The sequence below is a fragment of the Hevea brasiliensis genome, chromosome 8 (assembly GCF_030052815.1).
Source record: "Hevea brasiliensis isolate MT/VB/25A 57/8 chromosome 8, ASM3005281v1, whole genome shotgun sequence".
Lineage (NCBI taxonomy): Eukaryota > Viridiplantae > Streptophyta > Magnoliopsida > Malpighiales > Euphorbiaceae > Hevea > Hevea brasiliensis.
The window spans coordinates 82,422,538-83,575,970 of NC_079500.1; the positions used below are offsets into that span (position 1 = coordinate 82,422,538).

Below are 1,153,433 nucleotides of genomic sequence, written 5' to 3' on the forward strand. Positions count from 1 at the left end.
CAGCGGAGTTTCTCCTATTTTATTATTGTTTGGCAAATTTCAATATTCACTTGTTTGAAATTCAATAATATTTTCAAAATAAAATCTTATCCATGCTTATCATAATTATCTCATCAATCATTCTCATAATTTTCTCATATTTTAGATCTCATCCATGCATTTCCATTCATACTCAATTCATATATAAACATTCTCAAATTACATAAGTAAAATTTTCAAATTTCATTAATTTACATAATTTCATAATTTACATGATATATAAATTAATTACATATGAAAAAGTTAATTAATCAATTTACATCGCATTCTTATTAATCACCTGTTCATAATATACATTACAATACGATATCTAAGCATTTTATACAAAATATAAAATATGATTTATATGGGCCCTATCTACATGCATTGCTGAGGAGGTGACAAACTTAAATACTTCAGACACTTCTGCAGATCAGAACTCCCAAAAATCCCAATCAAACGTCCATTGGGTTCTAGCTTCAGTACCTGCGCAAAGGAAACAATTCCATTGCGTTAAGCATTACTGCTTAGTGGTGCAATAATATAACAAGGAAATAATATACAAATAAAGATAGAAACAAAATTTGGATAATTAAGATTTATTTATACTTCACATGCGATTTCTAAAATTTAATATGTTTTATCCTAGTTTAGTCTTTTTTGGAAGTGTTTATTTCACCAATGTACAGTAATAATGTACAAAGAAAAATGATCTAAAAATAATAAATTTATGCTTATATTATTATATAAGTTACATTTGCAATATTTATTTATGTTATAATTTTCTTTGCTAATCTTTTAGCATTTTCTTAATACTTGCTAGGTTGTCTCAGATTATCTTATAATAAGTAAATTTTAATATCGGTCCAGCTCATTTCGATTCTTTCTAATAAATAACTATTCTAATTTATTTTAGGTCATCTTACTCATTTATTTTATTTAATTTATAATATTTTTAATTGCTAATATTCTTAACTTATTTCAATAAATTTCACTGCCCAAGTAACCTATGACAGGCTGACTAAACTGGATAACGGGTCGTTGGCACTGGACACCGCAGTGCCTCGGGCCGTCATACCATAGGACGTAGAACGTCAACCATGTATGCAGTCAGTATGGCTAAAAAGCCATGATATCACATAATCGGGCATAAAAGCCATGAATACGGGCATAAAGCCATGAATACAGGCATAAAGCCATGAATACGGGCATAAAAGCCATGAATACGGGCATAAAGCCATGAATACAGGCATAAAGCCTTTCGCAGTACTGCTAAAACAATACCCTATTAGCATGCCAATCTATCCAATCTGACACACATGTCTAGGCAATACAAGGGCACATAATATCATTAAATATTAATATATTGTGTTTTATGACTTCATTATTTCATGACAAATTCCATAATTTATACATTCATCATAATATTCATACATTCCTTACGTCATTCATATTGATCACAATTCACATTCATTTGATCTACCATTCAATTTCAAAACATCTTTCCTTTCTCTCTTGATAGGAACCTAAATCCCAAATGACTCTTTTGTCACATTTATTCATTCAACAATCTATTCATGTAAGGTACATTTCATACTTCAAGTTGGATTGCTAATAGATTATGAACTCCATTGGTGTTGGGAGTATAAGTCTCAATTACAAAATTTTTGGTATTCATTAAGTCATTCAAATTCACCAATTACAATATATATTTATACATTACTAATAATGTCTTTTTTAATTTCTTTTATTATTTCTTATGTCTTTAAAGTTACTATTCACACATTACTATTCACTCAAATTGTTGACTTTTCATATATAATAGGTGTGTTAATTCCAATTGCACTAAGATCCCACATTTTTTGTTCTAAATTTGTTGGCATTGATTGCTAATTGCAATTCAAAGCCTTCTAAAAGTATTTCCAAATTTTTAGTTTTTATATCCTATGTTTACTGTTTCATTGGTCTATGCTAAAGTGAGAATTTGGCTAATCTTTCTTCATGAAAGTTGTTCCTTTACGTATCTAGTTTAATTTCCTTTTTTGAATCACTCTATTTGGAGTTTTGTAGCTCAAGTTATGATCAAATAACCATAACTGGTTCATTTCCTAGTTCTCGTTCCGTAGCTAGACAGATTTTGTAGTTACACTTTACAAATTTTATTGACCAAGTTGCAGTCACATTTAGGTCTAGTACTCTTCATAGAATTTGTTTCCCTATGTCTTATGGTCACTCAAAATAAATAACAATTTTTCAAGTTTTGTAGAATTTATTATACCAATTTAATTGGCCTAGACTCCAGTACCCTGTGTCTTCAGGGTCCAGATTCAGGTCAGTGACTACGAGTGGATTTTTAGGGTTCTTACATTCGTAATTTGAGGAAGGTTTCTAAAACAAAGTTAGATCCCTCTATCTTAGGATTCTGAAAATGTATGGTTCATCCTAAATGGGGTTTTCTAGTGGAAGATATGCCATAAACACTAATATGGGGTCAGATGAAATTGGGTAAATCCAGGTTTGGATGTACTAAGTTATTTTAAGCATTTGACCTGATTCCTTTGGGTTCTGGGTTTTGGTCAAAATACAAATATTGTAGACCTATGTCTTATAAAACTTTTTCCATTGGTTTTATTGCATTTAAATTTTTATAGACCAAGTTATGGCTATTTTGCCAAAACTGGTCGGGTAGTCTATGTCCAGAAAATTCTGGGCAGAATGGTTCAGGTCAGTTTGGTGTCCTAACTTGAGTCAACAATTTCATTAGGTTAGAAGCATTTCTGGGCTTGGTGTTCTCAATGATAGTTGTAGCACTATGTCTAAGCTTTCCAATGTATAAAATTCAGGTCAGTTGGACCTGTCTAAAGAGAGTTATGGCCAAATGAATAGGTGCTGTTCATTTGGTCATTTTTCTGGGTTCACTGTTTGGATATCCGGATTGGACCAGCAAATTGGTCAACTTATGGACAGAATTTGGGTAGGGTTTCTTCATAAAAAATGGGGAATTTTGAGTCTAGTTTCACCTCCAATTGGCCTCATACCAATTTTAGTCACACAACTTCAGTTATACATCAAACAATACCCTGGACTCATAGGTCCAAATTTCCCGCATAAGAGAAGCACTCCCACTTTTCAATTCCACCCAACTTCCAAACTTCAATTCACATTTATAGCACTTCTAATAGTCAATAATCAACCTCAACATCATCAAATTCAAGTCACAACACAAAATTCCATATTTGAGTGAACCCTAAATCAATTTGCATAAATTTTAAATTCCAAGAGAATTTCTAACACTAACCTTATTCTTCTAGCTCCAAGCAACCTTCAATCAACCCAACACTTGATTCACCTCTTTGGGGCTGCCAACTAGATTTTCCTTTCACTTTTCTTCCCACTTTCCTTGGGTTTTATGGCTGGCTATGGAGGTTTATCAAGGCTGCCAACTATTTTTGTGAAGGAAGGTAATGATTTGGAAGCTTGAAATAGTCTTCTAATGATAGGAAAATGAAAGAATTTGAGAGGAAATGGAGAAAGAGAGGGTTGGACGAGAGAATGCTGGAGAAGAAGATGGATTTTTCATTTTTTTTTTACTCATTTATCTCCTTTTTATTTGTTTATTAAATGGTTGTCTCATTGTGATTGGTGGAGAGTTTTTTAATGATGTCATCCTATGTCATAAATCTAATTTAATTCCATTTTCTTTTTTTTTCTTTTCTGCTCAATTTCAATTTAATTTTTAGTAATATTTATTCATATTTTGTGCCATAATAATTATTTACTTAACTAGACAAGTCGGCCAAAAATCACCTCTGAAGGCGAAATGACCGAAATGCCCTTCGTTTGGCTTAACAGACTAAAATTGTCTGTACCGATTGAAAAATTTTTCTAAGCCTTTTCTTGGCATTCGAATGCCATAGAAACCTCAATAACTCTTCTCTGGAGTCCTAAAAATTATTTTATAAATTTTCTCCTGGGTCTAGGGCTCCTAGTTGCGAGAATCACAACTTCCCACTGAGTTACCATCGCTAGGGCACCGGCTCATTTAACTTGGTTGTATTTTATTTCTAAAATTTTTCCTAAATTTTTCTTATTAATATTTGAGTTATTTATGACTCCTCACTCTAGTCTAATTATTTTTCCAGATGTTCTAGCAGTCCAGACCGACACCGGTCACCGAAACAGTAGAATATGCGGAATTATTATAGTGAGGGTGTTACAATTCTTCCCCTCTAATTTAAATTTCGTCCTCGAAATTTACTAGGTGTAGGTATCTGAGATAATTCTTTTACCTTTCTATTGCTCCCTCTGTCTACTTCTTTTTTATATATGGTACTATTTAGTCTTTTCGAATCTATCATTATACACTTAGGCATATCATAAAGGAAATACTTTACCTCAAATTCACATCTGGGGCTTCTTGCTCCTCTCCGGCTTGGGTGACATTTGGAAGTGGTGTTACTGTTGTACTTGGTCCTTCCACGACCTCTGTCTGGGTCCATGGTAAATTCCTCTTAAAACAATCTTTCAGACGATGGTCTAAGGCCCCACATCTATAACAGGCTCCAGTCAATCCCCTACATTCACCTTTATGCCACTTGTTACAATGGCCACATTTTCTTGCTAGTCCTGGCGCACTCAGTACTAGTCTTTCTGGTTGATCTCTTCTGGGTATAGGCATGGGTCTAGATCTCCTACTTTGATCAAATGTCTGACTTAACTGTTCTCTCGGCCTCTTATTACTAGACTGTCCAAATTTCCTCTTTTGCTGATCACCACTCCTCTTCTGTTCCTCTTCATGAACACAGCTAATATATTTCTTTCTGAACTTTATCAGAAAGAATTCCTAAGTTACGTCGGCTGGTGGCACTACCTTGGTTACAACATTCCACCACCGAAATGCAGCTTCTTGCAACAATGAAACTGCACACTCCAAACACTGTTCTGGTGTGAGCTGCTGCAGGACTCTTTCAGTCCTTTCTAACCAATACTCAGCCCCTGAAGAATCGTCTTCCTTTCTACCATTGAAATCTACAGCTCCATACTTCCTAATTTTTCCTAGAGGTGATTTTCGCTGAGGCGGTGGTGGAATAACCCCAGTCATCTGTCGAAAGAATTCAGTCATCTGCTCAAACAAGGCCTGTTGGGGTGTAGCCAAGCAAGACGTGCTACAATCAGTGCCGGAGCACCCTAACTTATATTATTTTATTTTTTTAATAATTTTGAATTCGTTTAATTTAACATCAATTATTTTTCGACAGAGAAACCAGCGGAGTTTCTCCTATTTTATTATCGTTTGGCAAATTTCAATATTCACCTGTTTTAAATTCAACAATATTTTCAAAATAAAATCTTATCCATGCTAATCATAATTATCTCATCAATCATTCTCATAATTTTCTCATATTTCAAATCTCATCCATGCATTTCCATTCATGCTCAATTCATATATAAACATTCTCAAATTACATAAGTAAAATTTTCAAATTTCATTAATTTACATAATTTCATAATTTACATGATATATAAATTAATTACATATGAGAAAGTTAATTAATTAATTTACATCGCATTCCTATTAATCACCTGTTCATAATATATATTACAATACGATATCTAAGCATTTTATACAAAATATAAAATATGATTTATATGGGCCCTATCTACATGCATTGCTGAGGAGGTGACAAACTTGAATACATCAAACACTTCTGCAGATCAGAACTCCCAAAATTCCTAGTCAAACGTCCATTGGGTTCTAGCTTCAGTACCTGCGCGAAGGAAACAATTCCATCGTGCTAAGCATTGTTGCTTAGTGGTGCAATAATATAACAAGGAAATAATATACAAATAAAGATAGAAACAAAATTCGGATAATTAAGATTTATTTATACTTCACATGCTGTTTCTAAAATTTAATATGTTTTATCCTAATTTAGTCTTCTTTGGAAGTGTTTATTTCACCAATGTACAGTAATAATGGATAAAGAAAAATGATCTAAAAATAATAAATTTATGCTTATATTATTATATAAGTTACATTTGCAATATTTATTTATGTTATAATTTTCTTTGCTAATCTTTTAGCATTTTCTTAATACTTGCTAGGTTGTCTCAGATTATCTCATAACAAGTAAATTTTAATATCGGTCCAGTTCATTTCGATTCTTTCTAATAAATAACTATTCTAATTTATTTTAGGTCATCTTACTCATTTATTTTATTTAATTTCTAATATTTTTAATTGCTAATATTCTTAACTTATTTCAATAAATTTCACTGCCCAAGTAACCTATGACAGGCTGAGTAAACTGGATAACGGGTCGTTGGCACTGGACACCGCGGTGCCTCGGGCCGTCATACCATATGACGCAGAACGTCAACCACATATGCAGTCAGTATGGCTAAAAAGCCATGATATCACATAATCGGGCATAAAAGCCATGAATACGGGCATAAAAGCCATGAATACGGGCATAAAGCCATGAATACAGGCATAAAGCCATGAATACAGACATAAAGCCTTTCGCAGTACTGCTAAAACAATACCCTATTGGCATGCCAATCTATCCAATCTGACACACATGTCTAGGCAATACAAGGGCACATAATATCATTAAATATTAATATGTTGTGTTTTATGACTTCATTATTTCATGACAAATTCCATAATTTATACATTCATCATAATATTCATACATTCCTTACGTCATTCATATTGATCACAATTCACATTCATTTGATCTACCATTCAATTTCAAAACATCTTTCCTTTCTCTCTTAATAGGAACCTAAATCCCAAATGACACTTTTGTCACATTTATTCATTCAACAATCTATTCATGTAAGGTACATTTCATACTTCAAGTTGGATTGCTAATAGATTATGAACTCCATTGGTGTTGGGAGTATAAGTCTCAATTACAAAATTTTTGGTATTCATTAAGTCATTCAAATTCACCAATTACAATATATATTTATACATTACTCATAATGACTTCTTTAATTTCTTTTATTATTTCTTATGTCTTTAAAGTTACTATTCACACATTACTATTCACTCAAATTGTTGACTTTTCATATATAATAGGTGTGTTAATTCCAATTGCACTAAGATCCCACATTTTTTATTCTAAATTTGTTGGCATTGATTGCTAATTGCAATTCAAAGCCTTCTAAAAGTATTTCCAAATTTTCAGTTTTTATATCCTATGTTTACTGTTTCATTGGTCTATGCTAAAGTGAGAATTTGGCTAATCTTTTTTCATGAAAGTTGTTCCTTTATGTATCTAGTTTAATTTCCTTTTTTGAATCACTCCATTTAGAGTTTTGTAGCTCAAGTTATGATCAAATAACCATAACTGGTTCATTTCCTAGTTCTGGTTCCTTAGCTAGGTAGATTTTGTAGTTACAATTTACAAATTTTATTGACCAAGTTGCAGTCACATTTAGGTCTAGTACTCTTCATAGAATTTATTTCCCTATGTCTTATGGTCACTAAAAATTTTGAATCACAATTTTTCAATTTTTGTAGAATTTATTATACCAATTTAATTGGCCTAGACTCCAGTACCCTGTGTCTTCAGGGTCCAGATTCAGGTCAATGACTACGAGTGGATTTTTAGGGTTCTTACATTCATAATTTGAGGAAGATTTCTAAAACAAAGTTAGATCCCTCTATCTTAAGAATCTTAAAATGTATGGTTCATCCTAAATGGAGTTTTTTAGTGGAAGATATGCTATAAACACTAATCTGGGGTCAGATGAAATTGGGTAAATTTCCAGGTTTGGATGTACTAAGTTATTTTAAGCATTTGACCTAATTCCTTTGGGTTCTGGGTTTTGGTCAAAATACAAATATTGTAGACCTATGTCTTATAAAACTTTTTCCATTTGTTTCATTGCATTTAAATTTTTATAGACCATGTTATGGCTATTTTGCCAAAACTGGTCGGGTAGTCTATGTCCAGAAAATTCTGGGCAGAATGGTTCAGGTCAGTTTGGTGTCCTAATTTGAGTCAACAATTTCATTAGGTTAGAAGCATTTATGGGCTTGGTGTTCTCAATGAGAGTTGTAGTACTATGTCTAAGCTTTCCAATGTATAAAATTCAGGTCATTTGGACCTATCTAAAGAGAGTTATGGCCAAATGAACAGGTGCTGTTCATTTGGTCATTTTTCTGGGTTCAGTGTTTGGATATCTGGATTAGACCAGCAAATTGGTCAACTTATGGACAGAATTTGGGTAGGGTTTCTTCATGAAAAATTGGGCATTTTTAGTCTAGTTTCACCTCCAATTGGCCTCATACCAATTAGAGTCACAAAACTTCAGTTATAGGTCAAACAATACCCTGGACTCATAGGTCCAAATTTCCTGCATAAGAGAAGCACTCCCTCTTTCAATTCCACCCAACTTCCAAACTTCAATTCACATTTATAGCACTTCTAATAGTCAATAATCAACCTCAACATCATCAAATTCAAGTCACAACACAAAATTCCGTATTTGAGCAAACCCTAAATCAACTTGCATAAATTTTAAATTCCAAGAGAATTTCTATCACTAACCTTATTCTTCTAGCTCCAAGCAACCTTCAATCAACCCGACACTTGATTCACCTCTTTGGGGATGCCAACCAGATTTTCCTTTCACTTTTCTTCCCACTTTCCTTAGGTTTTATGGCTAGTTATGGAGGTTTATCAAGGCTGCCAACTATTTTTGTGAAGGAAGGTAATGATTTGGAAGCTTGAAATAGTATTTTAATGATAGGAAAATGAAAGAATTTGAGAGGAAATGGAGAAAGAGAGGGTTGGATGGGAGAATGCTGGAGAAGAATATGGATTTTTCATTTTTTTTTACTCATTTATCTCCTTTTTATTTGTTTATTAAATGGTTGTCTCATGGTGATTGGCGGAGAGCTTTTTAATGATGTCATCCTATGTCATAAATCTAATTTAATTCCATTTTCTTTTTTTTTCTTTTCTACTCAATTTCAATTTAATTTTTAGTAATATTTATTCACATTTTGTGTCATAATAATTATTTACTTAACTAGACAAGTCGGCCAAAAATCACCTCTGAAGGCGAAATGACTGAAATGCCCTCCGTTTGGCTTAACAGACTAAAATTGTCTGTACCGATTGAAAAATTTTTCTAAGCCTTTTCTTGGCATTCGAATGCCATAGAAACCTCAATGACTCTTCTCTGGAGTCCTAAAAATTATTTTATGAATTTTCTTCCGGGTCTAGGGCTCCTAGTTGCGAGAATCGCAACTTCCCACTGAGTTACCCATCGCTAGGGCACCGGCTCATTTAACTTGGTTGTATTTTATTTCTAAAATTTTTCCTAAATTTTTCTTATTAATATTTGAGTTATTTATGACTCCTCACTCTAGTTTAATTATTTTTCCAAACGTTCTAGCTGTCTAGACCGACACCGGTCACCGGAACAGTAGAATGTGCGGAATTGTTACAGTGAGGGTGTTACAAAATGAAATAAAAATTTGTTGAGGGACCATGAATGATTTTCAGCCAGCATGTATATGGGAGTATATTTGCATGGTTTGATGGATTTAATTGGGTATATAAACCTTAGTTAGTTGAATGACTATGGTTAGAGGCATGGAATCAAGTAAATGCAAGAGGTTAGTGAATTAGGGTTTGGACATTAGGGTTTAGAGACCAAAAATGTGAAAAACTTGTAAATGGTGTCTTTGACCTAATGTGAAGTGAAAAAGGGTCATTTGTGACCAAATAAGGTGTGTTAGAAGTGTTGGAATTAAAAGCCAATTCGGATTGGATAAGGTCATGTGATGGCAGCATGACCAAAATTTCCTTTGAGGGACCAAAAATGAAATTTTACAAGTCCAATGGATATGGGACCAATTGGGGATGAAAATAGGCACTAGATGACACAATTTTCATTGAGGAAGCCTGCCCAAAAAGTGACTAAAACCTAGTGAACAAAGTGACCGAAGTTGAGAAATCGCAGGCTGCCCTGCACAACTTGACCAAATGAACAGTATTTGTTCATTTAGTCATAACTCGAGCTAGACAGGTCAAAATTGCCTGAAATTTTACCAGTGGTTAGAGGAGATATAGACCTAAAACTTTCATGAATAACACCAACCTAAATTATTCCATTAACCCAATCAAATTACTAAGCCAATTTGGGTCACTGAATCTGCAGAATGCAGATTTGCCATTTGAACAGTAAAGTTTCAATGGCTATAACTCTCTCTAGAAAATTCTGATTTAGTTGATTCTAGAACCAATGGAAACCTAAGGCATAGTAGAACATTTCATATGAAGAAAGTGAGACCAAATTATGGACCTAACTTGATCAAATTGCTGAACAAATTTGGAATTAATAATCTGCCAGAACAAAATTCTGCAGCATGAACAGTAAAGGTAATTTGCTTATAACTTGAGCTACAAAACTCTAATTGGAGTGATTCAAAAAAGAGAATAAACTTAAGACAATAAGGAACATTTTCCATGAAGAAAGTTTTGCCAAAATTCAACAGTAAACTGACCAATGAAATAGTACAATTAGGGACACTAAAACTGAAAATTTGACAATTTTGCTTAAAAGACCTAAGTTTTGAGAAAATGACCAAAACCAACAAGTTTGGTGACCAAAATGTGGTATGTGGGTAAAGTTGGAATTCCCATACCTATTAAGCCTTAGAAAGTCAATAATTTGGCTTGAATAGTGCAGTGAATAGTAACTCGAAACACAAAATTTCAAGAACGTCGAATTTAGCACGTTAGAGCTAGGTAAAAGTGAAGTTAAATTTATTTTTGAATTTATGCTAAGTTATGGTACTAAAACACTGTAAAATTGTGTGTTTCAGTTGAAAAGAATACCGAGAAAGAACCCGAGGAACCGAGTGAAGGCCAAGAGGCGACTCGCTTGAGGTTTGTGCACAACATATACTTTTTATAATTATCTTCTGCATACTGTTTTGAATAATGTGAAATATTGAATTATGGCATTCTTATGATGTTTGATTTAAATTGTGAAAGTTATTGTGTATATTTGAAATGACAATGTTTAGCAAATTGTTAAGATAAGTTTTGAAACCACAGTGTCATGACCATATATTCGAACACCTCACTAGCACGACTAGTGGGGATAATTAGTTTCAAATTTTGATTCCTTCTCTGGAGAAGTGTTGAGGTGTGCCAGTAGAAGAGGATGTGAATGGATATCCATAAATTTGAGCTAGCTAGCCTTGTGATGTGATTTCTCTTTAGCCTCTGGCTATTGAGATTCTATTTGTTTCGAATGGTGTGATCTAACTGTGGGTTTTATGAAATGTGTTTTGATACTTTGAAATGAACTTGGTTTGCATTAAAATCTCATAATTCAGGTTTTGTGTTTAATGCTCATGTTTAGTCAAATTTTTGTATAAATGTGATTTATATTTTGCATAAAGACTATTTTAGTATGTTGTGCACCACTGAGTCCTAGTACTCAGCGATAGCTTCTATTGCTGTCACAGATACAGAGACTGGAGGAGCAGCAGACTGAGCTGCTGAGGTGTGAGGAGCTATCAGCTTAAAGTCATCGGGTATAATTTATACCCTAATTATAAATATTTCTTTTGATGTATGTATTGCATATAAATGTATGGACATGTAAATGGGTCTTGAGCAGCTTGTACAAAAGTTTGTATGAAGTTTGTAATAAAAAAATTTAGTTTGAATTTCCTTTGATGTAAATTTTGTAAGGATGTATATAAATTATTTTGTCTCTAATGAAATATGAGTGAAACTATTTTATTTAATTTGAATGAAATGTATTATTAGTATTTTGAGGATTATTAAATTTTGAACTTGAGAAATTGATTGAAATGATTATGGAGTTGTTGAAATGGATTGAGTTTGATTGTGAAATTGAAGTAGTTATTGAGAAAAATTTTTAGAAGTGTTTTTTTTACAGGTATTTGAAGAACTGGTTTCTCAAAATACAGACAAAACTCTGTCAAAATTTTTATAAAATTTATGGAAAAAGAAAATGGACCAAAAATATTAATTAGATTTACTTTTAATCATATGTTTTAAATACCTATTAGAAAATGCTCACCACTTGTCAAAAGTAAGAAAATTGTTTAAAATCCCTTCTAGAGTACTTAATGAGTTATCGATAGGTGAAGTTCGGTAGTTCATTAGGTATTCTACGAGATCATGTTATGCCTTACAGAGGGGTAAGGTGTGACATGTTTTAGTGGTATCAGAGCAAAATTTTTGAAGTATGTTTTAATTTGAGAAGTGTCTTTCCTTGTTAAGTACAACTGCTCAATGTCCATAATTGTTATATACAGTGCATTACATCATGAATATGAACTAACGGAGGGAAATCTCCTTGTGTTTCTTGTTCAGGAGATACCCTAACTTCAGACTGAGATGGAAGAAGGGGATCGCTCAGTTGAGCAGTCTGTTGAAGCTGAGGCACAGGGGGAAGCCCCAACTTTATCGAATGTCAGTGGGTCAGTAGCACCAGCCCCGTAAATGCCGCAGTTCCTTGCACAGTTTATACAGCAGATGGTAGCAATGTTTCAACAAATGGCTGGGGGTATGCCTACTCAAGCTCCACCCCAACCATCTGTGGCATAACCACTGCTTCCAGCTAGACAGTATGATAAATTATTGAAGTATGGGGCTGCAGAATTTAAGGGTACAGTGGACCCTTTAGAGGCAGAGCAATTGCTTGAAAGAATGGACAGAGTATTTAAGAAACTGCACTGCCAAGATGAACTGAAGTTTGAGTATTCTGTGTCGCTACTGCAAGGGGATGCGTATGATTGGTGGAAGACCATCCCCCACAGCTTGGCTGAACCACCAGTGCTAACCTGGGATGACTTCATCAGAGAATTTAGACAGAAATACATCCCAGATGTATATGTTGATCAGAAACTGCAAGAATTTTTAAGTTTGAAACAAGGGAACCGATCAGTGGCGGAGTATGAGAGGGAGTTCTCCCGCTTAAGTCATTATGCTAGGAGTCTCCTTACTACCAGCAAGGCAAGGTGCAAGAGATTTGAGACGAGTTTGAAGCCCAGCATAAGGATGCAAGTTGTGGGATTCCGACACAGCAACTTCTCAGAGCTCATGTCTCAAGCACTTGAGTTGGAAAGAATAGAATCAGAAGCAACCCCAGTGAAAGAAAAATCAGAAAAAGCTGAGAAATCAGAAAGAGACAAGGGGGAAAATTCAGTAGAGCCGAGTTCTGGTGGTACCTCTGGAAAGAAAAAGAAATTTAGTGGACCCAGCAGTGGTCAAGGTGGAAGATTTGGTAGGGGCTGATTTTCCGGATAAAGACCCCTTAGGTCTGGTCAACAGTCGAGCAGGGGTTCACATTCTGCCCGCCCCTGTGAGACTTGTGGCAAGATTCATGGGGAGGAATGCTATTGGGCCACTGGAGCCTGCTTTAACTGCGGAGGCAAGGGTCATTTAGCAAGAGACTGCACTAGTGCTCCGTCTTTGAGATATGGTCCAGCTCCTACTACTGCCGAGGGATCTATTCAGAGTCCTGCTCCCAGAGGTTCACAGTCTATTGGCAGAGGAAGAGGCAAAGGTAGAGGTACTTCTTCAGGCAGTCAGGGCACAGTTGGTCAATCGACACAAGGGAGTGCTTCGGTCAGGGTTTATTCAATGAGACAGCGAGAAGAGGCTGAGACTTCTGATGTTGTAGGCGGTACATTCCCTATCTCTGATCAAGATGTATTTGTGTTATTTGATCCGGGTTCAACCCATTCATATGTTAGTGCTAGCATAGGCAGTTCACTTGCTGTTCCATGTGTGCAAATGGGTTTTGAAGTGCTAGTAACTAGTCCATTAGGACAAGAGGTCTGGGTCAACATAATTTATAGAGACTGTCCTTTGGTGATCCAAGGATATGTTTTCCTATCAGATTTGATTGAAATACCCTTCAGAGATTATGACATTATCTTGGGCATGGATTGGTTAGCCAGGCATCACGCCATGATTGACTGTAGACTGAAGACAGTTACTTTTGGTCTCCCTTTGTATGGTGATGTGGTAATACATGGGGAGAGGCATTTACTGCCATCAAACATCATTTCGGCTGCACTAGCTAGAAGAATGATTAGAAAGGGTTGTGAAGCATACTTGGCACATGTAATAGACACCCAAGTGGGGAGTCCAGCACTGAAGGACATCCCTACTGTATGTGACTTTTCGGATGTGTTTCCTGATGAATTGCCAGGATTACCTCTAGAAAGAGAGGTGCAGTTTGAGATTGATGTTATGCTTGGTGTGGACCCAATCTCCATAACGCCATATAGAATGGCACTTGTAGAATTAAAAGAGTTGAAAGTGTAATTTCAAGAATTGCTTGACAAGGGCTTTATCCGCCCTAGTGTGTTACCTTGGGGAGCGCCAGTGTTGTTTGTTAAGAAGAAAGATGGCACTCTCCGGTTATACATCGACTATCGACAGTTGAATAAGGTTACAATAAAGAACAGATACCCATTGCCCCGCATTGATGACTTGTTTGATCAGTTGAAGGGTGCAGTTGTGTTCTCCAAAATTGACCTGAGATCAGGTTATTATCAGCTAAAAAGTACAAGAGCAGAGTATTCCTAAAACTGCCTTTAGAACCCGCTATGGCCATTATGAGTTCTTGGTCATGCCATTCGGGTTAACTAATGCTCCGGCTGCTTTTATGGATCTAATGAACACTATCTTCAGACCATACCTTGACCAGTTTGTTGTGGTATTCATAGATGATATATTGGTCTATTCGAGGAATGCAGAAGAGCATGATAGACATCTGCGGATTGTACTGCAGACTTTGAGAGAGAAACAGCTATATGCCAAATTGTCAAAGTGTGAATTTTGGCTGAAGGAGATATCCTTTTTGGGGCATGTAGTATCAAAAGAGGGCATTAAGGTAGATCCAAGTAAGATTGAAGCTGTCCTTAATTGGAGGCCACCCAGAAATGTCATAGAGATTCGCAGTTTTCTGGGTTTAGCCGGATACTACCGTAGATTTGTGAAGGGATTCTCCATATTGGCATCTCCATTGACCAAGCTGCTTAGAAAAGATGTGAAATTTCAATGGACGGACAAATGCCAGCAGAGTTTTGATGAATTAAAGAGATGTTTAACTGAATCTCCAATCCTGACTTTACCTACTCCGGGTAAAGAATATACAGTATATAGTGATGCTTCTCACATTGGGTTAGGCTGTGTATTGATGCAAGATCGAAATGTCATTGCCTATGCATCACGTCAGCTAAAACCGCATGAGAGGAATTATCCAACACATGATTTGGAGCTTGCAGCTATTGTGTTTGCTCTTAAGATCTGGAGACATTATTTGTATGGAGAGAAGTGTTACATTTACACAGATCATAAGAGTTTAAAGTATTTGGGCACCCAGAAAGAGCTGAATTTGAGACAGAAGAGATGGTTAGAGTTGATAAAAGACTATGATTGTCTGATAGACTATCAGCCAAGGAAAGCTAATGTTGTGGCTGATGCCTTAAGTCGCAAGACTATGGCAAGTCTACGGGTTACTCCTTTGTCTTTGGTATAGGAGTTAAGATCATTGCATGCCAGCTTAGAGATTAATGATGAGGGGCAGACAGTAGTTGCATGGCATGTACAGCCAGTGTTGATTGATCAGATCAGAATGGCTGCCCAGAATGATGAAAGGTATCAAAAGCTGTTAGAAGAAGTCAGGCAGGGCAAGAAACCAGAATTCTCAATCAGAGATGATGGTCTATTGCTACACCAGGGCAGAATGTGTGTTCCTAATGATGTTGATTTGAGGTAGATTATTTTGAAGGAAGCACATGAGTCTCCTTTTTCCATGCACCCTAGTGGCACAAAAATGTATAGAGGGCTAAAGGAGCATTACTGGTGGATGGGTATGAAAAGAGATGTGGCAGAGTTTGTATCCAAATGCCTAACTTGTCTGCAAGTGAAGGCAGAGCATCAAGTACCCGCTGGGTTGTTACATCCACTACCAGTACCAGAATGGAAATGGGAGAGAATAACGATGGATTTTGTGATGGGACTTCCGAGGACACAGAAGAGTCATGATGCAGTTTAGGTCATTGTTGACAGACTGATCATGTCTGCTCATTTTCTGCCAGTCCGAATGGATTACAGTTTAGAAAGATTGGCCAAGTTGTACATTGATGAGATTGTGAGACTGCATGGAGTGCCAGTATCCATTGTATCAAACAGAGATCCTAAGTTCACTTCTAGATTCTGGGGTAGTCTTCAGAGAGCCCTAGGAACTAGATTGAACTTCAGTACTGCATTCCACCCACAAACAGATGGCTAATCCGAGAGGGTAATTCAGATCTTGGAGGACATGCTATGGGCTTGTGTGATTGAATTTGAGGGCAGTTGGGATACACACTTGCCTTTGATTGAGTTTGCTTACAACAATAGCTACCAATCAAGCATTGGGATGCCTCCATATGAAGCTTTGTATGGCAGAAAATGTAGAACCCCGTTGTGTTGGGATGATGTGGGTGAAAGAAAGATGATTGGACCCGAAATTGTTCAGCAGACTGAGGAGAAGATCAGGGTGATTAGAGATCGACTTAAGACTGCACCAGACCGTCAGAAGTCCTACATTGATTTGAAAAGAAGGGATATTGAGTATGCAGTGGGTGAGAAAGTTTTCCTCAAGGTTTCTCCTTGGAAGAGAATTATGAGATTCGGCAGAAAGGGAAAACTGAGTCCTCATTTCATTGGGCCATATGAGGTTCTGGAAAGAGTGGGTTCTTTGGCATATCGGTTGGCACTACCTCCAGAGTCGGAGAAGATACATAATGTTTTTCATGTGTCTATGTTGAGGAGGTACCAATCAGACCCATCTCATGTACTACCAGTAGAGGAAATTGAAGTGAATCCAGACCTCACATATGAAGAAGAACCCATACAAATTCTGGCTTATGAGGTGAAGTAGCTACAGAACAAGCAGATACTGTTGGTAAAAGTGCTGTGGAGCCATCATTCGGGCCAGGAGGCTACTTGGGAACGAGAGGAGGACATGACGAGACAGCACCCACAGCTGCTCAGAGATTGATAACAGGTAAAATTTCGAGACAAAATTTATTTAAGGGGGAGAGAATTGTAACAGCCCCGTTTGCATAGCCTGGTATATTTCACTGTTCCGGTGACCGGTGTCGGTCCGGACAATTAAGGGGATTAGAACCATACTTAATACAACTAGATAAGCCATAAACACAAATAATTAGTAATGCTTAATTAGTTAAGTATAAACACAAGAAACAGAACATCAGAAGTTAAACGAGCCGAGAGTCACAACGATAGGTGGCTTTCTCGGGAACGACTGCGAAGTCGTTTTAAACTCAAATTTCGAATCATAAAAAGTGACGCTGCGATCCTTAGGACCCTTATAAACACAGTGGAAAAGAGAAATTTAAAAAAAAAAGAACTGTTAAGCCAGTCAAATAATTAGGTCAGGGAGCCGAAAGAAATATTGAATTAATTGCAAACTGGGAAGAACCGGCGAGGGGCAATTTGGTCAATTGACCCCGAGAGCTGACTCCTAACCTAATTGTCAAATAAAATTAGAGAAAAGAAAATTTTGCAATCGAGAATTAAATTAGAGAACTAATAAAAAAAAAGAAGAGAAAATGAAAAAGGTGTAGGGAGATGACATCATGCATGATATCATGCATGATGCCATAAAGAATATAATTAATAAATTTACTTAAATTGATTTTCGGTCTTCTTAAGACATAAAAGAAAAGAAAAAAAAAAATAAAACACAAAATTCTTCTTCAAAAACGTCACTCTCCCTCTCCCACACCAAAACCTCCATTAAAGCTCAATTTTGAGCTTGCATATTATAAGATTTCACCATAGAAAAGTAAGCCACCATAGTTAAAGCTTGTCTAGGCAACTTGAGAAGAAGATTGGTCATCAAAGAAAGAAGAAAAGAAGAAAGAAAATTGGAGAAAAGGGGAGTTAGAAGTTGCTACACAAAGGTTAGTGATTTAAGTTGCAAATGAGTTTATTACTTGTGTTTATAACTTAGTTAACTTAGAAAAATGCTTAAAATGAAATAAAAATTTGTTGAGGGACCATGAATGATTTTCAGCCAGCATGTATATGGGAGTATATTTGCATGGTTTGATGGATTTAATTGGGTATATAAACTTTAGTTAGTTGAATGACTATGGTTAGAGGCATGGAATCAAGTAAATGCATGAGGTTAGTGAATTAGGGTTTGGACATTAGGGTTTAGAGACCAAAAATGTGAAAAACTTATAAATGGTGTCTTTCACCTAATGTGAAGTGAAAAATGGTCATTTGTGACCAAATGAGCTGTGTTAGAAGTGTTGGAATTAAAAGCCAATTCGGATTGGATAAGGTCATGTGATGGCAGGATGACCAAAATTTCCTTTGAGGGACCAACAATAACATTTTACAAGTCCAATGGATATGGGACCAATTGGGGATGAAAACAGACACTAGATGACACAATTTTCATTTAGGAAGCCTGCCCAAAAAGTAACTAAAACCTAGTGAACAAAGTGACCGAAGTTGAGAAATCGCAGGCTGCCCTGCACAACCTAACCAAATGAACAGTGTTTGTTCATTTGTTCATAACTCTAGCTAGGCAGGTCAAAATGACCTGAAATTTTACCAGTAGTTAGGTGAGATATAGACTTAAAACTTTCATGAAGAACACCAACCCAAATTATGCCATTAACCCAATCAAATTACTGAGCCAAGTTGGGTCACTGAATCTGTAGACTGCAGATTTGCCATTTGAATAGTAAAGTTTCAATGGCTATAACTCTCTCTAGAAAACTCCAATTTAGGTGATTCTTGAACTGATGGAAACCCAAGGTATAGTAGAACATTTCATATGAAGAAAGTTAGACCAAATTATGGACCTAACTTGATCAAATTGCTGAACAAAGTTGGAATTAATAATCTGCCTGAACAAAATTCTGTAGCATGAACAGTAAACGTAATTTGCTTATAACTTGAGCTACAAAACTCCAATTGGAGTGATTCAAAAAGGAGAATAAGCTTAAGACAATAAGGAACATTTTCTATGAAGAAAGTTTTGCCAAATTCCAACAGTAAACTGACCAATGAAATAGTATAATTAGGGACACCAAAACTGAAAATTTGGCAATTTTGCCTAAATAACCTAAGTTTTGAGAAAATGACCAAAACCAACAAGTTTGGTGACCAAAATGTGGTATGTGGGTAAAGTTGGAATTCCCATACCTATTAAGCCTTAGAAAGTCAATAATTTGACTTGAATAGTGCAATGAATAGTAACTCGAAATACAAAATTTCAAGAACGTCGAATTTAGCACGTTAGAGCTAGGTAAAAGTGAAGTTAAATTTATTTTTGAATTTATGCTAAGTTATGATACTGAAACACTGTAAAATTGTGTGTTTCAGTTGAAAAAAATACCGGGAAAGAACTCGAGGAACCGAGTCAAGGCTAAGAGGCGACTCGCTTGAGGTTTGTGCACAACGTATACTTTTTATAATTATCTTCTGCATACTGTTTTGAATAATGTGAAATATTGAATTATGACATTCTTATGATGTTTGATTTAAATTGTGAAAGTTATTGTGCATATTTGAAATGACAATGTTTAGCAAATTGTTAAGATAAGTTTGAAACCACAGTGTCATGACCATATATTTGAACACCTCACTAGCACGACTAGTGGGAATAATTAGTTTTGAATTTTGATTCCTTCTCTGGAGAAGTGTTAAGGTGTGCTAGTAGAAGAGGATGTGAATGGATATCCATATATTTGAGCTAGCTAGCCTTGTGATGTGATTTCTCTTTAGCCTCTGGCTATTGAGATTCTATTTATTTCGAATGGCATGATCTAACTGTGGGTTTTATGAAATGTGTTTTGATACTTTGAAATGAACTTGGTTTGCATTAAAATCTCATAATTCAGGTTTTGTGTTTAATGCTCATGTTTAGTCAAATTTTTGTATAAATGTGATTTATATTTTGCATAAAGACTATTTTAGTATGTTGTGCACCACTGAGTCCTAGTACTCAGTGATAGCTTCTATTGTTGTCACAAATATAGAGACTAGAGGAGCAGCAGACTGAGCTGCTGAGGTGTGAGGAGCTATCAGCTTAAAGTCATCGGGTATAATTTATACCCTAATTGTAAATATTTCTTTTGATGTATGTATTGCATATAAATGTATGGACATGTAAATGGGTCTTGAGCACCTTGTACAAAAGTTTGTATGAAGTTTGTAATAAAAAAATTTAGTGTGAATTTCCTTTGATGTAAATTTTGTAAGGATATATATAAATTGTTTTGTCTCTAATGAAATATGAGTGAAACCATTTTATTTAATTTGAATGAAATGTATTGTTAGTATTTTGAGGATTATTGAATTTTGAACTTGAGAAATTGATTGAAATGATTATGGAGTTGTTGAAATGGATTGAGTTTGATTGTGAAATTGAAGTAGTTGTTGAGAAAAATTTTTAGAAGTGTTTTTTTAATAGGTATTTGAAAAACTGGTTTCTCAAAATACAGACAGAAAATGCTGTTTTAAATACCTATTAGGAAATACCTATTAGAAAATGCTCACCACTTGTCAAAAGTAAGAAAATTGTTTAAAATCCCTTGTAGAGTACTTAATGAGTTATTGGTAGGTGTAGTTCGGTAGTTCATTAGGTATTCTATGGGATCATGTTATGCCTTACAGAGGGGTAAGGTGTGACAATTGTAATGCCATTCGGGTTAACTAATGCTCCAGCTGCTTTTATGGGCCTAATGAACACTATCTTCAGGCCATATTTGGACCAATTTGTTGTGGTGTTCATTGATGATATTTTGGTGTACTCAAAGAATGCAGAGGAACACGACAAGCACTTGAGGATAGTATTGCAGACTTTGAGGGAGAAGCAGTTGTATGCCAAACTGTCGAAATGTGAGTTTTGGCTAAAGGAGATTTCATTTTTGGGGCATATTGTATCTGCAGAGGGTATCCAGGTGGATCCTAGCAAAGTAGAAGCCATTCTTAATTGGAAGCCACCTAGAAATGTCATGGAAGTTCAGAGTTTCCTTGGTTTAGCCAGGTATTACCGAAGGTTTGTGAAGGGATTCCCCATGCTAGCATCTCCACTAACCAAGCTACTTAGGAAGGATGTAAAATTTCAGTGGACTGATCGATGCCAGGAAAGTTTTGATGAGTTAAAGAGGCGTTTAACTGAAGCTCCAGTCTTAACCTTGCCCACTTTGGGTAAGGAGTATACCATATACAGTAGTGCTTCTCATAACGGATTGGACTGTGTGTTGATGCAAGATAGGAATGTCATTGCTTATGTTTCACGCCAGCTTAAATCGCTTGAGAGGAATTATCCTACATATGACTTGGAGCTAGCAGCCATTGTCTTTGCCTTGAAGATCTGGAGACATTACTTATATGGAGAGAGATGTTATGTATACACAAATCATAAAAGTTTGAAATACTTGGGCACACAGGAGGAGTTAAATTTGAGGCAAAGGAGATGGTTAGAGCTGATAAAAGATTATGATTGCTTGATAGACTATTAGCCTGGAAAGGCAAATGTTGTAGCTGATACCTTAAGTCACAAGATTATGGTTGGTTTGAGGGTTTCTCCTTTGTCCATGGTGCATGAATTAAGGGCATTGCATGCTAATTTGGAGATTAATGAAGATGGGCAGATGGTAGCTACTTGGCAAGTGAAGCCAATGCTGGCAGAACAAATTAAAGCAGTTGCACATAAGGATGATAAGTATGTGAAGTTGATGGAAGAGGCTCGGGATGGCAAGAAAACAGAATTATCAGTAAATGATGAGGGCTTATTGTTATATAAGGGCAGAATGTGCATTCCTGAGAATGTTGAACTGAGGCAGACCATTTTAAAGGAAGCATATGATTCACCTTTTACAATGCACCCCGGTGGAACCAAAATATACAGAAGTGTGAAAGAGCACTATTGGTGGAGAGGAATGAAGAAAGACATTGCAGAATATGTTGCCAAATGCCTAACTTGTCAGCAAGTAAAGGCAGAACACCAAGTGCTTGCAGGGTTACTACAACCATTGCCAATTCCCGAGTGGAAATGGGAAAGAATCACTATAGATTTTGTGACAGGACTTCCATGTATACAAAAGAATCATGATGCAGTTTCGGTTATTGTTGATAGATTGACCAAGTCTGCACACTTTTTGCCAGTGAGAATGGATTACAACCTGGAAAGATTGGCCAAACTATACATTAACGAAGCGGTGAGGTTGCATGGAGTGCCAATGTCTATTGTGTCTGATAGAGATCCTAGGTTCACTTCTAGATTCTTGGGTAGTCTCCAAAAAGCCCTAGGGACTATATTGAACTTCAGTACAGCATTCCATCCACAGACAGACGGCCAGTTTGAAAGGATCATTCAGATTTTGGAGGAAATGCTTCGGGCTTGTGTGATTGAGTTTGAAGGGAGTTGGGACACACACTTTATGGCAGGAAGTGTAGAACTCCCTTGTGTTGGGATGAAGTGGGCGAGAGGAAGTTGATTGGTCCAGAATTAGTGCAGCAGACAGAAGAAAAGGTTAAGCTCATTAGAGACAGACTCAAAGTTGCAACGGATAGACAGAAGTCCTATATTGACCTAAAGAGAAGAGATATTCGGTATAGTGTGGGTGACAGGTGTTCCTGAAAGTTTCCCCATGGAAGAGGATCATGAGGTTTGGTAGAAAGGGGAAACTAAGTCCTCGCTTCATTGGGCCGTATGAGGTTCTGGAAAGAGTGGGTCCATTGGCATATAGACTTGCATTGCCTTCGGAGTTAGAAAAGATTCACAATGTCTTCCATGTCTCCATGTTGAGGAGGTACAGATCAGACCCCTCTCACATTTTGCCAATAGAGGAGACTGAGGTGAATCCAGACCTGACATATGATGAAGAGCCCATAAAGATCTTGGCACATGAGGTGAAGCAGCCGAGGAACAAACAAATACCTCTAGTCAAAGTGTTGTGGAACCATCATTCAGGCCAGGAGGCTACATGGGAGCGTGAGGAGGACATGAGGAGACAACACCCACAACTATTCAGAGACTGAGACTAAGTAAATTTCGAGGACGAAATTTATTTTTATGGAGGGGAGAATTGTAACAGCCTGAACCTCCGAGTTATGAATAGTACCATTTATTGTCCGTGACTAGTACTATTCAAAGAAAAATAAAAAAATTAATTGAGATAGACACGATAAAATTCAAGTGAAGCAAAGACCTAAGGATTTAACTGGTATCAAAAAAAAAAAAAAAAAGGATTATGACTCGATGAGGGGCATTTTGGTCAATTCACTTCAAGAGTTGATTTTTGACCAAAATATCAATTTAATTAAATGAAAATAAAATATTGAATTATGAAGAAATATTGAGGGAAAAATTAGAGTAAAAGTGAAAAGAAAATAAAAGACGCAAAAATCTAGAATTTTAAATTGCATTTTTGACCGAAAAAAAAATTAAGGGACCAATGGGCTTGTGACAATTAAACTTAATTAACTAATTAAAAGAAATAAAATGGGTATGAAAGAAAACAAACCCCTCCCTTTTATTCTCTATGTGCCACCACCCATCTTCACTCTCCCTTTCTCTTCTTTTCTCTTCTTCTCCAATCTTCTTCCACCATTGTTTTCCCTTCCAAGTCTTGATTCATTTAAATTCCCTTCATAAATCCCATAACCCACTAAAAGAAAAGATCAATGTGACACCCCTTACCCATCTACAGTGTAGTCGAGCAAGATATACCACACAGTGTACCGGAACACCCTATTTTAATTTAATCAATTTTATTCTTCCTAATTTATTTTTTTTCATAGTTATGGAGTATAATTTGTGAAATATAATTCATTTTAGTCACTTATTGAAGTCATAAATTTATTTGAGGTTCCGCAAATTTTATAAAAAATCCTGCAGAGTACCGGCTAAAAATGGAGAAAACAGTTCTTTGGAACCTGTTAACAACACTTCCAATAATTATTTTCAATCATTCTCAAACTCCAATAATTATCAAAATCTCAATATTTTCCACAACATTTCCATTTCTCAATCATTCATTTCTCATGGTATTCATATATAAGCAATAAATAAATACTCAATTTTTCCATTCATAAACACAATTTCCACTGTTTACATTAATACCAAAATACATTACATAAGTTTCAATTACATATGAGAAAATAAAAGTTAATTATAAAATATCAAAATAAAACCTAGTGTCCTACCAATGCACTGACGATGGTGAGGTGACATGAACACTATGCAGAGCTGTAGAAGGTCTCACCCAGTCTGTGGTCTACTAGGCTCTCGGTCGATCTCTCCAGAACCTACGTGTGGCAAAAGCAACGCGCTAAGCAATAATGCTTAGTAGTGCCAATAATAAAATAAAAAGAAATAACATAAAATAAATATGCAGTGAATATATTAATTTCTTATTGCAAATAAATTTTCGATGAGTATTTGTAGTCTTACTTATTTTATACTTGTTATATTCATTATTTCATTAAATTTGTCCACTTTCATTTTTGGTTGCCTAAGTAACCTATAATGGACGATCGATGGATAAACGGATGGCCGCCTTTGGGTATCAAGTACCTCGGGCCGTCACACCATCGGTCACATATGTGTCTCCGGTGTGCAGCAGAGCGACTAATAATTTGTAATAACATTAGGCACAAGGCCAAGTATCAACATAATGTCAGAATGGCTAAAAGCCATGAAATCACAGAATGGCATAATGCCATGTGCAGTACTGCTAACTGAACCCTATTGGCATGCCAAGCTATCCAAACCAATCTTGTTAGGTATACTAGGGCATTTTACACTTTTGAGTTTTACAATTTTTGAATTTCAAGTTTTGGTGTTACTTTTCACTTCATTAGTCAACCAAAATGTTGACTTTTGCATGGAAAATAGGTACATTGGTTTTAATACTCTCAACATACCACATTTTGCATTCAAAATTTGTTTGTATTGGTTGCCAATACCATTTCTAAGCTTAAAGTTAATGGAGCAGAATTTTCAGTTTTCATACCTTATATTTACTGTTCCATTAGTCATTTTTTCAGTGGGAATTTGGCAAAGTATCAACATGAAAGTTGTTCCTTATTTTGTCTAGTTAAATTTCCTTTTTTGAATCACTCAATTTGGAGTTTTGTAGCTCAAGTTATGGTCCAAAAACCACAACTGGCCGGATTGGAATTTTTCTGGACTGACCATATCTATAGTGCAGTGAATAGTGACTACAACTCACTTGTTGGATAGGTTTTGGTCATAATTTGGGTTAGGTTTCTTCATAAAAGTTGTTGGTCTATATTTCATCTTATTGCTGGTAAAATTTCAGGTCAATTGGACCATTCTACACTGAGTTATGGCCAAATGAACAATCACTGTTCATTTGGTCATTTTGCAGAAACAGACTGTAGGTCACCCGGATTGGGGCAAGCTTTTGGTCCACTTGGTTTTTTCTTATGGGCATGGTTTCTTCACTAAAGTTGTGCCATTATGTGTCTAGTTTCATTTCCAATTGGATTTGCACCAATTGAACCTTTAAAATTCAAGTTATGGCTGCCCAAACCTGCTGGACTCATGTCCAATTCTACAGGTCACCATGGGCAGCCTAGCCAAACTCAAATCCCAAGCTACAACTCACTTCAATTCTTCATCATACACAGCCAAATGGTCACTAATTGACCATTTAAACTTTCATTCACCAGCACATGAACAAGATCCAAGTTTTTGTGTCCAAACCCTACCTTAAATTCAAGGTTCACACAACACATGTCAATTAGGCATACTAATCCATTTCAAATTTTTGTCTACACATCAACACCATTTCTAAGCCATTTTAAATCCATCAAAACCATCAACTACCACTCCCATAAAGATGTCCAAAATTCCATTCTCAATTTCACACATGATTTATCTCAATTTCTTAATTATTTGTTCATATTCAAACTAAGTTTTAAGAAATAAACAAGATTAAGTAATTAACATGCACTAACCTCTTTGGTCTCTTTATAGGCTTGTTTAAACCTTAGAATTTCTTCACTTTATGATAATCAAAACTTTGCTCTTGATGTGGGGGTTAATTTTTGTGAAGGGTGTTTAGGGTTTTGGGGTGAGATTTGATGAGTTATAAAGCTTTGGTGGAGCTTTCATGGAGGTTTGGCTATGGGAGAAGAGGGAGACGGCTGGTCCTTAATTTGTTGAAGAAATAGATTGTTTTTTTCCTTTTTTTGGTGTTATTTATCTTCTTTTATTACTTACTTAAGTGATGCTTTAATGTGATTGGTGAGAATTCCTTTAGATGACATCGTATGATGTCAAAATTGACATTCTCATTTTCTTTTGTTTTTTTCTCTACTCATTTTTAATTTAATTTTTAGTAATGTTTATTCACATTTTGTGTCATAATAATTATTTATTTAATTGGACAAGTTGGCCAAAAATCATCTCTGAAGGAGAAATGACTAAAATGCCCTCCGTTTGGCTTAACAGTCCAAAATTGTCTGTACCGATTAAAAAATTTTTCTAAACCTTTTCTTGGAATTTTAATGCCATAGAACCCTTAGTGACTCTTCTCTGGAGTCTCAAAAATTATTTTATGAATTTTCTCTCGGGTCTAGGGCTCCTAGCTGCGAGAACCGCAACTTTCCACTAGGTTACCCATTGCTAGGGCACCGGCTCATTTAACTTGGTTGTATTTTATTTCTAAAATTTTTTTCTAAATTTTTCTTATTAATATTTGAGTTATTTATGACTCCTCACTCTAGTTTAATTATTTTTTTCAGATGTTCTAGCTGTCCGAACCAACACTGGTCATCGGAATAGTAGAATGTACGGAATTGCTACAGTGAGGGTGTTACGACTCTTCCCCTCTAATTTAAATTTCGTCCTCAAAATTTACCTGATGCAAACAGTTGAGGGAACTGTTGCCTCATCGTCTCTTCACTTTCCCAAGTTGCCTCCTCGGTGTTGTGGTGCCTCCAAAGCACTTTCACCAATGGAATCTGCTTATTTCTCAACTCTTTCACTTCCCGAGCCAGGATCTGTATGGGTTCTTCTTCATATGTCGAATCCGGTTGTACTTCAATTTCTTCCATGGAGATGACATGTGAAGGATCTGAGCGGTATCTTCTTAGCATAGACACATGGAACACATTGTGGATCTTGTCCACTGTGGTAAAGCTAGCTCAGAGGCTCTTGGTCCCACACGTTCAATGACTTCATATGGGCCAATAAACCTAGGGCTCAACTTACCTTTTCTTCCAAACCACAGTGCCTTCTTCCACGGTGACACCTTGAGGAACACTTTGTCACCAACCGCATATTCTATTTCTTTTCTCTTCAGGTCGGCATAAGATTTCTGTCTATCTGAGGTAACCTTCAGATTGGTTTTTAGTAGTTTTACTTTCTCCTCAGTCTGTTTCACCAGGTCTGGCCCTAATAGTTTGTCTTCGCCCAATTCAGTCCAGCACACTGGAGTTCTACATTTCCTCCCATACAGTGCTTCATATGGGGCCATTTGGATGCTAGCTTGGTAGCTATTATTGTATGCAAATTCTGCCAGTGGAAGATATCTATCCCAACTTCCCTCAAACTCAATGACACAACTCCTCAGCATATCCTCAAGGACCTAACATATATTTCATGTTATTATTATCATTTTAGTTCAATATTTGTATTAATTCAATTAGTTTCAATTATTTACCTGGATTACTCTTTTTGATTGACCATCCGTCTGAGGATGGAAAGCTGTGCTGAAGTGGAGTTGTGTACCCAAGGATTCATGCAACTTCTTCCAGAATCTCAATGTAAACCTTGGGTCTCGATCAGATATGATGGAAAGTGGAATTCCATGCAGTCTAACTATCTCACTGATGTACAATTCTGCTAACTTCTCCAGTGAGTAGTCAGTCCTAACTGGCAGAAAGTGTGCTGACTTCGTCAATCTATCTACTATCACCCATACTGCATCATGCTTCTTTTGGGTGAGAGGTAGACCACTTATAAAATCCATGGTAACCCGATCCCATTTCCATTCAGGTATGTGTATAGGCTGTAGCAAACCCGATGGAACTTGATGTTCTGCCTTAACTTGCTGACATGTCAAGCATTTAATCACATAGTCAGCTATGTCCTTCTTCATACCAGGCCACCAATACTGAAGCTTCAGATCATGATACATTTTTGTACTTCCTGGGTGCATAGCATATACATTGGTGTGTGCCTCTTTTAGAATACTGGCCTTCAATTCCCCATCATCTGGTACACACAGTCTTCCTTTGTAGTATAAACACCCATCTGTTTTCACTTCATAGTCATTTTCTTTCCCTTCTAGGATTTTTCTCATAATAGCCTTTAGCTTCTCATCTACCTTCTGCCCATCTAAAATCTGCTGTATCAGGTTTGGCCTCACTTGTAACTCAGCCAAAATAGCTCCATCTCGAACCAAAGATAGACGGGCATTCAATAATCTCAAAGCTGTGATGGATTTTCTGCTCAAAGCATTAGCAACTACATTTGCCTTCCCAGGATGGTAGTCAATTACACAATCATAGTCCTTCAGGAACTCAATTCATCGCTTCTGTCTAAGGTTGAGCTCCTTCTGGGTTGGCAAGTATTTCAAGCTTTTGTGGTCTGTGTAAATGTAGCACTTTTCACCATACAAATAATGCCTCCATATCTTTAGTGCAAAGATAATTGCTGCAAGTTCTAAATCATGGGTAGGGTAATTCTGTTCATGTGGCCTTAGCTGCCTGGAAGCATAAGCGACCACCTTCCCCTCTTGCATCAATACACACCCTAACCCATTATGAGAGGCATCACTGTAGACCACAAAATCCTTTCCTGACACTGGCTGTGTTAACACTGGTGCCTCTGTTAACATAGCCTTTAACTTCTCAAAACTAGTCTGACACTTGTCATTCCAGTCAAATCTGACATTTTTATGTAACAACTTGGTCATTGGAGCAGCTATTAAGGAAAATCCCTTCACAAATCTCCTGTAATACCCAGCTAGCCCTAAGAAGCTTCTGACCTCAGTTGTGTTTCTGGGAGGCTTCCATTCCATCACTGCTTCTATTTTCTTGGGATCCACCCTAATTCCATCAGCTGACACTATGTGTCCAAGGGATGCAATCTCATTTAACTAGAAGTCGTACTTGGACAACTTAGCATACAGCTTCTTTTCTCTCAGGGTTTGCAGAACAATCCTCACATGCTCATCATGTTCTTCACTGGTCTTGGAATACACCAAAATATCATCAATAAAGACCACTACGAACTGATCTAGGTATAGAAGGAAGATACGGTTCATAAGGTCCATGAATGCCGCTGGTGCATTTGTTAGGCCAAAGGGAATCACCAGAAACTCATAATGCCCATACCGGGTCCTGAATGCAGTCTTTGGCACATCTGCATCCTTCACCCTTAACTGATGATACCGTGATCTGAGATCAATTTTAGAAAATACTCCTGCTCCCTTCAAATGATCAAACAGATTGTCAATTCTAGGCAACGAATATTTGTTCTTCACAGTCACTTTATTCAACTACCGATAATCGATGCATAACCTCAAAGTCCCATTTTTCTTCTTTACAAATAGCACTGGAGCTCCCCATAGTGACACACTGGGGCATATGAACCCCTTATCCAGTAACTCCTGTAACTGGATTTTCAGTTCTTTCAATTCTGTGGGAGCCATCCTATAAGGAGCAATAGAGATTGGTGCTGTACCCAGCAGTGTCTCAATAGCAAATTCAACTTCCCTTTCTGGTGGCAAAACAGGCAATTCTTCAGGGAACACATCTGGGAAGTCTTTTACTGTGGGTATGTCACACAGATCTGGCTTAGCCAGCCTAGTATCCACCACATGTGCTAGGTAGGCTTTACAGCCTTTTCTCATTAGTTTTCTTGCAACTGTGGCTGAGATGACATTGGACAAGAAATCTGTCCTTTCCCCCACAACTGTAATCTCATTACCCTCAGGAGTTTTCAAAGAAATTCTCTTCAATTTACAATCAACTATTGCCTGATGATGTGATAACCAGTCCATTCCCAAAATCACGTCAAACTCATGGAAAGGCAACTCAATCAGGTCTGCCAAGAATTCATACCCCTGAATCCTTAACGGGCAACCTTTGTACACTTTGTTCACCACTACACTGTGGCCCAATGGATTAGTGACTAGAATGTCTTAGTCACTCTCTCCTACTAATATCCCCCTCTCTATGGGTAGGTTGATGCAGATGTATGAATGAGCGGATCCTGGATCCACCAATGCATGCACAGATGTATTGTAGAGGGAAAATGTACCCCTGATGACGTCCGGGGCATCTTGCTCCTCCTGAGCTCTCATGGCATAGGCTCGCAGTGGTCCGCCTCGAGCCTCTCGCCGCTCGATGTAAGCCTCTGTGATGGTCCCACTGCCTCAGATTTGCCAGATTTCCTACCCCTTTGTGGTGCAGGAGCAGGTCTGTCTGCTTGTGTTGGAGCAGCTATAATAGTTCTACGTGGATAGTTCCTCAACTGATGCTCTATTGACCCACACCTTAAGCAGGCACCAGTCACTCTCCAACACTCCCCCTTATGCCACTTCAGGCAATGTGGACATGCAGAAGATGCTGGGGCTGGTCCCCTGAACCCCATCCCTGGAGAGCTGCCCACTGATGGTGTGGACTGACCTCTCCTAGGGGTAAACTATGGCCTGGGCCCCTGAGACTGACCCTGACCCTGTGGTTGACTTGAACTCTGTGTAGGTGGACCTTTAAACTTCTTCCCAAGTGTAGGAGATGAATTAGACTGACCCGAGCCCCTCTTCTGCTGTCTCTCCCTTTTAGTCTGCTCACTTATTCTTACTTTTTCAACTTTTATTGCAGCTTCCACCAACTTGGTAAACTCTGTGATTCCCAAGGCAGTGATCATGATCTTTATATTGTCATTTAATCCTTCTTCAAATCTCTTACACCTTTCACCTTCATTAGGGACTATCTCCCTTCCGTAGCAGCTCAATCTGACAAATTCCTTTTCATACTCAGCCACTGTCAACTGTTTCTGCCTCAAGTTAATGAATTCCCTTCTTCTCTCTTCTAGGGATACACTACCGACATATTTCTTCTTGAATTCAGAGAGGAAGAAGTCCCAAGTTATTACTTCTGGTTGCACTTCACTGGACACCGTATCCCACCATTCATATGCATCATCTTGCAACAGAGATACAACAGTTTCTAGATTTTGTTCAGGAGTGTAGTGGAGTTATTTTAAAACTCTGCCTATTCTGTTCAACCAAATTTCGGCTGCAACAGAATCATCTTCTCTCTTGCCAAAGATGTCCACTGCTCCAAATTTTCTCAATCTTTCCAGGTGTGATTTCAGTTGTGGAGGTGGTGGTGGTGGTGGCATTACCCCAGCCATTTGTTTGAAGAATTCAGCCATTTGCTGGAACACGGCTTGTGGAGGTTGAGCAGGCTCTGATGGAGCTGGTGGAGCAGGTTCTCCCCTACCCCCAGTCTCAGCTACTGCAGGTGGAGCATGACTATCCACTTCCTCCTCAACTGCCCTCTGAGACGTGGGGTCCATATCCTAATCAAAATAAAAAAGAAAGACAGATCCGCATTAGTGTCACCTCGACTCTTACAAATGCAATGCATGGTATGGACTCAATCTAGGCTCAGAAACGCCTAAATCGTGCTCTGATACCACTAAATGTGACACCCCTTACTCGTCTACAGTGTAGCCGAGCAAGATATGCCACAAAGTGTACCGGAACACCCTATTTTAATTTAATCATTTTTATTCTTCTTAATTTATTTTTTTTTTTCATAGTTATGGAGTATAATTTGTGAAATATAATTCATTTCAGTCATTTATTGAAGTCATAAATTTATTTGAGGTTCCGCAAATTTTATCGAAAATCCGGCAGAGTACCGGCTAAAAATAGAGAAAACAGTTCTTCGGAACCTGTTAAAAACACTTCCAATAATCATTTCCAATCATTCTCAAACTCCAATAATTATCAAAATCTCAATATTTTTCACAACATTTCCATTTCTCAATCATTAATTTCTCATGGTATTCATATATAAGCAATAAATAAATACTCAATTTTTCCATTCATAAACACAATTTCCACTATTTACATTAATACCAAAATACATTACAAAAGTTTCAATTACATATGAGAAAATAAAAGTTAATTATAAAATATCAAAATAAAACCTAGTGTCCTACCAATGCACTGACGTCGGTGAGGTGACACGGACACTATTCAGAGCTACAGAAGTTCTCACCCAGTCTATGGTCTACTGGGCTCTCGGTCGATCTCTTCAGAACCTACACGTGGCAAAAGCAACGCGCTAAGCAATAATGCTTAGTGGTGCCAATAATAAAATAAAAAGAAATAACATAAAATAAATATGCAGTGAATATATTGATTTCTTATTGCAAATAAATTTTCGATGAGTATTTGTAGTCTTACTTATTTTGTACTTGTTATATTCATTATTTCATTAAATTTGTCCACTTTCATTTTAGTTGCCCAAGTAACCTATAATAGGTTGCCTCCCCTAAGTCTTTCATGGAGAATGTATTTGACAACCATACCTTTATAGTTGTCAACATACCTGTGTCATTACCCATCAATAGTATGTCATTCACATATAAGACAAGGAAAGTGATAGCACTGTCACTAACCTTCTTATATACACATGGCTCATCCTCATTTTTGATAAAACCAAAGGATTTAATGGCTTCATCAAAACGGATGTTCCAACTCCTCGAACCTTGTTTCAACCCATAAGTGGATCGCTTTAGCTTGCATACCTTGGAACCATATTGGGATTCAAATCCCCTAGGTTGTTCCATGAAAATGTTTTCTTCAATGTATCCATTGAGAAAAGCTGTTTTGACATCCATCTGCCAAATCTCATAATCATAGTACGCAGCTATTGCTAATAAAATCCTAATTGATTTAAGCATGGCAACAGGTGAGAAAGTCTACTCATAGTCGATTCCTTGCCTTTGGCGAAACCCTTTCGCTACTAGCCTTGCTTTATAGGTCTCTACCTTTCCATCAGAACCAATTTTCTTCTTGAAAACCCATTTGTTCCCTATAGGTACAATACCTTCAGGTGGGTCAACAAGATCCCAAACTTGATTCTTATACATGGAATCAATCTCGGATTTCATAGCATCAATCCATTTTGAAGAGTCTATATCTGATATAGCTTCTTCATAGGTAAGTGGATCATCTCCATGATCTACTTCTTCATGAGTAGACAACTCTTGTTCTTCTTCATGAAGAAAACCATATCTCACTGGTGGGTGAGATACCCTGGTTGTTCTACGAGGTACAGCTGTAGATGTTTCATCAACGGGTATTGGTTGACTAGATGGATCTATATCCATCTGATCTGTTGGTTGGTCAGAATTCTCCAATTCTAACTCTATTTGCCTTCCTTTGCCTCCTTCTTGGACAAATTGTTGTTCAAGAAATGTGGCATCTCTACTTATCACAACCTTTTGTGAAGTAGGCAAATAAAAATAATATCCAAAACTATCTTTTGGATATCCAACAAATCGACCTTTTACGATCGGCCTCCAATTTATCGGTGTTGACTTTTGATATAAGTGGACAATCCCCAAATCTTAACATGCTTAAGACTTGGTTTTCTTCCATGCCATATCTCATAAGGTGTGGAAGAAAGCGATTTTGATGAAATCCTATTCAGAATATACAAAGTCGATTCTAATGCAAATCCCCAAAAGGATTGGCATATCAGTATAGCTCATCATACTACGTACCATATCCAATAGGGTACGATTTCTCCTTTCAGATACACCATTCAGCTGTGGCGTTCCTGGAGGAGTCAGCTGAGAAACAATGCCATGCTCTCTCAAGTATTCATCAAATTTAGTACTCAAATATTCACCTCCACGATCTGATCGAAGAGCTTTAATACTCTTTCCTGTTTGATTTTCTACTTCAGATTTAAATTCTTTGAACTTTTCAAAAGATTCATGTTTGTATTTCATCAAATACAAATACCCAAACCTTGATTTATCATCAGTAAAGGTAATAAAATAATGAAAGCCCCCTCTAGCCATTTCTTTAAATGGACCACATACATCACTATGTATTAGCTCCAAAATATTTTCACTCTTAGCCTGTCCAACAAAGGGTGATCTAGTCATTTTGCCCTGAAGGCAAGATTCACAAGTTGGAGTAGGCTCAGAGTCCAATAAGGATAGAATCCCCATTTTCTCCAATTTTGTAATCCTATCTTCTGCAACATGACATAACCTTAAGTGCCAAATATATTTTGAACTTGAGTTGTTTTTCACCACGGCATTACTTTCATTTAGATTGCTATACTCTAGCCAGTGGAAACACTTTCTTACTGGTAATGGAAACACTTTCTTATTGGCAATGGAAACACTTTCCTGTTGGCAGTGGAAACACTTTCCTTTGCCTTCATTAGCTTTAGTCTTCCTTTTCTATTTAGCTATTTTCTTAGAAGGACCAGGAATCTGAGGTTTCTTTTTCTTATTGCCCTTCTTCTTGTTGGACTTTCCAGCAGAAGAAGATGCAACCAAAGCTACCTCTTTTCCTTTATTGCCTGGCATATTCTTTTGGGCAATAACCAGCATGTTGAGTAAACCAGCTAAGGTGCATTCCTGTTGAGTCATATGGAAATTTGTCACAAAATTTCCCAAAAGAATCAGGAAGGGACTGAAGGATCAAATCCGTCTGTAGTTGGAAATCCATGTTGAAGTCAAGATATTCCAACTGCTCAATCAGCCGAATCATCTTGTGGACATGATCCCCAACATTCTGTCCCTCAGACATCCTCATGCGGAACAGCTGCCTAGATATCTCATACCTAGCATTCCTGCTGTGCTCACCATACAACTCTTGTAGGTGAAGGAGGATCTCACTCGAACTCTGCATGTTCTCATGTTGCTTCTGTAACTCATTACTCATGGAAGCAAGCATGTAACACTTAGCTCTCATATCATGCTCCTTCCACTTGTCCAAAGTTTCATGTTCCTTTTGTGTGGCCTCTGGAGGTAAGGGACCAGGAACATTTGAATCTAGAACATATCCTATATGTTCAAGGTTCAGGACAAGTTTCAAATTTCTTAGCCAATCAGACAGATTAGGTCCTGTCAACCTATTGTGATCAAGTATGCTTGCAAGGATATTGGATGGTGGTGATTGTTTTGTGATCATTTTTATCAGAAAATTAACTGCAGAAAATAACCAGATTAATTAGTAAATGTATCATGTAATTAACCAAAATGATTATGGTCTTTTAATGAAATTGGTCCTCCCACTAACTTAGCGAATCCTACACTTCCAAAGTAGAAAACGGAAATCCTAGTTGGATGGATTTCTAGTGGGTGATTGAATTCTTATAATTCTATTGATCATCCTCAGGTACATCCATTATTGGAATTACAATAAACTATAAGTGAACAACTCTTTGCCCATCACATCTCATGTGAGGTTCAATCCTTTACCTAGCCCCTAATGCTCAAAATCTCAGGTACATCCATTATTGACTTATCTTGCATTAGTTAAGTTGATCCCATTGAGCCAGTAATTATGCAAATAATTTTAATGTCCTCAGGTACATCCAATATTGGCCACTAAACCATTTACATATTTACAACATCTCATGCTTAACAATTATTCTTAAGAAAATCTCTTAAATAAATTGCATCTTATGCAACTATTTAAAATTTCTTAAAATAATTGCCCCAATGGAGGCCCTATGTTATAATTACTTTAATTATAGCATTTCCAACTTAATCATTTGTTTGGAAGATTTTATGGTCATTCTATTTACTATTAAGGTCTCACTTTGCACATTATCCATTTAGCATGCATATATCATATAATTGCATATATTCCCATACATCTCATGCATTCATGGATGATCATGGACTTTCTAAGGGATTCAATTCTGAGCCACCAAGAATTGAATTAGGGCATTCCTAGGTGCATTTCATTCATTCATTTTACAAGTGTTGCTGAAGGAGTACATAATCAACACTTGATATTGAATTCCTCCCACTGGTCCCACCAATGCTCTTGACCTCCTTGAACTTCTTGCAATCCAATATTACATAGTAATCCTTGGCATACCAAGGCGAATTTACAAGAACTTAAATAAATGAAATTACAACCCAAAAAATATTACAAACTTAATACTACATGCCCAAAATAAATTAAAATAAATTAATTAATTTACAATCCCAAAGAAACATAAAAGAAATAAATCCAATCACATTGGTCTTTTATAGTCCATGATCATCCATCATGCATATCACTATTTAACAATTAAATAAAGCATACATACTTAAATTAAATTGAATATCTCATATTCAACTTAAAAATCCAGATTTGAATATGATTCAAATAAATTTAAAAATTCAAATTTGAATCTCATTCAAACAAATTTAAAAATTCAGATTTGAATCACATTCAAACAACTTAAAAAATTCATATTTGAATCACATTCAAACATTTTTTTAAAAAATCAGATTTGAATCACATTCAAATATTTTTTAAAAAATCAAATCTGAATTTTATTGAATCAATTTTAAAAAATCAAATTTAAATATGATTCAAACAACTTTAAAAATTTAGATTTGAATCACATTCAAACAACTTTTAAAATTCAGATTTGAATCACATTTAAACAATTTTTAAAATTCTGATTTGAATCATAATTTAATTGTGTGATTAAAACAACTAATTAAACACTTTAATTAGTCAAAGAATAGGCCTTAGATCATACAACAATTGCAGAATTAAAAGCCAAACCTTGAACCACCCATGGAACCATTGTTGCCGCCACCAATGGTGGCTTCACCATGTGTGCCGCCACACCTCTTGATCCAACCAGCAATGAATCAATCATCTCATGATCAAATCACACAATTAAATCATATAATCAACAATCTAAATGGCAAATATAGTGGCTCTGATACCAATTGAAGGAACGGAAGCGTGAAAAACACAAGATTATACCATTGAATTCAAAAATTTCACCTAGGGTCACATGCACCATGCAAGATTTATTTTCATCTATTTGATTTCAATGATAAACAACATATTAAAACTCTTTTAATATGTTTTTGGATCTGTATTTGCCATTTAAGATTTTAAAATTAATCAGATTAATTTTAGAACCCTAGATTAAATCAAGAACGATTACACTAACCTCTTGATGCACTGCAGCGTGTCTGCGCCTTTGAGATTCGTCTTCAGGACACCAGATGTTGTCCCTCTAGCTTGTCCACACCAAGAACACCTATGGTAGCCCTTGAACAGCCTCTAAAGCTTTTTCTATTAACTAGAAATTCAAGTTCTGCCTTTTAAGAGATTAGAGATGTAAACAGGACACTAGAAACAATTTCTAGTGTTCTTAATTCAAGAGATTGATGGCTAATCTCTTTGAATTGATAAGAGATGAAAAGAAGAGATGAAAACCCTCAAAGTGGCGTGACAAAAGAGTGTTGCTGCTGGTTGTGTTTTATTTTCTCATAACAACACTTAAATAGCTAGGTTAACACATTAAACCCTTGCCACATGTCACCCTTTGATTAGCTCTAGGTTTAAGTGACCCAATCACATTGTGCCAAGTGTCAAACCTATATTTAATCTTGATTTTAATCATCTTACATGATTAAAAAAACATTTGGCAAGCTTATGTGTTATGCCATGTGTCACCATCTCATGGTGCCACGTGTCACACTGCAAAATGACCAAAATGCCCCTGTGTCTTAATTTTGAGTTCTTAACCCAAAATAATTATTTTCTTCTTCTAATTAATTTATATCAAATATAAATTAATTAATTAATCTCTATTAATTAATTTCTCATTAATTAAATTCATATTTAAACACTTTAAATATAAATTTAACTTATATTATACATCCAATAATCTAGATTTGGTTTCAAGTCATGCTAGGGACTTTGCAATCTAATTGCAAACCAAACCTATTTAATTAATCAATTAAACTCTTTAATTAATTAATTAAATCATATTTAAATAGGTGATAACTTGTGTATGTGTGTGACTTACTAGACTCATCACTAATTGGCAATGAGACATGATATCAACTCTTAATATCATCAGAACTCTTTCTTACCATAAATGATTTTTCTAAATCATTTTATGAATCTCATAGACCATGGTTAACACCTAGCATAGCATGCCATGGCCACCCAATTAGTAATAAGGTTTACCTTAAATGAACATATAATCATATGTTATCATGCACTAGAATCTCTCTGTTACAAAATCCCAACTCAAGCTGGAGTCATGCTTTATGTCAAACTCCATTTGCTATGAATATTATGTTCTCTTTTAATTCCAGTTCTTGATTAAAAAGATTTTCTCATCAGAAACTCTTTTCTGAATAAATCTATCTGTCCTGGCTTGGAACTTGAAACATCAAGAACAATTAAATGAACATAGGATTTTATCTCTATTTACTTAGAGGAACAGATTCCATCTTGATCAACACCTACCTCCATATATAACTAGTGGGAGCCAACACATGCCCATATACCCATACACAGTACAAGTATGAAAGCAATATCAAACTCAAACTACCTATATACAAGATAACTGTGCTATCTCGGGTCTAAAGATTATATGCACTGATATGATTTATGACAAAACATTGACAAGAGTAAACTCCATGTGCTTGTCATAAGTGTCACTGGTTCGGCCTACTTATCATTTATAAGTGCCTATCATGTTTGTTATATGGCATGAGACTCACCATTCCATCTTATTTATATCTCATATAAATAACTTGGGAACAAACATGAATACAATCTTTCTGGATAAGTCATGTCCTTATTATGAAGTATCATCGATTGTGAACCTATTTATGATACTTTGTGCTAGAAATATTGTCACTCATATTCTTAACAACTTAAGAATAATATTTCTAACAAAATATCAATGGACCTTTTCTATTACACATAAATATATTATATAAACAGAAAAGTGGAAATGCCATTTATTAATAAAATATGTACAAGATACATACTAAATGATATGCTCTAGGGCATACTACTAACAATTGCTACAAGAAGGGTGTTACAATCAAAGAGAACTTTGATTGAGGTATTGGAGCAAGTAGAGCAAGAGAAATTGGAAGAAAAATTGAAGTTGGAAAGAAATCACTTGAGGTAAGTTTCTTTTCATGTTAGATTAGTTGTGAAAGCCTTGAATGAAGTTAACTTATGATGAAATTTCATGAGAAATTGAAAGGAAACTTGTATGGAAATCTAAACTAGGGTTTTGGCCAACTTAGAGGAAATTAGGGTTTTGATGTATTTTAGTTAAATTGATGATAAATCTAAGTTAAATTGAAGTAGTATGCATGATTGGGAGTAGTAAGATTTCATGCGATTGCATAAATTGAATTATGGGATATTAGGATTCATGGAAAAATTGGGTTTTGGTGCTAGAGAGTGAAATTGGTATGTCTAGTATTAAATTATGATCATTTGAGGTTTATTTAGTTTGAATTGACATTGGGTTGATGAATGGAAGTAATGAAATGGTAGGATTAAGGAAAATTGCAAACTTTGGTGTTTGAAAATTATGGGGTTTGTGCTAGGAAGTGCCATTGATGTGTCAATGCTAAATTATAGTCATTTTGGGTGAATTAAATGTGAATTGAGGTTGGTTAAAGGGAATAATTGAAGAAATGAAAATTTTAAACCTAGGGCAGAATTTGCACACTGAGTTTAGTGTGTTTGATAGCCCATAAATTGGGCTACACAACTCCAAATGGTGTGAAACCAATTGGAAATGAAACTTATAACATAGGGCTAGAATTTTCATGAAGATACCTTGCCCCGAGAATGACCTTAAGCTAGCCGAAATGAGCCTTGAAATGGGAGATAAAATTCTGGAACCTGCAGAATTATGCACATGAACAGTAAAGTTTAAATAGCCATAACTCTCTCTAGAAAACACTAATTTAGGTGATTCTTGAGCCAATGTAAACCTAAGATATAGTAGAACATTTCATATGAAGAATATTAGGCCAAATTATGAACTTAACTCAATCAAATTGCGGAACGAATTCGGGTCACCGAATCTGCCAGAATCTGGGCACCTAAAATTGACCAAATAAACAGTAAATTTCGCAAGGCTATAACTCTCTCTAGAAAACTCCGATTTAGGCGATTCTTAAACCGATGTAAACCTAAGATATAGTAGAACATTTCATATGAAGAATGTTAGGCCAAATTATGAACTTAACTCAATCAAATTGCAGAACAAATTTGGGTCACCGAATCTGCCAGAATTTGGGCACCTAAAATTGACTAAATGAACAGTAAATTTTGCAAGGCTATAACTCTCTCTAGAGAACTCTGATTTAGGCGATTCTTGAACTGATGGAAACCTAAGACATAGTAGAACATTTCATATGGAGAACATTAGACCAAATTATGGACTTAACTTGATCAAATTGCTGAACGAAGTTGGATTGATAAATCTGCAGCATGAATAGTGATGTGAACAGTAATCGTGTTTTAGGCATAAATTGAGCTACACAGCTCCGAAGTAGGCGATTCAAAAAGGAAAATAAAGTTAAGACCTAAATGAACAATTTTCATGAAGAAAAGCTCATCAAATTATGATCGAAACTAGGTACAAATTGGGTTCAAAGATTGGGGCACTAAGCTGTCCCAAAACCAAAATATTCTAAAATTTTCAAAGCTAACTTGGGATGCAGTAGACATGCATCTAATGAGTTCTTGGCAGCAATTGAGATTGGTATTGAGGTATTCTATTTGTGTATTTTCAGTAGAAAAAGAAATTAGAATAGACGAGGAGAAGTTGGTAATAAGGAAAGAGAATTATTGAAGGTTTGTGCACAACTAACCTTTTTCTTTGTTTTAGCTTCTTAAATTGATTTGAATGAGTTTATTTGAATGAGTTTGATTTGAAATGAGTTTATTTTGAATGAGGTATGTTTTTCTCTTATATTTGAGGAATTTATGTGTTGCCACCCCTTTTATGGGTTTTATGATGATTTGAATATGTTATTGTTTTGCAAACATGATTATTGATTTAGAAACTCTTGAAAATTGTTTTGAAACCACAGTTAGCATGACAGTCCCTTCGGAACTCCCCAGTAGTAACGGCTACTTGGGGTTTTATAATTGATATTGATTATGTCTCCCATTAGTAATGGTAAGTGAGGTAAGACTACATGAGTACTCATTAGCTAGCTAGCCCTTCCCTCATTAATAACGGTTAGTGAGGTTGAGATTGCTTTGTCATGGTGTACAACACGGCACTGATCGTGAAATTTTGTGTCATGGCCTGAACTGTGTGTTGATGTTGGCAACACTATTGCTTTGTGAATTGTGATTTATGAAGTGTGATTTCTCATTTGAAATGTTATTCCAATAAATGGCTTTTATGAACTATCGTGATGTTTTAAATGCTTAAGAAAGATGTGATTTATTATGCCTTAACAAGTTTTACTTTACTTTAAGTTTTAAAGTTATTAGTTGTGCACCACTGAGTGATATACTCAGCGATAGCTTATTTATGCTGTCGCAGGAATGGGAAAGGAAAAGGCTGCTGAGTGAGAGACTTGGAAGCAGCATTTTAGTTTTGATTATGGGTATATATTGTAGGTATACCCTTGTAATTTCCTTTTAGATGTATTTTGTACCTATATGTATGGATGTACGGACATTGAGCAGTTTGTATTTAAAAGCATTGCATTGCTATCACATTTTGAGTTTGTAACTATTTTGTATTTTAATTTGAGACTTATGAAAATGTAACTTTTGCAATATTTAGTCTATCATTATTTCAAATGAATGTTTACATGGAATTTTAACTATTCTCATACTGTTTTCCGCAAAAGAATTGATAAAATAAAAAGTTATGGTTTGTTTTAAAATCCTTTGTAGCATAACTAATGGGTTATCGGTAGGTGGAGTTCGGTGACTCATTAGATATGCTACGGGAACATGTCATGCCTTACAAGTGATAAGGTGTGACATCTTAGCCTTCAATTGGTATCAGAGCCACTATATTTGCCATTAGAATTGATTTTGAGGCTTAATTGTGTGATTAGGTTGAGTTTGGGTTGATTTGAAGTTGTTTCGGATCAAAAAAACCCTAAAAATATCAAACTGCAATAAGAAACATGGGCTGGACCATGTTCTGGGTTTTTACACGGCCTAGGGCGTATTTCCAGCGTACACGGGCGTGTTAACGTGCACCCAGGGGTGTGTTGCTCAACGACACGGCCCGTGTCCCTCGCGAGCCTCACCCCATGCCGAAGACAGCGTTTACATGGAGTACCTATGTTTTGGCGCACCTCAGGCTGTGTAAATGTTACACAGGCCGTGTTTTCTCTGAAGGGGCATGTTGGGCTTATTTTTTGGGCCTTTTATGCAATTGTTGTATAATTTAAAGCCCATAATTAGGCCTAAACCTAATTAAATAATTTAATTGAGAATTTTAATCACACAAATAGTTTATGAAAATTGTTTTCATAGAATTAAATTTGAAAAAAGTTCTTAAATTTAAAATTATTTGAATGAGATTCAAATTTAAATTTTAGTTGAATATGTGATGTTCAATTTAATTTTTAAACATGTATATTTTATTTAATTGTTAAATTTAAATGTGCATGATGGATGATCATGGACAATAAAAGACCAATGTGATTGAATTTATTTTTTTTATTTTTCTTTGGGATGTAAAATAATTAATTTATTTTAATGGTATGTATCATAAATGTTATGATAACTTAGAATGTAATTTTATTTATTTAAGGACTTTAAAGTCCATATTCTTGTATATTCACCTTGGTATACCAAGGGTTACAATGTAATTGGATTGTAAGAAGAACAAGGAGGTCAAGAGCATTGGTGGGACCAGTGGGAGGAGATCAAGATTAAGGGTTGATTATGTACTCCTTCAGCAATTATTGTAAAATGAATTAATGAAATATACCTAGGAATGCCCTTATTCAATTCTTGGTGGCTCAGAATTGAATCTCTTAGAAAGTCCATGATCATACCATATTATTTGTTTATCCATGTATGCATGAGATGTGTATGAATGTATGCAAGTATGTGATATATGCATACCAAATGGACAATGTGCAAAGTAAGACTATAACAGTAATTAAGCCGACCACAAAATTTTCCAAACAAATGATTAAGTTATAAATGGTATAATTATGGTAATTATATCATGGCCCTCCATTGAGGTAGTTATTTTAAGAAATTTTAAATACTTGCATTATTAGCTATATGAGCTTGGAAATGATGCATTCGTTTAAGAGATTTTCTTAAAAATAACTGTTAAGCATAAGATGTTGTAAGTATGTAAATGGTTGGTGGCCAATAATGGATGTGCCTAAGGTCATTAAAATTATTTGCATGCCTACTCAATGGGATCAACTTAATTAATACAAGATAAATCAATAATGGATATGCCTGAGATTTTGAGCATTAGGGGTCAAATAAATGATTGAACCTCACATGAGACGTGATGGCTAAGGAGTTGCTCACTTATAGTTTATTGTGATTCCAATAATGGATGATCAATAAGACTATATGAATACAATCACCCACTAGAAATCCATCCAATTAGGATTTTCGTTTCTTACTTTGGAAGTGTAGGATTCGCCAAGTTAGTGGGAGGACCAATTTGATTAAAAGACCATAATCATTTTGGTTAATTACTTAATACATTTACTAATTATTCTTGTTATTTCTGCTGTTTATTTTCTAATAATACTGAGCACACAGTAGCCACCACAATCCAATATCCTTGCGAGTATACTTGATCATAATAGGTTGACAGGATATAATCTTTCTGATTGGCTCAGAAATTTAAAACTTGTCCTGAACCTAGAACGTATTGAATATGTTCTAGATTCAAAGATTCTTAGTCCCTTACCTCCAGGGGCCACTCCAGAGGAATCAGAGACTTTGGACAAGTGGAAGGAGCATGATATGAGAGCTAGATGTTACATGCTTGCTTCTATGACTAATGAGTTATAGAAGCAACATTAAAACATGCAAAGTGCAAATGAGATCCTTCTTCATCTGCAAGAGTTGTATGGTGAGCACATTAGGAATGCTAGATATGAGATATCTAAACAACTATTTCGCATGAGGATGTTAGAGGGATAGAATGTAGGAGATCATGTCCACAAGATGATTCGGCTTAATGAACAATTGGGACATCTTGATTTTTACATGGATTTCCGACTACAGACGGATTTGATCCTTCAGTCCCTACCAGAGTCATTTGGGAATTTTGTGACAAATTTTAATATGACTAAGCAAGAATGCACTCTGGCTAGCTTGCTTAACATACTGGTTATTGCCCAAAAGAATATGCCAGGCAATAAAGGAAAAGAGGTGGCTTTGGTTGCATCTTCTTCTTTTACTAGAAAGTCCAAGAAGAAGAAGGGCAATAAGAAAAAGAAACCTCAAGTTCCTAGACCTTCCAAGAAGATAGCCAAACAGAAGGGCAAGACCGAAGCTGACAAAGGCAAAGGAAAGTGTTCCCACTGCCAGAAGGATGGGCACTGGAAGAGGAACTGCCTAGAGTATCTTGCTTCTCTGAAGGACAAGAAAGATAGACCTTCAGAAGGTATGTCTATATCTTGTTATTTAGATTCTAATGATGCTCATAGTTCATCTATAGCTTGGGTTTTAGATACTGGTGCTAGTTCTCACATTACTTTTGATATGCAGAAACTAGCAAGTAGTAGCAGCTTATAGACACGAGATGTTAGACTTCGGATTGGTAATGCCTCAACTGTTGAAGCTTTGGCCATAGGATCTAAATCTTTATACATGTATAGACATGTTTTGTATTTAAATAATATTTTATATGTACCTGATGAAGAAGCGAAAGCATGAAAATTATTAGATTAGAACATTGAATTCAAAAATTTTCTTCTAGGGACTCATGCATCATGCAAGATTCATTATATATCTAATTAATTTCAATGTTCAATTGCATATTAAATCCCTTTTAATATGTATTAGGATCTACATTTGCCATTTAAGATTTTTGAATTAACAGATTAATTCATTAGAACCGTAGATTAATTCAAGAACATGTGCACTAACCTTTAATGCACTATAGATGTGTTTGGTGAAGGAGCGGAAGCATGAAAAACATAAGTTTAGATCATTGAATTCAAAATTTTTTTCATCTAGGGTCACATGCATCATGCAAGATTCAATTTTATCTATTTGATTTCAATGATGAATAGCATATTAAAACTCTTTTAATATATTTTTGGATCTACATTTGCCATTTAAGATTTTAGAATTAATAGATTAATTCTTTAGAACCCTAGATTAGATCAAGAACAGGCGCACTAACCTTTTTGATGCACTACAATGTGTTTGGCACCTTTGAGATGCGCCTAGGATACCAGATGTTATCCCTTTAGCTTGTCCATACTAAGATCACCAATGACAGCCTCTTGAACAGCTTCTTAAGCCTTTCCAATCAATTAGAAATTCAGGTTTTGCCATTTGAGAGATTAGAGATGTATACAGGACACTAGAAATGATTTCTAGTATTTTTAATTCAAGAAATTGTTGGCAAATCTCTTTGAATTGATGAGAGATGAAGAAGATGAGAAGAAGAATACTCTAAGGGTGGCAGCATAAAGAGAGAATGGAAGCTTGTTATTTTTTTCTTTTTATAACAACACTTATATAGCTAGGTCACCACTTAAAACCCTTGCCACATGTCACCTTCTGATTGGCTTTAGGTTTAATTGACCCAATCACATTGTGCCAAGTGTCAAACTTATATTTAATCTTGACTTTGATCAACTTACATGATTAAAAGACATATGGCAAACTTATGTGTAGTGCCATGTGTCACCTTCTCATGGGGCCACATTTCACCCTGTGAAATGACCAAAATACCCTTGTGTGTTAATTTTGAGTTCTCAACCCAAAATAATTATTTCTCTTCTTTTAATCAATTTATATCAAATATAAATAAATTAATTAATCTCTATTAATTAATTTTTCATTAATTAAATTCATATTTAAACACTTTAAATATAAATTTAACTTATACTATACATCCAATAACCTAGATTTGGTTTAAAGCCATGCTAGGGACTTTGCAAACTAATTGCAAACCAAACCTATTTAATTAATCAATTAAACTCTTTAATTAATTAATTAAATCATATTTAATTTGGTGATTACTTGTGTATGTGCGTGACTTACTAGGCTCATCACTAATTGGCAATGAGACATGATATCAACTCCTAATATCATCAGAACTCTTTATTACCATAAATGATTTCTCTAAATCATTTTATATACCTCATAGACCATGGTTAACACCTAGCATAGCATGCCACAGCCACCCAATTAGTAATAAGGTTTACCTTAAATGAACCTATAATCATATGTTACGATGCACTAGAATCTCTCTGTTATAAAATCCCAATTCGAGCAGGAGTCATGGTTTATGTCAAACCCCATTTGCTATGAATATTATGTTCTCTTTTAATTCCAGTTCTTGATTAAAAAGATTTTCTTATCAGAAACTATTTTCTGATTAAATTTATCTGTCCTAGCCAGGAACTTGAAACATCAAAAACAATTAAATGAACATAGGATTTTATCCCTATTTACTTAGAGGAACAGATTCCATCTTGATCAACACCTACCTCCATATATAACTAGTAGGAGCCAACAAATGCCTATATACCCATACACAGTACAAGTATGAAAGTAGTATCAAACTCAAACCACCTATATACAAGATAACTGTGCTATCTCAGGTCTAAATATTATATGCACTAATATGATTTATAACAATACATTAACAAGAGTAAACTCTATGTGCTTGTCATAAATGTCACTGGTTTGGCCTACTTATCATGTATAAGTGCCTATCATGTTTGTTATATGGCATGAGACTTACCATTCTATCTTATTACATCTCATGTAAATAACTTGGGAATAAACATGATTAAAATCTTTCTAGATAAGTCATGTCCTTATTATGAAGTATCCTCGACTGTGAACCTATTTATGATACCTTATGCTAGAAATACTGTCACTCATATTCTTAACAACTTAAGAATAATATTTCTAACAAAATATCAATGGACCTTTTCTATTACACATAAATATATTACATAAATGGAAAAGTGAAAATGCATTTTATTAATAACACATGTACAAGATACATACTAAATGATATGCTCAAGGGTATACTACTAATAATCTCCTACTAGCACTAGAGACATTCATTATAATACCTTAGACCCATCTTCTCAAGATGTTGGTCTAACTGAGCTTGTGACAAAAGCTTAGTGAATGAATCAGCTGGATATTTCAGCTGATGCTATTTTCTGCATGGCTATATCGCCTTGCCCAACTATCTCTCTAATAATATGGTAGGGCCTTTTTATGTGTTTGGATTTCTAGTGAGACCGGGGTTCCTTATTTCCAAACAACTTCTTTTGCAGTATCTGATGCAACAATATGCTCGGCCTCGATAGTGAAATCTGCAGTCGTACTCTGTTTGGAACTCTTCCAACTAACTACACTTCCATTACAAATGAACACAAACCTAGAGATAGACTTTCTATCATCGATATCTGATTGGAAATCAGAATCAATATAACCATCCAATTGCAAGTCTCCACCTCCATATATCAAGAATAAATGCTTAGTTCTTCTCAAGTACTTAAGGATATTCTTGATAGCTATCCAGTGTTCCAAACCTGGATTGGATTGATACCTGCTAGTCAAACTAACAGCATATGCGATATCCGGCCTAGTACACAACATTGCATACATCAAACCTCCAATAGCCGAAGCATATGGAATCCTAGCCATTTTATCTCTTTCTTCAGGTGTCTTTGGAGACATCTCTTTAGAAAGGTGGATACCATGTCTCACTGGTAACAATCCTCTCTTAGAATCAAGCATGTTAAATCTCTTTAACACCTTTTAAAGTATAGACTTTGGGATAATCTAATTATTCTTTTCGCTCTATCTCTATAGATGTGAACTCCAAGAATATAGGCTACCTCCCCTAAGTCTTTCATGGAGAATGTATTTGACAACCATACCTTTATAGTTGTCAACATACCTGTGTCATTACCCATCAACAGAATATCATCCACATATAAGACAAGGAAAATGATAGCACTTATCACTAACCTTCTTATATACACATGGCTCATCCTCATTTTTGATAAAATGAAATGACTTAATGGCTTCATCAAAACGAATGTTCCAACTCTTCCAAGGTTATTTCAACCCATAAATGGATCGCTTTAGCTTGCGCACTTTGAAACCATCTTGGGATTCAAAACCCCTAGGTTGTTCCATGAAAAATGTTTTCTTCTATGTATCCATTGAGAAAAGTTGTTTTAACATCCATCTGCCAAATCTCATAATCATAGTATGTAGTTACTGCTAATAGAATCCTAATTGATTTAAGCATGGTAACAAGCGACAAAGTCTCCTCATAGTCGATTCCTTACCTTTGGCAAAACCCTTTCGCTACTAGCCTTGCCTTATAGGTCTCTACCTTTCCTTCAGAACTAATTTTCTTCTTGAAAACCCATTTGTTCCCTATAGGTACAATACCTTCAGGTGGGTCAACAAGATCCCAAACTTGATTCTTATACATGGAATCAATCTCGGATTTCATAGCATTAATCCATTTTGAAGAGTCTATATCTGATATAGCTTCTTCATAGGTAAGTGGATCATCTCCATGATCTACTTCTGCATTAGTAGACAACTCTTATTCTTCTTCATGAAGGAAACCATATCTCACTGGTGGGTGAGATACCCTAGTTGTTCCATGATGAACAGGTGTAGATGTTTCATCAATAGGTGTAGGTTGACTAGATGGATCTATATCCATTTGATCTGTTGGTTGGTTAGAATTCTCCAATTCCAACTCTATTTGCCTTCCTTTGCCTCCTTCTTAAACAAACTGTTGTTCAAGAAATGTGGCATCTCTACTTATCACAACCTTTTGTGATGTAGGCAAATAAAAATAATATCCAAAACTATCTTTTGGATATCCGACAAATCGACCCTTTTTTGATCTAGTTTCCAATTTATCAGTGTTCAGCTTTTTGAAATAAGCTGGACAACCCCAAATCTTAACATGCTTAAGACTTGTTTTTCTTCCATGCCATATCTCATAAGGTGTGGAAGATACTGATTTCGTTGGAATCCTATTCAGAATATACAAAGCTGATTCTAATACAAATCCCCAAAAGGAGATTGGCATATCAGTATAGCTCATCATACTACGTACCATATCCAATAGGTTATGATTTCTCCTTCAGATACACCCATTCAGCTGTGGTGCTCCTGGAGGAGTCAGCTGGGAAACAATGCCATGCTCTCTCAAGTATTCATCAAATTCAGTACTCAAGTGTTCACCTCCACGATCTAATTGAAGAGCTTTAATACTTTTTCTTATTTGATTTTCTACTTCAAATTTAAATTCTTTGAACTTTTCAAAGGATTCATGTTTGTATTTCATCAAATACAAATACCCAAACCTTGATTTATCATCAATAAAGGTAATAAAATAATGAAAATCGCCTCTAGCCATTTCTTTAAATGGACCACATACAAATAGAACAAGAAAATAATTTGAATATTTAAGAATCAATTTAATTTAATACAATGTGTCTAATATTAATTATCTTTTGTTCTCATTTGTTCCGCTTTGGAAGCGTTTAATTCCTAAATTCACAGTGATAATGTACAATATACAGAATTAATAAAAATACTCAGTTTATATTCATATGGCAATAGAAAGCACATTTAAAATATTTAGTTAAGTTATACCTATTTTTGCAACTCTTTTATCATTTTACTTAATAATTTTTTTTATGTGGTTTGGATCATTTCATAATTCTAACTAATTCTTTTGAAGTCTTATTAACTCATTTATTTGATTTCTAATATTTTTAATTACTAATAGTCTTAATTTATTTCAATAAATTACACTGCCCAAGTAACCTACGACAGGCTGACTAAACTGGATAACGGGTCGTTGGCACTGGACACCGCGGTGCCTCGGGCCGTCATACCATGGGACGCAGAACGTTAACCACGTATGCAGTCAGTATGGCTAAAAAGCCATGATACACATAATCAGGCATAAAAGACATGAATGTTGGCATAATGCCATGAATGCGGGCATAAAGCCATGAATGCGAGCACAAAGCCATAAATACAGGCATAAAGCCTTTTGCAGTACTGCTAAAACAATACCCTATTGGCATGCCAAACTATCCAATATGACACACATGTCTAGGCAATACAAGGGCACATAATATCATTAAACATTAATATATTGTATTTTATGACTTCATTATTTCATAATAAATTTCAATTATAATTCATACATTCATTTGATCATTTATATGATCACAATTCACATCAATTATCCTTTTTATACCATTGTACTCAAAATACTTCTCCTTTCTATAATAATGAGAACTAATGTCTCATTCATACATTAATATGGTTCATTTATTCATTCTTTATGTTATTCATATTAATCACAATTCTAAAATTAATCACAATTCTAAAATTAATCACAATTCTAAACAATGGTTCACATGTACCATTGTATTCAAAATATTTTTCCTTTTCTCATTTATACATTCAAGAATCTACTTATGTAATTACAAATTTTATAGTTCAAGTTGAAATATTAATATTTTATGAATTCCATTTGTGATGGGCATATAAGCCCTAACTATCTATTCACATCAATTAGGTGACTTATTTTTCATGTTTCAAGTAATCCATAAACATTTCATGGATTTCAAATTTATGGCCTTAATTCCTTTTTAACAATTTTGACTAGGATGTATTGTCTACATTTGTCATACAATTCTAAGCATTTAAGCTTAGAATTGGTTCTAGGTTTTTATCTTAATTTACTAATCATTTTGATTACTATTCACCTTACTAGTCAACCAAAATGTTGACTTTTTCATACTTAGTGGATATATTAATTCTAATTACACCAAGATCCCACATTTTGAGTTTTACATTTGCTAGTATTAATTGCCAATTGCAATTTAAAGTCCCCTAGATGCATTTCTAATTTCAAATTTTGAATTTCAAGTTTTGGTGTCACTATTCACCTCATTGGTCAACAAAAATGTTGACCTTTGGATAGAAAATAGGTACATTGGTTTTAGCACCCCCAATGTACCACATTTTACATTTAAAACTTGTTGGAAATAACCACCAAATCCATTTCCAAACCTAAAACCAAAAGAGCAGAATTTTCAGTTTTTGTGACCCAAATTTACTGTTCCATTGAGTCCTGTTGCAGTGGGAATTTGAGGAAATGGTAAACATGAAAGTTGTTCCTTATTTTGTCTAGTTGAATTTCTTTTTTTGAATTACTCCATTTGGAGTTTTGTAACTCCAGATATGGTCTAAAAACCACAGCTGGCCGGATTTCAATTCTGCAGAATTTACCAAATCTACAGTACCATGAACAGTGACTGCCACTGCCATTTGGTTAGGTTCTGGTCATAATTTGGGATAGGTTTCTTCATGAAAGTTGTTTTTCTATGTCTTAACTTCTTGATGTGAAAATTTCAGGTCAATTGACCGTATCTACAGTGAGTTATGGCCAAATGAATAGTTACTATTCATTTGGTCATTTCTGCAGGTGCTGTTGCAAGGTATCCGGATTGGGGCCAACTTTTGGTCCACTTGCTTTGGTCTTTTGGGCATGGTTTCTTCAGCAAAATTGTGCCATTATAAGTCTAGTTTTATGTCCAATTGACCAAACACCAATTGGACTTACACAGCCAAAGTTATGGCTGTCTAAGTGGGCTGGAATCACAGCCACCCTTGTTGCTGTCCCTAGGCAGCCTACCATTCCACTTTGCCATGCATTAGATCACTTCAAATTATGATTAACTTGCCTCAAATGGTCACTAATTGACCATTAGAATGTCCTTTAATCATTTCATAAGCCAAGTCAAATTTTCACTCTCAAAACCCTAATTTTCCCTTTCAATTCACCCATACACCTAGTTAATCATTTTCATTCATTCTATATGTGTATATACACCTTAAACATAATCTCTAATTCATTTTAAGTCCATTAAAACAATCAAAAAACTCCATCATTGTTCCTTCCTTAGGGCTGCCGAAATTCATGGTGGATATACACATATATTTGATTCATTTAATTCACAAATTCTTACCTATTTCAAGTCTCTAACATGGAAATAAAGAGTTTAAGGTTTATATGTGCACTAACCTCTTGTAGGGCAGATTTTTCCAAGCTCAAACTTCACTTTCTTTCCTTTTCTAGGCTGCCAAACACTTTCCCAAGATGAGTGGACAAGTTTTAATGAAGAGAAGAAGGGATTTTATGGTGGGGAGTGAAGGGAATCAAGCTTGAAACAAGAGCTTCAATGGAGGGAGAGGAAGATGGGTTTTGGCTGGTTGCAAGGAAGAAGATGGCTGTTGTATTTTTTTTATTTCTTTGGTCATATTTATCTCTTTTATTGGTTAATTAATTGGTTGTTTAGTTATAATTGGTGGAAGCTTTTAAGTGACATCATAATGATGTCATATTTGACATTTTATTGATTTTCTTTTCTTTTCATCTCTACTCATTTTCAATTTAATTTTTAGTAATGTTTATTCATATTTTATGTCATAATAATTATTTACTTAACTGGACAAGTCGGCCAAAAATCACCTCTGAAGGCGAAATGACCAAAATGCCCTCCGTTTGGCTTAACGGGTCAAAATTGTCTGTAACGATTGAAAAATTTTTCTAAATATTTTCTTGGCATTCTAATGCCATAGGAACCTCAATGACCCTTCTCTGGAGTCCCAAAAATTATTTTATGAATTTTTCCCCTGGTCTAGGGCTCCTCGTTGCGAGAACCGTAACTTCACTCTGGTTACCCATCGCTTGGGCACCGGCTCGTTTAACTTGGTTGTATTTTATTTCAAAAATTTTTTCTAAATTTTTCTTATTAATATTTGAGTTAATTATGGTTCCTGACTTTAGTTTAAATATTTTTCCGGACGTTCTAGCTGTCCGGACCGACACCGGTCACCGGAACAGTAGAATGTACGGAGTTACTACCGAGAGGGTGTTACATTTAAAAATTCAGATTTGAATCACATTCAAACAACTTTAAAAATTCAGATTTAAATCACATTCAAGCAACTTTTAAAATTTAGATTTGAATCACATTCAAATAACTTTAAAAATTCAGATTTGAATCACATTCAAACAACTTTTAGAATTCAGACTTGAATCAAAATTTAATTGTGTGATTAAAATACCTAATTAAACATTTTAATTAGTCATAGGATGAACCTTAGATCATACAACAATTGTAGATTCAAAAACCCAAACCTTGCGCACACCACAGGAGACCACAAAGTGTGCGCACCATTGGTGTTCATCACCAAGCCGCCACTTTTCCTTTGCAACCAGCAATGGATCTATCATCTCATGATCAAACCACACAATTAAATCATATAATCAACAATCTAAATGGCAAATATAGTGCCTTTGATACCAATTGAAGGAAGGGAAGCATGAAAAACACAAGTTTAGATCATTGAAATTCAAAATTTTTCTTCTAGGGTCACATGCATCATGCAAGATTTATTTTTATCTATTTGATTTCAATGATAAATAGCATATTAAAACACTTTTAATATATTTTTGGATCTACATTTGCCTTTTAAGATTTTAGAATTAATAGATTAATCCATTAGAACCCTAAATTAGATCAAGAACAAGTGCACTAACCTTTTGATGTAGTGCAGTGTGTTTGGCACCTTTGGGATGCTCTTTAGAACACCAGATATTGTCCCTCTAGCTTGTCCACACCAAGATCACCTATGGCAACCCTTTAACAGCTTCTAAAGCTTTTTCTATGAATTAGAAAATCAAGTTTTGCCTTTTGAGAGATTACAGACGCAAACAGGACACTATAAATAATTTCTAGTATTTCTAATTCAAGAGATTGTTTGCTAATCTCTTTGAATTGATGAGAGATGAAGAAGAAGAGGGGAGAGAGCAGCCAAGGTTGGCGGCATAAAGAGAGAATGTCAGCTTTTTCTTTTTTTTTTTTTCATAACAACACTTATATAGCTAGGTCACCACTTAAAACCCTTGCCACATGTCACCTTCTGATTAGCTTTAGCTTTAATTGACCCAATCACATTGTGCCAAGTGTTAAACCTATATTTAATCTTGACTTTGATCATCTTATATGATTAAAAGATATATGGCAACCTTATGTGTAGTGCCATGTGTCACCATCTCATGGTGCCACATGTCACCCTGTGTCTTAATTTTGAGTTCTTAACCCAAAATAATTATTTCTCTTCTTCTAATCAACTTATATCAAATATAAATTAATTAATTAATCTCTATTAATTAATTTCTCATTAATTAAATTCATATTTAAATACTTTAAATATAAATTTAACTTATACTATACATCCAATAACCTAGATTTGGTTTTAAGCCATGCTAGGGACTTTGTAATCTAATTGCATACCAAACCTATTTAATTAATTAATTAAACACTTTAATTAGTTAAGTAAATCATATTTAATTTGGTGATTACTTGTGTAACACCCCTATTTGTATAGCCTAGTATATTTCACTGTTCCGGTGACCGTTGTCGGTCCGGATAATTAAGAGGATTAGAACCACACTTAAGACAACTAAATAAGCTATAAACATAAATAATTAGTAAATGCCAATTAGTTAAGTATGAATAAGAAAAACAGAACATAAGATGTTAAACGAGCCGAGAGTCACAGCGATGGGTGACCTTCTCGGGAAGGACTGCGAAGTCATTTTAAACTCAAATTTCGAACCGTAAAATGAGACGCTGCAGTCCTTAGGACCATTACGAACACAATGGAAAAGATAAAATCACAAAAAAAGAAGTGTTAAGCCAATCAAATAATTAGGTCAGGGAGCCGAAAGAAATATTGAATTATTTGCAAACCGAGATGAACCAGCGAGGGGCAATTTGGTCAATTGACCCCGAGAGTTGACTTCTGACCAAACTGTCAAATAAAATTGGAGAAAAGAAAATTTCAGAATCGAAAATTAAATTAAAGAGCTAATAGAAAAATAAATAGAAAAAAAAAGAAAATGAAAAAGTAAAAAGGTGATGACATCATGCATGACATCATGCATGATGCCATAAAAGTCATAATTAATATAATTAATTAAATGAATTTTTGGGTCTTCCTAAGACTTAAAAAGATAAAAGAAAAGAAAAGAAAAAAAAAATAATTAGTCTTCTTCCTTATCCCATCCAAGTCGCCACACTCTCTCCCTCTCATCTCCATGGAAATTCCTCCATTAAAGTTTGTCTTCAAGCTTTGAAACCCTTACCAAATCCCAACTTCTCCCATAATTATTCCATAAAACCTTATTTCCTTCCCTTGAGAAAGAAATCTAGCAAGAAAGAAAGAAGAGAAGAGGAGAAAAATTGAAGATTGAAATCTACAAATTGAGGTAAGTGCTATTGCAAGTTAGATTCTTATTGAATTCATGAAATTAAGTTTATGTGTGATGAAATTGCATTAGAAATAAAGGAAATTATGCCTAAATAAGGGAAGAGAGAATGTGGCAGCCATGGAACCTTAAGGTTTTGATGGTATTTAGTTAGGTTAAACATGAAATCTTGGTGAATAGATGTTATATATGTGAATTGTATATTTAGATTTCATGAATTATGAAGATTGGACAAACTTAGGGTTTTGGACATTAGGGTTTAGAGACCAAAAATGTGAAAAACTTGTAAATGGTGTCTTTGATCTAATGTGAAGTGAGAAATGGTCATTTGTGACCTAAATAAGTGTGTTAGAAGTGTTGGAATTAAAGTCAAATTCGGAGGGAGTGTGGTCATGCTGCTGCAGCATGTCCAAGTAAACTTTGAGGGACCAAAAATGAAATTTTACAAGTCCAATTAGTATGAGACCAATTGGAAATGAAAATAGGCACTAAATGACACAATTTTCATTTAGGAAGCATGCCCAAAAAGTGACTAAAACCTAGTGAACAAATTGACCAAAGTTGAAATATTGCAGGCTGCCCTACACAAACTGACCAAATGAACAGTGTTTATTCATTAGGTCATAACTCCAGCTAGGCAGGTCAAAATGACCTGAAATTTTACTAGTGGTTAGATGAGATATAGATCTAAAACTTTCATGAAGAATAGAAACCCAAATTATGCCATTAACCCAATCAAATTAATAAGCAAATTTGAGCCACTGAATCTGTAGAACTATAGATTTACCATATGAATAGTAAAGTTTCAATGGCTATAACTCTCTCTAGAAAACTCCGATTTAGGTGATTCTTGAACCGATGGAAACTTAAGGCATAGTATAATATTTTATATGAAGAAAAATAAACCAAATTATGGACTTTACTTTATCAAATTGCTGAACGAAGTTGGATCAATAAATCTGTAGAACTAAATTCTGTAGCATGAACAGTAACCATAATTTGGATATAACTTGAGCTACAAAAGTTCAATTGGAGTGATTAAAAAATGAGAATAAAATTAAGACAATTGGGAACATTTTCTATGAAGGAAGTTTTGCCAAATTCCAATAGAAAAGTGACCAATGGAACAGTGTAATCTTAGACACCAAAAACTGAAAATTGACAATTTTGCCTAAAAGACTTAAGTGTTGAGAAAATGACCAAAACCAACAAGTTTGGTGACCAAAATGTGGTATGTGGGTGAAGTTGGAATTCCCATACCTATTAAACCTTAGAAAGTCAATAATTTGACTTGAATAGTATAGTGAATAGTAACTCGAAACACAAAAATTTTGTGAACGTCGAATTTAACACATTAGAGCTAGGTAAAAGTGAAGTTAAATTTATTTTTGGATTTATGCTAAGTTATGGTATTGAAATATTGTGAAACTGCGTGTTTCAGCTGAAAAAGACTTGGAAGCTCAGAGAGACTGAGTTAAGGCCTAGAGGCGACTCACATCAGGTTTGTGCACAATAAACTTTATTTGAGCATTTTGTCATTGAAAAATTGATTTAGTGTGATTAATGAAAATTTGAAGTTAATTATGAATTGTGTTGCCATCTTGTGAATGAAATTGTGACTTTGGAAATTTATTAGATTTATCATGAATCATTTGAATAAAATGTTTCAAATTGATTTTTGGTTCACACTTAGCATGATAGTATCTTATTATTCCTCCTCCATTTATGGGATGAGATCGGTTATCTTTTCTCCCTCTCTGGGTTACCAATTGAGGTTGTAAATCGGATGAGTACTCATTAGCTAGCTAGCCACCTCCCTCATTGATTTCGATTAGTGAGGTTGTGGATTGCTTTGTCGTGGTGTACAATGCGACATTGATCGGAAATTTTGTGTCATGGCTTAAGTTGTGTATGAATTGGCAACACTGTGTTCCTTAAATTATTTGACTAAATTGTGTTATTATGAGCTTTGATCATTTGTGAAATGTGATTGAGAAATATTTAAACTCTGTTTTGGCAATGAATGATTTATGTATTATATTTTAAATTTTTATTGTGCACCACTGAGTATTTTTATACTCAGCGATAGCTTATTTTACTGTCGCAGATAAGAGCAAAGAGAAAGCAATAGAGTGAGCTGTGGGATTGACAAGAACTCTTGACCTTTTCTGTACGGGTATTGTTTTATACCCTTGTAGTTATTTTGATGTAAATATTGTAATGTCATAAGTATCAATGTAAAGTGAGCAGTTGTATAATAAATTGTAATAATATTATTTTTGGAACTTCTTTTTGTAAATTAATATTTGTAGTTTGTGAATTTCATACTTTATGCAATGTGAATGAAGTTATTAAATATTTTGAGATGATAAACTTTGATTAGATTGTGGAATTATATTTGAAGTGGATTAAATTGAGTTGACTTGAAATTATTTGGTGGTTAGGAGTTGTGTAAAATTTTTGGAAGTGTTTTTCTCAGGTATTTGAAGAACGGTTTTCTCCAAATACAAACGGAACTCTATTAAAATTTTTATAAAATTGCGGTAAAATTTAAAATGGACAAAAATTTTTAATAGTTTATGAGCTTTGAATAAATGATTTTAATTCGTACCAAAATGCTCACCACTTCCAAAATGCAAGAAAATAGCTTTAAAATCCCTTGTAGTGTACTTAATGAATTATCGGTAGGTGAAGTTTGGTAGTTCATTAGGTATTCTACGGGATCATGTTATGCCTTACAGAAGGGTAAGGTGTGACATGTTTTAGTGGTATCAGAGCATGGTTTTGCAATGAATTTTGGCTATTTATGTGAACATTTATTTGATAAGTACAACTACTCAAGTGTCTTTAATTGATACATATGACATATTTACACCATGAATATGCACTAACGGAGGTCAACCTCCTTGTGTTTGATCTCAGGAAGTAGAAAATTTAGGAAAACGGAATGGAAGAAGGAGATCATTCCGTAGAACAATCTATTGAGGCTGAGGTTCAAGGGGAAGCCCCAGCACTCCAGAATGTGAGTGGGTCAGCCACTCCAGCTCCTACTCCAGCACCACAGTTTCCTGCTCAGTTTGCACAGCAGAGGCTGCATTTTTTCAGCAAATGGCAGGAAATGTGCCACCCCAAGCTCATATGCAAGTACCTGTAGCACGACCACAGCCCTCAGCTCGACAATATGAAAAATTGATGGAATTTGGGGCCACCGAGTTTAAAGGCACTGTGGATCCATTGGAGGCAAAGCAGTGGTTGGAAAGAATGGAACGGGTTTTCAGGAAGCTGCAGTGTATTGAAGAATTAAAATTTGAATATTCAATATCTCTTCTCCAAGGGGATGCATATGAATGGTTGAAGACCATCCCCCACAGCCTGGTAGAACCTCCAGTCCTTACTTGGTTAGACTTTTCGAGGGAGTTTCGACAGAAATGGGTTCCCGATGCATATGTGGATATGAAGTTACAAGAATTCTTGAGTTTGAAACAAGGGGACAGAACCATAGCAGAGTATGATAGAGACTTCTCAAGGCTAAGCCACTATGCTGGAAGCTTAGTCTCCACCCCAGAGATAAATGTAAGAGGTTTGAGTCCGGGTTAAGGTCGAATATGAAAATGTAAGTTGTGGGTTTCTGATATCAGAATTTCGCTGAGTTGATCTCACAGGTCCTGGAACTGGAAAGAATATAATCAGAAGGGGCAGTGAAGAAGGGTACACAAGAGAAAGAGAAGACTGAAAAGACTACTGGACAAGCACCTAAGAGTGATTCTGGGAAGAGGAAACAGTTTGGGGGATCCAGCTCCTGTAAATTTGGTAGAGGCAGATTCTCTGGCCAAAGACCACCTCGGTCTGGTCAGCAGACCCAGCAAGCACCCCGAGGAGCTCTATCAGTACGGCAGTGTGAAACTTGTGGTAGAACTCATGGTGGGGTTTGTTTCAAGGCTACCGGTGCATGTTTTAACTGTGGAGGGAGCGGACATTTCGCTAAGGATTGCACTAGTCCACGCCGGTCTGGACCTTCTGATACATCTGAAGGATCAACTCAAGTCTCTGCACCTAGAGGGTCATAGTCAGCTAGTAGAGGTAGACGCAGAGGTAGGGGTCCTGGTAACACTCTTGGGAGTCAAAGCACTGTTAACCAGCCAGTATCCAGTGGCGCACCAGTTAGAGTGTATACCATGCGTCAGAGGGAGGAAGCTAAAATATCAGACGTAATAGCTGGTATTTTCTCCATCCTTGACCAAGATGTACATGTGTTATTTGATCCTGGCTCCACACATTCGTATGTTAGTGCTAGTGTGATGTGTTCTACTGCTATCCAGTGTGTACCAATGGATTATGATGTGCTAGTAACTAGTCCATTAGGCCAAGAGGTCAGGGTAAATAAATTATATAGGGATTATCCTTTGGTGATCCAAGGACAAACTTTTCTGTCTGATTTAATTGAAATGCCCTTCAGAGATTATGACATTATCTTGGGCATGGATTGGTTAGCCAGGTATCATGCAATGATTAACTATAGACTGAAGACAGTCACTTTTGGTCTTCCTCAATATGGTGATGTAGTAATACATGGAGAGAGGCAGTTATTGCCTTCAAACATCATTTTAGCTGCACTGGCCAGAAAAATGATTAGGAAAGGGTGTGAGGCGTACTTGGCACATGTGATAGACACCCAAGTGGGGAGTCCAGCACTGAGGGACATTCCTACTGTATGTGACTTACCAGATTTATTTCCTGATGAATTGCCAGGATTACCTCCAGAAAGAGAAGTGCAGTTTGAAATTGATATTATGCCTGGTGTGGACCCAATCTCTATAACACCACATAGAATGGCACCAACAGAACTAAAAGAATTGAAAGTGCAGTTGCAAGAGCTGCTTGATAAGGGCTTTATCCGCCCTAGTGTGTCACCTTGGGGAGTGCTAGTATTGTTTGTAAAGAAGAAGGATGGCACTCTCCAGTTATGCATTGACTATCGGTAGTTGAATAAGGTGACAATAAAGAACAGATACCCATTGCCCCGCATTGATGACTTGTTTGATCAGTTGAGGGGTGCATCTGTGTTCTCCAAAATTGACCTGAGATCAGGTTATTATCAGCTGAAAGTACAAGAACAGAGTATTTCTAAAACTGCCTTCAGAACCTGCTATGGCCATTATGAGTTATTGGTTATGCCATTCGGGTTAACTAATGCTCCGGCTGCTTTTATGGATCTGATGAACATTATCTTTAGACCATACCTTGACCAGTTTGTTGTGGTATTTATTGATGATATATTGGTCCATTCGAGGAGTGCAGAAGAGCATGATAGACATTTGCGCATTGTACTGCAAATTTTGAGGGAGAAACAGCTATATGCCAAATTATCGAAGTGTGAATTTTGGCTGAAGGAGATATCCTTTTTGGGGCACATAGTATCAGTAGAGGGTATTAAGGTAGATCCTAGCAAGATAGAAGCTGTCCTTAATTGGAAGCCACCCAGAAATATCACAGAGATTTACAGTTTTCTGGGTTTAGCTGGATACTACTGTTGTTTTATGAAGGGATTCTCCATGTTGGCATCTCCATTACCCAAGCTGCTTAGGAAAGATGTGAAATTTCAGTGGACGGATAAATGCCAACAGAGCTTTGATGAATTGAAGAGATGTTTAACTGAGGCTCAGTCCTGACTTTACCTACACCGGGTAAAAAATATATAGTTTACAGTGATGCTTCTCACAATGGGTTAGGTTGTGTGTTGATGCAAGATCGAAATGTCATTGCCTATGCATCACGCTAGCTAAAACTGCATGAGAGGAATTATCTGACACATGACTTGGAGCTTGCAACCATTGTGTTTACTCTTAAGATCTGGAGACATTATCTGTACGGGGAGAAATGTTATATCTACACAGATCATAAGAGTTTGAAGTATTTGGGCACCCAGAAAGAGTTGAATTTGAAACAGAGGAGATGGTTAGAGTTGATAAAAGACTATGATTGTCTGATAGACTATCAGCCAGGAAAAGCTAATGTTGTGGCTGACGCCTTAAGTCGCAAAACTATGGCAAGTCTACGGGTTACTCCTTTGTCTTTGGTGCATGAGTTAAGATCATTGCATGCCAACTTCGAGATTAATGATGATGGGCAGACAGCACTTGCATGGCATGTACAGCCAGTATTGATTGATTAGATTAGAATGGCTGCTCAGAATGATCAGAAGTATCAGAGACTGTTGGAAGAAGTCCAGCAGAGCAAGAAACCAGAATTCTCAATAAGAGATGATGGTCTATTGCTACACCAGGGCAGAATGTGCATTCCTAATGATGTTGATTTGAGGCTGATCATTTTGAACGAAGCACATGAGTCTCCTTTTGCCATGTGCCCTGGTGGTACAAAAATGTATAGAAGGCTAAAGGAGCATTACTGGTGGATGGGTATGAAAAGAGATGTGGCAGAGTTTGTTTCCAAATGCCTAACTTGTCAGCAAGTAAAGGCAGAGCATCAAATACCCACTGGGTTGTTACATCTACTATCAGTGCCAGAATGGAAATGGGAGAGAATAACTATGGATTTTGTGATGGGACTTCCGAGGACACAGAAGAGTCATGATGCAGTATGGGTCATTGTTGACAGACTAACCAAATCTTCTCATTTTCTGCCGGTCCGAATGGACTACAGTTTAGACAGATTGGCCAAGTTGTATATCGATGAGATTGTGAGACTACATGGAGTGCCAGTATCCATCGTATCAGACAAAGACCCTAGGTTCACTTCTAGATTCTGGGGTAGTCTTCAGAGAGCCCTAGGAACTAGATTGAACTTTAGTACTGCATTCCACTCACAGACTGATGGCCAGTCTGAGAGAGTAATTCGAATCTTGGAGGATATGCTACGGGCTTGTGTGATTGAGTTTGAGGGCAGTTGGGATACACACTTGCCTTTGATTGAGTTTGCTTACAACAATAGCTACCAATCAAGCATTGGGATGCCTCCATATGAAGCTTTGTATGGCAGAAAATGTAGAACCCCATTGTGTTAGGATGACGTGGGTGAAAGAAAGATGATTGGACCTGAAATTGTTCAACAAACTGAGGAGAAGATCAGAGTAATCAGAAATCGACTTAAGATTGCATCAGACCGTCAAAAGTCCTATATTGATTTGAAAAGAAGAGATATTGAGTATGTAGTGGGTGAGAAAGTTTTCCTCAAAGTTTCTCCTTGGAAGAGAATTATGAGATTCGGCAGAAAGGGGAAACTAAGTCCTCGTTTCATTGGGCCATATAAGGTTCTGGAAAGAGTGGGTCCTTTGGCATATCGGTTGGCATTACCTCCAGAGTTGGAGAAGATACATAACGTCTTCCATGTGTCTATGTTGAGGAGGCACCAATCAGACCCATCTCATGTACTACCAGTGGAAGAAATTGAAGTGAATCCAGACCTCACATATGAAGAGGAACCCATAGAGATTCTGGCTTATGAGGTGAAGCAGCTACAAAATAAGTAGATACCGTTGGTAAAAATGCTATGGAACCATCATTCGGGCTAAGAGGCTACTTGGAAACGAGAGGAGGACATGAGGAGACAACACCCATAGCTGTTCGGAGACTAATACCAGGTAAAATTTTGAGACGAAATTTATTTAAGGGGGGGAGAATTGTAATTCCACTATTTGTATGGCCTAGTATATTTCACTATTCCGGCGACCATTGTCGGTCCGGACAATTAAGAGGATTAGAACCACACTTAAGACAACTAAATAAGCTATAAACATAAATAATTAGTAAATGCCAATTAGTTAAGTATGAATAAGAAAAACAGAACATAGGAAGTTAAACGAGCCAAGAGTCACAACGATGGGTGACCTTCTCGGGAAAGACTATGAAGTCATTTTAAACTCAAATTTCGAACCGTAAAATGTGACGTTGTGGTCCTTAGGACCATTACGAACACAATGGAAAAGAGAAAATCACGAAAAAGAAGTGTTAAGCCAGTCAAATAATTAAGTCAGGGAGCCGAAAGAAATATTGAATTATTTGCAAACCGGGATGAACCGGTGAGGGGCAATTTGGTCAATTGACCCTAGAATCGACTCGACCTAATCACAAATAAAATCGGAGAAAAGAAAATTTCAGAATCGAGAATTAAATTAAAGAGCTAATAGAAAAATAAATAGGAAAAAAAAAGAAAATGAAAAAGTAAAAAGGTGATGACATCATGCATGACATCATGCATGATGCCATAAAAGTCACAATTAATATAATTAATTAAATGGATTTTTGGGTCTTCCTAAGACATAAAAAGATAAAAGAAAAGAAAAGAAAAAAAAATAATTAGTCTTCTTCCTTATCCCATCCAAGCCACCACACTCTCTCCCTCTCATCTCCATGGAAATTCCTCCATTAAAGTTTGTCTTCAAGCTTTGAAACCCTTACCAATTCCCAACTTCTCCCATAATTATTCCATAAAACCTTATTTCCTTCCCATGAGAAAGAAATTTAGCAAGAAAGAAAGAAGAGAAGAGGAGAAAAATTGAAGATTGAAATCTACAAATTGAGGTAAGTGCAATTACATGTTAGATTCTTATTGAATTCATGAAATTAAGTTTATGTGTGATGAAATTGCATTAAAAATAAAGGAAATCATGCTTAAATAAGGGAAGAGAGAATGTGGTAGCCATGGAACCTTAAGGTTTTGATGGTATTTAGTTAGGTTAAACATGAAATCTTGGTGAATAGATGTTATATATGTGAATTGTATATTTAGATTTCATGAATTGTGAAGATTGGACAAACTTAGGGTTTTGGACATTAGGGTTTAGAGATCAAAAATTTGAAAAACTTGTAAATGGTGTCTTTGACCTAATGTGAAGTGAGAAATGGTCATTTGTGACCTAATTAAGTGTGTTAGAAGTGTTGGAATTAAAGTCAAATTCGGAGGGAGTGTGGTCATGCTACTACAACATGACCATGTCAACTTTGAGGGACCAAAAATGAAATTTTACAAGTCCAATTAGTATGAGACCAATTGGGAATGAAAATAGGCACTAAATGACACAATTTTCATTTAGGAAGCATGCCCAAAAATTGACTAAAACCTAGTGAACAAATTGACCAAAGTTGAAAAATTGCAGGCTGCCCTGCACAAACTGAGCAAATGAATAGTGTTTATTCGTTTGGTCATAACTCGAGCTAGGCAGGTCAAAATGACCTGAAATTTTACCAGTGGTTAGATGAGATATAGATGTAAAACTTTCATGGAGAACACAAACCCAAATTATGCCATTAACCCAATCAAATTACTAAGCAAATTTGAGTCACTGAATCTGCAGAACTATAGATTTACCATATGAACAGTAAAGTTTCAATGGCTATAACTCTCTCTAGAAAACTCTGATTTAGGTGATTATTGAAGCAATGGAAACTTAAGGCATAGTAGAATATTTCATATGAAGAAAATTAAACCAAATTATGGACTTAACTTAATCAAATTACTGAACGAAGTTGGATCAATAAATCTGCAGAACTAAATTCTGCAGCATGAACAGTAACCATAATTTGGATATAACTTGAGCTACAAAAGTCCAATTGGAGTGATTAAAAAAGGAGAATAAACTTAAGACAATAGGGAACATTTTCTATGAAGGAAGTTTTGCCAAATTCCAACAGAAAAGTGACCAATGGAACAGTGTAATCTTAGACACCAAAAACTGAAAATTGACAATTTTGCCTAAAAGACTTAAGTGTTGAGAAAATGACCAAAACCAACAAGTTTGGTGACCAAAATGTGGTATGTGGGTGAAGTTGGAATTCCCATACCTATTAAACCTTAGAAAGTCAACAATTTGACTTGAATAGTGTAGTGAATAGTAACCTGAAATACAAAAATTTCGTGAACGTCGAATTTAACACATTAGAGCTAGGTAAAAGTGAAGTTAAATTTATTTTTTGATTTATGCTAAGTTATGGTACTGAAATACTATGAAACTGTGAGTTTCAGCTGAAAAATACTTGGAAGCTCTGAGAGACTGAGTCAAGGCCTAGAGGCGACTCACGTCAGGTTTGTGCACAATAAACTTTATTTGAGCATTTTGTCATTGAAAAATTGATTTAGTGTGATTAATGAAAATTTGAAGTTAATTATGAATTGTGTTGCCATCTTGTGAATGAAATTGTGACTTTGGAAATTTATTGGATTTATCATGAATCATTTGAATAAAATGTTTGAAATTGATTTTTGGTTCACACTTAGTATGACAGTATCTTATTATTCCTCCTCCATTTATGGGGTGAGATCGATTATCTTTCCTCCCTCTCTGGGTTACCAGTTGAGGTTGTAGATCGGATGAGTACTCATTAGCTAGTTAGCCACCTCCCTCATTGATTTCGATTAGTGAGGTTGTAGATTGCTTTGTCGTGGTGTACAACGCGGCATTGATCAGAAATTTTGTGTCATGGCTTAAGTTATGTATGAATTGGCAACACTGTGTTTCTTAAATTATTTGACTAAATTGTGTTATTATGAGCTTTGATAATTTGTGAAATGTGATTGAGAAATATTTAAACTGTGTTTTGGCAATGAATAATTTATGTGTTATATTTTTAAATTTTTATTGTGCACCACTGAGTATTTTTATACTCAGCGATAGCTTATTTTGCTGTCGCAGATAAGAGCAAAGAGAAAGCAACAGAGTGAGCTGCGGGATTGACAAGAACTCTTGACCTTTTCTGTACGGGTATTGTTTTATACCCTTGTAGTTATTTTGATGTAAATACTGTAATGTTATAAGTATCAATGTAAAGTGAGCAGTTGTATAATAAATTGTAATAATATTATTTTTGGAACTTCTTTTTGTAAATTAATATTTATAGTTTGTGAATTTCATACTTTATGCAATGTGAATGAAGTTATTAAATATTTTGAGATGATAAACTTTAATTGGATTATGCAATTATTTTTGAAGTGGATTAAATTGAGTTAACTTGAAATTATTTGGTAGTTGGGAGTTGTGTAAAATTTTTGGAAGTGTTTTTCTTAGATATTTAAAGAACGGTTTTTTCCAAATACAAACAGAACTCTGTTAAAATTTTTGTAAAATTGCGGTAAAATTTAAAATGGACAAAAATTTTTACTAGTTTATAAGCTTTGAATAAATGATTTTAATTGCTACCAAAATGCTCACCACTTCCAAAATGCAAGAAAATAGTTTTAAAATCCCTTGTAGTGTACTTAATGAATTATCGAAAGGTGAAGTTCAGTAGTTCATTAGGTATTCTACGGGATCATGTTATGCCTTACAGAGGGGTAAGGTGTGACAACTTGTATATGTGTGTGACTTACTAGGCTCATCACTAATTGGCAATGAGACCTAATATTAACTCTTAATATCATCAGAACTCTTTCTTACTATAAATGATTTCTCTAAATCACTTTATGCACCTCATAGACCATGGTTAACACCTAGCATAGCATGCCATAGCCACCCAATCAGTAATAAGATTTACCTTAAATGAACCTATAATCATTTGTTACCATGCACTAGAATCTCTCTGTTACAAAATCCCAATTTGAGCTGGAATCATGGTTTATGTCAAACCCCATTTGCTATGAATATTATGTTTTCTTTTAATTCCAGTTCTTGATTAAAAAGTTTTTCTCATCAGAAACTCTTTTCTGATTAAATCTATCTGTCCTGGCTAGGAACTTGAAAAATCAAGAACAATTAAATGAACATAGGATTTTATCCCTATTTACTTAGAGGAACAGATTCCATCTTGATCAACATCAACCTCCATATATAACTAGTAGGAGCCAACATATGCCCATGTACCCATACACAGTACAAGTATGAAAGTAGTATCAAACTTAAACCACCTATATATAAGATAACTGTGCTATCTCAGGTCTAAAGATTATATGCACTAATATGATTTATGACAGTACATTGACAAGAGATAAACTCCATGTGCTTGTCATAAATGTCACTGGTTCAGCCTACTTATCATGTATAAGTGCCTATCATATTTGTTATATGGCATGAGACTCACCATTACTTCTTATTTACATCTCATGTAAATAACTTGGGAACAAACATGATTATAATCTTTCTAGATAAGTCATGTCCTTATTGTGAATTATCCTCGATTGTGAACCTATTTATAATACCTTTTGCTAGAAATACTGTCACTCATATTCTTAACAACTTAAGAATAATATTTCTAACAAAATATCGATGGAGTTTTTCTATTACACATAAATATATTATGTAAATGGAAAAGTGAAAATGCCTTTTATTAATAAAACATGTACAAGATACATACTAAATGATATGCTCTAGGGTATACTACTAATAAGATAGACTTTCTACCATCGATATTTGATTGGAAATCAGAATCAGTATAACCATCCAATTGCAAGTCTCCACCTGTAACACCCTCACTGTAGCAACTCTATACATTACACTGTTCCGGTGACCAGTGTCGGTCCGGACAGCTAGAGCGTCTGGAAAAATAGTTAAACTAAAGTGAGGAACTATAATAAACTCAAATATTAACAAGAAAAATTTAGAAAAAATTTTAAAAATAAAATATAACCAAGTTAAATGAGTCGGTGCCCTAGCGATGGGTAACCGAATGGGAAGTTGCGGTTCTCGCAACTAGGAGCCCTAGACCCAGGGAAAAATTCATAAAATAATTTTTATGACTCCAGAGAAGGGTCATTGAGGTTTTTATGGCATTAGAATGTCAAAAAAATGCTTAGAAAAATTTTTCAATCGGTACAAACAATTTTGGTCTGTTAAGCTAAACGGAGGGCATTTTTGTCATTTTGCCTTCAGAGGTGATTTTTGGCCAACTTATCCAATTAAGTAAATAATTATCATGACACAAAATGTGAATAAATATTGCTAAAAATTAAATTGAAAATAAGTTGAGAAGAAAATAAGAGGAAATGAGATAAAAAGCTAATTATGACATCACCATGATGTCATTAAACACTTACCACCAATTACAATTAAGCAAGCCCATTTAAAAAAATAAAAGGAGATAAGAATAAACAAAAAAGTCATCAGCCACCCCACTCTCCAAACCAGCCGAAACACCTCCATAGCCGATTCCACCATTAAAGCTTACAAAAGCTTCATCACTCACCTCATTCCACCTTGAAACCCTGACTTAGCTTCAGAAAAAATTAACCTAGTAACTTGAACATCCTCTAGGCAGCCAAAAGAGGAAGAAAAAAGAGAGTTTAATTGGCTTGAAATTCTGCTTCAACAAGGTTAGTGTCCAATTCTTGTTCCTTTTGCTTTAATTCATGTTTAAGGGCATGAATTGTGTAGGAAATGTAAGAAAATAAAACAAACAAGTTTGTGTGTGCACCCTACAAATTTCGGCAGCTAGAGTTAGTTAGGGTTGGTGATTTTTATGACACCCCTTACACGTTTACAGTATAGCCGAGTAAGATATATCACACAGTGTACCGAAACACCCTATTTTATTTCAATCATTTTTATCCTTCCTAATTTATTTCTTTTATAGTTATGAAGTATAATTCGTGAAATATCATTCATTAAAGTCATTTATTAAAATCATAATTTTATTTGAGGTTCTGTAAATTTTATAGAAAATCTGGCAGAGTGCCAGCTAAAATGGATAAAACAGTTCTTCGGATCCTATGAAAAACACTTCCAAAATTTCCAATCAATCCCAAACTCCATTTCATCAACAAAATCTCAATATTTCGTAAATATACTCCCATTTCTCATCATTTCATTTCATAGGATATTCATGTACAAGTCATAAATAAATATTCACTTTTTCATTCATAAACATAATTTCCACTATTTACATTGATAACAAAATACATTACATGAGTCTCAATTTCATATGAGAAAATAAAAGTTAATTACAAAATACCCAAAATGAAACCTAGTGTCCTATCAATGCACTGATGTTGGTGAGGTGACATGGACACTATGCAGATCTGCAGAAGGTCTCACCCAGTCTGTGGTCTACTAGGCTCTCGGTCAGTTTTTCGAGAACCTATGCGTGGCAAAAAGCAACACGCTAAGCAATAATGCTTAGTGGTGCCAATAATAAAATAAAAAGAAATAACAGAAAGTAAATATGTAGTGCATGTTTTGATGTCTTATGCAAACAATTTTTTGATCATTATTGGTAATCTTATTTATTATGTACCTGTTCAATTCATTATTTGATTAAATTTGTTCACTTTCATTTTTGGTTGCCCAAGTAACCTATACTAGATGACTGGACTGGATAAACGGGTAAACTGGTACTGGGTATCAAGTACCTCAGGCCGTCATACCATCGGTCACATATGTATCTCTCGGTGTGCAATAGAACAGCTAATGAGTTGTAATAACATTAGGCACAAGGCCAAGTCTCAACACAATGTCAGAATGGCCAAAGGCCATAAAATCACAGAATGGTATAATGCCATGTGTAGTACTGCTAACTGAACCCTATTGGCATGTCAACCTATCCAAACCAATCTTGCTAGGTATACTAGGGCATGTTACACTTTTAAATTTTACAATTCTTGAAATTTAAGCTTTGGTGTTACTATTCATTTTATTAGTCAACTAAAATGTTGACTTTTGCATAGACAATAGGTACATTGGTTCTAATACTCCTAACAGACCACATTTTGCATTCTAAAATTGTTGGTATTGGTTGCCAATACCATTTCTAAGCTTAGTGTTAGTTATTCAAAATTTTCAGATTTCAAGCCTCATATTTACTCTTCCTTTGGTCATTTGTACAGTAGGAATTTGGTAAAATTATCTTCATGAAAGTTGTTCCTTATTTTGTCTAGTTGCATTTATTTTTTTGAATAACTTCATATGGAGTTTTGTAGCTCAAGTTATGGCCTAAACACCATAACTGGCCGGATTGGACAGAATTCAAAATTTTGGGCAAAACTGGTTCTGGTAGATTTGGTAACCTAAGTTTGGTTGGCAATTTGACTAGGTTATTGTTAGAATTTGGATTTTTGTTCTTCATGAAAGTTGTAGGTCTATGTCTCAGCTTTCTGCTAGTAAAATTTCAGGTTAATTGGACCTTTCTACACTGAGTTATGACCAAATGAATAAACACTGTTCATTTGGTCATTTTGCCCAGGCAGAATGCAAGTCACCCGGATTAGGGCAATTTTTAAACCAAATTGGTTTGGTTTTATGGGCAGGGTTTCTTCACCAAAGTTGTGCCATTATGTGTCAAATTTCATGTCCAATTGGCCTTGCACCAATTGAACCTCTACAACTCCATTTATAGCTGCCCAAACAGGCTGGACTCACATCCAGACCTGTAGGTCACCCAAGGCAGCTCTCCCAAACTCAAATCCCAAGCTACAACTCACTTCAATTCCTCATCATACATAGCCAAATGGTCACTAATTGACCATTTAAACTTTCATTCACTAACACATGAACAAAGTCTAAGTTTTGTGCCCCAAACCCTAACTCCAACATTTCTCAAATCATGTAAACATATGCCAATCAATTTGTTCATCACAATTACTCATCAATATCACCAATAAACATAACTAATTCCATCAAAACCATTAATTTTCCTCTTATTCCTATGGCTGCCGAAAATTTAACTTCTCCCATACTTCATATTTTCTTCAATTTTCATGTCATACTAGCTTGTTTCAACATGCATATAACACTTAAAGAAGAGAAATGAGGTAATTATGGCACTAACCTTGACTTGGCTCCTTCTTCTTCTTGCAAACTTTAAGTTTTCTTCAATATTTCACTTTTAATCTTCTTACCATAAGCAAATATGAAGTTTTTGTTTTGGGGACTAACTAATTTATGGAGATTTTGCAAGGATTTAAAGCTTGGGAAGGAAAAGAAAAATGAAGGAAAGGATGAAGAGTGGTTCGGCCAAAGAGAAAGTGGAAGAGAATCTGATTGTTTTCTTTCATTTTCTGCCCCATTTATTCATTTTAAATGGGTTATAGCCATGTGTCACCATGTGATTGGGTGGAGGCACACTAATGACATCATGTGATGTCATAAATTTCCATTTAATTCATTTTTTTTCTTTTCTTTTCTACTCATTTTCAATTCAATTTTTAGTAATATTTATTCACATTTTATGTTATAATAATTATTTACTTAACTAGACAAGTCGGCCAAAAGTCATCTCTGAAGATGAAATGATCAAAATGCCCTCCATTTGGCTTATTGAGCCAAAATTGTCTGTACCGATTGAAAATTTTTCCTAAGCATTTTCTTGGTATTCTAATGGCATAGGAACCTCAATGACCCTTCTCTGGAGTCCCAAAAATTATTTTATGAATTTTTCCCCGGGTCTAGGGCTCTTAGTTGTGAAAACTGAAACTTACCACGGGTTACCCATCACTAGGGCACCGGGTCATTTAACTTGGTTGTATTTTATTTCTAAAATTTTTCCTAAATTTTTCTTATTAATATTTGAGTTAATTATGGCTCCTCACTTTAGTTTAAATGTTTTTCCAGATATTCTAGCTGTTCGGACCGACACCGGTCACTGGAACAGTGGAATGTATGGAATTGCTACAGTAAGGATGTTACAATTTTGCTTGATAGAAAAGTAGTGATGAGCAGCCCTTGGTATTAAATGAATGATTGAACTTAGTTGTGTAGGTGAAATGCAAAGATTAGGCATGTATGAACATAAAAAATGTGGACACTTGCACAATTCTAGGGTTTGCTCATGTGATGGTTCATTAACCTTGTAATGGTCAATTAGTGACCATTTGAATGTGTATGATAAGGAAATGAAGTGAGTTGTGGCTTGGTATTTGAGTATGGGTAAGCTACCTTGGCTGACCTGCAGAACTGAGTAAGAGTCCAGCAGGTTTGGGCAGTTATAAATGGAGTTGTAGAGGTTCAATTGGTGCAAGGCCAAGTGGACATGAAACTAGACACATAATGGCACAACTTTGGTATAGAAACCCTGCCCAGAAAACCAAACCAAGTTGACCTAAAAATTGCCCTAATCCTGGTGACTTGCATTTTGCCTGGGCAAAATAACTAAATAAATAGTGTTTATTTATTTGGTCATAACTCAGTGTAGAAAGGTCAAATTGACCTGAACGTTTACCAGCAGAAAGAAGAGACATAGACCTACAACTTTCATGAAGAACACAAATCTAAATTCTGATCATAACCTAGTCAAATTTCCAACCAAACTTAGGTTACCAAATCTGGCAGAACTAGTTTTGCCCAGAATTTTGGATTTTGTCTAATCCGGCCAGTTATGGTGTTTAGGCCATAACTTGAGTTACAAAACTCCAAATGGAGTGATTCAAAAAAGAAATGTAACTAGACACAATAAGGAACAACTTTTGTGAAGACAATTTTACCAAATTCCTACTGTACAAATAACCAATGGAACAGTAAATATGAGGCTTGAAATCTGAAAATTTTGAATATCTAACACTAAGCTAAGAAATGGTATTGGCAACCAATACCAACAATTTTAAAATGCAAAATATGGTATGTTGGGAGTATTAGAACCAATGTACCTATTGTCTATGCAAAAGTCAACATTTTAGTTGACTAAGGAAATGAATAGTAACACCTAAACCTAAATTTCAAGAATTGTAAAGTTTAAAAGTGTAACATGCCCTAGTACATCTAGCAAGATTGGTTTGGATAGGTTGGCATGCCAATAGGGTTCAGTTAGCAGTACTGCACATGGCACAATGCCATTCTGTGATTTTATGGCTTTTAGCCATTTTGGCATTGTGTTAAGACTTGGCCTTGTGCCTAATATTATTACAGTTATTAGCTGTTTTGTTGCACACTGGGAGATACATATGTAACCGATGGTGTGACGGCCTGAGGTACTTGATACCCAGTGCCAGTTTACCCGTTTATCCGGTCCAGTCGTCCAGTATAGGTTGCTTGGGCAACCAAAAATGAAAGTGGATAAATTTAATGAAATTATGAATATAACAAGTACATAATAAATAAGATTACCAATAATGATCGAAAAATGGTCTGCATAAGACATCAGAACATGCACTGCATATTTATTTTCTGTTATTTCATTTTATTCTATTATTAGCACCACTAAGCATTATTGCTTAGCACGTAGCTTTTTGCCACGTGTAGGTTCTGGAGAGACCGATAGAGTGTAGGAACAGAAGCATGAAAAACAGAAGTTTATACCATTGAATTCAAAAATTTTCACCTAGGGTCACATGCATCATGCAAGATTTATTTTTATCTATTTGATTTCAATGATAAACAATATATTAAAACTCTTTTAATATGTTTTTGGATCTGTATTTGCCATTTAAGATTTTAAAATTAATCAGATTAATTTTAGAACCCTAGATTAAATCAAGAACGATTATACTAACCTTTTGTTGCGCTGTAGCGTATTTGCGACTTTGAGATTTGTCTTCAGGACACCAAATATTGTCCCTCTAGCTTGTCCACACCAAGAACACCTATGGAAGCCCTTGAACAGCTTCTAAAGCTTTTTCTATTATTTAGAAAATCAAGTTCTGCCTTTTAAGAGATTAAAGATGTAAATAGGACACTAAAAATAATTTCTAGTATTTTTAATTCAAGAGATTGATGGCTAATCTCTTTGAATTGATGAGAGATGAAGAGGAAGAGATGGAAAGCCTCAAAATGGTGTGACAGGCTACTGGTCGTCTTATTTTTAATTCATAACAACACTTATATAGCTAGGTCAACACATTAAACCCTTGCCACATGTCACCCTTTGATTAGCTCTAGGTTTAAGTGACCTATTCACATTATGTCAAGTGTGAAACCTATATTTAATCTTAATTTTAATCATCTTACATGATTAAAGGCATTTGGCAAGCTTATGTGTAATGCCATGTGTCACCATCTCATGGTGCCACGTGTCACACTGCGAAATGATCAAAATGCCCCCATGTCTTAATTTTGAGTTCTCAATCCAAAATAATTATTTCTCCTCTTCTAATCAATTTATATCAAATATAAATAAATTAATTAATCTTTATTAATTAATTTCTCATTAATTAAATTCATATTTAAACACTTTAAATATAAATTTAATTTATACTATACATCCAATAATCTAGATTTGGTTTCAAGTCATGCTAGGGACTTGTGTATGTGTGTGACTTACTAGGCTCATCACTAATTGGCAATGAGATATGATATCAATTCTTAATACCATCAGAACTCTTTCTTACCGTAAATGATTTCTCTAAATCATTTTATGTACCTCATAGACCATGGTTAACACCTAGCATAGCATGCCATGGACACCCAATTAGTAATAAGGTTTACCTTAAATGAACCTATAATCATATGTTACCACGCACTAGAATCTTTCTGTTATAAAATCCCAACTCAAGCTAGAGTCATGGTTTATGTCAAACTCCTTTTGCTATGAATATTATGTTCTCTTTTAATTCTAGTTCTTGATTAAAAAGATTTTCTCATCAGAAACTCTTTTCTGAATAAATCTATCTGTCCTGGCCAGGAACTTGAAACATCAAGAACAATTAAATGAACATAGGATTTTATATTTATTTACTTAGAGGAACAGATTCCATCTTGATCAACACCTACCTCCATATATAACTAGTGGGAGCCAACACATGCCCATATACCCATACACAGTACAAGTATGAAAGCAGTATCAAACTCAAACTACCTATATATAAGATAACTGTGCTATCTCAGATCTAAAGATTATATGCACTGATATGATTTATGACAAAACATTGACAAGAGTAAACTTCATGTGTTTGTCATAAGTGTCACTGGTTCGGCCTACTTATCATTTATAAGTGCCTATCATGTTTGCTATATGTCATGAGACTCACCATTCCATCTTATTTATATCTCATATAAATAACTTGGGAATAAACATGAATACAATCTTTCTGGATAAGTCATGTCCTTATTATGAAGTATCCTCGATTGTGAACCTATTTATGATACTTTGTACTAGAAATACTGTCACTCATATTCTTAACAACTTAAGAATAGAATTTCTAACAAAATATCAATGGACCTTTTCTATTACACATAAATATATTATGTAAACGGAAAAGTGAAAATGCCTTTTATTAATAAAAATATGAACAAGATACATACTAAATGATATGCTCTAGGGCATACTACTAACAATCTCCCACTAGCACTAGAGCCATTCATTACAATATCTTATACCCATCTTCTCAAGATGTTGGTCTAGCTGAGTCGTGACATAGGCTTATTGAATGGATCAGTTGGATTTTCAGCTGATGCTATTTTCTGCATGGCTACATTGCCTTGCCCAACTATTTCTCTAATAATGTGGTAGCGCCTTTCTATGTGTTTGGATTTTTGGTGAGACCTTGGTTCCTTACCTTGTATGACTGCTCCATTATTGTCATAGTGTAGTGGAACTGTTGACTCAATGGAAGGAACTACGATAAGTTCTGTCACAAACTTCTTTATCCAAACAGCTTCCTTTGCAGCATCTATTGCAGCAATATACTCAACCTCTGTAGTGGAATCTGCAATTGTGCTCTGTTTGGAACTCTTCCAACTGACTGCACCTCCATTACAAATGAACACATATCCAGATGTAGACTTTTTATCATCGATATCTGATTGGAAATCAGAATCAATATAACCATCCAATTGCAAGTCTCCACCTCCATATATCAAGAATAAATCCTTAGTTCTTCTCAAGTACTTAAGGATATTCTTGACAGCTATCCAGTGTTCCAAACCTGGATTGGATTGATACCTGCTAGTCAAACTAACAGCATATGCGATATCCGGCCTAGTACACAACATTGCATACATTAAACTTCTAATAGCCGAAGCATATGGAATCCTAGCCATCTTATCTCTATCTTCAGGTGTCTTTGGAGACATCTCTTTAGAAAGATGAATACCATGTCTCACTGGTAACAATCCTCTCTCGGAATCAAGGATGTTAAACCTCTTTAACACCTTTTCCAAGTATAGACTTTGGGATAAACCAATTATTCTTTTCGCTCTATCTCTATAGATGTGAATCCCAAGAATATAGGTTGTCTCCCCTAAGTCTTTCATGGAGAATGTATTTGACAACCATATCTTTACAGTTGTCAACATACCTGTGTCATTATCCATCAACAGTATGTCATCCACATATAAGACAAGGAAAGTGATAGCACTGTCACTAACCTTCTTATATACACATGGCTCATCCTCATTTTTGATAAAACCAAAGGATTTAATGGCTTCATCAAAACGGATGTTCCAACTCCTCGAAGCTTGCTTCAACCCATAAATGGATCGCTTTAGCTTGCATACCTTGGAACCATCTTGGGATTCAAAACCCCTAGGTTGTTCCATAAAAATGTTTTCTGCAACGTATCCATTGAGAAAAGCTGTTTTGACATCCATCTACTAAATCTCATAATCATAGTATGCAGTTATTGCTAATAGAATCCTAATTGATTTAAGCATGGCAACAGGCAAGAAAGTCTCCTCATAATCGATTCCTTGCCTTTGGTGAAACCCTTTCACTATTAGCCTTGCATTATAGGTCTCTACCTTTCCATCAAAACCAATTTTTCTTCTTAAAAACTCATTTGTTCCCTATAGGTACAATACTTTCAGGTGGGTCAACAAGATCCCAAACTTGATTCTTATACATGGAATCAATCTCGGATTTCATAGCATCAATCCATTTTGAAGAATCTTTATCTGATATAGCTTCTTCATAGGTAAGTGGATCATCTCCATGATCTACTTCTTCATGAGTAGACAACTCTTGTTCTTCTTCATGAATGAAACCATATCTCACTGGTGGGTGAGATACCCTGGTTGTTCTACGAGGAATAGCTGTAGATGTTTCATTAACAGGTATAGGTTGACTAGATGGATCTATATCTATCTGATCTGTTGATTGGTTAGAATTCTCTAATTCCAACTCTATTTACCTTCCTTTGCCTCCTTCTTGGACAAACTGTTATTCAAGAAATGAGGCATCTCTACTCACCACAACATTTTGTGATGTAGTCAAATAAAAATAATATCCAAAACTATCTTTTGGATATCTAACAAATCGACCCTTTTCTAATCTAGTTTCCAATTTATCAGTGTTCAGCTTTTTGATATAAGCTGGACAACCCCAAATCTTAACATGCTTAAGACTTGGTTTTCTTCCATGCCATATCTCATAAGGTGTGAAAGAAAATGATTTTGATGGAATCCTATTTAGAATATACAAAGCTGATTCTAATGCAAATCCCCAAAAGGAGATTGGCATATCAGTATAGCTTATCATACTACATACCATATCCAATAGGGTACGATCTCCTTTCAAATACACCATTCAGCTGTGGCATTCCTGGAGGAGTCAGCTGGGAAACAATGCCGTACTCTCTCAAGTATTCATCAAATTCAGTACTCAAATATTCACCTCCACGATCTGATCGAAGAGCTTTAATACTCTTTCCTGTTTGATTTTCTACTTTAGATTTAAATTCTTTGAACTTTTCAAAGGATTCATGTTTGTATTTCATCAAATACAAATACCCAAACCTTGATTTATCATCAGTAAAGGTAATAAAATAATGAAAACTGCCTTTAGCCATTTCTTTAAATGGACCACATACGTCACTATGTATTATCTCCAAAATATTTTCAGCTCTTAGCCCTTGTCCAACAAAAGGGTGATCTAGTCATTTTGCACTGAAGGCAAGATTCACAAGTTGGAGTAGGCTTAGAGCCCAATGAGGATAAAATCCCCATTTTCTCCAATTTTGCAATCCTATCTTCTGTAACATGACCTAATCTTAAGTGCCAAATATATTTTGAATTTTGAGTTGATTTTCATCATGGCATTGCATTCTTTTAGATTGCTATACTCTGGACAGTGGAAACACTTTCCTGCTAGTAGTGGAAACACTTTCCTTTACCTTTGTCAACTTTGATGTTTGTTTTTCTGTTTGGCTATCTTCTTAGAAGGACCAGGAATCTAAGTTCTTATTGCCCTTCTTCTTATTGGACTTTCCAGTAGAAGAAGATGCAATCAAAGCTACCTCTTTTTCTTTACTGCCTAGCATATTCTTTTGGGCAATAACCAGCATGTTGAGTAAACCAGCTAAGGTGCATTCATGTTTAGTCATATGGGAATTTGTCATAAAATTCCCAAAAGACTCAGGAAGGGACTGAAGGATCAAATCCATCTGTAGTTGGAAATCCATGTTGAAGTCAAGATGTTCCAACTGCTCAATCAGCCGAATCATCTTGTGGACATGATCCCCAACATTCTATCCCTCAGACATCCTCATGCTGAACAGCTGCCTAGATATCTCATACCTAGCATTCCTACTGTGCTCACCACATAACTCTTGTAGGTGAAGGAGGATCTCACTCGCACTCTGTATGTTCTCATGCTGCTTCTATAACTCATTACTCATGCAAGCAAGCATGTAACACTTAGCTCTTATATCATGCTCCTTCCACTTGTCCAAAGTTTCATGTTCCTCTTAAGTGGCCTCTGGAGGTAAAGGACCAGGAACATTTAAATCTAGAACATATCCTATATGTTCAAGGTTCAAGACAAGTTTCAAATTTCTTAGCCAATCAGAGAGATTAGGTCCTGTCAACCTATTGCGATCAAGTATGCTTACAAGGATATTGGATGGTGGTGGTTGTTCTGTGCTCATTATTATCAGAAAATTAATTACAGAAAATAACCAGATTAATTAGTAAATGTATCAAGTAATTAACCAAAATGATTTTGGTCTTTTAATCAAATTGGTCCTCACACTAACTTAGTGAATCCTACACTTCCAAAGTAAAAAATGGAAATTCTAGTTGGATGGATTTCTAGTGGGTGATTGAATTTTTATAATTCTATTGATCATCCTCAGGTACATCCGTTATTGGAATTACAATAAACTATAAGTAAGCAACTCCTTGCCCATCATATCTCATGTGAGGTTCAATCCTTTACCTAGCCCCTAATGCTCAAAATCTCAGGTACATCCATTATTGACTTATCTTGAATTAGTTAAGTTAATCCCATTGAGCCAGTAATTATGCAAATAATTTTAACGTCCTCAGGTACATCCAATATTGGCCACCAAACCATTTACATATTTACAACATCTCATGCTTAACAATTATTCTTAAGAAACTCTCTTAAATTAATTGCATCTTATGCAACTATTTAAAATTTCTTAAAATAATTGCCCCAATGGAGGGCCTATGTTATAATTTCTTTAATTATAGCATTTCCAACTTAATCATTTGTTTGGAAGATTTTATGGTCATCCTAATTACTATTAAGGTTTCACTTTGCACATTATCCAATTAGCATGTATATATCATATAATTGCATACATTCCCATGCATCTCATGCATTCATGGATAAGCAGTAAATATGGTATGATCATAAACTTTCTAAGGGATTCAATTCTGAACCACCAAGAATTGAATCAGGGCATTCCCAGGTGCATTTCATTCATTCATTTTACAAGAGTTGCTGAAGGAGTACATAATCAACACTTGATCTTGAATTCCTCCCACTGGTCCTACCAATGCTCTTGACCTCCTTGAACTTCTTGCAATCCATTATTACATAGTAATCCTTAGCATACCAAGGCGTGTGACACCCCTTACCCGTCTATAGTGTAGCCGAGTAAGCTATGCCACACGGTGTACCGGCACACTCTATTTTATCTTAATTAATTTTCATCATAATTTTGAATATAACTTGTGAAATATAATTTATTTAAGTCATTTATTGAAATTATAATTTATTTGAGGTTCCAAAAAATTTATAGAAAATCCGGCAGGGTACCGGCTAAAAATGGAGAAAACAGTTCTTCGGAACCTGTTAAAAACACTTCCAAATAATTTCCAAACAATCCCAACTTCAATTCATCAACAAAGTCTCAATATCAAAATCTCAACATTTTCCAATCTCATTTCTCAATCATCATTTCTCAGGGTATTCATATATAAGCAACAGATAAATACTCAATTTACTTCCATACATATCCAAGTCATAGATAGATATTTACGTTTCCATTCACAAATACAATTTTCATAATTTACATGAACTTCAAAATACATTACATAATTCTAAATACATATGAGAAAATAAAAATTTAGTTACACAATGACAAAATGACACCTAGTGTCCTACCAATGCACTGCAGGTGGTGAGGTGACACAGACACTGTGCAGAACTGCAGGATGGACTCACCCAGTCTGCGGTCTACTGGGCTCACGATCAGTATCTCCAGTACCTACGTGTGGCAAAAGCAACGCGCTAAGCAATAATGTTTAGTGGTGCAATAATAAAATAAAAGAAAATAGCAGAAAATGAATATGTAGTGAATGTATATGTTTTATTTGTTTGGTATTAGTATATCCATTATATTCATTAATTTTGTTCACTTTCATTCATTTGGTTGCCCAAGTAACCTATACTGAACGACTGGACTGAATAATAGGTAAACTGGCACTGGGTATCTAGTACCTCGGGCCGTCACACCATCGGTCACATATGCATCTCCCGGTGTGCAACAGAACAGCTAACAAGCTGTAAATACATCAAGCACAAGGCCAAATCTCAATACAAGGTCAGAATGGCTAAAAGCCATAAAATCACAGAATGGCATATTGCCATGTGCAGTACTGCTAACTGAACCCTATTGGCATGCCAAACTATCCAAAACAATCTTGTTAGGTATACTAGGGCATTTGATACTTTAAAATTCTTCAATCTTTGAATTTTAAGTTTTGGTGTCACTATTCACCTCTTTGGTCAACAAAAATGTTGACTTTTAGGTAGAAATTAGGTACATTGGTTTTGGCACTCCCAACATACCACATTTTACATTTAAAACTTGTTGGAATTGGTCACCATTACCATTTCTAACTTAAAACCAAGAGGGCAGAAATTTCAGTTTTTGAAGCCTAAGTTTACTGTTCCATTAAGCACTGTTGCAGTGGGAATTTGAAGAAATGGAAAACATGAAAGTTGTTCCTTATTTTGTCTAGTTGAATTTATTTTTTTGAATCACTCCATTTGGAGTTTTATAGCTCTAGATATGGTCCAAAAACCATAGCTGGCCGGATTGCCAAAACTGCATAATTACCAAATCTACAGTACCATAAACAGTGACTGTGATTGCATTTTTGAATAGGTTCTGGCCATAATTTGGGGTAGGTTTCTTCATGAAAGTTGTTTGTCTATGTCTTGAATTGTTGCTGTAAAAATTTTAGGTCAATTGACCATATCTACAGTGAGTTATGGCCAAATGAACAGTTACTGTTCATTTAGTCATTTCTGCAGGTGCTGTTGCAGGGTATCCGGATTGGGGCCAACTTTTGGTCCTCTTACTTTGGTCTTTTGGGCATGGTTTCTTCAGAAAAAATGTGCCATTATAAGCCTAGTTTCATGTCCAATTGGCTAAACACCAATTGGACCAACACAGCCAAAGATATGGCAGTCCAAACAGGATGGACTCACAGCCTCCCTGCTGCTGTCACTAGGCAGCCTACCAAAACACTTTGTAACACTCTAATGCACTTCAAATTATGGTCAATTTATCTCAAATGGTCACTAATTGACCATTAGAATGTTCTTTAACAATTTCATAAGCAAACCCTAATTTTGGTCAAGTCTCCAAGTTCTCAAAGTTTAAGTTATGCATTAAACTTACAATTTCAACTTAAATCATGTCCTTAAACATGAATTGAGTGAGAGAGAATAAATTGGGCACTAACCTTAGGAGGGAATAATTTTCCCTTCAATTTCCTTTACTTTCTTTAATTTTCTTCGCAGCCAAACACTTTCCCAAGAGGTAAAATCAAGTTTTTGTGAAGAAGACTAAAGGTTTTATGGTGATTTTTCAAGAGAATTTCTAGTGAGAAGTTTGGAATAACAATGGTGAAGGGAGAGGGAAGAGAGAAATGGCTGAAGAAGATGTGGAATTGCAGAAATTGTTTTCATTTTTTGTCATTTTATCTCTCTTTAATTTGGCTTGTTGAGTTGTGATTGGTGGAAGCCTTCCAAATGACATCATGTGATGTCATATTTAGGTTTTTCTTTCATTTTCTTTTCTTCTTTTCTCTACTCATTTTCAATTTAATTTTTAGCAATATTTATTCATATTTTAGATCATAATAATTATTTACTCAACTGGACAAGTCGGCCAAAAATCACCTCCGAAGGTGAAATGACCAAAATGCCCTCCGTTTGGCTCAACGGGCCAAAATTGTCTGTACCGATTGAAAAATTTTTCTAAATATTTTCTTGGCATTCTAATGCCATAGGAACCTCAATGACCCTTCTCTGGAGTCCCAAAAATTATTTTATGAATTTTCTCTCTGGTCTAGGGCTCCTAGTTGCGAGAACCGCAACTTCTCACTAGGTTACCCATCGCTTGGGCATCGGCTCATTTAACTTGGTTGTATTTTATTTCTAAAATTTTTACTAAATTTTTCTTATTAATATTTGAGTTAATTATAGTTCCTCACTTTAGTTTAAATATTTTTCCGGACGTTCTAGCTGTCCGGACCGACACTGGTCACCGGAACAGTAAAATATACGGAATTGCTACCGGGAGGGTGTTACAAGGCGAGTTTATAAGAAATTTAATAAATGAAATTACAACCCAAAAATTATTACAAACTTAATAATACATGCCCAAAATAAATTAAAATAAATTAATTAATTTACAATCCCAAAGAAACATAAAAGAAATAAATCCAATCACATTGGTCTTTTATAGTCCATGATCATCCATCATGCATATCTCTATTTAACAATTAAATAAAATATACATACTTAAATTAAATTGAATATCTCATATTCAACTTCAAAATATAGATTTGAATATAATTCAAATAAATTTAAAAATTCAGATTTGAATCTCATTAAAACAAATTTAAAAATTCAGATTTGAATCACATTCAAACAACCTTAAAAATTCAGATTTGAATCACATTCAAACAATTTTTAAAAAATCAGATTTGAATTACATTCAAACAATTTTTAAAAATTCAAATCTGAATATTATTCAAACAACTTTAAAAAAATCAGATTTAAATATGATTCAAACAACTTTAAAAATTCTGATTTGAATCACATTCAAACAACTTTTAAAATTTAGATTTGAATCACATTCAAACAATTTTTAAAATTTTGATTTGAATCAAAATTTAATTGTGTGATTAAAACTACTAATTAAACACTTTAATTAGTCAAAGAATAGGCCTTAGATCATACAACAATTGCAGAATTAAAAGCCAAACCTTTACGCCACCATTGAGGTGTTCTCTTGCATGCCGCCACACATCCATTGCAACCAGCAATGGATAAATCAACTCATGATCAAAAAACACAATTAAATCATATAATCAACAATCTAAATGGCAAATATAGTGGCTCTGATACCAATTGTAGGAATGGAAGCGTGAAAAACAGAAGTTTATACCATTGAATTCAAAAATTTTCACCTAGGGTCACATGCATCATGCAAGATTTATTTTTATCTATTTGATTTCAATGATAAACAACATATTAAAACTCTTTTAATATGTTTTTGGATTTGTATTTTCCATTTAAGATTTTAAAATTAATCAGATTAATTTTAGAACCCTAGATTAAATCAAGAACGATTATACTAACCTCTTGATGCGCTGCAGCGTATTTGCGACTTTGAGATTCATTTTCAGGACATCAAATGTTGTCCCTCTAGCTTGTCCATACAAGAACACCTATGGAAGCCCTTGAACAGCTTCTAAAGCTTTTTCTATTATTTAGAAAATCAAGTTCTGTCTTTTAAGAGATTAAAGATGTAAACAGGACACTAGAAACAATTTCTAGTATTTTTAATTCAAGAGATTGATGGCTATTCTCTTTGAATTGATGAGAGATGAAGAAGAAGAGATGGAGAGCCTCAAAATGGCGTGACAAAGGAGGAGAGACTATTGGTTGTCTTATTTTTAATTCATAACAGCACTTATATAGCTAGGTCAACACATTAAACCCTTGCAACATATCACCCTTTGATTAGCTCTAGGTTTAAGTGACCCAATCACATTGTGCCAAGTGTCAAACCTATATTTAATCTTAATTTTAATCATCTTACATGATTAAAAGACATTTGGCAAGCTTATGTATAATACCATGTGTCACCATCTCATGGTGCCACGTGTCACACTGCGAAATGACCAAAATGCCCCTGTGTCTTAATTTTCAGTACTTAACCCAAAATAATTGTCAAACCCTACCCCTCTGTAAGGCATAATATGATCCCGTAGTATATCTAATGAATTACCAACTTCGTCTACTGATAACCCATTAAATACACTAAAAGGGATTTTAAAACTTTTCTTACTCCTTTTTACCGTGGTGAGCACTATTTACAGGTGTTAAAAATTTTTGAACTGAAGTGAAACAGCTAACACATTTGGACTATTAGTAATTTCTGTAAAAATTTTGGCAGAGTGCCATCTGTATTTTGGATAAAACAGTTCTTCAAAACCTGTAAAAAGCACTTTAATATTTTCCTCAATCTCAAACTCCAACAAAATTCAACACAATATGTTTTTCAACTGAAATCCACAATAATTTTTCAAAGACTGAGATACAAGAAATATAATACAAATTTTACAAGTCAAAATAACTCATAATTTACTTTACAACTTCAATATACAATTTTAATTTACAACTGCTCAAAACCAAAAACAATATATATATACAGTGAACATACATTACAGTACAAAATGCAAAATGTGGTATACTCAATATACCCGATGATCTCTCTTTGAATGTACTAGCAGCCTAGTCTGCTGCCCTGTCCGTCTGTCTACTTGCGACAGCAATGAAAAGCTATCGCTAAGACATTGTCTCAGTGGTGCACAACATTAACCAAATACAATTTTAAATCACAAATCATAAGTTAAATAAATAGTGGATACTTAAAACCATAGTTAAATTCAAGACAATGAATGTCATAAGGAATTTAACACAATATCATAATAAATCTCAGTAATCAAAACATAGTAAAATTCAAAAGACAGTGAATGTCAATAAGAATTTAAAGTCCATTTCACAATATCACAATGAATCTCAATAAATCACACACAGCTTAATCATGTTCCACAATTTAATTCGTCCCAAAAGCCGATGGCTAATGAGGTATTCAATTCATCCCAAAAGTCGATGACTAATGAGGAATAACATAGCTAGCTAGCAAAAATATGAGCACTCATTCAATTCGTTCTCAACAGGCACACACCTCAACACTTCAGCCAGAGAGGGAATTCAATTCATCCCACTAGACAAGCTAGCGAGGAATACAATCAATATACATGATAGCTGTGGTTTCAAACCATTTCCAATGTTTTTCAATCAATAAGTGTCCATCAAATATAATTCAAACAATTTTTCACAGTTTCAAACCATTTACAATGCTTTTCAATCAATAAGTATCCATTCAAATACATTTACACAATTTAAAACAATAATATGCAAATAGTCATAATTTATTTCAATTGAAAAATTCAAAAGAAATAACTGTTGTGCACAAACCTCTGATAACTGTCTCCTGGCCTTGACTCAGTGTTTCCTTCCCTTTCCCTGAGTCTTTGCTAACTGAGAAATACAATTTGAAGTGTTTCAGTACTCATTTAAACTGTCTCTAACGATAATGCTTGATAATTAATTCACTGAATTTTATTATTTGCTTAGTCAACCTAATATGTAGACCTCGATGCATTCTAGGTAAATTAGGTTTTAATGTTACTAATATGTCACAATCAATTGTCTTTTAGGGTTGATACGTGTTACCAAATTCATTTCCATGTATTTTGCATTTTATTGTAATTTGCTAGATTCCGGGATACTAGTTTGACCTAGCCGGACGACCTAGTTCCCTCAGTTTTTGGTTTTTGGTCAAACCTACAAACTTGTAGATCTATATCTTATTGCACGCGGGGCAAAATTTCAGGTCATTCTGAGTTATGTAGACCAAGTTATGGTCATTTTACTATTGCTGGTCAAAATGCATCAAAATTGGTCACTTTAGGTCATTTTAGGTCATTTTAGGTTCGGCTAGTTTTTGGATCCGAACTTGTGCAAGCTTTTTTACTTGATTATGGTCATTTCTAGGCTTTTGTGTCTTCATAAGACTTGTAGATATAGGTCTTAACTATTCATGGTCAAAATTTCAGGTCAATTGGACCTTTTTTGAGTGAGTTGTGGCCAAAACACTAACTGCTACCCAAATGGCCAATTTTCAGGCCTTAATTGCACTAATCCAGATTTGGTCATTTTTCAAGCTACCTTACAAGCTGAATTCTGGCAAGCTTCCTTCATGAAAGTTGGCACATTTTGTGCCTAGTTTCACCTCCAATTGGTCTCATATCAATTGAAGCAACACACTTAAGGTTCTAAGCCCAAAACCTAATTGCCCTATTGCATTTCCTTCATTTCTCATCAAAGGTCACTTGTAGCATTACCAAACTCCACATTCATGTCAACTTTGGTTTGTACCATAACCTAAACATATTTTACCACATATTGTTGATCATTTTGGCAGCTTATAATCACACTCAACATACACCATAAAGTGCAGAATTTGTCAAACTCAATTACAACAATTTAATCACCTAATCATGCTCATTTACATGTCCACTATCATAACATATATCTTCACCACTTACTTACATACATAATTGGAAAACTTTAGGACCACAATTCATTAAACAATTCCATGAATTCCAGCATTCTTCAAGGTGTTAACAAGCTGCCGCATTTGTAAACCTCCCATAATTGCTTTCAAGCTCAATTCTCCACTTGGTCCAACATCACATATACATGAAGTTAACTTACCAAAATTTTAATTCATATTAGTCAACATTAATTCTCCACAATACATGTAAAAATAGGTTATTTAGTACATAATTTCATGGCTGTCCATTTAGGCATTCATGATAGAATTTCAAATTCAACATAATTTCCAACTCAAGTGCTCAACTTTAACATGCACTAAGAATTTACCTACTAAAACTTTTATTCACTTTAATCAACATCAATACCCATCAATTGCATGTGAAAATAATTTAAACTCTTTAATTACCATGGCTGCCTAAAGTAGTGCATAATAACAACTCACCAAAACCTCAAATTTTTTTCATCAATTTGTTCATCTCAAGCTTCCCATAAATTTTACTGAAGAAAGAAGTCAATTTAAACACTTACCTATTGATGAGGCTTGTTAAATCTTCACCAAACTCCCTTGAATTTAGTATCTACTTCTTGCTTGTGAGGTGGGGATCAAAATTAGTGAAGTGACTTTGGTGTTTGGAGGTGGAAATGGAGGAGGTTAGGAAGCTCTCTCAAGTTTCGGCCATGGAGGATTTTTAAGGGTTTCATTTCGGCATGGAGGAATGAATGAAGAAGATGAAGTGCTTAGTGGGTTTTACACCTACCCACGTAGTGATTAATTTAACCCATAGTGCTCCACCCACCCTAAGATAATGATTTAATATGTTTTAAGTGTTAATTACTTAATTTATACCCCATTTTTGCTATTTACATTAGGTACCACTAACTAAATTTTTCATTAAATTTTCCAAGTGTAGTATCATGTATTTTTAATGGACATTTAGGTCAAAAGACAACTCGGGGTGTCAAATGACCACAATGCCCTTGTTTGGGTTGCATTCCTGATTTTTCGATAACACCGGGTTTTGTCCGTTGTTCAATTTCTCACTTTTCTTTATACTAATTAATTAATTTTTCTTTGATATTTCTAATGGTATTTGTACTTCAATAGACATTTATCTAAGTCCTAAAAATATTTTCCAGGATTTCCCGTGGTCCAGGGCTAGTCAAGGGTCCACGCCGTGATTACCCGGTGCGGTCACCCATCACTAGGGTTCTCGGCTCGCTTAACTTGGTTACATTTCTTTGTTATTATTTTTCCTTTGTTTTTCTTGTATTTTCTTTTCTTGTATTTCATTATTTTATGTCTCCTCACTCATATCGAAGTGTAGTCCTAGGCATCCTAGCTGTCCGGACAACACTAGTCACCGGAACAGTAGAACGCACTACCGAACTTAGGGGTGTTACAGTTCTCCCCCCCTTAAATAAATTTTGTCTCGAAATTTTACCTGGCATTAGTCTCTGAACAGCTGTGGGTGCTGTCTCCTCGTATCCTCTTCACTCCCAAGTAGCTTCCTGGCCTGAATGATGGTTCCACAGCACTTTAACCAGGTGTATCTGTTTGTTCCTCAGTTGTTTCACCTCATAAGCCAGAATTTCTATGGGTTCTTCCTCATATGAGAGGTCTGGATTTACCTCAATCTCTTCAACTGATAGTACATGAGATGGGTCTGATCTGTACCTCCTTAGCATGGACACATGGAAGACACTGTGTATCCTTGCTAACTCCGGAGGTAATGCCAATCGATATAACAGAGGACCCACTCTTTCCAGAACCTCATATGGTCCGATGAAACGAGGACTCAGCTTCCCCTTTCTGCCAAATCTCATAATCCTCTTCTAAGGAGAAACTTTGAGGAATACTTTATCACCCACTGCATATTCAATATCCCTTCTCTTTAGATCAACATAGGACTTCTGACGGTCTGATGCAGCCTTGAGTCTATCTTTGATTAATCTGATCTTTTCCTCTGTCTGCTGAACAATTTCTGGCCCAATCATCTTTCTTTCACCTACTTCATCCCAACATAAGGGAGTTCTGCACTTTCTGCCATACAAAGCTTCATATGGAGGCATCCCAATGCTTGATTGGTAACTGTTGTTATAAGCAAACTCAATCAAAGGCAAGTGTGTATCCCAACTACCTTCAAACTCAATCACACAAGCCCGTAGCATATCCTCCAATATCTGAATAACCTTTTCAGACTGGCCATCTGTCTGTGGGTGGAATGTTGTGCTAAAGTTCAATCTAGTTCCTAGGGCTCTTTGAAGACTACCCCAGAATCTAGAAGTTAACCTAGGATCTCTGTTAGACACAATTGATACTGGCACTCCATGCAGTTTTACAATCTCATATATGTACAATCTAGCCAATCTTTCCAGGCTATAGTCCATCCGAACTGGCAAAAAGTGAGCAGACTTGGTCAGTATGTCAACTATAACCCATACTGCATCATGACTATTCTGTGTCCTTGGAAGTCCCGTAACAAAATCCATAGTTATTCGTTCCCATTTCCACTCTGGTACTGACAAAGGATGTAACAAACCAGCTGGAACTTGATGTTCTGCCTTTACTTGCTAACAAGTTAGGCACTTGGAAACAAATTCAGCTATATCTCTCTTCATACCCCTCCACCAGTAATGCTCTTTCATCCCTCTGTACATTTTAGTTGCACCAGGGTGCATAGCAAAAGGAGACTCATGTGCTTCCTTCATAATGATCTGTCTCAATTCCACATCACTAGGAATGCACATTCTGCCCTGATGTAGCAATAAACCATCATCTCTCACAGAAAATTCAGCTTTCTTACCTTGCTGGACTTCTTTCAGTAGCTTTTGATATTTATCATCACTCTGAGCAGCCATTCTGATCTGATCAATCAACATTGGCTGTACATGCCATGCAACTACTGTCTGTCCTTTATCTTCAATCTCTAAACTGGCATGCTGTGCTTTCAATTCATATACCATGGACAAAGGAGAAACTCTGAGACTTGCCATAGTCTTGCGACTTAAGGCGTCAGCCACCACATTTGCATTCCCTGACTGATAGTCTATTAAGCAGTCATAGTCTTTAATGAGTTCTAACCATCTCCTCTGCCTATAATTCAATTCCTTCTGGGTGCCCAAATACCTCAAGCTCTTGTGATCTGTGTAAATGTAGCATTTCTCCCCATACAAATAGTGTATCCAAATCTTAAGAGTGAAAACAATAGCTGCTAGCTCCAGATCATGTGTTGGGTAGTTCCTCTCATGCGGTTTCAGCTAGCGTGATGCATAAGCAATGACATTCTGATCTTGCATTAGTACACAGCCTAACCCATTGTGAGAAGCATCACTATAAACTGTGTTTTCTTTACCCGGTGTAGGTAAAGTGAGGACTGGAGCTTCAGTCAAGCACCTCTTCAACTCATCAAAACTTTGCTGGCATTTATTTGTCCACTGAAATTTCACATCTTTTCGAAGTAGCTTAGTCAGTGGAGAAGATAACATAGAAAACCCTTTCACAAACCGACGGTAATATCCAGCTAAATCCAGAAAACTGCGAATTTCTATGATGTTCCTGGGCGGCTTCTAATTAAGGATAGCTTCTACCTTGCTGGAATCTACCTTGATCCCTTCAGCTGACACAACATGTCCCAAAAAGGAGATTTCTTTCAGCCAAAATTCACATTTCGATAATTTGGCGTATAGCTATTTCTCCCTTAAGGTCTGCAGTACAATCCACAGATGTCTGTCATGCTCCTCTGCATTCCTCGAATATATCAAAATGTCATCAATAAATACCACCACAAATTGATCAAGATATTGTCTGAAGATAGTGTTCATCAGATCCATAAAAGCAGTTGGAGCATTTGTTAACCAGAATGGCATTACTAGAAACTCATAGTGGCCATACCGAGTTCTGAAAGCAATTTTTGGAATACTCTGCTCTTGCACTTTTAACTGATAATAACCAGATCACAAATCGATTTTGGAGAATACAGCTGCACCATTCAATTGATCAAACGGATCATCAATGCGAGGCAATGGATATCTGTTCTTTATTGTCACCTTATTCAACTGCCGGTAATCTATACATAAGCGGAGAGTACCATCTTTCTTCTTAACAAACAACACTGGTGCTCCCCAAGGTGACACACTAGGGTGGATGAAGCCCTTTTCAAGTAGTTATTGCAACTGTATCTTTAACTCCTTCAACTTTGCTAGTGCCATTATGTATGGTTTATGGAGATTGGATCCATACCAGGTAGAACATTAATTTCAAACTGCACTTCTTTTTCCGGAGGTAATCCTGGCAATTCATCAGGAAACACATCTGGAAAGTCACATACAGTGGGGATGTCCTTCAAAGCTGGACTATCCACTTGGGTGTCTATCACATGTGCCAAGTATGCCTCACACCCTTTCCTAATCATTTTTCTAGCTAGTGCAGCTGAAATGATGTTTGAAGGCAATAACTGCCTCTCCCCATGTATTACTACATCACTATACTGAGGAAGACCAAAAGTGACTTTCTTCAATCTACAGTCAATCATCGCATGATGCCTGGCTAACCAATCCATGCCCAAGATAATATCATAATCTCTGAAGGGCATTTCAATCAAATCAGACAGAAAAATGTGTCCTTGGATCACCAAAGGACAATCCCTATACATTCTATTAACCCTGACCTCCTGTCCTAACGGACTTGTTACTAGCACCTCAAAGTCCATTTTTGTACATGGAACAGCAATGCAATCAATGATGCTAGCACTCACATAAGAATGGGTAGAACCCAGATCAAATAACACAAACACATCCTGATTAAAAGTTGAAAAGGTACCAGCCACAACATCAGATGTCTCAGCCTCTTCTCTCTATCTCATTGCATAGATTCTGACTGGAGCATTATCTTGCTCTGAATGTTTCACTGTGCCTTGGCTGCCTGCTGGGCTACCTCTACCCTTGCCTCTATCTCTGTTAGGTGGTTATGAAATTATGGTAACAGGGCTCTGAACTGACCCTTCTGCAGTAGCAGGAGGTGGTCCAACTCTGCGACTACTGGTGCAGTCCTTGGCAAAGTGTCCTGTGCCTCCACAGTTATAACAGGCTCCAATAGCCTTGTAGCATATCCCACCATGATTTCTTCCATAAGTTTCACATTGGCGGGGAGGGTAGGAACCTCTGGTACTCTACTGACCAGATAGAGAAGGCTTCTGTCCTGAATATCTTCCCCTACTAAACTTCTTGCCACCTCTGTTGTGTCCCCCATGATTCTTCCTCTTTCCAGTAGGACCACTGGAACTCTGTTCTATAGATTTTCCCTCTTTCTCTGTCTTTTCTGATTTCTCTTTCTCAGGAGCTGCTTTGGATTCAATTCTTTCTAACTCTAGGGCTTCAGAAACAAGTTCAGAGAAGTTAGTGTGTTTGAATCCGACCACTTGCAATCTGATACTAGGCTTCAAGCCGGTTTCAAATCTCCTACATCTCTCCCCACTGGTAGAAAGTAGACTTACTGCATAATGGCTCAGGCGGAAAATTTCTCTTTCATATTCAGCCACCGATCTACTCACCTGTTTCAGACTTAGGAACTGTTGCAGTTTCTGATCTACATAAGCATCAGGGACATATTTTTGTCTGAATTTCCTAAGAAAGTCACTCCAGGTTAGCACTGCAGGTTCTACCAAACTATGGGGAATGGTTTTCCACCAGTTATAAGCATCCCTCTGTAGCAAAGATACTGAGTATTCAAATCTGAGCTCCTCTGTGCAGTGCAGTTTCTTGAATACCCTATCCATCCTTTCTAACCACTATTCTGCCTCTAGAGGATCTACTGTCCCCTTGAACTTTGTAGCCCCATATTTCATCAATTTGTCATATTGTCTAGCAGAAGACTGTGGTTGTACCACTGGTGTCTGCATTGGGGCTTGAGTATGCACATTACTAGCCATTTGTTGGAACATTGCAGCCATCTGCTGAGCGAATTGAGCGAGGAAGCTGCGATGCTGCGGTGCTGCTGAACCACTGACATTATGTAGGGCTGGGGCATCCCCTTGCACCTCAGCCTCTATAGATTGATCGACTGAACGATCACCCTCTTCCATAGTCAATGCGAGGATCTTAGACCTCCTAAACAAATAACACAAGGAGATTTCCTCCCATTAGTGCATATTTATAATGTAATGTATTGTATGTATCAGACAATGATATTGAGCAGTTGTACTATGAAGAAAGAATATTCAAGTAACATGTGAAAACAGAATTTAAAAAACTAGCTCTGATACCACTAAAACATGTCACACCCTACCCCTCTGTAAGGCATAACATGATCCTGTAGTATACCTAATGAATTACCAACTTCGCCTACTGATAACCCATTAAATACACTACAAGGGATTTTCAAAAACTTTTCTTACTTCTTTTATAGTGGTGAGCACTATTTACAGGTGTTAAAAACCTTTTGGAACTGAGGTGAATTAACTAACACATTTAAACTATTAGTAATTTCTATAAAAAAATTTTGGCAGAGTGCCCTCCGTAATTTGGATAAAACAGTTCTTCAAAAACCTGTAAAAAGCACTTCAATATTTTTCTCAATCTCAAACTCTAGCATAATTCAACACAAATCCACATTAATTTTTCAAAGACTGAGATACAAGAAATATAATACAATTTTTACAAGTCCAAATAACTCATAATTTGTTTTACAACTTTAATTTACAATTTTAATTTACAACTGTTCAAAACCAAGAACACTATATACATACAGTGAACATACAATACAATATAAAATGCAGAATATGGTATACTCAATATACCCGATGATTTCTCGCTGAATGTACTAGCAGCCTAGTCTGCTGCCCTGTCAGTCTGTCTACCTGCGACAGCAATGAAAAGCTATCGCTGAGTAAAATTTACTAAGTGGTGCACAATAACAATTTGAAATGCGATATATAAATCTTTTATTGACAGTTCACAAATCAAATGATTCACAATTCCATTTCACAATTTACAAAATTCACCTAACACAAATTTGATCAAGTAATTGAATAATACCGTTTTGCAAATCAATAACACAATTCTATCAAATAACTGAATAATACCTTTTTGCAAATCAATAACACAATTCGATCAAATAACTGAATAATACAATGTTGCCAATCGATAACATAATTTAGGCCATGACACAATTTTTCCACACATGCCGTGTTGTACACCACGACAAGACATACTCACCCCAATAATCGAAATCAATGAGGGAGGAAGCTAGCTGAATAATGAGTACTCATCAACACTCACCTCAGACTGGGAAGTCAACGAGGGAGGAACATAATCACACTCACCCCAGACTGATAGGTCAAAGAGGGAGGAATATATCAACAGTGTCATGCCAAATGTGAATCAAAGCAATTTCAAATCACAATATTTCATACAAACCATAAATCACATTTTATCTCAAAATTTCCATTTGCAAAGTTGGCAATACAATAAGTTCCAAATAATATTCCCAAAACCAAAGCAATCAAAACTTATTCATAACTCATTTCTCTACATAAATTTGCTAGTAAAAGCAGTGAATATAAAAGTATTGTGCATGGACACAATTTAAAACTATAATGTTGAATTAAATTTTTAAGTAGAAAATAAGAAGTCAAACTTATTGTGCACAAACACAATTTAAAATAATAACATAGAAATAATCATAATTTATTTCAATTGAAAAATTTAAAAGAAATACTTATTATACACAAACCTCTGATAACTGTCTCTTGGCTCTGACTCAGTGTTCCTTCCCCTTCCCTGAGTCTTTGCTAACTGAGAAACACAATTTGAAGTGTTTCAGTACTTAATTAAACTGTCTCTAACGATAATGTTTGATAAATAATTCACTGAATGCTATTATTTGCTTAATCAACCTAATATGTCGACCCTCGATGTATTGTAGGTAAATTAGGTTTTTTACTAACATGTCACATTCGATAGTCTTTTAGGGTTGGTACATGTTACCAAATTCATTTCCGTGTACACTGCATTTTCTTGCGATTTGCTGGATTCCGAGATACTAGTTTAACCTAGCCGGACGACCTAGTTTCCTCGGTTTTCGAGTTTCAGTCAAAACTACAAACTTGTAGATCTATGTCTTATGGAACGCGGGGCAAAATTGCACGTCATTCTGATTTGTGTAGGCCAAGTTATGGTCATATTACTATTGCTGGTCAAATTGCACCAAAATTGGTCATTTTAGGTCACTTTAGGTCATTTTAGGTTCGGCCAGTTTTTGGACCCGAACTTGTGCAAGCTGTTTGACTTACTTATGGTCATTTCTGGGCTTTTTTGTCTTCACAAGACTTGTAGATATGGGTCTTATCTATTCATGGTTAAAATTTCAGGTCAATTGGACCTGTTTTGAGTGAGTTATGGTCTAAACAGTAACTACTGCCCAAATGGTCAATTTTCAGGTCTCAATTGTACTTAATCAGGATTTGGTCATTTTTCAAGCTACCTTGCAAGCAGAATTTTGGCAAGCTTCCTTCATGAAAGTTGGCACATTTTGTGCATAGTTTCACCTCCAATTGGTTTCATACCAATTGGAGCCACAAACTTAAAGTTATAGGCCTAAAATACAAACTGCCTTATTGCAATTCTTGCATACATATCAAACATCACTTTTAACACTCACCAAACTTAACATTCAAACTAATTATGGTTGTACCATGACCTAAACATAATTCACAACACATTATAGGTCATTTTGGCAGCTTACAATTACATTCAATGTGCACCAACAAGTGCAGAATTTGCCCAACTCAATTTACAACAATTTAACTCCATAACCAAGCTCATTCACATGTCCAACCTTCACACCACTATACATACATTCAAACTGCCATAGCAACTAACACATTTTAACATCATTATTCCATATACCAAGCATGAATTCCAGCATTCTTCAAGAGTTAACAAACTGCCACAATGGTACACTTACATTCCATTACTTTCCAAGCTTTAAATCTCATTTTACATTTACATATACTAAGTATACATTACCCAAACAATTTCGTACACAATATATATTTAATCAATCATTTAATTCACCATTTACAAGCACAATTAAACTGCCTTCAAGGTGTTTCCATGGCTTCCAAAAGTGCACATTCCCATTCAACATCAAAACTCAAAAATTTCTCCATAAATCAAACACCCATAACACCCATACAAACTTTAACAAAGCAACAATCAAAAACTCAAACTTACCTATGGATGAGACTTCTTAAATCTTCACCAAAACTTGGTCTTCTTGCTGCCAATCTACTGCCCAAGTGGTGTAGACTAACTTTGATGAAGGAAGGTAGAAAGAAAGAAGCTTGAATCTCATATGCATGGAGCTTCAACCATGCGTCAATGGAGTTTTTTGGGAGCAAATTTTCTGCTGGTTCTAAGGTTGAAGATGAAGATGTATATTCTGCCCAAATGAAGCATTAGTGGTCCACTTAAATGAGTTAGTGGACCACTATGTAAGAATTAAATCATTGTTTATTCTAAGGTTTCATTTTTCCATATTTAACTCCCAATTTTTGCTATTTACATTAGGTACCACCAATTTAATTTTTCATGACATTTTCCAAGTGTAATATTATTTATTTTTAATGGAAATTTAGGTCAAAAGACAACTCGGGGTGTCAAATGACAACAATACCCCTGTTCGGGTTGCATTCCCGATTTTTAGTATCTGGGTTTTGTCAGTTTTCGATTTCTCGCTTTTCTTTGTACTAATTATTTAATTTTTCTTTGATATTTCTAATGATATTTCTACTTCAATTGATGTCTCTTTAACTCCTAAAAATATTTTTCAGGGTTCCCCGCGGTCCAGGGCTAGTCAACGGTCCATGCCGTGACTTCTCGGTGCGGTCACCCATCGCTAGGGTTCTCGGCTCGCTTAACTTAGTTGCATTTCTTTACTATTATTTTTTCCTTTATTTTTCTTGTATTTTCTTTTCTTGTATTTCATTATTTAATGTCTCCTCACTTATATCGAAGTCTAGTTCTAGGCATTCTAGCTGTCCGGACAACACTGGTCACCGGAACAGTAGAACGCACTACCGAACTTAGGGGTGTTACAATTCTCCCCCCCTTAAAATAAATTTCATCCACGAAATTTTTCCCAATAGCCATCTTACAATAGTCATACGTTTATTTTCTCCTTTCTATATGATCGTATAATCTTCTTTCTCTCGAATTTGTATAAGACTTTTAACAATCTAATACAACATTTAATTTATTTGTATAACACCAATCTTCTCTTACTATTGTCTTGTCTAATATTTCGATTCATGTTCCTTCTTGAATGACCCTTGAGGTCATGTTAGAATCATTTATCTAGTCATTGGTCCTTTGACCATTCTAGTCCATAGTCTTCCTCACATTCGTAACATTTCTTTGTTATATTTGAACCAACTGTTCAAATTTTTACTTCCATAACTCTTTTTATCTGTCAATATTCTATAACTTACTTTCTTTTGTACTGAACTATAACCTTTCGATATTCTAACCTTTGAGTTTTAGATCCCTAAGTAGGATTTTCAAACTTATTTCTAACAAATAAATTCTGTCATGGCATAACTATACCAAAACAGATGCCGTTGGCAACTATTCTTATCTAGGTGTACTATCGGGTAGTACGTAGCTCTACACAATAATCTCAAGTCGATCAGTGTCTGCGACTTACAGTATAAACATCAAGAACATTGCATAGTTACTACGATACATCCCAATAGATCAAATTTTCCTATCTTTTATCCTTTTCGAATTCACTAATATCTCGAACTTATTATGATTACAATATCCATTAACAATTACTAACAGTGACATCCTTGCCCTCATCTAGAGCAATGCCATTACTGCATCTTACTTTTATGTCCTCTTGCCTTACATTAAGTAGGCTCGCCAATTAGCTTTATAATTTATGGTGTGTTAGAAAATACTTTTCGCCAATAAATTCTTTCAAAACTAATTTCACTTATTATCACAATCCTTATTTTAAAGGGCTAATCACTAATGCATCAAAATTTATTCCCCTGTAAAGGAATAACAATAGAACATATAGTTCTAACACTAACATAAAAGTATGCAAACCCCAGGTCAAATAATACATATATATATCTTAGTTACTATTTGAGAAAGTACCAGCAATAATATCAAAAGTCTAAGTCTCTTCTCTCTGCCGTATAGCGTATACTCTACCTGGAGCATCACCCTGTTCTGGCTGATTCACAGTACTCTGACTTCTAGGTGTACTACCCCTACCTCTACCTTTGCCTCTACTAACTGATGGTGAACTCTTTGGGGTAGAAACTTGGGTTGATCCCTTTAGTGTAGTAAATGATCCAGAACGACCTGGATTTACAAAAGCCCTAGCAAAATGGCCAGTCTCTCCACAGTTTAAATATGCTCCTACAGCTCTATAACATACCCCACTATGTGGTTTACCACAAGTTTCACAAAGTCGATCTGACAGCGCATTCCTGGGTTTTTGTTGAGTTTGCTAATCGGATCGAGGTGGTTTCTGTCCAGAAGATCTATCTCTCTGGGACTTCTTACTATCTCTGTTGTATCCCCAAAGTTTTTTTCTTTCGGTAAGACCACTAGAACTCATTTCTCTTGACTTTCCCTCTTTTTCTGTCTTCTCTGATTTCTTTTTCTCAGAAGCTGCTTCAGATTCAATTCTTTCTAATTCTAGTGCTTGAGAAATAAGTTCAGAGAAGTTGTTATGTTTGAATCTGACCACTTGCAATCTGATACTAGGCTTCAAGCCGGTTTCAAACCTCTTACATCTCTCCCTACTGGTAGAAAGTAGACTTACTGCATAATGGCTTAGGCGGAAAATTTCCCTTTCATATTCAGCCACCGATCTACTCCCCTGTTTCAGACTTAGGAACTGTTGCAGTTTCTAATCTACATAAGCATCAAGGACATATTTTTGTGCAATTCACGATAAAGTCACTCCAGTTAGCACCGCAGTTCTACCAAAGCGTGGGAATGGTTTTCCACGATCATAAGCATCCCCTATAGCAAAGATCTTGAGTATTCAAATCGAGCTCCAGCATGCGATCACGGTTTCTTGAATACCCTATCCATCCTTTCTAACCACTGTTCTACCTCTAGAGGATCTACTTTCCCCTTGAACTCTGTAGCCCCATATTTCATCAATTTGTCATATTGTCTAGCGTAAGGCGTGGTTGTACCACCGTGTATCGTATTGGGGCTTGAGTAGGCACATTACCATCCATTTGTTGGAACATTGCGACCATCTCTTGAGCCCGAGCGAGGAAGCTGCGATGCTGCAGGTGGTCTTCTTGAACCACTGACATTATGTAGGGCTGGGGCATCCCCTTGCACCTCAGCCTCTATAGATTGATTGACTGAACGATCACCCTCTTCCATAGTCAATGCGAGGATCTTAGACCTCCTAAACAAATAACACAAGGAGATTTCCTCCCGTTAGTGCATATTTATAATGTAATGTACTATATGTATCAGACAATGATATTGAGCAATTGTACTATGAAGAAAGAATATTCAAGTAACATGTGAAAACAGAATTTAAAAAACTAGCTCTGATACCACTAAAACATGTCACACCCTACCCCTCTGTAAGGCATAAAATGATCCCGTAGTATACCTAATGAATTACCAACTTCGCCTACTAATAACCCATTAAATACACTACAAGGGATTGTAAAAAACTTTTCTTACTTCTTTTACAGTGGTGAGCACTATTTACAGGTGTTAAAAACCTTTTTGAACTGAGGTGAATTAACTAACACATTTAGACTATTAGTAATTTCTGTAAAAAAATTTTGGCAAAGTGCCCTTCGTAATTTGGATAAAACAGTTCTTCAAAAACCTGTAAAAAACACTTCAATATTTTTCTCAATCTCAAACTCTAGCATAATTCAACACAAATCCACAATAATTTTTCAAAGACTGAGATACAAGAAATATAATACAATTTTTACAAGTCCAAATAACTCATAATTTATTTTACAACTTTAATTTACAATTTTAATTTACAACTGCTCAAAACCAAGAACACTATATACATACAGTGAACATACATTACAATATAAAATGCAGAATATAGTATACTCAATATACCCGATGATTTCTCGCTGAATGTACTAGCAGCCTAGTCTGCTGCCCTGTCAGTCTGTCTACCTGCGACAGTAATGAAAAGTTATCGCTGAGTAAAATTTACTCAGTAGTGCACAATAACAATTTGAAATGCGATATATAAATCTTTTATTGACAGTTCACAAATCAAATGATTCACAATTCCATTTCACAATTTACAAAATTCGCCTAACACAAATTTGATCAAGTAATTGAATAATACTGTTTTGCAAATCAATAACACAATTCGATCAAATAACTGAATAATACCGTTTTGCAAATCAATAACACAATTCGATCAAATAACTGAATAATACCGTTTTGCAAATCAATAACACAATTCGATCAAATAACTGAATAATACCGTTTTGCAAATCAATAACACAATTCAATCAAATAACTGAATAATACAATGTTGCCAATCGATAACATAATTTAGGCCATGACACAATTTTTCCACACATGCCGTGTTGTACACCACGACAAGACACACTCACCCCAATAATCGAAATCAATGAGGGAGGAAGCTAGCTGAATAATGAGTACTCATCCACACTCACCTCGGTGGGAAGTCAAGAGGGAGGAACATAATCACACTCACCCTGGTCGATAGGTCAAAGAGGGAGGAATATATCAACAGTGTCATGCCAAATGTGAATCAAAACAATTTCTAATCACAATATTTCATACAAACCATAAATCACATTTTATCTCAAAATTTCCATTTGCAAAGTTGGCAATACAATAAGTTCCAAATAATATTCCCAAAACCAAAGCAATCAAAACTTATTCATAACTCATTTCTCTACATAAATTTGCTAGTAAAAGCAGTGAATATAAAAGTATTGTGCACGGACACAATTTAAAACTATAATGTTGAATTAAATTTTTAAGCAGAAAATGAGAAGTCAAACTTATTGTGCACAAACACAATTTAAAATAATAACATAGAAATAATCATAATTTATTTCAATTGAAAAATTCAAAAGAAATACTTATTATGCACAAACCTCTGATAACTGTCTCTTGGCTCTGACTCAGTGTTTCCTTCTCCTTCCCTGAGTCTTTGCTAACTGAGAAACACAATTTGAAGTGTTTCAGTACTTAATTAAACTGTCTCTAACGATAATATTTGATAAATAATTCACTGAATGCTATTATTTTCTTAATCAACCTAATATGTCGACCCTCGATGCATTCTAGGTAAATTAGGTTTTAATATTGCTAACATGTCACATTCGATAGTCTTTTAGGGTTGGTACATGTTACCAAATTCATTTCTGTGTACACTACATTTTCTTGCGATTTGCTGGATTCCGGGATACTAGTTTGACCTAGCCGGACGACCTAGTTCCCTCGGTTTTCGGGTTTCGGTCAAAACTACAAACTTGTAGATCTATGTCTTATGGAACGCGGGGAAAAATTTCAGGTCATTCTGAGTTGTGTAGGCCAAGTTATGGTCATTTTACTATTGCTGGTCAAAATGCACCAAAATTGGTCATTTTAGGTCATTTTAGGTTCAGCCAGTTTTTGGATCCGAACTTGTGCAAGCTGTTTGACTTACTTATGGTCATTTCTGGGCTTTGGTGTCTTCATAAGACTTGTAGATATGGGTCTTAACTATTCATGGTTAAAATTTCAGGTCAATTGGACCTGTTTTGAGTGAGTTATGGTCTAAACACTAACTACTGCCCAAATGGTTAATTTTCAGGTCTCAATTGTACTTAATCCAGATTTGGTCATTTTTCAAGCTACCTTGCAAGCAAAATTTTGGCAAGCTTCCTTCATAGAAGTTGGCACATTTTGTGCGTAGTTTCACCTCCAATTGGTTTCATACCAATTGGAGCCACACATTTAAAGTTATAGGCCTACAATACAAACTGCCTTATTGCAATTCTTGCATACATATCAAACATCACTTTTAACACTCACCAAACTTAACATTCAAACTAATTCTGGTTGTACCATGACCTAAACATAATTTACAACACATTATAGGTCATTTTGGTAGCTTACAATTACATTCAATGTGCACCAACAAGTGCAGAATTTGCCCAACTCAATTTACAACAATTTAACTCCATAACCAAGCTCATTCACATGTCCAACCTTCACACCACTATACATACATTCAAACTGCCATAACAACCAACACATTTTAACATCATTATTCCATAAACCAAGCATGAATTCCAGCATTCTTCAAGAGTTAACAAACTGCCACAATGGTACACTTACATTCCATTACTTTCCAAGCTTTAAATCTCATTTTATATTTACATATACTAAGTATACATTACCCAAACAATTTCCTGCACAATATTGTAGACCCTTATTTTGTGATGAGTATGTGCATTGAGGCCGTGGGAAACCCGATGATGAAAAATTATATGACTGTAAGATGTAATTGGAGGCATAGAGCTGAATTATTAATTCCGTGGCATGATCTTGAAAAAAATAAAAATAATAATAAAATTTTGGGGAAATTAATTTAATTAAATTTAAATAAAATTTTATTTTGTTTAAATTTAATATGGGTAGTTCTTAAATGGATCTAATTAAGTTTAATTGGGCTCTATGGGCCTAAGAAAGCCTAGTTAGGAATTTTAAATGGGACCCATTTAATTATTTTCTAAAAATTAAAATAACAAAATATCTCTCTCCTCCTTGACCCCACTCTCTTCCTCACTCCCTATTGGTGCCTTCCATTTTTTCCTGTCTTCCTATTGGTTGAAACACCTCACCCATATCCCAGTCTTATTCGAATTCTGCAATCGCAGTTGTTTAAGTCATCTAAACTTTATCACCCTAAGACTCCAAATCCTACCACACCTCTTCCTCACTCCCTATTCGTGCCTTCCATTTTTTTTCTGTCTTCCTATTGGTTGAAATACCTCACCCATATCCCAGTCTTATTCGAATTCTGCAGTTGTAGTTGTTTAAGTCATCTAAACTTTATCATCCTAAGACTCCAAACCCTATCACACCTCTCTCCCAAAACCCTATAAATACCCTACTAGAGAAGAGAAGAAGGGGAGGAGGGGAGGAAAGAGGAAGAGAAAATTCAGAGCTATAGGAAATTTAGAGATATTCAAGACTCTTTGAGTTCTTCCTTATTTTTTCTTTTCTTTAAGAAGATTTTCATACAAGATTTATGGAAGGTCAGTTTTTATTGTTTTCTTTTCAAGATCTATGCCACACAATATTTTAATTCTATGCTCTTTGTCTTCAATTTATTTTATATGTTCATATAGATCATGTAATCATGTTTAATTTGAGGGGATACACAACTCTGCACATGTTTAGTTTCGGTCTCTCGTATTTTTATTATTTTTCTTTATATTCTGGATCTGTAAAAAATTTGTAAAAATTATATTCATGTTCTACACGAAATTCCATTAATTTTAGGCTCAAGAATCACTAAAAAAGCTTTAATATTTTGTAAGTTATGGCTGTTTGAAGTTAGGGTTCCTGTAAAATCTGATTTGCAGGATATCCGACTTGTGGAGCCCATATCTCCCTTGTTCCTTAATATTTTTGTGCAAATCTAGTGTCTAAAATTAACTTCAGAATCTTATGAATCTTTTCCAATTGATTTTGCATTCATATCTTTTGTGGTTAATGAGTTATGAATTTTACAAAAAAGTAGTACGATTCTGTCACTTAGAAGAGTTACGATTTATGTAGATCATTCGGCTAGGGTTTTGTTTGATTTATAAATTTTATGTTATTGTATGATATGTAGGCTGTCTTCTGTAATTTTTTTATGATTTTTAGGCGTGTTTAACTATTTTTAAAAAATCGAATTTCTTGCTACTGTTAATCTGCCAGAATTTGAAAATTGTATATTTGTGCATGTTCTTGTATTTTCTTAGGTTTTAATTGATATTTGATCTATTTTCTGTATTCTTTTAATTCAAGAAGTGTTATAAAGTGTTTGGATCATGTTAGAAGACTTAGACCATCAGGTAGTTGTAACTAATTAGGAATCTTAACCCTTTAGGAGACTAGAGTTAGAATCCAATGTAAATTGTTATTAATATTTTCTTTATTTCTTTTATTTTCTTTAGTTTCTTTATTTTTTTTATTACAAACAAAATTGGTAAGTAGCCCTAAGGTAAGTACCAAAGAGGGCATTTGCGTGGAGCTTATATGGAGCTAAACGGGAGTAAGCCAGGGATATCATTGCCATACTAGAAGAGAAGACCCTTTTTTAAGGGTAGCTTGCCCCAATGGCAACTGCATTTACCAACAAGTAAGTAGCTCTAAACTTCTCGAATAACCATTGGCATGAAATTGTAGTAATAATAGAACTTTCATTTGGTAAATTAAAATTAACTTTGTTTTTAATTTAACTGACTTTTGCATGTAATTAATTTAAATAAATACTTTGTAAATTAAAATTAATCTTGTTTGTAAATTAAACTAATATTGGCATGTAAAATAAATTTAATTAAATACTTGGTAATTGTAAAATAAATTTGCATGTTAGAAATCTTTATTAGGTTGTGATTGTTTGGGCCTTATGTGATATTAGAATAAATTACACATGTACATAATTAATTTAGTTCAATTATCCTTAGGGTAACTTGGTGAAAATTAATTAATTAGGTTAAATAGAAACGTAGGGTTATTTGAAATTGAATTTGTTTGTAAATTAAATTCTCAATAATAAATTAATTTTAGTCATCTGGTAAATATCATTTAAATAATTAGCAACCCCATAGATAGGAATTACTTGTGCATGAAAATTGCATGTAAACAACAACCCTTTTGTGAATTACTTGCGTGTGTAAGATTAGAATTGCATTTTTTAGGATAAAGTTTAATAAATGAATAATAAACAAGACTTCTAGAAACATTAGTAGAGGACTGGCACTAGAATCAACGAGGTTAGACCAGGCGTAAGGGGTGCCTAACACCTTCCCCTTACGTACCCACTATCCCGAACCTAGACATTGGGCTATGGTAATGACGGTTGTGGAAACTCTGCAAGGAGTAAGTTGCCATCCATAACCCTCAGAAAAAAACACTGAATATGTCCCGGTTATTACCCGGGTGGCGACTCCTGTCTATCTATGCCTTCGTGGCATAAATCCTTAGTACCGTGGTAGTGTTATGGGAAGACGGTACTTACCAGTGGTTTGATTCTATTAGGATTGTATGAAGTGCATGTCTAGGAAATGCTGTCTAAGGAGGTGGTACTTAAGCGAGACCATTGTGACTCCACCATCTTTCCTGGGCATTACCTGGTGCATTTTATATAATTCTAATGGATGATATTTCGCCTCACGCCCCACCCCCCACAGTTTGGTGACTCCACTGGGGATTAAATGGATAGTTACTCCAACATGTTTCTATTAGTCTAATATTATTCCTTTGTTAAACTTTTTGCATTGCACTGCACTATCACACGGATCACCCTTACCCTTTTTAGCCCCGTTAGTACTAGCCAAGGAGACCATAGTTCTACTCGAGCTATGATGAATTGGTGAATGCTAGCACCCCATGCCCGTACCTTTGAGTATATAAAAGAGCCACAGCTCCGGCCGTTGTGCTTAATGGACAAGCTCTCGCATGGGTGACCCTTTTCCTACCCGATGAAGCCCATGAGCCATAGATTTTAACCCTAGGTACCCTGTAGATTTTTGTTGTGCTAGATTTATAACCTTACTGTTCAAACCATAAGTTCTAGTGGTAGTTGAGATGAACCTAGGCCTATGCATAGGCCCAATGTGTGTATAGGCCCAAGTCCATTTCAAAACCCATGTTAAGCAAGAGGATGCTTACTTATGGTTAAACTTTAAGGATATAAATCCTTTGTTTGTGAGGGAAGGATCGTCCTGGACCACCCCCTTGTTGGTGTGTCCAGTGTACCATAGCCTAGGATAAAGTTTTTTCTTACCCTGCACGTGAGAGTTGAAGGTATAAGGGGACAAAGATTCAGTTCTGGAGATTTTTTTTTCGGTTTTGATTCAGTCTTTGGTCCGATTTTAGTTCAGTTTATATGGTCTGGTTTTGATTTAGTTTTGGTTCTAGTGGTATGGTTCGATTTTGGTTTTGTAAAAGTAAAAAAAAAATAAAAAAATAAAAATAAAAATAAAAAATGGTCCATTCATGCATTGCATTCATGTACATAGCATGCTTAGGTTAACCCTTAAATCCTTTTTTTTTTTTTTTTTTGGCAAACATAGCCTCAAAACACACCAAAGAGACTTCCAATTAGGTCACTTGGGTTAGGGAATGGAAGAAACTAGTAAGGATTTCTCCTGCACTACTTAAGATGGAAAAAACTATGGCCGTGCTTGATGAAATATTGAATGCCAAGATGTTTGAGCTAGAAGAGACAATTGTGGTCAACTTTAGAAAGAGGCCCCGAGGTAGGCCAATTAAGTGGCATTAAAGTTATTGAGGTTCAAATTGTGTCTCACACCCCAAGGAGATTTTTCCAAATCACCAACCCTTATCCTAAGTTTTGGAGCGTCTCAAAGTTCAAGACCTCCTCTGACTCTTAGCACCCAGACCACTACCAAATCCACTCCCACCTAGCTATGATATCAACCAATGTTGCGGGTTCTACCAAGCCCACAATCATGACACCGACTGATGCTTTCAACTTAAGCATGATATCTAAGACCTAATTGATGCCAAAAGGATAATTGACCCAGAAAATCAACCCAAAAGCCCCATGCCTAGCCAAAATTTCCACCTATACCAGGTCTCTACATGATCTCCATCACCCCAAATAACCCTAATAGAATTATTGACTTTATCCAACCCATCCAAAAGCCCAATGAACCTATCCAACCCATCCAAAAGCCCAATGAACTTATCCAACCCATTAAAAAGCCCAGTGAACCTATCCAACCCATCCAAAAGCCCAATGAACCTCAGTGCATAATGGTTGTTGACATTTGTGATGATTCTAGCTATGATGAGGGCCCTTTGGATGTCTGGACTAATTCTGATGAGGAAATAGTTGCATTACAACTAGATGGTTCAGTTCCACTAGTGTTTGATTTTCAAGTTGTTGGGATCTATAAAAACTAGATAGATCTAAAAGTGGCTACTATGAAGAAAGGGATGAAGTTTTTTCTTAGCACAGGCCTAGGAGAAAGTATAGATGGTCTGGTGATTTTTCTTGAGATGATGGGGCAGATCACGAGTCATGGTTTAGGCTATGAGCTAACAGAAGAGGAAGAAGAGCTAAAGCCTCCTAAGTTCTTGAAAGATGGGGCAATTACCTTGACATATGATTAGGGGTTACCACATGTGAAATAGCTAAAGCAGAAAATCAGCACCATTGATCTGAGGACTGCATGAAAAGCCAAACACCTAAAGCTACACCCCTATGTTTGAGTCTATCTTTTGTAATGCTCATAGTAGTGATATTGATGTTTCCAATTCTGACGTACTTGATAAAGATTTCGAGGCCAAGATCAATAACATTCCCAGTCCTTCTGCTTACTTGTTTGATGTTTATTCTAATAGGCATATGCATGGCATTCATAATCATTTAGAATCTATTTTTGTTAATGCATCAAAATCGATCTCTATTAATTTGGGTACACCAAATAATCCTAAAGACATTAAGTTAGCTGAAGATTTAATCTAAGAAGAAAGAAATAAATTTATAGCCTTGTTAACAAAGTACCAAGAAGCACATGCCTCGAGCTTAAAATCAGATGGCCGATTCCCAAGCCACGCTGGTGTCGCTATAGGAAAAGAGTGATCAAAAGTTGACTTAGCCAGTTATCCTAATGAGGAGTAAAATTTTATGCTATGAAGGATTAGTAGTAGCACATGTGGGCCTAGAGGGAGAAGGAAAATGATATGAAGACATAAGGAGGTCTCTGGAAGTGAGAGAATACTCACAATAAGCCTACAAAAGAGATAGAGCAACAATTCATGGATTAGCCACTCAACTTACTTTAGCTGGGGGGCAATTCTACAAACTCTTATGTGTGATAGAAAAACAGGCTGAGCAAATAATGAAAGAAATACTTGCAGGAAATTTGTGGTCCCCATATGAATGGAAATGTTTTAGTTGGGAAAAAATGTTCGAAACATATAAGGATTGGCCTGAAAAACTCCCTTATGTTCTTTAAGATTATCATAGTATTACAAGGACATTCACGAGGGCAACCCCATTCTCTTTAGTGTATGGGATTAAAGTAGTGCTATCCATTAAGCAAGAGGTCAAATCCTTAAGAGTGATGCTAGAAGCTAAGATCCTAGAAAATGAGTGGGCCTATAAGAGATATGAAGAACTAGCTTTGATTGATGAAAAGAGGATGTGAGCCTTGTATCATATGCAGGCTTATCAAAGGAAGATAACTAGAGCCTTTAATAAGAAGGTGAAGCCAAGAAAGATCAAAGAGGGAGATATGGTTGTGAAACAAACTCGGCCCATCCCTTTTGATCCAAGAGGAAAGTTTAAGCCAAACTGGGATGGTCCACACATAGTCAAAAAGATCTTGCTACTATAAGAATATCAGACCTGGATGGGAATGAATTTCAAGAACCAGTTAATTTAGACAGGCTTAAATGGTACTTTGTGTGAGACAGGCCCGCTAAGCTGAAAACCTGCAAAAGGCGGTCTAGGCAAAAGTAAGGGTCAAAGAAAAAAGAACGAAAGAAAAAAAAAAGAAAAAGAAAAAAGAAAAGAAAAGAAAAGAAAAAATGCTAGATTGAAAACCTACAAAAGGCAGTCTAGGCAAAAGGAGAGATGAGAGAAGATCTGGATGGAAAACCTGAAAAGGCCATTCGGCAGGTTATAAAGCTTATTTCCAACTTTGGAAGGTTAGAAATTTAGCAAAACTAAATGTAAGAGGGAGTAATGGTGTACCTGAATAAATAAAGAAGTTTTTATTGCATTAACCAGGAATAGGTTTTATTGAATTATGATTGTGAATGTTTTGTGTCTTGAGGGATATATCAAAAGATTAAGTAATTGAACTGCATTGTTTTGATTTAACCTATTGTCTTGTGAGCATGATAGAATAGGTGCTTGATATGAATATCCTGGTGATTGTCTAATTTCAAAAAAAGAGAAAAAGAACAAGAAAAAGAAAAGAAAAAAAGAGAGCTCGCTAAGTGGAAAACCTGAAAGGGCCGCTTAGGCAAAAGTTAGAGCAAGCCCGCTGAGATGAAAACCCAAAAGGGCATTTCAAGCAAAACTTAGGGCACAGAGAATGAAGTTCATGGAAGAGAAATGAGTCAAGGCAGAAATAATGGGGGGAGAAAAGAAAAAGAAAAATCAGAGAGAAATTATATTGTGACCTTAAGGAAGTCTTTTTTGGTGAATAATTTTTCTCAAAAAAATTTGAGGTTATAAGAAAGTTTTTGCAAAAAGAGGTCCCCCAGAGGACTGAGTTTTTTTAGAATCTCTAGCAAAATCAGCATGCCCATGATAGGAAGTAGCATACAGGAAGCATAAAAATCAGAGAGAATTTTGAGACCCAGTCATCCTAATTTTTTTTCAAATCATGAATTAGATATTTTTTGGTAAGTCCTTAGACGTTGTTTAAGGCGCATGACATAGTTGTGTAAGGCATAGAAGAACATGCATCAACATGTCACCTGTGGGTGTGTAAGGCATAGAAGAACATGCATCACCACAGTTTCAAGTGTCGAACTACGAGGGGGTCTGATTCTTCCTCAGGATAGCGAGGGGGATACGTAGGTAGTTTAGGATCGTGGTCCTAAATACGAACTCACAACATTTTATGATAGATGTTTTTTGGTAAGTCCTTAGACGTTGTTTAGGGCACATGGCATAGTTGTGTAAGGCGTAGAAGAACACGCATCAACATGTCACCTGTAGGTGTGTAAGGCGTAGAAAAACATGCATCACCACAGTTTCAAGTGTCGAACTACGAGTGGGTCTGATTCTTCCTCAGGATAGCGAGGGAGATACGTAGGTAGTTTAGGACTGCGGTCCTAAATACGAATCCACAACATTTCAAAACACAGAGTTTCCATTATCATGAGACCGTAGCTAGTCTCATGATACAGAGTGTATCGACAGAGTAAGATGCATTCGATTTTCACATTACAAAGTTATCACTGTTATGAGACCATAGCTAGTCTCATAACATAGAGTGTATCGACAGAGCAAGATGCACTCAATTTTCACATGACACAGTTATCACTGTTATAAGACCGTAGCTAGTCTCATGACGAAGAGTGTATCGACAGAGCAAGATGCACTCATTTTTCACATGACACAATTATTACTATTATGAGACCGTAGCTAGTCTCATAACATAGAGTATGTCGACCGAGCAAGATATACTTGATCCTCATAGCCAATGTTTCATAGTTATTAGAAATTTGAGTTTCACTTTGACGAAACTTGAGCAATGCTTTCGCATTGATTTCAACTTTCGCCAAAGTGGGGGGCAAACTGTAGTCCCTTATTTTGTGATGAGTATGTGCATTGAGGCCGTGGGAAACCCGATGATGAAAAATTATATGACTGTAAGATGTAATTGGAGGCATAGAGCTGAATTATTAATTCCGTGGCATGATCTTGAAAAAAATAAAAATAATAATAAAATTTTGGGGAAATTAATTTAATTAAATTTAAATAAAATTTTATTTTGTTTAAATTTAATATGGGTAGTTCTTAAATGGATCTAATTAAGTTTAATTGGGTTCTATGGGCCTAAGAAAGCCTAGTTAGGAATTTTAAATGGGACCCATTTAATTATTTTCTAAAAATTAAAATAACAAAATATCTCTCTCCTCCTTGACCCCACTCTCTTCCTCACTCCCTATTGGTGCCTTCCATTTTTTCCTGTCTTCCTATTGGTTGAAACACCTCACCCATATCCCAGTCTTATTCGAATTCTGCAATCGCAGTTGTTTAAGTCATCTAAACTTTATCACCCTAAGACTCCAAATCCTACCACACCTCTTCCTCACTCCCTATTCGTGCCTTCCATTTTTTTTCTGTCTTCCTATTGGTTGAAATACCTCACCCATATCCCAGTCTTATTCGAATTCTGCAGTTGTAGTTGTTTAAGTCATCTAAACTTTATCATCCTAAGACTCCAAACCCTATCACACCTCTCTCCCAAAACCCTATAAATACCCTACTAGAGAAGAGAAGAAGGGGAGGAGGGGAGGAAAGAGGAAGAGAAAATTCAGAGCTATAGGAAATTTAGAGATATTCAAGACTCTTTGAGTTCTTCCTTATTTTTTCTTTTCTTTAAGAAGATTTTCATACAAGATTTATGGAAGGTCAGTTTTTATTTTTTTCTTTTCAAGATCTATGCCACACAATATTTTAATTCTATGCTCTTTGTCTTCAATTTATTTTATATGTTCATATAGATCATGTAATCATGTTTAATTTGAGGGGATACACAACTCTGCACATGTTTAGTTTCGGTCTCTCGAATTTTTATTATTTTTCTTTATATTCTGGATCTGTAAAAAATTTGTAAAAATTATATTCATGTTCTACACGAAATTCCATTAATTTTAGGCTCAAGAATCACTAAAAAAGCTTTAATATTTTGTAAGTTATGGCTGTTTGAAGTTAGGGTTCCTGTAAAATCTGATTTGCAGGATATCCGACTTGTGGAGCCCATATCTCCCTTGTTCCTTAATATTTTTGTGCAAATCTAGTGTCTAAAATTAACTTCAGAATCTTATGAATCTTTTCCAATTGATTTTGCATTCATATCTTTTGTGGTTAATGAGTTATGAATTTTACAAAAAAGTAGTACGATTCTGTCACTTAGAAGAGTTACGATTTATGTAGATCATTCGGCTAGGGTTTTGTTTGATTTATAAATTTTATGTTATTGTATGATATGTAGGCTGTCTTCTGTAATTTTTTTATGATTTTTAGGCGTGTTTAACTATTTTTAAAAAATCGAATTTCTTGCTACTGTTAATCTGCCAGAATTTGAAAATTGTATATTTGTGCATGTTCTTGTATTTTCTTAGGTTTTAATTGATATTTGATCTATTTTCTGTATTCTTTTAATTCAAGAAGTGTTATAAAGTGTTTGGATCATGTTAGAAGACTTAGACCATCAGGTAGTTGTAACTAATTAGGAATCTTAACCCTTTAGGAGACTAGAGTTAGAATCCAATGTAAATTGTTATTAATATTTTCTTTATTTCTTTTATTTTCTTTAGTTTCTTTATTTTTTTTTTATTACAAACAAAATTGGTAAGTAGCCCTAAGGTAAGTACCAAAGCGGGCATTTGCGTGGAGCTTATATGGAGCTAAACGGGAGTAAGCCAGGGATATCATTGCCATACTAGAAGAGAAGACCCTTTTTTAAGGGTAGCTTGCCCCAATGGCAACTGCATTTACCAACAAGTAAGTAGCTCTAAACTTCTCGAATAACCATTGGCATGAAATTGTAGTAATAATAGAACTTTCATTTGGTAAATTAAAATTAACTTTGTTTTTAATTTAACTGACTTTTGCATGTAATTAATTTAAATAAATACTTTGTAAATTAAAATTAATCTTGTTTGTAAATTAAACTAATATTGGCATGTAAAATAAATTTAATTAAATACTTGGTAATTGTAAAATAAATTTGCATGTTAGAAATCTTTATTAGGTTGTGATTGTTTGGGCCTTATGTGATATTAGAATAAATTACACATGTACATAATTAATTTAGTTCAATTATCCTTAGGGTAACTTGGTGAAAATTAATTAATTAGGTTAAATAGAAACGTAGGGTTATTTGAAATTGAATTTGTTTGTAAATTAAATTCTCAATAATAAATTAATTTTAGTCATCTGGTAAATATCATTTAAATAATTAGCAACCCCATAGATAGGAATTACTTGTGCATGAAAATTGCATGTAAACAACAACCCTTTTGTGAATTACTTGCGTGTGTAGGATTAGAATTGCATTTTTTAGGATAAAGTTTAATAAATGAATAATAAACAAGACTTCTAGAAACATTAGTAGAGGACTGGCACTAGAATCAACGAGGTTGGACCAGGCGTAAGGGGTGCCTAACACCTTCCCCTTACGTACCCACTATCCCGAACCTAGACATTGGGCTATGGTAATGACGGTTGTGGAAACTCTGCAAGGAGTAAGTTGCCATCCATAACCCTCAGAAAAAAAACACTGAATATGTCCCGGTTATTACCCGGGTGGCGACTCCTGTCTATCTATGCCTTCGTGGCATAAATCCTTAGTACCGTGGTAGTGTTATGGGAAGACGGTACTTACCAGTGGTTTGATTCTATTAGGATTGTATGAAGTGCATGTCTAGGAAATGCTGTCTAAGGAGGTGGTACTTAAGCGAGACCATTGTGACTCCACCATCTTTCTTGGGCATTACCTGGTGCATTTTATATAATTCTAATGGATGATATTTCGCCTCACGCCCCACCCCCCACAAATATACATTTAATCAATCATTTAATTCACCATTTACAAGCACAATTAAACTGCCTTCAAGGTGTTTCCATGGCTGCCAAAAGTGCACATTCCCATTCAACATCAAAACTCAAAAATTTCTCCATAAATCAAACACCCATAACACCCTTACAAACTTTAACAAAGCAACAATCAAAAACTCAAACTTACCTATGGATGAGACTTCTTAAATCTTCACCAAAACTTGGTCTTCTTGCTGCCAATCTACTGCCCAAGTGGTGTAGACTAACTTTGATGAAGGAAGGTAGAAGGAAAGAAGCTTGAATCTCATATGCATGGAGCTTCAACCATGCGTCAATGGAGTTTTTTGGGAGCAAATTTTCTGCTGGTTCTAAGGTTGAAGATGAAGATGTATATTCTGCCCAAATGAAGCTTTAGTGGTCCACTTAAATGAGTTAGTGGACCACTATGTAAGAATTAAATCATTGTTTATTCTAAGGTTTCATTTTTCCACATTTAACTCCCAATTTTTGCTATTTACATTAGGTACCACCAATTTAATTTTTCATGACATTTTCTAAGTGTAATATTATTTATTTTTAATGGGCATTTAGGTCAAAAGACAACTCGGGGTGTCAAATGGCCACAACACACCTGTTCGGGTAGCATTCCCGATTTTTCAGTAATACCGGGTTTTGTCCGTTTTTCGATTTCTCGCTTTTCTTTGTATTAATTATTTAATTTTTCTTTGATATTTCTAATGATATTTCTACTTCAATTGATGTCTCTTTAACTCCTAAAAATATTTTTCAGGGTTCCCCGGGGTCTAGGGCTAGTCAACAGTCCACGCCGCGACTTCCCGGTGCGGTCACGCATCGCTAGGGTTCTCGGCTCGCTTAACTTAGTTGCATTTCTTTACTATTATTTTTTCTTTATTTTTCTTGTATTTTCTTTTCTTGTATTTCATTATTTAATGTCTCCTCACTTATATCGAAGTGTAGTTCTAGGCATTCTAGCTGTCCGGACAACACTAGTCACCGGAACAGTAGAACGCAATACCGAACTTAGGGGTGTTACATCCATAGTCAATGCGAGGATCTTAGATCTCCTGAACAAATAACACAAGGAGATTTCCTCCCGTTAGTGCATATTTATAATGTAATGTAATGTATGTATCAAACAATGATATTGAGCAGTTGTACTATGAGGAAAGAATATTCAAGTAACAGGTGAAAACAGAATTTAAAAAAAAACTAGCTCTAATACCACTAAAACATGTCACGCCCTACCCCTCTGTAAGGCATAACATGATCCCGTAGTATACCTAATGAATTACCAACTTCGTCTACTGATAACCCATTAAATACACTAAAAGGGATTTTAAAACTTTTCTTACTCCTTTTTACCATGGTGAGCACTAGTTACAGGTGTTAAAAACCTTTTTGATCTGAAGTGAAACAGCTAACACATTTGGACTATTAGTAATTTCTGTAAAAATTTTGGCAGAGTGCCATCTGTATTTTGGATAAAACAGTTCTTCAAAACCTGTAAAAAGCACTTCAATATTTTCCTTAATCTCAAACTCTAACAAAATTCAACACAATATGTTTTTCAACTCAAATCCACAATAATTTTTCAAAGACTGAGATACAAGAAATATAATACAAATTTTACAAGTCAAAATAACTCATAATTTACTTTACAACTTCAATGTACAATTTTAATTCACAACTGCTCAAAACCCAAAACAATATATACATACAGTGAACATACATTACAGTACAAAATGCAAAATGTGCTATACTCAATATACCCGATGATCTCTCTTTGAATGTACTAGAAGCCTAGTCTGCTACCCTGTCCGTCTGTCTACCTGCGATAGCAATGAAAAGCTATCGCTAAGACATTGTCTTAGTGGTGCACAACATTAACCAAATACAACTTTAAATCACAAATCATAAGTTAAATAAATAGTGGATACTTAAAACCATAGTTAAATTCAAGACAATGAATGTCATAAGGAATTTAACACAATATCACAATAAATCTCAGTAATCAAAACATAGTTAAATTCAAAAGACAGTGAATGTTAATAAGAATTTAAAGTCCATTTCACAATATCACAACGAATCTCAATAAATCACACACAGCTTAATCATGTTCTACAATTCAATTTGTCCCAAAAGCCGATGGCTAATAAGGTATTCAATTCGTCCCAAAAGTCGATGACTAATGAGGAATAACATAGCTAGCTAGCAAAAATATGAGTACTCATTCAATTCGTCCTCAACAGGCACACACCTCAACACTTCAGCCAGAGAGGGAATTCAATTCATCCCACTAGACAAGCTAGTGAGGAATACAATCAATATACATAATAGCTGTGGTTTCAAACCATTTCCAATGCTTTTCAATCAATAAGTATCCATCAAATATCATTCAAACAATTTTTCACAGTTTCAAACCATTTACGATGCTTTTCAATCAACAAGTATCCATTCAAACACATTTCCACAATTTAAAACAATAATATGCAAATAGTCATAATTTATTTCAATTTAAAAATTTAAAAGAAATAACTGTTGTGCACAAACCTCTGATAACTGTCTCCTGGCCTTGACTCAGTGTTTCCTTCCCGTTTCCTGAGTCTTTGCTAACTGAGAAACACAATTTGAAGTGTTTCAGTACTCATTTAAACTGTCTCTAACGATAATGCTTGATAATTAATTCACTGAATTCTATTATTTGCTTAGTCAACCTAATATGTCGACCTCGATGCATTCTAGGTAAATTAGGTTTTAATGTTACTAATATGTCACATTCAATAGTCTTTTAGGGTTGATATGTGTTACCAAATTTATTTCCATGTATTTTGCATTTTATTGCAATTTGCTAGATTCCGGGATACTAGTTTGACCTAGCCAGACGACCTAGTTCCCTCAGTTTTCAGTTTTTGGTCAAAACTACAAACTTGTAGATCTATATCTTATTGCACACGGGGCAAAATTTCAGGTTATTCTGAGTTATGTAGACGAAGTTATGGTCATTTTACTATTGCTGGTCAAAATGTATCAAAATTGGTCACTTTAGGTCATTTTAGGTTCGGCCAGTTTTTGGACCCGAACTTGTGCAAGCTTTTTGACTTGCTTATGGTCATTTATGGGCTTTGGTGTCTTCATAAGACTTGTAGATATAGGTCTTATCTATTCATGGTCAAAATTTCAGGTCAATTGGACCGGTTTTGAGTGAGTTGTGGCCAAAACACTAACTGCTGCCCAAATGGCCAATTTTCAGGCCTTAATTGCACTAATCCAGATTTGGTCATTTTTCAACCTGCCTTACAAGCTGAATTCTGGCAAGCTTCCTTCATGAAAGTTGGCACATTTTGTGCCTAGTTTCACCTCCAATTGGTCTCATACTAATTGGAGCCACACACTTAAGGTTCTAAGCCCAAAACCTAACTGCCCTATTGCATTTCCTTCATTTCTCATCAAAGGTCACTTTTAGCATTACCAAACTCCACATTCATGTCAACTTTGGTTTGTACCATAACCTAAACATATTTTACCACATATTTTTGATCATTTTGGCAGCTTATAATCACACTCAACATACACCATAAAGTGCAGAATTTGTCAAACTCAATTACAACAAGTTAATCACCTAATCATGCTCATTTACATGTCCACTATCATAACATATATCTTCACCACTTACTTACATACATATTTGGAAAACTTTAGGACCCCAATTCATCAAACAATTCCATGAATTCCAGCATTCTTCAAGGAGTTAACAAGCTGCCGCATTTGTAAACCTCCCATAATTGCTTTCAAGCTCAATTCTCCACTTGGTCCAACATCACATATACATGAAGTTAACTTATCAAAATTTTAAATCATATTAGCCAACATTAATTCTCCACAATACATGTAAAAATAGGTTATTTAGTACATAATTTCATGGCTGTCCATTTAGGCATTCACGCATAGAATTTCAAATACAACATAATTTCCAACTAAAGTGCTCAACTTTAACATGCACTAAGAATTCACCTACTAAAACTTTTATTCAGTTTAATCAACATCAATACCCATCAATTGCATGTGAAAATAATTCAAACTCTTTAATTACCATGGCTGCCTAAACTAGTGCATAATAACAACTCACCAAAACCTCAAATTTTCTTCATCAATTTGTTCATCTCAAGCTTCCCATAAATTTTACTTAAGAAAGAAATCAATTTGATGAGGCTTGTTAAATCTTCACCAAACTCCCTTGAATTTAGTATCTACTTCTTCCTTGTGAGGTGGGGATCAAAATTAGTGAAGTGACTTTGGTGTTTGGAGGTGGAAATGGAGGAGGTTAGGAAGCTCTCTCAAGTTTCGGCCATGGAGGATTTTTAAGGGTTTCATTTCGGCATGGAGGAATGAATGAAGAAGATGAAGTGCTTAGTGGGTTACACCTGCTCACATAGTGATTAATTTAACCCATAGTGCTCCACTCACCCTAAGATAATGATTTAATATGTTTTAAGTGTTAATTACTTAATTTATACCCCATTTTTGCTATTTACATTAGGTACCACTAATTTAATTTTTCATTATATTTTCCAAGTGTAATATCATGTATTTTTAATGGAAATTTAGGTCAAAAGACAACTCGGGGTGTCAAATGACCACAATGCCCCTGTTCGGGTTGCATTCCCGATTTTTCGATAACATCGGGTTTTGTCCGTTTTTCGATTTTTCACTTTTCTTTGTACTAATTAATTAAATTTTTTTTGATATTTCTAATGGTATTTGTACTTTAATAGACATTTATCTAAGTCCTAAAAATATTTTCTAGGGTTCCCCGCGGTCCAGGGCTAGTCAACGGTCCATGCCGTGATTACCTAGTGCGGTCACCCATTGCTAGGGTTCTCGGCTCGCTTAACATGGTTACATTTCTTTGCTATTATTTTTCTTTTATTTTTCTTGTATTTTCTTTTCTTGTATTTCATTATTTTATGTCTCCTCACTCATATCGAAGTGTAGTTCTAGGCAGCTGTCCGGACAACACTGGTCATCGGAACAGTAGAACGCACTACCGAACTTAAGGGTGTTACAATAATTATTTCTCCTCTTCTAATCAATTTATATCAAATATAAATCAATTAATTAATCTTTATTAATTAATTTCTCATTAATTAAATTCATATTTAAACACTTTAAATATAAATTTAACTTATACTATACATTCAATAATCTAGATTTGGTTTCAAGTTATGCTAGGGACTTTGCAATCTAATTGCTAACTAAACCTATTTAATTAATCAATTAAACTCTTTAATTTATTAATTAAATAATATTTAATTAGGTGATAACTTGTGTATGTGTATAACTTACTAGGCTCATCACTAATTGGCAATGAGATATGATATCAACTTTTAATACCATCAGAACTCTTTCTTACCATAAATGATTTCTCTAAATCATTTTATGCACCTCATAGACCATGGTTAACACCTAGCATAGCATGCCATGGACACCCAATTAGTAATAAGGTTTACCTTAAATGAACCTATAATCATATGTTACCATGCACTAGAATCTTTCTGTTACAAAATCCCAACTCAAGCTGGATTCATGGTTTATGTCAAACTCCTTTTGCTATGAATATTATGTTCTCTTTTAATTCCAGTTCTTAATTAAAAAGATTTTCTCATCAGAAACTCTTTTCTGAATAAATCTATCTATCCTGGCCAGGAACTTGAAACATCAAGAACAATTAAATGAACATAGGATTTTATCTCTATTTACTTAGAGAAACAGATTCCATCTTGATCAACACCTACCTCCATATATAACTAGTAGGAGCCAACACATGCCCATATACCCATACACAGTACAAGTATGAAAGCAGTATCAAACTCAAACTACCTATATATAAGATAATTGTGCTATCTCTGGTCTAAAGATTACATGCACTGATATAATTTATGACAAAACATTGACAAGAGTAAACTCCATGTGTTTATCATAAGTGTCACTGGTTCGGCCTACTTATCATTTATAAGTGCCTATCATGTTTTCTATATGGCATGAGACTCACCATTTCATCTTATTTATATCTCATATAAATAACTTGAGAACAAACATGAATACAATCTTTCTGGATAAATCATGTCCTTATTATGAAGTATCCTCGATTGTGAACCTATTTATGATACTTTGTACTAGAAATACTGTCACTCATATTCTTAACAACTTAAGAATAGAATTTCTAACAAAATATCAATGGACCTTTTCTATTACACATAAATATATTATGTAAATGAAAAAGTGGAAATGCCTTTTATTAATAAAAATATGTACAAGATACATACTAAATGATATGCTCTAGGGCATACTACTAGCTTAGAGAGCCCAGTAGACCATAGACTGGGTGAGATCATCTGCAGTTTTGCATAGTGTTCGTGTCACCTCACTGACGTCAGTGCATTGGTAGGACACTAGGTTTCATTTTGGGTATTTTGGTAATTAACTTTTATTTTCTCATATGTAATTGAAACTTATATAATGTATTTTGATATTAATGTAAATAGTGGAAATTGTATTTATGAATGAAAAAGTGAATATTTATTTATGACTTTTACATGAATATCATAAGAGATGAATGATTGAAAAATGGAAATGTTATTGAAAAATATTGAGATTTTATTGATGAAATGGAGTTTGAGATTGATTTAAAATTTTGGAAGTGTTTTTCACAGGTTCCGAAGAACTGTTTTCTCCATTTTTAACCGGTACTCTGCCGGATTTTCTATAAAACTTGTGGAGCCTCAAATAAATTTATGATTTCAATAAATGACTGAAATGAATCATATTTCGTAAATTGTACTTCATAACTATGAAAAAAAATAGATTAGGAAGAATAAAAATGATTGAATTAAAATAGGGTGTTTCGGTACACGGTGTGGCATATCTTACTCAGCTATACTGTAGACGGGTAAGGGGTGTCATATTTAGTGGTATCAGAGCACGGTTTAGGCGTTTCTGGGTCTAGATCGAGTCCATACCATGAATTGCATTTGTAAGAGTTGAGGTGACACTAATGCATATCTGTTTGTCTTTGATATTTTGAATAGGATATGGACCCCGTATCTTAGAGGGCATTTGAGGAGGAAGTGGAAAGTCATGCTCCACTTGTAGCAGCTGAGACTGAGGGTAGGGGAGAACCTACTCAACCAGCTCCAGTAGAGCCTGCTCAGCTTCCACAGGCCGTGTTCCAGCAAATGGCTGAATTTTTCAGACAAATGGCTGGGGTAATGCCACCACCACCACCACCTCCACAACAGAAATCACATTTGGAAAGATTGAGAAAATTTGGAGCAGTGGATTTCTTTGGCAAGAGAGAAGATGATTTTACTGCAGTCGAAAACTGGTTGAGCAGAACAGGAAGGGTTTAAAAACAACTCCACTGCACTCCAGAGCAAAACTTAGAAGCTGCTGTATCTCTGTTGCAAGATGATGCCTACCAATAGTGGGATACAGTGTCTAGTGAAGTGCAACTAGAATTGATAACTTGGGACTTCTTCCTCTCAGAATTCAAGAAGAAGTATGTGGGTAGTGTATACCTAGAAGAGAGAAGAAGAGAGTTCATTAATCTGAGGCAGAGATAGCTGACAGTGGTAGAGTATGAAAAGGAATTTGTCAGACTGAGCCATTATGGAAGTGAGATAGTCCCTAATGAAGTCGAGAGGTGTAAAAGATTTGAAGAGGGATTAAATGACAACATAAAGATCATGATTACTACTTTGGGAATCATAAACTTCACCAAGTTAGTGGAAGCTGCATTAAAAGTTGAGAAGGTTAGAATAAGTGAGCAGACCAGAAGAGAGAGACAGCAAAAGAGGGGCCCAGATCAGTCTAGCTCATCTCCTGCACTAGGAAAGAAGTTCAAAGGTCCACCTGCACAGAGTTCAGGTCAATTCTAAGGTCAGGGTTAGTCCCAGGGACCCAAGCCACAGTTCACCCCTAGGAGAGGTTAGTCCACACCATAAGTGGGCAGCTCTCAAGGGATGGGGTTCAGGGAACTAGCCCCAGCATCTTCTGAATATCTGCATTGTTTGAAGTGGCATAAGGGGGAGTGTTAGAGAGTGACGGGTGCCTGCCTAAGGTGTGGGTCGACAAAGCATCAGTTAAGGAATTGTCCACGCAGAACTGTTACAGCTGCCCCAACATAAGTAGACAGACATGCTCCTGCACCACAAAAGGGTAGGAAATTTGGCAAATCTGAGGTAGTGAGACCATCTCAAAGACCTGCATCTGAGCCAGCAGAGAGGCCTGAGGATAGAGCACCTGCCAGAGCCTATGCCATAAGAGCTCAGGAGGAGCAAGATGCCCCAGACATCATCAGGGGTACGTTCTCCCTCTATAACACATCTGTGCATGCATTGGTGGATCAAGGATCCACTTATTCATATATCTGCATCAACTTACCCGTGGAAAGGGGGATACTAGTAGGGGAGAGTGACTAAGACATCCTGGTCACTAATCCATTGGGCCACAGTGTAGTGGTGAATAAAGTGTACAAGGATTGCCCGTTAAGGATTCAGGGGTATGAATTCTCGGCAGACCTGATTGAGTTGCCTTTCCATGAGTTTGACGTGATTTTGGGAATGGACTGGTTATCACGTCATCAAGCAATGGTTGATTGTAAACTGAAGAGGATTTCTTTGAAAACTACTGAGGATAATAAGATCACAGTTGTGGGGAAAAGGACAGATTTCTTGTCCAATGTAATCTCAGCCACAGTTGCAAGAAAACTAATGAGAAAAGGCTATGAGGCCTACCTAGCACATGTGGTGGATACTAGGCAGGCTAAGCCAGATCTGTGTGACATACCCACAGTAAGAGACTTCCCAGAAGTGTTCCCTAAAGAATTGCTTAGCTTACCACTAGAAAGGGAAGTTGAATTTGCTATTGAGATACTTCCGGGTACAGCACCAATCTCTATTGCTCCTTATAGGATTGTACATAGAATTGAAGGAACTGAAGATCCAGTTACTGGATAAGGGGTTCATATGCCCCAGTGTGTCACCATGGGGAGCTCCAATGCTGTTTGTGAAAAAGAAGGATGGGACTTTGAGGTTATGCATCGATTACCGGTAGTTGAATAAAGTGACAGTGAAGAACAAATATTCGTTGCCTAGAATTGATGATCTGTTTGATCAGTTGAAGGGAGTAGGAGTATTTTCCAAAATTGATCTCAGATCAGGGTATCATCAGCTAAGGTTGAAGGATACAGATGTGCCAAAGACTACATTCAGGACCCAGTATGGGCATTATGAGTTCATCGTGATGCCCTTTGGCTTAACAAATGCACCAACATCATTCATGGACCTTATGAACCATATCTTCCATCCATACCTAGATCGGTTCGTAGTGGTCTTTATTGATGATATTTGGTGTATTCCAAGACCAGGGAAGAGCATAATGAGCATTTAAGGATTGTTCTGCAAACCCTAAGAGAAAAGAAGCTGTATGCTAAGTTGTCCAAGTGTGACTTCTGGTTGGATGAAATTGCATTCCTTGGACACATAGTGTCAGCAGATGGGATTAGAGTGGATCCCAAGAAAATAGAAGCAGTGATGGAATGAAAGCCTCCCAGAAATACAACTGAGGTCAGAAGTTTCTTAGAGCTAGCTGGGTATTACAGAAGATTTGTGAAGGGGTTCTCTCTCATAGCTGCTCCAATGACCAAGTTGTTACACAAAAATGTGAAATTTGGCTAGAACGACAAGTGCCAAGCTAGTTTTGAGAGGCTGAAGGCTATGTTGATAGAAGCACCAATGTTAACACAGCCAGTGTCGGGAAAGGACTTTGTGGTCTACAGTGATGCCTCGCATAATGGGTTAGGGTGTATATTGATGCAAGAGGGGAAAGTGTTCGCCTATGCTTCCAGGCAGTTAAGGCCACATGAACAAAACTACCCTACTCATGACCTGGAGTTAGCAGCAATTATCTTCGCACTGAAGATATGGAGGCATTATTTGTATGGTGAAAAGTACTACATTTACACAGACCACAAAAGTCTAAAATACTTGCCAACCTAGAAGGAGCTCAACCTTAGACAGAGGCAATGGATTGAGTTCCTGAAGGACTATGATTGTGTAATTGACTATCATCCTGGGAAGGCAAATGTAGTTATCGATGCCTTGAGCAGAAAGTCCATCACAGCTTTAAGATCATTGAATGCCCATTTATCCTTGGCTCGAGATGGAGCTATTTTGGCTGAGTTGCAAGTGAGGCCAAACCTGCTACAGCAAATTTTAGATGGGCAGAAGGTAGATGAGAAATTAATGACTATTGTGAGTAAAATCTAAGAGGGGAAAGCAACTGACTATGAGTTGAAAGTAGATAGGTATCTGTATTACAAAGGAAGAGTATGTATACCAGATGATGGGGAATTAAAAGCCAGTATTCTGAAAGAGGCACACACCAGTGTTTATGCTATGCACCCAGGAAGTACAAAAATGTATCATGATCTGATGCTCCAGTATTGGTGGCCTGGTATGAAGAAGGACATAGCTGACTATGTGGCTAAATGCTTGACATGTCAGCAAGTCAAGGCAAAACATCAAGTTCCATCGGGTTTGCTACAGCCTATACGCATACCTAAATGGAAATGGGATCGGGTCACCATGGATTTTGTAAGTGGTCTGCCTCTCACTCAGAAGAAGCATGATGCAGTATGAGTGATAGTAGATAGATTGATGAAGTCAGCACACTTTCTGCCAGTTAGGACTGACTACTCACTAGAGAAGTTAGTAGAATTGTATATCAGTGAGATAGACTGCATGGAATTCCACTTTCTATCATATCTGATCAAGACCCAAGGTTTACATCAGGATTTTGGAAGAAGTTTCATGAATCCTTAGGTACACAACTCCACTTCAGCACAGCTTTTCATAATCAGACGGATGGGCAATAAGAAAGAGTAATCTAGGTAAACAATTAAAACCAATTAAGTTAATATAAATATTGAATTGAAATGATAATAATAACATGAAATATATATTAGGTCCTTAAGGATATGCTGAGGAGTTATGTCATTGAGTTTGAGGGAAGTTGGGATAGATACCTCCCACTGGCAAAATTTGCATACAACAATAGCTACCAAGCTAGTATCCAAATAACCCCATATGAAGCACTGTATGGGAGGAAATATAAAACTCCAGTGTGCTGGACTGAATTAGGCGAAGATAAATTAGTAGGGCCAGACTTAGTGAAACAGACTGAGGAGAAGGTAAAGTTAATTAAAGCCAATCTGAAGGTTGCCTCAGACAAACAAAAATCTTATGCCGACCTGAAGAGAAAAGAAATAGAATATGCAGTTGGCGATAAAGTGTTCCTCAAGGTATCATCGTGAAAGAAGGTACTGAGGTTTGGAAGAAAAGGTAAGTTGAGCCCTAGGTTCATTGGCCCATATGAAGTCATTGAACGTGTGGGTCCAGTGTCCTATAGGCTAGCTTTACCACCAAAGCTGGACAAGATCCACAATGTGTTCCATGTATCTATGCTAAGAAGATATCGCTAAGATCCTTCACATGTTATCTCCATGGAAGAAATTGAAGTGCAACCGGACTTGACATATGAAGAAGAACCCATAGGGATCTTGGCTCGGGAAGTGAAAGAGTTGAGGAATAAGCAGATTCCACTGGTGAAAGTGCTTTGGAGGCACCACAACACCAAGAAGGCAACTTGGAAAAGTGAAGAGACGATGAGACAACAGTTTCCTTAACTGGTTGCATCAAGTAAATTTTGAGGACGAAATTTAAATTAGAGGGGAAGAGTTGTAACACCCTCACTGTAGCAACTCCGTACATTCTACTGTTCCAGTGACCAGTGTCAGTCCGGATAGCTAAAACGTTTAGAAAAATAGTTAAACTAAAGTGAGGAACTATAACTAACTCAAATATTAACAAGAAAAATTTAGGAAAAATTTTAGAAATAAAATACAACCAAGTTAAATGAGCCGGTGCACTAGCGATGGGTTACCCAGTGGGAAGTTGCGGTTATCGCAACTAGAAGCCCTAGACCTAGGGAAAATTTCATAAAATAATTTTTGGAACTCCAGAGAAGGGTCATTGAGTTTTCTATGGTATTAGAATGCCAAGAAAATGCTTAAAAAAAATTTTTAATCAGTACAGAAAATTTTGGTTTGTTAAGTCAAACGGAGGGCATTTTGGTCATTTTGCCTCTCAGAGGTGATTTTTGGCTGACTTGTCTAGTTAAGTAAATAATTATCATCACACAAAATGTGAATAAATATTGCTAAAAATTAAATTAAAAATGAGTAGAGAAGAAAAATAAGAGGAAATGAGATAAAAAGCTAATTATGACATCACCATGATGTCATTAAACACTTACCACCAATTATAATTAAGCAAGCCCATTTAAAACAAATAAAAAAGAGATAAGAAGAAGCAAAAAAGTCATCAGCCACCCCATTCTCCAAACCAGCCGAAACACCTCCATAGCCAATTCCACCATTGAAGCTTACAAAAGCTTCGTCACTCACCTCATTCCACCTTGAAACCCTTGCTTAGCTTCACAAAAAATTAACTTAGTAACTTGAATATCCTCTCGGCTGACAAAAGAAGAAGAAAAAAGAGAGTTTAGTTGGCTTGAAATTCTGCTCCAATAAGGTTAGTGTCCAATTCTTGTTCCTTTTGCTTTAATTCATGTTTAAGGGCATGAATTGTGTAAGAAATGTAAGAAAATAAAACAAACAAGTGTGTGTGTGCACCCTACAAATTTTGGCAGTTAGGGTTAGTTAGGGTTGGTGATTTTGCTTGATAGCAAAGTGGTGAAGAGCAGCCCTTGGTATTAAATGAATGATTGAACTTAGTTGTGTAGGTGAAATGCAAAGATTAGGCATGTATGAACATGAAAAATGTGGACACTTGCACAATTCTAGGGTTTTCTCATGTAATGGTTCATTAAACTTGTAATGGTCAATTAGTGACCATTTGAATGTGTATGATGAGGAAATGAAGTGAGTTGTGGCTTAGTATTTGAGTTTTGGTAAGCTACCCTGGCTGACCTGCAGGACAGAGTATGAGTCCAGTAGGTTTGGGCAGTTATAAATGGAGTTGTAGAGGTTCAATTGGTGTAAGGCCAATAGGACATGAAACTAGACACATAATGGCACAACTTTGGTATAGAAATCCTACCCAGAAAAACAAACCAAGTTGACCTAAAAATTTCTCTAATCCGGGTGACTTGCATTCTGCCTAGGCAAAATGACAAAATAAACAATATTTATTCATTTAGTCATAACTCAGTGTAGAAAGGGTCAATTAACCTGAAATTTTACCAGCAGAAATCAGAGACATAGACTTACAACTTTCATGAAGAACACAAATCCAAATTCTGATCATAACCTAGTCAAATTGCCAACCAAACTTATGTTACCAAATCTGGCAGAACCAATTTTGCCTAGAATTTTGGATTCTATCCAATCCGGCCAGTTATGGTGTTTAGGCCATAACTTGAGCTACAAAACTCCAAATGGAGTGATTCAAAAAAGGAAATGTAACCAGACATAATAAGAAAAAACTTTTATGAAGACAATTTTGTCAAATTTTTACTGTATAAATAACCAATGGAATAGTAAACATAAGGCTTGAAATCTAAAAATTTTTAATAACTAACACTAAGCTTAGAAATGGTATTGGCAACCAATACCAACAATTTTAGAATGAAAAATGTGGTAAGTTGGGAGTATTAGAACCAATGTATCTATTGTCTATGCAAAAGTCAACATTTTAGTTGACAAAGGAAATGAATAGTAACACCTAAACCTAAATTTCAGGAATTGTAAAGTTTAAAAGTGTAATATGCCCTAGTACACCTAGCAAGATTGGTTTGGATAGTTGGCATGCCAATAGGGTTCAGTTAGCAGTACTGCACATGGCACTATGCCATTCTATGATTTTATGGCTTTTAGCCATTCTGACATTGTGTTGACACTTGGCCTTGTGCCTAATGTTATTACAGCTTATTAGTTATTCTGTTGCACACTGGTGTGACGGCCCGAAGGTACTTGATACCCAGTGCCAGTTTACCCGTTTATCCAGTCCAGTCATCTAGTATAGGTTATTTGGGTAACCAAAAATGAAAGTGGATAAATTTAATGAAATTATGAATATAACAAGTACATAATAAATAAGATTACCAATAATGATCGAAAAATAGTCTGCATAAGACATCAGAACATACACTGCATATTTATTTTCTGTTATTTCTTTTTATTCTATTAATGGCACCACTAAGTATTATTGCTTAGCGCCTTGCTTTTTGCCATGCATAGGTTCTGGAGAGACTGATAGAGAGCTCAATAGACCACAGACTGGGTGAGATCATCTGCAGCTCTGCATAGTGTTCGTGTCACCTCACCGATGTCAGTGCATTGGTAGGACACTAGGTTTCATTTTGGGTATGTTGGTAATTAACTTTTATTTTCTCATATGTAATTGAAACTTATGTAATGTATTTTGGCATAAATGTAAATAGTGGAAATTGTATTTATGAATGAAAAGTGAATATTTATTTATGACTTTTACATGAATATCATATGAGATGAATGATTGACAAATGGAAATGTTATTGAAAAATATTGAAATTTTATTGATGAAATGGAGTTTGGGATTGATTGAAAATTTTGGAAGTGTTTTTCACAGGTTCCGAAGAACTGTTTTCTCTATTTTTAGCTGGTACTCTGCCGGATTTTCTATAAAACTTGCGGAGCCTCAAATAAATTTATGATTTCAATAAATGACTGAAATGAATCATATTTCGTAAATTGTACTTCATAATTATGAAAAAAAATGAATTAGGAAGAATAAAAATGATTGAATTAAAATAGTGTGTTCCGGTACACGGTGTGGCATATCTTACTCGGCTATAATGTAAACGGGTAAGGGGTAAGGCATTTTCACTTTTCCGTTTACATAATATATTTATGTGTAATAGAAAAGTTCCATTGATATTTTGTTAGAAATTCTATTCTTAAGTTGTTAAGAATATGAGTGACAGTATTTCCAGTACAAAGTATCATAAACAGGTTCACAATCGAGGATACTTCACAATAAGGCCATGACTTATCCAGAAAGATTGTATTCATGTTTATTCCCAAGTTATTTATTTGAGATATAAATAAGATGGAATGGTGAGTCTCATGCCATATGACAAATATGATAGGCACTTATACATAATAAGTAGGTCAAACAAGTGACACTTATGACAAGCACATGGAGTTTACTCTTGTCAATATATTGTCATAAATCATATCAGTGTATATAATCTTTAGACCTGAGATAGCATAATTATCTTGTATATAAGTGGTTTGAGTTTGATACTGCTTTCATACTTGTACTGTGTATGGGTATATGGGCATGTGTTGGCTCCTACTAGTTATATATGGAGGTAGGTGTTAATCAAAATGGAATCTGTTCCTCTAAGTAAATAGGGATAAAATCCTATGTTCATTTAATTGTTCTTGATGTTTCAAGTTCCTGATCAGGACAGATAGATTTAATCAGAAAAGAGTTTCTGATGAGAAAATCTTTTTAATCAAGAACTAGAATTAAAAGAGAACATAATATTCATAGCAAATGGGGTTCGGCATAAACCATGACTCCAGCTTGAATTGGGATTTTGTAACAGAGAGATTCTAGTACATGGTAACATATGATTATGGGTTCATTTAAGGTAAACCTTATTACTAATTGGTGGCCATCGCATGCTATGTTAAATGTTAACCATGGTCTATGAGGAATATAAAATGATTTAGAGAAATCATTTATAGTAAGAAAGAGTTCTAATGATATTAAGAGTTGATATCATGTCTCATTGCCAATTAGTGATGAGCCTAGTAAGTCACACACATACACAAGTAATTACCAAATTAAATATGATGTAATTAATTAATTAAAAAGTTTAATTGATTAATTAAATAGGTTTGGTTTGCAATTAGATTGCAAAGTCCCTAGCATGACTTGAAACCAAATCTAGGTTATTGGACGTATAGTATAAGTTAAATTTATATTTAAAGTGTTTAAATATGAATTTAATTATTGAGAAATTAATTAATAGAGATTAATTAATTAATTTATATTTGATATAAACTGATTAGAAGAAGAAAAATAATTATTTTGGATTGAGAACTCAAAATTAAGACACAGGGGTATTTTGGTCATTTCACAGGGTGACATGTGGCACTATGAGATGGTGACATGTGGCACCATGAGATGGTGACACATGGCACTAAACATAAGCTTGCCATATGTGTTTTAACCATGTAAGATGATTAAAGTCAAGATTAAATATAGGTTGAACACTTGGCACAATGTGATTAGGTCAATTAAAGCTAGAGCCAATCAGAAGGTGACATGTGGTAAGGGTTTTAAGTGGTAATCTAGCTATATAAGGGAAAGGATGAAAAGAAAAATAACTAGCTGCTATTTGTTTCATTGGTGCCGCCCCAAAGCACCTCTCCCTTTCATCTTCTTCATCTCTCATCAATTCAAAGAGATTTCCCAACAATCTCTTGAATTAAAAATACTAGAAATCATTTCTAATGTCCTATTTACATTTATAATCTCTCAAAAGGCAAAACTTGATTTTCTAATTGATTGGAAAAGCTTTAGAAGCTGTTCAAGGGGCTGCCATTGGTGATGTTGGTGTGGACAAGCTAGAGGGATAACATTTGGTGTCCTAAGCACATCCCAAATGTGCCAAACACACTGCAGTGCATCAAACAGGTTAGTGCACTTGCTCTTGGTTTAATCTAGGGTTCTAATGAATTAATCTGTTAATTCTAAAATCTTAAATGGCAAATGTTGATCCAAAAATTTATTAAAAGAGTTTTAATATGCTATTTATCATTGAAATCAAATAGATAAAAATAAATCTTGCATTATGCATGTGACCCTAGAAGAAAAATTTTGAATTTCAATGATCTAAACTTGTGTTTTTCATGCTTCCGCTCCTTTAATTGGTATCAGAGCCACTATATTTTCCATTTAGATTTTTGTTTATATGATTTAATTGTGTGGTATGATTATGAGATGAAAGATCCATTGCTGGTTGCAATGAAAAGGTGGCAGCTTGGATGGGACACCATGTGTGCGCAAGGTTTGTTCATCCCTTATGGTGCGCATGGTTTTGGGCAATATTTGTGCCATTGCTGTATGATCTAATGCTCATGATTATGTCCATTTTATGTCTAATTAAATTATTTAATTAGAGTTTTGTTCATACAATTAAATTTTGATTCAAATCTGAATTTTAAAAATTGTTTGAATGTGATTTAAATCTGAATTTTTAAAGTTGTTTGAATGTGATTCAAATCTGAATTTTTAAATTTGTTTGAATGTGATTCAAATCTGAATTTTTAAATTTGTTTAAATCATATTCAAATCTAGATTTTTAAGTTGAATATGAGGTATTCAATTTAATTTAAGTATGTATATTTTACTTCATTGTTAAATAGTGATATGCATGATGGATGATCATGGACATAAAAGACCATTGTGATTGGATTTGTTTCTTTTATATTCTTCTTTAGGTTGTAAATTAATTAATTAATTTTAGTTTATTTAAGGCATTTATTATCAAGGTTGTAATAATTTTGGGTTGTAATTTCATTTATTTAAGTTCTTGTAAATTCACCTTGGTATACCAAGGATTACTATGCAATTGGATTGGAAGAAGATCAAGGAGGTCAAGAGAATTAGTGGGACCAATCAGAGGAATTCAAGATCAAGTATTAATTATGTACTCCATCAGCAACTCTTATAAAATGAATGAATGAAATGCACCTAGGAATGCCCTGATTCAATTCTTGGTGGCTCAGAATTGAATCCCTTAGAAAGTCTATGATCATACCATATTTATTGTTTATCCATGAATGCATGAGATGTATGTGAATGTATGCAAGTATATGATATATGCATGCTAAATGGATAATGTGCAAAGTGAGACCTTAATAGTAATTAGGATGACCATAAAATCTTCCAAATAAATGACTAAGATGGAAATGCTATAATTAAAGTAATTATAACATGGGCCCTCCATTGAGGCAATTATTTTAAAAAATTTTAAATACTTACATAAGATGCAATTAATTTAAGAGATTTTCTTAAGAATAAATGTTAAGTATGAGATGTTGTAAATATGTAAATGGTTTGGTAGCCAATATTGGATGTACTTAAGGATATTAAAATTATTTGCATAATTACTAGCTCAATGGGATCAACTTAACTAATGCAAGATAAGTCAATAATGGATGTACCTGAGATTTTGAGCATTAGGGGCTAGGTAAAGGATTGAACCTCACATGAGATGTGATGGGCAAGGAGTTGCTCACTTATAGTTTATTGTAATTCCAATAATGGATGTACCTGAGGATGATCAATAGAATTATAAGAATTCAATCATCCATTAGAAATCCATCCAACTAGGATTTCCGTTTTCTACTTTGGAAGTGTAGGATTCGCTAAGTTAGTGGGAGGACCAATTTGATTAAAAGACCATAATTATTTTGGTTAATTACATGATATATTTACTAATTAATCTAGTTATTTTCTACAGTTAAATTTTCTGATAATAATAAGCATAGAACAACACCACCATCCAATATCCTTGCAAGCATACTTGATTGCAATAGGTTGACAGGACCTAATCTATCTGATTGGCTAAAAAATTTGAAACTTGTCCTAAACCTTGGACATATTGGATACGTTCTAGACTCACAGGTTCCTGGTCCCTTACTTCCAGAGGCCACATAAGAGGAACATGAAACTTTGGACAAGTGGAAGGAGCATGATATGAGAGCCAAGTGTTACATGCTTGCTTCTATGAGTAATGAGTTACAGAAGCAGCATGAGAACATGCAGAGTGCGAGTGAGATCCTCCTTCACCTACAAGAGTTGTATGGTGAGCACAGCAGGAATGCTAGGTATGAGATATCTAGGCAGCTGTTCCACATGAGGATGTTTGAGGGACAGAATGTTGGGAATCATATCCACAAGATGATTCGGCTGATTGAGCAGCTGGAACATCTTGACTTTAAAATTGATTTCCAATAGTAGACGGATTTGATCCTTTAGTCTCTTCCTAAGTCATTTGGGAATTTTTTGACAAATTTTAATATGACTAAACAGGAATACACCTTGGCTGGTTTACTTAACATGTTGGTTATTGCCCAAAAGAATATTCTGAGCAATAAAGAAAAAGAAGTAGCTTTGACTGCATCTTCTTCTGCTGGAATGTCCAACAAGAAGAAAGGCAATAAGAAAAGGAAACCTCAGATTCCTGGTCCTTCCAAGTAGATAGCTAAACAGATAGGGAAGACCAAAGCTGACAAAAGCAAAAGGAAAGTGTTTCCACTACCATAATGATGGGCACAGGAATAGAAATTGCCTAGAGTATAGCTAATAATAGAAGCTTGCAGTAACGAGATGTTAGATTTTGGATTGGCAATGGCTCACCTGTTGAAGCCTTAGCCATAGGATCTAAATCTTTATAGATGTGTGGACATGTTTTGTATTTAAATAAGGTTATGCATGTACCTAATGCCTTTTAAGAACATCATTTCTATATCTAGTTTGACTAGAGATGGTTATGAACTTTTGTTCATAAATGATGTTTGCAATATTTATTTCAGAAATAAATATGTTGGTTCGGGTTATATGCATGATGGACTTTATTATCTAGATAATAATGTTAAATACAAATTTAATGCAAGTGATCTAAATGAATGCAATGCCATGGCGAAAATCAACTCAAGTTCAAAATATATTTGGCACTTAAGGTTAGGTCATGTTATAGAAGATAGGATTGCAAAGCTGGGGAAAATGAGAATTTTATCCTCATTGGGTTTTTGACCTACTCCAACTTGTGAATCCTGCCTTTAGGGCAAAATAACTAGATCACCCTTTGTTGCAAAAGGACTAAGAGCTGAAAAATATTTTGGAGCTAATACATAGTGATGTATGTGCTCCATTTAAAGAAATGGCTAGAGGCGGTTTTCATTATTTTATTACCTTTATTGATGATAAATCAAGGTTTGGGTATTTGTATTTGATGAAATACAAACATGAATCCTTTGAACAGTTTAAAGAATTTAAATCTGAAGAAGAAAATCAAACAGGAAAAAGTATTAAAGCTCTCTGATCAGATCATGGAGGTGAATACTTGAGTACTAAATTTGATGAATACTTGAAAGAGCATGACATTGTTTCCCAGCTGACTCCTCTAGGAACACCACAGCTAGATGGTGTATCTGAAAGGAGAAATCGTACCCTATTGGATATGGTACGTAGTATGATGAGCTATACTGATATGCTAATCTCCTTTTGAGGATTTGCATTAGAATCAGCTTTGTATATTCTGAATAAGATTCCAACAAAATCAGTATCTTCCACTCCTTATGAGATATGGCATGGAAGAAAACCAAGTTTTAAGCATGTTAAGATTTGGGGTTGTCCAGCTTATATCAAAAAGCTGAACATTGATAAATTGGAAACCAGATCAGAAAAGGGTTGATTTGTTGGATATTCAAAAGATAGTTTTGGATATTATTTTTATTTGCCTACATCACAAGAGGTTGTGGTAAGTAGAGATGCCACATTTCTTGAACAATAGTTTGTTCAAGAAGGAGGCAAAAGAAGGCAAATAAAGTTAGAATTGGAGAATTCTGACTAATCAATAGATCAGATGGATATAGATCCATCTAGTCAACCTACACCTATTGATGAAACATCTACAGCTGTTCCTCGTAGAACATCCAGGGTATCTCACCCACCAGTGAGATATGGTTTCCTTCATGAAGAAGAACAAGAGTTGTCTACTCATGAAGAAGTTGATCATGGAGATGATCCACTTACCTATGAGAAGCTATATCAGATATAAACTCTTCAAAATGGATTGATGCTATAAAATCCAAAATTGATTCCATGTATAAGAATCAAGTTTGGGATCTTGTTGACCCACCAGAAGGTATTGTACCTATAGGGAACAAATAGGTTTTTCAAGAAGAAAATTGGTTCTGATGGAAAGGTAGAGAACTAGAAGGCAAGGCTAGTAGCGAAAGGGTTTCACCAAAGGCAAGGAATCGACTATGAGGAGACTTTCTCGCCTGTTGCCATGCTTAAATCAATTAGGATTCTATTAGCAATAGTTGCATACTATAATTATGAGATTTGGCAGTTGGATTTCAAAACAGCTTTTCCTAATGGATACATTGAAGAAAACATTTTCATGGAATAACCTAGGGGTTTTTGAATCCCAAGATGGTTCCAAAGTACACAAGCTAAAGCGATCCATTTATGGGTTAAAACAAGCTTCGAGGAGTTGGAACATCTGTTTTGGTGAAGCCACTAAGTCATTTAGTTTTGTCAAAAATGAGGATAAGCCATGTCTATATAAGAAGGTTAGTGATAGTGTGATCACTTTCCTTGTCTTATATGTGGATAATATTCTGTTGATAGGTAATGACACAGGTGTGTTGACAACTATGAAGATATAGTTGTCAAATACATTCTCCATGAAAGACTTAGGAGAGGCAACCTATATTCTTGGGATTCGCATCTATAGAGATAAAGCGAAAAGAATAATTATTTTATCCCAAAGTCTATATTTGGAAAAGGTGTTAAAGAGGTTTAACATGCTTGATTCCAAGAGAGGATTGTTACCAATGAGACATGGTATCCACCTTTCTAAAGAGATGTCTCCAAAGACACCTGAAGAAAGAGACAAAATGGCCAGGATTCCATATGCTTTGGCTATTGGAAGTTTAATGCATGCAATGTTGTGTACTAGGCCGGATATCGCATATGCTGTTAGTTTGACTAGCAGGTATCAATCCAATCCAGGTTAGGAACACTGGATAGCTGTCAAGAATATTCTTAAGTGCTTGAGAAGAACTAAGGATTTATTCTTGATATTTGGAGGTGGAGACTTGCAATTGGATGGTTATACTGATTCTGATTTCCAATCAGATATCAATGATAGAAAGTCTACCTCTAGTTATGTGTTCATTTGTAAGATATGTGTTCATTTGTAATGGAGGTGCAGTTAGTTAGAAGAGTTTCAAACAGAGTACGACTGCAGATTCCACTATTGAGGCTGAGTATATTGCTACCTCAAATGCTGCAAAGGAAGCTGTTTGGATATAAGAAATCCTAGTCTCACTAGAAATCCAAACACATAGAAAGGCACTACTGTTAGTAGTATGCCCTAGAGCATATCTATGACACCCCTTACCCATCTATAGTGTAGCCGAGCAAGATATGCCACACAGTGTGCCGGAGCACCAATTCACATTTCCATTACAATTTACCCTTTTTAATTCATTAATTTATAATTTTGATTAATCTAAATTTTTCCACAAATTTTATAGAAAATCTGGTAGAGTGCCGGCTATAAATTGGAAAAACAGTTCTTCTGAACCTGTTTAAAAGACACTTCTAATATAATTTCCAAATCCAAAACTCCATTATACACCCATTTCAACTCAATCTCAAAATCTCAATACTATTTTAAGAATTTTTCTGTTCACATTAGCACTTGAAGCACATACATGAATATTTCTCAACATTTCATTTTTCAACATAATATACAGAAAATTTCAATAACATGAAATTTCATATCTTTACATTATCACATAAGCTCAGGAGTTTGTAATTACAATTAAAACTAATAAAAAATGCAAAATACAAAATGCCACCCAAAGTCCTATTGTCCTACCAAGTGCACTGCAGATGTGAGGTGACTCTGGACTCAGTATGCAGCTCTAAAAGTTCACCCGGTCTGATGTCTGCTGGGCTCCCCAGCTATGTCTCCAGTACCTGCGCGTGGTAAAAGCGATGCGCTAAGCAATTCTGCTTAGTGGTGACAATATAAAATAAAATAAAATAACTAAAATAAAGTAAATATGCAGAATGTGTGTTTACATTTTTGGTAGACTTAATTCCTGATATTGATTACAGTATTATTCAATTAAAATTTTGTAAGATTTATTATCATTGCTCGAGTAACCCATACTAGTCGACTGGACTGGATAAATGGGTAAACTGGCACTGGGTACTAAGTACCTCGGACCATCACACCATCGGTCACATTGTGTCTCCCGGTGTGCAACAGAACAGCTAATAAGCTATAATAATTATCAAGGATATAATTCAAGTATAATAACTCAATTACCATAGACAAAGGCTATTTTATCACAGAATGGCATGGGAGGCCATGAAACACAGAATGGCATGAACCCATATGCAGTATTCCTAGCAGAACCCTATTGGCATGCCAACCTATCCAAACCAATCTTGCTAGGTATACTAGGGCATATTACACTTTTAAGTTTCACAATTCTTGAAATTCAAGTTTTGCTGTTACTATTCAATTCATTAGTCAACAAAATATTGACTTTTACATGGACAATAGGTACATTGGTTTTAATACTCCCAACATACCACATTTTGCATTCTAAAATTATTGGTATTGGTTGCAAATACCATTTCTAAGCTTAATGTTAATTGGTCAAAATTTTCAGTTTTCAAGCTCTGTGTTTACTATACCATTAGTCATTTTTCCAGTGGGAATTTGGCAAAATGATCAACATGAAAGTTGTTTCTTATTTTGTCTAGTTACATTTCATTTTTTGAATCACTCCATTTGGAGTTTTTTAGCTCAAGTTATGGCCCAAAAAACACAACTTGCCAGATTATAACTTTTCCAAAATTTCTGGACTGACCAAATCTATAATATTAGGAGCAGTGACTATAGGTCACTTTTTGAATATGTTATGGTCATAATTTGAGTTAGATTTCTTCATGAAAGTCGTAGATCCATATCTCATCTTATTTTTGGTAAAATTTCAAGTCAATTGGACCTTTCTACACTGAGTTATGGCCAAATGACTAAACACTGTTTATTTGGTCATTTTGCCCAGGCAGAATGTAGGTCACCCGGATTAGGGCAATCTTTAGATCAACTTGATTTGGTTTTCTGGGCATGGTTTCTTCACCAAAGTTGTGCCATTATGTGTCTAGTTTCATGTCCAATTGGCTTTGCACCAATTGAACCTCTATAATTTCAGTTATTGCTGCCCAAACTTGCTGGACTCATGCTTAGTCCCATAGGTCACCAAGGGCAACCACACCAAACTCAATTCTCACTACACAAACCAATTCATTTTTTATTCTTACACAGCCAAATGCTCAATAATTGACCATTAAAACCTACTTTCATCATCACATGATCAAAGTCTCATTTTCATCCCAAACCCTAATTCAACAATCTCAACCATGCATTATAACTTACATTTCATTAATCCACTTAAGAGATTCATATTAAGGGCAGCCATACTACCATTTTAGCTCCATAAAAATCATCACAATCTTACCCCAACCAAGGCTGCCGAAAATATAGGATGGGCATACACATGGTATTTGATAAATTTCTTTGTAATTTGCACTCAATCATAGTCCTTTAACATGAATTTAAAGAGAAAATCAAGGTTAGGACACAAACCTCTAATTGAGTGAAATTTCCAACTTGCTAGGGTTCTTCTTTTTCTTTTCTTTTTGCTCCCAAAAGACTCACCAAGATGTAAGAACAATTTTTTGTGTTGGGAATATAGGGTTTAGTTGGGTAAAAGCTATGAAAATCAAGCTTTAAAAAGCTTGATAATGGTGGCTATGGAGGGAGAGGGTGACGGCAAGAAGAAGGGTTGAGAGTGTTCTTGTAACACCCCTATGATCGGTAGTGCGTTCTACTGTTCCAGTGACCAGTGTTGTCCGGACAGCTAGGATGCCTAGAACTACACTTTAATATGAGTGAGGAGACATAAAATAATGAAATACAAGAAAAATAATGGAAAAATAATAGTAAAGAAATGCAATCAAGTTAAGCGAGCCGATAACCCTAGCGATGGGTGACCGCACCGGGAAGTCACGGCGTGGACCGTTGACTAGCCCTAGACCGCGGGAAACACTGGAAAATATTTTTAGGAATTAAATAGACCCCTATTGAAGTATAAATATCATTAGAAATATTAAATAAAAATTAAATAATTAGTACAAAGAAAAGTGGGAAATCGAAAAATGGACAAAACCCGGTGTTACCGAAAAATCGGGAATACAACCCGAACAGGGGCATTGTGGCCATTTGACATCCCAAATTGTCTTTTAACCTAAATGTCCATTAAAAATACATGATATTACACTTGGAAAATATAATGAAAAATTAAATTAGGGGTACCTAATGTAAATAGCCAAAAGTGGAGTGAAATTTGGGTAATTAGCACTTAAATAATATTAAATCAATTTCTTATGTGAGTGGACCACTAAGGGATTATAATATGCATTAAGTGGGCAGATTACTCCACTAAAACTTCATCTTCAACCTTTGAAGACCACCATTGCCGTAAAGAAAGCCTTAGAAACCACCATTGTTGTCCCATTTGTGAGCTTCATGCATCCATGATCCAAGCTTCAAGTGGTTAGGGTTTCTTCACTAAAAGTAACCACCACACCTTGGGCAGCATTTAGGGAGTGAGAAAGGTAAGTTTTGATGAGTTTTTAAGAAGCTTCAAAAATAGGTAAGTTTGTGTTTTTGAATGTTGCTTTGTTAAAGTTTATAAGCATGTTATGGGTGTTTGATTTATGAAGAAATTTTTGAGTTTTGATGTTGAATGGGAGTGTGTACTTTTGGCAGCCATGCAAACACCTTGAAGGCAGTTTATTTGTGCTTGTAAATGGTGGATTAAAAGGTTGATTAAATATTTATGTGTATGGGAAATCATTTGGGTGATTATACTTAGTATATGTAAATGTGAAATGAAATTTAAAGCTTGGAAATAAATGGAATGTAAATGTACCATTGTGGCAGTTTGCTAACTCTTGAGGAATGCTGGAATTCATGCTTGGTTTATGGAATAATGATGTTAAAATGTGTTGGTTGTTATGGCAGTTTGAGTGCATGAATGATGGTGTGAAGTTGGACATGTAAATGAGCATGAATTGGTGATTGAATTGTTGTAAATTGAGTTGGACAAATTCTGCACTTGTTGGTGCACATTGAATGTACTTGTAAGCTGCCAAAATGACCTATAATATGTTGTAAATTATGTGTAGGTTGTGGTACAGCCAGAATTAGTTTGAATGTTAAGTTTGGTGAGTGTTAAAAGTGATGTTTGATATGTATGCAAGAATTGCAATAAGGCAGTTTGAGTTTTAGGCCTATAACTTTAATTGTGTGGCACCAATTGGTATGAGACCAATTGGAGGTGAAACTAGGCACAAAATATGCCAACTTTCATGAAGAAAGCTTACCAAAATTCTGCTTGCAATGTAGCTTGAAAAATGACCAAATCCGGATTAAGTGCAAATGAGGCCTGAAAATTGACCATTTGGGCAGCAGTTAGTTTTTAGGCCATAACTCACTCAAAACAGCTCCAATTGACCTGAAATTTTAACCATGAATATTTAAGACCCATATCTACAAGTCTTATGAAGGTACAAAAGCCCAGAAATGACCATAAGCAAGTCAAACAGCTTGTACAAGTTTGGGTCCAAAAACTGACCGAACCTAAAATGACCTAAAGTGACCTAAAATGACCAATTTACCTACTCTGGGTAAAGAATACACAGTTTATAGTGATGCTTCTCACAATGGGTTAGGCTGTGTACTGATGCAAGATCGGAATGTCATTGCTTATGCATCACGCCAGCTGAAACCGCATGAGAGGAACTACCCAACACATGATCTGGAGCTAGCAGCTATTGTTTTTGCTCTGAAGATCTGGAGACACTATTTGTATGGGGAGAAATGCTACATTTACACAGATCACAACAGCTTGAAGTATTTGGGCACCCAGAAGGAAATGAATTTGAGACAGAGGAGATGGTTAGAACTCATTAAAGATTATGATTGCTTAATAGACTATCAGCCAGGGAAAGCAAATGTAGTGGCTGACGCCTTAAGTCGCAAGACTATGGCAAGTCTCAGAGTTTCTCCTTTGTCCATGGTATATGAATTGAAAGCACAGCATGCCAGTTTAGAGATTGATGATGAGGGACAGACAGTAGTTGCATGGCATGTACAGCCAGTGTTGATTGATCAGATCAGAATGGCTGCTCAGAGTGATGAAAAATATCAGAAGCTACTGAAAGAAGTCCAGTAGGGCAAGAAACCTGAATTTTCTGTGAGAGATGATGGTTTATTGCTACATCAGGGCAAAATGTGCGTTCCTAGTGATGTGGAATTGAGACAAATCATTATGAAGGAAGCACATGAGTCTCCATTTGCTATGCACCCTTGTGGAACTAAAATGTACAAAGGACTGAAAGAGCATTATTGGTGGATGGGTATGAAGAGAGATATAGCTGAATTTGTTTCCAAATGCCTAACTTGTCAGCAAGTAAAGGCAGAACATCAAGTTTCAGCTGGCTTGTTACGTCCTTTGTCAGTACAAGAGTGGAAATGGGAACAGATAACTATGGATTTTGTTACAGGACTTCTAAGGACACAGAGTAGTCATGATGCAGTATGGGTTATAGTTGACAGATTGACCAAGTCTGCTCACTTTTTGCCAGTTCGAATGGATTATAGCCTGGAAAGATTGGCCAGATTGTACATATATGAGATTGTAAAACTGCATGGAGTGCCAGTATCAATTGTGTCTGACAGAGATCCTAGGTTCACTTCTAGATTCTGGGGTAGTCTTCAGAGAGCCCTAGGAACTAGATTGAAGCTCAAAGACAAAGATTCCACCCATGCATGCATGGCCACCGAGAGGGTTATTCAGATATTGGAGGATATGCTACGGGCTTGTGTGATTGAGTTTGAAGGTAGTTGGGATACACACTTGCCTTTGATTGAGTTTACTTATAACAACAGCTACCAATCAAGCATTGGGATGCCTCCATATGAAGGTTTGTATGGCAAAAAGTGCAGAACTCCCATATGTTGGGATGAAGTAGGTGAAAGGAAGATGATTGGGCCAGAAATTGTTCAGCAGACAGAGGAAAAGATTAGATTGATCAGAGATAGACTCAAGGCTGCATCAGACCGTCAGAAGTCCTATGTTGATCTGAAGAGAAGAGATATTGAATATGCAGTGGGTGATAAGGTATTCCTCAAAGTTTCTCCTTGGAAGAGGATTATGAGATTTGGCAGAAAGGAGAAACTGAGTCCTCATTTCATCAGACCATATGAGGTTCTGGAAAGAGTGGGTCCTTTGGCATATCGGTTGGCATTACCTCCAGAGTTAGCAAGGATACACAATGTCTTCCATGTGTCTATGTTAAGGAGGTACAGATCTGACCCATCTCATGTACTATCGGTTGAAGAGATTGAGGTAAATCCAGAACTCTCATATGAGGAAGAACCCATAAAAATTCTGGCATATGAGGTGAAGCAGCTGAGGAATAAACAGATACACCTGGTTAAAGTGCTGTGGAACCATCATTCAGGCTAGGAATCTACTTGGGAACGTGAAGAGGATATGAGGAGACAGCACCCACAGCTGTTCAGAGACTAATGCCAGGTAAAATTTCGAGACGAAATTTATTAAAGGGGGGAGAATTGTAACACCCCTATGTTCGGTAGTGCGTTCTACTGTTCCAGTGACCAGTGTTGTCCGGACAGCTAGGATGCCTAGAACTACACTTTAATATGAGTGAGGAGACATAAAATAATGAAATACAAGAAAAGAAAATACAAGAAAAACAAAGGAAAAATAATAGTAAAGAAATGCAATCAAGTTAAGCGAGCCGAGAACCCTAGCGATGGGTGACCGCACGGGGAAGTCACGGCGTGGACCGTTGACTAGCCCTGGACCGCGGGGAACCCTGGAAAATATTTTTAGGAATTAAATAGACCCCTATTGAAGTATAACTATCATTAGAAATATTAAATAAAAATTAAAAAATTAGTACAATTAAAAGTGGGAAATCGAAAAACGGACAAAACCCGGTGTTACCGAAAAATCGGGAATACAAACCGAACGGGGGCATTGTGGTCATTTGACATCCCGAATTGTATTTTGACCTAAATTTCCATTAAAAATACATGATATTACACTTGAAAAATATAATGAAAAATTAAATTAGGGGTACCTAATGTAAATAGCTAAAAATGGAGTGAAATTTGGGTAATTAGCACTTAAATAATATTAAATCAATTTCTTATGTGAGTGGACCACTAAGGGATTATAATATGCATTAAGTGGGCAGATTACTCCACTAAAACTTCATTTTCAACCTTTGAAGACCACCATTGCCGTAAAGAAAGCCTTAGAAACCACCATTGTTGTCCCATTTGTGAGCTTCATGCATCCATGATCCAAGCTTTAAGTGGTTAGAGTTTCTTCACTAAAAGTAACCACCACACCTTGGGCAGCATTTAGGGAGTGAGAAAGGTAAGTTTTGATGAGTTTTTAAGAAGCTTCAAAAATAGGTAAGTTTGTGTTTTTGAATGTTGCTTTGTTAAAGTTTGTAAGCATGTTATGGGTGTTTGATTTATGAAAAAATTTTTGAGTTTTGATGTTGAATGGGAGTGTGTACTTTTGGCAGCCATGGAAACACCTTGAAGGCAGTTTATTTGTGCTTGTAAATGGTTGATTAAAAGGTTGATTAAATATTTATGTGTATGGGAAATCATTTGGGTGATTATACTTAGTATATGTAAATGTGAAATGAAATTTAAAGCTTGGAAATAAATGGAATGTAAATGTACCATTGTGGCAGTTTGCTAACTCTTGAGGAATGCTGGAATTCATGCTTAGTTTATGGAATAATGATGTTAAAATGTGTTGCTTGTTATGGCAGTTTGAGTGCATGAATGATGGTGTGAAGTTGGACATGTAAATGAGCATGAATTGGTGATTGAATTGTTGTAAATTGAGTTGGACAAATTCTGCACTTGTTGGTGCACATTGAATGTACTTGTAAGCTGCCAAAATGACCTATAATACGTTGTAAATTATGTGTAGGTTGTGGTACAACCAGAATTAGTTTGAATGTTAAGTTTGGTGAGTGTTAAAAGTGATATTTGATATGTATGCAAGAATTGCAATAAGGCAGTTTGAGTTTTAGGCCTATAACTTTTATTGTGTGGCACCAATTGGTATGAGACCAATTGGAGATGAAACTAGGCACAAAATTTGCCAATTTTCATGAAGAAAGCTTTCCAAAATTCTTCTTGCAAGGTAGCTTGAAAAATGACCAAATCCGGATTAAGTGCAAATGAGGCCTGAAAATTGACCATTTGGGCAGCAGTTAGTTTTTAGTTCATAACTCACTCAAAACAGGTCCAATTGACCTGAAATTTTAACCATGAATAGTAAGACCCATATCTACAAGTCTTATGAAGACACCAAAGCCCATAAATGACCATAAGCAAGTCAAACAGCTTGCACAAGTTCGGGTCCAAAAACTGGCCGAACCTAAAATGACCTAAAGTGACCTAAAATGACAAATTTTGGTGCAATTTGACCAGCAATAGTAAAATGACCATAACTTGGCCTACATAAGTCAGAATGACCTAAAAGTTTGCCCCGCGTTCCATAAGACATAGATCTACAAGTTTGTAGTTTTGACCAAAACTCGAAAACCGAGGGAACTAGGTCGTCCGGCTAGGTCAAACTAGTATCCCTAATCCAAAGAAATTGCAAGAAAATACAGATACTTTAAATGAACTTGGTAACATGTACCAACCCTAAAATACTATCGAATGTGACATATTAATAACATTAAAACCTAATTTACCTAGAATTCATAGAGGGTCGACATATTAGGTTGACTAAGCAAATATTAGAATTCAGTGAATTACTTATCGAGCATTATTGTTAGAGACAGTTTAAAGGAGTACTGACGCACTTCAAATTGTGTTTCTCAGTTAGCAAAAACTCAGGGAAAGGGAAGGAAACACTGAGTCAAGACCAGGAGACAGTTATCAGAGGTTTGTGCCTAACAGCTATTTCTTTTGAATTATTTTCAATTGAAATAAATTATGACTATTTGTATATTATTGTTTTAAATTGTGAAACTGTGAAAAATTGTTTGAATGATATTTGATGGATACTTATTGATTGAAAAGCACTGTAAATGGTTTGAAACCACAGCTATCATGTATATTAATTGTATTCCTCACTAGCCTGTCTAGTGGGTCGAATTGAATTCCCTCTCTGGCTGAAGTGTTGAGGTGTGTGCCTATTGAGGACGAATCGAATGAGTACTCATATTTTTGCTAGCTAGCTATGTTATTTCTCATTAGTCATCGACTTTTGGGACGAATTGGATACCTCATTAGCCATCGGCTTTTGGGACGAATTGAACTTTGGAACATGATTAAGTTGTGTGTGATTTATTGATATGTATTGTGAAATTGTGAAATGAATTTAAACTCTTATTGACATATACTGTCTTTTGAATTCAACCATGATCTGACTTATTGAAATTTATTGTGATATTGAGAAATGGAGTTTAAATTCTTGTTGACAATTACTGTCTTGAAATTAACTATGGTTTTAAGTATCCACTATTTATTTGATTTATGAATTGTGATTTAAAGTTGTATTTGGTTAACGTTGTGCACCACTGAGACATTGTCTCAGCGATAGCCTTTTATTGCTGTCGCAGGTAGACAGACAGACAGACAGGGCAGCAGACTAGGCTGCTAGTACCTCCAGCGAGAGATTTTCGGGTATAACGAGTATACCACATTTTGCATTTTGTACTAGAATGTATGTTCACTGTATGTACAAAGTGTTTTTGGTTTTGAGCAGTTGTAAATTAAAATTGTACATTGAAGTTGTAAAGTAAATTATGAGTTATTTTGACTTGCAAAAATTGTATTATATTTCTTGTATCTCAGTCTTAAAAAAAAATTACTATGGATTTGAGTTGAGAAATATGTTGTGTTGAGAAACATGTTGGAGTTGAGATTTGGAAATATATATTGAAGTGCTTTTTACATGTTTTCTGAAGAACTGTTTTATCTAAAATACAGATGACACTCTGCCAAAATTTTTACAAAAATTCCAAATAATTCAAATATATTAGTTCTATCACTTCAATTCAAAAAGGTTTTTAACACCTGTAAATAGTGCTGACCACTGTAAAAGAAGTAAGAAAAGTTTTTAAAATCCCTTGTAGTGTATTTAATGGGTTAGCAGTAGACGGAGTTGGTAATTCATTAGGTATACTACGGGATCATATTATGCCTTACAGAGGGGTAGGGTGTGACATGTTTTAGTGGTATCAGAGCTAGTTTTTAAATTCTGTTTTCACATGTTATTTGAATATTCTTTCTTCATAGTACAACTGCTCAATATCATTGTTTGATACATACAGTATATTACATTATAAATATGCACTAATGGGAGGAAATCTCCTTGTGTTATTTGTTCAAGAGATCTAAAATCCTCACATTGACTATGGAAGAGGGTGATCGTTCAGTCGATCAATCTATTGAGGCTGAGGTGCAAGGGGATGCCCTAAGCCTACATTATGTCAGTGGTTCAGCAGCACCAGCCCCTGTAGTATCGCAGTTCCCTACTCAGTTCGCTCAGTAGATGGCTGCAATGTTCCAACAAATGGCTAGTAATGTGCCTACTCAAGTCCCAATACAGCCACCAGTGGTGCAACCACAGTCTCCTCCTAGGCAGTATGACAAATTGATGAAATATGGGGCTACAGAGTTCAAGGGGACAGTAGATCCTCTAGAAGCTGAATAATGGTTAGAGAGGATGGATAGGGTATTCAAGAAATTGCATTGCATGGAGGAACTCAGATTTGAATACTTAGTGTCTTTGCTACAGGAGGATGCTTATGACTGGTGGAAAACCATTCCCCACAGTCTGGTAGAACCTGCAGTGCTAACATGGAATGACTTTCTCAAGGAATTCAGACAAAAATATGTCCCTGATGCTTATGTAGACCAGAAGCTACAAGAATTCCTAAGTCTGAAACAGGGGAGCAGATCAGTGGCTGAGTATGAAAGAGAATTTTCCCGCCTGAGCCATTATGCAGTAAGTTTACTTGCTACCATCAGGGAGAGATGCAAGAGGTTTGAAACTGGCTTGAAGCCCAGTATCAGATTACAAGTGGTTGGATTCAAACACACTAACTTCTCTGAACTTGTTTCTCAAGCCCTAGAGTTGGAAAGAATTGAGTCTGAAGAAGCTCCTGAGAAAAAGAAATCTGAGAAGACAGAGAAAGAGGGAAAATCAGTAGAACAGAGTTCCAGTGGTCCTTCTGGAAAGAGGAAGAATCATGGGGGACATGGCAGAGGTGGCAAGAAGTCTGGTAGGGGAAGATATTCAGGACAGAAGCCTCCTCTATCTGGTCAGCAGAGTACCAGAGGTTCCTACCCTCCCCGCCAATGTGAAACTTATGGAAAAAATCATGGTGGGATATGCTATAAGGCTATTGGAGCCTGTTATAACTGTGGAGGCACAGGACACTTTGCCAAGGACTACACCAGTAGTCGCAGAGTTGGACCACCTCCTACTACTGCAGAAGGGTCAGTTCAGAGGCCTGTCACCAGAAGTTCACAACCACCCAGCAGAGGTAGAGGCAGGGGTAGAAGTAGCCCAGCAGGCAGCCAAGGCACAGTGAAACATTCTGAGCAAGATAGTGCTCCAGTCAGAATCTATGCAATGAGACAGAGGGAAGAGGTAGAGACATCTGATTTTGTGGCTGGTACCTTCTCAACTTTTAATCAGAATGTGTTTGTGTTATTTGATCCGGGTTCTACCCATTCTTATGTGAGTGCTAGCATCATTGATTGCATTGCTATTCCATGTACAAAAATGGACTTTGAGGTGCTAGTAACAAGTCCACTAGGACAGGAAGTCAGGGTTAATAGAATGTATAGAGATTGTCCTTTGGTGATCCAAGGACACACTTTTCTGTCTGATTTCATTGAAATGCCCTTCAGAGATTATGATATCATCTTGGGCATGGATTGGTTAGCTAGGCATTATGCTATGATTGACTGTAGGCTAAAGACAGTCACTTTTGGTCTCCCTCAGTACAGTGATGTGGTAATACATGGGGAGAGGCAGTTATTGCCATCAAACATCATTTCGGCTGCACTAGCCAGAAAAATGATCAGAAAGGGGTGTGAAGCATACTTGGCACATGTGGTAGACACCCAAGTGGGGAGTCCAGCATTGAAGGACATCCCTACAGTATATGACTTTCCAGATGTGTTTCCTGATGAATTGCCAGGACTACCTCCGGAAAGAGAAGTGCAGTTTGAAATTAATGTTATGCCTGGTGTGGATCCAATCTCCATAACGCCATACAGAATGGCACCAGCAGAGTTGAAGGAGTTGAAGATACAATTGCAAGAACTACTTGAAAAGGGCTTCATCCGCCCTAGTTTGTCACCTTGGGGAGCACCAGTGTTGTTTGTTAAGAAGAAGGATGGTACTCTCCGCTTATGTATAGACTACCGGTAGTTGAATAAGGTGACGATAAAGAACAAATATCCATTGCCTCGCATTGATGATCTGTTTGACCAATTGAAGGGTGCAGCTGTATTCTCCAAAATTGATTTGCGATCTGGTTATTATCAGTTGAAGGTGCAAGAGCAGAGTATTCCAAAAACTGCTTTCAGAACTCGGTATGGCCACTATGAGTTTCTAGTAATGCCATTCGGGTTAACAAATGCTCCAGCTGCTTTTATGGATCTAATGAACACTATCTTCAGACCATATCTCGATCAATTTCTGGTGGTGTTTATTGATGACATTTTGATATACTCGAGGAATGCAGAGGAGCATGACAGACATCTGTGGATTGTACTGCAGACTTTAAGGGAGAAACAGTTATACGCAAAATTGTTGAAGTGTGAATTTTGGCTGAAAGAAATCTCCTTTTTGGGACATGTTGTGTCAGCTGAAGGGATCAAGGTAGATTCCAGCAAGGTAGAAGCTATCCTTAATTGGAAGCCACCCAGGAATATCATAGAAGTTCGCAGTTTTCTGGGTTTAGCTGGATATTACCGTCGTTTTGTGAAGGGGTTTTCTATGTTATCTTCTCCACTCACCAAGCTGCTTCGGAAGATATAAAATTTCAGTGGACATATAAATGCCAGCAAAGTTTTGATGAGTTGAAAAGGTGTTTAACTGAAGCTCCAGTCCTCATTTTACCTACTCCGGGTAAAGAATACACAGTTTATAGTAATGCTTCTCACAATGGGTTAGGCTGTGTACTGATGCAAGATCGGAATGTCATTGCTTATGCATCACGCCAGCTGAAACCGCATGAGAGGAACTACCCAACACATGATCTGGAGCTAGCAGCTATTGTTTTTGCTCTGAAGATCTAGAGACACTATTTGTATGGGGAGAAATGCTACATTTACAAAGATCACAAGAGCTTGAAGTATTTGGGCACCCAGAAGGAATTGAATTTGAGGCAGAGGAGATGGTTAGAACTCATTAAAGATTATGATTGCTTAATAGACTATCAGCTAGGGAAAGCAAATGTAGTGGCTGACACCTTAAGTCACAAGACTATAGCAAGTCTCAGAGTTTCTCCTTTGTCCATGGTATATGAATTGAAAGCACAGCATGCCAGTTTAGAGATTGATGATGAGGGACAGACAGTAGTTGCATGGCATGTACAACCAGTGTTGATTGATCAGATCAGAATGGCTGCTCAAAGTGATGAAAAATATCAGAAGCTACTGAAAGAAGTCCAGCAAGGTAAGAAACCTGAATTTTCAGTGAGAGATGATGGTTTATTGCTACATCAGGGCAGAATGTGTGTTCCTAGTGATGTGGAATTAAGACAAATCATTATGAAGGAAGCACATGAGTCTTCATTTGCTATGCACCCTGGTGGAACTAAAATGTAAAAAGGGCTGAAAGAGCATTACTGGTGGACGGGTATGAAGAGAGATATAGCTGAATTTGTTTCCAAATGCCTAACTTGTCAGCAAGTAAAGGCAGAACATCAAGTTCCAGCTGGTTTGTTACATCCTTTGTCAGTACCAGAGTGGAAATGGGAACAGATAACTATGGATTTTGTTACAGGACTTCCAAGGACACAGAGTAGTCATGATGGAGTATGGGTTATAGTTGACAGATTGACCAAGTCTGCTCACTTTTTGCCAGTTCGGATGGATTATAGCCTGGAAAGATTGGCCAGATTGTACATATATGAGATTGTAAAACTGCATGGAGTGCCAGTATCAATTGTGTCTGACAGAGATCCTAGGTTCACTTCTAGATTCTGGGGTAGTCTTCAAAGAGCCCTAGGAACTAGATTGAACTTCAAAGACAAAGATTCCACCCATGCATGCATGGCCACCCGAGAGGGTTATTGAGATATTAGAGGATATGCTACGGGCTTGTGTGATTGAGTTTGAAGGTAGTTGGGATACACACTTGCCTTTGATTGAGTTTGCTTATAACAATAGCTACCAATCAAGCATTGGGATGCCTCCATATGAAGCTTTGTATAGCAGAAAGTGCAGAACTCCCTTATGTTGGGATGAAGTAGGTGAAAGGACGATGATTGGGCCAGAAATTGTTTAGCAGACAGAGGAAAAGATTAGATTGATCAGAGATAGACTCAAGGTCAGACGTAATCCGTGAAGTCCTATGTTGATCTGAAGAGAAGAGATATTGAATATGCAGTGGGTGATAAGGTATTCCTCAAAGTTTCTCCTTGGAAGAGGATTATGAGATTTGGCAGAAAGGGGAAACTGAGTCCTCGTTTCATCGCACCATATGTGTAACACCTACCCGGTAACTACTCCGTACATCCTACTGTTCCGGTGACCGGTGTCGGTCCGAACAGCTAGAATGTCCAGAAAAATATTTAAACTAAAGTGAGGAACCATAATTAACTCAAATATTAATAAGAAAAATTTAGTAAAAATTTTAGAAATAAAATACAAACAAGTTAAACGAGCCGGTGCCCTAGCGATGGGTAACCAGAGGGAAGTTGCGGTTCTCGCAACGAGGAGCCCTAGACCCGGGGAAAAATTCATAAAATAATTTTTGGGACTCCAGAGAAGGGTTATTGAGGTTCCCATGGCATTAGAATGCCAAGAAAATACCTAGAAAAATTTTTCAATCGGTACAGACAATTTTGACCCGTTAAGCCAAACAGAGGGCATTTTGGTCATTTCGCCTTCAGAGGTGATTTTTGGCCGATTTGTCCAGTTAAGTAAATAATTAATATGACATAAAATATGAAGAAACGTTACTAAAAATTTAATTGAAATTGAGTAGTGATGAAAAGAAAAGAAAAATCGAAATAAAGTAATTTGTGACATCATAATGATGTCATTTATAAATTACCAACCAATCACAAGCTAACAAGCTTTCTTAAATACTTAAAAGAGACAAAACAAAGACCAAAACAATTAAAAGTCCAGCAGCCATCACCCTCATCCTCTTGCAGCCGAAAACCTTGCCCTAGACCTAATCCTCCATTAACACTTCCATAAGCTTTCCATTCCACTAAGTCTCACCCTAAATCCTCATACTCCATTCACTAAAATTTATCCTAGCACCTTGCATAATCTTTTGGCAGACAAGAAGAAGAAAGAAAGTGAAGTTTGGGGCTTGGAAAATTCTGCCACTTAAAGGTTAGTGCATCCATATCCCTAAAACTCATTAAGTTCATGATTAGGAACTTGAATTTACTAAGAAATTGTGATTTAAATTGAACAAAAACTCATGCGTATGGTACATGAATTTCGGCAGCCATATTGAAGGAACAATAATGGAGTGTTTTGATGGACTTAAAGTGGACTAGAGATCATGTTTGAAGTACATAATTATGTGGTTAATGACTTAACTAGTTAACTAGGGTAACTAGTGTGAAATGGAGATGGGAATTAGGGTTTTGAGAAGTGTAAATTTGACTTGGCTTAGGAAATTGTTAGAGAACCTTTTAATGGTCAATTAGTGACCATTTGAGGTAAGTTGACCACAATTTGGACTAAAATATAGCATGGCAAAGTGAGTGTGCAGGCTGCCTAAGGACAGCAGCAGAGTGACTAAAATTTCAGTCCACTTGGACTGCTATATCTTTGGCTGTGTTGGTCCAATTGGTGTTTGGCCAATTGGACATGAAACTAGGCTTACAATGGCACATTTTTGCTGAAGAAATCATGCCCAAAAGACCAAAGCAAGAGGACCAAAAGTTGGCCCCAATCCGGATCCTCTGCAATAGCACCTGTAGAAATTCAAATGAACAGGCCATAACTCACTGTAGATTTGGTCAATTGACCTGAAATTTTTACAGCAACAAGTTAAGACATAGAAAAACAACTTTCGTGAAGAAACCTACCCCAAATTATGGCCAGAACCTATTCAAATATGCAGTCACAGTCACTGTTCATGTTACTGTTGATATGGTAATTTCTGCAGAATGGAAATCCGGCCAGCTGTGGTTTTTGGACCATATCTGGAGCTAAAAAACTCCAAATGGAGTGATTCAAAAAAGGAAATTCAACTAGACAAAATAAGGAACAACTTTCATGTTTACCAATTCCTCAAATTTCCACTGTAACAGTTCCTAATGGAATAGTAAAGTTATGGTACAAAATCTAAAAAATCTGCTCATTTGGTTTAATGCTTAGAAATGGTATTAACGCTTAATGCCAACAAGTTTTAAATACAAAATGTGGTATGTTGGGAGTGCCAAAGTCAATGTACATATTTTCTATCCAAAAGTCAACATTTTTGTTGACCAATGAGGTGAATAGTAACACCAAAACATGAAATTCACAAATTGAAGAATTTAAAAGTTTCAAATGCCCTAGTATACCTAACAAGATTGGTTTGGATAGTTTGGCATGCTAATAGGGTTCGATTAGCGATCGCACATGGCAATATGCCATTCTGTGATTTTATGGCTTTTAGCCATTCGACCTTGCATTGAGACTTGGCCTTGTGCTCGATATTATTCTGACTTGTTAGCCGCTCATGCACACCGGGAGATGCATATGTGACCGATGGTGTGACGCCCAAGGTACTCGATACCAAAGTGCGGTTTACCCGCTTATCCAAATTCTGCCTAGTGTAGGTTACTTAGGCAACCAAATGAATAAAAGTGGGCAAAGTTAATGAAATAATAGATATACCAATACCAAATAAAGAAATCATACACATTCTATACATACTTACTTTCAGCTATTTTCTTTTATTATATTATTGCACCACTAAGCATTATTGCTTAGCGCGTTGCTTTTGCCACGCGTAGTTACTGGAGATACAGATCGTGAGCCCAGTAGACCGCAGATCGGGTGAGTTCATCCCGCACTCCGCACAAAGTGTCCGTGTCACCTCACTACCTGCAGTGCATTGGTAGGGCACTAGGTGTCATTTTGTCATTTTGTAACTAAATTTTTATTTTCTCATATGTATTTGGATTTATGTAATGTATTTTGAGGTTCATGTAAATAATAAAGATTTATGGTTATGTATGGAAGTAATTTGAGTATTTAATTGTTGTTTATATATGAGAACCCTGAGAAATGATGATTGAGAACTGAAATTGAAAAAAATGTTGAGATTTTGATATTGAGATTCTGTTGATGAATTGAAGTTGGGATTGTTTGGAAATTATTTGGAAGTGTTTTTAACAGGTTCCGAAGAACTGTTTTCTCCATTTTTTGCCGGTACTCTGCCGGAATTTCTTTAAAATTTTCGGAACCTCAAATAAATGATAATTTCGATAAATGGCTTAAATAAATTATATTTCACAAATTATATTCAAAAGCATGACAAAAATTAAATAAGGCATATTAGAGTGTGCTAGTACACCGTGTGACATTGCTTACTCGGGTATACTGTACACGGGTAAGGGGTGTCACAATATGAGGTTCTGGAAAGAGTGGGTCCTTTGGCATATCGGTTGGCATTACCTCTAGAGTTAGCAAGGATACACAATGTCTTCCATGTGTCCATGTTAAGGAGGTACAGATCTGACCCATCTCATGCACTATCGGTTGAAGAGATTGAGGTAAATCCAGAACTCTCATATGAGGAAGAACCCATAAAAATTCTGGCATATGAGGTGAGCAGCTGAGGAATAAATAGATACACCTGGTTAAAGTGCTGTGAAACCATCATTCAGGCCAGGAAGCTACTTGAGAATGTGAAGAGGATATGAGGAGACAGCACCCATAGCTGTTCAGAGACTAATGCCAGGTAAAATTTCGAGACGAAACTTATTAAAGGGGGGGAGAATTGTAACACCCCTATGTTCTGTAGTGCGTTCTACTGTTCCAGTGACCAGTGTTGTCCGGACAGCTAGGATGCCTAGAACTACACTTTAATATGAGTGAGGAGACATAAAATAATAAAATACAAGAAAAGAAAATACAAGAAAAATAAAGGAAAAATAATAGTAAAGAAATGCAATCAAGTTAAGCGAGCCGAGAACCCTAGCGATGGGTGACCGCACAGGGAAGTCACGGCGTGGACCGTTGACTAGGCCTGGACCGCGGAGAACCCTGTAAAATAATTTTAGGAATTAAATAGAACCCTATTGAAGTATAAATATCATTAGAAATATTAAATAAAAATTAAATAATTAGTACAAATAAAAGTGGGAAATCGAAAAACGGACAAAACCCGGTGTTACCGAAAAATCGGGAATACAACCCGAACAGGGGCATTGTGGTCATTTGACATCCCAAATTGTCATTTGACCTAAATTTCCATTTAAAATACATGATATTACACTTGGAAAATATAATGAAAAATTAAATTAGGGGTACCTAATGTAAATAGCCAAAACTGGAGTGAAATTTGGGTAATTAGCACTTAAATAATATTAAATCAATTTCTTATGTGAGTGGACCACTAAGGGATTATAATATGCATTAAGTGGGCAGATTACTCCACTAAAACTTCATCTTTAACCTTTGAAGACCACCATTGCCTTAAAGAAAGCCTTAGAAACCACCATTGTTATCCCATTTTTGAGCTTCATGCATCCATGATCCAAGCTTCAAGTGGTTAGGGTTTCTTCACTAAAAGTAACCACCACACCTTGGGCAGCATTTAGGGAGTGAGAAAGGTATGTTTTGATGAGTTTTTAAGAAGCTTCAAAAATAGGTAAGTTTGTGTTTTTGAATGTTGCTTTGTTAAAGTTTGTAAGCATGTTATGGGTGTTTGATTTATGAAGAAATTTTTGAGTTTTGATGTTGAATGGGAGTGTGTACTTTTGGCAGCCATGGAAACACCTTGAAGGCAGTTTATTTGTGCTTGTAAATGGTGGATTAAAAGGTTGATTAAATATTTATGTGTATAGGAAATCATTTGGGTGATTATACTTAGTATATGTAAATGTGAAATGAAATTTAAAGCTTGGAAATAAATGGAATGTAAATGTACCATTGTGGCAGTTTGCTAACTCTTGAGGAATGCTGGAATTCATGCTTGGTTTATGGAATAATGATGTTAAAATGTGTTGGTTGTTATGGCGGTTTGAGTGCATGAATGATGGTGCGAAGTTGGACATGTAAATGAGCATGAATTGGTGATTGAATTGTTGTAAATTAAGTTGGACAAATTCTGTACTTGTTGGTGCACATTGAACGTACTTGTAAGCTGCCAAAATGACCTATAATATGTTGTAAATTATGTTTAGGTTGTGGTACCACCGGAATTAGCTTGAATGATAAGTTTGGTGAGTGTTAAATGTGATGTTTGATATGTATGCAAGAATTGCAATAAGGCAGTTTGAGTATTAGGCCTATAACTTTAATTGTGTGGCACCAATTGGTATGAGACCAATTGGAGGTGAAACTAGGCACAAAATGTGCCAACTTTCATGAAGAAAGCTTGCCAAAATTCTGCTTGCAAGGTAGCTTGAAAAATGACCAAATCCGAATTAAGTGCAAATGAGGCCTGAAAATTGACCATTTGGGCAGCAGTTAGTTTTTAGACCATAACTCACTCAAAACAGTCCAATTGACCTGAAATTTTAACCATGAATAGTTAAGACCCATATCTAAAAGTCTTATGAAGATACCAAAGCCCAAAAATGACCATAAGCAACTCAAATAGCTTGCACAATTTCGGGTCTAAAAATTGGCCGAACCTAAAATGACCTAAAGTGACCTAAAATGACCAATTTTGGTGCAATTTGACCAGCAATAGTAAAATGACCATAACTTGGTCTACATAACTCAGAATGACCTGAAATTTTTCCCCGAGTTCAATAAGACATAGATCTACAAGTTTGTAGTTTTGACCGAAACCCGAAAACCGAGGGAATTAGGTCGTCCGGCTAGGTCAAACTAGTATCCCGGAATCTAGCAAATTGCAAGAAAATGCAGTATACATGGAAATGAACTTGGTAATGTGTACCAACCCTAAAATACTATCGAAAGTGACATATTAATAACATTAAAATCTAATTCACCTAGAATGCATCGAGGGTCGACATATTAGGTTGACTAAGCAAATATTGGAATTCAGTTTATTACTTATCGAGTATTATCGTTAGAGACAGTTTAAATGAGTACTGAAACACTTTAAATTGTGTTTCTCAGTTAGCAAAGACTCATGGAAAGGGAAGGAAACACTGAGTCAAGACCAGGAGACAGTTATCAGAGGTTTGTGCACAACAGCTATTTCTTTTGAATTATTTTCAATTGAAATAAATTATGACTATTTGTATATTATTGTTTTAAATTGTGAAACTGTGAAAAATTGTTTGAATGATATTTGATGGATACTTATTGATTGAAAAGCACTGCAAATGGTTTGAAACCACAGCTATCATGTATATTGATTGTATTCCTCACTAGCTTGTCTAGTGGGACGAATTGAATTCCCTCTCTGGCTGAAGTGTTGAGGTGTGTGCCTGTTGAGGACGAATCGAATGAGTACTCATATTTTTGCTAGCTAGCTATGTTATTCCTCATTAGTCATCGACTGTTGGGACGAATTGGATACCTCATTAGCCATCGGCTTTTGGGACGAATTGAACTTTAGAACATGATTAAGTTGTGTCTGATTTATTGATATGTATTGTGAAATTGTGAAATGAATTTAAACTCTTATTGACATATACTGTCTTTTGAATTCAACCATGATCTGACTTATTGAAATTTATTGTGATATTGAGAAATAGAGTTTAAATTCTTGTCGACAATTACTGTCTTGAAATTAACTATGGTTTTAAGTATCCACTATTTATATGATTTATGAATTGTGATTTAAAGTTGTATTTGGTTAATGTTGTGCACCACTGAGACATTGTCTCATGGTAGCTTTTATTGTCGCCGCAGTAGATGCATTGCATGGCAGCAGACTAGGCTACTAGTACCTCCAGCGAGAGATTTTCGGGTATAACGAGTATACCACATTTTGCATTTTGTACTGTAATGTATGTTCGCTGTATGTACATAGTATTTTTGATTTTGAGCAGTTGTAAATTAAAATTGTACATTGAAGTTGTAAAGTAAATTATGAGTTATTTTGACTTGCAAAAATTGTATTATATTTCTTGTATCTCAGTCTTAAAAAAAAATTTACTATGGATTTGAGTTGAGAAATATGTTGTGTTGAGAAACATGTTGGAGTTGAGATTTGGAAATTTATATTGAAGTGCTTTTTACAGGTTTTCTGAAGAACTGTTTTATCCAAAATACATATGGCACTCTGCCAAAATTTTTACAGAAATTCCAAATAATTCAAATATATTAGTTCTATCACTTCAATTCAAAAAGGTTTTTAACACCTGTAAATAGTGTTGACCACTGTAAAAGAAGTAAGAAAAGTTTTTAAAATCCTTTGTAGTGTATTTAATGGGTTATCAGTAGACGGAGTTGGTAATTCATTAGGTATACTACGGGATCATGTTATGCCTTACAGAGGGGTAGGGTTTGATAGTTCTGATTTTTTTTCTTCATTTTTCTGCCCATTTAGTCTTTTTAAATAAACTTATGCCATGTGTCAACATTGTATTGGGTGGGAGAGTTTTAATGACATCATTATGATGTCATAATTCCAATTTCTTTCATTTTCTATCCTTTCCTTGTCTATTTAATTTCAATTAAATTTTTAACAACATTTATTCATATTTTATATTATATAAATTATTTATTTAACTGGACAAGTTGGCCAAAAATCATCTCTGAATATGAAATGACCAAAATGCCCTCCGTTTGGCTTAATGAGCCAAAATTGTGTGTACTGATAGAAAAATTTTTCTAAGCATTTTCTTGGCATTCTAATGCCATTAGAACCTCAATGACCCTTCTTTGGAGTCCCAAAAATTATTTTGTAATTTTTCTCCTGGGTCTAGGGTTGCTAACGGCCTTCACCGTCACTTCCCTTTCGGGTTACTCATCCCTGGTGTTTCGGCTCATTTAACCTTAGTGTATTTCATTCCTACAAATTTTCCTTGATTGTTATGAGCATTATTTAGTTTCTTTATATCTCCTCACTCTAGTCTATTTAAAATTTCAAACATTCTTGCTATCCGAACCGACATTGGTCATCAGAACAGTAGATTGTACGGACTAGCTAAAGTGAGGATGTTACAATATCATTTAGGATGTATCTTGTACATCTTTTATTAATAAAAGGCATTTTCACTTTTCCGTTTACATAATATATTTATGTGCAATAGAAAATATCCATTGATATTTTGTTAGAAATTCTATTCTTAAGTTGTTAAAAATATGAGTGACAGTATCTCTAGCACAAAGTATCATAAATAGGTTCACAATCGAGGATACTTCATAATAAGGATATGACTTATCCAGAAAGATTGTATTCATGTTTGTTCCCAAGTTATTTATATGAGATATAAATAGGATGGAATGGTGAGTCTCATGCCATATAACAAACATGATAAGCACTTATACATGATAAGTAGGCCGAACCAATAACATTAATGACAAGCACATGGAGTTTACTCTTGTCAATGTATTATCATAAATCATATCAGTGCATATAATCTTTAGACCTGAGATAGCACAGTTATCTTGTATATAGGTGGTTTGAGTTTGATACTACTTTCATACTTGTACTGTGTATGGGTATATGGGCATGTGTTAGCTCCTACTAGTTATATATGGAGGTAGGTGTTGATCAAGATGGAATCTATTCCTCTAAGTAATTAGGGATAAAATCCTATGTTCATTTAATTGTTCTTGAGGTTTCAAGTTCCTGGCCAGGATAGATAGATTTAATAAGAAAATAGTTTTTGATGAGAAAATCTTTTTAATCAAGAACTGGAATTAAAAGAGAACAAAATATTCATAGCAAATGGGGTTTGACATAAACCATGACTCTAGCTTGAATTGGGATTTTGTAACAGAGAGATTCTAGTGCATGGTAACATATGATTATAGGTTCATTTAAGGTAAACCTTATTACTAATTGGGTGGCCATGGCATGCTATGCTAGGTGTTAACCATGGTCTATGAGGTGCATAAAATGATTTAGAGAAATCATTTATGGTAAGAAAGAGTTCTGATGATATTAAGAGTTGATTTCATGTCTCATTGCCAATTAGTGATAAGCTTAGTAAGTCACACACATACACAAGTAATCACCAAATTAAATATGATTTAATTAATTAATTGAAGAGTTTAATTGATTAATTAAATAGGTTTGGTTTGCAATTAGGTTGCAAAGTCCCTAGCATGACTTGAAACCAAATCTAGGTTATTGGATGTATAGTATAAGTTGAATTTATATTTAAAGTGTTTAAATATGAATTTAATTAATGAGAAATTAATTAATAGAGATTAATTAATAAATTTATATTTGATATAAATTGATTAGAAGAAGAGAAATAATTATTTTGGTTTGAGAACTCAAAATTAAGACACAGGGGCATTTAGGTCATTTCACAGGGTGACATGTGGCACCATGAGATGGTGACACATGGTGTCACACCCTACTCCCTCGTAAGATGTAATATAATCTCGTAGTACACCTAATGAATTACCGTACTTTGCCTATTGATAACCCATTAGATATACTACAAGGCATTTTAAAATAATTTTCGTGAAATTTAAATCATCGATTAAAATCTGGTATTATAAAATTTTTTTCAATATTTCGGCAAAGTGCCGGCTGTATTTTGAGAAAACAGTTCTTCAAACCTAAAAAGAAAACACACTTCCAATATGATTTCTCAAATACAACTCCAATAAACTTCATTTCATCTCACAATTTAATCTCAATAATCAAATCAATTTATTTTCAACCAACCTCATCATAAAAGAAATATTTCATTGATTACAAGACTCAAAATTAATATTACAAACTATTCAAGTAAATGAAATCTAAAATTTACATTTACAATAATTTACATTTAATTACATACTAAAATATTTTTTAAGAGTTTTTATACAACTGCTCAAATAATTTACATACATATTATTACATGCATACATCAAAACCTATGTACATTGGTATACCTATGATATACCTGGAGCTGATCTGAAAGTGTCTTCAAAGAAGCTTACTCAATTGCTCTATGCTCTTTTCACCTGCAACAGCATACAAAGCTATCACTAAGTGGTGAACTCAGTGGCGCACAACTATAACTTAAAACATAGTTCAATATACCTTAGCAAAATTACAGTAAATAATTTGGAAATCAGGATACTCATCAAATTCCAAAAATCAAATTATTCATTGCCAATAACATAAATCATTTGTATGAAACGACTTTGATTGCGAAATTCAATTTATCAAATTACAACCAAACATTTAAGGTAACTCCAACAAAATCAATTATACATAAATCATAATTGAAATCACAATTCTTTACTATTCAAAACCATTCTTTATTTCACTAACTATGCAAGACTAATCCGCAAGGGCCATCTTCGAGGTGATTCTAACTCCCTATGGTCGGGGAGGTCGAATCATTATGCACAGTACACACCACAATAATGAATCTTCCAAAAGGGCCATAACATAAAAAGACTTAGATCTAACCTCTAATAAGAGGAGAATCTAAGCCTGTGCACTTACCATGGTAATCAAAACACAACTAACTCCATTGTCTTTTCAACAAATGAGAGAGCCAGGTAATAACCTAGTCAAGCATCTATAGTGAGATATAAAACAATATCACAATCCTTTTAGTGAGCATAAATCACAATACAATTCGATTCAAAGTCAATTCCAATATCCAATAATTTTTATGCTCATCACAATTCAAATTATAAATTTGCATTTTTCCATGCAAATTACCCATCACAATTCGAAACATATTCTATCACAATTTTCCAAAACATAACATATTCAATCCGCATTAATGCTTAATACTTGTGGAAATACCATTTCACAAAGCTAAATTCATACATATTATAACAATTTTAATAATCATTGAATTAAATCCAATGCTTGTTAAATATAATACATAAGAAAAATATGTCATTTAATCATATGAAATATTCACAACAAAATCAGTTAAAAACTAATTGTGCACAAACCTGATTTGAGTCGCTCCTAGGCCTTAACTCAATGTTCTTTATACTTCTCAATATCCTTATCAACTGAAACACACAATTTAAAGTGTTTCAGTACTCAATGAATTTGTTTCCAACCATAAAATCCAATATCTAAATTTTCTTAGTACTATTCCCTTCAATTCATTTCATTAGTCAACTTATAATGTTGACTCTTGATGCACTCTAAGTGAGTCAATTCCAATGTTACCAATATGTCACATTTTATAGCCCTTTAGTATTGGTATATATTGCCAAATTCATTTTTAAGTGTATTGCATTTTATTGTAATTTATCGAATTTCAGTGTACTATTTTGACCTAACCGGACGACCTAGTTTCCTCAGTTTTCGGGTTTCGGTCCAAATTACAAACTTGTAAGTCTATGTCTTATTGCACGCGGGGCAAAATTTCAGGTCATTCTGAGTTGTGTAGACCAAGATATGGTCAATTTACTAAAGCTGGACAGAATGCACTAAAATGGTAGGCTTAGGTCATTTTTAGGTCACTTTTGGTTAGGTCAGTTTTGGTACCCAAAATTGTGCAAGCTATTTGGCTTTGTTCTGGCCATTTATGGGCTTTGGTGTCTTCATAAGAATTGTAGATATATGTCTAAACTATTCATGGTAAGAATTTCAGGTCAATTGGACCTATTTTGAGTAAGTTATGGTCAAAACACTAACTGCTGCCCAATTGGTCAATTTCCAGGCTTTCAAGTCACTAATCTGGATTTGGTCATTTTTCAAGTCACCTTCTAGGCAGAATTTAGGTAAGCTTCCTTCATGAAAGTTGGCACATTTTGTGCCTAGTTTCACCTCCAATTGGCCTCATACCAATTGGAGTCACAAAATTCCATTTATAACCTAAAATGTATAATGTTTTTACTAACCATACTTTGCATTGAAAATTAGCACTTCTAATGAACACCATTCACATTTCATTTTGGTCAATTGTCCAACCACAAATCAATTTGTCAATTTTTCCAGCAACAACTCAGTTTAATGAAATGAAATGTCCAACAATACTCAATTCACTTAAACATCCAGTAGCTATTCTATTTAAGTAAACATCCATTACACTCAATTCAATGAAATCAATATCCAACTCTTATACAAACCTTCAAACCCTAATCCATTGATCAAAACCGCTAATGTACATTCTATTAACTCATAATCAACATTAATATACATAAAATTAAAGCTCTCTTACATACATCAAAACTACCCAATTGTACATATGTTTCAAATTGCCATATTCAATTCACAACCTCACTTCAAATACCTAATTCAAGCATACACATAACATTAAATTAGCAATACATGTAATGGCCTAATTAACTTCATTACCCATCAATCTAGTATAAGAAAAGCTCAAAATCTTTGACTCTCATGGCTGCCAAAAATGGACAGTCCCATAACTCAACCATTTCTTCAAATTTCTTCCATAAATCAACTACCCACAAACTTAGTTACACTTTTAATGAAACAAGAATTGAAAACACCCACTTACCTCTTTTGGACTTCTTCAAAACCTCACCAAATCTCTTCCTTTTTGCTCCCTATAATCTGCCCAAGAGGTATACACCACTTTTAATGAAGAGACTTGCAAGAAACCATGGCTTAATCATGGTAGATGGAGCTTGCTTGAAGGGGTGGCCATGGATGGACCTTGGGAGAAAATTTGGTTTGGCCAAATGAAAATTAAGTGAAGAAGATGATGAATGCAGAAAGTTAGTGGATATTTCTGTCCACTTATGATATTATATGAGGAATAATGGTCCACTAACTTAGCTTAATGATAAATTAATATTAAACTTTCCATTATTCAAAATCTTACCCCAAAAGTTTCCTTATTTATTTTTCATTTAAATTTCATTTTTTTATGGGGCTTTCCAACTTTAATGTCACTTATTTTTAATGGAAATTTAGGTCAAAAGGTAACTCGGGATGTCAAATGACCACAATGCCCCTATTTGAGTTGTATTCCCAATTTTTCGGTAACACCGAGTTTTGTCATTTTCTCGATTTCTCGTTTTTCTTTATACTAATTAATTAATTTTTATTTGATATTTCTAATGAAATTTATACTTTAATAAGTCTTTAATTATGTCTCAAAACTAAATTCCGAGGGTTCCCTACAGTCCTGGGGTCGGCTATTGCCTACGCAGTAACTTCCTCGTGCAGTCACCCATCGCTGCGGTGCTGGCTCATTTAACTTAGTTTCATTTCATTGCTATTATTTTTCCTTTTGCTTTTCCTGTATTTTCTTTTCTTGTATTTCATTATTTTATGTCTCCTTACTAACATTTAAATGTAGTTATAGGCAACCTAGCTGTCCGGACCGACACTGGTCATCGGAACAGCAGAACACACTATCGAACATAGGGGTGTTACACATGGCACTATACATAAGCTTGCCAAATGTCTTTTAATCATGTAAGATGATTAAAATTAAGATTAAATATAGGTTTAACACTTGGCACAATGGGATTGGATCAATTAAACCTAGAACTAATCAGAAGGTGACATGTGGCAAGGGTTTTAAGTGATGACCTAGCTATATAATGTGTTGTTATGAAAAACTAAAAATACAAGCTGCTGCCTCTTCTTTGTGCCACCACCTTGAAAGGCTTCTCCCTTCTCTTCTTCTTCATCTCTCATCAATTCCAAGAAATTAGCAAACAATCTCTTGAATTAAATATACTAGAAATCATTTCTAGTGTTCTGTTTACATCTTTAATCTCTCAAAAGGCAAAACTTGATTTTCTAATTCATAGAAAAAGCTTTAGAAGCTGTTCAAGGGCTACCATAGGTGAAATTTGTGTAGACAAGCTAGAGGAACAACATCTGGTGTCCTAAAGACGCATTCCAAAGGTACAAATACGCTGCAGTGCATCAAGAGATTAGTGTATTTGTTCTTGATTTAATCTAGGGTTCTAAAATTAATCTGCTTAATTCTAAAATCTTAAATGGAAAATACAGATCCAAAAACATATTAAAAGAGTTTTAATACGTTGTTTATCATTGAAATCAAATAGATAAAAATAAATCTTGCATGATTCATGTGACCCTAGGTGAAATTTTTTGAATCAATGGTATAAACTTATGTTTTTCATGCTTCCGCTCCTTCAATTGGTATCAGAGCCACTACATTTGCCATTTAGATTGTTGATTATATGATTTAATTGTTTGGAATAATTATGAGATGATAGATCCATTGCTGGTTGCAAGAAAGGTGGCGGCTTGGGTGATGAACACCATCATTGGTGTGCCATCTTTGGCCTTCATGGGTGGCGCAAGGTTTGGTTTTAAATTCTGTAGTTGTTGTATGATCTAAGGCCTATCCTATGACTAATTAATGTGTTTAATTAGTAGTTTTAATCACACAATTAAATTTGATTCAAATCATAATTTTAAAAATTGTTTGAATGTGATTTAAATCTGAATTTTAAAAGTTATTTGATTGTGATTCAAATCTAAATTTTTAAAGTTGTTTGAATCATATTCAAATCTAAATTTTTAAAATTGTTTGAATAATATTCAAATCTGAATTTTTAAAAATTGTTTGAATGTGATTCAAATCTGAATTTTTAAATTTGTTTGAATGTGATTCAAATCTGAATTTTTAAATTTGTTTGAATCATATTCAAATATGGATTTTTAAGTTGAATAAGAGATATTCAATTTAATTTAAGTATGTATGTTTTATTTAATTGTTAAATAGTGATATGCATGATGGATGATCATCGACCATAAAAGACCAATGTGATTAGATTTATTTCTTTTATGTTTCTTTGGGATTGTAAATTAATTAATTTATTTTGGGCATTTATTATTAAGGTTATAATAATTTTGGGTTGTAGTTTCATTTATTTAAGTTCTTGTAAATTCGTCTTGGTATGCTAAGGATTACTATGTAATTGGATTGCAAGAAGATCAAGGAGGTCAAGAGCATTGGTGGGACTAGTGGGAGGAATTCAATATCAAGTGTTGATTATGTACTCCTTCAGCAACTCTTGTAATATGAATGAATGAAATGCACCTAGGAATACCCTGATTCAATTCTTGGTGGCTCAGAAGTGAATCCCTTAGAAAGTCCATGATCATACCATATTTATTTATTGTCCATGAATGCATGAGATGTATGTGAATGTATGCAGTATATGATATATGCATGCTAAATGGATAATGTGCAAAGTGAGACCTTAATAGTAATTAGGATGACCATAAAATCTTCCAAACAAATAATTAAGTTGGAAATACTATAATTAAAGTATTTATAACATGGGCCCTCCATTGGGGCAATTATTTTAAGAAATTTTAAATAGTTACATAAGATGCAATTAATTTAAGAGATTTTCTTAAGAATAATTGTTAAGCATGAGATGTTGTAAATATGTAAATGGTTTGGTGGCCAATATTAGATGTACCTGAGGACATTAAAATTATTTGCATAATTACTGGCTTAATGGATCAACTTAACTGATGCAAGATAAGTCAATAATGGATGTACCTGAGATTTTGAGCATTAGGGGCTAGATAAAGGATTAAACCTCACATGAGATGTGATGGGCAAGGAGTTGCTCACTTACAGTTTATTGTAATTCCAATAATGGATGTACTTGAGGATGATCAATAGAATTATAAGAATTCAATGACCCACTAGAAATCCATCCAACTAGGATTTCTGTTTTCTACTTTGAAAGTGTAGGATTCGCTAAGTTAGTAGGAGGACCAATTTGATTAAAAGACCATAATCATTTTGGTTAATTACATGATACATTTACTAATTAATCTTGTTGTTTACTGCTATTAATTTTATGATAATAATGAGCATAGAACAACCATCACCATCCAATATCCTTGCAAGCATACTTGATTGCAATAGGTTAACAGGACCTAATCTGTCATATTGGCTAAGAAATTTAAAACTTGTCCTGAACCTTGAACATATAGGATATGTTCTAGACTCAAATGTTCCTGGTCCCTTACCTCCAAAGGCCACTCTAGAGGAACATGAAACTTTGAACAAGTGGAAGGAGCATGATATGAGAGCTAAGTGTTACATGCTTGCTACCATGAGTAATGAGTTACAGAAGCAGCAGGAGAACATGCAGAGTGCAAGTGAGATCCTCCTTCACCTACAAGAGTTGTATGGTGAGCATAGCAGGAATGCTAAGTATGAGATATCTAGGCAGCTATTCCGCATGAGAATGTCTGAGGGACAAAATGTTGGGGATCATGTCCACAAGATGATTCGGCTAATTGAGCGGCTGAAACATCTTGACTTTAACATGGATTTCCAACTACAGACGAATTTGATCTTTCAGTCCCTTCCTGAGTCTTTTGGGAATTTTGTGACAAATTTCCATATGACTAAACAGGAATGCACCTTGGCTGGTTTACTCAACATGCTGGTTATTGCTCAAAAGAATATGCTAGGCAATAAAGGAAAAGAGGTAGCTTTGATTGCATCATCTTCTACTGGAAAGTCAAACAAGAAGAAGGGTAATAAGAAAAAGAAATCTCAGATTCCTGGTCCTTCCAAGAAAATAGCTAAATAGAAATGGAAGACTAAAGATGATGGAGGCAAAGGAAAGTGTTTCCACTACCAAAAGGATGGGCACTGGAAAAGGAACTACCCAGAGTATCTTACTTCTCTGAAGGCCAAGAAGGATAGACCTTTGGAAGGTATGTCCATATCTTGTTATTTAGATTCTGATGATACTCATAGTTCATCTACAGCTTGGGTTTTAGATGCTAGTGCCAGTTCTCATATTTCTTATGATACGCAGGAACTAGCAAATAGTAGCAGCTTACATTCTCAAGATGTTAGAGTCCGAATTGGCAATGGCTCAACTGTTGAAGCTTTAGTCATAGGATCTAAATCTTTTTACATATTTGGACATGTTTTGTGTTTGGATAATTTTTATATGTACTTGATGCTTTTAAGAACATCATTTCTATATCTAGTTTGACCAGAAATGGCTATGAATTTTAGTTCACAGATAATGTTTGTAATATTTAGTTTAAAAATAAATATTGTGGTTCGGGTTATATGAATGATGGTATTTATTATGTGCATAATAATGACAAACACAAAATGAATGCAAGTGATCTGAATGAATGCAATGCCATGGTGAAAATTAACTCAAGTTCAAAATATATTTGACACTTAAGGTTATATCATGCTGCAGAAGATAGGATTGCAAGACTGGAGAAAATGGGGATTCTTTCCTCATTGGGCTCTGAGCCTACTCCAACTTGTGAATCTTGCCTTCAGTGTAACACCCTCACTGTAGCAATTCCGTACATTTTACTGTTCCGATGACCAGTGTCGGTCTGAAAAGCTAGAACGTCTGGAAAAATATTTAGACTAGAGTGAGGAGTCATAAATAACTTAAACAATAATAAGAAAAATTTAGGAAAAATTTTAGAAATAAAATACAACCAAGTTAAATGAGCCGGTGCTCTAACGATGGTTAACCCAGTGGGAAGTTGTGGTCTTCGCAACTAAAAGCCCTAAACCCAGGAAAAAATTCATAAATTAATTTTTGGGACTCCAGAGAAGAGTCATTGAGGTTTCTATGGCATTAGAATGCCAAGAAAAGGTTTTGAAAAATTTTCATTCGGTACAGACAATTTTAGTCTGTTAAGCCGAACGGAGGGCATTTTAGTCATTTTATCTGCAGAGATAATTTTTGGCCGACTTGTCCAGTTAAGTAAATAATTATTATGATCTAAAATATGAATAAATATTGCTAAAAAATTAATTTAAAATGAGTAAAAAATAAAGAAAAAGAAAATGAAAAAAATACCTAATTATGACATCATGTGATGCCATTAAAAACACTCCAACCAATCAAAATGTAACAAGCCTTCTTAAACCATTAAAAAGAGATAAAATTGACAAAAAAATTTTGTTGTCTTCCACATTACTTCAGCTGGCCGAACCCATCCCTTTCCCTCTTCCTCCATTAATTCTTCATTCAAGCTCCATTCTCCCACTCAATTCTACCATAAAACCTCTAGTCTTCTTCACAAAAACATGATTTTACCTCTTGGGAAAGTGTTTGGCAGCCAAGAAAGTGAAGGAATTGCTTGGGAAAATTCTACTAAAAAAGGGTTACTGCCTATACTCACTTCCATATCTTTTAATCTTTGTTAGGAAGACAAATTAAATGAGAATTTGTTGTAAACTTGAACAAAATAATTATATTGAAGTATGTATGAAAATTTGCAGCCATGAGAGAAGGATGTGATTTGTTGATTTGTATGACTTGAATTGTTTAGAAGTGGTTTGTGATGAGATCACTTGAGTTAGATGTTGAACTATGTGTGTTGGATGTGTTAGATGACATGAAAAGCATGAAATGGACACTTGTGAATTAGGGTTTGTGAAAAAATTGGAGTTTTTCTTATGAAATGGTATATTAACCTTGTAATGGTCAATTAGTAAACCATTTGAATGTGTGTGAGGAGGAATTGAAGTGAGTAAGAATAATGGAGTTGAGTTTAGGCATGCTGCCCTTGGTGACCTGCAGGACTGGTTATGAGTCCAGTAGATTTGGGCAGCTATAATGGAGTTGTATAGGTTCAATTGGTGCAAGGCTAATTAGGCATGAAACTAGACACATAATGGCACAAGTTTGGTGAAGAAACCCTGCCCAGAAAACCAAACCAAGTTGACCTAAAAATTACCCTAATCTGGGTGACCAACATGCTGTCCCTGGAAAATGGCCAAATGAACAATGTTTGTTCAAATGGTTATAACTCAGTGTAGAAAAGTTCAATTGATCTAAAATTTTACCAGCAGAAATATGAGACATAGCCCTACAACTTTTATGAGGAACACAAATCCAAATTCTAATAATAACCTAGTCAAATTGCCAACCAAACGTAGGTTACCAAATCTAGCAGAACCAAATTACCCAGAAATTTTGGGTACAGGTCAATCCGGCCTGTTATGGTAAAATGACCATAACTTGAGCTAAAAAACTCGAAATGGAGTGATTCAAAAGAAGAAATATAACTAGACACAATAAGAAACAACTTTCATGCAGACAATTTTGTCAAATTCCTACTGTACAGATGACCAATGGAACAGTAATCCTCGGGTATGAAATCTAAAAATTTTGAATAATATAAGATAAGCTTTGGAATAGTATTGGAAATCAATACCAACAAAAATAAAATGCAAAATGTGGTATCTTGGAGAACTTAGGTTCAATAAATTTATTATGTATTAAAAAGTCAATAATTTGAGTGAATAGTAATATGAATAGTAGTACAAAGACACAAAGTTTAAGAAGTAAATTGGTAAAGGAAATTAAGGTATGAAATTTGGAATCCATGAAATGTTCATGGATTACTTGGAATAGAAATAGTAATTTACCTAAATGACTTAATGAACATTTAAGTTATGTGAATATATAATTAAGATTTGTATTCCCATTACTAGTAGGTATAATAAAACATGAGTGATACCACTTGAATAGGAAATGAAATTAACCTAGATGGATTATTGAGACTTATACTCCCAACACCAATGGAGTTCATAATATATTAGCAATACAACTTGAAGTATATAATGTATCTTACATGAATATATTGTTGAATAAATAAATATGATAAAAGTGTCATTTGGAATTTAGGTTCCCATCAAGAGAGAAACGAAAGATGTTTTGAATGTGAACGATATATGAGACTAAATGAATGTGACTTGTAATTAGTATGAATATTATGATGAATGCATAAATTACCTAGAAATGTGAATTTGGAAATTATGCTTCCACTATAAACAAAATTAGAATGCTATAAAAATATACATGAAAAATATAATGAAATGATGAAACATATAAACTCTTAATCGTACTAATGTGTCCATGTATTACCTAGACATGTGTGTCCGATTGGATAGATTGGCTTGCCAATAGGTTATTATTTTAGCAGTACGATGAAAGGCTTTATGCCTGTATTCATGGCTTTATGCCCATATTCATGGCTTTATGCCCGCACTCATGGCTTAATGCCCGATTATGTGTTACCATGGCTTTTTAGCCATACTGACTGCATACGTGGTTGACATTCTGTGTCCCATGGTCTGACGGCCCAAGTGTCACACCCTACCCCTCAGCAAGGCATCACATGATCACGTAGTATACCTAATGAATTACCAAACTTCATCTACTTATAACCCATTAAATACACTACAAGGGATTTTAAACCTTTTCTTACTTCTTTTTACAGTGGTGAGCACTATTGACAGGTGTTAAAAATTTTCTTTTACTGAAGTGAAACCAAATAACAAAATTGAAGTATTAATAATTTCTGTAAAAATTTTAGCAGAGTGCCATCTGCATTTTGAATAAAACAGTTCTTCAAAAACCTGTAAAAAGCACTTCCAATATTTTTCTGAATCTCAAACTCTAATAACAGTTCAACACAATAATTTCCCAACCTTTATCAGCTCAGTTCAACAATCAATTTTCCAGCGTTTCCAAATGATGACATAAAAAAAATATGTCATAATATTTTTTTACAAGCCAAAATAATTTATAATTTTAGTTTATAACTGCTCAAGACCAAGTACAATATATACATACAGTGCACATACATTATAACAAAAACTACACAATATGGTATACTCGATATACCTAGTGAAATCTCAAAATATGGCACAAGCAGCCTACTCTGCTGCTCTATTCGTCTGTCTACCTGCGACAGCAATGAAAAAGCTATCACTGAGCCAATGTCTTAGTGGTGCATAACATTAAGAAAATACAATTTAAAATCATAAACCATAAATCATATGAACTGTGGATACTTAAAATCATAGTTGAATTCAAAAGACAGTAAATGTCTTAAAGAATTAAACTCCATTTCACAATATCACAATAAATATCAATAAATCACACACACAGCTTAATCATGATTCCATAGTCCAATTCACCCCAAAAGCCAATGGCTAGTGAGGAATAATATAGCTAGCTACCAAATAAATGAGTACTCATCCTATTCGTCATCAATAGGCACACACCTCAACACTTCAACCAGAGAGGGAATTCAAAGTCAATTTATCCCACTAGACAAGCTAGCGAGGAATTCAATCAATATACATGATAGCTGTGGTTTCAAACTATTCACAATGTTTTTCAAGCAATAAGTATCCATCAAATATCCATTCAAACAAATTTTCACAATTTAAAACAATAACATACAAATAGTCATAATTTATTTCAATTGAAAAATTCAAAAGAAATAACTTTTGTGCACAAACCTCTGATAAATGCCTCTTGGCCCTGACTAAGTGTTCCCTTCTCCTTCCCTGAGTCTTTGCTAACTGAAACACACAATTTGAAGTGTTTCAGTACTCATTTAAACCGTCTCTAACAATAAAGTTAAATAATTAATTTATTTAATTCTATTATTTTCCTTAGTCAACCTAAAATATTGACCCTTGATGCACTCTAGGTGAATTATGTTTAATGTTAACAGTATGTCACATTTTGCATTTCAATATGCTACCAATATAGTGCAACTTACCATTTTTACAAGCTGGCATTCATTGCCAAATTATTTCAAGCATCATTGTATGTAAATGTCAATTTCTCAATTTTTGTATGCTAGATTGGTCTAGCTTAAAGTCCTATTTCTCTTGGTTTTTAGCTTTTGATCAAAGAAGCAAAATTGTAGATCTATGCCTTATTGCACGCAGGGCAAAATTTCAAGTCATTCTGAGTTGTATAGGCCAAGATATGGTCAATTTACCAAAGCTGGACAGATTGCACTAAAATGATAACTTTAGGTCATTTTTAGGTCATTTCTGGTTCTGGCAGTTTTTATATCCGAACTTGTGCAAGCTATTTGACTTGCTTATAGTCATTTATGGGTTTTGGTGTCTTCATAAGAATTGTAGCTTTATGTCTAATATATTTCATGGTAAAAATTTCAGGTCATTTGGACCTGTTTTGAATGTGTTATGGCCAAAAAACTAACTGCTGCCCAAATGGTCAATTTTCAGGCTTTCAAGTCACTAATCCGGATTTGGTCATTTTTCAAGTTACTTTCTAGGCAGAAATTTGGAAATATTTCTACATGAAATTTGGCCTATTTGGTGTCTATTTTTACTCCCCATTGGCCTCATACTAATTGGGTCCACAATTTTGCACTTATAACCTAATTTAGATATTGCCATCAATACGCAACCTGCACAAGACACTTACACTTCCCAATTTGACATTCCTTCTCCTCCTCATTACTTCATTATTCATGCATAGTACTTCAACAAATATCAAACACAATTCTAGCAAGTATATTGGGTAGAACACTCTAGTGTTTAATGCACACAATACACCATTCAAGTTCAACATTCACTTCCACCAAAATTCAACATATCTCAACATCAATATCACACATACAATTCCATATACTCATACCTCAATATCAATTACACCTGCTGCCCATAATTTAACACTATCATATTTCATTGATAAACTTCATATTCACACACAAATTCATGATATTATAGGCTGCCAAACATGGTAGTTTGCCAAAGCATCAAGGTCCCATTTCAAACCCTTAATTCAAGCACTAACATGTACATCCTTGAATACTAACTTACTACATCTTCCATTAGAGTTAATCAACCTATTTTCTGATAATTTACAGGTAAACAACAAGTTAAACATTTTAACTTTCATGGCTACCAAAATGGTACATCACTAATAATTCATCAAACCTCAAACTTCTTCCATAATTCAACTACCCACAACCTTAGTTACACTTTTAATGAAACAAGAATTGAAAATAACCACTTATCTTTTTTGGACTTTCTTAAAACTCCACCAAAACCTATATTTCTTGTTCCCTAAGTGCTGCCCAAGCTATGGTGGCCAAGTTTAATGAAGACAAGTAGAAGAAATTTGGCTTGAACATAGGTGGAGTGTACCTTGCATGTGGGCGTTCATGGATGGACCTTGGGAGAATTTCGGCTGGTGTGGTTTCTGAAGGTTAAGTATGAAGTTTAACCTTGCCAAATGCTTAATAAGGTGTCCCACAATGTAAGTTAGTAGAGCACTAACTTTAGGAAATGGTTTATTTATTCAAAGTTTTCAAATTCCCACATTTACCTCATTTCTTTTACTATTTAATTTATGTACCACCATTTAAATTTTTTTATGACATTTTCAAAGTTTAATATCATATATTTTTAATGGAAATTGATGTCAAAAGTCAACTCGGGGTGTCAAATGATCACAATGCCCCTATTCGGGTTGTGTTCCCAATTTTTCGGTAACACCGAGTTTTATCGGTTTCTCGATTTCTCATTTTTTTTTTGTACTAATTAATTAATTAATTTTTCTTTGATATTTCTAATGACATTTATACTTCAATAAATCTTTAATTATGTCTCAAAACTAAATTCTGAGGGTTCCCTACAGTCCTGGGGTCGGCTATTACCTGCGCCGTAACTTCCCCGTGCGGTCACCCATCGTTGCGGTGCTGGCTCGTTTAACTTAGTTTCATTTCATTGCTATTATTTTTCCTTTGTTTTTCTTGTATTTTCCTTTCTTGTATTTCATTATTTTATGTCTCCTCACTACTTTTAAATGTAGTTCTAGGCATCCTAGCTGTCCGGACAACACTAGTTACTGGAACAGTAGAATGCACTACCGAACATAGGGGTGTTACACCGAGGCACCGTGGTGTCCAGTGCCAACGACCCGTTATCCAGTTTAGTTAGCTTGTCGTAGGCTACTTGGGCAGTTTAATTTATTAAAATAAGTTATGAATATTAGCAATTAAAAATACTAGAAAGTAAATAAATGAGAGGAAGTTCTGAAATAAATTAGATTAGCTCTAAAAAATTGTTCCTTAAAATGATTTGAAGTAAATTAAACTAGTTCTAAAAATTTTAAATATTACGAAATGATTGTAAACAACTTAGAAAGTATCAAGAAAATGATGAAAGGACTAGTAGAAGAATTATAACTTAAATAACATTATAAATGTGACTTTCATAAGAATATAAGTATAAGTATAAATTTTAGATTTATTTGTACATTATATAAATGATTATTGTAAACTTATGAAAGAAGTGATTATAGAGAGCAACATAAATGATAAAAAATGTATTGTATGGAAAATTTCATATGAACCCAGTAAAATTCTTGAGTATAGAAAATATGCTCCAATTATTTTTACTTGTTATATTATTTTCTTGTTATATTATTGCACCACTAAGCAGCAATGCTTAGTGCGATAGATTTGTTTTCTCACTCAGGTACTGAAGTTAAAACCCAGCAAATACCAAACAGAGATTTTTGGAGTTCTGATCTGCAGAGTGTTCAAGGTTATCCCCTCCTCAGCAATGCATGTAGATAGGGCCCATATAGATCATATTATGTATTTTGTACATTATAATTAGTTATTATTTGTAATGAAAACTATGAATTGTATGTTGAAATATAGATTATGGAACTGTAATTAATTTATAGAATTATGAATTTATTTAATCAGTCAGTAAATCATGTAAATGAATGAAACTTGAGAACTTATATATATAAATTGTGCATGAATGGAAATGCATGGAAATGAATATGAAATTGAGATATATGAATGAGATGTGAATTATGAGATAATTATGAGAATAATTGATGAGATTTTTATTTTAAAATATTATTGAAATTTTCAAACAGGTGAATAGTTAAACACGTCAAACGATAATAAAATAAGAGAAACTCCATTAGTTTCTCCGTCAAAAAATAATCGATATTAAATATAACAAAAATAAAATTTTTAAAGAAATAAAGTAAGATAAGTTAGGGTACTCCGGCACCGAATGTAGCACGCCTTGCTCGGCTACACTATAGTTGGGTGAGGGGTGTTACATTTATTAGTATCAAAGCACAGTTTAGGCATTTCTGGGCCTAGATAGACTGCATATCATGCATTGCTTTCATAAGAGTTGAGGTGACACTATTGCAGATTTGTATTTCCTGTTTATTTTAGGTTAAGGTATGGAATAAGAGAGTGAAGAGACAATGAGATAGTGAATGGATATGAGAAGGAGACTGTATTTAAGTTGAAAAAGAAAGAGTACAGAACTGTTTGAGGATAGGATTAAGACTAAGGAGAAAGTAAAGTATGATAATATGAAAAGGTGAAGAAATAAGGAGGTAGTAGCTCCTCGACTATTTACACAGGGTAAATTTCGAGGACGAAATTTTTCTTAGAGGGGAAGAATTGTAACACCTTTACTATAGCAATTCCGTACATTTTACTGTTCCGGTGACCAGTGTTGGTCCGGATAGCTAGAACGTCTGGAAAAATATTTAGACTAGAGTGAGGAGTCATAAATAACTTAAATAATAATAAGAAAAATTTAGGAAAAATTTTAGACATAAAATACAACCAAGTTAAATTAGTCAGTGCTCTAGCGATGGGTAACTCAGTGGGAAGTTGCGGTTTTCGCAACTAGAAGCCCTAAACCTGGGAGAAAATTCATAAAAAAATTTTTGGGACCCCAGAGAAGATTCATTGAGGTTTCTATGGCATTAGAATGCCAAGAAAAGGTTTTGAAAAATTTTTCAATCGGTACAGGCAATTTTAGTCTGTTAAGCCAAACAGAGGGCATTTTGGTCATTTCGTCTTTAGAGATGATTTTTGTCCGACTTTTCCAGTTAAGTAAATAATTATTATGATCTAAAATATAAATAAATATTGCTAAAAAATTAATTGAAAATGAGTAGAAAAGAAAGAAAAAAAATGAAAACAAATACTTAATTATGACATCATATAATGTCATTAAAAACACTACAACCAATCAAAATGTAACAAGCCTTCTTAAACCATTAAAAAGAGATAAAATTGACAAAAAAATTCTGTTGTCTTCCTCATTGCTTCAGCTAGCCGAACTCATCCCTTTTCCTCTTCCTCCATTAATTCTTCATTCAAGCTCCATTCTCCCACTCAATTCTATCATAAAATCTCTAGTCTTCTTCACAAAAACTTGATTTTACCTCTTGGGAAAGTGTTTGGCAACCAAGAAAGTGAAGGCATTGCTTGGGAAAATTCTACTCAAAAAAGGGTGCCTATACTCTCTTCCATATCTTTTAATCTTTGTTAGGAAGACAAATTAAATGAGAATTTGTTGTAAAATTAAACAAAATAATTATATTGAAGTAATGTATGAAAATTTGCAGCCATGGGAGAAGGATGAGATTTGTCGATTTGTATGACTTGAATTGTTTAGAAGTGGTTTGTGATGAGATAACTTGAGTTAGATGTTGAACTATGTGTGTTGGATGTGTTAGATGACATGAAAAGCATGAAATGGACACTTGGGAATTAGGGTTTGTGAAAAAATTGGAGTTTTACTTATGAAATAGTATATTAACCTTGTAATAGTCAATTAGTGACCATTTGAATGTGTGTGAGGAGGAATTGAAGTAAGTAAGGATAATGGAGTTGAGTTTAGGCATGTTGCCCTTGGTGACCTGCAGGACTGATTGTGAGTCCAGCAGGTTTGGGTAGCTATAAATGGAGTTGTATAGGTTTAATTGGTGCAAGGCCAATTAAACATGAAACTAGACACATAATGGCACAACTTTGATGAAGAAACCCTGCCCAGAAAACCAAACCAAGTTGACATAAAAATTACCCTAATCCGGGTGACCAACATGCTGTCCCTGAAAAATGACCAAATAAACAGTGTTTGTTCAAATAGTCATAAGTTAGCGTAGAAAAGTTCAATTGATCTGAAATTCTACCATCAGAAATTTGAGACATAGACCTACAACTTTCATGAAGAACATAAATCCAAATTCCGACCATAACCTAGCTAAATTGCCAACTAAACATATGTCACCAAATTTAGCAGAACCAAATTGCCTAGAAATTCTAGGTACAGGTCAATCCGGCAAGTTATGGTAAAATGACCATAACTTGAGCTACAAAACTCCAAATAGAGTGAATCAAAAGAAGAAATATAAGTAGACACAACAAGGAACAACTTTCATGAGGACAATTTTATCAGATTCTTACTGTACAAATGACCAATAGAACAGTAATCCTCGGGTATGAAATCTAAAAATTTTGAATAACATAAGATAAGCTTTGAAATGGTATTAGAAATCAATACCAACAAAAATAAAATGCAAAATGTGGTATCTTGGAGAACTTAGGTTCAATAAATTTATTATGTATTAAAAAGTCAACAATTTGAGTGAATAGTAATATGAATAGTAGTACAAAGACATAAAGTGTAAAAAGTAAATTGGTAGAGGAAATTAGGGTATGAAATTTGGAATCCATGAAATATTCATGGATTACTTGGAATAGAAATAGTAATTTACCTAAATGACTTAATGAGCATTTAAGTTATGTGAATATATAATTAAGATTTGTATTCCCATTACTAGTAGGTCTAATAAAACATGAGTGATACCTCTTGAACAGGAAATGAAATTAACCTAGATGGATTGTTGAGACTTATACTCCCAACACCAATGGAGTTCATAATATATTAGTAATACAACTTGAAGTATGAAACGTGCCTTGTTAGTAGTCTGCCCTAGAGCATATCATTTAGTATGTATCTTGTACATATTTTTATTAATAAAGGCATTTCCACTTTTCCGTTTACATAATATATTTATGTGTAATAGAAAAGGTCCATTGATATTTTGTTAGAAATATTATTCTTAAGTTGTTAAGAATATGCGTGACAATATTTCTAGCACGAAGTATCATAAATAGGTTCACAATCGAGGATACTTCACAATAAGGACATGACTTATCCAGAAAGATTGTATTCATGTTTGTTCCCAAGTTATTTATATGAGATATAAATAAGATGGAATGGTGAGTCTCATGCCATATAACAAACATGATAGGCACTTATAAATTATAAGTAGGCCGAACCAGTGACGCTTATGACAAGCACATGGAGTTTACTCTTATCAATGTTTTGTTATAAATCATATCAGTGCATATAATCTTTAGACCTGAGATAGCACAGTTATCTTGTATATAGGTAGTTTGAGTTTGATACTGCTTTCATACTTGTACTATGTATGGGTATATGGGCATGTGTTGGCTCCTACTAGTTATATATGGAGGTAGGTGTTGATCAAGATGGAATCTGCTCCTCTAAGTAAATAGAGATAAAATCCTATGTTCATTTAATTGTTCTTGATGTTTCAAGTTCCTGGCCAGGACAGATAGATTTATTCAGAAAAGAGTTTCTGATGAGAAAATGTTTTTAATCAAGAACTGGAATTAAAAGAGAACATAATATTCATAGCAAATGGAGTTTGACATAAACCATGACTTCAGCTTGAGTTGGGATTTTGTAACAGAGAGATTCTAGTGCATGGTAACATATGATTATAGGTTCATTTAAGGTAAACCTTATTACTAATTGGGTGGCCATGGCATGCTATGCTAGGTGTTAACCATGGTCTATGAGGTTCATAAAATGATTTAGAGAAATCATTTATGGTAAGAAAGAGTTCTGATGATATTAAGAGTTGATATCATTTCTCATTGCCAATTAGTGATGAGCCTAGTAAGTCACACACATACACAAGTTATCACCTATTTAAACATGATTTAATTAATTAATTAAAGAGTTTAATTGATTAATTAAATAGGTTTGGTTTGCAATTAGATTGCAAAGTCCCTAGCATGACTTGAAACCAAATCTAGATTATTGGATGTATAATATAAGTTAAATTTATATTTAAAGTGTTTAAATATGAATTTAATTAATGAGAAATTAATTAATAGAGATTAATTAATAATTTATATTTGATATAAATTAATTAGAAGAAGAAAATAATTATTTTGGGTTCAGAACTCAAAATTAAGACACAGGGGCATTTTGGTCATTTCACAGTGTGACATGTGGCACCATGAGATGGTGACACATGGGATTACACATAAGCTTGCCAAATGTTTTTTAATCATGTAAGATGATTAAAATCAAGATTAAATATAGGTTTGACACTTGGCACAATTTGATTGGGTCACTTAAACCTAGAGCTAATCAAAAGGTGACATGTGGCTAGGGTTTAATGTGTTAACCTAGCTATTTAAGTGTGGTTATGAAAAGAAAAAATAACCAGCAGCCTCTCCTCTCAATTTTCATGCCACTTTGAGGCTCTCCAGCTATTCTTCTTCATCTCTCATCAATTCAAAAAGATTAGCCATCAATCTCTTGAATTAAGAACACTAGAAATTGTTTCTAGTGTCCTATTTACATCACTAATCTCTTAAAAGGCAGAACTTGAATTTCTAATTAATAGAAAAGGCTTTAGAAGCTGTTCAAGGGCTGCCATAGGTGTTCTTGGTGTGGACAAGCTAGAGGGACAACATTTGGTGTCCTGAAGACAAATCTCAAAGGCGCAGACACGCTGCAGTGCATCAAGAGGTTAGTGTAATCGTTCTTGATTTAATCTAGGGTTCTAAAATTAATCTGATTAATTTTAAAATCTTAAATGGCAAATACAGATCCAAAAACATATTAAAAGAGTTTTAATATGTTGTTTATCATTGAAATCAAATAGATAAAAATAAATCTTGCATGATGCATGTGACCCTAGGTGAAAGTTTTTGAATTCAATGGGTATAAACTTGTGTTTTTCACGCTTCCGCTCCTTCAATTGGTATCAGAGCCACTATATTTGCCATTTAGATTGTTGATTATATAATTTAATTGTGTGTTTGATCATGAGATCAAGAGATTCATTGCTGGTTGGATCAAGAGGTGTGGCAGCACACATGGTGAAGCCACCATTGGTGGCGGCAACAATGGTTCCATGGGTGGTTCAAGGTTTGGCTTTTAATTCTGCAATTGTTGTATGATCTAAGGCCTATTCTTTGACTAATTAAAGTGTTTAATTAGTTGTTTTAATCACACAATTAAATTATGATTCAAATCAGAATTTTAAAAAATATTTGAATGTGATTCAAATCTGAATTTTAAAAGTTGTTTGAATGTGATTCAAATCTGAATTTTTAAAGTTGTTTGAATCGTATTTAAATCTGATTTTTTAAAATTGATTCAATAAAATTCAGATCTGATTTTTTAAAATATATTTGAATGTGATTCAAATCTGATTTTTTTAAAAATGTTTGAATGTGATTCAAATCTGAATTTTTGAAGTTGTTTGAATGTGATTCAAATCTGAATTTTTAAATTTGTTTGAATGAGATTCAAATCTGAAATTTTAAATTTATTTGAATCATATTCAAATCTGGATTTTTAAGTTGAATATGAGATATTCAATTTAATTTAAGTATGTATGTTTTATTTAATTGTTAAATAGTGATATGCATGATGGATGATCATGGACTATAAAAGACCAATGTGATTAGATTTATTTCTTTTATGTTTCTTTGGGATTGTAAATTAATTAATTTATTTTAATTTATTTTGGGCATGTATTATTAAGTTTGTAATAATTTTTGGGTTGTAATTTCATTTATTTAAGTTCTTGTAAATTCGCCTTGGTATGCCAAGGATTACTATGTAATATTGGATTGCAAGAAGTTCAAGGAGGTCAAGAGCATTGGTGGGACCAGTGGGAGGAATTCAAGATCAAGTGTTGATTATGTACTCCTTTAGCAACTCTTGTAAAATGAATGAATGAAATGCACCTAGGAATGCCCTGATTCAATTCTTGGTGGCTCAGAATTGAATCCCTTAGAAAGTCCATGATCATACCATATTTACTGCTTATCCATGAATGCATGAGATGTATGGGAATGTATGCAATTATATTATATATGCATGCTAAATGGATAATGTGCAAAGTAAGACCTTAATAGTAATTAGGATGGCTATAAAATCTTCCAAACAAATGATTAAGTTGGAAATGCTATAATTAAAGTAATTATAACATAAGCCCTCCATTGGGGCAATTATTTTAAGAAATTTTAAATAGTTGCATGAGATGCAATTAATTTAAGAGATTTTCTTAAGAATAATTGTTAAGCATGAGATGTTATAAATATGTAAATGGTTTGGTGGCCAATATTGGATGTACCTGAGGACATTAAAATTATTTGCATAATTACTGGCTCAATGGGATCAACTTAACTAATGCAAGATAAGTCAATAATGGATGTACCTGAGATTTTGAGCATTAGGGGCTAGGTAAAGGATTGAACCTCACATGAGATGTGATGGGCAAGGAGTTGCTCACTTATAGTTTATTGTAATTCCAATAATGTATGTACCTGAGGATGATCAATAGAATTATAAGAATTCAATCACCCACTAGAAATCCATCCAACTAGAATTTCCGTTTTCTACTTTGGAAGTGTAGGATTCGCTAAGTTAGTGGGAGGACCAATTTGATTAAAAGACCATAATCATTTTGGTTAATTACATGATACATTTACTAATTAATCTAGTTATTTTCTGCAGTTAATTTTCTGATAAAAATGAGCACAAAACAACCACCACCATCCAATATCCTTGCAAGCATACTTGATCACAATAGGTTGACAGGACCTAATCTGTCTGATTGGCTAAGAAATTTGAAACTTGTCTTGAACCTTGAACATATAGGATATGTTCTAGATTCAAATGTTCCTGGTCCCTTACCTCCAGAGGCCACGCAAGAGGAACATGAAACTTTGGACAAGTGGAAGGAGCATGATATGAGCTAAGCTATGTTACATGCTTGCTTCCATGAGTAATGAGTTACAGAAGCAACATGAGAACATGCAGAGTGCGAGTGAGATCCTCCTTCACCTACAAGAGTTGTATGGTGAGCACAGCAGGAATGCTAGGTATGAGATATCTAGACAGCTATTCCGTATGAGGATGTCTAAGGGACAGAATGTTGGGAATCATGTCCACAAGATGATTCGACTGATTGAGCAGTTGGAACATCTTGACTTCAACATGGATTTCCAACTACAAGCGGATTTGATCCTTCAGTCCCTTCCTGAGTCTTTTGGGAATTTTGTGACAAATTTCCATATGACTAAACAGGAATGCACATTAGCTGAATTACTCAACATGCTGGTTATTGCCCAAAAGAATATGCTAGGCAATAAAGGGAAAGAGGTAGCTTTGGTTGCATATTCTTCTGCGGAAAGTCCAAAAAGAAGAAGGGTAATAAGAAAAAGAAACCTTAGATTCCTTGTCCTTCCAAGAAAATAGCTAAACAGAAAGGGAAGACCAAAGCTGACAAAGGCAAAGGAAAGTGTTTCCACTGCCAACAGGAAAGTATTTCCATTGCCAACAGGAAAGTGTTTCCATTGCTAGTAGGAAAGTGTTTCCACTGGCCAGAGTATAGCAATCTAAATGAATACAATGCCATGGTGAAAACTAACTCAAGTTCAAAATATATTTGGCACTTAAGGTTATGTCATGTTGCAGAAGATAGGATTGCAAAATTAGAGAAAATGGGGATTCTATCCTCATTGGGCTCTGAGCCTACTCCAACTTGTGAATCTTGCCTTCAAGGCAAAATGACTAGATCACCCTTTGTTGGACAAGAGCTAAGAGCTGAAAATATTTTGGAGCTAATACATAGTGATGTATGTGGTCCATTTAAAGAAATGGCTAGAGGGGGCTTTCATTATTTTATTGCCTTTACTGATGATAAATCAAGGTTTGGGTATTTGTATTTGATGAAATACAAACATGAATCTTTTGAAAAGTTCAAAGAATTTAAATCTGAAGTAGAAAATCAAACAGGAAAGAATATTAAAGCTCTTCGATCAGATCATGGAGGTGAATATTTGAGTACTGAATTTGATGAATACTTGAGAGAGCATGGCATCGCTTTCACCGACTCCTCCAGGAACGCCACAACTGAATGGTGTATCTGAAAGGAGAAATCATACCCTATTGGATATGGTACGTAGTATGATGAGCTATATTGATATGCCAATCTTCTTTTGGGGATTTGCATTATAATCAACTTTGTATATTCTGAATAGGATTCCATCAAAATCAGTTTCTTCCACACCTTATGAGATATGGCATGGAAGAAAACCAAGTCTTAAGCATGTTAAGATTTGGGGCTGTCCAGCTTATATCAAAAAGCTGAACACTGATAAATTGGAGACCAGATCAGAAAAAGGTCGATTTGTTGGATATCCAAAAGATAGTTTTGGATATTATTTTTAATTGCCTACTTCACAAAAGGTTGTGATAAGTAGAGATGCCACATTTCTTGAACAACAGTTTGTTCAAGAAGGAGGCAAAGGAAGACAAATAGAGTTAGAATTGGAGAATTCTGACCAACCAACAGATCAGATGGATATAGATCCATCTAGTCAACCAATACCTGTTGATGAAACATCTACAGCTGTTCCTCGTAGAACAACCAGGGTATCTCACCCACCAATGAGATATGGTTTTCTTCATGAAGAAGAACAAGAGTTGTCTACTCATGAAGAAGTAGATCATGGAGATGATCCACTTACCTATGAAGAAGCTGTATCAGATATAGACTCTTCAAAATGGATTGATGTTATGAAATCCGAGATTGATTCCATGTTGTACCTGTAGGGAACAAATGGGTTTTCAAGAATCAAGTTTGGGATCTTGTTGACCCACCTAAAGCTATTGTACCTATAGGGAACAAATGGGTTTTCAAGAAGAAAATTGGTTCTGATAGAAAAGTAAAGACCTATAAGGCAAGGCTAGTAGGGAAAGGGTTTCGCTAAAGGCAAAGAATAGACTATAAGGAGACTTTCTCGCCTATCGCCATGCTTAAATCAATTAGGATTCTATTAGCAATAGCTGCATACTATGATTATGAGATTTGGCAGATGGATGTCAAAACAGCTTTTCTCAATGGATATATTGAAGAAAACATTTTCATGGAACAATCTAGGGGTTTTGAATCCCAAGATGGTTCCAAGGTATGCAAGCTAAAGCGATCCATTTGTGGGTTGAAACAAGCTTCAAGGAGTTGGAACATCCATTTTGATGAAGCCATTAAGTCATTTGGTTTTATCAAAAATGAGGATGAGCCATGTGTATATAAGAAGGCTAGTGACAGTGCTATCACTTTTCTTGTCTTATATGTGGATGACATACTGTTGATAGGTAATGACACAGGTATGTTAATAACTGTAAAGGTATGGTTGTCAAATACATTCTCTATGAAAGACTTAGGGGAGACAACCTATATTCTTGGGATTTGCATCTATAGAGATAGAGCAAAAAGAATAATTGGTTTATCCTAAAGTCTATACTTAGAAAAGGTGTTAAAGAGGTTTAACATGCTTGATTCCAAGAGAGGATTGTTACCAGTGAGACATGGTATCCATCTTTCTAAAGAGATGTCTCCAAAGACACCTGAAGAAAGAGATAAAATGGCCAGGATTCCATATGCTTTGGTTATTGGAAGTTTAATGTATGCAATGTTGTGTACTAGGCCAGATATCACATATGCTATTAGTTTGACTAGCAGATATCAATCCAATCCAGGTTTGAAACACTGGATAGCTGTCAAGAATATCCTTAAGTACTTGAGAAGAACTAAGGATTTATTCTTGATATATGGAGGTGGAGACTTACAATTGGATGGTTATGCAGATTATAATTTTCAATCAGATATCGATGATAGAAAGTCTACCTCTGGTTATGTGACACCCCTTACCCGTCTACAGTGTAGCCGAGCAAGCTATGCCACACGGTATACCGGCACACTCTATATTACCTTAATTAATTTTTGTCATCATTTTAAATATAACTTGTGAAACATATCTCATTTAAGCCATTTATTGAAATTACAATTTATTTGAGGTTCCGAAAATTTTATAGAAAATCCGGCGGAGTACCGGCTAAAAATGGAGAAAACAGTTTTTCGGAACCTGTTAAAAACACTTCCAATATTTGTATTCACTCATCTCAAACTCCAATATCCAAAATCTCAACAATATTCTCAATTTCAGTTCTCAATAACCTTTTCATTTCTCAACATCCATTTCTCATAATACTCACATGCAAACAATAAATAAATGCTCAAATTTTGCATTCATAGTCATAACTTTCATTATTTACATGAACGTCAAAATACATTACATAAGTTCAAATACATATGAGAAAGTAAAAATTAGCTACAAAATATCAAAATGACACCTAGTGTCCTACCAATGCACTGTAGAAGTTGAGGTGACAAGGACACTGTGCAGAACTGCAGGATGGACTCACCCAGTCTGTGGTCTACTGGGCTCACGATCGGAATCTCCAGTACCTACGCGTGGCAAAAGCAACGCGCTAAGCAATAATGCTTAGTAGTGTAATAATATAACAGAAGAAAATAGCAAGAAAATGAATGTGTAAAGAATGTGTGTGCTTTCTTTGTTTGGTATTGGTATATCCATTATTTCGTTAACGTTGTTTACTTTTATTCGTTTGGTTGCCCCAAGTAAACCTACACTAGACGACTGGACTAGATAACGGGTAAACTGGCACTGGGTACCTAGTACCTCGGGCCATCATACCATCGGTCACATATGCATCTCCCGGTGTGCAACAGAATAGCTAACAAGCTGTAAATAATATCAGGCACAAGGCCAAGTCTCAATACAAAGTCAGAATGGCTACAAGCCATGAAATCACAGAATGGCATATTGCCATGTGCAGTACTGCTAACTGAACCCTATTGGCATGCCAAACTATCCAAACCAATCTTGTTAGGTATACTAGGGCATTTGAAACTTTTAAATTCTTCAATTTGTGAATTTCAAATTTTTAGTGTCACTATTCATCTTATTGGTCAACAAAAATGTTGAATTTTAGAATAAAAATATGTACATTGACTTTGGCACTCCCAACATACCACATTTCGCATTCCAAACTTGTTGGCATTAAGCATTTATACCATTTCAAAGTTTAAACCAACACAAGCAGAATTTTCAGTTTTTGTGAGTCAACTTCACTGTTCCATTGGACACTGTTTCTGTGGGAATTTGAAGAAATGTAAAACATGAAAGTTGTTCCTTATTTTGTCTAGTTGAATTTCCTTTTTTGAATCACTCCATTTGGAGTTTTGTAACTCTAGATATGGTCCAGAAACCACAGCTGGCCGGATTTGCATTCTGCAGAAATTATCATATCTACAGTAACATGAACAGTGACTGCCACTGCCATTTGGGTTAGGTTCTGGCCATAATTTGGGGTAGATTCCTTCATTAAAGTTGTTTTTCTATGTCTTAACTTATTGCTGTAAAAATTTCAGGTCAATTGACCAAATCTACAGTGAGTTATGGCCAAATGAACAGTTACTGTTCATTTGGTCAATTCTGCAGGGGCTGTTGCAGAGTGTCCGGATTGGGGCCAAGTTTTGGTCCTCTTGCTTTGGTCTTTTGGGCATGGTTTCTTCAGCAAAAATGTGCCATTATAAGTCTAGTTTCATGTCCAATTGGCCAAACACCAATTGGACCAACACAGCCAAAGTTATGGCAGTGCAAGTGGACTGAATTTTTAGTCCTTCTGCTGCTGTCCTAGGGCAGCCTGCAACTTCACTTTGCAATCCTATTTTTCAGTCCATTTGATGGTCAACTTACCTAAAATGGTCACTAATTGACCATTAAAATGTGCTCTAACAATTTCCTAAGCCAAGTCAATTTTTCACCCTCAAAACCCTAGTTTCCATTCCAATTTACCCATGCACCTTGGTTAAGCACACTAAATCATTATCTATGTAGATATATAGCTTAAACATAATCTCCAATTCATTCTAAGTCCATTAAAATCATCAAGACACTCCATTATTGTTCCCTCATTAGGGCTGCCGAAATTCAAGGCATGCATAAACATAAATTTCATTTATTTAAGTTACAAATTCTTGCTCACTTTAAGGCTTTAACACGGAATAAAGGAGATTTTAGTATATATATGCACTAACCTTGAATAGGGAAGATTTCTCCCCACTTAAAACTTCACTTTCCTTCACTTTCTAGGCTGCCAAACACTTCCCCAAGAGGTGTGATTAAGTTTTAATGAAGGGGTTTAGGGTTTAGTGGTGGAAACAAAGGAGAAAGGGAGCTTGGGAAGTGAGGTTTAATGGAGGTTGAGAGAGAGAGAGATTTCGGCTGGACTTGGAGAAGAAGAAGGCAGCTGCAATTTAATTATTTTAGTCTTCATTTTGTCTCTTTTAAGTATTTAAGAAAGTTTATTAGCTTGTGATTGGTTGGTGAGTTTTAAATGACATCACATGATGTCATAAATAAGCTTTTCTTTGATTTTTCTTTTCTTTTCATCACTACTCAATTTCAATTTAATTTCTAGTAATGTTTATTCATATTTTATGTCATATTAATTATTTACTCAACTGGACAAGTTGGCCAAAATTCACCTCTGAAGGCGAAATGACCAAAATGCCCTCCGTTTGGCTTAACGGGTCAAAATTGTCTATACCGATTGAAAAATTTTTCTAGGTATTTTCTTGGCATTCTAATGCCATGGGAACCTCAATAACCCTTTTCTGGAGTCCCAAAAATTATTTTATAATTTTTCCCCCGGGTCTAGGGCTCCTCGTTGCGAGAACCGCAACTTCCCTCTGGTTACCCATCGCTAGGGCACCATTGCTTTAACTTGGTTGTATTTTATTTCTAAAATTTTTACTAAATTTTTCTTATTAATATTTGAGTTAATTATGATTCCCGACTTTAGTTTAAATACTTGTCCGGACGTTCTAGCTGTCCGGACCGACACCGGTCATCGGAACAGTAGAATGTACGGAGTTGCTACCGGGAGGGTGTTACAGGTTATGTGTTTATTTTTAATGGAGGTGCAGTCAGTTGGAAGAGTTCCAAATAGAGTATGGCTACGGATTCCACTACCGAGGCTGAGTATAATGCTGCATCAGATGCCGCAAAGGAAGCTGTTTGGATAAAGAAGTTCGTGATAAAACTTGCAGTAGTTACTTCCATTGAGTCAGTAGTTCCACTACACTGTGACAACAATGGAGAAGTCATACAGGCTAAGGAACCAAGGTCTCACCAGAAATCCAAACACATAGAAAGGCGCTACCACATTATCAAAGAAATAGTTGGACGAGGCGATGTAGCCATGCAGAAAATAGCATAAGCTGAAAATCCAGCTGATCCATTCAGTAAGCCTATGTCACAGACTCAACTAGACCGACATCTTAAGAAGATGGGTCTAAGATATTGCAATGAATGGCTCTAGTGCTAGTGGGAGATTGTTAGTAGTATGCCCTAGAGCATATCATTTAGGATGTATCTTGTACATTTTTTATTAATAAAAGGCATTTTCACTTTTCCATTTACATAATATATTTATGTATAATAGAAAAGGTCCATTGATATTTTGTTAGAAATTCTATTCCTAAGTTGTTAAGAATATAAATGACAATATCTTTAGCACAAAGTATCATAAATAGGTTCACAATCGATGATACTTCATAATAATGACATGACTTATCCAGAAAGATTGTATTCATATTTGTTCCCAAGTTATTTATATAAGATATAAATAAGATGGAATGGTGAGTCTCGTGCCATATAACAAACATGATAGGCACTTATATATGATAAGTAGGCCGAACCAGTGACACTTATGACAAGCACATGGAGTTTACTCTTGTCAATGTATTGTCATAAATCATATCAGTGCATATAATCTTTAGACCTAAGATAGCACAGTTATCTTGTATATAGGTGGTTTGAGTTTGATACTGCTTTCATACTTGTACTGTGTATGGGTATATGGGCATGTGTTGGCTCCTACTAGTTATATATGGAGGTAGGTGTTGATCAAGATGGAATCTATTCCTCTAAGTAAATAGGGATAAAATCCTATGTTCATTTAATTGTTCTTGATGTTTTAAGTTCCTGGCCAGGACAGATAGATTTAATCAGAAAAGAGTTTCTGATGAGAAAATCTTTTAATCAAGAACTGGAATTAAAAGAGAACATAATATTCATAGCAAATGGTGTTTGACATAAACCATGACTCTAGCTTAAATTGGGATTTTGTAGCAGAGAGATTCTAGTGCATGGTAACATATGATTGTAGGTTCATTGAAGGTAAATCTTATTACTAATTGGGTGGCCATGGCATGCTATGCTAGGTGTTAACCAAGGTCTATGAGGTGCATAAAATGATTTAGAGAAATCATTTATGGTAAGAAAGAGTTCTGATGATATTAAGAATTGATATCATGTCTCATTGCCAATTAGTGATGAGCCTAGTAAGTCACACACATACACAACTAATCACCAAATTAAATATGATTTAATTAATTAATAAAAGAGTTTAATTGATTAATTAAATAGGTTTAGTTTGCAATTAGATTGCAAAGTCCCTAGCATGACTTGAAACCAAATCTAATTTATTGGATGTATAGTATAAGTTGAATTTATATTTAAAGTATTTAAATATAAATTTAATTAATGAGAAATTAATTAATAGAGATTAATTAATTAATTTATATTTGATATAAATTGATTAGAAGAAGAGAAATAATTATTTTAGGTTGAGAACTCAAAATTAAGACACAGGGGCATTTTGGTCATTTCATAGGGTGACATGTGGCACCATGACATGGTGACACGTGGCACTATACATAAGCTTGCCAAATGTCTTTTAATCATGTAACAAGATTAAAATTAAGATTAAATATAGGTTTGACACTTGGCACAATGGGATTGGGTCAATTAAACCTAGAACCAATCAGAAGGTGACATGTGGCAAGGGTTTTGAGTGATGACCTAGCTATATAATGTGTTGTTATGAAAAACTAAAAACACAAGCTGCTACCTCTTCTTTGTGCTGCCACCTTAAAAGGCTTCTCCCTTCTCTTCTTCTTCATCTCTCATCTATTCCAAGGGATTAGCAAACAATCTTTTGAATTAAAAATACTAAAAATCGTTTCTAGTGTTCTATTTACATCTTTAATCTCTCAAAAGATAAAACTTGATTTTCTAATTCATAAAAAAAGCTTTAGAAGCTGTTCAAGGGCTCCCATAGGTGAACTTGGTGTCCTAAAGACACATCCCAAAGGTACAAATACGCTGCAGTGCATCAAGAGGTTAGTGTATTTGTTTTTGATTTAATCTAGGGTTTTAAAATTAATCTAATTAATTCTAAAATCTTAAATGGCAAATACATATCCAAAAACATATTAAAAGAGTTTTAATATGTTGTTTATCATTGAAATCAAATATATAAAAATAAATCTTGCATGATGCATGTGACCCTAAGTGAAATTTTTTGAATTCAATGGTATAAACTTGTGTTTTCCATGCTTCTGCTCCTTCAACTACCACATTATTAGAGAAATAGTTGGGCAAGGTGATACAGCCATGCAGAAAATAGCATCAGCTGAATATCCAGTTGATCCATTCACTAAGCCTTTGTCACAAGCTCAGTTAGACCGACATCTTGAGGAGATGGGTCTAAGATATTGTAATGAATGGCTCTAGTGCTAATGGGAGATTGTTAGTAGTATGCCCTGGAGCATATCATTTATTATGTATCTTGTACATCTTTTATTAATTAAAGGCATTTTCACTTTTCCGTTTACATAATATATTTATGTGTAATAGAAAAGGTCCATTGATATTTTGTTAGAAATTCTATTCTTAAGTTGTTAAGAATATGAGTGACAGTGTTTCTCATACAAAGTATCATAAATAGGTTCACAATCGAGAATATTTCACAATAAGGACATTACTTATCTAGAAAGATTGTATTCATGTTTGTTTCCAAGTTATTTATATGAGATATAAATAAGATGGAATTGTGAGTCTCATGACATATGACAAACATGATAGGCACTTATACATGATAAGTAGGTCGAACCCGTGACACTTATGACAAGCACATGGAGTTTACTCTTGTCAATGTATTGTCATAAATCATATCATTGCATATAATATATAGACCTGAGATAGAGATAGCACAGTTATCTTGTATGTAGGTGGTTTGAGTTTGATACTGCTTTCATACTTGTACTGTGTATGGGTATATGGGCAAGTGTTGGCTCCTACTAGTTATATATGGATGTAGGTGTTGATGAAGATGGAATCTATTCCTCTAAGTAAATAGGGATTATCCTACGTTCATTTAATTATTCTTGATATTTCAAGTTCCTGGCCAGGACAGATAGATTTAATTAGAAAAGAGTTTCTGATGAGAAAATCTTTTTAATCAAGAACAGGAATTAAAAGAAAACATAATATTCATAGCAAATGGGGTTTGACATAAACCATGACTCCAGCTTTAATTGGGATTTTGTAGCAGAGAGATTCTAGTGTATGGTAACATATGATTATAGGTTCATTTAAGGCAAACCTTATTACTAATTTGGTGGCCATGGTATGCTATGCTAGGTGTTAACCATGGTCTATGAGGTGCATAAAATGATTTAGAGAAATCATTTATGGTAAGAAAGAGTTCTGATTATATTAAGAGTTGATATCATGTCTCATTGCCAATTAGTGATGAGCTTAGTAAGTCACACACATACACAAGTAATCACCAAATTAAAAATGATTTAATTGATTAATCAAAGAGTTTAATTAATTAATTAAATAGGTTTGGTTTGCAATTAGATTGCAAAGTCCCTAGTATGGCTTGAAACCAAATCTAGGTTATTGGATGTCTAGTATAAGTTAAATTTATATTTAAAGTGTTTAAATATGAATTTAATTAATGAGAAATTAATTAATAGAGATTAATTAATTAATTAATTTATATTTGATATAAATTGATTAGAAGAAGAGAAATAATTATTTTGGATTGAGAACTCAAAATTAAGACACAGGGGTATTTTAGTCATTTCACAGGGTGACATGTGGCACCATGAGATGGTGACACATGGCACTACACATAAGCTTGCCATATGTCTTTTAATCATGTAAGATGATTAAAGTCAAGATTAAATATAAGTTTAGCACTTGGCACAATGTGATTGGGTCAATTAAACCTAGAGCCAATCAGAAGGTGACACGTGGCAAGGGTTTTAAGTGGTGACCTAGCTATATGAGGGAAAGGATGAAAAGAAAAATACCTAACTGCTATTTGTTTCATTGGTGCCGCCCCAAAGCACCTCTCCCTTTCATCTTCTTCATCTCTCATCAATTCAAAGAGATTTCCCAACAATCTCTTGAATTAAAAATACTAGGAATCATTTCTAGTGTCCTGTTTACATCTATAATCTCTCAAAAGGCAAAATCTGATTTTCTAATTGATTGGAAAAGCTTTAGAAGCTGTTCAAGGGGCTGCCTTTGGTGATCTTGGTGTGGACAAGCAAGAGGGACAATATCTGGTGTCCTAGGCACATTCCAAAGGTGCCAAACACACTGCAGTGCATCAAACATGTTAGTGCACTTATTCTTGATCAAATCTAGGGTTCTAATGAATTAATCTGTTAATTGTAAAATCTTAAATGGCAAATATAGATCCAAAAATATATTAAAAGAGTTTTAATATGCTCTTTATCATTGAAATCTAGTAGATAAAAATAAATCTTGCATGATGCATGTGACCTTAGAAGAAAAATTTTGAATTTCAATTATCTAAACTTGTGTTTTTCATGTTTCCGCTTCTTCACAATAGCCGAAGCATATGGAATCCTAGCCATATTATCTCTTTCTTCAGGTGTCTTTGGAGACATCTCTTTAGAAAGGTGGATACCATGTCTCACTGATAATAATCCTCTCTTGGAATCAAGCATGTTAAACCTCTTTAACACCTTTTCCAAGTATAGACTTTGGGATAATCCAATTATTCTTTTCGCTCTATCTCTATAGATGTGAATCTCAAGAATATAGGTTGCCTCCCCTAAGTCTTTCATGGAGAATTTATTTGACAACCATACCTTTACAGTTGTCAACATACCTGTGTCATTACCCATCAACAAAATGTTATCCACATATAAGACAAAGAACGTGATAGCACTATCACTAACCTTCTTATATATACATGGCTCATCCTCATTTTTGATAAAACCAAATGACTTAATGGCTTCATTAAAACGGATGTTCCAACTCCTCAAAGCTTGTTTCAACCCATAAATGGATCGCTTCAGCTTGCATTCTTTGGAACCATCTTGGGATTCAAAACCCCTAGGTTGTTCCATGAAAATTTTTTCTTAAATGTATCCATTAAGAAAAGCTATTTTGACATCCATTTATCAAATCTCATAATCATAATATGCAGCTATTGCTAATAGAATCCTAATTGATTCAAACATGGCAACAGGAGAGAAAGTCTCCTCATAGTCGATTCCTTGCCTTTGACGAAACCATTTCTCTACTAGCCTTGCCTTATAGGTCTCTACCTTTCCATCAGAACCAATTTTCTTCTTGAAAACCCCTTTGTTCCCTATAGGTGCAATACCTTTAGGTGGGTCAACAAGATCCTAAACTTAATTTTTATACCTGGAATCAATCTCGGATTTCATAGCATCAATCCATTTTGAAGAGTCTATATCTAATATAGCTTCTTCATAGGTAAGTGGATCATCTCCATGATCTACTTCTTCATGAGTAGACAACTCTTGTTCTTCCTCATAAAGGAAACCATATCTCATTGGTGGGTGAGATACCCTGGTTGTTCTACGAGGAATATCTATAGATGTTTCATAAATAGGTGTAGGTTGACTAGATGGATCTATATCCATCTGATCTGTTGGCTAGTCAAAATTCTCCAATTCTAACTCTATTTGCCTTCCTTTGCCTCCTTCTTGAACAAACTGTTGTTCAAGAAATGCGGCATCTCTACTTACCACAACTTTTTGTAATGTAGGCAAATAAAAATAATATCCAAAACTATCTTTTAGATATCCAACAAATCGACCCTTTTCTTATCTGGTTTCCAATTTATCAGTGTTCAGCTTTTTGATATAAGCTGGACAACCCCAAATCTTAACATGCTTAAGACTTGGTTTTCTTCCATGCCATATCTCATAAGGTGTAGAAGATACTGATTTTGATAGAATCCTATTAAGAATATACAAAGCTGATTGTAATGCAAATCCCCAAAAGGAGATTGGTATATCAGTATAGCTCATCATACTACGTACCATATCCAATAGGGTATGATTTCTCCTTTCAGATACACTATTCAGCTGTGGTGTTTCTAGAGGAGTTAGCTGGGAAACAATGCCATGCTCTCTCAAGTATTCATCAAATTCAGTACTCAAGTATTCACCTCCATGATCTAATCGAAGAGCTTTAATGCTTTTTCCTGTTTGATTTTCTACTTCAAATTTAAATTCTTCGAACTTTTCAAAGGATTCATGTTCGTATTTCATCAAATATTAATACCCAAACCTTGATTTATCATCAGTAAAGGTAATAAAATAAGAAAAATTGCCTCTAGCCATTTATTTGAATGGACCACATACATCACTATGTATTAGCTCCAAAATATTTTCAGCTCTTAGCCCTTGTCCAACAAAGGGTGATCTAGTCATTTTGCCCTGAAGGCAGGATTCACAAGTTAGAGTAGGTTTAGAACCCAAAGAGGATAGAATCCCCATTTTCTCCACCTAACCTTAAGTGCCAAATATATTTTGACATTGAGTTGATTTTCACCATGGCATTGCATTCATTTAGATCACTTGCATTCATTTTGTGTTTGTCATTATTATCCAAATAATAAAAACCATCATTCATATAACTCGAACCAACATATTTATTTTTAAAATAAATATTGTAAATATCATCTGTGAACTGAAATTCATAGCCATTTCTAATCAAACTAGATATAGAAATGATGTTCTTAAAAGCATCAGGTACATATAAAATATTATCCAAACACAAAATATGTCCAGACATGTAAAAAAATTTAGTTCCTATGGGTAAAGCTTCAACAGTTGAGCCATCGCCAATCTGGAGTCTAACATCTCGAGAACGCAAGCTGCTACTATTTGCTAGTTCCTACATATCATAAGAAATGTGAAAACTAGCACCAGTATCTAAAACCCAAGCTATAGATGAACTATGAGTATCATCAGAATCTAAATAACAAGATATGGACATACTTTCCAAAGGGGCATCCTTCTTGTCCTTCAGAGAAGCAAGATACTCTAGGCAGTTCCTTTTCTAGTGCCCATCCTTCTGGCAGTGGAAACACTTTCCTTTGCCTCCATCAGCTTTAGTCTTCCCTTTCTGTTTAGCTATTTTCTTGGAAAAAACAGGAATCTGAAGCTTTTTTTTTTTTTTTCTCATTGCCCTTCTTCTTATTGGACCTTCCAACAGAAGAAGATGCAATCAAAGCTACCTCTTTTCCTTTATTGCCCAGCATATTCTTTTGAGCAATAACCAGCATGTTGAGTAAACTAGTTAAGGCGCATTCCTGCTTAGTCATATAGAAATTTGTCACAAAATTCCCAAATGACTCAAGAAGGGATTGAAGAATCAAATCCGTCTGCAGTTGGAATTCCATGTGTCACACCTTACCCCTCTGTAAGGCATAACATGATCCTGTAGAATACTTAATGAACTACCGAACTTCACCTACCGATAACTCATTAAGCACCCTACAAGGGATTTTAAAACAATTTCTTACTTTTGGTAAGTGGTGAGCATTTCTAATAAGTATTTAAAACATGTACTTAAGTGAAAAGCTAGTTGGAAATTTTGGCCCATTTTATTTTTTCGCAAATTTTATAAAAATTTTGACAGAGTTTCCTCTGTATTTTGAGAAAACCATTCTTCAAATACCTGTAAAAAGCACTTCTAAAAATTTTTCTCAACCACAACTTCAATTTCACAATCAAACTCTATCAATTTCAACAATTCCACAATCATTTCATTTGAGACAAAACAATTTATATACATCCTTACAAAATTCACATCAAAAGAAATACAAACTAAATTTTATTACAAACTTCATACAAATTTTGTACAAGCTGCTCAAGACCCATTTACATGTCCATACCTTTATATGCAATACATAAATCAAAATAAATATTTACAGGCAGGGTATAAATTACACCCGAAGACTTCAAGATGATAGCTCCTCACACCTCGTTTCACCACGTTCTTCTAATCTCTCAGATTCTGCGACAAAGAATAGAAGCTATCGCTGAGTACTAGGACTCAGTGGTACACAACATACTAAAATAATCTCTATGCAAAAATAAAATCACATTTATTCAAAAATTTGACTAAACATGAGCATTAAACACAAAACATGAATTATGAGATTTTAATGCAAACCAAGTTCATTTCAAAGTATCAAAACACATTTCATAAAACCCACAGTTAGATCATGCCATTCGAAACAATTAGAATCTCAATAGCAAGAGGCTAAAGAGAAATCATATCACAAGGCTAGCTAGCTCAAATATATGGATATCCATTCACATCCTCTTCTACTGGCACACCTCAACACTTCTCCAGAGAAGGAATCAAAATTCGAAACTAATTACCCCCACTAGTCGTGCTAGTGAGGTATTCAAATATATGGTCATGACACTGTGGTTTCAAAACTTATCTTAATAATTTGCTAAACATTGCTATTTCAAATATACACAATAACTTTCACAGTTTAATCAAAACATCATAAATAATGTCACAAATAAACTTTCAACAATTCAAAGCAAAAGTAAAATACATATTTCATTCACTTTATCAATGAATTTTAAAGCATGAAGATATTGCGCACAAACCTCAAATGAGTCGCCTTTTGGCCTTAACTCGACTCCTCGGGTTCTGTCCCGGTATTCTTTTCCACTGAAACACACAATTTTATAGTGTTTCAGTACCATAATTTAACATAAATCCAAAAATAAATTTAACTTCACTTATACCTAGCTCTAACGTGCTAATTTCGACGTTCTTGAAATTTTGTGTTTCGGGTTACTATTCACTGCACTATTCAAGTCAAATAGTTGACTTTCTAAGGCTTAATAGGTATGGGAACTCCAACTTCACCCACATACCACATTTTGGTCATTAAACTTGTTGGTTTTGGTCATTTTCTCAAAGTTTAGGCCATTTTGGCAAAATTGCCAATTTTCGGTTTTGGAGTTTTAAGTTGCACTATTCCATTAGTCAATCTACTATTGGAATTTGACAAAACTTCTTTCATAGAAAATGTTCCTTATTGTCTTAAGTGTATTCTCATTTTTGGATCACCTCAATCGGAGTTTTGTAGCTCAAGTTATGGCCAAAATAAAATTACTGTTCACGTGCACTGTTCATGCTGAGATTTTGGGTTCTGGCAGATTTTGATCTAATTTTGGTCAGTAATTTGATTAAGTTAAGTTCATAATTTGATCTAAATTTCTTCATATGAAATGTTCTACTATGTCTTAGGTTTCCATCAGTTCAAGAATCGCCTAAATCGGAGTTTTGTAGAGAGAGTTATAACCCTTCAAACATTACTGCTCAATAGAAATTTTGCAGAGTTTCAGGTTTGGTAACTCAACTTTGGTCAATAATTTGAATGGGTTAATGGCATAATTTGGGGTAGTGTTCTTCATAACAGTTTTATATCTATACCTTACCTAATTTCTGGTAAAACTTCAGGTCAATTTGACCTTCCTAGCTCGAGTTATGACTAAATGAACGATTCTTATTCATTTGGTCGATTTAGTCTTGATGGCACTGCTCTCATTTCACTTTGGTCAATTTGTTCACCCAGTTTTGGTCAGTTTTTGGGCATGGTTCCTTAATGAAAATTGTGCTCTTTTATGTCTATTTTCATCCCCAATTTGTGGCATATCAATTGGACTTGTAAAATTTGAGTTTTGGTCCTTCAAAGTGGGTTTGGTCATGCTGCCAGCAGCATGACCATTGACCTACGAATTTGGTTTTCATTCCAACAATTCCCACACATCTCTTTTGGTCATTATTGACCATTTTTCATCTCACAAAAAACCAAAGTCATCATTTACCAATTTCTTAAATTTTCTCCCAAAACCCTGAGGGTCAAGAACCCTAATTCCTCAATTTCCTCAATTCATGAATTCTAAGTGTACAAGTCTCACTTACTTACTCAATCAAGCATGAGTACCTCTTTAATTCTAACAATTTCTATCAAACCCTAATTAATTTCATGCAGACCAATTTTCATAAAGCTTCATACATGAGTGATTTCTTGAGTTTCTATGTAATTTGCTACTTATTCAAGCTCATTTCTATGCATTTTGCTCAAATTAAGTTAGAGAGAGGGACTTACTTGTTGAGCAGAATTTGTAATTCCAAATCCTCACTTAGTTTTGATCCTTCTTATTTCAAATCTCTCTATCAAAGCCAAAGAGCAAGACCTTACTTTGGTGAGTATGAAATTTGTGAAGGAATAATAGGGTTTAAGAAGCTTAAATGACCATTAATGGAGGAAATTGAAAAGAAAAAGAAAGAGAAAAGAAAGGGGAGCCGGCTGAATTTTTTTAAAGAAGAAGAAATGACTTTTCCTTCTAATTTTTTAAGTATTTTAAGTGAAATTTTATGTATTTGACTTGGTCAAAAAAGTTGGGAAATTAAAATTGATTTTTGACATCACAATGAAGTCATCCAGATGATGCAATAAACCTTTTTCTTTTCTTTTTCAATTTTCTTAAATTTCTTATTAGTTCTTTAATCTAATCCTCGATTCAAAAATTTTTATTTCTCCGATTTTATTGGACAGTTAGGTCAGGAGTCAGCTCTCGGGGTCAATTGACCAAATTGCCCCTCACCGGTTCATCCCGGTTTGCAATTAATTCCATATTTCTTTCGGCTCCCTGACCTAATTATTTGGTAGCTTAATGATTCTTTTTCGTGATTTTCTCTTTTCCACTTTGTGTTCATAAGGGTCCTAAGGACCGCAGCGTCACTTTTTACGGTTCAAAATTTGAGTTTAAAATGACTTATGATCATTCAGGAGAGTCACCCATCGCTGTGACTCTCGGCTCGTTTAACTTCTTATGTTCTGTTTTTCTTGTTTATACTTAACTAATTGAACATTACTAATTATTTGTGTTTATGGCTTCTCTAATTGACTTAAGTGTGGTTCTAATCCCCTTAATTGTCCGGACCGACACCGGTCACCGGAATAGTGAAATATACTAGGCTATGCAAACGGGGGTGTTACAATTCTCCCCCCCTTAAATAAATTTCATCTCGAAATTTTACCTGGTATCAATTTTTGAACAACTGTGGGTGTTGTCTCCTCATGTCCTCCTCTCGTTCCCAAGTAGCTTCTTGGCCCGAATGATGGTTCCACAGCACTTTTACCAACGGTATCTGCTTGTTCCATAGCTGCTTCACCTCATATGCCAGAATCTCTTTGCGTTCTTCTTCATATGTGAGGTCTGGATTCACTTCAATTTCTTCTACTGGTAGTACATGAGATGGGTCTGATCGATACCTCCTCAACATAGACACATGGAAGACATTATGTATCTTTTCCAACTCTGGAGGTAGTGCCAAACGATAAGCCAAAGGACCCACTCTTTCCAAAACCTCATATGACCCTATGAAACGAGGACTTAGTTTCCCCTTTCTGCCGAATCTCATAATTCTCTTCCAAGGAAAAACTTTGAGGAAAACTTTCTCACCCACTGCATACTCAATATCTCTTCTCTTCAAATCAATGTAGGACTTCTGACGGTCTGATGCAGTCTTAAGTCGATCTCTAATCACCCTGATCTTCTCTTCAGTTTGCTGAATAATTTTGGGTCCAATCATCTTTCTTTCACCCACGTCATCCCAACACAATGGGGTTCTACATTTTCTGCCATACAAAGCTTCATATGGAGGCATCCCAATGCTTTATTGGTAGCTGTTGTTGTAAGCAAACTCAATCAAAGGCAAGTGTGTATCCCAACTGCCCTCAAACTCAATCACACAAGCCCGTAGCATGTCCTCCAAGATCTGAATTACCCTCTCAGACTGGCCATCCGTCTGTGGGTGGAATGCCATACTGAAGTTCAATCTAGTTCCTAGGGCTCTCTGAAGACTACCCCAGAATTTAGAAGTGAACCTAGGATCTCTGTCAGATACGATGGATACTGGCACTCCATGAAGTCTCACAATCTCATCGATGTATAACTTGGCCAATCTTTCCAAACTATAATCCATCCGGACTGGCAGAAAATGAGCAGACTTAGTCAGTCTGTCAACAATGACCCAAACTGCATCATGACTCTTCTGTGTCCTCGGAAGTCCCATCACAAAATCCATCGTTATTCTCTCCCATTTTCATTCTGGTACTGGTAGTGGATGTAACAACCCAGTAGGTACTTGATGCTCTGCCTTTACTTGCTGACAAGTTAGGCAATTGGATACAAACTCTGCCACATCTCTTTTCATACCCATCCACCAGTAATGCTCCTTTAGCCCTCTATACATTTTTGTGTCACCAGGGTGCATGGCAAAAGGAGACTCATGTGCTTCCTTCAAAATGATCTGCCTCAAATCAACATCATTGGGAACACATATTCGCCACAGTGTAGATGAGACCATCATCTCTGATTGAGAATTCTGGTTTCTTGCCCTGTCGAACTTCTTCCATCAGCTTCCGATACTTCTGATCATTCTGAGTAGCCATTCTAATATGATCAATCAATACTGGCTGTACATGCCATGCAACTGCTGTCTTCCCATCATCATTAATCTCTAAGTTGGAATGCAATGATCTCAACTCATGTACCAAAGACAAAGGAGTAACCCGTAGACTTGCCATAGTCTTGCGACTTAAGGAGTCAGCCACAACATTAGCCTTCCCTGATTGATAGTCTATCAGACAATCATAGTCTTTTATCAATTCTAACCATCTCCTCTGTCTCAAATTCAGCTCTTTCTGGGTGCCCAAATACTTCAAACTCTTATGATCTGTATAGATGTAACACTTTTCCCCATACAAATAGTGTCTCCAGATCTTAAGAGCAAACACAATAGCTGCAAGCTCCAAATCATGTGTTGGATAGTTCCTCTCATGCGGTTTTAGCTGGCGTGATGCATAGGCAATGACATTTCGATCTTGCATCAATACACAGCCTAACCCATTGTGAGAAGCATCACTATATATTGTATATTCTTTACCTGGAGTAGGTAAAGTCAGGACTGGAGCCTCTGTCAAACATCTCTTCAATTCATCAAAACTCTGTTGGCATTTATCCGTCCACTGAAATTTTACATCTTTTCTAAGCAGCTTGGTCAATGGAGATGTTAACATGGAGAATCCCTTAACAAATCTACGGTAGTATCCAGCTAAACCCAGAAAACTGCGAATCTCTGTGACATTTCCGGGTGGCCTCCAATTAAGGACAGCTTCAATCTTACTTGGATTTACCTTAATGCCCTCTTCTGATACTACATGCCCCAAAAAGGATATCTCCTTCAGCCAAAATTCACACTTCGACAATTTAGCATATAGTTGTTTCTCTCTCAAAGTCTGTAGTATAATCCGCAGATGTCTATCATGCTCTTCTGCATTCCTCGAATAGACCAATATATCATCTATGAATACCACAACAAACTGGTCGAGGTATGGTCTGAAGATAGTGTTCATCAGATCCATAAAAGCAGCCGAAGTATTAGTTAACCCGAATGGCATGACTAGGAATTCATAATGGCCATATCGGGTTACGAGGCGCTTTAGGAATACTCTGCTCTTGTACTTTCAGCTGATAATAACCTGATCTCAGGTCAATTTTGGAGAACACAGTTGCACCCCTCAACTGATCAAACAAGTCATCAATACGGGGCAATGGATATCTGTTCTTTATTGTCACCTTATTCAACTGCCGATAGTCAATGCATAACTGGAGAGTGCCATCTTTCTTCTTTACAAAAAATACTGGCGCTCCCCAAGGTGACACACTAGGGCGGATAAAGCCCTTGTCAAGCAACTCTTGCAATTGTACTTTCAACTCTTTTAATTCCGCAGGTGCCATTCTATATGGCGTTATGGAGATTGGGTCCACACGAATATAACATCAATTTCAAATGCACCTCTCTTTACGGAGGTAATCTGGCAATTCATCAGAAATACATTCAAAAGTCACATCTGATGAGGATGTCCTTGATCTTTGGACTCCCCACTTGGGTGTCTACTACATGTGCCAAATATGGTTCACACCCCTTTCTGATCATTCTTCTGGCTAGTGCAGCCGAAATGATGTTTGATGGCAGTAACTGCCTCTCCCCGTGTATTACCACATCACCGTATAAAGGGAGACCAAAAGTAGTATCTTGATCTCTGATCCAATCATCGCATGATGCCTGGCTAACCAATCCATGCCCAAGATGATATCATACTCTCTGAAGGGCATTTCAATCAAGTCTGACAGGAAAACATGTCCTTGGATCACCAAAGGATAGTCTCTATAAATTCTGTTGACTCGGACCTCTTGTTCTAATGGACTAGTTACTAGCACTTCAAAATCCATTTGCACACATGGAACAGCAAGTGAACTAACTATGCTAGCACTAACATATGAATGGGTTGAACCCGGAACAAACAACACAAATACTTCTTGATCAGAGATAAAGAATGTACCAGCTACCACATCAGAAGTCTCAGCCTCTTCTCGCTGTCTCATTGTGTAGATTCTGGTTGAAGCACTTCCTTGTCCCGACTGACCAACTGTGCCCTGACTGCCTGAAGCAGTGCCTCTACCTCTGCCTCTTCCTCTGCCAAATGATAGTGAACCTCTGGGAGCAGGACTCTGAATAGATCCCTCGGCAGTAGTAGGAACTGGACTACATCTCAGAGCAATAGTACAGTCTTTAGCTATATAGCCCTTGCCTCCGCAGTTAAAGCAGGCTCCAGTGGCCCAGTAGCACTCCCCCCCATGAATCTTGCCACAAGTCTCACAGGGGCGAGCAGAATGTGAACCCCTGCTTGACTGCTGACCAGACCTAGGGGGTCTCTGTCCGGAAAATCTGCCCCTACCAAATCTTCCACCTCGACCCCTGCTGGGTCCACTAAACTTCTTTCTCTTTCCAGCGGTAGCACCAGAACTCTGTTCAACTAATTTTTCCCCTTTGTCTTTTTCTGATTTCTCAGCTTTTTCTGATTTTTCTTTCACTGGGGTTGCTTCTGATTCAATTCTCTCTAGTTCAAGTGCTTGAGACATAAGCTCTGAGAAGTTGCTGTGTCGAAATCCTACAACTTGCATCCGTATGCTGGGCTTCAAACCCGTTTCAAATCTCTTACACCTTGCCTTGCTGGTAGTAAGGAGACTCCCCGCATAGTGACTCAGGCGGGAGAACTCCCTCTCATACTCTGCCACTGATCGATTTCCTTGTTTTAAGCTCAAAAATTCTTGCAGTTTCTGATCAACATATGCATCTGGGATGTATTTCTGTCTAAACTCTCTGATGAAGTCCTCCCAGGTCAGCACTGGTGGTTCAACCAAGCTGTGGGGGATGGTCTTCCACCAATCATACGCATCCCCTTGCAGTAGAGACACGGAATACTCAAACTTCAGCTCATCTTGGCAGTGCAGTTTCTTAAACACTCTGTCCATTCTTTCAAGCCATTGCTCTGCCTCTAAAGGGTCCACTGTACCCTTAAATTCTGCAGCCCCATACTTCAGTAGTTTATCATATTGTCTGGCTGGAGGCAGTGGTTGTGCCACAGGTGGTTGGGATGGAGCTTGAACAGGCATACCCGACCATTTCTTTGAAACATCGCGACCATCTGCTGTCTGGTGTCTGAGGAGGCTGCGGCATTTGTGGGGCTGGTGTTGCTGACCCACTAACATTCGGTAAAGCTGGGGCTTCCCCTTGTGCCTCAGCTTCAACAGACTGCTTAACTGAGCGATCCCCTTCTTCCATATCAGTCTGGAGTAGGGTATCTCCTGAACAAATAACACATGGAGATTTCCCTCCGTTAGTTCATATTCATGATGTAATGCACTGTATGTAACAATTATGGACATTGAGCAGTTATACTTAACAAAGAAAAGACACAAATTCATAGCTTAAAACATACTTCAAAAACTTGCTCTGATACCACTAAAACATGTCACACCTTACCCCTCTGTAAGGCATAACATGATCCCGTAGAATACTTAATGAACTACCGAACTTCACCTACCGATAACTCATTAAGCACCCTACAAGGGATTTTAAAACAATTTCTTACTTTTGGTAAGTGGTGAGCATTTCTAATAAGTATTTAAAACATGTACTTAAGTGAAAAGCTAGTTGGAAATTTTGGCCCATTTTATTTTTCCGCAAATTTTATAAAAATTTTGACAGAGTTTCCTCTGTATTTTGAGAAAACCATTCTTCAAATACCTGTAAAAAGCACTTCTAAAAATTTTTCTCAACCACAACTTCAATTCACAATCAAACTCTATCAATTTCAACAATTCCACAATCATTTCATTTGAGACAAAACAATTTATATACATCCTTACAAAATTCACATCAAAAGAAATACAAACTAAATTTTATTACAAACTTCATACAAAATTTGTACAAGCTGCTCAAGACCCATTTACATGTCCATACCTTTATATGCAATACATACATCAAAATAAATATTTACAGGCAGGGTATAAATTATACCCGAAGACTTCAAGATGATAGCTCCTCACACCTCAGCAGCTCAGTCTGCTGCTCTTCTAGTCTCTGTATCTGCGACAGCAATAGAAGCTATAGTTGAGTACTAGGACTCAGTGGTATACAACATACTAAAATAATTTTTATGCAAAAATAAAATCACATTAATTCAAAAATTTGACTAAACATGAGCATTAAACACAAAACATGAATTATGAGATTTTAATGTAAACCAAGTTCATTTCAGAGTATCAAAACACATTTCGTAAAACCCACAGTTAGATCATGCCATTTGAAACAATTAGAATCTCAATAGCCAGAGGCTAAAGAGAAATCATATCACAAGGCTAGCTAGCTCAAATATATGGATATCCATTCACATCCTCTTCTACTGGCACACCTCAACACTTCTCCATAGAAGGAATCAAAATTCGAAACTAATTACCCCCACTAGTCGTGCTAGTGAGGTGTTCAAATATATGGTCATGACACTGTGGTTTCAAAACTTATCTTAACAACTTGCTAAACATTGCTATTTCAAATATACACAATAACTTTCACAGTTTAATTAAAACATCATAAATAATGTCACAAATAAACTTTCAATAATTCAAAGCAAAAGTAAAATACATATTTCATTCACTTTATCAATGAATTTTCAAGCATGAAGATGTTGTGCACAAACCTCAAATGAGTCGCCTTTTGGCCTTAACTCGACTCCTCGGGTTCTGTCCCGGTATTCTTTTCCACTGAAACACACAATTTTATAGTGTTTCAGTACCATAATTTAACATAAATCCAAAAATAAATTTAACTTCACTTATACCTAGCTCTAACGTGCTAATTTCGACGTTCTTGAAATTTTGTGTTTCGGGTTACTATTCACTATACTATTCAAGTCAAATAGTTGACTTTCTAAGGCTTAATAGGTATGGGAACTCCAACTTCACCCACATACCACATTTTGGTCATTAAACTTGTTGGTTTTGGTCGTTTTCTCAAAGTTTAGGTCATTTTGGCAAAATTGCCAATTTTCGGTTTTGAAGTTCTAAGTTGCACTATTCCATTGGTCAATCTACTGTTGGAATTTGACAAAACTTCCTTCATAGAAAATGTTCCTTATTGTCTTAAGTGTATTCTCATTTTTGGATCACCTCAATCAGAGTTTTGTAGCTCAAGTTATGGCCAAAATAAAATTACTGTTCACGTGCACTGTTCATGCTGAGATTTTGGGTTCTGGCAGATTTTGATCTAACTTTGGTCAGTAATTTGATTAAGTTAAGTTCATAATTTGGTCCAAATTTCTTCATATTAAATGTTTTACTATGTCTTAGGTTTCCATCGGTTCAAGAATCGCCTAAATCGGAGTTTTGTAGAGAGAGTTATAACCCTTCAAACATTACTGCTCAATAGAAATTCTGCAGAGTTGCAGGTTTGGTAACTCAAGTTTGCTCAATAATTTGAATGGGTTAATAGCATAATTTGGGGTGGTGTTCTTCATAACAGTTTTATATCTATACCTTATCTAATTGCTGGTAAAATTTCAGGTCAATTTGACCTTCCTAGCTCGAGTTATGACCAAATGAACAGTTACTGTTCATTTGGTCATTTAATGCGATGGCAGCCTGCTCTCATTTCACTTTGGTCAATTTGTTCACCCAGTTTTGGTCAGTTTTTGGGCATGGTTCCTTAATGAAAATTGTGCTCTTTTATGTCTATTTTCATCCCCAATTTGTGGCATATCAATTGGACTTGTAAAATTTGAGTTTTGGTCCTTCAAAGTGGGTTTGGTCATGCTGCCAGCAGCATGACCATTGACCTACGAATTTGGTTTTCATTCCAACAATTCCCACACATCTCTTTTGGTCATTATTGACCATTTTTCATCTCACAATAAACCAAAGTCATCATTTACCCACCTGAAGGTATTATACCTATAGGGAACAAATGGGTTTTCAAGAAGAAAATTGGTTCTGATGGAAAGGTAAAGACCTATAAGGCAAGGCTAGTAGCCAAAGGGTTTCGCCAAAGGCAAGGAATCGACTATGAGGAGACTTTCTCGCCTGTTGCCATGCTTAAATCAATTAGGATTTTATTAGCAATAGCTGCGTACTATGATTATGAGATTTGGCAGATGGATGTCAAAACAGCTTTTCTCAATGGATACATTGAAGAAAACATTTTCATGGAACAACCTAAGGGATTTGAATCCCAAGATGGTTCCAAGGTATGCAAGCTAAAGCGATCCATTTATGGGTTGAAACAAGCTTCGAGGAGTTGGAACATTCGTTTTGATGAAGCCATTAAATCCTTTGGTTTTATCAAAAATGAGGATGAGCCATGTGTATATAAGAAGGTTAGTGACAGTGCTATCACTTTCCTTGTCTTATATATGGATGACATACTGTTGATGGGTAATGACACAGGTATGTTGATGACTATAAAGGTATGGTTGTCAAATACATTCTCCATGAAAGACTTAGGGGAGGTAACCTATACTCTTGGGATTCGCATATATAGAGATAGAGCGAAAAGAATAATTGGTTTATCCCAAAGTCTATACTTTGAAAATGTGTTAAAGAGGTTTAACATGCTTGATTCCAAGAGAGGATTGTTACCAGTGAGACATGGTATCCATCTTTCTAAAGAGATGTCTCCAAAGACACCTGAAGAAAGAGAGAAGATGGCCAGGATTCCATATGCTTCGGCTATTGGAAGTTTAATGTATGCAATGTTGTGTATTAGGCCGGATATCGCATATGCTGTTAGTTTGACTAGCAGGTATCAATCCAATCCAGGTTTGGAACACTGGATAGCTGTCAAGAATATCCTTAAGTACTTAAGAAGAACTAAGGATTTATTCTTGATTTATGGAGGTGGAGACTTGCAACTAGATGGTTATACTGATTCTGATTTCCAATCAGATATCGATGATAGAAAGTCTACCTCTGGATATGTGTTCATTTGTAATGGAGGTGCAGTCAGTTGGAAGAGTTCCAAGCGAGCACGCATTGCAGATTCCACTCTGAAGCCGAGTATATTCTTGCATCGGATCTTTGCAAAGGAAGGCTGTTTGGATAAAGAAGTTCGTGACAGAACTTACAGTAGTTCCTTCCATTGAGTCGTGGTTCCACTACTTTGTGACAACAATGGAGCGATCATCTGAGCTAAGGAACTAAGGTCTCACCCAAAATCCAAACACATAGAAAGGACTACCACATTATCAGAGATATAGTTGGGCAAGGCGATATAGCCATGCAGAAAAAATAACATCAGCTGAAAAAATCCAGCTGATCTATTCACTAAGCCTATGTCATAGACTCAGTTAGACCGACATCTTGAGAAGATAGGTCTAAGATATTGTAATTAATGGCTCTAGTGCTAGTGGGAGATTGTTAGTAGTATGCCCTAGAGCATATCATTTAGTATGTATCTTGTACATATTTTTATTAATAAAAGGCATTTCCACTTTTCCGTTTACATAATATATTTATGTGTAATAGAAAAGGTCCATTGATATTTTGTTAGAAATATTATTCTTAAGTTGTTAAGAATATGAGTGACAATATTTCTAGCACAAAGTATCATAAATAGGTTCACAATCGAGGATACTTCATAATAAGGACATGACTTATCCAGAAAGATTGTATTCATGTTTGTTCCCAAGTTATTTATATGAGATATAAATAAGATGGAATGGTGAGTCTCATGCCATATAACAAACATGATAGGCACTTATAAATGATAAGTAGGCCGAACCAGTGACACTTATGACAAGCACATGGAGTTTACTCTTGTCAATGTTTTGTCATAAATCATATCGATGCATATAATCTTTAGACTGAGATAGCACAGTTATCTTGTATATAGGTAGTTTGAGTTTGATCCTGCTTTCATACTTGTATTGTGTATGGGTATATGGGCATGTGTTGGCTCCTACTAGTTATATATGGAGGTAGGTGTTGATCAAGATGGAATCTATTCCTCTAAGTAAATAGAGATAAAATCCTATGTTCATTTAATTGTTCTTGATGTTTCAAGTTCTGGCGGAGACAGATAGATTTATTGAGAAAGAGTTTACGATGAGAAGATCTTTTTAATCAAGAACTGGAATTAAAAGAGAACATAATATTCATAGCAAATGGAGTTTGACATAAACCATGACTCCAGCTTGAGTTGGGATTTTGTAACAGAGAGATTCTAGTGCATGGTAACATATGATTATAGGTTCATTTAAGGTAAACCTTATTACTAATTGGGTGGCCATGGCATGCTATGCTAGGTGTTAACCATGGTCTATGAGGTTCATAAAATGATTTAGAGAAATCATTTATGGTAAGAAAGAGTTCGGATGATATTAAGAGTTGATATCATGTCTCATTGCCAATTAGTGATGAGCCTAGTAAGTCACACACATACACAAGTTATCACCTAATTAAATATGATTTAATTAATTAATTAAAGAGTTTAAATTGATTAATTAAATAGGTTTGGTTTGCAATTAGATTACAAAGTCCCTAGCATGACTTGAAACCAAATCTAGATTATTGGATGTATAATATAAGTTAAATTTATATTTAAAGTGTTTAAATATGAATTTAATTAATGAGAAATTAATTAATAGAGATTAATTAATTAATTTATATTTGATATAAATTAATTAGAAGAAGAAAATAATTATTTTGGGTTAAGAACTCAAAATAAAGACACAGGGGCATTTTGGTCATTTTGCAGTGTGACACGTGGCACCATGAGATGGTGACACATGGCATAACACATAAGCTTGCCAAATGTTTTTTAATCATGTAAGATGATTAAAATCAAGATTAAATATAGGTTTGACACTTGGCACAATGTGATTGGGTCACTTAAACCTAGAGGTAATCAAAGGATGACATGTGGCAAGAGTTTAATGTGTTAACCTAGCTATTTAAGTGTTGTTATGAGAAAATAAAACACAACCAGCAGCCACACTCCTTTGTCACGCCACTTTGAGGGTTTTTATCTCTTCTTCTTCATCTCTTATCAATTCAAAGAGATTAGCCATCAATCTCTTGAATTAAGAACACTAGAAATTGTTTCTAGTGTCCTGTTTACATCTTTAATCTCTTAAAAGGCAGAACTTGATTTTCTAATTAATAGAAAAAGCTTTAGAAGCTATTCAAGGGCTGCCATAGGTGTTCTTGGTGTGGACAAGCTAGAGGGACAACATCTGGTGTCCTGAAGATGAATCTCAAAGGCGCAGACACGCTGCAGTGCATCAAGAGGTTAGTGTAATCGTTCTTGATTTAATCTAGGGTTCTAAAATTAATCTGATTAATTTTAAAATCTTAAATGGCAAATATAGATCCAAAAACATATTAAAAGAGTTTTAATATGTTGTTTATCATTGAAATCAAATAGATAAAAATAAATCTTGCATGATGCATGTGACCCTAGGTGAAAATTTTTGAATTCAATGGTATAAAGTTGTGTTTTTCACGCTTCCGTTCCTTCAATTGGTATCAGAGCCACTATATTTGCCATTTAGATTGTTGATTATATGATTTAATTGTGTGTTTGATCATGAGATCAAAAGTTCATTGCTGGTTGCAAAGCAAGTTGGCGGCATACTTGAAAAAACACCATCAATGGTGCGCATGGTTTGGATTCCATGGGTGGTTTAAGGTTTGGCTTTTTATTCTGCAATTGTTGTATGATCTAAGGCCTATTCTTTGACTAATTAAAGTGTTTAATTAGTAGTTTTTATCACACAATAAAATTATGATTCAAATCAGAATTTTAAAAAATTGTTTGAATGTGATTCAAATCTGAATTTTAAAAGTTGTTTGAATGTGATTCAAATTTGAATTTTTAAAGTTGATTGAATCATATTTAAATCTGATTTCTTAAAATTGATAGAATAAAATTCAGATCTGATTTTTTAAAAAATGTTTGAATGTGATTCAAATCTGATTTTTTAAAAAATGTTTGAATGTGATTCAAATCTGAATTTTTGAAGTTGTTTGAATGTGATTCAAATCTGAAATTTTAAATTTGTTTGAATGATATTCAAATCTGAATTTTTAAATTTATTTGAATCATATTCAAATCTGGATTTTTAAGTTGAATATGAGATATTCAATTTAATTTAAGTATGTATGTTTTATTTAATTGTTAAATAGTGATATGCATGATGGATGATCATGGACTATAAAAGACCAATGTGATTGGATTTATTTCTTTTATGTTTCTTTGGGATTGTAAATTAATTAATTTATTTTAATTTATTTTGGGCATGTATTATTAAGTTTGTAATAATTTTTGGGTTGTAATTTCATTTATTTAAGTTCTTGTAAATTCGCCTTGGTATGCCAAGGATTACCATGTAATATTGGATTGCAAGAAGTTCAAGGAGGTCAAGAGCATTGGTGGGACCAGTGGGAGGAATTCAAGATCAAGTGTTGATTATGTACTCCTTCAGCAACTCTTGTAAAATGAATGAATGAAATGCACCTAGGAATGCCCTCATTCAATTCTTGGTGGCTCAGAATTGAATCCCTTAGAAAGTCCATGATCATACCATATTTCGCTTATCCATGAATGCATGAGATGTATGGGAATGTATGCAATTATATGATATATGCATGCTAAATGGATAATGTGCAAAGTGAGACCTTAATAGTAAATAGAATGACCATAAAATCTTCCAAACAAATGATTAAGTTGGAAATGCTATAATTAAAGTAATTATAACATAGGCCCTCCATTGGGGCAATTATTTTAAGAAATTTTAAATAGTTGCATAAGATGCAATTTATTTAAGAGATTTTCTTAAGAATAATTGTTAAGCATGAGATGTTGTAAATATGTAAATGGTTTGGTGGCCAATATTGGATGTACCTGAGGACATTAAAATTATTTACATAATTACTGGCTCAATGGGATCAACTTAACTAATGCAAGATAAGTCAATAATGGATGTACCTGAGATTTTGAGCATTAGGGGCTAGGTAAAGGATTGAACCTCACATGAGATGTGATGGGCAAGGAGTTGCTCACTTATAGTTTATTGTAATTCCAATATTGGATGTACCTGAGGATGATCAATAGAATTATAAGAATTCAATCACCCACTAGAAATCCATCCAACTAGGATTTCCGTTTTCTACTTTGGAAGTGTAGGATTCGCTAAGTTAGTGGGAGGACCAATTTGATTAAAAGACCATAATCATATTTGGTTAATTACATGATACATTTACTAATTAATCTGGTTATTTCTGCAATTAATTTTCTGATATTAATGAGCACAGAACAACCACCACCATCCAATATCCTTGCAAGCATACTTGATCACAATAGGTTGACAGGACCTAATCTGTCTGATTGGCTAAGAAATTTGAAACTTGTCCTGAACCTTGAACATATAGGATATGTTCTAGATTCAAATGTTCTTGGTCCCTTAGCTCCAGAGGCCACACAAGAGGAACATGAAACTTTGGACAAGTGGAAGGAGCATGATATGAGAGCTAAGTGTTACATGCTTGCTTCCATGAGTAATGAGTTACAGAAGCAACATGAGAACTTGCAGAGTGCAAGTGAGATCCTCCTTCACCTACAAGAGTTGTATGGTGAGCACAATAGGAATGCTAGGTATGAGATATCTAGGCAGCTGTTCCGCATGAGGATGTCTGAGGGATAGAATGTTGGGGATCATGTCCACAAGATGATTCGGCTGATTGAGCAGTTGGAATATCTTGACTTCAACATGGATTTCCAACTACTGATTTAATTTGATCCTTCATCCCTTCACGAGTCTTTTGGGAATTTTGTGACAAATTTCCATATGACTCAACAGGAATGCACCTTAGCTGGTTTACTCAACATGCTGGTTATTGCCCAAAAGAATATGCCAGGCAATAAAGGAAAAGAGGTAGCTTTGGTTGCATCTTCTTCTGCTGGAAAGTCCAACAAGAAGAAGGGCAATAAGAAAAAGAAACCTCAGATTCCTGGTCCTTCCAAGAAAATAGCTAAACAGAAAGGGAAGACCAAAGCTGACAAAGGCAAAGGAAAGTGTTTCCACTGCCAACAGGAAAGTGTTTCCATTGCCAATAAGAAAGTGTTTCCATTGCCAGTAAGAAAGTGTTTCCATTGGCCAGAGTATAGCAATCTAAATGAATGCAATGCCATGGTGAAAACCAACTCAAGTTCAAAATATATTTGGCACTTAAGGTTATGTCATGTTGCAGAAGATAGGATTGCAAAATTGGAGAAAATGGGGATTCTATCCTCATTGGGCTCTGAGCCTACTCCAACTTGTGAATCCTGCCTTCAGGGCAAAATGACTAGATCACCCTTTGTTGGACAAGGGCTAAGAGCTAAAATATTTTGGAGCTAATACATAGTGATGTATGTGGTCCATTTAAAGAAATGGCTAGAGGGGGTTTTCATTATTTTATTACCTTTACTAATGATAAATCAAGGTTTGGGTATTTGTATTTGATGAAATACAAACATGAATCTTTTGAAAAGTTCAAAGAATTTAAATCTGAAGTAGAAAATCAAACAGGAAAGAATATTAAAGCTCTTCGATCAGATCGTGGAGGTGAATATTTGAGTACTGAATTTGATGAATACTTGAGAGAGCATGGCATTGTTTCTCAGCTGACTCCTCCAGGAACGCCACAGCTGAATGGTGTATCTGAAAGGAGAAATCGTACCCTATTGGATATGGTACGTAGTATGATGAGCTATACTGATATGCCAATTTCCTTTTGGGGATTTGCATTAGAATCAGCTTTGTATATTCTGAATAGGATTCCATCAAAATCAGTTTCTTCCACACCTTATGAGATATGGCATGGAAGAAAACCAAGTCTTAAGCATGTTAAGATTTGGGGTTGTCCAGCTTATATCAAAAATCTGAACACTGATAAATTGGAGACCAGATCAGAAAAAGGTCGATTTGTTGGATATCCAAAAGATAGTTTTGGATATTATTTTTATTTGCCTACTTCACAAAAGGTTGTGATAAGTAGAGATGCCACATTTCATGAACAACAGTTTGTTCAAGAAGGAGGCAAAGGAAGGCAAATAGAGTTAGAATTGGAGAATTCTGACCAACCAACAGATCAGATGGATATAGATCCATCTAGTCAACCAATACCGGTTGATGAAACATCTACAACTGTTCCTCGTAGAACAACCAGGGTATCTCACCCACCAGTGAGATATGGTTTTCTTCATGAAGAAGAACAAGAGTTGTCTACTCATGAAGAAGTAGATCATGGAGATGATCCACTTACCTTTGAAGAAGCTATATCAGATATAGACTCTTCAAAATGGATTAATGCTATGAAATCCGAGATTGATTCCATGTATAAGAATCAAGTTTGGGATCTTGTTGACCCACCTGAAGGTATTATACCTATAGGGAACAAATGGGTTTTCAAGAAGAAAATTGGTTCTGATGGAAAGGTAAAGACCTATAAGGCAAGGCTAGTAGCGAAAGGGTTTCGCCAAAGGCAAGGAATCGACTATGAGGAGACTTTCTCGCCTATTGCCATGCTTAAATCAATTAGGATTTTATTAGCAATAGCTGCGTACTATGATTATGAGATTTGGCAGATGGATGTCAAAACAACTTTTCTCAATGGATACATTGAAGAAAACATTTTCATGGAACAACCTAAGGGATTTGAATCCCAAGATGGTTCCAAGGTATGCAAGCTAAAGCGATCCATTTATGGGTTGAAACAAGCTTCGAGGAGTTGGAACATTCGTTTTGATGAAGCCATTAAATCCTTTGGTTTTATCAAAAATGAGGATGAGCCATGTGTATATAAGAAGGTTAGTGACAGTGCTATCACCTTCCTTGTCTTATATATGGATGACATACTGTTGATGGGTAATGACACAGGTATGTTGATGACTATAAAGGTATGGTTGTCAAATACATTCTCCATGAAAGACTTAGGGGAGGTAACCTATACTCTTGGGATTCGCATATATAGAGATAGAGCGAAAAGAATAATTGGTTTATCCCAAAGTCTATACTTTGAAAATGTGTTAAAGAGGTTTAACATGCTTGATTCCAAGAGAGGATTGTTACCAGTGAGACATGGTATCCATCTTTCTAAAGAGATGTCTCCAAAGACACCTGAAGAAAGAGATAAGATGGCCAGGATTCCATATGCTTCGGCTATTGGAAGTTTAATGTATGCAATGTTGTGTATTAGGCCGGATATCGCATATCTTTATTAGTTTGACTAGCAGGTATCAATCAAATCCAGGTTTGGAACACTGGATAGCTGTCAAGAATATCCTTAAGTACTTAAGAAGAACTAAGGATTTATTCTTGATTTATGGAGGTGGAGACTTGCAACTAGATGGTTATACTGATTTTGATTTCCAATCAGATATCGATGATAGAAAGTCTACCTCTGGATATGTGTTCATTTGTAATGGAGGTGATCGGTTGGAAGAGTTCCAAGCGAGCACATTGCAGATTCCACTACTGAAGTGAGTATATTCTTGCATCGAGATCTTTGCAAAGGAAGGCTTATTTGGATAAAGAAGTTCGTGTGAGAACTTACAGTAGTTCCTTCCATTGAGTCGCGGTTCCACTAATCGTGACAACAATGGAGCAATCATCTGAGCTAAGGAACTAAGGTCTCACCCAAAATCCAAACACATAGAAAGGCACTACCACATTATCAGAGATATAGTTGGGCAAGGCGATATAGCCATGCAGAAAAAATAACATCAGCTGAAAAAATCCAGCTGATCCATTCACTAAGCCTATGTCATAGACTCAGTTAGACCGATATCTTGAGAAGATAGGTCTAAGATATTGTAATGAATGGCTCTAGTGCTAGTGGGAGATTGTTAGTAGTATGCCCTAGAGCATATCATTTAGTATGTATATTGTACATATTTTTATTAATAAAAGGCATTTCCACTTTTTCGTTTACATAATATATTTATGTGTAATAGAAAAGGTCCATTGATATTTTGTTAGAAATATTATTCTTAAGTTGTTAAGAATATGAGTGACAATATTTCTAGCACAAAGTATCATAAATAGGTTCACAATCGAGGATACTTCATAATAAGGACATGACTTATCCAGAAAGATTGTATTCTTGTTTGTTCCCAAGTTATTTATATGAGATATAAATAAGATGGAATGGTGAGTCTCATGCCATATAACAAACATGATAGGCACTTATAAATGATAAGTAGGCCGAACCAGTGACACTTATGACAAGCACATGGAGTTTACTCTTGTCAATGTTTTGTCATAAATCATATCAGTGCATATAATCTTTAGACCTGAGATAGCACAGTTATCTTGTATATAGGTAGTTTGAGTTTGATACTGCTTTCATACTTGTACTGTGTAAGGGTATATGGGCATGTGTTGGCTCCTACTAAATATATATGGAGGTAGGTGTTGATCAAGATGGAATCTGTTCCTCTAAGTAAATAGAGATAAAATCCTATGTTCATTTAATTGTTCTTGATGTTTCAAGTTCTGGCAGACAGATAGATTTATTCGAGAAAGAGTTTCGATGAGAAGATCTTTTAATCAAGAACTGGAATTAAAAGAGAACATAATATTCATAGCAAATGGAGTTTGACATAAACCATGACTCCGGCTTGAGTTGGGATTTTGTAGAGAGAGATTCTAGTGCCTGGTAACATATGATTATAGGTTCATTTAAGGTAAACTTTATTACTAATTGGGTGGCCATGGCATGCTATGCTAGGTGTTAACCATGGTCTATGAGGTTCATAAAATGATTTAGAGAAATCATTTATGGTAAGAAAGAGTTCTGATGATATTAAGAGTTGATATCATGTCTCATTGCCAATTAGTGATGAGCCTAGTAAGTCACACACATACACAAGTTATCACCTAATTAAATATGATTTAATTAATTAATTAAAGAGTTTAAATTGATTAATTAAATAGGTTTGGTTTGCAATTAGATTGCAAAGTCCCAGCATGACTTGAAACCAAATCTAGATTATTGGATGTATAATATAAGTTAAATTTATATTTAAAGTGTTTAAATATGAATTTAATTAATGAGAAATTAATTAATAGAGATTAATTTATTAATTTATATTTGATATAAATTAATTAGAAGAAGAAAATAATTATTTTGGGTTAAGAACTCAAAATAAAGACACGAGGCATTTTGGTCATTTTGCAGTGTGACACGTGGCACCATGAGATGGTGACACATGGCATAACACATAAGCTTGCCAAATGTTTTTAATCATGTAAGATGATTAAAATCAAGATTAAATATAGGTTTGACACTTGGCACAATGTGATTGGGTCACTTAAACCTAGAGCTAATCAAAGGATGACATGTGGCAAGGGTTTAATGTGTTAACCTAGCTATTTAAGTGTTGTTATGAGAAAATAAAACACAACCAGCAGCCACACTCCTTTGTCACGCCACTTTGAGGGTTTTCATCTCTTATCAATTCAAAGAGATTAGCCATCAATCTCTTGAATTAAGAACACTAGAAATTGTTTCTAGTGTCCTGTTTACATCTTTAATCTCTTAAAAGGCAGAACTTGATTTTCTAATTAATAGAAAAAGCTTTAGAAGCTATTCAAGGGCTGCCATAGGTGTTCTTGGTGTGGACAAGCTAGAGGACAACATCCGGTGTCTCAAGACGAATCTCAAAGCGCAGACATCTGCGATTGCATCAAGAGGTTAGTGTAATCGTTCTTGATTTAATCTAGGGTTCTAAAATTAATCTGATTAATTTTAAAATCTTAAATGGCAAATACAGATCCAAAAACATATTAAAAGAGTTTTAATATGTTGTTTATCATTGAAATCAAATAGATAAAAATAAATCTTGCATGATGCATGTGACCCTAGGTGAAAATTTTTGAATTCAATGGTATAAAGTTGTGTTTTTCACGCTTCCGTTCCTTCAGTTCAATCCTTTACCTAGCCCCTAATGTTCAAAATCTCAGGTACATCCATTATTGACTTATCTTGCATTAGTTAAGTTGATCCCATTGAGCCAGTAATTATGCAAATAATTTTAATGTCCTCAGGTACATCCATTATTGGCCACTAAACCATTTACATATTTACAACATCTCATGCTTATCAATTATTCTTAAGAAAATCTCTTAAATAAATTGCATCTTATTCAACTATTTAAAATTTCTTAAAATAATTGCCCCAATGGAGGGCCTATGTTATAATTACTTTAATTATAGCATTTCCAACTTAATCATTTGTTTGGAAGATTTTATGGTCATTCTATTTACTATTAAGGTCTTACTTTGCACATTATCCATTTAGCATGCATATATCATATAATTGCATACATTCCCATACATCTCATGCATTCATGGATAAGTAGTAAATATGGTATGATCATGGACTTTCTAAGGGATTCAATTCTGAGCCACCAAGAATTGAATCAGGGCATTCCTAGGTGCATTTCATTCATTCATTTTACAAGAGTTGCTGAAGGAGTACATAATCAACACTTGATCTTGAATTCCTCCCACTGGTCCCACCAATGCTCTTGACCTCCTTGAACTTCTTGCAATCCAATATTACATAGTAATCCTTGGCATACCAAGGCGAATTTACAAGAACTTAAATAAATGAAATTACAACCCAAAAATTATTACAAACTTAATAATACATGCCCAAAATAAATTAAAATAAATTAATTAATTTACAATCCCAAAGAAACATAAAAGAAATAAATCCAATCACATTGGTCTTTTATAGTCCATGATCATCCATCATGCATATCACTATTTAACAATTAAATAAAACATACATACTTAAATTAAATTGAATATCTCATATTCAACTTAAAAATCTAGATTTGAATATGATTCAAATAAATTTAAAATTTCAGATTTGAATCTCATTCAAACAAATTTAAAAATTTAGATTTGAATCACATTCAAACAACTTTAGAAATTCAGATTTGAATCACATTCAAACATTTTTTAAAAAATCAGATTTGAATCACATTCAAACATTTTTTTAAAAAATCAGATCTGAATTTTATTCAATCAATTTTAAAAAATCAGATTTAAATATGATTCAAACAACTTTAAAAATTCAGATTTGAATCACATTCAAACAACTTTTAAAATTCAGATTTGAATCACATTCAAACAATTTTTAAAAATCTGATTTAAATCATAATTTAATTGTGTGATTAAAATTCTAATTAAACAATTTAATTAGACATAAAATGGATCTTAGATCATACAACAATTGCACATTCACCATCCATTTACCTTTGCACACCATTGTGATGCATCAACCATGCGCACCATGGTGTTCATCAATTGTGCCGCCACCTTGACTTTGCAACTAGCAATAAACTTTTGATCTCATGATCAAACACACAATTAAATCATATAAACATCAATCTAAATGGCAAATATAGTGGCTCTGATACCAATTGAAGGGCAGGCGTGAAAAACACAACTTTATACCATTGAATTCAAAAATTTTCACCTAGGGTCACATGCATCATGCAAGATTTATTTTTATCTATTTGATTTCAATGATAAACAACATATTAAAACTCTTTTAATATGTTTTTGGATCTGTATTTGCCATTTAAGATTTTAAAATTAATCAGATTAATTTTAGAACCCTAGATTAAATCAAGAACGATTACACTAACCTCTTGATGCACTGCAGCGTGTCTGCGCCTTTGAGATTCGTCTTCAGGACACCAGATGTTGTCCCTCTAGCTTGTCCACACCAAGAACACCTATGGCAACCCTTGAATAGCTTCTAAAGCTTTTTCTATTAATTAGAAAATCAAGTTCTGCCTTTTAAGAGATTAAAGATGTAAACAGGACACTAGAAACAATTTCTAGTGTTCTTAATTCAAGAGATTGATGGCTAATCTCTTTGAATTGATAAGAGATGAAGAAGAAGAGATAAAAACCCTCAAAGTGGCGTGACAAAGGAGTGTGGCTGCTGGTTGTATTTTATTTTCTCATAACAACACTTAAATAGCTAGGTTAACACATTAAACCCTTGCCACATGTCACCCTTTGATTAGCTCTAGGTTTAAGTGACCCAATCACGTTGTGCCAAGTGTCAAACCTATATTTAATCTTGATTTTAATTATCTTACATGATTAAAAAACATTTGGCAAGCTTATGTGTTATGCCATGTGTCACCATCTCATGGTGCCACGTGTCACACTGCAAAATGACCAAAATGCCTCTGTGTCTTAATTTTGAGTTCTTAACCCAAAATAATTATTTTCTTCTTCTAATTAATTTATATCAAATATAAATTAATTAATTAATCTCTATTAATTAATTTCTCATTAATTAAATTCATATTTAAACACTTTAAATATAAATTTAACTTATATTATACATCCAATAATCTAGATTTGGTTTCAAGTCATGCTAGGGACTTTGTAATCTAATTGCAAACCAAACCTATTTAATTAATCAATTTAAACTCTTTAATTAATTAATTAAATCATATTTAATTAGGTGATAACTTGTGTATGTGTGTGACTTACTAGGCTCATCACTAATTGGCAATGAGACATGATATCAACTCTTAATATCATCGGAACTCTTTCTTACCATAAATGATTTCTCTAAATCATTTTATGAACCTCATAGACCATGGTTAACACCTAGCATAGCATGCCATGGCCACCCAATTAGTAATAAGGTTTACCTTAAATGAACCTATAATCATATGTTACCATGCACTAAAATCTCTCTGTTACAAAATCCCAACTCAAACTGGAGTCATGGTTTATGTCAAACTCCATTTGCTATGAATATTATGTTCTCTTTTAATTCCAGTTCTTGATTAAAAAGATTTTCTCATCAGAAACTCTTTTCTGAATAAATCTATCTGTCCTGGCCAGGAACTTGAAACATCAAGAACAATTAAATGAACATAGGATTTTATCTCTATTTACTTAGAGGAACAGATTCCATCTTGATCAACACCTACCTCAATATAAAACTAGAAGGAGACAACACATGCACAAATACCCATAAACAGTACAAGTATTAAAGCGATCAAACTCAAACTACCTATATACAAGATAACTGTGCTATCTCAGGTCTAAAGATTATATGCACTGATATGATTTATGACAAAACATTGACAAGAGTAAACTCCATGTGCTTGTCATAAGTGTCACTGGTTCGGCCTACTTATCATTTATAAGTGCCTATCATGTTTGTTATATGGCATGAGACTCACCATTCCATCTTATTTATATCTCATATAAATAACTTGGGAACAAACATGAATACAATCTTTCTGGATAAGTCATGTCCTTATTATGAAGTATCCTCGATTGTGAACTTATTTATGATACTTTGTGCTAGAAATATTGTCACTCATATTCTTAACAACTTAAGAATAATATTTCTAATAAAATATCAATGGACCTTTTCTATTACACATAAATATATTATATAAACAGAAAAGTGGAAATGCCATTTATTAATAAAATATGTACAAGATACATACTAAATGATATGCTCTAGGGCATACTACTAACAAGTACCTCTTTAATTCTAACAATTTCTATCAAACCCTAATTAATTTCATGCAGACCAACTTTCATAAAGCTTCATACATGAGTGATTCCTTGAGTTTCTATTTAATTTGCTACTTATTCAAGCTCATTTCTATGCATTTTACTCAAATTAAGTTAAAGAGAGGGACTTACTTGTTGTGCAGAATTTGTAATTCCAAATCCTCACTTCTTTTCGATCCTTCTTATTTCAAATCTCTCTATCAAAGCCAAAGAGCAGGACCTTACTTTGGTAAGTATGAAATTTGTGAAGGAATAATAGGGTTTAAGAAGCTTAAATGACCATTAATGGAGGAAATTGAAAAGAAAAAGAAAGAGAAAAGAAAGGAGAGCCGGCTGAATTTTTTTAAAGAAGAAGAAATGACTTTTCCTTTTAATTTTTTAAGTATTTTAAGTGAAATTTTATGTATTTGACTTGGTAAAAAAAGTTGGGAAATTAAAATTGATTTTTGACATCACAATGAAGTCATCCACATGATGCAATAAAACTTTTTCTTTTCTTTTTCAATCTTCTTAAATTTCTTATTAGTTCTTTAATCTAATCCTCGATTCAAAAATTTTTATTTCTCCTATTTTATTGGACAGTTAGGTCAGGAGTCAGCTCTCGAGGTCAATTGACCAAATTGCCCCTCGCCGGTTCATCCCGGTTTGCAATTAATTCCATATTTCTTTCGGCTCCCTGACCTAATTATTTGACTGGCTTAACAGTTCTTTTTCGTGATTTTCACTTTTCCACTGTGTTCATAAGGGTCCTAAGGACCGCAGCGTCACTTTTTACGGTTCGAAATTTGAGTTTAAAACGACTTCGCAGTCGTTCTCGAGGAGGTCACCCATCGCTGTGACTCTCGGCTCGTTTAACTTCTTATGTTCTGTTTTTCTTGTTTATACTTAACTAATTGAACATTACTAATTATTTGTGTTTATGGCTTCTCTAATTGACTTAAGTGTGGTTCTAATCCCCTTAATTGTCCGGACCGACACCGGTCACCGAAACAGTGAAATATACCAGGCTATGCAAACAGAGGTGTTGCACCATGCTAAAGTCAAGATGTTCCAGCTGCACAATCAGCCGAATCATCTTGTGGACATGATCCCCAACATCTGTCCCTCAGACATCCTCATACGGAATAGCTATCTAGATATCTTATACCTAGCATTCCTGCTGTGCTCACCATACAACTCTTATAGGTGAAAGAGGATCTCACTCACACTCTGCATGTTCTCATGCTGCTTCTGTAACTCATTACGCATAGAAGCAAGCATGTAACACTTAGCTCTCATATCATGCTCCTTCCACTTGTCCAACATTTGAATCTAGAACATATCCTATATATTCAACGTTTAGGACAAGTTTTAAATTTCTTAGCCAGTCAGATAAATTAGGTCCTGTCAACCTATTTCGGTCAAGTATGCTTGCAAGGATATTAGATGGTGGTGGTTGTTCTGTGCTCATTGTTATCAGAAATTTAACTACATAAAATAACTGGATTAATTAGTAAATGTATCATGTATTTAACCAAAATGATTATGGTCTTTTAATTAAATTAGTCCTCCCACTAACTTAGCGAATCCTACACTTCCAAAGTAGAAAATAGAAATCCTAGTTAGATGGATTTCTAGTGGTGATTGAATTTTTATAATTCTATTGATCATCCTCAAGTACATCCATTATTGGAATTACAATAAACTATAAGTGAGCAAATCCTCTCCCATCACATCTCATGTGAGGTTCAATCCTTTACCTAGCCCCTAATGCTCAAATCTCAAGTACATCCATTATAGACTTATCTTGCATTAGTTAAGTTGATCCCATTGAGCCAGTAATTATGCAAATAATTTTAATGTCCTCAGGTACATCCAATATTGGCCACCAAACCATTTGCATATTTACAACATCTCATGCTTAACAATTATTCTTAAGAAAATCTCTTAAATTAATTGTATCTTATGCAATTATTTAAAATTTCTTAAAATAATTTCCTTAATTGAGGGCCCATCTTATATTTACTTTAATTATACCATATCCAACTTAACCATTTGTTTGGAAGATTTTGTGGTCGTCTTAATTACTATTAAGGTCTCACTTTGCACATTATCTATTTAGCATGCATATATCATATACTTGCATACATTCCCATACATCTCATGCATTCATGGATAAACAGTAAATATGGTATGATCATAGACTTTCTAAGGGATTCAATTCCGAGCCACCGAGAATTGAATCAGGGCATCCCTAGGTGCATTTCATTTATTCATATTACAAGAGTTGCTGAAGGAGTATATAATCAATACTTGATCTTGAATTCCTCCCACTGGTCCTACCAATGCTCTTGACCTCCTTGATCTTCTTGCAATCCAATTACATAGTAATCCTTAGCATACCAAGGCGAATTTACAAGAACTAAATAAATAAAATTACAACCCAAAAATATTACAACCTTTATAATACATGCCTAAAATAAATTAAAATAAATTAATTAATTTACAACACAAAGAAACTAAAAGAAATAAATCCAATCACATTGGTCATTTATAGTCCATAATCATCCATCATGCATATTACTATTTTACAATTAAATTAAATATACATACTTTGTGACATCCCTTACCCGCCTACAATGTAGCCAAGCAAGATATGCCACACAGTGTACTAGAACACCATATTTTATTTCAATCATTTTTATTCTTCCTTAATTTATTTCTTAATGGATATGAAGTGCAATTTGTGAAATTTAACTCATTTAATTCATTTATTAAAATTATAAATTTATTTGGAGTTCCGAAAATTTTATATAAAATTCGGCAGAGTACTGGCTAAAAATGGATAAAATAGTTCTTCAGAACCTGTGAAAAACACTTCCAATAATTTCCAATCATTCTCAAACTCCATTTGTATCACATCAATTTACAACAATTTCTTAACAATTCCTCCATTTGTCATTCATTCATTTCACATCATCATCATGCTCAATTCATAAATAAATTCACATATATTATTTATAAACAAAGTTACAAATACTTACATTAATACAAAATTATATTACATATGTTTCAAGTATAAAATGATAAATAAGAGTTTAATTACAAAACTTACAAAAATCACAAAATACAAAATGGGACCTAGTGTCCTACCAATGCACTGTAACCTGTGAGGTGACACGGACACTATGCAGAGCTGTGAACGGCCTTACCCAGTCTGTAGTCTACTGGGCTCTCTATCCAAATCTTCAGTACCTACGTTTTGCAAAAGCGATGCGCTAAGCATAAAGCTTAGTGGTGCCAATAATACAAGAAAATATAATATGCAAATAAAAATAATAATTTCCTGGTTATCATGTTCATAAAAAAAAATGAATAATTACTAACTTATTGTTTAGTCGCAGGCTAATTACATTTTATGATATTAACTTCTTCATGCATTTTGTTAATTGTTTTCTTGATGATTTTGAGCTTCTTTATTTTATTGTGATCATTCTTGATCTCTATCTTGATTTTTAAATTCCTTAATTTCTTTAATAATCAATTCAATTACAATTATACTTTTCCATGCCCAAGTAACCTATACAAATTGATCGGACTGGATAAACAGGTAAACTAGCACTAGGTACTAGGTACCTCGGGCTGTCACACCATCAGTCACAATGTGTCTCCCGGTGTGCAAACAGAATGGCGAATAAGCCATAAAAGCAATAAGGCATAAAGCCAAGTTAACATCATAATCAGTATAGCCATAGGCTATCACATCACAGAATGGCATGAAGCCATACATCATACGCAGTACTACTATCAGAACCCTATTGGCATGCCAACCTATCCAAACCAATCACATTAGGCCTACTAGGGCATTTAACACTTTTAATTTATGTAATTATTTGAAATTGAAATTTTATGGCTACTATTCATTTCATTAGTCAACTAAAATGTTGACTTTTTTTTATAGACAATAGGTATATTGATTCTAATATCACTAACATATCACATTTTGCATTCTAAAGTTGTTGGCATTGGTTGCCAATTCCATTTCAAAGCATAGGGTTAGTTATTCACAATTTTCAGATTTCGAGCACTAAGTTTACTGTTCCATTGGTCATTTGTACAGTAGGAATTTGGCAAAATTGTCTTCATGAAAGTTGTTTCTTATTTTGTCTAGTTACATTTCTTTTTTTGAATCACTCTATTTGGAGTTTTGTAGCTCAAGTTATGGCCTAAACACCATAACTGGCCGGATTGGATAGAATCCAAAATTCTAGGCAAAACTGGTTCTGCCAGATTTGGTAACCTAAGTTTGATTGGCAATTTGACTAGGTTATAGTCAAAATTTGAATTTGTGTTCTTCATGAAAGTTGTAGGTATATGTCTTAGATTTCTTCTGGTAAAATTTCAAGTCAATTGGACCTTTCTACACTGAGTTATGACCAAATGAATAATACTATTCATTTAGTCATTTTGCCCAAGCAGAATGCAGGTCACCCAGATTATGGCAATTTTAAGGTCAACTTAGTTTGGTTTTCTGGGCAGGGTTTCTTCACCAAAGTTGTGTCATTATGTGTCTAGTTTCATTTCCAATTGGCTTTGCATCAATTGAACCTATACAACTCCATTTATGGCTGCCCAAACCTACTAGACTCCCAACCAGTCCTGCTGGTCACCAAGGGCAGCATGCCAAAGGTCAACTCCAACATTCTTACTCACTTCAATTCCTCCTCACACATATTCAAATGGTCACTAATTGACCATTACAAGGTTAACATACTATTATTTGAGCAAACCCTAATGTTGTTCATGTGTCCATATTTTTTTCAAGTTCTTTCATGCATTACACTTGCATTTCACTTACACAAACATATTCAATCACTCATTTCATACCAAGGGCAGCTCATAACCACTTTGCTATCAAGCAAAATCATCAAACCCTAACCAACCTAAGCTGCTGAATTTTAAGGGTGCACACACACACATTTTTATTTTATTTTCTTACATTTCCTACTTATTTCATGCCATTAAACATTAATTAAATCAAAGGTAGTAAGAGTTTGGACACTAACCACTTGGAGCAGAATTTCAAGCTAACAAAACCTCCTTTTTCCTTCCTCTTTTTGCTACCTAGTGGTGATTTAAGGTGTAAGGAACAAGTTTAGTGAAGAGCTTGAGTGGTTCTATGGTGAGATATGGTGGGGTTTGAAGCTTTGGTTGAGCTTTCATGGAGGAAAGGGGTGGAAGGGAAGAGAGACGACTGGTTTTGGGTGAGAATGGCTGATGGCTTTTTTTGATTTTTTTTGTATCCTTTATCCTCTTTTTATTAGTTAATTTAAGTGTTAATTAAATATGATTGGTGGCTAAGTGTTTAATGACATCATATGATGTCATAATTAGCATTTTCTTTTCTTCTCCTCTACTCATTTTCAATTTAATTTTTAGCAATATTTATTTACATTTTATGTCATAATAATTATTTACTTAACTGGACAAGTCGGCCAAAAATCACCTCTAAAGGCGAAATGACCAAAATGTCCTCCGTTTGGCTTAACAGACTAAAATTGTCTATACTAATTGAAAATTTTTCTAAGCATTTTCTTAGCATTATAATGCTATAGGAACCTCAATGACCCTTCTCTGGAGTCCCAAAAATTATTTTATGAATTTTCCCTCGGGTCTAAGGCTCCTAGTTGCAAGAACCGCAACTTCCCACTAGGTTACCCATCGCTAGGACACCAGCTCATTTAACTTGGTTGTATTTTTTTTCTAAAATTTTTCCTAAATTTTTCTTATTAATATTTGAGTTAATTATGGTTCCTCACTTTAGTCTAAATATTTTTTCAGATGTTCTAGCTGTCCGGACCGACACCGGTCACCGGAACAGTAGAATGTGCGGAATGGATACAGTGAGGGTGTTACAACTCTTTACCTCTAATTTAAATCTCATCCTCGAAATTTACCTGACTTAAGTAATCATGGAGTTGCTACCTCCTTGTTTCTTCACTTCCTTGTATCACCTCATTAGTGTCTGGGTTTGGCTCTTCCTAAGCTTCCATAGCATATACCTATGGTGCCACCCTGACTTCGAGCCTTTCGACTGTCTCTGAAATAATTTTCTGTGAAATGTCAGCCGTCTCTACTCTACTTGATCTTTTACCCCTTTGAACTGTAGGGGCAGGTCTATCAACTTGTACTGGAGCTATTGAACCGCTCCTCTGAGGGCAATCTCTTATGAAATGATCCGTAGCCCCACACTTGAAACACTCTCCAGTTAACAGTCGACACTCCCCTCTGTGTCTCCTACCACAATGCATACATTAAGGCACTAGGGCTAATCCCCTTGTTATTGTACCCGGGGAGCTAGCTTGTGACACCCCTTACTCGTCTACAGTGTAGCCGAGCAAGATATACCACGCAGTGTTCCGGTACACCCTATTTAATTCAATCATTTTTATTCTTTCTAATTTATTTTTTTTATAGTTATGAAGTATAATTTGTGAAACATAATTCATTTAATTCATTTATTGAAATTATAATTTATTTGAAGTTTCGCAAATTTTATAGAAAATTCGGCAGAGTACCGGCTAAAAATGGAGAAAACAGTTCTTCGGAACCTATGAAAAACACTTCCAAAATTCTTAATCAATCCCAAACTCCATTTCATCATCAAAATCTCAATATTTTTCAACATCATTTCCATTTCTCAATCATTCATTTCTTATGATATTCATATACAAGTCATACATAAATATTCAAATTTTTTCATTCATAAACACAATTCTCACTATTTACATTAATACCAAAATACATTACATGAGTTTAAATTGCACATGAGAAAGTAAAAGTTAATTACAAAATATCAAAATAAAACCTAGTGTCCTACCAATGCACTGATGACGGTGAGGTGGCACGGACACTATGCAGAGCTGCAGGAGGTCTCACCCAGTCTGTGGTCCACTGGGCTCTCGATCAGTCTCTCCAGAACCTACACGTGGCAAAAAGTAACGCACTAAGCAATGATGCTTAGTGGTGCCAATAATAAAATAAAAAGAAATAACAGAAAATAAATATGCAGTGTATGTTCTGATGTCTTATACAGATAATTTTTTGATCATTATTGGTAATCTTATTTATTTTGTATTTGTTATATTCATAATTTCATTAAATTTATCCACTTTCATTTCTGGTTGCCCAAGTAACCTATATTGGATGATTGGACTGGATAAATGGGTAAACTGGCACTGGGTATCAAGTACCTCAGGCTGTCACACCATCGGTCACATATGTATTTCCCGGTATGCAACAGAACAGCTAATAAGCTGTAATAACATTAGGCACAAGGCCAAGTATCAACATAATGACAGAATGGCTAAAAACCATGAAATCACAGAATGGCATAATGCCATATGCAGTACTGCTAACTGAACCCTATTGGCATGCCAACCTATCCAAACCAATCTTGCTAGGTGTACTAGGGCATGTTACACTTTTAAATTGTACAATTCTTGAAATTTAAGTTTAGGTATTACTATTCATTTTATTAGTCAACAAAAATGTTGACTTTTGCATAGACAATAGGTACATTGGTTCTAATACTCCCAACATGCCACATTTTACATTCTAAAATTGTTGGTATTGGTTGCCAATACTATTTCTAAGCTTAGTGCTAGTTGTTCAAAATTTTCAGATTTCAAGCCTTGTGTTTACTGTTCCATTGATCATTTTTACAATAGGAATTTGTCAAATTTTTCTTCATGAAAGTTGTTCCTTATTTTGTCTAGTTACATTTCCTTTTTTGAATCACTCCATTTGGGGTTTTGTAGCTCAAGTTATGGCCTAAACACCATTACTGGCCGGATTGGATAGAATCCAAAATTCTGGACAAAACTGGTTCTGCCAGATTTGGTAACCTAAGTTTGGTTGGCAATTTAACTAGGATATGGTCAGAATTTGGATTTTTATTCTTCATGAAAGTTTTATTTCTATGTCTCATCTTTCTTCTGGTAAAATTTCAGGTCAATTGACCCTTTCTACACTGAGTTATGACCAAATGAATAGACACTGTTCATTTGGTCATTTTGCCCAGGCAGAATGCAAGTCACTCAGATTAGAGCAATTTTTAAGCCAACTTGGTTTAGTTTTCTAAGCAGGCTTTTTTCACCAAAGTTGTGCCATTATGTGTCTAGTTTCATGTCAAATTGGCTTTGCACCAATTGAACCTCTACAACTCCATTTATAACTGCCCAAACCTTCTGGACTCATACTCAATCCTGCAGGTCAGCTAAGGCAGCTCACCTAAACTTAAATCCAACATCCTTACTCACTTCAATTCCTTCTCACACACATTCAAATGGTCACTAATTAACTATAACAAGGTTAATAAACTATTACATGAGCAAACCCTACTGTTGTTAAGTGTCCACATTTTCCATGATCATACATGCCTAAACTTTGCATTTCACTTACACAACTAGGTTCAATCACTCATTTAATACCAAGGGCTGCTCATAACCAATTTTCTACCAAGCAAAATCATCAAATCCTAGCTAATCCTAGTTGCCAACATTTTTAGAGTGCACACACACACATTTTTATCTTATTTTCTTACATTTCCTAATTACTTCTTGCCATTAAACATGAATTAAATCAAAATAGCAAAAGTTTGGACACTAACCTTGATTTAGCTAATTCCCAAAGCTTGAGAACTCCTTTTTTTCTCTTTCTTTTTGCTGCCCATGACTTGCTCTAGGTGTAAGGGTAAATATTTGTGAAGGGAAGCTAGAATTTTGGGGTGATTTGGGTGGTGAACTCAAGCTTGGTGAAGCTTTAATGGAGTTTTCCTTCCTCTCTCTCTCTCTCTCTACGTTTTTGGTTGCCCCAAAGGTTGAAGATAGCTATTTAGTTCTTTAATTTTTATCTCCTTTTATTCATTTTTAAGTAGTTTATAATGATGTGTCAAAATTTGGTTGGGTGGGAGGATGTTTAATGACATCATAATGATGTCATAATTCAAATTTCTTTCATTTTCTTTCCTTTTCTTGTCTACTTAATTTCAATTTAATTTTTAGCAATATTTATTCACATTTTGTGTCATAATAATTATTTACTTAACTAGCCAAGTCGGCCAAAAATCACCTCTGAAGGTGAAATGACCAAAATGCCCTCCGTTTGGCTTAACTGACCAAAATTGTCTATACCGATTGAAAAATTTTTCTAAGCATTTTCTTGGCATTCTAATGCCATAGGAACCTCAATGACCCTTCTCTGGAATCCCAAAAATTATTTTATGAATTTTCCCTAGGGTCTAGGGCTCTTAGTTGCGAGAACCGTAATTTGCCACTAAGTTACCCATCACTAGGGCACCGGCTCATTTAACTTAGTTGTATTTTATTTCTAAAATTTTTCCTAAATTTTCTTATTAATATTTGAGTTAATTATGATTCCTCACTTTAGTTTAAATATTTTTCCAGACGTTATAGCTGTTTGGACCAACACCGGTCACTGGAACAGTAGAATGCATAGAGTTGCTACAGGGAGGGTGTTACATAGCCATAGATATTCCAATCTGGCCTTTCTGGCCCTGTGTCCGATCTTATTAACCAGAACCCTTAAACTTCTTACTATCAGTAGGTATACTTGACTGTCCTAGTCCAAATTTCCTCTTACGCTGCCTATCTTTCCTATTCTATTCACTTACTCTGACCCTTTCCACTTTCAGTGTGGCTTCAACTAATTTCGTGAAGTTCGTAATCCCCAAGGCAGTGATCATTATTTTAATGTTGCCATTTAGCCCCTCTTCAAACCTTCTGCACCTCTCTACTTCTGTGGGGACTATCTCTCTTTCGTAGCGGCTTAGTCTGACAAACTCCTTCTCATACTCTGCTACTAATAACTACCTCTGTCTCAGACTAATAAACTCTCTTCTCTTGTCTTCCAGGTACACACTTCCTACATACTTCTTCTTAAATTCAGCGAGGAAGAAATTGCAAGTTATCATGTAACACCCCGAAGTTCGGTACTGCGTTCTGCTGCTCCGGTGACCAGTGTTGTCCGGACAGCTAGGATGCCTAGAACTACACTTCAATATGAGTGAGGAGACATAAAATAATGAAATACAAGAAAAGAAAATACAAGAAAAATAAAGGAAAAATAATAGTAAAGAAATGTGATCAAGTTAAGCGAGCCGGGAAACCTAGCGATGGGTGGCCTTAGGGAAGTCACGGCGTGGACCGTTGACTAGCTACGGACTGCGGGAACCACGGAAAACATTTTTAGGACTTAAATAGACCCTTGTTGAAGAATAAATATCATTAGAAAGATCAAAGAAAAATTAAATAATTAGTACAAAGAAAAGTGAGAAATCGAAAAATAGACAAAATACGGTGTTACCGAAAAATCGGGAACGTAACCCGAACAGGGGCATTATGGTCATTTGACATCCCGAATTGTCTTTTGACCTAAATGTCCATTAAAAATAAATAATATTACACTTAGAAAATGAAATGAAAAATTAATTTGGTGGTACCTAAAGTAAATAGCTAAAATCATGGGTTAATGTGGGATTAAGTGAAAGTTTAACTTATAAAATGATTTAATTTTTTAGTGGACCACTAAGGGAATTAATTAAACACATAGTGGGACATGTGTACACTTAATATGCAGCTGAAACTCCATCTTCTCCACATGAATTCAACATTGCCGTGAATGAGGTGAGAGGAAACTCCATAGCCATTTTTCATGCAAGCTTTCTTAACTCTCCATTTCAACTCCAATCCTTTAAGTTGCTTCACAAAAAATGGTCTACACATCACAAGGAAGATATTGATACCAATTTTGAGAAGTTTGGTGAAGGTTTAGCAAGTTACAATTAAAGGTAAGTTTGCATTTTTGAGGATTTTCTTGTTAAACTTTATGTTTATGTTATGGGTGTTAGTTTTGTGAAGGAAATTTTGAAGTTTAAATAGTTATTAAGATAGCCAATTTTGGACAGCCATGGGGTCACACATTTGATGATTTATTATGCATATAATTGATGAGAAATAATGTTGATCATGGTAAATTAATATCCTAATGAATTGTTTCACATATACATGGTGATTTTGGCACTTGGATGAGAATTGATGGATTGCAGGGCAATGTGGTGTTGAAGGACAATTTCGGCAGCCTTGGGGACACTTGAATAAATGTGTATATTCATGGGAGTGTTGGCAGAATTGTGGCATTAAGGAATGAAGGATATGTGTACGAAATTATTGTGTAAAGTGTATGTGAGAATTAGTGGTGTTTAGGTGTGTATGTAATGGTATTGAGATATTGTAAATGTGAATTATATTTGGTGTGTTGAGGGTAATGGTAATCTGCCCAAAATAATGTCAATGTAAAGTAGATTATACTGTGGTTAATGTACCAAAACAGATTGGTAGGAAAGTAAACAAATTGCAAAGTAAATGTGTGTAGTTGATGTGTGTTAAGCAAAGTAATCAAGGGCAGCGTACATTTTAGCCTATAACCTTAAATGCGTAACCTCAATTGGTATGAGACCAATTTGAGGTGAAACTAGGCACAAAATGTGCCAACTTTCATTGAGAAACCATGCCAAAATTCTGCTTGCAAGGTGACCTAAAAAAATGACCAATTCGGATTAGGTGCAATTAGGACCTGAAAAATGACCAATTGGGCAGCAGTGAGTGTTTAGGCCATAACTCACTCAAACCAGGTCCAATTGACCTGAAATTTTGACCAAGAATAGTTAAGACCCATACCTACAAGTCTTATGAAGACACCAAAGCCCAGAAATGACCATAAGCAAGTCAAACAACTTGCACAAGTTCGGGTCCAAAAACTGGCCGAACCAGAATTGACCAATTTGACCTAAAATTGACCTAAAATGGTACCACTTGACCAGCAATAGTGTAATGACCATAACTTGGTCTACTTAACTCGGATTGACCTGAAATTTTGCACCGCGTGCAATAAGACCTAGATCTACAAGTTTGTAGTTTCGTGAGACCGAAAACCGAGGAACTGGATCGTCCGGTTAGGTCAAACCAGTATCCCGGAATCCAGCAATTTGCACTAAAATGCACTAAACAAGGAAATGACTTTGGTAAAACGTACCAAACCTAAAACCCTATCGAATGTGACATATTAACGACACTAAGACCTAATTTACCTAAAACGCAATGAGGGTTGGTATATTAGGTGATTAAGTGAATAATTGAGTTCAGTGCATTATTTACCAAACACCATCGATAGAGACAGTTTAATTTAGCACTGAAACACTTCAAATTGTGTTTCTCAGTTAACAAGGACTCAGCAAAAGGGAAGGAAACACTGAGTCGGATCGTGAGACGATCATCAGAGGTTTGTGCACAACTAGTTTTTAACTGATTTTGTTTTGAATATTTCATATGATTAAATGATATATTTTTCTTATGAATTATGTTTAACAAGCATTGGATTTAATTCCATGATTATTGAAAATTGTTATTGTATGTATGAATTTGGCTTTGTGAAATGGTATTTCCATAAGTATTAAGCATTGTTATGGATTAAGTAAATTATGTTTTGGAAAATTGTGATAGAATATGTTTTGAATTGTGATGGTAATATTCATGGAAAAAATGAAAACTTTATTATTTGAATTGTGATGAGCATAAAAATTATTGGATATTGGAATTGACTTTGAATAGAATTATATTGTGATTTATGCTCGCTAAAAGGATTGTGATATTGTTTTATATCTCACTATAGATGCTTGACTAGGTTATTACCCGTCTCTCTCATTTGTTGAGAAGACAATGGAGTGAGTTGTGTTTTGATTACCATGGTACGTGCACATGCTTAGATTCTCCTATGATTTGAGGTTAGATCTAAGTTTATTTTATCGTTATGGCCCTTACGGAAGATTCATTATTGTGATGGTACTGTGCACGATGATTCGACCTCCCCGACCATAGGGAGTTAGAATCTGATTCGACCTCCCCGACCATAGGGAGTTAGAATCACATCGAATATGGCCCTTTCGGATTAGTCTTGCATATTAGTGAGATAAAGATTGATTTTTGAGATATAGTATGATTTTTGAGATACAGTATGATTTTTGAGATACATAATGCTTTTTGAGATACAGAATGGCTTTTGAATGGTAAGGAATGGTGATTTTAATTATGGTTTATGTATAATTGATTTTGTTGGAATTACTTAAATGGATAGTCAAGATATGATAAATTGAATTTTGTGCTCCAAGTCATTTATACAAATGATTTACATTATTGGCAATGAGTATTTTGAGTTGTGAAATTTGATCAGTATTCAGATTCTCAAATTATTTACTGTAAAATTTGTCAATGTATATTGTACCATGTTTTAAATTATAGTTGTGCACCACTGAGTTCACCACTCAGCGATAGCTTTGTATGCTGTCGCAGGTAAGAAGAGCATACAGCAGTAAGTAAATTTCGTTGAAGATATATTCGGATAAGCTCCAGGTATATCATAGGTATACCCATGTACATAGGTTTTGATGTAAGCATGTAATAATATGTATGTAAATTATTTGAGCAGTTGTATATAAAACTCTTGTAAAATATTTTGGTATGCAATCAAATGTAAATTATTGTAAATGTAAATTTGGGATTTCAATTATCTAAATAGTTTGTAATATAAATTTTGAGTCTTGAAATGAATGAGATATTTCTTTATGATGGGATTAGTTTGAAAATGAATTGATTGTGTATTGAGAATTGAATTGTGAATTGAATTGAAGTTACTGAAGTTGTATTTGAGAAAACATATTGGGAGCATTTTTCTTTTGCAGGATTGAAGAACTGTTTTCTCAAAATACAGCCGGCACTTTGCCGAAATTTTGAAAAAAATTTTATAACACCAGATTTTAATCGATGATTTAAATTGCACGAAATTGTTTTAAAATCCCTTGTAGTATATCTAATGGGTTATCGGTAGGCGAAGTACGGTAATTCATTAGGTATACTACGGGATCATGTTACATCTTACAGAGGAGTAGGGTGTGACATGTTTTGTGGTATCAGAGCAATGGTTTTAAAGTAAATTTCGAACTGTGATTTTGAAATCTTTTTGTCGATAACTACAACTGCTCAAATGTTTGATACATATAGTACATTTACATCATAAATATGAACTAATGGAGAGGAATCTCCTTATGTTGGTTGTACAGGAATAGAGAATCTTGTGAAAAGATATGGAAGAGAAAAATGAGACCATAGAACAGTCCATGATGGCAGAAGTACAAGTTGAGGCCCCAGCTCCACAAAGTGTTGAAGGCCCGACTGTACCAGTTTTACCAGTACAAATTACTGCACAAATGGCCCAGCAAATGGCCACTTTCTTCCAACAAATGGCTGATAATCTGTCAGCCCAAGCCCAAGTACAGACCCAACCCCCACAAGGGCAGTGTAAAATGGAAAAGAGGGAGAAACCTATGGGTCAGAGCTCGAACAGTAATTTGAGAAAGAGAAAAGAATTTGAGGAACCCCGAGCTCAAGGATATGATAGAGGTGGATCAGTAAGACAGAGACCATCAAGGTCCAGTCGTCGAACAACTAGAAGTTCCTACCCTTCCCGCCAATGTGAAACTTGTAGAAGATATCATGGTGGGATATGCTATAAGGCGTCTGGAGCCTGCTACAATTGTGGAAAACTTGGACACTTTGCTAAAGATTGTACTAAACCACCTCGATCTGCTCTCTGGATTTCACAGACCGTCAGTCAGAGTCAAGATAGAAATAGAGTTGGTACTCCTCACCACTATAACACAGTGAATCAACCCGAATATGGTAGCACACCAGTCAGAGCGTCCACTATGCGCCAAGGAGAAAGAGCAGAAACTTGGATGTAGGCTCTTTGGTAAGTTCTTAATTTTTGAAAGAAACAATTAGTTATTATTTGATCCCAGCACTACTTAATTGTGTGTTAGTTTCAGAACTATATGTTCTGTTGCTATTCTCTTACAGGAGAATAAATTTGATGCGTTAGTGACTAGTCTTTTAGGATCAAAACTACAATAACAAGTATGATTGACACTAATTTTGGAAGAATTGTTAACTAAAAGAATTGGGATATTGTAATCAGAATCGGTTTAGGATATTAGTGGATTCGAGAAAGATAAGATGTTAGGAAACCTAGTCCATGAGGTTATAACGTAGTGACTATATAATGCTCTCAATGTTTGTATTGTAAGCTGCAGATTCTGATGCAGGCAGGATCATTGTGCGAGCTACGTGCTTCCTTGTGGTACAATAAATTAAGAATATTTGTAAGTAATCTATAAATTGATATAGTTGCACTGAATAGAGTACTAATCTTTGAAATAAATGTGAAAATTTTAGTCGAAATTTAAGACTTGAACTAGACTATCAAAAGACTACACTTGTAATGTAGCTAGAGTCGAGAACTTCGATTACAATAATGTGAACTACTGTACCACGATGAATTGCTATAAGCTTAGAGATATCAATACAACGTATCATCCTCAGACAGATGGACAATTGAAACAAGTAATTCAGGAAAATTTGGAAACTCATTGAGTTCCTATAAATAATGAAATGAAATGATAATAATAACATGTAAAATGTGATAAGCCCTCAAGAATATATCGAGAACTTGTGTCATTGAATCCGAGAGGAGATGGGACAGATACATCCCACTAACAGAATTTGTATACATTAATAAGTGTTAAGCTAGCATACAAGTGGCACCCTATGAAACGTTGTAAGGGAACAGATAACTATGGATTTTGTGATGAGATTTCTGAGGACACAGAATAGTCATGATGCAGTATAGGTTATAGTTGATAGACTAACCAAGTCTAATCACTTTTGCCGATCGGATGGACTATAACCTGGGAAGATTGGCCAGATTCTACATAAATGAAATTGTAAAACTGCATGGAGTGCCAATATCAATTGTATCTGACAGAGATCTTAGGTTCACTTCTAGATTCTGGGGTAGTCTTCAGAGAGCCCTAAGAACTAGATTGAACTTCAACATAGTATTCCACCCACAGACAGATGGCCAGTCTGAAAGGGTTATTCAGACATTGGAGGATATGCTACGGGCTTGTGTGATTGAATTTGAAGGTAGTTGGGATACACACTTGCCTTTGATTGAGTTTACTTATAACAACAGCTACCAATCAAGCATTGGGATGCCTCCATATGAAGCTTTGTATGGCAGAAAGTGCAGAACTCCCTTATGTTGGGATGAAGTAGGTGAAAGGAAGATGATTGGGCCAGAAATTGTTCAGCAGATAAAGGAAAAGATCAGATTGATTAGAGATAGACTCAAGACTGCGTCAGACCATCAGAAGTCCTATGTTGATCTGAAGAGAAGAGATATTGAATATGCAGTGGGTGATAAGGTATTCCTCAAAGTTTCTCCTTGGAAGAGGATTATGAGATTTGGCAGAAAGGGGAAACTGAGTCCTCGTTTCATCGGACCATATGAAGTTCTGGAAAGAGTGGGTCCTTTGGCATATCGGTTGGCATTACCTCCAGAGCTAGCAAGGACACACAGTGTCTTCCATGTGTCCATGTTAAGGAAGTACAGATCAGACCCATCTCATGTATTATCAGTTGAAGAGATTGAGGTAAATCCAGACCTCTCATATGAGGAAGAACCCATAAAAATTATGGCATATGAGGTGAAGCAGCTGAGGAATAAACAGATACACCTGGTTAAAGTGCTGTGGAACCATCATTCAGCCCAGGAAGCTACTTGGGAACGTGAAGAGGAGATGAGGAGACAGCACCCACAACTGTTCAGAGATTAATGCCAGGTAAAATTTCGAGACGAAATTTATTTAAGGGGGGGAGAATTGTAACACCCCGAAGTTCGGTACTGCGTTCTGCTGCTCCGGTGACCAGTGTTGTCCGGACAGCTAGGATGCCTAGAACTACACTTCAATATGAGTGAGGAGACATAAAATAATGAAATACAAGAAAAGAAAATACAAGAAAAATAAAGGAAAAATAATAGTAAAGAAATGTGATCAAGTTAAGCGAGCCGGGAAACCTAGCGATGGGTGACCGCACCGGGAAGTCACGGCGTGGACCGTTGACTAATACTGCGATCATGGAACCACGGAAAACATTTTAGGACTTAAATAGACCCTTGTTGAAGAATAAATATCATTAGAAAGATCAAAGAAACATTAAATAATTAGTACAAAGACAAGTGAGAAATCGAAAAAGCAGGACAAAATACGGTTATTCAGAAAAATCGAGGCAAACGTAACAGGGGCATTATGGTCATTTGACATCCCGAATTGTCTTTTGACCTAAATGTCCATTAAAAATAAATAATATTACACTTATAAAATGAAATGAAAAATTAATTTGGTGGTACCTAAAGTAAATAGCTAAAATCATGGGTTAATGTGGGATTAAGTGAAAGTTTAACTTATAAAATGATTTAATTTTTTAGTGGACCACTAAGGGAATTAATTAAACACATAGTGGGACATGTGTACACTTAATATGCAGCTGAAACTCCATCTTCTCCACATGAATTCAACATTGCCGTGAATGAGGTGAGAGGAAACTCCATAGCCATTTTTCATGCAAGCTTTCTTAACTCTCCATTTCAACTCCAATCCTTTAAGTTCCTTCACAAAAAATGGTCTACACATCACAAGGAAGATATTGATACCAATTTTGAGAAGTTTGGTGAAGGTTTAGCAAGTTACAATTAAAGGTAAGTTTGCATTTTTGAGGATTTTCTTGTTAAACTTTATGTTTATGTTATGGGTGTTAGTTTTGTGAAGGAAATTTTGAAGTTTAAATAGTTATTAAGATAGCCAATTTTGGACAGCCATGGGGTCACACATTTGATGATTTATTATGCATATAATTGATGAGAAATAATGTTGATCATGGTAAATTAATATCCTAATGAATTGTTTCACATATACATGGTGATTTTGGCACTTGGATGAGAATTGATGGATTGCAGGGCAATGTGGTGTTGAAGGACAATTTCGGCAGCCTTGGGGACACTTGAATAAATGTGTATATTCATGGGAGTGTTGGCAGAATTGTGGCATTAAGGAATGAAGGATATGTGTACGAAATTATTGTGTAAAGTGTATGTGAGAATTAGTGGTGTTTAGGTGTGTATGTAATGGTATTGAGATATTGTAAATGTGAATTACATTTGGTGTGTTGAGGGTAATGGTAATCTGCCCAAAATAATGTCAATGTAAAGTAGATTATACTGTGGTTAATGTACCAAAACAGATTGGTAGGAAAGTAAACAAATTGCAAAGTAAATGTGTGTAGTTGATGTGTGTTAAGCAAAGTAATCAAGGGCAGTGTACATTTTAGCCTATAACCTTAAATGCGTAACCTCAATTGGTATGAGACGAATTTGAGGTGAAACTAGGCACAAAATGTGCCAACTTTCATTGAGAAACCATGCCAAAATTCTGCTTGCAAGGTGACCTAAAAAAATGACCAATTCGGATTAGGTGCAATTAGGACCTGAAAAATGACCAATTGGGCAGCAGTGAGTGTTTAGGCCATAACTCACTCAAACCAGGTCCAATTGACCTGAAATTTTGACCAAGAATAGTTAAGACCCATACCTACAAGTCTTATGAAGACACCAAAGCCCAGAAATGACCATAAGCAAGTCAAACAACTTGCACAAGTTCGGGTCCAAAAACTGGCCGAACCAGAATTGACCAATTTGACCTAAAATTGACCTAAAATGGTGCCACTTGACCAGCAATAGTGTAATGACCATAACTTGGTCTACTTAACTCGGATTGACCTGAAATTTTGCACCGCGTGCAATAAGACCTAGATCTACAAGTTTGTAGTTTCGACCGAGACCCGAAAACCGAGGGAACTGGATCGTCCGGTTAGGTCAAACCAGTATCCCGGAATCCAGCAATTTGCACTAAAATGCACTAAACAAGGAAATGACTTTGGTAAAATGTACCAAACCTAAAACCCTATCGAATGTGACATATTAACGACACTAAGACCTAATTTACCTAAAACGCAATGAGGGTTGGTATATTAGGTGATTAAGTGAATAATTGAGTTCAGTGCATTATTTACCAAACACCATCGATAGAGAGTTTAATTTAGCTTTGAAACACTTCAAATTGTGTTTCTCGATTAACAAGGACTCAAAGAAAGGGAAGGAAACAATGAGTCGGATCGGAGACAGTCATCAGAGGTTTGTGCACAACTAGTTTTTAACTGATTTTGTTTTGAATATTTCATATGATTAAATGATATATTTTTCTTATGAATTATGTTTAACAAGCATTGGATTTAATTCCATGATTATTGAAAATTGTTATTGTATGTATGAATTTGGCTTTGTGAAATGGTATTTCCATAAGTATTAAGCATTGTTATGGATTAAGTAAATTATGTTTTGGAAAATTGTGATAGAATATGTTTTGAATTGTGATGGTAATATTCATGGAAAAAATGAAAACTTTATTATTTGAATTGTGATGAGCATAAAAATTATTGGATATTGGAATTGACTTTGAATAGAATTATATTGTGATTTATGCTCGCTAAAAGGATTGTGATATTGTTTTATATCTCACTATAGATGCTTGACTAGGTTATTACCCGTCTCTCTCATTTGTTGAGAAGACAATGGAGTGAGTTGTGTTTTGATTACCATGGTACGTGCAAATGCTTAGATTCTCCTATGATTTGAGGTTAGATCTAAGTTTATTTTATCGTTATGGCCCTTACGGAAGATTCATTATTGTGATGGTACTGTGCACGATGATTCGACCTCCCCGACCATAGGGAGTTAGAATCTGATTCGACCTCCCCGACCATAGGGAGTTAGAATCACATCGAATATGGCCCTTTCGGATTAGTCTTGCATATTAGTGAGATAAAGATTGATTTTTGAGATATAGTATGATTTTTGAGATACAGTATGATTTTTGAGATACATAATGCTTTTTGAGATACAGAATGGCTTTTGAATGGTAAGGAATGGTGATTTTAATTATGATTTATGTATAATTGATTTTGTTGGAATTACTTAAATGGATAGTCAAGATATGATAAATTGAATTTTGTGCTCCAAGTCATTTATACAAATGATTTACATTATTGGCAATGAGTATTTTGAGTTGTGAAATTTGATCAGTATTCAGATTCTCAAATTATTTACTGTAAAATTTGTCAATGTATATTGTACCATGTTTTAAATTATAGTTGTGCACCACTGAGTTCACCACTCAGCGATAGCTTTGTATGCTGTCGCAGGTAAGAAGAGCATAGAGCAGTAAGTAAATTTCGTTGAAGATATATTCGGATAAGCTCCAGGTATATCATAGGTATACCCATGTACATAGGTTTTGATGTAAGCATGTAATAATATGTATGTAAATTATTTGAGCAGTTGTATATAAAACTCTTGTAAAATATTTTGGTATGAAATCAAATGTAAATTATTGTAAATGTAAATTTGGGATTTCAATTATCTAAATAGTTTGTAATATAAATTTTGAGTCTTGAAATGAATGAGATATTTCTTTATGATGGGATTAGTTTGAAAATGAATTGATTGTGTATTGAGAATTGAATTGTGAATTGAATTGAAGTTACTGAAGTTGTATTTGAGAAAACATATTGGGAGCATTTTTCTTTTGCAGGATTGAAGAACTGTTTTCTCAAAATACAGCCGGCACTTTGCCGAAATTTTGAAAAAAATTTTATAACACCAGATTTTAATCGATGATTTAAATTGCACGAAATTGTTTTAAAATCCCTTGTAGTATATCTAATGGGTTATCGGTAGGCGAAGTACGGTAATTCATTAGGTATACTACGGGATCATGTTACATCTTACAGAGGAGTAGGGTGTGACATATCAACTCTGGCCGGATCTCACTAGATATGGTGTCCCACCACTGATAGGCATCATCTTGAAGTAGGGACACAGCACCCTCCAAGTTCTGCTCTGGGGTGCAATGCAATTGCTTCAATACCATTATGGTACGGTCTAGCCAATTCTCAGCCACCACCGAGTCATCTTCTTTCTTACCAATGAAGTCCATAACCCTAAATTTTCTCAATTTTTCCAAATGGGATTTCTGCTGTGGAGGTGGTGGTGGTGGCATAACCCCAGCCATCTGTCTGAAGAATTCAGCCATTTGCTGAAACATAACCAGTGGAGGCTGTGCAGGCACTGCTGGTGCTGGTGGAGCAGGTTCTCCCTGGCCCCCAGTCTCAGCTGTAGGTGGAGCACAACTCTCCACTTCCTTATCTAGTGCTCTCTGTGACGTAGGGTCCATATCCTAATCACAATAAGAAAGAAAAACAGATTTGCATTAATGTCACCTCAACTCCTACAAATTCAATGCATGGTATGCACTCTATCTAAACCAAGAAACGCCTAAACCGTGCTCTGATACCAATAAATGTGACACCCCTTACCCGCCTATAGTGTAACCGAGCAAGATATGCCACACAGTGTACCGGAACACCATATTTTATTTTAATCATTTTTATTCTTTCTTAATTTATTTCTTCATGTATATGAAGTGCAATTTGTGAAATTTAACTCATTTAATTCATTTATTAAAATTATAAATTCATTTGGGGTTCCAAAAATTTTATAAAAAGTCTGGCGAAGTACCGGCTAAAAATGGATAAAAGAGTTCTTTGAAACCTGTGAAAAATACTTCCAATAATTTTCAATCATTCTCAAACTCCATTTGTATCACATCAATTTACAACAATTTCTTAACAATTCCTCCATTTGTCATTCATTCATTTCACATCATCATCATGCTCAATTCATAAATAAATTCACATATGTTATTTATAAACACAAAGTTACAAATACTTACATTAATACAAAATTATATTACATATGTTTCAAATATAAAATGATAAATAAGAGTTTAATTACAAAACTTACAAAAATCACAAAATACAAAATGGGACATAGTGTCCTATCAATGCATTGTAACGTGTGAGGTGACACGGACACTATGTAAAACTATGAATGGCCTTACCTAGTATGCGGTCTACTAGGCTCTCTGTCCAAATCTTTAGTGCCTACGCTTTGCAAAAGCGACGCGCTAAGCATAAAGCTTAGTGGTGCCAATAATACAAGAAAATATAATATGCAAATAAAAATAATAATTTCCTGGTTATCATGTTCATAAAAAAAAAATGAATAATTACTAACTTATTGTTTAGTCGCAGGCTAATTACATTTTATGATATTAACTTCTTCATGCATTTTGTTAATTGTTTTCTTGATGATTTTGAGCTTCTTTATTTTATTGTGATCATTCTTGATCTCTATCATGATTTTTAAATTCCTTAATTTCTTTAATAATCAATTCAATTACAATTATACTTTTCCATGCCTAAGTAACCTATACAAATTGACCAGACTAGATAAATGGGTAAACTAGCACTGGGTACCAGGTACCTCGGGCCATCACACCATTGGTCACAATGTGTCTCCTGGTGTGCAAACAGAATGGCTAATAAGCCATAAAAGCAATAAGGTATAAAGCCAAGTTAAAATCATAATCAGTATAGCCATAGGTTATCACATCACAGAATGGCATGAAGCCATACAATTTACGCAATACTGCTATCAGAACTCTATTGGCATGCCAACCTATCCAAACCAATCACATTAGGCCTAATAGGGCATTTAACACTTTTAATTTATGTAATTATTTGAAATTGAAATTTTAAGGCTGCTATTCATTTCATTAGTCAACTAAAATGTTGACTTTTTCATAGACAATAGGTATATTGGTTCTAATATCACTAACATATCACATTTTGCATTCTAACGTTGTTGGCATTGGTTACCAATTCCATTTCAAAGCATATTGTTAGTTATTTACAATTTTTAGATTTCGAGCACTAAGTTTACTGTTCTATTGGTCATTTGTATAGTAGGAATTTGACAAAATTGTCTTCATGAAAGTTGTTCCTTATTTTGTCTAGTTACATTTCCTTTTTTGAATCACTCCATTTGGATTTTACCATAACTAGCACGATTGGACAGAATCCAAAATTCTGGGCAAAACTTATTCTGCCAGATTTGGTAACCTATGTTTGGTTGGCAATTTGACTAGTTTATAGTCAGAATTTGGATTTGTGTTCTTCATGAAAGTTGTAGGTCTATGTCTCAGCTTCCTTCTGGTAAAATTTTAGATCAATTGGACTTTTCTAAACTGAGTTATGACCAAATGAATAAATACTGTTCATTTGGTCATTTTGCCCAGGCCGAATGCAGGTCACCCAGATCAGGGCAATTTTTAGGTCAGCTTGGTTTGATTTTTTGGGCAGGGTTTCTTCACCAAAGTTGTGTCATTATGTGTCTAGTTTCATGTCCAATTCGCCTTGGACCAATTGAACCTATAAAACTCCATTTATGGCTACCCAAACTTACTAGACTCCCAACTAGTTCTGCAGGTCACCAAGGGCAGCATGCCTAAGGTCAACTCTAACATTCTTACTCACTTCAATTCCTCCTCACACCCATTCAAATGGTCACTAATTGACCATTACAAGGTTAACATACTATTACATGAGCAAACCCTAATGTTGTTCATGTTTCCATATTTTTTTTCAAGTTCTTTGATGCATTCCACTTGCATTTCACTTACACAAACATATTCAATCACTCATCTCATACCGAGGGCAGCTCATAACCACTTTGCTATCAAGCAAAATCATCAAACCCTAACCAACCTAAGCTGCTGAAATTTTAAGGGTGCATACACACACATTTTTATTTCATTTTCTTACATTTCCTACTTATTTCACGCCATTAAACATTAAATAAATCAAAGGTAGTAAGAGTTTGTACACTAACCACTTGGAGCAGAATTTCAAGCTACTAAAACCTCCTTTTTCCTTCCTCTTTTTGCTTCATAGTGGTGATTTAAGGTGTGAGGAACAAGTTTAGTGAAGAGCATGAGTGGTTTTATGGTGAGATTTGGTGGGGTTTGAAGGTTTGGTGGAGCTTTCATGGAGGAAAGGGGTGGAAGGGAAGAGAGACGGCTAGTTTTGGGTGAGAATGGCTGATGGCTTTTTTTGATTTTTGTTGTATCCTTTCTCCTATTTTTATTTGTTAATTTAAGTGTTAATTAAATATGATTGGTGGGTAAGTGTTTAATGACATCATATGATGTCATAATTAGCATTTTCTTTCATTTTCTTTTCTTCTCTTCTCTACTCATTTTCAATTTAATTTTTAGCAATATTTATTCACATTTTATGTCATAATAATTATTTAATTAACTGGACAAGTCGGCCAAAAATCACCTCTAAAGGCGAAATGACCAAATTGCCCTCCGTTTAGCTTAACAGACTAAAAATGTTTATGCCGATTGAAAATTTTTTTTAAGCATTTTGTTGGCATTATAATGCCATAGGAACCTCAATGACCCCTCTCTGGAGTCCCAAAAATTATTTTATGAATTTTCCCTTATGTCTAGGGCTCCTAGTTGCAAGAACCGCAACTTCCCACTAGGTTACCCATCGCTAGGGCACCGGCTCATTTAACTTGATTGTATTTTTTTTCTAAAATTTTTCCTAAATTTTCTTATTAATATTTGAGTTAATTATGGTTCCTCACTTTAATCTAAATATTTTTTCAGACGTTCTAGCTGTCCAAACTGACACTAGTCACCAAAACAGTAGAATGTACGGAATGGATACAGTGAGGGTGTTGGTGTTACATACTTAAATTAAATTGAATATCTCATATTCAACTTAAAATTCCATATTTGAATATGATTCAAACAAATTTAAAATTCAGATTTGAATCACATTCAAATAAATTTAAAAATTTATATTTGAATCAAAATTTAATTATGTGATTAAAACTCTATTTAAACAATTTAATTAATCATAGGATGAGCTTTTAGAACATACAACAATTGTAGATTCAAACCTTGCTCACACCATTGGAGACCACAAAGTATGCGCATTATTGGTGTTCATCACCATGCCGCCACCATTCCTTTGCAACCAGCAATGGATCAATCATCTCATGATCAAACCACACAATTAAATCATATAATCAATAATCTAAATGGCAAATATAGTGGTTCTGATACCAATTGAAGAAGCGGAAGCATGAAAAATATAAGTTTAGATCATTAAATTCAAAAATTTTTCATCTACGGTCACATGCATCATGCAAGATTCATTTTTATCTATTTGATTTCAATGATAAACAACATATTAAAACTCTTTCAATATATTTTGGGATCTACATTTGCCATTTAAGATTTTAGAATTAACAGATTAATTCTTTAGAACCTTAGATTAGATAAAAAAAAAATAAGTGCACTAACCTTTTTGATGCACTGCAGTGTGTTTGGCACCTTTAGGATGCGCCTAGGACACTAGATGTTGTCCCTCTAGCTTGTCCACACCAAGATCACCAATGGCAGCCCCTTGAATAGCTTCTCAAGCCTTTCTAATCAATTAGAAATTCAGGTTTTATGGTTTGAGAGATTAGAGATGTATACAGGATACTAGAAACAATTTCTAGTATTTTTAATTCAAGAGCTTGTTGGCAAATCTCTTTGAATTGATGAGAGATGAAGAAGATGAGAAGACGAACACTCCAAGGGTTGTGGCACCAAGAGAATACAATAGCTTGTATTTTTTTTTTCTTTTCATCCTTACACTTATATAGCTAGGTCACCACTTAAAACCCTTGCCACATGTCACCTTCTGATTGGCTCTAGGTTTAATTGACCCAATCACATTGTGCCAAGTGTCAAACCTATATTTAATCTTGATTTTAATCATCTTACATGATTAAAAAAAACATTTGGCAATTTTATGTGTAATCCCATGTGTCACCATCTCATGGTGCCACGTGTCACACTGTGAAATGTGTGACTGTACATCCAATAATCTAGATTTGGTTTCAAGTCATGCTAGGGACTTTGCAATCTAATTGCAAACCAAACCTATTTAATTAATGAATTAAACTCTTTAATTAATTAATTAAATCATATTTAAATAGGTGATAACTTGTGTATGTGTGTGACTTACTAGGCTCATCACTAATTGGAAATGAGACATGATATCAACTCTTAATATCATCAGAACTATTTCTTACCATAAATGATTTCTCTAAATCATTTTATGAACCTCATAGACCATGGTTAACACCTAGCATAGCATGCCATGGCCATCCAATTAGTAATAAGGTTTATCTTAAATGAACCTATAATCATATGTTACCATGCACTAGAATCTCTCTGTTACAAAATCCCAACTCAAGCTGGAGTCATGGTTTATGTCAAACTCCATTTGCTATGAATATTATGTTCTCTTTTAATTCCAGTTCTTGATTAAAAAGATTTTCTCATCAGAAACTCTTTTCTGAATAAATCCATTTGTCCTGGCCAGGAACTTGAAACATCAAGAACAATTAAATGAACATAGGATTTTATCTCTATTTACTTAGAGGAACAGATTCCTTCTTGATCAACACCTACCTCCATATATAACTAGTAGGAGCCAACAGATGCCCATATACCCATACACAGTACAAGTATGAAAGCAGTATCAAACTCAAACTACCTATATACAAGATAACTGTGCTATCTCAGGTCTAAAGATTATATGCACTGATATGATTTATGACAGAACATTGACAAGAGTAAACTCCATGTGCTTGTCATAAGTGTCACTGGTTCGGCCTATTTATCATATATAAGAGCCTATCATGTTTGTTATTTGGCATGAGACTCACCATTTCATCTTATTTACATCTCATATAAATAACTTAGGAACAAACATGATTACAATCTTTCTGGATAAGTCATGTCCTTATTATGAAGTATTCTCGATTGTGAACCTATTTATGATACTTTGTGCTAGAAATATTGTCACTCATATTCTTAACAACATAAGAATAATATTTCTAACAAAATATCAATGGACCTTTTCTATTACACATAAATATATTATGTAAATAGAAAAGTGGAAATGCCTTTTATTAATAAAAATATGTACAAGATACATACTAAATGATATGCTCTAGGGCATACTACTAACATATTATACATCCAATAACCTAGATTTGGTTTCAAGCCATGCTAGGGACTTTGCAATCTAATTGCAAACCAAACCTATATAATTAATCAATTAAACTCTTTAATTAACTAATTAAATCATTTTTAATTTGGTGATTACTTGTGTATGTGTGTGACTTACTAGGCTCATCACTAATTGGCAATGAGACATGATATCAACTCTTAATATCATCAGAACTCTTCCTTACCATAAATGATTTCTCTAAATCATTTTATGCACCTCATAGACCATGGTTAACACCTAGCATAGCATGCCATGGCCACCTAATTAGTAATAAGGTTTACCTTAAATGAACCTATAATCATATGTTACCATGCACTAGAATCTCTCTGTTACAAAATCTCAACTCGAGCTGGAGTTATGGCTTATATCAAACCCCATTTGCTATGAATATTATGTTCTCTTTTAATTCCAATTCTTGATTAAAAGATTTTCTCATTAGAAACTCTTTTCTGATTAAATCTATCTGTCCTGGCCAAGAACTTGAAACATCAAGAATAATTAAATGAACATAGGATTTTATCCCTATTTACTTAGGGTAACGGATTCCATTATGATCAACACCTACCTCCATATATAACTAGTAGGAGCCAACACATGCCCATATACCCATACAGAGTATAAGTATAAAAGCAATATCAAACTCAAACCACCTATATACAAGAAAACTGTGCTATCTCAGGTCTAAAGATTATATGCACTGATATGATTTATGACAATACATTGACAAAAGTAAACTCCATGTGCTTGTCATAAATGTCACTGGTTCGACCTACTTATCATATATAAGAGCCTATCATGTTTGTTATTTGGCATGAGACTCACCATTTCATCTTATTTACATCTCATATAAATAACTTAGGAACAAACATGATTACAATCTTTCTGGATAAGTCATGTCCTTATTGTGAAGTATCCTCGATTGCGAACCAATTTATGATACTTTGTGTTATAAATACTGTCACTCATATTCTTAACAACTTAAGAATAGAATTTCTAACAAAATATCAATGGACCTTTTCTATTACACATAAATATCTTATGTAAATGGAAAAGTGGAAATGCCTTTTATTAATAAAAACATGTACAAGATACATACTAAATGAGGGTTTAGAGCATATCATTTAGTATGTATCTTGTACATGTTTTATTAATAAAATGCATTTCCACTTTTCCGTTTACGTAAGATATTTATGTGTAATAGAAAAGGTCCATTGATATTTTAATAGAAATTCTATTCTTAAGTTGTTAAGAATATGAGTGACAGTATTTCTAGCACAAAGTATCATAAATAGGTTCGCAATCAAGGATACTTCACAATAAGGGCATGACTTATCCAAAAAGATTGTATTCATGTTTGTTCACAAGTTATTTACACGAGATATAAATAAGATGGAATGGTGAGTCTCATGCCATATGACAAACATGATAGACACTTATAAATGATTGGTAGGCCGAACTAGTGACACTTATGACAAGCACATGGAGTTTACTCTTGTCAATGTTTTGTTATAAATCATATCAGTGCATATAATCTTTAGACCTGAGATAGCACAGTTATCTTGTTTATAGGTAGTTTGAGTTTGATACTACTTTCATACTTGTACTGTGTATGGGTATATGGGCATGTGTTGGCTCCTACTAGTTATATATGGAGGTAGGTGTTGTTCAAGAAGGAATCTGTTCCTCTAAGTAAATAGAGATAAAATCCTATGTTCATTTAATTGTTCTTGATGTTTCAAGTTCCTGGCCAGGACAGATAGATTTAATCAGAAAAGAGTTTCTAATGAGAAAATCTTTTTAATCAAGAATTGGAATTAAAAGAGAACATAATTTTCATGGTAAATGGAGTTTGACATAAACCATGACTCCAGCTTGAGTTGGGATTTTGTAATAGAGAGATTCTAGTGCATGGTAACATATGATTATAGGTTCATTTAAGGTAAACCTTATTATTAATTGGGTAGCCATAGCATGCTATGCTAAGTGTTAACCATAGTCTATGAGGTGCATAAAATGATTTAGAGAAATCATTTATGGTAAGAAAAAGTTCTGATGATATTAAGAGTTGATATCATATCTCATTGCCAATTAATGATGAGCCTAGTAAGTCACACACATACACAAGTTATCACCTAATTAAATATGATTTAATTAATTAATTAAAGAGTTTAATTGATTAATTAAATAGGTTTGGTTTGCATTTAGATTGCAAAGTCCCTAGCATGACTTGAAACCAAATCTAGATAATTGGATGTACAATATAAGTTAAATTTATATTTAGAGTGTTTAAATATGAATTTAATTAATGACAAATTAATTAATTAATCTTTAATTAATAAAGATTAATTAATTAATTTATATTTGATATAAATTGATTAGAAGAAGAGAAATAATTATCTTGGGTTGAGAACTCAAAATTAAGACACAGGGGCATTTTGGTTATTTCACAAGGTGACATGTGGCACCATGAGATGGTGACATGTGGCACCATGAGATGGTGATACATGGCATTACACATAAGATTTCCAAATGTCTTTTAAACATATAAGATGATTAAAATTAAGATTAAATATAGGTTTCACACTTGGCATAATGTGATTGGGTCAATTAAACCTAAAACCAATCAAAGGGTGGCATGTGGCATGGGTTTAAGTTGTGACCTAGCTATATAAGTGTTGTTATGAAAAAATAAAAATACAAGCTGCTGCCTCTCATTGTGTGCCTCCACCCTTGAGACTCACATTCTCTCTTCCTCTTCATCTCTCATCTATTCCAAGAGATTAGCAAATAATCTCTCGAATTAAAAATACTAGAAATCGTTTCTAGTGTCCTGTTTACATCTTTAATCTCTTAAAAGGCATAACTTGATTTTCTAAATAATAGGAAAAGCTTTAGAAGCTGTTCAAGGGCTGCCATAGGTGTTCTTGGTGTGGACAAGCTAGAGGGACAACATCTGGTGTCCTGAAGACGAATTTCAAAGGCGCAAATACACTGCAGTACATCAAGAGGTTAGTGTGTTTGTTCTTGATTTAATCTAGGGTTCTAAAATTAATCTGATTAATTCTAAAATCTTAAATGGCAAATACAGATCCAAAAACATATTGAAAGTGTTTTAATATATTGTTTATCATTGAAATCAAATAGATAAAAATAAATCTTGAATGAAGTATGTGACCCTAGGTGAAAATTTTTGAATTTAATGGTATAAACTTGTATTTTTCACGCTTCCGCTCCTTCAATTGGTATCAGAGCGACTATATTTGCCATTTAGATTGTTGATTATATGATTTAATTATGTGTTTTGATCATGAGATGATTTATCCATTGCTGGTTGCAATGAATGTGTGGTGGCATGCTTGAAGAAAGTGGTGCAAAGGTTTGGCTTTTTAATTTGCAATTGTTGTATGATCTAAAAGCTCATCCTATATCTAATTAAATTTTTTAATTAGAATTTCAATCACACAATTAAATTTTGATTCAAATCAGAATTTTAAAAATTATTTGAATGTGATTCAAATCTGAATTTTAAAAGTTGTTCGAATGTGATTTAAATCTGAATTTTTAAAGTTGTTTGAATCGTATTTAAATCTGATTTTTAAAGTTGTTTGAATAATATTTAGATCTGAATTTTTAAAAATTATTTGAATGTGATTCAAATATGATTTTTTTAAAATTGTATGAATGTGATTCAAATCTGAATTTTTAAATTTGTTTGAATGAGATTCAAATCTGAATTTTTAAATTTATTTGAATCATATTCAAATCTGGATTTTTAAGTTGAATATGAGATATTCAATTTAATTTAAGTATGTATGTTTTATTTAATTGTTAAATAGTGATATGCATAATGAATGATCATGGACTATAAAAGACCAATGTGATTGGATTTATTTTTTTTATGTTTCTTTGGGATTGTAAATTAATTAATTTATTTTAATTTATTTTGGGCATGTATTATTAAGTTTGTAATAATTTTTGGGTTGTAATTTCATTTATTTAAGTTCTTGTAAATTTGCCTTGATATGCCAAGGATTACTATGTAATATTGGATTACAAGAAGTTCAAGGAGGTCAAGAGCATTGGTGGGACCAGTGGGAGGAATTCAAGATTAAATGTTGATTATGTAATCCTTCAGCAACTCTTGTAAAATGAATGAATGAAATGCACCTAGGAATTCCCTGATTCAATTCTTGGTGGCTCAGAATTGAATCCCTTAGAAAGTCCATGATCATACCATATTTACTGCTTATCCATGAATGCATGAGATGTATGGGCATGTATGCAATTATATGATATATGCATGCTAAATGGATAATGTGCAAAGTGAGACCTTAATAGTAATTAGGATGATCATAAAATCTTCCAAACAAATGATTAAGTTAGAGATACTATAATTAAAGTAATTACAACATGGGCCCTCCATTGGGACAATTATTTTACGAAATTTTAAATAGTTGCATAAGATGCAATTAATTCAAGAGATTTTCTTAAGAATAATTGTTAAGCATGAGATGTTGTAAATATGTAAATGGTTTGGTGGCCAATATTGGATGTACCTGAGGGCATTAAAATTATTTGCATAATTACTGGCTCAATGGGATCAACTTAACTAATACAAGATAAGTCAATAATGGATGTACCTGAGATTTTGAGCATTAGGGGCTAGGTAAAGAATTGAACCTCACATGAGATGTGATGGGCAAGGAGTTGCTCACTTATAGCTTACTGTAATTCCAATAACGGATGTACCTAAGGATGATTAATAGAATTATAAGAATTAAATCACCCACTACAAATCCATCCAACTAGGATTTCCGTTTTCTAATTTGGAAGTGTAGGATTCGCTAAGTTAGTGGGAGGACCAATTTGATTAAAAGACCATAATAATTTTGGTTAATTACTTGATACATTTACTAATTAATCTAGTTATTTTTTGCAGTTAATTTTCTGATAATAATGAGCACAGAACAACCACCACCATTTAATATTCTTACAAGCATATTTGATCAAAATAGGTTGACAGGACCTAATCTCTCTGATTGGCTAAGAAATTTGAAACTTGTCCTAAACCTTGAACATATAGGATATGTTTTAGACTCAAATGTTCCTGGTCCCTTATCTCCAGAGGCCACTCAAGAGGAACATGAAACTTTGGACAAGTGTAAGGAGCATGATATGAGAGCTAAGTGTTACATGCTTGCTTCCATGAGTAATGAGTTACAGAAGCAGCATGAGAACATGCAGAGTGCGAGTGAGATTCTCTTTCACCTACAAGAGTTGTATGGTGAGCATAGTAGGAATGCTAGGTATGAGATATCTAGGCAACTGTTCCGCATGAGGATGTCTGAGGGTTAGAATATTGGGGATCATGTCCACAAGATGATTCGGCTGATTGAGCAGTTGGAACATCTTGACTTCAACATGGATTTCCAACTACAAACGGATTTGATCCTTTAGTCCCTTCCTGAGTCTTTTGGGAATTTTGTGACAAATTTCCATATGACTAAACAGGAATGCACCTTAGCTAGTTTACTCAATATGTTGGTTATTGCCCAAAAGAATATGCCGGGCAATAAAGGAAAGGAGGTAGCTTTGATTGCAACTTCTTCTGCTGGAAAGTCCAACAAGATGAAGGGTAATAAGAAAAAAAAACCTCAGATTCCTGGTCCTTCCAAGAAAATAGCTAAACAGAAAGGGAAAACTAAAGCTGATGGAGGCAAAGGAAAGTGTTTCCACTGCCAGAAGGATGGGTACTGGAAAAGGAACTACCCAGAGTATCTTGCTTCTCTGAAGGAAAAGAAGGATAAACCTTCGGAAGGTATATCCGCATCTTGTTATTTAGATCCTGATGATACTCATAGTTCATCTGCAGCTTGGATTTTATATACTGGTGCCAGTTCTCATATTTTTAATGATATGTAGGAACTAGCAAATAGTAGCAGCTTGCATTCTCAAGATGTTAGAGTCCAGATTGGCAATGGTTCAACTGTTGAAGCTTTTGTCATAGGATCTAAATCTTTTTACATGTTTGGACATGTTTTGTGTTTGGATAATATTTTATATGTACCTGATGCTTTTAAGAACATCATTTCTATATCTAGTTTGACCAGAAATGGATATGAATTTCAATTCACAGATGATGTTTGCAATATTTATTTTGGAAATAAATATGTTGGTTCGGGTTATATGAATGATGGCCTTTATTATTTGGATAATAATGACAAACACAAAATGAATGCAAGTGATCTAAATGAATGCAATGCCATGATGAAAACCAACTTAAGTTCAAAACATATTTGGCACTTAAGGTTATGTCATGCTGCAAAAGATAGGATTGCAAAACTGGAGAAAATGGGGATTCTATCCTCATTGGGCTCTGAGCCTACTCCAACTTGTGAATCTTCCCTTCAGGAAAAAATGACTAGGTCACCCTTTGATGGATAAGGGCTAAGGGCTGAAAATATTTTAGAGCTAATACATAGTGATGTATGTGGTCCATTTAAGGAAATGGCTAGAGGCGGTTTTCATTACTTTATTACCTTTACTGATGATAAATCAAGGTTTGGGTATTTGTATTTGATGAAATACAAACATGAATCCTTTGAAAAGTTCAAAGAATTTAAATCTGAAGTAGAAAATCAAACAGGAAAGAGTATTAAAGCTCTTCGATCAGATCATGGAGGTGAATATTTGAGTATTGAATTTGATGAATACTTGAGAGAGCATGGCATTGTTTCTCAGCTGACTCCTCCAGGAACGCCACAGTTGATTGGTGTATCTGAAAGGAGAAATCATACCCTATTGGATAAGGTACGTAGTATGATTAGCTATACTGATATGCCAATCTCCTTTTGCGGATTTGCATTAGAATCAGCTTTGCATATTCTGAATAGGATTCCATCAAAATCAGTTTCTTCCACACATTATGAGATATGGCATGGAAGAAAACTAAGTCTTAAGCATATTAAGATTTGGGGTTGTCCAGCTTATATCAAAAAGCTGAACACTGATAAATTGGAAACCAGATCAGAAAAAGGTCGATTTGTTGGATATCCAAAAGATAGTTTTGGATATTATTTTTATTTGCCTACTTCACAAAAGGTTATGGTGAGTAGGGATGCTACATTTCTTGAACAACAGTTTGTTCAAGAAGGAGGTAAAGGAAGGCAAATAGAGTTAGAATTGGAGAATTCTAACCAACCAACAGATCAGATGGATATAGATCCATCTAGTCAACCTACACCCGTTGATGAAACATCTACAACTGTTCCTCGTAGAACAACTAGGGTATCTCACCCATCAGTGAGATATGGTTTCCTTTATGAAGAAGAACAAGAGTTGTCTACTAATGAAGAAGTAGATCATGGAGATGATCCACTTACCTATGAAGAAGCTATATCAGATATAGACTCTTCAAATTGATTGATGCTATGAAATCTGAAATTGATTTCATGTATAAGAATCAAGTTTGGGATCTTGTTGACCCCCTTGAAGGTATTGTACCTATAGGGAACAAATGCGTTTCCAAGAAGAAAATTGGTTATGATGGAAAGGTAGAGACCTATAAGGCAAGGCTAGTAGCGAAAGGGTTTCGCCAAAGGCAAGGAATCGACTATAAAGAGACTTTCTCACCTGTTGCCATGCTTAAATCAATTAGGATTCTATTAGCAATAGCTGCATACTATGATTATGAGATGTGGCAGATGGATGTCAAAACAGCTTTTCTCAGTGGATACATTAAAGAAAACATTTTCATGGAATAACCTAGGGGTTTTGAATCCTAAGATGGTTCCAAGGTATGCAAGCTAAAGTGATCCATTTATGGGTTGAAGCAAGCTTCGAAGAGTTGGAACATCCGTTTTGATGAAGCTATTAAATCCTTTAGTTTTATCAAAAATGAGGATGAGCCATGTGTATATAAGAAGGTTAGTGACAGTGCTATCACTTTCCTTGTCTTATATGTGGATGATATACTATTGATGGGTAATGACACAGGTATGTTGACAACTATAAAGGTATGGTTGTCAAATACATTCTCCATGAAAGACTTAGGCGAGGCAACCTATATTCTTGGGATTCGCATCTATAGAGATAGAGCAAAAAGAATAATTGGTTTATCCCAAAGTCTATACTTGGAAAAGGTGTTAAAGAGGTTTAACATGCTTGATTCCAAGAGAGGATTATTACCAGTGAGACATGTTATCAATCTTTCTAAAGAGATGTCTCTAAAGACACTTGAAGAAAGAGATAAGATGGCCAGGATTCCATATGCTTCGGCTATTGGAAGTTTAATGTATGCAATGTTGTGTACTGGGCCGGATATTGTATATGCTGTTAGTTTAACTAGCAGGTATCAATCCAATCCAGGTTTGGAACACTGGATAGTTGTCAAGAATATCCTTAAGTACTTGAGAAGAACTAAGGATTTATTCTTGATCTATGGAGGTGGAGACTTGTAATTGGATGGCTATACTGATTCTAATTTCCAATCAGATATTGATGATAGAAAGTCTACCTCTGGATATGTGTTCATTTGTAATAGAGGTGCAGTCAGTTGAAAGAGTTCCAAATAGAGCACGACTGCTGATTCCACTATCGAGACTGAGTATATTACTGCATCAGATGATGCAAAGGAAGCTGTTTGGATAAAGAAGTTCATGACAGAACTTACAGTAGTTCCTTCCATTGAGTCAGCAGTTCCACTACACAGTGACAACAATGGAGCAGTCATACAGGCTAAGGAACCAAGGTCTCACCAGAAATCCAAACATATAGAAAGGCGCTACCACATTATCAGAGAAATAGTTAGACGAGCCGATGTAGCCATGCAGAAAGTAGCATGAGCTGAAAATCCAGCTGATCCATTCACTAAACCTATGTCACAGACTCAGCTAGACCGACATCTTGAAAAGATGGGTCTAAGATATTGTAATGAATGGCTTTAGTGCTAGTGGGAGATTGTTAGTAGTATACCCTAGAGCATATCATTTAGTATATATCTTGTACATGTTTTTATTAATAAAAGGCATTTCCACTTTTTCGTTTACATAAGATATTTATGTGTAATAGAAAAGGTCCATTGATATTTTGTTAGAAATTCTATTCTTAAGTTGTTAAGAATATGAGTGACAGTATTTCTAGTACAAAGTATCATAAATAGGTTCACAATCGAGGATACTTCATAATAAGGACATGACTTATCCAAAAAAATTATATTCATGTTTGTTCCCAGGTTATTTATATGAGATATAAATAAGATGGAATGGTGAGTCTCATGCCATATGACAAACATGATAGGCAGTTATAAATGATAGGTAGGCTGAACCAGTGACACTTATGACAAGCACATGGAGTTTACTCTTGTCAATGTTTTGTCATAAATCATATCAGTGCATATAATCTTTGGACCTGAGATAGCACAGTTTGTCTATAGGTAGTTTGAGTTTGATACTGCTTTCATAATTGTACTGTGTATGGGTATATGGGCATGCGTTGGCTCCTACTAGTTATATATGGAGGTAGGTGTTGATCAAGAAGGAATTTATTTCTCTAAGTAAATAGAGATAAAATCCTATGTTCATTTAATTGTTCTTGATGTTTCAAGTTCCTGGCCAGGACAGATAGATTTAATCAGAAAAGTGTTTCTGATGAGAAAATCTTTTTAATCAAGAACTAGAATTAAAAGAGAACATAATATTTATGGTAAATGGAGTTTGACATAAACCATGACTCCAGCTTGAGTTGAGATTTTGTAATAGAGAGATTCTAGTGCATGGTAACATATGATTATAGGTTCATTTAAGGTAAACCTTATTACTAATTGGGTAGCCATGGCATGCTATGCTAGGTGTTAACCATGATCTATGAGGTGCATAAAATGATTTAGAGAAATCATTTATGGTAAGAAAGAGTTCTGATGATATTAAGAGTTGATATCATATCTCATTGCCAATTAGTGATGAGCCTAGTAAGTCACACACATACACAAGTTATCACCTAATTAAATATGATTTAATTAATTAATTAAAGAGTTTAATTGATTAATTAAATAGTTTTGGTTTGCAATTAGATTGCAAAGTCCTTAGCATGACTTGAAACCAAATCTATATTATTGGATGTACAGTATAAGTTAAATTTATATTTAAAGTGTTTAAATATGAATTTAATTAATGAGAAATTAATTAATAAAGATTAATTAATTAATTTATAAATGATATAAATTGATTAGAAGAAGAGAAATAATTATTTTGGGTTGAAAACTCAAAATTAAGACACAGGGGGCATTTTGGTCATTTCACAAGGTGACATGTGGCACCATGAGATGGTGACATATGGCATTACACATAAGCTTGCCAAATGTCTTTTAGTCATGTAAGATGATTAAAATTAAGATTAAATAGAGGTTTGACGCTTGGCACAATGTGATTGGGTCAATTAAGCCTAGAACCAATCAAAGGGTGACATGTGACATGGGTTTAAGTGGTGACCTAGCTATATAAGTGTTGTTATGAAAAAAATAAAAATACAAGCTGCTACCTCCCATTGTGTGCCGCCACCCTTGAGACTCACATTCTCTCTTCCTCTTCATCTCTCATCTATTCCAAGAGATTAGCAAACAATCTCTTGAATTAAAAATACTAAAAATCGTTTCCAGTGTCTTGTTTACATCTTTAATCTCTTAAATGGCAGAACTTGATTTTCTAAATAATAGAAAAAGCTTTAGAAGATGTTCAAGGACTGCCATAGGTGTTCTTGGTGTAGACAACCTAGAGGGACAACATCTGGTGTCTTGAAGACGAATCTCAAAAGCGCAAATACACTGCAGTGCATTAAGAGGTTAGTGTGTTTATTCTTGATTTAATCTAGGGTTCTAAAATTAATCTGATTAATTCTAAAATCTTAAATGGGAAATATAGATCCAAAAACATATTAAAAGTGTTTTAATATATTATTTATCATTGAAATCAAATAGATAAAAATAAATCTTACATGAAGCATGTGACCCTAGGTGAAAATTTTTGAATTCAATGGTATAAACTTATATTTTTCACGCTTCTGCTCCTTCACTTGGTACCTTTGTGAAGCACTTAGGACCCAAAATGTTGTCCTTCTAGTTTTTCCACACCAAGATCACCAATGGCAGTCCCTTGAACAACTTTTCAAGCCTTGCCAACAAATTAGAAATTAGGGATTTGCCTTTAGGGAGGTTATAGACGTATATGGGACACTAGAAATAATTTATAGCAATTTTAATTCAAGAGATATGAGCAATTCTCTTTGAATTGATGAGAGAAGAAGAAGAAGAAGAGAGGAAGAAGGCTTCAAAGGTGACGGCACCTCTTTAGAAAAATTAGAATGAATTTTTGTTCTTTCATTCTTTCCCTTTTATAATTAGTCATCACATAAAATCCTTGCCACATGTCATCTTCTGATTGTATCTTAATTTTAATTGACCTAATCACCTTAAGCCAAGTGTCAAAGCTAGGTTTAATATTGACTCTAATCATCATGCATGATGGGAAGACAAATGACAAACCATGATGCCATGTGTCACCATCTCATGGTGCCACATGTCACCCTATGAAATGATCAACTTACCCATTGTGTTGTAATTTTGAGTTCTTAACCCAAAATAATTATTTCCCCTCTTCTAATCAATTTATATCAAATATAAATTAATTAATTAATCTCTATTAATTAATTTCTCATAATTAAATTCATATTTAAACACTTTAAATATAAATTTAACTTATACTATTCATCCGATAACCTAGATTTGGTTTCAAGACATGCTAGGGACTTTGCAATCTAATTGCAAACTAAACCTATTCAATTAATCAATTAAACTCTTTAACTAATTAATTAAATCACATTTAGCTTGGTGATTACTTGTATATGTGTGTGACTCACTTGGCTCATCACTAATTGGCAATGAGACATGATATTAACTCTTAATATCATCAGAACTCTTTCTTTGTCACACCCCACCCCTCTGTAAGGCATAACATGATCCCGTAGTATACCTAATGAATTACCAAACTACGTCTACTGATAATTCATTAAATACACTACAAAGGATTTTAAAACTTTTCTTACTTCTTTTTACAGTGGTGAGCACTTTTGACAAGTATTAAAAATTTTTAATTGAAATCAAACAAAATAACAAATTTGAGTATCAATAATTTCTGTAAAATTTTGGCAGAGTGCCATCTGTATTTTGAATAAAATAGTTCTTCAAAAACCTATAAAAAAAGCACTTCCAATATATTTCTCTATCCCAAACTCCAATAAGAATTCAACACAATAATTTTGTCAACATTATCAACTCAGTTCAACAATCAATTTTCCAGTGTTCCCAAAAGATGAGATAAAAGAAATATGTCACAATATTTTTATAAGCCAAAATAATTTACAATTTTAGTTTACAATTGCTCAAGACCAAGTACAATATATACATACAGTGCATATACATTACAATAAAAACTACACAATATGGTATACTCGATATACTCGGCGAAATCTCAAAATGTGGTACAAGTAGCCTACTATGCTGCTCTGTCCGTCTGTCTACCTGCGACAGCAATGAAAAAGCTATCGCTGAGTAAAATTTACTCAGTGGTGCACAATAACAATTTAAAATGTGGTATGTAAAACTTTTATTGACAATTTACAATCCAAACAATTCACAATTTTTCAAAGCTCATATAACACAAATTTAATCAAACAATTTAATAACACAGTATTGCCAATCAATAATACAACTTAGGTCATGACACAAAATTTTTCCAAACATGCCGTGTGTACATCACGATAAGGCATACTCACCCCACTAATCGAAATCAATGAGGGAGGTAGCTAGCTACATAATGAGTACTCATCCACACTCACCTCAGACTGGCAAGTCAAAGAGGGAGGAATATAATCACACTCACCCCATAAATGGAGGAGGAACATAGTAATATTGTCATGCCAAGTGTGAATCAAAATAATTCCAAATCACAATATTTAAATAATTCATACAAACCACAAATCTTATTTTATCTCAAATTTTCCATTTGCAAAGTAGGCAATACAATAATTTTCAAATAAAATTCCCAAGTCAAAATAATAAAACATTATTCATAACTCAATTCTCCAAATAAATTTTCTGGTAAAACAGTGAATATAAAAAGTATTATGCACAAACCTCTGATATATGCCTCTTGGCCCTGACTCAGTGTTCCTTATGCTTCTCAATATTCTTTTCAACTAAAACACACAATTTAAAGTATTTCAGTACTCTGTTAAATTGTTTCTAACAATAAAATCCAATATCTAAATTTTCTTGGTACTATTCTCTTCAATTTATTTCATTAGTCTACCTATAATGTTAACCCTTGATGTACTCTAAGTGAGAAAATTCTAATGTTACCAATATGTCACATTTTATAGCCCTTTAGTGTTGGTATATGTTACCAATTTCATTTCCAAGTGTATTGCATTTTATTGCAATTTACCAGATTTCGGTGTACTATTTTGACCTAGCCAGACGACCTAGTTCCCTTGGTTTTTAGGTTTTGATCCAAACTACAAACTTGTAGGTCTATGTCTTATTGCATGCGGGGCAAAATTTCAGGTCATTCTGAGTTGTGTAGACCAAGATATGGTCAATTTACCAATGCTAGACAGAATGCACTGAAATGGTAGGCTTAGGTCTTTTTTAGGTCACTTTTGGTTCAGCTAGTTTTGGTACCTAAAATTATGCAAGCTATTTGGCTTGGTTCTGGCCATTTCTGGGCTTTGGTGTCTTCATAAGAATTGTAGATCTATGTCTAAACGATTCATGATAAAATTTTCAGGTCATTTGGACCTATTTTGAGTAAGTTATGTTCAAAACACTAACTGCTGCCCAAATGGTCAATTTTCATGCTTTCAAGTCACTAATCCGGATTTGGTCATTTTTCAAGTCACCTTCTAGGCAGAATTTAGGTAAGCTTCCTTCATGAAAGTTGGCACATTTTGTGCCTCGTTTCACCTCCAATTGGTCTCATACCAATTGGAGTCACACACTTAAGGTTCTAAGCTAAAACATACACTGCCCTACTGCACATTTTTCATCACTTACCAATTACACATTCTATACTTACCAAGCTAAATCTTTCATTCCAATTCTTGTTTGTACCATACCATTAACACACTTAACAACACATTTTGGTCATTTTGGACAGCTTGTAACCATTCTCAACATACACATTATAACTCAGAATTTTCTAAAGTCCATTTACACAATTTAACCACATGAACATACCCCATTTACATATCCAATTCCAATCTATTATACACATATACATGCTGCCACCATAAACAACATAATTCAATAAACCAAACCATAAAACAACACATTTCTAACCACACTTTAAAGTTGCCAATTCACCTCATGGAAAATATCTCCTTCAAATTGCTTTCAAGCTTCCAAAACCAAGTGCACCATTACACATACTCTTAATATACATTGTCTAAATTATTTTTATACACATAAACACCTCTACCAACATCTTAAACAACTATTTACAAGTGAAAACAAACAACAAATAGTAAGTTTCCATGGCTGCCAAAATGGTGTACCACCATTACTCCATCAAACTTCAAAATTTCTTCCACAAAATAACTCCCTACAACATCCACTCAAATTTTAATGAAGCAAGATTGAAAAATACACATTTACCTCTTTTGGACTTCTTCAAAACTCCATCCAAACTTTCCTTTCTTGCTCCCAAAATGTTGCCCAAGCTATATAGAACAACTGTAGTGAAGAAACCTAGAAGAACTAATGGCTTGATCATGCACCAATGAAGGTTGCATGTGGGGCGGCAATGGTGGTTTCCTTGGTGAGAGTTTCAGCTGGTTTATGGAGCAAGGTTGAAGATGATGATTCAGCTGTCCCAAGGCTTATATAGGTGTCCAAATTTCTGAATTAGTGGAGCACTTAATAATAGTTTAATGATTAATTATACTAAGTTCCATTATTTGCACATTTAGCTCAATTCTTTTAATATTTAAATATTGTATCCTATTTTAATTTTTTTATGACATTTTCAGAGTTTAATATCATTTATTTTTAATAACAATAGGTCAAAAGGCAACTCGAGGTGTCAAATGACCACAATGCCCCTATTTGGGTTGCATTCCTGATTTTTCGATAACACCGAGTTTTGTTGTTTTCTCAATTTCTCGTTTTTCTTTATACTAATTAATTAATTTTTTTTTGATATTTATAATGGCATTTATACTTCAATAAGTCTTTACTTTTTTCTAGAAACAAAATTCCGAGGGTTCCCTGCAGTCTTGGGTTCGGCTATTGCCTGCGCCGTAACTTTCCCATGCTGTCACCCATCACTGCGGTGATGGCTCGTTTAACTTGGTTACATTTCATTGTTATTATTTTTCCTTTGTTTTTCTTGTATTTTCATTATTTTATGTCTCCTCACTAATATTTAAATATAATTCCAAGCATCCAAGCTATCCGGACAGACACTGTCATCGGAATAGTAGAACGCACTACCGAACATAGGGGTGTTACAATTCTCCCCCACTTAAAATAAATTTCGTCATAGAAATTTTAACCAATAGCCATATTACAATATTCACACGTTTATTTCCTCCTTTCTATATGATCGTATAATCTTCTTTCCTCTGAATTTGTGTAAGACTTTTAACAAACTAATATAACATTTACTTTTGTTTATACGGCACTAATCTTTTCTTACTATCGTTCTGTCTAATATTTCGATTCATGTTCCCTTCTTAAATGACCATTATGGTCGTATTAGAATTACTCATCTAGTCATGGGTCCTTTGACCATTCTAGTTAATAATTTTACTCACATTCGTAACATTTCTTTGTTATATCTAAACCAACTATTCAAATTTTTACTTCCACAACTCTTTTTGTCTATTAATATTCTATAACTTACTTCTTTTTGTACTAAACTATAACCTTTCGATATTCTAACTTTTGAGTTTTAAATCCCTAAATAGGATTTCCAGACTCATTTCTAATAATAAAATTTTATCCTAATATAACTATATCAATACAGATGCCATTGGCAACTATTCTCATCTTGGTGCACTATCAGTAGTACGTAGCTCTGCACAATAATCTCAAGTCAGTATTGTAATATGCAGCTTACAGTATAAACATCAAGAACATTGCATAGTTACTATGATACATTCCAATATATCAAATTTTCCTATATTTTATCCTTTTCGAATTTACTAATATTCGAATCTTATTCTAATTACAATATCCATTGACAATTACTAACTGTAACATCTTTGTCCTCATCTAGAGCAATTCCATTGCTATAACTTACTTTTAGATAATTGAATTTTTTTTTATACGAGGGATAGTAGGAAGGTAAACAATACTTGCACTAACATAAAAGTATGCAGACCCCAGGTCAAACAATACACACACACACATATATATATATATATATCTTAGTTACTAATCAAGAAAGTACCAGCAATAATGTCAAAAGTCTCAGCCTCTTCTCTCTGTCTCATTGCATAGACTCTGACTGAAGCACTGCCTTGCTCTTACTGATTCACTGTGCCTTGGTCGCTTGATGGACTACCTCTACCCTTGCCTCTACCTCTGCTAGGTGGTTGTGAACCTCTGGTGATAGGATTCTAAACTGACCCTTCAGCAGTAGTAGGAGGTAGCCCAACTCTACGAGCACTGGTGCAGTCCTTGGCAAAGTGTCCTGTGCCTCCACAGTTATAACAGGCTCCTATGGCCTTGTAGCATAACCCCACCTTGATTTCTACCACAAGTTTCACATTGGCAGGGAGGGTAGGAAATTCTAGTTGTTCGACGACTAGACCTTGGTGGTCTCTGCCCTGATGATCCGCCTCTATCATATTCCTGAGCTTGGGGCTCCTCAAATTATTTTCTCTTCCCTAAATTACTACTCTAGCTCTGACCCATAGGTTTCTCCCTCTTCTTTATTTCACACTGCCCATGTGGGGGATGGGTTTGTACTTAGGGTTGGGCTGATAGATTATCAGCCATTTGTTAAAAGAAAGTGGCCATTTACTGGGCTATTTGTGCAGTAATTTGTACAGGTAAAACTGGTACAGTTGGGCCTTCGATACTTTGTGGAGCTGGGGCCTCAACTTGTACTTCTGCTATCACAGACTATTCTATTGTCTCATTTTTCTCTTCCATATCTTTTCATAGGATTTTCTATTTCCTATACAACCAACACAAGGAGATTTCCTCCTGTTAGTGCATATTTATAATGTAATGTACTGTATGTATCAAACAATGACATTGAGCAGTTGTACTATGAAGAAAGAATATTCAAATTACAGGTTAAAATAGAATTTAAAAACTTGCTCTGATACCACTAAAACATGTCACACCCTACCCCTCTGTAAGGCATAACATGATCTTGTAGTATACCTAATGAATTACCAAACTTCGTCTACTGATAATCCATTAAATACACTACAAGGGATTTTAAAACTTTTCTTACTTCTTTTTACAATGGTGAGCACTTTTGACAGGTATTAAAAAATTTTAATTGAAGTGAAACAAAATAACAAATTTGAGTATCAATAATTTCTGTAAAAATTTGGCAGAGTGCCATCTATATTTTGAATAAAACAATTCTTCAAAAAACTGTAAAAAAAAGCATTTCCAATATATTTCTCTATCCCAAACTCCAACAATAATTTTCTCAACATTATCAACTCAGTTTAACAATCAATTTTCTAGTGTCCCCAAAAGATGAGATAAAAGAAATATGTTACAATATTTTTACAAGCCAAAATAATTTACAATTTTAGTTTACAACTGCTCAAGACCAAGTACAATATATACATACAGTGCACATACATTACAATAAAAATTACACACTATGGTATACTCGATACAGCCGACGAAATCTCAAAATGTGGTACAAGCAGCCTACTCTACTGCTCTGTCCGTTTGTCTACCTGCGACAGCAATGAAAAAGCTATCGCTGAGTAAAATTTACTCAGTGGTGCACAATAATAATTTAAAATGCGGTATGTAAAACTTTTATTGACAATTTACAATCCAAATAATTCACAATTTTTGAAAGCTCATATAACACAAATTTAATCAAACAATTTAATAACACAGTGTTGCCAATCAATAATACAACTTAGGTCGTGACATAAAATTTTTTCGGACATGCCGTGTGTACATAGGATTTTATCCCTATTTACTTAGGGTAACAGATTCCATCTTGATCAACACCTACCTCCATATATAACTAGTAGGAGCCAACACATGCCCATATACCCATACACAGTACAAGTATGAAGCAGTATCAAACTCAAACCACCTCTATATAAGATAACTATGCTATCTCAGGTCTAAAGATTATATGCACTGATATAATTTATGACAATGCATTGACAAGAGTAAACTTCCATGTGATTATCATAAGTGTCACTAGTTCGGCCTACTTATCATGTATAAGTGCCTAACATGTTTGCTATATGGAATGAGACTCACCATTCCATCTTATTTACATCTCATATAAATAACTTGGGAACAAACATGATTACAATCTTTCTGGATAAGTCATGTCCTTATTGTGAAGTATCCTCGATTGTGAACTAATTTATGATACTTTGTGCTAGAAATACTGTCACTCATATTCTTAACAACTTAATAATAAAATTTCCAACAAAATATCAATGGACCTTTTCTATTACACATAAATATATTAGGTAAACGGAAAAGTGAAATTGCCTCTTTTATTAATAAAATATGTACAAAATACATACTAAATGATATGCTCTAGGGCATACTACTAACAATCCCCCACTAGCACTAGAGTCATTCATTACAATATCTTAGACCCATCTTCTCAAGATGTCGGTCTAGCTGAGTTTGTGACATAGGCTTAGTGAATGTATCAACTATATTTTCAGCGGATGCTATTTTTTGTATGCCTACATCACCTCGCCCAACTATCTCTCTGATAATGTGGTAGCGCCTTTCTATGTGTTTAGATTTCTGGTGAGACAGGGGTTGCTTAGCCTATATGACTACTCCATTGTTGTCACAGTAAAGTGGAACTGCTGACTTAATGGAAAGAACTACTGTAAGTTCTATCACAAACTTCTTTATCCAAACAGCTTCCTTTGCAGCATCTAATGCAGTAATATACTAAGCTTCTGTAGTGGAATATGTAGTCGTACTTTGTTTGGAACTCTTCCAACTGACTGCACCTCCATTACAAATGAACACATACCCAGAGCTAGACTTTCTATCATCAATATCTGATTGAAAATCAAAATCAGTATAACCATCTAATTGCAAGTCACCACCTCCATATATCAAGAATAAATCCTTAGTTCTTCTCAAGTACTTAAGGATATTCTTGACTACTATCCAGTGTTCCAAACCTGGATTAGATTGAAACCTGCTAGTCAAACTAACAGCATATGCGATATCTGGCCTAGTACACAACACTGCATACATCATACTTCCAATAGCCGAAGTATATGGAATTCTAGCCATTTTATCTCATCTTCAGGTGTCCTTGGAGACATCTCTTTAGAAAGGTGGATACCATGTCTCACTGGTAACAATCCTCTCTTGGAATCAAGCATGTTGAACCTCTTTAACACCTTTTCCAAGTATAGACTTTGGGATAAACCAATTATTCTTTTTGCTCTATCTCAATAGATGCGAATCCCAAAAATATAAGTTGCCTCCCCTAAGTCTTTCATGCATAATGTATTTGACAACCATGCCTTTACAGCTGTCAACATACCTATGTCATTACCCATCAACAAAATGTCATCCACATATAAGACAAGAAAAGTGATAGCACTATCACTAACCTTCTTATATACACATGGCTCATCCTCATTTTTGACAAAACCAAATGACTTAATGGCTTCATCAAAATGGATGTTCCAACTGCTCGAAGCTTGTTTCAACCCATAGATGGATCTCTTTAGCTTGCATACCTTAGAACCATATTGGGATTCAAAACCCCTAGGCTGTTCCATGAAAATGTTTTCTTCAATGTATCCATTAAGAAAAGTTGTTTTAACATCCATCTGCCAAATCTCATAATCATAATATGCAGCTATTTCTAATAGAATCCTAATTGATTTAAGCATGGCAACACGCGAGAAAGTCTTCTCATAGTCGATTCCTTGCCTTTGGCGAAACCCTTTCGCTACTAGCCTTGCTTTATAGGTCTCTACCTTTCCATTAGAACCAATTTTCTTCTTGAAAACCCATTTGTTCCCTATAGGTACAATACCTTCAGGTGGGTCAATAAGATCCCAATCTTGATTCTTATACATGGAATCAATCTCGGATTTCATAGCATCAATCTATTTTAAAGAGTCTATATCTGGTATAGCTTCTTCATAGGAAAGTGGATAATCTCCATGATCTACCTCTTTATGAGTAAACAACTTTTGCTCTTCTTCATGAAGAAAACCATATCTCACTGGTGGATGAGATATCCTGATTGATCTATGAGGAATTACAGTAGATCTTTCATCAATGGGTGTAGGTTGACAAGATGGATCTATATCCATCTGATCTGTTGGTTTGTCAAAATTCTCCAATTCTAACTCCATTTGCCTTCCTTTGCCTTCTTCTTAAACAAACTGTTGTTCAAGAAATGTAGTATCTCTACTTACCACAACCTTTTGTGATATAGATAAATAAAAATAATATTCAAAACTCTCTTTTGGATATCAAACAAATCGACCATTTTCTGATCTGATTTCCAATTTATCAGTGTTCGGCTTTTTGTTATAAGCTGGACAACCCTAAATCTTAACACGCTTAAGACTTGGTGTTCTTCCATGCCATATCTCATAAGGTATGGAAGACACTGATTTTGATGGAATCTTATTTAGAATATGCAAAGCTGATTCTAATGCAAATCCCCAAAAGGAGATTGGCATATTAGTATAGCTCATCATACTACGTACCATATCCAATAGGGTACGATTTCTCCTTTCAGATACACCATTCAGCTGTGGTGTTCCTGGAGGAGTCAGTTGGGAAACAATGCCATGCTCTCTCAAGTATTCATCAAATTTAGTACTCAAGTATTCACCTCCACGATCTGATCGAAGAGCTTTAATACTTTTTCTTATTTGATTTTCTAATTCAAATTTAAATTCTTTGAACTTTTCAAAGGATTCATATTTGTATTTCATCAAATAAAAATACCAAAACCTTGATTTATCATCAGTAAAGGTAATAAAGTAATGTAAACCCGCCTCTAGCCATTTCTTTAAATGGCCCACATACATCACTATGTATTAGCTCCAAAATATTTTCAGCTCTTAGTCCTTGTCCTACAAAGGGTGATCTAGTCATTTTTCCTTCAAGGTAGGATTCACAAGTTGGAGTAGGTTCAGAACCCAATGGGATAGAATCCCCATTTTCTCCAGTTTTGCAATCCTATCTTTTGCAACATGAACTAACCTTAAGTGCCAAATATATTTTAAACTTGAGCTGATTTTCATCATGGCATTGCATTCTTTTAGATTGCTTGCATTCATTTTGTGTTTGTCATTATTATCCAAATAATAAAGACTAGCATGCATATAACCCGAGCCAACATATTTATTTCTAAAATAAATATTGCAAACATCATCTGTGAATTGAAATTCGTAGCCATTTCTAGTCAAATGAGATATAGAAATGATGTTTTTAAAAGCATTAGGCACGTATAAGATATTATTCAAACACAAAACATGTCCAGACATGTAAAAAGATTTAGATCCTATGGCTAAAGCTTCAATAGTTGAGCCATTTCTCGAGAGTGCAAGCTGCTACTATTTGCTAGTTCCTACATATCATAAGAAATGTGAGAACTTGCACCAATATTTAAAACCTAAGCTGTAGATGAACTATGAGTATCATCAGAATCTAAATAACAAGATATGGATATATCTTCCGAAGGTGTATCCTTCTTGTCCTTCAGAGAAGCAAGATATCCTGGGCAGTTCCATTTCCAGTGCCTATCTTGCTAACAGTGGAAACACTTTCCTTTGCCTCCATCAGCTTTGGTCTTCCCTTTCTGTTTAGCTATCTTCTTGGAAGGACCAGGAATTTGAGGTTTCTTTTTCTTATTGCCCTATTCTGGTTGGACTTTCCAGTAGAAGAAGATGCAATCAAAACTACCTCTTTTCCTTTATTGCCCGGCATATTCTTTTGGGCAATAACCAGCATGTTAAGTAAACCAGCCAAGGTATATTCTTGCTTAGTCATATGGAAATTTGTCACAAAATTCCCAAATGACTCAGGTAGGGACTGAAGGATTAAATCCATCTATAATTGGAAATCCATGTGAAAGTTAAGATGTTCCAGCTGCTCAATAAGCTGAATCATCTTGTGGACATGATCCCCAATATTCTGTCCCTCAGACATCCTCATACAGAATAACTGCCTAGATATCTCATACCTAGCATTCCTGTGTGCTCACCACACAACTCTTGCAAGTGAAAGAGGATCTCACTTGCATATTGCATATTTTCATGTTGCTTCTGTAGCTCATTACTCATAGAAGCAAGCATGTAACACTTGGCTCTCATATCATGCTCCTTCCACTTTTCCAAAGTTTCATGTTCCTCTTAAGTGGCCTCTGGAGGTAAGGGACTAGGAACCTTTGAGTCTTGAACATATCTTATATATTTAAGGTTCAGGACAAGTTTCAAATTTCTTAGCAAATCAGAAAGATTAGGTCCTGTCAACCCATTGTGATCAAGTATGCTCGCAATGATATTGGATGGTGGTGGTTGTGGTGTGCTCATTATTATCAGAAAATTAATTATAAAAAATAACTAGATTAATTAGTAAATGTATCATGTATTTAACCAAAATGATTATCGTCTTTTAATCAAATTGGTCCTCCCGCTAACTTAGCGAATCCTACACTTCCAAAGTAGAAAACGGAAATCCTAGTTTGATGGATTTCTAGTGGGTGATTGAATTCTTATAGTCTTATTGATTATCCTCAGGCACATCCATTATTGGAATTACAATAAATAGCAAGTGAGCAACTCCTTGCCCATCACATCTCATGTGAGGTTCAATCATTTACCTAGCCCCTAATGCTCAAAATCTCAGGCACATCCATTATTGACTTATCTTGCACTAGTTAAGTTGATCCCATTGAACCAGTAAACATGCAAATAATTTTAATGTCCTCAGGCACATCCATTATTAGCCACCAAACCATTTACATATTTATAACATCTCATGCTTAACAATTATTCTTAAGAAAAGCTCTTAAATTAATTACATCATATGCAAGTATTTAAAATTTCTTAAAATAATTGCCTCAATGGAGGGCCCATGATATAATTACCTTTAATTATACCATTTCCAACTTAATCATTTGTTTAGAAGATTTTGTGGTCGGCCTAATTACTATTATGGTCTCACTTTGCACATTATCAAACTAGCATGCATATATCATATACTTGCATACATTCCCATACATCTCATGTATTTATGGATAAAAATATAAATATGGTATGATCATGGACTTTCTAAGGGATTCAATTCTGAGCTACCAAGAATTGAATCAGGACATTCCTAGGTGCATTTCATTCATTCATATTACAAGAGTTGCTGAAGGAGTACATAATCAACACTTGATCTTGAATTCCTCCCACTGGTCCCACCAATGCTCTTGACCTCCTTGATCTTCTTACAATCTATTACATTGTAATCCTTGGCATATCAAGGCGAATTTACAAGAACATAGACTTTAAAGTCCTCAAATAAATGAAATTACAACCCAAAATATTACAACCTTTATAATACATTCCACTAAAATTAAATTAATTAATTTACAACCCAAAGAAAAATAAAAGAAATAAATCCAATTACATTGGTCTTTTATTGTTCATGATCATCCATTATACATATCACCATTTAACAATTAAATAAAAGATACATACTAAGATTAAATTAAATATCTCATATTCAACTAGAAAATCTAGATTTGAATATCATTCAAATAAATTTAAAAACTCAAATTTGAATCACATTCAAATAAATTTAAAAATTCAGATTTGAATCACATTCAAACAAATTTAAAAATTTAGATTTGAATCACATTCAAACAAATTTAATTGTGTGATTATAATTGCTAATTAAACAATTTAATTAGTCATAGGCATAATTATGGGCATCAAAGCATACAACAATTGCACAATTGAAGCCCAATATAATGCGCACCATGGTGGTGCTCAAACCATGCGCACCAAGGTGCACAACCAAGCATGCTGCCACAATATTCTTTACAACCAGCAATGAATCGATCATCTTATGATTAAATCACACAATTAAATCATATATTAAATAATCTAAATGGCAAATACAGTGGCTTTGATACCAAATAAAGGAGCAAAAGCATGAAAATTATTAGATTAGAACATTGAATTCAAAATTTTTCTTATAGGGTCTCATGCATCATGCAAGATTCATTATATATCTAATTGATTTCAATATTCAATTACATATTAAAACCCTTTTAATATGTATTCAGATCTACATTTGCTATTTAAGATTTTTGAATTAACAGATTAATTCATTAGAACCCTATATTAATTCAAGAACATATGCACTAACCTTTTGATGCACTGTAGATGTGTTTGGTACCTTTGTGAAGCACCTAGGACCCCAAATGTTGTCCCTCTAGTTTGTCCACACCAAGATCACCAATGGCAACCCCTTGAATAGCTTCTCAAGCCTTGCCAACCAATTAGAAATTAGGGATTTGCCTTTAGGGAGGTTGTAGATGTATATAGGATTCAATTTTAATTCAAGAGATATGGGCAATTCTCTTTGAATTGATGAGAGAAGAAGAAGAAGAGGGGAAGAAGGCTTCAAAGGTGGTGGCACCTCTTTAGAAAAATCAGAATGAATTTTTGTTCTTTCATTCTTTCCCTTCTATAATTAGGTTATCACTTAAAACCCTTGCCACATGTCATCTTCTGATTATATCTTAATTTTAATTGACCTAATCACATTGTGCCAAGTGTCAAAGCTACGTATAACCTTGACTCTGATCATCATGCATGATAGGAAGACAAATGACAAACCATGATGCCATGTGTCACTATCTCATGGTGCCACATGTCACCCTTTGAAATGACCAAATTACCCTTGTTTTGTAATTTTGAGATCTCAATCCAAAATAATTATTTCTCCTCTTCTAATCAATTTATATCAAATATAAATTAATTAATTAATCTCTGTTAATTAATTTCTCATAATTAAATTCATATTTAAATATTTAAATATAAATTTAACTTATACTATACATCCAATAACCTAGATTTGGTTTCAAGGCATGCTAGGGACTTTGCAATCTAATTGCAAACCAAACCTATTTAATTAATCAATTAAACTCTTTAACTAAATAATTAAATCACATTTAACTTAGTGATTACTTGTGTATGTGTGTGACTCACTAGGCTCATCACTAATTGGCAATGAGATATGATATTAACTCTTAATATCATCAGAACTCTTTCTTACCATAAATGATTTCTCCAAATCATTTTAGGCACCTCATAGACCATGGTTAACACCTAGCATAGCATGCCATTGCCACCCAATTAGTAATAAGGAACATCTTAAATGAACCTTTAATTATATGTTACCATGCACTAGAATCTCTCTGTTGCAAAATCCCAATTCGAGCTGGAGTCATGGTTTATGTCAAACCCCATTTGCTATGAATATTATGTTCTCTTTTAATTCTAATTCTTGATTAAAAAGATTTTCTCATCAGAAACTCTTTTCTGATTAAATCTGTCTGTCCTGGCCAGGAACTTGAAACATCAAGAACAATTAAATGAACATAGGATTTTATCCCTATTTACTTAGGGTAACATATTTCATCTTGATCAACACCTACCTCCATATATAACTAGTAGGAGCCAACACATGCCCATATACCCATACACAGTACAAGTATGAAAGCAGTATCAAACTTAAACCATCTATATACAAGATAACTGTGCTATCTCAGGTCTAAAGATTATATGCACTGATATAATTTATGACAATGCATTGACAAGAGTAAACTTCCATGTGATTGTCATAAGTGTCACTAGTTTGGCCTACTTATCATGTATAAGTGCCTATCATGTAACACCCCCGTTTGTATAGCCTGGTAGATTTCACTGTTCCGATGACCGGTGTCGGTCCGGACAATTAAGGGGATTAGAACCACACTTAAGACAACTTGAGAAGCCATAAACACAAATAATTAGTAATGTTTAATTAGTTAACTATAAATAAGAAAAACAGAACATAAGAGGTTAAACGAGCCAAGAGTCACAGCGATGAGTGACCTCCTCGGGAACGACTGCGAAGTCGTTTTAAACTCAAATTTCAAACCGTAAAAAGTGACGCTGCGGTCTTTAGGACCCTTATGAAAACAGTGGAAAAGAGAAAATCACGAAAAAGAACTGTTAAGTTAGTCAAATAATTAGGTTAGGGAGCCGGAAGAAATATTGGATTGTTTGCAAACCGGGATGAACCGGCGAGAGGCAATTTGGTCAATTGACCCCGAGAGCTGACTCCTGACCTACTGTCAAATAAAATCGGAGAAAAAAAAATTTCGGAATCGAGAATTAAATTAAAGAACTAATAGAAAAAAAAATAAATAGAAAAAAAAAGAAATAAGTTAGAAAAGTCAAAGGTGATGACATCATGAATGATGTCATAAAAGATTAATTAAATTATTTTATTAAATTGGGAATTTTGGTCTTCAAAAAGGGATAAAGATAAAGAAAATAAAAGAAAAAAAAATTAGAAAAAGGTCTTCTTCTCCCTTGGTTGCCGCCCCATCCTTCCCCTATAAACCCTCCATGAAAATCTTTCATTTAAGCCTACATCTAAGCTTAAATTCCTTCACCCAAACTACATAACTCCCTTAAATACCTCACTAGACCTTGCAATCTCAACTTAAGCACAAGAAAGAAAGAAGAAAAGGAGAGGAAAATTGAAGATTTAGAATCTAAAGCAAAGGTTAGTGTGCTAACTTTCAATTTTCTACTTCAAATGCATGTTTATGTATTTAAGTGAGCTTAGAACATGATTAAATGAAACAAATATGGGGAAGGACCATTACTGAAATTTTGGCCTGGTTGAAGGGAGTATGAATTGCATGAATTAAATGAGTTAAAATGAGTTTAAAAGACTTAATTAGTTGAATGATGATAGTTTGGAATTTTGAATTTGTTAATGGCAACAAAGTAGTGAAATTAGGGTTTGAATGCTAGGGTTTGTGAACCAAAATTTGGAGAAATGCTTAAATGGTGACTTTGGTCTATTATGAGATGAAAAATGGTCAATAATGACCAAAAGAGGTGTGGGAATTGGTAGGTCAAATGGTCATGCTGCTGGCAGTATGACCAAACAAACTTTGAAGGACCAAAACAGAAATTTTACAAGTCCAATTGATATACCACCAATTGGGAATGAAAATAGACGCAAAATAGCACAGTTTTCATTAAGGAACCATGGCCAAAAACTGACTAAAACTTGGTGAATCAATTGACCAAAGTGAAATGAGAGCAGGCTGCCACTGCACCAAACTGACCAAATGAATAGTAACTGTTCATTTGGTCATAATTCGAGCTAGACAGGTCAAATTGACCTGAAATTTTACCAGCAATTAGATAAGATATAGATCTAAAACTTTCATGAAAAACACCACCCCAAATTATGCCATTACTGAGCAAAGTTGAGTTACTGTACCTGCAATTCTGCAGAATTCCATTTGAGCAGTAATGTTTGAAGGGCTATAACTCTCTCTAGGAAACTCGGATTTATGTGATTCTTGAACCGATGAAAACCTAAGACATAGTAGAACATTTCATATGAAGAAAGTTAGACCAAATTATGAACTTAACTTGATCAAATTACTGAACAAAATTGGACCAAAAATCTGCCAGAACCAAAATCTCAAAGATGAACGATTGACGTGAACAGTAATTGTATTTTGGCTATAACTTGAGCTACAAAACTCCGATTGGGGTGATCCAAAAATGAGAATACACTTAAGAAAATAAGGAACATTTTCTATGAAGGAAGTTTTGTCAAATTCTAACAGTAGATTGACCAATAGAACAGTGCAATTTCGGAGCACCAAAACCGAAAATTGGCAATTTTGCCAAAATGACTTAAGCTTTGAGAAAATGACCAAAACCAATAAGTTTAATGGCCAAAATGTGGTATGTGGGTGAAGTTGGAGTTCCCATACCTATTAAGCCTTAAAAAGTCAACAATTTGACTTGAATAGTATAGTGAATAGTAACCCAAAACACAAAAATTTCAAGAACGTCGAAATTAGCACGTTAGAGCTAGGTATAAGTGAAGTTAAATTTATTTTTGGATTTATGTTAAATTATGGTACTGAAACACTATAAAATTGTGTGTTTCAGTGGAAAAGAATACCGGGACAGAACCCGAGGAGTCAGGTTAAGGCCAAAAGGTGACTCATTTGAGGTTTGTGCACAACATCTCCATGCTTTAAAATTCATTGATAAAGTGAACGAAATATGTATTTTACTTGTGCTTTGGAATTGTTGAAAGTTTATTTGTGACATTATTTATGATGTTTTGATTTAAACTGTGAAAGTTATTGTGTATATTTGAAATGACAATGTTTAGCAAATTGTTAAGATAAGTTTTGAAACCACAGTGTCATGACCATATATTTGAACACCTCACTAGCACGACTAGTGGGGGTAATTAGTTTCGAATTTTGATTCATTCTCTGGAGAAGTGTTGAGGTGTGCCAGTAGAAGAGGATGTGAATGGATATCCATATATTTGAGCTAGCTAGCCTTGTGATGTGATTTCTCTTTAGCCTCTGGCTATTGAGATTCTATTTGTTTCGAATGGCATGATTTAACTGCGGGTTTTATGAAATGTGTTTTGATACTTCGAAATGAACGTGGTTTGCATTAAAATCTCATAATTCATGTTTTGTGTTTAATGCTCATGTTTAGTCAAATTTTTGAATAAATGTGATTTTATTTTTGCATAAAGATTTTTTTAGTTTGTTGTGCACCACTGAGTCCTAGTACTCAGCGATAGCTTTTATTGCTGTCACAGATACAGAGACTAGAGGAGCAGCAGACTGAGCTGCTAAAGATTGAGGATAATTCAGCCTAAAGTCTTCGGGTATAATTTATACCCTAATTGTAAATATTTCTTTTGATGTATATATTGCACATAAGTGTATGGACATGTAAAAATGGGTCTTGAGCAGTTGTATAAAATTTGTATAAAGTTGTAATTTATATTATAGTTCGAAATTCTCTTAATGTATTTTGTAATGATCTATTTAAATTGTTTTGTTTCTAATGAAATATGAATGGAACTATTTTATTTAATTTGAATGAAATGGATTGTTAGTATTTTGATGATCATTGGATACTAGATTTGAAATTGAAAGTTGATAAATGTGTTGAGAAATTGTTTGAGATTGAGTTTGAAATTGAAGCAGTTGTTGAGAAAATTTTTAGAAGTGCTTTTTACAGGTATTTGAAGAACTGTTTTCTCAAAATACAGAGGGAACTCTGTCAAAATTTTTATAAAATTTGCGGAAAAATAAAATGGGCTAAAATTTCCAACTAGCTTTCAAATTAATTACATGTTTAAAATACTTATTAGAAATGCTCACCACTTATTAAAAATAAGAAAATTGTTTTAAAATCCCTTGTAGAGTACTTAATGAGTTATCGGTAGGTGAAGCTCGGTAGTTCATTAGGTATTCTACGGGATCATGTTATGCCTTACAGAGGGGTAAGGTGTGACATGTTTTAGTGGTATCAGAGCAAATTTTTGAAGTATGTTTTAACATAAAAATTTGTGTCTTTCTTATTAAGTACAACTGCTCAATGTCCATAATTGTTATATACAGTGCATTACATCATGAATATGAACTAACGGAGGGAAATCTCCATGTGTTACTTGTTCAAGAGATACCCTAACTTCAGACTGAAATGGAAGAAGGGGATCGCTCAGTTGAGCAGTCTGTTGAGGCTGAGGCACAAGAGGAAGCCCCAGCTTTAATGAATGTTAGTGGGTCAGCAGCACCAGCCCCACAAATGTCGCAGTTCCGTGCACAATTTGCACAGCAGATGGCTATGATGTTTCAACAAATGGCTGGGGGTATGCCTGCTCAAGCTCCACCCCAACCACCTGTTTCACAACCACTGCCTCCAGCCAGACAATATGATAAATTACTGAAGTATGGGGTTGCAGAATTTAAGGGTACAGTGGACCCTTTAGAGGCAGAGCAATGGCTTGAAAGAATGGATAGAGTATTTAAGAAGCTGCACTGCCAAGATGAGTTAAAGTTTGAGTATTCTGTGTTGCTGCTGCAAGGGGATGTGTATGATTGGTGGAAGACCATCCCCCACAGCTTGGCTGAACCACCAGTGTTGACCTGGGATGACTTCATCAGAGAATTCAGACAGAAATACATCCCAGATGCATATGTTGATCAGAAATTGCAAGAATTTTTGAGTTTGAAACAAGGGAACCGATCGGTGGCAGAGTATGAGAGGGAGTTCTCCCGCCTGAGTCACTATGCGGGGTGTAACACCCCCCATTTGCATAGCCTGGTATATTTCACTATTCCGGTGACCGGTGTCGGCCCGGACAATTAAGGGAATTAGAACCATACTTAAGTCAATTAGAGAAGCTATAAACACAAATAATTAATAATGTTCAATTAGTTGAGTATAAATAAGAAAAACAGAACAGAAGAAGTTAAACGAGCCGAGAGTCACAGCGATGGGTGACCTCCTCAGGAACGACTGCGAAGTCGTTTTAAACTCAAATTTCGAAATGTAAAATGTGACGCCGCGGTCCTTAGGACCCTTATGAATACAGTGGAAAATAGAAAATCACGAAAAAGAACTGTTAAGCCAATCAAATAATTAGGTCAGGGAGCCGGAAGAAATATGAAATTATTTGCAAATCGGGATGAACCGGCGAGGGGCAATTTGGTCAATTGACCTCGAGTCGATCACGACCTAATCACAAATAAAATCGAGAAAAAATTTTGAGTCGGGAATTAAATTAAAGAACCAATAGAAAAATAAATAAAAAAAGAAAAAGAAAAAGAAAAAGGAAAGTTAAAAAGGTAGTGACATCATCATGGATGACATCAATTATGATGTCATAATTGAATTTAATTTTCCCACTAAAACTGACTAAGTTAAAAATCTATTACTTAAGACAAATAACATAAAAAAAAAAAAAAAACAAAACTCTCATCTTCTTCCTCCCACCCATAAACCGTTTCTCTCTCTCTCTCTTAGGTTTCTCTCAAAATCCACCATAACCACACAAATTAGAGCTTTTAAACCTAGCTTCACTCCATAAACCCTACCCAAACTTTATAGGAAATCTCTAATTAACTCTAAATTGGAAGATTGAGAGAAAGGGAGTGAAGAAATTGAGGGAAGAAAGTGAAGATTCAAAAGTCTCACAAGAGGTAAATTCTCTCTCTTTTAATTTAATTGGTTTATAAGTGTAAGTTTAAGGTTGAAAGTGAGAATTTTATGAAAATATGAAAAGAAAAACAATTGTTGAGGAACTCTGTATGAAATTGGACAGCTAGGGTTATGTTTGAAATGGATGTTTTGATGCAAACAATGAAGTTGTTAAGCGTAAATGAATGGATGAGTATCACATATACATTTAGAATTCAACAAATGCAATAATTTAGTGAGATAGGGTTTGGATGCCTAGGGTTTTGAGGCAAATTTTGGAGAAATGCACAAATGATGATTTTGACCTATTGTGAAGTGAAAAATGGTCAATAATGACCAAAGGAGATGTGTGGGAATTGTTAGAATGGAAGTCAAATTCGTAGGTTGAATGGTCATGCTGCTGGCAGCATGACCAAGCCAACTTTCAAGGACCAAAACGGAAATTTTACAAGTCCAATTGATATGCCACCAATTGGGGATGAAAATAGACATAAAATGACACAATTTTCATTAAGGAACCATGCCCAAGAACTGACCAAAACTTAGTGAACCAATTGACCAAAGTTAAATGAGAGCAGGCTGCCACTGCACAAACTGAGGAAATGAACAATAATTGTTCATTTGGTCATAACTCGAGCTAGGAAGGTAAAATTGACCTGAAATTTTACCAGCAATTAGATAAGATATAGACCTAAAACTTTCATGAAGAACACCATCCCAAATTATGCCATTAACCTAGTCAAATTATTGAGCAAAGTGGAGTTACTGTACCTGCGATTCTGCAGAAATGCCATTGAGTAGTAAAGTTCCAATGGCTATAACTCTCTCTAGAAAACTCCGATTTAGGCGATTCTTAAACCGATGGAAACCTAAGACATACTAGAACATTTCATATGAAGAAAGTTAGACCAAATTATGAACTTAACTTGATCAAATTACTAAACAAAATTGGATCAAAAATCTGCCTGAACCAAAATCTCAGCATGAATGGTGCACATGAACTGTAATTGTATTTTGGCCATAACTTGAGCTACAAAACTCCGATTGGGGTGATCCAAAAATGAGAATACACTTAAGACAATAAGGAACATTTTCTATGAAGGAAGTTTTACCAAATTCAAACAGTAGATTGACCAGTGGAACAGTACAACTTCGGAGCACCAAAATCGAAAATTGGCAATTTTGCCAAAATGACTTCAGCTTTGAGAAAATGACCAAAACCAACAAGTTTAATGGCCAAAATGTGGTATGTGGGTGAAGTTGGAGTTCCCATACCTATTAAGCCTTAAAAAGTCAACAATTTGACTTGAATAGTGTAGGGAATAGTAACCCGAAACACAAAATTTCAAGAACATCGAATTTAGCACGTTAGAGCTAGGTAAAAGTGAAGTTAAATTTATTATAGGATTTATACTAAGTTATGGTACTGAAACACTGTGAAATTGTGTGTTTCCGTGGAAAAGAATACCGGGACAGAACCCGAGGAGTCGAGTCAAGGCCAACAGGCGACTCGTTTGAGGTTTGTGCACAACTAACTCTTTTGTTGTTTTTCAATTCCAAATTGATTTGAAATAAATTTATTATATGATTCATGATTTTTGTTGTGTTGAGAATTTTCACTTATTGAATAAAATTGTATAATTTGAATATAAATTTTTTTATGCATTTAAGGATTTATTGCATTGCTTTTATGATTGTAAATATTAAGTTTGATGTGTTGCCAACCTTAAACATGAAATTATGATGATTAAATATGCTGATGATTTGTAAACACTTCGTAAATAAAAATTGTTTTGAATATGATTTGAAACCACAGTTGACATGACAAAATATGTTGTGAATTCTCATTAGCTTGTCTAGTGAGATAACTCCTCCACTTGATGGGGCAAGTTTCTTCTTCTCTGGCTTGCCAATTGGGGAATGATGTGAATGAGTACTCATATATACTAGCTAGTCTTTGTTTCACCCTTTTAGCCTCGGTTATTGGGAGAATGTGAAATGTCGTGGTGTACAACACGATATCTATTCGAATTTTGGGTCATGGGTTCGACTGTGTGTATTGTTGGCAACGCCCTTTAAATTATGCATAATTTGATAAATTGTGATTGAAATAAATAATTTGTTAATGATTCAAAAATTTTTGCATTGTCTCGGAATTTAAAAGAAATGTAAATAAATAGTTACTATTTGATCAAAATGTTATTCGAATGAATAATTTGCATGAATGAAAATGTTGATTTCTGAAGGTCATGGATTTTGAAGAATCTAGAAATTTTAAAATTCTATTTATTATGAATTGTCAAGCATAAATTGTATTAAGTTTTAAATTATTAGTTTGTGCACCACTGAGTTCACCACTCAGCGATAGCTTGTTATGCTGTCGTAGATATAGAGACTAGAGGAACAGCAGATTGACCTGCTAAGGACAGGGGAGCCACCTGCTAGAAGTTATCGGGTATAATTTATACCCTGACTGTAAATATTCATTTTGATATATGTATTACACGTAATTGCATGGACATGTAAAATCGGTCTTGAGCAGCTTGTACAAAGTTTGTATAAAATTTGTATAAAGTTGTAATATATATATTGTAGTTTGAAACTCTCTTAATGTAAATTTTGTAATGATGTATCTAAATTGTTTTGTTCCTAATGAAATATGATTGAAACTATTTTAATTAATTTGAATGAAATGTATTGCTAGTATATTGAGGATTATTGAATTTTGAACTTGAGAAATGGATTGAGTTGATTATGAAATTGAAGCAGTTGTTGAGAAAAATTTTTAGAAGTGCTTTTTACAGGTATTTGAAGAACTGTTTTCTCAAAATACAGAGGGAACTCTGTTAAAATTTTTATAAAATTGCGGAAAAAGAAAATGGGCTAAAATTTCCAACTAGATTTAATTTAACTAAATGTTTTAAGTACTTATTAGAAAATGCTCACCACTTGTCAAAAATAAGAAAATTGTTTTAAAATCCCTTGTAGGGTACTTAATGAGTTATCGGTAGGTGAAGTTCGGTAGTTCATTAGGTATTCTATGGGATTATGTTATACCTTACAGAGGGGTAAGGTGTGACATGTTTTAGTGGTATCAGAGCAAAATTTTTGAGGTATGTTTTAACCTATGAATTTGTGTCTTTTCTTTGTTAAGTACAACTGCTCAATGTCCTTATTTGTTACATACAGTGCATTTACATTATAAATATGAACTAACGGGGAGAAATCTCCTTGTGTTGGGTGTACAGGAAAAAAAAATCCTGTGAATAGTTATGGACAAGAGGGATAAAATTGTAAAGCAGTCTGATATAGCTAACGTACAAAGAGAAGCCTCAGTTTCACAGAGCGTTGGAGGTCCAACTGTACCAGTCCCTCTTATACAAATTACTGCACAAACGGCCCAGCAGATGGCCATGTTCTTCCAGCAAATGGCTGATAATCTGTCAGCCCAAGCCCATGTACAAACCCAACCCCCTCAAGAGCATAATGAAAAAGAGAAAAGTGGGAAACCCATCGGTCAAAGTTCAAGTAGTAATTTGGGAAAGAGAAAAGATTTTGAGGGACCCTGAGCTCCTAAGTATGATAGAGGTGGACCTTCAGGGCGGAAGCAATCAAGAACCATTCGTCAAAGAACTAGAAGTTCCTACCCTACTCGTATCTGTGACGTTTGTGGGAAATTACACGGAGGTATATGCCATAGGGTCACTGGAGCCTGCTTCAATTGTGGTGGAATTGGACATTTCGCCCGAGATTGTACTAGCGCACGTCAAGTTATGCCACATACTACACCAAAGGAATCAGTCCAAGGTTCTGATTTTAGAGGCTCATTAATAGTCAGTAGGGGCAGAGGCAAAAGTATAGACAACACTTCGGGTAATCATCGTACAATGGACCAACCCGAGCAGAGGAATACACTAAAAAGAGGGAACGACGTGCATCGAGGGGAAGAAAAAGAGACTTCAGATGTAGTTGCGGGTATGTCCTTAACTTGTGAAAGGAATAATTATGTACTATTTGATTCCGGCTCTACTTGTTTATATGCTAATGCAAAATTATATGTTCTATTTCTATTCCCTTGCATGGAGATAAATTTTAATGTGTTAGTAATTAGTCTTTTAGGATAAGAATTGCGATAATAAGCATGATTGGAATTAATTTTGGAAAAGTTTCTAGTGAGGGACATCTCCTAGACTATGATAAATTATAAAGTTAATTAGTAAACCTAATTAGGTAAGGCATGATGACCTAAAAGTAAGTTATAGTAATATATATGCCCTAGATGGAAGTAAAGGTATTATTGTTGATAGATGTCAGTAAGTACCATAATCAAAATAAGTTTAAGATATTAGTGGATTTGAAAGAAATAAGACATAGGGAAGTTTGATCTATTGGGATGTATCGTAGTAACTATGCAATATACTTGATGTTTGTACTGTAAGCTGCAGATTATAGTATTGACTTGAGATTTGTTGTGTAGAGCTACGTACTACCCAATAGTACATAAGGATAAGAATAGTTATAAATGATTTTCGGTCTGGTATAAATATGCCAGAATAGAGTTTTATTACTAGAACTGAGTTTGAAAATCCTAATTCAGGATTTAAAACTCTATAATTAGAATATCAAAATATCATGGTTGCAAGGTAGTGAGAGTTAAAGACTCCGTTACCCTAGTACGAATTACAATACATCAAGAATTGTTATGGGACTAGAGATTTTAGCATGGTAAAAATTTAAAAATAACACCTATAGGGCTAAGTCATCCAGTCTCCGATATGGGGTTTATAGTTGTTTTGATATTGCAATTGATCTTTTGCTCAAAGTTTAGTAAGGAACAATATTCTATTTGTGCAATGGTAAGACACAAAATATAATTTTGTTTCCCTAGAAGAGACAGGATGCTATGGATGACAATTATAACTTATAAAACAGTTAAGAAATGATATTCTACTAATAACAGTAATTCGATAGGAACTAGTTGGTCAGATATTCTTTAGGAAGAGCACAATTTTATTGTGCGGATTATAAGGATTAGATTAGAATTCAAGTGGAACTTTTGAATAGCATGGGAAACAGGAGAGTCCGGTAGACTTCCTTTTTAAGATTAAGGAATTGTTTATGGTTAAAAAGTAAAAAGTAATGATCACAGACCAGCGGAAAATAAGCTATAGAATACTAATAGATAAAAGAGTTGTGGAAGTAAGAATTAGAATAGTTAGTGCGAATGTAATAAAGAAACGTTATAAATATTAGTTAAAGTGTTGAATAGAATGGTCAGAGGACCAAATCAAGTAATATTGAAGTATAGTGGATTTATTAGGGACAATAAGAGGTACTAAATTATGACTCGACAGCCAAGTTAAGGAAGAAGATAAGATTGAGGAATAAAATAATTAAAGTTAAGTTGTGGAATGAAAGAAGGAAACAAATAGAACATTAAGAAATGAGAAAAACACTAGATGAGGAATTGCCACTAAGGTAAACAACTTACTTAAGATGCGTAACGATATCTCGAACTATTTTATCAAGAAGGAAATAAGTTAAACAAAAGCAAACAAGATAGTGCAAAATGACACATAGGCCGTAGTCATAAATGGAGATGGTAAGATAATGGTTATGGACCTATGGCCAAGAAAGAGATAAGCAGTTCATATACGACCAACAAGGTCATTTAAAAGAAAAGACTATAAAAAAAAAATTGTTAAAACAACAACAGCAAAAGACTAAAATATTCTAAACTAAACTGAAGGTTGCATCAAATGATCAAGAGATTTGATAAGAAAATAGTAAAACTAAGTTCTCACCCATAGGATCATACGAGGTCCTAGAAAGAGTGGATCCACTAACACACAAATTTGTTTACCTCTAAAACTGAAATGAAATTGAATCTAACTTATGACAGAAGCTCATAAGAAAATTGGCATACGAGGTAAGCAATCGATGAGTAAATAGTGTTGGTTAAAGTGCTACAGACCATTATTCCGATTATGAAGCTACGCAGAAATGTGAGAAAAATACGAGAAAACAATATGTATGACTATTTGAGGACAGATAGTGAACACAATTTCAAGGACGAAATTATTTTAAAGGGGGGAGAATTGTAACACCCCCATTTGCATAGCCTGGTAGATTTCACTGTTCCGGTGACCGGTGTCGTCCCGGACAATTAAGGGAATTAGAACCACACTTAAGTCAATTAGAGAAGCCATAAACACAAATAATTAATAATGTTCAATTAGTTGAGTATAAATAAGAAAAACAGAACAGAAGAAGTTAAACGAGCCGAGAGTCACAGCGATGGATGACCTCCTCGGGAACGACTGCGAAGTCATTTTAAACTCAAATTTCAAACCGTAAAATGTGACGCCGCGGTCCTTAGGACCCTTATAATACAGTGGAAAATAGAAAATCACGAAAAAGAACTATTAAGCCAGTTAAATAATTAGGTCAGGGAGCCAGAAGAAATATGGAATTATTTGCAAACCGGGATGAACCGGCGAGGGGCAATTTGGTCAATTGACCCCGAGAGCTGACTGCTGACCTAACTGTCAAATAAAATTGGAGAAATGAAAATTTCAGAGTCGGGAATTAAATTAAAGAACCAATAGAAAAATAAATAAAAAAAGAAAAAGAAAAAGGAAAGTTAAAAGGTAGTGACATCATCATGGATGACATCAATTATGATGTCATAATTGAATTTAATTTTCCCACTAAAATTGACTAAGTTAAAAATCTATTACTTAAGACAAATAAAAAAAAAATAAAAAAAAAAAAAAACAAAACTCTCATCTTCTTCCTCCCACCCATAAACCGTTTCTCTCTCTCTCTCTTAGGTTTCTCTCAAAATCCACCATAACCACACAAATTGGAGCTTTTAAACCTAGCTTCACTCCATAAACCCTACCCAAACTTTATAGGAAATCTCTAATTAACTCTAAATTGGAAGATTGAGAGAAAGGGAGTGAAGAAATTGAGGGAAGAAAGTGAAGATTCAAAAGTCTCACAGGAGGTAAATTCTCTCTCTTTTAATTTAATTGGTTTATAAGTGTAAGTTTAAGGTTGAAAGTGAGAATTTTATGAAAATATGAAAAGAAAAACAATTTTTGAGGAACTATGTATGAAATTGGACAGCTAGGGTTATGTTTGAAATGGATGTTTTGATGCAAACAATGAAGTTGTTAAGTGTAAATGAATGGATGAGTATCACATATACATTTCGAATTCAACAAATGCAATAATTTAGTGAGATAGGGTTTGGATGCCTAGGGTTTTGAGGCAAATTTTGGAGAAATGCAGAAATGATGATTTTGACCTATTGTGAAGTGAAAAATGGTCAATAATGACCAAAGGAGATGTGTGGGAATTGTTAGAATGGAAGTCAAATTCGTAGGTTGAATGGTCATGCTGCTGGCAGCATGACCAAGCCAACTTTGAAGGACCAAAATGGAAATTTTACAAGTCCAATTGATATGCCACCAATTGGGAATGAAAATAGACATAAAATGACACAATTTTCATTAAGGAATCATGCCCAAGAACTGACCAAAACTTAGTGAACCAATTGACCAAAGTGAAATGAGAGCAGGCTGCCACTGCACAAACTGACCAAATGAACAGTAATTCATTTGGTCATAACTCGAGCTAGGAAGGTAAAATTGACCTGAAATTTTACCAGCAATTAGATAAGATATAGACCTAGAACTTTCATGAGGAACACCATCCCAAATTATGCCATTAACCTAGTCAAATTATTGAGCAAAGTGGAGTTACTGTACCAGCGATTCTGCAGAATTGCCATTGAGTAGTAAAGTTCCAATGGCTATAACTCTCTCTAGAAAACTCCGATTTAGGCGATTCTTAAACCGATGGAAACCTAAGACATAGTAGAACATTTCATATGAAGAAAGTTAGACCAAATTATGAACTTAACTTGATAAAATTACTGAACAAATTTGGAATAAAAATCTGCCAGAACCAAAATCTCAGCATAAACAGTGCACGTGAACAGTAATTATATTTTGGCCATAACTTGAGCTACAAAACTCCGATTGGGGTGATCCAAAAATGAGAATACACTTAAGACAATAAGGAACTTTTTATATGAAGGAAGTTTTGCCAAATTCAAACAGTAGATTGACCAATGGAACAGCGCAACTTCGTAGCACCAAAACCGAAAATTGGCAATTTTGCCAAAATGACTTAAGCTTTGAGAAAATGACAAAAACCAACAAGTTTAATGGCCAAAATGTGGTATGTGGGTGAAGTTGGAGTTCCCATACCTATTAAGCCTTAAAAAGTCAACAATTTGACTTGAATAGTGTAGTGAATAGTAACCCAAAACACAAAATTTCAAGAACATCGAATTTAGCACGTTAGAGCTAGGTAAAAGTGAAGTTAAATTTATTATTGGATTTATACTAAGTTATGGTACTGAAACACTGTGAAATTGTGTGTTTCAGTGGAAAAAAATATCGGGATAGAACCCGAGGAGTCGAGTGAAGGCCAACAGGCGACTCGTTTGAGGTTTGTGCACAACTAACTCTTTTGTTGTTTTTCAATTCCAAATTGATTTGAAATAAATTTATTATATGATTCATGATTTTTGTTGTGTTGAGAATTTTCACTTATTGAATAGAATTAATTTGAATATAAATTTTCTTATGCATTTAAGGATTTATTGCATTGCTTTGATGATTGTAAATATTAAGTTTGATGTGTTGCCAACCTTAAACATGAATTTATGATGATTAAATATGCTGATGATTTGTAAACACTTCGTAAATAAAAATTGTTTTGAATATGATTTGAAACCACAGTTGACATGACAAAATATGTTGTGAATTCTCATTAGCTTGTCTAGTGAGATAACTCCTCCACTTGATGGGGCAAGTTTCTTCTTCTCTGGCTTGCCAGTTGGGGAATGATGTGAATGAGTACTCATATACACTAGCTAGTCTTTGTTTCACCCTTTTAGCCTCGGTTATTGGGAGAATGTGAAATGTCGTGGTGTACAACACGACATCTATTCGAATTTTGGGTCATGGGTTCGACTGTGTGTATTGTTGGCAACGCCCTTTAAATTATGCATAATTTGATAAATTGTGATTGAAATAAATAATTTGTTAATGATTCAAAAATTTTTGCATTGTCTCGGAATTTAAAAGAAATGTAAATAAATAGTTACTATTTGATCAAAATGTTATTCGAATGAATAATTTGCATGAATGAAAATGTTGATTTCTGAAGGTCATGGATTTTGAAGAATCTAGAAATTTTAAAATTCTATTTATTATGAATTGTCAAGCATAAATTGTATTAAGTTTTAAATTATTAGTTTGTGCACCACTGAGTTCACCACTCAGCGATAGCTTGTTATGCTGTCGTAGATATAGAGACTAGAGGAACAGCAGATTGACCTGCTAAGGACAGGGGAGCCACCTGCTAGAAGTTATCGGGTATAATTTATACCCTGACTGTAAATATTCATTTTGATATATGTATTACACGTAATTGCATGGACATGTAAAATCGGTCTTGAGCAGCTTGTACAAAGTTTGTATAAAATTTGTATAAAGTTGTAATATATATATTGTAGTTTGAAACTCTCTTAATGTAAATTTTGTAATGATGTATCTAAATTGTTTTGTTCCTAATGAAATATGATTGAAACTATTTTAATTAATTTGAATGAAATGTATTGCTAGTATATTGAGGATTATTGAATTTTGAACTTGAGAAATGGATTGAGTTGATTGTGAAATTGAAGCAGTTGTTGAGAAAAATTTTTAGAAGTGCTTTTTACAGGTATTTGAAGAACTGTTTTCTCAAAATACAGAGGGAACTCTGTCAAAATTTTTATAAAATTGCGGAAAAAGAAAATGGGTTAAAATTTCCAACTAGATTTAATTTAACTAAATGTTTTAAGTACTTATTAGAAAATGCTCACCACTTGTCAAAAATAAGAAAATTGTTTTAAAATCCCTTGTAGGGTACTTAATGAGTTATCGGTAGGTGAAGTTCGGTAGTTCATTAGGTATTCTACGGGATCATGTTATACCTTGCAGAGGGGTAAGGTGTGACACGGGGAGTCTCCTTACTACCAGTAAGGCAAGATGCAATAGATTTGAGACGGGTTTGAAGCCCAGCATAAGGATGCAAGTTGGGGGATTCCGACACAGCAACTTTTCAGAGCTCATGTCTCAAGCACTTGAGTTGGAAAGAATAGAATCAGAAGCAACCCCAGTGAAGGAAAAATCAGAGAAAGCTGAGAAATCAGACAAAGACAAGGGGGAAAAGTCTGTAGAGCCGAGTTCTGGTGGAACTTCTGGGAAAAAGAAGAAGTTTAGTGGACCCAGTAGGGGTCGAGGTGGAAGATTTGGTAAGGGCTGATTCTCCGGACAGAGACCCCCTAAGTCTGGTTAGCAGTCGAGTAGGGGTTCACATTCTACCCGCCCCTGTGAGACTTGTGGCAAGATTCATGGGGGGGAGTGCTACTGGGCCACTGGAGCCTGCTTTAACTGTGGTGGCAAGGGCCATATAGCTAAAGACTGTACTAGTGGTCCGAGATATAGTCCAGCTCCTACTGCTGCCGATGGATCTATTCAGAGTCCTGCTCTCAGAGGTTCACAGTCAGTTGGCAGAGGAAGAGGTAGAGGTAGAGGCACTACTTCAGGCAGTCAAGGCACAGTTGGTCAGTCAGGACAAGGAAGTGCTTCAACCAGAATCTACACAATGAGACAGCGAGAAGAGGCTGAGACTTCTGATGTGGTAGCTAGTATATTCTCTATCTCTGATCAAGAACTATTTGTGTTGTTTGATCCGGGTTCAACCCATTCATATGTTAGTGCTAGCATAGTTAGTTCACTTGCTGTTCCATGTGTGCAAATGGATTTTGAAGTGCTAGTAACTAGTCCGTTAGGACAAGAGGTCCGGGTTAACAGAATTTATAGAGACTGTCCTTTGGTGATCCAAGGACATATTTTCCTGTCAGACTTGATTGAAATGCCCTTCAGAGAGTATGATATCATCTTGGGCATGGATTGTTTAGCCAGGCATCATGCCATGATTGACTGTAGACTGAAGATAGTCACTTTTGGTCTCCCTCTGTACGGTGATGTGGTAATACATGGGGAGAGGCATTTACAGCCATCAAACATCATTTCGGCTGCACTAGCTAGAAGAATGATCAGAAAGGGGTGTGAAGCATACTTAGCACATGTGACAGACACCCAAGTGGGGAGTCCAAAGACCGAGGACATCCTCATCAGATGTGATTTTCCGGATGTATTTCCTGATGAATTGCCAGGATTACCTCCAGAAAGAGAGGTGCAGTTTGATATTGATGTTATGCCTGGTGTGGACCCAATCTCCATAACGCCATATAGAATGGTACCTGCATAATTAAAAGAGTTAAAAGTACAATTGCAAGAGTTGCTTGACAAGGGCTTTATCCACCCTAGTGTGTCACCTTGGGGAGCGCCAGTGTTGTTTGTAAAGAAGAAAGATGGCACTCTCCGTTTGTGTATTGATTATCGGCAGTTGAATAAGGTGACATTAAAGAATAGATATCCATTGCCCCGCATTGATGACTTGTTTGATCAGTTGAGGGGTGCAGCTGTGTTCTCCAAAATTGACCTGAGATCAGGTTATTATCAGCTGAAAGTACAAGAGCAGAGTATTCCTAAAACTGCCTTCAGAACCCGCTATGGCCATTATGAATTCCTAGTCATGCCATTCGGCTTAACTAATGCTCCAGCTGCTTTTGTTGATCTGATGAACAATATCTTCAGACCATACCTCGACCAGTTTGTTGTGGTATTCATAGATGATATATTGGTCTATTCGAGGAATGTAGAAGAGCATGATAGACATCTGCGGATTGTACTACAGACTTTGAGAGAGAAACAGCTATATGCTAAATTGTCGAAGTGTGAATTTTGGCTGAAGGAGATATCCTTTTTGGGGCATGTAGTATCAGAAGAAGGCATTAAGGTAGATCCAAGTAAAATTGAAGCTGTCCTTAATTGGAGGCCACCCATAAATGTCACAGAGATTCGCAGTTTTCTGGATTTAGCTGGATACTACCGTAGATTTGTGAAGGGATTCTCCATGTTGGCATCTCCATTGACCAAGCTGCTTAGAAAAGATGTAAAATTTCAGTGGACGGATAAATGCCAACAGAGTTTTGATGAATTGAAGAGATGTTTGACAGAGGCTCCAGCCCTGACTTTACCTACACTGGGTAAAGAATACACCATTTACAGTGATGCTTCTCACAATGGGTTAGGCTGTGTATTGATGCAAGATCGAAATGTCATTGCCTATGCATCACGCCAGCTAAAACCGCATGAGAGGAATTATCCAACACATGATTTGGAGCTTGCAGCTATTGTGTTTGCTCTTAAGATCTGGAGACACTATTTATATGGGGAAAAGTGTTACATCTATACAGATCATAAGAGTTTGAAGTATTTGGGCACCCAGAAAGAGCTGAATTTGAGACAGAGGAGATGGTTAGAGTTGATAAAAGACTACGATTATCTGATAGACTATCAGCCAGGGAAAGCTAATGTTGTGGCTGATGCCTTAAGTCGCAAGACTATGGCAAGTCTACGGGTTACTCCTTTGTCTTTGGTACATGAGTTGAGATCATTGCATGCCAGCTTAGAGATTAATGATGATGGGCAGACAGCAGTTGCATGGCATGTACAGCCAGTGTTGATTGATCAGATTAGAATGGCTGCTCAGAATGATCAGAAGTATCAGAAGTTGATGGAAGAAGTCCGACAGGGCAAGAAACCAGAATTCTTAATCAGAGATGATAGTCTACTGCTACACCAGGGCAGAATATGTGTTCCTAATGATGTTGAATTGAGGAAGATCATTTTGAAGGAAGCACATGAGTCTCCTTTTGTCATGCACCCTGGTGGTACAAAAATGTATAGAGGGCTAAAGGAGCATTACTGGTGGATGGGTATGAAAAGAGATGTGGCAGAGTTTATTTCTATATGCCTAACTTGTCAGCAAGTAAAGGCAGAGCATCAAGTACCCGCTGGGTTGTTACATCTACTACCAGTACCAGAGTGGAAATGGGAGAGAATAACGATGGATTTTGTGATGGGACTTTCGAGGACACAGAAGAGTCATGATGCAGTTTGGGTCATTGTTGACAGACTGACTAAATCTGCTCATTTTCTGCCAGTCCAAAAAATGGACTATAGTTTGGACAGATTGGCCAGGTTATACATCGATGAGATTGTGAGACTTCATGGAGTGCCAGTATCCATTGTATCAGACAGAGATCCTAGGTTCACTTCTAGATTCTGGGGTAGTCTTCAGAGAACCCTAGGAACTAGATTGAACTTCAGTACTGCATTCCACCCACAGACAAATGGCCAGTCTGAGAGGGTAATTCAGATCTTGGAGGACATGCTGCGGGCTTGTGTGATTGAGTTTGAGGGTAACTGGGATACACACTTGCCTTTGATTGAGTTTGCTTATAACAACAGCTACCAATCAAGCATTGGGATGCCTCCATATGAAGCTTTGTATGGAAGAAAATGTAGAACCCCATTGTTTTGGGATGATGTGGGTGAAAGAAAAATGATTGGACCCGAAATAGTTCAACAGACTGAAGAGAAAAACCAGGTCATCAGGGGTCGACTTAAGGCTGCATCAGACCGTCAGAAGTCCTACATTGATTTGAAGAGAAGGGATATTGAGTATGCAGTGAGTGAGAAAGTTTTCCTCAAGGTTTCTCCTTGGAAGAGGATTATGAGGCAGGAAGGGGAAACTAAGTCCTTGTTTTATTGGGCCATATGAGGTATTGGAAAGAGTGGGTCCTTTGGCTTATCGTTTGGCACTACCTCCAGAGTTGGAGAAGATACATAATGTCTTCCATGTGTCCATGTTGAGGAGGTATCGATCAGACCCATCTCATGTACTACCAGTAGAGGAAATTGAAGTGAATCCAGACCTCACATATGAAGAAGAACCCATACAAATTCTGGCTTATGAGGTGAAGCAGCTACGGAACAAGCAGATACCGTTGGTAAAAGTGCTGTGGAACCATCATTCGGGCCAAGAGGCTACTTGGGAATGAGAGGAGGACATGAGGAGACAGCACCCACAGCTGTTCAGAGATTGATACCAGGTAAAATTTCGAGACGAAATTTATTTAAGGGGGGGAGAATTGTAACACCCCCGTTTGTATAGCCTAGTAGATTTCACTGTTCCGGTGACCGGTGTCGGTCCGGACAATTAAGGGGATTAGAACCACACTTAAGATAACTTGAGAAGCCATAAACACAAATAATTAGTAATGTTTAATTAGTTAACTATAAATAAGAAAAACAGAACATAAGAGGTTAAACGAGCCGAGAGTCACAGCGATGAGTGACCTCCTCAGGAACGACTGCGAAGTCGTTTTAAACTCAAATTTCGAACCGCAAAAAGTGACGCTGCGGTCTTTAGGACCCTTATGAACACAGTGGAAAAGAGAAAATCACGAAAAAGAACTGTTAAGTCAGTCAAATAATTAGGTCAGGGAGCCAGAAGAAATATTGGATTGTTTGCAAACCGGGATGAACCGGCGAGGGGCAATTTGGTCAATTAACCCCGTGTGACACCCCTTACCCGTGTACAGTATACCCGAGTAAGCAATGTCACACGGTGTACCCGCACACTTTATTATACCTTAATTAATTTTTATCATGGTTTTGAATGTAACTTGTGAAATATAATATATTTGAGCCATTTATCGAAATTATAATTTATTTGAGGTTCCGAAAATTTTATAGAAAATCCGGCAAAGTACCGGCTAAAAATGGAGAAAACAGTTCTTCGGAACCTGTGAAAAACACTTCCAATATTCATATTCAATCAATCCCAAACTCCAATATCAAAATCTCAACATTTTTCAATTTCATTTCTCAATCATTCGTCTCATGTGATAATCATGTATAAATCACAAATAAACATTCACATTTCCATTCATCAACACAATTTTCATTATTTACATGAAAATCAAAATATATTACACAAGTTTCATTTACACAAAGGAAAATAAAAATCAATTAGAAAATACCAAAATGAAGCCTAGTGTCCTACCAATGCACTGTAGATGGTGAGGTGACATGGACACTATGCAGAGCTGCAGGATGACTCACCCAGTCTACGATCTACTGGGCTCATGATCAGTATCTCCAGAACCTACGCGTGGCAAAAGCAACGCGCTAAGCAATGATGCTTAGTGGTGCAATAATAAAATAAAAGAAAATAGCAGAAAATAAATATGTATTGAATGTATATGTCTTATTTGTTTTGTATTTGTTATATTTAGTTATTTCTTTAACTTTGTCCATTTTCATTCATTTAGTTGCCCAAGTAACCTATACTGGACGACTGGACTGGATAAATGGGTAAACTGGCACTGGGTATCAAGTACCTCGGGCCGTCACACCATTGGTCACATATGTATCTCCCGGTGTGCATCGTAATGTAACAACAAGTCAGAATAATATTAGGCACGAGGCCAAGTCTCAACACAATATCAAAATGGCTAAAAGCCATAAAATCATAGAATGGCATAATGCCATGTGCAGTACTGCTAACTGAACCCTATTGGCATGCCAAACTATCCAAACAAATCTTGTTAGGTATACTAGGGCATTTGATACTTTAAAATTCTTCAAATTTTGAATTTCAAGTTTTGGTGTCACTATTCACCTCATTGGTCAACAAAAATGTTGACTTTTGGATAGAAAATAGGTACATTAGTTTTAACACTCCCAATGTACCACATTTTACATTTAAAACTTGTTGGAATTGATCACCATTACCATTTCTAAACTTAAACTCAAGAGAGCAGAATTTTCAATTTTTTAAGCCTAATTTACTGTTCCATTAAGCACTATTGCAGTGGGAATTTGAGGAAATGCTAATCATGAAAGTTGTTCCTTATTTTGTCTAGTTGAATTTATTTTTTTGAATCACTCCATTTGGAGTTTTATAACTCTAGATATGGTCCAAAAACCACAGCTGGCCGGATTACAAAACTGCAGAATTTACCATATCTACAGTGCAGTGAACAGTGACTGTCACTGCTTTGTTGGATGGGTTCTGGCCATAATTTGGGCTAGGTTTCTTTATGAAAGTTTTTTTTCTATATCTCATCTTGTTGCTGTAAAAATTTCAGGTCAAATGGACTATTCTACAGTGAGTTATGGCCAAATGAACTGTTACTGTTCATTTGGTCATTCTGCAGAATTTGCTTGCAGGGTATCCGGATTGGGGCCAACGTTTGGTCCACTTGCTTTGGTCTTTTGGGCATGGTTTCTTCAGCAAAATTGTGCCATTATAAGTCTAGTTTTATGTCCAATTGGCCAAACACCAATTGGACCTACACAGCCAAAGATATGGCAGTCCAAACAGGCTGGACTCACAGCCTCATTGCTGCTGTCACTAGGCAGCCTACCAATTGGGTTTGTAACACTTTAGTTCACTTTAAATTATGATTAACTTGCCTCAAATGGTCACTAATTGACCATTATAATGTTCACTAATCACTTCATAAGCCAAGTCAAATTTTCACTCCCTAAACCCTAATTTCCTTTAAGAATTTACACAAGGTACCTTAGTTTGACTCACTAACTCATTATCCATATGTATATATTCTTTAATCATGATCTTTAGTCCACTTTAAATCCATCAAAACAATCACTCTTATCCCTTCCTTAGGGCTGCCGAAATTCATGGTAAACATAAACATAAATTTCATTCATTTAAGTTACAAATTCTTACCTATTTCAAGTCTCTAACATAGAATTAATGAGTTTTAGATACATATGTGCACTAACCTCTTGTAGGGCAGAATTTTCCCAAGCTTAACTTCACTTTCTTTCCTTTTCTTGGCTGTCAAACACTTCCCCAAGAGGTATGGACAAATTTTAATGAAAGGTGTTTAGGGTTTAGTAGTGAAACAAAGAGAGAAATGAAGCTTTTTTGAAGGTGTTAATGGAGGTTTGGGCAAGCTTGGATTTCGGCTGGTTAGGGAGGAAGAGGATGGCTGTTGTTGCTTTTTAATTTTTTTTTTGTCTCAATTATCTCTTTTATTAGTTAGTTGAGTGTTTGTTTAATTGTGATTGGAGGGGGCTTTTAAATGACATCATAAAGATGTCATAATTTGCTTTATTTTGATTTTTCTTTTCTTTTCATCTCTACTCATTTTCAATTTAATTTTTAGTAATGTTTATTCATATTTTATGTTATAATAATTATTTACTCAGCTGGACAAGTCGGCCAAAAATCACCTCTGAAGGCGAAATGACCAAAATGCCCTCCGTTTGGCTTAACGGGTCAAAATTATCGGTATCGATTGAAAAATTTTTCTAAATATTTTCTTGGCATTCTAATGCCATAGGGACCTCAATGACCCTTCTCTGGAGTCCCAAAAATTATTTTATGAATTTTCTCTAGGGTCTAGGGCTCCTAGTTGTGAGAACCGCAACTTCCCTCTGGGTTACCCATCGCTAGGGCACCGGCTCGTTTAACTTTGTTGTATTTTATTTCTAAAATTTTTCCTAAATTTTTCTTATTAATATTTGAGTTATTTATGATTCCTCATTTTAGTTTAAATATTTTTCCGGATGTTCTAGCTGTCCGGACCGACACTGATCACCGGAACAGTAGAATGTACGGAGTTGCTACCGGGAGGGTGTTACAACTCTTCCCCTCTAATTTAAATTTTGTCCTCGAAATTTACCTAATGCAAACAGTTGAGGGAACTGTTGTCTCATCGTCTCTTCACTTTCCCAAGTTGCCTTCTCTGTGTTGTGGTGCCTCCAAAGCACTTTCACCAGTGGAATCTGCTTATTTCTCAACTCTTTCACTTCTCGAGCCAGGATCCGTAGAGGTTCTTCTTCATATGTCAAATTCAGCTGTATTTCAATTTCTTCCCTGGAGATGACATGTGAAGGATCTGAGCGGTATCTTCTTAACATAGATACATGAAACACATTGTGGATCTTGTCCAGCTCTGGAGGTAAAGCTAGCCTATAGGCCACTGGACCCACACGTTCAATGACTTCATATGGGCCAATGAACCTAGGGCTTAACTTACCTTTCCTTCCAAACCTCAATACCTTCTTCCACGGTGACACCTTGAGGAACACTTTGTCGCCAACCGCATATTCTATTTCTTTTCTCTTCAGGTCGGCATAAGATTTCTGTTTGTCTGAGGCAACCTTCAGATTGGCTTTGATTAGTTCCACTTTCTCCTCAGTCTGTTTCACCGTGTCCGCCCCACCGCTTGTTTTCGCCAATTCACCCAAAGACACCGAGTTCTACATTTCCTCCCATACAGTGCTTCATATGGGGCCATTTGGATACTAGCTTGGTCGCTATTGTTGTATGCAAATTCTGCCAGTGGGAGTTATCTATCCCAACTTCCCTCAAACTCAATGACACAACTCCTCAGCATATCCTCAAGGACCTGGATTACTCTTTCGGATTGCCCATCCGTCTGAGGATGGAAAGCTGTGCTGAAGTGGAGTTGTGTACCCAAGGACTCATACAACTTCTTCCAAAATCTCGATGTAAACCTTGGGTCTCGATCAGATATGATGGAAAGTGGAATTCCATGCAGTCTAACTATCTCACTGATATACAATTCTGCTAACTTCTCCAGTGAGTAGTCAGTCCTAACTGGCAGAAAGTGTGCTGACTTTGTCAATCTATCCACTATCACCCATACTGCATCATATTTCTTCTGGGTGAGAGGTAGACCACTTACAAAATCCATGGTGACCCGATCCCATTTCCATTCAGGTATGCGTATAGGCTGTAGCAAACCTGATGGAACTTGATGTTCTGCCTTGACTTGCTGACATGTCAAGCATTTAGTCACATAGTCAGCTATGTCCTTCTTCATACCAGGCCACCAATACTGAAGCTTCAGATCATGATACATTTTTGTACTTCCTGGGTGCATAGCATAAACACTGGCATGTGCCTCTTTCAGAATACTAGCTTCCAATTCCCCATCATCTGGTACACACAGTCTTCCTTTGTAGTAGAGACACCTATCTGTTTTCACCTCAAAGTCAGTTGCTTTTCCCTCTGAGATTTTGCTCATAATAGCCATTAACTTTTCATCTGCTTTTTGCCCATCTAAAATCTGCTTTAGCAGGTTTGGCCTCACTTGCAACTCAGCCAAAATAGCTCCATCTCAAACCAAAGATAGACGGGCATTCAATGATCTCAAAGTTGTCATGGATTTTCTGCTCAAAGCATCTGCAACTACATTTGCCTTCTTAGGATGGTCGTCAATTACATAATCATAGTCTTTCAGGAACTCAGTCCATCGCCTCTGTCTAAGGTTGAGCTCCTTCTGAGTTGGCAAGTATTTCAGGCTTTTGTGGTCCGTGTAAATGTAACACTTTTCACCATACAAGTAATGCCTCCATATCTTCAGTGCGAAGATAATTGCTGCAAGCTCTAGATCATGGGTAGGGTAATTTTGTTCATGTGGCCTTAGCTGCCTGGAAGCATAAGCGACCACCTTCCCCTCTTACATCAATACACACCCTAACCCATTATGAGAGGCATCACTATAGATCACAAAGTCCTTTCCTGACAGTGGCTGTGTTAACACTGGTGCCTCTGTCAACATAGCCTTCAACTTCTCAAAACTGGTCTGACACTTGCTATTCCAGTCAAATCTGACATTCTTGTGTAACAACTTGGTCATTGGAGTAGCTATTAAGGAAAATCCCTTCATAAATCTTCTGTAATACCCAGCTAGCCCCAAGAAGCTTCTGACCTCAGTTGTATTTCTAGGAGGCTTCCATTCCATCACTGCTTCTATTTTTTTGGGATCCACCCTAATCCCATCAGCTGACACTATGTGTCCAAGGAATGCAATCTCATTCAACCAAAAATCACACTTGGACAACTTAGCATACAGCTTCTTTTCTCTCAGGGTTTGTAGAACAATCCTTAAATGCTCATCATGTTCTTCTCTGGTCTTGGAATACACTAAAATATCATCAATAAAGACCACTACGAACGGATCTAAGTGTGGATGGAAGATACGGTTCATAAGGTCCATGAATGCTGCTGGTGCATTTGTTAGGCGAAAGGGCATTACCAGGAACTCATAATGCCCATATCGGGTCCTAAATGCAGTCTTGGGCACATCTACATCCTTCACTCTTAACTGATGGTACCCTGATCTAAGATCAATCTTAGAAAATACTCCCGCTCCCTTTAACTGATCAAATAGATCATCAATTCTAGGCAACGGATATTTGTTCTTCACAGTCACTTTATTCAACTGCCGGTAATCAATGCAAAGCCTCAAAGTCCCATCCTTCTTTTTCACAAACAGCACTGGAGCTCCCCATGGTGACACACTGGGGCGTATGAACCCCTTATCAAGAAACTCTTGCAACTGAGTTTTCAACTCCCTCAATTCAGTGGGTGCCATCCTATAAGGAGCAATGGATATGGGTGTCATCTGCAGTTGTCTCAATAGCAAATTCAACTTCCCTTTCTGGTGGCAAACCAGGCAATTCTTCAGGAAATACCTCTGGGAAGTCTCTTACTGTGGGTATATCACTCAGGTTTAGCTTAGCCTGCCTAGTATCCACCACATGTGCTAGGTAGGCTTCGCAGCCTTTTCTCATCATTCGTCTTGCAACTGTGGCTGAGATGACATTGGACAAGAAATCTGTCCTTTCCCCCACAACTGTGATCTCATTACCCTCAGAAGTTTTCAGAGAAATTCTCTTCAATTTGTAATCAACTATTGCCTGATGACGTGACAACCACCCATTCCCAAAATCACGTCAAACTCGTGGAAGGGCAACTCAATCAGTCCGCCAAGAATTCATACCCTGAATCCTTAACGGGAAACCCTTGTATACTTTGTTCACCACTACACTGTGGCCCAATGGATTAGTGACCAGAATGTCTTGTTCACTCTCCCCTACTAGTATCACCCATTCTAAGGGTAAGTTGATGCAGATATATAAATGAGTGGATCTGGATCCACCAATGCATGCACATATGTATTGTAGAGGAGAACGCACTCGATGACGCCCGGCATCTTGCTCCTCCCGAGCTCTCGTGGCATAAGCTCGCAGTGGTCCGTTATCCGCCTCTCACGCTCGATGCAGTGCCTCTGTGATGGTCCTACCGCTCGATTTGCCGATTTCCTACCTCTTTGTGGTGCAGAGCAGTGCATGCGCTTGTGTTGGAGCAATGTAGTAGTTCTGCATGGACAGCTTCTTCAATCGATGCTCTGACCCACACCTTAGCAGCACCGCCACTCTCCAACACTCCCCCTTGTGCCACTTCAGACAGTGTGGACATGCAGAAGATGCTGGGGCTGGTCCCCTGAACCCCATCCCTTGAGAGCTGCCCACTGATGGTGTGGACTGACCTCTCCTAGGGGTAACCGTGGCACAGGCCTCGAGACCGACCACGACCAGGTGGCTGACCTGAACTCTGTGCAGGTGGACCCTTGAACCTCTTCCCAGATGCAGGAGCTGAACTAGACTGACTTGGGCCCCTCTTCTGCTGTCTTTCCCTTCTAGTCTGCTCACTGATTCTTACTTTCTCCACTTTTAATGCAGCTTCCACTAACTTGGTGAAGTCGGTGATTCCCAAGGCAGTGATCATAATCTTTATATTGTCATTTAATCCCTCTTCAAATCTCTTACACCTTTCAGCCTCATTAGGGACTATCTCCCTTCCATAGTGGCTTAATCTGACAAATTCCTTTTCATACTCGGCCACTATCAGCTGTCTCTGCCTCAGGTTAATGAACTCTCTTCTTCTCTCTTCCAGGTATACACTACCCACATATTTCTTCTTAAATTCGGAGAGAAAGAAGTCCCAAGTTACTATCTCTGGCTGTACTTCACTGGACACAGTATCCCACTATTCATAAGCATCATCTTGCAACAGAGATATGGCAGCTTCTAGGTTTTGTTCTGGGGTGCAGTGGAGTTGTTTTAGAACTCACTGCTCGTTTCAACCAATTTTCTACGCAATGTAATCATCTTCTCTCTTGCCGAAGAAGTCCACTGCTCCAAATTTTCTTAGTCTTTCCAGGTGTGATTTCTGCTGTGGAGCTAGTGGTGGTGGTGGTGGTGTTGGCATTACCCCGGCCATTTGTCTAAACAAATCGGCCATTTGCTGGAACATGGCCTGTGGAGGCTGAGGTGCTCGCTGAGCCGGGCAGAGCAGGTTCTGCCATACCCCCAGTCTCAGCTGCTGCAGGTGGAGCATGACTCTCCACTTCCTCCTCAACTGCCCTCTGAGATGTAGGGTCCATATCCTATTCAAAATAAGAAAGACAAACAGATCTGCATTAGTGTCATCTCGACTCTTACAAATGCAATGCATGGTATGGACTCAATCTAGGCTCAGAAATGCCTAAGCCGTGCTCTGATATCACTAAATGTGACACCCCTTACCCGTGTACAGTATACCCGAGTAAGCAATGTCATACGGTGTACCGGCACACTCTATTATACCTTAATTAATTTTTATCATGGTTTTGAATGTAACTTGTGAAATATAATATATTTGAGCCATTTATCAAAATTATAATTTATTTGAGGTTCCGAAAATTTTATAGAAAATCCGGCAGAATACCGGCAAAAAATGGAGAAAACAGTTCTTCGAAACCTGTGAAAAACACTTCCAATATTCATATTCAATCAATCCCAAACTCCAATATCAAAATCTCAACATTTTTCAATTTCATTTCTCAATCATTCGTCTCATGTGATAATCATGTATAAATCACAAATAAACATTCACTTTTCCATTCATCAACACATTTTTCATTATTTACATGAAAATCAAAATATATTACATAAGTTTCATTTACACAAAGGAAAATAAAAATCAATTACAAAATGCCAAAATGAAGCCTAGTGTCCTACCAATGCACTGTAGATGGTGAGGTGACACGGACACTATGCAGAGCTGCAGGATGGACTCACCCAGTCTGCGGTCTACTGGGCTCACGATCAGTATCTCCAGAACCTACGCGTGGCAAAAACAACGCGCTAAGCAATGATGCTTAGTGGTGCAATAATAAAATAAAAGAAAATAGCAGAAAATAAATATGTATTGAATGTATATGTCTTATTTGTTTTGTATTTGTTAGATTTATTTATTTCTTTAACTTTGTCCATTTTCATTCATTTAGTTGCTCAAGTAACCTATACTGGACGACTAGACTGGATAAACGGGTAAACTGGCACTGGGTATCAAGTACCTCGGGCCGTAACACCATCGGTCACATATGTATCTCCCGGTGTGCATCAGAACAGCTAACAAGCTGTAAATAATATTAGGCACGAGGCCAAGTCTCAACACAATATCAAAATGGCTAAAAGCCATAAAATCACAGAATGGCATAATGCCATGTGCAGTACTGCTAACTGAACCCTATTGGCATGCCAAACTATCCAAACCAATCTTGTTAGGTATACTAGGGCATTTGATACCTTAAAATTCTTCAAATTTTGAATTTCAAGTTTTGGTGTCACTATTTACCTCATTGGTCAACAAAAATGTTGACTTTTGGATAGAAAATAGGTACATTGGTTTTAACACTCCCAATGTACACATTTTACATTTAAAACTTGTTGGAATTGATCACCATTACCATTTCTAAACTTAAAACCAAGAGAGCAGAATTTTCAATTTTTGAAGCCTAAATTTACTGTTCCATTAAGCACTGTCGCAGTGGGAATTTGAGGAAATGGTAAACATGAAAGTTGTTCCTTATTTTGTCTAGTTGAATTTCGTTTTTTGAATCACTCTATTTGGAGTTTTGTAGCTCCAGATATGGTCCAAAAACCACAGTTGGCCGGATTGCAAAACTGCAGAATTTACCATATCTACAGTGCAGTGAACAGTGATTGCCACTGCCTTGTTGGATGGGTTCTGGCCATAATTTGGGGTAGGTTTCTTCAAAAAAGTTGTTTGTCTATATCTCATCTTGTTGCTGTAAAAATTTCAGGTCAAATGGACCATTCTACAGTGAGTTATGGCCAAATGAACAGTTACTATTCATTTGGTCATTCTGCAGAATTTGCTTGTAGGGTATCCGGATTGGGGCCAACTTTTGGTCCACTTGCTTTGGTCTTTTGGGCATGGTTTCTTCAGAAAAATTGTGCCATTATAAGTCTAATTTCATGTCCAATTGGCCAAACACCAATTGGACCTACACAGCCAAAGATATGGCAGTCCAAACAGGCTGGACTCACAGCCTCATTGCTGCTGTCACTAGGCAGCCTACCAATTGGGTTTGTAACACTTTAGTTCACTTCAAATTATGATTAACTTGCCTCAAATGGTCACTAATTGACCATTAGAATGTTCACTAATCACTTCATAAGCCAAGTCAAATTTTCACTCCCTAAACCCTAATTTCCTTTAAGAATTTACACAAGGTACCTTAGTTTGACTCACTAACTCATTATCCACATGTATATATTCTTTAATCATCATCTTTTGTCCACTTTAAATCCATCAAAACAATCACTCTTATCCATTCCTTAGGGCTGCAAAAATTCATGGTAAACATAAACATAAATTTCATTCATTAAAGTTACAAATTCTTACCTATTTCAAGTCTCTAACATAGAATTAATGAGTTTTAGATACGTATGTGCACTAACCTCTTGTAGGGCAGAATTTTCCCAAGCTTAACTTCACTTTCTTTCCTTTTCTTGGCTGCCAAACACTTCCCCAAGAGGTATGGACAAATTTTAATGAAAGGTGTTTAGGGTTTAGTAGTGAAACAAAGAGAGAAATGAAGCTTTTTTGAAGGTGTTAATGGAGGTTTGGGCAAGCTTGGATTTCGGCTGGTTAGGGAGGAAGAGGATGGCTGCTGTTGCTTTTTAATTTTTTTGCTCTCAATTATCTCTTTTATTAGTTAGTTGAGTGTTTGTTTAATTGTGATTGGAGGGGGCTTTTAAATGACATCATAAAGATGTCATAATTTGCTTTATTTTGATTTTTCTTTTCTTTTCATCTCTACTCATTTTCAATTTAATTTTTAGTAATGTTTATTCATATTTTATGTTATAATAATTATTTACTCAACTGGACAAGTCGGCCAAAAATCACCTCTGAAGGCGAAATGACCAAAATGCCCTCCGTTTGGCTTAATGGGTCAAAATTGTCTGTACCGATTGAAAAATTTTTCTAAATATTTTCTTGGCATTCTAATGCCATAGGGACCTCAATGACCATTCTCTGGAGTCCCAAAGATAATTTTATGAATTTTCTCTCGGGTCTAGGGCTCCTACTTGTGAGAACCGCAACTTCCCTCTGGGTTACCCATCGCTAGGGCACTGGCTCGTTTAACTTGGTTGTATTTTATTTCTAAAATTTTTCCTAAATTTTTCTTATTAATATTTGAGTTGATTATGGTTCCTCACTTTAGTTTAAATATTTTTCCGGACGTTCTAGCTATCCAGACCGACACTGGTCACCGGAATAGTAGAATGTACGGAGTTGCTACCGGGAGGGTGTTACAGCCCGAGAGCTGATTCCTGACCTAACTGTCAAATAAAATCGGAGAAAAGAAAAATTCGGAATCGAGAATTAAATTAAAGAACTAATAGAAAAAAAATAAATAGAAAAAAAAAAGAAAGAAGTTAGAAAAGTCAAAGGTGATGACATCATGAATGATGTCATAAAAGATTAATTAAATTATTTTATTAAATTGGGAATTTTGGTCTTCAAAAAGGGATAAAGATAAAGAAAACAAAAGAAAAAAAAAATTTAGAAAAAGGTCTTCTTCTCCTTTGGTTGCCGCCCCATCCTTCCCCCATAAACCCTCTATGAAAATCCTTCATTTAAGCCTATATCTAAGCTTAAATTCCTTCACCCAAACTACATAACTCCCTTAAATACCTCACTAGACCTTGCAATCTCAACTTAAGCACAAGAAAGAAAGAAGAAAAGGAGAGGAAAATTGAAGATTTATAATCCAAAGCAAAGGTTAGAGTGCTAACTTTTAATTTTCTACTTCAAATGCATGTTTAGGTATTTAAGTGAGCTTAGAACTTGATTAAATGAAACAAATATGGGGAAGGACCATTGCTGAAATTTTGGCCTGGTTGAAGGGAGTATGAATTGCATGAACTAAATGAGTTAAAATGAGTTTAAAAGACTTAATTAGTTGAATGATGATAGTTTGGAATTTTGAATTTGTTAATGGCAACAAAGTAGTGAAATTAGGGTTTGAATGCTGGGGTTTGTGAACCAAATTTTGGAGAAATGCTTAAATGATGACTTTGGTCTATTATGAGATGAAAAATGGTCAATAATGACCAAAAGAGATGTGTGGGAATTGTTGGAATGAAAACCAAATTCGTAGGTCAAATGGTCATGCTGTTGGCAGCATGACCAAACCAACTTTGAAGGACCAAAATGGAAATTTTACAAGTCCAATTGGTATACCACCAATTGGAAATGAAAATAGATGCAAAATAGCACAATTTTCATTAAGGAATCATGGCCAAAAACTGACTAAAACTTGGTGAACCAATTGACCAAAGTGAAATGAGAGCAGGCTGCCACTGCACCAAACTGACCAAATGAACAGTAACTGTTCATTTGATCATAATTCGAGCAAGACAGGTCAAATTGACCTGAAATTTTACCAGAAATTAGATAAGATATAGATCTAAAACTTTCATGAAGAACACCACCCCAAATTATGCCATTAACCTATTCAAATTATTGAGCAAAGTTGAGTTACCGTACCTGCGATTCTGCAGAATTCCATTTGAGCAGTAATGTTTGAAGGGCTATAACTCTCTCTAGGAAACTCGGATTTAGGTGATTCTTGAACAGATGGAAACCGAAGACATAGTAGAACATTTCATATGAAGAAAGCTAGACCAAATTATGAACTTAACTTGATCAAATTACTGAACAAAGTTGGACCAAAAATCTGCCTGAACCAAAATCTCAGCATGAACAGTACACGTGAACAGTAATTGTATTTTGGCTATAACTTGAGCTACAAAACTCCGATTGGGGTGATCCAAAAATGAGAATACACTTAAGATAATAAGGAACATTTTCTATGAAGGAAGTTTTGCCAAATTCCAACAGTAGATTGACCAATGGAACAGTGCAATTTCGGAGCACCAAAACCGAAAATTGGCAATTTTGCCAAAATGACTTAAGCTTTGAGAAAATGACCAAAACCAACAAGTTTAATGGCCAAAATGTGGTATGTGGGTGAAGTTGGAGTTCCCATACCTATTAAGCCTTAAAAAGTCAACAATTTGACTTGAATAGTGTAGTGAATAGTAACCCAAAACACAAAAATTTCAAGAACGTCGAAATTAGCACGTTAGAGCTAGGTATAAGTGAAGTTAAATTTATTTTTGGATTTATGTTAAATTATGGTACTGAAACACTATAAAATTGTGTGTTTCAGTGGAAAAGAATACCGGGACAGAACCCGAGGAGTCGAGTTAAGGCCAAAAGGCGACTCATTTGAGGTTTGTGCACAATATCTCCATGCTTTAAAATTCATTGATAAAGTGAACGAAATATGTATTTTACTTGTGCTTTGGAATTATTGAAAGTTTATTTGTGACATTATTTATGATGTTTTGATTTAAACTGTGAAAGTTATTGTGTGTATTTGAAATGACAATGTTTAGCAAATTGTTAAGATAAGTTTTGAAACCACAGTGTTATGACCATATATTTGAACACCTCACTAGCACGACTAGTGGGGATAATTAGTTTCGAATTTTGATTCATTCTCTGGAGAAGTGTTGAGGTGTGCCAGTAGAAGAGGATGTGAATGGATATCCATATATTTGAGCTAGCTAGCCTTGTGATGTGATTTCTCTTTAGCCTCTGGCTATTGAGATTCTATTTGTTTCGAATGGCATGATTTAACTGTGGGTTTTATGAAATGTGTTTTGATACTTCGAAATGAACGTGGTTTGCATTAAAATCTCATAATTCATGTTTTGTGTTTAATGCTCATGTTTAGTCAAATTTTTGAATAAATGTGATTTTATTTTTGCATAAAGATTATTTTAGTATGTTGTGCACCACTGAGTCCTAGTACTCAGCGATAGCTTTTATTGCTGTCGCAGATACAGAGACTAGAGGAGCAGCAGACTGAGCTGCTAAAGATTGAGGATCATTCAGCCTAAAGTCTTCGGGTATAATTTATACCCTAATTGTAAATATTTCTTTTGATGTATATATTGCACATAAGTGTATGGACATGTAAAAATGGGTCTTGAGCAGTTGTATAAAATTTGTATAAAGTTGTAATATATATTGTAGTTCGAAATTCTCTTAATGTAAATTTTGTAATGATCTATTTAAATTGTTTTGTTTCTAATGAAATATGAATGGAACTATTTTATTTAATTTGAATGAAATGGATTGTTAGTATTTTGATGATCATTGGATACTGGATTTGAAATTGAAAGTTGATAAGTGTGTTGAGAAATTGTTTGAGATTGAGTTTGAAATTGAAGCAGTTATTGAGAAAATTTTTAGAAGTGCTTTTTACAGGTATTTGAAGAACTGTTTTCTCAAAATACAGAGGGAACCCTGTCAAAATTTTTATAAAATTTGCGAAAAAATAAAATGGGCTAAAATTTCCAACTAGCTTTCAAATTAATTACATGTTTAAAATACTTATTAAAAAATGCTAACCACTTATTAAAAATAAGAAAATTGTTTTAAAATCCCTTGTAGGGTACTTAATGAGTTATCGGTAGGTGAAGTTCGGTAGTTCATTAGGTATTCTACGGGATCATGTTATGCCTTACAGAGGGGTAAGGTGTGACATATCATGTTTGTTATATTGCATGAGACTCACCATTCCATCTTATTTACATCTCATATAAATAACTTGGGAACAAACTTGATTACAATCTTTCTGGATAAGTCATGTCCTTATTGTGAAGTATCCTCGATTGTGAACCAATTTATGATACTTTGTGCTAGAAATACTGTCACTCATATTCTTAACAACTTAAGAAAATTTCTAACAAAATATCAATGGACTTTTTCTATTACACATAAATATATTATGTAAATAGAAAAGTGAAATTGCCTTTTTATTAATAAAATATGTATAAGATACATACTAAATGATATGCTCTAGGGCATACTGCTAACACCTAATGCTTTTAAGAACATTATTTCTGTATCTAATTTAGCTAGAAATGGTTATGAATTTCGGTTCACAAATGATGTTTGCAATATTTAATTTGGAAATGAATATGTTGGCTCAGGTTATATGCATGATGGACTTTATTATTTAGACAATAATGTCAAATACAAATCTAATGTAACATCCTCATTTTCGTAGTCCATACATTCTACTGTTCCAACGACTAATGTCTGCCCCAGAAAGTCGGAATGTCTAGAACTACACTTCGGTGATAATGAACAGACATATAATGATGAAATAAATAAGAAGAAAATGCAAGAAAAATCAAAGACAAATGAAAGAGAGAAAATGAAGCTAAGTTAAACGAGCCGACACCGCAGCGATGGGTAACCGCACTGGGAAGGCCGTTGTCGACCCCAGGACTATGGGGAACACTCAGAATTTAATTCTGGGACGTAAGTAAAGGTCTATTGAAATATAATTGAAACTAGAAATATAAAAAAATAATAATAATAAATTAGTACAAGAAAAAATGAAAAATCGAGAAATAGATAAAAATCGGTGTTACCGAAAAATCGGGAATATAATCCAAAGTGGGGCATTTTGGTCATTAGATACCTAGAGTTGCCTTTTGACCTTAATGCCCATTAAAAATAAATGATATTACACTTAGAGACTGTCATGAAAATTTAAATTGTGGTACATTATAAGAATAGTGAAAGAAATGGGGGATAAAATTCAATTTATGAAATTTTGAATAATTAACATTAAAATCCAAGTTAGTGCTCCACTAACTCTTAATTTGGGACACTTAAATATTTCTTTGGGACAGCTGAACCATCATCTTCCACCTTGAGAAATAACCAGCGAAGAGAAATGAAGTTCACCATGGAAATCACCGTGGATGCCCCACATGCAACCTCCATGGGTGCATGATCAAGCCACCATTTCTACTTAGTTCTTTCATTAAAGCTTACGCACACACCTTGGGCAGTATGTTGGAAGAAAAAGAAAAGAGGATTTGATGATGTTTTGGTGAAGCTCAAAAAAGGTTAGTGCTAGTTTTTCATCCCTTGCTTCATTAAAGCTTGTATTAAGGTTGAGATGAGTTGGATGGTGAAGAAATTTGAAGGATTCGAAGAGGTATTGATATATTTAATTTTGGACAGCCATGAAAGTTTATTGTAGTTGAGTTTTTCCTACCTCTAATGGATGGAAATTAAGGCTGATTAACTTAAATGGAAGTGGTAGTAAGTTAATATCCAATGATGTGCATGTTAGTGCTTGAATTAAGGGTTTGAATATGGGTCTTGATTGTGACACCCCGTACCCGTGTACAGTATACCCGAGTAAGTAATGCCACACGGTGTACCTGCACACTCTAATATACCATAATTAATTTTCATCATAACTTTGAATATAACTTGTAAAATATAACTCATTTAAGTCATTTATTGAAATCATAATTTATTTGAGATTCCGAAAATTTTAAAGAAAATCCGGCAGAGTACCGGCTAAAAATGGAGAAAACAGTTCTTCGGAACCTGTGAAAAACACTTCCAATAAACAAATTCATTCATTCTCAACTCCAATATCATCACAAAACTCAATATCAAGATCTCAACATTTCAATTTCAATTCTCAATCATCCATCACATGTGATGATCACATATAAATCATAAATAACCATTTACTTTTCCATTCACAAATACAATTTTCATAATTTACATAAACCTCAATATACATTACACAAGTTTAATTACATATGAGAAAATCAAAATTTAGTTACAAAATGTCAAAATGACACCTAGTGTCCTACCAATGCACTGCAGAAGTTGAGGTGACACGGACACTGTGCAGAGCTGCAGGATGGACTCACCCAGTCTGTGGTCTATTGGGCTCACGATCTATATCTCCAGTACCTACGCGTGGCAAAAGCAACGCGCTAAGCAATAATGCTTAGTGGTGCAATAATATAATAAAAGAAAATAGCAAGAAATTAAATGTGTAGTGAATGTGTACGTTTTATTTGTTTGGTATTTGTATATCATTTACTTTGTCCACTTTTATTCATTTGGTTGCCCCAAGTAACCTACACTAGACGATCGGATGGATAACGTAACCGCACTTGGGTATCTAGTACCTCGGCTGTCACACCATCGGTCACATATGCATCTCCAGGCAGTACGTAATGCCTAACAATGTCAGAATACATCGTGCACAAGGCCAAATCTCAATACAAGGTCGAATGGCTAAAAGCCATAAAATCACAGAATGGCATATTGCCATGTGCGATCGCTAATCGAACCCTATTGGCATGCCAAACTATCCAAACCAATCATGTTAGGTATACTAGGGCATTTGAAACTTTTAAATTCTTCAATTTGTGCATTTCAAGTTTTGATGTCACTATTCACCTCATTGGTCAAAAAAAATGTTGACTTTTGGATAGAAAATAGGTGTATTGGTTTTAACACCCCAAACATACCACATTTTGTATTTAAAACTTGTTGGAATTGATTGCCATTTCCATTTCTCAACTTAATTCTAAGAGGGCAGAAATTTCAGTTTTTGAGACCCAACTTTGCTGTTCCATTGGGCCCTGTTTCAGTGGGAATTTGAGGAAATGACAAACATGAAAGTTGTTCCTTATTTTTTCTATTTGAATTTCCTTTTTTGAATCACATCATTTGGAGTTTTTTAGCTCTATATATGGTCCAAAAACCACAGCTGGCCGGATTGCCAATCTGCAGAATTGACCATATCTACAGTAACATAAACAGTAACTAGAGTCACTTGGTTGGATGGGTTCTGTCCATAATTTGGGGTAGGTTCCTTCATGAAAGTTGTTTTTCTATGTCTTAATTGTGGCTGTAAAAATTTCAGGTCAATTGACCAAATATACTGTGAGTTATGGCCAAATGAACAGTTACTGTTTATTTGGTCATTCTGCAGAATCAGTTGCAGGGTATCCGGATTGGGGCCAAGTTTTGGTCCTCTTGCTTTGGTCTTTTGGGCATGGTTTCTTCAGCAAAAATGTGCCATTATAAGCCTAGTTTCATGTCCAATTGGCCAAACACCAATTGGACCAACACGGCCCAAGTTATGGCAGTCCAAGTGGACTGAATTTTCAGTCCCTCTGCTGCTGTCCTAGGGCAGCCTACATCTTCACTTTGCAATCCTATTTTTCAGTCCAAATTCTGCTCAACTTACCTAAAATAGTCACTAATTGACCATTAAAATGTTCTCTAACAATTTCCTAAGCCAAGTCAATCTTTCACTTCCCAAAACCCTAATGTCCAATTCAAATTACACATAAACCTCAATTAGCATACTAGTTCAACATCCATGCATATTCATACCTTAAACATCATTTCTAGCCACTCTAAGTTCATTAAAACAATCAAACTCATCCTTCCTTAGGGCTGCCGAAAATTGAAGATACCCTAACATATATGATTTACTTCAAATTCTTACAATTTCTTGTCTTCAAATGATGCTCTAACAAGGATTAAAGGAGTGAGAGTGAAAGTATAGCACTAACCTTGAATAGGGAAGATTTTTCCCAACTCAAACTTCACTTTCCTTCACTTTCTAGGCTGCCAAAAGGTTGTTTAAGGTGTGGGGTAAAATTTTAATGAAGAAAGGTTAGGGTTTTGTGGTGAAACAAAGGGAGAAATAAATCTTGAGTTGCAAAATCAATGGAGGTTTGGCTAGCTTGAATTTCGGCTGGTTTGGGAGGAAGAAGAAGGCAGCTGCTTTTTTGTTTCTTTTGGTCTTCATTTAGTCTATTTTATTGGTTATTTAAATGGTAGTTTAAAGGTGATTGGTGGTGGCTTTTTAATGACATCACCTTATGTCATAATTAAGCCTTTTTCTTCATTTTCTTTTCTTTTCTTCACTACTCATTTTCAATTTAATTTCTAGTAATGTTTCTTCATATTTTATGTCATATTAATTATTTACTTAACTGGACAAGTCGGCCAAAAATCACCTCTGAAGGCGAAATGACCAAAATGCCCTCCGTTTAGCTTAACGGGTCAAAATTGTCTGTACCGATTGAAAAATTTTTCTAGGTATTTTCTTGGCATTCTAATGCCATAGGAACCTCAGTAATCCTTCAATGGAGTCCCAAAAATTATTTTATAATTTTTTCCCTGGGTCTAGGGCTCCTCGTTGCGAGAACCGCAACTTCCCTCTGGTTACCCATCGCTAGGGCACCGACTCGTTTAACTTGGTTGTATTTTATTTCTAAAATTTTTTACTAAATTTTTCTTATTAATATTTGAGTTAATTATGGTTCCTGACTTTAGTTTAAATATTTTTCCGGACGTTCTAGCTGTCCGGACTGACACTGGTCACCGGAATAGTAGAATGTACGAAATTGCTACTGGGAGGGTGTTACAACTCTTCCCCTCTAATTTAAATTTCATCCTCGAAATTTACCTGATGCAAACAGTTGAGGGAACTGTTGCCTCATCGTCTCTTCACTTTCTCAAGTTGCCTCTTCGGTGTTGTGGTGCCTCCATAGCACTTTCACCAGTGGAATTTGCTTGTTCCTCAACTCTTTCACTTCCCGAGCCAGGATCCGTAGAGGTTCTTCTTCATATGTCAAATCCGGTTGTATTTCAATTTCTTCTCTGGAGATGACATGTGAAGGATCTGAGCGGTATCTTCTGAGCATAGACACGTGGAACACATTGTGGATCTTGTCCAGCTCTTGTGGTAAAGCAAGCCTATAGGCCACTGGACCCACACGTTCGATGATTTCATATGGGCCAATGAACCTAGGGCTCAACTTACCTTTCCTTCCAAACCTCAATACCTTCTTCCATGGTGACACCTTGAGGAACACTTTGTCGCTAACCACATATTCTATCTCTTTTCTCTTCAGGTCGGCATAAGATTTCTGTCTGTCTGAGGCAACCTTTAAATTGGCTTTGATTGATTTTACCTTCTCCTCAGCCTGTTTCACCAGGTCTGGCCCTACCAGTTTTTCTTCGCCCAATTCAGTCCAGCACACTGGAGTTCTACATTTCCTCCCATACAGTGTTTCATATGGGGCCATTTGGATACTAGCTTGATAGCTATTGTTGTATGCAAATTCTGCCAGTGGGAGGTATCTATCCCAACTTCCCTCAAATTCAATGACACAACTCCTCAGCATATCCTCAAGGACCTGACATATATTTCATATTATTGTTATCATTTCAGTTCAATATTTACATTAATTCAATTGGTTCAATTGTTTACCTGGATTACTCTTTCTCATTGCCCATCCGTCTGAGGATGGAAAGCTGTGCTGAAGTGGAGTTGTGTACCCAAGGACTCATGCAACTTCTTCCAAAATCTCAATGCGAACCTTGGGTCTCGATCATATATGATGGAAAGTGGAATTCCATGCAGTCTAACTATCTCACTGATATACAATTCTGCTAACTTCTCTAGTGAGTAGTTAGTCCTAACTGGCAGAAAGTGTGCTGACTTCGTCAATCTATCAACTATCACCCACGCTGCATCATGTTTCTTCCGAGTGAGAGGTAGACTACTTACAAAATCTATGGTGACCCGATCCCATTTCCATTCAGGTATGCGTATAGACTGTAGCAATCCTGATGGAACTTGATGTTCTGCCTTGACTTGCTGACATGTTAAGCATTTAGTCACATAGTCAGCTATGTCCTTCTTCATACCAGGCCACCAATACTGAAGCTTCAGATCATGATACATCTTTGTACTTCCTGGGTGCATAGCATATACACTTGTAACACCCTCCCCATAGCAACTCCGTACAGTCTACTGTTCCGGTGACCGGTGTCGGTCCGGACAGTTAGAACGTCCGGAAAAATATTTAAACTAAAGTCAGGAACCATAATTAACTCAAATATTAATAAGAAAAATTTAGTAAAAATTTTAGAAATAAAATGCAACTAAGTCAAATGAGCCGGTGCCCAAGCGATGGGTAACCAGAGGGAAGTTGCGGTTCTCGCAACGAGGAGCCCTAGACCCGGGGGAAAAATTATAAAATAATTTTTGGGACTCCAGAGAAGGATTATTGAGGTTCCTATGGAATTAGAATGCCAAGAAAATATTTAGAAAAATTTTTCAATCGGTACAGACAATTTTGACCCGTTAAGCCAAACGGAGGGCATTTTGGTCATTTCGCCTTCAGAGGTGATTTTTGGCCGACTTTTCCAGTCGAGTAAATAATTAATATGACATAAAATGTGAATAAATATTGTTGAAAATTGAATTGAAAATGATTAGGAAAGAAAAGGAAAGAAAAATCCATAAAAAGCAATTTATGACATCTTTATGATGTCACTTACAAGTCTCCACCAATTGCATTCAAATAAGCATTTTTAAAACACTTAAAAGAGTCAAAGAGGACTAAAAATTCTGCTCTTCTTCTTCTTCTTCTTCCTCCAATACGTGACTTCTTCCATAGCTAAGCATATTCAAGCTTTTCAAAGCTTGATTCACCCATTTCTACCCAACAAAATCATAACCTAGCTTCACAAAAAATAAACCTAGCAACTTGAGCAACCTCTAGGCAGCCAAAAGAGGAAGAAAGAAAGGAGTTTGGGTGGCTGGAAATTCTGCCCCATTCAAGGTTAGTGCACATATACACCTAAAGCTCTTTATTTCAATGTTAAAGACTTGAAATAAGTAAGGATTTGTAATTAAAATGAATAAAAACTATGTATATGTATGCCATCAATTTTGGCTGCCCCTAAGTAAGGAACAAGATTGAGTCTTTTTGATGGGCTTGGAGTGCACTAGGGATTATGTTTAAAGTAAGTAAATATGAGTATAATGGATTAGTTAGTTAATTAAAGCATGTTGTGAAAATTCATATGGGAATTACGGTTTTGAGAAGTGAAACTTGGATTTAGCTTATGAAATTGTGAAAGAACATTATAAGGGTCAATTAGTGACCATTTTAGGTATGTTGACCATGAATTGGACTGAAAAATAGTATAGCCAAGTGAATGTATAGGCTGCCTTCTTAGTGCGACAGAGTGATTGAAATTTCAGTCCACTTGCGCAGCCATAACTTTGGCTGTGTAGGTCCAATTGATTTTTGGCCAATTGGACATGAAACTAGGCTTATAATGGCACATTTTTGCTGAAGAAACCATGCCCAAAAGACCAAATCAAGAGGACCAAAACTTGGCCCCAATCCGGACACACTGCAACAGCCCCTGCAGAATTGACCAAATGAACAGTAACTGTTCATTTGGCCATAACTCACTGTAGATTTGGTCAATTGACCTGAAATTTTTACAGAAACAAGTTAAGACATAGAAAAACAACTTTCATGAAGAAACCTACCTCAAATTATGACCAGAACCTAATCAAATCATTGAGCAAAGTGAAGTTTACTGTACTGAGATTTCCAGAATTTTCATTTGAGCAGCAATGTTTGGAGGACTATAACTCTCTCTAGAAAACTCAGATTTAGGCAATTCTTGAACCGATGGAAACCTAAGGCATAGTAGAACATTTCATATGAAGAAAGTTAGACCAAATTAGGAACTTAACTTGATCAAATTACTGACCAAAGTTGGATCAAAATCTGCCAGAACCCATGATAGCAGCATGAATTGGCACGTGAACAAGAAACTTATTTTGGCCATAACTTGAGCTACAAAACTCCAAATGGAGTGATTCAAAAAAAGAAATTCAACTAGACAAAATAAGGAACATTTTCTATGAAGGAAGTTTTGTCAAATTCCAACAGTAAATCGACCAATGAAACAGTGCAACTTCGGAGCACCAAAACCAAAAATTGGCAATTTTGCCAAAATGACCTAAGCTTTGAGAAAGTGACCAAAACCAACATGTTTTAAATGAAAAATGTAGTATGTTTGAAGTGCCAAAGTCAATGTACATATTTTCTATGCAAAAGTCAACATTTTAGTTGACTAATGAAGTGAATAGTGACATGAAAACTTGAAATAAGCTTGGAAATGGATTTGGTAATTGATTCCAACAAGTTTTAAATGCAAAATGTGGAACATCGGGAGTGTTAAAACCAATGTACCTATTGTCTATGCAAAAGTCAACATTTTTGTTGACCAATGAGGTGAATAGTGACACCAAAACTTGAAATTCAAAATTAGAAATTAGAAATGCATCTAGGGGACTTTAAATTGCAATTGGCAATTAATACTAGTAAATGTAAAACTCAAAATGTGGGATCTTGGTGTAATTAGAATTAATATATCCATTAAGTATAAAAAGGTCAACATTTTGGTTGACTAGTATGGTGAATAGTAATCAAAATGATTAGTGAATTAAGATGAAGACCTAGAACCAATTCTAAGCTTAAATGCTTAGAATTGTATGACAAATATGGACTATGCATCCTAGTCAAAATTGTTAAAAAGAAATTAGGCCATAAATTTGAAATCCATGAAATATTCATGGATTACTTGAAACATGAAAAATAAGTCACCTAATTGATGTGAATTGATAGTTAGGGCATATATGCCCATCACAAATGGAATTCATAAAATATTAGTAACTCAACTTGAAATATAAAATTTATAATTACATAAGTAGATTCTTGAATGTATAAATGAGAAAGGAAAAATGTTTTGAATACAATGGTACATGTGAACCATTGTTTGATGTGAATTGTGATCATATAAATGATCAAATGAATGTATGAATTATGATTGAAATTTATCATGAAATAATGAAGTCATAAAGCACAATATATTAACATTTTAAAGTATTAAATGCCCTAGTATTCCTAACAAGATTGGTTTGGATAGTTTGGCATGCCAATAGGGTATTGTTTTAGCAGTACTGCGAAAGGCTTTATGCCTGTATTCATGGCTTTATGCCCGTATTCATGGCTTTTATGCCAGTATTCATGGCTTTCATGCCCGACCATGTGATATCATGGCTTTTTAGCCATACTGACTGCATACGTGGTTGACGTTCTGCGTCCCATGGTATGACGGCCCGAGGCACCGCGGTGTCCAGTGCCAATGACCCGTTATCCACCCGATCGTCCCAAAGATAGGTTACTTGGGCATGGAAAAGTATAACTGTGATTGAACTGATTATTAAAGAAAATACGAAAATTAAGAATCAGGAATGATTACAAAAATACAAAGAAGCTCAAGATCATGAAGAAAATAATTAATGAAATGCATGAAGAAGTTAATATCATAAAACCTGATTAGCCCTCGACTAAACAATAAATTAGTAATTATTCATTTCTTATGAACACAATAGCAAGGAAATTATTATTTTTATTTGCATATTATATTTTCTTGTATTATTGGCACCACTAAGCTTTATGCTTAGCGCGTCGCTTTTGCAACGCTGTAGTGCGAAGATTTGGACAGAGGGCCCAGTAGACCACAGATTCGGTAAGGCAGTTCATAGTTCTGCATAGTGTCCGTGTCACCTCACCATCCACAGTGCATTGGTAGGACACTAGGTCCCATTTTGTATTTTGAGATTTTTGTAAATTTTGTAATTAAACTCTCATTTTATCATATGTATTTGAACAAAAGTATTATAATTTTGTATTAATGTAAGTACTTGTAATTTGTGATTATGAATCACATGTGAGAATTTATTTATGATTTGAGTCTAATGATGATGTGAAATGATTGAATGACAAATAAAGAGGAATTGTTTAGAAAATTGTGTTTGTGAAAGGAAAAGTGAATACATAACTGTGACTTGTACATGATTATCACATGAGATGAATGATTGAGAAATGAATGGTGAAAAATATTGAGATTTTGATATTGAAGTTTGAGAGTGATGAGATGATTGAATATGATCATAGGAAGTGTTTTTCACAGGTTCCGAAGAACTGTTTTCTCCATTTTTAGCCGGTACTCCGCCGGATTTTCTATAAAATTTTCGGAACCTCAAATAAATTACAATTTCAATAAATGAATTATATTTCACAAGTTATTTTCAAAACTATGATAAAAATGAATTAAGATAAAATAGAGTGCTCGGCACACTGAGTGGCATAACTTGCTCGGCTACACTGTAGTCGGGTAAGGGGTGTCACATTTAGTGGTATCAGAGCACGGTTTAGGCGTTTCTGGACCTAGATAGATTGCATATCATGCATTGCATTCATAAGAGTCGAGGTGACACTATTGCAGATCTGTATTTCCTGTTTATTTTAGGTTAAGGTATGGAATAAGAGAGTGAAGAGACAATGAGATAGCGAATAGAGATGAGAAGGAGACTGTATTTAAAATGAAAAAGGATGAGTACATAACTGTTTGAGGATAGGATTGAGACTAAGGAGAAAGTGAGGTAGGATAACACGGAAAGGTGAAGAAACAAGGAGGTAGCAACTCCCCGATTACTTAAGTCAGGTAAATTTCGAGGACGAAATTTAAATAAGAGGGGAAGAGTTGTAACACCCTCCCCGTAGCAACTCCGTCTGATCTCTTGTTCATTGACCGGTGTCGGTCGGAGACGATTAGAAACGTCAGGAAAAATATTTAAAATAAAGTCAGGAACCATAATTAACTCAAATATTAATAAGAAAAATTTAGTAAAAATTTTAGAAATAAAATGCAACTAAGTCAAATGAGCCGGTGCCCAAGCGATGGGTAACCAGAGGGAAGTTGCGGTTCTCGCAACGAGGAGCCCTAGACCCGGGGGAAAAATTATAAAATAATTTTTAGGACTCCAGAGAAGGATTATTGAGGTTCCTATGGAATTAGAATGCCAAGAAAATATTTAGAAAATTTTTTCAATCGGTATAGACAATTTTGACCGTTAAGCCAAACGGAGGGCATTTTGGTCATTTCGCCTTCAGAGGTGATTTTTGGCCGACTTGTCCAGTCGAGTAAATAATTAATATGACATAAAATGTGAATAAATATTGTTGAAAATTGAATTGAAAAATATTAGAAAAGAAAAGGAAAGAAAAATCCATAAAAAGTAATTTATGACATCTTTATGATGTCACTTACAAGTCTCCACCAATTGCATTCAAATAAGCATTTTTAAAACACTTAAAAGATTCAAAGAGGACTAAAAATTCTGCTCTTCTTCTTCTTCTTCTTCCTCCAATACGTGACTTCTTCCATAGCTAAGCATATTCAAGCTTTTCAAAGCTTGATTCACCCATTTCTACCCAACAAAATCATAACCTAGCTTCACAAAAAATAAACCTAGCAACTTGAGCAACCTCTAGGCAGCCAAAAGAGGAAGAAAGAAAGGAGTTTGGGTGGCTGGAAATTCTGCCCCATTAAAGGTTAGTGCATATATACACCTAAAGCTCTTTATTTCTATGTTAAAGACTTGAAATAAGTAAGGATTTGTAATTAAAATGAATAAAAACTATGTATATGTATGCCATCAATTTTGGCTGCCCCTAAGTAAGGAACAAGATTGAGTCTTTTTGATGGGCTTGGAGTGCACTAGGGATTATGTTTAAAGTAAGTAAATATGAGTATAATGGATTAGTTAGTTAATTAAAGCATGTTGTGAAAATTCATATGGGAATTAGAGTTTTGAAAAGTAAAACTTGGATTTAGCTTATGAAATAGTGAAAGAACATTATAAGGGTCAATTAGTGACCATTTTAGGTATGTTGACTATGAATTGGACTGAAAAATAGTATAGCCAAGTGAATGTGTAGGCTGCCTTCTTAGTGCAGCAGAGTGACTGAAATTTCAGTCCACTTGCATAGCCATAACTTTGGCTGTGTAGGTCCAATTGATTTTTGGCCAATTGGACATGAAACTAGGCTTATAATGGCACATTTTTTCTGAAGAAACCATGCCCAAAAGACCAGAGCAAGAGGACCAAAACTTTGCCCCAATCCGGACACACTGCAACAGCCCCTGCAGAATTGACCAAATAAACAGTAACTTTTCATTTGGCCATAACTCACTGTAGATTTGGTCAATTGACCTGACATTTTTACAGCAACAAGTTAAGACATAGACAAACAACTTTCATGAAGAAACCTACCCCAAATTATGACCAGAACCTAATCAAATCATTGAGCAAAGTGAAGTTTACTGTACTGAGATTTCCAGAATTTTCATTTGAACAGCAATGTTTGGAGGACTATAACTCTCTCTAGAAAACTCGGATTTAGGCGATTCTTGAACCGATGGAAATCTAAGGCATAGTAGAACATTTCATATGAAGAAAGTTAGACCAAATTAGGAACTTAACTTGATCAAATTACTAACCAAAGTTGGATCAAAATCTGCCAGAACCCATGATAGCAGCATGAGCGATTGCGTGAACGATAAACTTATTTTGGCCATAACTTGAGCTACAATACTCCAAATGGAGTGATTCAAAAAATAAAATTCAACTAGACAAAATAAGGAACATTTTCTATGAAGGAAGTTTTGTCAAATTCCAACAGTAAATCGACCAATGAAACAGTGCAACTTCGGAGCTCCAAAACCGAAAATTGGCAATTTTGCCAAAATGATCTAAGCTTTGAGAAAGTGACCAAAACCAACAAGTTTTAAATGAAAAATGTAGTATGTTTGAAGTTCCAAAGTCAATGTACATATTTTCTATGCAAAAGTCAACATTTTAGTTGACTAATGAAGTGAATAGTGACATGAAAACTTGAAATAAGCTTGGAAATGGATTTGGTAATTGATTCCAACAAGTTTTAAATGCAAAATGTGGTACATCGGGAGTGTTAAAACCAATGTACCTATTGTCTATGCAAAAGTCAACATTTTTGTTGACCAATGAGGTGAATAGTGACACCAAAACTTGAAATTCAAAATTTAAAATTATAAATGCATCTAGGGGACTTTAAATTGCAATTGGCAATTAATACTAGTAAATGTAAAACTCAAAATGTGGGATCTTGGTGTAATTAGAATTAATATATCCATTAAGTATAAAAAGGTCAACATTTTGGTTGACTAGTATGGTGAATAGTAATCAAAATGATTAGTGAATTAAGATGAAGACCTAGAACCAATTCTAAGCTTAAATGCTTAGAATTGTATGACAAATATGGACTATGCATCCTAGTCAAAATTGTTAAAAAGAAATTAGGCCATAAATTTGAAATCCATGAAATATTCATGGATTACTTGAAACATGAAAAATAAGTCACCTAATTGATGTGAATTGATAGTTAGGGCATATATGCCCATCACAAATAGAATTCATAAAATATTAGTAACTCAACTTGAAATATAAAATTTATAATTACATAAGTAGATTCTTGAATGTATAAATGAGAAAGGAAAAATGTTTTGAATACAATGGTACATGTGAACCATTGTTTGATGTGAATTGTGATCATATAAATGATCAAATGAATGTATGAATTATGATTGAAATTTATCATGAAATAATGAAGTCATAAAGCACAATATATTAACATTTTAAAGTATTGCCCTAGTATTCCTAACAAGATTGGTTTGGATAGTTTGGCATGCCAATAGGGTATTGTTTTAGCAGTATTGCGAAAGGCTTTATGCCTGTATTCATGGCTTTATGCCCGTATTCATGGCTTTTATGCCAGTATTCATGGCTTTCATGCCCGATCAAGTTATATCATGGCTTTTTAGCCATACTGACTGCATACGTGGTTGACGTTCTGCGTCCCATGGTATGACGGCCCGAGGCACCGCGGTGTCCAGTGCCAACGACCCGTTATCGATCCGATCGTCCAAAGATAGGTTACTTGGGCATGGAAAAGTATAACTGTGATTGAACTGATTATTAAAGAAAATACGAAAATTAAGAATCAGGAATGATTACAAAAATACAAAGAAGCTCAAGATCATGAAGAAAATAATTAACGAAATGCATGAAGAAGTTAATATCATAAAACCTGATTAGCCCTCGACTAAACAATAAATTAGTAATTATTCATTTCTTATGAACACAATAGCAAGGAAATTATTATTTTTATTTGCATATTATATTTTCTTGTATTATTGGCACCACTAAGCTTTATGCTTAGCGCGTCGCTTTTGCAACGCGTAGGTACTGTAGATTTGGACAGAGGGCCCAGTAGACCACAGATTGAGTAAGGCAGTTCACAGTTCTGCATAATGTCCGTGTCACCTCTGTTAGTAGTATGCCCTAGAGCATATCATTTAGTATGTATCTTGTATATACTTTTATTAATAAAAGGCATTTCCATTTTTCCATTTACATAATATATTTATGTGTAATAGAAAATGTCCATTGATATTTTGTTAGAAATATTATTCTTAAGTTGTTAAGAATATGAGTGACAATATTTCTAGCACAAAGTATCATAAATAGGTTCACAATCGAGGATACTTCATAATAAGGACATGACTTATCCAGAAAGATTATATTCATGTTTGTTCCCAAGTTATTGATATGAGATATAAATAAGATGGAATGGTGAGTCTCATGCCATATGACAAACATGATAGGCACTTATAAATGATAAGTAGGCTGAACTAGTGACACGTATGACAAGCACATGGAGTTTACTCTTGTCAATGTTTTGTCATAAATCATATCAGTGCATATAATCTTTAGAACTGAGATAGCACAGTTATCTTGTATATAGGTAGTTTGAGTTTGATACTGCTTTCATACTTGTACTGTGTATGGGTATATGGGCATGTGTTGGCTCCTACTAGTTATATATGGAGTTAGGTGTTGATCAAGATGGAATCTGTTCCTATAAGTAAATAGAGATAAAATCCTATGTTCATTTAATTGTTCTTGATGTTTCAAGTTCCTGGCCAGGACAGATAGATTTATTCAGAAAAGTTTCTGATGAGAAAATCTTTTTAATCAAGAACTGGAATTAAAAGAGAACATAATATTCATAGCAAATGGAGTTTGACATAAACCATGACTCCAGCTTGAGTTAGGATTTTGTAACAGAGAGATTCTAGTGCATGGTAACATATGATTATAGGTTCATTTAAGGTAAACCTTATTACTCATTGGGTGGCCATGGCATGCTATGCTAGGTGTTAACCATGGTCTATGAGGTTCATAAAATGATTTAGAGAAATCATTTATGGTAAGAAAGAGTTCTGATGATATTAAGAGTTGATATCATGTCTCATTGCCAATTAGTGATGGGCCTAGTAAGTCACACACATACACAAGTTATCACCTATTTAAATATGATTTAATTAATTAATTAAAGAGTTTAATTGATTAATTAAATAGGTTTGGTTTGCAATTAAATTGCAAAGTCCCTAGCATGACTTGAAACCAAATCTAGATTATTGGATGTGTAGTATAAATTAAATTTATATTTAAAGTGTTTAAATATGAATTTAATTAATGAGAAATTAATTAATAGAGATTAATTAATTAATTTATATTTGATATAAATTAATTAGAAGAAGAAAAATAATTATTTTGGATTGAGAACTCAAAATTAAGACACAGGGGCATTTTGGTCATTTTGCAGTGTGACACGTGGCACCATGAGATGGTGACACATGGGATTACACATAAGCTTGCCAAATGTTTTTTTAATCATGTAAGATGATTAAAATCAAGATTAAATATAGGTTTGACACTTGGCACAATGTGATTGGGTCACTTAAACCTAGAGCTAATCAAAGGGTGACATGTGGCAAGGGTTTAATGTGTTAACCTAGCTATTTAAGTGTTGTTATGAGAAAATAAAACACAACCAGCAGCCACACTCCTTTGTCATGCCACTTTGAGGGTTTTTATCTCTTCTTCTTCATCTCTTATCAATTCAAAGAGATTAGCCATCAATCTCTTGAATTAAGAACACTAGAAATTGTTTCTAGTGTCCTGTTTACATCTTTAATCTCTTAAAAGGCAGAACTTGATTTTCTAATTAATAGAAAAAGCTTTAGAAGCTATTCAAGGGCTGCCATAGGTGTTCTTGGTGTGGACAAGCTAGAGGGACATCATCTGGTGTCCTCAAGACGAATCTCAAAGCGCAGACATTTGCGATTGCATCAAGAGGTTAGTGTAATCGTTCTTGATTTAATCTAGGGTTCTAAAATTAATCTGATTAATTTTAAAATCTTAAATGGCAAATACAGATCCAAAAATATATTAAAATAGTTTTAATATGTTGTTTATCATTGAAATCAAATAGATAAAAAATAAATCTTGCATGATGCATGTGACCCTAGGTGAAAATTTTTGAATTCAATGGTATAAACTTGTGTTTTTCACGCTTCCGTTCCTTCAATTGGTATCAGAGCCACTATATTTGCCATTTAGATTGTTGATTATATGATTTAATTGTGTGTTTGATCATGAGATCAAAAGTTCATTGCTGGTTGCAAAGCAAGTTGGCGGCATACTTGAAAAAACACCATCAATGGTGCGTATGGTTTGGCTTCCATGGGTGGTTTAAGGTTTGGCTTTTAATTCTGCAATTGTTGTATGATCTAAGGCCTATTTTTTGACTAATTAAAGTGTTTAATTAGTAGTTTTTATCACACAATTAAATTATGATTCAAATCAGAATTTTAAAAATTGTTTGAATGTGATTCAAATCTGAATTTTAAAAGTTGTTTGAATGTGATTCAAATCTGAATTTTTAAAGTTGTTTGAATCATATTTAAATCTGATTTTTTAAAATTGATTGAATAAAATTCAGATCTGATTTTTTAAAAAATGTTTGAATGTGATTCAAATCTAATTTTTTTAAAAATGTTTGAATGTGATTCAAATCTGAATTTTTGAAGTTGTTTGAATGTGATTCAAATCTGAATTTTTAAATTTGTTTGAATGAGATTCAAATCTGAATTTTTAAATTTATTTGAATCATATTCAAATCTGGATTTTAAAGTTGAATATGAGATATTCAATTTAATTTAAGTATGTATGTTTTATTTAATTGTTAAATAGTGATATGCATGATGGATGATCATGGACTATAAAAGACCAATGTGATTGGATTTATTTCTTTTATGTTTCTTTGGGATTGTAAATTAATTAATTTATTTTAATTTATTTTGGGCATGTATTATTAAGTTTGTAATAATTTTTGGGTTGTAATTTCATTTATTTAAGTTCTTGTAAATTTGCCTTGCTATGCCAAGGATTACTATGTAATATTGGATTGCAAGAAGTTCAAGTAGGTCAAGAGCATTGGTGGGACCAGTGGGAGGAATTCAAGATCAAGTGTTGATTATGTACTCCTTCAGCAACTCTTGTAAAATGAATGAATGAAATGCACCTAGGAATGCCCTGATTCAATTCTTGGTGGCTCAGAATTGAATCCCTTAGAAAGTCCATGATCATACCATATTTACTGCTTATCCATGAATGCATGAGATGTATGGGAATGTATGCAATTATATGATATATGCATGCTAAATGGATAATGTGCAAAGTGAGACCTTATAGTAAATAGAATGACCATAAAATCTTCCAAACAAATGATTAAGTTGGAAATGTTATAATTAAAAGTAATTATAACATAGGACCTCCATTGGGGCAATTATTTTAAGAAATTTTAAATAGTTGCATAAGATGCAATTTATTTAAGAGATTTTCTTAAGAATAATTGTTAAGCATGAGATGTTGTAAATATGTAAATGGTTTAGTGGCCAATATTGGATGTACCTGAGGACATTAAAATTATTTGCATAATTACTGGCTCAATGGGATCAACTTAACTAATGCAAGATAAGTCAATAATGGATGTACCTGAGATTTTGAGCATTAGGGGCTAGGTAAAGGATTGAACCTCACATGAGATGTGATGAGCAAAGAGTTGCTCACTTATAGTTTATTGTAATTACAATAATGGATGTACCTGAGGATGATCAATAGAATTATAAGAATTCAATCACCCACTAGAAATCCATCCAACTAGGATTTCCGTTTTCTACTTTGGAAGTGTAGGATTCACTAAGTTAGTGGGAGGACCAATTTGATTAAAAGACTATAATCATTTTGGTTAATTACATGATACATTTACTAATTAATCTGGTTATTTTTACGATTAATTTTACGATAAAAATGAGCACAAAACAACCACCACCATCCAATATCCTTGCAAGCATACTTGATCACAATAGGTTGACAGGACCTAATCAGTCGATTGGCTAAGAAATTTGAAACTTGTCCTGAACCTTGAACATATAGGATATGTTCTAGATTCAAATGTTCCTGGTCCCTTACCTCCAGAGGCCACACAAGAGGAACATGAAACTTTGGACAAGCGGAAGGAGCATGATATGAGAGCTAAGTGTTACATGCTTGCTTCCATGAGTAATGAGTTACAGAAGCAACATGAGAACATGCAGTGCGAGTGAGATCCTCCTTCACCTACAAGAGTTGTATGGTGAGCACAAAGAGAATGCTAGGTATGAGATATCTAGACGGCTATTCCATATGAGGATGTCCGAGGGACAGAATGTTGGGGATCATGTCCACAAGATGATTCGGATGATTGAGCGGTTGGAACATCTTGACTTTAACATGGATTTCCAACTACAGACGATTTGATCCTTGATCCTTCACGAGTCTTTTGGGAATTTTGTGACAAATTTCCATATGACTAAACAGAATGCACCTTAGTAGTTTACTCAACATGCTGGTTATTGCCCAAAAGAATATGCCAGCAATAAAGGAAAAGAGGTAGCTTTGGTTGCATCTTCTTCTCTGGAAAGTCCAACAAGAAGAAGGGCAATAAGAAAAAGAAACCTCGATTCTGGTCCTTCCAAGAAAATAGCTAAACAGAAAAGGAAGACTAAAGGCGATGTTGGCAAAGGAAAGTGTTTCCACTTGCCAAAAGGATGGGCCTTTGGAAAAGGAACCGCCTGAGTATCTTGCTTCTCTGAAGGACAAGAAGGATACACCTTGGAAGGTATGTCCATATCTTGTTATTTAGATTCGATGATACTCATAGTTCATCTGACTTGGGTTTTAGATCTGGTGCCGTTCTCACATTTCTAATGATATGCAGAACTAGCAAATAGTAGCGACTTGCGTTCTCAAGATGTTAGAGTCGGATTGGCAATGGCTCAACTGTTGATGCTTTAGCCATAGGATCTAAATCTTTTACATGTTTGGACATGTTTTGTGTTTGGATAATATTTTATATGTACTGATGCTTTTAAGAACATCATTTCTATATCTAGTTTGACTAGAAATGGCTATGAATTTCAGTTCATCGATGATGTTTGCAATATTTATTTTGGAAATAAATATATTGGTTAGTTATATGAATGATGGTCTTTATTATTTGGATAATAATGACAAACACAAATTGAATGCAAGTGATCTAAAAGAATGCAATGCCATGGTGAAAACCAACTCAAGTTCAAAATATATTTGGCACTTAAGGTTATGTCATGTTGCGAGAAGATAGGATTGCAAAGCTGGAGAAAATGGGGATTCTATCCTCATTGGGCTCTGAGCCTACTCCAACTTGTGAATCTTGCCTTGAGGCAAAATGACTAGATCACCCTTTGTTGGACAGAGCTAAGAGTGAAAATATTTTGGAGCTAATACATAGTGATGTATGTGGTCCATTTAAAGAAATGGCTAGAGGGGTTTTCATTATTTTATTACCTTTATCGATGATAAATCAAGGTTTGGGTATTTGTATTTGTGAAATACAAACATGAATCTTTTGAAAAGTTCAAAGAATTTAAATCTGAAGTAGAAAATCAAACAGGAAAGAGTATTAAAGCTCTTCGATCAGATCGTGGAGGTGAATATTTGAGTACTGAATTTGATGAATACTTGAGAGAGCATGGCATTGTTTCTCAGCTGACTCCTCCAGGAACACCACAACTGAATGGTGTATCTGAAAGGAGAAATCGTACCCTATTGGATATGGTACGTAGTATGATGAGCTATACTGATATGCCAATCTCCTTTTGGGGATTTGCATTAGAATCGGCTTTGTATATTCTGAATAGGATTCCATCAAAATCAGTTTCTTCCACACCTTATGAGATATGGCATGGAAGAAAACCAAGTCTTAAGCATGTTAAGATTTGGGGTTGTCCAGCTTATATCAAAAAGCTGAACACTGATAAATTGGAGACCAGATCAGAAAAGGGTCGATTTGTTGGATATCCAAAAGATAGTTTTGGATATTATTTTTATTTGCCTACTTCACAAAAGGTTGTGATAAGAAGAGATGCCACATTTCTTGAACAACAGTTTGTTCAAGAAGGAGGCAAAGGAAGGCAAATAGAGTTAGAATTGGAGAATTCTGACCAACCAACATATCAGATGGATATAGATCCATCTAGTCAACCTATACCCGTTGATGAAACATCTACAGCTGTTCCTTGTAGAACAACCAGGGTATCTCACCCACCAGTGAGATATGGTTTTCTTCGTGAAGAAGAACAAGAGTTGTCTACTCATGAAGAAGTAGATCATGGAGATGATCCACTTAACTATGAAGAAGCTATATCAGATATAGACTCTTCAAAATGGATTGATGCTATGAAATCCGAGATTGATTCCATGTATAAGAATCAAGTTTGGGATCTTGTTGACCCACCTGAAGGTATTGTACCTATAGGGAACAAATGGGTTTTCAAGAAGAAAATTGGTTCTGATGGAAAGGTAGAGACCTGTAAGGCAAGGCTAGTAGCAAAAGGGTTTCGCCAAAGGCAAGGAATCGACTATGAGGAGACTTTCTCACCTGTTGCCATGCTTAAATTAATTAGGATTTTATTAGCAATAGCTGCGTACTATGATTATGAGATTTGGCAGATGGATGTCAAAACAGCTTTTCTCAATGGATACATTGAAGAAAACATTTTCATGGAACAACCTAGGGGATTTGAATCCCAAGATGGTTCCAAGGTATGCAAACTAAAGCGATCCATTTATGGGTTGAAACAAGCTTCGAGGAGTTGGAACATCCGTTTTGATGAAGCCATTAAATCCTTTGGTTTTATAAAAAATGAGGATGAGCCATGTGTATATAAGAAGGTTAGCGACAGTTCTATCACTTTCCTTGTCTTATATGTGAATGACATATTATTGATGGGTAATGACACAGGTATGTTGACAACTATAAAGGTATGGTTGTCAAATACATTCTCCATGAAAGACTTAGGGGAGGCAACCTATATTCTTGGGATTCGCATCTATAGAGATAAAGCGAAAAGAATAATTGGTTTATCCCAAAGTCTATACTTGGAAAAGGTGTTAAAGAGGTTTAACATGCTTGATTCCAAGAGAGGATTGTTACCAGTGAGACATGGTATCCATCTTTCTAAAGAGATGTCTCCAAAGACACCTGAAGAAAGAGATAAGATGGCCAGGATTCCATATGCTTCGGCTATTGGAAGTATAATGTATGCAATGTTGTGTACTAAGCCGATATCGCATATGCTGTTAGTTTGACTAGCAGGTATCAATCCAATCCAGGTTTGGAACATCTGGATAGTCATCAAGAATATCCTTAAGTACTTGAGAAGAACTATGGATTTATTCTTGATTTATGGAGGTGGAGACTTACAATTGGATGGTTATACTGATTCTGATTTCCAATCAGATATTGATGATAGAAAGTCTTCCTCTAGATATGTGTTCATTTGCAATGGAGGTGCGATCGGTTGGAAGAGTTCCAAGCAGAGCACGCATCGCAGCTTCCACTACAAAGGTCGAGTATATTCTCGCATCGATGTCGCAAAGGAAGTCGCTGTTTGGATAAAGAAGTTCGTGATGTAACTTACGTAGTTCCTTCCATTGAGTCGAGAGTTCCTTCCATTGAGTTAGCGCCTTCCATTGAGTCGCTAGTTCCACTACACCGTGACAACAATGGAGCGATCATCTGAGCTAAGGAACTAAGGTCTCACCCAAAATCCAAACACATAGAAAGGCACTACCACATTATCAGACATATAGTTGGGCAAAGGCGATATAGCCATGCAGAAAAATAACATCGGTGAAAAATTCAGTGATCCATGCACTAAGCCTTTGTCACAAGCTCGCTTAGACCGACATCTTGAGAAGATGGGTCTAAGGTATTGTAATGAATGGCTCTAGTGCTAGTGGGAGATTGTTAGTAGTATGCCCTAGAGCATATCATTTAGTATGTATCTTGTATATATTTTTATTAATAAAAGGCATTTCCATTTTTCCGTTTACATAATATATTTATGTGTAATAGAAAAGGTCCATTGATATTTTGTTAGAAATATTATTCTTAAGTTGTTAAGAATATGAGTGACAATATTTCTAGCACAAAGTATCATAAATAGGTTCACAATCGAGGATACTTCATAATAAGGACATGACTTATCCAGAAAGATTGTATTCATGTTTGTTCCCAAGTTAGTTATATGAGATATAAATAAGATGGAATGGTGAGTCTCATGCCATATGACAAACATGATAGGCACTTATAAATGATAAGTAGGCGAACCGGTGACACTTATGACAAGCACATGGAGTTTACTCTTGTCAATGTTTTGTCAAAAATCATATCGTGCATATAATCTTTAGACCTAAGATAGCACGATTATCTTGTATATAGGTAGTTTGAGTTTGAATCGCTTTCATACTTGTACTGTGTATGGGTATATGGGCATGTGTTGGCTCCTACTAGTTATATATGGAGTTAGGTGTTGATCAAGATGGAATCTGCTCTCTAAGTAAATAGAGATAAAATCCTATGTTCATTTAATTGTTCTTGATGTTTCAAGTTCTGGCCAGACAGATAGATTTATTCGTAAAAGAGTTTCGATGAGAAAATATTTTTAATCAAGAACTGGAATTAAAAGAGAACATAATATTCATAGCAAATGGAGTTTGACATAAACCATGACTCGGCTTGAGTTGGGATTTTGTAACAGAGATTCTAGTGCATGGTAACATATGATTATAGGTTCATTTAAGGTAAACCTTATTACTAATTGGGTGGCCATGGCATGCTATGTCAGAACACCCCGCTTGCATAGCTTTGGTATATTTCATCTGCTCGGTGACGGTGTCGATCCAGCACAATTATTGGGATTAGAGCCACACCTAAGACAATTTGAGAAGCCATAAACACAAATAATTAGTAATGTTTAATTAGTTAACTATAAATAAGAAAAACAGAACATAAGAGGTTAAACGAGCCGAGAGTCACAAATGATGAGTGACCTCCTGAACGATCAGCAAGTCATTTTAAACTCAAATTTGAACCGTAAAAAGTGACGCTGCGGTCCTTAGGACCCTTATGAACACAAAGTGGAAAAGAGAAAATCACGAAAAAGAACGTTAAGTCACCAAATAATTAGGTCAGGGAGCCGGAAGAAATATTGGATTATTTGCAAACCGGGATGAACCGGCGAGGGGCAATTTGGTCAATTGACCCCGAAAGCTAACTCCTGACATAACTGTCAAATAAAATCGGAGAAAAGAAAATTTTGGAATCGACAATAGAATTAAAGAACTAATAGAAAAATAAATAGAAAAAAAAAAGAAAAGGAAAGAGGTTGGAAAAGTCAAAGTTGATGACATCACTAATGATGTCATAAACAAATTAATTAAGTGAATTATTAAATTGGAATTTGTGGTCTTCCATAAGCCAAAAGAGATAAAAGAAAAGAAAAAAAAAAATTTGATTACTTCTCCATTCTCCATTCCGTCACTCCTTCTCCTCATTCATCTCAATTCATTTCCACCATTAACACCCTTCTCAAGCTTTCAAAAGCTTGATTTTATGTTATAAACTCCCTAACTCCTTTATGTAAGTTTTGTTCTTGGACTTTAACAAGCATCTTGACAACAAAAAGAAGAGGAAAGAAAGAAGATTTGAAGAGGGAGAAATTCAACAAAAGAGGTTAGTGGTTAGTTTTTAATATTATGTTTAAATTCATTATTAAGTAGTTGAATTACTTTAGAAATTGTTGAAAAATGAAATGAAATAAATTGTTGAAGGGCCAAACCTAAATTTTAGTCAACTAGGGTTTGAGGATGTGTATGCATGAACTTGGTGAAATTAAAGGTGTATGTGAGCTTATTGGTGTTGAATGATCATGATTAAATGTTTTGAATTAGTTAAATGCAACAATTTAGTATGATTAGGGTTTGGAGGCCTAGGGTTTTGAGGCAAAATTTGGAGAAATGCATAAATGGCATGTTTGACCTATTGTGAAGTGAAATAATGGTCAATTATAACCAAATAACTTGTGTGGGAATGATAGGAATGAAAACTAAATTCGGAGGTAAATGGTCATGCTGCTGGCAGCATGACCAAACCCACTTTGAAGGACCAAAACTCAAATTTTACAAGTCCAATTGATATGCCACCAATTGGAGATGAAAATAGACATAAAAGAGCACAATTTTCATTAAGGAACCATGACCAAAAACTGACCAAAACTTGGTGAAACAATTGACCAAAGTGAATTGATAGCAGGCTGCCCTGCACCAAACTGACCAAATGAACAGTAACTGTTCATTTGGTCATAACTCGAGCTAGGTAGGTCAAATGGACCTGAAATTTTACCAGCAATTAGATATGATATAGACCTAAAACTTTCATGAAGAACACCAACCCAAATTAGGCTATTAACTCATTCAAATCATTGAGCAAAGTTAAATTTACTGTACTGAGATTCTGCAGAATTTTCATTGAGCAGCAATATTTGGATGGCTATAACTCTTTCTAGGAAACTCGGATTTAGGCGATTCTTGAACCGATGGAAACCTAAGACATAGTACAACATTTAATATGAAGAAAGTAAGACTAAATTATGAACTTAACTTGATCAAATTATTAACCAAAATTGGACCAAAAATCTGCCAGCACCAAAATCTCAGTATGAACAGTACACGTGAACAGTAAACTTATTTTGGCCATAACTTGAGCTACAAAACTCCAATTGAGGTGATCCAAAAATGAGAATACACTTAAGACAATAAGGAACATTTTCTATGAAGGAATTTTTATCAAATTCCAACAGTAGATCGACCAATGGAATAGTGCAACTTCGGAGCACAAAACCGAAAATTGGCAATTTTGCCTAAACGACCTAAGCTTTGAGTAAACGACCAAAACCAACAAGTTTAGTGACCAAAATGTGGTATGTGGGTGAAGTTGGAGTTCCCATACCTATTAAGTCTTAGAAAGTCAACTATTTGACTTGAATAGTGCAGTGAATAGTAACCCGAAACACAACTTTGAGAACGTCGAATTTAACACGTTAGAAATAGGTAAATGCGAAGTTAAAATTTATTTTGGGATTTATGTTAAGTTCTAGTACTGAAACATTATAAAATTTTGTGTTTCAGTTGAAAAGAATATCGGGAAGGAACCCGAAGAAACGAGTCGAGGCTAAGGGACGACTCGCTTGAGGTTTGTGCACAATAAACCCTATTTAAGCATTTTATCCTTGAAAAATTGATTTATTACGCATTATGAATTTATGAACTTTTGTGTTGCCACCTTGTGATCAAATTGTAACTTTGGAAATGGATTGATTTTTGTATGCAATATTTGAATGAAATGTTTGAAACGAATTTTTGATTCACACTTAGCATGACAGTTACTTATTATTCCTCCTCCATTTTTGGGATTGAGATCGTTTATTTTCCTCCCTCTCTGGCTTGCCAGTTGAGGTTGTAGATCGGATGAGTACTCATTAGCTAGCTAGCCACCTCCCTCATTAGTTTCGATTAATGGGGTTGAGATTGCTTTGTCGTGGTGTACAACACGGCATTGATCGGAAATTTTGTGTCATGGCTTAAGTTGTGTACGACTTTGGCAACACTGTGTTTATGCAATTGTTTGACTAAACTGTTGTTTAATATATTATTTGACAAAATGAGTTGTTATGAGCTTTGATATTTGCGAAATGTGATTGTGAAGTATTCAAATTATGTTTCATCAATAAATGATTTATGTATCGCATTTTAAATCTTTATTGTGCACCACTGAGTATGTTTATACTCAGCGATAGTTTAATGTACTGTCGCAAATAAAAGCAAGGAGAAAGCAGCAGAGTGAGCTGCGGGATTGACAAGATCTTTTTGATCCCTTTTTGTACGGGTATTATTTTATACCCTTATGGTTATTTTGATGTAAATACTGTAATGTCATAAGTATCAATGTAAATTGAGCAGTTGTAAATAAATTGTAATAATATTATTTTGGATTTTCTTCTGTAAATTTGATATTGTACATATGGATTTTCTGCCTTATGTTTTGTGAATGGAATTATTGAACCTACTGAGTTGACAAATTTGACTTGGATTGTGAAACTGTTTTGAAATGGATTGACTTGAGTTGAATTGTGAATTATTGGAGGTTGGGAGTTGTAAAATAGTTTTGGAAGTGCTTTTACAGGTATTTGAAGAACTGGTTTCTCAAAATACGAGGGAACTCACAAAATTTTTATAAAATTTATACAAAATTTGAATGGACAAAAATTTTTACTAGTATTTAAACTTTGAATAAATGGTTTTAATTCTTACCAAAATGCTCACCACTTCCAAAATGTAAGAAAATTGTTTTAAAATCCCTTGTAGGGTACTTAATGAGTTATCGGTAGGTGAAGTTCGGTAGTTCATTAAGTATTCTACGGGAGCATGCTATGCCTTACGGAGGGGTAAGGTGTGACATGTTTTAGTGGTATCAGAGCATGGTTTTGCAATAAATTTTGACTATGTATGTGAATATTTCTTTGATAAGTACAACTGCTCAAGTGTCTTTAATTGATGCATATGACATATTTACATCATGAATATGCACTAACGGAGGTCAACCTCCTTGTGTTTGATCTCAGGAAGTAGAAAATTGTGAAAAATGGAATGGAAGGAGGAGATCATTCCGAAGAACAATCTGTTGAGGCTGAGGTTCAAGGAAGCCCCAAAGACCTGAATGTGAGTGGGTCACCACTCCAGCCTCTGCCCAAAGACCGCAGATTTCTGCTCAATTTATGCACAGATGGTCGCCTTCTTTCAAAGAAATGGCGTGTAATGTGCCACCCCAAGCTCAAATGCCAGTACCTTCAGCAGAACCACAGCCCTCAGCTCGGCAGTATGAAAAATTGATGAAATTTGGGGCCACCGAGTTTAAAGGCACTGTGGATCCACTAGAAGCAGAACAGTGGTTGGAAAGAATGGAACGGGTTTTTAGAAAGCTGCAGTGTACAGAAGAAATGAAGTTTGAGTATTCTGTCTCCTTATTACAAGGGGATGCCTATGAATGGTGGAAGACCATCCCCACGACTGGTGGAACCACTGTGTTAACACAGTCGGACTTCTTGAGGGAGTTCAGCGTAAATGGGTTCCGATGCATATGTGGACATGAAGTTGCAAGAATTCTTGAGTTTGAAACAAGGGAACCGAATCAGAGAATATGAGAGAGATTTTTCAAGACTAAGCCACTATCTTTGGAAGCTTAGTCTCCACCCTGCAGACAGATGCAAGAGGTTTGAGGTCGGGCTAAGGCAGTCCGAGAATGCAAGTTGTGGGATTGGACATCGAATTTTGCGAATTGATCTCACAGCCCTAGAACTAGAAAAGATAGAATCGGAAGGGCGGTGAAGAAGGGTCCACAAGAGAAAGCTGAAAAGACTCTTGAACAAGCATCCGGAGTGGTTAGGAAGAGAAAGCAGTTTGGGGATCTAGCTCCGTAGAGGCCGAGGCAGATTTTACGGCCAAAGACCACCTCGATGCAGTCGTGAGACCCAACTAGCACCCCGAGGAGCTCTATCGATGCAGCGGTCTGAGCACGTGGTAGAACTCATGGTGGGGTTTGTTCTGAGAGCTCTTGGTGCGTGTTTTAAGCGTGGAGGAGAGCGGACATTTCGCTAAGGATTGCACTAGTCTGCGCCGTGCAGGTCTTTCACTACATCTGAAGGATCAGCTCAAGTCTCTGCACCAAGAGGGTCACAATCAGCTGCTAGAGGCAGAGGCAGAGGTAGGGGTCCTGGTAACACCCCTGGAAGTCAGAGCACTGTTAACCAGCCATCATCAAGTGGCGCACCAGTTAGAGTATATACAATGCGTCAAAGTGAAGAGGATTAAACATCAGATGTTGTAGCTGGTAATATATTAATCATTGACACAGATGTGCATGAGTTATTTGATCCTCGGCTCCACACATTCGTATGTTAGTGCTAGTGTGATGTGTTCTACTACTATTCCGTGTACCAATGGACTATGATGTGTTAGTAACTAGTCCATTAGGCCAGAGGTCGTGGTAAATAGGCTATATAGAGATCGTCCTTTGGTGATCCAAGGACACACTTTTTGTCTGATTTAATTGAAATGCCCTTCAGAGATTATGACATTATCTTGGGCATGGATTGGTTAGCTGCATCATGCTATGATTGATCAGAGATCAAGACATCACTTTTGGTCTTCCTCGCATGGTGATGTAGTAATACAGGGGGAGAGGCAGTTATTACCTTCAAACATCATTTCAGCTGCACTGGCTAGAAAAATGATTAGAAAAGGGTGTGAGGTGTACTTGGCACATGTGATAGACACCCAAGTGGGGAGTCCAGCACTGAAGGACATTCCTACTGTATGTGACTTTCCGGATGTGTTTCCTTATGAATTGCCAGGATTACCTCCAGAAAGAGAAGTGCAGTTTGAAATTGATGTTATGCACAGTGTGGACCCAATCTCCATAACGCCATACGTAATGGCACCAATGAACTAAAAGAATTGAAAGTGCAGTTGCAAGAGTTGCTTGATAAGGGCTTCATTCGCCCTAGTGTGTCACCTTGGGGAGCGCCAGTATTATTTGTAAAGAAGAAGGATGGCACTCTCCGGCTATGCATTGACTATCGGCAGTTGAATAAGGTGACAATAAAGAACATATATCCATTACCCCGTATTGATGACTTGTTTGATCAGTTGAGGGGTGCAGCTGTGTTCTCTAAAATTGACCTGAGATCAGGTTATTATCAGCTAAAAGTACAAGAGCAGAGTATTTCTAAAACTGCCTTCAGAACCCGCTATGGCCATTATGAATTCCTAGTCATGCCATTCGGGTTAACCAATGCTCCGGCTGCTTTTATGGATCTGATGAACACTATCTTCAGACCATACCTCGACCAGTTTGTTGTGGTATTTATCGATGATATATTGGTCTATTCGAGGAATGCAGAAGAGCATGATAGACATCTGCGGATTGTACTACAGACTTTGAGGGAGAAACAACTATATGCCAAATTGTCGAAATGTGAATTTTGGCTGAATGAGATATCCTTTTTGGGGCATGTAGTATCAGAAGAGGGCATTAAGGTAGATCCTAGCAAGATTGAAGCTGTCCTTAATTGGAAGCCACCCAGAAATGTCACAGAGATTCGCAGTTTTCTGGGGTTAGCTGGATACTACCGTCGATTTGTGAAGGGATTCTCCATGTTGGCATCTCCATTGACCAAGCTGCTTAGAAAGGATGTGAAATTTCAGTGGACGGACAAATGCCAGCAAAGTTTTGATGAATTGAAAAGATGTTTGACAGAGGCTCCAGTCCTGACTTTACCCACACCGGGTAAAGAATATACAGTCTACAGCGATGCTTCTCACAACGGGTTAGGTTGTGTGTTGATGCAAGATCGAAATGTCATTGCCTATGCATCACGCCAGCTAAAACCGCATGAGAGGAATTATCCGACACATGATTTGGAGCTTGCAGCCATTGTGTTTGCTCTTAAGATCTGGAGACATTATTTGTATGGGGAGAAATGTTACATCTACACAGATCATAAGAGTTTGAAGTATTTGGGCACCCAGAAAGAGTTGAATTTGAGACAGAGGAGATGGTTAGAGTTGATAAAAGACTATGATTGTCTGATAGACTATCAGCCAGGGAAAGCTAATGTTGTGGCTGACGCCCTAAGTCGCAAGACTATGGCAAGTCTACGGGTTACTCCTTTGTCTTTGGTACATGAGTTGAGGTTATTACATGCCAGTTTAGAGATTAATGATGATGGGCAAGCAGCAGTTGCATGGCATGTACAGCCAGTGTTGATTGATCAGATTAGAATGGCTACTCGTAATGATCGAAGTATCGTGTCGTTGGGAGAAGTCCTACAGGCAAGAAACCGAGTTCTCGATTAGAGATGATGGTTTATCGCTACACCGAGGCGTAATATGTGTTCCTATTGATGTTGAATTGAGGAAGATCATTTTGAAGGAAGCACATGAGTCTCCTTTTGCCATGCACCCTGGTGGTACAAAAATGTATAGAGGGCTAAAGGAGCATTACTGGTGGATGGGTATGAAGAGAGATGTGGCAGAGTTTGTGTCCAAATGCCTAACTTGTCAGCAAGTAAAGGCAGAGCATCAAGTACCAACTGGGTTGTTACATCCACTACCAGTGCCGGAATGGAAATGGGAAAGAATAACAATGGATTTTGTAATGGGACTTCCGCGGACACAGAAGAGTCATGATGCAGTATGGGTCATTGTCGACAGACTGACTAAGTCTGCTCATTTTCTGCCAGTCCGGATGGACTACAGTTTAGACAGATTGGCCAGGTTGTACATTGATGAGATTGTGAGACTGCATGGAGTGCCAGTATCCATTGTATCAGACAGAGATCCTAGGTTCACTTCTAGATTCTGGGGTAGTCTTCAGAGAGCCCTGGGAACTAGATTGAACTTCGATCGCATTCCACCTATGCATGCATGGCCACCGAGAGGGTAATTCAGATCTTGGAGGACATGCTACGGGCTTGTGTGATTGAGTTTGAGGGTAGTTGGGATACACACTTGCCTTTGATTGAGTTTGCTTACAACAACAGCTACCAATCAAGCATTGGGATGCCTCCATATAAAGCTTTGTATGGCAGAAAATGTAAAACACCGTTGTGTTGGGATGACGTGGGTGAAAGAAAAATGATTGGACCCGAAATTGTTCAACAGACTGAAGAGAAAATCAAAGTGATCAGGGGTCGACTTAAAACTGCATCAGACCGTCAAAAGTCCTATGTTGATTTGAAAAGAAGGGATATTGAGTATGCAGTGGGTGAGAAAGTTTTCCTCAAGGTTTCTCCTTGGAAGAGAATTATGAGATTCGGCAGAAAGGGGAAACTAAGTCCTCATTTTATCGGGCCATATGAGGTTCTGGAAAGAGTGGGTCCTTTGGCTTATCGTTTGGCACTACCTCCAGAGTTGGAGAAGATACATAATGTCTTCCATGTGTCTATGTTGAGGAGGTATCGATCAGACCCATCTCATGTACTACCAGTAGAGGAAATTGAAGTGAATCCAGACCTCACATATGAAGAAGAACCCATAGAGATTCTGGCATATGAGGTGAAACAGTTAGGAACAAGCAGATACCGTTAGTAAAAGTACTGTGGAACCATCATTCGGGCCAGGAGGCTACTTGGGAATGAGAGGAGGACATGAGGAGACAGCACCCACAGCTATTCAGAGATTGATACCAGGTAAAATTTCGAGACGAAATTTATTTTAAGGGGGGGAGAATTGTAACACCCCCGTTTGCATAGCCTGGTATATTTCACTGTTCCGGTGACCGGTGTAAGTCCAGACAATTATTGGGATTTGAGCCACACCTAAGACAATTTGAGAAGCCATAAACACAAATAATTAGTAATGTTTAATTAGTTAACTATAAATAAGAAAAACAGAACATAAGAGGTTAAACGAGCCGAGAGTCACAGTGATGAGTGACCTCCTGAACGATCAGCAAGTCATTTTAAACTCAAATTTCGAACCGTAAAAAGTGACGCTGCGGTCCTTAGGACCCTTATGAACACAGTGGAAAAGAGAAAATCACGAAAAAGAACTGTTAAGTCAGTCAAATAATTAGGTCAGGGAGCCGGAAGAAATATTAGATTATTTGCAAACCGGGATGAACCGGCGAGGGGCAATTTGGTCAATTGACCCCGAGAGCTAACTCCTGACATAACTGTCAAATAAAATCGGAGAAAAGAAAATTTCGGAATCGACAATAGAATTAAAGAACTAATAGAAAAATAAATAGAAAAAAAAAAAAAAAGAAAAGGAAAGAGGTTGGAAAAGTCAAAGTTGATGACATCACTAATGATGTCAAATTAATTAAGTGAATTATTAAATTGGAATTTGTGGTCTTCCATAAGCCAAAAGAGATAAAAGAAAAGAAAAAAAAAATTTTGATTACTTCTCCATTCTCCATTCCCGTCACTCCTTCTCCCTCATTCATCTCATTTCATTTCCACCATTAACACCCTTCTCAAGCTTTCAAAAGCTTGATTTTATGTTATAAACTCCCTAACTCCTTTAAGTAAGTCTTGTTCTTGGACTTTAACAAGCATCTTGACAACAAAAAGAAGAGGAAAGAAAGAAGATTTGAAGAGGGAGAAATTCAACAAAAGAGGTTAGTGGTTAGTTTTTAATATTATGTTTAAATTCATTATTAAGTAGTTGAATTACTTTAGAAATTGTTGAAAAATGAAATGAAATAAATTGTTGAAGGGCCAAACTTAAATTTTAGTCAACTAGGGTTTGAGGATGTGTATGCATGAACTTGGTGAAATTAAAGGTGTATGTGAGCTTATTGGTGTTGAATGATCATGATTAAATGTTTTGAATTAGTTAAATGCAACAATTTAGTATGATTAGGATTTGGAGGCCTAGGGTTTTGAGGCAAAATTTGGAGAAATGCATAAATGGCATGTTTGACCTATTGTGAAGTGAAATAATGGTCAATTATAACCAAATAACTTGTGTGGGAATGATAGGAATGAAAACTAAATTCGGAGGTAAATGGTCATGCTGCTGGCAGCATGACCAATCCCACTTTGAAGGACCAAAACTCAAATTTTACAAGTCCAATTGATATGCCACCAATTGGAGATGAAAATAGACATAAAAGAGCACAATTTTCATTAAGGAACCATGACCAAAAACTGACCAAAACTTGGTGAAACAATTGACCAAAGTGAATTGATAGCAGGCTGCCCTGCACCAAACTGACTAAATGAATAGTAACTGTTCATTTGGTCATAACTAGAGCTAGGTAGGTAAAATTGACCTGAAATTTTGCCAGCAATTAGATATGATATAGACCTAAAACTTTCATGAAGAACACCAACCCAAATTAGGCCATTAACTCATTCAAATCATTGAGCAAAGTTAAATTTACTGTATTGAGATTCTGCAGAATTTTCATTGAGCAGCAATATTTGGATGGCTATAACTCTTTCTAGGAAACTCGGATTTAGGCGATTCTTGAACCGATGGAAACCTAAGACATAGTACAACATTTAATATGAAGAAAGTAAGACCAAATTATGAACTTAACTTGATCAAATTATTAACCAAAGTTGGACCAAAAATCTGCCAGCACAAAAATCTCAGTATGAACAGTACACGTGAACAGTAAACTTATTTTGGCCATAACTTGAGCTACAAAACTCCGATTGAGGTGATCCAAAAAATGAGAATACACTTAAGACAATAAGGAACATTTTCTATGAAGGAAGTTTTGTCAAATTCCAACAGTAGATCGACCAATGGAATAGTGCAACTTCGGAGCACAAAACCGAAAATTGGCAATTTTGCCTAAACGACCTAAGCTTTGAGTAAACGACCAAAACCAACAAGTTTAGTGACCAAAATGTGGTATGTGGGTGAAGTTGGAGTTCCCATACCTATTAAGTCTTAGAAAGTCAACTATTGGACTTGAATAGTGCAGTGAATAGTAACCCGAAACACAAAACTTTGAGAACGTCGAATTTAACACGTTAGAAATAGGTAAATGCGAAGTTAAAATTTATTTTGGGATTTATGTTAAGTTCTAGTACTGAAACATTATAAAATTTTGTGTTTCAGTTGAAAAGAATATCGGGAAGGAACCCGAAGAAACGAGTCGAGGCTAAGGGATGACTCGCTTGAGGTTTGTGCATAATAAACCTTATTTTAGCATTTTATCCTTGAAAAATTGATTTATTACGCATTATGAATTTATGAACTTTTGTGTTGCCACCTTGTGATCAAATTGTAACTTTGGAAATGGATTGATTTTTGTATGCAATATTTGAATGAAATGTTTGAAACGAATTTTTGATTCACACTTAGCATGACAGTTACTTATTATTCCTCCTCCATTTATGGGGTTGAGATCGTTTATTTTCCTCCCTCTCTGGCTTGCCAGTTGAGGTTGTAGATCGGATGAGTACTCATTAGCTAGCTAGCCACCTCCCTCATTGGTTTCGATTAATGGGGTTGAGATTGCTTTGTCGTGGTGTACAACACGGCATTGATCGAAAATTTTGTGTCATGGCTTAAGTTGTGTACGACTTTGGCAACACTGTGTTTATGCAATTGTTTGACTAAACTGTTGTTTAATATATTATTTGACAAAATGAGTTGTTATGAGCTTTGATATTTGCGAAATGTGATTGTGAAGTATTCAAATTATGTTTCATCAATAAATGATTTATGTATCGCATTTTAAATCTTTATTGTGCACCACTGAGTATGTTTATACTCAGCGATAGTTTAATGTACTGTCGCAGATAAAAGCAAGGAGAAAGCAGCAGAGTGAGCTGCGGGATTGACAAGATCTTTTTGATCCCTTTTTGTACGGGTATTGTTTTATACCCTTATGGTTATTTTGATGTAAATCTTGTAATGTCATAAGTATCAATGTAAATTGAGCGATTGTAAATAAATTGTAATAATATTATTTTGGATTTTCTTACAGAATTTGATATTGTACATATGGATTTTCTGCCTTATGTTTTGTGAATGGAATTATTGAACCTACTGAGTTGACAAATTTGACTTGGATTGTGAAACTGTTTTGAAATGGATTGACTTGAGTTGAATTGTGAATTATTGGAGGTTGGGAGTTGTAAAATAGTTTTGGAAGTGCTTTTTACAGGTATTTGAAGAACTGGTTTCTCAAAATACAGAGGGAACTCTGTCAAAATTTTTATAAAATTTGCGACAAAATTTGAATGGACAAAAATTTTTACTAGTATTTAAACTTTGAATAAATGGTTTTTAATTCTTACCAAAATGCTCATCACTTCCAAAATGTAAGAAAATTGTTTTAAAATCCCTTGTAGGGTACTTAATGAGTTATCGGTAGGTGAAGTTCGGTAGTTCATTAAGTATTCTACGGGAGCATGCTATGCCTTACGGAGGGGTAAGGTGTGACATATGCTAGGTGTTAACCATGATCTATGAGGTTCATAAAATGATTTAGAGAAATCATTTATGGTAAGAAAGAGTTCTGATGATATTAAGAGTTGATATTATGTCTCATTGCCAATTAGTGATGGGCCTAGTAAGTCACACACATACACAAGTTATCATCTATTTAAATATGATTTAATTAATTAATTAAAGAGTTTAATTGATTAATTAAATAGGTTTGGTTTGCAATTAAATTGCAAAGTCTCTAGCATGACTTGAAACCAAATCTAGATTGTTGGATGTGTAGTATAAATTAAATTTATATTTAAAGTGTTTAAATATGAATTTAATTAATGAGAAATTAATTAATAGAGATTAATTAATTAATTTATATTTGATATAAATTAATTAGAAGAAGAAAAATAATTATTTTGGATTGAGAACTCAAAATTAAGACACAGGGGCATTTTGGTCATTTTGCAGTGTGACACGTGGCACCATGAGATGGTGACACATGGGATTACACATAAGCTTGCCAAATGTTTTTTTTAATCATGTAAGATGATTAAAATCAAGATTAAATATAGGTTTGACACTTGGCACAATGTGATTGGGTCACTTAAACCTAGAGCTAATCAAAGGGTGACATGTGGCAAGGGTTTAATGTGTTAACCTAGCTATTTAAGTATTGTTATGAGAAAATAAAACACAACCAGCAGCCACACTCCTTTGTCACGCCACTTTGAGGGTTTTTATCTCTTCTTCTTTATCTCTTATCAATTCAAAGAGATTAGCCATCAATCTCTTGAATGAAGAACACTAGAAATTGTTTCTAGTGTCCTGTTTACATCTTTAATCTCTTAAAAGGCAGAACTTGATTTTCTAATTAATAGAAAAAGCTTTAGAAGCTATTCAAGGGCTGCCATAGGTGTTCTTGGTGTGGACAAGCTAGAGGGACAACATCTGGTGTCCTGAAGACGAATCTCAAAGGCGCAGACACGCTGTAGTGCATCAAGAGGTTAGTGTAATCGTTCTTGATTTAATCTAGGGTTCTAAAATTAATCTGATTAATTTTAAAATCTTAAATGGCAAATACAGATCCAAAAATATATTAAAATAGTTTTAATATGTTGTTTATCATTGAAATCAAATAGATAAAAAATAAATCTTGCATGATGCATGTGACCCTAGGTGAAAATTTTTGAATTCAATGGTATAAACTTGTGTTTTTCACGCTTCCGTTCCTTCAACCTCACCATCCACAGTGCATTGGTAGGACACTAGGTCCCATTTTGTATTTTGAGATTTTATTAAATTTTGTAATTAAACTCTCATTTTATCATGTATATTTGAACAAAAGTATTATAATTTTGTATTAATGTAAGTACTTGTAATTTGTGATTATGAATCACATGTGAGAATTTATTTATGATTTGAGTCTAATGATGATGTGAAATGATTGAATGACAAATAAAGAGGAATTGTTTAGAAAATTGTGTTTGTGAAAGGAAAAGTGAATACATAACTGTGACTTGTACATGATTATCACATGACATGAATGATTGAGAAATGAATGGTGAAAAATATTGAGATTTTGATATTGAAGTTTGAGAGTGATGAGATGATTGAATATGATCATAGGAAGTGTTTTTCACAGGTTCCGAAGAACTGTTTTCTCCATTTTTAGCCAGATCTACTGGAATTTCTATAAAATTTTTGGAACCTCAAATAAATTACAATTTCAATAAATGAATTATATTTCACAAGTTATTTTCAAAACTATGATAAAAATGAATTAAGATAAAATAGAGTGCTCGGCACACTGAGTGGCATAACTTGCTCGGCTACACTGTAGTCGGGTAAGGGTTGTCACAACACTGGTGTGTGCCTCTTTTAGAATACTGGCCTTCAATTCCCCATTATCTGGTACACACAGTCTTCCTTTGTAATACAGACACCCATCTGCTTTCACCTCATGGTCAGTTGCTTTTCCCTCTGGGATTTTGCTCATAATAGTGATAACTTTTCATCTACTTTTTGCCCATCTAAAATCTGCTTTGTGAGTTTGGCCTCACTTGCAACTCAGCCAAAATAGCTCCATCTCGAATCAAAGATAGACTGGCATTCAATGATCTCAAAGCTGTGATGGATTTTCTGCTCAAAGCATCAGCAACTACATTTGCCTTCCCAGGATGGTAGTCAATCACACAATCATAATCCTTCAGGAACTCAATCCATCGCCTCTGTCTAAGGTTGAGCTCCCTCTGAGTTGGCAAGTATTTCAGACTCTTGTGGTCTGTGTAAATGTAGCACTTTTCACCATACAAGTAATGCCTCCATATCTTCAGTGCGAAGATAATTGCTGCAAGCTCTAGATCATGGGTAGGGTAATTCTGTTCATGTGGCCTTAGCTGTCTGGAAGCATAAGCGACCATCTTCCCCTCTTGCATCAATACACACCCTAACCCATTATGAGAAGCATCACTATAGACCACGAAGTCCTATCCTGACACTGGCTGTGTTAACACTGGTGCCTCTGTCAACATAGCCTTCAACTTCTCAAAACTGGTCTGACACTTGTCATCTCAGTCAAATCTGACATTCTTGTGTAACAACTTGGTCATTGGAGCAGCTATTAAAGAAAATCCCTTCACAAATCTCCTGTAATACCCAGCTAGCCCCAAGAAGCTTCTGACCTCAGTTGTATTCCTGGGAGACTTCCATTCCATCACTGCTTCTATTTTCTTGGGATCCACCCTAATCCCATCATCTGACACTATGTGTCCAAGGAATGCAATCTCATTCAGCCAAAAGTCACACTTGGACAACTTAGCATACAGCTTCTTTTCCTTCAGGATTTGCAGAACAATCCTCAAATGCTCATCATATTCTTCACTGGTCTTGGAATACACCAAAATATCGTCAATAAAGACCACTACGAACCGATCTAGGTATGGATGGAAGATACGGTTCATAAGGTCCATAAATGCTCCTGGTGCATTTGTTAGGCCAAAGTGCATCACCAGAAACTCATAATGCCCATACCGGGTCCTGAATGCAGTCTTTGGCACATCTGCATCCTTCACCCTCAACTGATGATACCCTGATCTGAGATCAATCTTAGAAAATACTCCTGCTCCCTTCAACTGATCAAACAGATCATCAATTCTAGGCAACGGTTATTTGTTCTTCACAGTCACTTTATTCAACTACCGGTAATCAATGCAAAGCCTCAAAGTCCCATCCTTCTTCTTTACAAACAGCACTGGAGCTCCCCATGGTGACACACTGGGGCGTATAAACCCCTTTTCCAGCAACTCTTGCAATTGAGTTTTCAACTCCCTCAATTCAGTGGGTGCCATCCTATAAGGAGCGATGGAAATGGGTGCTTCATGCAGTTGTCTCAATAGCAAATTCAACTTCCCTTTACGGTGGCAAACTGTGCAATTCTTCAGAAATACCTGCAGGAAGTCTCTTCTGTGGGTATATCACTCAGTTTGGCTTAGCCTAGTATCCACCACATGTCCTAGGTAGGCTTCACCTTTTCTCATCATTCTTCTTGCAATCGTTTTGAGATGACATTGGACAAGAAATCTGTCCTTTCCCCCACAACTGTGATCTCATTACCCCCAGGAGTTTTCAAAGAAATTCTCTTCAATTTACAATAAACTATTGCTTGATGACGTGACAACCAGTCCATTCCCAAAATCACGTCAAACTCATGGAAGGGCAACTCAATCAGGTCGGCCAAGAATTCATACCCCTAAATCCTTAACGGGCAACCCTTGTATACCTTGTTCACCACTACACTGTGACCCAATGGATTAGTGACCAGAATGTCTTGGTCACTCTCCCCTATTAGTATCCCCCTTTCTACGGGTAAGTTGATGCAAATGTAGGAATGAGTGGATCCTGGATCCACCAATGCATGCACAGGAGTATTGTAGAGAGAGAACGTACCCCTGATGACGTCCGGGGCATCTTGCTCCTCCTGAGCTCTCAGGGCATAATTTCTGGCAGGTGGTATGTTATCTGGCCTCTCTGCTGGCTCAGATGCAGGCCTCTGTGATGGTCCCACTGCGTCAGACTTACCAGATTTTCTACCTCTCTGTGGTGCAGGCAGTGCATGCGCTTGTGTTGGAGCAGCTGTAGTAGTTCTGCGTGGGCAGTTCCTCAGTTGATGCTCTGTCGACCCACATCTTAAACAGGCACCAGTTACTCTCCAACACTCTCCCTTGTGCCATTTCAGACAGTGTGGACATGTAGAAGATGTTAGGGCTGGTCCCCTGAACCCCATCCTCGGAGAGCGCCACCGATGGTGTGGGTCGACCTCTCCTAGGGGTGAGCGTGGATGGGCCCCGAGTGACCACGACCATGTGGCTGACCTGAACTCTGTGCAGGTGGACCTCTGAACTTCTTCCCAGGTGTAGGAGATGAGCTAGACTGACCTGGGCCCCTCTTCTACTGTCTATCCCTTCTGGTCTGCTCACTAATTCTCACTTTTTCAACCCTTATTGCAGCTTCCACTAACTTGCTAAATTCTGTGATTCCCAAGGCAGTGAGCTGGATCTTGATGTTATCATTTAGTCCCTCTTCAAATCTCTTACACCTTTCATCTTCATTAGGGACTATCTCCCTTCCGTAGCGGCTTAATCGGACAAATTCCTTCTCATACTCGGCCCCGATACTGTCTGCCTCAGGTTAATGAACTCTCTTCTTCTCTCTTCCAGGTATACAGTACCCACATATTTCTTCTTGAATTCGGAGAGAAAGAAGTCCCAAGTTACAGCTTCATGCTGCACTTCACTAAACACAGTGTCCCACCATTCGTAGGCATCGTCTTGCAACAAGGATACTGCAGCTTCTAGATTTTGCTCTGAGGTGTAGTGGAGTTGTTTTAAGACTCTGCCCGTTCTGTTCAACCAATTCTCGGCTGCAACAGAGTCATCTTCTCTCTTGTCGAAGAAATCCACCGCCCCAAACTTTCTTAGCCTTTCCAGGTGTGATTTCTGCTGTGGAGCTGGTGGTGGTGGTGGTGATGGCATTACTCCGGCCATTTGTCTAAAGAAGTCGGCCATTTGTTGGAACATGGCCTGTGGAGGCTGAGCAGGCTCTGCTTGAGCTGGTGGAGTAGGTTCTCCCCTACCCCCAGTCTCAGCTGCTGCAGGTGGAGCATGACTCTCCACTTCCTCCTCGACTGCTCTCTGAGATGAAGGATCCATATCCTATTCAAAATAAGAAAGACAAACAGATTTGCATTAGTGTCACCTCGACTCTTACAAATGCAATGCATGGTATGGACTCAATCTAGGACCAGAAACGCCTAAACCGTGCTCTGATACCACTAAATGTGACACCCCGTACCCGTGTACAGTATACCCGAGTAAGTAATGCCACACGGTGTACCGGCACACTCTAATATACCATAATTAATTTTCATCATAACTTTGAATATAACTTGTAAAATATAACTCATTTAAGTCATTTATTGAAATCATAATTTATTTGAGGTTCCAAAAATTTTAAAGAAAATCCGGCAGAGTACCGACTAAAACTGGAGAAAATAGTTCTTCGGAACCTGTGAAAAACACTTCCAATAAACAAATTCATTCATTCTCAACTCCAATATCATCACAAAACTCAATATCAAGATCTCAACATTTCAATTTCAATTCTCAATCATCCATCACATGTGATGATCACATATAAATCATAAATAACCATTTACTTTTCCATTCACAAATATAATTTTCATAATTTACATAAACCTCAATATACATTACACAAGTTTAATTACATAAGAGAAAATCAAAATTTAGTTACAAAATGTCAAAATGACACCTAGTGTCCTACCAATGCACTGCAGAAGTTGAGGTGACACGGACAGCATGCAGAGTCAGAGGATGGACTCACCCGATCTGTGGTCTACTGGGCTCACGATCTATATCTCCAGTACCTATGCGTGGCAAAAGCAACGCGCTAAGCAATAATGCTTAGTGGTGCAATAATATAATAAAAGAAAATAGCAAGAAATTAAATGTGTAGTGAATGTGTACGTTTATTTGTTTGGTATTTGTATATCATTTACTTTGTCCACTTTTATTCATTTGGTTGCCCCAAGTAACCTACACTAGACGATCGATGGATAACGGGTAACCGCCTTTGGGTATCTAGTACCTCGAGCCGTCACACCATCGGTCACATATGCATCTCCCGGTGTGCAACAGAACAGCTAACAAGCTGTAAATACATCAGGCACAAGGCCAAATCTCAATACAAGGTCAGAATGGCTAAAAGCCATAAAATCACAGAATGGCATATTGCCATGTGCGATCGCTAATCGAACCCTATTGGCATGCCAAACTATCCAAACCAATCATGTTAGGTATACTAGGGCATTTGAAACTTTTAAATTCTTCAATTTGTGCATTTCAAGTTTTGATTTCACTATTCACCTCATTGGTCAAAAAAAATGTTGACTTTTGGATAGAAAATAGGTGTATTGGTTTTAACACCCCAAACATACCACATTTTGTATTTAAAACTTGTTGGAATTGATTGCCATTTCCATTTCTCAACTTAATTCTAAGAGGGCAGAAATTTCAGTTTTTGAGACCCAAATTTACTGTTCTATTGGGCCCTGTTGCAGTGGGAATTTGAGAAAATGACAAACATGAAAGTTGTTCCTTATTTTGTCTAGTTGAATTTCCTTTTTTGAATCACTCCATTTGGAGTTTTGTAGCTCTATATATGGTCCAAAAACCACAGCTGGCCGGATTGCCAATCTGCAGAATTGACCATATCTATAGTAACATAAACAGTAACTAGAGTCACTTGGTTGGATAGGTTCTGGCCATAATTTGGGGTAAGTTCCTTCATGAAAGTTGTTTTTCTATGTCTTAACTTATTTCTGTAAAAATTTCAGGTTAATTGACCAAATATACAGTGAGTTATGGCCAAATGAACAGTTACTGTTCATTTGGTCATTCTGCAGAATCAGTTGCAGGGTATCCGGATTGGGGCCAAGTTTTGGTCCTCTTGCTTTGGTCTTTTGGGCATGGTTTGTTCAGAAAAAATGTGCCATTATAAGCCTAGTTTCATGTCCAATTGGCCAAACACCAATTGGACCAACACAGCCCAAGTTATGGCAGTCCAAGTGGACTGAATTTTTAGTCCCTCTGCTGCTGTCCTAGGGCAGCCTACATCTTCACTTTGCAATCCTATTTTTCAGTCCAAATTCTGCTCAACTTACCTAAAATAGTCACTAATTGACCATTAAAATGTTCTCTAACAATTTCCTAAGCCAAGTCAATCTTTCACTTCTCAAAACCCTAATGTCCAATTCAAATTGCACATAAACCTTAATTAGCATACTAGTTCAACATCCATGCATATTCATACCTTAAACATCATTTCTAGCCACTCTAAGTTCATTAAAACAATCAAACTCATCCTTCCTTAGGGCTGCCGAAAATTGAAGATACCTAACATATATGATTTACTTCAAATTCTTACAATTTCTTGTCTTAAAATGATGCTCTAACAAGGATTAAAGGAGTGAGAGTGAAAGTATAGCACTAACCTTGAATAGGGCAGATTTTTCCCAACTCAAACTTCACTTTCCTTCACTTTCTAGGCTGCCAAAAGGTTGTTTAAGGTGTGGGGTAAAATTTTAATGAAGAGAGGTTAGGGTTTTATGGTGAAACAAAGGGAGAAATAAAGCTTGAGTTGCAAAATCAATGGAGGTTTGGCTAGCTTGAATTTCGGCTGGTTTGGGAGGAAGAAGAAGGCAGCTGCATTTTTGTTTCTTTTGGTCTTCATTTAGTCTATTTTATTGGTTATTTAAATGGTAGTTTAAAGGTGATTGGTGGTGGCTTTTTAATGACATCACCTTATGTCATAATTAAGCCTTTTTCTTCATTTTCTTTTCTTTTCTTCACTACTCATTTTCAATTTAATTTCTAGTAATGTTTCTTCATATTTTATGTCATATTAATTATTTACTTAACTGGACAAGTCGGCCAAAAATCACCTCTGAAGGCGAAATGACCAAAATGCCCTCCGTTTGGCTTAACGGGTCAAAATTGTCTGTACTGATTGAAAAATTTTTCTAGGTATTTTCTTGGTATTCAAATGCCATAGGAACCTCAGTAATCCTTCTCTGGAGTCCCAAAAATTATTTTATAATTTTTTCCCCGGGTCTAGGGCTCCTCGTTGCGAGAATCGCAACTTCCCTCTGGTTACCCATCGCTAGGGCACCGGCTCGTTTAACTTGGTTGTATTTTATTTCTAAAATTTTTTACTAAATTTTTCTTATTAATATTTGAGTTAATTATGGTTCCTGACTTTAGTTTAAATATTTTTCCGGACGTTCTAGCTGTCCTGACCAACACCGGTCACCGGAACAGTAGAATGTACGAAATTGCTACTGGGAGGGTGTTACATTGACGCTTTGGCAAACTGCCATGTTTGGCAGCCTATTAAATCATGAATTTGTATGTGAATATGTAGTTTATTAATGAAATAAGCTAGTATTAAATTGTAGGCAGTATGTGTAAGTGATATTGAAGTATGATTATGTTGAAGTGTATGTGTAATATTGACATTGAGATATGTTGAATTTTGGTGGAAGTGAATGTTGAACTTAATGGTGAATTGTGTGCATTGAGCACTTGAATATTCTGCCCAAAATTGTTGCTGGAATTGTGTACAATATATATATATGGAAGTGTTATTGATTGAATATTGAAGTAATGAGGAGGAGAAGGAATATCAAATTGGAAGTGTATGTGCTTTGTGCAGGTTGTGTATTGAAGGCAGTACCTAAATTAGGCCATAAGTGCCAAACTGTGAACCCAATTGGTATGAGGCCAATGGGAGGTGAAACTAGACACCAAATAGGCCAACTTTCATGTAGAAATGTTGCTAAAATTCTGCCTAGAAACTGACCTTAAAAATGACCAAATCCGGAATAGCAACCTTGCAACCCAGATTTTTGACCATATGAACAATAGTCCTTGGGATGACCATAACTCACTCAAAACAGGTCCAATTGACCTGAAATTTTTACCATGGTTTAGACATAGATCTACAATTCTTATGAAGACACCAAAGCCCAGAAATGTCCAGAACCAAGTCAAATGGCTTGTACAAGTTCGGGTACAAAAACTGCCGAACCAAAAGTGACCTAAAATTGACCAAATTTTGCACTAAAGGTGCACTCTGTCTAGCATTGGTAAATTGACCATATCTTGGTCTAAACAACTCAGAATGACCTGAAATTTTACCCCGCATGCAATAAGACATAGACCTACAAGTTTGTAGTTTGGACCAAAACCCAAAAACCGAGGGAACTAGGTCGTCCGACTAGGTCAAAGTAGTACAACCAAATCCAGTAAATTGCAATAAAATGCAATACACTTGGAAATGAAATTGGTAACATATACCAACACTAAAGGGCTATAAAATGTGACATATTGGTAACATTAGAATTGACTCACGTAGAGTGCATCAAGGGTCAACATTATAGGTTGACTAATGAAATGAATTGAAGGAAATAGTACCAAGAGAAATAGGACTTTAAGCTAGACAAATCTAGCACACAAAAATTGAGAAATTGACCAAAATTTGCACCAAAGGTGCAATCTGTCCAGCTTTAGTAAATTGACCATATCTTGGTCTATACAACTCATAATGACCTGAAATTTTGCCCCGAGTACAATAAGACATAGAGCTACAATTTTTCTTCTTTGACCAGAACCTAAAAACTAAGGGAAATAGGACTTTGAGCTAGACCAATCTAGCACACTAAAATTGAAAATTGGTAATTACATAAAATGATGCTTGAAGTGATTTGGCAATGAATGCCAACTTGTGAAAATGGTAAATTGCATTATAATGACAACATATTGAATTGTAAATTGTGACATGTTGATGCTAGAATCAACCTATCCATGATGCATAAAAAGGTCAATAATTTTATTGACCAGTGAAAGGCATAAAGATGTATAAACCCTATGAATAAAGAATTAAATATGTAACATTGTAATATGCCCTAATTTGCCTAGTTGACTAGTTTGGATAGGTTAGCATGTCAATAGGATTCTGACAGCTGTTCTGTAAATGACTTTACGTCATACTGTGTTTTATGGCTTATTATGCTATATTATGATTTTAATAGCCTATGGCTATATAGATTGTGTTATTATACTCAGCTTAATGCCTGATTGATTATATGGCTTTTTAGCCACACTGTTTGCACACTGGGAGATACTTTGTGAATGATGGTGTGACTGCTCGAGGTACTAAGTACCCAGTGCTAGTATATCCATTTATCCAGTCTGGTCAGTGTATAGGCTACATGGGCAGTTAATTAACACATTATTCAATTCAGGCAGTTAAGTTAAGTTAAGTATATGAAAATTTCAGTACAATTAAATTAAGCATTAAATGAAATGAGTAAAAGAGATTAGCAACAGAAACATAACAAAGATACAATTTGCAGAACCGTAGAGATTTAAAATACAATACAGTTAGAATAATTGATTACTGGTTATCCGAATTATGAGTTATTTCTTTCCTTATTTGTATATATTATTTCTTGTTATACTATTGCACCACTAAGCAGAAATGCTTAGCGCGATGGAATTGCTTCCTTGCGCAGGTATTGAAGGTAAAACCAGTAGACTATCGATTGAGATTTTTGGAGTCCAGATCTGCAGAAGTTTCAGAAGAGTTCAAGATTGTCACATCCTCAGCAATGCATGTAGATAGGGCTCATAATTATACATGTTATGTATTTTGTTCATCCTAAGTATATTGTAATTTCATTTGTATATCCTGTACTTGACAAATTTATGTACTTAATTAGAATATTATATAAGTTAATGAAATGTAAGAATTCTGATGTCTGAATTGATTGTCTAATCATAATGATTCTGAAGGAGATTGAGTTTAAGAAATTTTGAGAAACTGATGAGATATTATTGAGATAAATTAAGCTATGAATTTGAATATGTTGTGAATTGTCTTTGGTAGGTTCAGAAGAACTGTTAGTCCAAATTACAGCCGACACTTTGTCGGATTATCGTTAAAATTTTTTAAATTTCCAAATTAGTTAGATTTTGATAAAAGTAAAAATAGCCTAAACCTTAAATAAAGTTTTTGAATAAATAAATCAAGAACTGTAATGAAATCAGTTAAGATCAGATGCTCTGGCACTCCGTGTAACACACTTTGCTTGGCTACACTATAGACAGGTGAGGAGTGTTACATTTAGTGGTATCAGAGCCAGGTTTAGGCGTTCCTAGGCAAAGATGAGTGGAAAGATAGTGTGCATACATGCATTGCATTCATAAGAGTCGAGGTGACACTAATGTAGATCTGTTTACTTTTGATTATTCAAAGTTAAAATATGGACTCAGAGTCGTAGTGGGCACTAGAAAAAGAAGTAGAAAACATAGTTCATGAGGTTATAATGTAGTGACTATGTAACATTCTCGATTTTTGTATTGTAAGCTGCAGATTATAGTACCGACATGGGATCCTCATGGTATAATACAATAAGAATATTTGTAAGTAATCTATAATTTGATACAGTTACGCCCGAATAGAGTAATATTATGGGAAATAAATGTGAAAATTCTATTCAGAAATTTAAAACTTCAGAACTAGCCTATCGAAAGACTGCACATCTAAGGTAGCTAGAGTTAGTGACTCGGTTACACTAATGTGGACTACCATTACCACAAAAATTGCTATAAGCTTTGAGAATTCAGTATGGCTATAAATTAGAAAGAACTCCTTGACGATGAAGATATTTGGACATAGATATGGAGTCTTATCAGTATTTTAATATTTTTGACAGAAAGGAATGATGTAGGTATTTGAGAATGCATTTAGAAATTGTATTGATGCTCTCTCCGGAAGCAAGAATAGGCACCTTCCATTGATGGAGTATGTGTATAGTGATATTTATTAAATAAGAATGAAGATACCAAGGTATAAGGTCTTGTATGAGATAAATGCAGAATACCTAGACAAAGGGTAATTTAACAGAGTTGGAATTGGTAAAAGAGACAGAAGGACTGGTAAAGAATCCTAGTATGAGAGATCAAGAAACTAATGAATAATAGAATTTCATGAGTAGGAATATTAAAGGTAGAGGAAAACAATTATGAAAAAGTGAATAAAATTATGAGACAACGATAAGCTCAGTTGTTTGAATCAGATGAATTTCGAGGACGAAATTCCTTTTTAGAGGGGAAGAGTTGTAACATCCTCATTTTCGTAGTCCGTACATTCTATTGTTCCGATGGCTAATGTCTACCCCGGAAAGTTAGAATGTCTGGAACTACACTTCGGTGATAATGAACAGACATATAATGATGAAATAAATAAGAAGAAAATGAAAGAAAAATCAAAGACAAATGAAAGAGAGAAAATGAAGCTAAGTTAAACGATCCGACACCGCAGCGATGGGTGACCGCACTGGGAAGGCCGTTGTCGACCCTAGGACTGTGGGGAACCCTCAGAATTTAATTCCAGGACATAAGTAAAGGTTTATTGAAATATAATTGAAACTAGAAATATCAAAAAAAAATTAATAAATTAGTACAAAGAAAAAAGAAAAATCGAGACATAGACAAAAATCGGTGTTACCGAAAAATCGAGAATATAATCCGAAGTGGGGCATTTTGGTCATTTGACACCTAGAGTTACCTTTTGACCTCAATGTCCATTAAAAATAAATGATATTACACTTAGAGAATGTCATGAAAATTTAAATTGTGATACATTATAAGAATAGTGAAAGAAATGGGGGATAAAATCCAATTTATGAAATTTTGAATAATTAACATTAAAATCCAAGTTAGTGCTCCACTAACACTTAATTTGGGACACTTAAATATTCCTTTGGGACAGCAGAACCATCATCTTCCACCTTGAGAAATAACCAGCCAAGAGAAATGAAGTTCACCATGGAAATCACCATGGATGCCCCACATGCAACCTCCATGGGTGCATGATCAAGCCACCATTTCTACTTAGTTCCTTCATTAAAGCTTGCACACACACCTTGGGTAGTATGTTGGAAGAAAAAAAAAAAAAGAGGATTTGATGAAGTTTTGGTGAAGCTCAAAAAAGGTTAGTGCTAGTTTTTCATCCCTTGCTTCATTAAAGTTTGCATTAAGGTTGAGATGAGTTGGATGGTTAGGAAATTTGAAGGATTCGATGAGTTATTGATATATTTAATTTTGGACAGCCATGAAAGTTTATTGTAGTTGAGTTTTTCTTACCTCTAATGGATGGAAATTAAGGTTGATTAACTTAAATGGAAGTGTTAGTAAGTTAATATCCAATGATGTGCATGTTAGTGCTTGAATTAAGGGTTTGAATATGGGTCTTGATGCTTTGGCAAACTGCCATGTTTGGCAGCCTATTAAATCATGAATTTGTGTGTGACTATGTAGTTTATTAATGAAATATGCTAGTATTAAATTGTGGGTAGTATGTGTAAGTGATATTGAAGTATGATTATGTTGAAGTGTATGTGTAATATTGACATTGAGATATGTTAAATTTTGGTGGAAGTAAATGTTGAACTTAATGGTGAATTGTGTGCATTGAGCACTTGAATATTCTGCCCAAAATTGTTGCTGGAATTGTGTACAATATATATTTGGAAGTGTTATTGATTGAATATTGAAGTAATGAGGAGGAGAAGGAATATCAAATTGGAAGTGTATGTGCTTTGTGCAGGTTATGTATTGAAGGTAGTACTTAAATTTGGCCATAAGTGCCAAACTATGAACCCAATTGGTATGAGGCCAATGGGGGGTGAAACTAGACACCAAATAGGCCAACTTTTATGTAGAAATGTTGCCAAAATTCTGCCTAGAAATAGACCTTAAAAATGACAAAATCCGGAATAGCAACCTTGCAACCTAGATTTTTGACCATATGAACAGTAGTCCTTGGGATGACCATAACTCACTCAAAACAGGTCCAATTGACCTGAAATTTTTACCATGGTTAGTTTAGACATAGATCTACAATTATTATGAAGATATCAAAGTGCAGAAATGGCCAGAATAAAGTCAAATGGCTTGCAAAAGTTCGGGTACAAAAACTGCAGAACCAAAAGTGACCTAAAATAGACCAAATTTTGCACTAAAGGTGCAATCTGTCTAGCATTGGTAAACTGACTATATCTTGGTCTACATAACTCAAAATGACCTGAAATTTTGCCTTGCTTGCAATAAGACATAGACCTACAACTTTATAGTTTGGACCAAAACCCAAAAACTAAGGGAACTAGGTCGTCCGGCTAGGTCAAAATAGTACACCGAAATCCAGTAAATTGCAATAAAATGCAATACACTTAGAAATGAAATTGGTAACATATACCAATACTAAAGGGCTATAAAATGTGACATATTGGTAACATTAGAATTGACTCACGTAGAGTGCATCAAGGGTCAACATTATAGGTTGACTAATGAAATGAATTGAAGGAAATAGTACTTAGAGAAATAGGACTTTAAGCTAGACAAATCTAGCACACAAAAATTGAGAAATTGACCAAAATTTGCACCAAAGGTGCAATCTGTCCAGCTTTAGTAAATTGATCATATCTTGGCCTATACAACTCATAATGACCTGAAATTTTGCCCCGAGTGAAATAAGACATAGAGCTACAATTTTTCTTCTTTGACTAGAAGCTAAAAACCAAGGGAAATAGGACTTTAAGCTAGACCAATCTAGCACACTAAAATTGAAAATTGGCAATTACATAAAATGATGCTTGAAGTGATTTGGCAATGAATGCCAACTTGTGAAAATGGTAAATTGCATTATATTGACAACATATTGAATTGTAAATTGTGACATGTTGATGCTAGAATCAACCTATCCATGATGCATAAAAAGGTCAATAATTTTATTGACCAGTGAAAGGCATAAAGATGTATAAACCCTATGAATAAAGAATTAAATATGTAACATTATAATATGCCCTAATTTGCCTAGTTGACTAGTTTGGATAGATTGGCATGCCAATAGGATTCTGACAGCTGTTTTGTAAATGACTTTACGTCATACTGTGTTTTATGGCTTATTATGCCATATTATGATTTTAATACCCTATGGCTATACAGATTGTGTTATTATACTCAGCTTAATGCCTGATTGATTATATTGCTTTTTAGCCACACTGTTTGCACACTGGGAGATACTTTGTGACCGATGGTGTGACGGCCCGAGGTACTAGGTACCTAGTGCTAGTATATCCATTTATCCATTCTGATCAGTGTATAGGCTATATGGGCAGTCAATTAAAACATTATTGAATTCAGGCAATTAAGTTAAGTATACGAAAATTTCAGTACAATTAAATTAAGCATTGAATGAAATGAGTAAAAGAGATTAGCAATAGAAACATAACAAAGATATAAGTTGCAGAACCTTAGTGATTTAAAATACAATACAGTTAGAATAATTGATTTCTGGATATCCGAATTATGAGTTATTTCTTTCCTTATTTGTATATATTATTTATTGTTATACTATTGCACCACTAAGGAGAAATGCTTACCGCGATGGAATTGCTTCCTCGCGTAGGTACTGAAGGTAAAACCAGTAGAATGTCGACTGAGATTTTTGGAGTCTAGATCTGCAGAAGTGTCAGAAGAGTTCAAGATTGTCACCTCCTCAGCAATGCATGTAGATAGGGCTCATAATTATACATGTTATGTATTTTGTTCATCCTAAGTATATTATATTTTCATTTGTATATCCTGTACTTGACAAATTTATGTACTTAATTAGAAAATTATATAAGTTAATGAAATGTAAGAATTCTAATGTCTGAATTGATTGTCTAATCATAACGATTCTGAAGGAGATTGAGTTTAAGAAATTTTGAGAAACTGATGAGATATTATTGAGATAAATTGAGCTATGAATTTGAATATGTTGTGAATTGTCTTTGGCAGGTTCAGAAGAACTGTTAGTCCAAATTACAGCCGACACTTTGTCGGATTATCGTTAAAATTTTTGAAATTTCCAAATTAGTTAGATTTTGATAAAAGTAAAAATAGCCTAAACCTTAAATAATGTTTTTGAATAAATAAATCAAGAATTGTAATGAAATCAGTTAAGATCAGATGCTCCGACACTCCGTGTAACACACTTTGCTTGGCTACACTGTAGACGGGTGAGGGGTGTTACATCTAATGCAAGCAATCTAAATGAATGCAAAGCCATAATGAAAATCAACCACACTCTAAAATGTCTTTGGCACATAAAATTAGGTCATATTGCAGAAGATAGGATTACAAAGCTGAAGAAAATGGGGATTTTATTCTCATTGGGTTCTGAACCTACTCCAACTTGTGAGTCTTGCCTTCAAGGTAAAATGACTAGATCACCTTTTGTTGGACAAAGGTTAAGAGCTGAAAATATTTTGGAGCTAATACATAGTGATGTATGTGGTGCATTTAAAGAAATGACAAGAGGCAGTTTTCATTACTTTATTACATTTACTGATGATAAATCAAGGTTTGGGTATTTCTAATTGATGAAATACAAACGTCAATCCTTTGAAAAGTTCAAAGAATTTAAATCTGAAGCAGAAAATCAAACGGGAAAAAGTATTAAATGTAACACCCCTATGTTCGGTAGTGCGTAAATTTTACCAGTGGATAATTGAGATATAGACCTAAAACTTTGATGGAGAACATAAACCCAAATTATGCCATTAACCAAGTCATTTGGCCACCCAAATTTGGTGACCTAAAACTGCCAGAACCAGAATTTGCCTAGAAATCTGGGTTAAGTCCAATCCGGCAGCCATGGTTCAAATGGCTATAACTTGAGCTACAAAACTCTAATTGGCGTGATTCAAAAAGGAGAATAAACTTAAGATAATAGGGAACATTTTCTATGAAGGAAGTTTTTCCAAATTCTAGCAGAAAAGTGACCAATGGAACAGTGCAACTTAAGACACCAAAACTGAAAATTTGCAAATTTGCCTAAATGACTTAGAATTTGAGTAAACAACCAAAACCAACAAATTTAGTGACCAAAATGTGGTATGTGGGTGAAGTTGGAATTCCCATACCTATTAAGCCTTAGAAAGTCAACAAATTGACTTGAATAGTGTAGTAAATAGCAACCCCGAAACACAAAATTTAAAGAACGTCAAGTTTAGCACATTAGAGCTAGGTAAAAGTGAATTTAAATTTATTTTTGGATTTATGCTAAGTTATAATACTGAAACACTGTGAAATTATGTGTTTCAGTGGAAAAGAATACCGAGAAGGAACCCGAGGAATCGAGTCAAGGCCAAGGGGCGACTCATTTAAGGTTTGTGCACAGCGTATAATTTCTGTGAATTATTTTCTGCATCTTGTTTTGAATAATATGAAATAGTGAATTGTGAAATTATTTATGATGCTTTGATTTAAATTGTTTAAAGCTATTATGTATCTTTGAAATGACAATGTTTAGCAAATTGTTAAGATAAGTTTTGAAACCACAGTGTCATGACCATATATTTGAACACCTCACTAGCATGACTAGTGGGGGTAATCAGTTTCGAATTTTGATTCTTTCTCTAGCTGAAGTGTTGAGGTGTGTGCCAGTAGAAGAAGAAAAAGAATGGGTTCCCATATATTTGAGCTAGCTAGCCTTGTGATGTGACTTCTCCTTAGCCTCTGGCTATTAAGATTATATTTGTTTCGAATAGCATGATATAACTGTGGGTTTTATGGAATTGGTTTTGACACTTTAAAAAGAATTTGTTTGGATTAAAATCTCATAAATCACTAACCTCAACTTGGATGCTAAATCTTCAATTTCCTTCTTCTTTTCTTCTTTCTTTGGTGATCAATCTTCTTCTCAAGTGACTAAAAAAAGTTTTTATGGAAGAATTTGGGGCAAGGTAGGGTTAAAGGGGTGTTTACAAGCTTGTACTCAAGCTTTCATAGAGGAAACAATGGTGAGCTTAGGGAAAGCTATGGCTGCCGAAAGTTTGAGGTAAGAGAAGGGTCATTTTCCTTTTTAATTTTTATGTATTTTATGGTTAAACTCTGCCTAAGTAGTTTGCACTTAGCCTGTCCCAAGCCCGGATAAAGGAGGAGGGTTACGGTAGGTGACAACCAGCATTAAAATTTCGTCACACCTTATGATATGGATTCAAATGATATAAACATTGGGGCGTCCTCCACTAACGGCGCGCTACATCGGAGCCCAGGTGTAGTGAGAAATATGCAAGGGTGTAGGGCGTTCACCAAAAGCGACGCGCCATGCCGGCGCCCGGGTGTGATGTTAAGTGAGCAAGGGTTCCCACATCATGGACGGGTGTGGGTAAAGAAGTTAGTCCATAGGACAGATGGTATAACAGATAGTGGAACAGAACACAAGATAGACATAGAAAACAGTAGAAGATATCATAGAAAGAGACCAATTAGGAAGGAGCAGGTTAGGAGGAGGATCAGGGTTGGTACTTGGAATGTTGGATCACTTACAAGAAAATTAATGGAGCTTGTGGATACTTTGGAAAAGAGAAGGGTGAATATTGCTGGCATTCAGGATACTAAATGGGTAGGTGAGAAAAGTAAGAAAGTGGGCAATTCAGGGTACAAACTGTGGTTTACTGGAAAGGAGAGAAATAAGAATGGAGTGGGCATAATCATAGATAAGACATTGAAAGACACAGTAATAGCTGTGAAAAGAGTAGGAGATAGAATTGTACTAGTAAAGCTAGTACTAGAAGGAGAAACAATAAATATAATTAGTGCTTATGCCCCACAAATAGGACTAGACAGTGAGAGTAAACAAAAGTTTTGGGAAGATATGGATGATTCAATACAAAGCATACCGAATGAAGAGAATATTTTCATTAGTGGAGATTTGAATGGACATGTAGGAAGTGATAGACAAGGTTATGAGAATGTTCATGGAGGTTTTGGTTTTGGAAGTCAAAATGAGGAGGGAAAAAGCATCCTGGATTTTGCTATGGCATAGACCTAATGCTAGCAAATACCTACTTTATAAAAAGAGAGTCACATTTAGTGACTTTTAAAAGTGGACAACATAGAAGCCAAGTCGACTTCCTCTTAACCAGGAAGACAAATAGAGCTTTATGCAAGGATTGCAAGGTCATTCCAGGAGAGGCTTTAACAAGTCAACATCGGTTGGTGGTCTTGGATGTCAAGTTTAGGAACAAATCAAGTAAGGTCAGAAGAAATAGTGTAGCTCGAACAAAGTGGTGGGAGTTCAAAGGAGTAAAGCAAGTGAAGTTCAAAAATGAGCTTCTCGAGTCCGAAGTATGGAAGTTGGATATGGAGGCCAATGATATGTGGATACAGATGGCATCAAAGATTAGAGAAGTAGCTAGAAAACTACTTGGAGAGTCTAAAGGACATGGACCACCCTCAAAGGAGAGATGGTGATGGAATGAGGAAGTACAAAAGGCAGTGTAGAGAAAAAGAGAATGGTATAAGAAATTACCTAAATGTGATAATAATGAGGCATATAAATAGTACAAGATAGCAAAGAAAGAGGCAAAAAAGGTAGTTAGTCAAGTAAGAGCACAAGCCTTTGAAAAGTTATATGAGAAACTTGGAACTAAAGAAGGGGAGGAAGATATTTATAGATTAGTAAGGAGGAGAGAAAGGAAATGTCAAGATCTCAATCAAGTTAGGTGCATTAATGATAAAGAAGGAAAAGTGTTGGTGAAAGATGAGGACATTAAAGAAAGATGGAGAAATTATTTTAATAATCTCTTTAATAATAGTCAAAATGGTAATAGCGTGAATATAGATTATAGAACAATAGAAAAGAATGTGAATTATACTAGAAGGATTAGATCTTTAGAAGTAAAGGAAGCACTTAAGAGAATGAAAGTGGGTAAAGCCTGTGGACCCAATGAAATACCAATTGAAGTGTGGAAGTGTTTGGGTGATATGGGAGTGGCATGGTTAACTAAATTATTTAACAAAATTCTAAACTCAAAGAAAATACTTGATGAATGGAGGAAAAGTATCTTAATACGTATTTTTAAAAATAAGGGAGACATGCAGAGTTGCTCAAACTAGAGGGAAATTAAACTCATGAGCCATACTATGAAGTTGTGGGAGAGAGTTGTGGAGCATCGACTACGTCATGATACTTCTATCTCTCTCAATCAATTTGGTTTCATGCCCAGTCGTTCAACTATGGAAGCGATTTTTCTCATTAGAAGCTTGATGGAGAAATATAGAGATGTGAAGAAAGATCTGCACATGGTTTTTCTTGATTTGGAGAAGGCTTATGATAGTGTTCCAAGAGATGTCTTATGGAATGTGTTAGAACAAAAGAGGGTATCTATTAGATACATACAAGTGTTGAAAGATATGTATGAAGGAGCAACTACTATTGTGTGCACGGTGGTAGGGGACACAAGAGATTTTCCGATCTCAATTGGATTACACCAAGGATTAGCCATAAGCCCTTACCTTTTTACATTAGTTTTAAATGAATTGATGAAACATATACAAGAGACTATTCCTTGGTGCATGATGTTTGCGGATGATATTGTTCTGATAGATGAGACACGAGAAGGAGTCAATAGAAAGCTAGAGCTTTGGAGAAGTGCTCTAGAGTCAAAAGGTTTTAAGTTAAGTAGAACGAAGATAGAATACATGCATTGCAAGTTCAGTGAAGGCCAAACTGGTGATAGGAAAGGAGTTAGTTTGAATGGAGTGGTACTGTCCCAAAGTAATCACTTTAAATATCTAGGCTCAGTCCTTTAAGTGGATGGGGGATGTGAGGAAGATGTTAGTCATAGGATTAAAGCCGGATGGTTGAAGTGGAGACATGCCACGGGAGTTTTATGTGATTGTAAGATTCCCAATAAGTTGAAAGGAAAATTTTACCGTACAGCCATACGACCGGCTATGTTATATGGTAGTGAGTGTTGATCACTGAAAGAGTCGTGTGCGTCTAAGATAGGAGTTGCAGAGATGAGAATGTTAAGGTAGATGAGTGGCCATACTAGACTAGATAAAGTCCATAATGAGAGTATTAGAGAAAAGGTAGGAGTGGTGCCAATTGAAGATAAGTTGAGAGAAGGGAGATTGAGGTGCTTTGGTCAAGTGAAGCGTAGAAATACGGAGGCTCTAGTTAGACAAGTAGAGCACATTAGGTTAGAGGATAGAAAGAAAAAAAGAGGTAGACCTAAATTGACTTAGAGGAGAGTAGTACAACATGACTTAGAAGCATTACACATTTCTGAGGATCTAACCCAAAATCGTTTAGAGTAGAGAAAGCGAATCCATATTGCCGACCCCAAATTTTTGGGATAAAGGCTTAGTTGAGTTGAGTTGAGTTGAGTTATTTATTTTATGGTTGCTTTTATGTAATTGAATTAGTCAAATATGGTGGGAAATTAAAAATCAATTTTGATATCATTTTGATGTCATAAAAGTGATGTAGTTAGCTTTTTCTTTTCTTTTCCTTTTTTTTTATTAGTTCTTTAATTTAATTCCTGACTCTGAAATTTTCTTTTCTCTGATCTTATTTGACAGTTAGGTCAGGAGTCAGCTCTCGGGGTCAATTGACCAAATTGCCCCTCGCCGGTTCGACCTGGTCTGCAAATAATTTCTTCCAGATCCTTGACCTAATTATTTGACTGGCTTAACAATTATTTTTCGTGATTTTCTCTTTTCCACTATGTTTGTAATGGTCTTAAGGACCACGACGTCACAATTTACGGTTGGAAATTTGAGTTTAAATCGACTTCGCAGTCCTTCCCGAGAAGGTCACCCATCGCTATAACTCTCGGCTAGTTTAACTTCTTATGTTCTGTTTTTCTTATTTATACTTAACTAATTGACAATTACTAATTATTTGTGTTTATGGCTTATCTAGTTGTCTTAAGTGTGGTTCTAATCCCCTTAATTGTCCGGACCGACTTTGGTTACCGGAACAGTGAAATATACCAGGCTATACAAATAGGGGTGTTACAATTCCCCCCCCCCCCCCCCTTAAAATAAATTTCATCTCAAAATTTTACCTGGTATCAGTCTCTGAACAGCTGTGGGTGCTGTCTCCTCATGTCCTCCTCTCGTTCCCAAGTAGCTTCTTGGCCCGAATGATGGTTCCGTAGCACTTTTACTAACGGGATCTGCTTGTTTCGTAGCTGCTTCACCTCATAAGCCAGAATCTCTGTGGGTTCTTCTTCATATGTGAGGTATGGATTCACTTCAATTTCTTCTACTAGTAGTACGTGAGATGGGTCTGATCGATACCTCCTCAACATAGACACATAGAAGACATTATGTATCTTCTCCAACTCTGGAGGTAGTGCCAAATGATATGCCAAAGGAACCACTCTTTCTAGAACCTCATATGGCCCAATAAAACGAGGACTCAGTTTCCCCTTCCTGCTGAATCTCATAATTCTCTTCCAAGGAGAAACCTTAAGGAATACTTTCTCACCCACTGCATACTCAATATCACTTCTCTTTAGATCAATGTAGGACTTCTGACGGTCTGATGCAGTCTTAAGTCGATCTCTAATCACCCTGATCTTCTCTTCAGGTCGCTAAACAATTTTGGGTCCAATCATCTTTCTTTCACGCACGTCATCCTAACACAATGGGGTTCTACATTTTTTTCCATACAAAGCTTCATATGGAGGCATCCCAATGCTTGACTGGTAGCTGTTGTTGTAAGCAAACTCAATTAAAGGCAAGTGTGTGTCCCAACTGCCCTAAAACTCAATCACACAAGCCCGTAGCATGTCCTCCAAGATCTGAATTACCCTCTCAGACTAGCCATCTATCTATGGGTGGAATGCAGTACTGAAGTTCAATCTAGTTCCTAGGGCTCTTTGAAGACTACCCCAGAATCTAGAAGTGAACCTAGGATCTCTATCTGATACGATGGATGCTAGCACTCCATGTAGTCTCACAATCTCATCAATGTACAACTTGGCCAATCTTTCTAAACTGTAGTCCATCCGGACTGGCAAAAAATGAGCAGACTTAGTCAGTTTGTCAACAATGACCCAAACTGCAACATGACTCTTCTGTGTCCTCGGAAGTCCCATCACAAAATCCATCGTTATTCTCTCCCATTTCCATTTCGGTACTGGTAGTGGATGTAACAACCCAGCGGGTACTTGATGCTCTGCCTTTACTTGCTGACAAGTTGGGCATTTGGAAACAAACTCTGCCACATCTCTTTTTATACCCATCCACCAGTAATGCTCCTTTAGCCCTCTATACATTTTTGCGCCACCAGGGTGCATGGCAAAAGGAGACTCATGTGCTTCCTTCAAAATGATCTGCCTCAAATCAACATCATTAGGAACACATATTCTGCCCTGGTGTATCAATAGACCATCATCTCTGATTGAGAATTTTGGTTTCTTGCCCTGCCGGACTTCTTCTAATAATTTATGATACTTCTAGTCATTCTGAACAGCCATTATAATCTGATCAATCAACACTGGCTGTACATGCCATGTTACTGCTGTCTGCCCTTCATCATTAATTTCTAAGCTTGCATGTAATGATCTCAACTCATGTGCCATAAACAAAGGAGTAACCCATAGACTTGCCATAGTCTTGCTACTTAAGGCGTCAGCCACAACATTAGCTTTCCCTGGCTGATAGTCTATCAGACAATCATAGTCTTTTATCAACTCTAACCATCTCCTCTATCTCAAATTCAACTCATTCTAAGTGCCCAAATACTTCAAACTCTTATGATCTATGTAGATATAGCACTTCTCTCCATACAAATAATGTCTCTAGATCTTAAGAGCAAACACTATAGCTGCAAGCTCCAAGTCATGTGTCGGATAATTCCTCTCATGCGGTTTCAGCTGGCGTGATGCATAGGGAATGACATTTCGATCTTGTATCAATACACAGCCTAACCCATTGTGAGAAGCATCACTGTAAACTATGTATTCTTTACCCGGGGTAGGTAAAGTCAGGACTGGAGCCTCAGTCAAACATTTCTTCAATTCATCAAAACTCTGTTGGCATTTATCTGTCCACTGAAATTTTACATCTTTCCTAAGCAGCTTGGTCAGTGGAGATGCCAACATGGAGAATCCCTTCACAAATTTACGATAGTATCCAGCTAAATCCAGAAAACTGCAAATCTCCGTGATATTTCTGGGTGGCCTCCAATTAAGGACAGCTTCAATCTTACTTGGATTTACCTTGATGCCTTCTTCTGATACTACATGCCCTCAAGAAAGATATTTCCTTCAGCAAAAATTCACACTTCGATAATTTGGCATATAGCTGTTTCTCCCTCAAAGTCTGTAGTACAATCCACAGATGTCTATCATGCTCTTCTGCACTCCTCGAAAAGACCAATATATCATCCATGAATACCACAACAAACTGATCGAGGTATGGTCTGAAGATAGTGTTCATCAGATCCATAAAAAGCAGCCAGAGCATTAGTTAACCAAAATGGCATAACCAAGAACTCATAATGGCCATAGCGGGTTCTAAAGGCAGTTTTAGGAATACTCTGCTCTTGTACTTTCAGCTGATAATAACCTGATCTCAGGTCAATTTTGGAGAACACAGCTGCACACCTCAACTGATCAAACAAGTCATCAATTCGGGGCAATGGATATCTATTCTTTATTGTCACCTTATTCAACTGCCGATAACCAATACACAAGCGGAGAGTGCCATCCTTCTTCTTTACAAACAACACCGGCGCTCCCCAAGGTGACACACTAGGGCGGATAAAGCCATTGTCAAGCAATTCTTGCAACTGCACTTTCAACTCTTTCAATTCTGCAGGAGTCATTCTATATGGTGTTATAGAGATTAGGTCCACACTAGGCATAACATCAATTTCAAACCGCACCTCTCTTTCTGGAGGTACCCCTGGTAATTCATCAGGAAACACATCCGAAAAGTCACATACCGTAGGGATGTCCCCTCAGTGCTGGACTCCCCACTTGGGTGTCTATCACATATGCCACGTATGCTTCACACCCCTTTCTGATCATCCTTCTGGCTAGTGCAGCCGAAATAATGTTTGATGGCAGTAAATGCCTCTCCCCATGTATTACCACATCACCGTACAAAGGGAGACCAAAAGTGACTGTTTTCAATCTACAGTCAATCATGGCGTAATGCCTGGCTAACCAATCCATGACCAAGATGATATCATACTCTCTGAAGGGCATTTCAATCAAATCTGACAGAAAAAAATGTCCTTGGATCACCAAAGGACAGTCTCTATAGATTCTATTTACCCGAACCTCTTGTCTTAACAGACTAGTTACTAGCACTTCAAAACCCATTTGGACACATGGAACAGCAAGTGAACTAACTATGCTAGCACTAACATATGAATGTGTTGAACCCGGATCAAACAACACAAATACTTCTTGATCAGAGATAGAGAATATACCAGCTACAACATCAGAAGTCTTAGCCTCTTCTCGTTGTCTCATCGTGTAAACTCTGGCTGAAGCACTTCTTTGTGCTGACTGACCAACTGTACCCTGATTGCCAGAAGCAGTGCCTCTACCTCTGCCTCTTCCTCTGCTAACTGATTGTGAACCTCTTAGAGCAGAACACTGAATAGATCCTTCGACAATAGTAGGAGTTGGACCGTATCTCGGAGCACTAGTGCAGTCTTTAGCAAGATGGCCCTTACCTCCACAGTTAAAACAGGCTCTAGTGGCCAAATAGCATTCTTTCTCATGAATCTTGCCACAAGTCACATAGGGACGGGTAGGATATGAACCCCTGCTCGACTGCTGACCAGACCTAGGGGGTCTCTTTCCAAAGAATCGGCCCCTTCCAAATCTTCCACCTCGACCTCTGCTAGGTCCACTAAATTTCTTCTTCTTTCAAGAGGTACCACCAGAACTTTGTTTAACTGATTTTTCCCCCTTATTTTTCTCTGATTTTTCAAATTTTTCTGATTTTTCTTTTGTTGGGGTCACTTCTGATTCAATCCTTTCTAACTCGTGTGCTTGAGACATGAGTTCTGAAAAATTGTTGTGTCTGAATCCCACTACTTGCATTCTCAAACTGGGCTTCAAACCAGTCTGAAATCTCTTGCATCTTGCCTTGCTGGTTAAAAGGAGACTCCCAGCATAATGACTTAAGAGGGAGAACTCCCTCTCATACTCTGCCACTGATCGGTTTCCTTGTTTCAAACTCAAAAATTCTTGCAATTTCTGATCAACATATGCATCTGGGATGTATTTTTGTCTGAATTCTCTGATGAAGTCATCCAGTGTCGATCGGTGGTTCAGCAAAGCGTGGGGATGGTCTTCCACCAATCACACGCATCCCCTTGCAATAGTGACACAGAATATTCAAACTTCAATTCATCTTGGCAGTGCAGCTTCTTAAACACTCTATCCATCCTTTCAAGCCATTGCTCTGCCTCTAAAGGGTCCACTGTACCCTTAAATTCAATAGCTCCATACTTCAATAACTTATCATCTTTATGCATTTGGAGGCGATGGTTGTGCCACAGTGTGCAGGTTGGAGCTTGGCAGCATACCCTGACCATTTGTTGAAACATCGCAGCTATCTATTGTGCAAACTGTGCAGGAAACTGCGGCATTTGTGGGGCTAGTGCTACTGACCCACTGACATTCTATAAAGCTGGGGCTTCCCCTTGTGCCTCAACTTCAACAGATTGCTCGACTGAGCGATCCCCTTCTTCCATTTCAGTCTGAAGTTAGGGTATCTCCTGAACAAATAACAAATGGAGATTTCCCTCCGTTAGTTCATATCTATGATGTAATGCACTGTATGTAACGAATATGGACATTGAGCAGTTGTACTTAGCAAAGAAAAGACACAAATTCTCAAGTTAAAACATACTTCAAAAATTTGCTCTGATACCACTAAAACATGTCACACCTTACCCCTCTGTAAGGCATAATATGATCATGTAGAATACATAATGAACTATCGAACTTCACCTACTGATAACTCATTAAGTACCCTATAAGGGATTTTAAAATAATTTTCTTACTTTTATAAGTGGTGAGCATTTTTTAATAGGTATTAAAATCATTTATTTGAAGTTTTAAAACTAGTAAAAATTTTTTGCCCATTTTGTTTTTTCGCAAATTTTATAAAAATTTCAGCAGAGTGCCGTCTGTATTTTGAAAAAATAGTTCTTCAAATACCTCAAAAAAAAAAAAAGCACTTCCAATAATTTTTCTCAACAACTTCTTCAAATTCACAATCAATTCCAACCAATTTCTCAAGTTTCAAAATTCAACAATCCTCATTTCTCAATTTCCAAAAATTCAATAATCATCAAGATACAGTCAATCAATTTCATTCATTCATATTTCATTAAAGATAAACAATTTTTATATACATCATACAAAAAATTTATATTAGAAAAATCCAAACTAAAATTTATTACAAACTTTATACAGACTTTATGCAAGCTGCTCAAGACCAATTTTATATGTACATATATTTATGTGCAATACACACATCAAAATAAATATTTACAGTCAGGGTATAAATTATACCCGACAACTTCAAGCAGGTAGGTCCTCACTCCTCAGCAGCTCAGTCTGCTGCTCCTCTAGTCTCTAAATCTGCGACAGCAATAACAGCCATCGCTGAGTACTAGGACTCAATGGTGCACAACATACTAAAATAATCTTTATGCAGAATTTAAATCACATTTATTCAAAAATCGGACTGAACATGAGAGTTAAACATGAAACCTGAATTATTAGATTTTAATCCAAACAAATTCATTTTAAAGTGTCAAAACCAATTCCATAAAACCCACAGTTATATCATGCCATTCAAAACAAATATAATCTCAATAGCCAGAGGCTAAGGAGAAGTCACATCACAAGGCTAGCTAGCTCAAATATATGGGAATCCATTCTTTTTCTTCTTCTACTGGCACACACCTTAACACTTCAGCCAGAGAAGGAATTAAAATTCGAAACTGATTACCCCCCACTAGTCATGCTAGTGAGGTGTTCAAATATATGGTTATGACACTTTGGTTTCAAAACTTATCTTAGCAATTTGCTAAACATTATCATTTCAAAGATATATAATAACTTTCAACAATTTAAATCAAAGCATCATAAATAATGTCAAAATTCACTATTTTAGATTATTCAAAACAATATGCAGAAAATAATTTACAGAAATTATATGTTGTGCATAAACCTTAAACGAGTCGCCCCTTGGCCTTAACTCGATTCCTTGGGTTCCTTACGGGTATTTTTTTTCCACTGAAATACACAGTTTCACAGTGTTCTAATATCATAACTTAGCATAAATCAAAAAATAAATTTAAATTCACTTTTACCTAGCTCTAATGTGCTAAACTTGACGTTCTTTAAATTTTGTGTTTCGGGGCTACTATTCACTATACTATTCAAGTCAATTTATTGACTTTCTAAGGCTTAATAGGTATGGGAATTCCAACTTCACCCACATACCAAATTTTGCTCACTAAATTTGTTGGTTTTGGTTGTTTACTCAAATTCTAAGTCTTTTAGGCAAATTTGCAAATTTTTAGTTTTGGTGTCTTAAGTTGCACTGTTCTATTGGTCACTTTTCTGTTAGAATTTGGCAAAACTTCCTTCACAGAAAATGTTTCCTATTGTCTTAAGTTTATTCTCCTTTTTGAATCACTCCAATTGGAGTTTTTTACCTCAAGTTATAGTAATTTGAACTATGGTTGCCGGATTGGACTTAACCCAGATTCCTAGGCAAATTCTAGTTCTAGTAGTTTTAGGTCACCAAATTTGGGTGGCCAAATGACTTGGTTAATGGCATAATTTGGGTTTAAGTTCTTCATCAAAGTTTTAGGTCTATATCTCAAATATCCACTGGTAAAATTTCAGGTCATTTGGACCTGCCTAGCTCAAGTTATGGCCAAATGAACAAATACTGTTCATTTGGTCATTTTGTACAGGTCAGACTTAGAATTTCCGGATTTAGTCAATCTGTTCACTAGGTTTTGGTCACTTTTTGGGCATGATTCCTAAATGAGAATTGTGTCATTTTGTGTCTATTTTCATTCCCAATTGGTCTCATACCAATTGGACTTGTAAATTTTTAGTTTTGGTCCCTCAAAGGGACCTTGGTCCTACTGCCTGCAGCATGACCACATTGAATCCGAATTTAACCTCAATTCAAACACTTCTAACATACTTCATTTGGTCAAAAATGACCATTTCTCACTTCAAACTAGGTTAAACACATCATTTTACCATTTCTCCAAATTTTGTTTCCTAAACCCTAAGTGCCAAACCCTAACCACACTAGTAGTTACATTTAACCAAATTTAAGCATGTTAATCTCACTTCCACATTCATACAAGCTTGCCTAACATATTAAATTCAATCAAAACTCAAGCATATGCATAACAACCGTAGCTGGCCAAATTTTCAGCTTGGTCCTTCAATAATTAATTTCATTTTATTTTAAGTTTATTTCTAAGTTAGTTAAGCTATAAACACAACTAATAAACTAATTTTGCAACTTAAATCACTAACCTCAACTTGGATGCTAAGTCTTCAATTTCCTTCTTCTTTTCTTCTTTCTTTGGTGATCAATCTTCTTCTCAAGTGACTAAAAAAAGTTTTCATGAAAGAATTTGGGGCAAGGTAGGGTTAAAGGGGTGTTTACAAGCTTGTACTCAAGCTTTCATGGAGGAAACAATGGTGAGCTTAGGGATAGCTATGGCTGTCGAAAGTTTGAGGTAAGAGAAGGGTCATTTTCCTTTTTAATTTTTATGTCTTTTATGGTTACTTTTATGTAATTGAATTAGTCAAATATGGTGGGAAATTAAAAATCAATTTTGACATCATTTTGATGTCATAAAAGTGATGTAATTAGCTTTTTCTTTTCTTTTCCTTTTTTTTATTAATTCTTTAATTTAATTCTTGACTCCAAAATTTTCTTTTCTCTGATTTTATTTGACAGTTAGTCAGGAGTCAGCTCTCGGGATCAATTGACCAAATTGCACCTCGCCAGTTCGATCCGGTTTGCAAATAATTAAATATTTCTTTCGAATCACTAACCTAATTATTTGATTGGCTTAACAATTATTTTTCATGATTTTCTCTTTTCCACTGTGTTTGTAATAGTCTTAAGGACCGCGGCATCACATTTTACGGTTCGAAATTTGAGTTTAAATCGACATTGCAGTCCTTCCCGAGAAGGTCACCCATTGCTGTGACTCTCGACTCGTTTAACTTCATATGTTCTGTTTTTCTTATTTATACTTAACTAATTGACAATTACTAATTATTTGTGTTTATGGCTTATCTAGTTGTCTTAAGTGTGGTTCTAATCCCCTTAATTGTCTGGACTGACTGCGATCACCGGAACAGTGAAATATACCAGGCTATACAAATAGGGGTGTTACAATTGCCAACATTCTCTTGAATTAAAATTACTAGAAATTATTTCTAATGTCCTATATACATCTATAACATCTCTAAAGGCGAAGCCTTAATTTCGAATTGATTGGAAAGGCTTGAGAAGCTGTTTAAGAGGCTGCCATTGGTGATCTTGGTGTGGACAAGCTAGAGGGACAACATCTGGTGTCCTAGGTGCATCCTAAAGGTACCAAACACAACTACAGTGCATTAAAAGGTTAGTACACTTATTCTTGATTCAATCTAGGGTTTTAATGAATTAATATATTAATTCTAAAATCTTAAATGACAAATGTAAATCCAAAAACATATTAAAAGTGTTTTAATATGCTGTTTAACATTGAAATCAAATAGATAAATAATGAATCTTGCATAATGCATGAGACCGTAGAAGATAAATTTTGAATTCAATGATCTGAACTTATATTTTTCTTGCTTCTGCTCCTTCATGCATCAGGTGAGAAAGTCTCCTCATAGTCGATTCGTTGCCTTTGGCAAAAACCTTTTGCAACTAGCCTTGCTTTATCGGTCTCTACTTTTGTGACACCCCTTACCCGGCTACAGTGTATCCGAGTAAGCTATGTCACACGGTGTACCGGCACACTCTATTTTACCTTAATTAAATTTTTTTTTGGTCAAAGTTTTGAATATAATTTGTGAAATATAGTTCATTTATTGAAATTATAATTTATTTGAGGTTCCGGATATTTTAAAGAAAATCCGGTAGAGTACCGGCTAAAAATGGAGAAAACAGTTCTTTGGAACCTGTTAAAAACACTTCCAAATAATTTCCAAACAATCCCCAACTTCAATTCATCAACAAAGTCTTAATATCAAGATCTCCACAACATTTCTCAATTTCAGTTCTCAATAACATTTTCATTTCTCAAACATCCATTTCTCATAATACTCATATACAAACAATAAATAAATGCTCAAATTTTGCATTTATAGCCATAATTTTCATTATTTACATGAACATCAGAATACATTACATAAGTTCAAATACATATGAGAAAGTAAAAATTAGCTACAAAATATCAAAATGACACCTAGTGTCCTACCAATGCACTGCAGAAGTTGAGGTGACACGGACACTGTGCAGAACTGCCGGACAGACTCACCCAGTCTGCGGTCTACTGGGCTCACGATCTGTATCTCCAGTACCTACGCGTGGCAAAAGCAACGCGCTAAGCAATAATGCTTAGTGGTGCAATAGTATAATAAAAGAAATAGCAAGAAATAAATATGTAACGAATGTATATGTTTTATTTGTTAGGTATTTGTATATCATTTACTTTGTCCACTTTTATTCATTTGGTTGCCTCAAGTAACCTACACTAGACGACTGGACTGGATAATGGGTAAACTGGCACTGGGTATCGAGTACCTCGGGCCATCACACCATCGGTCACATATGCATCTCCCGGTGTGCAACAGAACAGCTAACAAGCTGTAAATAATATCAGGCACAAGGCCAAGTCTCAATGCAAGGTCAGAATGGCTAAAAGCCATAAAATCACAGAATGGCATATTGCCATGTGCAGTACTGCTAACTGAACCCTATTGGCATGCCAAACTATCCAAACCAATCTTGTTAGGTATACTAGGGCATTTGAAACTTTTAAATTCTTCAATTTGTGAATTTCATGTTTTGGTGTCACTATTCACCTCATTGGTCAACAAAAATGTTGACTTTTGGATAGACAATATGTACATTGACTTTGGCACTCCCAATATACCACATTTGGCATTCAAAACTTGTTGGCATTAAGCATTTATACCATTTCAAAGTTTAAACCAAGGGAAATAGAATTTTCAGTTTTTGTAGCTCAATTTTACTGTTCCATTGGACATTGTTGCAGTGGGAATTTGAAGAAATGGCAAACATGAAAGTTGTTCCTTATTTTGTCTAGTTGAATTTCCTTTTTTAAATCACTCCATTTGGAGTTTTTTAGCTCTAGATATGGTCCAAAAACCACAGCTGGCCGGATTGCCAATCTGCAGAATTGACCATATCTACAGTAACATGAATAGTAAATGGAATCACTTGGTTGGATGGGTTCTGGCCATAATTTGGGGTAGGTTCCTTCATGAAAGTTGTTTGTCTATGTCTTAACTTGTTTCTGTAAAAATTTCAGGTCAATTGACCACATCTACAGTGAATTATGGCCAAATGAACAGTTACTGTTCATTTGGTCATTCTACAGAATCAGTTGCAGGGTATCCGGATTGGGGCCAACTTTTGGTCCTCTTGCTTTGGTCTTTTGGGCATGGTTTCTTCAGCAACAATGTGCCATTATAAGCCTAGTTTCATGTCCAATTTGCCAAACACCAATTGGACCTACACAGCCAAAGTTATGGCTGTCTAAGTGGACTGGAATCTCAGCCACTCTGCTGCTGTCCCTAGGCAACCTACACCTTCACTTTGCCATGCTATATTTCAGTCCAAATTGTGGTCAACTTACCTAAAATGGTCATTAATTGACCATTAAAATGTTCTCTAACAATTTCCTAAGCCAAGCCAAATTTTCACTTCTCAAAACCCTAATTTCCCATTTCAATTCACACGACATGCATTAGTTAAGCACACTAATTCATTATCAATATGTATATACACTTCAAACACCATTTCTATTCCACTCTAAGCTCATCAAAACAATCAAATCCCCACTCCCAATAGGCTGCCAAAATTTACCTCTACCCTAGCATTCATAATTCCCTTCAAATCCCACAATTTCTTAGCCTAACTTAGTGCCTTAACATGATTATCCAAAGAAAGAAAAAGAAAGATGGCACTAACCTTGTTGGAGCTAACTCCCAAGCTTGATAAACTTCTTTATTTTCACTTCTTTTTGCTGCCCAAAGCTTCCTCAAGGTGTGGGGTGAATTTTTTGTGAAGACAACTAGGGCTTTTATGGTGTGGAAGCTAGGGAAAATCAAGCTTGAAAAAGCTTGTCTGTGGAGGTTAGGGAAGAATGGTTCACGGCAAGGAAATGAAGAAGAAAAGAAATTCTGGTTTTTCTCCATTTTCCAGCCCATTTGACCATTTTTAAATTAGTTTATGCCATGTGTCAACACTTGAGTGGGTGAAGGTACACTAATGACATCATGTGATGTCATAAATTCCCATTTAATTCATTTTTTTTTCTTTTCTTTTCTACTCATTTTCAATTCAATTTTTAGTAATATTTATTCATATTTTATGTTATAATAATTATTTACTCAACTGGGCAAGTCGGCCAAAAATCACCTCTGAAGGCGAAATGACTAAAATGCCCTCCGTTTGGCTTAACGGGTCAAAATTGTCTGTACTGATTGAAAAATTTTTCTAAATATTTTCTTGGCATTCTAATGCCATAGGAACCTCAATGACCCTTCTCTGGAGTCCCAAAAATTATTTTATAATTTTTCCCCCAGGTCTAGGGCTCCTCGTTGCGAGAACCGCAACTTCCCTCTGGTTACCCCTCGCTAGGGCACCGGCTCGTTTAATTTGGTTGTATTTTATTTCTAAAATTTTTACCAAATTTTTCTTATTAATATTTGAGTTAATTATTGTCCCTCACTTTAGTTTAAATATTTTTCCGGACATTCTAGCTGTACGGACCGACATTGGTCACCGCAACAGCAGGATGTACGAAGTAGTTACCAGGAGGGTGTTACAACCTTTCTATCAAAACCAATTTTCTTCTTCAAAACCCATTTATTCCCTATAGGTACAATACCTTCAGGTGGGTCAACAAGGTCACAAACTTGGCTGTTATGCATGGAATCAATCTCGGATTTCATAGCTTCAATACATTTTGAAGAATCTATATCTGATATAGCTTTTTCATAGGTAAGAGGTGAAGGAACGGAAGCGTGAAAAACACAAGTTTATACCATTGAATTCAAAAATTTGACCTAGAGTCACATGCATCATGCAAGATTTATTTTTATCTATTTGATTTCAATGATAAACAACATATTAAAACTCTTTTGATATGTTTTTGGATCTGTATTTTCCATTTAAGATTTTAAAATTAATCAGATTAATTTTAGAACCCTAAATTAAATCAAGAACGATTACACTAACCTCTTGATGCACTGCAGCGTATTTGCGCCTTTGAGATTCGTCTTTAGGACACCAAAAGTTGTCCCTCTAGCTTTTCCACACCAAGAACACCTATAGTAGCCCTTGAACAGCTTCTAAAGCTTTTTCTATTAATTAGAAATTCAAGTTCTGCCTTTTAAGAGATTAGAGATGTAAACAGGACACTAGAAACAATTTCTAGTATTTTTAATTCAAGAGATTGATGGCTAATCTCTTTGAATTGATGAGAGATGAAGAGAAAGAGAGGGAGAGCTTCAAAATGGCGTGACAAAGGAGTGTGACTGCTGGTTGTGTTTTATTTTTCTCATAACAACACTTATATAGCTAGGTTAACAAATTAAACCCTTGCCACATGTCACCCTTTGATTAGCTCTAGGTTTAAGTGACCCAATCACATTGTGCCAAGTGTCAAACCTATATTTAATCTTAATTTTAATCATCTTACATGATTAAAAGACATTTGGCAAGCTTATGTGTAATGCCATGTGTCACCATCTCATGGTGCCACGTGTTACACTGCGAAATGACCAAAATGCCCCTGTGCCTTAATTTTGAGTTCTTAACCCAAAATAATTATTTCTCTTCTTCTAATTAATTTATATCAAATATAAATTAATTGATTAATCTCTATTAATTAATTTTTCATTAATTAAATTCATATTTAAACACTTTAAATAAAAATTTAACTTATACTATACATCCAATAATCTAGATTTGGTTTCAAGTCATGCTAGAGACTTTGCAATCTAATTGCAAACCAAACCTATTTAATTAATCAATTAAACTCTTTAATTAATTAATTAAATCATATTTAATTAGATGATAACTTGTGTATGTGTGTGACTTACTAGGCTCATCACTAATTGGCAATGAGATATGATATCAACTCTTAATACCATCAGAACTCTTTCTTACCATAAATGATTTCTCTAAATCATTTTATGCACCTCATAGACCATGGTTAACACCTAGCATAGCATGCCTTGGACACCCAATTAGTAATAAGGTTTACCTTAAATGAACCTGTAATCATATGTTACCATGCACTAGAATCTCTCTGTTACAAAATCCCAACTCAAGTTGGAGTCATGGTTTATGTCAAACTCCATGTGCTATGAATATTATGTTCTCTTTTAATTCCAGTTCTTGATTAAAAAGATTTTCTCATCAGAAACTCTTTTCTGATTAAATCTATCTCTCATGGCCAGGAACTTGAAACATCAAGAACAATTAAATGAACATAGGATTTTATCTCTATTTACTTAGAGGAACAGATTCCATCTTGATCAACACCTACCTCCATATATAACTAGTAGGAGCCAACACATGCCCATATACCCATACACAGTACACGTATGAAAGCAGTATCAAACTCAAACTACCTATATACAAGATAACTGTGCTATCTCAAGTCTAAAGATTATATGCACTGATATGATTTATGACAAAATATTGACAAGAGTAAACTCCATGTGCTTGTCATAAGTGTCACTAGTTCGGCCTACTTATCATTTATAAGTGCCTATCATGTTTGCTATATGGCATGAGACTCACCATTCCATCTTATTTATATCTCATATAAATAACTTGGTAACAAACATGAATACAATCTTTCTGGATAAGTCATGTCCTTATTATGAAGTATCCTCGATTGTGTACTTATTTATGATACTTTGTACTAGAAATACTGTCACTCATATTCTTAACAACTTAAGAATAGAATTTCTAACAAAATATCAATGGACCTTTTCTATTACACATAAATATATTATGTAAACGGAAAAGTGGAAATGCCTTTTATTAATAAAAATTTGTACAAGATACATACTAAATGATATGCTATAGGGCATACTACTAACAATTTCCCATTAGCACTAGAGCCATTCATTACAATATCTTAGACCCATCTTCTTAAGATGACAGTCTAGCTGATGCTGTGACATAGGGTTAGAGAATGGATCAGCTGGATTTTTAGCTGATGCTATTTTCTGCATGCCTACATCGCCTTGCCCAACTATTTCTCTGATAATGTGGTAGCGTCTTTCTATGTGTTTGGATTTTTGGTGAGACTAGGGTTCCTTAGCCTGTATGGCTGCTCCATTGTTGTCACAGTGTAGTGGAACTGCTGACTCAATAGAAGGAACTACTACAAGTTATGTCATGAACTTCTTTATCCAAATAGCTTCCTTTTGCAGCATCTGATGCAGCAATATACTCAGCCTCTGTAGTGGAATCTGCAGTCGTGCTCTGTTTGGAACTCTTCCAACTAACTGCACCTCCATTACAAATGAACACATATCCAGAGGTAGACTTTCTATCATCGATATCTGATTAGAAATCATAATCAGTATAACCATCCAATTGCAAGTCTCCACCTCCATAGATTAAGAATAAATCCTTAGTTCTTCTCAAGTACTTAAGGATATTCTTGACAGTCATCCAGTGTTCCAAACATGGATTGGATTGATACCTGCTAGTCAAACTAACAGCATATGCGATATCCAGCCTAGTACACAACATTGCATATATTAAACTTCCAATAGCTGAAGCATATGGAATCCTAGCCATTTTATCTCATTCTTCAGGTGTCTTTAGAGACATCTCTTTAGAAAGATGGATACCATGTCTCACTCGCAACAATCCTCTCTTGGAATCAAGCATGTTAAACCTCTTTAACACCATTTCCAAGTATAAACTTTGGGATAAACCATTTATTCTTTTCGCTCTATCTCTATAGATGCGAATCCCAAGAATATAGGTTGCCTCCCCTAAGTCTTTTATAGAGAATGTATTTGACAACCATACCTTTACAGTTGTCAACATACCTGTGTCATTACCCATCAACAGTATGTCATCCATATATAAGACAAGAAAAGTGATAGCACTATCACTAACCTTCTTATATACACATGGCTCATCCTCATTTTTTATAAAACTAAAGGATTTAATGGCTTCATCAAAACGGATGTTCCAACTCCTCGAAGCTTGCTTCAACCCATAAATGGATCGCTTTACCTTGCATACCATGGAACCATCTTGGAATTCAAAACCCCTAGGTTGTTCCATGAAAATGTGTTCTTCAATGTATCCATTGAGAAAAGCTATTTTGATATCCATCTGCCAAATCTCATAATCATAGTATACAGCTATTGCTAATAGAATCCTAATTGATTTAAGCATGGCAACAGGCGAGAAAGTCTCCTCACAGTCGATTCTTGCCTTTGGCGAAACCCTTTTGCTACTAGCCTTGCCTTATAGGTCTCTACCTTTCCATCAGAACCAATTTTCTTCTTGAAAACCCATTTGTTCCCTATAGGTACAATACCTTCAGGTGGGTTAACAAGATCCCAAACTTGATTCTTATACATGGAATCAATCTCAGATTTCATAGCATCAATCCATTTTGAAGAGTCTATATCTGATATAACTTCTTCATAGGTAAGTGGATCATCTCCATGATCTAATTCTTCATGAGTAGACAACTCTTGTTCTTCTTCATGAAGGAAACCATATCTCACTGATGGGTGAGATACCCTGGTTGTTCTACGAGGAATAGCTGTAGATGTTTCATTAACGGGTGTAGGTTGACTAGATGGATCTATATCCATCTAATCTGTTGATTGGTCAGAATTCTCCAATTCCAACTTTATTTGCCTTCCTTTGCCTCATTCTTGAACAAACTCTTGTTCAAGAAATGTGGCATCTCTACTTATCACAACCTTTTGTGAAGTAGGCAAATAAAATAATATCCAAAACTATCTTTTGGATATCCAACAAATCGACCCTTTTCTGATCTGGTCTCTAATTTATCAGTGTTCAGCTTTTGGATATAAGCTGGACAACCCCAAATCTTAACATGCTTAAGACTTAGTTTTCTTCCATGCCATATCTCATAAGGTATGGAAGAAACTGATTTTGATGGAATCCTATTCAGAATATACAAAGCTGATTCTAATGCAAATCCCCGAAAGGAGATTGGCATATCAGTATAGCTCATCATACTACGTACCATATCCAATAGGGTACGATTTCTCCTTTCAGATACACCATTCAGCTGTGGTGTTCCTGGAGGAGTCAGCTAGGAAACAATGCCGTGCTCTCTCAAGTATTCATCAAATTCAGTACTCAAATATTCACCTCCATGATCTGATCAAAGAGCTTTAATATTCTTTCCTGTTTGATTTTCTACTTCAGATTTAAATTCTTTGAACTTTTCAAGGGATTCATGTTTGTATTTCATCAAATACAAATACCCAAACCTTGATTTATCATCAGTAAAGGTAATAAAATAATGAAAGCCCCCTTTAGCCATTCCTTAAAATGGACCACATACATCACCATGTATTAGCTCCAAAATATTTTCAGCTCTTAGCCCTTGTCCAACAAAGGGTGATCTAGTCATTTTGCCCTGAAGGTAAGATTCACAAGTAGGAGTAGGCTCAGAGCCCAATGAAGATAAAATCCCCATTTTCTCCAATTTTGCAATCCTATCTTCTGCAACATGACATAACCTTAAGTGCCAAAAATATTTTGAACTTGAGTTGATTTTCACCATGGCATTGCATTCTTTTAGATCACTTGCATTCAAATTGTGTTTGTCATTATTATCCAAATAATAAAGACCATCATTCATATAACCTGAACCAACATATTTATTTCCAAAATAAATATTGCAAACATCATCTGTGAACTGAAATTCATAGCCATTTCTAGTCAAACTAGATATAGAAATGATGTTCTTAAAAGCATTAGGTATATATAAAATATTATCCAAACACAAAACATGTCCAAACATGTAAAAAGATTTAGATCCTATGGCTAAAGCTTGAACAGTTGAGCCATTGCCAATCCAGACTGTAACATCTTGAGAGCGCAAACTTCTGCTACTTGCTAGTTCCTGCATATCATTAGAAATGTGGGAACTAGCACTAGTATCTAAAACCCAAGCTGTAGATGAGCTATGAGTATCATCAAAATCTAAATAACAAGATATGGACATACCTTCTGAAGGTGTATCCTTCTTGTCCTTCAGAGAAGCAAGATACTCTGGGCAGTTCCTGTTCCAGTGCCCATCTTTCTGGCAGTGGAAACACTTTCCTTTGCCTCCTTCAACTTTAGTCTTCCCTTTCTTTTTAGCTATTTTCTTAGAAGGACCATGAATCTGAGGTTTCTTTTTCTTATTGCCCTTATTCTTGTTGGACTTTCCAGTAGAAGAAAATGCAATCAAAGCTACCTCTTTTCCTTTATTGCCTGGCATATTCTTTTGGACAATAACCAGCATGTTGAGTAAACTAGCTAAGGTGCATTCTTGTTGAGTCATATGGAAATTTGTCACAAAATTCCCAAAAGACTCAAGAAGGGACTGAAGGATCAAAACCGTATGTAGTTGGAAATCCATGTTAAAGTCAAGATGTTCCAACTGCTCAATCAGCCAAATCATCTTGTGGACATGATCCCCAACATTCTGTCCCTCAGACATCCTCATGCGGAACAGTTGCCTAAATATCTCATACCTAGCATTCCTATTGCGCTCACCATATAACTCTTGTAGGTGAAGGAGGATCTCACTCGCACTCTGCATGTTATCAAGCTGCTTATGTGACTCATTACTCATGGAAGCAAGCATGTAACACTTAGCTCTCATATCATGCTCCTTCCACTTGTCCAAAGTTTCATGTTCCTTTTGAGTGGCCTCTGGAGGTAAGGGAGTAGGAACATTTGAGTTTAGAACATATCCTATATGTTCAAGGTTCAAAACAAGTTTCAAATTTCTTAGCCAATCAGAGAGATTAGGTCTTGTCAACCTATTGCGATCAAGTATGCTTGCAAGGATATTGGATGGTGGTGGTTGTTCTGTGCTCATTTTTATCAGAAAATTAATAGTAAAAAATAACCAGATTAATTAGTAAATGTATCATGTAATTAACCAAAATGATTATGGTCTTTTAATCAAATTGGTCCTCCCACTAACTTAGCGAATCCTACACTTCCAAAGTAGAAAACGGAAATCCTAGCTAGATGGATTTCTAGTGGGTGATTGAATTCTCATAGTTCTATTGATCAACCTCAGGTACATCCATTATTGGAATTACAATAAACTATAAGTGAGCAACTCCTTGCCCATCACATCTCATGTGAGGTTCAATCCTTTACCCAGCCCCTAATGCTCAAAATCTCAGGTACATCCATTATTGACTTATCTTGCATTAGTTAAGTTGATCCCATTGAGCTAGTAATTATGCAAATAATTTTAATGTCCTCAGGTACATCCAATATTAGCCACCAAACCATTTACATATTTACAACATCTCATGCTTAACAATTATTCTTAAGAAAATCTCTTAAATTAATTGCATCTTATGCAACTATTTAAAATTTCTTAAAATAATTGCCCTAATGGAGGGCCCATGCTATAATTACTTTAATTATAGCATTTGCAACTTAATCATTTGTTTGGAAGATTTTATAGTCATCCTAATTACTATTAAGGTCTCACTTTGCACATTATCCATTTAGCATGCATATACCATATAATTGCATACATTCCCATACATCTCATGCATTCATGGATAAGCAGTAAATATGGTATGATCATGGACTTTCTAAGGGATTCAATTCTGAGCCACCAAGAATTGAATCAGGGCATTCCTAGGTGCATTTCATTCATTTATTTTACAAGAGTTGCTGAAGGAGTACATAATCAACATTTGATCTTGAATTCCTCCCACTGGTCCTACCAATGCTCTTGACCTCCTTGAACTTCTTGCAATCCAATATTACATAGTAATCCTTGGCATACCAAGGCGAATTTACAAGAACTTAAATAAATGAAATTACAACAAAAAATTATTACAAACTTAATAATACATGCCCAAAATAAATTAAAATAAATTAATTAATTCACAATCCCAAAGAAACATAAAAGAAATAAATCCAATCACATCGGTCTTTTATAGTCCATGATCATCCATCATGTATATCACTATTTAACAATTAAATAAAACATACATACTTAAATTAAATTGAATATCTCATATTCAACTTAAAAATCCAGATTTGAATATGATTCAAATAAATTTAAAAATTCAGATTTGAATCTCATTCAAACAACCTTAAAAATTCAGATTTAAATCACATTCAAACATTTCTTAAAAAATTAGATTTGAATCACATTCAAACATTTAAAAAAAAAAAAAACAAATCTGAATATTATTCAATCAACTTTAAAAATTCAGATTTGAATATGATTCAAACAACTTTAAAAATTCAGATTTGAATCACATTCAAACAACTTTTTAAATTCAAATTTGAATCACATTCAAATAATTTTTAAAATTCTAATTTGAATCATAATTTAATTGTGTGATTAAAATTACTAATTAAACACTTTAATTAGTCAAAGAATAGGCCTTATATCATACAACAATTGCAGAATTAAAAGCTAAACCTTGAACCACCCATGAAAGCCAAACCGTGCACACCATTGATGGTGTTTTTCAAGCATGCCGCCACACCTCCATTGCAACCAGCAACGGATAAATCATCTCATGATCAAAACACACAATTAAATCATATAATCAACAATCTAAATGGCAAATGTAGTGGCTCTGACACCAATTGAAGGAACGGAAGCATGAAAAACACAAGTTTATACCATTGAATTTAAAAATTTCACCTACGGTCACATGCATCATGTAAGATTTATTTTTATCTATTTGATTTCAATAATAAACAACATATTAAAACTCTTTTAATATGTTTTTGGATCTGTATTTTCCATTTAAGATTTTAAAATTAATCAGATTAATTTTAGAACCCTAGATTAAATCAAGAACGATTACATTAACCTGTTGATGCACTGCAGCGTATTTGCGCCTTTGAGATTCGTCTTCAGGACACCAAATGTTGTCCCTCTAGCTTGTCCATACTAAGAACACCTATGGCAGCCCTTGAATAGCTTCTAAAGCTTTTCCTATTAATTAGAAATTCAAGTTCTGCCTTTTAAGATATTAGAGATGTAAACAGGACACTAGAAATAATTTCAAGTATTTTTAATTCAAGAAATTGATGGCTAATCTCTTTGAATTGATGAGAGATGAAGAGGAAGAGGGGGAGAACTTCAAAATGGCGTGACAAAAGAGGAGTGGCTGCTGGTTGTGTTTTATTTTTCCCATAACAACACTTATATAGCTAGGTTAACGCATTAAACCCTTGCCACATGTCACCCTTTGATTAGCTCTAGGTTTAAGTGATCCAATCACATTGTGCCAAGTGTCAAACCTATATTTAATCTTAATTTTAATCATCTTATATGATTAAAAGACATTTGGCAAGCTTATGAGTAATGCCACATGTCACCATCTCATGGTGCCACATGTCACACTGCGAAATGACCAAAATGCCCCTGTGCCTTAATTTTGAGTTCTTAACCCAAAATAATTATTTCTCTTCTTCTAATTAATTTATATCAAATATAAATTAATTAATTAATTGCTATTAATTAATTTCTCATTAATCAAATTCATATTTAAACACTTTAAATATAAATTTAACTTATACTATACATCCAATAATCTAGATTTGGTTTCAAGTCATGCTAGGGACTTTGCAATCTAATTGCAAACTAAACCTATTTAATTAATCAATTAAACTCTTTCATTAATTAACTAAATCATATTTAATTAAGTAATAACTTGTGTATGTGTGTGACTTACTAGGCTCATCACTAATTGGTAATGAGATATGATATCAACTCCTAATACCATCAAACTCTTTCTTACCATAAATGATTTCTCTAAATAATTTTATGCACCTCATAGACCATGGTTAACACCTCGCATAGCATGCCATGGACACCTAATTAGTAATAAAGTTTACCTTAAATGAACCTATAATCATATGTTACCATGCACTAGAATCTCTCTGTTACAAAATCCCAACTCAAGCTGGAGTCATGGTTTATGTCAAACTCCATGTGCTATGAATATTATGTTCTCTTTTAATTCCAGTTCTTGATTAAAAAGATTTTTCTCATCAGAAACTCTTTTCTGATTAAATCTATCTGTCATGGCCAAGAACTTGAAATATCAAGAACAATTAAATGAATATAGGATTTTATCTCTATTTACTTAGAGGAACAAATTCCATCTTGATCAACACCTACCTCCATATATAACTAGTAGGAGCCAACACATGCCCATATACCCATACACAGTACAAGTATGAAAGCAGTATCAAACTTAAACTACCTATATACAAGATAACTATGCTATCTCAGGTCTAAAGATTATATGCACTGATATGATTTATGACAAAAGATTGACAAGAGTAAACTCCATGTGCTTGTCATAAGTGTCACTGGTTCGGCCTACTTATCATTTATAAGTGCCTATCATGTTTGCTATATGGCATGAGACTCACCATTCCATCTTATTTATATCTCATATAAATAACTTGGTAACAAACATTAATACAATCTTTCTAGATAAGTCATGTCCTTATTATGATGTATCCTCGATTGTTAACTTATTTATGATACTTTGTACTAGAAATACTGTCACTCATATTCTTAACAACTTAAGAATAAAATTTCTAACAAAATATCAATGGACCTTTTCTATTACACATAAATATATTATGTAAATGAAAAAGTGGAAATGCCTTTTATTAAAAAAAATATGTACAAGATACATACTAAATGATATGCTCTAGGGCATACTACTAACAAGAGGATCATCTCCATGATCTATTTCTTCATGAGTAAACAACTCTTGTTCATCTTCATGAAGAAAACCATGTCTCACTGGGGGGTGAGATATCCTAGTCGATTTGGGAGGAATTACTGTAGATATTTCATCAATAGGTGTAGGTTGACTAGATGGATCTATATCCATTTGATCTGTTAGTTGGTCAGAATTTTCCAATTCTAACTCTATTTGCCTTCCTTTACCACCTTCTTGAATAAACTATTGTTCAAGAAATATGGCATCTCTGCTTACCCCAAACTTTTGTGATGTAGGTAAATAAAAATAATATCCAAAACTTTATTTTGGATGTCCAACAAATCGACCTTTTTTTGATTTGGTTTCCAATTTATTAGTGTTCAGCTTTTTAATATAAGCTGGACAACCCTAAATCTTGACATGCTTAAGACTCAGTTTTCTTTCATGCCATACCTTATAAGGTGTGGAAGAAACTGATTTTGATGGAATCCTATTTAGAATATTCAATGCTGATTCTAATGCAAATCTCCAAAAGGAGACTGGTACATCTGTATAGCTCATCATACTGTGTACCACATCTAATAATGTATGATTTCTCCTTTTAGATACACTATTTAATTGTGGTATTCCTGGAGGAGTCAGTTGGGAGACAATGCCATACTCTTTCAAGCATTCATCAAATTCATTACTTAAATATTCACCTCCACGATATGATCGAAGAGTTTTAATTCTTGTTCCTGTTTGATTTTCTACTTCACATTTAAATTCTTTGAACTTCTTAAACGATTCATGTTTATATTTCATCAAATACAAATGCCTAAACCTTGATTTATCATCAGTAAAGGTAATAAAGTAATGAAAACTGCCTCTAGCCACTTCTTTAGACGGACCACATACATCACTATGTATCAATTCTAAAATATTTTCAACTCTTAACCCTTGTCCAACAAAAGGTGATCTAGTCATTTTGCCTTAAAGGCAGGATTCATAAGTTGGAGTAGGTTCAGAACCTAATGAGGATAAAATCCCCATTTTCTCCAGCTTTGCAATCCTATCTTCTGCAACTTGACTTAATCTTAAGTGCCAAATATATTTTGAGCTTAAGTTGATTTTCATCATGGCATTACATTCATTTAGATTGCTTGCATTAGATTTTTATTTAACATTATTATCTAAATAATAAAGTCCATCATGCATATAACCCGAGCTAACATATTTATTTCCAAAATAAATATTGTAAACATCATTTATGAACTGAAATTCATAACCATTTCTAGTAAAACTAGATATAGAAATGATGTTCTTAAAAGCATCAGGTACATCCAAAACATTATTTAAATGCAAATCATGTTCACACATGTATAAAGATTTAGATACTATGGCTAAAGCTTCAACAGTTGAGCCACTGCCAACCCGAAGTCTAATATCTCGTGACTGCAAGCTGCTACTATTTGCTAGTTCCTGCATATCATAAGTAATGTGAGAACTAGCACCAGTATCTAAAATCCAAGCTATAGATGAACTATGAGTATCATCAGAATCTAAATAACAAGACACAAACATACCTTCTGAAGGTCTATCCTTCTTGTCCTTCAGAGAAGTAAGATACTCTGGACAGTTCCTTTTCCAGTGCCCATCCTTCTGGCAGTGGAAACACTTTCCCTTGTCTCTGTCAGCTTCAGTCTTACGCTTCTATTTGGCTATCTTCTTGGAAGTTCTAGTAATTTGAGGTTTCTTATTCTTATTGCCCTTCTTCTTTTAGGACTTTTTAGTAAAAGAAGAAGATACAATCAAAGCCACCTCTTTTCTTTTATTGCCCGGCATATTCTTTTGGGCAATAAATAGCATGTTAAGCAACACAGCCAAAGTACACTCTTTCTTTGTTATATGGAAATTTGTCATAAAATTCCCAAATGACTCAGGCAGAGACTGAAGGATCAGATCCATCTGTAGTTGGAAATTCATGTGAAAATCAAAATGTTCCATGTAACACCCTCACTATAGCCATTCCGTACATTCTACTGTTCAGGTGACCGGTGTTGGTCCGAATAGCTTGAACGTCTGGAAAAATATTTAAACTAAAGTGAAGAGTCATAAATAATTCAAATACAAATAAGAAAAATTTAGGAAAAATTTTAGAAATAAAATACAACCAAGTTAAATGAACCAGTGCCCTAACGATTAGTAACCTAGTGGGAAATTGTGGTCTTCGCAGCTAGAAGCTCTAAACCCCAGAAAAAATTCATAAAATAAATTTTGGGACTCTAGAGAAGAGTCATTGAGGTTTCTATGGCATTAGAATTCCAAGAAAAGGCTTAGAAAATTTTTTCGATAGGTACAGACGGTTTTGGCTCGATAAGCCAAACAAAGGGCATTTTGGTCATTTCGTCTTTAGAGATGATTTTTTACCGACTTATCTAGTTAAGTAAATTATTATTATGACATAAAATGTGAATAAATATTGTTAAAAATTAAATTAAAATTGAGTAAAAAAGAAAAGAAAATGAAAATGAATTAAATGGGAATTATGACATCACATGATGTCATTAACATGCTCCCACCCAATCACAATTTAACAAATTAACTAAAGAGATAAAAAAGAAATAAAAATGAGATAAAAAACAAAAGAAATCAGCATCCATCTTCCCCAATCAGCCAAATCAAAAGAGAAAAGAGAGAGAAAAGGAAAATTTCACCATTTTTCCACTACTCCAAGCTTTACTTTCCACCTTAAATCACCATAAATCCCTAACTTGACTTCACTAAATTTGATCCTCACACCTTAGAACACCTCTAGGCAGCAAAAAGAAGAGAGGAAGAGGAAGATTTGGAAACTTGGAAGAGAGATCAATTTAGGTTAGTGTCCAATTCCTTGACTCTTTTCTTTAAATTCTTGTTAGAATGAAAATTTGAGCTAGGATATGTGAAATTTCTTTAAAAATAAGCATGTTATAGTGTCACCCTATTTTTCAGCAGCCATGGACTTGCTATGGTGTTGATGATTTCTTTGGATTAAATGAGTGAATGGGCTACCCTTGATATGATTGTATCACTCAAAATATTAGTTTATGAGTTTAGTGCAAGAAAATGAAACTTTGGAATTCTATGGCTAGGGTTTGAAACTCAAATATGGGAGTAGAAGCAATTGAACACAAAATGATGTTGTGATGGTCATGTAGTGACCATTTGGTGTATTTTGAATTGGAAATGGAGTGATTGGTGACATTAACTAATGTAGAGAATTAGACTGCCTTAAGTGTGCATCCTAGACCCTTTGAGTCCAGTGTGCTCTTGGAGTCATAACTCAAGCTAGGTAACTCCAATTGGTGCAAGGCCAATTGTAGATTAGACTAAACACAAAATTCAACAACTTTGATGCAGGAACCGGTCTCAGAAAACTAACCTAAGTGGCTCTAAAAATTGACTTAATCTAGGTGACCAATATGCAGTCCTTGGAAAATGACCAAATAAACAGTGTTCATTCATTTGGTCATAACTCAGTGTAGAAATGTCCAATTGATCTGAATTTTTACCAGTAGAAAGCTGAGACATAGACCTACAACTTTCATGAAGAAACAAACCCAAATTTTGATCATAACATATCCAAAATCTGACCTACAATCAGTGTACAAAAACTATAGAAGTGATTCTTTCCAGATATTCTAGAAAAATTGCAATCTGGCCAGTTATGGTGTTTAGGCCATAACTGTTAGTAATATGCCCTAGAGCCTATCATTTAGTATGTATCTTGTACATGTTTTTATTAATAAAAGACAATTCCACTTTTTTGTTTACACAATATATTTATGTGTAATAGAAAAGGTCCATTGATATTTTGTTAGAAATTCTATTCTTAAGTTGTTAAGAATATGAATGACAGTATTTCTAGTACAAAGTATCATAAATAGGTTCACAATCGAGAATACTTCATAATAAGGACATAACTTATCTAGAAAGATTGTATTCATGTTTGTTCCCAAGTTATTTATATGAGATATAAATAAGATGGAATGGTGAGTCTCATGCCATATGACAAACATGATAGGCACTTATAAATGATAAGTAGGCCGAACCAGTGACACTTATGACATGCACATGGAGTTTACTCTTGTCAATGCATTGTCATAAATCATATCAGTGCATATAATCTTTAGACCTGAAATAGCACAGTTATCTTGTATATAGGTGGTTTGAGTTTGATACTGCTTTCATACTTATATTGTGCATGGGTATATGGGCATGTGTTAGCTCCTACTAGTTATATATTGAGGTAGGTGTTGATCAAGATGGAATATGTTCCTCTAAGTAAATAGAGATAAAATCACATGTTCATTTAAATGTTCTTGATGTTTCAAGTTCCTGACCAGGACAAATAGATTTATTCAGAAAAGAGTTTCTGATGAGAAAATCTTTTAATCAAAAACTGGAATTAAAAGAGAACATAATATTCATAGAAAATGGAGTTTGACATAAACCATGACTCCAGCTTGAGTTGGGATTTTGTAACAGAGAGATTCTAGTGCATGGTAACATATGATTATAGGTTCATTTAAGGTAAACCTTATTACTAATCGGGTGACCATGGCATGCTATGCTAGGTGTTAACCATGGTCTATGAGGTGCATAAAATGATTTAGAGAAATCATTTATGGTAAGAAAGAATTCTGATGATATTAAGAGTTGATATCATATCTCATTGCCAATTAGTGATGAGCCTAGTAAGTTACACACATATACAGGTTATCACCTAATTAAATATGATTTAATTAATTAATTAAAGAGTTTAATTGATTAATTAAACAGGTTTAGTTTGCAATTAGATTGCAAAGTCCCTAGCATGACTTGAAACCAAATCTAGATTATTGGATGTACAGTATAAGTTAAATTTATATTTAAAGTGTTTAAATATGAATTTAATTAATGATAAATTAATTAATAAAGATTAATTAATTAATTTATATTTGATATAAATTGATTAGAAAAAGAGAAATAATTATTTTGGGTTGAGAACTCAAAATTAAGACACAGGGGCATTTTGGTCATTTCACAAGGTGACATGTGGCACCATGAGATGGTGACACATGGCATTACACATAAGCTTGTCAAATGTCATTTAATCATGTAAGATGATTAAAATTAAGATTAAATATAGGTAGAACTTGATTTTCTAATTAATAGAAAAAGCTTTAGAAGCTATTCAAGGGCTTCCATAGGTATTCTTGGTGTGGACAAGCTAGAGGAAAAACATCTGGTATCCTGAAGACGCATATGAAAGGCACAAATACAATGTAGTGCATCAAGAGGTTAGTGTATTTGTTCTTGATTTAATCTAGGGTTCTAAAATTAATCTGATTAATTTTAAAATCTTAAATAGCAAATACAGATCCAAAAACATACTAAAAGTGTTTTAATATGTTGTTTATCATTGAAATCATATAGATAAAAATAAATCTTGCATGATGCATGTGACCCTAGGTGAAAATTTTTTAATTTAATGGTATAAACTTGTATTTTTCGCGCTTCCATTCCTTCGATAACTTGAGCTACAAAAATCCAAATGGAGTGGTTCAAAAAAAAGAAATGTAACAAGACACAATAAGGAACAACTTTGATGAAGAACATTTGGCCAAATTCTCATTGTAGAATGGCCTAAGGGAACAGTGAACTCTAGCACCCAAAACTGAAATTTCTGATTTATTTTCCATTGGTTAGAAGTATTGATTGACAACTAATGCCAACACATTTCAGAACCAAAATGTGGTAAATCTATGCGGTTAAAACTCATGTAACTATTATATATGAGAAGGTCAATATTTTGACTTAAATGACTAAATGAATAGTAACATTACATGTTAAGTACAAATATTCAAGAAATGACTTGTAATATGCCCTAGTAGGCCTAATGTGATTGGTTTGGATAGGTTGGCATGCCAATAGGATTCTGATAGCAGCACTGTGTATGATGTATGGCTCCATGCCATTCTGTGATATGATAGCCTGTGGCTATATTGATTATGATGTTATACTTGGCTTTATGCCTTATTGCTTTTATGGCTTATTGCTTTTATGGCTTATTAGCTATTATGTCTGCACACTGAGAGACACATTGTAACCGATGGTGTGACGGCCCGAGTTACCTGGTACCCAGTGCTTTTTTACTCGTTTATCCAGTCCAGTCAATTTGTATAGGTTACTTGGGCATGGAAAAGTATAATTGTAATTGAATTGATTATTAAAGAAAAGAAGGAAATTAAATATCAAGATAAAGAACAAGAATGATTAAAATAAAATAAAAATCTCAAAATCATCAAGAAAATGATTAATAAAATGCTAGAAGGAGTTAATATCATAAAATGTAATTAGCCTTCAACTAAACAATAAGTTAGTAATTATTCATTTCTTATAAACACAATAACTAGGAAATTTTTACTTTTATTTGTATACTATATTTTCTTGTATTATTGGCACCACTAAGCTTTATGCTTACCGTGTCGCTTTTGCAACGCGTAGGTACTGAAGATTTGGACAGAAAGCCCAGTAGACTATAGACTAGGTGAGGCCGTTCATAGTTCTACACAATGCCCGTGTCACCTCACAGACTACAGTGCATTGGTAGGACACTAGGTCCCATTTTGTTATTTTGGTACTGTTTGTATTTTGTAATTAAACTTTTATTTTCTCATGTATAAATTGAAACTCATGTAATATATTTTAGTGGTAATGCAAATATTTGGATTTTGTGTTTATAAATGAAAATTTAGAATTTATTGATGATTTGAACATGATTATCATGTGAAATGAATGAATGTCAAATAGAAGAAGTTGTGAGGAATGATTGAGAATATTGAGATTATTTTGATACAAATGGAGTTTGAGAATGATTGGAAATGTATTGTAAAGGCTTTTCATAGATTCTGAAGAACTGTTTTATCCATTTTTAGCCAGTACTCCGTCGGATTTTCTATAAAATTTTCGGAACCTCAAATGAATTTAAAATTTTAATAAATGACTTAAATGAGTTAAATTTCAAAAATTGCACTTCACAACCATGAAGAAATGAATTAAGGAAGGATAAAAATAATTGAGATAAAATATGGTGTTCCGGTACACTGTGTGTTATATCTTGCTCGACTACAATATAGACGGGTAAGGGGTGTCACATTCCAGCTACTCAATAAGCCGAATCATCTTGCAGACGTGATTTCCTATAATCTGTCCCTCAGACATCCTCATGCAAAATAACTGACTAGATATCTCATACCTAGCATTCCTACTGTGCTTACCATACAACTCTTACAGGTGAAGGAGGATCTCACTTACATTCTGCACATTTTCATGCTACTTTTATAACTCGTTAGTCATTGAAGCAAGCATGTAATATTTAAAGGAGCAGAAGCATAGTGATTTGTTCATTAGAGCATTAAATTTTAAAAATTTCTTATTAAATTTCATGCATCATGCAACATCCATTATGTGCCTAATTAATCTCAATGCTCAATTGCATATTAAAACACTTTTAATATACAATAGGATCTATATTTGCCATTTAAGGTTTTTGAATTAACAAATTAATTCAATTGAACCCTAGTTTGAAAGAACAAAATGTGCACTAACCTTTTGATGCATAAGTGATGTAATTACCACCTTTAGGAAGCACCTAGGACCCTAATTGTTGTCCCTCTAGCTTGTCCACACCAAGATCACCAATGGGCAGCCCCTAAATCAGCTTCTCAAGCCTTGCTAACAAATTGTAATTTAGGTTTTTGCCTTTAGAGAGGTTATAGATGTGTATAGGACACTAGAAACAATTTCTAGCAATTTAAATTCAAAGAAAACAATTGATTTCTCTTTGAATTGATGAGAAAATATGAAGAGAGGAGAGCGAGCTAAAGGTGGCGGCACTTATATACAAAGAAGAAGAATGAGTTTTATTTTTCTTTCTTTTCCCTTTTATAATTAGGTCATGACTTAAAACCCTTACCACGTGTCATCACCACATCACCACAGTGTCTAAGCTAGACTTAATCTTGACTTTGATCATCTTACATGATTAGAAGACAAATGGCAAGCTTATATGGTGCCATGTGTCACCATCTCATGGTGCCACATGTCACCTTGTAAAGTGACCAAATTACCCTTATGTTTTAATTTTGAGTTCTCAACCCAAAACCATTATTTCTCCTCTTCTAATCAATTTATATCAAATATAAATTAATTAATTAATCTCTATTAATTAATTTCTCATAATTAAATTCATATTTAAATACTTTAAATATAAATTTAACTTGTACTATACATCCAACAACCTAGATTTGATTTCAAGCCATGTTAGAGACTTTGCAATTTTATTACAAACCAAACCTATTTAATTAATCAATTAAACTCTTTAATTAATCAATTAAATCACATTTAACATGGTGATTGACTTGTGTATATGTGTGACTTACTAGGCTCATCACTAATTGTTAATGAGATATGATATTAACTCTTAATATCATCAGAACTCTTTCTTACCATAAATGATTTCTCTAAATCATTTTAGGCATCTCATAAACTATGGTTGACACCTAGCATAGCATGCAATGGCCACCCAATTAGTAATAAGGAATACCTTTGAATGAACTTATAATCTTATGTTACCATGCACTAGAATCTCTCTGTTATAAAATCCCAATTCGAGCTGGAGTCATGGTTTATGTAAAACCCCATTTGCTATAAATATTATGTTCTTTTTTAATTCTAGTTATTGATTAATTAGATTTTTTTTGTCAGAAACTCTTTTCTGACTAAATCTGTCTATCCTAGCTAGGAACTTAAAACATCAAGAACAATTAAATGAACATAGGACTTTATCCCTATTTAGTTAGGGCAACAAATTCTATCTTGATCAATACCTACCTCCATATATAACTAGTAGGAGCCAACACATGCCCATATACTCATACACAGTACAAGTATGAAAGCAGTATCAAACTCAAACCACCTATATACAAGATAACTATGTTATCTTAGGTCTAAAGATTATATGCACTGATATGATATCTGACAATGCATTGACAAGAGTAAACTCCATGTGCTTGTCATATGCGTCACTTGTTCGGCCTACTTATCATGTATAAGTGCCTATCATGTTTGTTATATGGTATGAGACTCTCCATTCCATCTATTTATATCTTATATAAATACCTTGGAAAAAAACATGATTACAATCTTTCTGGATAAGTCATGTCCTTATTGTGAAGTATCTTGGATTGTGAACCAATTTATGTTACTTTATGCTAGAAATACTGTCACTAATATTCTTAATAACTTAAGAATAGAATTTCTAACAAAATATCAATGGACCTTTTCTATTACACATAAATACATTATGTAAATGGAAAAGTGAAATTGTCTTTTATTAATAAAATATGTACAAGATACATACTGAATTATATGCTCTAGGGCATACTACTAACAATGTCTCACTAGCATTAGAGCCATTCATTATAATATCTTAGACCCATATTCTCAAGATGTCAGTCTAACTGAGCTTGTGACATAGGCTTAGTGAATGGATACCTAGTACCTCGGGCCGTCACACCATCGATCACAAAGTATCTCCTGGTATGCATATAGTGTGGCTAAAAAGCCATATAATCAATCAGTAAGACAATAAGCCGAGTATCATAACATAATCCGTATAACCATAGGCTATTAAAATCACAGTATGGTGTAATAAGCCATAAAACACAATATGGCATAAAGCCATTTATAGAACAACTGTCAGAACCTATTGGCATGCCAACCTATCCAAACTAGTCAACTAGGCAAATTAGGGCATATTACAAGATTACATATTTAATTCTTTATTTTTAGGGTTTATACTTCATTATGCCTTTCACTGGTTAATGAAAATGTTGACCTCTTATTACATCGTGGATAAGGTGATTCTAGTATCAACATGTCACAATTTACATTTCAATATGCTGCCAGTATAGTGCAATTTATAATTCTCACAAGTTGGCATTTATTGTCAAATTATTTCTAGGCTTCATTGCATATTATTGTCAATTTTTCAGTTTTAGTGTGCTAGATTGGTCTAGCTAAATGTCCTGTTTCCATTGATTTTTAGCTTCTGGTCAAAGGATCAAATTTGTAGCTCTATATCTTATTGAACTTTCGGCATAGATTTCAAGTCATTCTAAGTTGTTTAGACCAAGATATGGTCAATTTACTAAAGCAAGATAGATTGTATTTTCAATGCAAGTTTAGGTCAAATTCAATTATGGCAGATTTAGTACCCTAACTTGGGCAAGCAATTTAACTTGGTTCTAGTCATTTATAGGCTTTGGTGTCTTCATAAGAGTTGTAGCTCTATGTCTAATCTTTCCATTGATATAAATTTCAGGTCATTTGGACCTGTTTTGAGTTAGTTATGGTCAAATGAGTGACTACTGTTCGTATGGTCAAATTCTGGGTTGCAATGATTCCGGACAGTTTTGTTACCTCAACTTGTGTAAGCAATTTGACTTAGTAAATGACATTTCTGGGTTCTGTGGTCTTCACCAAAGTTGTAGCTATGTAACATTCTCACTTTAGCTAGTCCGTACAGTCAACGGTTCCAGTGACCAATATCAGTACGGGCAGCTAGAATGTTTGAAATTTTAAATAGACTAGAGTGAGGAGTTATAAAGAAATTAAATAATGTTAATAACAATGAAGGAAAATTTATAGGAACGAAATACACTAAGGTTAAACGAGCCGAAACACCAGGCATGAGTAACCCAAAAAAGAAGCGATGGTGAAGGCCATTAGCAACCCTAAACCCGACGGAAAAATTATAAATAATTTTTGGGACTCCAAAGAAGGGTTATTGAGGTTCTTATGGCATTAGAATGCCAAGAAAATGCTTAGAAAAAGTTTTCTTATCGATACACACAACTTTGGCTCGTTAAGCCAAACGGAGGGCATTTTGGTCATTTCATCTTCAGAGATGATTTTTGGCCAACTTGTCCAGTTAAATAAATAATTTATATAACATTTAATATGAATAAATGTTGTTAAAAATTTAATTGAAATTAAATAGACAAGGAAAGGATAGAAAATTAAAGAAATTGGAATTATAACATCATAATGATGTCATTAAAACTCTCTCACCCAATCCAATGTTGACACATGGCATAAGTTTATTTAAAAGGCTAAATGGGCAGAAAAATGAAGAAAAAAATCAGAACACTCTCAACCCTTCTTCTTGCCGTCACCCTCTCCCTCCATAGCCACCATTATCAAGCTTTTTAAACGTTAATTTTCATAGCTTTTATCCAACTAAACCCTATATTTCCAACACAAAAAATTGTTCTTACATCTTGGTGAGTCTTTTGGGAGCAGAAAGAAAAGAAAAAGAAGAACCCTAGCAAGTTGGAAATTTCACTCCATTAGAGGTTTGTGACCTAACCTTGATTTTCTCTTTAAATTCATGTTAAATGACTATAATTGAGTGCAAATTACAAAGAAATTTATTAAATACCATGCGTATGCCCATCCTATATTTTCAGCAGCCTTGGTTGGGGTAAGATTGTGATGATTTTTATGGAGCTAAAATGGTAGTATGGCTGCCCTTAATATGAATCTCTTTAGTAGATTAATGAAATGTAAGTTATAATGCATGGTTGAGATGGTTGAGTTAGGGTTTGGGATGAAAGTGAGACTTTGGTCATGTGATGATGAAAGTAGGTTTTAATGGTCAACTATTGACCATTTGGCTGTGTATGAATAAAAAACGAAATGGTTTGTGTAGTGAGAATTGAGTTTGGTGTGGCTGCCCTTGGTGACCTGCAGGACTAAGCATGAGTCCAGCAGGTTTGGGCAGTAATAACTAGAATTGTAGAGGTTCAATTGGTGCAATGCAAATTGGACATGAAACTAGACACATAATGAAACAACTTTGGTGAAGAAACCATGCTCAGAAAACCAAACCAAGTTGACCTAAAGATTGCCCTAATCAGGGTGACCTACATTCTGCCTGGGCAAAATGACCAAATGAATAGTGTTTAGTCATTTAGCTATAACTCAGTGTAGAAAGGTCCAATTGACCTGAAAATTTACCAGCAATAAGATGAGATATAGATCTACAACTTTCATGAAGAAACTTACACAAATTATGACCATAACATGTTCAAAAAGTGACTTGCAATCACTACTCCTAATACTGTAGATTTGGTCAGTCTAGAAATTCTGGAAAAATTATAATCCGGCCAGTTGTGGTTTTTGGGCTATAACTTGAGCTAAAAAACTCAAAATGGACTGATTCAAAAAAACGAAATGTAACTAGACAAAATAAGGAACAACTTTCATGTTAATCATTTTGCTAAATTCTTAATGCAAAAATGACTAATGGAACAGTAAACACAAAGCTTGAAAACTGAAAATTTTGAACAATTAACATTAAGCTTAGAAATGGTATTGACAACCAATACCAACAATTTTGTAATGCAAAATGTGGTATGTTGTGAGTATTAAAACTAATGTACCTATTGTCTATGTAAAAGTCAATATTTTGTTGACTAATGAATTTAATAGTAACACCAAAACTTGAATTTCAAGAATTGTGAAACTTAAAAGTGTATTATGCCCTAGTATACCTAGTAAGATTGGTTTGGATAGTTTGGCATGCCAATAGGGTTCTGTTAGCAGTATTGTGTAACACCCCTCACCCGTCTACAGTATAGCCGAGCAAGGTATGCTAGCCCTGGACCGCGAGGAACCCTGGAAAATATTTTTAGGAATTAAATAGACCCTTATTGAAGTATAAATATCATTAGAAATATTAAATAAAAATTAAATAATTAGTACAAAGAAAAGTGGGAAATCGGAAAACGGACAAAACCCGGTGTTACTGAAAAATCGGGAATGCAACTCGAACAGGGGCATTGTGGTCATTTGATATCCCGAGTTGTCTTTTGACCTAAATGTCCATTAAAAATAAATAATATTACACTTGGAAAATATAATGAAAAATTAATTTAGGGGTACCTAATGTAAATAGCAAAAATGGGAAGCTTAATGTGAGAAAATGAAATTTTAGATTAAACTAATAATTTATTTTGACATAGTGCTCCACTAATTCATGAAAGTGGACCACTACCACTTCATTTGGATAGCAGATCATCTTCTTCCTCACTTCTCCAAGAACCAGCCAAATTTCTCCCAAGAAAATCCACCATTGACGTCCATTTGAAAGCTTCATGCAAGCTTGATTTAAGCTTCCTTCTTTGCACCTTCCTTCATTAAAGTTAATCCTCACACCATGGGCAATAGATAGGCAGCAAGAAGAGCAAGTTTTGGAGAGATTTTGAAGAATTTACAAAGTGGTAAGTTTGTATTTTTGGGTTATTGCTTCATTAAAGTTAGTAGGAATGTTATGGGTGTTTGATTTATTAAGAAATTTTTGAGTTTTGATGTTTAATGGGAATGTGCAATTTTGGCAGCCATGGAAGCACCTTGAAGGCAGTTTAATTGTGCTTGTAAATGGTGAATTAAATGATTGATTAAATGTATATTGTGTAGGAAATTGTTTGGGTGATGTATACTTAGTATATGTAAATGTAAAATGAGATTTAAAGCTTGGAAAGTAATGGAATGTAAGTGTACCATTGTGGCAGTTTGTTAGCTCTTGAAGAATGCTGGAATTCATGCTTGGTTTATGGAATAATGATGTTAAAATGTGTTAGTTGTTATGGCAGTTTGAGTTTGTGTAAGGTGGTGTGAAGTGGGACATGTAAATGAGCATAAAAAGGTGATTGAATTGTTGTAAATTGGATTGAAAAAATTCTGCACTTGTTGGTGTATGTTGAATGTAATTGTAAGCTGCCAAAATGACCTATAATGTGTTGTAAATTATGTTTAGGTTGTGGTATAACCAGAATTGGTTTGAATGTTGAGTTTGGTGAGTGTTACAAATGATGCTTGATGTGTATGCAAGAATTTCAATAAGGCAGTTTGAGTTTTAGGCCTATAACCTTAAGTGTGTGGCTCCAATTGGTATGAGACCAATTGGAGGTGAAACTAGGCACAAAATGTGCCAACTTTCATGAAGGAAGCTTGCCAAAATTCTGCTTGCAAGATAGCTTGAAAAATGACCAAATACGGATTAAGTGCAAATGAGGCCTGAAAATTTACCATTTGGGCAGCATTTTGTGTTTAGGCCATAACTCACTCAAAACAGGTCCAATTGACCTGAAATTTTAACCATGAATAGTTAAGACCCATACCTACAAGTCTTATGAAGACATCAAAGCCCAGAAATGATCATAAGCAAGTCAAACAGCTTGCACAAGTTCGGGTCCAAAAACTGGCCGAACCTAAAATGACCTAAAGTGACCTAAAATGACCAATTTTGGTGCAATTTGACCAGCAATAGTAAAATGACCATAACTTGGTCTACATAACTCAGAATGACCTGAAATTTTGCCCGCGTTCCATTAGACATAGATCTAAAAGTTTGTAGTTTTGACCAAAACCCGAAAAAAGAGGGAACTAGGTCGTCTGGCTAGGTCAAACTAGTATCCCGGAATCCAGCAAATTGCAAGAAAATGCAGTATACATGGAAATGAACTTGGTAACATGTACCAACCCTAAAAGACTATTGAATGTGACATGTTAGTAACATTAAAACCTAATTTACCTAGAACGCATCGAGGGTCAACATATTAGGTTGACTAAGGAAATAATAGAATTCGATAAATTAATTATTGAACCTTATTCTTAGAGACAGTTTAAATGAGTACTGAAACACTTCGAATTGTGTTTCTCAGTTAGCAAAGACTCAGGGAAGGGGAAGGAAACACTGAGTCAGAGCCAAGAGACAGTTATCAGAGGTTTGTGCACAACTAGTTTTTAACTGATTTTGTTTTGAATATTTCATATGATTAAATGACATATTTTTCTTATGTATTATGTTTAACAAGCATTGGATTTAATTTAATGATTATTGAAATTGTTATAGTATGTATGAATTTAGCTTTGTGGAATGGTATTTCCACAAGTATTAAGCATTGTTATGGATTGAATAAATTATGTTTTGGAAAATTGTGATAGAACATGTTTTGAATTGTGATGGTAATTTTCATGGAAAAATGCAAATTTATGATTTGAATTATGATGAGCATAAAAATTATTGGATATTGGAATTGAATTTAAATCAAATTATATTGTGATTTATGCTCACTAAAAAGATTGTGATATTGTTTTATATCTCACTATAGATGCTTGACTAGGTTATTACCCGTCTCTCTCATTTGTTGAGAAGACAATGGAGTTAGTTGTGTTTTGATTACCATGGTACGTGCACATGCTTAGATTTTCCTCTGATTTGAGGTTAGATCTAAGTTTTTTTTATCGTTATAGCCCTTGCAGAAGATTCATTATTGTGATGGTACTGTGCACGATGATTCGACCTCCCCGACCATAGGGAGTTAGAATCTGATCCAACCTCCCCGGCCATAGGGAGTTAGAATCACATCGAATATGGCCCTTTCGGATTAGTCTTGCATAGTTAGTGAGATAAAGAATGATTTTTGAGATACAACATGGTTTTTGAGATACAACATGATTTTTGAGACAGAATGTTTTTGAATAGTAAAGAATTATGATTTCAGTTACGATTTATGTATAATTGATTTTGTTGGAACTACCTTAAATGGTTAGTTATGATTTGATAAATTGAATTTCGTGATCAAAGTCATTTTATACAAATGATTTACATTAACGGCAATGAATATTTTGAGTTTTGGAATTTGATGAGTATTCAGATTTCCAAATTATTTACTGTAAATTTTGCCAATGTATATTATACTATGTTTTAAATTATAGTTGTGCACCACTGAGTTCACCACTTAGCGATAGCTTTGTATGCTGTCGCAGGTAAGAAGAGCATAGAGCAGTGAGCAAGTTTATTTGAAGACACTTTCAGATCAGCTCCAGGTATATTATAGGTACACCCATGTATATAGGTTTTGATGTATGCATGTAATAATATGTATGTAAATTATTTGAGCAGTTGTATAAAAACTCTTGTAAAATATTTTGGCATGTAATTAAACATAAATTATTATAAATATAAATTTGAGATTTCATTTACTTAAATAGTTTTGTATTATAAATTTTGAGTCTTATAATCAATGAAATATTTCTTCATGATGAGATTGGTTTGAAAATGAATTGATTGTTTATTGAGAATTGAATTGTGAATTGAATTAAAGTTTATTGGAGTTGTATTTGAGAAAACATATTGGGAGCATTTTCTTTTGCAGGAATGAAGAACTGTTTTCTCAAAATACAGCCGGCACTTTGCCGAAATTTTAAAAACAATTTTATAACACCAGATTTTAATCTATGATTTAAATTTCACAAAAATTGTTTTAAAATCCCTTGTAGTATATTTAATGGATTATTGGTAGGAGAAGTACGGTAATTCATTAGGTGTACTACGGAATCATGTTACATCTTACAGGGGAGTAGGGTGTGACATAGAATGCCAAGAAAATGCTTAGAAAAATTTTTCTATCGGCACACACAATTTTGGCTCGTTAAGCTAAACGGAGGGCATTTTGGTCATTTCATCTTTAGAGATGATTTTTGGCCAACTTGTCCAGTTCAATAAATAATTTATATAACATAAAATATGAATAAATGTTATTAAAAATTTAATTGAAATTAAATAGACAAGGAAAGGATAGAAAATGAAAGAAATTAGAATTATGACATCATAATGATTGCATTAAAACTCTCCCACCCAATCCAATATTGACACATGGCATAAGTTTATTTAAAAAGACTAAATGGGCAGAAAAATTAAGAAAAAAAATTAGAGCACTCTCAACCCTTCTTCTTGCCGTCACCCTCTCCCTCCATAACCACCATTATCAAGCTTTTTAAATCTTGATTTTCATGGCTTTTACCCAACTAAACCCCATATTCTCAACACAAAAAATTGTTCTCACATCTTGGTGAGTCTTTTGAGAGCAAAAAAAAAAAAAAAAGAAAAAGAAAAAGAAGAACCCTAGCAAGTTGGAAATTTCACTCCATTAGAGGTTTGTGACCTAACCTTGATTTTCTCTTTAAAATCATGCTAAAGGACTATGATTGAGTGCAAATTACAAAGAAATTTATTAAATACCATGTGTATGCCCATCCTATATTTTTGGCAGCCTTGGTTGGGGTAAGATTATGATGATTTTTATGGAGGTAAAATGGTAGTATGGCTGACCTTAATTTGAATCTCTTAAGTGGATTAATGAAATGTAATTTATAATGCATGGTTTAGATGGTTGAGTTAGGGTTTGGGATGAAAGTGAGACTTTGATCATGTGATGATGAAAGTAGATTTTAATGGTCAATTATTTTGCATTTAGCTGTGTATGAATAAAAAATGAAATGGATTGTGTAGTGAGAATGGAGTTTGGTGTAGCTGCCCTTGGTGATCTGCTGGACTGGGCATGAGTCCAACAGGTTTGGGTAGCAATAACTTGAATTGTGGAGGTTCAATTGGTTCAAGACTAATTGAAAATGAAACTAGACACATAATAGCACAACTTTGGTGAAGAAACCATGCCCAGAAAACCAAACCAAGTTGACCTAACGTTTGCCCCAATCCAGGTGACCTGTATTCTGCCTCGGCAAAATGACCAAATGAATAGTGTTTAGTCATTTGGCCATAACTCAGTGTAGAAAGGTCCAATTGACCTGAACTTTTACTATAGATAAGATGAGACATAGACCTACAACTTTCATGAAGAAACCTAACCCAAATTATGACCATAACATATCCAAAAAGTGACCTACAGTCACTGCTCCTAATACTATAGATTTGGTCAGTCTAGAAATTCTAGAAAAATTATAATCCGGCCAGTTGTGGTTTTTGGGCCATAACTTACTCCAAATGGAGTGATTCAAAAAAGAAAATGTAACTAGACAAAATAAGAAACAACTTTCATGTTCATCATTTTGCCAAATTCCCACTGCAAAAATGACTAATGGAATAGTAAACACAAAGCTTGAAAACTGAAAATTTTAAACAATTAACATTAAGCTTAGAAATGGTATTGGCAACCAATACCAACAATTTTAGAATTCAAAATGTGGTATGTTGGGAGTATTAAAACCAATGTACCTATTGTCGATGCAAAAGTCAATATTTTGTTGACTAATGAATTGAATAGTAACACCAAAACTTGAATTTCAAGAATTGTGAAACTTAAAAGTGTAATATGCCTTAGTATACCTAGCATGATTGGTTTGGACAGGTTGACATGCCAATAGGATTCTGTTAGCAGTACTGTGTAACACCCCTCACCCGTCTATAGTATAGCCGAGTAAGGCATGCTACACGGCGTGCCGGAACACCTAGTATGTGATTATCTCATTTCTTAAACTCAATTTGATTTTAAGAAGTCATTTACATAATATTCATACCATGTTGATACTATTGTCATACTTTGTTAAAATCAGTGTTTTAAGATTGGTAATAAAAATTTTGGCAAGGTGCCGTCTATAATTAGGACAAACTGTTCTTCCAACCTATTGAAAACAGTTTAATATTATGATATCAAAATCTCAAATATTTCACAGTCTCTATTTCTCAGTAAAGTCAATAGACTTTTACAGTCATTAAACAGTTCCATAATACAGTCCATAATAATTTAAATATATACAGAAAATCTCCATGTTATTTAATATGTACAAATTATTACAAACTTTAAAGCTTTCATAATATTACAAAATACAAGGCCAAATTTCAAATATACAACAAAAGTACAAAATACAAGATATCCTAAGTCCTACCATGTATGCAATGCAGTGCAGATGACTCTGGACTCCTGTGCAGATCTAATGTCTCACCCGGTAGTAGGTCTGCTGGGCTCCCCAGCTGTATCTCTAATACCTACGCATTACAAAAGCAACGCGCTAAGCAATTTTGCTTAGTGGTGGCAAATATATAAAGAAATATACACTAAAATAAAGTAAATAAAGTATTTACAAATTTTTAGTGGTGCTGTATGTCAGTAGACTGGATTTATGTATTTAAATTTTTAATAGTACTTGAATTACTGCCCGTGTAGTCTATATACTGACCAGATTGGATAATCGGATATACTGGCACTAGGTACCGAGTACCTCGGGTCGTTACACCATCAGTCACAAAGTGTCTCCCGGTGTGCAATTAGCGTGGCTAAAAAGCCATATAGTCAATCGGGCGATAAGCCAAAAATAAATACACAATATGTATAGCCGTAGGCTATTAAAGTCACAGTGCGGCATAATAAGCCGTAAAAATACAGTATGGCATAAAGCCATTTACAGAACAGCTGTCAGAATCCTATTGGCATGCCAACCTATCCATACTAGTCAACTAGACAACCTAGGGCTTATTATTAATTAATTGTTTAATTCTTCAATTTTTGGAGTTTACTAACTATTATATAATTCACAAGTTAATGCATATGTTGACCTTTTTAGGTAATATGGATAAGTTGTTTCTAGCATCAATATGTCACAATTTATATCTCAATATGCTGCCAATATAGTGCAATTTACCATTTTTACAAGTTGGCATTCATTGTCAAAATGCTTCAAGCATCATTGTGTGCAAAATGTCAAATTCTCAATTTTTGTGTGCTAGATTAGTCTAGCTTAAAGTCCTATTTCCCTTGGTTTTTAGCTTCTGGTCAAAGAAGAAAAATTGTAGCTCTATGTCTTATTGCACGCAGGGCAAAATTTCAGGTCATTCTGAGATGTATAGACCAAGATATGATCAATTTACTAAAGCTGGACAGATTGCACCTTTAGTGCAAAATTTGGTCAATTTTAGGTCAGTTTTGGTTCGGCAGTTTTTGTACCCAAACTTGTGCAAGCTATTTGACTTGGTTCTGGCCCTTTCTGGGCTTTGGTGTCTTCATAAGAATTGTAGATCTATGTCTAAACTAACCATGGTAAAACTTTCAGGTCAATTGGACCGGTTTTGAGTGAGTTATGGTCATCCAAAGGACTACTGTTCATATGGTCAAAAATCTGGATTGCAAGGTTGCTAATCCGGATTCGGTCAGTTTCTAGGCAGAATTTTGGCAACATTTCTACATGAAAGTTGGCCTATTTGGTGTCTAGTTTCACCCCCTATTGGCCTCATACCAATTGGGTTCATAGTTTGGCACTTATGGCCTAATTTATGTACTGCCTTCATACACAACCTGCACAAAGCACATACACTTCCAATTTGATATTCCTTCTCCTCCTCATTTCTTCAATATTCAATCAATAACACTTCCATATATATATATATATATATATATATATATATATATATATATATATATATATATATATATATATTGTACACAATTCCAGCAACAATTTTGGGCAGAATATTCAAGTGCTCAATGCACACAATTCACCATTAATTCAACATTCACTTCCACCAAAATTTAACACATCTCAATGTCAATATTACACATACACTTCAACATAATCATACTTCAATATCACTTACACTTGCTGCCCACAATTTAACCTTAGCATATTTCATTAATAACTACATGTTCACACACCAATTCATGCTATTAGGGGCTGCCAAATATGGCAGTTTGCTCAAGGCATCAAAGTTCCATTTCACACCCTTAATTCAAACACTACATGCATATACTTAGATACAAACTTACTACAACTTTCATTTAAATTAATCAACCTTCATTTCCATTCATTAAAAGTAAAAATAACTAAAGCTCAACAAAGTTTCATGGCTGCCAAAAATGGACAAGTCCATTTCTCACTATTTCTTTCATTTCTCTTCACAAAAATACTCACCTCAACCTAAACACAAGGTTTACTAAAGCAAGGGACAGGTTTTGGACACTTACCACTTGAAAGTTTCCTTCAAACCTCACCAAATCTTGTTTTTCTTGCTGCCAATATCTTCCCCAAGGTGAGTATGCAAACTTTAATAAGGAAGGAAGTGGAAATGAGGGCTTGATCAATGGTGCATGTTGATGGAGGAAGTTTGGCCATGGTGGACTTCCATGGAGGTTTTGTTTCGGCTGGTTTGTGTTTTGGTGAAGAAGAAGTGGTTTCTGCCCACTAATGTCTTAGATAATGTCCCAAGGATTGAGTTAGTGAAGCACTAACTCTAAACTAATTGTTTAATTAGTTAAACTTTCATTATTTGCACCATTAGCTCAATTATTTCACTATTTACATAATGTGTCACCATTTAATTTTTCATGACATTTATAAAGTGTAATATCATTTATTTTTAATGGACATTTAGGTCAAAAGCCAACTCTAGGTATCAATTGACCAAAATACCCCACTTCGGGTTACATTCCTGATTTTTTTATAACACCGATTTTTGTCTGTTTCTCAATTTTTCATTTTTCTTTGTACTAATTTGTTAATTTTTCTTTGAAATTTCTAGTGTCAATTACATTTCAATAAACCTTTATCTATGTCTCAAAATTAAATTTTGAGGGTTCCCTGCGGTCCCGGGGTCGGCAACGGCCTTCCCAGTGCTGTCACCCATCGCTGCGGTGCCGGCTCGTTTAACTTAGCATCATTTTCTCTCTTTCATTTTTGTTTGATTTTTCTTGTATTTTCTTTTTATTTATTTCATCATTATATGTTTGTTCACTATCACCAAAGTGTAGTTCTAGACATCTTGACTTGCCTGGACTATTATTTGACTACTGGAGCAATAGAACGTACAGAACACGTATAGGGAGGATGTTACAACTCTTTCCCTCTAAATAAAAATTTCGTCCTCGAAATTTACCTGATGTGAAGAGCTGAGGGAACTATTGTCTCATTGTCTCCTCGCTCTCCCATGTTGCCTCTTCTGTGTTGTGGTGTCTCTATAGGATTTTCACTAGTGGAATTGTCATGTTTCTGAGGTCTTTTACCTCTCATGCCAAGATTTTAATTGGTTCTTCTTCATATGTCAGGTCAGGTTATACTACAATTTCTTCTGCTGAGATGACATGTGAAGGATCTGATCTGTATCTTCTGAGCATCTAGACATGGAATACATTATGTATCTTGTCCAGCTCAGGTGGTAAGGCTAATCTGTAGGCTAATGGTCCCACACGTTCAATAACTTCATATGGGCCAATAAACCTAGGGCTTAATTTTCCCTTTTTCCCAAATCTCAACACTTTCTTCCACGGTGATACTTTGAGAAATACCTTCTCGCCAACTTCATACTCAATGTCTTTTCTCCTCAAGTCAGCATAACATTTCTGTCGGTCTGAGGAAACTTTCAAATTGGCCTTTATCAGTTTCACCTTTTCCTCTATCTGTTTTATCAGGTCTGGCCCCACTAGTTTATCTTCACCCAATTCAGTCCAACATACAGGTGTTCTGCATTTTCTCCCATGTAGTGCTTCATAGGGTGCCATCTGTATGCTAGCTTGATAGCTATTATTATATGCAAATTCTGCCAGTGGAAGGTATATGTCCCAACTTCCCTCAAACTCAATAACACAACTTCTCAGCATATCCTCGAGGACCTATCACATATATTCGATTATTATTATCATTATCAGTTCAATTATTATTTACAATAACTCAATGATTTTCAAAATTTACCTGGATTATTCTTTTTGACTGTCCGTCCGTCTGAGGATGAAAAGCCGTACTAAAATGGAGTTGTGTACCCAAGGATTTTTGTGATTTCTTCCAAAATCTAGATGTAAACCTCGGGTCTCTATCAGATTAATGGAAAGTGGAATTTCATGTAGTCTAACTATCTCACTGATGTACAATTCTGCTAGCTTTTCTAGTGAGTAGTCAGTTCTGAGTGGCAGAAAATGTGCTGATTTGGTCAACCTATCCACAATCACCCATACTGCATCATGCTTCTTCTGAGTGAGAGGTAGACCACTGACAAAGTCCATAGTGACTCGGTCCCATTTCCATTCAGGTATGTTTATGGGCTGCAACAAACCTGATGAAACTTGATGTTCTGCTTTGACTTGTTGACAGGTCAAGCATCTAGTTACATGGTTAACTATGTCCTTCTTCATACCTGGCCACCAGTATCGGAGTTTCAAGTCATGGTACATTTTTGTGCTTCCTGGGTGCATAGCATACACACTATTATGTGCTTCTTTCAGAATACTGCTTTTCAACTCTTTATCATCTGGTACACATACTCTATCTTAATAGTACAGGCACCCATTTTCTTTCACTTCATATTTAGTTTCCTTCCCCTTAGTGATTTTGCCCATAACAACCATTAATTTCTCATTTGTCTTTTGCCCATCCTGTATCTGTTGTAACAGATTCGGCTTCACTTGCAACTTCGCCAAAATAACTCCATCATGAGTTAAGGATAGTTGGGCATTTAGAGATCTTAATGCTACAATAGATTTTCTGCTTAAAGCATCAGCGACTACATTTGCCTTCCCAGGGTGGTAGTCAATCACACAATCATAATCTTTCAGGAATTCAATCCATCGCCTCTGTCTCAAATTAAGTTCCTTCTGGCATGGCAGATACTTTAGACTCTTATGGTCTATTTATATGTAGCATTTTTCTCCATACAAGTAATGCCTTCATATCTTCAATGCGAAGATAATTGCTGCTAACTCTAAATCATAAGTAGGGTAATTCTTTTCATGTGGCCTTAACAGCCTGGAAGCATATGCGACCACTTTCCCTTCTTGCATGAGTACACACCCTAACCCATTGTGTGAGGCATCACTGTAGACTACAAAGTCTTTTCCAGACATTGGCTGTGTTAACACTGGTGCCTCTGTCAACATAGCCTTCAGCCTCTCAAAACTGGCTTGACACTTGTCATTCCAGTCAAATTTCATATTCTTGTGTAGTAATTTAGTTATTGGAGCAGTTATCAGGGAAAATCCCTTTACAAATCTTCTATAATATCCAGCTAACCCCAAGAAACTTCTGATCTCAGTTGTATTTCTGGGAGGCTTCCATTCCATCACTGCTTCAATCTTCTTGGGATCCACTCCAATCCCTTCAGCTGATACTACATGTCTAAGGAATGCAATCTCGTTCAACCAGAACTCACACTTGGACAATTTAGCATACAATTTCCTCTCTTTTAGAGTTTGCAGAACAAATCTCAAATGCTCATCATGTTCTGCTTTATCCTTGGAATACACCAGGATGTCATCAATGAAGACCACTATGAACTGATCTAATATGGATGGAAGATACGGTTCATAAGGTCCATGAATGCTGCTGGAGCGTTTGTTAACCCAAATGGCATCACCAGGAATTCATAATGCCCATACCGGGTTCTAAATGCAGTCTTAGGCACATCTGTATCCTTAACCCTTAGCTGATGATACCCTGATTTGAGATCAATCTTAGAAAACACACCGGCTCCCTTCAACTGATCAAACAGATCGTCAATTCTAGGTAATGGATACTTGTTCTTCACTGTTACTCTGTTTAACTGCCAGTAGTCAACACATAACCTTAGTGTCCCATCTTTCTTCTTTACAAATAGTACTGGAGCTTCCCACGGTGACACACTGGGGCGTATGAACCCCTTGTCTAGTAATTCTTGTAGCTGGATTTTTAACTCTTTCAATTCAGCAAGTGCCATCCTATATGGAGCAATTAAAATTGGAGCTGTACCCGGCATAATCTCAATAGCAAATTCAACTTCCCTTTCTGGTGGTAAACTAGGCAATTCCTCTGGAAACACCTCAGAGAAATCCCTTACTATGGGTATGTCAGACAAGTCAAGTTTACCCTGCCTAGTGTCAACCACGTGTGCCAGATAGGCTTCACACCCTTTTCTCAGCCATCTCCTTGCAACTGTAGCTGAGATGACATTGGACAAGAAATCTGTCCTTTCACCCACTACTATTATTTCTTCGTTCTCAGCAGTTTTCAGAGAGATTCTCTTCAATTTACAATCTACTATTGTTTGATGATGGGATAACCAGTCCATTCCCAAAATCACATCAAACTCATGGAAAGGCAATTCAATTAAGTCTGCTGAGAACTCTTTCCCTTGAATCTTCAAGGGACAGCCCTTATACACTTTGTTTACTACCACACTGTGGCCTAGCGGATTTGTGACCAGGATGTCTTAGTCACTTTCCTCCACTGGTATTCCCTTTTTTACGGGCAGCTTGATACAAATATATGAATGAGTAGATCCAGGATCCACTAATGCATGCACAGAAGTATTATAAAGGAGGAACGTACCCTTGATGACATCTGGACCATCCTGTTCCTCCTGTGCCCTTATAGCATAGGCTTTGGCTGGTTTTCTACCTTCTGCTCTCTCCACAGACTCTGACACAGGTTTCTGTGAAGTATCGGCTGCCTCAGCCTTACCCGGCCTTCTACCCCTTGGAGCTAGAGAGGCAGGCCTGTCAGTTAATCCCAGAGTGGATGTAGCAGTTCTGCGTGGACAATCTCGGACTAGGTTGTCTGTAGATCCACACCATAAACATGCACCTGTCATCCTCCAACATTTACCCTTATGCCATTTTTGGCAATGTGGGCAAGCAACAGATACCGTTGGGGTTGGTTCCCTGTACCCTGTCCTTGGAGAGCTAGCCATTGAAGGGGTGGACTGGCCTCTCCTTGGTGCAAACTGAGATTTGGGCCTCTGTGACTGACCCTGACTTGGTGCTCTACTAAAACTCTGAGTAGGCGAACCTCTGAATTTCTTGCTAGGGGCAGAAGATGTACCGGTTTGACCCTGACCTCTTTTATGCTGTCTGTCCCTTCTGTTCTGCTCATTCATTCTAACTTTTTCAACCTTCAGTGCAGCTTCCACTAACTTGGCAAACTTTGTAATCCCTAAGGCTGTAATCATTACTTTAATGTTGTCATTGAGTCCTTCCTCAAATCTCTTGCATCTCTCTGCCTCATTAGGGACTATTTCCCGCCCATAGCGGCTCAGTCTGACAAATTCTCTTTCATATTCAGCCATTGTCAGTTGTCTCTGGCGTAGGGTAATAAACTCCCTTCTCTTCTCTTCCAAGTATAGACTGCCTACATACTTCTTTCTGAACTCAGTGAGAAAGAAATCCTAAGTTATCTGTTCTAGTGGCACCTCACTAGTTACTGTATCCCACCACTGGTATGCATCATCCTGCAGTAGTGATATAGCAGCTTCCAAATTCTGCTCTGGAGTACAATGAAGTTGTTTTAAGACTCTTCCAGTTCTGTCCAACCAGTTTTCAGCTGTGACAGAATCATCTTCTCTTTTGCAAAGAAAGTCCACTGCTCCAAACTTCCTGAGTCTCTCCATATGAGATTTTTGATGTGGAGGTGGTGGTGGTGGCATATCTCCTGCCATCTGTCTAAAGAACTCAGCCATTTGCTAAAATGTGGTTGATGCATTTGGTACTAGTGGAACAGGCTCCCTCCTGTCTCCTGGTTCAGTCATAGATGGAGCATGACTTTCCACTTCCTCATCGACCGCTCTCTGCGATGTGGAGTCCATATTCTGATCAAAATAACAAAACAAATCAAAATAACAAAACAAATCAAAAGATATGCATTAGAGTCATCTTAACAGTTACAATGCAATGCATGATGTGCAATCTATCTAGGTCCAGAAACGCCTAAACCGTGCTCTGATACCACTAAATGTAACACCCCTCACCCGTCTACAATATAGCCGAGCAAGGCATGCTACACGGCGTGCCAGAACACCTAGTCTGTGATTATCTCATTTCTTGAACTCAATTTGATTTTAAGAAGTCATTTACATAATATTCATATCATGTTGATACTATTGTCATACTTTGTTAAAATCAGTGTTTCAAGATTGGTAATAGAAATTTGGCAAGGTGCCGTCTATAATTAGGACAAACTGTCCTTCCAACCTATTGAAAACAGTTTAATATTATGATATCAAAATCTCAAATATTTCACAGTCTCTATTTCTCAGTAAAGTCAATAGACTTTTGCAGTCATTAAACAGTTCCATAATACAGTCCATAATAATTTAAATATATACAGAAAATCTCCATGTTATTTATTATGTACAAAATATTACAAACTTTAAAGCTTTCATAATATTACAAAATACAAGGCCAAATTTCAAATATACAACAAAAGTACAAAATACAAGATATCCTAAGTCCTACCATGTATGCAATGCCGTGCAGATGACTCTGGACTCCTGTGCAGATCTGATGTCTCACCCGGTAGTAGGTCTGCTGGGCTCCCCAGCTGTATCTCTAATACCTACGCATTACAAAAGCAACGCGCTAAGCAATTTTGCTTAGTGGTGGCAAATATATAAAGAAATATACACTAAAATAAAGTAAATAAAGTATTTACAAATTTTTAGTGGTGCTGTATGTCAGTAGACTGGATTTATGTATTTGAATTTTTAATAGTACTTGAATTACTGCCCGTGTAGCCTATATACTGACCAGACTGGATAAACGGATATATTGGCACTGGGTACCTAGTACCTTGAGCCGTCACACCATCAGTCACAAAGTGTCTCCCGGTGTGCAATTAGCGTGGCTAAAAAGCTATATAGTCAATCTGGCGATAAGCAAAAAATAAATACACAATATGTATAGCCGTAGGCTATTAAAGTCACAGTGCGGCATAATAAGCTGTAAAAGCACAGTATGACATAAGGCCATTTACAGAACAGCTGTCAGAATCCTATTGGCATGCCAACCTATCCATACTAGTCAACTAGGCAAACTAGGGCACATTATTAATTAATTGTTTAATTTTTCAATTTTTGGAGTTTACTAACTATTATATAATTCACAAGTCAATGCATATGTTGACCTTTTTAGGTAATATGGATAAGTTGTTTCTAGCATCAATATTTTACAATTTATATCTCAATATGCTGCCAATATAGTGCAATTTACCATTTTTACAAGTTGGCATTCATTGCCAAAATGCTTCAAGCATCATTGTATGCAAAATGTCAAATTCTCAATTTTTGTGTGCTAGATTGGTCTATCTTAAAGTCCTATTTCCCTTGTTTTTTAGTTTCCTGTCAAAGAAGAAAAATTGTAGCTCTATGTCTTATTGCACGCGGGGCAAAATTTCAGGTCATTCTGAGTTGTATAGACCAAGATATGGTCAATTTACTAAAGCAAGACAGATTGCACCTTTAGTGCAAAATTTGGTCAATTTTAGGTCAGTTTTGGTTCGGCAGTTTTTGTACCCGAACTTGTGCAAGCCATTTCACTTGGTTCCGGCCATTTCTGGGCTTTGGTGTCTTCATAAGTATTGTAGATCTATGTCTAAGCTAACCATGGTAAAAATTTCAGGTCAATTGGACCCGTTTTGAGTGAGTTATGGTCATCCAAAGGACTACTATTCATATGGTCAAAAATCTGGGTTGCAAGGTTGCTAATCCGGATTTGGTCATTTTTAAGGTCAGTTTCTAGGTAGAATTTTGGCAACATTTCTACATGAAAGTTGGCCTATTTGGTGTCTAGTTTCACCCCCTATTGGCCTCATACCAATAGGGTGCATAGTTTGGCACTTATGGCCTAATTTATGTACTGCCTTCACACACAACCTGCACAAAGCACATACACTTCCAATTTGATATTCCTTCTCCTCCTCATTTCTTCAATATTCAATCAATAAAACTTCCATATATATATTGTACACAATTCCAGCAACAATTTTGGGCAGAATATTTAAGTGCTCAATGCACACAATTCACCATTAATTCAACATTCACTTCCACCAAAATTTAACACATCTCAATGTCAATATTACACATACACTTCAACATAATCATACTTCAATATCACTTACACTTGCTGCCCACAATTTAACCTTAGCATATTTCATTAATAACTACTTGTTCACACACAAATTCATGCTATTAGGGGCTCCCAAATATGGCAGTTTGCTCAAGGCATCAAAGTTCCATTCCACACCCTTAATTCAAACACTACATGCATATACTTAGATACAAACTTACTACAACTTTCATTTAAATTAATCAACCTTCATTTCCATTCATTAAAAGTAAAAATAACTCAAGCTCAACAAAGTTTCATGGCTGCCAAAAATGGACAAGTCCATTTCTCACTATTTCTTTCATTTCTCTTCACCAAAATACTCACCTCAACCTAAACACAAGGTTTACTAAAGCAAGGGACAGGTTTTGGACACTTACCACTTGAAAGCTTCCTTCAAACCTCACCAAATCTTATTTTTCTTGCTGCCAATATCTTCCCCAAGGTGAGTATGCAAACTTTAATAAGGAAGGAAGTGGAAATGAGGGCTTGATCAATGGTGCATGTTGATGGGGGAAGTTTGGCCATGGTGGACTTCCATGGAGGTTTCGTTTCGGCTGGTTTGTGTTTTGGTGAAGAAGAAGTGGTTTCTGCCCACTAATGTCTTAGATAATGTCCCAAGGATTGACTTAGTGGAGCACTAACTCTAAACTAATTGTTTAATTAGTTAAACTTTCATTATTTGCACCTTTAGCTCAATTATTTCACTATTTACATAATGTGTCACCATTTAATTTTTCATGACATTTATAAAGTGTAATATCATTTATTTTTAATGGACATTTAGGTCAAAAGCCAACTCTAGGTGTCAATTGACCAAAATACCCCACTTCGGGTTACATTCCCGATTTTTCAATAACACCGATTTTTGTCTGTTTCTCAATTTTTCATTTTTCTTTGTACTAATTTATTAATTTTTCTTTGAAATTTCTAGTGTCAGTTACATTTCAATAAACCTTTATCTATGTCTCAAAATTAAATTCCGAGGGTTCCCTGCGGTCTCAGGGTCAGCAACGGCCTTTCCGGTGCGGTCACCCATCGCTGCGGTGTCGGCTCGTTTAACTTAGCATCATTTTCTCTCTTTCATTTTTGTTTGATTTTTCTTGTATTTTCTTTTTATTTATTTCATCATTATATGTTTGTTCACTATCACCGAAGTGTAGTTCTAGACATCCTGACTTGACTGGACTGTTATTTGACTACTGGAGCAATAGAACGTACAGAACACGTATAGGAAGGATGTTACATACTGCATATGGCTTCATGCCATTCTGTGTTTCATGGCCTCCCATGCCATTCTGTGATAAAATAGCCTTTGGCTATGGTAATTGTGTTATTATGCTTGAATTATATCCTTGATAATTATTACAGCTTATTAGCTATTCTGTTGCACACCAGGAGACACAATATAACCGATGGTGTGATGGTCCGAGGTACTTAGTACCCAGTGCTAGTTTACCCATTTATCTAGTCCAGTCGACTAGTATGGGTTACTCGGGCAATGATAATAAATCTTACCAAATTTTAATCGAATAATACTGTAATCAATATTAGGAATTAAGTCGACCAAAAATGTAAACACACATTCTGCATATTTACTTTATTTTAGTTATTTTATTTTATTTTATATTGTCACCACTAAGCAGAATTGCTTAGCGCGTCGCTTTTGCCACGCGCAGGTACTGGAGACATAGCTGGGGAGCCCAGCAGACATCAGACCGGGTGAACTTTCAGAGCTGCATACTGAGTCCAGAGTCACCTCACATCTGCAGTGCACTTGGTAGGACATTAGGACTTTGGGTGGCATTTTGTATTTTGCATTTTATATTAGTTTTAATTGTAATTACAAACTCCTGAACTTATATGATAATGTAAAGATACGAAATTTCATGTTATTGAAATTTTTTGTATATTATGTTGAAAAATGAAATGTTGAGAAATATTCATGAATGTGCTTCAAGTGCTGATGTGAACAGAAAAATTCTAAAAATAGTATTGAGATTTTGAGATTGAGTTGAAATGTGCGTATAATGGAGTTTTGGATTTAGAAATTATATTGGAAGTGACTTTTAAACAGGTTTAGAAGAACTGTTTTTTCAATTTATAACTGGCACTCTGTCAGATTTTCTATAAAATTTGCAAAAAAATTCAGATTAATCAAAATTATAAATTAATAAATTAAAAAAGGGTAAATTGTAATGGAAATGTGAATTGGTGCTCCGGCACACTGTGTGGCATATCTTGCTTGGCTACACTGTAGACGGGTAAGGGGTGTCACAAGCTATATGTCTAAGCTTTCCAACAGTATAAATTTCAGGTCATTTGGAGTTGTGTTGACCAAGATATGGTCATTTTACTATGGCTGGTCAAGTTATTATACCCGATGAACTCTCAATATAGCATTAGCAGCCTAGTCTGCTGCCCTGTCAGTTTGTCTACCTGCGACAGCAATGAAAAGCTATCGCTGAGTAAAATTTACTCACTGGTGCACAATAACAATTTGAAATACGATATATAAATCTTTTATTGACAATTCACAAATCAAATAATTCACAATTTGCAAAGTTCAAATAACATAAATTTGATCAAATAACTAAGTAACACAGTTTTGCCGATCAATAACACAATTTGATCAAATAACTGAATAACACAATTTTTCCCATCAATAACACAATTTGATCAAACAACTGAATAATACAGTTTTGCCAATCAATAACACAATTTACTCAAATAACTGAATAATATAGTTTTGCCAATCAATTACACAATTTGGGCCATGACATAATTTTTCCACACATGCCGTGTTGTACACCACGACAAGACACACTCACCCCAATAATCGAAATCAATGAGGGAGTAAGCTAGCTAAATAATGAGTACTCATTCACAATAACCTCAGACTGGCAAGTCAAAGAGGGAGGAATATAATCACACTCACCCCATAAATGGAGGAGGAACATAGTAACATTGTCATGCCAAGTGTGAATCAAAATAATTCCAAATCAGAATATTTCATACAAACCACAAATCACATTTTATCTCAAAATTTCCATTTGCAAATTCCAAATAATATTCCCAAAGCCAAAACAGTAAAAAACTATTCATAACTCATTTCTCCAAATAAATTTTCTAGTAAAAGCAGTGAATAAAAAAAAGTATTGTGCACAGACACAATTTAAAACTATAATGTTCAAATAAATTTTTAAGTAGAAAATAAGAAATCAAAATTATTGTGCACAAACACAATTTAAAACAATAACATATAAATAATCATAATTTATTTCAATTGAAAAATTCAAAAGAAATAACTATTGTGCACAAACCTCTGATAACTGTCTCTTGGCTCTGACTCAGTGTTTCCTTCCCTTTCCCTGAAACTTTGCTAACTGAGAAACACAATTTGAAGTGTTTCAGTACTCATTTAAACTATCTCTAAGAATAAGGCTTAACACTTAGTTTATTGAATTCTATGATTTCCTTAGTCAACCTAAGATGTTGACCCTCAATGCAGTCTAGGTAAATTAGGTTCTAATGTTACCAATATGTCACATTTGTAGCTTTTTAATATTGGTACACGTTACCAAATTCATTTCCATGTATATTGCGTTTTATTGTAATTTGTCGAATTCCGGTATACTAATTTGACCTAGTTGAATGACCTAGTTTCCTCTGTTTTCAAGTTTTGGTGAAAACTACAAACTTATAGGTCTATGTTTTAATGCATGCGGGGCAAAATTTCAGGTCATTCTGAGTTTTGTAGACCAAGTTATGGTCATTTTACTATTACTGGTCAGAATGTACCAAAATTGGTCACTTTAGGTCATTTTAAGTCATTTTAGGTTCGACCAGTTTTTGGACCTAAACTTGTGCAAGCTATTTAACTTTCTTATGGTCATTTCTGGGCTTTAGTGTCATCATAAGACTTGTAGATATATGTCTCAGCTATTCATGGTAAAAATTTCAGGTCAATTGGATATGTTTTGAGTGTGTTATGGCCAAAACACTAACTGCTGTCCAAATGGTCAATTTTCAGGCCTTAAATGCACTAATCCAGATTTGGTCATTTTTCAAGTTACCTTCCAAGCAGAATTTTGGTAAGATTCCTTCATGAAAGTTGGCACTTTTTGTGTCTAGTTTCACTTCCAATTGGTCTCATACCAATTGGAGCCATACACTTAAGGTTTTAAGTCAAAACACACACTGCCCTGCTATTTATTGTTCATCACTCATCAAATATAGATCCTATGCCTACCAAGTTAACTCTTACATGTCATTTTTGTTTTGTATCTTACCATTAACACATTTCACAACACTTTTTTGGTCATTTTAGTAGCTTGTAACCACACTCAATATGCACATTATAGTACAGAATTTTCCAAGTTCAAATTACAAACAATTTAATCACATAACCTAGCTCATTTACATGTCCAAACTCACACCTTCATACATATGTACATGCTGCCATAACAAGTACCACAATTCAACAATATAATTTCATAAACCAAACTACAAAATAACATATCTTGATATACACTTCAAGTTTGCCGAATTGTACCTCTCTTTGAGTTAACTTCCAAGCTTCCAAAATCAAGTGTACATTCACATATACTTAGTATACATCACCCAATTTATTCCTACACATATAAACACTTCATCAAAACTTTAATCTACCATTTACATACAAGGATAAACTGTTCTTATGGAGTTTCCATGGCTGCCAAAAATTTACATCTCCCTTAAAACATCAAACTCCAAAAATCTTTCCACAATTCAACTACCCATAACATCCACACAAACTTTAATGAAGCAAGCATCAAAAATACCTACTTATCACTTTAAAAACTCTTCAAAACCTTGAATAAACTTGATCTTCTTTCTGCCTATCTGCTGCCCAAGTGGTGTAGAATAATTTTAATGAAGGCAGCTAGTGGAAAAATGGCTTGGATCATGCTTGCATGAAGCTTCTTCAACTTCGGCCATGGAGGATTTCTCAAGACAACTTTCAGCTGGTTTTTTTGGGAGGGTTGAAGAAGATGAGTTTTTGCCCAAATGAAGGTGTAGTGTTCCACCCAGGTGAGCTGAGTGGAGCACTAAATGAGATTTAATATTAGTTAAATCTTAAATTCCCAATTTCTCACAATAAGCACCCAATTTTTGCTATTTAAACTATGTACCACTAATTTAATTTTTCATGACAATTTCCAAGTGTAATATCATGTATTTTTAATGGACATTTAGGTCAAAAGACAACTCAGGGTGTCAAATGACCACAATGCCCCTGTTCGGGTTGTATTCCCGATTTTTCGGTAACACCGAATTTTGTCCATTTTTTGATTTCTCACTTTTTCTTTGTACTAATTAATTAATTTTTCTTTGATTTTTCTAATGGTATTTATACTTCAATAGAAATTTATTTAAGTCCTAAAAATATTTTCCAGGGTTTCCCGTGGTCCAGGGCTAGTCAACGGTCCACGCCGCAATTTCCCGGTGCAGTCACCCATCGCTAGGGTTCTCGGCTCATTTAACTTGGTTACATTTCATTGCTATTATTTTTCTTTTATTTTTCTTGTATTTTCTTTTATTTTATTTCATTATTTTATGTCTCCTCATCTATATCTAAGTGTAGTTCTAGGCATTCTAGCTGTCCGGACAGACACTGATCACCAGAACAGTAGATCACACTACCGAACATAGGGGTGTTACACTTCCATTGAATCAGCAGTTCCACTTCACTGTGACAACAATGGAGCAGTCATATAGGCTAAGGAACCCCGACCTCACCAGAAATCTAAACACATAGAAAGGCGCTACCACATTATTAGAGAGATAGTTGGGTGAGGCGATGTAGCCATGCAGAAAATAGCATCAGCTAAAAATCCAGCTGATCCATTCACTAAGCCGATGTCACAAACTCAGCTAGACCGACATCTTGAGAACATGGGTCTAAGATATTGTAATGAATGGCTCTAGTGCTAGTGGGAGATTGTTAGTAGTATGCCCTAGAGCATATCATTTAGTATGTATCTTGTACATATTTTTATTAATAAAAGGCATTTCCACTTTTCCGTTTACATAATATATTTATGTGTAATAGAAAAGGTCCATTGATATTTTGTTAGAAATATTATTCTTAAGTTGTTAAGAATATGAGTGATAATATTTCTAGCACGAAGTATCATAAATAGGTTCACAATCGAGGATACTTCATAATGAGGACATTACTTATCCAGAAAGATTGTATTCATGTTTGTTCCCAAGTTATTTATATGAGATATAAATAAGATGGAATGGTGAGTCTCATGCCATATAACAAACATGATAGGCACTTATAAATGATAAGTAGGCCGAACCAGTGACACTTATGACAAGCACATGGAGTTTACTCTTGTCAATGTTTTGTCATAAATCATATCAGTGTATATAATCTTTAGACCTGAGATAGCACAGTTATCTTATATATAGGTAGTTTGAGTTTGATACTGCTTTCATACTTGTACTGTGTATGGGCATATGGGCATGTGTTGGCTCCTACTAGTTATATATGGAGGTAGGTGTTGATCAAGATGGAATCTATTACCCTAAGTAAATAGGGATAAAATCCCATGTTCATTTAATTGTTCTTGATGTTTCAAGTTCCTGGCCAGGACAGATAGATTTAATCAGAAAGAGTTTCTGATAAGAAAATCTTTTTAATCGAGAATTGGAATTAAAAGAGAATATAATATTCATAGCAAATGGGGTTTGATATAAACCATGACTTCACCTTGAATTGGGATTTTATAACAGAGAGATTCTAGTGCATGGTAACATATGATAAAAGGTTCATTTAAGGTATTTCTTATTACTAATTGGGTGGCTATGGCATGCTATGCTAGGTATTAACCATGGTTTATGAGATGCATAAAATGATTTAGAGAAATCATTTATGATAAGAAAGAGTTCTGATGATATTAAGAGTTAATATCATATCTCATTGCCAATTAGTGATGAGCCTAGTGAGTCACACACATACATAAGTAATCACCAAGTTAAATATGATTTAATTAATTAGGTAAAGGGCTTAATTGATTAATTAAATAGGTTTGGTTTGTAATTAGATTGCAAAGTCCCTAGCATGGCTTGAAACCAAATCTAGGTTATTGGATGTATAGTATAAGTTAAATTTATATTTAAAGTTTTTAAATATGAATTTAATTATGAGAAATTAATTAATAGAGATTAATTAATTAATTTATATTTGATATAAATTGATTAGAAGAAGAGAAATAATTATTTTGGGTTGAGAACTCAAAATTAAGACACAAGGGTATTTTGGTCATTTCATAGGGTGACATGTGGCACCATGAGATGGTCACACATTGCACTACAAATAAGCTTGCCATTTGTCTTTTAATCATGTAAGATGGTCAAAGTCAAGATTAAATCTATGTTTGACACTTGGCACAATGTGATTAGGTCAATTAAACTAAGAGCCAATCAAAAGATGACATGCAGCAAGGGTTTTAAGTGATGACCTAGCTATATAAGGGAAAGGATGAAAGAGCAAAATAACAATCTGTTATTCTTTCATATGTGCGACCACCCAAAGAAGCTCTCCCCTCTTCTCTTCTTCATCTCTCATCAATTCAAAGAGAATTGCCAACATTTTCTTGAATTAAAAGTACTAGAAATCGTTTCTAATGTCCTGTATGCATCTATAACATCTCTAAAGGCAAAACCTTAATTTCTAATTGATTAGAAAGGCTTGAGAAGCTGTTCAAGGGGCTGCCATTAGTGATCTTAGTGTGGACAAGCAAGAGGGACAACATCTGGTGTCCTAGGTGCATCCTAAAGGTACCAAATACAACTACAGTGCATCAAAAAGTTAATGCACTTGTTCTTGATTTAATATAGGATTCTAATGAATTGATCTGTTAATTCTTAAATCTTAAAAGTCAAATGTAGATCCAAAAACATATTAAAAGTGTTTTAATATGCTGTTTAATATTGAAATCAAATAGATAAATAATGAATCTTGCATGATGCATGAGACCCTAGAAGAAAAATTTTGAATTCAATGATCTAAACTTATGTTTTTCATGCTTCCGCTCCTTCAAGCAACAGGCAAGAAAGTCTCCTCATAGTCGATTTCTTGCCTTTGGCGAAACCTTTTCACAACTAGCCTTGCTTTATAGGTCTCTACCTTTCCATCAGAACCAATTTTCTTCTTGAAAACCCATTTATTCCCTATAGGTACAATACCTTCAGGTGGGTCAATAAGGTCCCAAACTTGGTTCTTACGCATGGAATCAATCTCGGATTTCATAGCTTCAATCCATTTTGAAGAATCTATATCTGATATAACTTCTTCATAAGTAAGAGGATCATCTCCATGTTCTATTTCTTCATGAGTAAACAACTCTGGTTCATCTTCATTAAGAAAACCATATCTCACTGGTGGGTGAGATATTCTGGTCGATCTGCGAGGAATTGCTATAGATATTTCATCAATAGGTGTAGGTTGATTAGATGGATCTATATCCATTTGATCTGTTGGTTAGTCAAAATTCTCCAATTCTAACTTTATTTGCCTTCCTTTACCACCTTCTTAAATAAACTGTTGTTCATGAAATATGGCATCTCTGCTTACCACAACTTTTTGTGATGTAGGCAAATAAAAATAATATCCAAAATTTTCTTTTGGATATCCAATAAATCAACCTTTTTCTGATCTGGTTTCCAATTTATCAGTGTTCAGCTTTTTAATATAAGCTGGACAACCCTAAATCTTGACATGTTTAAGACTCGATTTTCTTCCATGCCATATCTCATAAGGTGTGAAAGAAACTGATTTTGATGGAATCCTATTTAGAATATGCAATGCCGATTCTAATGCAAATCCCCAAAAGGAGACTGCCATATCTGTATAGCTCATCATACTGCATACCACATCTAATAGGGTATGATTTCTCCTTTCAGATACACCATTCAATTGTGGTGTTCTTGGACGAGTCAGTTGGGAGACAATGCCATACTCTTTCAAGTATTCATCAAATTCATTACTAAAGTATTCACCTCCATGATCTGATCGAAGAGTTTTAATACTTTTTCCTATTTGATTTTCTACTTCACATTTAAATTCTTTGAACTTTTTAAAGGATTCATGTTTGTATTTCATCAAATTCAAATACCCAAACCTTGATTTATCATCAGTAAAGGTAATAAAGTAATGAAAACCACCTCTAGACATTTCCTTAAATGGACCACATACATCACTATTTATCAATTCCAAAATATTTTCAGCTCTTAACCCTTGTCCAACAAAAGGTGATCTAGTCATTTTACCTTAAAGGCAGGATTCATAAGTTGGAGTAGGTTCAGAACCTAATGAGGATAAAATCCCCATTTTCTCCAGCTTTGCAATCCTATCTTCTATTAGTAGTATGCCCTAGAGCATATCATTTAGTATGTATCTTGTACATATTTTTATTAATAAAAGGCATTTCCACTTTTCCGTTTACATAATATATTTATGTGTAATAGAAAAGGTCCATTGATATTTTGTTAGAAATATTATTCTTAAGTTGTTAAGAATATGAGTGATAATATTTCTAGCACGAAGTATCATAAATAGGTTCACAATCGAGGATACTTCATAATGAGGACATTACTTATCCAGAAAGATTGTATTCATGTTTGTTCCCAAGTTATTTATATGAGATATAAATAAGATGGAATGGTGAGTCTCATGCCATATAACAAACATGATAGGCACTTATAAATGATAAGTAGGCCGAACCAGTGACACTTATGACAAGCACATGGAGTTTACTCTTGTCAATGTTTTGTCATAAATCATATCAGTGTATATAATCTTTAGACCTGAGATAGCACAGTTATCTTGTATATAGGTAGTTTGAGTTTGATACTGCTTTCATACTTGTACTGTGTATGGGTATATGGGCATGTGTTGGCTCCTACTAGTTATATATGGAGGTAGGTGTTGATCAAGATGGAATCTGTTCCTCTAAGTAAATAGAGATAATATCCTATGTTAATTTAATTGTTCTTGATGTTTCAAGTTCTGGCCAGGACAGATAGATTTATTCAGAAAAGAGTTTCTGATGAGAAAATCTTTTTAATCAAGAACTGGAATTAAAAGAGAACATAATATTCATAGCAAATGGAGTTTGACATAAACCATGACTCCAGCTTGAGTTGGGATTTTGTAACAGAGAGATTCTAGTGCATGGTAACATATGATTATAGGTTCATTTAAGGTAAACCTTATTACTAATTGGGTGGCCATGGCATGCTATGCTAGGTGTTAACCATGGTCTATGAGGTTCATAAAATGATTTAGAGAAATCATTTATGGTAAGAAAAAGTTCTGATGATATTAAGAGTTGATATCATGTCTCATTGCCAATTAGTGATGAGCCTAGTAAGTCACACACATACACAAGTAATCACCTATTTAAATATGATTTAATTAATTAATTAAAGATTTTAATTGATTAATTAAATAGGTTTGGTTTGCAATTAGATTGCAAAGTCCCTAGCATGACTTGAAACCAAATCTAGATTATTGGATGTATAATATAAGTTAAATTTATATTTAAAGTGTTTAAATATGAATTTAATTAATGGGAAATTAATTAATAGAGATTAATTAATTAATTTATATTTGATATAAATTAATTAGAAGAAAAAAATAATTATTTTGGGTTAAGAATTCAAAATTAAGACACAGGGGCATTTTGGTCATTTTGCAGTGTGACACGTGGCACCATGAGATGGTGACACGTGGCATAACACATAAGCTTGCCAAATGTTTTTTTAATCATGTAAGATGATTAAAATCAAGATTAAATATAGCTTTGACACTTGGCACAATGTGATTGGGTCACTTAAACCTAGAGCTCATCAAAGGGTGACATGTGGCAAGGGTTTAATGTGTTAACCTAGCTATTTAAGTGTTGTTATGAGAAAATAAAATATAACCAGCAGCCACACTCCTTTGTCACGCTACTTTGAGGGTTTTTATCTCTTCTTCTTCATCTCTTATCAATTCAAAGAGATTAGCCATCAATCTCTTGAATTAAGAACACTAGAAATTGTTTCTAGTGTCCTGTTTACATCTCTAATCTCTTAAAAGGCAGAACTTGAATTTCTAATTAATAGAAAAGGCTTTAGAAGCTGTTCAAGGGCTGCCATAGGTGTTCTCGGTGTGGACAAGCTAGAGGGACAACATCAGGTGTCCTGAAGACAAATATCAAAGGCGCAGACACGCTGCAGTGCATCAAGAGGTTAGTGTAATCGTTCTTGACTCAATCTAGGGTTCTAAAATTAATCTGATTAATTTAAAATCTTAAATGGCAAATACAGATCCAAAAACATATTAAAAGAGTTTTAATATGTTGTTTATCATTGAAATCAAATAGATAAAAATAAATCTTGCATGATGCATGTGACCCTAGGTGAAAATTTTTGAATTCAATGGTATAAAGTTGTGTTTTTCACACTTCTGTTCCTTCATCTTCTGCAACATGACTTAATCTTAAGTGCCAAATATATTTTGAGCTTAAGTTGATTTTCATCATGGCATTTAAGTCATTTAGATTGCTTGCATTAGATTTGTATTTAACATTATTATCTAAATAATAAAGTCCATCATGCATATAACCCGAGCTAACATATTTATTTCTAAAATAAATATTACAAACATCATTTATGAATTGAAATTCATAACCATTTCTAGTCAAACTAGATATAGAAATGATGTTCTTAAAAGCATCAGGTACATCCAAAACATTATCTAAATATAAAACATATCCACACTTGTATAAAGATTTAGATCCTATGGCTAAAGCTTCAACTGTTGAGCCATTGCCAACCTGGAGTCTAATATCTCGTGACTGCAAGTTGCTACTATTTGCTAGTTCCTGCATATCATAAGTAATGTGAGAACTAGCACCAGTATCTAAAACCCAAGCTACAGACAAACTATGAGTATCATCAGAATCTAAATAATAAGACACAGACATACCTTCTGAAGGTCTATCCTTATTGTCCTTCAGAGAAGTGAGATACTCTGGGTAGTTCTTTTACCAGTGCCCATCCTTCTGGCTGTGGAAACACTTTCCCTTACCTTTGTCAGCTTCGATCTTGCCCTTCTATTTTGCTATCTTATTGGAAGTTCCAGGAATTTAAGGTTTCTTATTCTTATTGCCCTTTTTCTTTTTGGACTTTCCAGTAGAAGAAGAAGATACAATCAAAGCCACTTCTTTTCCTTTATTGCCCGGCATATTCTTTTGGGCAATAACCAACATGTTAAGGAACCCAGCCAAAGTACACTCTTACTTTACCATATGGAAATTTGTCACAAAATTCCCAAATGACTCAAGAAGGGACTGAAGGATCAGATCCGTCTATAGTTAGAAATCCATGCGAAAATCAAGATGTTCCAGTTGCTCAATAAACCGAATCATCTTGTGGACATGATCTCCTTCAATATGTCCCTCAGACATCCTCATGCGGAATAGCTGTCTTAATATCTCATGGCTAGCATTCCTGCTATGCTTACCATACAACTCTTACAGGTGAAGGAGGATCTCACTTACATTCTACATATTTTCATGCTGCTTTTGTAACTCGTTAGTCATAGAAGCACGCATGTAACATTTAAAGGAGCAGAAGCATAGTGATTTGTTCATTAGAGCATTGAATTTCAAAAATTTCTTATAGTGTTTCATGCATCATGCAACATCCATTATGTTCCTAATTAATCTCAATGCTCAATTGCATATTAAAACACTTTTAATATATATTAGGGTCTACGTTTACCATTTAAGATTTTTGAATTAACAAATTAAATTAATTGAACCCTAGTTTGAAAGAAGAAAATGTGCACCAACCTTTTGATGCACAAGTGATGTAATTGCCACCTTTAGGAAGCATCTAGTGAAGGAGTGAAAGCATGAAAAACACAAGTTTATATCATTGAATTCAAAAATTTTCACCTAGGGTCACATGCATCATCCAAGATTTATTTTTATCTATTTGATTTCAATGATAAACAACATATTAAAACTCCTTTAATATGTTTTTGGATCTATATTTTCCATTTAAGATTTTAGAGATAATCAGATTAATTTTAGAACCCTAGATTAGATCAAGAACAAGTGCACTAGGCTCTTGATGCACTGCAGTGTGTTTGGCACCTTTGGGATGCGTTTTAGGACACCAGATGTTGTCCCTCTAGCTTGTCCACACTAAGATCACCAATTGTAGCCCTTGAATAGCTTCTAAAGCTTTTTTAATCAATTAGAAAATCAAGTTTTGCCTTTTGAGAGATTACAGATGTAAATAGGACACTAGAAACGATTTTCTAGTATTTTTAATTTAAGAGATTGTTGTCTAATCTCTTTGAATTGATGAGAGATGAAGAAGAAGAGAAGAAGAGGCAGCCAAGAGTGGTGGCACTAAAGAGAGAACAACAGCTTGTGTTTTTGTTCTTTCATCCTTACACTTATATAGCTAGGTCACCACTTAAAACCTTTGCCACATGTCACCTTTTGATTATGTAACATCCTCACTTTAGCTAGTCCGTACAGTCTACTGTTCCGGTGATCAATGTCGGTCCGGGTAGCTAGAATGTTTGAAATTATAATTAGACTAAAGTGAGAAGTTATAAAGAAACTAAATAATGCTCATAAAAATCAAGGAAAAAGTTCTAGAAACCAAATACACTAAGGTTAAACGAGTCGAAACCCTAGGGATGAGTAACCCGAAGGGGAAGTGACGGTGAAGGCTGTTAACAATCCTAGACCCGAGGAAAAAATTATAAAATATTTTTTGGGACTCTAAAGAAGGGTCCTTGAGATTCTTATGGCATTAGAATGCCAAGAAAATTCTTAGAAAAATTGGTCTATCGGTACACACAATTTTGGCTTGTTAAGCCAAACGGAGGGCATTTTGGTCATTTCGCCTTCAGAGATGATTTTTGACCAACTTGTTCAATGAAGTATATAAATTTTATGATATCAAATATGAATAAACATTGCTAAAAATTAAATTAAAGGTGAGTAGTGAAGAAAAAAAAAGAGAGAAAAGAGATAATATTGATTTAATGAGGTAAGCATGAGGTCATTCAAAATTTATGGGCCAATCAAATGTAACAAAACCACTTATAATACATTAAAAGGAAAAAAAAAAAATCAAAACTCTAGAAAAAGCTAGCAGCCACCTTCTTCTTCATTTGGCCGAAATTCATTCCTCACCTCTCTCCTCCATTTTCATGGTTATCAAGCTTCATTTCCTTAGTTTCTTTCAACTAAACCCTAAGTACCCAACACAAAACCTTACTCTTTTATCTTAGTAAAGCTTTTGAAAACAAAAAGAAGTAAAGTGGAAGAGTTCTTACAAGCTTGAAAGGTGACTCCATTAGAGGTTAGTGACTTAAACTTGATTTTCTCTTTAAATTCATGTTGAAGGAGTATGATTGAGTGCAAAATTACAAAGAAATTTATTAAATACCATGCATATGCCCATCCCATATTTTCTGCAACCTTGGGTGTGGTAAGAGTTTGATGATTTTCATGGAGCTAAAATGGTAGTATGGCTGCCCTTAGTATTAATCTCTTAAATGGAGTAATGAAATGCAAGTTATAATGCATGGTTTGAGATAGTTGAGTTAGGGTTTGGGATGAAAATGAGATTTTGATCATGTAATGGTGAAAGTGGTTTTTAATGGTCAATTAGTGACCATTTGGTCTTGTTTGAGTGAGAAATGAAGTTGTTGGTTTAGTGGGAATTGAAGTTAGTATGGCTGCCCTTGGTGACCTGCAGGACTAGGCATGAGTCTAGCAGGTTTGGGCAGTAATAACTGGAATTGTAGAGGTTCGATTAGTGCAAGACCAATTGGACATGAAACTAGACACATAATGGCACAACTTTGGTGAAGAAATCATGCCCAGAAAATCAAACCAAGTTCACCTAAAGATTGCTCTAATCCGGGTGACCTACAATCTGCCTGGGTAAAATGACCAAATGAACAGTATTTAGTCATTTGGTCATAACTCAGTGTAGAAAGGTCCAATTGACCTGAAATTTAACCAGCAACCAGCAATAAGCTGAGATATAGACCTACAACTTTCATGAAGAAACCTAACCCAAATTATGACCACAACATATTCAAAAAGTGACTTACAATCACTGCTCAAATAACTATAGATTTGGTCAGTCTAGAAATTCTAGAAAAATTATAATCCTGCCAGTTGTAGTTTATGGGCCATAACTTGAGCTACAAAGTTCCAAATGGAGTGATTGAAAAAAGGAAATGTAACTAGACAAAATAAGGAACAACTTTCATGTTGATCATTTGGCCAAATTCCCACTGCAAAAATGACTAATGGAACAGTAAACACAAAGCTTGAAAACTGAAAATTTTGAACAATAAACATTAAGCTTAGAAATAGTATTGGCAACCAATACCAACAATTTTAGAATGCAAAATGTAGTATATTGGGAGTATTAGAACCAATGTACCTATTGCCTATGCAAAAGTCAACATTTTAGTTGACCAATGAAATGAATAGTAACACCTAAATTTAAATTTCTAGAATTGTACAATTTAAAAGTGTAACTTGCCCTAGTATACCTAGCAAGATTAGTTTGGATAGGTTGGCATGCCAATAGGGTTCTGTTAGCAGTACTGCATATGGCTTCATGCCATTCTGTGTTTTATGGCCTCACGTGCCATTTTGTGATAAAATAGCCTTTGGCTATGTTGATTGAGATACTATACTTGAGTTTCATCCCTGATAATTATTATAGCTTATTAGTTGTTCTGTTGCACACCAGGAAACACAATGTGACCGATGGTGTGATGGTCCGAGGTACTTAGTACCCAGTGCTAGTTTACCCGTTTTGTAACACTCCTAAGTTCAGTAGTGCATTCTACTGTTCCAGTGATCAGTGTTGTCCGGACAGCTAGGATGCCTAGAACTACACTTCGATATGAGTGAGGAGACCTAAAATAATGAAATACAAGAAAAGAAAATACAAGAAAAACAAAGGAAAAATAATAGCAAAGAAATGTAACCAAGTTAAGCGAGCCGAGAACCCAAGCGATAAGTGACCGCACCGAGAAGTCGCGACGTGGACCGTTGACTAGCCCTGGACCACGGGGAACTCTGGAAAATATTTTTAGGATTTAGATAAATGTCTATTTAAGTATAAATGCCATTAGAAATATAAAAAAAAAGTAATTAATTAGTACAAAGAAAAGTGAGAAATCGAAAAACGGACAAAACTCGGTATTACCAAAAAGTTGGGAATGCAACCCGAACAGGGGTATTGTGGTCTTTTGACCTAAATGTCCATTAAAAATACATGATATTACACTTGGAAAATGTCATAAAAAAATTAAATTGGAGGTACCTAATGTAAATAGCAAAAAATTGAGAGTTAAATGTGGAAAAATGAAACCTTAAAATAAACAATGATTTAATTCTCACATAGTGCTCCACTAACTCATTTAAGTGGACCACTAAAGCTTCATTTGGGAAGAATATTTACATCTTCTTCAACCTCCCAAGCCAGAACCAGCCGAATCCTTTTCTTCTCTCAAGTTCCTCCATGGCTGTCCATGGCCAAGCTCCATGCAAGCTTGATCTAAGCTTCTTTCTTCCCACTTTCTTTCATTAAAGATTGTCCATACACCTTGGGCAGTAGATAGGCAACAAGAAGACCAAGTTTTGGAGAGATTTTGAAGAGTTTCCAAAGTGGTAAGTTCGTGTTTTTGGGTTATGGCTTCATTAAAGTTAGTAAGAATGTTATGGGTACTTGAATTATGGAGAGATTTTTGAGGTTTGATGTTTAAAGGGAGTGGTGTATTTTTGGCAGTCATGGAAACTCCTTGAGGGTAGTTTAGTCTTGCTTGTAAATGGTAGATTAAAGGGTTGATTAAGTGTTTATGTGTGTAGGAATTTATTTGGGTGATGTATATTAAGTATATGTAAATGTGTACTTGAATTTGGAAGCTTGGAAATTAATGGAGCATGATATATGAATTGGCAGCTTGATTTGGTAAACCATAAAAATGTTATTTCATGTTTGGTTTATGGAATATTAATGTTGAATTGTGGTACTTATTATGGCAGCTTACGTATATGTATGATGGTGTGAGGTTGGACATGTAAATGAGCTAGGTTAGGTGATGGAATTGTTGTAATTTGAGCTTGAAAAATTCTGTAGATTATGGTACATATTGAGTGTGATTATAAGCTGCCTAAATGACCAACAATATGTTGTGAATTGTGTTAAGGTTATGGTACAAACCAGAATTGGCATGAATGTTTAGTTTGGTAAATGTTAAAAGTGTCCTTTGATGAGTAATGAATAAAATGCAATAGGGCAGTTTATGTTATGGGCCTAGAACCTTAAGTTTGTGGCTCCAATTGGTATGAGACCAATTGGAGGTGAAACTAGGCACAAAAAGTGCCAACTTTCATGAAGGAAGCTTACCAAAATTCTGCTTGTAAGGTAACTTGAAATGTGACCAAATCCGGATTAGTGCAATTAAGGCCTGAAAATTTATCATTTGGGCAGCAGTTAGTTTTTATGCTATAACTCACTCAAAACTGGTCCAATTGACCTGAACTTTTGACCATGAATAGCTAAGACCTATATCTACAAGTCTTATGAAGACACCAAAGCCCAGAAATGACCATAAGCAAGTCAAAAAGCTTGAACAAGCTCGGGTCCAAAAACTGGCCGAACCAAAATTGACCTAAAATAACCTAAAGTGACCAATTTTGATACATTCTGACCAGCAATAGTAAAATGACCATAACTTGGTCTAGTAAACTCAGAATAACCTGAAATTTTGCCCCGCGTGCAATAAGATATAGATCTACAAGTTTGTAGTTTTGACCAAAACCCGAAAGTCGAGGTAACTAGGTCATCCGGCTAGGTCAAATTAGTATATCGGGATCCGACAAATTACAATAAAACGCAATATACATGGAAATAAATTCGATAACATGTACCAATACTAAAAGGCTAAAAATGTGAAATATTGGTAACATTAAAACCTAATTCACCTAGACTGCATTGAGGGTTGACATCTTAGGTTGACAAAGGAAATAATAGAATTCAACAAGTTAATTATTAAGCTTTATTCTTAGAGACAGTTTAAATGAGTACTGAAACACTTCAAATTGTGTGTTTCAGTTAGCAATGACTCAGGGAAGGGGAAGGAAACACTGAGTCAGAGCCAAGAGAAAGTTATCAGAGGTTTATGCACAACTAGTTTTTAACTGATTTTGTTTTGAATATTTCATATGATTAAATGGCATATTTTCCTTATGTATTATGTTTAACAAGCATTGGATTTAATTCAATGATTATTGAAATTGTTATAGTATGTATGAATTTAGCTTTGTGAAGTGGTATTTCCACAAGTATTAAGCATTGTTATGGATTGAATAAATTATGTTTTGGAAAATTGTGATAGAACATGTTTTGAATTGTGATGGTAATTTTCATGGAAAAATGTAAATTTATGGTTTGAATTGTGATGAGCATAAAAATTATTGGATATTGAAATTGAATTTGAATAGAATTATATTGTGATTTATGCTCACTAAAAGGATTGTGATATTGTTTTATATCTCACTATAAATGCTTGATTAGGTTATTACCAGTCTCTCTCATTTGTTGAGAAGACAATGGAGTTAGTTGTGTTTTGATTACCATGGTACGTGCACAGGCTTCGATTTTCCTCTGATTTGTGGTTAGATCCAAGTTTTTTTATCGTTATGGCCCTTGCGGAAGATTCATTATTGTGATGTGTACTGTGCACGATGATTCGACCTCCCCGACCATAGGGAGTTAGAATCACTTCGAATATGGCCCTTTCGGATTAGTCTTGCATAGTTAGTGAGATAAAGAATGATTTTTGAGATACAACATGGTTTTGAGATACAGCATGGTTTTTGAGATACAACATGGTTTTTGAGATACAACATGGTTTTTGAGACACAGAATATTTTTGGATAGTAAAGAATTGTGATTTCAGTTATGATTTATGTATAATTGATTTTGTTAGAACTACCTTAAATGGTTAGTCATGATTTGATAAATTGAATTTCGTGATCAAAGTCATTTCATACAAATGATTTACATTATTTGCAATGAATATTTTGAGTTTTGGAATTTGATGAGTATTCAGATTTCCAAATTATTTGCTGTAAATTTTGTCAATGTATATTGTACTATGTTTTAAATTATAGTTGTGCACTGCTAAGTTCACCACTCAGCGATAGCTTTGTATGCTGCCGCAGGTAAGAAGAGCATAGAGCAGTAAGTTTCTTTGAAGACACATTTAGATTAGCTCCAGGTATATCATAGGTATACCCATGTACATAAGTTTTGATGTATGCATGTAATAATATGTATGTAAATTATTTGAGCAGTTGTATAAAAACTCTTGTAAAATATTTTGGTATGTAATTAAATGTAAATTATTGTAAATGCAAATTTGGGATTTCATTTATTTGAATAGTTTTATAATATTAATTTTGAGTCATGTAATCAATGAAATGTTTCTTTCATAAGGAGATTGATTTGATTATTGAGATTTGAATTATGGGTTCAAATGAAGTTATTGAAGTTGTATTAGAGAAAACATATTGGGAGTGTGTTTTTTGCAAGTTTTGAAGAACTGTTTTCTCAAAATACAACCGGAACTTTGCCAAAATTTTGAAAAAAAATTTATAACACCAGATTTTAATCGATGATTTAAATTTCATGAAAATTGTTTTAAAATCCCTTATAGTATATTTAATGGATTATCGATAGGTGAAGTACGGTAATTCATTAGGTGTACTATGGGATCATGTTACATCTTACAGGGGAGTAGGTTGTGACATGTTTTGTGGTACCAGAGCAATGGTTTTAAAGTAAATTTCGAACTCTGAATTTGAAATCTTTTTATCGGTAACTACAACTGCTCAAATGTTTGATACATATAGTACATTTACATCATAAATATGAACTAATGGAGAGGAATCTCCTTATGTTGGTCGTACAGGAATAGAAAATCTTGTGAAAAGATGTGGAAGAGAAGAATGAGACAATAGAACAGTCCGTGATGGCAGAAGTACAAGTTGAGGCCCCAACTCCACAAAGTGTCGAAGGCCCGACTGTACCAGTTTTACCAGTACAAATTATTGAACAAATGGCCCAGCAAATGGCCACTTTCTTCCAACAAATGGCTGATAATCTGTCAGCCCAAGCCCAAGTACAGACACAACCCCCACAAGGGCAGTGTGAAATAGAGAAGAGGGAGAAATCTATAGGTTAGAACTCGAGCAGTAATTTGGGGAAGAGAAAAGAATTTGATGAACCCCGAGCTCAGAAATATGACAGAGGCGGATCATTAGGGCAGAGAGCACAAAGATCTAGTCGTTGAACAACCAGAACTTCCTATTCTGCCCGTTTCTGCCATGTTTGTGGTGTGCTACATGGAGGTATTTCTCGTAAGGCCTCTGGAGCCTGCTACAATCATGGAAAACTTGGACACTTTGCTAAAGATTGTACTAGAGCACCTCGATCTGCTCTCCAGAGTCCATAGACCGTCAGTCAGAGTCGAGATAAAAATAGAGTTGGTACTCCTCACCACTATAACACAGTGAATCAACCCGAATATAGTAGTGCACCAGTCAGAGTGTCCACAATGCGCCAAGGAGAAAGAGCAGAAACTTCGGATGTAGCTGCTGGTAAGTTCTTAATTTTTGAAGGAAACAATGAGTTATTATTTGATCCCAGCACTACTTATTTACATGTTAGTGTTAGAATTCTATGTTTTGTTGCTATTCCTTTACAAGGGAATAAATTTTAATGCGTTAGTGACTAGTCTTTTAGGATCAAAACTACAATAACAAGTATGATTGACATTAATTTTGGAAGAATTGTTAGCTAAAAGTATTTTCTAACATACCATAAATTATAAAGCTAATTGGCAAGCCTACTTAATGTAAGGCAAGAGGACCTAAAAGTAAGTTACAATAATAGAATTGCTCTAGATGAGGGCAAAGATGTTACTGTTAGTAATTGTCAAGGGAAATTGTAATCAGAATCGATTTAGGATATTAGTGGATTCGAGAAAGATAAGATGTTGGAAAACCTAGCACATGTGTCACGACCCAGGGATGGGGTTAGGACGTGCTTGTTCAACCAGCTATGCACTGGGATGGAAACTTCGTATCCCATATCGGAAATGGGAAGAAAAGATTTGGGCTATAAATGTGGGAGCCTTCCTCACCTGGTCAGCGCGCTTTTGGGAATGAAACCTCCCAAGAGACAAATCTGTGAGGCCCATGGGTGAAAAAAGGACAATACTAACTAGAGAAGGATCGGACTGTTACAATTTGGTATCAGAGCTGGACTCCCTCTACTACGGTGTGTGGTGCGAGCATGCACCAGGCGGAAGCTGGTGGGCTTGTCATGACCCAAGGATGGGGTTGGGACGTGCTTGTTCAACCAGCTACGCACTGGGGTGGAAACTTCATGTCCCACATCGAAAACGGGAAGAAAAGATTTGGGCTATAAATGTGGGAGCCTTCCTCACCTGGTCAGCACGCTTTTGGGAATGAAACCTCCCAAGAGACAAATCCATGAGGCCCATGGGCCAACGCAGACAATACTAACTGGAGAAGGATCGTGCTGTTACACCATGAGGTTATAACGTAGTGACTATATAATGTTCTCGATGTTTGTATTGTAGGCTGCAGATTACAGTACCGACACGGGATTATTATGTAGAGTTACGTGCTTCCTCGTGATACAATAAATTAAGAATATTTGTAAGTAATCTATAAATTGATACAGTTACGCCCGAATAAAGTACTATTACTAGAAATAAATGTGAAAATTTTAGTCATAAATTTATGATTTTAGAACTAGCCTATCAAATGACTACACTTGTAAGGTAGCTAGAGTCAGTGACTCGGTTACATTAATGTGAATTACCTGTACCACAGTAATTGCTATAAGCTTAGAGATATCAGTACGACTTATCATCCTCAGACGGATGGACAGTCGAAACAAGTGATTCAGGTAAATTTTGAAACTCATTGAGTTTCTATAAATAATGAAATGAAAAGATAATAATAACTTGTAATATGTGATAAGCCCTCAAGAATATACTGAGAACTTGTGTCATTGAATCCGAGGGGAGATGGGACAGATACATCCCACTAACAGAATTTGTATACATTAATAAGTGTCAAGCTAGCATACAAGTGGCAACCTATGAAACATTGTAAGGGAACAGATAACTATGGATTTTGTGATGAGACTTCCGAGGACACAGAATAGTCATGATGCAGTATGGGTTATAGTTGATAGACTAACCAAGTCTGCTCATTTTTTGCCAGTCCGGATGGACTATGGGAAGATTGGCCTGATTGTACATAAATGAGATTGTAAAACTGCATGGAGTGCCAATATTGATTGTATCAGGTAGAGATCCTAGGTTCACTTCTAGATTCAGGGGTAGTCTTCAGAGAGCCCTAGGAACTAGATTGAACTTTAGCACAGCATTCCACTCACAGACAGATGGCCAGTCCGAACGAATAATTCAAATATTAGAGGATATGCTACGAGCTTGTGTGATTGAGTTTGAAGGTAGTTAGGATACACACTTGCCTTTGATTGAGTTTGCTTATAACAACAGCTGCCAATCAAGCATTGGGATGCCTCCATATGAAGCTTTATATGGCAGAAAGTACATAACTCCCTTATATTGGGATGAAGTAGGTGAAAGGAAGATGATTGGGCTAGAAATTGTTTAGCAGATAGAGGAAAAGATCAGATTGAATAGAGATAGACTCAAGGCTGTATCAGACCATCAGAAGTCCTATGTTGGTCTGAGGAGAAGAGATATTGAATATGCAGTGGGTGATAAGGTATTCCTCAAAGTTTCTCCTTGGAAGAGGATTATGAGATTTGGCAGAAAGGGAAAACTGAGTCCTCATTTCATCGGACCATATGAGATTCTAGAAAGAGTGGGTCCTTTGGCATATCGGTTAGCATTAACTCCGGAGTTAACAAGGATACACAGTGTCTTTCATGTGTCCATGTTAAGGAGGTACAGATCAGACCCATCTCATGTACTATCAGTTGAAGAGATTGAGGTAAATCCAGACCACTCATATGATGAAGAACCCATAGAAATTCTGGCATATGAGGTGAAGCAGCTGAGGAATAAACAGATACACCTCGTTAAAGTGTTGTGGAACCATCATTCAGGCCAGGAAGCTACTTGGGAATGTGAAGATATATGAGGAGACAGCACCCACAGCTATTCAGAGACTAATGCCAGGTAAAATTTCGAGATGAAATTTATTTTAAGGGGGGGAGAATTGTAACACCCCTAAGTTCGGTAGTGCGTTCTACTGTTCTAGTGACCAGTGTTATCCGGACAGCTAGGATGCCTAGAACTACACTTTGATATGAGTGAGGAGACATAAAATAATGAAATACAAGAAAATAAAATACAAGAAAAATAAAGGAAAAATAATAGCAAAGAAATGTAACCAAGTTAAGTGACCCGATAACCCTAGCGATGGGTAACCGCACCGGGAAGCCACGGCGTGGACCGTTGACTAACCCTGGACAGCGGGAAACCCAGGAAAATATTTTTAGGACTTAGATAAATGTCTATTGAAGTATAAATGCTATTAGAAATATGAAAGAAAAATTAATTAATTAGAACAAAGAAAAGTGAGAAATCGAAAAACGGACAAAACTCGGTATTACCAAAAAGTTGGGAATGCAACCCGAATAGGGGCATTGTGGTCATTTGATACCCCGAGTTGTCTTCTGACCTAAATGCCCATTAAAAATACATGATATTACACTTGGAAAATGTCATAAAAAATTAAATTGGTGGTACCTAATGTAAATAGCAAAAATTGGGAGTTAAATGTGGAAAAAATGAAACCTTAGAATAAACAATGATTTAATTCTCACATAGTGCTCCACTAACTCATTTAAGTGGACCACTAAAACTTCATTTGGGCAGGATATTTTCATCTTCTTCAACCTCCCAAACCAGAACCAACTGAATCCTTTTCTTCTCTCAAGTTCCTCCATGGTCGTCCATGGCCAAGCTCCATGCAAGCTTGATCTAAGCTCCTTTCTTCCCACTTTCGTTCATTAAAGATTGTCCACACACCTTGGGCAGTAGATAGGCAACAAGAAGACCAAGTTTTGGAGAGATTTTGAAGAGTTTCCAAAGTGGTAAGTTTGTGTTTTTGGGTTATGGCTTCATTAAAGTTAGTAAGAATGTTATGGGTACTTTAATTATGGAGAGATTTTTTAGGTTTGATGTTTAAAGGGAGAGGTGTATTTTTGGCAGCCATGGAAACTCCTTGAGGGCAGTTTATTCTTGCTTGTAAATGGTAGATTAAAGGGTTGATTAAGTGTTTATGTGTGTAGGAATTTATTTGGGTGATGTATATTAAGTATATGTAAATGTGTACTTGAATTTGGAAGCTTGGAAATTAATGGAGCATGATATATGAATTGGCAGCTTGATTTGGTAAACCATAAAAATATTATTTCATGTTTGGTTTATGGAATATTAATGTTGAACTGTGGAACTTATTATGGCAGCTTGTGTATATGTATGATGGTGTGAGGTTGGCCATGCAAATGAGCTAGGTTAGGTGATTAAATTGTTGTAATTTGAGCTTGAAAAATTCTGTAGATTATGGTACATATTGAGTGTGATTATAATCTGCCAAAATGACCAACAATATGTTGTGAATTGTGTTTAAGTTTTGGTACAAACCAGAATTGGCATGAATGTTTAGTTTGGTAAATGTTAAAATTGTCCTTTGATGAGTAATAAATAAAATGCAATAGGGCAGTTTATGTTATGAGCCTAGAACCTTAAGTGTGTGGCTCCAATTGATATGAGACCAATTGGAGGTGAAACTAGGCACAAAAAGTGCCAACTTTCATGAAGGAAGCTTACTAAAATTCTGCTTGTAAGGTAACTTGAAAAGTGACCAAATCCGGATTAGTGCAATTAAGGCCTGAAAATTTACCATTTGGGCAGCAGTTAGTATTTAGGCCATAACTCACTCAAACAGGTCCAATTGACCTGAAATTTTGACCACGAATAGTTAAGACCTATATCTACAAGTCTTATGAAGACACCAAAGCCCATAAATGACCATAAGCAAGTCAAAAAGCTTGCACAAGTTTGGGTCCAAAAACTGGCCGAACCAAACTTGACCTAAAATAACCTCAAGTGACCAATTTTCGTACATTCTGACCAGCAATAGTAAAATGACCATAACTTGGTCTAGTAAACTCAGAATGACCTGAAATTTTGCCCTGCGTGCAATAAGACATAGATCTACAAGTTTGTAGTTTTGACCAAAACCCGAAAGCCAGGGGAACTAGATTATCTGGCTAGGTCAAATTAGTATACTGGGATCCGACAAATTGTAATAAAATACAATATACATGGAAATAAATTCGGTAACATGTACCAATACTAAAAGGCTACAAATGTGATGTATTGGTAACATTAAAACCTAATTCACGTAGACTACATCGAGGGTTGACATCTTAGGTTAACCAAGGAAATAATAGAATTCAATAAGTTAATTATTAAGCTTTATTGTTAGAGACAGTTTAAATGAGTACTGAAACACTTCAAATTGTGTGTTTCAGTTAGCAAAGACTCAGGGAAGGGGAAGGAAACACTGAGTCACAGCCAAGAGACAATTATCAGAGGTTTGTTCACAACTAGTTTTTAACTGATTTTATTTTGAATATTTATATGAATAAATGACATATTTTTCTTATGCATTATGTTTAACAAGCATTGGATTTAATTCAATGATTATTGAAATTGTTATAGTATGTATGAATTTAGCTTTGTGAAATGGTATTTCCACAAGTACTAAGCATTGTGATGGATTGAATAAATTATGTTTTGGAAAATTGTGATAGAACATGTTTTGAATTGTGATGGTAATTTTCATGGAAAAATGCAAATTTATGATTTGAATTGTGATGAGCATAAAAATTATTGGATATTGGAATTGAATTTGAATAGAATTATATTGTGATTTATGCTCACTAAAAGGATTGTGATATTGTTTTATATCTTACTATAGATGCTTAACTAGGTTATTACCTGTCTCTCTCATTTGTTGAGAAGACAATGGAGTTAGTTGTGTTTTGATTACCATGGTATGTGCACGGGCTTAGATTTTCCTCTGATTTGAGATTAGATCTAAGTTTTTTTATCGTTATGACCCTTGCAGAAGATTCATTATTGTGTTGTGTACCGTGCACGATGATTCGGCCTCCCCGACCATAGGGAGTTAGAATCTGATTCGACCTCCCCGACCATAGGGAGTTAGAATCACTTCGAATATGGCCCTTTCGGATTAGTCTTGCATAGTTAGTGAGATAAAGAATGATTTTTAAGATACAGCATGATTTTTGAGATACAGCATGGTCTTGAGATACAGCATGATTTTTGAGATAAAACATGGTTTTTGAGATACAACATGGTTTTTGAGACACATAATGTTTTTGAATAGTAAAAAATTATGATTTCAGTTATGATTTATGTATAATTGATTTTGTTGGAACTACCTTAAATGGTTAGTCATGATTTGATAAATTGAATTTCGTGATCAAAGTCATTTCATACAAATGATTTACATTATTGGCAATGAATATTTTGAGTTTTGGAATTTGATGAGTATTCAGATTTCCAAATTATTTGCTGTAAATTTTGTCAATGTATATTGTACTATGTTTTAAATTATAGTTGTGCACCACTGAGATCACCACTCAGCGATAGCTTCGTATGTTGTCGCAGGTAAGAAGAGCATAGAGCAGTGAGTAGGTTTCTTTGAGGACACATTCAGATCAGCTCCAGGTATATCATAGGTATACCCATGTACATAAGTTTTGATGTATGCATGTAATAATATGTATGTAAATTATTTGAGTAGTTGTATAAAAACTCTTGTAAAATATTTTGGTATGTAATTAAATGTAAATTATTGTAAATGTAAATTTGGGATTTCATTTATCTGAATAGTTTTGTAATAATAATTTTTAGTCTTGTAATCAATGAAATGTTTCTTTTATAAGGAGATTGATTTGATTATTGAGATTTGAATTATGGGTTCAAATGAAGTTATTGAAGTTGTATTTGAGAAAACATATTGGGAGTGTGTTCTTTGCCGGTTTTGAAGAACTGTTTTCTCAAAATACAACCGGCACTTTGCCAAAATTTTGAAAAAAATTTTATAACACCAGATTTTAATCGATGATTTAAATTTTATGAAAATGGTTTTAAAATCCCTTATAGTATATTTAATGGATTATCGGTAGGCGAAATACGATAATTCATTAGGTGTACTATGGGATCATGTTACATCTTACAGGGGAGTAAGGTGTGACACGTTTATCCAGTCCAGTCGACTAGTATGGGTTACTCGGGCAATGATAATAATTCTTACAAAATTTTAATCGAATAATACTGCAATAAATATCAGGAATTAAGTCTACCAAAAATGTAAACACACATTCTGCATATTTACTTTATTTTAGTTATTTTATTTTATATTATCACCACTAAGCGGAATTGCTTTGCGCGTCGCTTTTGCCACGTGTAGGTACTAGAGACATAGCTGGGGAGTCTAACAGACCTCATACTGGGTGAGTTTTCATATCTGCACACAGAATTCAGAGTCACCTCACATTGCAGTGCATTTGGTAGGACATTAGGGCAGTTTTGTATTTTGATATTTTGTATTTTGTAAGCTTCTGTAATGTATATTATAAATTCATGTAATTATTCTTTTGATGTAATTATCTATGAACTATGTTCAGTAATAAATGTGATAATTTCTCATTGAGTTGACTGTGATATGAATTGAATTAAATTTTGAGATACTGAAGTCATTTGAGAAATTGTTGAGAATATATTGGTGGTTGACTGAGAATTATGTGATGATTTTATTGAAAGTGTTTATAACAGATTCAGAAGAACTGTTTTTCCAATTTACAGCCGGCATTCTGCCGAATTTTCTATAAAATTTGCAGAAAAATTTAGATTAATAAAAAATTGTAAATAAATTAGTAAAAAGGGTAAACTGAATTGAAATATGAATTGGTTGCTCCGGCACACTGTGTGGCATATCTTGCTCGGCTACACTGTAGATGGGTAAGGGTTGTCACATTTAGTGGTATTAGACCATCAGTTTAGGCGTTTCTGGGCCTAGATAGAATGCATACCATTGCATTGCATTTGTAAGTGTTGAGGTGACACTGATGCAGATCTATTTGTTTTCTTATTTTAATTAGGATATGGATCCTGCTTCTCAAAGAGCAGTTGATGAAGAGGTGGAGAGTCGTGCTCCACCAAGGGCTGAATCTGGAGACAGAGGAGAATCTGCTCCACCGGCAGTTGAGGCACCTGCCCAACCTTAGTTTGCACTATTCCAGCAAATGATCGAATTCTACCGGCAAATGATGGGGGATATTCCACCACTATAACCACAGCCACAACCTCCACCAGCACCACAGAAGTCCCATCTGGAGAAACTACGAAAACATGGGGCTGTGGATTTCTTTGGGAAGAAGGAGGATGATCCCATGACAGCAGAAAACTAGTAAGATAGAACAATCAGACTGCTGAAATAACTTAATGGCACCCTCGAGCAGAACCTGGAGGGTGCTGTGTCCCTACTTCAGGATGATGCATATCAGTGGTGGGACACAATAACCAGTGAGATGCAACTGGAGCGGATCACCTGGGAATTCTTCCTCACAGAGTTCAGGAAGAAATATGTCAGTAAAGTATATTTAGAAGAGAGAAGAAGAGAATTTATCAGTCTGAGACAAAGGCAATTATCAGTGGTAGAGTATGAGCATGAGTTTGTAAGACTGAGCCGGTATGGGAGGGAGATAGTCCCTATAGAGGCAGAGAGGTGCAAAAGGTTCGAAGAAGGGCTCAATGACAATATCAAAGTCATGATAACAGCATTGGAGATTACGAATTTTGCTAAGCTAGTTAATGCTGCAACAAAAGTAGAAAGAGTCCGAATAAATGAACAAAAGAGAAGGAAAAGACTGCAGAAGAGGGGTTCAGGTCAATCCAGTTCATTTTCTACTCCTAGTAAAAAGAGTAAAGGTCCTCCTGCTCAGGGTTTAAGACAACCACAAGGTCAAGGTCAGTCCCAGGGGCCCAGACCACAGTTCACACCTAGGAGAGGCCAGTCCACACCATTAGTGGGCAGCTCTCCAGGGATGGTGTTCAGGGGACCAGCCCTAGCATCTTCTGCCTGTCCATACTGCCAGAAGTGGCATAAGAAGGACTATTGGCGAGTGACTGGTGCATGCTTACGGTGTGAATCTACAGAACATCAAATCAAGAATTATCCAAAGGGGACTACTACAGCTGCTCCAACATAAGTTGATAGACCTGCTCTTGCACCACAAAGGGGTAGGAAGCCTGGTAAATCTGAGGCAGCTGGTCCATCACTGAGGCCTCCATTGGAGTTAGCTGAGAGGCCAGAGACTAGAGTACCTGCTAGGGCCTATGCCATCAGAGCTCAGGAGGAGCAAGATGCCCCGGATGTCATCAGGGGTACGTTCTCCATTTACAACACTTTTATGCATGCATTGGTGGATCCAGGATCCACTCATTCATACATCTGCATCAAACTAGCCGTAGAGAGGGGAGTTCTAGTAAAGGAAAGTGATGAAGACATTCTGGTCACAAATACACTAGGCCACAGTGTGGTAGTGAATAAAGTGTATAAAGGTTGCCCGTTGAGGATTCAGGGGTATGAATTCTCGGCAGACCTAACTAAATTGCCCTTCCATGAGTTTGACGTGATTTTAGGAATGAACTGGTTGTCACGTCATCAGGCAATAGTTGATTGCAATTTGAAGAGGATTTCTTTAAAAACATATGAGGGTAATGAGATTATTGTTGTGGGTGAAAGGACAGATTTTCTGTCTAATGTTATCTCAGCCACAGTTGCAAGAAGATTAATGAGAAAAGGCTGTGAAGCTTACCTAGCACACGTGGTTAATACTAGGCAGGCTAAGCCAAACTTGTGTGATATACTCACAGTAAGTGACTTCCCAGATGTATTTCCTAAAGAGTTGCCTGGTTTACCACCAGAAAGGGAAGTCGAGTTTGCTATTGAGGTAATGCTAGGTACAGCACCAATTTCTATTGCCCCTTATAGGATGGCACCCACTGAATTGAGAGAGTTAAAAATTCAGTTGCAGGAGATACTCGATAAGGGGTTCATACGCCTCAGTGTATCACCATGGTGAGCTCCGGTGCTATTTGTGAAGAAAAAGGATGGAACTTTGAGATTGTGTATTGATTACCGGTAGTTGAACAAGGTAACTGTGAAGAATAAATATCCATTGCCCAGAATTGACGATCTGTTTGATTAGTTGAAGGGAGCCGGTGTATTTTAAAAAATTGATCTCAGATCAGGGTATCATCACTTGAGGGTAAAGGATGCAGATATGTCAAAAACTACATTCAGAACTCGGTATGGGCATTATGAATTTTTAGTGATGCCGATTGGGTTAACAAATGCACTAGCAGCATTTATAGACCTTATGAACGGTATCTTCCATCCTTACTTAGATCGGTTTATAGTGGTCTTTATTGATGATATTCTGGTGTATTCTAAGACTAGGGAAGAACATGATGAACTTTTGAGGATTGTTCTATAAGCCTTGGGAGAAAAGAAGCTGTATGCTAAGTTCTCCAAGTGTGACTTCTGGATGAGTGAAATGTCCTTTCTTGGACACATAGTATCAGCTTAGGGGATTAGAATGGATCCCAAAAAGATAGAAGCAGTGATGGAATGGAAGCCTCCCAGAAATACAACTGAGGTCAGAAGTTTCTTAGGGCTAGCTGGGTATTACAGAAGATTTGTGAAGGGGTTCTCTCTTATAGCTGCTCTAATGACCATGTTGTTGCACAAGAATGTGAAATTTGGCTGGAACAACAAGTGCCAAGCCAGTTTTGAGAGGCTGAAGGCTATGTTGACAGAAGCTCCAATGTTAGTAGTAATTATCTTCGCATTGAAGATATGGAGGCATTATTTATATGGTGAAAAATGTCACCCTACCCCTCTGTAAGGCATAACATGATCCCGTAGTATACCTAATGAATTACCAAACTTTTCCTACTGATAACCCATTAAATACACTACAAGGGATTTTAAACCTTTTCTTACTTCTTTTTACAGTGGTGAGCACTATTACAGGTGTTAAAAAGTTTCTTTTACTAAAGTGAAATAGCTAACACATTTGATGAATTAATAATTTCTGTAAAAATTTTGGCAGAGTGCCATCTGTATTTTGAATAAAACAGTTCTTCAAAAACCTGTAAAAAGCACTTCAAATATATTTCTCAATCTCAAACTCCAACATCCAAATCATGACTTGGTTCTAGCCATTTCTGGGCTTTAGTGTCTTCATAAGAATTGTAGCTCTATGTCTTATTGCACTCTGGGCAAAATTTCAGGTCATTCTGAGTTGTATAGAACAAGATATGGTCAATTTACTAAAGCTGGACAAATTGCACCTTTAGTGCAAAATTTGATCAATTTTAGGTCACTTTTAGTTCTAGCAGTTTTGGTACCCAAACTTATGCAAGCTATTTGACTTGGTTCTGGCCATTTTTGGGATTTGGTGTCTTCATAAGAATTGTAGCTCTATGTCTTATTGCACTCTGAGTAAAATTTTAGGTCATTCTGAGTTGTATAGACCAAGATATGGTCAATTTACTAAAGTTGGACAGATTGCACCTTTAGTGCAAAATTTGGTTAATTTTAGGTCACTTTTAGTTCTGGCAGTTTTGGTACCCGAACTTATGTAAGCTATTTGACTCGGTTGTGGCCATTTTTAGGCTTTGGTGTCTTCATAAGAATTGTAGCTCTATGTCTAAGATATCCATGGTAAAAATTGCAGGTCAATTGGACTTGTTTTGAGTGAGTTATGGTCATCCCAATTACTACTGTTCATATGGTCAAAAATTTGGGTTTGCAAGGTTGCCATTCTGGATTTGGTCAATTTTAAGGTCAGTTTCTAGGCAGAATTTTGGCAACATTTCTACGTGAAAGTTCACTCCCCCATTGGCCTCATACCAATTGGGATCACAGTTTTGCACTTATGACCTAATTTAGGTGCTGCCAACATACACAACCTGCTTTTGAACATCACACTTCCAATTTTGACAATCCTTCTCCTCCTAATACTTCAACATTTAATCATGGCACTTCTATATATATTGTACACAATTCTAGCAAGCATTTTCGGAAGAACACTCAAATGTTCAATGCACACAATACACCATTAATGTTTAACATTTACTTCAACCCAAATTCAATGTACAACAACACATATATCACACATACACTTCCATGGCAATTACATAAACTGCCCACCATTCAACACCATCATATTTCATTGATAAATTTCATAAAATCACACACAAATTCATGATATTTAAGGCTGCCCAACATGGCAGTTTACTAAAGCATCAAAGTTCCACTATTAAACCCTTAATTCAAGCACTAACATACACATACTTGGATATTAGCTTACCACAACTTCCATTTAAGTTAATCAACCTTAATTCCCATCCGTTAAATATAAGAATAAGTCACGAACCATGCATTTTCATGGTTGCCAAAACTAAGGTTCACCAATACTCAATCCTTTCCTCAATTTTTTTTGCCAATTCAACTTACCCAAAGCTTAACACAAGGATTAGTGAAGGAAAATGGGAATATTAAGCACTAACCTCAACTTGAGCTTGAAAAATCCTTGGAATTTCCTCTCCTTTTTGCTCCCTATATGTTGCCCATGGTGCAAGGATCATTTTTCATGAAGGGAGTTTGTAGAAATAATGGCATAAAGGTATGGAAATGGAGCTTGCTTCATGGACATCCATGGAGGACACTTGAGAGCTTCAATTCGGCCATGGGAGAGAAGCTTGATGAAAGTGATGAAGTGAGTGGGAAAATTCTGCTCCTCAGGTGTCTTTATATAGTGCCACTTAGTGTCCACTAAGTAAGTTTACTAATATTATAACTAAACTATGTAATATTTAAATTAAACCCCATAATTCCTTTAATTGCATTTCAATTTCATTTCTTTTTTTTATGCGAATTTCTAAATTTAATACCACTTATTTTTCATGGAAATTTAAGTCAAAAGTCCACTCTAGGTGTCAAATGACCAAAATGCCCTTCTTCAGGTTAAATTTAGACTTTTTCGGTAACACCGATTTAATCCTTGACCCACCGATTTCTTTAATTTTCGTTTTTCATTTATACTGACTTACTAATTTTCTTTGACAATTTCACTGTCAATTACACCTCATTAGACCTTTAATTAGGTCCCAAAAATATTTCTCAGGGTTCCCCGTGGTCTATGGCTAGTGAACGGTCTTCACCATAACTTCCTAGTGCGGTCACCCATCGCTATGGGTTTGGCTCGTTTAACTTAGTCACATTTTATCTCTTTTATTTTTCCTTAATTTTTCTCATCACATATTTTATTATTTTATACTTCCTCACTATCATTACAGTGTAGTTCCAGACATTCTGACTTTTCGGGACAGACATTAGCTGTCGGAACAGTAGGATGTATGAGCTATGAAAATGAGGATGTTACATACATGCTATGCACCTAAGGAGTACTAAGATGTATCATGATCTGAAGGCACAGTACTGGTGGCCTGGAATGAAGAAAGAGATTGATAATTTTGTGACTAGATGTCTTACATGCCAGCAAGTTAAGGCTGAGGATCAGGTTCCATCAGGGTTGTTGCAACCTATATCTGTCACACCTTACCCCTCCGTAAGGCATAACATGATCCCATAGTTCACTTAATGAATTACCGAACTTCGCCTACCGGTGCCCCATTAAATATACTACAAGAGATTTTTAAAAATAACTTATGTTCATTTTTTTTTAAATTGGTGGGTCATTTTTTTTTCAGATATTAAAAACCTTTATTTGAAGTCCAATCATAAATCAAATTTTTAGATATTTAAAATCTCCTCAATTTTTACAAAAATTTTGGCAGAGTGCCGTCTGTATTTTGAGAAAATAGTTCTTCAAAACCTGAAAAGAAAAACTCTCCCAATATATTTTCTCAACCACAACTTCATTATTTAATTTTATTTCACAAATCAGCACAAGCAACCCAATACACAGTTTTAATTAAATCAAACATTGAAACATCTCATTAAGGTAATAAAATTAATATTTGCATTCATTGGAGTATTAAAAATATAGTAGTACAAAACATTATAAGTACATAAAATCTCAAGATAACATTACAATAATTTGTATTTGATTACATTCTAAAAATAATACTACAAAAGAGTTAATGCAACTGCTCGAATGAAATTAGATACATATAAGTATTTAATTACATCAAAATCTAATGTACAAGGGTATACCTATGATATACCCGAAGATAGTCCCACTATCTTCAAGTAATCTTACTCAGCTGCTCTATATTTTCTTTCACCTGTGACAGCAAACAAAGCTATCGCTGAGTGGTGAACTTAGTGGTGTACAAACTAATCATTTAAAATTTAATACAAGTTATGCGTGACAACTCATAACAGATAAAAATTTAAAACTTTTAAATTCTTCAAAATTCATGACATACAAAAATCAATATTTTTAATCATGCAAATTATTCATTTGAATAATATTTTGATCAAATAGTAACTATTTATCTACATTTCTTTTAAATCATGAAACAATACAATATTTTTGAATTACTGACAAATTATTTATTTCGATCACAATTGATCAAATTATGCATAATTTAAAGGGTGTTGCCAATAATTCACACAGTTGGACCCATGACACAAAATTTCATGATCGATGCCATGTTGTATACCACAACAAGGCAAACTCTCCCAATAACTGAGGCTAAAAGGGAGGAACAAAGACTAGCTAGTATATATGAGTAATTATCCAAACTCTTCCCCAACTAGCAAGCTAAAGAGGAAGGAACTCACCCCATCTAGTGGAGGAGATATCTTACTAGACAAACTCATGAGAACACAAAACATTTTGCCATGTCAACTATGGTTTCAAATCATATTCAAAACAATTGCAATTCACAAAAGTGTTTACAAAACCTTAACATATTTAATCATTATAATTTCATGCTCAAGGTTGGCAATACATCAAACTCAAAATTTACAATTCTCAAAACCATGCAATAAATCCTTAAATGCATAAGAAAATTTATATTTAATTTATACAATTTCATTCAATAAATTAAAGTTCTCAACACAGCAAAAATCGTAAATTATACAATAAATTTATTCAAATCAATTTGGAAGTGAAAAATAACAAAAGAGTTAGTTGTGCACAAACCTCTATCTAGGCTTGACTTAGTTCAATTCCTCATCCTTCCTTAGAGGCTTCTTTCCCATTGAAACACATAATTAAGGTATTTTAATATCTATTCAATTTATTTTTAATTAATAAATTCAATAATTAAATTTTGTATACTTAATTTATCCCATAATATTGAGTCCTTTGCACTTAGTGTAATTGTGGTTACTATTCATTTGACCATTTGGTCAAAATATTGACTTTTTCATACTAACTAGATATGCTAATTCTAATTACACCCACATACCATATTTTGAGTCATATCTTTTATTGGCATTGATTGTCAAATTCAATTCAAAGCCTATTAGGGTTAAATCTCAAAATTTCAGTTTTGGGTTACTTATTTTTACTGTTCCATTGGTCTGTCTACAGTGGGAATTTGTGTAACACCCCTATGTTCGGTAGTGCATTCTACTGTTCCGGTGACCAGTGTCTGTCAGGACAACTAGGATGCCTAGAACTACATTTAAATGTTAGTGAGGAGACATAAAATAATGAAATACAAGAAAGGAAAATACAAGAAAAACAAAGGAAAAATAATAGCAATGAAATGAAACTAAGTTAAACGAGCCAGCATCGCAGCGATGGGTGATCGCACGGGAAAGTTACGACGCAGGCAATAGTAGACCCCAGGACTGCAGAGAACCCTCAAAATTTAGTTTTGAGACATAATTAAAGACTTATTGAAGTATAAGTGAAATTACAAATGTTAAAAAAAAAATTAATTAGTACAAAGAAAAACGAGAAATCGAGAAATCGATAAAAATCAGTGTTACAAAAAAAAAATAGGAATACAACCCGAATAGGGGTATTGTGGTCATTTGACACCCCGAGTTGCCTTTTAACCTAAATTTCCATTAAAAATAAATAGTAATAAAGTTTGAAAATGCCATGAAAAAAAAGAAATATTATGTGTTGTGTAAATAAGGAAAATTATGGGTATAATGTTGAATAAATGAAAGTTTAATATTAAATTAGATTTTTTAATCACTTAGTGCTCCACTAACATATGATAATTGACACATATGCAAGCTTTGGATAGCCACCTCCACTAAGCAACCTTCTTCCTCATCCTTTCTTCTTCATTGCCGAACTAAACTCTCCTAAGCTCTCATCCATGGCCGTCCACCATGCAAGGGCCAATTCACCATGATTAAGCCACCCAATCCTCAAGTTATCTTCACTAAAGTTAGAGTACACCTCTTGGGAAGTAGTTTGGGAGCAAGAAGGGAGACATTTGAAGGAGTTTTGACAAGCTCCACTTGAGGTACATGTTCATTTCTTCATCCTTTCTCGATTAAAGCTTGTGTGGGTGTTGTGGTGAATGGATTTATAGAAGAAGTTTTGAGTTTTGATAAGTTAGGGTGCTACTCCATTTCGGCAGCCATGGGAGTACATCATGTATAGCTTGTTTTTTCATGTAAATGGTAGTTTGAGATGTTAAATTAAGTGCTTATATGTATTAAAGTTGAATTCCATGTATAAAGTTTGAATGGTAAGCTTGAAAAGTAAAAATGGAAATTGATGTATATGTGTGATTTTTTGGCAGCCTCAGATGAAGATTGAAGTGTTTAAATTTATGAAAAGGTTGTTGAATTATGGTACTAGAAGTAGCAACTTATGTGTATGATTGAGTAGAGAATAAATGTGTAAATTGATGATGGAGTATGTGTAATAATTAGAAAGTTTATGTGTATATTTTATTGGGTTTGGACTTTGTGAATTATGGTTGCATTTGGTGCATTGTGAAATTATTATATTCTGTCCAAGTTGACCTATAATGTAAGGTAATGAATGGTTATGGTTAGTGCCAAATGTAGAATGGTATGGAGAAGTGAAGATATAGTTGGTAAATATGTGTTTGGTTTGGTGTTTGAAAGGCATGTAGAGGGCAGTGTGCAAATGAGGGCAACAATATTTATGAAGAATGCTATACCTCAATATGATTACAAACAAACCAAATAAATTAGTAAAATTAGAATCGAAAATGTCTAAAAAGGAAACTAAAATTTAGATTTGACCTAGTTATGGTTAATTAAACATTACTTGAGCTATACAATTCCTAATGGAGTGATTCAAAAAGGAAATTAAAGAAGACACAATGAGAAACAATTTAATGAAGAGAAATCTATTAAATTCAATAGCCTAGTCCAATAGACAGTAAACATTGGCTATGAAATCTGAAAAATGGCAATAAAATGCAATAAGCTTTAAAATGAAATTGGTAACATATACTAACACTTAGAGACTGTAAAATGTGACAAATTGGAACATTAAAATTAATTCACCTAGTGTGTATTAATGGTCAACATTGTAGGTTGACTAATAAAATGAATTGAAGGGAATAGTACCAAGAAAATTTAGATATTGGATCTTACTATTAGAAACAAGTTAAATGAGTACTGAAACACTTTAAATTGTGTGTTTCAATTGAAAAGGATATTGAGAAGTATAAGGAACATTGACTCAAGGCCTAGAGGCGACTCAGATCAAGTTTGTGCATAATACTTTTTAAATTCACTGCTTTTACTGGAAAATTTATTTGGAGAAATGAGTTATGAATAATTTTTTATTGTTTTGGCTTTGGGAATTTGATTTGGAAATTATTGTGTTGCCTACTTTGTAAATGGAAATTTTGAGATAAAATGTGATTTGTGGTTTGTATGAAATATTTAAATATTGTGATTTGGAATTGTTTTGATTCACACTTGGCATGGTAATATTACTATGTTCCTCCTCTATTTATGGGGTGAGTATGACTATATACCTCCCTCTTTGACTTGCCAGTCTGAGGTGAGTATGGATGAGTACTCATTATCTAGCTAGCCACCTCCCTCATGGATTTTGATTAGTGGGGTGAGTATACCTTGTCGTGGTGTATAACACGGCCTGTTCGAAAAAGTTTGTGTCATGACCTAAGTTGTGTTATTGATTGGCAACACTGTGTTATTCAATTATTTGATTAAATTTGTGTTATATGAGCTTTGAAAATTGTGACATAAAACTTTGAATTATTTGAATTGTAAATTGTCAATAAAAGTTTTATATACTTCATTTTTAATTATTATTTTGCACCACTGAGTAAATTTTACTCAGCAATAGCTTTTTCATTGCTGTCGCAGGTAGACAGATAGATAAAGCAGTAGAGTAGGCTGCTTGTAACTTCGCTTTGGGATTATGTCAGGTATATTGAGTATACCACTTCCTTGTAAATATTATTGTAATGTATATGAACTGTATATATATATATATTGTACTTGGTCTTTAGCAGCTGTAAAATAAAGTTGTAAATTATTTTGGCCTATAAAAATGTTGTACTGTAATTTTCTTATCTCAGCTTTGAAATACTTAGTCATTTTGCATTCTATTTTTGAAACTACTTAAAGTGATGTTAAATTGAGTTTGGCTTATGTTTGAGAAATTTGATTTCTATTGAGCCATATTGGAGTTTGGGACTGAAACAAATATATTGGAAGTGTTTTCTACAGGTTTTTGAAGAACTATTTTTCTCAAAATACAAACAGCACTCTATTGAATTTTTTATAAAATTTGTGGCTATTTCAGACCTAATGTGTGATTTAACTTCGATTAAAAAGTTTTAACACCTGTTAAAAGTGCTCACCACTTTAAAAAGAAGTAAGAAATTGTTTAAAATCCCTTGTAGTGCATTTAATAGGTTACCGATAGGCGAAGTACAGTAATTCATTAGGTGTACTACGGGATCATGTTACATCTTATGGAGGCGTAGGGTGTAACACGATATATAAAACTTTTATTGACAATTTACAATTCAAATAATTCACAATTTCATGTCACAATTTTCAAAGCTCATATAACACAAATTCGATCAAACAATTTAATAACACAGTGTTGTCAATCAATAACACAACTTAGGTTATGACACAAATTGTTCCAAACATGCTGTGTTTTATACCATGACAAGACATACTCACCGCACTAATCAAAATCAATGAGGGAGGTAGCTAGCTAGATATTATGTAACACCCTAGGCAAATCCCACATCGGCAAAACACGGGAGAGATGCTGGGTTTATAAGATGTTGGTTCCTAACCCCTAGTGACGCGTTTTAAAACCGTGAGGGCTTCGGCTCAGAGCGGACAATATCACTAGTGGGCCGGGCTGTTACATTTGTGGTATCAGAGCCGCTCCGCGTGCAACCTTGGGCGATGGTGGGGCAAACCTCAGCGAGGACGCTGAGTCCCATAAGGGGGGTGGATTGTAACACCCTAGGCAAATCCCACATCGACAAAACACGGGAGAGATGCTGGGTTTATAAGATGGAGATTCCTAACCTCTAGTGACGCGTTTTAAAACCGTGAGGGCTTCGACCCAGAGCGGACAATATCACTAGTGGGCCGGGCCATTACAATTTCAATTCATGTTTCCTTATTGAATGACCATTGAGGTCATGTTAGAATTATTTATCCAATCATTAGTCCTCTGACCATTCTAGTCAACTATCTTACTCATATTCTTAACATTTTTTTGTTATATCTGAACCAACTGTTCAAATTTTTACTTCTACAACTCTTTTATCTATCGAATTTCAATAATTTATCATATTCTAGGAAATGTCTTTCGCTAGCAAACTCTTCCAAAACTAATTTCAAAAAGACTAATCACTAACATATCAAAATTTATTTTTATACATGGGACAGCAAGAAGGCAAACAATGCTGGCACTAACATAAAAGTATGCAGACCCCGGGTCAAACAATACATATATATATCTTAGCTAAAAATTGAGAAAGTACCAGCAACAATGTCAGAAGTCTCAGCCTCTTCCCTCTGCTGTATAGTGTATACTCTAGCTGAAGCATCACTTTGTTTTAGCTGATTCACAGTACTCTGACTTTCAGGTGTACTACCCCTACCTCTACCTCTGCCTCTACTAACTGATGGTAAACTTTTTGGGGCAGAAAATTAGGCTAATCCCTTTGGTGTAGTAAATGATCCAGAACGGCGTGGATTTATGCAATCCTTAGCAAAATGACCAGTCCCTTTACAATTAAAACATGCTCCTATGGCTCTATAACATACCCCACTATGTGGTGTACCACAAGTTTCACAAAGTCAATCCGATAGTGCATTTCTGGGTTTCTACTGAGTTTGCTGATCCGTTCGGGGTAATTTCTGTCCAGAAGATCTATCTCTAGCTGATTCGCGTGAGCTGGATCCTCCAAAGTGCTTTCTCTTTCCTAACCCACTATCAAGAACTTGATCAATAGTCTTTCCAATTTTCTCTTTTTCTTCTGTACCCTTTTTAACTGTTTCTTCATTCTTAATTCATTTTAGTTCCAAGGCTTGCAATATTGGCTCTGAGAAATTCTAGTGTCGGAACCCCACAACTTGCATTCTTAGACTTGGCCTTAACCCAGCCTCAAAATGTTTACATTTGTCTCTAGGAGTGGTAAGCAGGCTTCCTGCATAAGGACTCAATCGAGAGAAGTTTCTCTCATATTCTGCCACTGTTCTATCCCCTTGTTTCAGTTTTAAGAACTTCTATTGCTTTTTGTCCACATAGGCATTTGGGACATATTTCTGTCTCAACTCTCTGAGAAAGTTGTCCCACGTTAGCACTGGGAGTTCCATCAAACTGTGGGGAATGGTTTTCCACCAGTCATATGCATCCCCCTGTAGAAGTGAGACTGAGTATTCAAACTTCAGTTCATTGGTGCAGTGCAGCTTCCTAAAAACTCTTTCCATCCTTTCCAACCATTGTTCTACCTCTAGATCCACTGTCCCTTTGAACTCAGTAGCCCCATACTTAATCAGCTTATTGTACTGCCTAGCTGAAGGCTGTGGTTGTACCACTGGTGTCTACAGTGGGGCTTGAGTAGGCATGTTACCAACCATTTGTTGGAACATTGCAGCCATCTGCTGAGCAAATTGAGCAGGGAACTGTGGTATTGAGGGGGTTGGTGCAGCTGATCCACTCACATTTTGAAGGGCTGGGGCTTTCCCGTACACCTTAACCTCTACTGATTGATCGACTGAATGGTCCCCTTCTTCCATAGTTAATTAGAGGATATTATACCTCCTAAACAAAAAAAATAAAGAGATTTTCTCCTGTTAGTGCATATTTATAATGTAATGTACTGTATGTATCAAACCATGACATTAAGCAGTTGTACTATGTAGGAAAAATATTCAAATTACAGGTCAAAATAGAATTTAAAAATTTGCTTTGATACTACTAAAATATGTCACACCTTACCCCTTTGTAAGGCATAACATGATCCCGTAGTATACCTAATGAATTACCAAACTTCGTCTACTGATAACCCATTAAATACACTACAAGGGATTTTAAAACTTTTCTTATTTCTTCTAAAGTGGTGAGCACTTTTGACAGGTGTTAAATTTTTTTTTTTCTTTAACTAAAGTGAAATCAAATAACAAATCTGAAGTTTCAATAATTTTTGTAAAAATTTCGACAGAGTGCCATCTGTATTTGTAGCAAAACAATTATTCAAAAACCTGTAAAAAGTACTTCCAATATATTTGTTCAATCCCAAACTCCAACATGGCTCAACTCAAATCAGTGTCCTCAACACAGTTCAAACTCAATTTAATATCATTTTCAGCAATTCCAAAGATAAAGTGCAAAGTAAATGAGTATTTCAAAAGCTGAAATAAGAGGATTATAATACAATATTTTGATAAGCCAAAATAATTTATAGCTTTATTTTACAACTGCTCAAAACCAAGTACAATATATACATACAGTTCACATACATTATAATAATATTTACTAGGAAGTGGTATGCTCAATATACCTGGTAAAATTCCAAAGCGAAGTCATAAGCAGCCTACTCTGCTGCTTTATTTGTCTGTCTACCTGCGAGAGCAATGAAAAGCTATCGCTGAGTAAAATTTACTTAGTGATGCACAATAACAATTTAAAATGCAGTATATAAAACTTTTATTAATAATTTACAATTCAAATAATTCACAATTTCATGTCACAATTTTCAAAGCTCATATAACACATATTCGATCAAACAATTTAATAACATAGTGTTGCTAATCAATAACGCAACTTAGGTCATGACACAAATTATTCCGAACATGCCGTGTTGTACACCACGACAAAACATACTCACCCCACTAATCGAAATCAATGAGGGAGGTAGCTAGCTAGATAATGAACATCCATACTCACCTCAGACTGACAAGTCAAAGAGGGAGGAATATAGTCATACTCACCCAATAAATGGAGGAGGAACATAGTAATATTGTCATGCCAAGTGTGAATCAAAACAATTCCAAATCACAATATTTCATACAAATTACAAATTAAATTTTATCTCAAAATTTCCATTTGCAAAGTAGGCAACACAATAATTTCCAAATAATATTTCCAAAGCCAAAACAATAAAAAATTATTCGTAACTCATTTTTCTAAGTAAATTTTCTAGTAAGAGCAGTGAATATAAAAAGTATTGTGCACAAACCTGATTTGAGTTGCCTCTAGGCCTTGATTCAATATTACTTATGCTTTTCAATATCCTTATCAACTGAAACACACAATTTAAAGTGTTTCAGTACTCAGTTAAATTGTTTCTAAAAATAAAAATCCAATATATAAATTTTCTTGGTACAATTCTCTTCAATTCATTTCATTAGTCAATCTATAATGTTGACCTTTAATGCACACTAGGTGAATTAATTTTAATGTTACCAATATGTCACATTTTATAGTCCTCAAGTATTGGTATATGTTACCAATTTCATTTCAAAGTGGATTGCATTTTATTGCAATTTTTTAGATTTTGGTATGCTATTTTGACCTAGCCGGATAACATAGTTCCCTCTATTTTTGGGTTCTGGTTAGAATGACAAACTTGTAGGTCTATGTCTTATTGAACTTTTGCCACAAATTTAAGGTCATTTGGAGTTCACTAGACCAAGTTATGGTCATTTTACCAATGCTGGACAGGTTGCACTAAAATTGCAAACTTAGGTCATTTTTAGGTCATTTTTTATTCTGGCAGTTTTTATACCCGAACTTGTGCAAGCATTTTGACTTGCTTATGGTCATTTTTGGGTTTTGTGATCTCTACAAAAGATGTAGCCCTATGTCTAAGCTTTCCAACCATATAAATTTCAGGTCATTTGGACCTGTTTTGTGTGAGTTATGGCCAAAATACTCACTGTTATTCAAATGGTCAATTTGCAGGTTTGCAATGTCACCAATCCGGATTTGGTCAGTTTTCATGTCACTTTCTGGATAGAATTTAGGCAGGCTTCCAGCATGAAAGTTGGCATATTTTGTGCTAAGTTTTACTTTCAATTGGCCTCATACCAATTGGAATGTCACAATTCCATTTATAGCCTAAAACACATACTGCTCTTAACACATTTTTAAAGCACCAAACCAATCACACATTCAACTAGTTATAACTTCATTCCCAAACCAAATTCTGCATTTGTATCATACCACAACCATTTATCACTTCATTTTATAGTCACTTTGGGCAGAATACAATGACTTTAAATACACCAAATATAATTCCTAAATTACAAAGTTCATTTATAATAATATATACACATAATACTCCTAACCATTACACATACTATTCATTCTCTACTAAATCATATATATATATGTTGTCACTTTTAGTACCATAATTCAACAAACCTTTCATGAATTTAAACACTTCCAACTTCACCATAAGGCTACACTAATTGTTTATATACATCAAACTTCCCAATTTCAACATGTGATCTCACTTTACATTCACAATTCACACATATACATAAAAATCAAACTCTTATACATTTAAGCACTCTAATTAACTTCATTACCCATCAAATTCATATAAGAACAAACCACTTACCTTTCACTTCCATGGCTGCCCAAAATGCTACACTTCAATAACTCATCAAATCTTACAACTTCTTCCATAATCTAACACACCACAACCTCTACTATAACTTTAATGAAAAAATAATGAAAAATAAGCACTTACCTCTTTTGAAGCTTATTAAAACTTCTCCAAATCTTTCCCTTTTTGCTGCCACACTCTTTGCCAAGTTTTATAGTCCAACTTTAGTGAAGGAATTTAGGAAGAACAAAGCTTGATCTTGGTTAGATGAAGGTGGAAAATGGGGTGGCCATGGGAGCTTTTATGAGAATTAGTGTCGGCTGGTGTTGAAATGAGGTTGAAGATGATGTTTAATCTATCCAAAATGCTTTATATAGGTGTCCCACAATGTGAGTTAGTGGAGCACTAACTTTAGGAAATGACTTATTTAATTAAAATTACTAAATTTGCAAATTTGCCTCATTACTTCCACTATTTACATTATGTACCATATTTTTATTTTTCATGATATTTTCAAAGTGTAACATCACTTATTTTTTATGGACATTGAGGTCAAAAGTCAACTATAGGTGTCAAATAACCAAAATGCCCCTCTTCGGGTTGCATTCCCAAATTTTTGGTAGCACCGATTTTTGTCGATTTATCGATTTTTCATATTTTTCTTTGTACTAATTCATTAATTTTTCTTAGACATTTCTAATGTCAATTATACTTCAATAAGTCTTTAATTATGTTTCGAAACTAAATTTCAAGGGTTCCCTGCAGTCCTGGGGTCGGCTATTGCCTTTACCATAACTTCCCCGTGAGGTCACCCATCGCTACGGTGCTGGCTCGTTTAACTTAGTTTCATTTTCTGTCTTTTATTTTTCCTTAATTTTTTCTTGTATTTTCTTTTTATTTATTTCATCATTTCATGTCTCCTCACTAACATTTAAATGTAGTTCCAGACATTTTAACTATCCGGATAGACATTGGTCACCGGAACAGTAGAACGCACTACCGAATATGGGGGTGTTACATGGAAAACATTATGTATCTTCTCCAACTCTGGAGGTAGTGCCAAATGGTATGCCAAAGGACCCACTCTCTCCAAAACCTCATACGGCCCGATGAAACGAGGACTCAGTTTTCTCTTTCTACCGAATCTCATAATTTTCTTCCAAGGGGAAACCTTGAGGAACACTTTGTCACCCACTGCATACTCAATATCTCGCCTCTTTAGATCAATATAAGACTTCTGATGATATGATGCAGCCTTGAGTCGATCTCTAATTAATCTTATTTTCTCTTCAATCTGCTTAACAATTTCTAGCCCAATCATCTTTCTTTCACCCATGTCATCCCAACACAACAGGGTTCTGCATTTTCTGCCATACAAAGCTTCATATGGAGGCATTCCAATGCTTGATTGGTAGCTGTTGTTGTAAGCAAACTCAATCAAAGGCAGGTGTGTATCCTAACTTCCCTCAAACTCAATCACACAAGCCCGTAGCATGTCCTCCAAAATCTGAATTACCCTATCAGACTGGTCATCTGTTTGTGGGTGGAATGCTGTACTGAAGTTCAATTTAGTTCTTAGGGCTCTCTGAAGACTACCCCAGAATCTAAAAGTGAACATAAGATCTCTGTCAGATACAATGGATACTGGCGCTCCATGTAGTCTTACTATCTCATCAATGTACAACTTGGCCAATCTTTCTAAATTGTAGTCCATCTGGACAGGCAGAAAATGAGCAGACTTGGTCAGTCTGTCAACAATAACCCATGCTACATCATGGCTCCTCTGTGTCCTCAGACATCCCATCACAAAATACATTATTAATCTCTCCCATTTCCATTCCGATACTGGTAGTGGATATAACAAACCAGCTAGTACTTGATGCTCTACCTTCACATGCTGACAAGTTAGGCATTTGTAAATAAATTCTGCCATATCCCTTTTCATACCCATCCACCAGTAATGCTCTTTGTGCCCTCTATACATTTTTGTGCCACCAGGGTGCATAGTAGAAGGAGACTCATGTGCTTCCTTCATAATGATCTGCCTCAAATCAACATAATTAGGAACGCACATTCTGCCTTGGTGAAGCAGTAGGCTGTCATTTCTCACTGAGAATTCTAGTTTCTTGCCCTGTCTGACTTCTTCTAATAACTTCTGATATTTCTAATCATTCTGTGCAGCCATTCTGATCTGATCAATCAACACTAGCTATACAAGCCATGCAACTGCTGTCTGCCCCTCATCATTAATCTCTAAGCTAGCATGCAATGCTCTCAACTCATATACCATAGACAAAGGAGAAACCTGTAGACTTGCCATAGTCCTGCGACTTAAGGCATTAGCCACAACATTTGCCTTCCTTGGCTGATAGTATCAAACAATCATAGTCTTTAATCAATTCTAACCATCTCCTCTGTCTCAAATTCAACTCTTTCTGAGTGCCCAGATACTTCATGTAACATGCCCTAGTACACCTAGCAAGATTGGTTTGGATAGGTTTGTAACATCCCCGCTGTATGTATTCTGTATGTTCTGTTGCTCTAGTGGCCAAATATTAGTCCAGGCAAGTCAGGATGTCTGGAACTACGCTTCGGTGATAGTGAACAGAAATATAATGATGAAATAAATAAAAAAAAAAAGAAAATTTTAAAAAAAGTGAAAGAGAGAAAATGAAGCTAAGTTAAATGAGCCGGCACCGCAGCGATGGGTAACGGCATTAGGAAGGCCGTTGCCGACCCTAGCACAGTGGGGAACCCTCGAAAATAAATTTTGGGACGTATGTAAAGGTTTATTGAAATGTAATTGACACTAGAAATATCAAATAAAAATTAATAAATTAGTACAAAGAAAAATAAAAGAATCCAGAAACAGACAAAAATCGGTGTTACCGAAAAATCGAGAATATAACCCAAAGTGGGGCATTTTGATCATTTGACACCTAGAGTTGCCTTTTGACCTCAATTTGCATTAAAAATAAATGATATTTCACTTGGAAAATGTCATGAAAAATTAAAATGAGATACATTATGTAAATCGTAAAAGAATTTAACTAAATGTGCAAATAATGGAACTTAGTACAATTAACCATTAAACTATTGTTAAGTGCTCCACTAATTCAGAAACTTGGACACCTATATAAGCCTTGGGATAGCTGAATCATCATCTTCAACCTTGCTCCATAAACCAGCCGAAACTCTCACCATTGAAAAAACTCCATAGCCGGCCATGGAAAGACCTCCATGCACTCCCATTCCAAGCCTCCTTTCCACTTGGTTCCTTCATTAAAGCTTGCCTACTTACCTTGGGGAAGATATTGGTAACAAAAAAAAAAAAAAAAATTTGGTGAAGTTTTGATAAGCTCCTAAAGTGGTAAGTGTCCAAAACCTCTCCCTTGCTTTAGTAAACCTTGTGTTTAGGTTGAGGTGAGTATTTTGGTGAAGAGAAATGAAGAAAACATTAAGTTATGTAATTGTCCATTTTCGGCAGCCATGAATATTTGTTGTATTTGAGTTTTTTTTTTTTTTTACCTCTAATGCATGGGAATTATGGTTGATTAACTCAAATGGAAGATGTAGTAAGTTAAAATCTAAGTATGTGCATGTAGTGCTTGAATTAAGGGTATGAAATGGATCCTTGATGCTTTGGCAAACTTGGCAACCCATAATATCATGAATTTGTGTGTGTGAATATGAAGTTTATTAATGAAATATGATAGTATTAAATTGTAAGCAGCATGTGTAATTGATATTGAGGTATGAGTATATGGAAGTGTAGGTGTAATATTGATATTGAGATATGTTGAATTTTGGTGAAAGTGAAAATTGAACTTGAATGGTGTATTGTGTGTATTGAGCACTTGAGTGTTCTGCCCAAAATTGCTTGCTGGAATCGTGTTTAATATTGTAGTAGTGCTATGCATGAATAATGAAGTAATAAGGAGGAGAAGGAATGTTAATTTGGAAGTGTAAGTGTCTTATGCAGGTTGTGTATTGATGGCAGTACCTAAATTAGGTCGTAAGTGCCAAATTGTGGACCCAATTGGTATGAGGCCAATGGGGAGTGAAACTAGACACCAAATAGGCCAACTTTCTGTAGGAACGGAAGCGTGAAAAACACAAGTTTATACCATTGAATTCAAAAATTTTCACCTAGGGTCACATGCATCATGCAAGATTTATTTTTATCTATTTGATTTCAATGATAAACAACATATTAAAACTCTTTTAATATGTTTTTGGATCTGTATTTACCATTTAAGATTTTAAAATTAATCAGATTAATTTTAGAACCTTAGATTAAATCAAGAACGATTACACTAACCTCTTGATGCACTGTAATGTGTCTGCGCCTTTGAGATTCGTCTTCAGGACACCAGATGTTGTCCCTCTAGCTTGTCCACACCAAGAACACCTATGGCAGCCCTTGAACAGCCTCTAAAGCTTTTTCTATTAATTAGAAATTCAAGTTCTGCCTTTTAAGAGATTAGAGATGTAAACAGGACACTTGAAACAATTTCTAGTGTTCTTAATTCAAGAGATTGATGGCTAATCTCTTTGAATTGATGAGAGATGAAGAGGAATAGCTGGAGAGGCTCAAAGTGGCGTGACAAATGAGAGGAGAGGCTGCTGGTTATTTTTTCTTTTCATAACCACACTTAAATAGCTAGGTTAACACATTAAACCCTAGCCACATGTCACCTTTTGATTAGCTCTAGGTTTAAGTGACCCAATCACATTGTGCCAAGTGTCAAACCTATATTTAATCTTGATTTTAATCATCTTACATGATTAAAAAACATTTGGCAAGCTTATGTGTAATCCCATGTGTCACCATCTCATGGTGCCACGTGTCACACTGAGAAATGACAAAAATGCCTCGTGTCTTAATTTTGAGTTCTTAACCCAAAACAATTATTTTCTTCTTCTAATTAATTTATATCAAATATAAATTAATTAATTAATCTCTATTAATTAATTTCTCATCAATTAAATTCATATTTAAACACTTTAAATATAAATTTAATTTATACTACACATCAAATAATCTAGATTTGGTTTCAAGTCATGCTAGGGACTTTGCAATTTAATTGCAAACCAAACCTATTTAATTAATCAATTAAACTCTTTAATTAATTAATTAAATCATATTTAAATAGGTGATAACTTGTGTATGTGTGTGACTTACTAGGCTCATCACTAATTGGCAATGAGACATGATATCAACTCTTAATATCATCAGAACTCTTTCTTACCATAAATGATTTCTCTAAATCATTTTATGAACCTCATGGACCATGGTTAACACCTAGCATAGCATGCCATGGCCACCCAATTAGTAATAAGGTTTACCTTAAATGAACCTATAATCATATGTTACCATGCACTAGAATCTCTCTGTTACAAAATCCCAACTCAAGCTGGAGTCATGGTTTATGTCAAACTCCATTTGCTATGAATATTATGTTCTCTTTTAATTCTAGTTCTTGATTAAAAAGATTTTCTTATCAGAAACTCTTTTCTGAATAAATCTATCTGTTCTGGCCAGGAACTTGAAACATCAAGAACAATTAAATGAACATAGGATTTTATCTCTATTTACTTAGAGGAACAGATTCCATCTTGATCATCACCTACCTCCATATATAACTAGTAGGAGTCAATACATGCCCATATACCTATACACAGTACAAGTATGAAAGCAGTATCAAACTCAAACTACCTATATACAAGATAACTGTGCTATCTCAGGTCTAAAGATTATATGCACTGATATGATTTATGACAAAACATTGACAAGAGTAAACTCCATGTGCTTGCCATAAGTGTCACTGGTTCGGCCTACTTATCATTTATAAGTGCCTATCATGTTTGTTATATGGCATGAGACTCACCATTCCATCTTATTTATATCTCATATAAATAACTTGGGAACAAACATGAATACAATCTTTCTGGATAAGTCATGTCCTTATTATGAAGTATCCTCGATTGTGAACCTATTTATGATACTTCGTGCTAGAAATATTGTCACTTATATTCTTAACAACTTAAGAATAATATTTCTAACAATATATCAATGGACCTTTTCTATTACACATAAATATATTATGTAAACAAAAAAGTGGAAATGCCTTTTATTAATAAAAATATGTACAAGATACATACTAAATGATATGCTCTAGGGCATACTACTAACACTTTCATGTAGAAATGTTGCCAAAATTCTGCCTAAAAACTGACCTTAAAAATGACCAAATCCGAAATGGCAACCTTGCAACCCAGATTTTTGACCATATGCATAGTAGTCATTAGGATGACCATAACTCACTCAAAGCAGGTCCAATTGACCTGAAATTTTTACCATGGATAGCTTAGATATAGAGATACAATTCTTATGAAGAACCAAAGCCTAGAAATGACCAGAACCAAGTCAAATAGCTTGCATAAATTCGGATACCAAAACTGCCTGAACTAAAAGTGACCTAAAATTGACCAAATTTTGCACTAAAGGTGCAATCTGTTCTGCTTTAGTAAATTGACCATATCTTGGTCTATACAACTCAAAATGACCTGAAATTTTGCCCCGAGTGCAATAAGACATAGAGCTACAATTTTTCTTGTTTGACCAAAAGCTAAAAACCAAGAGAAATAGGACTTTAAGGTAGACCAATCTAGCATTCCAAAAGTTGAGAATTTGACATTTACATACAATGATGCTTCAAGCAATTTGGCAATGAATGCCAACTTATAAAAATGGCAAATTGCACTATATTGGCAGCATATTGAATTACAATATGTGACATGTTAATGCTAGAAACAACTTATCTATAGTACCTAAAAAGGTCAACATATGCATTGACTTATGAATTACATAATAGCTAGTAAACTCAAAAAAATTGATGAATTAAACAATTAATTATAATATGCCTTAGTTTACCTAGTTGACTAGTTTGGATAGTTTGGCATGCCAATAGGATTCTGACAGCTATTTTGTAAATAAATTCATGCCATACTGTGTTTTTATGACTTATTATGGAGCACTGTGACTTTAATAGCTTTCGGCTATATGTATTATGTTATTATACTTGGCTTATTGCCAGATTGACTATATGGCTTTTTAGTCACACTATTTACACACTGAGAAACACTTTGTGACCGATGGTGTGACGGCCCGAGGTACTAGGTACCCAGTGCCAGTATATCCGTTTATCCAGTCTGGTCAATATGTAGGCTAGACGGGCAGTAATTTAAGTACTATTAAATTCAAATAGCTAAATCCAGTCTTTTAACATACAGCACTACCAAAATTAGCAAATATTGAAATGTTAGCAAATAAAGGTAAAATCAATAATTGTAAAGAATACCAATGTCATAAATTCATTTACTTTATTTTAGTGTATATTTCTTTATATTTGGCACCACTAAGCAAAATTGCTTTGCGCATTGCTTTTGTAACGTGTAGGTGAGACACAGTTGGGGAGCCCAGTAGGCCTATAACCGGGTGAGACATTAGATCTGCATAGGAGTCTATAGTCATCTGCACTGCATTGCATATATGGTAGGACTTAGGATATCTTGTATTTTGTACTTTTGTTGTATTTTTGAAATTCGGCCCTGTATTTTGTAATGTTATAAAAGCTCTAAAGTTTTTAATATTTTGTACATGTTAAATAACATGCATATTTTCTGGATATATTTAAATTATTATGGTCTGTATTATGGAACTGTTTAATGACTATAAAAGTCTATTGACTTTACTGAGAAATAGAGACTGTGAAATATTTGAAATTTTGATATTTTTATATTAAACTGTTTTCAATAGGTTTGGAAGGACAGATTGTCCAAAATACATATGGCACCTTGCCAAATTTTTATTACCATTTTTGAAACACTGATTTTATCAAAATATGAAAATAGTATCAGCATGATATGAATATTACATAAAAGACTTCTTAAAATCAAAATGAGTTCAGGAAATGAAATAATCACAAGCTAGGTGTTCCGGCACGCCGTGCAGTACGCTTTGCTCGGTTGTACTATAGACAGGTGACGGGTGTTACATTTAGTGGTATCAGAGCCTGGTTTAGGCATTTTTGGACCTAGATAGTTTGCATATCATGCATTGCATTGTAAGTGTTAAGATAACTCTAATGTAGATCTTTTGATTTGTTATTTTGATCAGAATATGGACTCCACATCATAGAGAGCGGTCGATGAGGAAGTGAAAATTCATGCTCCATCTATGACTGAACCAGGAGATAGGAGGGAACCTGCTCCACCAGTACCAAATGCACCAGACACATTTCAGCAAATGGCTGAGTTCTTTAGATAGATGGTAGGAGTTATGCCACTACCACCACCTCCACATCAAAAATCTCATATGGGGAGACTCAAGAAGTTTGGAGCAGTGGATTTTCTGGGCAAAAGGGAAGATGATTCTGTCATAGCTGAAAACTGGTTGGACAGAACTGGAAGAGTCTTGAAACAACTTCATTGTACTCCAGAGCAGAATTTTGAAGCTGTTGTATCACTACTACAAGATGATGCATACCAATGGTGGTATACAGTAATTAGTGAGGTGCCACCAGAAAAAATAACTTGGGATTTCTTTCTCACTGAGTTCAGAAAGAAGTATGTGGGTAGTATATACCTGGAAGAGAAGAGAAAGGAGTTTATTACCCTATGCCAGAGACAGCTAACAGTGGCTGAATATGAAAGAGAATTTGTCAGACTGAGCTGCTATGGGCAGGAAATAATCCCTAATGAGGCCGAGAGATGCAAGAGATTTGAGGAATGACTTAATGATAACATTAAAGTAATGATTACAGCCTTGGGGATTACAAAGTTTGCCAAGTTAGTGGAAACTGCACTGAAGGTTGAAAAAGTTAGAATGAATGAGCAGAATAGAAGGGACAGACAGCAGAAGAGAGGTCAGGGTCAGACCGGTACATCTTCTGCCCCTAGTAAGAAATTCAGAGGTTTGCCTACTCAGAGTTTTAGTAGTGCACCAAGTTAGGGTTAGTCACAGAGGCCCAAATCTCAGTTTGCACCGAGGAGAGGCCAGTTCACACCTTCAATGTCTAGCTCTCCAGGGACAGGATTCAGGGGACCAACCCCAACAGTATCTGTTGCTTGCCCACATTGCCAAAAATGGCATAAGGGTGAATGTTAAAGGATGATAGGTGCTTGTTTACAGTGTAGATCTACAGACCACCTAGTCTAAGATTGTCCTCGCAGAACTGCTACATCCACTCCAGTATCAACTGTTAGGCCTGCCCCTCTAGCTCTAAGGGGTAGAAAGCCAAGTATGGCTGAGGCAACTGGTACTTCACAAAAACCTATATCAGAATCTGTAGAGAGAGCAGAAGGTAGAAAAACCAGCCATAGCCTATGCTATAAGGGCATAGGAGGAACAGGATGCTCCAGATGTCATCAAGGGTATGTTCCTCCTCTATAATACTTTTGTGCATGCATTAGTGGATCCTGGATCTACTCATTCATATATTTGTATTAAGCTGCCCGTAGAAAAGGGAATACTAGTAGAGGAAAGTGACCAAGACATCATTGTCACAAATCCGCTAGGAAACAGTATGGTAGTAAACTAGGTGTATAAGGGCTGTCCATTGAAGATTCAAGGGAAAGAGTTCTCAGCAGACTTAGTCGAACTGCTTTTCCATGAGTTTGATGTGATTTTGGCATTGGACTGGTTATGCCATCATTAGGCAATAGTAGATTGTAAATTAAAGAGAATCTCTCTGAAAACTGCTGAGAATGAAGAAATAATAGTTGTGGGTGAAAAGATAGATTTCTTGTCCAATGTTATCTCAGCTATAGTTGCAAGGAGATGGTTGGGAAAAGGGTGTAAAGCCTATCTGGCACACTTGTTGACACTAGACAGGGTAAACTTGACTTGTCTTATATACCCACAGTAAGGGATTTCTCTGAGGTATTTCCTGAGGAATTGCCTAGTTTACCACCAGAAAGGGAAGTTGAATTTGCTATTGAGATTATACCGGGTGCAACTCCAATTTCAATTGCTCCATATAGGATGGCAACTGCTAAATTAAAAGAGTTAAAAATGCAGCTACAAGAATTACTAGACAAGGGGTTCATACGCCCCAGTGTGTCACTGTGGAGAGCTCTGGTATTGTTTGTAAAGAAAAAAGATGGGACACTGAGGTTATGTATTGACTACCAGCAGTTAAATAGAGTAACAGTGAAGAACAAGTATCCGTTGCCCAGAATTGACAATCTGTTTGATTAGTTGAAGGGAGTCGGTGTGTTTTCTAAGATTGATCTCAGATCAGGGTATCATCAGCTAAGGGTTAAGGATGCAAATATGCCTAAAATTGCACTTAGAACCCAATATGGGCTTTATGAATTCCTGGTGATGCCATTTGGGTTAACAAATACTCCAGCAGCATTCATGGACCTTATGAACCGTATCTTCTATCCATACTTAGATCGGTTCGTAGTGGTCTTCATTAATGACATCCTAGTGTATTCCAAGGATAAAGCAGAACATGATGAGCATTTGAGAATTATTCTGCAGACTTTGAAAGAGAAGAAACTATGTGCTAAATTGTCCAAGTGTGAGTTCTGGTTGAATGAGATTGCATTCCTTGGACATGTAGCATCAGCTGAAGGGATTAGAGTGGATCCCAAGAAGATTGAAGCAGTGATGGAATGGAAGCCTCCCAAAAATACAATTGAGATTAGAAGTTTCTTGGGGTTAGCTCAATATTATAGAAGATTTGTTAAGGGATTTTCCCTGATAGCTGCTCCAATGACCAAATTACTACACAAAAATATGAAATTTGACTGGAATGACAAGTGTCAAGCTAGTTTTGAGAGGCTGAAGGCTATGTTGATAGAAGCACCAGTGTTAACACAGCTAATGTCTGGAAAAGACTTTGTAGTCTACAGTGATGCCTCACACAATGGGTTAGGATGTGTACTCATGTAAGAAGGGAAAGTGGTCGCATATGCTTCTTGGCAGTTAAGGCCATATGAAACGAATTACCCTACTCATGATTTAGAGTTAGCAATAATTATCTTTGCATTGAAGATATGGAGGCACTACTTATATGGAGAAAAATGCTACATATACACAGACCATAAGAGTTTGAAGTATCTGCCAACCCAGAAGGAACTTTATTTGAGATAGAGGCAATGGATTGAATTCCTGAAAGATTATGATTGTGTGATTGACTACCACCCTGGGAAGGCAAATGTAGTCGCTATGCTTTAAGCAGAAAATCTATAGTAGCATTAAGATCTCTGAATGCCCAACTGTCTTTAACTCATGATGGAGTTATTTTGGCTGAGTTGCAAGTGAAGCCGAATCTATTACAACAGATACAGGATGGGCAGAAGACAGATGAGAAATTAATGGCTATTATGGAAAAAACCACTGAGGGAAAGGAAACTGAATATGAAGTGAAAGAAAATGGGTGCTTGTACTATAAAGAAAGAGTATATGTACCAGATGAGAAAGAGTTGAAAACCAGTATTCTGAGAGAAGCACATAACAGTGTGCATGATATGCACCCAGGAAGCACAAAAATGTACCATGACCTAAAACTCCGATACTGGTGGCCAGGTATGAAGAAGGATATAGTTGACTATGTAACTAGATGCTTGACGTGTCAGCAAGTCAAAGTAGAACATCAAGTTCCATTAAGTTTGTTACAGCCCATAAACATACCTGAATGGAAATGGGACCGAGTCACTATGGACTTTGTCAGTGGTCTACCTCTCACTCAGAAGAAGCATGATGCAGTATGGGTGATTGTGGATAGGTTGACCAAATCAGCACATTTTCTGCCAGTCAGAACTGACTACTCACTGGAAAAGCTAGCAGAATTGTACATCAGTGAGATAGTTAGACTACATGGAATTCCGCTTTCCATTATATCTGATAGAGATTCGAGGTTTACATCTAGATTTTGGAAGAAATTACAAGAGTCCTTCGGCACATAACTCCATTTTAGTATGGCTTTTCATCCTCAGACGGATGGACAGTCAGAAAAAATAATCCAAGTAAATTCTAAAACTCATTGAGTTATTGTAAACAATAATTGAACTGATAATGATAATAATAACCAAAGATATGTGATAGGTCCTCGAGGATATGCTAAGAAGTTGTGTTATTGAGTTTGAGAGAAGTTGGGACAGATACCTTCCACTGGCAAAATTTGCATACAACAATAGCTATCAAGCTAGCATACAAATGGCACCCTATGAAGCACTGTATGGGAGAAAATGCAGAACACCTGTATGTTGGACTGAATTGGGTGAAGATAAGCTAGTGGGGCCATACCTGATAAAATAGACAGAGAAAAAGGTGAAACTGATAATGGCCAATTTGAAAGTTGCCTCAAACCAACAGAAATCTTATGTTGATTTGAAAAGAAAGGACATTGAGTATGAAGTTGGCGAGAAGGTATTTCTCAAAGTATCACCGTGGAAGAAAGTATTGAGATTCAGGAAAAAAGGAAAATTAAGCCATAGGTTCATTGGCCCATATGAAGTTATTGAACGTGTGGGACCAGTAGCCTACAGATTAGCCTTACCACCTGAGCTAAACAAGATACATAATGTGTTTCATGTCTCGATGCTTAGAAGATACAGATCAGATCCTTCACATGTCATCTCAGTAGAGGAAATTGTGGTATAACCTGGCCTGACATATGAAGAAGAACCAATTAAAATCTTAGCACAAGAAGTAAAAGAGCTCAAAAACAAAACAATTACACTAGTGAAAATCCTATGGAGGCACCACAACATGGAAGAGGCAACATGAAAGAGCGAGGAGACAATGAGACAATAGTTCCCTCAGCTCTTCACATCAGGTAAATTTTGAGGACAAAATTTTTATTTAGAGGGGAAGAGTAATAACATCCCTACTGTACGTATTCTGTACGTTCTGTTGCTCCAGTGGCCAAATATCAGTCCAGACAAGTCAGGATGTCTGGAACTACACTTCAGTGATAGTGAATAGACATATAATGATGAAATAAATGAAAAGAAAATACAAGAAAAATCAAAGAAAGTGAAAGAGAGAAAATGAAGCTAAGTTAAACGAGTCGGCACTGCAGCGATGGGTGACTGCACTGGAAAAGCCATTGCCGACCCCAGGATCGCAGGGAACCCTCATAATTAAATTTTGAGGTGTAAGTAAAGGTTTATTAAAATGTAATTGACACTAGAAATGTCAAAGAAAAATTAATAAATTAGTACAAAGAAAAACAAAAAAATTGAGAAACAGACAAAAGTCTGTGTTACCGAAAAATCGGGAATATAACCAGAAGTGGGGTATTTTGGTCATTTGACACCTAGAGTTGCCTTTTGACCTCAATATCCAATAAAAATAAATGATATTTCACTTAGAAAATGTCATAAAAAATTAAAATGAGATACATTATGTAAATAGTGAAAGAATTGAGCTTAAATGTACAAATAATGGAACTTAGTATAATTAACCATTAAACTATTATTAAGTGCTCTACTAATTCAGAAACTTTGACACCTATATAAGCCTTGGGACAGCTGAATCATCATCTTCTGCAGGAACAGAAGCGTTAAAAACACAAGTTTATACCAATGAATTCAAAAATTTTACCTATGGTCACATGCATCATGCAAGATTTATTTTTATCTATTTGATTTCAATGATAAACAACATATTAAAACTCTTTTAATATGTTTTTGGATCTGTATTTGCCATTTAAGATTTTAAAATTAATCAGATTAATTTTAGAACCCTAGATTAAATCAAGAACGATTACACTAACCTCTTGATGCACTGCAGCGTATTTGCGCCTTTGAGATTCGTCTTCAGGATATCAAATGTTGTCCCTCTAGCTTGTCCACACCAAGAACACCTATGGCAGCCCTTGAATAGCTTCTAAAGCTTTTTCTATTAATTAGAAAATCAAGTTCTGCCTTTTAAAAGATTAGAGATGTGAACAGGAACACTAGAAACAATTTCTAGTATTTTTAATTCAAAAGATTGATGGCTAATCTCTTTGAATTGATAAGAGATGAAGAGGAAGAGAGGGAGAGCTTCAAAATGGCATGACAAAGGAGTGTGGCTGCTGGTTGTGTTTTATTTTTCTCATAACAACACTTATATAGCTAGGTTAACACATTAAACCCTTGCCACATGTCACCCTTTGATTAGCTCTAGGTTTAAGTGACCCAATCACATAGTGCCAAGTGTCAAACCTATATTTAATCTTAATTTTAATCATCTTACATGATTAAAAGACATTTGGAAAGCTTATGTGTAATGCCATGTGTCACCATCTCATGGTGCCACGTGTCACACTGCGAAATGACCAAAATGCCCCTGTGTCTTAATTTTGAGTTCTTAACCCAAAATAATTATATCTCTTATTCTAATTAATTTATATCAAATATAAATTAATTAATTAATCTCTATTAATTAATTTCTCATTAATTAAATTCATATTTAAACACTATAAATATAAATTTAACTTATACTATACATCCAATAATCTAGATTTGGTTTCAAGTCATGCTAGGGACTTTGTAATCTAATTGCAAACCAAACCTATTTAATTAATCAATTAAACTCTTTAATTAATTAGTTAAATCATATTTAATTAGGTGATAACTTGTGTATGTGTGTGACTTACTAGGTTCATCACTAATTGGCAATGAGATATGATATCAACTCTTAATACCTTCAGAACTCTTTCTTACCATAAATGATTTCTCTAAATCATTTTATGCACCTCATAGACTATGGTTAGCACCTAGCATAGCATGCCATGGACACCTAATTAGTAATAAGGTCTACCTTAAATGAACCTATAATCATATGTTACCATGCACTAGAATCTCTCTGTTACAAAATCCCAACTCAAGCTGGAGTCATGGTTTATGTCAAACTCCATTTGCTATGAATATTATGTTCTCTTTTAATTCCAGTTCTTGATTAAAAAGATTTTCTCATCAGATCAGAAACTCTTTTCTGATTAAATCTATCTGTCCTGGCCAGGAACTTGAAACATCAAGAACAATTAAATGAACATAGGATTTTATCTCTATTTACTTAGAGGAATAGATTCCATCTTGATCAACACCTACCTCCATGTATAACTCGTAGGAGCCAACACATGCCCATATACCCATACACAGTACAAGTATGAAAGCAGTATCAAACTCAAACTACCTATATACAAGATAACTGTGCTATCTCAGGTCTAAAGATTATATGCACTGATATGATTTATGACAAAACATTGACAAGAGTAAACTCCATGTGCTTGTCATAAGTGTCACTGATTCGACCTACTTATCATTTATAAGTACCTATCATGTTTGTCATTGTAACACCCCTATGTTCGGTAGTGGGTATTACTGTTTCGGTGACCAGTATTGTCTGGACAGCTAGGATGCCTAGAACTACATTTCGATATGAGTGAGGAGACATAAAATAATGAAATAACAAGAAAAGAAAATATAAGAAAAACAAAGGAAAAATAATAGTAAAGAAATGCAACCAAGTTAAGTGAGCCGAGAACCCTAGCGATGGGTGACCGCATCGGGAAGTCACGGCGTGGACCGTTAACTAGCCCTGGACTGCGGGGAATCCTAGAAAATATTTTTAGCACTTAAAGAGACATCAATTGAAGTATAAATATCATTAGAAATATCAAAGAAAAATTAAATAATTAGTACAAAGAAAAGTGAGAAATCGAAAAACGGACAAAACCTTGTGTTACCGAAAAATTGGGAATACAACCCGAACAGGGGCATTGTAGTCATTTGACATTCCGAGTTGTCTTTTGACCTAAATGTCCATTAAAAATAAATAATATTACACTTGGAAAATATAATGAAAAAGTAATTTAGGGGTACCTAATGTAAATAGTAAAAATGGAGGGTAAATTGACTAATTAACACATTTAAACATATAATATACTTTATAATTGGTGAGTGGAGCACCAAGGATTATAATAATCATTAAATGGGTAGATTTCTCCACTAACTAACTCATTTTCTTCAAGCTTCCAACAATGGCCGATTGTCACTCCCAATTCTCCATGGAAAATTTTCCATGCAAAGCTTAATTCTCTCCCATTTTCAACATAAAACCATAAATTCTCTTCATTAAACTTGGTCCACACCTCTTGGGCAGATTATAGGGAACAAAAAAGAAGAAATTTGGTGAAGATTTAACAAGCCCCAACAATAGGTAAGTGTTTAAATTATGTTTTTTCTTAAGTAAAGTTTATGGGAAGCTTGAGATAAAATGATTGATGAAGAAATTTTGAGTTTTTGGTGAGTTATGATGGTGTGTACTTTTGGCAGCCATTGAAACACCTTGAAGACAGTTTAATTGTGCTTGTAAATGGTGAATTAAATGATTGATTAAATGTATATTGTGTAGGAAATTGTTTGGGTAATGTATGCCTAGTATATGTAAATGTAAAATGAGATTTAAAGCTTGGAAAGTAATGGAATGTAAGTGTACCATTGTGGCAGTTTGCTAACTCTTGAGGAATGCTGGAATTCATGCTTGGTTTATGGAATAATGATGTTAAAATGTGTTGGTTGTTATGGCAGTTTGAGTGTATGTATGGTGGTGTGAAGTGGGACATGTAAATGAGCATGAATTGGTGATTGAATTGTTGTAAATTGAATTGGACAAATTCTGCACTTGTTGGTGCACATTGAATGTAATTGTAAGCTGCCAAAATGACCTATAATATGTTGTAAATTATGTTTAGGTTGTGGTACAACCAGAATTAGTTTGAATGTTGATGTTTGATATGTATGCAAGAATTGCAATAAGGCAGTTTGAGTTTTAAGCCTAGAACTTTAATTGTGTGGCTCCAATTGGTATGAGACCAATTGGAGGTGAAAGTAGGAAAAAAATGTGCCAACTTTCATGAAGAAATCTTACCAAAATTCTGCTTGCAAGGTAGCTTGAAAAATGACCAAATCCGGATTAAGTGCAAGTAAGGCCTGAAAATTGACCATTTGGGCAGCAGTTAGTGTTTAGGCCATAACTCACTCAAAATAGGTCCAATTGACCTGAAATTTTAACCATGAATAGTTAAGACCCATATCTAAAAGTCTTATGAAGACACCAAAGCCCAGAAATGATCATAAGCAAGTCAAACAGCTTGCACAAGTTCGGGACCAAAAACTGGCCGAACCTAAAATGACCTAAAGTGACCTAAAATGACCAATTTTGGTGCAATTTAACCAGCAATAGTAAAATGACCATAACTTGGTCTACATAACTCAGAATGACCTGAAATTTTTCCCCGCATTCCATAAGACATAGATCTACAAGTTTGTTGTTTTGATCGAAACCCGAAAACTTAGGGAACTAGGTCGTCCTGCTAGGTCAAACAAGTATCCCGGAATCCAGCAAATTACAAGAAAACGCAAAATACATAGAAATGAATTCGGTAACATGTACCAACCCTAAAAGACTATCAAATGTGACATATTAGTAACACTAAAACCTAATTTACCTAAAACGCATCGAGGGCCGATATATTAGGTTAACTCAACTCAACTCAACTAAGCCTTTATCCCAAAAATTTGGGGTCGGCTATATGGATTCGCTTTTTCCACTCTGAACGATTTTGGGTTAAATCCTCAGAAATGTGTAATGCTTCTAAGTCATGCTGAACTACTCTCCTCCAAGTCAATTTAGGTCTATCCCTTTTTTTCTTTCTATCCTCTAGCCTAATGTGCTCTACTTGTCTAACTGGAGCCTCCGTATGTCTACGCTTCACATGACCAAACCACCTCAATCTCCCTTCTCTCAACTTATCTTCAATTGGCACCACTCCTACCTTTTCTCTAATACTTTCATTACGGACTTTATCTAGTCTAGTATGGCCACTCATCCACCTTAACATTCTCATCTCTGCAACTCTTATCTTAGATGCATACGACTCTTTCAGTGCCCAACACTCACTACCATATAGCATAGCCGTATGGTCATGACGGTAAAATTTTCCTTTTAATTTATTGTGAATCTTACGATCACATAAAACTCCCGTGGCACGTCTCCACTTCAACCATCCGGCTTTAATCCTATGACTAACCTCCTCCTCACATCCCCCATCTACTTGAAGGACTGAGCCTAGATATTTAAAGTGATTACTTTGGGACAGTGCCACTCCATTTAAACTAACTCCTTCCCTATCACCAGTTTGGCCTTCACTGAACTTGCAATGCATGTATTCTGTCTTCGTTCTACTTAACTTAAAACCCTTTGACTCTAGAGTACTTCTCCAAAGTTCTAGCTTCCTATTGACTCCTTCTCGTGTCTCATCTATCGAACAATATCATCCGCAAAACATCATGCACCGTGGAATACTCTCTTGTATATGTTTCATCAGTTCATCTAAAACTAATGTAAAAGGTAAGGGCTTATGGTGATCCTTGGTGTAATCCAATTGAGATCGGAAAATCTCTTGTGTCCCCTCCCACTGTGCACAATAGTAGTGGCTCCTACATACATATCTTTCAATACTTGTATATACCTAATAGATACCCTCTTTTGTTCTAATGCATTCCATAAGACCTCTCTTGGAACACTATCATAAGCCTTCTCCAAATCAATAAAAACCATGTGTAAATCTTTCTTCCCATCTCTATATTTCTCCATCAAGCTTCTAATGAGAAAGATCGCTTCCATAGTTGAACGACTGGGCATGAAATCAAATTGATTGAGAGAGATAGAAGTATCATGACGTAGTCGATGCTCCACAACTCTCTCCCACAACTTCATAGTATGGCTCATGAGTTTAATTCCCCTATAGTTTGAGCAACTCTGTATGTCTCCCTTATTTTTAAAAATAGGTACTAAAATACTCTTCCTCCATTCATCAGGCATTTTCTTTGAGTTTAGAATCTTATTAAATAATTTAGTTAACCATGCCACTCCCATATCTCCCAAATACTTCCACACTTCAATTGGTATTTAATCTGTCCACAGCTTTACCTACTTTCATTCTCTTAAGTGCTTCCTTTACTTCTAAAGATCTAATCCTTCTAGTATAATTTACATTCTTTTCTATTGTTCTATAATCTATATTCACGCTATTTCCATTTTGACTATTATTAAAGAGATCATTAAAATAATTTCTCCATCTTTCTTTAATGTCCTCATCTTTCACCAACACTTTTCCTTCTTTATCCTTAATGCACCTAACTTGATTGAGATCTTGACATTTCCTTTCTCTACTCCTTGCTAATCTATAAATATCTTTCTCCCCTTCTTTAGTTCCAAGTTTCTCATATAACTGTTCAAAGGCCTGTGCTCTTGCTTGGCTAATCGCCTTTTTGCCTCTTTCTTTGCTATCTTGTACTGTTCATATGCCTCATTATTATCACATTTAGGTAATTTCTTATACCATTCCCTTTTTCTCTTCACTGCCTTTTGTACTTCCTCATTCCACCACCATCTCTCTTTTGAGGGTGGTCCATGTCCTTTAGACTCCCCAAGTACTTTTCTAGCTACTTCTCTAATCTTTGATGCCATCTGTATCCACATATCATTGGCCTCCATATCTAGCTTCCATACTTCAGACTCAAGAAGCTCATTTTTGAACTTCACTTGCTTTACTCCTTTGAACTCCCACCACTTTGTTCGAGCTACACTATTTCTTCTGACCTTACTTGAATTGTTCCTAAACTTGACATCCAAGACCACCAACCTATGTTGACTTGTTAAAGCCTCTCCTGGAATGACCTTGCAATCCTTGCATAGAGCTCTATTTGTCTTCCTGGTTAAGAGGAAGTCGATTTGGCTTCTATGTTGCCCACTTTTGAAAGTCACTAAATGTGACTCTCTTTTTATAAAGTAGGTATTTGCTAGTATTAGGTCGTATGCCATAGCCGATATATTAGGTTGATTAAGCAAATAATAGCATTCAGTTAATTACTTATCAAGCATTATCGTTAGAGACAGTTTAATTAAGTACTGAAACACTTCAAATTGTGTTTCTCAGTTAGCAAAGACTCAGGGAAAGGGAAGGAAACACTGAGTCAAGACCAGGAGACAGTTAGTTATCAGAGGTTTGTGCACAACAACTATTTCTTTTGAATTTTTCAATTGAAATGAATTATGACTATTGTACATTATTGTTTTAAATTGTGGAAATGTGTTTGAATGGATATTTATAGCTTGAAAAGCATTGTAAATAGTTTGAAACTGTGAGAAATTGTTTGAATGATATTGATGGATACTTATTGATTGAAAAATATTGGAAATGGTTTGAAAACACAGCTATCATGTATATTGATTGTATTCCTCGCTAGCTTGTCTAGTGGGACGAATTGAATTCCCTCTCTGGCTGAAGTGTTGAGGTGTGTGCTTGTTGAGGACGAATTGGATGAGTACTCATATTTTTGCTAGCTAGCTATGTTATTCCTCATTAGTCATCGACTTTTGGGACGAATTGAATACCTCATTAGCCATCGGCTTTTGGGACGAATTGAACTTTGGAACATGATTAAGCTGTGTGTGATTTATTGATATGTATTGTGAGATTGTGAAATGAATTTAAACTCTTATTGACATACACTGTCTTTTGAATTTAACCATGATCTGACTTATTGAAATTTATTGTGATATTGAGAAATGGAGTTTAAATTCTTGTTGACAATTACTATCTTGAAATTAACTATGGTTTTAAGTATCCACTATTTATATGATTTATGAATTGTGATTTAAAGTTATATTTGGTTAATGTTGTGCACCACTGAGACATTGTCTCAGCGATAGCTTTTCATTGCTGTCGCAGGTAGACAGACAGACAGGGCAGCAGACTAGGCTGCTAGTACATCCAACGAGAGATTTTTGGGTATAACGAGTATACCACATTTTGCATTTTATACTGTAATGTATTACCACTGTATGTATATATTATTTTTGGTTTTGAGCAGTTGTAAATTAAAATTGTGCATTGAAGTTGTAAAGTAAATTATGAGATATTTTGACTTGTAAAATTTGTATTATATTTCTTTTATCTCAGTCTTTGAAAAATTACTATGGATTTGAGTTGAGAAATATGTTGTGTTGAGAAACATGTTAGAGTTGAGATTTGGAAATATATGTTGAAGTGCTTTTTACAGGTTTTCTGAAGAACTGTTTTATCCAAAATACAGATGGCACTCTGCCAAAATTTTTACATAAATTCCAAATAATTCAAATGTGTTAGTTTTATCGCTTCAGTTCAAAAAGGTTTTTAACACTTGTAAATAGTGCTCACCACTGTAAAAGAAGTAAGAAAAGTTTTTAAAATCCCTTGTAGTGTATTTAATAGGTTATCAGTAGACAGAGTTGGTAATTCATTAGGTATACTACGGGATCATGTTATGCCCTATAGAGGGACAGGGTGTGACATGTTTTAGTGGTATCAGAGCAAAGTTTTTAAATTCAGTTTTCACATGTTACTTGAATATTCTTTCTTCATAGTACAACTACTTACTATCATTGTTTGATACATACAGTTCATAACATTATAAATATGCACTAACAGGAGGAAATCTCCTTGTGTTATTTGTTCAGGAGATCTAAAATCCTCGCATTGATCATGGAAGAGGGTGATCGTTCAGTCGATCAATCTATTGACGCTGAGGTGCAAGGGGATGCCCCAGGCCTACATAATGTCAGTGGTTCAAAGAAGACCAAATTTCACAAGATCTGCGATTTCTGCTCGATTCGCTCAGATGGTCGCAATGTTCCAACAAATGGCTGGTAATGTGCTTACTCAAGTCCCAATACAGACACCAGTGGTACAACCACAGTCTCCTACTAGGCAGTATGACAAATTGATGAAGTATGGGGCTACAGAGTTTAAGGGGACAGTAGATCCTCTAGAAGCTGAACAATGGTTAGAGAGGATGGATAGGGTATTGAAGAAATTGCATTGCACGGAAGAGCTCAGATTTGAATACTCAGTATCTTTGTTACAGGGGGATGCTTATGACTGGTGAAAAACCATTTCCCACAGTCTGCTAGAACCTGCAGTGCTAACATGGAATGACTTTCTCAGGGAATTCAGACAAAAATATGTACCTGATGCTTATGTAGACCAGAAGCTACAAGAGTTCCTAAGTCTGAAACAGGGGAGCAGATCAGTGGCTGAGTATGAAAGAGAATTTTCCCGCCTGAGCCATTATGCAGTAAGTTTACTTGCTACCAGCAGGGAGAGATGCAAGAGGTTTGAAACTGGCTTGAAGCCTAGTATCAGATTACAAGTGGTCGGATTCAAACAAACTAACTTCTCTGAACTTGTTTCTCAAGCCCTAGAGTTGGAAAGAATTGAGTTTGAAGTTGCTCCTGAGAAAAAGAAATCAGAGAAGATAGAGAAAGAGGGAAAATCTGTAGAACAGAGTTCTAGTAGTCCTACTGGAAAGAGAAAGAACTATGGGGGACATAGCAGAGGTGGCAAGAAGTCTGGTAGGGGAAGATATTCAGGACAGAAGCCTCCCCTATCTGGTCAGCAGAGTACCAGAGGTTCTTACCCTCCCCGCCAATGCGAAACATGTGGAAGAAATCATGGTGGGAGATGCTACAAGGCTATTGGAGCCTGTTATAACTGTGGAGGCACATGACACTTTGCCAAGGACTGCACCAGTAGTCGCAGAGTTGGACCACCTCCTACTACTGCAGAAGGGTCAGTTCAGAGCCTTGTCACTAGAAGTTCACAACCACCCAGCAGAGGTAGAGGCAGGGGTAGAGGTAGCCCAGCAGGCAGCCAAGGCACAGTGAAACATTCAGAGCAAGACAGTGCTCTAGTCAGAATCTATGCAATGAGACAGAGAGAAGAGGCAAAGACATCTGATGTTGTGGCTGGTACCTTCTCAACTTTTAACCAAGATGTGTTTGTGTTATTTGATCCGGGTTCTACCCATTCTTATGTGAGTGCTAGCATCATTGATTGCATTGCAGTTCCATGTACACAAATGAACTTTAAGGTACTAGTAACAAGTCCACTAGGACAGGAGGTCAGGGTTAATAGAATATATAGAGATTGTCCTTTGGTGATCCAAGGACACACTTTTCTGTCTGATTTCATTGAAATGCCCTTTAGAGATTATGATATCATCTTGGGTATGGATTGGTTATCTAGGCATCATGCCATGATTGACTGTAGGCCGAAGATAGTCACTTTTGGTCTCCCTCAGTACAGTGATGTGGTAATACATGGGGAGAGGCAATTATTGCCATCAAACATCATTTCGGCTGCACTAGCAAGAAAAATGATCAGAAAGGGGTGTGAAGCCTACTTGGCACATGTGGTAGACACCCAAGTGGGGAGTCCAGTATTGAAGGACATCCCTACAGTACATGACTTTCCAGATGTGTTTCCTGATGAATTGCCAGGATTACCTCCGGAAAGAGAAGTGCAGTTTGAAATTAATGTTATGCCTGGTGTGGATCCAATCTCCATAATGCCATACAGAATGGCACCAGCAGAGTTGAAGGAGTTGAAGATACAATTGCAAGAATTACTTGAAAAGGGCTTTATCCACCCTAGTGTGTCACCTTGGGGAGCACCAGTGTTGTTTGTTAAGAAGAAGGATGGTATTCTCCGCTTATTCATTGACTACCGGCAGTTGAATAAGGTGACAATAAAGAACAGATATCCATTGCCTCGCATTGATGATCTGTTTGATCAGTTGAAGGGTGCAGCTCTCCAAAATTGATTTGCGATCTGGTTATTATCAGTTGAAGGTGCAAGAGCAGAGTATTCCAAAAACTGCTTTCAGAACTCGGTATGGCCACTATGAGTTTTTAGTAATGCCATTCGGGTTAACAAATGCTCCAGCTGCTTTTATGGATCTGATGAACACTATCTTCAGACCATATCTCAATCAATTTGTGGTGGTGTTTATTGATGACATTTTGATATACTCGAGGAATGCAGAAGAGCATGACAGACATCTGCGGATTGTACTGTAGACTTTAAGGGAGAAACAGCTATACGCCAAATTGTCAAAATGTGAATTTTGGCAAAAAGAAATCTCCTTTTTGGGACATGTTGTGTCAGCTAAAGGGATCAAGGTAGATTCCAGCAAGGTAAAAGCTATCCTTAATTGGAAACTGCCCAGGAACATCATAGAAATTCGCAGTTTTCTGGGTTTAGCTGGATATTACCGTCGGTTTGTGAAGGGGTTTTCTATGTTATCTTCTCCACTGACCAAACTGCTTTGGAAAGATGTAAAATTTCAGTGGACTGATAAATGCCAGCAAAGTTTTGATGAGTTGAAAAGGTGTTTGACTGAAGCTCCAGTCCTCACTTTACCTACCCCGGGTAAAGAATACACAATTTATAGTGATGCTTCTCACAATGGGTTAGGCTGTGTACTGATGCAAGATCGGAATGTCATTGCTTATGCATCACGCCAGCTGAAACCGCATGAGTGGAACTACCCAACACATGATCTGGAGCTAGCAGCTATTATTTTTGCTTTGAAGATCTGGAGACACTATCTGTATGGGGAGAAATGCTACATTTACACAGATCATAAGAGCTTGAAGTACTTAGGCACCCAGAAGGAATTGAATTTGAGGCAGAGGAGATGGTTAGAACTCATTAAAGACTATGATTGTTTAATAGACTATTAGCCAGGGAAAGCAAATGTGGTGGCTGACGCCTTAAGTCGCAAGAGTATGGCAAGTCTCAGAGTTTCTCCTTTGTCCATGGTATATGAATTGAAAGCACAGCATGCTAGTTTAGAGATTGATGATGAGGGACAGACAGTAGTTGCATGGCATGTACAGCCAGTGTTGATTGATCATATCAGAGTGGCTGCTCAGAGTGATGAAAAATATCAGAAGCTACTGAAGGAAGTCCAGCAGGGCAAGAAACCTGAATTTTCTGTGAACGATGATGGTTGTTTGCTACATCAGGGTAGAATGTGCATTCCTAATGATGCTGAATTGAGACAGATCATTATGAAGGAAGCACATGAGTCTCCTTTTGCTATGCACCCTAGTGGAACTAAAATGTACAGAGGGCTGAAAGAGCATTACTGGTGGATGGGTATGAAGAGAGAGATAGCTAAATTTGTTTCCAAATGCCTAGCTTTTTAGCAACTAAAGGCAGAACATCAAGTTCCAGCTGGCTTGTTACATCCTTTGTCAGTATCAAAGGGGAAATGGGAACGAATAACTATGGATTTTGTTACAGGACTTCTAAGGACATAGAGTAGTCATGATGCAGTATGGGTTATAGTTGATAGATTGACCAAGTCTGCTCACTTTTTGCCAGTGCGGATGGACTATAGCCTGGAAAGATTGGCCAAATTGTACATGTAACACCCCTATGATCGGTAGTGCATTCTACTGTTCCGGTAACCAGTGCTGTCCGGACAGCTAGGATGCCTAGAACTACACTTCGATATGAGTAAGGAGACATAAAATAATGAAACACAAGAGAAGAAAACACAAGAAAAACAAAGGAAAAATAATAGCAAAGAAATGTAACCAAGTTAAGCGAGTCGAGAACCCTAGCGGTGGGTGACCGCACCGGGAAGTTATGGCATGGACCGTTGACTAGCCCTGGACAGTGGGAAACCCTGGAAAATATTCTTAGGACTTAAATAGACCCCTATTGAAGTATAAAAATCATTAGAAATATCAAAGAAAAATTAAATAATTAGTACAAAGAAAAGTGAGAAATCGAAAAACGGACAAAACCCGGTGTTACCGAAAAATCCGGAATGCAACCCGAACAGGGCCATTGTGGACATTTGAATCCCGAATTGCCTTTTGACCTAAATGTCCATTAAAAATAAATAATATTACACTTGAAAAATATAATGAAAATTTAATTTAGGGGTACCTAATATAAATAGCAAAAGTGGGGTTCAATTTAGGTAATTAACACATTTAAAACATAAAAAATAATTGATTTTGTGTAAGTGGACCACTAAGGATTATAATATACCTTAAGTGGGCAGATTACTCCCACTCAAACATCATCTTCTTCTATTCTTTCATCCATGCCGAAATGCACTCCCTAAAAACCTCCATGGCCGAAACTTGAGGAAGCTTCATCCTCTCCTTCATTTCACCTCCAAACACCTAGGTTTCTTCATCAAAGTTTATCCCCACTTCACAAGGAAGAAGTAAATACCAATATTAAGAAGTTTTAGTGAAGATTTAAGAAGTCTCATCCATAGGTAAGTTGAGTTTTTTATTGTTGCTTTGTTAAAGTTTGTAAGGGTGTTATGGGTGTTTGATTTATGAAGAAATTTTTGAGGTTTAATGTTGAATGGGAATATGTACTTTTGGCAGCCATGGAAACACCTTGAAGGCAGTTCATTTGTGCTTGTAAATGGTGGATTAAAAGGTTGATTAAATATTTATGTGTATAGGAAATCATTTGGGTGATTATACTTAGTATATGTAAATGTGTATTGAAATTTAAAGCTTGGAAAATGATGGAATATAAATGTACCATTGTGGCAGTTTGTTGACTCTTGAAGAATGCTGGAATTCATGCTTGAATTATGATATATTAATGTTGAATTGTGTTGGATGTTAGGGCAGTTTGAGTGTGTATATGATGGTGTGAAGTTGGACATGAAAAAAGTGTTATGGTTAGGTGATTAAATTGTTGTAAATTTGGTTTGAAAATTCTGTACAAAATGGTGTATGTTGAATGTAATTGTAAGCTGCCAAAATGACCTATAATGTGTTATGAATTATGTTTAGGTCATGGTACAACCAGAATTGATTAGAATGTTGAGTTTCGTAAGTGTTAAAAGTGATGCTTGATGTGTATGCAAGAATTTCAATAAGGCAGTTTGAGTTTTAGGCCTAGAACTTTAAGTGTGTGGCTCCAATTGGTATGAGACCAATTGGAGGTGAAACTAGGCAAAAAATGTGCCAACTTTCATGAAGGAAGCATACCAAAATTCTGCTTGCAAGGTAGCTTGAAAAATGACCAAATCCGGATTAAGTGCAAATGAGGCCTGAAAATTGACCATTTGGACAGCCGTTAGTGTTTAGGCCATAACTCACTCAAAACAGGTCCAATTGACCTGAAATTTTAACCATGAATAGTTAAGACCCATATCTACAAGTCTTATGAAGACACAAAGCCCAGAAATGACCATAAGCAAGTCAAACAGCTTGCATAAGTTCGGGTCCAAAAGTTGGTCGAACCTAAAATGACCTAAAGTGACCAATTTTAGTGCAAGTTGACCAGCAATAGTAAAATGACCATAACTTGGTCTACATAACTCAGAATGACCTGAAATTTTGCCCCGCGTTCCATAAGACATAGATCTACAAGTTTGTAATTTTTACTAAAACCGAAAACAGACGGAACTAGGTCGTCCGGCTAGGTTAAACTAGTATCCCGGAATCCAGCAAATTGCAAGAAAATGCAAGATACATGGAAATGAATTTGGTAACATGTACCAACCCTAAAAGACTATTGAATGTGACATATTAGTGACATTAAAACCGAATTTACCTAGAACGCATCGAGGGTCGACATATTAGGTTGACTAAGGAAATAATAGAATTCAACAAATTAATTATTGAACCTTATTCTTAGAGACAGTTTAAATGAGTACTGAAACACTTCAAATTGTGTTTCTCAGTTAGCAAAGACTCAGGGAAGGGGAAGGAAACACTAAGTCAGAGCCAAGAAACAGTTATCAAAGGTTTGTGCACAACTAGTTTTTAACTGATTTTGTTTTGAATATTTCATATGATTAAATGACATATTTTTCTTATGTATTATGTTTAACAAGCATCGGATTTAATTCAATGATTATTGAAATTGTTATAGTATGTATGACTTTAGCTTTGTGAAATGGTATTTCCACAAGTATTAAGCATTGTTATGGATTGAATAAATTATGTTTTGGAAAATTGTGATAGAACATGTTTTGAATTGTGATGGTAATTTTCATGGAAAAATGCAAATTTATAATTTGAATTGTGATGAGCATAAAAATTATTGGATATTGGAATTAAATTTGAATCGAATTATATTGTGATTTATGCTCACTAAAAGGATTGTGATATTGTTTTATATCTCACTATAGATGTTTGACTAGGTTATTACCCATCTCTCTCATTTGTTGAGAAGACAATGGAGTTAGTTGTGTTTTGATTACCATGGTACGTGCACAGGCTTAGATTTTCCTCTGATTTGAGGTTAGATCTAAGTTTATTTTATCGTTATGGCCCTTGCGGAAGATTCATTATTGTGATGGTACTGTGCACGATGATTCGACTTCCCCGACCATCGGGAGTTAGAATTTGATTCGACCTCCCCGACCATAGGGAGTTAGAATCACATCGAATATGGCCCTTTCGGATTAGTCTTGCATAGTTAGTGAGATAAAGAATGATTTTTGAGATAAAGAATGATTTTTGAGATACAGAATGATTTTGAGATATATAATGGCTTTTTGAATAGTAAAGAATTGTGATTTCAATTATGATTTATGTATAATTGATTTTGTTGGTATTACCTAAATGGTTATTTATGATTTGATAAATTGAATTTCGTGATCAAAGTCATTTTATACAAATGATTCACATTATTGGCAATGAATATTTTGAGTTTTAGAATTTGATGAGTATTCAGATTTCCAAATTATTTATCAGAAATTTTGTCAATGTATATTGTACTATGTTTTAAATTATAGTTGTGCACCACTGAGTTCACCACTCAGCGATAGCTTTGTATGCTGTCGCAGGTAAGAAGAGCATAGAGCAGTGAATAAGTTTCTTTGAAGACACTTTCAGATCAGCTCTAGGTATATTATATGTATACCCATGTACATAGGTTTTGATGTATGCATGTAATAATATGTATGTAAATTATTTGAGCAGTTGTGTAAAAACTCTTGTAAAATATTTTGGTATGTAATTAAATGTAAATTATTGTAAATGTAAGTTTGGGATTTCATTTATCTGAACAGTTCTGTAATATTAATTTTGAGTCTTGTAATCAATTAAAAGTTTCTTTTATGAGGAGATTGATTTGATTATTGAGATTTGAATTATGAGTGCAAATGAAGTTATTGAAGTTGTATTTGAGAAAACATATTGGGAGCATTTTCTTTTGCAGGTTGAAGAATTGTTTTCTTAAAATACAGCCGGCACTTTGCTGAAATTTTGAAAAAATTTTATAACACCAGATTTTAATCGATGATTTAAATTTCACAAAAATTATTTTTAAAATCCCTTGTAGTATATCTAATGGGTTATCGGTAGGCGAAGTACGGTAATTCATTAGGTGTACTACGGGATCATGTTACATCTTACGGGGGAGTAGGGTGTGATATGTTTTATGTTATCAGAGCAATGGTTTTAAAGTAAATTTTGAACTGTGAATTTGAAATCTTTTTGTCGGTAACTACAACTGCTCAAATTTTTTATACATATAGTACATTTACATCATAAATATGAACTAATGGAGAGGAATCTCCTTATGTTGGTTGTACAGGAATAGAAAATCTTGTGAAAAGATATGGAAGAGAGGAACGAGACAATAGAACAGTCCGTGATGGCAGAAGTACAAGTTGAGGCCCCAGCTCCACAATGTGTCGAAGGTCCGATTGTACCAGTTTTACCAGTACAAATTACTGCATAAATGGCCCAGCAAATGGCCACTTTCATGAAACAAATGGTTGATAATCTGTCAGTCCAAGCCCAAGTACAGACCCAACCACCACAAGGGCAGTGTGAAACAGAGAAGAGGGAGAAATCTACGGGTCAGAGCTCAAGCAGTTATTTGAGGAAGAGAAAAGAATTTGAGAAACCCCGAGCTCAGAGATATGACAGAGGCGGATCATTAGGGCAGAGAACACCAAGATCTAGTCGTCGAACAACCAGAAGTTCCTATTCTGCCCGTTTCTGCCATGTTTGTGGTAAGCTACATGGAGGTATTTGTCGAAGGGCCTCTGGAGCCTGCTACAATTGTGGAAAACTTGGACACTTTGCTAAAGATTGTACTAGAGCACCTCGATCTGCTCTCCAAAGTCCATAGACCTTCAGGCAGAGTCGAGATAGAAATAGAATTGGTACTCCTCACCACTATAACACAGTGAATCAACCCAAATATAGTAGCGCACCAGTCAGAGCATCCACTATGCGCTAAGGGAAAAGAGCAGAAACTTCGGATGTAGCTGCTGGTAAGTTCTTAATTTTTGAAAGAAACAATGAGTTATTATTTGATCCCAGCACTACTTATTTATATGTTAGTGTTAGAATTCTATGTTTTGTTGCTATTCCTTTACAGGGGAATAAATTTTAATGCGTTAGTGACTAGTTTTTTAGGATCAAAACTACAATAACAAGTATGATTGAGATTAATTTTGGAAGAATTGTTAGCTAAAAGTATTTTCTAACATACCATAAATTATAAAGCTAATTGGCGAGCCTACTTAATGTAAGGCAAGAGGACCTAAAAGTAAGTTACAGTAATATAATTGCTCTAGATGAGGGCAAAGATGTTACTGTTAGTAATTATTAATGGATATTGTAATCAAAATCGGTTTAGGATATTAGTGGATTCGAGAAAGATAAGATGTTAGAAAACCTAGTCCATGAGGTTATAACGTAATGACTATATAATGTTCTCGATGTTTGTATTGTAAGCTGCAGATTATAGTACCGACACGGGATTATTGTGTAGAGTTACGTGCTTCCTCGTGGTATAATAAATTAAGAATGTTTGTAAGTAATCTATAAATTGATACAGTTGCACCCGAATAGAGTACTATTACTGGAAATAAATGTGAAAATTTTAGTCAGAAATTTAAAACTTCAGAACTAGCCTATCAAAAGACTACACTTGTAAGGTAACTGGAGTCAGTGACTCAGTTACATTAATGTGAACTACCTGTACCATAGTAATTGCTATAAGCTTAGAGATATCAAGATTTACTTATCATCCTCGGACGGATGGACAAATAAACAAGTGATTCAGTAAATTTTGAAACTCATTGAGTTTCTATAAATAATGAAATGAAATGATAATAATAACTCAGAAATGTAATAAACCCTCGAGAATATACTGAGAACTTGTGTCCTTGAATCCAAGGGGAGATGGGACAGATACCTCCCACTAACAGAATTTGTATACATTAATAAGTGTCAAGCTAGCATACAAGTGGCACCCTATGAAACAATATAAGGGAACAGATAATTACGGATTTTGTGATGAGATTTTCGAGGACACAGAATAGTCATGATGCAGTATAGGTTATAGTTGATAGAATAACCAAGTCTGCTCACTTTTTGCCAGTTCGGATGGACTATAGCCTGGAAAGATTGGCCAGATTGTACATATATGAAATTGTAAAATTGCATGGAGTGCCAGTATCGATTGTATTTGACAGAGATCCTAGGTTCACTTCTAGATTCAGGGGTAGTCTTCAGAGAGCCCTAAGAACTAGATTGAACTTTAGCACAGCATTCCACCCACAGACAGATGGCCAACCCGAAAGGGTTATTCAGATATTGGAGGATATGCTACGGGCTTGTGTGATTGAGTTTGAAGGTAGTTGGGATACACACTTGCCTTTGATTGAGTTTGCTTACAATAACAGCTACCAATCAAGCATTGGGATGCCTCCATATGAAGCTTTGTATGGCAGAAAGTGCAGAACTCCCCTATGTTGGGATGAAGTTGGTGAAAGAAAGATGATTGGGCCAGAAATTATTCAGAAGACATAGGAAAAGATCAAATTGATCAGAGATAGACTCAAGGTCGCACAGATCACCGTAAGTTTTATGTTGATCCAAGAGAAGAGATATTAAATATGCAAAGGTGATAAAGTATTCCTCAAAGTTTCTCCTTGGAAGAGGATTATGAGATTTGGCAGAAAGGGGAAACTGAGTCCTCGTTTCATCGGACCATATGAGGTTCTGGAAAGAGTGGGTCCTTTGGCATATCGGTTGGCATTACCTCCGGAGTTAGCAAGGATACACAGTGTCTTTCATGTGTCCATGTTAAGGAGGTACAAATCATACCCATCTCATGTACTATCAGTTGAATAGATTGAGGTAAAATCTAGACCTCTCATATGAGGAAGAACCCATAGAAATTCTGGCTGATGAGGTGAAACAGCTGAGGAATAAACAGATACACCTGGTTAAAGTGCTGTGGAACCATCGTTTAGGCCAGGAAGCTGCTTGGGAACGTGAAGAGGATATGAGGAGACAACACACACAGCTGTTCAGAGACTAATGTCAGGTAAAATTTTGAGATGAAATTTATTTTAAGGGGGGGAGAATTGTAACACCCCTATGTTTGGTAGTGCGTTCTACTGTTCCGGTAACCAGTGTTTTCCGGACAGCTAGGATGCCTAGAACTACACTTCGATATGAGTGAGGAGACATAAAATAATGAAATACAAGAGAAGAAAACACAAGAAAAACAAAGGAAAAATAATAGCAAAGAAATATAACCAAGTTAAGCGAGCCGAGAACCCTAGCGGTGGGTGACCGCACCGGGAAGTCACGGCGTGGACCGTTGACTAGCCCTGGACTGCGGGGAACCCTGAAAAATATTCTTAGGACTTAAATAGACCCCTATTGAAGTATAAATATCATTAGAAATATCAAAGAAAAATTAAATAATTAGTACAAAGAAAAGTGAGAAATCGAAAAACGGACAAAACGTGGTGTTACCGAAAAATCGGGAATGCAACCCAAACAGGGGCATTGTGGTCATTTGACATCCTGAATTGTCTTTTGACCTAAATGTCCATTAAAAATAAATAATATTACGCTTGAAAAATATAATGAAACATTAATTTAGGGGTACCTAATATAAATAGCAAAAGTGGGGTTCAATTTATGTAATTAACACATTTAAAACATAAAAAATAATTGATTTTGTGTAAGTGGACCACTAAGGATTATAATATACCTTAAGTGGGAAGATTACTCTCACTCAAACTTCATCTTCTTCAATTCTTTCATCCATGCCGAAATTCAGTCCCTAAAAACCTCCATGGCCGAAACTTGAGGAAGCTTCATCCTCTCCTTCATTTCACCTCCAAACACCTAGGTTTCTTCATCAAAGTTTATCCCCACTTTACAAGGAAGAAGTAGATACCAATATTAAGAAGTTTTAGTGAAGATTTAAGAAGTCTCATCCATAGGTAAGTTGAGTTTTTGATTGTTGCTTTGTTAAAGTTTGTAAGGGTGTTATGGGTGTTTGATTTATGAAGAAATTTTTGAGGTTTAATGTTGAATGGGAATATGTACTTTTGGCAGCCATGGAAACACCTTGAAGGCAGTTCATTTGTGCTTGTAAATGGTGGATTAAAAGGTTGATTAAATATTTATGTGTATAGGAAATCATTTGGGTGATTATACTTAGTATATGTAAATGTGTATTGAAATTTAAAGCTTAGAAATTGATGGAATATAAATGTACCATTGTGGTAGTTTGTTGACTCTTGAAGAATGCTGGAATTCATGCTTGAATTATGGTATATTAATGTTGAATTGTGTTGGATGTTAGGGCAGTTTGAGTGTGTATATGATGGTGAGAAGTTGGACATGAAAAAAGTGTTATGGTTAGGTGATTAAATTATTGTAAATTTGGTTTCAAAATTCTATACAAAATGGTGTATGTTGAATGTAATTGTAATCTGCCAAAATGACCTATAATGTGTTGTGAATTATGTTTAGGTCATGGTACAACCAGAATTGGTTTGAATGTTGAGTTTGGTATGTGTTAAAAGTGATGCTTGATGTGTAAGCAAGAATTTCAATAAGGCAATTTGAGTTTTAGGCCTAGAACTTTAAGTGTGTGGCTCCAATTGGTATGAGACCAATTGGAGGTGAAACTAGGCACAAAATGTGCCAACTTTCATGAAGGAAGCATACCAGAATTCTGCTTGCAAGGTAGCTTGAAAAATGACCAAATCCGGATTAAGTGCAAATGAGGCCTCAAAATTGACCATTTGGGCAGCAGTTAGTGTTTAGGCCATAACTCACTCAAAACAGGTCCAATTGACCTGAAATTTTAACCATGAATAGATAAGACCCACATCTACAAGTATTATGAAGACACCAAAGCCCAGAAATGACCATAAGCAAGTCAAACAGCTTGCACAAGTTCGGGTCCAAAAACTGGCCGAACCTAAAATGACCTAAAGTGACCAATTTTAGTGCAAGTTGACCAGCAATAGTAAAATGACCATAACTCGGTCTACATAACTCAGAATGACCTGAAATTTTGTCCCGCGTTCCACAAGACATAGATCTACAAGTTTGTATTTTTGTCCGAAACCTGAAAACTGACATAACTAGGTGATCCGGCTAGGTCAAACTAGTATCCCGGAATCCAACAAAATGCAAGAAATTGCAAGATACATGGAAATGAATTTGGTAACATGTACCAACCCTAAAAGACTATTGAATGTGACATATTACTGACATTAAAACCGAATTTACCTAGAACGCATCGAGGGTCGACATATTAGGTTGACTAAGGATATAATAGAATTCAACTAATTAATTATTGAACCTTATTCTTAGAGACAGTTTAAATGAGTACTGAAACACTTCAAATTGTGTTTCTGAGTTAGCAAAGACTCAGGGAAGGGGAAGGAAACACTAAGTCAGAGCCAAGAAACAGTTATCAGAGGTTTGTGCATAACTAGTTTTTAACTGATTTTGTTTTGAATATTTCATATGATTAAATGTCATATTTTTCTTATGTATTATGTTTAACAAGCATCGGATTTAATTCAATGATTATTGAAATTGTTATAGTATGTATGACTTTAGCTTTGTGAAATGGTATTTCCACAAGTATTAAGCATTGTTATGGATTGAATAAATTATATTTTGGAAAATTGTGATAGAACATGTTTTGAATTGTGATGGTAATTTTCATGGAAAAATGCAAATTTATGATTTGAATTGTGATGAGCATAAAAATTATTGGATATTGGAATTAAATTTGAATCGAATTATATTGTGATTTATGCTCACTAAAAGGATTGTGATATTGTTTTATATCTCACTATAGATGCTTGACTAGGTTATTACCCATCTCTCTCATTTGTTGAGAAGACAATGGAGTTAGTTCTATTTTGATTACCATGGTACGTGCACAGGCTTAGATTTTCCTCTGATTTGAGGTTAGATCTAAGTTTATTTTATCGTTATGGCCCTTGCGGAAGATTCATTATTGTGATGGTACTGTGCACGATGATTCGACCTCCCCGACCATCGGGAGTTAGAATCTGATTCGACCTCCCCGACCATAGGGAGTTAGAATCACATCGAATATGGCCCTTTCGGATTAGTCTTGCATAGTTAGTGAGATAAAGAATGATTTTTGAGATAAAGAATAATGTTTGAGATACAGAATGATTTTTGAGATATATAATGGCTTTTGAATGGTAAAGAATTGTGATTTCAATTATGATTTATGTATAATTGATTTTGTTGGAATTACCTAAATGGTTATTTATGATTTGATAAATTGAATTTCGTGATCAAAGTTATTTTATACAAATGATTCACATTATTGGCAATGAATATTTTGAGTTTTAGAATTTGATGAGTATTCAGATTTCCAAATTATTTACTGTAAATTTTGTCAATGTATATTGTACTATGTTTTAAATTATAGTTGTGCACCACTGAGTTCACCACTCAGCGATAGCTTTGTATGCTGTCGCAGGTAAGAAGAGCATAGAGCAGTGAGTAAGTTTCTTTGAAGACATTTTGGATCGACTCGGGTATATTATATGTATACCCATGTACATAGGTTTTGATGTATGCATGTAATAATATGTATGTAAATTATTTGAGCAGTTGTATAAAAACTCTTGTAAAATATTTTGGTATGTAATTAAATGTAAATTATTGTAAATGTAAGTTTGGGATTTCATTTATCTGAATAGTTTTGTAATATTAATTTTGAGTCTTGTAATCAATGAAAGGTTTCTTTTATGAGGAGATTGATTTGATTATTGAGATTTGAATTATGAGTGCAAATGAAGTTATTGAAGTTGTATTTGAAAAAACATATTGGGAGCATTTTCTTTTGCAGGATTGAAGAACTATTTTCTCAAAATACAGCCGGCACTTTGCCGAAATTTTGAAAAAATTTTATAACACCAGATTTTAATTGATGATTTAAATTTCACAAAAATTATTTTTAAAATCCCTTGTAGTATATCTAATGGGTTATCAGTAGGCGAAGTATGGTAATTCATTAGTTGTACTATGGGATCATGTTACATCTTACGGGGGAGTAGGGTGTGAGAGTACATATATGAGATTGTAAAACTACATGGAGTGCCAGTATCAATTGTGTCTGACAGAGATCCTAGGTTCACTTCTAGATTCTGGGGTAGTCTTCAGAGAGCCCTAGGAACTAGATTGAACTTCAAAGACATTCCACCCACGCAGACGGATGGCGACCGAGAGGGTTATTCAGATATTGGAGGATATGCTACGGGCTTGTGTGATTGAATTTGAAGGTAGTTGGGATACACACTTGCCTTTGATTGAGTTTGCTTATAACAACAGCTAACAATCAAGCATTGGAATGCCTCCATATGAAGCTTTGTATGGCAGGAAGTGCAGAACTCTCTTATGTTGGGATGAAGTAGGTGAAAGGAAGATGATTGGGCCAGAAATTGTTCAGCAGGCAGAGGAAAAGATCAGATTGATTAGAGATAGACTCAAGGCTGCATCAGACCGTCAGAAGTCCTATGTTGATCTGAAGAGAAGAGATATTGAATATGTAGTGGGTGATAAGGTATTCCTCAAAGTTTCTCCTTGGAAGAGGATTATGAGATTTGGCAGAAAGGGGAAACTGAGTCCTCGTTTCATCGGACCATATGAGGTTCTGGAAATAGTGGGTCCTTTGGCATATCGGTTGGCATTACCTCCTGAGTTAGCAAGGATACACAATGTCTTCCATGTGTCCATGTTAAGGAGGTATAGATCTGACCCATCTCATGTACTATCAGTTGAAGAGATTGAAGTAAATCCAGACCTCTCATATGAGGAAGAACCCATAAAAATTCTGGCTTATGAGGTGAAGCAGCTGAGGAACAAACAGATACACCTGGTTAAAGTGCTGTGGAACCATCATTCAGGCCAGGAAGCTACTTGGGAACGTGAAGAGGATATGAGGAGATAGCACCCACAGCTGTTCAAAGACTAATGCCAGGTAAAATTTTGAGACGAAATTTATTTAAGGGGGGAGAATTGTAACACCCCTATATTCGGTAGTGCGTATTACTGTTCCAGTGACTAGTGTTGTCCGGACAGCTAGGATGCCTAGAACTACACTTCGATATGAGTGAGGAGACATAAAATAATGAAATACAAGAAAAGAAAATATAAGAAAAACAAAGGAAAAATAATAGTAAAGAAATGCAACCAAGTTAAGCGAGCCGAGAACCCTAGCGATGGGTGACCGCACCGGGAAGTCACAGCGTGGACCGTTGACTAGCCCTGGATTGCGGGGAACCCTGAAAAATATTTTTAGGACTTAAAGAGACATCAATTGAAGTATAAATATCATTAGAAATATCAAAGATAAATTAAATAATTAGTACAAAGAAAAGTGAGAAATCGAAAAAACGGACAAAACCCGGTGTTACTGAAAAATCGGGAATACAACCCGAACAGGGGCATTGTGGTCATTTGACATCCCGAGTTGTCTTTTGGCCTAAATGTCCATTAAAAATAAATAATATTACACTTGGAAAATATAATGAAAAAGTAATTTAGGGGTACCTAATGTAAATTGTAAAAATAGAGGGTAAATTGACTAATTAACACATTTAAACATATAATATAGTTTATAATTGGTGAGTGGAGCACTAAGGATTATAATAACCATTAAATGGGAAGATTTCTCCACTAACTAACTCATTTTCTTCAAGCTTCCAACAATGGCCGATTGTCACTCCCAATTCTCCATGGAAAATTTTCCATGCAAAGCTTAATTCTCTCCCATTTTCAACATAAAACCATAAATTCTCTTCATTAAACTTGGTCCACACCTCTTGGACAGATTATAGGGAACAAAAAGGAAGAAATTTGGTGAAGAATTAACAAGCCCCAACAATAGGTAAGTGTTTAAATTATGTTTTTTCTTAAGTAAAGTTTATGGGAAGCTTGAGATAAAATGATTGATGAAGAAATTTTGAGTTTTTGGTGAGTTATGATGGTGTGTACTTTTGGCAGCCATTGAAACACCTTGAAGGCAGTTTAATTGTGCTTGTAAATGGTGAATTAAATGATTGATTAAATGTATATTGTGTAGGAAATTGTTTGGGTAATGTATGCCTAGTATATGTAAATGTAAAATGAGATTTAAAGCTTGGAAAGTAATGGAATGTAAGTCTACCATTGTGGCAGTTTGCTAACTCTTGAGGAATGCTGGAATTCATGCTTGGTTTATGGAATAATGATGTTAAAATGTGTTGGTTGTTATGGCAGTTTGAGTGTATGTATGGTGGTGTGAAGTGGGACATGTAAATGAGCATGAATTGGTGATTGAATTGTTGTAAATTGAATTGGACAAATTCTGCACTTGTTGGTGCACATTGAATGTAATTGTAAGCTGCCAAAATGACCTATAATATATTGTAAATTACGTTTAAGTTGTGGTACAACCATAATTAGTTTGAATGTTAAGTTTGGTGAGTGTTAAAAGTGATGTTTGATATGTATGCAAGAATTGCAATAAGGCAGTTTGAGTTTTAAGCCTAGAACTTTAATTGTGTGGCTCCAATTGGTATGAGACCAATTGGAGGTGAAACTAGGCAAAAAATGTGCCAACTTTCATGAAGAAATCTTACCAAAATTCTGCTTGCAAGGTAGCTTAAAAAATGACCAAATCTGGATTAAGTGCAAGTAAGGCCTGAAAATTGACCATTTGGGCAGAAGTTAGTGTTAGGCCATAACTTACTCAGAATAGGTCCAATTGACCTGAAATTTTAACCATGAATAGTTAAGACCCATATCTACAAGTCTTATGAAGACACCAAAGCCCAGAAATGACCATAAGCAAGTCAAACAGCTTGCACAAGTTCGGGTCCAAAAACTGGCCGAACCTAAAATGACCTAAAGTGACCTAAAATGACCAATTTTGGTGCAATTTGACCAGCAATAGTAAAATGACCATAACTTGGTCTACATAACTCAGAATGACCTGAAATTTTGCCTCGCATTCCATAAGACATAGATCTACAAGTTTGTAGTTTTGATCGAAACCCGAAAACTGAGGGAACTTGGTCGTCCGGCTAGGTCAAACTAGCATCCCAAAATCCAGCAAATTGCAAGAAAACACAAAATACATAGAAATGAATTTGGTAACATGTACCAGCCCTAAAAGACTATCAAATATGACATATTAGTAACACTAAAACCTAATTTACCTAAAACGCATCGAGGGCCGATATATTAGGTTGATTAAGCAAATAATAGCATTTAGTGAATTACTTATCAAGCATTATCGTTAGAGACAGTTTAATTAAGTACTGAAACACTTTAAATTGTGTTTCTCAATTAGCAAAGACTCAGGAAAAGGGAAGGAAACACTGAGTCAAGACCAGGAGATAGTTATCAGAGGTTTGTGCACAACAACTATTTCTTTTGAATTTTTCAATTGAAATGAATTATGACTATTTGTATATTATTGTTTTAAATTGTGGAAATGTGATTGAATGGATATTTATAGCTTGAGAAGCATTGTAAATAGTTCAAAACTGTGAGAAATTGTTTGAATGATATTGATGGATACTTATTGATTGAAAAATATTGGAAATGGTTGGAAACCACAGCTATCATGTATATTGATTATATTCCTCGCTAGCTTGTCTAGTGGGACGAATTGAATTCCCTCTCTGGCTGAAGTGTTGAGGTGTGTGCCTGTTGAGGACGAATTGGATGAGTACTCATATTTTTGCTAGCTAGCTATGTTATTCCTCATTAGTCATCGACTTTTGGGACGAATTGAATACCTCATTAGCCATCGGCTTTTGGGACGAATTGAACTTTGGAACATGATTAAGCTGTGTGTGATTTATTGATATGTATTGTGAGATTGTGAAATGAATTTAAACTCTTATTGACATACCCTGTCTTTTGAATTTAACCATGATCTGACTTATTGAAATTTATTGTGATATTGAGAAATGGAGTTTAAATTCTTGTTGACAATTACTGTCTTGAAATTAACTATGGTTTTAAGTATCCACTATTTATATGATTTATAAATTGTGATTTAAAGTTTTACTTGGTTAATGTTGTGCACCACTGAGACATTGTCTCAGCGATAGCTTTCATTCTTTGTCATGGTAGACAGAATGAGACAGAGCGTGACTAAATTTGCTAGTACATCCAGCGAGAGATTTTCGAGTATAATGAGTATACCACATTTTGCATTTTGTACTGTAATGTATTACCACTGTATGTATATATTGTTTTTGGTTTTGAGCAGTTGTAAATTAAAATTGTGTATTGAAGTTGTAAAGTAAATTATGAGATATTTTGACTTGTAAAATTTGTATTATATTTCTTTTATCTCAGTCTTTGAAAAATTACGATGGATTTGAGTTGAGAAATATGTTGTGTTGAGAAACATGTTGGAGTTGAGATTTGGAAATATATATTGAAGTGTTTTTTACAGGTTTTCTGAACAACTGTTTTATCCAAAATACAGATGGCACTCTGCCAAAATTTTTACGTAAATTCCAAATAATTCAAATGTGTTAGTTTTATCGCTTCAGTTCAAAAAGGTTTTTAACACCTATAAATAGTGCTCACCACTATAAAAGAAATAAGAAAAGTTTTTAAAATCCCTTGTAGTGTATTTAATGGGTTATCAGTAGACGGAGTTGGTAATTCATTAGGTATACTACGGGATCATGTTATGCCTTACAGAGGGGTGAGGTGTGACAGTCATATGGCATGAGACTCACCATTCCATCTTATTTATATCTCATATAAATAACTTGGGAGCAAACATGAATATAATCTTTCTGGATAAGTCATGTCCTTATTATGAAGTATCCTTGATTGTGAATCTATTTATGATACTTTGTGCTAAAAATAATGTCACTCATATTCTTAACAACTTCAGAATAATATTTCTAACAAAATATCAATGGACCTTTTCTATTACACATAAATATATTATGTAAATGGAAAAGTGAAAAAGCCTTTTATTAACAAAATTATGTACAAGATACATACTAAATGATATGCCCTAGGGCATACTACTAACAATCTCCCACTAGCACTAGAGCCATTCATTACAATATCTTAGACCTATCTTCTCAAGATGTCGGTCTAGCTAAGTCTGTGACATAGGCTTAGTGAATGGATCAACTGGATTTTCAGCTGATGCTATTTTCCGCATGGCTACATCGCCTCACCCAACTATTTCTCTAATAATGTGGTAGCGCCTTTCTATGTGTTTGGATTTCTGGTGAGACCTTGGTTCCTTAGCCTATATGACTGCTCCATTGTTGTCACAATGTAGTTAAACTGCTGACTCAATGGAAGGAACTACTATAAGTTCTGTCACAAACTTCTTTATCCAAACAGCTTCCTTTGCAGCATCTGATGCAGCAATATACTCAGCCTCAGTAGTGGAATCTGCAGTCGTGCTCTGTTTGGAACTCTTCCAACTGACTGCACCTCCATTACAAATGAACACATATCCAAAGGTAGACTTTCTATCATCGATATCTGATTGGAAATCAGAATCAGTATAACCATCCAATTGCAAGTCTCCACCTCCATAAATCAAGAATAAATCCTTAGTTCTTCTCAAGTACTTAAGGATATTCTTGACAGCTATCTAGTGTTCCAAACCTGGATTGGATTGAAACCTGCTAGTTAAACTAACAGCATATGCGATATCCGGCCTAGTACACAACATTGCATACAGTAAACTTCCAATAGCCGAAATATATGAAATCTTGGCTATTTTATCTCTTTCTTCAGGTGTCTTTGGAGACATCTTTTTAGAAAGATGGATACCATGTCTCACTGGTAACAATCCTCTCTTGGAATCAAGCATGTTAAACCTCTTTAACACCTTTTCCAAGTATAGAAGTTGGGAAAAACCAATTATTCTTTTCACTCTATCTCGATAGATGCGAATCCCAAGAATGTAGGTTGCCTCCCCTAAGTCTTTCATGGAGAATGTATTTGACAACCATACCTTTATAGTTGTCAACATACCTGTGTCATTACCCATCAACAGTATGTCATCCACATATAAGACAATGAAAGTGATAGCACTGTCACTAACCTTCTTATATACACATTGCTCGTCCTCATTTTTTGATAAAACCAAAGGATTTAATGGCTTCATCAAAATGGGTGTTCCAATCCTCGAAGCTTGCTTCAACCAATAAATGGATTGCTTTAGCTTGCACACCTTGGAACCATCTTGGGATTCAAAACCCCTAGGTTGTTCCATGAAAATGTTTTCTTCAATGTATCTATTAAGAAAAGCCGTTTTGACATCCATCTGCCAAATCTCATAATCATAGTATGCAGCTATTGCTAATAGAATCCTAATTGATTTAAGCATGGCATCAGGTGAGAAAGTCTCCTCATAGTCGATTCCTTGCCTTTGGCGAAACCCTTTCGCTACTACCCTTGCCCTATAGGTCTCTACCTTTCCATCAGAACCAATTTTCTTCTTGAAAACCCATTTGTTCCTTATAGGTACAATACCTTTAAGTGGGTCAACAAGATCCCAAACTTGATTCTTATATATGGAATCAATTTCAGATTTCATAGCATCAATCCATTTTGAAGACTCTATATCTGATATAGCTTCTTCATAGGTAAGTGGATCATCTCCATGATCTAATTCTTCATGAGTAGACAACTCTTGTTCTTCATCATGAAGGAAACCATATCTCACTGGTCGGTGAGATACCCTGGTTGTTCTACGAGGAATAGTTGTAAATGTTTCATCAATGGGTGTAGGTTGACTAAATGGATTTATATCCATCTGATCTGTTGGTTGGTCAGAATTCTCATATTCTAACTCTATTTTCCTTCCTTTGCCTCCTTCTTTAACAAACTATTGTTCAAGAAATGTGGCATCTCTACTTATCACAACCTTTTGTGAAGTAGGCAAATAAAAATAATATCCAAAACTATCTTTTGGGTATCCAACAAATCAACCTTTTTCTTATCTGGTCTCCAATTTATCAGTGTTCAGCTTTTGATATAAGCTGGATAACCCCAAATCTTATCATGCTTAAAACTTGGTTTTCTTCCATGCCATATCTCATAAGGTGTGGAAGAAACTGATTTTGATGGAATCCTATTCAAATATACAAAGCTGATTCTAATGCAAATCCCCAAAAGGAGATTGGCATATCAGTATAGCTCATCATACTACATACCATATCCAATAGGGTAAGATTTCTCCTTTCAAACACACCATGCAACTGTGGTGTTCCTGGAGGAGTCAGTTGGAAACAATGCCATGCTCTCTCAAGTATTCATCAAATTCTGTACTCAAATTTTCTCCACCACGATCTGATCGAAGAGCTTTAATACTCTTTCCTATTTGATTTTCTACTTCAGATTTAAATTCTTTGAACTTTTCAAAGGATTCATGTTTGTATTTCATCAAATACAAATACCCAAACATTGATTTATCATCAGTAAAGGTAATAAAGTAATAAAAATCGCCTTTAACCATTTCCTTAAATGGATCACATACATCACTATGTATTAGCTCCAAAATATTTTTAGCCCTTAGCCCTTGTCCAACAAAGGGTGATCTAGTCATTTTGCCCTGAAGGCAAGATTCACAAGTTAGAGTAGGCTCAGAGCCCAATGAGGATAAAATCCCCATTTTCTCTAATTTTGTAATGCTATCTTCTGCAACATGGCCTAATCTTAAATGCCAAATATATTTTGAATTTTGAGTTGATTTTCATCATGGCATTGCATTCTTTTACATTGCTATACTCTGGACGGTGGAAACACTTTCCTGCTAGTAGTGAAAACACTTTCCTGCTGATAGTGGAAACACTTTCCTTTACTTTTGTCAACTTTAATCTTTGTTTTTCTATTTGGCTATTTCTTGGAAGGACCAGGAATCTGAGGTTTCTTTTTCTTATCGCCCTTCTTCTTGTTAGACTTTCAGTAAAAGAAGATGCAATCAAAGCTACCTCTTTTCCTTTATTGCCCGGCATATTCTTTTGGGCAATAACCATCATGTTGAGTAAACCAGCTAAGGTGCATTCCTGTTTAGTCATATAGAAATTTGTCACAAAATTCCCAAAAGACTCAGGAAGGGACTGAAGGATCAAATCCATCTGTAGTTGGAAATTCATGTTGAAGTCAAGATGTTCCAACTGCTCAATCAGCTGAATCATTTTGTGGACATGATCCCTAACATTCTGTCCCTCAGACATCTTCATGCGAAACAGCTGTGTAGATATCTCATACTTAGCATTCTTACTGTGCTCACCATATAACTCTTATAAGTGAAGGAGGATCTCACTTTCACTCTGCATGTTCTCATGCTGCTTCTGTAACTCATTACTCATGGAAGCAAGCATGTAACACTTAGCTCTTATATCATGCTCCTTCCACTTGTCCAAAGTTTCATGTTCCTCTTGAGTGGCCTCTGGAGGTAAGGAACCAGGAACATTTGAATCTAGAACATATCCTATATGTTCAAGATTTAGGATGAGTTTCAAATTTCTTAGCAAATTAGAGAAATTAGGTCCTGTCAACCTATTACGATCAAGTATGCTTGCAAGGATATTGGATGGTGGTGGTTGTTCTGTGCTCATTATTATCAGAAAATTAATTGCAGAAAATAACCAGATTAATTAGTAAATATATCAAGTAACTAACCAAAATGATTATGGTCTTTTAATCAAATTGGTCATCCCACTAACTTAGCGAATCCTACACTTCCAAAGTAGAACACGAAAATCCTAGTTGGATGGATTTCTAGTGGGTGATTGAATTCTTATAATTCTATTGCTCATCCTCAGGTACATCCGTTATTGGAATTACAATAAACTATAAGTGAGCAACTCCTTGCCCATCACATCCTATGTGAGGTTCAATCCTTTAACTAGCCCCTAATTCTCAAAATCTCAGGTACATTCATTATTGACTTATCTTGCATTAGTTAAGTTGATCCCATTGAGCCAGTAATTACGCAAATAATTTTAATGTCCTCAGGTACATCCAATATTGGCCACCAAACCATTTACATATTTACAACATCTCATGCTTAACAATTATTCTTAAGAAAATCTCTTAAATTAATTGCATTTTATGCAATTATTTAAAATTTCTTAAAATAATTGCCCCAATGAAGGGCCTACGTTATAATTACTTTAATTATAGCATTTCCAACTTAATCATTTGTTTGGAAGATTTTGTGGTCATCCTAATTACTATTTAGGTCTCACTTTGAACATTATCCATTTAGCATGCATATATCATATAATTGCATACATTCCCATACATCTCATGCAATCATGGATAAGCATTAAATATGGTATGATCATGGACTTTCTAAGGGATTCAATTCTGAGCCACCAAGAATTGAATCAGGGCATTCCTAGGTGCATTTCATTCATTCATTTTACAATAGTTGCTGAAGGAGTACATAATCAACACTTGATCTTGAATTCCTCCCACTGGTCCCACCAATGCTCTTGACCTCCTTGAACTTCTTGCAATCCAATATTACATAGTAATCATTGATATACCAAGGCAAATTTACAAGAACTTAAATAAATAAAATTACAACCCAAATATTATTACAAACTTAATAATACATCCCCAAAATAAATTAAAATAAATTAATTAATTTACAATCCTAAAGAAGCATAAAACAAATAAATCCAATCACATTGGTCTTTTATAGTCCATGATCATCCATCATGCATATCACTATTTAATAATTAAATAAAATATACATACTTAAATTAAATTGAATATCTCATATTCAACATAAAAATCCAGATTTGAATATAATTCAAATAAATTTAAAAATTCAGATTTGAATCTCATTCAAACAAATTTAAAAATTCTGATTTAAATCACATTCAAACAACCTTAAAAATTCAGATTTGAATCTCATTCAAACATTTCTTAAAAAATCGGATTTGAATCACATTCAAACATTTTTTAAAAAAATCAGATCTGAATATTATTCAAACAACTTTAAAAAATCAGATTTAAATATGATTCAAATAACTTTAAAAATTCAGATTTGAATCACATTCAAACAACTTTTAAAATTCAGATTTGAATCACATTCAAACAATTTTTAAAATTTTGATTTGAATCATAATTTAATTGTGTGATTAAAACTACTAATTAAACACTTTAATTAGTCAAAGAATAGGCCATAGATCATACAACAATTGTAGAATTAAAAGCCAAACCTTGAACCACCCATGGAAGCCAAACCATGCACACCATTGATGGTGTTTTTCAAGCATGCCGCCATACCTCCATTGCAACCAGCAATGGATAAATCATCCCATGATCTAAACACACAATTAAATCATATAATCAACAATCTAAATGGCAAATATAGTAGCTTTGACACCAATTGCAATAACGAAAGTATGAAAAACACAATTTTATACCATTGAATTCAAAAATTTTACCTAGGGTCACATGCATCATGCAAGATTTATTTTTATCTATTTGATTTCAATGATAAACAACATATCAAAACTCTTTTAATATGTTTTTGGATCTGTATTTGCCATTTAAGATTTTAAAATTAATCAGATTAATTTTATAACCCTATATTAAATCAAGAATGATTACACTAACATCTTGATGCACTGCAGCGTATTTGCGCCTTTGAGATATGTCTTCAGGACACCAAATGTTGTCCCTCTAGCTTATCCACACCAAGAACACCTATGGCAGCCCTTGAATAGCTTCTAAAGCTTTTTCTATTAATTAGAAAATCAAGTTCTGCCTTTTAAAAGATTAGAGATGTAAACAGGACACTAGAAACAATTTCTAGTATTTTTAATTCAAGAGATTGATGGCTAATCTCTTTGAATTGATGAGAGATGAAGAGGAAGAGAGGGAGAGCTTCAAAATGGCGTGACAAAGGAGTGTGGCTGCTGGTTTTCTTTTATTTTTCTCATAACAACACTTATATAGCTAGGTTAACACATTAAACCCTTGCCACATTTCACCCTTTGATTAGCTCTAGGTTTAAGTGACCCAATCACATAGTGCCAAGTGTCAAATGTATATTTAATCTTAATTTTAATCATCTTACATGATTAAAAGACATTTGGCAAGCTTATGTGTAATGCCATGTGTCACCATCTCATGGTGCCACGTGTTATACTGTGAAATGACCAAAATGCCCATGTGTCTTAATTTTGAGTTCTTATCCCAAAATAATTTTTTCTCTTCTTCTAATTAATTTATATCAAATATAAATTAATTAATTAATCTCTATTAATTAATTTCTCATTAATTAAATTTATATGTAAACACTTTAAATATAAATTTAACTTATACTATACATCCAATAATCTTAATTTGGTTTCAAGTCATGCTAGGGACTTTGCAATCTAATTGCAAACCAAACCTATTTAATTAATCAATTAAACTCTTTAATTAATTAATTAAATCATTTTTAATTAGGTGATAACTTGTATATGTGTGTAACTTACTAGGCTCATCACTAATTGGCAATGAGATATGATATCAACTCTTAATACCATCAGAACTCTTTCTTACCATAAATGATTTCTCTAAATCATTTTATGCACCTCATAGACCATGGTTAACACCTAGCATAACATGCCATGGACACCCAATTAGTAATAAGGTTTGCCTTAAATGAACCTATAATCATATGTTACCATGCACTAGAATCTCTCTATTACAAAATCCCAACTCAAGCTGGAGTCATGGTTTATGTCAAACTCCATTTGCTATAAATATTATGTTCTCTTTTAATTCCAGTTCTTGATTAAAAAGACTTTCTCATCAGAAACTCTTTCCTGATTAAATATATCTGTCCTGGCCAGGAACTTGAAACATCAAGAACAATTAAATGAACATAGGATTTTATCTCTATTTACTTAGAGGAACAGATTCCATCTTGATCAACACCTACGTCCATGTATAACTAGTAGGAGCCAACACATGCCCATATAACCATACACAGTACAAGTATGAAAGCAGTATCAAACTCAAACTACCTATATGCAAGATAACTGTGCTATCTTAAGTCTAAAGATTATATGCACTGATATGATTTATGACAAAATATTAACAAGAGTAAACTCCATGTGCTTGTCATAAGTGTCACTGGTTCGGCCTACTTATCATTTTTAAGTACCTATCATGTTTGTCATATGGCATGAGACTCACCGTTCCATCTTATTTATATCTCATATAAATAACTTGGGAACAAACATGAATACAATCTTTCTGGATAAGTCATGTCTTTATTATGAAGTATCCTCGATTGTGAACCTATTTATGATACTTTGTGCTAGAAATAATGTCACTCATATTCTTAACAACTTAAGAATAATATTTCTAACAAAATATCAATGGACCTTTTCTATTACACGTAAATATATTATGTAAATAAAAAAGTGGAAAAGCCTTTTATTAATAAAGATATGTACAAGATACATACTAAATGATATGCTCAAGGGAATACTGCTAACATCTTCAACCTTGCTCCATAAACTAGCTGAAACTCTCACCATTAAAAGAACTCCATAGCCGGCCATGGAAGGACCTCCATGCACTCCCATTCCAAGCCTCTTTTCCACTTGGTTCCTTCATTAAAGCTTGCCTACTTACCTTGGGGAAGATATTGGCAATAAGAAAAACAAGATTTGGTGATGTTTTGATAAGCTCCAAAAGTGGTAAGTGTCCAAAACCTCTCCCTTGCTTTTGTAAACCTTGTGTTTAGGTTGAGGTGAGTATTTTGGTGAAGAGAAATGAAGAAAACATTGAGATATGTAATTGTCCATTTTTGGCAGCCATGAATATTTGTTGTATTTGAGTTTTCTTACCTCTAATGGATGGGAATTATGGTTGATTAACTCAAATGGAAGATGTAGTAAGTTAAAATCTAAGTATGTGCATGTAGTGCTTGAATTAAGGGTGTGAAATGGAACCTTGATGCTTTGGCAAACTGCCATGTTTGGCAGCCCATAATATCATGAATTTGTATGTGTGAATATGAAGTTTATTAATGAAAGATGATAGTATTAAATTGTGGGCAGCATGTGTAATTGATATTGAGGTATGAGTATATGGAAGTGTATGTGTAATATTGATATTGAGATATGTTGAATTTTGGTGGAAGTGAAAGTTGAACTTGAATGGCGTTTTGTGTGCATTGAACACTTGAGTGTTCTGCCCAAAATTGGTTGTTGGAATTGTGTTCAATATTGTAGAAGCGCTATGCATGAATAATGAAGTAATAAGGAGGAGAAGGAATGTCAATTTGGAAGTGTAAGTGTCTTGTGCAGGTTGTGTATTGATGGCAGTACTTAAATTAGGTCATAAGTGCCAAATTGTGGACCCAATTGGTATGAGGCCAATGGGAAGTGAAACTAGACACCAAATAGGCCAACTTTCAGGTAGAAATGTTGCCTAAATTCTGCCTAGAAACTGACCTTAAAAATGACCAAATCCGAAATGGCAACCTTGCAACCCAGATTTTTGACCATATGAATAGTAGTCATTAGAATGACCATAACTCACTCAAAACAGGTCCAATTGACCTGAAATTTTTACCATGGATAGCTTATAGATAGAGATACAATTCTTATGAAGACACCAAAGCGCAGAAATGACAAGAACCAAGCCAAATAGCTTGCATAAGTTCGGGTACCAAAACTACCAAAACTAAAAGTGACCTAAAATTGACCAAATTTTGCACTGAAGGTGCAATCTGTTCCGCTTTAGTAAATTGACCATATCTTGGTCTATACAACTCAAAATGACCTGAAATTTTGCCTCGAGTGCAATAAGACATAGAGCTACAATTTTTCTTCTTTGACCAGAAGCTAAAAACCAAGAGTAATAGGACTTTAAGCTAAACAAATTTAGCACACCAAAAATTGAGAATTTGACATTTACATACAATGATGCTTGAAGCAATTTGGCAATGAATGCCAACTTATAAAAATGGTAAATTGCACTATATTGGAAGCATATTGAATTACAATATGTGACATGTTAATGCTAGAAACAACTTATCCATAGTACCTAAAAAGGTCAACATATGTATTGACTTATGAATTACATAATAGCTAATAAACTCAAAAAAATTGATGAATTAAACAATTAATTATAATGTGTCCTAGTTTGCCTAGTTGACTAGTTTGGATAGGCTGGCATGCCAATAGGATTTTGACAGCTGTTCTGTAAATGGCTTCATGCCATACTATGTTTTTACGGCTTATTATGCCACACTGTGACTTTAATAGCCTATGGCTATACGTATTATGTTATTATACTTGGCTTATCGCCAGATTGACTATATAGCTTTTTAGCCACACTATTTGCACACCGGGAGACACTTTGTGACCGATGGTGTGACGGCCCGAGGTACTAGGTACCCAGTGCCAGTATATTCGTTTATCCAGTCTGGTCAGTATATAGGCTACACGGGCAGTAATTCAAGTACTATTAAATTCAAATAGCTTAATCCAGTCTTCTAACATACAGCACTACCAAAATTACCAAATATTGAAATGTTAGCAAATAAAGGTAGAATCAGCAATTGTAAAGAATACCGATGTCATAAATTCATTTACTTTATTTTTGTGTATATTTCTTTATATTTGGCACCACTAAGTAAAATTGCTTAGCGTGTTGCTTTTGTAACGCGTAGGTATTAGAGACACAGCTGGGGAGCCTAACAGACCTACGACCGGGTGAGACATCAGATCTGCACAGGAGTCCAGAGTCATCTGCACTGCATTGCATACATGGTAAGACTTATGATATCTTGTATTTTGTACTTTTGTTGTATTTTTTAAATTCAGCCCTGTATTTTGTAATGTTATGAGAGCTCTAAAGTTTGTAATATTTTGTACATATTAAATAACATGAAGATTTTCTAGATATATTTAAATTATTATGGATTGTATTATGGAACTGTTTAATGACTATAAAAGTCTATTGACTTTACTGAGACTTTACTGAGAAATAAAGACTGTGAAATATTTGAAAATTTGGTATTATTATATTAAATTGTTTTCAACAGGTTTGGAAGGACATATTGTCTGAAATACATATGGCACCTTGCCAAATTTTTATTACCATTTTTGAAGCACTGATTTTATCAAAGTATGAAAATAGTATGAGCATGATATGAATATTACATAAAAGATTTCTTAAAATCAAATTGAATTCAAGAAATGAAATAATTACAAACTAGGTGTTCTGACACGCCGTGTAGCATGCCTTGGTCGGCTATACTGTAGACGGGTGAGGCGTGTTACAAGGTTGGCATGCCAATAGGATTCTGTTAGCAGTACTGCACATGGCTTCATGCCATTCTGTGTTTTATGGCCTCCCGTGCCATTCTGTGATAAAAATAGCCTTTGGCTTGGTTGATTGAGTTGTTATACTTGGATTTTATCCCTAATAATTATTACATCTTATTAGTTATTCTATTGCACTTTGAGAGACACAATGTGATCGATGGTGTAATGGTCTAAGGTACCTAGTACCCTGTAACACCCTATTCCCCTGTAAGATGCAACATGATCCCGTAGTACACTTAATGAATTATCGTACTTCACCTACCGATAATCCATTAAATATACTACAAGGGATTTTAAAACTATTTTCATGAAATTTAAATCATCGATTAAAATCTGGCGTTATAAAATTTTTTTCAAAATTTCAGCAAAGTGCCGGTTGTATTTTGAGAAAACAGTTCTTCAAAACCTGCAAAGAACACACTCCCAATATGTTTTCTCAAATACAACTTCAATAACTTCATTTGAACCCATAATTCAAATCTCAATAGTCAAATCAATCTCCTCATAAAAGAAACACTTCATTGATTACAAGACTCAAAATTAATATTACAAAACTATTCAGATAAATGAAATCCCAAATTTACATTTACAATAATTTACATTTAATTACATACCAAAATATTTTACAAGAGTTTTTATACAACTGCTCAAATAATTTACATACATATTATTACATGCATAAATCAAAACTTATGTACATAGGTATACCTATGATATACCTGAAGCTGATATGAAATTGTCTTCAAAGAAACTTACTCACTGCTCTATGCTCTTCTTATCTGCGACAGCATACAAAGCTATCGCTGAGTGGTGAACTCAGTGGTGCACAACTATAATTTAAAACATAGTACAATATACATTGATAAAATTTTTAGTAAATAATTTGGAAATCTGAATACTCATCAAATTCCAAAACTCAAAATATTCATTGCTAAAAATGTAAATCATTTGTATAAAATGACTTTGATCACAAAATTCAATTTATCAAATCATGACTAACCATTTAAGGTAGTTCCAACAAAATCAATTATACATAAATCATAACTGAAATCAGAATTCTTTCCTATTAAAAAATATTCTGTGTCTCAAAAACCATATTGTATCTCAAAAACCACGCTGTATCTCAAAAATCATGCTGTATCTCAAAAATCATTCTTTATCTCAAAAATCATTTTTTATCTAAAAAATCATTCTTTATCTCACTAACTATGCAAGACTAATCCGAAAGGGCCATATTCAAAGTGATTCTAACTCCCTATGGTCGGGGAGGTCGAATCAGATTCTAACTCCCTATGGCCGGGGAGGTCGAATCATCATGCACAGTACACACCACAATAATGAATCTTCCGCAAGGGCCATAACGATGAAAAAAAAACTTAGATCAAACCTCAAATCAGAGGAAAATCTAAGCCTGTGCACGTACCATGGTAATCAAAGCACAACTAACTCCATTGTCTTCTCAACAAATGAGAGAGATGGGAAATTTTGCCCCGCGTGCAGTAAGACATAACTCGGTTTTCGGGTTTCGGTCGAAACTACAAACTTGTAGATTTATGTCTTACTGCACGCGGGGCAAAATTTCACGTCATTCTGAGTTATGTAGACTAAGTTATGATCATTTTACTATTGCTGGTCAAAATGCATCAAAATTGGTCACTTTAGGTCATTTTAGGTTCGGCCAGTTTTTGGACCCGAAATTGTGCAAGCTATTTGACTTGCTTATGTTCATTTCTGGGCTTCGGTGTCTTCATAAGACTTGTAGATATAGGTCTTAGCTATTGATGGTCAAAATTTCAGGTCAATTGGACCTGTTTTGAGTGAGTTATGGCCAAAAAACTAACTACTGCCCAAATGGTCAATTTTCAGGCCTTAATTGCACTAATCCAGATTTGGTCACTTTTCAAGTTACCTTACAAGCAGAATTTTAGTAAGCTTCCTTCATGAAAGTTGGCACATTTTGTGCCTAGTTTCACCTCCATTTTGTTTCATACCAATTGGAGCCATACACTTAAAGTTCTAGGGCAAAATGCACACTGCCCTATTGCACATTATCCATCACTCATCAAGGATACATTTAACACCTACAAATTACACATTCATGCCCATTCTGGTTTGTACCGTAACCTAAACACAATTCATAACATATTGTTGGTCATTTTGGCAGCTTACAATAACCCTCAATATGCACCATTTAGTACAGAATTTTTCAAGCTCAAATTACAACAATTCAATCACCTAACCTAGCTCATTTACATGTCCAACCTCGCACCATCATACGTATACCCAAGCTGCCATAACAACTACCACAATTCAACATTAATATTCCATAAAACAAACATGAAATAACATTTTTATGGTTCACCAAATCAAGCTGCCGATTCATACATTACAGTCCATTAATTTCCAAGCTTCCAAATTCAAGTACACATTCACATATACTAAGTATACATCACCCAAATTAATTCCTACATGCATAAACAATTAATCAACCATTTACAAGCAAGAATAAACTGTCCTCAAGGGGTTTCCATGGCTGGCAAAAGTACACATCCCCCTTTAAACATCAAACCTCAAAAATCTCTCCATAATTCAAGTACCCACAACATCCTTACAAACTTTAATGAAACAATAATAAAAAACACAAACTTACCACTTTGGAAATTCTTAAAAACCTCACCAAAACTTCTTAAAATTGCTATCAAACTCTTCCTTGCAAGGTGAGGATAAACTTTAATGAAGACTAGTGTGGGAAAAGATGGCTTGATCATGGAGTTGTAGTGGCTTGAAGGTGGGCGGCCATGGGAGAGGTTTGAGAGCTTTCATGCGGCTAGTGGGACTTTTCAAGGGAAGAAGATGAATTGCAAATTTGTTAGTGGATATTTCTGTCCACTTATGATTTATTTAACCCCATAGTGCTCCACTCATCATAAGTTAATTATATTATATGTTAAAGTTTTAATTACTCAAATTATACCCCATTTCTTGCACTATTATTATCATATACCACAATTTTAATTTTTATGACATTTTCCAAGTGTAATATCATATATTTTTAATGGACATTTAGGTCAAAAGACAACTCGGGGTGTCAAATGACCACAATGCCCCTGTTCGGGTTGTATTCCCCTTTTTTCGGTAACACTAGGTTTTGTCCGTTTTTCGATTTCTCACATTTCTTTGTATTAATTAATTAATTAATTTTTCTTTGATATTTCTAATGGCATTTATACTTCAATAGGTGTCTATTTAAGTCCTAAAAAATATTTTTCAGGGTTCCCCGCGGTCCAGGGCTAGTCAACGGTCCACGCTGTGACTTCCCGGTGTGGTCACCCATCGCTAGGGTTCTCGGCTCACTTAACTTGGTTACATTTCTTTGCTATTATTTTTCCTTTTTTTTCTTGTATTTTCTTTTCTTGTATTTCGTTATTTTATGTCTCCTCACTCATATTTAAGTGTAGTTCTAGGTATCCTAGCTGTCCGGACAACACTGGTTACTGGAACAGTAGAACGCACTACTGAACTTAGGGGTGTTATGATTCTCCCCCCCTTAAAATAAATTATGACTCGAAATTTCACCTGGCATTAGTCTCTGAATAGTTGTGGGTGCTGTCCCCTCATATCCTCTTCACGTTCCCAAGTGGCTTCCTGGCCTGAATGATGGTTCCACAGCACTTTAACCAGATGTATCTGTTTGTTCCACAGCTGCTTCACCTCATATGCCAGAATTTCTATGGGTTCTTCATCATATGAGAGGTCTGGATTTACCTTAATCTCTTTAACTGATAGTACATGAGATGGGTCAGATCTGTACCTCCTTAACATGGACACATGGAAGACACTATGTATCCTTGCTAGCTCCGGAGGTAATGCCAACCGATATGCCAAAGGACCTACTCTTTCCAGAACCTCATATGGTCCGATGAAACGAGGACTCAGTTTCCCCTTTTTCCCAAATCTCATAATCCTCTTCCAAGGAGAAACTTTGAGGAATACCTTATCACCCACTACATATTCAATATCTCTTCTGTTCAAATCAACATAGGACTTTTGACGGTTTGATGCAGCCTTGAGTGTATCTCTTATCAATCTGATCTTTTCCTCTGTCTGCTGAACAATTTCTGGCCCAATCATCTTCCTTTCACCTACTTCATCCCAATGTAAGGGAGTTCTGCACTTTCTGCCATACAAAGCTTCGTATGGAGGCATCCCAATGCTTGATTGGTAGCTGTTGTTATAAGCAAACTCAATCAAAGGCAAGTGTGTATCCCAACTACCTTCAAACTCAATCACACAAGCCCGTAGCATATCCTCCAATATTTGAATTATTCTTTCGGACTGGCCATTTGTCTGTGGGTGGAATGCTATGCTGAAGTTCAATCTAGTTCCTAGGGCTCTCTGAAGACTACCCCAGAATCTAGAAGTGAACCTAGGATCTCTGCCTGATACAATCAATACTGGCACTCCATGCAGTTTTACAATCTCATTTATGTTCAATCTGGCCAATCTTCCCAGGCTATAGTCCATCCGGACTGGCAAAAAGTGAGCAGACTTGGTTAGTCTATTAACTAGAACCCATACTGCATCATGTCTATTCTGTGTCCTTGGAAATCTCATCACAAAATCCATAGTTTTCTGTTCCCTTACAATGTTTCATAGGGTGCCACTTGTATGCTAGCTTCACACTTATTAATGTATACAAATTCTGTTAGTGGGATGTATCTGTCCCATCTCCCCTCAGATTCAATGCACAAGTTCTCACTATATTCTTGAGGGCTTATCACATATTACAGGTTTTTATTATCATTTCATTTCATTATTTATTGAAACTCAATGAGTTTCAAAATTTACCTGAATCACTTGTTTCGACTTTCCATCCGTTTGAGGATGATAAGTCGTACTGATATCTCTAAGCTTATAGCAATTACTGTGGTACAGGTAATTCACATTAATGCAACCGAGTCACTGACTCTAGGTACCTTACAAGTGTAGTCGTTTGATAGGCTAGTTCAAAAGTTTTAAATTTCTGACTAAAATTTTCACATTTATTTCTAATAATAGTACTTAATTCAGGAGCAACTATATCAATTTATAGATTACTTACAAATATCATTAATTTATTGTATCACGAGGAAGCACGTAGCTCTACACAATAATCCTGTGTCGGTACTGTAATCTGCAGCTTATAATGCAAACATCGAGAATATTACATAGTCACTACGTTATAACCTCATGGACTAGGTTTTCTAACATCTTATCTTTCTCGAATCCACTAATATCCTAAACCGATTATGATTACAATATCCATTAATAATTACTAACAGTAACATCTTTGCCCTCATCTAGAGCAATTCTATTACTGTAACTTACTTTTAGGTCCTCTTACCTTACATTAAGTAGGCTCGCCAATTAGCTTTATAATTTATGGTATGTTAGAAAATACTTTTAGCTAACAATTCTTCCAAAATTAATGTCAATCATACTTGTTATTATAGTTTTGATCCTAAAAGACTAGTCACTAACGCATCAAAATTTATTCCCCTATAAAGGAATAGCAACAAAACATAGAATTCTAACACTAACATATAAATAAATAGTGCTGGATCAAATAATAACTCATTGTTTCTTTCAAAAATTAAGAACTTACCAGCAGCTACATTCGAAGTTTCTGCTCTTTCTCCTTAGCGCATAGTGGATGCTCTGACTGGTGCGCTACTATATTCGGGTTGATTCACTATGTTATTGTGGTGAGGAGTACCAACTCTATTTCTATCTCGACTGTTACTGACGGTCTGTGAACTCCGAAGAGCAGATCGAGGTGCTCTAGTACAATTTTTAGCAAAGTGTCCAAGTTTTTCACAATTGTAGCAAGCTGCAGAGGCCGTGCGACAAATACCTCCATGTAGCTTATCACAAACATGGCAGAAACGGGCAGAATAGGAACTTCTAGTTGTTCGATGACTAGATCTTGGTGTTCTCTACCCTAATGATCCTCCTCTGTCATATCTCTGAGCTCGGGGTTCCCCAAATTCTTTTCTCTTCCCCAAATTACTGCTCGAGTTCTGACCCGTAGATTTCTCCCTCTTTTCTATTTCACACTACCCTTGTGGGGCCTAGGTCTGTACTTAGGCTTGGGCTGACAGATTATTAGCCATTTGTTGGAAGAAAGTGGCCATTTGCTGGGCCATTTGTGTAGTAATTTATACTGGTAAAACTGGTACAGTCGGGCCTTCGACACTTTGTGGAGTTGGGGCCTCAACTTGTACTTCTGCCATAACGGACTGTTCTATTATCTCATTCTTCTCTTCCATATCTTTTCACAAGATTTTCTATTCCTGTACAACCAACGTAAGGAGATTATTCTCCATTAGTTCATATTTATGATGTAAATGTACTATATGTATCAAACATTTGAGCAGTTGTAGTTACCGACAAAAAGATTTCAAATTCACAGTTCAAAATTTACTTTAAAACCATTGCTCTAATACCACTAAACATGTAACACCCTACTCCCCTGTAAGATGTAACATGATCCCGTAGTACACCTAATGAATTACCGTATTTCGCCTATCGATAATCCATTAAATATACTACAAGGGATTTTAAAATGATTTTCATGAAATTTAAAGCATCGATTAAAATCTGGTGTTATAAAAATTTTTTCAAAATTTCGGCAAAGTGCCGGTTATATTTTGAGAAAATAGTTCTTCAAAACCTGCAAAGAACACACTCCCAATATGTTTTCTCAACTACAACTTCAATAACTTCATTTGAACCCATAATTCAAATCTCAATAATCAAATCAATCTCCTCATAAAAGAAACATTTCTTTGATTACAAGACTCAAAATTAATATTACAAAACTATTCAGATAAATGAAATCCCAAATTTACATTTACAATAATTCACATTTAATTACATACCAAAATATTTTACAAAAGTTTTTATACTACTGCTCAAATAATTTACATACATATTATTAGATGCATACATCAAAACTTATGTACATAGGTATACCTATGATATACCTGGAGCTGATATGAATGTGTCTTTAAAGAAACTTACTCATTGCTCTATGCTCTTCTTATCTGCGACAGCATACAAAGCTATTGCTGAGTGGTGAACTCAGTGGTGCACAACTATAATTTAAAACATAGTACAATATACATTGACAAAATTTACAGCAAATAATTTGGAAATCTGAATACTCATCAAATTTCAAAACTCAAAATACTCATTGCCAATAATGCAAATCATTTGTATGAAATGACTTTGATCACGAAATTCAATTTATCAAATCATGACTAACCATTTAAGGTAGTTCCAACAAAATCAATTATACACAAATCATAATTGAAATCACAATTCTTTACTATTCAAAAACATTCTGTGTCTCAAAAACTATGTTGTATCTCAAAAATCACGCTGTATCTCAAAAGCCATGCTGTATCTCAAAAATCATGTTGTATCTCAAAAATCATGCTGTATCTCAAAAATCATTCTTTATCTCAAAAATCATTCTTTATCTCACTAACTATGCAAGACTAATCCGAAAGGGCCATATGCAAAGTGATTCTAATTCCCTATGGTCGGGGAGGTCGAATTAGATTCTAACTCCCTATGGTCGAGGAGGTCGAATCATCGTGCACAGTACACACCACAATAATGAATCTTCCACAAGGGCCATAACGATAAAAAAAAAAAAAAAAACTTAGATCTAACCTCAAATTATAGGAAAATATAAGCCTGTGCACGTACCATGGTAATCAAAACACAACTAACTCCATTGTCTTCTCAACAAATGAGAGAGACGGCTAATAACCTAGTCAAGCATCTATAGTGAGATATAAAACAATATCACAATCCTTTTAGTGAGCATAAATCATAATATAATTCGATTCAAAGTCAATTCTAATATCTAATAATTTTTATGCTCATTACAATTCAAATCGTAAATTTGCATTTTTCCATGAAAATTACCATTACAATTCAAAACATGTTCTATCACAATTTTCCAAAACATAATTTATTCAATCTATAACAATGCTTAATACTTGTGGAAATACCATTTCACAAAGCTAAATTCATACATACTATAACAATTTCAATAATCATTGAATTAAATCCAATGCTTGTTAAACATAATACATAAGAAAAAAATGTCATTTAATCATATGAAACATTCAAAACAAAATCAGTTAAAAACTAGTTGCGCACAAACCTCTGATGAATGTCTCTTAGCTCTGACTCAGTGTTTCCTTCGCCTTCCCTGAGTCTTTGCTAACTGAAATACACAATTTGAAGTGTTTCAGTACTCATTTAAACTGTCTCTAAGAATAAAGCTTAATAATTAACTTATTGAACTCTATTATTTCCTTGGTCAATCTAAGATGTCAACCCTCAATGCATTCTAGGTAAATTAGGTTTTAATGTTACTAATATGTCACATTTGTAGCCTTTTAGGGTTGGTACATGTTACCCAATTCATTTCCATGTATTTTGCATTTTATTGAAATTTGCTGGATTCAGGGATACTAGTTTGACCTAGCCGGACGACCTAGTTCCCTTGGTTTTTGGGTTTCAGTCAAAACTAAAAACTTGTAGATCTATGTCTTATTGCATGAGGGGCAAAATTTCAGGTCATTCTGAGTTATGTAGACCAAGTTATGGTCATTTTACTATTGCTGGTTAAAATGCATCAAAATTAGTCACTTTAGGTCATTTTAGGTCATTTTAGGTTCGGCCAATTTTTGGACCTGAACTTGTGCAAGCTATTTGACTTGCTTATGGTCATTTCTGGGCTTTTGTATCTTCATAAGACTTGTAGATATAGGTCTTAACTATTCATGGTCAAAATTTCAGGTCAATTGGACCTGCTTTGAGTGAGTTATAGCCAAAACACTAACTGCTCCCAAATGGTCAATTTTCAGGCCTTAATTGCACTAATCCGGATTTGGTCACTTTTCAAATTACCTTACAAGCAGAATTTTTGTAAGCTTCCTTCATGAAAGTTGGCACATTTTGTGCCTAATTTTACCTCCAATTGGTTTCATACCAATTGGAGCCACACACTTAAAGTTCTAGGCCAAAATGCACACTGCCCTGTTGCACATTATCCATCACTCATCAAGGATACATTTAACACCTACCAAATTACACATTCATGCCCATTCTGGTTTGTATCATAACCTAAACACAATTCACAACATATTGTTGGTCATTTTGGCAGCTTACAATCACCCTCAATATGCACCATTTAGTGCAGAATTTTTCAAGCTCAAATTACAACAATTCAATCACCTAACCTAGCTCATTTACATGTCCAACCTCACACCATCATACATATACCCAAGCTGTCATAACAACTACCACAATTCAACATTAATATTCCATAAACCAAACATGAAATAACATTTTTATGGTTCACCAAATCAAGCTGCCGATTCATACATTACAGTCCATTAATTTCCAAGCTTCCAAATTCAAGTACACATTCACATATACTAAGTATACATCACCCAAATTAATTCCTACACACATAAACATTTAATCAACCATTTAAAAGCAAGAATAAACTGTCCTCAAGGGGTTTGCACGGCTGCCAAAAGTACACATCCCCCTTTAAACATCAAACCTCAAAAATCTCTCCATAATTCAAGTACCCACAACATCCTTACAAACTTTAATGAAATAATAATAAAAAACACAAACTTACCACTTTGGAAATTCTTCAAAACCTCACCAAAACTTCTTAAAATTGCTATCAAACTCTTCCTTGCAAGGTGAGGATAAACTTTAAAGAAGACAAGTGTGGGAAAGATGGCTTGATCATGAAGTTGTAATGGCTTGAAGGTAGGCGCCATGGGAGAGGTTTGAGAGATTTCATGCAGCTAATGGGACTTTTCAAGGGAAGAAGATGAATTGCAGATTTGTTAGTGGATATTTCTGTCCACTTATGATTTATTTAACCCTATAGTGCTCCACTCATCATAAGTTAATTATATTATATGTTAAAGTTTTAATTACTCAAATTATACCCCATTTCTTGCACTATTATTATCATACACCACAATTTTAATTTTTATGACATTTTCCAAGTGTAATATCATATATTTTTAATGGACATTTAGGTCAAAAGACAACTCGGGGTATCAAATGACCACAATGCCTCTGTTCGGGTTGTATTCCCAATTTTTCAGTAACACCAGATTTTGTCCGTTTTTCGATTTCTCACTTTTCTTTGTACTAATTAATTAATTTTTATTTGATATTTCTAATGGAATTTATACTTCAATAGGTGTCTATTTAGTCCTAAAAAATATTTTTCAGGGTTCCCCGCGATCCAGGGCTAGTCAACGGTCCACGTCATGACTTCCCAGTGCGGTCACCCATCGCTAGTGTTCTCGGCTCGCTTAACTTGGTTACATTTCTTTGCTATTATTTTTCCTTTTTTTTTCTTGTATTTTCTTTTCTTGTATTTCATCATTTTATGTCTACTCACTCATATCAAAGTGTAGTTCTAGGCATCCTAGCTATCCGGACAAAACTGGTTACTGGAACAGTAGAACGCACTACCGAACTTAGGGGTGTTACATACCCAGTGCCAGTTTACCCGTTTATCCAGTCCAGTCCACTAGTATAGGTTACTAAGGCAATTAAAATAAATCTTATCAAATTTTAATCGAATAATACTGCAATAAATGCCAGAAATTAAGTCTACATGAAATGTAAACATACATTCTGCATATTTATTTTATTTTATATTATCACTACAAAGCAGAATTACTTAGCGCATCGCTTTTGCCATGTGCAGGTATTGGAGACATAGCTAGGGAGTCCAATAGACCTTAGACTGGGTGAATTGTCAGATTTGCACACAGAGTCACCTCACATTTGCAGTGCATTGGTAGGACATTAGGCTACTTTTGGTATTTTGTATTTTGTAAACTTTTGTAATCAGACCTTTATTTTGCCATGTATATCATAGACTCATGTAATTATGTTTTGATGTAATTATCTATAAATCATGTTCAGTAATAAATTTGAGTATTTCTTATTGAGTTGAGTATGATATGAAATGAATTGAATTTTGAAATATTGAAGTCATTTGAAAAATTGTGGAAATATGTTGGTGGTTGACTGAGATTGATAATATGATTATATTGGAAGTGTTTTTAACAGATTCATAAGAACTGTTTTTTCAATTTACAGCCGGCACTCTGCCGAATTTTCTATAAAAATTTAGAAAAATTCAGATTAATTTAATTTGTAAAATAATGATATAACTAGTAAATTTCGCACTTGGTGAATAATAAATAAATAAAGTATGGAGAGTAAATTGTTAGGAAATAAGTTGTGGTGCTCCGCACACTGTGTGGCATATCTTGCTCGGCTACACTGTAGACGGGTAAGGGGTGTCACATTTAGTGGTATCAGAGCATCAGTTTAGGCATTTCTGGGCCTAGATAGAGTGCATACCATTGCATTACATTTGTAAGTGTTGAGGTGAAATTGATGCAGATCTGTTTGTTTTCTTATTTTGATTAGGATATGGATCCTGCTTCTCAAAGAGCAGTTGATAAAGAGGTGGAGAGTAATGCTCCACCATCTGGAGGCAGGGGAGAATCTGCTCCACCAACAGCTTAGGCACCTGTCCAACCTCAGTTTGCATTATTTCAGCAAATGACCGAATTTTATCAGCAAATGATGGGGGCAATCCCACCACCACATCCACAACCACAACCTCCACCAGCACTATAGAAGTCCCATCTGGAGAAACTACAAAAACATGGGGCTATAGATTTCTTTGGGAAGAAGGAGGATGACCCCATGACAGCTGAAAACTGGTTGGATAGAACTGTAAGGGTGTGGAAACAGCTTCATTGCACCCCCGAGCAGAACCTAGAGGGTGCTGTGTCCCTACTTCAAGATGATGCATACCAATGGTTGGACACAGTATCCAGTGAGGTACAACCATATCAGATCACCTGGGATTTCTTCCTCACAGAGTTCAGGAAGAAGTATGTCAGTAAAGTATATTTAGAAGAGAGAATAAGAGAATTTATCAGTCTAAGACAGAGGCAATTATCAGTGGTAGAGTATGAGCGTGAATTCATCAGACTGAGCCAATATGGAAGGGAGATAGTCCCTACAGAGGCAGAGAGGTGCAAAAGGCTTGAAGAATGGCTAAATGACAATATCAAAGTCATGATAACAGCATTGGAGATCACGGATTTTGCCAAATTAGTAGATGCTGCGTTGAAAGTAGAAAGAGTCTGAATAAATGAGGAAATATAAGGGAAAGACAGTAGAAGAGGGGTCCAGGTCAGTCTTGTTCATTCTCTGCTCCCAATAAAAAGAGTAAGGGTCCTCCTGCTCAGGGTTCGGGACAACCACAAGGTCAGGGTCAGTCCCAGGGGCCTAGACCACAGTTCACACCTAAGAGTGGCTAGTCCACACCATCAGGGGGTAGCTCTCCAGGGACGGTGTTTAGGGGACTAGCCCCAGCATCTTCTGCCTGTCCATACTGCTAGGAGTGGCATAAGGAGGACTGTTGGTGAGTGACTGGTGCATGCTTACGGTGTGGATCTATTAAAAATCAGATCAAAAATTGCCCGAAGAGGACTACTACAGCTGCCCCAACACAAGCAGATAGGCCTGCCCCTGCACCTCAAATAGGTTCAAATAGGTATGAAGCCCGGTAAATCTGAGGCAACTAGTCCATCACTGGGCCTGCATCTGAGTTAACTGAGAGGCCAGAGGCTAGAGCACCTGCCAGAGCCTATGCCATAAGAGCTCAAGAGGAACAAGATGCCCCAGATGTTATCAAGGGTACGTTCTATCTCTACAACACATTTGTACATGCATTGGTGGATCCAGGATCCACTCATTCATACAACTGCATCAAACTACCTATAGATAGGGGAGTTTCAGTAGAAGAGAGTGATTAAGACATTCTGGTCACAAATTTGTGATAGTGAATAAGGTGTATAAATGTTGCTCATTGAGGATTCAGGGGTATGAATTCTCGGCAGACCTAATTGAATTGCCCTTCTACGAGTTTGACGTGATTTTGGGAATGGATTGGTTGTCATGCCATCAGGTAATAGTTGATTGCAAATTGAAGTGGATTTCTCTGAAAACTCTTGAGGGTAATGAGATTACAGTCGTGGGTGAAAGGATAGATTTCCTTTCTAATGTTATCTTAGCCACAGTTGTAAGAAGATTGATGAGAAAAGGCTATGAAGCTTACCTAGCACATGTGGTTGATACTAGGTAGGCTAAGCTGAACTTGTGTGATATACCCATAGTAAAAGACTTCCCAGATGTATGTACTAAAGAATTTCCTAGTTTACCACTAGAAAGGGAAGTCAAATTTTCTATTGAGGTAATGCCGGGTACAGCACCTGTCACACCCTACCCCTCTGTAAGGCATAACATGATCCCGTAGTATACCTAATGAATTACCAACTCCGTCTACTGATAATCCATTAAATACACTACAAGGGATTTTAAAAACTTTTCTTACTTCTTTTACAGTGGTGAGCACTATTTACAGGTGTGAAAGACTTTGGTGAACTGAAGTGAAACAACTAACTCATTTGATTTATTTGGAATATCTGCAAAAATTTTGGCAAGGTGCCATTTGTATTTTGGACAAAACAATTCTTCAGAAAACCTGTAAAAAACACTTCAATATATTTTCAAATCTCAACTCCAACATTTTTATCAACACAACACATTTCTCAAGTCAAATCCACAGTGATTTTCAAAGACTAAGATACAAAGATATAACACAATTTTTACAAGCCAAATAACTCATAATTATTTTACAACTTTACTGTACAACTTAAATTTACAACTTCTCAAAACCAAGAACAAAATATACATACAGTGAATATACATTACAGTACAAAATGCCACATATGGTATACTCACTATACCAAAAAATCTCTCGCTAGCTGACCTAGTCCACGCCTGTCTGCCTCTCTACTGCGACAAAGAATAAAGCTATCGCTGAGACAATGTCTCAGTGGTGCACAACATTAACCAAATACAAATTTTAAATCACAATTCATAAATCATATCAATAGTGGATACTTAAAACCATAGTTAAATTCAAGACAATGAATGTCATAAGGAATTTAAACTCCAATTCACAAATTATCAAAATTCATAATAACACAATTTAGTCAAATAGTTTAAGAATACCGTATTGCCAATTCATGCACAATTTGATCAAATAACTGAATAATACCTTTTTGCAAATCAATAACACAATTGATCAAATAACTGAATAATATCGTTTTGCAAATCAATAACACAATTCGATCAAATAATTGAACAATACAATGTTGCCAATCAATAACACAATTTAGGTCATGACACAAATTTTTCCATATATGCCGTGTTGTACACCACGACAAGACATACTCACCCCAATAATCGAAATCAATGAGGGAGGAAGCTAGCTATATAATGAGTACTCATCCATACTCACCTCAGACTGGGAAGTCAAAGAGGGAGGAACATAATCATACTAAAACCAGAAAGATAAGTCAAAGAGGGAGGAATAATCACACTCACCCCATTAATGGAGGAGGAACATATTATCAGTGTCATGCCAATTGTGAGTCAAAACAATTCCAAACATTTTATTCAAATGATCCGTAAGAATCCAATAAATTTCCAAAGTTGTAATTTCATTCACAAAATGGCAACACAATTCGTAATTCACTTCAATTTCCACAAAAACCATTTACAGTGCTTTTCAATCAATAAGTATCCATCAAATACCATTCAAACAATTTTTCACAGTTTCAAACCATTCACAATGTTTTTCAATCAATAAGTGTCCACCAAACACATTTCCACAATTTAAAACAATGATATGCAAATAGTCAATATTTATTTCCATTGAAAATAATTCAAAAGAAACAGTTGTTGTGCACAAACACAATTTAAAACAATAATATACAAATATTCAATATTTATTTCAATTGAAAAATTCAAAAGCAATAGCCGTTGTGCACAAACCTCTGATATTTGTCTCCTGGTTTTGACTCAGTATTTCTTTCCCTTTTGCTGAGTCCTTGTTAACTGAGAAACACAATTTGAAGTGTTTCAGTGCTAAATTAAACTCTCTATCGATGGTGTTTGGTAAATAATGCACTGAACTCAATTATTCACTTAATCACCTAATATACCGACCCTCGATGCGTTTTAGGTAAATTAGGTTTTAGTGTCATTAATATGTCACACTCGATAGGGTTTTAGGTTTGGTACGTTTACCAAAGTCATTTCCTTGTTTAGTGCATTTTAATGCAACTTGCTGGATTTCGGGATACTGGTTTGACCTAACCGGACGATCTAGTTCCCTCGGTTTTCGGGTCTCGGTCGAAACTACAAACTTGTAGATCTAGGTCTTATTGCACGCGGTGCAAAATTTCAGGTTAATCCGAGTTAAGTAGACCAAGTTATGGTCATTACACTATTGCTGGTCAAGTGGTACCATTTTAGGTCAATTTTAGGTCAAATTGGTCAATTCTGGTTCGGCCAGTTTTTGGACCCGAACTTGTGCAAGTTGTTTGACTTGCTTATGGTCATTTCTGGGTTTTGGTGTCTTCATAAGACTTGTAGGTATGGGTCTTAACTATTCATGGTTAAAATTTCAGGTCAATTGGACCTGGTTTGAGAGAGTTATGGCCTAAATACTCACTGCTGCCCAATTGGTCATTTTTCAGGTCCTAATTGCACCTAATCCGAATTGGTCAAATTTTTAGGTCACCTTGCAAGCAGAATTTTGGCATGGTTTCTCAATGAAAGTTGGCACATTTTGTGCCTAGTTTCACCCCAAATTGGTCTCATACCAATTGAGGTTACACATTCAAGGTTATAGGCTAAAATATTCACTGCCCTCAATATGCATTTCACACCCCAACTTCAAACACATACTCACCTTGCAAGGTTTACTTCCATACCCTACCAAACTGTTTTGGCACATTACCAAAAGCATTTTCTACATTACATTATCATTATTTTGGGCAGATTCCAATCACCCTCAACACACCAAATATCATTCACAATTACAATTTCTAAGTACCATTACAAACACACAAAAACATTACAAACTTTACATACACTTTACAATGTTAATTTACATACATATCATCAATCCTTCTAGGTCAATATTCTGCCCACACTTCCTTCAATATATACCATTACTCAAGTGTCCACAAGCTGCCATAAACCATTCTTCAACATCACATTGCCGTCCCATATACCAATTCCCATCAAAGTGCATAATTCACCATATAAACATGAAACAATTCACTAAGTTACTAAATCACCATGATTAACATTATTTCTCATCAATTATATGCACAAATACCTCATCAAAAACGTGACTCATGGCTGTCCAAAATGAAGACAACAATAACCCTTCAAACTCAAAATTTTCCTTCACCAAACTAACACCCATAACATGAACATAAACTTTAACAAAGAATTTCTCAAAAATGCAAACTTACCTTTAATTGTAACTTGCTAAACCTTCACCAAACTTCTCAAAATTGGTATCAAACTCTTCCTTGTGATGAGTAGACAAAGTTTCATGAAGGAACCTAAGAGGTTGGAGTTGAAAATGGAGAGTTAAGAGAGCTTGCATGAAAAATGGCCATGGTGGTTCCCATTTTCTTCATTCACGGCAATGTTGATGAAATGAGGAAGATGAAATTTTCTGCCTTGGATAATGGATGTACACCTGCCCCATAATGTGTTTATTTTATTCCCTTAGTGGTCCACTTACTCTAATTAATTCATATTATAAGTTACTTTCACTTAATCCCACATTAAACCCTTAATTCTCACTATTTACTTTAGGTACCACTAATTTAATTTTTCATTTTATTTTCTAAGTGTAATATTATTTATTTTTAATGGAAATTTAAGTCAAAAGACACTTCGGGATGTCAAATGACCATAATGCCCCTGTTCGGGTTGCATTCCCGATTTTTCGGTAACACCGGGTTTTGTCCGTTTTTCGATTTCTCACTTTTCTTTGTACTAATTATTTAATTTTTCTTTGATATTTCTAATGATATTTATTCTTCAACAAGGGTCTATTTATGTCCCAAAAATGTTTTCCAGGGTTCCATGATCGAGGCGATCCAACGGTCCACGCCGTGACTTCCCAGTGCGGTCACCCATCGTTAGGTTTCCCGGCTCGTTTAACTTGATCACATTTCTTTGCAATCATTTTTCCTTTGTTTTTCTTGTACTTTCTTTTCTTTTATTTCATTATTTTATGTCTCCTCACTCTCATTGAAGTGTGGTTCTAGGCATCCTAGCTGTCCGGACAACACTGGTCACTGGAGCAGCAGAACGCACTACCAAACTTAGGGGTGTTACAGCACCAATTTCTATTGCTATTTATAGGATGGCACCCACTGAATTGAAGGAGTTGAAAATTCAGTTGCAAGAGTTACTTGATAAGGGTTTCATACTCCCCAGTGTGTCACCATGGGGAGCTCCGATACTGTTTATGAAGAAGAAGGATGAAACCTTGAGATTGTGTATTGATTACCGGCAGTTGAACAAAGTAACTGTGAAGAACAAATATCCGTTGCCTATAATTGACGATTTGTTTGATTAGTTGAAGGGAGCCGATGTATTTTTAAAAATTGATCTCATATCAGGGTATCATCAGTTAAGGGTCAAAGATGCAGATGTTTCAAAAACTGCATTCAGAACACGGTATGGACATTATGAATTCCTAGTAATGCCGTTTGGGTTAACAAATGCACTAACAGCATTTATGGACCTTATGAATTGTATCTTCCATCCATATTTAGATCGTTTTGTAGTGGTTTTATTGATGATATTCTGGTGTATTCTAAGACTAGGGAAGAACAATATGAACATTTGAAGATTGTTTTGCAAACCCTACAAGAAAAGAAGTTGTATGCTAAGCTGTCCAAGTGTGACTTATGGATGAGTGAAATCTCCTTCCTCGGACACATAGTATCAGCTGAGGGGATTAGAGTGGATCCCAAAAAGATAGAAGAAGTGATGGAATGGAAGCCTCCCAGAAATACAACTGAGGTCAGAAGCTTCTTAGGGCTAGGTGGGTATTACAGAAGATTTGTGAAGGGGTTTTCTCTTATAGTTGCTCCAATGACCAAGTTGTTACACAAGAATGTGAAATTTGGCTGGAACAACAAGTGCCAAGTCAGTTTTCAGAGGCTGAAGGCTATGTTGACAGAAGCACCAGTGTTAACATAGCCAGTATCGAAAAAGGACTTTATGGTTTACAGTGATGCCTCACATAATGGGTTAGGGTGTGTATTGATGCAAGAGGAGAAAATGGTTTCCTATGCTTCCAGGCAGTTAAGGCCACATGAATAGAACTACCCTACTCATGAACTGGAGTTAGCAACAATTATCTTCACATTGAAGATATGGAGGCATTATTTGTATGCTGAAAAATGCTACATCTACACAGACCACAAAAGTCTAAAAATATTTGCCAACCAAGAAGGAGCTCAATCTTAGATAGAGGCAATGGATTGAGTTCCTAAAGGACTATGATTGTGTGATAGATTACCATCCTGGGAAGGCAAATGTAGTTGCTGATGCCTTGAGCATAAAGTCCATCACAGCTTTAAGATCACTATATGCCCATTTGTCCCTAGCTCAAGATGGAGCTATTTTGGCTAAGTTACAAGTGAGGCCAAACCTGCTACAGCAGATACAAGATGGGTAGAAGTCAGATGAAAATTAATGGCTATTGTGGGTAAAATTCTAGAAGGGAAAGAAACTAATTATGAGGTGAAAGCAGATGGGTGTCTGTACTACAGAGGAAGAGTGTGTGTACCAGATGATGGGGAAATGAATACTAGTATTCTGAAAGAAACACACACAAGTGTTTATGCTATGCACTCGGGAAGCACAAAAATGTATAATGATTTGAAACCTCATTATTGGTGGCCTGGTATGAAGAAGGATATAGCTGACTATGTTACTAAGTGCTTGACATGTCAGCAAGTTAAAGCAGAGCATCAAGTTCCATTAGGATTGCCACAGCCTATAAGCATACCTGAATGGAAATGGGACCGGGTCACTCTGGATTTTGTTAGTGGTCTACTTCTCACCCAAAGGAAGCATGATGCAGTGTGGGTGATAGTGGATAGATTGACAAAGTCAGCACATTTTCTACCAGTTAGGACTGACTGCTCACTAGAGAAGCTAGCAGAGTTGTATATCAGTAAGATAGTTAGACTACGTGGAATCCCACTTTCCATCATATCTGATCGAGACCCAAGGTTTTACATCGAGATTTTCGAAAAAGTTGCAAGAAGCCTTGGGCACACAACTCTGCTTTAGCACGGCTTTTCATCCTTAGACGGATGGATAGTTGAAACGAGTAATCCAGGTAAACCTAAAAACTAATTGAATTTTCACAATTAATAAATTGAAATGATAGCAACAATGTGAATTATGTGATAAATCCTAGAGGATATGCTAAGAAGTTCTGTCATTGAGTTTGAGGGGAGTTGGGATAGATATCTCCCATTGACAGAATTCGCATATAACAATAGCTACCAAGCTAGCATTCAAATGGCCCTGTATGAAGCATTATATGGGAGGAAGTTTAGAACCCCAGTATGTTGGACTGAATTGGGCGACCTGGTGAAACAGACTAAGGAGAAAGTAAAAATAATCAAAGCAAATTTGAAGGTTGCTTCAGATAGACAGAAATCTTATGCCGACTTGAAGAGAAAAGAGATCGAGTATGCAGTTAGTGACAAAGTGTTTCTCAAAGTCTCACCGTGGAAGAAAGTACTGAGGTTTGGAAGAAAGGGTAAGTTAAGCCCTAGGTTCATTGGCCCATATGAAGTCATTGAACGTGTGGGACCAGTAGCCTATCGGCTAGCTTTACCACCAGAACTGGATAAGATTCATAATGTATTCCATGTGCCTATACTAAGAAGATACCGCTCAGACCCTTCACATGTCATCTCCATGGAAGAGATTGAAATCCAACCAAACTAGACATATGCAGAAGAACCCATACGGATCCTGGCTTGGGAAGTGAAGGAACTAAGAAATAAACAAATTCCACTGGTGAAAGTACTTTGGAGGCACCATAATATCGAGGAGGCAACTTAGGAAAGTGAAGAAACGATGAGGTAATAGTTCCCTCAACTATTTGCATCAGGTAAATTTCGAGGATGAAATTTTTATTAGAAGGGAAGAGCTGTAACATCCTCACTTTACCTAGTCCATACAGTCTACTGTTCTAGTGACCAATGTTGGTCCGTGCAACTAGAATATTTGAAATTATAATTAGACTAGAGTGAGGAGTTATAAATAAACCAAATAATGATCAGAAAAATCAAGGAAAATTTTTAGGAATGAAATGAACTAAGGTTAAATTAGCCGTAACCCCAGTGATGGGTAACCCGAAGGGGAAGTGACGGTGAAGGCCGTTAGCAACCCTAGACATAGGGAAAACTTCATGAAATAGTTTTTGGGACCTCAGGGAAGGATTATTGGGGTTTCAATGACAATAAAATGTTAAGAAAATGCAAGGAAAATTTAATCAATCAGTACACACAGTTTTAGCTCAATAAGCCAAACGTAAGGCTTTTAGCTCAATAAGCCAAACGTAAGGCATTTTGGTCATTTCGTCTTCAGAGATGATTTTTGGCCAACTTGTCCTGTTAAATAACTTATTTATATGATATAAAATGTGAATAGATATTGTTAAAAATTTAATTAAAATTAAGTAGACAAGAAAAGAAAATAAAATGAAAATAAATTGGATTTATTGCCTAATGCTTATGTAAGCATGAGGTAATTAAATTCTATGGCCAATCAAATTAAAGAAACACAATTATAATACAAAAAAAAAAAAGAGGAAAAGAGGTCAAAAATCCAGAATAAACAAGCAGCCCTTCCACTATTCTTCAAGCCGCACCAAGCCCTCTCCCTCACTCCTCCATTTTCAAGCTAACAAAGCTTGATTTTCTTAGTCTTTTCTCAATAAAACCTTAAGTTGTCAACACAAAATCTTGTTCTTTGGGAGCAAAAAGAAGTGTAAAGGAAGAGCTCTCACAAGTTGGGAAGTGACTCCATTAGAGGTGTGTGACTAAACTTGTTCTTTTTCTTTAAATTCATGTGGAAGGAGTAAAATTTAGTGGATGTTTACAAGAAATTTAAAAACAACCATGAGCATACCTTCCCCAATGTTTTTGGCAGCCTTAAACTTGGTAGGGTTTTGAAGATTTCTTAGAATTAAAATGGTATTGTGGCTACTCTTAACACTAATCTATTGTTTAGGATAGTGAAAGGTAAGTGAATGCATGATTTGAGATGGTTGAGTTAGGGTTTGGGTATGAAATTGAGACTTTGATTATGTAATGGTGAAAGTAAGTTTTAATGGTCAATTAGTGACCATTTGGTTATGTGTAAATAAGAAATGAAGTAGTTTGTTTAGTGGGAATTGAAGTTAGTGTTGCTGCCCTTGATGACCTGCAGGACTGGGTATGATTCTAGCAGGTTTGGGCAACTATAACTGGAATTGTATAGGTTCAATTGGTGTAAGCCCAATTGGACATGAAACTAGAAACATAATGGCACAACTTTGGTGAAGAAACCCCTGCCCAGAAAACCAAACCAAGTTGACCTAAAGATTGCCCTAATCCGGGTGACCTGCATTCTACCTGTGCAAAATGACCAAATAAACAGCATTTATTCATTTGGTCATAACTCAGTGTAGAAAGTCTAATTGACCTGAAATTTTATCAAAAAATAGCTGAGACATAGACCTACAACTTCATGAAGAAACTAAACCCAAATTTTGACCATAACATGTTCAAAAGGTGACCTGCAGTCACTGCACAAAACACTGTAGATTTGGTCAGTCCAGAAAATCTAGAAAGTTTGCAATCCAGCCAGTTATGGTGTTTAGGCCATAATTTGAGCTAAAAAACTCCAAATAGAGTGATTCAAAAAAGGAAATGTAACTAGACACAATAAGGAACAATTTTCATGTTGGCAACTTTGCCAAATTCCTACTATAAAAATGACCAATGGAATAGTAAACACAAGGCTTAAAATCTGAAAATTTTGAACAACTAACACTAAGCTTAGAAATGGTATTGGCAACCAATACCAACAATTTTAGAATGCAAAATGTGATATGTTGGGAGTATTAAAACCAATGTACCTATTGTCTATGCAAAAATCAACATTTTAGTTAACTAATGAAATGAATAGTAACACTTAAACTTAAATTTCAAGAATTGTACAATTTAAGAGTGTAACATGCCCTAGTACACCTAGCAAGATTGGTTTGGATAAGTTGGCATGCCAATAGGGTTCTGTTAGCAGTACTGCATATGGCTTCATGCCATTCTGTGTTTTATGGCCTCCCATGCCATTCTATGATAAAAATAGCCTTTGGCTAGGCTGATTGAGTTGTTATACTTGGGTTTTATCCCTAATAATTATTACAACTTACTAGTTGTTCTGTTGTACATTGGGAGACACAATGTGATCGATGGTGTGATGGTCAAAGGTACCTGGTACCCAGTGCAAATTTACCTGTTTATCCAGTCCAGTCGACTAGTATAGATTACTCGGGCAATTAAAATAAATCTTATCAAATTTTAATCGAATAACACTGCAATAAATGCCAGAAATTAAGTCTACATAAAATGTAAATATACATTCTGCATATTTATTTTATTTTAGTTATTTTATTTTATATTGTCACCACTAAGCAGAATTGCTTAGCGCGTCGCTTTTGCCAAGCGCAGGTACTAGAGACATAACTGGGGAGTCCAGCAGAACTCAGACCGGGTGAATTGTCAGATCTGCACATAGAGTCACCTCACATTTGCAGTGCAATAGTATGATATTAGGCTACTTTTGGTATTTTGTATTTTGTAAACTTTTGTAATCAGACCTTTATTTTGCCATGTATATTATAAACTCATGTAATTATGTTTTGATGTAATTATCTATAAATCTTGTTCAGTAATAAATTTGAGTATTTCTTATTGAGTTGAGTATGATATGAAATGAATTGAATTTTGAAATATTGAAGTCATTTGAGAAATTATGGAAATATGTTGGTGGTTGACTGAGATTGATAATATGATTATATTGGAAGTGTTTTTAACAGATTCAGAAGAATTGTTTTTTCAATTTACAGCCGGTACTCTGCCGGATTTTCTATAAAAATTTATGAAAATCCAGATTAATTTAATTTGTAAAATAATGATATAATTGGTAAATTTTGCACTTAGTGAATAATAAATAAATAAAGTATGGAGGGTAAATTGTTAGGAAATAAGTTATGGTGCTCCGCACACTGTGTGGCATATCTTGCTCAGTTACACTGTAGATGGGTAAGGGGTGTCACATTTCAAACTCTTATGATCTATGTAAATGTAACACTTCTCCCCATATAAGTACTATCTCTATATCTTAAGAGCAAATACAATAGCTGCAAGCTCCAAGTCATGTGTCGGATAGTTCCTCTCATATAGTTTCAGCTGGCGTGATGTATATGCAATGACATTTCGATCTTGCATTAGTACACAGCCTAACCCATTATGAGAAGTATCACTATAAACTGTGTATTCTTTACCCGGTGTAAGTAAAGTTAGGACTGGAGCCTCAGTCAAACACCTCTTCAATTTATCAAAACTCTGCTGGCATTTATCCGTCCACTGATATTTCACATCTTTTCGAAGTAGCTTGGTCAATGGAGAAGCCAACATAGAAAACCCCTTCACAAATTGACGGTAGTATCTAGCTAAACCCAGAAAACTGCGAATTTCTATGATATTTCTGGGTGGCTTCCAATTAAGGATAGCTTCTATCTTACTTGGATCTACCTTAATGCCCTCTGCCGATACTATGTGCCCCAAGAAGGATATTTCCTTCAGCTAAAATTCACATTTTGACAATTTTGCATATAGCTGTTTCTCCCTGAAAGTCTGCAGTATAATCCGTAGATGTCTATCATTATCCTCTGCACTCCTCGAATACATTAAGATGTCATCAATAAACACCACTACAAACTGGTCAAGGTATGGTCTGAAGATAGTGTTCATTAGATCCATAAATGCAGTTTGAGCATTAGTCAACCCGAATGGCATGACTAGGAACTCATAATGAACATATCATGTTCTAAAAGCAGTTTTAGAGATACTTTGCTCTTACACCTTCAGCTGATAATAACTCGATCTTAGGTCAATTTTGGAGAACACAGCTGCATCCCTCAACTGATCAAACAAGTCATCAATGCGGGGAAATGGGTATCTATTATTTATTGTCACCTTATTCAACTGTTAATAGTCAATACATAATTGGAGAGTGCCATCTTTCTTCTTAACAAACAACACTGGCGCTCCGCAAGGTGACACACTAGGCCGAATGAAGCCCTTGTCAAGCAGCTTTTGCAACTACACTTTCAACTCTTTCAATTCTGCAGGTGCCATTCTATATGGTGTTATTGAGATGGGGTCCACACTAAGCATAACATCAATCTCAAACTGCACTTCTCTTTTCGAAGGTAATCCTGGCAACTCATTAGGGAACACATCTGAAAAATCACATACTATAGGGATGTCCCTCAATGCTAGACTCCCCATTTGGGTGTCGATTACATGTGCCAAGTATGCTTCACACCCTTTTTTGATCATCTTCTTGGCTAATGTAGCCAAAATGATGATTGATAGCAATAACTAACTCTCTCCATGTATTACCACATCACCGTGCAGAGGGAGACCAAAAGTGACTGTCTTAAATCTATAGTCAATCATTGCATGATGCTTAGCTAACCAATCCATGCCCAAGATGATATCATAATCTCTGAAGGGCATTTCAATCAAATCTGACAAAAAAACATGTCCTTGGATTATCAAAGGATAATCTCTATAGATTCTATTGACTCAGACCTCTTCTCCTAACGGACTAGTTACTAGCACTTCAAAACAATAAGGGAGCTAACTATGCTAGCACTAACATATGAGTGTGTAGAGCCCGGATCAAACAAGACAAAACATTCTGATTAGAGATAGAGAATGTACCGGCCACAATGTCAGAAGTTTCAGCTTCTTCCCTCTGCCTCATAGTGTAGACTCTGGCCGAAGCATTACCTTATTCTGACTGGTTTACTATACCCTGACTGCCTGAAGTGCTGCCCCGACCTTTGTCTCTACCTCTGCTAACTGGTTGTGAACCTCTAGTAGTAGAACTCTGAAAAGATCCTTCTACAGTGGTAGGAGCTGGCCCAAATCTACGGGCACTGGTGCAGTCCTTGGCTAGATGGCCCATGCCTCCACAATTAAAGGAAGCTCCTATAGCCCAATAGCATACTCCCCCATGAGTCTTGCCACATGTCTCACATAGGCGGGGAGGGTGAGAATTCCTAGACGTCTGTTGACCAAACCAAGGGTGTCTCCGCCCAAAAAATCTACCTCTACTAGACCTTCTGCCTCTGCCTGATCCCCTAAATTTCTTTCTTTTTCCAGTATTGCCACTAGAACTTTGCTCAACTGATTTTTCACCTTTATCTTTCTTTGATTTTTGAGTCTTCTCTATTTTCTCTTTCATTGGTGTCGCTTCTAACTCAATTCTCTATACTTCAAGTGCTTGGGACATAAGTTCAGAGAAGTTACTATATTTAAATTCGACCACTTGTACTTGTAGACTATGCTTTAGGCTGGTTTCAAACCTCTTGCACCTTTCTCTGCTGGTAGATAGGAGACTCTCTGCATAATGGCTTAAACGGGAGAACTCCTTTTCATACTCTGCCACAGACCGGTTCCCTTGCTTCAGACTTAAAAATTCTTGCAATTTCTAGTCCACATATGCATCTAGGACATATTTCTATCTTAATTCTCTGATGAAGTCATCCCAGGTAAATACTGGTGGTTCTAGCAAGCTGTGGGGGATGGTCTTCCACCAATCGTACGCATCCCCTTGAAGTAATGACATGAAATATTCAAATTTCAGTTCATCTATACAGTATAGTTTATTAAACACTCGGCCCATTCTCTCCAGCCACTGCTCTGCCTCTAGAGGGTCTACTATACCTTTGAATTCTGTCGCCCCATATTTCAATAGCTTGTCATATTGTCTGGCTGGAGCCTAAGGTTGCACCACCTGTGTCTGGAGTGGAGCTTGAGCAAGCATACTCCCAGCCATCTGTCGAAACATTACAGCCATTTGCTGGGCAAACTGTGTCGAAAACTGTGGCATTTATGGGGCTGGTGCCACTGAACCACTAACATTTTGGAAAGCTAGGGCTTCCCCATAGGCCTCAGCCTTTACTGACTGCTCAACTGAGCGATCCCCTTCTTCCATTTCAGTTTGGAGTTGGGATATCTCCTGAACAAATAACACAAGGAGATTTCTCTCCATTAGTTCATATTTATGATGTAATGCACTGTATGTAACAAATAAGGACATTGAACAGTTGCACTTATCAAAGAAAAGACACAAATTCACAAGTCAAAACACACTTCAAAAATTTGCTCTGATACTACTAAAACATGTCACACCTTATCTCTCTGTAAGGCATAACATGATCCCGTAGTATACCTAATGAATTACCTTACTTCACCTACTGATAACCCATTAAATATACTACAAGGGATTTTAAAACCATTTTCTTACTTTTTGGAAGTGGTGAGCATTTTTGGTAGAAATTTAAAACATTTAATTAAGGTTTAAAAGTCATGTAAAATTTATGTCCATTTCCATTTTTCTGCAAATTTTAGGAAATTTTCGGCAGAGTGCTGGCTGTATTTGAGAAAAGCGAAAAATTTTACCTGTTGAAAACACTTCCAATATAACACTTCAGCCAAAATCAACCACCATTTTAACTCAATCAACACAAATTTTCCCCAAACTGCACATTTCAAATAAATAATTCACAACTCAAAAATTTCAATTCAATTATTTCCAAAATTAGTAATAATTAATGTCATACTCATTGCATTAAAGAAAATTTAATTTACATTCATCAGTCCAAAAGTTACATCAAGAAGTCCAAAAAAATATTATTATAAAATCTGTACAATCTGCTCAAGACCCATTTACAAAGGTACATACAGTTATTTACATTAAAATGAATATATACAATAAGGGTATAAAATTATACCCGATAAAATATCCAAAAGTAGCTCAGTACTCTTTAATGACTCACTCAATTTGCTCTACAGATCTCTCCACCTGCTTGATAATGAACAGTCATCGCTGAGTACTATGACTCAGTGGTGCACAACATACTAAAATAACTTTTTATGCATAATTCATCCACATTTATTCAAATATGGTTCTGAAAATGAAAAAAAAAATATAAAACATAATTTATAAACTTTTAGTCCAAACAGTCTCAAAATAGATTTCATAAAAACACATAATTATATCATGCCATCAGAACAATGTTCATCTCAATAGCCAGAGGCTTATGAGGAATCTCAAGGCGAGCTAGCTTAATCTATGGGTACCCATTCAGTTTCTTCCTCTACTGGGACATGCCTCAACACTTTAGCCAGAGAGGGAATCAAAACTAAAAACTAATTCCTCCCACTAGTCATGCTAGTGAGGCATTTAAATATATGGTCATGACACTGTGGTTTCAAAACTATCTCTATAATATTCCAAACATTTACTGACAATTAACACACATGCAATTAAATTTTCAACAATTTAGATCAATAACATAATATACATTTCAATCACCATTTTGCAATACAAATAAATCACAATTCATTTCATGCACTTTGCAAAGGAAATTTAAAGAATATTTTATGTTGTGCACAAACCTCATGCGAGTCGCCGCTAGGCTTTGACTCGACATCTCGGATTCTTTCTTGGTATTCCTTTCAATTGAAACACACAATTTTACAGTATTTTAGTATCACAATTTATCATAAATCCAAAAAATAAATTCAAATCTATTTATTTCTAGCATTAATATACTTAACTTGACGTTCTTTAAAATTTGCATTTTGGGGTTACTATTCATGACACTATTCAAGTCAATTTGTTGACTTTCTTATGCTTAATAGGTATAGGAGTTTCAATTTCACCCACACACCACATTTTGGTTACCAATTTTGTTGGTTTTAGTTGCTCCTTATATTTTTAGGTTTCCTAGGCATAATTTTAAATTTTCCAGATTTGGTGTCCTATTTTGTACTATTTCATTAGTCATGTTGCTATTAGAATTTGGCTAAGTGTTCTTCATAAAACTTGTTCCTTATTGTCTTAACTTTAATTTCATTTTTGAATCACTCCATTTGGACTTTTGTAGCCTCAGTTATGGCCATTTAAACAGGGTTGTCTCGATTAGTCTACCCAGAATTTCTGGGCACCTAATTTGGTTCTGGCAGTTTTGGGTCACTAACTTTGGATGGCAGTTATGTGTCACACCCTACCCCTCCATAAGGCATAACATGATCCCATAGTATACCTAATGAATTACGAACTTCGTCTACTGATAACCCATTACATACACTACAAGGGATTTTAAAACTTTTCTTACTTCTTTTTACAGTGGTGAGCACTTTTTACAGGTGTTAAAAAAATTTTTTAAACTGAAGTGAAGCAGCTAACACATTTGAATAATTAACAATTTCTGCAAAAATTTTGGCTGAGTGGCATTTGTATTTTGAATAAAACAGTTCTTCTAAAATCTATAAAAAAGTACTTCAATTATTTTGTTCAATCCCCAAACTCCAATATTCAATCAACACAATAAGTTTCTCAACAATTGTCAACTCAAATCCACAATGATTTTCTAGTGTTTTCAAAAGCTAAGATAAAAGAAACATATGACAAATTTTACAAGAAACTTGTAAAACTTGTAAATCAATCAGAGCAAAGTAGTGCTCTAGTCAGAGTCTATGCAATGAGACAGAAAGAAGAGGCCGATACATCTAATATTGTGGCTGGTACCATCTCAACTTTTAATCAATATGTGTTTGTGTTATTTGATCCGGGTTCTACCCATTCTTATGTGAATGCTAGCATCATTGATTGCAATGCTGTTCTATGTAAAAAAATGGACTTTGAGGTGCTAGTAACAAGTCCGGTAGGACAAGAGGTCAGGGTTAATAGAATGTATAGAGATTGTCATTTGGTGATCCAAGGACATACTTTTCTATCTGATCTCATTAAAATGCCCTTCAGAGATTATGATATCATCTTGGGCATGGATTGGTTAGCCAGGCATCACTCCGTGATTGACTATAGGCTGAAGACAGTCACTTTTGGTCTTCCTCAGTACAGTGATGTGGTAATACATGGGGAGAGGCAGCTATTGCCATCAAACATCATTTCAGCTGCACTAGCCAGAAAAATGATTAGAAAGGGGTGTGAAGCATACTTAGCCCATGTGGTAGACACCCAAGTGGGGAGTTCAGCATTGAGGGACATCCCTACAGTATATGACTTTCCAGATGTGTTTCCTGATGAATTGCCAGGATTACCTCCAGAAAGAGAAGTGTAGTTTGAAATTAATGTTATGCCTAGTGTGGATCTAATCTCCATAACACCATATAGAATGGCACCAGCAGAGTTGAAGGAGTTGAAGGTACAGTTGCAAGAACTATTTGAAAAGGTCTTCATCCGCCCTAGTGTGTCACCTTGGGGAGTGCCAATATTGTTTGTTAAGAAGAAAGATGGCACTCTTCGCTTATGTATTGACTACTGGCAGTTGAATAAAGTGACAATAAAGAACAGATATCCATTGCCTCGCATTGATGATCTGTTTGATCAGTTGAAGGGTGCAGTTATATTCTCCAAAATTGATTTGCGATCTGATTATTATCAGTTGAAAGTGCAAGGGCAGAGTATTCCAAAGACTGCTTTCAGAACTCGATATGGCCACTATGACTTTCTGGTAATGCCATTTGGGTTAATAAATGCTCCAGCTACTTTTATGAATCTGATGAACACTATATTCAGACCATATCTCAACCAATTTGTGGTAGTGTCTATTGATGATATTTTGATATATTCGAGGAATGCAGAGGAGCATGATAGGCATCTGCGGATTGTTCTGCAGACATTAAGGGAGAAACAGCTACATGCCAAATTATCGAAATGTGAATTTTGGCTGAAAGAAATCTCCTTTTTGGGACCTGTTGTGTCGGTTGAAGGGATCAAGGTAGATTCCAACAAGGTAGAAGCTATCCTAAATTGGAAACCGCCCAGGAATATCATAGAAATTCGCAGTTTTCTGGGTTTAGCTGGATATTACCGTCGATTTGTAAAAGGGTTTTCTATGTTATCTTCTCCACTGACCAAGCTGCTTCAGAAAGATGTAAAATTTCAGCGGACAGATAAATTCCAGCAGAGTTTTGATGAGTTGAAGAGGTATTTAACTAAAGCTCCAGTCCTTACTTTACCTACACTGGGTAAAGAATACATAGTTTATAGTGATGCTTCCCACAATGGGTTAGGCTGTGTACTGATGCAAAATCAGAATGTCATTGCTTATGTATCACGCCAGCTAAAACCGCATGAGAGGAACTAGCCAACACATGATTTGGAGCTAGCAGCTATTGTTTTTGCTCTGAAGATCTGGAGACACTATTTGTATGGGGAGAAATGATACATTCACACAGATCACAAGAGCTTGAAGTACTTAGGCAACTAGAAGGAATTGAACTTGAGGCATAGGAGATGGTTAGAACCGATTAAAGACTATTATTGTTTAATATACTATCAACCAGGGAAAGCAAATGTGGTGGCTGACACCTTAAGTCGCAAGACTATGGCAAGTCTCAGAGTTTCTCCTTTGTCCATGGTACATGAGTTGAAAGCACAGCATGCCAGTTTAGAGGTTGATGATGAGGGACAAACAATAGTTGCATGGCATGTACAGCCACTGTTGATTGATCAGATCGGAGTGGCTGCTCAGAGTGATAATAAATATCAAAAACTACTGAAAGAAGTCCAGCAGGGAAAGAAACCTGAATTTTCTGTGAGAGATGATGGTTTACTACTAATTAGGGCAGAATGTGCATTCCTAGGGATGTGGAATTGAGACAGATCATTATGAATGAAGCACATGAGTCTCTTTTTGCTATGCACCATGGTGGAACTAAAATGTACAGAGGGCTAAAAGAGCAATACTGGTGGATGGGTATGAAGAGGGATATAGCTGAATTTGTTTCCAAATGCCTAACTTGTCAGCAAGTAAAGGCAGAACATCAAGTTCCAGCTGGTTTGTTACATCCATTGCCGTTACCAGAGTGTAAATGGGAACGAATAATTATGGATTTTGTTATGAGACTTCCGAGGACACAGAATAGTCATGATGCAGTATGGGTTATAGTTGATAAACTAACCAAGTCTGCTCACTTTTTGCCAGTTCGGATGGACTATAGCCTGGAAAGATTGGCCAGATTGTACATATATGAGATTGTAAAATTGCATGGAGTGCCAGTATTGATTGTATTTGACAGAGATCCTAAGTTCACTTCTAGATTCTGGGGTAGTCTTCAGAGAGCCCTAGGAACTAGATTGAACTTCAGCACAGCATTCCACCCACAGACAGATGGCTAGTTTGAAAGGGTAATTCAGATATTGGAGGATATGCTACGGGCTTGTGTGATTGAGTTTAAAGGTAGTTGGGATACACACTTGCCTTTGATTGAGTTTGCTTATAACAACAGCTACCAGTCAAGCATTGGGATGTCTCCATATGAAGCTTTGTATGACAGGAAGTGCAGAACTCCCCTATGTTGTGATGAAGTAGGTGAAAGAAAGATGATTGGGCCAGAAATTATTCAGTAGACAGAGGAAAAGATCAGATTGATTAGAGATCGACTCATGGCTGCATCAGACCGTCAGAAATCATATGTTGATCTTAAGAGAAGAGATATTGAATATGCAGTGGGTGATAAGGTATTCCTCAAAGTTTCTCTTTGGAAGAGGATTATGAGATTTGGCAGAAAGGGAAAACTGAATCCTCTCTGTATTGGACCATATGAAGTTCTGGAAAGAGTGGGTCCTTCGGCATATCAGTTAGCATTACCTCCAGAGCTAGAAAGGATACATAGTGTCTTCCATGTGTCCATGTTAAGGAGGTACAGATCTGACCCATCTCATGTACTATCAGTTGAAGAGATTGAGGTAAATCCAGACCTTTCATATGAGGAAGAACCCATAGAAATTCTGGCATATGTGGTGAAGCAGCTGAGGAATAAATAGATACACCTGGTTAAAGTGCTGTGGAACCATCATTCAGGCCAGGAAGCTACTTGGGAACATGAAGAGGATATGAGAAGACAGCACCCACAGCTGTTCGAAGACTAATGCCAGGTAAACTTTTGAGATGAAATTTATTTTAAGGGGGGGGGGGGGCGGGGGAGAATTGTAACACCCCTATGTTTGGTGGTGCGTTATACTGTTCCTATGACTAGTGTAGTCCGGACAGCTAGGATGCCTAGAACTACACTTAGATATGGGTGAGGAGACATAAAATGATGAAATACAAGAAAAGAAAATACAAGAAAAATAAAGGAAAAATAATAGCAATGAAATGTAACCAAGTTAAACAAGCCGAGAACCCTAGCGATGGGTGACCGCACAGGGAAGTTGCGACATGGACCGTTGACTAGCCCTGGACTATGACGAACCCTGAAAAGTATTTTTAAGACTTAAATAAACATCTATTGAAGCATAAATATCATTAGAAATATCAAAGAAAAATTAATTAATTAGTACAAAGAAAAATGAGAAATCGAGAAAACGATAAAAATCGGTGTTACCTAAAAATCGGGAATGTAACCCGAACAGGGGCATTGTGGTCATATAACACCCCGAGTTGTCTTTTTACCTAAATTTCCATTAAAAATAAATGATATTACATTTGGAAAATATTATGAAAAATTAAAATAGTGGTACATAATTTAAAAAGCAAAAGTTAGGAGGAAAATGTGGGAAATTGACAATTTTAGAATAAACAAACATTAAAATGTTAATAGTGCTCCACTAACTCCACCTAAGTGGACAATTAAGCAGAATTGTGGCTGAAATTAACTTCATCTTCAACCTTGGACAATCAGCCAAATCATCTTAGGAGAGAAACCTCTATGGCCGAAGCTTCCAAGCTCCATGCAAGCTTCACTCTTCCATCTTCAAGCCATGATCCTTATATTTTCCTTCACTAAAGTTGTTCTACACAACTTGGGTAGTAGATAGGCAGAAAGAAAATTAAGTATTGGTGAGGTTTTGAAGAATTTCAAAAGTGGTAAGTATGTATTTTTAATTATTGTTTCACTAAACTTTGAATGGGTGTTGTGGGTAGTTGATTTGTGAAAGGATTTTTGAAGTTTGATGAGTTAATGGAGAGGTACATTTTGGAAGCTATGGAACTTCAATAAGAACAGCTTATTCTTGCATGTAAATAGTTGTTGGAATGATGATTTAAATATTTGATTGTATTGTAGTTGAATTCCATGTGTAAGGTTTGATTTGGAAGCTTGAAAAGTGAAAGTGGAAATTGATGGGTATGTGTAAACTTGTGGCAGCCTTATGAAGAAGATCAAAATGTGTTGTTTCATGGTTTGGTTTATGGAATTATATTGTTGAATTATGTTGTTATAGACGGCAGCATGTATGTGTGTATAAAGGTTTGAATTTGGACATGTAAATGAGGTGCATTCATGTGTTTAATTGCTATAATTGGACTTGGAAAATTCTGGGTTATAGTGTACATATTGAGAATGGTTATAAGTTGCCAAAATGACCAAAAATGTGTTGCTAAATTTGTTTATATTATGGTACAAACCGGAATTAGTATGGAAGAGTGAACTTGGTAAGCATAGGATGTGTAATTGGTAAAGGATAAACAAATTGTAATATGGCAGAGTATGTTTTGGCTTAGAACTTTAAGTGTGTGGCTCGAATTGGTATGAGACCAATTGGAAGTGAAACTAGGCACAAAATGTGCCAACTTTCATGGAGGAAGCTTACCAAAATTCTGCCTAGAAGGTAACTTGAAAAATGACCAAATCCGAATTAGTGCTTTGAAAACCTGAAAATTAACCATTTGGGCAGCAGTTAGTTTTTTTGCCATAACTCATTCAACACAGGTCCAATAAACCTGAAATTTTTACCATGAATAGTTAAGACATATATCTACAATTATTATGAAGACACCAAAACCCAGAAATGGCCAGAATCAAGCCAAATAGCTTGCACAATTTCAAGTCCAAAAACTGGCCGAACCAAAAGTGACCTAAAAAAGACCTAAAGTTACCATTTTGGTACATTTTGTCCAGCATTGGTAGATTGACCATAAATTGGTCTACACAACTCAAAATGACCTAAAATTTTGCTCTGCGTGCAATAAGACATAGACCTACAAGTTTGTAGTTTTGACCGAAACCTGAAAACCAAGGGAACTAGGTTGTCCTGCTAGGTCAAATTAGTATACCGAAATTCGGCAAATTGCAATAAAATGCAATATAATTGGAAATGAAATTGGTAACATGTACCAATACAAAAAGGCTATAAAATGTGACACATTGGTAACATTAAACCTAATTCACCTAAAGTGCATCGAGGGTCAACATCTTAGGTTGACTAAGGAAATAATAGAATTTAATAAGTTAATTATTAAGCTTTATTCTTAGTGACAGTTTAAATGAGTACTAAAACGCTTCAAATTGAGTGTTTCAGTTAGCAAAGACTCAGGAAAAGGAAAAGAAACACTGAGTCAGAGCCAAGAGACATTTATTGTAACATCCTCACTTTAGCTAGTCCATACAGTCTACTGTTCTGGTGACCAATGTTGGTCCGGACAGCTAGCACGTCCAGAAAAATATTTAAACCAAAGTGAGGAACCATAATTAACTCAAATATTAATAAGAAAAATTTAGGAAAAATTTTAGAAATAAAATACAACCAAGTTAAATGAGCTGGTACCCTAACGATGGGTAACCTAGTGAGAAGTTGCAGTTCTCGCAACTAGGAGACCTAGACCCAGGGGAAAAATTATAAAATAATTTTTGGGACTCCAGAGAAGGGTCATTGAGGTTCTTATGGCATTAGAATGCCAAGGAAATGCTTAGAAAAATTTTTCAATCGGTACAGACAATTTTGGCCCGTTTAGCCAAACGGAGGGCATTTTGGTCATTTCGTCTTCAGAGATGATTTTTGGCTGACTTGTCCAGTTAAGAAAATAATTATTATGATATAAAATATGAATAAATATTGTTAAAAATTAAATTGGAAATGAGTAGAGAAGAGAAGAAAAGAAAATGAAAGAAAATACTAATTATGACATCATATGATGTCATTTAAATTTCCTCCACCAATCACCATTTGTTAAACTCATTAAAAGAGATAAAAGAGACCAAAAATTTGAAAAACCAATATGCATCTTCAACCTTTAGGCGGCCAAAAACGTTGAGAGAGAGAGAGAGAGAGAAAGAAGAGATTCCACCATTTTCAAGCTTAAAAGCTTGAATTTCCTCTCTATTTGTTCACCAAAATTGCCAAGTCCCTTCACAAAAATTTAATCTTTCACTTAGAAAAAGCTGTTGGCAACCAAAGAAGAAGAGATTAGGGAGGTTTAATCAAGGTTAAGTGAAGCTCAAAAAGGTTAGTGCACTAAACAATTTCTTTTCTTTCTTTAATCTTGTAAGCATGCTAAATCAAGTAGAAATTGTGTGAAATTAAAAGAAAAACTTGAGTAAATAAAATCTCTAAATTTGGCAGCTATGAGAAAGTTTAAGGATTGTTGGTTTTTGATGAAATTAAGTGGCTTAATTATGTTATTGATGAGTATAGATAATGGATAAAGTTATTTGGTATGAGTTTGGTGTATGTATGCCATGAATTGGAAATTGGACTTAGGGTTTGAGCATGAAATGGACACTTTGATCATGTAATGATGAAAGTGAGTTTTAATGGTCAATTAGTGACCATTTTGTTATGTGTAAACTGAAGGAACGGAAACATAAAAAACACAAGTTTATACCATTGAATTCAAAAATTTTCACCTAGGGTCACATGCATCATGCAAGATTTATTTTTATCTATTTGATTTCAATAATAAACAACATATTAAAACTCTTTTAATATGTTTTTGGATCTGTATTTTCCATTTAAGATTTTAAAATTAATCAGATTAATTTTAGAACCCTAGATTAAATCAAGAACGATTACACTAACCTCTTGATGCACTGCAGCGTTTCTGCGCCTTTGAGATTCGTCTTCAGGACACCAGATGTTGTCCCTCTAGCTTGTCCACACCAAGAACACCTATGGCAGCCCTTGACCAGCTTCTAAAGCTTTTTCTATTAATTAGAAATTCAAGTTCTGCCTTTTAAGAGATTAGAAATGTAAACAGGACACTAGAAACAATTTCTAGTGTTCTTAATTCAAGAGATTGATGGCTAATCTCTTTGAATTGATGAGAGATGAAGAATAATAGATGAAAATCCTCAAAGTGGCGTGACAAAGGAGAGGAGTGGCTGTTGGTTATTTTTCTTTTCATAACAACACTTAAATAGCTAGGTTAACACATTAAACCCTTGCCACATGTCACCCTTTGATTAGCCCTGTAGTAGAATCTGCAGTCGTGCTCTGTTTGGAACTCTTCCAACTGACTGCACCTCCATTACAAATAAACACATATCCAGAGGTAGACTTTCTATCATCGATATCTGATTGGAAATCATAATCAGTACGACCATCCAATTGCAAGTCTCCACCTCCATAAATCAAGAATAAATCCTTAGTTTTTCTCAAGTACTTAAGGATATTCTTGACAGCTATCCAGTGTTCAAAACCTGGATTGGATTGATACCTGCTAGTCAAACTAACAGCATATGCGATATCCGGCCTAGTACACAACATTGCATACATTAAACTTCTAATAGCCGAAGCATATAGAATGCTGGCCATCTTATCTCTTTCTTCAAGTGTCTTTGGAGACATCTCTTTAGAAAGGTGGATACCATGTCTCACTGGTAACAATCCTCTCTTGGAATCAAGCATGTTAAACCTCTTTAACACCTTTTCCAAGTATAACTTTGAGATAAACTAATTATTCTTTTTGCTCTATCTCTATAGATGCGAATCCCAAGAATATAGGTTGCCTTCCCTAAGTCTTTCATGGAGAATGTATTTGACAACCATACCTTTATAGTCGTCAACATACCTGTGTCATTACCCATCAACAGTATGTCATCCACATATAAAACAAGGAAAGTGATAAAGATCACAAGAACCTTCTTATATACACATGGCTCATCCTCATTTTTGATAAAACCAAAGGATTTAATGGCTTCATCAAAACGGATGTTCCTACTCCTCAAAGCTTGTTTCAACCCATAAATGGATCGCTTTAGCTTGCATACCTTGGAACCATCTTGGGATTCAAAACCCCTAGGTTGTTCCATTAAAATGTTTTCTTCAATGTATCCATTGAGAAAAGCTGTTTTGACATCCATCTGCCAAATCTCATAATCATAGTATGCAGCTATTGCTAATAAAATCCTAATTGATTTAAGCATGGCAACAGGCGAGAAAGTCTCCTCATAGTCGATTCCTTGCCTTTGGCGAAACCCTTTCGCTACTAACCTTGCCTTATAGGTCTCTACCTTTCCATAAGAACCAATTTTCTTCTTGAAAACTCATTTGTTCCCTCTAGGTACAATACCTTCAGGTGGGTCAACAAGATCCCAAACTTGATTCTTATACATGGAATCAATCTCGGATTTCATAGCATCAATCCATTTTGAAGAGTCTATATTTGATCTAGCTTCTTCATAAGTAAGTGGATCATCTCCATGATCTACTTCTTCATGAGTAGACAACTCTTGTTCTTCTTCATAAAGAAAACCATATCTCACTCGTGGGTGAGATACCCTGGTTGTTCTATGAGGAACAGCTGTAGATGTTTCATCAATGGGTATAGGTTGACTAGATGGATCTATATCCATCTGATCTGTTGGTTGGTTAGAATTCTCCAATTCTAACTCTATTTGCCTTCCTTTGCCTCCTTCTTGAACAAACTGTTGTTCAAGAAATGTGGCATCTCTACTTATCACAACCTTTTGTGAAGTAGGCAAATAAAAATAATATCAAAAACTATCTTTTGGATATCCAACAAATCGACCTTTTTCTGATATGGTCTCCAATTTATCAGTGTTCAGCTTTTTGATATAAGCTGGACAACCCCAAATCTTAACATGCTTAAGACTTGGTTTTCTTCCATGCCATATCTCATAAGGTGTGGAAGAAACTGATTTTGATGGAATCCTATTCAGAATATGCAAAGCTGATTCTAATGCAAATCCCCAAAAGAAGATTGGCATATTAGTATAGCTCATCATACTACGTACCATATCCAATAGGGTACGATTTCTCCTTTCAGATACACCATTCAGTTGTGGCATTCCTGGGGGAGTCAACTGAGAAACAATGCCATGCTCTCTCAAATATTCATCAAATTCAGTATTCAAATATTCACCTCTACGATCTGATCGAAGAGCTTTAATACTCTTTCCTGTTTGATTTTCTACTTCAGATTTAAATTCTTTGAACTTTTCAAAGGATTCATGTTTGTATTTCATCAAATACAAATACCCAAATCTTGATTTATCATCAGTAAATGTAATAAAATAATGAAAGCGGCCTCTAGCCATTTCTTTAAATGGACCACATACATCACTATGTATTAGTTCCAAAATATTTTCAGCTCTTAGCCCTTGTCCAACAAAGGGTGATCTAGTCATTTTTCCCTGAAGGCAAGATTCACAAGTTGGAGTAGGCTCAGAGCCCAATAAGGATAAAATCCCCATTTTCTCCAGTTTTGCAATCCTATCTTCTACAACATGACATAACCTTAAGTGCCAAATATATTTTGAACTTGAGTTGGTTTTCACCATGGCATTGCATTCATTTAGATTGCTATACTCTGGCCAGTGGAAACACTTTCTTACTGGCAATGGAAACACTTTCCTATTGGCAATGGAAACACTTTCCTTTACCTTTGTTAACTTTGATTTTTATTTTTCTGTTTGGCTATCTTCATGGAAGGACCAGGAATCTGAGGTTTCTTTTTCTTATTGCCCTTCTTCTTGTTGGACTTTTCAGCAGAAGAAGATGCAACCAAAGCTACCTCTTTTCCTTTATTGCCTGGCATTTTCTTTTGGGCAATAACCAGCATGCTGAGTAAACCAGTTAAGGTGCATTCCTGTTTAGTCATATGGAAATTTGTCACAAAATTCCCAAAAGACTCAGGAAGGGACTAAAGGATCAAATCCGTCTGTAGTTGGAAATCCATGTTGAAGTTGAGATGTTCCAACTGCTCAATCAGCCAAATCATCTTGTGGACATGATCCCCAACATTCTGTCCCTCAGACATCCTCATACGGAATAGCTGTCTAAATATCTCACACCTAGCATTCCCGCTATGCTCACCATACAACTCTTTTAGGTGAAGGAGGATCTCACTCGCACTTTGCATGTTCTCATGTTGCTTCTGTAACTCATTACTCATGGAAGCAAGCATGTAACACTTAGCTCTCATATCATGCTCCTTCCACTTGTCCAAAGTTTCATGTTCCTCTTGTGTGGCCTCTAGAGGTAAGGGACCAGGAACATTTGAATCTAAAACATATCCTATATGTTCAAGGTTCAGGACAAGTTTCAAATTTCTTAGCCAATCAGACAGATTAGGTCCTGTCAACCTATTGTGATCAAGTATGCTTGCAAGGATATTGGATGGTGGTGGTTGTTTTGTGCTCATTTTTATCAGAAAATTAACTGCACAAAATAAGCAAATTAATTAGTAAATGTATCATGTAATTAACCAAAATGGTTATGGTCTTTTAATCAAATTGGTCCTCCCACTAACGTAGTGAATCCTACACTTCCAAAGTAGAAAATGGAAATCCTAGTTGGATGGATTTCTAGTGGGTGATTGAATTCTTATAATTCTATTGATCATCCTCAGGTACATCCATTATTGGAATTACAATAAACTATAAGTGAGCAACTCCTTGCCCATCACATCTCATGTGAGGTTCAATCCTTTACCTAGCCCCTAATGCTCAAAATCTCAGGTACATCCATTATTGACTTACTTGTATTTGTTAAGTTGATCCCATTGAGCCAGTAATTATACAAATAATTTTAATGTCCTCCTGTACATCCAATATTGGCCACTAAACCATTTACATATTTACAACATCACATGCTTAACAATTATTCTTAAGAAAATCTCTTAAATTAATTGCATCTTATGCAACTATTTAAAATTTCTTAAAATAAGTGCCCCAATGGAGGGCCTATGTTATAATTACTTTAATTATAGCATTTCCAACTTAATCTTTTGTTTGGAAGGTTTTATGGTCATTCTAATTACTATTAAGGTCTCACTTTGCACATTATCCAATTAGCATGCATATATCATATAATAGCATACATTCCCATACATCTCATGCATTCATGGATAAGCAATAAATATGGTATGATCATGGACTTTCTAAGGGATTCAATTCTGAGTGACCAAGAATTGAATCAGGGCATTCCTAGGTGCATTTCATTCATTCATTCATTTTACAAGAGTTGCTAAAGGAGTACATAATCAACACTTGATCTTGAATTCCTCCCACTGGTCCCACCAATGCTCTTGACCTCCTTGAACTTCTTGCAATCCAATATTACATGGTAATCCTTGGCATACGAAGGCAAATTTACAAGAACTTAAATAAATGAAATTACAACCCAAAAATTATTACAAACTTAATAATACATGCCCAAAATAAATTAAAATACATTAATTAATTTACAATCCCAAAGAAACATAAAAGAAATAAATCCAATCACATTGGTCTTTTATAGTCCATGATCATCCATCATGCATATCACTATTTAACAATTAAACAAAACATACATACTTAAATTAAATTGAATATCTCATATTCAACTTAAAAATCCAGATTTGAATATGATTCAAATAAATTTAAAAATTCAGATTTGAATCTCATTCAAACAAATTTAAAATTCAGATTTGAATCACATTCAAACAACTTTAAAAATTCAGATTTGAATCACATTCAAACATTTTTTAAAAAATCAAATTTGAATCACATTCAAACATTTTTTTAAAAAATCAGATCTGAATTTTATTCAATCAATTTTTAAAAATCAGATTTAAATATGATTCAAACAACTTTAAAAATTCATATTTGAATCACATTCAAACAATTTTTAAAATTCTGATTTGAATCATAATTTAATTGTGTGATTAAAATTCTAATTAAACAATTTAATTAGACATAGGATGAGCTTTTAGATCGTACAACAATTGTAAATTAAAAAGCAAACCTTGCGCCACCTTGAAGAACCTTTGTTGCCGCCACCAATGGTGGCTTCACCATGTGTGCCGCCACACATCCATTGCAACCAGCAATGGATCAATCATCTCATGATCAAATCACACAATTAAATCATATAATCAACAATCTAAATGGAAAATATAGTGGCTCTGATACCAATTGAAGGAACGGAAGCATGAAAAACACAAGTTTATACCATTGAATTCAAAAATTTTCACCTAGGGTCACATGCATCATGCAAGATTTATTTTTATCTATTTGATTTCAATGATAAACAACATATTAAAACTCTTTTAATATGTTTTTGTATCTGTATTTTCCATTTAAGATTTTAAAATTAATCAGATTAATTTTAGAACCCTAGATTAAATCAAGAACGATTACACTAACCTCTTGATGCACTGCAGCGTGTCTGCGCCTTTGATATTCATCTTCAGGACACCAGATGTTGTCCCTCTAGCTTGTCCACACCAAGAACACCTATGGCAGCCCTTGAACAGCTTCTAAAGCTTTTTCTATTAATTAGAAATTCAAGTTCTGCCATTTAAGAGATTAGAGATGTAAACAGGACACTAGAAACAATTTCTAGTGTTCTTAATTCAAGAGATTGATGGCTAATCACTTTGAATTGATGAGAGATGAAGAAGAATAGATGAAAAGCGTCAAAGTGGCATGACAAAGGAGAGGAGTGGCTGCTGGTTATTTTTCTTTTCATAACAACAGTTAAATAGCTAGGTTAACACATTAAGCCCTTGCCACATGTCACCTTTTGATTAGCTCTAGGTTTAAGTGATCCAATCACATTGTGCCAAGTGTTAAACCTATATTTAATCTTGATTTTAATCATCTTCTATGATTAAAAAACATTTGGCAAGCTTATGTGTAATCCCATGTGTCACCATCTCATGGTGCCACGTGTCACACTGTGAAATGACCAAAATGCCCCTGTGTCTTAATTTTGAGTTCTTAACCCAAAATAATTATTTTTCTTCTTCTAATTAATTTATATCAAATATAAATTAATTAATTAATCTCTATTAATTAATTTCTCATTAATTAAATTCATATTTAAACTCTTTAAATATAAATTTAATTTATACTACACATCCAATAATCTAGATTTGGTTTCAAGTCATGCTAGGGACTTTGCAATTAAATTGCAAACCAAACCTATTTAATTAATCAATTAAACTCTTTAATTAATTAATTAAATCATAATGAAATAGGTGATAACTTGTATATGTGTGTGACTTACTAGACTCATCACTAATTGGCAATGAGACATGATATCAACTCTTAATATCATCAGAACTCTTTTTTACCATAAATGATTTCTCTAAATCATTTTATGCACCTCATAGACCATGGTTAACACCTAGCATAGCATGCCATGGCCACCCAATTAGTAATAAGGTTTACCTTAAATGAATCTATAATCATATGTTACCATGCACTAGAATCTCTCTTCTATAAAATCCCAACTCAAGCTGGAGTCATGGTTTATGTCAAACTCCATTTGCTATGAATATTATGTTCTCTTTTAATTCCAGTTCTTGATTAAAAGATTTTCTCATCAGAAACTCTTTTCTGAATAAATCTATCTGTCCTGGCCAGGAACTTGAAACATCAAGAACAATTAAATGAACATAGGATTTTATCTCTATTTACTTAGAGGAACAGATTCCATCTTGATCAATACCTACCTCCATATATAACTAGTAGGAGCCAACACATGCCCATATACCCATATATAGTACAAGTATGAAAGCAGTATCGAACTCAAACTACCTATATACAAGATAACTGTGTTATCTCAGGTCTAAAGATTATATGCACTGATATGATTTATGACAAGACATTGACAAGAGTAAACTCCATGTGCTTGTCATAAGTGTCACTGGTTCGGCCTACTTATCATTTATAAGTGCCTATCATGTTTGTTATATTGCATGAGAATCACCATTCCATCTTATTTATATCTCATATAAATAACTTGGGAACAAATATGAATACAATCTTTCTGGATAAGTCATGTCCTTATTATGAAGTATCCTCGATTGTGAACCTATTTATGATACTTTGTGCTAGAAATATTGTCACTCATATTCTTAACAACTTAAGAATAATATTGCTAACAAAATATCAATGGACCTTTTCTATTACACATAAATATATTATGTAAACAGAAAAGTGGAAATGCCTTTTATTAATAAAAATATGTACAAGATACATACTAAATGATATGCTCTAGGGCATACTACTAACATAAATAAGAAATGAGGTGGTTTGATTAGTAGGAATTGCAGTTGGTGTGGCTGCCCATGGTGACCTGCAGAATTGGACATGAGTCCAGTAGGTTTGGGCAGCCATAACTTGAATTGTAGAGGTTCAATTGGCGCAATGCCAATTGGACATGAAATTAGACATATAATGGCACAACTTTGGTGAAGAAACCATGCCCATAAAACCAAACCAAGTTGACCGAAAGCTTGCCCTAATCCGGGTGACCTACAGTCTATTTCTGTAGAATGACCAAATGAATAGTATTTTGTCATTTGGCCATAACTTAGTGTATAATAGTCCAATTGAGCTGAAATTTTACCAGAAACAAGCTGAGACATATACCAACAACTTTCATAAAGAAACCTAATACAAATTATGACCAGAACCTATCCAACAAGTGAGTTGCAATCACTGTTCACTGCATTGTAGATATGGTCAGTCCAGAAAAATTTCAATCCGGCCAGTCATGGTTTTTGGACCATAACTTGAGTTACAAGACTCCAAATGGAGTGATTCAAAAAAGGAAATGCAACTAGACAAAAAAAGGAACAACTTTCATGTTGATCAGTTTGCCAAATTCTCACTACAAAATTGACCAATAGAACAGTAGAAACAAGGCATAAAAAAGTGAAAATTCTACCCAACTAACATTAAGCTTAGAAATGGTATTGGCAACCAATACCAACAAATTTTGAATGCAAAATGTGGTATGTTAATGATATTAAAACCAATGTACCTATTGCCTATGCAAAAGTCAACATTTTTGTTGACCAATGAATGGAATAGTAACACTAAAACTTAAATTCCAAAAATTGTGAAACTTAAAAGTGTAAAATGCCCTAGTATACCTAACAAGATTGGTTTGGATAGCTTGGCATGCCAATAGGATTCAGTTAGCAGTACTGCACATGGCATTATGTCATTCTGTGATTTCATGGCTTTTAGCCATTCTGACATTATGTTGAAACTTGGCCTTGTGCCTAATGTTATTACAGCTTATTAGCTATTCTGTTGCACACTGGGAGACACATATGTGACCGATGGTGTGATGACCCGAGGTACTTGATACCCAGTGCCAGTTTACCCGATTATCCAGTCCAGTCATCCAGAATAGGTTACTTGGGCAACCAAAAATGAAAGTGGATAAATTTAATGAAATAATGAATATAACAAATACAAAATAAGTAAGACTACAACTACTCATCAAAAAATTATTTGCAATGAGACATCAATATATTCACTGCATATTTATTTTCTGTTATTTCTTTTTATTTTATTATTAGCACCACTAAGCAATAATTGCTTAGCGCGTTGCTTTTGCCATGTGTAGGTTCTGGAGAGACCGACAGAGAGCCCAGTAGACCACAGATTGGGTGAGACCATCTGCAGCTCTGCGTAGTGTCCGTGTCACCTCACCATCTTCAGTGCATTGGTAGGACACTAGGTTTCATTTTGGTATTTTCTAAGTAACTTTTATTTTCTCATGTGTAATTGAGACTTATGTAATGTATTTTGATATTAATGTAAATAGTGGAAATTGTGTTTATGAATGGAACATTGAGTATTTATTTATGACTTGTAATGGCCCGGCCCACTAGTGATATTGTCCGCTCTGGGTCGAAGCCCTCACAGTTTTAAAACGCGTCGCTAGAGGTTAGGAACCTCCATCTTATAAACCCAGCATCTCTCCCGTGTTTTGTCGATGTGGGATTTACCTAGGGTGTTACAATCCACCCCCCTTATGGGACTCAACGTCCTCGCTGAGGTTTGCCCCACCATCGCCCAAGGTTGCACGCGGAGCGGCTCTGATACCACTAAAACATGTCACACCTTACCCCTCCGTAAGGCATAATATGATCCCGTAGAATACTTAATGAACTACCGAACTTCACCTACCGATAACTCATTAAGTACCCTACAAGGGATTTTAAAACGATTTTCGTACATTTTGGAAGTGGTGAGCATTTTAGTGAGAATTAAAAGTCATTTATTCAAGCTTAAATACTAGTAAAAATTTTGTCCATTTTAAATTTTGTCACAATTTTTATAAAAATTTTGACAGAGTTCTGTTTGAAAACTGGAGTAAACAGTTCTTCAATTACCTAAAAAAAACCACTCCAAAAATATTTCACAACTCCCAACCTTCAAAAACACAATCAACTCAGTTCAACACACTTCAAAATAATTTCACAATACAAAACAAGATTTCTCATCTCAAAATATTTAATATCTCCATTCACAAGCATAAAATGAGAAATTCATAAATACAAATATTAAATTTACAGAAGAAAGTCCAAAATAATATCATTACAATCTATTTACAACTGCTCAACTTACATTGATACAAATAACATTTCTATATTTACATCAAGATTATCTACAAGGGTATAAAATAATACCCGTACAAAATGATCAGAGTAGTCCTTGATTTAACAGCAGCTCACTCTGCTGCTTTCTCCTTGCTCTTATCTGCGACAGCAAAATAAGCTATCGCTGAGTATAAAAATACTCAGTGGTGCACAATAAAAATTTAAAATGCAATAAATAAATCATTCATTGCCAAACATAATTTAAATGTTTCTCAATCACATTTCACAAATGTTAAAGTTCATAATAACATCATTTTGTCAAATAATCTATTAAACACAGTTTAGTCAAACAATTTCATAAACACAGTGTTGCCAAAGTCACACACAACTTAAGCCATGACACAAAATTTCCGATCAATGCCGTGTTGTACACCACGACAAAGTAATCTCAACCCCATTAATCGAAATCAATGAGGGAGGTGGCTAGCTAGCTAATGAGTACTCATCCGATCTACAACCTCAACTGGCAAGCCAGAGAGGGAGGAAAATAAACAATCTCAACCCCATAAATGGAGGAGGAATAATAAGTAATATCATGCTAAGTGTGAATCAAAAATCCATTTCAAACATTTCATTCAAATATTGCATACAAAAATCAAATCAATTTCCAAAGTTACAATTTGATCACAAGGTGGCAACACAAAAGTTCATAAATTCATAATGTGCACTAAATCAATTTTTCAAGGGTAAAATGCTTAAATAGGGTTTATTGTGCACAAACCTCAAGCGATTCGTCCCTTAGCCTCGACTCGGTTTCTCGGGTTCCTTCCCGATATTCTTTTCAACTGAAACACACAATTTTACAATGTTTCAGTACTAGAACTTAACATAAATCCAAAATAAATTTAGCTTCACAATTACCTAGCTCTAACGTGCTAAATTTGACGTTCTTTAAATTTTGTGTTTCGGGTTACTATTTATTGCACTATTCAAGTCAAATAGTTGACTTTCTAAGGCTTAATAGGTATGGGAACTCCAACTTCACCCACATACCACATTTTGGTCATTAAACTTGTTGGTTTTGGTCATAACTCGAGTTAGACAGGTCAAATTGACTTGAAATTTGGCCAGGGGTTAGAGGAGATATAGATCTAAAACTTTCATGAAGAACATCACCCCAAATTATGCCATTAACCCATTCAAATTATTGAGCAAAGTTAAGTTACCAAACCTGCAACTCTGCAGATTTTCATTTGAGCAGTAATGTTTGGATGGCTATAACTCTCTCTAGGAAACTCGGATTTAGGCGATTCTTCAACCGATGGAAACCTAAGACATAGTAAAACATTTCATATGAAGAAAGTTAGACCAAATTATGAACTTAACTTGATCAAATTACTGACCAAAGTTGGATCAAAATCTGCCAGAACCCAAGATACCAGTATGAACAGTGCACGTGAACAGTAACTGTATTTTGGCTATAACTTGAGCTACAAAACTCCGATTGGGGTGATCCAAAAATGAGAATACACTTAAGACAATAAGGAACATTTTCTATGAAGGAAGTTTTGCCAAATTCCAATAATAGATTTACCAATGGAACAGTGCAACTTCGGAGCACCAAAATCGAAAATTGGCAATTTTGCCAAAATGACCTAAGCTTTGAGAAAATGACCAAAACCAACAAGTTTAATGACCAAAATGTGGTATGTGGGTGAAGTTGGAGTTCCCATACCTATTAAGCCTTCGAAAGTCAACTATTTGACTTGAATAGTGCAGTGAATAGTAACCCGAAACACAAAATTTAAAGAACATCAAATTTAGCACGTTAGAGCTAGGTAATTGTGAAGCTAAATTTATTTTGGATTTATGTTAAGTTCTAGTACTGAAACATTGTAAAATTGTGTGTTTCAGTTGAAAAGAATATCGGGAAGGAACCCGAGAAACCGAGTCGAGGCTAAGGGACGAGTCGCTTGAGGTTTGTGCACAATAAACCCTATTTAAGCATTTTACCCTTGAAAATTTGATTTAGTACGCATTATGAATTTATGAACTTTTGTGTTGCCACCTTGTGATCAAATTGTTACTTTGAAAATTGATTTGATTTTTGTATGCAATATTTGAATGAAATGTTTGAAATGGATTTGTGATTCACACTTATCATGACATTACTTATTATTCCTCCTCCATTTATGGGGTTGAGATCGTTTATTTTCCTCCCTCTCTGGCTTGCCAGTTGAGGTTGTAGATCGGATGAGTACTCATTAGCTAGCTAGCCACCTCCCTCATTGATTTCGATTAATGGGGTTGAGATTACTTTGTCCTGGTGTACAACACGGTATTGATCGGAAATTTTGTGTCATGGCTTAAGTTGTGTGTGACTTTGGCAACACTGTATCTATGAAATTGTTTGACTAAACTGTGTTTAAAAGATTATTTAACAAAATGATGTTATTATGAACTTTAACATTTGTGAAATGTGATTGAGAAACATTTAAATTGTGTTTGGCAATGAATGATTTATTTATTGCATTTTAAATTTTTATTGTGCACCACTGAGTATTTTTATACTCAGCGATAGCTTATTTTGCTGTCGCAGATAAGAGCAAGGAGAAAGCAGCAGAGTGAGCTTCTGTTAAATCGAGGACTACTCTGATCATTTTGTACGGGTATTATTTTATACCCTTGTAGATAATCTTGATGTAAATATAGAAATGTTATTTGTATCAATGTAAGTTGAGTAGTTGTAAATAGATTGTAATGATATTATTTTGGACTTTCTTCTGTAAATTTAATATTTGTATTTATGAATTTCTCATTTTATGCTTGTGAATGGAGATATTAAATATTTTGAGATGAGAAATCTTGTTTTGTATTGTGAAATTATTTTGAAGTGTGTTGAACTAAGTTGATTGAGTTTTTGAAGGTTTGGAGTTGTGAAATATTTTTGGAAGTGGTTTTCTTTAGGTAATTGAAGAACTGTTTACTCCAGTTTTCAAACAGAACTCTGTCAAAATTTTTATAAAAATTGCGGCAAAATTTAAAATGGACAAAATAAATCATTCATTGCCAAACACAATTTAAATGTTTCTCAATCACATTTCACAAATGTTAAAGTTCATAATAACATCATTTTGTCAAATAATCTATTAAACACAGTTTAATCAAACAATTTAATAAACACAGTGTTGCCAAAGTCACACACAACTTAAGCCATGACACGAAATTTCCGATCAATGCCGTGTTGTACACCACGACAAAGTAATCTCAACCCCATTAATCGAAATCAATGAGGGAGGTGGCTAGCTAGCTAATGAGTACTCATTCGATCTACCACCTCAACTGGCAAGCCAGAGAGAGAGGAAAATAAACGATCTCAACCCCATAAATGGAGGAGGAATAATAAGTAATGTCATGCTAAGTGTGAATCAAAAATCCATTTCAAACATTTCATTCAAATATTGCATACAAAAATCAAATCAATTTCCAAAGTTACAATTTGATCACAAGGTGGCAACACAAAAGTTCATAAATTCATAATGCATACTAAATCAAATTTTCAAGGGTAAAATGCTTAAATAGGGTTTATTATGCACAAACCTCAAGCGAGTCATCCCTTAGCCTCGACTCGGTTTCTCGGGTTCCTTCCCGATATTCTTTTCAACTGAAACACACAATTTTACAATGTTTCAGTACTAGAACTTAACATAAATCCAAAATAAATTTAGCTTCACAATTACCTAGCTCTAACGTGCTAAATTTGACGTTCTTTAAATTTTGTGTTTCGAGTTACTATTCACTGACTATTCAAGTCAAATAGTTGACTTTCTAAGGCTTAATAGGTATGGGAACTCCAACTTCACTCACATACCACATTTTGGTCATTAAACTTGTTGGTTTTGGTCATTTTCTCAAAGCTTAGGTCATTTTGGCAAAATTGCCAATTTTCGGTTTTGGTGCTCCGAAGTTGCACTGTTCCATTGGTCAATCTACTGTTGGAATTTGGCAAAACTTCCTTCATAGAAAATGTTCCTTATTGTCTTAAGTGTATTCTCATTTTTGGATCACCCCAATCGAAGTTTTGTAGCTCAAGTTATAGCCAAAATACAGTTACTGTTCACGTGCACTGTTCATACTGGTATCTTGGGTTCTGGCAGATTTTGATCGAAATTTTGTCAGTGATTTGATCAAGTTAAGTTCATAATTTGGTCTAACTTTCTTCATATGAAATGTTTTACTATGTCTTAGGTTTCCATCGGTTCAAGAATCGCCTAAATCCGAGTTTCCTAGAGAGAGTTATAGCCATCCAAACATTACTGCTCAAATGAAAATCTGCAGAGTTGCAGGTTTGGTAACTTAACTTTGCTCAATAATTTGAATGGGTTAATGGCATAATTTGGGGTGATGTTCTTCATGAAAGTTTTAGATCTACAAGTTTGTAGTTTTGACCGAAACCCGAAAACCGAGGAAAATAGGTCGTCCGGCTAGGTCAAACTAGTATCCCGGAATCCAGCAAGTTGCATTAAAATGCACTAAACAAGGAAATGAGTTTGGTAAAACGTACCAACCCTAAAACCCTATCGAATGTGACGTATTAATGACACTAAAACCTAATTTACCTAAAACGCATCGAGGGTCAATATATGGGTTGATTAAGCAAATAAAGGTATTCAGTGAATTAATTATTGAACATTATCGTTAGAGACAATTTAATTTAGTACTGAAACACTTTAAATTGTGTTTCTCAGTTACCAAAGACTCAGGAAAAGGGAAGAAAACACTGAGTCCAGACCAGGAGACAATTATCAGAGGTTTGTGCACAACTAGTTTTCAACTGATTTTACTCTGAATAAGATTTCATATGATTAATTGTATGTTATTGATTTAAATTGTGTTTGTGCACAATAGTATTTCTTTTGAATTTTTCAATTGAAATGAATTATGACTATTTGTACATTATTGTTTTAAATTGTGGAAATGTGTTTGAATGGATATTTATTATTTGAAAAGCATTGTAAATGATTTGATGGATACTATTGATTGAAAAGCACTGTAAATGGTTTTTGTGGAAATTAAAGATAATTATGAATTGTGTTGCCATTTTGTGAATGAAATTATAACTTTGGAAATTTATTGGATTCTCACGAATCATTTGAATAAAATGTTTGGAATTGATTTTGTGTTCACACTTAGCATGTGATATCATATCATTCCTTCTCCATTTATGGGGTTGTGATCGTTTATTTTCCTTCTCCATTTATGGAGTCGTGATCGTTTATTTTTCTCCCTCTCTGGTTTACTAGTTGAGGTGATCGGATGAGTACTATTATATAGCTAGCTCCCTTCCTCATTGATTTCGATTAGTGGGGTTGTGATTGCTTTGTCGTGGTGTACAACGCGGCATTGATCGGAAATTTGTGTCATGGCTTAAGTTGTGAATGAATTGGCAACACTGTATTCTTAACTTATTCGACTAAATTGTGTTGTTATGCGATTTGATAATTTGTGAAATGAAGTTTAAATTCTTATTGACATTTACTGTCTTTCGAATTTAACTATATTTTGATTATTGAGATTTATTATGATATTGTGTTAAATTCCTTATGACAGTATTGTCTTGAATTTAACTATGGTTTTTAAGTATCCACTATTTATTTGAATTATGAATTGTGATTTAAATTTGTATTTAGTTAATTTTGTGCACCACTGAGACATTGTCTCAGCGATAGCTTTTTATTGCTGTCGCAGGTAGACAGACAGACAGGACAGCAGACTAGGCTGCTATTACCTCCAGCGAGAGATTTTCGGGTATAACGAGTATACCACATTTTGTATTTTGTGTGGTAATGTATGATCACTGTATGTACATATTGTTTTGGTTTTGAGCAGTTGTAAATTCAAATTGTACCTTGAAGTTGTAAAATAATTATGAGTTATTTTGGCTTGTAAAAAAAATTATATTATATTTCTTTTATCTCAGTCTTTGAAAAATTACTGTGGATTTGAGTTGAGATTTGGAAATCTATTGAAGTGCTTTTTACAGGTTTTCTGAAGAACTATTTTATCCAAAATACAGATGGCACTCTGCCAAAATTTTTACAGAAATTCCAATTAATCCAAATGAGTTAGCTGTTTCACTTCAGTTCACAAAAGTTTTTAACACCTGTAAATAGTGCTCACCACTGTAAAAGAAGTAAGAAATGTTTTTAAAATCCCTTGTAGTGTATTTAATGGGTTATTAGGAGACGGAGTTGGTAATTCATTAGGTATACTACGGGATCATGTTATGCCTTACAGAGGGGTAGGGTGTGACATGTTTTACTTGTATATGAATATTATGTGAAATGAGTGAATGAGAAATGGAAATATTGTTGAAAAATATTGAGACCATGTTGATGGTTATTGGAGTTTGAGAATGATTGGAAATGATTATTGGAAGTGTTTTTCACAGGTTCCAAAGAACTGTTTTCTCCATTTTTAGCCGGCACTCTGCCGAATTTTCTATGAAATTTGCGGAACCTCAAATAAATTATAATTTCAATAAATGACTTAAATGAATTATATTTCACAAATTGTACTTCATAACTTAAAAAAAAATAAATTAGGAAGGATAAAAATGATTAAAATAAAATAGGGTGTTCCGGTACACTGTGTGACATATCTTACTCGGCTATACTGTAGACAGGTAAGGGGTGTCACATTTAGTGGTATCAGAGCATCAGTTTAGGTGTTTTTGGGCCTAGATAGAGTGCATACCATTGCATTGCATTTGTAAGTATTAAGGTGACATTGATGCAGATCTATTTGTTTTCTTATTTTGAATAGGATATGGATCCTGCTTCGCAAAGAGTAGTTGATGAAGACGTGGAGAGCCGTGCTCCACCAAGGGCTGAGTCCGGGGGTAGGGGAGAATCTTCTCCACCAACAGCTGAGGCACCTACCCAAACTTAGTTTGCGCTATTTTAGCAAATGACTGAATTCTATCAGCAAATGATGGGGGCAATTCCACCACCACAACCACAGCCACAACCTCCAACAGCACCATAGAAGTCCCATCTGGAGAAACTGAGAAAGCATGGGGCTGTAGACTACTTTGGGAAGAGGAAGGATGATCCCATGGCCACAAAAAACTGGTTGGATAGAACCATCAGAGTGCTGAAATAGCTAAACTGCACCCCCGAGCAAAACCTGGGGGGTGCTGTGTCCCTACTTCAGGATGATGCATATCAGCGGTGGGACATAGTAACCAGTGAGGTGCAACCTGAACGGATCACCTAGGAATTCTTCCTCACAGAGTTCAGGAAGAAATATGTGAGCAAAGTGTATTTAGAAGAGCAAAGAAGAGAATTTATCAGTCTGAGACAGAGGCAATTGTCAGTGGTTGAGTATGAGCGTGAGTTTGTCAGACTGAGCAGATATGGGAGGGAGATAGTCCCTACAGAGGCAAAGAGGTGCAGAAGGTTTGAAGAAGGACTCAATGACAACATCAAAGTCATGATCACAGCATTGGAGATCACGGATTTTGCTAAGCTAGTAGATGCTGCATCAAAAGTGGAAAGGGTTAGGGTAAGTGAACAAAATAGGAAAGATAAGTAGCGTAAGAGGGAATTTGGACCAGGGCAGTTAAGTATACCGACTGATAGTAAGAAGTTTAAGGGTTCTGGTTCACAAGATCAGACACAGGGCCACAGAGGCTAGATTGGAATATCTATAGCTAGCTCCCCGAGCACAATAACAAGGGGATTAGCCCCAGTGCCTGAATGTATGCATTGTGGTAGGAGACACAGAGGGGAGTGTTTCAAGTGTGGGGCTATGGATCATTTCATAAGAGATTGCCCTTAGAGGAGTGGTTTAATAGCTCCGGTACAAGTTGATAGACCTTTCCCTACAGTTCAAAGGGGTAAAGGATCGGATAGAGCAGAAACAGCTAACATTTCACAGAAGATTGTTTCTGAAACAGTTGAAAGGCCCGAAGTCAGGGTGGCACCACAAGTATATGCTATGGAAGCTCAGGAAGAGCCAAACCCAGACACTGATGAGGCGATACAAGGAAGTGAAGAAACAAGGAGGTATGAACTCCACGATTACTTAAGTCAGGTAAATTTTGAGGACGAAATTTTTATTAGAGGGGAAAAGTTGTAACATCCTCACTTTAGCTAGTCTGTACAGTCTACTGTTCTGGTGACCAGTGTTTGTCCGGACAACTAGAACGTTCGGAAAAATATATAAACTAAAGTGAGGAACCATAATTAACTCAAATATTAATAAGAAAAATTTAGGAAAAATTTTAGAAATAAAATACAACCAAGTTAAATGAGCCGGTGCCCTAACGATGGGTAACCTAGTGAGAAGTTGCGGTTCTCGCAACTAGGAGCCCTAAACCCAGGGGAAAATTTATAAAATAATTTTTGGCACTCCAGAGAAGGGTCATTGAGGTTCTTATGGTATTAGAATGCCAAGGAAATGCTTAGAAATTTTTTCAATCGGTACAGACAATTTTGGCCCGTTTAGCCAAACGGAGGGCATTTTGGTCATTTCGTCTTCAGAGATGATTTTTGGCCAACTTGTCCAGTTAAGAAAATAATTACTATGATCTAAAATATGAATAAATATTGCTAAAAATTAAATTAGAAATGAGTAGAGAAGAGAAAAAAAGAAAATGAAAGAAAATACTAATTATGACATCATATGATGTCATTTAAATTTCCTCCACCAATCATAATTTGTTAAACTCATTAAAAGAGATAAAAGAGACCAAAAATTTGAAAAACCAATTGCATCTTCAACCTTTTTCAAGCTTAAAAGCTTAAATTTCATCTCCATTTGTTCACCAAAATTGCCAAGTCCCTTCATAAAAATTTGATCTTTCACCTAGAAAAAGCTATTGGCAGCCAAAGAAGAAGAGATTAGGGAGGTTTAATAAAGGTTAAGTGAAGCTCAAAAAGGTTAGTGCACTAAACAATTTCTTTTCTTTCTTTAATCTTGTAAGCAAGCTAAATCAAGTAGAAATTGTGTGAAATTAAAAGAAAAACTTGAGTAAATGAAATCTCTAAATTTGGCAGCCATGAGAAAGTTTAAGGATTGTCGGTTTTTGATGAAATTAAGTGGCTTAATTATGTTATTGATGAGTATAGATGATGGATAAAGTGATTTGGTATGAATTTGGTGTGTGTATGCCATGAATTGGAAATTGGAGTTAGGGTTTGAGCATGAAATGGACACTTTGATCATGTAATGATGAAAGTGAGTTTTAATGGTCAATTAGTGACCATTTTGTTATGTGTAAACAAGAAATGAGGTGGTTTGATTAGTAGGAATTGCAGTTGGTGTGGCTGCCCATGGTGAATTGCAGAATTGGATATGAGTCCAGCAGGTTTGGGCAGCCATAACTTGAATTGTAGAGGTTCAATTGGTGCAAGGCCAATTGGACATAAAACTAGACATATAATGGCACAACTTTGGTGAAGAAACCATGCCCATAAAGCCAAAACAAGTGGACTGAAAGCTTGCCCTAATCCGAGTGACCTGCAGTCTATTTCTGCAGAATGACCAAATGAATAGTATTTGGTCATTTGGCCATAACTCAGTGTAGAATAGTCCAATTGACTTGAAATTTTACCAGAAAAAAGATGAGATATAGACCAACAACTTTAATGAAGAAACCTAACCCAAATTATGACCAGAACCTATCCAACAAGTGAGTTACAATCACTGTTCATTGCACTATAGATATGGTCAGTCCAGAAAAATTTCAATCCAGCCAGTTATGGTTTTTGGACCATAACTTGAGCTACAAGACTCCAAATGGAGTGATTCAAAAAAGGAAATGCAACTAGACAAAATAAGGAACAACTTTCATGTTGATCAGTTTGCCAAATTCTCACTGTAAAATTGACCAATGGAACAGTAAATACAAGGCATAAAAAAGTGAAAATTCTGCCCAACTAACATTAAGCTTAGAAATGGTATTGGCAACCAATACCAACAAATTTTGAATGCAAAATGTGGTATGTTGATGATATTAAAACCAATGTACCTATTGCCTATGCAAAAGTCAACATTTTTGTTGACCAATGAATGGAATAGTAACACTAAAACTTAAATTCCAAAATTTGTGAAACTTAAAAGTGTGAAATGCCCTAGTATACCTAACAAGATTGGTTTGGATAGCTTGACATGCCAATAGGGTTCAGTTAGCAGTATTACACATGGCATTATGTCATTCTGTGATTTCATGGCTTTTAGCCATTCTGACATTATGTTGATACTTGGCCTTGTGCCTAATGTTATTACAGCTTATTAGCTATTCTGTTGCTCACCGGGAGACACATATGTGATCGATGGTGTAACGACCCGAGGTACTTGATACCTAGTGCCAGTTTGCCCGTTTATCCAGTCCAGTCATCCAGTATAGGTTACTTGGGCAACCAAAAATGAAAGTGGATAAATTTAATGAAATAATGAATATAACAAGTATAAAATAAGTAAGACTACAAATACTCATCGAAAATTTATTTGCAATGAGACATCAATATATTCACTGCATATTTATTTTCTGTTATTTCTTTTTATTTTATTATTAGCACCACTAAGCATTATTACTTAGCGCGTTGCTTTCTATGCGTAGGTTCTGGAGAGACCGACAGAGAGCCCAGTAGACCACAGACTGGGTGAGACCATCTGCAGCTCTGCGTAGTGTCCGTGTCAACTCACCATCTTCAGTGCATTGGTAGGACACTAGGTTTCATTTTGGTATTTTCTAACTAACTTTTATTTTCTCATGTGTAATTGAGACTTATGTAATGTATTTTGATATTAATGTAAATAGTGAAAATTGTGTTTATGAATATAACATTAAGTATTTGTTTATGACTTGTATATGAATATTATGTGAAATGAATGAATGAGAAATGGAAATATTGTTGAAAAATATTGAGACCATGTTGATGGTTATTGGAGCTTGAGAATGATTGGAAATGATTATTGGAAGTAATTTTCACAGGTTCCGAATAACTGTTTTCTCCATTTTTAGCCGGCACTCTGCCGAATTTTCTATAAAATTTGTGAAACCTCGCTAGCTTGTCTAGTGGGATGAATTGAATTCCCTCTCTGGCTGAAGTGTTGAGGTGTGTGCCTGTTGAGGATGAATAGAATGAGTACTCATATTATTGCTAGCTAGCTATGTTATTCCACACTAGCCATCGGCTTTTGGGATGAATTGAATTCCTCACTAGCCATCGGCTTTTGGGATGAGTTGAACTTTGGCAACATGATTAAGCTGTGTGTGTATGATTTATTGATATTTATTGTGATATTGTGAAATGGAGTTTAAATTCTTATTGACATTCACTGTCTTTGAATTTAACTATGGGTTTAAGTATCCACTATTTATATGACTTATGATTTGTGATTTAAAGTTGTATTTGGTTAATGTTGTGTACCACTGAGACAATGGCTCAGCGATAGCTTTTTATTGCTATCGCAGGTAGACAGACTGATAGGGCAGCAGACTAGGCTGGTACTACTACACTGAGAGATCATCGGGTATATTGAGTATGCCGTATTTTGCATTTTGTATTGTAATATATGTTCACTGTATATATATAGTGTTTTTGGTTTTGAGCAGTTGTAAATTAAAATTGTACATTGAAGTTGTAAAATAAATTACAAATTATTTTGACTTGTAAAATTTGTGATATGTTTCTTTTATCTTAGCTTTTGAAAACACTGAAAAATCATTATGGATTTGAGTTGACAATTATTGAGAAACTTATTACGTTGATTGAATATTGGAGTTTGAGAATTGAACAAAATAATTGAAGTGCTTTTTTACAGGTTTTAGAAGAACTGTTTTATTCAAAATACAGATGGCACTCTACCAAAATTTTTGCAAAAATTGTTAATTATTCAAATGCGTTAACTGTTTCACTTCAGTTAAAAAAAAAATTTTAACACCTGTAAATAGTGCTCACTACTATAAAAAGAAGTAAGAAAAGTTTTAAAATCCCTTGTAGTGTATTTAATGGGTTATCAGTAGACGAAGTTGATAATTCATTAGGTATACTACAGGATCACGTTATGCCTTACGGAGGGGTAGGGTGTGATATGTTTTAGTGGTATCAGAGCCAATTTATTTTACAACTTCAATGTACAATTTTAATTTACATCTGCTCTAAACCAAGAGCACTATATACATACAGTGAACGTACATTACAATACAAAATGCAAAATACAATATACTCAATATACTCAATGATCTCTCAGTGTAGTACTAGCAGTTTAGTCTGCTACCCTGTCAGTCTATCTACCTGCGATAGCAATTAAAAGCTATCGCTGAGTCATTATCTCAGTGGTGCACAAAATTAACCAAATACAACTTTAAATCACAAATCATAAGTCATATAAATAGTGGATACTTAAAACCATAGTTAAATTCAAAGACAGTGAATATCAATCACAATAAATATCAATAAATCATACACACACAGCTTAATCATGTTGGCAAAGTTCAATTCATCCCAAAAGCCAATGGCTAGTGAGGAATTCAAATCATCCCAAAAGTCGATGGCTAGTGAGGAATAACATAGCTAGCTGGCAATAATATGAGTACTCATTCTATTCATCCACAACAGGCACACACCTCAATACTTCAGCTAGAGAGGGAATTCAATTCATCCCACTAAACAAGCTAGTGAGGAATTCAATCAATATACATGATAGCTGTGGTTTCAAACCATTTACAATGCTTTTCAATCAATAAGTATCCATCAAATATCATTCAAACAAATTTTCATAATTTAAAACAATAATATATAAATAGTCATAATTTATTTCAATTGAAAAATTCAAAAGAAATAACTATTGTGCACAAACCTCTGATAAATGTCTCTTGGCTCTGACTCAGTGTTTCCTTTCCTTTTCCTGAGTCTTTGCTAACTGAAACACACAATTTGAAGCATTTCAGTACTCATTTAACTTATTGAATTCTATTATTTCCTTAGACAACCTAAGATGTTGACCCTCGATGCACTCTAGGTGAATTAGGTTTAATGTTACCAATATATCACATTTTATAGCCTTTTTGTATTGGTACATGTTACCAATTTCATTTCCAAGTATATTGCATTTTATTGCAATTTACCGAATTTCGGTATACTAATTTGACCTAGCCGGACGACCTAGTTCCCTAGATTTTCGGGTTTCGGTCCAAACTACAAACTTGTAGGTCTATGTCTTATTGTACGCGGGGCAAAATTTTAGGTTATTTTGAGTTGTGTAGACCAAGTTATGGTCAATCTACCAATACTGGACAAAATGTACCAAAATGGTAACTTTAGGTCTTTTTTAGGTCACTTTTGGTTCGGCCAGTTTTTGGACCTGAACTTGTGCAAGCCATTTGGCTTGGTTCTGGCCATTTCTGGGTTTTAGTGTCTTCATAAGAATTGTAGATATATGTCTTAACTATTCATGATAAAAATTTTTGGTTAATTGGACCTATGTTGAGTGAATTATGGCCAAGAAACTAACTGCTGCCCAAATGGTCAATTTTCAGGTTTTCAAAGCACTAATCCGGATTTGGTCATTTTTCAAGTTACCTTCTAGGTAGAATTTTGGTAAGCTTCCTTCATGAAAGTTGGAACATTTTGTGCCTAATTTCACCTCCAATTGGTCTCATACCAATTCGAGCAACACACTTAAAGTTCTAAGGCAAAACATACACTGCCATATTATAATTTGGTTATCCTTTACCAATTACACATCCTATGCTTACCAAGTTCACTCTTCCATGCCAATTCTAGTTTGTACCATAACATAAACACATTTAGCAACGCTTTTTTTTTCATTTTGGCAGCTTATAACCATTCTCAATACGCACACTATAACCCAGAATTTTCCAAGTCCAATTACAATAATTAAACACATGAATGCACCTCATTTACATGTCCAAATTCAAACCTTTATACACATATACATGCTGCCATCCATAACAACATAATTCAACAATATAATTCCATAAACCAAACCATGAAATAACACATTTTGATCTTCTTCATAAGGCTGCCACAAGTTTACACATACCCATCAATTTCCACTTTCACTTTTCAAGATTCCAAATCAAACCTTACACATGGAATTCAACTACAACACAATCAAACATTTAAATCATCATTCCAACCACTATTTACATGCAAGAATAAGCTATTCTTATTGAAGTTCCATGGTTGCCAAAATGTACCTCTCCATTAACTCATCAAACTTCAAAAATCCTTCCACAAATCAACTACCCACAACACCCATTCAAAGTTTAATGAAACAATAATTAAAAATACATACTTACCACTTTTGAAATTCTTCAAAATCTCACCAAAACTTAATTTTCTTACTGCCTATCTACTACCCAAGTTGTGTAGAACAACTTTAGTGAAGGAAAATATAAGGATCATGGCTTGAAGATGGAAGAGTGAAGCTTGCATGGAGCTTGGAAGCTTCGGCCATGGAGGTTTCTCTCCTAAGATGTTTCGGCTGGTTTTCCAAGGTTGAAGATGAAGTTAATTTCAGCCACAATTCTGCTTAATGGTCCACTTAGGTGGAGTTAGTGGAGCATTATTAACATTTTAATGTTTGTTTATTCTAAAATTGTCAATTTTCCTCCTAACTTTTGCTTTTTAAATTATGTACCACTATTTTAATTTTTCATAACATTTTCTAAATGTAATATCATTTATTTTTAATGGACATTTAGGTCAAAAGACAACTTGGGGTGTTATATGACCACAATGCCCCTGTTCGGGTTACATTCTCGATTTTTTGGTAACACTGAGTTTTGTCGTTTTTTCAATTTCTCATTTTTTTTGTACTAATTAATTAATTTTTCTTTGATATTTCTAATGATATTCATGCTTCAATAGATGTTTATTTAAGTCTTAAAAATACTGTCCAGGGTTCCCCGCAGTCCAGGGCTAGTCAATAGTCCACGCCGCAACTTCCCGGTGCGGTCACCTATCGCTAGGGTTCTCGGCTCGTTTAACTTTGTTACATTTCATTGTTATTATTTTTCCTTTATTTTTCTTGTATTTTCTTTTCTTGTATTTCATCATTTTATGTCTCCTCACCCATATCTAAGTATAATTCTAGGTATCCTAGCTGTCCGGACAACACTGGTCATAGGAACAGTAGAACGCACTACCATGAAAGTTGTAGTGCTATGTCATACCTTTGCAATTCCATAAAAATCAGGTCATTTGGACCTGTATAGCTCAAGTTATGGCCAAATGAACATATTCATTTGATCATTTTGGTACAGTGGCAGTACACTACACCCGAGTTTGACCTAATTGTTTACTAAGTTATGGTCATTTTCTGGGCAAGATTCCTAAATAAAAAATGGTCCATTATGTGTTTATTTTCATTCCCAATTGGCCTCACACCAATTGGGTTGGTAAATTTATAGTTTTGGTCCCTGAAAGGGACCTAGGTCAAGCTGCTAGAATTTGAACACTAACCAATCCAAATTGTAACTTGGTTCTATCAATTTACACACACCACAAATGGTCTCAATTGACCATTTCTCAACTCAAATAAGGTCAATTACATAAATGGACCAATTCCACAATTTTTTCCCAATTTTCCAAGATCCCAAGAACCCTAATTACATAAATTTAATATCTAATGAAATCCAAGTGAACATTCAATGTCTACATACTTCATTCAACCAAAACAACCAGTCAATTGTATCAAAATTATTCATTTCAAACCCTAACATAAGCTGGCCGAATTCCATCTTAATCCCCCAACAAGTGTTTTCTTTTGATTTTTAAGTGAAAATCTAAGTTACTTGAACCAAAAACATAGAAATTAAACAAAGGAATGGAAGTTTGCTCACTAACCTCAAACATTGATTTTCAATCACAAATTTCTTTCACCTTTCTCCTTCCTTTTCTTCTTCAATCCTCTTTTCTAGTTGAATTAACAAAGTTTAGGGGAGAGTTTTGTGGGAATTTAGGGCTAATTGATGGGATCAAATGCTTGAGTTCAAGCTTCCATGAAGGTATAAAAATGGAGAGAGTGAGAGATGAGAGTGGATGACACACTTTTAGGAAGATGAAAAAATTTTTGTTTCTTTTAATTTTAATATATTTTTATGTCTTTAATAATGATTTTGACTTGGTCAATTATGTAGGGAAAATTACAAATTATTTATGATGTCATAAAGGTGAGGTAAGCATGATGTAATAACTTTTCTTTTCTCTTTTTCTATTTTCATTTATTTTTCTATTAGTTCTTTAATTTATTTCTTGATTCCAAAATTTTCGTTTCTCTGATTTTATTAGACAGTTAGGCCAAGAGTCAGCTCTAAGAGTGAATTGACCAAGTTGCCCCTTGCTGGTTCAATCCAGTTTGCAAGTTATTCGATATTTCTTCAAGTTCCCTGACCTAATTATTTGACATTCTTAACAATTATTTTCTATGATTTTCTCTTTTCCATTGTGTTCGCAATAGTTCTAAGGACCGCGGCGTCACATTTTTCGGTTTAGAATTCGAGTTACGATGGCCCTCGTAGTCCCTTCCCAGGAAGGTCACCCATCGCTGTGACTCCAAGCTCATTTAACCTTTTTTGTTCTTTTTTTCTTATTTATAACTAACTAACTAGAAATCACTAATTATTTTCATTCAAGGCTTATCTAGGTGTCTTAGATGAGGTTCTAATTCCCTTAGTTTTTTGAACTGACACTGGTCACTAGAATAGTAAAATGTACCAGGCTATGCAAATAGGGGTGTTACAACCGGTCTGATCTGGTTTACCAATATTTCAGTATTTCTTTCGAAATCCTGACCTATTTTCCCCTAGCTATGGTTTACCAATGGTTCTCTACCCCTTTTTGTGATTTTCACATTTCCACTAGCTTCGCAATAATTCTTAGGCCTGCGATATTACAATGCCCCATACGAAAATAGGGTTATAACTAACCTTGCAGTCACTTTCCGATATGGTCACCCATCGCTGTAACCTTGGCTCATTTAACCTTTTGTGCTTTGTTTTTCTTATTTGTGTTTCACCTTCTGGTAATTACTATTAATTTTTGTTCAGGGCTTTTCTAGGTGATATAAGCATATGTCTAGACATCCTGACTGTCCAGACAGACATCGGTCACCGGGACAGTAGAATGCATAGACTACTTAATATAGGAGTGTTACAATATCCATACCAGAATGGAAATGAGATCGCATCACCATGAATTTTGTACCTGGGTTACCATTGACACAGAAAAATCATGATACCATTTGGATAATTGTGGAAAGATTAACAAAGTCAGCACACTTCCTATCTATCAGAACCGACTACTCACTAGAGAGATTAGCAGAAATCTACATAGCTGAGATAGTACGGTTACATGGAGTGCCAACATCGATCGTATCTGACCGAGATCTGAGGTTTACTTCTAGGTTTTGGAAGAAGCTACAGGAGTCGTTAGGCACTCAACTACACTTCAGTACGGCTTTTCATCCTCAGACGGATGGACAGTCTGAAAGGGTGATTCAGGTAACCCTTAGAACTTAGTGAATTATATAAATGTTAAAGGACTTATAAAAATGACATGACATGAATGACATGAATGACATGATAGGTGCTGGAAGATATGCTTCAGAGCTAAATTATTGATTTTGAAGGAAGTTGGGAGAAGTATCTTCCTTTGGTAGAGTTTGCTTACAACAACAGCTTCCAAGCTAATATAAAAATGGCTCCATATGAAGCATTGTATGAGAGGAGATGCAAAACTCCCTTGTGCTGGATAGAAATGGGTGAGGAGAAAGTAGTGCGCCCAGACCTAGTGAGACAAATAGAAGAAAAAGTGAAGCTAATCAAAGATAACCCGAAAGCCGCCTCAAACAGGCAGAAGTCATATGCTGATGTGAGGAGAAAGGATATAGAGTATGAGGTTGGTGATAAGGTGTTTCTCAAGGTATCACCTTGGAAGAAAGCGCTAAGATTTGGTAAGAAGGGTAAGTTAAGCCCTAGGTTTATTGGTCCATACGATGTCATTGAACGTGTGGGTCCAATAGCCTGCACACTACCTTTACCACCTGAGCCGGACAAGATTCACAATGTATTCCATGTGTTGATGCTCAGGAGATACAGATCAGATCCTTTACATGTCATTTCAGCAGAAGAGATAATTGTGCAACCTGACTTAACAAATGAAGAAGAGCTAATCAGAATCTTGGCACGGGAGGTAAAGGAGCTCAGAAACAAGAGAATTCCACTAGTGAAAGTTCTGTGGAGACACCACAACACAGAAGAGGCTACTTGGGAGAGCGAGGACATAATGAGGTAGCAGTTCCCTCAGCTCTTCACATCAGGTAAATTTCGAGGATGAAATTTTATTTAGAGGGGAAGAATTGTAACGCCCTTACCGTCGGTAGTCCATACATTCTACTGTTCCGATAGCTAATGTCTGTTCGGATAGTCAAAATGTCAGGGACTACATTTAAACGATAGTGAGTAGACATAAAATGATGAAATACATGATAAGAAAATGCAAGAAATGCCACACCTTACCCCTCTGTAAGGCATAACATGATCCCATAGAATACCTAATGAACTACCGAACTTCTCCTACTGGTAACTCATTAAGTATCCTACAAGGGATTTTAAAACAATTTTCTTACTTTAAATAAGTGGTGGGCATTTACAAATAAGTTTTCAAAACATAAAATTAAGTTGAAAGCTAGTTGGAAATTTTAGCCCATTTTATTTTTCCACAAATTTTATAAAAATTTGACAGAGTTCTTTCTGTATTTTGAACAACCAGTTCTTCAAATACCTGTAAAAAGCACTTCTAAAAATTTTCCTCAACAACTACTTCAATTTCATGATCAAACTCAATCCATTTCAACAACTCCACAATCATTTCAATCAATTTCTCAAGTTCAAAATTTAATAATTCTCAAAATACTAATAATACATTTCATTCAAATTAAATAAAATAGTTCCACTCATATTTTATTAGAGACAAAACAATTTATATATATACATCATTATAAAATTTACATCAAAGGAAATTCAAACTATATTTTTTTTTATTACAAACTTCATACAAACTTTTGTACAAGCTGCTCAAGACCCATTTACATGTCCATACATTTATATGCAATACATATATCAAAAGAAATATTTACAATTAGGATATAAATTATACCTGATGACTTTAAGCTGATAGCTCCTCACACCTCAGCAGCTCAGTCTGCTGCTCCTCTAGTCTCTGTATCTGCGACAGCAATAGAAGCTATCGCTGAGTACTAGGACTAAGTGGTGTACAACATACTAAAATAATCTTTATGCAAAATATAAATCACATTTATTCAAAAATTTTACTAAACATGAGCATTAAACACAAAACATGAATTATCAGATTTTAATGCAAACCAAGTTCATTTCAAAGTATCAAAACACATTTCATAAAACCCACAGTTAGATCATGCCATTCGAAACAAATAGAATCTCAATAGTCAGAGGCTAAAGAGAAATCACATCACAAGGCTAGCTAGCTCAAATATATGGATATCCATTCACATCCTCTTATACTGGCACACCTTAACACTTCTCCAGAGAAGGAATCAAAATTCGAAACTAATTACCCCCACTAGTCGTGCTAGTAAGGTGTTTAAATATATGGTCATGACATTGTAGTTTCAAAACTTATCTTAACAATTTGCTAAACATTGTCATTTCAAATTTACAAAATAACTTTTACAATTTAAATCAAAACATCATAAATAAGGTCACAATAAACTTTCAACAATTCAAAGCAATAGTAAAATGCATATTTCATTCACTTTATCAATGAATTTTAAAGCATAGTGATGTTGTGCACAAACCTCAAACGAGTCGCCTGTTGGCCTTGACTCGACTCCTCGGGTTCTGTTCCGGTATTCTTTTCCACTGAAACACACAATTTCACAGTGTTTCAGTACCATATCTTGGCATAAATCCAAAAATAAATTTAACTTCACTTTTACCTAGCTCTAACATGTTAAACTCGACGTTCTTGAAATTTTGTGTTTCGGGTTACCATTCATTATACTATTCAAGTCAAATTGTTCACTTTCTAAGGCTTAACAAGTATGGAACTCCAACTTCACCCACATACCACATTTTGATCACTAAATTTGTTGGTTTTGGTCATTTTCTCAAAACTTAGGTCTTTTAGGCAAAATTGCCAATTTTTAGTTTTTGAGTCCTAAGTTGCACTATTTCATTGGTCCTTTTACTGTTGGAATTTGGCAAAACTTTCTACATAGAAAATGTTCCCTATTGTATTAAGTTTATTCTCGTTTTTGAATCACTCCAATTGGAGTTTTGTAGCTCAAGTTATAAGCAAATTATGTCTACTGTTCATGCTGCAGAATTTTGTTCTGGCAGATTATTAATTCCAACTTTGTTCAGCAATTTCTTCATATGAAATGTTCTACTATGCCTTAGGTTTCCATCGCTTTAAGAATCACCTAAATCGGAGTTTTCAAGAGAGAGTTATAGCCATTAAAACTTTACTGTTCAAATGGCTAATCTGTAGTCTGCAGATTCAGTGATCCAAATTGGCTTAGTAATTTGATTGGGTTAATGGCATAATTTGGGTTGGTATTCTCCATTAAAGTTTTAGGTCTATATATCATCTAACCACTGGTAAAATTTCAAGTCATTTTGACCTGCCTAGCTCCAGTTATGACCAAATGAACAAATACTATTCATTTGGTCAGGTTGTGCAGGGCAGCCTGCGATTTCTCAACTTCGGTCACTTTGTTCAATAGGTTTTAGTCACTTTTTGGGCAGGCTTCCTAAATTAAAATTGTGTCATTTAGTGCCTATTTTCATCCCCAATTGGTCCCATATCCATTGGACTTGTAAAATTTCATTTTTGGTCCCTCAATAGAAATTTTGGTCATGCTGCCAGCACATGACCTTATCCAATCCGAATTGGCTTTTAATTCCAACACTTCTAACACACCTCATTTGGTCACAAATGACCATTTTTCACTTCACATTAGGTCAAAGATACCATTTATAAGTTTTTCACATTTTTGGTCTCTAAACCCTAATGTCCAAACCCTAATTCACTAACCTCATGCATTTACTTGATTCCATGCCTCTAACCATAGTCATTCAACTAACTAAGGTTTATATACCCAATTAAATCGATCAAACCATGCAAATATACTCCCATATACATGCTGGCTGAAAATCATTCATGGTCCCTCAACAAATTTTTATTTCATTTTAAGCATTTTTCTAAGTTAACTAAGTTATAAACACAAGTAATAAACTCATTTGCAACTTAAATCACTAACCTTTGTGTAGCAACTTCTAACTCCCCTTTTCTCTAATTTTCTTTCTTCTTTTCTTCTTTCTTTGATGACTAATCTTCTTCTCAAGTTGCCTAGACAAGCTTTAACTATGGTGGCTTACTTTTTCTATGGTGAAATCTTATAATATGCAAGCTCAAAATTGAGCTTTAATGGAGGTTTTGGTGTGGGAGAGGGAGAGTGAGTTTTTTAAGAAGACTTTTGTGTTTTATTTTTTTTTTCTTTTCTTTTATGTCTTAAGAAGACCAAAAATCAATTTAAGTAAATTTATTAATTATATTCTTTATGGCATCATGCATGATGTCATGCATGATGTCATCTCCCTACACCTTTTTCATTTTCTCTTCTTTTTTTTTTCTATTAGTTCTTTAATTTAATTCTCGATTACAAAATTTTCTTTTCTCAGATTTTATTTGACAATTAGGTCAGGAGTTAGCTCTCAGGGTCAATTGACCAAATTGGCCCTCACCGATTCTTCCCGGTTTCCAATTAATTTAATATTTCTTCTGGCTCCTTGACCTAATTATTTGACTGGCTTAACAGTTTTTTTTCATGATTTTCTCTTTTCCACTATGTTTATAAGGGTCCTAAGGATCGCGGCATCACATTTTACTGTTCGAAATTTAAGTTTAAAATGACTTAACAGTCGTTCCCGAGAAGGTCACCCATCGCTGTGACTCTCGGCTCGTTTAACTTCTTATATTCTGTTTTTCTTGTTTATACTTAACTAATTGGACATTACTAATTATTTGTGTTTATAGCTTCTCTAGTTGTCTTAAGTGTGGTTCTAATCTCCTTAATTGTCTAGACCGACATCGATCACCGGAACAGTAAAATCTACCAGGCTATGTAAACAAGGGTGTTACAATTCCCCCCCCCCCCTAAAATAAATTTCATCTCGAAATTTTGCCTGGCACTAATCTCTGAATAGCTGTGGGTGCTGTCTCCTCATGTCCTCTTCTCGTTCCCAAGTAGCCTCCTGGCCCGAATGATGGTTCCACAACACTTTTACCAATGGTATTTGCTTAATCCGTAGCTGCTTCACCTCACAAGCTAGAATCCCTATGGGTTCTTCTTCATATGTGAGGTCTGGATTCACTTCAATTTCCTATACTGGTAATACATGAGATGGGTCTGATCGATACCTCCTCAACATAGACACATAGAAGACATTATGTATCTTCTCCAACTCGGGAGGTAGTGCCAAACGGTATGCCAAAGGACCCACTCTTTCCAGAACCTCATATGGCCCAATGAAGCGACGACTTAGTTTCCCCTTTCTGTCGAGTCTCATATTCTCTTCCAAGGAGAAACCTTGAGGAAAACTTTCTCACCCACTGCATACTCAATATCCCTTCTTTTCAAATCAACGTAGGACTTCTGGCGGTCTGATGCAGTCTTAAGTCGATCTCTGATCACCCTGATCTTCTCCTCAGTCTGCTGAACAATTTCGGGTCCAATCATCTTTCTTTTACCCACGTCATCCCAACACAACGTGGTTCGACATTTTCTGCCATACAAAGCTTTATATGGAGGCATTCCAATGCTTGATTGGTAGCTGTTGTTGTAAGCAAACTCAATCAAAGGTAAGTGTATATCCCAACTGCCCTCAAATTAAATCACGCAAGCCCGTAGCATGTCCTCCAAGATCTGAATTACTCTCTCGGATTGGCCATCTGTCTGTGGGTGGAATGCAGTACTGAAGTTCAATCTAGTTCCTAGGGCTCTTTGAAGACTACCTAGAATCTAGAAGTGAACCTAGGATCTCTGTCTGATACAATGGATACTGGCACTCCATGCAGTCTCACAATTTCATCAATGTATAACTTGGCCAATCTTTATAAACTATAATCCACCCGGACTGGCAGAAAATGAGCAGACTTGGTCAGTCTGTCAATAATGACCCAAACTGCATCATGACTCTTTTGTGTCCTCGGAAGTCCCATCACAAAATCCATCGTTATTCTCTCCCATTTCCATTCTAGTACTGGTAGTGGATGTAACAACCCAGCGGGTACTTAATGCTCTGCCTTCACTTGCTGAAAAGTTAGGCATTTAGATACAAACTCTGCCACATCTCTTTTCATACCCATCCACCAGTAATGCTCCTTTAGCCCTCTATACATTTTTGTGCCACCAGGGTGCATGGCAAAAGAAGACTCATGTGCTTCCTTCAAAATGATCTGTCTCAAATCAACATCATTAGGAACACATATTCTGCCCTGGTGTAGCAGTAGACCATCATCTCTGATTGAGAATTCTGGTTTCTTGCCCTGTCGGACTTCTTCCATCAGCTTCTGATACTTCTGATCATTCTGAGCAGCTATTCTAATATGATCAATCAACACTGGCTGTACATGCCGTGCAACTGCTGTCTGCCCATCATCATTAATCTCTAAGCTGGCATGCAATGATCTCAACTCATGTACCAAAGACAAAGGAGTAACCCATAGACTTGCCATAGTCTTGTGACTTAAAGCGTCAGCCACCACATTAGCTTTCCCTGGCTGATAGTCTATCAGACAATCATAGTCTTTTATCAACTCTAACCATCTCCTCTGTCTCAAATTCAACTCCTTCTGAGTGCCCAAATACTTTAAACTCTTATGATCTGTGTAGATGTAACACTTTCCCCAATACAAATAGTGTCTCCAGATCTTAAGAGCAAACACAATAGCTGCAAGCTCAAAGTCATGTGTAAGATAATTCCTCTCATGCGGTTTCAGCTGGCGTGATGCATAGGCAATGACATTTCGATCTTGCATCAATACACAGCCTAACCCATTGTGAGAAGCATCACTATAAACTGTATATTTTTTACCCGGTGTAGGTAAAGTCAGGACTGGAGCTTCAGTCAAACATTTTTTCAATTCATTAAAACTCTGTTGGCATTTATCCGTCCACTGAAATTTTACATCTTTTCTAAGCAGCTTGATTAATGGAGATGCTAACATGGAGAATCCCTTCACAAACCGACGGTAGTTGCCAGCTAAACCCAGAAAACTACGAATCTCTGTGACATTTCTGGGTGGCCTCCAATTAAGGACAGCTTCAATCTTACTTGGATCTACCTTGATGCTGTCACATCCTACCCCTCTGTAAGGCATAACATGATCCCGTAGTATATCTAATGAATTACCAACTCCATCTACTGATAACCCATTAAATACACTACAAGGGATTTTAAAAACTTTTCTTACTTCTTTTACAGTGGTGAGCACTATTTACAGGCGTTAAAAACTTTTGTGAACTGAAGTGATAGAACTAACACATTTGAATTATTTAGAATTTCTGTAAAAATTTTGGCAGAGCGCCATCTGTATTTTGGATAAAACAGTTCTTCAGAAAACCTGTAAAAAGCACTTCAATATATTTCCAAATCTCAACTCCAACATTTTTCTCAACACAACATATTTCTCAACTCAAATCCATAGTTATTTTTCAAAGACTGAGATAAAAGAAATATAATACAATTTTTACAAGCCAAAATAACTCATAATTATTTTACAATTTCAATGTACAATTTTAATTTACAACTGCTCAAAACCAAAAAGAATATCTACATACAGTGGTCATACATTGCAGTACAAAATGCAAAATGTTGGTATACTCATTATACCCGGTAATCTCTCGCTGGAGGTAATAGCAGCCTAGTCTACTGCCTGCATGCAATACGTCTACTGCGGACAATAAAAGCTATCATTTGAGATAATGTCTTAGTGGTGCACAACATTAACCAAATACAATTTAAATCACAATTCATAAATCATATAAATAGTGGATACTTTAAATCATAGTTAATTTCAAGACAGTAATTGTCAACAAGAATTTAAACTCCATTTCTCAATATCACAATAAATTTCAATACGTCAGATCATGGTTGAATTTAAAAAACAGTATATGTCGATAAGAGTTTAAATTCATTTCACAATCTCACAATACATATCGATAAATCACACACAGCTTAATCATGTACCAAAGTTCAATTCGTCCCAAAGGCCGATGGCTAATGAGGTATTCAATTCGTCCCAAAAGTCGATGACTAATGAGGAATAACATAGCTAGCTAGCCAAAATATGAGTACTCATCCAATTCATCCTCAACAGGCACACACCTCAACACATCACCCCGAGAGGGAATTCAATTCGTCCCACTAGACAAGCTAGTGAGGAATACAATCAATATACATGATAGCTGTGGTTTCAAACCATTTCCAATGCTTTTCAATCAATAAGTATCCATCAATATCATTCAAATAATTTTTCACAGTTTCAAATCATTTACAATGCTTTTCATGCAATAAATATCCATTCAAACACATTTCCACAATTTAAAACAATAATGTACAATTAGTCATAATTCATTTCAATTGAAAAATTCAAAAGAAATAGTTGTTGTGCACAAACCTCTGATAATTGTCTCCTGGTCTGGACTCAGTGTTTCCTTCCCTTTTCCTGAGTCTTTGGTAACTGAGAAACATAATTTGAAGTGTTTCGGTATTAAATTAAATTGTCTCTAACGATAATGTTCGATAAGTAATTCACTGAAAGCTATTATTTGCTTAATAACCTAAAATACCGACCCTCGATGTGTTTTAGGTAAATTAGGTTTTAGTGTCACTAATATGTCACATTCGATAGTGTTTTAGGGTTAGTACACGTTACCAATTTCATTTCCTTGTTTGGTGCATTTTATTGCAACTTGCTGGATTCCGGTATACTAGTTTGACCTAGCCGGACGACCTAGTTCCCTCAGTTTTCGGGTTTCGGTCAAAACTAAAAACTTGTAGATCTATGTCTTATTGCACGAGGGGCAAAACTTCAGGTTAATCCGAGTTATGTAGACCAAGTTATGGTCATTTTACTATTGCTGGTCAAATGGCATCAAATTAGGTCATTTTAGGTCAATTTGGTCAGCTTTGGTTCGGCCAGTTTTTGGACCCGAACTTGTTCAAGCTTTTTGACTTGTTTATGGTCATTTATGGGCTTTGGTGTCTTCATTAGACTTGTAGGTATGGATCTTAACTATTCATGGTTAAAATTTCAGGTCAATTGGACCTGTTTTGAGTGAGTTATGGCCTAAACACTAACTGCTGCCCAAATGGTCAGTTTTTAGGTCTCAATTGTACTTAATCCGAATTGGTCATTTTTCTTGTCAACTTGCAAGCAGAATTTTGGTATGCTTTCTCAATGAAAGTTGGCACATTTTGTGCCTAGTTTCACCTCCAATTGGTCTCATACCAATTGGAGATACACATTTAAAGTTATGGGCAAAAATGTAGGCTGTCCTTAATTATATTGTTTATACATGTATCAATTACACATTTACCTTGCTACAATTCCACCTCTCAACCCCATTCTGTTTTGGTACATTACCAAAACCATATACCACTTCACTTTAAAGTCTCTTTGGGCATATTACAAACATCCTCAATACACCAAATAAAACTCCAATTCATAAAGTCCAAATAAAACAATACATACACATGGACATTTCTAATTCTTACACATACTTTACACAACCAATTTACATACACACTCATCAATCCTCAATGTCACAATTCTGCCCATATCTTCATGAACACATACATTTATCAAAGAAGCCTCAAGGCTGCCGAAAAGCTTCACCATGCCAAAGTGTCCATAATTCATCAATTTCCAATCCAAGTGCATAATCACCATTTACATGTGGAATTAACTACTAGGACATCAATTCACCCTATTCAACATGAATTCCCATTAAACATATGTAAAATAAATCATCAAATATACAACTCCATGGCTGCCCAAAATTGATATATCAAGAACTCCTCAAACTTGAAAATTTTCTTCACAATTCAAACACCCATAATAAGTATACAAACTTTAACAAAGCAAAGTTCAAAAATACAAACTTACCTTTGGTTGGGACTTGTTAAATCTTGACTAAACTTCTTGATTTTAGTATCAAACTCTTCCTTGTGATGTGGGGACAATTTTTTATGAAGCAATCTAAGTGATTAGAGGTGAAATGGAGGAAAGGATCAAGCTCTAAGTGAAACGGCAATGGAGGATTTTCTTCCTTCTCAATTCGGCATGGTTGAATCTAAGTGAGGAAGATGAAATGTTGATGGGATAATGGGTGTACACCTGCCCCATTTATCTTTTAATTAATCCTTTAGTGGCCCACTCACTCAAATAAATCATATAATAAGTTTAACTCCCACTTATTCCACATTAAACCCTTAATTGTTGCTATTTACTTTAGGTACCACCAAATTAATTTTTCATTTTATTTTCTAAGTGTAATATTACTTATTTTTAATGGACATTTTGGTCAAAAGACAATTCGGGATGTCAAATGACCACAATGCCCCTGTTCGAGTTACATTCCCGATTTTTCGGTAACACCGGGTTTTGTCTGTTTTTCGATTTCTCACTTTTTTTTGTACTAATTAATTAATTTTTCTTTGATATTTCTAATGATATTTATACTTCAATTGATGTCTCTTTAAGTCCTAAAAATATTTTCCAGGGTTCCATGATCCAGGAGCTAGTCAACGGTCTACGCCATGACTTCCCGGTGCGGTCACCCATCGCTAGGGTTCTCTGCTCGCTTAACTTGGTTACATTTCTTTGCTATTATTTTTCCTTTGTTTTTCTTGTATTTTCTTTTCTTGTATTTCATTATTTTATGTCTCCTCACTCATAACGAAGTGTAGTTCTAGGCATCCTAGCTGTCCGGACAGCACTGGTCACCGGAACAGTAGAATGCACTACCGAACTTAGGGGTGTTACAATTCTCCCCCCCTTAAAATAAATTTCATCTCGAAATTTTACCTGGCATTAGTCTCTAAACAGCTGTGGGTGTTGCCTCCTCATATCCTCTTCACGTTCGCAAGTAGCTTCCTGGCCTGAATGATGGTTCCACAACACTTTAACCAGGTGTATCTGTTTGTTCCTCAGCTACTTCACCTCATAAGCTAGAATTTTTATGGGTTCTTCCTCATATGAGAGGTCTAGATTTACTTCAATCTCTTCAACTGATAGTACATGAGATGGGTTAGATCTGTACCTCCTTAACATGGACACAAGGAAGACACTATGTATCCTTGCTAGCTCTGGAGGTAATGCCAACCGATATGCCAAAGGACCCACTCTTTCCAGAACCTCATATGGTCCGATGAAATGAGGACTCAATTTCCCCTTTTTGCCAAATCTCATAATCCTCTTCCAAGGAGAAACTTTGAGGAATACCTTATCACCCACTGCATATTCAATATCTATTCTTTTCAGATCAACATAGGACTTCTTACGGTCTGATGCAGCTTTGAGTCTATCTCTGATCAATCTAATCTTTTCCTCTGTCTGCTGAACAATTTCTGGCCCAATCATCTTCCTTTCACCTACTTCATCCCAACATAAGGGAGTTCTGCACTTCCTGCCATACAATGCTTCATATGGAGGCATCCCAATGCTTGATTGGTAGCTGTTGTTATAAGCAAACTCAATCAAAGGCAAGTGTGTATCCCAACTACCTTCAAATTCAATCACACAAGCCCGTAGCATATCCTCCAATATCTGAATAACCCTCTCGGGTGGCCATCGCATGCGTGGGTGGAATCTTTGTCTTTGAAGTTCAATCTAGTTCCTAGGGCTCTCTGAAGACTACCCCAGAATCTAGAAGTGAACCTAGGATCTCTGTCAGATATAATTGATACTGGCACTCCATGCAATTTTACAATCTCATATATGTACAATCTGGCCAATCTTTCCAGGCTATAGTCCATCCGAAGTGGCAAAAAGTGAGCAGACTTGGTCAATCTGTCAACTATAACCCATACTGCATCATGACTACTCTGTGTCCTTGGAAGTCCTGTAACAAAATCCATAGTTATTCGTTCCCATTTCCACTGCATCGACAAAGGATGTAACAAACCGGTGGAACTTGATGTTTTGCCTTTACTTCGACAAGTTAGGCATTTGGAAACAAACTCGGCTATATCTCTCTTCATACCCATCCACGATAATGCTCTTTCGACCCTCTGTACATTTTAGTTCCACCAGGGTGCATAACAAATGGAGACTCATGTGCTTCCTTCATAATGATCTGTCTCAATTCAGTATCATTAGGAACGCACATTCTGCCCTGATGTAGCAATAAATCATCATCTCTCACAGAGAATTCAGGTTTCTTGCCCTGCTGGACTTCTTTCGGTAACCGATATTTTTCATCACTCTGAGCGACCATTACGATCGATCAATCAACACCGTTGTACATGCCATGCAACTCATCTGTCCCTCATCATCAATCTCTAAAGCGGCATCTTTGTGCTATCAATTCACATACCATGGACAAAGGAGAAACTCTGAGACTTGCCATAGTCTTGCGACTTAAGGCGTCAGCCACCACATTTGCTTTCCCTGGCTGATAGTCTATTAAGCAATCATAATCTTTGATGAGTTCTAACCATCTTCTCTGCCTCAAATTCAATTCCTTCTGGGTGCCTAAGTACTTCAAGCTCTTGTGATCTATGTAAATGTAGCATTTCTCCCCATACAAATAGTGTCCCCAGATCTTCAGAGCAAAAATAATAGCTGCTAGCTCCAGATCATGTGTTGGGTAATTCCTCTCATGCGGTCTCCGCTGGCGTGATGCATAAGCAATGACATTCCGATCTTGCATCAGTACACAGCCTAACCCATTGTGAGAAGCATCATTATAAACTGTGTATTGTTTACCCGAAGTAGGTAAAGTGAAGACTGGAGCTTTAGTCAAACACCTCTTCAACTCATCAAAACTTTGCTGGCATTTATCAGTCCACTGAAATTTTACATCTTTTCGAAGCAGTTTGGTCAGTGGAGAAGATAACATAGAAAACCCCTTCACAAACCGATGGTAATATCCAGCTAGACCCAGAAAACTGCGAATTTCTGTGATGTTCCTGGGCGGTTTCCAATTAAGGATAGCTTCTACCTTGCTGGAATCTACCTTGATCCCTTCAGCTGACACAACATGTCCCAAAAAGGAGATTTCTTTCAAATAAAATTCACATTTCGACAATTTGGCGTATAGTTGTTTTCTCCCTTAAAGTCTGCAGTACATTCCGCAGATGTCTGTCACTCTCCTCTGCATTCCTTGAATATATCAAAATGTCATCAATAAACACCACCACAAATTGATCAAGATATGGTCTGAAGATAGTGTTCATCAGATCCATAAAAGCAGCTAGAGCATTTGTTAACCCGAATGGCATTACTAGAAACTCATAGTGGCCATACCGAGTTAAAGCGCTTTTGGAATACTCGCTCTTGCACCTTCAACTGATAATAACCAGATCGCAAATCAATTTTGGAGAATACAGCTGCACCCTTCAACTGATCAAACTGATCATCAATGCGAGGCAATGGATATCTGTTCTTTATTGTCACCTTATTCAACTGTCGGTAGTCAATGCATAAGCGAAGAGTACCATCCTTCTTCTTAACAAACAACACTGGTGCTCCCCAAGGTAACACACTAGGGCGGATGAAGCCCTTTTCAAGTAGTTCTTGCAATTGTATCTTCAACTCCTTCAACTCTGCTGGTGCCATTCTGTATGGCGTTATGGAGATTGGTTCCACACCAGGCATAACATTAATTTCAAACTGCACTTCTCTTTCCGGAGGTAATCCTGGCAATTCATCAGGAAACACATCTGGAAAGTCATATACTATAGGGATGTCCTTCAATGCTGGACTCCCCACTTGGGTGTCTACCACATGTGCCAAGTAGGCTTCACACCCCTTTCTGATCATTTTTCTGGCTAGTGCAGCCGAAATGATGTTTGATGGCAATATCTGCCTTTCCCCATGTATTACCACATCACTGTACTAAGGAAGGCCAAAAGTGACTGTCTTCAGCCTACAGTCAATCATGGCATGATGCCTAGCTAACCAATCCATGCCCAAGATGATATCATAATCTCTGAAGGGCATTTCAATGAAATCAGACAGGAAAGTGTGTCCTTGGATCACCAAAGGACAATCTCTAAACATTCTATTAACCCTGACTTCCTGTCCTAGCGGACTTGTTAGTAGCACCTCAAAGTCCATTTTTGTACATGGAACAGCAATGTAATCAATGATGCTAGCACTCACATAAGAATGGGTAGAACCCGGATCAAATAACACAAACACATCTTGATTAAAAGTTGAGAAGGTACCAATCACAACATCAGATGTCTCGGCCTCTTCCCTTTGTCTCATTGCATACATTCTAATTAGAGCACTGTCTTGCTCTGATTGTTTCACTGTGCCTTGGCTGCCTGCTGGGCTACCTCTACCCCTGCCTCTACCTCTGCTGGGTGGTTATGAACTTCTGGTGACAGGGCTTTGAACTGACCCTTCTGCAGTAGTAGGAGGTGGTCCAACTCTGCGACTACTGGTGCAATCCTTGGCAAAGTGTCCTGTGCCTCCACAGTTATAACAGGCTCCAATAGCCTTGTAGCAGATCCCACCATGATTTCTTCCACATGTCTCACATTGGCGAGGAGGGTAGGAACCTGCAGTACTCTGGCGACCAGGATAGGGAGGCTTACATCTGAATATCTTCCCCTACCAGATTTCTTGCCACCTCTGCCATGTCCCCCATGATTCTTCCTCTTTCCAGTAGGACCACTAGAACTCTGTTCTACAGATTTTCCCTCTTTCTCTGTCTTCTCTGATTTCTTTCTCTCAGGAGCAACTTCAGACTCAATTCTTTCTAACTCTAGAGCTTGAGAAATAAGTTCAGAGAAGTTAGTGTGTTTGAAGCCGACTACTTATAGTCTGATACTGGGCTTCAAGCCAGTTTCAAACCTCTTGCATCTCTCCCTACTGGTAGAAAGTAAACTCACTGCATAATGGCTCAGGCAGGAAAATTCTCTTTCATACTCAGCCACTGATCTGCCCCCATATTTCAGACTTAGGAATTCTTGTAACTTCTGGTCTACATAAGCATCAGGGACATATTTCTGTCTGAATTCCTTGAGAAAATCATTCCATGTTAGTACTGTAGGTTCTACCAGACTGTGGGGAATGGTTTTCCACCAGTCATAAGCATCCCCCTGTAACAAAGATACAGAGTATTCAAATCTGAGCTCTTCTGTGCAATGCAACTTCTTGAATACCCTATCCATCCTTTCTAACCCTTATTCAGCCTCTAGAGGATCTACTGTCCCCTTGAACTCTGTAGCCCCATACTTCATCAATTTATCATACTGCCTGGTAGGAGACTGTGGTTGTACCACTGGTGTCTGTATTGGGACTTGAGTAGGCACATTACCAGCCATTTGTTGGAACATTGCAGCCATCTGCTGAGCGAACTGAGCAGGAAACTGCGGTACTGCAGGGGCTGGTGCTACTGAACCACTGACATTGTGTAAGCCTGGGGCATCCCCTTGCACCTCAACCTCAATAGATTGATTGACTGAACGATCACCCTCTTCCATAGTCAATGCGAGGATTTTAGATCTCCAGAACAAATAACACAAGGAGATTTCCTCCCGTTAGTGCATATTTATAATGTAATGTACTGTATGTATCAAAGAATGATATTGAGCAGTTGTACTATGAAGAAAGAATATTCAAATAACAGGTGAAAATAGAATTTTAAAAACCAGGCTCTGATACCACTAAAACATGTCACACCCTACCCCTCTGTAAGGCATAACATGATCCCGTAGTATATCTAATGAATTACCAACTCCATCTACTGATAACCCATTAAATACACTACAAGGGATTTTAAAAACTTTTCTTACTTCTTTTACAGTGGTGAGCACTATTTACAGGCGTTAAAAACTTTTGTGAACTGAAGTGATAGAACTAACACATTTGAATTATTTGGAATTTCTGTAAAAATTTTGGCAGAGTGCCATCTGTATTTTGGATAAAACAGTTCTTCAGAAAAACCTGTAAAAAGCACTTCAATATATTTCCAAATCTCAACTCCAACATATTTCTCAACACAACATATTTCTCAACTCAAATCCATAGTGATTTTTCAAAGATTGAGATAAAAGAAATATAATACAATTTTTACAAGCCAAAATAACTCATAATTATTTTACAATTTCAATGTACAATTTTAATTTACAACTGCTCAAAACCAAAAACAATATGTACATACAGTGGTCATACATTCTGATTACAAAATGCAAAATGTTGGTATACTCATTATACGGTAATCTCTCATTGGAGGTAATAGCGGCCTAGTCTCATCGCCTGTCATCTGTCTACTGCGTGACAATAAAAGCTATCATTTGAGACAATGTCTCAGTGGTGCACAACATTAACCAAATACAATTTAAATCACAATTCATAAATCATATAAATAGTGGATACTTAAAATCATAGTTAATTTTAAGACAGTAATTGTCAACAAGAATTTAAACTCCATATCTCAATATCACAATAAATTTCAATAAGTCAGATCATGGTTGAATTTAAAAGACAGTATATGTCGATAAGAGTTTAAATTCATTTCACAATCTCACAATACATATTGATAAATCACACACAGCTTAATCATGTACCAAAGTTCAATTCGTCCCAAAAGCCGATGGCTAATGAGGTATTCAATTCGTCCCAAAAGTCGATGACTAATGAGGAATAACATAGCTAGCTAGCAAAAATATGAGTACTCATCCAATTCGTCTGCAACAGGCACACACCTGAACACATCAGCCAGAGAGAGAATTCAATTCGTCCCATTATACAAGCTAGTGAGGAATACAATCAACATACATGATAGTTGTGGTTTCAAACCATTTCCAATGCTTTTCAATCAATAAGTATCCATCAATATCATTCAAATAATTTCTCACAGTTTCAAATCATTTACAATGCTTATCAAGCAATAAATATCCATTCAAACACATTTCCACAATTTTAAACAATAATGTACAATTAGTCATAATTCATTTCAATTGAAAAATTCAAAAGAAATAGTTGTTGTGCACAAACCTCTGATAATTGTCTCTTGGTCTGGACTCAGTGTTTCCTTCCCTTTTCCTGAGTCTTTGGTAACTGAGAAACACAATTTGAAGTGTTTCAGTACTAAATTAAATTGTCTCTAACGATAATGTTCGATAAGTAATTCACTGAAAGCTATTATTTGCTTAATCACCTAAGATACCGACCCTTGATGCGTTCTAGGTAAATTAGGTTTTAGTGTCACTAATATGTCACATTCGATAGTGTTTTAGGGTTGGTACACATTACCAATTTCATTTCCTTGTTTGGTGCATTTTATTGCAACTTGCTGGATTCCGGTATACTAGTTTGACCTAGCCGGACGACCTAGTTCCCTCTGTTTTCGGGTTTCGGTCAAAACTACAAACTTGTAGATCTATGTGTTATTGCACGCGGGGAATAATTTCAGGTCTATCTGAGTTATGTAGACCAAGTTATGGTCATTTTACTATTGCTGGTCAAATGGCATCAAATTAGGTCATTTTAGGTCAATTTGGTCAGCTTTGGTTCGGCCAGTTTTTGGACCCGAACTTGTGCAAGCTGTTTGATTGCTTATGGTCATTTCTGGGCTTTGGTGTCTTCCTAAGACTTGTAGGTATGGGTCTTAACTATTCATGGTTAAAATTTCAGGTCAATTGGACCTGTTTTGAGTGAGTTATGGCCTAAACACTAACTGCTGCCCAAATGGTCAGCTTTCAGGTCTCAATTGTACTTAATCCGAATTGGTCCTTTTTCAGGTCAACTTGCAAGCAGAATTTTGGTATGCTTTCTTAATGAAAGTTGGCACATTTTGTGCCTAGTTTCACCTCCAATTGGTCTCATACCAATTGGAGTTACACATTTAAAGTTATGGGCTAAAATGTAGGCTGTCCTTAATTACATTGTTTATACATGTATCAATTACACATTTACCTTGCCACAATTCCACCTCTCAACCCCATTCTGTTTTGGTACATTACCAAAACCATATACCACTTCACTTTAAAGTCTCTTTGGGCAGATTACAAACATCCTCAATACACCAAATAAAACTCCAATTCATAAAGTCCAAATAAAACAATACATACACATGGACATTTCTAATTCTTACACATACTTTACACAACCAATTTACATACACACTCATCAATCCTCAATGTCACAATTCTGCCCATATCTTCATGAACACATACATTTATCAAAGAAGCCTCAAGGCTGCCGAAAAGCTTCACCATGCCAAAGTGTCCATAATTCATCAATTTCCTTTCCAAGTGCATAATCACCATTTACATGTGGAATTAACTACTAGGACATCAATTCACCCTATTCAACATGAATTCCCATCAAACATATGTAAAATAAATCATCAAATATACAACTCCATGGCTGCCCAAAATTGATATATCAAGAACTCCTCAAACTTGAAAATTTTCTTCACAATTCAAACACCCATAACAAGTATACAAACTTTAACAAAGCAAAGTTCAAAAATACAAACTTACCTTTGGTTGGCACTTGTTAAACCTTGACTAAACTTCTTGATTTTAGTATCAAACTCTTCCTTGCGATGTGGGGAAATTTTTTTTTGAAGCAATCTAAGTGATTAGAGGTGAAATGGAGAAAAGGATCAAGCTCTAAGAGAAACGGCAATGGAGGATTTTCTTCCTTCTCAATTCGGCATGGTTGAATCTAAGTGAGGAAGATGAAATGCAGATGGGATAATGGGTGTACACCTGCCCCATTTAGCTTTTAATTAATCCTTTAGTGGCCCACTCACTCAAATAAATCATATAATAAGTTTAACTCCCACTTATTCCACATTAAACCCTTAATTGTTGCTATTTACTTTTGGTACCATCAAATTAATTTTTCATTTTATTTTCTAAGTGTAATATTACTTATTTTTAATGGACATTTAGGTCAAAAGACAATTCGGGATGTCAAATGACCGCAATGCCCCTGTTCGGGTTACATTCCCGATTTTTCGGTAACACCGGGTTTTGTCTGTTTTTCGATTTCTCACTTTTCTTTGTACTAATTAATTAATTTTTCTTTGATATTTCTAATGATATTTATACTTCAATTGATGTCTCTTTAAGTCTTAAAAATATTTTCCAGGGTTCCATGATCCGAGCTAGTCAACAGTCCACACCGTGACTTCCCGGTGCGGTCACCCATCGCTAGGGTTCTCGGCTCGCTTAACTTGGTTACATTTCTTTGCTATTATTTTTTCTTTGTTTTTCTTGTATTTTCTTTTCTTGTATTTCATTATTTTATGTCTCCTCACTCATAACGAAGTGTAGTTCTAGGCATCCTAGCTGTCCGAACAGCACTGGTGACAGGAACAGTAGAACGCACTACCGAACTTAGGGGTGTTACAGATGCCCTCTTCTGATACTACATGTCCCAAGAAAGATATTTCCTTCAGCCAAAATTCACACTTCGACAATTTGGCGCATAGCTGTTTCTCTCTCAAAGTCTGCAGTATAATCCGTAAATGTCTATCATGCTCTTCTGCATTCCTCGAATAGACCAATACATCATCGATAAATACCACAACAAACTGGTCGAGGTATGGTCGGAAGATAGTGTTCATCAGATCCATAAAAGCAGCCGAAGCATTAGTTAACCCAAATGGCATGACTAGGAACTCATAATGGCCATAGCGGGTTTTGAAGGCAGTTTTAGGAACACTCTGCTCTTGTACTTTCAGCTAATAATAACCTGATCTCAGGTCAATTTTGGAGAACACAGCTGCACCCATCAACTGATCAAACAAGTCATCAATGCGGGGCAATGGATATTTATTCTTTATTGTCACCTTATTCAACTGTCAATAGTCAATACATAAGTGGAGAGTGCCATCCTTCTTCTGTCCAAACAACACTGGCGCTCCCCAAGGTGACACACTAGGGCAGATAAAGCCCTTGTCAAGCAATTCTTGCAACTGCACTTTTAACTCTTTCAATTCTACAGGTGCCATTCTATATGGCGTTATGGAGATTGGGTCCACACCAAGCATAACATCAATCTCAAACTGCACCTCTCTTTCTGGAGGTAATCCTGGTAATTCATCAGGAAACACATCCGAAAAATCACATACAGTAGGGATGTCCCTCAGTGCTAGGCTCCCAACTTGGGTGTCTATCACATGTGCCAAGTATGCTTCACACCCCTTTTTGATCATTCTTCTGGCTAGTGCAGCCAAAATGATGTTTGATGGCAGTAAATGTCTCTCCCCATGTATTACCACATCACCGTGCAAAGGGAGACCAAAAGTGATCTTGATCTCTGATCAATCATCGCATGATGCCTGGCTAACCAATCCATGCCCAAGATGATATCATACTCTCTGAAGGGCATTTCAATCAAGTCTGATAGGAAAACATGTCCTTGGATCACCAAAGGACAGTGTTTATAAATTCTATTGACCTGGACCTCTTGTCCTAATAGACTAGTTACTAGCACTTCAAAACCTATTTGCACACATGGAACAGCAAGTGAACTAACTATGATAGCAGTAACATATGAATGGGTTGAACCTAGATCAAACAATACAAATACTTCTTAATCAGAGATAGAGAATGTACCAGCTACAACATCAGAAGTCTCAGCCTCTTCTCGCTGTCTCATCGTGTAGAGTTTGGCTGAAGCACTTCCTTGTGCTGATTGACCAACTGTGCCCTGACTGCCTGAAGCAGTGCCTCTACCTCTACCTCTTCCTCTGTCGACTGACTATGAACCTCTAGGAGCAGGACTCTGAATAGATCCCTCAGCAGTAGTAGGAGCTGGACCATATCTCGAAGACGGAGCACTAGTGTAGTCTCTTGCTAAATAACCCTTGCCTCTGCAGTTAAAGCAGGCTCCAGTGGCCCAATAGCATTCCCCCCCCCCCCCCATGAATCTTTCCACAAGTCTCACAGGGGCGGGCAGAATGTGAACCCCTACTTGACTGCTGACTAGACCTAGGGGGTCTCTGTCCGAAAAATTGGCCCCTACCAAATCTTCCACCTCGACCCCTGCTGGGTCCACTAAACTTCTTTTTCTTTCCAGAGGTACCACCAGAACTCGGCTCTACTGACTTTTCCCATTTGTCTTTCTCTGATTTCTCAGCTTTCTCTGATTTTTCTTTCACTAGGGTTGCTTCTGATTCTATTCTTTCCAACTCAAGTGCTTGAGACATGAGCTCTGAGAAGTTGTTGTGTCGAAATCCCACAACTTGCATCCTTATACTGGGCTTCAAACCCGTCTCAAATCTCTTGCACCTTGCCTTGCTGGTAGAGAGGAGACTCCCAGAACAGTGACTTAAACGGGAGAACTCTCTCTCATACTCTACCACTGATCTATTCTCTTGTTTCAAACTCAAAAATTCTTACAGTTTCTGATCAACATATGCATCTGGGATGTATTTCTGTCTGAATTCTCTGATGAAGTCATCCTAGGTCAGCACTGGTGGTTCAGCCAAGCTGTGGGGGATGGTCTTCCACCAATCATACGTATCCCTTTGCCGTAGCGACACAGAATACTCAAACTTTATTTCATCTTGGTAGTGCAGCTTCTTAAATACTCTGTCCATTCTTTCAAGCCACTGCTCTGCCTCTAAAGGGTCCACTGTACCCTTGAATTCTACAGCCCCATACTTCAATAACTTGTCATACTGTCTGGCTGGAGGCAGTGGTTATGCCACAGGTGCTTGGGGTGGCACTTGAACAGGCATACCCCCAGCCATTTGTTGAAAAATTGTCGCCATCTATTGTGCAAATTGTGCAGGAAATTGTGGCATTTGAGGGGCTGGTGCTACTGATCCACTAAGATTCTATAAAGCTGGGGCTTCCCCTTGTGCCTCAGCTTCAACAAGTTACTCGACTGAGCAATCCCCTTCTTCCATTTCAGACTGAAGTTAGAATATCTCCTGAACAAGTAACACATGAAGATTTCCCTCCGTTAGTTCATATTTATGATGTAATGCACTGTATGTAACAAATATGGACATTGAGCAGTTGTACTTAACAAAGAAAGACACAAATTCATAAGTTAAAACATACTTCAAAAATTTTGCTCTAATACCACTAAAACATGTCACACCTTACCCCTCTGTAAGGCATAACATGATCCCATAGAATACCTAATGAACTACCGAACTTCTCCTACCGGTAACTCATTAAGTATCCTACAAGGGATTTTAAAACAATTTTCTTACTTTAAACAAGTGGTGGGCATTTACAAATAAGTATTTAAAACATATAATTAAGTTGAAAGCTAGTTGGAAATTTTGGCCCATTTTATTTTTCCGAAAATTTTATAAAAATTTGACAGAGTTCTGTCTGTATTTTGAACAACCAGTTCTTTAAATACCTATAAAAAAGCACTTCTAAAAATTTTCCTCAATAACTACTTCAATTTCACAATCAAACTCAATCCATCTCAACAACTCCACAATCATTTCAATCAAATTCTCTAGTTCAAAATTCAATAATCCTCAAAATACTAACAATACATTTCATTCAAATTAAATAAATTAGTTTCACTCATATTTTATTAGAGACAAAACAATTTATATATATACATCATTACAAAATTTACATCAAAGGAAATTCAAACTAAATTTTTTTTTTATTACAAACTTCAAACAAACATTTGTACAAGCTGCTCAAGACCCATTTACATGTCCATACATTTATATGCAATACATACATCAAAAGAAATATTTACAATTAGGGTATAAATTATACCCAATGACTTTAAGCTGATAGCTCTTCACACCTCAGCAGCTCAGTCTGCTGCTCCTCTAGTCTCTGTATATACGACAGCAATAGAAGCTATCGCTTAGTACTAGGACTCAGTGGTGCACATCATACTAAAACAATCTTTATGCAAAATTTAAATCAGATTTATTCAAAAATTTGACTAAACATGAGCATTAAACACAAAACATGAATTATGAGATTTTAATGCAAACCAAGTTCATAAACACATTTCATAAAACCCACAGTTAGATCATGCCATTCGAAATAAATAGAATCTCAATAGTCAGAGGCTAAAGAGAAATCACATCACAAGGCTAGCTAGCTCAAATATATGGATAACCATTCACATCCTCTTCTACTGCCACACCTCAACACTTCTCTAGAGAAGGAATCAAAATTTGAAACTAATTAGCCCCACTAGTCGTGCTAGTGAGGTGATCAAATATATAGTCATGACACTGTGGTTTCAAAACTTATCTAAACAATTTGCTAAACATTGTCATTTCAAATTTACACAATAACTTTCACAATTTAAATCAAAACATCATAAATAAGGTCACAATAAACTTTCAACAATTCAAAGCAAAAGTAAAATGCATATTTCATTCACTTTATCAATAAATTTTAAAGCATTGTGATGTTGTGCACAAACCTCAAACGAGTCGCCTGTTGGCTTTGACTCGACTCCTAGGGTTCTTTCCCAGTGTTCTTTTCCACTGAAACACACAATTTCACGATGTTTCAGTACTATAACTTGGCATAAATCCAAAAATAAATTTAACTTCACTTTTACCTAGCTCTAACGTGTTAAACTCGACGTTCTTGAAATTTTGTGTTTCGGGTTACTATTCATTACATTATTCAAGTCAAATTGTTAACATTCTAAGGCTTAATAGGTATGGAAACTCCAACTTCACCCACATACTACATTTTGGTCACTAAATTTGTTGGTTTTGGTCATTTTCTAAAAACTTGGGTCTTTTAGGCAAAATTGCCAATTTTCAGTTTTGGAGTCCTAAGTTGCACTGTTTCATTGGTCCTTTTACTGTTGGAATTTGGCATAACTTTCTTCATAGAAAATGTTCCTATTATCCTTTTTAAATCACTCCAATTGGAGTTTTTTAGCTCATGTTATAAGCAAATTACGTTTACTGTTCATGCTGCAGAATTTTGTTCTGGCAGATTATTAATTCCAACTTCGTTCAGCAATTTGATCAAGTTAGGTCCATAATTTGGTCTAACTTTCTTCATATGAAATGTTTTACTATGCCTTAGGTTTCCATCGGTTCAAGAATCACCTAAAGCGGAGTTTTCTAGAGAGAGTTATAGCCATTGAAACTTTACTGTTCAATTGGCAAATCTGCAGTCTACAGATTCAGTGACCCAACTTGGCTCAGTAATTTGATTAGGTTAATGGCATAATTTGGGTTGGTGTTCTTCATGAAAGTTTTAGGTCTATATCTCATCTAACAACTGGTAAAATTTCAGGTCATTTTGACCTGCCTAGCTGAAGGAACGGAAGCGTCAAAAACACAAGATTATACCATTGAATTCAAAAATTTTCACCTAGGGTCACAAGCACCATGCAAGATTTATTTTTATCTATTTGATTTCAATGATAAACAACATATTAAAACTCTTTTAATATGTTTTTGGATCTGTATTTGTCATTTAAGATTTTAAAATTAATCAGATTAATTTTAGAACCCTAGATTAAATCAAGAACGATTACACTAACCTCTTGATGTCTTTGCAGTATGCACCTTTGAGATTCGTCTTCAGGACACCAGATGTTGTCCCTCTAGCTTGTCCACACCAAGAACACCTATGGCAGCCCTTGAACAGCTTCTAAAGCCTTTTCTATTAATTAGAAATTCAAGTTCTGCCTTTTAAGAGATTAGAGATGCAAACAGGACACTAGAAACAATTTCTAGTGTTTTTAATTCAAGAGATTGATGGCTAATCTCTTTGAATTGATGAGAGATGAAGAGAAATAGCTGGAGAGGCTCAAAGTGGCGTGACATATGAGAGGAGAGGCTGCTGGTTGTGTTTTCTTTTCATAACCCCACTTAAATAGCTAGGTTAACACATTAAACCCTAGCCACATGTCACCTTTTGATTAGCTCTAGGTTTAAGTGACTCAATCACATTGTGCCAAGTGTCAAACCTATATTTAATCTTGATTTTAATCATCTTACATGATTAAAAATATTTGGCAAGCTTATGTGTTATGCCATGTGTCACCATCTCATGGTGCCACGTGTCACACTGCAAAATGACCAAAATGCCCTTGTGTCTTAATTTTGAGTTCTTAACCCAAAATAATTATTTTCTTCTTCTAATTAATTTATATCAAATATAAATTAATTAATTAATCTCTATTAATTAATTTCTCATCAATTAAATTCATATTTAAACACTTTAAATATAAATTTAATTTATACTACACATCCAATAATCTAGATTTGGTTTCAAGTCATGCTAGGGACTTTGCAATTTTATTGCAAACCAAATCTATTTAATTAATCAATTAAACTCTTTAATTAATTAATTAAATCATATTGAAATAGGTGATAACTTGTGTATGTGTGTGACTTACTAGGCTCATCACTAATTGGCAATGAGACATGATATCAACTCTTAATATCATCAGAACTCTTTCTTACCATAAATGATTTCTCTAAATCATTTTATGAACCTCATAGACCATGGTTAACACCTAGCATAGCATGCCATGGCCACCCAATTAGTAATAAGATTTACCTTAAATGAACCTATAATCATATGTTACCATGCACTAGAATCTCTCATTACAAAATCCCAACTCAAGCCGAGTCATGGTTTATGTCAAACTCCATTTGCTATGAATATTATGTTCTCTTTTAATTCCAGTTCTTGATTAAAAGATTTTTCTCATCAGAAACTCTTTTCTGAATAAATCTATCCGTCCTGGCCAGGAACTTGAAAACATCAAGAACAATTAAATGAACATAGGATTTTATCTCTATTTACTTAGAGGAACAGATTCCTTCTTGATCAACACCTACCTCCATATATAACTAGCAGAGCCAACACATGCCCATATACCCATACATAGTACAAGTATGAAAGCAGATCAAACTCAAACTACCTATATACAAGATAACTGTGCTATCTCAGTCTAAAGATTATATGCATCGATATGATTTATGACAAAACATTGACAAGAGTAAACTCCATGTGCTTGTCATAAGTGTCACCGGTTCGCCTACTTATCATTTATAAGTGCCTATCATGTTTGTTATATGGCATGAGACTCACCATTCCATCTTATTTACATCTCATATAAATAACTTGGGAACAAACATGAATACAATCTTTACGATAAGTCATGTCCTTATTATGAAGTATCCTCGATTGTGAACCTATTTATGATACTTTGTGCTAGAAATATTGTCACTCATATTCTTAACAACTTAAGAATAATATTTCTAACAAAATATCAATGGACCTTTTCTATTACACATAAATATATTATGTAAACGGAAAAGTGGAAATGCCTTTTATTATTAAAAATATGTACAAGATACATACTAAATGATATGCTCTAGGGCATATTAATAACAATCTCCCACTAGCACTAGAGCCATTCATTACAATATCTTAGACCTATCTTCTCAAGATGTCGGTCTAATCGAGTCCGTGACATAGGCTTAGTGAATGGATCACTGGATTTTCACCGATGCTATTTTCTGCATGGCTACATCGCCGCCAACTATTTCTCCGATAATGTGGTAACGCCTTTCTATGTGTTTGGATTTACGGTGAGACCTTGGTTCCTTAGCTCAGATGGATCGCTCCATTGTTGTCACGATGTAATGGAACCGCGACTCAATGGAAGGAATTATCGTAAGTTCTGTCATGAACTTCTTTATCCAAATGACTTCCTTTGCAAAGATCGATGCAAGAATATACTCACCTCAAGTGGAATCTGCAATGCGTGCTGCTTTGGAACTCTTCCAACCGATCGCACCTCCATTACAAATGAACACATATCCAGAGGTAGACTTTCTATCATCGATATCTGATTGGAAATCAGAATCAGTATAACCATCCAATTGTAAGTCTCCACCTCCATAAATCAAGAATAAATCCTTAGTTCTTCTTAAGTACTTAAGAATATTCTTGATGACTATCCATGTTCCAAACTGGATTGGATTGATACCGCTAGTCAAACTAACAAAGATATGCGATATCCGGCCTAGTACACAACATTGCATACATTAAACTTCCAATAGCGAAGCATATGGAATCCTGGCCATCTTATCTCTTTCTTGAGTGTCTTTGGAGACATCTCTTTAGAAAGGTGGATACCATGTCTCATGGTAACAATCCTCTCTTGGAATCAAGCATGTTAAACCTCTTTAACACCTTTTCCAAGTATAGACTTTTGGATAAACCAATTATTCTTTTTGCTCTATCTCTATAGATGCGAATCCCAAGAATATAGGTTGCCTCCCCTAAATCTTTCATGGAGAATGTATTTGACAACCATACCTTTATAGTCGTCAACATACGTATCATTACCCATCAACAGATGTCATCCACATATAAAACAAGGAAAGTGATAGCATCATCACTAACCTTCTTATATACACATGGCTCATCCTCATTTTTGATAAAACCAAAAGATTTAATGGAAACATCAAAACGGATGTTCCAACTCCACGCAGCGTGTTACAACCCATAAATAGATCGCTTTAGCTAGCATACCTTGGAACCAACTTGGGATTCAAATCCCTTAGGTTGTTCCATGAAAATGTTTTCTTCAATGCATCCATTGAGAAAAGTGCTTTTGACATCCATCCGCCAAATCTCATAATCATAGTATGCAGCTATTGCTAATAAAATCCTAATTGATTTAAGCATGGCAACAAAGTAGAAAGTCTCCTCATAGTCTATTCCTTACCTTTGGCGAAACCCTTTCGCTACTAGCCTTGCCTTATAGGTCTCTAGCTTTCAATCATAACCAATTTTCTTCTTGAAAACCAATTTGTTCCCTATTTTTACATTAAATTTAGGTGGGTCAACAAGATCCCAAACTTGATTCTTATACATGGAATCAATCTCAGATTTCATAGCATCAATCCATTTTGAAGAGTCTATATCTGATATGGCTTCTTCATAGGTAAGTGGATCATCTCCATGATCTACTTCTTCATGAGTAGACAACTCTTGTTCTTCTTCATAAAGAAAACCATATCTCACTGGTGGGTGAGATACCTGGTTGTTCTACGAGGAACAGTGTAGATGTTTCATCAATGGGTATAGGTTGACTAGATGGATCTATATCCATCCGATGCATTGGTTGGTCAGAATTCTCCAATTCTAACTCTATTTGCCTTCCTTTGCCTCCTTCTTGAACAAACTGTTGTTCAAGAAATGTGGCATCTCTACTTATCACAACCTTTTGTGAAGTAGGCAAATAAAAATAATATCCAAAACTATCTTTTGGATATCCAACAAATCGACCTTTTTCTGATCTGGTCTCCAATTTATCAGTGTTCAGCTTTTTGATATAAGCTGGACAACCCCAAATCTTAACATGCTTAAGACTTGGTTTTCTTCCATGCCATATCTCATAAGGTGTGGAAGAAACTGATTTTGATGGAATCCTATTCAGAATATATAAAGCTGATTCTAATGCAAATCCCCAAAAGGAGATTGGCATATCAGTATAGCTCATCATACTACGTACCATATCCAATAGGGTACGATTTCTCCTTCGATACACCATTCACCGTATGGCGTTCCTGGAGGAGTCAGCTGAGAAACAATGCCATGCTCTCTCAAGTATTCATCAAATTCAGTACTCAAATATTCACCTCCACGATCTGATCGAAGAGCTTTAATATTTTTTCCTGTTTGATTTTCTACTTCAGACTTAAATTCTTTGAACTTTTCAAAGGATTCATGTTTGTATTTCATCAAATACAAATACCCAAACCTTGATTTATCATCAGTAAAGGTAATAAAATAATGAAAGCCCCCTCTAGCCATTTCTTTAAACGGACCACATACATCACTATGTATTAGTTCCAAAATATTTTCAGCTCTTAGCCCTTGTCCAACAAAGGGTGATCTAGTCATTTTGCCTTGAAGGCAAGATTCACAAGTTGGAGTAGGCTCAGAGCCCAATGAGGATAGAATCCCCATTTTCTCCAATTTTGCAATCCTATCTTATCCAACATGAGATAACCATAAGTGCAATATATATTTTGAACTTGAGTTGGTTTTCACCATGGCATTGTATTCTTTTAGATCACTTGCATTCATTTTGTGTTTGTCATTATTATCCAAATAATAAAGACCATCATTCATATAACTCAACCAACATATTTATTTCCAAAATAAATATTGCAAACATCATCTGTGAATGAAATTCATAGCCATTTCTAGTCAAACTAGATATAGAAATGATGTTCTTAAAAGCATCAGTACATATAAAATATTATCCAAACACAAAACATGTCCAAACATGTAAAAGATTTAGATCCTATGGCTAAAGCTTCAACAGTTGAGCCATTGCCAATCCGACTCTAATATCTTGAGAATGCAAGTCGCCACTGCTTGCTAGTTCTGCATATCATTAGAAATGTGAGAACGGCACCGATCTAAAACCCAAGTCTGTAGATGAACTATAAGTATCATCAGAATCTAAATAACAAGATATGGACATACCTTCCAAGGTGTATCCTTCTTGTCCTTCAGAGAAGCAAGATACTCAGGCGGTTCCTTTTCCGGTGCCCATCCTTTTGGCAAGTGAAACACTTTCCTTTGCCTTCATCGACTTTAGTCTTCCTTTTCTGTTTAGCTATTTTCTTGGAAGGACCAGAATCGAGGTTTCTTTTCTTATTGCCTTTCTTCTTGTTGGACCTTCCAGAAGAAGATGCAACCAAAGCTACCTCTTTTCCTTTATTGCCTGGCATATTCTTTTGGGCAATAACCAGCATGTTGAGTAATTCAGCTAAGGTGCATTCCTGTTTAGTCATATGGAAATTTGTCACAAAATTCCCAAAAGACTCAGGAAGGGACTGAAGGATCAAATCCGTTTGTAGTTGGAAATCCATGTTGAAGTCAAGATGTTCCAACCGCTCAATCAGCCGAATCATCTTGTGGACATGATCCCCAACATTCTGTCCCTCAGACATCCTCATACGGAATAACTGTCTAGATATCTCCTACCTAGCATTCCTGCTGTGCTCACCATACAACTCTTGTAGGTGAAGGAGGATCTCACTAGCACTCTGCATGTTCTCATGTTGCTTCTGTAACTCATTACTCATGGAAGCAAGCATGTAACACTTAGCTCTCATATCATGCTCCTTCCACTTGTCCAAAGTATCATGTTCCTCTTGTGTGGCCTCTGGAGGTAAGGGACCAGGAACATTTGAATCTAGAACATATCCTATATGTTCAAGGTTCAGGACAAGTTTCAAATTTCTTAGCCAATCGCATGATTAGGTCCTGTCAACCTGTGTGATCAAGTATGCTTGCAAGGATATTGGATGGTGGTGGTTGTTTTGTGCTCATTTTTATCAGAAAATTAACTGCAGAAAATAACCAGATTAATTAATAAATGTATCATGTAATTAACCAAAATGATTATGGTCTTTTAATCAAATTGGTCCTCCCACTAACTTAGCGAATCCTACACTTCCAAAGTAGAAAGCGAAATCCTAGTTGGATGGATTTCTAGTGGGTGATTGAATTCTTATAATTCTATTGATCATCCTCAGGTACATCCATTATTGGAATTACAATAAACTATAAGTGAGCAACTCCTTGCCCATCACATCTCATGTGAGGTTCAATCCTTTTACTAGCCCCTAATGCTCAAAATCTCAGGTACATCCAATATTGACTTATCTTGCATTAGTTAAGTTGATCCCATTGAGCCAGTAATTATGCAAATAATTTTAATGTCCTCAGGTACATCCAATATTGGCCACCAAACCATTTACATATTTACAACATCTCATGCTTAACAATTATTCTTAAGAAAATCTCTTAAATTAATTGCATCTCATGCAACTATTTAAAATTTCTTAAAATAATTGCCCCAATGGAGGGCTTATGTTATAATTACTTTAATTATAGCATTTCCAACTTAATCATTTGTTTGGAAGATTTTATAGCCAACCTAATTACTATTAAGGTCTCACTTTGCACATTATCCATTTAGCATGCATATATCATATAATTGCATACATTCCCATACATCTCATGCATTTATGGATAAGCAGTAAATATGGTATGATCATGGACTTTCTAAGGGATTCAATTCTGAGCCACCAAGAATTGAATCAGGCATTCCTAGGTGCATTTCATTCATTCATTTTACAAGAGTTGCTGAAGGAGTACATAATCAACACTTGATATTGAATTCCTCCCACTGGTCCCACCAATGCTCTTGACCTCCTTGAACTTCTTGCAATCCAATATTACATAGTAATCCTTGGCATACCAAGGCGAATTTACAAGAACTTAAATAAATGAAATTACAACCCAAAAATATTACAAACTTAATAATACATGCCCAAAATAAATTAAAATAAATTAATTAATTTACAATCCCAAAGAAACATAAAAGAAATAAATCCAATCACATTGGTCTTTTATAGTCCATGATCATCCATCATGCATATCACTATTTAACAATTAAATAAAACATACATTCTTAAATTAAATTGAATATCTCATATTCAACTTAAAATTCAAGATTTGAATATGATTCAAATAAATTTAAAAATTCAGATTTGAATCTCATTCAAACAAATTTAAAAATTCAGATTTGAATCACATTCAAACAACTTCAAAAATTCAGATTTGAATCACATTCAAACATTTTTTAAAAAATCAGATTTGAATCACATTCAAATATTTTTTAAAAAATCAGATCTGAATTTTATTGAATCAATTTTAAAAAATCAGATTTAAATATGATTAATATGATTCAAATAAATTTAAAAATTCAGATTTGAATCTCATTCAAACAAATTTAAAAATTCAGATTTGAATCACATTCAAACAACTTCAAAAATTCAGATTTGAATCACATTCAAACATTTTTTTTAAAAATCAGATTTGAATCACATTCAAATATTTTTTAAAAAATCAGATCTGAATTTTATTGAATCAATTTTAAAAAATCAGATTTAAATATGATTCAAACAACTTTAAAAATTCAGATTTGAATCTCATTCAAACAACTTTTAAAATTCAGATTTGAATCACATTCAAACATTTTTTAAAATTCTGATTTGAATCATAATTTAATTGTGTGATTAAAACAACTAATTAAACACTTTAATTAGTCAAAGAATAGGCCTTAGATCATACAACAATTGCAGAATTAAAAGCCAAACCTTGAATCACCCATGGAACCATTGTTGCCGCCACCAATGGTGGCTTCTCCATGTGTGACGCCACATCTCATGATCCAACCAGCAATGAATCTCTTGATCTCATGATCAAACACACAATTAAATTATATAATCAACAATCTAAATGGCAAATATAGTGGCTCTGATACCAATTGAAGGAACAGGCGTCAAAAACACAAGATTATAAAATTGAATTCAAATATTTTCACCTAGGGTCACAAGCACCATGCAAGATTTATTTTTATCTATTTGATTTCAATGATAAACAACATATTAAAACTCTTTTAATATGTTTTTGGATCTGTATTTGCCATTTAAGATTTTAAAATTAATCAGATTAATTTTAGAACCCTAGATTAAATCAAGAACGATTACACTAACCTCTTGATGTGCTGCAGCGTGTCTGCGCTTTTGAGATTCGTCTTCAGGACACGGATGTTGTCCCTCTAGCTTGTCCACACCAAGAACACCTATGGCAGCCCTTGAACAGCTTCTAAAGCCTTTTCTATTAATTAGAAATTCAAGTTCTGCTTTTAAGAGATTAGAGATGCAAAGACAGACACTAGAAACAATTTCTAGTGTTTTTAATTCAAGAGATTGATGGCTAATCTCTTTGAATTGATGAGAGATGAAGAGAAATAGCTGGAGAGGCTCAAAGTGGCGTGACATATGAGAGGAGAGGCTGCTGGTTGTGTTTTCTTTTTAAACCCCACTTAAATAGCTAGGTTAACACATTAAACCCTAGCCACATGTCACCTTTGATTAGCTCTAGGTTTAAGTGACTCAATCACATTGTGCCAAGTGTCAAACCTATATTTAATCTTGATTTTAATCATCTTACATGATTAAAAATATTTGGCAAGTTTATGTGTTATGCCATGTGTCACCATCTCATGGTGCCACGTGTCACACTGCAAAATGACCAAAATGCCCTGTCTTAATTTTGAGTTCTTAACCCCAAATATTTTCTTCTAATTAATTATAAAATATAAATTAAAAAATAATTAATAAATTAATTAAATTTAAATCAATTAAATTCATATTTTAACACTTTAAAATATAAATTAAAATTTATACTACATCCAATAATCTAGATTTGGTTTCAAGTCATGCTAGGGACTTTTTTTTTTTAATTAAAATTTAATATTTAATTAATTAATTAAATTAATTAATTAATTAATTAATTTTCATATTTATGATAACTTGTGTATGTGTGTGTGTTACTAGGCTCATCACTAATCTAATGAATGATGATATATACTCTTCTAATATCATCAGGAACTCTTTCTTACCATAAATGATTTCTCTAAATCATTTTTTTAACCTCATAGACATGGTTAACACATAGCATAGCATGCATGCCATGCCAATTAGTAATAAGAAGATTTTTAAATAAATGAATAATAATCATATTTTACCATGCTAGAATCTCTCTGTTACAAAAAATCCCAACTCAAGGTTTAGTCATGGTTTATGTCAAACTCCATTTGCTATGAATAATATTATGTTCTCTTTTAATTCAGTTCTTGATTAAAGATTTTTCTCATCGAAACTCTTTTACGAATAAATCTATCCGTCTGGCCAGAACTTGAAAAAACATCAAGAACAATTAAATGAACATAGGATTTTATCTCTATTTACTTAGAGGAACAGATTCCTTCTTGATCAACACCTACCTCCATATATAACTAGCAGAGCCAACACATGCACATGCCCATATACCCATAGTACAAGTATGAAAATGAAATCAAACTCAAACTAACCTATATACAAGATAGTGCTATCTCAGTCTAAAAGATTATATGCGATATGATTTATGACAAACATTGACAAGAGTAAACTCCATGTGCTTGTCATAAGTGTCACTGGTTCGGCCTACTTATCATTTATAAGTGCCTATCAAGTTTGTTATATGGCATGAGACTCACCATTCCATCTTATTTATATCTCATATAAATAACTTGGGAACAAACATGAATACAATCTTTCTGGATAAGTCATGTCCTTATTATGAAGTATCCTCGATTGTGAACCTATTTATGATACTTTGTGCTAGAAATATTGTCACTCATATTCTTAACAACTTAAGAATAATATTTCTAACAAAATATCAATGGACCTTTTCTATTACACATAAATATATTATGTAAACGGAAAAGTGGAAATGCCTTTTATTATTAAAAATATGTACAAGATACATACTAAATGATATGCTCTAGGGCATATTACTAACACTAGCTCGAGTTATGACCAAATAAACAAACACTATTCATTTGGTCAGGTTGTGTAGGGTAGCCTACGATTTCTCAACTTCAGTCACTTTGTTCACTAGGTTTTAGTCACTTTTTAGGCAGGCTTCCAAAATCAAAATTGTGTCATTTAGTGCCTATTTTCATCTCCAATTGGTCCCATATCCATTGGACTTGTAAAATTTCATTTTTAGTCCCTCAATAGAAATTTTGGTCATGCTGTCAGCACATGACCTTATCCAATCTGAATTGGCTTTTAATTCCAACACTTCTAACACACCTCATTTGGTCACAAATGACCATTTTTCACTTCACATTAGGTCAAAGACACTATTTACAAGTTTTTCACATTTTTTGTCTCTATACCCAAATGTCCAAACCCTAATTCACTAACCTCATGCATTTACTTGATTCCATGCCTCTAACCATAGTCATTCAACTAACTAAGGTTTATATACCCAATTAAATCCATCAAACCATGCAAATATACTCCCATATACATGCTGACTGAAAATTATTCATGGTCCCTTAACAAATTTTTATTTCATTTTAAGCATTTTTCTAAGTTAACTAAGTTATAAACGCAAGTAATAAACTCATTTGCAACTTAAATCACTAACCTTTGTGTAGCAACTTCTAACTCCCCTTTTCTCCATTTTTCTTTCTTCTTTTCTTCTTTCTTTGATGACCAATCTTCTTCTCAAGTTGCCTAGACAAGCTTTAACTATGGTGGCTTCCTTTTCTATGGTGAAATCTTATAATATGCAAGCTCAAAATTGAGCTTTAATGGAGGTTTTGGTGTGGGAGAGGGAGAGTGACGTTTTTTAAGAAGACTTTTGTGTTTTTTTTTTTCATTTCTTTTATGTCTTAAGAAGACCAAAAATCAATTTAAGTAAATTTATTAATTATATTCTTTATGGCATCATGCATGATGTCATCTCCCTTCACCTTTTTCATTTTCTCTTTTTTTTTCTATTAGTTCTTTAATTCAATTATCGATTAGGAAATTTTCTTTTCTCCGATTTTATTTGACAATTAGGTCAGGAGTCAGCTCTCTGGGTCAATTGACCAAATTGCCCCTCGCCGATTCTTCTCGGTTTGCAATTAATTCAATATTTCTTTCGGCTCCCTGACCTAATTATTTGACTGGCTTAACAATTTTTTTTCATGATTTTCTCTTTTCCACTGTGTTTATAAGGGTCCTAAGGATCGCGGCGTCACATTTTACGGTTCGAAATTTGAGTTTAAAATGACTTCGCAGTCGTTCCCGAGAAGGTCACCCATCGCTGTGACTCTCGGCTCGTTTAACTTCTTATATTCTGTTCTTCTTGTTTATACTTACCTAATTGGACATTACTAATTATTTGTGTTTATAGCTTTTCTAGTTGTCTTAAGTGTGCTTCTAATCCCTTTAATTGTCCGGACCGACACCGGTCACTGAAGCAGTGAAATCTACTAGGCTATGCAAACGGGGGTGTTACAAGAAAAATTTAGGAAAAGTAAAAGACATGAAATAAAATTGGGTTAAAAGAGCCGTGTCCCGAACCCACAAGGAACCCTAGAAAATAATTTCCAGAGTTTAATTAAAAATTTGCCGAGGTGTAAATGACATTAAAAATGTCAAAGAAAATTTAATTAATTGGTAAAGGTGAAAATAAAAATAAAATTGATTGTATAAAAATAAAAGGGGACCGTTGGATTAGGGATTTGATTGGTATTACCGAAAAAGTGAGACTTAACCCGAAGAGGGGTATTTTGGTCATTTGTCAACTAAAGTTGACTTTTGACCAAAAAGTCCATTAAAATGAGTGATATTAAAAATTTAGAAAACCCCATAGAAAAATCCCATGAAAATATGAAATTACATGTAGCGTAATTAAAGGAACCTAAGTGGGGCTAATTATAATTTTTAAAATCCTAGATTATTATATTAATAAACTAATTTAGTGTGGGGTATAAAAGGCAAATGTTAGAAGAATTTTCCACTCAAAAACTCTCCTCTTCCTCACACCCACTCCCATGGCTGAAACCCTCATTCCTTTCCCCTCCATGAATTTTCTTGCATGCAATCTTAAATCCCTCCATTTCTCCACCTAAAATCAAAAGTCCCTTCATTGAAACTCATCTCCACACCTTGGGGAGTTTGCAGGCAGTAAAAGGGACGATAAATTGTGAAGTTTTACAAGCTTGAAAAGTTCTTGGAACAAGATTAGTGCATAATTTCTTACCTCCCTTCTTTTAATTCTTAAATTGAGGGTTAATTGAGTTAGTGTGGTGGAAAATTTGAAGAAAATGATGGGTAATTGGGAGTCTCCCAATTTGGCAGCCGTGGAAAATTAAAGGAGTTTGATTTATTCTTACATGTAAATGGAGGTTAATGAAAGAACGGAAGCGTAAAAAACACAAGATTATACCATTGAATTCAAAAATTTTCACCTAGGGTCACATGCACCATGCAAGATTTATTTTTTTATCTATTTGATTTCAATGATAAACAACATATTAAAACTCTTTTAATATGTTTTTGGATCTGTATTTGCCATTTAAGATTTTAAAATTAATCAGATTAATTTTAGAACCCTAGATTAAATCAAGAACGATTACACTAACCTCTTGATGTGCTGCAGCGTGTCTGCGCCTTTGAGATTCGCTTTCGTGACACGGATGTTGTCCCTCTAGCTTGTCCACACCAAGAACACCTATGGCAGCCCTTGAACAGCTTCTAAAGCCTTTTCTATTAATTAGAAATTCAAGTTCTGCCTTTTAAGAGATTAGAGATGTAAACAGGACACTAGAAACAATTTCTAGCGTTCTTAATTCAAGAGATTGATGGCTAATCTCTTTGAATTGATGAGAGATGAAGAGAAATAGCTGGAGAGGCTCAAAGTGGCGTGACAATTGAGAGGAGAGGCTGCTGGTTATGTTTTCTTTTCATAACCACACTTAAATAGCTAGGTTAACACATTAAACCCTAGCCACATGTCACCTTTTGATTAGCTCTAGGTTTAAGTGACCCAATCACATTGTGCCAAGTGTCAAACCTATATTTAATCTTGATTTTAATCATCTTACATGATTAAAAATATTTGGCAAACTTATGTGTTATGCCATGTGTCACCATCTCATGGTGCCACGTGTCACACTGCAAAATGACCAAAATGCCCCTGTGTCTTAATTTTGAGTTCTTAACCCAAAATAATTATTTTCTTCTTCTAATTAATTTATATCAAATATAAATTAATTAATTAATCTCTGTTAATTAATTTCTCATCAATTAAATTCATATTTAAACACTTTAAATATAAATTTAATTTATACTACACATCCAATAATCTAGATTTGGTTTCAAGTCATGCTAGGGACTTTGCAATTTAATTGCAAACCAAACCTATTTAATTAATCAATTAAACTCTTTAATTAATTAATTAAATCATATTTAAATAGGTGATTACTTGTGTATGTGTGTGACTTACTAGGCTCATCACTAATTGGCAATGAGACATGATATCAACTCTTAATATCATCAGAACTCTTTCTTACCATAAATGATTTCTCTAAATCATTTTATGAACCTCATAGACCATGGTTAACACGTAGCATAGCATGCCATGGCCACCCAATTAGTAATAAGGTTTACCTTAAATGAACCTATAATCATATGTTACCATGCACTAGAATCTCTCTGTTACAAAATCCCAACTCAAGCTGGAGTCATGGTTTATGTCAAACTCCATTTGCTATGAATATTATGTTCTCTTTTAATTCCAGTTCTTGATTAAAAGATTTTTCTCATCAGAAACTCTTTTGAATAAATCTATCTGTCTGCCAGAACTTGAAACATCAAGAACAATTAAATGAACATAGGATTTTAACTCTATTTACTTAGAGGAACAGATTCCATCTTGATCAACACCTACCTCCATATATAACTAGCAGGAGCCAACACATGCCCATATACCCATACATAGTACAAGTATGAAAGCAGTATCAAACTCAAACTACCTATATACAAGATAACTGTGCTATCTCAGTCTAAAGATTATATGCACTGATATGATTTATGACAAAACATTGACAAGAGTAAACTCCATGTGCTTGTCATAAGTGTCACTGGTTCGGCCTACTTATCATTTATAAGTGCCTATCAAGTTTGTTATATGGCATGAGACTCACCATTCCATCTTATTTATATCTCATATAAATAACTTGGGAACAAACATGAATACAATCTTTCTGGATAAGTCATGTCCTTATTATGAAGTATCCTCGATTGTGAACCTATTTATGATACTTTGTGCTAGAAATATTGTCACTCATATTCTTAACAACTTAAGAATAATATTTCTAACAAAATATCAATGGACCTTTTCTATTACACATAAATATATTATGTAAACGGAAAAGTGGAAATGCCTTTTATTATTAAAATATGTACAAGATACATACTAAATGATATGCTCTAGGGCATACTACAACCCCAAATCTTAACATGCTTAAGACTTGGTTTTCTTCCATGCCATATCTCATAAGGTGTGGAAGAAACTGATTTTGATGGAATCCTATTCAGAATATACAAAGCTGATTCTAATGCAAATCCCCAAAAGAAGATTGGCATATCAGTATAGCTCATCATACTACGTATCATATCCAATAAGGTACGATTTCTCCTTTCAGATACACCATTCACTGTATGCCTCGGAGGAGTCACCGAGAAACAATGCCATGCCCTCTCAAGTATTCATCAAATTCAGTACTCAAATATTCACCTCCACGATCTGATCGAAGAGCTTTAATATTCTTTCCTGTTTGATTTTCTACTTCAGATTTAAATTCTTTGAACTTTTCAAAAGATTCATGTTTGTATTTCATCAAATACAAATACCCAAACCTTGATTTATCATCAGTAAAGGTAATAAAATAATAAAAACCCCCTCTAGCCATTTCTTTAAATGGACCACATACATCACTATGTATTAGCTCCAAAATATTTTCAGCTCTTAGCCCCTGTCCAACAAAGGGTGATCTAGTCATTTTGCCCTGAAGGCAAGATTCATAAATTGGAGTAGGCTCAGAGCCCAATGAGGATAGAATCCCCATTTTCTCCAGTTTTTGCAATCCTATCTTCTGCAACATGACATAACCTTAAGTGCCAAATATATTTTGAACTTGAGTTGGTTTTCACCATGGCATTGCATTCATTTAGATTGCTATACTCTGGCCAGTGGAAACACTTTCTTACTGGCAATGGAAACACTTTCCTGTTGGTAATGGAAACACTTTCCTGTTGGCAGTGGAAACACTTTCCTTTGCCTTTATCAGCTTTAGTCTTCCTTTTCTGTTTAGCTATTTTCTTGGAAGACCAGAACTGAGGTTTCTTTTTCTTATTGCCCTTCTTCTTGTTGGACTTTCCAGAGAAGAAGATGCAACCAAAGCTACCTCTTTTCCTTTATTGCTGGCATATTCTTTTGGGCAATAACCAGCATGTTGAGTAATTCGGCTAAGGTGCATTCTGTTTAGTCATATGGAAATTTGTCACAAAATTCCCAAAAGACTCGTGAAGGGATCAAGGATCAAATCCGTTTGTAGTTGGAAATCCATGTTGAAGTCAAGATGTTCCAACCGCTCAATCACCGAATCATCTTATGGACATGATCCCCAACATTCTGTCCCTCAGACATCCTCATACGGAATAGCTGTCTAGATATCTCATACCTAGCATTCCTGCTGTGCTCACCATACAACTCTTGTAGGTGAAGGATGATCTCACTCGCACTCTGCATGTTCTCATGTTGCTTCTGTAACTCATTACTCATAGAAGCAAGCATGTAACACTTAGCTCTCATATCATGCTCCTTCCACTTGTCCAAAGTTTCATGTTCATCCTGTGTGGCCTCTGGAGGTAAGGGACCAGGAACATTTGAATCTAGAACATATCCTATATGTTCAAGGTTCAGGACAAGTTTCAAATTTCTTAGCCAATCAAATGCATTAGGTCTGTCAACCTATTGTGATCAAGTATGCTTGCAAGGATATTGGATAGTGGTGGTTGTTTTGTGCTCATTTTTATCGAAAATTAATCAGAGAAAATAACCAGATTAATTAGTAAATGTATCATGTAATTAACCAAAATGATTATGGTCTTTTAATCAAATTGGTCCTCCCACTAACTTAGCGAATCCTACACTTCCAAAATAGAAAACGGAAATCCTAGTTGGATGGATTTCTAGTGGGTGATTGAATTCTTATAATTCTATTGATCATCCTCAGGTACATCCATTATTGGAATTACAATAAACTATAAGTGAGCAACTCTTTGCCCATCACATCTCATGTGAGGTTCAATCCTTTACCTAGCCCCTAATGCTCAAAATCTTAGGTACATCCATTATTGACTTATCTTGCATTAGTTAAGTTGATCCCATTGAGCCAGTATTTATGCAAATAATTTTAATGTCCTCAGGTACATCCAATATTGGCCACTAAACCATTTACATATTTACAACATCTCATGCTTAACAATTATTCTTAAGAAAATCTCTTAAATAAATTGCATCTTATGCAACTATTTAAAATTTCTTAAAATAATTGCCCCAATGGAGGGCCTATGTTATAATTACTTTAATTATAGCATTTCCAACTTAATCATTTGTTTGGAAGATTTTATGGTCATTCTATTTATTATTAAGGTCTCACTTTGCACATTATCCATTTAGCATGCATATATCATATAATTGCATACATTCCCATACATCTCATGCATTCATGGATAAGCAGTAAATATGGTATGATCATGGACTTTCTAAGGGATTCAATTCTGAGCCACCAAGAATTGAATCAGGGCATTCCTAGGTGCATTTCATTCATTCATTTTACAAGAGTTGCTGAAGGAGTACATAATCAACACTTGATATTGAATTCCTCCCACTGGTCCAACCAATGCTCTTGACCTCCTTGAACTTCTTGCAATCCAATATTACATAGTAATCCTTGGCATACCAAGGCGAATTTACAAGAACTTAAATAAATGAAATTACAACCCAAAAATATTATAAAATTAATAATACATGCCCAAAATAAATTAAAATAAATTAATTAATTTACAATCCCAAAGAAACATAAAAGAAATAAATCCAATCACATTGGTCTTTTATAGTCCATGATCATCCATCATGCATATCACTATTTAACAATTAAATAAAACATACATACTTAAATTAAATTGAATATCTCATATTCAACTTAAAAATCCAGATTTGAATATGATTCAAATAAATTTAAAAATTCATATTTGAATCTCATTCAAACAAATTTAAAAATTCAGATTTGAATCATATTCAAACAACTTCAAAAATTCAGATTTGAATCACATTCAAACATTTTTTAAAAAATCAGATTTGAATCACATTCAAATATTTTTTAAAAAATCAGATCTGAATTTTATTGAATCAATTTTAAAAAATCAGATTTAAATATGATTCAAACAACTTTAAAAATTCATATTTGAATCACATTCAAACAACTTTTAAAATTCAGATTTGAATCACATTCAAACAATTTTTAAAATTCTGATTTGAATCATAATTTAATTGTGTGATTAAAACAACTAATTAAACACTTTAATTAGTCAAAGAATAGGCCTTAGATCATACAACAATTGCAGAATTAAAAGCCAAACCTTGAACCACCCAAGGAACCATTGTTGCAGCCACCATTGGTGGCTTCACCATGTGTGACGCCACACCTCACGATCCAACCAGCAATGAATCTCTTGATCTCATGATCAAACACACAATTAAATTATATAATCAACAATCTAAATGGCAAATATAGTGGCTCTGATACCAATTGAAGGAACGGAAGCGTGAAAAACCCAAGATTATACCATTGAATTCAAAAATTTTCACCTAGGGTCACATGCACCATGCAAGATTTATTTTTTTATCTATTTGATTTCAATGATAAACAACATATTAAAACCCTTTTAATATGTTTTTGGATCTGTATTTTGAAGGAACGGAAGCGTGAAAAATACAAGATTATACCATTGAATTCAAAAATTTTCACCTAGGGTTACATGCACCATGCAAGATTTATTTTTATCTATTTGATTTCAATGATAAACAACATATTAAAACTCTTTTAATATGTTTTTGGATCTTTATTTGCCATTTAAGATTTTAAAATTAATCAGATTAATTTTAGAACCCTAGATTAAATCAAGAACGATTACACTAACCTCTTGATGTCTCGCAATGTCGCGACTTTGAGATTCGTCTTCAGGACACCAGATGTTGTCCCTCTAGCTTGTCCACACCAAGAACACCTATGGCAGCCCTTGAACAGCTTCTAAAGCCTTTTCTATTAATTAGAAATTCAAGTTCTGCCTTTTAAGAGATTAGAGATGTAAACAGGACTCTAGAAACAATTTCTAGCGTTCTTAATTCAAGAGATTGATGGCTAATCTCTTTGAATTGATGAGAGATGAAGAGAAATAGCTGGAGAGGCTCAAAGTGGCGTGACATATGAGAGGAGAGGCTGCTGGTTATGTTTTCTTTTCATAACCACACTTAAATAGCTAGGTTAACACATTAAACCCTAGCCACATGTCACCTTTTGATTAGCTCTAGGTTTAAGTGACCCAATCACATTGTGCCAAGTGTCAAACCTATATTTAATCTTGATTTTAATCATCTTACATGATTAAAAAATATTTTGGCAAGCTTATGTGTTATGCCATGTGTCACCATCTCATAGTGCCACGTGTCACACTGTGAAATGACCAAAATGCCCCTGCGTCTTAATTTTGAGTTCTTAACCCAAAATAATTATTTTCTTCTTCTAATTAATTTATATCAAATATAAATTAATTAATTAATCTCTATTAATTAATTTATCATCAATTAAATTCATATTTAAACACTTTAAATATAAATTTAATTTATACTACACATCCAATAATCTAGATTTGGTTTCAAGTCATGCTAGGGACTTTGCAATTTAATTGCAAACCAAACCTATTTAATTAATCAATTAAACTCTTTAATTAATTAATTAAATCATATTTAAATAGGTGATTACTTGTGTATGTGTGTGACTTACTAGGCTCATCACTAATTGGCAATGAGACATGATATCAACTCTTAATATCATCAGAACTCTTTCTTATCATAAATGATTTCTCTAAATCATTTTATGAACCTCATAGACCATGGTTAACACCTAGCATAGCATGCCATGGCCACCCAATTAGTAATAAGGTTTACCTTAAATGAACCTATAATCATATGTTACCATGCACTAGAATCTCTCTGTTACAAAATCCCAACTCAAGCTGGAGTCATGGTTTATGTCAAACTCCATTTGCTATGAATATTATGTTCTCTTTTAATTCCAGTTCTTGATTAAAAGATTTTTCTCATCGAAACTCTTTTACGAATAAATCTATCTGTCTGGCCAGAACTTGAAACGTCAAGAACAATTAAATGAACATAGGATTTTAACTCTATTTACTTAGAGGAACAGATTCCATCTTGATCAACACCTACCTCCATATATAATCGTGTGAGCCAACACATGCCCATATACCCATACATAGTACAAGTATGAAAGCAGATCAAACTCAAACTACCTATATACAAGATAACTGTGCTATCTCAGGTCTAAAGATTATATGCACTGATATGATTTATGACAAAACATTGACAAGAGTAAACTCCATGTGCTTGTCATAAGTGTCACTGGTTCGGCCTACTTATCATTTATAAGTGCCTATCAAGTTTGTTATATGGCATGAGACTCACCATTCCATCTTATTTATATCTCATATAAATAACTTGGGAACAAACATGAATACAATCTTTCTGGATAAGTCATGTCCTTATTATGAAGTATCCTCGATTGTGAACCTATTTATGATACTTTGTGCTAGAAATATTGTCACTCATATTCTTAACAACTTAAGAATAATATTTCTAACAAAATATCAATGGACCTTTTCTATTACACATAAATATATTATGTAAACGGAAAAGTGGAAATGCCTTTTATTATTAAAAATATGTACAAGATACATACTAAATGATATGCTCTAGGGCATACTACTAACATATTTGCCATTTAAGATTTTAAAATTAATCAGATTAATTTTAGAACCCTAGATTAAATCAAGAACGATTACACTAACCTCTTGATGTCTTTGCGATATGCGCCTTTGAGATTCGTTTCGGGACACGGATGTTGTCCCTCTAGCTTGTCCACACCAAGAACACCTATGGCAGCCCTTGAACAGCTTCTAAAGCCTTTTCTATTAATTAGAAATTCAAGTTCTGCCTTTTAAGAGATTAGAGATGTAAACAGGACACTAGAAACAATTTCTAGCGTTCTTAATTCAAGAGATTGATGGCTAATCTCTTTGAATTGATGAGAGATGAAGAGAAATAGCTGGAGAGGCTCAAAGTGGCGTGACAATTGAGAGGAGAGGCTGCTGGTTATGTTTTCTTTTCATAACCACACTTAAATAGCTAGGTTAACACATTAAACCCTAGCCACATGTCACCTTTTGATTAGCTCTAGGTTTAAGTGACCCAATCACATTGTGCCAAGTGTCAAACCTATATTTAATCTTGATTTTAATCATCTTACATGATTAAAAAATATTTGGAAAACTTATGTGTTATGCCATGTGTCACCATCTCATGGTGCCACGTGTCACACTGCAAAATGACCAAAATGCCCCTGTGTCTTAATTTTGAGTTCTTAACCCAAAATAATTATTTTCTTCTTCTAATTAATTTATATCAAATATAAATTAATTAATTAATCTCTGTTAATTAATTTCTCATCAATTAAATTCATATTTAAACACTTTAAATATAAATTTAATTTATACTACACATCCAATAATCTAGATTTGGTTTCAAGTCATGCTAGGGACTTTGCAATTTAATTGCAAACCAAATCTATTTAATTAATCAATTAAATTCTTTAATTAATTAATTAAATCATATTTAAATAGGTGATAACTTGTGTATGTGTGTGACTTACTAGGCTCATCACTAATTGGCAATGAGACATGATATCAACTCTTAATATCATCAGAACTCTTTCTTACCATAAATGATTTCTCTAAATCATTTTATGAACCTCATAGACCATGGTTAACACCTAGCATAGCATGCCATGGCCACCCAATTAGTAATAAGGTTTACCTTAAATGAACCTATAATCATATGTTACCATGCACTAGAATCTCTCTGTTACAAGATCCCAACTCAAGCTGGAGTCATGGTTTATGTCAAACTCCATTTGCTATGAATATTATGTTCTCTTTTAATTCCAGTTCTTGATTAAAAGATTTTTCTCATCGTAAACTCTTTCTGAATAAATCTATCTGTCTCTGCCAGAACTTGAAACATCAAGAACAATTAAATGAACATAGGATTTTAACTCTATTTACTTAGAGGAACAGATTCCATCTTGATCAACACCTACCTCCATATATAACTAGCAGGAGCCAACACATGCCCATATACCCATACATAGTACAAGTATGAAAGCAGTATCAAACTCAAACTACCTATATACAAGATAACTGTGCTATCTCAGTCTAAAGATTATATGCACGATATGATATATGACAAAACATTGACAAGAGTAAACTCCATGTGCTTGTCATAAGTGTCACTGGTTCGGCCTACTTATCATTTATAAGTGCCTATCAAGTTTGTTATATGGCATGAGACTCACCATTCCATCTTATTTATATCTCATATAAATAACTTGGGAACAAACATGAATACAATCTTTACGATAAGTCATGTCCTTATTATGAAGTATCCTCGATTGTGAACCTATTTATGATACTTTGTGCTAGAAATATTGTCACTCATATTCTTAACAACTTAAGAATAATATTTCTAACAAAATATCAATGGACCTTTTCTATTACACATAAATATATTATGTAAACGGAAAAGTGGAAATGCCTTTTATTATTAAAATATGTACAAGATACATACTAAATGATATGCTCTAGGGCATACTACTAACAGTTAATGATGTTGATTAAGGCAATTGCATGTATTAGGATTCAATTGCATGTGCATGTTAGGATTGAAATTCAAAATTAGGGTTTGTAACCATAAATTGGGGATTTTGCCTTATGCTTGAAACTGTCCAATTTGGCAACCTTGATGAGCATGAATATTGATTAATTCATACATATAACTAGTGATTAATGATGTTAATTAAAGTGATTAAGAGTATTAGAATTTAATTATACTTATATTGTTGACTTTGACACTTTGAATTAGGGCTTTGAGTAAATTTAGAGGGACTAGTGAAACTGCCCAAATATGGTGGCCTTGAGGTGTAATACCCTTATGTTCATTAGTTCTATACATTTCACTGTTCCGATGACCAGTGCCGGTTCAGACAGTCAAGAGGCTTAGAATCATATTTAAGTCCCCTAGAAAATCTATAAACAAAAATTAATAGAAATTATATGAAGGAAAAATTGAAAAGAGAAAAATAGAGCATAAAAGGTTAAATGAGCTGAGGTCACAGCGATGGGTGACCGTATCAAGAAGTAACTGCGAGGTCAGTTGCAACCCTAATTTCGTATGGGACATTATGACACCGCAGTCCTAGGAATTATTGTGAAGTTAGTGGAAATGAGAAAATCACATAAAAGAGTTGAGAATTAGGTCAAATAATTATATCAGGGTTTAGGAAGCAATACAATGTTATTGGAAAATTAGATCAGACCGGCAAAGGAAAATTTAGTCAATTCACCCTTAGAGGTGACTCATGGCCTAAATGTCCATTAAAATAAAGGAAATTAAATTTATGAAAATTAGATTTAAAGTGAAGAAGTTATGGGAAGAAAAGAAAAAGAAAATGAAAAAAGCAAAAAGAAAAAGTATTATGACATCATGGATGATATAGGCATGATCCAATAAATGTTCAATTCTAAAATTTGAAATTTAGGGATAAATGTAACATACAAAGACCAATTAAAAAAAAAAAAGAGATAATTTTATTTCCTCTTCTTCATTTGGCCGGTTCACCCTCACTCTATTCTCTATCATTTCTCTCACCAAAATCACCATTAAAGCTTATTTTAAGCTTTGCTAAATCCTAAATCCTACCCTAAATTCTTCATAAAACTTGTAGAAAACCCCAAGTTGAAACTCAAGAGAAAGATTAGAAGAAGAAAAATTGAAGAAAATTGAGGAGAATTGGAGATATAAATTCTGCACTTAAAGTAAGCTAATCCCACCTTTCTTTTTAGAGTATATGATGGATTTAGGGTAGAAATTGATGAAATTATGTAGAGAAACTTAAAAAAAAAAAAATTTGCATGATTGGGAGAGGGAGGGAATTTCAGCCAGTATATGAATGACTAGGGTTTGATGGAAATTATTAGAATTAAAAGTGTTATCATGCTTAATGGAGTGTGTAGATGTAAATGGTATGCTTTGATTTCATGGATTATAATAAATTGAGAAATTAGGGTTTATGGTGATGGGAAATTGGAGGAAAAATTAGAGATTTTGGGAATTGTTTTCAATTGACCTAATTGAGGTCTAAAATGGTCAATTGGAGTGAAATGGAGTGTGTTTGAACGGTTAGAAATGGAATGGAATGGTGAATGAACAGTGTCCAATTCTGGATAGCCTGACCATGGTCCACTTAAAGGACCAAAATTGAAATTCTATTGCTCTAATTGGTGTGAGGCCAATTGGAGATGAAAACTAAGACCCAAAGCAGCAATTTTCATGTGGAAACCTTACCCTAAAATTGACCATATGTGGGTGTCAAATTAGGTTGAATCCGGATTTCACACACTGCCACTGTACAGAATTAACCATAAGAACAGTACTTGTTAAAATGGTCTTAACTTCGTGTAGAAAGGTCCAAATGACCTAATTATTGTGGAATTGGAAATTTATGACATAGTAGAACAACTTTCATGAAGAAACCAAACCCAAATTCTGTTAGTAGTATGCCCTAGAGCATATTATTTAGTATGTATCTTGTACATGTTTTATTAATAAAAAGGCATTTTCACTTTCCTATTTACATAATATATTTACGTTTAATAGAAAACGTCTATTGATATTTTGTTAGAAATTTTATTCTTAAGTTGTTAAAAATATGAATTACAGTATTTCTAGCACAAAGTATCATAAATTGGTTCACAATCCAGGATACTTCACAATAAGGACATAACTTATCCAGAAAGATTGTAATCATGTTTGTTCCCAAGTTATTTATATGAGATATAAATAAGATGGAATGGTGAGTCTCATGCCATATAGCAAACATGATAGGCACCTATACATGATAAATAGGCTGAACTGGTGACACATATGACAAGCACATGGAGTTTACTCATGTCAATGTATTGTCATAAATCATATCAGTGCATATAATCTTTTGACCTGAGATAGCATAGTTATCTTGTATATAGGTGGTTTGAGTTTTATACTGCTTTCATACTTGTACTGTGTATGGGTATATGGACATGGGTTGGCCCCTATTTGTTATATATGGAGGTAGGTGTTGATCAAGATGGAATCTGTTACCCTAAGTAAATAGGGATCAAATCCTATGTTCATTTAATTGTTCTTAATTTTTTAAGTTCCTTGCCAAGACAGATAGATTTAATCAGAAAAAGGTTTCTGATGAGAAAATCTTTTTAATCAAGAATTATAATTAAAAGAGAACATAATATTCATAGCAAATGGGGTTTGACATAAACCATGACTCCAGCTGGAATTGGGATTTTGTAACTGAGAGATTCTAGTGCATAGTAACATATGATAAAAGGTTCATTTAAGGTATTCCTTACTACTGATTGGGTGGCCATGGCATGCTATGCTAGGTGTTAACCATGGTCTATGAGATGCCTAAAATTGTTAGTAGTATGCCCTAGAGCATATCATTTAGTATGTATCTTGTATATATTTTTATTAATAAAAGGCTTTTCCACTTTTCTGTTTACATAATATATTTATGTGTAATAGAAAAGGTCCACTGCTATTTTGTTAGAAATATTATGCTTAAGTTGTTAAGAATATGAGTGACATTATTTCTAGCACAAAGCATCATAAATAGGTTCACAATCGAGGATACTTCATAATAAGGACATGAATTATCCAGAAAGATTGTATTCATGTTTGTTCTCAAGTTATTTATATGAGATATAAATAAGATAGAATGGTGAGTCTCATGCCATATGACAAACATGATAGGTACTTATAAATAATAAGTAGGCCGAACCAGTGACACTTATGACAAGCACAAGGAGTTTACTCTTGTCAATGTTTTGTCATAAATCATATAAGTGCATATAATCTTTAGACCTGAGATAGCACAGTTATCTTGTATAGAGGTAGTTTGAGTTTGATACTGCTTTCATACTTGTACTGTGTATGGGTATATGGGCATGTGTTTGCTCCTACTAATTATATATGGAGGTAGGTGTTGATCAAGATGGAATTTGTTCCTCTAAGTAAATAGAGATAAAATCCTATGTTCATTTAATTATTCTTGATGTTTCAGGTTCCTAGCTAAGACAGATAGATTTAATCAGAAAAGAGTTTCTGATGAGAAAATCTTTTTAATCAAGAACTGAAATTAAAAGAGAACATAATATTCATAGCAAATGGAGTTTGACATAAACCATGACTCTAGCTTGAATTGGGATTTTATAACAGAGAGATTCCAGTGCATGGTAACATATGATTATAGGTTCATTTAAGGTAAACCTTATTCCTAATTGGGTGGCCATGGCATGCTATGCTAGGTGTTAACCATGGTCTATGAAGTGCATAAAATGATTTAGAGAAATCATTTATGGTAAGAAAGAGTTTTGATGGTATTAAGAGTTGATATCATATCTCATTGCCAATTAGAGATGAGCCTAGTAAGTCACACACATACACAAGTTATCACCTAATTAAATATGATTTAATTAATTAATTAAAGAGTTTAATTAATTAATTAAATAGGTTTGGTTTGCAATTAGATTGCAAAGTCCCTAGCATGACTTGAAACCAAATCTAGATTATTGGATGTATAGTATAAGTTAAATTTATATTTAAAGTGTTTAAATATGAATTTAATTAATGAGAAATTAATTAATAGAGATTAATTAATTAATTTATAATTGATATAAATTAATTAGAAGAAGAGAAATAATTATTTTGGGTTAAGAACTCCAAATTAAGGCACAGGGACATTTTGGTCATTTCACATGGTGACATGTGGAACCATGAGATGGTGACATGTGGCACCATGAGATGGTGACATGTGGCACCATGAGATGGTGACACATAGCATTCTACATAAGCTTGCCAAATGTTTTTTTAATCATGTAAGATGATTAAAATTAAGATTAAATATAGGTTTGACACTTGGCACAATGTGATTGGGTCACTTAAACCTAGAGCTAATCAAAGGGTGACATGTGGCAAGGGTTTAATGTGTTAACCTAGCTATATAAGTGTTGTTATGAGAAAAATAAAAGACAACCAGCAGCCACACCTCCTTTGTCATGCCATTTTGAAGCTCTCCATCTCTTCCTCTTCATCTCTCATCAATCCAAAGAGATTAGCCATCAATCTCTTGAATTAAAAATACTAGAAATTATTTCTAGTGTCTTGTTTACATCTTTAATCTTTTTAAAGACATAACTTAATTTTCTAATTAATAGAAAAAGCTTTAAAAGCTATTCAAGGGCTGCCATAGGTGTTCTTGGTGTGGACAAGCTAAAGGAACAACATTTAGTGTCCTGAAGACGAATCTCAAAGGCGCAAATACGCTGCAGTGTATCAAGAGGTTAGTATAATCGTTCTTGATTTAATCTAGGGTTCTAAAATTAATCTTATTAATTTTAAAATTTTAAATGGAAAATACAGATCCAAAAACATATTAAAAGAGTTTTAATATGTTGTTTATCATTGAAATCAAATAAATAAAAATAAATATTGCATGATGCATGTGACCCTAGGTGAAAATTTTTGAATTCAATGGTATAAACTTATGTTTTTCCAATTGGTATCAGAGCCACTATATTTGCCATTTAGATTGTTGATTATATGATTTAATTGTGTGATTTGATCATGAGATGATTGATCCATTGCTGGTTGCAATGGATGTGTGGCGGCACACATGGTGAAGCCACCATTGGTGGCGGCAACAAAGGTTCTTCAAGGTGGTACAAGGTTTGCCTTTTAATTTACAATTGTTGTATGATCTAAAAGCTCATCCTATGTCTAATTAAATTGTTTAATTAGAATTTTAATCACACAATTAAATTATGATTCAAATCAGAATTTTAAAAATTATTTGAATATGATTCAAATCTGAATTTTAAAAGTTGTTTGAATGTGATTCAAATATGAATTTTTAAAGTTGTTTGAATCATATTCAAATATGAATTTTTAAAGTTGATTGAATAATATTCAGATCTAATTTTTTAAAAAAATGTTTGAATGTGATTTAAATCTGAATTTTTAAGGTTGTTTGAATTTGATTCAAATCTGAATTTTTAAATTTGTTTGAATAAGATTCAAATCCGAATTTTTAAATTTATTTGAATCATATTTAAATTTGGATTTTTAAGTTGAATATGAGATATTCAATTTAATTTAAGTATATATGTTTTATTTAATTGTTAAATAGTGATATGCATGATGGATGATCATGGACTATAAAAGACCAATGTGATTGGATTTATTTCTTTTATGTTTCTTTGGGATTGTAAATTAATTAATTTATTTTAATTTATTTTGGGCATGTATTATTAAGTTTGTAATAATTTTTGTGTTGTAATTTCATTTATTTAATTTCTTCTAAATTCGCCTTGGTATGCCAAGGATTACTATGTAATAATGGATTGCAAGAACTTCAAAGAGGTCAAGAGCATTAGTGGGACCAGTGGGAGGAGTTTTAGATCAAGTGTTGAATATGTACTCCTTCAGCAACTCTTGTAAAATGAATGAATGAAATGCACCTAGGAATGCCCTGATTCAATTCTTGGTGGCTCAGAATTGAATCCCTTAGAAAGTCCATGATCATACCATATTTACTACTTATCCATGAATGTATGAGATGTATGGGAATGTATGCAATTATATGATATATGCATGCTAAATGCATAATGTGCAAAGTGAGACCTTAATAGTAATTAGGATGACTATAAAATCTTCCAAACAAATGATTAAGTTGGAAATGCTATAATTAAAGTAATTATAACATAGGCCCTCAATTGGGGCAATTATTTTAAGAAATTTTAAATAGTTGCATAAGATGCAATTAATTTAAGAGATTTTCTTAAGAAAAATTGTTAAGCATGAGATGTTGTCAATATGTATATGGTTTGGTAGCCAATATTGGATGTACCTGAGGATATTAAAATTATTTGCATAATTACTGGCTCAATGGGATCAACTTAACTAATGCAAGATAAGTCAATAATGGATGTACCTGAGATTTTGAGCATTAGGGACCAGGTAAAGGATTGAACCTCACATGAGATGTGATGGGCAAGGAGTTGCTCACTTATAGTTTATTGTAATTCCAATAACGAATGTACTCAAGGATGATCAATAAAATTATAAGAATTCAATCACCCACTAGAAATCCATTTAACTAAGATTTCCATTTTCCACTTTGAAAGTGTAGGATTCGCTAAGTTAGTGGGAGAACCAATTTGATTAAAAGACCATAATCATTTTGGTTAATTACTTGATACATTTATTAATTAATCTGATTATTTTTTGCAATTAATTTTCTGATAATAATGAGCACAAAACAACCACCACCATCCAATATCCTTGCAAGCATACTTGATTGCAATAGGTTGACAGGACCTAATCTCTCTGATTGGCTAAGAAATTTGAAACTTATTCTGAACCTTGAACATATACGATATGTTCTAAACTCTAATGTTCCTAGTCCCTTACCTCCAGAGGCCACTCAAGAGGAACATGAAACTTTGGACAAGTGGAAGGAGCATGATATGAGAGCTAAGTGTTACATGCTTGCTTCCATGAGTAATGAGTTACAGAAGCAGCATGAGAACATGCAGAGTGCGAGTGAGATCCTCCTTCACCTATAAGAGTTGTATGGTGAGCACAATAGGAATGCTAGGTATGAGATATCTAGGTAGCTCTTCCGCATGAGGATGTCTGAGGGACAAAATGTTGGAAAAGGAACTGCTGAGAGTATCTTATAAATGATAAGTAGGCCGAACCAGTGACACTTATGACAAGCACATGGAGTTTACTCTTGTCAATGTTTTGTCATAAATCATATCAGTGCATATAATCTTTAAACCTGAGATAGCACAATTACCTTGTATATAGGTAGTTTGAGTTTGATACTGCTTTCATACTTGTACTGTGTATGGGTATATGGGCATGTGTTGGCTTCTACTAGTTATATATGGAGGTAATTGTTGATCAAGATGGAATCTGTTCCTCTAAGTAAATAGAGATACAATCCTATGTTCATTTAATTGTTCTTGATGTTTCAAGTTCCTGGCCAGGGCAGATAGATTTAATCAGAAAAGAGTTTCTAATGAGAAAATCTTTTTAATCAAGAACCAGAATTAAAAGAGAACATAGTATTCATAGCAAATGGAGTTTGACATAAACCATGACTCTAACTTGAATTGGGATTTTGTAATAGAGAGATTCCAGTGCATGGCAACATATGATTATAGGTTCATTTAAGGTAAATGCAACACCCCTATTTGCCCTAGTATATTTCACTGTTCCGATGACCGGAGTCGGTCCGGATAATTAAGGGGATTAGAACCATACTTAAGACAACTAGATAAACCATAAACACAAATAATTAGTAATGTCCAATTAGTTAAGTATAAACAAGAAAAACTGAACATAAGAAGTTGAACGAGCCGAGAGTCACAGCGATGGGTGACCTTCATTCAGGCTTACCTCTAAAATTGAAATGAATTTGAATCATACTTATGACAGATGCTCATAAGAAACTTGGCACACGATGTGAACAATCGATGAGTAAATAGTATAGGTTAAATTGCCGTGGAACCATCATTCAGGCTAGGGAGCTACTAAGGAGCGTGAATAGGACATGAGGAGACAACACCCACAACTGTTCATAGACTAATACCAGGTAAAATTTTGAGGATGAAATTATTTTAAGGGGGGAGAATTGTCACGCCATTTTGAAGCTCTCCATCTCTTCCTCTTCATCTCTCATCAATCCAAAGAGATTAGCCATCAATCTCTTGAATTAAAAATACTAGAAATTATTTCTAGTGTCCTGTTTACATCTTTAATCTTTTAAAAGACAGAACTTGATTTTTTAATTAATAGAAAAAGCTTTAGAAGCTATTCAAGGGCTGCCATAGGTGTTCTTAGTGTGGACAAGCTAGAGGGACAACATTTGGTGTCTTGAAGATGAATCTCAAAGGCGCAAATACGCTGCAGTGCATCAAGAGGTTAGTGTAATCGTTCTTGATTTAATATAGGGTTCTAAAATTAATCTAATTAATTTTAAAATCTTAAATGGCAAATACAGATCCAAAAACATATTAAAAGAGTTTTAATATGTTATTTATCATTGAAATCAAATAAATAAAAATAAATCTTGCATGATGCATGTGACCCTAGGTGAAAATTTTTGAATTCAATGGTGTAAACTTCTGTTTTTCACGCTTCCGTTCCTTCAAAAATGTCTTAGAGAAATCATTTATGGTAAGAAAGAGTTCTGATGATATTAAGAGTAAATATCATATCTCATTGCCAATTAGTGACGAGCCTAGTGAGTCACACACATACAAAAGTATTCACCAAGTTAAATGTGATTTAATTAATTAGTCAAAGAGTTTAATTGATTAATTAAATAGGTTTGGTTTGTAATTAGATTGCAAAGTCCCTAGCATGATTTAAAACCAAGTCTAGGTTATTGGATGTATAGTATAAGTTAAATTTATATTTAAAGTATTTAAACTTGAATTTAATTATGAAAAATTAATTAATAGAGATTAATTAATTATTTTATATTTGATATAAATTTATTAGAATAGGTGAAATAATTATTTTGGGTTGAGAACTCAAAATTACAACACAAGGGTAATTTGGTTATTTCACAGGATGACATGTGGCACCATGAGATGGTGACACATGGCACCATATAAGCTTGCCATTTGTTTTCCAATCATGTAAGATGATCAAAGTCAAGATTAAACCTAGCTTTGACACATGACTTAATGTGATTAGGTCAATTAAAATTAAGGTGCAATCAGAAGATGACATGTGGCAAGGGTTTTAAGTGATGACCTAATTGTATAATGTGATGTTATGAAAGAATGAAATAACAATATGATTTTCTCAAAGAGGCACCGCCACCCTTGTTGTCTTCCTCATCTCTTCTTCTTTATCACTCATCAATTCAAAGAGAATTGCCAACATTCTCTTGAATTAAAATTGCTAGAAATCGTTTTTAGTGTCTTATATACATCTATAACATCTCTAAAGGCAAAACCTTAATTTCTAATTGATTGGAAAGGCTTGAAAAGCTGTTCAAGGGGCTGCTATTGGTGATGTTGGTGTGGACAAGCTAGAGGGATAACATTTGAAGTCCTAGGTGCTTCACAAAGGTACCAAACACAAATACAGTGCATCAAAATGTTAGTGCACATGATCTTAATTTAATCTAGGGTTCTAATGAATTAATCTGTTAATTCTAAAATCTAAAATAGCAAAACATAGATCCAAATACCTATTAAAAAGAGTTTTAATATGCAATTGGATATTGAAATCAATAAAAAAACATTTGAATCTTGCATGATGCATGAGACCCAAGAAGAAAATTTTTGAATTCAATATTCTAATCTAACAATTTTCATGTTTCCGCTCCTTCAATTGGTATTAGAGCCACTATGTTTGCCATTTAGATTGTTTATTATATGATTTAATTGTGTGATTTGATCATAAGATGATTGATTCATTGCTAGTTGCAAAGAAATATGTGGCGGCACACATGGTGGAGCCACCATAGGTGGCGGCATCAATGGCACCTCATGGTGTCAAGGTTTGCTTAAATGTGGGCTTGGTTTCAAGGCCCATAATTAGGCCTATGACTAATTAAAGTGTTTAATTAGGAGTTTTAAATCACACAATTAAATTTTGATTCAAATTTAAATTTTTAAATTTGTTTGAATGTGATTCAAATATGAATTTTTAAATTTATTTGAATGTGATTCAAATATGAATTTTTAAATTTGTTTGAATCATATTCGAATCTGGATTTTTAAGTTGAATATGAGATATTCAATTTAATTTAAGTATATATGTTTTATTTAATTATTAAATACTGATATGCATGATGAATGATCATAGACAATAAAAGACCAATGTGATTGGATTTATTTCTTTTATGTTTCTTTAGGTTGTAAATTAATTAATTTATTTTAATTTATTTTAGTGGCACGTATTATAAAGGCTGCAATATTTTTTGGGTTGTAATTTCATTTATTTGGTTCTTGTAAATTCACCTTGGTATGCCAAGGATTACTAAGTAATTGGATTGTAAGAAGATCAAGGAGGTCAAGAGCATTGATGGGACCAGTGGGAGGAATTCAAGATCAAGTGTTGATTATGTACTCCTTCAGCAACACTTGTAATATGAATGAATGAAATGTACTAAGGAATGCCCTGATTCAATTCTTGGTGGCTCAGAATTGAATCCCTTAGAAAGTCCATGATCATACCATATTTATTGTTTATCCATGAATGCATCAGATGTATGGGATTGTATACAAGTATATGATATATACATGCTAAATGGATAATGTGCAAAGTGACACCATTATAGTAATTAGGCTAACCACAAAATCTTCTAAATAAATGATTAAGCTGGAAATGGTATAATTAAAGTAATTATAACATGGGTCCTCCATTGAGACAATTATTTTAAGAAATTTTAAATACTTGCATATGATACAATTAATTTAAGAGATTTTCCTAAGAATAATTGTTAAGCATGAGATGTTGTAAATATGTAAATGGTTTGGTGGCCAATAATGAATGTGCCTGAGGACATTAAAATTATTTGCATGTTTACTGGCTCAATGGGATCAACTTAACTAATGTAAGATAAATCAATAATGGATATGCCTGAGATTTTGAGCATTAGGGGCTAGATAAAGGATTGAACCTCACATGAGATGTGATGGGCAATGAGTTGCTCACTTATAGTTAATTGTAATTCCAATAATGGATGTGCTTGAGGATGATCAATAAGACTATAAGAATTCAATCTGTCACACCCTACCCCTCTGTAAGGCATAACATGATCCCGTAGTATACCTAATGAATTACCAACTTTGCCTACTGATAACCCATTAAATACACTACAAGGGATTTTCAAAACTTTTCTTACTTCTTTTACAATGGTGAGCACTATTTACAAGTGTTAAAAACCTTTTTGAACTGAAGTGAATTAGCTAACACATTTAGACTATTAGTAATTTCTGTAAAAATTTTGGCAGAGTGCCCTCTGTAATTTGGATAAAACAGTTCTTCAAAAAACCTGTAAAAAGCACTTCAATATATTTCCAAATCTCAACTCCAACATATTTCTCAACACAACATATTTCTCAACTCAAATCCACAGTAATTTTTCAAAGACTGAGATACAAGAAATATAATAAAATTTTTACAAGTCAAAATTATAGTACAAAATGCAAAATGTGGTATACTCAATATACCCGATAATCTCTCGCTGGATGTACTAGCAGCCTAGTCTGCTGCCCTGTCCATCTGTCTACCTGCGACAGTAATGAAAAGCTATCGCTGAAACAATGTCTCAGTGGTGCACAACATTAACCAAATACAACTTTAAATCACAATTCATAAATCATTTAAATGATGCATACGTAAAATCATACTTAAATTCAAGAAAATGAATGTCCGAAGGAATTTAACACAATATCACAATAAATCTCAGAAATCCAAACATAGTTAAATTCAAAAGACAGTGAATGTCAATAAGAATTTAAATTCATTTCACAATCTCGCAATACATATTAATAAATCACACACAGCTTAATCATGTTCGAAAGTTCAATTCGTCCCAAAAGCTGATGGCTAATTAGGTATTCAATTCATTCCAAAAGTCAATGACTAATGAGGAATAACATAGCTAGCTAGCAAAAATATGAGTACTCATCCAATTCGTCCTCAACAGGCACACACCTCAACACTTCAGCCAGAGAGGAAATTCAATTCGTCCCACTAGACAAGCTAGCGAAGAATACAATCAATATACATGATAGCTGTGGTTTCAAACCATTTCCAATGCTTTTCAATCAATAAGTATCCATCAATATTATTCAAACAATTTCTCACAATTTCAAACCATTTATAGTGCTTTTCAAGCGGTAAATATCCATTCAAACACATTTCCACAATTTAAAACAATAATGTACAAATAGTCATAATTCATTTCAATTGAAAAATTCAAAAGAAATAGCTGTTGTGCACAAACCTCTGATAATTGTCTCCTGGTCTTGACTCAATATTTCCTTTCCTTTTCCTGAGTCTTTGCTAACTAAGAAACACAATTTGAAGTGTTTCAGTACTTAATTAAACTGTCTCTAACGATAATGTTTGATAAGTAATTCACTGAATGATATTATTTGCTTAATCAACCTAATATATCGACCCTCGATGCGTTTTAGGTAAATTAGGTTTTAATGTTACTAATATGTTACATTCGATAGTCTTTTGGGGTTGGTACATTTTACCAAGTTCATTTCCATGTATACTGCATTTTCTTGCAATTTGTTGGATTCCGGGATACTAGTTTAACCTAGCCGGACGACCTAGTTTCCTTGGTTTTCGGGTTTTGGTCAAAACTACAAACTTGTAGATCTATGTCTTATGGAACGCGGGGCAAAATTTCAGGCTATTTTGAGTTATGTAGACCAAGTTATGGTCATTTTACTATTGCTGGTCAAATTGCACTAAAATTGGTCATTTTAGGTCATTTTAGGTCAATTTTGGTTCGGCCAGTTTTTGGACCCGATTTTGTGCAAGCTGTTTGACTTGCTTATGATCATTTCTGGGCTTTGGTGTCTTCATAGGACTTGTAGATATGGGTCTTAACTATTCATGGTTAAAATTTCAGGTCAATTGGACCTGTTTTTAGTGAGTTATAGCCTATACACTAACTACTGCCCAAATGGTCAATTTTCAGGCCTTATTTGCACTTAATCCGGATTTGGTCATTTTTCAAGCTACCTTGCAAGCAGAATTTTGGCAAGCTTCCTTCATGAAAGTTGGCACATTTTGTGCCTAGTTTCACCTCCAATTGGTTTCATACCAATTGGAGCCACAAACTTAAAGTTATAGGCCTAAAACACAAACTGCCTTATTGCATTTCTTTCATACACATCCAGGATCACTCCTAACACTTACCAAACTCAATATTCAAGTCAATTCTGGTTGTATCATGACCTAAACATAATTCACAACACATTATAGGTCATTTTGGCAGCTTTCAATTACATTCAACATACACCATAAAGTGCAGAATTTTTCAACTCAATTTACAACAATTCAATCACCTAACCATAATACTTTTTTCATGTCCAACTTCACACCATCATATATACACTCAAACTGCCCTAACATCCAACACAATTCAACATTAATATACCATAAACCAAGCATGAATTCCAGCATTCTTCAAGAGTTAACAACCTGCCGCAATGGTGCCTTTACATTCCATTAATTTCCAAGCTTCAAATTTCAATTCACATTTACATATAATAAGTACACATCACCCAAACAATTTCCTACACAATATATATTTAATCAATCATTTAATTCACCATTTACAAGCAAAAATAAACTGCCTTCAAAGTGTTTCCATGGCTACCAAAAGTACACATCCGCATTCAACATCAAACCTCAAAATTTTCTCCATAAATCAAACACCCATAACATCCTTACAAACTTTATCAAAGCAACAATAAAAAACTCAAACTTATCTATTGATGAGGCTTGTTAAATCTTCGCTAAACTCCCATGATTTTGGTATCTACTTCTTCCTTGTGAGGTGGGGATCAAGATTAGTGAAGGAACTTTGGTGTTTGGAGGTGAAATGGAGGAGATGATGAAGCTTGAATCAAATGCGGCAATGGTGGTTTTCAAAGAATTTTATTTCAGCGTGGGTAAGGAGAAAGGTTGAATATGAAGTATAATGGAAGTACACCTGCCCACTTAAGATTAAATTTAATCCGTAGTGCTCCACTCACCTTAATTAAAGTATATTATATGTTTTAATTGATAATTACTCCATTTACCCTCCATTTTTGCTATTTACATTAGGTACCACTAAATTAATTTTTCATTATATTTTCCAAGTGTAATATTATTTATTTTTAATGGATATTTAGGTTAAAAGACAACTCGGGCTGTCAAATGACCACAATGCCCCTGTTCAGGTTGCATTCCCAATTTTTCGGTAACACCGGGTTTTGTCCGTTTTTCGATTTCTCACTTTTCTTTGTACTAATTATTTAATTTTTCTTTGATATTTCTAATAATATTTATATTTCAATAGGTGTCTATTTAAGTCATAAAAATATTTTTCAGGGTTCCCTGCGGTCCAGGGCTAGTCAACAGTCCACGCCGTGACTTCCTGGTGCGGTCACCCATCGCTAGGGTTCTCGGCTCGCTTAACTTGGTTGCATTTCTTTACTATTATTTTTCCTTTATTTTTCTTGTATTTTCTTTTCTTGTATTTCATTATTTCATGTCTCCTCACTCATATCAAAGTGTAGTTCTAGGCATTCTAGCTGTCCGGACAACACTGGTCATTAGAACAGTAGAACGCACTACCGAACATAGGGGTGTTACAATTCTCCCTCCCTTAAAATAAATTTTGTCTCGAAATTTTACCTAGCATTAGTCTCTAAACAGCTGTGGGTGCTGTCTCCTCAAATCCTCCTCACGTTCCCAAGTAGCTTCCTAGCCTGAATGATGGTTCCACAACACTTTAACCAGGTGTATCTGTTTGTTCCTCAGCTGCTTGACCTCATAAGCTATAATTTCTATGGGTTCTTCCTCATAGGAGAGGTCTGGATTTACTTCAATCTCTTCAACTGATAGGACATGAGATGGGTCAGATCTGTACCTCCTTAACATGGACACATGGAAGACATTGTGTATCCTTGCTAACTCCGGAGGTAATGCCAATCGATATGCCAAAGGACCCACTCATTCCAGAACCTCATATGGTCCGATGAAACGAGGACTCAGTTTCCCCTTTCTGCCAAATCTCATAATCCTCTTCCAAGAAGAAACTTTGAGGAATACTTTATCACCCACTGCATATTCAATATCTCTTCTCTTCATATCAACATAGGACTTCTGACGGTCTGATGCAGCCTTAAGACTATCTCTAATCAATCTGATATTTTCCTCTGTCTGCTGAACAATCTCTGGCCCAATCATCTTCCTTTCACCTACTTCATCCCAACATAAGGGAGTTCTGCACTTTCTGCCATACAAAGCTTCATATGGAGGCATCTCAATGCTTGATTGGTAGCTATTGTTATAAGCAAACTCAATCAAAGGCAAGTGTGTATCCCAACTATCTTCAAATTCAATCACACAAGCCCGTAGCATATCCTCCAATATCTGAATTACCCTTTCAGACTGGCCATCTGTTTGTGGGTGGAATGCTGTGCTGAAGTTCAATCTAGTTCCTAGGGCTCTCTGAAGACTACTCCAGAATCTAGAAGTGAACTTAGGATCTTTGTCAGACACAATTGATACTGGCACTCCATGCAATTTTACAATCTCGTATATGTACAATCTGGCCAATCTTTTCCAGGCTATAGTCCATCCGAACTGGCAAAAAGTGACCAAACTTGGTCAATATGTCAACTATAACCCATACTGCATCATGACCACTCTGTGTCCTTGGAAGTCCTGTAACAAAATCCATAGTTATTCGTTCCCATTTCCACTCTGGTACTAACAAAGGATGTAACAAACGAGCTGGAACTTGATGTTCTGCCTTTACTTGCTGGCAAGTTAGGCATTTGGAAACAAATTCAGCTATATCTCTCTTCATACCCATCCAACAGTAGTGCTCTTTCAGCCCTCTGTACATTTTAGTTCCACCAGGGTGCATAGCAAAAGGAGACTCATGTGCTTCCTTCATAATAATCTGTCTCAATTCAGCATCATTAGGAACGCACACTCTACCCTGATGTAGTAATAAACCATCATCTCTCACAGAAAATTTAGGTTTCTTGCCCTGCTGGACTTCTTTCAGTAGCTTCTGATATTTTTCATCACTCTGAGCAGCCATTCTGATCTGATCAATCAACACTGGCTGTACATGCCATGCAACTACTGTCTGTCCCTCATCATTAATCTCTAAACTGGCATGCTGTGCTTTCAATTCATATACCATGTACAAAGGAGAAACTCTGAGACTTACCATATTCTTACGACTTAAGGTGTCAGCCACCACATTTGCTTTCCCTGGCTGATAGTCTATTAAGCAATCATAGTCTTTAATGAGTTCTAACCATCTCCTCTGCCTCAAATTCAATTCCTTCTGGGTGCCTAAGTACTTCAAGCTCTTGTGATTTGTGTAAATGTAGCATTTCTCCCCATACAAATAGTGTCTCCAGATCTTCAGAGCAAAGATAATAGCTGCTAGCTCCAGATCATGTGTTTGGTAGTTCCTCTCATGCGGTTTCAGCTGGTGTGACGCATAAGCAATGACATTCCGATCTTGCATCAGTACACAACCTAACCCATTGTGAGAAGCATCACTATAAACTGTGTATTCTTTACCCAGAGTAGGTAAAGTGAGAACTGGAGCTTCAGTCAAACACCTTTTCAACTCATCAAAACTTTGCTGTCATTTATCTGTCCACTGAAATTTTACATCCTTCCGAAGCAGTTTGGTCAGTAGAGAAGATAACATAGAAAACTCCTTCACAAACCGACGGTAATATCCAGCTAAACCCAGAAAAATGCGAATTTCTGTGATATTCCTGGGCGGCTTCCAATTAAGGATAGCTTCTACCTTGCTGAAATCTACCTTTATCCCTTCAGCTGACACAACATGTCCCAAAAAGGAGATTTCTTTCAGCTAAAATTCACATTTCAACGATTTGGCGTATAGTTGTTTCTCTCTTAAAGTCTGCAGTACAATTCGCAGATGTCTATCATGCTCCTCTGCATTCCTCGAATATATCAAAATGTCATCAATAAACACCACCACAAATTGATCAAGATATGGTATGAAGATAGTGTTCATCAAATCCATAAAAGCAGCTGGAGCATTTGTTAACCCGAATGGCATTACTAGAAACTCATAGTGGCCATACTGAGTTCTGAAAGCAGTTTTTGGAATACTCTGCTCTTGCACCTTCAATTGATAATAAACAGATCGCAAATCAATTTTGGAAAATACAGCTACACCCTTCAACTGATCAAACATATCATCAATGCGAGGGAATGGATATCTGTTCTTTATTGTCACCTTATTCAACTGCCGATAATCTATACATAAGCGGAGAGTACCATCCTTCTTCTTAACAAACAACACTGGTGCTCCCCAAGGTGACACACTAGGGCGAATGAAGCCCTTTTCAAGTAATTCTTGCAACTGTATCATCAACTCCTTCAACTCTGCTGGTGCCATTCTATATGGTGTTATGGAGATTGGATCCACACCAGGCATAACATTAATTTCAAACTGCACTTCTCTTTCCGGAGGTAATCTTGGCAATTCATCAGGAAAAACATCTGGAAAGTCATATACTGTAGGGATGTCCTTCAATGCTGGACTCCCCACTTGGGTGTCTACCACATGTGCCAAGTATGCTTCACACCCCTTTCTGATCATTTTTCTGGCAAGTGCAGCCGAAATGATGTTGGATGGCAATAGCTGCCTCTCCCCATGTATTACCACATCACTGTACTGAGGGAGACCGAAAGTGACTGTTTTTAGTCTACAGTCAATCATAGCATGATGCCTAGCTAACCAATCCATGCCCAAGATGATATCATAATCTCTGAAGGGCATTTTAATGAAATCAGATAGAAAAGTGTGTCCTTGGATCACCAAAAGACAATCTCTATACATTCTATTAACCCTGACCTCCTGTCCTAGCGGACTTGTTACTAGCATCTCAAAGTTCATTTTTGTACATGGAACAACAATGCAATCAATGATGCTAGCACTCACATAAGAATGGGTAGAACCCGGATCAAATAATATAAACACATCTTGATTAAAAGTTGAGAAGGTACCGGCCATAATATCAAATGTCTCGGCCTCTACTCTCTGTCTCATTGCATATGTAACACCCCTAAGTTCGGTAGTGCGTTCTACTGTTCTAGTGACCAGTATTGTCCGGACAGCTAGGATGCCTAGAACTACACTTCGATATGAGTGAGGAGACATAAAATAATGAAATAAAAGAAAATAAAATACAAGAAAAACAAAGGAAAAATAATAGCAAAGAAATGTAACCAAGTTAAGCGAGCCAATAACCCTAGCGATGGGTGACCGCACCGGGAAGTCACGGCGTGGACCGTTGACTAGCCCTAGACTGCGGGGAACCCTGGAAAATATTTTAGGACTCAAATAAATATTTATTGAAGTATAAATATCATTAGAAATATTAAAGAAAAATTAAATAATTAGTACAAGAAAAAGTGAGAAATTGAAAAACGGACAAAACCCGGTGTTACCGAAAAATAGGGAATGCAACCCAAACAGGGGCTTTGTGGTCATTTGACACCCCAAGTTGTCTTTTGACCTAAATGTCCATAAAAAATAAATAATATTACACTTGGAAAATATAATAAAAAATTAATTTAGGGGTACCTAATATAAATAGTAAAAATGGAGGGTAAATTGACTAATTATCATCACATTTAAACATATAAAATAATTTATATTTGGTGAGTGGAGCACTATGGACTAAATTTAATCTTAAGTGGGCAGATTGCTCCACTAAACACTTCATCTTCAACCATAAGAATCACCATTGCCGAATGAAGCTTGAGAAACCTCCCATGGCCGCCCCATTTGCATGGTTCATTACACCCATTTCAAGCTACACTTTCTTTACTTGTCTACACCCATCACAAGGAAGAGTTTGATAGCAATTTCAAGAAGTTTTAGTGAAGATTTAAGAAGTCTCATCCATAGGTAAGTTTGAGTTTTTTATTGTTGCTTTGTTAAAGTTTGTAAGGATGTTATGGGTGTTTGATTTATGAAGAAATTTTTGAGGTTTGATGTTGAATGGGAATGTGTGCTTTTGGCAGCCATGGAAACACCTTGAAGGCAGTTTATTTGTGCTTGTAAATGGTGAATTAAATGATTGATTAAATGTATATTGTGTAGGAAATTGTTTGGGTGATGTATACTTATATATATAAATGTGAAATGAAATTTAAAGCTTAGAAATTAATGGAATGTAAATGTACCATTGTGGCAGTTTGTTAACTCTTGAGGAATGCTGGAATTCATGCTTGGTTTATGAAATAATGGTGTTAAATTGTGATAGAGGTTATGGCAGTTTGAGTGCATGTATGATGGTGTGAAGTTGGACATGTAAAAGTGTTATGGTTAGATGCTTAAATTGTTGTAAATGAGTTGATAAATTCTGCACTTTATGGTGCACATTGAATGCAATTGTAAATTGCCAAAATGACATATAATGTGTTTTGAATTATGTTTAGGTCATGGTACAACCAGAATTGCCTTGAATGTTAAGTTTGGTAAGTGTTAAAAGTGATGCTTGATGAGTATGAAATAAATACAATAAGGCAGTTTGTGTTTTAGGCCTATAACTTTAAGTGTGTGGCTCCAATTGATATGAGACCAATTGGAGGTGAAACTAGGCACAAAATGTGCCAACTTTCATGAAGGAAGCTTGCCAAAATTCTGCTTGCAAGATAGCTTGAAAAATGACCAAATCCGGAGTAAGTGCAATTGAGGCCTGAAAATTTACCATTTGGGCAGCAGTTAGTTTTTAGACCATAAATCACTCAAAACAGGTCCAATTTACGTGAAATTTTGACCATGAATAGCTGAGACCCATATCTACAAATCTTATGAAGAAACAAAAGCCCAGAAATGATCATAAGCAAGTCAAACAGCTTGCACAAGTTCGGGTCCAAAAACTGGCCGAACCTAAAATGACCTAAAATGACCTAAAGTGACCAATTTTGGTGCAAGTTGACCAGCAATAGTAAAATGACTATAACTTGGCCTACATAAGTTAGAATGACCTGAAATTTTGCCCTGCATTCCATAAGATATAGATCTACAAGTTTGTAGTTCTGACTGAAACCCGAAAACTAAGGGAACTAGGTCGTCAGGCTAGGTCAAACTAGTATCCCGGAATCTAGCAAATTGCAAGAAAATGCAGTATACACGGAAATGAACTTGGTAACATGTACCAACTCTAAAATACTATCGAATGTGACATATTAATAACATTAAAACCTAATTTACCTAGAATGCATCGAGGTTCGACATATTAGGTTGACTAAGCAAATATTAGAATTCAGTGAGTTAATTATCAAGCATTATCGTTAGAGACAGTTTAAATGAGTACTGAAACACTTCAAATTGTGTTTCTCAGTTAGCAAAGACTCAGGGAAAGGGAAGGAAACACTGAGTCAAGTCCAAGAGACAGTTATCAGAGGTTTGTGCACAGCAGTTATTTCTTTTGAATTTTTCAATTGAAATAAATTATGACTATTTGTATATTATTGTTTTCAATTATGGAAATGTGTTTGAATGGATACTTATTGCTTGAAAAGCATTGTAAATGGCTTGAAACTGTGGAAAAATTGAATTAGCGTGATTTGTGAAAATTTGAAGTTAATTATGAATTGTGTTTCCATTTTGTGAATGAATTTATGACTTTAGAAATTTATTGGATTCTCAGAAATCATTTGAATAAAAAGTTTGGGATTGATTTTGTGTTCACACTTAGCATGCCAGTATCATATCATTCCTTCTCCATTTATGGGGTTGTGATCGTTTATTTTCCTTCTCCATTTATGGAGTCGTGATCGTTTATTTTTCTCCCTCTCTGGTTTACCAGTTGAGGTGATCGGATGAGTACTATTATATAGCTAGCTCTCTTCCTCATTGATTTCGATTAGTGGGGTTGTGATTGCTTTGTCGTGGTGTACAACACAGCATTGATCGGAAGTTTTGTGTGACACCCCTTACCCGTCAACAGTATATCTGAGTAAGCTATGTCACACGGTGTACCGGAACACTCTATTTTATCTTAATCATTTTTATTCTTCCTTAATTAATTTTTATCATAGTTTGGAATATAACTTGTGAAATATAATTCATTTAAGTCATTTATTGAAATTATAATTTATTTGAGGTTCCGAAAATTTTATAGAAAATCCAGCAGAGTACCGGCTAAAAATGGAGAAAACAGTTCTTCAAAACCTGTGAAAAACACTTCCAATATTCATATCCAATCAATCTCAACTCCAATAATCATCAACAAGGTCTCAATTATTTTTCAACAACCTTTCCATTACTCAAACATTCATTTCTCATAGCATTCATATACAAGCAATAATAAAAAAAGAAATTTCCATTCATAAACACAAATTTTCACTATTTATGTTAACATCAAAATACATTACATAAGTTCCATTTACACAAAAGAAAATAAAAGTTAATTACAAAATACCAAAATGAAACCTAGTGTCCTACCAATGCACTGAAGATGGTGAGGTGACACGGACACTATGCAGAGCTGCAAGAGGTCTCACCTAGTCTGTGGTCTACTGGGCTCTCGGTCAGTATCTCCAGAACCTACGCATGGCAAAAGCAACGCGCTAAGCAATAATGCTTAGTGGTGCCAATAATAAAATAAAAAGAAATAACAGAAAATAAATATGCAGTGAATGTATCGATGTTTTGTTGCAAATAAATTTTCGATGAGTATTTGTAGTCTTACTTATTTTGTACTTGTTATATTCATTATTTCATTAAATTTATCCACTTTCATTTTTGGTTGCCCAAGTAACCTATACTAGATGACTGGACTGGATAAACGAGTAACCTAGCACTGGGTATCAAGTACTTCGGGCCGTCACACCATCGGTCACATATGGATCTCCCGGTGTGCAACAGAATAGCTAATAAGCTGTAAATAACATTAGGTACAAGGCCAAGTCTCAACACAATGTCAGAATGGCTAAAAGCCATGAAATCACAGAATGGCATAATGCCATGTGCAGTACTGCTAACTGAACCCTATTGGCATGCCAAACAATCCAAACCATTATTGTTAGGTATACTAGGGCATTTAACACTTTTGAATTTCTCAATTTTTGAATTTCAAGTTTTGGTGTTACTATTCCCTTCATTTGTCAACAAAAATGTTGACCTTTGCATAGAAAATAGGTACATTGGTTTTAACACTACCAACATACCACATTTTGCATTCAAAATTTGTTGGTATTGGTTACCAATACCATTTCTAAGCTTAAAATTAGTGGAGCAGAATTTTCAGTTTTCATACCCTATATTTACTGTTCCATTAGTTACTGTTGCAGTGGGAATTTGGGAAAATGATAAACATGAAAGTTGTTCCTTATTTTGTCTAGTTGAATTTATTTTTTTGAATCACTCCATTTGGAGTTTTGTAGCTCAAGTTATGGTCCAAAAACCACAACTGACCGGATTGGAATTTTTCTGGACTGACCATATCTACAGTGCAGTGAACAGTAACTGCAACTGCCTTGTTGGATAGGTTCTAGTAATAATTTGGGGTGGGTTCCTTCATGAAATTTGTTGATCTGTATCTTTTCTTGTTGCTGGTAAAATTTCAGGTCAATTGGGCAATATCTACACTGAGTTATGGCCAAATGAACAATCACTGTTCATTTGGTCATTCTGCAGAGACAGATTGAAGTACACCCGGATTGGGGCAAGCTTTTGGTCTACTTGGTTTGGTCTTATGGGCATGGTTTCTTCACCAAAGTTGTATCATTATGTGTTTAGTTTCATGTAAAATTGGCCAAATACCAATTGAACCTCTACAATTCAAGTTATGGCTGCCCAAACCTGCTGGACTCATGTCCAATTCTGCAGGTCACCTAGGGCAGCCACACTAAACCTAAATCCCATCACTAAACACACTTCACTTCTTGTTTACCAATTACCAAATGGTCACTAATTGACCATTAAAATGTTCCTACACTATTATAGGAGCTAAACTCCAATTTGCTCAAAACCCTAAAATCTCAATTTCTCTACTCTTCCATTAACCTACAATTTAATGTGCTAATTGTTAAGTTCATATCAAGGGCAGCTCATATATTCATTTAATCCAAAGAAATCATCAAAACTCTAATAAATCCATGGCTACCAAAAATGGTAAAAATTCATCATGCAACTTTTGTTTAATTTCACTTAATTTTCACACTTAATTCCTACTCCACATATGATATACATAAAATTTCTAGAAGGAATTGGCACTAACCTCTTTTAGCTCAAATCCAAGCCAACCAAGACTTTAATTTTTCTTTACTTTCTTACTCTTTCTTAGCTTCCAAACACTTCTCCTTGATGTGGGTATAATTTTTAGTGAAGGGAGGATAAGGTTTTGAGGTGAATTGAAGTGGGAAATGAAGCTTAAGGGAGCTTTAATGGTGGTTTGGGTGGAAGAGAAAATGGGTTACGGCTGAAATGGGAAGAGAATTGCAGAAATTTATTTGTTTTTTTACTTCATTTTAGTTGTATTTATCTCATTTTAATTGGCTTGTCAATTTCTAATTGGTGGGAAGCTTTTTAATGATGTCATCCTATGTCATAAATCTAATTTAATTTCATTTTCTTTTTCTTTTCTTTTCTACTCAATTTTAATTTAATTTTTAGCAATATTTATTCATATTTTATGTCATAATAATTATTTACTTAACTGGACAAGTTGGCCAAAAATCATCTCTGAAGACGAAATGACCAAAATGCTCTCCGTTTGGCTTAACAGACTAAAATTGTCTGTACCGATTGAAAAAAAATTTTAAACCTTTTCTTGGCATTCTAATGCTATAGAAACCTCAATGACTCTTCTCTGGAGTCCTAAAAATTATTTTATGAATTTTCTCCCGGGTCTAGGGCTCCTAGTTGCGAGAACCGCAACTTTCCGCTCGGTTACCCATCGCTAGGGCACCGGCTCATTTAACTTGGTTGTATTTTATTTCTAAAATTTTTCCTAAATTTTTTCTCATTAATATTTGAGTTAATTATGGTTCCTCACTTTAGTTTAAATATTTTTCCAGACGTTCTAGCTGTCCGGACCGACACTGGTCACCAGAACAGTAGAATGTACGGAGTTGCTACAGGGAGGGTGTTACAACTCTTCCCCTCTAATTTAAATTTCGTCCTCGAAATTTTACCTGATGCAAACAGTTGAGGGAACTATTGCCTCATCGTCTCTTCACTTTCCCAAGTTGCCTCCTCGGTGTTGTGGTGCCTCCAAAGCACTTTCACCAATGGAATCTGCTTATTTCTTAACTCTTTCACTTCCCGAGCCAGAATCCGTATGGGTTCTTCTTCGTATGTCAAATCCGGTTGTATTTCAATTTCTTCCCTGGAGATGACATGTGAAGGATCTGAGCGGTATCTTCTTAGTATAGACACGTGGAACAAATTGTGGATCTTGTCCAGCTCTGGTGGTAAAGCTAGCCTATAGGCCACTGGACCCACACGTTTAATGACTTCATATGGGCCAATGAACCTAGGGCTTAACTTACCTTTCCTTCCAAACCTCAATACCTTCTTCCATGGTGACACCTTGAGGAAAACTTTGTCACCAACCACATATTCTATTTCTTTTCTCTTCAAATCGGCATAAGATTTCTGTCTGTCTGAGGCAACTTTCAGATTGGCTTTGATTAGTTTTAGTTTCTCCTCAGTCTGTTTCACCATGTCTAGCCCTACCAGTTTGTATTCACCCAATTCAGTCCAGCACACTGGAGTTCTATATTTCCTCCCATACAGTGCTTCATACGGGGCCATTTGGATGCTAGCTTGGTAGCTATTGTTGTATGCAAATTCTGCCAGTGGGAGGTATCTATCCCAACTTTCCTCAAACTCAATGACACAACTCCTCAGCATATCCTCAAGGACCTGACATATATTTCATGTTATTATTATCATTTTAGTTCAATATTTGTATTAATTCAATTGGTTCAATTGTTTACCTGGATTACTCTTTCTGATTGCCCATCCGTCTGAGGATGGAAAGCTGTGCTGAAGTGGAGTTGTGTACCCAAGGACTCATGCAACTTCTTCCAAAATCTCGATGTAAACCTTGGGTCTCGATCATATATGATGGAAAGTGGAATTCCATGCAGTCTAACTATCTCACTGATAGACAATTCTGCTAACTTCTCCAGTGAGTAGTCAGTCCTAACTGGCAGAAAGTGTGCTGACTTCGTCAATCTATCTACTATCACCCACACTGCATCATGTTTCTTCTGGGTGAGAGGTAGGCCACTTACAAAATCCATGGTGACCCGATCCCATTTCCATTCAGGTATGCGTATAGGCTGTAGCAACCCTGATGGAACTTGATGTTCTGCCTTGACTTGCTGACATGTCAAGCATTTAGTCACATAGTCAGCTATGTCCTTCTTCATACCAGGCCACCAATATCAAGCTTGGATCATGATACATCTTTGTACTTCCTGGGTGCATAGCATAAACACTGGTATGTGCCTCTTTCAGAATACTGGCCTTCAATTCCCCATCATCTGGTACACATACTCTTCCTTTGTAGTACAGACACCCATCTACTTTCACCTCATAGTCAGTTGCTTTTCCCTCTGAGATTTTGCTCATAATAGCCATTAATTTTTCATCTGCCTTTTGCCCATCTAATATCTGCTGTAGCAGGTTTGGCGTCACTTGCAACTCAGCCAAAATAGCTCCATCTCGAACCAAAGATAGACGAGCATTCAATGATCTCAAAGCTGTGATGGATTTTCTGCTCAAAGCATCAGCAACTACATTTGCCTTCCCATGATGGTAGTCAATTACACAATCATAGTCCTTCAGGAACTCAATCCATCGTTTCTGTCTAAGGTTGAGCTCCTTCTAGGTTGGCAAGTATTTCAGGCTTTTGTGGTCTGTGTAAATGTAGCACTTTTCACCATACAAGTAGTGCCTCCATATCTTTAGTGTGAAGATAATTGCTGTAAGCTCTAGATCATGGGTAGGGTAATTCTGTTCATGTGGCCTTAGCTGTCTGGAAGCATAAGTGACCACCTTCCCCTCTTGCATCAATACACACCCTAACCCATTATGAGAGGCATCACTGTAGACCACAAAGTCCTTTCCTGACACTAGCTGTGTTAACACTGGTGCCTCTGTCAACATAGCCTTCAACTTCTCAAAACTGGTCTGACACTTGTTATTCAAGTCAAATCTAACATTCTTGTGTAACAACTTGGTCATTGGAGTAGCTATTAAGAAAAATCCTTTCACAAATCTTCTGTAATACCCCGCTAGCCCCAAGAAACTTCTGACCTCAGTTGTATTCCTGGGAGGCTTCCATTCCATCACTGCTTCTATTTTCTTGAGATCCACCCTAATCCCATCAGCTGACACTATGTGTCCAAGAAATGCAATCTCATTCAACCAGAAGTCACACTTGGACAACTTGGCATACAGCTTCTTTTCTCTCAAGGTTTGCAAAGCAATTCTCAAATGCTCATCATGTTCTTCCCTGGTCTTGGAATACACCAAAATATCAACAATAAAGACCACTACGAACCGATCTAGGTATGGATGGAAGATACTGTTCATAAGGTCCATGAATGCTGCGGGTGCATTTGTTAGGCCAAAGGGCATCACCAGAAACTCATAATGCTCATACCGAGTCCTAAATGCAGTCTTTGACACATCTACATCCCTCACCCTCAACTGATGATACCCTGATCTGAGATCAATCTTAGAAAATACTCCTGCTCCCTTCAACTGATCAAACAGATCATCAATTCTAGGCAACGATACTTATTCTTCACTGTCACTTTATTCAACTGCCGGTAATCAATGCATAACCTCAAAGTCCCATCTTTCTTCTTTACAAACAGTACTGGAGCTCCCCATGGTAACACACTAGGGCGTATGAACCCCTTATCCAGCAACTCCTGTAATTGGATTTTCAGTTCCTTCAATTCTGTGGGTGCCATCTTATAAGGAGCAATAGATATTGTTGCTGTACCCGGCAGTGTCTCAATAGTAAATTCAACTTTCCTTTCTGGTGGCAAACCAGGCAATTCTTCAGGGAACACATCTGGGAAGTCTTTTACTGTGGATATATCATACAGATCTGGCTTAGCCTGCCTAGTATCCACCATATGTGCTAGGTAGGCTTCACAGCCTTTTCTCATCAGTTTTCTTGCAACTGTGGTTGAGATAACATTGGACAAGAAATCTGTCCTCTCCCCCACAACTGTAATCTCATTACCCTCAGGAGTTTTCAAAGAAATTCTCTTCAATTTACAATCAACCATTGCCTGATGACGTGACAACCAGTCCATTCCCAAAATCATGTCAAACTCATGGAAAGGCAACTCAATCAAGTCTGCCAAGAATTCATACCCTTGAATCCTTAATGGGCAACCCTTGTATACTTTGTTCACCACTATACTGTGGCCCAACGGATTAGTGACCAGAATGCCTTGGTCACTCTCCCCTACTAGTATCCCCCTTTCTACGGGTAGGTTGATGCAGATGTATGAATGAGTGGATCCTGGATCCACCAACACATGCACAGATGTAGTATAGAGGGAGAACGTACCCCTGATGACGTCTGGGGCATCTTGCTCCTCCTGAGCTCTAATGGCATAAGCTCTTATAGGTGGTCTGCTCTCAGGCCTCTCGACTGGCTCAGATGCAGGCCTCTGTGATGGTCCCACTGCCTCAGATTTGCCAGAGTTTCCTACCCCTTTGTGGTGCAGGAGCAGGTCTGTCTGCTTGTGCTGGAGCAGCTGTAATAGTTCTGCGTGGACAGTTCCTCAACTGATGCTCTGTTGACCCACACCTTAAGCAGGCACCAGTCACTCTCCAACACTCCCCCTTATGCCACTTCAGGCAATGTGGACATGCGAAGTTCTGGGCTCGGTCCTCAACCCCATCCCTGGAGAACTGCCCACCGATGGTGTGGACTGACCTCTCATAGGGGTAAACTGTGGCCTGGGCCCCTGAGACTGACCCTGACCTTGTGGCTGACCTGAACTCTGTGTAGGTGGACCCTTGAACTTCTTCCCAAATGCAGGAGATGAACTAAACTGACCTGGGCCCCTCTTCTGCTGTCTATCTCTTCTGGTCTGCTCACTTATTCTAACCTTTTCAACCTTTATTGTAGCTTCCACTAACTTGGTGAAGTCGGCGATTCCCAAGGCAGTGATCATAATCTTTATGTTGTCATTTAATCCCTCTTCAAATCTCTTACACCTTTCAGCCTCATTAGGGACTATCTCCCTTCCATAGCGGCTTAATCTGACAAATTCCTTTTCGTACTCGGCCACTGTTAGCAGTCTCTGCCTCAGGTTAATGAACTCCCTTCTTCTCTCTTCTAGGTATACACTACCCACATATTTCTTCTTGCATTCAGAAAGGAAGAAGTCCCAAGTTATTACTTCTGGCTGTACTTCACTGGACACCGTATCCCACCATTCATATGCATCATCTTGCAACAGAGATACAGCAGCTTCTAGATTTTGCTCTGGAGTGCAGTGGAGTTGTTTTAAAACTCTGCCTGTTCTGTTCAACAAATTTTTGGATGCAACAGAATCATCTTCTCTCTTGCCAAAGAAGTCCACTGCTCTAAATTTTCTTAGTATTTCCAGCTGTGATTTCTGCTATGGAGGTGGTGGTGGTGGTGGTGTTGGCATTACCCCAGCCATTTGCCTGAAGAATTCGGCCATTTGTTGGAACATGGCCTGTGGAGGGCTGAGCAGGCTCTGCTTGAGCTGGCGGAGCAGGTTCTCCCCTACCCCCAGTCTCAGCTGTTGCAGGTGGAGCATGACTCTCCACTTCCTCCTTAACTGCCCTCTGAGATGTAGGGTCCATATCCTATTCAAAATAACAAAGACAAACAGATCTGCATTAGTGTCACCTCAACTCTTACAAATGCAATGCATGGTATGGACTCAATCTAGGCCCAGAAATGCCTAAACCGTGCTCTGATACCTCTAAATGTGACACCCCTTATCCATCTACAGTATATCCGAGTAAGCTATGTTACACGGTGTACCGGAACACTCTATTTTATTTTAATCATTTTTATTCTTCCTTAAATAATTTTTATCATAGTTTTGAATATAACTTGTGAAATATAATTCATTTAAGTCATTTATTGAAATTATAATTTATTTGGGGTTCCGAAAATTTTATAGAAAATCCGGCAGAGTACCTGCTAAAAATGGAGAAAACAGTTCTTCAGAACCTGTGAAAAACACTTCCAATATTCATATCCAATCAATCTCAACTCCAATAATCATCAATAAGGTCTTAATTATTTTTCAACAACCTTTCCATTACTCAAACATTCATTTCTCATAGCATTCATATACAAGCAATAATAATAAAAGAAATTTCCATTCATAAACACAATTTTTCACTATTTATGTTAACATCAAAATACATTGTATAAGTTCCATTTATACAAAAGAAAATAAAAGTTAATTACAAAATACCAAAATGAAACCTAGTGTCCTACCAATGCACTGAAGATGGTGAGGTGACACGGGCACTATGCAGAGCTGCAAGAGGTCTCACCCAGTCTGTGGTCCACTGGGCTCTCGGTCAGTATCTCCAGAACCTACGCGTGGCAAAAGCAATGCGCTAAAAAATAATGCTTAGTGGTGCCAATAATAAAATAAAAAGAAATAACAGAAAATAAATATGCAGTGAATGTATCGATGTTTTATTGCAAATAAATTTTCGATGATTATTTGTAGTCTTACTTATTTTATACTTGTTATATTCATTATTTCATTAAATTTATCCACTTTCATTTTTGGTTGCCCAAGTAACCTATACTGGACGACTGGACTGGATAAACGGGTAAACTGGCACTAGGTATCAAGTACCTCGGGCCGTCACACCATCGGTCACATATGTATCTCCCGGTGTGCAACAGAACAGCTAATAAGCTGTAAATAACATTAGGCACAAGGCCAAGTCTCAACACAATGTCAGAATGGCTAAAAGCCATGAAATCACAGAATGGCATAATGCCATGTGCAGTACTGCTAACTGAACCCTATTGGCATGCCAAACAATCCAAACCAATCTTGTTAGGTATACTAGGGCATTTGACACTTTTGAATTTTTCAATTTTTGAATTTCAAGTTTTTGTGTTACTATTCCCTTCATTAGTCAACAAAAATGTTGACTTTTGCATAGAAAATAGGTACATTGGTTTTAACACTCCCAACATACCACATTTTGCATTCAAAATTTGTTGGTATTGGTTACCAATACCATTTCTAAGCTTAAAATTAATGGAGCAGAATTTTCAGTTTTCATACCCTGTCTTTACTATTCCATTAGTTACTGTTGCAGTGGGAATTTGGGAAAATGATAAACATGAAAGTTGTTCCTTATTTTGTCTAGTTGAATTTATTTTTTTGAATCACTCCATTTGAAGTTTTATAGCTCAAGTTATGGTCTAAAAACCACAACTGGCCGGATTGGAATTTTTCTGGACTGACCATATCTACAGTGCAGTGAACAGTAACTGGAACTGCCTTGTTGGATAGGTTCTGGTCATAATTTGGAGTGGGTTCCTTCATGAAAGTTGTTGGTCTGTATCTTATCTTGTCTCTGGAAAAATGTCAGGTCAATTGGGCCATTCTACACTGAGTTATGGCCAAATGAACAATCACTGTTCATTTGGTCATTCTGCAGAGACAGATTGCAGGACACCCGGATTGGGGCAAGCTTTTGGTCCACTTGGTTTGGTCTTATGGGCATGGTTTCTTCACCAAAGTTGTGTCACTATGTGTTCAGTTTCATTTCCAATTGGCCAAATACCAATTGAACCTCTACAATTCAAGTTATGGCTGCCCAAACCTGCTGGACTCATGTCCAATTCTACAGGTCACCTAGGGCAGCCACACTAAACCTAAATCCCATCACTAAACACACTTCACTTCTTGTTTACCAATTACCAAATGGTCACTAATTGACCATTAAAATGTTTCTACACCATTATAGGAGCTAAACTCCAATTTGCTCAAAACCCTAAAATCTCAATTTCTCTACTCTTCCATTAACCTACAATTTAATGTGCTAATTGTTAAGTTCATATCATGGGCAGCTCATATATTCATTTAATCCAAAGAAATCATCAAAACTCTAATAAATCCATGGCTGCAAAAAATGGTAAAAATTCATCATGCAACTTTTGTTTTATTTCACTTAATTTTCACAATTAATTCCTACTCCACATATGATATACATAAAATTTCTAGAAGGAATTGGCACTAACCTCTTTTAGCTCAAATCCAAGCCAACCAAGACTTTAATTTTTCTTTACTTTCTTACTCTTTCTTGGCTGCCAAACACTTCTCCTTGGTGTGGGTATAATTTTTAGTGAAGGGAGGATAAGGTTTTGAGGTGAATTGAAGTGGGAAATGAAGCTTAAAGGAGCTTTAATGGTGGTTTGGGTGGAAGAGAAAATGGGTTACGACTGAAATGGCAAGAGACTTGCAGAAATTTATTTGTTTTTTTACTTCATTTTAGTTGTATTTATCTCATTTTAATTGTCTTGTCAATTTCTAATTGGTGGGAAGCTTTTTAATGATGTCATCCTATGTCTTAAATCTAATTTAATTTCATTTTCTTTTTCTTTTCTTTTCTACTCAATTTTAATTTAATTTTTAGCAATATTTATTCATATTTTGTGTCATAATAATTATTTACTTAATTGGACAAGTTGGCCAAAAATCATCTCTGAAGACAAAATGACCAAAATGCCCTCCGTTTGGCTTAATAGACTAAAATTGTCTGTACCGATTGAAAAAAATTTTTAAACCTTTTCTTGGCATTCTAATGCCATAGAAACCTCAATGACTCTTCTCTGGAGTCCTAAAAATTATTTTATGAATTTTCTCCCAGGTCTAGGGCTCCTAGTTGCGAGAACCGCAACTTCCCGCTCGGTTACCTATCGCTAGGGCACCGGCTCATTTAACTTAGTTGTATTTTATTTCTAAAATTTTTCCTAAATTTTTTCTTATTAATATTTGAGTTAATTATGGTTCCTCACTTTAGTTTAAATATTTTTCCGGACGTTCTAGCTGTCCGGACCAACACTGATCATCGGAACAGTAGATTGTACGGACTTGCTACAGGGAGGGTGTTACATTTTGTGTCATGGCTTAAGTTGTGTATGAATTGGCAACACTGTGTTCGTTAATTATTTGACTAAATTGTGTTATTATGAGCTTTGATAATTTGTGAAATGGAGTTTAAATTCTTATTGACATTCACTGTCTTTTGAATTTAACTACGTTTTGATTACTGAGATTTATTGTGATATTATGTTAAATTCCTTATGACATTCATTGTCTTGAATTTAACTATGGTTTTATGTATCTATCATTTATATGATTTATGAAATGTGATTTAAAGTTGTATTTGGTTAATGTTGTGCACCACTAAGACATTGTCTCAGCGATAGCTTTTCATTGCTGTCGCAGGTAGACAGACAGACAGGGCAGCAGACTAGGCTGCTAGTACATCCAGCGAGAGATTATCGGGTATAAGGAGTATACCACATGTTGCATTTTGTACTGTAATGTATGACCACTGTATGTACATAGTGTTCTTGGGTTTGAGCAGCTGTAAATTAAAATTGTACATTGAAGTTGTAAAGTAAATTATGAGTTATTTTGACTTGTAAAAATTGTATTATATTTCTTGTATCTCAGTCTTTGAGAAATCACTGTGGATTTGAGTTGAGAAATATGTTGTGTTCAGAAAAATGTTGGAGTTGAGATTTGGAAATATATTGAAGTGCTTTTTACAGGTTTTCTGAAGAACTGTTTTATCCAAAATACAGAAGGCACTCTGCCAAAATTTTTATAGAAATCACTAATAGTCTAAATGTGTTAGCCAATTCACTTCAGTTCAAAAAAAGGTTTTTAACACCTGTAAATAGTGCTCACCACTATAAAAGAAGTAAGAAAAGATTTTAAAATCCCTTGTAGTGTATTTAATGGGTTATCAGTAGACGGAGTTGGTAATTCATTAGGTATACTACGGGATCATATTATGCCTTACAGAGGGGTAGGGTGTGACATGTTTTAGTGGCATCAGAGCTAGTTTTTAAATTCTGTTTTCACTTGTTATTTGAATATTCTTTCTTCATAGTACAACTGCTCAATATCATTGTTTGATACATACAGTACATTACATTATAAATATGCACTAACGGGAGGAAATGTCCTTATGTTATTTGTTCAGGAGATCTAAAATCCTCGCATTGACTATGGAAGAGGGTGATCGTTCAGTCGATCAATCTATTGAGGCTGAGGTGCAAGGGGATGCCCTAGGCCTACACAATGTCAGTGGTTCAGCAACACCAACCCCTACAGTACCGCAGTTCCCTGCTCAGTTCGCTCAGCAGATGACTGCAATGTTCCAACAAATGGCTAGTAATGTGCCTACTCAAGTCCCAATACACCAGTGGTACAACCACAGTCTCCTACTAGACAGTATGACAAATTGATGAAGTATGGGGTTACAGAGTTCAAGGGGACAGTAGATCCTCTAGAGGCTGAACAGTGGTTAGAGAGGATGGATAGGGTATTTAAGAAACTGCACTGCATAGAGGAGCTCAGATTTGAATACTCAGTATCTTTGCTACAGGGGGATGCTTATGACTGGTGGAAAACCATTCACCACAGTTTGGTAGAACCTGCAGTGCTAACATAGAATGACTTTCTCAGGGAATTCAGACAGAAATATGTCCCCGATGCTTATGTGGACCAGAAGCTACGAGAATTCCTAAGTCTGAAACAAGGGGGCAGATCAGTGGCTGAGTATGAAAGAGAATTTTCCCGCCAGAGCCATTATACAGTGAGTTTACTTTCTACCAACAGGGAGAGATGCAAGAGGTTTGAAACTGGCTTGAAGCCCAGTATCAGATTATAAGTAATAGGATTCAAACACACTAACTTCTCTGAACTTGTTTCTCAAGCCCTAGAGTTGGAAAGAATTGAGTCTGAAACTGCTCCTAAGAAAAAGAAATCATAGAAGACAGAGAAATAGGGAAAATCAGTAGAACAGAGTTCCAGTGGTCCTACTGGAAAGAGGAAGAATGTAACACCCTCACTGTAGCAATTACGTACATTCTACTGTTTCGGTGATTGGTGTCGGTTCGGACAGTTAGAACGTCTGGAAAAATAATTAGACTAGAGTGAGGAGTCATAAATAACTCAAATAAGTATAAGAAAAATTAAGGAAAAATTTTAGAAATAAAATACAACCAAGTCAAATGAGCCGGTGCCCTAGCGATGGGTAACCTAGTGAGAAATTGCGGTTCTCGCAACTAGGAGCCTTAGACCCGGGGGAAAAATTATAAAATAATTATTGGGACTCCAGAGAAGGGTTATTGAGGTTCTTATGGCATTAGAATGCCAAGGAAATGCTTAGAAAAATTTTTCAATTGGTACAGACAATTTTGGTCTGTTAAGCCAAACGGAGGGCATTTTGGTCATTTCGCCTTCAGAGATGATTTTTGGCCGACTTGTCTAGTTAAGTAAATAATTATTATGATCTGAAATATAAATAAATATTGATAAAAATTAAATTTAAAATGAGTAGAGAAGAGAAGAAAAAGAAAATGAAAGAAATTGGAAATTATGACATCACATGATGTCATTAACAATGCCTCCACCCAATCACCATTTGACAAACTAATAAAAATGGATAAAATATGAATAAATATTAATAAAAGATTAATTAAAAATAAATAAAAAGAAAGTGGATGGAAAATGGAAAAATTAGTTACATATTTTAAATAAAAATTAATTAGCAAATTTGCCTAATAAGACAAATACCTTATTTAATATTTAAATTTATATAAATATCTTATAATAATGAAAGAAAACAGAATTTTCTCTTCTTCTCTACTACTTTGCCGTCCCACGTTCCCATTTCTCTCTAAGAAAAATATGTCATTTAATCATATAAAATATTCAGAACAAAATTAATTAAAACTAGTTGTGCACAAACCTGATTTGAGTCGCTCCTAGGCCTTGACTCAATGTTCTTTATGCTTCTCAATATCCCTATCAACTGAAACACACAATTTAAAGTGTTTCAGTACTCAATGAATTTGTTTTCAACCATGAAATCCAATATCTAAATTTTCTTGGTACTATTCCCTTCAATTCATTTCATTAGTCAACTTATAATGTTGACCCTTGATGCACTCTAAGTGAGTCAATTCTAATGTTAGCAATATGTCACATTTTATAGCCCTTTAGTGTTGGTATATGTTACAAATTTCATTTCCAAGTGTATTGCATTTTATTGCAATTTACTGGATTTCGGTGTACTATTTTGACCTAGCCAGATGACCTAGTGTCCTCGGTTTTCGGGTTTCAGTCCAAACTAAAAACTTGTAGGTCTATGTCTTATTGCATGCAGGGAAAAATTTCAGGTCATTCTGAGTTGTGTAGACCAAGATATGGTCAATTTACCAATGCTGGACAGAATGCACTAAAATGGCAGGCTTAGGTCATTTTTGGTTCGGCCGGTTTTGGTACCTAAACTTGTGCAAGCTATTTGGCTTGGTTTTGTCCATTTTTGGGCTTTGGTGTCTTCACTAAAATTGTAGATCTATGTCTAAACTACTCATGGTAAAAATCTCAGGTTAATTGAACCTGTTTTGAGTAAGTTATGGTCAAAAAACTAACTACTGCCCAAATGGTCAATTTTCAGGCTTTCAAGTCACTAATCTGGATTTGGTCATTTTTCAAGTCACCTTCTAGGTAGAATTTAGGTAAGCTTCCTTCATGAAAGTTGGCACATTTTGTGCCTAGTTTCACCTTCAATTGGTCTCATACCAATTGGAGTCACACACTTAAGGTTCTAAGCTAAAACATACACTGCCCTACTATACATTCTTCATCACTTACTAATTACACATTCTATACTTACCAAGCTAACTCTTCCATGCCAATTCTAGTTTGTACCATACCATTGACATATTTAACAACACATTTTGTTCTTTTTGGACAGCTTGTAACCATTCTCAATATACACACTATAACATAGAATTTTTCCAAAGTCCATTTACACAATTTAACCACATGAACATACCCCATTTACATATCCAATTCCAAACTATTATACACTTATACAAGCTGCCACCATAACCAACATAATTCAATAAACCAAACCATGAAACAACACATTTCTAACCACACTTTAAAGTTGCCGAATTACCCCATTGAACATATCTCCTTCAAATTGTTTCAAACCGTAATTTAAATTTCTCAATTTCAATCAATTCAATTCCTATCACTTCCCATACATATATCCATATCAAACATCATCTTTAAACTCATCTGCATCATTTAAACACATCAAAATCCCATGAATTTCTTGGCTGCTGAAATGAAGGGCTCACCAAATATACATTAATTTATTCAATTTCTTCACAAATCAACTCACCCAAAGCTCAAAACAAGATCTAATGAAAGAAAATGGGGAGATTAACCACTAACCTCAACTTGAGCTTCACAAATCCATGGAATTTTCTCTTTTTTTTGCTGCCCACATTCTGCCCATGGTGTGAGGACCACTTTTAATGAAGGGAGTTTGAAGAAATATGTCTTGAATCTTGGTAGATTTGAGCTTATGCATGAATGGCCATGGAGGAAGCTTGGAGGAAAATGACATTCGGCAAAGAAAAAGAATGAAGAAGAAGATGAATCTTTTAGTGGAAAAACCTGTCCTAGTGGTCCTTATATACTCCACTAATGCCCCACTAATCACAATTAAAATTTTGATTAATTTAAGGTTTCCTTTAATTGCAATTATGCCCTCCAATTCCCTTAAATTACATGTTATCTTGAATTTCATTTTTCATTAAATTTTCAAAATATAATACCACTTAATTTTCATGGACATTTAGGTCAAAAGTCAACTCTAGGTGTCAAATGACCAAAATGCCCCTCTTCGGGTCAAATTCAGACTTTTTCGGTAGCACCGATTTAATTCTTGTCCTGCCGATTTTCTTAAATTTTCGTTTTTATTTGTACTGACTTACTAATTTTTCTTTGAAATTTCCAATGTCAATTATACCTTAGTAGACATTTAATTTTGTCCCAAAAATATTTTCCTGGGTTTCCCATGGTCCAGGGCTAGTCAACGATCCTCGCCGTAATTTCCTGGTGCGGTCACCCATCGCTACGGGTTCGGCTCATTTAACTTAGTCACATTTTATCTCTTTTATTTTTCCTTAATTTTTCCCATCACATATTTCATTATTTTATACTTCCTCACTGTCATTACAGTGCAGTTCCAGACATTCTGACTTTCCGGGGTAGGCATTAGCCGTCGAAACAGTAGGACGTACTACCGAACATAGGGGTGTTATAATTCTCCCCCCCTTAAAATAAATTTCATCCATGAAATTTTATCTAATAGCCGTCTTACAATATTCACACGTTTATTTCTTCTTTTCTATATGATCGAATAATTTTCTTTCCTCTGAATTTGTGTAAGACTTTTAACAATTTAATACATTTACTTTGTTTATGCAGCACTAATCTTTTCTTACTATCATTCTGTCTAATATTTCAATTCATGTTCTGTAACACCCCTATTTGCATAGCCTGGTATATTTCACTATTCCGATGACCGGTGTCGGTCTGGATAACTGAGAGGATTAGAAATGTGTTTAAGACACCTAGTTAAGCCCTAAACACAAATAATTAGTAATTGTCAATTAGTTAAGTATAAATAAGAAAAACAAACATAAGAAGTTAAATGAGCTAAGAGTCACAGCGATGGGTGACCTTTTCGGGATGGATTGCGAAGTCGATTTCAACTTAAATTTCAAACCGTAAAATGTGACGCTGCGGTCCTTAGGAACATTTCGAACACAGTACAAAAGAGAAAATCACAGAAAAAATTGTTAAGCAGATTAAATAATTAGGTTAGGTATCCTGAAGAAATATTGAATTATTTGCAAATCGGGTTAAATCGGCGAGAAGCAATTTGGTCAATTGACCCCGAGGGCTGACTCTTGACCTAACTGTCAAATAAAATCAGAGAAAAGAAAATTTTGGAATCAGTAATTAAATAAAAGAACTAATGAAAAAATAAATAAAAAAAGAGAGGAAAATAGAAAAGTAAAAAGTGATGACATCATGCATGACCTTATGCATGATGCAATAAATATATAATTAATAAATTTAATTAATTTGATTTTATGGTCTTCCATAAGACTAAAAACATAAAGAAAATAAAATGAAAAAAGAAAGGGGAAAGTCTTCTTCATTCTCGTCCATTTCTCTCTCTCCCTCTCTCAAAGCACTCTCACCCTTAAAACTCCATTAAAGCTCATTATGAGCTTGATCAAATTCTAAATCCCACCATAAAAACTTAAATTTCTATCATTAAACCTTGTATTCAAACCTTGATAAAGAGCTTGACAACAAAAAGAAAAAGAAAGGAGGAAGTTTTAATGAGGTGAAAATTTCCAAGTAAGGTTAGTTTGATTTCTCTTTTTGTCTCTTTATATTTATACTTAGGCAACCTGATTGAGTGATGATTTGTTGAAAAATGAAACAAAATGATATGTTAAAGGACTATATAAATTTTGGCCAGCAGTATGTAGGGTTGAGAATGAATGAATTTGATGCATTTGAATGGTTGCTTAAGTTGAATTAAGTATGTAAACTATGGATAGATGTTTAGAATGCATTAGATTTGAATTCTACGTAATTAGGGTTTTGACCTAGGGTTTTGGAAGGCAAAAATGTGAGAATTGGTCAAATGGTGTGTTTGACCTTGTTTGAGATGAAAAATGGTGATTTGTGACCAATTGAGATGTGTTAGAAGTGTTAGAAGTGAGTTTAAATTCGGATTGAAAATGGTTATTCTACAGGCAGCAGGACCAAGGTCCTTTTCAAGGACCAAAACTGAAAATTTACAAGTTCAATTGGTATGAGACCAATTGGAAATGAAAATAGACACAAAATGACACAATTTTCATTTAGGAATCATGCCCAAAAAGTAACCAAAACCTTGTGAACAAATTGACCAAATTCGGACTTATGCAGTCTGACCTGTACAAAAATGACTAAATGAACATTATTTGTTCATTTGGCCATAACTTGGGCTAATCAGGTCTAAATGCCCTGAAATTTTACTAGTGTAAAGCTGAGATATATACCTAAAACTTTCATGAAGAACAAAAACCCAAATAATTCCCTTAACAAAGTCATTTAGCCACCCAAAATTGGTGACCTAAAACTGCCAGAACCAGAATTTGCCCAGAAATCTGGGTTAAGTCTAATCCGGCAGCCATGATTCAAATGGCTATAACTTGAACTACAAAACTCCAATTGGAGTGATTCAAAACCGAGAATAAACTTAAGACAATAAGGAATAATTTCTGTGAACAAAACTTAGCCAAATTCTAACAGCAACATGACCAATGGAACAGTGCAACATAAGACACCAAAATTTAAAATTTACAATTTTGCCTGAAGGACTTAAAATTTAAGAAAACAACCAAAACCAATAAGTTAGGTAACTAAAATGTGGTATGTGGGTGAAATTAGAATTCCCATACCTATTAAGCCTTAGAAAGTCAATAAATTAACTTGAATAGTATCGTGAATAGTAACCCCGAAGTATAAATTTTAAGGAACGTCAAGTTTAGCATATTAAAGCTAGGTATAAGTAGATTTGAATTTGTTTTTGGAGTTATGATAAATGGTGATACTAAAACACTGTGAAATTATGTGTTTCAATGGAAAAGAATACCGGAAAAGAACCCGAGACATTGAGTCAAGGCTAAGAGGCGACTCGTATAAGGTTTGTGCACAACTAACTATTTTGTTACTTTTCAATTCTAAATTGATTTGAACAAGTTTATTTTATGATTTATAATTTTATTATGTAGAGGATTTTAATTTGTTAAATGAAATTGTATAAATTAAATTTAAATTTTCTTATGCATTTAAGGATTTATTGCATGGTTTTGAGGATTACCAATTTTAAGTTTGATGTGTCGCCAACCTTGAGCATGAATTTATGATGATTAAATATGTTGATGATTTGTAAACACATTGTAAATAGAAATTGTTTTGAATATGATTTGAAACCACAGTTGACATGGCAAAATATGTTGTGAATTCTCATTAGCTTGTCTAGTGAGATATCTCCTCCACTAGATGGGGCGAGTTCCTTCCTCTCTGGCTTGCCAGTTGGGGAAGAGTTTGAATGAGTACTCATATATACTAGCTAGTCTTTGTTCCTCCCTTTTAGCCTCAGTTATTGGGAGAGCGTGAAATGTCGTGGTGTACAACACGGCATCTATTTGAATTTTGGGTCATGGGTTCAACTGTTTGAATTGTTGGCAACGCCCTTTAAATTATGCATAGTTTGATAAATTGTGGTTGAAATAAATAATTTGTCAGTGATTCAAAATATTTTTGTATTTTTTTAAGATTTAAAAGAAATGTAGATAAATAGTTACTATTTGATCAAAATGTTATTCAAATGAATAATTTGCATGAATGAAAATATTGATTTCTGAATGTTATGAGTTTTGAAGAATTTAGAAATTTTAAATTTTTATTTGTTATGAATTGTCAAGCATAACTTGTATTAAGTTTTAAATTATTAGTTTGTGCACGACTGAGTTCACCACTCAGCGATAGCTTTGTTTACTGTCGCAGATGAAAGGAATAATAAAGCAGCTGAGCAAGATTTCTGAAAAGACATAGTGAGACTCTCTTTGGGAATATCATAGGTATATCCTTGCACTTTAGATTTTGATGTAATTCTGTAATTGTATGTATGAAGTTTCCTTTGAGCAGTTGTACAAACTCTTTTGTAATATATTTTTGGATTATAATTAAATACAAATTATTATAAGGTTATCTTGAGATTTTATGTATTTATAAAGTTTTGCACTACTAAATTTTTTATGATCCCATGAATGTAAATATTAATTTTGTTACCTTAATGAGAGGTTTCAATGTTTGATTTAATTTAAACTATGTATTGAGTTGCTTGTGTTGATTTGTGAAATGAGATTGAATAATGGAGTTGTAATTGAGAAAAATATTGGGAGTATCTTTATTTTCAGGTTTTGAAGAACTGTTTTCTCAAAATAAAAATGACACTCTATCGAATTTTTTTCCGAAATTTGCGAACAAATAAAAATGGATAAAAATTTTTACTAGTTTTGAAACTTCAATTAAATGTTTTTAATTCCTACCAAAATGCTCACCGCTTCCAAAATGTAAGAAATTGTTTTTAAAATCCCTTATAGTAGATTTAATGGGTTATCGGTAGGCGAAGTACGGTAATTCATTAGATGTACTATGGGATCATGTTACATCTTACATAGGGGTAGGGTATGACATGTTTAGTGGTATCAGAGCAAAGGTTTTAAAGTAAATTTTGAACAGTGAATTTGAAATATTTTTTGATAAGTACAATTGCTTGAATGTTTGATACATATAGTACATTTGCATCATAAATATGAATAACAGGGAGAAATCTCCTTGTGTTGGTTGCACAGGAAATAGAAAAAAAAATCCTATGAATAGATATGGACAAGGGGGATAAAATGGTAGAGCAGTCTGATACAGCTAACGTGCAAGGAGAGGCCCCAGTTTTGCAAAGCGTTGGAGGTCTAACTGCACCAGTCCCTTCTATACTAATTACTGCACAAACGGCTCAGCAGATGGCCATGTTTTTTCAGCAAATGGCTGATAATCTGTCAGCCCAGGCCCAAGTACAAACTCAACCCCCTCAAGAGCAGTATGAAAAAGAGAAAAGTGGGAAACTTATCGATCAAAGTTCGGGTAGTAATTTGGGAAAGAGAAAAGATTTTTAGAGACCCTAAGCTCCTAAATATGACAAAGGCAGATCTTCAGGGCAGAAGCAATCAATAACCATTCTTCAGAGAACTAGAAGTTCCTACCCTATCCGTATCTGTGACGTTTGTGAAAAATTTCATGGGGGTATTTGCCATAGGGCCACTGAATCCTGCTTCAATTGTGGTGGAATTGGACATTTGCCCGAGATTGTACTAGTGTACGTCGATTTATGCCACATACTACACCAGAGGAATCAGTTAAAGATTCTGATTTTAGAGGCTCATTAATAGTCAGTAGGGGCAGAGGCAGAAGTAGAGACAGCACTTCGGGTAATCCTCGCACAATGGACCAACCCGAGCAGAGGAATAAATTAGAAAGAGGGAATGCCATGCATCAAGAGGAAGAAGCAGAGACATTAGATGTAGTTACCGGTATGTTCTTAACTTGTGAAAGGAATAATTTTGTACTATTTAATTCCGGCTCTACTTATTTATATGTTAATGCTAAAATTATATGTTCTACTATTATTCCTTTACATGTAGATAAATTTTAATGTGTTAGTAATTAGTCTTTTAGGATAAGAATTGCGATAATAAGCGTGATTGGAATTAATTTTGGAAAAGTTTCTAGTGAGAGATATCTCCTAGACTACGATAAATTATAAAGTTAATTAGTAAGCCTAATTAGGTAAGGCAAGAGGACCAAAAAGTAAGTTGTAGCAATATATCTACCCTAGATGGAAGTAAAGGTATTACTGTTGATAGATGTCAGTAAGTACCATAATCAAAATAAGTTTAAGATATTAGTAAATTTGAAAGAAATAAGACATAGGGAAGTTTGATCTATTGGGATGTATCGTAGTAACTATGCAATATTCTTGATATTTATGCTATAAGCTGCAGATTACAGTATTAACTTGAGATTTATTGTGTAGAGCTATGTACTACCCAATAGTGCATAAGGATAAGAATAGTTATAAATGACTTTCGCTCTGGTACAAATATACCAAAATTGAGTTTTATTACTACAACTGAGTTTGAAAATCCTAATTCGGGATTTAAAACTCTATAATTAGAATATCAAAAGATCATGGTTGCAAGGTAGTGAGAGTTAAAGACTCTGTTACCCTAGGTTGAATTATAGTACATCAAGAATTGTTATGGGACTAGAGATTTTAGCATGGTAAAAATTTTTAAAAATAACACCTATAGGGCTAAGTCATCCAGTCTCCGATATGGGGTTTATAGTTGTTTTGGTATTGCGATGGATCTTTTGCTCAAAGTTTAGTAAGGAACAGTATTCTATTTGTGTAGCAGTAAGACACAAAATATAATTTTGTTCCCCTAGAAGAGACAGGATGCTATGGATGACAATTATAACTTATAAAACAGTTAAGAAATGATATTCTACTGAGTAATTCGATAGGAACTAGTTGGCCAGGTATTCTTTAGGAAGAGCACAATTTTATTATGCGGAATATAAGGATTAGATTAGAATTCAAGCGAAACTTTTGAATAGCATGGGAAACAGGAGAGTCCAGTAGACTCCCTTCTTAAGATTAAAGAATTATTTATGGTTAAAAAAAAACGGTAATGATCGCAAACCAGTGGAAAATAAGCTGTAGAATATTGATAGATAAAAGAGTTGTGGAAGTAAAAATTAGAATAGTTGGTGCGAATGTAATAAAGAAACGTTATGAATATTAGTTAAAGTGTTAACTAGAATGGTCAGAGGACCAAAATCAAAGTAATATTGAAGTATAGTGGATTTATTAGGGATGATAAGAGGTGCTAAATTATGACTCGACAGTCAAGTTAAGGAAGAACATAAGATTGAGAAATAAAATAATTAAAGTTAAGTTGTGGAATAAAAAAAAAAGAAAGAAACAAATATAACAGTAAGAAATGAGAAAAACACTAGATGAGGAACTGCCACTAGGGCAAATAACCTACTTAAGACGCGTAATGATATCCCGAACTATTTTATCAAGAAGGAAATAAGTTAAACAAAAGCAAACAAGATAGTGCAAAATGACACATAGGCCTTGGTCATAAATGAAGGAACGAAAGCGTGAAAAAAATAAGTTTATACCATTGAATTCAAAAAATTTTCACCTAGGGTCACATGCATCATGCAAGATTTATTTTTATCTATTTGATTTCAATGATAAACAACATATTAAAACTCTTTTAATATGTTTTTGGATCTGTATTTGTCATTTAAGATTTTAAAATTAATCAGATTAATTTTAGAACCTTAGATTAAATCAAGAACAAACACACTAACCTCTTGATGCACTGTAGTGTATTTGCGCCTTTGAGATGCATCTTCAGGACACTAAATGTTATCGCTCTAGCTTATCCATACCAAGAACACCTATGGCAGCCCTTGAACAGCTTTTAAAGCTTTTTTTATTAATTAGAAAATCATGTTTTGCCTTATAAGAGAATAAAGATGTAAACAGGACACTAGAAACGATTTCTAGTATTTTTAATTCAAGAGATTATTTGCTAATCTCTTGGAATAGATGAGAGATGAAGAAGAAGAGAAGAAGAGCCTCAAGGTGGCGACACAAAATGAGAACAGCAGCTGGTTGTGTTATTTTCTTTTCATAACAACACTTATATAGCTAGGTTAACACATTAAACCCTTGCCATATGTCACCCTCTGATTGGTTCTAGGTTTAATTGATCCAATCACATTGTGCCAAGTGTCAAACCTATATTTAATCTTTATTTTAATCATCTTACATGATTAAAAAACATTTGGCAAGTTTATGCATAGTGCCATGTGTCACCATCACATGGTGCCACATGTCACCCTGTGAAATGACCAAAATGCCCCTGTGTCTTAATTTTGAGTTCTCAACCTAAAATAATTATTTTTCTTCTTCTAATCAATTTATATCAAATATAAATTAATTAATTAATCTTTATTAATTAATTTCTCATTAATTAAATTCATATTTAAACACTTTAAATATAAATTTAACTTATACTATACATCTAATAACCTAGATTTGGTTTCAAGTCATGCTAGGGACTTTGCAATCTAATTGCAAATCAAACCTATTTAATTAATCAATTAAACTCTTTAATTAATCAATTAAACTCTTTAATTAATTAATTAAATTATATTTAATTAGGTGATAACTTGTGTATGTGTGTGACTTACTAGGCTCATCACTAATTGGCAATGAGACATGATATCAACTCTTAATATCATCAAAATGCTTTCTCTAAATCATTTTATGCTCCTCATAGACCATGGTCAACACTTAGCATAGCATGCCATGGCCACCCAATTAGTAATAAGGTTTACCTTAAATGAACCTATAATCATATGTTGCCATGCGCTAGAATCTCTCTATTACAAAATCCCAACTCAAGCTGGAGTCATGGTTTATGTCAAACTCCATTTGCTATGAATATTATCTTCTCTTTTAATTCCAGTTCTTGATTAAAAAGATTTTCTCATTAGAAACTCTTTTCTGATTAAATCTATCTGTCCTGGCCAGGAACTTGAAACATAAAAAACAATTAAATGAACATAGGATTTTATCTCTACTTACTTAGAGGAACAGATTCCATCTTGATCAACACCTACCTCCATATATAACTAGTAGGAGCCAACACATGCCCATATACCCATACACAGTACAAGTATGAAAGCAGTATCAAACTCAAACTACCTATATACAAGATAACTATGCTATCTCAGGTCTAAAGATTATATGCACTGATATGATTTATGACAAAACATTAACAAGAGTAAACTCCATGTGCTTGTCATAAGTATCACTGGTTCGGCCTACTTATCATTTATAAGTGCCTATCATGTTTGTCATATAGCGTGAAACTCACCATTCCATCTTATTTATATCTCATATAAATAACTTAGGAACAAACATGAATACAATCTTTCTGGATAAGTCATGTCCTTATTATGAAGTATTCTTGATTGTGAACCTATTTATGATACTTTGTACTAGAAAAACTGTCATTCATATTCTTAACAACTTAAGAATAAAATTTCTAACAAAATATCAATGGACCTTTTCTATTACACATAAATATATTATGTAAACGGAAAAGTGGAAATGCCTTTTTATTAATAAAAACATGTATAAGATACATACTAAATGATATGCTCTAGGGCATACTACTAACAATAGATGGAGATGGTAAGATAATGATTATGGACCTATGGCCAAGAAAGAGATGAGCAGTTCATGTATGACTAACAAGGTCATTTTAAAAAAAAGAAAGGACTACAAAGAAAAATAATTGCTAAAACAACAACAAGAAAAGACTAAAATATTATAAACTAAACTGAAGGTTGCATCAAATGATCAAGAGATTTGATAAGAAAATATTGAAACTAAGTTCTCACCCATAGGATCATACGAGGTTCTAGAAAGAGTGGATCCACTAGCACACAAATTTGCTTACCTCTAAAATTGAAATAAATTTGAATCTAACTTATGACAGAAGCTCATAAGAAACTTGGCACACGAGGTGAGCAATCGATGAGTAAATAGTATTGGTTAAAGTGCTAAAGAACCATCATTCAGGCTAGGAAGCTACTTAGGAGCATGAAGAGGACATGAGGAGACAGCACCCATAGCTGTTTAGAGATTGATATCAGGTAAAATTTCGAGGACGAAATTATTTTAAGGGGGAGAGAATTGTAACACCCCTATTTGCATAGCCTGGTATATTTCACTATTCTGGTGACCGGTGTCGGTCCGGACAACTGAGAGGATTAGAACTGTGTTTAAGACACCTAGTTAAGCCCTGAACACAAATAATTAGTAATTGTCAATTAGTTAAGTATAAATAAGAAAAACAGAACATAAGAAGTTAAATGAGCCGAGAGTCATAGTGATGGGTGACCTTCTCGGGAAGGATTCTGAAGTCGATTTAAACTCAAATTTCAAACCGTAAAATGTGACGCCGCAGTCCTTAGGACCATTGCGAACACAATGGAAAAGAGAAAATCACAGAAAAGAATTGTTAAGTAGGTTAAATAATTAGGTTAGAGATCCGGAAGAAATATTGAATTATTTGCAAACTGGGTTGAACCGGCGAGGGGCAATTTGGTCGATTGACCCCGAGAGCTGACTCCTGACCTAACTGTCAATTAAAATCAGAGAAAAGAAAATTTCCAAATCAGAAATTAAATTAAAGGACTAATGAAAAAATAAATTAAAAAAAAAGAGAGGAAAATAGAAAAGTAAAAAGTGATGACATCATGCATAACCTCATGCATGATGTAACAAATATATAATTAATAAATTTAATTAATTTGATTTTATGTTCTTTCATAAGACTAAAAACATAATGAAAAGAAAAGAAAAAAAAAAGAGGGGAAAGTCTTCTTCATTCCCGTCTATTTCTCTCTCTCCCTCTCTCAAAGCTCTCTCACCTTAAAACTCCATTAAAGCTCATTTTGAGCTTGATCAAACTCTAAATCCCACCATAAAAACATAAATTTCCATAATTAAACCTTGTATTCAAACCTTAATAAAGAGCTTGACATCAAAAAGAAAAAGAAAGGAGGAAGTTTTGAAGAGGTGAAAAATTCCAAGTAAGGTTAGTTTGATTTCTCTTTTTATATCTTTATATTTATACTTAGGCAACCTGATTGAGTGATGATTTGTTGAAAAATGAAACAAAATTATATGTTAAAGCACTATATAAATTTTGGCCAGCAGTATGTAGGGTTGAGAATGAATGAATTTGATGCATTTGAATGGTTGCTTAAGTTCAATTAAGTATGTAAACTATGGATAGATGTTTAGAATGCATTAGATTTGAATTCTATGTAATTAGGGTTTTGACCTAGGGTTTTGGATGGAAAAAATGTGAGAATTGGTCAAATGGTGTGTTTGACCTTGTTTCTAATGAAAAATGGTAATTTGTGACCAATTGAGATGTGTTGGAAGTGTTAGAAGTGAGTTTAAATTCGGATTGAAAATAGTTATTCTGTAGGCAGCAGGACCAAGGTCCCTTTCAGAGACCAAAACTAAAAATTTACAAGTCCAGTTGGTATGAGACCAATTGGGAATGAAAATAGACACAAAGTGACACAATTTTCATTTAGGAATCATGCCTAAAAAGTGACCAAAACCTTATGAACAAATTGACCAAATCCGAACTTATGCAGTCTGACCTGTACAAAAATGACTAAATGAATAGTGTTTATTCATTTGGCCATAACTTGGGCTAGGTAGGTCTAAATGACCTGACATTTTACTAGTGGAAAGCTGAGATATATACCTGAAACTTTCATGAAGAACACAAGCCCAAATTATGCCCTTAACCAAGTCATTTGGCCACCCAAAGTTGGTGACCTAAAACTGCTAGAACCAGAATTTGCCCAAAAATCTGGGTTAAGTCCAATCCGGCAGCCATGATTCAAATGGCTATAACTCGAGTTACAAAACTCCAATTTGAGTGATTCAAAAAGGAAAATAAAATTAAGATAATAAGAAATATTTTCTATGAAGAAAACTTAGCCAAATTCTAACAGCAACATGACCAATGGAAGAGTGCAACATAGGACACCAAAACTGAAAATTTGCAATTTTGCCTAAAGGACATAAAATTTTGGAAAACAACCAAAACCAACAAGTTAGGTAACTAAAATGTGGTATGTGGGTGAAATTTGAATTCCCATACCTATTAAGCCTTAGAAAGTCAACAAATTGACTTGAATAGTGTCATGAATAGTAACCCCGAAGTACAAATTTTAAAGAACGTCAAGTTTAACATATTAAAGCTAGGTATAAGTTGATTTGAATTTATTTTTGGAGTTATGATAAATGGTGATACTGAAACACTGTGAAACTGTGTGTTTCAGTGGAAAAGAATACCGAGAAATAACCTGAGACATCGAGTCAAGGCCAAGAGGCGACTTGTATAAGGTTTGTGCACAACTAACTATTTTGTTACTTTTCGCTTCTAAATTGATTTGAACAAGTTTATTTTATGATTTATAATTTTATTCTGTTGAGCATTTTAATTTGTTGAAAGAAATTCTATAAATTAAATGTAAATTTTCTTATGCATTTAAGCATTTATTGCATGGTTTTGAGGAATGCAAATTTTAAGTTTGATGTGTTGCCAACCTTGAGCATGAATTTATGATGATTAAATATGTTGATGATTTGTAAACACTTTGTAAATAGAAATTGTTTTGAATATGATTTGAAACCACAGTTGACATGGCAAAATATGTTGTGAATTCTCATTAGCTTGTCTAGTGAGATACTCCTCCACTAGATGGAGCGAGTTCCTTCCTTTCTGGCTTGCCAATTGGGGAAGAGTTTGAATGAGTACTCATATATACTAGCTAGTCTTTGTTCCTCCCTTTTAGCCTCAGTTATTGGGAGAGTGTGAAATGTTGTGGTGTACAACACGGCATCTGTTTGAATTTTGGGTCATGGGTTCAACTGTGTGAATTGTTGGCAACGCCCTTTAAATTATGCATAGTTTGATAAATTGTTGTTGAAATAAATAATTTGTCAGTGATTCAAAATATTTTTATATTTTTATGAGATTTAAAAGAAATGTAGATAAATAGTTACTATTTGATCAAAATGTTATTCAAATGAATAATTTGCATGAATGAAAATATTGATTTATGAATGTTATGAGTTTTGAAGAATTTAGAAATTTTAAATTTTTATTTGTTATGAATTGTCAAGCATAACTTGTATTAAGTTTTAAATTATTAGTTTGTGCGCAGATGAAAGGAATAATAAAGCAGTTGAGCAAGATTTCTGAAAAGACATAGTGAGACTATCTTTGAGTATATCATAGGTATACTCTTGCACTTTAGATTTTGATGTAATTCTGTAATTGTATGTATGAAATTTTCTTTGAGCAGTTGTACCAACTATTTTGTAATATGTTTTTGGATTGTAATTAAATACAAATTATTATAAAATTATCTTGAGATTTTATGTATTTATAAAGTTTTGCACTACTAAATTTTTTTATGATCCCATGAATGTAAATATTAATTTTGTTACTTTAATGAGAGGTTTCAATGTTTGATTTAATTTAAACTGTGTATTGAGTTACTTATGTTGATTTGTGAAATGAGATTGAATAATAGAGTTGTGATTGAGAAAAATATTGGAAGTGTCTTTATTTTCAGGTTTTGAAGAACTGTTTTCTCAAAATATAAACGGCACTCTATCGAATTTTTTCCAAAATTTGCGAACAAATAAAAATGGATAAAAATTTTTACTAGTTTTGAAACTTCAATTAAATGTTTTTAATTCCTACCAAAATGCTCACCACTTCTAAAATGTAAGGAATTGGTTTTAAAATCCCTTGTAGGATATTTAATGGGTTACCGGTAGGCGAAGTACGGTAATTCATTAGATGTACTACAGGATCATGTTACATCTTACGGAGGGGTAGGGTGTGACATGTTCCATTCTTGAATGACCATTATGGTTGTATTAGAATTACTTATCTAATCATGGGTCCTTTGACCATTCTAGTCAACAATCTTACTCACATTCGCAACATTTCTTTGTTATATTTGAACCAACTATTCAAATTTTTACTTCGACAACTCTTTTTATCTATTAATATTCTATAACTTACTTCCTTTTGTACTAAACTATAACCTTTCAATATTCTATCTTTTGAGTTTTAAATCCCTAAATAGGATTTCCAAACTCATTTCTAATAATAAAATTTTGTCCTAACATAACTATACCAATACAGATGCCATTGGCAACTATTCTCATCTTGGTGTACTATCGAGTAGTACGTAGCTCTACACAATAATCTCAAGTCAGTACTGTAATCTGCTGCATACAGTATAAACATCAAGAACATTGCATAGTTACTACGATACATCCCAATAAATCAAATTTCCTATATTTTATCCTTTTCGAATTTACTGATATTCGAATCTTATTCTGATTACAATATCCATTAACAATTACTAACAGTAACATCTTTGCCCTCATCTAGAGTAATTCTATTACTGTAACTTACTTTTACATCCTTTTGCCTTACATTAAGTAGGCTTGCCGTTTAACTTTATAATTTATGGTGTGTTAGAAAATACTTTTCGCTGATAAACTCTTCCAGAACTAATTTCACTTATTATCACATTCCTTATCTTAAAGGACTAATCACTACTGCATTAAAATTTATTCCCATGTAAAGGAATAACAACATAACATATAGTTCTAACACTAACATACAAATAAGTAGTGCTGGGATCAAATAATAACTCATTATTTCTTTTAAAAATTAAGAACTTACCAGCAACTACATCCGAAGTTTCTATTCTTTCCTCTTGGCGCATAATGGACGCTCTAACTAATGTGCTTCTATGTTCGGGTTGATTCATTGTGTTATGGTTGTGAGGAGTACCAACTCTATTTCTATCTCAACCTCTACTGTTTGTCTGTGAACTTTCGAGAGCAGATCGAGGTACTCTAGTACAATTTCTAAGAAAGTGTCCAAGCTTTCCACAATTGTAGTAGACTCCAGAGGCCTTACGACAAATACCTCCATATAGATTACCACAAACATGGCAGAAACGGGCAGAATAGGAACTTCTGGTTGGTCGACGACTAGATCTTGGTGTTCTCTGCCCTGATGATTCACCTCTGTCATATCCCTGAGCTCGGGGTTCCTCAAATTCTTTTCTCTTCCCCAAATTATTGTTCGAACTCTAACCCATAGGTTTCTCCCTCTTCTCTATTTCACACTGCCCTTATGGAGGTTAGGTTTGTGCTTGAGCTTAAGCTGACAGAATATTAGCCATTTGTTGAAAGAAAGTGGCCATTTGTGCAGTAATTTGTATTGGTAAGACTGGTACAGTCGGGCCTTCGACACTTTGTGGAGCTGGGGCCTTAACTTGTACTTCTACCATCACAGACTGTTCTATTGTCTTATTATTCTCTTCCATTCTTTTCACAGGATTTTCTATTTCCTGTACAAGTAACACAAGGAGATTTCTCCCCATTAATTCATATTTATGATGTAAATGCACTATATGTATCAAACATTTGAGCAGTTGTAGTTACTGACAAAAAGATTTCAAATTCACAGTTCGAATTTTACTTTAAAACCATTGCTCTGATACCACAAAACATGTCACACCCTACTCCCTCGTAAGATGTAACATGATCCTGTAGTACACCTAATGAATTACCGTACTTCGCCTACCGATTACCCATTAGATATACTACAAGGGATTTTAAATCAACTTTCGTGAAATTTAAATCATCGATTAAAATCTGGTGTTATAAATTTTTTTAAAAAATTTCAGCAAAGTGCCGGCTGTGTTTTGAGAAAACAGTTCTTCAAACCTGAAAAGGAAAACACTCCCAATATGTTTTCTCAAATACAACTCCAATAACTTCATTTCAACTCACAATTCAAATCTCAATAATCAAATCAATTCATTTTCAAACCAATCTCATCATAAAGAACATTTCATTGATTACAAGACTCAATATTTATATCACAATAATTTACATTTAATTACATACCAAAATAGTTTGTAAGAGTTTTTATACAACTGCTCAAATAATTTACATACATATTATTACATGCATACATCAAAACCTGTGTACATCGGTAAACCTGGAGCTGATTTGAATGTGTCTTCAAAGAAGCTTACTCAATTGCTCTATGCTCTTTTCACCTACAACAGCATATAAAGCTATCGTTGAGTAGTGAACTCAGTGGTGCACAACTATAATTTAAAACATAGTACAATATATATTGACCAAATTTATAGTAAATAATTTGAAAATCTGAGTACTCATCAAATTCCAAAACTCAAAATATTCATTGCAAATAATATAAATCATTTGTATAAAATGACTTTGATCACGAAATTCAATTTATCAAATCATAACTAACCATTTAAGGTAATTTCAACAATTTATTGGAAATAAAGATTAATTCCAGCAAAATTAATTATACATAAATCATAATTGAAATCACAATTCTTCACTATTAAAAAAACCATTCTTTATCTCAAAAACCATTCTTTATCTGAAAAGCCATTCTTTATCTCACTAACTATGTAAGACTAATCCGATAGGGCTATCTTCGGGGTGATTCTAACTCCCTATGGTCGGGGAGGTCAAATCATCATGCACAGTACACATCACAATAATGAATCTTCCGAAAGGGCCATAACATAAAAAAAAACTTATATCTAACCTCTAATAAGAGGAGAATCTAAGCCTGTGCATGTACCATAGTAATCAAAACACAACTAACTCCATTGTCTTCTTAACAAATGAGGTAGACGGGTAATAACCTAGTCAAGCATCTATAGTGAGATATAAAACAATATCACAATCCTTTTAGTGAGCATAAATCACAAATACAATTCGATTCAAAGTCAATTCCAATATCCAATAATTTTTATGCTTATCACAATTCAAATCATAAATTTGCATTTTTCCATGCAAATTGCCCATCACAATTCAAAACATGTTCTATCATAATTTTTCAAAATATAATTTATTCAATCCACAACAATGCTTAATACTTGTGGAAATACCATTTCACAAAGCTAAATTCATACATACTATAACAATTTCAATAATCATTGAATTAAATCCAATGCTTGTTAAACATAATACATAAGAAAAATATATCATTTAATCATATGAAATATTCAGAACAAAATCAGTTAAAAACTAGTTGTGCACAAACCCGATTTGAGTCACTCCTAGTCCTTGACACAATCTTCTTTATGCTTCTCAATATCCCTATCAACTGAAACACACAATTTAAAGTGTTTCAGTACTCAATGAATTTATTTCCAACCATAAAATCCAATATCTAAATTTTCTTGGTACTATTCCCTTTAATTCATTTCATTAGTCAACTTATAATGTTGACCCTTGATGCACTCTAAGTGAGTCAATTCTAATGTTATCAATATGTCACATTTTATAGCCTTTTAGTGTTGGTATATGGTACTAATTTCATTTCCAAGTGTATTGCATTTTATTGCAATTTACTGGATTTCGGTGTACTATTTTGACCTAGCCGGACGACCTAGTTCCCTCAGTTTTCGAGTTTCGGTCCAAACTAAAAACTTGCAGGTCTATGTCTTATTGCACGCAGGACAAAATTTCAGGTCATTCTAAGTTGTGTAGACCAAGATATGGTCAATTTACCAATGCTGGACAGAATGCACTAAAATGGCAGGCTTAGGTCATTTTTAGGTCATTTTTGGTTCGGCCAGTTTTGGTATCTGAACTTGTGCAAGCTATTTGGCTTAGTTCTGGCCATTTATAGGCTTTGGTGTCTTCATAAGAATTGTAGATCTATGTCTAGACTACTCATGGTAAAAATTTCAGGTCAATTGGACCTATTTTGAGTAAGTTATGGTAAAACACTAACTGCTGCCCAAATAGTCAATTTTCAGGCTTTCAAGTCACTAATCCGGATTCGGTCATTTTTCAAGTCACCTTTTAGGCAGATTTTAGGTAAGCTTCCTTCATGAAAGTTGGCACATTTTGTGCTTAGTTTTACCTCCAATTGGTCTCATGCCAATTGGAGTCACACACTTAAGGTTCTAAGCTAAAACATACACTGCCCTACTACACATTCTTCATCACTTACCAATTACACATTCTATACTTACCAAGCTAACTCTTCCATGCCAATTCTAGTTTGTACCATACCATTGACATGCTTAACAACACATTTTTATCATTTTGGACAGTTTGTAACCATTCTCAATATACACACTATAACACAGAATTTTTCGAAAGTCCATTTACACAATTTAACCACATGAACATACCCTATTTGCATATCCAATTCCAAACTATTATACACTTATACAAGCTGCCACCATAACCAACATAATTCAATAAACCAAACCATGAAACAACACATTTCTAACCACACTTTAAAGTTACCGAATTACCCCATTGAACATATCTCCTTCAATTTGTTTCAAACCATAATTTAAATTTCTCAATTTCAATCAATTCAATTCCTATCACTTCCCATACATATATCCATATCAAACATCATCTTTAAACTCATATGCATCATTGAAACACATCAAAATCCCATGAATTTCTTGGCTACCGAAATGAAGGGCTCACCAAATATACATTAATTTATTCAATTTCTTCACAAATCAACTCACCCAAAGCTCAAAACAAGATCTAATGAAAGAAAATGGGGAGATTAACCACTAACCTCAACTTGAGCTTCACAAATCCATGGAATTTCCTCTTTTTTTTTTTTTTTTTTGCTGCTCACATACTGCCCATGGTGTGAGGACCACTTTTAATGAAGGGAGTTTGAAGAAATATGGCTTGAATCATGGTAGATATGAGCTTATGCATGAATGGCCATGGATAAAGCTTGGAGGAAAATCACATTCAGCAAAGAAAAAGAATGAAGAAGAAGATGAATCTTTTAGTGGAAAAATCTGTCCTAGTGGTCCTTATATACTCCACTAATGCCCCACTAATCACAATTAAAAATTTGATTAATTTAATATTTCCTTTAATTGCAATTATGCCCTCCAATTCCCTTAAATTACATGTTATCTTCAATTTCATTTTTCATTAAATTTTCAAAACATAATACCACTTATTTTTCATGGACATTTAGGTCAAAAATCAACTCTAGGTGTCAAATGACCAAAATGCCCCTCTTCGGGTCAAATTCAGACTTTTTCGGCAACACCGATTTAATCCTTTTCCCGTCGATTTTCTTAAATTTTTGTTTTTATTTGTACTAACTTACTAATTTTTCTTTAACATTTCCAATGTCAATTATACCTCAGTAGACCTTTAATTTTGTCTCAAAAATATTTTCCTGGGTTCCCCGCAGTCCAAGGCTAGTCAACGGTTCTTGCCATAACTTCCCGGTGCGGTCACCCATCGCTACGTGTTCAGCTCATTTAACATAGTCACATTCTATCTCTTATTTTTTCTTAATTTTTCTCATCACATATTTCATTATTTTATACTTCCTCACTGTCATTACAGTGTAGTTCTAGACATTCTGACTTTCTGGGGTAGGCATTAGCCGTCGGAACAGTAGGATGTACTACCGAACATAGGGGTATTACATCAGCATATCCTCAAGGACTTAATATACATTTCATGTTATTATTATCATTTCAGTTTAATATTTGTATTAATTCAATTGGTTTCAATTGTTTACTTGGATTACTCTTTCTGATTGCCCATCCGTCTGAGGATGGAAAGCTGTGCTGAAGTAGAGTTGTGTACCCAAGGATTCATGTAACTTCTTCTAAAATCTTGATGTAAACCTTGGGGCTCGATCAGATATGATGGAAAGTGGAATTCCATGCAGTTTAACTATCTCACTGATATACAATTTTGCTAACTTCTCCAGTGAGTAGTCAGTCCTAATTGGCAGAAAGTGTGCTGACTTTATCGATCTATCTATTATCACCCATACTGCATCATGCTTCTTCTGGGTGAGAGGTAGACCACTTACAAAATCCATGGTGACTCGATCCCATTTCCATTCAGGTATGTGTATGGGTTGTAGCAAACCCGATGGAACTTGATGTTCTGCTTTGACTTGCTGGCATGTCAAGCATTTAGTCACATTGTCAGCTATGTCCTTCTTCACACCAGGCCACCAATAATGAAGCTTTAGATCATGATACATTTTTGTACTTCCTGGGTGCATAGCATAAACACTGGTGTGTGCCTCTTTTAGAATACTGGCTTTCAATTCCCCATCATCTGGTACACACACTCTTTCTTTATAGTACAGACACCCATCTGTTTTCACTTCATAATCAGTTGCCTTCCCTTCTGAGATTTTTCTCATAATAGCCATTAGCTTCTCATCTACTTTCTACCTATCTAAAATCAGCTGTAGCAGATTTGGCCTCACTCGCAACTCAGCCAAAATAGCTCCATCTCGAGCCAAGGATAGATGGGTATTCAATGATCTTAAAGCTGTGATGGATTTTTGGCTCAAAACATTAGCAACTACATTTGCCTTCCCAGGATGGTAGTCAATCACACAATCATAGTCCTTCAGGAACTCAATCCATCACCTCTGTCTAAGGTTGAGCTCCTTCTGGGTTGGCAAATATTTCAGACTTTTGTGGTCTGTGTAAATATAACACTTTTCCCCATACAAGTAATGCCTACATATCTTCAGTGTGAAGATAATTACTGCAAGTTCTAGATCATGGGTAGGGTAATTCTGTTCATGTGGCCTTAGCTGCCTGGAAGCATAGGCGACCATCTTCCCCTCTTGCATCAATACACACCCTAACCCATTATGCGAGGCATCAGTGTAGACCACAAAGTCCTTTCTCGACACTAGCTATGTTAACACTGGGGCCTTTGTCAACATAGCCTTCAACTTCTCAAAACTGGCCTAACATTTATCATTTCAGTCAAATATGACATTCTTGTGTAATAACTTGGTCATTAGAGCAGCTATTAAAGAAAATCCCTTCATAAATCTTCTGTAATACCCAGCTAGCCTTAAGAAACTTCTGACCTCAGTTGTATTTCTGGGAGGCTTCCATTCCATCACTGCTTCTATTTTCTCAGGATCCGCTCTAATCCCATCAGCTGACACTATGTGTCCAAGGAATGCAATCTCATTCAACTAGAAGTCACACTTGGACAACTTAGCATACAGCTTCTTTTCTCTCAAGGTTTGCAGAACAATTCTCAAATGTTCATCATGTTCTTCCCTGGTCTTGGAATACACCAAAATATCATTAATAAAGACCATTACGAACCGATCTAGGTATGGATGGAAGATACGGTTCATAAGGTCTATGAATGCTGCTGGTGCATTTGTTAGGCCAAAAGGCATCTCCAGGAACTCATAATGCCCATATCGGGTCCTAAATACAGTCTTTGGTACATCTGCATTCTTTACCTTTAACTGATGATACCCTTATCTGAGATTAATTTTAGAAAATACTCCTGCTCCTTTTAACTGATCAAACAGATCATCAATTCTAGGCAACGGATACCTGTTCTTCACACTCACTTTATTCAACTGCCGGTAATCGATGCATAACCTCAAAGTCCCATCTTTCCTTTTCACAAATAACACTGGAGCTCCCCATGGTGACACATTGGGGTGTATGAACCCCTTATCGAGTAACTCTTGCAACTGGATTTTTAGCTCCTTTAACTCAGTAGGTGCCATCCTATATGGAGCAATAGAGATTGGTGCTATACTCGGCAGTATCTCAATAGCAAATTCGACTTCCCTTTCTGGTGGCAAGCCATGCAATTCTTCAGGGAACACATCTAGGAAGTCTCTTACTATGGCTATGTCACACAAATATGGCTTAGCCTGCCTAGTATCCACCACATGTGCTAGGTAGGTTTCACAGCCCTTTCTCATCAGTTTTTTTGCAACTGTGGCTGAGATCACATTGGACAAGAAATCTGTCCTTTCCCCCACAACTGTGATCTCATTACCTTCAGGAGTTTTCAAAGAAATTCTCTTGAATTTATAATCAACCATTGCCTGATGACGTGACAACCAGTCCATTCCCAAATTCACGTCAAACTCATGGAAAGGCAACTCAATCAGGTCTGCCAAGAATTCATACCTCTGAATCATTAATGAGCAACCTTTGTACACTTTGTTCACCACTACACTATGGCCCAATGGATTAGTGACCAAAATGGCTTGGTCACTCTCCCCTGCTAGTATCCCCCTTTCTACGTGTAGGTTGATGCATATATATGAATGAGTGGATCCTGGATCCACTAATGCATGCACAAATGTATTGTAGAGGGAGAACGTACCCATGTTGACGTCCAAGGCATCTTGCTCCTTCTGAGCTCTTATGGCATAGGCTTTGGTAGGTGCTCTGACCTCTGACCTCTCTGTTGGCTCAAATGCAGGTTTCTATGTTGGTCCCACTACCTCAGATTTGTCAGATTTCCTACCCCTTTGAGGTGCAGGAGCAGGTCTATCTGCTTGTGTTGGAGCAGCTGTAGTAGTTCTGCGTGGACAGTTCCTTAACTGATGCTCTATTGACCCACACCTTAGGTAGGCACCCATCACTCTCCAACACTCCCCCTTATGCCACTTCAGGCAATGCGAACCTGCAAAAGATGCTGGGGCTCGTCCCCTGAACCCCGTCCCTGGAGAGCTGCCCACTAATGGTGTAGAATGACCTCTCTTAGTGGTGAACTGTGGCCTGGGCCCCTGGGACTGACCCTGACCTTGAGGTTGACCTGAACTCTGTGTAGGTGGACCTTTGAACTTCTTTTCCTGGTGCAGGAGATGATCTAAACTGACCCAGGCCCCTCTTCTGCTATCTCTCTCTTCTAGTTTGCTCACTTGTTCTAACTTTCTCAACATTTAATGCAACTTCCACTAACTTGGTGAAGTCTGTGATTTCCAAGGCAATGATCATTATTTTTATGTTGTCATTTAGTCCCTCTTCAAATCTTTTACACCTTTTAGCCTCATTAGGGACTATCTCCCTTCCATAGCGGCTCAGTCTGACAAATTCCTTTTCATACTCTGCCATTGTCAACTGTCTCTGCCTTAGGTTAATAAATTCTCTTCTTCTCTCTTCCAGGTATAGACTAGCCACATACTTCTTTTTGAATTCTGAGAGGAAGAAGTCTTAGGTTATTAGTTCTGGTTGCACTTCACTAGACACTGTATCCCACCATTGATAGGCATCATCTTGCAGTAAAGATACAACAACTTTTAGATTTTGCTTTGGAGTGCAGTGGAGTTGTTTTAAAACCCTTACTATTCTATTTAACCAGTTTTCGGCTGCAATAGAATCATCTTCTCTCTTACCAAAGAAATCTACTGCTCTAAATTTTCTCAGTTTTTCTAGATGGGATTTCTACTGTGGAGGTAGTGGTGGTGGCATTAACCTTGCCATTTGTCTAAAAAATTCTGCCATTTGCTGAAACATGGCCCGTGGAGGCTGAGCAGGCTCTGCTGGAGCTAGTGGAGCAGGTTCTCCCCTACCCCCAGTCTCAGCTGCTGCAGGTGGAGCATGACTCTCCACTTCCTCCTCAGCTGCCCTCTGTGACGTGGGGTTCATATCTCAATCAAAATAACAAAGACAACAAATCTGTATTAGTGTCACCTCAACTCTTACAAATACAATGCATGGTATGGACTCGATCTAAACCCAGAAACACCTAAACCGTGCTCTGATACCACTAAATGTTACACCCCTTATACGTCTACAGTGTAGCCGAGTAAGATATGCCACACAGTGTACCGGAACACCATTTTTTTTTTCAATTATTTTTTTATACTTTCTTAATTTTTTTCTTTATGTTATGAATTGCAATTTGTGAAATTTAACTCATTTATTAAAATTATAAATTTATTTGAGGTTCCAAAAATTTTATAGAAAATCCGGCAGAGTACCGACTAAAAATAGAGAAAACAGTTCTTTAGAACCTGTGAAAAACACTTCCAATACATTTTCCATCATTACCAAAGTCCATTATATCAACAAAGTCTCATTATTTCTCAACAATACTTCCATTTCTCATTCATTCATTTCACATGATATTCATATACAAGTCATAAATAAATACTCAAATTTTCATTTATAAACACATATTTTCACTATTTACATTAATACCAAAATATATTACATAAGTCTCAATTATATATGAGAAAAGAAAAGTTAATTACAAAATACCAAAATGAGACCTAGTGCCCTACTAACGCACTGAAGTCTGTGAGGTGACATGGACACTATGCAGAACTATAGACGGTCTCACCCAGTCTGTGGTCTACTGGGCTCTCAGTCAATCTCTCCAGAACCTACGCGTGGTAAAAAGCAATGTGCTAAGCAATAATGCTTAGTGGTGCCAATAATAAATAAAAAGAACTAAAAGAAAATAAATATGGAGTGAATGTATTGATGTCTTATGCAGACAAATTTTTGGTAATTATTTGTAATCTTATTTATTTGGTACTTGTTAGATTCATTATCTCATTAAATTTTTCAACTTTCATTTTTGGCTGCCAAGTAACCTATACTGGATGACTGGACTAGATAAATAGGTAAACTGACACTGGGTATCAAGTACCTCGGGCAATCACACCATCGGTCACATATGTATCTCTCGGTGTGCAACAGAACAGCTGATAAGCTGTAATAAATATTAGGTACAAAGCCAAGTATCACCATAATTTCGGAAGGCTAAAAGCCATAAAATCATAGAATGGCATAATGCCATGTGCAGCACTGCTAATTGAACCCTATTGGCATGCCAACCTATCCAAACCAATCTTACTAGGTGTACTAGGGCATGTTACACTTTTAAATTTTACAATTCTTGACATTGAAGTTTAAGTGTTACTATTCATTTTATTAGTCAACTAAAATGTTGACTTTTGCATAGACAATAGGTACATTGGTTCTAATATTCCCAACATACCACAATTTGCATTCTAAAGTTGTTGGTATTGGTTGGCAATACCATTTCTAAGCTTAGTGTTAGTTATTCACAATTTTTAGATTTCAAGTATTAAGTTAAATGTTCCATTGGTCATTTGTATAGTAGGAATTTGGCAAATTTGTCTTCATGAAAGTTGTTTCTTATTGTGTCTAGTTACATTTCTTTTTTTGAATCACTCCATTCGGAGTTTTGTAGCTCAAGTTATGGTTTAAATACCATAACTGGCCGGATTGTAATTTTCCAAAATTTTCTAGGCAAAACCAATTCTGCAGGTTTTGTATACTGAATGCAGGTCAGTTTTTGGACATGTTATGGTCAAAATTTGGGTTTGCCTTCTTCATGAAAGATGTAGAGCTATGTCTCATCTTGCTGCTGCTAAAAGTTTAGGTCAATTGGACCTTTCTACACTGAGTTATGACTAAATGAATGAATACTGTTCATTTGGTCATTTCGCCTAGGCAGAATGTAAGTCACCCAGATTAGGGCTATTTTTACATTAACTTGGTTTGGTTTTCTGGGTAGGGTTTCTTCACCAAAGTTGTGCCATTATGTGTCTAGTTTCATGTCCAATTAGCCTTGCACCAATTGAACCTATACAACTCCATTTATAGTTGCCCAAACCTGCTGGACTCACAACCAGTCCTACAGGTCACCAAGGGCAGCATGCCTAAGTTCAACTCCAACATCCTTACTCACTTCAATTGCTCCTCACACGCATTCAAATAGTCACTAATTGACCATTACAATGTTAACATACCATTACATGAGCAAACCCTAGTGTTTTTCAAGTGTTCGCATTTTCAAGGTTCATTCATGCATCACACTTGCATTTCACTTACTCCTACATGTTCAAGCACTCATCTCATGCTATGGGCAGCTCATAAACACTTTGTTTCAAGTAATTTCATCAAACCCTAACTACCCCTAACCTGTAGAAATTATAGGGGTTGACACACATGAGTTTTATTTTGTTTTTCTTACATTTTCTACTTATTTTATGTCAATAAACATGAATTAAATCAAAGGGGTAGGACATTGGACACTAAACTCTTTTGCTAACTTTTCCAAGTCTTCAAAACTTCCTTCTTCCTTCTTCTTTTTGCTGGCTAGAGGTTGTTCAAGTTGCAAAATCAGTTTTTAGTGAAGCAAGGTTGTGGTTTCAAGGTGAGATGAGGTGCGATTTGAAGCTTGCTTTAAGCTTCCATGGAGGTTGGGTTTTGGAAAGTGGGTGGTGCCTGGTTTGGGCTAGGAAGAGCAGATGGCTTTTGTTTATTTTTACCTCCTTTTATCTCTTTTTAATTGGTTTTTAATAGCTTGTTCAAATTAATTGGTGGGAGTACTTTTAATGACCTCATGAGGATGTCATAATTTGACATTGTTCTCATTTTCTTTTTTTTTCTTCTCTACTTATTTTCAATTTAATTTTTAGTAATATTTATTCATATTTTATGTCATCATAATTATTTACTTAACTGGACAAGTTGGCCAAAAATCACCTCTGAAGGTGAAATGACCAAAATGCCCTATGTTTGGCTAAACAGACTAAAATTGTCTGTACCGATTAAAAAATTTTTCTAAGCATTTTTTTGGCATTCTAATGCCATAGAAACCTCAATGACTCTTCCTTGGAGTCCCAAAATTATTTTATGAATTTTATGAACAATTGGATATAGCATATGCTGTTAGTTTGACTAGCAGGTATCAATCCAATCAAGGTTTGGAACACTGGATAGCTGTCAAGAATATCCTTAAGTACTTGAGAAGAACTAAGGATTTATTCTTGATATATAGAGGTGGTGACTTGCAATTGGATGGTTATACTGATTCTGATTTTCAATCACATATCGATGATAGAAAGTCTACCTCTGGGTATGTGTTCATTTGTAATAAAGGTGCAGTCAATTGGAAGAGTTCCAAATAGAGTACAACTGCTGATTCCACTACAGAGGCCGAGTATATTGCTGCATCAGATGCTGCAAAAGAGGCTGTTTGGATATAGGGAACCCCGATCTCACCAAACATCCAAACACATAGAAAGGCGCTACCACATTATCAGAGAGATAGCTGGGCAAAGCGATGTAGCCATGCAGAAAATAGCATCAACTGAAAAACTAGCAGATCCATTCACTAAGCCTATGTCACAAGCTCAGCTAGACTGACATCTTGAGAATATGGGTCGAAGATATTATAATGAATGGCTCTAGTGCTAGTGGGAGATTGTTAGTAGTATGCCCAAGAGCATATCATTTAGTATGTATCTTGTACATGCTTTATTAATAAAAAAACATTTTCACTTTTCCATTTATATAATATATTTATGTGTAATAGAAAAGGTCCATTGATATTTTGCTAGAAATTCTATTCTTAAATTGTTAAGAATATGAATGACAGTATTTTTAGCACAAAGTATCATAAATTGGTTCACAATCGAGGATACTTTACAATAAGGACATGACTTATCCAGAAAGATTGTAATCATGTTTGTTCCCAAGTTATTTATATGAGATGTAAATAAGATGGAATGGTAAGTCTCATAATACAAACATGATAGGCACTTATACATGATAAGTAGGCCGAACTAGTGACACTTATGACAAGCACATGGAGTTTACTCTTGTCAATGCATTGTCATAAATCATATCAGTGCATATAATCTTTTGATCTGAGATAGTACAGTTATCTTGTATTTAGGTGATTTGAGTTTAATACTGCTTTTATACTTGTACTGTGTATGGGTATATGGGCATGTGTTGGCTCCTATTAGTTATATATGGAGGTAGGTGTTGATCAAGATGGAATCTGTTACCCTAAGTAAATAGGGATAAAATCCTATGTTCATCTAATTGTTCTTGATGTTTTAAGTTCCTGGTCAAGACAGATAGATTTAATCAGAAAAGAGTTTCTGATGAGAAAATCTTTTTAATCAAGAATTGGAAGTAAAAGAGAATATAATATTCATAGCAAATGGAGTTTGACATAAACCATGACTCCAGCTGGAATTGGGATTTTGTAACAGAGAGATTCTAGTGCATGGTAACATATGATAAAAGGTTCATTTAAGGTATTCCTTATCACTAATTGGGTGGCCATGGCATGCTATGCTAGGTGTTAACCATGGTCAATGAGATGCCTAAAATGACTTAGAGAAATCATTTATGGTAAGAAAGAGTTTTGATGATATTAAGAGTTAATATTATATCTCATTGCTAATTAGTGATGAGCCTAGTGAGTCACATACATACACAAGTAATCACCAAGTTAAATGTGATTTAATTAATTAGTTAAAGAGTTTAATTAATTAATTAAATAGGTTTGATTTGCAATTAGATTACAAAGTTCCTAGCATGACTTGAAACCAAATCTAGGTTATTAGATGCATAGTATAAGTTAAATGTATATTTAAAGTGTTTAAATATAAATTTAATTATGAGAAATTAATTAATAAAGATTAATTAATTAATTTATATTTGATATAAATTGATTAGAATAGGAGAAATAATTATTTTGGGTTGAGAACTCAAAATTACAACAGAAGGGTAATTTGGTCATTTCACAGGGTGACATGTGGCATCATGAGATGGTGACACATAGCACCATATAAGCTTGCCATTTGTCTTCCAATCACGTAAGATAATCAAAGTTAGGATTAATCCTAGCTTTGACGCTTGGCTTAACGTGATTAGGTCAATTAAAATTAAGGTGCAATCAGAAGATGACATGTGGCAAGGGTTTTAAGTGATGACCTAATTATATAATGTGATGTTATGAAAGAATGAAATAACAATCTGATTTTCTCAAAGAGGTACAACCAACCTTGTTGTCTTCTTCATCTCTTCTTCTTCATCTTTCATCAATTCAAAGAGAATTGCCAACATTTTCTTGAATTGTAATTGCTAAAAATCGTTTCTAGTGTTCTATATACATCTATAACATCTCTAAAGGAAAAACCTTAATTTTTAATTGATTGTAAAGGCTTGAGAAGCTGTTCAAGGGGCTGCCATTGGTGATCTTAGTGTGGACAAGCTAGAGGGACAACATTTAGGGCCCTAGGTGCTTCACAAAGGTACCAAACTTAACTACAGTGCATCAAAAGGTTACTACACATATTCTTGATTTAATCTAGGGTTCTAATGAATTAATCTATTAATTCTAAAATCTTAAATGACAAACATAGATCCAAATACATATTAAAAGAGTTATAATATGCAATTAAATATTGAAATCAATAAAAAAAAAAAATTGAATCATGCATGATGCATGAGACTCTAGAAGAAAATTTTTGAATTCAATGTTCTAATCTAATAATTTTCATACTTCCGCTCCTTTAACTCCTTCATGCCATAACCTAGTCAATTTGCCACCCAAATTTAGGTCCTCAAATTTGCCAGAACCAAAAGTTAACCAGAATTCTGGATTCTAGTCAATGCGACTAGTTATAGTTAAATGGCTATAACTTGAGCTACAAAACTCCAAATGGAGTGATTCAAAAAATAAATTAAACTAAACACAATAAGGAATAACTTTGATGAAGGACATTTAGCCAAATTCCTACTGTAAAAAGTCCAATGGAACAATAGAAATGAGCGACCCAAAACTGAAAATTTACAAATTCTCCTAGGAAACTTTAAATTTTAAGTGGCAATTAATGTCAACAAATTTGACACTCAAAATGTGGTATGTGAGTGCATTTAGGACTAACATACCTATTAAAAATGAAAAGGTCAACATTTTGACTTGAATAGTAAAATAAATAGTACTTTCATAACAAAAATGTAAAGGACCCGAATTTATAAACCGTAGTAGGTAGAATAATTATGCAAAAATTTATTTGTTGAAATTTCTTATTGGAAATGATTTAATGGAATACTGAAATACTTTAAATTGTGTATTTTAGTAGAAAAAGACACTAGAAAGGATAAAGAGAATGTGAGTCAAGGCCAAGAAGTGACTCATAAAAAGTTTGTGCACAACCATTGCTTTCTTTTGATTTTAAATTTGAATTTTGATTCGATTAAATTGTGAAATAAATTTATGGTTTTCTTATACCAAAAATGTTGCAATTTGTATGCTATTGACTTAATTCTTGAGAAATTAGTTGAAGGTAATTCGATGGATATTTTGATGCTTGAAAGACTTGTAAAATAGTTTAAAACCACAGCGATCATGATTAATTGATTGAATTCCTCACTAGCTTGCCTAGTGGGATGAGCCAGTTGAGGGAATTCAAAACCAATTCTACCTACTACGATTTATAAATTCGGGTCCTTTACATTTTTGTTTATAAAAGTACTATTCATTGCTCTATTCAAGTCAAAATGTTGACTTTTTCATTTTTAATAGGTATGTTAGTCTTAAATGCACTTATATACCACATTTTGAGTGTCAAATTTATTGACCTTGATTGCCACTCAAAATTCAAAGTTTCCTAGGAGAATTTATAAATTTTTAGTTTTAGGTCACTCATTTCTACTGTTCCATTGCACTTTTTACAGTGAGAATTTGGGTAAATGTCCTTCATCATAGTTGTCCCTTATTGTGTTTAGTTATTCTCTTTTTGAATCATTCCATTTGGAGTTTTGTAGCTCAAGTTATAGCCATTTAACCGTAATTGGTCGGATTGACTAGAATCTAGAATTCTGGTTAACTTTTGGTTCTAGCAGATTTGAGGACCTAACTTTCGATGGCAAATTGACTAGGTTATGGCAAGAATTTGGGTTTGGTTTCTTCATGAAAGTTGTTTTACTATGTCATAGCTTTCCAATTCCATAAAAACAAAGTCATTTGGACCTTTCTACACTGTAACACCCCAAAGTTCGGTAGTGCGTTCTACTACTCCGGAGACCAGTGTTGTCCGGACAGCTAGGATGCCTAGAACTACATTTCAATATGAGTGAGGAGACATAAAATAATGAAATACAAGAAAAGAAAATACAAGAAAAATAAAGGAAAAATAATAGCAAAGAAATGTGATCAAGTTAAGCGAGCCGGGAAACCTAGCGATGGGTGACCAGACCGGAAGTCACGTGGATCGTTGATCGGTCTCGGATCATGGGAACCCTGGAAAACATTTTTTGGACTTAAATAGAACCTTATTGAAGAATAAATATCATTAGAAAGATCAAAGAAAAATTAAATAATTAGTACAAAGAAAAGTGAGAAATCGAAAAATAGACAAAACCCTGTGTTACCGAAAAATTGGGAATGCAATCCGAACAGGGGCATTATGGTCATTTGACATCCCGAATTGTCTTTTGACCTAAATGTCCGTTAAAAATAAATAATATTACACTTAGAAAATGAAATGAAAAATTAATTTGGTGGTACCTAAAGAAAATAGCTAAAATCATGGGTTAAATGTGGAATAAGTGGGAAGTTAGCTTAAAATATGATTTAATTTTGCTAGTGGACCACTAAGAACATTAAAATGATTAATTATACTTATAAGTGGGCAGATTATTCCCACTCAAAGTTCATCTTCCTCACTTGGCTCAACATTGCCGAATTGAAGAACCTTGAAACCTCCATGGACGTTTTGTGTAAAGCTTGATCCATCCCCTCATTTCAACTCAAATCACCTAGGGTTCTTCATTAAACTTTGTCTACACATCACAAGGAAGATATTGATACCAAATTTGAGAAGTTTGGTGAGGGTTTAGCAAGTTACAATCAAAGGTAAGTTTACATTTTTTGAGAATTCCTTTGTTAAGTTTTGTGTGCATGTTATGGGTGTTGGTTTGGTGAAGGAAAATTTTGAGTTTGAAGAGTTATTGTTGTTTTCATTTTGGACAGCCATGAGTCACGTTTTTGATGAGATATTTGTGCATATAATTGATGAGAAATAATGTTGATCATGGTGATTTAGTAACCTAGTGAATTATTTCATGTTTATATGGTGATTTATACACTTGGATGGGAATTGGTAAATTGGACGGCACTTTGATGTTGAAGAAGGTTTACGGCAGCTTGGGAACACTTGAGTAAATGTATATATTGAAGGAAGTGTGGGCAGAATATTGACCTAGAAGGATTGATGATATGTATGTAGCTTGATATTGTAAAGTGTATGTAAAATTTGTAATGGTTAGGTGTGTATGTAATGGTACTTAGAAATTGTAAATGTGAAGTATAATTGGTGTGTTGAGGGTAATGGTAATCTGCCCAAAGTATTGTTGATGTAATGTAGAAAATGCTTTTGGTAATGTACCAAAACAGATTGGTAGGTAAGTAAACAAATTGCAAAGGTAAATGTGTGTTTGAAGTGGGGTGTGAAAGGCATATTGAGGGCAGTGTACATTTTAGCCTATAACCTGAAATGTGTAACCTCAATTGATATGAGACCAATTTGAGGTGAAACTAGGCAAAAAATGTGCCAACTTTCATTGAGAAACCATACCAAATTCTGCTTGCAAGGTGACCTAAGAAAATGACCAATTCGGATTAGGTGCAATTAGGACCTGAAAAATGACCAATTGGGCAGCAGTGAGTGTTTAGGCCATAACTCACTCAAACCAGGTCCAATTGACCTGAAATTTTAACCAAGAATAGTTAAGACCCATACCTACAAGTCTTATGAAGACACCAAAGCCCATAAATGACCATAAGCAAGTCAAAAAGCTTGCACAATTTCGGGTCCAAAAACTGGCCGAACCAAAGTTGACCAAATTGACCAAAAAAATGACCTAATTGATGCCATTTGACCAGCAATAGTGTAATGACCATAACTTGGTCTACTTAACTCGGATTGACTTAAAATTTTGCACCGCGGTCCATAAGACCTAGATCTACAAGTTTGTAGTTTTGACCGAGACCCGAAAACTGAGGGAACTAGACCGTCCGGCTAGGTCAAACCTGTGTCCCGGAATCCAGCAATTTGCATTAAAATGCACTAAACAAGGAAATGACTTTGGTAAAACATACCAAACCTAAAACCCTATCGAATATGACATATTAATGACACTAAGACCTAAATTACCTAGAACACGTCGAGGGTCGGTATATTAGGTGACTTAGCAAATAAAGGTATTCAGTGAATTGTTTATCGAACATTATCGTTAGAGGTAAATTAATTTAGCACTGAAACACTTCAAATTGTGTTTCTCAGTTAACAAGGACTCAACAAAAGGGAAAGAAACACTGAGTCCAGACCAGGGAGACAGTCATCAGAGGTTTGTGCACAACAACTGTTTCTTTTGAATTATTTTCAATTGAAATAAATATTGACTATTTGTATATTATTGTTTTAAATTGTGGAAATGTGTTTGATAGACACTTATTGATTGAAAAATATTGTGAATGGTTTGAAACTGTGAAAAATTGTTTGAATGACATTGATGGATACTTATTGATTTAAAAGCATTGGAAATGGTTTGAAACCACAGCTATCATGTATATTGATTGTATTCCTCATTAGCTTGTCTAGTGGGACGAATTGAATTCCCTCTCTGGCTGAAGTGTTGAGGTGTGTGCCTGTTGAGGACGAATTGGATGAGTACTCATATTTTTGCTAGCTAGCTATGTTATTCCTCATTAGTCATCGACTTTTGGGACGAATTGAATACCTCATTAGCCATCGGCTTTTGGGACGAATTGAACTATGGATCATGATTAAGCTGTGTGTGATTTATTGATGTTTATTATGAGATTGTAAAATGGATTTAAACTCTCATTCACATATACTGTCTTTTGAATTCAAACATGATCTGACTTATGGAAATCTATTGTGATATTGAGAAATGGAGTTTAAATTATTATTGACCTTTATTGTCTTAAATTTGACTATGGTTTTAAGTATCCACTATTTACATGATTTATGAATTGTGATTTAAATTGTATTTGGTTAATGTTGTGCACCACTGAGACATTGTCTCAGCGATAGCTTTATTCTTTGTCGCAGTAGAGAGACAGAGGCGTGCAGACTAGGCTGCATATACATCCAGCGAGGGATTACCTGGTATTATGAGTATACCAGTATTTTGCATTTTGTACTGTAATGTATTACACTGTATGTACATTTTGTTTTTGGTTTTGAGCAGTTGTAAATTCAAATTGTACCTTGAAGTTGTAAAATAATTATGAGCTATTTTGACTTGTAAAAGCTGTATTATATTTCCTTATCTCAGACTTTGAAAAATTTATATGGAATTGAGTTGATAAATTGTTGTGTTGAGAAATATATTGGAGTTGAGATTTGGAACATTATTGAAGTGCTTTTTACAGGTTTTCTGAAGAACTTTTTTGTCCAAAATACAGATGGCACTCTGCCAAAATTTTTACAGGAATTCCAAATAAATCAAATGAGTTAGTTGTTTCACTTCAGTTCACCAAAGTTTTTAACACCTGTAAATAGTGCTCACCACAGTAAAAGAAGTAAGAAAAGTTTTTAAAATCCCTTGTAGTATATTTAATGGGTTATCAGTAGACGGAGTTGGTAATTCATTAGGTATACTACGGGATCATGTTATGCCTTACAGAGGGGTAGGGTGTGACATGTTTTGGTGGTATCAGAGCAAAGTTTTTAAATTCTGTTTTCACCTGTTATTTGAATATTTTTCTTCATAGTACAACTGCTCAATATCATTGTTTGATACATACAGTACATTACATTATAAATATGCACTAACAGGAGGAAATCTCCTTGTGTTATTTGTTCAGGAGATCTTAAATCCTCGCATTGAATATGGAAGAGGGTGATCATTCAGTCGATCAGTCTATTGAGGCTGAGGTGCAAGGGGATGCCCCAGGCCTACAAAATGTTAGTGGTTCAAGAAGACCACCGCAGCATCGCAATTTCTGCTCGATTCGCTCAGATGGTCGTAGAATGTTCCAACAAATGGTGGCAATGTACCTACTCAAGTCCCAATACAGACACCGGTGGTACAACCACGCCTCCTACAAGGCGATGATAAATTGATGAAGTATGGGGCTACAGAGTTTAAGGGGACAGTAGATCCTCTAGAAGCTGAACAATGGTTAGAGAGGATGGATAGGGTGTTCAAGAAGCTACATTGTACAGAAGAGCTTAGGTTTGAATACTCAGTGTCCTTACTACAAGGGGATGCTTATGACTGGTGGAAAACAATTCCCACATGCAGTAGAGCTCGCAGCTAACATGGAATGACTTCCTCAGGGAATTCAGGCAGAAATATATCCCTGATGCTTATGTAGACCAGAAGCTGCAAGAGTTCCTAAGTTTGAAACAGGGGAACAGATCAGTGGCTGAGTATGAAAGAGAATTTTCCCGCCTTAGCCATTATGCAATGAGTCTACTCTCTACCAGCAGGGAAAGATGCAAGAGGTTTGAAATTGGCTTGAAGCCCACTATCAGAGTACAAGTGCTCGGCTTCAAACACACTAACTTCTCTGAACTTGTTTCTCAAGCCCTAGAGTTGGAAAGAGTTGAGTTTGAGACTGCTCCAGAGAAAAAGAGATCAGAGAAGACAGAGAAAGAGGGAAAATCTGCAGAACAGAGTTCCAGTGGTTATACTGGAAAGAGGAAGAACTATGGGGGACATGGCAGAGGTGGTAAGAAATCTGGTAGGGGAAGATATTCAGGACAGAGACCTCCCCTATCTGGACAGCAAAGTACCAGAGGTTCCTATCCTCCCCACCAATGTGAAACATGTGGAAGAAATCATGGTGGGATCTGCTACAAGGCTATTGGAGCCTGTTATAACTGTGGAGGCACAGGACACTTTGCCAAGGACTGCACCAGTAGTCGCAGAGTTGGACCACCTCCTACTACTGCAGAAGGGTCAGTTCAAAGCCCTGTCACCAGAAGCTCACAACCACCTAGCAGAGGTAGAGGCAGGGGTAGATGTAACCCAGCAGGCAGCCAAGGCACAGTAAAACAATCAGAGCAAGATAGTGCTCCAGTCAGAGTCTATGCCATGAGACAGAGGGAAGAGGCAGAGACATCGGATGTTGTGGCTGGTACCTTCTCAACTTTTAACCAGAATGTGTTTGTGCTATTTGATCCGGGTTCTACCCATTCTTATGTGAGTGCTAGCATCATTGATTGCATTGCTGTTCCATGTACAAAAATGAACTTTGAGGTGCTAGTAACAAGTCTGTTAGGACAGGAGGTCAGGGTTAATAGAATGTATAGAGATTGTCCTTTGGTGATCCAAGGACACACTTTCCTGTCTGATTTCATTGAAATGCCCTTCAAAGATTATGATATCATCTTGGGCATGGATTGGTTAGCTAGGCATCATGCCATGATTGACTGTAGGCTGAAGACAGTCACTTTTGGCCTTCCTCAGTACAGTGATGTGGTGATACAAGGGGAGAGGCAGTTATTGCCATCAAACATCATTTCGGCTGCACTAGCCAGAAAAATGATCAGAAAGGGGTGTGAAGCCTACTTGGCACATGTGGTAGACACCCAAGTGGGGAGTCCAGCGTTGAAGGACATCCCTACAGTACATGACTTTCCAGATGTGTTTCCTGATGAATTGCCAGGATTACCTCCGGAAAGAGAAGTGAAGTTTGAAATTAATGTTATGCCTGGTGTGGATCCAATTTCCATAACGCCATACAGAATGGCACCAGCAGAGTTGAAGGAGCTGAAGATACAATTGCAAGAACTACTTGAAAAGGGCTTCATCCGCCCTAGTGTGTCACCTTGGGGAGCACCAGTGTTGTTTGTTAAGAAGAAGGATGGTACTCTCCACTTATATGTTGACTACAGGCAGTTGAATAGGATGACAATAAAGAACAGATATCCATTGCCTCGCATTGATGATCTGTTCGATCAGTTGAAGGGTGCAGCAGTATTTTCCAAAATTGATTTGCGATCTGGTTATCATCAATTGAAGGTGCAAGAGCAGAGTATTCCAAAAACTGCTTTCAGAACTCGATATGGCCACTATGAGTTTCTAGTAATGCCATTCGGGTTGACAAATGCTCCAGCTGCTTTTATGGATCTGATGAACACTATCTTCAGACCATATCTTGATCAATTTGTGGTGGTGTTTATTGATGACATTTTGATATATTCAAGGAATGTAGAGGAGCATGACAGACATCTGCGGATTGTACTGCAGATTTTAAGGGAGAAAGAACTATACGCCAAATTGTCAAAATGTGAATTTTGGCTGAAAGAAATCTCCTTTTTGGGACATGTTGTGTCAGCTGAAGGGATCAAGGTAGATTCCAGCAAGGTAGAAGCTATCCTTAATTGGAAGCCGCCCAGGAACATCACAGAAATTCGCAGTTTTCTGGGTTTAGCTGGATATTACCGTCGGTTTGTGAAGGGGTTTTCTATGTTATCTTATCCACTGACCAAACTGCTTCGGAAAGATGTAAAATTTCAGTGGACTGATAAATGTCAGCAGAGTTTTGATGAGTTGAAGAAGTGTTTAACTGAAGCTCCAGTTCTCACTTTACCTACTCCAGGTAAAGAATACACAATTTATAGTGATGCTTCTCACAATGGGTTAGGCTGTGTACTGATGCAAGATCAGAATGTCATTGCTTATGCATCACGCCAGCTAAAACCGCATGAGAGAAACTACCCAACACATGATCTGGAGTTAGCAGCTATTGTTTTTGCTCTGAAGATCTGGAGACACTATTTGTATGGGGAGAAATGCTACATTTTCACAGATCACAAGAGCTTGAAGTACTTAGGTACCCAGAAGGAATTGAATTTGAGGCAGAGGAGATGGTTAGAACTCATTAAAGACTATAATTGCTTAATAGACTATCAGCCAGGGAAAGCAAATGTGGTGGCTGACGCCTTAAGTCGCAAGACTATGGCAAGTCTCAGAGTTTCTCCTTTGTCCAAGATATGTGAATTGAAAGCACAGCATGCCAGTTTAGAGATTGATGATGAGGGACAGACAGTAGTTGCTTGGCATGTACAGCCAGTGTTGATTGATCAGATCAGAATGGCTGCTCAGAGTGATGAAAAGTATCAGAAGCTACTGAAAGAAGTCCAGCAGGGCAAGAAACCTGAATTCTCTATGAGGGATGATGGTTTATTGCTACATCAGGGCAGAATGTGCGTTCCTAGTGATGTGGAATTGAGACAAATCATTATGAAGGAAGCACATGAGTCTCCATTTGCTATGCACCCTGGTGGAACTAAAATGTACAGAGGGCTGAAAGAACATTACTGGTGGATGGGTATGAAGAGAGATATAGCTGAATTCGTTTCCAAATGCCTAACTTGTCAGCAAGTAAAGGCAGAACATCAAGTTCCAGCTGGTTTGTTACATCCTTTGTCAGTACCAGAGTGGAAATGGGAACGGATAACTATGGATTTTGTTACAGGACTTCCAAGGACACAGAGTAGTCATGATGCAGTATGGGTTATAGTTGACAGATTGACCAAGTCTGCTCACTTTTTGCCAGTTCGGATGGACTATAGCCTGGAAAGATTGGCCAGATTGTACATATATGAGATTGTAAAATTGCATGGAGTGCCAGTATCAATTGTGTCTGACAGAGATCCTAGGTTCACTTATAGATTCTGGGGTAGTCTTCAGAGAGCCCTAGGAACTAGATTGAACTTCAGCACAGCATTCCACCCACGCATGCATGGCCATCCCGAGAGGGTTATTCAGATATTGGAGGATATGCTATGGGCTTGTGTGATTGAATTTGAAGGTAGTTGGGATACACACTTGCCTTTGATTGAGTTTGCTTATAACAACAGCTACCAATCAAGCATTGGGATGCCTCCATATGAAGCTTTGTATGGTAGAAAGTGCAGAACTCCCTTATGTTGGGATGAGGTAGGTGAAAGGAAGATGATTGGGCGTAACTTGTCCGTGAGACAGAGGAAAAGATCAGATTGATCAGAGATAGACTCAAGGCTGCATCAGACCGTCAGAAGTCCTATGTTGATATGAAAAGAAGAGATATTGAGTACGCAGTGGGTGATAAGGTATTCCTCAAAGTTTCTCCTTAGAAGAGGATTATGAGATTTGGCAGAAAGGGGAAACTGAGTCCTCGTTTCATCAGACCATATGAAGTTCTGGAAAGAGTGGGTCCTTTGGCATGCCGGTTGGCATTACCTCCAGAGCTAGCAAGGATACACAGTGTCTTCCATGTGTCCATGTTAAGGAGGTACAGATCTGACCCATCTCATGTACTATCAGTGGAAGAGATTGAAGTAAATCCAGACCTTTCATATGAGGAAGAACCCATAAAAATTCTGGCATATGAGGTGAAGCAGCTGAGAAACAAACAGATACACCTGGTTAAAGTGCTGTGGAACCATCATTCAGGCCAGGAAGCTACTTGGGAACGTGAAGAGGATATGAGGAGACAACACCCACAGCTGTTCAGAGACTAATGCCAGGTAAAATTTCGAGACGAAATTTATTTAAGGGGGGGGAGAATTGTAACACCCCAAAGTTCGGTAGTGCGTTCTACTGCTCCGGAGACCAGTGTTGTCCGGACAGCTAGGATGCCTAGAACTACATTTCAATATGAGTGAGGAGACATAAAATAATGAAATACAAGAAAAGAAAATACAAGAAAAATAAAGGAAAAATAATAGCAAAGAAATGTGATCAAGTTAAGCGAGCCGGGAAACCTAGCGATGGCTGACCGCACCGAGAAGTCACGGCGTGGACCGTTGACTGGTCCTGGAATGCGGGGAACCCTGGAAAACATTTTTTGGACTTAAATAGAACCTTATTGAAGAATAAATATCATTAGAAAGATCAAAGAAAAATTAAATAATTAGTACAAAGAAAAGTGAGAAATCGAAAAATAGACAAAACTCGGTTATTCAGAAAATCTGAATGCAACCTAACAGGGGCATTATGGTCATTTGACATCCCGAATTGTCTTTTGACCTAAATTTCCATTAAAAATAAATAATATTACACTTAGAAAATGAAATGAAAAATTAATTTGGTGGTACCTAAAGAAAATAGCTAAAATCATGGGTTAAATGTGGAATAAGTGGGAAGTTAGCTTAAAATATGATTTAATTTTGCTAGTGGACCACTAAGAACATTAAAATGATTAATTATACTTATAAGTGGGCAGATTATTCCCACTCAAAGTTCATCTTCCTCACTTGGCTCAACATTGCCGAATTGAAGAACCTTGAAACCTCCATGGACGTTTTGTGTAAAGCTTGATCCATCCCCTCATTTCAACTCAAATCACCTAGGGTTCTTCATTAAACTTTGTCTACACATCACAAGGAAGATATTGATACCAAATTTGAGAAGTTTGGTGAGGGTTTAGCAAGTTACAATCAAAGGTAAGTTTACATTTTTTGAGAATTCCTTTGTTAAGTTTTGTGTGCATGTTATGGGTGTTGGTTTGGTGAAGGAAAATTTTGAGTTTGAAGAGTTATTGTTGTTTTCATTTTGGACAGCCATGAGTCACGTTTTTGATGAGATATTTGTGCATATAATTGATGAGAAATAATGTTGATCATGGTGATTTAGTAACCTAGTGAATTATTTCATGTTTATATGGTGATTTATACACATGGATGGGAATTGGTAAATTGGACGGCACTTTGATGTTGAAGAAGGTTTGCGGCAGCTTGGGAACACTTGAGTAAATGTATATATTGAAGGAAGTGTGGCCAGAATATTGACCTAGAAGGATTGATGATATGTATGTAGCTTGATATTATAAAGTGTATGTAAAATTTGTAATGGTTAGGTGTGTATGTAATGGTACTTAGAAATTGTAAATGTGAATTATAATTGGTGTGTTGAGGGTAATGGTAATCTGCCCAAAGTAATGTTGATGTAATGTAGAAAATGCTTTTGGTAATGTACCAAAACAGATTGGTAGGTAAGTAAACAAATTGCAAAGGTAAATGTGTGTTTGAAGTGGGGTGTGAAAGGCATATTGAGGGCAGTGTACATTTTAGCCTATAACCTGAAATGTGTAACCTCAATTGGTATGAGACCAATTTGAGGTGAAACTAGGCACAAAATGTGCCAACTTTCATTGAGAAACCATACCAAAATTCTGCTTGCAAGGTGACCTAAGAAAATGACCAATTCGGATTAGGTGCAATTAGGACCTGAAAAATGACCAATTGGGCAGCAGTGAGTGTTTAGGCCATAACTCACTCAAACCAGGTCCAATTGACCTGAAATTTTAACCAAGAATAGTTAAGACCTATACCTACAAGTCTTATGAAGACACCAAAGCCCAGAAATGACCATAAGCAAGTCAAAAAGCTTGCACAAGTTCGGGTCCAAAAACTGGCCGAACCAAAGTTGACCAAATTGACCAAAAAAATGACCTAATTGATGCCATTTGACCAGCAATAGTGTAATGACCATAACTTGGTCTACTTAACTCGGATTGACCTAAAAATTTGCACCGCGGTCCATAAGACCTAGATCTACAAGTTTGTAGTTTCGACCGAGACCCGAAAACCGAGGGAACTAGACCGTCCGGCTAGGTCAAACCAGTGTCCCGGAATCCAGCAATTTGCATTAAAATGCACTAAACAAGGAAATGACTTTGGTAAAACATACCAAACCTAAAACCCTATCGAATATGACATATTAATGACACTAAGACCTAAATTACCTAGAACATGTCGAGGGTCGGTATATTAGGTGACTTAGCAAATAAAGGTATTCAGTGAATTGTTTATCGAACATTGTCGTTAGAGGTAAATTAATTTAGCACTGAAACACTTCAAATTGTGTTTCTCAGTTAACAAGGACTCAACAGAAGGGAAAGAAACACTGAGTCCAGACCAGGGAGACAGTCATCAGAGGTTTGTGTACAACAACTGTTTCTTTTGAATTATTTTCAATTGAAATAAATATTGACTATTTGTATATTATTGTTTTAAATTGTGGAAATGTGTTTGATAAACACTTATTGATTGAAAAATATTGTGAATGGTTTGAAACTGTGAAAAATTGTTTGAATGACATTGATGGATACTTATTGATTTAAAAGCATTGGAAATGGTTTGAAACCACAGCTATCATGTATATTGATTGTATTCCTCATTAGCTTGTCTAGTGGGACGAATTGAATTCCCTCTCTGGCTGAAGTGTTGAGGTGTGTGCCTGTTGAGGATGAATTGGATGAGTACTCATATTTTTGCTAGCTAGCTATATTATTCCTCATTAGTCATCGACTTTTGGGACGAATTGAATACCTCATTAGCCATCGGCTTTTGGGACGAATTGAACTATGGATCATGATTAAGCTGTGTGTGATTTATTGATGTTTATTATGAGATTGTAAAATGGATTTAAACTCTCATTGACATATACTGTCTTTTGAATTCAAACATGATCTGACTTATGGAAATCTATTGTGATATTGAGAAATGGAGTTTAAATTCTTATTGACCTTTATTGTCTTAAATTTGATTATGGTTTTAAGTATCCACTATTTACATGATTTATGAATTGTGATTTAAATTGTATTTGGTTAATGTTGTGCACCACTGAGACATTGTCTCAAATGATAGCTTTTATTGCCGTCGCAGTAGAGAGACGCATGTAAAGCAGACTAGGTGCATATACATCCAATGAGGGATTACCTGTATTATGAGTATACCAAGATTTTGCACTTTGTAATCAGAATGTATGACATCGTATGTACATGTTGGTTGTGGTTTTGAGCAGTTGTAAATTCAAATTGTACCTTGAAGTTGTAAAATAATTATGAGCTGTTTTGACTTGTAAAAGCTGTATTATATTTCCTTATCTCAGACTTTGAAAAATTTCTATGGAATTGAGTTGATAAATTGTTGTGTTGAGAAATATATTGGAGTTGAGATTTGGAACATTATTGAAGTGCTTTTTACATGTTTTCTGAAGAACTGTTTTGTCCAAAATACAGATGGCACTCTGCCAAAATTTTTACAGGAATTCCAAATAAATCAAATGAGTTAGTTGTTTCACTTCAGTTCACCAAAGTTTTTAACACCTGTAAATAGTGCTCACCACAGTAAAAGAAGTAAGAAAAGTTTTTAAAATCCCTTGTAGTATATTTAATGGGTTATCAGTAGACGGAGTTGGTAATTCATTAGGTATACTACGGGATCATGTTATGCCTTACAGAGGGGTAGGGTGTGACATACACCAAGTTAAGACCATTTAAACAAGTATTGTTCATATGATCAATTCCGCACAGTGGCAGTGTGTGAAATTCGGATTCAACCTAATTTTACACTCACATATGGTCAATTTTAGGGTAAGGCGTCTGCATGAAAATTGTAGCTTTGGGTCTTAGTTTTCATCTCCAATTGGCCTCACACTAATTGGAATAATAGAATTTCAATTTTGGTCCTTTAAGTGGACAATGGTCAGGCTATCCAGAATTGGACATTGTTCATTCACCATTCCATTCCATTTCTAACCAATCAAACACACTCCATTTCACTCTAATTTACCATTTTAGACCTCAATTAGGTCAATTGATAACAATCCCCAAAATCCCTAATTTTTCCCCTAATTTCTCATTGCCATAAACCCTAATTTCTTAATTTATTATAATCCATGAAATCAAAGCATACCATTTGCATCTACACACTCCATTAAGCATGATAACACTTTTAATTCTAATAATTTCCATCAAACTATAGTCATTCATATGCTGGCCAAAATTCCCCTCCCTCTCAATCATGCAAATTTTTTTTTTTTAAGTTTCTCTACATACTTTCATCAATTTCTACCCTAAACCCAACATATATACTAAAAAGAAAGGTGGGATTAGTTTACCATAAGTGCAGAATTTATATCTCCAATTCTCCTCAATTTTCTTCAATTTTTCTTCTTCTAATCTTTCTCTTGAGGTTCAACTTGGGGTTTTCTACAAGTTTTATGAAGAATTTAGCGTAAGATTTAGGGTTTAGCAAAGCTTAAAATAAGCTTTAATGGTGGTTTTGGTGAGAGAAATGAGAGAGAAGAGAGTGAGGGTGAACCGGCCAAATGAAGAAGAGGAAAGAAAATTATTTCTTTTTTTTTTAATTGGTCATCGTATGTTACATTTATCCCCAAATTTCAAATTTTAGAATTTAACATCTATTGGATCATGCCTATGTTCATCCATTATGTCATAATACTTTTTCTTTTTGCATTTTTTATTTTTTTTTCTTTTCTTCCCATAACTTCTTTACTTTAAATCTAATTTTCATAAATTTAATTTCCTCTATTTTAATGGACATTTAGGTCATGAGTCACCTCTAAGGGTGAATTGACCAATTTGCCCCTTGCCAGTCTGATCCGATTTTCTAATAACACTGTATTGCTTCCTTAACCCTGATACCTAATTCTCAACTCTTTTATGTGATTTTCTCATTCCTACTAACTTCACAATAATACCTAGGAATGCGGTGTCACAATGTCCCATACGAAATTAGGGTTACAACTGACCTCGCAATCACTTTCTGGTACGGTCACCCATCGCTGTGACCCCGGCTCATTTAACCTTTTATGCTCTATTTTTCTCATTTCAAATTTTCTTTCATATAATATCTATTAATTTTTGTTTATAGCTTTTCTAGGGGGCTTAAATATGATTCTAAGCCTCTTGACTGTCCGGACCGGCACTGGTCACCGAAACAGTGAAATGTATAGAACTAATGAACATAGGGGTGTTACAATTAATAGGATGAGTACTCATATATTTTGCTAGCTAGCTATGGTATTCCTCATTAGTCGCTGGCTATTGGGACAAATTGGACATTGGTGTCATGATTAAGTTGTGTGATTGTTAAAAATATTATTTGATGAATTATGAAATGAATTTTGATTCCTTTAAGAGATTTCTATATTTTTGAAATTTAGCATGATTTTATGTGTTAACATATCAAGTGATTTACTTGTGAATTATTTATTGTTTAAATTATCGTTTTCTTTACATAGTGCACCACTGAGTCTTTGGCTCAGTTGTTAGTAGTATGCCCTAGAGCATATCATTTAGTATGTATCTTGTACATATTTTTATTAATAAAAGGCATTTCCACTTTTCCGTTTACATAATATATTTATGTGTAATAGAAAAGGTCCATTGATATTTTGTTAGAAATATTATTCTTAAGTTGTTAAGAATATGAGTGACAATATTTCTAGTACAAAGTATCATAAATAGGTTCACAATCGAGGATACATCATAATAAGGACATGACTTATCCAGAAAGATTGTATTCATGTTTGTTCCTAAGTTATTTATATGAGATATAAATAAGATGGAATGGTGAGTCTCATGCCATATAACAAACATGATAGGCACTTATAAATGATAAGTAGGCCGAACTAGTGACACTTATGACAAGCACATGGAGTTTACTCTTGTCAATGTTTTGTCATAAATCATATCAGTGCATATAATCTTTAGACCTGACATAGCACAATTATCTTGTATATAGGTAGTTTGAGTTTGATACTGCTTTCATACTTGTACTGTGTATGGGTATATGGGCATGTGTTGGCTCCTACTAGTTATATACGGAGGTAGGTGTTGATCAAGATGGAATCTGTTCCTCTAAGTAAATAGAGATAAAATCCTATGTTCATTTAATTGTTCTTAATGTTTCAAGTTCCTGCCAGATAGATAGATTTATTCAGAAAGAGTTTCTAATGAGAAAATCTTTTTAATCAAGAACTGGAATTAAAAGAGAACATAATATTCATAGCAAATGGAGTTTGACATAAACCATGACTCCAGCTTGAGTTGGGATTTTGTAACAGAGAGATTCTAGTGCATGGTAACATATGATTATAGGTTCATTTAAGGTAAACCTTATTACTAATTGGGTGGCCATGGCATGCTATGCTAGGTGTTAACCATGGTCTATGAGGTTCATAAAATGATTTAGAGAAATCATTTATGGTAAGAAAGAGTTCTGATGATATTAAGAGTTGATATCATGTCTCATTGCCAATTAGTGATGAGCCTCGTAAGTCACATACATACACAAGTTATCACCTAATTAAATATGATTTAATTAATTAATTAAAGAGTTTAAATTGATTAATTAAATAGGTTTGGTTTGCAATTAGATTGCAAAGTCCCTAGCATGACTTGAAACCAAATCTAGATTATTGGATGTATAATATAAGTTAAATTTATATTTAAAGTGTTTAAATATGAATTTAATTAATGAGAAATTAATTAATAGAGATTAATCAATTAATTTATATTTGATATAAATTAATTAGAAGAAGAAAATAATTATTTTGGGTTAAGAACTCAAAATTAAGACACAGGGGCATTTTGGTCATTTTGCAGTGTGACACGTGGCACCATGAGATGGTGACACATGGCATAACACATAAGCTTGCCAAAAGTTTTTTTTTTAATCATGTAAGATGATTAAAATCAAGATTAAATATAGGTTTGACACTTGGCACAATGTGATTGGGTCACTTAAACCTAGAGCTAATCAAAGGGTGACATGTGGCAAGGGTTTAATGTGTTAACCTAGCTATTTAAGTGTTGTTATGAGAAAATAAAACACAACCAGCAGCCACACTCCTTTGTCACGCCACTTTGAGGGTTTTTATCTCTTCTTCTTCATCTCTTATCAATTCAAAGAGATTAGCCATCAATCTCTTGAATTAAGAACACTAGGAATTGTTTCTAGTATCCTGTTTACATCTCTAATCTCTTAAAAGGCAGAACTTGAATTTATAATTAATAGAAAAGGCTTTAGAAGCTGTTCAAGGGCTGCCATAGGTGTTCTTGGTGTGGATAAGCTAGAGGGACAACATCTGGTGTCCTGAAGACAAATCTCAAAGGCGCAGACACACTGCAGTGCATCAAGAGGTTAGTGTAATCGTTCTTGATTTAATCTAGGGTTCTAAAATTAATCTGATTAATTTTAAAATCTTAAATGGCAAATACAGATCCAAAAACATATTAAAAGAGTTTTAATATGTTGTTTATCATTGAAATCAAATAGATAAAAATAAATCTTGCATGATGCATGTGACCCTAGGTGAAAATTTTTGAATTCAATGGTATAAACTTGTGTTTTTCACGCTTCCGTTCCTTCAATTGGTATCAGAACCACTATATTTGCCATTTAGATTGATGATTATATGATTTAATTGTGTGTTTGATCATGAGATCAAAAGTTTATTGCTGGTTGCAAAGTCAAAGTGGCGGCAAAAATGATGAACACCATGGTGCGCATGGTTGATGCATCACAATGGTGTGCAAAGGTAAATGGATGGTGAATGTGCAATTATTGTATGATTTAAGATCCATTTTATGTCTAATTAAATTGTTTAATTAGAATTTTTATCACACAATTAAATTATGATTCAAATCAGAATTTTAAAAATTGTTTGAATGTGATTCAAATATGAATTTTAAAAGTTGTTTGAATGTGATTCAAATATGAATTTTTAAAGTTGTTTGAATCATATTTAAATCTGATTTTTTAAAATTGATTGAATAAAATTCAGATCTGATTTTTTAAAAAATGTTTGAATGTGATTCAAATCTGATTTTTTTTAAAAATGTTTGAATGTGATTCAAATCTGAATTTTTGAAGTTGTTTGAATGTGATTCAAATCTGAATTTTTAAATTTGTTTGAATGAGATTCAAATCTGAATTTTTAAATTTATTTGAATCATATTCAAATCTGGATTTTTAAGTTGAATATGAGATATTCAATTTAATTTAAGTATGTATGTTTTATTTAATTGTTAAATAGTGATATGCATGATGGATGATCATGGACTATAAAAGACCAATGTGATTGGATTTATTTCTTTTATGTTTCTTTGGGATTGTAAATTAATTAATTTTTTTTAATTTTTTTTTGGGCATGTATTATTAAGTTTGTAATAATTTTTGGGTTGTAATTTCATTTATTTAAGTTCTTATAAATTCACCTTGGTATGCCAAGGATTACTATGTAATATTGGATTGCAAGAAGTTCAAGGAGGTCAAGAGCATTGGTGGGACCAGTGGGAGGAATTCAAGATCAAGTGTTGATTATGTACTCCTTCAGCAACTCTTGTAAAATGAATGAATGAAATGCACCTAGGAATGCCTTGATTCAATTCTTGGTGGCTCAGAATTGAATCCCTTAGAAAGTCCATGATCATACCATATTTACTGCTTATCCATGAATGCATGAGATGTATGGGAATGTATGCAATTATATGATATATGCATGCTAAATGGATAATGTGCAAAGTGAGACCTTAATAGTAAATAGAATGACCATAAAATCTTCCAAACAAATGATTAAGTTGGAAATGCTATAATTAAAGTAATTATAACATAGGCCCTCCATTGGGGCAATTATTTTAAGAAATTTTAAATAGTTGCATAAGATGCAATTTATTTAAGAGATTTTCTTAAGAATAATTGTTAAGCATGAGATGTTGTAAATATGTAAATGGTTTAGTGGCCAATATTGGATGTACCTGAGGACATTAAAATTATTTGCATAATTATCGCTCAATGGGATCAACTTAACTAATGCAAGATAAGTCAATAATGGATGTACCTGAGATTTTGAGCATTAGGGGCTAGGTAAAGGATTGAACCTCACATGAGATGTGATGGGCAAAGAGTTGCTCACTTATAGTTTATTGTAATTCCAATAATGGATGTACCTGAGGATGATCAATAGAATTATAAGAATTCAATTACCCACTAGAAATCCATCCAACTAGGATTTCCGTTTTCTACTTTGGAAGTGTAGGATTCGCTAAGTTAGTGGGAGGACCAATTTGATTAAAAGACCATAATCATTTTGGTTAATTACATGATACATTTACTAATTAATCTGGTTATTTTCTGCAGTTAATTTTACGATAAAATGAGCACAAAACAACCACCACCATCCAATATCCTTGCAAGCATACTTGATCACAATAGGTTGACAGGACCTAATGCATGCGATTGGCTAAGAAATTTGAAACTTGTCCTGAACCTTGAATATATAGGATATGTTCTAGATTCAAATGTTCCTGGTCCCTTACCTCCAGAAGCCACACAAGAGGAACATGATACTTTGGACAAGTGGAAGGAGCATGATATGAGAGCTAAGTGTTACATGCTTGCTTCCATGAGTAATGAGTTACAGAAGCAACATGAGAACATGCAGAGTGCGAGTGAGATCCTCCTTCACCTACAAGAGTTATATGGTGAGCATAGCAGGAATGCTAGGTATGAGATATCTAGACAGCTATTCCGTATGAGGATGTCTGAGGGACAGAATGTTGGGGATCATGTCCATAAGATGATTCGGCTGATTGAGCAGTTGGAACATCTTGACTTTAACATGGATTTCCAACTACAGACGGATTTGATCCTTCAGTCCCTTCCTGAGTCTTTTGGGAATTTTGTGACAAATTTCCATATGACTAAACAGGAATGCACCTTAGCTAGTTTACTCAACATGCTGGTTATTGCCCAAAAGAATATGTCAAGCAATAAAGGAAAAGAGGTAGCTTTGGTTGCATCTTCTTCTGCTGGAAAGTCCAACAAGAAGAAGGGCAATAAGAAAAAGAAACCTCAGATTCCTTGTCCTTCTAAGAAAATAGATAAACATAAAAGGAAGACTAAAGCTGATGAAGGCAAAGGAAAGTGTTTCCATTGCCAACAGGAAAGTGTTTCCATTGCCAATAAGAAAGTGTTTCCATTGCCAGTAAGAAAGTGTTTCCACTGGCCAGAGTATAGCAATCTAAATGAAAGCAATGCTGTGGTGAAAACCAACTCAAGTTCAAAATATATTTGGCACTTAAGGTTATGTCATGTTGCAGAAAATAGGATTACAAAATTGGAGAAAATGGGGATTCTATCCTTATTGGACTCTGAGCCAACTCCAACTTGTGAATCTTGCCTTCAAGGCAAAATGACTAGATCACCCTTTGTTGGACAGGTGCTAAGAGCTGAAAATATTTTGGAGCTAATACATAGTGATGTATGTGGTCCATTTAAAGAAATGGCTAGAGGGGGCTTTCATTATTTTATTACCTTTACTGATGATAAATCAAGGTTTGGGTATTTGTATTTGATGAAATACAAACATGAATCTTTTGAAAAGTTCAAAGAATTTAAATCTGAAGTAGAAAATCAAACAGGAAAGAGTATTAAAGCTCTTCGATCAGATCATGGAGGTGAATATTTGAGTACTGAATTTGATGAATACTTGAGAGAGCATGGCATTATTTCTTAGCTGACTCCTCCAGGAACACCACAACTAAATGGTGTATCTGAAAGGAGAAATCGTACCCTATTGGATATCGTACGTAGTATGATGAGCTATACTGATATGCCAATCTCCTTTTGGGGATTTGCATTAGAATCAGCTTTGTATATTCTGAATAGGATTCCATCAAAATCAGTTTCTTCCACACCTTATGAGATATGGCATGGAAGAAAACCAAGTCTTAAGCATGTTAAGATTTGGGGTTGTCCAGCTTATATCAAAAAGCTGAACACTGATAAATTGGAGACCAGATCAGAAAAAGGTCGATTTGTTGGATATCCAAAAGATAGTTTTGGATAATATTTTATTTGCCTACTTCACAAAAGTTGTGATAAGTAGAGATGCCACATTTCTTGAACAATAATTTGTCCAAGAAGGAGGCAAAGGAAGGCAAATAGAGTTAGAATTGGAGAATTCTGACCAACCAACAGATCAGATGGATATAGATCCATCTAGTCAACCAATACCCGTTGATGAAACATCTACAGCTGTTCCTCGTAGAACAACCAGGGTATCTCACCCACCAGTGAGATATGGTTTTCTTCATGAAGAAGAACAAGAGCTGTCTACTCATGAAGAAGTAGATCATGGAGATGATCCACTTACCAATGAAGAAGCTATATCAGATATAGACTCTTCAAAATGGATTGATGCTATGAAATCCGAGATTGATTCCATGTATAAGAATCAAGTTTGGGATCTTGTTGACCCACCTGAAGGTATTGTACCTATAGGGAACAAATGGGTTTTCAAGAAGAAAATTGGTTCTGATGGAAAGGTAGAGACTTATAAAGCAAGGCTAGTAGCGAAAGGGTTTCGCCAAAGGCAAGGAATCAACTATGAGGAGACTTTCTCGCCTGTTGCCATGCTTAAATCAATTAGGATTTTATTAGCAATAGCTGCGTACTATGATTATGAGATTTGGCAGATGGATGTCAAAACAGCTTTTCTCAATGGATACATTGAAGAAAACATTTTCATGGAACAACCTAAGGGTTTTGAATCCCAAAATGGTTCCAAAGGTATGCAAGCTAAAGCGATCCATTTATGGGTTGAAACAAGCTTCGAGGAGTTGGAACATCCGTTTTGATGAAGCCATTAAATCCTTTGGTTTTATCAAAAAATGAGGATGAGCCATGTGTATATAAGAAGGTTAGTGACAGTGCTATCACTTTCCTTGTCTTATATGTGGATGACATACTGTTGATGGGTAATGACACAGGTATGTTGACGACTATAAAGGTATGGTTGTCAGATACATTCTCCATGAAAGACTTAGGGGAGGCAACCTATATTCTTGGGATTTGCATCTATAGAGATAGAGCGAAACGAATAATTGGTTTATCCCAAAGTCTATACTTGGAAAAAGGTGTTAAAGAGGTTTAACATGCTTGATTCCAAGAGAGGATTGTTACCAGTGAGACATGGTATCCATCTTTCTAAAGAGATGTCTCCAAAGACACCTGAAGAAAGAGATAAGATGGCCAGGATTCCATATGCTTCGGCTATTGGAAGTTTAATGTATGCAATGTTGTGTACTAGGCCGGATATCGCATATTCTGTTAGTTTGACTAGCAGGTATCAATCCAATCCAGGTTTGGAACACTGGATTGCTGTCAAGAATATTCTTAAGTACTTGAGAAGAACTAAGGATTTGTTCTTGATTTATGGAGGTGGAGACTTGCAATTGTATGGTTATACTGATTCTGATTTCCAATCAGATATCGATGATAGAAAGTATACCTCTGGATATGTGTTCATTTGTAATGGAGGTGCAGTTAGTTGGAAGAGTTCCAAACAGAGCACGACTGCAGATTCCACTACAGAGGCTGAGTATATTGCTGCATCAGATGCTGCAAAGGAAGCTATTTGGATTAAAAAGTTCGTGACATAACTTACAGTAGTTCCTTCCATTAAGTCAACAGTTCCATTACACTGTGACAACAATGGAGTAGTCATACAGGCTAAGGAACTAAGGTCTCACTAAAATCCAAACACATAGAAAGGCACTACCACATTATCAGAGATATAGTTGGGCAAGGCGATATAGCCATGCAGAAAAATAACATCAGCTGAAAAATCCAGCTGATCCATTCACTAAGCCTATGTCACAGACTTAGTTAGATCGACATCTTGAGAAGATAGGTCTAAGATATTGAAATGAATGGCTCTAGTGCTAGTGGGAGATTATTAGTAGTATGCCCTAGAGCATATCATTTAGTATGTATCTTGTACATATTTTTATTAATAAAAGGCATTTCCACTTTTCCGTTTACATAATATATTTATGTGTAATAAAAAAGGTCCATTGATATTTTGTTAGAAATATTATTCTTAAGTTGTTAAGAATATGAGTGACAATATTTCTAGTACAAAGTATCATAAATAGGTTCACAATCGAGGATACTTCATAATAAGGACATGACTTACCTAGAAAGACTGTATTCATGTTTATTCCCAAGTTATTTATATGAGATATAAATAAGATAGAATGGTGAGTCTCATGCCATATAACAAACATGATAGGCACTTATAAATGATAAGTAGGCCAAACCAGTGACACTTATGACAAGCACATGGAGTTTACTCTTGTCAATGTTTTGTCATAAATCATATCAGTGCATATAATCTTTAGACCTGAGATAGCATAGTTATCTTGTATATAGGTAGTTTGAGTTTGATACTGCTTTCATACTTGTACTGTGTATGGGTATATGGGTATGTGTTGGCTCCTACTAGTTATATATGGAGGTAGGTGTTGATCAAGATGGAATCTGTTCCTCTAAGTAAATAGAGATAAAATACTATGTTCATTTAATTGTTCTTGATGTTTCAAGTTCCTGGCCAGGACAGATAGATTTATTCAGAAAAGATTTTCTGATGAGAAAATCTTTTTAATCAAGAACTGGAATTAAAAGAGAACATAATATTCATAGCAAATGGAGTTTGACATAAACCATGACTCCAGCTTGAGTTGGGATTTTGTAACAGAGAGATTCTAGTGCATGGTAACATATGATTATAGGTTCATTTAAGGTAAACCTTATTACTAATTGGGTGGCCATGGCATGCTATGCTAGGTGCTAACCATGGTCTATGAGGTTCATAAAATGATTTAGAGAAATCATTTATGGTAAGAAAGAGTTCTGATGATATTAAGAGTTGATATCATGTCTCATTGCCAATTAGTGATGAGCCTAGTAAGTCACACACATACACAAGTTATCACCTAATTAAATATGATTTAATTAATTAATTAAAGAGTTTAAATTGATTAATTAAATAGGTTTGGTTTGCAATTAGATTGCAAAGTCCCTAGCATGACTTGAAACCAAATCTAGATTATTGGATGTATAATATAAGTTAAATTTATATTTAAAGTGTTTAAATATGAATTTAATTAATGAGAAATTAATTAATAGAGATTAATTAATTAATTTATATTTGATATAAATTAATTAGAAGAAGAAAATAATTATTTTGGGTTAAGAACTCAAAATTAAGACACAGGGGCATTTTGGTCATTTTGCAGTGTGACACGTGGCACCATGAGATGGTGACACATGGCATAACACATAAGCTTGCCAAAAGTTTTTTTTTTTTAATCATGTAAGATGATTAAAATCAAGATTAAATATAGGTTTGACACTTGGCACAATGTGATTGGGTCACTTAAACCTAGAGCTAATCAAAGGGTGACATGTGGCAAGGGTTTAATGTGTTAACCTAGCTATTTAAGTGTTGTTATGAGAAAATAAAACACAACCAGCAGCCACACTCCTTTGTGACACCACTTTGAGGGTTTTTATCTCTTCTTCTTCATCTCTTATCAATTCAAAGAGATTAGCCATCAATCTCTTGAATTAAGAACACTAGGAATTGTTTCTAGTGTCCTGTTTACATCTCTAATCTCTTAAAAGGCAGAACTTGAATTTCTAATTAATAGAAAAGGCTTTAGAAGCTGTTCAAGGGCTGCCATAGGTGTTCTTGGTGTGGACAAGCTAGAGGGACAACATCTGGTGTCCTGAAGACGAATCTCAAAGGCAGACATACTGCGATTGCATCAAGAGGTTAGTGTAATCATTCTTGATTTAATCTAGGGTTCTAAAATTAATCTGATTAATTTTAAAATCTTAAATGGCAAATACAGATTCAAAAACATATTAAAAGAGTTTTAATATGTTGTTTATTATTGAAATCAAATAGATAAAAATAAATCTTGCATGATGCATTGACCCTAGGTGAAAATTTTTGAATTCAATGGTATAAACTTGTGTTTTTCACGCTTCCGTTCCTTCATCAGTGATAGCTCTTTGTTGCTATTGCAAGTAAAGAGGTAGAGAAAGTAGCAGAGTAGGTTGCTTGTAAATTGGAATGTTCAGCTTTTTGGGAGTCACTACCGAGTATACAGATTATACCCTTGTAAATATTATTGCAATGTATAGATATAGCTATGTTTTGGACTTGAGTAGTTGTATAAACATTGTATATTAAATTTTGAAATTTTATTTTTACCCATGTAAATATTTGTGAACTTACTATTCCTCGATAATGAAATGTTTGAGTTCTTTTTGTAATTTTGTTTTTAGTGATGAGTTACTTAAAAATTGTGGAGATTGTATTATTAAAATTGAGTTGAATTGAAACTATATTAGAGTTTGGGGCTGAAAAAAATATATTGGGAGTGTTTTTACAGGTTTTTGAAGAACTATTTTTTCAAAATATAGCCGGCACTCTACAGAAATTTTTATAAAATTTACGAAAAACAAATTATCCAAATTCTTATTTTGTGGCATAAACTCCAACTAAAGGTTTTTAAATAATGATTACACATCACTTTACAATTTAAAATGAATGAAAAAGGTTTTAAAATCCCTTGTAGTGTATTTAATGGGTTAACAGTAGGCGAAGTTTAGTAATCCATTAGATATACTACGGGATCATATTATACCTTACGGAGGGTAAGGTGTGACATAAGGAACTTAGGAGATGGATAATTTCATGAATTAAATGATGATTAATGGTGTTCATGGATATAGGGAAGTGAATTAGATGTTGATAGTTGAAGTTACATGTGTTAGCAATTGTTTCATGTGCACATTGTTGTTGAATTTGGCCATTTGAGGTAGGGTTTTGGATTGACTATTATAGACTTGTGTATGCTGTTAGAAATTGATTGTATTGAGATCATTGATGATATTTAGAAGTGCCATGTATGCTATTTGAAGTTTGGGAGATGGAGAAATGAATATTGGGAGTGTTATTTCCTTACAGGTTGAGTACTTATTAATGGCAGTGTATGTTTTAAGCCATAAGCGAAATTGTGTGGCCCCAATTAGTATGAGGCCAATTGGAGGTAAAACTATACCTAAACTTTCATGTAGAAACCATGTCCAAAATCTGCCCAAAAAGTGACCAAAAGTTTACCTTAATCCGGATTACCATTTAGTGAACCCAGAAATTAACCAAATGAATAGTGTTCATTCATTTGGCCATAACTCACTCTAGACAGGTCCAAATGACCTGAAATATATATTATTGGAAAGCTTAGACATAGGGTTACAACTTTTATACAAGACACAAAGCCCAGAAATGCCATTTACCTAACCAAATTGCCTGCCCAAGTTGGGGTACCAAAACTGCCCAGAATTAAAACTGCCCAGAATTGCTAAATAAAGACTATTTGACCAGTTTTGGCAAAAAAGCCATAACTTGGTCCATAGAACTCTAAATGCCTTGAAACTAATGCCAAAATTTCAATAAGACATAGGCCTACAATAATGGTATTTTGACCAAAACCTAGAAATTAAGGGAACTAGGTCAATTAACTTGATTAATTTGGCATACCAAATCTGAAAATGGTATAAATGACCATTAACTCTAGAATAGTGTTTTAAGCATATCTCCCACTAAAAATCTTTAATTGAAATGAGCCATACCATTCTAGCGAGCTAAGAAACCAACCTTCAACTTTTTTTAAAAAATTTTCCTCAACTTATGAATGCAAGAAGCTTAAAGATTTGGTTAAAGCTACTGACCTAATTGAAATCCTATTACTATAAGACTCTTAAGTCTAGGTCAATAATTTGACTATAAATAATTCTACAAGATTGAAAAATCACAATTAAAAATTCTGAGTGACCATAAGATATAGGGAAACATATCCTATTAAGAATAGTAGACCTAAATATAGCAGCAACCTACTCAAATAAAATTGGCAAAGTATAATATCAAAACTGCCTAATAAGGGAACCAAAATTCAGAATTGACCTAGTTATGGTTATTAAACCATAACTTGAGTTCTATAAATCCAAATGAAATTATTCAAAAAGAAAAATAAAGAGAAGACATAGAGGAACAACATCTATAAAGGAAGTGTAGCCAAACAATAGCCACAAATTGTTTAAAGTGATATGCAAAAATTAAGATGTTAAAATTAAACCTAAAGAAAGGTTCTTGAAATAAATTATTGACTTATCCCTAATAAGTTACTACTTGCTAAATTACATGAAATAGGTATGTGGGACCCATTTTCCCACTGCAAAATGACATGAAAAGTTTAATAAAGAATTAATAATGCTTAATTGCCCAAAGTAAACTTAGGCTTATATATATTGTTTGGATCGATTGGTATACCAATTAGGGACTATAGATAGCAGTACTGCCTACATGGATAATCATTAACCGATAATATATATTTGATATGATTGATCTATAGGCTCTATGCCTACCCATTGGCTATTATGGTTAATTTTATATTTAGCTTAAAAAGCCTGCCTGCTGGCCTTGTGCCTCACATGACAGATGTATACAGGATAGACATATGGCTGTCTAACCAGTATACTACCCTGTATCCATCACTTATAGTCTGTTATAGGATTACTGGGGCACTGTTACACATTAATTAAGACTGAAAATATAAGCAATAGCCAATAAAGATACTATTAAATCCAATTATTCCCAAAGTGTAGAAAATTCATAAACGACTTAGAATTTATGGAACTTAGCAGACAATAATTATTTTAATTATTTAATTGCATTTCTTTAAATTATGCACCACTAAGCAATTTGCTTCGCGCGTTAGTTTTTCCATCATGTAGGTACTGGAGATTACCAGCCTCCATAGTAGTGTCCTGACTGCAGTTGACCAGATCTGCATACAGTCCAGAGTTCACCTCATCAGTCTTTTGTATTTTGGTAGGGACCATGTATAGACTAGTATTTTGGTTCATTGTGTATAAACATGATGCAATTACTAGTTGGTGATGTAAATAAAGATTGTAATTATATATTTTGGATTATAAATAAAGTTATGAATTTTTGTATATGAATTTTTATATGAATGAATAAACTTCTTGAAATTGTATAAGTAGAAATGACATGATATGACATGTAGATATGTGAGATAGACATTAAATTGTTATTAACAGGTAACTAGTAGAACCTACCAAATTTTAATTAAACAGAGGAGGTTCTGCCTAGGTATCCACGGAAATTGAATTATGGAAAAAAAAAAGTTTCACCACATATTATCTATAAGTTTAAAATTAACAATGAACAGGACAACATAAGATAGGGTGCTCCAGCACCGAATGTGGCACTCATCGCTCCGCTACACTGTAGATGGGTGAGGGAAGTCACACTGCCAATGGTGTGCTTGTGGTGGACAAGCTTGAGGGACTACAATTGGAGTCCTAGGAGCACCCTAAGGGAGTAAGATTCTCTGATTTAGCGCCTCGGAGTTTAGTTGAATTAATCTCTTCCATTAGTTAGGGTTTAATGAACTAATTGTTAATTCACAATCTTAGATGGCAAATGAACTCTTAGTGCATGCTAAAATGTGTTTTGGTATGCTATTGGGCATTAGAAATAGGCTAGGCATATAACTCACTTAGTATGGTGCATGTAACCCTAGTTTAATTTTTAAAATTCAATGCTCTAATGCCCTTAAATCCATGCTTCCATGCGTTCAATTCGTATTAGAGCTACTATATTTACCATTAGGATTGATTTTGAGGCATAATTGTGTGATTGGATGAAGTTTGGGTTGATTTGAAGTTGGTTCGAATCAAAAACCCTGAAGAAATACCAAACACAGCCTGGACCATATTCTGGGTTTTTACATGGCCCAGGGCGTGTTTTCTGAACACACGACCATGTTAACGTCCTTGCAAGGGCGTGTCGTTGAATGACACGGCCTGTGTCCCTCCTCACGCCTCAGTCCTTGTCGCTGACAGTGTTTACACTGCCTGTGTCCCTCCTCACTCCTCACTCCTCAGTCCCTCTGTCACACCTTACCCCTTCGTAAGGCATAACATGATCCCGTAGTATACCTAATGGATTACCGAACTTCACCTACCATTAACCCATTAAATACACTACAAGGGATTTTAAACCTTTTTCATTCATTTTAATTTGTAAAGTGATGTGAAAGCATTATTTAAAAACCATTAGTTGGAATTTATGTCACAAAATAAGATTTTGGATAATTTGTTTTTTGCAAATTTTATAAAAAATTCGACAGAGTGCCAGCTGTATTTTGAGAAAACAGTTCTTAAAATACCTGTAAAAACACTCCCAACATATTTATTTCAACCCGAAACTCCAATATAGTTTCAATTCAACTCACTTTCAATAACACAATCTCCACAATTTTTTTAAGTAACTCATCACTAAAAAAAAAATTATAAAAAGAAGTCAAACATTTTATTATCGAGGAATAGTAAGTTCACAAATATTTACATGGGTCAAAATAAAATTTCAAGATTTAATAGACAATGTTTATGCAACTACTCAAGTCCAAAAGTAAATATATACACAGTTATATCTACACATTACAATAATATTTACAAGGGTATAATCTGTATACCCGGTAGTGACTCCCAAAAAGCTGAACAATCCAATTTACAAGCAGCCTACTCTACTGCTTTCTCTACCTCTCTACTTGCGATAGCAACAAAGAGCTATCACTGAGCCAAATACTCAGTGGTGCACAACGTAAAGAAAATGATAACTTAAACAACAAATAATTCACAAGTAAATCACTTGATATGTTAACTCATAAAATCATGCTAAATTTAAAAAATATGGAAATCTCTTAAAGGAATCAAATTTCATTTCATAATCTATCAAATAATATTTTTAACAATCACATAGCTTAATCATGACACCAATGTCCAATTCGTCCCAATAGCCAACGGTTAATGAGGAATACCATAGCTAGCTAGCAAAATATATGAATACTCATCCTATTCATCCTTAACTGGCACACACCTTAACACGTCAGCCAGAGAGGAAATTCAAAACCAATTCATCCCACTAGACAGGCTAGTGAGGAATTCAATCACATAATATGATCGCTGCGATTTGAAACCATTTTACAATTTTCAAGTATCAAAGCATTCTTCAAATTTACATTCAAATAAATTTCTCAACTTTTAGGTCAATAGTAAACAATTGGTGTCATTCAAATTTTTCGATAGCAATTAAAGTCATAAATTAATCAAATAAAAAAGTCAATTGAAAATCAACAAGAACTAGTTGTTGTGCACAAACCTTTTATGACTCACCTCTTGGCCTTGACTCACTTTCTCTTTGTCCTTCCCAGTGTCTTTTTCTACTGAAATACACAATTTAAAGTATTTTAGTACTCATTCAAACCATTTCTAATAAGAAATTCCAACAATTAAATTTTTGCAGACTTACTCTACCCACTATAGGATATAAATTCGAGTCCTTTATATTTTTATTTATAGAGGTACTATTCATTACACTATTCAAGTCAAAATATTAAGTTTTTCATCTTTAATAGGTATGTTAGTCCTAAATGCACTCACATGCCACATTTTGAGTGTCAAATTCTTTGGCATTGATTGCCATTCTAAATTCAAAGTTTCCTAAGAGAATTTGTAAATTTTCAGTTTTGGGTCACTGCTTTCTACTATTCCATTGGGCTTTTTAAGTGGAAATTTGGCTAAATGTCCTTCATAAAAGTTGTTCCTTATTGTGTTTAGTTTAATTGTCCTTTTGAATCACTCCATTTGGAGTTTTGTAGCTCCAGTTATGGCTATTTAACCAAAACTAGTTGGATTGGTTACAAGCCAGAAATTCTGGGCAAATTAGGGTTCTGGCAAATTTAAGGACCTAACTTTGGGTGGCAAATTGACTTGATTCTAGTCAAAATTTGGGTTTGGTTTCTTCACGAAAGTTGTTCTACTATGTTATAGCTTTCCAATGCCATAAAATTGGGTTATTCGAACCTTCCTATACCAAGTTAAGACCACTTGAACAAGTACTGTTCATATGGTCAATTCTGTACATGGGCAGTGTGCCTAATCCGGATTTACCTAATTTTACATTAGCTTATGGTCATTTTCAAGGTAGGGTTTCTGCATTAAAATTGTTATATTATGTCTTTTTTTTCATCTTCAATTGGCCTCACACCAATTGGAGTAACAGAATTTCAATTTTCGTCCTTTAAGTGGACCATGGTCAAGCTGTCCTGATTGGGCAGCACCACATTCACCATTTCAACCCAATTCTAACCATTCAAACACACTCCATTTCATACCAATTGACCATTTTAGACCTCAATTAGGTCAATTGACAACAATTCCCAAAATACCTAATTTTCCTCCCAATTTCTCATTGTCATAAACACTAATTTCTCAAATTATTATAATCCATGAAATCAAAGCATACCATTTACATATACACACTCCATTAAGCATGGTAACTCATTTAATTCTAATAATTTCCATCAAACCATAGTAATTCATATGCTGGCTGAAATTCTCCCCCTCTCCCAATCACGTAATTTTTTTTTTTTTTAAGTTTCTCTATATACTTTCATCAATTTCTACCCTAAACCCATCATATATACTAAAAAGAAAGGTGGGATTAGCTTACCTTAAGTGCAGAATTTATATCTCTAATTCTCCTCAATTTTCTTCAATTTTTCTTCTTCTAATCTTTCTCTTGAAGTTCAACTTAGGGTTTTCTACAAGTTTTATGAAGAATTTAGGGTAGGATTTAGGGTTTAAAAAAGCTTAAAATAAGCTTTAATGGTGGTTTTGGTGAGGGAAATGAGAGAGAAGAGAGTGAGGGTGAACCGGCCAAATGAAGAAGGGGAAAAAAATTATTTCTTTTTTTTTTTTAATTGGTCATTTTATGTTACATTTATCCCCAAATTCCAAATCTTAGAATTTAACATTTATTGGATCATGCCTATGTCATCCATGATGTTATAATACTTTTTCTTTTTGCATTTTTCATTTTCTTTTTCTTTTCTTCCCATAACTTCTTCACTTTAAATCTAATTTTCATAAATTTAATTTCCTCCATTTTAATGGACGTTTAGGCCATGAGTCACCTCTAAGAGTGAATTGACCAATTTGCCCCTTGTCGTTCTGATCCGATTTTCTAATAACTCTGTATTGCTTCCTGAACCCTGATCTAATTTTTTGACCTAATTCTCAACTCTTTTCTGTGGTTCTCTCATTTCCAATAGCTTCACAATAATTCCTAGGACTGCGGTGTCATAATGTCCCATACGAAATTAGGGTTGTAACTAACCACGCAGTCACTTCCCGATACGGTCACCCATCGTTGTGACCTCGGCTCATTTAAACTTTTATGCTCTGTTTTTCTTATTTATATTTTACTTTTTGATAATTACCATTAATTTTTGTTCAGGGCTTTTCTAGATTGTATAGACATGCGTCTAGACATCCTGACTATCCGGACAGACACCGGTCATCGGAACAGTATAATGCATAGACTGCTTAATATAGGGGTGTTACAATTCTCCCCCTCTTAAAAGAAATTTTGTCTCAAAATTTTACCTGGTCTTAGTCTCTGAATAGTTGTGGGTGTTGCCTCCTCATATCCTCTTCTCGTTCCCAAGTAGCTTATTGGCCTGAATAATGGTTCCACAGCACTTTTACTAGTGGTATATGCTTGTTCCTTAGCTGCTTCACCTCATATGCCAAAATCTCTATAGGTTCTTCCTCATATGTGAGGTCTGGATTCACCTCAATCTCTTCCACAAGTAGAACATGAGATGGGTCTGATCTATACCTCCTCAACATGGATACATAAAAGATATTATGTATCTTTTCCAACTCTTGAGGTAGTGCCAATCAGTATGCAAAAGGACCCACTCTTTCCAAAACCTCATACAGCCCAATGAAATGAGGACTTAGTTTCCCCTTTCTACCAAATCTCATAATCCTCTTCCAAGGGGAAACCTTGAGGAATACTTTATCACCTACTACATATTCAATGTCTCTCCTTTTTAGATCAATGTAGGACTTCTGATGGTCTGATGTAGCCTTAAGTCTGTCTCTGATAAGTTTGATCTTTTCCTCTATCTATTGAACAATTTTTAGACCAATTAGTTTCCTTTCACCCACTTCATCCCAACATAGAGGAGTTCGACACTTCCTGCCATTTAGAGCTTCATATGGAGGCATCCCAATGCTTGATTGATAGCTGTTGTTATAGGTAAACTCAATCAAAGGCAAGTGTGTGTCCCAACTACCTTCAAACACAAGCCCATAGCATATCCTCCAATATCTGAATCACCCTCTTAGACTGGCCATCTATCTGTGGATGAAATACCGTACTGAAGTTCAATCTAGTTCCTTGGGCTATTTACAAACTACCCCAGAATCTATAAGTGAACCTTGGATCTCTGTCTGACACAATCGATACTGGCACCCCATGAAGTCTCACAATCTCATCAATATATAGTTTAGCCAATCTATCCAGACTGTAATCCATCCTTACAGGCAAAAAGTGAGTAGACTTGGTCAATCCATCCATTATGACCCACACTCATCATGATTCTTTTGCATTTTCTGAAGTCCCACCACAAAATCCATTGATATTCTTTCCCATTTCCACTCAGGCATTGGCAATGGATGTAGCAACCTTGCTGGCACTTGGTGTTCTGCCTTTACTCGTTGACAAGTTAGGCATTTGGATACAAAATCAGCTATGTCCCTTTTCATACCCATCCACTAATAATGCTCTTTAACAGTTTTATACATCTTGGTTCCACCAGGGTGTATAGCAAAAGGAGACTCATGTGCTTTCTTCATAATGATTTGTCTCAATTCCACATCATTAGGAATGCACACTCTGCCCTGGTGTAATAGTATGCCATCATTATTCATAAAAAAGTCTGGTTTCTTCCCTTTCTAAGCTTTCTCCACCAATTTCGCATATTTTTCATCTTTCTATACAATCATCTTTATTTGATCAATCAACACTGATGCACTTGAATTGTATAGATGTTTTTAAGCACAATTGTATACTGTTTCATAGCAATTAGGGAAGTAATCTCATGCATAATAGTTGATTTCATTAGTTTTTGTAATTTCTATTATCAGGCCCTTAATTCCATATTTTTTGCATCATTTCAGGTGTTTGGGTGAAGCCCCAGAGTATAGGAGTGCAAAAAGGAAGCTTGGAGAAGTCAAAAGGCTCAGAATTTCTGCTGATACAAAGTATATAGGTCATGTAAGCCAAGCCACAGACCAGTGTAACCTTCTGCCAAACGAAAGCCGGAGAGCCAATGGAGAAACAAAAGTACACAGGTCTTGTAATTGGACTCGTGTAAGTCTCTACCGGGCACAAGCTTGAAGAACTTTCTGAGAATAAAAGTACACGGCCAATGTAACTAGGCCCGTATAGCCAGTGCAGACCCGTGTAAGTCTCTATACTAATGCATGACTCCGCAATTCCACTCCAGTAAGTTACACGGCCCTGGGCCGTTTAGTGACACATGGGCCGTGTAGCTTGTGGCAACCAGTTTTCAAACCTGAATTCCTGCTCTTATTTACACATTCAAATCAGACTCCTAAGGCTTTTGGGACTCAAAATGACCTAACCCTAGAACAACTATTATAAATAGAAAGAGAAAACATCCAAAAAAGGGGAGAGGATCCTTTGACAACACCTTTGCGAGTTTTAAAGAGACTCACATTCTGCACTCTCTCCAGCCTTTTTGAGGAGAAGAATATCAGTATCAAGGGGAGTTTTCCAGCCAAAGTTCCATAAGATCAAAGCTGCAAACTCTCTTCAGTTTCTTCATTCTATCTCCTTAAACAGATTTTTATTGTTTTATTTCTTCTATATGATTTCTTTTTACTATGTTTACCTTTTTATCATGATATTTGTTGAACTCATGAGTGAGTAGTTTTTTATATTCTGGAATTGGGAGAGTAATGCTTGTAATCATTGTTATGGATAAACATTAAGTTTTATTTATTAGATTTGACATTTGTTCTTTGATTTAATTTCTTGGGATCTTAATGCATTCTATGTGCTGGTACCCACTTAGTATTGATTGTAGATATTAATTGAAGGACTGAAATGTGAAGATTAATATTAGAAAATGAAGATATTGAACCTAGGAATTCTGACCCAGGCATAGACTGACACTTTTGTGGAACTTCAAAATTAGACAAAGACCTTAAGGGATTTTAATTAATTTGATCGCCACGAAAGTCGGGTTTAAGTTAATTAGAATAAACCCTAGGTCCCTTAAGAGAGGACTTAGGATACCTAGGACTGATTCCCAGCAAGGTAAATGATTCTCAAAACCAGTAAATAAATAAGATAACGGCCATTGCAAGATTCAGGTGTGAAACTTAATTCTGGAATTATTCCACAATAGATTACTTCATTTTAAGTTTATCATTTTAGTGTTTAAAATAGACAACTTCCATTCCTTCATTATTCGATAGCCTAAATAGTCAAAATTACTGTGTAGATTGGTCTTTACTAATCAAATTGCTCGTGGGAACGATACTTTACTCATCACTTTATTACTTGTTAGCGATCTGTGCACTTGTGGTAGTTGTAAAACCAGCAAACAAGTTTTTGGTGCCGTTGTCTGGAATTTGGCTTTAGTAATATCGAGCGATAGGCAATTTAGCTGATTTAGGCAATTATATTTATTATCTAATTTTGTTTGATTTGTTTTATTTCTTTTCTTTTCTCTCAGGTGCCTGATCTGATATACGACTATAACAAGGCTAGAAGAAGAAATTTTGGACTGTGATCCGCAGATAGACATAACTTTGAGAGCCATTAGGAGGGAAAGGAAACATCAATAGCACGATCAAGAATGTCACACCCTATTCCTCCATAAGATGTAACATGATCCCGTAGTACACCTAATGAATTACCGTACTTCGCCTACCGGTAGCCCATTAAATATACTACAAGGGATTTTAACTCAACTTTCGTGAAATTTAATCATTGATTAAAATCTGCTGTTATAAAATTTTTCAAAATTTTGGCAGAGTCCCGGCTGTATTCTGAGAAAATAGTTCTTCAATACCTGCAAAGAAACACACTTCCAATATGATTTATGAAATACAACTCCAATAAACTTCATTTCATCTCACAATTTAATCTTAATAATCAAATCAATTTATTTTCAAACCAACCTCATCATAAAAGAAATATTTCATTGATTACAAGACTCAAAAATTAATATTACAAAACTATAGAGGTAAATGAAATCTCAAATTTACATTACAATAATTTACATTTAATTATATACCAAAATATTTTACAAGAGTTTTTATACAACTGCTCAAATAATTTATATACATATTGTTACATACATACATCAAACTTATGTATATGGATATACCTATGATATACCTAGAGTTGATCTAAATGTGTCTTCAAAGAAGCTTACTCAACTGCTCTATGCTCTTTTCACCTGCGACAGCATACAAAGCTATCACTGAGTGGAGAACTCAGTGGTGCACAACTATAATTTAAAACATAGTACAATATACATTGACAAAATTATAACAATTAATTTGAAAGTCTTGAAATTCAATAAAATTCCAAAAGTCAAAATCTTCGTTGCCAATAATATAAATCATTAGTTAAAATCACTTTGAGCAAGAAATTCAATTTATCAAATCACAACTAGACATTTAAAGTAATTCCAGCAATCATGGAAATAAAGATTAATTCCAACAAAATCAATTATGCATAAATCCCATTAGAAATTAAAATTCTTTACTATTCAAAAACCATTCTTTATCTCACTAACTTTGCAAGACTAATCCGAAAGGGTCATCTTCGGGGTAATTCTAACTCCCTATGGTCAGGGAGGTTGAATTGGATTCTAACTCCCTATGGTCGGGGAGGTCGAATCATCGTGCACAGTACACATCACAATAATGAAACTTCTGAAAGGGCCATAACAAATAAGAACTTAGATCTAACCTTTAATAAAAGGAGAATCTAAGCCTTTTGCACGTACTATGGTAATCAAAACAAAGCTAACTCCATAGTCTCCTCAACAAATGAGAGAGACGGATAATAACCTAGTCAAACATCTATAGTGAGATATAAAACAATATCAAAATTCTCTTTATCCTTTTTGTGAGCATAAATCACAACACAATTCGATTCAAAGTCAATTCCAATATCAAATAATTTTTATGCTCATTACAATTCAAAACATAAATTTGTATTTTTCCATGCAAATTGCCCATCACAATTTAAAACATATTCTATCAAAATTTTTCAAAACATAATTTATTCAATCCACAACAATGATTAATACTTGTTGAAATACCATTTCATAAAGCTAAATTCATACATACTATAATAATTTTAATAATCATTGAAATAATTCTAATACTTGATAAACATAATACATAAGGAAAATAACGTCATTTAATCATATGAAATATTCAGAACAAAATCAATTAAAAACTAGTTGTGCACAAACCTCTGATGAGTCGCCTCTTGGCCTTGATTCAGTGGGTTTTTTCCTTTCCCAGTGTCTTTTTTAACTGAAACACGTAATTTAAAGTGTTTCAGTATTCATTTAAATTGTTTCTAATAGTAAGGCTCAATAATTAAATTTTATGAATACTATTCCTTTCATAATTAACCTATAATGTTGACCTTTAATGCACACTTGGTGAATTAGTTTTAATGTCACTAATATGTTCCATTTTTCATTCCTCACAAGTTGACATATATTGCCAATTTCATTTCAAAGCTTATTGCATTTTATTGTAATTATTCAGATTTCAAGGCCAAAGTTTACTATCTATTGGACCAAGCTACAGTGTAAATTTAATCGATTTATTTTCATTAAATTTTTTCTTATTATGTCTTCTTTAATTTCCTTTTTGAATCATGTCATTTGGATTTGTATAACTCAAGTTATGGTCAATTGACCATAACTAGGCCAATTCTGAATTTTGGTTCCCTTACTAGGCAGTTTTAGTATTATACTTTGCCAATTTTATTTGATTAGGTTGCTGCCATATTTAGGTCTATTACTCTTTATAGGATATGTTACCCTATGTCTTATGGTGACTAAGAATTTTTTTATTGTAATTTTTCAAGTCTTGTAGAGTTACTTATGGTCAAGTTATTGGATTAGACTCAACGGTCTTGTAGTGACAGGATGTTCAACTAGGGCAGCAGCTTTGCCCCAACATTTGAGCTTCTTACATTCATAAGGTGAGGGAGAGGTCTAAAACAAAGTTGAAGGTCTATTTCTTAGCTTTCCAGAATGGTATGACTCATTTTGTTGGAAGACTTCTAGTGGGAGTTATACTTAAAAAACTTTGCTAGAGTTAATGGTCATTTGAACAATTTCCATATTTGGTATGCCAATTTAATCAAGTTAATTGACCTAGTTTTCTAAGTTTCTAGATTTTGGTCAAAATTCCATTATTGTAGGCCTATGTCTTAGTGAAAATTTAGCACTGGTTTCAGAGCATTTGGAGTTATATGGACCAAGTTATGGTCATTTTACTATTGCTGGTCAAGTTGTACTTATATTGCAAAGTTTAGGTCATTTTTAGGTTAAAGTCAATTCGGTCAGTTTTTATAACCCAACTTTGGCAATCATTTTGACTTGGTAATTGGCATTTCTGGGCTTGGTGGTCTGCATAAGAGTTTTAACTCTATGTCTAAGCTTTCCATGGTATAAATTTCAGGTCATTTGGACCTGTTTTGAGTGAGTTATGGGCAAAATACTGACTACTGTTCATATGGTCAAAATTCTAGGTTTTCATGTCATGCAATTCTAGATTTGGTCATTCTTTTAGGTCACTTCTATGCAGAATTTGGACAAGCTCTCTGCATGAAAGTTGGTCTATATTGAGTCTAGTTTTACCTCCAATTGGCTTTATACCAATTGGGATCACACAATTAGGGTTATAGCCCCAAATGCATACTGCCCTTAATCATGTTGCTTAAACACTTATCAATTGCACATTCACCTAGTTATAAGTACTTTTCTCATACCACAACCACTCAACACATCACATTATGGTCAATTTGGGCAGAATATACAAACCCTCAATACCCCAATTACAATTCAAAATTACAAAGTTCAAATTCAATAATTTACATTCATAAACATACCTAATTACCACTTATCATTCCCAACAACATTTACGTACACACTCTGCCATCCTTGGTACCAGAATTCACCAAGCTATTTTCATGAAATTAAACATTTTTCCATGCATCACAAAGCTATCAAATTGGTCAGTTTACAAACCCTCACAATTTATTCCAAAAACTCCTAAAAATTCAATTGTTCAATTACACAATTCAAACACCTACATGAAAGTACACTCTTATGCATTTAAACACCTTAATCAACCCCTTAAATCACCATTTACATGACAAATTACATCATACTCCCATGGCCATGAAACTGCCAAAAATTGAACAGCACCATAACTCATCAAATCCCATAATTTCTTCCATAATCTAACTTCCCATAACCTCCACTACAACTTTAGTGAAGCAAGAATTGAAAACAAGCACTTACCTCTATTGGAGCTTGACCAAACTTCACCAAAACTTCTTGAAATTACTACCAACTTCTTCCTTGCAAGGTGGAGATCAACTTGAATGGAGACAAGTTATGGAAATGATGGCTTCATCATGGTGTTTAGAGCTTGTGAAGTGAGGCGGCTATGGATGGACTTTGGAAGATTTTGTTTTGGTCAAAGTGAATTAGAAGGAAGAAGAAAGTGATGCAGAAGTTAGTGGAAAAAATCTGATTTCTTAAGCTTTTATATGGTCCATAGTGGTCCACTAATATTAAGATAATAATAATTTAATTAAACTTTTAATTATCCTAAACTTTACCCCTTTAATTTTCCTTAATCACATTTCATTCCAATTTCATTTTTCATGAAATTTTCAAAATTTAATACCACTTTATTTTTATGGAAATTTAGGTTAAAAGCCAACTCTAGGTGTCAAATGAGCAAAATGCCCCTCTTCATGTTATATTTCGGATTTTTCGGTACTATCCATATACTCCTTGTACCGCCGATTTCTTTAATTTTCATTTTTCATTTATATTGACTCACTAAATTTTCTTTGATATTTTTAATGTCAGTTACACCTCAGTAGACCTTTAATTATGTCTCGAATTTTAATTCTAAGGGTTCCCCGTACTCCTGGGGTCGACAATTACCTTCGCCGTAACTTCCTAGTGCGGTCACCCATCGCTACGGTGCCGGCTCCTTTAACCTAGTTTCATTTCCACTCTTTTATTTTTTCTTAATTTTTATTGCATTTTCTTATTATTTATTTCATCATTTTATGCCTTCTCACTATCACTGAAGTATAGTCCCAAACATCTTGACTTGTCCGGATAGACATTAGGCCACCGGAGTAGCAGAATGTACATACAACGTAAAGTGAGGGCGTTACAAAAAAGATCCTGAAATTCTAACCATGGCCGATAATAATGACAGACTAAAACTCTTGAGAGACTACAGAGCTCCATCTGTCCAAAGATTTCAGCCCAGTGTCACTAAACCCACAGTGGAAGCCAATAACTTTGAATTAAAACCAGCATGGTTTCAAATGATTCAACAAACCCAATTTGCGGGTTCACCAGCAGAAGATTCACATTATCACCTCCAGTGCTTTCTTGCCCTTTGTGACACATTTAAGATGAATGGAGTGTCTTATCAAGCCATAAGACTCAAAGCATTTCCATTCTCCCTTCGACACAGAGAAAGGAAGTGGTTACTTTCTCAACCAGTTGGAACGTTCACCACTTAGGAAAACCTCTCACAAGCTTTTCTAGTAAGGTATTTTCCACCTGCAAATTTTACAAAACTGAGACTTGAGCTCAACACCTTCAGACAAAAGGAAGGTGAATCACTCTATGACTCATTGGAAAGGTATAAAGACCTGTAGAGGGAATGTCCACACCATGGCGTAGAGGATTGGCTACTAGTACAAAATTTCTATAATGGGTTACTACACTCTACAAGGAGCACAGTTGATTCAGCTACAGAAGGTGACTTAATGGAGAAAATAGTGACACAAGCACTTGAACTTTTAGAGAGGGTTGCATACCATAATTATGAGTGGTCAAATGAAAGAGGAAATACAAAGAGAATAGCAGGAGTCCTGGAAGTGCATGCCCTAAGCATGATAAATGCTTAATTTGATCAGCTCATAAGGAGGCTTGATAAAATGCAAGCCACTGCAGTAGGGATGAATCGTCAACATGAGGATAGCTATGGAGGAGGATATTCAGAACATAACAACTTTAATGAACCCTCCACAGAACAGATGAAATATGTGAATAATGGAGGAAACTTCAACCAGAGACAGTCCAACAATCCATATTCAAACACTTATAACCCTAAATGGAGGAACAACCCAAATTTCTCATGGTCCAATCAATAGAACCAGCCAATAAACAAGCAACAGGGGTACAAACTGCCAGCAACCCCTGGATTTTAGAACAGAGGCCAAAACTTTGCACAACCACCACTGCCTCCTCAACCTCAGCAACCTAAACCGAAGATGACCATGGAATCCATGATGGAAGGGTTCCTAGCAGCTCAACAGCAACAAAATGAATTGATTAAACAGCTAACTTCCAGAATGGACCAACTTGCCACCCATAACAAGATGCTGGAGAATCAAATTGCTCAGCAAGCAAGTTCTTCAAGTAGGGCTACTGGTAAACTGCATAGTCAACCGGAGATGAACCCAAAAGAGTATTGTAAGGCAGTTACATTGAAGAGTGGGAGTGTTAGTAGTATGCCCTAGAGCATATCATTTAGTATGTATCTTGTATATATTTTATTAATAAAAGGAATTCTCACTTTTCCTTTTACATAATATATTTATATGTAATAGAAAAGGTCGATTGATATTTTCTTAGAAATTTTATTCTTAAGTTATTAAGAATATGAGTGATAGTATTTCTGGCACAAAGTATCATAAATTGGCTCACAATCGAGGATACTTCATAATAAGAACATGACTTATCCAGAAAGATTATAATCATGTTTGTTCCCAAGTTATTTATATGAGATGTAAATAAGATGAAATGGTGATTCTCATGCTATATAACAAATATGATAGGCACTTATACATGATAAGTAGGCCAAACCAGTGACATTTATGACAAGCACATGGAGTTTACTCTTGTTAATGTATTGTCATAAATCATATTAGTGCGTATAATCTTTAGACCTGAGATAGCACAATTATCTTGTATATAGGTGGTTTGAGTTTAATACTGCTTTCATACTTGTATTGCGTATGGGTATATGGGCATGTGTTGGCTCCTACTAGTTATATATGGAGGTAGGTGTTGATCAAGATGGAATCTGTTCCTCTAAGTAAATAGGGATAAAATCGTAGGTTCATTTAATTGTTCTTGATGTTTCAAGTTCCTGGCCAGGATAGATAGATTTAATCAGAAAAGAGTTTCTGATGAGACAATCTTTTTAATTGAGAACTGGAATTAAAAGAGAACATAATATTCATAGCAAATGGGGTTTGACATAAATCATGACTCCAGCTCGAATTGGGATTTTATAACAGAGAGATTCTAGTGCATGGTAATATATGATTATAGGTTCATTTAAGGTAAACCTTATTACTAATTGGGTGGCCATGGCATGCTATGCTAGGTTTAACCATGTTCTATGAGGTGCATAAAATGATTTAGAGAAATCATTTATAGTAAGAAAGAGTTCTGATGATATTAAGAGTTGATATCATGTCTCATTGCCAATTAGTGATGAGCTTAGTAAGTCACACACATACACAAGTGATCACCAAATTAAATATGATTTAATTAATTAATTAAAGAGTTTAATTGATTAATTAAATATATTTGGTTTGCAATTAGATTGCAAAGTCCCTAGCATGGCTTGAAACCAAATCTAGGTTATTGGATGTATAGTATAAGTTAAATTTATATTTAAAGTGTTTAAATATGAATTTAATTAATGAGAAATTAATTAATAAAGATTAATTAATTAATTTATATTTGATATAAATTGATTAGAAGAAGAGAAATAATTATTTTGGGTTGAGAACTCAAAATTAAGACGCAGGGGTATTTTGGTCATTTCACAGGGTGACATATAGCACCATGAGATGGTGACACATGGCACTACACATAAGCTTGCCAAATGTCTTTTAATCATGTAAGATGATCAAAGTCAAGATTAAATATAGGTTTGACACTTGGCATAATTTGATTGTGTCAATTAAACCTAGAACCAAACAGAGGGTAACACGTGGTAAGGGTTTTAAATGGTGACCTAGCTATATAAGTGTAAGGATGAAGGAACAAAATAATAAGCAGCCACTTACTCCTTGGTGCCACCACCTAAAGAACACTCTTCTTCTCTTCTTCTTCATCTCTCATCAATTCAAAGAGATTAGCAAACAATCTCTTGAATTAAAAATACTAGAAATTGTTTCTAGTGTCCTATTTACATCTGTAATCTTTGAAAAGGAAAAAACTTGATTTTCTAATTCATAGAAAAAGCTTTAGAAGCTGTTCAAGGGCTGCCATAGGATCTTGGTGTGGACAAGCTAGAGGGACAACATCTAGTGTCCTAAGACGCATCCCAAAGGTGCCAAACACACTATAGTGCATCAAGAGGTTAGTGCACTTGTTCTTTATCTAATCTAGAGTTTTAATAATTAATCTGATTAATTCTAAAATCTTAAATGGCAAATGTAGATCCAAAATCATATTGAAAAAAATCATATTAAAAGAGTTTTAATATGCTTTTTATCATTGAAATCAAATAGATAAAAATGAATCTTGCATGATGCATGTGACCCTAGGTGAAAAATTTTTTGAATTTAATGATATAAACTAGTGTTTTTCATGCTTTCGCTCTTTCAATTGGTATTATTGCCACTATATTTGCCATTTAGTTTATTAATTATATCATTTAATTTTGTTGTTTGATCATGAGATGATAGATCCATTGCTGGTTGGACTAACAAAGGTGGCGGCTTGATAAACTACACCACCATGCGCATGGTTTGATTCATTCAACCATGCGCATGGCTGTTTGGGTATGTTTGTGGGCTTTGTTCCAAGGCCCATATTTAGGCCCATGACTAATTAAAGTGTTTAATTAGGTTTTTAAATCACACAATTAAATTTTCATTCAGATCTGAATTTTAAAAGTTGTTTGAATGTGATTCAAATATAAATTTTAAAGTTGTTTGAATGTGATTCAAATCTGAATTTTTAAAGTTGTTTAAATCATATTCAAATCTAAATTTTTAAAGTTACTTGAATGTGATTCAAATCTGAATTTTAAAAGTTGTTTGAATATGATTCAAATCTGAATTTTTAAAGTTGCTTGAATGTGATTCAAATCTGAATTTTTAAATTTATTTGAGTATGATTCAAATCTAAATTTTTTAATTTGTTTGAATCATATTGAAATCTGGATTTTTAAGTTGAATATGAGATATTTAATTTAATTTAAGTATGTATGTTTTATTTAATTGTTAAATAGTGATACGCATGATGGATGATCATGGACTATAAAAGATCAGTGTGATTGGATTTATTTTTTTTTTATGTTTTCTTTGGGTTGTAAATTAATTTAATTTAATTTAATTTATTTTTGAGCATGTATTATTAAGTTTTAATAATTTTGAGTTGTAATTTCATTTATTTAGTTCTTGTAAATTCGCCTTGGTATGCCAATGATTACTATATAATTTAATTGCAAGAAGATCAAGGAGGTCAAGAGCATTAGTGGGACCAGTGGGAGGAATTCAAGATCATGGGTTGATTATGTACTCTTTCAGCAACTCTTATAAAATGAATGAATGAAATGCACCTAGGAATGCCCTGATTCAATTCTTGGTGGCTCATAATTGAATCCCTTAGAAAGTCCATGATTATACCATATTTATTATTATCCATGAATATATGAGATGTATGGGATTGTATGCAATTATATGATATATACATGCTAATTGGATAATGTACAAAGTGAGACCATAATAGTAATTAGGACGACTACAAAATCTTCCAAACAAATGATTAAGTTGGATATACTATAATTAAAGTAATTATAACATGGGCCCTCCATTGGAGCAATTATTTTAAGAAATTTTAAATAGTTGCATATGATGCAATTAATTTAAGAGATTTTCTTAAGAATAATTGTTAAGCATGAGATGTTGTAAATATGTAAATGGTTCGGTGGCCAATAATGGATGTGCCTGAGGACATTAAAATTACTTGCATGTTTACTGGCTCAATGGGATCAATTTAACTAATGCAAGATAAGTCAATAATGGATATGCTTGAGATTTTGAGCATTAGCGGCTAGGTAAAGGATTGAACCTCATATGAGATGTGATGGGCAAGGAGTTGCTCACTTATAATTTATTGTTATTCTAATAATGGATGTGCCTGAGGATGATTAATAGGATTATAAGAATTCAATCACCCACTAGAAATCTATCTAACTAGGATTTCCATTTTCTACTTTAGAAGTATAGGATTCGTTAAGTTAGTGGGAGGACCAATTTGATTAAAAGACCATAATCATTTTGGCTAATTACATGATACATTTACTAATTAATCTAGTTATTTTCTATAGTTAATTTTCTGATAATAATGAGCACAGAACAACCACCACCATCCAATATCCTTGCAAGCATACTTGATTGCAATAGGTTGACAGGACCTAATTTATTTGATTGGCTAAGATATTTGAAAGTTGTCCTGAACCTTGAATATATAGGATATGTTCTAGACTCAAATGTTTCTGGTCTCTTACCTCTAGAGGCCACTCAAGATGAACGTGAAACTTTGGACAAGTGGAAGGAGCATGATATGAGAGCTAAGTGTTACATGCTTACTTCCATGAGTAATGAGTTTTAGAAGCAGCATGAGAACATGCAGAGTGCGAGTTAGATCATCCTTCACCTACAAGAGTTGTATGGTGAGCACAGCAGGAATGCTAGGTATGAGATATCTAGACAGCTATTCCACATGAGGATGTCTGAGGGACAAAATGTTGGGGATCATGTCCACAGGATGATTTGGCTGATTGAGCAGCTGGAACATCTTGACTTTAACATGGATTTCCAACTACAGACGGATTTGATCCTTCAGTCCTGTAACACCCCTATGTTTGGTAGTGCGTTCTACTGTTCCGATGATCAGTGTCTGTCCGGAAAACTAGGATGCCTAGAACTACATTTAAATGTCAGTGTGGAGACATAAAATAATGAAATATAAGAAAGGAAAATACAAAAAAAGAGGAAAAATAATAGCAATGAAATGTGACTAAGTTAAACGAGCCGAGAACTGTAGCGATGAGTGATCGCACCAAAAAGTTGTGGCGTGGACCGTTGACTAATCCTGGACTGCGGGGAACCCTGAAAATTATTTTTAAGACTTAAATAAACATCTATTAAAGTATAAATGTCATTAAAAATATCAAATAAAAATTAATTAATTAGTACAAAGAAAAACGAAAAATCGAGAAAACGATAAAACTCGGTGTTACCGAAAAATCGAGAATGCAACTCGAATAGGGGAATTGTGGTCATTTGACACTCCGAGTTGCCTTTTGACTTCAATTTCCATTAAAAATAAATGATATTACACTTTGGAAATGTCATGAAAAATTAAAATGAGATACATTATGTAAATAGTGAAAGAATTGAGATAAATGTGCAAATAATGAAACTTTGAATAAATAATCAATAAAACTAATCATTGTGCTCCACTAACTACATTATAAGAGACCTAAATATGGTTTTAGTGGATAGAAGAAAGGTCTTCTTCAACCTTTGAAAACAATGGCCGAATTCATCCTCCATTAAAGCTCCATAGCCAAACCTCATTCTACCTCCATGCACCATTGATTTAGCCATTTTTTTCACTAGGTTCCTTCACTAAACCTTGTCTACACACCTTGGGCAACATACTTGGAGCAAAAAGAAGGAAGTTTAGTGAGGTTTGAGTGAGCTACAAAAGTAAGTAAGTGTCCAATTCTCTTCTTTCCTTTAGTAAATGTGATGCTTGAGTTAAGGGATGTTATTTGGTGAAGAAAATTTGATGAATTGTTGAGTATTGGAATTGAGCCATTTTCAGCAGCCATGAAGGTTTGTAGTGTGTGAGTTTTTCTTACTTCTAATGGATGGAAATTAAGGTTGATTAACTCAAATGGAAGATGTAGTAAGTTAATATCAAAGGATGTGCATGTTAGTGCTTGAATTAAAGGTTTGAAAATGGGTCTTGATACTTTGGTAAACTGTCATGTTTGGTAGCCTATAATACTAAGAAATTGTATGTAAGTTTATGTGAATTATTGATGAAATGTGATGGTGTTAAATAGTAGGCAGCATGTGTAGTTTTCATGGATGTGTATGTGAAAAATTGGTGTTGAAGTATGTTGTATTTCGGTGGAATCGAATGTTGAACTTTAATGGTGAATTGTGTGTATTGAGCACTTGAGTGTTCTACCCAATATGCTTGCTGGAATTGTGCTTAGTATTTGTAGAAGTGATATGAATGAATAATAAAGTCATGAGGAGGAGAAGGAATGTCAAATTGGAAGTGTAATTATCTTATGCAGGTTGTGTGTTATTGGTAGTACTTAAATTAGGTTATAAGTGTAAAACTGTGAACCCAATTGGTAATAGACCAATGGGGGTTGAAACTAGACACCAAATAGGCCAACTTTCATATAGAAATATTGCCAAAATTCTGCCTAGAAACTGACCTAAAAAATGACCAAATCTGGATTATGACTTTGAAAACCTGAAAATTGACCATTTGGACAGCAGTTAGTGTTTTGGCCATAACTCACTCAAAATAAGTCTAAATGATCTAAAATTTTTACCATGGATAGATTAGACATAGAGCTACAACTCTTATGAAGACACTAAAGCCCAGAAATGACCACAAGTTTGGGTACTAAAACTGCCAGTACTGAAAGTGACCTAAAATTGACCAAATTTTGCACTAAAGGTACAATCTGTCCAGTTTTAGTAAATTGACCATATCTTGGTCTATATAACTCAGAATGACCTGAAATTTTTTCCCCAAGTGCAACAAGACATAGAGCTACAATTTTTTTTCTTTGACCAAAAGCTAAAAACCAAGAGAAATAGGACTTTAATTTAGATCAATTTAGCACACAAAAATTAAGAACTTGACATTTACATACAATAATGCTTGAAATAATTTAGCAATGAATGCCAACTTGTAAAAATGGTAAATTGCACTATATTGGTAGCATATTGAAATGAAAGATGTGACATATTGGTAACATTAAACCTAATTCACCTAGAGTGCATCAAGGATCAACATTATAGGTTGACTAAGGAAAATAATAGAATTAAATAAATTAATTATTGAACCTTATTGTCAGAGACATTTTAAATGAGTACTGAAACACTTCAAATTGTTTGTTTCAGTTAGTAAAGACTCAGGGAAGGGGAAGAAAACACTGAGTTAGGGCCAAGAGGTTACTCTTCAGAGGTTTGTGCACAACAGTTATTTCTTTTGAAATTTTCAATTGAAATAAATTATGACTATTTGTATGTTATTATTTTAAATTGTGGAAAATTTGTTTGAATGGAAATTTGATGGATACTTATTGCTTGAAAAACATTGCAAATGGTTTGAAACCACAGCTATCATGTATGTTGATTGAATTCCTCACTAGCTTGTCTAGTGGGACGAATTGACTTTGAATTCCCTCTCTGGCTAGTGTTGAGGTGTGTGCCTGTTGAGAACGAATAGGAAGAGTACTCATTTATTTGCTAGCTAGCTATGTTATTCCTCACTAGCCATCGGCTTTTGGGATGAATTGAACCATGGAATCATGATTAAGCTGTGTGTGTGATTTATTGATATTTATTGTGATATTGTGAAATGGAGTTTAATTCTTTATGACATTCACTGCCTTTTGAATTTAACTATGATTTTAAGTATCCACAGTTCATATGATTTATGGTTTATGGTTTTAAATTGTATTTTCTTAATGTTGTGCACCACTAAGACGTTGGCTCAGTGATAGCTTTTTCATTACTGTCGTAGGTAGACAGACGGACAGAGCAGCAGAGTAGGCTGCTTATGCTACATTTTGAGATTTCGCTGGGTATATTAAGTACACCATATTTTATAGTTTTTGTTGTAATGTATGTGCTCTGTATGTATATATTGTACTTGGTCTTGAGCAGTTGTAAACTAAAATTGTAAATTATTTTGGTTTGTAAAAATATTGTGACATATTTCTTTTATCTCAGCTTTTAGAAACACTGAAAAATTGATGTTGAATTGAGTTGAGAAAATTATTGTGTTGAACTGTTATTGGAGTTTGGGATTGAAAAAATATATATTAGAAGTGCATTTTTATAGGTTTTTGAAGAACTGTTTTATTCAAAATACAGATGGCACTTTGCCAAAATTTTTAAAGAAACTATTAATACTCAGATTTGTTATTTTGTTTCACTTCAGTTAAAAATTTTTAACACCTGTCAAAAGTGCTCACCACTGCAAAAAGAAATAAGAAAAGGTTTTAAAATCCCTTGTAGTGTATATAATGAGCTATCAGTAGGCGAAGTTTGATAATTCATTAGGTATACTATGGGATCATGTTATGCCTTATGGAGGGGTAAGGTGTGACAAGTCCCTTCCTGAGTCATTTAGTAATTTTGTGATAAATTTTCATGTGACACCTTGGCTGGTTTACTCAACATGCTAGTTATTGTCCAAAAGAATATACCGGGAAATAAAGGAAAAGAGGTAGCTTTGATTGCATCTTCTTCCGCTAGAAAGTCCAACAAGATGAAGGCAATAAGAAAAAGAAATCTTAGATTCCTGGTCCTTCCAAGAAAATAGCTAAACAAAAAGGGAAGACTAAAGCTGATGGAGGCAAAGGAAAGTGTTTCCATTGCCAGAAGGATGGGCACTGGAAAAAGAACAACCCTGAGTATCTTACTTCTTTGAAGAACAAGAAGGATACACCTTCGAAAGGTATGTCCATATGTTGTTATTTAGATTCTGATGATACTCATAGTTCATCCACAGCTTGGGTTTTAGATACTGGTGCCAGTTCTCACATTTCTTATGATATGCAGGAACTAGCAAATAGTAGCAGCTTGCGTTCTCGAGATGTTAGACTCCAGATTGGCGACGGCTCAACTGTTGAAGCTTTAGCCATAGGATCTAAATCTTTTTACATGTCTGGACATGTTTTGTGTTTGGAGAATATTTTATATGTACCTGATGCTTTTAAGAACATCATTTTTATATCTAGTTTGACTATAAATGGCTATGAATTTTAATTCACATATGATGTTTGCAATATTTATTTTGGAAATAAATATGTTGGTTCAGGTTATATGAATGATGGTCTTTGTTATTTGGATAATAATGACAAACACAAAATGAATGTAAGTGTTCTAAATGAATGCAATTCCATGGTGAAAATCAACTCTAGTTCAAAATATATTTGGCACTTAAGGTTAGGTCATGTTGCAGAAGATAGAATTACAAAACTAGAAAAAATGGGGATCTTATCTTCATTGGGCTCTGAGCCTACTCCAACTTGTGAATCTTACCTTTAGGGCAAAATGACTAGATCACCCTTTGTAGGATAAGGGCTAAGAGCTGAAAATATTTTAGAGCTAATACATAGTGATGTATGTGGTCCATTTAAAGAAATGGCTAGAGGTGGTTTTCATTACTTTATTACATTTATTGATGATAAATCAAGGTTTGGGTATTTGTATTTGATGAAATACTAACATGAATCCTTTGAAAAGTACAAAGAATTTAAATATGAAGTAGAAAATGAAATAGAAAAAAGTACTAAAGCTCTTAGATCAGCTCGTGGAGGTGAATACTTGAGTGCTGAATTTGATGAATACTTGAGAGAGCATGGTATTGTTTCCCAATTGTGTAACGATCGGGCTCCCAACACTAGAGGAATTGTTCACTTTCGCCATAAGCCTCATGGTTTTATCCCATAGGTGGAATGGAGAACTTCCAAGGAGGTCACCCATCCTAGGATTTCTCTCAAGTGAGCATGCTTAACCCTAGATTATTCCAACTCTCCAGGCCATTCCACCAAAAGGCGCCTCTTATGATTAGTTCCCTCATTTTATATAACATTACTTTTTGAACCCAAGACCATCTCCGTGCTTTGCCGATGTGGGATTTGCCTAAGGGACCTTTGCAGATTTTTAGATTTCTGCAGATTAAGTGATTCAACTTTGCTTAGCAATTTGATTGGGTTATTTAGGTATTCTATTTGTGTATTTTTAGTAGAAAAAGAAGTTGAAATGGACAAAGAAAAGTAGGTAACAAGGAAGGAGAATTATTGAAGGTTTGTGCACAACTAACTTTTTCTTCATTTTTAAACTTGTAAATTGCTTGGAATGTGTTAAATTGAATGAGTTTGCTTTGAACAAGTTTACTTTGACTGAAATATGGTTTTTCTCTTACATTTGAGAAGTTTGGGTGTTGCCACCTTTATATGGATATTATGATGAATTTAAATGTGTCTATTGATTTATAAATGTGATTGTTGAGTGGGAAATTTTTGAAAACTGTTTTGAAACCACAGTTAGCATAGCAGTCCCTTTCGAAACTCCCCAGTAGTAATAGCTACTTGGGGTTGATAATTGATATTGATTATGTCTCCCATTAATAATGGTTAGTGGGGTAAGATTACATGAGTACTCATTAGCTAGCTAGCCCTTCCCTAATTAATAACGGTTAGTGAGGTTGAGATTGCTTTGTCATGGTGTACAACACGGCACTGATCGTGAAATTTTGTGTCATGGCCTAAACTGTGTATTGATGTTGGCAACACTAATGCTTTGTAAATTGTGATTTATGAAGTACAATTTCTCATTTGAAATGTTATTCCAATAAATGGCCTTTATGGACTTAGAACTATTATGAAGTTTTCATGCTTAAGAAAAATGTGATTTATTATGTTTTGACAAATTGTATTTTACCTTAAGTTTTAAAGTTATTAGTTATGCACCATTAAGTGATATACTCAGCGATACCTTTTTTATGCTATCGCAAGTAAAGGAAAGGAGAAGGCTGCCGAGTGAGAGACTTGAAAGTAGCATTTTGGTATTGTTTGTGGGTATTTACGTTAGGTATACCCTTGTGATTTCTTTGGATGTATTTTGTACCTATATGTATGGATGTACGGACATTGAGCAGTTTGTATTTAAAAACATTACATTGCTATCACATTTTGAGTTTGTAACTATTTTGTATTTTACTTTGAGACTTATGTAAATGTAACTTTTGCAATATTTAGTCTATCATTATTTCTAATGAATGTTTACATGGAATTTTAACTATTCTCATGCAGTTTTCCACAAAAGAATTGATAAGATAAAAAGCTATGATTTGTTTTAAAATCCTTTGTAGCATAACTAATAGGTTATCGGTAAGTAGAGTTCGGTAATTCATTAGGTATGCTATGGGAACATGTGATGCCTTACCAGGGATAAGGTGTGACAAGCTGACTCCTCCAGGAACACCACAGCTGAATGGTGTATCTGAAAGGAGAAATCATACCCTATTGGATATGGTATGTAATATGATGAGCTATACTGATATGCCAATCTCTTTTGGGGATTTGCATTAGAGTCAGCTTTGTATATTCTGAATAGGATTCCATCAAAATTAGCTTCTTCTACACCTTATGAGATATGGCATGGAAGAAACCAAGTCTTAAGCATGTTAAGATTTGGGGTTGTTCAGCTTATATCAAAAAGCTGAACACTAATAAATTAGAAACCAGATCAGAAAAGGGTCGATTTGTTGGATATCCAAAAGATAGTTTTGGATACTATTTTTATTTGCCTACATCACAAAAGGTTGTGATAAGTAGAGATGCCACATTTCTTGAACAACAGTTTGTTTAAGAAGGAGGCAAAGGAGGGCAAATAGAGTTAGAATTGGAGAATTCTGACCAAATAATAGATCAGATGGATATAAATCCATCTAGTCAACCTACATCTATTGATATAACATCTACAACTATTAATTCAAAGAGAATAGCCATCAAGCTCTTGAATTAAAAATACTAGAAATCGTTTCTAGTGTCCTATTTGCAACTTTTGTAACACCCTCCCGGTAGCAACTCCATACATTCTACTGTTCCGGTGACCGGTGTCGGTCCGGACAGCTAGAATGTCCGAAAAAATATTTAAACTAAAGTGAGGAACCATAATTAACTCAAATATTAATAAGAAAAATTTATTAAAAATTTTAGAAATAAAATACAACCAAGTTAAATGAGCCAGTGCCCAAGCGAAGGGTAATCAGAGGGAAGTTGCGGTTCTCGCAACGAGGAGCCTTAGACCCGGGGGAAAAATTATAAAATAATTTTTGGGACTCCAGAAAAGGGTTATTGAGGTTCCCATGGCATTAGAATGGCAAGAAAATACCTAGAAAAAATTTTCAATCGGTACAGCCAATTTTCACCCGTTAAGCCAAACAGAGGGCATTTTGGTCATTTCGCCTTCAGAGGTGATTTTTGGCCGACTTGTCCAGTTGAGTAAATAATTAATATGACATAAAATATGGATAAACATTACTAGAAATTAAATTGAAGATGAGTAGTGGAGGAAAGAAAAGAAAGTGAAGAAAAAGCTTATTTATGACATCATTGTGATGTCATTTAAAATTGCCAACCAATCACCATTAAGTAACCATGTGACTAACTAATAAAAGAGCTAAATAAAGACCAAGGAAGACTAAAAACCAGCTGCCTTCTCTTCAGCCAAAAACGTGAGTTTCTCTTCTTCCTCCCTCCATTGATGTTCAATCAAGCAAGCTTAATTTCCTACCTTGTTTCACCATAAAACCCTAACCCCACTTCATTAAAATTTTACCCTACACCTTAAACAAGCTTTTGGCAGCCAAGTAGAGGAAAGCAAGAGAAGTTTGAGTTGGGAAAAAAACTGCCCTATTCAAGGTTAGTGCACTATATACCTAAAACTCTTTAATTTCATGAAATGGAACTTGAATTTAGTAAGAAAATGTAATTTAAATGAACAAAATTCATGTGTATGTGTACATGAGTGTTGGCTGCCCTAGTGAAGGAATAGGAAGGAGTGTTTTTGATGAGCTTGAAGTGAACTAGAATCATGTAGGAAGTTTATAAACATAAGAATAATAAGTTGGTATGCTAACTAAGGCATTTTGTAGAAAACCTAATGTGAAGCTAGGGTTTTGGGGAGTGAAAATTGACTTGGCTTAGGAAATTGTTAGAGCACATTTTAATGGTCAATTAGTGACCATCTTAGGTAAGTTGACCATAAAATGGACTGAAAAATAGGATTGCAAAGTGAAGTTGCAGGCTGCCCTAGGACAGCAGCAGAGGGACTGAAAATTCAGTCCACTTGCACTGCCATAACTTGGGCTGTGTTGGTCCAATTGGTGTTTGGCCAATTGGACATGAAACTAGGTTTATAATGGCACATTTTTTCTGAAGAAACCATTCCCAAAAGACCAAAGCAAGAGGACCAAAACTTGGCCCCAATCCGGACACCCTGCAACAGCCCCTGCAGAATTGACCAAATGAACAGTAACTGTTCATTTGGCCATAACTCACTGTAGATTTGGTTAATTGACCTGAAATTTTTACAGCAACAAGATAAGATATAGACAAACAACTTTCATGAAGAAACCTACCCCAAATAATGCCATTAACCCATTCAAATGATTGGGCAAAATTAAGTTATCAAACCTGCAACTCTGCAGATTTACATTTGAACAGTAATGTTTGGATGACTATAACTCCCTCTAGAAAACTCGGATTTAGGCGATTCGTGAACCGATGGAAACCTAAGGTATGGTAGAACATGTCATATGAAGAAAGTTAGACCAAATTATGAACTTAACTTGATCAAATTACTGACCAAAGTTGGACCAAAATCTGCCAAAACCCAAAAGTGCAGCATGAGCGATTGCGTGAGCGATAAACTTATTTTGGCCATAACTTGAGCTACAAAACTCCAAATGGAGTGATTCAAAAAAAGAAATTCAACTAGACAGAATAAGGAACAACTTTCATGTTTACCATTTCCTCAAATTCCCACTGTAAAAATAACAAATGGAATAGTAAATATGAAGCACCAAATCTGAAAATTTTGTTCAATTAGCATTAAGCTTAGAAATGGTATTGGCAACCAATACCAACAAGTTTTAAATACAAAATGTGGTATGTTTGGGGTGTTAAAACCAATACACCTATTTTCTATCCAAAAGTCAACATTTTGTTGACCAATGAGGTGAATAGTGACACCAAAACCAAAAATTGGCAATTTTGCCAAAATAACCTAAGCTTTGAGAAAGTGACCAAAACTAACAAGTTTTGAATACAAAATGTGGTATGTTGGGAGTATTAAAACCAATGTACCTATTGTTTATGCAAAAGTCAACATTTTAGTTGACTAATGAAATGAATAGTGACATGAAAACTTGAAATTCAAAAATTGTGAAACTTAAAAATGCAAAATGCCCTAGTAGGCCTAATGTGATTGGTTTGGATAGTTTGGCATGCCAATAGGGTATTGTTTTAGCAGTGCTGCGAAAGGAAAGGCTTTATGCCTGTATTCATGGCTTTATGCCTGTATTCATGGCTTTATGCCCGTATTCATGGCTTTTATGCCCGTATTCATGGCTTTTATGCCAATTATGTGATATCATGGCTTTTTAGCCACACTGACTGCATACGTGGTTGACGTTCTGCGTCCCATGCTATGACGGCCCGAGGCACCACGGTGTCTAGTGCCAACGACCCGTTATCCAGTCCAGTCGTCTAGTATAGGTTACTTGGGCATGGAAAAGTATAACTATGATTGAACTGATTATTAAAGAAAATACGAAAATTAAGTATCAGGAATGATTACAAAAATACAAAGAAGCTCAAGATCACGAAGAAAATAATTAACGAAATGCATGAAGAAGTTAATATCATAAAACATGATTAGCCCTCGACTAAACAATAAGTTAGTAATTATTCATTTCTTATGAACACAATAGCAAGGAAATTATTATTTTTATTTGCATATTATATTTTCTTGTATTATTGGCACCACTAAGCTTTATGCTTAGCGTCGCTTTGCAACGCAGCGTAGTCAAGATTTGGACAGAGGGCCCGGTAGACCACAGATTGGTAAGGCGGTTCACGATTACGCATAGTGTCCGTGTCACCTCAACTTCTGCAGTGCATTGGTAGGACACTGGGTGTCATTTTGGCATTCTGTAATAAATTTTGATTTTCTCATATGTAAAGAAACTTATGTAATGTATTTTAATTTTCATGTAAATAATGCAAATTTGTGTTTGTAAATGGAAAAGTGAATATTGATCTGTGATTGTTACCTGACTATCAAATGAGATGAATGATTGAGAATTGAAATTGAGAAATGAATGGTTGACAAATGTTGAGATGATGATTATTGGAGTTTGAGAGTAATTGATTACGAATATATGAATATTGGAAGTGTTTTTCACAGGTTCCGACGAACGGTTTTTGTAACACCCCTAAGTTCGGTAGTGCGTTCTGCTGTTCCGGTGACCAGTGTTGTCCGGACAGCTAGGATGCCTAGAACTACACTTCAATATGAGTGAGGAGACAAAATAATGAAATACAAGAAAAGAAAATACAAGAAAAACAAAGGAAAAATAATAGCAAAGAAATGTGATCAAGTTAAGCGAGCCGGGAAACCTAGCGATGGGTGACCGCACCGGGAAGTCACGGCGTGGATCGTTGACTAGCCCTGGACTGCGGGGAACCCTAGAAAACATTTTTAGGACTTAAATAGAACCTTGTTGAAGAATAAATATCTTTAGAAAGATCAAAGAAAAATTAAATAATTAGTGCAAAGAAAAGTGAGAAATCGAAAAACAGACAAAACACAGTATTATAGAAAAATCGAATGCAACTAACAGGCATTATGGTCATTTGACATCCTGAAGTGTCTTTTGACCTAAATGTCCATTAAAAATAAATAATATTACATTTAGAAATTGAAATGAAAAATTAATTTGGTGGTACCTAAAGTAAATAACTAAAATTATGGGTTAATGTGGGATTAAGTGAACAATTAGATTATTATATGATTAAGTGACTAAGTGGACCACTAAGGGAATTAATTAAACACATAGTGGGACATGTGTACACTTAATAGGCAGCTGAATACTTCATCTTCTCCATTTCCATAAAACCAGCCGAAATGAAGAGGTGAAGAATTCCACCATTGACGTTTTCTTCAAGCTCCATGCACCTCCCCATTTTCAACTCTAATCCCTTAAGTGGCTTCATGAAAGTTTGTCTACACATCACAAGGAAGATATTGATACCAAATTTGAGATGTTTGGTGAAGGTTTAGCAAGTTACAATCAAAGGTAAGTTTACACTTTTGAGAATTCCTTTATTAAACTTTATGTTCATGTTATGGGTGTTAGTTTTGTGAAGGAAATTTTAAAGTTTAAATAGTTATTCAGATAGCCATTTTTGGACAGCCATGGGGTCACGCATTTAATGATTTATTATGTATATAACTGATGAGAAATAATGTTGATCATGGTGATTTAATATCCTAGTGAATTATTTCACATATATATGGTGATTTATGCACTTGGATGGGAATTGGTAAATTGTAGAGCACTTTGATGTTGAAGGACAATTTTCGCCAGCTTGGGAACACTTGAGTAAATGTATGTATTCATGGAAGTGTAGGCAGAATATTGACCTAGAAGGATTGATGGATATGTATGTAAATTGATATTGTAAAGTGTATGTAAGATTTGTAATGGTTAGGTGTGTATGTAATGGTACTTAGAATTTGTAAATGTGAATTATATTTGGTGTGTTGAGGGTAATTGTAATCTGCCCAAAGTAATGTTAATGTAAAGTAGAATATGCTTTTGGTATTGTACAAAAACAGATTGGTAGGGAAGTGAACAAATTGCAAGGTAAATGTGTGTGATTGATGTGTGTTAAGCAAAGTAACCAAGGGCAGTGTACATTTTAGCCAATAAGTTTAAATGTGTAACCTCAATTGGTATGAGACCAATTGGAGGTGGAACTAGGCACAAAATGCGCCAACTTTCATTGAGAAAACATACCAAAATTCTGCTTGCAAGGTGACCTAAGAAAATGACCAATTCGGATTAGGTGCAATTAGGACCTGAAAAATGACCAATTGGGCAGCAGTGAGTGTTTAGGCCATAACTCACTCAAACCAGGTCCAATTGACCTGAAATTTTGACCAAGAATAGCTAAGACCCATACCTACAAGTCTTATGAAGACACCAAAGCCCAGAAATGACCATAAGCAAGTCAAACAACTTGCACAAATTCGGGTCCAAAAACTGGCCGAACCAGAGTTGACCAAATTAACCTAAAATTGACCTAATTTGATACCAATTGACCAGCAATAGTGTAATGACCATAACTTGGTCTACTTAACTCGGATTGACCTAAAATTTTGCACCGCGGTCCATAAGACCTAGATCTACAAGTTTGTAGTTTCGACCGAGACCCGAAAACCGAGGAAACTAGATCGTCCGGCTAGGTCAAACCAGTGTCCCGAAATCCAGCAATTTGCATTAAAATGCACTAAACAAGAAAATGACTTTGGTAAAACGTACCAAACCTAAAACCCTATCGAATGTGACATATTAACGACACTAAAACCTAATTTACCTAAAACGCAACGAGGGTCGGTATATTAGGTGATTAAATGAATAATTGAGTTCAGTGCATTATTTACCAAACACCATCGATAGAGACAATTTAATTTGGTACTGAAACACTTCGAACTGTGTTTCTCAGTTAACAAGGACTCACCAAAAGGGAAAGAAATACTGAGTCAAGACCAGGAGACAGTCATCAGAGGTTTGTGCACAACAACTATTTCTCTTGAATTTTTCAATTGAAATAAATATTGACTATTTGTATATTATTGTTTTAAATTGTGGAAATGTGTTTGATGGACACTTATGGATTGAAAAACATTGTGAATGGTTTGAAACTGTGAAAAATTGTTTGAATGATATTGATGGATACTTATTGATTGAAAAGCACTGTAAATGATTTTTGTGGAAATTGAAGTGAATTACGAATTGTGTTGCCATTTTGTGAATGAAATTATAACTTTGGAAATTTATTGGATTCTTACGGATCATTTGAATAAAATGTTTGGAATTGTTTTGACTCACAATTGGCATGACACTGATATTATGTTCCTCCTCCATTAATGGGGTGAGTGTGATTATTCCTCCCTCTTTGACTTATCAGTCTGGGGTGAGTATGATTATGTTCCTCCCTCTTTGACTTCCCAGTCTGAGGTGAGTATAGATGAGTACTCATTAGATAGCTAGCTTCCTCCCTCATTGATTTCGATTATTGGGGTGAGTATGTCTTGTCGTGGTGTACAACACGGCATATATGGAAAAAAAATGTGTCATGACCTAAATTGTGTTATTGATTGGCAACATTATATTATTCAGTTATTTGATCAAATTGTGTCATTGATTGGAAAAAAAAAACTGTGTTATTCAGTAATTTGATCAAATTGTGTATGAATTGGCAATACGGTATTCTTAAACTATTTGACTAAATTGTGTTATTATGAATTTTGATAATTTGTGAATTGGAGTTTAAATTCCTTATGACATTCATTGTCTTGAATTTAACTATGGTTTTAAGTATCCACTATTAATATGATTTATGAATTGTGATTTAAAATTTGTATTTGGTTAATGTTGTGCACCACTGAGACATTGCCTCAAATGATAGCTTTTATTGCCGCAGTAGAGAGAGACAGACAGGGCAGCAGACTAGGCTGCTAGTACCGCCAGCGAGAGATTTTTGGGTATAGTGAGTATACCACATGTGGCATTTTGTACTGTAATGTATATTCACTGTATGTATATTTTGTTCTTGGTTTTGAGCAGTTGTAAATTTAAGTTGTACAGTAAAGTTGTAAAATAATTATGAGTTATTTGGCTTTTAAAAATTGTGTTATATTTTTGTATCTTAGTCTTTGAAAATCACTATGGATCTGACTTGAGAAATGTGTTGTGTTGATAAAAATGTTGGAGTTGAGATTTGAAAATATATTGAAGTGCTTTTTACAGGTTTTCTGAAGAACTGTTTTGTCCAAAATACAAATGGCACCTTGCCAAAATTTTTACAGATATTCCAAATAAATCAAATGAGTTAGTTGTTTCACTTCAGTTCACCAAAGTCTTTCACACCTGTAAATAGTGCTCACCACTGTAAAAGAAGTAAGAAAAGTTTTTAAAATCCCTTGTAGTGTATTTAATGGATTTTCAGTAGACGGAGTTGGTAATTCATTAGGTATACTACGGGATCATGTTATGCCTTACAGAGGGGTAGGGTGTGACATGTTTTAGTGGTATCAGAGCAAAGTTTTTAAATTCTATTTTCACATGTTATTTGAATATTCTTTCTTCACAGTACAACTGCTCAATATCATTGTTTGATACATACAGTACATTACATTATAAATATGCACTAACGGGAGGAAATCGCCTTGTATTATTGTACAGGAGGTCTAAAATCCTCGAATTGACTATGGAAGAGGGTGATCATTCAGTCGATCAATCGATAGAGGCTGAGGTGCAAGGGGATGCCCCATGCCTACATAATGTCAGTGGTTCAGTAGCACCAGCCCCTGCAGTACCGCAGTTCTTTGCTCAGTTCGCTCAGCAGACGGCTGCAATGTCCCAACAAATGGATGGTAATGTGCCTACTCAAGCCCCAATACAGACTCCAGTGGTACAACCACAGTCTTCTGCTAGACAATATGACAAATTGATGAAGTATGGGGCTACAGAGTTTAAGGGGACAGTAGATCCTCTAGAAGCTGAACAATGGTTAGAGAGGATGGATAGGGTATTCAAGAAACTGCATTGCACAGAGGAGCTCAGATTTGAGTACTCAGTATCCTTGCTACAGGGGGATGCTTATGATTGGTGGAAAACCATTCCCCACAGTCTGGTAGAACCTACAGTGCTAATATGGAATGACTTCCTCAGGGAATTCAGGCAAAAATATGTCCCTGATGCTTATGTAGACCAGAAGCTGCAAGAATTCCTAAGTCTGAAACAGGGGGGCAGATCAGTGGCTGAGTATGGAAGGGAATTCTCCCGCCTAAGCCATTATGCAGTAAGTCTACTTTCTACTAGCAGGGAGAGATGTAAGAGGTTTGAAACCGGCTTGAAGCCTAGTATCAGATTACAAGTGGTCGGATTCAAACATAACAACTTCTCTGAACTTATTTCTCAAGCACTAGAATTAGAAAGAATTGAATCTGAAGTGGCCCCTGAGAAAAAGAAATCAGAAAAGAGGGAAAGTCAGTAGAACAGAGTTCTAGTGGTCCTACTGGAAAGAGGAAAAACTTTGGGGGATACGACAAAGATAGTAAGAAGTCCGGTAGAGATAGATCTTTTGGACAGAAACCACCTCGATCCGATCAGCAAACTCAAAAGAAACCCAGAAATGCGTTGTTAGATCGACTTTGTGAAACTTGTGGTAAACCACATAGTGGGCTATGTTATAGAGCCGTAGGAGCATGCTTTAACTGTGGAGAGACTGGTCATTTTGCTAGGGATTGTGTAAATCCAGGTCATTCTGGACCATTTACTACACCAAAGGGATCAACCCAAGTTTCTACCCCAAAGAGTTCACCATCAGTTAGTGGAGGCAAAGGTAGAGATAGGGGTAGTACACCTAGAAGTCGATCATCGTGAATCAGCCAAAACAGGGTGATGCTTCAACTAGAGTATACGCTATACGACAGAAAAGAGACTGAGACTTTTGACATCTTTGCTGGTACTTTCTCAATTAGCAACTAAGATATATATATGTATTGTTTGACCTGGAGTTGCATATTTTTATGTTAGTGTTAGAACTATATGTTCTGTTGTTATTCCTTTACAGGGGAATAAATTTTGACGCATTAGTGATTAGCCCTTAAGATAAGGATTGTGATAATAAGTGAAATTAGTTTTGAAAGAGTTTATCGGCGAAAAGTATTTTCTAACACACCATAAATTATAAAGCTAATTGGCGAGCCTACTTAATGTAAGGCAAGAGGACGTAAAAGTAAGATGCAGTAATGGAATTGCTCTAGATGAGGGCAAGGAGGTTACTGTTAGAAATTGCTAATGGATATTGTAATCAGAATAAGATTCGAATATCAGTGAATTCAAAAAGAATAAAAGATAACAAAGTTTGATCTATTGGGATGTATCGTAGTAACTATGCAATGTTCTTGATGTTTATACCGTAGTCGCAGATTACGACTAACTTGAGATTATTGTGTAGAGTCGCTGCATCACCCGATAGTACACCTAGATGAGAATAGTTGCCAACGACATCTGTTTTGTTATAGTTATGCCATGACAGAATTTAATTGTTAGAAATAAGTTTGAAAATCCTACTTAGGGATCTAAAACTCAAGAGTTATAATATCGAAAGGTTATAGTTCAGTACAAAAGGAAGTAAGTTATAGAATATTTACAGATAAAAAGAGTTATGGAAGTAGAGATTTGAACAGTTGATTCAAATATAACAAAGAAATATTACGAATGTGAGGAAGACTGTGGACTAGAATGGTCAGAGGACCAATGACTGATGAATGATTCTAACATGACCTCAAGGGTCATTCAAGAAGGAACGTGAACCGAAATATTAGACAAAACAATAGTAAGAGGAGATTAGTATTATACAAACAAATTAAACGTGGTATTAGATTGTTAAAAGTCTTCTACAAATTTGAGGAAAAGAAGATTATACGATCATATAGACAGGAGAAAATAAATGTATGACTATTGTAAGATAGCTATTGGGTAAAATTTCGTGGACGAAATTTATTTAAGGGGGGGAGAATTGTAACACCCCTAAGTTCTAGAGTGCTCATTGCTAGGTGACCAGTGTTGGCCGGACAGCTAGGATGCCTAGAACTACACTTCAATATGAGTGAGGAGACATAAAATAATGAAATACAAGAAAAGAAAATACAAGAAAAACAAAGGAAAAATAATAGCAAAGAAATGTGATCAAGTTAAGCGAGCCGGGAAACCTAGCGATGGGTGACCGCACCGGGAAGTCATGGCGTGGACCGTTGACTAGCCCTGCACTGCGGGGAACCCTGGAAAACATTTTTAGGACTTAAATAGAACCTTTCTGAAGAATAAATATCTTTATAAAGATCAAAGAAAAATTAAATAATTAGTACAAAGAAAAGTGAGAAATCGAAAAGCATAAAACCCAGATATCAGAAAAATCTGAATGCAACCCGAACAGGGGCATTATGGTCATTTGACATCCCAAAGTGTCTTTTGACCTAAATGTCCATTAAAATAAATAATATTACATTTAGAAATTGAAATGAAAAATTAATTTGGTGGTACCTAAAGTAAATAACTAAAATTATGGGTTAATGTGGGATTAAGTGAACAATTAGATTATTATATGATTAAGTGACTAAGTGGACCACTAAGGGAATTAATTAAACACATAGTGGGACATGTGTACACTTAATAGGCAGCTGAATACTTCATCTTCTCCATTTCCATAAAACCAGCCGAAATGAAGAGGTGAAGAATTCCACCATTGACGTTTTCTTCAAGCTCCATGCACCTCCCCATTTTCAACTCCAATCCCTTAAGTGGCTTCATGAAAGTTTGTCTACACATCACAAGGAAGATATTGATACCAAATTTGAGAAGTTTGGTGAAGGTTTAGCAAGTTACAATCAAAGGTAAGTTTACACTTTTGAGAATTCCTTTATTAAACTTTATGTTCATGTTATGGGTGTTAGTTTTGTGAAGGAAATTTTAAAGTTTAAATAGTTATTCAGATAGCCATTTTTGGACAGCCATGGGGTCACGCATTTAATGATTTATTATGTATATAACTGATGAGAAATAATGTTGATCATGGTGATTTAATATCCTAGTGAATTATTTCACATATATATGGTGATTTATGCACTTGGATGGGAATTGGTAAATTGTAGGGCACTTTGATGTTGAAGGACAATTTTCGCCAGCTTGGGAAAACTTGAGTAAATGTATGTATTCATGGAAGTGTAGGCAGAATATTGACCTAGAAGGATTGATGGATATGTATGTAAATTGATATTGTAAAGTGTATGTAAGATTTGTAATGGTTAGGTGTGTATGTAATGGTACTTAGAATTTGTAAATGTGAATTATATTTGGTGTGTTGAGGGTAATTGTAATCTGCCCAAAGTAATGTTAATGTAAAGTAGAATATGCTTTTGGTATTGTACCAAAACAGATTGGTAGGGAAGTGAACAAATTGCAAGGTAAATGTGTGTGATTTATGTGTGTTAAGCAAAGTAACCAAAGGCAGTGTACATTTTAGCCAATAAGTTTAAATGTGTAACCTCAATTGGTATGAGACCAATTGGAGGTGGAACTAGGCACAAAATGTGCCAACTTTCATTGAGAAAACATACCAAAATTCTGCTTGCAAGGTGACCTAAGAAAATGACCAATTCGGATTAGGTGCAATTAGGACCTGAAAAATGACCAATTGGGCAGCAGTGAGTGTTTAGGCCATAACTCACTCAAACCAGGTCCAATTGACCTGAAATTTTGACCAAGAATAGTTAAGACCCATAACTACAAGTCTTATGAAGACACCAAAGCCCAGAAATGACCATAAGCAAGTCAAACAACTTGCACAAGTTCGGGTCCAAAAACTGGCCGAACCAGAGTTGACCAAATTAACCTAAAATTGACCTAATTTGATACCAATTGACCAGCAATAGTGTAATGACCATAACTTGGTCTACTTAACTCGGATTGACCTAAAATTTTGCACCGCGGTCCATAAGACCTAGATCTACAAGTTTGTAGTTTCGACCGAGACCCGAAAACCGAGGGAACTAGATCGTCCGGCTAGGTCAAACCAGTGTCCCGGAATCCAGCAATTTGCATTAAAATGCACTAAACAAAAAAATGACTTTGGTAAAATGTACCAAACCTAAAACCCTATCGAATGTGACATATTAAGGACACTAAAACCTAATTTACCTAAAACGCAACGAGGGTCGGTATATTAGGTGATTAAATGAATAATTGAGTTCAGTGCATCATTTACCAAACACCATCGATAGAGACAATTTAATTTGGTACTGAAACACTTCGAACTGTGTTTCTCAGTTAACAAGGACTCAGCAAAAGGGAAAGAAATACTGAGTCAAGACCAGGAGACAGTCATCAGAGGTTTGTGCACAATAACTATTTCTCTTGAATTTTTCAATTGAAATAAATATTGACTATTTGTATATTATTGTTTTAAATTGTGGAAATGTGTTTGATGGACACTTATGGATTGAAAAACATTGTGAATGGTTTGAAACTGTGAAAAATTGTTTGAATGATATTGATGGATACATATTGATTGAAAAGCACTGTAAATGGTTTTTGTGGAAATTGAAGTGAATTACGAATTGTGTTGCCATTTTGTGAATGAAATTATAACTTTGGAAATTTATTGGATTCTTATGGATCATTTGAATAAAATGTTTGGAATTGTTTTGACTCACAATTGGCATGACACTGATATTATGTTCCTCCTCCATTAATGGGGTGAATGTGATTATTCCTCCCTCTTTGACTTATCAGTCTGGGGTGAGTATGATTATGTTCCTCCCTCTTTGACTTCGACCCGAGGTGAGTATAGATGAGTACTCATTAGATAGCTAGCTTCCTCCCTCATTGATTTCGATTATTGGGGTGAGTATGTCTTGTCGTGGTGTACAACACGGCATATATGGAAAAAAATTGTGTCATGACCTAAATTGTGTTATTGATTGGCAACATTATATTATTCAGTTATTTGATCAAATTGTGTCATTGATTGGAAAAAAAAAACTGTGTTATTCAGTAATTTGATCAAATTGTGTATGAATTGGCAATACGGTATTCTTAAACTATTTGACTAAATTGTGTTATTATGAATTTTGATAATTTGTGAATTGGAGTTTAAATTCCTTATGACATTCATTGTCTTGAATTTAACTATGGTTTTAAGTATCCACTATTAATATGATTTATGAATTGTGATTTAAAATTTGTATTTGGTTAATGTTGTGCACCACTGAGACATTTCCTCAGCGATAGCTTTTTATTGCTGTCGCAGGTAGAGAGACAGACAGGGCAGCAGACTAGGCTGCTAGTACCGCCAGCGAGAGATTTTTGGGTATAGTGAGTATACCACATGTGGCATTTTGTACTGTAATGTATATTCACTGTATGTATATTTTGTTCTTGGTTTTGAGCTGTTGTAAATTTAAGTTGTACAGTAAAGTTGTAAAATAATTATGAGTTATTTGGCTTTTAAAAATTGTGTTATATTTTTGTATCTTAGTCTTTGAAAATCACTGTGGATCTAACTTGAGAAATGTGTTGTGTTGATAAAAATGTTGGAGTTGAGATTTGAAAATATATTGAAGTGCTTTTTACAGGTTTTCTGAAGAACTGTTTTGTCCAAAATACAAATGGCACATTGCCAAAATTTTTACAGATATTCCAAATTAATCAAATGAGTTAGTTGTTTCACTTCAGTTCACCAAAGTCTTTCACACCTGTAAATAGTGCTCACCACTGTAAAAGAAGTAAGAAAAGTTTTTAAAATCCCTTGTAGTGTATTTAATGGATTATCAGTAGACGGAGTTGGTAATTCATTAGGTATACTACGGGATCATGTTATGCCTTACAGAGGGGTAGGGTGTGACAGTTTTCTCCATTTTTAGCCGGTATTCTGCCGGATTTTCTATAAAATTCTCGGAACCTCAAATAAATTATAATTTCGATAAATGGCTTAAATAAATTATATTTCACAAGTTATATTCAAAAGGAAGAATAAAAATGAATTAAGATAAAATAGAGTGCTCGGCACACTGAGTGGCATAACTTGCTCGGGTACACTGTAGTCGGGTAAGGGGTGTCACAACTTTAATCTCTTAAAAGGCAGAACTTGATTTTCTAAATAATAGAAAAAGATTTAGAAGCTGTTCAAGGGCTGCCATAGGTGTTTTTGGTGTGGACAAGCTAGAGGGACAACATTTGGTGTCCTAAAGACGAATCTCAAAGGCATAAATATGCTGCAGCGCATCAAGAGGTTAGTGTAATTGTTCTTGATTTAATATAGGGTTTTAAAATTAATTTGATTAATTTTAAAATCTTAAATGACAAATACAGATCCAAAAACATATTAAAAGAGTTTTAATATGTTGTCTATCAATGAAAGCTGATAGATAAAAATAAATCTTGCATGATGCATGTGACCCTAGGTGAAAATTTTTGAATTCAATCGTATAAACTTCTGTTTTTCACGCTTTCGTTCCTTCAATTGATATCATAGCCACTATATTTTCCATTTAGATTGTTGATTATATGATTTAAGTGTGTGTTTTGATCATGAGATGATTTGTCCATTGCTGGTTACAATGGAGGTGTGGCGGCATGCTTGAAAAACGCCATTAATGGTGCGCATGGTTTGGCTTCCAAGGGTGGTTCAAGGTTTGGCTTTTAATTCTACAATTGTTGTATGATCTAAGGCCTATTCTTTGACTAATTAAAGTGTTTAATTAGTAGTCTTAATCAATCAGAATTTTTAAAAATTGTTTGAATGTGATTCAAATCTGAATTTTAAAAGTTGTTTGAATGTGATTCAAATCTGAATTTTTAAAGTTGTTTGAATTATATTTAAATCTGATTTTTTTAAAGTTTTTGAATGTGATTCAAATATGATTTTTTAAGAAATGTTTGAATGTGATTCAAATATGATTTTTTAAGAAATGTTTGAATGTGATTCAAATATGAATTTTTATAGTTGTTTGAATGTGATTCAAATCTGAATTTTTAAATTTGTTTGAATGAGATTCAAATATGAATTTTTAAATTTATTTGAATCATGTTCAAATCTGAATTTTTAAGTTGAATATGAGATATTCAACTTAATTTAAGTATGTATGTTTTATTTGATTGTTAAATAGTGATATGCATAATGGATGATCATGGACTGCAAAAGACCAATGTGATTCGATTTATTTCTTTTATGTTTCTCTGGGATTGTAAATTAATTAATTAATTTTAATTTATTTTGGGCATGTATTATTAAGTTTGTAATAATTTTTGGATTGTAATTTCATTTATTTAAGTTCTTGTAAATTCGCCTTGGTATGCCAAGGATTACTATGTAATATTGGATTGCAAGAAGTTCAAGGAGGTCATGAGCATTGGTGGGACTAGTGAGAGGAATTCAAGATCAAGTGTTGATTATGTACTCCTTCAGCAACTCTTGTAAAATGAATGAATGAAATGCACCTAGGAATGCCCTGATTCAATTCTTGGTGGCTCAGAATTGAATCCCTTAGAAAGTCCATGATCATACCATATTTACTACTTATCCATGAATGCATGAGATGTATGGGAATGTATGCAATTATATGATATATGCATGCTAAATGGATAATGTGCAAAGTGAGACCTTAATAGTAATTAGGATAACTATAAAATCTTCCAAACAAATGATTAAGGTGGAAATGCTATAATTAAAGTAATTATAATATAGACCCTCCACTAGGGCAAATATTTTAAGAAATTTTAAATAGTTACATAAGATGCAATTAATTTAAGACATTTTCTTAAGAATAATTGTTAAGCATGAGATGTTGTAAATATGTAAATAGTTTGGTGGCTAATATTGGATGTACCTGAGGACATTAAAATTATTTGCATAATTACTGGCTCAATGGGATCAACTTAACTAATGCAAGATAAGTCAATAATGGATGTACCTGAGATTTTGAGCATTACGGGCTAGGTAAAGGATTGAACTTCACATGACATGTGATGGGCAAGGAGTTGCTCACTTATAGCTTATTGTAATTCCAATAACGGATGTACCTGAGGATGATCAATAGAATTATAAGAATTCAATCACCCACTAGAAATCCTTCCAACTAGGATTTCCATTTTCTACTTTGGAAGTGTAAGATTTGCTAAGTTAGTGGGAGGACCAATTTGATTAAAAGACCATAATCATTTTGGTTAATTACATGATACATTTACTAATTAATCTGGTTATTTTGTGCAATTAATTTTCTGATAATAATGAGCACAGAACAACCACCACCATCCAATATCCTTACAAGCATACTTGATCGCAATAGGTTAACAGGACCTAATCTCTCTGATTGGCTAAGAAATTTGAAACTTGTCCTGAACCTTGAACATATAGGATATGTTATAGATTCAAATGTTCCTGGTCCCTTACCTCCAGAGGCCACTCAAGAGGAACATGAAACTTTGGACAAGTGGAAGGAGCATGATATGAGAGCTATGTGTTACATGCTTACTTCCACGAGTAATGAGTTACAGAAGCAGCATGAGAACATGCAGAGTGCGAGTGAGATCCTCCTTCACCTATAAGAGTTGTATGGTGAGCATAGCAAGAATGCTAGGTATGAGATATCTAGATAGCTGTTCCGCATGAAGATGTCTGAGGGACAAAATATTGGGGATCATGTCCACAAGATGATTCGGCTAATTGAGCAATTGGAACATCTTAACTTCAACATGGATTTCCAACTACAGATGGATTTGATCCTTCAGTCCCTTTTAGAGTCTTTTGGGAATTTTGTGACAAATTTCCATATGACTAAACAGGAATGCACCTTAGCTGGTTTACTCAACATGCTAGTTATTGCCCAAAAGAATATGCCGGGCAATAAAGGAAAAGAGGTAGCTTTGATTGCATCTTCTTCTACTGGAAAGTCCAACAAGAAGAAGGGCAATAAGAAAAAGAAACCTTAGATTCTTGGTCCTTCCAAGAAGATAGCCAAACAGAAAAACAAAGATCAATGTTGACAAAAGTAAAGGAAAATGTTTCCACTATCAGCAGGAAAGTGTTTCCACTGCCAACAGGAAAGTGTTTCAACTTTCTAGAGCATAACAATCTAAAAGAATGCAATGCATGATGAAAATCAACTCAAAATTCAGAAGATAGGATTGCAAAATTGGAGAAAATGGAGATTTTATCCTCATTGGGTTCTGAGCCTACTCCAACTTGTGAATCTTGCCTTCAGGGCAAAATGACTAGATCACCTTTTGTTGGACAAGGGCTAAGGGCTGAAAATATTTTGGAGCTAATACACAGTGATGTATGTGATCCATTTAAGGAAATGGTTAAAGGTGATTTTCATTACTTTATTACCTTTACTGATGATAAATCAAGGTTTAGGTATTTGTATTTGATGAAATACAAACATGAATCCTTTGAAAAGTCCAAAGAATTTAAATCTGAAGTAGAAAATCAAACAGGAAAGAATATTAAAGCTCTTTGATCAGATCGTGGAGGAGAATATTTGAGTACTGAATTTGATGAATACTTGAAAGAGCATGGCATTGTTTTCAACTGACTCCTCCAGGAACACCACAGTTGAATGGTGTATTTGAAAGGAGAAATCGTACCCTACTGGATATGGTACGTAGTATGATGAGCTATACTGATATGCCAATCTCCTTTTGGGGATTTGCATTAGAATCAGCTTTGTATATTCTAAATAGGATTTCATCAAAATCAGTTTCTTCCACACCTTATGAGATATGGCATGGATGAAAACCAAGTCTTAAGCATGTTAAGATTTGGGGTTGTCCAGCTTATATCAAAAAGCTGAACACTGATAAATTGGAAACCAGATCAGAAAAAGGTCGATTTGTTGGATATCCGAAAGATAGTTTTGGATATTATTTTTATTTTTATTTGCCTACATCACAAAAGGTTGTGATGAGTAGAGATGCCACATTTCTTGAACAACAATTTGTCCAAGAAGGAGGCAAAGGAAGGAAAATAGAGTTGGAATTAGAGAATTCTGACCAATCAACAGATCATATGGATATAGATCCATCTAGTCAACCTATACCCATCGATGAAACATCTACAGCTGTTCCTCGTAGAACAACCAGGGTATCTCACCCACCAGTGAGATATGGTTTCCTTCATAAAGAAGAATAAGAGTTGTCTACTCATGAAGAATTAGATCATGGAGATGATCCACTTACCTATGAAGAAGCTGTATCAGATATAGACTCTTCAAAATGGATTGATGCTATGAAATCTGAAATTGATTCCATGTATAAGAATCAAGTTTGGGATCTTGTTGACCCACCTAAAGGTATTGTACCTATAAGGAACAAATGGGTTTACAAGAAGAAAACTGGTTCTGATGGAAAGGTAGAGACCTATAAGGCAAGGCTAGTAGCGAAAGGGTTTCGCCAAAGGCAAGGAATTGACTATGAGGAGACTTTCTCGCCTGTTGCCATGCTTAAATCAATTAGGATTCTATTAGCAATAACTGCATACTATGATTACGAGATTTGGCAGATGGATGTCAAAACAACTTTTCTCTATGGATACATTGCAGAAAACATTTTCATGGAACAACCTAGGGGTTTTGAATCCCAAGATGGTTCCAAGGTATGCAAGCTAAAGCGATCCATTTATGGGTTGAAGCAAGCTTCGAGGAGTTGGAACATCCGTTTTGATGAAGCAATTAAATCCTTTGGTTTTATTAAAATTGAGGATGAGCCATGTGTATATAAGAAGGTTAGTGATAGTGCTATCACTTTCCTTGTCTTATATGTGGATGACATACTGTTAATGGGTAATGACATAGGTATATTGACAACTGTAAAGGTATGGTTGTCCAATACATTCTCCATGAAAGACTTAGGGGTGGCAACCTATATTCTTGGGATTCACATATACAGAGATAGAGCGAAAAGAATAATTGGTTTATCCCAAAGTCTATACTTGGAAAAGGTGTTAAAGAGGTTTAACATGCTTGATTCCAAGAGAGGATTGTTACCAGTGAGACATGGTATCCATCTTTCTAAAGAGATGTCTCCAAAGACATCTGAAGAAAGAGATAAGATGGCCAGGATTCCATATGCTTCGGCTATTGGAAGTTTAATGTATGCAATGTTGTGTACTAGGCCGGATATCACATATGCTATTAGTTTGACTAGCAGGTATCAACCCAATCTAGGCTTGGAACACTGGATAGCTGTCAAGAATATCCTTAAGTACTTGAGAAGAACTAAGGATTTATTCTTGATCTATGGAGGTGGAGACTTGCAATTGGATGGTTATACTGATTCTGATTTCCAATCAGATATCGATGATAAAAAGTCTACCTCTGGATATGTGTTCATTTGTAATGGAGGTGCAGTCAGTTAGAAGAGTTCCAAACAAAGCACGACTGCAGATTCCACTGCCGAGGCTGAGTATATTGCTGTATCAGATGCTGCAAAGGAAGTTGTTTGGATAAAAAAGTTCGTGACAGAACTTATAATAGTTCCTTCCATTGAGTCAACAGTTCCACTACACTGTGACAATAATGGAGTAGTCATACAGGCTAAGGAACCAAGGCCTCACCAAAAATCTAAACACATAGAAAGGCGCTACCACTTTATCAGAGAAATAGTTGGGCAAGGCGATGTAGACATGCAGAAAATAGCATCAGCTGAAAATCCAGCTGATCCATTCACTAAGCCTATGTCACAGACTCAGCTAGACCATCATCTTGAGAAGATGGGTCTAAGATATTGTAATGAATGGCTCTAGTGCTACTTGGAGATTGTTAGTAATATGCCCTAGAGCATATCATTTAGTATGTATCTTGTACATATTTTTATTAATAAAAGGCATTTCCACTTTTCCATTTACATAATATATTTATGTGTAATAGAAAAGGTCCATTGATATTTTGTTAGAAATTATATTATTAAGTTGTTAAGAATATGAGTAATAGTATTTCTAGTACAAAGTATCATAAATAGGTTCACAATCGAGGATACTTCATAATAAGGACATGACTTTTGTAGAAAGATTGTATACATGTTTGTTACCAAGTTATTTATATGAGATATAAATAAGATGGAATGGTGAGTCTCATGCCATATAGCAAACATGATAGGTACTTATAAATGATAAGTAGACCGAACCAGTGACACTTATGACAAACACATGTAGTTTACTCTTGTCAATGTTTTGTCATAAATCGTATCAGTGCATATAATCTTTAAACCTGAGATAGCACAGTTATCTTGTATATAGGTAGTTTGAGTTTAATACTACTTTCATACTTGTACTGTGTATGGGTATATGGGCATGTGTTGGCTCCTACTAGTTATATATGGAGGTAGGTGTTGATCAAGATGGAATCTGTTCCTCTAAGTAAATAGAGATAAAATCTTATGTTCATTTAATTGTTCTTGATGTTTCAAGTTCCTGGTCAGGACAGATAGATTTATTTAGAAAAGAGTTTCCGATGAGAAAATCTTTTTAATCAAGAACTGGAATTAAAAGAGAATATAATATTCATAGCAAATGGAGTTTGACATAAACCATGACTCCAGCTTGAGTTGGGATTTTGTAAAAGAGAGATTCCAGTGCATAGTAACATATGATTATAGGTTCATTTAAGGTAAACCTTATTATTAATTGGGTGGCCATGGCATGCTATGCTAGGTGCTAACCATGGCCTATGAGGTGCATAAAATAATTTAGAGAAATCATTTATGGTAAGAAAGAGTTCTGATGATATTAAGAGTTGATATCATATCTCATTGCCAATTAGTGATGAGCCTGGTAAGTCATTGTAACACCCATGTTTGCATAGCCTAATAGATCTCACTGTTCCGGTGACCGATATCGGTCCGGACAATTAAGGGGATTAGAACCACATCTAAGACAACTAAATAAGCCATAAACACAAATAATTAGTAATTGCCAATTAGTTAAGTATAAACAAGAAAAACAGAACAAAAGAAGTTAAACAAGCCGAGAGTCACAGCGATGGGTGACCTTCTTGGGAAGGACTGCGAAGTCGTTTTAAACCATAAAATGTGATGCCGCGGTCCTTAGGACCATTACGAATACAGTGAAAAAGAGAAAATCACGAGAAAGAACTATTAAGCCAGTCAAATAATTAGGTCAGGGAGTCAGAAGAAATATTAAATTATTTGCAAACCGGGTTGAACCGGCGAGGGGCAATTTGGTCAATTGACCACGAGAGCTGACTCCTGACCTAACTGTCAAATAAAATCGGAGAAAACAAAATTTCAGAATCGAGAATTAAATTAAAGAACTAAGAGAAAAATAAGTAGAAAAAAAAGAAAATGAAAAAGTTAAAAAGGTGATGACATCATGTATGACATCATGCATGATGCCATAAAAATAATAATTAATATATTTAATTACTTAGATTTTTGGTATTCCTAAAGACATAAAAACAAAAAGAAAAGAAAGAAAAAAAAAATCAAAAGTCTTTTTCCTTATCAAGTTGCCGTCCACTCACCCTCACTCCTACATGAATGGTCCTCCATTAAAGCTTGCTCTCAAGCTTACAATCCTTTATTAAACCTCAATAGCTCCCATAGAAACCTCATTAGGACTTGTTTTGGCCACTTGAGAATAAGCTTGGTCATCAAGGAAAGAAGAAAAGAAGAGGGAAATTAGAGAATTCAAATTCGAGTGAGGTAAGCACATCAATTTGAAAGTTTGAGATTTAGTAGTTGTTTTTATAGTTTGATTAACTTATAATTAAACATAAAATGAAAAGAAAAATTTGTAGAGGGACTATGAATGATTTTCGGCCAGCTTGAGTATGAGGGTATTGTTGCATGGTTTGATGGATTGGAAGGAGTATATGAACCTTAATTAGATGAATGATTATAATTAAAAGCTTTGAAATTAGTTAAATGCAACAAGTTAGTAAGTTAGGATTTTGGGACACTTAGGGTTAGAGACAAAAATGTGAGAAACTTGTAAATGGTGTCTTTGACCTAATGTGAAGTGAAAAAAGGTCATTTGTGACCAAGTGAGTTGTGTTGGAATGGTTGGAGTTAAGACCAAATTCGGAGGGAGTGTGGTCATACTGCTGGCAGCATGGCCAAGGTCCCTTTGAGGGATCAAAAATGAAATTTTATAATTCCAATTGGTATGGGACCAATTGGGAATGAAAATAGACACTAAATGACACAATTTTCATTTAGGAAGCATGCCCAAAAAGTGACCAAAACCTAGTGAACAAATTGACCAAAGTTAGAAAATTGCAAGCTGCCCTGTACAAACTGACCAAATGAACAGTGTTTTTTCATTTAGTCATAACATGAGCTAGGAAGGTCTAAATGACCTAAAATTTTACCAGTGGATAGATGAGATATACACCAAAAACTTTCATGAAGAATACAAACCCAAATTATTCCAGAAACCAAGTCATTTGGCCACCCCAAATTGGTGACCTAAAACTGCCAGAACCAAAATTGCCTAGAAAATCTGGGTTATGTCCAATCCGGCAGCCATGGTTCAAATATCCATAAATTGAGCTACAAAACTCCAATTGGAGTGATTCAAAAAGGAGAATAAACTTAAGACATTAGGGAACATTTTCTATGAAGAAAGTTTTGCCAAATTCTAACAGTAAAGTGACCAATGGAATAGTACAACCTAAGGCACCAAAACTAAAAATTTGCAATTTTGCCTAAAGGACTTAAGTTTTGAGAAAATGACCAAAACCAACAAGTTTGGTGAAAAAATTGTGGTATGTGGGTAAAGTTGGAGTTCCCATAACTATTAAGCCTTAGAAAGTCAACAATTTGACTTGAATAGTGTAGTGAATAGTAACCCCAAAACACAAATTTTAAAGAACGTTGAGTTTAGCATATATAAGCTAGATAAAAGTGAAATTGAATTTATTTTTGGATTTATGCTAAGTTATGGTACTGAAACACTGTGAAACTGTGTGTTTCAGCTGAAAAAGACTTGGAAGCTCTGAGAGACTTAGTCATGGCTTAGAGGCGACTCACGTCAGGTTTGTGCACAGTAAACCTTATTTGAGCATTTTGTCATTGAAAAATTGATTTAGTATAATTTATGAAAATTTGATGTTAATCATAAATTGTGTTGCCACCTTGTAAATGAAACTATGACTTTGGAAATTTATTGGATTTCTCATGAATTATTTGAATAAATTGTTTTGAATTAATTTTGTGCTCACACTTAGCATGACAGTATCACATTACTCCTCCTCCATTTATGGGGTGAGATCGATTATTTTCCTCCTCTCTGGTTTACCAGTTGAGGTTGTAGATCGGATGAATACTGATTAGCTAGCTAGCCACCTCCCTCATTGATTTCGATTAGTGGGGTTGTAGATTGCTTTGTCGTGGTGTACAACAAGGTATTGATTGGAAATTTTGTGTCATGGCTTAAGTTGTGTATGAATTGGCAACACTATGTTTATTTAATTTTTTGAACCAAAAATTTTGCTATAATGAGCTTTGATAAATTGTGAAATTTAATTGTGCAGCATTTAAATTGTGTTTTGTCAATGAATGATTTATGTATTGTATTTCAATTTTTATTGTGCACCACTGAGTATTTTTACACTCAGCGATAGCTTATTTTGTTGTCGCAGATAAAAGCAAGGAGAAGGCAGCAGAGTGAGCTGCTACTGACATTGAGGACTACACTGATATTTTTGTACGGGCATTGTTTTATACCCTTGTAGTTATTTTGATGTAAATATTGCAATGTTTTATGTATCGATGTAAAGTTGAGCAGTTGTACAATAAATTATAATAATATTATTTTTGAAACTTCTTTTCATAAATTAAGATTTGTACTTGTGAATTTCATACTTTATGCATTGTGAATGAAGTAATGAAATATTTTGAGATGATAAACTTTGATTGGATTGTGAAATTATTTTGAAGTGGATTGAATTGAGTTGACTTGAGATTATTTGGAGGTTGGGAGTTGTGGAAAATTTATTGGAAGTGTTTTTCTCAGGTATTTAAAGAACTGTTTTCTCAAAATACAGACGGAACTCTGTGAAATTATTTATAAAATTTGCGGCAAAATTAAAATGGACAAAAATTTTTACTAGTTTTTAAGCTTTGAATAAATGATTTTAATTCATACCAAAATGCTCACCACTTCCAAAATGTAAGAAAATAGTTTTAAAATCCCTTGTAGTGTACTTAATGAGTTATCGATAGGTGAAGTTCGGTAGTTCATTAGGCATTCTACGGGAACATGTCATGCCTTACAGAGGGGTAAGTTGTGACATGTTTTAGTGGTATTAGAGCATGGTTTTTCAATAAATTTTGACTATGTGTATGAATATTTCTTTAATAAGTACAACTGCTCAAGTGTCTTTAATTGATACATATGACATATTTACATCATGAATATGCACTAACGGAGGTCAACCTCCTTGTGTTTGATCTCAGGAAGTAGAATTTTTGGGAAAACGGAATGAAAGAAGGAGATCATTCCGTGGAACAATCTGTTGAGGCTGAGGTTCAAGGGGAAGCCCCACCACTCCAGAATGTGAGTGGGTCAGCTCCTACTCCAGCACCGCAGTTCCCTGCTCAGTTTGCACAGTAGATGGCTGCGTTTTTCTAGCAAATGACGGGAAATGTACCACTCCAAGTTCAGATGCAAGTACCTACAGCATAACCACCGCCCTCAGCTCGGCAATATGAAAAATTGATGAAATTTGGGGCCACCGAGTTTAAAGGCACTATGGATCCACTGGAGGTAGAACAGTGGTTAGAGCGAATGGAACTGTGACACCCCTTACCTGTCTACAGTATATCCGAGTAAGATATGTTAAATAGATGGCTTTTGTTTATTTTTTACCTCCTTTTACCTCTTTTTATTTGTTTTAAGTGGCTTGGTTAAATGTGATTGGTGGAGAAGGGTTTAATGACATCATATGATGTCAAAATTGGCATATTCTTTCATTTTCTTTTCCTTTCTTTTCTACTCATTTTTAATTTAATTTTTAGTAATATTTATTCATATTTTATGTCATAATAATTATTTACTTAACTGTACAAGTAGGCCAAAAATCATCTCTGAAGATGAAATGACCAAAATGCCCTCCGTTTGGCTTTTTGAGCCAAAATTGTCTGTACCGATTGAAAAATTTTTCTAAGCATTTCCTTGGCATTCTAATGCCATAGAAACCTCAATGACCCTTCTCTGGAGTCTCAAAAATTATTTTATGAATTTTTCCCTGGGTCTAGGGCTCCTAGTTGCGAGAACCGAAACTTCCCACTAGGTTACCCATCGCTAGGGCTCCGGCTCATTTAACTTGATTGTATTTTATTTCTAAAATTTTTCCTAAATTTTTCTTATTAATATTTGAGTTAATTATGGTTCCTCACTTTAGTTTAAATATTTTTTCGGATGTTCTAACTGTCCGGACCGACACCGATCACAGGAACAGTAGAATATATGGAATTTCTACAGGGAGGGTGTTACAGGAACGGGTTTTTAAGAAGCTGCAATGTACAGAAGAGTTGATATTCGAGTATTTTATTTCCTTGTTGCAAGGGGATGCATATGAATGGTGGAAGACCATCCCCCATAGCCTGGTAGAATCTAGTCCTTACTTGGTCAGGCTTTTTGAGGGAGTTTCGACAGAAGTGGGTCCCCGATGCATATGTGGATATGAAGTTACAAGAATTCTTGAGTTTGAAACAAGGGGACAGAACCATAGCAGAATATGAGAGAGACTTCTCTCGACTAAGCCACTACGCTGGAAGTTTAGTCTCCACCCCCAGAGATAGATGTAAGAGGTTTGAGTCCGGGCTAAAGCCGAATCTGAGAATGCAAGTTGTGGGATGTAGACATCAGAATTTCTCTGAGTTGATTTCACAAGCCCTGGAACTGGAAAGCATAGAATTGGAAGGGGCAGTGAAGAAGGGTACACAAGAGAAAGAGAAGACTGAAAAGACTATTGGACAAGCGCCTGAGAGTGGTTTTGGGAAGAGGAAACAGTCTGGAGGATCTAGCTCTCGCAGATCTGGCAGAGGCAGATTCTCTGGCCAAAGACCACCCCGGTCTGGTCAGCAGACCCAGCAAGCACCCTGAGGAGCTCTATTAGTATGGTAGTGTGAAACTTGTGGTAGAACACATGTTGGGGTTTGTTTCAAGGCCATCGGTGCATGTTTTAACTGTGGAGGGAGCGAACATTATGTTAAGGATTGTACTAGTCCGCGCCGGTCTGGACCTTGTACTACATCTAAATGATCAGCCTAAGTCTCTTCACCTAGAGGATCACAGCCAGCTGGTCGAGGTAGAGGCAGAGGTAGGGGTCCTGGTAACACTCCTGGAAGTCAAAGTACTGTTAACCAGCCAGTATTCAGTGACGCACTAGTCAGAGTGTATATCATGCGTCAGAGGGAGGAGGCTGAAACATCAGACGTAGTAGCTGGTATTTTTTCCATCCTTGACCAAGATGTACATGTGTTATTTGATCCTGGCTCTGCACATTCGCATGTTAGTGCTATTGTGATGTGTTCTACTACTATTCACTGTGTACCAATGGACTATGATGTGCTAGTAACTACTCCATTAGGCCAGGAGGTCAAGGTAAATAGGCTATATAGGGACTGTCCCTTGGTGATCCAAGGGCACACTTTTTTGTCTGATTTGATTGAAATGCCCTTCAGAGATTATGACATTATCTTAGGCATGGATTGGTTAACCAGGCATCATGCGATGATTGACTGTAGACTGAAGACAGTCAATTTTGGTCTTCCTCAGTATGGTGATGTAGTAATACATGGGGAGAGGCAGTTGTTGTCTTCAAATATCATTTTAGCTGCATTGGCTAGAAAAATGATTAGGAAAGGGTGTGAGGCATACTTGGCACATGTGATAGACACCCAAGTGGGTAGTCTAGCATTGAGGGACATCCCCACACTATGTGACTTTTCGGATGTGTTTCCTAATGAATTGCCAGGATTACCTCCAGAAAGATAATTGCAGTTTGAAATTGATGTTATGCCTGGTGTGGAACCAATCTCCATAACGCCATACTGAATGGCACCAGCAGAACTAAAAGAATTAAAAGTACAATTGCAAGAGTTACTTGACAAGGGCTTCATCCGCCCTAGTGTGTCACTTTGGGGAGCACCAGTATTGTTTGTAAAGAAGAAGGATGGCACTCTTCGGTTATGCGTTGACTATCGGCAGTCGAATAAGGTGATAATAAAGAACAGATACCCATTGCCCCGCATTGATGACTTGTTTCATCAGTTAAGGGGTGCAGCTGTGTTCTCCAAAATTGATCTGAGATCAGGTTATTATCAGATGAAAGTACAAGAGTAGAGTATTTCTAAAATTGCCTTCAGAACCCGCTATGGCCATTAAGAGTTCTTGGTCATGCGATTCGGGTTAACTAATGCTCCAGCTGCTTTTATGGATCTGATGAACACTATCTTCATACCATACCTCGACCAGTTTATTATGGTATTTATTGATGATTTATTGGTCTATTTGAGGAACGCAAAAGAGCATGATAGACATATGCGGATTATACTACAGACTTTGGGGGAGAAACAACTATATGCCAAATTGTCGAAATGTGAATTTTGGCTGAAGGAGATATCCTTTTTGGGGCACAAAGTATTAGCAGAGGGTGTTAAGGTAGATCCTAGTAAGATTGAAGCTGTCCTTAATTGGAGGCCACCCAGAAATATTACAGAGATTCACAGTTTTCTGGGGTTAGCTGGATACTACCATCGATTTGTGAAGGGATTCTCCATGTTGGCATCTCCATTGACCAAGCTGCTTAGGAAAGATGTGAAATTTCAGTGGACCGATAAATGCCAACAAAGTTTTGATGAATTGAAGAGATGTTTGATTGAGGCTTCGGTCCTGACTTTACCTACACCGGGTAAAGAATATACAGTTTACAGTGATGCTTCTCACAATGGGTTAGGTTGTGTGTTGATGTAAGATCGAAATGTCATTGCCTATGCATCACGCCAGCTGAAACCGCATGAGAGCAATTATCAGACCCATGACTTGGAGCTTGCAGCTATTGTGTTTGCTCTTAAGATCTGGAGACATTATTTGTATGGGGAAAAGTGTTACATCTACACAGATCATAAGAGTTTGAAGTATTTGGGCACCCAGAAAGAGCTGAACTTGAGACAAAGGAGATGGTTAGAGTTGATAAAAGAGTATGAATGTCTGATAGACTATCAGCCAGGGAAAGCTAATGTTGTGACTGATGCCTTAAGTCGCAAGACTATGGCAAGTCTACGAGTTACTCCTTTGTCTTTGGTGCATGAGTTAAGATCATTGCATGCCAGCTTAGAGATTAGTGATGATGGGCAGACAACAGTTGCATGGCATGTATAACCAGTGTTGATTGATCAGATCAGTATGGCTGCTCAAAATGATGAAAGATATTAGAAGATGTTGGAAGAAGTTAGACAGGGCAAGAAACCAGAATTCTCAATCAGAGATGATGGTCTACTGCTACACCAGGGCAGAATATGTATTCCTAATGATGTTGATTTGAGGTAGATCATTTTGAAAGAAGCACATGAGTCTCCTTTTGCCATGCACCCTGGTGACAAAAATGTATATAGGGCTAAAGGAGCATTACTGATGGATGGGTATGAAAAGAGATGTGGCAGAGTTTGTTTCCAAATGCCTAACTTGTCAGCAAGTAAAGGCAGAGAATCAAGTACCCACTTACATCCATTACCAGTGCCAAAATGGAAATGGGAAAGAATAACGATGGATTTTGTGATGGGACTTCCAAAGACACAGAAGAGTCATAATGCAGTATTGGTCATTGTTGACAGACTAACTAAGTCTGCTCATTTTCTGCCAGTCCGAATGGACTAAAGTTTAGACAGATTGGCCCGGTTATACATCGATGAGAATGTGAGACTTCATGGAGTGCCAGTATCTATTGTATCAGACAAAGATCCTACGTTCACTTCTAGATTATGGGGTAGTCTTCAGAGAGTCCTAAGAACTAGATTGAACTTCAGTACTGCATTCCACCCACAGACAGATGGCCAGTTTGAGAGGGTAATTCAAATTTTGGAGGACATGCTACGGGCTTGTGTGATTGAGTTTGAGGGCAGTTGGGATACACACTTGCCTTTGATTGAGTTTGCTTACAACAACAGCTACCAATCAAGCATTGGGATGCCTCCATATGAAGCTTTGTATGGCAAAAAATGTAGAACCCCGTTGTGTTGGGATGACATGGGAGAAAGAAAGATGATTGGACCCGAAATTGTTTAGCAGACTAAAGAGAAAATCAGGGTGATCAGAGATCGACTTAAGACTGCATCAGACCGCCAGAAGTCCTACATTGATTTGAAAAGAAGGGATATTGAGTATGTAGTAGGTACGAAAGTTTTCCTCCAAGTTTCTCCTTGGAAGAGAATTATGAGATTCTGCAGAAAGGGAAAACTGAGTCCTCGCTTCGTTGGGCCATATGAGGTTCTGGAAAGAGTGGGTCCTTTGGCATATTGTTTGGCACTACCTCCAGAGTTGGAGAAGATACATAACGTCTTTCATGTGTCTATGTTGAGGAGGTATAGATCAGACCCATCTCATATACTACCAGTAGAGGAAATTGAAGTGAATCTAGACCTCACATATGAGGAGGAACCCATAGAGATTCTGGCTTAGGAGGTGAAGCAGCTACGGAACAAGCAGATACCGTTGGTAAAAGTGCTGTGGAACCATCATTCGGGCCAGGAGGCTACTTGGGAACGAGAGGAGGACATGAGGCGACAACACCCACAGCTGTTCAGGGATTGATACCAGGTAAAATTTCGAGATAAAATTTATTTTTTTTTTTTGGGGGGGGGGGAGAATTGTAAAACCCCCGTTTGCATAGCCTGGTAGATCTCACTATTCCGGTGACCGGAGTCGGTCCGGATAATTAAGGGAATTAGAACCACATCTAAGACAACTAAATAAGCCATAAACACAAAAAATTAGTAATTTCCTATTAGTTAAGTATAAACAAGAAAAACATAACATAAGAAGTTAAACGAGCCGAGAGTCATAGCGATGGGTAACCTTCTCGGGAAAGACTACGAAGTCATTTTAAACTCAAATTTCGAACCGTAAAATGTGACGTCGCTGTCCTTAGGACCATTGCGAACACAGTGGAAAAGAGAAAATCATGAAAAAGAACTGTTAAGCCAGTCATATAATTAGGTTAGGGAGCCAGAAGAATAATTGAATTATTTGCAAGCCAGGTTGATCCGGCGAGGGGCAATTTAGTCAATTGACCCCGAGAGCTGACTCCTGACCTAACTATCAAATAAAATCGGAGAAAAGAAAATTTCAGAATCGAGAATTAAATTAAAGAACTAAGAGAAAAATAAATAGAAAAAAAAAAAGAAAATGAAATAGTTAAAAAGGTGATGACATCATGTATGACATCATGCATGATGCCATAAAAATAATAATTAATATATTTAATTAATTAGATTTTTAGTCTTCCTAAAGACATAAAAACAAAAAGAAAAGAAAGAAAAAAAAATCAAAAGTCTTCTTCCTTATCAAGTTACCGTCCAGTCACCCTCACTCCTCCATGAATGGTCCTCCATTAAAGCTTGCTCTCAAGCTTACAATCCTTCATTAAACCTCAATAGCTCCCATAGAAACCTCATTAGAACTTGTTTTAGCCACTTGAGAAGAAGCTTAGTCATCAAAGAAAGAAGAAAAGAAGAGGGAAATTAGAGAATTCAAATTCAAGTGAGGTAAGCACATCAATTTGAAAGTTTGAGATTTAGTAGTTGTGTTTATAGTTTGATTAACTTGTAATTAAATATAAAATGAAAAGAAAATTTTGTAGAGGGACTATGAATGATTTTCGGCCAGCTTGGGTATGAGGGTATTGTTGCATCGTTTGATGGATTGGAAGGAGTACATGAACCTTAATTAGATGAATGATTATAATTAAGAGCTTTGAAATTAGTTAAATGCAACAAGTTAGTAAGTTAGGGTTTTGGGACACATAGGGTTAGAGACAAAAATGTGAGAAACTTGTAAATGGTGTCTTTGACCTAATGTGAAGTGAAAAATGGTCATTTGTGACCAAGTGAGTTGTGTTGGAATGGTTGGAGTTAAGACCAAATTTGGAGGGATCAAAAATGAAATTTTACAATTCCAATTGGTATGGGACCAATTGGGAATGAAAATAGATACTAAACGACACAATTTTCATTTGGGAAGCATGCCCAAAAAGTGATCAAAACCTAGTGAACAAAATGACCAAAGTTAGAAAATTACAGGCTGCCCTGTACAAACTGACCAAATGAATAGTGTTTTTTCATTTGGTCATAACTTGAGCTAGGAAGGTCTAAATGACCTGAAATTTTACCAATGGTTAGATGAGATATGGACCTAAAACTTTCATTAAGAACACAAACTCAAATTCTGCAAGCAACCAAGTCATTTGGCTACCCCAAGTTGGTGACCTAAAACTGCCAGAACCAAAATTGCCCAGAAAATCTGGGTTATGTTTAATCCGGCAGCCATGGTTCAAATGGCTATAACATGAGCTACAAAACTCCAATTGGAGTGATTCAAAAAGGAGAATAAACTTAAGACATTAGGAAACATTTTATATGCAGAAGGTTTTGCCAAATTCTAACAGTAAAGTGACCAATGGAATAGTATAACCTAAGGCACCAAAACTGAAAATTTTCAATTTTACCTAAAGGACTTAAGTTTTGAGAAAATGACCAAAACTAACAAGTTTTGGTGACCAAAATGTGGCATGTGGGTAAAGTTGGAGTTCCCATACCTATTAAGCCTTAGAAAGTCAACAATTTGACTTGAATAGTGTAGTGAATAGTAACCCCAAAACACAAATTTTAAAGAACGTCGAGTTTAGCAGATATAAGCTAGAAAAAAGTGAAATTGAATTTATTTTTGGATTTGTGCTAAGTTATAGTACTGAAACACTGTGAAACTGTGTGTTTCAGCTGAAAAAGACTTGGAAACTCTGAGAGACTGAGTCAAGGCCTAGAGGCGACTCACGTCATGTTTGTGCACAATAAACCTTATTTAAGCATTTTGTCATCGAAAAATTGATTTAGTATAATTTATGAAAATTTGATGTTAATCATAAATTGTGTTGCCACCTTGTGAATGAAACTATGACTTTGGAAATTTATTGGATTTCTCATGAATTATTTGAATAAATTGTTTTGAATTGATTTTGTGTTCACACTTAGCATGACAATATCACATTACTCCTCCTCCATTTATGGGGTGAGATCGATTATTTTCCTCCCTCTCTAGTTTACCAGTTGAGGTTGTAGATCGGATGAGTACTCATTAGCTAGCTAGCCACCTCCCTCATTAATTTCGATTAGTGGGTTGTAGATTGCTTTGTCGTGATGTACAACAAGGCATTGATCGGAAATTTTGTGTCATGGCTTAAGTTGTGTATGAATTGGCAACACTATGTTTATTTAATTATTTGAACCAAAAATTTTTTTATAATGAGCTTTGATAAATTGTGAAATTTAATTGTGCAATATTTAAATTGTGTTTTGTCAATGAATGATTTATGTATTGTATTTCAATTTTTATTGTGCACCACTGAGTATTTTTACACTCAGCGATAGCTTATTTTGCTGTCGCAGATAAGAGCAAAGAGAAGGCAGCTGAGTGAGCTGCTACTGACATTGAGGACTACACTGATATTTTTTGTACGGGTATTGTTTTATACCCTTGTAGTTATTTTGATGTAAATATTGCAATATTTTATATATCGATGTAAAGTTGAGCAGTTGTATAATAAATTGTAATACTATTATTTTTAGAACTTCTTTTTGTAAATTAAGATTTGTACTTCTGAATTTCATACTTTATGCATTGTGAATGAAGTAATGAAATATTTTGAGATGATAAACTTTGATTGAATTGTGAAATTATTTTGAAGTGGATTGAATTGAGTTGACTTGAGATTATTTGGAGGTTGGGAGTTGTGGAAAATTTATTGGAATTGTTTTTCTCAGGTATTTGAAGAACTATTTTCTCAAAATACAGAAGGAACTCTGTCAAAATTTGTATAAAATTTGTGGGAAAATTAGAATGGACAAAAAATTTTACTAGTTTTTAAGCTTTGAATAAATGATTTTAATTCATACCAAAATGCTCACCACTTCTAAAATGTAAGAAAATAGTTTTAAAATCCCTTGTAGTGTACTTAATGAATTATCGATAGGTGAAGTTCGGTAGTTCATTAGGTATTCTACGGGAACATGTCATGCCTTACAGAGGGGTAAGTTGTGACAGTCACACACATACACAAGTGTCGCAAGGTGTTTTACAGTTGCCTCGACGAACACTCACCGAAGTGGAAAAGAGTGAGGAGTCGCCACTTTAATTTTGAGGGAAATTAAAGAAAATAATTTGTGAAAATAAATTAAATTAAACCACTTCAAAAATAGAGATTCTAGGTTCGGGGTCCATGTACGGGCAGGAAAGGTGTTAGGCACCCCACCTCATCCCTCAAAGAAGGTAAACAGATTTAATATTATGCTCTCTTATAAATTAAAAGGGTAATTAGGGGGGGGGGGGGGGGTTGAGGTAGTTACAATGTTAATCCTTTGGACAGATAAAAAGGAATATTTGATGTTTCACTAGTTTGGATTGTCCCAGGAACACAAGTTCATGAGAAGACCCTTTAGTGATTAGGTGCCGAGTAAAGTTATTTAATGTATTGGGGAGGTTTTATTTTAATTCGGATCTTGTTAAGAGAGCTCAGATAAGAAGTTTTCCACCGATCTCTAGATATGTTTTTTTAGAGTTTTAAGCGGAAGATTTCGGATAAGAACTCTCCTCCGATCTCCTTGTTTTAATTTAGATGAGAATCAGGTAAGAACTCTCCCCCGATCTCTTAGGGTGTTGGTCTTAAAGCTTGGTGAAGGATCTCAGATAAGAACTCTCCTTCGATCTCCGTCTTCTTATTTGAATGAGGATCGGGTAAGAACTGTCTCCTGACCTCTTAGAGTATGTGGTTTAACGTTTTTTTAATGAAGGATCTCCGATAGGAACTCTCCTCCGATCTCCGTGTTTTTATTTGAATGAGGATCGGGTAAGAACTCTCCCCCGACCTCTTAAAGTATTCGATTTAAGATCCTAAAGGGGAATCTCGGATAAGAACTCTCCTCTGATCTCCATATATTTAATGAAGTTTTTGGTTGAGAATTGAATAAGAATTCTCCTTTGTTCTCTTTAAGTATTCTATTTAGGTTTTTAATGAAGGATCTCGGATAAGAACTCTCCTTCGATCTCCTGTGTTTTTGTTTGAATGAGGATCGGATAAGAACTCTTCCCTGACCTGTTAAAATCTAATTACGATCGTATATCGTAAGAACCTTAGACTAAGGGTTTTGACATCTGACGATGCCGGGAACCCGAACGAGGCTTCTCTTAACCCATTGATACCTTATAACTAGGGAGGGGATACCAGACTGAATTTTTACCGATCTCCTTTGTGACCGCCTTACCAGTACTCTTTCGCAGGCAATGTTCGATCTCTTTTGTTTACGAGTCTGGGATCTGATCTTACCTCGATCCCCACTATACCAGGTTATCTCCTGAGCTTGTTTAGTGGTCTGACTTCATAACTTTTCCTCTGATTTATTATCCAAACTTTTATTATTTTAAAGAAACTCTCGTGTTAGGATACAGCAACCAACATTTTATTAAACGACCTATACGTTACCCGTAACAAGAACACCTATATTTGAAGGTAATAAAGGCTAAGAACAAATAAATAACATGAACTGATGAACAAATGGTAAACTCAAGAGAATAACTATCTATGTGGGGCTCTTTAACATAACATAAACTTGACGAAAATTATGAGCATGAAAACAAAGAAAATAAAAAGCGAGCACTTGATAAAGCAATGGTCTAGATGTTTACCTGTGGGGGATTGAATCTATTGAACTAACTGTGGAGTCACAAATATCGTAGAGCTGCGATTAATAGTCTGGAGACTAACGCTTACTTTGAAATAACAAGTACTAAGTTAAAATGTAGTTGAGCTAAAGTAACAGTAACCGTGTTGGAATGAGAATAAGCTTAGAGAATAAAATGTTGATATTAAGGTGATGAAGATGAAACCGAACTGAGAAATGGTATCGCAGAGTAGTGAACAAACTGAAAATGGAGAGTTTCAGGGTCAACACTCCTTCAATGGAGATACTTAAGAAAACTGGTTTCTGAAGTTTCTCTATTTGAAAAGCTTAAAATAGCAAAGCAGCAAGACTGAATCAAGTTTCAGAGCTTCTCCACTATAGTTGCCACTCTTTTTTTCGTCCGTCCGTCAACAGTATTGCATGCAGGTATTTATAGGGAACGGGTGCTCCGAATGCAGGGTCAGGATCTCTTCTGCGGAGATGGAAGGTTTGGATTTAAAAGGACATGATCTGATGCCTGAGAATTGAAGAGAATCATAATGGACGGCTGAGATCCCATTCAGAATATTTGTCCTTTCTCTATTCCAATCCAACGGCTCAAGATCTTCTTGTCAAGGCAGATCTAAAGGCTGGGAATAAAAGGCATCGGTCCTATCGTCTTCTTTTTGATCCAAGGACTCCGGGTTTGTCCTTACAAGTAAGATCAATAGTGAAGATCGAGATGTACAAGACTGCCATGACATGTCCTGGCGCCTGTCAGCAATGTGGGCGATTCTGCAAATGAGGCGTGTGGTGAAGATTTGATCTTGCCTGCAATGCTTTAACTACCTCGACTTTGATTATGACGAGAGTTATTGGAAGTCTTTTTGCTCTCCGATCTCCCATTCCTTTTGATCTCTCTGTTATGACTCCTTTTTCGATCTCTCATATCGGGCCTCTCCCCCGATCTCTCACATTATAAAACCTCTCATTCTATCCGATCTGCCTCAGTCAAAGCATTTAATCCTTCGGTTACCAATGCATTCGCTTCGATTTCCGCTAGTAATAAATGCCCAAACCCCCTATATATATGCCTCAGCGGGGAATTTCTCCCACATTCCATTTCTACTCCTTCCATTTTGCTCTTCTTCTGTTATAGTTTCTCTGATAACATTCTAGCCATGGTGACTGCTTTTGATCTTTTTTCGACTATTCTTTTAGCTCCTCGAATGAAAATTTATGACCCCGGTGATCAGAAAATCATTATAATCACATCTGATGATAGTGAGAGAACCGGACTAATCTACTGATCAAGATCGAGAATATCGATCGTACAGATCTCAAGTTGGTCTACCGATATAATCGGTGAACCGATTTCGGGTGAGAAGACTGCTAATTTCCCTCTTAACATCGGTGATCGCCCTTTGAAGTTCATTTGTTTCCTCACCACATCGAGCGTCTCGACTGTGGCTCAGTTCTGGTTGATGACATCGACGGTGATTCCTCTCATTATCATGAGAGTCATAGTCACTCCATCTGAGCTGTACATCTATCCGATGCCCATGGCTGGCTTTCTAATCAAACACATCTTTTGATTTAGCCACGAGACTAGGCTTTAACATAGGTCCCTGCTAGGTAGAATGTACTGCCGATCTCTAGAGATCGCCCAAATGATGTAATCTGACCTTTAAAGGTTCTTAATGATGTAATCCGATCTCTTGAGATCACCCAAATGATGTAATCTGACCTTTTAAAAATGAAATGAAATTTTATTTGACAGTTGTCATTTAATTATTACATTGGTTATTTTCCGATCTCTAATGTGCATTTCCGATCTGGTTCCTAACTGAATCACCCATAGCTGATCTATAAATTTGAACATTTGCCTTAATCCACCGATCTTTAACCTGCCAATTTCCTCTTATTTATTTATGGAGTTTCTGGAATGTTCCTGTGATGTGTCAGAAAAACGGGTGAATTTCGCTAACCGATGCGCCACTTGGGACATTGTGAGCATTGAATGCTTAGACGGGTATAAATAGGGGAAGGGTCAGTCAGTTACTCCTTTATGTTATTTTCAACAATCTATGAGCGATTCAAAAATTCTCTTGTTTCTTCAAGTTCTTATGACACCGATCTCATTTTGGTAAGGGTTTTAATCTTTCTCTTAGTTAAACTTCTTATATTTCTTTGAAAATGAGTGGCGCTGAGGGTCAGAGAGCAGCGAGCCCCCATTCCGTCAATGTCTCGTGGACATCAGTTGAAGTTGAAGTGGTCGGACAAGGTGGGTGATCTGAGCCTCCTACGACTTCTGCTTTTGTTTGTCGTCGAGCAACTCAATCAAGGCAGACATCTTCCTCGGGTAGAGAGAATCTCCTGGTGGACGAGTTGCCGTCAGTCCTCTAGGAGACCGATCTGCAATCCATTAGTCAAGAATACAACCTTCAAACAATTCCTTCGAGCTTATCAAATGCCATGTCAATCTCAGAGCCGATCACTCTTTCGAGGAAAATAATGCGATCATGGTGTATGAAGAGCAATTAAAAGCTGGGCTTCAGTTTCCCCTTGAGGAATTCTTCAAGGACATCCTGAAATTTCACCGTGTCTCGGTAGCCCCAGTACATCCGAACTCATGGCGGATCCTGGTGGCCTTCAGGGGCCTCTGCCGAGCTAAGGGACTCGATCCTACAGTGAAGGTGTTTGCTGAGCAGCATAGGCTCACTTATCGAAAGGACTATGAGTACTAGTTATTTCAAGCAAAACTGCACTGTGGGCTCTTTACCGATCTACCCTACTCATTGAAGAATTGGAAAAATCGCTTCTACATGTTGAGGAGCAAGATTCCAAGCAGTTTCGAAGGTTTCCCTTGAAGCTGGCAATATCTGGTCCCGCCACTTCCGAAGCATGTCACCCTGAGTAGGGATGAGGGTGCCATGGTAATGGAGCTAAAGGATCAGGCGGCCACTCAAAAGTTCTCCTGCTTAGATGCGGTGATGTTCGAACTGCACCATTGGATGATACGGCTAGTTACCGATGAAGAATACGGGCTTCAGCTCTCAGACCTCGGCCATGGTACTTTCTATATCTCTGATCTCTGGGCCTTAGCGAACTCACTGACTTTTCTTTGTGCAGGTATGGTGGGCAGCGAGGCTTCCAAAGAGAGCCGAAAGCATAAGAGGGAGGTCTCCAAGAAAGTGCGGGGAAATGAAGTGCGCCGAGGCCTCGCAGACTCCAAGGCATGACCCAGGAGAGGTGCCGGGAGGCTCATCCCGACCGTCAGGATAGCCGGTCCCTGAAATAGAAATAGCTCAGTCTCCTCCTCGACAGGAAAAGCCACCGCCTCCACCAATTCCCGCAAGTACAGAAGGGGGAGCTTCCCAACCTACTACGAGGACCCTTTCCTATAGTGCCCAGGTCCTCATTCACGCTCTGGAGAAGAACCGATCTATTCGGGAGAATCCGAGTTTGGCAAAGGTCCTGAGAGCTTCCATATGCCTCTAGGAGGATCGGCACAGGCTGACCCAGGGCAGCATCGACGATCTCTTAGGCCAGACGATGAGCTTGAGCGTGGAGAGCTTGGTAAACCAGCATATAATTAGGGAAAAGGCTCATCTTCTGAGGCAGGAGATCCTGAAGGTGGTCCAGGATGCAGCTTCCACCTGAGCTCAACTTTCATCCACCCAGGACTATATAGCTGAAATCGAGGGTCGGATGAAATCCTATGAGGATAAATTGGCCGAGCAGGCTCATGAACTCGAAGAAGCTCGGACGCTCGGAACTGCTGACGTTGCTCGCCTCACTGAAGAACTTAGAGCGAAAGAAGAAGAGGCAGTGACGAGGGAGGCTGGTGCTTACGTGAACGCCCACGGCGACCTTTTGGTCGAGCTCAGGAGGCATTATCCTAAGGAGGACTTCTCCTGGATGGTGGACCTGGCTTCTCAAGACGAAGAGGAGAGTGAGTAGGAAGCTGAGGGAGGTAGAGAGGGTGAGCAAAATGTAGAACAGGCTGGGGGTGATCCTCTAGCTGAATGACTTATATTTCTTTTACTTTGAAATGAAATGAAATTCTCTCTTTTGTTCAATGACTTGATGAGATCGGAAAGTATCTAAGTTGTACAAGTGCCTAATTGTTTGAACATGTTAGAACATCAAACTTGAAAGCGATTATTAATCTATGTATGAGAGGTCGGAAAAACATTGTAAGCATGAGATCGGCCTAAGCTGAGAACAAACAGCGAACGGAACTTATGATTATTAAAATTGGAAAACTGATTTGAACACTTAAGATCGGAAGCACCATTAAGCCGTACTGAAACCTTAACTTTATTAAACGATTATCCACAATATTTATAAAAGGGAGATTGGAAATAAGACTGGATGGCACGAAGACCTAATGCTGGTTTGATTTCCTTTGATGAGAGATCAGAAATGTGATTGACTGGCAAGGAGACTTGATAATTGGTTTGAGAGATCAAAACTGAGGTCGAACGATATGGAGACTTGGCATTAGTTTGATCTCTTTGAAGAGAGATCGGTAATGAATTGAGCGACATGGAGACTTGGTGTTGGGGATCGATTTCAAAGTGTATTGATTTTGGGGATCGGCCAAAATATGGTGTCAACAGCTGCCCCTCTTTAAATAATTTCTATTGAAGGAAATGACATTTTTCCATACAGGAATTATGTTAAGATTTAGACCCATATTTTGGGTGATTGGTTTGAGAATCATGAAGTTGGCTTGTAAGTCAAAGTCATAAACTAAGACTAACTTAGGTCAAGGGTCCAAAGAATTATGGCAGAAAATTTAAATGTTTAAAAATTAAAATCAACTTATATTAAGGAACCAGAGGTTGATAGCAAAAATTAAAATGCTGAAAATTAAAATCAACTTAGACCAAGGATCTAGAGGTTGATAGCAGGAATCTAAATGCAAAAACTTAAAATTAACTTAAATCAAGGATCCAGAGGTTAATAGCAGAAATTCAAATGCTGAAAATTAAAATCGACTTAGACCAAGGATTCAGAGGTTGATAGTAGAAATTTAAATGCTGAAAACTAAAGTCAACTTAGACCAAGGATCAAAAGGTTGATAGCAGAAATTTAAACGCTGGAAATTAAAATCAACTTAGACCAAGGATCCAGAGGTTGATTGCAGAAATTTAAATGCGAAAAATTAAAATCAACTTAGACCAAGGATTCAGAAGTTGATGGCAGAAATTTAAACGCTGGACACTAAAATCAACTTAGATCAAGGATCCAGAGGTTGATAGCAGAAATTTACTAGAGGTTGATAGCAGAAATTTAAAAGCTGGAAATTAAAATCAACTTAGACCAAGGATCCAAAGGTTGATAGCAGAAAATTAAATGCGAAAAAATAAAATCAACTTAGATCAAGGAACCAGAGGTTGATAGCCGAAATTAAAATGCTGGAAATTAAAATCAACTTAGACCAAGGATCCAGAGGTTGATAGTATAAATTTAAACGCTGAAAACTAAAATCAACTTAGACAAAGGATCTAGAGGTTGATAGCAGAAATTTAAGCGCTGAAAATTAAACTGCTTACAAAGCAAGCCTAACCTGATACGAGAAGTCCTTCCGCGATGAAGTGTACTTAACAGGATCCCGAGGATAAACGATTAATGGAGGACGAGTCACAGGACTTGGCCTACGACTTTCCTTCTCTTACTCACCTCCCCAAATGCCCTTTTTCGTTCTTGACTTGCTTATTTTGAGAAAAGTGCCCTTACGGGTTTTCACTTTCCCCTTCTGCCTATCTGACTATAAATGCCCTTCCAGGTTTTCACACCTAGTTTTTTTTTTTTTTTTTTTTTTGAGCATTCCCTACAAATCTCTTAGCAAAGTGCATGAGGTTATCAATATCCCCAATCCTAATCTTATGACAAATTTGTCACACCCTTCTCCTCGTAAGATGTAACATGTTCCCGTAGTACACTTAATAAATTACCGTACTTCACCTACTGGTAACCCATTAAATATACTATAAGGGATTTTAAAACAATTTTCGTTCATTATGGAATTGGTGGGTAAATTTTTTTTTTTCAATTATTAAAAACCTTTATTTAAAGTCCAAACACAAATCAAATTTTTGGATATTTGAAATCTCCGTAATTTTTACAAAAATTTCGATAGAGTGCTGTCTGTATTTTGAGAAAACAGTTCTTCAAAACCTAAAAATAAAAAAACACTTCCAATATATTACTCAATCACAACTTCATTTGCAACCACCAAGCTTCAAATCAACAACACTGGCAACACTTCAACTCAAAATCCAAATTTCAAATCAAAAATTAATAACTCAAAACATTTCATAAACTCATGCACGTTGCATTTTAAATATTTAATTTACATTCACTATTTAATTTACAAACACAAAATCTCAAAAATAATATTATTACAATTTTATCTGTACAACTGCTCAAACTACAGAGATACATATGCATACTATCATATTTACATCAAACAAAACTACCAGGGTATAGGCAATACCCGTACAAAATTTCTTCAAGCGTGCTCCTCTCTGACTGTAGCAGCTCACTCTACTGCTATGTCCTTTTGTCTATCTGCGGCAGCAAGTTAAAGCTATCGCTGAGTATAAAGATACTCAGTGGTGCACAATAAAACGTAAAATGTATAATTTAAAACATTCATGAACAATTCATAATTCAAATATTTCACAATCATATTTCAAATTTTCAAATCACATTTATAACAAATCATAATTTTCAAAGCTTAACACAACACAACTTTGATCAAATAATTCAATAAAGATAGTGTTGCCAATCAATAACACAACTTAGGCCATGACACAAAATTTCGGAACATGCCGTGTGTACATCACGACAAGGCAAACACCCTCACTAATCAAAATCAATTAGGGAGGTGGCTAGCTAGCTAATGAGTACTCATCCAAACTCGCTCCTCAGACTGGGAAGCCAGAGAGGGAGGAAATTGATCAAATGTCAAACTCACCCCACAAGTGGATGAGGAACATATTAATATTGCCATGCCAAGTGTGAATTAAATCGATTTAAAAATATTATGTTCAATTATAATTGATGTAACAATTAAACAAGCTTCATTTCAAATCTCCATTTCCAAAGTAGGCAACACACAAATTCTCAAATAAAATTTCCAAAGCCATAACTAAATTCAAAACCATATTGTTCAAATATTCCTTAAAATCAATAAATAATTTTCATTTCAAATTTCCATTATAAAATAGGTAACACAACATTTTCGAAATTCATAATGAATAAATCATATTCACAAATGTATAACAAATCAATTTTCATTGTGAAACTATAATTTATAAATTTTTGTGTACAAACCTGACGTGAGTCGCCTCTAGGCCTTTACTCAGTCTCTCAGAGCTTCCAAGTCTTTTTCAGCTGAAACACACAGTTTCACAGTGTTTCAGTACCATAACTTAGCATAAATCCAAAAATAAATTTAACTTCACTTTTACCTAGCTCTAACGTGCTAAATTCGACGTTCTTGAAATTTTGTGTTTCGGGTTATTATTCACTACACTATTCAAGTCAAATTATTGACTTTCTAAGGCTTTATAGGTATGGGAATTCTAACTTCACCCATATACCACATTTTGGTCACTAAACTTGTTGGTTTTGGTCATTTTCTCAACACTTAAGTCTTTTAGGCAAAATTGTCAATTTTCAGTTTTTGGTGTCTCGGTTGCACTGTTCCATTGGTCATTTTACTGTTGGAATTTGGCAAAACTTCCTTCATAGAAAATGTTCCTTATTGTCTTAAGTTTATTCTCCTTTTTGAATCACCCTAATTAGAGTTTTTTAGCTTGAGTTATAAGCAAATTACATTTACTGTTCATGCTGCTGAATTTGGTTCTGCAGATTTGTTGATCCAAATTCATTCAGTAATTTGATCAAGTTAGGTCCATAATTTGGTCTAACTTTCTTCAATTGAAATGTTCTAATATGCCTTAGGTTTCCATCGGTTCAAGAATCGCCTAAATCTGAGTTTTCTAGAGAGAGTTATAGCCATTGAAACTTTACTATTCAAATGGCAAATCTACAGTCTGCAGATTCAGGTCACCAAATTTGCTCAGTAATTTGATTAGGTTAATGGCATAATTTGGGTTAGTGTTCTTCATGAAAGTTTTAGGTCTGTATTTCATCTAACCACTGGTAAAATTTCAGGTCATTTTGGCCTGCCTAACTCGAGTTATGACCAAATGAACAAATACTGTTCATTTGGTCAGTTTGTGAACGGCAGCCTGCGATTTTTCGACTTTGATCAATTTGTTCACTAGGTTTTAATCACTTTTTGGGCATGCTTCCTAAATGAAAATTGTGTCATTTAGTGCCTATTTTCATTCCCAATTGGTCCCATATCCATTGGACTTGTAAAATTTCATTTTTGGTCCCTCAAAGTTGATTTTTGTCTTGCTGCAGCAACATGACCTTATCCAATCGAAATTGGCTTTTAATTCCAGCACTTCTAACACACTTAATTAGGTCACAAATGACCATTTCTCACTTTACATTAGGTCAAAGACACCATTTACAAGTTTCACACATTTTTGGTCTCTAAACCCTAATGTTCAAAACCCTAACTCACTAATTTTGTTGCATTTAACCAATTCAAATCATACTAACATCACTCCATCACTCAATTAAGCTTCCATACATATTGAATTCAATCAAATTCATACATACACACATCAAACCCTAGCTGGCCTAAATTCAGCTTTGGTCCCTCACAATTATTTTTGTTTCATTTTAAGTTACTTTCTAAGTTAATTAAACTAAGAACATAGAAATTTAACAAAAGAATTCAAATTTACATACTAACCTTTGTTTGATTTTCCAATCACTAATTTTCTTCCCTTTTATCTTCTTTCTTGCTTCTTCAATCTCCTCTTCTAGTAGCCCAAACAAAGCTTAACCATAATTTAGTGGAATTTTTGGGGAATTTATGGGGTTGATTCAAGCTTTGAAAGCTTGAATTTCATGGCTATGGAGGAAACTAAGGAGAAAAAAGAGAAAGAGGAGAGATGCACGTTTTTTATTTAAAGAAGAAGAATGATTTTTTTTTCTTTTCTTTTATTTTGTCTTTTATCTCTTTAGGAAGACCAAAAATCCAAATAAGTAAATAAATTAATTTTATTATTTATGGCATCATGCATGAGGTCATGCATGATGTCATCACCTTTTGACTTTTCCATTTTCTCTTTTTTTTTTTTTATTTTGCTATTAGTTCTTTAATTTAATTCTCGATTCAAAAATTTTCTTTTCTCTAATTTTATTTAACAGTTAGGTCAGAAGTCAGCTCTCGGGGTCAATTGACCAAATTGCCCCTCGTCGGTTCATCCCGGTTTGCAATTAATTTCATATTTTTCGGCTCCCTGACCTAATTATTTGATTGGCTTAACTGTTCTTTTTCATGATCTTCTCTTTTCCACTATGTTCATAAGGTCCTAAGGACCGCAGCGTCACATTTTACGGTTCGAAATTTCAGTTTAAAATGACTTCGCAGTCGTTCCCGAGAAGGTCACCCATCGCTGTGACTCTCGGCTCGTTTAACTTCTTGTGTTCCTTTTTTCTTATTTATATTCAACTAATTGGCAATTACTAATTATTTGTATTTGTAGCTTATCTAGTTGTTTTAAGTGTGGTCCTAATCTCCTTAATTGTCTGAACCGACTCCGATCACCGGAATAGTGAAATATACCTAGCTATACAAATAGGGGTGTTACAAAATTTTAACAGATTAATAGCGCACAAAATAAAGATGTAGAAGTAGAGATAACGTCAGAATGTGGGTATATATAAGAGAGATGAATTTGAATGTAAGTATACAGTCAAAAAGTATAAATATATAAAGAAGATAAATTGAAGAGAAAGAATGACTTTATTACAGCTTGAGAGGAAAAGGTACAGTTTTAAAGAAAAAGGGGACAATAATAGATCTTACAAATTCCTTATAGTTAACTTGGAAATCCCTTAACTGCTAATACTTCAAGTACTCTGTTGACGAACATTTGTGCCGTGGTGGTTTTTTTCCTTTTCTTGGTCCCATATTTCCTTCCTTATTTCTCCATTTTTTGGTTCTAAAGGGAGCCCTTTCGGGTTTTCACCTCTAGATTTTCTTTTTTCTTTTTTTTTTTTCACTTTTCAGGGTGCCTTTTTGTGTTTTCACCCTTCACTCATTTTACAGAAAGCGCCTTTCTGGGTTTTTGCCTCCTTTCACACATTTTGCTACGAGCGCCCTTTCGAGTTTTCAACCCTACTCCTTTTTTTTTTTTTTTTTTTTTTTTAGGCATAATACCTTTTGATAGTGTCAGCATTCACGGGCCTTGGAAATTCTTCGCCGTCCATGTGAGTCAAGAATAGGGCCCCACCAGAAAATGCCCTTTTAACCACGTAAGGTCCCTTATAAGTTGGTGACCATTTACCCCGGGCATCATTTTGATTCGGAAGCACCTTTTTTAGGACTAGGTCCCCGGGTTGAAATTCGCGTGGGCGAACGCCTTTGTTAAATGCCCTAGCCATTCTTCTCTAGTATAACTGCCCATGACATGCCGCCGCTAGCCTTTTCCCATCTAACAAATTCAATTGGTCCAACCTCGACTGGATCCATTCCGACTCATCAATTCCTAATTCCTTCAAAATTCTTAGAGAAGGAATTTCTACTTCAATAGGCAAAACAACTTCCATCCCGTAAACCAGTAAGTACGGAGTTGCCCCAATTGATGTTCTTACAGAGGTCCGGTATGCGTGAAGAGCGTAGGGGAGCATGTCATCCCAATCCCTATAGGTGATGGTCATTTTTTGGATTATTCTCTTGAGATTTTTGTTTGCGGCTTCCACCACTCCATTCATCTGGGGACGGTATGGTGAAGAATTGAGATGTCAAATCTTGTATTGGTCACATAAACTTTGGATCTTTGGGCCATTCAAGTTCTTGGCATTGTCACTGACAATCTTGCTAGGGAGGCCGTGTCGGCAGATGACATTATTTATGAGGAATTTGAGAAATGTGTTTTGCGTGATGTGGGCATATGATGTCGCTTTGACCCATTTAGAAAAATAGTCAATAGCTACCAGGATAAACCTATACCCATCGGATGCCTTGGGGTTGATGGGACCAATCACATCGATGCCCCACATTGCAAAAGGCCAAGGGGAAACTAGACTAAACAGTTGATGAGGCGGGACATTTATCGGATCTGCATAGATTTGACATTTATGACACTTCCAAAAGTACTCGATGCAATCTTTCTCCATAGTAGTCTAGAAGTATCCCCGTCTCATGATTTGCTTAGCCATCATATGTCCATTAGCATAGGTTGCACAATTCCCCTCATGAGTCTCAAAAAGGATCCTCCTTACTTCTTTTGCATCTACGCATCTCAATAATTCGCCGTTGGAGCTCCTTTTGTATAGAATTTCACCACTGGGGAAGTATCCCAAAGCTAATCTCAGGATCATTCTTCTTTCATTTCTGCTTGCCGCTGGAGGGAATTCTCTGGTTTTGATGTAGACCTGGATGTCATGATACCAAGGTTTACCATCTGCTTCTTCCTCGATCATGAAGCAATACGCTGGCTCACTCTTTGCTTTGATTTGTAATATCTGAGTCACTGCCCTTCTTCTATTTGAGCCATGACAGCCAGGGTGGCTAAGGCATCTGCAAATTGATTCTTGTCCCAACTGAGGTGAGTGAAAGAAATTTCTTCAAATTTCTTAATTATTTCCAGTAGGTACTTCTGATGTGGGATTAACTTTGGATCCTTGATTTGCCATTCTCCCTTGACTTGATAAATGATCAAGGCCGAATCACCATACACCTCTAACTTCCTGACTTTCATTTCGATGGCAGCCTATAAACCCATTACACAAGCTTCGTATTCTGCGTCGTTATCGGTGCAGTCAAACCTTAACTTGATAGCTATCGGGAAGTGTTTTCCATCAGGGGATACCAGCACATCTCCAATTCCATTACCAGACAAGTTGACAGCTCCGTCAAAATACATTTCCCATACATCAGCTGGTTATTTTTCCTCACTGTCAACTTCGTTAACATGCTCATCAGGGAATTCAAAATCCAAGGCTTCATAATCTTATATAGGGTTTTCCGCTAGGAGATCAGTGATTATGCTACCTTTTACTGCTTTCCGGGTCATATAGACAATGTCATATTAAGAGAGTATGACCTGCCATTTGGCTATCCTTCCCGGCACAAATGGACTTTCGAATACATACTTGACTGGATCCATCCTGGAGATGAGCCATGTCTTATGATTCAACATGTAATGTTTAAGCCAATTTGCCGTCCAGGCTAATGCGCAACAAGTTTTCTCTAGGAAAGAGTACCTTGACTCGCAATCATTAAATTTCTTGCTTAGGTAATAAATGGCCCTCTCTTTCCACCCTGTCTCATCATGCTGCCCCAATACACATCCCATTGAGCTCTGTTGGACTGCCATGTATAAAATCAACGGCCTTCCTGACATCAGAGGAACCAATATCAGCGGGTTTGATAGGTATTGCTTAACTTTCTCAAAAGCCTCTTGACAAACTGAATCCCATTGAGAGGTATTGTTCTTTCGGAGTAGTCTAAAGATAGACTCAGCTTTAGCAGTGAGGTTGGAAATAAATCTCGAAATGTAGTTCAGCTTCCCCAGGAAACTGCGCACCTCCCTCTCTGGTTTTGGGGATGGCATTTCTTGAATGGCTCGAACCTTTTCTGGATCTACTTCTATTCCCTTCTCACTCACTATGAATCCCAATAACTTCCCAGATCTAGCTTCGAACACGCATTTGGTAGGGTTCAATTTCAGCTGATACATCCTGAGCCTCTCGAATACTTTCTTGAGCACCTGTACATGGCTTCCTCCCTCTCTGAATTTGATGATCATATTGTCTACATATACCTCTACCTCTTTATGCATCATATCATGGAACAACGTGACCATAGCGCGTTGGTAGGTACTGCTAGCATTTTTTAAACCAAATGGCATGACCCGATAACAGAATACCCCCCAATGAGTGATAAAAATAGTTTTCTCCTTATCTTGTTCATCCATAGGGATTTGATTGTACCCGGATGCCCCATCGATACACGAACATCTGCCCAATCTTGCAGCATTGTATACTAGTACATCTATGTGTGGGAGAGGGAAATCATCCTTCAAGCTTGCTTTATTAAGATCCCTATAACTAACGACTCTCCAGTCCTTCTTCATTATCGGGACAACCTTAGCTATCCATTGGGGATATTTGACTACTTTCAAAAACCCAGCATCATACTGCTTTTTGACTTCATCCTTAACTTTGAGTACTGTGTCAGGATTCATTCTTCTTAACTTTTGCTTTACTGGGATCGTCCAGCAATTAGGGGAATTTTATGCGTCACTAAGTGAGGGTCTAAGCCAGTCATATCGTCATAGCTCCATGAAAATATGTCTAGGAATTCTTTGAGCAAACTGACCATATCTTCCAATTCTCCACTCCCTATAATCTTAAGTTCCCTTCTTATTTCTTCTGTGCCTAGATTTATGGTGTATGTTTCGTCCCCATAAGGCTCTAGGGAAGGTTCATTTCTTTCATCCCTTTCTTCTGCGAGTTCCTCTTCAGAATCACTTGAAGTAATGGCAGTTATGGGGATTTCAAAATTAACTAAAGGAATTTCTGAGTCTATTGAATTATTAGGTGTTAATTGATGAATGGTCCCGAAGAAACGAAAGTATAGTATGTTATAAGAATGGATTTCAAGAAAAAGGAAAAGAGAATTGGATGTAAAATGCGCTATTAATTCATTAATATTTGTTTCATAAGAAAAAGGTCCATTTACAGTATTACACTTGTCACCATGGATGAAATGATCAAGTGTAGATAACCAAAGGTACTTTACTCGAGATTGAGTACAGGAATGTCCTCTATTGTCCAGTTGTCCAGTTCTTGCCCTTCAGCCATTGGCGAGATCAAGGCTTCATGCACAGAATCGAGATGGATGACATCAATGGATGGTTCGTCGGGTGATTCTTCAGCTTCCACTGGATTTTCAATGGCCGGCTTGTTGAAGACATCTGTGATTTTTGGGACAACCTTCATTTTCCCAACTTTCTGGTTGAATCTCTGATCTCGAAGCATATTTCTCATCTAGAATCGCCCATCCATGAGGGTGTCTTTCTCATAACCCAAGCCGCAATGGCCAACCTTCTGGATAGCTGGTATGGGTTCGACAATCCACTGTAATGCGACGCCTAACCCCTTGCCCATCTCATATCCGCTCTTAAGCATCACCTTAGCGACCATAGTCGTGGCCCCTTCATTTCTCAAGCTAGTTTCTTGCAATTCAAGTGTCTGGAAAGAGCTTTCCAATGACTTCTTGGTCGTTTCCACATAAGGAATTGACTATGGCTTCGTGACCAGCATGGCTTCCTACCCCCTCACTGTTATAATCTTGCCACCTATGATGTATTTGATCCTCTGGTGCAAGGTGGAAGGGACAGCATTCGCCGAATGGATCCAGGGTCTTCCTAACAGCGTAGTGTATGCTGGTTCAATGTCCATTACTTGGAACGTGATGTTGAAAGTGCATGCCCTGATTTGGAGTGGCAGATCAATGTCTCCGAGCACGTCCCTTCTCATGCCATCAAAAGCTCTTCCTACCATGGCGCTCTGGCATATATTTGATTTGTCTACAGGCAATCTGGCTAGCGTGTTATAGGATAAAATGTTCAGAGCTGATTCATTGTCAATCAAGACTTTGGCGACTATATATCCCTTACACTTTAATGTCACATGCAGAGCTTTAGTGTGATTCAAGCCAGCCGGGTCTATCTCCTCTTCCGAGAAAGTGATGAAACTGGATGCCTGTATCTGACCAACTACCTTCTTGAACTACCCCGGTGTGATGTCGGGGTTAACAAAGGCTTAACCCAGAATCTTCTGCAGGGCTTAGCGATGCAATTCTGAACTTAGAATTAGTGACAGCAGCGAAATCCGAGCAGGCGTCTTCCTTAGCTGCTCAACAACATCATACTTGCTTTGCTTCATTATCTGAAGCAATAGTTCCTCCTCTTCTTTTGGTTCCGTAGGTTCTTTTTCAATTTTCTCGGCCCCTCCCTCCGTGTTTTCTGGTTGCTCTCCCATTTTTGCTTTCCTTTTCTTCTTTTCTCTCTCTTCATTCCCGTAACATCTACCACTTCAGGTTATAAATTCAACCTCTTGCTCGGGTGGGGAGGAGTTTATGGTAGTGATAGGCTCGGGCTTTGATTGGGGAGTAGCATTATTGGAAGGTTCAGTGTAAGTCATTCTAAAATGCTTGTGGGGAGGAAAACAGGGTTTAGGAGGTGTTGAGGGTAAGGCAAGGTCAAGGCTAGGAGCTAATGTACTGCTTGATGCTCCGTGGGTGAAGACTTAGAAATTGTAGTTCTAGGGCACAGCACGAGTGTTTGTGACTAGGAGCTGGGGTGGGGTTCGAATGACTATTACTGGTGGTGGTGGCACTGGGGCAGAGGTTATTCTAGGATTTAAAGTGGAGGCATTCTGGCCGAATCTGGCTGTATTTACTTCGCCCTCCATTTTCAACCTTGCTTGGGATCTCAAAATTTTGAGGGATAGCAAGTTCTGGACCTCTTGCCGGAATTCCTCACAGTCTCGCAACTCATGATCAGCTACTCCTCCATGGTAGGGACATCCCGTATCCCTTCCTGACCCGGATGCCTGTGGATAGAGGTAGCCCTCCTTCACTGCCATTATAAAAATTTTCCCAAAGTGAGGAATCAGCTGATCTACCTCCAAGGTTGACCTTTCTTCTTCAGAATCTATCATATTCACGCCATTACCCGTACTATGATTGGGCAATGGGTTTGAAGTGACATTGGGGAGGGAGCCATTCCCTTCGATCTTCAACCACCCATTTCTGATTAAGGCATGCACTCTTCCCCTGAGTGCCCCGCAGTTATCGGTCGAGTGTCCAAGTTCCCCTCCATGATATTCGCATCGGCACTGGTATCATACCACCTGGGGTATGGAGGTTGAATTGGGTCAAGGGAGATTGGAACTATTTGGTTTATACCGACGAAGTATAGGTATATTTCGCCGAGTGGGAGGGGAAGAGGTTGATCAGGATTTCTTTGCAGTCTGAGATTATTTTGGGGAGGTGGTCTTGATTGAACTGGATGGGCAGGCAGTCTGGGGTTATAGGCCGTTTGTAGTGGATACTAGGGGTGTGGGTGAGGATAATTTGGAAAAGGAGGTGGAATGTTGGTAATTGTTGGGCCATGAGGGGGAAGATATGGCTGGTAGTTATTCTGAAGAGACTGGGCTTGTCGGGGGATGGTGTGCACATCACCTTCTTTCTTTTTGCCAAAGCTGGCGGCCTTCTTTGCAGGATTCTTAGTCAACTCCTGCAACCATCCCATCCTTAGGTTAGCTTCTATCCTCTCGCTAGCTTGAATGATGTCTGAAAAGCTATTGGAGGTGTTTCCAATCATCAGATTGAAATAGGGAGCTTTTAACGTCTCAATGAATAGAGAGCATAGTTCATTATCAGTAATCGGAGGATACACCTCTGCTGCTTTCTTCCTCCATCTCTGGGCATACTCCTTGAAGCTCTCCCTTTCTCTCTGCACTAGATTTTGTAGGTCTCTCATTGTGGGGGCGACGTCACAGTTGAATTTATACTGTTTCAGGAATGCGTTTGCCAGATCTTTCCAGGAGTGCAGCTTGCTCCTATCTAACTGAATGCACCATCTCAGGGCAGCCCCAGAGAGACTCTCATAGAAAAAGTGGACCAGGAGTCTATCATCTTCCATTAGGGCAGGCATCTTGAAAATGTAAGTAGCCAAGTGAATGCGCGGGTCCGACTTCCCGGTGTATTTGTCGAAGTTTGGAATTTTGAATTTTGGTGGCACCACCACGTCTGGCACCAATCTTAGTGATGCCACATCTACTGAACCGTACATGTTCAGGCCCTCTGTTGCCCTTAGTCTTTCTTCTAGAGCAGGCAGCTTTTCATTTTCTCTCGCTTTGCTCTCTCCTCCTGGGTGAGTTATTCCCACAGTTGGGAAATAAGGGGCAGGGTGAACCGGAGGGATTGAAGTGTGCGGCTCGACATTTGGGACAGCTGGGAAGTAGGGGAAGGGTAGGTCATTATTTAGGAGGGCAGGGTTGACGGTGATTGTCAAATCCGAGATAGGCGGCTGGAAAGTGAAAGAGGTTGAGGCATGATGAGAATTGACCGTTGTAGGAGGTAGGGGAGGTAGTGGTAAGTTTGACTCTGATACAGGCTTATTTTGGGACATCTCCCTCATTAATCTCATGAGCTCCGAGACTTGGTCTTTAAACTCGAAAACTTGTCCTTGTAGGTTCTGGACTTGCTCCTGATCTTCCATTAGCCTTTTTGTTCGTGACCTTGTTAAGTACACTCGTCTTGGTTGAACAGCTTGTTTGGTCAGACTTCCTTTGCTTGAAGCAATGTTGATTTTTTGTGGGGAAAAAAAAGGTCTTTTAATGAATTTCAAATTTTGTTAAAATTTAAAAGGTCCTGGTTTGGAAAAAGGATACGGTGGCATCTGAAAGCTAGAAATGAGATCCGCAGAAGAATAATTGCATCAATTTTATCATGGCATCGTTTTGATAGTCCGACGGTGAATGACTGGATTGAATGCGTGTCTGTGACACTTGTCCATGTGGCGCATTCAACTTTTCGCATAACCCTAACGAGGGTAATTCCTATAGGAGTCATACTATTCATTCACAATTTTGCTAAATAATGGCCCAAAGTTATTTCATTGATCGAATAGTTCATACATAGCACTCTTTACATTGGCCTAGCCTCACGGAGACTCTTTATAATGTAATGACATCTTTTGAGATATTTGTAAAGTCTTTCTTCTTGGCTGGTGGGGTCAAACATCTTTAGGGCATATTCGGATTCTGGCAAGAGCTCTTGTTTCCCTTGTGCTATCATTCTCTCTAGCTGGTCAACATTTTCTCTTAGCTCTTGATGGAGAGTAGCTTGTCTTTCTTTTTCTTTTCTTTCTTTAGCACATTCTCTCAGAATATCATTGATAAGCTGTGCTTGCTCCTTCAGTTCGAGCTTCTTCTTTTTGCTCTCTTGTTTATACTCTTCCATCAGTATTTCCTGATATTCCATTTTCTCTTGGAGCTTGCCATTCCGAGCTTCTGCCTCTTTTATTGTAGCTTGGAGGGAGATCTTTTCCTTTTCCCAGCGCATTTCTTTCTCTTCAAACTCTGTCTTTTCGGCCATTGCTTCTTCCCTCAGCCTTTTTACCACTCTTCCGAGGATGTGCTGTTGGTCCTCCAACTGCCTTATTCATTCCTGTAATTACTAGTTCTCAGTGATCGATTTTTGTAGAGAGTCGACCAGACGAGTATTAGCTTCTTCTAAGAGGATGTTTTGATGGGAGATCCTACCTTTGAGCCTCGTTGACTTGGCAGTTGGGTGTCCTTGATCCCTGCTAGCCCTCCATTTAAGATAATCATCTGTGGCACCCAGACCTTTAGGCAACCTTTCCATCATAGTGATGTTTTCCCAGGATTTGCAGGCTACTTTCAATTCCTCTTCACTATCGAGCCCATGATAGAAATGACCTCGGTGGTATTTTTCGATACTGAATGCAGACTGGGTTGAGCCGAACTGCCTCATTACTAATGCTGGGATGTAACTTGTGTATCCGGTCACTCCGATTAGAGAAATTAAATAATTACCCCCTATGCTGAACAGAATAGGTTGACCCGACGTCCACATTTTCCTCCAGCAATAATTGTGGTCGTTGAAGCTTGAAATCTACTCTTGCCACTATAGCTCGTCCTTTAGGCTGATTACTAATCTGGCCATCTTCTCAATAAGAGGCTGGTTAAGGTACCAAGTTAACCCCCTTGTTTCTACAGGGCACATGTGACTGATGATCCAGAGGTGCAACAGTTGAGAACAACACTTGATAGATCCCCTGCCTTGTTGTCGACAGTAAGTGAGAGTCAATAAAGTCTCTGCAAGGATTACTGGTACTAGGTTGACCTTCTATTTTTCTACAATCTCCACGACACTATAGGTTATAATTCCCGGAGGCCCAGGGAACAAGATCAGGCCATAAATCCCCAAAGCTAGTGCCAATGAAGCTCTCCCATTGTTCATCCTGGATGTATCGGTCCAACCACTTCTTGAGATAAGTGCAATACCATCCATGCATGTTTCCCTTGATAGATTCTCTTGCCTTTGCTTCCTCTGGGGGAACTCCCAATGTAACACCCCTAAGTTCGGTAGTGCGTTCTACTGCTCCGATGACCAGTGCTGTCCGGACGGCTAGGATGCCTAGAACCACACTTCAATGAGAGTGAGGAGACATAAAATAATGAAATACAAGAAAAGAAAATACAAGAAAAACAAAGGAAAAATAATAGCAAAGAAATGTGATCAAGTTAAGTGAGCCGGGAAACCTAGCGATGGGTGATCAGCAGGAAGTCACGGCGTGGACCGTTGACTATACAGACTGCGGGAACCACTGGAAAACATTTTAGGACTTAAATAGACCCTTGTTGAAGAATAAATATCATTAGAAAGATCAAAGAAAAATTAAATAATTAGTACAAAGAAAAGTGAGAAATCGAAAAACAGACAAAACCGGTATCTGAAAAATCGGGAACGTAACGAGCAGGGCATGATGGTCATTTGACATCCCGAAGTGTCTTTTGACCTAAATGTCCATTAAAAATAAATAATATTACACTTAGAAAATAAAATGAAAAATTAATTTGGTGGTACCTAAAGTAAATAGCTAAAATAAAGGGTTTAATGTGGGATTAAATGAAAGTTTAGCTTAAAATATGATTAAAATTGTGAGTGGACCACTAATGCATAAAATAAACATATAATAGGGCAGCTGTAACTCCGCTAAATCAGCTGAACTTCATCTTCCTCAAAGTTATCTCAACATTGCCGTGAATGAAGGTGAGAGGAAACACCATGGCAATTTTTCATGCAAGCTCTCTTAACTCTCCATTTTCAACTCCAATCTCTTAGGTTCCTTCATGAAACTTTGTCTACTCATCACAAGGAAGAGTTTGATACTAAATTTGAGAAGTTTAAGCAAGGTTTAACAAGCTCCAAGCATAAGGTAAGTTCATAATTTTGAAGATAGCTTTGTTAAGTTTTGTGTGCATGTTATGGGTGTTGGTTTTGTGAAGGAAAATTTTGAGTTTGAAGAGTTATTGTTGTTTTCATTTTGGACAGCCATGGAGTCACGTTTTTGATGAGATATTTATGCATATAATTGATGAGAAATAATGTTGATCATGGTGATTTAATATCCTAGAGGATTATTTCACATATATATGGTGATTTATGCACTTGGATGGGAATTGGTAAATTGTAGGGCACTTTGATGTTGAAGAACAATTTTCGCAGCTTGGGAACCCTTGAATAATTGTATGTATTGATGGAAGTGTTGGCAGAATGTTGACATAGAAGAATTGATGAATGTATATGTAAATTAGTAGTGGAGATTATATGTAATGATTAGGTGTATTTATGTACATATATTGCTAAATTTGGACTTGGTGGTTTAGGGTTGTAATTGATGTATTGAGAATGTTTGTATTCTGTCCAAATTGACCATAGTAAGAAGTTATAAATGAATATGGAATGGTATAACATCAGAATTGGGTATGGGGATTTAAGGTAGAGCAAGTTAAATGTGTGTTTGAATTGGGGTTTGAAAGACACATAGAGGACAGTGTGCAAATAGACCTATAACTTTAAATGTGTAACCTCAATTGGTATGAGACCAATTGGAGGTGAAACTAGGCACAAAATGTGCCAACTTTCATTGAGAGAACATACCAAAATTCTGCTTGCAAGGTGATGTGAAAAATGACCAATTCGGATTAGGTACACTTGAGACCTAAAACTGACCATTTGGGCAGCAGTGAGTGTTTAGGCCATAACTCACTCAAAACAGGTCCAATTGACCTGAAATTTTAACCATGAATAGTTAAGACCCATACCTACAAGTCTTATGAAGACACCAAAGCCCAGAAATGACCATAAGCAAGTCAAAAAGCTTGCACAAGTTCGGGTCCAAAAACTGGCCTAACCAGAGTTGACCAAATTGACCAAAAATTGACCTAAATTGATACCATTTGACCAGCAATAGTGTAATGACCATAACTTGGTCTACTTAACTCGGATTGACCTAAAATTTTGCCCCGCGTGCAATAAGACATAGATCTACAAGTTTGTAGTTTTGACCGAAGCCCGAAAATCGAGGGAACTAGGCCGTCCGGCTAGGTCAAACCAGTATCCCGGAATCCAGCAAGTTGCATTAAAATGCACTAAACAAGGAAACGAGTTTGGCAAAACGTACCAAACCTAAAACTCTATCGAATGTGACATATTAACGACACTAAAACCTAATTTACATAAAACGCAACGAGGGTCGGTATATTAGGTGATTAAGTGAATAATTGAGTTCAGTGCATTATTTACCAAACACCATCGATAGAGACAATTTAATTTGGTCCTGAAACACTTCGACTTGTGTTTCTCAGTTAACAAGGACTCGGAAAAGGGAAAGAAACACGAGTCGGATCGGGGGCGATCATCGAGGTTTGTGCACAACAAGCTGTTTCTTTTGTATTATTTTCAATTGATATAAATTTGGAGTATTTGTATATTATTGTTTTAAATTGTGGAAATGTGTTTGATGGACACTTATTGATTGAAAAACATTGTGAATGGTTTGAAAGCGTGAAAAATTGTTTGAATGATATTGATGGATACTTATTGATTGAAAAGCACGTAAATGGTTTTGTTGAAATTGAAGTGAATTACGATTTGTGCTGCCATTTTGTGAATGAAATTATAACTTTGGAAATTTATTGGATTCTTACGGATCATTTGAATAAAATGTTTGGAATTGTTTTGACTCACAATTGGCATGACACGGATATTATGTTCCTCCTCCATTAATGGGGTGAGTGTGATTATTCCTCCCTCTTTGACTTATTAGTCTGGGGTGAGTATGATTATGTTCCTCCCTCTTTGACTTCGATCTGAGGTGAGTATGGATGAGTTCTCATTATATAGCTAGCTTCCTCCCTCATTGATTTCGATTATTGGGGTGAGCATGTCTTGTCGTGGTGTACAACACGACATATATGGAAAAATGTGTGTCATGGCCTAAATTGTGTTATAGATTGGCAACTTTGTATTCTTGATTATTTGATCGAAGTGTGTTATTATGTATTGTGAGAGTGTGAAATTGATTTAAACTCTTATTGACATATACTGTCTATTGAATTCAACCATGATCTGACTTATTGAAAATTATTGTGATATTAACAAATGGAGTTTAAATTCTTGTTGACATTTATTGTCTTGAATTTAACTATGGTTTTAAGTATCCACTATTGATATGATTTATGAATTGTGATTTAAAATTTGTATTTGGTAAATGTTGTGCACCACTGAGACATTGTCTCGTGATAGCTTTATTCTTTGTCGCGGTAGAGAGCAGATAGAGGCGTGAGCTAGGTCGCTAGTATCGCCATGAGGGATTTATTGGTATAGAGAGTATACAACATGTGGCATTTTGTCTTGTAATGTATATTCACTGTATGTATATTTTGTTCTTGGTTTTGAGCGATTGTAAATTTAAGTTGTCTGATAAAGTTGTAAAATAATTATGAGTTATTTGGCTTGTAAAAATTGTGTTATATCTTTGTATCTTAGTCTTTGAAAATCACTGTGGATTTGACTTGAGAAATGTGTTGTGTTGATAAAAATATTGGAGTTGAGATTTGAAAATATATTGAAGTGCTTTTCTGAGTTTTCTGAAGAACTGTTTTGTCCAAAATACAAATGGCACCTTGCCAAAATTTTTACAGATATTCCAAATAAATCAAATGAGTTAGTTGTTTCACTTAAGTTCACCAAAGTCAATCACACCTGTAAATAGTGCTCACCACTTGTAAAGAAGTAAGAAAAGTTTTTAAAATCCCTTGTAGTGTATTTAATGGATTATCAGTAGACGGAGTTGGTAATTCATTAGGTATACTACGGGATCATGTTATGCCTTACAGAGGGGTAGGGTGTGACATGTTTTAGTGGTATCAGAGCAAAGTTTTTAAATTCTGTTTTCACCTGTCATTTGAATATTCTTTCTTCACAGTACAACTGCTCAATATCATTGTTTGATACATACAGTACATTACATTATAAATATGCACTAACGGGAGGAAATCTCCTTGTGTTATTGGTTTAGGAGATCTAAAATCCTCGCATTGACTATGGAAGAGGGTGATCGTTCAGTCGATCAATCTATTGAGGCTGAGGTGCAAGGGGATGCCCCATGCCTACATAATGTCAGTGGTTCAGTAGCACCAGCCCCTGCAGTACCGTAGTTCTCTGCTCAGTTCGCTCAGCAGACGGCTGCAATGTTCCAACAAATGGATGGTAATGTGCCTACTCAAGTCCCAATCTGAGACAGGTGGTACAACCACGATCTTACGCTAGACAATATGACAAATTGATGAAGTATGGGGCTACTGAGTTCAAGGGGACAATAGATCCTCTAGAGGCGAACAATGGTTAGAGAGGATGGATAGGGTATTCAAGAAAGCGCATTGCAGAGGAGCTTAGATTTGAGTACTCGGTATCTTTGCTCTGGGGATGCTTATGGTAGTGGAAAACCATCCCCACGATCGATAGAACTGCGGTGCTAACATGGAATGACTTCCTCGGGAATTCGGGCAAAAATATGTCCCCGATGCTTATGTAGACCCGTTGCAAGAATTCCTAAGTCCAAAGCAGGCGGATCGGTGGTGAGTATGAAAGGGAATTCTCCCGCCTAAGCCATTATGCAAGAAGTCTACTTTCTACCAGGAGAGATGTAAGAGGTTTGAAACCGGCTTGAAGCCTAGTATCAGTTACAAGTGGTCGGATTCAAACATAACAACTTCTCTGAACTTATTTCTCAAGCACTAGAATTAGAAAGAATTGAATCAAGCGGCTCTTGAGAAAAGAAATCGGAGAAAGCGAGAAAAAGAGGAAAGTCGTGACAGAGTTCTAGTGGTCCTCTTGGAAAGAGGAAAAACTTTGGGGATCTGACGGAGATAGTAAGAAGTCAGGTAGAAATAGATTTTTGGAATGAAACCACCTCGATCCGATCGGCAAACTCAACGAAACCAGAAATGCCTTTGTCGGATCGACTTTGTGAAACTTGTGGTAAACCACATAGTGGGCTATGTTATAAAGCCGTAGGAGCATGCTTTAACTGTGGAGAGACTGGTCATTTTGCTAGGGATTGTGTAAATCCAGGTCGTTCTGGATCATTTACTACACCAAAGGGATCAACCCAAGTTTATACCCCAAAGAGTTCACCATCAGTTAGTAGAGGCAGAGGTAGAGGTTGGGGTAGTACACCTAGAAGTCGGACTCGTGAATCGGCCAAAAGCAGGTGATGCTTCAACTAGAGTATGCGCTATCTGACGAGAAAAGAGACTGAGACTTTTGACATCATTGCTGGTACTTTCTCAATTAGCAACTAAGATATATATATGTATTGTTTGACCTGGAGTTTGCATATTTTATGTTAGTGTTAGAACTATATGTTCTGTTGTTATTCCTTTGCAGGGGAATAAATTTTGACGCATTAGTGATTAGCCCTTACGATAAGGATTGTGATAATAAGTGAAATTAGTTTTGAAAGAGTTTATCGGCGAAAAGTATTTTCTAACACACCATAAATTATAAAGCTAATTAGTGAGCCTACTTAATGTAAGGCAAGAGGACGTAAAAGTAAGATGCAGTAATGGAATTGCTCTTGATAAGGGCAAGGAGGTCACTGTTAGAAATTGCTAATGGATATTGTAATCAGAATAAGATTCGAATATCAGTGAATTCAAAAAGAATAAAAGATAACAAAGTTTGATCTATTGGGATGTATCGTAGTAACTATGCAATGTTCTTGATGTTTATCTTTGTAGACATAAGATCTTGACTTGAGATTATTGTGTAGAGCTACGTGCTACCCGATAGTACACTTAATAAGAATAGTTGCCAACGGCATCTGTTTTGGTATAGTTATGCCATGACAGAATTTAATTATTAGAAATAAGTTTGAAAATCCTACTTAGGGATCTAAAACTCAAAAGTTAAAATATCGAAAGGTTATAGTTCTACAAAGGAAGTAAGTTATAGAATATTGACAGATAAAAAGAGTTATGAAAGTAGAGAATTGAACAGTTGATTCATGTGTAACAAAGAAATATTACAAATGTGAGGAAGACTATGGACTAGAATGGTCAGAGGACCAATGACTGATGAATGATTCTAACATGACCTCAAGGGTCATTCAAGAAGGAACGTGAACCGAAATATTAGACAACACAATAGTAAGAGGAGATTGGTGTTATCCAAACAAAGTAAACATTGTATTAGATTGTTAAAAGTCTTACGATTATATAGAAAGGAGAAAATAAACGTATGACTATTGTAAGATAGTTACTGGGTAAAATTTCGTGGACGAAATTTATTTAAGGGGGGGAGAATTGTAACACCCCTAAGTTCGGTAGTGCGTTCTACTGCTCCGGTGACCAGTGCTGTCCGGACGGCTAGGATGCCTAGAACCACACTTCAATGAGAGTGAGGAGACATAAAATAATGAAATACAAGAAAAGAAAATACAAGAAAAACAAAGGAAAAATAATAGCAAAGAAATGTGATCAAGTTAAGTGAGCCGGGAAACCTAGCGATGGGTGACCGCACCGGGAAGTCACGGCGTGGACCGTTGACTAGCCCTGGACTGCGGGGAACCCTGGAAAACATTTTTAGGACTTAAATAGACCCTTGTTGAAGAATAAATATCATTAGAAAGATCAAAGAAAAATTAAATAATTAGTACAAAGAAAAGTGAGAAATCGAAAAACAGACAAAACTCGGTAATACCGAAAAATCGGGAACGTAACCCGAACAGGGGCATTATGGTCATTTGACATCCCGAAGTGTCTTTTGACCTAAATGTCCATTAAAAATAAATAATATTACACTTAGAAAATAAAATGAAAAATTAATTTGGTGGTACCTAAAGTAAATAGGTAAAATCAAGGGTTTAATGTGGGATTAAATGAAAGTTTAGCTTAAAATATGATTAAAATTGTGAGTGGACCACTAATGCATAAAATAAACATATAATAGGGCAGCTGTAACTCCACTAAATCAGCTGAACTTCATCTTCCTCAAAGTTATCTCAACATTGCCGTGAATGAAGGTGAGAGGAAACACCATGGCCAGTTTTCATGCAAGCTCTCTTAACTCTCCATTTTCAACTCCAATCTCTTAGGTTCCTTCATGAAACTTTGTCTACTCATCACAAGGAAGAGTTTGATACTAAATTTGAGAAGTTTAAGCAAGGTTTAACAAGCTCCAAGCATAAGGTAAGTTCATAATTTTGAAGATAGCTTTGTTAAGTTTTGTGTGCATGTTATGGGTGTTGGTTTTGTGAAGGAAAATTTTGAGTTTGAAGAGTTATTGTTGTTTTCATTTTGGACAGCCATGGAGTCACGTTTTTTATGAGATATTTATGCATATAATTGATGAGAAATAATGTTGATCATGGTGATTTAATATCCTAGAGGATTATTTCACATATATATGGTGATTTATGCACTTGGATGGGAATTGGTAAATTGTAGGGCACTTTGATGTTGAAGAACAATTTTCGTCAGCTTGGGAACCCTTGAATAATTGTATGTATTGATGGAAGTGTTGGCAGAATGTTGACATAGAAGAATTGATGAATGTATATGTAAATTAGTAGTGGAGATTATATGTAATGATTAGGTGTATTTATGTACATATATTGCTAAATTTGGACTTGGTGGTTTAGGGTTGTAATTGATGTATTGAGAATGTTTGTATTCTGTCCAAATTGACCATAGTAAGAAGTTATAAATGAATATGGAATGGTATAACATCAGAATTGGGTATGGGGATTTAAGGTAGAGCAAGTTAAATGTGTGTTTGAATTGGGGTTTGAAAGACACATAGAGGACAGTGTGCAAATAGACCTATAACTTTAAATGTGTAACCTCAATTGGTATGAGACCAATTGGAGGTGAAACTAGGCACAAAATGTGCCAACTTTCATTGAGAGAACATACCAAAATTCTGCTTGCAAGGTGATGTGAAAAATGACCAATTCGGATTAGGTACACTTGAGACCTAAAAACTGACCATTTGGGCAGCAGTGAGTGTTTAGGCCATAACTCACTCAAAACAGGTCCAATTGACCTGAAATTTTAACCATGAATAGTTAAGACCCATACCTACAAGTCTTATGAAGACACCAAAGCCCAGAAATGACCATAAGCAAGTCAAAAAGCTTGCACAAGTTCGGGTCCAAAAACTGGCCTAACCAGAGTTGACCAAATTGACCAAAAATTGACCTAAATTGATACCATTTGACCAGCAATAGTGTAATGACCATAACTTGGTCTACTTAACTCGGATTGACCTAAAATTTTGCCCCGCGTGCAATAAGACATAGATCTACAAGTTTGTAGTTTTGACCGAAGCCCGAAAATCGAGGGAACTAGGCCGTCCGGCTAGGTCAAACCAGTATCCCGGAATCCAGCAAGTTGCATTAAAATGCACTAAACAAGGAAACGAGTTTGGCAAAACGTACCAAACCTAAAACTCTATCGAATGTGACATATTAACGACACTAAAACCTAATTTACCTAAAAGCATAGCGAGGGTCGGTATATTAGGTGATTAAGTGAATAATTGAGTTCGATGCATTATTTACCAAACACCATCGATAGAGACAATTTAATTTGATGCTGAAACACTTGAATTGTGTTTCTCGGTTAACAAGGACTCGGCAAAGGGAAAGAAACACGAGTCGGATCGGGGGACGATCATCGAGAGGTTTGTGCACAACAACTGTTTCTTTTGAATTATTTTCAATTGAAATAAATATTGACTATTTGTATATTATTGTTTTAAATTGTGGAAATGTGTTTGATGGACACTTATTGATTGAAAAACATTGTGAATGGTTTGAAACTGTGAAAAATTGTTTGAATGATATTGATGGATACTTATTGATTGAAAAGCACTGTAAATGGTTTTTGTGGAAATTGAAGTGAATTACGAATTGTGCTGCCATTTTGTGAATGAAATTATAACTTTGGAAATTTATTGGATTCTTACGGATCATTTGAATAAAATGTTTGGAATTGTTTTGACTCACAATTGGCATGACACGGATATTATGTTCCTCCTCCATTAATGGGGTGAGTGTGATTATTCCTCCCTCTTTGACTTATTAGTCTGGGGTGAGTATGATTATGTTCCTCCCTCTTTGACTTCCCGATCGAGGTGAGTATGGATGAGTTCTCATTATATAGCTAGCTTCCTCCCTCATTGATTTCGATTATTGGGGTGAGCATGTCTTGTCGTGGTGTACAACACGGCATATATGGAAAAATGTGTGTCATGGCCTAAATTGTGTTATAGATTGGCAACCTTTGTATTCTTGATTATTTGATCGAATTGTGTTATTATGTATTGTGAGATTGTGAAATTGATTTAAACTCTTATTGACATATCTTGTCTATTGAATTCAACCATGATCGACTTATTGAAAATTATTGTGATATTAACAAATGGAGTTTAAATTCTTGTTGACATTTATTGTCTTGAATTTAACTATGGTTTTAAGTATCCACTATTGATATGATTTATGAATTGTGATTTAAAATTTGTATTTGGTAAATGTTGTACTGCTTGAGACATTGTCTCGTGATAGCTTTATTCTTTGTCGCGGTAGAGAGCAGATAGAGCGTGAGGCTAGTTTGCTAGTATCGCCAATAGGGATTTTTGGGTATAGTGAGTATACCACATGTGGCATTTGTCTTGTAATGTATATTCACTGTATGTATATTTTGTTCTTGGTTTTGGCGATTGTAAATTTAAGTTGTATCTGATAAAGTTGTAAAATAATTATGAGTTATTTGGCTTGTAAAAATTGTGTTATATCTTTGTATCTTAGTCTTTGAAAATCACTGTGGATTTGACTTGAGAAATGTGTTGTGTTGATAAAAATATTGGAGTTGAGATTTGAAAATATATTGAAGTGCTTTTCTGAGTTTTACGAAGAAGCTGTTTTGTCCAAAATACAAATGGCACCTTACCAAAATTTTTACAGATATTCCAAATAAATCAAATAAGTTAGTTGTTTCACTTCAGTTCACCAAAGTCTTTCACACTTGTAAATAGTGCTCACCACTGTAAAAGAAGTAAGAAAAGTTTTTAAAATCCCTTGTAGTGTATTTAATGGATTATCAGTAGACGGAGTTGGTAATTCATTAGGTATACTACGGGATCATGTTATGCCTTACAGAGGGGTAGGGTGTGACACCCAACATATGTTCGAACCGTTTCCAGGTCTATCTATGCTCGAGGTGTAAATAGATCCAATTCTGTGCCACTTAAGGAATTTCTAGCAATGCTTGATACTCTTCCAGGGTAGGGTCGTATCAATATCATTGAATGAGAACACCCTGTACATTGGATTCCAAACTGACAGCATGGCTTTTAACGCTGGAACTTGAACTTTGACCCATATCAAGGTCCCGATCCTTCCATATTTTCCCTTGAATTGTGCCTTGACGTGATCGGGGAGCAACCTTGTCACACCCTACCCCTCTGTAAGGCATAACATGATCCCGTAGTATACCTAATGAATTACCAACTCCATCTACTGATAACCCATTAAATACACTACAAGGGATTTTAAAAACTTTTCTTACTTCTTTTACAGTGGTGAGCACTATTTACAGGTGTTAAAAACCTTTTTGAATTGAAGTGATAGAACTAACATATTTGAATTATTTGGAATTTCTGTAAAAATTTTGGCAGAGTGCCATCTGTATTTTGGATAAAACAGTTCTTCAGAAAACCTGTAAAATGCACTTCAATATTTTTCCAAATCTCAACTCCAACATATTTCTCAACTCAAATCCACAGTGATTTTTCAAAGACTACGATACAAGAAATATAATACAATTTTTACAAGCTAAAATAACTCATAATTATTTTACAACTTCAAGGTACAATTTGAATTTACAACTGCTCAAAATCAAAAACAATATGTACATACAGTGGTCATACATTACAGTACAAAATGCAAAATGTTGGTATACTCATTATACCCGGTAATCTCTCGCTGGAGGTAATAGCAGCCTAGTCTCTGCCACTCTGTCTGTCTACTGCGACGACAATAAAGCTATCATTTGAGACAATGTCTCAGTGGTGCACAACATTAACCAAATACAACTTTAAATCATAATTCATAAATCATATAAATAGTGGATACTTAAAACCATAGTTAATTTCAAGACAGTAATTGTCAACAAGAATTTAAACTCCATTTCTCAATATCACAATAAAGTTCAATAAGTCAGATCATGGTTGAATTTAAAAGATAGTATATGTCAATAAGAGTTTAAATTCATTTCACAATCTCACAATACATATCAATAAATCACACACAGCTTAATCATGTTCCAAAGTTCAATTCATCCCAAAAGCCGATGGCTAATGAGGTATTCAATTCGTCCCAAAAGTCGATGACTAATGAGGAATAACATAGCTAGCTAGCAAAAATATGAGTACTCATCCAATTTGTCCTCAACAGGCACACACCTCAACACTTCAGCCAGAGAGGGAATTCAATTCGTCCCACTAGACAAGCTAGCGAGGAATACAATCAATATACATGATAGCTATGGTTTCAAACCATTTCCAATACTTTTCAATCAATAAGTATCCATCAATATCATTCAAATAATTTCTCACAGTTTTCAAATCATTTACAATGCTTTTCAAGCAATAAATATCCATTCAAACACATTTCCACAATTTAAAACAATAATGTACAAATAGTCATAATTCATTTCAATTGAAAAATTCAAATGAAATAGTTGTTGTGCACAAACCTCTGATGACTGTCTCCTGGTCTGGACTCAGTGTTTCGTTCCCTTTCCCTGAGTCTTTACTAACTGAGAAACACAATTTGAAGTGTTTCAGTACTAAATTAAATTGTCTCTATCAATAATGCTTGATAAGTAATTCACTGAAAGCTATTATTTGCTTAATCACCTAATATACCGACCCTCGATGCGTTCTAGGTAAATTAGGTTTTAGTGTCACTAATATGTCACATTCGATAGTGTTTAGGGTTGGTACTCGTTACCAATTTCATTTCATTGTTTAGTGCATTTTATTGCAAATTGCTGGATTCCGGGATACTAGTTTGACCTAGCCGGACAACCTAGTACCCTTGGTTTTTGGGTTTCGGTCAAAACTAGAAACTTGTAGATCTATGTCTTATTGCAAGCAGGGCAAAATTTCAGGTCAATCCGAGTTATGTAGACCAAGTTATGGTCATTTTACTATTGCTGGTCAAATGGCATCAAATTAGGTCATTTTAGGTGAACTTTGGTCAACTTTGGTTCGGCCAATTTTTGGACCCGAAATTGTACAAGTTGTTTGACTTGCTTATGATCATTTCTGGGCTTTGGTATCTTCATAAGACTTGTAGGTATGGGTCTTAGCTATTCATGGTTAAAACTTCAGGTCAATTGGACCTGTTTTGAGTGAGTTATGGCCTAAACACTAACTGCTGCCCAAATGGTCAGCTTTTAGGCCTCATTTGTACTTAATCCGAATTGGTCATTTTTCATGCTACCTTGCAAGTAGAATTTTGGTATGCTTTCTTAATGAAAGTTGGCACATTTTGTGCCTAGTTTCACCTCCAATTGGTCTCATACCAATTGGAGTTACACATTTAGAGTTATAGGCCAAAATGCACACTGCCCTTAATTAAATTGCTTAAACATGTAGCAATTACACATTTACCTTACCATAAATCCACTCCTCAACCCAATTCTATTTTGGTACATTACCAAAACCATATACCACTTCACTTTAAAGTCACTTTGGGCAGATTACAAACATCCTTAACACACCAAATAAAACTCTAATTCATAAAGTCCAATTACAACCACAAATGCACATAAACACTACTCATTATTTCATACAATTTCCACAACTAATTTATATACATATCCATCAATCCTCAATGTCATAATTCTGCCAATATCTTCATGAATTCATACATTCATCATGGAGTCTCAAGGCTGCCGAATTGTTCCCTAATGCCAAAGTTTCACATACTTTCTTCAACTTCAATTTCAAATGCATAATCACCATTACATATGGAAATAACTTACTAGGACATCAATTCACCCTATTCAACATGAATTCTCATCAAACATATGTAAGAATATTTCATTAAACATACAACTCCATGGCTGTCCAAAAATGGATATATCAAGAACTCCTCAAACTTAAAAATTTTCTTCACAAAGCACATACCCATAACATGTATATAAAGTTTAACAAAGCAATGTTCAAAAATGCAAACTTACCTATGGTTGGGACTTGTTAAACCTTCACAAAACTTCTTAATGTTGGTATCAAACTCTTCCTTGTGATGTGGGGATAAAAATTAATTAAGACAAGTAAGGAAAATTTAGCTTGAAAATGAGTGGAGTGTGGCATGGAAGTGGGCGGCCATGGGAGGATTTTGGAGGTTCATTTCGGCAAGGTTGAGGGGATTTGGAGTAGATGAAGTGCAGATGGTGAAATGGACTTACACCTCCCCCATTAGTGTTTAATTAAATCCCTAGTGCTCCACTCACCAAATTTAAATCATATAATATGTTAAATGTGTTATTTACACAATTTTCACTCCACTTTTGGCTATTTACATTAGGTACCACCAAATTAATTTTTCATTTTATTTTCTAAGTGTAATATTATTTATTTTTAATGGACATTTAGGTGAAAAGACAATTCGGGATGTCAAATGACCACAATGCCTCTGTTCGAGTTACATTCCCGATTTTTCGGTAACACCGGGTTTTGTCTGTTTTTCGATTTCTCACTTTTCTTTGTACTAATTATTTAATTTTTCTTTGATATTTCTAATGATATTTATACTTCAATTGATGTCTCTTTGAGTCCTAAAAATATTTTCCGTGGTTTCCATGATCAGGCTACCAACGGTCCACGCCGTGACTTCCCAGTGCGGTCACCCATCGCTAGGGTTCTCGGCTCGCTTAACTTAGTTGCATTTCTTTACTTTTATTTTTCCTTTGTTTTCTTGTATATTTCTTTTCTTGTATTTCACTATTTTATGTCTCCTTACTCATAACGAAGTATAGTTCTAGGCATCCTAGCTGTCCGGACAACACTGGTCACCGGAACAGTAGAACGCACTACCAAACTTAGGGGTGTTACAATTCTCCCCCCCTTAAAATAAATTTCGTCTCGAAATTTTACCTGGCATTAGTCTCTGAACAGCTGTGGGTGCTGTCTCATATCCTCTTCACGTTCCCAAGTAGCTTCTTGGCCTGAATGATGGTTCCACAGCACTTTAACCAGGTGTATCTGTTTATTCCTCAACTGCTTCACCTCATAAGCCAGAATTTTTATGGGTTCTTCCTCATATGAGAGGTCTGGATTTACCTCAATCTCTCCAACTGATAGTACATGAGATGGGTCAGATCTGTACCTCCTTAACATGGACACATGGAAGACACTGTGTATCCTTGCTAACTCTGGAGGTAATGCCAACCGGTATGCCAAAGGACCTACTCTTTCCAGAACTTCATATGGTCCGATGAAACGAGGACTCAGTTTCCCCTTTCTGCCAAATCTCATAATCCTCTTCTAAGGAGAAACTTTGAGGAATACCTTATCACCCACTGCATACTCAATATCTCTTCTTTTCAAATCAACATAGGACTTCTGACGGTCTGATGCAGCCTTGAGTCTATCTCTAATCAATCTGATCTTTTCCTCTGTCTGCTGAACAATTTCTGGCCCAATCATCTTCCTTTCACCTACTTCATCCCAACATAAGGGAGTTCTGCAATTCCTGCCATACAATGCTTCATATGGAGGCATCCTAATGCTTGATTGGTAGTTGTTGTTATAAGCAAACTCAATCAAAGGCAAGTGTGTATCCCAACTACCTTCAAATTCAATCACACAAGCCCGTAGCATATCCTCCAATATCTGAATAACCCTCTCGCATCGCCATCTGTCTGGGTGGAATCTTTGTGCTAAAGTTCAATCTAGTTCCTAGGGCTCTCTGTAGACTACCCCAGAATCTAGAAGTGAACCTAGGATCTCTGTCAGATACAATTGATATTGGCACTCCATGCAATTTTACAATCTCATATATGTACAATCTGGCCAATCTTTCCAGGCTATAGTCCATCCGAACTAGCAAAAAGTGAGCAGACTTGGTCAATCTGTCAACTATAACCCATACTGCATCATGACAACTCTGTGTCCTTGGAAGTCCGGTAACAAAATCCATAGTTATCTGTTCCCATTTCCACTCTGGTACTGACAAAGGATGTAACAAACCAGCTGGAACTTGATGTTTTGCCTTTACTTGCTGACAAGTTAGGCATTTGGAAACAAATTCAGCTATATCTCTCTTCATATCCATCCACCAGTAATGCTCTTTCAGCCCTCTGTACATTTTAGTTCCACCAGGGTGCATAGAAAATGGAGACTCATGTGCTTCCTTCATAATGATCTGTCTCAATTCAGCATCATTAGGAACGCACATTCTGCCCTGATGTAGTAATAAACCATCATCTTTTACAGAAAATTCAGGTTTCTTGCCCTGCTGGACTTCTTTCAGTAGCTTCTGATATTTTTCATTACTCTGAGCAGCCATTCTGATCTGATCAATCAACACTGGCTGTACATGCCACGCAACTACTGTCTGTCCCTCATCATCAATCTCTAAACTGGCATGCTGTGCTTTCAATTCACATACCATGGACAAAGGAGAAACTCTGAGACTTGCCATAGTCTTGCGACTTAAGGCGTCAGCCACCACATTTGTTTTCCCTGGCTGATAGTCTATTAAGCAATCATAATCTTTGATGAGTTCTAACCATCTCCTCTGCCTCAAATTTAATTCCTTCTGGGAGCCCAAGTACTTCAAGCTCTTGTGATCTGTGTAAATGTAGCATTTCTCCCCATACAAATAGTGTCTCTAGATCTTCAGAGCAAAAACAATAGCTGCTAGCTCCAGATCATGTGTTGGGTAGTTCCTCTCATGCGATTTCAGCTGGCGTGATGCATAAGCAATGACATTCCAATCTTTCATCAGTACACAGCCTAACCCATTGTGAGAAGCATCACTATAAACTGTGTATTCTTTACCCGTAGTAGGTAAAGTGAGAACTGGAGCTTCAGTCAAACACCTCTTCAACTCATCAAAACTTTGTTGGCATTTATCAGTCCACTGAAATTTTACATCTTTTCGAAGCAGTTTGGTCAGTGGAGAAGATAACATAGAAAACCCCTTCACAAACCGACGGTAATATCCAGCTAAACCCAGAAAACTGCGATTTTTTGTGATGTTCCTGGGCGGCTTCCAATTAAGGATAGCTTTTACCTTGCTGGAATCTACCTTGATCCCTTCAGCTGACACAACATGTCCCAAAAAGGAGATTTCTTTCAGCCAGAATTCACATTTTGACAATTTGGCGTATAGCTGTTTCTCCCTTAAAGTCTGCAGTACAATCCGCAGATGTCTATCATGCTCTTTTTGTGACACCCCTTACCCGACTACAGTGTAGCCGAGCAAGTTATGCCACTCAGTGTGCCGAACACTCTATTTTATCTTAATTCATTTTTATTCTTCCTTTTGAATATAACTTATGAAATATAATTCATTTATTGAAATTGTAATTTATTTGAGGTTCCGAAAATTTTATGGAAAATCCGGCAGAGTACCGGCTAAAAATGGAGAAAACAGTTCTTCGGAACCTGTGAAAAACACTTCCAATATTCACATTCAATCATTTCCAAACTCCAATATCAAAATCTCATCAATATTTCTCAATTTCAGTTCTCAACATTTGTCAACCATTCATTTCTCAATCATTCATCCATCTCATATGACACCATGCATATATGATAGATAAACATTCACTTTTCCATTTACAACCACACTTTTCATTATTTACATGAATATCCAAATATATTACATAAGTTCAAATACATATGAGAAAATAAAATCAATTACAAAATACAAAATGACATCTAGCGTCCTACCAATGCACTGCTGACAGTGAGGTGACACAGACACTATGCAGAGCTGCAGGATGGACTTACTCAATCTGTGGTATACTGGCTCTCGATCAGTATCTTCAGTACTTACGCATTGCAAAAGTGACGCGCTAAGCATAAAGCTTAGTGGTGCAAATAATAAAATAGAAAGAAATAATATGAAAATAAAAATCATAATTTCCTTGCTATTGCGTTCATGAGAAATGAATAATTACTCACTTAGTGTTTAGTCGAGGGCTAATTACGTTTTATGATATTAACTTCTTCATGAATTTTAAATTTCTTTGTATTCTATCATAATCATTCCTGATATTTAGTTTTCGTATTTTCTTTAACAATCAGTTCAATTACAGTTATACTTTTCCATGTCCAAGTAACCTAGACAAATTGACCGGACTGGATAAACGGGTAAACTAGCACTGGGTACCAGGTACCTCGGGCCGTCACACCATCGGTCACAATGTGTCTCCCGGTGTGCAAACAGAATGGATAATAAGCCATATAAGCAATAAGGCATAAAGCCAAGTAAAACATCATAATCAGTATAGCCATAGGCTATCACATCACAGAATGGCAATGAAGCCATATATCATACGCAGTACTGCTATCAGAACCCTATTGGCATGCCAACCTATCCAAACCAATCACATTAGGCCTACTAGGGCATTTGAAACTTTTGAATTCTTCAATTTTTTTGAATTTCAAGTTTTTATGTCACTATTCACTTCAATAGTCAACAAAAAGTTGACTTTTGCATAGAACATAGGTGCATTGGTTTTAACACTCCCAATGTACCCCATTTTGCATTTAAAACTTGTTAGTTTTGGTCACTTTCTCAAAGCTTAGGTCATTTTGACAAAATTGCCAATTTTTGGTTTTGGTGTCACTATTCACCTCATTGGTCAACAAAAATGTTGACTTTTGGAATAAAAATGTGTACATTGACTTTGGCACTCCTAACATACCACATTTGGTGTTTAAAACTTGTTGGCATTAAGTGTTAATACCATTTCAAAGTGTAAACCCACACAACCAGAATTTTCAGTTTTGGTGAGTCAACTTCACTGTTCCATTGGATACTGTTACTGTTGGAATTTGAAGAAATGTAAAACATAAAAGTTGTTCCTTATTTTGTCTAGTTGAATTTCCTTTTTTGAATCACTCCATTTGGAGTTTTGTAGCTCCAGATATGGCCCAAAAACCCAAGCTGGCCGGATTGCCAAATCTGCAGATTTACCATATCTACAGTGCATGAACAGTAACTAGAGTCACTTGGTTGGATGGGTTCTGGCCATAATTTGGGGTAGGTTCCTTCATGAAAGTTGTTTGTCTATGTCTTAACTTGTTGCTGTAAAACGTTCAGGTCAATTGACCAAATCTACAGTGAGTTATGGCCAAATGAACAGTTACTACTGTTCATTTGGTCAATTCTGCAGAATTCAGTGCAGGGTATCCGGATTGGGGCCAAGTTTTGGTCCTCTTGCTTTGGTCTTTTGGGCATGGTTTCTTCAGCAAAAATGTGCTATTATAAGCCTAGTTTCATGTCCAATTGGCCAAACACCAATTGGACTAACACAGCCCAAGTTATGGCTGTGCAAAGGGACTGAATTTTCAGTCCCTATGCTGCTGTCCATAGGCAGATTTCACCTTCACTTCACCATCCAATTTTTCAGTTCTAATTAGGGTCAACCTACCTAAAATGGTCACTAATTGACCATTAAAAAGTTCTCTAACCATTTCCTAAGCTAAGTCACAATTTCTCCTTTCCAAACCCTAGCTCAAATTCAAGGGTTACACCAATTACCTTAGTTAGCATACCAATCCATTATACTTGTGTATATGTACCTTAAACATCATTTCTAATCCACTCTAAGTCCAACAAAACACTGATTTCTATTCCTTCGATAGGGCTGCCAAAATTCATGGCATTCATACACATAATTTTTATTCATTTTAGTTACAATTCCTAACTTATTTCAAGTCACTATCATGGAATATAAGAGTTTCAAATGAATAGGTGCACTAACCTTAGGAGGGCAGAATTTTCCCAAGCAATTCCTTCACTTTCTTGGCTTTTCTTGGCTGCCAAACACTCCTACAAGGTGTGTGGACAAGTTTTAATGAAGAGACCTAAGGGTTTTAGGGTAAGGAATCAAAGATTGGAAGGTATAAAAAAATAAAAGCTATGGAGGAAGAAACTCACGTTTTGGCTGGTTGAAGATGAAGAAGGAAACCATAAATTTTTTATCTATTTTTGACTCTTTTAAGTGTTTTAAGATTGCTTGTTAGATGGTGATTGGTTAGGAGTAAGATAATGACATCATGTGATGTCATTATCCTTAATTTCCACTATTTTTCTTTGCTTTTCTTTTCTACCACATTTCAATTTAAATTTTAGCAATATTTATTCATATTTTGAGTCATAATAATTATTTACTTAACTGGACAAGTCGGCCAAAAATCACCTTTGAAGGCGAAATGACCAAAATGCCCTCCGTTTGGCTTAACGGGTCAAAATTGTCTGTACCGATTGAAAAATTTTTCTAAATATTTTCTTGGCATTCTAATGCCATAGGAACCTCAATGACCCTTTTCTGGAATCCCAAAAATTATTTTATAATTTTTCCCCCGGGTCTAGGGCTCCTCGTTGCGAGAACCGCAACTTCCCTCCGGTTACCCATCGCTTGGGCACCGGCTCGTTTTACTTGGTAGTATTTTATTTCTAAAATTTTTACTAAATTTTTCTTGTCAATATTTGAGTTATTTATGGTTTCTCACTTAAGTTTAAATATTTTTCCGAACGTTCTAGCTGTCCGGACCGACACCGGTCACCGGAACAGTAGAATGTACGGAGTTGCTACGGGGAGGGTGTTACACTTTTGCATTCCTCGAGTATATCAAAATGTCATCAATAAACACCACAACAAATTGATCGAGATATGGTCTGAAGATAGTGTTCATCAGATCCATAAAAGCAGCTGGAGCATTTGTTAACCCGAATGGCATTACTAGAAACTCATAGTGGCCATACCGAGTTCTGAAAGTAGCTTTTGGAATACTCTGCTCTTGCAACTTCAACTGATAATAACCAGATCGCAGATCAATTTTGGAGAATACAGCCGCGCCCTTCAACTGATCAAACAGATCATTGATGTGAGGCAATGGATATCTGTTCTTTATTGTCACCTTATTCAACTGTCGGTAGTCAATGCATAAGCGGAGAGTACCATCCTTCTTCTTAACAAACAACACTGGTGCTTCCCAAGGTGACACACTAGGGCAAATGAAGCCCTTTTCAAGTAGTTCTTGCAATTGTATCTTCAACTCCTTCAACTCTGCTGGTGCCATTCTGTATGGCGTTATGGAGATTGGTTCCACACCAGGCATAACATTAATTTCAAACTGCACTTCTCTTTCCGGAGGTAATCCTGGCAATTCATCATGAAACACATCTGGAAAATCATATACTATAGGGATGTCCTTCAATGCTGGACTCCCCACTTGGGTGTCTACCATATGTGCCAAGTAGGCTTCACACCCCTTTCTGATCATTTTTCTGGCTAGTGTAGCCGAAATGATGTTTGATGGCAATAACTGCCTTTCCCCATGTATTACCACATCACTGTACTGAGGAAGGCCAAAAGTGGCTATCTTCAGCCTACAGTCAATCATGGCATGATGCCTAGCTAACCAATCCATGCCCAAGATGATATCATAATCTCTGAAGGGCATTTCAATGAAATTAGACAAAAAAATGTGTCTTTGGATCACCAAAGGACAATCTCTATACATTCTATTAACCCTAACTTCCTGTCCTAGTGGACTTGTTACTAGCACCTCAAAGTCCATTTTTGTACATGAAACAGCAATGCAATCAATGATGCTAGCACTCACATAAGAATGGGTAGAACCCAGATCAAATAACACAAACACATCTTGATTAAAAGTTGAGAAGGTACCAGCCACAACATCAGATGTCTTTGCCTCTTCCCTCTGTCTCATTGCATACATTCTTATTGGAGCACTGTCTTGCTCTGATTGTTTCACTGTGCCTTGGCTGCCTGCTGGGCTACCTCTACCCCTGCCTCTACCTCTGCTGGGTGGTTGTGAACTTCTGGTGACAGGGCTTTGAACTGACCCTTCTGCAGTAGTAGGAGGTGGTCCAACCCTGCGACTACTGGTGCAGTCCTTGGCAAAGTGTCCGGTGCCTCCACAGTTATAACAGGCTCCAATAGCCTTGTAGCAGATCCCACCATGATTTCTTCCACATGTCTCACATTGGCGGGGAGGGTAGGAACCTCTGGTACTCTGCTGACCAGATAGGGGAGGCTTCTGTCCTGAATATCTTCCCCTACTAGATTTCTTGCCACCTCTGCTGTGTCCCCCATAGTTCTTCCTCTTTCCAAGAGGGACCACCGAACTCTGTTCTATAGATTTTCCCTCTTTCTCTGTCTTGTCTGATTTCTTTTTCTCAGGAGCAGCTTCAGACTCAATTCTTTCTAACTCTAGAGCTTGAGAAATAAGTTCAGAGAAGTTAGTGTGTTTGAAGCCGACTACTTGTAATCTGATGCTGGGCTTCAAGCCAGTTTCAAACCTCTTGCATCTCTCCCTGCTGGTAGAAAGTAAACTTACTGCGTAATGGCTCAGGCGGGAAAATTCTCTTTCATACTCACCACCGATCTGCTCCCTCGCTTGGACTTAGGAATTCTTGTAGCTTCCGGTCTACATAAGCATCGAGGACATATTTACGTCGACTTCCTCGAGAAAGTCATTCCATGTTAGCACCGCAGTTCTACTGCATCGTGGGGAATGGTTTTCCACCAGTCATAAGCATCCCCCTGTAGCAAAGATACAGAGTATTCGAATCTGAGCTCCTCTATGCAATGCAGTTTCTTGAATACCCTATCCATCCTCTCTAACCATTGTTCAACTTCTAGAGGATCTACTGTCCCCTTAAACTCTATAGCCCCATATTTCATCAATTTATCATACTGCCTAGTAGGAGATTGTGGTTGTACCACTGGTGTCTGTATTGGGACTTGAGTAGGCACATTACTAGCCATTTGTTGGAACATTGCAGCCATCTGCTGAGCGAACTGAGCAGGAAACTGCAGATCGTGGGTGGTGCAATTGAACCACTGACATTATGTAGGCCTGGGGCATCCCCTTGCACCTCAGCCTCAATAGATTGATCGACTGAACGATCACCCTCTTCCATAGTCAATGCCAGGATTTTAGATATCCTAAACAAACAACATAAGGAGATTTCCTCCCGTTAGTGCATATTTATAATGTAATGTACTGTATGTATCAAACAATGATATTGAGCAGTTGTACTATGAAGAAAGAATATTCAAATAACAGGTGAAAACAAAATTTAAAAACTAGCTCTGATACCACTAAAACATGTCACACCCTACCCCTCTGTAAGGCATAACATGATCCCGTAGTATACCTAATGAATTACCAACTCCGTCTACTGATAACCCATTAAATACACTACAAGGGATTTTAAAAACTTTTCTTACTTCTTTTACAGTGGTGAGCACTATTTACAAGTGTTAAAAACCTTTTTGAATTGAAGTGATAGAACTACCATATTTGAATTATTTGGAATTTCTGTAAAAATTTTAGCAGAGTGCCATCTGTATTTTGGATAAAACAGTTCTTCAGAAAACCTGTAAAATGCACTTCAATATTTTTCCAAATCTCAACTCCAACATATTTCTCAACTCAAATCCACAGTGATTTTTCAAAGACTGCGATACAAGAAATATAATACAATTTTTACAAGCTAAAATAACTCATAATTATTTTACAACTTCAAGGTACAATTTGAATTTACAACTGCTCAAAATCAAAAATAATATGTACATACAGTGGTCATACATTACAGTACAAAATGCAAAATGTTGGTATACTCATTATACCCGGTAATCTCTCGCTGGAGGTAATAGCAGCCTAGTCTGCTGCCCTGTCTGTCTGTCTACCTGTGATAAAGAATAAAGCTATCATTTGAGACAATGTCTCGCAGTGCACAAAATTAACCAAATACAACTTTAAATCATAATTCATAAATCATATAAATAGTGGATACTTAAAACCATAGTTAATTTCAAGACAGTAATTGTCAACAAGAATTTAAACTCCATTTCTCAATATCACAATAAAGTTCAATAAGTCAGATCATGGTTGAATTTAAAAGATAGTATATGCCAATAAAAGTTTAAATTCATTTCACAATCTCACAATACATATCAATAAATCACACACAGCTTAATCATGTTCCAAAGTTCAATTCGTCCCAAAAGCCGATGGCTAATGAGGTATTCAATTCGTCCCAAAAGTCGATGACTAATGAGGAATAACATAGCTAGCTAGCAAAAATATGAGTACTCATCCAATTCGTCCTCAACAGGCACACACCTCAACACTTCAGCCAGAGAGGGAATTCAATTCGTCCCACTAGACAAGCTAGCGAGGAATACAATCAATATACATGATATCTATGGTTTCAAACCATTTTCAATACTTTTCAATCAATAAGTATCCATCAATATCATTCAAATAATTTCTCACAGTTTTCAAATCATTTACAATGCTTTTCAAGCAATAAATATCCATTCAAACACATTTCCACAATTTAAAACAATAATGTACAAATAGTCATAATTCATTTCAATTGAAAAATTCAAATGAAATAGTTGTTGTGCACAAACCTCTGATGACTGTCTCTCTGTCCGACTCGGTGTTTCCTTCCTTTCTCGAAGTCTTTACTAACTGAGAAACACAATTTGAAGTGTTTCAGTACTAAATTAAATTGTCTCTATCGATAATGCTTGATAAGTAATTCACTGAAAGCTATTATTTGCTTAATCACCTAATATACCGACCCTCGATGCGTTCTAGGTAAATTAGGTTTTAGTGTCACTAATATGTCACATTCGATAGTATTTTAGGGTTGGTACTCGTTACCAATTTGATTTCCTTATTTAGTGCATTTTATTGCAAATTGCTGGATTCCGGGATACTAGTTTGACCTAGCCAGACGACCTAGTTTCCTTGGTTTTCGGGTTTCGGTCAAAACTACAAACTTATAGATCTATGTATTATTGCACGCGGGGCAAAATTTCAGGTCAATCCGAGTTATGTAGACCAAGTTATGGTCATTTTACTATTACTGGTCAAATGGCATCAAATTAGGTCATTTTAGGTCAACTTTGGTTCGGCCAGTTTTTGGACCCGAACTTGTGCAAGTTATTTGACTTGCTTATGGTCATTTCTGGGCTTTGGTGTCTGCATAAGACTTGTAGGTATGGGTCTTAACTATTCATGGTTAAAATTTTAGGTCAATTGGACCTGTTTTGAGTGAGTTATGGCCTAAACACTAACTGCTGCCCAAATGGTCAGTTTTTAGGCCTCATTTGTACTTAATCAGAATTGGTCATTTTTCATGCTACCTTGCAAGCAGAATTTTGGTATGCTTTCTTAATGAAAGTTGGCACATTTTGTGCCTAGTTTCACCTCCAATTGGTCTCATACCAATTGGAGTTACACATTTAGAGTTATAGGCCAAAATGCACACTGCCCTTAATTAAATTGCTTAAACATGTAGCAATTACACATTTACCTTACCATAAATCCACTCCTCAACCCAATTCTGTTTTGTTACATTACCAAAACCATATACCACCTCACTTTAAAGTCACTTTGGGCAGATTACAAACATCCTTAACACACCAAATAAAACTCGAATTCATAAAGTCCAATTACAACCACAAATACACATAAACACTACTCATTATTTCATACAATTTCCACAACTAATTTATATACATATCCATCAATCCTCAATGTCATAATTCTGCCAATATCTTCATGAATTCATACATTCATCATGGAGTCTCAAGGCTGCCGAATTGTTCCACAATGCCAAAGTTTCACATACTTTCTTCAACTTTAATTTCAAATGCATAATCACCATTACATATGGAAATAACTTACTAGGACATCAATTCACCCTATTCAACATGAATTCTCATCAAACATATGTAAGAATATTTCATTAAAAATACAACTCCATGGCTGTCCAAAAATGGATATATCAAGAACTCCTCAAACTTGAAAATTTTCTTCACAAAGCACACACCCATAACATGTATATAAAGTTTAACAAAGCAATGTTCAAAAATACAAACTTACCTATGGTTGGGACTTGTTAAACCTTCACAAAACCTCTTAATGTTGGTATCAAACTCTTCCTTGTGATGTGGGGATAAAAATTAATTAAGACAAGTGAGGAAAATTTAGCTTGAAAATGGGTGGAGTGTGGCATGGAAGTGGGCGGCCATGGGTGGATTTTGGAGGTTCATTTCGGCAAGGTTGAGGGGATTTGGAGAAGATGAAGTGCAGATGGTGAAATGGACTTACACCTGCCCCATTAGTGTTTAATTAAATCCCTAGTGGTCCACTCACCAAATTTAAATCATATAATATGTTAAATGTGTTATTTACACAATTTTCACTCCACTTTTGGCTATTTACATTAGGTACCACCAAATTAATTTTTCATTTTATTTTCTAAGTTAATATTATTTATTTTTAATGGAAATTTAGGTCAAAAGACAATTTGGGATGTCAAATGACCACAATGCCCCTGTTCGGGTTACATTCCCGATTTTTCGGTAACACCGGGTTTTGTCTGTTTTTCGATTTCTCACTTTTCTTTGTACTAATTATTTAATTTTTCTTTGATATTTCTAATGATATTTATACTTCAATTGATGTCTCTTTAAGTCCTAAAAATATTTTCCAGGTGGTTCCCATGATCAACGGTCTACGCCGTGACTTCCCGGTGTGGTCACCCATCGCTAGGGTTCTCGGCTCGCTTAACTTAGTTGCATTTCTTTACTTTTATTTTTCCTTTGTTTTTCTTGTATTTTCTTTTCTTGTATTTCACTATTTTATGTCTCCTCACTCATAATGAAGTGTAGTTCTAGGCATCCTAGCTATCCGGACAACACTGGTCACCGGAACAGTAGAACGCACTACCGAACTTAGGGGTGTTACAAACCTCCACCTACTGGATTAATCCTTGAGACCGGTCATTTTGAGTTCGACGTTACTTATGTCTAATGGAGGTAACAGGCTAGCTTCTGACCTGGCGATATCACTTTACGGGGGTGCTGATGTTAGTAGTATGCCCTAAAGCATATCATTTAGTATGTATCTTGTACATATTTTTATTAATAAAAGGCATTTCAACTTTTCCGTTTACATAATATATTTATGTGTAATAGAAAAGGTCCATTGATATTTTGTTAGAAATATTATTCTTAAGTTGTTAAGAATATGAGTGACAATATTTCTAGCACGAAGTATCATAAATAGGTTCACAATCGAGGATACTTCATAATAAGGACATGACTTATCCAGAAAGATTGTATTCATGCTTGTTCCCAAGTTATTTATATGAGATATAAATAAGATAGAATGGTGAGTCTCATGCCATATAACAAACATGACAGGCACTTAAAAATGATAAGTAGGCTGAACCAGTGACACTTGTAACACCCCTCACCCGTCTACAGTGTAGCCGAGCAAAGTGTGCTACACGGCGTGCCGGAGCACCTGATCTTATCTGATTTAATTACAGTTCTTGATTTATTTATTCAAAAACTTTATTTAAGGTTTAGGCTATTTTTATTTTTATCAAAATCTAATTAATTTGGAAATTTCAAAAATTTTAACAATAATCCGACAACGTGCCGGCTGTAATTTGGACTAGCAGTTCTTCTGAACCTGCCAAAAATAATTTCAATATATACTCAATTTCTCAAACTTAATAGTCTCAAAAATTTTCAAACATAATGTATATCAATACAGTATCCAGATTTCTCAGAAATCTCATCAGATTTTAAACATCTCAATATTCACAAGTACAATCTCATTATAACTCAATTTCAATTCACATATTAAAATACTTACTTTGAATAGCTTCCACAATTCATAGGTTAATTACATGAGTTTATTTTGTACAAGATATACAAATAATTTACAATGTGCTAGGAATGAACAATATACATAACATGTATAAAATGAGCCTTATCTACATGCATTACTGAGAAGGTGACAATCTTGAACTCTTCTAACACTTTTGCAGGTCTGGACTCCAAAAATCTCAGTCGACAGTCTATTGGTTTTACCTTCAGTACCTGCGCGAGGAAGCAATTCCATCGTGCTAAGCATTTCTGCTTAGTGGTGCAATCGTATAACAAGAAACAATATATACAAATAAAGAAAGAAATAAATCATAATTCGGATACTCAAGAATCAATTTAATTTGGTATGGTATTTTTAGTATCAACGATCTTATATACTAGTTTGTTCCTCTTTGGAAGTGCTTAGTTTATAACTTTTCAAAGAGTACTACCCAAAGATACAAATTATTCTAACTGTATTGTATTTCAAGTCTCTACGGTTCTGCAATTTATATTTTTGTTATGTTTCTTTTGCTAATCTCTTTTACTCATTCATTCAATACTTAACTTAATTATACTGAAATTTCATTATACTTAATTGAACTTAATTGCTTGAATTGAATAATATTTTAATTGACTGCCCGTGTAGCCTATACACTGACCAGACTGGATAAACGGATATACTAGCACTGGGTACCTAGTACCTCGGGCCGTCACACCATCGGTCACAAAGTGTCTCCCGGTGCACAAATAGTGTGGCTAAAAAGCCATATAATCAATCAGGCATTAAGCCGAGTATAATAACACAGTCTGTATAGCCATAGGCTATTAAAATCATAGTATGGCATAATCAGCCTTCCCAGAATTATATTTCTTTGATTTTTCTTTTATTTTCTTTTTATTTATTTCATCATTATATGTCTGTTCACTATCACCAAAGTGTAGTTCCAGACATCCTGACTTGCCTGGACTGTTATTTGACTACTAGAGCAGTAGAACGTACAAAATATGTACAGTGGGGATGTTACAACTCTTCCCCTCTAAATAAAAATTTCGTCCTCGAAATTTACCTGATCTGAAGAGCTGAGGGAACTGTTGTCTCATTGTCTCCTCGCTCTTCCATGTTGCCTCTTCCGTGTTGTGGTGTCTCCATAGGATTTTCACTAGTGGAATTATCTTATTTCTGAGCTCTTTTACCTCTCGTGCCAAGATTTTAATTGGTTCTTCTTCATATGTCAGGTCAGGTTGTACCACAATTTCTTCTGCTGAGATGACATGTGAAGGATCTGATCTGTGTCTTCTGAGCATCGAGACATGGAACACATTATGTATCTTGTCTAGCTCAGGTGGTAAGGCTAATATGTAGGCTATTGATCCCACACGTTCCATAACTTCATATGGGCCAATAAACCTAGGGCTTAATTTTCCCTTTTTCCTGAATCTCAATACTTTCTTCCACGGTGATACTTTGAGGAATACCTTCTCGTCAACTTCATACTCAATGTCTTTTCTCCTCAAGTCAGCATAAGCTTTCTGTCGGTCTGAGGCAATTTTCAAATTGGCCTTTATCAGTTTCACCTTTTCCTCTGTCTGTTTTATTAGGTCTGGCCCCACTAGCTTATCTTCACCCAACTCAGTCCAATGTACAGGTGTTCTGCATTTTCTCCCATACAGTGCTTCATAGGGTGCCATTTGTATGCTAGCTTGATAGCTATTATTGTATGCTTCTGCCAGTGGAAGATATCTATCCCAACTTCCCTCAAACTCAATAACACAACTTCTCAGCATATCCTCGAGGACCTATCACATATATTCGGTTATTATTATCATTATCAGTTCAATTATTGTTTACAATAACTCAATGAGTTTCAAAATTTACCTGGATTATTCTTTCTGACTGTCCATCCGTCTGAAGATGAAAAGCCGTACTAAAATGGAGTTGTGTGCCCAAGGATTCTTGTAATTTCTTCCAAAATCTAGATGTAAACCTCGGGTCTCTATCAGATATAATGGAAAGTGGAATTCCATGTAGTCTAACTATCTCACTGATGTACAATTCTGCTAGCTTTTCTAGTGAGTAGTCAATTCTGACTGGCAGAAAATGTGTTGATTTGGTTAACCTATCCACAATCACCCATACTGCATCATGCTTCTTTTGAGTGAGAGGTAGACCACTGACAAAGTCTATAGTGACTCGGTCCCATTTCCATTCAGGTATGTTTATGGGCTGTAACAAACCTGATGGAACTTGATGTTCTGTTTTAACTTGTTGACAGGTCAAGCATCTAGTTACATGGTCAACTATATCCTTCTTCATACTTGGCCACCAGTATTGGAGTTTCAGGTCATGGTACATTTTTGTGCTTCCTGGGTGCATAGCATACACACTGTTATGTGCTTCTTTCAGAATACTGGTTTTCAACTCTTTATCATCTAGTACACATACTCTATCATTATAGTACAGGCACCCATTTTCTTTCACTTCATATTCAGTTTCCTTCCCCTCAGTGATTTTGCCCATAATAGCCATTAATTTCTCATCTGTCTTTAGTATTCCTACTCATGAAATTCTATTTTTCATTAGTTCTCTGATTTCGCATACTGGAATCCTTACTGGTCTTTCAGTCTCTTTTACCAATTCCAACTCTATTAAATTACCCTTTGTCTAGGTATTCTGCATTTATCTCATATAAAACTTATATCTTGATATCTTCATGCTTATTTAATAAATATCACTATACACAAACTCCATCAATGGAAGGTATATATTCTTGCTTCTGAAGAGAGCATCAATACCATTTCTAAATGTATTCTCAAATACCTACATCATTCCTTCCTGTCAAAAATATTAAAATACTGATAAGACTCCATATCAATGTCCAGATATCTTCATCCTCAAGGTGTTCTTTCTAATTTATAGCCATACTGGATTCTCTAAGCTCATAGCAATTTTTGTGGCAATGGTAGTCCACATTAGTGTAATCGAGTCACTTACTCTAGCTACCTTAGAAGTGTAGTCTTTCGATAGGCTAGTTCTGAAGTTTTAAATTTCTGATTAGAATTTTCACATTTATTTTCCGTAATAGTACTCTATTCGGGCGTAACTGTATCAAATTACAGATTACTTACAAATATTCTTAGTTTATTGTACCACGAGGAAGCACGTATCTATACACAATAATCCCATGTCGGTACTGTAATCTACAGCTTATAATACAAACATCGAGAATATTACATAGCCACTACGTTATAACCTCATGAACTAGGTTTTCTACTTCTTTTTCTAATGCCCTCTGCGACTCTAAATCCATATCTTAACTTTGAATAATCAAAAGTAAATAGATCTGCATTGTGTCACCTCGACTCTTATGAATGCAATGCATGTATGCACACTATCTTTCCACTTATTTTTGCCTAGGAATGCCTAAACCGTGCTCTGATATCACTAAATGTAACACCCCTCACCTGTCTATAGTGTAGCCGAGCAAGGCGTGCTACACGGCGTGCCGGAGCACCTGATGTTATCTGATTTCATTACAGTTCTTGATTTATTTATTCAAAAACTTTATTTAAGGTTTAGGCTATTTTTACTTTTATCAAAATCTAATTAATTTGGAAATTTCAAAAATTTTAATAATAATCCGACAACATGCCGGCTGTAATTTGGACTAGCAGTTCTTCTGAACCTGCCAAAAACAATTTCAATATATACTCAATTTCTCAAACTTAATAGTCTCAAAAATTTTCAAACATAATGTATCTCAATACAGTATCCAGATTTCTCATAAATCTCATCAGATTTTAAACATCTCAATATTCACAAGTACAATCTCATTATAACTCAATTTCAATTCACATATTAAAATACTTACTTTGAATAGCTTCCACAATTCATAGGTTAATTACATGAGTTTATTTTGTACAAAATATACAAATAATTTACAATGTGCTAGGAATGAACAATATACATAACATGTATAAAATGAGCCCTATCTACATGCATTGCTGAGGAGGTGATAATCTTGAACTCTTTTGACACTTTTGCAGGTCTGGACTCTAAAAATCTCAATGATACCATCGTTTTACCTTCAAGACTCATGAGGAAGCAATTCCATTGCGCTAAGCATTTCTGCTTAGTGGTGCAATCGTATAACAAGAAATAATATATACAAATAAAGAAAGAAATAAATCATAATTCGGATACTCAGGAATCAATTTAATTTGGTATGGTATTTTTAGTATCAACGATCTTATATACTAGTTTGTTCCTCTTTGGAAGTGCTTAGTTTATAACTTTTCAGTAGTACTACCCAGTATACAAATTATTCTAACTGTATTGTATTTCAAGTCTCTACGGTTCTGCAATTTATATTTTTGTTATGTTTCTTTTGCTAATCTCTTTTACTCATTCATTCAATACTTAACTTAATTATACTGAAATTTCATTATACTTAATTTAACTTAATTGCTTGAATTGAATAATATTTTAATTGACTGCCCGTGTAGCCTATACACTGACCAGACTGGATAAACGGATATACTAGCACTGGGTACCTAGTACCTCGGGCCGTCACACCATCGGTCACAAAGTGTCTCCCGGTGTGCAAATAGTGTGGCTAAAAAGTCATATAATCAATCAGGCATTAAGCCGAGTATAATAACACAGTCTGTATAGCCATAGGCTATTAAAATCATAGTATGGCATAATAAGCCATAAAATACAGTATGACGTAAAGTCATTTATAGAACAGCTGTCAGAATCCTATTGGCATGCCAACCTATCCAAACTAGTCAACTAGCCAAATTAGGGCATATTATAATATTATATATATTTAATTCTTTATTCATAGGGTTTATACATCTTTATGCCTTTCACTGGTCAATAAAATTATTGACCTTTTTTATGCATCATGGATAGGTTGATTCTAGCATCAACATGTCACAATTTACAATTCAATATGTTGTCAATATAATGCAATTTACCCTTTTCACAAGTTGGCATTCATTGCCAAATCACTTCAAGCATCATTTCATGTAATTACCAATTTTCAATTTTAGTGTGCTAGATTGGTCTAGCTTAAAGTCCTATTTCCCTTGGTTTTTAGCTTCTAGTCAAAGAAGACAAATTGTAGCTCTATGTCTTATTGCATGCGGGGCAAAATTTCAGGTCATTCCGAGTTGTATAGACCAAGATATGGTCAATTTACTAAAGCTGGACAGATTGTAACTTTGGTGCAAAATTGGGTTAATTTCACAATTTTTGTGTGCTAGATCTGTCTAGCTTAAAGTCCTATTTCTCTTAGTCCTATTTCTCTTAATAATATTCCCTTCAGTTCATTTCGTTAGTCAACCTATAATGTTGACCCTTGATGCACTCTAGGTGAGTCAATTCTAATGTTACCAATTTCATTTCCAAGTGTATTGCATTTTATTGCAATTTACCGGATTTTGGTGTACTATTTTGACCTAGCCGGACAACCTAGTTCCCTCGGTTTTCGGGTTTTAGTCCAAACTACAAACTTGTAGGTCTATGTCTTATGGAATGTGGGGCAAAATTTCAGGTCATTCTGAGATATTTAGACCAAGTTATGGTCATTTTACTATTGCTGGTCAAAATGTATCAAAATTGGTCACTTTAGGTCATTTTAGGTCATTTTAGGTTCGGCCAGTTTTTGGACCCGAAACTTGTGCAAGCTTTTTGACTTGCTTATGGTTTTTTCTGGGCTTGGGTGTCTTCATAAGACTTGTAGATATAGGTCTTACTATTCATGGTCAAAATTTCAGGTCAATTGGACCTATTTTGATCGCAAGTATGGCCTAAAACTTATCACGCCCAAATGGTCAGGCCGTAACTTAAATACACTAATCCGGATTTGGTCACTTTTTAAGGTCAGTTTCTAGGCAGAATTTTGGAACCATTTTTACATGAAAGTTGGCCTATTTGGTGTCTAGTTTCACCCCATATTGGCCTCATACCAATTGGGTTCATAGTTTGGCACTTATGGCCTAATTTATGTACTGCCTTCAATACACAACTTGCACAACGCATATACACTTCCAATTTGATATTCCTTCTCCTCCTTATTACTTCAATATTCAATCTATGGCACTTCTATATATATATTATACACAATTCTAGCAAGAATTCTGGGCAGAATACTCAAGGGCACAAGGCACACAACACCATTAAACTTCAACATTTACATCCACCCAAATTCAATGTACATCAACACTTATGTTACACAAACACTTCCATTGTAACTACACATGCTACCCATAATTTAATACCATCACATCTCATTAATATATTACATAAATTCACATACAATTTCATAACATTATAGGCTGCCAATTTCAAGCTCAATTGTCCAAGTCTTTAAAATGTTGTTCAAAACCCACTTTCACATTGTCAACCTCACATGTACTCTTACAATTAAATTCTACCACTTATAATCACATAAATTGAGCATCATTAATCAACAATAATATGCATAAATTAACCATTTTCATGCTTCTCAAGGCTGCCCCAATTCAACAATTATCCAAGGTCTTCAACATTCTTTCAAACTCCTAATTCAATTACTCAATCTCAACATACACATAAAGTTAATTTGCTAGGACCTCTAATTACCTTAATCAATATCATTTCCCATCAACTACATGTAAAGATAATTCAAACCTCTTTAGGTTCCATGGCTGCCAAATTCAATCAGGTCAAAAGTCAACTCTAGGTGTCAATTGACTAAAATGCCCTACTTCGGGTTATATTCCTGATTTTTCGGTAACACCGATTTTTGTCTGTTTCTCGATTTTTCGTTTTTCTTTGTACTAATTTATTAATTTTTCTTTAATAATTCTAGTGTCAATTATATTTCAATAGACCTTTACTTACATCCCAGAATTACATTCTGAGGGTTCCCCGCTTTCCTGAGGTTGGCAACGGCCTTCCCAGTGATATCACCCATCGCTGCGGTGTCGGCTCGTTTAACTTAGCTTCATTTTCTCTCTTTGATTTTTCTTTGATTTTTCTTTTATTTTCTTTTTATTTATTTCATCATTATATGTCTGTTCACTATCACCAAAGTGTAGTTCCAGACATCCTAACTTTCCTGGACTGTTATTTGACTACTAGAGCAGTAGAACATACAAAATATGTACAGTGGGGATGTTACAACACTTATGACAAACACATGGAGTTTATTCTTGTCAATGTTTTGTCATAAATCATATCAGTGCATATAATCTTTAGACCTGAGATAGCACAGTTATCATGTATATAGGTAGTTTGAGTTTGATACTGCTTTCATACTTGTATTGTGAATGGGTATATGGGCATATGTTGGCTCCTACTAGTTATATATGGAGGTAGGTGTTGATCAAGATGGAATCTGTTCCTCTAAGTAAATAGAGATAAAATCCTATGTTCATTTAATTATTCTTGATGTTTCAAGTTCCTGGCCAGGACAGATAGATTTATTCAGAAAAGAGTTTCTGATGAGAAAATCTTTTTAATCAAGAACTGGAATTAAAAGAGAACATAATATTCATAGCAAATGGAGTTTGACATAAACAATGACTCCAGCTTGAGTTGGGATTTTGTAACAGAGAGATTCTAGTGCATGGTAACATATGATTATAGGTTCATTTAAGGTAAACCTTATTACTAATTGGGTGGCCATGGCATGCTATGGTAGGTGTTAACCATGGTCTATGAGGTTCATAAAATGATTTAGCTAATCATTTATGGTAAGAAAGAGTTCTGATGATATTAAGAGTTGATATCATGTCTCATTGCCAATTAGTGATGAGCCTAGTAAGTCACACACATACGCAAGTTATCACCTAATTAAATATGATTTAGTTAATTAATTAAAGAGTTTAATTGATTAATTAAATAGGTTTGGTTTGTAATTAGTTTACAAAGTCCCTAGCATGACTTGAAACCAAATCTAGATTATTGGATGTATAATATAAGTTAAATTTATATTTAAAGTGTTTAAATATGAATTTAATTAATGAGAAATTAATTAATAGAGATTAATTAATTAATTTATATTTGATATAAATTAATTAGAAGAAGAAAAATAATTATTTTGGGTTGAGAACTCAAAATTAAGACACAGGGGCATTTTGGTCATTTTGCAGTGTGACACGTGGCACCATGAGATGGTGACACATGGCATAACACATAAGCTTGCCAAATGTTTTTTAATCATGTAAGATGATTAAAATCAAGATTACATATAGGTTTGACACTTGGCACAATGTGATTGGGTCACTTAAACCTAGAGCTAATCAAAGGGTGACATGTGGCAAGGGTTTAATGTGTTAACCTAGCTATTTAAGTGTTGTTATGAGAAAATAAAATACAACCAGCAGCCCCACTCCTTGGTCACGCCATTTTTGCAGCCCTCTCTCTATTCTTCTTCATCTCTCATCAATTCAAAGAGATTAGCCATCAATCTCTTGAATTAAGAACACTAGAAATTGTTTCTAGTGTCCTGTTTACATCTCTAATCTCTTAAAAGGCAGAACTTGAATTTCTAATTAATAGAAAAGGCTTTAGAAGCTGTTCAAGGGCTGCCATAGGTGTTCTTTGTGTGGACAAGCTAGGGGGACAACATCTGGTGTCCTGAAGATGAATCTCAAAGGCGCAGACACGCTGCAGTGCATCAAGAGGTTAGTGTAATCGTTCTTAATTTAATCTAGGGTTCTAAAATTAATATGATTAATTTTAAAATCTTAAATGGCAAATACAGATCCAAAAACATATTAAAAGAGTTTTAATATGTTGTTTATCATTGAAATCAAATAGATAAAAATAAATCTTGCATGATGCATGTGACCCTAGGTGAAAATTTTTGAATTCAATGGTATAAACTTGTGTTTTTCACGCTTCCGTTTCTTCAATTGGTATCAGAGCCACTATATTTGCCATTTAGATTGTTTATTATATGATTTAATTGTGTGATTTGATCATGAAATGATTGATCCATTGCTTGTTGGATCAAGAGGTGTGGCGGCATGCTTGATGAACTCCAACATGGTGCGCATGGCTTTGGAAGATCATGGTGCGCATGGTTGTTATTAAATTCTGCAATTGTTTCATGATGAAAGGTTCATCATATGACTAATTAAAATTTTTAATTAGGATTTTTAATCACACAATTAAATTATGATTCAAATCAAAAATTTTAAAAAATTGTTTGAATGTGATTCAAATCTGAATTTTAAAAGTTGTTTGAATGTGATTCAAATCTGAATTTTTAAAGTTGTTTGAATCATATTTAAATCTGATTTTTTAAAATTAATTGAATAAAATTCAGATCTGATTTTTTAAAAAATGTTTGAATGTGATTCAAATCTGATTTTTTTAAAAATGTTTGAATGTGATTCAAATCTGAATTTTTAAATTTGTTTGAATGAGATTCAAATCTGAATTTTTAAATTTATTTGAATCATATTCAAATCTGGATTTTTAAGTTGAATATGAGATATTCAATTTAATTTAAGTATGTATGTTTTATTTAATTGTTAAATAGTGATATGCATGATGGATGATCATGGACTATAAAAGACCAATGTGATTGGATTTATTTATTTTATGTTTCTTTGGGATTGTAAATTAATTAATTCATTTTAATTTATTTTGGGCATGTATTATTAAGTTTGTAATAATTTTTGGGTTGTAATTTCATTTATTTAAGTTCTTGTAAATTCGCCTTGATATGCTAAGGATTACTATGTAATATTGGATTGCAAGAAGTTCAAGGAGGTCAAGAGCATTGGTGGGACCAGTGGGAGGCATTCAAGATCAAGTGTTGATTATGTACTCCTTCAGCAACTCTTGTAAAATGAATGAATGAAATGCACCTAGGAATGCCCTGATTCAATTCTTGGTGGCTCAGAATTGAATCCCTTAAAAAGTCCATGATCATACCATATTTATTGCTTGTCCATGAATGCATGAGATGTATGGAAATGTATGCAATTATATGATATATGCATGCTAAATGGATAATGTGCAAAGTGAGACCATAATAGTAATTAGAATGACCATAAAATCTTCCAAACAAATGATTAAGTTGGATATGCTATAATTAAAGTAATTATAACATAGGCCCTCCATTGGGGCAATTATTTCAAGAAATTTTAAATAGTTGCATGAGATGCAATTAATTTAAGAGATTTTCTTAAGAATAATTGTTAAGCATGAGATGTTGTAAATATGTAAATGGTTTGGTGGCCAATATTGGATGTACCTGAGGATATTAAAATTATTTACATAATTACTGGCTCAATGGGATCAACTTAACTAATGCAAGATAAGTCAATAATGGATGTACCTGAGATTTTGAGCATTAGGGGCTAGGTAAAGGATTGAAACTCACATGAGATGTGATGGGCAAGGAGTTGCTCACTTATAGTTTATTGTAATTCCAATAATGGATGTACCTGAGGATGATCAATAGAATTATAAGAATTCAATCACCCACTAGAAATCCATCCAATTAGGATTTTCGTTTCCTACTTTGGAAGTGTAGGATTCGCTAAGTTAGTGGGAGGACCATTTTGATTACCATAATCATTTTGGTTAATTACTTGATACATTTACTAATTAATCTGGTTATTTTCTGCAGTTAATTTTCTGATAAAAATGAGCACAAAACAACCACCACCATCCAATATCCTTGCAAGCATACTTGATCACAATAGGTTGACAGGACCAAATCTATCTGATTGGCTAAGAAATTTGAAGCTTGTCCTGAACCTTGAACATATAGGATATGTTCTAGATTTAAATGTTCCTGGTCCCTTACCTCCAGAGGCCACACAAGAGGAATATGATACTTTGGACAAGTGGAAGGAGCATGATGTGACACCCCTTACCCGTGTACAGTATACCCGAGTAAGTAATGCCACCTGGTGTACCGGCACACTCTAATATTCCTCAATTAATTTAGACAATGCTTTTGCATATAATTTATGAAATACAATTTATTTAAACCATTCATCAAAAGTATCATTCATTTAAGGTTCCGAAAATTTTAAAGAAAATCCGGCGGAGTACCGGCTAAAAATGGAGAAAACCGTTCTTCGGAACCTGTTAAAAACACTTCCAATAGACAAATTCATTCATTCTCAACTTCAATATCATCACAAAACTCAATATCAAGGTTTCAACAATTTTTCAGTTTCAGGTTTCAACAACCTTTTCATTTCTTAACATCCATTTCTCATATACAAGCAATAAATACATGCTCAAATCTTGCATTCATAGTCATAACTTTCATTATTTACATAAACATCAAAATATATTACATGAGTTCAAATACATATGAGAAAATACAAATCTGCTACAAAATATCAAAATGACAAAATGACACCTAGTGCCCTACCGATGCACTGCAGGTAGTGAGGTGACACAGAATCGAGCAGAATCGGATGGACTCACCCGATCACGTGGTCTACGGGCTCACGATCGGGATCTCCAGTACCTACGCGGTGCATAAGCAACGCGCTAAGCAATAATGCTTAGTGGTGCAATAATATAATAGAAGAAAATAGCAAGAAAATAAATGTGTATGCAAAGTGTATACTTTCTTTGTTTGATTTTGGTATATTCATTAATTCATTAACTTTGTTCACTTTTATTCATTTGGTTGCCCCAAGTAACCTACACTAGACGACTGGACTGGATAATGGGTAAACTGGCACTGGGTACCTAGTACCTCGGGCCGTCACACCATCGGTCACATATGCATCTCCCGGTGTAATGAGCGACTAACAAGCTGTAAATAATATCAGGCACAAGGCCAAGTCTCAATGCAAAGTCAGAATGGCTAAAAGCCATGAAATCACAGAATGGCATTGTTGCCATGTGCAGTACTGCTAACGGAACCCTATTGGCATGCCAAACTATCCAAACCAATCTTGTTAGGTATACTAGGGCATTTGAAACTCTTAAATTTGTCAATTTGTGAATTTCAACTTTTTTGGTGTCACTATTCATCATTGGTCAACAAAAATGTTGACTTTTAGCATAAAAATGTGTACATCAACTTTGGCACTCCCAACATACCACATTTGGTGTTTAAAACTTGTTGGCATTAAGTGTTTTTGCAATTTCAAAGTGAAACTTAAAACCAGCAGAATTTTCAGTTTTGGGGAGTTAAGTTCACTGTTCTATTGGACACTGTTACTGTTGGAATTTGAAGAAATGTAAAACATGAAAGTTGTTCCTTATTTTGTCTAGTTGAATTTCCTTTTTTGAATCACTCCATTTGGAGTTTTGTAGCTCCAGATATGGCTCAAAAACCCAAGCTGGCCGGATTGCAAAATCTGCAGATTTACCATATCTACAGTAACATGAACAGTGACTTGAGTCACTTGTTTAACTGGGTTCTGGCCATAATTTGGGGTAGGTTCCTTCATGAAAGTTGTTTATCTATGTCTTAACTTGTTGCTGTAAAAATTTCAGACCAATTGACCAAATCTACAGTGAGTTATGGCCAAATGAACAGTTACTATTCATTTGGTCAAATTCTGCAGAGGCAGTTCCAGGGTTCCGGATTGGGGCCAAGTTTTGGTCCTCTTGCTTTGGTCTTTTGGGCATGGTTTCTTCAGCAAAAATGTGCCATTATAAGCCTAGTTTTATGTCCAATTGGCCAAACTTCAATTGGACTTACACAGCCCAAGTTATGGCTATGCAAAGGGACTGAAATTTCAGTCCCTATGCTGCTGTCCATAGGCAGATTTCACCTTGAGTTTGCCATCCAATTTTTCAGTTCTAATTAGGGTCAACCTACCTAAAATGGTCACTAATTGACCATTAAAAAGTTCCCTAACCATTTCCTAAGCTAAGTCACAATTTCACCTACAAAACCCTAATGTCCAAACTCATTACTCATACACTTTGATTAACATACTTACTTAAGTCTCCATGTATATTAATACTTTAACCATGATTTCCAACCATTCTAAGCTTATCAAACAATCAACCTCAATCTCCCATAGGGCTGCCTAAATTCTTTGATAGAGATACACATGGATTTGTTTCATTATTTCACAATTTTTCATTCATTACAAACATAGATCATGGAACTAATGAGTTTTAAACTTCATATATGCACTAACCTTGTTTGGGCAGATTTTTCCCCACTCAAAACTTCACTTTCCTTCACTTTCTAGGTTGCCAAACACTTCCCCAAGATGAGTGGACAACTTTTAATGAAAGGGGTTTAGGGTTTATGGTGAAAAGAAGAGAGAAAGTGAGCTTTGGTTGAAAATCAATGGAAGTTTGGCTATGGGATTTGAGAGCTACGGGTGAGCATTTGTGAAGGTGAGGGCTGCTGGAAATTTTGGTGGTTTTAGTCTTCATTTAGTCTTTTATTTAGTTAGTCAAAGGATGGCTAAATTGTGATTGGTCCAAATTTTCTTAATGACATCACATTATGTCATAAATGGGCATTTTATTGCATTTTCTTTTCTTTCCTCCACTACTCATTTTCAATTTAATTTCTAGCAATGTTTCTTCATATTTTATGTTATATTAATTATTTACTCAACTGGACAAGTCGGCCAAAAATTACTTCGGAAGGCGAAATGACCAAAATGCCCTCCGTTTGGCTTAACGGGTCAAAATCGTCTGTACCGATTGAAAAATTTTTCTAGGTATTTTCTTGGCATTCTAATGCCATAGGAACCTCAATTACCCTTCTCTGAAGTCCCAAAAATTATTTTATAATTTTTCCCCCGGGTCTAGGGCTCCTCGTTGCGAGAACTGCAACTTCCCTCCGGTTACCCATCGCTTGGGCACCGGCTCGTTTAACTTGGTTGTATTTTATTTCTAAAATTTTTACTAAATTTTTCTTATTAATATTTTAGTTAATTATGGTTCCTGACTTTAGTTTAAATATTTTTTCGGACATTCTAGCTGTCCGGACCGACCACGATCAGACGATGAGAATGTACGGAGTGGTTATCGGGAGGGTGTTACAACTCTTCCTCTAATTTAAATTTCGTCCTCGAAATTTACGATCTAAACAGATTGAGGGAACTGTTGCCTCATCATCTCTTCACTTTCCCAAGTTGCCTCCTCGGTGTTGTGGTGCCTCCAAAGCACTTTCACCAATGGAATTTGCTTGTTTCTCAACTCTTTCACTTCCCGAGCCAAGATCCGTAGAGGTTCTTCTTCGTATGTCAAATCCGGCCGTATTTCAATTTCTTCTCTGGAGATGACATGTGAAGGATCTGAGCGGTATCTTCTGAGCATAGACACGTGGAACACATTGTGGATCTTGTCCAGCTCTGGTGGTAAAGCTAGCCTATAGGCCACTGGACCCACACGTTCAATGATTTCATATGGGCCAATGAACCTAAGGCTCAACTTACCTTTTCTTCCAAACCTCAACACTTTCTTCCATGGTGACACCTTGAGGAACACTTTGTCGCCAACCACATATTCTATTTCTTTTCTCTTTAGGTCGGCATAAGATTTCTGTCTGTCCGAGGCAACCTTGAGATTGGCTTTGATTGATTTTACCTTCTCCTCAGCCTGTTTCACAGTGTCAGCCTACTGATTTATCTTCGCGATTCAGTCCGGCCTGCTGAGTTCTACATTTTCTCCCATACAACGCTTCATACGGGGCCATTTGGATACTAGTTTGGTAGCTATTGTTGTATGCAAATTCTGCCAGTGGGAGGTATCTATCCCAACTTCCCTCAAACTCAATGACACAACTCCTCAGCATATCCTCAAGGACCTGACAAATATTTCACGTTATTGTTATCATTTCAATTCAATATTTGCATCAATTTCATTGGTTTCAATTGTTTACCTGGATTACTCTTTCAGATTGCCCATCTGTCTGAGGATGGAAAGCTGTGCTGAAATGGAGTTGTGTACCCAAGGATTCATGCAACTTCTTCCAGAATCTCGATGTAAACCTTGGGTCTCGATCAGATATGATGGAAAGTGGAATTCCATGCAGTCTAACTATCTCACTGATATACAATTCTGCTAACCTCTCTAGTGAGTAATCAGTCCTAACTGGCAGAAAGTGTGCTGACTTTGTCAATCTATCAACTATCACCCATGCTGCATCATGTTTCTTCCGGGTGAGAGGTAGACCACTTACAAAATCCATGGTGACCCGATCCCATTTCCATTCAGGTATGCGTATAGGCTGTAGCAAACCCGATGGAACTTGGTGCTCTGCCTTGACTTGCTGACATGTCAAGCATTTAGTCACATAGTCAGCTATGTCTTTCTTCATACCAGGCCACCAATACTGAAGCTTCAGGTCATGATACATCTTTGTACTTCCTGGGTGCATAGCATATACACTGGTGTGTGCCTCTTTTAGAATACTGGCCTTCAATTCCCCATTATCTGGTACACACAGTCTTCCTATGAAATACAGACACCCATCTGCCTTCGCCTCATAGTCAGTTGCTTTTCCCTCTGAGATCTTGCTTATAATAGCCATTAACTTCTCATCTGCCTTTTGCCCATCTAATATCTGCTGTAGCAGGTTTGGCCTCACTTGCAACTCAGCCAAAATAGCTCCATCTCGAACCAAGGATAGACGGGCATTCAATGATCTCAAGGCTGTCATGGATTTTCTGCTCAAAGCATCAGCAACTACATTTGCCTTCCCAGGATGGTAATCAATTACACAGTCATAGTCCTTCAGGAACTCAATCCATCGCCTCTGTCTAAGGTTGAGCTCCTTCTGGGTTGGCAAGTATTTCAGGCTTTTGTGGTCCGTGTAGATGTAACACTTTTCACCATACAAATAATGCCTCCATATCTTCAGTGCGAAGATAATTGCTGCAAGCTCCAAATCATGGGTAGGGTAATTTTGTTCATGTGGCCTTAGCTGTCTGGAAGCATAGGCGATCACTTTCCCCTCTTGCATCAATACACACCCTAGCCCATTATGAGAGGCATCACTGTAGACCACAAAGTCCTTTCGACGACCTTTGGTGTTAACTGCGGTGCCTCTGTCAACATAGCCTTCAATTTCTCAAAACTGGTCTGACACTTGTCATTCCAGTCAAATCTGACATTCTTGTGTAACAACTTGGTCATTGGAGCAGCTATTAGGGAAAATCCCTTCACAAATCTCCTGTAATACCTAGCTAGCCCCAAGAAACTTCTGACCTCAGTTGCATTTCTGGGAGGCTTCCATTCCATCACTGCTTCTATTTTCTTGGGATCCACCCTAATCCCATCGGTGACACTATGTGTCCAAGGAATGCAATCTCATCCAACCGAGAAGTCACACTTGGAAAACTTAGCATCTGACTTCTTGTCTTTCAGGGTTTGCAGAACAATCCTCAAATGCTCATCATGTTCTTCCCTGGTCTTGGAATACACCAAAATGTCATCAATAAAGACCACTACGAACCGATCTAAGTGTGGATGAAAGATACGGTTCATAAGGTCCATGAATGCCGCTGGTGCATTTGTTAGGCCAAAGGGCATCACTAAAAACTCATAATGCCCATATCGGGTCCTGAATGCAGTCTTTGGCACATGCATCCTTCACCTCGGTGATGATACCCTGATCTGAGATCAATCTTGGAAAATACTCCTGCTCCCTTCAACTGATCAAACAGATCATCAATTCTAGGCAACGGATATTTATTCTTTACTGTCACTTTATTCAACTGCCGGTAATCAATACATAGCCTCAAAGTCCCATCCTTCTTCTTTACAAAACAGCACTGGAGCTCCCCATGGTGACACCTTGGGCGTATGAACCCTTATCAAGCAACTCTTGCAACCGAGTTTTCAACTCCCTCAATTCGATGGGTGCCATCCTATAAGGAGCAATGGAAATGGGTCTTTGTACCGCGGTGTCTCAATAGCAAATTCGACTTCCCTTTCTGGTGGCAAACCAGGCAACTCTTCAGGAAATACCTCTGGGAAGTCTCTCACTGTGGGTATGTCACTTAGGTTTGGCTTAGCCTGCCTAGTATCCACCACATGTGCTAGGTAGGCTTCACAGCCTTTTCTCATCATTCTTCTTGCAGCTGTGGTGAGATGACATTGGACCAAATCTGTCCTTTCCCCACAAGCTGTGATCTCATTACCCTCTGAAGTTTTTAGAAATTCTCTTCAATTTGCAATCAACTATTGCACGATGACGTGACAACCAGTCCATTCCCAATATCACGTCAAACTCATGGAAGGGTAACTCAATTAAGTCGCCAAGAATTCATACCCTGAATCCTTAAAGGGCAACCCTTGTATACCTTGTTCACTACCACCTTTGTGACCCAATGGATTAGTGACCGAGAATGTCTTGGTCACTCTCCCTACCGATATCCCCCTTTCTACGGGTAGATTGATGCAAATGTATGAATGAGTGGATCCTGGATCCACCAATGCATGCACAGGAGTATTGTAGAGGAGAACGCACTACCCACGATGACGTCCGGGCATCTTGCTCCTCTGAGCTCTCGGGGCATAATTTCGGCGGGTGGTACATTATCGGCCTCTCTGCTGGCTCAGATCTGAGCCTTTGAGATGGTCCCACGGCAGTTTACGGACCTTCTACCCCTTGGTGGTGCGGAGCAGTGCATGCGCTTGTGTTGGAGCATTGTAGTAGTTCTGCGTGGCGGTTCCTCGATTGATGTTACGTCGACCCACATCTCAAGCAAGCACCAGTCACTCTCCAACATTCCCCCTTGTGCCATTTCTGACAGTGTGGACACGCAGAAGATGCTGGGGCTGGTCCCCTGAACCCCATCCCTGGAGAGCTGCCCACTGATGGTGTGGATTGACCTCTCCTAGGGGTGAGCGTGGCTGGGCAGGCCCCAGGTGACCACGGCCTGTGGTGACCCGAACTCGTGTGCGGGAGGACCCTTAAACTTCTTCCACGATGCGGAGCTGAACTAGACTGACCCGGTCCCCTCTTCTGCTGTCTCTCTCTTCTAGTCCACTCACTAATTCTCACTTTTTCAACCTTTATGGCAGCTTCCACTAACTTGGTAAATTCGGTGATTCCCAAGGCAGTGAGCTGAATCTTGATGTTATCATTTAGTCCCTCTTCAAATCTCTTGCATCTTTCAGCTTCATTTGGGACTATCTCCCTTCCGTAGCGGCTTAATCGGACGAATTCTTTCTCATACTCAGCCACTGACAATTGTCTTTGCCTCAGGTTAATAAATTCTCTTCTTCTCTCTTCCAGATATACAGTACCCACATACTTCTTCTTGAACTCGGAGAGAAAGAAGTCCCAAGTCTGACTTAGCTGCACTTCACTGAACCACGATGTCCCACCATCCATAGGCATCATCTTGCAGTAAAGAGATGGCAGCTTCCAGGTTTTGCTCTGGAGTGCAGTGAAGTTGTTTTAGTACTCTGCCCGTTCTGTTCAACCAATTCTCGGCTGCAACAGAGTCATCTTCCCTCTTACCATAGAAATCCACTGCCCCAAATTTTCTTAACCTTTCCAGGTGTGATTTCTGCTGTGGAGCTGGTGGTGGTGGTGGTGGTGGTGCTGGCATTACCCCAGCCATCTGTCTAAAGAAGTCGGCCATTTGTTGGAACATGGCCTGTGGAGGCTGAGCAGGCTCTGCTTGAGCTGGCGGAGCAGATTCTCTCATGCCCCCAGTCTCAGCTGCTGCAGGTGGAGCATGACTCTCCACTTCCTCCTCAACGGCTCTCTGAGATGAAGGATCCATATCCTATTCAAAATAAGAAAGATAAACAGATCTGCGTTAGTGTCACCTCGACTCTTACAAATGCAATGCATGGTATGGACTCGATCTAGGACCAGAAACGCCTAAACCGTGCTCTGATACCACTAAATGTGACACCCCTTACCCGTGTACAGTATACCCGAGTAAGTAATGCCACCTGGTGTACCGGCACACTCTAATATTCCTCAATTAATTTAGACAATGCTTTTGCATATAATTTATGAAATACAATTTATTTAAACCATTCATCAAAAGTATCATTCATTTAAGGTTCCGAAAATTTTAAAGAAAATCCAGTGAATCTGGCTAAAAATGGAGAAAACCGTTCTTGAAACTGTTAAAAACACTTCCAATAGACAAATTCATTCATTCTCAACTTCAATATCATCACAAAACTCAATATCAAGGTTTCAACAATTTTTCAGTTTCAGGTTTCAACAACCTTTTCATTTCTTAACATCCATTTCTCATATACAAGCAATAAATACATGCTCAAATCTTGCATTCATAGTCATAACTTTCATTATTTACATAAACATCAAAATATATTACATGAGTTCAAATACATATGAGAAAATACAAATCTGCTACAAAATATCAAAATGACAAAATGACACCTAGTGCCCTACCGATGCACTGCAGGTAGTGAGGTGACACAGACACTGAGCAGAACTGTCAGATGGACTCACCCAGTCTGTGGTCTACTGGGCTCACGATCGGGATCTCCGGTACCTCTGGCGTGGCAAAAGCAACGCGCTAAGCAATAATGCTTAGTGGTGCAATAATATAATAGAAGAAAATAGCAAGAAAATAAATGTGTATGCAAAGTGTATACTTTCTTTGTTTGATTTTGGTATATTCATTAATTCATTAACTTTGTTCACTTTTATTCATTTGGTTGCCCCAAATAACCTACACTAGGCAGTGGGTGGATAACGGGTAGCGCTTTGGGTACCTAGTACCTCGGGCCGTCACACCATCGGTCACATATGCATCTCCCGGTGTGCAACAGAACAGCTAACAAGCTGTAAATAATATCAGGCACAAGGCCAAGTCTCAATGCAAAGTCAGAATGGCTAAAAGCCATGAAATCACAGAATGGCATTGTTTCCATGTGCAGCACTGCTAACGGAACCCTATTGGCATGCCAAACTATCCAAACCAATCTTGTTAGGTATACTAGGGCATTTGAAACTCTTAAATTTGTCAATTTGTGAATTTCAACTTTTTTGGTGTCACTATTCATCATTGGTCAACAAAAATGTTGACTTTTAGCATAAAAATGTGTACATCAACTTTGGCACTCCCAACATACCACATTTGGTGTTTAAAACTTGTTGGCATTAAGTGTTTTTGCAATTTCAAAGTGAAACTTAAAACCAGCAGAATTTTCAGTTTTGGGGAGTTAAGTTCACTGTTCCATTGGACACTGTTACTGTTGGAATTTGAAGAAATGTAAAACATGAAAGTTGTTCCTTATTTTGTCTAGTTGAATTTCCTTTTTTAATCACTCCATTTGGAGTTTTGTACCTCCAGATATGGCTCAAAAACCCAAGCTGGCCGGATTGCAAAATCTGCAGATTTACCATATCTACAGTAACATGAACAGTGACTTGAGTCACTTGTTTGACTGGGTTCTGGCCATAATTTGGGGTAGGTTCCTTCATGAAAGTTGTTTGTCTATGTCTTAACTTGTTGCTGTAAAAATTTCAGACCAATTGACCAAATCTACAGTGAGTTATGGCCAAATGAACAGTTACTGTTCATTTGGTCAAATTCTGCAGAGGCAGTTTCAGGGTTCCAGATTGAGGCCAAGTTTTGGTCCTCTTGCTTTGGTCTTTTGGGCATGGTTTCTTCAGCAAAAATGTGCCATTATAAGCCTAGTTTCATGTCCAATTGGCCAAACTTCAATTGGACTTACACAACCCAAGTTATGGCTGTGCAAAGGGACTGAAATTTCAGTCCCTATGCTGCTGTCCATAGGCAGATTTCACCTTGAGTTTGCCATCCAATTTTTCAGTTCTAATTAGGGTCAACCTACCTAAAATGGTCACTAATTGACCATTAAAAAGTTCCCTAACCATTTCCTAAGCTAAGTCACAATTTCACCTACAAAACCCTAATGTCCAAACTCATTACTCATACACTTTGATTAACATACTTACTTAAGTCTCCATGTATATTAATACTTTAACCATGATTTCCAACCATTCTAAGCTTATCAAACAATCAACCTCAATCTCCCATAGGGCTGCCTAAATTCTTTGGTAGAGATACACATGGATTTGTTTCATTATTTCACAATTTTTCATTCATTACAAACATAGATCATGGAACTAATGAGTTTTAAACTTCATATATGCACTAACCTTGTTTGCGCAGATTTTTCCCCACTCAAAACTTCACTTTCCTTCACTTTCTAGGTTGCCAAACACTTCCCCAAGATGAGTGGACAACTTTTAATGAAAGGGGTTTAGGGTTTATGGTGAAAAGAAGAGAGAAAGTGAGCTTTGGTTGAAAATCAATGGAAGTTTGGCTATGGGATTTGAGAGCTACGAGTGAGCATTTGTGAAGGTGAGGGCTGCTGGAAATTTTGGTGGTTTTAGTCTTCATTTAGTCTTTTATTTAGTTAGTCAAAGGATGGCTAAATTGTGATTGGTCTAAATTTTCTTAATGACATCACATTATGTCATAAATGGGCATTTTATTGCATTTTCTTTTCTTTCCTCCACTACTCATTTTCAATTTAATTTCTAGCAATGTTTCTTCATATTTTATGTTATATTAATTATTTACTCAACTGGACAAGTCGGCCAAAAATCACTTCGGAAGGCGAAATGACCAAAATGCCCTCCGTTTGGCGTAACGGGTCAAAATCGTCTGTACCGATTGAAAAATTTTTCTAGGTATTTTCTTGGCATTCTAATGCCATAGGAACCTCAATTACCCTTCTCTGGAGTCCCAAAAATTATTTTATAATTTTTCCCCCGGGTCTAGGGCTCCTCGTTTAGAACCGCAACTTCCTCCTGCTACCCATCGCTGGGCACCTACTGCTTAACTTGGTTGTATTTTATTTCTAAAATTTTTACTAAATTTTTCTTATTAATATTTGAGTTAATTATGGTTCCTGAATTTAGTTTAAATATTTTTCCGGACATTCTAGCTGTCCGGACCGACACCGGTCACCGGAACAGTAGAATGTACGGAGTGGTTATCGGGAGGGTGTTACACATGATATGAGAGCTAAGTGTTACATGCTTGCTTCCATGAGTAATGAGTTACAGAAGCAACATGAGAACATGTAGAGTGCGAGTGAGATCCTCCTTCACCTACAAGAGTTGTATGGTGAGCACAACAGGAATGCTAGGTATGAGATATTTAGACAGCTATTCCATATGAGGATGTCTGAGGGACAGAATGTTGGGGATCATGTCCACAAGATGATTCGGCTGATTGAGAAGTTGGAACATCTTGACTTCAACATGGATTTCCAACTACAGACGGATTTGATCCTTCAGTCCCTTCCTGAGTCTTTTGGGAATTTTGTGACAAATTTTCATATGACTAAACAGGAATGCACCTTAGCTAGTTTACTCAACATGCTGGTTATTGCCCAAAAGAATATGCCAGGCAATAAAGGGAAAGAGGTAGCTTTGGTTGCATCTTCTTCTACTGGAAAGTCCAACAAGAAGAAGGGTAATAAGAAAAAGAAACCTCAGATTCCTGGTCCTTTCAAGAAAATAGCTAAACAGAAAAGGAAGACTAAAGCTGATGGAGGCAAAGGAAAGTGTTTCCACTACCAAAAGGATGGGCACTGGAAAAGGAACTGCCCAGAGTATCTTGCTTCTCTGAAGGACAAGAATGATACACCTTCGGAAGGTATGTCCATATCTTATTGTTTAGATTCTGATGATATTCATAGTTCATCTACAGCTTGGGTTTTAGATACTGGTGCCAGTTCTCACATTTCTAATGATATGCAGGAACTAGCAAACAGTAGCAGCTTGCGTTCTAGAGATATTAAGACACAGGGGCATTTTGGTCATTTTGCAGTGTGACACGTGGCACCATGAGATGGTGACACATGGGATTACACATAAGCTTGCCAAATGTTTTTTAATCATGTAAGATGATTAAAATCAAGATTAAATATAGGTTTGACACTTGGCACAATGTGATTGGGTCACTTAAACCTAGAGCTAATCAAAGGGTGACATGTGGCAAGGGTTTAATGTGTTAACCTAGCTATTTAAGTGTTGTTATGAGAAAATAAAACACAACCAGCAGCCACACTCTTTTGTCACGCCACTTTGAGGGTTTTCATCTCTTCTTCTTCATCTCTTATCAATTCAAAGAGATTAGCCATCAATCTCTTGAATTAAGAACACTAGAAATTGTTTCTAGTGTCTTGTTTACATCTTTAATCTCTTAAAAGGCAGAACTTGATTTTCTAATTAATAGAAAAAGCTTTAGAAGCTATTCAAGGGCTGCCATAGGTGTTCTTGGTGTGGACAAGCTAGAGGGACAACATCTGGTGTCCTGAAGATGAATCTCAAAGGCATAGACACGCTGAAGTGCATCAAGAGGTTAGTGTAATCGTTCTTGATTTAATCTAGGGTTCTAAAATTAATCTGATTAATTTTAAAATCTTAAATGGCAAATACAGATCCAAAAACATATTAAAAGAGTTTTAATATGTTGTTTATCATTGAAATCAAATAGATAAAAATAAATCTTGCATGATGCATGTGACCCTAGGTGAAAATTTTTGAATTCAATGGTATAAATTTGTGTTTTTCACGCTTCCGTTCCTTCATTCTGATGATATTAAGAGTTGATATCATGTCTCATTGCCAATTAGTGATGAGCCTAGTAAGTCACACACATACTTAAAGAGTTTAATTAAATATGATTTAATTAAAGAGTTTAATTGATTAATTAAATAGGTTTGGTTTGTAATTAGTTTGCAAAGTCCCTAGCATGACTTAAAACCAAATCTAGATTATTGGATGTATAATATAAGTTAAATTTATATTTAAAGTGTTTAAATATGAATTTAATTAATGAGAAATTAATTAATAGAGATTAATTAATTAATTTATATTTGATATAAATTAATTAGAAGAAGAAAAATAATTATTTTGGGTTGAGAACTCAAAATTAAGACACAGGGGCATTTTGGTCATTTTGCAGTGTGACACGTGGCACCATGAGATGGTGACACGTGGCATAACACATAAGCTTGCCAAATGTTTTTTAATCATGTAAGATGATTAAAATCAAGATTACATATAGGTTTGACACTTCGCACAATGTGATTGGGTCACTTAAACCTAGAGCTAATCAAAGGGTGACATGTGGCAAGGGTTTAATGTGTTAACCTAGCTATTTAAGTGTTGTTATGAGAAAATAAAATACAACCAGCAGCCACACTCCTTGGTCACGTCATTTTTGCAGCCCTCCCTCTATTCTTCTTCATCTCTCATCAATTCAAAGAGATTAGCCATCAATCTCTTGAATTAAGAACACTAGAAATTGTTTCTAGTGTCCTGTTTACATCTCTAATCTCTTAAAAGGCAGTACTTGAATTTCTAATTAATAGAAAAGGCTTCAGAAGCTGTTCAAGGGCTGCCATAGGTGTTCTTGGTGTGGACAAGCTAGAGGGACAACATCTGGTGTCCTGAAGACGAATCTCAAAGGCGCAGACACGCTGCAGTGCATCAAGAGGTTAGTGTAATTGTTCTTGATTTAATCTAGGGTTCTAAAATTAATATGATTAATTTTAAAATCTTAAATGGCAAATGCAGATCCAAAAACATATTAAAAGAGTTTTAATATGTTGTTTATCATTGAAATCAAATAGATACAAATAAATCTTGCATGATGCATGTGACCCTAGGTGAAAATTTTTGAATTCAATGGTATAAACTTATGTTTTTCATGCTTCCATTTCTTCAGCTGAACTATGAGGTGGTCTGGACCACGATTTAGCATTCTGTTCTGCTCTAGGAACCTCTTCCGCTGACTGACTCGAGGATGCCATGTTAAAAATGATGCTTATTCTTTTACAGACCTTAATTCTGTGATGCCTGTGTAGATAACTTGTCAGTAGGATAAATTCAGGAAATTTTGAAATATATTGTTGGCAGGGTGGCACCCACACATTTGTCAAAGTAGGAAAATGTGTAGATCCTCCTAACAGTATGATCCAAGATTACCCTAAAAAATAAAAACATAAGGAAACACAAACATAATAGGGTGAGAGCAAGTATGTCCCTTTTGTCCTATAATAGGGAAAATCCTAGTACCAGATAGGTGCTACCTAATTGCATAGTTCTATCTTATGAGGTAGTTTGCTACGGCTTCTAACTATTTTCATCGTTTAGCTCAAGGTCTAATTTTCTAAAAGCCACAGGTTCCCAAATTGCCGCTACTGTAAACAGTAGAGCCCCATTCTAACACCATGATACTAACGGGAGAGTTCCATGGGTATCACAGTAAATAGAACGAGTTTCAATCTGAGCAGAAGGCTTTATGAATACTAACGGGGTAAAACCCACGAGTACCGCTACATGACTCCCTCTTATTTCCTAAAAGGGTGAAAAAGCCTAGGTATAGGGCTAAAGTGTGTGAGGACATTGTGTAAGTACTTAGTGTGTGAAGGGACATATTTACCTCTTCTCTTCGTGAGGGGGAAAGTATTTTCCTTTTTTTTCTAGACAAAGAGTGCTGCATGAAATGGGACAATCAAGATAAGCAAAACGGTTAGCAAGAATAACAATAATCAATATATTGAGATTTTTGAATTTCATAAATTAAGCCCACCTAACTACGTTTTTTGTTTATATAGGCATAAAATTAAATCTGCTTTTGGAACTCTAAACTGGGGATACATCCCCAGTGGAGTCGCCAAGCTATCGCAAGGTGTTTTGCGGTTGCTTGGACGAACACTCACCGAAGTGGAAAAGTGTGAGGAGTCGCCACTTTAATTTTGAGGGAAATTAAAGAAAACCATTTGTGAAAATAAATTAAATGAAACCACTTCGAAAATAGAGATTATAGGTTCAGGGTCCATATACAGGCAGGGAAGGTGTTAGGCACCCCACCTCATCCCTCAATGAAGGTAAACAGATTTAATATTATGCTCTCTTATAAATTAAAAGGGTAATTAGGGGAGGGGTTGAGGTAGTGACAATGTTAATCCTTTGGACAAATAAAAAGGAATATTTGATATTTCACTGGTTCGGATTGTCCCAAGAACACAAGTTCATGAGATGGCCCTTTAGTGATTAGGTACCGAGTAAAGTTATTTAATGTGTTGGGGCTGTTTTGTTTTAATTCGGATCTTATTAAGAGAGCTCAGATAAGAAGTTTTCCACCGATCTCTAGGTATGTTTTTTTTAGAGTTTTAAGTGGAAGATTTCGAATAAGCACTCTCCTCCGATCTCCCTGTTTTAATTTAGGCAAGAATCAGGTAAGAACTCTCCCCCGATCTCTTAGGGTGTTGATCTTAAAGCTTGGTGAAGGATCTCGGATAAGAACACTCCTCCGATCTTTGTCCTCTTATTTGAATGAGGATCAGGTAAGAACTCTCTCCCGACCTCTTAAAGTATGTGGTTTAAGGTTCTTTTAATGAAGGATCTCAGATAGGAACTCTCCTCTGATCTCCGTATTTTTATTTGAATGAAGATCGGGTAAGAACTCTCCCCCTACCTCTTAAAGTATTCGGTTTAAGATCCTAAAGGGGAATCTCAGATAAGAACTCTCCTCCGATCTCCACATATTTAATGAAGTTTTTGGTTGAGAATAGGATATGAATTCTCCTCCGATCTCTTTAAGTATTTGATTTAGGTTTTTAATGAAGGATCTCGGATAAGAACTCTCCTCTGATCTCCTGTGTTTTTGTTTGAATGAGGATCGGGAAAGAACTCTTCCCCGACCTCTTAAAATCTAATTACGATCGTATATCGTAAGAACCTTAGACTAAGGGTTCTTACATCCGACGACGCTGGGAACCTGAATGAGGCTTCTCTTAACCCATTGATACCTTATAACTAGGAAGGGGATACCAGACTGAATTTTTACCGATCTCCTTTGTGACCGCCTTACCAGTACTCTTTGGCAGGCAATGTTCGATCTCTTTCATTTATTAGTCTGGGATCCGATCTTACCTCGATCCCCACTATACCAGGTTATCTCCTGAGCTTGTTTAGTGGTTTGACTTCATAACTTTTCCTCCGATTTATTATCCAAACTTTCATTATTTTAAAGAAACTCTCGTGTTAAGATACAGCTACCAACATTTTATTAAACTACCTATACGTTACCCGTAACCAGAACACCTATATTTGAAGGTAATAAAGGCTAAGAACAAAATAACATGAACTGATGAACAAATGGTAAACTCAAGAGAATAACTATCTACGTGGGGATCTTTAACATAACATAAACTTGACGAAAATTACGAGCATGAAAACAAAGAAAATAAAAAGCGAGCACTTGATAAAGCAACGGTCTAGACGTTTACCTGTGGGGGATTGAATCTATTAAACTAACTGTGGAGTCACAAATATCGTAGAGCTGCGAGCTAATAGTCTGGAGACTAGCGCTTACTTTGAAATAACAAGTACCAAGTTAGAAATTAGTTGAGCTGAAGTAACAGTAACCGGGTTGGAATTAGATTAAGCTTGCAGAATAAAGTGTTAATATTAAGGTGATGAAGACAAAACCGAACTGAGAAATGGTATCGTAGAGTAGTGAACAAACTGAAAATGGAAAGTTTCAGGGTCAAACACTCCTTCAATGGAGATACTTAAGAAAACTGGTTTATGAAGTTTCTCTATTTCAAAAGCTTAAAATAGCAAAGTAGCAAGACTGAATCAAGTTTTAGAGCTTCTCCACTATATTTACCGCCCTTTTTTTCATCCGTCCTTCAACAGTATTGCATGTAGGTATTTATAGGGAACGGGTGCTCCTAATGCAAGGTCAGGATCTCTTCTGGGGAGATGGAAGGTTTGGATTTAAAAGGACATGATCTGATGCCTGAGAATTGAAGAGAATCAGAATGGACGGCTGAGATCCCATTTAGAATATTTGTCCTTTCACTTTTCCAATCCAACAGCTTAAGATCTTCTTGTCAAGGCAGATCCAAAGGCTGGGAATAAAAGGCGCTGGTCTTGTCATCTTCTTATTGATCCAAGGACTCCAAGTTTGTCCTTAAAAGTAAGATCAACGGTGGAGATCGAGATGTACAAGACTGCCATGACATGTCTTAGCGCTTGTCAGCAATGTGGGCAATTCCGCAAATGAGGCGTGCGGTGAAGATTTGATCTCGCTTACAATGCTTTAACTACCTCGGCTCTGATTATGATGACAGTTATTAGAAGTCTTTTTGCTCTCCGATCTCCTATTCCTTCCGATCTCTCTATTATGACTCCTTTTTCGATCTCTCATATCGGGCCTCTCTCCCGATCCCTCCCATTTTAAAACCTCTCCTTCTATCCGATCTGCCTCAGTCAAAGCATTTAATCCTTTCGTTACTAATGCATCCGCTTCGATTTTCGCTAGTAATAAATGCCTAAACCCCCTACATATATGCCTTAGCGGGGAATTTCTCCCACATTCCATTTCTCCTCCTTCCATTTCGCTCTTCTTCTGTTCTAGTTTCTCCAATAACATTTTGGCCATGGTGACTGCTTTTGATCTTTTTTCGACTATTCTTTTAGCTCCCCGACTAAAAATTTATGACCCCGGTTATCAGAAAATCATGATAACCACATCTGATAATAGTGAGAGAACCAGACTAATTTACCGATTAAGATAGAGAATATCGATCGTACCGATCTCAAGTCGATCTATCGATATAATCGGTGAACCGTTTTCGGGCAAGAAGACAGCTAATTTCCCTCTTAACATCGGTGACTACCCTTTGAAGTTCATTTGGCTCCTCACCACATCGTGCGTCCCGATTGCGGCTCGGTTCTGGTCAATGATATCGATGATGATTCCTCTCATTATCATGAGAGTCATAGTCACTCCATCTGAGCTATACATCTATTCGATACCCATGGCTGGCTTTCTGATCAAACACATCTTTTGATTCAGCTATGAGACTAGGCTTTGACATAGGTCCCTGCTAGGTAGGATGTACTGCCGACTCTAGAGATCGCCCAAATGATGTAATCTGACCTTTAAAGGTTCTTAATGATGTAATCCGATCTCTTGAGATCGCCCAAATGATGTAATCTGACCTTTTGGAAATGAAATAAAATTTTATTTGACAGTTGTCTTTTAATTATTACATTGGTTATTTTTCGATCTCTAATGTGCATATCCGATCTGGTTCTTAACTGAATCACCCATAGCCGATCTGTAACTCCGAACATCTACCTTAATCCGTCGATCTTTAACCTTCCGATTTTCTCTTATTTATTTATGGAGTTTCTGGAATGTTCCTGCGACGTGTCAGAAAAGCGGGTGAATTCCACTAACCGATGCGCCGCTTGGGACACTGTGAGCATTGAATGCTCGGACGGGTATAAATAGGGGAAGGGTCAGTCAGTTGCTCCTTTATGTTATTTTCAACACTCCGCAAGCGATTCCAAAATTCTCTCGTTTCTTCAAGTTCTTCCCACGCCGATCACATTCTGGTAAGGGTTTTGATCTTTCTCTTAGTTAAACTTCTTCCATTTCTTTGAAAATGAGCGGCGCCGAGGGTCAGAGAGCGGCGAGCCCCCCTTCTGTCCATATCTCGTGGTCATCGGATGAAGTTGAAGTGGTCGGACCAGGTGGGCGATCTGAGCCTCCTACGACTTCCGCTTTAGTTCGTGGTCAAGCAACTCAATGAAGGCAGACATCTTCTTCGATTAGAGAGAATCTCTCGGTGGACGTGTTATCGTCGGTCCTCCTGGAGACCAATCTGCAATCCATTAGTCAAGAATACAACCTTCGAATAGACTCCTTCGAGCTTATCAAATGCCATGACGTTCTCAGAGCCGATCACTCTTTCAAGGAAAATGATGCGATCATGGTGTGCAAAGAGCAATTAAAAGCCGAGCTTCGGTTTCCCCTTAACCACTTCTTCAAGGACGTCCTGAAATTTCACCATGTCTCAGTGGCCCAAATACATCCGAACTCATGGTAGATCCTGGTGGCCTTCAAGGGCCTCTGCCTAGCTAAGGGACTCAATCCTACAGCGAAGGTGTTTGCTGAGTTACATAGGCTCACTCGTCGAAAGGACGATGAGTATTGGTTCTTTCAAGCAAAACTGCACTGTGGGCTCTTTACCGATCTACCCTCCTCACTGAAGAATTGGAAAAATCGCTTCTTCATATTGAGGAGCAAGATTCCGAACAGTTTTGAAGGTTTCCCCTGAAGCTGGCAATATCTGGTCCCACCACTTCTGAAGCATGTCGCCCTGAGTAGGGATGAGGGCACCATGGTAATGGAGCTAAAGGATCAGGCAGCCACTCAAAAGTTCTCATGCTTAAATGCGGTGATGGCTGAACTGCACCATTGGATGATGTGGCTAGTTATCGGCGAAGAATACGGGCTTCAACTCTCTGACCTCAGCCCTGGTACTTTCTATATCTCTAATCTCTAGGCCTTAGCAAACTAACTGACTTTGCTTTGTGCAGGTATGGCGGGCAGCGAGGCTTCCAAAGAGAGCCGAAAGCGTAAGAGGGAGGTCTCCAAGAAAGTGCGGGAAATGAAGCGCTTTGAGGCCTCATAAACGCCAAGGCATGACCCAGGAGAGGTGCCGGAAGGCTCGTTTCGACCCTCGGGACAGCCAGTCCCTGAAATAGAAACAGCTCAGTCTCCTCCTCGATAGGAAGAGCCACCGCCTCCACCAGTCCCCGCAAGTGCGAAAGGGGGAACTTCCCAACCTACTACGAGTACCCTTTCCCGTGGTGCCCAGGTCTTCATTCACTATGTGGAGAAGAACCGATCTGTTCAGGAGAATCCGGGTTTGGCAAAGGTTCTGGGAGCTTCCATATGCCTCCAAGAGGATCAGCAAAGACTGATCCAGGGCAGCATCAATGATTTCCTATACTAGATGATGAGCTTGAGAGTGGAGAGCTTGGTAAACCAACATATAATTAGAGAAAAGGCTCATCTTTTAAGGCAGGAGATCCTAAAGGCGGTCCAGGATGCAGCTTTCGCCTGAGCTCAACTTTCATCCACCCAGGACTATATAGCTGAAATCGAGGGTCGGATAAAATCCTATGAGGATAAATTGGCCGAGTAGGCTCATGAACTCGAAAAAGCTCGGGCACTCCGAAATGCTGACATCGGTCGCCTCACTGAAGAACTTAGAGCAAAAGAAGAAGAGGCAGTGATGAGGGAGGCCGGTGCTTACGTGAACGCCCATGGCGACCTTTTGGCCGAGCTCAGGAGGCGTTATCCTGAGGAGGACTTCTCCTGGATGGTGGACCTGGCTCCTCAAAACAAAGAGGAGAGCAAGGAGGAAGCTGAGGGAGGTAGAGAGGGTGAGCGAAATGTAGGACAAGCTGGGGGTGATCCTCCAGCCGAATGACTTGTTTTTTTTTTTTTTTTTACTTTGAAATGAAATGAAATTCTCTCTTTTGTTCAATGACTTGATGAGATCAGAAAGTATCTAAGCTGTACAAGCGCCTGATTGTTTGAACATGTTAGAACATCAAACTTGAAAGCGATTATTAATCTATGTATGAGAGGTTGGAAAAACATTGTAAGCATGAGATCGGCCTAAGCCGAGAACAAACACCGAACGGAACTTAAAATTATTAAAATTGGAAACCTGATTTGAACACTTAAGATCGGAAGCACCATTAAGCCAAACTGAAACCTTAACTTTATTAAATGATTATCCACAATATTTATAAAAGGGAGATCGGAAATAAGACTAGATGGCACGAAGACCTAATGCTGGTTTGATTTCCTTTGACGAGAGATCAGAAATGTGATTGACTGGCAAGGAGACTTGATAATTGGTTTGAGAGATTAGAACTGAGGTTGAATGATATGGAGACTTGGCATTGGTTTGATCTCCTTGAAGAGAGATTGGTAATGAATTGAGCGACATGGAGACTTGGTGTTGGGGATCGATTTCAAAGTCTATTGATTTCGGGGATCAGCCAAAATATGGTGTCGACAACAAGTTATCACCTAATTAAATATGATTTAATTAATTAATTAAAAAGTTTAATTGATTAATTAAATAGGTTTGGTTTGCAATTAGATTGCAACGTCCCTAGCATGACTTGAAGCCAAATCTAGATTATTGGATGTATAGTATAAGTTAAATTTATATTTAAAGTGTTTAAATATGAATTTAATTAATGAGAAATTTATTAATAGAGATTAATTAATTAATTTATATTTGATATAAATTGATTAGAAGAAGAGAAATAATTATTTTTGGTTAAGAACTCAAAATTAAGATACAGGGGCATTTTGGTCATTTCACAGGGTGACATATGGCACCATGAAATGGTGACACATGGCATTACACATAAGCTTCCCAAATGTCTTTTAATCATTTAAGATGATTAAAATTAAGATTAAATATAGGTTTGACACTTGGAACAATGTGATTGGGTCAATTAAACCTAGAACCAATCAGAGGGTGACATGTGGCAAGGGTTTAATGTGTTGACCTAGCTATATAAGTATTGTTATGAATTAAAAATAAGACAACCAGCAGCCACTCCTCCTTTGTCACACCTTTTTTAGGCTCTCCATCTATTCTTCTTCATCTCTCATCAATTCAAAGAGATTAGCCATCAATCTCTTGAATTAAAAATACTAGAAATCGTTTCTAGTGTCCTATTTATATCTTTAATTTCTTAAAAGGCAGAACTTGATTTTCTAAATAATAGAAAAAGCTTTAGAAGCTGTTCAAGGGCTGCCATTGGTGTTCTTGGTGTGGACAAGCTAGAGGGACAACATTTGGTGTCTTGGAGATGAATCTCAAAGGCGCAAATATGCTGCAGCGCATCAAGAGGTTAGTGTAATCGTTCTTGATTTAATCTAGGGTTCTAAAATTAATCTGATTAATTTTAAAATCTTAAATGGCAAATACAGATCCAAAAGCATATTAAAAGAGTTTAATATGTTGTTTATCATTGAAATCAAATAAATAAAAATAAATCTTGCATGATGCATGTGACCCTAGGTGAAAATTTTTGAATTCAATGGTATAAACTTCTGTTTTTCATGCTTCCGTTCCTTTAATCTCACTCACTAGTGAGATATGGTTTCCTTCATGAGGAAGAACAAGAGTTGTCCACTCATGAAGAAGTTTATCATGGAGATGATCCACTTACCTATGAAGAAGCTATATCAGATATAGACTATTCCAAATGGATTGATGCTATGAAATCCGAGATTGATTCCATATATATGAATCAAGTTTGGGATCTTGTTGACCCACCTGAAGGTATGTATCTATAGGGAACAAATGGATTTTCAAGAAGAAAATTGGTTCTGATGGAAAGGTAGAGACCTATAAGGCAAGGCTAGTAGCGAAAGGGTTTCGCCAAAGGTAAGGAATCGACTATGAGGAGACTTTCTCACCTGTTGCCATGCTTAAATCAATTAGGATTCTATTAGTAGTGGCTGTATACTATGATTATGAGATTTGACAGATGGATGTCAAAATAGCTTTTTTCAATGGATACATTGAAGAAATCATTTTCATGGAACAACCTAGCGGTTTTGAATCCCAATATGGTTTCAAAGTGCGCAAGCTAAAGCGATCCATTTATGGGTTAAAACAAGCTTCAAGGAGTTGGAACATCCATTTTAATGAAGCCATTGAAGGAACGGAAGTGTAAAAAACACAAGTTTATACCATTGAATTCAAAAATTTTCACTTAGGGTCACATGCATCATGCAAGATTTATTTTTATCTAATTGATTTCAATGATAACCAATATATTAAAACTCTTTTAATATGTTTTGGGATCTGTAATTGCTATTTAAAATTTTAAAATTAATCAGATTAATCTTAGAACCCTAGATTAAATAAAAAATAAATACACTAACCTCTTGATGCACTGCAATGTATTTGTGCCTTTCAGATGTGTCTTCAGGACACAAGATGTTGTCTCTCTAGCTTGTCCACACCAAGAAAACCTATGGCAGCCCTTGAACAGCTTCTAAAGCTTTTTCTATTAATTAGAAAATCAAGTTCTGCCTTTTAATAAATTAAAGATGTAAACAGGACACTAGAAACGATTTATAGTATTTTTAATTCAAGAGATTATTTGCTAATCTCTTGGAATAGATGAGAGATGAAGAAGAAGAGAGGGAGAGCTTCAAAGTGGCGGCACAAAGGAGGAGTAGCTGCTGGTTGTTTATTTTCTTTTCATAACAACAATTATATAGCTAGGTCAACACATTAAACCCTTGCCACATGTCACCCTCTGATTAGTTCTAGGTTTAATTGACCCAATTACATTGTGCCAAGTGTCAAACTTATATTTAATCTTAATTTTTAATCATCTTATATGATTAAAAGACATTTGGCAAGCTTATGTGTAATGCCATGTGTCACCATCTCATGGTGCCACATGTCACCCTATGAAATGACCGAAATGCCCCTGTATCTTAATTTTGAGTTCTCAACCCAAAATAAATATTTCTCTTCTACTAATCAATTTATATCAAATATAAATTAATTAATTAATCTTTATTAATTAATTTCTCATTAATTGAATTCATATTTAAACACTTTAAGTATAAATTTAACTTATATTCTACATCCAATAATCTAAATTTGATTTCAAGCCATGCTAGGGACTTTGCAATCTAATTGCAAAATAAACCTATTTAATTAATCAATTAAACTTTTTAATTAATTAATCAATTAAACTTTTTTATTAATTAATCAAATCATATTTAATTAGGTGACATCTTGTGTATGTATGTGACTTACTAGGCTCATCATTAATTGGTAATGAGATATGATATCAACTCTTAATATCATCAGAACTCTTTCTTACCATAAATGATTTCTCAAAATCATTTTATGCACCTCATAGACCATGGTCAACATCTAGCATAGCATGCCATGGCCACCCAATTAGTAATAAGGTTTACCTTAAATGAACCTATAATCATATGTTACCATCCTCTAGAATCTCTCTGTTACAAAATCCCAACTCAAGCTGGAGTCATGATTTATGTCAAACTCCATTTGCTATGAATATTATGTTCTCTTTTAATTCCAGTTCTTGATTAAAAAGATTTTCTCATTAGAAACTATTTTATTATTAAATCTATCTATCCTGGCCAAGAACTTGAAACACCAAAAATAATTAAATGAACATAGGATTTTATCTCTATTTTAGAGGAACATATTCCATCTTGATCAACACCTACCTCCATATATAACTAGTAAGAGCCAACACATGCCCATATACCCATACATAGTACAAGTATGAAAGTAGTATCAAACTCAAACCACCTATATACAAGATAACTATGCTATCTCAGGTCTAAAGATTATATGCACTGATATGATTTATGACAATGCATTGACAAGAGTAAACTCTATGTGTTTGCCATAATTATCACTAGTTCGACCTACTTATCATTTTTAAGTGCCTATCATGTTTGTCATATGCCATGAGACTCACCATTCCATCTTATTTATATCTCATGTAAATAACTTAGGAACAAACATGAATACAATCTTTCTGGATAAGTCATGTCCTTATTATGAAGTATCCTCGATTGTGAACCTATTTATGATACTTTGTACTAGAAATACTGTCACTCATATTTTTAATAACTTAAGAATAGAATTTCTAATAAAATATCAATGGACATTTTCTATTACACATAAATATATTATGTAAACGGAAAAGTGGAAATGCCTTTTATTAATAAAAATATGTACAAGATACATACTAAATGATATGCTCTAGGGCATACTACTAACAGCCATTAAGTCATTTGGTTTTATGAAAAATGAGAATGAGCCATGTGTATATAAGAAGGTTAGTGACAGTGCTATCACTTTCCTTATCTTATATGTGGATGACATTTTATTGATGGGTAATGACATAGGTATGTTGACAACTGTAAAGGTATGGTTGTCAAATATATTCTCCATAAAAGACTTAGGGGAGGCAACCTATATTCTTGGGATTCGCATCTATAGAGATAGAGTGAAAAGAATAATTGGCTTGTCTCAAAGTCTATACCTGGAAAAGGTATTAAAGAGGTTTAACATGCTTGATTCCAAGAGAGGATTATTATCAGTGAGACATGGTATCCACCTTTCTAAAGAGATGTCTCCAACGACACCTAAAGAAAGAGATAAAATGGCCAGGATTGCATATGCTTCGGCTATTAGAAGTTTAATGTATGCAATATTATGTACTAGGCTAGGTATCGTATATGCTATTAGTTTGACTAGCAGGTATCATTCCAATCCAGGTTTGGAACACTGGATAGTTGTCAAGAGTATCCTTAAGTACTTGAGAAGAACTAAGGATTTATTCTTGATATATGGAGGTGGAGACTTACAATTGGATGGTTATGCTGATTCTGATTTCCAATCAGATATTGATGATAAAAAGTCTACCTTTGGGTATGTGTTCATTTGTAATGGAGGTGCAGTCAGTTGGAAGAGTTCCAAACAGAGTACGACTACAGATTCCACTACAGAGGCTGAGTATATTGCTGCATCAGATGCTGCAAAAGAAGCTGTTTGGATATAAAAAACCACAGTCTCACTAGAAATCCAAACACATAGAAAGGCACTACCACATTATCAGAGAAATAATTGGGTGAGGTGATGTAGCCATGCAGAAAATAGCATCAGCTGAAAATCCAGCTGATCCATTCACTAAGCCTATGTCACAAACTCAGCTAGATCGACATCTTGAGAAGATGGGTCTAAGATATTGTAATGAATGGCTCTAATAGTGGGAGATTGTTAGTAGCATTGTAACATCCTCACTTTAGCTAGTCCGTACAGTCTGCTGTTCCGGTGACTAATGTTGGTCTGGGTAGCTAGAATGTTTGAAATTATAAATAGACTAGAGTGAGGAGTTATAAGGAAATTAATTAAAGCTCATAACAATCAAGGAAAATTTTTAGAAATGAAATACACTAAGGTTAAATGAGTCGAAACCCTAGTAATGGGTAACCCGAAAGGAAAGTGACGGTGAAGGCCGTTAGCAACCCTAGACCCGGGGGAAAATTATAAAATAATTTTTGGGACTCCAAAGAAGGGTCATTGAGGTTCTTATGGCATTATAATGCCAAGAAAATGCTTAGAAAAATTTTTCTATCGGTACACACAATTTTGGCTCATTAAGCCAAACGGAGGGCATTTTGGCCATTTCATCTTTAGAGATGATTTTTGGCCAACTTGTCCAGTTAAATAAATAATTTATATGACATAAAATGTGAATAAATGTTGTTAAAAATTTAATTGAAATTACAAAGACAAGAAAAGGATAGAAAATGAAAGAAATTGGAATTTTGACATCATAATGATGTCATTAAAATTCTCCCACCCAATCCAATGTTGACACATGGCATAAGTTTATTTAAAAAGACTTATTGGGCAGAAAATTGAAGAAGAAAATCAAAAGCTTCTCAACTCTTCTTCCTTGCCGTTTCACTCTTCCTCCATGGCCACCATTATCAAGCTTTTTAAAGCTTGATTTTCATAGTTTTTACCCAACTAAACCCTATGTTCCCAACACAAAAAATTGTTCTTACATCTTGGTGAGTCTTTTGGGAGTAAAAAGAAAAGAAAAAGAAGAACCCTAGCAAATTGGAACTTTACTCCATTAGAGGTTTGTGACCTAACCTTGATTTTCTCTTCAAATTCATGTTAAAGGACTATTATTGAGTGCAAATTACAAAGAAATTTATTGAATACCATGTGTATGCCCATCCCATATTTTCAGCAGCCTTGGTTGAGGTAAGATTGTGATAATTTTTATGCAGCTAAAATGGTAGTATGGCTACCCTTAATATGAATCTCTTAAGTGGAGTAATGAAATATAAGTGATAATGCATGGTTTGATATAGTTAAGTTAGGGTTTGGGATGAAAATGAGACTTTGATCATGTGATGATGAAAGTAGGTTTTAATGGTCAATTATTGACCATTTGGCTGTGTATGAATAAAAAATGAAGTAGTTTGTGTAGTGAGAATTGAGTTTGGTGTGGCTGCCCTTGGTGACCTGCAGGACTGGGCATGAGTCCATTAGGTTTGGGCAGCAATAACTAGAGTTGTAGAGGTTCAATTGGTACAAATCCAATTGGTCATGAAACTAGACACATAATGGCACAACTTTGGTGAAGAAACCATGCCCAGAAAACCAAACCAAGTTGACCTAAAGATTGCCCTAATCTGGGTGACTTGCATTCCGCCTGGGCAAAATGACTAAACGAATAGTGTTTAGTCATTTGGCCATAACTCATTGTAGAAAGGTCTAATTGACCTGAAATTTTACCAGCAATAAGCTGAGATATAGACCTACAAATTTCATGAAGAAACCTAACCCAAATTATGGCCATAACATATTCAAAAAGTGACCTATAATCACTATTCAAATTACTATAGATTTGATCAGTCCATAAAATCTGGAAAATTTGTAATCCGGCTAGTTATGGTTTTTGGGCCATAACTTGAGCTACAAAACTCCAAATGGAGTGATTCAAAAAAGGAAATGTAACTAGACAAAATAAGGAACAACTTTCATGTTATTCATTTTGCCAAATTCCTACTGCAAAAATGACTAATGGAATAATAAACACAAAGTTTAAAAACTGAAAATTTTGAACAATTAACATTAAGCTTAGAAATGGTATTGGCAACCAATACCAACAATTTTAGAATGCAAAATGTGGTATGTTGGGAGTACTATAACCAATGTACCTATTGCCTATGCAAAAGTCAACATTTTAGTTGACTAATGAAATGAATAGTAACACCTAAACTTAAATTTCTAGAATTATACAATTTAAAAGTGTAGCATGCCCCAGTACACCTAGCAAGATTGGGTTGGATAGGTTCGCATGCTAATAGGGTTCTATTAGCAGTACTGCATATGGCTTCATGCCATTCTGTGTTTTATGGCCTCACGTGCCATTCTGTGATAAAATGGCCTTTGGCTATATTGATTGAGATAGTATACTTGGGTTTTATCCCTGATAATTATTATAGCTTATTAGCTGTTCTGTTGCACACCGGGATACACAATGTGACCAATGGTGTGATGGTCCAAGGCACTTAGTACCCAGTGCCAGTTTACCCATTTATCTAGTCCAGTCAACTAGTATGGGTTACTCGGGCAATAATAATAAATCTTACCAAATTTTAATCGAATAATACTGCAATAAATATCAGAAATTAAGTCTACCAAAAATGTAAACATACATTCTACATATTTACTTTATTTTAGTTATTTTATTTTAATTGTCACCACTAAGTAGAATTACTTAGCGCGTCGCTTTTGCCACGCGCAGGTACTGGAGACATAGCTGGGGAGTCCAGCAAGCCTCATACAGGACGAGCCTTCATATCTGCACTCAGAGATTAGAGTCACCTCACATTGCTGTGGATTTGGTAGGACATTAGGCCACTTTTGATATTTTGATATTTTGTATTTTATAAACTTCTGTAATGTATATTATAAATTCATGTAATTTGGCTTTTGATATAATTGTCTATGAACTATGTTCAGTAATAAATGTGAGCATTTCTCATTGAGTTGACTGTAATATGAATTGAATTAAATTTTGAGATACTGAAGTCAATTGAGAATTTGCTGAGAATATATTGGTGGTTGACTGAGAATGATGTGAATATGTTATTGGAAGTGTTTTTAACAGATTCAGAAGAACTATTTTTCCAATTTACAGCCGACACTCCGCCGGATTTTCTATAAAATTTGTGAAAAAATTTAGACTAATAAAAATTATAAACAAATAAGTAAAAAGGGTAAATTGAATTAAAATATGATTTGGTGCTCCGGCACACAATGTGGCATAACTTGCTCGGCTACACTGTAGACGAGTAAGGGGTGTCACATTTAGTGGTATTAGAGCATCGGTTTAGGCATTTCTGAGCCTAGATAGAGGGCATACCATTGCATTGCATTTGTAAGTGTTGAGGTGACACTGATGCAGATCTGTTTGTTTTCTTATTTTGAAAAGGATATGGATCCCGCTTCTCAAAGAGCAGTTGATGAAGAGGTGGAGAGTCGTACTCCACCAAGGGCTGAATCTGGGAGCAGGGGAGAATCTGCTCCACCAGCAGCTAAGGCACCTGCCCAACCTCTGTTTGCACTATTTTAGCAAATGACTGAGTTTTACCGACAAATGATGGGGGCAATTCCACCACCACAACCACAGCGACAACCTCCACCAGCACCACAGAAGTCCCATCTGGAGAAACTGCGAAAACATGGGCTGTGGATTTCTTTGGGAAGAGGGAGGATGATCCTATGACCGTAGAAAACTGGTTGGATAGAACAATCAGAGTTCTGAAATAGTTTAATTGCACCCCCAAGCAGAACCTGGAGGGTGCTGTGTCCCTACTTCAGGATGATGCATATCAGTGGTGGGACACAGTAACCAGTGAGGTGCAACCAAAATGGATCACCTGGGAATTCTTCCTCACAGAGTTCAGAAAGAAATATGTTAGCAAAGTGTATTTAGAAGAGAGAAAAAGAGAATTTATCAGTCTGAGACAAAGGCAATTATCAGTGGTAGAGTATGAGGGTGAGTTTGTTAGACTGAGCCGGTATGGGAGGGAGATAGTCCCTACAGAGGCAGAGAAGTGTAGAAGGTTCGAAGAAGGGCTCAATGACAATATCAAAGTCATGATAACAGCATTAGAGATCACAAATTTTACCAAATTAGTAGATGCTGCATCGAAAGTAGAAAGGGTCCGAATAAATGAGCAAACTAGAAGGGAAAGACAGCAAAAGAGGGGTCTAGGTCAATCCAGTTTATTTTCTGCTCCCAGTAAGAAGAGTAAGGGTCCTCCTGCTCAGTGTTCAGGAAAACCACAAGGTCAAGGTCAGTCCTAGGGGCCCAGACCACAATTTACACCTAGTAGAGGCCAGTCCACACTATCAGTGGGCAGCTCCCTAGGGACGGTGTTCAGGGGACCAGCCCCAGCATCTTCTGCCTATCCGTATTGCCAGAAGTGGCATAAGAGGGACTGTTGGTGAGTGACTGGTGCATGCTTACAGTGTGGATCTATAGAACATCAGATCGAGAATTGTCCGAAGAGGACTACCACAGTTGCTCTAACACAAGCTAGCCAACCTGCTCCTGCACCACAAAGGGGTAGGAAACCTGGTAAATCTGAGGCAGCTAGTCCATCACTGAGGCCTGCATCCGAGTCAACTGAGAGGCTAGAGACTAGAGTACCTGCCAGGGCCTATGCCATCAGAGCTCAAGAGGAGCAAGATGCCTCAGATGTCATCAGGGGTAAGTTCTCCCTCTACAAAACTTTTATGCATGCATTGGTGGATCCAGGATCCACTCATTCCTACATTTGCATCAAACTACCCATAGAGAGGGGAGTTCCAGTAGAGGAGAGTGATCAAGACATTATGGTCACAAATCCACTAGGCCACAGTGTGGTAGTGAATAAGGTGTATAAAGGTTGCTCGTTGAGGATTCAGGGGTATGAATTCTCAGCAGTGAAGGAACGGAAGCGTGAAAAACACAAGATTATACCATTGAATTCAAAAATTTTCACCTAGGGTCACAAGCACCATGCAAGATTTATTTTTATCTATTTGATTTCAATGATAAACAACATATTAAAACTCTTTTAATATGTTTTTGGATCTGTATTTGCCATTTAAGATTTTAAAATTAATCAGATTAATTTTAGAACCCTAGATTAAATCAAGAACGATTACACTAACCTCTTGATGTGCCGCGTATGTCCGCGCTTTGAGATTCGTCTTGAGGACACGGATGTTGTCCCTCTAGCTTGTCCACACCAAGAACACCTATGGCAGCCCTTGAATAGCTTCTAAAGCTTTTTCTATTAATTAGAAAATCAAGTTCTGCTTTTAAGAGATTAAAGATGTAAACAGGACACTAGAAACAATTTCTAGTGTTCTTAATTCAAGAGATTGATGGCTAATCTCTTTGAATTGATGAGAGATGAAGAGAAATAGCTGGAGAGGCTCAAAGTGGCGTGACATATGAGAGGAGAGGCTGCTGGTTGTGTTTTCTTTTCATAACCCCACTTAAATAGCTAGGTTAACACATTAAACCCTAGCCACATGTCACCTTTTGATTAGCTCTAGGTTTAAGTGACCCAATCACATTGTGCCAAGTGTCAAACCTATATTTAATCTTGATTTTAATCATCTTACATGATTAAAATTATTTGGCAAGCTTATGTGTTATGCCATGTGTCACCATATCATGGTGCCAAGTGTCACAATCGCAAAATGACCAAAATGCCCTCGTGTCTTAATTTTGAGTTCTTAACCCAAAATAATTATTTTCTTCTTCTAATTAATTTATATCAAATATAAATTAATTAATTAATCTCTATTAATTAATTTCTCATCAATTAAATTCATATTTAAACACTTTAAATATAAATTTAATTTATACTACACATCCAATAATCTAGATTTGGTTTCAAGTCATGCTAGGGACTTTGCAATTTTATTGCAAATCAAATCTATTTAATTAATCAATTAAACTCTTTAATTAATTAATTAAATCATATTTAAATAGGTGATAACTTGTGTATGTGTGTGACTTACTAGGCTCATCACTAATTGGCAATGAGACATGATATCAACTCTTAATATCATCGAACTCTTTCTTACCATAAATGATTTCTCTAAATCATTTTATGAACCTCATAGACCATGGTTAACACCTAGCATAGCATGCCATGGCCACCCAATTAGTAATAAGATTTACCTTAAATGAACCTATAATCATATGTTACCATGCACTAGAATCTCTGTTACAAAATCCCAACTCAAGCTGGAGTCATGGTTTATGTCAAACTCCATTTGCTATGAATATTATGTTCTCTTTTAATTCCAGTTCTTGATTAAAAGATTTTTCTCATCAGAAACTCTTTTCTGAATAAATCTATCTGTCTGGCCGTAAACTTGAAACATCAAGAACAATTAAATGAACATAGGATTTTATCTCTATTTACTTAGAGGAACAGATTCCATCTTGATCAACACCTACCTCCATATATAACTAGTAGGAGCCAACACATGCCCATATACCCATACATAGTACAAGTATGAAAGCAGTATCAAACTCAAACTACCTATATACAAGATAACTGTGCTATCTCAGGTCTAAAGATTATATGCATTGATATGATTTATGACAAAACATTGACAAGAGTAAACTCCATGTGCTTGTCATAAGCGTCACTGGTTCGGCCTACTTATCATTTATAAGTGCCTATCATGTTTGTTATATGGCATGAGACTCACCATTCCATCTTATTTATATCTCATATAAATAACTTGGGAACAAACATGAATACAATCTTTCTGGATAAGTCATGTCCTTATTATGAAGTATCCTCGATTGTGAACCTATTTATGATACTTCGTGCTAGAAATATTGTCACTCATATTCTTAACAACTTAAGAATAATATTTCTAACAAAATATCAATGGACCTTTTCTATTACACATAAATATATTATGTAAACGGAAAAGTGGAAATGCCTTTATTAATAAAAATATGTACAAGATACATACTAAATGATATGCTCTAGGGCATATTACTAACAGGCAGACCTAATTGAATTGCCCTTCCACAAGTTTGACATGATTTTGGGAATGGACTGGTTGTCACGTCATTAGGCAATAGTTGATTGCAAATTGAAGAGGATTTCTCTGAAAACTTCTGACGGTAATGAGATTACTGTTATGGGTGAAAGGATAGATTTCCTGTCCAACGTTATTTCAGTCACAGTTGCAAGAAGATTGATGAGAAAAGGCTGTGAAGCTTACCTAGCACACGTGGTTGATACTAGGCAGGCTAAGCCAAACCTGTGTGATATACCCACAATGAGAGACTTCCCAGATGTATTTCCTGAAGAGTTGCCTGGTTTACCATCAGACAGAGAAGTCGAGTTTGCTATTGAGGTAATGCCGGGTATAACAACAATTTCTATTACCCCTTATAGGATGGCAACCACTGAATTGAAGGAGTTGAAAATTCAGTTGTAGGAGTTACTCGATAAGGGGTTCATACGCCCCAGTGTGTCATCATGGGGAGCTCCAGTGCTATTTGTGAAGATGAAGGCTGGAACTTTGAGATTGTGTATTGATTACTGGTAGTTGAACAAGGTAACTGTGAAGAATAAATATCTATTGCCCAGAATTGACGATCTGTTTGATTAGTTGAAGGGAGCCGGTGTATTTTCAAAAATTGATCTCAGATCAGGGTATCATCAGTTGAGGGTAAAGGATGCAGATGTGTCAAAAACTGCATTCAGAACCCGATATGGGCATTATGAATTTTTAGTGATGCCGTTTGGGTTAACAAATGCACCAGCAGCATTTATGGACCTTATGAACCGTATCTTCCATCCATACTTAGATCGGTTTGTAGTGGTCTTTATTGATGATACTCTGGTATATTCCAAGGCCAGGGAAGAACATGATGAACATTTGAGGATTATTTTGCAAACCCTACGAGAGAAGAAGTTGTATGCTAAGTTTTACAAATGTGACTTCTGGATGAGTGAAATCTCCTTTCTTGGACACATAGTATCAACTGAAGGGATTAGAGTGGATCCCAAAAAGATAGAAGCAGTGATGGAATGGAAGCTTGCCAGAAATACGATTGAGGTCAGAAGTTTCTTGGGGCTAGATGGGTATTACAAAAGATTTGTGAAGGGGTTCTCTCTTATAGCTGCTCCAATGACCAAGTTATTGCACAAGAATGTGAAATTTGGTAGGAACGACAAGTGCCAAGCTAGTTTTGAGAGGTTGAAGGCTATGTTGAGAGAAGCACCAGTGTTAACACAGCCAGTGTCGAGAAAAGACTTTGTGGTCTACAGTGATGCCTCACATAATGGGCCAGGGTGTGTATTGATACAAGAGGGGAAAGTGGTCACCTATGCTTCCAGGTAGTTAAGGCCACAAGAACAGAACTACCCTACTCATGATCTGGAGTGAACAGCAATTATCTTTGCACTGAAGATATGGAGGCATTATTTATATGGTGAAAAATGCTACATCTATACAGACCATAAGAGTCTAAAATATTTGCCAACCCAGAACGAGCTCAATCTTAGACAGAGGCGATGGATTGAGTTCCTAAAGGACTATGATTGTGTGATAAATTATCATCCTAGGAAGGCAAATGTATTTGCTGATGCTTTAAGCAGGAAGTCCATTACAGCTTTAAGATCACTAAACGCCTGTCTGTCCTTAGCTCAAGATGGAGCTATTTTGGCTGAGTTACCAGTGAGGCCAAACTTGCTACAGCAGATACAAGATGGGCAGAGGGCAAATGAAAAATTAATGGCCATTGTGGGTAAAATTCCAGAGGGAAAGGAAACTGATTATGAGGTGAAAGTAGATGGGTGTTTGTACTACAGAGGAAGAGTGTGTATACCAGATGATGGGGAACTGAAGACTAGTATTCTGAAAGAAGCACACACTAATGTTTATGCTATAAACCCGGGAAGCACAAAAATGTATAATGATTTGAAGCCTCATTATTGGTGGCCTGGTATGAAGAAGGATATAGCTGACTATGTGACTAAGTGTTTGACATGTCAGCAAGTTAAAGCAGAACATCAAGTTCCATCAGGATTGCTACAGCCTAGAAGCATACCTGAATGGAAATGGGACCGGGTCACTATGGATTTTGTTAGTGGTCTACCTCTCACTCAAAAGAAGCATGATGCAGTATGGGCGATAGTGGATAGATTCACGAAGTCAGCACATTTCTGCCAGTTAGGACTAACTACTTGCTGGAGAAGCTAGCAGAATTGTATATCAATGAGATAGTTAGACTGCATGGAATCCCACTTTTTATCATATCTGATCGAGACCCAAGGTTTACATCGAGATTCTAGAAAAAGTTACAAGAAGCCTGGGGCACACAACTCTGCTTTAGCACGACTTTTCATCCCCAGACGAATGGACAGTCAGAACGAGTAATCCAGGTAAACCTAAGAACTAATTGAATTTTCATAGTTAATAAATTGAAATGATAGTAACAATGTGAATTATGTGATAGATCCTGGAGGATATGCTAAGGAGTTGTGTCATTGAGTTTGTGGGGAGTTGGGATAGATACTTCCCACTGGCAGAATTTGCATATAACAATAGCTACCAAGCTAGCATTCAAATGGCTCCGTATGAAGCACTGTATGGGAGAAAATGTAGAACCCCAGTGTGTTTGACTGAATTGGGCGAAGATAAGCTGGTAAGACCAGACCTGGTGAAATAGACTGAGGAGAAAGTGAAGATAATCAAAGCTAACTTGAAGGTTGCCTCAGATAGACAGAAATCTTATGCCGAATCTATCACATAATTCATATTGTTACTATCATTTCATTTTATTAACTATGAAAATTCAATTAGTTCATAGGTTTACCTGGATTACTCATTCTGACTATCCATCCGTCTGGGGATGAAAAGCCATGCAGAAGCAAAGTTGTGTGCCTAAGGCTTCTTGCAAGTTCTTCTAGAATCTTGATGTAAACCTTGGGTCTCGATTAGATATGATGGAAAGTGGGATTCCATGCAGTATAACTATCTCACTGATATACAATTCTGCTAGCTTCTCCAGTGTGTAGTCAGTCCTAACTGGCAGAAAATGTGCTGACTTCGTCAATCTATCCACTATCACCCACACTGCATCATGCTTCTTTTGGGTGAGAGGTAGACCACTAACAAAATCCATAGTGACCCGATCCCATTTCCATTCAGGTATGCTTATAGGCTGTAGCAATCCTGATGGAACTTGATGTTCTGCTTTAACTTGCTGACATGTCAAACACTTAGTCACATAGTCAGCTATATCCTTCTTCGTACCAGGCCACCAATAATGAGGCTTCAAATCATTATACATTTTTGTGCTTCCTAAGTGCATAGCATAAACACTAGTGTGTTCTTCTTTCAGAATACTAGTCTTCAGTAACCCATCATCTGGTACACACACTCTTCCTCTGTAGTACAGACACCCATCTACTTTCACCTCATAATCAGTTTTGCCATGGAGGGAGAGTGAAATGGCAAGGAAGAAGAGTTGAGAAGATTTTGATTTCTTTCTTCATTTTTCTACCCAATAAGTCTTTTAAAATAAACTTATGCCATGTGTCAACATTGGATTGGGTGGGAGAATTTTAATGACATCATTATGATGTCAAAATTCCAATTTCTTTCATTTTCTATCCTTTTCTTGTCTATTTAATTTCAATTAAATTTTTAACAATATTTATTCACATTTTATGTCATATGAATTATTTATTTAACTGGACAAGTTAGCCCAAAATCATCTCTAAAGATGAACGACCAAAATGCCCTCCGTTTGGCTTAACGAGCCAAAATTGTGTGTACCGATAGAAAAATTTTTCTAAGCAGTTTCTTGGCATTCTAATGCCATAAGAACCTCAATGACCCTTCTTTGGAGTCCCAAAAATTATTTTATAATTTTTTCCCTGGGTTTAGGGTTGCTAACGGCCTTCACCGTCACTTCCCTTTTGGGTTAACCATCACTGGGGTTTCGGCTCATTTAACCTTAGTGTATTTCATTTCTAAAAATTTTCCTTGATTGTTATGAGTTTTATTTAATTTCTTTATAACTCCTCACTCTAATCTATTTATAATTTCAAACATTCTAGCTGCCCGGACTGACATTAGTCACCGAAACAGTAGACTGTACGGACTAACTAAAGTGAGGATGTTACAAGTATGCCCTAGAGCATATCATTTAGTATGTATCTTGTACATATTTTATTAATAAAAGAAATTTTCACTTTTCCGTTTACATAATATATTTATGTGTAATAGAAAAGGTCCATTGATATTTTGTTAGAAATTCTATTCTTAAGTTGTTAAGAATATGAGTGACAGTATTTCTGGCGTAAAGTATCATAAATTGGCTCACAATCGAGGATACTTCACAATAAGGACATGACTTATCCAGAAAGATTGTAATCATATTTGTGTCACACCCTACACCTCTGTAAGGCATAACATGATCTCATAGTATACCTAATAAATTACCAAACTTCACCTACTGATAACCCATTAAATACACTACAAGGGATTTTAAACATTTTCTTATTTCTTTTTACAGTGGTCAACACTTTTGAGAGGTGTTAAAATTTTTTTTCTTTTACTGAAGTGAAACCAAATAACAAATCTGAGTATCAATAATTTCTATAAAAATTTTTGGCAGAGTGCCATCTGTATTTTGAATAAAATAGTTCTTCAAAAACCTATAAAAAGCACTTCCAATAATTTGTTCAATCCCAACTCTAATAGTAGTTCAACACAATAAATTTCTCAACATTTGTCAGTAATTCAACATCAATTTTCTAGTGTTTCCCAAAAGCTGAGACAAAAGAAATATGTCACAATATTTTTACAAGCCAAAATAGTTTACAATTTTAGTTTATAACTGCTCAAGACCAAGTACAATATATACATACAATACATATACATTATAACAAAAACTACAAAATATGGTATACTCAATATACCCGGCGAAATCTCAAAATGTGGCACAAGCAGCCTACTCTGCTGCTCTGTCTGTCTGTCTATCTACGACAGCAATGAAAAAGCTATTGCTGAGCCAATGTCTCAGTGGTGCACAACATTAAGAAAATACAATTTAAAATCATAAACCATAAATCATATAAACTGCGGATACTTTAAATCATAGTTAAATTCAAAAGACAGAGAATGTCATAAAGAATTTAAACTCCATTTCACAATGTCTCAATGAATATCAATAAATCACAAACACAGCTTAATCATGAATCCAAAGTCCAATTCATCCCAAAAGCCGATGGCTAGTGAGGAATGACATAGTTAGCTAGCAATTATATGAGTACTCATCCTATTCATCCTCAACTGACACACACCTCAACACTTCAGTCAAAGAGGGAATTCAAAGCCAATTTGTCCTACTAGACAAGCTAGTGAGGAATTCAATCAATATACATGATAGTTGTGGTTTCAAACCATTTGCAATATTTTTCAAGCAATAAGTATCCATCAAATATCATTCAAACAAATTTTTCACAATTTAAGCAATAACATACAAATTGTCATAATTTATTTCAATTGAAAATTCAAAAGAAATAACTATTGTGCACAAACCTCTGAAGTGTAACCTCTTGGCCCTGACTCAATGTTTCCTTTCGCTTCCCTGAGTCTTTGCTAACTAAAACACACAATTTAAAGTGTTTCAGTACTCATTTAAATTGTCTCTGACAATAAGGTTCAATAATTAATTTATTTAATACTATTACTTTCCTTAGTAGACCTATAATGTTGACCTTTGATGCACTCTAGGTAAATTAGGTTTAATGTTACTAATATGTCACATTTTATAGTCCTTTAGTGTTGGTATATGTTACCAAATTCATTTTCAAGCGTATTGCATTTTATTGCAATTTATCAAATTTCGGTATGCTATTTGGACCTAGCCGGATGACCTAGTTCCCTCGGTTTTCGATTTCTGGTTCGACTTACAAACTTGTAGGTCTATGTCTTAGTGAACTTTTGCCACAAATTTTAGGTCATTTGGAGTTTACTAGACCAAGTTATAGTCATTTTACTATTGCTGGTCAGATTGCACTAAAATGGCAAACTTAGGTCATTTTTAGGTCATTTCCAATTCTAGCAGCTTTTATACCCAAACTTGTGCAAGCATTTTGACTTGCTTATGGTCATTTCTAGGTTTTGGTGTCTTCATAAGAGTTTTATCTCTATGTCTAATCTATCCATGGTAAAAATTTCAGGTCATTTGGACTTGTTTTTAGTGAGTTATGGACAAAACACTAACTGCTGTCCAAATGGTCAATTTTCAAGTTTTCAAGTCACTAATCCAGATTTGGTCATTTCTCAAGTCACCTTCTGGATAGAATTTAGGTAGACTTTCTTCATAAAAGTTGGCACATTTTATGCCTAGTTTTACCTCCAATTGGCCTCATTCCAATTGGAGCCACACACTTAGGGTTTTAGGCTTATTTGCATACTGCCCTCTACATGCCTTTCTAACACCAAACCAAACACACATTCACCAACTATATCCTCACTTCTCCAAACAATTCTGTATTTGGCACTAACCATAACCATTCATTTCTTTACATTATAGGTCAATTTGGACAGAATACAATAACTTCACAATACACCAAATGCAATCATAATTCATAAAGTCCAAACTCAATAATATATACATATAAACACTCCTAATTATTACACATTACTTCCATCATCAAATTACACATTTATTCTCTACTCAATTATACACATATGTTGTTATTTTTTGTACAATACTTCAACAACATTTCATGAACTTAAACATTACCAATTTCCATTATGAGGCTGCCCAAGCAACACATTCACATCAAACTTTCATTTTCACTTTTCAAGCTTACCATTCAAACTTTATACATGGAAATTAACTTCAATACATTTAAACACTTTAATCAATACCCCAAATCACCAAATACATGAAGAAAACAAGTTAACATATTGGACTTCCATGGCTGCCAAAATGGAGAAGCACCCTAACTTACCAAACTTCAACTTTTCTTCCATATATCAACTTATCTCAACGCCCACGCAAACTTTAACAAAGAAAAGTTGAAGAAATGGGTACTTACCCCTTGTGAGCTTAACCAAACTTCACCTATTCCTCTTAAAATTACTATCAAATTCTTTCTTGCAAGGTGGGGATAAACTTTAATGAAGACAAGTTGTGGAAAGCATGGCTTGATCATGGAGATTTGAGCTTGGGAAGTGGGTGGCCATGGATGAAAGCTTGGGAGGATTTTTGGCTAGTTTGTTTGTGAGGTTGAAGATGACAGATTTTCTGTCCCAATATGCTATATTATATGTCCATTAACTTTACTTAGTGGAGCACTAAGTATGGTTAAAGTATTAATTAATCCAAAGTTTCCAATTTTGCAATTTTGTCACCATTCTTTCATTATTTACATTATGTACCATAATTTAATTTTTTTATGACATTTTCAAAGTTTAATATCATTTATTTTTAATGGAAATTTAGGTCAAAAGGAAACTTGGGGTGTCAATTGACCACAATGCCCCTATTCAGGTTGTATTCCTGATTTTTCGGTAACACTGATTTTTGTTGGTTTCTCGATTTTTAAAATTTTCTTTGTACTAATTACTTAATTTTTCTTTGACATTTCTAATGTCATTTATACTTCAATAGATGTTTATTTAAGTCTTAAAAATATTTTCTAGGATTCCCTGTGGTTCAGGGCTAGTCAACAGTCCACGCCGCAAGTTCTTCGTGTGGTCACCCATCGCTTCGATTTTTGGCTCGTTTAACATGGTTACATTTCATTGCTATTATTTTCCCTTTGCTTTTCTTGTATTTTCCTTTCTTGTATTTCCCTTTCTAGTATTTCATTATTTTGTATCTCCTCACTAACATTTAAATGTAGTTCTAGGCATCCTAGCTATCCGGATAGACACTAGTCACCAGAATAGTAGAATGCACTACTGAACATAGAGGTGTTACAGTTTGTTCCCCAGTTATTTATATGAGATGTAAATAAGATGGAATGGTGAGTCTCATGCCATATAACAAATATGATAGGCACTTATACATGATAAGTAGGCCGAATCAGTGATATTTATGTCAAGCACATGGAGTTTACTCTTGTCAATGTATTATCATGAATCATATTAGTGCATATAATCTTTAAATGTAAGATAGCACAATTATCTTGTATATAGGTGGTTTGAGTTTGATACTGCATTCACACTTGTACTGTGTATGGGTATATGGGCATGTGTTGACTCCTACTAGTTATATATGGAGGTAGGTGTTGATCAAGATGGAATCTGTTCCTCTAAGTAAATAGAGATAAAATCCTATGTTCATTTAATTGTTCTTAATGTTTTAAGTTTCTGGCCAGAACAGATAGATTTAATCAGAAAAGAGTTTCTAATGAGAAAATCTTTTTAATTAAGAACTGGAATTAAAAGAGAACATAATATTCATAGCAAATGGGGTTTGACATAAACCATGACTCTAGCTCGAATTGGGATTTTATAACAGAGAAATTTTAGTGCATGGAAACATATGATTATAGGTTCATTTAAGGTAAACCTTATTACTAATTGGGTGGCCATGGCATGCTATGCTAAGTGTTAACCATGGTCTATGAGGTGCATAAAATGATTTAGAGAAATCATTTATGGTAAGAAAGAGTTTTGATGATATTAAGAGTTGATATCATGTCTCATTGCGAATTAGTGATGAGCCTAGTAAGTCACACACATACATAAGTAATCACCAAATTAAATATGATTTAATTAATTAATTAAAGAGTTTAATTGATTAATTAAATAGGTTTGGTTTGCAATTAGATTGCAAAGTCCCTAGCATGGCTTGAAACCAAATCTAGGTTATTGGATGTATAGTATAAGTTAAATTTATATTTAAAGTGTTTAAGTATGAATTTATTTAATGAGAAATTAATTAATAAAGATTAATTAATAAATTTATATTTGATATAAATGGATTAGAAGAAGTGAAATAATTATTTTGGATTAAGAACTCAAAATTAAGACACAGGGGTATTTTGGTCATTTTCACAGGGTGACATGTGGCACCATGAGATGGTGACACATGGCACTACACATAAGCTTGCCAAATGTCTTTTAATCATATAAAATGATCAAAATCAAGATTAAATATAGGCTTGACACTTGGCACAATGTGATGGGGTCAATTAAACCTAGAACCAATCAAAGGGTGACATGTGGCAAGGGTTTTAAGTTATGACCTAGCTATATAAGTGTAAGGATGAAAGAACAAAATAATAAGCAGCCACTTACTCCTTGGTGCCGCCACCTAAAGAACACTCTTCTTCTCTTCTTCTTCATCTCTCATCAATTCAAAAAGATTAGCAAACAATCTCTTGAATTAAAAATACTAGAAATTATTTCTAGTGTCCTGTTTACATCTGTAATCTCTCAAAAGGCAAAACTTGATTTTCTAATTCATAGAAAAAGCTTTAGAAGCTATTCAAGGGCTGCCATAGGTGATCTTGGTGTGGACAAGCTAGAGAGACAACATCTGGTGTCCTCAGATGCATCCCAAAGGTGAAAAACACACTGCAGTGCATCAAGAGGTTAGTGCACTTGTTATTGATCTAATCTAGGTTTCTAATAATTAATCTGATTAATTCTAAAATCTTAAATGGCAAATGTAGATCCAGAAACATATTAAAAGAGTTTTAATATGCTATTTATCATTGAAATCAATTAGATAAAAATGAATCTTGCATGATGCATGTGACCCTAGGTGAAAAAATTTGTGAATTCAATCATATAAACTAGTGTTTTTCAAGCTTCCGCTCCTTCAAGGAGAACTTTAGTACAATTAGAGAAAGACCAACAGATGAGACCTTAGAAAAATCTGAAAGCCAAGCAGAGAAAAAGGAGGGAGAAGCCAAGAAAGATTAGGAAGAGGAAGCAAGGAAGAAAAGAAGTTACCAAAGCCATACCAGCCTCCCATGCCTTTTCCTCATAGATTTCAAAAAGCCAAATTGGACAAGCAGCTTGGGAAGCTTTTAGAAGTTTTACAGAAACTTTATATCAACATCCCCTTCACTGAAGCACTCTCTCAGATGCCATCCTATGCCAAATTTCTTAAGGAAATTCTATTAAAGTAAAGAAAGATGGGAGACTATGGGACAGTAGCTCTAATAGAGGAATGTAGTGCCATACTGTAAAACAAATTGCCTCCAAAGTTGAAAGATTCAGGAAGCTTCTCCATACCCTGTCTCATTGGCAACAAGAAAATAGATAAGGCCCTTTGCAATCTTGGGGCAAGCGTGAGTTTAATGCCTCTATCAATATGCAAAAAGCTGGAGATCAGAGAATTGAGGCCCACGATAATCTCATTGCAATTGGCTGATTGATCTGTTAAATATCTACTGGGCATACTTGAGAGCATCCCTATCAAAGTGGGCAAATTCTTCATTCCAGTAGACTTTGTTATCCTTGAAATGGAAGAAGATGTTCAAATCCTTATCATCTTAGTAAAACCATTCTTGGCAACCGCCGAAGCCATCATAGACGTCAAAAATGGGTGACAAACCCTCAAGGTAGGAGAAGAAGAAGTGGAATTCAACTTATTCTACACAATGAAACACAAATTCGAACTTGATGAATGCTTTAAGGTTGACATAATTGATAAACAAGTTGAAGAGGAATTTCATAAGACACATCCTAAAGATCCTCTTGAAGTATGTATTGTGCACAGCCACACAGTGAATGATGAAAACACAGAAATAGCAGCCTATGTACAGCAGTTAGCAGCTCATCCACCCCTAACACCCCTAGCTAAAGCCTCTGAGTGTTAGTAGTATGCCCTAGAGCATATCATTTAGTATGTATCTTGTATATATTTTATTAATAAAAGGCATTTTCACTTTTCCGTTTACATAATATATTTATGTGTAATAGAAAAGGTCCATTGATATTTTGTTAGAAATATTATTCTTAAGTTGTTAAGAATATGAGTGACAATATTTCTAGCACAAAGTATCATAAATAGGTTCACAATCGAGGATACTTCATAATAAGGACATAACTTATCCAGAAAGATTGTATTCATGTTTGTTCCCAAGTTATTTATATGAGATATAAATAAGATGGAATGGTGAGTCTCATGCCATATAACAAACTTGATAGGCACTTATAAATGATAAGTAGGTCAACGTGACACTTATGACAAGCACATGGAGTTTACTCTTGTCAATGTTTTGTCATAAATCATATCAGGCATATAATCTTTAGACTGAGATAGTACAGCTTATCTTGTATATAGGTAGTTTGAGTTTGATCTCGCTTTCATACTTGTACTATGTATGGGTATATGGGCATGTGTTGGCTCCTACTAGTTATATATGGAGGTAGGTGTTGATCAAGATGGAATCTGTTCCTCTAAGTAAATAGAGATAAAATCCTATGTTCATTTAATTGTTCTTGATGTTTCAAGTTCCTGCCAGACAGATAGATTTATTCGTAAAAGAGTTTCGATGAGAAAATCTTTAAATCAAGAACTGGACTTAAAACAGAACAAAATATTCATAGCAAATGGAGTTTGACATAAACCATGACTCCAGCTTGAGTTGGGATTTTGTAACAGAGAGATTCTAGTGCATGGTAACATATGATTATAGGTTCATTTAAGGTAAATCTTATTACTAATTGGGTGGCCATGGCATGCTATGCTAGGTGTTAACCATGGTCTATGAGGTTCATAAAATGATTTAGAGAAATCATTTATGGTAAGAAAGAGTTCTGATGATATTAAGAGTTGATATCATGTCTCATTGCCAATTAGTGATGAGCCTAGTAAGTCACACACATACACAAGTAATCACCTATTTAACTATGATTTAATTAATTAATTAAAGAGTTTAATTGATTAATTAAATAGGTTTGGTTTGCAATTAGATTGCAAAGTCCCTAGCATGACTTGAAACCAAATCTAGATTATTGGATGTATAATATAAGTTAAATTTATATTTAAAGTGTTTAAATATGAATTTAATTAATGAGAAATTAATTAATAGAGATTAATTAATTAATTTATATTTGATATAAATTAATTAGAAGAAGAAAATAATTATTTTGGGTTAAGAACTCAAAATTAAGACACAGGGGCATTTTGGTCATTTTGCAGTGTGACACGTGGCACCATGAGATGGTGACACATGGCATAACACATAAGCTTGCCAAATGTTTTTTTAATCATGTAAGATGATTAAAATCAAGATTAAATATAGGTTTGACACTTGGCACAATGTGATTGGGTCACTTAAACCTAGAGCTAATCAAAGGGTGACATGTGGCAAGGGTTTAATGTGTTAACCTAGCTATTTAAGTGTGGTTATGAAAAGAAAACATAACCAGCAGCCTCTCCTCTCATATTGTCACGCCACTTTGAGCCTCTCCAGCTATTTCTCTTCATCTCTCATCAATTCAAAGAGATTAGCCATCAATCTCTTGAATTAAGAACACTAGAAATTGTTTCTAGTGTCCTGTTTACATCTCTAATCTCTTAAAAGGCAGAACTTGAATTTCTAATTAATAGAAAAGGCTTTAGAAGCTGTTCAAGGGCTGCCATAGGTGTTCTTGGTGTGGACAAGCTAGAGGGACAACATCTGGTGTCCTGAAGACGAATCTCAAAGGCGCAGACACGCTGCAGCACATCAAGAGGTTAGTGCAATCGTTCTTGATTTAATCTAGGGTTCTAAAATTAATCTGATTAATTTTAAAATCTTAAATGGCAAATACAGATCCAAAAACATATTAAAAGAGTTTTAATATGTTGTTTATCATTGAAATCAAATAGATAAAAATAAATCTTGCATGGTGCATGTGACCCTAGGTGAAAATTTTTGAATTCAATGGTATAATCTTGTGTTTTTCACGCTTCCGTTCCTTCAATTGGTATCAGAGCCACTATATTTGCCATTTAGATTGTTGATTATATAATTTAATTGTGTGTTTGATCATGAGATCAAGAGATTCATTGCTGGTTGGATCATGAGGTGTGGCGGCACACATGGTGGAGCCACCATTGGTGGCGGCAACAATGGTTCCATGGGTGGTTCAAGGTTTGGCTTTTAATTCTGCAATTGTTGTATGATCTAAGGCCTATTCTTTGACTAATTAAAGTGTTTAATTAGTTGTTTTAATCACACAATTAAATTATGATTCAAGTCAGAATTTTAAAAAATTGTTTGAATGTGATTCAAATTTGAATTTTAAAAGTTGTTTGAATGTGATTCAAATCTGAATTTTTAAAGTTGTTTGAATCATATTTAAATCTGATTTTTTAAAATTGAATCAATAAAATTCAGATCTGATTTTTTAAAAAATATTTGAATGTGATTCAAATCTGATTTTTTAAAAAATGTTTGAATGTGATTCAAATCTGAATTTTTGAAGTTGTTTGAATGTGATTCAAATCTGAATTTTTAAATTTGTTTGAATGAGATTCAAATCTGAGTTTTTAAATTTATTTGAATCATATTCAAATCTGGATTTTTAAGTTGAATATGAGATATTCAATTTAATTTAAGTATGTATGTTTTATTTAATTGTTAAATAGTGATATGCATGATGGATGATCATGGACTATAAAAGACCAATGTGATTGGATTTATTTCTTTTATGTTTCTTTGGGATTGTAAATTAATTAATTTATTTTAATTTATTTTGGGCATGTATTATTAAGTTTATAATATTTTTGGGTTGTAATTTCATTTATTTAAGTTCTTGTAAATTCGTCTTGGTATGCCAAGGATTACTATGTAATATTGGATTGCAAGAAGTTCAAGGAGGTCAAGAGCATTGGTGGGACCAGTGGGAGGAATTCAATATCAAGTGTTGATTATGTACTCCTTCAGCAACTCTTGTAAAATGAATGAATGAAATGCACCTAGGAATGCCCTGATTCAATTCTTGGTGGCTCAGAATTGAATCCCTTAGAAAGTCCATGATCATACCATATTTACTGCTTATCCATGAATGCATGAGATGTATGGGAATGTATGCAATTATATGATATATGCATGCTAAATGGATAATGTGCAAAGTGAGACCTTAATAGTAATTAGGATGGCTATAAAATCTTCCAAACAAATGAATACGTTGGAAATGCTATAATTAAAGTAATTATAACATAAGCCCTCCATTGGGGCAATTATTTTAAGAAATTTTAAATAGTTGCATGAGATGCAATTAATTTAAGAGATCTTCTTAAGAATAATTGTAAAGCATGAGATGTTGTAAATATGTAAATGGTTTGGTGGCCAATATTGGATGTACCTGAGGACATTAAAATTATTTGCATAATTACTGGCTCAATGGGATCAACTTAACTAATGCAAGATAAGTCAATAATGGATGTACCTGAGATTTTGAGCATTAGGGGCTAGGTAAAGGATTGAACCTCACATGAGATGTGATGGGCAAGGAGTTGCTCACTTATAGTTTATTGTAATTCCAATAATGGATGTACCTGAGGATGATCAATAGAATTATAAGAATTCAATCACCCACTAGAAATCCATCCAACTAGGATTTCCGTTTTCTACTTTGGAAGTGTAGGATTCGCTAAGTTAGTGGGAGGACCAATTTGATTAAAAGACCATAATCATTTTGGTTAATTACATGATACATTTACTAATTAATCTGGTTATTTTCTGCAATTAATTTTCTGATAATAATGAGCACAGAACAACCACCACCATCCAATATCCTTGCAAGCATACTTGATCGCAATAGGTTGACAGGACCTAATCATGCGATTGGCTAAGAAATTTGAAACTTGTCTTGAACCTTGAACATATAGGATATGTTCTAGATTCAAATGTTCCTGGTCCCTTACCTCCAGAGGCCACACAAGAGGAACATGAAACTTTGGACAAGTGGAAGGAGCATAATATGAGAGCTAAGTGTTACATGTTTGCTTCCATGAGTAATGAGTTACAGAAGCAACATGAAAACTTACAGAGTGCAAGTGAGATCCTCCTTCACCTACAAGAGTTGTATGGTGAGCACAGCAGGAATGCTAGGTATGAGATATCTAGACAGCTATTCCGTATGAGGATGTCTGAGGGACAGAATGTTGGGGATCATGTCCACAAGATGATTCGGCTGATTGAGCAGTTGGAACATCTTGACTTCAACATGGGTTTCCAACTACAAACGGATTTAATCCTTCAGTCCCTTCCTGAGTCTTTTGGGAATTTTGTGACAAATTTCCATATGACTAAACAGGAATGCACCTTAGCTGAATTACTCAACATGCTAGTTATTGCCCAAAAGAATATGCCAGGCAATAAAGGAAAAGAGGTAGCTTTGGTTGCATCTTCTTCTGCTGGAAAGTCCAACAAGAAGAAGGGTAATAAGAAAAAGAAACCTCAGATTCCTGGTCCTTCTAAGAAAATAGCTAAACAGAAAAGGAAGACTAAAGCTGATAAAGGCAAAGGAAAGTGTTTCCATTGCTAACAGGAAAGTGTTTCCATTGCCAGTAAGAAAGTGTTTCCACTAGCCAGAGTATAGCAATCTAAATGAATGCAATGCCATGGTGAAAACCAACTCAAGTTCAAAATATATTTGGCACTTAAGGTTATGTCATGTTGCAGAAGATAGGATTGCAAAATTGGAGAAAATGGGGATTCTATCCTCATTGGGCTCTAAGCCTACTCCAACTTGTGAATCTTGCCTTCAAGGCAAAATGACTAGATCACCCTTTGTTGGACAAGGGCTAAGAGCTGAAAATATTTTGGAACTAATACATAGTGATGTATGTGGTCCGTTTAAAGAAATGGCTAGAGGGGGTTTTCATTATTTTATTACCTTTACTGATGATAAATCAAGGTTTGGGTATTTGTATTTGATGAAATACAAACATGAATCCTTTGAAAAGTTTAAGGAATTTAAATCTGAAGTAGAAAATCAAACAGGAAAGAGTATTAAAGCTCTTCGATCAGATCGTGGAGGTGAATATTTGAGTACTGAATTTGATGAATACTTGAGAGAGCATGGCATTGTTTCTCATCTGACTCCTCCAGGAACGCCACAGTTAAATGGTGTATCTGAAAGGAGAAATCGTACCCTATTGGATATGGTACGTAGTATGATGAGCTATACTGATATGCCAATCTCCTTTTGGGGATTTGCATTAGAATCAGCTTTATATATTCGAATAGGATTCCATCAAAATCGCTTTCTTCCACACCTTATGAGATATGGCATGGAAGAAAACCAAGTCTTAAGCATGTTAAGATTTGGGGTTGTCCAAATTATATTAAAAAGTCAACACTGATAAATTTGAGACCAGATCAGAAAGAGGGCGTTTTGTTGGATATCCAAAAGATAGTTTTGGATATTATTTTTATTTGCCTACTTCACAAAAGGTTGTGATAAGTAGAGATGCCACATTTCTTGAACAACAGTTTGTTCAAGAAGGAGGCAAAGGAAGGCAAATAGAGTTAGAATTGGAGAATTCGACCAACCAATGCATCGATGGATATAGATCCATCTAGTCAACCTATACCCGTTGATGAAACATCTACACTGTTCCTCGTCGAACAACTGTGGTATCTCACCCACCAATGAGATATGGTTTTCTTCTTGAAGAAGAACATGAGTTGTCTTCTCTTGAAGAAGTAGATCATGGTGATGATCCTCTTTCCTATGAAGAAGCTATATCAGATATAGTCTCTTCAAAATGGATTGAAGCTATGAAATCCGAGATTGATTCCATGTATAAGAATCAAGTTTGGGATCTTGTTGACCCACCGAAGGTATTGTACCTATAGGGAACAAATGGGTTTTCAAGAAGAAAATTGGTTACGATGGAAAGGTAGAGACCTATAAGGCAAGGCTAGTAGCAAAAGGGTTTCGCCAAAGGCAAGGAATAGACTATGAGGAGACTTTCTCACTGTTGCCATGCTTAAATCAATTAGGATTTTATTAGCAATATTGCATACTATGATTATGAGATTTGGCGATGGATGTCAAAATGCTTTTCTCAATGGATACATTGAAGAAAACATTTTCATGGAACAACCTAAGGGATTTGAATCCCAAGATGGTTCCAAGGTATGCAAGCTAAAGCGATCCATTTATGGGTTGAAACAAGCTTCGAGGAGTTGGAACATCCGTTTTGATGAAGCCATTAAATCTTTTGGTTTTATAAAAATGAGGATGAGCCATGTGTATATAAGAAGGTTAGTGACAGCTATCATTTTCCTTGTCTTATATGTGGATGACATAATCGTTGATGGGTAATGATACAGGTATGTTGACGACTATAAAGGTATGGTTGTCAAATACATTCTCCATGAAAGACTTAGGGGAGGCAACCTATATTCTTGGGATTCGCATCTATAGAGATAGAGCGAAAAGAATAATTGGTTTATTCCAAAGTCTATACTTGGAAAAGGTGTTAAAGAGGTTTAACATGCTTGATTCCAAGAAAGGATTGTTACCAGTGAGACATGGTATCCACCTTTCTAAAGAGATGTCTCCAAAGACACCTGAAGAAAGAGATAAGATGGCCATGATTCCATATGCTTTGGCTATTGGAAGTTTAATGTATGCAATGTTGTGTACTAGGCCGGATATCGCATATGCTGTTAGTTTGACTAGCAGGTATCAATCCAATCCAGGTTTGGAACACTGGATAGTTGTCAAGAATATTCTTAAGTACTTAAGAAAAACTAAGGATTTATTCTTGATTTATGGAGGTGGAGACTTGCAATTGGATGGTTATACTGATTCTGATTTCCAATCAGATATTGATGATAGAAAGTCTACCTCTGGATATGTGTTCATTTGTAATGGAGGTGCAGTCAGTTGGAAGAGTTCCAAACAGAGCACGACTACAGATTCCACCATCGAGGTCGAGTATATTCTCGCATCGATGTCGCAAAAGAAGTCGCTTTGGATGAAGAAGTTCGTGATGTAACTTACAGTAGTTCCTTCCATTGAGTCAGCAGTTCCATTACACTGTGACAACAATGGAGCAGTCATATAGGCTAAGGAACTAAGGTCTCACCAAAATCCAAACACATAGAAAGGCACTACCATATTATCAGAGATATAGTTGGGCAAGGCAATACAGCCATGCAGAAAATAGCATCAGCTGAAAATCCAGCTGATTCATTCACTAAGCCTTTGTCACAATCTCGCTAGACCAACATCTTGAGAAGATGGGTCTAAGGTATTGTAATGAATGGCTCTAGTGCTAGTGGGAGATTGTTAGTAGTATGCCCTAGAGCATATCATTTAGTATGTATCTTGTATATATTTTATTAATAAAAGGCATTTTCACTTTTCCGTTTACATAATATATTTATGTGTAATAGAAAAGGTCCATTGATATTTTGTTAGAAATATTATTCTTAAGTTGTTAAGAATATGAGTGACAATATTTCTAGCACAAAGTATCATAAATAGGTTCACAATCGAGGATACTTCATAATAAGGACATGACTTATCCGTAAAGATTGTATTCATGTTTGTTCCCAAGTTATTTATATGAGATATAAATAAGATGGAATGGTGAGTCTCATGCCATATAACAAACTTGATAGGCACTTATAAATGATAAGTAGGTCGAACAGTGACACTTATGACAAGCACATGGAGTTTACTCTTGTCAATGTTTTGTCATAAATCATATCGATGCATATAATCTTTAGACACGAGATAGCACAGTTATCTTGTATATAGGTAGTTTGAGTTTGATCTCGCTTTCATACTTGTACTGTATGGGTATATGGGCATGTGTTGGCTCCTACTAGTTATATATGGAGGTAGGTGTTGATCAAGATGGAATCTGTTCCTCTAAGTAAATAGAGATAAAATCCTATGTTCATTTAATTGTTCTTGATGTTTCAAGTTCTGGCCAGACAGATAGATTTATTCGTAAAAGAGTTTCGATGAGAAAATCTTTTAATCAAGAACTGGAATTAAAAGAGAACATAATATTCATAGCAAATGGAGTTTGACATAAACCATGACTCTAGCTTGAGTTGGGATTTTGTAATGAGAGATTCTAGTGCATGGTAACATATGATTATAGGTTCATTTAAGGTAAATCTTATTACTAATTGGGTGGCCATGGCATGCTATGCTAGGTGTTAACCATGGTCTATGAGGTTCATAAAATGATTTAGAGAAATCATTTATGGTAAGAAAGAGTTCTGATGATATTAAGAGTTGATATCATGTCTCATTGCCAATTAGTGATGAGCCTAGTAAGTCACACACATACACAAGTAATCACCTATTTAAATATGATTTAATTAATTAATTAAAGAGTTTAATTGATTAATTAAATAGGTTTGGTTTGCAATTAGATTGCAAAGTCCCTAGCATGACTTGAAACCAAATCTAGATTATTGGATGTATAATATAAGTTAAATTTATATTTAAAGTGTTTAAATATGAATTTAATTAATGAGAAATTAATTAATAGAGATTAATTAATTAATTTATATTTGATATAAATTAATTAGAAGAAGAAAATAATTATTTTGGGTTAAGAACTCAAAATTAAGACACAGGGGCATTTTGGTCATTTTGCAGTGTGACACGTGGCACCATGAGATGGTGACACATGGCATAACACATAAGCTTGCCAAATGTTTTTTTTTTTAATCATGTAAGATGATTAAAATCAAGATTAAATATAGGTTTGACACTTGGCACAATGTGATTGGGTCACTTAAACCTAGAGCTAATCAAAGGGTGACATGTGGCAAGGGTTTAATGTGTTAACCTAGCTATTTAAGTGTGGTTATGAAATGAAAACATAACCAGCAGCCTCTCCTCTCATATTGTCACGCCACTTTGAGCCTCTCCAGCTATTTCTCTTCATCTCTCATCAATTCAAAGAGATTAGCCATCAATCTCTTGAATTAAGAACACTAGAAATTGTTTCTAGTGTCCTGTTTACATCTCTAATCTCTTAAAAGGCAGAACTTGAATTTCTAATTAATAGAAAAGGCTTTAGAAGCTGTTCAAGGGCTGCCATAGGTGTTCTTGGTGTGGACAAGCTAGAGGGACAACATCTGGTGTCCTGAAGACGAATCTCAAAGGCGCAGACACGCCGCAAAGACATCAAGAGGTTAGTGCAATCGTTCTTGATTTAATCTAGGGTTCTAAAATTAATCTGATTAATTTTAAAATCTTAAATGGCAAATACAGATCCAAAAACATATTAAAAGAGTTTTAATATGTTGTTTATCATTGAAATCAAATAGATAAAAATAAATCTTGCATGGTGCATGTGACCCTAGGTGAAAATTTTTGAATTCAATGGTATAATCTTGTGTTTTTCACGCTTCCGTTCCTTCACTGAGATGGAGGAGTTAAAGGAGGAACAGCCCAAGATCAAGCTCCAGGAAAACGCCAAATAGGTAGAGCTTAAACCTCTCCCGTCCTTACTAAGGTATGCATTTTTGAACTCAAACTCTAAATATCTTGTTATAATTAATACTAGTCTGTCTAAGTTAAAAGTGGAAAAATTGTTAAGAGAACTTAGGATCCATAATAAGGCCATAGGGTATAAAATAGAATACCTGAAAGGAATCAACCCCTCGATTTGCATGCATAGGATACCCATGGAAAAAAATAGTAAACCCACTATCGAGCACCAAAGAAGACTTAACCCAAACATGAAAGAAGTAATCAAGAAAGAAAATTTAAAACTATTAAATGCAGATATCATATACCCAATTTCTGATAGTAAATGGTTTAGTCCAGTACATGTAGTCCTAAGAAGGGTGGGAAAACTGTTATCCCTAATGCAAACAATGAACTAATCCCTACTAGGGTAGTCACTGGTTGGCGAATGTGCATAGATTATAGGAAATTGAATAGTGCTACTAGAAAAGACCATTTTCCTCTCTCTTTCATCGACCAAATGTTAGAAAGGTTAGCAAAGCACTCTTATTTTTGTTATCAAGATGGGTATTCGGGATTCTTTGAAATTCCCATTCACCCAGAAGACCAAGAAAAAACCACATTCACTTGCCCTTATGGAACATTTGCATATAGGAGAATGCCTTTTGGTCTATGTAATGCCCCTGCTACCTTTCAAAGATGCATGATGGCTATTTTTTCTAATTATATTGAAAATATCATGGAAGTTTTTAAGGATGATTTTTCTGTCTATGGAACTACTTTTGATGATGGCCTAGCTAATTTATCTAAGGTATTGTAAAGATGTGAAGAATCAAACCTGGTCCTAAATTGGGAAAAATGCCACTTCATGGTATGGGAAGGTATAGTTATTAGACATTTGATATCAAAAAGAGGAATTAAGGTTGATAAGGCAAAATTTGAGATCACTGAAAACATGCCACCACCAACATCAGTTAAGGGAGTGCAAAGCTTATTGGGACATGCATGGTTCTACAGAAGATTCATTAAAGATTTTTCCAATAGAGCTAAGCCACTTACCAACCTGTTAAGTCAAGATGTTCCCTTTCATTTTGATGAAAATTGCCTTGTTTCTTTTAATAGGATCAAAGAAGCCCTGATCTCAGCACTAATAAAGCAGCCACCAAATTGGGAGCTACCATTCGAGGTGATGTGCGATGCGAGTGACTTTTCCATTGGAGCGGTGCTCAGGTAAAGAAAAGATAAAAAGCTCCATGCCATTTATTATGCTAGCAGGACACTTGATGATGTGCAAATCAATTATGCTATCACAGAAAAGGAATTCCTAGCAGTAGTGTTTGCAATGGACAAATTCAGATCTTACCTAATTGGGTCAAAAGTCATTGTATTCACAGATTATGTTGCAATTTGGTACCTTTTGAACAAGAAGGAAGCAAAACCAAGGATGATTCGATAGATTCTACTCTTGCAAGAATTTAACCTTGAAATAAAGGATAAAAAGGGATCCAAAAATGTAGTGCCTAACCATCTTTCCATGCTGAAATTGGAATACACATAACACTTCGAGGATTTTCCAATTGATGACTCATTTCCTGATAAGCAATTACTTGCATTCTCCAAGACACTATGGTATGCTGACTTTGTTAATTTTCTTGTATGCAGGGTATTGCCTCCAAACATGACTTATCAGCAAAGGAAGAAATTCCCACATGATGTGAGATATTACATATGGGAGGAACCTCTACTGTATAAGAGATGTAATGATGGGCTAATAAGAAAATATATACCAGAGGAAGATATGAAAAGTATCCTTCATCACTGCCATTCATCACTATATGGAGGACATTTTAGCACCTCAAAAACAATAGCTAAGATCTTACAAGTAGGATTTTACTGGTCACATTTGTTTAAAGATGTGAGATCCTTTATCGTTTCTTGTAATCAATGCCAAAGAACAGGTAACACTTCAAGTAGGAATAAAATTCCACTGCATAGTATACTTGAGATAGAACTGTTTGATGTATGGGGGATAGACTTCATGGGCCCATTCCCCTCTTCCCATGGAAACAAGTATATTCTGGTTGGTGTTGATTATGTATCAAAATGGGTAGAAGCAATAGCCACACCAACGAATGATGCTAGAGTGGTCACAAGGTTCCTTAAGAAGAATATCTTCACAAGATTTATCACACCACGAGCAATAATCAACGATGGAGGAAGTCACTTCTGCAACCAACAATTTGAAACACTAATGAAAAAGTATAGATTAACTCATAAGGTGGCCACACCTTTTCATCCTCAAACCAGCGGCCAAGTAGAAATCTCAAACAGGGAACCGAAGTGGATTTTAGAGAAAACTGTAAATAGATCCAGGAAGGACTAGTGCATGAAGTTAGATGATGCACTATGGGCATACCGCACTGCATATTAAACCCCATTTGGCACAACACCCTTCTGACTGGTTTATGGAAAATCATGCTATCTCCCTGTTGAACTTGAGCATAAAGCTTACTGGGCAATTTAGATCCTAAACTTTCACCTCAAAGCTGCTAGTTAAAAAAGGCTCCTACAACTGAATGAGTTAGAAGAAATCCGACAGGATGCATATAAAAATGCCAAAATCTTCAAGGATAAAACCAAAAGATGGCATGACAGGGGCATAGCAAGGAAAGAAATTAAAGAAGGAGATCTTGTCCTATTATTCAACAATAGATTGAAACTTTTTCCAGGAAAGCTAAAATTAAGATGGTCTGGACCTTTTAAGGTCACTCAAGTCTTTCCACATGGAGCAGTAGAAGTGTGGAGCGAAACCTATAGAGCATTTAAGGTCAATGGGCAGAGGTTGAAGCCTTACTTTCAGGGAGAACCCATAGAAATGGGAGTCAATTACACCCTTGACCATCATATTGACAGACCATAAACAAGCAAAGTCTAGCTAAAGATTATAAACAAGCGCTTTTTAGGAGGCAACTTAAAATTTTTCTGAACTTTTCTTCTTTTCCTTTTTCATATTGATTTTTTTTTTTTTATGTTTCGTAATCATTAGTATTTCATTTTGTAGAACATTCTGGAAAAGAAAAAGGGGAGTAGAGAATAAGAAAGGACAGGAATCACCAAGTCAGAACCATAAAAGAGAAGATTGAACAAAACCGGGGAAGTAGCTCTATTGCTAATCTTTGCATCCATTTCATCTGTTGTGATAATAAAAATTTTCATTTGAGAAAAATTTGGAAAATCAGAAAGTACACAGATCGTGTACTAGTTTCACGTGCCCCATGTAACTTTCTGAAAGTCTATAAATTTTTTGCAATTTTAGCTCTGAGGGAGACAGAAAGTTACATGGGTCCATAGCCCAATTTACACGGACCGTGTAATGTTGCTAGCAGAATAGCTTGAAGACAGAAAGTTACATGGGTCCTCTTTGTACTTGACACGGGCTGTGTAACAAGTCCAACAAAGTAACTCGAGAGGCATTAAGTTAGACGAGTCCTAGAGCTTCATTTACACGGGCCGTGTGCTATGAAAGAATTTGAAATTTTTGGGCAGAAATTTACACGGCCCTACATGTCGGAACCCGTGTAGTGATACATGACCCATGTATCATGTTGCAGACTCGACACCTGGGGTGCGAAATGCATGAAATGAAGAGTCCTAACAGCTCTTTAAATGCACCCCTCACATTAAACCCATTCATAAAGGCAAAACCCTTCATCTCCACCCCTCCTAGTCTATAAAAACCTCTCAAATCTCTCTTCCCTTCACCAAACCCTACTCTTCTCCTTCTCAAAAACTCATTAATGGCTCTTGCAAAGAGATCTACACGAAGAATAGGCTCTTCCTCAAGGTACGGAGGGGAATCCTTACCTTCTCCCCCTCAGCCGACACCCCAATGCCCAAGAACAAGGGTAGCCTCTCCTCACCCTCTCAACCAGCCCATCCTCCACTGTGACCCAAACCACAAGCCACTCCTCAACCAAAAATCTCCATTACTTAGGGATTCATTGATGATACCCCCAAGGCAATGTGCACCCGGCTTCACACCCGAAAAATAAACTCCATGAAATACATGGATTTTGCACTACTGGAGCAAATTGAGTTGCAAGATGAGATCAACGGTCTACTCAATAGCATCAAGTGGAGAGGGTTCACCCAACTCCAGTTCCCAGCATACTGGGACACCACATTGGAGTTTTTGGGCATTTTCAAAGGCCACCTTATGGCCTATCGACAGGGAAGACAGAGGCAGAATTGAATTTTGCCTCCTGGGTGTCGACTGGGCAATAAACATAAATGAGTTCAATGCCATCTTCGGCTTTGACAGCGTTGGGCACCAAGAGATCCCTAGGAACCACATGCTCTATAACAACATCAACTTCTGGAGTTCCATTGCCCCGAACACAGAGCCGTATAACTCTAGCAAGTCCAAATCCATGGGCATCACAAGTCCAGCCCTGCGCTACATTCCAGGACATTACAGGCTACGCTCTGTCACTGGAACATCAAGAATAGATGAAACCATCTGCATATCCATGGGGAGATGTAAGAAGGTGGGCAACACCTACTACCTGCTGGATGCCGAAGGGAATGCCATCCTTCAGAGAGATGAAGCACAAGAAAGACCTGGCGAGACTTCACAGCCACTGGCAGAAACTCAAGAGCCCATGTTTTGGGAGTCCCCTGCTCGATTGCCTCCATACACACCACCACCCACATACCCGGTACTCGCATACCTACAGTGCATGGAGACCACAATCAACAACATGATGCGAGCAATTGAGGATAACCTCCAGGAAGCCCACAATAAGTTAAACATGCTAATGGAGAGGCCCGATAAAGAGGAGCCAGCATCACCATCATCACCATCAGAGATCTTTTAGACCTAGGACTATAGGATAGGTTCTTTATTGTAAAATCTTGAATACCTTAGTCCTAGATTGCGATCATAGGTCTCTTTTATTTGCTTTATGTCCAAACTTTTCAATGCTTAAGAAATAATATACCTTCTTATAATTTGTGTACATTTTCTCTAATTTTGCATATTATGTTAACATTGAGGACAATGTCCAATTTGATTTTTGGAGGGGGGGGGGGGGGGGTACAAGTGCATTGCATATCATTACATTGTTTAAATTCAGCTATAATATTTTTATGCATAAAAATTCCAGAAACCAGAAAAAATATTGAAAATTTTTGAAAGTTTTGAACTTTGAATTGTGAAACTTAAAACTATAACCAATTTCTAGTAAGCTAAAAATTGGACTCCACAGGATGGAGGAATAAATGTATCTGGATAGGCAAAAAGGGATTCTAACATGTTGTCTGTGAAAAATCTAATCTCTTTAGTGGAACTAGACTAGTTAAACCCCTTCATAGCCATTAGTCTGTCACATTGAACTTGTAAAATTAGGAGAAAATTTTTTGAAATACAAGCAAACCTAAAAATGCTTCAGCAGCTCTAGAACATGTCTCTTGGACCTATCAAAGAGAAAACCTAGCATATGCTTGATGAAGAATTGATTAAGGCATTCTTTGCTATAGCCTCACTAAGCCTTAGCCACCCCTAATTAAAATGTATATCCCTTGTAGCCAACTTGAAGCCTATATTTATTCCTTAGATTTTTTTTCCTTGTTTATCCATATTATTTACGTAGACCCTAGCCTAAACACATACCTACCCTTTTGAGGAAGCAAAATGCCTAAGTAAAGAGTATATTAAAATGCAAAAAGAAAATGGAGAGAGCATGTAGAAATTAAGAAAGAGTGGAAGTGTGCAATTGAAATCAAAGAAAAAATTACCTTTTCAACCTAGTAAAAGCAATGAGTTTGGGGGGGAGAGAGGACAAAAGGGACATAAAAAAAAAAAAGCAAAAGCCCTTCCTCTCCATACAAAATCAGTAGAATAAACTTAGTATACTTGATATTTTATGCATACGATATTTTATGCATACATGTTATCCTTATTTTTGCATTTCCTATAAACCTTTCATTGGCAACCAAGTTATTATCCCTTTAGCCCCATTACAACCATTTTAAAGACCTTTTGATCTTTTGAAAAGTGTACACTATATTAGTGGAGATAGGAAATTGAGATATGCCTATGGAGTTGGAATTGAGTTATTTCATCACAATTACTCACAAAAGAGGCAAATTTGGGGGAGTAAGTGTTTCTCAAGTTTAACATGATAAAATAGGCTATTTGCAACTTATTAATGGCCTTGCAAAGAGGAATAATTAGTTGAAGCACCAAAAAGAAGGTGAAGTTCTAAACAGGCAGCTATTAGAACCCTTATGCCTTGAAAGAGGGTAATTGGTATAAAGGTTGGAGGATTTCAATTTTGTGCTTATTAAATTGTTGGTTATATTCCTAAGTATCCCCTAAAATGTGTTTTAAAACAGAGTTTTGTTTTGCTTGAGGACAAGCAAAAGTTTGAGTTTGGGGGTATTTGATGCACTTGAATTGTATAGATCTTTTTAAGCACAATTGTATACTATCTCATGGCAATTAGGTAAGTAATCTTATGCATAATAGTTGATTTCATTAGTTTTTGTAATTTCTATTATCAAGCCCTTAATTCCATGTTTTCTACATCATTTCAGGTGTTTGGGTGAAGCCCCAAAGTATAGGAGTGTAAAAGGGAAACTTGGAGAAGTTAAAAGGCTCAGAATTTTTGCTGATACAAAGTACATGGGCCGTGTAAGCCAAGCCACAGACCCGTGTAACCTTCTGCCAGATGAAAGCTAGAGAGCCAATGGAGAAACAAAAGTACATAGGTCATGTAATTGGACCCATGTAATCAATAGGGACCCATGTAAGTCTTTGCCAGGCACAAGCTTGAAGAACTTTCTGAGAACAAAAGTACACGGCCTGTATATCCAGGCCTGTATAGCCAGTGCAGACCCGTGTAAGTCTTTATACCAATGCAAGACTACGTAATTCCACTCCAGTAAGTTACACGGCCCTGAGCCATGTAGTGACACATGGGCCATGTACCTTGTGGCAGCTAGTTTCAAACCCAAATTCCCGCTCTTCTTTACACATTCAAATCAGACTCCTAGGGCTTTTGGGACTTAAAATGACCTAACCCTAGAACAGCTATTATAAATAGAAAGAGAAAACTTCCAAAAAAAGGGGAGAGGATCCTTTGACAACGCCTTCAGGAGTTTTAAGGAGACTCGCATTCTACACTCTCTCCAGCCGTCTTGAGGAGAAGAATATCAGTATCAAGGGGAGTTTTCCAGCTGAAGTTCCATAAGATTAAAGCTGCAAACTCTCTTCAGTTCCTTCATTCCATCTCTTTAAATGGATTTTTATTGTTTTATTTATTCTATATAATTTCTTTTTACTGTCTTTACCTTTTTATCATGATGTTTGCTGAACTCATGAGTGAGTAGTTTTTATATTCTAAAATTGGGAGAGTAATGCTTATAATCGTTATTATGGATAAACATTAAGTTTAATTTATTGGATTTGAGATTTGTTCCTTAATTTAATTTCTTGTGATCTTAATGCATGCTATGTACTGGTACCCACTTAGTATTGATTATAGATATTAATTGAAGGACTGAAAGGTGAAGATTAATATTAGAAAATCAAGATCTTGAACCTAGGAATTCTGACCTAGACATAAGCTGATACCTTTGTGGAACTTCAAAATTAGTTAAAGACCTTAAGGGATTTCAATTAATTTGATTGCCACGAAATTCGGGTTTAAGTTAATTAGAATACACCCTAGGTGCCTTGAGAGAGGACTTAGGATACCTTAGGACTGATTCCCATCTAGGTAAATGATTCTAAAAACCAGTAAAAAAATAAGATAACATCCATAGCAATATTTAGGTGTGAAATCTTAATTCTGAAATTGTTCCAAAATAGATTACTTCATTTTAAGTTTATCATTTTAGTGTTTAAAATAGACAACTTCCATTCCTTCATTGTACGATAGCCTAAACAGTCAAAATTACTGTGTAGATTGGTACTTACTAATCAAATTCCTAGTGGGAATGATACTTTACTCATCACTTTATTACTTATTAGCGATCCGTGCACTTGCGGTGGTTGTAAAACCAGCAAACAAACACTGGCTGTACATGCCATATAGCTACCATCTGTCCCTCATCATCAATTTCCAAACTAGCATGCAGTGCTTTCAACTCATGTACCATAGACAAAGGAGAAATTCTCAAACTAGCCATGGTTTTACGGCTCAAAGCATCAATGACCACATTTGCCTTCCCTGGTTGGTAGTCTATCAGACAATCGTAGTCTTTTATCAGCTCTAACCACCTCCTCTGTCTCAAATTTAACTCTTTCTGTGTGCCCAAATACTTCAAGCTCTTGTGATCTGTGTAGATGTAACACCTCTCCCCTTACAAATAATGTCTCTAGATCTTCAGAGCAAATACAATATCTATAAGCTCCAAGTCATGTGTAGGGTAGTTTCTCTCATGAGATTTCAGCTGACGAGATGCATAAGCAATGATGTTTCGGTCTTGCATTAGCACACAGCCTAACCCATTGTGATGCATCGCTATAAACAGTGTATTCTTTACACGAAGTAGGTAATGTAACACCCTCAATATAGCAATTCCGTATATTCTACTGTTCCGATGATCGGTGTCAGTCCGAACAGCTAGAATGTCTGGAAAAATATTTAGACTAGAGTGAGGAGTCATAAAGAAACCAAATAAGTGTAAGAAAAATTTAGAAAAAATTTTAGAAATAAAATACAAACAAGTTAAATGAGCTGGTGCCCTAGCAATGGGTAACCCAGTGGGAAGTTGCGGTTTTCTCAACTAGGAGCCCTAAACCGAGGGGAAAATTTATGAAATAATTTTTAGGACTCCAGAGAAGAGTCATTGAGGTTTCTATGGCATTAGAATGGCAAGAAAAGGCTTAGAAAATTTTTTAGATCAGTACAGACAATTTTAGTCTATTAAGCAAAACAAAGGGCATTTTGGTTATTTCGTCATCAGAGAGGATTTTTGACCGACTTGTCCAATTAAGTAAATAATTATTATGACATAAAATATGAATAAATATTGCTAAAACTTTAATTGAAAATGAGTAGAAAAGAAAAGGAAAGAAAAATAAAAGAAATTAGGAATTATGGCATCACATGATATCATTAAAATGCTTTTAGCCAATCACCACTTACCAAGCATTCATAAAACACTTAAAAAGGGATAAATTATATTAAAAAACACCTTATTCTTCCTTGTTTCTCAAAGTGTCCGAAAACCTCTCTCACTCCACCTCCATAGCTCTTCCATCTTCATATCTTCAATTTAGTTGATATCCCACCATAAAACTTCTTACTCCTTTCATTAAAATTTCTTCTTGTACCTTGGGCAAGCTTGAGACAGCAAAAAGAAGTAGAAATAAAGAGGTTTGTCAATCTTGGGTTGGCATCCATGAAGGCTAGTGCTTTAACTTATGTTTATTTCTGTGTTTTATGGAAGAAATTAGTAAATCCTACAACTAGGTGCCATAGGAACTTGTAGATGAGTGAAAATCTAGAATCTGTACAGTATATGAGTGAATAGTAAGTTTTTAAATTTCGTAACTGGAGTTAGAGATCTCAGATCAGGGTGATTTTTATGTCAAAAGAAACCTTAAGGAATTTTCTAAAACTTTGTAGTTTTATGTAAGACCTAATTCCAATGTTAGGTTAGGGTTTGAGGACAAAACATTTTATTGCTCAAATGTGGACTCTGTTCTGCTGATTTCCTGCAATAGGATAGCAATCTTCAATAAATCATAACTTGAGCCAAAAAACTCAAAATGATATGATTCTTGAGTCCTTGAAACATTTATTGAATGCTCTAAAACCTTGTAGTTATGGCCAAGAGCTAATTGTGGTAGCTGCTAAGTGATATTTTTACATTTCCTTACTACGATCCTGCGTGTACTAGATTCTAGACAGGTTGCACTTTTTAATTAGTTCTGCAATTTCCGATCTGATTTTGATGTGATTCTAATTGGAGATTGAGTTAGACATATGAACGTTGAGTTTTGAAAAATACGGTCTTGAAATCTTGTTTCTATAAATTATGGTGATTATTTTTGCACCCTGTTTCTGCATGCTAATTGTGCACTGATTACACTATTTATTCTAATAACATGCATATTGCATGAGCTAGAAATTTTAGAGGAAAAATGATTAAGCATGCTTTGATTTAGTGAAGTTAAATGTAGAAATTAATAAGGTGGAGGCCCATTTTAGGTCCAAAAATGAGTGACATGAGGAAATTGAGTAAATGGTGCCAAGGGAAAGGAGGTTGGGTGTGGTGCCTTTATTGCCCTGCAGGTTTGAATGTGAGTCCAGCATGTTTGGGCAGCTATAACTTGAGTTGTGTAGGTTCAATTGGTGCAAGGCTAATTAGACATAAAATTAGATACATAATGCCACAATTTTGGTGAAGGAACCCTGCCCAGAAAACCAACCTAAGTGGCCCTAAAAATTGACCTAATCTGGGTGAATAATATGTTGTCCCTGGAAAATGACCAAATGAACAGTGTTCATTCATTTGGTCATAACTCAGTGTAGAAAAGTCTAATTGACTTAAATTTTATACCAATAGAAATTTGAGACATAGCCCTATAACTTTTATGAAGAAAACAAATCCAAATTTTGACTATAACCTATTCAAAAACTCACCTGCAGTCAGTGTACAAAAACTGCCAATATCCAAGAATTGCCTAGAAATTCTGGGTAAAGGCAATCCGACTAGTTATGGTGAAATAACCATAACTTGAGTTAGAAAACTCCAAATGGGGTGATTCAAAAAGTGAAATATAACTAGACACAATAGGGAACAACTTTGATGGAGAATACTTGGCCAAATTCTCACTGTAGAATGGCCTAATAGAACAGTGAAGTTTAACACCCAAAACAGAAATTTCTGATTTATTCTCCATTGGTTAGAAGCAATGATTGGCAACTAATGCCAATACTTTTGGGAACCAAAATGTAGTAAATCTATGTGGTTAAAACTCATGTAACTATTATATATGAGAAAGTCAATATTTTGACTTCAATGATTGTCGCAAGGGTTTTTGCAGTCGCCTGAACGAGTTCTCACCAAAGTGGGAAAAGTGAGGAGTCGCCACTTTAATTTTGAGGGAAATTAAAGAAAATCATTTTGAAAATTAAAATCCACTTTAAAAATAGAGATTCTAGGTTCGAGGTCCATATACGGTTGGGGAAGGTGTTAGGTACCCCACCTCGTCCCTCAACAACGATAAGCAGATTTAACATTATGCTCTTCATAAATTAAAATTGGTAATTAGGGGGTTGGAGTGACGATGTTAATCCTTTGTATGGATAAAAGGAATATTTGATATTTTACTATTTAGGGTTGACTGAGAACACGTGTGACATCCCTTACCTGCCTACAGTATAACCGAGTAAGATATGTCACACAGTGTACCGGAGTACTTTATTTTATCTCAATCATTTTTTTTTCTTCCTTAATTTATTTTTATCAAATTTTTGAATATAATTTGTGAAATATAATTCATTTAAGTCATTTATTGAAATTGTAATTTATTTGAGGTTCTGGAAATTTTATAGAAAATCTAGCAGAGCACCGACTAAAAATGGAGAAAACAGTTATTCGGAACCTGCGAAAAACACTTCCAAAAATATTTCCAATCATTCTCAAACTCCAATAATCATCAAAATCTCAATATTTTTCAACAACATTTTCATTTCTCAATCATTCATTTCTCATGGTATTCATATATAAGCAATAAATAAATACTCAATTTTCCATTCATAAACACAATTTTCACTATTTACATTAACATCAAAATACATTACATAAGTCTCAATTACACAAGAGAAAATAAAAGTTAGTTACAAAATACCAAAATGAAACCTAGTGTCCTACCAATGCACTGAAGATGGTGAGGTGACACGGACACTATGCAGAGTTGCAGGAGTCTCACCCAGTCTGTGGTCTACTGGGCTCTCAGTTAGTATCTCCAGAACCTACGCGTGGCAAAAGCAACGCGCTAAGCAACAATGCTTAGTGGTGCCAATAATAAAATAAAAAGAAATAATAGGAAGTAAATATGTAGTGCATGTTTTAATGTCTTATGCAGACAATTTTTTTTTTTCATTATTGGTAATCTTATTTATTATGTACTTGTTCTTTTCATTATTTCATTAAATTTGTTCACTTTCAGTTTTGGGTGCCCAAGTAACTTATACTGGATGACTAGACGGGATAAATGGTAAACTGGCACTGGGTATCTAGTACCTTGGGCCATCACATCATCGGTCACATATGCATCTCCCGATGTGCAACAGAACAGCTAATAAGCTGTAATAACATTAGGCACAAGGCCAAGTATCAACACAATGTCTGAATGGCTAAAAGCCATGAAATCATAGAATGGCATAATGCCATGTTGTCACACCCTACCCCTCTGTAAGGCATAACATGATCCCGTAGTATACCTAATGAATTACCAACTCCGTCTACTGATAATCCATTAAATACACTACAAGGGATTTTAAAAACTTTTCTTACTTCTTTTACAGTGGTGAGCACTATTTACAGGTGTGAAAGACTTTGGTGAACTGAAGTGAAACAACTAACTCATTTGATTTATTTGGAATATCTGCAAAAATTTTGGCAAGGTGCCATTTGTATTTTGGACAAAACAGTTCTTGTAAAACCTCAGAAAAACACTTCAATATATTTTCAAATCTCAACTCCAACATTTTTATCAACACAACACATTTCTCAAGTCAAATCCACAGTGATTTTCAAAGACTAAGATACAAAGATATAACACAATTTTTACAAGCCAAATAACTCATAATTATTTTACAACTTTACTGTACAACTTAAATTTACAACTACTCAAAACCAAGAACAAAATATACATACAGTGAATATACATTACAGTACAAAATGCCACATGTGGTATACTCACTATACCCAAAAATCTCTCACTGGAGATACTAGCAGCCTAGCTCGCCGCCTGTCTCTCTCTACTGCGACAAAGAATAAAGCTATCGCTGAGACAATGTCTCAGTGGTGCACAACATTTACCAAATACAATTTTAAATCACAATTCATAAATCATATCATTAGTGGATACTTAAAACCATAGTTGATTTTAAGACAATGAATGTCATAAGGAATTTAAACTCCTATTCACAAATTATCAAAATTCATAATAACACAATTTAGTCAAATAGCTTAAGAATACCGTATTGCCAATTCATACACAATTTGATCAAATTCTTGAATAACATGCTTTTTTCCAATCAATGACACAATTTGATCAAATAATCTGAATAATATCGTTTTGCAAATCAATAACACAATTCGATCAAATAATTGAATAATATCGTTTTGCAAATCAATAACACCATTCGATCAAATAACTGGAGAATACAGTGTTGCCAATCAATATCACAATTTAAGTCATGACACAATTTTTCCATATATGCCGTGTTGTACACCACGACAAGACATACTCACCCCAATAATCGAAATCAATGAGGGAGGAAGCTAGCTATCTAATGAGTACTCATCCATACTCACCTCGCATCTGGGAAGTCAAAGAGGGAGGAACATAATCATACTCACCCCAGACTGATAAGTCAAAGAGGGAGGAATAATCACACTCACCCCATTAATGGAGGAGGAACATAGTATCGGTGTCATGCCAATTGTGAGTCAAAGTAATTCCAAACATTTTATTCAAATGATCCGTAAGAATCCAATAAATTTCCAAAATTATAATCTCATTCACAAATGGCAACACAATTCGTAATTCATTTCAATTTCCACAAAAACCACTTACAGTGCTTTTCAATCAATAAGTATCCATCAATGTCATTCAAACAATTTCTCACAGTTTCAAATCATTTACAATGCTTTTCAAGCAATAAATATTCATTCAAATACATTTCCACAATTTAAAACAATAATATACAAATAGTCAATATTTATTTCAATTGAAAATAATTCAAAAGAAATAGTTGTTGTGCACAAACACAATTTAAAACAATAATATACAAATAGTCAATATTTATTTCAATTGAAAATTCAAGAGAAATAGTTGTTGTGCACAAACCTCTGATATTTGTCTCCTGGTTTTGACTCAGTATTTCTTTCCCTTTTGCTGAGTCCTTGTTAACTGAGAAACACAATTTGAAGTGTTTCAGTGCTAATTTAATTTGCCTCTAACGATGGTGTTTAGTAAATAATGCACTGAACTCAATTATTCACTTAATCACCTAATATACCGACCCTCGTTGCGTTTTAGGTAAATTAGGTTTTAGTGTCGTTAATATGTCACATTTGATAGGGTTTTAGGTTTGGTATGTTTTACCAAAGTCATTTCCTTGCTTAGTGCATTTTAATGCAAATTGCTGGATTCCGGGACACTGGTTTGACCTAACCGGACGATCTAGTTCCCTCGGTTTTCGGGTCTCGGTCAAAACTACAAACTTGTAGATCTAGGTCTTATTGCACGCGGGGCAAAATTTCAGGTCAATCCGAGTTAAGTAGATCAAGTTATGGTCATTATACTATTTCTGGTCAAATGGTACCAATTTAGGTCAATTTTAGGTCAATTTGGTCAACTCTGGTTCGGCCAGTTTTTGGACCCGAACTTGTGCAAGCTTTTTGACTTGCTTATGGTCATTTCTGGGCTTTGGTGTCTTCATAAGAATTGTAGGTATGGGTCTTAACTATTCTTGGTTAAAATTTCAGGTCAATTGGACTTGGTTTGAGTGAGTTATGGCCTAAACACTCACTGCTGCCTAATTGGTCATTTTTCAGGTCCTAATTGCACCTAATCCGAATTGGTCATTTTTTTAGGTCACCTTGCAAGCAGAATTTTGGCATGGTTTCTCAATGAAAGTTGGCACATTTTGTGCCTAGTTTCACCTCAAATTGGTCTCATACCAATTGAGGTTACACATTTAAGGTTATAAGCTAAAATGTACACTGCCCTCACTATGCCTTTCACACCCCACTTCAAACACACATTTAACTTGCAAAGTTTACTTCCATACCCTACCAATCTGTTTTGGTACATTACCAAAAGCATTATCTACTTTACATTAACATTATTTTGGGCAGATTACCATTACCCTCAACACACCAAATATCATTCACAATTACAATTTCTAATTACCATTACAAATACACCTAAACACCACTAATTCTCACATACACTTTACACAATAATTTCATACACATATCCTTCATTCCTTAATGCCACAATTCTGCCAATACTTCCATCAATACATACAATTATGCAAGGGTTCCCAAGCTGCCGAAATTATCCTTCAACACCACATTGCCCTACAATCCATCAATTCTCATCCAAGTGCCAAAATCACCATATATATGTGAAACAATTCATTAGGATATTAATTTACCATGATCAACATTATTTCTCATCAATTATATGCATAATAAATCATCAAATGTGTGACCCCATGGCTGTCCAAAATGGCTATCTCAATAACTATTTAAACTTCAAAATTTCCTTCACAAAACTAACACCCATAACATAAACATAAAGTTTAACAAGGAAATTCTCAAAAATGCAAACTTACCTTTAATTGTAACTTGCTAAACCTTCACCAAACTTCTCAAAATTGGTATCAATATCTTCCTTGTGATGTGTAGACCATTTTTCATAAAGCTACTTAAGGGATTGGAGTTGAAAATGGGGAGATAAGAAAGCTTGCATGAAAAATGTCCATGGAGTTTCCTCTCCCTTCATTCATGGCAACTTTGGTACAATGGAGAAGATGAAGTTTCTGCCTTGGATAATGGATGTACACCTGCCCCATTATGTCTTTAGTTTATTCCCTTAGTGGCCCACTCACATTATTTAACCATATTATAAGTTTAATGTTTTATTTACACCATTTCCACTCCATTTTTGGCTATTTATTTTAGGTACCACTAAACAAATTTTTCATTTCATTTTCTAAGTGTAATATTATTTATTTTTAATGGACATTTAGGTCAAAAGACACTTCGGGATGTCAAATGACCTTAATGCCCTGTTCGTGGCATTCGATTTTTCAGATACTGGGTTTTGTATGTTTTACGAGTTCTCACTTTTCTTTGGACTAATTATAAAATTTTTCTTTGATCTTTCTAATGATATTTATTCTTCAATAAGGTTCTATTTATGTCCTAAAAATGTTTTCCAGGGTTCCCCGCACCAGTATTAGTCAACGCCCACGCCGTGGTTTCCTTGCAAGGCCACCCATCGCTAGGTTTCCGCCGCTTAACTTGGTTACATTTCTTTGCTATTATTTTTCCTTTGTTTTTCTTGTATTTCCTTTTCTTGTATTTCATTATTTTATGTCTCCTCACTCATATCGAAGTGTAGCTCTAGCCATCCTAGTTGTCCGACCACACTGGTCACCAAACAAAGAAACGCACTACCAAACATAGGGTGTTACAATTCTCCCCTTAAATAAATTTCGTCCACGAAATTTTTACCCAGTATCCATCTTACAATAGTCGTACGTTTATTTTCTCCTTTCTATACGATCGTATAACCTTCTTTTTCTCAAATTTGTATAAGTCTTTTAACAATCTAATACAATGTTTGATTTGTTTGTATAACACCAATCTCTTCTTACTATTGTGCTGTCTAATATTTCGGTTCATGTTCCTTCTTGAATGACCCTTGAGGTCATGTTAGAATCATTCATCAGTCATGGGTCCTCTGACCATTCTAATCCATAGTCTTCCTCACACTCGTAATATTTCTTTGTTATATATGAATCAACTGTTCAAATCTCTACTTCCATAACTCTTTTTATCTATCAATATTCTATAACTTACTTCTTTTTGTACTGAACTATAACCTTTCGATATTCTAACTTTTAAGTTTTAGATCCCTAAGTAGGATTTTCAAACTTATTTCTAACAATTAAATTCTGTCCTGGCATAACTATACCAAAACAGATACCGTTGGTAACTATTCTTATCTGGGTATACTATCGGGTAGTACGTAGCTCTACACAATAATCTCAAGTCAGTACTGTAATCTGCAGCTTACAGTATAAACATCAAGAACATTGCATAGTTACTACGATACATCCCAATAGATCAAACTTTGTTATCTTTTATTCTTTTTGAATTCACTGATATTCGAATCTTATTCTGATTACAATATCCATTAGCAATTTCTAACAGTAACCTCCTTGCCCTCATCTAGAGCAATTCCATTACTGCATCTTACTTTTACGTCCTTTTGCCTTACATTAAGTAGGCTCGCCAATTAGCTTATAATTTTATGGTGTGTCAGCAAATACTTTTCGCCGATAAACTCTTCCAAAACTAATTTCACTTGTTATCACAATCCTTATCCTAAAGGACTAGTCACTAATGCATCAAAATTTATTTCCCTGACCTCCTGTACAATAATACAAGGAGATTTCCTCCCGTTAGTGCATATTTATAATGTAATGTACTGTATGTATCAAACATTTGAGCAGTTGTAGTTACTGACATAAAGATTTCAAATTCACAGTTCGAAATTCACTTTCAAACCATTGCTCTGATACCACTAAAACATGTCACACCCTACCCCTCTGTAAGGCATAACATGATCCCGTAGTATACCTAATGAATTACCAACTCCGCTTCATCGATAATCCATTAAATACACTACAAGGGATTTTAAAAACTTTTCTTACTTCTTTTACATGGTGAGCACTATTTACAGTGTGAAAGACTTTGGTGAATCAAGTGAAACAACTAACTCATTTGATTTATTTGGAATATCTGCAAAAATTTTGGCAAGGTGCCATTTGTATTTTGGACAAAGCAGTTCTTGTAAAACTCAGAAAAACACTTCAATATATTTTCAAATCTCAACTCCAACATTTTTATCAACACAACACATTTCTCAAGTCAAATCCACAGTGATTTTCAAATACTAAGATACAAAGATATAACACAATTTTTACAAGCCAAATAACTCATAATTATTTTACAACTTTACTGTACAACTTAAATTTACAACTACTCAAAACCAAGAACAAAATATACATACAGTGAATATACATTACAGTACAAAATGCCACATGTGGTATACTCACTATACCCAAAAATCTCTCACTGGAGATACTAGCAGCCTAGCCTCTTCGTCTGTCTCTCTACTGCGATGACAAAGAATAAAGCTATCGCTGAGACAATGTCTCAGTGGTGCACAACATTTACCAAATACAATTTTAAATCACAATTCATAAATCATATCATTAGTGGATACTTAAAACCATAGTTGATTTTAAGACAATGAATGTCATAAGGAATTTAAACTCCAATTCACAAATTATCAAAATTCATAATAACACAATTTAGTCAAATAGCTTAAGAATACCGTATTGCCAATTCATACACAATTTGATCAAATTACTGAATAACACAGTTTTTCCAATCAATGACACAATTTGATCAAATAACTGAATAATATCGTTTTGCAAATCAATAACACAATTCGATCAAATAATTGAATAATATCGTTTTGCAAATCAATAACACCATTCGATCAAATAACTGGAGAATACAGTGTTGCCAATCAATATCACAATTTAAGTCATGACACAATTTTTCCATATATGCCGTGTTGTACACCACGACAAGACATACTCACCCCAATAATCGAAATCAATGAGGGAGGAAGCTAGCTATCTAATGAGTACTCATCCATACTCACCTCAGACTGGGAAGTCAAAGAGGGAGGAACATAATCATACTCACCCCAGACTGATAAGTCAAAGAGGGAGGAATAATCACACTCACCCCATTAATGGAGGAGGAACATAGTATCGGTGTCATGCCAATTGTGAGTCAAAGCAATTCCAAACATTTTATTCAAATGATCCGTAAGAATCCAATAAATTTCCAAAATTATAATCTCATTCACAAATGGCAACACAATTCGTAATTCATTTCAATTTCCACAAAAACCACTTACAGTGCTTTTCAATCAATAAGTATCCATCAATGTCATTCAAACAATTTCTCACAGTTTCAAATCATTTACAATGCTTTTCAAGCAATAAATATTCATTCAAATACATTTCCACAATTTAAAACAATAATATACAAATAGTCAATATTTATTTCAATTGAAAATAATTCAAAAGAAATAGTTGTTGTGCACAAACACAATTTAAAACAATAATATACAAATAGTCAATATTTATTTCAATTGAAAATTCAAGAGAAATAGTTGTTGTGCACAAACCTCTGATATTTGTCTCCTAGTTTTGACTCAAGATTTCTTTCCCTTTTCTTTGAGTCCTTGTTAATCGAGAAACACAATTTGAAGTGTTTCAGTGCTAATTTAATTTTCCTATAACGATTGTGTTTAGTAAATAATGCATCGAACTCAATTATTCACTTAATCACCTAATATACCGACCCTCGCTATGCTTTTAGGTAAATTAGGTTTTAGTGTCGTTTATATGTCCCATTTGATAGGGTTTTCGGTTTGGTATGTTGTACGAAAGTCATTTCCTTGCTTAGTGCATTTTAATGCAAATTCTCGATTCCGACCTTTGGTTTGACCTAACCGGACGATCTAGTTCCCTCGGTTTTCGGGTCTCGGTCAAAACTACAAACTTGTAGATCTAGGTCTTATTGCACGCGGGGCAAAATTTCAGGTCAATCCGAGTTAAGTAGATCAAGTTATGGTCATTATACTATTTCTGGTCAAATGGTACCAATTTAGGTCAATTTTAGGTCAATTTGGTCAACTCTGGTTCGGCCAGTTTTTGGACCCGAACTTGTGCAAGCTTTTTGACTTGCTTATGGTCATTTCTGGGCTTTGGTGTCTTCATAAGAATTGTAGGTATGGGTCTTAACTATTCTTGGTTAAAATTTCAGGTCAATTGGACTTGGTTTGAGTGAGTTATGGCCTAAACACTCACTGCTGCCCAATTGGTCATTTTTCAGGTCCTAATTGCACCTAATCCGAATTGGTCATTTTTTTAGGTCACCTTGCAAGCAGAATTTTGGCATGGTTTCTCAATGAAAGTTGGCACATTTTGTGCCTAGTTTCACCTCAAATTGGTCTCATACCAATTGAGGTTACACATTTAAGGTTATAGGCTAAAATGTACACTGCCCTCACTATGCCTTTCACACCCCACTTCAAACACACATTTAACTTGCAAAGTTTACTTCCATACCCTACCAATCTGTTTTGGTACATTACCAAAAGCATTATCTACTTTACATTAACATTATTTTGGGCAGATTACCATTACCCTCAACACACCAAATATCATTCACAATTACAATTTCTAATTACCATTACAAATACACCTAAACACCACTAATTCTCACATACACTTTACACAATAATTTCATACACATATCCTTCATTCCTTAATGCCACAATTCTGCCAATACTTCCATCAATACATACAATTATGCAAGGGTTCCCAAGCTACCGAAATTATCCTTCAACACCACATTGCCCTACAATCCATCAATTCTCATCCAAGTGCCAAAATCACCATATATATGTGAAACAATTCATTAGGATATTAATTTACCATGATCAACATTATTTCTCATCAATTATATGCATAATAAATCATCAAATGTGTGACCCCATGGCTGTCCAAAAATGGCTATCTCAATAACTATTTAAACTTCAAAATTTCCTTCACAAAACTAACACCCATAACATAAACATAAAGTTTAACAAGGAAATTCTCAAAAATGCAAACTTACCTTTAATTGTAACTTGCTAAACCTTCACCAAACTTCTCAAAATTGGTATCAATATCTTCCTTGTGATGTGTAGACCATTTTTCATTAAGCTACTCAAGGGATTGGAGTTGAAAATGGGGAGATAAGAAAGCTTGCATGAAAAATGTCCATGGAGTTTCCTCTCCCTTCATTCACGGCAACTTTGGTACAATGGAGAAGATGAAGTTTCTGCCTTGGATAATGGATGTACACCTGCCCCATTATGTCTTTAGTTTATTCCCTTAGTGGCCCACTCACATTATTTAACCATATTATAAGTTTAATGTTTTATTTACACCATTTCCACTCCATTTTTGGCTATTTATTTTAGGTACCACTAAACAAATTTTTCATTTCATTTTCTAAGTGTAATATTATTTATTTTTAATGGACATTTAGGTCAAAAGACACTTCGGGATGTCAAATGACCATAATGCCCCTGTTCGGGTGGCATTCCCGATTTTTCGGTATTACCGGGTTTTGTCTGTTTTTCGATTTCTCACTTTTCTTTGTACTAATTATTTAATTTTTCTTTGATCTTTCTAATGATATTTATTCTTCAATAAGGTTCTATTTATGTCCTAAAAATGTTTTCCGTGGTTCCCGCAAATCAGTAGCTAGTCAACGCCCACGCCGTGGTTTCCTAAGGCCACCCATCGCTAGGTTTCCCGGCTCGCTTAACTTGGTTACATTTCTTTGCTATTATTTTTCCTTTGTTTTTCTTGTATTTCCTTTTCTTGTATTTCATTATTTTATGTCTCCTCACTCATATCGAAGTGTAGCTCTAGCCATCCTAGTTGTCTGGACCACACTGGTCACCGAAACAGCAAAATGCACTACCAAACATAGGGGTGTTACACATGTGCAGTACTGCTAACTGAACCCTATTGGCATGCCAACCTATCCAAACCAATCACATTAGGCCTACTAGGGCATTTAACACTTTTAAGTTTCAGAATTTTTGAAATTTAAATTTTAGTGTTACTATTCCATTCATTAGTCAACAAAAATGTTGACTTTTGCATAGGCAATAGGTACATTGGTTCTAATACTCCCAACATACCACATTTTGCATTCAAAATTTGTTGGTATTGGTTGCCAATACCATTTCTAAGCTTAATGTTAATTGGGCAGAATTTTCACTTTTTATGCCTTGTCTTTACTATTCCATTGGTTAATTTTTCAGTGGGAATTTGGCAAACTGATCAACATGAAAGTTGTTCCTTCTTTTGTCTAGTTGCATTTTCTTTTTTGAATCACTCTATTTGGAGTTTTGTAGCTCAAGTTATGGTCCAAAACCCACAACTGGCCAGATTGAAATTCTGTCCAGAATTTCTGGACTGACAATATCTATAGTACAATGAACAGTGACTGCAACTCACCTTTTAAATACATTCTGGTCATAATTTGGGTTAGGTTTCTTCATGAAAGTTGTTGGTCTATATCACAGCTTATTGCTGGTAAAATTTCAGGTCAATTTCACCCTTTTACACTGATTTATGGCCAAATGATCAAACACTATTCATTTAGTCATTTTGCCCAGGCAGACTGCAGGTCACCCGGATTAGGGCAAACTTTTAGTCAACTTAGTTTTATTTTTTGGGCATGATTTCTTCACAAAAGTTGTGCCATTATGTGTCTAGTTTCATGGCCAATTTACCTTGCACCAATTGAACCTACACAACCCAAGTTATGGCTGCCCAAACAGGCTGGAGTCACATCTAGACCTGCAGGTCACACAAGGCAGCCCACCCAAACTCAAATCCCAAGCTACAACTCACTTCATTTCCTCCTCACACACATTCAAATGGTCACTAATTGACCATTACAAGGTTAATAAACCATCACATGAGCAAACCCTAGAATTATTCAAGTGTCCAATTTTTTTCATTTCACACATGCACAATTCTTGCATTTCATTTACTCAATTATGTTCAATCCCTCATCCACTACCAAAGGCTGCTCATAACCATTTTTTCTACCAAGCAAAATTATCAAACCCTAGCTGCCAAAATTGTAGGGTGCACACACACACTTGTGTGTTTTATTTTCTTACATTTCTTACACAATTCATGCCCTTAAACATGAATTAAAGCAAAAGGAACAAGGATTCGACACTAACCTTGAATGGAGCAGAATTTCAAGCTACCCAAACTTCTTTGTTTCTTCCTCTTTTGGCTGCCTAGAGGATGTCCAAGTTGCTAGGTTAATTTTTTGTGAAGAAGGCTAGGGATTTGGGGTGAGATTTGGTGAGGTTGGGAGCTTGGGATAGCTTTCATGGAGGTTTTCTTTCCTCTCTCTCTCTCTCTCCACGTTGTTGGCTGCCCCAAAGGTTGAAGAAGCAACTGATTTTTCTTTCTTTTTTTTTTCTGCCCATTAAGTCATTTTAAATAAGTTAATGCCATGTGTCAAAGTTTGAATGGGTGGGAGGATTTTTAATGACATCATAATGATGTCATAATTCCAATTCTGTAGTTTTCTTTCCTTTTCTTGTCTACTAAATTTCAATTTAATTTTTAGCAATATTTATTCACATTTTATGTCATAATAATTATTTGCTTAACTGGACAAGTCGGCCAAAAATCATCTCTCAAGACGAAATGATCAAAATGCCCTCCGTTTGGCTTAACGGGCCAAAATTATCTATACCGATTGAAAAATTTTTATAAGCATTTTCTTGACATTCTAATGCCATAAGAACCTCAATGACCCTTCTCTGGAGTCCAAAAAATTATTTTATAATTTTTCCCCTGGGTCTAGGGCTCCTAGTTGCGAGAATCACAACTTCTCACTAGGTTATCCTGAAGGAACGGAAGCGTGAAAAACACAATATTATACCATTGAATTCAAAAATTTTCACCTAGGGCCACATGCACCATGCAAGATTTATTTTTATCTATTTGATTTCAATGATAAACAACATATTAAAACTCTTTTAATATGTTTTTGGATCTGTATTTGCCATTTAAGATTTTAAAATTAATCAGATTAATTTTAGAACCCTAGATTAAATCAAGAACGATTACACTAACCTCTTGATGTCTCGCAGCGTGTCCGCGCTTTGAGATTCGTCTTGAGACACGGATGTTGTCCCTCTAGCTTGTCCACACCAAGAACACCTATGGCAGCCCTTGAACAGATTCTAAAGCCTTTTCTATTAATTAGAAATTCAAGTTCTGCCTTTTAAGAGATTAGAGATGCAAACAGGACACTAGAAACAATTTCTAGTGTTCTTAATTCAAGAAATAGCTGGCTAATCTCATGCAACTATTTAAAATTTCTTAAAATAATTGCCCCAATGGAGGGCTTATGTTATAATTACTTTAATTATAGCATTTCCAACTTAATCATTTGTTTGGAAGATTTTATAGCCATCCTAATTACTATTAAGGTCTCACTTTGCACATTATCCATTTAGCATGCATATATCATATAATTGCATACATTCCCATACATCTCATGCATTCATGGATAAGCAGTAAATATGGTATGATCATGGACTTTCTAAGGGATTCAATTCTGAGCCACCAAGAATTGAATCAGGGCATTCCTAGGTGCATTTCATTCATTCATTTTACAAGAGTTGCTGAAGGAGTACATAATCAACACTTGATCTTGAATTCCTCCCACTGGTCCCACCAATGCTCTTGACCTCCTTGAACTTCTTGCAATCCAATATTACATAGTAATCCTTGGCATACCAAGGCGAATTTACAAGAACTTAAATAAATGAAATTACAACCCAAAATATTATTAAAAACTTAATAATACATGCCCAAAATAAATTAAAATAAATTAATTAATTTACAATCCCAAAGAAACATAAAAGAAATAAATCCAATCACATTGGTCTTTTATAGTCCATGATCATCCATCATACATATCACTATTTAACAATTAAATAAAATATACATACTTAAATTAAATTGAATATCTCATATTCAACTTAAAAATCCAGATTTGAATATGATTCAAATAAATTTAAAAATTCAGATTTGAATCTCATTCAAACAAATTTAAAAATTCAGATTTGAATCACATTCAAACAACTTCAAAAATTCAGATTTGAATCACATTCAAACATTTTTTAAAAAATCAGATTTGAATCACATTCAAATATTTTTTAAAAAAATTAGATCTGAATTTTATTGAATCAATTTTAAAAAATCAGATTTAAATATGATTCAAACAACTTTAAAAATTTAGATTTGAATCACATTCAAACAACTTTTAAAATTCAGATTTGAATCACATTCAAATATTTTTTAAAATTCTGATTTGAATCATAATTTAATTGTGTGATTAAAACAACTAATTAAACACTTTAATTAGTCAAAGAATAGCCTTAGATCATACAACAATTGCAGAATTAAAAGCCAAACCTTGAACCACCCATGGAACCATTGTTGCCACCACCTATGGTGGTTTCACCATGTGTGACGCCACACCTTGCTTTGCAACCAGCAATAATCTCTTGATCTCATGATCATACACACAATTAAATTATATAATCAACAATCTAAATGGCAAATATAGTGGCTCTAATACCAATTGAAGGAACGGAAGCGTGAAAAACACAATATTATACCATTGAATTCAAAAATTTTCACCTAGGGCCACATGCACCATGCAAGATTTATTTTTATCTATTTGATTTCAATGATAAACAACATATTAAAACTCTTTTAATATGTTTTTGGATCTGTATTTGCCATTTAAGATTTTAAAATTAATCAGATTAATTTTAGAACCCTAGATTAAATCAAGAACGATTACACTAACCTCTTGATGTGCTGCAGCGTGTCTGCGCCTTTGAGATTCGTCTTCAGGACACCAGATGTTGTCCCTCTAGCTTGTCCACACCAAGAACACCTATGGCAGCCCTTGAACAGATTCTAAAGCCTTTTCTATTAATTAGAAATTCAAGTTCTGCCTTTTAAGAGATTAGAGATGCAAACAGGACACTAGAAACAATTTCTAGTGTTCTTAATTCAAGAGATTGATGGCTAATCTCTTTGAATTGATGAGAGATGAAGAGAAATAGCTGGAGAGGCTCAAAGTGGCGTGACATATGAGAGGAGAGGCTGCTGGTTGTGTTTTCTTTTCATAACCCCACTTAAATAGCTAGGTTAACACATTAAACCCTAGCCACATGTTACCTTTTGATTAGCTCTAGGTTTAAGTGACCCAATCACATTGTGCCAAGTGTCAAACCTATATTTAATCTTGATTTTAATCATCTTACATGATTAAAAATATTTGGCAAGCTTATGTGTTATGCCATGTGTCACCATCTCATGGTGCCACGTGTCACACTGCAAAATGACCAAAATGCCCCTGTGTCTTAATTTTGAGTTCTTAACCCAAAATAATTATTTTCTTCTTCTAATTAATTTATATCAAATATAAATTAATTAATTAATCTCTATTAATTAATTTCTCATCAATTAAATTCATATTTAAACACTTTAAATATAAATTTAATTTATACTACACATCCAATAATCTAGATTTGGTTTCAAGTCATGCTAGGGACTTTGCAATTTAATTGCAAACCAAATCTATTTAATTAATCAATTAAACTCTTTAATTAATTAATTAAATCATATTTAAATAGGTGATAACTTGAGTATGTGTGTGACTTACTAGGCTCATCACTAATTGGCAATGAGACATGATATCAACTCTTAATATCATCAGAACTCTTTATTACCATAAATGATTTCTCTAAATCATTTTATGAACCTCATAGACCATGGTTAACACCTAGCATAGCATGCCATGGCCACCCAATTAGTAATAAGATTTACCTTAAATGAACCTATAATCATATGTTACCATGCACTAGAATCTCTGTTACAAAATCCCAACTCAAGCTGAGTCATGGTTTATGTCAAACTCCATTTGCTATGAATATTATGTTCTCTTTTAATTCCAGTTCTTGATTAAAAGATTTTTCTCATCGAAACTCTTTTACGAATAAATCTATCTGTCTGGCAGAACTTGAAACATCAAGAACAATTAAATGAACATAGGATTTTATCTCTATTTACTTAGAGGAGCAGATTCCTTCTTGATCAACACCTACCTCCATATATAACTAGCGTGAGCCAACACATGCCCATATACCCATACATAGTACAAGTATGAAAGCGATTATCAAACTCAAACTACCTATATACAAGATAATCGTGCTATCTCGGTCTAAAGATTATATGCATCGATATGATTTATGACAAAACATTGACAAGAGTAAACTCCATGTGCTTGTCATAAGCGTCACTGGTTCGGCCTACTTATCATTTATAAGTGCCTATCATGTTTGTTATATGGCATGAGACTCACCATTCCATCTTATTTATATCTCATATAAATAACTTGGGAACAAATATGAATACAATCTTTCTGGATAAGTCATGTCCTTATTATGAAGTATCCTCGATTGTGAACCTATTTATGATACTTTGTGCTAGAAATATTGTCACTCATATTCTTAACAACTTAAGAATAATATTTCTAACAAAATATCAATGGACCTTTTCTATTACACATAAATATATTATGTAAACGGAAAAGTGGAAATGCCTTTTATTAATAAAATATATACAAGATACATACTAAATGATATGCTCTAGGGCATACTACTAACATATCCATCATTAGGGCACTGGCTCATTTAACTTGGTTGTATTTTATTTCTAAAATTTTTCCTAAAGTTTTCTTAATAATATTTGAGTTAATTATGGTTCCTCACTTTAGTTTAAATATTTTTCTGGACATTCTAGCTGTCTAGACCGACACTGGTCATCGAAACAGTAGAATGTACGGAGTTATTACAGGGAGGGTGTTATAACTCTTCCCCTCTAATTTAAATTTCGTCCTCGAAATTTGCCAGATGCAAACAGTTGAGGGAACTATTGCCTCATCGTCTCTTCACTTTCCCAAGTTGCCTCCTCAGTGTTGTGGTGTCTCCAAAGCACTTTCACCAGTGGAATCTGCTTATTCCTCAACTCTTTCACTTCCCAAGTTAGGATCCGTATGGGTTCTTCTTCATATGTCAAATCTAGTTGTACTTCAATTTCTTCCATGGAGATGACATGTGAAGGATCTGAGCGATATCTTCTTAGCATAGATACGTGGAACACATTGTGGATCTTGTTCAGTTCTGGTGGTAAAGCTAGCCTGTAGGCCACTGGACCTACACGTTCAATGACTTCATATGGGCTAATGAACCTAGGGCTTAACTTACCTTTTCTTCCAAACCTTAGTACCTTCTTTCACGTGACACCTTGAGGAACACTTTGTCGCCAACCGCATACTCTATTTCTTTTCTCTTCAGGTCGGCATAGGATTTTTGTCTGTATGAGGTAACCTTCAGATTGGCTTTGATTAGCTTTACCTTCTCCTCAGTCTGTTTCACCAAGTCTGGCTCTACCAGTTTATCTTCGCCCAATTCAGTCCAGCACACTGGAGTTCTACAATTTCTCCCTTACAGTGCTTCATACGGGGCCATTTGGATGCTAGCTTGATAGCTATTGTTGTATGCAAATTCTGCCAATGGGAGGTATCTATCGCAACTTCCCTCAAATTCAATGACATAACTCCTCATCATATCTTCAAGCACCTGACATATATTTCATGTTATTATTATCATTTCAGTTCAATATTTATATTAGTTCAATTGGTTTCAATTGTTTACCTGGATTACTCTTTCTGATTGCCCATCCGTCTGAGGATGGAAAGCTGTACTGAAGTGGAATTGTGTGCCCAAGGATTCATGCAACTTCTTCCAAAATCTTGATGTAAACCTTGGGTCTCGATCAGATATGATGGAAAGTGGAATTCCATGCAGTCTAACTATCTCACTGATATACAATTATGCTAACTTCTCTAGTGAGTAGTCAATCCTAACTGGCAGAAAGTGTGCTGACTTCGTCAATCTATCTACTATCACCCATACTGCATCATGCTTCTTCTGGGTGAGAGGTAGACCACTTACAAAATCCATAGTGACCCGATCCCATTTCTATTCTGGTATACGTATAGGTTGTAGCAATCCCGATGGAACTTGATGTTCTGCCTTGACTTGCTGACATGTCAAGCATTTAGTCACATAGCCAGCTATGTCCTTCTTCATACCAGGCCACCAATACTGAAGCTTCAGATCATGATACATTTTTGTACTTCCTGGGTGTATAGCATAAATACTGGTATGTGCCTCTTTCAGGATATTGGGTTCAATTCCCCATCATCTGGTACACATAATCATCCTTTGTAGTACAGACACCCATCCGTTTTCACTTCATAGTTAGTTTCTTTCCCTTCTAGGATTTTGCTCATAATAGCCTCTAGCTTCTCATCTACCTTTTGCCCATTTAAAATCTGCTATAGCAGGTTTGGCCTCACTTGCAACTCAGCCAAAATAGCTCCATCTCGAGCCAAGGATAGACGAGCATTCAATGATCTCAAAGCTGTGATGGATTTTCTGCTCAAAGCATCAGCAACTACATTTGTCTTCTTAGGATGGTAGTTAATTACACAATCATAGTCCTTCAAGAACTCAATCCATCACCTCTGTCTAAGGTTAAGCTCCTTCTGAGTTGGCAAATATTTTAGACTTTTGTGGTCTGTGTAAATGTAGCACTTTTAACCATATAAGTAGTGCCTCCATATTTTCAGTGCGAAGATAATTTCTGTAAGCTCTAGATCATGGGTAGGGTAATTCTGTTCATGTGGCCTTAGCTGCCTTGAAGCATAAGCGACCACCTTCCCTTATTGCATCAATACACACCCTAACCCATTATGAGAGGCATCACTGTAGACCACAAAGTCCTTTCCTGACACTGGCTGTGTTAACACTGGTGCCTCTATCAACATAGCCTTTAACTTCTCAAAACTGATCTGACACTTGTCATTCCAGTCAAATCTGATATTCTTATGTAACAACTTGGTAATTAGAGCAGCTATTAAGGAAAATCCCTTCATAAATCTTCTGTAATACCCAGCTAGCCCCAAGAAACTTCTTACCTCAGTTGTATTCCTAGGAGGCTTCCATTCCATCACTGCTTCTATTTTCTTGGGATCCACTCTAATCCCATCAGCTGACACTATGTGTCCAAGGAATGCAATCTCATTCAACCAGAAGTCACACTTAGACAACTTAGCATACAGCTTTTTTTCTCTCAGGGTTTGCAGAATAATCCTCAAATGCTCATCATGTTCTTCACTGGTCTTGGAATACACCAAAATAGCATCAATAAAGACCATTACGAACCGATCTAGGTATGGATGGAAGATATAGTTCATAAGGTCCATGAATGCTACTAGTGTATTTGTTAGGCCAAAGGGCATCACTAGGAACTCATAATGCCCATATCGGGTCCTGAATGCAGTCTTTGGCACATCTGCATCCTTCACCCTTAACTGATGATACCCTGATCTGAGATCAATTTTAGAAAATACTCCTGCTCCCTTCGACTGATCAAACATATCATCAATTCTAGGCAATCGATACTTATTTTTCACTGTCACTTTATTCAACTGCCGGTAATCAATACATAACCTCAAAGTCCCATCTTTCTTCTTTACAAACAGCACTAGAGCTCCCCATGGTGACACACTGGGGCATATAAACCCCTTATCCAGTAACTCCTGTAACTGGATTTTCAGTTCCTTCAATTCTATGGGCGCTTTCATATAAGGAGCAATAGAGATTGGTGTTGTACCTGGCAGTGTCTCAATAGCAAATTCAACTTCCCTTTCTAGTGGCAAACCAGGCAATTCTTTAGGGAACACATCTGGGAAGTCTTTTACTGTGGTATGTCACACAGATCTGGCTTAGCTTGCCTAGTATCCACCACATGTACGAGGTAGGCTTCACAGCCTTTTCTGATCAGTTTTCTTGCAACTGTCGCTGATATGACATTGGACAAGAAATCTGTCCTTTCCCCCACAACTGTGATCTCATTACCCCTAGGAGTTTTCAAAGAAATTCTCTTCAATTTACAATCAACCATTGCCTGATGACGTGACAACCAGTCCATTCCCAAAATCACATCAAACTCATGGAAAGGCAACTCAATCAGGTCTGTCAAGAATTCATACCCCTGAATCCTTAAAGGGCAACCTTTGTACATTTTGTTCACCATTACACTGTGGCCTAATGGATTAATGACCAGGATGTCTTGGTCACTCTCCCCTACTAGTATCCCCTTTTTTACAGGTAGGTTGATGCAGATGTATGAATGAGTGGATCCTGGATCCACCAATGCATGCACAGATGTATTGTAGAGGGAGAACATACCCCTGATGACGTTCGGGGCATCTTGCTCCTTCTGAGCTCATGGCATAGGCTCTGACAGGTCGTCTGCCCTCATGCCTCTCTGCTGGCTCAGATGCAGGCCTCTGTAATGTTCCCACTGCCTCAGATATGCCAGATTTCCTACCCCTTTATGGTGTAGGAGTAGGTCTATTTGCTTGTGTTAAAGTAGCTATAGCAGTTCTGCATGGACAGTTCCTCAACTGATGCTCGTCGACCCACACCTTAAGCAGGCACCAGTCACTCTCTAACACTCCCCCATATGCCAATTCAGGCAATGTGGACATGCAGAAGATGCTGGGGCTGGTCCCCTGAACCCCATCCCTGGAGAGCTGCCCACTGATGGTGTAGATTGACCTCTCCTAGGGGTGAACTGTGGCCTGGGCGCCTGGGTCTGACCCTGACTTTGTGGTTGTCTTGAACTTTGTGCAAGTGGACTTTTAAACTTCTTCCTAGGTACAGGAGATGAACTAGACTGACTCGGGCCCCTCTTCTGCTGTCTCTCTCTTCTGGTCTGCTCACTTATTCTTACTTTTTCAACTTTTATTACAGCTTCCACTAACTTGGTGAAGTCTGTGATTCCCAAGGCAGTGATCATGATCTTTATATTATCATTTAATCCCTCTTCAAATCTCTTACACCTTTCGGCTTCATTAGGGACTATCTCCCTTTCGTAGCGGCTTAGTCTGACAAATTCCTTTTCATACTCGGCCACTGTTAACTGTCTCAGCCTCAGGTTAATGAACTCTCTTCTTCTCTCTTCCAGGTATACACTACCCACATATTTCTTCTTAAATTCGGAGAGGAAGAAGTCCCAAGTTATTACTTATGGTTGCACTTCACTAGACACCGTATCCCACCATTCATATGCATCATCTTGCAACAGAGATATGGCAGCTTCTAAGTTTTGCTCTGGAGTGCAGTGGAGTTGTTTTAAAACCCTTCCTGTTCTGTTCAACCAATTTTCGGCTGCAACAAAATCATCTTCTCTCTTGCCAAAGAAATCCACTGCTCCAAATTTTCTTAGTCTTTCCAAGTGTGATTTCTGCTGTGGAAGTGGTGGTGGTGGTGGCATTACCCCAACCATTTGTTTGAAGAATTCGACCATTTGCTGAAACATGGCCTGTGGAGGCTGAGCAGGCTCTGCTGGAGCTGGTGGAACAGGTTCTCCCCTATCCCCAGTCTCAGCTACTGCAGGTGGAGCATGACTCTCCACTTCCTCCTCAACTGCCCTCTGAGATGTGGGGTCCATATCCTATTCAAAATAACAAAGACAAACAGATCTGCATTAGTGTCACCTCAACTCTTACAAATGTAATGCATGGTATGGACTCAATCTAGGCCTAGAAATGCCTAAACTGCGCTCTGATACCACTAAATGTGACACCCCTTACCCGTCTACAGTATAACCGAGTAAGATATGTCACACAGTGTACCGAAACACTCTATTTTATCTCAATCATTTTTTATTCTTCCTTAATTTATTTTTATCATAGTTTTGAATATAATTTGTGAAATATAATTCATTTAAGTTATTTATTGAAATTATAATTTATTTGAGGTTCCGAAAATTTTATAGAAAATTCGGCAGAGTACCGGCTAAAAATGGAGAAAACAGTTCTTCAGAACCTGTGAAAAACACTTCCAAAAATCCTTTCCAATCATTCTCAAACTCCAATAATCATCAAAATCTCAATATTTTTCAACAACATTTCCATTTCTCAATCATTCATTTCTCATGGTATTCATATATAAGCAATAAATAAATACTCAAATTTCCATTCATAAACACAATTTCCACTATTTACATTAACATCAAAATACATTACATAAGCCTCAATTACACAAGAGAAAATAAAAGTTAGTTACAAAATACCAAAATGAAACCTAGTTCCCTACCAATGCACTGAAGATGGTGAGGTGACACGGACACTATGCAGAGCTGTAAGAGGTCTCACCCAATCTGTGGTCTACTGGGCTCTCAGTCAGTATTTCTAGAACCTACACGTGGCAAAAGCAACGCGCTAAGCAATAATGCTTAGTGGTGCTAATAATAAAATAAAAAGAAATAACATGAAGTAAATATGCAGTGCATGTTTTGATGTCTTATGCAGATAATTTTTTTTTTTCATTATTGGTAATCTTATTTATTATGTACTTGTTCTTTTCATTATTTCATTAAATTTGTTCACTTTCAGTTTTGGGTGCCCAAGTAACCTATGCTGGATAACTGGACTGGATAAATGGGTAAACTGGCACTAGGTATCTAGTGCCTCGGGCCGTCACACCATCGGTCACATATGCATCTCCCGGTGTGCAACAGAACAACTAATAAGCTTTAATAATATTAGGCACAAGGCCAAGTATCAACACAATGTCAGAATGGATAAAAGCCATGAAATCACAGAATGGCATAATGCCATGTGCAGTACTACTAACTAAACCCTATTGGCATGCCAACCTATCCAAACCAATCACATTAGGCCTACTAGGGCATTTAACACTTTTAAGTTTCACAATTTTTGAAATTTAAATTTTAGTGTTACTATTCCATTCATTAGTCAATAAAAATGTTGACTTTTGCATAGGCAATAGGTACATTGGTTCTAATACTCCCAACATACCACATTTTGCATTCAAAATTTGTTGGTATTGGTTGCCAATACCATTTCTAATCTTAACGTTAATTAGGCAGAATTTTCACTTTTTATGCATTGTTTTTACTGTTCCATTGGTCAATTTTTTAGTGGGAATTTGGCAAACTGATCAACATGAAAGTTGTTCCTTATTTTGTCTAGTTACATTTCCTTTTTTGAATCACTCCATTTGGAGTTTTGTAGCTCAAGTTATGGTCCAAAAACCACAACTGGCTAGATTGAAATTCTGTCCAGAATTTCTGGACTGACCATATCTATAGTGCAATGAACAGTGAATACAACTCACCTTTTGAATATGTTCTAGTCATAATTTGGGTTAGGTTGCTTCAAGAAAGTTGTTGGTCTATATCTCAGCTTGTTGCTGGTAAAATTGGACCTTTCTGCACTGATTTATGGCCAAATGACCAAACACTGTTCATTTGGTCATTTTGCCCAGGCAGACTGCAGGTCACCCAAATTAGGGAAAACTTTTAGTCAACTTGGTTTTGTTTTCTGGGCATGGTTTCTTCACCAAAGTTGTGCCATTATGTGTCTAGTTTCATGTCCAATTGACCTTGCACCAATTGAACCTACACAACCCAAGTTATGGCTGCCCAAACAGGCTAGACTCACATCAAGACCTATAGGTCACACAAGGCAGCCCACCCAAACTCAAATCCCAAGCTACAATTCACTTCATTTCCTCCTCACACACATTTAAATGGTCACTAATTGACCATTACAAGTTTAATAAACCATCACATGAGCAAACCCTAGAATTGTTCAAGTGTCCAATTTTTTTCATCTTACACATGCACAATTCTTGCATTTCATTTACTCAATTATGTTCAATCCCTCAACCACTACCAAAGGCTGCTCATAACCATTTTTTCTACCAAGCAAAATCATCAAACCCTAGCTAACCCTAGCTGCCAAAATTGTAGGGTCACACACACACTTGTGTGTTTTATTTTCTATCCTACACAATTCATGCCCTTAAACATGAATTAAAGCAAAAGGAACAAGGATTGGACACTAACCTTGAATGAAGTAGAATTTCAAGCTACCCAAACTTCATTTTTTCTTCCTCTTTTGGCTGCCTAGAGGATGTTCAATTTGCTAGGTTAATTTTTTGTGAAGAAGGCTAGGGTTTTGGAGTGAGATTTGCTAAGGTTGGGAGCTTGGGATAGCTTTCATGGAGTTTTTCTTTCCTCTCTCTATCTCTCCACGTTTTTAGCTGCCCCAAAGGTTGAAGAAGCAACTAATTTTTCTTTCTTTTTTTTCTGCCCATTAAGTCATTTTAAATAAGTTAATGCCATGTGTCAAAGTTTGATTGGGTGGGAGGATTTTTAATGACATCATAATGATGTCATAATTCCAATTCTTTAATTTTCTTCCTTTTCTTGTCTACTAAATTTCAATTTAATTTTTAGCAATATTTATTCACATTTTATGTCATAATAATTATTTGCTTAACTAGACAAGTCGGCCAAAAATCATCTCTGAAGACGAAATGACCAAAATGCCCTCCGTTTGGCTTAACGGGCCAAAATTGTCTGTACCGATTGAAAAAATTTTCTAACCATTTTCTTAGCATTCTAATGCCATAAGAATCTCAATGACCCTTCTCTGGAGTCCCAAAAATTATTTTATAATTTTTCTCCTGGGTTTAGGGCTCCTAGTTGTGAGAACCACAACTTCTCACTAGGTTACCCATTGTTAGGGCACCGGCTCATTTAACTTGATCGTATTTTATTTCGAAAATTTTTCCTAAATTTTTCTTATTAATATTTCAGTTAATTATGATTCCTCACTTTAGTTTAAATATTTTTTTGGACATTCTAGCTGTCTAAACTAACACTGGTCACCGGAACAGTAGAATGTACGGAGTTGTTACAGGGAGGGTGTTACAACACGAGTACGTGGGATGACCCTTCAGTGAATAGGCGTCGTGTAATGGATTTTTGTTTAGGGTTTAATTTGTATATTGAAGTTTTGGTATTTTAATTTGGATTTAAGTTAAGAGAATTCGGGTAAGAACTCTCTCCCGATCTCTTAAAGTGTTTTGTTTAAAATTTGAGCGGGAGATTTTGGATAAGGACTCTCCTCCGATCTCCACATATTTTATTAAGATTGTTATCCGAGAATTCGGGTAATAACTCTCCCCCGATCTCTTAGTATATTCTGTTTAAAATTTAAGTGGGAGATTTTGGATAAGAACTCTCCTCCGATCTCCGCATATTTTATTAATTCTCTAGCCGAGAATTTTAATTGAGAACTTGGGTAAGAACTCTCCAGCAATCTCTTGGTATATTTAAGAATTTAAGTTGAAAACTTGGGTAAGAACTCTCCCCCGGTCTCTTTAATTTATTGCGTTTAAACTGAGCTCGGGTAAGAACTCTCCCCCGATCTCTTAGTGTATTCTGTTTAAAATATAAGTGGGAGATTTTGGATAAGAGCTCTCCTCCGATCTCTGCATATTTTATTAAAACTCTAGCCAAGAATTCGGGTATGGACTCTCCCCCGATCTTTTAATGTTGAGAAGTTTAATTGAGAACTCGGGCAAGAACTCTCCCCTGATCTCTTGGTGTATTTAAGAATTTAAGTTGAGAACTTGGGTAAGAACTCTCCCCTGGTCTCTTTAATTTATTATGTTTAAACTGAGATTGGGTAAGAACTCTCCCTCGATCTTTTAATATGTTATGTTTAAAAATTAAGCCGAGCTCGGGTAAGAACTCTCCCCCGAACCCTTAAAGTGTCATGTTAAAAATTAGATTGAGTTTGGGTAAGAACTCTCCCCTGAACTCTTAATGTGTTTATTAGAATTGCAAGAAATTCGTGCAAGAAATTCGTGTAAGAAATTCGTGTTTATTAGAATTGCAAGAAATTCGTGCAAGAAATCCTTTGAACTAAGGATTCTGGTGACCGAGGGTGCAAGAAATTCGTGCAAAGCTTTTCCTAGCCCACTGAACCTTATAACTAGAGGGTGGATGCAAGACCAAACTTCTTGCCAATCTTCTACGTGATTGCTTTATCAAAACTCTTTGATTAGCGATATCCGATCTCTTTTTAGTCACTAGTCCGGGATCCGATCTTATCTCGATTGCCAATCTATTATATTATCACCTAGGCTCGTCCCGTGGCCCGACCTCATAACCTATTTATTTGACCTACTCTTATTTTTTGTTACACCTATCTTTTTTATCATTTTTATTTTTTAACCTGAAAACTCTCATGTCGAAATACCCTTGCCTATATTTTTTTGAGTATTTATAAGTTGCTTGTAACTTGAATGTCTACTCTCGAAGGAAGTGAAAACTAAATGACGATAAATGGGATTTGCGAAAAAAAGAAGACACATGAAATAACTATTGGCCTAGATATTCTATTTTGAGATTTAGTGCGACTAGATATAAAAGAAATTTTAAAAGAAAACTGGAGAAAACAAAACAAGGATATTCGATAAAATAATAGTTTAGATGCTTACCTGTGGGAAGTTGAGGAGACAAATGAACTGACACCGGAATCCACCAATCTTGTAAAGGTGAAAGTTGACAGCCAAAAAAGTCGAACTTACCCGAAGTAATGGGAATAGGTCGGAATGAAATTGAACTCAGAAGGTATGCCTGATACTAGAGTGGTGGGAATGAGGTGATGTGAAGATGGTTGCACAAAAACTGAAAATGGAAGTTTCAGAACTTAGAGCTCCTTTTGATGAAAATACTTAAGAAAACTAGTTTTTAAAGTTTCTCCACACTTCGAAAGCTCATAATGGCAAGTAGCAAGACTAAATCAAATTTCAGAGTCTTTCCACAATAATCACCACCTTCTCATTTTTTTTCTCCTCTTTCTATAGTGTTGCATGCAGGTATTTATAGGGAATGAGCGCCCAAAATGAAGGGTTAGGATCTCACCAGGGGGAGACGGATGGCTCAGATTCAAAAGGACATAATCTGATGTCTAGGAATTAAAAAGAATCAAAATGGAGGGTCGGGATTCCGTTCAGAATATCCGTCATTTCTCTTCTTAATCCAATGGTCAAGGGTCTTGCCTTACGAAATGGATCCAAAGGTCGAGAATAAAAAAGTGCAGAATTTATTGTCTGCTTCTGATTCAAGGGCTGTAGATCCATCCTTACAATTATAACCAATGGTATAGATTGGGATGTACGGGGTTGCTTTAACTATTTTGGCGTCTGGCGGCTAAGTGGGCGTCCTTGCAGATGAGATGTTGGTGAGGATCTGATCATGCCTGTAATCCTTTAACTAACTCGAATTTGACGATGAAGAGAGTTAATTGAAAGTTATTTAATCCCTCTACGTTTTTCTATCTCTATAGGTCGTCTACTGTTTCTTCTGATGTCTCCATTATGACCATCCCCTTTTCTGATCTCTATCTCTTACATCGGATCCCCTCTTATTTCCCGATCTCTCTCATTCTAGATCTTTCCTTTCTATCTAACTTGCAATGGTCAAAGTAATAAATTCTTCAGTTACCGATGTATATGCTTCTGGTTCTGTATGCAATAAATGCTAGGGCCCTATATATATGCAGTAATGGGGAATCATCTTCACAACTCACTTTTCCTTTTTTCCAGTTTATTTTTAATGCAGCCCTTTCCCAATTCTAGCTTCTTCGGTGATAATTTTAATTATGATGGCCATTTTGATCTTTTTTTAACTGTTTCTTTCATCTCTTGCATGAAAATTTATGACCCCGATGATCGGAGAGCTATGAAAATGTCATCTAATGACAGTGAGGGAGCTAGACTAATTTACCAATCAAGATCGAAAGTGATGGCCGTGCTGATCTCGAATTGGTCTATCAGTATAATCGGTAACCCGATCTCGAATAAGAGGACTGCTAATTTCAATCTTGATATCAGTGATCGCCTCTTGAAGTTCATTTGGCTTCTAATTATATCGGGTGTCCCGACTGTCGCTCGGTTCTAGTCGATGACATCGGCGATGACTCCGCTCAATATCATAAGAGTCATAGTGTCACACCTTATCCCTTTATAAGGTATAACATGATCCCGTAGAATACCTAATGAACTACCGAACTTCACCTACCGATAACTCATTAAGTACCCTACAAGGGATTTTAAAATAATTTTCTTATTTTTGATAAGTGGTGAGCATTTTCTAATAGGTATTTAAAACTAGTTAATATTTTTGGTCCATTTTATTTTTTCGCAAATTTTATAAAAATTTTGATAGAGTTATGTCTGTATTTTGAGAAAATAGTTCTTCAAATACCTGAAAAAAAACACTTCCAATAATTTTTCAACCACTTCTTTAAATTCACAATCAATCTCAACCAATTTCATAAGTTCAAAATTCAACAATCTTGAAGATACTATCAATCAATATCATTCATTCATATTTCACTAAAAACAAACAATTTATATATACATCATACTAAAAGTTACATTCATAAATTCCAAACTAAAATTTATTATAAATTTTATACAAACTTTGTACAAGCTGCTCAAGACCGAATTTACATGTCCATACATTTACGTGCCATACATACATCAAAAGAAATATTTACAGTCAGGGTATAAATTATACTCGATAACTTTAAGTTGATAGATCCTCACACCTCAGCAACTCAGTCTGCTGCTCCTCTAGTCTCTAAATCTACGACAGCAATAAAAGCTATTGCTAAGTACTAGGACTCAGTGGTGCACAACATACTAAAATAATGACTTAAGCGGGAGAACTCCCTCTCATACTCTGCTACTGATCTGTTCCCTTGTTTCAAACTCAAAAATTCTTGCAATTTTTTATCAACATATGCATCTGGGATGTATTTCTGTCTGAATTCTCTGATGAAGTCATCCCACGTCAGCGCTGGTGGTTCAACTAAGCTGTGGGGGATGGTCTTCCACCAATCATATGCATCCCCTTGTAGTAGAGACACAGAGTATTCAAACTTCAGTTCATCTTGGCAGTGCAGCTTCTTAAATACTCTATCCATCCTTTCAAGCCATTGCTCTGCCTCTAAAGGGTCCACTGTACCCTTAAATTTTGTAGCTCCATACTTCAATAACTTATCATACTGTCTGGCTAGAGGCAGTGGTTGTGCCATAGGTGTCTGGGGTGGAGCTTGAGCAGGCATACCCCCAGCCATTTGTTGAAACATCATAACCATCTGCTATGCAAACTGTGCAAGAAACTGCGGCATTTGTGGGGCTAGTGCTACAGATCCACTAACATTCTGCAAAGCTGGGGCTTCCCCTTGTGCCTCAGCTTTAATAGATTGCTTGACTGAGCGATCCCCTTCTTCCATTTAAGTCTGAAGTTAGGGTATCTCCTGAACAAGTAACACATGGAGATTTCCTTTCGTTATTTCATATTTATGATGTAATGCACTGTATGTAACAAATATGGACATTGAGCAGTTGTACTTAACAAAGAAAGACACAAATCCTCAAGTTAAAACATACTTCAAAAATTTTGCTCTGATACCACTAAAACATGTTACACCTTATCCCTCTGTAAGGCATAACATGATCCCTTAGAATACCTAATGAACTACCGAACTTCACCTACCGATAACTCATTAAGTACCCTACAAGGGATTTTAAAACAATTTTCTTATTTTTGATAAGTGGTGAGCATTTTCTAATAGGTATTTAAAACATTTAATTAAATTTAAAACTAGTTAATATTTTTGGTCCATTTTATTTTTTCGCAAATTTTATAAAAATTTTGACAGAGTTCTATTTGTATTTTGAGAAAACAATTCTTCAAATACCTGAAAAAAAACACTTCCAATAAACTTTCAACCACTTCTTCAAATTCACAATCAATCTCAATCAATTTCACAAGTTCAAAATTCAACAATCCTCAAGATACTGTCAATCAATATCATTCATTCATATTTCATTAAAAACAAACAATTTATATATACATCATACTAAAATTTACATTCATAAATTCCAAACTAAAATTTATTACAAATTTTATACAAACTTTGTACAAGCTGCTCAAGACCGAATTTATATGTCTATACATTTATGTGTAATACATACATCAAAAGAAATATTTACAGTCAGGGTATAAATTATACCCAATAACTTCAACCTAATAGATCATCACACCTCAGCAGCTCAGTCTGCTACTCTTCTAGTCTCTAAATCTGCGACAGCAATAAAAGCTGTCGCTGAGTACAAGGACTCAGTGGTGCACAAAATACTAAAATAATCTTTATGCATAATTTAAATCACATTTATTCAAAAATTGAACTGAGCATGTGAGTTAAACACAAAACATGAATTATGAGATTTTATTCCAAACTATTTCATTTCAAAGTATCAAACTCATTTCATAAAACCCATAGTTAGATCATGCCATTCGAAACAAATGGCTAAGGAGAAGTCACATCACAAGGCTAGCTAGCTCAAATATATGGATATCCATTCAAATCCTCTTCTACTGGCACACCTCAACACTTCTCCAGAGAAGGAATCAAAATTTGAAACTAATTACCCCCACTAGTCATGCTAGTGAGGTGTTCAAATATCTGGTCATAACACTATGGTTTCAAAACAATTCGCTAAACATTGCTATTTCAAATATAAACAATAACTTTCACAATTTAAATCAAAACATCATAAATAATGTCACAAATAAACTTTCAACAATTCAAAGCAAAAGTAAAATACATATTTCATTCACTTTATCAATGAATTTTAAAGCATAGTGATGTTGTGCACAAACATGAAGCGAGTCGCCTCTTGGCCTTGACTTGGTTCCTGGGGTTCTTTCCCGATATTGTTTTCAACTAAAACACACAATTTTACAGTGTTTTAGTACCATAACTTAGCATAAATCCAAAAATAAATTTAACTTCACTTTTACCTAGCTCTAACGTGCTAAACTCGACGTTCTTTAAATTTGTGTTTTGGGATACTATTCACTACACTATTCAAGTCAAATTGTTGACTTTCTAAGGCTTAATAGGTATGAGAATTCCAACTTCACCCACATATCACATTTTGGTCACTAAATTTGTTGGTTTTGGTTGTTTATTCAAATTCTAAGTCTTTTAGGCAAATTTGATAATTTTTAGTTTTGATGTCCAAGGTTGCACTGTTCCATTGGTCATTTTACTCTTGGAATTTGGCAAAACTTTCTTCATAAAAAATGTTCCCTATTGTCTTAAGGTTATTTTCCTTCTTGAATCACTCCAATTGGAGTTTTTTAGCTCAAGTTACAGCCATTTGAACCATGGCTGCCAGATTAGACTCAACCCACTTTTTTTGGGCAAATTTTGGTTCTGGCAGTTTTAGGACACCAAATTGGGGTGGCCAAATGACTTGGTTAATAGCATAATTTGGGTTTGTGTTCTTCATGAAAGTTTTAGGTCTATATCTAAAATGTCCAATGGTAAAATTTCAGATCATTTTGACTTTCCTAGCTTAAGTTATGACAAAATGAATAAACACTATTCATTTGGTCAATTTGTATAGGGTAGACTGTGATTTTCCAAGTTTGGTCAATTTGTTCACTAGGTTTTGGTCACTTTTTGGGCATGCTTCCTAAATGAAAATTGTGTCATTTACTATCTATTTAAAGTCCCAATTTGTCTCATACCAATTGGACTTGTAAATTTCCATTTTTGGTACTTCAAAAGTAACTTGGTCATGCTATCCGAATTTGCTTTTGATTCAAACACTTCTAACACACCTCATTAGGTCACAATTGACCATTTCTCTCATTAAACTAGGTCCAAGACATCATTTACAAGTTTCTCACATTTTTGTCTCTAACCCTAAGTGTCCCAAAACCCTAACTTACTAAATTGTTGCATTTAACCACATTTAAGCATTCCAATCTCATTGGCACATCCATACAAGCTTGCCTACCATTTAAATTCAATCAAAACTCAAACATATACATAGTAACCCTAGCTGGTCGAAATTTAGTTTAGTCCCTCAACAATATTTTTATTTCATTTTAAGTTTATTTCTAAATTAATTAGGTTATAAACACAAGTAATAAACTCATTTTGCAACTTAAATCACTAACCTTTGTGTAGCAACTTCTAACTCCCCTTTTCTCCAATTTTATTTCCCTTTCTTGCTCCTTTATACTCTTCAAGATGCAAAGATGAGGTTTAAGTGGAGAATTTAAGGGGAATCATATTTAATTTAGGGTTTCAAAAGCTGAGGGAGGTTTATCAATGGTGGAGAATGAAATAAGAGAGAGGGAAGTGAGAGAGTGGGTTTCGACCAAATGAAGAAGATGAAGGAAAATGATTTTTTTTTTGTTTCTTTATTTTATGTATTTATCCGCTAATTGACTTAGTCAAATTATTAAGTAAATAAAAATTATTTATGACCTCATAGGTGATGTCACCATGATGATGTCAATACCTTTTTAACTTTTCTTTTTCTCTTTTTTTTTGTATTTTTCTATTAGTTCTTTAATTTAATTCCTGACTCTAAAATTTTCTTTTCTCCAATTTTATTTGACAGTTAGGTCAGGAGTCAGCTCTCGGGGTCAATTGACCAAATTGCCCCTCGCTGGTTCATCCTGGTTTGTAAATAATTTAATATTTCTTCTAGCTCCCTGGCCTAATTATTTGACTGGCTTAACAGTTCTTTTTCGTGATTTTCTCTTTTCCACTGTGTTCGTAATGGTCCTAAGGACCGTAGCATCATATTTTATGGTTCGAAATTTGATTTTAAATGGACTTCGCAGTCGTTCCCGAGAAGGACACCCATCGCTGTGACTCTCAGCTAATTTAACTTCTTATGTTCTATCTTTCTTATTTATACTTAACTAATTGGCAATTACTAATTATTTGTGTTTATAGCTTATTTAGTTTTCTTAAGTGTGGTTCTAATCCCCTTAATTGTCCGGACCGACACCGTTCACCGGAATAGTAAAATATACCAGGTTATGCAAACGGGGGTGTTACACATAGTCACCCTATATGAGCTGCACATCTATCCAATACTTGTGGCTGGCTGTCTTATCAAACACATCTTTTGATTCAGCCACAAGACTAGGCTTTGACAAATGCCAGCATCCTCGGCTTCAGAGTAGTCTTAAGCTTGGTAAATTGTAATGCTAATTTTGAGAGATCGCCTAAATGATGTAATCCGATCTTTTGAGATCGCCCAAATGATGCAATCTGATCTTTTGAGATCGCCCAAATGATCTAATCCGATCTTTTGGAAATGAAATGAAATTTTTGTTTGAATATTTTGTGTATTTGTTGCGTTGGTTATTTTTCCGATCGCTGATAAGCGTATCCGATCTGATCCCTAGGCGAATCGCCATTTGGCGATCAATAGGTTTAGAAATTTATTCAATTTGACGACCTTAGTTAACCGCTCTCACTTATCTAATTTTTATCATGTTTCTGGAACCTTCTTGCGACGTGTCAAGAAGGCGGCCCGATTTCGCTAATCGATGTGTCACTTGGGACTTCATGAGCATTTAATGCTCAGATGGGTGTAAATAGGGGAGAGATGACTCATTTGCTTCCTTATGTCATTTCAAAGCTTTCCCTAGCAGTTTCAGCACCTCTTATTGCTTTTTAGAGTTTTCATGTACCAATTACACTCCGATAAGGATTTTGATCTTTTCTAGATTAATTTTCCTTTTGTTCTCTAAAAATGAGAAGTACCGAGGGTCAGAGAGCTACGAGCCCGCCTTTCATCCATATTTCATGGACCTTGAAAGAAGGCGATGTGATTAGATCAGGCGGTCTATCCAGCACGGCCATCATTCCGATTATTGGTCCAGCTACTAGACCAAAGTGAGAAACCTCTTCAGGAAGGGAAAACTTGCCAGTTGATGAGCTTCCATCCGTCATGAGAGAAACCGATCTCTAATGCATAAGTCAGGAGTACAACCTGCGGATCGACTCCTTTGAACTGATCAAATGCCATGGCAACCTTCGGGCTGATCACTTCTTTGATGAAGGCTATCATAGTATATGAAGAGTAGCTGAAGGCTGGACTTCGTTTTCCCTTGGATGAATTTTACAAGGCTGTCCTAAAGTTCCACCATGTCTCGGTAGCCCAAGTTCATCCGAACTCCTAGCGAACTTTAGTAGCCTTCAGGGGCCTCTATCAAGCCAAGAGGATGGAGCCCACAGCTAAAGTCTTTGCCGAGCTGCATCGGCTTACCCGAAGGACAGACGACGAATTCTGGTTCTTTTAGGCAAAACCAAACTGCGCGCTTTTTATCGATCTCCCTTTTTCGCTAAAGAACTGGAAGGATTGATTTTTCATCCTTAGGACTACGGATCAAAATGGTTTTCAAGGGATCCCATGTAATTGGAATTATTTGGTCCCCCAACTCCCTAAGAAGTTCACCTTAAACAAGGACGAAGACGCCATGGTGAAAGAGTTAAAGACTCAGGCGTCCACCCACAAATTCTCGGGCTTAGATGCGGTTATGGCTGAACTGAATTAGTGGATGATGCGGTTGATCACCAATAAAGACTACTAGCTTCAGCTTTCTAACCTTAGTCATGGTACAATCCATATCACTAGCCTCTTAATCTTAGTGAACTCACTAACTTCTTCTTTGTGCAAGTATGGCAGGTAGCGATGCTTCTAAAGAGAGCCACAAGTGAAAGAGGGAGGTCTCCCGAATGGTACGGGCGACGAAGGAGGCCACTGCTAATACTGCTCAGCCACCTCAGCGAGAATTGGCAGAAAAACTGAGCTCCCCTCCTCGACCTCAAGAGTAGGCGTTGTCACACCTTATCCCTTGTAAGGCACGACATGTTCCCGTAGCATACCTAATGAATTACCAAACTATACCTACCGATAACCCATTAGTTATGCTACAAGGGATTTTAAACAAATCATAACTTTTTATCTTATCAGTTCTTTTGCAAAAAAATGCATGGAAATAGTTAAAATTCAATGCAAACATTCATTGAAAATAATGATAGACTAAATATTGCAAAGGTTACATTTCCATAAGTTTCAAAATAAAATCCAAATAGTTACAAACTCAAAATACTTTAGTAATGCAGTACTTTTTAATACAAACTGCTCAATGTCTGTACATCCATACATATAAGTACAAAATACATCCAAAGGAATCACAAGGGAATACCTAATGTAAATACCCATAATCAATACCAAAATGCTGCTTCCAAGTCTCTCACTCGGCAGCTTTCTCCTTTCCCTTACCTGCGATAGCATAAAGAAGTTATCGCTGAGTATATCACTCAGTGGTGCACAACTAATAACTTTAAAACTTAAGGTAAAACACAATTTGTCAAAGCCTAATAAATTACATTTTTCTTAAGCATGAAAACTTCACAATAGTTCTAAGTCTATAAGAGCCATTTATTGGAATAACATTTCAAATGAGAAATTATACTTCATAAATCACAATTTACAAAGCATTAGTGTTGCCAATATTAACTCACAATTTAGGCCATGACACAAAATTTCACGATCAGTGCCATGTTGTATACCACGATAAAGCAATCTCAACCTCACTGACCGTTGTTAATGAGGGAAGGGCTAGCTAGCTAATGAGTACTCATGTAGTCTTACCCCACTAACCGTTATTAATGGGAGACATAATCAATATCAATTATCAACCCCAAGTAGTCATTACTATTAAGGAGTTCCGAAAGGGATTGTCATGCTAATTGTGGTTTCAAAACAGTTTTCAAAAATTTCTCACTCAAAAATCACATTTGTAAACCAATAAACACATTTAATTTCATCATAATATCCATATAAAGGTGGCAACACCCAAATTTCTCAAATGCAAGAAAAAACCCATATTTCTGTCAAAGTAAACTTGTTCAAAGCAAACTCATTCAAAAAAACACATTCTAAATAATTTACAAGTTTTAAAAACGAAGAAAAGGTTAGCTGTGCACAAACCTTCAATGCTCTCCTTTCTCTTTACTCACAATTCCTTGTCCGTCCCAACCTCTTTCTCTACTAAAAATACACAAATAGAATGTCTCAATACGCATCTTAATTGCTACAAAGAACTCATTACATGAATGTCGAATGCATCCCAAGTTAGCTTTACAAATTTTAGAAAATTTTTATTTTCTGGCAGCTTCGTGCCCCAATTTTTGAACCCAATTTTTGCCTAGTTTCGATCATAATTTGGTGAGGTGTTCTTCATGAAAATTGTTCATCTGGGTCTTCACTTTATTATCCTATTTGAATTACCTAATTCAGAGTTGTGTAGCTCAAGTTATGACTAAAAAACAGTTACTGTTTACGTTGCTGTTCACCCTGCAGTTTTTGGTCTGGCAGATTTAATGATCCAATATCGTTCAGTAATTTGATCAAGTGAAGTCCATAATTTGGTCTAATGTTCTTCATATGAAATTTTCTACTATGTATTAGGTTTTCATCGGTTCAAGAATCGCCTAAATTGAAGTTTTCCAGAGAGAGTTATGGCCATGCCAAATTTACTATTCATATAGTAAATCTGCAGGTTTCCAGATTTCTACAGATTTGGTGATTCAAATTTTCTTAGCAATTTGATTGGGTTAAGTCTATAATTTGGCCTTAAGTTCTTCATATGAAATGTTCTACTATGTTTTAAGTTTCTATCAGTTCAAGAATCACCTAAATCGGAGTTTTCTAGAGAGAGTTATGGCACAAAATTTACTGTTTATATGGTCAAATTCTGTAGGTTCTAGAATTTTATCTCTAAGTTCAAGGCTCATTTCGGATAGCTTAAGGTCATTTTCAGGGTAGGATATCTTCATGAAAATTTTAGCCCTATGTATCAAGTTTTGTTTCCAATTGGTTTCACACCAATTGGAGTTATGCAGCTTAAGTTATGGGCTTCCAAACATGCTAAATTCAGTGTTTAAAATTCTGCCCTAAGTTCAATTTTTCATTTCTTCAATTACTTCCATTAACCAACCTCAATTCGTATTTAATTCACCCAAAATGACTATATTTTAGCATTGACACATCAATGGCACTTACTAGCACAAAACCCATAATTTTCAAACACCAAAGTTTGCAATTTTCCCTAATCCTACTATTTCATTACTTTCATTCATCAACCCAATGTCAATTCAATGTAAATAAACCTCAAATGATCATAATTTAATACTACACACACCAATTTCACTCTCTAGTACCAAAACCCAATTTTCCCATGAACCCTAATCTCCCATAATTAAATTTATACACATTTCATGTAATTTGTTTACTCTGATCATGCATACTACTTCAACTAAGCTTGATTTCATCATCATTTTCATTAAATTACATCAAACCCTAATTTTCTCCAATTTGGCCAAAACCCTAGTTTAGGTTCCATGCATGTTTCCTTTCAATTTCTCATGAAATTTCATCATAAGTTAACTTCATTCAAAGCTTATACAACTAATCTAAAATAAAAAGAAACTTACCTCAAGTGATTTCTTTCTAACTTCAATTTTTCTTCCAATTTCTCTTGCTCTACTTGCTCCAATGCCTCAATCAAAGTTCTCTTTGATATTTTCTTTTAGTGGGTTATGGGATTTATGAAGGGAATTCAAGTGAATCAAGACTTGAAAGGGAGAACAATGGTGGAAGAAGATTGGAGAAGAAGAGAAAAAAAGAGAAAGGGAGAGGGAAGATGGGTGGCAGCATGGAAGAAGGGAGGGAAGGAAGTTTATTTTCTTTTATACTTATTTATTCATTTTTAATTCAATTAATGAGTTTTCCAAAGCCCATTGGTCCCTTAAATTTTAATTAGGTAAAAAAATGGAATTTATATTCTAGATTTTTGCCTCTTTTATTTTCTTTTTACTTTTACTCTAATTTTTCCCTCAATATTTCTTCATAATTCAATATTTTATTTCCATTTAATTAAATTGACATTTTGGTCAAAAATCAACTCTTAAAGTGAATTAACCAAAATGCCCCTTATCGGGTCATAATCCCTCTTTTACAATATATGTGGTGAATCCTTATATTTTTGGGTCACTTGAATTTTTATTGTGTCTATCTCAATTAATTTCTATTTATTTTTGGTACTCAAGGTGTCTTTGAATAGTACTAGTCACAGATTAAAAATGATACTATTCATAACTCGGAGGTTCAGGGTGTTATAATTCTCCCCTCCTTAAAAATAAATTTCGTCCTCGAAATTTTCCTGGTCTCAGTCTCTGAATAGCTGCGGGTGCTATTCAAACTACTCAACTAGGCAAACTAGGGCATATTATAAGATTAAATATTTATTTTTAGGGTTTACTGGTCATTATACAATTCACTGGTCAATGAAAATGTTAACCTTTTCATACATCATGCATAAGTTGATTCTAGTATCAACATGTCACAATTCGCATTTCAATATGCTACCAATATAGTGCAATTTACAATTCTCACAAGTTGGCATTTATTGCCAAATTACTTCAAGGCTTCATTGTATGTTAATGTCAAATTTTCAGTTTTAGTGTTCTAGATTAGTGTAGCTTAATGTCCTATTTCTATTGGTTTTTAGCTTATGGTCAAAGAAGATAAATTGTAGCTCTACGTCTTATTGAACTTTTGACACAAATTTCAAGTCATTCTAAGTTGTATAGACCAAGATATGGTCAATTTACTAAAGCTGGACAGATTGCATCTTTAGTGCAAAATTTGGTCAATTTTAGGTCAAATTTAGTTCTGGTAATTTTGGTACCCTAAATTAGGGAAGCAATTTGACTTGGATATGAACATTTTTGGGCTTTGGTGTCTTCATAAGAATTGTAGCTCTACGTCTAAGCTTTCCATAGTATAAATTTCAGGTCATTTGGACCTGTTTTGAGTGAGTTATGGTCATTTTAGTGATTACTATTTATATGGTCAAATTCTGGGTTGCAATGGTTCTGGACAGTTTTGTTACCTCAAATTGTGCAAGCAATTTGACTTAGTAAATGACATTTCTGGGTTATGTGATCTTCACCAAAGTTGTAGCTCTATGTCTAAGCTTTCCAATGATATAAATTTCAGGTCATTTGCACTTGTTTTGAGTGAGTTATGGCCAAAATACTGGCTACTGTTTAAATTGCCAATTTTCAGGTTTGCAAGGTTGCAAATCCGGATTTGGTCATTTCTTTAGGTTATTTCTAGGCAAAATTTTAGCATAACTTCTATAAGAAAATTGGTCCATTACAAGTATAATTTTACCTCCAATTGGCCTCATACCAATTGGGGTCACACATTTTTATTTATGGCTCAAATTATCTACTATTTTCAACACCACACAACTCGCACTTGAAATAACACTTCCAATTGTCATTCCTCCTCCTCCCAAAACTACAATTCTGAATTTATGGCACTTCTATATCATTCATCATATCTCAATTTTGTCATTTTGGGTAGAATATACCAATCCTCAATACACCAAATACAATCATAATTCACAAAGTCAAAGTTCACATAATTTAAACATGAAATCACCTAACTAATACATGAAATTCCCACAATAATTTACATGCACCTACATTAATCCCTTAGTACCGTAATTCATCAAATAAATTCATGAAATCAAGAACTCTTCCATGAATCATAAGGCTGCCCAATTGTACATATGCTTCCATCTTCAATAAACACTTTACAACTTACTTCGAAGTGCCCAATTCAAGCATACACATAACACCAAACTACTAATACATGTAATTTGGTAGTTTGAGATTTAGCTTAGAACCTTAAGTGTGTGACTCCAATTGGTATGAGACCAATTTGGTAGTTTGAATATACCAAATAAGGTTCTATACACATAACACCAAACTACTAATACTTTGCTGCTCTGTCCGTCTGTCTACCTACGACAGTAAAGAAAAAGCTATCGCTGAGTAGAATTTACTCAATAGTGTACAATAACAATTTAAAATGCAGTATATAAAACTTTTATTGATAATTTACAATTCAAATAATTCACAATTTCATGTCACGATTTTCAAAGCTCATATAACACAAATTTGATCAAACAATTGAATAACACAGTGTTGCCAATCAATAACACAAATTTAGGTCATGACACAAATTTTTCTAAACATGCCGTGTTGTACACCACGACAAGGCACACTCACCCCACTAATCAAAATCAATGAGGGAGGAAGCTAGCTAGATAATGAGTACTCATCCACACTCACCTCAGACTGGCAAGTCAAAGAGGGTGGAATATAATTACACTCACCCCATAAATGGAGGAGGAACATAGTAATATTGTCATGCCAAGTGTGAATCAAAACAATTCCAAACCACAATATTTAATATTTCATACAAACCACAAATCATATTTTATCTCAAAATTTCCATTTGCAAAGCAGGTAATATAAAAATTTTCAACTTAGATTCCCAAAGCTAAAATAATAAAAAATTATTCATAACTCATTTCTCCAATAAATTTTCTGGTAAAAGCAGTGAATATAAAAAGTATTGTGCACAAACCTCTGATATATGCCTCTTGGCCCTGACTCAGTGTTCCTTATGCTTTTCAATATCCTTTTCAACTGAAACACAAAATTTAAAGTGTTTCAGTACTCAATGAATTTGTTTCTAACAATAAAATCTAATATGACACATTTTATAGCCCTTTAGTGTTGGTATATATTACCAATTTCATTTCCAAGTGTATTACATTTTATTGCAATTTACTAAATTTCGGTGTACTATTTTTATCTAGCCGGACGACCTAGTTCCCTCAGTTTTCGGGTTTCGGTCCAAACTAAAAACTTGTAGGTCTATGTCTTATTGCATGTGATGCAAAATTTCAGGCCATTCTGAGTTGTGTAAACCAAGATATGGTCAATTTACCAATGCCGGACAAAATGCACTAAAATGGTAGGTTTAGGTCACTTTTGGTTCTGCCAGTTTTGGTACCTGAACTTATGCAAGCTATTTAGCTTGGTTCTAGCCATTTCTGGGCTTTGGTGTCTTCATAAGAATTGTAGATCTATGTCTAAACTACTCATGGGAAAAATTTCAGGTCATTTGGACCTATTTTGAGTAAGTTATGGTCAAAACACTAATTGCTGCCCAAATGGTCAATTTTCAGGCTTTCAAATCACTAATCCGAATTTGGTCATTTTTCAAGTCACCTTATAGGCAGAATTTAGGTAAGCTTCCTTCATGAAAGTTGGCATATTTTGTGCTTAGTTTCACCTCCAATTGGTCTCATACCAATTGGAGTCACACACTTAAGGTTCTAAGCTAAAACATACACTGCCCTGCTACACACTCTTCCTCACATACCAATTACACATTCTATACTTACCAAGCTAATCCTTTCATGCCAATTCTGATTTGTACCATACCATTAACATACTTAACAACACATTTTGGTCATTTTGGATAGCTTGTAACCATTCTCATTGCACACATTATAACTCAGAATTTTCCAAAGTCCATTTACACAATTTAACCACATGAACACACCTCATTTACATATCCAAATCCAAACAATTATATACATACACATGCTGCCACCATAAGCAACATAATTCAACAAATCAAACCATGAAACAACACATTTCTAACTAAACTTTAAGGTTTCCAGATCACCTCATGAACACATCTCCTTCAAATTTGCTTTCAAGCTTCCAAAACCAAGTGCACTATCACACATACACTTAGTATACATTATCCAAATTATTTCTATACACATAAACAATTACATCAACTTCTTAAACTACCATTAGAAAGTAAAAACAAACTAAATATGTTGAGTTCTCATGGCTGCCGAAATGGTGTACCACCATTAAAATATCGAACTTCAAAAATTCTCCCATAAATCAACAACCCACAACAACCACTCAAAGTTTAATGAAGCAAGATTGAAAAATATATACTTACCTCTTTAGGACTTCTTCAAAACTCCACCAAAGTCTATCTTTCTTACTCCTAGTATGCTGCCCAAGGTGTACTTTAACTTTAATGAAGAACTCTTGTGCAAATCATGGATTGAACATAGGTGGATTTGAGCTTAATGGTGGACGGCCATGGATGGACCTTGGGAGAGCATGGTTTTGGCTGGTTTTCTATGTGAGGTTGAAGATGGATTCTTGGCCTCCCAATTGTCCCTTTAGGTGTCCCAAAGTTAAGGTTAGTGGAGCACTAATGAAATATAATGGTTATTTAATTTAAGTTTCTAATTTTTGCAATTTGGCTACCACACTTTCACTATTTGCATAATGTATCTCCTTTTAATTTTTCATGACATTTTCTAAGTGTAATATCATTTATTTTTTATATACATTTAGGTTAAAAGGCATCTTGGGATTTCAAATGACCACAATGCCCCTATTCGGGTTGCATTCCCAATTTTTTAGTAATACCGAGTTTTGTCATTTTCTTAATTTCTCATTTTTCTTTGTACTAATTAATTAATTTTTCTTTGATATTTCTAATGAGATTTATACTTCCATAAGTCTTTAATGATGTCTTAAAAATATTTTCTAGGGTTTCTCGCGGTCCAAGGCTAGTCAACGGTCCACGCCGCAACTTCCCAGTGCAGTCACCCATCGCTATGGTTTTCGGCTCGTTTAACTTGGTTACATTTCCTTGCTATTATTTTTCCTTTGTTTTTCTTGTATTTTATTTTCTTGTATTTCATTATTTCATGTCTCATCACTAACATTTAAATGTAGTTCTAGGCATCCCAGCTGTCCGGACAGGCACTGGTCACCGAAACAGTAGAACGCACTACCGAACATACAATTCTCCCCCCCTTAAAATAAATTTCGTCCGCGAAATTTTACCCAATAGCGGTCTTACAATATTCACACGTTTATTTTCTCCATTATATATGATCGTATAATCTTCTTTCCTCTGAATTTGTGTAAAACTTTTAACAATCTAATATAACATTTACTTTGTTTATATAGCACTAATATTTTCTTACTATCATTCCATCTAATATTTCGATTCATGTTCCCTTTTTGAATGACCATTATGGTCGTATTAGAATTACTGATCTAATCATGGGTCCTTTGAGCATTCTAGTCAACAATCTTACTCACATTCGTAACATTTTTGTTATATCTGAACCAACTGTTCAAATTTCTTTTCTTCCACAACTCTTTTTATCTATTATTATTCTATAGCTTACTTCCTTTTGTACTAAACTATAACCTTTCGATATTCTAACTTTTGAGTTTTAAATCCCTAAGTAGGATTTCCAAACTCATTTCCAATAATAAAATTTTGTCTTGACATAACTATACTATTACAGATGTCATTGGCAACTATTCTTATATTGGTGCGCTATCAGTGGTACGTAGCTCTACACAATAATCTCAAGTCAGTACTGTAATCTGCAGCTTACAGTATAAACATCAAGAAAATTGCATAGTTGCTACGATACATTCCAATAGATCAAACTTTCCTATATTTTATCCTTTTCGAATTCACTAATATCCGAAACTTATTCTAATTACAATATCCACTGACAATTACTAACTGTAACATCTTTGCCCTCATCTAGTGCAAGTCTATTACTGCAACATACTTTTATGTCCTCTTGCCTTACATTAAGTAGGCTTGCTGTTTAGCTTTATAATTTATGGTGTGTTAGAAAATACTTTTCGCTGATAAACTCTTTCATATCTTTTCACAGGATTTTCTATTTTCTATACAACCAACACAAGGAGATTTCCTCCTGTTAGTGCATATTTATAAAGTAATGCACTGTATGTATCAAACAATGACATTGAGCAGTTGTACTATAAAGAAACAATATTCAAATTACAGGTCAAAACAGAAATTAAAAACTTGCTCTGATACCACTAAAACATGTCACACCCTACCCCTCTATAAGGCATAACATGATCCCGTAGTATACCTAATGAATTATCAACTTTGCCTACTGATAACCCATTAAATATACTACAAGGGATTTTAAAACTTTTCTTACTTCTTTTTACAGTGGTGAGCACTATTGACAGGTGTTAGAAATTTCTTTAACTAAAGTGAAACCAAATAACACATTTGAAGTATTAATAATTTATGTAAAAAATTTTGACAAAGTGCCATCTGTATTTTGAATAAAACAATTCTTCAAAAACCTGTAAAAAGCACTTCAAATATATAATTCCTTAATCCCAAACTCCAAAAATTTGTTCAACACAATAAATTTCTCAACATTATTAACTCAGTTCAACAATCAATTCTCCAGTGTTTCCAAAAGTTGAGACAAGAAAAATTTATCACAATACTTTTACAAGCCAAAATAATTTACAATTTTAGTTTAAAACTACTCAAGACTAAGTACAATATATACATATAGTACAAATACATTACAACAAAAACTACCAAATATGGTCTACTCAATATACCCGATGAAATCTCAAAATGCAGTACAAGTAGCCTACTCTACTACTCTGTCCGTCTGTCTACCTGCGACAGCAATGAAAAAGCTATCGCTGAGTAAAAATTACTCAGTGGTGCACAATAACATTTTAAAATGTAGTATATAAAACTTTTATTGATAATTTACAATTCAAATAATTCATAATTTCATATCACGATTTTCAAAGCTCATATAACACAAATTTGATCAAACAATTGAATAACACAGTGTTGCCAATCAATAACACAAACTTAGGTCATGACACAAATTTTTCCGAACATGCCATGTTGTACACCACAACAAGGCACACTCACCCCACTAATCGAAATCAATGAGGGAGGAAGCTAGCTAGATAATGAGTACTAATCCATACTCAACTCAGACTGGCAAGACAAAAAGGGAAAAATATAATCACACTCACCCCATAAATGGAGGAGGAACATAGTAATATTGTCATGCCAAGTGTGAATCAAAACAATTTCAAATCACAATATTTAATATTTCATACAAACCACAAATCATATTTTATCTCAAAATTTCCATTTGCAAAGCAGGCAACACAATAATTTCCAATTAAGATTCCCAAAGCTAAAACAATAAAAAATTATTCATAACTCATTTCTCCAAATAAATTTTTTGGTAAAAGTAGTGAATATAAAAAGTATTGTGCACAAACCTCTGATATATGCATCTTGGCCCTGACTCAGTGTTCCTTATGCTTCTCAATATCCTTTTCAGCTAAAACACACAATTTAAAGTATTTCAGTACTCAATGAATTTTTTTCTAATAATAAAATCCAATATGTCACATTTTATTACCATTTAGTGTTGGTATATGTTACCAATTTCATTTCAAAGTGTATTGCATTTTATTGCAATTTATCGGATTTCGGTGTACTATTTTAACCTAGCCGGACGACCTAGTTTCCTCAGTTTTCAGGTTTTGGTCCAAATCACAAACTTGTAGGTCTATGTCTTATTGCACGCGAGGCAAAATTTTAGGTCAGTCTGAGTTGTGTAGACCAGCATATGGTCAATTTACCAATGCTAGACAGAATGCACTAAAATGGTAGGTTTAGGTCATTTTTAGGTCACTTTTGGTTCGGCCAGTTTTGGTACCTGAACTTGTGCAAGCTATTTGGCTTAGTTCTGGCCATTTCTGGGCTTTGGTGTCTTCATAAGAATTGTAGATCTATGTCTAAAATATTCATGGTAAAATTTCAGGTCATTTGGCCCTTTTTTGAGTAAGTTATGATCAAAACACTAACTGCTGCCCAAATAGTCAATTTTCAGGCTTTCAAGTCACTAATACGGATTTAGTCAATTTTAGAGTCACCTTCTAGGCAGAATTTAGGTAAGCTTCCTTCATGAAAGTTGGCACATTTTGTGCCTAGTTTCATCTCCAATTGGTCTCATACCAATTGGAGTCACACACTTAAGGTTCTAAGCTAAAACATACACTACCCAGCTACACACTCTTCCTCACATACCAATTACACATTCTATACTTACTAAGCTAATCCTTTCATGCCAATTCTGATTTGTACCATACCATTAACATACTTAACAAAACATTTTGGTCATTTTGAACAGCTTGTAACCATTCTCAATACACACACTATAACTCAGAATTTTCCAAAGTCCATTTACACAATTTAACCACATGAACACGCCTCATTTACATATGCAAATCCAAAACAATTATATACATGCACATGCTGCCACCATAAGCAACATAATTCAACAAACCAAACCATGAAACAACACATTTCTAACTAAACTTTGAGGTTGCCAAATCACCTCATGAACACATCTCCTTTAAATTTGCTTTCAAGCTTCCAAAACCAAGTGCACTATCACACATACACTTAGTATATATTATCCAAATTATTTCTATACACATAACCACTTACATCAACATCTTAAACTACCATTAACAAGTAAAAACAAACTAAATATGTTGAGTTCTCATGGCTGTCGAAATGGTGTACCACCATTAAAACATCAAACTTCAAAAATTCTCCCATAAATCAACTACCCACAACATCCACTCAAAGTTTAATGAAGCAAGATTGAAAAATATACACTTACCTCTTTTGGACTTCTTCAAAACTCCACCAAAATTTATCTTTCTTGCTCCTAGTATGCTGCCCAAGGTGTGTACTTTAACTTTAATGAAGAACTCTTGTGCAAATCATGGCTTGAACATAGGTCGATTAGAGCTTAATGGTGGACGGCCATGGATGGACCTTGGGAGAGCATGGTTTCGGCTAGTTTTCTATGTGAGGTTGAAGATAGATTCTTGGCCTCCCAAGTGTCCCTTTAGGTGTCCCAAAGTTACGGTTAGTGGAGCACTAAGGAAATATAATGGTTGTTTAATTTAAGTTTCTAATTTTTGCAATTTGGCTACCACACTTTCACTATTTACATAATGTATCTCCTTTTAATTTTTCATGACATTTTCCAAGTGTAATATCATTTATTTTTAATAGACATTTCGGTCAAAAGGCATCTTGGGATGTTAAATGACCACAATGCCCCTATTCAGGCTGCATTCCCAATTTTTCGGTAATACCGAGTTTTGTTGTTTTCTCAATTTCTCGTTTTTCTTTGTACTAATTAATTAATTTTTTTTCATATTTCTAATGAAATTTATACTTCCATAAGTCTTTAATGATTTCTTAAAAATATTTTTCAGGGTTCCCCGTAGTCCATGGCTAGTCAACGGTCCATGCCGCAACTTCCTGGTGCGATCACCCATCGCTATGGTTTTCGGCTCATTTAACTTGGTCACATTTTCTTGCTATTATTTTTCCTTTGTTTTTCTTGTATTTTCTTTTCTTGTGTTGCATTATTTTATGTCTCTTCACTAACATTTAAATATAGTTCTAGGCATCCTAGCTCTCTAGACAGACACTGGTCACTGGAACAGTAGAATGCACTACTGAACATAGGGGTGTTACACATGCTTCATCATTAATCATCAATTTCTCTCAAATTTCTTGTCAATTCAATTCATCACAACCTTAAAACAAAGTTTAATGGAGCAAAGGATGAAAAACTAGCACTAACCGTAACTTGAGCTTAACAAAACTTCACTAAATCCCTTTCTTTTTTTTGCCTATCTACTGCGCATGGTGTGAGGATCACTTTTAATGAAGAGACTTACAAGAAATTATGGCTTGAAAGCGAAGATTGGAGCTTTGCATGGGTGGCCGACCATGGAGGACAATGGAGACAAAATGGATTCGGTAAGATCAAGTGATGAGGAAGATGAAGGTGAAAGTGGATATAATTTTGGCTATAGTCCCACTTAGTTTTCCACTAATTGTCCACTAAGTATAATTAACATTATAATAATCAAATCTTATTAACATTTCAATTAATCCCCATAAGTCCTATAATTACATTACTTGTCAAAATTTCTTATTTCCATAGCATTTTGAAAATTTAATACCACTTATTTTTCATGGAAATTTAGGTCAAAAGTCAACTCTAGGTGTCAATTGACCAAAATGCCCCTCTTCGGGTTATATTTCAAATTTTTCGGTGCTACCGATTTACTCCTTGTACCACTGATTTCTTTAGTTTTTGCTTTTTATTTGTACTGACTTTCTAATTTTTCTTTGACATTTCCAATGCAATTACGCCTCAGTAAACCTTTATTTCTCAGGGTTTCCTGTAGTCCAGGGCTAGTCAACGGTCCCCGCTGTAACTTCCCGGTGCAGTCACCCATTGCTACGGTGCTGGCTCGTTTAACTTAGATTCATTTTCTCTCTTTTATTTTTCTTTTATTTCTCTTGTATTTTCTTTTTATTTATTTCATCATTATATGTCTGTTCACTATCACCGAAGTGTAGTTCCAGACATCCTGACTTGCTCAGACTAACATTAGGTAACCGGAGCAACAAAACGTACAGACTACATACAGGGAGGATGTTACATTCACCTCATGTGCCAAGATCTTTATAGGCTCTTCGTTATATGTTAGGTATGGATTCATCTCAATCTCCTCTACTGGAAAAATGTGAGAGGGGTCTGATCTGTACCTCCTCAACATGGAGACATGGAAGACATTGTGAATTTTTTCCAACTCCGAAGGAAATGCAAGTCTATATGCCAATGGACCCATTCTTTCCAGAACCTCATACGGCCCAATGAAGCGAGGACTTAGTTTCCCCTTTCTACCAAACCTCTTGATCCTCTTCCATTGGAAAACATTCAGGAACACCCTGTCACCCACAATGTATTGAATATCTCTTCTTTTTAGGTCAATGTAGGACTTCTGTCTATCTGTTGCAATTTTTAGTCTATCTCTAATGAGCTTATCCTTTTCTTTCGTCTGCTACACTAATTCTGGGCCAATCAACTTCCTCTTGCCCACTTCATCCCAGCACAAGGGAGTTCTACACTTTTTGCTATAAAGTGCTTCGTATGAAGGCATTTCGATACTTGACTAATAACTGTTGTTGTAGGCAAATTCAATTAAAGGCAAATGTGTGTCCCAACTCCCATCAAACTCAATCACACAAGCCAAAGCATATCCTCCAAAATCTTAATGATCCTTTCAGATTGGCTGTCTGTCTGTGTATGGAATACTGTACTGAAGTTCAATCTAGTTCCTAGGGCTTTTTGGACACTACCACAGAATCTAAAAGGGAACCTTGGGTCTCTGCCCAACACAATAGACACTGGCATTCCATGTAACCTCACCACATCATCAATGTATAGTTGGTCAATCTTTCTAGGCTATAATCCATCCTCACTGGCAAAAAGTGTGCAGACTTGGTCAATCTATCAACAATAACCCAAATTGCATTATGATTCTTTTGTGTACGTGGAAGTCCTATCATGAAATCCATAGTAATTCTTTCCCATTTCCACTCAAGAATTGGAAATGGCTGTAGTAACCCTGCAAGCACTTGGCGTTCTGCCTTTACTTGCTGACAAGTTAGGCATTTGGCAGCATATTCTGCAATGTCTTTCTTCATTCCTCTCCACCAATAGTGCTCTTTCACACTTCTGTACATTTTGGTTCCACCTGGGTGCATTGTAAAAGGTGAATCATGTGCTTCCTTTAAAATGGTTTGCCTCAGTTCAACATTCTTAGGAATGCACATTCTGCCCTTATATAATAACAATCGCTCATCATTTACTGATAATTTTGGCTTCTTGCCATCTCGAGCCTCTTCCATTAACTTCACATACTTATCATCCTTCTATGCAACTGCTTTAATTTGTTCTGCCAGCATTGGCTTTACTTACTAAGTAGCTACCATCTGCCCATCTTCATTAATCTCCAAATTAGTATGCAATGCCCTTAACTCATGCACCATGGACAATGGAGAAACCCTCAAACCAGCCATAGTCTTGCAACTTAAAGCATCAGCTACAACATTAGCTTTCCCAGGTTGATAGTCTATCAAATAATCATAATCTTTTATCAACTCTAACCATCTCATCTGCCTCAAATTTAACTCATTTTGTGTGCCCAAGTACTTCAAACTTTTATGATTTGTGTATATATAACATCTCTCCCCATACAAGTAATGTCTCTAGATCTTTAAGGCAAAGACAATGGCTACTAGCTCCAAGTCATGTGTAGGATAATTCCTCTCATGCTGTTTAAGTTAGCGTGAAGCATAGGCAATGACATTCCTATCTTGGATCAACACACAACCTAATCCATTATGAGAAGCATCACTGTATATGGTATACTCCTTACCCAAAGTGCGCAAGGTTAAGACTAGAGCTTCAGTTAAACGCCTTTTTAACTCATCAAAACTTTCCTGGCACAAGTCTGTCCACTGAAATTTTATATCCTTCCTAAGTAGCTTAGTCAGTGGAGATGCTAGCATGGAGAATCCCTTCACAAACCTTCGTTAATACCCGGCTAAACCAAGGAAACTCTGAACTTTCGTGACATTTCTAGGTGGCTTCCAATTAAGAATGGCTTCTACTTTGCTAGTATCCACCTAGATACCTTCTACAGATACAATATGCCCCAAAAATGTAATCTCCTTTAGCCAAAACTCACATTTCAATAGTTTGGCATACAACTGTTTCTCCCTCAAAGTCTGCAATACTATCCTCAAGTGCTTATCATGTTCCCCTCATTATTTGAGTAGACTAAAATATAATCAATGAACACCACAACGAACTGGTCCAAATATGGCCTAAAGATAGTGTTCATCAGGCCCATAAAAGAAGCTAGAGCATTAGTCAACCCGAATGGCATTACCAAGAACTCATAGTGGCCATACCGAGTCCTAAAGGCAGTTTTAGGAATACTTTGCTCTTGCACCCTCAACTGGTAGTAGCCCGTTCTCAAGTTAATTTTGGAGAATACAGTTGCATCCTTCAACTTATCAAACAAATCATTGATCCGTGGTAGAGGGTATCTACTCTTTATAGTCACCTTATTCAACTGTCTGTAGTCTATGCATAGGCGGAGAGTACCATCATTCTTCTTCATAAATAATACTGGTGCTCCCCAAGGTGACACGCTAGGATGGATGAAACCCTTATCTAACAATTCCTGTAATTGCACCTTCAACTCTTTCAACTCAGCAGGTGCCATCCCATAAGGAGTGATGGAGATTGGCTCCACACTAGGCATAGTCTCAATTTCAAACTGTACCTCTCCTTTCGGAGGCAATCCCGACAATTCTTTTTGAAAGACATCCGAAAAATCCCATACTGTAGGAATATCTTTAAGATTTGGACTCCCCACTTGGGTGTCTATCACGTGAGCTAGATAAGCTTCACATCCCTTTCTAATCATCTTTCTAGCAAGTTGGATGGCAATAACTACCTCTCCTCGTGTATCACTACATCTGCATACTCGGGAAGACCAAAACTGACTGTCTTTAGTCTACAGTCGATCATGGCATGATGCTTGGCTAACCAATCCATGCCCGAGATGATATCATAATCTCAGAAGGGCATGTCAATTAAGTCTGACAGGGATGTATATCCTTAGATCACCAAAGGACAATCCTTATACAATTTGTTCACCCTAACCTCTTGCCCTAAGGGACTAGTCACTAGCACATCATAATCCATTTTTAAGCAAGGAATGGCAAGAGAACATGCAATACTGGCACTAGCATAAGAATGTGTAGAACTAGGGTCAAACAGCACATATACATCTCTACCAAAGATGGAGAAAGTACCAGCCACAACATCTGATGTCCCAGCTTCCTCCCTCTGGTGCATGGTGTATAACTTGGCTGATGCACCACTCTGCTCTGGTAGGCTCGCTATGCCCTGGCTGCCAGAAGTGTTACCTCTACCCCTGCCTCTACCTCTACTAACTGTTTATTGTCCTCTGGAAGCAAAACCTTGAACAGATCCCTCAGTGGTGGTAGGCGGCCCAGACCTGCGAGCACTAGTGCAATCTCTAGCAAAATGCCCACTTCCACCACAGTTGTAACAGGCTCTTATGGCCTTATAACATACTCCTCCATGAGTGTTGCCACAAGTCTCACAAGCAAGGGTAGGAAAGGAACCCCTAGATGTCTGCTGTCCAGATCTAGGTGGCTTCTGTCCTGAGAATCTTCCCCTACTAGATCCTCTGTTGCTTGGTCCCCCAAAGCTCTTCTTCTTACCGAATTGTTACTTAAACTCTAACTTGTAGGATAACTGCTCTGCTATTTTTCAGTGGTTACCTTCTCAGATGCCCCTTCCAGTTCTATCCTTTCAAATTCAAGGGCCTGTGATGTCAACCCAGAGAAGTTGTTATATCGAAACCCAACCACTTGCAATCTCAAACTAGGCCTCAAACCGGCCTCAAACCATTTGCATCTGTCTCTACTGGTAGTGAGTAAGCTTCCAGCATAGTGGCTGAGGTGGGAAAAATCTCTCTCATACTCAACTACAGTCCTATTCCCTTACTTCAAACTCAGAAACTCCTGCAGCTTCATATCTACATATGTGTCAGGATCATACTTCTATGTAAATTCTCTAAGAAAGTCATCCCATGTCAACACAGGGGGCTCAACCAAACTATGAGGAATGGTCTTCCACCACTCATATACATCTCCATGCAGTAGAGAGACCAAGTATTCGAACTTCAAATCATCAGTGCAGTGCAGTTTCTTGAATACTCTCTCCATCCGTTCTAACCATTGCTCAGCTTCCAATGGGTCCACTGTACCCTTGAACTCTATCGCCCCATACTTCATTAACTTTCCATACTCTAGCTGGAGGTGGTGGTTGCACTGGAGGTGCCTGCACGGAGCTTTGACTAGAATATTGCCAGCCATTTGCTGAAATAGTGTAGCCATCTGCTGAGCGAACTGAGCAGGAATCTGCATGGTTGGGATGGGTGCAGCTGACCCACTGGCATTCTGAGGAGCTGGGGCCTCCCCCTGTACCTCAGCTGCTACAGATTGTTCTACCATGTGATCCCCTTTTTCATACCGACACATAAAGAATTCTACTTTCTGGATAACCAACACAAGGAAATTTTTCTCAATTAGTCCATATTTATGATGTAATGCACTATATGTATCAATTAATGACAGTTCACCAGTTGTACTTATCAAAAATTTTCAAACATGCAATTTCAAAACTTGTATAAAAAGTAAAGCTCTGATACCACTAAAACATGTCACACCTTATCCCTTGTAAGGCACGACATGTTCCCGTAGTATACCTAATGAATTGCTGAACTACACCTACCGATAACCCATTAGTTATGCTACAAGGGATTTTAAACAAATCATAACTTTTTATCTCATCAATTCTTTTGTGAAAAACTGCATGGAAATAGTTAAAATTCAATATAAACATTCATTGAAAATAATGATAGACTAAGAATTGCAAAGGTTACATTTCCATAAGTCTCAAATTAAAATACAAATAGTTACAAACTCAAAATACTTTAGTAATGCGGTACTTTTTAATACAAACTGCTCAATGTCTATACATCCATACATATAAGTACAAAAAATATCCAAAGGAATCACAAGGGTATACCTAATGTAAACACCCACAATCAATACAAAAATACTGCTTCCAAGTCTCTCACTGGGCAGCTTTCTCCTTTCCTTTACCTGCGACAGCATAAAGAAGCTATCGCTGAGTATATCACTCAGTGGTGCACAACTAATAACTTTAAAACTTAAGGTAAAACACAATTTGTCAAAGCCTAATAAATCACATTTTTCTTAAGCATGAGAACTTCAAAATAGTTATAAGTCTATAAGAGCCATTTATTGGAATAACATTTCAAATGAGAAATCACACTTCATAAATCACAATTCACAAAGCATTAGTGTTGCCAACATCAACACACTGTTCAGGCCATGACACAAAATTTGACGATCAGTGCCGTGTTGTAAACCACGACAAAGCAATCTCAACCTCACTAATCGTTATTAATGAGGGAAGGGCTAGCTAGCTAATGAGTACTCATGTAGTCTTACCCCACTAATTGTTATTAATGCAAGACATAATTAATATCAATTATCAACCCCAAGTAGTTGTTACTACTGGGGAGTTCCGAAAGGGATTGTCTTGCTAATTGTGGTTTCAAAACAGTTTTCAAAAATTTCTCACTCAACAATCACATTTATAAACCAGTAAACACATTTAATTTCATCATAATATCCATATAAAGGTGGCAACACCCAAATTTCTCAATACAAGAGAAAAACCATATTTCAGTCAAAGTAAACGTGTTCAAAGTAAACTCATTCAAATAAACACATTCCAAACCATTTACAAGTTTTAAAAATGAAGAAAAGATTAGTTGTGCACAAACCTTCAATGCTCTCCTTTCTCTTTACTCACAATTCCTTATCCATCCCAACCTCTTTCACTACTAAAAATACACAAATAGTATGTCTCAATACGCATCTTAATTGTTGCCAAGAACTCATTACACGAATGTCTAATGTATCCTATGTTAGCTTTGCAAATTTTAGAAAATTTTGGTTTTCTGGCAGCTTGGTGTCCCAATCTTTGAACCTAATTTTTGCCTAGTTTTGATCATAATTTGGTGAGTTGTTCTTCATGAAAATTGTTCATCTGGGTATTTACTTTATTTTCCTTTTTGAATCATCTAATTTGAAGCTGTGTGGCTAAAGTTATGACCAAAACATGATTACTATTTATGTTACTTTCAGCCTGCAGTTTCTGTTCTGGCAGATTTAATGATCCAACTTCGTTCAGCAATTTGATCAAGTTAAGTCCATAATTTGGTCTAATGTTCCTCATACGAAATGTTCTACTATGTCTTAAGTTTCCATTGGTTCAAGAATCGCCTAAATTGAAGTTTTCTAGAGAGAGTTATGGCCATGTAAAGTTTACTATTCATATAATAAATCTACAGATTTTCAGATTTCTACAGATTTGGTAATTCAACTTTGCTTAGCAATTTGATTGGGTTAAGTCCATAATTTGGCCTTAAGTTCTTCATATGAAATGTTTTATTATGTTTTAAGTTTTTATCAGTTCAAGAGTAAACTAAATCGGAGTTTTCTTAAGAGAGTTATGGCCATGCAAATTTTACTGTTCATATGGTCAAATTCTGCAGGTTCCTTTGTCTCTAAGTTCAAAGCTCATTTCAGATAGTTTAAGGTCATTTTTAGGGCAGGGTATCTTCATTAAATTCTAGCCCTATGTCTTAAGTTTCATTTTCAATTGGTTTCACACCAATTTGAGTTGTGTAGTTTAAGTTATGGGCTTCCAAACACACTGAATTCAGTGTTCAAAATTCTGCCCTAAGTTCAATTTTTTATTTCTTCAATTACTTCCATTACCCAACCTTAATTCATATTTAATTTACCAAAATGACTATATTTTAGCATTGACACATCAATAGCATTTCCTAGCACAAAACCCACAATTTTTAAACACCAAAGTTTGCAATTTTCCCTAATCCTACCATTTCATTACTTCCATTCATCAACCCAATGTCAATTCGAACTAAATAAATCTCAAATGATCATAATTTAATACTACACACACCAATTTCACTATTTAGCACCAAAACCCAATTTTTCCATGAACCCTAATCTCCCATAATTAAATTTATACACATTTCATGTAATTTCTTCACTCTAATCATGCATATTACTTTAACTAAGCTTGATTTCATCATCATTTTCATTAAAATACATCAAACCCCAATTTTCTCCAATTTGGCTAAAAGCCTAGTTTAGGTTCCATGCATGTTTCCTTTCAATTTCTCATGAAATTTCATTATAAGTTAACTTCATTCAAAGCTTATACAACTAATCTAACATAAAAAGAAACTTACCTCAAGTGATTTCTTTCCAACTTCAATTTTTCTTCCAATTTCTCTTGCTCTACTTGCTCCAATGCCTCAATCAAAGTTCCCTTTGATATTTTTTGTTTTAGTGGGTTATGGGATTTATGAAGGGAATTCAAGTGAATCAAGACTTGAAAGGTAAAACAATGGTGGAAGAAGATAGGAGAAGAAGAGAAAAGAAGAGAGAGGGAGAGGGAAGATGGGTGGCGGCATGGAAGATGGGAGAGAAGAAAATTTGTTTTCTTTTATACTTATTTATTCCTTTTTAATTCATTTAATGAGTTGTTCAAAGCCCATTGGTCCCTTAAATTTTAATTAGGTCAAAAAATTGAATTTATATTCTAGATTTTTGCCTCTTTTATTTTCTTTTCACTTTTACTCTAATTTTTCCCTCAATATTTCTTCATAATTCAATATTTTATTTTCATTTAATTAAATTGACATTTTGGTTAAAAATAAACTCTTAAAGTGAATTGACCAAAATGCCCCTTATCGGGTTATAATCCCTCTTTTATAATATACCAGGTGAATCCTTATATTTTTGGGTTACTTAAATTTTTATTGTGTCTATCTCAATTAATTTTCTATTTATTTTTGGTCCTCAAGGTGTCTTCGAATAGTACTAGTCACAGACCAAAAATGGTACTATTCATAACTCGAAGGTTTGGGGTGTTACAGCCAGTCTCTGAAGTAGAGGTTGTCATTTCTCCACCTCAGAAGATTGAATGTCTGCCTCCTCCGATCTCTTCCAATGTGGAAGGGTAGTCTTCTAGTCCCACTGTTAGGATGCTTTCCCGGGGAGCTCAACTTCTCATCTAATCACTAGAAACGAACCGTTCTAGCCAAGGGAATCCTGGCCTAGCCAAGGTCATGGGCGCCTCCATCTGCTTCCAAGAAGATTGGAATAGATTGGCAGAGGAGAGCATTGATGATATTTTAACTCAAACAATAAGTTTGGGCTTGGAGGCCATTGCACATCAACATATGATCAGAGAAAAAGCCCACGTCTTAAGGAAGGAGATCCTTAAGGCGGTCCAAGATACGTCAGCCACAAAGGCTCATCTCTCCTCTGCCAATGATAATATCGCCAGACTGGAAGATCAGGTGAAGCATTACGAAGAGAGGGCAGCTAAAGTGGAGCAAGAACTTAAAGTCTCCCGAGCTAGTCAATCTGCTGATCTTGCTCATTTTGCCGAGGAACTTCGAACGAAGGAGGAGGAGCTCCAGGCCAAGGAAGAGGAAAGCATAACAAAAGAGGCTGGGGCATATGTGAACAACCTTAATGACCTCCTGGCAGAGGTGAAGAAACGTTATCCTGAGGAGGACTTCTCCTGGATGAATCAGCTGATTCCAAAGGCCGAAGAGGAGAGTGATGAAGAGCCTGAGAGAAAGGGAGAGGATGAGAGAATCGATAATGTACCCAGGGAGAAGGCTGGGGGAGATCCTCCTACTGAATGACTTTTACATTTTTATTTTGAAATGAATTGGAATCCCTTTTTTTGTTCAATTTCTTAATGAGATCGGAAAGCGTCCAAACCTAATTCTCTGAGTATTTATTTGATTGAATGTAGTTTGAACATTAAACTTGAAAGCGACTATTAATCAAAATATAAGAGATCAGAAAAAAATTATACGTGAACATGAGATTGGACTAAGTCATGATCAAATATCAAATGAAACTTTACAATATTAGAATTACAGAAATTTGACATTGACTTGAACTTTTAAGATCGGAACCATTATTAGACTAGATAAAAACCTTAACTTCATTTGAAGGAATATCTGGGGCATTCAAGCGAGAAGCCCGATCACAACATTAACCAAATGCGGTTCTGCAATATTTGTCTAGGGAGATTGGAGAATATCAATAGGCAAGATTAGATGGTCCGGAGACCCAATGTTGACTCAAACTCATCTGATAAAGACCAAGCGATCAGAAAACTATCTAACTTGAGTGTGAGATCGGTCTGTTCCAAGGACGAGCAATCGATGAGTCCGGAAAAGCTATTTGTGATTGGGGACATCGGTTGAGAGCGGATAATAGAGTTTCGATTTTAAAAGACCCTTGCCTTTGGAGGTCAGCCAAAATATGGTATATACAGTTGCCCCTCTTTACATAATTTCTATTAAAGAGAATGAAATTCTCTTGTATAGGAATTTTGTAAAGATTAAGAATCATATTTTTGGGGGCTGGGATATTGAAAATTAAAATTAACTTTTGTATTGAACCCAGTGGTTGATAACAGGAATTTAAAAATGTTAAAAATTAAAATCAACTTGGATCTTTGAATCAAAGGTTGATGGCAAGAAATTAAATGCTGAAAATTAAAATCAACTTGGATCAAGGAACCAGAGATTGATGACAGGAATTTAAAATGTTGAAAATTAAAATCAACTTGGATCAAGGAACCAAAGGTTTATGGCAGGAATTTAAATACTAAAAATTAAAATCAACTTGGATCAAGGAACCAAAGGTTGATAGCAGGAAATTAAGATGCTGAAAATTAAAATCAACTTGGATCAAGGAACCAGAGGTTGATGGCAGGAATTTAAAAGCTAAAACTAAAATCAACTTGGATCGAGGAACCAGAGTTTGATGGTAGGAATTTAAAAGCTGAAAATTAAATCAACTTGGATCAAGGAACTAGAGGTTGATGGCAGAAATTTAAATGCTGAAAATTAAAATCAACTTAGATCGAGAAACCAGAGGTTAATGGCAGGAAATTAAAATGTTGAAAATTAAAATCAACTTAGATCAAGGAATTTAAAAGCTGAAAACTAAAATCAACATGGATCAAGGAACCAGAGGTTGATGGCAAGAATTTAAAAGCTGAAAACTAAAATCAACTTGGATCAAGGAACCAGAGGTTGATAACAGGAAATTAAAATGCTGAAAATTAAAATTAACTTGGCTCAAGGAACTAGAGGTTGATGACAAAATTTTAAAATGCTAAAAATTAAAATCAATTTGGATCAAGGAGCTAGAGGTTGATGGCAGGAATTTAAAAGCTGAAAACTAAAATCAACTTGTATCAAGGAACCAGAGGTTGATGGCAGGAAATTAAAATATTGAAAATTAAAATCAACTTGGATCAAGGAACCAGAGGTTGATGGCAGGAATTTAAATGTTGAAAACTAAAATCAACTTGGATCAATGAACCAGAGGTTGATAACAGGAAATTAAAACTGACAAAGCAAAGGAAACCTGACACAAGATGTTCTTCCAATCGAAGTGTATTTAGCAAGGTTCTGAAGATAAATGATTAATGGAGAACTGGTCTATAACACCCCTCACACAGCTACAGTGTAACCAAGCGAGGTGTGCTACATTTGGTGCCGAAGCACCCTAACTTATCTTACTTTATTTCTTTAAAAATTTTATTCTCGTTATATTTAATATTGATTATTTTTTTACGGAGAAACTAACGGAGTTTTTCCTATTTTATTATCGTTTGACGTGTTTTACTATTCACCTATTTGAAAATTTCAATAATATTTTAAAATAAAAATCTCATCTTTACTAATCATAATCATCTGATCAGTTCAAATATTCTCTATATAATTCAATTTCACATTCATTTCCATACTTTATCATTCATGCTCATCATATTAATCTCACATTCAATTGTTGTAACTCACATACTCAATTCATATGTAAACATTCTCAAATTACATAAGCAAAATTTTCAAATTTCCTTAATTTACATAATTTACAAAATAATTATATAATTTCATAATTTATATGATCTATAAATTAATTACAGTTCCATAATCTATATTTCAACATACAATTCATAGTTTACATTACAAATAATAACTAATTATAATGTACAAAATGTAACACCCTCCCGGTAATCACTCCGTACATCCTACTGTTCCGGTGACCAGTGTCGGTCCGGACAGCTAGAATGTCCGGAAAAATATTTAAACTAAAGTCAGGAACCATAATTAACTCAAATACTAATAAGAAAAATTTAGTAAAAATTTTAGAAATAAAATACAACCAAGCAAAACGAGCCGGTGCCCAAGCGATGGGTAACCGGAGGGAAGTTGCGGTTCTCGCAACGAGGAGCCCTAGACCCGAGGGAACAATTATAAAATAATTTTTGGGACTCCAGGGAAGGGTAATTGAGGTTCCCATGGCATTAGAATGCCAAGAAAATACCTAGAAAAAATTTTCAATCGGTACAGACGATTTTGACCCGTTAAGCCAAACGGAGGGCATTTTGGTCATTTCGCCTTCCGAGGTGATTTTTGGCCGACTTGTACAGTTGAGTAAATAATTAATATGACATAAAATATGAAGAAATATTGCTAGAAATTAAATTGAAATTGAGTAGTGAAGGAAGAAAAAAGAAAATGAGAAAAATGCTTATTAATGACATCATGAAGATGTCATTTAAAAACTATAACCAATCCTATTTAAACAACTAATTAACCAACAAATAAAAAGGACTAAATATAGACCAAATTAACAAAATTTCCAGCAGCCACCACTCCCACAAAAGCTACCCGTAGCTCTCAAAATTCCATAGCCAAACCTCCATTTTCTTCATTTTCAAGCTCTCAAACCTCTCAAACCTCACCCCAAAACCCTAAGTCATCTTCACTAAAATTAATCTACACACCTTAAACAAGCTTTTGGCAGCCAACAAGAGGAAAGAAAGTGAGGTTTAAGGGCTTGTAAAATTCTGCCACTTGAGGTTAGTGCACTTATACCCATTAAACTCTTTATTTCTATGATTTTGGACTTGAACTTAGTAAGATTTGTAGTTTAAATGAACAAAAAACCTAAGGGTATGAACACTTGAATTTCGGCAGCCCTAATAGAGGAATGGTTCTGGATGTTTTTAATGGACTTAGCACGAATTGGAGGTTATGTTTAAGCTATATACCTATATAGATGTTGAATTAGGGTGCTAGTTGAGGTTTATGGGTAAATTGCATTGGATATTAGGGTTTTGAGGCATGAAAAATTGACTTGACTTACTAAACTGTTAAAGAACAATCTAATGGTCAATAAGTGACCATTTGAGGTATGTTGAATACAATTTGGACTGAAAAATGGTATGGCAAAGTCAAGGTATAAACTGCCCTAGGACAGCAGCATAGGGACTGAAAATTCAGTCCCTTTGCACTGCCATAACTTGGGCTGTGTTAGTCCAATTGAAGTTTGGCCAATTGGACATGAAACTAGGCTTATAATGACACATTTTTGCTGAAGAAACCATGCGCAAAAGACCAAACCAAGAGGACCAAAACTTGGCCCCAATCCGGAACCCTGAAACTGATTCTGCAGAATTGGCCAAATGAATAGTAACTGTTCATTTGGCCATAACTCACTGTAGATTTGGTCAATTGACCTGAAATTTTTGCAGCAACAAGTTAAGACATATATAAACAACTTTCATGAAGGAACCTACCCCAAATTATGGCCAGAACCCATCCAACCAAGTGACTCTAGTTACTATTCATGCACTATAGATATGGTAATTTTCTGCAGAATGCACATTCGGCCAGCTTGGGTCTTTGGACCATATCTAGAGCTACAAAACTCCAAATGGAGTGATTCAAAAAAGGAAATTCAACTAGACAAAATAAGGAACAGCTTTAATGTTTTACATTTCTTCAAATTCCCATAGTAACAGTGTCCAATGGAACAGTGAAGTTGACTCACCAAAACTGAAAATTCTGCTTGTGTTGAGTTACACTTTGAAATGGTATTAACACTTAATGCCAACAAGTTTTAAACAATAAATGTGGTATATTGGGAGTGCCAAAGTCAATGTACATATTTGCTATCAAAAAGTCAACATTTTAGCTGACCATAGAGGTGAATAGTAACACCAAAACTTGAAATTCAAAGATTGAAGAATTTAAAAGTTTCAAATGCCCTAGTATACCTAACAAGATTGGTTTGGATAGTTTGGCATGCCAATAGGGTTCAGTTAGCAGTATTGCACATGGCAAAAATGACATTCTGTGATTTCATGGCTTTTAGCCATTCTGACTTTGCATTGAGACTTGGCCTTGTGCCTGAGATTATTCTGACTTGGTAGTCGTTGCTGCACACCGGCTGATGCATATGCGACCGATGGTGTGACGGCCGAGGTACTAGATACCCGGTGCGGTTACCCGTTATCGATCCGATGCGTCTAGTGTAGGTTACTTGGGCAACCAAATGAATGAAAATGAGCAATGTAGAAGAAATAAATGAATGGATATACAAATACATGATAAACAAAACATGTACATGCAATACATATTTATATCTGTTATTTCTTGTTATTATATTATTGCACCACTAAGCATTATTGCTTAGCGCGTTGCTTTTGCCACGCATAGGTACTGGAGATACCGATCGTGAGCCCAGTAGACCACAGACTGGGTGAGTCCATCCTGCAGTTCTGCGCAGTGTCCGTGTCACCTCACTACCTGCAGTGCATTGGTAGGGCACTAGGTGTCATTTTGTCATTTTGATATTTTGTAGCAGATTTTTACTTTTTCATATGTATTTGAACTCATGTAATATATTTTGATGTCCATGTAAATAATGAAAGTTATGACTATGAATGCAAAATTTGAGCATATATTTATCGCTTGTATATGAGAAATGGAAGTTTGTGAAATGAAAAGATTATTGAGAATTTGCTATTGAGAAATATTGTTGAGATTTTGGATATTGGAGTTTGAGATGATGGAATAAAAATATTGGAAGTGTTTTTAACAGGTTCCGAAGAATGGTTTTCTCCATTTTTAGCCGGTACTCCGCCGGATTTTATTTAAAATTTTCGGAACCTTAAATGAATGATACTTTTGATAAATGGTTTAAATAAATTGTATTTCATAAATTATATGCAAAAGCATGATATAAATTAAGTGAGGAATATTAGAGTGTGCCGGTACACTGTGTGGCATTACTTACTCGGGTAGACTGTACACGGGTAAGGGGTGTCACATTTAGTGGTATCAGAGCACGGTTTAGGCGTTTCTGGGCCTAGATTGAGTCCATACCATGCATTGCATTTGTAAGAGTCGAGGTGACACTAACGCAGATCTGTTTATCCTTCTTATTTTGAATAGGATATGGACCCTTCATCTCAGAGAGCCGTTGAGGAGGAAGTGGAGAGTCATGCTCCACCTGCAGCAGCTGATACTGGGGGCATGAGAGAATCTGCTCCGCCAGCTTAAACAGAGCTCGCCACCTCCACAGCCATGTTTCAAAGAAATGGCCGACTTCTTTAGACAAATGGCCGGGTAATGCCAAGACCACCACCACCACCACCACCACTCCACAAGAGAAATCACACTGAAAGGCTAAGGAAGTTTGGAGTCGTGGACTTCTATGGCAAGAGAGAAGATTACTCAATTGCGGTAGAAATTGGTTGAGCAGAGCAGGCAGAGTACTAAAACAACTCCACTGCACTCCAGAGCAAAACCTGGAAGCTGCCATCTCTTTACTGCAAGATGATGCATATGAGTGGTGGGACACCGTGTCCAGTGAAGTGCAGCCAGAAGCTCTAACTTGGGACTTCTTTCTTTCAGAATTTAAGAAGAAATATGTGGGTACTGTATACCTGGAAGAGAGAAGAAGAGAATTTATTAACCTGAGGCAGAGACAATTGTCAGTGGCTGAGTATGAGAAAGAATTCGTCCGATTAAGCCGCTATGGAAGGGAGATAGTCCCAAATGAAGCTGAAAGATGCAAGAGATTTGAAGAGGGATTAAATGAAAACATCAAGATCCAGCCCACTGCCTTGGGAATCACAGAATTTACCAAGTTAGTGGAAGCTGCAATAAAGGTGGAAAAAGTAAGAATTAGTGAACAGACCAGAAGGGATAGACAGTAGAAGAGGGGACCAGGTCAGTCTAGTTCCACTCCTGGATTTGGGAAGAAGTTTAAGGGTCCTCCTGCACAGAGTTCGGGTCAGCCACAGGGTCAGGGTCAGTCTCAGGGGCCCAGGCCACAGTTCACCCCTAGGAGAGGTCAGTCCACACCATCAGTGGGCAGCTCTCCAGGGATGGGGTTCAGGGGACCAGCCCCAGCATCTTCTGCATGTCCACACTGTCAGAAATGGCATAAGGGGGAGTGTTGGAGAGTGACTGGTGCTTGCTTGAGGTGTGGGTCGTGAGCATCGGTTGAGAAAGCCCACGCAGAACTACTACAGCTGCTCCAACACAAGCAGACAGACCTGCTCCTGCACCACAGAGAGGTAGAAAATCTGGTAAATCCGAAGCTGTGGGACCATCTCAGAGGCCTACATCTGAGCCAGCAGAGAGGCCAGATAACAGACCACCTGCCAGAAATTATGCCCTGAGAGCTCAGGAGGAGCAAGATGCCCCGGACGTCATCAGGGGTACGTTCTCCCTCTACAATACTCCTGTGCATGCATTGGTGGATCCAGGATCCACTCATTCCTATATTTGCATCAACCTACCCGTAGAAAGGGGGATACTAGTAGGGGAGAGTGACCAAGACATTCTGGTCACTAATCCATTAGGCCACAGTGTAGTGGTGAACAAGGTATACAAGGGTTGCCCGTTAAGGATTCAGGGGTATGAATTCTTGGCAGACCTAATTGAGTTGCCCTTCCATGAGTTTGACGTGATATTGGGAATGGACTGGTTGTCACGTCATCAGGCAATAGTTGATTGCAAATTGAAGAGAATTTCTCTAAAAACTTCAGAGGGTAATGAGATCACAGTTATGGGGGAAAGGACAGATTTCTTGTCCAATGTCATCTCAGCCACAGTTGCAAGAAGAATGATGAGAAAAGGCTGTGAAGCCTACCTAGCACATGTGGTGGATACTAAGCAGGCTAAGCCAAACCTGAGTGACATACCCACAGTGAGAGACTTCCCAGAGGTATTTCCTGAAGAGTTGCCTGGTTTGCCACTAGAAAGGGAAGTCAAATTTGCTATTGAGACACTGCCGGGTACAGCACCCATTTCCATTGCTCTTTATAGGATGGCACCCACTGAATTGAGAGAGTTGAAAACTCAGTTGCAAGAGTTGTTAGATAAGGGGTTCATACGCCCCAGTATGTCACCATGGGGAGCTCCAGTGCTGTTTGTGAAAAAGAAGGATGGGACTTTGAGACTATGCATCGATTACCAACAGTTGAATAAAGTGACTGTGAAGAACAAATATCTGTTGCCTAGAATTGATGATCTTTTTGATTTGTTGAAGGGAGCAGGAGTATTTTCTAAGATTGATCTCAGATCAGGATATCATTAGTTTAGGGTGGAGGATGCAGATGTGCCAAAGACTGCATTCAGGACCCGATATGGGCATTATGAGTTCCTAGTGATGCCCTTTGGCCTAACAAATGCACCAGCGGCATTCATGGACCTTATGAACCGTATCTTCCATCCATACCTGGATCGGTTCGTAGTGGTTTTTATTGATGATATTCTGGTGTACTCCAAGACCAGGGAAGAACATGATGAACATTTGAGGATTGTTCTGCAAACCTCGAGGAAAAGAAGTCGTATGCTAAGTTGTCCAAGTGTGACTTTTGGTGAATGAGATTGCATTCCTTGGACACATAGTGTCGGTGATGGGATTAGGTGGATCCCAAGAAAATAGAAGCGATGATGGAATGGAAGCCTCCCAGAATACAAGCGAGGTCGAAGCTTCTTGGGGCTAGTGGGTATTCTGAGAAGATTTGTGAAGTGATTTAACCTAATAGCTGCTCCAATGACCAAGTTGTTACACAAGAATGTCAGATTTGACTGGAATGATAAGTGTCAGACCAGTTTTGAGAAGTTGAAGGCTATGTTGACAGAGGCACCAGTGTTAACACAGCCAGTGTCAGGAAAGGACTTTGTGGTCTACAGTGATGCCTCTCATAATGGGTTAGGGTGTGTATTGATGCAAGAGGGGAAAGTGATCGCCTATGCTTCCAGACAGCTAAGGCCACATGAACAGAACTACCCTACCCATGATCTAGAGCTTGCAGCAATTATCTTCGCACTGAAGATATGGAGGCATTACTTGTATGGTGAAAAGTGCTACATTTACACAGACCACAAGAGTCTAAAATATTTGCCAACTCAGAGGGAGCTCAACCTTAGACAGAGGCGATGGATTGAGTTCCTGAAGGACTATGACTGTGTAATTGACTACCATCCTGGGAAGGCAAATGTAGTTGCTGATGCTTTGAGCAGAAAATCCATGACAGCTTTGAGATCATTGAATGCCCGTCTATCTTTGGTTCGAGATGGAGCTATTTTGGCTGAGTTGCAAGTGAGGCCAAACCTGCTACAGCAGATACTGGATGGGCAAAAGGCAGATGAGAAGTTAATGGCTATTATGAGCAAGATCCCAGAGGGAAAAGCAGCTGACTATGAGGTGAAAGCAGATGGGTGTCTGCACTACAAAGGAAGACTGTGTGTACCAGATAATGGGGAATTCAAAGCCAGTATTCTAAAAGAGGCACACACCAGTGTATATGCTATGCACCCAGGAAGTACAAAGATATATCATAATCTGAAGCTCCAGTATTGGTGGCCTGGTATGAAGAAGGACACAGCTGACTATGTGACTAAATGCTTGACATGTCAGCAAGTCAAAGCAGAACATCAAGTTCCATCAGGTTTGCTACAGCCTATACGCATACCTGAATGGAAATGGGATCCGGTCACCATGGATTTTGTAAGTGGTCTACCTCTCACCCAGAAGAAACATGATGCAGCATGGGTGATAGTTGATAGATTGACAAAGTCAGCACACTTTCTGCCAGTTAGGACTGACTACTCACTAGAGAGGTTAGCAGAATTGTATATTAGTGAGATAGTTAGACTGCATGGAATTCCACTTTCCATCATATCTGATCGAGACCCAAGGTTTACATCGAGATTTTGGAAGAAGTTGCATGAATCCTTGGGTACACAACTCCATTTCAGCACAGCTTTCCATCCTCAGACGGATGGGCAATCTGAAAGAGTAATCCAGGTAAATAATTGAAACCAATGAAATTGATACAAATATTGAATTGAAATGATAACAATAATGTGAAATACTTGTCAGGTCCTTGAGGATATGCTGAGGAGTTGTGTCATTGAGTTTGAGGGAAGTTGGGATAGATACCTCCCACTGGCAGAATTTGCATACAACAATAGCTACCAAGCTAGTATCCAAATGGCCCCGTATGAAGCGATGTATGGGAGAAAATGTAGAACTCCAGTGTGCTGGACTGAATTGGCGAACAAATCGGTAGGGCTGGACACAGTGAAACAGTGAGGAAAAGGTGAAATCAATCAAAGCCAACTTAAAGGTTGCCTCGCATGCATGAAATCTTATGCCGACCTGAAGAGAAAGGAAATAGAATATGTGGTTGGCGATAAGGTGTTCCTCAAGGTGTCACCATGGAAGAAAGTATTGAGGTTTGGAAGGAAAGGTAAGTTAAGCCCTAGGTTCATTGGCCCATATGAAGTCATTGAACGTGTGGGTCCAGTAGCCTATAGGCTAGCTTTACCACCAGAGCTGGACAAGATCCACAATGTGTTCCACGTGTCCATGCTCAGAAGATACCGCTCAGATCCTTCGCATGTCATCTCCAGAGAAGAAATTGAAATACAGCCGGATTTGACATACGAAGAAGAACCTCTACGGATCTTGGCTCGGGAAGTGAAAGAGTTGAGAAACAAGCAAATTCCATTGGTGAAAGTGCTATGGAGGCACCACAACACCGAGGAGGCAACATGGGAAAGTGAAGAGACGATGAGGCAACAGTTCCCTCAACTGTTTGCATCAGGTAAATTTCGAGGACGAAATTTAAATTAGAGGGGAAGAGTTGTAACACCCTCCCGGTAATCACTCCGTACATCCTACTGTTCCGGTGACCGGTGTCGGTCCGGACAGCTAGAATGTCCGGAAAAATATTTAAACTAAAGTCAGGAACCATAATTAACTCAAATACTAATAAGAAAAATTTAGTAAAAATTTTAGAAATAAAATACAACCAAGCAAAACGAGCCGGTGCCCAAGCGATGGGTAACCAGAGGGAAGTTACGGTTCTCGCAACGAGGAGCCCTGGACCTGGGGGAAAAATTATAAAATAATTTTTGGGACTCCAGATAAGGGTAATTGAGGTTCCCATGGCATTAGAATGCCAAGAAAATACCTAGAAAAATTTTTTAATCGGTACAGACTATTTAGACCCGTTAAGCCAAACGGAGGGCATTTTGGTCATTTCGCCTTCCTAGGTGATTTTTGGCCGACTTGTCCAGTTGAGTAAATAATTAATATGACATAAAATATGAAGAAATATTGCTAGAAATTAAATTGAAATTGAGTAGTGAAGGAAGAAAAAAGAAAATGAGAAAAATGCTTATTAATGACATCATGAAGATGTCATTTAAAAACTATAACCAATCCCATTTAAACAACTAATTAACCAACAAATAAAAAGGACTAAATAGAGACCAAATTAACAAAATTTCCAGCAGCCACCACTCCCATAAAAGCTACCCGTAGCTCTCAAAATTCCATAGCCAAACCTCCATTTTCTTCATTTTCAAGCTCTCAAACCTCTCAAACCTCACCCCAAAACCCTAAGTCATCTTCACTAAAATTAATCTACACACCTTAAACAAGCTTTTGGCAGCCAACAAGAGGAAAGAAAGTGAGGTTTAAGGGCTTGGAAAATTCTGCCACTTGAGGTTAGTGCACTTATACCCATTAAACTCTTTATTTCTATGATTTTGGACTTGAACTTAGTAAGATTTGTAGTTTAAATGAACAAAAAACCTATGGGTATGAACACTTGAATTTCGGCAGCCCTAATAGAGGAATGGTTCTGGATGTTTTTAATGGACTTAGCATGAATTGGAGGTTATGTTTAAGCTATATACCTATATAGATGTTGAATTAGGGTGCTAGTTGAGGTTTATGGGTAAATTGCATTGGATATTAGGGTTTTGAGGCATGAAAATTTGACTTGACTTACTAAACTGTTAAAGAACAATCTAATGGTCAATAAGTGACCATTTGAGGTATGTTGAATACAATTTGGACTGAAAAATGGTATGGCAAAGTCAAGGTATAAACTGCCCTAGGACAACAGCATAGGGACTAAAAATTCAGTCCCTTTGCACTGCCATAACTTGGGCTGTGTTAGTCCAATTGAAGTTTGGCCAATTGGACATGAAACTAGGCTTATAATGACACATTTTTGCTGAAGAAACCATGCCCAAAAGACCAAATTAAGAGGACCAAAACTTGGCCCCAATCCGGAACCCTGAAACTGATTCTGCAGAATTGGCCAAATGAACAGTAACTGTTCATTTGGCCATAACTCACTGTAGATTTGGTCAATTGACCTGAAATTTTTACAGCAACAAGTTAAGACATAGACAAACAACTTTCATGAAGGAACCTACCCCAAATTATGGCCAGAACCCATCCAACCAAGTGACTCTAGTTACTGTTCATGCACTGTAGATATGGTAATTTTCTGCAGAATGCACATTCGGCCAGCTTGGGTCTTTGGACCATATCTAGAGCTACAAAACTCCAAATGGAGTGATTCAAAAAAGGAAATTCAACTAGACAAAATAAGGAACAACTTTCATGTTTTACATTTCTTCAAATTCCCACAGTAACAGTGTTCAATGGAACAGTGAAGTTGACTCACCAAAACTGAAAATTCTGCTTGTGTTGAGTTACACTTTGAAATGGTATTAACACTTAATGCCAATAAGTTTTAAACAATAAATGTGGTATATTGGGAGTGCCAAAGTCAATGTACATATTTGCTATCAAAAAGTCAACATTTTAGTTGACCATAGAGGTGAATAGTAACACCAAAACTTGAAATTCAAAGATTGAAGAATTTAAAAGTTTCAAATGCCCTAGTATACCTAACAAGATTGGTTTGGATAGTTTGGCATGCCAATAGGGTTCAGTTAGCAGTACTGCACATGGCAAAAATGCCATTCTGTGATTTCATGGCTTTTAGCCATTCTGACTTTGCATTGAGACTTGGCCTTGTGCCTAAGATTATTCTGACTTGGTAGTTGTTACATTTGCCTGCCGGGTGATGCATATGCGACCGATGGTGTGACGGCCCGAGGTACTAGATACCCAGTGCCAGTTTACCCGTTATCCAGTCCAGTCATCTAGTGTAGGTTACTTGGGCAACCAAATGAATGAAAATGAGCAATGTAGAAGAAATAAATGAATGGATATACAAATACACGATAAACAAAACATGTACATGCAATACATATTTATATCTGTTATTTCTTGTTATTATATTATTGCACCACTAAGCATTATTGCTTAGCGCGTTGCTTTTGCCACGCGTAGGTACTGGAGATACCGATCGTGAGCCCAGTAGACCACAGACTGGGTGAGTCCATCCTGCAGTTCTGCGCAGTGTCCGTGTCACCTCACTACCTGTAGTGCATTGGTAGGGCACTAGGTGTCATTTTGTCATTTGATATTTTGTAGCAGATTTTTACTTTTTCATATGTATTTGAACTCATGTAATATATTTTGATGTCCATGTAAATAATGAAAGTTATGACTATGAATGCAAAATTTGAGCATGTATTTATCGCTTGTATATCAGAAATGGATGTTTGTGAAATGAAAAGATTATTGAGAATTTGCTATTGAGAAATATTGTTGATATTTTGGATATTGGAGTTTGAGATGATGGAATAAAAATATTGGAAGTGTTTTTAACAGGTTCCGAAGAACGGTTTTCTCCATTTTTAGCCGGTACTCCGCCGGATTTTATTTAAAATTTTCGAAACCTTAAATGAATGATACTTTTGATAAATGGTTTAAATAAATTGTATTTCATAAATTATATGCAAAAGCATGATATAAATTAAGTGAGGAATATTAGAGTGTGCCGGTACACCGTGTGGCATTACTTACTCGGGTAAACTGTACACGGGTAAGGGGTGTCACACAAAATACATAATATGATCTATATGGGCCCTATCTACATGCATTGCTGAGGAGGTGACAACCTTGAACACACTACAGATCAGAACTCCAAAATCTCTGTTTAGTATTCGCTGGTGTAACATCCTCACTTTAGCTAGTCCGTACAGTCTACTGTTCCAGTGACAGTGTTGGTTTGGACAGCTAGAACGTCCAGAAAAATATTTAAACTAAAGTGAGGAACCATAATTAACTCAAATATTAATAAGTAAAATTTAGGAAAAATTTTAGAAATAAAATATAACCAAGTTAAATGAGCCGGTGCCCTAGCGATGGGTAACCTAGTGAGAAGTTGCGGTTCTCGCAACTAGGAGCCCTAGACCCAGGGAAAAAATTATAAAATAATTTTTGGGACTCCAGAGAAGGGTCATTGAGGTTTTTATGTATTAGAATGCCAAGAAAATGCTTAGAAAAATTTTTCAATCGGTACAGACAATTTTGGCCCGTTAAGCCAAACGGAGGGCATTTTAGTCATTTCGTCTTCAAAGATGATTTTTGGCCAACTTGTGCAGTTAAATAAATAATTTATATAACATAAAATATGAATAAATGTTGTTAAAAATTTAATTACAATTAAATAGGCAAGAAATGAAGAGTAAATGAAGGAAAATGGACTTATGACATCATAATGATGTCATTAAAAATCTCCCAACCAATCTTGTCTTGACACATGGCATAACTGTATATAAAAGAGACTAAATGAGCTGAAAATGAAAAAAAAAAAACCTCTTCCTTCTTCTTCTCCTTGACGTCAACCATTCCTCCATGGCCACCATGAACAAGCTTTTTCAAGCTTGATTTTCCCTAGCTTTCTTCCACCAAAAACCCTAATTGTCAACACAAAAACTTGCTCTTCAATCTTGGTGAAGCTTTTGGAAGCAAAAATAATTAAAAAGAAGGAGTTCTTACAAGCTTTGCATTAGCTCCCTAAGAGGTTAGTGACTTAAACTTAAATTTCACTTTAAATTTATGTTTAATACTTATGAATGAGTGCAAATGATAAGGAAATTGATGGAGTACCATTTGTATGTAAACCCTAAATTTTTAGCAGCCATGGTTAGGGTTTGTTTGTGATGAGTTTAATGAAGTTAAAAGGTTATTATGGCTGCCCTTAATGTGCATCTTGTAAGTGGATTGAAGAAATGCAATGAAAATGCATGAATGGTAATGTGTGAGTTAGGGTTTGGGGTGGAGAAATGGGACTTTGATCATGTCATGATGAAAATATGTATTAATGGTCAATTAATAACCATTTAGTTCTGTTTAAACCAAAAATGAAGTGTGTTGAGTGATGAGATTTGGGTTTGGTGTGGCTGCCCTAGGTGACCTATAGAATTGGACATAAGTCCTGCAGGTTTGGGCAGCCATAACTTGAATTGTAGGGGTTCAATTGGTGCAAGGACACTTTGACATGAAACTAGACACACAATGGCACAACTTTGGTGAAGAAACTATGCCCATAAAACCAAACTAAGTGGACCAAAAGCTTGCCCTAATCCGAGTGACCTACAGTCTGCCTGGGCAAAATGACCAAATAAATAGTGTTTGGTTATTTGGCCATAAATTAGTGTAAAAAGGTCCAATTGACCTGAAATTTTACCAGAAATAAGCTGAGATATATACCAACAAATTTCATGAAGAAGCCTAACCCAAATTATGACCAGAACATATTCAAAAGGTGAGTTGCAGTCACTGTTCATTACACTATAGATATGGTCAGTCTAGAAATTTTGGACAAAATTTCAATCCGGCCAATTGTGGTTTTTGGACCATAAATTGAGCTACAAAACTCCAAATGGAGTGATTCAAAAATGGAAATGCAACTAGACAAAATAAGGAACAACTTTCATGTTGATCAGTTTGCCAAATTCTGACTACAAAATTGACCAATGGAACAGTAAAGACAAAGCATAAAAACTGAAAATTCTGCCCAACTAACATTAAGCTTAGAAATGGTATTGGCAACCAATACTAACAAATTTTGAATGCAAAATGTGGTATGTTGATAATATTAGAACCAACGTACCTATTGCCTATGCAAAAGTCAACATTTTTGTTGACCAATGAATGGAATAGTAACACTAAAACTTAAATTCCAAAAATTGTGAAACTTAAAAATGTAAAATACCCTAGTATACCTAACAAGAGTGGTTTGGATAGATTGGCATGCCAATAGAGTTCTGTTAGCAGTACTGCATATTGCTTCATGCCATTCTATGTTTCATGGCTTCCCATGCCATTCTGTGACATAATAGCCTTTGGCTATGTTATTTGAGTTGATATACTTGGGTTTTAACCCTGACAATTATTACAGCTTATTAGCTGTTCTATTACACACCGGGAGACACATGTGACTGATAGTGTGATGGTCCGGGGTACTTAGTACCCAGTGCCAGTTTACTCGTTTATCCAGTCCAGTCGACTAGTATGGGTTATTCGGGCAATGATAATAAATCTTACTAAATTTTAATTGAATAATACTGTAAATAATATCATAAGTTAAGTCTACCAAAAATGTAAACACACATTCTGCATATTTGTTTTATTTTATTTTATTTTATATTATCACCACTAAGTAGAATTACTTAGCGCGTCAGTTTTGCCACCGCAGGTACTGGAGACCTAGCTGGTGAGCCCAGCAGACATCAAATCGGGTGAGCCTTCAAATTTGCATCCGAAGTCCCGAGTCACCTCACACCTGCAGTGCATATGGTAAGACATAGGATTTTGGGAGCATTTTGTATTTTGGCATTTTGTATTAGTTTGGATTGTAACTATAAACTTTTGTAATTATATATTAATGTAAATATATAAAATTTCATATTATTGAAATTTTTTGCATAATGTATGTTGATAAATAAAATGTTGAGAAATACTTATGAATATGCTTCAAGTGATGAAGTGAACAGAAAAGTTTTAAAAATAGTATTGTGATTTGAGATTGAGATTTTGAGATTGACTTGAAATGTGTATAATGGAGTTTGGATTGGAAATTATATTGGAAGTGTTTTTAAATAGGTTCAGAAGAACTGTTTTTCCAATTTACAGTTGGCACTCTGCTGGATTTCCTATAAAATTTGTGAAAAAATTTAGATTTATCAAAATTGTAAATAAATGAATTTAAAAGGGATAAATTGTAAATAGAAATATAAATTGGTGCTTCGGCATACTGAGTGGCATAACTTGCTTGGCTACACTGTAGATGGGTAAGGTGTGTCACAGCTGGGCTTTAACTTTAGTACCTGCGCGAGAAAACAAATCCATCGCGCTAAGCATTACTACTTAGTGGTGCAATAATATAACAAGAAATAATGTATACAAATAAAAATAATTGGAGAATATTTTCTATACTCAAAAATTTTATTGGGTTCATATGAAATTTGCCATACAGTATATTTTTCATCATTTATGTTGCTCTCTAGAATCTCTTCTATCATAGGTTTACAATAATCATTTATATAATGTACAAATAAATCTAAATATTTAGTTTATGTTTATATTATTATGGAGGATGCATTTCTTATAATTACTTACATTATGCTTATTTGCTAGTTTTTCATTTACTCTTTTAATATTTTCTATGTATTGAGGATCATTTCGTAATAATTAAATTCTTAATACTAGTTTAATACCTTTCAGATTTTTCTCACTGATTTATGTAGTTTCTAATATTTTTAACTTATTTTAATAAATTTTTCTGCCCAGGTAACCTATAACAGGCTGACGAAACTGGATAACGAGTCATTGGCACTAGACACCGCGGTGCCTCGGGTTGTCATACCATGGGACGCAGAACGTCAACCACGTATGCAGTCAGTATGGCTAAAAACCCATGAGTGCGGGCATAAAAGCCATGAGTGCGGGCATAAAGCCATGAATGCGGGCATAAAGCCATAAGTGCGGGCATAAAGCCTTTTGCAGTACGGCTAAAACAATACCCTATTGGCATGCCAATCTATCCAATCTGACACACATGTCTAGGCTATACAAGGGCACATAATATCATTAAATATTAATATATTGTGTTTTATTACTTCATTATTTTATGACAAATTCCATAATTTATACATTCATTATAATATTCATACTAATTACAATTCTTATTCAAAACATTTTTCCTTTCTCTCTTGATGGGAATCTAAATCCCAAATGATATTTTTATCACATTTATTCATTCAACAATCTATTCATGTAAAGTACATTTCATACTTCAAGTTGTATTGCTAATATATTATGAACTCCATTGGTGTTGGGAGTAAAAGTCTCAACAATCCATCTTTCTAAATTTCATTTCATATTCACATAACTTAAATGTTCATTAAGCCATTTAGGTAAATTACTATTTCTATTCTAAGTAATCCATAAACATTTCATTGATTCCAAATTTCATACCTTAATTTCCTCTACCAATTTAGTTCTTACACTTTGTGTCTTTGTACTACTATTCACATTACTATTCACTCAAATTGTTGACTTTTCAATACATAATAAATTTATTGAACATAAGTTCACTAAGATACCACATTTTGCATTTTATTTTTGTTAGTATTGATTTCCAATACCATTACAAAGCTTATTTTATATTATTCAAAATTTTCATATTTCATACCCTAAATTTACTGTTCCATTGGTCATTGTTACAGTGGAAATTTGGCAAAATTTTCTTCTTCAAAGTTGTTCTTTTATGTGTTTTATTTAATTTCCTTTTTGAATCACTCTAATTGGAGTTTTGTAGCTCAAGTTATGGTCATTTTACCATAACTGGCCAGATTGACCTGTACCTAGAATTTTTGGGCAATTTGGTTCTGCTAGATTTGGTTACCTAAGTTTGGTTGGCAATTTGACTAAGTTATGGTCAGAATTTGTATTTGTGTTCTTTATGAAAGTTAAAGGCTATGTCTCAAATTTCTTCTGGTAAAATGTCAGATCAATTGAACTTTTCTACACTGTGTTATGACCATTTGAACAAACACTGTTCATTTAGTCATTTTCCAGGGACAGCATGTTAGTCACCTGGATTGGGGTAATTTTTAGGTCAACTTGGTTTGGTTTTCTGGGCAAAGTTTCTTCACCAAAGTTGTGCCATTATGTGTCTAGTTTCATGTCCAATTGGCTTTGCACCAATTAAACCTATACAACTCCATTTATAGCTGCCCAAACCTACTGGACTCACAACTAGTCCTGCAGGTCACCAAGGGCAGCATGCCTAAGCTCAACTCCAACATCCTTACTCACTTCAATTTCTCCTCACACGCATTCAAATGGTCACTAATTGACCATTACAAGGTTAATATACCATTTCATGAGTAAACCCTAATTTGTTTCACAAACCCTAATTTCCAAGTGTCCATTCCATGCTATCATGCCATCTAACACATCCAACACACATAATCCAACATCTAACTGAAGTTTTTTTCATCACAAACCACTTCTAAACAATTCAATTCATACAAATCAACAAATCTTATCCTTCTCCCATGGCTACAAATTCTCATACATACTTCAATATAATTGTTTTGTTCAATTCTACAATAAATTCTCATTTAATTTGTTTTCCTAACAAAGATTAAAAAGATAGGGAAGTAAGTATAGGCACTAAGCTTGATTTAGCTAATTTCCAAAGCTTGAGAACTCTTCTTTTTTTTTTTCTTTCTTTTTGCTGCCCAAGACTTGCTGTAGGTGTAAGGGTAAATATTTGTGAAGGGAAGCTAGGGTTTTGGGGTGATTGGGGTGGGTTAGCTCAAGCTTGATCAAGTTTCCATGGAGTTTTCTTTCCTCTCTCTCTCTCTCTACATTTTTGCCTGCCCAAAGGTTGAAGATGCAGATTGTTTGTCAATTTTTGTCTAATTTATCTCTTTTTAATTGGCTTGTTGAGTTGTGATTGGTGGAGACATAACTAATGACATCGTGTGATGTCATATTTCCTATTTTCTTTCATTTTCTTTTCTTTTCCTTTCTACTCATTTTCAATTTAATTTTTAGCAATATTTATTCATATTTTAGATCATAATAATTATTTACTTAACTGGACAAGTCGATCAAAAATCATCTCTGAAGACGAAATGATCAAAATGTCCTTCGTTTGGCTTAACAGACTAAAATTGTCTGTACCAATCAAAAAATTTTTCTAAACCTTTTCTTGGAATTTTAATGTAATAGAAACCTCAATGACTCTTCTCTGGAGTCTCAAAAAATTATTTCATGAATTTTTCCCTGGGTTTAGGGCTCCTACCTGCGAAGACCGCAACTTCCCACTAGGTTACCCATCGCTAGGGCATCGGCTCATTTAACTTGGTTGTATTTTATTTCTAAAATTTTTCCTTAATTTTTCTTATTATTATTTGAGTTATTTATGACTCCTCACTCTAATCTAAATATTTTTCCAAATGTTCTAGCTGTTCGAACCGACATTGGTCATCGGAATAGTAGAATGTACGGCATTGCTACAGTTAGGGTGTTACAGGGTCCCAAGGCTTGGCCTACAATTTCCTCCTCTTACTCACTTTTCAAAATGCCTTCTCTGGTTTTCACTCCTTTCTTATTTTGCAGAAAGAGCCTTACCTTTTGCTAGGAGCGCTCCCTTGGGTTTTCACTCCAACATTTTTTTTTAATGCGCGGTCATCGTTCATCCCTTGCAAATCTCATAGCAAAGTACATGAGGTTATTTATATTCAAATCCTGATCTTATAATAAAGTTTTAACGAATAAATAGAGCATAAATGAAGGTATATAAGAAAAATAAATTAGAGTGAAAGAAAAACTTTAGTATGGCTTGAGAACAAAGGTACAGTTTCAAAGGAAAATGGTACAAGAATGGATCTCACAAATTCTTTATAGTTAATTCTGAACTCCCTTAACTACCACTATTTTAAGTAATCTTCCGACGAACATTCGTGCTGTGGTGACTTATTTCCTCTTTTGGTCTTGGGCTCCATCCCTTATTTCTCCGTTTTCTGGTTCTAAGAGTGTCCTTTCGGGTTTTCACCCCTAGAGGATGATGATGATTTTTTTTTTTTTACCTCACTTTTTCCAGATGCCCTTTTAGGTTTTCACCCTTTACTCATTTTGTAGAAAGCGCCCTTGCGGGGTTTTTGCCCTCTTTCACACATTTTGTTAGGAGCGCCCTTTCAGATTTTTACTCCTACCCATTTTTTTTAGGCAAAATATCTTTTGACAGTATCCGCATTCACAAGTCTTGGGAATTCTTTGCCATCCATATGAGTCAAGATCAGTGCTCTGCCAGAAAATACCTTTTTAACCATATAGGGTCCCTCGTAAGTTGGTGAACATTTGCCCCGCGGATCATTTTGATTTGGGAGGATCTTTTTCAAAACCTGGTCTCCCGATTGGAACTCGCGTGGGCGAACGTGTTTATTAAATGCTCTAGCCATTCTTCTTTAGTATAATTGCCGATGGCACACTGCTGCTAGTCTTTTCTCATCTATGAGATTCTGCTAATCTAACCTCGATGGAATTCATTTGGACTCGTCGATTCTTGACTCTTTTAAAATTCTCAGGGAGGGAATTTTCACTTCTATAGGTAAAATAGCTTCCATCCCGTAGACCAATGAGTATGGAGTTGCTCTAGTCGATGTTCTCATAGAGGTCCGATAAGCATGAAGGGCGAAAAGAAGCATATCATGCCAATCTCTATAGGTGACGGTCATCTTCCTAATTATTCTCTTAAGGTTTTTATTAGTGACTTCCACCGATCCATTCATCTGGGGACGGTACGGTGAAGAATTGAGATGTCAGATTTTGTACTAGCCACATAAACTTCGGATCTTTGGGCCATTCAAATTCTTAGCATTGTCGGTGACAATTTCACTAGGAAGGCCATGTCGGCAGATGACATTATTCTTGAAAAATTTGAGGAATGTATTTTGTGTGATGTGAGTATATGACGCAGCCTCAACCCATTTGGAAAAGTAGTCAATAGCCACCAAGATGAACCTGTGCCCATTGGATGCCTTGGGATTAATAGGACCAATTACATTGATGCCCCACATTGTGAATGGCCAAGGTGAGACAAGATTAAAAAGTTAATGAGGCAGGACATTTATCGGATCAGCATAGATTTGACATTTGTGACACTTCCAAAAGTACTCGATACAGTCTTTTTCTAGAGTAGTCCAGAGGTATCCCCGTCTCATGATTTGCTTGGCCATCATATGCCCATTGGCGTGAGTAGCGTAATTCCCCTCATAAGTCTCAAAAAGGATCCTCCTTGCTTTTTTTGCATCCACGCACCTCAACAATTCGCCATTGGAGCTCCTTTTGTACAAAATTTCCCCACTGGGGAATTATCCCAGTGCTAATCTCCTGATCATCCTTCTTTCATTTCTGCTTGCCCTGGGAGGGTATTCCCTGGTCTTGATATAGACTTAGATATCATGATACCAGGGTTTACCATCTGTTTCTTCTTCGATCATGAAGCAGTACGCTGGCTCATTCCTCGCTTTGATTTGCAACACCTATTTTGTCTGTCACTCTTCCATCTAAGCCATGACAATTAGAGTGGCTAAGGCATCGACGAATTGGTTCTTGTCACGGTTGAGGTGAGTGAAGGAAATCTCTTTAAATTTCTTGATCAATTCCAGGAGGTACTTTTGATATGGGATTAGTTTCGGGTCTTTAGTTTTCCATTCCCTTTTGACTTGGTAAATGATCAAGGCCGAATCTCTGTATACCTCTAATTTCCTGATCTTTATTTCGATGGTAGCCTATAAACCAATCACACAAGCTTCATACTCTATAACATTATCTGTGCAGTCGAATCTTAGCTTGATAGCTATTGGGAAATGCTTTCCATCTGGGGATATTAAAACTGCACCAATCCCATTACCGGATAAATTGACCACTCTGTCAAAATACATTTCCCATACATCATTCGATTCTTTGTCATTGCTGCTGACCTCATTAACATATTCATCGAGAAATTCAAAATCTAGGGCTTCATAATCCTGGATCAGGTTTTCTGCTAGGAGATCAGCAATCACACTTCCTTTCATTGCTTTCCTGGTCATGTAGACAATGTCATATTGAGAAAGTATGACCTGCCATTTTGCTATCCACCCTGGCATGAACGGGATCTCAAATACATATTGAATCGGGTCCATTCTGGAGATGGGCCACATTTTATGATTCAACATGTAGTGCTTGAGTCGATTTGCCATCCATGCCAATGCGCAACAAGTTTTCTCCAGGAATGAGTATCTCGACTCGCAATCATTGAATTTCTTACTTAAATAATAAATGGCTCTTTTTTTTCTTCCTATGTCATCGTGCTGTCCCAGAACACAACCCATTGATCTCTGCTGAACTGTCATGTACAGAATTAACGACCTTCCCGCCATTGGAGGAACCAATATTAGTGGATTTGACAGGTACTGTTTAACCTTTTCAAAAGCCTCTTAACAAACTTGATCCCACTGAGCAGTGTTATTCTTCTTGACTAGTTTAAAAATGGGCTCAGCTTTAGCAGTGAGATTGGATATGAATCTCAAAATGTAGTTTAGCCTTCCTAGGAAACTGCGCACCTCCCTTTCTGTCTTTAGGGATGGTATTTCTTGAATGGTTCAAACTTTATCTGGATCCACTTCTATTCCCTTCTCACATACTATGAATTCCAATAGCTTACTAGACTTGGCCCCAGACACACACTTAGCTGGGTTCAGTTTCAGTTGATACTTCCTGAGTCTTTCGAATACCTTCCTCAACACCTGTACATGACTTTCTGTCTCCCTAGATTTGATAATCATGTCATCCACGTACACTTCTAATTCCTTGTGCATCATGTCATAAAATAATGTGACCATGGCGCGTTGGTAGGTAGCTCCGACATTCTTTAACCCAAAGGGCATGACCCGATACCAAAATACCCCCCACTGAGTGATAAAAGCAGTTTTATCTTTGTTCTCCTCATCCATGGGGATCTGGTTATACCCGGATGCCCTGTCGATACGTGAACATCTTCCCAACCCTACAGCATTGTCTACCAGCACATCTATGTGTGGGAGGGGGAAATCATCCTTCAAGCTTGCCTTATTGAGATCCTTGTAATCAATACACACCCTTACTCTTCCATCTTTCTTCATTACCTGGACAACATTAGCTACCCACTGAGGATATTTGACCACTTCCAGGAATCCAGCATCATACTGCTTTTTGACTTCATCCCTAACTTTAAGCAGTGAATCAGGGTTCATTCTTCTTAACTTCTATTTCACTGGAATTGTCCTAGGAACCAGAGGGATTTTATGCGTTACTATCTGAGGTTCCAATCCTGGCATGCCATCATAGCTCCACAAGAATACATCAAGGAATTCCTTGAGCAAACTGACCACACTTTCTAATTCTCCGTTATTCACAACCTTAAGTTCCCTCTTTATTTCCTCAGTCCCTAGATTTATGTTATGTGTTTCATCACCACAAAGCACTAGGGAAGGCTCATCTCTTTCACCCCGTTCTTGTATAGTTTTTTCTTCGGAATCACTTGAACCTATGGAAGTTATGGGAGTTTCAAAGTTAACATAAGGAACTTCTGAATCAATTGAATTTTTAGGAGTGAATTGGTCAATGGTCTTGAAGAAATGAAAGTGGAGCATATATTAACAAATAGATTTTAATGGCAAAAGGAAAAGAGAATTGGATACAAAATGCACTATTAATTCATTAATACATTTAATCATAAGAAAAGGGTCCATTTACAGCATTACACTTGTCACCATGGATAAAATGATCAAGTGTTGATAACAAAGTGTACTTTACTCGAGATTAAACACGGGGATGTCTTCTGTTTCCCAATTATCAAGCTCTTGCCCCTCAGTGATTGGTGAAATCAATGCCTTAGACAGGGAGTCTAGTTATATGACATTGATGGATGGTTCTTCAGGAGACTCTTCACTTTCTTCTGGATTCTCGATGATCGGTTCGGTGAAAACATCTGTGATTTTCGGGATGACTTTCATTTTCCTGACTGTTCGGTCAAACATTTGATCTCAGAGCATATTCCTCATCCAGAATCTCCCATCCATTAAAGCATCCTCCTCATACCCCAAGCCGAAGTGACCGATCTTCTGAATAGTGAGTATAGGTTCAACAATTCTCTGTAACGCAGCGCCAAATCCCTTGCCCTTATCATAGCTGCTTTTAAACATCACATTCATAACCATAGCCGTAGCCCCTTCATCCCTCGTGGTAGTTCCTTATAACTCCAGTGCTTGGAAAGAACTTTCCAATGATCTTTCAGTTGTTTCCACATTAGGAACCGATTGAGGCTTGGTGACTAAAATGTCTTCCACCCCCCCCCCCCCTCTCTCTGTGATGATTTTACCGCCCATGATGTACTTGATCCTTTGATGCAAAGTCGAAGGCATGGCATTTGCCGAATGGATCCAGGGTTTCCCTAATAACATAGTGTATGTAGGCTCGATATCCATTACTTGGAAAGTGACGTTGAAAGTGCATGCCCCGATCTGAAGTGGCAAATCGATGTCGCCAAGTACCTCTATTCTTTGTACCATCAAAGGCTCTTACCACCATGGCATTTTGGCTTATGTTTGATGGGTCAACAGGTAGTCTTGCCAAGGTGCCATTAGTAAGACATTGAGGGCAGATCCATTGTCAATTAAGACTTTGGCAACTATGTACCCTTTACATTTAACTATCACAAGCAAAGCTTTGGTATGCTTCAAGCCAGTCGGGTCTATCTCATCTTCTGAGAAAGTGAAAAAACTACACGCCTAAATTTGCCCAACTATTTTCTCAAATTGCCCCGGTGTGATATCGGGGTTCACAAAGGCCTGGTCCAAAACTTTTTGCAAGGCTTGGCGATGCACTTCCGAACTTAGAATTAATGACAGCAAAGAAATTTGAGCAGGCATCTTTCTCAGTTGCTCGATGATGTCATATATTTCATGATCTGCAGCAGTAGTTCCTCCTCTTCTTTCTCTTTAGCAGGTTCTCCTTTCTCAACCATCACACCCCTTTACTCCATGTTTTCTTGTGGCTCTCCCATTTTTACTTTCCCCTTCTTCTTTTCTAATTAGGGTCGGTACTCTTCCTCATAGAGCTTTACAGTTATCGGTTGAATGCCCCAAGGCCCCACCATGATATTCACATCGGGCATTAGCATTATACCACCTAGGATATAGTGGCTGAATCGGGTCAAGGGGGATGGGCACTATCTAATTTATATGGAGGAGGTATCAGTAGATTTCACTGAGTGGAAGGGGAAGAGGTGGATCAGGGTTCCTTTGAGGTCTTGGGTTGGTTTGGGGAGTAGACGGTCTCAATTGATTAGGTTGAGCAGGCGGTCTAGGGTGGTAAGCAGCTTGAGGTGGATATTATGGGCGAGGATGAGGATAATTTGGAAAAGGGGGCAGAATGGTTGCCATTATTAGGCCTTGAGTTGGAGGATATGGCCGAAAGTTGTTTTGAGGGAATGGTGGCTGAGCCTATCTGGTGATAGAGTGTACATCACCTTCTTTCTTCTTTCCAAAACTGACAGCTTTCTTTGCAGAGTTCTCAGTTAACTCCTGCAACCTTCCTAACTTGAGGTTAGCTTCGATTCTTTCGCCTACTTGGATAATGTCGGAAAAGCTATTAGAAGTATTCCCAATAATTAAATTGAAGTATGGGGCCTTCAGTGTCTCGATGAACAGAGAGCAGAGTTCATTATCTGTCACCGGAGGGTAAACTTCAGCCGCCTTTTCTCTCCACCTCTGGGCATACATCTTAAAGCTTTCCCTTTCCTTCTGCACCAAATTTTGGAGGTCTCTCCTTGTGGGGCAACATCGCAATTGAACTTGTATTGCTTCAGGAAAGCATCAGCCAAATCTTTCCAGGAGCGTAGTTTGCTCCTATCTAGTTGTATGCACCATCGCAACGCTGCCTTGGAGAGGCTTTCGTCAAAGAAATGGACCAGAAGCCTATTATCTTCAGTGAGGGTGGACATCTTGGCTATGTAAGTGGCCAGATGGATGTGGGGATCTGAATTTCTAGTCTACCTATCAAAGTCCGAAACTTTGAACTTGGGTGGCACCACCACAACTGGTACCAATCTTAATGATGATACATCTACTGAGCCATACATGTTCAGACCCTCTATAGCTCTTAATATTTCCTCTAGAGCATACTACTTTTCGCTTTCTTTTTCTTTATTTTCTCCCCCTACTGCATAAGCCATGCTGCTGGTGGGGAAATAAGTTGCAAGGTGGACTGGAGGGATTGGTATGGAAGGGTGAAATTCGGCGTTTGAGACAGTCGGATAATAAGAGAAATGTAAGTCATTATTAGGGAGTTTTGGATTGACAGTGATTGTCAGATCTAGAATAGGAGGCTGGAAGGTGAAAGAGGTTGAAACTTGATGGGAATCAACCGTTGTTGGGAGTGGGGGAAGTACTGGTAAATTTGGTTATGGTGTAGGTCGAATGGTTTCTTTGTTTTGGGATATCTCTTTTATTAGTTTCATCAGCTCTGAGACTTGGTCCCTCAATTCTGAAACTTGTCTCTGTAGGTTCTGCACTTGTTCGTGGTCTTCCATTATCTTCTTTGCTCGAGACCTTATTAAGTACACTCTTTTTTGTTGAACTGCTTGCTCGATCGGGTTTGCTTTGCTTGGAGCAATGTTGATTTCCTGTAGGAAATTTTTAAATTAGTTTTAAATTCTATTATAGTTAAAGATCCTAACTAGTCAAAGGATACGGTGGAAAATAACTACCAATATGGAGTCTGCAGAAGGCAAATTGTGTCAACTTTATCATGGCATCGCTCGATAGCCCGATAGTGAATGATGGAATCATACGCGTGTCTATGATACTTGTCCATATGATGCATTCGTCTTTTCGCATAACCCTAACGAGGATAGTTCCCACGGGAGTTACACTATTCATTCATATTTTGCTAAAATGGTTCAAAACAATTCCTTAATCAATATGTTCATAGATAATATCCTTTGTTATTGCCTAGGTTCAGGAAGACTCTTTAAAATACAATGACATCTTTTGAGGTACTCATAGAGTCTTTCTTCTTGTCTGGCAGGATTGAACGTCTTCAAGGCATACTCAGATTCTGGCAGGAGCTCTTGCATCCCTTGTGCTATCATTCTTTCTAGCTGGTCAATATTTTCTCTCAGCTCTTGATGAAGGGTTGCTTGCCTTTCTTTTTCTTTCCTTTCTTTAGCACATTCTTTCAAAATGTCATTGATAAGCTGTGCCTGCTCCTTCAATTCAAGCTTTTTCTCTTGCAATTTGCCATTCTAAACTCCTGCTTCTCTTATTACACCTTAAAGCGAGGTCTTTTCTTCCTCCCACTGTGTTTCTTGTTCCTCAAATTATGCTCTTTTTGCCATTGCTTCTTCCCTGAGCCTTTTTACCTCCTTTTTCAGGATTTGCTATCGGTCTTCCAATTGCCTTATCCGTTCTTGTAGTTGCTGGTTCTTGGCGCTTGAACTCTGTAGAGAGCTGACCAACTTGGTGCTAGCTTCTTCTGAAAGAACTTCCTGATGAGGCGTGTTCCCCTTAGGTTCTGCTGGTTCAGAAACTTGATATCCCTGATATCTGTTTGTTCTCCATCTGAGATAATCTTTTATGGTGCTTGGCCCTTTAAGCGACCATTCAATCATGGTGACCTTTTCCCAGGATTTGCGAAATGCTTTCAGTTCTTCTTCTCCGCCAATTTCATGGTAGAAATGAGCTTGATGAAGTCCTTCAACATTGGGCACAAATTGGGTTGAATCGAATTGTGTCATTACCAAAGCTAGGATGTAACTTGTGTATCCAGTCAATCCGATCAAAGGTACCAAATGATTATCCCCTGTACTAAACAAAATAGGCAGGCCCATAGTCCATAACTTCCTCTAGCAATAGTTGTGACTGTTGAAGCTTTGAATCTACCCTCGCCATTGTAGTTCATTCTTTGGACTTTTTGCCAATCTAGACATTTTTTCGATGAGAGGATGGTTGGGATACCAGGTTAACCCCTTAGTTTTCAAAGGGCAGATGTGGCTGAGGATCCAAAGGGGTAACAATTGGGAGCAACACTTGATGGTCCCCTTACCCTGTCGTCGATAATAAGTTAGAGTCAAAAGGGTTTCTGCAAGGATTGCAGGTATTGGGTTGACATTTTGCTTCTCTACAACCCAAAATATTTCCGCGACGCCTTAAGTTATAACTCCCAAAGGCCCGGGAAACAAGATCAAGCAGTAAATTCCCAAAGCTAGTGCCAACGAAGCCTGTTCCCATTGCTTGCTTTGAATATGCAGATCCAAATGCTTCTTAATGTAAGTCCAATACCACCCATGTGTGCTTCCCTTGATGGTTTCTTTTGCTTTTGCTTCCTCTATAGAGATTCCAAGTATATGAGCAAACTATTTCCAGGTCTGCCTATGCTCGAGGAGTAGATAAATCCGATTCTGTGCCACATAAGGGATTTCTAGCAGCGCCTGATATTCTTTATAGTGGGAGTTGTATCAATATTGTTGAAGGAGAACACCCCATACTTGGGATTCCATGTTGATAGCATGGCCTTTAACGCAAGAACTTGTATTCTGACCCGTATCAAAGTTGCGATCCTCTCGTACTTTTCCTCAAACTTTTCCTTGACATGATGAGGAAGTGATTGACTGGTCATTCTAACCTCGACCTTGCTTGGCTCCAGTAGGGGTAATGGGCCAATATCTGCCCCTATGTCATCAATCTATGAGGACTTTGAACTATGAAGCCGTTTGGACCACTGTCTAGCATTTTGTCCTTGCCTTGGAACTCCTTCAGTTGACTGACTCGAGGATGCCATTTTAAAGTTTCTGTTTATCCTTTATAGACTCCAATTTACAATGCCTGCAGAGAAAACACGTTAGCATACTAAATTCAGGTAATTTTGAATTATATTGTTGGCATGGAAATATCTATACACCTATCAAAGTAGGAAGGTAATTAAATTATTCTAACAGTATGATTCAAAATTATCCTCATGTTATTAAAAATACAAACAGAGTAAGGTGAAAGTAAGTATGTCCCTTTTATCCTAAAATAGAAAGAGTCCTAGTACTGGGTAAGTTCTATCTAATTGGATAATTCTATCTTAAGAGGTAGTTTGCTATGTTTTTTAGCAACTGTGATAGTTTAGCTCAAGGTCTAATTTTCTAAAGCCACAGGTTCCCAAATCATCCCTACTGTAAACAGTGGAGCCCCATTCCACTACCATGATACTAACAGGAGAATTCCATGGGTATCACAGTAGATGGAATAAGTTCCAATCTGAGTAGAAGCCTTCACGGATACTAATGGGGTAAAACCCACGGGTACCGCTACATGCCTCCCTCTTATTTCCTAAAAGGATAAGAAAGCCCGGGTATAAGGCTGAAGTGTGTGAGGACATTGTGTAAGTACTCAGTGTGTGACGGGACATATTTACCTCTTCCCTTTATGGGAGGGTTTTTAGACGAAAATTGCTGTGACAAATAAAACAATCAAAATAAGCAAAAATAGTTAGAAAGAATAATAACAATCAATATATCAAGACTTTTGAATTTCGTAAGTTAAACACCCTAATTACGGTTTTAATTTACATGAGCATAAGATTAAATCTGCTTTTGGACCTCTAAACTAGGGTTAAGGTGAAAACAAATGGTCCTCTAAGAATTCGAGTAAGAACTCTCCCCTGATCTCTTAGTGTATTCTGTTTAAAATTTAAGTGACAGATTTCGGATAAGAACTGTTCTCCGATCTCCACATATTTTATTAAGACTCTAACCGAGAATTTTAATTAAGAACTCGGGTAAGAACTCTCCCCCGATCTCTTGGTGTATTTAAGAATTTAAGTTGAGAACTCGGGTAAGAACTCTCCCCTGGTCTCTTTAATTTATTGCGTTTAAACTGAGCTCAAGTAAGAACTCTCCCCCGGTCTCTTAGTCTATTCTGTTTAAAATTTAAATGGGAGATTTCGGATAAGAGCTCTCCTCCGATCTCCGCATATTTTATTAAGACTCTAGCCAAGAATTTGGGTAAGAACTCTCCCCCGATCTCTTAATGTTGAGAAGTTTAATTAAAAACTCGAGTAAGAACTCTCCCCTGATCTCTTGGTGTATTTAAGAATTTAAGTTGAGAACTCGGGTAAGAACTCTCCCCCTGTCTCTTTAATTTATTGCGTTTAAACTAAGATCAGGTAAGAACTCTCCCCAATCTCTTTAATTTATTGCGCTTAAACTGAGATCGGGTAAGAATCTCCCCCGATCTCTTAATATGTTATGTTTAAAAATTAAGCCGAGCTCGAGTAAGAACTCTCTCCCAAACTCTTAATGTGTCATGTTAAAAATTAGATTGACTTTGGGTAAGAACTCTCCCCTAAACTCTTAATGTATTTATTAGAATTGCATTTTATAAGAACATTGAACTACGGATTCTGGTGACTGAGGGTGCAAGAAACCCGTGCAAAGCTTTTCCTAACCCACTAAACCTTATAATTAGAGGGTGGATGCAAGACCGGACTTCTTACCGATCTTCTACGTGATTATCTTATCAGAACTCTTTGATTAGCAATATCCAATCTCTTTCTAGTTGGTAGTCTGGGATTCGATGTTTTCTTGATTCTCGATCTATTATATTATCACCTGGGCTCATCTCGTGGCCCAACCTCATAACTTATTTGTTTGACCTACTCTTATTTTTTGTTACACCTATCTTTTTTATCATTTTTATTTTTTGACCTGAAAACTCTCATATCGAAATACCCCTGCCTATATTCTTTTGAGTGTTTACAAGTTGCTTGTGACTTGAACGTCTACTCTCAAAGGAAATGAAAACTAAATGACAATAAATGGGATTTGCTGTAACGATCGGGCTCCAACTAGTAGAGGAATTGTCCGCTTTGGCCACAAGCCTCACGGTTTTGTCCCATAAGTGGAATGGAGAACTTCCCAGGAGGTCACCCATCCTAGGATTTCTCCCAAGAGAGTACGCTTAACCTTGGAGTTCTTCCAACTCTCCAGGCCATTCCACCAAAAGGCGCCTCTAGTGATTAGTTCCCCCATTTTATATATCATTACTTTTTGAACCCAAGACCATCTCGGTGCTTTGCCGATGTGGGATTTGCCTAAGGGACCTTTCTCCCCCCCTTTCAGGACTCAGCGTCCTCGTTGAGGTTTGCCCCACTATCGCCTAAGAGGACACGAGAGCGTCTCTGATACCAATTGTAACGATCGGGCTCCAACCACTAGAAGAATTATCCGCTTTGGCCACAAGCCTCATGGTTTTGTCCCATAGGTGAAATGGAGAACTTCCTAGGAGGTCAGCCATCCTAGGATTTCTCTCAAGCGAGCACGCTTAACCCTTGAGTTCTTTCAACTCTGCCTCTAGTGATTAGTTCCCCCATTTTATATATCATTACTTTTTAAACCCAAGACCATCTCCGTGCTTTGCCGATGTGGCATTTGCCTAAGGGACCTTTTTGGTCCTCGAGGTGTCTTTGAATAGTATTAGTCACAGACAAAAATGATACTATTCATAACTCGGAGGTTTAGGGTCCCTTAGGCAAATCCCACATCGGCAAAGCACGGAGATGGTCTTGGGTTCAAAAAGTAATGATATATAAAATGGGGGAACTAATCACTAGAGGTGCCTTTTGGTGGAATGGCCTAGAGAGTTGGAAGAACTCTAGGGTTAAGCGTGCTCGCTTGAGAGAAATCGTAGGATGGGTGACCTCTTGGGAAGTTCTCCATTCCACCTATGGGACAAAACCGTGAGGCTTGTGGCCAAAGCGGACAATTCTTCTAGTGGTTGGTTCCTGATCGTTACATTTGCGAATAAAAAAGGACATAGGAATTAACTATTGGCCTAGATAATCTATTTTGAGATTTAGTGCAACTTGATATAAAAGAAACTTTAAAAGAAAACTGGAGAAAACAAAACAAGGATATTTAATAAAATAACAGTTTAGACGCTTACTTATGGGAATTAAGGAGACAAATGAACTGACTCCGGAATCCACAAATCTTATAGAGGTGAAAGCGGACGGCCGAAAGACTCGAACTTACTCGAAGTAATGGGAATAGGTCGGAATGAAATTGAACTCGGAAGGTAATGCCAGATACTAGAATGGTGGGAATGAGGTGATGTGAAGATGGTTGCACAGAAACTGAAAATGGAAGTTTCAAAACTTAGAGCTCCTTTTGATGAAAATACTTAAGAAAACTAGTTTCTAAAGTTTCTCCATATTTCGAAAGCTTAGAATGGCAAGTAGCAAGACTGAATCAAATTTCAGAGTCTTTCCACTATAATCACCACTTTCTCATTTTTTTCTCCTCTTTCTACAGTGTTGCATGCATGTATTTATAGGGAACGGGCACCCAAAATGAAGGGTCAGGATCTCATTAGGGGGAGACGGATGGCTCAGATTCAAAAGGACATAATCTGATGTCTGGGAATTAAAGAGAATCGAAATGGAGGGTCAAGATTCCGTTCAGAATATTCATCCTTTCTCTTCTTAATCCAACGGTCCAGGGTCTTGCCTTACGAAATGGATCCAAAGGCCTAGAATAAAAAGCACTGAATTTGTCATCTACTTCTAATTCGAGGGCTGTAGATCCATCCTTACAATTATAACCAATGGTATAGATTGGGATGTACGGGGCTGCTTTAACTGTTTTGGAGTATGGCAGCTAGGTGGGCATCCTTGTAAATGAGATGTTAGTGAGGATCTGATCATGTGCAACCCCTTATGTAACACCCCTCACCCGTCTATAGTGTAGCCGACCAAGGCATGTCACACTCGGTGCCGAAGCACCCTAACTTATCTTACTTTATTTCTTTAATAATTTTCAAGTTATTATCTTTTAATATCAATTATCTTTCTATGGAAAAACTAGTGGAGTTTCTCCTATTTTATTATCATTTGGCATATTTCAATATTCACCTGTTTGAAATTCAACAATATTTTCAAAATAAAATCTTATCCATGCTAATCATAATTATCTCATCAATCATTCTCATAATTTTCTCATATTTCAAATCTCATCCATACATTTCAATTTCATAATCATTTCCATACATTTCCATTCATACTCAATTCATATGTAAAAATGTTCAAGTTATGTAAATTTACATGATTTATAAATTAATTACACAATTTCATAATTTACATAATGTACAAAATACATAAAATAACTTATATGGGCCCTATCTACATGCATTGCTGAGGAGGTGACAAACCTTGTATACTTCTGACACTTCCGCAAATCTGGACTCTAAATTCTCCAGTCTAATGTCCATTGGGTTTTTACCTTCAGTACCTCCGTGAGGAAACAAATCCATTGCGCTAAGCATTGCTACTTAGTGGTGCAATAATATAACAAGAAATAATGCATACAAATAAAAATAATTGGTGCATATTTTCTATACTCGAGAATTTTACTGGATTCATATAAAATTTGCTATACAGTATATTTTTCATCATTTATGTTGCTCTCTAGAATCTCTTTTGTCATAAGTTTACTATAATCATTTATATAATGTAAAAATAAATCTAAAATTTATACTTATACTTATATTCTTATGAAAGTCACATTTGTAATGTTATTTAAGTTATAATTCTTCCACTAGTCTTTTTATCACTTCCTTGATACTTTCTAAGTTGTTTACAATCATTTCGTAATATTTAAAATTTTTAGAACTAATTTAATTTTCTTCAGATCATTCTAAGGAACAAAATTTTGGAGCTAATCTAATTTATTTCAGAACTTCTTCTCATTTATGTACTTTCTAGCATTTTTAATTGCTAATATTCATAACTTATTTTAATATATTAAACTGCCCAAATAACCTATGATAAGCTGACTAAACTGGATAACGGGTCGTTGGCACTGGACACCATGGTGCCTTGGGTCGTCATGCCATAGGACGCGGAATGTTAACCACGTATGCAATTAGAATGGCTAAAAAGCCATGATAACACATAATCGGGCATTAAGCCATGAATGCGGGCATAAAGCCATGAATACAGCATAAAGCCTTTCACAGTACTGCTAAAACAATACCCTATTGGCATGCCAATCTATCCAATCTGACACACATGTCTAAGCAATACAAGGGCACATAATATCATTAAATATTAATATATTGTGTTTTATGACTTCATTATTTCATGATAAATTTCTATTATAATTTATACATTCATTTGATCATTTATATGATCACAATTCACATCAATTATCCTTTTATACCATTGTACTCAAAGTACTTTTTCTTTCTACAATAATGAGAACTAATGTCTCATTCATACATTAATATTATTCATTTATTTATTCATTATGTCATTCATATTGATCACAATTTAAAACAATGGTTCACATGTACCATTGTATTCAAAACATTTTTCCTTTCTCATTTATACATTCAAAAATCTACTTATATAATTATAAATTTTATATTTCAAGTTGAATTACTAACATTTTATGAATTCTACTTATGTTGGGCATATAAGCCCTAACTATTTATTCAAATCAATTAGGTGACTTACTTTTCATATTTCAAGCAATCCATGAACATTTCATGGATTTCAAATTTATGGCCTTAATTTCCCTTTAACAATTTTTATTAGGATGTATAGTCTACATTTGTCATACAATTCTAATCATTTAAGCGTAGAATTGGTTCTAGGTCTTCATCTTAGTTTGCTAATCATTTTGATTACTATTCACCTTACTAGCCAACCAAAATATTGACTTTTTCATACTTAATGGATATGTTAATTATAATTACACCAAGATCCCACATTTTAAGTTTTACATTAGCTAGTATTAATTGCCAATTGCAATTTAAAGTCCCCTAGATGCATTTCTAAATTTTCAGTTTTGATTACATAAGTTTACTATTCTATTGGATAATTTGACAATGGAAACTGGGATAACTTTTCTTCATCAAAGTTGTTCCTTATTGTGTCTTCTTTAATTCCCTTTTTGAATCACTCCATTTGGAGTTTTGTAGCTCAAGTTATGGCCATTTTACCATAACTAGCCAGAGTGAACTATACCCAGAATTTCAGGGCAATTTGGTTCTGCCAGATTTGGTAACCTAAGTTTGGTTGGAAATTTGACTAGGTTATGATCAAAATTTGGATTTTTATTCTTCATGAAAGTTGTAGGGAAATGTCTCAGCTTTCTGCTGGTAAAATTTCAGATCAATTGAACTTATCTACACTGAGTTATGACCATTTGAACAAATACTGTTCATTTAGTCATTTTCCAGGGACAGCTTATGTGTTACCCAGATTGAAGTAATTTTTAGGTCAACTTAGGTGGGTTTTTTAGGCAGGGTTTCTTCACCAAAAATGTGTCATTATGTCCTAAGTTTATTGTCCACTTGGCCTCACACCAATTGGAGTAACCTAACTCTACTTATGGTCACATTTAGGTACTAGACTCAAAGTATCCAGTTTAGCCAGCCTATCGTAGGTTACTTAGGCAGTCTAATTTATTAAAATAAGTTATGAATATTAGCAATTAAAAATGCTAGAAAGTAAATAAATGAGAAGAAGTTATAAAATAAATTAGATTAGCTCCAAAAATTTGTTCTTTAGAATGATCTGAAGTAAATTAAATTAGTTCTAAAAATTTTAAATATTACGAAATGATTGTAAACAACTTAGAAAGTATCAAGGAAGTGATAAAAAGACTAGTGGAAAAATTATAACTTAAATAACATTATAAATGTGACTTTCATAAGAATATAAGTATAAATTTTAGATTTATTTGTACATTATATAAATGATTATAATAAACTTATGACAAAAGAGATTCTAGAGAGTAACATAAATAACGAAAAATATATTATATTCTATATGAACCCAGTAAAATTCTTGAGTATAAAAAATATGCTCCAATTATTTTTATTTGTATACATTATTTCTTGTTATATTATTGCACCACCAAGCAGCAATGCTTAGCGTGATGGATTTGTTTCCTCGCGCAGGTACTGAAGGTAAAAACCTAGTGGACATTAGATTAGAGAATTTAGAGTCCAGATCTGCGGAAGTGTCAAAAGTGTACAAGGTTGTCACCTCCTTAGTAATGCATGGAGATAGGGCCCATATAAGTTATTTTATGTATTTTGTACATTATGTAAATTATGAACTTGTGTAATTAGTTTAAAAATCATGTAAATTTACGTAATTTGAACATTTTTACATATGAATTGAGTATGAATGGAAATGTATAGAAATGATTATGAAATTGAAATATATGGATGAGATTTGAAATATGAGAAAATTATAAGAATGATTGATGAGATAATTATGATTAGCATGGATAAGATTTTATTTTGAAAATATTGTTGAATTTCAAAAAGGTGAATATTGAAATACGCCAAATGATAATAAAATAGGGGAAACTCTGCTAGTTTCTCTATAGAAAGATAATTGATATTAAAAGATAATAACTTGAAAATTATTAAAGAAATAAAGTAAGATAAGTTAGGGTGCTTCGGCACCGAGTGTGACATGCCTTGCTCGGCCACACTATAGACGGGTGAGGGGTATTACATTTATTGGTATCAGAGCGCAGTTTTGGCGTTTTTAGACCTAGATAGACTGCATATCATGCGTTGCATTCATAAGAGTTGAGGTAATACTATTGCAGATCTGTATTTCCCGTTTATTTTAGGTTAAGGTATGGAATGCGAGAGTGAAGAGGCAATGAAATAGTGAATGGAGATGAAAACGATACTGTATTTAAGATAAAAAAAGATGAGTACAGAATTGTTTGAGGATAGGATTGAGACTAAGGAGAAAGTGAAGTATAATAACACGAAAAGGTATAGAAGTAAGAAGGTAGCAGTTTGTCGATTACTTATGTCAGGTAAATTTCGAGGTTGAAATTTTTGTTAAAGGGGAAGAGTTGTAACACCCTCACTGTAGCAATTCCGCACATTTTACTGTTCCGGTGACCGATGTCTGTCTAGACAGCTAGAACGCTTAAAAAAAATATTTAGACTAGAGTGAAGAGTCATAAATAACTCAAATAAATGTAAGAAAAATTAAGAAAAAATTTTGGAAATAAAATACAACTAAGTTAAATGAGCCGGTGCCCTAGCGATGAGTAACCCAGTGGGAAGTTGCAATCTTCGCAACTAGAAGCCCTAAAACCGAGAGAAAATTCATGAAATAATTTTTGGGACTCCAGAGAAGAGTCATTGAGGTTTCTATGGCATTAGAATGCCAAGAAAAGGTTTAGAAAAATTTTTCAATCGGTACAGATAATTTTAGTCTGTTAAGCCAAATGGAGGGCATTTTGGTCATTTCGTCTTCAGAGATATTTTTAACCGACTTGTCTAGTTAAGTAAATAATTATTATGATCTAAAATATAAATAAATATTGCTAAAAATTAAATTGAAAATGAGTAGAAAAGAAAATAGAATTTAATTAGATTTATAACATAGGATGACATCATTAAAAAGCTTCCCACCAATTAGAATTTGACAAGCCAATTTATAAGAGATAAAGAAGACCATAAAGTCAAAATTAATTAAAAACACCATCTTGTTCCTTAATTTTCATGATGGCTGAACCCCTCTTTGCAGTTTTCCTCCATTTTCTTTCAATTCTCAAGCTTTAAATCCTTGATAAATCTCAATAAATTAGCTAGTTTCCAAAACAAAAACATCATATTTGCTTATGGTAAGAAGATTGAAAGTGAAAGAATGAAGAAAAATTGAAGTTGACAAGAAGGAGAAAGAGCCAAGTCAAGGTTAGTGCATATTAACCTTTAAATCTTGTTTATTCCTTAAAAGTTAGCTTAAATATGAGCAAATGATTAAGAGATTGAAAGAAATCATGTATAAAAGTGAGAGGAAACATTTGGGCAGCAACCATAAGAGGAGGAATTGAAGTGTTTTGTTGCTAGTAAACTTGATAAATTGCTTGAATATGATGATAAGTATGGTTAGTATATTCAATTGGTTTGTGTGGCATCAATTTGGAAATTTGAGCTAGGGTTTTGAGGAGAAAATTTGGGATTTGCTAAATTGTTGATAAATTGATGATGCTGAGATTAATTATGGACTATTTGAAGTATATTGAATGTGATTGAAATTGGTGTAGTGTGGAATGGGAGGAATTGGAAGTGTTGTGTTCATGCAGGATTTTCTGGACTTTGAGTCCAGTGCCTAAATGTGACCATAAGTAGAGTTAGGTTATTCCAATTGGTGTGAGGCCAGTTGGACATTAAACTTAAGACATAATGACACATTTTTAGTGAAGAAACCCTGCCCAAAAATCCCACCTAAGTTAACTTAAAAAATACTTCAATCCGGGTAACACACAAGCTGTCCTTGGAAAATGACCAAATGAACAGTATTTGTTCAAATGGTCATAACTCAGTGTAGAAAAGTTCAATTGATCTGTTACAATTGGTATCAGAGCCGCTCGCGTGTCCTCTTGGGCAATGGTGGGGCAAACCTCAGTGAGGACGCTGAGTTCCAAAAGGGGGGGAGAAAGGTCCCTTAGGCAAATCCCACATCAGCAAAGCACGGAGATGGTCTTGGGTTAAAAAAGTAATGATATATAAGATGGGGGAACTAATCACTAAAGGCACCTTTTGGTGAAATGGCCTGGAGAGTTGGAAGAACTCCAGGGTTAAACGTGCTTGCTTGAGAGAAATCCTAGGATGAGTAACCTCCTAGGAAGTTCTCCATTCCACCTGTGGGACAAAACTATGAGGCTTATAGCCAAAGCGGACAATTCCTCTAGTGCTTGTAGCCCGATCGTTACACCTTACTCGTCTACAGTGTAGCCGAGCAAGATATGCCACGCAGTGTACTGGAACACCTTATTTTAATTCAATCATTTTTTTTTATTCTTCCAAATTTATTTTTTTTTCATAGTTATGAAGTACAATTTATAAAATATAATTCATTTAAGTCATTTGTTGAAATTATAATTTATTTGAGGTTCTAAAAATTTTATAGAAAATCCGGCAGAGCACCGACTAAAAATGGAGAAAAAAGTTCTTCGAAACCTCTGAAAAACACTTTCAATAATCATTTTCAATCATTCTCAAACTCCAATAACCATCAACTTGGTCTCAACATTAGCAATCATTTCAAGTTCTCAACATTAATCCACCATTTCATTCAAATTCAAAATCAACTAAAATTTCATGAAGATATTCTAAAATTATATTAATTAACAAAATTCTTCAAAATATGTACATCAACATATGGTTATATAAATTTACTATTTACATGAGTTCTGTAACACCCCTAATTGTATAGCCTGGTATATTTCACTGTTTCAGTGATCGGAGTCGGTCCGAACAATTAGGGGGATTAGAACCACACTTAAGACAACTAGAGAAGCCATAAATGCAAATAATTAGTAATTTTCAATTAGTTAAGTATAAATAAGAAAAACAGAACTTAAGAAGTTAAACGAGCCGAGAGTCGCAATGATGGGTGACCTTATCGGGAACGATTGCGAAGTCGATTTAAACTCAAAATTCGAACTGTAAAATGTGACACTGCAGTCCTTATGACTATTACAAACGTAGTGGAAAAGAGAAAATCACGAAAAAGAATTGTTAAGCCAGTCAAATAATTAGGTCAGGGAGCCGGAAGAAATATTGAATTATTTGCAAACCGGGTTGAACCGGCGAGGGACAATTTGGTCAATTGACCCCGAGAGCTGACTCCTGACCTAACTGTCAAATAAAATCAGAGAAAAGAAAATTTCGGAGTTGGAAATTAAATTAAAGAATTAATAGAAAAATAAATAGAAAAAATGAAAAAGTGAAGGGAGATGACATCATGCATGACATCATCCATGATGCCATAAATATAATAATTAATATATTTAATTAATTAGATATTTTGGTCTTCCATAAGAAAAAAAAAAAGAAAAAAAGGGCAAAGAAAGAAAAAAAAAAAGAGATTATCTTCTTCATTGCCGTCCAACTCTCTCTTTCATCTCTCCCTCACTTCATCCTCCATGAATGCTCATCTTTGAGCATGAAAAACCAAAAATCTCACCATAGAAAATTATTCTACCATGGTTAAAGCTTGTTTTGGCAATTAGAAGAGGTGATTGAAGAATAAGGAAAGAAGAAAAGAAGAGGTTTGAAGGGAAAGAAAATTCTGCACTAAGGTTAGTAAACTAAATTTGATTTTCTAGTTGAATTAGTTATGTTTATAGCTTAATTAACTTAGAAATATGCTTAAAATGAAATAAAAAAAATTATGGAGGACTAAATTGAAATTTTTGCCAGCATGGTGGGGAGTGTGATTTGCATGGTTTGATTGATTTGGATGGGTATATGAACCTTAATTAGTTAAATGATTATGATTAATGGCATTGAATTGGTTAAATGTAAGAATTGGTGAACTAGGGTTTTGGACATTTAGGGTTTAGAGACAAAAATGTGAGAAATTGGTAAATGATGTCTTTGACCTAGTTTGAAGTGAAAATGGTCATTTGTTGCCAAATGAAGTGTGTTACAAGTGGTTGAACCAAAAGCAAATTCGGATTCAATGAGCTCATGTTATTGGCAGCAGGACCAATGTCCCTTTTAGAGACCAAAACTGAAAATTTACAAGTCCAATTGGTATGAGACTAATTGGGAATGAAAATAGACACTAAATGACACAATTTTCATTCAGGAAGCATGCCCAAAAAGTGACCAAAACCAAGTAAACAAATTGACCAAATCCGAAAAATCTCAGTTTGCCCTGTACAAAATGATCAAATGAATAGTGTTTGTTCATTTGGCCATAACTTGAGCTAAGCAGGTCTAAATGACCTGAAATTTTACCAGTGGACATTTGAGGTATAGACATAAAACTTTCATGAAGAACACAAATCCAAATTATGCCATTAACTAAGTCATTTGGCCACCCAAATTTGGTGACCTAAAACTGCCAGAATAAAAATTTGCCAGAAATTCGAGGTTAAGTCCAATCCAGTAGCCATGGTTCAAATGGCTATAACTTGAGCTACAAAACTCCAATTGGAGTGACTCAAAAAGGAGAATAAACTTAAGACAATAGGGAACATTTTTTATAAAGGAAGTTTTGCCAAACTCTAACAGTAAAATGACCAATGGAACAGTGCAACTTAAGACACCAAAACTAAAAATTTGCAAATTTGCTTAAAAGACTTAGAATTTGAGTAAACAATCAAAACCAACAAATTTAGTGACTAAAATATGGTATGTGGGTGAAGTTGGAATTCCAATACCTATTAAGCCTTAGAAAGTCAACAAATTGACTTGAATAGTATAGTGAATAGTAACCCCAAAACACAAATTTTAAAGAACGTCAAGTTTAGCAGATATAAGCTAGATAAAAGTAAATTTGAATTTATTTTTGGATTTATGCTAAGTGCAGGACTGCAGATTTACTATATGAACAGTAAAGTTTCAATAGCTATAACTCTCTCTAGAAAACTCCGATTTAAGCAATTCTTGAACCGATGGAAACCTAAGACATAGTAGAACATTTCGTATGAAGAAAATTAGACCAAATTATGGACTTAACTTGATCAAATTGCTGAACGAATTTGGATCAATAAATCTACCAGAACTAAAATCTGCAGCATGAACCGTAACCGTATTTTGGACATAACTTGAGCTTCAAAACTCTAATCGGAGTGATTCAAAAATGAGAATAAACTTGAGACAATAGTGAACATTTTCTATGAAGAAAGTTTTGCCAAATTCTAATAGTAAAGTGACCAATGGAACAGTGCAACCTTAAACACCAAAACTGAAAATTTGGCAATTATGCCTAAAAGAACTAAGTTTTGAGAAAATGACCAAAACCAACAAATTTAGTGACCAAAATGTGGTATGTGGGTGAAGTTGGAATTGCCATACCTATTAAGCCTTAGAAAGTCAATAATTTGACTTGAATAGTATAATGAATAGTAACCCGAAACACAAAAATTTAAGGAACGTCGAGTTTAGCACATTAGAGCTTGGTAAAAGTGAAGTTAAATTTATTTTGAGTTTATGTTAGGTTCTAGTACTGAAACATTGTAAAATTGTGTATTTCAGTTGGAAAGAATACCAGGAAAGAACACAAGGAACCGAGTCGAGGCCAAGAGGCGACTCGCTTGAGGTTTGTGCACAACGTGAAATTTTTGTAAATTATTTGTTGCATATTGTTTTGAATGATTTGAAAAAGTGAATTGAGACATTATTTATGATGCTTTAATCGAAATTGTTGAAAGTTATTGTGTATATTTGAAATGACAATGTTTAGCAAATTGTTAAGATAAGTTTTGAAACCACAGTACCATGACTATATATTTGAACACCTCACCAGCACGATTAGTGGGGGTAATTAGTTTCGAATTTTGATTCCTTCTCTGGAGAAGTGTTGAGTTGTGCCAGTAGAAGAGGATGTGAATGGATATCCATGTATTTGAGCTAGCTAGCCTTGTGATGTGACTTCTCTTTAGCCTCTGGCTATTGAGATTTTATTTATTTCGAATGGCATGATCTAACTGTGGGTTTTATGAAATGTGATTTGATACTTCAAAATGAAATTATTTGGGATTAAAATCTCATAATGCATGATTTGTATTTAATACTCATGTTCAGTCAAAATTTTGAATAAATGTGATTTAAGTTCTGCATAAAAATTATTTTAGTATGTTGTGCACCACTGAGTCTTAGTACTCAGCGATAGCTTCTATTGCTGTCACAGATACAGAGACTAGAGGAGCAGCAGACTGAGCTGCTGAGGTGTAAGGAGCTATTAGCTTGAAGTCATCGGGTATAATTTATACCCTAATTGTAAATATTTCTTTTGATGTATGTATTGCATATAAAGGTATGCACATGTAAATGGGTCTTGAGCAGCTTTTACAAAATTTGTATGAAGTTTGTAATAAAGTTTAGTTTTTATTTCTATTGATGTAAATTTTGTAAGGATATATATAAATTGTTTTGTCTCTAATGAAATATGAGTGAAACTATTTTATTTAATTTGAATGAAATGTACTGCTAGTATTTTAAGGATTATTGAATTTTGAAATTGAGAAATCGATTGAAATGATTGTGGAGTTGTTGAAATGCATTGAGTTTGATTGTGAAATTTAAGTAGTTGTTGAGAAAACATTTTTAGAAGTGCTTTTTACAGGTATTTGAAGAACTGGTTTCTCAAAATATAGACAGAACTCTGTCCAAATTTTTATAAAATTTGTGAAAAAATAAAATGGACAAAAAATATTAACTAGATTTACTTTTAATCATATGTTTTAAATACTTATTAGAAAATGCTCACCACTTATAAAAAAATAAGAAAATTATTTTAAAATCCCTTGTAGGGTACTTAATGAATTATTGGTAGGTGAAGTTCGGTAGTTCATTGGGTATTCTACGGGATCATGTTATGCCTTACAGAGGGGTAAGGTGTGATAGGGAACGACTGCAAAGTCGATTTAAACTCAAATTTCGAACCGTAAAATGTGACGCCGCAGTCTTTAGGACTATTACGAACACAGTGGAAAAGAGAAAACCACAAAAAAGAACTGTTAAGTCAGTCAAATAATTAGGTCAGGGAGCCAGAAGAAATATTGAATTAATTGCAAACCGGGTTGAACCGGCGAGCGGCGTTTTGGTCAATTAACCCCGAGAGCTAACTCCTGACCTAACTGTCAAATAAAATCAGAGAAAAGAAAATTTTGGAGTCAGGAATTAAATTAAAGAACTAATAAAAGAAAAGAAGAGAAAATGAAAAAGGTGTGGGGAGATGACATCATGCATAATGCCATAAATGTTATAATTAATATTAAATTAAATTGAATTATGGTCTTCCTAAGACATAAAAGAAAGAAAAGGAAAGAAAAAAAAAAAAACTAAAAGTCCTTCCCTAAGTGCCACCTCACTCCCTCTCTCATCCTTTCCCTCACAAAACCACCATGAAAGCTCATCTTTGAGCTTGAAAAACCAAAAATCTCACCATAGAAAATTACTCTACCATGGTCAAAGCTTGTTTTGGCAACTAGAAAAGGTGATTGAAGAATAAAGAAAGAAGAAAGGAAGAGGTTTGAAGGGAAAGATATTCTAGACAAAGGTTAGTAAGCATACTTGATAAATTTAGTTTGATTTCTAAATTTTTAGCTTGATTAACTTAGAAATAAACTTAAAATGAAATGAAATTAATTATTGGGGGACTAAACATGGTTTTGCTATGGTAGTGCATGAATTTGATTGGATTATAAGTGTAGGCAAGCTTATATGAATGTAGAGGTGATATTGAGATACTTGGATGTGGTTAAATGCAATTACTAGGGTAGTTAGGGTTTTGGACCTAGGGTTTAGAGGCAAAAATGTGAGAAGTGGTAAAATGATGTGTTTGACCTAGTTTGAAGTGAGAAATGGTCATTTGAGACCAAATGGAATGTGTTAGAAGGGTTGGAGTTGAGACTAAATTCGAACTCAATGTGGTCATGCTGCAAGTTACCTTCGAGGGACCAAAAATGAAAATTTATAAGTCAAATTGGTATGAGACCAATTGGGAATAAAAATAGACACTAAATGACACAATTTTCATTTAGAAACCATGCCCAAAAAGTGATCAAAAACTAGTGAACAAATTGACCAAACTTGGAAAATCTCAATCTGCCCTGTACAAACTGACCAAATGAATAGTATTTGTTCATTTTGTCATAACTTGAGCTAAAAAGGTCTAAATGACCTGAAATTTTTCCAGTGGACAGTTTAGATATAGACATAAAACTGTCATGAAGAACACAAGCCCAAATTATTCCAATAACCAAGTCATTTTGCCACTCAAAGTTGGTGACCTAAAACTGCTAGAACCAAAATTTGCCTAGAAAACTGGGTTGAGTCTAATCCGGCAGCCATGTTTCAGATGGCTATAACTTGAGCTACAAAACTCTAATTGGAGTGATTCAAAAAGAAGAATAAACTTAAGATAATAGGGAACATTTTCTATGAAGAAAGTTTTACCAAATTCTAACAGTAAAATGACCAATGGAACAGTGCAACTTAAGACACCAAAACTGAAAATTTGCAAATTTGCCTAAAAGACTTAGAATTTGAGTAAACAACCAAAACCAACAAATTTAGTGACCAAAATGTGGTATGTGGGCCAAGTTGGAATTTCCATACCTATTAAGCCTTAGAAAGTCCACAAATTAACTTGAATAGCATCATGAATAGTAACTCTAAAATGAAAATTTCTAAGAATGTTAGTTTAAGCATATTTGGGCTTGAATTAAGTATTTATGAATTAATTATTGGATTTACTGTGAAATAAGATACTGAAATACTATAAATATTGTGTTTTAGCTGAAAAAAACCCGGAAGGTAGAAGGGACTAAGTCAAGGCCTAGAGGTGACTCACGTTAGGTTTGTGCACAAAAATTTTAAATTATAGTTTTTCTAATGGAAATTGATTTGTTATACATTGTGAATGTGTTTGTTCATTATGAATTTCGAGAATGTTGTGTTGCCTATTCTACAATAGAAATTTGGAAGGAAAATTAATTATTGATTTGTATGAAATATTTGAACAATATGGTTTTGAATTTGGTTATGGCTTTGAAAATCTTATTTGAAAAATAGTGTGTGCCTACTTTGTAAATGAAAAGTTTAGAATGCAATATGATTTGTGAATTGTATAAAATATTTGAATAGCTTGATTTAAATTGTTTATAATTCACACTTGGCAAGGCAATACTAATATATTCCTCCTCCACTTGTGGGGTGAGTTTGATATTTGATCACTTTCCTCCCTCTCTGGCTTTCCAGTATGAGGGGTGAGTTTGAATGAGTACTCATTAGCTAGCTAGCCACCTCCCTCATTGATTTCGATTAGTGGGATGAGTATGCCTTGTCGTGATGTACACACGACATGTTTGGAAATTTTGTGTCATGGCCTAAGTTGTGTTATTGTTTGGCAACACTATGTTTATTAAATTGCTTGATCAAATTGTGTTGTATTAAGCTTTGAAAATTATGATTGGTTATAAATGTGATTTAAAAAAAAAATTGTGAAATGCGATTATGAGATTTTTGAATGATTGCACTACTAAGTATTTATATACTCAGTGATAGCTTTAACTTGCTGTCGTAGATAGAGAAAAGGACATAGCAGCAGAGTGAGCTACTATAGTTAGAGAGGAGCACAATTAAAGAATTTTTGTATGGGTATTTGTCTATACCCCGGTAGTCTAGTTTGATGTAAATATGATAGTATGCATATGTATCTCTGTAATTTGAGCTGTTGTACAGATAAAATTGTAATAATATTATTTTTGAGATTTTTCATCTGTAAATTAACTTGTGACTGTAAATTAATGATTTAAAATGTAATGTGCATGAGTTATGAAATGTTTTGAGATATTAATTCTTGATTTGAAATTTGGATTTTGAATTGAAGTGTTGCTATTGTTGTTGATTTGAAGTTTGGTGGTTGCAGATGGAGTTGTGGTTGAGAAATATATTGGGAGTGTTTCTATTTTCAGGTTTTGAAGAACTATTTTCTCAAAATACAGATGGCACTCTATTGAAATTTTTGTAAAAATTGCGGAGATTTTAAATATCCAAAAATTTGATTTATGTTTGGACTCTAAATGAAGGTTTTTAAAATTTGAAAAAAAAAATTTACCCACTAATTCCAAAATGAACGAAAATTATTTTAAAATCTCTTGTAGTGTATTTAATGGGTTACCAGTAGGTGAAGTACGGTAATTCATTAGGTGTACTACGGGATCATGTTACATCTTACGAGGAGTAGGGTGTGACATGTTTTAGTGGTATTAGAGCAAGGTTTTAAAATAAATTTTGAACTGTGAATTTGAAATATTTTGTCGATAAATACAACTGCTCAAATGTTTGATATATATGATATATTTACATCATGAATATGCACTAACGGAGGTCAACCTCCTTGTGTTTTTTATCAAAGAGTAGAAATTTTTGAAAAAACGGAATGGAAGAAGGAGATCATTTCGTAGAGCAATCTGTCGAGGCTGAGGCCCGAGGAGAAGCCCCAGCACTCCAGAATGTGAGTGGGTAAGCCACTCCAGCTCCTCCTCAACCACCGCAGTTCCCTGCTCAGTTTGCACAGCAGATGGCTGCGTTCATTCAACAAATGGCGAAAAATGTGCCACCTCAAGCATAGACACAAGCACTTGCAGCACAACCACAGCCTTTGGCTCGGCAATATGAGAAATTAATGAAATTTTGGGCTACAGAATTCAAAGGAACAGTGGATCCACTGGAAGCAGAACAGTGGTTAGAGAGGATGGAACGGGTTTTCAAAAAACTATAGTGTGCTGAAGAGTTGAAGTTTGAATATTCAGTATCACTTCTCCAAGGGGATGCATATGAGTGGTGGAAAACTATCCCCTACAGTCTGATAGAGCCACCAGTCCTCACATAGGCAGACTTTTTAAGGGAATTTCGACAAAAGTGGGTCCCCGATACTTATGTAGACATGAAGCTACAAGAGTTTTTAAGGTTGAAGCAAGGGGATAGAACTGTAGTAGAGTATGAGCGAGACTTTTCAAGGCTAAGCCATTATGCTGGAAGCTTAGTCTCCACCCCCAGAGACCGGTGTAAGAGGTTTGAGGCTGGGTTGAGGCCTAGCTTAAGAATGCAAGTGGTAGGGTTCTGACACTAAAATTTTTCTGAATTGATTTCACAAGCCCTCGAACTGGAAAGGATAGAATCAGAATGGGCAGTGAAAAAGTGTACACAAGAGAAAGAGAAAACTGAAAACGTTACTAGTCAAGCTACTGAGAGTGGCTCTGGGAAAAGAAAACATTTTGGAGGATCTAGCTCACGTGAATCGGGTAGAGGTATATCTTTTAGACAGAAACCATCCCAATCCGATCAGCAAACTCAACAGAGACACAGAAATACGCTATCAGATCGACTTTGTGAGACTTGTGGTAAACCACATAATGGAGTATGTTATAAAGCTATATGGGCACGTTTCAATTGTGGAGGGACTGGTCATTTTGCTAAGGATTGTGTAAGTCCACGCCATTATGGATCATTCACCACATCAGAAGGATCAGCCCAAGTTTCTACCCTGAGGAGTTTACCAACAGTTGGTAGAGGCAGAAGCAGAGGTAGGAGTAGTACACCTGGAAGTCGGAGTACTGTGAATCAACCAGGATAAGGTGATGCTCCAATGAGAGTATACACTATGTGACAGAAGGACGAGGATGAGACTTCTGTTATGGTTACTGGTATTTTCTTAATTCTTAATTGAGATATGTATGTGTAAAAAAAAAAAAATTGATATGTTAGTGACTAGTCTTTTTAAAATTAATTTTGGAAGAGTTTGTCAGTGAAAAGTATTTGCTAGCACACAAGAATTTGTAAAGTTAATTAGTAAGCCTAATTATGTAAGGAAAGAGAACCTAAAAGTAAGTTATAGTAATATAGCTACCTTAGATGCGGGTAAGGGTATTACTGCTGATAGATGTCAGTGGGTACCATAATCAAAATAAGTTTAAGATATTAGAGGATTTGAAAGAAATAAGATATAGGGAAGTTTGATCTATTGGGATGTATCGTAGTAAGTATGTAATATTCTTTATGTTTGTGCTGTAAGCTGTAGATTACAGTACTGACTTGGGATTTATTGTGTAGAGCTACGTACTACCCAATAATACACAAGAATAAGAATATTTGCAAACGGCATCTGTTTTGGTACAGTTATGATAAGATAAAGTTTTCTTATTGGAAAGGAGTTTGAAAATCCTAACATGGGATTTAAAACTCTAAAGTTAGAATATTGAAAGGATATAATTTAGTACAGAAGAAAATAATGACTACACATCAGTGCAAAATAAGCTATAGAATATCGATAGATAAAAATAAATAGAACAGTAAGAAATGAGAAAAATACTAGATGAGGAATTGCCACCAAGGAAAGCAATTTACTTAAGATGAGTAACAATATTCCGAATTATTTTATCAAGAAAGAAATAAGTTAAACCAAAGCAAACAAGATAGTGCAAAATGACACATAGGCCTTGGACATAAATGGAGATGGTAAGATAATGGTTATGGACCTATGGCCAAGAATGAAATGACCACAAAAGAAAATAATTGCTAAAACAATAACAAGAAAAGACTAAAATATTATAAACTAAACTGAAGGGTGCATCAAATGATTAAGAGATTTGATAAGAAAAGAGTAAAACTAAGTTCTCACCCATAGGATCACACGAGGTCCTGGAAAAGCGGATCCACTAGCACACAGATTTGCTTACCTCTAAAATTGAAATGAATTTGAATCTAACTTATGACAGAAGCTCATAAGAAACTTGGCACACGAGGTAAGCAATCGATGAGTAAATAATATTGGTTAAAGTACTAAGAAACCATCGTACAGGCCAGGAAGCTACTTAGGAGCGTGAATAGGATATGAGGAGACAGTACCCACAACTGTTCAGAGACTGATACCAGGCAAATTTTCGAGGACGAAATTATTTTAAGGGGGGGAGAATTGTAACATCCCTATTTGCATAGCTTGGTATATTTCACTGTTCCGGTGACCGGAGTCAGTCCGGACAATTAAGAGAATTAGAACCATACATAAGACAACTAGATAAGCCATAAATATAAATAATTAGTAATTATCAATTAATTAAGTATAAATAAGAAAAACAGAACATAAGAAGTTAAACGAGCCGAGAGTCACAGCGATGGGTGACCTTCTCGGGAACGACTGCGAAGTTGATTTAAAATCAAATTTTGAATCGTAAAATGTGACGCCACGGTCCTTAGGACTATTATGAACACAGTGGAAAAGAGAAAATCATGAAAATGAGCTGTTAAGTTAGTCAAATAATTAGGTCAGGGAGTCGAAAGAAATATTGAATTAATTACAAACCGGGTTGAACCAGCGAGGGGCGATTTGGTCAATTGACCCTAAGAGCTGACTCCTGACCTAACTGTCAAATAAAATCAGAGAAAATAAAATTTTGGAGTCGGGAATTAAATTAAAGAACTAATAAAAAAAAGAAGAGAAAATGAAAAAGGTGTAGGGAGATGACATCATGCATGATGCCATAAATGTTATAATTAACAAATTAAATTAAATTGAATTATGGTCTTCCTAAGGCATAAAAGAAAGAAAAGAAAAGAAAAAAAAAAAAAAACTAAAAGTCCTTCTTCCCTAAGTGCCGCCTCACTCCCTCTCTCATCCTCTCCCTCACAAAACCACCATGAAAGCTCATCTTTGAGCTTGAAAAACCAAAAATCTCACCATAGAAAATTACTCTACCATGGTTAAAGCTTGTTTTGGCAACTAGAAGAGGTGATTGAAGAATAAAGAAAGAAGAAAGGAAGATGTTTGAAGGGAAAGAAATTCTGCACAAAGGTTAGTAAGCATACTTGATAAATTTAGTTTGATTTCAACATTTTTAGCTTGATTAACTTAGAAATAAACTTAAAATGAAATGAAATTAATTGTTGGAGGACTAAACGTGGATTTTGATCTGCTAGGGTTTGCTATGGTAGTGCATGAATTTGATTGGATTATAAGTGTAGGCAAGCTTATATGAATGTAGAGGTGATATTGAGATACTTGGATGTGGTTAAATGTAATTACTAGTGTAGTTAGGGTTTTGGACCTAGGGTTTAGAGGAAAAAATGTGAGAAATGGCAAAATGATGTGTTTGACCTAGTTTGAAGTGAGAAATGGTCATTTGAGACCAAATGGAATGTGTTGGAAGTGTTGGAGTTGAGACTAAATTCGAACTCACTGTGGTCATGCTACTGGCAGCATGACCAAGTTACCTTTGAGGGACAAAAAATGAAAATTTATAAGTCCAATTGGTATGAGATCAATTGGGAATGAAAATAGACACTAAATGACACAATTTTTATTTATAAACCATGCCCAAAAAGTGACCAAAACCTAGTGAACAAATTGACCGAACTTGGAAAATCTCAGTCTGCCTTGTACAAACTGACCAAATGAATGTTTGTTCATTTGGCCATAACTTGAGCTAGGAAGGTCTAAATCACCTAAAATTTTACCAGTGAATAGTTTAGGTATAGACCTAAAACTTTCATGAAGAAAACAACCCAAATTATGCCATTAACCAAGTCATTTGACCACCCAAAGTTGGTGGCCTAAAACTGTCAGAACCAAAATTTGCCCAGAAAACTGGGTTGAGTCTAATCCGGCAGCTATAGTTCAAATGGTTATAACTTGAGCTACAAAACTCCAATTGGAGTGATTCAAAAAGGAGAATAAACTTAAGACAATAGGGAACATTTTCTATGAAGAAAGTTTTTCCAAATTCTAACAGTAAAATGACCAATGGAACAGTGCAACTTTAGACACAAAAACTGAAAATTTGCAAATTTACCTAAAAGACTTAGAATTTGAGTAAACAACCAAAACCAACAAATTTAGTGACCAAAATGTGTTATGTGGGTGAAGTTGGAATTCCCATATCTATTAAGTCTTAGAAAGTCAACAAATTGACTTGAATAGTACCATGAATAGTAACTCTAAAATGAAAATTTCTAAGAATGTTAGTTTAAGCATATTTGGGCTTGAATTAAGTATTTATGAATTAATTATTGGACTTACTGTGAAATAAGATACTGAAACACTATAAATATTGTGTTTCAGCTGAAAAAGGCCTGGAAGGTATAAGGGACTGAGTCAAGGCCTAGAGGCGACTCACGTCAGGTTTGTGCATAAAAATTTATATTATAGGTTTCATAATGGAAATTGATTTGTTATACATTGTGAATGTGTTTGTTCATTATGAATTTCAAGAATGTTGTGTTGCCTATTCTACAATGGAAATTTGGAAGGAAAATTAATTATTGATTTGTATGAAATATTTGAACAATATGGTTTTGAATTTAGTTATGGCTTTGAAAATCTTATTCAAAAAATAGTGTGTGCCTACTTTATAAATGAAAAGTTTAGAATGCAATATGATTTGTGAATTGTATAAAATATTTGAATAACTTGATTTAAATTATTTTTAATTAACACTTGGCAAGGCAATACTAATATGTTCCTCCTCCACTTATGGGGTGAGTTTGATATTTGATCACTTTCCTCCCTCTCTGGCTTTACAAACTGAGGGGCGAGTTTGGCTGAGTACCCATTAGCTAGCTAGTCACCTCCCTCATTGATTTCGATTAGTGGGGTGAGTATACCTTGTCGGGATGCACACACGACATGTTCGGAAATTTTGTGTCAAGGCCTAAGTTGTGTTATTATTTGGCAACACTATATTTATTAAATTGCTTCATCAAATTGTGTTGTATTAAGCTTTGAAAATCATGACAGTTTATAAATGTGATTTAAAAAAAAATATGTGAAATGCGATTATAAGATTTTTGAATGATGATTTGTTCATAAATGTTTTATATTATGCATTTTATGCTTTATTGTGCACCACTGAGTATTTATATACTCAGCGATAGCTTTAACTTGCTGTCGCAGATAGAGAAATGGACATAGCAGCAGAGTGAGTTGCTACAGTTAGAGAGGAGCACAATTGAAGAATTTTTGTATGGGCATTTGTCTATACCCTGGTAGTTTAGTTTGATGTAAATATGATAGTATGCATATATATCTCTGTAATTTGAGAAATTGTAGAGATAAAATTGTAATAATATTATTTTTGAGATTTTGCATCTGTAAATTAACTTATGACTGTAAATTAATGATTTAAAATGTAATGTGCATCAGTTATGAAATGTTTTGAGATATTAATTCTTGATTTGAAATTTGGATTTTGAATTGAAGTGTTACTATTGCTATTGTTTTGAAGTTTGGTGGTTGCAAATGGAGTTGTAGTTGAGAAATGTATTGGGAGTGTTTCTATTTTCAGGTTTTGAAGAACTGTTTTCTCAAAATACAGACGGCACTCTACCAAAATTTTTATAAAAATTACAGAGATTTTAAATATCCAAGAATTTGATTTATGTTTGGACTCTAAATGAAGGTTTTTAAAATTTGGAAAAAAGAAATTTTACCCACTAATTCCAAAATGAATGAAAATTGTTTTAAAATTCCTTGTAGTATATTTAATGGGTTACCAGTAGGTGAAGTACGGTAATTCATTAGGTGTACTACGGGATCATGTTACATTTTATGAAGAGTACGGTGTGACATTGAGAATGTTTACAAGCTGTCCAAAATGACCAAAATGTGTTGTTAAATGTGTTAATGGTAAGGTACAAACCAGAATTGGCATGAAGGAAGTAATTTGGTGAGTGTTGAATATGTAATTGGTAAGTGATGAGGAGTGTGTAGTAGGGCAGTGTATGTTTTGGCTTAGAACCTTAAGTGTGTGACTCCAATCAGTATGAGACTAATTGGAGGTGAAACTAGGCACAAAATGTGCTAACTTTCATGAAGGAAGCTTACCTAAATTTTGCCTAGAAGGTGACTTAAAAAATGACTAAATTCGGATTAAAGATCTACTGAGGTATAATTGACATTGGAAATGTCAAAGAAAAATTAGTAAGTCAGTACAAATAGATATAAAAATTTAAGAAAATCAGCGGGACAAGGATTAAATCGGTGTTACCGTAAAAGTCTGAATTTTACCCGAAGAAGGGCATTTTGGTCATTTAACACCTAGAGTTGACTTTTGACCTAAATGTCCATGAAAAATAAGTGGTATTATATTTTGAAAATTTAATGAAAAATGAAATTCAAGATAACATGTAATTTAAGGGAATTGGAGGGCATAATTGAAATTAAAGGAAATCTTAAATTTATCAAATTTTTAATTGTGATTAGTGGGGCATTAGTGGAGTATATAAGGACCACTAGGACAGATTTTTCCACTAAAAGATTCATCTTCTTCTTCATTCTTTTTCTTTGCTAAATGTGATTTTCCTCCAAGCTTCCTCCATGGCCATTCATGCATAAGCTCAAATCTACCATGATTCAAGCCATATTTCTTCAAACTCCCTTCATTAAAAGTGGTCCTCACACCATAGGTAGCAAAAAAAAAAGAGGAAATTCCATGGATTTGTAAAGCTCAAGTTAAGGTTAGTGCTTAATCTCCCTATTTTCTTTCATTAGATCTTGTTTTGAGCTTTGGGTGAGTTGAATTATGGAAGAAATTTGGGGTTTGATGAATTATTGGTGATGGAGCATTTTGGCAGCCATGATACCTCACCATGAACAGCTTGCCCTTGCATGTAAATGGTTGTTTGGATGTTGGTTTAAATGTTTAATTGTATTGAAGTTGAATTCCATGTGTAAAGTTTGATTTGTAACCTTGGAAAAGTGAAAATGGAAGTTGATGGCTATGTGTAAACTTGTGGTAGCCTCATGAAGAAGATTGAAGTGTTTAAGTTCATGAAATTATTATTGAATTATGTTGTTATTGATGGCAGCATGTATATGTGTATAATGGTTTGGAATTGGGTATGTAAATGGGGTATGTTCATGTGGTTAAATGGTGTAAATGGACTTGGGAAAATTCTGTGTTATAGTGTGCACATTGAGAATGGTTACAAGCTATCCAAAATGACCAAAATGTGTTGTTAAATGTGTTAATGGTAAGGTACAAACCAGAATTGGCATGAAAGAAGTAATTTGGTGAGTGTTAAATATGTAATTGGTAAGTGATGAGGAGTGTGTAGTAGGGCAGTATATGTTTTGGCTTAGAACCTTAAGTGTGTGACTCTAATTGGTATGAGACCAATTGGAGGTGAAACTAGGTACAAAATTTGCCAACTTTCATGAAGGAAACTTACCTAAATTCTGCCTAGAAGGTGACTTGAAAAATGACCGAATCCGGATTAGTGACTTGAAAGCCTGAAAATTGACCATTAGGGCAGTAGTTAGTATTTTGACCATAACTCACTCAAAACAGGTCCAATTGACCTGAAATTTTTACCATGAATAGATTAGACATAGATATACAATTCTTATGAAGACACCAAAGCCCATAAATGGCTAGAACCAAGCCAAATAGCTTACACAAGTTCAGGTCCAAAAACTGGCTGAACCAAAAGTGACCTAAAAATGACCTAAAGTTACCATTTTGATGCATTCTGTCCAGCATTGGTAAATTGACCATAACTTGGTCTACAAAACTTAGAATGACCTGAAATTTTGCCCCGCGTGCAATAAGACATAAGCCTATAGTTTGGACTGAAACCCGAAAATCGAGGGAACTAGGTCGTCCGGCTAGGTCAAAATAGTACACCGAAATCCGATAAATTACAATAAAATGCAATACACTTGTCACACCCTACCCCTCAGTAAGGCATGACATGATCCCGTAGTACACCTAATGAATTATCAACTCCGTCTACTGATAACCCATTAAATACACTACAAGGGATTTTAAAAACTTTTCTTACTTCTTTCACAATGGTGAGCACCATTTACAGGTGTTAAAAACTTTTGTGAACTGAAGTGATAGAACTAACACATTTAACTTAATTGGAATTTCTGTAAAAATTTTGGCAGAGTGCCATCTGTATTTTGGATAAAACAGTTCTTCAGAAAACCTGTAAAAAAGCACTTCAATATTTTTCCAATTCTCAACTCCAACAAAATTCAACACAATATTTTTCTCAACTCAATCCACAACAATTTTTCAGTATTTTCAAAGGATGAGACAAAAGAAATATAATACAAATTTTACAAGTCAAAATAACTCATAATTCACTTTACAACTTCAATGTACAATTTTAATTTACAACTGCTCAAATAATTTACATACATATTATTACATGCATACATCAGACCTATGTACATGGGTATACCTATAATATACCTAGAGCTGGTCTGAAAGTGTCTTCAAAGAAACTTACTCACTGCTCTATGCTCTTCTTACTCATGACAAAGATATAAAGCTATCGCTGAGTAGTGAACTCAGTGGTGCACAACTATAATTTAAAACATAGTACAATATACATTGAAAAAATTTACAGTAAATAATTTGGAAATCTGAATACTCATCAAATTTCAAAACTCAAAATATTCATTGCCAATAATGTAAATCATTTGTATAAATGACTTTGATCACAAAATTCAATTTATCAAATCATGAATAACCATTTAAGTAATTCCAACAAAATCAATTATACATAAACCATAATTAAAATCACAATTCTTTACCATTCAAAAGCCATTCTGTATCTCAAAAATCATTATGTATCTCAAAAATCGATCTTTATCTCAAAACCATGTTGTATCTCAAAAACCACGCTGTAGCTCAAAAACCATGCTGTATCTCACAAATCATTCTTTATCTCACTAACTATGCAAGACTAATCCGATAGGGACATCTTCGATGTGATTCTAAATCCCTATGGTCGGGGAGGTCGAATCAGATTCTAACTCCCTATGGTCGGGGAGGTCGAATCATCGTGCACAGTACCATCACAGTAATGAATCTTCCGCAAGGGCCATAACGATAAAATAAACTTAGATCTAACCTCAAATCAGAGGAAAATCTAAGCCTGTGCACGTACCATGGTAATCAAAACACAACTAACTCCATTGTCTTCTCAACAAATGAGAGAGACGGGTAATAACCTAGTCAAGCATCTATAGTGAGATATAAAACAATATCACAATCCTTTTAGTGAGCATAAATCACAATATAATTCGATTCAAATTCAATTCCAATATCCAATAATGTTTATGCTCATCACAAATCAAATCATAAATTTTCATTTTTCCATGAAAATTACCATCACAATTCAAAACATGTTCTATCACAATTTTCCAAAACATAATTTATTCAATCCATAACAATGCTTAATACTTGTGGAAATACCATTTCACAAAGCTAAATTCATACATACTATAACAATTTCAATAATCATTGAATTAAATCCAATTCTTGTTAAACATAATACATAAGAAAAATATGTCATTTAATCACATGAAATATTCAAATAAAATCAGTTAAAAACTAGTTGTGCACAAACCTCTGATGACTATCTCCTGGTCTGGACTCTGTGTTTCCTTCCCTTTCCCTGAGTCCTTGCTAAATGAGAAACACAATTTGAAGTGTTTCAGTACAAAATTAAATTGTCTCTAACAATAATGTTCGATAAGTAATTCACTGAATACCCTTATTTGCTTAATCAACCAATATATCGACCCTCGATGCGTTCTAGGTAAACTAGGTTTTAGTGTCACTAATATGTCACATTCGATAGTATTTTAGGGTTGGTACGTTTTACCAAACTCATTTCCTTGTTTAGTGCATTTTAATGCAACTTGCTGGATTCCGAGATACTAGTTTGACCTAGCCGGACGACCTAGTTCCCTCCGTTTTCGGGTTTCGGTCAAAACTACAAACTTGTAGATCTATGTCTTATGGAATGCGGGGCAAAATTTTAGGTTATTCTGAGTTAAGTAGACCAAGTTATGGTCATTATACTATTGCTGGTCAAATGGCATCAAATTAGGTCAATTTTAGGTCAATTTTGGTCAACTTTGGTTCGGCCAGTTTTTGGACCCGAACTTGTGCAAGCTGTTTGACTTGCTTATGGTCATTTCTGGGCTTTGGTGTCTTCATAAGACTTGTAGGTATGGGTCTTAACTATTCATGGTTAAAATTTCAGGTCAATTGGACCTGTTTTGAGTGAGTTATGGCCTAAACACTATCTGTTGCCCAATTGGTCAGTTTTCAGGTTTCACTTGCACTTAATCCGAATTGGTCATTTTTCATGTCACCTTGCAAGCAGAATTTTGGTATGCTTTCTGAATGAAAGTTGGCACATTTTGTGCCTAGTTTCACCTCCAATTGGTCTCATACCAATTGAAGTTACACATTTAAAGTTATAGGCTAAAATGCATACTGCCCTTAATTACCTTGCTTAAACATACATCAATGACACATTTACCTTACTATATGTCCACTTCCCTTACCAATTCTGTTTTGGTACATTACCAAAACCAAATACCACTTCACTTTAAAGTCACTTTGGGCAGATTACACACATCCTCAATAGACCAAATAAACTCAAATTTACAAAGTCTAAGTACAATCACATATACACATAAACATTACTCATTCTTACATATACTTTACACAACCAATCTATATACATATCCATCAATCCTCAATGTCAATATTCTGCCAATACCTTCATGAACTCATACATTTATCAAAGTGTCCCAAGGCTGCTGCAAAGCTTCACCATGCCAAAGTGTCCATAATTCGTCAACTTCAATCCCCATTGTACAATCACCACATATACATGGAATTTAACTACTAGGACATTAAATCACCCTATTCATCATAATTTCTCATCAAATATATGTAAAATAAATCATCAAATACAGAACTCCATGGCTGTCCAAACTGGATATATCAAGAACTCTTCAAACTTGAAAATTTTCTTCACAAAGCACACACCCATAACATGTACGCAAAGTTTAACAAAGCAACATTCAAAAATGTAAACTTACCTATGGTTGGAGCTTGCTAAACCTTGATTAAACTTCTTGATTTTGGTATCAAGCTTCCTTATGATGTGTAGACAATCTTTAATGAAGAAACCTAAGTGATTAGAAGTGAAATGAGGGAGAGGATGAAGCTTCAAGCTACACGGCAATGAAGGACTTTCTCTTCTTCAATTTGGCAAAGTCGAGAGGGTTTGGAGAAGATGAAGTTTCAGGTTGGATAATGGAATTACAGCTGCCCCATTATGTTTTTATTTTATTCCTTTAGTGGCCCACTCACTCAATTAATCATATAATATGTTAAATTCCCACTTATTCCACATTAAACCCTTAATTCTTGCTATTCACTTTAGGTACCACCAAATTAATTTTTTATTTTATTTTCTAAGTGTAATATTATTTATTTTTAATGGAAATTTAGGTCAAAAGACAATTCGGGATGTCAAATGACCATAATGCCCCTGTTCGGGTTGCATTCCCTATTTTTCGGTAACACCGGGTCTTGTCTACTTTTTCAATTTCTCACTTTTCTTTGTACTAATTATTTAATTTTTCTTTGATCTTCCTAATGATATTTATTCTTCAATAAGGGTCTATTTAAGTCCTAAAAATGTTTTCAGTGGTTCCATGATCCAGTAGCTAGTCAATGGTCCACGCCGTGACTTCCCGGTGCGGTCACCCATCGCTAGGGTTCTCGGCTCGCTTAACTTAGTTACATTTCTTTGCTATTATTTTTCCTTTGTTTTTCTTGTGTTTTCTTTTCTTGTATTTCATTATTTTATGTCTCCTCACTCATATCGAAGTGTAGTTCTAGGCATCCTAGCTGTCCGGACAACACTGGTCACCGGAACAGTAGAATGCACTACCGAACTTAGGGGTGTTACAACACTTGAAAATGAATTTGATAACATATATCAACACTAAAGGGCTCTAAAATGTGACATATTGGTAACATTGGAATTGACTCACTTAGAGTGCATCAAGGGTCAACATTATAAGTTAACTAATGAAATAAATTAAAGGGAATAGTACCAAGAAAATTTAGATATTGAATTTTATGGTTGGAAACAAATTCATTGAGTACTGAAATACTTTTAAATTGTGTGTTTCAGTTGATAAGGATATTGAGAAGCATAAAGAATGTTAAGTCAAGGCCTAGGAGCGACTCAAATCAGGTTTGTGCACAACTAATTTTTAACTGATTTTGTTCTCAATATTTCATATGATTAAATGACATATTTTTCTTATGTATTATGTTTAACAAGCATTGGATTTAATTCAATGATTATTGAAATTGTTATAGTATGTATGAATATAGCTTTATGAAATGGCATTTCAACAACTGTTAAGCATTGTTGCGGATTGAATAAATTATGTTTTGAAAAATTGTGATAGAACATGTTTTGAATTGTAATGGGCAATTTGCATGGAAAAATGCAAATTTATGATTTGAATTGTGATGAGCATAAAAATTATTGGATATTGGAATTGACTTTGAATCGAATTGAATTGTATTGTGATTATGCTCACTAAAAGGATTGTTATATTGTTTTATATCTCACTATAGATGCTTGACTAGGTTATTACCTGTCTCTCTCATTTGTTGAGAAGACAATGGAGTTACTTGTATTTTGATTACCATGGTACATGCAAAGGCTTAAATTCTCCTCTTATTAGAGGTTAGATCTAAGTTTTTATGTTATGGCCCTTTAGAAAGTTTCATTATTGTGATGTGTACTGTACACTCCGATTCGACCTCCCCGACCATAGGGACTTAGAATCCGATTCGACCTCCCCGACCATAGGGAGTTAGAATCACCACGAAGATGGCCCTTGCGGATTAGTCTTGCATAGTTAGTGAGATAAAGAATGGTTTTTGAAATAAAGAATGGTTTTTGAGATAAAAATGGCTTTTGAGATCAATAATGGTTTTTGAGATAAAGAATTGTGATTTTTATTATGATTTATGTATAATTGATTTTGTTGGAATTACCTTAAATGGTTAGTTATGATTTGATAAATTGAATTTTGTGATCAAAGTCATTTTATACAAATGATTTATATTATTGGCAATGAATATTTTGAGTTTTGGAATTTGATGAATATCTAGATTTGTAAATTATTTGCTGTAATTTTGCTAAGGTATATTGAACTATGTTTTAAGCTATAGTTGTGTACCACTGAGTTCACCAATCAACAATAGCTTTGTATGCTATCGCAGGTGAAAAGAGCATAGAGCAATTGAGTAAGCTTCTTTGAAGAGACATTCAGATCAGCTCTAGGTATACCCATGTACATAGGTTTTGATGTATGCATATAATAATATGTATGTAAATTATTTGAGTAGTTGTATAAAAACTCTTGCAAAATATTTTGTATGTAATTAAATGTAAATTATTGTAACGTAAATTTGAGATTTTACTTACCTGTATAATTTTATGATATTAATTTTTTAGTCTTATAATCAATGAAATGTTTCTTTTGAGATGAGGTTGGTTTGAAAATGAAATGATTTGATTATTGAGATTGAATTGTGAGATGAAATGAAGTTTATTGAAGTTGTATTTGAGAAAACATATTGGAAGTGTTTTCCTTTTTAGGTCTAAAGAACTGTTTTCTCAAAATACATCCGGTACTTTGTCAAAATTTTGAAAAATTTTTATAACACCAGATTTTAATCGATGATTTAAATTTCACGAAAATTGCTTTAAAATCCCTTGTAGTATATTTAATGGGTTACCTATAAGCGAAGTACGGTAATTCATTAGGTGTACTACGGGATCATATTACATCTTATGGAGGAGTAGGGTGTGACACCTGAGGACATTAAAATTATTTTCATAATTACTGGCTCAATGGGATCAACTTAACTAATGCAAGATAAGTCAATAATAGATGTACCTGAGATTTTGAGCATTAGGGGCTAGGTAAAGGATTGAACCTCACATGAGATGTGATGGACAAGGAGTTGCTCACTTATAGTTTATTATAATTCCAACAATGGATGTACCTGAGGATGATCAATAGAATTATAATAATTCAATCACCCACTAAAAATCCATCCAACTAGAATTTCTGTTTTCTACTTTGGAAGTGTAGGATTCGCTAAGTTAGTGGGAGGACCAATTTGATTGAAAGACCATAATCAATTTGGTTAATTACATGATACATTTACTAATTAATCTGGTTAATTTTTCCAGTTATTTTTCTGATAACAATGAGCACAGAACAATCACCACCATCCAATATCCTTGCAAGCATACTTGATCGAAATAGGTTAACAGGGCCTAATCTATATGATTGGCTAAGAAATTTGAAACTTGTCCTGAACCTTGAACATATAGGATATGTTCTAGATTCAAATGTTCCTGGTCCTTTACCTCCAGAGGCCACTCCAGAGGAATATGAAACTTTGGACAAGTGGAAGGAGCATGATATGAGAGCTAAGTGTTACATGCTTGCTTCTATGAGTAATGAGTTACAAAAGTAGCATGATAACATGCAGAGTGTAAGTGAGATCCTCCTTCACCTACAAGAGTTGTATGGTGAGCACAGAAGGAATGCTAGGCATGAGATATCTAGACAGCTATTCCACATGAGGATGTCTGAGGGACAGAATGTTGGGGATCATGTCCATAAGATGATTTGGCTGATTGAGCAGCTGGAACACCTTGACTTTAACATAGATTTCTAACTGCAGACGGATTTGATCCTTCAGTCCCTACCTAAGTAATTTGGAAATTTTGTGACAAATTTCCATATGATTAAACAGGAATGCACCTTGGCTAGTTTACTCAACATGCTGGTTATTGCCCAAAAGAATATGCCAGGCAATAAAGGAAAAGAGGTAGCTTTGATTGCATCTTCTTCTGCTGGGAAATCCAATAAGAAGAAGGGCAATAAGAAAAAGAAACTTCAGATTCCTGGTCCTTCCAAGAAAATAGGTAAACAGAAAGGGAAGACTAAAGCTGATGGAGGCAAAGGAAAGTGTTTCCACTGCCAACAGGATGGGCACTAGAAGAGGAACTGCATAGAGTATCTTACTTCTCTGAAGGGCAAGAAGGATACGCCTTCAGAAGGTATGTCCATATCTTGTTATTTACATTCTGATAATACTCATAGTTCATCTACAGCTTGGATTTTAGATACTGGTACCAGTTCTCACATTTCTTATGATATGCAAGAACTAGAAAATAGTAGCAGCTTACATTCTCGAGATGTTAGAGTCTGGATTGGCAATGGCTCAACTGTTAAAACTTTAGCTATAGGATCTAAATCTTTTTACATGTCTGGACATGTTTTGTGTTTGGATAATATTATATATGTACCTGATGCTTTTAAGAACATCATTTCTATATCTAGTTTGACTAGAAATGGCTATGAGTTTTAGTTCACAGATGATGTTTGCAATATTTATTTTGGAAATAAATATGTTAGTTCAGGTTATATGAATGATGGTCTTTATTATTTGGATAATAATGACAAACGCAAAATGAATGCAAGTGATCTAAATGAGTGCAATACCATGGTGAAAATCAACTCTAGTTCAAAATATATTTGGCACTTAAAGTTATGTCATGTTGCAGAAGATAGGTTTGCATAACTGAAAAAAAATGGGGATTCTATCCTCATTGGGCTCTGAGCCTACTCCAACTTGTGAGTTTTGCCTTCAGCGCAAAATGATTAGATCACCCTTTGTAAGACAAGGGCTAAAAGCTGAAAATATTTTGGAGCTAATACATAGTGATGTATGTGGTCATTTAAAGAAATGGCTAAATGTGGTTTTCATTACTTTATTACCTTTACTGATGATAAATCAAGGTTTGGATATTTGTATTTGATGAAATACAAACATAAATCCTTTGAAAAGTTCAAAGAATTTAAATCTAAAGTAGAAAATCAAACAGGAAAGAGTATTAAAGCTCTTCGATCAAATCGTGGAGGTGAATACTTGAGTACTAAATTTGATGAATACTTGAAAGAGCATGGCGTTGTTTCCCAACTAACTCCTCCAGGAACACCACAGCCGAATGGTGTATCTGAAAGGAGAAATCGTACCCTATTGGATATGGTACGTAGTATGATGAGCTATACTGATATGCCAATCCCTTTTTGGGGATTTGCATTAGAATCAGCTTTGTATATTCTGAATAGGATTCCATCAAAATCAGTATCTTTCACACCTTATGAGATATGGCATGGAAGAAAACCAAGTCTTAAGTATGTTAAGATTTGGGGTTGTCCAGCTTATATTAAAAAGCTGAACACTGATAAATTGGAAACCAGATCACAAAAGGGTCGATTTGTTGGATATCCAAAATATAGCACCCTCACTTTAGCTATTTCGTACATTCTACTATTTAGGTGACCGGTGTCGGTCTGGACAGCTAGAATGTCTGGAAAAGTATTTAGACTAGAGTGAGGAGTCATAAATAATTCAAATATTAATAAGAAAAATTTAGGAAAAATTTTAGAAATAAAATACATCTAAGTTAAATGAGCCGGTGCCCTAGCGATGGGTAACCCAGTGGGAAGTTGCGGTCCTCGCAACTAGGAGCCCTAAACCCAGGAGAAAATTCATAAAATAATTTTTGGGACTTCAGAGAAGAGTCATTAAGGTTTCTATGGTATTAGAATGCCAAGAAAAGGCTTAAGAAAAATTTTGCAATTGGTACAAACAATTTTAATCTGTTAAGCCAAACGGAGGGCATTTTGGTCATTTCATCTTCGGAGATGATTTTTGACCGACTTGTCCAGTTAAGTAAATAATTATTATGATCTAAAATATGAATAAATATTGCTAAAAATTGAATTAGAAATGAGTATAAAAGAAAAGGAAAGAAAAATGAAAGAAATTAGGAATTATGACATCATATGATGTTATTAAACACTCTCCACCCAATCACAAATTGACAAGCCTTTTAAAAGGGATAAAAACTAAATAAAAATGAGGCAAAATGAAAAATAAATCTGCACTTATCTTCCCCAATCAGCAGAAATATAGAGAGAAAGATAGGGAGAGAGAATTTCCACAATTTTCACTCAACCAAAGCTCCATCTTCCAATTGATCACACCATAAAACCCCTACCCTCCTTTACAAAAACTTGATTTTACCTCTTGAGAGAGTATTTGGCAGCCTAGAAAAAGAAAGAAAGTGAAGTTTAAGCTTAAGAAAATTCTGCTCAAAGAGGTTAGTGCTACTTTCTTCCATATTCTTTTAGTAAACTTAAATTTGAGCATGAAAATGGAAAGAATTACAAGAAAAAAATTGAGAAATTATTCATGTTTGATGGAAGAAGATTTTTGGTCAAAAGGTGTACCTATGGGAATTGATGAATTTAAATGAAATAAAATGTGTTTATTGGAGTTGCTTAGTAGGTATTTGTGATTGGATGTGTTAAATGACATGAATAGTATCAAATGGACACTTTGGAAATAAGGGTTTGTGAAAAATTAGAGTTTTGCTTATGTAATATTATATTAACATTGTAATGATCAATTAGTGACCATTTGAATAGTGTGAGGAGGAATTGAAGTGAGTAAAGATAATGGAGTTGAGCTTAGGCATGCTGCCCTTGGTGACCTGTAGGACTGGGTGTGAGTCCAGTAGGTTTGGGTAGCCATAACTAGAGTTATATAGGTTCAATTGGGGCAAGGCTAATTGTACATGAAACTAAACACATAATGGCACAACTTTGGTGAAGAAACCCTGCCCAAAAAACTAAACCAAGTTGACCTAAAAATTACCCTAATCCGGGTGACTTACATTCTGCTTGGGCAAAATAACCAAATAAATAGTGTTCATTCATTTGGTTATAACTCAATGTAGAAAGGTCCAATTGACCTGAACTTTTACCAGTAGAAAGCTGAGACATAGCCCTACAACTTTCATGAAGAAAACAAACCCAAATGTTGACCATAACATATCCAAAAACTGACATGCAGTCAGTATACAAAAAAATGTAGAATTGATTCTGCCAAGAAAATCTAGAAAATTGCAATCAGGCCAGTTATGGTGTTTAGGCCATAACTTGAGCTACAAAACTCCAAATAGAGTGATTTAAAAAAAAAAAAGAAATGTAACTAGAAACAATATGAAACAACTTTTATGAAGATAATTTTGTCAAATTCCTACTGTACAAATGACCAATGGAACAGTAAACTTAGTGCTTGAAATTTGAAATTTTTAAAGTAACCAACACTAACCTTTTAAATGGTATTGGCAACCAATACCAACAACTTTAGAATGCAAAATGTGGTATCTTGGTGAACTTTGGTTCAATAAATTTATTATGTATTAAAAAGTCAACAATTTGAGTGAATGGTAATGTGAATAGTAATACAAAGACACAAAGTGTAATAACTAAATTGGTAGAGGAAATTAAGGTATGAAATTTGGAATCCATGAAACATTCATGGATTACTTGAAATAGAAATAGTAATTTACCTAAATGACTTAATGAACATTTAAGTTGTGTGAGTATATAGTTAAGATTTGTATTCCCATTACTAGTAGGTCTAATAAAACATAAGTGATACACCTTGAATATGAAATAAAATTAACCTAGATGGATTGTTGAGTATAAATGGGATGAGGTTTACATTAGGACTTTTGTTTCCATTACAAATAAGATAATAACACCTTGTATGAGTTATGAATTCATATAAATATTGTAATAAATAAATGAATCACATGAAAATATGAATGGAACATTAGTTTTCTTTATAAGAGAAAGGAAGAATGTTTTGAGTACAATGGTACATGAACACTATTGTTGGGAATTGTGATCAATATGAATGTTGTAAGGAATGTATGGTTATTATGATGAATATATAAATTATGGAATTTGTCATGAAATAATGAAGTTATAAAACACAATATATTAATATTTAATGATATTATATACCCTTGTATTGCCTAGACATGTGTGTCAGTTTGGATAGATTGGCATGCCAATAGGGTTTTGTCTTAGCAGTACTGTGAAAGGCTTTATACCTTTATTCATGGCTTTATGCCCGCATTCATGGCTTGATGCCCGCACTCATGGCTTTTATGCCCGATTATGTGTTATCATAGCTTTTTAGCCACACTGATTGCATATGTGGTTGACGTTCTGCGTCCCATGGTATGACGGCCCGAGGCACCGCGGTGTCCAGTCCTAATAACCCGTTATCCAGTTTAGTCAGCCTGTCACAGGTTACCTTGGCAGAAAAAAATTTATTGAAATAAGTTAAAAATATTAAAAACTAAATAAATCGGTGAGAAAAATCCGAAAGGTATTAAACTAGTATTAAGAATTTAATTATTACGAAATGATCCACAACACATAGAAAACATTAAGAGAGCAAATGAAAGACTAGCAAAATAAGCATAACACAAGTAATTATTAGAAATGCATCCTCCATAATAATATAAACATAAACTAAATATTTAGAATTATTTGTACATTATATAAATGATTATTGTAAACTTATGATAGAGGAGATTCTAGAGAGCAACATAAATGACGAAAAATATACTATATGGCAATTTTCATATGAACCCAGTAAAATTCTTGAGTATAGAAAATATGCTCCAGTTATTTTTATTTGTATACATTATTTCTTGTTATATTATTGCACCATTAAGCAGTAATGCTGAGTGCGATGGAATTGTTTCCTTCGCGCAGGTATTGAAGTTAGAATTCAATGGACTTTTGACTGGGAATTTTTGGAGTCCAGATCCGCAAAGTGTGCATAACATTTATTGGTATTAGAGCACATTTTAGGCATTCCTAGGCATAGATATATAGAATGAGATAGTGTGCATGCATTGTATTCATATAAGTCGAGGTGACACTAATGTAGATCTGTTTTCTTGGTTATTTTAGGTTAAGGTATGGACTCAGAATCACAGAGGGCAGTAGAATAAGAAATAGTAAGCCGTATCGCGACTGGGAGTGATATTGGAAATCGGGGAGATCCTGCTCCACCAGTACAAGAGGTGTCTGTACAACCCCAACAGGCCTTATTTGAGCAGATGACTGAATTCTTTCAACAGATGACTGGGGTTATTCCACCACTGGCTCAGCGAAAATCACCTCTAGGAAAAATTAGGAAGTATAGAGCTATAGATTTCAATGGTAGAAAGGAAGATGATTCTTCAATGGCTGATTATTGGTTAGAAAGGACTGAAAGAGTCCTATACCAGCTCCATTGCACACCAGAACAGAGTTTGGATTGTGCAGTTTCCTTGTTACAATAAGCTGCATATCGGTGGTGGGATGTTATAACCAAGGTAGTGCCACCAGGCGACATAACTTGGGAATTCTTTTTAATAGAGTTCAGAAAGAAATATATTAGCTTTGTTCATGAAGAGGAACATAAGAGGAGTGGTGATCAACAGAAGAGGAAATTTGGACAGTCTAGTAATAAGAGGCTGAGAGAATAGTTAAGTCAGACATCTTATCAAAGTAGGAGATCTAAACCCAGGCCTATACCCAGAAGAGATCAATCAGAAACACTAGTAGTGAGTGTGCAAGGACTAGCAAGAAAATGTGGTCATTGTAACAAGTGGCATAAAGGTGAATGTAGGGGATTGACTGGAGCCTGTTGTAGATGTGGGGCCATAGACCATCGTCTAAAAGATTGTCCTAAGTGGAATATACCATGAACCCAAACAGAGGTTGTGGAAGGACCAAGTACAATAGTCACACCACTTCTAAATGTCACCCAAGCCGGAGAGGAGCAAGAAGCCCCAAATGTGAATTTGAGGTAAAGTATCCTTCCTTTATGATATGTCTAAGTGTATAATGATAGATTCCAAAAGACTAAATAACACCATATATATATATATATATATGAAGAGTAGACAGAGGGAGCAATAGAAAGGTAAAGGAATTATCTCAGATACCTATACCCGGTAAATTTCAAGGGCGAAATTTTTGTTAGAGGGGAAGAATTGTAACACCATCACTTTAGCTATTCCGTACATTGTACTGTTCCGGTGATCAGTGTCGGTTTGGACAACTAGAACTTCTAGAAAAATATTTAGACTAGAGTGAGGAGTCATAAATAATTCAAATATTAATAAGAAAAATTTAGAAAAAATTTAGAAATAAAATACAACCAAGTTAAATGAGCCGGTGCCCTAGCAATGGGTAACCCAGTGGGAAGTTGTGATCCTCGCAAACTAGGAGCTCTAAACCTGGGTGAAAATTCATAAAATAATTTATGGGACTTCAGAGAAGAGTCATTGAGGTTTCTATAGCATTAGAATGCCAAGAAAAGGCTTAGGAAAGAATTTTTCAATCAGTACAGACAATTTTAGTCTGTTAAGTCAAACGGAGGGCATTTTGATCATTTCATCTTCAGAGATGATTTTTGACCGACTTGTCCTGTTAAGTAAATAATTATTATGATCTAAAATATGAATAAATATTGCTAAAAAATGAATTAGAAATGAGTAGAAAAGAAAAGGAAAGAAAAATGAAAGAAATTAGGAATTATGACATCATATGATGTTATTAAACACTCTACACCCAATCACAAATTGACAAGCCTTTTAAAAGGGATAAAAACTAAATAAAATTGAGACAAAAATGAAAAATAAATATGCACTTGTCTTCCCCAATTAGCCAAAATATAAAGAGAAAGATAGGGAGAGAGAATTTCCACCATTTTCAATTGATTACACCATAAAACCCCTATCCTCCTTTACAAAAACTTGATTTTACCTCTTGGGAGAGTGTTTGGTAGCCTAAAATGTAACACCCCAAAGTTCGGTAGTGCGTTCTGCTGCTCCGGTGACCAGTGTTGTCCGGACAGCTAGGATGCCTAGAACCGTACTTCGATATGAGTGAGGAGACATAAAATAATGAAATACAAGAAAAGAAAACACAAGAAAAACAAAGGAAAAATCATAGCAAAGAAATGTGATCAAGTTAAACGAGCCGGGAAACCTAGCGATGGGTGACCGCACCGGGAAGTCATGGCGTGGACCGTTGACTAGCCCTGGACTGCGGGGAACCCTGGAATACATTTTTAGGACTTAAATAGAACCTTATTGAAGAATAAATATCATAAGAAATATCAAAGAAAAATTAAATAAATAGTACAAAGAAAAGTGAGAAATCGAAAAACAGACAAAACCAGTATCTAGAAAAATCGAACGAATCTAACAGGGGCATTATGGTCATTTGACATCCCGAATTGTCTTTTGACCTAAATGTCCATTAAAAATAAATAATATTACACTTAGAAAATAAAATAAAAAATTAGTTTAGTGGTACCTAAACTAAATAGCTAAAATCATGGGTTAAATGTGGAATAAGTGGGAGTTAAGTTTATAAAATGATTAAATTTGTGAGTGGACCACTAATGCATAAATTAAATACATAATAGGGCAGCTGTAACTCCACTAAACCAGCAGAAATAGTCATCTTCTCCAAAACAACCAAAGTTGCCGAATTGAGAGGAAATGAAAAACACCATGGCCATTTTTCATGCAAGCTCTCTTAACCTCCCATTTTCAACTCCAATCCTTTAAGTTCCTTCACAAAAAATGGTCTACACATCACAAGGAAGATATTGATACCAATTTTTAGAAGTTTGGTGAAGGTTTAGCAAGTTACAATTAAAGGTAAGTTTGCATTTTTGAGAATTTCCTTGTTAAACTTTATGTTTATGTTATGGGTGTTAGTTTTGTGAAGGAAATTTTGAAGTTTAAATAGTTATTGAGATAGCCATTTTTGGGCAGCCATGGGGTCACACATTTGATGATTTATTATGCATATAATTGATGAGAAATAATGTTGATCATGGTAAATTAATATCCTAATGAATTGTTTCACATATACATGGTGATTTTGGCACTTGAATGAGAATTGATGGATTGTAGGGCAATGTGGTGTTGAAGGACAATTTTGGCAGCCTTGGAGACACTTGAATAAATGTGTATATTCATGGGAGTGTTGGCAGAATTGTGGCATTAAGGAATGAAGGATATGTGTATGAAATTATTGTGTAAAGTGTATGTGAAAATTAGTGGTGTTTAGGTGTGTATGTGATGGTATTGAGATATTGTAAATGTGAATTATATTTGGTGTGTTGAGGGTAATGGTAATCTGCCCAAAAGTCATGTTGATGTAATGTAGAAAATGCTTTTGGTAATGTACCAAAACAGATTGGTAAGTAAGTAAACAAATTGCAAAGGTAAATGTGTGTTTGAATTGGGATTTGAAAGACATATAGAGGGCAGTGTACATTTTAGCCTATAACTTTAAATGTGTAACTTAAATTGGTATGGAACCAATTTAAGGTGAAACTAGGCACAAAATGTGCCAACTTTCATTGAGAAACCATACCAAAATTCTGCTTGCAAGGTGACCTAAAAAAATGACCAATTCGGATTAGGTGCAATTAGGACCTGAAAAATGACCAATTGGGCAGCAGTGAGTGTTTAGGCCATAACTCACTCAAACCAGGTCCAATTGACCTGAAATTTGACCAAGAATAGTTAAGACCCATACCTACGAGTCTTATGAAGACACCAAAGCCCAGAAATGACCATAAACAAGTCAAACAACTTGCACAAGTTCGGGTCCAAAAACATTGACCAATTTGACCTAAAAATGACCTAATTTGATACCAATTGACCAGCAAGAGTGTAATGACCATAACTTGGTCTACTTAACTCGGATTGACCTGAAATTTTGCACCGCATGCAATAAGACCTAGATCTACAAGTTTTTAGTTTTGACCGAAGCCCGAAAACTGAGGGAACTAGACCGTCCGGCTAGGTCAAACCAGTGTCCCGGAATCCAGCAATTTGCATTAAAATGCACTAAACAAGGAAATGACTTTGGTAAAACATACCAAACCTAAAACCCTATCAAATGTGACATATTAACGACACTAGAACCTAATTTACCTAAAACGCAACGAGGGTCGGTATATTAGGTGATTAAGTGAATAATTGAGTTCAGTGCATTATTTACCAAACACCATCGATAGAGACAGTTTAATTTAGTACTGAAACACTTCAAATTGTGTTTCTCAGTTAACAAGGACTCAAAGAAAAGGGAAAGAAATCTCGAGTCAAGTCCAGAGACAAATATCGAGGTTTGTGCACAACAAGCTTTCTTTTGAATTATTTTCAATCGAAATAAATATTGACTATTTGTATATTATTGTTTTAAATTGTGTAAATGAGTTTGATGGACACTTATTGATTGAAAAATATTGTGAATGGTTTGAAACTGTGAAAAATTGTTTGAATGACATTGATGGTTACTTATTGATTGAAAAACATTGGAAATGGTTTGAAACCACAGCTATCATGTATATTGATCGTATTCCTCATTAGCTTGTCTAGTGGGACGAATTGAATTCCCTCTCTGGCTGAAGTGTTGAGGTGTGTGCTGTTGAGGAAGAATTGGATGAGTACTCATATTTTTGCTAGCTAGCTATGTTATTCCTCATTAGTCATCGACTTTTGGGACGAATTGAATACCTCATTAGCCATCGGCTTTTGGGACGAATTGAACTATGGATCATGATTAAGCTGTGTGTGATTTATTGATGTGTATTGTGAGATTGTGAAATGGATTTAAACTCTCATTGACATATATTGTGTTTTGAATTCAAATATGATCTGACTTATGGAAATCTATTGTGATATTGAGAAATGAGTTCAAATCCTTATTGACATTTATTGTCTTGAATTTAATTATGATTTTAAGTATCCACTATTTACATGACTTATGAATTGTGATTTAAATTGTATTTGGTTAATGTTGTGCACCACTGAGACATTGTCTCAAATGATAGCTTTATTCTTTGTCGCGGTAGACAGACCAAAGCAGTCTGTGACTAAATTAGGTAACACCGCCAGCTAGAGATTTTTGGGTATAGTGAGTATACCGCATTTTGTATTTTGTAATGTAATGTATATTCACTGTATGTATATTTTGTATTTGGTTTTGAGCAGTTGTAAATTCAAGTTGTAACTTGAAGTTGTAAATTAATTATGAGTTATTTGACTTATAAAAATTGTATTATATTTCCTTATCTCAGACTTTGAAAAATTTCTATGGAATTGAGTTGATATATTGTTGTGTTGAGAAATGTATTGGAGTTGAGATTTGGAAAATTATTGAAGTGCTTTTTGAGTTTTACAAGAACTGTTTTGTCCAAAATACAGATGGCACTCTGCCAAAATTTTTACAGAAATTCCAAATAAACCAAATGAGTTAGTTGTCTCACTTAAGTTCACCAAAGTTTTTAATACCTGTAAATAGTGCTCACCACTGTAAAAGAAGTAAGAAAAGTTTTTAAAATCTCTTGTAGTATATTTAATGGGTTATCAGTAGACGGAGTTGGTAATTCATTAGGTATACTACGGGATCATGTTATGCCTTACAGAGGGGTAGGGTTTGACATATTTTAGTGGTATCAGAGCAAAGTTTTTTTTTTAAAATTCAGTTTGCACCTGTTATTTGATTATTCTTTCTTCATAGTACAACTGCTCAATATCATTGTTTGATACATACAGTACATTACAGTATAAATATGCACTAACGAGAGTAAATATCCTTGTGTTATTGTTCAGGAGATCTTAAATCCTCGCATTGAATATGGAAGAGGGTGATCGTTCAGTCGATCAATCTATAGAGGCTGAGGTGCAAGGGGATGCCCCAGGCCTACAAAATGTTAGTGGTTCAAAGACACCCCTGCGATCATGATTTCCTACTCGATTCGCTCGTGAGATGGTCGCAATGTTCCAGCAAATGGCTGGCAATGTACCTACTCAAGTCCCAACACAGACACCAGTGGTACAACCACAGTCTCCTACGAGGCAGTATGATAAATTGATGAAGTATGGGGCTACAGAGTTTAAGGGGACAGTAGATCCTCTAGAAGCTGAACAATGGTTAGAGAGGATGGATAGGGTGTTCAAGAAGCTACATTGTACAGAAGAGCTTAGATTTGAATACTTCGTGTCCTTACTACAGGGGGATGCTTATGACTGGTGGAAAACCATTCCCCACGATGCAGTAGAGCCTGCAGTGCTAACATGGAATGACTTCCTCAGGGAATTCAGGCAGAAATATATCCCTGATGCTTATGTAGACCAGAAGCTGCAAGAGTTCCTAAGTTTGAAACAGGGGAACATATCAGTGGCTGAGTATGAAAGAGAATTTTGCCGCCTTAGCCATTATGCAATGAGTCTACTCTCTACCAGCAGGGAAAGATGCAAGAGGTTTGAAACTGGCTTGAAGCCCAGTATCAGAGTACAAGTGCTCGGCTTCAAACACACTAACTTCTCTGAACTTGTTTCTCAAGCCCTAGAGTTGGAAAGAGTTGAGTTTGAGACTGCTCCTAAGAAGAAGAGGTCAGAGAAGACAGAGAAAGAGGGAAAATCTGTAGATCAGAGTTCCAGTGGTCATACTGGAAAGAGGAAGAACTATGGGGGACATGGCAGAGGTGGCAAGAAATCTGGTAGGGGAAGACATTCAGGACAGAGACCTCCCCTATCTGGACAGCAGAGTACCAGAGGTTCCTATCCTCCCCGCCAATGTGAAACATGTGGAAGAAATCATGGTGGGATCTGCTACAAGGCTATTGGAGCCTGTTATAACTGTGGAGGCACAGGACACTTTGCCAAGGACTGCACCAGTAGTCGCAGAGTTGGACCACCTCCTACCACTACAGAAGGGTCAGTTCAGAGCCCTGTCACTAGAAGTTCACAACCACCCAGCAGAGGTAGAGGTAGGGGTAGAGGTAGCCCAGCAGGCAGCCAAGGCACAGTGAAACAATCGGAGCAAGCCAGTGCTCCAGTCAGAGTCTATGCTATGAGACAGAGAGAAGAGGCAGAGACATCTGATGTTGTGGCTGGTACCTTCTCAACTTTTAACCAGAATGTGTTTGTGTTATTTGATCCGGGTTCTACCCATTCTTATGTGAGTGCTAGCATCATTGATTGCATTGCTGTTCCATGTACAAGAATGGACTTTGAGGTGCTAGTAACAAGTCCATTAGGACAGGAAGTCAGGGTTAATAGGATGTATAGAGATTGTCCTTTGGTGATCCAAGGACACACTTTTATGTCCGATCTCATTGAAATGCCCTTCAGAGATTATGATATCATCTTGGGCATGGATTGGTTAGCTAGGCATCATGCCATGATTGACTGTAGGCTGAAGACAGTCACTTTTGGCCTTCCTCAGTACAATGATGTGGTAATACATGGGAAAGAGCGATTATTGCCATCAAACCTCATTTAATTTGCACTAGCGGAAAAATGATCGAGAAAGGGGTGTGAAGCATACTTGTCACATGTGGTAGACACCCAAGTGGGGAGTCGGCATTGAAGGACATCCCTACATGACTTTCGGATGTGTTTCGTGATGAATTGCGGGATTACCTCGGAAGAGAAGTGCGATTTGAAATTAATGTTATGCTCGTGTGGATCCAATCTCCATAACGCCATACAGAATGGCACCAGTGAGTTGAAGGAGTTGAAGATACTGATTACAAGAATTACTTAAAAAGGGCTTCATCCGCCTAGTGTGTCACCTTAGGGAGCACCGGTGTTGTTTGTTAAGAATAAGGATGGTACTCTCAGCTTATGCATTGACTACTGAGCGGTTGAATAGGGTGACAATAAAGAACAGATATCCATTGCCTCGCATTGATGATCTGTTCGATCAGTTGAAGGGTGCAGCAGTATTCTCCAAAATTGATTTGCGATCTGGTTATCATCAGTTGAAGGTGCAAGAGAAGAGTATTCCAAAAACTGCTTTCAGAACTCGATATGGCCACTATGAGTTTCTAGTAATGCCATTCGGGTTAACAAATGCTCCAGCTGCTTTTATGGATCTGATGAACACTATCTTCAGACCATATCTTGATCAATTTGTGGTGGTGTTTATTGATGACATTTTGATATATTCAAGGAATGCAGAGGAGCATGATAGACATCTGCGGATTGTACTGCAGACTTTAAGGGAGAAACAGTTATACACCAAATTGTCGAAGTGTGAATTTTGGCTGAAAGAAATCTCCTTTTTGGGACATGTTGTGTCAGCTGAAGGGATCAAGGTAGATTCCAGCAAGGTAGAAGCTATCCTTAATTGGAAGCCGCCCAGGAACATCACAGAAATTCGCAGTTTTCTGGGTATAGCTGGATATTACCGTCGGTTTGTGAAGGGGTTTTCTATGTTATCTTCTCCACTGACCAAACTGCTTCAGAAAGATGTAAAATTTTAGTGGACAGACAAATGTCAGCAGAGTTTTGATGAGTTGAAGAGGTGCTTAACTGAAGCTCCAGTTCTCACTTTACCTACTCCGGGTAAAGAATACACAGTTTATAGTGATGCTTCTCACAATGGGTTAGGCTGTGTACTGATGCAAGATCGGAATGTCATTGCTTATGCATCACGCCAGCTGAAACTGCATGAGAGGAACTACCCAACACATGATCTGGAGTTAGCAGCTATTGTTTTTGCTCTGAAGATTTGGAGACACTATTTGTATGGGGAGAAATGCTACATTTACACAGATCACAAGAGCTTGAAGTACTTAGGCACCCAGAAGGAATTGAATTTGAGGCAGAGGAGATGGTTGGAACTCATTAAAGATTATGATTGCTTAATAGACTATCAGCCAGGGAAAGCAAATGTGGTGGCTGACGCCTTAAGTCGCAAGACTATGGCAAGTCTCAAAGTTTCTCCTTTGTCCATGGTATATGAGTTGAAAGCACAGCATGCCAGTTTAGAGATTGAGGATGAGGGACAGACAGTAGTTGCATGGCATGTACAGCCAGTGTTGATTGATCAAATCAGAATGGCTGCTCAGAGTGATGAAAAATATCAGAAGCTACTGAAAGAAGTCCAACAGGGCAAGAAACCTGAATTCTCTATGAGAGATGATGGTTTATTGCTACATCAGGGCAGAATGTGCGTTCCTAGTGATGTGGAATTGAGACAAATCATTATGAAGGAAGCACATGAGTCTCCATTTGCTATGCACCCTGGTGGAACTAAAATGTACAGAGGGTTGAAAGAACATTACTGGTGGATGGGCATGAAGAGAGATATAGCTGAATTCGTTTCCAAATGCCTAACTTGTCAGCAAGTAAAGGCAGAACATCAAGTTCCAGCTGGTTTGTTACATCCTTTGTCAGTACCAGAGTGGAAATGGGAATGAATAACTATGGATTTTGTTACAGGACTTCCAAGGACACAGAGTAGTCATGATGCAGTATGGGTTATAGTTGACAGATTGACCAAGTCTGCTCACTTTTTGCCAGTTCGGATGGACTATAGCCTGGAAAGATTGGCCAGATTATACATATATGAGATTGTAAAATTGCATGGAGTGCTAGTATCAATTGTATCTGACAGAGATCCTAGGTTCACTTCTAGATTAGGGTAGTCTTGAGAGAGCCCTAGGAACTAGATCGAACTTGACCTGACATTCCACCCAGACAGATGGCGACCCGAGAGTGTGATTCAGATATTGGAGGATATGCTACGGGCTTGTGTGATTGAATTTGAAGGTAGTTGGGACACACACTTGCCTTTGATTGAGTTTGCTTATAACAACAGCTACCAATCAAGCATAGGGATGCCTCCATATGAAGCTTTGTATGGCAGAAAGTGTAGAACTCCCTTATGTTGGGATGAGGTAGGTGAAAGGAAGATGATTGGACCAGAAATTGTCCAGCGAGACACGAGAAAAGATCAGTTGATCGAGAGATAGACTCAAAGGCGCATCGGACGCGAGAAGTCCTATGTTGATCTGAAGAGAAGAGATTTTGAGGATGCAGTGGGTGATAAGGTATTCCTCAAAGTTTCTCCTTGGAAGAGGATTATGAGATTTGGCAGAAAGGGGAAACTAAGTCCTCGTTTCATCGGACCATATGAAGTTCTGAAAAGAGTGGGTCCTTTAGCATACCGGTTGGCATTACCTCCAGAGCTAGCAAGGATACACAGTGTCTTCCATGTGTCCATGTTAAGGAGAGTGCAGTCGGACCCATCTCATGTACTAACGATTGAAGAGATTGAAGTAAATCCAGACCTCTCATATGAGGAAGAACCCATAAAAATTCTGGCTTATGAGGTGAAGCGGTGAGAAACAAGCAGATACACTGGTTAAAGTCTTTGTGGAACCATCATTCGGGCCAGAAGCTACTTGGGAACGTGAAGAGGATATGAGGAGACAGCACCCACATTTGTTCAGAGACTAATGCCAGGTAAAATTTCGAGACGAAATTTATTTAAGGGGGGGAGAATTGTAACACCCCAAAGTTCGGTAGTGCGTTCTGCTGCTCGGTGACGGTGTTGTCGGGACACTAGGATGCCTAGAACCGTGCCGATATGAGTGAGGAGACATAAAATAATGAAATACAAGAAAAGAAAACACAAGAAAAACAAAGGAAAAATCATAGCAAAGAAATGTGATCAAGTTAAGCAGTAGGAAACCTAGCGATGGGTGACATGCAGGAAGTCACGGCGTGGACCGTTGACTAATACTGGACTGCGGGAACCACGGAATACATTTTAGGACTTAAATAGAACCTTATTGAAGAATAAATATCATAAGAAATATCAAAGAAAAATTAAATAAATAGTACAAAGAAAAGTGAGAAATCGAAAAGCAGACAAAACCGTGTCTAGAAAAATCGGGAACGTAACCCGAACAGGGGCATTATGGTCATTTGACATCCCGAATTGTCTTTTGACCTAAATGTCCATTAAAAATAAATAATATTACACTTAGAAAATAAAATGAAAAATTAGTTTAGTGGTACCTAAAGTAAATAGCTAAAATCATGGGTTAAATGTGGAATAAGTGGGAGTTAAGTTTATAAAATGATTAAATTTGTGAGTGGACCACTAATGCATAAATTAAATACATAATAGGGCAGCAGTAACTCCACTAAACCAGCAGAAATAGTCATCTTCTCCAAAACAACCAAAGTTGCCGAATTGAGAGGAAATGAAAAACACCATGGCCATTTTTCATGCAAGCTCTCTTAACCTCCCATTTTCAACTCCAATCCTTTAAGTTCCTTCACAAAAAAATGGTCTACACATCACAAGGAAGATATTGATACCAATTTTTAGAAGTTTGGTGAAGGTTTAGCAAGTTACAATTAAAGGTAAGTTTGCATTTTTGAGAATTTCCTTGTTAAACTTTATGTTTATGTTATGGGTGTTAGTTTTGTGAAGGAAATTTTGAAGTTTAAATAGTTATTGAGATAGCCATTTTTGGGCAGCCATGGGGTCACACATTTGATGATTTATTATGCATATAATTGATGAGAAATAATGTTGATCATGGTAAATTAATATCCTAATGAATTGTTTCACATATACATGGTGATTTTGGCACTTGAATGAGAATTGATGGATTGTAGGGCAATGTGGTGTTGAAGGACAATTTTGGCAGCCTTGGAGACACTTGAATAAATGTGTATATTCATGGGAGTGTTGGCATAATTGTGGCATTAAGGAATGAAGGATATGTGTATGAAATTATTGTGTAAAGTGTATGTGAAAATTAGTGGTGTTTAGGTGTGTATGTGATGGTATTGAGATATTGTAAATATGAATTATATTTGGTGTGTTGAGGGTAATGGTAATCTGCCCAAAAGTCATGTTGATGTAATGTAGAAAATGCTTTTGGTAATGTACCAAAACAGATTGGTAAGTAAGTAAACAAATTGCAAAGGTAAATGTGTGTTTGAATTGGGATTTGAAAGACATATAGAGGGCAGTGTACATTTTAGCCTATAACTTTAAATGTGTAACTTAAATTGGTATGGAACCAATTTAAGGTGAAACTAGGCACAAAATGTGCCAACTTTCATTGAGAAACCATACCAAAATTCTGCTTGCAAGGTGACCTAAAAAAATGACCAATTCGGATTAGGTGCAATTAGGACCTGAAAAATGACCAATTGGGCAGCAGTGAGTGTTTAGGCCATAACTCACTCAAACCAGGTCCAATTGACCTGAAATTTTGACCAAGAATAGTTAAGACCCATACCTACAAGTCTTATGAAGACACCAAAGCCCAGAAATGACCATAAACAAGTCAAACAACTTGCACAATTTCGGGTCCAAAAACTGGCCGAACCAGAATTGACCAATTTGACCTAAAAATGACCTAATTTGATACCAATTGACCAGCAAGAGTGTAATGACCATAACTTGGTCTACTTAACTCGGATTGACCTGAAATTTTGCACCGCGTGCAATAAGACCTAGATCTACAAGTTTGTAGTTTTGACCGAAGCCCGAAAACTGAGGGAACTAGACCGTCCGGCTAGGTCAAACCAGTGTCCCGGAATCCAGCAATTTGCATTAAAATGCACTAAACAAGGAAATGACTTTGGTAAAACATACCAAACCTAAAACCCTATCAAATGTGACATATTAACGACACTAGAACCTAATTTACCTAAAACGCAACGAGGGTCGGTATATTAGGTGATTAAGTGAATAATTGAGTTCAGTGCATTATTTACCAAACACCATCGATAGAGACAGTTTAATTTAGTACTGAAACACTTCAAATTGTGTTTCTCAGTTAACAAGGACTCAGCAAAAGGGAAAGAAATACTGAGTCAAGTCCAGGAGACAAATATCAGAGGTTTGTGCACAACAACTGTTTCTTTTGAATTATTTTCAATCGAAATAAATATTGACTATTTGTATATTATTGTTTTAAATTGTGTAAATGAGTTTGATGGACACTTATTGATTGAAAAATATTGTGAATGGTTTGAAACTGTGAAAAATTGTTTGAATGACATTGATGGTTACTTATTGATTGAAAAGCATTGGAAATGGTTTGAAACCACAGCTATCATGTATATTGATCGTATTCCTCATTAGCTTGTCTAGTGGGACGAATTGAATTCCCTCTCTGGCTGAAGTGTTGAGGTGTGTGCCTGTTGAGGACGAATTGGATGAGTACTCATATTTTTGCTAGCTAGCTATGTTATTCCTCATTAGTCATCGACTTTTGGGACGAATTGAATACCTCATTAGCCATCGGCTTTTGGGACGAATTGAACTATGGATCATGATTAAGCTGTGTGTGATTTATTGATGTGTATTGTGAGATTGTGAAATGGATTTAAACTCTCATTGACATATATTGTCTTTTGAATTCAAATATGATCTGACTTATGGAAATCTATTGTGATATTGAGAAATGAGTTCAAATCCTTATTGACATTTATTGTCTTGAATTTAATTATGATTTTAAGTATCCACTATTTACATGACTTATGAATTGTGATTTAAATTGTATTTGGTTAATGTTGTGCACCACTGAGACATTGTCTCAGCGATAGCTTTATTCTTTATCGCGAGTAGACAAACAGTCTGATGAGACTAACACCGCTAGCTAGAGATTTTTGGGTATAGTGAGTATACCGCATTTTGTATTTTGTAATGTAATGTATATTCACTGTATGTATATTTTGTATTTGGTTTTGAGCAGTTGTAAATTCAAGTTGTAACTTGAAGTTGTAAATTAATTATGAGTTATTTGACTTATAAAAATTGTATTATATTTCCTTATCTCAGACTTTGAAAAATTTCTATGGAATTGAGTTGATATATTGTTGTGTTGAGAAATGTATTGGAGTTGAGATTTGGAAAATTATTGAAGTGCTTTTTACAGGTTTTCTGAAGAACTGTTTTGTCCAAAATACAGATGGCACTCTGCCAAAATTTTTACAGAAATTCCAAATAAACCAAATGAGTTAGTTGTCTCACTTCAGTTCACCAAAGTTTTTAATACCTGTAAATAGTGCTCACCACTGTAAAAGAAGTAAGAAAAGTTTTTAAAATCCCTTGTAGTATATTTAATGGGTTATCAGTAGATGGAGTTGGTAATTCATTAGGTATACTACGGGATCATGTTATGCCTTACAGAGGGGTAGGGTGTGACATAAAAAAAGAAAGAAAGTGAAGTTTAAGCTTAGGAAAATTCTGCTCAAAGAGGTTAGTGCTACTTTCTTCCATATTTTTTTAGTAAGCTTAGGGTTTATGAAAAATTGGAGTTTTGCTTATGTAATGGTATATTAACATTGTAATGGTCAATTAGTGACCATTTGAATGTGTGTGAGGAGGAATTGAAGTGATTAAAGATAATGGAGTTGAGCTTAGGCATGCTGCCCTTGGTGACCTATTGGATTGGGTGTTAGTCCAGCAGGTTTGGGCAGCTATAACTGGAGTTATACAGGTTCAATTGGTGCAAAGCCAATTGAAAATGAAACTAGACACATAATGGCACAACTTTGGTGAAGAAACCCTACCCAGAAAACCAAACCAAGTTGACCTAAAAATTACCCAAATCCGGGTGACTTACATTCTGCCTAGGCAAAATGACTAAATAAACAATGTTCATTCATTTGGTTATAATTCAGTGTAGAAAGTTTAATTGACCTGAATTTTTACCAGCAGAAAGCTGAGACATAGCCCTACAACATTCATGAAGAAACCAAACTCAAATTTTGATCATAACATGTCCAAAAACTGACCTACAATCAGTGTACAAAAAACTACAGAATTGATTCTGCCCAGAAAATCTGGAAAATTGCAATCCGGCCAGTTATGGTTTTTATACCATAACTTGAGCTACGAAGCTCCAAATGGAGTGATTCGAAAAAATAAATGTAGCTAGACACAATAAGGAACAACTTTCATGAAGACAATTTTGTCAAATTCCTACTGTACAAATGACCAATGGAACAGTATACTTAGTGCTTGAAATCTGAAAATTGTAAAGTAACCAACACTAAGCTTTGAAATGGTATTGGCAACCAATAACAACAACTTTAGAATGCAAAATGTGGTATCTTAGTGAACTTAGGTTCAATAAAATTTATTATGTATGAAAAAGTCAACAATTTGTGTGAATAGTAATGTGAATATTAATACAAAGACACAAAGTGTAATAACTAAATTGGTAGAGAAAATTAAGGTATGAAATTTGGAATCCATGAAATATTTATGGATTACTTGGAATAGAAATAGTAATTCACGTAAATGACTTAATGAACATTTAAGTTATGTAAGTATATAGTTAAGATTTGTATTCCCATTACTAGTAGGTCTAATAAAACATAAGTGATACCACTTAAATATGAAATGAAATTAATCTAGATAGATTGTTGAGTATAAATGGGATGAGGTTTACACTAGGACTTATGTTTCCATTACAAATAAGATAATAACACCTTGTATGAGTTATGAATCCATATAAATATTGTAATGAATAAATGAATTACATGAAAATATGAATGTAACATTAGTTTTCTTTATAAGAGAAAAGAAGAATGTTTTGAGTACAATGGTACATGAACACCATTGTTGTGAATTGTGATAAATACGAATGATGTAAGGAATGTATGAATATTATGATGAATGTATAAATTATGGAATTTGTCATGAAATAATGAAGTCATAAAACACAATATATTAATATTTACTGATATTATGTGCCCTTAAATTGCCTAGACATGTGTGTTAGATTGGATAGATTGGCATGCCAATAGGGTATTGTTTTAATAGTACTGCGATAGGCTTTATGCCCTCACTCATGACTTTATGCCTGCACTCACGGCTTTTATGCCCGATTATGTGTTATCATAGCTTTTTAGTCATACTGACTGCATACGTGGTTGACGTTCTGCGTCCCATCGTATGACAGCCCAAGGCACCGCGGTGTCCAGTGCCAACGACCCGTTATCCAGTTTAGTCAATCTGTCATAGGTTACCAGGGCGGAAAAAAATTTATTGAAATAAGTTAAAAATATTAGAAACTAAATAAATCAGTGAGAAAATCTGAAAGGTATTAAACTAGTATTAAGAATTTAATTATTACGAAATGATCCATAATACATAGAAAATATTAAGAGAGCAAATGAAAGACTAGCAAAGTAAGCATAACATAAGTAATTATTAGAAATGCATCCTCCATAATAATATAAATATAAACTAAATATTTAGATTTATTTGTACATTATATAAATGACTATTGTAAACTTATAATAGAAGAGATTCTAGAGAGCAACATAAATGATGAAAAATATACTGTATGACAAATTTCATATGAACCCAGTAAAATTCTTGAGTATAGAAAATATACTCCAATTATTTTTATTTGTATACATTATTTCTTGTTATATTATTGCACCACTAAGCAGCAATGCTTAGCGCGATGGAATTGTTTCCTTTGCGCAGGTACTGAAGCTAGAATTCAATGGACTTTTGATTGGGAATTTTTAGAGTCTAGATCCACAAAGTGTCAAAGGTTGTCTCCTCCTCAGCAATGTATGTAGATAGGGCTCACATTAAGCATATCATGTATTTTGTGTATGTTATTTATTTCTTATATTGTAATGTAAATTAATAAATTATAATTAATTTGTATATCATGTTAATTAAGGATTTCTGTAATTAGTTGCAAATTATGTAAATTAACGCAAATTTGAGAATTTTGCTATAAGAATAGAGCATGAATGAATTTGTACAAATGAGTATGGATTTGAATTACATGATGATTTTTGAAATGATGATATGAATATGGATGAGATTATTATTGGAAATTATTATTGAAATTTTCAAACAGGTGAATAGTGAAATACGCCAGACGGTAATAGAAACATGAGAAACTCCGTTAGTTTCTCCTTAGAAAAATAATTGATATTAAATTGTAACGAGAAAAAAAATTATTAAACGAATAAAGTAAGATAAGATAGGGTGCTTCGGCACTGAATGTAGCACACTTTGGTCGGCTACACTGTAGTCGAGTGAGGGATGTTACACAAAAGATAGTTTTGGATATTATTTTTATTTGCCTACATCACAAAAGGTTGTGATAAGTAGAGATGCCACATTTCTTGAACAAAAGTTTGTTCAAGAAGGAGGCAAAGGAAGGAAAATAGAGTTAGAGTTGGAGAATTCTGACCAACCAATAAATCAGATGGATATAGATCCATCTAGTCAACCTACACCTATTGATGATACATCTACAGCTATTCCTCACAGAACAACCAGGGTATCTCACCCACTAGTGAGATATGGTTTCCTTCATAAAGAAGAACAAGAGTTATCTACTCATGACGAAGTAGATCATGGAGATGATCCACTTACCTATGAAGAAGCTATATCAGATATAGACTCTTCAAAATGGATTGATGCTATGAAATTCGAAATTGATTCCATGTATAAGAATCAAGTTTGGGATCTTGTTGACCCACCTGAAGATATTGTACCTATAGGGAACAAATAGGTTTTCAAGAAGAAAATTGGTTCTGATGGAAAGGTAGAGACCTATAAGGAAAGGCTGGTAGCGAAAGGGTTTCGCCAAAGGCAAGGAATCGACTATGAGGAGACTTTCTTGCCTGTTGCCATGCTTAAATTAATTAGGATTCTATTAGTAATAGCTGCATACTATGATTATGAGATTTGGCAGATGAATGTCAAAACAACTTTTCTCAATGGATACATTGAAGAAAACATTTTCATGGAACAACCTAGGGGTTTTGAATCCCAAAATGGTTCCAAGGTATGCAAGCTAAAGCGATCCATTTATGGGTTGAAACAAGCTTCAAAGAGTTGGAACATCTATTTTGATAAAGCCATTAAGTCATTTGGTTTTATAAAAAATGAGTATGAGCCATGTGTATATAAGAAGGTTAGTGATAGTGCTGTCACTTTCCTTATCTTATATGTGGATGAAATTTTGTTGATGGGTAATGACACAGGTATGTTGACAACTGTAAAGGTATGGTTGTCAAATACATTCTCCATGAAAGTCTTAGGGGAGGCAACCTATATTCTTGGGATTCGCATATATTGAGATAGAGTGAAAAGAATAATTAGTTTATCCCAAAGTCTATACTTGGAAAAGGTGTTTAAGAGGTTTAACATGCTTGATTCCAAGAGAGGATTCTTACTAGTGAGACATGGCATCCACCTTTCTAAAGAGATGTCTCCAAAGACGCCTGAAGAAAGAGATAAAATGGCCAGGATTCCATATGCTTTGGCTATTGGAAGTTTGATGTATATAATGTTGTGTACTAGGCCAAATATCGCATACGCTGTTAGTTTGACTAGCAAGTATCAATCTAATCCAGGTTTGGAATACTGGATAGCTGTCAAGAATATCCTTAAGTACTTGAGAAGAACTAAGGATTTATTCGTGATTTGTGGAGGAGGAGACTTACAATTAGATGGTTATACTAATTATGATTTCCAATCAGATATCAATGATAGAAAGTCTACCTCAGGGTATGTGTTAATTTTTAATAGAGGTGCAGTCAGTTGGAAGATTTCCAAACAGAGTACGACTGCAGATTCCACTATCGAGGCTGAGTATATTACTGCATCAAATGCTGCAAAGGAAGCTGTTTGGGTAAAGAAGTTCGTGACAAAACTTGCAGTAGTTCCTTCCATTGAGTCAGCAGTTCCACTTCACTGTGACAACAATGGAGCAGTCATACAGGCTAAGGAACCCTGGTCTCACCAGAAATCCAAACACATAGAAAGGTGCTACCACATTATCAAAGAAATAGTTGGACGAGGCGATGTAGCCATGCAGAAAATAACATCAGCTAAAAATCCAGCTGATCCATTCACTAAGCCTATGTAACAATGTGACACCCCTTACCCGTCTACAGTATAGCCAAGTAACATATGTCACACAGTGTACCGGAGCACCATATTTTATTTCAATCATTTTTATTCTTCCTTGATTTATTTCCTCTTACTTATGAAGTGCAATTTGTTAAATTTACCTCATTTGAGTCATTTATTGAAATTATAAATTTATTTGAAGTTTCGCAAATTTTATAGGAAATTCGGCAGAGTACAGGCTAAAAATGGAGAAAATAGTTCTTTGAAACCTGTGAAAAACACTTCCAGTACTTTTTCAATCATTCCCAAACTCCATTATATCAATAAAGTCTTATTATTTCTCAATAATACTTTTATTTCTCATTCATTCATTTCACATGATTATCATATACAAATCATAAATAAATACTCAAATTTTCATTTTAAAACACAAATTTCAATTATTTACATTAATACCAAAATATATGACATGAGTCTCAATTATACATAAGAAAATAAAAGTTTAATTACAAAATATCAAAATGAGACCTAGTGTCCTACCAATGCACTGAAGTCTATGAGTGACACGGATACTATGCAAAACTGTGGACGGCCACACCCAGTCTATGGTCTACTGGGCTCTCTGTTAGTCTCTCTAGAATCTACGCGTGGCAAAAAGCAACACGCTAAGCAACAATGCTTAGTGGTGCCAATAATAATATAAAAAGAACTAAAAGAAAATAAATATGCAATGAATGTATTGATGTCTCATGTAGACAAATTTTCAATAATTATTTGTAGTATTATTTATTTGGTACTTGTTATATTCATTATTTCATTAAATTTATCAATTTTCATTTTTGGTTGCCCAAGTAACCTATACTGGATGACTGGACTGGATAAATGGGTAAACTGGCACTGGGTATCAAGTACCTCGGGCCATCACAGTATCGATCACATATGTATCTCCCGGTGTGCAACAGAACAGCTAATAAGCTGTAATAAGTATTAGGCACAAGGCCAAGTGTCACCATAATTTCAGAATGGGTAAAAGCCATAAAATCACAGAATGGGATAATGCTATGTGCAGTTCTACTAACTAAACCCTATTGGTATGCCAACCTATCCAAACCAATCTTACTAGGTCTGCTAGGGCATGTTACACTTTTAAATTTTACAATTCTTGAAATTGAAGTTTAATTGTTACTATTCATTTCATTAGTCAACTAAATTAATGACTTTTTCATAGACAATAGGTATATTGGTTCTAATATCCCCAACATACCACATTTTGCATTCTAAAGTTGTTGGTATTGGTTGCTAATACCATTTGAAAGCTTTGTGTTAGTTATTCACAATTTTCAGATTTCAAGCACTAAGTTTACTATTAAATTGGTTATTTGTATAGTAGGAATTTGACAAAATTTCTTCATGAAAGTTGTTCCTTATTGTGTCTAGTTACATTTCCTTTTTTGAATCACTCCATTTGGAGTTTTGTAGCTCAAGTTATAGCCGAAACACCATAGCTGGCTGGATTGCAAATTTCTAGATTTTCTAGGAAGAACTAATTCTATAGTGTTTTCTACACTGACTGCAGGTCAGTTTTTGAACATGCTATGATAAAATTTGGATTTATTTTCTTCATGAAAGTTGTAGGTCTATGTCTCAGCTTTCTGTTGCTAAAATTTTAGGTCAATTGGACATTTCTACGCTAAGTTATGACCAAATGAATAAATACTGTTCATTTGGTCATTTTGCCCAGGTAGAATGTAAGTCACCCGAATTAGGGCAATTTTTAGGTCAACTTGGTTTGGTTTTCTGGGCAGAGTTTCTTCACCAAAGTTGTGCCATTATGTGCCTAGTTTCATCTCCAATTGGCCTTGCACCAAGTGAACCTATACAACTCTATTTATGGATACACAAACCTATTGGACTCACAACCAGTCCTACAGGTCACCAAGGGCAGCCTGCCTAAGTTTAACTCCAACATCCTTACTAACTTCAATGCTTCCTCACACACATTCAAATGGTCACTAATTGACCATTACAAGGTTAAAATACCATTACATGAGCAAACCCTAATGTTGTTCAAATGTCCAAGTTTTCAAGTTCATTCTTGCACTATACTTGCATTTCACTTATACAAACATATTCAATCACTCATCTAATACTAAGGGCAGCCCATGAACTACTTTGCTTCAAGTAAATTCATCAAACCTAACCAACACTAAGCTGCCAAAATTATAGGGAATGAATACACATAATTTTTATTTTGTTTTTCTTATATTTTCTACTTATCTCATGGTATTAAGCATGAATTAAGTAAAAGTGCTAAGAGATTGGACACTAACCTCTTTTGCTAACTTTGCCAAGACTCCAAAACTTCCTTCTTCTTTCTTCTTTTTGCTGGCTAGAGGTTGTTCAAGTTGTAAAATCAAATTTTAGTGAAGCAAGGTTGTGGTTTCAATTGTCTCTGCCACACCCTACTCCTCTGTGAGATGTAACATGATCCCATAGTACACCTAATGAATTACCATACTTCGTCTACCGATAACCCATTAGATATACCACAAGGGATTTTAAAACAATTTTCATGAAATTTAAATCATCGATTAAATCTATTGTTACAAAAAAATTTTCAAAATTTCGGTAAAGTGCTGGCCGTGTTTTGAGAAAACAGTTCTTCAAACCTGAAAAGGAAAACACTCCCAATATGTTTTCTCAAATACAACTCCAATAACTTCATTTCAACTCACAATTTAAATCTCAATAATCAAATCAATTCATTTTCAAACCAACCTCATCATAAAAGAAACATTTCATTGATTACAAGACTCAAAATTTAATATTACAAAACTATTCAGGTAAATGAAACCTCAAATTTACATTTACAATAATTTACATTTAATTTCATACCAAAATATTTTACAAGAGTTTTTATACAACTGCTCAAATAATTTACATACATATTACTAAATGCATACATCAAAACCTGTGTACATGGGTAAACCTAGAGCTTATCTGAATGTATCTTCAAAGAAGCTTACTCAATTTCTCTATGCTCTTTTCACCTGCGACAACATACAAAGCTATCACTGAGTGATAAACTCAGTGGTGCACAACTATAATTTAAACATAGTACAATATACCTTAACAAAAATTACAGCAAATAATTTGGAAATCTGGATACTCGTCAAATTCCAAAACTCAAAATATTCATTGCCAATAATATAAATCATTTGTATAAAATGACTTTGATCATGAAATTCAATTTATTAAATCACAACCAAACATTTAAGGTAATTCCAACAAAATCAATTACACATACATCATAATTGAAATCACAATTCTTTACTATTCAAAAACATTCTTTATCTTGAAAACCATTCTTTATCTCAAAAGCCATTTTTTATCTCACTAATTATGCAAAACTAATCCGAAAGAGCCATCTTTGGGGTGATTCTAACTCCTTATGGTCGGGGAGGTCGAATTGGATTCTAACTCCCTATAGTCGGGGAGGTCGAATCATCGTGCACAATATACATGACAATAACGGCCATAACATAAAAAAAAAAAAAAAAAAAAAAAAAAAAAAAAAAACTTAGATCTAACCTCTAATAAGAGGAGAATCAAAGCTTGTGCACGTACCATGGTAATCAAAACACAACTAACTCCACTATCTTCTCAACAAATGAGAGAGACGGGTAATAACCTAGTCAAACATCTATAGTGAGATATAAAATAAATATTATAATCCTTTTAGTAAGCATAAATCACAATACAATTCGATTAAAAGCCAATTCCAATATCCAATAATTTTTATGCTCATCACAATTTAAATAATAAATTTGCATTTTTCCATGCAAATTGCCCACTACAATTCAAAACATGTTCTATCACAATTTTTCGAAACATAATTTATTCAATTCGCAATAATGCTTAACACTTGTTGAAATTCCATTTCACAAAGCCAAATTCATATATACTATAACAATTTCAATAATCATTGAATTAAATCCAATGCTTGTTAAACATAATACATAAGAAAAATATGTCATTTAATCATATGAAATATTCAGAAAAAACTAAGTTAAAAACTAGTTGTGCACAAACCTGATTTGAGTCGCTCCTAGGCCTTGACTCAATGTTCTTTATGCTTCTAAATATCCTTATCAATGAAACACACAATTTAAAGTGTTTCAGTACTCAATGAATTTGTTTCCAACCATAAAATCCAATATCTTAATTTTCTTGGTACTATTCCCTTCAATTCATTTCATTAGTCAACTTATAATGTTGACCCTTGATGCATTCTAAGTGAGTCAATTCTAATGTTACCAATATGTCACATTTTATAGCCCTTTAGTGTTGGTATATGTTACCAATTTCATTTCTAAGTGTATTGCATTTTATTGCAATTTACCAGATTTCAGTGTACTATTTTCACTAAGTCGGACGACATAGTTTTCTCAGTTTTCGAGTTTCGGTCCAAACTACAAACTTGTAGGTCTATGTCTTATTGCACGTAGGGCAAAATTTGAGATCATTCTGAGTTGTGTAGACCAAGTTATGGTCAATTTACCAATGCTGGACAAAATGCACCAAAATGGTAACTTTAGGTCATTTTTAGGTCACTTTTTGTTCGGCCAGTTTTGGTACCTAAACTTGTGCAAGCCATTTGGCTTAGTTCTGGCCATTTCTGGGCTTTGGTGTCTTCATAAGAATTTTAGATCTATGTCTAAACTATTCATGGTAAAAATTTTAGGTAATTTGGACCTGGTTGAGTGAGTTATGGCAAAAAACTAACTGCTGCCCAAATGGTCAATTTTCAGGCTTTCAAGTCACTAATCCGAATTTGGTCATTTTTCAAGTCACCTTCTAGGCAGAATTTAGGTAAGCTTCCTTCATGAAAGTTGGCACATTTTGTGCCTAGTTTCACCTCCAATTTGTCTCATAGCAATTGGAGTCACACAATTCCATTTATAACCTAAAATGTTTATTGTTTTTACTAACCATACTTTGCATTGAAAATTGGCACTTATAATGAATACCGTTCATATTTCATTTTGGTCAATTGTCCAACCACAACTCAATTTGTCAATTTTTCCAGCAACAACTCAGTTTAATGAAATGAAATGTCCAACAATACTCAATTCACTTAAACATCCAGCAGCTATTCTATTTAAGTAAACATCCATTACACTCCATTCAATGAAATCAATATCCAACTCTTATACAAACCTTCAAACCCTAATCCATTGATCAAAACCACTAATGTACATTCCATTAACTCATAATCAACATTAATATACATGAAATTAAAGCTCTCTTACATACATCAAAACTGCCCATTGTACATATGTTTCAAGTTTCCATATTCAATTTACAACCCTATTTCAAAGTGTCCATTTCAAGCATACACATGACAATTAAGCTCTAGTACATGTAAGCCCTCTAATCAACCTCACTAATCACCATATACATGAAAGAACAAATCATATTCCCATGGAATTTAAGGCTGCCAAAATTGAACACATTAATTACTCATCAAATCCTTCAATTTTCTCAACCAATCAATTCACCATAACCATAATTCAAAGTTTAATTAAACAAGAAAGAGAAAATGGACACTTACCTCAACTTGAGCTTGACAAAACCTTGAAATTTTCTCTCCTTTTTGTTGCCTATATGTTTCCCAAGATGTGTAGGAAAAATTTAGTGAAGAAAAATGCAAAGATCATGGCTTGAAGATGGAAGAATGGAGCTTGCATGGTTGGCCGGCCATGGAGGATTTGAGAGCATTTCATTTCGGCAAAGAGAGTGAGGTTGAAGAAGATGAGTGAAGTGGTTGTCCTTTTATCCTCATATGCCTTATATAGCTCCATTAACCCTCCACTAACCTTAGTTTAAACATTATAATAATTAAAGTTTAATTAATTATAATTACACCCTTATTTTTCTCTATTTACATTATGTGTAATTTCATACCTAATTTAATTTTTTATGTGATTTTCAAAATTTAATATCATTTATTTTTAATGGACATTTAGGTCAAAAGACAACTCTGAGTGTCAAATGACCACAATGCCCTTATTCGGGTTGCATTCCCAATTTTTCGGTAACACCTAATTTTTGTCGTTTTCTCGATTTCTCGTTTTTTTTGTACTAATTAATTAATTTTTCTTTGATATTTCTAATGAAATTTATACTTCAATAGATATTTATTTATGTTTTAAAAATATTTTTCAGGGTTTTCCGCGGTCTAGGGCTAGTCAATGGTCCACGCCGTAACTTCCTAGTGCTGTCAACCATCGCTATGGTTCTCGGCTCGTTTAACTTGGTTACATTTCATTACTATTATTTTTCCTTTATTTTTCTTGTATTTTTCTTTTCTTGTATTTCATTATTTTATGTCTCCTCACCCATATGTAAGTGTAGTTCTAGGCATCCTAGCTGTCCGGACAACACTGGTTGCTGGAACAGTAGAACGCATTACCGAACGTAGGGGTGTTACAATTCTCCCCCCCTTAAAATAATTTTTTTCTCGAAATTTTACCTGGCATCAGTTTCTGAGCAGTTGTGGGTGCTATCTCCTCATATCCTCTTCACGTTCCCAAGTAGCTTCTTGGCCTGAATGATGGTTCCATAGCACTTTAACCAGGTTTATCTATTTATTCCTCATATACCAGAATTTCTATAGGTTCTTCCTAATACGAAAGGTCTGGATTTACCTCAATCTCTTCAACTAATAGAACATGAGATGGGTCAGATCTATACCTCCTTAACATGGACACATGGAAGACATTGTGTATCCTTTCTAGCTCTGGAGGTAATGCCAACCGATATGCCAAAGGACCCACTCTCTCCAGAACCTCATATGGTCCGATGAAATGAGGACTCAGTTTCCCCTTTTTGTCATATAAAGCTTCATATGGAGGCATCCCAATGCTTGATTGGTAGCTGTTGTTATAAGCAAACTCAATCAAAGGCAAGTGTATATCCCAACTACCTTCAAACTCAATCGCACAAGATCGTAGCATATCCTCGAATATATGAATTACCCTCTCAGACTGGCCATCTCTCTGTGGGTGGAATGCCGTGTTGAAGTTCAATCTAGTTCCTAGGGCTCTCTAAAGACTACCCCAGAATCTAGAAGTGAACCTAGGATCTCTGTCTGATACAATCGATACTAGCACTCCATGCAGTTTTACAATCTCATTTATGTACAATATGGCCAATCTCTCCAACTATAGTCCATCCGAACTGGTAAAAAGTGAGCAGACTTGGTTAATCTATCAACTATGACCCATACTACATTATGACTATTCTGTGTCCTTGGAAGTCTCATCACAAAATTCATAGTTATCCGTTCCCTTACAATGTTTCATAGGGTGTCATTTGTATACTAGCTTGACAGTTATTATTGTATACAAATTCTGTTAGTGGGAGGTATTTGTCCCATCTCCCCTCGGATTCAAGGACACAAGTTCTCAGTTTATTCTTGAGGTCTTATTACATTTTACAGGTTATTATTATCATTTCATTTCATTTTTTATAGAAACTCAATGAGTTTCAGAATTTACCTGAACTACTTGTTTCGACTGTCCATTCGTCTGAGGACGATAAGTCGTACTGATATCTCTAAACTTATAGCAATTACTGTGGTACAGGTAGTTCACATTATTGTAACTGAGTTACTAACTCCAGCTACCTTACAAGTGTAGTCTTTCGACAGGCTAGTTCTGAAGTTTTAAATTTTTGACTAAAATTTTCACATTTATTTCCCGAATAGTACTCTATTCGGGTGTAACTGTATCAATTTATAGATTATTTACAAATATTCTTATTTTATTATACCATGAGGAAGCACGTAGCTCTACATAATAATCCTATGTCGGTACTGTAATCTGCAGCTTACAATACAAACATCGAGAACATTACATAGTCACTACGTTATAACCTCATGGACTAGGTTTTCTAACATCTTATCTTTCTCAAATCCACTAATATCCTAAACCGATTCTGATTACAATATCCCTTGACAATTACTAACAGTAACATCTTTTCCCTCATCTAGAGCAATTCTATTACTGTAACTTACTTTTAGGTCCTCTTGCCTTACATTAAGTAGGCTCGCCAATTAGCTTTATAATTTATGGTGTGTTAGAAAATACTTTTAGCTAACAATTCTTTCAAAATTAATGTTAATCATACTTGTTATTATAGTTTTGATCCTAAAGGACTAGTCACTAATACATCAAAATTCATTCCCATGTAAAGGAATAGTAACAGAACATATAGCTCTAACACTAGCACACAACTAAGTAGTGCTGGGATCAAATAATAACTAATTGTTTCTTTCAAAAATTAAGAACTTACCAGCAGCTACATCTGAAGTTTCTGTTCTTTCTCCTTGGCGCATAGTGGACGCTCTGACTGGTGTACTACTATATTCGGGTTGATTCACTGTGTTATGATGGTGAGGAGTACCAACTCTATTTCTATCTCAACTCTGACTGACTGTTTGTGAACTTTGGAGAGTAGATTGAGGTGCTCTAGTATAATCTCTAACAAAGTGTCCAAGGTTTCCACAATTGTAGTAGGCTCCAGAGGCCTTATGACAAATACCTCCATGTAGCTTGCCACCAACATGGCAGAAACGCGCAGAATAGGAACTTCTGGTTGTTCAACGACTAGATCTTGGTGTTCTTTGCCCTGATGATCTGCCTCTATCATATCCCTGAGCTCGGGGTTCCTCAAATTCTTTTCCCTTCCCCAAATTACTGCTTGAGCTCTGACCCATATGTTTCTCCCTCTTCTCCATTTCACATTGCCTTTATGGGGGTTGGGTTTGAGCTTGAGCTTGAGCTGACAGAGAATCAACCATTTGTTGAAAGAAAGTGGCCATTTGCTAGGCCATTTATGTGGTAATTTGTACCGATAAAACTGGTACAATCAGGCCTTCAACACTTTGCGGGGCTGGGGCCTCAACTTGTACTTTTGCCATCACAGACTATTCTATTGTCTCATTCTTATTTTCCATATCTTTTCACAAGATTTTCTATTCCTGTACAACCAACACAAGGAGATTCCTCTCCATTATTTCATATTTATGATGTAAATGTACTATATGTATCAAACATTTGAGCAGTTGTAGTTACCAGCAAAAAGATTTCAAATTTACAGTTTAAAATTTACTTTAAAACCAGGCTCTAATACCACAAAACATGTCACACCCTACTTCTCTGTAAGATGTAACATGATCCCATAGTACACCTAATGAATTACCGTACTTCGCCTACCGATAACCCATTAGATATACTACAAGGGATTTTAAAACAATTTTCGTGAAATTTAAATCATCGATTAAAATCTGGTGTTATAAAATTTTTTTCAAAATTTCGGCAAAGTGCCAGCTGTGTTTTGAGAAAACAGTTCTTCAAACCTGAAAAGGAAAACACTCCCAATATGTTTTATCAAATACAACTCTAATAACTTCATTTCAACTCACAATTCAAATCTCAATAATCAAATCAATTCATTTTCAAACCAACCTCATCATAAAAGAAACATTTCATTGATTACAAGACTCAAAATTTAATATTATAAAACTATTCAGGTAAATGAAACCTCAAATTTATATTTACAATAATTTACATTTAATTACATACCAAAATATTTTACAAGAGTTTTTGTACAGCTACTCAAATAATTTACATACATATTATTACATGCATACATCAAAACCTGTGTACATAGGTAAACCTGGAGCTTATCTCAATGTATCTTCAAAGAAGCTTACTAAATTTCTCTATGCTCTTTTCACCTGCGACAACATACAAAGCTATCGCTGAGTGGTGAACTCAGTGGTGCACAACTATAATTTAAAACATAGTACAATATACCTTAATAAAAATTATAGCAAATAATTTGAAAATCTATATACTCGTTAAATTCCAAAACTCAAAATATTCATTGCCAATAATATAAATCATTTGTATAAAATGACTTTGATCGTGAAATTCAATTTATCAAATCACAACCAAACATTTTAGGTAATTCCAACAAAATCAATTATACATAAATCATAATTGAAATCACATTTCTTTACTATTCAAAAATATTCTTTATCTCGAAAACCATTCTCTATCTCAAAAGCCATTCTTTATCTCACTGACTATGCAAGACTAATCCGAAAGGGCCATCTTCGGGGTGATTCTAACTCCCTAATCAGATTCTAACTCATTATGGTCGGGGAGGTCGAATCATCGTGTACAGTATACATCACAATAATGAACCTTTCGAAAGGGCCATAACATAAAAAAAAAAAAAAAACTTAGATCTAACCTTTAATAAGAGGAGAATCTAACCTGTGCGCATACCATGGTAATCAAAACACAACTAACTCCATTGTCTTCCCAACAAATGAGAGAGACAGGTAATAACCTAGTCAAGTATCTATAATGAGATATAAAACAATATCATAATCCTTTTAGTGAGCGTAAATCACAATACAATTCGATTAAAAGTCAATTTCAATATCCAATAATTTTTGTGCTCATCACAATTTAAATCATAAATTTGCATTTTTCTATGCGAATTGCCCATCACAATTCAAAACATGTTCTATCACAATTTTTCAAAACATAATTTATTCAATTCGCAATAATGCTTAACACTTATTGAAATACCAGTTCACAAAGCTAAATTCATACATACTATAACAATTTCAATAATCATTGAATTAAATCCAATGCTTGTTAAACATAATACATAAGAAAAATATGTCATTTAATCATATGAAATATTCAGAACAAAATCTATTAAAAACTAGTTGTGCACAAACCTGATTTGAGTCGCTCCTAGGCCTTGACTCAATGTTCTTTATGCTTCTTAATATCCTTATAAACTGAAACACATAATTTAAAGTGTTTCAATACTCAATGAATTTGTTTCCAACCATAAAATCCAATATCTAAATTTTCTTGGTACTATTCCCTTCAATTCATTTCATTAGTCAACTTATAATGTTGACCCTTGATGCACTCTAAGTGAGTCAATTCTAATGTTACCAATATGTCACATTTTATAGCCCTTTAGTGTTGGTATATATTACCAATTTCATTTCCAAGTGTATTGCATTTTATTGCAATTTACCGGATTTCGGTGTACTATTTTGACCTAGCCGGACGACCTAGTTCCCTCAGTTTTCGGGTTTCGGTCTAAACTACAAACTTGTAGGTCTATGTCTTATTGCATGCAGGGCAAAATTTCAGATCATTCTGAGTTGTGTAGACCAAGTTACGATCAATTTACCAATGCTGGACAGAATGCACCAAAATGGTAACTTTAGGTCATTTTTAGGTCACTTTTGGTTCAGCCAGTTTTGGTACCTGAACTTGTGCAAGCTATTTGGCTTGGTTCTAGCTATTTCTGGGTTTGGTGTCTTCATAAGAATTTTAGATCTATGTCTAAACTATTCATGGTAAAAATGTCAGGTAATTTGGATCTGGTTTGGGTGAGTTATGGCCAAAACACTAACTGCTGCCCGAATGGTCAATTTTTAGGCTTTCAAGTCACTAATCTGAATTTGGTCATTTCTCAAGTCACCTTCTAGGCAGAATTTAGGTAAGCTTCCTTCATTAAAGTTGGCACATTTTGTGCCTAGTTTCACCTCCAATTGCTCTCATATCAATTGGAGTCACACAATTCCATTTATAACCTAAAATGTATACTATTTTTACTAACCATACTTTGCATTGAAAATTGGCACTTCCAATGAACACCATTCATATTTCATTTTGGTCAATTGTCCAACCACAACTCAGTTTGTCAATTTTTCCAACAACAACTCAGTTTAATGAAATGAAATGTCCAACAATACTCAATTCACTTAAACATCCAGCAGCTATTCTATTTAAGTAAACATTCATTACACTCCATTCAATGAAATCAATATCCAACTCTTATACAAACCTTCAAACCCTAATCCATTGATCAAAACCACTAATGTACATTCAATTAACTCATAATCAACATTAATATACATGAAATTAAAGCTCTCTTCCATACATCAAAACTGCCAATTGTACATATGTTTCAAGTTTCCATATTCAATTTACAACCCTACTTCAAAGTGTCCATTTCAAGCATACAGATGACAATTAAGCTCTAGCACATGTAAGCACTCTAATCAACCTCACTAATCACCATACACATGAAAGAACAAATCATATTCCCATGGAATTTAAGGATTCCAAAATTGAACACATTAATTACTCATCAAATCCTTCAATTTTCTCAACCAATCAATTCACCATAACCTTAATTCAAAGTTTAATTAAACTAGAAAGAGAAAATGGACACTTACCTCAACTTGAGCTTTACAAAACCTTGAAATTTTCTCTCCTTTTTGTTGTCTATATGTTTCCCAAGATGTGTAGGAAAAATTTAGTGAAGGAAAATGCAAGGATCATGGCTTGAAGATGGAAGAATGGAGCTTGCATGGTTGGTCGGCCATGGAGGATTTGAGAGCATTTCATTTCGGCAAAGAGATTGAGGTTGAAGAAGATGAGTGAAGTGGCTGTCCTTTTGTCCTCGTATGCCTTATATAGCTCCACTAACCCTCCACTAACCTTAGTTTAAACATTATAATAATTAAAGTTTAATTAATTATAATTACACCCTCATTTTTCTCTATTTACATTATGTGTAATTTCATACCTAATTTCATTTTTCATTTGATTTTCAAAATTTAATATCGTTTATTTTTAATGGACATTTAGGCCAAAAGACTACTCGGAGTGTCAAATGACCACAATGCCCCTATTCGGTTTGCATTTCCGATTTTTCGGTAATACCGAGTTTTGTCGTTTTCTCGATTTCTCATTTTTCTTTGTACTAGTTAATTAATTTTTTTTTTAATATTTCTAATGACATTTATACTTCAATAGATGTTTATTTAAGTCTTAAAAATATTTTTCAGGGTTTCCCGCTGTCCAGGGCTAGTCAACGGTCCACGTCGCAACTTTCCAGTGCGGTCAACCATCGCTATGGTTTTTGGCTCGTTTAACTTGGTTACATTTCATTACTATTATTTTTTCTTTATTTTTCTTATATTTTATTTTCTTGTATTTCATTATTTTATGTCTCCTCACCCATATCTAAGTGTAGTTCTAGGCATCCTAGCTGTCCGGACAACACTGGTCACTGGAATAGTAGAACGCACTACCGAACAATGGGGTGTTATAGTCTGTACCGATTAAAAAATTTTCTAAACATTTTCTTGGCATTCTAATGCCATAGAAACCTCAATGACTCTTCTCTGGAGTCTCAAAAATTATTTTATGAATTTTCTTCCAGGTTTAGGGCTTTTAGTTGAGAGAACTGCAACTTCTCACTGGGTTACCCATCGCTAGAGCACCGGCTCATTTAACTTGGTCGTATTTTATTTCTAAAATTTTTTCTAAATTTTTCTTATTAATATTTGAGTTAATTATGGTTCCTCACTTTAGTTTAAATATTTTTCCAGATGTTCTAACTATTCGGACCGACACCGGTCACCAGAATAATAGAATTTACGTAATTGCTACAGCGATGGTGTTATAACTCTTCCCCTCTAATTTAAATTTCGTCTCGAAATTTACCTGATGCAAACAGTTGAGGGAACTATTGCCTCATCTTCTCTTCATTTTCCCAAGTTGCCTCCTCGGTGTTATGGTGCCTCCAAAGCATTTTCACCAATGGAATCTGCTTATTCCTCAACTCTTTCACTTCCCGAGCCAGGATCTGTATGGGTTCTTCTTCATATGTCAAATCCGATTGTACTTCAATTTCATTCATGGAGATGACATGTGAAGGATCTAAGCGGTATCTTCTTATCATAGATACGCATAACACATTATGGATCTTATCAAGCTCTAGTGGTAAAGCTAGCCTATAGGCCACTGGACCTACACGTTCAATGACTTCATATGGGCCAATGAACCTGGGGCTTAACTTACCTTTTCTTCCAAACATTAATACCTTCTTCCACGGTGACACCTTGAGGAACACTTTGTCGCCAACTGCATATTCTATTTCTTTTATCTTCAGGTCGGCATAGGATTTTTGTTTGTCTGAGGCAACTTTCAGATTGGCTTTGATTAGCTTTACCTTCTCCTCAGTTTGTTTTACCAGGTCTGGCCCTACTAGTTTATCTTCACCCAATTCAGTCCAGCACACTGGAGTTCTACATTTACTCCTATACAGTGCTTCATAAGAGGCCATTTGGATGCTAGCTTGGTAGCTATTGTTGTATGCAAATTCTACCAGTGGGAGGTATCTATCCCAACTTCCCTCAAACTTAATGACACAACTCCTCAGCATATCCTCAAGGACCTGATATATATTTCATGTTATTATTATCATTTCAATTTAATATTTGTATTAGTTCAATTAGTTTCAATTGTTTACCTATATTACTCTTTCTGATTGCCCATCCATTTGAGGATGGAAAGCTGTGTTGAAGTGGAGTTGTGTACCCAAGGATTCATGCAACTTCTTCCAAAATCTCGATGTAAACCTTGGGTCTCGATTAGATATGATGGAAAGTAGAATTCTATGCAGTCTAACTATCTCACTGATGTACAATTCTGCTAACTTCTCCAGTGAGTAGTCAATCCTAACTGGCAGAAAGTGTGCTGACTTTGTCAATCTATCTACTATCACCGATACTACATCATGCTTCTTCTGGGTGAGAGGTAGACCACTTACAAAATCCATGGTGACCCGATCCCATTTCCATTCAGGTATGAGCATAGGCTGGAGCAAACTCGATGGAACTTGATGTTCTGCCTTGACTTGCTAACATGTCAAGCATTTAGTCACATAGTCATTTATGTCCTTCTTCATACCAGGCCACTAATAATGAAGCTTCAAGTCATGATACATTTTTGTACTTTCTATGTCATAGCATAAACACTGGTGTGTGCCTCTTTCAGAATGCTGGTTTTCAATTCTCCATCATCTGGTACACATACTCTTCCTTTGTAGTACAGACACCCATCTGCTTTCACCTCATAGTCAATTGTCTTCCCTTCTGAGATTTTACTCATAGTAGTCATTAACTTCTCATCTGCCTTCTGCCCAACTAAAATTTGTTGTAGCAGGTTTGGCCTCACTTGCAAGTCAGCCAAAATAGCTCCATCTCGAGCCAAGGATAGACGGGCATTCAATGATCTCAAAGTTATGATGGATTTTCTGCTCAAAGCATCAACAACTACATTTACCTTCCCAGGATGGTAGTTAATCATGCAATCATAGTCTTTCAGGAACTCAATCCATCGCCTCTGTCTAAGATTGAACTCATTCTGGGTTGGCAAGTATTTCAGACTTTTGTGGTCTGTGTAAATGTAGCACTTTTCACCATACAAGTAGTGCCTCCATATCTTCAGTGCGAAGATAATTGCTGCAAGTTCTAGATCATAGGTAAGGTAATTTTGTTCATGTGGCCTTAGCTGCCTAGAAGCATAGGCGACCACCTTTCCCTCTTGCATCAATACACACCCTAACCCATTATGAAAGGCATCACTGTAGACCACAAAGTCGTTTCTCAACACTGACTGTGTTAACACTGGTGCCTCTATCAACATAGCCTTCAACTTCTCAAAACTGGCCTGACACTCATCATTCCAATCAAATCTAACATTCTTGTGTAACAACTTGGTCATTGGAGCACCTATTAAAGAAAATCCCTTCATAAAACTTTTATAATACCCAACTAGCCCAAAAAAACTTCTAACCTCAATTGTATTTCTGGGAGGCTTCCATTCCATCACTGTTTCTATTTTCTTAGGATCCACTCTAATCCCATCAGCTGATACTATGTGTCCAAGGAATGCAATCTCATTCAACCAGAAGTCACATTTGGACAACTTAGCATACAGCTTCTTTTCTCTCAGGATTTACAGAACAATCCTCAAATGTTCATCATGTTCTTCCTTGGTCTTGGAATACACCAAAATATCATCAATAAAGACCACTATGAACCGATCTAGGTATGAATGGAAGATATGGTTCATAAGGTCCATGAATGTTGCTGGTGCATTTGTTAGGCCAAAGGGCATCACCAGGAACTCATGCCCATACCGGGTCCTGAATGCAGTCTTTGGCACATCTGCATCCTTCACCCTCAACTGATGATACCCTGATCTGAGATCAATTTTAGAAAATATTCCTGCTCCCTTCAATTGAACAAATAGATCATCAATTCTAGGCAATGGATACTTGTTCTTCATAGTCACTTTATTCAACTACCGGTAATCAATGCATAATCTCAAAGTCTCATCCTTATTCTTTACAAACAGCACTAGAGCTCCCCATGGTGACACACTGGGGCGTATGAACCCCTTATCCAGTAACTCCTACAGCTGGATTTTCAGTTCTTTCAATTCCGTGGGTGTCATCCTATAAGGAGCAATAGAGATTGGTGCTGTACCCAGCAGTATCTCAATAGCAAATTCGACTTCCCTTTCTGGTGGTAAGCCAGGCAATTCTTCAAGGAACGCATTTGGGAAGTCTCTTACTGTGGGTATGTCACATAGATTTGGCTTAGCCTGCCTAGTATCCACCACATGTGCTAGGTAGGCTTTACAGCCTTTTCTCATTAGTTTTCTTACAACTGTGGCTGAGATGACATTAGACAAGAAATATGTCCTTTTCCCCACAACTGTAATCTCACTACCCTCAGGATGTAACATCCTCCCTGTATGTAGTCTGTACATTTTGTTATTCTAGTGGCCTAATGTCAGTCTAGGCAAGTCAGGATGTTTGGAACTACACTTCGGTGATAGTGAAAAGAAATATAATGATGAAATAAATAAAAATAAATTACAAGAAAAATTAAAGAAAAATAAAAGAGAGGAAATGAAACTAAGTTAAATGAGCTGGCACCATAGCGATGGGTTATGTAACACCCCTATTTGTGTAGCCTGGTATATTTCACTGTTCCGGTGACCGGTGTCGGTCCAAACAATTAAGGGGATTAGAACCACACTTAATACAACTAGATAAGCTATAAACACAAATAATTAGTAATTGCCAATCAGTTAAGTATAAATAAGAAAAACATTGCGATGGGTGACTTTTTCGTGAATGACTGCGAAGTCGATTTCAACTCAAATTTTGAATCGTAAAATGTGACGCTGCGGTCCTTAGGACCTTTACGAACACAGTGGAAAAGAGAAAATCATGAACTATTAAGTCAGTCAAATAATTAGGTCAGGGAGTCGAAAGAAATATTGAATTAATTGCAAACCGGGATGAACCGGCGAGGGGCAATTTGGTCAATTGACCCGGAGAGCTGACTCCTAACCTAACTGTCAAATAAAATCGGAGAAAAAAAATTTTGGAATCGAGAATTAAATTAAAGAACTAATAAAAAAAAGAAGAGAAAATGAAAAAGTTAAAAAGGTGATGACATCATGCATGATGCCATACAAATAAGAATTTGTGAATTTAATTAATTGGAATTTTGGGTCTTCCTAAGACATAAAAAGACAAAAGAAAAGAAAAGAAAAAAAAAATCAAAAAGCCTTCTTCTTCTTATCCCTTGCCGCCTCCCATCTCTCTCCCCCTCACCATTGCTAACTCCATTAAAGCTTGCACTCAAGCTTTGAAACCCTCCCTAAATCTCAACTTCTTCCATACTTGCTTCACAAAAACTTGATTTAGTCACTTGAGAGGAAGATTTGTCATCAAAGAATTGAAGAAAATTTAGAGGAAGGGAAGTTCAAAAACTTCACCTAAGGTTAGTAATGCAAACTTCAAATTTTTAGTTTAATTAGTGTATGTATAGCATCAAGAACTTAGAAATAAACTTAAAATGAAAAGAAAAATTTGTTGAGGGACTAAACTAAAATTTCGGCCAGCATGAGTGGGAGGGTCATTTGCATGGTTTGATTTACTTGAATGGGTATATGAACCTTGAATTAGTGAGTGGTTATGATTAAAGAGTTTGAAAGTAGCTAAATGCAAGAAATTGGCAACTCAAGGTTTTGGACATTAGGGTTTAGAGACCAAAAATGTGAGGAAGTGTTAAATGGTATCTTTGACCTAATGTGAAGTGAAAAATGGTAATTTGTGACCTAATTAAGTGTGTTAGAAGTGTTGGAATTAAAGCCAAATTCGGAGGGAGTGTTGACCAAAACTTCCTTTGAGGAACCAAAAATGAAATTTTACAAGCCCAATTGGTATGGGACCAATTGAGAATGAAAATAGACACTAAATGACACAATTTTCATTTAGGAAGCATGCCTAAAAAGTGACCAAAACCTAATGAATAAATTGACCAAAGTTGGAAAATTGCAGGCTGCCCTATACAAGCTGACTAAATGAACAGTATTTTTTCATTTCGTCATAACTTGAGCTAGGCAAGTCAAAATAACCTGAAATTTTACCAGTGGTTAGATGGGATATAGACCTAAAACTTTCATGAAGAACACCAACCCAAATTTTGCGATTAACCCAAATAAATCACTGAGAAAATTTGAATCACTGATTCTGCAGGACTGCAGATTTACCATATGATCAGTAAAGTTTCAATGGTTATAACTCTCTCTAGAAAACTCTGATTTAAGTGATTCTTGAACCGATGGAAACCTAAGACATAGTACAACATTTCGTATGAAGAAAATTAGACCAAATTATCGACTTAACTTGATCAAATTACTGAACGAATTTGGATCAATAAATCTGCCAGAACTAAAATCTGTAGCATGAACATTAACTGTATTTTGGACATAACTTGAGCTACAAAACTCCAATTGGAGTGATTTAAAAAGGAGAATAAACTTAAGACAATAGGGAACATTTTCTATGAAGGAAGTTTTGCCAAATTCCAATAGTAAAGTGACCAATGAAATAGTGCAACCTTAGACTCCAAAACTGAAAATTATCCAATTTACTTAAAAGACTTAGAATTTGAATAAACAACCAAAACTAACAAATTCAGTGACCAAAATGTGGTATGTGGGTGAAGTTGGAATTCCCATACCTATTAAGTCTTAGAAAGACAACAATTTGGCTTGAATAGTGTAGTGAATAGTAACCCAAAACACAATATTTCAAGAACGTCGAGTTTAACACGTTAGAGTTAGGTAAAAGTGAATTTAAATTTATTTTTGGATTTATACTAAGTTATGGTACTGAAACACTGTAAAATTGTGTGTTTCAGTTGAAAAGAATACCAGGAAAGAACCCGAGGAACCGAGTCAAGGCCAAGAGGCGACTCGCTTAAGGTTTGTGCACAATATCACTATGCTTTAAAATTCATTGATAAAGTGAATGAAATATGCATTTTACATTTGCTTTGAATTGTTGAAAGTTTATTATGACCTTATTTATGATGTTTTGATTTAAATTGTGAAAGTTATTGTGTATATTTGAAATGACGATGTTTAGCAAATTGTTAAGATAAGTTTTGAAACCGCAGTGTCATGACCACATATTTGAACACCTGACTAGCACGACTAGTGGGGGCAATTAGTTTCGAATTTTGATTCCTTCTCTAGAGAAGTGTTGAGGTGTGCTAGTAGAAGAGGATGTGAATGGATATCCATATATTTGAGCTAGCTAGCCTTGTGATGTGATTTCTCTTTAGCCTCTGGCTATGGAGATTTTATTTATTTCGAATGGCATGATCTAACTGTGGGTTTTATGAAATGTGATTTGATACTTCAAAATGAAATTGTTTGGGAATAAAATCTCATAAATTATTTCTTGTGTTTAACTCGCATGCTCAGTGCAAATTTTGAATAAATGTGATTTTATTTCTGCATAAAGATTTTTTTTTTTGTATGTTGTGCACCACTGAGTCCTAGTACTCAGCGATAGCTTTTATTGCTGTCCCATATATAGAGACTAGAGGAGCAACAGACTGAGCTGCTGAGGATTGAGGATTTATCAGCTTGAAGTTATCGGGTATAATTTATACCCTGCCTATAAATATTTATTTTGATGTATCTATTGCACATAAATATATGGACATGTAAATTCGGTATTGAGCAGCTTGTACAAAGTTGTATAAAGTTTGTAATAAAAATTTAGTTTGAATGTTCTTTGATGTAAATTTTTTAATGATGTATATATATAAATTATTTTGTCTCTAATGAAATATGAGTGGAACTATTTTATTTAATTTGGATGAGATGAATTGCTAGTATTTTGAGGATTATTAAATTTTGGAAATTGAGAAATGTTGATTGTGAAATCTTGAGATTTGAGATTGATTGAGAATTTAAAGTAGTGGTTGAGAAAAAATTTTAGAAGTGCTTTTTGTAGGTATATGAAGAACTCTTTTCTCAAAATATAAACGGAACTCTATCAAGATTTTTATAAAATTTGCGAAAAAATAAAGTGGACCAAAAATTTTAACTAGTTTTTAATTTCAATTAAATGTTTTAAAGATCTATTAGAAAACGCTCACCACTTAACAAAAGTAAGGAAATTATTTTAAAATCCCTTGTAGGGTACTTAATGAGTTATCGGTAGGTGAAGTTCGGTAGTTTATTAGGTATTCTATAGGATCATGTTATGCCTTACAGAGGGGTAAGGTGTGACAAGTTTTAATGGTATCAGAGCAAATTTTTGAAGTATGTTTTAACTTGAGAATTTATGTATTTTCTTTGTTAAGTATAACTGCCCAGTGTCCATATTTGTTACATACAGTGCATTGCATTATAAATATGAACTAACGGAGGGAAATCTCCATGTGTTACTTGTTCAGGAGATACCCTAACTTCAGACTGAAATGGAAGAAGGGGATTGCTCAGTCGAGCAATCTGTTAAAGCTGAGGCATAAGGGGAAGCCCCAATGTTACAGAATGTCAGTGGTTCAGTAGCACCAACCCCACAAATGCCGCAGTTTCCTGCACAGTTTGCACAGTAGATGGCTACGATATTTCAATAGATGGCTGGGGGTATGCCTGCTCAAGCTCCACCCCAGACACCTGTGGCACAATCACTACCTCCAGCCAGACAGTATGACAGGTTATTGAAGTATGGGGCTACAGAATTTAAGGGTACAGTGGACCCTTTAGAGGCAAAGCAATGGCTTGAAAGAATGGACAGAGTATTTAAGAAGCTGCACTGCCAAGATGAACTGAAGTTTGAGTATTCTGTGTCTCTACTGCAAGGGGATGCGTATGATTGGTAGAAGACCACCCCCCACAGCTTGGCTGAACCACCAGTGCTGACCTGGGATGACTTTATTAGAGAATTCAGACAGAAATACATCCCAGATGCATATTTTGATCAGAAATTACAAGAATTTTTGAGTTTGAAACTAGGGAATATATCAGTGGCAGAGTATGAGAGGGAGTTCTCCTGCTTAAGTCATTATGCTTGGAGTCTCCTTTCCACTAGCAAGGCAAGGTGCAAGAGATTTGAGACGGGTTTGAAGCCCAGCATAAGGATGCAAGTTGTGGGATTTCGTCACAGCAACTTCTCAGAGCTCATATCTCAAGCACTTGAGTTGGAAAGAATAGAATCAGAAGCAACCCCAGTAAAAGAAAAATCAGAAAAAGCTAAGAAATCAGAAAAAGACAAGAGGGAAAAGTCAGTAGAACAGAGTTCTAGTGGGACTTATGGGTAGAAGAAGAAATTTAGTGGACCCAGTAGGGGTCAAGGTGGAAGATTTGGTAGGGGCAGATTTTTCGGACAGAGACCTCCTAGGTCTGGTCAGCAGTTGAGCAGGGGTTTACATTCTGCTCGCCCCTGTGAGACTTATGGCAAGATTCATGAGGGGGAGTGTTATTGGGCCACTGGAGCCTGCTTTAACTGCGGAGGCAAGGGTCGTTTAGTAAGAGACTGCACTAGTGCCCCATCTTCGAGATATGGTCTAGCTCTTACTATTGCCGAGGGATCTATTCAGAGTTCTGCTCCCAGAGGTTCACAGTCAGTTGGCAGAGGAAGAGGCAGAGGTAGAGGCACTGCCTGTAGTCGAGGCCAGATTGGTCAATCAGCACAAGGAAGTGCTTCAGCTAGAGTTTACATGATGAGACAGCGAGAAGAGGCTGAGACTTCCGATGTGGTAGCTGGTACATTCTCTATCTCTGATCAAGAAGTAATTGTATTTTTTGATCCGGGTTCAACCCATTCATATGTTAGTGCTAGCATAGTCTGTTCACTTGCTATTCCATGTGTGCAAATGGGTTTTGAAGTGCTAGTAACTAGTCTGTTAGGACAAGAGGTCTAGGTTAACAGAATCTATAGAGACTATTCTTTGGTGATCCAAGGACATGTTTTCCTGTCAGAATTTATTGAAATGCCCTTCAGAGAGTATTATATCATCTTGGACATGGATTGGTTAGCCAGGCATCATGCCATGATTGACTGTAGACTGAAGACAGTCACTTTTGGTCTCCCTCTGTATAGTGATGTTGTAATACACGGGGAGAGGCATTTACTGCCATCAAACATCATTTCGGCTGCACTAGCCAGAAGGATGATTAGAAAAGGGTGAGAAGCATACTTGGCACATGTGATAGACACCCAAGTGGGGAGTCTAGCACTAAGGGACATCCCTATTGTATGTGATTTTCTGGATGTATTTCTTGAGGAATCGCTAGGATTACCTCCAGAAAGAGAGGTGCAGTTTGAGATTGATGTTATGCCTGGTGTGGATCCAATCTCTATAACGCCATATAGAATGGCACCTGCAGAATTGAAAGAGTTGAAAGTGCAATTGCAAGAATTGCTTGACAAGGGCTTTATCCGCCCTAGTGTGTCACCTTGGGGAGTGTCGGTGTTGTTTGTAAAGAAGAAGGATGGCACTCTCCGCTTGTGTATTGATTATCAGCAGTTGAATAAGGTGACAATAAAGAACAGATATCCATTGCCCCGCATTGATGACTTGTTTGATTAGTTGAAGGGTGCAGCTGTGTTCTCCGAAATTAACCTGAGATCAGGTTATTATCAGCTGAAAGTACAAGAGCAGAGTATTCCTAAAACTGCCTTTAGAACCCGCTATGACCATTATGAGTTCCTAGTCATGCCATTCAGGTTAATACTCCGGTTGCTTTTATGGATCTTATGAACACTATCTTCAGACCATACCTTGACTAGTTTGTTGTGGTATTTATAGATGATATATTGGTCTATTCGAGGAATGCAGAAGAGCATGATAGACATCTACGGATTGTACTGCAAACTTTGAGGGAGAAACATCTATATGCCAAATTGTCGAAATGTGAATTTTGGCTGAAGGAAATATCTTTCTTGGGGCATGTAGTATCAGAAGAGGGCATTAAGGTAGATCCAAGTAAGATTGAAGCTGTCCTTAATTGGAGGCCACCCAGAAATGTCACAGAGAATCGCAGTTTTCTGGGTTTAGTCGGATACTACCGTAGATTTGTGAAGGGATTCTCCATGTTGGCATCTCCATTGACCAAGCTGCTTAGAAAAGATGTGAAATTTCAGTGGACAGATAAATGCCAGCAGAGTTTTAATGAATTGAAGAGATGTTTGACTGAAGCTCTAGTCCTTACTTTACCTACACCGGGTAAAGAATATACAGTTTATAGTGATACTTCTCATAATGGTTTAGGTTGTGTGTTGATGCAAGATCGAAATGTCATTGCCTATGCATCACGCCAGCTGAAACCGAATGAGAGGAATTATCCAACACATAACTTGGAGCTTGCAGCTGTTGTGTTTGCTCTTAAGATTTGGAGACACTATTTGTATGGGGAGAAGTGTTACATCTACACAGATCATAAGAGTTTGAAGTATTTGGGCACTCAGAAGGAGTTGAATTTGAGACAGAGGAGATGGTTAGAGTTAATAAAAGACTATGATTGTCTAATAGACTATCAGTCAGGGAAAGCTAATGTTGTGGCTGATGCCTTAAGTCGCAAGACCATGGCAAGTCTACGGGTTTCTCCTTTGTCTTTGGTACATGAGTTAAGATCATTGCATGCCAGCTTAGAGATTAATGATGATGGGCAGACAGCAGTTGCATGGCTTGTACAGCCAGTGTTGTTTGATCAGATTAGAATGGCTGCTCAGAATGATCAGAAGTATCAAAAGCTATTGGAAGAAGTCCGGCAGGGCAAGAAACAAGAATTCTCAATCAGAGATGATGGTCTACTGCTACACCAGGGCATAATGTTTATTCCTAATGATGTTAATTTAAGGCAGATCATTTTAAAGGAAGCACGTGAGTCTCCTTTTGCCATGCACCCTGGTGGCACAAAAATGTATAGAGGGTTAAAGGAGCATTACTGGTGGATGGGTACGAAAAGAGATGTGGCAGAGTTTGTTTCTAAATGCCTAACTTATCAGCAACTAAAGGCAGAGCATCAAGTACCCGCTGGGTTGTTACATCCACTACCAGTACCAGAATGGAAATGGGAGAGAATAACGATGGATTTTGTGATGGACTTCCGAGGACACAAAAGAGTCATGATGCAGTATGGGTCATTATTGACAGACTAACCAAGTCTGCTCATTTTCTGCCAGTTCGGATGGACTACAATTTAGAAAGATTGGCCAAGTTGTACATTGATGAGATTGTGAGACTGCATGGGGTGCCAGTATCCATCGTATCAGACAGAGATCCTAGGTTCACTTCTAGATTCTAGGGTAGTCTTCAGAGAGCCCTTGGAACTAGATTGAACTTCAGCACTGCATTCCACCCACAGAAAGATGGCCAGTCTAAGAGGGCAATTCAGATCTTAGAGGATATGCTACGGGCTTGTGTGATTGAGTTTGAGGGTAGTTGGGATACACACTTGCCTTTGATTGAGTTTGCTTACAACAAGAGCTACCAATCAAGCATTGGGATACCTCCATATGAAGCTTTGTATGGCAGAAAATGTAGAACCCCGTTGTGTTGGGATAACGTAGGTGAAAGAAAGATGATTGGACCCGAAATTATTCAGCAAACTGAAGAGAAAATCAGGGTGATTAGAGATCGACTTAAGACTGCATCAAACCGTTAGAAGTCATACATTGATTTGAAAAGAAGAGATATTGAGTATGCAGTGGGTGAGAAAGTTTTCCTCAAAGTTTCTCCATGGAAGAGAATTATGAGATTTGGCTGTCACACCCTACTCCTCTATAAGATATAACATGATCCCGTAGTATACCTAATGAATTACCGTACTTCTCCTACCGATAATCCATTAAATATACTACAAGGTATTTTAAAACAATTTTCGGGAAATTTAAGTCATAGATTAAAATCTGGTGTTATAAATTTTTTTTTTTTAAATTTTGGCAAAGTGTCGGCTGTATTTTGAGAAAACAGTTCTTCAATCCTACAAAAGAAAATGCTCCCAATATGTTTTCTCAAATACAACTCCAATAAACTTTATTCAATTCACAATTCAATTCTCAATAAACAATCAATTCATTTTCAAACCAATCTCATCATGAAGAAATATTTCATTGATTATAAGACTCAAAATTTATATTACAAAACTATTCAAGTAAATGAAATCTCAAATTTATATTTACAATAATTTACATTTAATTACATACCAAAATGTTTTACAAGAGTTTTAATACAACTGCTCAAATAATTTACATACATATTATTACATGCATACATCAAAGCCTATGTATATGGGTATACCTATGATATACCTGGAGCTGATCTGAAAGTGTCTTCAAAAAACTTACTCACTGCTCTATACTCTTCTTACCTGCGACAGCATACAAAGCTATCACTGAGTGGTGAACTCAGTGGTGCACAACTATAATTTAAAACATAGTACAATATACATTGACAAAATTTATAGTAAATAATTTGGAAATCTAAATACTCGTCAAATTCCAAAACTCAAAATATTCATTGCCATTAATGTAAATCACTTGTATAAAATGACTTTGATCACGAAATTCAATTTATCAAATCATGACTAACCATTTAAGGTAGTTCCAACAAAATCAATTATACATAAATCATAACTGAAATCATAATTCTTTACTGCTCAAAAACATTCTGTGTCTCAAAAGCCATGTTGTATCTCAAAAACCATGTTGTATCTCAAAAATCAATCTTTATCTCACTAACTATGCAAGACTAATCCGAAAGGGCCATATTCGATGTGACTCTAACTCCCTATGGTCGGGGAGGTCGAATCAGATTCTAACTCCCTATGGTCGGGGAGGTCGAATCATCGTGCACAGTACCATCACAATAATGAATCTTCTGCAAGGGCCATAACGATAAAAAAACTTAGATCTAACCTCAAATTAGAGGAAAATCTAAGCCTGTGCACGTACCATGGTAATCAAAACACAACTAACTCCATTGTCTTCTCAACAAATGAGAGAGACGGGTAATAACCTAGTCAAGCATCTATAGTGAGATATAAAACAATATCACAATCCTTTTAGTAAGCATAAATCACAATATAATTCGATTCAAAGTCAATTCCAATATCCAATAATTTTTATGCTCATCACAATTCAAATCATAAATTTGCATTTTTCCATGAAAATTACCATCATAATTCAAAACATGTTCTATCACAATTTTCCAAAACATAATTTATTCAATCCATAACAATGCTTAATACTTGTGGAAATACCATTTCACAAAGCTAAATTCATACATACTATAACAATTTCAATAATCATTGAATTAAATCCAATGCTTGCTGAACATAATACATAAAAAAATATGTCATTTAATCATATGAAATATTCAAAACAAAATCAGTTAAAAACTAGTTGTGCACAAACCTCTGATAACTGTCTCTTGGCTCTGACTCAGTGTTTCTTTCCCCTTCCCTGAGTCTTTGCTAACTGAGAAACACAATTTGAAGTGTTTCAGTACTCATTTAAACTGTCTCTAAGAATAAGGTTCAATAATTAATTTATCGAATTCTATTATTTTCTTAGTCAACCTAATATGTTGACCCTCGATGCGTTCTAGGTAAATTAGGTTTTAATGTTACTAACATGTCACATTCAATAGTCTTTTAGGGTTGGTACATTTTACCAAGTTCATTTCCGTGTATACTGCATTTTCTTGTAATTTGCTGGATTCCGGGATACTAGTTTTACCTAGCCAGACGACCTAGTTCCCTCAGTTTTCGGGTTTCAGTCAAAACTATAAACTTGTAGATCTATGTCATATGGAACGCGGGGCAAAATTTCAGGTTATTCTGAGTTATATAGACCAGGTTATGGTCATTTTACTATTGCTGGTCAAATTGCACCAAAATTGGTCATTTTAGGTTCGGCTAGTTTTTGGACCCGAACTTATGCAAGCTTTTTGACTTGCTTATGGTCATTTCTGGCCTTTGGTGTCTTCATAAGACTTGTAGATATGGGTCTTAGCTATTCATGGTTAAAATTTCAGGTCAATTGGACCTGTTTTGAGTGAGTTATGGCCTAAACACTAACTACTGCCCAAATGGTCAATTTTCAGGTCTCAATTGCACTTAATCCGGATTTGGTCATTTTTCAAGCTACCTTGCAAGCAGAATTTTGGCAAGCTTCCTTCATGAAAGTTGGCACATTTTGTGCCTAGTTTCACCTTCAATTGGTTTCATACCAATTGGAGCCACACACTTAAAGTTATAGGCCTAAAACTCAAACTGCCTTATTGCATTTCTTGCATACACATCAAGCATCACTTTTGACACTCACCAAACTTAACATTCAAACCAATTCTGATTGTACCACAACTTAAACATAATTCACAACACATTATAGGTCATTTTGGCAGCTTACAATTACATTCAACATACACCAACAAGTGCAGAATTTTTCAATCCAATTTACAACAATTCAATCACCTTTTTATGCTCATTTACATGTCCCACTTCACACCACCTTACACACACTCAAACTGCCATAACAATCAACACATTTTAACATCATTATTCCATAAACCAAGCATGAATTCCAGCATTCTTCAAGTGCTAACAAACTGCCACAATGGTACACTTACATTCCATTACTTTCCAAGCTTTAAATCTCATTTTACATTTACATATACTAAGTATACATCACCCAAACAATTTCCTACACAATATACATTTAATCAATCATTTAATTCACCATTTACAAGCACAAATAAATTGTCTTCAAGGTGCTTCCATGGCTACCAAAAGTGCACATTCCCATTCAACATCAAAACTCAAAAATTTCTTCATAAATCAAACACCCATAACATTCCTACTAACTTTGATGAAGCAATAACCCAAAAATACAAACTTACCACTTTGGAAATTCTTCAAAATCTCTCCAAAACTTGGTCTTCTTGCTACCTATCTACTGCCCATGGTGTGAGAATTAACTTTATTGAAGGAAGGTGCAAAGAAGGAAGATTAAATCAAGCTTGCATGAAGCTTTCAAATGGACGTCAATGGTGGATTTTCTTGGGAGAAATTTGGCTGGTTCTTGGAGAAGTGAGGAAGAAGATGATCTGCTGTCCAAATGAAGTGGTAGTGGTCCACTTTCATGAATTAGTGGAGCACTATGTCAAAATAAATTATTAGTTTAATCTAAAATTTTATTTTCCCACATTAAGCTTCCCATTTTTGCTATTTACATTAAGTACCCCTAAATTAATTTTTCATTATATTTTTCATGTGTAATATATTTATTTTTAATGGACATTTAGGTCAAAAGACAACTCGGGATATCAAATGACCACAATGCCCCTGTTCGGGTTGCATTCCCGATTTTTCGGTAACACCGGGTTTTGTCCATTTTTCGATTTCCTACTTTTCTTTGTACTAATTATTTAATTTTTATTTAATATTTCTAATGATATTTATACTTCAATAGGGGTCTATTTAATTCCTAAAAATATTTTTCAGGGTTCCTCGCAATCCAGGGCTAGTCAACGGTCCACACCGTGTGTAACACCCCTAAGTTTGGTAGTGCGTTCTGCTGCTCCGGTGACCAGTGTTGTCCGGACAGCTAGGATGCCGAGAATTACACTTTGGTATGAGTGAGAAGACATAAAATAATGAAATACAAGAAAAGAAAATACAAGAAAAACAAAGGAAAAATAATAGCAAAGAAATGTGATCAAGTTAAGCGAGCTGGGAACCCTAGCGATGGGTGATCGCACCGGGAAGTCACGGCGTGGACCGTTGACTAGCCCTGGACTGCGGGGAACCCTGGAAAACATTTTTAGAACTTAAATAGACCATTATTGAAGAATAAATATCATTAGGAAGATCAAAGAAAAATTAAATAATTAGTACAAAGAAAAGTAAGAAATCGAAAAACAGACAAAACCCGGTGTTACCGAAAAATCGGGAATGCAACCCGAACAGGGGCATTATGGTCATTTGACACCTCGAATTGTCTTTTGACCTAAATGTCCATTAAAAATAAATGATATTATACTTAGAAAATAAAATGAAAAGTTAATTTGGTGGTACCTAAAGTAAATAGTGAGAATTAAGTGTTTAATGTGGAATAAGTGAAAATTAAGCTTATTATATGATTTAAATTTTGTGAGTGGACCACTAGGGATTTAATTAAACACTAAATGCCAGCTGTAATTCCATTATCCAAGCTGAATACTTCATCTTCTTCATTTCACTAAACCTAGCCGAATTGAAGAACCAAGAAAACCTCCATTGCCGTTTTCATTCAAGCTTCATCTAACCCCTCACTTCACTTCTAAACACTTAGGTTCCTTAATTAAAGATTGTCTACACATCATAAGGAAGAGCTTGATACTAAAATCAAGAAGTTTAATCAAGTTTTGGCAAGTTCCAACCATAAGGTAAGTTTGTATTTTGGAAGATTGCTTTGTTAAACTTTGTGTTCATGTTATGGGTGTTGGTTTTGTGAAGAAAATTTTCAAGTTTGAAGAGTTATTGAGATGTCCATTTTGGACAGCCATGGAGTTATGTATTTGATGAAATATTTGTGCATATATATGATGAGAAATTATGTTGGTTATGGTGATTTAATGTCCTAGTAAATTATTCCATATGTATATGGTGAATTTTGCACTTGGGATGGAAATTGATGAATTGTATGATACTTTAGTATTGAGGAACATTTTCAGCAGCCCTGGGACTCTTGGATAAATGTATGTGTTCATGAAGGTATTGGAAGAATATTGACATTAAGGATTGATGGATATGTATATAGATTGATTGTGTAAAGTGTATGTAAGAATGAGTAATGTTTAGGTGTATATATGTGATTGTACTTAGACTTTGTAAATTTGAGTTTTAATTGGTGTATTAAGGATAATTGTAATCTGCCCAAAGTGATATTAAAGTGAAGTGGAATATAGTTTTGGTAATGTACCAAAATAGAATTGGTAAGGGAAGTGAACATATAGTAAGGTAAGGGTGTAATTGATGTATGTTTAAGCAATGTGATTAAGGCAGTATGCATTTTAGCCTATAACTTTAAATGTGTAACCTCAATTGGTATGAGACCAATTGGAGGTGAAACTAGGCACAAAATGTGCCAACTTTCATTGAGAAAGCATACCAAAATTCTGCTTGCAAGGTGGCATGAAAAATGACCAATTCGGATTAAGTGCAATTGAAACCTAAAAACTGACCAATCAGGCAGCAGTTAGTGTTTAGGCCATAACTCACTCAAAACAGGTCCAATTGACCTGAAATTTTAACCATGAATAGTTAAGACCCATACCTACAAGTCTTGTGAAGACACCAAAACCCAGAAATGACCATAAGCAAGTCAAAAAGCTTGCACAAGTTCGGGTCCAAAAACTGGCCGAACCAAAGTTGACCAAATTGACCTAAAATTGACCTAATTTGATGCCATTTGACCAGAAATAGTATAATGACCATAACTTGGTCTACTTAATTCAGAATGACCTAAAATTTTGCCTCGCGTTCCATAAGACATAGATCTACAAGTTTGTAGTTTTGACCGAAACTCGAAATCGAGGAAACTAGGTCGTCCGGCTAGGTCAAACTAGTATCCCGGAATCCAGCAAGTTGCATTAAAATGCACTAAACAAGGAAATGAGTTTGGTAAAACGTACCAACCCTAAAACCCTATCGAATGTGACATATTAGTGACACTAAAACCTAATTTACCTAGAACGCATCGAGGGTCGATGTATGGGTTGATTAAGCAAATAAAGGTATTCAGTGAATTAATTATCGATATTATCGTTAGAAACAGTTTAATTTAGTACTGAAACACTTCAACTTGTGTTTCTCAGTTACCAAAGACTCAGGAAAAGGGAAGGAAACACTGAGTCCAGACCAGGAGACAATTATCAGAGGTTGTGCACAACTAGTTTTCAACTGATTTTACTCTGAATAAGATTTCATATGATTAATTGTATGTTATTGATTTAAATTGTGTTTGTGCACAATAGTATTTCTTTTGAATTTTTCAATTGAAATGAATTATGACTATTTGTACATTATTGTTTTAAATTGTGGAAATGTGTTTGAATGGATATTTATTGCTTGAAAAGCATTGTAAATGATTTGATGGATACTATTGATTGAAAAGCACTGTAAATGGTTTTTGTGGAAATTAAAGATAATTATGAATTGTGTTGCCATTTTGTGAATGAATTTATGACTTTAGAAATTTATTGGATTCTCACGAATCATTTGAATAAAATTTTGGAATTGATTTTGTGTTCACACATAGCATGACAGTATCATATCATTCTTTCTCCATTTATGTGGTTGTGATCGTTTATTTTCCTTCTCCATTTATGGAGTCGTGATCGTTTATTTTTCTCCCTCTCTGGTTTACCAGTTGAGGTTATCGGATGAGTACTCATTATATAGCTAGCTCCCTTCCTCATTGATTTCGATTAGTGGGGTTGTGATTGCTTTGTCGTGGTGTACAACGCGGCATTGATCGGAAATTTGTGTCATGGCTTAAGTTGTGAATGAATTGGCAACACTGTATTCTTAACTTATTCGACTAAATTGTGTTGTTATGCGATTTGATAATTTGTGAAATGAAGTTTAAATTCTTATTGACATTTACTGTCTTTTGAATTTAACTATGTTTTGATTATTGAAATTTATTGTGATATTGTGTTAAATTCCTTATGACAGTATTGTCTTGAATTTAACTATGGTTTTTAAGTATCCACTATTTATTTGAATTATGAATTGTGATTTAAATTTGTATTTAGTTAATGTTGTGCACCACTGAGACATTGTCTCAATGATAGCTTTTTATTCTTTGTCGCGCAGTAGACAGACAGAGATGATACAGAGACTAGGTCGCTAGTACCTCCAAATGAGAGACTACTGGGTATAATGAGTATACCAATATTTTGTATTTTGTAATGTAATGTATGTTCACTGTATGTACATATTGTTGTTGGTTTTGAGCAGTTGTAAATAAAAATTGTACATTGAAGTTGAAAAATAATTATGAGTTGTTTTGGCTTATAAAAATTGTATTATATTTCTTTTATCTCAGTCTTTGAAAAATCACTGCAGATTTGAGTTGAGAAATATGTTGTGTTGAGAAAAATGTTGGATTTGAGATTTGGAAAATATATTGAAGTGCTTTTTACAGGTTTTCTGAAGAACTGTTTTATCCAAATTACAAACGGCACTCTGCCTAAATTTTTACAGAAATTCCAAAGAAGTCAAATGTGTCAGTTCTATCACTTCAGTTAAAAAAAGGTTTTTAACACCTGTAAATAGTGCTCACCACTGTAAAAGAAGTAAGAAAAGTTTTTAAAATCCCTTGTAGTGTATTTAATGATTATCAGTAGACGGAGTTGGTAATTCATTAGGTATACTATGGGATCATGTTATGCCTTACAGAGGGATAGGGTGTGACATGTTTTGGTGGTATCAGAGCAAAGTTTTTAAATTCTGTTTTCACATATTACTTGAATATTCTTTCTTCATAGTACAACTGCTCAATATCATTGTTTGATACATACAGTACATTACATTATAAATATGCACTAACGGGAGGAAATCTCCTTGTGTTTTTTGTTCAGGAGATCTAAAATCCTCGCATTGACTATGGAAGAGGGTGATCGTTCAGTCGATCAATCTATTGTGGCTGAGGTGCAAGGGGATGCCCCAGGCCTACATAATGTTAGTGGTTCAGCAGCACCAGCCCCTGCAGTACTGCAATTTCCTGCTCAGTTCACTCAGCAGATGGCTGCAATGTTTCAACAAATGGCTGGTAATGTACCTACTCAAGTCCCAATACAGACACCAGTGGTACAACCACAATCTCCTACTAGGCAGTATGACAAATTGATGAAGTATGGGGCTACAGAGTTTAAGGGGACAGTAGATCCTCTAGAAGCTGAACAGTGGTTAGAAAGGATGGATAGGGTATTCAAGAAATTGCATTGCACGGAGGAGCTCAGATTTGAATACTCTGTATCTTTGTTACAAGGAGATGCTTATGACTGGTGGAAAACCATTCCCCACAGTCTAGTAGAACCTGCAGTGCTAACATGGAATGACTTTCTTAGGGAATTCAGACAGAAATATGTCCCTGATGCTTATGTAGACCAGAAGTTACAAGAATTCCTAAGTTTGAAATAGGGGAGAAGATCAGTGGCTGAGTATGAAAGAGAATTTTCCCGCCTGAGCCATTATGCAGTAAGTTTACTTGCTACCAGCAAGGAGAGATGCAAGAGGTTTGAAATCGGCTTGAAACCCAGTATCAGACTACAAGTAGTCGGCTTCGAACACACTAACTTCTCTGAACTTATTTCTCAAGCTCTAGAGTTAGAAAGAATTGAGTCTGAAGCTGCTCCTGAGAAAAAGAAATCAGAGAAGACAGAGAAAGAGGGAAAATCAGTAGAACAGAGTTCCAGTGGTCATACTGGGAAGAGGAAGAACCATAGGGGACGTGGCAGAGGTGGCAAGAAGTCTGGTAGGGGAAGATATTTAGGACAGAGACCTCCCCTATCTGGTCAGCAGAGTACCAGAAGTTCCTACCCTCCCCGCCAATGTGAAACTTGTGGAAAAAATCATGGTGGGATATGCTATAAGGCTATTGAAGCCTGTTATAACTGTGGAGGCATAGGACACTTTGCCAAGGACTGCACCAGTAGTCGCAGAGTTGGACCACCTCCTACTACTGTAGAAGGGTCAGTTCAGAGCCCTGTCACTAGAAGTTCACAACCACCGAGCAGAGGTAGAGGCAGAGGTAGAGGTAGCCCAGCAGGCAGCCAAGGCACAATGAAACAATCAGAGCAAGACAGTGCTCCAATCAGAATGTATGCAATGAGACAGAGGGAAGAGGCGGAGACATCTGATGTTGTGGCTGGTACCTTATCAACTTTCAACCAAAATGTGTTTGTGTTATTTGATCCGGGCTCTACCCATTCTTATGTGAGTGCTAGCATCATTGATTACATTGTTGTTCCATGTACAAAAATGGACTTTGAGGTGCTAGTAACAAGTCCACTAGGACAGGAAGTCAGGGTTAATAGAATGTATAGAGATTCTCCTTTGGTGATCCAAGGACACAGAGTAGTCATGATGAAGTATGGGTTATAGTTGATAGATTGACCAAGTCTGCTCACTTTTTGCCAGTTCGGATGGACTATAGCCTGGAAAGATTGGCCAGATTGTACATATATGAGATTGTAAAATTGCATGGAGTGCCAGTATCAATTGTATCTGACAGAGATCCTAGGTTCACTTCTAGATTCTGGGGTAGTCTTCAGAGAGCCCTAGGAACTAGATTGAACTTCAGTACAGCATTCCACCCACAAACAGATGGCCAGTCTGAAAGGGTCATTCAGATATTGGAGGATATGCTACGGGCTTGTGTGATTGAATTTGAAGGTAGTTGGGATACACACTTGCCTTTGATTGAGTTTGCTTATAACAACAGCTACCAATCAAGCATTGGGATGCCTCCATATGAAGCTTTGTATGGCAGAAAGTGCAGAACTCCCTATGTTCGGATGAGGTAGGTGAAAGGAAGATGATTGGGCCAGAAATTGTTCAGCAGACAGAGGAAAAGATCAGATTGATTAGAGATAGACTCAAGGCTTCATCAGACCGTCAGAAGTCCTATATTGATCTGAAAAGAAGAGATATTGAATATGCAGTGGGTGATAAGGTATTCCTTAAAGTTTCTCCTTGGAAGAGGATTATGAGATTTGGCAGAAAGGGGAAACTGAGTCCTCGTTTCATCGGACCATATGAGGTTCTGGAAAGAGTGGGTCCTTTGGCATATCGGTTGGCATTACCTCCAGAGCTAGCAAGGATACACAGTGTCTTCCATGTGTCCATGTTAAGGAGGTACAGATCTTACCCATCTCATGTACTATCAGTTGAAGAGATTGAGGTAAATCCAGACCTCTCATATGAGGAAGAACCCATAAAAATTCTGGCATATGAGGTGAAGCAGCTGAGGAACAAACAGATACATCTGGTTAAAGTGCTGTGGAACCATCATTCAGGCCAAGAAGCTACTTGGGAACGTGAAGAGGATATGAGGAGACAGCACCCACAGCTGTTCAGAGACTAATACCAGGTAAAATTTCGAGACGAAATTTATTTAAGGGGGGGAGAATTGTAACACCCCTAAGTTTGGTAGTGCGTTCTGCTGCTCCGGTGACCAGTGTTGTCCGGACAGCTAGGATGCCTAGAATTACACTTCAATATGAGTGAGAAGACATAAAATAATGAAATACAAGAAAAGAAAATACAAGAAAAACAAAGGAAAAATAATAGCAAAGAAATGTGATCAAGTTAAGCGAGCCGGGAACCCTAGCGATGGGTGATCGCACCGGGAAGTCACGGCGTGGACCGTTGACTAGCCCTGGACTGCGGGGAACCCTGGAAAACATTTTTAGGACTTAAATAGACCCTTATTGAAGAATAAATATCATTAGGAAGATCAAAGAAAAATTAAATAATTAGTACAAAGAAAAGTGAGAAATCAAAAAACAGACAAAACTCGGTGTTACCAAAAAATCGTGAATGCAATCCGAACAGGGGCATTATGGTCATTTGACACCCCAAATTGTCTTTTGACCTAAATGTCCATTAAAAATAAATGATATTACACTTAGAAAATAAAATGAAAAATTAATTTAGTGGTACCTAAAGTAAATAGTGAGAATTAAGGGTTTAATGTGGAATAAGTGAAAATTAAGCTTATTATATGATTTAAATTCTGTGAGTGGACCACTAGGGATTTAATTAAACACTAAATGCCAGCTGTAATTCCATTATCCAAGCTGAATACTTCATCTTCTTCGTTTCACTAAACCTAGCCGAATTGAAGAACCAAGAAAACCTCCATTGCCGTTTTCATTCAAGGTTCATCTAACCCCTCACTTCACTTCTAAACACTTAGGTTCCTTCATTAAAGATTGTCTACACATCATAAGGAAGAGCTTGATACCAAAATCAAGAAGCTTAATCAAGGTTTGGCAAGTTCCAACCATAAGGTAAGTTTGTATTTCGGAAGATTGCTTTGTTAAACTTTGTGTTCATGTTATGGGTGTTGGTTTTGTGAAGAAAATTTTCAAGTTTGAAGAGTTATTGAGATGTCCATTTTGGACAGCCATGGAGTTATGTATTTGATGAAATATTTGTGCATATATTTGATGAGAAATTATGTTGGTTATGGTGATTTAATGTCCTAGTAAATTATTCCATATGTATATGGTGAATTTTGCACTTGGGATGGAAATTGATGAATTGTATGATACTTTGGTATTGAGGAACATTTTCAGCAGCCTTGGGACTCTTGGATAAATGTACGTGTTCATGAAGGTATTGGCAGAATATTGACATTAAGGATTGATGGATATGTATATAGATTGATTGTGTAAAGTGTATGTAAGAATGAGTAATGTTTAGGTGTATATGTGATTGTACTTAGACTTTGTAAATTTGAGTTTTAATTGGTGTATTAAGGATAATTGTAATCTGTCCAAAGTGATATTAAAGTGAAGTGGAATATAGTTTTAGTAATGTACCAAAACAGAATTGGTAAGGGAAGTGAACATATAGTAAGGTAAGGGTGTAATTGATGTATGTTTAAGCAATGTGATTAAGGCAGTATGCATTTTAGCCTATAACTTTAAATGTGTAACCTCAATTGGCATGAGACCAATTGGAGGTGAAACTAGGCACAAAATGTGCCAACTTTCATTGAGAAAGCATAACAAAATTCTGCTTGCAAGGTGGCATGAAAAATGACCAATTCGGATTAAGTGCAATTGAAACCTAAAAACTGACCAATCGGGCAGCAGTTAGTGTTTAGGCCATAACTCACACAAAACAGGTCCAATTGACCTGAAATTTTAACCATGAATAGTTAAGACCCATACCTACAAGTCTTGTGAAGACACCAAAACCCAGAAATGACCATAAGCAAGTCAAAAAGCTTGCACAAATTCGGGTCAAAAAACTGGCCGAACCAAAGTTGACCAAATTGACCTAAAATTGACGTAATTTGATGCCATTTGACCAGCAATAGTATAATGACCATAACTTGGTCTACTTAACTCAGAATGGCCTAAAATTTTGGCCCACGTTCTATAGGACATAGATCTAAAAGTTTGTAGTTTTGACCGAAACCCGAAAACTGAGGGAACTAGGTCGTCCGGCTTGGTCAAACTAGTATCCCGGAATCCAGCAAGTTGCATTAAAATGCACTAAACAAGGAAATGAGTTTGGTAAAACGTACCAACCCTAAAACCCTATTGAATGTGACATATTAGTGACACTAAAACCTAGTTTACCTAGAACGCATCGAGGGTCTATATATGGGTTGATTAAGCAAATAAAGGTATTCAGTGAATTAATTATCGAACATTATCGTTAGAAACAGTTTAATTTAGTACTGAAACACTTCAAATTATGTTTCTCAGTTACCAAAGACTCAGGAAAAGGGAAGGAAACACTAAGTCTAGACCAGGAGACAATTATCAGAGGTTTGTGTACAACTAGTTTTCAACTGATTTTACTCTGAATAAGATTTCATATGATTAATTGTATGTTATTGATTTAAATTGTGTTTGTGTACAATAGTATTTCTTTTGAATTTTTCAATTGAAATGAATTATGACTATTTGTACATTATTGTTTTAAATTGTGGAAATGTGTTTGAATGGATATTTATTGCTTGAAAAGCATTGTAAATGATTTGATGGATACTATTGATTGAAAAGCACTGTAAATGGTTTTTGTGGAAATTAAAGATAATTATGAATTGTGTTGCCATTTTGTGAATGAATTTATGACTTTAGAAATTTATTGGATTCTCACGAATCATTTGAATAAAATTTTGGAATTGATTTTGTGTTCACACTTAGCATGACAGTATCATATCATTCCTTCTCCATTTATGGGGTTGTGATCGTTTATTTTCCTTCTCCATTTATGGAGTCGTGATCGTTTATTTTTCTCCCTCTCTGGTTTACCAGTTGAGGTGATCGGATGAGTACTCATTATATAGCTAGCTCCCTTCCTCATTGATTTCGATTAGTGGGGTTGTGATTGCTTTGTCGTGGTGTACAACGCGGCATTGATCGGAAATTTGTGTCATGGCTTAAGTTGTGAATGAATTGGCAACACTGTATTCTTAACTTATTTGACTAAATTGTGTTGTTATGCGATTTGATAATTTGTGAAATGAAGTTTAAATTCTTATTGACATTTACTGTCTTTCGAATTTAACTATGTTTTGATTATTGAAATTTATTGTGATATTGTGTTAAATTCCTTATGACAGTATTGTCTTGAATTTAATTATGGTTTTTAAGTATCCACTATTTATTTGAATTATGAATTGTGATTTAAATTTGTATTTAGTTAATGTTGTGCACCACTGAGACATTGTCTCAGCGATAGCATTTTATTGTTGTCGCAGGTAGACAGACAGACAGTGCAGCAGACTAGGCTGCTAGTACCTTCAGCGAGAGACTACCGGGTATAATGAGTATACCAATATTTTGTATTTTGTAATGTAATATATGTTTACTGTATGTACATATTGTTGTTGGTTTTGAGCAGTTGTAAATAAAAATTGTACATTGAAGTTGAAAAATAATTATGAGTTATTTTGGCTTATAAAAATTGTATTATATTTCTTTTATCTCAGTCTTTGAAAAATCACTGCAGATTTGAGTTGAGAAATATGTTGTGTTGAGAAAAATGTTGGATTTGAGATTTGGAAAATATATTGAATTGCTTTTTACAGGTGTTTTGAAGAACTGTTTTATCCAAATTACAAATGGCACTCTGCCAAAATTTTTACAGAAATTCCAAAGAAGTCAAATGTGTCAGTTCTATCACTTCAGTTAAAAAAAGGTTTTTAACACCTGTAAATAGTGCTCACCACTGTAAAAGAAGTAAGAAAAGTTTTTAAAATCCCTTGTAGTGTATTTAGTGGATTATCAGTAGACGGAGTTGGTAATTCATTAGGTATACTACGGGATCATGTTATGCCTTACAGAGGGGTAGGGTGTGACTCCGTGACTTCCCGATGCGGTCACCCATCGCTAGGGTTCTCGGCTCGCTTAACTTGATTACATTTCTTTGCTATTATTTTTCCTTTATTTTTCTTGTATTTTCTTTTCTTGTATTTCATTATTTTATGTCTCCTCACTCATATCGAAGTGTAGTTCTAGGCATCCTAGCTGTCCGGACAACACTAGTCACAGGAATAGTAGAATGCACTACCGAACTTAGGGGTGTTACATCGGCAGAAAGGGGAAACTGAGTCCTCGTTTTATCGGGCCATATGAGGTTCTGGAAAGGGTGGGTCCTTTAGCATATCGTTTAGCACTACCTCCGGAGTTGAAAAAGATACATAATGTCTTCCATATATCGATGTTGAAGAGGTATCGATCAGACCCATCTCTTATACTACCAGTAGAGGAAATTGAAGTAAATCCAGACCTAACATATGAAGAAGAACCCATAGAGATTCTGGCTTATGAGGTGAAACAGCTATGAAACAAGCAGATACCATTGGTAAAAGTGCTGTGAAACCATCATTTGGGCCAGAAGGCTTCTTGGGAACGAGAGGAGGACATGAGGAGACAGCACCCACAGCTGTTCAGAGATTAATACCAGGTAAAATTTCAAGACGAAATTTATTTTAAGGGGGGGAGAATAGTAACACCCCTATTTGTATAGCCTAGTATATTTCTCTATTCTGGTGATCGGTGTCGGTCTAGACTGTCACACCCTACCCCTCTGTAAGGCATAACATGATCCCGTAGTATACCTAATGAATTACCAACTTCGTCTACTAATAACCCATTAAATACAATACAAGGGATTTTAAAACTTTTCTTACTTCTTTTACAGTGGTGAGCACTATTTACAGTTGTTAAAAAAACTTTTTGAACTTAAGTGATAGAACTAACACATTTAAATTATTTAGAATTTATGTAAAAATTTTGGCAGAGTGTAACACCCCCGTTTGCATAGCCTGGTATATTTCACTGTTCCGGTGACCGGTGTCAGTCCGGACAATTATTGGGATTAGAGCCACACCTAAGACAATTTGAGAAGTCATAAACACAAATAATTAGTAATGTTTAATTAGTTAACTATAAATAAGAAAAACAGAACATAAGAGGTTAAACGAGCCGAGAGTCACAGCGATGAGTGACCTCCTCGGGAACGACTGCGAAGTCATTTACAACTCAAATTTCGAACCGTAAAAAGTGACGCTGCGATCCTTAGGACCCTTATGAACACAGTGGAAAAGAGAAAATCACGAAAAACAACTGTTAAGCCAGTCAAATAATTAGGTCAGGGAGCCGGAAGAAATATTGAATTATTTGCAAACCGGGATGAACCGGCGAGGGGCAATTTGGTCAATTGACCCCGAGAGCTGACTCCTGACATAACTATCAAATAAAATCGAAGAAAAGAAAATTTCGAAATCGACAATAGAATTAAAGAACTAATAGAAAAATAAATAGAAAAAAAAAAGAAAAGGAAAGAGGTTGGAAAAGTCAAAGTTGATGACATCACTAATGATGTCATAAACAAATTAATTAAGTGAATTATTAAATTGGAATTTGTGGTCTTCCATAAGCCAAAAGAGATAAAAGAAAAGAAAAAAAAAATTTTTGATTACTTCTCCATTCTCCATTCCCGTCACTCCTTCTCCCTCATTCATCTCATTTCATTTCCACCATTAACACCCTTCTCAAGCTTTCAAAAGCTTGATTTTATGTTATAAACTCCCTAACTCCTTTAAGTAAGTCTTGTTCTTGGACTTTAACAAGCATCTTGACAACAAAAAAAAGAGGAAAGAAAGAAGATTTGAAGAGGGAGAAATTCAACAAAAGAGGTTAGTGGTTAGTTTTTAATATTATGTTTAAATTCATTATTAAGTAGTTGAATTACTTTAGAAATTGTTGAAAAATGAAATGAAATAAATTGTTGAAGGGCCGAACTTAAATTTTAGTCAACTAGGGTTTGAGGATGTGTATGCATGAACTTGGTGAAATTAAAGGTGTATGTGAGCTTATTGGTGTTGAATGATCATGATTAAATGTTTTGAATTAGTTAAATGCAACAATTTAGTATGATTAGGGTTTGGAGGCCTAGGGTTTTGAGGCAAAATTTGGAGAAATGCATAAATGGCATGTTTGACCTATTGTGAAGTGAAATAATGGTCAATTATAACCAAATAACTTGTGTGGGAATGATAGGAATGAAAACTAAATTCGGAGGTAAATGGTCATGCCGCAGCAAGATGACCAAACCCACTTTGAAGGACCAAAACTCAAATTTTACAAGTCCAATTGATATGCCACCAATTGGAGATGAAAATAGACATAAAGAGCACAATTTTCATTAAGGAACCATGACCAAAAACTGCCAAAACTTGGTGAAACAATTGACCAAAGTGAATCGATAGCGGTGCCTGCGCAAATCGACCAAATGAACAAGAATGTTCATTTGATCGATTTGGTGCGGCTGCTATCGATTCACTTTGGTCAATTGTTTCACCAAGTTTTGGTCGTTTTTGGTCATGGTTCCTTAATGAAAATTGTGCTCTTTATGTCTATTTTCATCTCCAATGGTGGCATATCAATGACTTGTAAAATTAGATGAGTGCATTAATCGACCAAATGAACGATGGCTGTTCATTTGGTCATAACTCGAGCTAGACAGGTCAAATTGACCTGAAACTTTACTAGAAATTAGATGAGATATAGGCCTAAAACTTTCATGAAGAACACCACCCCAAATTATGCCATTAACCCTTTCAAATTATTGAGCAAAGTTAAGTTACCAAACCTGCAACTCTGCAGATTTTCAATTGAGCAGTAATGTTTGGATGGCTATAACTCTCTCTAGGAAACTCGGATTTAGGCGATTCTTAAACCGATGGAAACTAAGACATAGTAGAACATTTCATATGGAGAAAATTAGACCAAATTATGAACTTAACTTAATCAAATTACTGACCAAAGTTGGATCAAAATCTGTCAGAATCCAAAATACCAGTATGAACAGTGCACGTGAACAGTAAACTTATTTTGGCCATAACTTGAGCTACAAAACTCCGATTGAGGTGATCCAAAAATGAGAATACACTTAAGACAATAAGGAACATTTTCTATGAAGGAAGTTTTGTCAAATTCCAACAGTAGATCGACCAATGGAACAGTGCAACTTTGAAGCACTAAAACCGAAAATTGGCAATTTTGCTAAAATGACCTAAGCTTTGAAAAAGTGATCAAAACCAACAAGTTTAATGACCAAAATGTGGTATGTGGGTGAGGTTGGAGTTCCCATATGTATTAAGCCTTAGAAAGTCAACTATTTGACTTAAATAGTGCAGTGAATAGTAACTCGAAACACAAAACTTAGAGAACGTCGAATTTAACACGTTAGAACTAGGTAAATGCGAAGTTAAAATTTATTTTGGGATTTATGTTAAGTTCTAGTACTGAAACATTGTAAAATTTTGTATTTCAGTTGAAAAGAATATCGGGAAGGAACCCGAGGAAACGAGTCGAGGCTAAGGGAAGACTCGCTTGAGGTTTGTGCACAATAAACCTTATTTAAGCATTTTATCCTTGAAAAATTGATTTATTACGCATTATGAATTTATGAACTTTTGTGTTGCCACCTTGTGATCAAATTGTAACTTTGGAAATTGATTTGATTTTTGTATGCAATATTTGAATGAAATGTTTGAAACGAATTTTTGATTCACACTTAGCATGACAGTTACTTATTAATCCTCCTCCATTTATGGGGTTGAGATCGATTATTTTCCTCCCTCTCTGGCTTGCCAGTTGAGGTTGTAGATCGGATGAGTACTCATTAGCTAGCTAGCCACCTCCCTCATTGATTTCGATTAATGGGGTTGTAGATTGCTTTGTCGTGGTGTACAACACGGCATTGATCGGAAATTTTGTGTCATGGCTTAAGTTGTGTATGACTTTGGCGACACTGTGTTATAAAATTGTTTGACTAAACTGTGTTTAATAGATTCTTTGACAAAATGGTGTTATTATGAATTTTGATAATTGTTGAAATGTGTTTGAGAAACATTTGAATTATGTTTGGCAATGAATGATTTATTTATTACATTTTAAATTTTTATTGTGTACCACTGAGTATTTTTATACTCAGCGATAGCTTACTTTGCTGTCGTAGATAAGAGCAAGGAGAAAGCAGCGGAGTGAGCTGCTACTGAGTTGAAAATCATATCAAGCTTTTGTACGGGTATTATTTCATACCCTTATAGATAATTTTTGATGTAAATATGGAAATGTTGTATGTATCAATATAAAGTCGAGCAGTTGTAAATAAATTGTAATAATATTATTTTGGATTTTCTTATGTAAATTTAATATTTGTACATATGGATTTTCTACTTTATGCTTTGTGAATGGAAATATTAAATATTTTGAGATGAGAAATCTTGTTCTGTATTGTGAAATTATTTTGAAGTGTATTGAATTGAGATGATTGAGTTATTCAAGGTTGGGAGTTGTAAAATATTTTTGGAAGTGCTTTTTACAGGTTTTTGAAGAACTGGTTTCTCAAAATACAGAGGGAACTCTGTCAAAATTTTTATAAAATTTGCGGCAAAATTTGAATGGACAAAATTTTTTACTAGTATTTAAACTTGGAATAAATGGTTTTTAATTTTTACCAAAATGCTCACCACTTCCAAAATGTAAGAAAATGGTTTTAAAATCCCTTGTAGGGTACTTAATGAGTTATCGGTAGGTGAAGTTTGGTAGTTCATTAAGTATCCTACGGGATCATGTTATGCCTTATAGAGGGATAAGGTGTGACATGTTTTAGTGGTATTAGAGCATGATTTTTTCAATAAATTTTGATTATGTGTATGAACATTTTATTGATAAGTACAACTGCTCAAGTGTCTTTAATTGATACATATGACATATTTACATCATGAATATGCACTAACGGAGGTCAACCTCCTTGTGTTTGATCTCAGGAAGTAGAAAATTGTGAAAAACGGAATGGAAGGAGGAGATCATTCCGAAGAACAATCTGTTGGGGCTGAGATTCAAGGGGAAGCCCCAGCACTCCAGAATGTGAGTGGGTCAGCCACTCCAGCTCCTGCTCCAGCACCGCAGTTTCCTGCTCAATTTATGCAGCAGATGGATGCCTTCTTTCAGCAAATGGCGGGTATTGTGCCACCCCAAGCTCAGATGCCAATACCTGTAGCCCAACCACAGCTCTCAGCTCAGCAGTATGAAAAATTGATGAAATTTGGGGCCACTGAGTTTAAAGGCCCTGTGGATCCACTGGAGGCAGAACAGTGGTTGGAAAGAATGGAACGAGTTTTCAGGAAGCTACAGTGTACAGAGGAATTGAAGTTTGAGTATTCTGCTTCCTTGTTGCAAGGGGATGCGTTTGAATGGTGGAAGACCATCCCCCACAGCCTGGTTGAGCCACCTGTGCTGACATGGACAGACTTTTTGAGGGAGTTCCGACAGAAATGGGTTCCCGATGCATATGTGGACATGAAGTTGCAAGAATTTTTGAGTTTGAAACAAGGGAACCAAACTGTAGCAGAATATGAGAGAGATTTCTCAAGGTTAAGCCACTATGCTGGAAGCTTAGTCTCCACCCACAGAGACAGATGCAAGAGGTTTGAGTCCGGGCTAAAGCAGAGTCTGAGAATGCAAGTTGTGGGTTTCAGACATCAGAATTTTGCTGAATTGATCTCACAAGCATTGGAATTAGAAAGGATAGAATCCGAAGGGGCAGTGAAGAAGGGTTCACAAGAGAAAAAGAAGGCTGAAAAGACTACTGGACAAGCGTCTGAAAGTGGTTCTGACAAGAGGAAACAGTTTGGGGGATCTAGCTCCCGTAGAGGCAGAGGCAGATTTTCTGGCCAAAGACCACCTCGGTCTGGTCAGCCGACCCAACAAGCTTCTCGAGGATCTCTATCAGTCCGGCAGTGTAAAACTTGTGGTAGAACTCATGGTGGGGTTTGTTACAGAGCTACTGGTGCGTGTTTTAACTGTGGAGGGAGCGAACATTTCGCTGAGGATTGCACTAGTCCGCGCCGATCTAGGTCCTTCACTACATCTGAAGGATCAGCCCAAATCTCTGCACCTAGAGGGTCACAGTCAGCTGCTAGAGGCAGAGGCAGAGGTAGGGGTCCTGGTAACACCCCTGGAAGTCAAAGCACTGTTAACCAGCCAACACCCAGTGGCGCACCAGTCAGAGTGTATACCATGCGCCAGAGGGAGGAAGCTGAAACATCAGATGTTGTAGCTGGTATTTTCTCTATCCTTGACCAAGATGTGTGTGTAATTTGATCCTGGCTCCACACATTCGTATGTTAGTGCTAGTGTGATGTGTCCTACTGCTATTCAGTGTGTACCAATGGGCTATGATGTGCTAGTAACTAGTCCATTAGGCCAGGAGGTCAGGGTAAATAGGCTATATAGAGACTGTCCTTTGGTGATCCAAGAACACACTTTTTTGTATGATTTAATTGAAATGCCCTTCAGAGATTATGAAATTATCTTGGGCATGGATTGGTTAGCCAGGCATCATGCTATGATTGACTGTAGACTGAAGACAGTCACTTTTGGTCTTCCTCAGTATGGCGATGTAGTAATACAGGGGGAGAGGCAGTTATTGCCTTCAAACATCATTTCAGCTGCACTGGCTAGAAAAATGATTAGAAAAGGGTGTGAGGCGTACTTGGCACATGTGATAGACACCCAAGTGGGGAGTCCAAAGATCAAGGACATTCCTATCAGATGTGACTTTCGGATGTGTTTCGACGAATTGCCGTGATTACCTCGTAAAGAGAAGTGCGCTTTGAAATTGATGTTATGCAGTGTGGACCCAATCTCCATAACGCCATACGTAATGGCACCAGTGAACTAAAAGAATTGAAAGTGCGATTGCAAGAGTTGCTTGATAAGGGCTTCATTCGCCTAGTGTGTCACCTTGGGGAGCGCAAGATTATTTGTAAAGAAGAAGGATGGCACTCTCCGGCTATGCATTGACTATCGGCAGTTGAATAAGGTGACAATAAAGAACAGATATCCATTACACCGTATTGATGACTTGTTTGATCAGTTGAGGGGTGCAGCTGTGTTCTCTAAAATTGACCTGAGATCAGGTTATTATCAGCTAAAAGTACAAGAGCAGAGTATTTCTAAATCGCCTTCGTAACCCGCTATGGCCATTATGAATTCCTAATCATGCCATTCGGTTAACCAATGCTCCACCGCTTTTATGGATCCGATGAACACTATCTTCAGACCATACCTCGACCAGTTTGTTGTGGTATTTATCGATGATATATTGGTCTATTCGAGGAATGCAGAAGAGCATGATAGACATCTGCGGATTGTACTACAGACTTTGAGGGAGAAACAACTATATGCCAAATTGTCGAAATGTGAATTTTGGCTAAATGAGATATCCTTTTTGGGGCATGTAGTATCAGAAGAGGGCATTAAGGTAGATCCTAGCAAGATTGAAGTCGCCCACTGGAAGCCACCCGAAATGTCACGAGATTCGCAGTCAAGTTAATGGATACTACCATCGATTTGTGAAGGGATTCTCCATGTTGGCATCTCCATTGACCAAGCTGCTTAGAAAAGATATAAAATTCCAGTGGACGGATAAATGCCAACAGAGTTTTGATGAATTGAAAAGATGTTTGACAGAGGCTCCAATCCTGACTTTACCCACACCGGGTAAAGAATATACAGTTTACAGCAATGCTTCTCATAATGGGTTAGGTTGTGTGTTGATGCAAGATCGAAATGTCATTGCCTATGCATCACGCCAGCTGAAACCGCATGAGAGGAATTATCCAACACATGATTTGGAGCTTGCAGCAATTGTGTTTGCTCTTTAGATCTGGAGACATTATTTGTATGGGGAGAAGTGTTACATCTACATAGATCATAAGAGTTTGAAGTATTTGGGCACCCAAAAAGAGTTGAATTTGAGACAGAGGAGATGGTTAGAGTTGATAAAAGACTATGATTGTCTGATAGACTATCAGCCAGGGAAAGCTAATGTTGTGGCTGAAGCCCTAAGTCGCAAGACTATGGCAAGTCTACGGGTTACTCCTTTGTCTTTGGTGCATGAGTTGAGATCATTGCATGCCAGCTTAGAGATTAATGATGCTGGGCAGACAGCAGTTGCAAGGCATGTACAGCCAGTGTTGATTGATCAGATCAGAATGGCTGCTCAGAATGATGAAAGGTATTAGAAGCTGTTGGAAGAAGTCCAGCAGTGCAAGAAACCAGAGTTCTCAATCAGAGATGATGGTTTACTGCTACACCAAGGCAGAATGTGTGTTCCTAATGATGTTGATTTGAGGCAGATCATTTTGAAGGAAGCACATGAGTCTCCTTTTGCCATGCACCCTGGTGGTACAAAAATGTATAGGGGGCTAAAGGAGCATTACTGGTGGATGGGTATGAAAAGAGATGTGGCAGAGTTTGTATCCAAATGCCTAACTTGTCAGCAAGTAAAGGCAGAGCATCAAGTACCCACTGGGTTGTTACATCCACTACCAGTGCCGGAATGGAAATAGGAAAGAATAACAATGGATTTTGTAATGGGACTTCCACGGACACAGAAGAGTCATGATGCAGTATGGGTCATTGTCGACAGACTGACTAAGTCTGCTCATTTTCTGCCAGTCCGGATGGACTACAGTTTAGACAGATTGGCTAGGTTGTACATTGATGAGATTGTGAGACTGCATGGAGTGCCAGTATCTATTGTATCGCAGCAGATCCTAGGTTCACTTCTAGATTCGGGTAGTCTTCAGAGAGCCACGGAACTAGATTGAACTTGATCGCATTCCACCCATAGACAGATGGCCAGTCTGAGAGGGTAATTCAGATCTTGGAGGACATGCTACGGGCTTGTGTGATTGAGTTTGAGGGTAGTTGGGATACACACTTGCCTTTGATTGAGTTTGCTTACAATAATAGCTACCAATCAAGCATTGGGATGCCTCCATATGAAGCTTTGTATGGTAGGAAATGTAGAACCCCGTTGTGTTGGGATGACGTGGGTGAAAGAAAAATGATTGGACCCGAAATTGTTCAACAGACTGAAGAGAAAATCAGGGTAATCAGAGATCGACTTAAAACTGCATCAGACCGTCAAAAGTCCTATGTTGATTTGAAAAGAAGGTATATTGAGTATGTAGTGGGTGAGAAAGTTTTCCTCAAGGTTTCTCCTTGGAAGAGGATTATGAGATTCGGCAAAAAGGGGAAACTAAGTCCTCGTTTTATCGGGCCATATGAGGTTCTGGAAAGAGTGGGTCCTTTGGCATATCGGTTGGCACTACCTCCAGAGATGGAGAAGATACATAATGTCTTCCATGTGTCTATGTTGAGGAGGTACCGATCAGACCCATCTCATGTACTACCAGTAGAAGAAATAGAAGTGAATCCAGACCTCACATATGAAGAAGAACCCATAAAGATTCTGGCTTATGAGGTGAAGCAGCTACGGAATAAGCAGATACCGTTGGTAAAAGTGCTGTGGAACCATCATTCGGGCCAAGAGGCTACTTGGGAACGAGAGGAGGACATGAGGAGACAACACCCACAGCTGTTCAGAGATTGATACCAGGTAAAAATTTCGAGACGAAATTTATTTAAGGGGGGGAGAATTGTAACACCCCCGTTTGCATAGCCTGGTATATTTCACTGTTCCGGTGACCGGTGTCAGTCCGGACAATTATTGGGATTAGAGCCACACCTAAGACAATTTGAGAAGCCATAAACACAAATAATTAGTAATGTTTAATTAGTTAACTATAAATAAGAAAAATAGAACATAAGAGGTTAAACGAGCCGAGAGTCACAGCGATGAGTGACCTCCTCGGGAATGACTGCGAAGTCATTTTAAACTCAAATTTCGAACCGTAAAAAGTGACGCTGCGATCCTTAGGACCCTTATGAACACAGTGGAAAAGAGAAAATCACGAAAAACAACTGTTAAGCCAGTCAAATAATTAGGTCAGGGAGCCGAAAGAAATATTGAATTATTTGCAAACCGGGATGAACCGGCGAGGGGCAATTTGGTCAATTGACCCCGAGAGCTGACTCCTGACATAACTGTCAAATAAAATCAGAGAAAAGAAAATTTCGGAATCGACAATAGAATTAAAGAACTAATAGAAAAGTAAATAGAAAAAAAAAAAAGAAAAGGAAAGAGGTTGGAAAAGTCAAAGTTGATGACATCACTAATGATGTCATAAACAAATTAATTAAGTGAATTATTAAATTGGAATTTGTGGTCTTCCATAAGCCAAAAGAGATAAAAGAAAAGAAAAAAAAATTTTTTGATTACTTCTCCATTCTCCATTCCCGTCACTCCTTCTCCCTCATTCATCTCATTTCATTTCCACCATTAACACCCTTCTCAAGCTTTCAAAAGCTTGATTTTATGTTATAAACTCCCTAACTCCTTTAAGTAAGTCTTGTTCTTGGACTTTAACAAGCATCTTGACAACAAAAAGAAGAGGAAAGAAAGAAGATTTGAAGAGGGAGAAATTCAACAAAAGAGGTTAGTGGTTAGTTTTTAATATTATGTTTAAATTCATTATTAAGTAGTTGAATTACTTTAGAAATTGTTGAAAAATGAAATGAAATAAATTGTTGAAGGGCCAAACTTAAATTTTAGTCAACTAGGGTTTGAGGATGTGTATGCATGAACTTGGTGAAATTAAAGGTGTATGTGAGCTTATTGGTGTTGAATGATCATGATTAAATGTTTTGAATTAGTTAAATGCAACAATTTAGTATGATTAGAGTTTGGAGGCCTAGGGTTTTGAGGCAAAATTTGGAGAAATGCATAAATGGCATGTTTGACCTATTGTGAAGTGAAATAATGGTCAATTATAACCAAATAACTTGTGTGGGAATGATAGGAATGAAAACTAAATTCGGAGGTAAATGGTCATGCTGCTGGCAGCATGACCAAACCCACTTTGAAGGACCAAAACTCAAATTTTACAAGTCCAATTGATATGCCACCAATTGGAGATGAAAATAGACATAAAAGAGCACAATTTTCATTAAGGAACCATGACCAAAAACTGACCAAAACTTGGTGAAACAATTGACCAAAGTGAATCGATAGCAGGCTGCCCTGCACCAAACTGACCAAATGAACAGTAACTGTTCATTTGGTCATAACTCGAGCTAGACAGGTCAAATTGACCTGAAATTTTACCAGAAATTAGATGAGATATAGACCTAAAACTTTCATGAAGAACACCACCCCAAATTATGCCATTAACCCATTCAAATTATTGAGCAAAGTTAAGTTACCAAACCTGCAACTCTGCAGATTTTCAATTGAGCAGTAATGTTTGGATGGCTATAACTCTCTCTAGGAAACTCGGATTTAGGCGATTCTTAAACCGATGGAAACTAAGACATAGTAGAACATTTCATATGGAGAAAATTAGACCAAATTATGAACTTAACTTAATCAAATTACTGACCAAAGTTGGATCAAAATCTGTCAGAATCCAAAATACCAGTATGAACAGTGCACGTGAACAGTAAAAAGACAAATAATTAGTAATGTTTAATTAGTTAACTATAAATAAGAAAAATAGAACATAAGAGGTTAAACGAGCTGAGAGTCACTGCGATGAGTGACCTCCTCGGGAACGACTGCGAAGTCGTTTTAAACTCAAATTTCGAACCGTAAAAAGTGACACTACGATCCTTAGGACCCTTATGAACACAGTGGAAAAGAGAAAATCACGAAAAACAACTGTTAAGCCAGTCAAATAATTAGGTCAGGGAGCCGGAAGAAATATTGAATTATTTGCAAATCGGGATGAACCGGCGAGGGGCAATTTGGTCAATTGACCCCGAGAGCTGACTCCTGACATAACTGTCAAATAAAATCGGAGAAAAGAAAATTTCGGAATCGACAATAGAATTAAAGAACTAATAGAAAAATAAATAGAAAAAAAAAGAAAAGGAAAGAGGTTGGAAAAGTCAAAGTTGATGACATCACTAATGATGTCATAAACAAATTAATTAAGTGAATTATTAAATTGGAATTTGTGGTCTTCCATAAGCCAAAAGAGATAAAAGAAAAGAAAAAAAAAAAAATTTTGATTACTTCTCCATTCTCCATTCCCGTCACTCCTTCTCCCTCATTCATCTCATTTCATTTCCACCATTAACACCCTTCTCAAGCTTTCAAAAGCTTGATTTTATGTTATAAACTCCCTAACTCCTTTAAGTGAGTCTTGTTCTTGGACTTTAACAAGCATCTTGACAACAAAAAGAAGAGGAAAGAAAGAAGATTTGAAGAGGGAGAAATTCAACAAAAGAGGTTAGTGGTTAGTTTTTAATATTATGTTTAAATTCATTATTAAGTAGTTGAATTACTTTAGAAATTGTTGAAAAATGAAATGAAATAAATTGTTGAAGGGCCAAACTTAAATTTTAGTCAACTAGGGTTTGAGGATGTGTATGCATGAACTTGGTGAAATTAAAGGTGTATGTGAGCTTATTGGTGTTGAATGATCATGATTAAATGTTTTGAATTAGTTAAATGCAACAATTTAGTATGATTAGGGTTTGGAGGCCTAGGGTTTTGAGGCAAAATTTGGAGAAATGCATAAATGGCATGTTTGACCTATTGTGAAGTGAAATAATGGTCAATTATAACCAAATAACTTGTGTGGGAATGATAGGAATGAAAACTAAATTCGGAGGTAAATGGTCATCTTCTTTGGCAGCAAGACCAAACCCACTTTGAAGGACCAAAACTCAAATTTTACAAGTCCAATTGATATGCCACCAATTTGAGATGAAAATAGACATAATAGAGCACAATTTTCATTAAGGAACCATGACCAAAAAATGACCAAAACTTGGTGAAACAATTGACCAAAGTGAATCGATAGCGGTGCCTGCACCAAATCGACCAAATGAGCGATGTTCATTTGGTCGATTTAATGCAGGCAGCCTGCTATCGATTCACTTTGGTCAATTGTTTCACCAAGTTTTGGTCAGTTTTTGGTCATGGTTCCTTAATGAAAATTGTGCTCTTTTATGTCTATTTTCATCTCCAATTGGTGGCATATCAATTGGACTTGTAAAATTAGATGAGTGCACCAAACTGACCAAATGAACAGTAACTGTTCATTTGGTCATAACTCGAGCTAGACAGGTCAAATTGACCTGAAACTTTACTAGAAATTAGATGAGATATAGGCCTAAAACTTTCATGAAGAACACCACCCCAAATTATGCCATTAACCCTTTCAAATTATTGAGCAAAGTTAAGTTACCAAACCTGCAACTCTGCAGATTTTCAATTGAGCAGTAATGTTTGGATGGCTATAACTCTCTCTAGGAAACTCGGATTTAGGCGATTCTTAAACCGATGGAAACTAAGACATAGTAGAACATTTCATATGGAGAAAATTAGACCAAATTATGAACTTAACTTAATCAAATTACTGACCAAAGTTGGATCAAAATCTGTCAGAATCCAAAATACCAGTATGAACAGTGCACGTGAACAGTAAACTTATTTTGGCCATAACTTGAGCTACAAAACTCCGATTGAGGTGATCCAAAAATGAGAATACACTTAAGACAATAAGGAACATTTTCTATGAAGGAAGTTTTGTCAAATTCCAACAGTAGATCGACCAATGGAACAGTGCAACTTTGAAGCACTAAAACCGAAAATTGGCAATTTTGCTAAAATGACCTAAGCTTTGAAAAAGTGATCAAAACCAACAAGTTTAATGACCAAAATGTGGTATGTGGGTGAGGTTGGAGTTCCCATACGTATTAAGTCTAAGAAAGTCAACTATTTGACTTAAATAGTGCAGTGAATAGTAACCCAAAACACAAAACTTTGAGAACGTCGAATTTAACACGTTAGAACTAGGTAAATGCGAAGTTAAAATTTATTTTGGGATTTATGTTAAGTTCTAGTACTGAAACATTGTAAAATTTTGTATTTCAGTTGAAAAGAATATCGGGAAGGAACCCGAGGAAACGAGTCGAGGATAAGGGAAGACTCGCTTGAGGTTTGTGCACAATAAACCTTATTTAAGCATTTTATCCTTGAAAAATTGATTTATTATGCATTATGAATTTATGAACTTTTGTGTTGCCACCTTGTGATCAAATTGTAACTTTGGAAATTGATTTGATTTTTGTATGCAATATTTGAATGAAATGTTTGAAACGAATTTTTGATTCACACTTAGCATGACATTTACTTATTAATCCTCCTCCATTTATGGGGTTGAGATCGATTATTTTCCTCCCTCTCTGGCTTGCCAGTTGAGGTTGTAGATCAGATGAGTACTCATTAGCTAGCTAGCCACCTCCCTCATTGATTTTGATTAATGGGGTTGTATATTGCTTTGTCGTGGTGTACAACACGGCATTGATTGGAAATTTTGTGTCATGGCTTAAGTTGTGTATGACTTTGGCGACACTGTGTTATAAAATTGTTTGACTAAACTGTGTTTAATAGATTCTTTGACAAAATGGTGTTATTATGAATTTTGATAATTGTTGAAATGTGTTTGAGAAACATTTGAAATATGTTTGGAAATGAATAATTTATTTATTACATTTTAAATTTTTATTGTGTACCACTGAGTATTTTTATACTCAGCGATAGCTTACTTTGCTGTCGCAGATAAGAGCAAGGAGAAAGCAGCGGAGTGAGCTGCTACTGAGTTGAAAATCATATCAAGCTTTTGTACGGGTATTATTTCATACCCTTGTAGATAATTTTTGATGTAACTATGAAAATGTTGTATGTATCAATATAAAGTCGAGCAGTTGTAAATAAATTGTAATAATATTATTTTGGATTTTCTTCTGTAAATTTAATATTTGTACATATGGATTTTCTGCTTTATGCTTTGTGAATGGAAATATTAAATATTTTGAGATGAGAAATCTTGTTCTGTATTGTGAAATTATTTTGAAGTGTATTGAATTGAGATGATTGAGTTATTGAAGGTTGGGAGTTGTAAAATATTTTTGGAAGTGCTTTTTACAGGTTTTTGAAGAACTGGTTTCTCAAAATACAGTGGGAACTCTGTCAAAATTTTTATAAAATTTGCGGCAAAATTTGAATGGACAAAAATTTTTACTAGTATTTAAACTTGGAATAAATGGTTTTTAATTTTTACCAAAATGCTCACCACTTCCAAAATGTAAGAAAATGGTTTTAAAATCCCTTGTAGGGTACTTAATGAGTTATCGGTAGGTGAAGTTCGGTAGTTCATTAAGTATCCTACGGGATCATGTTATGCCTTACAGAGGGATAAGGTGTGACACAGAGTGCCATCTGTATTTTGGATAACACAGTTCTTCAGAAAAACCTGTAAAAAGCACTTCAAATATATTCCTCAATCTCAAACTCCAACATAATTCAACACAATATATTTTTCAACTCAAATCCATAATAATTTCTCAACGACTAAGATAAAAGAAATACAATACAATTTTTACAAGCCAAAATAATTTATAATTTATTTTACAACTTCAATGTACAATTTTAATTTACAACTGCTCAAAACCAAGAACAATATATACATACAGTGAACATACATTATAGTACAAAATGCAAAATATGGTATACTCAATATACCCGATGATTTCTCGCTGAATGTACTAGCAGCCTAGTCTGCTGCCTTGTCAATCTATCTACCTGGGACAGCAATGAAAAGCTATCGCTAAGACAATGTCTCAGTGGTGCACAACATTAACCAAATACAACTTTAAATCACAATTCATAAATCATATAAATGATGGATACATAAAACCATAGTTAAATTCAAGACAATGAATGTCATAAGGAATTTAACACAATATCGCATTAAATCTCAGTAATCAAAACATAGTTAAATTCAAAAGACAGTGAATGTCAATAAGAATTTAAACTCCATTTCACAATATCACAATAAATCTCAATAGTCAAAACATGGTTAAATTCAAAAGACAGTGAATGTCAATAAGAATTTAAACTCCATTTCACAATATCACAATAAATCTCAATAGTCAAAACATGGTTAAATTCAAAAGACAGTGAATGTCAATAAGAATTTAAACTCCATTTCACAAATTATCAAATTGCATAATAACACAATTTAGTCGAATAATTTAAGAATACAGTGTTGCCAATTCATTCACAACTTAAGCCATGGCATAAAATTTCCGATCAATGCCGTGTTGTACACCACGACAAAGCAATCACAACCCCACTAATCGAAATTAATGAGGAAGGGAGCTAGCTATATAATGAGTACTCATCCGATCACCTCAACTGGTAAACCAGAGAGGGAGAAAAATAAACGATCACGACTCCATAAATGGAGAAGGAAAATAAACGATCACAACCCCATAAATGGAGAAGGAATGATATGATACTGTCATGCTAAGTGTGAACACAAAATCAATTCCGAACATTTTATTCAAATGATTCGTGAGAATCCAATAAATTTCTAAAGTCATAAATTCATTCACAAAATGGCAACACAATTCATAATTAACTTCAAATTTTCACAAATCACACTAAATCAATTTTTCCACAGTTTCAAACTATTTACAATGCTTTTCAAGCAATAAGTATCGATTCAAACACATTTCCATAATTGAAAACAATAATATATAAATAGTCATAATTTATTTCAACTGAAAAATTCAAAAGAAATAACTGTTGTGCACAAACCTCTGATAACTGTCTCCTGGTCTTAACTCAGTGTTTCCTTCCCTTTCCCTGAGTCTTTGCTAACTGAGAAACACAATTTGAAGTGTTTCAGTACTCATTTAAACTGTCTCTAACGATAATGCTTAATAAGTAACTCACTGAATTCTATTATTTACTTAGTCAACCTAATATGTCGACCCTCGATGCGTTCTAGGTAAATTAGGTTTTAAGGTTACCAATATGTCACATTCGATAGTCTTTTAGGGTTGGTACATGTTACCAAATTCATTCCATATATCTTGCATTTTCTTGCAATTTGCTGGATTCCAGGATACTAGTTTGACCTAGCCTGAAGACCTAGTTCCCTTGGTTTTCGGGTTTCGGTCAAAACTAAAAACTTCTAGATCTATGTTTTATTACACGTGAGGCAAATTTTCAGGTTATTCTGAGTTATGTAGACCAAGTTATGGTCATTTTACTATTGCTGGTCAAAGTGCATCAAGATTGGTCACTTTAGGTCATTTTACGTCATTTTAGGTTCGGCCAGTTTTTGGACCCGAATTTGTGCAAGCTGTTTGACTTGCTTATGGCCATTTCTGGGCTTTGGTGTCTGCATAAGACTTGTAGATATGGGTCTTAACTATTCATGGTCAAAATTTTAGGTCAATTGGACCTGTTTTGAGTGAGTTATGGCTTAAAAACTAACTGCTGCCTAAATAGTCAATTTTCAGGCCTTATTTGCACTTAATCCGGATTTGGTCATTTTCAAGCTACCATGCAAGCAGAATTTTGGCAAGCTTCCTTCATGAAAGTTGGCACATTTTGTGCCTAGTTTCACCTCCAATTAGTCTCATACCAATTGGAGCCACACTCTTAAGGGTCTAGGCCAAAATGCATACTGCCCTATTGCACTTCCTTTATTACTCATCAAATATCACTTTTAGCATTTACCAATTCACACATGCTTACCCAATCTGGTTTGTACCATAACCTAAACATATTTTACCACATATTGTTGATCATTTTGGCAGCTTACAATCACATTCAATATGCACATTATAGTCCAGAATTTACTAACTTCAATTTACACACAATTTAACTACATAACAAGCTCATTTACATGCCTAAACTCAAACCCTTGTACACATATACAATCTGCCACAGCAAGCACCATAATTCAACCATGTAATTTCATAAACCAACCCATGAAATAACATTTTTTTGATTCACAATGCAAGCTGCCAATTCATACATCACACTCCATTAATTTCCAAGCTTCCAAATTCAAATACACATTCACAATATACTTAGTAGACATCACCCAATTTATTCCTACACATATAAACACATAATCAACCCTTTAATCTACCATTTACAAGCAAGAATAAACTACTCTCAAGTAGTTTCCATGGCTGCCAAAAATAAACATCTCCCTTAGAACATTAAACTCCAAAATTCTTTCCACAATTCAAGTACCCATAACCTCCTTACTAACTTTAATGAAGCACTAACCAAAAACACAAACTTACCACTTTGGAAACTCTTCAAAATCTCTTCAAAAATTGGTCTTCTTGCTGCCAATCTACTGCCCAAGTGGTGTAGACTAACTTTGATGAAGGAACTTAGGAAGAAATTGGCTTACTTCATGCATGCATGGAGCTTGGCCATGGATGGCCATGGAGGAACTTGAGAGAAAAAGAAGAATTCGGCTGGTTCTGGTTTGGGAGGCTGAATATGGTAGTTTCAGTCCACTAATTCTTAATATGGGTCCCTTAAGAGGTCAATAGTGGAGCATTAACTTGGTTAAATAAGTCATAAATCCTAATTTCCTTAATTTTGCTCATTTGCCACTAATCTTTTACTATTTACATAATGCATTTCAATTTAATTTTTCATGCCATTTCTAAAGTATTATATCATTTAGTTTTAATGGACATTGAGGTCAAAAGGAAACTCGGGGTTTCAAATGACCACAATGCCCCTGTTTGGGTTGTATTCCCAATTTTTTGGTAACACCGGGTTTTGTCCGTTTTTCGATTTCTCACTTTTCTTTGTACTAATTAAATAATTTTTCTTTGATATTTCTAATGGCATTTATACTTCAATTGATGTCCCTATAAGTCTTCAAAATGTTTTCCAGGGTTCCCAGTAGTCTAGGGCTAGTCAACAGTCCACGCCGTGACTTCCCGGTGCGGTCACCCATCGCTAGGGTTCTCAGCTCGCTTAACTTGATTACATTTCTTTGCTATTTTTTTTCTTTTGTTTTTATTGTGTTTTCTTTTATTGTATTTCATTATTTTATGTCTCCTCAATCATAACGAAGTGTAGTTCTAGGCATCCTAGCTGTCCGGACAACACTGGTCACCGGAACAGTAGAACGCACTACCGAACTTAGGGGTGTTACAATTCTCCCCCCCTTAAAATAAATTTCGTCCATGAAATTTTACCCAATAGCTATCTTACAATAGTCATATGTTTATTTTCTCCTTTCTATACGATCGTATAATCTTCTTTTCCTCAAATTTGTATAAGACTTTTAACAATCTAATACAACGTTTAATTTGTTTGTATAACACCAATCTCCTCTTACTAATGTGCTGTCTAATATTTTGGTTCATGTTCCTTCTTGAATGACCCTTGAGGTCATGTTAGAATCATTTATCTAGTCATTGGTCCTCTGACCATTCTAGTCCATAGTCTTCCTTACATTCGTAACACTTCTTTGTTATATCTGAACCAACTATTCAAATTTTTACTTCCATAACTCTTTTTATCTGTCAATATTCTATAACTTACTTCCTTTTGTACTGAACTATAACCTTTTGATATTCTAACTTTTGAGTTTTAGATCCTTAAGTAGGATTTCCAAACTTATTTCTAACAATTAAATTCTATCCTGTCATAACTATAACAAAATAGACGTCGTTGGCAACCATTCTCATCTAGGTGTACTATCGGGTAGTACGTAGCTCTACACAATAATCTCAAGTTAGTACTGTAATCTGCAGCTTACGGTGTAAACATCAAAAACATTGCATAATTACTACGATACATCCCAATAGATCAAATTTTCTGATATTTTATCCTTTTCGAATTTACTGATATCCGAAACTTATTCTGATTACAATATTCATTAACAATTACTAACAGTAACATCCTTGCCCTCATCTAGAGCAATTCCATTATTGCATCTTACTTTTACATCCTCTTGCCTTACATTAACTAGGCTCGCCAATTAGCTTTATAATTTATGGTGTGTCAGAAAATACTTTTCGCCGATAAACTCTTTTGAAACTAATTTCACTTATTATCACAATCCTTATCTTAAAGGACTAATCACTAATGCATCAAAATTTATTCCCCTGTAAAGGAATAACAACAGAACATATAGTTCTAACACTAACATAAATGTATTCAGACTCCAGGTCAAATAATACATAAACGAAGAGTGCCATCCTTCTTCTTAACAAACAATACCGGCGCTCCCCAAGGTGACACACTAGGGCAGATAAAGCCCTTTTCAAGTAATTCTTGCAACTATATCTTTAACTCCTTCAACTCTGCTAGTGTAGCTGAAATGATGTTGGATGGCAATAGCTGCCTCTCCCCATGTATTACCACATCATTGTACTAAGGGAGTTCAAAAGTGACTGTCTTCAGCCTACAGTCAATCATGGCATGATGCCTAGCTAACTAATCCATGCCCAATTTGATATCATAATCTCTGAAGGGCATTTCAATAAAATCAGATAGAAAAGTGTGTCCTTGGATCACCAAAGGGCAATCCCTATACATTCTATTAACCTTGACCTCCTATCCTAACGGATTTGTTACTAGCACCTCAAGGTCCATTTTTGTACATGGAACAGCAATGCAATCAATGATGCTAGTTCACACATAAGAATGGGTAAAACCCAGATCAAATAACACAAACACATCTTGATTAAAAGTTGAGAAGGTACCAGCCACAACATTAGATGTCTCGGCCTCTTCTCTTTGCCTTATTGCATAGATTATGACTGGAGCACTATCTTACTCTGAATGTTTCACTGTGCCTTGGCTGCCTACTGGGCTACCTCTACCCCTGCCTCTACCTTTGCTAGGTGGTTGTGAACTTCTGGTGACAGGGCTCTGAACTGACCCTTCAGCAATAGTAGGAGGTGGTACAACTCTGCGAGCACTGGTGCAGTCCTTGGCAAAGTGTCCTGTTCCTCCACAGTTATAACAGGCTCCAATAGCCTTATAGCATATCCCACCATGATATCTTCCACAAGTTTCACATTGGCGGGAAGGGTAGGAACCTCTGGTACTCTGCTGACCAGATAGAGGAGGTTTCAGTCCTGAATGTCTTCCCTTACCAGACTTCTTGCCACCTCCGCTATGTCCCCCATAGTTCTTCCTCTTTCCAGTAGGACCACTGGAATTCTGTTCTACTGATTTTCTCTCTTTCTCTGTCTTCTCTGATTTCTTTTTCTCTGGAGCAGCTTCAGACTCAATTCTTTCCAACTCTAGGGCCTGAGAAACAAGTTCAGAGAAGTTAGTGTGTTTAAATCCGACTACTTGTAATCTGATATTGGGCTTTAAGTTGGTTTCAAATCTCTTACCTCTCTCCCTGCTGGTAGCAAGTAGACTTACTGCATAATGGCTTAGGCGGGAAAATTCTCTTTCATACTCAGCCACTGATCTGCTCCCCTATTTCAGACTTAGGAACTCTTGTAGCTTCTGGTCTACTTAAGCATCAGGGACATATTTTTGTCTGAATTCTCTGAGAAAGTCATTCCATGTTAGCACTGCAGGTTGTACTAGACTGTGGGGAATGGTTTTCCACCAGTCATAAGCATCCCCCTATAACAAAGATATTGAGTATTGAAATCTGAGCTCCTCTGTGCAGTGCAGTTTCTTGAATACCCTATCCATCCTCTCTAACCATTGTTCTGTCTCTAGAGGATCTACTGTCCCCTTAAACTCTGTAGTCCCATATTTCATCAATTTGTCATACTGTCTAGCAGAATACTGTGGTTGTACCACTAGTGTCTGTATTGGGACTAGAGTAGGCACATTACCAACCATTTGTTGGAACATTGCAGCCATCTCACGAGCAACCGAGCAGAAATCGCAGATCATGGGCCGGTGTCACTTGAACCACTAACATTGTGTAGGGCTGGGGCATCCCCTTGTACCTCAGCCTCTATCGATTGATCAACTGAACGATCACCCTCTTTCATAGTCAATTCGAGGATTTTAGACCTCCCGAACAAATAACACAAGGAGATTTCCTCCCGTTAGTGCATATTTATAATGTAATGTATTGTATGTATCAAACAATGACATTGAGCAGTTGTACTATGAAGAAAGAATATTCAAATAACATGTGAAAACAGAATTTTAAAAACTTTACTCTGATACCACTAAAACATGTCACACCCTACCCCTCTGTAAGGCATAACATGATCCCATAGTAGACCTAATGAATTATCAACTTCGTCTACTGATAACCCATTAAATACACTACAAGGGATTTTAAAACTTTTCTTACTTCTTTTACAGTGGTGAGCACTATTTACAGATGTTAAAAAAACTTTTTGAACTGAAGTGATAGAACTAACACATTTAAATTATTTGGAATTTCTGTAAAAATTTTGGCAGAGTGCCATCTGTATTTTGGATAAAACATTTCTTCAGAAAACCTATAAAAAGCACTTCAAATATATCCCTCAATCTCAAACTCCAACATAATTCAACACAATATGTTTTTCAACTCAAATCCACAATAATTTTTCAAAAACTGAGATAAAAGAAATACAGTACAATTTTTACAAGCCAAAATAACTCATAATTTATTTTACAACTTCAATGTACAATTTTAATTTACAACTGCTCAAAACCAACAACAATATATACATATAGTGAACATACATTGTAGTACAAAATGCAAAATGTGGTATACTCAATATACCCGATGATTTCTCGCTGAATGTACTAGCAGCCTAGTCTGCTGCCTTGTCAATCTGTCTACCTGCGATAACAATGAAAAGCTATCGTTGAGACAATGTCTCAGTGGTGCACAACATTAACCAAATACAACTTTAAATCACAATTCATAAATCATATAAATGATGGATACATAAAACCATAGTTAAATTCAAGACAATGAATGTCATAAGGAATTTAACACAATATCGCATTAAATCTCAGTAATCAAAACATAGTTAAATTCAAAAGACAGTGAATGTCAATAAGAATTTAAACTCCATTTCACAATATCACAATAAATCTCAATAGTCAAAACATGGTTAAATTCAAAAGACAGTGAATGTCAATAAGAATTTAAACTCCATTTCACAATATCACAATAAATCTCAATAGTCAAAACATGGTTAAATTCAAAAGATAGTGAATGTCAATAAGAATTTAAACTCCATTTCACAAATTATCAAATTGCATAATAACACAATTTAGTCGAATAATTTAAGAATACAGTGTTGCTAATTCATTCACAACTTAAGCCATGACACAAAATTTCCGATCAATGCCGTGTTGTACACCACGACAAAGCAATCACAATCCCACTAATTGAAATCAATGAGGAAGGGAGCTAGCTATATAATGAGTACTCATCCGATCACCTCAACTAGTAAACCAGAGAGGGAGAAAAATAAACGATCACGACTCCATAAATGGAGAAGGAAAATAAACGATCACAACCCCATAAATGGAGAAGGAATGATATGATACTGTCATGCTAATTGTGAACACAAAATCAATTCCAAACATTTTATTCCAATGATTCGTGAGAATCCAATAAATTTCTAAAGTCATAAATTCATTCACAAAATGGCAACACAATTCATAATTAACTTCAAATTTTCACAAATCACACTAAATCAAATTTTCTACAGTTTCAAACTATTTACAATGCTTTTCAAGCAATAAGTATCCATTCAAACACATTTCCATAATTGAAAACAATAATATGCAAATAGTCATAATTTATTTCAACTGAAAAATTCAAAAGAAATAACTGTTGTGCACAAACCTCTTATAACTGTCTCCTGGTCTTGACTCAGTGTTTCCTTCCCTTTCCCTGAGTCTTTGCTAACTGAGAAACACAATTTGAAGTGTTTCAGTGCTCATTTAAACTGTCTCTAACGATAATGCTTAATAAGTAACTCACTGAATTCTATTATTTGCTTAGTCAACCTAATATGTCGACCCTCGATGCGTTCTAGGTAAATTAGGTTTTAAGGTTACCAATATGTCACATTCGATAGTCTTTTAGGGTTGGTACATATTACCAAATTCATTTCCATATATCTTGCATTTTCTTGCAATTTGATGGATTCTGGGATACTAGTTTGACCTAGCCGGACAACCTAGTTCCCTTGGTTTTCGGGTTTTAGTCAAAACTACAAACTTGTAGATCTATGTCTTATTGCACGCAGGGCAAAATTTTAGGTCATTCTAAGTTATGTAGACCAAGTTATGGTCATTTTACTATTGCTGGTCAAAGTGCATCAAAATTAGTCACTTTAGGTCATTTTAGGTTCAGCCAGTTTTTTGACCCGAACTTGTGCAAGCTGTTTGACTTGCTTATGGTCATTTCTGGGCTTTGGTGTCTTCATAAGACTTGTAGATATGGGTCTTAACTAATCATGGTCAAAATTTCAGGTCAATTGGACCTGTTTTGAGTGAGTTATGGCCTAAACACTAACTGCTACCCAAATAGTCAATTTTCAGGCCTTATTTGCACTTAATCCGGATTTGGTCATTTTTCAAGCTACCTTGCAAGCAGAATTTTGGCAAGCTTCCTTCATGAAAGTTGGCACATTTTGTGCCTAGTTTCACCTCCAATTGGTCTCATACCAATTGGAGCCACAGTCTTAAGGTTCTAGGCCAAAATGCATACTGCCCTATTGCACTTCCTTTATTACTCATCAAATATCACTTTTAGCATTTACCAATTCACACATTCTTGCCCAATCTGGTTTGTACCATAACCTAAACATATTTTACCACATATTGTTGATCATTTTGGCAGCTTACAATCACATTCAATATGCACATTATAGTCCAAAATTTACCAACTTCAATTTACACACAATTTAACTACATAACAAGCTCATTTACATGCCTAAACTCAAACCCTTGTACACATATGCAATCTGCCATAGCAAGCACCATATATTCACCATGTAATTTCATAAACCAACCCATGAAATAACATTTTTTTGGTTGACAATGCAAGCTGCCAATTCATACATCACACTCCATTAATTTCCAAGCTTCCAAATTCAAATACACATTCACAATATACTTAGTATACATCACCCAATTTATTCCTACACATATAAACACATAATCAACCATTTAATCTACCATTTAAAAGCAAGAATAAACTGCCCTCAAGTAGTTTCCATGGCTGCCAAAAATAAACATCTCCCTTAGAACATTAAACTCCAAAATTCTTTCCACAATTCAAGTACCCATAACCTCCTTACTAACTTTAATGAAGCACTAACCAAAAACACAAACTTACAACTTTGGAAACTCTTCAAAATCTCTCCAAAACTTGGTCTTCTTGCTGCCAATCTATTGCCCAAGTGGTGTAGACTAACTTTGATGAAGAAACTTAGGAAGAAATTGGCTTACTTCATGCATGCATGGAGCTTGGCCATGGATGGCCATGGAGGAACTTGAGAGAAAAAGAAGAATTCGGCTGGTTCTGGTTTGGGAGGTTGAAGATGGTAGTTTCAGTCCACTAATGCTTAATATGGGTCCCTTAAGAGGTCACTAGTGGAGCACTAACTTGGTTAAATAAGTCATAAATCCTAATTTCCTTAATTTTGCTCGTTTGCCACTAATCTTTTACTATTTACATAATGTATTTCAATTTAATTTTTCATGTCATTTCTAAAGTATTATATGATTTATTTTTAATGGACATTGAGGTCAAAAGGCAACTCGGGGTGTCAAATGACCACAATGCCCCTGTTTGGGTTGTATTCCCGATTTTTCGATAACACCGAGTTTTGTCCGTTTTTCGATTTCTCACTTTTCTTTGTACTAATTAATTAATTTTTCTTTGATATTTCTAATGACATTTATACTTCAATTGATGTCTCTATAACTCTTAAAAATGTTTTCCAGGGTTCCCCGCAATCCAGGGCTAGTCAACGGTCCACGCCGTGACTTCCCGGTGCGGTCACCCATCGCTAGGGTTCTCGGCTCGCTTAACTTGATTACATTTCTTTGCTATTATTTTTCTTTTGTTTTTCTTGTGTTTTCTTTTCTTGTATTTCATTATTTTATGTCTCCTCAATCAGAACGAAGTGTAGTTCTAGGCATCCTAGTCATCTGCATAACACCGGTCACCTAACGAAGAGAACGCACTACCGAACTTAGGGGTGTTACACAGACAATTAAGGGGAGTAGAACCACACTTAAGACAACTAGATAAGCTATAAACACAAATAATTAGTAATTGCCAATTAGTTAAGTATAAATAAGAAAAACATAACATAAGAAGTTAAACGAGTCAAGAGTCACAGCGATGGGTGACCTTCTCGTGAACGACTACGAAGTCGATTTAAACTCAAATTTCGAACCGTAAAATGTGATGATGCGGTACTTAGGACCCTTACGAACACAGAGGAAAAGAGAAAATCATGAAAAAGAACTGTTACGTTAGTCAAATAATTAGGTCAGGGAGCCGAAAGAAATATTGAATTAATTACAAACCGAGGTGAACCGGAGGGGCAATTTGGTCAATTAATCCCAAGAGCTGACTCCTGACCTAACTATCAAATAAAATCGAAGAAAAAAAAAATTTAGAATCGAGAATTAAATTAAAGAACTAATAAAAAAAAAAGAAGAGAAAATGAAAAAGTTGAAAAGGTGATGACATCATGCATGACATCATGCATGATGCCATAAAAATAAGAATTTGTGAATTTAATTAATTGGATTTTTGGGTCTTCCTAAGACATAAAAAGACAAAAGAAAAGAAAAGAAAAAAAAAATCAAAAAGCCTTCTTCTTCTTATCCCTTGCCGCCTCCCATCTCTCTCTCCCTCACCATTGCTAACTCCATTAAAGCTTGCACTCAAGCTTTGAAACCCTCACTAAATCTCAACTTCTTCCATGCTTGCTTCACAAAAACTTGATTTAGTCACTTGAGAGGAAGATTTGTCATCAAAGAATTGAAGAAAATTTAGAGGAAGTGAAGATCAAAGACTTCACCTAAGGTTAGTAATGCAAACTTCAAATTTTTAGTTTAATTAGTGTATGTATAGCATCAAGAACATAGAAATAAACTTAAAATGAAAAAAAAAAATTTATTAAGGGACTAAATTGAAATTTCGGCCAGCATGAGGAGGAGGGTGATTTGCATGGTTTGATTTACTTGAATGGGTATATGAACCTTGAATTAATGAGTGGTTATGATTAAAGAGTTTAAAAGTAGCTAACTGCAAGAAATTGGCAACTTTGGGTTTTGGACATTAGGGTTTAGAGACCAAAAATGTGAGGAAGTGTTAAATGGTGTCTTTGACCGAATGTGAAGTGAAAAATGGTCATTTGTGACCTAATTAAGTGTGTTAGAAGTGTTGGAATTAAAGCCAAATTCGGAGGGATTGTTGACCAAAACTTCCTTTGAGGAACCAAAAATGAAAATTTACAAGTCCAATTGGTATGAAACCAATTAGGAATGATAACAGACATTAAATGACACAATTTTCATTTAGGAAGCATGCCCAAAAAGTGACCAAAACCTAATGAATAAATTGACCAAAGTTGGAAAATTGCAGGCTACCCTGTACAAACTGACCAAATGAACAGTGTTTGTTCATTTGGTCATAACTTGAGTTAGGCAGGTCAAAATGACCTGAAATTTTACCAATGGTTATATGGGATATAGACCTAAAACTTTCATGAAGAACACAAACCCAAATTATGCCATTAACCCAATCAAATCACTGAGAAAATTTGAATCACTGAATCTATAGGACTACAGATTTACCATATAAACAGTAAAGTTTCAATGGCTATAACTCTCTCTAGATAACTTTGATTTAAGCGATTCTTGATACGATTGGAAAATAAGATATAGTAGAACATTTCATATGAAGAAAATTAGGCCAAATTATGGACTTAACTTGATCAAATTACTGAACGAATTTGGATCAATAAATCTGCTAGAACTAAAATCTGCAGCATGAACAGTAACCGTATTTTGAACATAACTTGAGCTACAAAACTCTAATTGGAGTGATTCAAAAAGGAGAATAAACTTAAGACAATAGGGAACATTTTCTATGAAGGAAGTTTTGCCAAATTCCAATCGTAAAGTGACCAATGGAACAGTGCAACCTTAGACTCCAAAAGTAAAAATTATCAAATTTACTTAAAAGACTTAGAATTTGAATAAACAACCAAAACCAACAAATTTAGTGACCAAAATGTGGTATGTGGATGAAGTTGGAATTCCCATACCTATTAAGTCTTAGAAAGTCAACAATTTGACTTGAATAGTGTAGTGAATAGTAACCCAAAACACAAAATTTCAAGAACGTCGAGTTTAACACGTTAGAGTTAGGTAAAAGTGAAGTTAAATTTATTTTTGGATTTATGCTAAGTTATGGTACTAAAACACTGTAAAATTGTGTGTTTTAATTGAAAAGAATATCGGAAAAGAACCCGAGGAACCGAGTTAAGGCCAAAAGGCAACTCGCTTGATGTTTGTGCACAACATCACTATGCTTTAAAATTCATTGATAAAGTGAATGAAATATGCATTTTACCTTTGCTTTGAATTGTTGAAAGTTTATTGTGACCTTATTTATGATGTTTTGATTTAAATTGTTAAAGTTATTGTGTATATTTGAAGTGATAATGTTTAGCAAATTGTTAAGATAAGTTTTGAAATCACAGTGTCATGACTATATATTTGAACACCTCACTAGCACGACTAGTGGGGGTAATTAGTTTCGAATTTTGATTCCTTTTCTGGAGAAGTGTTGAGGTGTGCCAGTAGAAGAGGATGTGAATGGATATCCAAATATTTGAGCTAGCTAGCCTTGTGATGTGATTTCTCTTTAGCCTCTAGCTATTGAGATTTTATTTGTTTCGAATGGCATGATCTAACTGTGGGTTTTATGAAATGTGATTTGATACTTCAAAATGAAATTGTTTGGGATTAAAATCTCATAAATTATGTCTTGTGTTTAACTCGCATGCTCAGTGCAAATTTTGAATAAATGTGATTTTATTTCTGCATAAAGATTTTTTCTTTTGTATGTTGTGCACCACTGAGTCCTAGTACTCAGCGATAGCTTTTATTGCTATTGCAGATATAGAGACTAAAGGAGCAGCAAATAGAGCTGCTGAGGATTGAGGATTTATCAGCTTGAAGTTATAGGGTATAATTTATACCCTGCCTGTGAATATTTATTTTGATGTATGTATTGCACATAAATGTATGGACATGTAAATTCGGTCTTGAGCAGCTTGTACAAAGTTGTATAAAGTTTGTAATAACAATTTAGTTTGAACTTTCTTTGATGTAAATTTTGAAATGATGTATATATATAAATTATTTTGTCTCTAATGAAATATGAGTGGAATTATTTTATTTAATTTGGATGAGATGAATTGCTATTATTTTGAGGATTATTGAATTTTGGAAATTGAGAAATGTTGATTGTGAAATCTTGAGATTTGAGATTGATTGAGAATTTGAAGTAGTGCTTGAGAAAAATTTTTAGAAGTGCTTTTTACAGGTATTTGAAGAACTATTTTCTCAAAATATAAACGGAACTCTGTCATGACTTTTATAAAATTTGCGAAAAAATAAAATGAACCAAAAATTTTAACTAGTTTTTAATTTCAATTAAATGTTTTAAACACCTATTAGAAAATGCTCACCACTTAACAAAAGTAAGGAAATTGTTTTAAAATCCCTTGTAGGGTAATTAATGAGTTATCGGTAGGTGAAGTTTGGTAGTTCATTAGGTATTCTACGGGATCATGTTATGCCTTACCCCTTTGTAAGGCATAACATGATCCCGTAGAATACCTAATGAACTACCGAACTTTTCCTACCGATAACTCATTAAGTACTCTACAAGGGATTTTAAAACAATTTTCTTACTTTTAACAAGTAGTGAGCATTTTCTAATAGGTATTTAAAACATTTAATTAAAATTAAATCTAGTTAATAATTTTGGCCCATTTTATTTTTCCACAAATTTTATAAAAATTTTGACAGAGTTCCGTCTGTATTTTGAGAAAACAGTTCTTCAAATACTTGAAAAAAAAAACACTTCCAAAAATTTTCTTATCCACTACTTCAATTTCACAATCAATCTCAATAATTTCTCAAATCTCAAAATTCAATCATCAGTAAAATAATATCTATCAATCTCATTCAAATTAAAATAAAATATTTCCATTCATTAAAGATAACCAACTATATATATACATTATACAAAAATCTACAGTATGAAAATTCAAACTAAATTTTGTTACAACTTTATACAAACTTTGTACAAACTGCTCAAGACCGATTTACATCTCCATACATTTATGTCCAATACATACATCAAAATAAATATTTACAGGCAGGGTATAAATTATACCCAGTAACTTTAAGTTGATAAATCCTCAATCCTCAGCAGCTCAGTCTGCTGCTCCTCTAGTCTCTATATCTACGACAGTAATAAAAGCTATCGCTGAGTACTAGGACTCAGTGGTGCACAACATACTAAAATAATCTTTATGCAGAACTTAAATCACATTTATTTGAAAATTTGACTGAACATGAGAATTAAATACAAATTATGCATTATGAGATTTTAATCCTAAACTATTTCATTTTGAAGTATCAAATCACATTTCATAAAACCCACAGTTAGTTCATGCCATTCAAAACAAATATAATCTCAATAGCCAGAGGCTAAAGAGAAATCACATCACAAGGCTAGCTAGCTCAAATATATGGATATCCATTCACATCCTCTTCTACTGGCACACCTCAACACTTCTCCAGAGAATGAATCAAAATTCAAAACTAATTAGCCCCACTAGTCATGCTAATGAGGTGTTCAAATATATGGTCATGACACTGTGGTTTCAAAACTTATCTTAACAATTTGCTAAACATTGCTATTTCAAATATACACAATAACTTTCACAATTTAAATCAAAACATCGTAAATAATGTCATAAATAAACTTTCAACAATTCAAAGCAAAAGTAAAATACATATTTCATTCACTTTATTAATAAATTTTAAAGCATAGTGATGTTGTGCACAAACCTCAAGCGAGTCGCCTCTTAGCCTTGACTCAGTTCCTCGGGTTCTTTCCCGGTATTCTTTTTAACTGAAACACATAATTTTACAGTGTTTCAGTACCATAACTTAGCATAAATCCAAAAATAAATTTAACTTCACTTTTACATGGCTCTAACGTGCTAAACTCGATGTTCCTTAAATTTTTGTGTTTCGTGTTACTATTCACTTCACTATTCAAGTCAAATAGTTGACTTTCTAAGGCTTAATAGGCATGGAAATTCCAACTTCTCCCACATACCACATTTTAGTCACTAAATTTGTTGGTTTTGGTTGTTTATTCAAATTCTAAGTCTTTTAGGTAAATTTGATAAAATTTTAGTTTTGGAGTCTAAGGTTGCACCGTTCCATTGGTTATCTTACTGTTGAAATTTGGTAAAACTTTCTTCATAGAAAATGTTCCCTATTGTCTTAAGTTTATTCTCCTTTTTGACTCACTCCAATTGCAGTTTTGTTGCTCAAGTTATAGCCATTTGAACCATGGCTACCGGATTGGACACAACCCAGAATTATAGGCAATTTTTGGTGCTGGCAGTTTTGGGTCACCAACTTGGGGTGGCGAAATGACTTGGTTAATGACATAATTTGGGTTGGTGTTCTTCATGAAAGTTTTAGGTCTATATCTTGCCTAACAATTGGTAAAATTTTAGGTCATTTAGACCTTCCTAGCTCAAGTTATGACCAAATGAACAAATACTATTCATTTGGCCAGTTTATACAGGGCAGCCTGCAATTTTCTAAATTTGGTGAATTTGTTCACTAGGTTTTGGTCACTTTTTGGGCATGCTTCCTAAATGAAAATTGTGTCATTTAGTGTCTATTTTCATTCCCAAATGGTCTCATACCAATTGGACTTGTAAAATTTCATTTTTGGTGCCTTAAAGGTAATTTTGTCATGCTGCCAGCAGCATGACCATACTCCATCCGAATTTGGCTTTGATTCAAACACTTCTAACCCAATTAATTAGGTCACAAATGACCATTTCTCACTTTACATTAGGTTAAAAACACCATTTACAAATTTCTCATATTTTTGTCTCTAACCCTAAGTGTCCCAAAACCCTAACTTACTAACTTGTTGCATTTAACTAATTTCGAAGCTTTTAATTATAATCATTCATGTAATTAAGGTTCATATACTCCTTCCAATCCATCAAACCATGCAACAATACCCTCATACACAAGGTAGCCAAAAATCATTCATAGTCCCTCTACAAATTTTTCTTTTCATTTTATGTTTATTTACAAGTTAATCAAACTATAAACACAACTACTCAATCTCAAACTTTCAAATTGATGTGCTTACCTCACTTGAATTTGAATTCTCTAATTTCCCTCATCTTTTCTTCTTTCTTTGATGACCAAGCTTCTTCTCAAGTGGCTAAAACAAGTTCTAATGAAGTTTCTACAGGAGCTATTGAGGTTTAATGAAGGATTGTAAGCTTGAGAGCAAGCTTTAATGGAGGATATCCATGGGGAAATAGGGGAAGGGTTTCGGCCGGCTTGGGTTGGGAGAGAAGATGAGGGAATTTTTTTTTCTCTTTTTTATTTTTGTCTTACTCAATAGATATTTAGCTTAGTCAAATTTGGTAGGAATTTAAAAATCAATTGTGACATCATTTTGATGTCATAAAATGATGTAATTTGCCTTTTCTTTTCTTTTCTTTTTCTTTCTTTTTTTTTTCCATTTATCTATTAGTTCTTTAATTTAATTCTCAATTTTGAAATTTTCTTTTCTTCGATTTTATTTGACAATTAGGTCAAGAGTCAGCTCTCGGGATCAATTTACCAAATTGCCCCTAGCCGGTTCAACCCGGTTTGCAAATAATTCAATATTTCTTTTGGCACCCTAACCTAATTATTTGACTGACTTAACAATTCTTTTCCTTGATTTTCTCTTTTCTACTGTGTTTATAGTGGTCCTAAGGACCGCGACGTCATATTTTACGTTTTGAAATTTGAGTTTAAAATGACTTCGCAGTCGTTCCCGAGAAGGTCACCCATCGTTGTGACTCTCGGCTCGTTTAACTTCTTATGTTATGTTTTTCTTATTTATACTTAACTAATTTGCAATTACTAATTATTTGTGTTTATAGCTTATCTAGTTATCTTAGATGTGGTTCTAATCTCTTTAATTATCCGGACCGACACCGGTCACCGGAATAGTGAAATATACCAGGCTATACAAATAGAGGTGTTACAATTCTCCCCCCCCCCCCCCTTAAAATAAATTTCGTCTTGAAATTTTACCTGGTATCAATCTCTGAACAGCTGTGGGTGCTGTCTCCTCATGTCCTCCTCTCATTCCCAAGTAGCCACCTGGCCCGAATGATGGTTCCACAGCACTTTTACCAACGGTATCTGCTTGTTCCGTAGCTGCTTCACCTTATAAGCCAGAATCGCTATGGGTTCTTCCTCATATGTGAGGTCTGGATTCACTTCAATTTCATCCACTGGTAGTACATGAGATAGGTCTAATCGATACCTCCTCAACATAGACACATGAAAGACATTATGTATCTTCTCCAACTCTAGAGGTAGTGCCAAACGATATGCCAAAGGACCCACTCTTTCTAGAACCTCATATGGCCCAATGAAACGAGAACTCAGTTTCCCCCTTCTGCCAAATCTCATAATTCTCTTCCAAGGAGAAACCTTGAGGAAAACTTCCTCACCCACTGCATACTCAATATCTCTTCTCTTTAGATCAATGTAGGACTTCTGACAGTCTTATGAAGTCTTAAGTCGATATCTGATCACCCTGATTTTCTCTTTAGTTTGCTGTATAATTTCGGGTCCAATCATTTTTCTTTCACCCACGTCATCCCAACATAATGGGGTTCTATATTTTCTGCCATATAAAGCTTCATATGGAGGCATCCCAATACTAGATTGGTAGCTGTTATTGTAAGCAAACTCAATCAAAGGCAAGTGTTTGTCCCAACTGTTCTCAAACTCAATCACACAAGCCCGTAGCATATCCTCAAAGATCTAAATTACCCTCTCAGACTGGCCATCTGTCTGTGGGTGGAATGTAGTACTAAAGTTCAATCTAGTTCCTAGGGCTCTCTGAAGACTACCCCAGAATCTAGAAGTGAACCTAGGATCTCTATCTGATACAATGGATACTGGCACTCCATGTAGTCTCACAATCACATTAATGTATAATTTGGCCAATCTTTCTAAACTGTAGTCTATCTAGACTGGCAAAAAATGAGCAGACTTAGTTAGTTTGTCAATAATGACCCATACTGCATCATGACTCTTTTGTGTCCTTGGAAGTCCCATCACAAAATCCATTGTTATTCTTTCCCATTTCCATTCTGGTACTGGTAGTGGATGTAATAACCCAACGGGTACTTGATGCTCTGTCTTCACTTGTTGACAAGTTAGGCATTTAGAAACAAACTCCGCCACATCTCTTTTCATACCCATCCACCAGTAATGCTCCTTTAGCCCTCTATACATTTTTGTGCCAGCAGGGTGCATGGCAAAAGGAGACTCATGTGCTTCCTTCAAAATGATCTGCCTCAAATCAACATCATTAGGAACACACATTCTGCCCTGGTGTAGCAGTAGACCATCATCTCTTAATGAGAATTCTGGTTTCTTGCCTTGCCGGACTTCTTCCAACAGCTTTTGATACCTTTTATCATTCTGAGTAGCCATTCTGATCTGATCAATCGACACTGGCTGTACATGCCATGCAACTGTTGTCTGCCCATCATCATTAATCTCTAAGCTGGCATGCAATGATCTTAACTCATGTACCAAAGACAAAGAAGTAACCCGTAGACTTGCCATAGTCTTACGACTTAAGGCGTTAGCCACAATATTAGCTTTCCCTAGCTGATAGTCTATCAGACAATCATAGTCTTTTATCAACTTTAACCATCTCCTCTGTCTCAAATTCAACTCTTTCTAGGTGCCCAAATACTTTAAACTCTTATGATCTGTGTAGATGTAACACTTTTCCCCATACAAATAGTGTCTCAAGATCTTAAGAGCAAACACAATAGCTGCAAGCTCCAAGTCATGTGTTGGATAATTCCTCTCATGCGGTTTTAGCTGGCGTGATGCATAGGCAATGACATTTCGATCTTGCATCAATACACAGCCTAACCCATTGTGAGAAGCATCACTATAAACTGTATATTCTTTACTCGGTGTAGGTAAAGTAAGGACTAGAGCTTCAGTCAAACATCTCTTCAATTCATCAAAACTCTGTTGGCATTTATCCATCCACTGGAATTTTACATCTTTTCGGAGAAGCTTAGTCAATGGAGATGCCAACATGGAAAATCCCTTTACAAATCTATGATAGTATCCAGCTAAACCCAGAAAACTGCGAATCTCTGTGACATTTTTGGGTGGCCTCCAATTAAGGACAGCTTCAATCTTACTTGGATCTACCTTCATGCCCTCTTCTGATACTACATGCCCCAAGAAAGATATTTCTTTGAGCCAAAATTCACACTTCGACAATTTAGCATATAGTTGTTTCTCCCTCAAAGTTTGTAATACAATCCGCAGATGTCTATCATGCTCTTTTGCACTCCTCGAGTAAATCAATATATCATCGATAAATACCACCACAAACTGGTCGAGGTATGCTCTGAAGATAGTGTTTATCAGATCCATAAAAGCAGTCGGAGCATTAGTTAACCCGAATGGCATAACCAAAAACTCATAATGGCCATAACGGGTTCTAAAGGCAGTTTTAGGAATACTCTGCTCTTGTACTTTCTGCTGATAATATCCCAATCTCAGGTCAATTTTGGAGAACACAGCTGCACCCCTCAACTGATCAAACAAGTCATCAATGCGGGGCAATGGATATCTATTCTTTATTATCACCTTATTCAACTGTCGATAATCAATACATAAGCAGAGAGTGCCATCCTTCTTCTTAACAAACAACACAGGCGCTCCCCAAGGTGACACACTAGGGCTGATAAAGCCCTTGTCAAGCAATTCTTGCAACTGCACTTTCAACTATTTCAATTCTGTAGGTGCCATTCTATATGGCGTTATGGAGACTGGGTCCACACCAGGCATAACATCAATCTCAAACTGCACCTCTCTTTCTAGAGGTAATCCTGGCAGTTCATCAGGAAACACATCAGGAAAGTCACATACAGTAGGGATGTTCCTCAGTGCTAGACTCCCCACTTGGGTGTCTATCACATGTGCCAAGTATGCTTCACACCGCTTTCTGATCATCCTTCTAGGCAGTGCAGCCGAAATGATGTTTGATGGCAGTAAATGCCTCTCCCCATGTATTACCACATCACCGTACAAAGGGAGGCCAAAAGTGACTGTCTTCAGTCTACAGTCAATCATGGCGTGATGCCTGGCTACCCAATCCATGCCCAAGATGATATCATACTCTCTGAAGGGCATTTCAATCAAGTCTGTTAGGAAAACATGTCCTTGGATCACCAAAGGACAGTCTCTATAGATTCTGTTGACCCGGACCTCTTGTCCTAATGGACTAGTTACTAGCACTTCAAAACCCATTTACACACATGGAACAGCAAGTGAACAAACTATGCTAGCACTAACATATGAATGGGTTGAACTTGGATCAAACAATAAAAATACTTCTTAATTAGAGATAGAGAATGTACCAGCTACCACATCGGAAGTATCAGCCTCTTCTCACTGTCTCATCGTGTAAACTCTGGCTGAAGCACTTCCTTGTGCTGATTGACTAACTGTGCCCTGACTGCCTGAAGCAGTGCCTCTACCTCTGCCTTTTCCTCTGCAAACTGACTGTGAACCTCTGGGAGCAGGACTCTGAATAGATCCTTCGACAGCAGTAGGAGCTGGACCATATTTAGGAGCACTAGTGCAATCTTTTGCTAAATGGCCCTTGCCTCTATAGTTAAAACAGGCTCCAGTGGCCCAATAGCATTCCCCCCCATGAATCTTGCCATAAGTCTCACAAGGGCGGGCAAAATGTGAACCCCTGTTTGACTGCTGGCCAGACCTAGGGGGTATTTGTCCGGAAAATCTGCCCCTACTAAATCTTCCACCTCGACCCCTGCTAGGTCCACTAAACTTCTTTTTCTTCCCAGAAGTCCCACCAGAACTCTGTTTTACTGACTTTTCCTCCTTGTCTTTTTCTGATTTCTCAGCTTTCTCTGATTTTTCTTTCACTGAGGTTGCTTCTGATTCTATTCTTTCCAACTCAAGTGGTTGAGACATGAGCTCTGAGAAGTTGCTGTGTTGAAATCCCACAACTTGCATCCTTATGCTGGGCTTCAAACCCATCTCAAATCTCTTGCACCTTGCCTTACTGGTGGAAAGGAGACTCCCAGCATAATGACTTAAGTGGGAGAACTCCCTCTCATACTCTGCCACTGATCTATTCCCTTGTTTCAAACTCAAAAATTCTTGCAGTTTCTAATCAGCATATGCATCAGGGATGTATTTCTGTCTGAATACTCTAATGAAGTCATCCCAGGTCAGCACTGGTGGTTCAGCCAAGCTGTGGGGGATGGTTTTCCACCAATCATACGCATCCCCTTGCAGTAGCGACAAAGAATACTCAAACTTCAGTTCATTTTGGCAGTGCAGCTTCTTAAATACTCTGTCCATTCTTTCAAGCCATTGTTCTGCCTCTAAAGGGTCCACTGTACCCTTGAATTCTGCAGCCCCATACTTTAGTAATTTATCATACTGTCTGGCTGGAGGCAGTGGTTGTGCCACAGGTGCCTGGGGTGGAGCTTGAGCAGGCATACCCCTAGCCATTTGTTGAAACATCGTAGCCATCTGTTGTGCAAACTGTGTAGGAAACTGTGGCATTTGCTAGGCTAGTGCTACTGAACCATTGGCATTCGGTAAAGTTCGGGCTTCTCCTTATGCCTCAGCATCGACAAATTGCTCGACTGAGCGATCTCCTTCTTCCATTTTAATCTGAAGTTAGGGTATCTCCTGAACAAGTAACACAAGAAGATTTCCCTCCATTAGTTCATATTCATGATGTAATGCACTGTATGTAACAAATATGGACGTTGAGCAGTTGTACTTAAAAAACAAAGACACAAATTCTCAAGTTAAAACATACTTCAAAAATTTGCTCTAATACCACTAAAACATGTCACACCTTACCCCTCTGTAAGGCATAACATGATCCCGTAGAATACCTAATGAACTACCAAACTTCTCCTATCGATAACTCATTAAGTACCCTACAAGGGATTTTAAAACAATTTTCTTACTTTTAACAAGTGGTGAGCATTTTCTAATAGGTATTTAAAACATTTAATTAAAATTAAATCTAGTTAATAATTTTGGCCCATTTTATTTTTTCACAAATTTTATAAAAATTTTGACAGAGTTTCATCTATATTTTGAGAAAACAGTTCTTCAAATACCTGAAAAAAAACACTTCCAAAAATTTTCTCAACCACTACTTCAATTTCACAATCAATCTCAATAATTTCTCAAATCTCAAAATTCAATCATCAGTAAAATAATATCTATTGATCTCATTCAAATTAAAATAAAACATTTCCACTCATTAAAGACAACCAACTATATATATACATCATACCAAAATCTACAGTATGAAAATTCAAACTAAATTTTATTATAACTTTATACAAACTTTGTACAAACTGCTTAAGACCGATTTACATGTCCATACATTTATGTGCAATACATACATCAAAATAAATATTTACAGGCAGGGTATAAATTATACCCGATAACTTTAAGCTGATAAATCCTCAATCCTCAAGAAATTTCACCGCTGCTCCTCTAGTCTCTATAATCACATAAAGAATAAAGCTATCGCTGAGTACTAGGACTCAGTGGTGCACAACATACTAAAATAATCTTTATGCAGAACTTATATCAGATTTATTCGAAAATTTGACTGAACATGAGAATTAAATACAAATCATGCATTATGAGATTTTAATCCCAAACTATTTCATTTTGAAGTATCAAATCACATTTCATAAAATCCCCTGTTAGTTCATGCCATTCGAAACAAATAGAATCTCAATAGCCATAAGATAAAGAGAAATCACATCACAAGGCTAGATAGCTCAAATATATGGATATCCATTCACATCCTCTTCTACTGGCACACCTCAACACTTCTCCAGAGAAGGAATCAAAATTCGAAACTAATTACCCCCACTAGTCGTGCTAGTGAGGTGTTTAAATATATGGTCATGACACTGTGGTTTCAAAACTTATCTTAACAATTTGCTAAACATTGCTATTTCAAATATACACAATAACTTTTACAATTTAAATCAAAACAGCATAAATAATGTCACAAATAAACTTTCAACAATTCAAAGCAAAATTTCAATACATATTTCATTCACTTTATCAATGAATTTTAAAGCATAGTGATGTTGTGCACAAACCTCAAGCGAGTCGCCTCTTGGCCTTGACTCGGTTCCTCAGGTTCTTTCCTGGTATTTTTTTCAACTAAAACACACAATTTTACAGTGTTTCAGTACCATAACTTAGCATAAATCCAAAAATAAATTTAACTTCACTTTTACCTAGCTCTAACGTGTTAAACTCGACGTTCCTTAAATTTTTGTGTTTTGGGTTACTATTCACTACACTATTCAAGTCAAATTGTTGACTTTCTAAGGCTTAATATGTATGGAGATTCCAACTTCACCCACATACCACATTTTAGTCACTAAATTTGTTGGTTTTGATTGTTTATTCAAATTCTAAGTCTTTTAGGTAAATTTGATAAAATTTCTGTTTTGGAGTCTAAGGTTGCACTGTTCCATTGGTTATCTTACTATTGAAATTTCGCAAAACTTTCTACATAGAAAATGTTCCCTATTGTCTTAAGTTTATTCTCCTTTTTGAATCACTCCAATTGGAGTTTTGTAGCTCAATTTATATCCATTTGAACCATAGCTGCCGGATTGGACAAAACCCAGAATTCTGGGCAATTTTTGGTGCTGGCAGTTTTGGGTCACCAAATTGGGGTGGCGAAATGACTTGGTTAATGACATAATTTGGGTTGGTGTTCTTCATGAAAGTTTTAGGTCTATATCTCATCTAACCACTGGTAACATTTCAGTTCATTTAGACCTTCCAAGCTAAGTTATGATCAAATGAATAAACACTATTCATTTGGCCAGTTTATACAGGGCACCCTGCAATTTTCTAACTTTGGTCAATTTGTTCACTAGGTTTTGGTCACTTTTTGGGCATGCTTCCTAAATGAAAATTGTGTCATTTAGTGTCTATTTTCATTCCCAATTAGTCTCATACCAAAAAATTTTATTTTTGGTCCCTCAAAGGTAATTTGGACAAGCTGCTAGTAGCATGACCATACTCCATCCGAATTTGGCTTTGATTCAAACACTTCTAACACACTTAATTAGGTCACAAATGACCATTTCTCACTTCACATTAGGTCAAAAACACCATTTACAAATTTCTCATATTTTTGTCTCTAACCCTAAGTGTCCCAAAACCCTAACTATCGCACCTTACTCCCCTATAAGATGTAACATGATCCCGTAGTATACCTAATAAATTACCGTACTTCTCCTACCGATAATCCATTAAATACACTACAACGGATTTTAAAACAATTGTCGGGAAATTTAAGTCATAGATTAAAATCTGGTGTTATAAATTTTTTTTTTTCAAAATTTCGGTAAAGTGCCGGCTGTATTTTGAGAAAACAGTTCTTCAATCCTGCAAAAGAAAATGCTCCCAATATGTTTTCTCAAATACAACTCCAATAAACTTTATTTTAATTCACAATTCAATTCTCAATAAACAATCAATTCATTTTCAAACTAATCTCATCATGAAGAAATATTTCATTGATTATAAGACTCAAAATTTACATTACAAAAACTATTCAAGTAAATGAAATCTCAAATTTACATTTACAATAATTTACATTTAATTACATACCAAAAGTTTTTACAAGAGTTTTTATACAACTGCTCAAATAATTTACATACATATTATTACATGCATACATCAAAACCTATGTACATGGGTATACCTATAATATACCTGGAGCTGATCTGAAAGTGTCTTGAAAGAAACTTACTCACTGCTCTATGCTCTTCTTACCTGCGACAGCATATAAAGCTATCGCTGAGTGGTGAACTCAGTGGTGCACAACTATAATTTAAAACATAGTACAATATACATTGACAAAATTTACAGTAAATAATTTGGAAATCTGAACACTCATCAAATTCTAAAACTCAAAATATTCATTGCCAATAATGTAAATCATTTATATAAAATGACTTCGATCATGAAATTCCATTTATCAAATCATAACTAACCATTTAGGTAATTCCACTAAATTAATTATACATAAATCATAATTGAAATCACAATTCTTTACCATTCAAAAGCCATTATGTATCTCAAAAATCATTCTGTATCTCAAAAATCATTCTTTATCTCACTAACTATGCAAGACTAATCCGAAAGGGCCATATTCGATGTGATTCTAACTCCCTATGGTCGGGGAGGTCGACTCCCTATGGTCGGGGAGGTCGACTCATCGTGCACAGTACCATCACAATAATGAATCTTCCACAAGGGCCATAACGATAAAATAAACTTAGATATAACCTCAAATCAGAGGAAAATCTAAGCCTGTGCACGTACCATGGTAATCAAAACACAACTAACTCCATTGTCTTCTCAATAAATGAGAGAGACGGGTAATAACCTAGTCAAGCATCTATAGTGAGATATAAAACAATATCACAATCCTTTCAGTGACCATAAATCACAATACAATTCGATTCAAAGTCAATTCCAATATCCAATAATTTTTATCCTCATCACAATTCAAATCATAAATTTGCATTTTTTCCATGAAAATTACCATCACAATTCAAAACATGTTCTATCACAATTTTCCAAAACATAATTATTCAATCCATAACAATGCTTAATACTTGTGGAAATACCATTTCACAAAGCTAAATTCATACATACTATAACAATTTCAATAATCATTGAATCAAATCCAATGCTTATTAAACATAATAGATAAGAAAAATATGTCATTTAATCATGTGAAATATTCAAAACAAAATCAGTTAAAAACTAGCTGTGCATAAACCTCTGATAACTGTTTCTTGGCTCTGACTCAGTGTTTCCTTCCCCTTCCCTGAGTCTTTGCTAACTGAGAAACACAATTTGAAGTGTTTCAGTACTCATTTAAACTGTCTCTAAGAATAAGGTTCAATAATTAATTTATCGAATTCTATTATTTCCTTAGTCAACCAAATATGTCGACCCTCGATGCGTTCTCGGTAAATTCGGTTTTAATGTCACTAATATGTCACACTCAATAGTCTTTCAGGGTTGGTACATGTTACCAAATTCATTTCCATGTATCTTGCATTTTCTTACAATTTGCTGGATTCCGGGATATTAGTTTGACCTAGCCGGACGACCTAGTTCCGTAGGTTTTCGGGTTTCAGTCAAAACTACAAACTTGTAGATCTATGTCTTATTGCACGCGGGCCAAAATTTCAGGTCATTCTGAGTTTACTAGACCAAGTTATGGTCATTTTACTATTGCTGGTCAAAATGCATCAAAATTGGTCACTTTAGGTCATTTTAGGTCATTTTAGGTTCGGCCAATTTTTGGACCCGAACTTGTGCAAGCTTTTTTACTTGCTTATGGTCATTTCTGGGCTTTGGTGTCTTCATAAGACTTGTAGATACAGGTCTTAAATATTCATGGCCAAAATTTCAGGTCAATTGGACCTGTTTTGAGTGAGTTATGGTCTAAATACTAACTGCTGCCCAAATGGTCAATTTTCAAGCCTGCACTTACCTATTCCGGATTTGGTCATTCTTTTAGGTCACTTCTAGGCAGAATTTGATCAAGATATCTTCATGAAAGTTGGTCTATATTGAGTCTAGTTTTACCTTCAATTGGCCTCATACCAATTGGAGCCACAACTTTACACTTATAACCTAATTTATACACTGCCAACAATCACAACCTGCATAAGAGAATTTACACTTCCAATTTAGCAATCCTCCTCCTCCCAATACTTCAATATTCATTCTTGGCACTTCTATATTTATTCAACACAATTCTAACAAAGTAAATTGGGTAGAATACTCAAGTAATATAGGCTCTCATGGCTGCCTAAAATTGGGCAGTCCAATAACTCAATAATTCTTCAAATTTCTTCACCCAAAATACTCCCCATAACCTCAACACAAACTTTAATAAAGTAAGTTAAAGAAATAAGCATTTACCTTTAGTTGACCACTTATCAACCTTCACCAAAGCTCCTTTTCTTGCTGGCTATAGCTTTCCCATGATGTGTGGACAATTTCTTGTGAAAGGATTAGTGGAAATCATGGTGAGATTGAGTGAGATTAAAGCTTGCATGAAGGTGTTTCAATGGAGATTTGAGAGGAATTTAAATTCTGCAACTTGAGAGGTGAAGAAGATGAATGAAGATAGTGGAAAATTCTGTCCACTTTTGGCTTTTATATGGTGCATAATGGTCCACTAACTCAATTAAATAATAAGGTAATGTTAAACTTTTAATTATTCACATTATACCCCATAATTCTCGTTCATTATATTTCATTCCAACTTTAATTTTTCATGTAATTTCTAAACTTTAACACTACTTTATTTTCATGGACATTTAGGTCAAAAGTCAACTCTAGGTGTCAAATGACCACAATGCCCCTGTTCGGGTTGCATTCCCAATTTTTCGGTAACACTGGGTTTTGTCCGTTTTTTGATTTCTCACTTTTTTTTGTACTAATAAATTAATTTTTCTTTGATATTTCTAATGGCATTTATACTTCAATAGGGGTCTATTTAAGTCCTAAAAATATTTTTCAGGGTTCCCCGCGGTCCAGACCTAGTCAACGGTCCACTCCGCGACTTCCCGGTGCGGTCACCCATCGCTAGGGTTCTCGGCTCGCTTAACTTGGTTACATTTCTTTGCTATTATTTTTCCTTTGTTTCTCTTGTGTTTTCTTCTCTTGTATTTCATTATTTTATGTCTACTCACTCATATCGAAGTGTAGTTCTAGGCATCCTAGCTGTTCGGACAACACTGGTTATCGGAACAGTAGAACGCACTACCGAACATAGGGGTGTTACAATTCTCCCCCCCTTAAAATAAATTTCGTCTCGAAATTTTACCTGACATTAGTCTCTGAACAGCTGTGAGTGTTGTCTCCTCATATCCTCTTCACGTTCCCAAGTAGCTTCCTGGCCTGAACGATGGTTCCACAGAACTTTAACCAGGTGTATCTGTTTATTCCTCAGCTGTTTCACCTCATAAGCCAGAATTTCTATGGGTTCTTCCTCATATGAGAGGTCTGTATTTTACCTCAATCTATTCAACTGATAGTACATGAGATGGGTCTGATTTGTACCTCCTTAACATGGACACATGGAAGACACTGTGTATCCTTGCTAACTCCGGAGGTAATGCCAACTGATATGCCAAAGGACCCACTCTTTCCAGAACCTCATATGGTCCGATGAAACGAGGACTCAGTTTCCCCTTTCTGCCAAATCTCATAATCCTCTTCCACGGAGAAATTTTGAGGAATACCTTATCACCCATTGCATATTCAATGTCTCTTCTCTTCAAACCAACATAGGACTTTTGACGGTCTGATGCAGCCTTAAGTCAATCTCTGATCAATTTAATCTTTTCCTCTGTCTGCTAAACAATTTCAGGCCCAATCATCTTTCTTTCACCTACTTCATCCCAACATAGGAGAGTTATGCACTTCCTGCCATACAAAGCTTCATATGGAGGCATTCCAATGCTTGATTGGTAGCTGTTGTTATAAGCAAACTCAATCAAAGGCAAGTGTATATCCCAACTACCTTCAAACTCAATCACACAAGCCCACAGCATATCCTCCAATATTTGAATTATTCTCTCAGACTGGCCATCTGTCTGTAGGTGGAATGCCATGCTGAAGTTCAATCTAGTTCTTAGGGCTCTTTAAAGACTATCCCAGAATCTAAAAGCAAATCTAGGATCTCTGTCTGATACAATTGATACTGGCACTCCATGTAGTTTTACAATTTCATTTATGTACAATCTGGCCAATCTTCCCAGGCTATAGTCCATCTAGATTGGCAAAAAGTGAGCAGACTTGGTTAGTCTATCAACTATAACCTATACTACATCATGACTATTCTGTGTCCTCGGAAATCTCATCACAAAATCCATAGTTATCTGTTCCCTTACAATGTTTCATAGGGTGCCACTTGTATGCTAGCTTGACACTTATTAATGTATACAAATTCTGTTAGTGGGAGGTATCTGTCCCATCTCACCTTGGATTCAAGGACACAAGTTCTCAGTATATTCTCGAGGGTTTATTACATTTTACAGGTTATTATTATCATTTCATTTCATTATTTATAGAAACTCAATGAGTTTCAAAATTTACCTGAATTACTTGTTTCGACTGTCCATTCGTCTGAGGATGATAAGTCGTACTGATATCTCTAAGATTATAGCAATTACTATGGTACAGGTAGTTCACATTAATGTAACTGAGTCACTAACTCCAACTACCTTCCAAGTGTAGTCTTTTGATAGGCTAGTTCTGAAGTTTTAAATTTCTGACTAAAATTTTCACATTTATTTCCAGTAATAGTACTCTATTCGGGTGCAACTATATCAATTTATAGATTACTTACAAATATTCTTAATTTATTATACCACGAGGAAGCACGTAGCTCTACATAATAATCCCATGTCGGTACTGTAATCTGCAGCTTATAATACAAACATCGAGAACATTATATAGTCACTACGTTATAACCTCGTGGGCTAGGTTTTCTAACATCTTATCTTTCTCGAATCCACTAATATCCCAAACCTATTCTGATTACAATATCCATTAATAATTACTAATAGTAACATCTTTGCCCTCTTCTAGAGCAATTCTATTACTGTAACTTACTTTTAGGTCCTCTTGCCTTACATTAAGTAGGCTCGCCAATTAGCTTTATAATTTATGGTATGTTAAAAAATACTTTTAGCTAACAATTCTTCTAAAATTAATGTCAATCATACTTGTTATTGTAGTTTTGATCCTAAAAGACTAGTCACTAACGCATTAAAATTTATTCCCCTGTAAAGGAATAGCAACAAAAAATAGAATTCTAACACTAACATATAAATAAGCAATGCTGGGATCAAATAATAACTCATTGTTTCTTTCAAAAATTATGAACTTACAAGCAGCTACATCCGAAGTTTCTGCTCTTTCCCCTTGGCGCATAATGGACGCTCTGACTGGTGCGCTACTATATTCGGGTTAATTCACTGTGTTATAGTGGTGAGGAGTACCAACTCTATTTCTATCTCGACTCTGACTGACGGTTTGTGGACTCCGGAGAGCAGATCGAGGTGCTCTAGTACAATCTTTAGCAAAGTGTCCAAGTTTTTCACAATAGTAGCAGGCTCCAGAGGCCTGACGACAAATACCTCCATGTAGCTTACCACAAACATGGCGGAAACGGGCATAATAGGAACTTCTTATTGTTCGACGACTAGATCTTGATGTTCTCTGCCCTAATGATCCGCCTCTGTCATATCTCTGAGCTCGGGGTTCCTCAAATTCTTTTCTCTTCCTCAAATTACTGCTCGAGCTCTGATCCGTAGATTTCTCCCTCTTCTCTATTTCACACTGCCCTTGTGGGGGTTGGGTCTGTACTTGGGCTTGGGCTGACAGATTATCAGCCATTTGCTGGGCCATTTGTGCAGTAATTTGTACTAGTAAAACTGGTACATTCGGGCCTTCGACACTTTGTGGAGCTGGGGCCTCAACTTGTATTTCTGCCATCACGGACTATTCTATTGTCTCATTCTTCTCTTCCATATCTTTTCATAGGATTTTCTATTCCTGTACAACCAACATAAGGAGATTCCTCTCCATTAGTTCATATTTATGATGTAAATGTACTATATGTATCAAACATTTGAGCAGTTGTAGTTACTGACAAAAAGATTTCAAATTCACAGTTTAAAATTTATTTTAAAACCATTGCTCTGATACCACAAAACATGTCACACCCTACTCCCCTATAAGATGTAACATGATCCCGTAGTATACCTAATGAATTACCGTACTTCTCCTACCGATAATCCATTAAATATACTACAAGGGATTTTAAAACAATTTTCGAGAAATTTAAGTCATAGATTAAAATCTGGTGTTATAAAATTCTTTTTTTCAAAATTTCGGCAAAGTGCGGCCTGTATTTTGAGAAAACAGTTCTTCAATCCTGCAAAAGAAAATGCTCCCAATATGTTTTCTCAAATACAACTCCAATAAACTTTATTTCAATTCACAATTCAATTCTCAATAAATAGTCAATTCATTTTCAAACTAATCTCATCATGAAGAAATATTTCATTGATTATAAGACTCAAAATTTACATTACAAAACTATTCAAGTAAATGAAATCTCAAATTTACATTTATAGTAATTTACATTTAATTACATACCAAAAGTTTTTACAAGAGTTTTTATACAACTGCTCAAATAATTTACATACATATTATTATATGCATACATCAAAACCTATGTACATGGGTATACCTATAATATACCTGGAGCTGATCTGAAAGTGTCTTCAAAGAAACTTACTCACTACTCTATGCTCTTCTTACCTGCGACAGCATATAAAGCTATCGCTGAGTGGTGAACTCAGTGGTGCACAACTATAATTTAAAACATAGTACAATATACATTGACAAAATTTACAGTAAATAATTTGGAAATCTGAATGCTCATCAAATTCTAAAACTCAAAATATTCATTGCCAATAATGTAAATCATTTGTATAAAATGACTTCGATCATGAAATTCCATTTATCAAATCATAACTAACCATTCAGGTAATTCTAACAAAATCAATTATACATAAATCATAATTGAAATCATAATTCTTTACCATTCAAAAGCCATTCTGTATCTCAAAAATCATTCTGTATCTCAAAAATCATTCTTTATCTCACTAACTATGCAACACTAATCCGAAAGGTCCATATTCGATGTGATTCTAACTCCCTATGGTCGGGGAGGTCGAATCAGATTCTAACTCCCTATGGTCGGGGAGGTCGAATCATCGCGCATAGTACTATCACAATAATGAATCTTCCACAAGGGCCATTACAATAAAATAAACTTAGATCTAACCTCAAATCAGAGGAAAATCTAAGCCTGTGCACATACCATGGTAATCAAAACACAACTAACTCCATTGTCTTCTCAATAAATGAGAGAGACGGGTAATAACCTAGTCAAGCATCTATAGTGAGATATAAAACAATATCACAATCCTTTCAGTGACCATAAATCACAATAAAATTTGATTCAAAGTCAATTCCAATATCCAATAATTTTTATGCTCATCACAATTCAAATCATAAATTTGCATTTTTCCATGAAAATTACCATCACAATTCAAAACATGTTCTATCACAATTTTCCAAAACATAATTATTCAATCCATAACAATGCTTAATACTTGTGGAAATACCATTTCACAAAGCTAAATTCATACATACTATAACAATTTCAATAATCATTGAATCAAATCCAATGCTTGTTAAACATAATACATAAGAAAAATATGTCATTTAATCATATCAAATATTCAAAACAAAATCTGTTAAAAACTAGCTGTGCACAAACCTCTGATAACTGTTTCTTAGCTCTAACTCAGTGTTTCCTTCCCCTTCCCTAAGTCTTTGCTAACTGAGAAACACAATTTGAAGTGTTTCAGTACTCATTTAAACTGTCTCTAAGAATAAGGTTCAATAATTAATTTGTCGAATTCTATTATTTCCTTAGTCAACCTAATATGTCGACCCTCGATGCGTTCTAGGTAAATTCAGTTTTAATGTCACTAATATGTCACACTCAATAGTCTTTTAGGGTTGGTACATGTTACCAAATTCATTTCCATGTATCTTGCATTTTCTTGCAATTTGTTGGATTCCGGGATACTAGTTTTACCTAGCTGGGTGACCTAGTTCCGTCAGTTTTCGGGTTTCGGTCAAAACTAAAAACTTGTAGTTCTATGTCTTATTGCACACAGGGCAAAATTTCAGGTCATTCGGAGTTTACTAGACCAAGTTATGGTCATTTTACTATTGCTGGTCAAAATGCATCAAAATTGGTCACTTTAGGTCATTTTAGGTCATTTTAGGTTCGGCTAGTTTTTGGACCCGAACTTGTGCAAGCTTTTTTACTTGCCTATGGTCATTTCTGGGCTTTGGTGTCTTCATAAGACTTGTAGATATAGGTCTTAACTATTCATGGTCAAAATATCAGGTCAATTGGACCTGTTTTGAGTGAGTTATGGTCAAAATACTAACTGCTGCCCAAATGGTCAATTTTCAGGCCTGCACTTACCTATTCCGGATTTGGTCATTCTTTTAGGTCACTTGTAGGCAGAATTTGGACAAGATCTCTGCATGAAAGTTGGTCTATATTGAGTCTAGTTTAACCTCCAATTGGCCTCATACCAATTAGAGCCACAACTTTACACTTATAACCTAATTTATACACTGCCAACAATTACAACCTGCATAAGAGAATTTACACTTCCAATTTAGCAATCCTCCTCCTCCCAATACTTCAATATTCATTCTTGGCACTTCTATATTTATTCAACACAATTCTAACAAAGTAAATTGAATAGAATACTCAGGTAATATAGGCTCTCATGGCTGCCTAAAATTGGGCAGTCCAATAACTCAATAATTCTTCAAATTTCTTCACCCAAAATACTCCCTATAACCTCAACACAAACTTTAATAAAGTAAGTTAAAGAAATAAGCATTTACCTTTAGTTGACCACTTCTCAACCTTTGCCAAAGCTCCTTTTCTTGCTGGCTATAGCTTTCCCATGATGTGTGGACAATTTATTGTGAAAGGATTAGTGGAAATCATGGTGAGATTGAGTGAGATTAAAGCTTGCATGAAGGTGTTTCAATGGAGATTTGAGAGGAATTTAAATTCTGCAACTTGAGAGGTGAAGAAGATGAATGAAGATAGTGGAAAATTCTGTCCACTTTTGGCTTTTATATGGTGCATAATGGTCCACTAACTCAATTAAATAATAAGGTAATGTTAAACTTTTAATTATTCACATTATACCCCATAATTCTCGTTCATTATATTTCATTCCAACTTTAATTTTTCATGTAATTTCTAAACTTTAACACTACTTTATTTTCATGGACATTTAGGTCAAAAGTCAACTCTAGGTGTCAAATGACTACAATGCCCCTGTTCGGGTTGCATTCCTATTTTTTCGGTAACACTGGGTTTTGTCCATTTTTTGATTTCTCACTTTTCTTTGTACTAATAAATTAATTTTTCTTTGATATTTCTAATGGAATTTATAATTCAATAGGGGTCTATTTAAGTCCTAAAAATATTTTCCAGGGTTCCCCGCGGTCCAGAGCTAGTCAACGGTCCACTCCGCGACTTCCCGGTGCGGTCACCCATCGCTAGGGTTCTCAGCTCGCTTAATTTGGTTACATTTCTTTGCTATTATTTTTCCTTTGTTTCTCTTGTGTTTTCTTCTCTTGTATTTCATTATTTTATGTCTCCTCACTCATATCAAAGTGTAGTTCTAGGCATCCTAGCTGTCCGGACAACACTGGTTACCAGAACAGTAGAACGCACTACCGAACATAAGTGTGTTACACTAACTTGCTAACTTGTTGCATTTAACTAATTTCAAAGCTTTTAACTATAATTATTCATCTAATTAAGGTTCATATACTCCTTCCAATCCATCAAACCATGCAACAATACCCTCATACCCAAGCTGGCCGAAAATTATTCATAGTCCCTCTACAAATTTTTCTTTTCATTTTTTGTTTATTTACAAGTTAATCAAGCTATAAACACAACTACTAAATCTCAAACTTTCAAATTGATGTGCTTACCTCACTTGAATTTGAATTCTCTAATTTCTCTCTACTTTTCTTCTTTCATTGATGACCAGGCTTCTTCTCAAGTGGCTAAAACAAGTTCTAATGAGGTTTCTATGGGAGCTATTGAGGTTTAATGAAGGATTGTAAGCTTGAGAGCAAGCTTTAATGGAGGATATCCTTGGGGAAATAGGGGAAGGGTTTCGGCCGGCTTGGGTTGGGAGAGAAGATGAGGGAAAATTTTTTTTCTTTGTTTTATTTTTGTCTTACTCAATAGATATTTAGCTTAGTCAAATTTGGTAGGAATTTAAAAATCAATTGTGACATCTTTTTGATGTCATAAAATGATGTAATTTGTTTTTTCTTTTCTTTTTCTTTCTTTTTTCTTCATTTATCTATTAGTTTTTTAATTTAATTCTTGATTCTGAAATTTTCTTTTCTTCAATTTTATTTGACAGTTAGGTCAGGAGTCAGCTCTCGAGGTCAATTGACCAAATTGCCCCTCGCCGGTTCAACCCGGTTTGCAAATAATTCAATATTTCTTCTGGTTCCCTGACCTAATTATTTGACTGACTTAACAGTTCTTTTCCGTGATATTCTCTTTTCTACTATGTTTATAGTGGTCCTAAGGACCGCGGCTCGCATTTTACGGTTTGAAATTTGAGTTTAGAACGACTTCGCAGTCGTTCCCGAGAAGGTCACCCATCGCTGTGACTCTCGGCTCATTTAACTTCTTATGTTCTGTTTTTCTTATTTATATTTAACTAATTGGCAATTACTAATTATTTGTGTTTATAGCTTATCTAGTTATTTTAGATGTGGTTTTAATCTCCTGAATTATCCGGATCGACACCGGTCACCGGAATAGTGAAATATACCAGGCTATACAAATAGGGGTGTTACAGGAATGATAAGTGTCGAGCTAGTTTTGAGAGGCTGAAGACTTTGTTGACAGAGGCACCAATGCTAACACAGCCAGTGACGAGAAAAAACTTCGTAGTCTACGGTGATACCTCACAAAATAGGTTAGGGTGTGTACTCATGCAAGAAGGGAAAGTGGTCACATATGCTTCCAGGCAATTAAGGCTACATAAAAAGAATTACCCTACTCATGATTTAGAATTAGTAGCAATTATCTTCGCATTGAAGATATGGAAGCATTACTTGTATGGAGAAAAATGCTACATATACACAAACCATATGAGTTTGAAGTATCTGGCAACCCAGAAGGAACTTAATTTGAGATAGAGGCGATGGATTGAATTCCTGAAAGATTATGATTGTGTGATTGACTACCACCCTGGGAAGGCAAATGTAGTTGCTGATGCCTTAAGTAGAAAATCTATTGTAGCATTAAGATCTTTGAATGCCCAACGGTCCTTAACTCATGACGGAGTTTATTTTGGCTGAGTTGCAAGTGAAGCCAAATCTATTACAACAGATATAGGATGGGCAGAAGATAGATGAGAAATTAATGGCTGTTATGGGCAAAATCACTGAGGGAAAAGAAACTAAATATGAAGTAAAAGAAAATGGGTGCCTATACTATAAAGAAAGAGTATGTGTACCAGAGGATAAAGAGTTAAAAACCAATATTCTGAGAGAAGCATATAACAGTGTGTATGCTATGCACCCAGGAAGAACAAAGATGTACCATGACCTGAAACTTCGATACTAGTGGCTGGGTATGAAGAAGGACATAGCTAACTATGTAACTAGATGCTTGACATATCAGCAAGTCAAAGCAGAACATCAAGTTCCATCAGGTTTGTTATAGCCCATAAATAAACCTGAATGGAAATGGGACCGAGTCACTATGGACTTTATCAGTGGTCTACCTCTCACTCAGAAGAAGCATGATGCAGTATGGGTGATTGTGGATAGGTTGACCAATTCAGCACATTTTTTGCAAGTCAGAACTAACTACTCACTGGAAAAGCTAGCACAATTGTACATCAATGAAATAGTTAGACTACATGGAATTCTGCTTTCCATTATATCTGATAGAGACCCAAGGTTTACATCTAGATTTTAAAAGAAATTACAAGAATCCTTGGGCAGACAACTCCATTTTAGCATAGCTTTTCATCCTCAGACGGATGGACAATCAGAATGAATAATCCAGGTAAATTCTGAAACTCATTAAGTTATTGCAAACAATAATTTGAACTGATAATGATAATAATAACTGAACATATGTTATAGGTCCTCAACGATATGCTGAGGAGTTATGTTATTGAGTTTGAGAGAAGCTGGAACAGATACCTTTCACTGGCAGAATTTGCATATAATAATAGCTATCAAGCTAGCATATAAATGGCACCCTATGAAGCACTGTATGGGAGAAAATGCAGAACACCTATATGTTGGACTGAATTGGGTGAAGATAAGCTAGTGGGACCAGACCTGGTAAAATAGACAGAAGAAAAGGTGAAACTGATAAAGGCCAATTTGAAAGTTGCCTCAGACTGACAGAAATCTTATGCTGACTTGAAAAGAAAGGACATTAAATATGAAGTTGGCGAGAAGGTATTTCTCAAAGTATCACTGTGGAAGAAAGTGATGAGATTCAGGAAAAAGGGAAAATTAAGCTCTAGTTTCATTGGCCCATATGCAGTTATTGAACGTGTGGGACCAGTAGCCTACATATTAGCCTTACCACCTGAGCTGGATAAGATACATAATGTGTTCCATGTCTCGATACTCAGAAGATACAGATCAGATCCTTCACTTGTCATCTTAGTGGAAGAAATTGTTATACAACCTGACCTAACATATGAAGAAGAACTGATTAAAATCTTGGCTCGAGAGGTAAAGGAGCTCAGAAATAAGACAATTCCACTAGTGAAATTCCTATGAAGGCACCATAACACGGAAGAGGCAACATGGGAGAGCGAGGAGACAATGACGCAATAGTTCCCTCAGCTCTTCACATCAGGTAAATTTTGAGGACGAAATTTTTATTTAGAGGAGAAGAGTTGTAACATCCTCCCTGTACATAGTCTGTACATTCTGTTGTTCCGGTGACTTAATGTCAGTCTGGGCAAGTCAGGATGTCTGGAACTACACTTTGGTTATAGTGAACAAACATATAATGATGAAATAAATAAAAACAAAATACAAGAAAATTTAAAGAAAAATAAAAGAGAGCAAATGAAATTAAGTTAAACGAGCCGGCACCTTAGCGATGAGAAACCGCACCGGGAAGTTACGGCGAAGGCAATTGCCGACCCCAGGACCACGGGAAACCCTCGGAATTATATTTCAGGACATAATTAAAGGTTTATTGAAATGTAATTGACACTAGAAATATCAAAGAAAAATTAATAAATTAATAAATTAGTACAACAAAAAATAAAAAATTGAGACAGACAAAAATCGGTATTATCAAAAAATCGGGAATACAACCCGAATAAGGGGATTTTTGTCATTTGACACCTAGAGTTGCCTTTTGACCTCAATGTACATTAAAAATAAATGATATTACACTTTAGAAATGTCATAAAAAAATTAAAATGAGGTACATTATATGAATGGTGAAAGAAATGGGGCATAACTTAGTTTCTAGGCAAAACCAATTCAACAGTGTTTTCTACACTGAATGCAGGTTAGCTTTTGAACATGTTATTATCAAAATTTGGATTTGTTTTCTTTATGAAAGTTGTAGGTATATATCTCAGCTTTCTGCTGGTAAACATTCAGGTTAATTGGACCTTTCTACACTGAGTTATGACCAAATGAATTAACACTATTCATTTGGTCATTTTGCCCAGGCAAAATATAAGTCACTCAGATTAGGGCAATTTTTTGGTCAATTTGGTTTAGTTTTTTGGGCAGGGTTTCTTCACCAAAGTTGTGCCATTATGTGTCTAATTTCATGTCCAATTAGCTTGCACCAATTGAACTGATACAACTCTATTTATAGCTGCCCAAACCTACTAGACTCACAATCAACCCTGCAGGTTACCAAGGGAAGCATGTCTAAGTTCAACTCCAACATCCTTACTCACTTCAATGCTTCCTCAAACACATTCAAATGGTCACTAATTGACCATTATAAGGTTAAAATACCATTACATGAGCAAACCCTAATGTTGTTCAAATGTCCAAGTTTTCAAGTTCATTCTTGCACTATACTGGCATTTCACTTACACAAACATGTTCGATCACTCATCTTGTCACACCTTACCCCTCTGTAAGCTATAATATGATCTCATAGAATACTTAATGAACTACTGAACTTCACCTGCCGATAACTCATTAAGTACCCTACAAGGGATTTTAAAACGTTTTTCTTATTTTTTGGAAGTGGTGAGCATTTTCTAATAGGTATTAAACATTTAATTAAAGTTTATTAATTAGTTAAAATTTTTGTCAATTTTTTATTTTTTTTGTAATTTTCAGAAAAATTTTAGCAGAGTACCGTTTGTATTTTGAGAAAACAGTTCTTCAAAAACTTGTAAAAACACTTCCAATAATTATTTTCACAACTCCCAACCCAAATCAACTTAAGTCAACACAATTTAATTCAATTCCACCACTCTACAAAAAATTTATCATCACAAAATGCTTCACAAATTCATTCACATTGCATATAGTACTTAATTTACAAATACAGATCTTAATTTATAAAAAGAAAATCCAAAATAACATATTACAATTTACTGTACAACTGCTCAACTTTTCATTAATATATAAGACATTACAATATTTACATCAAATAACTATAAGGGTATAAATAAATACCCATACAGAAATATTAGCGAAGTCCTTGCCAATTCAGCAACTCACCCTGTTGCTTTTTCCTTGCCCTTATCTACGACAGCAAAATAAGCTATCGCTGAGTATAAAAATGCTCAGTGGTGCACAATAAAAATTTGAAATGCAATACACAAAACATTCATTGACAAATCACAATTTAAATATTTCACAATTATCAAAACTCATTATAGCACAATTTTGGTCAAACAATTTAACAAACATAGTGTTGCCAATTCATACACAACTTAAGCCATGACACAAAATTTCCGATCAATGCCGCGATGTACACCACGACAAAGCAATCTACAACCCCACTAATCAAAATCAATGTGGGAGGTGGCTAGCTAGCTAATGATTCGATCTACAACCTCAACTAGTAAACCAGAGAGGGAGGAAAATAATCGATCTCAACCCCATAAATGGAAGAGGAATAATAAGGCATTGGCATGCTAAGTGTGAGTTAGAAATCAATTTAAAACAATTTATTCAAATATTGCATACAAAATCAAATCAATTTCCAAAGTCACATTTTTATTCACAAATTGGCAACACAAAAGTTCGTAAACTCATAATTAACACGGAAATTTCATAATGCATACTAAATCAAATTTTCAATGAGAAAATGCTTAAATAGGGTTTATTGTGCACAAATCTGACGTGAGTCGCCTCTAGGCCTTAACTTAGTCCCTTAGACCTTCCGGGTCTTTTTCAGCTGAAACACGAAATTTATAGCATCTGAGTATCTTTGCCTCACAATAATTCCAATAATGAATTCATATATGTTCAATTCTAGCCCCAATATGCTTAAACTTATATTCTTGAAAATTTTCATGTTGAGGTTACTATTCATGATCCTATTCAAGTCAAAATATTAGCTTTCCTATGCTTAAAAGGTATGGAAAATCCAACTATACTCACATACCACATTTTGGTTACCAAACTTAAATGTTTTGGTCATTTTCTCAAAACTTAAGTCTTTTAGGCAAACTTTCAAATTTTCAGTTTTGGTGACCTATTTTGCACTATTCCACTAGTCATGTTGCTGTTAGAATTTGGCCAAGTTTTCTTCATAGAAATTGGTCCTTATTGTCTTAAATTTATTTCCCTTTTTAATCACTCCATTTGGAGTTTTGTAGCTCAAGTTATAGCCATTTGAACATGGCTGGCTGGAGTGGTCTAACCCTGATTTTTTGGGCACCAAAACTGGTTCTGGCAGTTTTAGGTCACTAATTTTGGGTGGCTAAATGAATTGGTTAAGGGCATAATTTGGTTTTGCATTCTTCATAAAAGTTGTATATATATATCTCAGCTTTCTACTGGTAAAATTTCATATCACTTGGATGTACCTAGCCTAATTTATGGCCAAATGAATAAATACTGTTCATTTCATCATTTTTGTACAGGGTAGAACACCCAATTTCGGATTTGGCCAATTTGTTCACTATGCTATGGTCACTTTTTGGGCATGATTCCAAAATGAAAAATGTGTCATTTTGTGTCTAGTTTCATCCTCAATTTACCTCACACCAATTGGGTTGGTAAATTTTCAGTTTTGATCCCTGAAAGGGACCTTGGTCCTACTGCTTGTAGAATACCCCTATCCAATCCGAATCTCCATTTGGTTCCAACCCTTCCAACACACCACAATTGGTCACATACGACCAATTTTCAGCTCAAACAAGGTCAAACACACTATTTGACTAATTCTCCAAATTTTGTCTACCAAACCCTAGGTCAAAAACCCTAACTCACTAATTTTGTTACATTTTACTAAATCAACACATATAAACATACTTTCTCAACTCATTCAAGCTTTCTAACATGTTTAATTCAATCAAACTCATGCAAATCATTCTCCTACATAGGCTGGCCGAAATTCACATATAGTCCTCCAACAATTGTTTTCTTTTCCATTTTTCATACTTTCTAAGTTTATTCAATTATAAACACAATAATTAAACTAGAAATACCAAGTTTAGCTTATTAACCTTGGTATAGCTTTTCATCTACAATTCCTTAAACTTTTTCTTCTTTCTTTCTCCTTTAATCTTTTTTCCAAGGTTTGCTTATAATTTTTCTTCAAGAAAATTAAAGGATTTATAGTGAAATTTGGTGTTTAGAAAGCTTAAGAATAAGCTTTCATGGAGGAATTTTTAGAGAGAGACAAGAGAGAGATGAGAGACGGCAATGAAGGAAGATGAAGACCAAATTTCTTTTTCAATTATTTTTGTTTTATCCTCATTTTTAACATAGTCAATTTAAGTAATTAAATTAAAATGAATTATGAAGTCATGCATGATGTCATGGAAGGTGATGTCATAAACTTTTTCCTTTTTTTCTTTTTCTTTTGCATTTATTTTTCCATTAATTCTTGATCCCAAAATTTTTTTTCTCTAATTTTATTTGACAGTTAGGTCAGGAGTCAGCTCTAGGGATCAATTGACCAAATTGTCCCTTGCTGGTTCAATCCGGTTTGCAATAATTTAATATTTCTTCTAGATCCCTGACCTAATTATTTGACTGGCTTAACAATTCTTTTTTGTGATTTTCTCTTTTCCACTATATTACCAATAGTCCTAAGGATCGCGGCGTCACATTTTATGGTTCGAAATTTGAGTTTAAATCAAACTCGCAGTCCTTCCCGAGAAGGTCACCCATCGCTGTAACTCTTGGCTCATTTAACCTCTTATGTACTATTTTTCTTATTTATACTTAACTAATTGACAATTACTAATTATTTGTGTTTAGGGCTTCTCTAGGTGTCTTAGATGTGGTTATAATCCCCTTAATTATCCGGACCGACACCGGTCGCCAGAATAGTGAAATATACCAGGCTATACAAATAGGAGTGTTATAATTCCCCCCCTCTCCCCCTTAAAATAAAATTCATCTCAAAATTTTACCTGGCATCAATCTCTGAACAGTTGTGGGTGTTGTCTCCTCATGTCCTCCTCTCGTTCCCAAGTAGCCTCCTGGCCCAAATGATGGTTCCATAGCACTTTCACTAACGGTATTTGCTTGTTCCGTAACTGCTTCACCTCATAGGCCAGAATCTCTATGGGTTCTTCCTCGTAAGTGAGGTATGGATTCACTTTAATTTCTTCCACTGGTAGTACATGAGATGGGTCTTATTTATACCTCCTCAACATAGACACATGGAAGACATTATATATCTTCTCTAACTCTGGAGGTAGTGCCAAACGATATGCCAAAGGACCCACTCTCTCCAGAACCTCATATGGCCCAATAAAACGAGGACTCAGTTTCCCCTTTCTACCGAATCTCTGATTTTATTCCAAGGGGAAACCTTGAGGAATACCTTTTCACCCACTGCATACTCGATATCCCTTCTCTTTAAATCAATATAGGACTTCTGATTGTCTGATGCAGTCTTAAGTCGATCTCTGATCAACCTAATCTTCTCTTCAGTTTGCTGAACAATTTTAGGCCCAATCATCTTCCTTTCACATACTTCATCCCAACATAGGGGAGTTCTGCACTTCCTGCCATACAAAGCTTCATATGGAGGCATCCCAATGCTTGATTGGCAGCTGTTGTTGTAAGCAAACTCAATCAAAGGCAAGTGTGTGTCCCAATTGCCCTTAAATTCAATCCCACAAGCTCGTAACATGTCCTCCAAGATCTGAATTACCCTCTCAGACTAGCCATCTATCTGTGGGTGGAATGCCATGCTGAAGTTCACTCTAGTTCCTAGGGCTCTCTGACGACTATCCCAGAATCTAGAAGTGAACCTAGGATCTCTGTCTGATACGATGGATACTGGCACTCCATGCAGTCTTACTATCTCATCAATGTACAACTTGGCCAATCTTTCAAAACTATAGTCCATCCGGACAGGCAGAAAATGAGAAGACTTGGTCAGTTTGTCAACAATGACCCATACTACATCATGACTCTTCTATGTCCTCGAAAGTCCCATCACAAAATCCATCATTATTTATTCCTATTTCCATTCCAGTACTGGTACTGGATGTAACAACCCAGCAGGTACTTGATGCTCTGCCTTTACTTATTAACAAGTTAGGCATTTAGAAACAAATTCTGCCACATTTCTTTTCATACCCATCCACCAGTAATACCCTTTTAGGCCTTTATACATTTTTGTACCACCAGGGTGCATAGCAAAAGAAGACTCATGTGCTTCCTTCAAAATGATCTGCCTTAAGTTAACATCATTAGGAATGCACATTCTGCCCTGGTGAAGCAGTAGATTGTCATCTCTTACCGAGAATTCTGGTTTCATTCCCATTCTGACTTCTTCTAATAGCTTCTGATACTTCTGATCATTCTGAGTAGCCATTCTGATCTGATCAATCAACACTGGCTGTACATGCCATGCAACTGCTGTCTACTCGTCATTATTAGTCTCTAAGCTGGCATGTAATGATCTCAACTCATGTACCATAGACAAAGGAGTAACCCGTAGGCTTGCCATAGTCTTGCGCCTTAAGGCGTCAGGCATAACATTATCTTTCCCTGGTTAATAGTCTATCAGACAATCATAGTCTTTTATCAACTCTATCCATCTCCTCTATCTCAAATTCAACTTTTTTATGGGTGCCCAAATACTTCAAACTCTTAATATCTATGTAGATGTAGCACTTCTCCCCATACAAATAATGTTTCCTGATCTTAAGAGCAAACACAATAGTTGCTAGCTCTAAGTCATGTGTTGGATAATTCCTCTCATGCGGTTTCAGCTAGCGTGATGCATAGGCAATGACATTTCGATCTTATATCAATACACAACCTAACCCATTGTGAGAAGCATCACTATAAACTGTATATTCTTTACCCGGTGTAGGTAAAGTCAGGACTGGAGCCTCAGTCAAACACCTCTTCAATTCATCAAAACTCTGCTAGCATTTATCCATCCACTGAAATTTCACATCTTTTCGAAGTAATTTGGTAAATGGAGATGCCAATATGAAGAATCCCTTCACAAACCAATGGTAGTATCCAGCTAACCCCCAAAACTATGAATTTCTATGATATTTCTGTGTGGCTTCCAATTAAGGATAGCTTCTATCTTGCTAGGATCTACCTTAATACCTTCTGCTGATACTAAGTGCCTTAAAAAGGATATCTCTTTCAGCTAAAATTCACACATTGACAATTTGGCGTATAGCTATTTCTCCTTCAAAGTTTGCAATACAATCTGCAGATGTCTATCATGCTCTTCTGCACTCCTCAAATAAATCAATATATCATCTATAAACACAACTACAAATTGATCGAGGTATGGTCTGAAGATAGTGTTCATCGGATCCATAAAAGCAGCCGGAGCATTAGTTAACCCGAATGGCATGACCAAGAACTCATAATGGCTATAGCGGGTTCTAAAGGCAGTTTTAGGAATACTCTGCTCTTGTACTTTCAGTTGATAATGACCTGATCTTAGGTCAATTTTGGAGAACACAACTGCACCTCTCAATTGATCAAATAAGTCATCAATGCGGGGTAATGGGTATCTATTCTTTATTGTTACCTTATTCAACTGTCGATAGTCTATGCATAACCGTAGAGCCCATCCATCTTCTTTACAAACAACACTGGCGCTCCCCAAAGGTGACACAGTAGGGTGGATGAAGCCCTTGTCAAGCAGCTTTTGCAACTGCACTTTCAATTCTTTTAGTTTTGCTAGTGCCGTTCTAGATGGTGTTATGGAGATTGGGTCCACAACAGGCATAACATCAATCTCAAACTGCACCTCTCTTTCCGGAGGTAATCCTGGCAATTCATCAAGGAACACATCCGAAAAGTCACACACTGTGGGGATGTCCCTCAATGCTGGACTACCTACTTGAGTGTCTACCACATGTGCCAAGTACGCCTCACACCCCTTCCTAATCATTTTTCTGGCAAGTGTAGCTGAAATAATGTTTGACGGCAATAACTGCCTCTCCCCATGTATTACTATATCACCATACTGAGGGAGACCAAAAGTGATCGTTTTCGCCATACCAATCATTGCATGATGCCTGGCTAACCAATCCATGCCCAAGATAATATCATAATCTCTGAAGGGCATTTCAATCAAATCTGACAGAAAAACATGTCCTTGGATCACCAAAGGACAGTCTCTATAGATTTTGTTGACCCTAACCTCCTGACCTAATGGACTAGTTACTAGCACATTATAGTCCATTTGTACACACTGGAAAGTAGTAGAACACATCACACTAGCACTGACATATGAATGTGTGGAGCCAGGATCAAACAACACTTATGCATCTTGGTCAAGGATAGAGAAAATACCAACTGCTACATCAGATGTTTCAGCCTCCTCTCTCTGTTTCATGGTATAGACTCTAGCTAGTGCACCACTTAGTTCTGGCTGGTTAACAGTACTCTGACTTTCATGAGTGCTACTAGGACCCCTCCCTCTGTCTCTGCCTCAACCAGCTAGCTATGACCCTCTAGGTGCAGAGACTTGGGCTGATCCCTTAGATGTGGCAGAAGGTGTAACATTGTAACACCCCTAAGTTCGGTAGTGCGTTCTGCTGTTCCGGTGACCAGTGCCGACCGGACAGCTAGGATGCCTAGAACCACACTTCAATGAGAGTGAGGAGACATAAAATAATGAAATACAAGAAAAGAAAGTACAAGAAAAACAAAGGAAAAATGATAGCAAAGAAATGTGATCAAGTTAAACGAGCCGGGAAACCTAACGATGGGTGACCGCACTGGGAAGTCACGGCGTGGACCGTTGACTAGCCCTGGACTGTGAGGAACCCTGGAAAATATTTTTTGGACTTAAATAGAACCTTATTGAAGAATAAATATCATTAGAAATATCAAAGAAAAATTAAATAAATAGTACAAAGAAAAGTGAGAAATCGAAAAACAGACAAAACCCAGAATACAGAAAAATCGAACGAATCTAACAGGGGCATTATGGTCATTTGACACCCCGAATTGTCTTTTGACCTAAATGTCCATTAAAAGTAAATAATATTACACTTAGAAAATGAAATGAAAAATTAGTTTAGTGGTACCTAATACAAATAGCTAAAATCATGGGTTAATGTGGAATAAATGCACATTTGGCTTATTATATGATATAATTTTTTTTAGTGGACCACTAAGAACATTAAATGGATTAAATATACTCATAAGTGGGCAGATTTCTCCCACTCAAACCTCATCTTCCTCACTTAGCTCAACCATGCCGTGAATGAAGATGAAAGAATCCACCATTGACGTTTTGCATGAGCTCACTTAACCTCCCCATTTTCAACTCCAATCCTTTAAGTTCCTTCATAAAAAATGGTCTAAACATCACAAGGAAGATATTGATACCAAATTTGAGAAGTTTGGTGAAGGTTTAGCAAGTTACAAACAAAGGTAAGTTTACATTTTTGAGAATTTCCTTGTTAAACTTTATGTTTATGTTATGGGTGTTAGTTTTGTGAAGGAAATTTTGAAGTTTAAATAGTTATTGAGATAGCCATTTTTGGACAGCCATGGGGTCACACATTTGATGATTTATTATGCATATAATTGATGAGAAATAATGTTGATCATGGTAAATTAATATCCTAATGAATTGTTTCACATATATATGGTGATTTTGGCACTTGGATGAGAATTGATGGATTGTAGGGCAATGTGGTGTTGAAGAAGATTGCGGCAGCTTGGGAACACTTGAGTAAATGTATATATTGAAGGAAGTGTGGGCAGAATATTGACCTAGAAGGATTGATGATATGTATGTAGCTTGATATTGTAAAGTGTATGTAAAATTTGTAATGGTTAGGTGTGTATGTAATGGTACTTAGAAATTGTAAATGTGAATTATAATTGGTGTGTTGAGGGTAATGGTAATCTGCCCAAAGTAATGTTGATGTAATGTAGAAAATGCTTTTGGTAATGTACCAAAACAGATTGGTAGGTAAGTAAACAAATTGCAAAGGTAAATGTGTGTTTGAAGTGGGGTGTGAAAGGCATATTGAGGGCAGTGTACATTTTAGCCTATAACCTGAAATGTGTAACCTCAATTGGTATGAGACCAATTTGAGGTGAAACTAGGCACAAAATGTGCCAACTTTCATTCAGAAACCATACCAAAATTCTGCTTGCAAGGTGACCTAAGAAAATGACCAATTCGGATTAGGTGCAATTAGGACCTGAAAAATGACCAATTGGGCAGCAGTGAGTGTTTAGGCCATAACTCACTCAAAACAGGTCCAATTGACCTGAAATTTTAACCATGAATAGTTAAGACCCATACCTACAAGTCTTATGAAGACACCAAAGCCCAGAAATGACCATAAGTAAGTCAAACAACTTGCACAAGTTCGGGTCCAAAAACTGGCCGAACCAGAGTTGACCAAATTGACCTAAAATTGACCTAAATTGGTACCATTTGACCAGCAATAGTATAATGACCATAACTTGGTCTACTTAACTCGGATTGACCTGAAATTTTGCTCCGCGTGCAATAAGACCTAGATCTACAAGTTTGTAGTTTTGACCGAAACCCGAAAACTGAGGGAACTAGGCCGTCCGGCTAGGTCAAACTAGTGTCCCGGAATCCAGCAATTTGCATTAAAATGCACTAAACAAGGAAATGACTTTGGTAAAACGTACCAAACCTAAAACCCTATCGAATGTGACATATTAACGACACTAAAACCTAATTTACCTAAAACGCAACGAGGGTCGGTATATTAGGTGATTAAGTGAATAATAGAGTTCAGTGCATTATTTACCAAACACCATCAATAGAGACAGTTTAATTTAGCACTGAAACACTTCAAATTGTGTTTCTCAGTTAACAAGGACTCAACAAAAGGGAAAGAAACACTGAGTCCAGACCAGGGGGACAGTCATCAGAGGTTAGTGCACAACAACTGTTTCTTTTGAATTATTTTCAATTGAAATAAATATTGACTATTTGTATATTATTGTTTTAAATTGTGGAAATGAGTTTGATGGACACTTATTGATTGAAAAATATTGTGAATGGTTTGTAACTGTTAAAAATTGTTTGAATGACATTGATGGATACTTCTTGATTTAAAAGCATTGGAAATGGTTTGAAACCACAGCTATCATGTATATTGATTGTATTCCTCATTAGCTTGTCTAGTGGGACGAATTGAATTCCTCTCTGGTCAAGTGTTGAGGTGTGTGCCTGTTGAGGACGAATTGAATGAGTACTCATATTTTTGCTAGCTAGCCATGTTATTCCTCATTAGTCATCGACTTTTGGGACGAATTGAATACCTCATTAGTCATCGACTTTTGGGACGAATTGAATACCTCATTAGCCATCAGCTTTTGGGACGAATTGAACTATGGATCATGATTAAGCTGTGTGTGATTTATTGATGTGTAATTTGAGATTGTGAATTGGATTTAAACTCTCATCAACATATATTGTCTTTTGAATTCAAACATGATCTGACTTATGAAAATCTATTGTGATATTGAGAAATGGAGTTTAAATTCTTATTGACCTTTATTGTCTTGAATTTGACTATGGTTTTAAGTATCTACTATTTACATGATTTATGAATTGTGATTTAAATTTGTATTTGGTTAATGTTGTGCACCACTGAGACCTTGTCTCAGTGATAGCTTTTTATTGCTGTCGTAGGTAGAGAGACAGATAGGGCAGCAGACTAGGCTGCATATACATTCAGCGAGGGATCACCTGGTATAATGAGTATACCAGTATTTTGCATTTTGTACTGTAATGTATGACACTGTATGTACATTTTGTTTTTGGTTTTGAGCAGTTGTAAATTCAAATTGTACCTTGAAGTTGTAAATTAATTATGAGTTATTTGACTTGTGAAAATTGTATTATATTTCCTTATCTCAGACTTTGAAAAATTTCTATGGAATTGAGTTGATAAATTGTTGTGTTGAGAAATGTATTGGAGTTGAGATTTGGAAAATTATTGAAGTGCTTTTTTTCCGGTTTTCTGAAGAACTGTTTTGTCCAAAATACTGATGGCACTCTACCAAATTTTTTACAGAAATTCCAAATAAACCTTACGATTTAGTTGTTTCACTTGAGTTCACCAAAGTTTTTAACACCTGTAAATAGTGCTCACCACGGTAAAAGAAGTAAGAAAAGTTTTTAAAATCCCTTGTAGTATATTTAATGGGTTATCAGTAGACGGAGTTGGTAATTCATTAGGTATACTACGGGATCATGTTATGCCTTACAGAGGGGCAGGGTGTGACATGTTTTGGTGGTATCAGAGCCAGGTTTTTGAATTCTGTTTTCACCTGTTATTTGAATGTTCTTTCTTCATAGTACAACTGCTCAATATCATTGTTTGATACATACAGTACATTACATTATAAAAATGAACTAATGGGAGGAAATCTCCTTGTGTTATTTGTTCAGGAGATCTTAAATCCTGGCATTGAATATGGAAGAGGGTGATCGTTCAATGATCACCTATTGAGGCCGAGGTGCAAAGGATGCCCTGTGCCTACAAAATGTCGTGGTTCAAGAAGACCACCGCAGCATCGCAGCGATTTCCTACTCAGTTCGCCCAGCAGATGGCTGCAATGTTTCAACAAATGGCTGGTAATGCGCCTACTCAAGTCCCAATACAGACACCAGTGGTACAACCACAATCTCCTATTAGGCATTATGATAAATTGATGAAGTATGGGGCTACAGAGTTTAAGGGGACAGTAGATCCTCTAGAAGCTGAACAATGGTTAGAGAGGATGGCTAGGGTGTTCAAGAAGCTACATTGTACAGAAGAGCTTAGATTTGAATACTCAGTGTCCTTACTACAGGGGGATGCTTATGACTGGTGGAAAACCATTCCCACACCGTAGAGCTGCAGTGCTAACATGGAATGACTTCCTCGTGGAATTCAGTAAATATATCCCCGATGCTTATGTAGACCGTGTCGCAAGAGTTCCTAAGTTTGAAACAGGGGAACAGATCAGTGGCTGAGTATGAAAGAGAATTTTCCCGCCTTAGCCATTATGCAATGAGTCTACTCTCTACCAGCAGGGAAAGATGCAAGAGGTTTGAAACTAGCTTGAAGCCCAGTATCAGAGTACAAGTGCTCGGCTTCAAACACACTAACTTCTCTGAACTTGTTTCTCAAGCCCTAGAGTTGGAAAGTGTTGAGTTTGAGACTGCTCCAGAGAAAAAGAGATCAGAGAAGACAGAGAAAGAGGGAAAATCAGCAGAACAGAGTTCCAGTGGTTATACTGGAAAGAGGAAGAACTATGGGGGACATGGTAGAGGTGGCAAGAAATCTGGTAGGGAAAGATATTCAGGACAGAGACCTCTTCTATCTGGACAGCAAAGTACCAGAGGTTCCTATCCTCCCCGCCAATGTGAAACTTGTGGAAAAAATCATGGTGGGATATGCTATAAGGCTATTGGAGCCTGTTATAACTGTGGAGGCACAGGACACTTTGCCAAGGACTGCACCAGTAGTCGCAGAGTTGGACCACCTCCTACTACTGCAGAAGGGTCAGTTCAGAGCCCTGTCACCAGAAGCTCACAACCACCTAGCAGAGGTAGAGGCAGGGGTAGAGGTAGCCAAGTAGGCAGCCAAGGCACAGTAAAACAATCAGAGCAAGATAGTGCTCCAGTCAGAGTCTATGCCATGAGACAGAGGGAAGAGGCAGAGACATCTGATGTTGTGGCTGGTACCTTCTCAACTTTTAACCAGAATGTGTTTGTGTTATTTGATCCGGGTTCTACCCATTCTTATGTGAGTGCTAGCATTATTGATTGCATTGCTGTTCCATGTACAAGAATGGACTTTGAGGTGCTAGTAACAAGTCCATTAAGACAGGAAGTCAGGGTTAATAAGATGTATAGAGATTGTCCTTTGGTGATCCAAGGACACACTTTTCTGTCCGATCTCATTGAAATGCCCTTCAGAGATTATGATATCATCTTGGGCATGGATTGGTTAGCTAGGCATCATGCCATGATTGATCAGAGGTCAAGATACCACTTTTGGCCTTCCTCAGTACAATGATGTGGTAATACATGGGGAAAGACAGTTATTGCCATCAAACATCATTTCGGCTGCACTAGCCAGAAAAATGATCAGAAAGGGGTGTGAAGCCTACTTGGCACATGTGGTAGACACCCAAGTGGGGAGTCCAGCATTGAAGGACATCCCTACAGTACATGACTTTCCAGATGTGTTTCCTGATGAATTGCCAGGATTACCTCCGGAAAGAGAAGTGCAGTTTGAAATTAATGTTATGCCTAGTGTGGATCCAATCTCCATAACGCCATACAGAATGGCACCAGCAGAGTTGAAGGAGTTGAAGATACAATTGCAAGAACTACTTGAAAAGGGCTTCATCCGCCCTAGTGTGTCACCTTGGGGAGCACCAGTGTTATTTGCTAAGAAGAAGGATGGTACTCTCCGCTTATGTGTTGACTACCGGCAGTTGAATAAGGTGACAATAAAGAACAGATATCCATTGCCTCGCATTGATGATCTGTTTGATCAATTGAAGGGTGCAGCTGTATTCTCCAAAATTGATTTGCGATCCGTTATTATCGGTTGAAGGTGCAAGAGCGAGTATTCCAAAATCGCTTCGTAACTCGATATGGCCACTATGAGTTTCTAGTAATGCCATTCGAGTTGACAAATGCTCCAGCTGCTTTTATGGATCTGATGAACACTATCTTCAGACCATATCTTGATCAATTTGTGGTGGTGTTTATTGATGACATTTTGATATACTCGAGGAATGCAGAAGAGCATGATAGACATCTGCGGATTGTGCTGCAAACCTTAAGGGAGAAACAACTATACGCGAAATTGTCGAAGTGTGAATTTTGGCTGAAAGAAATCTCCTTTTTGGGACATGTTGTGTCAGCTGAAGGGATCAAGGTAGATTCCAGCAAGGTAGAAGCTATCCTTAATTGGAAGCCGCCCAGGAACATCACGTAAATTCGCAGCTCGGGTTTAGCTGGATATTACCGTCGGTTTGTGAAGGGGTTTTCTATGTTATCTTCTCCACTGACCAAGCTGCTTCGGAAAGATGTGAAATTTCAGTGGACTGATAAATGTCAGCAGAGTTTTGATGAGTTGAAGAGTTGCTTAACTGAAGCTCCAGTTCTCACTTTACCTACTCCGGGTAAAGAATACACAGTTTATAGTGATGCTTCTCACAATGGGCTAGGCTGTGTACTGATGCAAGATCGGAATGTCATTGCTTATGCATCACGCCAGCTGAAACCGCATGAGAGGAATTACCCAACACATGATCTGGAGTTAGCAGGTATTGTTTTTGCTCTGAAGATCTGGAGACACTATTTGTATGGAGAGAAATGCTACATTTACACAGATCACAAGAGCTTGAAGGAATTGAATTTGAGGCAGAGGAGATGGTTAGAACTCATTAAAGATTATGATTGCTTAATAGACTATCAGCCAGGGAAAGCAAATGTGGTGGCTGACACCTTAAGTCGCAAGACTATGGCAAGTCTCAGAGTTTCTCCTTTGTCCATGGTGTATGAATTGAAAGCACAGCATGCCAGTTTAGAGGTTGATGATGAGGGACAGACAGTAGTTGCATGGCATGTACAGCCAGTGTTGATTGATCGATCGTAATGGTCGCACAGAGTGATGAAAAATATCGGTTACCGAAAGAAGTCTAGCAGGGCAAGAAACCTGAATTATCTGTGAGAGATGATGGTTTATTGCTACATCAGGGCAGAATGTGCGTTCCTAGTGATGTGGAATTGAGACAAATCATTATGAATGAAGCACATGAGTGTCCATTTGCTATGCACCCTGGTGGAACTAAAATGTACAGAGGGCTGAAAGAACATTACTGGTGGATGGGTATGAAGAGAGATATAGCTGAATTCGTTTCCAAATGCCTAACTTGTCAGCAAGTAAAGGCAGAACATCAAGTTCTAGCTGGTTTGTTACATCCTTTGTCGATGCAGTGGAAATGGGAACGAATAACTATGGATTTTGTTACAGGACTTCCAAGGACACAGAGTAGTCATGATGCAAGATGGGTTATAGTTGATGATTGACCAAGTCCGCTCACTTTTTACCGATTCGATGGACTAGAGCCTGGAAAGATTGGCCAGATTGTACATATATGAGATTGTAAAACTGCATGGAGTGCCAGTATCAATTGTGTCTGACAGAGATCCTAGGTTCACTTCTAGATTCTGGGGTAGTCTTCAGAGAGCCCTAGGAACTAGACTGAACTTCAGCACAGCATTCCACCCACAAACAGATGGCCAGTCTGAGAGGGTTATTCAGATATTGGAGGATATGCTATGGGCTTGTGTGATTGAATTTGAAGGTAGTTGGGATACACACTTGCCTTTGATTGAGTTTGCTTATAACAACAGCTACCAATCAAGCATTGGGATGCCTCCATATGAAGATTTGTATGGTAGAAAGTGCAGAACTCCCTTATGTTGGGATGAAGTAGGTGAAAGGTGTTAGTAGTATGCCCTAGAGCATATCATTTAGTATGTATCTTGTACATATTTTTAATAATAAAAGGCATTTCCACTATTCCGTTTACATAATATATTTATGTGTAATAGAAAAGGTCCATTGATATTTTATTAGAAATATTATTCTTAAGTTGTTAAGAATATGAGTGACAATATTTCTAGCACAAAGTATCATAAATAGGTTCACAATCGAGGATACTTCATAATAAGGACATGACTTATCCAGAAAGATTGTATTCATGTTTGTTCCCAAGTTATTTATATGAGATATAAATAAGATGGAATGGTGAGTCTCATGCCATATAACAAACTTGATAGGCACTTATAAATGATAAGTAGGCCGAACCAGTGACACTTATGACAAGCACATGGAGTTTACTCTTGTCAATGTTTTGTCATAAATCATATCATTGCATATAATCTTTAGACCTGAGATAGCACAGTTATCTTGTATATAGGTAGTTTGAGTTTGATACTGCTTTCATACTTGTACTATGTATGGGTATATGGGCATGTGTTGGCTCCTGCTAGTTATATATGGAGGTAGGTGTTGATCAAGAAGGAATCTGTTCCTCTAAGTAAATAGAGATAAAATCCTATGTTCATTTAATTGTTCTTGATGTTTCAAGTTCCTGGCCAGACAGATAGATTTATTCGTAAAAGAGTTTCGATGAGAAAATCTTTTTAATCAAGAACTGGAATTAAAAGAGAACATAATATTCATAGCAAATGGAGTTTGACATAAACCATGACTCAAATTGAGTTGGGATTTTGTAATGAGAGATTCTAGTGCATGGTAACATATGATTATAGGTTCATTTAAGGTAAACCTTATTACTAATTGGGTGGCCATGGCATGCTATGCTAGGTGTTAACCATGGTCTATGAGGTTCATAAAATGATTTAGAGAAATCATTTATGGTAAGAAAGAGTTCTGATGATATTAAGAGTTGATATCATGTCTCATTGCCAATTAGTGATGAGCCTAGTAAGTCACACACATACACAAGTTATCACCTATTTAAATATGATTTAATTAATTAATTAAAGAGTTTAATTGATTAATTAAATAGATTTGATTTGCAATTAAATTGCAAAGTCCCTAGCATGACTTGAAACCAAATCTAGATTATTGGATGTGTAGTATAAATTAAATTTATGTTTAAAGTGTTTAAATGTGAATTTAATTGATGAGAAATTAATTAATAGAGATTAATTAATTAATTTATATTTGATATAAATTAATTAGAAGAAGAAAATAATTATTTTGGGTTAAGAACTCAAAATTAAGACACAGGGGCATTTTGGTCATTTCACAGTGTGACACGTGGCACCATGAGATGGTGACACATGGCATAACACATAAGCTTGCCAAATGTTTTTTTAATCATGTAAGATGATTAAAATCAAGATTAAATATAGGTTTGACACTTGGCACAATGTGATTGGGTCACTTAAACCTAGAGCTAATCAAAAGGTGACATGTGGCTAGGGTTTAATGTGTTAACCTAGCTATTTAAGTGTGGTTATAAAAAGAAAACATAACCAGCAGCCTCTCCTCTCATATGTCACGCCACTTTGAGCCTCTCCAGCTATTTCTCTTCATCTCTCATCAATTCAAAGAGATTAGCCATCAATCTCTTGAATTAAGAACACTAGAAATTGTTTCTAGTGTCCTGTTTACATCTCTAATCTCTTAAAAGGCAGAACTTGAATTTCTAATTAATAGAAAAGGCATTAGAAGCTGTTCAAGGGCTGTCATAGGTGTTCTTGGTGTGGACAAGCTAGAGGGACAACATCTGGTGTCCTGAAGACGAATCTCAAAGGCGCAGACACGCTGCAGCACATCAAGAGGTTAGTGTAATCGTTCTTGATTTAATCCAGGGTTCTAAAATTAATCTGATTAATTTTAAAATCTTAAATGGCAAATACAGATCCAAAAACATATTAAAAGAGTTTTAATATGTTGTTTATCATTGAAATCAAATAGATAAAAATAAATCTTGCATGGTGCATGTGACCCTAGGTGAAAATTTTTGAATTCAATGGTATAATCTTGTGTTTTTCACGCTTCCGTTTCTTCAATTGTTATCAGAGCCACTATATTTGCCATTTAGATTGTTGATTATATAATTTAATTGTGTGTTTGATCATGAGATCAAGAGATTCATTGCTGGTTGGATCAAGAGGTGTGGCGGCACATATGGTGAAGCCAACATTGGTGGCGGCAACAATGGTTCCATGGGTGGTTCAAGGTTTGGCTTTTAATTCTGCAATTGTTGTATGATCTAAG

The 1,153,433-nt window shown here is 35.6% G+C and overlaps 1 non-coding gene across 1 annotated transcript; it reads right to left on the reverse strand.

The window, feature by feature from the left end:
• Positions 1-729,991: 729,991 nt before the first annotated feature.
• LOC131182737 (small nucleolar RNA R71) lies at positions 729,992-730,098 on the reverse strand. Its single transcript, XR_009150997.1, has one exon. It is a non-coding gene; the product is annotated as a small nucleolar RNA R71 (small nucleolar RNA).
• Positions 730,099-1,153,433: the final 423,335 nt, after the last annotated feature.